At 40.3% G+C, this 1,153,433-nt stretch overlaps 1 protein-coding gene across 4 annotated transcripts; it reads right to left on the bottom strand.

The window, feature by feature from the left end:
• Window positions 1-508,574: 508,574 nt before the first annotated feature.
• UNC5D (unc-5 netrin receptor D) lies at window positions 508,575-1,112,285 on the bottom strand. Of its 4 annotated transcripts, XM_063448679.1 has the most exons (17): window positions 1,111,169-1,112,285; window positions 902,616-902,834; window positions 884,691-884,834; window positions 884,020-884,123; window positions 742,563-742,743; window positions 733,490-733,657; window positions 726,226-726,390; window positions 703,894-703,926; window positions 666,486-666,671; window positions 650,143-650,520; window positions 609,022-609,106; window positions 589,344-589,516; window positions 588,569-588,792; window positions 579,048-579,197; window positions 541,657-541,821; window positions 525,315-525,493; window positions 508,575-510,814 (listed from the first exon to the last, which is right to left on the bottom strand). In XM_063448679.1, the coding sequence occupies exons 1-17, from the start codon at window positions 1,111,251-1,111,253 to the stop codon at window positions 510,610-510,612; spliced, it is 2,844 nt and encodes a 947-aa protein (XP_063304749.1). In that variant the 5' UTR covers window positions 1,111,254-1,112,285; the 3' UTR covers window positions 508,575-510,609. The 4 variants fall into 4 exon arrangements, with proteins under 4 accessions (XP_063304749.1, XP_063304750.1, XP_063304751.1 ...); XM_063448680.1 differs by lacking the exon at window positions 703,894-703,926; XM_063448681.1 differs by lacking the exon at window positions 733,490-733,657.
• Window positions 1,112,286-1,153,433: the final 41,148 nt, after the last annotated feature.

Below are 1,153,433 nucleotides of genomic sequence, written 5' to 3'. Positions count from 1 at the left end.
CGAATGTGTCTAGTGGTTTGTAGTTACCTCCTTAGAGTAGCGTGTTGGGCCCTGAAAACATGACTTGTGAGGGTCACAGGGGATCTATTAAATGAACATTTGCCCTGGGGTCCCTATCCAATATCACATCTCTAACAGTTATTGAGCCATTAATGACCTAATTGCTACAGAGTATAAGAAACGGAAAATTAGCATATAATATTCTGGTGACAATAAGAGCGATGCGATACTCAAGTGATCCTTGAAGACGTGCGTAGCCAAGGATAGTCATCAGTCCATGGAAGATAGAGTATTCAATTCAATTCAGTTTCGCCGGGGAGCCTGCGAGAGTCCATTCAGGTCTCATTCTTCTCGGTAGTGGGGGCTTCTGTTTAGGTGACTGTCCCATGGTGTGATGTAGGCCCCATTCTTTTAGCTTGGCTAGTCCCACCTCAGGTTCCAGGGCTACCACCGATTTCCCTCCATGCCATATAAGAAGCTTCGTCGGGTATCCCCATCGGTAAGGTATATTGTGGTTCCTCAGAGTTTTAGTAACATCAATGAATTCCCGTCTGCGCGCCATGGTAGTTGCCGAAAGGTCAGCATACACACTGATCCCCTGGTAGGGTTCTGGCAAGGTAGCGAGTTTTCTCGTTGTTTTAAGTAATTCTTCTTTGGAGCCATAATAATGAAATCGGGCCACTATATCTTTAGGGGTGTCAGCTGTAAATCTTGCGGGTCGTGGGAGGCGGTGAACCCTATCAAGCAGCCAGGCTTCTTCTTTCAAGTGGGGAACTAGAGCCGCGCACATGGTCTTTATGTAGTGCGCCAGGGCCTCTTGTGGGATGTTGTCAGCTACTCCCCTGAAGCGTAGATTGTTCCTCCTCGCCCTATCCTCCATGTCTGCAAGTTTAAGGCGCATGGCGGTCTGTTCTTCCTCCATTTTCTGTAATTTGTCTACAAGGTCATTGTGTGCCAAGCAAAGTTCGTCAGTTTTAGCCTCTAGCTGGTTTGTCCTTCCCCCCAGTTCCTGGATGTCGCTGCGTAAGTCATCCGCTATTTGGCGGAGATCCGCTCTCAGGGATCCTTTCAGGTCCTGCATCATAGTGTGTAGGCTTTTATTTGTTACCGGGGCGTCTTCTGGAGCGATAGTGCAGTCTTCTGGGTCAGGTATTCCCTCCGAGCACGGTGAATGTGGCGCGGACCCGCCGCCATCTTGGATTTGCCGCATGCGGCTTTTTCCAGATTGCCGCACCGGATCGGTCAGTTTGGTCTGTCTTGGGGGTGCCATGTGTGTCCACAGTAGTGTCCGCTCCCTGGGAATAGTTTTTTCGAGCTCACCAGACGGCTTATCGTTGCTTTAGGCACGGCGGATCACGGAGCGATCGTTACATGCGGCTGCTCCGGTCGGCAGTTGGCCACGCCCCCTGAATTGTATTCTTAATTAAGAATGTAATGTTGACATTCAAGAAATGTTGATAAGATCATTTATAAAGGTGCTGATTACTGATTTGAAATTTACAATTTTATAAAATACACCTAAGGGATCAAGCTGTTGAGCTTTAGGGGAATGTAATGCCCATGTAATAACTTCTAATGTCCAGTGTAGGATATTTAAACATTGTTTTGTAAATATCACAAACCAAGCAGAGATCTTAAAGGTACTACTTTCCTTGGCACAGAGGGGAAAAAAAAAGTATGGTAGTTGTATTTTGTTTAATATCAAAAAATATGATTTTTGGATATTGGATGATTTTATTACATTTTGCTTCACTCAGGAAGTACTCGTAGAAGCATGTGCATAGTGAATTGTTATTTTCTTCTAGGCAGGTATCATCCCCTCTGCCTATTCCTCTGCCTACACTGTGTCTAGCTCCTGCCTTTATAAAGGCACTTGCGGCTCTCAGGCCTAGCTCTTTTTGAAGTGTTCTGGGCTACAGGGACCATGCAGCCAGGTAACAGGTCTAAAGACTCTGTTATTAAGATTCCTGAACAAATCCACACAGGACACACAGTTCCAAAAGGAACCAACATATAATACTTTATTTTTAACTAGGACTAGCCTTTGCCAACTAGTCTTTAAGCATGTGGGGACAACCATACAAATAAAAACAACAATGTGCCTCAAATATGTAATATAATCTAAACTTTCCAAACTAAGGTATATAGATGCAACTTGACAGTTTTTACAATACCTTATTTTCAGTATTGAGTGAGTGATTATGCCAACAATGCATTCTTTTGCGTTATGGACACATTTTGGACCATCCTAGCTGTGGCGAAAGTGACATCGCCACTGTTTTTTGGAGGGGCCTGTTTGCCAGCCTCCTGCCCTGCGACTATGGCCCTGGGATGTATTGCCCTTCTAGGAACTGATTTGGGCATATTATATTTTATTATGCTGCTGCTGGCCCTTTAAGAACCATCTGAGGACATACTGTGGAGTTACTGGGTAGCCACCATTTCATGTATCAGAGGCACATGGTGAGAACAATGGATGAAACACATGGTGAGAACAATGGATGGCGGCCATTTTAACTCACAGACACTGTTTTGACTTTTCTACACGGTGCCATCTCGCCGGTATTTGGTGCACAAAGACATCATTCAGTAGTTTTAAACTACAGAACAGGGGACACATTTAACAGTTATTATTTTTCATATAGCCTGTATATGTTCTGCGGAATCTGCATTAAACCGTATCTTCCAAACTACTGAACGGATCTGGGTGAATTTTGGATATGTTGTTCACCCAGATCCCCTTTTTTATGGGGTTATTGCATGTTTTTGTTGTCCCTGTGATATGTTTTATAATACTGTATTTCTCTGCCTGTGATAATTATATTAACCATTGTGTTCAGTAATCATATCACAGGCAGAGGGGAGGATTTTGTATGGGAGTGTCTGTGTGTACTGTACGGATTGATTGGTTGTATTTCAAAACCCTGTGGGCAGTACTATGTCTGTAGAATGTGAATAAAAGAGGCTGTATGTGCCAGTACAGTCAGTTCTTCTTCACCCTCAATCTAGAGTCCTGTCTCTTATTGGGGGAATTGCTATATCACTACACCGGATTGCTATGCTCTGCATGCTCCCTTGGATAATCACTTCTAAGCTCTTGTTCCTGTCTTGCTCTTGGAAGGAGTCTACGGGGGTTATTGTGTCGGCTGGAGTGCTTGGAGCCCTCATGAAGCACTAGGAGCATCTTTCAACGGAGGTACCCAGTCGGGGTGCCAGGTGATCCGTTACACTAGCTATATTCTTTTTTTTTTTTTACTGTTTTTTTTTTTTACTGTTTTTTTTTTTTTTGGCGTGCATAAAATCATGACAAAGTAGCATGTAATGCCCCAACAGTATATACAGGCACATAAGACAGCATTTCGATAAAGCATTTCGTGATGATATGGCACATTTTTAAGTTAATGGTGGTGACATGGGCAATGACATTGGTTTAATAGCGCATTATTAGAGCGATCAGGATATAACATGTCAGAGCCAGTGATAATACATAGTAGATAAAATTAATATTATAAGTAATAATAGGCTGTTCATAACCGTTAAATAGAAATATAACTAGGATGTAACTACCCAAAAAACAGGTGCTGAGGACCCCTTGGGCTGTAATAACATCCTGGTGGTGGCCGACCTGGTACTGGTCATTGACCCAACTTAGTTGGGGGAATTAAAAGACAAGTGGTATCCAGGGAGGCGTCACATTCTGATATGGGCTGATAAGCGTTCCTGGATAAATATGGGAAGCAGTGAGGGCATGAATACTAAATGCATGTCAGAAAGTGGTGCGTCAGTGTGAGGTTTTACTGTGGGGGACCATGGAAGTTACAGGTATAGTACCCAATATCCCCATGGCACCATGAGAAGGGGGAAGTGAGAGTGTGCTTAACAAATTTACCCAGTTTCTCTTTAGTCGTAGCGGGAGCAAGAGTCAGATATATGACATATACACCAGTATTTAGTAAAATGAGAGAAAACAAGATAAACTAAACTTGTATAGTTAAAAGAAGAATGCCAGCACATATACTGATGATAATTCAAGCAATTTTTGGAGACAATTAAAACTTGCATATGACTGTGGAGTCCAGAGAACTGCACTTAGTCCCAGGAAAGGGATCCCCCTGGAACATGCCTTTCAGCCCATGTCCACTCTTGGGAGAGGTACGAAGGAGGCAATGTTCTGCACATCCTAGGTGGTGCACGTGGCAGGCGAGGGAGCCTGGTGCTGTATGAGGCCCAGCTCCATAACGAATGAGGTGGAAGCCTCCGATGTTGTAAGCAGGTTGTAAGCAGGTTCTGCTGTTTGATGTAGTGCCATCTTTGGTAGGTGATTTTTGCCTCCTTGAGCACATTTGTGACTCCTTGAATGGAGCGCTTCCACTCCAATGTGGCCCTACATAGGTCTTGTAGTAAGGTGAGTTGCATGCCCTCAAACTCAAGTGGGGTGTTGAACTTGAGCGCCTCTTGTATCGCCAGCTTGTACTGGAATGTTAGAAAGTGGAGCAGAACGTCTCGGGAAGCTGCAGCTGGTGTCCTTGGGGATTTAGGGAGTTGATGAACACCATAAGTGAGAGCATGTTTTGTGCGCCGCTGGGGCAGTATGGCAGAGAATAGGCATCTGAAGAAAAGTGGAAATTCACCATCCACAACGCATTCTGCTATGCCCCTGACCTTTAGATTATGCCTGCGGGCATTGTCCAGTTCACCTAGCCGGTCCTGCATGGCCGTGTGTGAGGTCTGTAACCGCTGGATCTGCTCAGTTGAGTCAGCTTGGCACTGTAAGAGGGTGGATATGTCTTCTTCTGTCACCTTGACCCTGTCTGTGACCGCTGACACCTCTTCCTGGATCACCAACAGACCTGCGTGGAAGAAGGCCCTGATTTTTGCCATGAGGTCCATAATGTCATCTTTGGTCGCCAGTGCACCACGGCCCTCAGTCTACATTTTAGGTGCCGGCCCTGTTGCTTCCCTTATAGGGTCAGGGCATCCATTAAGTCCTCGGAGGAGGATGAGGAGCAGGAAATGTCGGGCAGCGCCGCCATCTTGGATTTAGGCCGCGTGGTGAAGAGTTCCCCGATGCTCCGATTACTCTCTCCCAGACAGAATATTTAGCTATTTGAAGTGCTTCTCCATGTTTTCCCTGATATCAGGGAGTATGGCAAAGTCAGGTTGCTGAGTTTCAGGCAGTTTTAATGTGTCTAAGTCGAGATATTGCCAGAGCTCCGGGAGTATGGGACCGCTCTTGGCTCCTTCAAAGCCATGCCCCTCGCTATATTTATTTTTAACTGACAAATCAATTCAACTTTTTGTGTTTCACAATTCTAATATTTACAATATATTTACAAGTCGTTTTCATGTTCAGTAACCTTTACACATATGCCCCTTAATAACAAGATAAAGAATGCATTTTCTTTTCTTTCCACAAACTGTGCAGACATGTTACTGCTTGCCCTTTTTTTCATAAGCAAATGCACTAACTACAAAATGAAATAGAGTATAAACATTTTATATTAGAAACAAGCAGAAACTGTAGGAGCAGCATGAGAGATAGCTATGCATACATCTCAGTGTGGAGTGATTCTGAAAAAATGGCCCCTTCACTGGATTCACAGCAGGATGAGTAATAGAAAAGCATTTCACAGAATCCATACATAATACCCATCAAAATGTCCCTGACCAAATCTAGTAGATATAATATGGGAGCAGTCATGACACAGACTTCTTAATACAGAGCAAATACTGCAGCCATTTAATATGTACAGAATCAAACAGTTTTCTCTCTGCAGGTGGATAATTCATCGCAGATCCCATTTATCCACAGCACTAGAAGACAGCACATCTGCAGAGGGAATCTATCAATGACATAATTCATCTCAGGACACACAAATTACTATTCATTTTTTTTATCAAGGGCCAATGAAGTTTTAGTTAACATTGGTATTTTTATTTTATTTTTTTAATAATTTTATTAAACGCTTTTCTTAGCAGTAGCTGACAAAATGTTTCTGAGCAGGTTCTGGTCTTTGATGATTAGAGGAAGTTACATTTGAACGCATGCTTGCAAATTACTACTGGACTGTACTTGAATATGTGAGCATTTAGAAACATACCATCACCCAGTCCCATAAATGAAAATCTAAAATGTATAAAGTTTCTGAAGAAATGAATAATTGTATATTTAAATCAAACACAAAACCTGGATACATTAAGGTTCGAAAGAATGATGGAATATGTCTAGGATAGGCTTTCAGATTTCTAGAACTTCTGGATTTCTAGATGTTCCTTGGCTTCAGCACTGTGCAAAACCTGGGGTGAGGTGTAATGGAGATGTGCACAGATCTTGAATAAAGTAAATGTTGATTGAATTGCCTGTATTATGGATCAATAAATAATTGTGACTACTGTTGTCTACTTGTATGTACGTAGTGGGCATTGGATAGCATTCCCTTCATCCCCCATAAAACCATAACTTACCCCTTCAAATAACGACAGACAATTTCATGGAGAAAACAGGCCACAGCATTTATTAACACAACCAAATACTGTATAACTCCTTTAACTCCTTTAACGTATAACGAAATAATAAATATCATAAATTAACTTAAACAATTTGCTTATAGTCATACAGTAACCGAAGAAACCATCCTTGCCAATCTAACTTCCCCAAGGCTCTCACCTCCCCCCTCGGCATAATAAAAACATCTTCCTTTTCAGGGCTCCCCACCAGCCGGTTTTCCGCTCGGTTGGGCCCAACCATAATGCTCCCCACCGGACGACTTACAACCCAGTGGGGACACGTCCAACCTGGTACCTCCTCCAGGTTCACCATAAGAGACAGGGGGAGGATGAGACACGGCCATTATCCCACTTTTTCATCTAATCTACCAAACCATCCCTTATTTGGCAAGGACACACCCCTGCCACAATCCCGCTGTTTTAAGCTTAAAATCAGTGGGGGACCCCAAACAAACCAACCATGGCCTGTTCCACCGTCTCTCGAATGGCCAGATTAAAACGGTCGAGCCCGACCTCAGTCAAATGAACCCAATCCGGCTGCAACAAATCTGCTGCCTCCTTCTCAAAACCCTATGAAATGGGTATCCACCAAACCCCTATAACGAACCGCGAAACCCAACGGCTGAACCTTTCACGGCAGCGCTCCAACGCAGCCCCCGACCACACTATGCAAAAAAAACAGGAAATGATATAAGGATCTGGGACAAGTCCCGCTTCCCTATGTCCACCAAGTCGCCAAGCGGCACCGTTCCCAGGTCAGTAACCCCCAGGGGGAATGACCAGAACCAATGACACCCTCCCGCAAGCGAGAGAACCTGACCACTTCCGGGAGGAGCCAGACCCACTTCATGCCCCCCGGCGCAGAACAACCGAACCTCCACCGTTGAGTGCTCAAACATCCACCCCGAGAAGGAAACAACAATCAACGGAGCAAACCAGCAGGACACACACAGGAACAAATCTCCTAGAGTCCCACCTTCCTATCCTCCGCACATCCCAATTCGGCATACCCAGCTAAGAGGCCTCCGTTGCAGCGCCAATGCGGAAAGAATGACTGCAAAACATGAAAATGGGAGAGGAAGTTCCCCTCCTCGTATACCATGAGCGGGCCAGCCAGGGATGGCTGTACCGCGGACTCCCTGAGCGCCCTTACCAGACAGGTGTCCAATCCTGGGACTGCTGCCAGCGGGACCCACCTGCCCTTGCAGAGGATGTCGGTCTTGAATGGACGAGTCTTGAAGGACACCAGGTCCTGAACATCCCGGACATCCGCAAACAGAATCCTGCGCTACCGGCTCACCAGTTCGGACCCAACATGAACCCGCCTAAAGCAGGTGCCCAAGCCAGAGCAGGAAGACATTACTCACCTGACGGTACCCAAGGAACTGCTGGCGGCACCATAGAAGAGACAGCAGCTTGAAAAGAGGAGTCCATCACCTGCAGAGCAGTTCCCATGGCAACTGGAGCTTCAGACGCCACCTGCTGGACAGTTCCAGCAACTGCGCCCAAAGCCTGAAGCAGCAGTGGAGAGATGAAGAGCCAACGCTCCAGGACAGGAGGCTGCCGAGACAGGTAAGGGGAGGAGGGGAGGGAGAGGAGGAGGGAGGGAGAGGGGGGTGGAAGGGCAAAGAAGGTCTGCAAGGAGGAGGGGGGACAATAAAGAAAGAGGGGGGAACAAAAAGAAAAGGGAGGGGACACAACAAAGAAAGAGGGGGGCATTATTATAGTAGAATAGGGATACACCACACTGAAATGGGGGAACAATAATGAAAAAGGTGGACACAATAATAGAGGGGAGAAACATTGGAAGGGAAGTGAGGGGGCGGGGAGCCCACATCGCCTGCGGACCCTGCGGGAGGGGAGGGCCGTGACAAGGAGACCCCCTAGAGCCCATGAGGGGGATCCAGAAACCCTCCCCAGTCAGCGGCGGTGGCCGAGAGCCACCCCACGTGCCCCGCGGGGGGCCCACTTACCACTGCCGGCCGAGAGGGGAGGACCCCGGGCGGCATCCCACACACCACCCGGGTAGATTGCCATGCTTCCGCCCCCCACTGCCTCCAGGGAGGGAATGGTCCACCTCAGCTGCCGCGCCCAGACACCAGGGACGGCGGAAGAACCGGACGTGGAGTAGGCCCTGTTGAAGCCTCAGGCCCGGGTTGCAGATCCTGTCCTGGGCCCGAGGAGGAGAGCTGGGGTCAGACGAGCCAGGAGCCCAGGGAGAGTGCCCAGGAAGGGTGCCCACGGAGGGTGCCCATGGAGGGAGACACAGGGGGAGCAGGTCCGCTGGGGAGGGGAACCTCACCTCCAGGCTGCTGGGGAAGGAGGAGGCCACCGTCTGCAGCAGCACTAGTAACAGCCCTGAGGCACCAAGGATGGCTGTAATAACCAGGATCCAGCATCCAGGGCCCCCAGGCAGAAAGAGGAAAACTTGTTGCTGGCCCGGCTCCTAAGTGGTACTGAGGTTAGTCTGATCTGTCACCACCCACTTCCTCACATCTCACACTACCACACGTAGCACATAGCCAATCATGCATCATCCATCCCACACTCATACATGTACCCCTGTCCGCTAAGCTGCGCACTCTCCCTGGGGCCTTTACCTACACCCTCTGGTCCACTACAGGAAGTACTACGGTATGAAACTGACCTGATCTTAAAAAAAATATTTGTCTTACGGTACCCAATGTAAAAATATATTGCAGGGTTTATTATTTTGTGACCTAGAAAAAGGGGCTTTGTGAGATTGATGTCATATTGATATTGATATGATATTTCCAGCAGTTAAATTCTCAGACAGCTCCATCTGTTATTGATAACAGATGGTATGGCTAGAGTAATGAGTTGTGTGTCAGTATCTAGTACTCTGTAATGTGCTGAAGTATTGTATGCATCTGGGGAGATTTGGTAATTGGTAAACAGGTTGATGGTATTACGGTTTTCTGACCCACACACAACAGAGGATTGTGCAGGTGTTGCTTAACCCCTTAAGGACACATCTTCAGAAGCTTGTCTTACCCTTAATGACACACGCAAATTTTGCATTTTTTGCTGTTTGTGTTCAACTGCAATTTGCATCTCTCTTAATTATTGCACTAACACATATTATATACCGTTTTTCAGAGGGCAAACAGGGCTTTAATTTTATGTCACATATACATAGATACATTCTCATTAATTATAAAAAAAAAGCCACAAAATTGGAAAAAAACTAAAAAAAAAATGTTTTCACAGTTTTGGCAATAATAGCGTGTGCATAATATGTCCAGCTTAGAAAAAGTAATTCAAAATAAATTCATTTATGTTTCTTGATTTATAGAATACATAATATGTATAGGATTTCAGCTTATTTTGAAAGTTACAGGTCACAAAATACAAGGTCTAAAATAAATTTTTAATGTGAAAATATTTTAGAAGTTGGTATGTTTGTCTTATAGGTTTTGTAGCCACCAGAGAAAAAAAAATGCCACACAAAAGTATATATTTATATAAAGTAGACATGACAGGCTATTTACCTAAGGTTAGTTTGACACTTTTTACGTAAGCATTTAATCGCCAATCTCTGCTAAATATTGGAGTAAAATTGTGTTTTTTTCTCTATTTTGGCATATACACATATAACAAAGTTTTTGTAATGTGTATTTCGCAAAGTTGGTGTGTGATATTCCTATACCCCATATTGTGTTCAGCTATATCTTCTGAGTATAACGATACCCCCATTGTATGCCTTTGGCACTATTCTGTGAAGCTACAATGCCATAAAAGAGACAAAGCCATTTCAGTTTCTATAGTTAAAATTTTCATCGATTGATTTGACGGTCTTATGTCTCTTTGTGTGGCATTATAGCAGTTTAAATGTTATAATAACCCCACAAAGGGCTTCCACTTGAGAAAGCAGACACCCCAGGGTATATTATATGGTGTATATTGTGCCTTAACTTGTCACCATTTTTCACCAATTTATGTCAATGTTTGTGGCGAGGAAAAAAAAATGTCACTTTTTACATACATGTTGCATTTTTGCTAATAATTTCTTACACTTGATATGTACCACTGTCATACAACCCCCCTAATCCCCCAAATAATGCCCAGTTACATCTTCTGAGTAAAACAATATGCCCAATGTATGGCCAATGTACGGCCTTTTTGCAAACCTTATGTGTGCTACGACTGTATAATACTTCATATGTTACTCAGCTATGTTGCCTGAGTACAGCAATAACCCTGCATGTACCTTTGCCAGGTATATGTGGATATTGAAGGGGCACATTTGAGACACAGCCAGTCCAGCTTTTTTCAAACTTGAATTTTTACGCTGTGTCCAGGTCCCATTTTGGAGTATTTTAGCAGGCTATATATTCCAACTATCCCATAAAGGCATACCATTTCTTAAAGAAGACATCCCAGGGTATTTCAAAAGGCATATTGTGAACCTTAGCTTGGGATCATTTTTCCGCTAGCTTGTACCAACTGTAGTGGTAATAAGATTTTTGTCCGCCTTTTTGACACAGTATATTTTGCAAATCTTATGTGTGCAATGGCTGTATAATATTTCATATGTTGCTCAGTTATGTCGTCTGAGTACAAAAATAGCCCTGTATGTACATTTGCCAGGTATATGTGGATGCTTAGGGGGCACATTTGAGACACAGCCATTCAGTTTTGTTTTCTAACTTTGAAGTTTTATGCTGTGTCCATGTTTCATTTCGGAGTAGTTTAGCTGGTTGGTTATTCAAACTTCCCCACAAACACATACTATTCAAAAGGCATATTTTGAACCTTAGCGTGGGATAATTTTTTACCTAGTTTGTTCCAGTTGTAGTGGTAATGAGCATTTTTAAATGTATTTCATTTAACTTTTTTAAACTTTGTTTACTTTTTAAAACTTATTTTAAACTTTTATGTTTACTTTTTTTTACTTTAAAATTGTTATAAAAGTGTTTTACCGTTAACCCCTAACTAGCAGTAATCAGACTTGAATTTCCCATAACTCCCACCCAACCCAGCTAGCAAAATATATAATTTTAAAATATGTAAACTAATTAATGAAATAAATTGAACCCCTGGGGGATAAAAAAAAAAGCAATAAAAGTTAACCCTAAGGGGTTAAAAAAAAATCAGATCAAAATACAGATCACAGTATTATACTGTGGTCACCGTAAGCAGTGATCAACTGGCAGGGAAGGGGATAAAAAGGCATATTTTGAACCTTAGCGTGGGATCATTGTTTACCTAGTTTGTTCCAGGTGTAGTGGTAATGAGCATTTTTAAATGTATTTCATTTAACTTTTTTAAACTTTGTTTACCTTTTAAAACTTATTTTTAAACTTTTTTGTTTACTTATTATTTTTTCTTTACTTTTTTTTACTTTCTTTAGACTTTTTTTACACTTTTAAAATTGTTATAAAAGTTTTTTTACCATTAACCCCTAACTAGCAGTAATCAGACTTGAATTTCCCATAACTCCCACCCAACCCAGCTAGCAAAATATATAATTTTAAGATATGTAAAATAATTAATGAAATAAATTGAACCCCTGGGGGTTAAAAAAACAAAAAGCAATAAAAGTTAACCCTAAGGGGTTAAAAAAATCATATCAAAATACAGAACACAGTATTATACTGTGGTCACCGTAAGCAGTGATCAACTGGCAGGGAAGGGGTTAATTTTTTTATTAGGACTGGGTAAAGGGGGGGGAGTAGGATTTTTTGAACTTTTTAAAAAAATTATAAGAAAAATATTTTTTACTTTTTCTTTACTTTTTTTTTTTTTTCCTTTTATGTTACCCATGTGTTGAGGCATTCTGAGGTAGCCTTTAAGTGTCTGTCACACCAATCTAGGGTTCCTGTTGGATTCTATCGTCCATTTGATACAGGAACCATGCAGGGGAATGATGAGCCATGAGACAACGGAACTAAAATGAAAACATGTTATGTTCTTTAAAGTCTGACAAGAACCGGTGAACATTATCGTCTCTAATAGTGGGGTACACAATAAGCCTGTGTGTTCCTCTCAACTCATGGCCCATGGCGCAGGGATTGAGAGGCGAGGGGCACCACCCAAACTTTAGTGTAACCGCTGCGTCTATATAAGTTTGTTTTGGCGGTCTTATTCTGATTTAATAACGGCAGCAATGCTGAGCATTCAGGGTTTGTCATTTAGTACGATGTATTGTGGGTTATTTACAGTCGGTGAGTAGTGCGACTCTATGCCGTATGTCCATTGCCGTTAGATAGTATGGATGTGTGGTATGTGCCATTTCTAATAGTGCCTGTATGTGGTACCAAACACCTCCCCGCACTCCACCATGTAGGCAGACCATTTTGTTGCACAGCATTTCTACCCTCATTACAACATATTGGGAGGTTCTCATGCCTCTCTCATTTCTTGTGAGGCAATAGTTAAGAGCAGATATAATATAGATATAATATAACAATTAAATATAAAAATATGGAAAAAATAAACATATAACACCGTGTGGGATAGGGATTCACCACATCTGCGTTACCCCTTAGCGAGCCACGGGTATACGCAGGGTTACTATGGGCTCCACAGGCCTTATGTGGAAAAGTCACTTATCTGTAGCTTGCGTTTCCCAATCTGGGGTTACTTTCATAGGTGCTGGTGTCATCTCTCGTGGATTAGCCTGGTTCGCTGTGCCCAATATAGGGATGTTCCATTCCGCCAAGACCTTTTGTCCCTCCTCTGGGCTAAGAAGATGTTTTTCGATGCCATTTCTCCTGATAAGACGAGTCGGGAAACCCCATTTGTAGGGTACCTCTGCCGCTCTCAGGGCTGTAGTTATAGGTAGAAAGCTTCTACGTGCGTTAAGCGTCGTTGCTGAGAGATCCGTATGTAATTGAATTTTATTGTATGAATCAGGCAGTGTAAGACGTTTCCTGGAAGCTGACATTATGGTTTCCTTGGAGGTATAATAATGTATTCTCGTTATGGTGTCCCTTGGTGTTGATGGCGGGAGGTGTCTGGGTCTTGGTAGTCTGTGGGTTCTATCCAACAGTAATGCTGAGTCTGGGAGATCAGGTGCCAGCAGATGGAAAAGTGTGGTAACGTATCTTCCCAGTTCGCCGGGGCCTATATCTTCCGGAATGCCGCGTATGCGTACATTATTCTGGCGGTCACGATCTTCGTGATAAGCGAGTTTGGTGATAATAGATGATATCTTGGTTTCCAAATCACTGTAGGCCGAAGCTAGATTGTTATGTGCCTTAATGAGCTCCTCAGTTTTATTTTCGAGGCAATCCGTCCTTTCACCCAGCGCTTTGACATCAGCTCTTATTTCCCGAGCTAGCTTGGCAAAGTCTGCTTGTAGAGAGGTCTGTAAGCCATTCAGCATGTTTTGTATTGCTGATTCCGTTGCTGGGATGTCTTTATGGGATATGGAGGTGAAATCACTTCTGTCGGAACTTGAGGCTGGTGAGACTGTTCCGTCAGCGCCATCTTGCGCGCGGCGTGGTGGCGAGGCCATAGCCGCGACTTGTAGTGAAAGTGTGTCTTTCGCCTTATTCTTTTTCATGGAGCGTTGTGTCATTTTGTTCTGACGGTGCTCCAATATGTCTAGGCAGTATGAGATAGGTACGTTTCTCGGTGCTCGCTGATATATTCGCTGTGTTAGGGTACTCTCTCCTGGAGCCGATCGCTCACACGTCCGACTTCATGAACGGTCAGGCCACACCCCTTTTTTTTAACTTTTTAACCCCTTAAGGACACATGACGGGTGTGACACGTCATGATTCCCTTTTATTCCAGAAGTTTGGTCCTTAAGGGGTTAAAGCTTTTTAAAAACTTTTTTTAACGTAAACCCCTAGCTCGCCTAACACCAAATTCCCCAATACTCCACTAACTTCCACCCACCACCGATAGCTATATATAATTTTAAAATATTTAAATTAATAAAATAAATTGAACCCCTGAGGGTTAAAAAAATAAAAATCAGATCATAGTGAGAAGATCAGCACACAGAACGTGGAAGCGCAGGGAGGCAGATCAGGAGTCCCTGTAGCACATGTGCTCTCTCTGACAGCCTGTCAGAGCGATCACAGCTGCAGGGACAGCAAGATTGGGTGCTCCCAATCTGCCATGAATACTGAGGCAGACTGGAGGAGCGTTAACCCCACGTTCACCACAATCTGGGGTAAATTTTGGCGCGTGACGGACCCAGTCCGTCCGTAATCCGTCGTTAAGTGCTTCCCCACCATGACGGACCATTTTTTCAAAAAATTAAATTTAGTTGATGGTTCAGCTCATCTGAACATGGTCCATGAAAAATATTCACGATAACTATTCAGACAAACAAAATAGGTGTGAAACTGTACTATGAGTTTAATAGTATTATACTGTCTATCTTTTGCATTTGCCTGATGGGTATTTTGGCAATAAATATCTTACCGAAATGGAGTTAGCAACAACACTTTAACATGACCATTGAAACCATTGAGACAATTTTTCTAACAAATAGCCAATATTCCAACATATGTCTGTTAGAGCATGAGAATGAACAGTACAAATAACTCCTCGAACTTGCAATATATACAAGCTATATTAATGAACCCACCCTTGTTAATCAAACTAATTAAATGAAACATATGCACTAATGTAAATATGACTAAAGCTTATAAAATAATAAATAAACATAAACTATCTGACATATCTGTTTAGAGTAACCTTAAAGAAGCACTACAATGTGTTTAAGGGACATACTAGGTTAATGTCACACCTGTGACTTACTAGAATCATCAATGCACTCGGCTATTTGCTATAACATGTGTAAGCTAAAGAAAAACTGTCATTCCTCAGGATTTTTAATATTCTTTTTATTTATCACCTAAATAAAAAAAAAATATATATATAAAAAAATAAAATAAAAAAATATGGAAATTTTTATGGAAATACTATTCTGGAATTGGGTTCCTCCATCATGGCACCCTATCAGTCAACATTCTAAAAATGTTTTAAGTGAGAAGTGATGGTTCCATTTTAAGCCATTGTTGCAAATACTGAAATAATTAAGGGAGGGAGAGAGCAAAAAAATCAAGGGAGCAAACTGCCTAGTAGTTTAACATTTTCCCTGCAAAGCATGTGTAAATATGGACAGACAACAGGTGGGGCATTGTACATAAAATTAGGAATTTTCCGACCTACATGATTAATCAGTCACAAAAAGGGTTGACATAGTATTTGTCCACAATACCAGGGCATAAGTGTAGTTGTCAGGATGTGTTTCAAAGACAGTTAATCTGTTCTTCGATAAAATCTTTGCATGCAACTATAGAGATTGTAATGATGTCAAAAATCTAACAATTTGTATGCCAAAGCAAAATAATTCAGGGGAAAGTGGGCAATATATTGTACTAAAACCCTGTATATTATATACATATGCATGTGTCATACATCTATCAATATTTAGAAGCTAAAAATGAGCCATATAATAACTGAAAACAGGAGAACTCTGGAAAACATTAGTCAGGACTAATTGAAAGTCAGGTCATTGATGTGTCTTTGAGCTCTTACCGGTTTCCAGAGTTCCTATATTGTATGTTTTGATTCAATGTATCTTTTAGTCTCTCCGTAAGTTAAAAGGGTTTTCCAGACGTGGACCCCATGCTCACTGTGCCTAGTGAGGTATCAGCTACACCTTGCAGATGAGGTCCAAAGAAGGCTGACATGAATGTCAGGGTTGCTGTATCTCTTGTGCAGTGGGGACTTGCTGGCATTTCATATGCGGACTACCCTTATAGGTTGAATCAGTCTTTATCTAAATGGTATTGGTTTCTCTGTAATGGCACAAGTGAGCAAAAACATTTATGAGATATGAGTAGGGAATAACCGAAGGACAAGCTATTGTGTTCTCTCTGCGCTCTTGCCCATTTTCAGAATTCTCATATTCTCAGGGTTTTTTTTCCGTTAAGCAATGAAAATCGACTAAAATAGGTGCATTAAAAAAAAATGAACAAATTAATTTTTTTCTCAACATGACTAATTTGCACTTGAACTATGCCATTTAATTTTCAGTTCACCCTAATGCACGATTTAGTGAATAAATCTTCAAATGTCTTTATATTCTTTTATGGTCTCTTGTTTTCTTTCTCTCCCATCTCATTATACATGTCCTCTAACACCCAAGCCTGTCGTTGACCGACTGGAAGTCTTCCACACCCTAAAGCTTAGAGGGAATGCAATGTGGTATAAATTGTAGAAGGCAGTGAATGATTTTATAGCATTGTTACTCCATCATTATAGCTAACGAGGCGGAATATGCTTTGATGTTTTATTTTACTCTGCAGTGTGTATCTCACAGATAATGTATTCTGAAAATAAAGGCAAGAAATGCATTTAATGTACAGTAAAAATGCAAATAGTCACAAATCATACCAGAGTCCCAGAAATAGTCATTTATATTACCTTTATACATTATTGCAAAAACATTTCACCTTCAATTCTCCCTGCAGCCATTTTCATTCACAGATAACTTGATATCACAGTATTAACTTTCAGATATATCCATTTTTAACGCTTTGGTTATATTTTCATTCTCAGATAGCTGGATATCACAGTTTACTGCTCCTCACGAACCTATATAATAGACATACTTTAAACACATCGAATTAATAATGTATGGCCTGCTAGATTTTACTATTCAACTTAAGTACTAACACTTCTAAAGTCATGGCCAAAGCACAGTGTCTGCCATAGCTACTGTGAATGCCATTATTCTAGCCAATTTTGTTGATTTAATTTATGCTGGTGTTTCAAATAGCATATGAAACAAACACTTATGACGTGGTTTATCCATTAAAGATAGATAGAAGTTGGTGTTCTACTTGCAGAATGTAGACCATAATGAAAAAAGAATTGGTAGGTAGCACAAAGACCTGGAACATCAACCCAAGAAATGTTATGGCATCTACTACATACAATATATTTGAGGAAGCCTTTACTATGAAGTCCTAAACACTAATGTTTTCTACAAACCACATTGTGACAGCAAGTCTTTGATGAATTCAGAATATTACATTAACTTATATTTACAAACTCCAGACCTTCCAAATTAGCCAACGCCATGCTGTATTTATCCTTTACCTCATTAAAACCATTCACAAGCATCAATACTCCACAATGTGCTATATAGAAATTCCAAATATGTGGCATAAGTGGCAAAAAATTAGAGGTGCTGTTTCTCTCTTAGTATTACAGAGAAGTCAGAAATATCAATTAAATGGTACTATAATTAGATTAAGGCTTTTTAGGATCCCATTTTCAGCTAGAGACCCTGTCAGCCCACCCTCGTCCTACCCATCCAGCAGCACCCATGCATAATGGACAAGTTAGAAGAAATCTCCAACTTTGTTTTCAGTTCAGCACAACTTACACTGTAATGAATAGACCATAAAAAGGGCAGTTTAGTATGCCAAAAATTGATGCTTTTGTAGGACAAAGTACTATGGAAACCAATAGAATTTCTCAACATTTAACACTTTTTCCCCAAAATGGAAGCAGCTTAGCATTGATAAATATCCCCCAAATCCTCAATTTCTATAAGGTAGAATATGGGTCTAAAAATAGAATAACTGAACTGTTGATTGCAAGTTAGTTTAGTATCGGATTTTGTTTTGTTCCTGTTCAAGCAAAATGCAGTTTGAGAAAAGCTGCAAATAGGTATCTTGATACCACCATCAAAAATACCAGCAATGTTTTAAGCCGGGGGTAGACAATCTTTGGCACTCCAGATGTTGTAAACTGCATCCCCCTCAATGCTTTGTCAGCATTGTGGATGTAGGAGCATTATGGGAGATATAGCTTCTATTTTTTTTCCTGATTGGAGCATCTTTGGAACCATTAGCTAGGTACAAGAAAATGAATGACCCTTTTCAAAAAGAGAAAGAAGAACTAACCTTAAGTTTAAGAAAATGTTAGAAGACTTCTCATTGGGATTGATATTTGTAGTAATTCATTACAAATACAATCATGTTTTCACTCGTTTCAACTTAATAAAATAATAGCTTTGTGATTATGTGGTTTGCTTCTATATAAGGATTAGGCTAGATTAGGTTGGGAAACTGTAGTTCTTTTGAACCACTTTGGCAGAATTTCTTTTTTCAGGATGGCAAAAGTAAGCTCATGCAGGAAGACAATTAAGACATCCAAAACAGCAGAAATAGTGCCTATAACTGTGCTGTCGTGCAAAAATGGCCCAATAGCTACACAATGTCATGTATTTTTTGCAATGCCAATTCTGAGTTGAAACATAGAAACATGAAGAAATTAGTTATTATATATCTAGATTAAAAAATAAAAAAGGAAGTAAGAAAACTTAGTTTCATAATAATTGATTGTACTTATTTCTTTAGCTATCTTATCTTAATGAAAAATGGTAATTTTAAGTAAAAAAAAAAAGGGTACCGTATATACTCGAGTATAAGTCGAGTTTTTCAGCACTGAAAAACCCCAACTCGACTTATACTCGAGTCAATTGTCTGTATTATGGCAATTTACATTGCCATAATACAGACAAGGGGCTGTGTGCGTCTACTTACCTCTCCTGCAGCTCCTGTCAGCTCCCTTCTCCTCCGCGCCGGTCCGTTCAGCACCTCTGTCAACTCCAAGTGTAAGTCTCGCGAGAGCAGCGGGGTCATATTGCAGCCCTCGCGAGACTTACTCAGTGAGCTGACAGAGGAGCTGTCCGGACCGGTGCGGGGAGAAGGGAGCGGACAGGAGCTGCAGGAGAGGTAAGTGCTTCCTGCCAGCCCCCTCCACTGAGCTGCCAATGCCACTGCACCACCAGGGAGTGAGGGCCCCCCTCCCTGCCATGTAACAAGCAGGGAGGGGGGACGGAAAAAAATATATAATAATAAAATAAAATAATAAAATAAAAAATAATAATAATAAAAAAATATTAATAAAACAAAACAATTATTAAAATAATAATAAAAAAATAATAATAAAATGCCCACCCCCACCAAGGCTCTGCAACACACACACTGCATTCATACACACACACACTGCACTCATACACACATTGCATTCATACACACACACTGCACTCATACACACACACTGCACTCATACACACACTGCATTCATACACACACACACACACACACACTCCACTCATACACACACACTGCACTCATACATACACGCTGCACTCATACATACACGCTGCATTCATACACACACTGCATTCATACACACACACACTGCATTCATCATATACACACACTGTAAATAAATATTCAATTAATATAATTTTTTTTTGGATCAAATTTTATTTAGAAATTTACTCGGCTTAGATTCGGGTCGGCTTATACTCGAGTATATACATTTTTTTAACAATCACACCCCAAGGCCTAGTATGGACTTTTTATGTCATCGTCACCTCTGGAATACCTATTAAGACATTGCTGTCTGGGTTGCTAGGAATTATTGTTGGGAGGTCTGCATTTGGTGAACCCAGGCACAACACAAAAAAGCATCACTTGATGCCCATGCCACACCTGTGCTGCACACTCCCCCAAGTCCAGACCAGGAGGCTGGATCATTGTGCCAACCATTTGTTCTCTATGTCTTAGTGGCTAAGTGATCTGAAACCTGTTTTGGAGTTGTACAGTGAGAACCAACTAAGTATTGTGTATTGTGTCTAGTGTTGTGGTCTTCATGGAGATACCTAGTAAAGTGTTGGCCAATAGGTCTAAGTGTTGTGTAGGGATTGCGCTACTCTATGTGTAATAGCTGACATTATTTCATATTGGTAATATTGGTTGATTTTGACGTATAAGTCGTCTTTTGAGGGGCAAATTGTAGATTTCCAGTTTATGGCTATAAGATTTCTGGCTGCCAAAATGATGTTGGACGCAACCTTTCTAAATAGACCAAGACATGGGGAAAAGCAAGAGCAGCGCTAGATTAGGGGTAAGGTCGGTATCGGATATTTGGATCGCTCGGAGCACTGCTCGGGTGTTCTGCCATAGATGTTGGATGATTGGACATTTTAACCATATATGTCTCATATTACCATCTGTGTGGTTGCACTGCCAGCAATTTGGCTGCACACTGGGGAGGATCTTATGTAGGCGGCTAGGGGTCAAATACCACCTACAGACTCATTTTTTATGAGCCTCAATGTGGGACTAGCAGGTTGGTAATCCTTTGAGTGCATTTAGAGATTAAAGTCATTGAGTGTCAGTTGTCACCTGTAACCCTTCCCTTTTCCATTGTTCTCTATAGGCATGTGGTTTTGTAGGTGTGGTTTCCTAGAGGAGTTTGTAACATAGAGACAGGGTCTTAGCTGTGCCCGGGTTCTTATGGCATCTACTATTAAATATGTGTAAAGAAATAGATTGCTGTTGTGAACCTGCGGAGGGGAAATATACTTTGTCGGTTATAATGCTTTTGAATTGGAGGTAGGGGAAAATAAATGAGTTAGGTAGTTTGTGTGACTATTGCAGTTCCGGAAAAGGTTTAATCTCAGAACCTGCGCACAGATCACTAATATGTGTGATACCTTGTTCTTTCCATTTGTGTAGTGATAACCAAGTTGAGATTGTTTCCAGAGCCGATATTGGAGCTTTCTCTTGTGTTGTGTGGGCCATAAAGGTATCCCAGGTACATATTGCTAGATTAGTAATATAGTATAGATTTGACAATTTGGGTCTGTGCATTTTTGTCAAGAGGATGTCAGGAATGGATGTCTGCCCTGTTGCCCTATTTTCCATATCTACCCACTGCAAAGTATTTGGTGGCATATGTAGTTTTATAGTTGCCTCTAGATGGCACGCTCTATAGTACACTAGTACCTTGGGAAAACCCAGTCCTCTGTTTATGTTTGGCTGTTGCAGTAGAGTGATTGGAAGATGAGGCTTTAGTCTACCCCACACAAACTTAAATAGGGTGTCTTGTAATCGTTTATAGTATGGTCATTTTAGTAGCATTTAACCTACCAAGTCAGGATAGATTTACATTTTTCCATTGTTGGAACATCGAAGGCCTTCTCGGCATATAGTGCCATGAGAAGGTCCCCAACCCTGTATGATGACATATGCATCAAAATATAAAACAATGTTCTCGTAATATCCGAACCCTGTCTGGTTTTAACAAAACTTGAGTGATCATTGTGTATCAGTTTGGGTATAAGATCAGTTAGTCTATTAGCTATGAGTTTGGCGTATTTGTCGTAGTTCAATAATGATATCATCATCATGTCTAAAATTGGGGCACATTGTTAGTTTTCCGGGCTTAGGGAGTATAGATATATGGGCTTGGAGCATAGCTGGTGGCATTATCCCTTTTTGATAGCATTAATTAAAAAGGTCTGTGAGGTGTGGTGCCAATGTTTCCTGGAATGTTTGATGTTAAGACACTCCCGGCATAAAGGAGTGAAACCGCCTCTTAGTAGAGCTTCCCCTTTCAGAAATGCAGGCACGGCTGTTTTAGAACTCCAAACTCCCAAACTGGAACCAGGGGAATGTGCCTATCTCCCAAACAGCATACTTAATAATACTCCAAACTCCCACTGTATTCCCACGAACTGCTTCTAACAGGCGAACCGATATAGCATCCAAGTGGCTTACATTCCCAGCAGTCAGTCTCTATCAGTGTGTAGTAAATCCCCCCAATCACGAGACCAAGCTCTGTAGTTGAGGGTAAAACAAGAACTGTTTAAGGAGGGCTATCTGCCCGGTATTTATGAAGGTCTCCCACCTGGTGGACACTCCCCTAGGGGACCAGATGGGAGACTGGGACATATATTGGACAGTAGCCAATCGCAGTGGCTCAGGTGTAAACACTCCCCTTTACATGAGTAAATCCCTCCTCTCTATGCTGGAGATAATTGGGAAGGAATCCAATTATCTCCAGGGAACGAGGTAAATCGCCATTTTATACATGACTGTAAAAACACAAAAATATATAACTACACAAATACCGAATACATGGGCTTCGTGCAACGTATCCCCAGATAGCCTGAGTGCATATTTCTACCGAATAGCGCTCAGATCCAATGCGTGCAGTTCAATCGCCATGGAGTCAAAGTGTTTCCTATGTCTTTCGGTATACGATTGACTCCATGGGATGGCTATCTGGGTTAAGTCCATGCGTATGATCTAAACTCCCGAACGGACCGGTGTTTGTACTCCTCGACGAAAACGAAGGGCGATCGGTAGTTTCAGCGGTGTTCGGTAGATAAAGTGTCCGTTTATAGTTCCATAGAATCTTCGACGAACACCGCTGGTCTTCGCATGTTTAAAATGGCCGCCGCCTCGTGGTCGGCATACGAGCGACGACCACCCTGCATACGGTTAGAATGGAGAGGAGTCTGCGGTTAACCACAATGTTCTAATTGGGGCCAAGAGGTTAACCAGCAGCACACTTCTCTCCTGGGTGGCCGTCCGTTCGGTAGTTTTAATCAGTATATTCTGAAACACACGAACAGGGGCATACGGACAGGCAATTTCACAAAAAAGGGGCAAACAGACGAACCAGCAGTCTCAGATAATACAGATGGATCTTTCACATTTGATAATATAGATTAGGGAACCCATCGGGTCCCGGGGAATTGTGTTTAAGTAATTGTCAAATAGTCTGCATAATTTCGTCTACTGTGAATGATTGAGCAACGGTCTCACTCTCTTCCATTGATAGAGTTGGCAAGTGAATGCCCTTCAAGAAAACATTAATATTGTCTGCAGTCGAGGTCGGTGTGTTTGTGTCATTGTGTAGGTTATACAGTGAGCTATAGTAGTTGGTGAATTTGTCAACTATCTGCTGGGGATCTAAAAGTTTGCGATTGTCTGACGATTGGATTTGAGCAATCTTAGTGGATGCTGATCTTGCATTGAGTTGTGACACTAACACCATTCCCGCTCTGTTACCATTCGTAAAAAACATGTGTTTTAGTTTGTTGAGAATTCATGTGTTTTTGTTTGTTTTTAGCTTGCATTGGAGTTGTTGTATGTCTTTTTTATGTTGAGAGAGGGACACCACATGTTGTAGTGGGTGAACTCCGCTACTTTTTGTATGATTGCTGTGTATTCCTTCATACGTTGTTTCTTTTTATAGCTAGAATATTTAATGCAGAGCCCCCTGAGGAGCTTGCCTTGTGAGCTTGCCATATTGTTTCTGTGTCTAAGTCTTGTGTTTTGCTAATCTGGAAGTATGATTCCAGTTCCGCTTGGAAATGGGATACCACCTCTGGATCAATAAATATTGATTAATTTAGGCACCATGCACCTTTATCTTTGCTGGGGAAATTTTCTGAGACGGATACTGTGATGGGTGCATGGTCAGACCATGATATGGACCTATTTGTGTCTTGGTAACCTTGTGAATTAAAGCACTAGGTATGAGGAAAAGGTCAATTCTGGAATAAGAGTTGTAGGAGGAGGAAGAAAAGTATTTTTCTGTAGAGTGAAGCATCCTCCATATATTTTAAAAAAAATCATACTGTTTAAGGATGGTGCATAGTTAATGTGTGGTGGTCTTTCTTACTTTGCATGTTTGATGTTTCGTAGACACATTGGATGAGTCAATAGTATGATCTAGCAGAAAACTGGTCCCCCCATTGCTCCCACAACTATGTCCCCATAACTGTGGAACAAAGTCAACACCAATACTTGTACCACCAATACCAATAAAAACATGTTGGTCATTATGCGGACCATAATAGTTAACCAGTGTATATGATGTTGATTACACATTGGATCATGATATATCTCCCTTCTTTGTCTACCACTTTTTTGATCAGCTGGAATGATACATCTTTATGTATTAAAATAGATACTCCTCTCTTTTTCTTTTTATATGGAGCGTGATAACCTAGCGGAAACTGACTGGAGAAGAATTTTGGCACGTGTCCTCTCTGAAAGTGCGTTTCTTGGTAGAATGATACTTGAGCCCTTGCAGACTTAGCCTCCTGTAAGGTGAGTCTCCTCTTATTTGCAGTATTTAACCCTTTATGGTTTAAAGAAAAAATTGTTACGGGCATATTGGTAAACTATAGAAGAGTATGTTGTGTCTGTACATATTAATACATTTCTTTACGTATGATGGAAAGGCTAACATTTTTACCCAAAGTTACCACCCCTAGTTGTGCATGGAAAATTACCTGGGGTTTAAACTGTGCATACATACTAGTAGTATACCCAATATCACTTGTAAGTAAATCACAGTTGTCATGAGTGGAAAATGGGAAATGGAAACAGAAGGATAAACATAAAATAAAATAATAACTATATACAAGGGACTAGATAGGTACAGCAAACCTGGTCATTCAAAGATAAACTTAGGCTGGATAGCCCATGGGGGAGAGGGTTTGTCTTCCTATTGTCAGGGTGGTGGTCCGGTGCCCGGAACCCAGACACAGTGTCCAGGCGGCAGAGCATGGACCAGGACCCATTATGCCTGATGTTAAGAGGGAGTCTTCAGCGTGGAGGTGGATTAGCAGGGTCTGGTGCAGGGTAACCGCACGCTCCCTGGTGTTGAGCACCAGCGTTTGTGCAGCCACATACCAAGACCCTGATTCAGCTTATGCGATAACAGGAACTAGGAGCTTGGAAATTAAGCAGACCTCCCAGGAGCTTAATAGGGAGGCTCTGCAGCAAGATTGTATCCAGTACTAAAACAAGGCAAGACTAGAGATAGGCACCAAACATGAAAACAAGACAGAACTAATAGAACCCAGAACCAGAGAAGGATAGTAAGCTAAACCCAGAACATATACACAAGACATGAGGAAAACATGAACATAACATGGGCATAACTGGACAGGACTGGGTATAAAAACTAAAACAAGACAGGATAACATAGGCAAAACAAGAGGAGAAATAACTAAGTACTACATATGAAAATCATAGGGATTTAGTCACACTATATGATCATACATTGCATAAGCCTGCCAACAACGCCAATGTACCCCATATCTGGCAGGTCCTACACTGCCTAATGTATGCTAAAACAACCACAGATTCAGAACACATATATAGCACTTACCTGCAAGAAAGGACAGAAGCAGTGAGCAGCTGCCTGCAGGAACACTGAAACAAAATGAAAGATGGAAACAAACGGGTGTGGCAAATAAAACAAACATTTAAAGGAAACCTGGAGACTGGGAAGTCCAGGGACGAACTATAGGAATGAACCCAGAAATCCCAGCATTAAGAAAACCAGACATAGAATAGAAAACCAAAAACCAAGAAAAACCAAACAAGAATTGAAACAAGAGTACTGGATTCCAGAAGCCAAGTCCAGACATCAGAACAGAGCAGAGCAGATCATGACGCCTATTAATCGAAAACTGACTTGGATATATTTTTGTCAATTCTTATATGTGGAGTCGAGAGACAGTCGCCTGCTTAAGCGGGGTAGGAACCCCAACGAGCGGCCGCTCTCCTATCAGCAATGTTAGAATATATCTCCTCTAGTAGGACTATGTCCCGAAAGGCCCCATATAGAGAACCATAAAAGTATAACCATGAAACAATAAAAAAAACAATATAGAGTCCTTAGTGAACTAAGACTACTGTGTAGTGCAGTGAGTGAAAAATTATTTGCAAAGGCTTGTAGGCCTGTGTAATGCCTGTCGCTGTGGTCTTCCAATCCGGATTCAGCTTCCTTGGTGAAGTCGCTGGATCTCTTCTGTTGGGTGACTTTGCTCGTGTCTCAGCTGCAATGTCCCACTCTTTCAGTGTTGAGTCCCCCTCTTCCGGTGTTAGTAGATGGTGCTCCTTGCCGTTCTGTATTACTACAAGTTTTGCTGGGTATCCCAACTAATAGATGATGTCCACATGCCGCAAGGCTCTGGTGATCGGAGCAAAGGCTTTCCTTTTGGCCAGCGTGGTCGAAGACAAGTCCGCATATACTGGAGATTTTTAAAGTGGTCCGGGAGAGTTGGTGCGGATCGTGATGCTCTCAAGATAAGTTCTTTGGTAGTGAAATGATGGATCCGTGTTATAACGTCACAGGGCACTGTTGTGGGCAAATACTTGGGTTTGGGCAGTCTGTGAATCCTGTCAAGGTGCAGTGCAGAGGTGGAAAGGCCTGGTGATAAGGCCGCAAAGAGGTCTGTGGCAAACTCCTGCAGTTCTTGTGGTTTCACATCTTCTGGTATGCCCCTTATGCTCACATTATTATGCTGATCTCTATCTTCGTTATCCGCCAGTTTGTTGGTTATGGCTGTCAGTTTGGTTTCTATAGATTCATAACCCTCCATCAAAGTATTATGCACCAATATGATCTCTTCTGTTTTATTTTCCAACCAAGCTGTTCGTTTGCCCAGTTCTTGTATGTCTGAGCGTATGTCTTTTGCTAACTTGGCAAAATCTTGTCGTAATGTAGTCTGCATATCTTTAAGCATCTTTTGTATGGATGCATCTGTCGCTGGAATTTGTGCTTTTGAGACAGATATTAGATAGAGGCCGGGGTTCAGGCCTGTGTGCGTTATCTAGTCCACTGCGCCGCGAGGGAGATAGGGCCGCAATCTACAGGAACGTCTGCTTCAGGTTAGTTTTTTTCACCGCTTGGTGTGCCATTCCTACAAAAGGTTAGGTCACTTGGTTTTCACCGTTTTTTTGTTGTGCTTTGTTGGTATAAATGCTTGGTTTCTGAGACCCTCATGGAGAGCTGAGCGCTCACGAGACCATTCCCTTCCGAGGTCAGATCACACCCCCGCCTCCCCTTTTTTTTCACAAAATGTCTCTCATTGCAGTGGTTTAACCCTACTTTATGCTTATGTAAACAAATGGGTTGCAGTTTAGTAGATTTACTAGTACTGTAACATTATTGTGTTTGTTTTCACTGCAAACAGAGAACTGCAGTGCACAGTTCTTAGACACTCTCAAAGCACACATTTAGAGAAATAAAACACCTTGCAAACTATTTCTTCATCTTCAATAATACTGTACTCTGCCTGTAAAATGACTACTTCCACACTCAGTGTAAGCAGGGTTAATTTTTCAGTATACTGCAGCCACACACTGCATATTTTCGTGAGGGTAGAATATGCATTTTGCAAAGCACAACTAAAGATGCATACTGCAAATCAAATAATCCATCTCTTTCTAGAAATAGAAAAATAAATTGCAAATCAGTAAAACTATTTGGTGAATCAAAGTGAGTGTAAGTGACCCCTGCAGTAGTTGCTAGGCAAGAGGAGCGTTCTATTTTTTTCTTTATTAATTCACCTAATAATGAGGGGTGTGACTGTCTATGACCAATCTGCCTCTGTTGACTACTGGAACTATTCTCACCACCCTCCTGCTCTGTCTAAGAGTGGTGGAGGTAGTGGTTGTGATGGGTTGTGAGAAATGTGCAGAATCAGACAAGTTCAAGAAGGTCAAGAAGGATTTTTTTCCTACTTTGTTGCAAAATTGGAAGCACTTCAGACTGGGTTTTTTGTCTTCTTTTGGATTAACAGCAAAAACATATGTGAGAAAGGCTGAACTTGATGGACACAAGTCTCTTTTCAGCTATGTAACTATGTGAGATGCAACACCAGTTAACCTGCTGCTTGCCCTAGTACTTTCTTGTTATACTCCTTCCCTCAGTGTTACAAACATGTGGTAACGTTGTAGATGTTGGTTCACACCAGCACTAGTGGAGATGAACCTTTATTCAGTCCCTACTCACTTCTTTGTCACACAATTTGCACTTTGCAAGTCATCCAAAGTGATCCCAAAATTTGCTTTATTGGCACAATATATTAGCTCCCTGCTTGGCGGTTGTCTACGACATATAATTAGCTAGCTTTACATAACTAAGATATTATCCTCACAGGATATCTATGATGATATTATTGGGTATAATAAAGGTAAGCCTGCTGCATTCAAGGTTTTTAAACAGTAGATTAAAACACACTTTCTCTGCTTCAACTATTTATTCAGATCTCATTTTCTTTGTCCTAATTTTAGTTTTATTAATATTGGGGCATCTCTATATCTAATTCCATTTACAGTGTTCCCTTGCTTCGTTATCTTAAGCTTAAATTGATTAAAAATCTTTACAACACATTTATGGACACAATTACACGTTAGAAGGTATACAGCACCATTTGTTCTTCAATTAAAAAAGGATTTAACTAAAAATGTGTCCCTGTTTATTTGCATGCAACACATCATCCACATTGATATGTTCCCATTATTGGACTGTGATGCCATGCATGCAGTCTTTTCCGTGGTAGAAAATGGTTTGTGACCAAGATGTCAGGTATGTTATTACCTCTATGCACAGTGATTGACCTTTAAGATGTGTTTTACTATGTCAGTACAGGCTAGTATCTTTCCATCACACTTTTCATTGTATCCCAGTCTGCATCTAATCACAAACTCCCCATTTACGGATGGTCTTTGTGCTTCTTGTATGAGGTCACTGTGTTCCGTTGTCAGAGATCTCTTATAGACTTGTTTTAAGCATTGCTTTGGTTATCCCTTTTCTTTGAAACTAAGTCATGGCTCTCCTGCTTTGATTATAACATTCTTCCAAGGATGAGCAATTATGCCTCTGACTCAAATATTGCCCAACTGGGATTCCCTTTCTCAATGGGAGTGGATGATAGCTATCTCATCTGATTAAAATGCAATGACTGTTGACCTCCTAAAGAATGTGGTAGAGATTTTACCTTCTATAATCAGTTAGGGTAACATCTAAAAATATGATGATGGTCCTATCTCAGCTGCAAATCTCAATTGTTTTGGGTAGAATGTTATTTAGTGGAATATACTTACATTGCACTGCTTAAATTTTGCACTGTTGTATGCACTTTGAACAACCATATTTTAAGTTTGAATCCTTGTACACAAATATGAAAACATTTTCACAAATCTGATTTTGCTTATTATCTTTATTCTATATTAGTATTTTAGAAGCTATCATGTGAGCCTTTTTCCATACTAAAATCAAAGCATGAATCATTTTTGGACTAAGACACCATAGTGACCCTATGGTATTGGTACCAGTCTTGCTGAGAGTGGTAGTTTTGTCATACATCATTCCTAACACTCAAAAATAGCAGAACATGAAAACCCAGTGGAGATTCATAAGCAGAAATGTGTTCATTCTAGTGTGGATTGAACAATAGAAAATCTTCTGTAATATCTTAAAAATGCAAAGAAGCAATGGTCAGTTAAGGTCACTACAAATCATTTTCTTAATCTACAGAGGAATAAAACAGCTTTGCAAAGGATTTCTCTAAAGCAAACATTGTAAATTGCCTACAGAGAAAGGGGTTAATTTGCCAGAAAATCACTCTACTCTTAACAATCCCAAAGCAAGTTCTCCATTGTATGGCTGACTGTGTTACTTCAATGGACAATAAAATTAGCTAATTAATTAGTTTTAACTGCCTGTTTCTTTATTGCACGGATTTCTGTGTAATTATGATAATATGTGGTATGGGCCATGGGTGTTTTTTTTAGAGTCGATTTAGGTCTCTCTTGCTACAGCAGTGTTTAGCTTTACTGACTCAATATTTTCTCTCTATTTCTCCCCTGATGTGGATGCTAAGAAAGATGCTCCTTGATTATTTTTTTTCATTTTTTTTTTTTTATGGAATTACGCTAACATATTGAATTTGTAAACGTCTTTGAAGTACTAAGATTAATAGTAAAGAAAAAAAAAAAGGCAGGGGTTAGGAGCAATGTTTGTCCCTTATAACTTATACCTTTTAACTGCAAAAAATAAAAGATTGTAAAAAACAAAACACATGGCAAACAATACCTCATATCTAACTGTAAAGAAAAGAGAAAAGATAATGTATAAAGCTGGATCTGCTGCTTGTGCTTAAAAAATAGAGAACTGGCTTTTGCAAGTTCAAAAGAAATTAACAAGTTATGCAGATTGTACTGTGATTTTCTTAACATTCTTTTTGTCCATCATGTAATATACTGTGTAATTTTGGAGTTCTGCTTGAACTGTATCTCCAAACCATTTGCTTTTTTTCAGAAAGGTTTTGTGAATTGAACAAAAAGAGACCTGATAAATTCTTCTTTAGCTTTGTATAAAGTCACTAACACATACATGTGAAGTGAAGTAAATTGATGGCTTGTTTGCACTGTGATGCACGACACCAATTCCTGCCATTTGCCATAATTTATATAATACGTTGATCCAACAACATATCTTTAAGTCTGTATTAGAGGACTGCTATGACCCTTTCAGAATCACACAAGCCCTGTTTTTGTGACTAATCTATTGATGCTTAGGTTATCCAAAAATACTGAAATGAAGTGAGCCAAGATTTTCCAATAAATGTAGGATGCATTCAGCCAAGGAATGTGGAATTTATTTCTGCTCTACTACATGCAACATTTGCATGTTACTCTGTAATTTAAATGCTGTATGTTGCCGCCCTACAATCCTCTTATACACTACTGATTAACTACTACTTATTAACTACGATTTATTAAAGTGGGAATTGTCAGGATTTCAAAGTGAATTTAAAGTGAATTTCACATTTAAAGCGGCTCTAGCACTTTGCAGGTTTTGCTTTTAAATGTATAATCTTTTAGTCTCTATAATTCTTCTTTTTGTTTTTTTTAATTCACCACACGATCTTTGGCACATTTCGGGCAGAACTTCAGGTAAAGGTCCATTTCATTTGCTAAGTTAATTTACCCACAATCCTTTAGTAAAAATAATCTCACAGAAGGGCAAATTGCAGATTTATGCACAGATACAAAATGGAGGCTTCCAGATGTTGAGATCTGGCGCAAGGAATAAAATAAAATAAATACAACTGAAGGCAAGAGGCAAAGTGGGGAGTATAATCATTAAGATACAAGGAAAACAGAAAGGAAAAAAAAAACAATATCTAACAATGTAAGAGCTGCTATAAAGCCAAGTAGCAAATTGATAGCAGAGCAGACTTGGAACATTTTTCCACTTTGGCTACTTTGGCCTAAAATTTCTAAAAACGCTCACTTTAGTAAAAATCAAACAAACAAGTAATGTAATGATCACTGTAACAGCATGTTGGTTGTGACCTTGCACTTGATGTCAATCTGACAATAATGCACCTGGGTGTACAATAGTGGCTTTCATAGCTCATTCACACACTATAAGAACTCCATGTTTGCACATAGCTCAGTTATTGATTTCTCCAGATACATGCACATGTATTTTATCCTTTAACTTCCATTTTCACATATCTATGCATTACCTTTCTTTCCAAATATTTTTTTTTATGAACTAATATCTTTATATTGCCACCATACACAGATAAGGAATATTATTTGACCTCTCTGAATTTGCTCAGATTCAATAACTTGATGTGTTACACTGTACCGTCACTTATTACACTGGACCGTGACGTATCCTACCTGGACAGTTCAGTCTTACACCACGATTCCAAGTCAGTAATATATCACAAAGAAGGGCATTGTGAATTTGGCTCCAAATTGCAATACATGTATTGTAATATGCCAATTCATTTGGGACAAGTTTCTATCTGTTGCAGTATAAAAGTGTCTGATCTCCATAGGGAGCACAGTAATTAAAACATTTAATGAATATTAATTAGAATGTAGTTGCTCTGTATTTGGCCATTTGGAACACATTTTAACATTTAAGACTTCTCACTTTTCATAAGTACACCAACGAAAAAAGTGAAATCCTTCAACAAAAGATATAAAATATATATGAAGAGAGAGAATTGGAAAAACAATACAGTACAATCGAATACAGCTGAACAGTCACATAAATAGATATTTTGGATAACTATTAGTAGGCACGTAATATCACTTCCTCCTTAAACTCACTAAATTAAGGAATTGTACTCATCTTAATTTTCCTATATTATGTTAATTTATTCTGAATTTTTAATAAATATATGTTTGGGATGTCTAAAAAATTTAATTTCCTATTTTTTTACCTGTATCCTTGAACTTAGAGTCTCTATCTTGAGTACCTGTTAGTCATTGGTAAAAACCTGTACTCATGTCAATCAGCATAGAAAAAAAATTGAAAGAGGAGGAAAAGCACAAACAATGTCTTTGGTTTCAATCTTCCAATGCAATGTGTGTCTTGGGTGTACCTGGACTGAGCTGGACTGTGATTTACATTATTACCACCACTAAAGTTCGAATGGTGAAAAACCATTCGCTGATGTAAGTCGCCATTCAGACTGTAAACTGTGGACATTATTCACGGTATTAAACAATGTTTGGATTTTGCAATTCATATAATTAAATAACACTAGTCGTGCAAGGGTTAAGTAAAAAAGTAAAAAAACTAACAAATAAAATACTTACAGGGGTCAATAAGACACCCATATTACAAAAAGAGAGGTGTTAAACCTCCTTTTCCCCACCTACCATGCAACAGGTGAGGTCATGTCTACTAAGCATATAAAACTAGAGACTGTTGTAAAATTGCTAGAAAGACTTTTTACCAGGGGTAGTCAACATGGTCCCTACCACTACTGGGCGGTTTGGGATTTCAGGTGGGCAGTGGTAGGTGCTGCAGAAAATGACCAGTGAGACTCGATGGCTGTGGACCAAGGATCCTTGGTCATTGGTCGATGGCTGTGGATTCTTTCATCTCCCCTGTTGGCCCATGTAGAGCCAGCCTTGCTTTAAGACCCCTAGCGCTGGTGAGGAGATCTCCCTCACTGGTCTGCTTGCAGTTAGTTCCAGCAGAGGAAGGGAACTGCCTGGGAGGCTCTGAGTTCCTCCCTCGGGCAGGTTGGTTGGAGCATTGCCGTGGGTTTCGATGGCAACGTTCTGATACAGTGCTGTGCTTGCAGGTGGACAGGAGAGTCAGCCTGTAGCTGGAGGAGCTGCAGGCTAAAGTGAACAGGCCACTACTGGACCACCAGGGCTTGCAGCATTATGTCCCCCATCCCTGGTACACCCTACAGCACCTCACAGACACACATAGAAAAAAGTAGAATAGAAAATGGAAAGAAAATAGATAAATTTAAGTACATATTTTTTTTATATATAAAACCCTCCTTTCTAAACAATAAGTAAATTAATTTTAAAAAATGCACTTGAACTATAACATTTGTTATTGCGGCACTGGGTGAATTTTACCATCAACAAAGATACAAAAGTGGGTGGTAGACATTAAAAAGTTGACTACCTTGCTCTATACCATGGAAATGTGGCCTGTGAAACAACAGCGGGGGTCATAGTTCCACATTCTCCTTATCGGGTGGGGGAAATTAAAACAAATAATGCCCCCATCTATTGTCTGTGAGTATTTGCTAATTAATAGAATAAATGGGGGGGACATCCTTATGTCCCCTTGACCCCAAAGAGGGAGCTTAGTCTGTGATGAACCTGGGGAGGAGATGGATTAATTTTATTGCATCAAGTTTTTTAAATCCATCTTTTTTTTGCAAATCTTTTCATTTTCAATAGTTATACATTGGTTATTATGTATTTTAATTTGATCTCATTGAAGGATAAAGATAGTAGGAATTAGAAGAAGACTGATGGTACGTATACTTTTTTAAAACAGGTATTCGTTTTATTAGGGTAAGAGGGGCTAGGCAAGGGTATTTATTTTTTATGGGGGATCCCAAGCCAGCTGGCACTGCAGAGAAGGTGGGGAAATTACATTTCTGGAGGGGAACAAGAGCATATCCACCTCCTTGTTTCAGTAATTAGAGCCCCCACCCACCACCCATGGTGGGGGCTCAGAGGCATGCTAGGTCCTCTCCCCTGTCCCACCCTTATATTATTATAGCCCCCGCTCTCTGACCATAGCTGGTGGACATAAGGACATCACTGTCATTTTTCTTTTTTTTATCAGTGATCTATCCACCCCTACTGTTTCTAATGCTCCATCCCTATCGGATGGCATCTTACTAGCAAATGATCAGCAATGGGTAGTTTTTAGGATCTAGTAGACATGTTTTAAACCAACTTATGGTACTTGCAGGGCTTTTTTGACCCCCATAGCCTTTTTAATTATCTATTTATTTTACTTTTTTAAATGTGGTGACTGGCTAGCAAGCCTTGGACAACTGCCACCTCATTAACCCTTGCATTGCCAAGGGTTATTAACTATTTGCACGCTGACTGCTAGCATTGTTTTAATACTTAAAATTAGTGTTCGCTTGCATGAATGAATATTTGTGAATGTGCATCCTCCTGGATGCATTCAGTCCCACATTTTATTAAAACTGTTTTAATCCAGATGCTGAATTCAATAAGCTGCAATTGCTGCAGATTTGCTTAGTCTGAGTAAATTGTGATCATATTTGGATTTGGTAAATATAATAATTGCCATTGCGGTAGAAGTTCCGTCACCTTGATCAGATTTTGTGAATCTGCACAAAATCCGGTGTTTGGTGAACAACCCTGTATGGCTTTAATGTACATTAAAAAACACAACATGAATGTATGAAAATACAAGTTATATGTGATTATAAATGTTTTACTCAATTGATTTTATATATTGTTTATAATTTCCAAAGAATTATATTTTCTTTTTAAAGTACTATAAATAGATGTTTATATTCTATGTTATATAATTTTTACTATTTTAGAGAGTTTAGTTCTTATAGTTGTAAGACCTTTCAGAACCATGGACAGGGATAATGCTTGGCAGAGCAACTTGTTTTAACCCCTTAAGGACACATGACATGTGTGACATGTCATAATTCCCTTTTATTCCAGAATTTTGGTCCTTAAGGGGTTAAATACCTTTTCTTTATGTAGCTATTTCTCTCTGTTATAAGGTATCTAACAACAGATGCAATTAAAGTGCTCATCCACACCACATTTATCCCCAATCTTGACTACTGCAGCAAGCTCCTCATTGGTGTTATTTATACCCAAATTGTCTATCGAATCATAATGTAAAATGCATAATGTATTCCTGTCCCTCTTTTACCTCTGACTTCTTATACATTCTAGATTTCAGTTTAAGATTCAAGGGCTCTCTTATAAAGGCCTTTGGAGCACTGCCACTGAGGCTATCTATATAGCCTCAGTAAGAGGCTATCTATATAGCCTCAGTAATAAATAAGTGTATCCTATCCTGACTATGAAAAATCTGCCCCTGTTTTATGCTCACAATTCACGCCAATACCATCACTATCTAGACCTGTACTATTCCTGTTAGGCTATTCTTACACTATTAAAGTTTCCTCATTCTAAATCGTCTCTTCGAAAATCATTAAAAATACATTTCTTTTCTTTAAAAAAAAAAAAGGCATTTGAAAAAATGTAACACCTCTCCTTTCCTTTCCTCTCCTCTACCCACATTTCACTAACTTTCTTATCTACGATTTTATATCTTATTTTATTGTATAAACTTGCCTTACCAGAAATGTTGCAGTGTTTGGAATGCACTTGTTTTGTAATTGTACCCCAATACCCTTACTGTTTGCACATGGACCTCAAAAGCTTCTGTTCCTGCTATCCGAATTGTGTACTTGTTTATTTGTCCAATTATTTTACATTGATATTTCTCTAATTTCCAAGTATGTGCTGAGTATATATTTAGCATAAACTGATAGGAGCATTTTCCTGCCATTTGGTTCACAGATCAAGTAACATATAGAGAGAAAAACAGGATAAGCAGTAAAATTAAAATGTATATATTCATATATTATATATTTATTATATATTTTTTCCCCTAAATTGCCCACTTCTCACTTGATCTGTGAATAAAATCAACATTTAGTGACTTCCCCTGGCCATCTCTTTTTGCTGGTGCAATGGGAGCAATATACTATCACAATCTAGTATCACGCAAAGAATCTGCACTGCACTGCACTATATCCTTAACCCCTTAAGGACACATGACATGTGTGACATGTCATGATTCCCTTTTATTCCAGAAGTTTGGTCCTTAAGGGGTTAAGGTGGGATAATTCTGCCAAGACGCATAAGTTGAATCTTCATTGAAGCTCCCTAAAAGTGTGAGTGCACATTTTTTATCTTATTTATTCCAACAATAGTTTTAATATAGTACTATATTAGTTTCTTCAAGTTCTTCTTGTCATTGCATATACCCAGATAAGGACTTGTACTTTGTGATAGAGCTGGTATTGCACTGTAAACATTGTATAAGCACTGAATTATATATTTTAGTTTTTTCTACAACTAGAAATTAACTTGTTCATGCGTTTCTGCTGATTTGTGATTCAGGTACTTTGGAATTCATTAAATCACCAGATTTGCTCAAATTTGGTGATGAATTTCTGTTATGACTGAAACTAATCTCCAAATCTTTTGAATATATCTGATGCGCTTAGCCCTTTTTATTCTTAGTTGAAGTTTGCTATTTAGGTGTTAACTAAAGGGACACTATAGTCACTAGAACAAATACAACGTATGGTATTTGTTCTGGTGAGTATAATCAGCCCCTGCAGTTTGTTTGTTTTTTGCAAAGAAAAGGCAGTGTTTACATACAGCCTAGGGACAACTCCAGTGGCCACTCCTCGGATGGCTACTAGAGGTGCTTCCTGGGGCAGTGCTGCACAGTGTGCAACACTGACATTCAGTGTCTCCACCCTCTGCATGAAGACACGGAACCTTCCTCATAGAAATGCATTTAGTCAATGCATCTCTATGAGGAGATGCTGATTGGCCAGGGCTGTGTTTGGCTTGTGCTGGCTCTGCCCCTGATCAGCCTCCTTGACAGTTTTAGCTAATCCAATGTTTTCCTATAGGGACGCATTGTGATTGACTTATATCACCACTTCTGATGATGTCAGCCAAGAACGCAGATCAGGAGCAGAGCCAGCACCAGCAGACTGGAATAAAGATATGATTTTACAGTATTTAGTGAGGCAAGGAATACATGTCTGTGTTCCTGACCCTCTAGTGATCCTTTAATATTAGATAAAGAGAAGAATAGTCATCAAAGTCTATCCAAAAGGTAAACAAGCATAAAATGGTAGGTATGTCAATAATCAGATGTTGCAGATAAGTACAATAGGATACAAAATAGCAGATATATAACAACACAAAGGAAGTGGACACCACAAAAGGGCAATGAATACATTATAGCTTCACTTGTAATGCTGCTCATTCTTAATGAGAATGTCAGAAAACACACAAGGAAGCTGGCAAGATGACTAAAAACATTCTAAACTTAGTGTGTCTGCAGGGTGGCCATTAAAGGAAAGCACAGGAGAGAGTCTGGTGTTGGTAACAAACAAAAACATGTATTCCTGACACCATAGTGTTAAAATTACTATTTAGGTCTCTCATCCCTTTTGCCTCCCTTTAAAAAGATGTTTAAACTCACCTTTTTTCCAGAGTACCAATGGACTCGCCGTGACTGGCCACACCTCCCTCCGTCTCCGGAGATTGGACGATGAGATTTGATGAAAAACTCAGCACTGCACCAATCAGCATCTTATCATAGAGATGCATTGAATCAATGCATTTGTATGGGGAGTGGTCACCGTCTCCATGTATCACATAACCAGAAAGAACCTCTAGAGGACATTTTAAATAATGCAAAAGGCAGTGTTTAAATTAAAAGCCTGCAAGGACATGCTTTAGACACTAATACAACTACATTAAGCTGTAGTTCTTCTTCTAACTAAAGTGTCCCTTTACATAAGGTTTGTCTGCTCTGTCCCCATATACTTGCAGGAAAGTATACTGTGACATGACAATTTATCTTATGCTTTAGTCACACTGTGTAACAAAAAACTGTAATGGGTACTGTATGCTAACTGCAATCACAGTGTTTTTCTTGCCTTTACTATGTTTCTCTATTCATAGATGCATTAAATAAAAATGTAGATGAATGTCATTTGTCATACCTAAATCCATACCCACTGGGGGCAGTTTTATTAGCGTGCAAAACAAACTTTAAAGGACAATCTTTCTAAATTGAGGAGACTGTGACAGGATGTGATTATTTTTTCTTTTCTTACTACTGCGGCAAAACACTCTAAACAGATCAATCCTAAATGTTATACAGGCATAGTTCTAGTGGGAGACATTGTACTTTTTAAACTTAATTTGTTGCCTTTCTTTCTCTCAGTGTCTTGATTGCCATTGTGCATAACTAACCACTTAGGAATTAAAACTCTTGCCCCACATTAACACTTTTTTTTTTTATCTTTGGCGTATATATGTTCTTCAGGTAGCTGAAACATTTAGGATAGGTACGGCTCTCATTTCTTCTGGGAATTTATTTTACTTTCATGTTATTCATTTTAAATTGGACACGTCATGGTCTGTGCTTTCTATAGCAATTTGTAGATAATTAAGTACTCCCAAGAGACTGCATACAGGTATGAAATGTCTTACTGTTTTAAAGGGTACCTGTCGTGATACAAGTTAGGTTTAAATTAAAGTGCGGACAATTTCATAACTACATTGAGCTAGCAAAATTGCGGGAATTTTTTTTTAATTCAAACAATATTTAAGATCAGATATTAATTAATTCTTGAGATAAACATTAATGCCGGTGGCATGGAGGTTTATGCTGAAGATTCAATGACAGGGGTGAGCTGGAGAACCTTCTTACTGTCAGTTCTCCTGCTACCTTTCACAGTGATATTCCCCAACGAGAACAAAATGCGTAGGATGACCATATATTTTTAATATTTGTTAATTATTATTTTTTATATAATAAATATCCCTTTTTTACGGCAGAATTCTTTGGCTAATCGTTTTTGGTACTAAAAGGGCCAGTCCCGAGGGGAGTCCAAGGGAAGAACTCGAGCCCCCTACTACTATCGAGGGTGGCACCCTTAAGGCGTTTAATTCAAGTTTACCTGTGAGTGGAACTGATAATCTGCGATGTAATTATTAGACATTATTTGTTTTATAGGTCAAACGGCAAGAACCCTCAATTTTTATGCATATACATATTTGTTATGAGAGGTTACCATCTGGGAGGTAACCTTCGGAGGCTGTGTCCTATAAGTTAAAGCGGCACTGTCATGCCGAACTTACCTTTCCTCAATCTCTTCCTCTTCTCCCCCTCTCTCAGGATCTGTTATTCTTTTCTTCCTGTCTTCTTTAGTTTTCTTTAAAATCATAAGACAAAGTAGGGACTCTGTCTTATGGAGGATTCCTCCGCTTGACCAGCTCTGACCAGCGGAGGAGCAAAGTGTGCTTCATTTCCGCTGGTCAGAGCAATTTTCCCATGATCCCTAGCTTTCCTCCCAGTTCCCACAATGCTTCCTGTCAGTATTGCCGAAAGTCCTGTCACTTAGACAGAACGCCGGCAAAACTGCCGAATTGCATCCTAACAGAATGAGAACAGTTTCTCCATTGGTGTTAGGATGCAATTCGGTACTTTGTTCGTATCGGAATTTCATTCTAATGAATGAAACTCCGATCCTATTCATTGCTGTGGCTGCATCTTGCAGCCGCTTAGTAGATAACTCCCTAATTCCCACGGTATTAGGGAGCTATCTACTAAAAGGCTGAAAGACCTGAATTGGTCTTGAAGCCAAATGTACTAATACTAAGTAAAGATTACTTAGTATTAGTAAATAATATGCCCCTACTCGCTATACCGCGAGTAGGGGCATGTCTAGTAAGCAGTAAAAAAAAAAAAAAAAACACCTAATAACCCCCCCCCCCCACTGCGCGGGGGTTAAAGATGGGGGGGACCTACTGTCCTCCCCCCTGGCCCCCACCCCTGCGCGGTGGGTGGGGGCCCTAATAAAATAATAAGGGGGGGGACCTACTGTCCTCCCCCCCTGGCCCCCACCCCTGCGCTGTGGGTGGGGGCCCTAATAAAATAATAAGGAGGGGGACCTACTGTCCTCCCCCCCTGGCCCCCACCCCTGCGCTGTGGGTGGGGGCCCTAATAAAATAATAAGGGGGGGGGACCTACTGTCCTCCCCCCCTGGCCCCCACCCCTGCGCTGTGGGTGGGGGCCCTAATAAAATAATAAGGGGGGGGACCTACTGTCCTCCCCCCCTGGCCCCCACCCCTGCGCGGTGGGTGGGGGCCCTAATAAAATAATAAGGGGGGGGACCTACTGTCCTCCCCCCCCTGGCCCCCACCCCTGCGCGGTGGGTGGGGGCCCTAGTAAAATAATAAGGGGGGGACCTACTGTCCTCCCCCCCTGGCCCCCACCCCTGCGCTGTGGGTGGGGGCCCTAATAAAATAATAGGGGGGGGACCTACTGTCCTCCCCCCCTGGCCCCCACCCCTGCGCGGTGGGTGGGGGCCCTAATAAAATAATAAGGGGGGGGGACCTACTGTCCTTCCCCCCCCTGGCCCCCACCCCTGCGCGGTGGGTGGGGGCCCTAGTAAAATAATAAGGGGGGGGGACCTACTGTCCTCCCCCCCTGGCCCCCACCCCTGCGCTGTGGGTGGGGGCCCTAATAAAATAATATGGGGGGGGACCTACTGTCCTCCCCCCTGGCCCCCACCCCTGCGCGGTGGGTGGGGGCCCTAATAAAATAATAAGGGGGGGGACCTACTGTCCTCCCCCCCTGCCCCCACCCCTGAGCGGTGGGTGGGGGCCCTAAATGAACCCCCCCCATCAAGGTGACTAGGGGTCCCAAGCCCCTAGTCACCCCCCCCACCCAAAACATTCTATCCCCTACCTACCCCCCTCACCCTAAAAATAGTGAGGGGGGAATAAAATAACTAACCTGTAAAAAAAAAAAAATTAAACTTACCATTTGACGTCTTCTTTTTTCTAAATTCTTCTTTCTTCAGCCCCCAAAAAAGCCAAATAAAAATCCATCATACCCGTCGCACTTTAAAAAAAAAAAAAAAAAAAACGAGCGCAAAAAAAAATTAATCCATGTTCACCCATGGAGGGCACGCCGCGTACTGAGCTCCGCAGGGCGGATCAAGGCTTATATAGCCTTGCCCCGCCCTGCAATTAGGCTTAGAACACACTGATTGGTTGGTTTAAGTCAATCAGAGTGCTCTGTGTCATTTTACACAGCGTGGGAAAATTCCAAAGAACTTTCCCACGCTTGTAAAATGACACAGAGCACTGTGATAGGATGGATTTCAAGCCATCCAATCACAGTGCTCTGTGTCATTTTACAAGCGTGGGAAAATTCCAAAGAACTTTCCCAAGCTTGTAAAATTACACAGAGCACTGTGATTGGATGGCTTGAAAACCATCCTATCACAGTGCTCTGTGTCATTTTACAAGCGTGGGAAAGTTCTTTGGAATTTTCCCACGCTTGTAAAATGACACAGAGCACTCTGATTGGCTTAAACCAACCAATCAGAGTGTTCTAAGCCTAATTGCAGGGTGGGGCAAGGCTATATAAGCCTTGACCCGCCCTGCGGAGCTCAGTACGCGGCGTGCCCTCCATGGGTGAACATGGATTAATTTTTTTTTTGCGCTCGTTTTTTTTTTTTTTTTTTAAAGTGCGACGGGTATGATGGATTTTTATTTGGCCTTTTTGGGGGCTGAAGAAAGAAGAATTTAGAAAAAAGAAGACGTCAAATGGTAAGTTTAATTATTTTTTATACAGGTTAGTTATTTTATTCCCCCCTCACTATTTTTAGGGTGAGGGGGGTAGGTAGGGGATAGAATGTTTTGGGTGGGGGGGGTGACTAGGGGCTTGGGACCCCTAGTCACCTTGATGGGGGGGGGGTTCATTTAGGGCCCCCACCCACCGCTCAGGGGTGGGGGCCAGGGGGGGAGGACAGTAGGTCCCCCCCTTATTATTTTATTAGGGCCCCCACCCACAGCGCAGGGGTGGGGGCCAGGGGGGGAGGACAGTAGGTCCCCCCCCTTATTATTTTATTAGGGCCCCCACCCACCGCGCAGGGGTGGGGGCCAGGGGGGGAGGACAGTAGGTCCCCCCCCTATTATTTTATTAGGGCCCCCACCCACCGCGCAGGGGTGGGGGCCAGGGGGGAGGACAGTAGGTCCCCCCCCTATCTTTATTTAGGGCCCCCACCCACCGCGCAGGGGTGGGGGCCAGGGGGTAGGACAGTAGGTCCCCCCCCCTATCTTTATTTAGGGCCCCCACCCAGCGCTCAGGGGTGGGGGCCAGGGGGGAGGACAGTAGGTCCCCCCTTATTATTTTATTAGGGCCCCCACCCACCGCGCAGGGGTGGGGGCCAGGGGGGGGAGGACAGTAGGTCCCCCCCCTTATTATTTTATTAGGGCCCCCACCCACCGCGCAGGGGTGGGGGCCAGGGGGGGAGGACAGTAGGTCCCCCCTTATTATTTTATTAGGGCCCCCACCCACCGCGCAGGGGTGGGGGCCAGGGGGGGGAGGACAGTAGGTCCCCCCCCTTATTATTTTATTAGGGCCCCCACCCACCGCGCAGGGGTGGGGGCCGGGGGGGAGGACAGTAGGTCCCCCCCCCTTATTATTTTATTAGGGCCCGCACCGACCGTGCAGGGGTGGGGGCCAGGGGGGAGGACAGTAGGTCCCCCCCCTTATTATTTTATTAGGGCCCCCACCCACCGCGCAGGGGTGGGGGCCGGGGGGGAGGACAGTAGGTCCCCCCCTTATTGTTTTATTAGGGCCCCCACCCACCGCGCAGGGGTGGGGGCCGGGGGGGGAGGACAGTAGGTCCCCCCCCTTATTGTTTTATTAGGGCCCCCACCCACCACGCAGGAGTGGGGGCCGGGGGGAGGACAGTAGGTCCCCCCCCTTATTGTTTTATTAGGGCCCCCACCCACCGCGCAGGGGTGGGGGCCGGGGGGGAGGACAGTAGGTCCCCCCCCTTATTATTTTATTAGTGCCCCCACCCACCGCGCAGGGGTGGGGGCCAGGGGGGAGGACAGTAGGTCCCCCCCCCTTATTACCATTTATGTTTTTACAGTGAGCAGCCACAGGCTGCTCACTGTTTAGTGGACATGCCCCTACTCGCGGTATAGCGAGTAGGGGCATTGGGGAGATTTTAATCTCCCTTGTGCTATTATGGGGGTCATATTGACCCCCATAGAGTGAGGGGGGGACCTGGGGGGGCTTATGAAGTGGTGGGGAGCACAGCTCCCCACCGCTTCTGTCTTTACATATTACAAGGAGGGAGCTGCACGTCGGTAGCTCTCTCCTTGTAATAAACTGATCGAACAAACGAACACTGATACTCAGTGATACTCAGTGTTAGTTTGTTCGTCTGATTTTTTCTATTCATTCATTCGTCTGTCTGATGAATGAATGAATAGATGAAATTCCCGTTCGCATGTCCAGGTGTTTCACTGGGCATGTGCGGGAATCTCACAGTCTTTCTAGTGTGGGTAGATGACGTGTCCGACAGGGACTTCACCTACCCACACAAAGATGGCGGCGCCCTGAATAAAGATCGGGGCAGAAGATACAGATTTAAAAATAGGTAATCTGGGGGGCTTAGGGGCATTTGGGGGTGACTAGGGGGTCAATTGGATGTAGTGGAGGCGGGAGGGGGGTTAAAAAAAAAACGTGATTCGGCATGACAGTGCCGCTTTAAGTAATATTATTTAATTTCACTGGTGTCAGGTGAAATGATCACATTTTGTATTTGTTGACAACAACATATAACTGCAGCATATTAACAATGTATATTAATTGGTAATGCTGATGTCATCCCTGGCTGGCCCACCAGCAATCCTAGCAGTAGATATGACATCACACTAGACTTCTGAAGTCATACCCAACTCTAGTATTACAGATGCCTTCTTGCATTTTAAGACTTTAAACAAAAAATGATTCTGTGTTGTTGCCTTTGCTATCACAGACCGTAATCTTTCCAGCTCCTTGAGATTTACCACTGGCCCCTACATTGCTTCCCCACCTAATGTCATCCTTACCCTGTCACTGTGTTTTGATAGGGGAGTTTCTTTAAGCAGAGGTAAAGTAATGCATACATTTTTCAAATCATAGTGTCCTGGGAGAGTTTGAAGTCGGAGATATTTTTTTTACAATTGAACTCAGACTTTAGTTGCTCTTTGACAAACTATGTGGGCTTCCAGAAACAATTCACGTGCATTTTGAAGACAATTAGTTGTACCAGATCTTCGTTGGAGATTTCATAGCAAAACATGTGTGCTTCTTGTTCGTTCGTTTTTGCACCCTCAAATTGTATATTATTTAAATCAAATGAGAAAATCCATATAAAATGTAAATGTAATTCTTCTATATGAGAAGATGCCTATTGATACCTATATTTCAAGTAGCATGATAGCTTAGAATTAGATGGTTAATGTGACAGCTCCAGTTATTGTCTTAATTGGGGCAACTCAACTTTTTCATCTTCCTGAGGTTTATCAAATGAGCACCAAACAGTTAGGCACTTATAAAATGTATTCCTCTGGTAAAATGTGAGAGAATGTCAGCCAGGGTTATTTACCATACAAAATGGCTTCCACCAAATCACCCGTGGAATAAAAGGTTAAACTTAACTTTGGATACTTGCTTCCCTTCAGTTACCTCCCAAAATGGTAACTATATAAAAAGTATAATATGGTTATTTACCAAACTGAGAATTGCTGGGAATTCACAATTAATTGAAAGTGAATTTAAGCTAAAATAGTCAAATTTAAAATAAAACATTTCTTCTTTCAGTTTGGCTATGTCAGCCTTGAATTTAAAATTTATCTTTAATTGACTTTTCGTTTCTAACAATTGTCACTTTAGTAAATAACCCTGAATGTATCCTTCTTGGTACAACAACATGATTAATTCATAAAGCATAATACAGTGTTTATTGTTTGAAAATTGTTTTTGGCACATTACTAACCCTTTAAGTGATATATCAGTAACCATCTGTGCTCCCTTTGAGCCATTCTAATGAACACTTAGCTATTTGGGTGCTATTGGAAGAACTGCCTTCAATGAATACAAAAAGACGACTTCATCTAGAATATGTTGACAAATGTGACATTTGCATAAAATAATCATAATAGTATTTGAAGTTTCTGCTTTGCACTCATTTCTGGATGTAGTGTGATATTACTTATTTTTTCAATGACTTATAAGTATGATTTTATATACAAAGAAAATATGTCTGTTTCTCAAGGAAACTAAAGGTCATATCAATGTCCCATCAATGTTTGGTGTCATTATCCCTAGATACTTAGCACAGCAAGCTGTTAATACAGATTAATTCTGATCCACAGTGTTTATGGGTAGTCTAAAGCTTTTTGTTTCATTACTTTTTGAGGCTCATTTTAACAATAGAAAAGTGCAGAAGCCTGAGGGAAGCAAAACTCAATAGGCACTCCTATCAGTCAAAATTACTATGTTATGGTGTAAACGGACATTTGATAAATATAGCCAAGGCAGATACAATGTGTTCAGAGGAAATCACAATGGGTTTTGTGTGTTGAACCCAAAGGAAAAGCAGTAGACAAGAGTAAAGGAAGAACTGTTTTTTAAACAAGTCAGCTAACTCAACCTGCAATGCTATGTACTAAAATGGCAAAAAGCCACTAATAATGAAATATTTAGTCTAATGGACTGACAATCAAAATGCAGTTATAGGTTTCCTTTAAAAAAAAAAAACATGTGAGTAGACATGCAATTCATAACAACTGGAGTACTAGTAGTTCCCTATCTATTCTTATAAGGGTTGTAATGTGTTATTTTGGAACATGTGCATTTTTTTGTATTCTTAAGAATGATAAAATGACCTAATATGTAGATTTTCATTCATTTAGAAAAAGAAAATGACAAAATGGCTCGCAGACCAAATTCATTTGGTCATTCCCACATGCAACCATTAGTTGCTCGCTGTTTAGCTTACATGTCCCACTTACAATATGATGAATGTGGGCATTGGGAAGTATATAACTATTGACACTTCCTCCATGCCCCTGCTCACCACACAATGAATGAGGGCATGCATGTTAAACAGCGAGCAGCTGCTTCTGCCCAGTCACTAGTAACATACACTCCCATGCCAATTTAGAGAACAGAGTAGGACATATCACTGGGTGGGTCATGGTGGGTTTATAATTAAAAAAAAAAACCCTTTAAAAAAATAAACTAAATCAGTGGGGACATACAGAACCCCAATCGCATTCCTATTGCAAGCAAGTAGTGGTTATTAGAAAAAAAGGGGGAACATGCTAATGTCTTAATTATTATTTATTTAGAGGCCACACCAAATGTCACTATGTCCCCACCACATGGTTAACCCTCACACTGACAAGTATTATTAAAAGGAGGGATCCTAATGTCCTAATTATGATTTATTTAGAGCCCCAACCAATTGACCTAATGGGTGGTGGACGCTAGGTCCCTGTTACATGGTTTGCCCTCGCGCTGCCAAGCATTATTAACTATTTAATAATTGCTTGGTAGCGTTAGAGCTGCTTTCAAGCCATACAGATTAATGGTCAACCGAAATTTGATGATCAACAAATATTTTCATTGAATCTCTGTTTGTAAAATCTGTCAGATCCCAAAAAAATTGGTAACAAAAAAAAATGACCAAAAGAATGAAAATAAATTATTTCCTTGCACGACTAGTTATTTTCTATCAGGAAACTAGCTAAATTGTCTGAGAGTGTCAGCTGACTCTCTAAAACAGGTATTTTTTATGAATGGGGGGCTACTCTTTGGTTTAAAACAGGGCTGTCCAACCTGCGGGCCCCCCAGCTGTTGCTGAACTACAACCCCCATGATTCTTTCAATTAAAGAGATAGCTAGGGAATCATGGGAGTTGTAGTTCAGCAACATCTGGGGGGCCGAAGGTTGGACAGCCCTGGTTTAAAGCATCAGATCAAGGTACTTTAAACCCTCAATCTGTTCATGTACATCCAATAAGTGCATTAATAAACCCTGGTATTCCTTAGCAAGACTGTTATGTGAACTTCTAGGTTCAAATGTTCCTATTTATATGCTTTTGGCGTGCTCTTTATGATGATATCTGACTAAAAGTCACCATAATGATAAGCATCAACAGAAAAAGAAATATTCCTGCATGATAAAATACAATAATTTAACCTCATGAAATTAACTAAACAAAACAAAAAAATGTGTAATTATATGCATAAAAATAAAGTAAATTAGAAACAAATGGGAGTAACTCTGCTCAAAGTAATATAACATGTACATTCAACAGTTGCATTACTAACATTTGTACATAAATATTATTTACTTTATAAACTTACAAGAGGGACATACCATGGATAGAATGCTATAGCATAGATTATCGGAAGTCAAAAACTACATAACACTTTTCATGTAACTATTTTTGCACCACTTGCTGCCACACAATCTGGTTATATTTTAAGTTTGTATTTTTCCCACACATTGAAGTTGTTCAGGCATGACGTTCTATGATTAAGCCTTTGTATTGAACTATGTTATATTTTTCAGTTATTTCTCCTGTTTTGTTTCAGTGTAAATTATTTTACTACTGTTTTTAGTAGAACAAAAAAGAGTCAAATTCTAAGCCTACCAGCAGGTTGTGACGGTAGTGATTTGTATCACCTTCTAGTATTCATTCTTTTTCCCAATAGCAGAATAACAACAATAATCCACAGGGTAAAATTACGCTGGTATCGCCAAATAATCCACACATGAGCCAAAGCTTAATGCTGGAACAAGACTGATTTACTGGAAGCAACAGGCATTCAATTTATACAGTACAAGCTCCTCCTCTGGGCCAGGCTAGATAATTGAGCTTCAGCAACATACTAAACTCAATTATCTGCGGGTCAGAAACATGAACAATTTTCAACATTTTTGAAAATATACTTTCTACATGACATATGCATATAAAAACCACATCCCTGGGTAGCTGAGGATACTGGGAGTAACATATCCAAATTGCATAAAAATCCGTTTGTTAGTTTCCGTGTCGCATCGTGTGGAAGTTTGACCGGCTCGCCATGTGGTTGTATCCGATTTAGAGTTCCATGAAATTGGTAGCAAGAGCCGGTCTCTGTTCATGCAGAATTACACAAAAATCTACATAGTTATACTGCATCTGGTTACATGAGAAAGCTCCCCTCGTTCGGTTGATTGTAACCCCCGAATGCCGGTCTCATACTGTGAGTGGAAATAGGTCAGACAGGACTTCCATAAAGACCGGGTGTTCGTTTGATTGCCATGTCGAAAACGGTTCCAGGCAATACAATTATGCTCTAGTTTCTTTAAAACACAAGAGAAAGTAAGGACTACTTTGTCTTATGTATTTTTCCTACACTTGACTTCCTTTGACCAAAAGGAGGAGTTTAAGAGAGTTCCATTTCCTGTGTCAAAGAAAGTTTTTCCACCAAATTCACCCTCTTCGGTGTTCTTGTGTGAACTCCATTCGCCGCGACAAAACACCCTGTCATGCAAGTTAGGGTGTCGGCAAAATGGCCAAATTTCGTCTGAGCTGAATGTCCACAGTTTGTCATGTTCGGATGAAATTCGGTCATTATGTTCGGAATTTCATGCAGAAGAATTCAATTCCTATCAGATCTGTGCCGTGGCTGCATTTTGCAGTCGTTTAGTAGATTGCCCCATAATTCTCACAGTAGTATTGAGCTATCTACTAAAGATCTGAAAGACCAAAATTGGTCTTTCAGCCAACTTCACCATTACTAAGTAAAAATTACTTAGTATTAGTAAATTAAGGAGTTTAAAATCTCCATTTACTATTGGAGTAAATATTCGCTATGCCACAAGTAGGGGCATGTCTACTAAACAGTGCCCCCTCCTCCCCCCCCCCAGAAGAATCAAATAAAAGGGAACCTAGCACAGGCCCCCCATGCACCAATTTAAATAAATAATGGAGCGCATATTGAAACCCAGATCTTCCCATTAAAAAAATTAAAAATTACAAATAAAAGGTCTCCCCTCTCAAATCCAACAAAGGAGAACCTAAAAAAGGTGCCCATGGTGGGGTACCAATTGAAAAAAAATAACCGGGGGGAACCTATTGGGGGAACCATTAGTGGAGGCTGGGGGCTATTGTCTTCCCCCGCCCCATCCATTAGTTTAATATTGAGGTTTTAATATATTGCACAAATTGAATAATTTGCTATTTGCACTAATTATATGCACAGTCAAAAGCACAATTGCTGTTGCACTATTTTTATGCATTTTAAAAACAAAGAGAAATTACCTGCGCTCTGGCCCAAATCCTTATGTACATTTAAACAAAATGGAGGCTCTTTAGTTTCATTCCAATGGCCATTTGAATATAAGCTCACCTGCCACGTCAAGGCAAGCCTCAAAAGGTGAGTCCTACACTAGCCATTAGATTTGCTGATATCAGTCAAGAATCGCCAATAAGACAAGAAGGGGTATTTTACAAACTCTTTCACATTTAACCCTTTATAGGGCTTCTACACATACAATAAACTTTGCTGGTATCAGACAAAATGAAGCGTCTCTAATGAGACATGAAGGGGTGTTTTATAACCCCCTACATATTTATTAACCCTAAATAGGGCTATAAACACTTACAAATCACATTTCTGGTATCAGCTAAAAGGCAAATTTATCTGTTGAGACAGGAAGGTGTAATACTCCTACATACTTATAAACTCTTAATAGAGCAAACATGGGATGGCTTTCATTCAACATTGCATTTGTTGAATGAAAAGTTTTGCACTGTGTTTTACACAGTTTTAAAGGCACAGCAAACTTTTTGGGGGTTTTGTGTTATACTGATGTGCGGATTTGAGCTATTACACTTTAAGGTGCTGCTTATAATATTGCTGGTTTTGAAAAAATCTTTTACCACCATACTAACACTTGTTTTATAAGTTTAAATATGCATACATTGAGAATATATGTACTGAATAGTGAATTGTATTTTTCCCCCAGTTGGACAGTGGTGTGTCCCTATAAATTCAGACAAATGCTACATCTGAAGCCTTGCCTTATCTCTAACCTTAAATGTTCACCTAGCCTTTTACCTAACCTAAATTCTTATCTCTAAACCTTATTTCTATTCCTAACCCTGCCCTCAGACTCTAGCACAACCCATATGCCTAGCACCTAATCCAAAAACTAGTCCTTACCCTCAACTCTATATATGTCTTATTCTAAACTTAGTCCTAACCCTAACCTGGGACTTAAGGTCAAAATATCAGTAAAAGAGTCAATAACAATAATTGTATTCCCTTTGTTATTTGTTCAAACACTATCATTAGTGATTGATAACCAATTGGAGGTTATTGTAGGGCTGCCTCATTAGTGTACTTCCAGTCCATGCTAATCCTGACATGTACCAGTTACACAGGATGCCTCAAGAAAACTGACGAAGAAGCTTGGACAACAATTTGCCATATATTACATAATTTAATGAAGTTTAGTAGGAGATACAACACACTTATAACAGGCTTTGGTGGTTTTAATTTATTGATTAAAACAAGTTTCTAAGAGAAATGTAGCATGTATCTCAAGGAGAAATTAGATAAATCTCAACGTATTTATACTGGTAAAACATTTTTAAATAAGTAAGTTCACTGGGTTGTTTTAATCTGTATTTTTTGTGTAAGAATTTAGATATTTATCCGATATAATGTGTTTAAACTTCGTATGAATTTATATATTTCGGATTTTTCTATGTGTTCATTATAGTATTATTTGTCCAAGGTTCACATAGGAATTAAACATTACGTCTTCGATAAAACAAACAACCAAACAACAATAAAAAAACAAACATACGATACAGAAGTTTAAAATCAGATGGATCCCTAGGGTTCGACCTCTGTAGACAGGAAAATTTTATTGTTCAGTTTCTTGCATCAAAATAAATGTTAAATTATTTCTTCTTGTGCACCTGGGGCATTCTCCATTCCTTAATCTAAACCCCTTCGAACAAGCACTTATACCCATGAGTGCATGTAACACAAACATCAGGAAAGCAAAACAGTCCTACCTATGTTGTTTAGCATAGGCTTTTGTCCAGTTCACTAAACATAAAGACAGACCCAGGAGAGTATACAGACTCACAACAAAGAGTCGAAAAGGGCAATAATGGAAAGAGGGGAGGGAGTAGCGAGACAGAAAGACTGCCTGCTTTGTTCTTTTAGCTTCTGCATTAAAATTTTATTTTCTTGTGCTGTAAAGACACAATAGAAATACAAGGTACTCAGTGATACTCTGAGCATCCAGCACTCCTAAGCTTGTGTGGCTTCAGCTTGAAGTGTCTTTTGAAGTGATGCATTGATAGAAAAAGAAGTAGAGAGAGTAGGCAAGACAAACAACACTGACACAAGAGCAATATATAAAGTTGAAATAAATAAGATTGAGCAGATGGAGATGAATAAGCTTTAGAGAAAATTGGGCAACATACACAAAAATAAAAGCTTCCTGAAACAAAAATGATGGGACCAGACACTATAAGGGTCAAGTAGGGAAATAGATAGAAATAGAAGCTAATATCTTGGACAAATAACGCAGATATAATACTAATAGTTCTATTGTATGCTCTTGCTTAGTTCCAATAAATGTGGAACCATCGTTGTGTCTTAAAAGAACACTCCAGGCCCCAAAGCAACTTATGGTCATTTGGCATATCTCAGACTTATATTCATGACATATGTTTTCACATTCTGACCTCTTAACTTTTGCTTTAAAAAAAAGATGGTTTCTGCTTTCTATTTCCATCTATTTGGATTCGCGTCCTCTTTTCACAAACTAGCTTCTTTATTAGATACGTACAAAAAAATATACAAATCTAAACATAAAAAAAAAATATACAAAACTGTGCTTGGTATATATGTTGACTGCCCTGCTCTATACCAAAGGGAAAGTTGTTATAATCTAGCATTGCACTCCCACTTTGTTGTTTTTAGTGATGGGGTCCATCCAGTGGCGTAGCGTGGGTTGTTAGCACCCGGGGCAAGGCAAGTAATTGGCGCCCCCTAACCCATGGATTTTAGCACGCGAGTCTCTTCCACTAGATTAGTTAAAGAAACCCTTACCCCCCAAGCACATGTATTGTTTGCTATGAAAATACTTATGTAATTAAAGTAAAATGCATCTAAATACAAGTTTATTTTCCAACACTTTATTGAGTGCGAACATGCATTACACATTCTCCACATTTTCAGCAGGTCTATGAATACAAATATACAAATGTAGTAACCTAGCATGGGCCATGCTATTATATATATATATTATATATATATAATATGGTGTAGTATTCTGCTAAAATTCTAAAAAAAAGAAAATCACTTTCTTGCCTTGCTGCACTTTTAGCACCCCTTCATTGTATAACCATTTCTTTACTCTTAACATAATAAAGGTTGCTAGTAGTGTTGTCGCGAACCCGAAATTTTCGGTTCGCGAACGGCGAACACGAACTTCCTCAAATGTTCGCGAACCGGCGAACCGCGCGAACCGCCATTGACTTCAATGGGCAGGCGAATTTTAAAACCAACAGGGACTCTTTCTGGCCACAAAAGTGATGGAAAAGTTGTTTCAAGGGGACTAACACCTGGACTGTGGCATGCCGGAGGGGGATCCATGGCAAAACTCCCATGGAAAATTACACAGTTGATGCAGAGTCTGCTTTTAATCCATAAAGGGCAGAAATCACCTAACATTCCTAAATTGTTTGGAATAACGTGCTTTAAAACATCAGGTATGATGTTGTATCGATCAGGTAGTGTAAGGGTTACGCCCGCTTCACAGTGACAGACCAAACTCCCCGTTTAACGCACCGCAAACAGTCCTCTATATACAGAGTAAACATGGCTCCCTCTATATACAGAGTAACATGGCTCCCTCTGTATACTGTGTAAACATGGCTCCCCTCTATATACAGTGTAAACATGGCTCCCTCTATATACAGTGTAACATGGCTCCCCTCTATATACAGAGTAACATGGCTTCCCTCTATATACCGTGTAAACATGGCTCCCTCTATATACAGAATAACATGGCTTCCCTCTATATACCGTGTAAACATGGCTCCCCTCTGTATATAGAGGGAGCCATGTTACTCTGTATATAGAGGGAGCCATGTTTCCACTGTATATAGTGTAACATGGCTCCCCTCTATATACAGTGTAAACATGGCTCCTCTCTATATACAGAGTAACATGGCTCCCCTCTATACAGGGGCGTACCTGGAGCATTTGGCACCCGGGGCGGATCCTTTATTTGGCACCCCCCTCCCCAACTTTGAAATGTAAAAAACAGCTGCAATTTTTTTTTAAATGTATGTTTATGCAGTGTGTGTATAGTGTGTAAAGTGTGTGTATATTGTGTATATAGTGAGTGTGTATAGTGTGTACAGTGTGTGTATATTGTGTGTATAGTGTGTGTAGTGTGTGTATAATGTGTGCAGTGTGTGCAGTGTGTATGTAGTGTGTGTGTATAGTGTGTGCATAGTGTATGCAGTGTGTGCATATTGTGTAAAGTGTGTGTATAGTGTGTGCAGTGTGTGTATAGTTAGTGCAGTGTGTGTATAGTGTATGCAGTGTGTGCAGTGTGTATGCAGTGTGTGTAGAGTGTGTATAGTGTATGCAGTGTGTGTATAGTGTGTGTATAGAGTGTGCAGTGTGTGTATAGTGTGTGCAGTGTGTATAGTGTGTACAGTGTGTATGCAGTGTGTGTAGTGTGTGTATGCAGTGTGTGTAGTGTGTGTGTGCATAGTGTGTACAGTGTGTGTATAGTGTGTACAGTGTTTGTGTAGTGTGTGTATAGTGTGTGCAGTGTGTGTATAGTGTGTATGCAGTGTGTGTCCCCAAGCCCCTAGTCACACAACCAAATAAAAAAGCCCCTACCTACCCCCCTCACCCTAAAAAATAGTGAAGGGGGAATAAAATTACTACCCTGTAAAGTAAAATTCAACTTACTATTCAACGTCTTCTTCTTCTAAAATCTTCATTTTTTTAGCCCCAAAAAAGGCCAAATAAAAAGCCATCATACCCGTCGAACTTAAAAATAAAATAAAAAACCCGAGCACAAAAAAAAATTAATCCATCTTCACCCATGGAGGGCTCCGTGTCAGTGTTTATCAGGGATCCTTAGGATAGGTGTCAATCCATATCTGCCAAGTTACCCTATGTAGGGGGAACAGTCCCTATTCTGCTCTGTGTCAGTGTCTGGAGGGAGTATCTGCAGTAACACAGAGTGTCTGGGGGGAGTATCTGCAGTAACGCAGGGTGTCTGGAGGGAGTATCTGCAGTAACACAGAGTGTCTGGAGGTAGTATCTACTTGTAACATTTATATGCACTAAAAAATAAATAAATAATAAATTAAAAAAAAAAAAATGGTTGCAGCTTCCGAATTAATCTAAAATGGATGCTGTCCAGTAGGTGGGAGGGTCTGCTAGGGAGGGTGTGCTGCTGATTGGCTGTAATGTGTCTGCTGACTGTGAGGTACAGGGTCAAAGTTTACTCAATGATGACGAATAGGGGGCGGACCGAACACCGCATGTGTTCGCCCGCGGTGGTGGACGCGAACATGCTATGTTCGCCGGGAACTATTCGCCAGCGAACAGTTCGGTACATCACTAGTTGCTAGGCCTAGACCCACTGGCTTACATCAACTTATGTTGAGCTGGAGCAGCTACATATGGATCGAAATCTGTCTCGTCACTGTTGAACCAACCAAACTTCAATCCATCTGGTCAGCTCAACATGCCAGTCTTGACCTGCAGACCGGGAACATCCCAAAGAAACTTCAGTTTGGGAGATGCCCTGCTAGCACTACACAGCCAGCCCACTGAGCCCAGTATTACTCCAGTCAGTCCTGACTCCTACCTTTTTTTTCACCGGCTGTCCCGGACCCGATCACAGCAGTCAGCAGGCTAGGTTTTCTCCTCCAGGTCCTCCTAGGTTTTCCTCCTGCAGCGTCTGCCACCACTGGCTCCCTCTCTCCTCTCTGGCCTGTGTCACCTGCCGCCGCTGCCAGCTTCTTCTTGCTGCTGCCTGGGCTGGTCTGGTGTGGTTCTCTCCCGCGCTCAGCGCTCCACTGGGTGGCCGCTGCACTGTCCCTCCCCAGATAGTCCCTCGCTCTCTCTTCGCACCCACCGCACCGCACGCCTGGCACCCCCACCTCCACAGTGGGCGGTGACCCGGCGGCTCGGTTCGGATTCGCACAGCCAGCACTGTAGAGAGAGTGAGTGAGCCAGGCAGGGGCAGAGAGCTGCGAGTGCGAGCGTGCCCCCCAGTGGTGTATCCTGGTTTTGTGCTGCCCTAGACAGGACAAAACTCAGGCGCCCCCCTCCCGCCCGCGCCACCCCCACCCAACCCTTCCCCCGCCACCCCCACCCAACCCTTCCCCCGCCTTCTAAATACACACACACATTCCCTGACAGATACGCATACACTAGCCAACAGAAACACACACACTAACAGACACACACACATGCACTGACACACACACTAACCGACACACACACAAACAGACACACACACTAACAGACACACACACACACTAACACACACACACACCCACACACTAACAGACACACACACACACACACTAACAGAAACATACACACACACACTAACAGACACACACACACACACACACACACTAACAGACACACACACACACACACTAACAGACACACACACACTAACACACACACACACACACACTAACATACACATACACACACTAACAGACACATACACACACTAACAGACACACACACACTAACAGACATACATACACACACTAACAGACACACACGCACACACTAACAGATACACACACACACTAACATACATACATACACACTAGCAGACACACACACACTAACAGACATACATACACACACACACACTAACAGACATACATACACACTAGCAGACACACACACACACTAACAGACACATACACACACTAACAGATACACACACTAACAGACATACATACACACACTAACACACACACACACACACTAACAGATACACACACTAACAGACATACATACACACACTAACAGACATACATACACACACTAACAGACACACACACACACACACACACACACACACACTAACAGACACACACACACACACACACTAACAGACACACACACACACACACACACTAACAGACACACACACACACACATACATACACACACACACACACACTAAAAGACACATACACACTAGCAGACACACACACACTAACAGACACATACACACACTAACAGATACACACACACTAACAGACATACATACACACACTAACAGACACACACACACTAACAGACATACATACACACACACACACACTAACAGACATACACACACACTCACATTTTTAACACGTTTTTTTTAATGTAACCCCCCCAGCATCCTTACCTTTGGAAATGCTAGGGGGGGGAGGGGTTCTCTTCCTCCCTGGTGGTCCAGTGGCTGCTGGGCGGGCGGCATTGGCGGGCGGCAGGCTGGCGAGGGAGCACTTCCCCTGAGCTGTCTGCTCAGCTCCCTCACGCGTCACAGAGTGAGGCTGGGAGCCGGAATATGATGTCATATTCCGGCTCCCAGCCTCACTCTGCGGCGCGTGAGGGAGCTGAGCAGACAGCTCAGAGGAAGTGCTCCCTCGCCGGCCGCCCACCAATGCCGCCCGCCCAGCCTAGCAGCCCGCCGGCATGTCGGTTAGCCGCAAGGCTAACAAGATATTTGCCTTGGGCATTTGGGGGCGGCTTTTTTTGCCGCCCCCTGGAAAATGCCGCCCATGGCAAATACGTCCCTGGCGCCCCCCCCAGATGTTGCGCCCGGTGCGGCCGCCCCCCCCCCCCCCCCCTGCACCCCCACGCTACGCCTCTGGGTCCATCACCTAAACACTAAGTACATATTTGTTCTGTTATACTCTGGGTACGTACTCAGCTCAGCCAATGAAAGATCAATATGAGCATGGATGCTGATGTGACTGCCTCGTAGCCACTCACTCTTGTTTTATTATCTACCCTTTCACAGTAAAATGGCTTTGATATACTAAGCAGATATAAAGACAATAATTGACTATGGGGCTTCAGGAGATTTGTTCTGACTAATCTCCTATTGGCTTAGCTATGCTGTTTCCCTTCTAATCAAGTGATATTTTGTTAAAAAAAGGGAGGTGTGGCTAAGGTCAGGGCTGACATCAGGTCATACACTGGGCCTGGTCCCCATATTGCAAATTGATTTACAAAATTATCTATACAGGTACTGTGCATATACAGGTTTATATACAGATTTGGGGAAGGGAGATCTAAGTTCTCCACTCCCTGGGCTATTGCACACTTGCACAGCTGGAGAGGGAGCCTGGAAGATTGTCTGTCTGCTCCTCTCCCAGATACTCTAGCTCACTCGAGCCCTAGCTGTCAGAGCATTACCATGGGTTACCATGTGAATGTTCTGACGCTGCACTCTGCAGAGGCTAGTGTCTCGGCATATGGCATGAGCCTCCAAGTAACACCGGACTACCAGGAAATGACCAGGTATGACCCCTCTCCCGGGCCAGAGGTAAGATAAAGGGTCGGGGGAATCATTTTAAATAAAGCTAACAAAATAGAATAACTAAACTGCTTTTCTCACCACAAACCTGTCTTACGCTAAATCATGCACACACACTGAATCCTCTCGTGGTTTTCCTCTTATCTTTCCCAGAGCTCATTCAGTGTCTCCTTTTCTAATGATACCTCCTCCCCTCGTCCTGTCTCAGTTGGAGTCCCCCAAGGATTTGTCCTTGGTCTCCTTCTATTTTCACTTTATACTGCCTCTCTTGGCAAACTTATTACCTCTTTTGGATTCCACTACCACCTGTACGCAGACGACACCCAGTTATATTCCTTTCTTCCATCTCTAACTGGATGTCCTCCCGCTTTCTGAAACTCAATCTCTCTAAAACCGAGCTCCTTGTCTTTCCTCCTCCTAATACTGATCCTCCTCTTTCACTCTCCCTTCAAGATTGTGGTACCCACATCAGTCCAACCTTACAAGCGCGCTGTCTTGGCGTCATACTTGATTCTAGCCTCACCTTTGAGCCTCACATCCAGCATGTTGCCAAATCCTGTAGATTCCATCTTAAAAACATAGCCCACATCCGCCCCTTTCTTGCACCAGATACTACCAAGGAGCTTGTTCATGCTCTAGTAATTTCCCGCATGGATTATTGTAACCCTCTTCTGATTGGTCTGCCCAAAAGCCGTACTGCACCACTACAGTCCATAATGAACACTGCTGCCAGACTGATTTTCCTCTCTAGTCAGTTCTCTCACACCTCACCCCCCTGCCAGTCCTTACATTGGCTTCCTGTATGCTATAGGAGTCAATTCAAGGTATTAATTCATACCTATAAAGCACTGAACAACTCTAGCCCCTCACAGATCCATAGGTATGTCCCTTCTCGGTCTCTCCGCTCTGCCTGTGACCACCTCCTGTCCATTGTCCGCACGGCCAACTCACGCTTGCAGGACTTCTCGCGGGTGGCTCCCTTCCTATGGAACAGCCTGCCTACCGCCATCAGACTCTCTCCTAGTCTTGCATCTTTTAAGAAGTGCCTTCAAAGCCATCTCTTTAGGAAAGCTTATGGCCTCCAAGACTAACCTCTACCTCACATACCTGTCTCTTGCTCTCTCCTAAAGGGCAGCCCACCTTATTTGACTGCAAATTCCTGTCCTAATGTGTTTTACACCCCACCTCCTATAGAATGTAAGCTCGATTGAGCAGGGTCCTCTTCAACCTATTGTTCCTGTATGTTTTTTTGTAATTGTCCTATTTATAGTTAAATCCCCCTCTCATAATATTGTAAAGCGCTACAGAATCTGTTGGTGCTATATAAATGGCAATAATAATAATAATAATAATAATAATAATAATAATAATAATGATAATAATAAATATTGCAACTCTAAGATGGTGGCATGGGTGGCAGGCCCTGTGGAGAGATTCAGGGTGGGCCCAAGGCCTTGAGTTGTTTAAGGCACCTGAAAATTCCTGATGGCAGCCCTGTTAAAGTAGTCAAGTTATACTGTTTCTGTCATTAGTGGACTGGTCTGAAACTGAGAATGGTGGGTAAATGTGAAGGGGTTGAGGCTGAAGAAACTCCCCTAGCTGAGAGTCATTTCCATCAATGCAATCTGACCAAGTTTATAGTAAGTTTATAAATATTTGTTAAATGATTTTCAATTTTTTTTTTGCTTTTTGCTTTATTTTGGTTTGTATATTTGTTTAAAAATGTTTGCTTCCTGATTTAAAAAAATATTGCCATGTGTTGCATGCAAGATCTCTGGCTGTCATACATAGTCTAACATACTACTTCCAGGTCTGTGACTGTTCACTTATGCATACAGTAGTGATACATGAATGCCCCGATGGTTGCGATAGAGCCAAGTTTATTCTACTTGCCAATACTTAATTAAGGTGGCAGATTAATGTGATTTAATGCAATTCTGGTGGCTTGAAACATAACCTCCTTTTAGAAAACTCTGGTTTTAATGTATACATTGTCCTAGCTTTCCTGCTTATTTAATATGAAATGCTTTTTGCATGCAGTTAATAATACTCTGAGTGTAAATATCCCTGGTTGACAACATTGCATGGCTGCCTTTCATCTTAGTGCATTGGAATGGCACAACCCCCTCCATGGTTGTGTGCACCACCAATTATGTAAATCATACCTCCTACTGCTAGTTTTGCTTCCTCTTATCCAGGGAGTTACTTTTCAAAAAGTTATTTTTAGGAGGAGTTATCCAAAAACTGTCACCACTTTGACATCTTAAATATTTTTTTTTTCAAAATGTATTACTGCTAAGAAGAAAACTGATCAGAGAGGTGACCAAGAAACCAACTGTAAAGGAACCTTCTGAATTGAATACACTCACTAGTCAGACTCTGCATTTTGCCAACACATCCTCCCGAGTTATATATAGGGATACATTCTCATTACGGAGCTGGCTGTAGGTAGGTAGTTAATCTACATGGGATGAGTTAACTTGGCTTGCTAGACAGCAAGCTTCTGTCATGGGTTAGGCCTACACTTTCCAATGACCACTAGTGATGTCCCGAACAGTTCGCTGGCGAATAGTTCTCGGCGAACATAGTGTGTTCGCGTTCGCCATGGATGGCGAACATATGCGATGTTCGGTCCGCCCCCTATTTTTTATTTATTTATTAATTTTTTTGTGATCTTTCAACCAAATTTACTAATACTAAGTAAAAATTACTTAGTATTAGTAAATTGTGCCCCTACTCGCAATACCGCGAGTAGGGGCATGTCTATTAACAAAAAAAAAGGGTCCCCCTTCCCTGAGCGTGTGGGGGCCCTAAAGTAAAAAAAAAGGGGGAGGACTATTGTCCTCCCCCCTGGCCCCCACCCCTGAGCGGTGGGTGGGGGCCCTAAATACCAATAGGGGGACCTATTGTCCTCCCCCCCGGCCCCCACCCCTGAGCGGTGGGTGGGGGCCCTAAATACCAATAGGGGGACCTATTGTCCTCCCCCCCAGCCCCCACCCCTGAGCGGCGGGTGGGGGCCCTAAATACCAATAGGGGGTGGACCTATTCTCCTCCCCCCAGCCCCCACCCCTGAGCGGCGGGTGGGGGCCCTAAATACCAATAGGGGGGACCTATTCTCCTCCCCCCCGGCCCCCACCCCTGAGCGGTGGGTGGGGGCCCTAAATACCAATAGGGGGACCTATTGTCCTCCCCCCCGGCCCCCACCCCTGAGCGGCGGGTGGGGGCCCTAAATACCAATAGGGGGTGGACCTATTCTCCTCCCCCAGCCCCCACCCCTGAGCGGCGGGTGGGGGCCCTAAATACCAATAGGGGGGGACCTATTCTCCTCCCCCCAGCCCCCACCCCTGAGCGGCGGGTGGGGGCCCTAAATACCAATAGGGGGTGGACATATTGTCCTCCCCCCGGCCCCCACCCCTGAGCGGCGGGTGGGGGCCCTAAATACCAATAGGGGGGACCTATTGTCCTCCCCCCGGCCCCCACCCCTGAGAGGCGGGTGGGGGCCCTAAATACCAATAGGGGGTGGACCTATTCTCCTCCCCCCAGCCCCCACCCCTGAGCGGCGGGTGGGGGCCCTAAATACCAATAGGGGGGACCTATTCTCCTCCCCCCCGGCCCCCACCCCTGAGCGGTGGGTGGGGGCCCTAAATACCAATAGGGGGACCTATTGTCCTCCCCCCCGGCCCCCACCCCTGAGCGGCGGGTGGGGGCCCTAAATACCAATAGGGGGTGGACCTATTCTCCTCCCCCAGCCCCCACCCCTGAGCGGCGGGTGGGGGCCCTAAATACCAATAGGGGGGGACCTATTCTCCTCCCCCCAGCCCCCACCCCTGAGCGGCGGGTGGGGGCCCTAAATACCAATAGGGGGTGGACATATTGTCCTCCCCCTGGCCCCCACCCCTGAGCGGTGGGTGGGGGCCCTAAATACCAATAGGGGGACCTATTGTCCTCCCCCCCGGCCCCCACCCCTGAGCGGTGGGTGGGGTCCCTAAATACCAATAGGGGGACCTATTGTCCTCCCCCCCAGCCCCCACCCCTGAGCGGCGGGTGGGGGCCCTAAATACCAATAGGGGGTGGACCTATTCTCCTCCCCCCAGCCCCCACCCCTGAGCGGCGGGTGGGGGCCCTAAATACCAATAGGGGGGACCTATTCTCCTCCCCCCCGGCCCCCACCCCTGAGCGGTGGGTGGGGGCCCTAAATACCAATAGGGGGACCTATTGTCCTCCCCCCCGGCCCCCTCCCCTGAGCGGCGGGTGGGGGCCCTAAATACCAATAGGGGGTGGACCTATTCTCCTCCCCCAGTCCCCACCCCTGAGCGGCGGGTGGGGGCCCTAAATACCAATAGGGGGGGACCTATTCTCCTCCCCCCAGCCCCCACCCCTGAGCGGCGGGTGGGGGCCCTAAATACCAATAGGGGGTGGACATATTGTCCTCCCCCCGGCCCCCACCCCTGAGCGGCGGGTGGGGGCCCTAAATACCAATAGGGGGGACCTATTGTCCTCCCCCCGGCCCCCACCCCTGAGAGGCGGGTGGGGGCCCTAAATACCAATAGGGGGGACCTATTGTCCTCCCCCCAGCCCCCACCCCTGAGCGTCGGGTGGGGGCCCTAAATACCAATAGGTGGGATCTATTTTCTTCCCCCCGGCTCCCACCCCTGAGTGGTGGGTGGGGGCCCTAAATACCAATAGGCGGGACCTATTGTCCTCCCCCCCGGCCCCCACCCCAGAGTGGCAGGTGGGGGCCCTAAATACCAATAGGGGGGACCTTTCTCCTCCCCCCAGCCCCCACCCCTGAGCGGTGGGTGGGGGCCCTAAATACCAATAGGGGGACCTATTGTCCTCCCCCCCGGCCCCCACCCCTGAGCGGCGGGTGGGGGCCCTAAATACCAATAGGGGGTGGACCTATTCTCCTCCCCCAGCCCCCACCCCTGAGCGGCGGGTGGGGGCCCTAAATACCAATAGGGGGGGACCTATTCTCCTCCCCCCAGCCCCCACCCCTGAGCGGCGGGTGGGGGCCCTAAATACCAATAGGGGGTGGACATATTGTCCTCCCCCTGGCCCCCACCCCTGAGCGGTGGGTGGGGGCCCTAAATACCAATAGGGGGACCTATTGTCCTCCCCCCCGGCCCCCACCCCTGAGCGGTGGGTGGGGGCCCTAAATACCAATAGGGGGACCTATTGTCCTCCCCCCCAGCCCCCACCCCTGAGCGGCGGGTGGGGGCCCTAAATACCAATAGGGGGACCTATTGTCCTCCCCCCCAGCCCCCACCCCTGAGCGGCGGGTGGGGGCCCTAAATACCAATAGGGGGTGGACCTATTCTCCTCCCCCCAGCCCCCACCCCTGAGCGGTGGGTGGGGGCCCTAAATACCAATAGGGGGACCTATTGTCCTCCCCCCCGGCCCCCTCCCCTGAGCGGCGGGTGGGTGCCCTAAATACCAATAGGGGGTGGACCTATTCTCCTCCCCCAGCCCCCACCCCTGAGCGGCGGGTGGGGGCCCTAAATACCAATAGGGGGGGACCTATTCTCCTCCCCCCAGCCCCCACCCCTGAGCGGCGGGTGGGGGCCCTAAATACCAATAGGGGGTGGACATATTGTCCTCCCCCCGGCCCCCACCCCTGAGCGGCGGGTGGGGGCCCTAAATACCAATAGGGGGGACCTATTGTCCTCCCCCCGGCCCCCACCCCTGAGAGGCGGGTGGGGGCCCTAAATACCAATAGGGGGGACCTATTGTCCTCCCCCCAGCCCCCACCCCTGAGCGTCGGGTGGGGGCCCTAAATACCAATAGGTGGGATCTATTTTCTTCCCCCCGGCTCCCACCCCTGAGTGGTGGGTGGGGGCCCTAAATACCAATAGGCGGGACCTATTGTCCTCCCCCCCGGCCCCCACCCCAGAGTGGCAGGTGGGGGCCCTAAATACCAATAGGGGGGACCTTTCTCCTCCCCCCAGCCCCCACCCCTGTGCAGCGGGTGGGGGCCCTAAATACCAATAGGGGGGTGGACCTATTGTCCTCCCCCCGGCCCCCACCCCTGAGCGGCGGGTGGGGGCCCTAAATACCAATAGGGGGGACCTATTGTCCTCCCCCCGGCCCCCAACCCTGAGAGGCGGGTGGGGGCCCTAAATACCAATAGGGGGGACCTATTGTCCTCCCCCCCAGCCCCCACCCCTGAGCGTCGGGTGGGGGCCCTAAATACCAATAGGGGGGATCTATTTTCCTCCACCAGGCTCCCACCCCGAGTGGTGGGTGGGGGCCCTAAATACCAATAGGGGGGACCTATTGTCCCCCCCCCCGGCCCCCACCCCTGAGTGGCGGGTGGGGGCCCTAAATACCAATAGGGGGGACTTATTGTCCTCCCTCCCGGCCCCCACCCCTGAGCGACGGGTGGGGGCTCTAAATACCAATAGAGGGGACCTATTGTCCTCCCCCCCGGCCCCCACCCCTGAGCGGCAGGTGAGGGCCCTAAATACCAATGGGGAGGACCTAATGTCCTCACCCCCGGCCCCCACCTCTGAATGGCGGGTGGGGGCCCTAAATACCAATAGGGGGGGACCTATTGTCCTCCCCCCCAGCCCCTACCCCTGAGCGGCAGGTGGGGGCCCTAAAAAAAATGTGTCCTCCTACCTACCCCCCTCACCCTAAAAATAATGAGGGGGGAGTCAATAAAGCTAAAAACCTGTAAATAATTAAAAATAAACTTACCATTAGATGTCTTCTTTTTTTCTAAAATCTTCTTTCTTCAGCCCCCAAAAAGGCCAAATAAAAAGCCAATATAACCGTCGCACTTTTCAAGCCACCCAATCAGAGTGCTCTGTGTCATTTTACACAGCGTGGGAAAGTTCTGTGGAATATACCCATGCTGTGTAATTTGACTCATAACTCTCTGATTGGTTACTTAATCCACCAATCAGAGTGTTATGAGTCAAATTACACAGCGTGGGAAAGTTCTTTGGAATTTCCCCACACTGTGTAAAATGACAAAGAGCACTCTGATTGGCTTAAACCAACCAATCAGAGTTTCTAAGCCTAATTGCAGGGCGTGGCAAGGGTTTATAAGGGTTTATAAGCCTTGACGCTCCATGCGGAGCTCAGTACGCGGTGTGCCCTCGAAGAGTGAAGAAGGATTCATTTTTTTGCGCTCATTTTTTTTTTTCAAAGTGCGACGGTTATATTGGCTTTTTATTTGGCCCTTTTGGGGGCTGAAGAAAGAAGATTTTAGAAAAAAGAAGACATCTAATGGTAAGTTTATTTTTATTTATTTACAGGTTTTTAGCTTTATTGACTCCCCCGTCATTATTTTTAGGGTTGGGGGGTAGGTAGGGGGACCATTTTTTTGTGGGGGGGAGGGGGTGACTAGGGGTTTGGGGACCCCTAGTCACCTGGGGGGGCACATTTTTTTTAGGGCCTCCACCTGCCGCTCAGGGGTGGGGGCCGGGGGGAGGACATTAGGTCCCCCCCTATTGGTATTTAGGGCCCCTACCCACCACTCAGGGGTGGGGGCCAGGGGGGAGGACATTAGGTCCCTCCCCCAATTTGTGTTTAGGGCCCCCACCCACCGCTCAGGGGTGGGGGCCAGGGGGGAGGACATTAGGTCCCCTCCCTTATTCTTGTTTAGGGCCCCCACCCACCGCTCAGGTGGGTGGGGGCCCATCACTATTGTGGCCAGAAAGAGTCCCTGTGGATTTTAAAATTCGCCTGTCTATTGAAGTCTGTGGCGGTTTGCTGGGTTCGCCCATTCGTGAACATTTGCAGAAGTTTGCGTTCGCCATTCGCAAACAGCAAATTTCATGTTCGCGACATCACTAATGACCACATCACATGTCCCTCATATTTAAAATAAGAGTTAAATAGCCCGAGGCTATAGACATAGTGAAACTTTAATACAATTAAACAAAAGTAGTACATAAGCTGAATATAATTAACAAAAAGGAAAACGGAGCCAGCAATCAAGCATGATCCCCAGGCTTGTTCATTGTCAACTCAACCTGTCCAAAACAGAACTTCTAGTTTTTCCTCCCTCAAGTGCTGCTACTCCTGTTGTCTCCATCCAAGTCAACGGCGCTACTATCACCTCTACCTCGCAGGCTCGCTGCCTAGGGGTTCTTTTCGATTCTGACCTCTCTTTTACTCCCCATGTCCAATCGATAGTCAAATCCTGTCGCTTCCAACTCAAGAACATAGCGCGCATCCGCCCATATCTAACGCCGGACGCGGCTAAGATATTGGTTCATGCTGTTGTTCTCTCTCGCCTCGACTACTGCAATCCCCTTCTGACCGGTCTTACATGTTCCCAGCTTGCACCGCTGCAATCTGTAATGAACGCGGCTGCGAGGCTTATTTTCCTGTCCGGTCGCACCTCCCACGCCTCCACGCTCTGTCAGTCCCTGCATTGGCTTCCAGTTAGATATAGGGCCCAATTCAAAATTCTGGCACTTGCTTACAAATCCCTACATAATGCTGCTCCAACATACCTATCCTCCCTCATACACAAGTATGTCCCGTCGAGACCCCTGCGCTCATCCCAAGACCTACGCCTATCCTCTGCCCGGATCCCCACTTCTGACGCTCGCCTTCAAGACTTCTCTAGGGCTGCACCTATTCTGTGGAACTCACTTCCCTCCTCAATCAGACTTTCACCCAGCCTCCACTCCTTCAAAAAATCTTTGAAAACTCACTTCTTCGTTAAAGCGTATCAATTAAACTGTCAGCAGGCTTCTCATCCCCCACCCCTTGACTCCTTCCCTGCAACTGTCAAAAATGACCTACCAAGCACTCAATAAACCCTTCTCTAACAAACTATTTAATTCCCCTACTTTAACCCGTTTGTGTCACTATACCCCACTCCCTCTAGCATGTAAGCTCATTGAGCAGGGCCCTCAACCCCCTCTGTTCCTGTACGTCCAGTGGTCTGATCTCAATTATGTGTCTGTTAGTCCACCCATTGTACAGCGCTACGGAATTTGTTGGCGCTATATAAATAATAAAATAATAATAATAATAATAATAACTATAGAAACACGAGGAGATTTGCATTTTTAGAAAGAAATTAGCAGAAATCTGTAAGAATAATGAGGCAGGAATGGTTGATAGGATGTAAAGCTTATATAAATAAGGATTGCAGACCTGCAAATATACCCCTAACATAGAGCCAGTAGCAAAAATAAATTAATAGAGAATCTTTAAGAGTTTACATATGGGATAAGATACATGTTTTGCAAAGAGATAAAATTCATATTACGATTAATGTAGGTCATTTTAAGATGTAGCAACTAACATGGAAACTGTATATTAAACGTGAGACTTATGTAAGAAAAAAATAAATCAGCAACTGAAAAATAACAAAAGCAACCGGTCTGATAATAAAGTTTACATTAAATGACCACTATAGTGCCAGGAAAACAAACTGATTTTCCTGGCACTATAGTGCCCTGAGGGTGCCCCCACCCTTAGGGCCCCCCTCCTGCTGCGCTGAAGGGGAAGGAAGGGGGTTAATCCCTTACCTTTTTTCCAGCGCCGGGCTCCCTCGGCACTGGGACTCTCCTCCCTCTTCTGATGTCATCGCCTGAATGCGCACGCGCAGCACGAGCCGCGTGCCCATTAGCCAGTCCATAGGAAAGCATTCTCAATGCTTTCCTATGGATGCTGGTGTCTTTTTACTGTAAAAATCACAGTGAAAAGCGCGGAAGCGCCTCTAGCGGCTGTCAATGAGACAGCCACTAGAGGCTGGATTAACCCATAGGTAAACATAGCAGTTTCTCTGAAACTGCTATGTTTACAGCAGAAAGGGTTAATCCTAGATGGACCTGGCACCCAGACCACTTAATTGAGCTGAAGTGGTCTGGGTGCCTATAGTGGTCCTTTAACCCCTTAAGGACCAAACTTCTGGAATAAAAGGGAATCATGACATGTCACACATGTCATGTGTCCTTAAGGGGTTAAGGTCTGGATATTAGTAAGACAATACTGCAATAATTCAAGAATTACCGATGACCATACAAATGGCAAGTGGATAACATAGGCATGGAATGAGCTGTGTCTAGTGCGATTACAGATTGAGATTTTCTGGATGTTGCAGGAGCAACACTGCACGATGTTAACAAAAAAAATCTTCCAGTAGCTCAGTTCATGGTTAAAAGTCATTGTGTAAAAAAAAGTGTAGGATTGGACCTGAAAAGATTCTGTATTCCATCCCTGCTTGAACTCATAGAACAAAAATCCTCAATAGACATTACATAATATTTTACATACAATAAGGTTCAAAAGAGGCGAGGATGTAACATTTTAATAAATATACTTTAATAAATAAAGATGCTAACATGGGTTGACAGAACAGATGCCATTTCTCACAAACAAAAGAACTCCAAGTCTTTATGCATCTAGAAATCACATTCGGACTTGGCCTATGTTAATAAAGGTTGGGGAAATTAAACAGCAATCTACAAATGTCAAGACACTTTGATGAAAAACCTGCCATCTGAAAAAAACACCATAAACACCATAGCCACTAGAGCATATTATAAATTACAATGCAAATAGTTTTGCATGTTGTTCTTAAGCCACCCCAAGAACTCACAGCCTATCACGGACGTTCTAAATCAAAGTTATAAACATAATGGTAGCATGGGTGCTGGGAGAGCAAAAATGGTTTTACAAAATCCAGAGGAACTGATTATAAAGAGTTATTACACCATAGCCACTACAATAAACTTGAGTGTCTATGATGCTTTGAGTGTCACTTTTAAGAAGGGTTTCACCTTTCATTGAGTCACAATACAAAGGACACAAAAAATAACCATGAAATTAATTTAAAAAACAAAAATCAATGCAGACGCTTAATGCTTAACTAAGATAGGAAGCACTAGAGGTGTAACTAGTCAGTAGTGGAAAAACTGCCTTGTCTATGAAAAGGCAGTGTTTACTTTGGAGTCCCTTTAAATATTGCTGGTCTCAATATCTCATTAAAGATGAAGAAAGCATGACACAGTTTGAATGTAGGGCTAATATATGTCTTAATAGCTACACTTCTTTTTGACATATTTGCTCATTTGTAGGGTTTTATGAAAAGTTCCCCTTCTATCTCATTGAAGTTGTTGCCATTAAGCTGAAAACAGTCAAAGTACATGCTCACATAGGATTGAAGTTAACATAGGATCTAAAGTTTGATTTGAATTTGGCAGGTGTGCTTACACTTTATGTCCACATAGTGGTACTAAACTCCTCTGCTATTTATCAAGTACAGAAGGTATAACATTTTCTTACTCAGGTAACGTTTTTGGTTTGTTTGTTTATTATATTGGGGCAGAATATTGTAGTCCATGCAGAGACGTCTTTAACCCTGGGTAAACGGGGCAGCTGCCCCGGGCCCTTTTACTTATAGGGGACCCAATGCAGCTGCTCCATGGGCCCCGCTGCCCTCGACAACTTTCTCCCATCCATGGACCCCCGGTGCATCCTGGGGACGCACACTAAAGAGGCCCACCGGGTGGCCCATGCACTAAGGGCCACCCGGTGGGCATTTGTAAGCAGGGGCCCGGTCGCGTGCTGTGGTTCTTTAATAGCATGACTGCCATGAGTCACTTCCTCCCAGAGAGAGCCGCACGGGAGAGACCATACCAGAGAAGCAGAGAGAAGGGGGGCTGGTCCGGATTGCCATTTGGCAACCCCCAACAGCCTCAGCCACCACTCTGTACAGCAGGGAAGCAATCCTTCAAGGAAGGAAACAGGGAGTAGATTTAAAAGTGTAAATGTGTGAGTATGTCTGTGTGTCTGTCTGTCAGTATGTCTGTGATATTCAAAATAATATCAGGAAGTATTACTTTACTGAGAGGGTAGTGGATGCATAGAATAGCCTTCCAGCTGAAGTGGTAGAGGTTAACACAGTAAAGGAGTTTGAGCATGCGTGGGATAAGCATAAGGCTATCCTAACTATAAGATAAGGCCAGGGACTAATGAAAGTATTTAGAAAACTGTGCAGACTAGATGGGCCGAATGGTTCTTATCTGCCGTCACATTCTATGTTTCTATGTTTCTGTGTGTGTCAGTATGTCTGACAGTGTATGTGTGTGTCCATAGGGTGTCTGTCAGTATGTCTGTTAGTATATGTGTGTGTCAGTGTATGTGTGTGTGTGTGTGTGTTTGTGTATGCCTGTAAATGGGTATGTCAGTATGCCTGTCAGTGTATGTCTTTGTGTATGTGTCTGTGTGTCAGTATGTCTGTCAGTATGTGTCTGTGTGTCTCAGTATTTCTGACAGTGTATGTGTGTGTCAGTAGGGTGTCTGTCAGTATGCCTGTTAGTATATGTGTGTGTCAGTGTATGTGTCTGTGTGTGTGTGTGTGTATGCCTGTCAATGGGTATGTCAGTATGCCTGTCAGTGTATGTCTTTGTGTGTGTTTCTGTGTGTCATTATGTCTGTCAGTGTGTGTCTGTGTGTCAGTATGCCTGTCAGGGTATGTGTGTGTGTGTGTGAATATGTCTGTCAGTGTGTGTCAGAATGCCTGTCAGGGTATGTGTGTGTGTGTGTGTGTGTGTGTTAGTATGCCTGTCAGTGTGTATGTGTCTGTATGTGTCTGTGTGTTTCAGTATGTCTGTCAGTGTGTTTGTGCCTGGGTGTGTCAGTTTGTCTGTCTGTGTCAGCATGTCTCTCACATGTGTGTGTGTGTGTCAGTGTATGTGTATGTGTCAGTATATCTGTCCGTGTATATGTCTGTGTAAGTATGTATGTGAAAGGTGAGATTGCATGCCAGGGAGTAGGGGGAGCCCAGGGGGCCCAAGAAAATACTTTGACCAGGGTCCCAGTGATATTAAAGACAGCTCTGAGTCCATGGAATAGCTTGATAGTGTTGGGCAAAGAGTTAATATATGCCCTCATCCGTTACCTACAATTTATTGGTTCAGAGCACAGGTCTTGTTAGAGAGTGTCCTAGGAATGTTTATATAGTAATATAATAATATAGGATATAGTAACATAGTAATGTAGAGTAGTGATGTACCGAACTGTTCGCCGGCGAATAGTTCCTGGCGAACATAGCTTGTTCGCGTTCGCCACGGCGGGTGAACACATGCGTGGTTCGATTCGCCCCCTATTTGTCATCATTGAGGAAACTTTGACCTTGTGCCTCATGGTCAGCAGACACATTCCAGCAAATTAGCAGCAGACCGTCCCTTCCAGACCCTCCCACCTCCTGTACAGCATCCATTTTAGATTCATTCTGAAGCTGCATTCTTAAATAGAGGAGGGAAAGTGTAGCTGCTGCTCATTAGATAGGGAAATTGATAGCTAGGCTAGGGTATTCAGTGTCCACTACAGTCCTGACGGACTCATCTGATCTCTGCTGTAAGAACAGAACCCCAAAAAGCCCTTTTTAGGGCTAGAACATCAGTCTATTTTTTTTTCTGTGTAATGTAATTGCAGTTTCCTGCCTGCCAGCTTCTGTGTCAGGTTCACAGTGGATACTGTGCCCACTTGCCTAGTTCCACCACTCACATCTGGTGTCACAATAGCTTAAGCTTGACATTTAAAAAGAAAAAACATGTTTTCACTGTAATAGATTGAATAGCAGTTGCCTGCATGTGAGCTTCTGTGTCAGGCTCACAGTGGATACTGTGCCCACTTGCCCAGTGCCACCACTCATATCTGGTGTCACAATAGCTTAAGCTTGACATTTAAAAAGAAAAACAATTTTTTCACTGTAATAGATTGAATAGCAGTTGCCTGCCTGCCAGCTTCTGTGTCAGGCTCACAGTGGATACTGTGCCCACTTGCCCAGTGCCACCACTAATACCTGGTGTCATAATAGCTTAAGCTTGACATTTAAAAAGAAACATTTTTTTCACTGTAATAGATTGAATAGCAGTTAGTTGTCTGACAGCTTCTGTGTCAGGCTCACAGTGGATACTGTGCCCGCTTGCCCAGTACCACCACTCATATCTGGTGTCACAATAGCTTAAGCTTGACATTTAAAAAGAAAAACATTTTTTTCACTGTAATAGATTGAATAGCAGTTGCCTGCCTGCCAGCTTCTGTGTCAGGCTCACAGTGGATACTGTGCCCACTTGCCCAGTGCCACCACTCATATCTGGTGTCACAATAGCTTAAGCTTGACATTTAAAAAGAAAAACATTTTTTTCACTGTAATAGATTGAATAGCAGTTGCCTGCCTGCCAGCTTCTGTGTCAGGCTCACAGTGGATACTGTGCCCACTTGCCCAGTGCCACCACTCATATCTGGTGTCACAATAGCTTAAGCTTGACATTTAAAAAGAAAAAAACTTTTTTCACTGTTATAGATTGAATAGCAGTTACTTGTCTTCAAGCGGGTGTGTCAGGCCAACAGCGTGTACTCTGTCAACCTCTGCCAGTGTACTTTGCCACTCATATCTGGTGTGACAATAGCGTGCCTTTAAAAAGAAAAAAAGTTTTTCACTGTAAGCTAATAGCAGTCAGTGTCCTTAAAGCGGGTGTCAGACCTTCAGCGTGTACTCTGCCAACCTCTGCCAGTCCAGTTTGCCACTCATATCAGGTGTGACAAAAGCGTGCTTTTAAAAAGAAAAAAGTTTTTCCACTGTAATAGATTGAATAGCAGTTAGTTGTCTGCCAGCTTCTGTGTCAGGCTCACAGTGGATACTGTGCCCACTTGCCCAGTGCCACCACTCATATCTGGTGTCACAATAGCTTAAGCTTGACATTTAAAAAGAATTTTTTTTTTCACTGTAATAGATTGAATAGCAGTTAGTTGTCTGCAAGCGTCTGGTTGTCAGGCCTTCAGCGTGTACTCTGCCAACCTCTGCCAGTGTACTTTGCCACTCATATCTGGTGTCACAATAGCGTGCATTTAAAAAGAAAAAAGTTTTTCACTGTTATAGATTGAATAGCAGTTAGTTGTCTTCAAGCGGGTGTCAGGCCTTCAGCGTGTACTATGCAAACCTCTGCCAGTCCAGTTTGCCACTCATATCAGGTGTGACAAAAGCGTGCTTTTAAAAAGAAAAAAAGTTTTTCACTGTAAGCTAATAGCAGTCAGTGTCCTTAAAGCGGGTGTCAGACCTTCAGCGTGTACTCTGCCAACCTCTGCCAGTCCAGTTTGCCACTCATATCAGGTGTGACAAAAGCGTGCTTTTAAAAAGAAAAAAGTTTTTCCACTGTAATAGATTGAATAGCAGTTAGTTGTCTGCCAGCTTCTGTGTCAGGCTCACAGTGGATACTGTGCCCACTTGCCCAGTGCCACCACTCATATCTGGTGTCACAATAGCTTAAGCTTGACATTTAAAAAGAATTTTTTTTTTCACTGTAATAGATTGAATAGCAGTTAGTTGTCTGCAAGCGTCTGGTTGTCAGGCCTTCAGCGTGTACTCTGCCAACCTCTGCCAGTGTACTTTGCCACTCATATCTGGTGTCACAATAGCGTGCATTTAAAAAGAAAAAAGTTTTTCACTGTTATAGATTGAATAGCAGTTAGTTGTCTTCAAGCGGGTGTCAGGCCTTCAGCGTGTACTATGCAAACCTCTGCCATGCACATTGCCACTCATATCTGGTGTCACAATAGCATGCATTTAAAAACAAAAAACTTTTTTCACTGTTATAGATTGAATAGCAGTTACTTGTCTTCAAGCGGGTGTGTCAGGTCAACAGCGTGTACTCTGCCAACCTCTGCCAACCTCTGCCAGTGCACATTGCCACTCATATCTGGTGTCACAATAGCGTGCATTTAAAAACAAAAAACTTTTTTCACTGTTATAGATTGAATAGCAGTTACTTGTCTTCAAGCGGATGTGTCAGGCCAACAGCGTGTACTCTGCCAACCTCTGCCAGTGCACATTGCCACTCGTATCTGGTGTCACAATAGCGTGCATTTAAAAACAAAAAACTTTTTTCACTGTTATAGATTGAATAGCAGTTACTTGTCTTCAAGCGGGTGTGTCAGGCCAACAGCGTGTACTCTGCCAACCTCTGCCACTGCACAGTGCCACTCATATCTGGTCTCACAGTAGCTTGCACGCATAGTACCACTAATCCAAAAAAAAATGACAGGCAGAGGCAGGCCACCCCGCAGGGGCCATCGTGGTCGTGGTGCTGTGATTCCCTTTGGCCCGAGAAAAAGCCCAGTTTTCAGATGCCACGTACCCTGAACTTGAAAAGTTCTGAGGACATAGTTGACTGGCTAACACAGGACACCCAATCTTCGACAGCTTCCGCTCGGAACCTTGACGCACCATCCTCCTCCAGCTTAGCTTCGGGCACCTCTCAAGATACCACTCACCCGCCTGCCACCACCACCAACAATAGCACCACAGCCGCTTCACTTGGTATGTCAGAGGAGTTATTCACACATCCGTTTGAAGAAATGAGTGATGCGCAACCATTATTGCCAGAGGATGTAGATAACAGGGATATGTCTCAGGCAGGCAGCATTACACACGTGGACATACGGTGTGATGATGATGATGTTGTACCCGCTGCTGCTTCCTTTGCTGAGTTGTCAGATACAAGTGAAGCGGTTGATGATGACGATGCGTCCATGGATGTCACGTGGGTTCCCACTCGGCAAGAAGAAGAACAGGACGAAAGTTCAGATGGGGAGACAGAGAGGAGGAGGAGGAGACGAGTTGGAAGCGGGGGGAGGTCGTCGCAAGGAGCTAGTGGCACAGTCAGACAGCATGCATCGGCACCCGGGGTCAGCCCGACAGTACGCCAATCAAGGCATGCTGTGTCCACCACCAGAATGCCGTCATTGCAGAGCTCAGCAGTGTGGCATTTTTTTTGTGTGTCTGCCTCTGACAACAGCGATGCCATTTGCAACCTGTGCCAAAAGAAACTGAGTCGTGGGAAGTCCAACACCCACCTATGTACAACTGCTTTGCGTAGGCACATGATCGCACATCACAAACGCCTATGGGATCAACACATGAGTACAAGCAGCACACAAACTCAAAACCGCCATCCTCCTCCTGGTCCAGCATCTTCAGCCACGTCAACCACTGCTGTCCTCCTTGCCCACTCTCAACCATCCGCCGCTCCATCTCTCGCATTGAGCAGTTCCCGTTCATCTGCCCACAGTCAGGTGTCTGTCAAGGACATGTTTGAGCTTAAGAAGCCAATGTCAGAAAGTCACCCCCTTGCCCAGCGTCTGACAGCTGGCTTGTCCGAACGATTAGCCCGCCAGCTTTCACCATACAAGCTAGTGGAGTCTGAGGCGTTAAAATTTTTTTTAGCTATTGAGACACCGCAGTGGAAGGTACCCGGACGAAATTTCTTTTCACAAAAGGCAATCCCCAACCTGTACTCGATTGTGCAAAAGGAAGTAATGGCATGTCTGGCACACAGTGTTGGGGCAAGGGTCCATCTGACCACTGATACCTGGTCTGCAAAGCATGGTCAGGGCAGGTATATCACCTACACTGCGCATTGGGTAAACCTCCTGACGGCTGCCAAGCATGGAATGCGTGGCTATGCCGAGGAGTTGGTGACACTGCCACGACTTGCAGGCAGGCCTGCTGCCACCTCCTCTACTCCTCCTACTCCATCCTCTTCCATAACCTCCTCGGCTGAGTCCTCTTCTGCTGCTCCGTCTTGCTCCACATCAACGGCAGCTTCCCAGGTACTATTCCACATCCTGGATACGGCAGTGTCACGCTGTCTTGGGTTTGACTTGCTTGAAAGCAGAGAGTCACACCGGACAAGCACTCATGTCTGCCCTGAACGCACAGGTGGAAAAGTGGCTGACTCCACAGCAACTGGATATCGGCAAAGTGGTTTGTGACAACGGAAAAAAATTGTTGGCCGCATTGAAGTTGGGCAAGTTGACACATGTGCCGTGCATGGCACATGTGTGTAATCTGATCGTACAACACTTTGTGCATAAGTACACAGGCTTACAGGTCATCCTGAAGCAGGCCAGGAAGGTGTGTGGCCATTTCAGATGTTCCTACACTGGGTGTCCACGCTACTAGACCCCCGGTATAAGCAGAAAGTGGCGGAAATGTTACCGAATTACAACAAGTCGGAAAGGATGCAGCATTTGCAAAATAAATTAAAAAGTATGCTTTACACAGCGTATAAGGGTGATGTCACAGCTCAATGGGAATCTAACAGGAGAAGAGGTGAAAGTCATCCTCCTCCTCCCACGACCACGCCGGCAAGGACAGGACGCTTTAAAGACGTGTTGTTGATGGAGGACATGCAGAGCTTGTTAAGTCCTACGCATCGCCACAGCCCTTTGGGATCCACCCTCAGAGAACGACTCGACCGACAGGTAGCAGACTACCTCGCCTTAACTGCAGATATCGACACTCTGAGGAGCGATGAACCCCTTTACTACTGGGTGTGCAGGCTTGACCTGTGGCCTGAGCTATCCTAATTTGCGATAGAACTACTGGCCTGAGTGTGTGTGTGTGTGTGTGTACGCGTTTATATATGCATACACGTTTTTTGTTTTTTTTTGGTGGTGGGGTGGGGGTGGAACTCGAGTGAGTTCCCACACTTTATTCCCCAGGACTTGACCCCTGCTTGAAGGTGTTTAAGGAGATTAGGGCTAGTTTAGAGGATTCTTCTTAGACCTCTCTGGGTCTTTATAGCCCTTCTACCTATCCAACATTTCTGGAAACTAGCTAAGAGAAAGGGTGGCTGTGTGTCTGTGATACATTTAACTTTATATCACCTTATTGACACTTTATCACTCCGGTCTCCATACTCTCTGCCTATACCCATCTATTTAGAGGGAATTTCCTTGCCCCTGCCAATATTATATAATAGGTAATAGTATTACCATTATTACACAATTAGGCCTCTGAGGACAGGTGTCAATCCATATCTGCCAAGTGACCCTATGTAGGGGGAACAGTCCCTATTCTGCTCTGTCAGTGTGTAACAGGGATCATTACGATAGGTGTCAATCCATATCTGACAAGTGACCCTATGTAGGGGGAACAGTCTCTGTTCTGCTCTGTGTCAGTGTGTATCATGGTCTCTGAGGACAGGTGTCAATCCATATCTGCCAAGTGACCCTATGTAGGGGGAACAGTCTCTATTCTGCTCTGTGTCAGTGTGTATCATGGTCTCTGAGGACAGGTGTCAATCCATATCTGCCAAGTGACCCTATGTAGGGGGAACAGTCTCTATTCTGCTCTGTGTCAGTGTGTATCAGGGATCCGTAGGATAGGTGTCAATCCATATCTGCCAAGTGACCTTATGTAGGGGGAACAGTCCCTATTCTGCTCTGTGTCAGTGTGTATCAGGGTCTCTGAGGAAAGGTGTCAATCCGTATCTGCCAAGTGACCCTATGTAGGGGGAACAGTCTCTATTCTGCTCTGTGTTAGTGTGTATCAGAGATCCTTAGGATAGGAGTCAATCCATCTCTGTCAAGTGACCCTATGTAGGGGGAACAGTCCCTATTCTGCTCTGTGTCAGTATGTATCAGGGTCTCTGAGGACAGGTGTCAATCCATATCTGCCAAGTGACCCTATGTAGGAGGAACAGTCTCTATTCTGCTCTGTGTCAGGGTGTATCATGGTCTCTGAGGACAGGTGTCAATCAATATCTGCCAAGTGACTCTATGTAGGGGGAACAGTCTCTATTCTGCTCTGTGTTAGTGTGTATCATGGTCTCTGAGGACAGGTGTCAATCCATATCTGCCAAGTGACCCTATGTAGGGGGAACAGTCTCTATTCTGCTCTGTGTCAGTGTGTATCAGGGATCCTTAGGATAGGTGTCAATCCATATCTGCCAAGTGACCCTATGTAGGGGGAACAGTCTCTATTCTGCTCTGTGTCAGTTTGTATCAGGGATCCTTAGGATAGGTGTCAATCCATATCTGCCAAGTGACCCTGTTATAGAATTATTCAAGAAATCTCCATTACGTTCCTTATACAATTGATTTTCCTAACAGTATTTAGAATATTAGAAAGAAATGCTTTTCTTGAAGGAAACGAGCAGCACCGGAATAGTCAAGTTCCTGTAATATGAAACATTGTATGCCATAGCTAGATCATGAGTTCGGTACTAATAAAATGTCTATTCACTAAAAGCCTTGAACCTAACCTTGAAGCTAAATGGTGCCAAGTACTCAAAATGGCTGGCTGCCATAGCCCACCTCCCATCGAGCAAGCCTCGTGCTAAACAAGAATGGCGCTTGTATCTTATGTCCACTCCCGTGTCAAAGATGACGACATCCCATGATGGGAGGATGCCCAACTAACCACTTAACCCCTAAACCAATTAATAATGTTTACTTGTTGATATCTTGATTTTCTCCAATGATGTAATAATGCATTTATAAGGGTCTGCGCACCCACTTTTTAACAGATGCCATTACATTTCCTGAAGTTCTTTCATCTAACCTGAACCTTGTGTCAGTGTGAATTTACTTCTGCGTGCACGCAACTTTATTATTTCTAATTTGGACAGGAACAGATAGTCATTCAAACTTATTGGTTTGCTGAAAAGAAATCTATATCAGTTGGCGCCCAACCGTGCGGCTCTGGGTTATGCCCTGCTAGGGCAGCCGTCCAAGAAGACGCGGGGTGGATGAATCCTGGGGGAAGGAAGGAGATTGATCACCTCTGAATACACGGTAGAGCTTGCTGCAGCACCTGGCCGGTATGTTCCAGCTCCTGTGATTGACCTGCCCCAGCGTCTGAGATTGGCTGCCGAGAGGACATCAAAGTCAGGTAATATCTTGCCCAGAGACCCTATACCTTACTTGTTAATACTTATTTTACCTGCATGTTGACTATCTGTTGCCTGGGTGTGTTTGCATTGATTTGTCCTTAGCTTAGTGCCCGGGTAGAGTGTTTGCCTGTTTACCCCTTTTAGGAGCCACGTGGCTGTGGCTGTAAGGAAAGAGGGGGGTGGACCTGTGGAGGTTTTCCTGGGGGTCCTCTATTACCTGTTTACCTCTTTTAGGTGCCGAGTAGCTACGGCAGTAAGGAAAAAGAGGAGGGGGAACCTGTGGAAGTCAGTGTAGACTCACTGCTTCCTGGGGGTTCCCATGGTGTCACTTTGACAGCTTAGCTAGCCTCATTGTGCACATTACTCTGCTTGCAGAGGGTGGGACATTTCAGCCTCGAGCACTGATGCTGGTAGTGTTCCAGTTTTATTTTCGTGGCAGGTGGATTCAAGCAGGCATTGCTGTCTCCAGCACCACGTGGTAGTGAGACTTATGGGTGGGTCCGTAGGGGCACTATGGGAGTGAGGGAAGTTGTGGTTACGGGGTCCGAACCATTGTAACTAGGGAGGCTACACAGGATTCGGGTCGGAGGTTGTTGCTGTTTCCTGTGGCCGCTGGTAGTGAGATTTGTGGAACTCGTTCTCCGAGCGGGGACACTACGAGGTTGAGGGAGGTGGCTTTGGCCACATGAGTAAAGGAAAGGGATTACTGTTGAATTCATTTTGAACTGTGATGCATGCACTGTATTTTTAATTGTAATGTTGTCTTAATTGTCTGTCACACAAATTCCTGTGTCTACTTTTACTTTCACTTTTACTTTACTCTACTTCCTGTGTTATTTACACTTTCCCCTCCTATTTCTCTTTGTGAGAGAAGTGATTGGTCACACACTTCTCACCTCGCTCCAATCCGCGGCTACTTTGGGTAGGCGGAATAAGTGACTAGTCTACGTTTTGGGAAGACGTACGTAGGAACCCACTCTTACGTAGCAGTCGAGCACTGTAGACATTCCTTTCTCACTTTCTCTATATCTGGGACGCCTTATAAGGGGATATGGGACAGAAGTTAGATAAACCCAGTAAGGGTTGGTTGGCATGTGATTTGGTAGAAGATAGGGAGGGTGAAGAAATGGTTAAGAAAGTTGAAAAGATTGCTAAAGTGTGTGGAATTGCTGTACCTCAGTGTGGCAGATTGCAGCCAGAGAGTTGGCGTAGGTTGTTGACAGAGAAGAAGGGCAAGCTGACAGATGATTTGATATGTACAGCAGAAGCCTGGTACAGAGTAGCAAGAGCTATTCAGCAAGAAGGATGGGTTGAGGAAGAGATTGATCACAAAGGTTTAAGATTGTATGTATATCATAATAATTATGTTGCTGGGGGGTTCTCTCAGCCAGTGCCCTGTCATGGCACCCAGGGGGTGACCACTCCCACAATTTCGTCGGCAGTGACCAACATGCAGCTAACCATGGTCCCCACCCCTAACCCTCACCCTACCATCGCCCCTGTTTACCCGGTCCTGAATTCTGATGGATCTTTATTCTCCACCCATCAACCCTGCAAATGTCATCACCCTCATCCATCACTACACTACCTTCCCTTCCTAATTCATCTCTCTCATCCGCCATTCCTTCCTTACGCCCACTCTCTGCCTGCTCCTCTACCCTCCCACTTACTCCTGCCCCTCCCACTGCACCCGCTTCTGTTCCTCCTACTACACCTGACCCCTCTCCTCCTACTCCACCTTCTCCTCCGCCTACTCCTCCCGCTACCCGGGCTTCCGTCTCCCCACCACCATATCCATATCCCGGATATCCTTCCCCCTCCCTAACCCCTACCCATCTCTTTCGCCCTACCCAGGTTCCGCCCTAGCCCCTGCCCAGGTGGCCTGGCCATACCCCTACCCTTATCCCGCAGCCCTGCCCTATCCGATCAACCCCTACGTCCCCTCCTTAGTCACACCCCAGGCCCCGATCATGCCTACCCTGGCACAGCCTGTCCAGGCCGTGCCCACATCCAACATGGCCGACACTACTTCCCTTGACCCCAACACAGCTTCCTTCCATGCCTCCAATATGGCGGCCCCCAGTAATCCAGCACCCTTAATGCCGGTACTTCCAAATGATTTTTCACCACAAGCTAATAACCCACTGGCTTCTCCGGCAGCCGGGATACCCACTTATCCCCCGGTTCTGACCCCTCAGATGGCTCCCCCTCCTACAGGGGTCCATGTCACATATGAAGATGAATTTGACGAGGTTAGCTCCCATGGTTACCAAGTTCCGCCAGATGCCACAGAGTCTCTGCCTCGATGTTCCCTCAATGATCCTTTTGGACACTTGGGTCGGGGAGAGAAGGCTCCCATCAAATATGTTTCCTTCAACCCCACACAGGCTAGTGCTTTGATGAAATCACTCCCTGACCCAGAAAAACAACCTATGCCTTTTTATCGAGGGGTAGTTCAAATTCAGAAGACTTACTCCGCTGCATGGCGGGATTTATTAAGCATCTATGCCATCAAAGCCGGAGATGCTTATTGGCCTAGCATAGCCCGTCACCTCAGTACAAACTGGCTAGAAACTGATACTGATTATGCATCTGGAATAGCATTCTGCAACCAGCTGAAGGCCTGGGCTAAAGACAAACTTGCAGACCAAGCAGCTGGCCTTAATGATATTGTACAGGAAAAAGGAGAATCTGTGGAAAGATTTCATGCTAGGCTGTTTCAAGTGTTCTCAGATTTGGGATTTGATCTTACTAATAAGATTCATTCTCAAATGCTTTCCAGTGCCTTTGTCTTAGGCATCAAAGACTCTATACGCAAGGGTGTCATTGCAGCACGCCCTGAATATAGAGTTGTTCCTCTGGATAAATTGCTACTAGTGGCTAGAGGACTAGAATCTGCACAGAATCCTAGAAAACCCAATTCAGCTCCTCTTATGGTGTCCCGTCCTGGCCCTGTTCCAAAAGGCACCAAGCCCGAAGATGGACACTGTTTTAATTGTGGTGAAAAAGGCCACTTCAGGAATGAATGCCCTGAACCCAAGAAAGTGACCAGATCTACACCTGCACCAAAGGCCTTAAAAGCTCCTCCACCTGCTCAAGACCCAGAGGATTAGGACATTGGCAAGCCTGTGTCATTAACCCCTGTCATGGCAGTGTCTTCAGGGGATCAGGGGGGGCCACTAGCCACAGTGACTCTACCCATTGAAGGGCAACCTACTACATTTCTTGTTGACACAGGTGCAGCCCGACGTGTTCTGTGAGAACAAGACCTGCCAGACCCATCATTCCTTTCCAAAATTGATGTCTCTTGTGTTGGTGTGGACGGCCTACCAAGACAAAGTCCTTTGACAACTCCACTGCGGGTTGGTAACTACCCTAGTCTGCTTGCCCGCTTTGTGGTGTCTTCCACATGCCCCATCAACCTGCTAGGTGCTGATGTCCTTTCACGCCTGCAAGCATCAGGCGGTCAGATGGAGTTATCATCCCCACTATCTGATTCTGATACTTCAGCCTTGTGCTCCCTGCCTCTGATGCTTCATCTAGAACAACCCCATGAGGATGCAAAGACTCTGAGGGACAATTTCCCTGATTCACTAAAGACAGATGTTCCTAAGAAACTATGGTCTACAGGTCCAGAGGACATAGGTCATCTAAAAGTACCACCTGTGGTGGTGAAACTCATTCCAGGAGCAAAATTACCAAGGAAATCACAATATCCCTTAAAACCAGCACAAGCTGCAGCTATCACGATACAAATCCAAACACTTCTGGAGAAGGGTGCTCTTGTCAAATGTGAATCACCATGCAACACTCCGTTGTTTCCTGTGAAGAAAAAGACACCAAAAGGTGAACCAGATAAGTACAGAATGGTCCAAGACCTCAGAGCTGTGAATGAAGCCACAGTTTTGGACACCCCAGTTGTGCCCAACCCACATACTCTTCTCTCTGGCGTCCCACCCTCTGCAAAGTACTTCACAGTAATTGATCTGGCCAATGCCTTCTTCAGTGTTCCCCTGGACCCAACTTGTCAATATCTGTTTGCTTTCACTCATGAAAAACAACAGTACACATGGACTGTCATGCCCCAAGGGGCACAAAATTCACCAAGTCAGTTTGCAAAGGCCATCCTGAAGTCGTCCTACTTCAATATGTAGATGATTTGCTGCTCTGTGGAGATGACATACCCACGACAGAACAATGCTCAATCAATCTTCTTTGCTATCTAGCAGAACAAGGGTGTAAAGCTTCATGTCCCAAGCTTCAATTTTGCCGACCTACTGTTATTTTCCTTGGCCACTGTTTGTCCCAGGGTACTAGACATCTCACCCATGACTGAGTCAGAGCAGTACTGGATATCCCTACTCCAAGAACTTCAAAGTCTCTACATGCCTTTTTAGGCCTCATTTCTTATTGCCGAGCATGGATCCCAGAAGCCTCTCTACTCATGCAACCCCTCTATGATGCACTCAAGTCAGACCCATTCTGTTTGACCATAGAAGCCCATGACAACTTCGGTACTCTTAAACATGCTATTGCTTCTGCTCCTGCCCTTGGCCTACCTGACTATACTAAAACCTTCAAATTATTTGTCTCTGAAAGACAAGGCCATGCTACAGGAGTTCTCACCCAAGCCCATGGACCTGGAGGCCGCCAAAGGCCTATTGGATTTTTCTCTTGTCAACTGGATATTGTGGCCAGAGGGACCCCCTCTTGCCTTCGAGACGTTTTTGCAGCCAGGGAACTTATTGAAAGAACTGGAGACCTAGTCCTTGGTCACCCTCTGATTGTCTTGGCTCCTCATGACATTTCTGCTATACTCAACCAGGTCCAAATTAAACATGTTACTCCTGCAAGACACCTTCGTCTTCAATGTCATCTTCTGTTACCTGACAATGTCACCATTCAAAGATGTCAGGTTCTGAATCCGTCCACTCTTCTGCCACTCCCTGAGGGGGGTATGTACTACGGATTTATCATGGACGAAACCTATATTTTTCTTCTCTCTGGTACCATCAAGAGAATGCACCCCAACTTATCCTTTCATGATGGACAAGAACTTCTTCATGATGGATCAGGATATGCCTTCTGCACCATGTGGTACAAACCAACCATTAATCCTGAACCTTGCTATGAGGATGAGCTCTATCATCTAGTTGAGATAAAACTCATTGCACAAGACTTCTACTGTGATACTGAAGGAAACAGTATGGTCCTGATCCAACTACCTCCTGGACTTAAATACTTGTACCGTCATTGGGACACGGCTATCCCACATGTCCCTGTTACTAAATTAAAAACAAAATCATGGAATGATCTTGGGCCCATGGCAAAACTATGGGCCACCATGGACGAAACACAGCTACAGGAAAATGGCGTTGTCAAATATCCAACGACTGACCATCTAGAGGCATGGCCACGTCAATTCCTGGAAAATTAGTTTCAAGATCTGGTCATAGTGAATGACTGCGATACAGAAACACCCCATGACTGTTTTGAACAGATGAAAATGGAGACAACACATTTACCAACCGTGCATGAGGATCCACTAGTAGATCCTGATCTCACCCTGTTTGTGGACGGTTCAAGGTATGCTGATGAAGAAGGAAGATACCACACAGGATATGCCGTAACCACAACAGATGAAATTATCAAGTCATCATCTTTACCATCAACAATGTCTGCACAAGAAGCTGAATTACAAGCCCTAACTTCAGCATGCAAGATCTCTGAAAGGAAGCGCGCCAATATCTACACTAGTGATGTACCGAACTGTTCGCTGGCGAATAGTTCCCGGCGAACTTAGCGTGTTCGCGTTCGCCACGGCGGGCGAACATATGCGATGTTCGGTCCGCCCCCTATTAATTTATTAGTAAATTGTGCCCCTACTCGCAATACCGCGAGTAGGGGCATGTCTATTAAACAGTGAGCAGCCTGTGGCTGCTCACTGTTAAAAAAAAAAAAGGGGGGGGTCCTAAAAATCACAATAAGAGGGGGACCTATTGTCCCCCCCTGGCCCCCACCCCTGAGCGGTGGGTGGGGGCCCTAAAAATAACAATTAGGGGGGACCTATTGTCCCCCCCCGCCCCCACCCCTGAGCGGTGGGTGGGGGCCCTAAAATTAATAATAAGTGGGGGACCTATTGTCCCCCCCCCCGCCCCCACCCCTGAGCGGTGGGTGGGGGCCCTAAAATTAACAATAAGGGGGGACCTATTGTCCCCCCCCGGCCCCCACCCCTGAGCGGTGGGTGGGGGCCCTAAAATTAACAATAAGGGGGGGTACCTATTGTCCCTCCCCAGCCCCCACCCCTGAGCGGTGGGTGGGGGCCCTAAAATTAACAATAAGGGGGGGTACCTATTGTCCCCCTCCAGCCCCCACCCCTGAGCGGTGGGTGGGGGCCCTAAATACAAAGGGGGGGTGCCCTTGTTAACCCTTCCCCCCCCCCCAAAAATGATCTACCTACCTACCCCCCTCACCCTAAAAATAATGAGGGGGGGACCTTTAATTAAAACCCTGTAAAAAAAATAGATAAAAACAACTTACCATTTGATGTTTTCTTTCTTCTACAATCTTCTTTTTTCAGCCCAAAAAAAGGCCAAAAAAAACCCATAATAACCGACGCAATTAAAAACAAAACAAAAAAAAAACGACCGCACAAAAAAATAATCCATCTTCACCCATGGAGGGCTCCGCGCAGACTGAGCTCTTCAGGGCGGGGGAAGGCTTATAAAGCCTTGCCACGCCCTGCAATTAGGCTAAGAACACTCTGATTGGCTGGTTTAAGCCAATCAGAGTGCTCTTTGTCATTTTACACAGCGTGGGAAAACTCCAAAGAACTTTCCCACGCGTGTAAAATGACACAGAGCAGGGGTGGGGGCCGGGGGGGGGGAGGAGAGTAGGTCTCCTCCCCCCCCTTCAACCACTATTGTGGGTTTTAAAATTCGCCTGCCTATTGAAGGCTATGGCGGTTCGCACGGTTCGCCGGTTCGCGAACATTTGCGGACGTTCGCGTCCGCCGTTCGCGAACCGAAAATTTTATGTTCGCGACATCACTAATCTACACAGACTCAAGATATGCACTGGGCGTGGCTCATGACTTCGGATTAATTTGGAAGACAAGAGGATTTCTTACCACTGCCGGTACACCAGTCAAACACAGTTCTGCAATCAAAGAGCTGATGGATGCCGTCCTACTCCTAGAAGAAGTGGCCATTTTGAAGGTCAAAGCACATGGAAAGTTGAATTTGGATGAAGCAAAGGGCAACCATCTGGCTGATCAGGCTGCTAAACAAGCTGCAAGAGAATTGCAGGAAGTGGACGAAAGAGTGTCCGGAAACGAAGAAATTCCCTTATTTACTTTACAAACTCTTCCAACTGATTTAAGAATCCTAAGGGAGCAACAAGCTACAGTTACCCCTGAGGAAATACAAAAATGGAAACGGAAAGGGGCAGTTCTAAAGGATGGAGTGTACTACAATAACCTCAGATTCTGCCTCCCTAAGAACTTATATCCAGCGGTCGTCCAATGGGCACATGGACCTGCACATTTATCGAAAGATCTAATGACTGCGCTTATACAAAAGTATTACGAAGCACCTGGAATTACTACACTGGTCAGTAATTACTGCAAGGCCTGTGTCATTTGTGCAAAGTGCAACCCATGGAAACCAACCAAAGTGCCCCTAAAACACCTGGCTAAGCCTATGTACCCATTTCAGAGAATTCAGATCGACCACATACAGATGCCAAAGAGTGGTAGTTATGAATATGCACTTGTGATAGTGGACATGTTCTCAGGCTGGCCAGAAGCATACCCAGTAACCAACATTACCGCCAAGACAACAGCAAGGCGTCTGCTCACAGAAATTGTATGTAGATTTGGACTCCCAGAAGTTATTGAAAGTGACCAGGGCCCAGCCTTTACAGCATCAATGACTAAAGAGATTTGGACCGCTCTGGGAGTGACCACACCCCCTACCACCCACAAAGCAGGGGTAAAGTGGAACACATGAATGGTATCCTAAAAGCTAGAATGTTAAAAATGTCACAAGAAACAAAGATGCCCTGGCCAGAAAGCTTGTCATTAGCCCTATTCAGTGTTAGACACACACCCAGAGGGAAACATGCACTATCTCCTTATGAGATTCTGTTTGGGACTGCACCCAGGCTAGGTTGCTATTTTCCCCAACAACTACAGCTTCAAACTGACACTCTGGTAGATTATGTAACTGAACTTGCAAATGCTTTGAACAAAATCCATGCCCAAGTTTTCTCTTCAATTCCAGATCCCGATTCTGACACGGGTACTCACAGTCTGCTTCCTGGAGATTGGGTCCTGGTCAAGAAATTTGTGCGGAAACATACCCTGGAACCAAGATTTGACGGACCATTCCAAGTTCTCCTGATCACCTCTTCCTCCGTCAAGTTGGCTGGAAGACCACATTGGATCCACGCTTCTCATTGCAAGAAGACTCCTGCCCCAGAAGAAGCAGACCCTGTGCAACCATGTACCCCTGGTACATCATCCCCTTAATCAGCCTTCTTAAGGCTCAGCAAGTAGCCATTACTAAAGATGCCAGCGGATATACCTTTTGGTATAATTCATCATGTACCCGAGTGGCCACATATACCTTTGACTATTGTGACATTGTAGATTGCCCATTCCCTATGTCACAAATTCAAACCATTTATAAAGACATACCACATGCAAAAGACCCCTATGTTTGTGTAGTTGACAAGCAATGGGGGCACAATTGTAACCATTGGGGGGCTGCAGAGTGGAATGCCGGGCCTGCCTGGGGTTACAAACCCAAAAGTGCCTTATCTAAGATAGATGACAATGGTAGATCCCTCCTCCAAAGAATGACTTTAAGGAAGCCTGGAGGAGGAATACCCATAAAATTAATTTTAAACATTGAACATCCCGGCCCAAAAGATGCCGACCAATATGTAATGGGAATGTATTGGAAAAGAGGTTCCTATAACAAATTAGGGCACTTCTATCTTAAAGATATGTGCCACTCTCCAGAGTGGCGAGGGGCTACTCATATGGTCCCGAACCCATTGAAACCACACATCCAGTCTTTTAAGGACATGATGGCCATTGCTAACCCCACCTTTGAAGATACCATGGCCGCTGAAACAGGTTTCAATGATGTTAATTTATGGCTGGAATGGATGAAATATAATGCCAACAAACATAACAGAACCGCATGCTATGTGTGTGGTGGTGCCCGGCCTCATCTCGGCACCGTACCTTTGACTTTGCCATTAGGAATAGAGAATTGCTTTCTAAGTCTCTTTGCCTACCACAATGATTTCAATAGGTCCCTCTGCAAAGCATGGACAGTAGAATACCCTCTCCTGGTTGAGAATGTCAAACCCCCAGATGGAATCACGATTTATAAGGGAAATTACACCTGTTATGCCAACTATGATGGAATTGGTAAGTTTGTGGGTAACTTTTCCAAGGGTTATTGTGCCACCTACAGAACTGTTCCTATATACCTGTTGCAACATCATACCAGGTCATTAGGGGATATTTACTGGTTGTGTGGGGATTTACTGTTAAGATCCAGAATGGACATGGAGTGGTGGGGGGAATGTACCCTAGCTAAAGCCATCATGCCCATACATATTATCTCTAACACTCACCCCGACATACATGAGCCTATACACACACCAGCCAAAGTCAAACGCGAAGCCCCAGTAAAAGGCAGTTTTGACCTCCACATTTATATAGATGCCGTTGGGGTGCCTAGGGGGGTACCTAATGAATTTAAGGCAAGAGATGAAGTTGCTGCGGGGTTTGAGTCACTTTTTACCATAGTTACTGCCAACAAGAATCTAAATTGGATTAATTACATTTATTACAACCAACAACGCTTTGTCAACTACACCAGGGATGCCCTCCAGGGCTTGGCTGAACAATTGCAGGCCACATCCCAGATGACCTTCCAGAACAGAATTGCCTTAGATATGATATTAGCTGAAAAGGGGGGCGTATGTAAAATACTACCCGACCCCATGACTTGTTGTACCTACATTCCAGAAAACACAGGTCCAAATGGTAAAGTCACTATGGCCATAGAGAAATTAAATAAGCTCTCTGAAGAGTTGAAAAGGAATTCTGGGGTAAAAGATCCCTGGGAAAGGTGGTTTGGTTGGATGACGGGGTGGCAAAAAGCTTTAATTCATATTGGTATGGCTCTACTAATTTTTCTTTTTATTCTCGCTCTTCTCGTTTGTTGTGTCCTCCCCTGCCTAAGAAAATTCTTACAGAAGACTGCAGACCAAGCGGCACCAACTTTCGCACATCTAACAGTAGATGACCAAGATCTCACTCTCACTTCACCCTGTATACCGCTGCAAACTCTCCCTTTTACTGATAAAGTGCAGGAGTTTTAGGAAGGGAACCAGCTTAGGGGCAGCTTCCGTCTGTATGGGTGAGTCTGCCGTGTGGAGATGTAGTGGACAAGCCACTGCGGGATACCTGCGGAGTGAAGTGTTCCGGAATCGTACTGACGGATGAGCTGCAGCCTGTTAGGGACAGGAAGGGACAGATATGCACTTTGCAATAACACCAAGCTAGCGGTCATGGGGTTTCTGTGCCTTTGGGCTAACACGTCTTCTGGAACTAACGAATAAAGTTTATCTTTTAGTGTCTAACATTTTATAGGGGGGACTGTTATAGAATTATTCAAGAAATCTCCATTAAGTTCCTTATACAATTGATTTTCCTAACAGTATTTAGAATATTAGAAAGAAATGCTTTTCTTGAAGGAAACGAGCAGCACCGGAATAGTCAAGTTCCTGTAATATGAAACATTGTATGCCATAGCTAGATCATGAGTTCGGTACTAATAAAATGTCTATTCACTAAAAGCCTTGAACCTAACCTTGAAGCTAAATGGTGCCAAGTACTCAAAATGGCTGGCTGCCATAGCCCCCCTCCCATCGAGCGAGCCTCGTGCTAAACAAGAATGGCGCTTGTATCTTATGTCCACTCCCGTGTCAAAGATGACGACATCCCATGATGAGAGGATGCCCAACTAACCACTTAACCACTAAACCAATTAATAATGTTTACTTGTTGATATCTTGATTTTCTCCAATGATGTAATAAAGCCTTTATAAGGATCTGCGCACCCACTTTTTAACAGATGCCATTAAATTTCCTAAAGTTCTTTCATCTAACCTGAACCTTGTGTCAGTGTGAATTTACTTCTGCGTGCACGCAACTTTATTATTTCTAATTTGGACAGGAACAGATAGTCATTCAAACTTGGTTTGCTGAAAATAAATCTATATCAACCCTATGTAGGGGGAACAGTCTCTATTCTGCTCTGTGTCAGTGTGTATCATGGTCTCTGAGGACAGGTGTCAATCCATATTTGCCAAGTGACCCTATGTAGGGGGAACAGTCTCTATTCTGCTCTGTGTCAGTGTGTATCATGATCTCTGAGGACAGGTGTCAATCCATATCTGCCAAGTGACCCTATGTAGGGGGAACAGTCTCTATTCTGCTCTGTGTCAGTGTGCATCAGGGATCCTTAGGATAGGTGTCAATCCATATCTGCCAAGTGACCCTATGTAGGGGGAACAGTCCTTATTCTGCTCTGTGTCAGTGTGTATCAGGGTCTCTGAGGACAGGTGTCAATCCATATGTCAAGGTGTCAATATGTCATATGTCAGGTGTCAATCCATATCCATTGTGATTTAGGAATGTTAGGTGATTTATGCCCTTTATGGATGAAAACCAGACTCTGCATCAACTGTGTAATTTTCCATGGGAATTTTGCCATGGATCCCCCTCCGGCATGCCACAGTCCAGGTGTTAGTCCCCTTGAAACAACTTTTCCATCACATTTGTGGCCAGAAAGAGTCCCTGTGGGTTTTAAAATTTGCCTGCCCATTGAAGTCAATAGCGGTTCGCCCGGTTCGCCGGTTTGCGAACGTTTGCGGAAGTTCGCGACATCACTAATGTAGAGTAGTTGCTTCTTTAATATAAATTAGGGGTTTATTCCTGTGTGGTCAGGGCTGCTAGTAGAGGAGTACAGCCAATAGAGAGTGTGTGTGTGTGTGTTTGCACAAGGCTGTATGTATATAGTGGGGGGGCAGAGAGAATCTCAACTTTCACATTCGCCAAGTCCTCTCTTTCTCGTGAGTTCCTGCTGTCAGAGTGTTAATGCAAGTTACCATGGCAGCATTCTGATACCACAATGTACACACACATAACACTGCATGCACAATACACACTGCATTCTTTGCAAACACACTTTATACCTTACACAAACACACACTGCATCACCTATACACACACTACATTCCTTACACACACTGGATTCTGTATACACCTACACTACATTTCCCAAACACACACACTACATTCCTTACTTACATATACTACACTCCCTAAAGACACACCACATCCCCTATACAAACACAAACTTGCTACCTACACACGATCATCCTCTATACTGACACAAAATACATCCCAGCGGGCCAGAGCAGCACTAACTGCAGCTAAGATTGTTTGCGAGATTGTGGTGAAATTGGGCACAGACTCAGTGAGTACTTGGGAGGCAACTATTATTCTTATTTCCGCTACTTATATGTAATGCAACATGGTATACTGTTGTGTGATATATGTACTGCCTTTATTTGCTTTTGTCAAGGTAAGATGTGTAAAAGATAATATTGCAATCTTGACCATCTGGCATTGTTAATAAAATCTTTGACTTCCTAAACAAAAAAATGTCTTATTGAAATAGAAATATAAGACAGAACCTGTGTCCTCCTATATAGAGTTATAAAAAGTCAACAGTGTAAAATTAAGCATCAGTTTCTAAAGAGAACCTGTAATCTTGTAAATAGAAGATTTATTCTGCCACGCATGCTCATTAGGTCTCTCCCGCCACATGACAACGAATGAAGATGGACCAGAGCCACTGCTGGACTCAGGTAAGTGATAGAAGGGGTGGAGGCGGGGGGGGGGGGGTGGCATTGACAGAGGTGGAAACTATAGTGTCAGAAAAACGAGTTTGTTTTCCCTGCACTAAAGTCTCCCTTTAAGTCAGCTCTTCTTTAATTTATTAAAATCGTATGGTCCCTTTAATAGCACACACGATCTTAGGTATTACGATACACCCTGAGATATCCAACATTGTCTACTGTGCCAAATCCACAGATAGCACATGCTTGTCAATGTGTTTAAGTCTTAAGAGCTTACAAAGAATTATTAGCAAAAACACGTTTTAATGTGCAGAAGGAAGTGTTAAAGCAAATCACTAAGAGATAATGAGAAACAACATGCTTGGAACTGGATAAAAATCTCCTAAACATGATTAGCATTATATTACACATTCATTACCAAAATAACTTACATATTTTTTCTTAGTATCTAAAATATAAATAGAAATTACCAGCACACATTTTATTTTCTAAATCGAAAACAGTTTAATTATATTTTATTGTTGAAATCTCCTTGAGAGTTTAATTTTACCATCACTATATAGAAGGTGTGACACCCAAGCATGTCTTTGAAAGGAATGGAATGCTTGGAATATGTGAATCCTTTACACAGTTGAAGTATCTCTAACGATATTCTGCATACTGCCTTATTCCTCCTGAGGATTGGTGAAATCCTGTCAGGCCAAGAGTATAGTAGACAGTGGCGTGGAACTGTTGCCTGGCAACCAATGCTAAAGAGAAGGTGGAGAACACTGTCATATTCTAAGTGGAGATTTATGTTTTTACTGCCACGCTTTAGCCAAAAAGAGCTGCTTTTCTTCACATGCTGCAACACTTACAATTTGATGGTTTCCAACGGCTGCTGTATTTTGGGAAACATTTCATTTCTGTACAATGGACTGATGCTCAGGCCTATTCTTAGAACCATTACTGGAACTGGCTGGTCAGAATGTCATTTAAAATAGATGTTCTGTTATTCCTTCTAGACAAGCGGCAGAGAGTGTGCAGTCTTTTGGAATTCTTCAAATGGCTTGTAGAGACACTGAAAAGAAAAAAGACCATATCGATTTGCAGCAATATGTAATATAATAATGTTGCAAACATGTAAATACAGTGAATGTTATATAAAATAAATATAAGGTGAGGAGGGACCTGATTGTGGCATCTTACAAATAACTCAAGAAATGCCATGCTTTGCAAATAAATTACTGTTAAATGTCACTTTATGTCCCGACCTATAAGCTCACAAAAGATAGGGTCTTCCACTCCAATAATCAATTTACTTGAGGGAGAGGGAGTTCAGTGTATTTGTCAATGGTGAGACAACCTCAATGTTTCAAAGTCACTGGTAGACTATAATTCTGTCACAAGAAAAGAGGTGTCAATCATGCCATTATCTTGTCTTGTTTGCAAACAAAGTATGATGGTACTATAAGATTATAAGACACAGATATACAAATCTCACTTAATAACTGTAATTTAAGAATTTGAGGGATTTCATTTGATCTTGAAAAAGAAACTGTGACAATAAGACAACATGCCTGCCTAAATAGTGTCATCTCTTAACCATAGTTTAATAATCACCGACATGTGGGGGCACCGGGGATGGTTAAGGGTCGAATAGGCAGGGGCGTACCTAGAGCATTTGGCACCCGGGGCGGACCCTGAGTGTGGCACCCCCCCCCCCCCATAGTAAAAATTTAAGAAAACACCCACAATTTTTTGCTTTCCTATGGACTGTTTGAATGTGCGCGCAGCTCTTGCCGCGCATGTGCATTCGGCTCCACTCGGGAGCTGACGTTGGCGGGGGGAAGAGGTCACCCCTTAAAACCCATTCAGCCACTTACCTTTCTCCAGCATCGGGCTCCCTCGGCGCTGGTGACCTCTCCTCCCCCTGCCAATGTTAGATCCGAATGCGCATGCGCGGCAAGAGCCGCATGCGCATTCAAACTGCCCATAGGAAAGCATTACTCAATGCTTTCCTATGGACGTCCAGCGTCTTCTCACGGTGAGTTTTACAGTGAGAATTGCGGAAGCCCCTCCAGCGGCTGTCAGTGAGACAGCCACTAGAGGCTGGATTAACCCTCAGTGAAACATATGTTTTCAGCTGCAGGGTTAAAACTAGAGGGACCTGGCACCCAGACCACTTTATTGAGCTGATCCTTAGAAATAGCATAGGAAAGGGATTTGGGTTCAAAAGATGTAGCGGCTAGGGCAGAGGTTTTGTAGAAGGGGGCCAGGGCAGGGGTTTTGTATAAATGCGCCATTTTTGTAGAAGGGGGAAATACCAGTGCTTTTGTAGAAAGGGGCTGGAGAGAAACTTCTAGAAAACTCCTCCCCTGCCCCTTTTTACAAAGCCCCTGGTCTCGCCCCTTCTAGAAAACCCCTGGCCTTCGCCCTTCATATAAAAACCCTGCACACTGATCACATAAATTTCATACACTCCCTACACATAAAAACCCTGCACCCCGATCACATAAATTCCATACACTCCCTACACATAAAAAACCCTGCACATCCCCCTTAATTAAAAAAAAAAAGCTGCACACCCCCTTAAAAAAAACAAAAACCTGCACAACCCCCCTCAATTTAAAAAAAATCCTGTAAACCCTTAATAAAAAACCCTGCACACCCCCTTAATAAAAAAACTAAAACATGCACACCCCCTCAATAAAAACCCTGCACACCCCCTTAATAAAAAAACAAAAATCTGCAGTGGACATCTTCCCTTAATAAATAAAATACTGCAACCCCCTTAATTAAAAAAAAAAAAAAAACCTGCACTCCCTTTAATTAAACATACCCCCTCTAAATAAACTTCCTCCATGCTGCACCCCCTTTAAATAATCCACCCCCTCTAATCCACCCCCCTCTAATTAATCCACCCCCTCTTTAATTAGTCCACCCCCTCTAATTAATCCACCCCTCTTTAATTAATCCACCCCCTCTAATTAATCCACCCTCCCTCTAAATAATCCACCCCCCTTTAATTAATCCACCCCCCTCTAATTAATCCACCTCCCTCTAATTAATCCACCCCCTTTTAATCCACCCCCTCTAATTAATCCACCCCCTCTAATTAATCCACCCCCCTTTAATTAATCCACCCCCCTCTGATTAATCCACCCCCTTTTAATTAATACACCCCCTCTAATTAATCCACCCCCCTCTAATGAATCCACCCCCCTTTAATTAATTCAGCCCCAGACATAAAATAACTACTTTCTACTTACATTTTGATGATGCCTTGCTTGCCCGCCGAGTCTGACCACTGGGTGCCTCACCGCCCGGAAATGGATCCTTCCGCTGAAGATCCGTGAAGGCGGACTGACGGCGCTGCGCACGTCGTCATCACGTTGCGCGACGCCGCGGCCCGCAACGCTCCTCCCCCTCCTCCTCATAAAGAAGGAAGTTCCGCCGGTGTTTGGCTGCAAAGGTGCTGCGGCTGTGCGCAGCGTAATGATGGGGGGTGACACATGACACTGGAAGTCATGGCACCCCACTAGTCAGTGGCACCCGGGGCGGGCCCCCCCCCCCCCCCCCGCACTCCCCCTTAGTACGCCACTGCGAATAGGATACTCCTTAAAGCACATAATTAGAGTGACACTTCCTCTAGAGCTGAAGCAAGTATCCTCAAATATGAGTATACACAATTAGAGAGAAAAGAAGAGCAATATAGTGCAGTATATTCAAACAGGGCAAATGTATTGTGACAAACTCCCCTCTCCAAGTGAGTTTGCCATGAGCTCATGGAGGAGCCTGCTTGCCAGCCTCCTGCCCACAGACTATGGGCCCTGCAGGGAAACCTTTAAAAGACTACCAAGCTTTTAGCACTGATTTCATGGAACTGTTTAGGGCATAGGTACACGGTTGGTCAAAATTATGACTTCCAGGAAATTCCTGAACCCCTGAACTGATCTGGGTGATTTTTGGATATGTTGGTCACCCAGATCAGGGCTATCAGGGAATGTAAGAGCTGTGGGGATATCATGTGTTTTGGGGTACTTCTGGGACTTTTAAGACTTTTTAGAAATGTATGTTTTTTCTGTGCTTGGAGATAATTGGATTAGAATTAGTACAGTTACTGATCCAATTATCTCCCAAGCAGAGGGGAGGGATTGTGTGCTGTGTGTGGGAGTGCCTTACCTTGTAAATGTGTTATTGGTTTGTAAGTTTGTGTCCCTGTCCCCAACAAGGTTCATGTGGGCGTACCCCTTGCTTAGGGACTTGCATAAAAGGCCAAGTGTGGCACCATTAAAATCTATTCCTGCTTACACTCCAAAACTGTGTGTCGGCCAGTTATTGGAGGGAAGGAAGATTTACTCCTTTGTCTGCTGTTACAGCTTGCAGGGATTCAACGGGGAAAGTCCTTGTAAGGACTAGAGCTAATTCCCCATTCGGCACCAGGAAGGAATTGTTCCAGGGCCCTAGTCAAGCCATGGCAACTGTGGGCAGAATTGCTGCGGTTTGTCCCCTGTTCCAGCTAGGAAGTGGTCCTTGGCGGAGGAACCCAGCCGTGGTACAGGGAGCTCTGCTACATGTATATAATAAATCGTATTATGATATGCTTCTTTTAATTGGAACCCAGATAAGAATGGCTCCAGGTTTGTAGACTTTATGCCAAATATAGGGTGGTAAACCAAACTTTGAGACCCAGGGTTTAGAATATCAGGAAGGAATTACTTGTTGTAGGTGTATCACTAGTAAAAATTGATTTAAAGAATATTATTTTTAAAACAAATCCAATAAAGGAATTAAAATTAGTGATGTCGCGAACATAAAATTTTCCGTTCGCGAATGGCGAACGCGAACTTCCACAAATGTTCCCGAACGGGCGAACCGGGTGAACCGCCATAGACTTCAATAGGCAGGCGACTTTTAAAACCCACAGCGACTCTTTCTAGCCACAATAGTAATGGAAAAGTTGTTTCAAGGGGACTAACACCTGGACTGTGGCATGCCGAAGGGGGATCCATGGCAAAACTCCCATGGAAAATTACATAGTTGATGCAGAGTCTGGTTTTAATCCATAAAGGGCATAAATCACCTAACATTCCTAAATTGTTTGGAATAACGTGCTTTAAAACATCAGGTATGATGTTGTATCGATCAGGTAGTGTAAGGGTTACGCCCGCTTTACAGTGACAGACCAAACTCCCCGTTTAACGCACCGCAAACAACCGCAAACACTTCATTTGCACAACCGCAAACTCCCCATTTGCACAAGGTTGGATACCAAGCTAGCCATGTCCTGTTCCTTGTCCTCACTGATGTCATTGAAGGTCTCTTCCTCCACCCAGCCATGTACAACACCAAGGGTCCCTGAAAGGTGACAACAAGCCCCCTGTATTTTTTAAAAAAATGTACACTACTGTTACACCAGATATGAGTTGCACTGGTGTGACACTGTGCCCTGGCAGGCCCTGAAACACACACGTGTGAAGGAAACTGACTGCTATTATTTCACAGTCAAATTTCTAGTTTTTTTTTTATTTAATGTTAACTACTGCTACACCAGATATGAGTTGCACTGGAGTGACACTGTGCCATGGCAGGCCCTTTTGGGTTGCTGTCCTTGCAGCAGAGATCAGATGAGTCCTTCAGGACTGTAGTGGACACTGAATACACTAGCCTAGCTATCGATTTCCCTATTAAATCAGCAGCAGCTACACTGTCCCTCCTCTCACTAAGAATGCAGCTTCCGGGGGGTGGGGCCTAGCTGTCATGGAGGAAAGATGCACTTCGTGTGAGCTCCCTCAATATCTCACTTTAAGCAGCTATCAACAAGTGAATTTCACCCCAGAAGGGAATGACCCAGCAATGTTGCTCCTACCTGACCGACCCAACATGCTTAATAGTGGTCAGCAACTGGACAGAGTCTTACTTACCTCCACGTGGCAAGTGTGGCCTGGTGCTCACCGGGCGGGAGAGGCGGACGATCTCCCGATCCTGGGATGCCCAAGAGCAGCTACTTCCCAGCAGGAGCTCCGTTACCCCCCCCACCACTCGGACCGGTGGGGGTTATCCCGTCCACCCCTGAGAGGCTGTCTGAAGCTAATGGACGCACAGAGCACAGCCGCCCAGGCTGCCATACTCATCTGCGACTCTCCCAATATGGCGGAAGCCGCGCGTCCTCCTGGTACCAGCAAAGCATGGCAGGATATTGAGTATAAGCTGGACAGACTCTTTAATCAATTTTGGAAGCAAATAACAAGCAGGAAGCCCCAACAAGCTCCACCACAGCCCCAACAAGCTCCACCACAGCTAAGCGAAGCAGTCCCCATTAAAATCCACCAACGCAAAAGGCGTCGAAGACGAGACCGGAGGCACAAACAGAAATGCAGAGCCTGCCCCACGTTAAGCACTCGCCTCCACCTTAAGCCACCACAATTCCGCACCGGACGTGAAGCACCACCGGGACAGATCCGACCGCCCGACAAAACAAGCTTCCACCACCTCAAGCCGCGAACCCGGCACTCAGCCAGAGACTTGCCTTTGTTGTTCCAGGTATCAGGGACTCCCATGGTCTGCACCTGGTGCCCAGAAGGGATCGGATAAGCACAAGCAGTAAACAGCAGCCTGACAAGCATGTCCCACTATCGCCGATCCTCCACACCATGCCTTTGATCACATGAACTGCTCTCTGCACATTAACTAATCATAAAGTAGCAAGCGTTTAAACATGTCATTATTTCACCTCCTAAAGAGTTTATTGTCGTAGTTCCCTACATGCCTTTACCTTAACCGTTCATGTATTATGTTATTCACTAGTCTCATCTCATGGGGCGACTCACACTTGATTTATAACTAGTGGTAAAGCTGCTGATATAAATACACAGTTGATAACGTGCAAGCTACACCCTAAACATGACAGCCATCTTTCACAACAATGTACTGCTATACTCATACCCTCAGTGCAACTAGCCATGATATACGCCTAGCATGCTCAAATATAACACACTTCTGTCTAAAAAAAAAAAATAATGAAAAAAAAAAAACAATGCAGCTTCCGAATGAATCTAAAATGGATGCTGTCCAGGAGGTGGGAGGGCCTGGGAGGGAGGGTCTGCTGCTGATTGTCTAGAATGTGTCTGCTGACTGTGAGGTACAGGGTCAAAGTTTACTCAATGATGACGAATAGGGGGCGGGCCGAACATCGCATATGTTCGCCATCCGTGGCGAACGCGAACAAGCTATGTTCGCCAGGAACTATTCGCCAGCGAACTATTCGGGACATCTCTAGTCAGCATAGATGCCTCTGGAATGGGAAGTACGGGTTGAGATGGTACGCATACCAGTGTATCAGGGGCCAAATAAGCATTTCTGGACAAAAGTGTCTGATGGGCCTGGGCAATCTGGTCCATACAGTGATCCTGTTCTTAAAATCTTTCCTCATAGGAGGCCATTTGCTGTCCTAAACCTGCATGGTCCTATCATAATGTCATGATGTAATACCCCAACACGCAGAGTTTAGGATAGCAAGGGACAAGACTAGGATATAACTTATTACCTGGACTTAGAATGGCCAGACTAAACGTCAGACAGAGATAAAGCGTAATCAGAAACGAGACGAGGTCATGGTAACAGAGAGACTCCGAAAACGAGAATAAGCCAGAGTCAGGTAGATGGTAATCAGTCACACGGGCAAACAAGTCAGGAAAGGGTTAAAGATAAATTCAGAGTCAAGAACAAAGCCATGGTCAATACAAAAATAAACAAAATAGATCAAGGAACGCACTAAAGGGTACTGACACAGAAACCACGATAGGACAAAGTGGATAGGGCTAGGGAAGTTTAAATATCCTTTAACATTTGATTGGCCCATGTCATGCCTACGACCCCAAAACGTTCGTGTGTGGGGGTGCTGGAATGACGTGGGCCAATGGAAGCCTGAATCAACTTTTGGCTCCCACTGCCCCTTTAAGAGCGAGCTTGTGACTCGAGCCGTGCTCCTAGTGCCAGGCGGGCCACATGACCGATCACTGCGGTCAGTGCACGCGGTTAAGTCAGAAGAGGAGATCAAGCCGCATGCAGCTCGTGTGGAGGCAGGAGTGATCCAGCCACGCGCGGCTCAAGCTTAGGAGCCAGGTCAGTCCCAGGATAAGGTAAATACAGCCACAACCACTTATCCCAATCACACACCTTTCCTAACGTCCTATCCCATTAAAAGCATATTACCGCGTATTTAATAAAACAGATAGACCGATCGATGGTTCGATATTCTGAGCCCTCTCTGATTTACTGTACACGACTATTCGATATTCCCACAAATTTTATATAGCATTTTATGTTTGTTTGAGACCACCTTAAAAATTTTGGATATCGCTAAAAATCATGATCACTATATACTTTCTCTACAAACCTCTAAAACGAACCAAACTACTAATCCATCTGCTATACCACTTTATCCCACTTAGAACTAGTGCCCAGTTAAAATACTTGACTCTTACTTACCCACACTCAGTCATGCCACACACATTTCACCACTACTCTCACTGAATCCCTCTGACTACGGCTAAATTCATCTTCTACATCAGAACACTACTACTAAGATTGGGTTGTATCCATGTCTCGGGTCTTTCATTTAGAATAGGGGCAGCTTCGGTCTCCTTCAACACTGACACTCCAGTGCATATTATTAAAAGATTGGGCAGATGGAAATCCTCAGTCTACAACCGATATATTCCTCATCCCGAGAAAGAAATGAGGAAAGCTTTTAAAAGTTTGGCTTTGTAAATTTGATGCAATAAGTGTGTGTTTTTTTAATACCTTTTCACCCTCTTTGCATGAACCCGATTTACATATATTACTAATATGTTTCTGAACATATATATTATATTATTCACTCACTCACTCACTCACTCTCTGGGCCGACCTAAGACATCATGCTGCCTAGGTCCAACGATAAATGACTATGGTGGATAATGTATAATAAACACAGGTTACTGCCTATGGGAGGATAATGTATAATAAGCACAGGTTACTGCCTATGGGGGGATAATGTATAATAAACACAGGTTACTGGCTAAGGGAGGATACTGTATAATAAACACAGGTTACTGGCTATGGGGGGGATAATGTATAATAAACACAGGTTACTGGCTATGGGGGATAATGTATAATAAACACAGGTTACTGGCTATGAGAAGATAATGTATAATGAACACAGGTTACTGGCTATGGGGGGGATAATGTATAATAAGCACACGTTACTGGCTATGGGAGGATAATGTATAATAAACACAGGTTACTGGCTATGGGAGGGATAATGTATAATAAACACAGGTTACTGGCTATGGGGGGATAATGTATAATAAACACAGGTTACTGGCTATGGGAGGGATAATGTATAATAAACACAGGTTACTGGCTATGGAGGGATAATGTATAATAAACACAGGTTACTGGCTATGGGGTATAATGTATAATAAACACAGGTTACTGGCTATGGAGGGATAATGTATAATAAACACAGGTTACTGGCTATGGGAGGATAATGTATAATAAACACAGGTTACTGGCTATGGGGGGATAATGTATAATAAACACAGGTTACTGGCTATGGGGAGGATAATGTATAATAAACACAGGTTACTGGCTATGGGGGGGTAATGTATAATAAACACAGGTTACTGGTTGTGGGGGGATAATGTATATTAAACACAGGTTACTGGTTGTGGGGGGATAATGTATAATAAACACAGGTTACTGGATATGGGGGAGATAATGTATAATAAGCACAGGCTATTGGCTATGGGGGGATAATGTATAATAAACACAGGTTACTGGCTATGGGAGGATAATGTATAATAAACACAGGTTACTGGCTATGGGAGGATAATGTATAATAAACACAGGTTACTGGCTATGGGAGGATAATGTATAATAAACACAGGTTACTGGCTATGGGGAGGATAATGTATAATGAACACATGTTACTGGCTATGGGAGGATAATGTATAATAAACACAGGTTACTGGCTATGGGGGATAATGTATAATAAACACAGGTTACTGGCTATGGGGGATAATGTATAATAAACACAGGTTACTGGCTATGGGGGGATAATGTATAATAAACACAGGTTACTGGCTATGGGGGATAATGTATAATAAACACAGGTTACTGGCTATGGAGGATAATGTATAATAACCACAAACACCAAAAAAATAATAATAATAATACAAAAAAAATAATAAAGAATGCAGCTTCAGAATTAATCTAAATTGTATGCTGTCTAGGAGGTGGGAGGTTCTGGGATGGAGGGTCTGCTGACTGTGAGGTACAGGGTCAAAGTTTACTCAATGATGACGAATAGGGGGCGGACCGAACATAGCATATGTTCGCCATCCGAGGCGAACGCGAACAAGCTATGTTCGCCAGGAACTATTCGCCAGCGAACCATTCGGGACATCACTAACTAAAATTAATTAAAAACTATTTACAAGACAAAGTCCTGTCCACGAGACGTGTTTCACCCATTCCTGAGCTTTTTCAATCAATATCCTGATTTGTTTTGTTTTAATCAATATCCTGATTTGTTTTAATGAGTACTTACTTTCCACCAATCCCTTCAGTTCATTTTGGGGACAGCAATGGGTGTGATTGAATAGCAAAGGTGACGCATTTCCCTTATGCTGCATGCATCATCACCAGTTCCATAGTCTTTATGCATAAAGGGAAACTCTCCAATTGGTAGTTTCACAAACCGGTAGTGATGTATCAGAGTATTAGTCTGACACATAAATTGCATAATTCGTATTTCGCAAAAGTGATTCGGAAGAGAACATGAATTTTAGCGCTACTCTTTTACAATCAAGTACATCATATTTTTCGACAAAAAAGAAGGGAAATAAGTATAAAAAATAGATTAAACATCAAATATGAAGATATTCATTAAATCTTATCCAGTAAATATTTTCATGCATACATATATCTATTATAGATTAACTGAATTTATATGCACTATGAATCACATTTTACACATTCTATTAATGAGATAGGATTATTGCTAAGATACATTCTGAAGAGAAAGAGGGAAATTGATATCAATTATATATTAATGTTACAGTGACAAGGTATCTAAAATATGTTTGAATAATTTAAAATGGTATAAATTAAAAATAAATTATGTCTATTTAGAAACAATTTAAGGAAATAAAAATTAGGGGAAGTTGGGACTTTTTTTAATGCAGAGGTGAAATAGATAACTTGGTTAATAACAATTTTTTTTTAAAAGCCTTTAGGAAACATTTGACAATGATTTTATATAGAATGGCATAAATCAAAATCTACATTGAGACTATGTGGACTCAATGTGTTTAGATTAAAGATCCACTTCATATCTGCCTATCCCAAACTTTTTATTTTATCTCTCCTCCTCCAATTTGTAGATACTTGTTGGATAGCTACAAATTGTAAATCTTGTGGGTTACTATTATGGTGAAGTTTAAAATGGAGTTTAAAGTTATGATGGAGATACTATCTCTCCTAATGTCTACATTTTAAACTCCACTGACATTGTTTGGCAATATAGGAAAGAAACATTAAACTTACAGTTTCATAACATGTAGGGGATAGAATCAGTCAGCATAAGTGGCAGTGGACTGTCTGTGGAGACATCCCAGACTCCCATAGAGGCAATTAGATGGGAGCAGGAACTACTTTATGGGAGGCAAGTATGTGTCCGGTAGGGGAGAGAGTAGAAGACTGAGATTTTGGTTTCTTATCAATTTGTTGCCAGCACTGACGTAATGGATGTGCCTGCGGTTGTGATAATGCATACTAGTCTGAAATGGATATTTCAGGTAGTTTTAGTCCCTTTGTGAATAATGCTAAATCCTCCACTTTCGAAATTGTGTAAGTGCAATTGTTGAATGGGTATCCCCATCTGTACTTATGTCCCTTGCACCTCAGTATGTTTGTAAGCAGTTTAAAAGACACATGGGCCTGCAAGGTTGTCCATGACAGGTTCTGAAATAATCTGGCAACAACTTCAGCTACCGTGTGGATGTCTGATGATCTCGCTGCTTTCAAAATGTCCTCTTTAATGGAGTGATAATGTAGACAACACACAATGTTGCGTAGTTAAGAGGGGTCAATACCATCAGGTCTGATGGTTCTATGTATATTGTCAAAACTTAGATCCAGGAAATTGTTTAAGAATGCAGTGATGAGAGCTGATAGATCTTCATTACCAGTTTCAGGATATCCTCAAAACCGCAAATGATTGCTTCTGTCTGGATATTTGACATCATCAACATATCGGTGTATGGTGGATAGCTGTGATGTTAAGGTGGCAAAGTGAGTGTGGCAATGTTTGTACAGACCTGGTCTTTGTCCTCTTCTAGATCAGCTACCTGTGCACCAAGATGTCTCATGTCCACTCTTAGCTCCTAGAGCTTCATTAGGAATGTAGCCTCCACCATAGCAAGCAGGCTGGGCATGTCATTTTTTTAAGGTAGGTAGGTAATGAGCTCACAGTTATTGAGATCTGCACTCATGGAGCACTTAGATGTTGTTCGCATCTCTGAACAGGTCTCAGACCATATTGGTCTCCGGCGTTCGTGGTGGTATTGCTGAAAAATGCTGACAATCCCGATGACTTAACATTCTCATTGTGCTTTGCGGTTCCCCTGAACATGAATCCTTCTTTGGTTTGCACATTATGGTACAAAGCTCCATCATCTCAGAGTTCTGTGAGATGCGAGCATCCGCATGCTCTGGATAGCTAAGGCCCTACAAATTATTTTTTTCTTTTTACTATTTGCCTGCTGGCAGCACCAAGAGTCAGTGGGCAAATATTTAAAAAAAGCATAGGGAAGTCAATATGACCCCCACAATAGTATAATGGGGATTTTAAACCACTCTTATGCCCAAGTGGAGACATGTCTATTAAACAGTGAGAAGACAGTACTGGGGAAATATCAGGTACATTGGTATTATATCTATTATAGCCCAGATCCATCATCCATAGGTGGGAGCTAAGGAGGCACATTAGTTTCCACACCATGGTTATTATGGAGAGAGGTGTTAAATTATGCTATGGGACCCTTCATGAGTAAGTTGTAGTGAATTAGTATTAGTATAAAATTAGTAATTGTATCAAACTAGGCAAGCAAAATTGCTGCCGCTAAATCATCCTTATGAGTATAGAAAAATAAATGCTTATGCTTACAATTAGACCATTAGGTAGTTCTCAGTAGGTGGCTCAGCATATATTCTTTTGGTATACACTGTGTCAGGCACAGTAGGTTTTAGTGATTGGCTCAACAGAACACATAGCTACAGTGTTGGACACTTCTGCTAATGAATATTTAGAACGCGTCTAGCTATTTGATCCCATGTCTTTATTTAGACATGGTATAAGTTAGCACAGACAATTGGTGACCTCACAGGTATACAGAAAGGACATTTATAGTCTCAGCAGTGAGACAGTTTAAGGTACAAATCTACTAGATGGACAGGAGGAAATTGGAGAGATATAAGAAGAAAAGTGTATAATAGGAAGTAACAGAAAATTGGAGATAATAACTGAAATAGAGTGAAATATGAGAACGTCAAGGTAGAGTGAGTCACATGAGAACGTCAAGAAAAGATAATGGAAAATAATAGTTATTATTATTATTAAGTTATTTATATAGCGCCATCAAATTCCGCAGCGCTTTACAATAGGTGGACTAACAGACATGTAGTTGTAACCAGACAAGTTGGACACACAGGAACAGAGGGGTTGAGGGCCGTGCTCAATGAGCTTACATGATAGAGGGAGTGGGGTAAAATGACACAAAAAGGTAAGGATAGTATTAGACTAGTGACAGTTGCAGAAGAGGAATCAGTCAGGAGCTATTAACAGTTTAATTGATACGCTTTTATGAAGAAGTGGGTTTTCAATGATTTTTTGAAGGAGTGGAGACTGGGTGAGCATCTAACGGAGGAGGGAAGCGAGTTCCACAGGAACAGTGAAGCCCTCAAGAAATCTTGAAGGCAAGCATCAAAGGTGGGAGTTCGGACAGAAGATAGACGTAAGTCTTCAGCAGATTGTAAGGGCCTAGACGGGACATACTTGTGTATAAGGGAGGATAGATAGGCCGGAGCAGCATTATGTAGCGATTTGAAAGCAAGAACCAGAATTTTAAATTGAGCTCTATATTTTATAGGAAGCCAATGTAGGGACTGACAGAAGGTAATTGAACAAGAAAAGGTGGGAAAGTTAATAATTACACTGGACAAGTTAATAAAGACACTGGAGAGAGGCAAATCGGGCATATGAAAGATAGAGGGAAAGTGGTAACTAGTAGAGGTGGGAAAGAAATGGAGAGAGAAATAAACGCATTGAAGGAACAGAAAAGCATTTGTTAAGGCAGAACAGGGGACCATAAAACACCCAGTAGCTATAGGTGGTACTTTTCTTTTCTTTAATCAAGGTACCTCAGTTTTATATAATAATCAGTTTTTTATAGATTTTTGGAAAGTGATGGTTTAATCTTTTTTATTAACAGAGTGTAGAATATAGATCAGTCACATGTATCTAAGGGTTGTGCTAATATTTCAAATTGAATTGTTAAAATGCTAAATATTCAAAACCTATACACTTACCTTATAATTTTGTGTTTCTGGATAAACTGAAAAAGAACCCTTCCACACTTCTTCTTTATCTTTCCTTTGATAACAATATTGTATTTGCTCAGGTATCAAGATAAGTAAATGATGAATTATGGGAGAAACAAGTATAAAGAATATCATGAATTTGGGAAGAAGGATTAACCTCTAGCACTTTTTACATCATAGACAGTCCTTGCTCATGTTGATAAAGCATCAAGATAGGCGTGAAACATGTCCAGAGTTACATAGTTACATAGCTGAAAAGAGACTTACATCCACCAAGTTCAGACTTCCTCACATGTGGTTTTGCAGTTGATCCAAAAGAAGGCAAAAAACCCAGTCTGAAGCGCATCCAATTGTGCAACTAACTAGGATAAAATTCCTTCTTGACCCCAAAATAGCAGTCAGATATATCCTTGGATTAAGCAGCTATTTGCCAACTAGTTAGAAATTATATCCCTGTATGTTCTGTTTTTGCAAGTATTTACTGTAAGTCTTTTCATATTTTTGTTTCTTTCCCCCTTTGGCAGGTGCAGGTTTTTCCTCTATTGTATGTTTGTATCATTGCATTTTTTTGTGTTTGAAGATTTTTGGATTGCCTGTCATTATGGGATCTGCACATATTCTTATGATATATTGTTAACCAATTTACTACAATAAAGTATGCACTTTCCATGATCTACCGTGTGGATTATTCTGAGTTCCTTATGAGTGTTGACTGTTTGCCTGGTTTTTCATGATTTCTTTATAGGTAAGAATAGGGTTAGTATTGACTCCAATAGGGTACATGAAGCCAATGCAAGGATTGGCAGAAGGTCAAGGTGTGAGAGAAGCAACACAGAAAAATCAGCTTTGCGGCAGCATTCAGTACAAGTTGTAGCAAGGCAGTACAGTTTCTGGGTAGATCGATTAGGAGAGAATTACAGTAATCAATGTGAGAAATTACTAGAGCATGAACAAGATCCTTAGTAGCATCTTGCATAAGAAAGGGGCAGACATGGTACATTTTTAAGGTTAAATGGATGTGGCAACAGAATAGACATGAGGTGCAAAGGTGAGGCCAGAATAAAAGATAACACCAAGTCAGTGAGCTTGCAAGGACAGGCTGATGTCAGTACCATCAACTTGCAGGGAGAGTGAAATAGGAGGATCAGTATTTTGAGGAGGAAAAATAAGAAACTCAGTTTTAGAGAGATTGAGTTTCAGAAAGTGGTACGACAGCCAATCAGAGATGGAAGAAAGCCAATAAGTGACATGTTTTAGTAAAGCAGAAAAGAGATCGGGGTAATGAAATGTATCTGGTTGCCTTTGACATACAGATGATAGTGGAATCCAAAGGAATTAATAAAGAGAAAACAAAAGAGGACCAAGACCAGAGCCTTGGGGGGCTCCAACAAAGAGAGAATGGGGGGGGGGGGGAGGGCTGTTGTCATTATAAAAGGAAACGCTGAATGAATGCTGGGAGGGATATGACAAAATCCACGATAGGATGAACTTATAACTTATAAATTACTTTATGACTTTATTTATATCTATATATAGATATAAATAACTTTATGACTTTATTTATATCGATCTATCTATCTATATAAATATATATATATATATATATATATATAGATAGATAGATAGATAGATAGATAGATATAAATAAATTCATATATATATTATTTAGAAATACTTTTGATACAGTGATTTTTTTTAACGTAAAATCATATTCATGAAATAGCCAAATTGTTACAAAACTTGCCCAGAATCTTTTATTCTCATAATAGTTAAAAATTACAATTTTATCACACAATTCAAACTCCCACAGTATCATCTAAAAATTAAAAGAGCTCATACATTATAATGTCTAATACTTTTTGCCAGCATCTATAAAAAGCCCTAATAAAATTAAAAAACTACAGACCAATCTCTTCAATCCACGAAGAGCTAAAGTCTTTTACAAGCATTTTTGCAACCCGGCATAACTCATTTATAGTTAAATATATTCACAAATATGAGCTGGGGTTTGTACTAAAAGTATGTTATTAAGAAGGAATACACATAAAAAAGGCCAGGAAAGGCCACCTCTGTCTGAAAAATTTCTCATCATCAGCAGTTTTATTAGTAAGCCTTTTTAATGCATATAACTCTCTTTTAATAAAATCATTTCAACACTATCAAGAGAAAACTTATATCAAAGTGCTCACACGTTGCCCTACTTTATACTAATCACAACACTTTTTGAATTTGTGCACCAGCACTACTGCACATGTTGGAGACAGACATGGTATTTTTATTCTTGATAGTGTTATTTATCTATTTATCTTTCACCTAAAGGTGTAACATATTTATTAGACTTAGTGAGCAAATTTGACTCGGCCAGACAATTTTTCCTTAAAAATAGAGAATTTTTAGGAATGCACAAATTTTGGCCACAGTGGCGTACATATCAGGGTCGCAGGGGTCGCGGCTGCGACCGGGCCCGGCCCACCAGGGGGCCCGGCCGCCCCTGCGACCCGGTATGTAGCCACTGGGCCAGCTTCTTCTCCTGGGGGGCCCAGGAGCCGGCCACCTCCGGACCCCCCGAGGCTCGACCTGCTGTCACCCGGCTGGCCGGTCCTGCGGGCGCGCGAGGGAGCACTCTCCCCTAAGTGCTTCCTTTTCAGCTCCCTCGTGCACCGCACTGATACTGGAGCCGGAAGATGACGTCATCTTCCAGCGCCGGTATCAGTACGTGGTGCGCGAGGGAGCTGAAGAGGAAGCACTCAGGGGAGAGTGCTCCCTCGCGCGCCCGCCAGCCTGACTGCCCGCCGGGTGACCGCCCCCCCCCCAGGAGCCCAGCAGCACCACTGGACCCCAGGGAACCCCTCAGCACTCCAAAAGGTAAGGAGGCTGGGGGGATTAAATAAATAAAATAAAAAAACGTTAGTGTTAGTGTGTGTGTAAGTGTGTGTGATAGTGTGTGTGTTAGTGTGAGTTAGTGTGAGTTAGTGTGAGTGTGTGTGTTAGAGTGTTTGTCTGCTAGTGAGTGTCAGTGAGTGTGTTACTGTGTGGGTCTGTTACTGAGTGTGTTTGTGTGTGTGTGTGTGTGTTTGTTTGTGTGTGTGTGTGTGTGTTTGTGTGTGTGTGTTAGAGTGTGTGTGTCTGCTAGTGTCAGTGAGTGAGTGTGTGTCTGCTAGTGTCAGTGAGTGAGTGTGTGTCTGCTAGTGAGTGTCAGTGATTGTGTTACTGTGTGTGTCTGTTACTGAGTGTGTTTGATGTCTGTTAGTGAGTGTGTGTTTGTCAGTGAGAGTGTATGTTTTGTAAGTGAGTGTGTATGTATGTCTGTCGCTGAGTGTGTCTCTGTCAGTAAATGTGTGTGTCTGTTAGCTAGTGTGTATGCGTCTGTTCGTGAGAGTGCGTGTGTGTGTGTCTTCAGCACTTACTTTTCTCCAGCGCCGGACTCCCTTGGGGCATGGGGATCCCTCCGCCTCTCGGCTCCGAATGCGCATGCGCGGCAAAAGCCGCGCACGCATTCAAACCGCCCATAGGAAAGCATTACTCAATGCTTTTCTATGGACGTTCAGTGTCTTAGAGTCGCGGAAGCGCCTCTAGCGGCTGTCAGTGAGACAGCCACTAGAGGCTGGATTAACCCTCAGTGAAACATAGCAGTTTCTCTGAAACTGCTATGTTTTCAGCTGCAGGGTTAAAACTAGAGGGACCTGACACCCAGACCACTTCATTGAGCTGGTGTGATCTGGGTGTCTGTAGTGGTCCTTTAAGTGTGTGTGCATCTGTATGCACTGGCGTACATACCGCGGTCGCAGGGTTCGCAGCCCTGCAACCCCTGCGACCAGGTGCCCGCCGCAATATGTTGCGGCCCCGGTCCGCCAGAGTAAGCGCAGGGGGTTGGGGGTGGCCCATGGATCAATTTTCGCACCGGGGCCTCATGGGTCATGTGTACGCCACTGTTTGGCCATATGCCTGGTCGGCTTGGCAGAATTTTGATACTGAAAAAACTATTCAGGAACTGAATCCAATGAACCAAAAAGGTGCCAAAATGGGCCAATCTGTGTACTGCAAATACATATTAATATAATTTTATGTATGTATTTTACAGTACACTAAGCATTTCCCTGTTTTATAGTTCATAGATCAAGTGAGAAAAAGTAAGAAATAGAAGGAAAAACAGGCAGAGCAGTACAATATACATGTGGAAGGCTGGGCCTGTAGTTGTGGGAGGGGCATGATTTCCCTACTTAAGGATCGCCAGACCCCTCCTCATTACCATTGTTGGTCTGGCGATTTGCATACCTGGACTTCCGGCTGCAGCAGATCGCCATTTTGATTACCATTCCTTGTGGATACCTTACCTGCTCTTAGAGTGTCTGCCCATTCCTGGTTCAAGTTTTTCAGCTGTCCAAAGCCTCCGATATTTCACCTCTCCTCTTGTCGCTACCGCTAACTGTCTTGAAGCTGCAAAAACAGTGAGTTGGTTGACCTTCGCGACCCTGTCGCAGGCACACAGCATCATCACGGGCCAGCTCTATTCTCATATTTACCTCTATTTCGTATGCCTTTAGTGTAGTCTTTCTTTAACTTCCATACGAATGTAGGGTTCGGTAGTTTGTTTAATTAATTTACTGCTTCTCTGTTCGTATACATTGGCTTTCGTGAGGTTGCGCTCACCCGTTGGCCCTTATTTGGTACACTCAAACGTTATTTACAATTTGTACGATATGTCTATTATAGTATTCGGTTATACTGGAGCATTCGGTTGTTATACGGCTCTTTGCTCCTCTTTGGGGTCGTTCATATAATTACAGCTGATTGCCCTATTGTAGTAATAGGTATTCCTTGAGTCCATGCGGACATTCATATAATTGTATGTATATGCTTGATAGGCTGCTGGCCCCTACAGGCCATAGGGGAGTACTGCACATTCTAAATTTCTGATCAAATACTTTCTGTTTAAATTTAATTGAGCAGCACATTGCTGTTAGATTTTGTTCTGCCTATTAGATATGTTGTAACAAGATGTTTTATAGGTTGGCGGGCTTGAACCTTCTCTTTGGCTGTGCCTCTGAGGGTTTTTCAAGTCTCATAAGTTCTGGCTGAATCAGTTTCAATTGTCCAACTTGCTTTAGGTGGGTCCTTTTTATTTTATTTTCAGCTAGTAGTCAGTTATGCTCTCTTGAAGGTTCTAATATTGGTGGTGTTATATATTACAGATTGAAGTCACTCTGCCATTTCACTATCATCTCCTCTCTTCCGATTTCTACGATTTCACATTGGTTAGTTGTTTAGATTTGTCTTGGGGATCCACAATCTGACCCTCACTGCCCAGATAACCTAATTGTTTATTTTTATGTTATTAGGTACTAGGCCCTACTGGTTATACTATCACTTACGCTTTGCCTGCTTTATTTTAGGCCTAGGATAGAACAAAATTCATGAGTAACCAAAGTGATAATAAAACTAAATAAGTGGACTCTGAAACCTATCAGCCAGTAGACAAAGTCTTACCCTTGTGTCAGTTGCAGGATGGGGAGGGGGGGGGGATGTGTAATGACCACTGGGTTCACATACCTTTCATATCAGATGGATATAGAGTAGGACAGAGTAGATGGAACCCGAGCAATACCTATGAGAGTAATAGCAGGTATTGCTCGGGTTTCATCTACTCTGTCCTACTCTATATCCATCCAATATGACAGGTATGTGAACCCAGTGATCGTTCACCTTTCCCCTCCTCCCCATCCTGCAACTGACACAAGAGTAAGATTTTGTCTACTGGCTGATAGGTTTCAGAGTCCACTTATTTAGTTTTTCCGGCCTTCTTGCCTTGTCTTAGTGGTCCCACGAGGCCAACACCCATCCTCATACTCGGAGGTATGCACGCCCAATGGCCACCTCATAGTTAGTCACCTAGCATGGTGGTATAGAAAGGACCTCCCCCTGTCACTCTGATGCTATCTTTTGCTTTACTGGTCACCAAGAGGCAGCCACCTCACCACATTTTCGGTGGCCACAAAATCCCCTTGGGCCTATATATAGCTAGAGCCTCTCATGCCACTTGGAAATTAGTAGGGCTCCTTCGCTGAGACTTTTTCTGGCTACTGCTCAATGTCTGTAGATGCCCCACAGTTATTCACTATTTAGATGACTTCTTGACTATTGAGAGTAACTTATTTCCACCCTGTAGCCTGAGAACCAGGATCCAGCTTTTCCAATACCTGGGGGTCCCCGTCTCCTATAAAAAGACAGAAGGACCTGACACGTTTATTAATTTCCTGGGTATCATGCTAGATTCAGCTAATATGCATGCCAGTTTGCCTAGAGATAAGATTTAGCACATCCAATCCAGCATCAATCTATATCTCTCTGCGGGATCTTGTAATCATACAGGATTACAGTCTCTACTAGGCTACCATGAAAATTTTCCTGCAGGGCTTTTACACCTAGACTGCTGAAATCTGTTTCCCCGCTTTCAGTCTGATATTTCCCGCATTTCACTGGACATTCCGGCTAACTCAGATTTACGCATGTGGCAGGAATTTCTCATGAGATGGAATGGGAAAAGCATGTTTATCCCTTTACTTCCCTCTGACTCCCTTACTATTTTTACATATGCAGCTGCCATCTCAGGCTTTGCAGCTAATTTTGGTTAGAACTGGCTTTTGGGTTTGGCCTATTGAAGTGTACAATGTACCAGGTTTTTCTACCACATTCGAGCTCTATCCTATTGTAGCTGCTACAGTAGTGTGGGGAACAGCATGATCAGATCAGGTGGTGAGATGTTTTTCGGACAACTTAGCCACCTGCCATTTAATTAACAAAGGTCGTTCTAAATCTTTGGTCATCATGCACTTTCTCAGGAAATTGACTTGGCTGGCGGCTATCTATAATTTCTTCTTGGTAGGTGTGCATATTCCTGGTGGCTACCCTGGCTCTGTCATGGCAGGTCATGACATTTGATTAGGAGATGTGTTAACTCATGGCAGACTCCTTTCACAATTAGCTTTGTCTGACAATACTAGAAAATCAAACGACAGGGCATTCCGTGTTTATAACAGATAATTGTTTGACTTTCAGGTTGTAAATAAATACTCAATGGAAACTATTGTAGCTTTTACTTCTTTTTGCCACCTTAAATTAAAATTATCTTACAACACCATCAAATTATATCTGACAGGACTACAACACCATATACTTACACATTGGCCAAACAACCACAGTTTTCTATCATCTTATCAAATCAAAACCATACTAAAAGGCATTAAGAATTCAAACCCCCACACCACCATCTTCTATATCACCTAATCATAGTCAACTCTTCCAATCATTATCAGACCTCATCGATACAACCCCTTTTGAATCACATGCTAATCATGTCATTAAAACCCCTTAAGGACACATGACATGTGTGACATGTCATTATTCCCTTTTATTCCAGAAGTTTGGTCCTTAAGGAGTTAAAACCACTATCTACTTAGCATTCTATGGGTTCCTCAGACCTGGAGAGTTTACCCCTACAAACATCACATCCCAAGACACCATTAAGAAATCCCAGATTGTAACAATACAAGATCACTACATACTATCCCTCAACCACACTAAAACCACACCAAACAATCAACTGGTAAAGATCCCATATTACCCTAGCAGAAACAAATGGTGCCCGGTACAAGTACTAGATAAATTCCTAACCATTGTTCCCGGTTTTCCTGACCAACTTTTGTTTACCTTACATGGCAATGCTCTCACCACTAGTAAATTCATGCTCTATATTAGAGTAATATTGTCAAGGTAAGGCCTTAGTCCATTCCACTACTCAGGACACTCCTTCCGCATTGGAGCAACCACTAGCAGAAACATACCGGTACATATTATCAAGACACTGGGATGGTGAAATTAATCGGCATACACCAGATACGTACTCCAACCAATACAGGAAATACGTGAAGCTTTTCAGTAGGCTGAAATAAATCTTGAATGGTATACTCTTTTTCGCCTCTTTTATGACAGGCCTACCGCATTCAGCACACCACAACCAACGGTTTATATTTTCTATTTTGTTATATGGTATAAGTTATATAAGTTATATACTGTCATTATGGCTTTCTATACCCTGATTGATATATATATATATATATATATATATATATATATATGTGTTTTTTTTTGTTTTTGTTTTTTTACTGATCCTTTTTTGTTTTTGTTTTTTTACTGATCCTTCTGGTTTTCTATCTATTTCTCATTTCTTACGTGATCTGTAAATAAAATCAGTATTTAGTGACTGTCCCCTATCCATAATTCATATTTCTTTCCATCAATCATCTCTTTTTGGTGCCATGGGGTGAATCCAGAATCAAAAAGGACATGCTTAACCATTGTGTGATAGAAGTACATTTCAGCTAGGAGTTTGGGAATTAAACCGATCACCGAAGATGGGGGAATGGGATCTAGGGGACATGTGGTTAATAAAGTACTGAAACCTCCTCTTTAGAAACAAAAGATACTATGTGTAGAGGAGGCCGCCAGGCAAAAGATCGTACAGTCAAGGTGAGAAGCAAGCAAGGCAATTTCTTTACAGGTGTTACATAGTTACATAGCTGAAAAGAGGCTGTTGATCCAAAAGAAGGCACGAAACCTAGTCTGAAGCGCTTTCAATTTTGCAACCAACTAGGAGAAAATTCATTCTTGACCCTAAAATAGCAGTCAGATGTCTCCACTATTTAGAAATTATATCCTTGTATGTTTTGTTCTTGCAAGTATTTATCCAATTGCAGTTTAAATATCTGTATGGACTCTGATAAAACCACCTCTTCAGGCAGGGAATTCCATATCCTTATTGCTCTTACTGTAAAAAAAAAACAAAACTTTTTCTTTGCCTTAGAGGAAAAACAACTTTCTTCCAGCCTAAATGTGTGACCTCGTGTCCTATGTATAACCCTGTTTATGAATAGATTTTCAGATAATGGTTTGTACTGGCCCAGAATATATTTTTCTAATGTTTTTTTTTTCGTAACTTAAATGCTCCATTCCTTTTATCAATTTTGTAGCTTGTCTCTGCACTTTTTCTAGTGCCATGATATCCTTCTTTAGATCAGGTGCCCAAAATTGCACAGCATATTCAAGGTGTGGTCTTCCCAGCGAAGAGGGAAAGAGGCAAAATTATATTTTCATCCCGAGAATTTATGCCCCTATTTATACATGACAAAACCTTATTGGCCTTAGCAACTGCAGATTGACATTTCATTTTGCTGACAAATGTGTTGTCTATAACAATTCCCAAATCCATCTCATGTGTGGTTATCCCTAATTCACTACCATTTAGGGTGTAAGTTGATTGTGCATTCTTGACCCCGAAGTGCATAACTTAGCATTTCTCAATGTTAAATTTCATCTGCCATTTTAGTGCCTAGTCCCCCAATCTCTCCAAATCCCTCTGCAGCAAAGCAATATCCTGCCCATTTTTATTTGTTGTCAATCTTTTCTTGGAAATAGATTTTAAAAATTGACAGCAGGGGAGATTAACAGAAAGTGGTGGCATTGTGGAGTATTGTGGGGCACTTTAGTGAGTTAAAAGTTGAAATGAGGCATTTAGGGTCATGCATGAAAGTGAGAAGTATGTTTGGCAAGAATGAGGGCGTAAGTGTAGGAACACTACATACATTTATAGTGCAGGAAGTCAGCAAAGACTTGCTCCAGTAGTATCCCTATTTCAGCATCTTTGGAGGTATCTGGTAGCTTTGGTATGCCAGTGTTGACATTTAGTTTGGTAATCAATGATTGGATACTACTTATCTTGGGTTCTTGAGAGGGTAGCGTTGTAAAAGGTTGATGCCATAGAAGAGCATGTGATCATCAAGATTGGTGAGAGGAGAGGTTTCAGTTCATTGGAAAGCTTTTTCAGGTCATGTGAGGTTAGCAAAAAAACAGAGACTGTATGAGACCCATGTAGACAGTCATGGAGAGGCATTTAAAGGACACAGAGGTAGCCAGTGAATTCATAGACATGTTAAAATCTACTAGGATAATGGAGTGAGTTCAAGAGGACAAGACGTGAGGGAGCCAGTCAGAAAAGCATAAGCTTTCCACAGGAATAAAGATGACGAGAAGTTGTAAGAAAATGAATGGAAAGACTGTGGTTAATGGCACAGAGGCATGCCAAATAGAACAGGGAAGTCGAAGGTGAGTGAGTAAGGAAAGGGGTTCTATAGAGATTAATATGAGACTCCAAGGCTTTCAGGGAGTAGAAATTATAAAGTTTATTAAAGATTAAGGGCATAATTTAAGGGCATAGTCTAAATAGCTGTTTAGAACTTGATCTGGAAGAAATATCAGCGGTTGGAAGGTGTGTCTACATATGTATAGAGGATCATGGGGAGGATTGGTGTAAGAACGGAGGGTAGCAATTCAGTAAACTTTTGGATAAAATGTGTATCTGATGTGTAGAGAACACATATTGGCTGGTAGAGGGTCTTACAACTGGTCAGTATTTATGGTCATTGACCTGGAACAGGAAGAATTACCAGAAATAAGCAAAGCAGAAGACAACAGTAAACACTAATTATAATAACAGTGGAAAAAAGTAAAAATACATACATATATAACAGTATTCTAACTTTTATAGAGCATCTTGTTATTCAACTATAAAAGCTTTGAATGAAACATTCCCAGCACTGGGATCTGGGTCATCCTGTTATGTTCAGCACATATCTGTATTCCTCTTAAATAATCTAATTAAGCAGTATTAAAGAAAAATCACACCAATACTTAACAGTGATGTGAACAAGTAGCAAGGCTTTTACTGTGGAACATGAATGCTGGATATCGGAAATGCCATTCTACATTCACATCCACAAAATCAATCTGAAGAACAAGCAGAACCCAGTTCCTGTCAAATATGCATTTGTAAAGAGCTAACCACTCGCTCAAGTGAGTTTTTTACTTTATGTAACAATAATGGCTCTAACCCCTTAAGGACACATGACATGTGTGACATGTCATGATTCCCTTTTATTCCAGAAGTTTGGTCCTTAAGGGTGTTATGTATTGAGGTTTATGCAGTCCACCTTCCAGTAGATGGCAGCATAGTGAAGTTATGCACTTGTTCTGTTGTGTTTAGTCTCTTTGGTGTTATGTCATTATGTGTGTGTACTGAAGTAAAGAGAAGTGCTGTTTTACTACAATGTCTGAGAGCCATTTGTGAATATATAACATGCTAATACACTAAACTGGCGACGAGGATGGGATTATAATAAATGGACACTGCAGAATATATATAAAGGAAATGAAATCAGCCTGAGTGAGGAAGTAAAACTTTTTTTTGGAATTCTTTTATCTACAAATATTTCCAGCATGGCTTCTCTGTGACACATGGAGGAATTTGATCTGGCTAATCCAGCCTCATGGGACTCATATGCTGACAGGTTAGTGTTTTTCCTGGAAGCTAATAAGGTGGTGGATGCTATTCAGAAGAGAGCTGTGTTACTGAGTGTTATTGGATCCAAAACATTTGATATTGTCCGCTCACTGATATCTCCTGCTAAACCACAAGACTACTCATTTGAAGAAATACTGGCACTGTTAAAACATCATTTAGCACCCACCCCATCTGAAACAGTGAGGCGTTTCCATTTCAATAGAAGAAATCAGAAACCAGGTGAAAGCATTGCAGCATACATTGCAGGACTGCGCAGGCTGTCTGAAATTGCAATTTTGGTAGCAGCTTAGAATCCTTGTTAAGGGACAGGCTTGTGTGTGGGGTGCAAGATGAAGCACTGCAGAGGAGACTGCTTGCAAGACAGAATTTAACTTTTATTATTGCACAAGAGGAAGCACTCGCAAATGAGGCTGCATATGTCAATTCAAAAGAGATACAATTCTCCAGCAAAGATAACTCACCTGAAGTAAATCTAGTGAAGAAGACTGATGTTAAATCAAAACATTGTTCACCACACACTGATGTCACAGCTCCATTTAAAGGAACTTGTTATAGTTGCGGTGGAAAACACAGGCGTAATACATGTCGTTTTCGAAATGCACACATGTAAACGTACAGGTCACATACAGACAGTTTGCCAAAGTCAAGCCAGGGGAATTCAGACCAAATATAAGAATGTGAATAAAATACAAGCCACAGCGCACTCTTTTAATACTCCACAAACCGTTTCAGATAGTGAAATGACTGCAGGTGTTTACTCAAATGACTATGTGAATAAAGTGGAAATTTCACCATCAGGACTGAAGATTTACACTGAAATTGTGCTTCAAGATGTTCCGTGCAAAATGGAAGTAGATTCTGGGTGCGCATATTCTTTGATTTCAGAAGAGACATTTACATTGTTATGGCCTCATAATTCTCCTTCAATAGTACCTTGTGATATTCATCTCGTGGACTACAACAAACAGGCTGTGGATGTTAAAGGGGTTTGTTTTATACCAGTAAAATATGGTAAATTCAGAGGACATTTACGTTTAATAATTACTAAGGGACAAAGAGCAAGTTTGCTAGGTAGAGAGTGGTTTGAACCCTTAGTAATTTCATTAACTGGAGTTAATAATGTATCCACAGATATTCTACAGAATGTGATTGATAAATTTAGTGCAGTCTTTGAAGAAGGTCTTGGCATGTTTAAAGGCCCTCCTGTTTTTTTGTATTAGATTCAAAAGTACCCCCAATTCGTATGAAGCCTCGCAAAATTGCATTAGCTCTCAGACCAAAAATAGATGCTGAGATTACACGTCTTGTGGAACAAGGCATACTTGAACCCATAACACACCCAAAGTGGTGTACACCCATAGTTCCAGTCATGAAACCAAATGGGGATGTCAGAATCTGTGCTGACTACAAATGTACAATAAATAAAGCGTTGCAAGAGCATCCCTATCAAATTCCAGCTGTTAATCAAATTCTTACTACTTTGGCAAAAGGAAAAGTATTTGCCAAGTTGGATATGGCTCAAGCCTACCAGCAGTTACCTGTGGATGATGAGGCTGCTGATGCACAAACGATAATAACACACAAAGGAGCTTTCCGAGCAAGACGTTTGCAGTTTGGAGTTTCCATTGCTCCTGGCATATTCCAGAATTTAATGGAGGACCTCTTATCTGGACTTCCAGGTGTAGTGCCTTATTTTGATGACGTTCTTATTGGAGCAGATTCTATACAGACATTGGCTGCACAGCTACAACTTGTTTTACAACGTTTTCTTGATGCTGGTCTAAAACTTAAAAAAGAAAAGTGTGTTTTTGGTGTAAGCAGCGTGGATTTCCTTGGTTACCGAGTTGACGCACAGGGCATTCATCCAACTGATTCTAAGGTTGAAGCTATCCATAGAGCTCCGGTTCCAACAAACAAACAAGAACTGCAAGCTTTCCTAGGGTTGCTTAATTTTTACCATTCTTTTCTGCCTGATAAAGCCACTGTTGCTGAACCTCTGCATCGTCTACTAGATAAAGATGCTCCATGGAAGTGGACTGACGTTCATACTACCGCTTTCAGCACTGCTAAAAAACTGTTGTCTTCTGACAGTTTGCTTGTACACTATGATTTGGAGAAACAGCTCAACCTCACCTGCGATGCTTCTCCGTATGGCATAGGGGCTGTATTGAGCCACACTTTGAGAAATGGGGTTGAGGCTCCTATTGCATTTTATTCACGGACTTTATCTACTACAGAGAGGAATTACGCCCAAATTGACAAGGAGGCTTTAGCTATTGTGTCCGGTGTAAAAAAGTTTCATGACTATTTGTATGGGCGGAGGTTTACTATTATAACAGATCATAAACCTTTACTGGGTCTGTTCACCAGCAATACTCCCACTCCTCAAATAATTTCACCACGCATGCTCAGGTGGTCCCTTCTGCTGAATGCCTATGATTGTGAGTTCAAGTATCGTCCTGGCAAGGATATCACACATGCTGATGGATTAAGCCGATTACCTTTGCCTTCTCCTGACTTCCTTGTTCCTCCTATGTCTGAGGTCCTCATGTTGGAATCCATTCCAAACCCTCCGTTACATGCAAGTGACATTGCTTGTATGTCTGCCAAGGACCCTTTGCTGTCCCGTGTGCTCAACTGGGTTTGGAGGGGGTGGCCAAAATCAAAAGTGGAAGACAAGTTCAAACCATTTGTAGTGCGCCAACATGAACTATCTGCCTATAAAGGGTGCCTATTATGGGGAAACAGAATGGTAATTCCAAATGCAGGACAAGCTCGAGTATTGCATGCTCTTCATGAAGGACATCCTGGAATAGTTCGCATGAAAGCTTTAGCCAGAAGTTATGTTTGGTGGCCTAAAATGGATGAAGTTATTGAAAAGTGGGTGAAGAACTGTGTACCATGCCAATCTACTCGTCATGCTCCACCTAAAGCCTCAGTACATCCTTGGGAAGTGACTAGGTCACCTTGGTCCCGTTTACATATAGATTTTGCTGGCCCTTTTCACGGACAGATGTTTTTTTTAGTTGTTGACTCCTTTTCAAAATGGTTAGAAGTTGTTCCAGTTACATCTGCTACCTCAGTCACAGTCATAAAGATTCTAAGGAGGTTGTTTGCTACACATGGGTTGCCAGATACAATTGTGTCTGATAATGGAACACAATTTACCTCATCAGAATTCAAAATGTTCATGGCAAGTAATCTTATTCGACATGTTACTATTGCACCATTTCACCCATCATCAAATGGTCAAGCTGAGCGTATGGTTCAGACTACCAAAGACTCATTAAAGAGAATTATTGAAGGAGATTGGAATCGTAGACTTGCAAATTTCCTTCTGCAACAACATGTGACACCTTGCTCAAGCACCGGTAGTAGTCCAGCAGAGCTCCTTATGAACCGGCGTCTTAAAACTTGTTTGGATCGTTTACATCCTGATTTGACAACTGAGTTACAAGAGAAGCAAGAATTGCAATTCAATAAGAACTATAATGCTTTTACTGTCAGAGTATTTGCACCTGACAGTGATGTCTATGTCAGGAACTATGTTTCTGGGCCTAAATGGATACCTGCAAAAGTACTTATGGCCACAGGACCTTTGTCATACAAAGTACGAATTCCTGATGGTAGAATATTACGAAGGCATGTCGATCAGATTCGGGAACGGAGTGATGAGATTGTGCCTGCTGCCGGTCCCAGTCATACTGGGTTTTCTGTGATACCAAATGATGTGGAACCACTGGATGATACAAGTCTCAGTTTTCCAGGAGTTGTTATTGAAGAACCAGTTCTGTGTGGTCCATCTGACAGAGCACAGGAAGAAGGGATGGGCACAACTGAAGGTCCAGGTGAAGCAGTTCCAAACACGGTTTTGGGGCGCCCAAGACGAAATATTAAACCTTCCAGTTATCTCAAAGACTTTGAGGTCTAGGGGGGAGGAGTGTTATGTATTGAGGTTTATGCAGTCCACCTTCCAGTAGATGGCAGCATAGTGAAGTTATGCACTTGTTCTGTTGTGTTTAGTCTCTTTGGTGTTATGTCATTATGTGTGTGTACTGAAGTAAAGAGAAGTTCTGTTTTACTACAATGTCTGAGAGCCATTTGTGAATATATAACATGCTAATACACTAAAAGGGGTTAAAGGTGAAGGGAAGGTGAACTCATATATAAAGTGCTTATCAGTTCACCCAATGAATTGATTCATTATACTCAATGCACAGGTGTGTGTCACATTGCATACATGTACTAGCATGCACATACATGTTTCTTCCTTAGCAATTCCTTTAAAACTTCTGAATATAACTCAGATGGGGAACATGTCAATGACAATACTAATTAAACCTTAGACAGCCTAGGGTCATGGAACATAGAAAAGTTCTTGGGAATTTCAGATGATATTCTGATAATTGATTTGAACTAAAATGATTCATTGACATTTTCTGTGCCTAGACTATGCCTTTAAACAAACCTGCAGATGGAGTTAATAAAAGTGGTTCTGCACCTCACATCATTATTCCTGTGAGGGGGACAAGCAGAGGAGAGAAACGCCTGTTCCTATCACATCCCATCTTGTATTTATGATGTCTTACTGCACTGTGCACTCTATGGTATTGCATGCCTATTAAATTTATTTACACAAAACTGTTAAGCGATGTAATAAAAACTTCGCCACCAGCTACGGAGGCTGTAAATGATTTATTCTTAAAATAAAAGTTAGCAGTTTGCTGAGTATTTCATCCCAAAATGCATAAGGAATTAAAATTGCAACTGACGGAGTATAGGGAATAGTGCCAAGGTGGATCCGGAGTAGTTTTTATATGTGTAACCCATGTGTTGGGGTCAGTCATTGCCTAGAAGAAAATAATTATTGGTAATGGACAATTCAAGAGTGTGTAGATCATATAAACTGTAAGATGCAGTTTGATTTTGGTGTATCAATTATTTCTTGTAACCCGAAGCACGTTTTTCTACTTTGATGAAGAGGAGCAGATTGTGATACTTGGAGATTTTAAGCCAGGAGTTATTGGGGAACTATTATGATAGACCTTATAGTAATCTTGGTAATTCAATTTACAAACCCAAGTTCCAAGATATCAAAATGGAATATGCAGGAAAAAGGAGGTCAAAAATGCAAATTGCATGATGAGATATGTACATAATTAAATTAACAATATTGGAAACTTGCGACTGTGAAGGCCATAGATGAAACTCTTGGATGCAGTGCAATAATGTAAATAGAAATGTATGGAGTACAAATATGATGAGTTATTTACAATGAGCAATTCTGGGGCATGAATGTTCCATTGGGTTCCTTAGTGATTACTCAACTTTCAGAGCTTTACCTTAGAATTGCTATTTATAAATAACCAAAGGGTGTCCACCAATTTCACATTTTAAAGCACAAATTGATAAGGGACACTGTAGAGATTAATGTAAACCCATGCAGACTGACTGGACAGATGCCGCTACTCTTAGTTTATCACATAACGTAGAGGCAGAACTAGGGCAATACTGTGTTTTATTACAAAGAAAAGCATTTATAAAGCCTCATAAATCATCAAAGAATGTGAGAAACATTTTCACACCCACGTTATGTTCACTTGTGTTGGATCTCAGGTTTTCTCCAACAAGACTGTCATGGCCTAAATTCGACAAACTTGTTTGTCGACTCACCATGCCTTTATATAATTCATTATTTATTGAACCATGATAGCACCATGAACCATGATAGCAGTACTGAGAAGTTTAACAACACTTTTACATTTTAGACTTTTACATTTAGACTTCAATATATAAGCCCAGGATGGGCTCATTAATGAATAGACATGGCTAGTTCTGTCAGGCAAACTGGTATAAATCCACACCAAAGTGTATAATGAGATTTCTATTTCTATTTAAATGGTTTATTGAATTGCAGAATGGTATTACATAAAAACTTTTGATAAGCTGGGTTGGGTAGTATCATTAGTCGGGGTATCAATGTATCAATTAAATATTAACAGAGCCTGGACATATACTGTATTTGAGGGCAATTATTTGTCCAAAGACCTAAGAAAAACCTAAAGAACAGGGCAAGGATTACATGACTGGTGCATTTAGGTACAGAATTCAATGGTGCCCAGTGCGCCCCACCCCCCAAGTAAATAAATAAAAGGATGATAGTTAAATAGTTACATAGTCACATTGGCTGAAAAGAGACGTGTCCATCAAGTTCAGCCTTCCTCACATCTGTTAAAGTGAGTGTTTGTTCTATTTATTAACTATACATTGCCAAAAGAATAACATTATAACATGCTACAGTGTGGTTAATCAGATTGCTTAAACGATTCTTCAGAAGCACAGCCATTTATCATGCCACGGCAGAGATTTAAAGTGACTTCCAGGGAGAAAGAAATACTGATGATTTGTAAAAGATCTCGGAATGTAAATGAAACAATAGCACCTAGTAAATTAAGACCAATTAAAATAAATAGACATGGAAATGAAATATGTCACTGAGCAAAACCAAAGGGCATGTTTGCTTGTGGGATTTGTAAAAAGAACAGAAATTATCTGTAGACATGTCACAGAGGAAAAATTGTATCTTGAAGAATTTTTCTAATTACAAGACAGCATATGTAATGTATATGGAGGAATGTATCACCTACAGCTCTAAAACAAAACTAACAGTTTCTTTTAGATTTTTTTTTTTAATTTAATTTTCTTTTATTGATTTTATATCTCAAAGAATTAAGCATAAGCATGTTGGTTAAAGAAGAGAAGAAGTGGTGGTTAGAACGAGCATACAGTATATACATTATTTAAGAGGTTACACACTTCCATTTTACAATACATTGATGTTAAACCATAACATTAGATAACATAAAGCGTTGTACTCTCTGTATATGGATGCGACAAGTGAAATACATCTCTGGATTGTCCTGTCTGTTAAATTTTTGTCTACCTCTTGATAAGCTCCAATATGTCAGCTTTGACCCACCCTTTGGTACTTCAAGTGATAGCATACTTCATCTCTCAAGTCGTCTTATTTTGCTAGACATGAGCTTAAACACATATATAAACTGGGGGAGGGGGGAAAAGATAACTCAGGGTGGTTGGGGTAGGGGGTGGGAGGGAGGGAGTTTCCTCGTCTTTATGTGCCGTGGTTTTGAAATAAGGTGTGCCCGGGTAGATTTGCATGGTTAGAGATACATGCTGTCTGAGGCATGTTTTCTAATAGAGAGATTTTAGTTGCACGGGGAGGTGTGTGTGTTCTGGGAGACGTTTTCCATCTCTCTGTTTGGTTGGCTTGATTCCCACATTCTCCAAGCTTCCCTCCAGAAAGGTCTAGGGGGCCTAGTCAGTCTGGCCATGGTTTCGTATGACTTGGTGGACTGTAGTGTCTGTATACATAGGTTAATATTTGGGGATTTTTCGGATAGCCAGGTTTTGCTAATTATGGAGAGAGCTGCAATTATGATGTGATAAGAAAGGTATTTTGTGGTTTTCGTTATATCATTGGGGAAAAGTTGCAGTAAGTCTTCGGGTTAAGTGGTAATCTTATCCCCGCTGAGTCTTGTATTAATTGCCTCACTTCACCCCAGAATTGTGTTATCTTGTGGCATGTCCACCATATGTGGTACATAGTTCCCGGTGCAGCCTTACATCTCCAACATAAATTTGATCTGTCGGGATCCATATGTTGTAGCCGTGTGGGCACCATGTACCACCGTTAGAGAATTTTCCTGGTTAGTTCTATATGTGCGGCGCACAGGGTAGTGTTTTGTTTGCAAGGAAAATTTTTGACCATTGTGTGTGGTCTAATGTCTCTTGGAAGTCCGATTCCCATGGCCTGACAAAGGAGGGTTTCCCTGTATGGTGTTGTCGTGTTAGGAGGGAGTATAATGAGGAGAGCATTTTTTTTTTCTTTGGATTTTGCTTTTGAGTGCAAAGTTCTATAATTGGCGTTATATGGGAGCTCGTTGTTTTATCTATTTCAGCCGCCATTGTGGGTATTTGCTCCTTGAGCCAAGATCTTATTTGGAGATAAGATAGGAAAGCTGAGTTGGACAGACCAAATGTTGTTTGGAGGTACTGGAATGGGTATATAATTTGGCCATTTAATAATTGTCGGATTTGGGATATCCCGCATGCGGTCCAGTGGGCCACGGAGAAGGTGGGAAGTAGAGGGGCAAGTGCAGTCAGGGGGGTCATTGGTGTTATGGAGATTTTTTCTTTGGTTTGCTTTTGGAATGTATCCCACATAGAGAGAGTGAGGGATGTAGTAGGCAGTATGTGGTCGTATGTGGGTCTGAGATGGTGCGGGAGCCATGCAAGTTCTGCGAGTGTATGACCTTCTGTGAACGGAGCTTCAATATTGAGCCATGTTGGTTGGGTGTCCAGGTGATGTGCTGAGATTAACGGGCTCAGTTGCGACGCCATGTAGTACTTAGTTATGTTGGGTACTCCTAGCCCTCCCTCCCTAAACGGTCTGTGTAAAATTTCAACAGCCACCCTGGGTCGTTTATAGTTCCAGATATAGTCGCTGAATGTTTTTTGTATAGCTTTCAAATAAGGAGGTGGAAGTGCGATGGGTAGGGTACGGAATAAATACTGTAATTTGGGGAGAAGAATAATTTTTATTGCTGCTATGCGGCCTAGCCATGATACATACTTCCCCTTCCAGGTAGATAATCTTTGTGCTATTTCTTTGGCTATCACTACATAATTGGCTTGGAAGAGGAGTTTGGGATCGGTTGGGAAGCCTATGCCCAGAAATGTGAGTCTATTATTGTCCCATTGGTAGGCATATGTGTTTTTTAAAGTGCATAGTGTTTTCTTTGGCAAATATAGGTGCATTACTTTTGTTTTGGTTATGTTAAATTTATAATATGAGCAGGCGCTATAAGCTGTTAGGTGGGTTGTGACATGTAGCAGTGACTCTGTGACACTGTAACAGTGTGGATTTGTGAACGTTAGCATAATGTCGTCCGCAAACATTGTGATCTTGTGTTTGGTTTTCCCAACTTTAATTCCCTGTATATGTGGGTCGTTCCTTATTAGTTGCGCTAAAGGCTCCAGGGCCAAAACATAAAGGAGAGGGGATAGGGGGCAGCCTTGTCTAGTTCCATTCGTTATTGGAAATTGCATAGACTGAAACCCGCTGTTTGCTACTTTGGCGCATGGAGCAGAGTATAGTGCTGCTATTAGAGATATGAACCTCGGAGGGAAGTGAAATTTCTCAAGGACAGCAGCAAGAAAACCCCAGTGCAATCTGTCAAAGGCTTTTTCAGCATCTAGTGACAGAAATGCACTGGGCTTCCTCCCCCTTCTCGCGACGTGCAAGAGATTAAGTAATTTTCTCGTGCCGTCCGCTCCCTGCCTGCCCCTGACAAACCCCACTTGATCTTCATGTATTAGAGCGGGGAGCATTTGTGATACTCGGTTTGCATATATCTTTGCCAGAATTTTCGTATCCGTGTTTAGCAAGGATATGGGTCTCATGTTCTGTGGTATAGTTGGGGGCTTGCCAGGTTTTGGTATTGTTGCAATATGGGCCAGGAGCATATCTGGTGGCATAGTACTTGTGTCTATGATTTGATTTAATGTCTTGAGTAGGTACGGGCCTAAGATGTCGGAGTATGTTTTATAGTAGGTATTTGTAAACCCGTCAGGGCCTGGTGATTTCCCCGACGGGAGAGCCCTGATGGCTTCTGTAAGTTCTGTGAGTGTAATTTCGGCCTGCAAGGCGTTTCGCTGATTTGTGTCCAGCGTGGGAAGTGTGGATTGTTTCAGGAATGATTGAATTTCTTGAGCTGTCGGCTGATGCGTATTAGAGTCATTTTTGAGGTTGTACAGCGACGTATAATACATCGCCATAGTGTTATTAATGTCTTGCGGGTCGAAGACTTTTGTGCCCTCTGGTAGATTAAGATATGGGATTTTAGATTGGCGTTGTTTGTGTCGCAAGAGAGAAGCTAAGGCTTTGCTCGCTTTGTTACCCTGACAATATGTGTGGGTGCGTAGTCTCTGTAGTGTGGATGTTGTTTTGGTTAGTAAATTTCTTTTAGATTTTGATGGGTAGTATAAACTCTATTATATTGTCAAATGAGTGGCATTTTGTAATTAGTTTTTTCTTTCTTTCTTTACTTTAAAGATTCAAATACTCAAGCTGCTTCAAAGATTGGTTACTACTACTTGAATGAAATCTCTTCATTTCTATATTATGGGTTTTGTTTTTGTCAACCCTCAAATGAAAATTACCATTATCCATTGCCTAGTGGACTGGACAGTAGCATCTGAACTGACTCAACGATTTCTGCCTAGAGAGGTGCACGGGTGAAAACTTTGCTTTGTTTCCTTTCAGTCTGCTGATTTTCAAAGTTTGGTTTATCCCAAATTCGGAAATGATCAAATCGGAACAACTGAAATTTAAAAAAAATGTCAGAACCAAAATGAAATTTGGACTCCATTATTCCCATCAATCCAAAGGAAACAGAATTAGGGTGCTGTTTAGCAGATAGCTAAAATATATATTTATATATCCTTTGATCCCCTACTTCCAATGCTACATTAAAAAAGTTTTCCCAAATTCTTAAAACTGATACTATGGAAGTAATAACTACATAAAGTAACTCTAGATCCAATATTTCCAAAACTGAAAGGGAGGCTTTACAATGTTTGGCTAATGACATGTCAATTATTATACGACCCGCGGACAAGGGTGGTGCTATAGTTATTTTACAATATGAAGACTATAGGGCAGAAATCCTTAAACAACTTTTGGATACTAGGGTCTACGAATATACAGAGATTGACCCAGTTAAGTTATTCAACGGACACTACAGAGGGGCTTGGAATCAGGCTTCCTCACTACATCTGAATTTGAATATTTGTTTGATACCCATCCGAGGTGTCCGATTATATACACATTGCCGAAAGTACATAAAAATTTGGAATGTCCACCAGGCCGGCCAATTGTATCCGCAATTGGTGGTCTGTTGGAACCCATTGGAAGATGGTTGGACACCAAATTTAAGAGACCTGTAATGTCATTACCTACTTATGTTAAAGATTCTGCCCAGGTCATAGCCGCTCTGGGCTCTATCGAACTCCCTCCACAAGGGGTCTAGTGGCGGCCATTGATGTGAGTAGTCTGTACACTATTATTCCCCACGAAGAGGGAATACTAGCGATGCGACAGGTACTATCTGTCACGGTTCTCGCCGCGACATCCAGACTGCAAGACGAGGTCGCCCCAGAAGTGCCCAACAAGGGATTTGAACCTGGGTACTTTGCGGTCCTGGGCCTGTTGTTTCTCCTCAGAGCCACCTTACAGTTCTAGTATTGCCCATAGTCCAATCTTGCCTTGTATCCAGCACTGGGGGCTGGCCGTTATCTGTGGCTGCTCCAATATTCTCGCACACCTGAAGCTGATGGCCGTTAGCCAGGTATATAACACTGCCTCTCCCAGAAGGCAGTGTCAGTTCATTGACTCTGGTTCCTGTTATTTCGAGTTCCTGTTGTCCTGTTAGTTTTCGGCTTCTGACCTGGGCTTTGTTCTTGTTTATCCTGAATTCTGGCATCCTCTGACCACTGGCTTACCCACGACTATTCTCCTGCTCTAGTCCTTGTCTGTACTTCGACCTGGTTATCCTGAACAGCCCCCGTGCACAGACTCACAGGCAAGGTGAGTTCTTCCCTGACCACCTTGGCCTGTGTTTAATTGCAAGGGTGAGTATATCTCTGCACACTGGACTCCCACCAAGGTAAGCCGTGACAGAATGAACTGACCATAATGGAGTCTGCAGAGATGTTTCAATTGCTTACCCAGCAAGTATCCAGCCTGGCCCAGACTGTCTTGGAGCTGCAGCGAGAAGTTTGTTTTCTTAAAGGCACGGTAGGCCCAGCCCTGGAACCTGTTTTTCCTGAACCGTTCACAGTTATGCCGGAGAGATTTGATGGTAACCATGCTTCCTTCCTATGCTTTAAAGTGGATTGTGAATTGGTGTTTTCCCTGAAGCCTCGGACTTATGCTAATGACTTCATAAAGGTCCGAGCAGCTATAAACCTGCTGTCTGGAAAAATGAAACAATGGGCACACAAAATGTTGCAGTCCCAGAGTCCTGTCCTTGCTGGATGGGATGCTTTCATGATTGCCATGGAAGCACAGTGCAAGACTCCTAGCAAGACCGCTGTGCCTAAACCAGCACCACGTCCCAGAGGATCCCAGATTCCCAGAAACAAAGGGAACCTGTACCAATACCACAACCCCGTGTTGCCTCATTATGCTCCTGATCCTAGGAAGGCCCCAGAGCAATCCTACCTTCCTCTTGACTCAGATGAACCTATGGAAATAGGATTGGTCCAGCTCAAGGTGACTAGTGAAGAAAGAGACCGGCAGAGAAATCATGGCCTTTGTTTTTACTGTGGTGAAAGGGGGCACTTTATCTCACTCTGCCCAATTCGCCCACATTGGCCAGAAACCGTTCAAGTTGGGGTTATGCATACCCATCCGGTCAAGTCTGCACTTCTGCCTGAGAAACGCCAAAGTCGCTGTCAGTCTGGTCCACGCTCCGTGACACATAAGAGTACTCAGACCACGGTAGTTAATGCGATCTGTGTTTCTCTAGAATCCGCTAGCGGTACCCCTGAAGAATCTCTACCTCCTGCTCCAGAAACATCTGTACCTCTTCTTATTGAAACTACTGTTCAAGCAAGCGCAAGCACCATCACCACTTCCTACCTGCCCATTGGAGAACCACCTAGCGATGCACCTAAGGAAAAAGGTACAGAGAGAATGACTCCTGGGATCAAGGTACTTACAGCTTGCTCCAAGTCTGGTACCATAAAATCCCAGGACGTAAAAGGACTCGGCTCTGGATACCTGAATTATAAAGACTACCTCAGTGATACTGAGACCGAAGATGAGGAGTACGATTTTCAAGCAGAGCCTGTTCATGCCTGGAGGGCATTCTTGACGGGAGGGTACTGTCACGGTTCTCGCCGCGACATCCAGACTGCAAGACGAGGTCGCCCCAGAAGTGCCCAACAAGGGATTTGAACCTGGGTACTTTGCGGTCCTGGTTGTTTCTCCTCAGAGCCACCTTACAGTTCTTGTATTGCCCATAGTCCAATCTTGCCTTGTATCCAGCACTGGGGGCTGGCCGTTATCTGTGGCTGCTCCAATATTCTCGCACACCTGAAGCTGATGGCCGTTAGCCAGGTATATAACACTGCCTCTCCCAGAAGGCAGTGTCAGTTCATTGACTCTGGTTCCTGTTATTTCGAGTTCCTGTTGTCCTGTTAGTTTTCGGCTTCTGACCTGGGCTTTGTTCTTGTTTATCCTGAATTCTGGCATCCTCTGACCACTGGCTTACCCACGACTATTCTCCTGCTCTAGTCCTTGTCTGTACTTCGACCTGGTTATCCTGAACAGCCCCCGTGCACAGACTCACAGGCAAGGTGAGTTCTTCCCTGACCACCTTGGCCTGTGTTTAATTGCAAGGGTGAGCATATCTCTGCACACTGGACTCCCACCAAGGTAAGCCGTGACACTATCACAGCATCAGGAGAAAATCGAGCCCCCCATTGAATATATTCTAGAGTTACTGGAATTATGTCTCACATCAAATTATTTTAGATTCGAGAAGTCATTCTACATCCAAATCGCGGTGACATCTATGGGTGCCCCAATGGCACCTATGTACGCTAATGCATATATGTATGTATATGAACAGAGACACATCTTACATGAATATGGTCATTATATTTTGAAATATTTCAGATATATCAACGACATCTTCATTATCTGGTCTGGGGAAGAACAAGGCACTACCAGTGATATTTCAACAAACTCCAATGATAAGCTACAGGAGAAATAAGAACCTAAGAGATTATTTGGTTCACACTGACACACAAGCATCAAGTCGACTTGTACATCAGAATCCTGGATGCTTTCGTTGTTTAAAATGCACAGCTTGCAACAATATGACTCCAGGAAAGTCTTTTTTTCATCCTCATTCTGGTAAAGAATCCAGGCTACGACAACATATTACGTGTACTACAACACACGTTGTTTATCGTATCATATGCCCTTGTGGTCTCATGTACATTGGGAAAACGTCGAATGACTTAAGGGAACGAATGAGGGGACACAGATCGACTATCAGAATAGCACTCTCCAGTGGTACTGCATCTACCCCCATAGCTAAACACTTCCTTGAGATGGGACATACATTGCCAACTCTGAAATTTATGGGCATTGAACATGTCCCGATCCCTGTGAGGGGGGGTGGGGGGGGAACAGAGACAACTTGCTCCTTCAGAGAGAAGTTTTTTGGATCTTTACATTGGGGACACTATCTCCAGGGGGAGTGAATGAGATTAACCCTCTGAACTGTTTTATTCCGAAAAGATAAAAATCAGTCATATATTTATGTTTACCTCTAGTTTTAGAGTATACTTACAATGTGCCCAATATCTTAGTAGATTTCTCCATGTTTTAAGAATTATGTGTATCTAGAGTATGTTATGTTTAATCCTTGATACGTTCCAATACATGTTTGCTACTTTGTTTATATAGGACTGTATTCCACCTGGTAATATAAATTCCTCTGCAGGATCTGGCCACCCAGCTTTAATTTCAAAAAAGTTATCTTTTTGTGTGCACAATTACTTTTTTAGAACTTTAGTAGATCAGTACCTTTGGGTGGGCTTTTGATTCTTTAATATTTTCCTTGTTTTTTAATCACGTCTGAGTATGCGGGTTGCCTGTATCTCGGTCGTTCACATATCCTATATCACCATCACTATTTCACACCTGAGGGGGTTAATTCCTTTCTTGGATTATGCCCTTTGAACTTTGACACAGCACCTGTGACATCATAACCTCTTTTTCGTATTTTTCTACTCTCCAATCAGAGTCCAGTTTCACCTTATTTAAATCACTGTTTTCCCGCTGTTTATTGTCTTGATAAAAGTCCTTCGGGGACTGAAACATCGACTGGATCGTTTTGCATGTTTGCACATTTGTGAATAAACCAAGCATATTTTTCTAAAGAAGTCCTCCTGAGTGCACTCCTTTCTCTGGGTATATATATATATATATATATATATATATATATATATATATATATCTATCCAGAGAAATATATTACATAAATATATACGTAGAATTATTATATATATATATATATATATATATATCCATTACGTATTAAATTCCGAGCACAAATATATATATATATATATATATATATATATATATATTTGTGCTCGGAATTTAATACGTAATGGATATATATATAATAATTCTACGTATATATTTATGTAATAATTTTACATAATTAGGTTATTTCATTAGTCACAATTTGCGGGACCTGCCTGAGAACCCAGGCCGAAAGTCCAGGGAATTTAATTTGCTAGCACTATATTTAACCCTGTAACTTTCCAAGACACCATAAGACCTGTACATGGGGGGTACTGCTTTACTCGGAAGACTTCGCTGAACACAAATATTTGTGTTTCAAGACAGTAAAATATATTACAACAATGTCAGTGAAAGGGACTTTTTTTTTATTTTTCACACACAAATGGCACTTACGCTGACGATATAATTGTTATGATATGTTTAACTGTTTTGAAACATTAATATTTGTGTTCAGCAAAATCTCCCAAGCATAACAATATCCCACCATGTAGTTTTATGGTGTTTTCAAAAGTTACAGAGTCAAATGTAAGGCTTGCATTTTCGTTTTTTAACATTGAAATTCGCCAGATTGGTTATGTTGCCTTTGAGACTGTAAGGTAGCCCAGGAATAAAAATTAACCCCATGATGGCATACCATTTTCAATAGTAGACAACCCAAGGTATTGCAAATGGGGTATGTGCAGTCTTTTTTAGAAGCCACTTAGTCACAAACAATGGCCAAAATTGGCATTCAAATTAGTTTTTTGCATTTTTCACACACAAACAAATATTGTTTGTGACGAAGTGGCTACTAAAAAGTAGAGTAAAAGTAAAGTAGTGCATGGAGTGAGAGACTTGTTTATACTGGTTTCTTGAGACCACTACTCCTTCATTTATTTAAAGGGACACTATAGTCACCAGAACAACTACAGCTTAATGTAGTTGTTCTGGTGAGTATAATAGCTCCCTTCAGGCATTTTCATGCATAGAAAAGGCAGTTTTTTGCATTGCCTCTAAGGACACCTCCAAGTGGCCACTCCTTAGATGGTCACTAGAGGGCTTCCTGGCTCAGGGCTGTACAGTAAGCAGCCCTGCCATTCAGCGTTTTGCCATTTTTCCAGTAGACAAAGTGCACTGCAATTGGCCTTTTAGATGTCCTACTCAAGTAACAAGCAGGTTCAATATCCTACAGGTCCTAGAAATTAGATATTAGGGAACAGATGCAATTTGGAGGAAGAATGGGGATACCATAAATATGAATCATGTGTGGCATCGTATGTGCTTTCCTATGGCCCAATTCTATTGTAAGTGATAAGTGACAAAACAGTCAAAGTGATAAATTATACACTGTTATGCTTCTCTACTGCCTCCACTACACAATGTATTTACATCTGAAAAATATATATCATAAGTATTTTTCCTTATAGAAACCAATGGGAATAGTGATGAAAATTGCCACACTGTTATAAGAAGGCATATTAAGGAGGTTTTGGAACATGGAAAATTGATATTTACTGCTATATATTTTACAAGTAGACAAGTCTACTGGAAATTAAGTGTACAGAGTTACTGCATGCAGAAAGTCTTTAGAACCTTTCCACTGGTTAACAGAGATATCAAGGACCCCAATTCTTTATCACGTGAAAAAATCAAAGTGAAGTCAAAGGCATGTTTATTAGTGTAGGAGGAACAAAATATTTTATCACAGATTTTAGAGCTTTCAATAGAAAGCAGCACCTAATGTTTGCAATATTAACCATGATCCTTTGTATAACCTTTGGTTGTGTGAACACCCACAGTAAAACATTCTGTTTTTCTGCTATGACTAAATAACAACTTAGTAAAAGTGTGATTTTTAGGTTTGATTTCTATATGCAATTCAGCATGTCCATTGATATACTAACTATTCTATAATATTTATTGATAAACTGCCAAGCTACATTTCCATTTAGTGAGTTCCAATATTATTAGTTATTAGATTTGCATATAACTCAAATACAGAGCTAATACTCCCCCCCCCCCCAAAAAAAAAATCTCTTGTGTAATCATCAATATATTCATTAAGAAATATATTAACCGTCTAATCTAAAAAGAGAAATGGGCAATTTCATTAAGAACTAAAACGCTAATGACTCTCAGCCAATCCTGGTCTGGGAGGTTTACTGACTTTCTAGATTTATAATTGCAACCTAAGTCAATCTGGAATTCTCCGTTTTGGTAGAACTAGATTGCCTGCAAATTAACTCCTTTAGGCTGAGGATCATGGGAACTGTTCTTCATCAAGCAATAGCCTGTTGATTACTCATCCCTTCTAGAAAGGCTACATGCTATTTGTTTGATAACTCCTTTTATCTTATCAGTACACACCACAGGCTAAGAGAATAGACTGAGTGAGTGCTCCAATATAACCTTGACTGTGCAATTCTACTCAAGCACATAAGATGCACACCATGTGATGTTTGCTCTTTGATACCATTAGAGTCAATATCCACACACTGCTTTGAATTATTTGACCCTGAGGCCCTCCAGGAGTGTGGTTTCCATCAGAAAATAGACCAGCGGTCCTATTAAAAAGAAAAGCCATTTTGGGAACTTAAAGAGACGGCACTTTGAAAAAGATGAAAATATTAGCAAAATCAAAGACCCCGTGTTTTTTGCCTGGAGGAGAATACTGCAGTGTTTTTATGTGCTGAGAGATTATGGTGCTCTCTTCTCTGATTTATGGAATAGAGAGAAAAAAAACTGAAATTTGTATTCACTGGGAGTAACTTAAAGACTGACTTCCCAACCCATTGTAATAGAAAGATGCATTACTTTCCTTTGCAACAGGTTATTATGAAACACCAAGCTATTTTAATCTTCCCATCATCGTATGACTTGCTGCAGTAAATCGTATTGCCAAGAGAAACCACTGAAGTACTTTCCTTAACTATTTTCATTGCTGGATATGCTGGCAACACGTTGCTTTGATAATAGTTTAATTTGAAATTGTATAGCTTGGAATTTATATGTGCAGTGCAGTGTTCTAATATAAAAAGGCATAGTCGATGACGTGAATGAAAATTACAAATATCTCACGGTAGAAGGTAAAGCATTTACTCAAGTAACAAGGCGGCTACAGTAAGTGGACATTACAAACATGGGATAGACTGAAATAAAGAATTGAGGAGTAGCATGATTTTTAAAACGGTTGTGCAGGAAGTAGTCTTCCTTCAGAAGCAGGAGCAGACGTGGTAAGGCAAATAAGGAGAGCAATAGCATCTATTGGTTTGACACACTGTACTGATTAAGTAAGAAATAAAATAAAAATAACTAAAGCTGAATCAAGGGCTTAATATCAGATCTTGTGTATATTAGTTGCTTTTTTATGGATGTAGGAGTATTATGGGAAATGTAGTCTATCTGAAGTGCCGAAGGTTGCCAAGCTCTGTGTAGTGACCTTAATTGGATAACTAGTAAGTCTTTTATCTCTTTTAAATGTTTTTTATCATGATTCTTATTATATCTTATCCATTATTATGTATTTTACTATGTCCTATTTCACTTTCCATTAGGACTATCTGTTCCTCTCCTAATATGGCCACTTACTTAGCTCCCCTTCAATATGGTCACTGCCATTATCTTTTACTGCCCCTTTCCCCTAACAAGATGGCCACCACGGGTATTTTAAATACTTTTTATCCTCACTACCTAAAAGTTATTCTCTCGTCAGACAATTAGTTCTATCACTATGTATGCACTTTATAATATAAGTGCATGTAGCTCTATTACGATGTCGACAAACACAAGATTTTTGCCGACATTGTATATACCACACCAAATATTACATTTCCCATGAGGCTTAGAGGCTGTGAAATTGTGACGCGTCACATGTTCCGGCTTCAGATTATATTATCTTATCTTTGAAAATCGCTTGTTGTTAAAGTTAATTACTATATTTCAACTCCAGACTTTAAGATCTATTAATGCATAGAATTGTTTTCTATATTTATATTATGTAAAGTAACACTTTTTGGCTACTGGAGGACAGCCTATGATTCAATTTTGGCGCCAATTTTAAACTATCCCATCCCTATTTAAACCCCAACAAGACAGGTAGTATGTTTTTATTCCATTTGAAAAAGCCTATATTGGTGAAAGTATTATGGATGTTATTTTGTATTTTATCTAATAAAGGATTTTGGTTATCATAATAGCATATTGTGCCATCACCTTTATATTTAATACCTTATTTTATATTTTATACTTCCTGACATTTTTATCATCATTGTTATCATCTCTACTCTCGAAAAATACCACTAACGCTATCATCATAGAGCAGTGAGCCTGCTCTACTCTTGTGAGTATAATTTTGATTCATTTTAAAAATTTTAGTATCTTATTGAGAGCACTATTTGTTGCTATTTTATTCTCTTCAGAGCACCTGGATACCTACCACTGTGGATGATCCTCATCATATCTTATAAGTGGGGATTGTACCACTGTATGCTATACACGCTAGAGCTGGCCATAGCTCTTTTATATGTGAGTGTGACATCGGTACTTTTAATATACTCTGATATATGAGTTTTGATATACTGCACTATCAGTTTGCCTTGTCTTTGTTTTATTCACATATGAATAACTAAGACATTTGAACTACCACATCCCCCAAGCAAAGAGAATCAATGCTTAATTAGCACCTACAGTTGCATTTATTTCGTAACTAGAAGCATCTTTGTATGTGAGAACTTTCCTTGTTGGGACGAGACTTTTTATTACTGCTTGCTTGATTACATTTTATTTTTAATTACCTCTTGTTACTGCAACTTTGATGTGGCGCAGCCCTTCTCCTTTCTCTTGTGCAATATTCTTTTAGATTTTGAAGGGTTGAGAGGGATCACCTTCTTAGGGTTGCTGCCTTGTTTTTTACTATTTTTGGTTATTTAGCACTTACCCATCAGTGTGTTTTTATCTGTATTATGGGAAATGTAGTCCATTGGAATGGCATTATTTTCCAGTAATACAGCGTTTTGTGGTATTATACTTTTTTAAGTTAGGGTTATTATTAGGGCTATGGTTAAAGTTTTTTTTTATGTCTTTAGTTACAGGACAGAACAATGTCCAAGTCTGCATGTGATTGGTGGGGGGGAACACTCTCTGAAGTTGTCCTTAACCCAGCCACTCACCTTTTATTGATATGCTTTGAGAGGATCTGTGGCATCAAGCATATCATTAACAGAAAAGGAATACATTAATGCTGACAATTGCTAACAGCAGATGCTGTCCGGAGTGTAACTCTTACTAATCATGGGCAAGCAGGACCAATATTGCAGATTTTGCAAGCTGCTTTAAGTATACCCAAATAAAAAAAATGCATAATTAAAAGCTTACATGTTTTCATTGTTGTTATATATACTAAATAGTGATTTTGTTTCTTTTTGGGGGGCAATAGTTTGTCACTTTAAAGGCTAGAGTATGCAGTGTAGCAGTAGCTGGCCATGGTGCTGAAACTGCTATTGAGTGAAAAGCAGAAAATTGCAGCACTATCAAATATACAAAATGGTAAATTCTTCCAGAACATTACATTGGTTTAAACAAATACAAGAATATACAAACCTCTACATTCTACTGCATATGATGAATAATAATATATATATTTTAAATGTTTCTTCATATATATCAACACACATATACTGTGCTTGAACCCTATGTTGTTTGGTTATGGAAAAAGGTCACTTTGGTATTCTAACAACATACAAGAAAGCTTTTTGTGTACTATTTCTAACCAACGCGCCTGCTTTCCAGTTCAGCTGATCAGACAGCAAGACTGGATACTCCTGTAGTTTCATCTAGGGAAGGAGTTCACTGAAGCGCAAGAAAACAGTTTTCAAACTCCAACACACATTCCTTGCATCTGTATAGAAAGGTTGTGCAAGTATAATCACTTTGCAGTGCTACTCTTGGTTAAAATTCCACACTTTTAACTCTATTTATTCTTCCACTTCAAATTGCATGATGGCTCTTTTCTGCAGAATAAATTGCTATTTATGCCTTATGCTTGCCAAATCATAAGGCGATGTGTATATACTGACATCACTTTATAGAAATACATTTAAAGGGACATTATAGTCACCAAAACAACTTTAGCTTAATGAAACAGTTTTTAAGTATATATCATGTCCCTGTAGTCTTACTGATCAATTCTCTGTCATTTGGGAGTTAAATCATTTTTTTTTTTATGTTTATGCAGCCGCAGCCACAAGTAAGAGTTTTAATATCATGCTCTGTAAATTGAACTTTAATCACATACAATAGGCTTCTGCAGGGTATAGCAAGCTTTTGACATTGTAGGAGATAAGACATTCTAAATTAAAAATAATTTGCAATAAAGGAAGTGTAATCATTAGATGACTCTTTACATGAAGTGTTTAGGTAGGCTAAGCAAGTTGCATGCAGTGAGGTATTCCTAGGGTTGCATAAATATAGTGATTTAACTCCTAAATAGCAGAGAATTAAGCAGTGAGACTGCAGAGGCATGCTTTATGCACCAAAACTGCTTTATTAAGCTGAAAATGTTTTGGTAACTATAGTGTCCCTATAACCCCTTAAGGACACATGACATGTGTGACATGTCATGATTCCCTTTTATTCCAGAAGTTTGATCCTTAAGGGGTTAAGCACTGCCATTTCAGTGGTTACATGCTCTGCTTGTGCTTTCCCAAAATGCTCAGAATGAGAATTCAAAATAAAATGATTTTTTATTGCCCACGCAGTATTCTGAAATAGAGCCACATGCTGTAATTTGTGTATTTCACTGCATGTTTTTAAATAAGTATTAATAATAATTTACACATTTTATATTAGTTTTCACAAGGGAAAAGGAGCCTACGTCTATCTCTTTCAAGCAGTTTGAGGTTATCTGTTCGCTTCTCACAGTGATCAGGAGTGACAGAGAGTAAGTTTTGCAACTGCCTATATCCCCGCACAACTCCACAGCCTCTTTTAATAGAAAAGTATACATATTTAATCCCTTAAATAGTGAATTGATAAAAAGGACAACTCCATAGATTAAGGGGCTTTAGTATTGTGTTCAGAGTAGAAAACACCTGCTAGCCTTAAGCTCCCTAACTCTATGTTCTTGTGGAATTACTTAACTCCATTGGACCGCACAAACCTCCTCCTGCCGCTTGGTTCGATCGCTCAACATGGCCATGTGGCAGGACATCTAAAAATAGATATAGGCATAACATCACGCCCACTCTTAAAGTGACCATGTCATCATCATGTTACTAATCTATTTTGGGTCGCAGTGATGACATGGACCTATCAGAATATACAGTCAGGTCCATAAATATTGGGACATCGACACAATTCTAAACTTTTTGGCTCTATACACCACCACAATGGACTTGAAATGAAATGAACAATATGTGCTTTAACCTCAGACTTTCAGCTTTAATTTGAGGGTATTTACATCAACATCAGGTGAACGGTGTAGGAATTACAACAGTTTATATATGTGCCTCCCACTTTTCAAGGGATCAAACGTAATGGGACAATTGGCTGCTCAGCTGTTCCATTGCCAGTTGTGTGTTATTCCCTTATTATCCCATTTACAAGGAGCAGATAAAAGGTCCAGAGTTAATTTCAAGTGTGCTATTTGCATTTGGAATCTGTTGCTGTCAACTCTCAATATGAGATCCAAAGAGCTGTCACTATCAGTGAAGCAAGCCATCATTAGGCTGAAAAAACAAAACAAACCCATCAGAGAGATAGCAAAAACATTAGGTGTGGCCAAATCAACTGTTTGGAACATCCTTAAAAAGAAAGAACGCACCGGTGAGCTCAGCAACACCAAAAGACCCGGAAGACCACGGGAGACAACTGTGGTGGATGACCGAAGAATTATTTCCCTGGTGAAGAAAAAACCCTTCACAACAGTTGGCCAGATCAAGAACACTCTCCAGGAGGTATGTGTATGTGTGTCAAAGTCAACAATCAAGAGAAGACTTCACCAGAGTGAATACAGAGGGTTCACCACAAGATGTAAACCATTGGTGAGCCTCAAAAACAGGAAGGCCAGATTAGAGTATGCCAAACAACATCTAAAAAAGCCTTCACAGTTCTGGAACAACATCCTATGGACAGATGAGACCAAGATCAACTTGTACCAGAGTGATGGGAAGAGAAGAGTTGTTTCAAGTGGACTAACACCTGGACTGTGGCATGCCGGAGGGGGATCCATGGCAAAACTCCCATGGAAAATTACATAGTTGATGCAGAGTCTGGTTTTAATCCATAAAGGGCATAAATCACCTAACATTCCTAAATTGTTTGAAATAACGTGCTTTAAAACATCAGGGATGATGTTGTATCAATCAGGTAGTGTAAGGGTTACGCCCGCTTCACAGTGACAGACCAAACTCCCTGTTTAACGCACCGCAAACAACCGCAAGCAGTCCATTTGCACAACCGCAAACTCCCCATTTGCACAAGGTTGGATACCAAGCTAGCCATGTCCCGTTCCTTGTCCTCACTGATGTCATTGAAGGTCTCTTCCTCCACCCAGCCATGTACAACACCAAGGGTCCCCGAAAAGGGACAACAAGCCCCCTGTATTTTTTTTTTAAATGTACACTACTGTTACACCAGATATGAGTTGCACTGGTGTGACACTGTGCCCTGGCAGGCCCTGAAACGCACACGTGTGAAGGAAACTGACTGCTATTATTTCACAGTCAAATTTCTAGTTTTTTTTTTAATGTACACTACTGTTACACCAGTGATTGGCCCACGTCATGCCTACGCCCCCCAAACCGTTCGTGTGTGGGGGTGCTGGAATGACGTGGGCCAATGGGAGCCTGAATCAACTTTTGGCTCCCACTGCCCCTTTAAGAGCGAGCTCGTGACTCGAGCCGTGCTCCTAGTGCCAGGCGGGCCACATGACCAATCACTGCGGTCAGTGCACGCGGTTAAGTCAGAAGAGGAGATCAAGCCGCATGCGGCTCGTGTGGAGGCAGGAGTGATCCAGCCACGAGCGGCTCAAGCTTAAGAGCCAGGTCGGTCCCAGGATAAGGTAAATACAGCCACAACCACTTATCCCAATCACACACCTTTCCTAACGTCCTATCCCATTAAAAGCATATTACCGCGTATTTAATAAAACAGATAGACCCCCTACTTCATCCAGGTTACCGATCAATGGTTCGATATTCTGAGCCATCTCTGATTTACTGTACATGACTATTCGATATTCCCACAAATTTTATATAGCATTTTATGTTTGTTGGAGACCACCTTAAAAATATTGGATATCGCTAAAAATCATGATCACTTTATACTTTCTCTATAAACCTCTAAAACGAACCAAACTACTCATCCATCCGCTATACCACTTTATCCCACCTAGAACTAGTGCACAGTTAAAATACTTGACTCTTACTTACCCACACTCAGTCATGCCACACACATTTCACCACTACTCTCACTGAATCTCTCTGACTATGGCTAAATTCATCTTCTACATCAGAACACTACTCCTAAGATTGGGTAGTATCCATGTCTCGGGTCTTTCATTTAGAATAGGGGCAGCTTCGGTCTCCTTCAACACTGACACTCCAGTGCATATTATTAAAAGATTGGGCAGATGGAAATCCTCAGTCTACAACCGATATATTCCTCATCCCGAGAAAGAAATGAGGAAAGCTTTTAAAAGTTTGGCTTTGTAAATTTGATGCAATAAGTGTGTTTTTCTTTAATACCTTTTCACCCTCTTTGCATGAACCCGATTTACATATATTACTAATATGTTTCTGAACATATATATTATTCACTCACTCACTCTCTGGGCTGGCCTAAGACATCATGCTGCCTAGGTCCAACGATAAATGACTATGGGAGGATAATGTATAATAAACACAGATTACTGGCTATAGGGGGGGGGTAATGTATAATAAACACAGGTTACTGGCTATGGAGGATAATGTATAATAAACACAAACACAAAAAAAAGAATAAAAAAAAGAATGCAGCTTCAGAATTAATCTAAATTGTATGCTGTCTAGGAGGTGGGATGGTCTGGGAGGGAGGGTCTGCTGCTGATTGGCTGGAATGTGTCTGCTGACTGTGAGGTACAGGGTCAAAGTTTACTCAATGATGACGAATAGGAGGCATATTGCATATGTTCGCCGTCCATGGTGAACGCGAACAAGCTATGTTCGCCAGGAACTATTCGCCAGCGAACCGTTCGGGACATCACTAATTACAACCCTCTGTTGCCTGTCACTCAGCCACTGCCTTACCAATTCAACAATATTGGAATCTAAACATAAAGATCGCAGTTTATTGATGAGTCTTCTATGTGCAACAGTGTCAAAAGCCTTACTGAAATCTAGGTAAGCAATGTCTACTGAACCACCCTGATCTATTATTTTAGTTGCCCTTACAGAACAGTTCTCCTAAAGGTAATATCTTTTGCAGCTGTCTAATAATGTTGCAGCCCTTGGGCCAAGCAGCACTGCACCAGCCTCTTCACCAGTTTTAATTCAAAATTTCACAGTCAAGTATTTTAAAGTGGATTTTGCCCAGGAATAATCAGGCACCAGTTAATTTAGTCTGAGAGGATCTAATAAAACAAAGGCCCCTTCACATACCCATAACTCTCATGCACATGTTTAAAGCACCATTAGCCATAAAGTCATTATGTCTGGTGTGAATCTCAGTACCGACATAAGCATTAATCCATCTAATATGGCTTGATACAGGTGCTAGAGCCTAAACATCACTGCTGAGTGAGTGCACAATAAAGGGAATTTGTCACTTATGAGGAGTGCCTTGGTTAGGTCAATTGTCTTTACAAAATATGTTAACTAAAAAAAATGGCATGTTAAAAAAAAATTATATATATAGCACTAATCTTTTATTGTTTCCAGAGAGTATTTGTAATGAATTAGCAGTTAATATGTCAAAAATGTTTACACAAAAAATATGGCAACATGTCATTCTAAACTGATGTAAATACCCCAATATATGCTGTTAAACTTGCGAGGTAGCTGGCTAAGCAAGTTCTAATTGTGAAATGTAGTATATTGGTATCATGGTGTAGCGATCTGGCAAACTCCCTGCTTAGAACAGCTGATAAATGCTTATTGATGTTGCATTTTTTGTCTCTATCTCTCATTCCCCCATGCTATTTTGCAATCTGTTTCACCTTTAAACCTTGGGGGTCTCATTATGTTTGTAAAAACATCCTGCATAGCAAAATCCAGTATAAAGCACAGATGGTCTGGTAGATATGAATTGGGGCAATGTCTAGGCAATATACCACCAGCAATGTAGAACTAGTGATTCTGCATGGTCCATTGCTTACATGCATACGCAAGCACAGGAAGTATATGTTTGACAGATGAGACAGCCAATTTGAGGCTGCAGACAAAAGAACTACAGGAGATGAATTGGAATACCAATGACCTTCAGGATATTTTGTGTGTGTTTGTTCTCTGCAGGTGGTTTCACCCACTGCAGAGCAGATGAAGGAAGATATACCCCTATTCCTGCTTCTGCTTAACATTTAAATACCTGCTGTGCAGTCTTTGCTTGCAGGGAATCGGATGCTGTGTAATGAGCATGTGATTTCTGTTTTTGACAAGGTGTTAACATGAAACTAGATAATTGGTTAGAATATTCTGATCATAAACAGAAAGACAATATCATTTTTGGCATGAAGGCATACAATAGCAGATGCAGGCTTATCCTGTATCTTTATTTAAAATATATTCTGCTACATTTTTAAAAATCAAGTCAAGTTGGGTTATTTAAAACAATATGTAGTTAGGGTTGTGTAACCTTTCTGATCTCAGGCCCACTCAGAGATGTATAGATACATGTATAGTTTTTTTGTTTTATCCGTAAATGAGATAGTGTTTTCTGAAGAGTAGGGGTAACCTTATATGGCAACCTTCTATATGTGTACTACAACCGGGATTAACCAAGTGAGCTAAACACATTGCAGATCAAGAAAAAAAATGTGTTCACAAGCCAATAAGTGTACAACCTAAGCACAATAATCTTTATAGCTTATTGTTGTTTTTATGATCCCTTGTGGTAATAGGTACAATAACTCAGTTTTATGTAATAATATTTTAAAGTAGCCCAACAAAAAGTGGGGGTCTTCCGGGGCCCCAAATCCAACCCCTCTGCTACTGATGTAAGAGGTTCTTAAAAGTTCAGCCTATAATATCTACACAGATACAGCCTTGACGGCACTGCTGAGTTAACACATGTGTCCTTTGTAATTTTTTGTTTTTAATCCCATAGTTCAAGGAAGAAAGTGTCCCTTTTAAATCCCACCATTAGCCAGATTTTGACAAATGTAAACAAATAAAACAGCAAGGAACTAAATCACAATAGTATTACATTCTTTGCCAAACACAAAATGTGTATTAGTAAATTTGCATTGTCAGTGCAATAAACTTGAGCTATTTGAAAAGCCATCTGAGAGGATCACAGCATCTGCTGGGCTGTATGCTACAATGAAATTGAATTTACAGATCTTAAAAATAGAAATACATACTCACTGTTCAGCTGTGTAAATGTTACTACATTGCATGGACATACTTAAAACTAAGTGGGTAAAATGAGCCCAAGCCTTTTTTAACCATGCCATAATAACCTAAGCTGCTTATGGATGAAGAATCCGTAATTATAATGAATTTAGTGTATCTCTTCGGAAACTCTGGCCATCACCCACAAACTATAAATGGATATACATTTCCCACCAGGGAAAAACATTTGCAAACTTTAAAAAAAAAAAATATGCATCCCATGGAATCTCCTGTAAACATATCCACTTTCCAACTGCACATATAAATTAAAAGTGATAAAAAAGTCAAAACGGATTTTTAAATTCAGTAACACAGACATAGTTATTTGATTAGTTTGTAAAACATGCGTATGATTATTACAAGGCATGGACAGTTACACTGTGTTTGCTAATGCACTAACAGGGTTATTTAGTAAAGTGTGAATTCTTAGCAATTCAAAGTGAATTAAAATATTCAAATTAAAAGGACTATTTTGTTCTGGTTCAGTTGTTTTGGCCCAACATTTTAAATTCATTTTGAATTCACATTGAAAAATTCACATTTTAGCAAATAAACCCAACTGACATTTTGCCCGTTCACAATCTAAGAGAATCTGTTAATGTATCTATATAATCGATTCATATGCTGTGATTTTTCCACAAAACTAAGGGTTATGGAAAATAGTATACCGTAGTTTAAAATAGCAAAAACTGGAATAATTATTCTGCTCAGCTATTTTGGAGTCAGATTTTAATTCATTTTTCACTGATCCACTCTACCCAGTTTAGGGAAAAAAAACACTCTAAGAATCTGCCCAGTTACCATGAGGCTCTACCTAAGCAACCATGGTCTCTTCAAATCGTCCTAAGACAGACTGATAGTAATGTGAGCCTAAGACCAAATTAGACCTTGTAACATATTAGCTCAAGGTGAACAGTGCATAGCTGTATCACTTTTGGCAAATAGCTGCAGTTAAAAGTAATTTAGTCCAGAGAGACAAGAGATGATGAGACGTATATTGTTACAGTGCCTCTTTAAGTAAATATTGAATATACATTTTATGCAACATGTATTTGTATATAAATTTACACTTCCTCATTATCAATAGCGTTTAGCCTGGATGGTAATGACAGGTTGAAAGTACATTGGTGGGTAAGTCAGGGAATCTCTTTGATATTGATAATATGGAAGTGTAAATTCTGCATTATTAAAGGACCACTATAGGCACCCAGACCACTTAAGCTCAATGGAGTGGTCTGGGTGCCAGGTCCATCTAGGGTTAACTCTGCAGCTGTAAACATAGCAGAAACTGCTATGTTTACATTAGGGTTAATCCAGCCTCTAGTGGCTGTCTCACTGACAGCCACTAGAGGCGCTTCCGCGCTTCTCACTTTGATTTTCACAGTGAGAAGATGCTGCCGTCCATAGGAAAGCATTGAGAAATGCTTTCCTATTGACTGATTGAATGCGTGCGCGGCTCATGCCGCGCATGCACATTCGGTGGATGACGTCGGAAGAGGGAGGAGAGTACCCAGCGCCAAGGGAGCCTGATGCTGGAGAAAGGGTAAGTGTTTAACCCCTTCCTCCCCCTCCAGCCCAGCGGGAGTGGGACTCTGAGGGTGGGGGGGACCCTAAGACCCTATGGTGCCAGGAAAACAAGTTTGTTTTCCTGGCACTATAGTGAACCTTTAAGCCAGCTAAAGGGGTGATGGCAAAAGGGTGCTTCAGTGATCCCCGTTTTTTGTCAAACCAGCCCTGATTGATTTGGCAAAAAAGTGAGGACAATGCCCAAAGAATCCTAGTAGCATAAATTTTACACTGAGCTACAGTAGTTACGTTGCTTAGAGTGTCCCTTTAATCACATACACATAAGCTTTGCTTGTTGAAGCAACGTCCAAGGCTGAATAGGATATGTTTGTGACCTTCAGTTGTTCTCAGACCTTCAGTTGTTCTCAGTGCACAAAAATGACAGAAATTTGATCAAACTCAATCTCAAAGAAAAGTTACTGGTTTCAATCATCAATAAACATATTTGCAGTGTGTCACAGGAGTCGTATCCCAACATGCAGGAAAGAGGAGACTCACAAAAGGTGGATTCGAAAGACGTAGTACCCAGTGGCGGATCCAGAGCCTGATCTCGGGAGGGGCACTTGCAGATTATTTAAATAAATAATCCTGGCACAATAACCACTACAGCTCAGTGTAGTAGTTATGGTGCCAGTAGTGCCAGGATCCCACCCCAGAGTAAGTAGTCATACCGTTTAAGAACAGTTTGACAACTTACCTGGGATCTGCTGGGATATAGGGCATAGGAGAAGTGGTGTGTGTTAGGGGTGAAGTGTGTGTGAAAGGTGCAGTGTGTCTGTGAGCGGTGAAGTGTGTGTGAGTGTGAGTGCATAAGGGCGGCAGTGTGTGTGTGAGGGTGGCAGTGTGTGTATGGGGGCACTGTATGTCTGTGTGGGGCAGTGTGTGTATGGGGGGCACTATATGTATGTGTGGGGCAGTGTGTGTATGGGGGGCACTGTGTGTAGGGGGGGTCGTGTGTGTGTGGGGCAATGTGTGTATGGGGGGGCATCAGTGTGTGTAGGGCACTGTATGTGTCTGTGTGTGTGTGGGTGTGCAGTGTGTGTATGGGTGTGCAGTATGTGTATGGGGCAGTGTTTGTGGGGCAGTGTGTATATGGGTGTGCAGTGTGTGTATGGGGACAGTGTTTGTGGGGCAGTGTGTGCATGGGGGCAGTGTTTGTGGGGCAGTGTGTGTATGGGGACAGTGTTTGTGGGGCAGTGTGTGTTTGGGGGCAGTGTTTGTGGGGCAGTGTGTGTATGGGTGTGCAGTGTGTGTATGGGGACAGTGTTTGTGGGGCAGTGTGTGTATGGGGACAGTGTGTGTATGGGGACAGTGTTTGTGGGGCAGTGTGTGTATGGGGTCAATGTTTGTGGGGCAGTGTGTGTATGGGGGCAGTGTGTGTATGGGGGCAGTGTGTGAATGGGGACAGTGTTTGTATGTGGGGCTGTGTGTGTATGGGACAGTGTGTGTATGGGGTCAGTGTGTGTATGGGGTCAGTGTGTGTATGGGGTCAGTGTGTGTATGGGGGCAGTGTGTGTATGGGGACAGTGTTTGTGGGTCAGTGGGTGTATGGGGTCAGTGGGTGTATGGGGTCAGTGTGTGTATGGGGGCAGTGTGTGTATGGGGACAGTGTTTGTGGGACAGTGTGTGTATGGGGGCAGTGTGTGTAAGGGGGAAGTGTGTGTAGTGTGTGTATGGGGACAGTGTTTGCATGTGGGGCAGTGTGTGTATGGGGCAGTGTGTGTATGGGGACAGTGTTTGTATGTGGGGTAGTGTTTGTGGGTCAGTGTGTGTAGTGTGTGTATGGGGGCAGTGTGTGTATGGGGACAGTGTTTATGGGGCAGTGTGTGTATGGGGCAGTGTGTGTATGGGGCAGTGTGTGTATGGGGCAGTGTGTGTATGGGGTCAGTGTGTGTATGGGGTCAGTGTGTGTATGGGGTCAGTGTGTGTATGGGGTCAGTGTGTGTAAGGGGGAAGTGTGTGTAGTGTGTGTATGGGGACAGTGTTTGTATGTGGGGCTGTGTGTGTATGGGGGGAGGAGGGAAGGGAGGCATTTTAAGAAATAAAAAAAAGTATTTTATAAAATAAATATATTTATGTCCCCCCTCCCTTCTTACCTTTATTGAGGGATCCCTGGTGGTCCCAGTGGGGAATCCCCGGTTGTCCAGTGGTTACAGTGAACTCTAGCCCACGCTCCAGGGCTAGAGTTCACTCTCGCGAGATTTGGAGCGTTGCCATGGTAACCGCGGCAACGCTCCAAATCTCGTGAGAGGAGGACCCGGAGGAGCTGCGGGCTGAGCTCCCGGGTCCTCTCTCCTCCCTCTCCCTCCCCCCGCCGGCTGTCAGCACAGTGTCTGCGGACCGGGGAGGGAGATCACTGATCTCCCCCCCCCCCCGGTCCGCAGGCACATTACAGGGCTGGCGCTTGGGCAATGCCAGCCCTGCACTAGCCGGCAGGGGGGAATCTCGGGGGGGGGGGGGCAATTGCCCCGTTGCCCCCCCCTGGATCCGCCAATGTTAGTACTGAGCCTTAGAATGGCCGGACTTAACGTAATATATAACAAGAAACAGGTGCAAGATAAATCAAGGACAGGAATAACAGGAAAGCCGGGTCAGGATACCAGAAATCAGGAGTCAAATACGAAGCCGAGGTCAGGATACCAGAAATCATAAGTTAAATACAAAGCTTGAGGTCAGGATACCAGAAAACACAAGTCAAATAGAAAGTGGAGGTCAAACACAGGAAATTACAAGGGAATCTCTAAGAGCACTAAATGAGGATCTAACAGAAACCACGATAGGGCAATGAATGGAGGCTAAAACACGCCTTAAAGAGTTTCCATTGGTCCACGTCATTTCTGTGAGCCCAAACAGCATGACGTGGCCCCTTTAATGCTATGACGTCATAGCTTATTATATTTTATTTTTAGGGGCTGCAGTTCGTCCTGCAAACTTGCAGAGGGAGCCGTTCTCAAAATCTTTCAATAAAAATTATTTGAAAAGAGGGAGCTGTTCCCGGAATCGAAGGCAAGCATTCTATTCAGGCCGCGCAGCCACGTGGAGCATTCGGGCTGCTTGGCCCAAGGAGAGGCGCAGGTGCCGGGGAAAGGTAAGTTTGTGACAAAGTGTAATCATCACTATAACCTATGTTTTAATACTAAATTACCACTGATCACAGTGCCATATTACCTAACTGCTGTCATGATTTGTCAAAGTAAGCAATTTTAGCAAATACTTTTCCAAAAAGTCTAGATAATAACGTTAACATCAGAGAAAGTATTAGTATCTTTTTTTAAATTTCCGTAGGGTATTGGTTTTTAATCAGAACCATTATACTTTGTTTGTGGATAAAAGCATGTCTCTTTTGCTAGGACACAAACACATTTCAATTTCAGCCTCAATTCTGTTCTAAGCAGCTTGGGAACTTGTTGGAGATTTTTAGGAATAACACAGAACAGCTTAAAATGAACCTAATTCAATAACTCACACTGGCTACAGTATCTTGTCTGTGATTCATTATTTATCTCGGGCTGGTTCCAAAAGAGATTGATTTCCCGTGGTTGTTTGTCTCTCTTTTGCCTGTCAAGGCTTGTGCTTGCTAAAAAGATTTTAGGCAGAGAATCAAGGAACAAGCTTTAAGTAATAGCATTTATTACACCTTGGTATTAAGTGCCTGACGTCTTACTGAAATGGTAGATTGTCATTCAAACACAGTGTTTTTTTATTTACTTTTTTTAACATATTTATTTCAGGAAGGAAATAATTGAGTACTTGAGTAGTCATGAAAACAAGTCTATTTTTTTTCATTCTAGATTAGCTTCACCAGTTTCTTTTCGGTTACTAGTAATTAAAAAGGTTATGTCGCAAACAGGTATTGGGTCCGAGAGTTCCATTCTCAATGCACAATATATAGTATGCAAACATTAGTTATAGCTGTCCACCTACAACAGCCATTCCACCCCAGATATGGGGTTTGCAAGGACTTGTCAAGAATATCTGGCATGCAATGCATATATCTAGCATTTGCAAGATGTTTTTGTATGGTGGTACTGAGGATAACTTGTGCTCAGCTTAAGATTTTAGCAATGTCAAGGTCCCATTGTGTCAGGCACATAAAATGAGAATGCATGGTTATGAAGAAGGGATATATATGGCAACAGATACACACACACACATTTATAGCAAGTTATATATACACATCACAACTTTGTCAATGAAAACCAGTGAAAGAATGTCATTGTCTAACCATCACTAAGTCAACATCTGCTGTCGTGCTTACTGATACTCTCAACGACCTCCCCAGCTTAATTAGCTGTCAAGCATCATTGCATTTTCAAAGATTCACACTTATTATACACCATGTATCACTATTTTAACATTTGCTTCTGTCCAGAAAAAATCTAATTTAAATGTTGCTTCAATAGATAGATAGTTTATCTTAAAGGTAAGAACATGATTGGAAATATTTCATTAAGCATGTTTCTTCCTTTAGCCTGTCTGTTCTCTGGCAACTAATGTGGTTGGCCCGAGAGCAATTAATTTAAAAGAACAAAAAATTGAGTTAAATGCATTATAGATGAAGTGTTTATGTGTGATAGGTCAAAAGAGGTGGAGTGGAGTGTATGCCGTGTCTGATGAATATGGTACAATGGGTTTAACTCAGAGCTAATTTTTACACAATTTGTATGCAGCGGTGCTAACTTTTCATTTAGTTTTAATTCCCTTTAGAATGGTGTGTCCAGACTGAAAATGCATCTTACTGATATGAGTTTGCTAACTCTAAATTAAATTATTAATCATATTATTATTTTAACTGATAAAGCACCAGTATGTTAATACATTATGTATTAATGTTAAACCGTTAGAATGCATGTGTTATACAAAAGGACAATACACTAACAAGTAACAACGCTAGAAATCTTATTTTATGATAATTAGTTTCCAAGCTCCATGGAAACCATTGAGTTAACTTTAAATTTTTCAACTGAGTTTTCCAAGTTATGCGTTTGTGACTCTCTTTAAACTTGAGTGTGTTGAAGGAAACTAGTGGAAAGTCAAAACAAACAACAAAACAAAATTTATCTTGCAATTACTGTTCGAAGAAACTATAAAGGAAATATTATTATTTTTTTTAAATAAAGCTTAGCGCTCTATGTGGTTAGTGTTATATACCCATTGTTTAAGCAGATCCTTTACAACCTCCAGTGCATGTACACCAACTTGATCTGCTTTTGCTTGTATGTCTTTTTTACCCATCGTATAGTGCTTGAGAATATGTTTGAACTTTGAAAACAGTAATAATCTGCTAGGCATTTCCAATATTAGTTAAGTAAAGAAAAGGAAGAACATACTTACCATACTACCATTAGCCAAAAGACCACTGACAGAGGGAGAAAACCATTATAAAGACCGGCTTTAAAAAAGATTAAAAAGGATTATAGAACTAGACAATACTGACAAATGACAATACTAAACATGGATTACCATTGATCAGTGTTGGAAAACCCATGACATTGTAGCATTTTTGGCACATAAAAGACATTGAGGTGGCAGTAAATGTTTGTTCACAAGATAAGAGAGCACATAATCCACTCTATAGCAATGAGATAGACCAAGGGTAGGCAACCTTCGGTACTCCAGATGTTTGGACTACATTTCCCATAATGTTTTGTAGCATTATGGCTCTAAGAGCATTATAGGAGATGCAGTCCACAACATATGGGTTGCTGAAGGTTTCCTGCTGCCTGAGTAAGGCAACTAGTATTGTGAGGCAAGAATATATGCCAATGGAAAAAAATAATTGGGATGACAAAGAGATTTACTTATACAGAAGAGATAGAGAAATGGGCTGATTGGTAACAGCAGCAGATATGGTGAGGAAGAAGGCTAAAATGGCAAAAAGAGATGAAGAACACTGTCCTTGATAAGAGAGAAAAAAATAATAATATGAATTCATCATACAAGTTTTAGAAAAACAAAGATGGGACCTTCTAATGTAGATATTTGGTGCAGTTTAGCTAAAACAAGGTACAGATTGAATATAAATGCTTAAAATTTACAAGCTTTTTGGATTCCTGAAAAAAAAACCTTAAACTGAAACAGGAATCCACATAGGTCTTATGATATCAGTGAGACACTGGATCTGCCTAGTAATCACATGACTACATGCACCCCCAAAAAAATTACATCTTTTTGGATGAAGATTTACAATGCCAGCCGTTACAGCATACATTCATTTTTCAAAACTACATTAAACTTGCACTTCAAGCTTGATTATCTGTGTCTTAGAGTGGCCTTGGCCTAAAAATATGCTTTTAATAGTAATTTCAAAGCACAAAGGCATGATTGTCAAGCAAAACGTTGGTAATTGAACAGCTAGTGGAAAGGAGCAGTATAAGTGTTACAAAATGAATTATACCAAATCATTCCTTTAGGTTTACTTTTATCTTTGAAAAAGCCAAGGTTCTTCTTTATAATACATTAAAACCATTTGTATGTTTTCACCTCCTCCATCTCTGCATAACCTTCCATTTTCTAGAAGGAATAACTGTCATGTTATTTCAAGATAGGACACATAAGTTGTAGGATAATACACATTCTGTGTGTTTTCTCCGTTCACATTTACTTACAGAATCAGAAGGTAGGGCAGGCAGGAAATGTTCTAGCTGCTATGCAAAATCTTTTATCTACTGTTAGGCTTTGTGTTCCTTTGCTGGTTAATTTATATTTTCTTCTTATGGTTGGATTGACCCTTATGCCAATAAATAAATAAAAATCTACAAAATTTATGTCTGTCTGCTTCACCCAGCAAAGGTGGTTGAATTGATAATAGCACATTCTGAAAGAATTTAACATATCACAGCTTTACCTCTTAGAAATGAGATATGAGTCTGGTATCTGGGAACATGCACAGTTTGCAAGCCTTGTAAAGATAATCAAAATCTTCTAATTTCTTTTTCTGTCCTGGACACCTACGCAACAACGTGTGAGATAAAATTATCAGCACACTCTACGGACAAGCTGCTGAAGACTTTCATTCCACGATTCTTATCAGCAGGTAAGGATGTAGCATAAGATGAATCACCGGCAAGGGCTGTTGTGGAGAACAGAACAAACAATTCTGAAAGTCACCTATATAGACAATTGTTCTGCTTCAAATAATTTGGGTGTCTTGCATCTCCATCTAAGTCTAAGCCATCATTCATCATTCCTTTCTCTTCAAATCCAAGAACCAGTCTTACTTTTGTACCAGAGATTCATCTACATGCAGTGTGTATACAATTCAAATATATATTCTGGAATACATTCCTTACAGACATCCAGATTTTCATACATCAATTTGGTGGACGAGTCGAACGCCCTCTGCTTAGTAAATCGAAAATACGTTTGCATTCACAAGTACATATTGTAAAAAATAATCCAAATAAGCTGCTCAAAACTACCTGTTTCATCAGACTAGAAAAATTGGAAGTTATTTTATTGACCACTAGATTATGTCAGCGTCTGAATGTGTGTTAGTAAAATGTGTCTGTATGTATGTGAGGAGCAAAGGAATTTAGAGATTATCGAGCAGTAGCTTAAATCAAATCTCAACTTGCAACAGGACAACTTTGAAATTCATTCAAAGTGATGTTATTGTATTTGTTTATTTGAAAAGCAAGACAAACCCCAGCAACTCTAAATCTAGCTTACGTTGTGACCTTTGCAAAAATAAAAATGGTGCACCATTTCAGGCACTTACATTTCTGCAATTTTTTTATTTTATTTTTAAAGGGGGCTCATTTATACATATGGCATCAATATAGCATTGGCAACCTATTTCTTAATTTTATAAATAGCTGAATGATATATTAATCTGTAATATAATATGTACTAAAAATACATATTTGTTATACACATCCAAATTTCAGGGAAGCTTCCATTTCACTATCTAATTCAGTAATGTGTCACTGAGCATTTTACTTGTGGGCAATTGCTGGTACCAACCAATAAAGCTCTATTGAATATAGCACTGAAACACAGTTTTAGTCCTGACCCAAGAATCCATGATTGTGACAGGGATTTTAATTGTTTCACTGTGGTTCTCACCTGTGTTTGTTTTTTATAGTTTTATTAATCCTATCTAATGTTTGGCAATCATTGAAGAGAGTGGGCAGACTGAAATGGTGGTAAAGTTAACAAACATTTAAATAATACATCTATATTGAAAGAATGCCAAAGGATGGTTCAGCGCTACACAGATTCTCCCTTTGTTGCCATCAGTATACAGAAAGCTAATTGTGTAGAGTCATTAAGAAAATAAGTGTAACCATTGAACGGCTTGTTTGAAGTCAAAAGGAAAAAAATATATTTTGATCTTAACTGAGACAATATTTGAATGAATGCAGGGAGCTGAGTATACCCTAGCACAGGGGTTGGCAACCTTTGGCACTCTAGATGTCATAGATTCAATTTTCCATAATGCTCTCACAGTCCTAATGCTGGCAAAGCATCATGGGAGATGAAGTCCACAACATGGAGTGCCAAAGGTTGCCTAACTCTGCCCTTGTATGTTATTGAGGAAAATAAAATAAAAGAATGAACAGGCATAGACTAGCCTGCTTATTCCATATATTGAACCCACAACTCACTTTATACAGGGTTTGGGGAAAGTAGAAAATCCCTATATTGTACTGATTCATTTTGTCTGGAGTTAGAAATTCCAATCTTAGAAAACTAACCATAGTGTATGTATATGCTAGTTTAGCTTACTTACAGAATAATTTGTCCAATTCAGCTATTTTGACCTTAAATTTGAAATTGACTTTGAATTCCCACTTTAGTGACTGTGTTGTAACTCTCTCACTAGGATCAACAGCGCAGGCAATCACTATCTCTCATTCAAAGTTGTAACGGCACCCGGGGTAGGTGAAGGGGTTAACGCCACCAAAGCTGTTATTTTTCCCGAATATGAAGTCAGCTACCGAACAGGAATCATACGAATTATCCCCCCAAGCACGAGACGAGGCTCTGTGTTGAGGGTTAATCAAGATCTGTTTAATGGGGGCTACATGTCAGTGTTTTATGACGGTCTTCCAACTGTCCAAGATTGCCGCCACCACGTGGTCATTCATACTAACGACGACTACCCAGCCGACCGTTCGGGAGTTGGAAGTGTCTGCGGTTAACCACAATGTTAATAAGGGCAGAAAGGTTAACGAGCAGCACACTTCCCTGCTGGGTGGCCTGCCATTCGGTAATTAATTTGTCTTTTGATGAATGCAAGCAGGAAACATACGAACAACCGGGAACTGACAAACAAACCGACGAAATAGGTTTTAAATAATAATCCAGAGGCAGGGAGGTCTGCCACATGACTCACTCCTTGTGGGACACTCCGGAAGACCCGGCTTGATCCTTCTCGGGTAAACTTGGGGATGTCCGGAACTAGAAAGCTGGAGTGATGTCTGTTTGCCGGGACAACCCATCGGCATTGCCATTCTGTTTGCCGGGTCAGTAGCTGATGGTGAAGTTATAGAGTTGCCATACCAATAGGTTGTGGTTGGTGACCAGGGAAAATTCATGTCCATAAAGATAGGGAGTAAGCTTCTTAAGGGCCCAAACCAGGGCCAAACATTCCTTCTCCACTGCCGCATAGCTCACTTCTCTGGGTAGTAGCTTTCTGCTTAGATATGTAACAGGGTGTTCTCCTCCATCCTCCCCGACTTGGCTCAGCACTGCCCCCAGTCCAAACATGGAAGCATCTGGGTGGACAAGGAAATGTTTGTTAGGTACTGGGGCAGCCAAGACAGGGGCATTAACAAGTGCTTGATTGAGGGCTTGAAAAGCTGGAGACCATAGGACCTGCCTAGGCAAAATCCTCTTTGTCAGGTCAGTCAAGGGTTTGGCTATAGCACTATAGCCAGGGACAAGTCATATATAATACCCTGCAGTCCCTAAGAAGGCTAGTACCTGGGTCTTAGTGCAAGGTGTGGGCCAGTTAGCTACCGCCTCCACCTTGGCCGGTTCTGGTCTCTGGTTACCACAACCCACTCTGTGACCCAAATACTGCACTTCAGTCATACCTAAGTGGCACTTATATGGCTTCAAGGTCAGGCCTGCGGGCTAAATCTTGTCCAGAACTACCCCTACGTGAGCCAGGTGGTCTTCCCAAGACTCACTGTAGATCGCATTGTCATCCAGGTATGCACATGCAAAATCCTGAAAGCTATCGAGGAGCTTATCCACCATACATTGGAAGGTAGCTGGGGCATTTTTCATCCTGAATGGCATGACCCTAAACTGGTACAGGCCAAAGGAGGTGACAAATGCCGACTTGGGGATCGCTTCCTCGGCCAGGGGAATCTGCCAATAGCCTTTGCACAGGTCTGTTGTAGTTAGATAACGACCCCTGGCTATACGATCTAGCAGTTGTCCACCCGGGGCATCGGGTAGGCGCCAGTGGTAGTCTTTTCATTGAGCCGCCTGTAGTCCACGCAAAACCTGGTAGTTCCATCCTTCTTGGGTACAAGGACTACAGGTGAGGCCCAGGGACTGTCTGAGTGCTCAATGACTCCGTCATCTCCTGTATCTCCCTCTGCATTCCTTCTCGGACCACTTCAGGGATACGGTAGGGTGGTTGTCTGAGGGGTGCTTGTTCGGGGCTCTCTACCTTATGTACGGCCAGGGTAGTGTATCCTGGTTCTTGGGAAAAGGTAGCCTGTTTTTCCCACAGAAGCTGTTTGCCTTGCTCGGTTTCTGTGGGGCGTAACTGGTCTCTTAACTTCACTAGACTAGTGAGGTCAGTCTGGGGATCCCTTTCTAATAGGTCAGGGAGGGGTAAACTCTCAGAGTCGTCAGTAGCAGGGGCACATACTGCAACAATATCTTTCTGCCTTTCCTGATATTCCTTCAGCATGTTCACATGGAAGGATCGCTGGATCCTTTCATCTGCACAGCTGGCAATGACATACGTAGTGTCACAGAGTTGGGCCACTACTTTATACGGGCCCTGCCAAGATGCCTGCAGATTGTCCATTTTCACAGGTTTGAGCACTAGAACCTTTTGCCCAACCTGTGCGCTGTCTGGCACCCTGATCGTACCATCTTTTCTGTCTCCCCTAGGCCGCCTGGAGATTCTCTCTGCCCATCAGAGACAGTTGCTCCATGTGGTCCCAGAGTTCCAGCACGTATGTTACTATGGGGTCTCCTCCTGTTCTGTCTCTCCCACCCAGTGTCCTCTAAAAATATCCAGGGGCCCGCGGACTCTTTTCCCATAGAGTAACTTGAAGGGAGAGAACCCTGTAGATTCCTGGGGTACCTCTCTGTATGCAAATAACAGGTGAGGTAGAAATCTCTCCCAATCTCTGCAGGCATCAGTAAAGCCCCTCAGCATTTGCTTGAGGGTTCCATTAAAGTGCTCGCAGAGACCGTTAGTCTGTGGGTGGTAAGGTGAACTCAACAGGGGTTTAATGTCGCACACCTTCCACAACTGCTGGGTGAGAACAGCAGTGAACTGGGTTCCCTGATCTTATAGGATCTCCTTAGGGAAGCCCACTCGGTTGAATATTTTAACCAGGGCATCGGCCACTGTCTCTGCCTCGATATTGGACATAGCTACTGCCTCTGGGTAACGTGTGGCATAGTCCACCATGGTAATAATGTACTTCTTCCTGAATGGAATAGGTCTAGCTAAGGGACCCACAATGTCAACGGCTATGTGGTAAAAGGGCTCCCCAATAATAGGCATCGACATGAGTCTGGCCTTAGGGTGGTCCCCCGCTTTCCTACCCATTGACACGTATCACAAGTCCTGCAGTACTGCCAAACGTCCCTATTAAAACTGGGCCTGTGGGCTGTGCGGTTTGTCCCTAGTTGTCCTGCTAGGGGGACATCATGCCCGATTTGCAGAATCTCCAGCTGGTATTTCTTTGGTACTACCAGCTGTCTCTTCTGCGAAGGGATCTTACCTGTTGTAGATTTCTTGGGGATCCTATATAGCCTATTCCCCACCCACTCATAGAGTTCCTCATCTGCTCCCCTCGCCTGCATCTGCCTTGGCCCTATACTACTGAAGGGTCGGATCTTCCCGGGTCTCTTTTCCAAATGCCTCTGGGGTATCCCCACCTAGAGTGGCCTGTTCTAAGGTAATTGTACGGGGAATTGCTGGGTCTCATCATCAGGTAGGCCGGTTCCAGCAGCACGGGTCTGGGCACGGGTAGTCACAGGGTTTGCCTCTGCGGGACCCAGCGGGGCATAGGCAGAAACAAGGGGGCAAAATCATTTCCCAGTAAGACGTCAGCTGGTAACTCTTTCATGATGCCCACTGTAGCGGTACTTACCCTCTCCAGGGGCCGGGCGAGGTCCTCCTTCTCCGCCGCATGCCGTCCTGCTTCTGAAGGGGAGGCGTGCATGGACCGTGAGAAGCAGCCACGTAACGCGCCTGGTACAGGGAGCGCGCCGCGCATAGCGGGCCCGCATTTAAAGGGACAGCGGGAGCAAAAAAATAAAAAGGTCTCCCATTGGCCCATGTCATCCTGGAGATAATTCGTTTTAAGTGCTTGAAGTAACTCAATTACCTCCGGGGATAGAGAATATCCCCATTTTACAATAATAGTAAAAACACATTAAAATACAAATTTTCTAATATATGAACGGAACCCCCACACTTAACATATCCCCAGATAGCTTGGATCTGAGCGCTCAATATAACTGAACAGCGCTCAGATCCCATACATATAGTCAAATCGCCATGGAGATAAAGATTGTACATTGTGCATTCAACGAAACGAATGAGCTCCATGGGTTTACTATCTGGTACAGTTCTGTTCAAGTATTGTCAATTTACCAAACGGCACGGCGTTCGTATGAATTGGAACAAAGCGATGGATGGTTGGTGATCTCAGCGGTGTTCGTGGGGAGCAGTGTCCGAAATTAGTTCCATGTGGTTTTCAATGGTGGTGGGCATTCGACTTTCCAAGATGGCCGCCGCTACGTGGTCATTCATACGAACGACGACCACCCAGCCGACTGTTCTGGAGTTGGAAGTGTCTGCGGTTAACCACAATGTTAATAAGGGCAGAAAGGTTAATGAGCAGAACACTTCCCTGCTGGGTGGCCTGCCATTTGGTAGTTCATTCGTCTTCTGACGAATGCAAGCAGAAAACATACGAACAACCAGACAAAATAGGTTTTAAATAATAATCCAGAGGCAGGGAGGTCTGCCACACTACTGACAAGCAATAATTATATTGGTAAGTAGAGTAGGTTTACAGCAATATCTTAAAATTAATCTCATACCAGGAATAGTAACAAAGACAATCTCTTATATCCCACTCAATGTTGTTGCAAGTACCACTAACACTAGCTAGCTATGTAGATACAGCAAAAAGTAAACATAGTCTTACACTAGAATCAATGATCCAGGGTATCTCTCAGTCCCACATGATTGGGCAGGGCTCTTGTCCATCATTGCAAACTTAGCTACTTATTTGCCCCATTTAAAAAACAACCCCTTCTAATCCAGTTAACACTCTGAATTACAACTCAAAACAAACATGTTTTTGTATTGCACTAGTCATTTGCTCTATTATTCGGGCAAGTGGCAGTTCTGAAATTGGAATTTTGTTTTGATAGGACAAATTGCAATTATAATGAAACAGATCTCCATGTCTTATAACTATAGCTGATATGGAAAATTGTTCAAGATCAGCTAATTTTGCCTTTTGACATTTGTAACTAATTTGCAAAGATGTGAAGTTAAGTAAATAACCCTAATAAAATGAGTTCTGTTCAATTTATTACTTATAATAAAGACTATGCTGGTTTACGTCTTGTGCTTTAGTAAATAATAGAAAGCCCGAAGATTCATTCTTTTGTTCTTGCAGGAATGTGATTTTTTTTTAGATCCTATTTTAATTCTTGAGTTTGGTTCACAAACACAACCAGTAACATGTCAGCTACTAGTATTACAGCATGTTGTACTTAGCAAGGAGTATAAAGAATGACTTCAAAGTCTTATTCCCATAGGATATCACTGCGAGTGTTAGCAGTCAGCATGTGAACTTTGGCTGCACTGTAGGAAAGCCTTCTTTTAACTTCAATTTATTTGGAACTGACTTTTCCATTTAAAAGATGGGGTAGACTCTCCCATATGTTAGTCCAAATCCCTTGAATCTGTGCTCTCATGGCCTTTTCCCCACAGGTGGCGAAGTGCTGCACATTACTGATCAGTTAGCAGAGTCGTCTTCCGTGTTCTAACTTAGGGTTAAGGATATTTATTTGAAGTTTTCTTTTCAAGTCTTGTTGAAGAGCTGCAGCAGCTAGTTCAAAAGTAAGAACCCGCTGCTTCCGATCAATGGGAAAAAAAAGACACTGAAATCATGAAATATGTTTAATGTGGGATATTCTTAGGTAAGTCAGTAAAATGCTAGTACCCAGATTTCTAATGAATAAGACCATAATAAACCCGTGTCCATTACACCAGCCACTAAAAATTGCAACTCTAATCATGCTCGGAATACTAAAAGCTGAAAGTTTTAAAAAATTAACAAAAAGCATATACAAAAAGCAGGTTTTAAATGGTCGTAATCAGATTTTCCTAGTCACAATAGTGTAATCCAGTGACTGCTATCTTGTTATTTGTCTTGTTATTCCTTATTGTGAATTCTTTATGATGTGCTTTATTGGCATGTTTTGTCATTTCTTGTGATTGTGATTTATTTATTTATGCAAACCAAATTATTTTTGGCTAAAGACTGTCACATAATGGTTGGCAGTAAATAATGCTTATGCATGTATCAGTAATTGTTTATTCGCATGGTATTTTATAAAACACATCCTTTTAAGGACTTTTAAAATTAAAATTTATAGATTTGTTCACTAAACGGTGAGATTCAGTATTTAAAGCAATCATTTTGTAAAATGTCCTAGCATTTTTCTGAGGTGACCCCCTATGCTTATATCATATCATTAGTCATAATCGAATTTAAAAAATGTATATCTATGTGACAAACTGCCATTTGCCACTGGGCATTGGAGAGGACTGATCGCTAGCCTCCTGCCCTGCGACTATGGCCCTGGGATGTATGGCCCTTTAAGAACTGCCTTTGGGCATAATGGATTTGTAAAATGCTGTTCCTGGCCCTTTAAATACTTTGGAGCAGTGTTACAACTTTTAAACTGGCATTTCGAATGCAGTCGAAGTACCGAAGTCGTCGAAGTGCCAAAGTCGTCGAAGTGGCCACCATTAGACAAACAAACACATGGTGGTGGCCATTTTAACTTATTCGAACGCGGTCAGCGGTGCGTGCAGCCAAATCTATGGAACTGTTTTCGGCTACCCAATTGCACGAACACCGCTGACCCGTACCTTCTTCAACACTGCGGCTGGAGACTAAGTCCCGTTCGAAGATTCGAACACTCGTTCGAATGGGACTTCGTAATTTTCTCGGTGTAAAATAGACCGACCGCACAGCCCAAATCCATGGAACTGTTTTGGGCATGAAAATGTGCTTGCGGTCGGTCAAAAGTGACTTATACCTATCTCCCGAACGGCTTAACGGATTCGAATGATTTTTGGGTATGTTTGTATTTGGAATGTGCTGATTAATAATATGTAACTGTTATTCATATTGGATGTATGGTTTTAGAGTTATGAAAGTTGGGTAAAAAGTATGTTTAAATTGTACGTATAATTGGGTTACCTCTCAGGCTAAGGGGAGGGAATCTGTGGGATCTAACCATTGTGTGATTGGGTAATGTATAATTGTATGTGGGCATCTCCCTTGCAGGGGAGAATTGCATAAAAGCAGAGTGTGTGCCATTAAACCTAAGTTCTTCTTGACCCTCAACACGTAGTCTTGTCTCGTGCTTGGAGGGTACAGCTATATTCACACAGGGGATTGCTATGCGCTACATACTCCCTTGAGCTTTAATCACTTAGCTCTTTTGAGAGCTTGATCCTGTTAGGCTCTCCTTGGAGGAGAGGTCTTCCCCACATGGTCCTGGAGGACAGAAGCTGATTCCAGGGTGGACGGAAGCTCCAGTTAAGCTACGGCGGTTGTGGGGTCTGCGGTAGTTGTGGTGTCCAGTGCGGTGCTTGTGGTCCTCGGCGCAAGCTAGGAAGCGTCCATCAACGGAAGATGTCCGTTACAATCTATTTTATATTTCTATAATGTAGATATCCTTTGATAACTGGAGGTAAGAATGAGAAAAATCCCTTTTATTTGTTCTTTCTAAGGATGCCCCAATGAAAAACACTCAGAATTTAACCAATCTTTAAAAAATAAATACATTTATTTTTCCAATTAGAGATTTTCCTTCTGGAGCGACAACAGTGGTAACAGAGTATTCAGAAGCAAAAAGTCACGCTAGTACAATTTTTTCTTTTCCTAAAGTTTCCTAAAGTTTTGAGAGCATTATTTACAATGTAAATATATAGCGTCAGCAAATTCCATAGCCCTGTACAATGGGTTAACTAACAGACAGTTAATTGTAACCAGACAATTGGACACACAGGAACAGAGGGTTTGAGGGCTCTGCTCAATAAGCTTACATGCTAGAGGGAGTGGGGTATAGTGACACAAAGGCTATAAGTAGGGGTAATGAAATAGGTTGCTAGAAAAGTATTCACTGAGAACTTATTTTTGACAGATGCAGGAGACGAGTCTTGTGGGATAGGGAGGGAATGAAAACCTGCTAACAGTTTAAATGATATGCTTTCCTGAAGAAGTGTGTTTTCAAACATTTTTTTGAAGGAGTGGAGACTGGGTGAAAGTCTAACAGAGAAGAGTAGGGAGTTCCACAGAAAAGGTGCAGCCCTGGAGAAGTCTTGAAGGCGGGCATCAGATGTGGGAGTACGGACAGAGGATAGACGTAGGTCTTCGGCAGAGCGCAGGGGTCTTGATGGGACATACTTGTGTATTAGGGAGTATAGGTAGGTTGGAGCAGCATTATGTAGGGACTTGTAAGCAAGCACCAGAATTTAAAATTGAGCCCTATATCTAACTGGAAGCCAATGTAGGGACTGATAGAGGGGGGAGGCATGGGAGGTGCGGGCGGACAGGAATATGAGCCTCGCAGCTGCATTCACATTCATAGCTGCAGCTATCTATTCATATTATAGATAGCTGTGGTGCATTCTGGGAACACAAAAAAACACTGACAAGGGGATTGCAGTAGTCAAGGCAAGAAAGAACAATGGCATGGACTAGCACCTTAGCTGCGTCTGGTGTTAAATAGTGGCGATGCAAGCTATGTTTTTGAGATCTAAGTGGCAGGATATAGTGCTTCGATTAAAAAGTGAAGAAGTGAAAAAGCACTTTTTATAAAGTGTCACAATATTTTATTCTGATTTTGTATACTATTTGGTTTATCACATTTATAAGGGGTAAAATGATTTGTAGTGCATGCAGCTACATATATAATACAGGACAACAGTGATTTTTATTGCCAGTAATAGATCGATATTTGGGTAACCGTGTCTCTCTTGCAGAATCTAACCATTAACAGAAAAGTAGGGACTGCACACAGAATATACGATAGATCCAAACAATCACCATCATCCATGACCAGATGTGGCAAAACTCATACAAGTTAAATACAGCAACAAGAAGGTCCATGCACTCCATAATAGGTGGTAAGCTGACTTTAATTGGAACACCAAGATACAAGAAACAAAGTTTCAGTTGCGCAATGTGGGCATTGTCAAGGGTGACTGCAAATATGGCATTGTGGTTTCTAGATTGGCTTTGATTTTTGAGAATATGGATTCCTCCATTGCGAAAATAATAAGAAAATGTAACAAAATAAATGATCAGGCAAACTGTACCCACAAGTCAAAGGTGTTGTGTTCATACAACCTAACATAAAAACAAAGTAAGTTTGTTCTGATAATTACACACAGAAACATGTTGTCTGTTCAGTTTTCTTTAACGTGGGTCATCATGGACAATCATGGTGGAGGCTCCAGCAGTTTTCTGCCATCTTTTCAATTTGCCTTTTGAAATGTTGAAACGTTTCCTTTGTCCAAGTTTTCTAGTGTCGTAGCCATGACATAGGCACTGTCGTTATTCGGCAGGTGCTAGTTTAAAATGTAACTTAAATGAGACTCAGACACCGTTTATTCTGTTGGAGTATAAAGTCCACAGCTCTATTAATTATTATTAAATATAAATAAATTAACATATTTAGGGTCATTGTCATCACTGACATTATGTTACTATCCCCCCGCACAATACCCCTGGCAATGACCCTACCACTTGAACAATAATTAACATCCAAATAACATTTAACTTGTAACACACGGCCTACCAGAGAGGCACCATATCCATAATGTTAACTGTAGGGGTGTACCCAGACACCCCTACCCCCTAGGTTCGTAGCCACCGAAGAGCTTGAACCTACCAACACTCACTTCCATCTGGCCTACTCCAGCCTAGGCCTTGGCCTGTCCATTTCCAATTCTAGTAAACATCCGACTTTACCACGCCCTGTTCCCGCCGCTGTGACCAAACGGGAACTCATCTCAACACATAGAGAGGGTGGGAGGGACAATTAACACGTGAGTGAAGCTCTGATTAAAATGGCCACTCTCTAAGATGGCCGCTATTTAAACAAGCCATAGACCACTCCCACGCTGCATTACCCTAAGCCCACCCCCTTACACCTGCCCACTCTCTGGCCCTGTCAAGGCCCACTCCCCCACTGCGCTGCTCTGTGGGCTCCAATCAACACAGCTTTTGCAAACTTTATGGGAAGCCCAAAACCCATGTTTGTTGCTACACTTTACTCCAAAGTAGAAGCTTGTCTTACAAAGTCAGTGATGTTTATGTAGAGTGTATTCACCACATATGTAGCAGAATTAAAAATGATTGTTTAAGCAGTTTATTCATAAAGAATTCATATTTCAAGGCAAAGAAAAAAAATAAGTAATCAGTAGGAAATTATATTCAAAGTGTAGTAGTGTGGTAAAAATAGATTTATCTTGCTAGATCAATAAATATACATCTTTCACTGGGGATATCCCAGACAATGTTCCCTCTGAAACAACCAAAAACACAAAATATAGGATATAAGGGATGCAACTATGGATCTACAAAACAAATATCAACATAGTGTAGCACACACCCTTAGATGTTTGGGGGGCTATTCAATATCCCCTTCCATCCTGGCTGTAGTTCTCCACACAAGTATCAGTAAGCAAGATTCAGTGTAGATTCCTAACTATATTCAATTTATATAATAAATAAAAAATAAATACATTTTAAATAAAGTAGTGCGGTCCTACACGTCACATCCTGTAATAGGACTTCCTCAAGAACTCAATAATTATTGTAATAAAACAAACAATAAAATCAAATGAACAGACAATGTCTCATAGTAAAAAGCAGCATACCCTCCCTCCCTCCGAGTCCATTTATACATAGGGCTAGTCCTATTGTCTCATTGGTGACATGAATATAGAACATCTAAACATCTAAGGCATGTAGAGGAGATATACCTTTACATGTGAGTGCATTTTTAACAGTGTTGTGTTTTTGATTATAGATTGTATTACACTATATTGATATTTATTTTGTAGATCCACAGCTGCATCCCCTATATGTTTTGATTTAGGAAGCTAAATATACATTGATAGAATATGTTCCATAGGTTACTCTTTGAACTTCAACTTCACAGTATACCATTTTTGTTAATGTCTATGCTGTCACAGTATGGCAGTATTGCAGAACTGCTGCTAGCTGGCTAGACAGCATATCAGTCTTTTTTAATTCTAAATGTTTACAGAGTATTTAGTACATAGTAATATAGTTAGTTACTACAATAATACACTGCAGTAGTGTGGGTGCAAGTAATCTATTAGAGTATCTACATACCTCAGCTGTCTACAAATTACTCTAAAATTCTACAATGATGACAGCACAATTATAAAAGTTAAAATAAATAAAAATGAATAAATTATTGGGGGACTCTTAGCCACCTCGGGGAAAGCGTGTGTGCCCATGCCACTAATTGGGTGGTGGACCCAGTTAGTGGTCTGGTCCATTATATAGTTATTTAGAACTCCCACCCATTGCCAATGGGTGGGAGTTGGGGGGGACATTAAGTCCCACACTTTTATTATAAAAGCCCTCAGCTGCTGACCATGGGTGAACATTATGATGTCTCACCCTTTTCGTTTATTAAATAGCCCCAGCCCTCTAGCTACGGTGGACAGTAATCTGTCTACCCCCCTTTATTTATTTTAAAGTCCATCACCTGGTTCCCACAATAACTAAGATGAAACGTTGCTGTACATTGCTCCAAAGTAAAATCTGCATTTTGATACCATTTTGCGTGCTTAGGTTCTTCAAAATTGGTCTGCTGGTATTTTTCCTCCTCACCTAAAGGCACCGGAGTTTGGATAACCATATTATTTTTATGTGGACTTTCTGCAAAATCAGATGTTTAGTGAATAATTCTTTTAGTTTTGTCATTATAAATATGATCATGTTTGCTTAGATATTACACATACTAAGATCCATTTTCTAGAGGAAAGAAAGCATACAACTTCACGATTGAAGGAGATGTATTCATTGTTTTGGATGAATTCTCTATGTCTTCAGGAAAAAACTCACCAAAATGTCAAGGAGGATGTCAGGCAATCAGTGAAGATAATTACAAACCAAGGACATGCTTCACGTTCATTATTCAAGGTAACTATGAAGAGTGGTAGACAGAGAAGACCTCTGGCAGCCACGCTATTGTGCACTACGAGTATATGCATCATCCACTAGGCAAAGTTCAGATGCTGCCTATCGTTGCTTGGAATTATTGAGCAAACTTTTAGAACAGGAGCAGCTTTGTAATCAACTCATGTACTCATGTCTACATGACACATCAATGATGCAAAATGATTTTCTTCTGTTTAGGAAAGAGGCACTAGCTTGAAAAACTTTGGAATATCTGCATTAATGCCTTCCCTATGTTACAAACTCCTTAAAGGAACAGCCGAGGCCAATAAAGCACTTTAGCTTGCTAGAGAGTGTGTCCTCTTTTTAATTTTACAAAAAGTGCAGATTTCAATAGAAATTGGCATTTTTAAAAATTAAGCTTGTTACTCCTGCTTAGCTGTTAATCAGACAACTAGTCCTAATACTTCCTGGTTTGGTTAGCTCAGTGGAGCTAAACTCAAGAGGCAGGCATTTGCCCAGAGTACCTGTCATGGAAAACCTTACACCCAGCCTATGCCTGTGGTGCTTGAAACTTCTGGTCAGAACAGCATGACCACAAACCTGACACCATCTCCTAGATACAGTGACAATCTTAAGAACTGTCTAGGGTTTATAAACCAAATAGAGTTTCAATGTCTCCCAAGTATTTTCCCACTGAAAGGTCCAAGGTCGGTTTCTGTATGCACCAATTAACTGACAAGGCCTTGGAATGGGCTAATCCTTTATGGGAGGCAAACAAAGATCTGGTTATGACTATAAAACCTTTGTAAGAGCTCTCTATAAGGTGTTTGATCCACCTGGCAGAGACAGGTGTGTTGCTAAATCTCTTATGAGGATTAAACAGGGAACTAGATCTATAGCGGAGTATGCTATTAGTTTCCACACTCTTGCCTCTGAGGTGGACTGGACCAATAGTGGTTAAGTATATGCATTCATGGAGGGAGTTAATGATAACATCCTGGATGAGGTGGCAGCCAGAGACCTTCCAGCCCATGTAGAGGACCTTATTGATTATCTTATAGACATTGATTACCGGTTAAAAGAGAGAGCTTAACAGAGCAATTGTGTTAGAAGCCCTCCAGTTGCTATATCTCCTAGGGCCTCAGTACCTGATGTTTCCTTGTCTACGGATACTGAGCACATGCAACTAGGAGTGACCAAATTGTCTGAGGCAGAGAAACAATGTAGGAGAAAGAAGGGGCTCTGCTTATATTGTGGCCAGAAGAGGCATCTCAGATTGAACTGTCCGGTGCTTCCGGAGAACTGTCTTGTGCGTCTGAAAAACTGTCACACCTAAGGTCACTCAGCCCTCCTCCTGTCTGCACTCACCTCCTCCTGCCATGTGGTCCTGCCGATTCACGCAGCCGCGTGGTAGGTCTTCCTTAAATCACGCTTGTTCTTAAAGTGACCACATAAGCATTGCGATCCTAATCTATTTTGAGTAGCAATGATGATGTGGACCACTCAGTATACAGGTAAGCCTATTTAAGGCGTGCTTTGGCCCATATTATTTGCCTTATTGTAGTTTCTGTTTAGATCCTTGTTTAGTTTAGTGCTCCTAGTGATTCCCTTGTGATTTCCTGTGTTTGACCTCGGCTTCGTATTTGACTCCTGATTTCTGGTATCCTGACCCTGGCTTTGTATTGACTCTGAGTATTTCTGTTATTCCTGTCCTTGATTTATCTTGACCCTGTTTCTTATTGTATTAATTAATTCCGGCCATTCTAAGGCTTGGTAATAAGTCTATCGGATCCACCTTTTGTGGGCTTCTTCTTTACTGTGTGTTGGGGTACTACTCCCGTGACAACAACATTCTCCGAGAGACACTGTCTTGTGCAAATAGACTGAGATATGTGCAATTCCTCTACAGAGAGATTAAATCTAATCAAATCCAAACATTCTTTACTAGAAAGGTCATCTTATTCTAGATTAACAGAAACACTATAGAGCAAATTTACCACCCATTGTTTATATAGAAAACAGATGATATTTTTCATTAACTCTCAATGTCTCTGTGTTGCAGAATATCCCTGGGTTCTGATCACACTCTAGGGATATCTGCTAGAACTAAGAACTGTCCGATCATTCATTCCTGAAATCCTGACAATTCTTATACAGTTTGAACAGTTCCAGTAATCAGTGATGTATTTATCACTAGGCCAACAAGGCCTGAGTCAAGGGTACAAATTGGAGAGCTCTACAATTTTCCCATCAATCCATCCACCCACCCACCCACCCACCTATTCATTCTTCAAACCAGCTTAAGTTCATGTTGTTTTGGTGCTAAGAGTCTCTCTTTAATAAGAGACCAGTGAATAGTACATATGAAAATATCTTTGCTTCTGTTTTGCAAAAAACACAAGCATTCATATATATATATATAAAAATAAATAATCTTGGCACTCACCCTTCACAAAAATTCAATCCAATGTTCTTGCCTGGGTGCAGACCTCATCGTCAATATTAATATTCAAATTTGTAGTAAGGTGCACTCACAGGACTTCATAAATAACTTGCTTTATTCTTAAGTGTGAATTGCATGTGTAGATATATCAGTCCTTAATCGACGTTTCGACCCATATAGGGTCTTTTTCAAGATCTTGAAAAAGACCCTATATGGGTTGAAACGTCGATTAAGGACTGATATATCTACACATGTAATTCACACTTAAGAATAAAGCAAGTTATTTATGAAGTCCTGTAAGTGCACCTTACTACAAATTTGAATATATATATATATATATATATTTTTTTTTTTTTTTCTCTTTTTTCTACAAATGATGAGCAATTTCTTCCTAATATAAGTGCTGTAAATGGACCTAACCAACATACGTCAAACCACAGGTTTACAACAGAAAATGGTTACTTTTTTCTAAACCATTGCAAATTGCATGCTAGGATTTTGGAACAGTACACGATAAGACATCATGCAGACCCAAGTCAGATGGAAAAATGTCACACTGTCCCTGCAAGACATTCCTCCGGCAATACCGACTTGGCGTTTTCACATCTGCTCCAATCCTTCTGCCCACTGACTTAATGCAGCATAGCTGACTGATACCAAATAAAGCAAATCTAAGTCACGTAAACAGCTCTCAAGCAGCCTGCAATTATAAGAGGATAATTTCATTATTGCTGAAATACATCAAAATGTGTCTAATACACACTAACAGGCTACTGTAAATTAGAACTTAATGACAAATAAATTAGGCTCTAGATTAAGGCATTCACCTTTCGTAATGATCATTTCTCTCTGAAATTGTTTACACCAACACAAGTGACCTCTAGGTTTCAAGATATAATGTGCATGGCTATAAACTTCCCGTATTTATTTGTTTTATACATCAAAACTGCAATGTTAATTTTTTTATGCTCCTGCATGTGGATGCCTTACTTTGGGTCTAGAAATTCGTAAGATATTCAGGTTACAATCAGGTCTTATACAGTGTATCCGTGTATAACAATTGGTACGAGCAGAGTCGTGTGCTAACAAGCAGATCTGGTGTCGCTATGTATTATAGAGCTGAGAAGCGTATCCTACAGGACCTAGCAATATATAATTCCCTAATTGTTGCACAGTAACCAGCAATTAGTTACTTTGCATATTTTCATATAAACAAAACATGGGGGGGGGGGGGTACAGAAAGAAAATAGTATGGGGTAGCAAGTTCACACTGTTACCGAATCCGTTATTACATCCTGTTGTCCTTTGTACCCATTCACCTTAGGTTTCATCTTGTTAGCCAAGTATTATTATTTGTCAATATTTGGTATTTGTTATTAGTCTTTATGCTGTTATGCCCTGCCTGCCTGTCCACCCCAGGTGTAGTTGTGCTGGTGCTGGTGCTAGCGTTAGACCTCTATCTCTATCCTTGAGGACCAGCTTTCCCAATCTCGAGCATATGTGTCCTCACTGCATGCCATTTTTTCATAGGAGCTTATTATGTCTAGCCTATTACTGATACCCTACAGTGAGGGGATTGTTTTGCTCTTCCAGTGGAACGCCAGACTGACTTTTTCTTTCGTAAATATGTTAAGTATCACCTTGCGGTGAGGGTGGCCCATTAACTCGGGGATCATATGGAGGAGGTAGTATTTCGGGTGTAGTGTAAGGCTAAAGTGTGCAGTTATGGAGATGAGTGATCCCACCTGCTCCCAGAATTTGCCCAAGGTTGGGCAATCCCAGAACACATGTAGCATGGTGCCCGTCCCCTTTTCACACTTCCAGAAGAGCCCAGACGCTCCGCTATAAATGCGAGACAACCTATACGGCACCATATACCATCTCATTGTAATTTTGCAAAAGATCTCCCAGAGTGAAAGGTTCATCGAGGCCTGTTTAGTGTTCGCCATGGCTTGGTGCCATAGTGACAAGGGGATTGTGCATGCCAGTTCCCTCTCCCACTGATTCATGTATGACAGTTTTTCTCGGGCCGGTCCAAGTAGGAGGGCATTGTAGCATAGGGATAAAGGCTTTGCTTGTTTGGGCAACATTAATTGAGGCATAGTCAGCACTGCTATTGGGGGTTGGGTTTGTGCTTTATTCATCTTAGTTAATAAAATATTTTTCACCCTAACGTACAAAAACATATCTTTCAACGGTAGAAAGTAACTGCTGTTGGAGGACCGGGAATGTTTTTATCTTATCCCCCTCTAATAGGTCCTTCACTCTGTGCACTCCTTCATTGACCCCATGTTTTTACTGTTAAGTCAGGGGAAAGAGCCACCAATGACTCCACCGGTGCTGAGCGGAAGAGAATTCTGGGTCTATAACATATTGGCTCCAGGATTTCCAGGACTGTAATAGGAACTGTTAGCACTGCACTGAGTGTCCCCATTGCCAGGGGAATTGAATGTACCCTCAGGGAGTGAGTGATATCTTGTGGGTGCAGACATGTGTTCTCAGGGCATCCAAAGTGGACAATGACAGGTGTGTGATAGCCTAAGGATCTAAGGATGCTCATACCCTGCGCCAGCACAGAAGCCCTATAGTAGGTTCTAATGTCGGGTAGACCAAGGCCCCCCTTTGCATAGGGAAGCCCCAGTTTGCGGCACGCCACTTGAGGGGGGTTTATCTTCCATATGTGTGCATTAATAGTGGACTGGAATTGGTTGATGAGCATATTTGGTAGCACTATTGGAAGTGTACGGAAGAAGCATAGGATTAGGGGCAGCATCATCATTTTTAACAAGTTAGTACGGCCCAACCAGGACACCTCCAGGTCAGCCCACTTCTCCAGAGATGCTTTAACACCGGGTGGTGGTTTTCTTTTGGGATGTTCTGAAGGGATTTCGTTAGTTGTATGTCAAGGTAGGATAGGGAATTTTTACGCCAATAAAAGATAAATTGTTGCTCCAGCTGTGATACTGTGGTATGTGGGAGATTGATAGGCAGTGCCTAGGATACACTACCATATGCCCTTAGGATTTCTAAAAGGTGCGGAATAGAGGTGACTGGATCTGTCAGAAACAGGAGGATATCGTTTGCAAAGAATTTTGGTTCTCCATGGAGTAATCAGTCCTGTTATTTGCGTGCTATGGTTTATAAGTCATATTAGGTGTTCAAGGCAGAGAATAAAAGATAAGCGGGCACAGTGGGCACCCTTGGCGCATGCTAGAACCCAGGAAGTGACCTCTAGTGGCTGTCTAATAGACAGACACTAGAGGTGGAGTTAACCCTGCAATGTAATTATTGCAGTTTATAAAAAAACTGCAATAATTACACTTGCAGGGTTAAGAGTAGTGGGAGTTTGCACCCAGACCACTCCAATGAGCAGAAGTGGTCTGGGTGCCTAGAGTGTCCCTTTAATGAACCCTAGTCACACCTCCCTGCATGTGACTTGAACAGCCTTCCATAAACACTTCCTGTAAGAGAGCCCTATTTAGGCTTTCTTTATTGCAAGTTCTGTTTAATTAAGATTTTCTTATCCCCTGCTATGTTAATAGCTTGCTAGACCCTGCAAGAGCTTCCTGTATGTGAATTAAGTTAAATTTAGAAATTGAGATACAATTATTTAAGGTAAATAACATCTGTTTGAAGGTGAAACCAGTTTTTTTTGTTTCATGCAGGCTCTGTCAATCATAGCCAAGGGAAGTGTGGCTAGGGCTACATAAACAGAAACAAAGTGATTTAACTCCTAAACGACAGTGAAATGAGCAGTGAAATTGCAGGGGAATAATCTGTACACTAAAACTGCTTTATTTATGCTTTATTTATTAATTTAGGTGACTATAGTGTTCCTTTAAGGGTTAATAAGTATATAGGAGTGTATATAAAGAATACCCCTCTCTGTCTCGTTGGAGATATCTTTGCCAGGAGCTCAAGGAAGCCAGGTGAAGGGTCAGCGTAGCACCCACTTAGGGAGGGTCTGCCTTGACGTTGGCAGGCAGGCGGGCATTCCCTCCAATGGCCATTGGAGTAACTAAATGACCTCCATTTGTCTAAATATACATAGGGATTAAGGAGAGAGCGCAGGTAACCTTTTTTTTTCTTTGTTTTTTACTATATATTGGGGCTGATGTATACTGTGGTCGTTGCTGCCACCCAGGAGTGATGGGAGTAAGCGCAGGACCTTTCTTTTTGTATCTGTTATGTAGTACGTTTGTTTTAGATAGCGCATGTGTTTTTCAGTTGTTCGCAGTTGTAAGGAGGTAAGTTCGACTTTAAGTTTCATTAGCTGTCTATGGACTTTTTTGGCAGGGTTAGCTTTTATGATGGGTTTCCAACGCAAAGACCTCCCGCTCAAGCCTTGCTTGGTCTTTGCAGTTAGATCTCTTTGCCAGGGAGCCTAGTTGAATAAGGTGCCCCCTTATCGCCGCCTTATGTGCTACCCATTGAGTGGCTAAAGAGGTCGTACCGTGTTCGTGCTCTGAGAAATAATTTGAGAGACGTGTTGTTATCATTAGAGGCATTGTGGGTTATCTAATAGGGCCTCGCTCGGTCGCCACGTGCCGCGCCCTCTGGCCAGATGAGCGGATTTCAAGGTGACCATGATCGGTGCATGGTCCGACCATGTAATAGGACCAATGCGCACTCCCATTGCGGGCGATAGAGTCCGTTTATCAAAGAGACATAGATCAATTCTAGAATAGGTCATATGGACCTGTAAATAATAAGTGTAATCTCTCATTTGAGGGTTTAGGTTGCGCCACACATCGTGATAGTCATGTGTATGTAGTAGGTTAGAAAGGTGAGACCAACTTGCTTTTAGGTAATTTATTGTGGATACTTTGCATGTCTAGGTGCGGGTCTAGCTTATACTGGTCAATTTTTCGGAAGGCCATACTCAAGAAAGATTTTTGTGTATCGTTTGGGGGCGTACAATGACACTACGGTTATCTGAAGACCGTTCAGTGAGCCCAATAATATTAATAGTCTCCCATCCCTGCTAGCGTATTGTTTGGTTGGGGACAAAACCTAGTCACTATGGAAGTATATGGGGTCTCCCTTCGATTTTGTGCAGGCCATTGCATGATAAGCTTTGCATACTGCTTAATGTTGAATTTGGGGGGGTTGCAGATGCAAAAGTGGGTCTCCTGCAAACATACTATTGCCGCTTTGGATTGGGATAATATGTGCGCAGTTAGCCTACGGTTGTGGGGACTGTTAAGGCCTTTGACATTCATAGAGAATATCTTTAGGGAGTCATCTATCCTTCCAGACCTTATGAGTGCTTGACCTAGCTGCCATGTGGTACAGTATGTGAGAATATGAGCTGTAACATGTGAACTCAGGGAATAGGGGAAACATGAAAAACTAAAGTATTTACAGAGTGCCATAACCTCACTGGGCGCACTAATTGGTTGAGGTGCAAGCTGGCACATGACTCCGACTTCGGCCCTCAACCCTGGGGGTTTGCTCGGTGTACAGAGCAAGGCGCATAATAACCAAAATTGCAGTTTAACATCAGTTTTACCAATGCCCTGCTCTTTCACTCCACCGTTTAAGAGAGCTAGCATATGCTAACCTGCTACTCAGCTCACGCCAGTGGCTTTAGCAGAGAACTATGATATCGAAAATAACCCCAACTTACCTCATGCACTTAGTCATCACCACCAGTTTCAAGGAGTTTGTCAGAATCCTATCCTGACAACTATGTTCTATGTGCATTTATTTCTGTTACTTTAAATATAGTTCCTCCTCACCACCACTAGTGGCTTCCCTGCATAGCATGAATCAAGTCTATTATAAAAGGCACACCCCGACAAACCAAGTGGCCTTTACATTGAAGTTGATGTTCTTACTGAAAGACTTCAGAACCTGGCTCCTGTGAAACAACCGGTGACTTGCCTTCATTGCTTCCAACCTGATTTACTACCAACCTGTATTGCTTACAACCCTGCTTTATCCTGCCAACCTGAATGCTATAAACCTGCATAACCCCTATCTGGACTTTGCTGTTAACTCTTATTTACAAGGTATTATTTTCATACTCTGAAACCTTATTGTTCTTTATACTTGTCTTACTATTCTATCTATACTTTTATCTCTAGCTTTCTTATTATTTACAAACATCCTGTTGATTATCTATATAGGGCATATTGCCTAAACCTTTTTCTCTGATTTTCATTCTCCCTATTATTTCATTCTAAAAGATATCCTGCTGTTATGTCAAAACCTCCCAATAAAACATCTGTTAACTCTGACCAAACCTCCTATCTGACCTGCACAAGATCATGACAGAGTTAGCCTATTCTACCCCAGTGCTCTGGCCATCCTCACCATCATGATGTAAACTTGATTGTAGGTGTGCCCTTACGTGGCAGTTAAATCATAAAGCATAAAATTATAATAAACTTATAATGAGAATAACTTAAATTGAGACAACCCCGTCTGAGCCTATGTATTCCTACAACAGCAATTAACTCATAAAGGATATGTTGCATTCATTCGAGCCTCAGGCTTGCATGCCAATAGAAGAGTCCCATGGATTCAGTTCTTATTGGCCTTGTTGGGAGATCCTGCCATTTGCCATTCTCCTTGGAGACGTCTCGGTGATCCAGCAGCCGGCTCCACAGGCGCTTGTAAAGGGAATAGTCCCCATTCTTTAAGGAGGCGCATGCCCACCTCCGGTTTGTTTGCAGTATAATTCCTCCCATTTCTCCATATAAGAATCTTTGTGGGGTATCCCCACCGATATTGTATGTATTCCTCAGCGTCTTCGTCATCATTGTAAATTCCCTTCTGCGATTCATGGTCAGTGCAGATAAATCCGCATATAGCTGGATGTCAGTACAGGGGTCCAGTTACTTGGGAAGTTTCCTTGCCGCATTGAGCAGTGCGTTCTTTGTTTTAAAATAGTGGCATCTCTCGGAGTGTCCTGGGTAAGCCGCGGGGGCCTTGGTAATCGGTGAGCCCTGTCCAAGAGTCATTCACCCTCTGCGATGTCTGGCAGTAAGGATTTACCACAGATACGTTTTCCGGGATCCCCCTGAAGTGGACATTATTCCTCTTTGATCGGTCCTCAATGTCTGCCAATTTGCATTTGAGCTGGTGGTGCACTGTTTCTGCCAAATCATTGTGTTCTGTGCACATTTCTTCCATGCAGACCTCCAGGCAGTTCGTCCTCTCACCGAGATCAGCTATTTCCTGCTTTATGAGGTCTGATTATAGCGTTACTCTGAACTCTTGCAGCATGGCATATAGTCGTTTTTCAGTTACAGGCGCATCGGTATATTGGTCAGGCTGAGTTTCAGATGCCTGTGATAATGGCAGGCCTTTGCTGCCATATTGGGTAGGCCTCAGCAGGGGTCAAGTCCTGGGGAAAAAGGTGTGGGAACTCACCCAAGATTCCGCCCCCCCCCCCCCCTTAAAAAAAAAATTACACTCCTATGCATATAGTGCAGTGCAGGGTGTGTATAATAAATGTAGTGTGTTTGTAGTGAATGCAGAGTATGGATAATGAATGTCGTGTGTTTGTAGTGAGTGCAGTGTGTATAAATGAATGTAGTGTGTTTGTAGTGAGTGCAGTGTGTATAATAAATTGAGTGTGTTTGTAGTGAGTGCAGAGTGTGTATAATGAATGTAGTGTGTTTGCTGTGAGTGCAGTGTGTGTATAATGAATGTAGTGTGTTTGTAGTAAGTGTAGTGTGTATAATGAATGTAGTGTGTTTGTAGTAAGTGTAGAGTGTGTATAATGAATGCAGTGTGTTTGTAGTGAGTGCGGATTGTGTATAATAAATGTAGTGTGTTTGTGGTGAGAGCAGAGTGTGTATAATGAAGTGTTTGTAGTGAGTGCAGTGTGTATAATAAATGTAGTGTGTTTGTAGTGAGTGCAGAATGTGTATAATGAATGTAGTGTGTGTGTAGTGAGTGCAGTGTGTATAATGAATATAGTGTGTAGTGAGTGCAAAGTGTGTATAGTGAATGTAGTGTGTTTGTAGTGAGTGCAGAGTGTGTATAATGAATGCAGAGTCTATATAATGAATGCAGAGTGTGTATAGTTAATGTAGTGTGTTTGTAGTTAGTGCAGAGTGTGTATAATGAATGCAGTGTGTATAATGAATGCAGTGTGTATAATGAATGCAGTGTATGTAGTGTGTGTGTAGTGAATGCAGAGTGTGTATAATGAATGCAGAGTGTGTATAGTGAATGTAGTGAGTGCAGTGTGTACAGTGAATTTAGTGTGTTTGTAATGAGTGCAGAGTGTGTATAATGAATGTAGTGTGTTTGTAGTAAGTGCAGATTGTGTATAATGAATGCAGTGTGTGTGTGCTGGATTGTGTGTGTGTGTGTGTGGGTGCTGGATGATTGTGTGTGGGTGCTGGATGATTGTGTGTGTGTGCTGGATTATGTGTGCGTGTGCTGGATTATGTGTGTGTGTGCTGGATTATGTGTGTGTGTGCTGGATTATGTGTGTGTGTGCTGGATTATGTGTGTGTGCGCTGGATGATGTGTGTGTGTGCGCTGGATTATGTGTGTGTGCGCGCTGGATTATGTGTGTGTGTGCTGGATTATGTGTGTGTGTGTGTGCTGGGTTATGTGTGTGTGTGTGTGTGCTGGATGATGTGTGTGTGCGCTGGATGATGTGTGTGCGCGCTGGATGATGTGTGTGTGCGCTGGATTATGTGTGTGTGTGTGCTGGATTATGTGTGTACTGGATTATGTGTGTGTGTGTGTACTGGATTATGTGTGTGTGTGTGTACTGGATTATGTATGTGTGTGTGCTGGATTATGTGTGTGTGTGTGCTGGATTATGTGTGTGTGTGCTGGATTATGTGTGTGTGTGCTGGATTATGTGTGTGTGTGCTGGGTTATGTGTGTACTGGATTATGTGTGTGTGTGTGTACTGGATTATGTGTGTGTGTGTGCTGGATTATGTGTGTGTGTGTGCTGGATTATGTGTGTGTGTGTGTGCTGGATTATGTGTGTGTGTGTGTGCTGGATTATGTGTGTGTGTGTGTGCTGGATTATGTGTGTGTGTGTGTGTGCTGGATTATGTGTGTGTGTGTGTGTGTGTGTGTGCTGGATTATGTGTGTGTGTGCTGGATTATGTGTGTGTGTGTGTGTGTGTGTGTGTGCTGGATTATGTGTGTGTGTGTGTGTGTGTGTGTGTGCTGGATTATGTGTGTGTGTGCTGGATTATGTGTGTGTGTGCTGGATTATGTGTGTGTGTGCTGGATTATGTGTGTGTGTGTGTGTGCTGGATTATGTGTGTGTGTGCTGGATTATGTGTGTGTGTGTGTGCTGGATTATGTGTGTGTGTGCTGGATTATGTGTGTGTGTGCTGGATTATGTGTGTGTGTGTGCTGGATTATGTGTGTGTGTGTGCTGGATTATGTGTGTGTGTGTGTGCTGGATTATGTGTGTGTGTGTGTGCTGGATTATGTGTGTGTGTGTGCTGGATTATGTGTGTGTGTGTGCTGGATTATGTGTGTGTGTGTGCTGGATTATGTGTGTGTGTGTGCTGGATTATGTGTGTGTGTGTGCTGGATTATGTGTGTGTGTGTGTGCTGGATGATAGGGGGGATGCATTTGCTTTTTAACTTTTATGTGTTTTTTTTTTTTTTACTTTACTCCCCCCTCCCTGCTTCTTACCTTGTCAGGGAGGGGGGAGATCGCCTGGTGGTCCGGTGGAGGGTGGTGGTCCGGTGCACACAGGGGCCATCACACGCGGCGTTCTTCTCCAGCTCTCTCAGCTTCAACTCTCGCGAGACTCGCCTGTGCGGAGCGTTGCCATGGTAACCCGTGGCAACGCTCCTACAGCTGCGGGTCTCGCGAGAGTTGAAGCTGAGAGAGCTGGAGAAGAACGCCGCGTGTGATGGCCCCTGTGTGCAGTTAGCAGGGCAGGTCCTGCAGGACTGGGAACGGCGTTCCTGCTTTGAAAAAAGTGCAGGAACGCCGTTCCCATGCGTTCCTGCAGGACTCGAGCCCTGGGCCTCAGATGGTCTTTCTTAGTCAAACGGAGTGGGTCTGTAAGTTTTGTCTGCTCTCTACAAGCAATTATACAGCATTTGCTTAGGTTTGTCAGGCTTTTGGGTCATATAGGACCGGAGCACTCACTGTCACGACACTCCTTAGTTGATTTGCCCTTGTGCAGTACCCACACTCACCACTATCACTGTTTGGCACTGTTCCTAATTTCTTTTCATTAGCAATTCACCTGGTCCTAGTTTAGCACCTATATAGTCTGGTTTCTCCACTCACTCCTTGCCAGATCATTGTCTCTTGTCTCCTGTTTCTTGTTCCGTGGTTCTTGTTTCCTGGTTCCTGAGATTCTGACTCTTCGCTCCTTGATCCTGTATCCTGTGTTTCCTGGTCCTGGGTTCTTCTTGGTCTTATGTTCTTGTGTCCGCCTGGTCCTGCATTCCTTTGCCTCCCGATCCTGTGTTCTGGTTCAGTGTTCCTGTCATCTGCCTTATTACCAGTGATCCTGACCCTGCAGCTTTGTTCGTTTGTCCTGCTTTGGCCTTTGCTTCCTCATGACATATTTTTGTTTTGTGGCTCTGGATCTGTGTCCCACCTATTTCTGTGGTGGCTGCACAATCCTGCCCAAATATAATATTTATACCAAAGGACTGTTTAAGTTTATTCTGCCTGTCCAATTTGTGGTTATCCTGATTTATTGTAAATATTATTCTGTGGCTTTGTATATATTTATTACATATTGTTTTGTTATCTTTTGTCCTTTGGTTCTCTTTAATATATATTTCTTGATTTTATTCTATTCATTGTGTCCTCGCCTTTATTCTTTTTTAAATTGGTTCCCACATTTAAAGGGATAGTGCTGTCTCAGGGCAGCACCCCTTCATGTCATTACTCACTCCATGTGTCCGTTCACCTCAGCAGTAGGCCACACCCCCTAGCATACTAACTTTAAAGCGACCTGTGCATTATTTGAATAGCAAATTGTAAGCATCGTGAGGGCACTTATTGGGGAGCTTACTTTTGTATATAGGGATATTTTATTAAAAAGTAACTTAAAATTCATTTAGATCTAGGTTGACCCATCCATTCACATAGTGAAAAAGTCATCAAATACTTATCCAGCTGTTGTGGACCTACGTCTCTCATGATGCTTAAAGGCTGCGAGAGCTCAATGCCAAATGCAGATCCAGAACAACTGAAGAGCTGTTTAGTTGCTAGAAATATGTTGACAAGAAACCTGATTGTCCTGTAATGTCTTCAATTATAGTATTATATTTTGAAACCAGATGTAGCAAGCATGTGTTATAATTAAGAAATGCATGCATTTAGATGCTACAAATCTACACATCACTGTGTTTTGCGAGTTTTATAAAACATGCTTGGATCAAGTAAAACAAGTATAAGAAATGCAAACCTTGAATGGAATTCTAATTATGGATTAAGGAAATTAGCAGCTAGCACTATATAGAATAAGAGCACACAGTCTATCAAGAACTGACAGGTGGTGAAAAATAGTTGTGGGGAGCTGCACTGTGCACAGCAGAAGTAAAATGAAGGGTATTCATTTTACTTAAATTGTAACAGGATTTTTAATCTCTCCGCACTGCAAACAATTAAAGGGACACTCTACTGCCCAAATATATAAATCACATTTTAGTAGATATACCCCTAGTTAAAATACGTCTTCATTTAATTTTGCATTTGTTCATCAAAGTTATCTAAACACAGTTTGCAAAATCTGCAAATCTTTTGTCTGAAGTTTTTGAAAACCCACCCCTACTAACCCCGCCTAGACTATTTGTGGCTGTCCAATCACAGACTTCACAATGCAACTCAATAAGACATCTTTGCAAGGCAGGTACTCTGGGCAATTACAGCATCTTGAGTTTAGCTCCACTGAGCTAAACAACCAGGAAGTAATGGGACTGTCAGTATGACAGACAGCCAGTAGGTATAACAAGGTTAATATATAAAAGTGACAATTTATGTTGAAATCTGCACTTTTTGTAAAATTTTAATAAAAAAAGAGGACATTCTCTTCACACATAAAACACTTCTACAAGCTAAACTGCTTCATGGGTATGATGTTTTTCCAGTATAAGCCTGACTTTTTTTTTTTCATTTGACAGTTCACCCAATACATCTTTTTTCACATTCAGTAAACTTACTAGAGGTAACATAACAATTAGCAAATAAGTCCAGATTGATATAATTTGATGCATTTACACAACATTAAAATGACATTGAAACAAGTTCTTGTTGGTAAATGATTTAATGCTGATGATGGGTGAAAAACCTTGACAATAAAGTAGTTGAGAGCTTTGTTATTTAATGCTATATGAATACTTTACCACTTGATAAAATACATCACTTATAGAATCATGTGGAAAATAAAAATCTGTTCATTGCTGTGCATTGAGGGGGTCAAACATATTACAAAACCTTTACATTTCTTATCTCCACTGGGTCTGTGCCAAGCCGCCCTTCACTTCTGATACCAGAAACAAAAGGCTATGCCACATACTTTCTTTCCTTGCCAAGGACATCTTTAATCATGCCTCATACTTTCCTTCTTCTCCGGTCATTTTTTTTATACTTTGCTCACTAGTTTTGTCTCATATGTCTCTCCCAAGCCATGTCGCATACATCTTTTCCTCAAGATCTATATGATGTCCCATATTTCCTGCCTAGCCATGCTGAATATTTCTATCCGCTAAGTCCAGTACATACCTCTCACTAAAGTAGTGCTCCATGCATCCCTTGTTACCCAGCAGTGATTTTTTCCTTCTTTCCTTCTGTCCTGCATATGTCCTAGAGAGTGGAGGTTCAAGACTGTGTTACAAGGCACACGTTTCCTGCATAGCCTCTTATCTGATGGACGGGATAACAGCTGTCTATGTCCCACTGAGCCTAAATGGGTATGTGCTGAAAAGCTAAAAACAACGAAATGTACCCATTCTGGTATAAAGTTTAAATTTACCTTTTCAAACTGGTATTTAGTTTCATGCCAGTTCATGTTGGTTATTTTGGGTGAAATACACAGCCTGCTTTTATATAATTTTATATGAAAAGGTGGAGTTCAGACTTGATTCCCTGATCACAGCATTGAATTATCAGTTGGATAAAGTTTCCTCCACTTTTAAGAATGCATGTTTTTATCCAGCTGCTTAAAATACTGTGTAAAAACATTTGTACTACACTTCTTTTATGTTTTTAACCCCTCAAGGATGGTGGGCATTCTATGCACTCTTAAAGAGCTGAGTCTAAATGCCGGCGGGCGGCCCACTCACCCAATCCCCACCATTCCCCCTGCCAGTGATCAGCATTGCTCCTAGTCTGGGGGGGGGGCTCAACCAGTTCCCCTTGAAAAATGTGCCCCCTGTGGGCCATGTGATCGCTGAAAGAGCGGTCACATGTCCGCAATAGTCGTCCATAGTGCTGCCTGCAGGGGGACTTCCTAAACTGAAAGTCAGTATGAGACGGTTACTTTATCTGTAACATCCTAGCAGGTTTGATACTTTGTATTAGCCGAGGTAACACTTATAGTTCAGTATTATTACATAGTAGCAGACTAAGGTACACTTGCAACCTACTACATTTTCTGAACTACTAAGACCAACAACCAACGCTCTACCATTACCAATTTTTATTTCACGTTTGATACACACTATTTTCGTTTTTGTGTGAGTCTATCTAGATGTTTTCAATAAAGTTCATTATCTCATGTTGTATTTTACATTAGAGGTATATTCTATGAGGTTATTCTCTCCTCTGTTCTGGGAGAGACCTACCTTTAATAATTCCTAACATAGAAATACACTTAGAATTACATTACAGACACACACACACATTAAAATTTAAATAATAAGTAAATACATGTAAAATGTAATCACAAAAAATAATCTACATTTTATTCTAACTGTATTTTCAGATATATATCAAAATACACTTAGAAGGAAATTTTATATATATATATACATAAATAATTTCATAAATATCCACGTAGACTTCAAATATATAAACATGTATATGTATTTAAATTCTACGTGCATATTTATTTAATATTTTTACATAATATAGTAATTTTATGTGATTGCAATTTGAGGGACCTGCCTGACAACCCAAGCCGAAAGTCCAGAGAATTTAATTTGCTAGCACTATATTTAACCCTCTAACTTTCCAAGACACCATAAAACCTGTACACAATATTAGTGTTTCAAAACCGTAAAACATACCACAGCGATACTGTCAGTGAAAATGAAGTTTTTTGCATTTTTCACACAAAAATGGCACTTTCACTTATATAATTTTTGTGATATGTTTTACTGTTTTGAAACACTAATATTTGTGTTCAGTGAAGTCTCCTGAGTATTACAGTACACCCCATGTGCTGGTTTTATGGTGTTTTCAAAAAGTTAAAGGGTCAAATATAAGGCTTTCCCATTTAATTTTGCTTTTTTAAATTTGCCAGTTTCGTAATGTTGCCTTTTGAGACCGTATGGTAGCCCCAGAATGAGTTACTCTCATGATGACATACAATTTGCAAAAGTAGGCAACCCAAGGTATTGCAAATGGGGTATGTCCAGTCCTTTTTAGTAGCCACTTAGTCACAAACACTGGCCAAAGTTAGCATTCATATTCCTTTTAAAAAAAAAAATAAAAAAAAACTGGACATACCCCCATATTGAATACCCTGAGTAAAGCTACAATTTCTGGGGAAATTGTGTGAAGTGTTCTTGCCTCCACCAGTAGTCTACAACTGGAGTGGGCGGAGTAACTGTTATCATTTATATAGCACATTTAATTGCAACGTTGTTGCCCAAAGTGCTTCACAGTTACATTAAAACATACAGTTATAAAAACATTAGCAGGCCCTGTCTATGACATCACTTGCTGCTGCAGCCTTGCACAGGTCAGAGTATTTTTGCGGTTGCCATCTTCAAAAGGTCATATTTTAAAAACTATAAATCCTACAGTGAAGAGCTTTATATTGTGAGAATCACAAGACCCATACCTACATTTTGATGTATAATATGTCTCTGAGATGTTAACAATGAAGGCACAGTCGCAGTTTAGAAATTGCCCTTCAAATGTGAGCTTTGCAGAGTGGAGTTTCAATGAATGTCAATGGACGGCGTGAGTTGCAAACAAATGGTCATATTGTGAAAACTATCAGGACTTTGGCTTAGCTGTGGACATTTTTAGTGGCAGCAGGGATAGCTGAACGTTTTGATATAAGATTTGTGTAAGTGGGCCTGAAAATGAGGGAGTGGTGGCAGTTTAGAAATCATGTCCTGATTTTTCAGCTTTTGCCAGCTCACACTCTAGCTTTGCCATTCATTCCTATGGGACAAATTTCGCCACAAGAACGCCGATATTCCGTGAACCATTCGGCGAAACGTTCCACAAAGTAATAGCAATCCGATCGGGAACAACCCGCACGTTTCGGTATATTATGGTCTATGTAGTGTAAAAACTGTGGGAGGAGTTAGGGTGGCAAATTTGGCTATAATAATAATAATATATATGTGAGATAACAGTAAGTGGTCTTGCTATGCAAGAACACTTAATAATAATACTATATAGGTGAGATAACAGTAAGTGGTCTTGCTGTGCAAGAACACTTAATAATATATATGTGAGATAACATTAAGTGGTCTTGCTATGCAAGAACACTTAATAACTAGAAAAGCTACAATTTCTGGGGAAATTGTGAAGTGTTCTTGCCTCCCTGTCTACAACTGGAGTGGGCGGAGTAACTGTTATTATTTATTTATATAGCACATTTAATTGCAGCGTTGTTGCCCAAAGTGCTTCAGTTACATTAAAACATACAGTTATAAAAACATTAGCAGGTGCAAAAGGCCCTGTCTATGACATCACTTGCTGCTGCAGCCTGGCACAGGTCAGAGTATTTTTGCGGTTGCCATCTTCAAACGGTCGTATTTTAAAAACTATAAATCCTACAGTGAAGAGCTTTATATTGTGAGAATCACAAGACCCAGACCTACATTTTGATGTTTAGTATGTCTCTGAGATATTAACAATGAAGGCACAGTCGCAGTTTAGAAATTGCCCTTCAAATGTGAGCTTTGCAGAGTGGAGTTTCAATGAATGTCAATGGAAGGCGTGAGTTGCAAACAAATGGTCATATTGTGAAAACTATATGGAGTATGGCTTAGCCGTGGACATTTTTAGTGGCAGCAGGGATAGCAGAACGTTTTGATATAAGATTTGTGTAGGTGGGCCTGAAAATGAGGGAGTGGTGGCAGTTTAGAAATCATGTCCTGATTTTTCAGCTTTTGCCAGCTCCCACTCTAGCTTTGCCATTCATTCCTATGGGCCAAATTTCGCCACAAGAACGACGATATTCCGTGAACCATTCGGTGAAACGTTCCACAAAGTAATAGCACACCAATCAGGAACAATCCGCACGTTTTGGTATATTTTTGTCTATGTAGTGTAAAAACTGTGGGAGGAGTTAGGGTGGCAAATTTGGCTATAATAATAATAATAATATATATGTGAGATAACATTAAGTGGTCTTGCTATGCAAGAACACTTAATAATAATATATATGTGAGATAACATTAAGTGGTCTTGCTATGCAAGAACACGTAATAACAAGAAAAGCTACAATTTCTGGGGAAATTGTGAAGTGTTCTTGCCTCCCTGTCTTCAACTGGAGTGGGCGGAGTAACCGTTATTATTTATTTATATAGCACATTTAATTGCAACGTTGTTGCCCAAAGTGCTTCACAGTTACATTAAAACATACAGTTATAAAAACATTAGCAGGTGCAAAGGCCCTGTCTATGACATCACTTGCTGCTGCAGCCTGGCACAGGTCAGAGTATTTTTGCGGTTGCCATCTTCAAACGGTCGTATTTTAAAAACTATACATCCTACAATGAAGAGCTTTATATTGTGATAATCACAAGACCTACATTTTGATGAATAGTATGTAATCTGAAGTATTAAAAATTAAGGCACAGTCGCAGTTTAGAAATTGCCCTTCAAGTTTGAGCTTTCTAGAGTGAAGTTTCAATGAATGTCAATGGCCGGCGTGAGTTGCAAACAAATGGTCACATTGTGAAAACTATCAGGACTATGGCTTAGCTGTGACATTTCTAGTGGCAGCAGGGATAGCTGAACGTTTTGATATAAGATTTGTGTAGGTGGGCCTGAAAATGAGGGAGTGGTGGCAGTTTAGAAATCATGTCCTGATTTTTCAGCTTTTGCCAGCTCCCACTCTAGCTTTGCCATTCATTCCTATGGGACCAATTTCACCACAAGAACGACGATATTCCGTGAACCATTCGGCAAAACGTTCCACAAAGTAATAGCAATCCGATCGGGAACAATCCGCACGTTTCGGTATATTATGGTCTATGTAGTGTAAAAACTGTGGGAGGAGTTAGGGTGGCAAATTTGGCTATAATAATAATAATAATAATATATATGTGAGATAACATTAAGTGGTCTTGCTATACAAGAACACTTAATAACTGGTTGGTTTATTATATACCTTGGGCAGAAATGTCATAATTGACCATGCATGGATTAATACTGATCATGCATGGCCCTTGAAGACATGCTCAAAATTAGTACATCTAATTTTTATAAGTGTTGGCAAAAAAAGATGAGTATACTGTATTGTTGGGTTGTACTGAATGTAAGTGGAAACAGCATCTCAGTAGTGTTCAAATAAGAGTAAAGGCAGGTGTGGAGTAAATTTTGAGGGAACACCTCTTGTTCTGAGAATTTCCTACAAATAATAAACAGTGAATCCAAAGACACCAGATTCACAGAAGGAAAAAAAGCCGTAAGTGAAATATGTTCATTATGACACAGTCAACACCTTTAAACACCCCCTTGTTGTGTCTTATTAGTAATCACAACCTCTCACAGAATATGCTCCTTGACACAGCAACTTGCATCACAAGATCCAAAACCCAGGCAGCGATAAATATTCAGGCATTTAGGTAAATAATGTCTAAAAGAGGGATTGTTCAGTGATGTATCACCTAACTACTGAATACTTTGGCACTGAACGTTCTGTCCAAGGGTGCATGTCTTACAATGAAGATCCCCTGGATGATTGCACATTTGCTTAATCAGCTATCAGAATTCTTAAAAAATGAGAAATTATCTGAGCCGGGAGCACTCTAAAAGCTAGAGGAGAAAAGAATAAAATTACATGTTAAGCATTGCATCTGATTTTATGATGTTAACTCTCTAGGTACCAGACGATTGAAAAATAAATGTTATACTGGTGCACAGAGGAAAAATGAAATTCAGCCAAAAATATACAAAATAAAAAAATTCAGAGTAGCTGAATTTCAGCCATATGGTGCCTCAGATGGGCCACATTTTGTTGAGGAAAAAAGATTTGAGAAAATGAATGAGATCAACCAAAAGGCCTGAAACATGGACTCATCATTGTACTAATAATGTAAATATTTTACAGTACACTGAAAGACACATTTTCTCAGTTAAAGGGTCTCTATAGGCACCCATCTCATTGAAGTGGTTTGGATGCATAGTCCCTGTCCCCTTAATCCTGCATCTGAAAACATTGCAGTTTTAGATAAACTACAATGTTTTCATTGCAGAGTTAAGACTGCCTCTAGTGGGAGTGGGGAGAGCAAGGCAGAAGAACACTATAGTATAGTATATCTTTGTTCCTAACGATATAGTGTTCCTTTAATAGTTACACAATATCTGACATATTTGCAATGCCAATTCTGAGTTTGCAAAGTGAGATTATTATATATCTGGATTAAAACAAATAGGAAGTAAGAGCATGTTTTATAAGGATTGGGAGTATTTTTTTTTTCTTTTCATTTTTTCTATTGTGTATTATGAAAACTGGGCAATATGAGTCCTTTTAAATTGAGAAAAAGAGGATTTATCCAAAAATGAACAGATAATGTCAGTGGGTATTTGATCACCCACTCAACCCTTACACCCTGACAAGAACAAATCCTTCCCACACATTCAGTCTGTAGAACCAGTGAGCGTCCTTCATTGTAGGGAATAAAACCATGCCCTGTTAGCTTCTCCAACTGCATCTGTGGAGGTAATAGGCAAAGCCACTTTAATAAAAGGCATTTGAAAACAAGGCGAAACCGCAACAGGAGTAATTATTTTATTTTATTTTCTCAGATATTGCTTCATACTGTCAGATTCTTTACTCGCCCTCTACTCACTTCCTTGCCACATGATACATTAGTCTCAGCTGTTTGCTTTGTGGCTGAGTATGCAGGTTGGTTCTAGCCTGTACACTAGCATCTTGTGGATTAATGCTAATGAAAATTTTGATTTTTGGTGGTACAGGTGATGTCGACAGTGGTGGTGATGGTAATGATGGTGCTGGTGACATTGACAGTGGGTGACCTACTTAAGGTAGGCAAGCCGCTGCAGCTGATATCACAAAAAGTCTCCATGGATGTGATGATACTAAAAGGGGCCCCATGAGTTGTCTGCCCCTGTTTCTGCTGCAAACACATATTAAGTGTCAGTAAATTAATGCACACTTGGATATAGTACACCTTACTTAGGTACATTTATGCATCAAAGTCTATGTATAAAACATTTAAAATGTTGTGGGTAAGGTATGCATACATTAATATGGTCTATTCATTAAAATGTGAATTCAAATTAATATAAAAAGCAACATTTAACCTAACCTAACTGTTAAAATATTTTTACCTGGCTATTGCAAATTGGTTTCCAATCACTGCAATCAATTGCTTAATGCATGCATTCATAAGGTGGGCATACTCATATGATTGCTGGTGATATATAGAAGGCGTATGCCTGAAGTTGTGGGAGGGATTTTATGGCTATTTAAACCCAGCAAATCCCCTTACTCACCTGTCTGCGACGATTTTGGAAATTCCCTCCCACCACACCCTCTTCATATATCATTATACCTGGGTGGGCCCTCTTTTGCAGGCCTAACCTCACGTCGGTTTCGGCACACCTCAACCGACTCTCATATATTAAAATTACACACAGTTTAATGTGCGCCCCTTCCATAATCCCGTACACAAATAATGATTAGTGTTCAGCCAGAGCTATTTTCAATCCTGCTTTGAGTTTTTAAGGAAACAAAAATGTGATCCATTTGGTTCAATCCAATTTCTTTTTGGTCAGTGGGGAGTACATTGAGACACAAATTAATGGTATTGAAAATAAAAACCTGCCAAAGACAGAGATTAAAAACATAATAAACCCCCTTATACAAGAGAGATTTCTAAAAAAAAAATAAAAAAAAAAAAAATTAAACCTGTCCTAAACTACTTAAAATTGTATTCAAAAGCAAAAATAGAAATACAAATATTATAATTCATCTTTAAAAAAATACTAAAACTGTCAAGGTTGGGAGCCTATATTGAGTTGGTTGGACAGCATTTCTCTAATGCGATATCCTCCAAATTGCAGTTCTATTGCTTCAACCATTCCTGGAAATTTTATAAATGACTTCAAATCTTCCAAGTTAAAGTAGATACTTACTGGCTATTAAATTGCAAGCAGTACATTTGTATAATTTGCAGTAACGCTCGGCCATATGCACATGAAGTGCTGGATTTTCATTATAGGGCATTCCCTTAGCAACCTATAACAATGTAGCCTTTTAGTGAGTGGTTTTCAATGTATCAATGTTGAATTACAAAAGGTATGATGACTTTATTAATATGGCATCTATTTTTGCCAGCATGTGAAATATGGCACTAAGGAGATGCCAATCTCCCATTTTAGTTGGAAACAATAGTATAGTATACAAGTGTTACATTTTACTTTAGAACTGCTAACATATTCTCTAATCATTATTGGTGTACAGTAGTTAGTGTACGTTTCAGAGTACAACTTTATACACACACACACACACACACACACACACACGCTTACTTTAGCCCATATAATTTGTGGCATTCTGTTCTTTGCTCTCACTATCATTATTTTGAAAGGTTTTGTTTTTCAGTATAAACTCCCACTAAAAGAAACACAAGTCTCCTACAATTGCTACTCCCCAGGAAGGTGACATTTTAAAAGTCAATCTTTGACATAAACATTTCCTATAGTCATGCGCAATGAAACGCTTTATTTCAGAAAGTAAAATAAATATACCCCATTTTCATGTTCAGTGCAATGTTGCCTTCAATATTTCAAACACAAATAGGTGTTGTTTTTCCTATAAAGGATTTTTCTAAAATACATTTATTTTAAGAAACACAATAGGCCATTTTCTCTCACAATTTGGATGTGACCCTCCACAAGTCCAATAAAACTTGTTTGGACCTCAGCAGTTAGTCTCTGAATTACTGGTGGCATGAGCTGAGTTTTAGTTTCTACTTTCTAATGAGGCAATATTTGTCCAGAAATGTCTTATTGATTTTAAACTGTATAACCTCCAATACTCTAGAACTATGTCTGAACATTTCTTATAGATTTACCAATGACTGGAGGTAACCCATTGTATACCTCACTGAGTCATTCTCACACTAAGAGTCAGTTCCAGAAATCTTCACTAAATGTAGTTTATTTGCTGCATCAGTCATACGCATAATGCAGGGGAGGGCTGGCAGCCTTAGGCCTGGGGGGCAAAACCAGTCAAGTGGCCCATTGCGCCACCCCCCCATGTGACATCACAATGCCCCACCCATATGATCTGCCATATGAACTAACGCCAGTGCTGCACACAGTGTGTGTTTACATTAAAAAGCCTGCAGGGACCAGCTATAGACACCAGAACCACTTCATTAAGCTATAGTGTCCCTTTAATGTGAGGTAAATTATAGATTAGTGTCACTAATAATATACTAGATTGCCTACTTACAATTGGATGAGGATGATGATGGGCTGCAGTTTGGCTCCACTGGTCTGGTGTAGAACAGGACCTCTGGAGGCTGTTTGCAACTGTGGTCACAAAATTCAACGTTCTGGGAGAATTGGAAGCAGCTCCATTTTTTGGGGGCCTCTTACACAGCTCAAGGTCTGGGCTCCAGTGCCTGACGGTGAGTATGCCCATAAGGCCCACTCATAAGTCCACTTATATGTTCCACCCACCCATGAGCTCGCTCACAGGGAGTGGAGTGTGTAGGGGATGTGTTATGTGTTATCTAATATGTGTGCTTATGGTATGTAGTGTATAGGGATACCAGTTTGTGCAGGTGATGCAGTGTGTTTGTGTGTAGTGGAACAGTGTGTATTTGTGTATAAGGGATGTATTATGTGTTTCTGGTTGTGTGTGAGGGATGCATTGTGTGAATCTGTGTTTGTATGCATAAGGGATGCAAGGTGTGTGTCTGTATGTGTGTGCATTGAGTGTAAGAGATGCATTGTGTTTCTGTGTGTATGTAAGAAAAACAGTGTGTGTGTTTGCATGTGTGTGTAAGGGTTTGCAGTGTATGTTTCTGTGTATGTGTGCAAATGATGCATTGTCTTTGTGTGTAAGGGTTGCATTGTGTGTGTGTGTGTAATGGATGCATTGTGTGTTTCTCTGTGTGTAAGGGAAGCCTGTTCTGTTTCTGTGTATGTATAGGGATGCATTGTGTGTTTCTGTGTATGTATAGGGATGCATTGTGTATTGCCATAATGCAATTTAAAAGAGTAGTCATATTAGAGTCCTCCTTTAGCTTATATATAAAGAGTGAAAAGGGGGGTTAGATCAGCACTAAACAGACTGTATACTGAGGAGCAGGAGGCAGCACACCTGTTAATACTGGAATCCATCTAATTCCTGATAAATCTAAGATAAGTCAAACAAAGATACAGGTAACACCAAGAATAGAATATAACAAACAAAGTGCATATGGTAAAAAGTAACATATACCCAGAATATATGTATAAAAAGAGTCCACAATAACATCTAAAATACCAAATGGTATAATTGCATATTCTGAGTATTACTTTATATCCTTAACCGTCCTGCACAAGTTGGTGAAATATTTTCAGTAGCTTAGGTGATATTCCATTTTGTTTGTTTTTCATACTGATATTGGTACTGCCATTTTCAAACCCTTATATGCATGAGGGTTTCTAGTGTAGCCAATGTCTGCTCCTTATTTTTAGACATTAGGGCAGTTCACACCTATTTTTTTTTTTTATTATTATTAAAAATGAGATTGTGTGTTTGTGTGGAGAGAGGGCGGATCTGATAAAGCTGAGCATATCGTCGAAACGCGTCACCACACTCTGATGTCATCACACTCGACAGCCGTAAACACCGCCTCCCGGAACAAAGTGAGTGTTACCAGTTCCTGAAGTCTTGTACAGCCGGTGACGGACGGAAGGACTAGTGGGGAGCTTATCCAGAGTTGCTACAGAGGGATCTTACCTGCCTGCGGGCTGTTTTTGACAGTTTGCGAATTAAAGATTGTCATCTACACCACAGTCTCCATGCTCCTTGTGGAACTACTATAGTTCAGAGCAGACTTTACTGCTTTCCAGTTGTGAGTGTGTCCATATATCACTATTGATATTAATTTATATGCATATTGCCCTATGAGTTTCCTCTTTTTTTTTTCTTAATATAAGAATTTGCCTTGAGAAATTATGGCAGCATACGTGGAATATTATTGTGTGATTATAATGTTAAATTGCTGTAGCACATTTTTCATGGTAGCATTTTTTTTCACAATGTTACACACAATAGTGTGTTTCTGCACAATGCACTTTAGTGCTCTTATTTATTTATTCACGTTTTATTTTATTTCACATTAGTATGCAAACTTCAAACGTTTATAACTTTGCACTTTAATCATTTTGATTATTTAAATAATTTTAAAGGCACATCACACTTTATTAGTTTTTTGGATTATAAATGTGTTTTGAGCTTTTTCACATTATAGAGTGCACCTATCTTCACTGTTTATAATTACTGTATTGTATTGATTTTAGTGCCACACTTTTACTTGTATCTTTTGTATATATTCATTATCTCTGCCTTACTGCATTCCTCTGTACACTTGTAATTGTAAACTCAGGTATAAGAAAGCAAAATTTCAAATAAAAACTTTCAAGCAGAAAAAGCAGCATATGACCACCGTTTCATTAACTCCTTAATGCCATCCCCATTATAATAGGCTTTAAAGCTGTTGCGCGGCATAGAATGCCGTAACGGCTTGCCGTCCTGGAGCCTCAGGAACTCTTGCCCTCCCTGGCAAATCAGGCCCCCTATAGCTGGCTGTGTGTCTGCTAGCAGGGGGACTGTCCGGGCTGTCAAAAAAGTGTAAAAAATATTATTAAACATGTTAAAATAAATTGTGTGTGTGTGTATATATGTGTGTGTGTGTGGATTTAGATATAGATAATTACATAAATATACATGTAGAATTTAAGTACATATTCTCAGTAATTAGAATTACCCCCATGATGGCATACAATTTGCAAAAGTAGACAACCCAAGGTATTGCAAATTGGGTATGTCCAGTCATTTTTAGTATCCACTTAGTCACAAACACTGGCCAAATATTTGTTTTTTGCTTATTTACACACAAACATATATGAAGGCTAACTTTGGCCAGTGTTTGTGACTAAGTGGCTACTAAAAAAAATATAGCGCAAAATTCCATTTTTTTTGTACATTTTTTTTTTATCAGAACGTGTACTATTGACTCCGTCCGGAAGGGATAAAAACATACCCCCTTTTTTTTTAACAAAAAAAAATTACAAATCGGCTTTAAATTCAACTTAATCCTAACTCTACATTCCTAAAATGACAAACAAAATGGTAGATTCCCTGTCTGCTATTAGTACCTGACAAGTCTGCTGTCTATAATCATAGATGATGCCACTTTAAGTTATGTAGGAGCACAAGAGACCAGTGTGTTATATTTGAAGGAGATCTCGCAGCTTCCTCAATGTTCATTAATAGACAGTAATGCATCAGTCTCTGTCACCTTATGCTGTAAAAGCCATCTTTACTCGGCAGCACACTCCATGCAGACTATAAAGAGTAGCTGATAGGGTGATAGATCTTTTTTAAACACTGGGACACTGCAACATTTTTATGAGGCATTGAACCTTCTGAAGGAATGACAAGTGTAAGCTGATACAGAGTCTTCTTTCTGTGTGGCATTAAATGTGTAAGTACCACATTGTACAAGCATAATCGAAAGTACACAATCATCACTCAGGGAAAAAAATAAGTCAGAAAAGCAGGGTATCCACAGGATGCAAAAACAGTATATGCTATGTATAACTGAGAGATTAACACTTTATAACCTGAAACTTTAGTAGAGCATAGCTGTGCTGAGCAATTATTTGTGCTTAAATGGCACTCTAAAGAATGTAGGAGGATGGGCATATTGTGACAGCAGTGTGTCTCTTATGATGCAACTGAATTACAAATCCCATAACTAAAATGATGAAGGATAACATAAGTTACAGCCAAAAGCAAATGCAAACAACTGCATTGAAGAATAGTTTTAGAAACATGGAAACACAGAATGTGACGGCAGATAAGAACCAATTGGCCAATCTAGTCTGCCCAAAATGTTTTCTATAAAAAAATTATTATATATATATATAATATATATATACACACACAAGAATGAAGAGAAAGACCCGAATGGGTCGAAACGTCGCCTATTTTTTTGATGTTATACCTATTGGAATAAACTACCTTTTTTCACTTAAGTCCTTGGAGTGCATCTATTCATTCTTGTTTATATATCTTCAATGTGGGATTGCACCCAGGCAAAATTCAATCATACATATGAAAGGGTGAGTGCCAAGAAACATGTGTGTGTGTGTGTGTGTGTATATATATATTTGTACATTTTCATGAACTTTTGAGGTCTAATAGATGTTTCTGTCTATTTAAAGGTTTCATTACTGAGCAAATTCTGATTTAAAAAAAAAAAAAAAATCGGGTCTTATCTAGCACTGAATTTAGTAACCAGATTGTTTTATTTTAATTCATATTCTGTTTCCCTTTGGGCTTTAATTAAAATTCTGCGAAGCAGCCTTTCTATTTCAATAAAATCTTGAGCTTCACTTAAACATTAAATATGGACCTTTGGGTGAAAGGCATTGCTGATAGTCAGATTTATTTTGATGATCAAATGTGAGTTTTATACAAACAACTCGATTTCATTCATGGCAAGCTTCATGCATATGTCTACACAGATTCATATTTCCCTAAAAACCTCAATCATTATTGCAAGCTAATAGCAATAATGTAAATATATAAAGTTTGTTATGTAACATTAAGGTATGTGCTTTGTCACAATATTTTATTTTCACTTAAATGTTAATTTTGTTCCAAAACCATTTTGACCCAAAACATCAAGAATAAAAACATAAAAAAATCAGTCAGTCAATCAATATATAAATATATGTGTGATTGTATAATCTTTTTTTATTTTTTTTTTATATTGAATATTTGATATTGAAAGTGTGTGTGTGTGTGTATATCTATATAAGCATAAATGTACAGAACACTAGTGAGATCTCACTTGGAGTATTGTACGCAGTACTGGAGACCGTATCTTCAGAAGGATATTGATACTTTAGAGAGAGTTCAGAAAAGGGCTACTAAACTGGTTCATGCATTGCAGGATGAAAACTTACCAGGAAAGGTTAAAGGATCTTAACATGTATAGCTTGGAGGAAAGACGAGACAGAGGGGATATGATAGAAACATTTAAATACATAAAGGGAATCAACACAGTAAAGGAATAGACTATATTTAAAAGAAGAAAAACTACCACAACAAGAGGACATAGTCTTAAATTAGAGGGGCAAAGGTTTAAAAATAATATCAGGAAGTATTACTTTACTGAGAGGGTAGTGGATGTATGCAATAGCCTTCCAGCTGAAGTAGTAGAGGTTAACACAGTGCAGGAGTTTAAGCATGCGTGGGATAGGCATAAGGCTATCCTAACTATAAGATAAGGCCAGGGACTAATGAAGTATTTAGAAAATTGGGCAGACTAGATGGGCCGAATGGTTCTTATCTGCTGTCACATTCAATGTTTCTAAAACAAAAAAAATAAAGGATTATACAGTCTTAGATATATTTATATATTGATTGACTGATTGCTTTAAATACATTTTCTTGTAATTGGAAAACAAAAACCACACAATAAAATAACATAAATGTAACGGGATTTAAGACCTGCACAATGAGTTAGGGTAAGCTGACAACTTTAGTTTTATTGGGGGAAAAAACACAAGAGAACTTATACATATATGTTGATATATATGGCTGTTTTGTTTTTATATTTGGAATTTGTCTACTTGTAAAATATAGATTTTGGATATTTTTGGTTGTAGCTATTTTATGTATCTATGTGTCATGCCTTAACTACCGGTATTTCCTTGTCTCTTCCGGGTTGACGGAGCTTAGCCACACCCCACTTCTCTGACGCGGTCTCCCCACGCTACATAATGCGACCGCGCCAGATACAAGACGCTGGATTAATGAACAGCGTTACCGCGATATCAAACCGGCTAAAGATTTTCTCCAACCTTTACTTGTGAACCGAACCGGACTGGAAATCTACAGACCCTCCTTCTCCTTTCCTCGACCACGGCTAGTATCTGGACCTTCCTCATCCTGCTTGACAAACTTCTCTCCCCGGAGGAGAACTCCGGGAACCTGATCTTTCACCATTTAAAGCTAAGTCAATTGCTATATCCATAATAGGAGATTACGTGCTCTCAAGCCCGCTAATCCTTCCTGCTACAGCCTGCTCTCAAGTCCGCTAAGCATTCCTGCTACAGCCTGCTCTCAAGTCCGCTAAGCACTCCTGCTACAACTTCATTTCTATTTTGCTCTGTTTCCATGAACTTGCAAACTCCAATGTGCCATACTGCATGTATGCCAGAAGCTGCTTACTCCGTTTAAACAAACAGCAAAGTAATTAAAGATACAGTACCTGTATTATCTGTAATTAAAGATACAGTTCCTGTACTGTCCACTAGTATCCTAGTCATCAATCTGAGTCCTAAGATATCTGCAGTTGTGCTCCATTTAAATACATGTAAGCATTACAGAATAATCCAGCCTTTGTAATGGATCCAGCAGATTTCGATTCTAATTTTACTATGCTGAATCAAAGAGTCGATACAATTGCCCAAGGCATGCAAGACCTACAGGTTACAAATTAACGGATTCTTACTTATGTAAGAGACTTACAAACACATACTCCTCATACTGTTATGCACTCAGCTAGCGACCCTGCTGTCTGTAATCCCAAAAAGTTTTCTGGAGATCGATCCAAATACAGGGAGTTTCTAAATTCCTGCAAATTATTGATTGCTTTAAAACCTAGATCTTATCCCACTGAAAGATCTAAGGTTTGTTCAGTTATCTCCTTTCTAAGAGGTGAACCTATGACCTGGGCCCATTCTTTTTTGGAAAATGATGACCCAATCTTAGACTCATTGGATGAATTTTTTGAAGCCATGTCTCTTCTTTATGAAGATCCCAACAAGCAATCTACAGCTGATTTAACCATTTGAACCTTACATCAAAAACATAGACCCGTCGAAGACTACATTGCTGAATTTAAAAGATGGGCAATAGAAACTCAATGGAATGACATAACCCTACGCAACCAATTCCAAATTGGGTTATCCGAAGCAGTAAAGGATGAACTTTCTAGAACTGAACTCCCTACTACATTAAATGCGCTGATTCAACTATCAATCAGCATTGACAGAAGACTTAGAGAAAGAAAGGCCGAAAAAGCTCTCTCGAGTTCATTATGGAAAAAAACATTCAGTCCTTCAAAAACTCCTGAAAAACCATCATTACAAACAGAACCTATGGAAATAGGGGTAATAAGAAGTCCTCTCACTCTAGAAGAGAAAACCAGAAGACGACTACTAAACCTCTGCATGTATTGTGCCTCACAAGATCATTTGATCCCAGAGTGCCCCTTATTGAAACTGCCTAAAGGCGGTAAGCATGCTTGTACCACTTCTATACTAAGTGCACTTCCCTCCAAATCAACCACTCAATTCTCCTATATTTCTCTCATATTACAGTGGGACAAAGAAAGAATTACGACTGAAGCCATTATTGATTCTGGTGCAAACGGGGTGTTCATCGATTCATCCTTTGTAACCAAAAATAAAATTCCTTGTGTTCGCAAAAGCACTTCTGTTTCTGTCAGAGTGATTGATGGCTCCCTCATATCGTCGGGCCCTATACTAAATGAAACAATTCCTGTAAGAGTAACCACTAATCATACTCATACTGAATATCTTATATTCGATGTTATCTCATCACCTCTTTATCCGGTTATACTAGGGATCAATTGGTTAAGGAACCACAACCCACAAATTACTTGGTCTCCCTTCTCTCTCACCTTTAGCTCTGCTTATTGTAAAGAAACATGCTTACAACATATTCCAATCTTTCAGGTTATTGAAGAACCAATTATACCTTCCTGTTATTCTGAGTTCTCAGATGTATTCAGTAAAAAGGAAGCTGAAACACTCCCACCTCATCGTCCCTATGATTATCTCATAGACCTCATACCTGGTGCCCCCATCCCTTTTGGGCACATCTATCCTCTCTCTGAATCAGAATTAAAAATCCTCAAGGAATACTTGGATGAAAACCTCTGTAAAGGATTCATTAGACCTTCCAGCTCACCTGCTGCTTCCAGTATGTTTTTTTGTGAGAAATAAAGACCAGACTATACGTCCCATCATAGATTACAGAGCTTTAAACAAAATAACAGTTAAAAATCGTTACCCTCTTCCCCTGATAAATGAATTGAATGAACAAAATGAACAAATTGAATGAAAACAGCGACTATCTACACCAAGCTTGACCTCCGTGGGGCATATAACCTTATTAGAATCAAGGCTAACGATGAATGGAAAACCGCTTTCCGAACCAGATATGGCCTCTACGAGTATCTTGTGATGCCTTTCGGCCTCTGCAACGCTCCCGCAACCTTTCAACACTTTATAAATGACATCTTCAGGGATCTTCTGGATATTTGTGTTATCATTTCTTTAGATGACATTCTTATATATTCTAACACTCCTGAAGAACACAAAAAACACGTGAGATGGGTGTTATCCAGACTCAGAACTCATAAATTATACGCTAAACCAGAAAAATTTATTTTCAACGTTAATGAAAACCTTTTTAGGATACGTTATTACACCTCATTCGATAAGTATGGATAGTTCCAAAATCAACTGTATCCTCAACTGGCCCATTCCTTCTAATGTTAGAGAATTACAAGTTTTCTGGGGTTTGCCAACTTCTACAGAAAATGTATTAAAAATTACTCCGACGTAGCTCATTCACTTAATCTACTTAACAGCAAAAAACATCCTTTCACTTGGAATGAAAAGGCTCAAGAAGCCTTCGATGAATTAAAAAGAAGATTTACAACTGCTCCTATTCTTCAACTTCCAAACCCCACATGTCTCTGTCCTTGAAACAGATGCTTCAGAGACAGCCATCGGAGCTGTCCTCTCTCAACACAAAACTCCTCAAGATCCTCTTCATCCAGTTGCCTTCTTCTCACGTTCAATGTCTCCTGCTGGAAAAAAAAAAACTACCCTATAGGAGAAAAATAATTATTGAGTATAAAAGCAGCCTTAGAAACCTGGCGACATCTTCTTGAAGGAACACAAACTCCTATAATGGTTTATACTGACCACAGAAACCTTGAATATCTTCACTCCAACAAAACTCTCTCTGCTAGGCAAGTAAGATGGAATCTTTTCTTCTCTCGGTTCAATTTTCAAATTGTTTTTAGACCCGGATCCAGGAACAAAAAGGCGGATGCCCTTTCCAGAATTCACCAAGATCTTGAATTGGAACCTCCTCCTCATACAGTCATCGGAATCCTAACGTCCCTTATAGATGACATAAAAGGTCTAAGTAAAGATGCTCTTGAACTTCCTAAGTCAATCAAGCTATCAAAGAAAGATGGTCTCTATTATTTCAATAACAGGATTTACATTCCTCCCACATTCAGAAATAAAGTACTCAAATGTATTCATGATTCTCCTCTGGCTGGTAACCAGCCAATAAAAAAGACCCTAGAATTATCCAAGAGATATTTTATTGGTGGCCTCGCCAGGACACTACCATCGAATCCTATGTCAAAACTTGTTCAACCTGCCAAAGATCCAAATCTGAGCATCATCACCCATTTGGTCAATTATTAAATCTCCCGATTCCGGATAGGCCTTGGCAATCCATTTCTATGGACTTCTTGGTAGAACTTCCCCCTTCTCAACATCATACCACCATTTTAGTAGTAGTGGACCGCTTCACGAAAATGTCCCATTTTATCCCCTTGAAGAAATTACCCTCATCATCTGAACTTTCAAAAGTATTCCTCGATAATATAGTGAAACTTCATGGACTTCCTGATGAAATTATATCAGACCGAGGAACCCAGTTCACCTCTAAATTCTGGAACGCATTGTGTTCTTCTCTTCATATTCAACGTAAACTATCTTCCGCTTATCATCCCCAAACCAATGGGCAAACTGAAAGAGTTAACCAATGCTTAGAGCAATATTTACAATGTTATTGTTCCCACCTACAAGATGATTGGATCACATGGTTGCCCATGGCCGAATTTGCGTACAACAACTCAGTTCATACCAGTAGCAAAATGACTCCCTTCTTCTCCAATTATGGGTTTCATCCCTCTTCGTTTCCCCACTCATACCATTCCTTCATCTAACCCCAACGTTTCAAATCAAATTTCTCACATGTCTTCCCTATTTCTGAAATTGCATGAAAATCTTGAACTAGCATCCTCCAATCAAAATAGGTTTTTTGATACTAAGAGACAACCTCCTCCCGCTTATAAAATTGGTGATCTTGTCTGGCTCTCCTCAAAAAACATGTCCACCAACCATCCTTCAAAGAAGGTGAGTTCCCTCTTTCTTGGTTCTTTTCGAATATTGTCAATTATCAACCGTAACGTTGTGAAATTGAAGCTTCCACCTACTTTGAAACTTCACCCTGTCTTCCATGTTTCTTTGCTCAAACCTCATCTTCCTGACCCTTTCCATAGAGATGCACTTACTACTCCTGATCCTGTTTTGGTACAAGGTGAAGAGGAATACGAGATCCAAAAGATTCTGGATTCACGGATCCATCGTGGCTCTCTGCAGTACCTCATTAGATGGAAAGGTTACGGAATTGATGAGGATACTTGGGAAAACTCCTCTGTGATCCATGCAAACAGGTTAATTACCGCATTCCACAAACGCTATCCGTCTAAACCATGTTGATAGCACCCTGTGGGCGCTCCTTACAGGGAGGGTACTGTCATGCCTTAACTACCGGTATTTCCTTGTCTCTTCCGGGTTGACGGAGCTTAGCCACACCCCCCTTCTCTGACGCGGTCTCCTCACGCTACATAATGCGACCGCGCCAGATACAAGACGCTGGATTATTGAACAGCGTTACCGCAATATCAAACCGGCTAAAGATTTTCTCCAACCTTTACTTGTGAACCGAACCGGACTGGAAATCTACAGACCCTCCTTCTCCTCTCCTCAACCACGGCTAGTATCTGGACCTTCCTCATCCTGCTTGACAAACTTCTCTCCCCGGAGGAGAACTCCGGGAACCTGATCTTTCACCATTTAAAGCTAAGTCAATTGCTATATCCATAATAGGAGATTACCTGCTCTCAAGCCCGCTAAGCATTCCTGCTACAGCCTGCTCTCAAGTCCGCTAAGCATTCCCGCTACAGCCTGCTCTCAAGTCCGCTAAGCACTCCTGCTACAACTTAATTTCTATTTTGCTCTGTTTCCATGAACTTGCAAACTCCAATGTGCCATACTGCATGTATGCCAGAAGCTGCTTACTCCGTTTAAACAAACAGCAAAGTAATTAAAGATACAGTACCTGTATTATCTGTAATTAAAGATACAGTTCCTGTACTGTCCACTAGTATCCTAGTCATCAATCTGAGTCCTAAGAGATCTGCAGTTGTGCTCCATTTAAATACATGTAAGCATTACACTATGTGACATTTAATTTGATCTTTGTACACCCTCATGTTTGTTTCAGAACCCTTTATAATGCCTATTGTGTAAGGCTCATCACTTACTATACATTTGAAGAGTTCACAACTTAGATTGCTTTTTTTTTCTTATCTACACATACCTCATTGTAATGCATATGTTAATATTTCCACTAACAATGCTTTGAGAGCAACACTCTGGCCTCCCAAATTTTCATCACCATTTCTAAAAAAAAAAGTCTTTGTTTCTTTGCATTGTAAAGCTAGGATCTAATATCTAATCTAATTCATTTTTACATAAAGAACTATAACTACTTACTAATTTATTTACATGATTCCCATAACTAACCTCTTCAATTAATTCTTAGAATATAATGTTTTTCTTCTATAGAACTTCCTCCTCATAAAATCATTTCTATCTTGTTTGCATTATCGTACTCACTGTCAAGGTCCTCTTCTCCTACCCCCTGATCCAAGATAGCCCCCATATACCTGCATACGCCCTATGTCCATAATTGGGGTCATGTTCTACTAAATGCCTCTGTATTAAGACTAAAAGATTTTCCCCTTGCTGCTCTTTGTCTTTAAAGCACCCTTCTAATCACCATTAGAAAATACTTAGGCCTCCAGACTGCCATACAACTATACATCTTCAATCACCTGCCAATAATTATGGTCATGTTAGTTCAGTAACTTTCATCAAAACTAAATGACTTTTCCCTTCCTTCCCTCTCTATATTTAAAATAACATGCCAATCAACTTTATCAATACTATCAACCCATAATACCAAAGTAGCATTGCAAAATATGCATAATGAAGCGCTACATTAACACACAACTTTTTAGATTTCCTAATTATTTAGGTGCCATAAAATGCACTTCATACTAGACTTGTGCATTCAGGTTCTGAAGAACTGCGATTCAAAAGAAATGTGGCTGATTTGGTGGTTTATTTGCATAACGAGGCAACCAAATCACCTAATGACTAACTCAACGCGTCCCAAATCGCTTCATGGATGCAGTACTCCCATGTGATTTGGCCATTCTATTACTTGTAATGGGCCTGTATACAGCTGTAAATATGAATTGCTTGAATTGCACATGCTATTGAATGTATTTCATTCGATTTCAAATTCATATAGTCAGTTACCAATCTGGTCCACTAAACAACTTACTAATTTAGTATCCTTAAACATGGGGGAGTTAAACATTAGGGAGTAACCTACTAAAAAGCTTAAAGATCAAAATCAAAAAAGCTTCAGAAAGCGGAATTTGTCCATATCAAAAAAATGAACCATACTATTTACGAAATTTGGACAAACTGATTTTTTTTTTTTTGCACACATCTACTTCATGCTACTTAATGCACTTTGTTTTTTTTTTTTCCCTCCCAACTTATATGATTAATGTGGCAGAAATGCCTCTGACCCGTGCTCTTGGAGGGGCCTGCTTGCCCCAAAAATGTTTAAAAGAATTTGTTTGTGCAATGACTATTCTTTTTGGGAACCGTGAGCTTGTTAAGCCTAATTGACAGTGTGTAACACTTTACACCACAGTGTTCTAAGTGTTTTTCTGGGTGGCCGCTGCTCGCATGAATAACAATGGAGTGGCGGACATCTTGTCCCCGCGTGCGCAGGCAGCAGTGTTTGGTCGTCAAGTTCATGGAACTGTTTTCAGGCACTGAAACTCTCGAACACCGCTGGACTTCCAGGATCGCCTGCGTTCGGTTCTACACAACTTAGAAGGGCACTGTTCAGTGGAAACGTTCCCACGAACAAGGTGAACAAGCTCCAGGGTAAGACTCTTGAATACGTTCAGTAGTTTGTTCAGTTTTTAAACTACAGAACCAGACTGACCGCAAGCCCTGATTCTCTGGAAATGTTTTGGGCAGGAGCCTCGTGTGCGGCGGTCAAACTATGACTTCCATGGAAATCCCGAACCCACGAACCAATCTGGGTGATTTTGGGATATGTTGGTCCCCCAGATTGGGGTTATTAGGGGATGTGACTTTTGTGGGGTTTCCATGTGTTTTGGGGGTACTTTTGGGATGTTGTAAAATGTAAGTTTTTCTGTGCCTGGAGATAATTGAGTTTCGTACAGTTCCTGACTCCATTATCTCCCAGGCACAGAGGAGGAGTTTGTGACCTGTATAAATTATGTGACTATGCCTCCATTAATTAGACTACTTCCCAGCATAAAGCCTTGGCTCATGTGTGGGTTGGATTGCTATACTGCTCTTTGGATTACTGTACCTGCGATACTCTCTTGGTGGAGAGGTCTTCCCACTGGGAGCTGGATGTAGGTGTTGGTCCAGGGTGGGAAGGGACGGCAAGACCCCAGCCAACCTGCGGCGGCTAAGGGGGCTACAGTAGTTATGGTGTCTGGTGCGGTGCTTGGACTACTCAGTGAGCAATATGAAGCAGAAATTGCTGGAGGCACCCGAAGTGCCAGGCGGTCTGTCACAATAACCTCAGTGAAGAAGGTACCTCCTAGTTTACTGAATCTATAAGTTTTAATAGTTCAGCAGTTTGAATGCATATATAAATTTGTGTTCGGTGAAACCATCAATATGTTGATGCAAAGTCGTGTAGTGACGCAACATGTAATAGGACAAAGTCGATTGAAGTTTGCCATAACCGACGTATGAGGTAGGCCAATTTCCACTGCAAAGCTGCAAAATATAGTGCAGCTGTCAACTGACTGTGTTACCCTTCTAAGAATTAACATATCCATGAAAATGTTAAAAAATTTGAAAATACAATTTGTTTTCTAGCAGCCGTTAAATCTACTAAATATTCATACCCACTAGTATTATCTTAGTGCCTAATTACCTATTGCTTTGGACTAGGGACTGATACATCACTGGCAGGAATGGTCAAAATTAAAGTACTTCCCCAAATAATTTTGAATGTTATTGTACTCTTACCATTGAACTGAATAATGTCTTTGTCTTGTTGAAGAAATAAACAGTAAGTCGTACAAAACTCTATCTCACACCATAATAAACCCTGAAGAACATGTCTCTGCGCAAATGGCTCTGTTTGTTTAGCTCGGTGGAGATTTGCATAAAGACAGCTAATCATGTGCATTGTAAACAACATTGAAACAATAAAAACAGAAATGAACCAATAAATGCATTACCCCAGGGAGCCGGGCCTTACAGAATGCTTATCTTGGATATAGCCTTGATACACTGACTGTAAAACGAGACACTGTCTATTGTCTTACATACATTGTGTTATATAAAGAGCTGAAAACTGCATGGCTGTGCTCCAAGCAAAGTAGTCATAAAAGCAACAAGAAACAAAGAAAATAAAAGTATTAACTATAGAGGTGACACTAGAAATAGTTATTTATTTAATAGCGTATATTTCCAATAGCTATCTGTTTAATAAGGACATTGAGGACACCGCTCAAGCTAATAACCCAATCAACCTAGTCTACAAAACAAAAAAAACACAGTAACATATAATGGTTGAACTTGTGCAACCTAAAGTTAAGCTTCGTATCATTAGAGTATCTAAATCTAACGACATTACCTAGACTGATCAGCAACAACATTAAAACCAACTGCCTAATATCAGGTAGGTCCCCCAGGTGCTGACAAAACAGTTCTAATGCATCAAGAAATGGACTCCATAAGACCTCTGAATGTGTCCAGTGGTAACTGGCACCAACACATTAGCAGGAGATCTTTTAACCCCTTAAGGACAGAGCTTCAGAAGCTTGACTTACGCTTAATGACACAAGCAATTTTTGCATTTTCTTGCTGTTTGCGTTCAACTGCAATTTGCATCTCTCTCATTTATTGCACCGACACATATTATATACTGTTTTTTAAAGGACAGAAAGGGCTTTAATTTGATATAACATATAAATATATAAATGCTTACTTATTATAAAAAAAATACAGAAAAATGCAAAAAAAATGAAAAATATTGTTTTTTTTTACAGTTTTTGCAATCATAATGTGTGCATAATTAGTGCAGGTTAAGGAAAGTAATTAAAAATAAATTCATTTATTTGTTCTGATTTACAGAATATATAATGTGTCTGGGATTTTAAGTTTTTTTTTGGTAGTTACAGGTCACAAAGCACAAGGAGTAAAATAAAATTTTAATATGGAGCGATTTTAGAATTTGGTATGTTTGTCTTGTAAGCCTAATAGCCATAAAATAAAACAAAATTGCCACACAAAAGTATATATTTATATAAAGTAGACATCACAGGCTATTTACCTAAGGTTGTTTTGACACTTTCTACGTAGCCATTTTACCGCCAACCTCTGCTAAATATTGGAGTAAAATTGTGTTTTTTGGGGGTTTTTCGCACACAAACTTATAACAAAGAACTTCTCATGTGTATTTTGTAAAGTTGGTGTGTGCTATTCCTGTACAAAGTTTTATTATGTGTTCAGTTACTTCTGCTGAGTACAACGGTACCCCCATTGTATGTCTTTGGCACTATTTTGTGAAGCTACAGTGCCATACAGGAGACCTGTCCTTTTCAGTATTCACAGTAGAATTTTGAGAGACGGATTTAATGAGCCTATGCTTCCATTTGGGGTATTATAACAGTTTGACTGTTCAAAAACCCCCACAAAGGCCTACCATTTGTAAAAGTAGACACTCCAGGGTATCTCATAAGGTGCATATTGTGCCTTAACATGCCCCCATTTTTTTACCATTACATGCCAAAGTATGTGGTAAAAAATAATTGTGTGCATTTTTTACATACGGATTGCATTTTTGCTGGGCATTTTGTATATTTCATATGTGCCACTAAGTTCAAACCCCCCAAATTATGCTCAGCTAAGTCTTCTGAGTAAAAGGACACCCCCATTGTATGTCTTTGGCACTAGTTCGTGAAGCTACAGTGCCATAAAGGAGACCTGTCCTTTTCAGTATTCACAGTTGAATTTTGAGAGACGGATTTAATGAGCCTATGCTTCCATTTGGGGTATTATAACAGTTTGACTGTTCAAAAAAAAAAACCACAAAGGCCTACCATTTGTAAAAGTAGACACTCCAGGGTATATCATAAGGTGCATATTGTGCCTTAGCATGCCCCCATTTATTCACCAATATATGCCAAAGTATGTGGTAAAAAATAATTTTGTGCATTTTTTGACATACGGATTGCATTTTTGCTGGGCATTTTGTATATTTCATATGTGCCACTAAGTTCAAAACCTTCAAATTATGCTCAGCTAAGTCTTCTGAGTAAAAAGACATCCCCAATGAATGTCTTTGGCACTATTTTGTGAAGCTACAGTGGCATATTGGAGACCAAGCCATATCAGTTTTTACAGAACTTTGAATTTTGACGCTGGACCTATGTGCAATTTCCAAGCATCTTCGTAAGTTTTAAATTCAAACTACCCCACAAAGGCCTACCATTTCTTAAAGTAGACACCCCAGGGTATTTCAAAAGGCATATTTTGAACCTTAGCGTGGGATAATTTTTCCGCTAGCTTGTACCAGGTGTAGTGGTAATAAGCGTTTTTTCTGCCTTTTTGACACACAAAGTGAGTTTGCACAGTATATTTTGCAAACCTTATGTGTACCACCACTCTATAATACTTTATATGTTGCTCAGCTATGTCGGCTGAGTACAAAAATACCCCCGTATGTACCTTTGCCAGGTATATGTGGACATCGGAGGGGCACATTTGGGACACAGCCATTCCATTTTTTTTCAAACTTTACATTTTTACGCTGTGCCCATGTCCCATTTTAGAGTATTTTACCAGGCTATATAATCCAAATACCCCATGAAGCCATACCATTTCTTAAAGAAGACATCCCAGGGTATTTCAAAAGGCATATTTTGAAAATTAGTGTGGGATAATTTTTCCGCTAGCTTGTACCAGGTGTAGTGGTAATGAGCGTTATTAAATGTATTTTTTTACTTTTAAAAACTTTTTTTACTTTTTAAAACTATTTTTTAAACTTTTGTTTTGCTTATTCATTTTTTTTAAGTTTCCTAAACTTTCGTAAAACTTTTTTTTACAGATTTAACATTTTTCTAAGCTTTTTCTTTTACCGTTAACCCCTAACTAGCAGTAAGCAGCACTAACAGTAAATTCCCCATTTTCCCATAACTCCCACCCACCCCAGCTAGCAAAATATTTAATTATACAATATTTAAATTAGTTAATTAAATTAATTTAACCCCTGAGGGTTAAAAAATAAATAAAAGTTAATCGTCAGGGGTTAAAAAAAAATTAGATCACAGTATAATACTGTGATCTGTATTTTGATCACTGTAGGCAGTGATAGACTGGCAGGCAAGGGGTTAATTTTTATTTGGACTGGGTAAAGGGTTTATTTTTTTTTATTTTTTACTTAAACGTTATTAAAACTTTTTTTTTTACTTAAGCTTTAAAAAGTTAAAAAATTATTTTAAAACTTTTTTTAACGTTAACCCCTAGTTAGCCTAACACTAAATCCCCCAATTCCCCACTAACTTCCACCCTCCCCAGCTAGCTAAATTTATAATTTTAAAATATTTAAATTAATTAATAAAATAAATTTAACCCCTGAGGGTTAAAAAAAAAAGAATTAACCCTCAGGGGTTAAAAAAAAAATCAGATCATATTAAAATGTAATCCCTGCCAATTGATCACTGTAGTCAGTGATCAATTGGCAGGGAAGGGGTTAATTTTTTATTAATATGGGTAAAGGGGGGGTGGGATTTTAATTTATCTTTTTTTTTTTTAACACCAGGGGGCAGGATCACTGCAGATCCGTCTCCCTGCACTTCACACTGAACCCGGAAGTGCAGGGAGGCGGAGGTGAGTATAGAGAGCACATGTGCCCGCTCTGGCATGCTGTCAGAGCGGGCACATGTACTCTGACAGCCCGATCCGGTGCTCCCGGTCTGCCTCTAATGCAGAGGCAGACCGGAGCACCATTAACCCCACGATCGCCGCGATTGCGGCGATCTGGGGTTAATTTTACCGCGTGACGGACGAGGTCCGTCACCCGTCGTTAAGGGCATCCCCAGGATGACGGACCTCGTCCGTCACCCGTCGTGAAGGGGTTAAGTCCAACAAGTTGCAAGGTGGGGTCTCCATTAGCATGTTCCCCAAACCATTTATGAACAAATTTCTGCATAGTGGCAGGGTGCATTATCCTGCTGAAAGAGGCCACTGCCATCAGGAAACACCATTGCCATGACTGGGTGTACATGGTCTGCAACAATCTCTAGGTAGGTGGTATGTGTCAAGGTAACATCCACACAAATGCAAGAACCCAAGGTTTTCCAGAAGAACATTGCCTTGAGTAAAACGTTGCCTCCACTGGCCTGCCTTCTTTCCATAGTGCATCCTGCTGCCATCTCTTCACAACGTACACAATGCACATGAAACCTGCCATCCACCTAATCTAGAAGAAAATGTGATTCATAAGACCATGCAACCTTCTTGCATTGCTCCATCATCCAGTTCTGACACTTATGTCCCTGTTGAAGGCACTTTTGGCGATAGACAGGACATCAAGGGCACTCTGACTGGTCTGTGGCTATGCAGCACCATACGGAACGAATTGTAATGCATTGTGTGTTCTGAAACCTCTTCATCATGGTCAGCATTTAATTTTTCAGTGGTGGCATAAGTCGGTTGTGGTGTGTGGGAACTGACGTTCGAGTAGGCCCATAAAAAAGGGCCCACCAAATTGAATGGTTTGATAATGGGAGTGGTGGGTGGGCTGAACCAGGCAGCATCAGCACAGAGGAAGGGGCAGCCTGTATATTTATATGCAAACTAACCCCTCCCACACTTCCAGACTTCACCCACAGGCTCAGCCTTTTATTTGTGGTCGGGGACAATAAGCCGAGTTATAGTAGTGGTGGCACAAGTCGGTTGTGGTGTGTGTGAACCGATGTTCGAGTAGACCAGTAAAAAGTGGGCAAAATTTTAATAGTTTACCACTTAATACTTGTTGACATTACATAACCAATACTTTAATATATTTATCAACATTATAACCATACCTGAAAGAGAAACTATTTGTTAATATGAGATATTGTATAACAACCAGGTACTGGCTAACCCTTGTTAAGCCAATTAAGCTAAATTGGTGACTTGGGAACCTGACTAGTTGCCAAGTAGCGATGAAAGGCTCTACCTATGATTTGGCCTGTGGGGCAGGTTTGCCACTGAGATTTGTGGCAGGGCGTTGACCTCTCAGTGAGAGCTAAAGAGATATATAATAAGTTGGCCGTGACTGATGAGGCTCTAGCTACTTTGCTAAGAGGGCGGTAAGTATGATTTGGCCTCGCGGGGCAGCTATGTCATGGCACAAAAGGCCGAAAACTACTTATGACCACCTAGGGTATCATTACAGCCAGACCAAGCTAATTATAGCATTCTGTAGAGCAAGTGGTTGTTGTACGTAGGGAGGTATTATCGTAAAAGCAAACCACTTGCGTTACTTGTGATAGAAAATGTGAAATACGAAATAATTCATGAGTGACATGACTAAATAGGCGTATACCTGGATGATACATGAAAGTTGATAGTAATAAATGAATATGTAATAAAGGGCAAATAAATACTTGTACAGTGATTAAATTAACCAAAACCCAAGAGTTAACCCCGAGAACTTAGTGTTCAAAATTCAGAACTATGAACAATTGTTTAGCAAGAGTCTGTGCCAGAAAAGTAGATAAAGTAAGTACTATGAGCCCAGAACAACAAATTACTCTACTGACAACAGTTTTCGACCTAATTGAAGGAAATTGAACAGCATAATAAAGATCCAGTTGACCATATGTGACAATCGGCCCTAGATATGCAACGACTGATAAGAAGTAGACATGGAGAGACTTGTCATGAACCCTAGCAAGAATAGAATCACTAACTAAATTATGTATGCAAAAGAACAGCCTGAGAATTTAAACAACAATCACATAAAAATCACCTGCCTATCGTACTAGCATGAAGCGAATGAAGTAAGAGCCTGAAATAGGAGGTGTACTAATACAGTTAAATTAGTGACAGATCGAAGAGGCCAGGATATGTTAACTGCTACGTGAGAGTTACAAGGTTCCAGGGCCGGACTGGGAATGAAAAGCAGCCCTGGAAAAAAATTCCATACCAGCCCCGTAATGCATCGCGCCAGCATAGTGCGCAGATATGGAAGCGGGAAAAAAAAATGAAAACTATCACTCAAACATGAAAGAAATTGTTTGTGCATGGAGGGGTGCTGTGTGCATGGAGGGGTGCTGTGTGCGTAAAGGGGTGCTGTGTGCGTGAAGGGGTGCTGTGTGCTTGAAGGTGTTCTGTGTGTGGGGGGTTCTGTGTGTGTGGAGGGGTTCTGTTGGTGGGGGGGAGGAGTGTAGTGTGTGTATGGGGGGGGTTATAGCATTGATATATTTAAAAAAAAAAAAAAAATTTTAATCCCCTCCCCCTTTACCTTTGGTCAGGGCCCAGGGGAGAGGGGGAACTTTTCAATCCCTGATGGTCCAGTGGTGGCGCGTGCTGTTCAGCCTGCAGCTCCTCTGGCTGCAGGCTGACTTTGCTCTTCTCCCGCGAGAACAGCAGGCAGGTCGGAGTGTTGCCATGGCAACGCTCAACCCTGCCTGCTCGTGGGAGGAGCGTTCTCACTTGCAGGTTCCTGTCAGACCGGGTAGGGGAACAGAAGCTCCCCTACCCAATGGCGTACACATGACCTATGGGGCCCCGGTGTGAAAATTGATCCCTGCCCCCCCCCCCGCACGCTTACTCTGTGCAGGCCGGGACCCCTGCGACCGCGGTATGTACACCAGTGCATGCAGATGCAAACACACCTAACCCCTTAAGGACCAAACTTCTGTAATAAAAGGGAATCATGACATGTCCTTAAGGGGTTAAAGGACCACTACAGACACCCAGATCACATCAGCTCAATGAAGTGGTATGGGTGTCAGGTCCCTCTAGTTTTAACCCTGCAGCTAAAAGCATAGCAGTTTCAGAGAAACTGCTATGTTTTTCACTGAGGGTTAATCCAGCCTCTAGCGGCTGTCTCACTGACAGCCGCTAGAGGAGCTTCCGCGATTCTAAGACACTGAACGTCCATAGGAAAGCATTGAGTAATGCTTTCCTATGGGCGGTTTGAATGCGCGCACGGCTCTTGACGTGCATGCGCATTCGGAGCTGAGCGGTGGAGGGATCCCCAGCGCCAAGGGAGTCCGGCGCTGGAGAAAGGTAAGTGCTGAAGACACACACACACTCTCACGAACAGACGCATACACACTAGCTAACAGACACACACATTTACTGACAGAGACACACTCAGCGACAGACATACATACACACTCACTTACAAAACATACACTCTCACTGACAAACAAACAAACACTCACTAACAGACATCAAACATACTCACTAACACAAACACACTCAGTAACAGACACACACAGTAACACACTCACTGACACTCACTAAAAGACACACACTCACTGACACTAACACTCACAGTAACACTAACACTCACAGTAACACTAACACACACACTCTAACACTCACAGTAACACTAACACACACACACACTAACACTCACAGTAACACGAACACACACACACACACTAACACTCACAGTAACACTAACACTCACAGTAACACAAACACACTAACACTCACAGTACCACTAACACACACACACAAACACATTTTTTTTTATCCCCCCAGCCTCCTTACCTTTTGGAGTGCTGAGGGGATTCCCTGGGGTCCAGTGGTGCTGCTGGGCTCCTGGGGGGGGGCGGTCACCCGGCGGGCAGGCAGGCTGGCCGGTGTGCGAGGGAGCACTCTCCCCTGAGTGCTTCCTCTTCAGCTCCCTCCCGCGCCGCGTACTGATACCGGCGCCGGAAGATGACGTCATCTTCCGGCTCTGGTATCAGTGCGGTGCGCGAGGGAGCTGAAGAGGAAGCACTCAGGGGAGAGTGCTCCCTCGCGCACCGGCCAGTCTGCCTGCCCGCCGGGTGTAAGCAGGGCCAGCCTCGGGGGGCCCCCCAGGAGAAGAGGCTGGCCCAGTGCCACTGCCCCTACCCAGTCTGCCTGCCCGGCCACGCTACATTCTGTGACCGGCAGGAGGGGAGCGCATCCCCTCCTGCCGGTCACCCTGTAATTGCAGCCCGGGCTGGTGCACACTAGGCGGCCGCGCACCGGCCCCCTAGTGTGCCGGCCCACCGGGAAATTTCCCGGTGTCCCGGTGGGCCAGTCCGGCCCTGCAAGGTTCTTGGGATTGTTCTGAGAGAGGGCTGGGAAGAACGTACATGGGCTTACCAAGGCTGTGTGTGATATTGAAACGAAGAATAAAATGTTCGTATTTTAAATTTTTTTTTTTTTGTAAACGTATTTAAGTGCCTTGTTGATGTGTGGTAACAGTCGTAGCAGTTGCCCCAGAGGGCCTTGTGTAACGTATGGAGGGAAAGGTTAGTGATGGCTTTGTGTAGAGGTACCATAGCGGAAGGCAGAGATTGCCCAAAGTAAGTCATGAGATGCAGAAAGGAGAAAAATTGTTGAAAAGGGGTAACAGATGTATGGAGTGAACAATTTAAGGATAAAACAAGGTATGTTGAGAATGCCATTAGGGATGTCCTGGTGTAGACCCATGCAAATGTAAAGGTAGGAAGAGTAGTCAGACTGAAGGGTGGAAGGTTATCTATAAGACGGATGCTAAATAATGACGAGTATGTAATCGACACTAAAGATATTTTATAGTGTCATGAAGGAGGTGACTAAACACATATTACTTACAAATACTGTGCAAAATCAAAGTGGCGCAATATGAGAAAATGTGTAGGAAGAGTGAACCTGGAGAACAGGTCCTGAGAGGCAGGATACGTAAATAGAGCTGTATAAGGGAATGAAGAAATGACGGATACTTGTATCATGGTATAGGAATTGTAAAATCCATGTGTAAGGTCTGGTCTATAGGAGTGGTAGGAAGATCAGTTAGGCTAGAAGAGTAATAAAGTAATTAGTGGAGGCCATCTAAGGCCAAAGCCAAAGGATGACTAGTACATCACCAACACAGAAGAGTATGTAGTGTCCTGAAGTAGGTGTCTTGAAACATACTTGTTATTACTGAGCAATAATAAAGTGAAACAATGCTTAGAATAAGGGATTCATTTATTAGTGAGTGTCGCCGGCTGAGATAGGACCGTATAGGCTGGTTGGTTTAGGCCTAGCAAAACTAAGTGATGTAATCAAATGTTGCTAGACGGAATAGTGTGTGTATATATGTGTAGATATAGATATAGATAGATAGCATATGAAGTTGGCAGCATTCCGGTTTTTAAAATTTCAAATATTTATTTACGATCAACGTTTCAGTCCCTCCTGGGACTTTCCTCGGGATCAAAACATGTATGTTTTGATCCCGAGGAAAGTCCCAGGAGGGACTGAAACGTTGATGATTTTTTTTTTTTTTGATTCAATAAATATTTGAAATTTTGGGGCGTGACCTGCGACCGCATTGGAGTAGTCGCACAGACAGAGAGCTCCGCAAACCACCGAGCCTACAGCCATAAAGAACGAGCCGACAACGCACAAAAAGCAACTAAACTGAGTGCTAACTCACCCCCAGACGCAATGGCACCATCTAAACAACTAAAAATAACGGACCGGATCCGGACCACCAAAAAAGACTGTCCGCGGCAAAAACAAGATGGTGACGCAGCTAGCTCAGATTCACTGGTAGTCTGGCAGCCGAGGAAGTAGCATATATCCCACAGGGGGATTCCCTGGTCACTAACCACAGTCTCCACAACATGCTGCAAGACCTGAAAGAATCTCTCATGTCAGACTTTAAGCAAATAGCTAAAGAAATATGCAGGGATATCCAGGACTTGGGGGAACGCACGTGCCGCCTGGACACCAGAATGGAGGAAATTTGCGCGATCCATAACGAGGTAGTGGATCAGATACAAAAGTTAGAAGAGGAACAAGCAGCCCTAAAAATGAAAGTGGCTGACATGGAGGACAGATCCCGAAGAAACAACCTCCGTTTTAGGGGGATAGCTCACACTATCTCCACAGAAGCTCTCCCACAGTACCCAAGAGCCCTCTGCTCCACCTTAGCACCTCAGCTTGAGGATGCGGCCTGGACACTGGACAGAGTACACAGGTTACCCAAGCCGGCAAGATTAACGACGGCCACGCCGAAAGATGTCATTGCACGCTTCCACTATTATAAATCAAAGGAAGCTATCCTGACCGCAACGAGGAAGATAGAACAGCTCCCAGAACCATACCAGGGAGTCAGTATATATGCCGACTTATCAGCAGCTACTATGGCAAGAAGAAGAGAATTTATCAATATCACGAAGACTCTACGCAACCGACAAATACCATACAGATGGGGTTACCCGACTAAATTATTAATATGGTATAAAGCAGGATGGAAGCAATCCTGGAACCAGAGGTCGGAATGGCAAAGCTCAAAGAATGGGGTCTACACCACAATCTGGGCCAAAATTCACCCTTGCGCACATAGCCGAAGAAGTTACAAGCTGAGTGGACAATGGTAGGAGCAACATCAAGACCCCCAACACAAAAGGAGGACTGATTGCACAGTTCCAAACTGCCGCCCCAGAGCCGACACGTCTACTTAAGTATTACATGTTGATATATGCAGTATTGTATTATGTTGTCTGAGTTGCGATGATAATGCCGCTCTACTCTGTACTTGTTAAAGGAAGTTGCTAGTTAATGTTGCAGTATTAGTATGGGCGAAAAACCGTTATCAACAGCAACCCACTAGTTAAACACTCTGTGCACTATTGAGTGAAGGCTTGTAGAAATAAGCCAAGGTTAAGATGAGGTTTGTTCAAACCATACCTGTATTGAGAAGCTTAACTCCCCTAGCTCAAAATGGCTCACCATTTTAATTTTCCAACAAAGGCTTACTATCGGTGGAGACTCTCAACCACCCTCCCTTTTTGCCCGAATTGGAGAGATGGCGATCTCCCACATGTGGCATCCTTTGTCCCTGCGCACTTCCGGGACTACCTAAGTTCTTCCCCTTTTACTTTATTTCTTAGTTTGATTTTTGTTAAGAAATATGTGTTACTATGCTTAATGATGTACCTTGATGCTATGTGTTACGTGATGTTCCACACAACATATCTGCACGGCACACGAGTTAAAAATATGACTCCCGACATTCACTACAAGTGCAACAACTCCACACACCGTTTGGTGGTACAACCACTAGGCGGAATTAAGAAGCAATGGCACTATAAGCCCTCATACACACAAAACCACCATGCTAAACATAACCACAATCCCCCAGGTCAGGATACCCAGGCCCACTGGTACGAGTTGCTAAAGCAAACATACCCTCAGACACCGCAATGGCGTTAGCAACGTTTATAATTTACTCTCTAAATGTGAAGGGTTTGAATAGCCCACACAAGAGGCGTCTGCTCATTCAAGATGTACACAAATCAAAAGCGGCAGTTATCTGTCTCCAGGAGACGCATTTATGTGCCTGCAAACCCCCCCAAATACGCTCCAACCTCTACCACCAAGCATTCCATGCGTACTCACCTCATAAGTCGAGAGGAGTCGCCATATTATTCCACAACGACTGAGTTTTCCAGGAAACTGGAAAATACATTGACAAGGAGGGTAGACTGCTGATTCTGGTAGGGAATCTAAACGGAATGCTTCTTACACTGGTCTCGCTGTATGCCCCTAACGAGGCCCAAATTCAGTGCATTCGCAAAGCATTGAAACTAATAAATAAAATAAAACCGGGCCACACGATAATCTCAAGGGATTACAATTGCACCCTAAACTCAGAACTTGATTTTAAACTTGAACACAACAGACCCCCCACTGCACTAGCAAGCGCAAACAGCAGCGGCTTACGCAAACTGTTATTTAACAACGATCTCTATGATGCCTGGAGGCCTACGTACCCGAAAGAGAAAGATTACACCTACTTCTCACAGGTACATAGAACGTACTCGAGAATCAACCTATGTTTGGTCGACAAAAATACTCTGGCTAATGTAGATGAGATACAGATAGGGCAAAGGACGTGGTCCGACCACGCTCCGCTGACAATTACCTTCAGGTCCTTACACCAAGCAAGAGGCAGAGGCAAATGGAGACTCAATGAGAGCCTATTAGACAATCCACAGGTGCTAGACAATTTATCGAGGGAATCGTCCGAATACTTAACCCTTAATACATCAGACTCCATCCCGATTCAAACCGTATGGGTAGCACACAAGGCGGTTATGAGAGGCATACTAATAAGAGAGGGATCCAAACACAAAAAAAGGACAAATGATAGTCGCAAACTCCTACAGCAGAAATTGATATCCCTTGAAACACAAAACAAAACCAACCCGTCTAAACCATTGACATTACAAATCACTGACATACAAAGGGAACTACACGCCCTAGAACTCTTAACTACCGAAAGATGGATGAGATCCCTCAAAATCAAATACTATATACAGGGGAACAAGGCGGGCAAGGCACTGGCCAACAGACTGAAATCCAAACAATTACAAACAAAAATTCCCTACATTGAATCTCCCTTGAAGGGTGGACTACACAACCCCCTAGATATTGTCAATGAACTAGCACAGTATTATGATAAGCTATATAATCTGAAGAACGACCCCACAACACCGCAACCCAACACTAAAGACATAGAGGCCTTTCTGAAGGACATTCCCCTACCTAAAATCTCACCACAAACATGCGAACAATTAGACGCACCATTCACAGCAGATTAAATTCATAAAGCCATTCTGTCTCTGCCTGAACATAAGGCGCCGGGCCTAGACGGGCTATCCAATTACTACTACCACAAATTAGAACCAGTCTTGACACCACACCTCACCAAACTATTCAACGCCATAAAACAATCGGGAACACTTCCAACGGAAATGCTGGAAGCACACGTTGTCACCTTACCCAAGCCGGGCAAACCACCCACACAATGCGAAAATCTTCGACCCATATCCTTACTGAATGCGGACATAAAACTATATGCAAAATTGTGGGCTTCGAGACTGAAAATCCACCTTACTGGATTGGTGTCTTGTGAACAAGCGGGATTTGTCCCCGGCAGACAAGCAGGGGACAACACTAGACACTTTATTAATTTAATTAATTGGGCCACAACTAGCAATCAAACAGGTGTAGTTCTTGCACTAGATGCCGAGAAGGCGTTTGATCGCTTAAGCTGGACATATATAAGGAAGCTACATTGCTCAAAATGGGATATACACGCCACACCTTAAGGGGAATTCAGGCTCTATACCAGTCTCCTTCAGCAAGGGTCTTCAACTCTGGCTTCCTTTCGGACAAATTCCACATCAGTAAAGGCACACGCCAGGGATGCCCACTGTCCCCATTACTATTCATTCTCTGCTTAGAACCACTTATACACCACATCAAACAAAACCCAGGGATAGAGGGCTTGGGCACCCCAGACGGGATCCACAAAATAGCTCTCTTTGCAGATGATGTGCTCATGTTTGTCTCAAACCCAATAAAATCCATCCCGAACCTGATGAATCTACTCCTGCTATATGGGCGAGTCTCTTATTACAAGAACAACCTTAAAAAAACGCAAGCATTGCCTATCAACATATCTACTCACACACTGCAGACACTCAAAATACATCACCCCTTTGATTGGAGGAAAATCTCCCTGAAGTACTTGGGAATAAATTTGACCAAGTCGACCCCTCAATTGACTCGAGAAAACCACATCCCGATATCCCACAAATTACAAGCACAATTGGACAAATGGCAAGATCTGGAAATATCATGGCTGGGTAGAGTGAACACCATCAAAATGATGGCACTACCCCATGTTTTATATTTATTCCGTACCATACCTGTAGCGTTGAGCAGCAAAATACTACACAAATTCCAAAACATATTCAATGCATACATTTGGAAAAAGAATTGCTAGGCGCCTTACGTGGCTGTCCCCACTTAAGGGCGGTCTAGGCATCCCAAACATCAGAGCATATTACAGGGTAGCAATCTTAGCTCAGGGGCTGGAGATACTATCCTGCACCACCCATCCAATATGGACATTTCTAGAAAATGCTTGCATCCACCCGCACACCTTAAAATCTACCATACAATCATTTATGATTGGGACACAAACAAAATTTGTCCACTACAGAGCACAAAATTCTTAATACAAAGTTGGAGGAAATGGGCTGGCTTACTCATAGGCGCAAGCAACATATTATACTTTGCCCCCATACAAACAATCTCAAATCTTTCTGACAATATCAATATGACACCATGGCGACAAAAAGGCATACTAACAATATCACAGCTGTATACAGAGGAAGGACTAAAGCCATTCCCAACCCTACAGCAGGAGTTTGCACTCCCCCCAAAGACGTGTTCACTTACATTAGAGTTAAACATATCCTCCATACCCTACAAACCCGTCAATGTGAGGAATCACAATTGACAAGTTTTGGATTACACTGCATAGGGAAAAGACCACAAACAAAATCCTTATCCCTGTGCTATTTAGCTATAAATGATAAAGACCCGCTTCTTAAACATAAATATATGGCAATGTGGGAATCAGAACTTAACATTAACATCCCTATCCCGATATTACAAGCGATGCAAATGACCAAAAAAGTATTCCATAACCTGTCACACTGGGAGGCATATTGCAAAATGCTAATGCAGTGGTATTTGGTGCCGACCAGACTGGCAATTATGTACACGTCAGTTTCACATACCTGCTGGAGATGTGATCTCCACAGGGGCGACATGAGGCATATCTTCTGGGACTGCCCCCTACTAAGAGGGTTTTGGCTAACCATAGGGAAAGCAATTGAGCTGATAGCGAACCGGACAATCCTAAACACACCAGAATGCTACCTGCTACATTTGTCCCCGGTGTCACGATTCCGGGAACCCAACACGCTAACAGACACACACACACACAGAAAAGATGCCGTACCGGACCTTAGAGTGGCCGGGCTAAGCACCCACAGAATAGTCAGGAGACAAGCCGAGTCAGGGGAACCAGAAAACAGGATAACGATAAACAAGCCGAGGTCAAAGGGTAGGAGAAAGTCACAGAGTCAGATTAACAAGCCAGAGAGTACGTAACCAGAAATCACAAGTTCAGAATCAATACTATACAGCAAAGACCACAACAGGGCAGGGAGGAACAGGAAAGGTGAGTATAAATACCCTAGGTTAAATTCTGATTGGATAACTTCCAATCAGAATTAACAATCACACGTGGGAGATATCTAAGCCTCCCACTGTGATTGTGGTACTGTTGCTTTAACGCCGGGTCACTCACGTGACCCCGGCGTTTGCATAAATCAACGACCTTCCAGCGTGCAGCGTTATACATGCTGCCGCTGGGAGGCGTGACGGATGCGAGCGGCGAGCGGCGGAGAGGAGACGCCGCTCGCTGACAGGTAGGAGGAGGGGAGACCACGGGCGGCGATGGACTGAGGGTGAGTGCTGCGAGCTGCGAGCAGCCTCCCCTACTAGCCGCCCGCGGACCCCTGACATAACCCCCCCCTCGAGGACCGCCCAACGGGCGGGAAGCCGAAGGCTTCAAAGGAAACCGCGCATGAAAGGAGCGGACCAAAGAGGGCGCGTTCACGTCAGAGGCAGAAACCCATGACCGCTCCTCAGCACCGTATCCCTTCCAGTCAATCAGATACTGCAAGCGACCCCGAGAAAAACGAGAATCAAGCAGGGCAGCCACGTCGTACACGTCACTAGAGGCTGCGCGGATGGAAACTGGACACCTGAGAGGACCAGAGAATCGATTACAGAGCAGGGGCTTCAAAAGGGAGGTGTTAAAGGTGTTAGGAATACGCATGGAAGGAGGCAAGTCCAGGGAGTAGGACACAGGATTGACCCTACGCAATACCTTGAAGGGGCCAAGGAACCTGGGTGCGAATTTCATAGAGGGGACCCTGAGGCGGAGATTCTTAGAGGACAACCAAACCCTATCACCCGGAACATAAGAAGGAGCAGCACCTCTACGGCGATCAGCAAATCTCTTCTGAGCAACAGCCACTCGAGAAAGAGTAGCATGGACCTGATCCCACATCTTCCGTAAGGAGGTTAGGTGCTCGTCCAAAGCGGGTATTCCCTTGTCGGAGAATACGCCGGGAAGGACAGAGGGTTGGAACCCATAAGCAACCAAAAAAGGACTTAAGCCAGTGGACGAATGAGTCACAGTGTTTCTGGCAAACTCAGCCCAGGGAAGGAGGTGAGACCAGTTGTCCTGGTGTGCATTCGTGAAGCAGCGTAAATACAGCTCCACAGATTGATTCGCCCGTTCGGCAGCTCCATTGGATTGTGGATGATAGGAGGAGGTAAATGACAAGGAAATCCCCATCTCAGCACAAAAGCCCCTCCAAAACCGAGAGACAAACTGAGGACCCCTGTCGGATACGATATCCTGTGGTATACCATGCAAGCGGAAAACCTCATTGGCAAACACCCGAGCCAACTGAACCGCAGAAGGTAGTTTTTTGAGTGGAATAAAGTGTGCCATCTTAGAGAACCTATCAGTCACAGTCAAAATTACTGTCATTCCATCGGATGAAGGAAGATCAACAATAAAGTCCATGGATAGGTGGGTCCATGGTTTCTTGGGTACGGACAAAGGCATCAGGAGACCCTGGGGTTTAACAGTAGGGGACTTACACTGTGCACAAACACGACAAGCCTGCACATAATCCACTACGTCTTTCTTAAGTGAAGGCCACCAGAATTGTTGAAGGAGACCTTTGTATGTTTTGGTAACCCCTGGGTGACCAGCCGTTTTGGCGGTGTGAAATAAAACTAACAATTTCTTTCTCTCTCTTTCTTTCACGTATAATCTATCAACAGGTGTCTCAGAGGGTGCTTGGGTTTGGTATGCCTTGATACCATCCAGGAAAAGGGACGAAATAACCAAACGGGTAGCGGCTATTATCTTAGACGTGGGTACAATGGGTTCAGGAGCGGGGGCAATAGACTCCAAAGGTTCGTATTGTCGGGAGATAGCATCAGCCTTGACATTACGGTACCCAGGCCTATATGTGATAATGAACTGAAAGCGTGAAAGAAATAAGGACCATCTGGCTTGACGAGAGGACAATCTTTTAGCATCAGCTATATAGGAGAGATTCTTATGATCAGTGATAACCAGGATTTCGTGTCTGGCTCCTTCCAATAAGTATCTCCACTCTTTAAAAGCCATCACAATAGCTAATAGTTCCCTGTTCCCGACATCATAATTTTTCTCCGAATCAGATAGTTTTTTAGAAAAGTAGCAACATGGATGGAGGGGTTCGTTATAGGATAGTCTTTGTGACAATACAGCTCCCACACCTGATTCTGAAGCGTCTACTTCCATTACAAAGGGAAGGGAAGGATCGGGATGGTGTAATACAGGGGCAGTGGCAAATGCCTTTTTGAGAGTCTCAAAGGCTTTAATGGCTTCAGGAGTCCAAACCCTGGGGTGCAAACCCCTTTTAGTCAGTTTAGTGATAGGAGCAATGACTGATGAAAAGTTTTTAATAAATCTGCGGTAATAATTGGCAAAGCCTATAAACCGCTGTATTGCTTTAAGGCCTTGAGGAAGAGGCCAAGACAACATGGCTTCTAATTTTGAAGGATCCATGCTGAACCCCTGTTCAGAAATGATGTACCCTAGGAATTGTACTGATGTTTGGTCGAATAAACATTTCTCCAATTTACAATAAAGACCATTTTGTAGCAATCTCTTAAGTACCTTCCTCACATGGGCATGATGAGACTCCAGATCAGGAGAAAATACAAGTATATCATCAAGATAGACCACGGCACAGACATGTAGTAAATCTCTAAGGACATCATTGATGAGGTCCTGAAAGACAGCAGGAGCATTACACAGTCCGAAAGGCATGACTAGATACTCGTAATGCCCACTGCGTGTATTGAACGCTGTCTTCCATTCATCGTTTTCTTTTATGCGAACCAAGTTATAAGCCCCCCTGAGGTCTAGTTTGGTAAAAAATCTAGAACCTTTGACACGGTCAAACAACTCAGTAATGAGAGGGATAGGATAAGCATTTTTAACTGTTATATTATTCAGGCCTCTATAGTCTATACATGGCCTTAAATCGCCCTCTTTCTTGGCAACAAAAAAGAAACCAGCACCAGCCGGAGAGGAGGACCTTCTGATAAAACCTTTACGTAAGGATTCCTGTATGTACTCCTCCATGACCTGGTTTTCTTTCTCAGAAAGCGGGTAGACCTTGCCCCTAGGAGGCATCTTTCCAGGTAACAAGTTTATGGCACAATCATAATCCCGATGTGGGGGTAGTCTATCAGCTTCCCTTTTTTCAAAGACCAATGCGAGGTCTGCATAGACAGGGGGGACAGAAACAGAAAGGGGTTTAGCTGTAGGGACATTGAGTAAACAAACGGGACGTAAACGGACCATACAGTCTCGTTGACAGGATTCCCCCCAGGAGAGTATATCCAAACAACCCCAATCAAGTACCGGGTTATGCTTAACTAACCAGGGGAAGCCCAGTATGATGGAAGCTGTAGGGGAGTCAATTATTTGGAAGGTTATCCTTTCTTTGTGTAAGGCACCCACGGCCATTACCATTTCTTGGGTCTCATGGGTCACCAGGGGTTTCTCAAGTGGTCTACCATCTATGGCCTCAACGGCCAAGGGTGTGGCCTTTTGGATCAGATTCAAGGCTGCGGTTTTGGCCCAGCAGCAACAACTTCTTGAACGGCAGGTTGCAAGTGGGCAGTACGAGCCAGTATGGTTTGTAAAGCCTGGGCAAACTGATCCATACGATGGTCTAAACCATCCATTCTAGCCTCCTGATTAACTAGGAGCTGTGGAATGTCAGCAGGTTCCATAATGGCCCTGTTGTAATGTCACGATTCCGGGAACCCAACACGCTAACAGACACACACACACACAGAAAAGATGCCGTACCGGACCTTAGAGTGGCCGGGCTAAGCACCCACAGAATAGTCAGGAGACAAGCCGAGTCAGGGGAACCAGAAAACAGGATAACGATAAACAAGCCGAGGTCAAAGGGTAGGAGAAAGTCACAGAGTCAGATTAACAAGCCAGAGAGTACGTAACCAGAAATCACAAGTTCAGAATCAATACTATACAGCAAAGACCACAACAGGGCAGGGAGGAACAGGAAAGGTGAGTATAAATACCCTAGGTTAAATTCTGATTGGATAACTTCCAATCAGAATTAACAATCACACGTGGGAGATATCTAAGCCTCCCACTGTGATTGTGGTACTGTTGCTTTAACGCCGGGTCACTCACGTGACCCCGGCGTTTGCATAAATCAACGACCTTCCAGCGTGCAGCGTTATACATGCTGCCGCTGGGAGGCGTGACGGATGCGAGCGGCGGAGAGGAGACGCCGCTCGCTGACAGGTAGGAGGAGGGGAGACCACGGGCGGCGATGGACTGAGGGTGAGTGCTGCGAGCTGCGAGCAGCCTCCCCTACTAGCCGCCCGCGGACACCTGAACCCGGAACTGTTGTCGGACAAGAGTAACCATGTCCTCATACACATCTTAACGGCAGCTAAAACTAGTATAGCTAGCCATTGGAAACAGAAACACACTCCAACACCACTTGAGGTTTGGAATAGGATTGAAACCATAGCTGATTATGAACGTATGGCATACAGGCTAAAAGGCCACACAGATGCATATTCTAAACTCTGGGCGAGTTAGCATACGGCACGTCCAATGGTGAAAAACCTCACAGGCACGACCTAGTAGAGGTTGTTACATTCCACACGTCACGAACAGAGCCTAAGAAGACAAACTCATCAAGGAACCCACAGGTCCACCTAACTACATCCATACAATTCACGCACATAACTGTCTATGCTACCCTGAAAGGAGTACATCATAAGCAAAAAAATATAACACCCCTATGTTCCCCCCCCTCGCCTACTTAACCTCTATAACCCCTGTTACCCTCCCTATGTTACAAATAAAAGCAGGGTGCCCACATTAAAATCACCAGATTCGATTCGACATTCGATTTGACAAACGTACCTAGTACCAATTCACCACTCAAGAGGTTGATGATGACAGCACCACTACAATAAAGATATCGCTGTTAAAATGTCTGAATCGTGATGTACAATATAATTCACAACTTGTATAAACGGACAAAAGCCGAATGTATATGACAATGTGATATGAATATATGACTATATGTAACTATTCCCCCCGCCCCTGTTTCCTTTCTGTACCGCACTGATTTATTTTTTTCACGCTCAAACTCAATAAAAACTATACATTGAAAAAAAATATTTGAAATTTTTAAAACTGGAGTGCTGCCAACCTCATATGCTAACTGTATATTGTGGAGCCCAGGAATTGTGCACCCAGCACTTGAAACCCTCTAAGAGTGAGTGCAAGGGACTTTTGTCAATTTGAATATATTTCAAATATATATACCCCATGCAGCAGGAAGGTACTTATGCAAAGCTTAAATGAGGGGTGGGTATGTCATACACACAGATTCACACACTCACACATACTCTTTGACAGACACACATACAAACACATATACACTCTGACTGACAAGAACAGATACATTCTTCTGACAAACACATACACTCTCACACACTCACTGACAAACACACATATACTCTTTGACAGACACACAAACACATACAAACTCCCTAATAGGCACACATACAATTATTTATTCATTTTTTTACCAATTTTTTTGTGACTCCACCCAGCCCCCCTGCCTTTAGAAATTCTGGCATGGAGTCCCTGGAGTCCAGTGTGGCTGCTGAGCGACTGGCATCATATTCCATCTCCAGCATCACTGCTGTGCGCGCGGGGGAGCTGAGCAGGGAGATCACTGCTCACTGCTCCCTCGCCTCCCGCGCCCATTTTATTTTTTAAACTTTTGTCGGAATCCCAATTGGTGTTTGGGTTCCACGGAACTCCAATTGGGAAATGCAGGTATAGAGAATGCATGTCTGAACCCCCAGGAGGCAGCCATAAAGAAAACATTTAAATGCAGGGTGACTAACTGAAATGCATATGATAAAAGTCGATAGGACCTAATGAGGGCCAAATACAGTAAGCAGAATGCATGAGATGAATTGAGGCAGCTCTGTAATGCTATGTGCGATTGAAATCGGCTGAATTTGCACTAGTAGTTAGTGAGGTAAAATTAATACTTGCGTAGGCCATATGAGGCCAAGACCAGCTTTCTTGGAGTTCAGGCAGTTTGTGTTGATGTTTGTACAAAAGAAAGGGAAGGTGCACACAATACCAGTAAGGTGAAAACCAGCTCTGACACTTAAATGAAGGAACACCTTAACCTTCACAACACAAGTAAAACATGCAAGTAAAACAGAAATAAGTGGAGCTTAAGTTTTACCTTAATAAACAGTAATATGATAACGGTGGACAAGGTAAAATTGCAATGATCTGTAAATTACAAACAAGCAAATCTAAGTGCAGATGATTATTACAGAAATAAATAGAAATGAATAATAACTGGGTAACTCACAAACATAGAGCCAATAATATACTTGGCTCAAATGGTTAGCGCCTCTGGATCTTCTAAGGTAGATCCAACACCCTCTTTTTGTCTCCTCTCGATCTCCTCCTCGTTAACTCAGTAAGCAGGGATGCAAAGGGAAAAACTCCAATTGAAGGTATAAACAAAAATTTATTTGAATAATCAATAAAAGATAAAAGAATAAAAATCGATATAATAATTCATGTAAAATCAGTTTGTGTTGATGACCTTTCAACTGGAAGTAGATCTTAACCAGGCAGCAACAGCACAGAGGACAGGGTAGCCTGTATATTTATAGGCAAACTAACCCCTCCCACAATTCCAAGCTTCACCCACAGGCTCAGCCATATATATAAAAGAAAAACAAGGGGAAATAGATGAAAAATAAGGATTCATTTTAAAATCAAAATCTGCACAGTGGTAGTGCTGTTGTAAGAAAAACTAAATAGCACCACATAGGATAGAACTGTGCCTTCAGAACTCTATTTCCTCTTAACAATGGACTGGACGCATTTATTTAGAAGATTGCTCAATACTGACATGATAATTTAACAGAGATCCTGATAATATTTCAGTCACACATTCATGATGTGAACTTCCCTTTCCACTTCATATTGGAGGTGCTCTATTGCTTTGCTCTCTGAAGACTGTGAAAAGCACTGGAACCAGCTTTAACCCCTTAAGGACACATGACATGTGTGACATGTCATGATTCCCTTTTATTACAGAAGTTTGGTCCTTAAGGGATTAAATAAGTGTTTTGTGACATGGAACATTAACCTGCTAGATGTATTTTGATGGAAATTGTCAGAGTGTGGCCATAAACAACAATGTTTAGGTATGTTGTGCCATTCGAATGGTTCTCAATTGGTATTAAGGAGCCTAATGTTTGCAAGAAATCATTCACCACATCATTACACCACCATTGACAAGAAACAAGATGGATCCACTGGTTCATGCAGTCTGTGTACTTTGTATAATGATTGGCAGTCACATGACAAGCTATCACAACGTAGATAGATCAGTGGATAGGACTCCAGCTGTGTCAGAATCACAGGATGAATTCCTAGCAAGGTCAACTTAGACTTTCATCCTTCTAAACTTAAAGGGACACTATACTCAAAATAGCAACTACAGTCTGCCGTTTTTTTTTTTGTTTTTTTTTTTAATGTAATCACTGCGGTTTCAGAGAAAAAACAGTGTTTACATTACTGCTTAGTAACAACTCTTATGGCAGTCACTGAGACGGCCACTAGAGTTGCTTCCTGGGTCTGTGTCACACAATGTGCAGCACTAATGTTCAGCAACTTCACATTCTACAAGGAGACTCTGGATGTTCCTCAATGATTGATTCAATGCATCTATGAGGAGATGCTAATTGGTGTAGTGTGGTGTTTTGCGGCACATGTGCAAGAGCCTCTCAATGCTTTCCTATGTGAAAGCATTGGATTTGCAGAGATCATTAAAAGTTGCTGATCACAGTCAAGGCAGGTGGAGTGTGGGAGGGCCAGCTGCAACAAAATTGGCACCATGTGGGGAAAAGGTAAGAATTTTTTTTTTTTTCATGGTAGGCAAGGAAGGTCGACAACCTAAACGGTGTTTTCACACCTATAGTGTTAGGAATACATGTTTGTATTCCTGACACTATAGCGTTCCTTTAAAAAATATATAAATTACAATAACATCTACACCCTATATAGGTGTATATAAGTGTTGCTATTCACGTGTTGCTATTCACATTAAAGGGACACTATAGGCAGACATCCTGTAGTCTACCAGACAGCAACTAGAGGCACTTCCTGGAGTTTCTGTGTAATGGTTTCTGTGTAATGGTTTCGGTTGAATGGGCTTGGTATGGAGAGAAAAAACAAACCAATGTCACTTTAATGGAAAGTATCTGACTAAAAAATGAGTCACAGTAGGTAGGACATCCCAGAGGCAATGTCAGGCAGCAACTGAACAGGACCAGGAAGCAAGTGAAGAGTCCTTAGTAGGATGGCCCAAGCAGGACCAGGCAAGCAGAGGGTTAAAGCCAAGCAACAGGAATCAGGATCAGGAAAAAAGGTTCAGGTTCTGAGCAGGATAACGCAAGGCAGGATCAGGCAAGCAAGAGTTAATTCCAGGCAACAGGTTTCAGGATCAGGAAATAAATTCAGGGTCGTGAGAAGGATAATCCACACCAGAGCCAGGCAGGCAAGGGTTATGTTGGGAAACCAAGGCAGGATGAGGCAGGTAAGAGTTAATGCCAGGCACAAGGCATCAGGATCAGGAAACAAGTTTTAAAGTCCTTGGATATCACAGGCAGTGAAGGCTTGTAACCCCTAGGGATCTCACAAGACAATGAACCTATTGTGGACTGAGCTTAAATAGAAAGGAAAAGAAAAGGAACACCCTTTGATGAGGAGAGGTCTAGAGTCTTATATAAGCCCCTCTCAGACAGTAGGTGTCCATGCCCAGGGCCTGCCTTAGGCCATTAGGCGCCCTTTGTGAAAAATATTCACGGCGCCCACCGCCCACCAAGTTGCCTGTATACAGTCACACATACAGGCACAGGCAGACAGCCACACAAACAGTTACAAGCAAACAGTCACACACGCTCAGTTACAGGCAGACAGTCACAGAGCCAAACACACAGTTAAATGCAGACAGTCACACACAGTTACAGGCACACAGTCAAAAGCAGACAGTCACACATACTTGGGTGCTGTCAGTGTGCTGTGTGTGAGGATGATGTGTGTTTGTAAGGGTGCTGTTAGTGTACTGTGTGTGTGAGGGTGCTGTATGTGTGTGGGAGCTGTATGTGTGTAGGTGTTGTGTGTGTGTGTGTGTGTGGATGATGTTTGTGTGCTTTATGTGTGTGGGTGCTGTGTGTGTGAGGGTGCTGTGTGTGTGTGTGCGCTGTTTGTGTGCTGTGTGGGTGCTGTTTGTGTAAGAGTGCTGTGTGTGTTTGTAAGGGTGCTGTATGTCAGGGTGCTGTTAGTGTTATGGGTGTGTGAGGGTGCTGGTAGTGTGCTATGTGGGTGAGGGTGTTTGTTTGAGAAGGTGTTGTTAGTGTGCTGTGTGTGAGGGTGCTGGTAGTGTGCTGTGTGTGTGTGTGTGAGGGTGTTTGTTTGTGTGTGTTTGTTAGGGTCCTGTTAGTGTGCTGTGTGAGGGTGTGTGTGTTTGTGAGGGTGCTGTTAGTGTGCTGTGTGTGAGGGTGCTGTTTGTGTGTGAGTGTGCTGTTTGTGTGATGGTGCTATGTCTGTGTGTTTCTGAGGGTGCTGTGTGTTTGTAAGGGTGATGTTAGTGTACTGTGTGTGAGGGTTATGTGTGTGTGTGTGGGTGCTGTATGTGTGTGGGTGCTGTATGTGTGTAGGTGCTGTATGTGTGTAGGTGTTGTGTGGGGGTGGGTGCTGTTTGTGTGCTGTATGTGTGTGGGTGTTGTGTGGGGGTGGGTGCTCTATGTGTGTGGGTGCTGTTTGTGTGTGTGTGTGTGGGTGCTGTATGTGTGAGGGTGCTGTATGTGTGTGTGAGGGCGCTGTATGTGTGTATGTGCTGTGTGTGCTGTATGTTTGGAGGGATTGTGGGGGTGGAGGTGGTGGCAGATTAGTAAATATCCCCCCTCCCTTCTTACCTTATGTAGGGAGGGGGGATCCTTACTGCCATGTGCCATCCCTGTTGGTCCAGTGGAGAGTGAACTCTAGCTTGTGGGGCAAGAGTTCACTCTCACGAGATCTGAACATTGCCGCGGTAAAGCTCAGATCTCGCGAGAGGAACCCGGCGGAGCTGCTGGCTAGAGCGTCCCAGGTCCTCTCCTGCCTCCCTTCATGCTGCTGTGGGCCGGCGAGGGAGATCTTTGATCTCCCCACAGGCCCATGGTGGCTTAGAGCAGGAGGCTTAGAGCAGTCTTAGAGCAGATCCTGAGATCTCCCCTGCCGGTCTCAATCCATAGGCGTGCCGCGGAGATTAGGGTGTGTCCAGGCACATCCGGCACACCCCGTGTGCACGCCTATGGCCACAACCCACATTGAGCTGTTGCAAAGGCCGGCCGGTAAAGAGCAAGCATGATGTGCCTTACATTCACTGCATGCCGCAAAAAATGAGCAAACCACGCTGGAAGCTGAGGAGCAAGCCCCTCACTCCCTGGACAAAGCCACCACATGGAGTGAGTGTGCCGCACCTGCCTCTCTCTGCGCGTTGTGACACTCCATGAAATGAAGGAGGATGTCTTCAACTCTGCATATCCAGCATTAAGGAAAACCCCATAGGAAAGCTTTGAGGCATGAGCATTAGGTCCACCCCATCAGCTGACATCAGAAGAACACTAATGAATCAATAAATCTCCATGAGGAAAATTCAGCGTCTCCATGCAGAACGTGGGGACGCTGATCGGCAGGGCTGCTTACTGTGCAGCCCTGAGCAAGGAAGCCCCTCCAGTGGCCATCTAAGGAGTAGCCACTTGGAGGTGTCCCTAGGGACAATGTGAACACTGCCTTTTCTCTGAAAAGGCAGTGTTTACATGAACATGCTTGAAGGGATCTATTAAGCTGTAGTTGTTCTGGTGACTACAGTGTCCCTTTAACCCCTTTAGACCGGAGGGCAAACTATTACGTCCTTTTTAAAGCAGCTCTAAACGCCGCAGGGCGTAATAGTACGCCCTCCGGTCTTTCCTTACTTACCCGGTCGCCGGCGATACCACGCCAGCGATCGCGGTTGGGGGGACTCCCAGGGAGCCCCCCCCGCGGCAGATCTTCCTCCTCTGGTCCCCCCTGGCCATGTGAGAGTGAGGTCCTTGCGAGGACCTCACAATCACATGTCAGGGATAGCTGGCTTCTGTATTGCCAGCAGGGGGACTACCTGTAATGACAGGTGGTCCCCCTGCTGGCTGAAAATAATATAAATAAATGTTAAAATTGTAAAAAAATAATAATATATACTTAGATCATATATATATATATATATTATATATATATGATCTAAGTATATATATATACACATATACATACACACACGTACACTGTATAGGTGTATTTTACTATTAATATATATATAATTCTATATATATATATATATATTATCAAATTACACGTAGACTGATACTGATTAAATATATATATATATCATTATTGTTATATATATATTTATATATAATATAAAAAAATTAAATATGTAAATACGTAAAAAAATAAAATAAATAAAATAATTTAAAAAAATAATTAAAAAATATATAGATGTGTGTTATTTCATTCTAACTGTATTGTGATATTAATATATATATATATATATATATATATATCAAAAAACACGTAGAACGAAATAATATATATATCTATATATATACACCTATATATCTATATATACATCTATACATATATATATATATTGTTACAAATCGCTATTTGTAACTGGCCCTTTAAATGAAAAATTGCCCTGCTTCCCTGGATTGTGGAGAAGCCTATTTGCCAGCCTCCTTCCTTATGACTATGGCCCTGTGTGAGCGGTGATACCCCAGATAGCTATGCCATGGAGCCTATTCATATAATGAAAGACTATGGGAAAGACTTTAGCTCCATGGCAATTGAACTGTGTTAATAGGATATGCGCGCTATTCGGTAGTTTTGTGCGCTCAGATCCCAGCTATCTGGGGATATGTGAAATGTCTGTGTGTTATGTGTAAAATGTGACTTTATGTATTTTAAAGTGTTTTATGTCGTTTTGCAACCATGTGGTTAATGGAGTCTGCCTCTAGTCCTGGATAATTGAATTACTTCCCCCCATTGTCTCCAGGATAGAGGGCCCTGTAAAACCATGCTTCCAGAAGGTCAAATGCACATTTGTACTAACTTCTGAACCCCTGGTCCAATTCGTATGATTTTTGAGTATGTTGTTCCCCTGAATGGATTGATTGTGAATATGTATTTTTATGCGAATGTGATGTATATTTTGGGAGTTATGAATGTTGTGTAAAAACTGTATTTTTACTGTCTGTGATAATTATGTTAATCCCTTGTGTAGCATAATTATATCACAGACATAGGGGAGGATTTTGTGTGTAATTACTTGGAGTGGTTTTAATGATGTACGTGTATGATTGGTTGTTTTGTCCCGCCCTGTGGGTGGTCCTGTATTTACAAAATGGTAATAAAAACCAGGCTGGGTGTTCCAGCACCTCAGACCTCATCTGACCCTCTAACTTGTAGCCTTGACTCATGTTTGTAGGGGACAGCTATAATCACTACAGGGATTGCTATGCTCTTCATACTCCCTTAGCTACTGAGCTCTTGTAAGAGCTCTTGTTCCTGATCCTGCTTCGCTCTACAGAAGGAAGAGGTTCACCTATTGGAACCTGGAGCCTGGTCGTAGGTCCAGGGCGCAGAGCAGACGGCGAGATACCAGCCCAGCAGCGGTGGTTCGTGGAGTATGCAGTGCTTATGGTGGCTGCGGTGCTGATGGTCATTTGGTGAGCGCTAGGAGCATCCTTTCCTACGGTCCAACTTCCAGCCAGCCTGGAGGCAACCGTAACATATATCTATATACATCTTTAACGAAATGTTTTGGACTGTTTAATTATCAAGTCTTGGAAATTACTTGCAATATGGGCTTCTTAGTTTGAGAAGATATATGGGATACTGCTTTAATAGCATAAAAGATTTGATACAGTTCTATTTAACTTAGTATCAATAGAAGCAGTATCTTAAAAATTATGGAAATTATCCTTTTTTAGGAAGTCACTTTGCATTTAATTTATGTGTGGTCTGGTTGCTTAATCATAGATCGCTATACTATAGATTCACACTTGGTGGTATAGTTTAAGTAGGCACATTGAGTTTCACAGTTCATTTACTCTCTTTATCTTTATTTGATTAGCCCTTTTTCTTTCATTTTTTTGTTTATCTGTTATTTCTGACGATCAAACCTGGCTTATAGCTGTGCGGGTATGTATCACGGTGACTATGGTGATGGCGTTGCGTCGCCTTGACGACGACGCATGGTGACGTCATCACGTGGGTGAACGTGGGTCAACGCGGGTTCACAGAGGGCTTGCACATGCGCGGTGAAGCTTGGGGAAAGCCGGTCGTTATGAATTTCACCTGGGTAAGTCATTACCTATTACCTATATGCTAATATGTGTATATATACGATATTATTTTCACTTGTATGTGTGGTTCACTTTATCCTGAGGAAGGTCCCTGAGCGGACCGAAACGTCATTTGTGACACATGGAATAAATTATTTTTCTACTTTGATGTCAAGACCGTGAGTGCAGCTCCTTTTCTATGTTTGTATGTTTGTATACACTATCGAATCCTTAAAGGAACTGGCACCCGGCAACTGCATTGAGCAAACTTTACTGCAAGCCTTTAAAAGCGTGAGTGCAAGGATATTGTCTATGTGAATATTTCTATGGAGTTTATTAGGATTACTCTACCTTGGCACCAGCATCAGCATTAACCATATTTAGCCTCATTTTGGCATTTTTGTATTCGTTTAGATACATATATTTGTACATAGGAGGAGATTTTTCCAGGATTTAAAATGGAAGATTTTTTGTTGCAAGCAGGAGCATATAATGAGAGCGCAGAAACATTACAATTTACACCTGAAGAAACAAAAGCTATTTTGTGGGACAAGTCCAGTTTAGAATTGACAACACTATACACCAATAAAGATGTTTATTTCCAGTTACTGAAATTGCATAAAAAGGCAGTGGATCTAGATCTTCATGGAGTATTTCTTTCAGATTATTTTAAAACCAAACAAATCCCACGTGGATTCAGAATTCTAAATATACCCACTATTGGCAGACTTAAGCCACAAGTATGCAGGGATTGGACTCAGGTCCTAAACAGAGCGTCATTGGATCTAATGCTCATCATAATTAAGGACGTTAGAACAGATTTAATAGAAATACGCCAGAAAATAACAGATATGGAAACGCAGCATGCACTTATGTTGAACTCAACTGAAGGTTTGAAATTAACACAGAATTTGAAGGAAGAGGTGGCTAAATATCAGAATGAGCTGATTAAATTTAAAAAGAAGAAACAGGAGCGTGTTAAACAGTATTATAAAGATCATACTGTTTACAAGTGGCTATCAGGGGGACAACAAAGACCAAGACGCCCACGTCGGAGAATACAACGCCCTAAGTTCTCTACAATAGATGTTACATCTGGGGAGTCTGCTTCTGATAATGAACCCATTCGACATTCTAAACCTTTTTTAGGAGCGGAAGGAGCAACCATAACTCACAGCAGATCAAGAAACAACGACGAACCAACATCAGGAGAGGACAGGGAGGCAAGGGCTATAAGCATGCGCAAAAAAACACCAACCAAGCAGTAGCCCCAGTATTCAACCTCTCTAAGAGAATATTAACACAGGAGGAGACAAACATCTTAAGCAGAGGGCTTTCTTTCGTCCCCACCACTAAACCACAACTATTTAACGTTTAAAGGAGTTTTTTGCTAAACAGCCAATTCAGAAGGATCAACCCAGCACTCATTGTCAGATCATAAAATCACAGTCAAAATTTGATCCTATCACGAATAATTCATCATTGAAGACATACCTATCTACGGTTATGTATGAATCTAAAGAACAGATAAATAAATGTGACAAATATCCACAAAATTTGACATTCAAACAAAGACAACTCATACAAAATTTAGCCAAAGATCCTAACATCATTATACGCCCCGCCGACAAAGGTGGGGGTATTGTGATTATGCAATATGAGCATTATGCACAGGAACTGAAACAGCAATTACAATGCCGCGATACGTATAGACCCCTGGCTCAGGATCCAACTAAAGAAATACAACGCAAAATTGATGATGTACTCAATTTGTGAGTCCTTTCAGGATATATTGAACCTAAATCAGCTATGTCACTGTACAACAACAATCCAAGAATTCCGGTGATATACACCATCCCCAAGATGCATAAGGATCCAATACACCCCCCTGGACGACCTATCGTCTCAGCTGTGGGGGGTGTATTGGAGCCAATTGCTAAATGGTTGGATATATTGTTTAAAAGGCCAGTCATGGAGCTTGAAACGTGTATAAAGGATACACCATCTCTGATTAAAATACTATCAAATATTGAATTAAATGGAGAACCTATTGTGCTAGTGACTATGGATGTCAAAAGCCTTTATACAATTATCCCCCACACATTGGGTATTGAAACAACGAGGCAAGTTCTTACTCATTCTAAGTCCTACTGTGGACCTCCCATAGAGTATATACTTCAACTTCTGGACTTGGCCCTTTCCAACAACTATTTTCGTTTTCAGGAAGAATGGTTTCTGCAGATAGCGGGGACGTCCATGGGGGCGGCGATGGCCCCCATGTACGCTAATATGTTTATGTACATATACGAAATGACCAATATACTCCCTAAGTATGGTGACAAAATTATGCAATATAGCAGATTTATCGATGATCTGTTTATAATTTGGACTGGATCTGTATATGAAGCACAACAAATGATTGAGAGGCTAAATGAATTGGATAGCCCGGTCAGATTCACATCTGAAGTGAGTACTGAGAAAATTAATTTTCTAGATCTTCAAATCTGGGTAGAAAACAACGAAATACTATACTCATTATATACAAAGGTAACTGACCGCAATACATTGTTGCACGCAGATAGTGCACATCCGGAACGATTGAAAGCCTCTTTGCCAAAAGCCCAATTTTTGCGCACTATACGGAACAACTCAAATGAAACCAAAAAGGAAGAACAACTACAAATTATTAAACACAAGTTTTTGAATCGTGGCTACAATAATAAACATCTAGATTAAGTTTTACAACAAGTCAAAATTGGACATCCAAGAATCTCAAGGGAGATACAAAATCGACTAATTTGCCCGATTACTTATAACTCCAAGGCAGCCAAGTTAGCCAACACAATCAGAAGAAATTGGAATATATTGGAACAAGACCCATCCCTCCCAAAGATTTTTAAGCAGAGACCGCTTATATGTTATAAGCGTAACAAGAATTTCCGGGATATTCTTGTTAAAACAGATCCTGTACATTGTTACTTACCGGTAGACAAAACACAAAAACGAGGAAGTGTCAGATGTCTGGGATGCGTGACCTGCAGTCACATGGTTCCTTCACGCACTTTCCATCATCCACACACTAATCAAGAATTCAATATAAATTACACCATAACATGCAAAACGCCGTATGTTATCTACAAATTAACGTGCCCATGTGGTCTGTCATACGTGGGCAAGACCATAACTCCTTTATGTGAGCGCATTCGAGGACACCGTTCGAACATACGGACAGCGTATAGAGACGGAGTCAGCGACAAACCAGTCGCAAAGCATTTTTTTGACTTACAACACCCACTGTCATCACTCAAGTTCACAGCGATCGATCATATCCCTGAGCCACGAAGGGGAGGCGACAGAAGAAAAATGCTGTTAAACAAAGAAACTTTTTGGATATTTAAATTGGACACAGTTTCACCCAAAGGATTAAATGAGATACTGACGTATCACTCCTTTATTTAATGTTTGTTGTTTAATCCTTTTTTCATTTTTTCAGTATTTGAATAAGCAAGCTCCCATTGTATTTATCCTGCAGGCAATTTGGCATGTTTTTTTGAAGATATTCACATCTCCTTGAGGTCTTAATAGGTATACCCGATCTACATGTATGTAGACTGGAGGGTTAATTAATAATCAATAATTAATATTTACAAAACATTTTTTTTAGGAGAAAATGTAATTGAAATTCGTACTGTATATCTAAAGTAACTAATTATGAAAGAGAGCTTATAGGGACAGTATATCCTCAAGCCGTTCACCCTATTTTAGGTTTAGAAAAATTTTAATAAATAAATAATTTAATAATTAAAAATTTAGACCCTAAATTTTTTTTTACAAAATGTAAAAATTTAACACATTCTGACCATCCAAGGAGATGTGCATACTTACCTTTTGATATTTAGATATGTTTTAAAAAAAAATTTGATTTTTAATTTGTAGCTTTTTCTATGATCAGCATAACAGACCATTTATATATATCCAAGACGTGGGATAAAAAATGTACAAAGAAAAAGAAAAAATGTACACATAAAATTTACTCATTAATAGGGGGTTCCTCTATTATAATTAAACTGAGTTTAGAGGACATACAATGAATTTTAACCAAATGTTTTTGACTGTTTAATTATCAAGTCTTGGAAATTACTTGCAATATGGGCTTCTTAGTTTGAGAAGATATATGGGATACTGCTTTAATAGCATAAAAGATTTGATACAGTTCTATTTAACTTAGTATCAATAGAAGCAGTATCTTAAAAATTATGGAAATGATCCTTTTTTAGGAAGTCACTTTGCATTTAATTTATGTGTGGTCTGGTTGCTTAATCATAGATCGCTATACTATAGATTCACACTTGGTGGTATCGTTTAAGTAGGCACATTGAGTTTCACAGTTCATTTACTCTCTTTATCTTTATTTGATTAGACCTTTTTCTTTCATTTTTTTGTTTATCTGTTATTTCTGATCGTGTAGTTTTCTCACGCTCAAACCTGGCGTATAGCTGTGCGGGTATGTATCACGGTGACTATGGTGATGGCGTCGCGTCGCCTTGACGATGACGCATGGTGACGTCATCACGTGGGTGAACATGGGTCAACGCGGGTTCACAGGGGGCTTGCACATGCGCGGTGAAGCTTGGGGAATGCCGGTCGTTATGAATTTTACCTGGGTAAGTCATTACCTATTTGCTAATATGTGTATATATACGATATTATTTTCACTTGTATGTGTGGTTCACTTTATCCTGAGGAAGGTCCCTGAGCGGACCGAAACGTCGTTTGTGACACATGGAATAAATTATTTTTCTACTTTGATGTCAAGACCGTGAGTGCAGCTCCTACTTTTCTATGTTTGTATACACTATCGAATCCTTAAAGGAACTGGCACCCGGCAACTGCATTGAGCAAACTTTACTGCAAGACTTTAAAAGCGTGAGTGCAAGGATATTGTCTATGTGAATATAGCTATATACATAAATATATACGTATATATCACTATATATATACCTATATATAAATAAAAATATTTAAAAAATTATATATATATATATATATATACATATATATTCACATACGTATATATATACATATATTAATTCTACATGTATATTTATGTAATATTTTTACATAATTGGGTATCTTAATTAATTACAATTAGCGGGACCTGCCTGACAACCCATGCCGAAAGTAAAGGGAATTTAATTTGCTAGCACAATATTTAACCCTATAACTTTCCAAGACATCATAAAACCTGTACATGGGGGGTACTGTTCTACTCGGGGGACTTCGCTGAACACAAATATTAGTGTTTCAACAGTAAAAACGATGATATCGCCAGTAAAAGTGACTTTTTTGCATTTTTCACGCACAAACAGCACTTACACGGACGATATTATTGCTGCGATACTTTTTACTGTTTTGAAAAACAAATATTTGTGTTCAGCGAAGTCTCCCGAGTACAACAGTACCCCTCATGTACAGGTTTTATGGTGTTTTCAAAAGTTACAGCGTCAAATATAAGGCTTGTGTTTAATTTTTTTCACATTAAAATTTGCCAGATTGGGTACCTTGCCTTTGAGACCCTATGGTAGCCCAAGAATGAAAATTACCCCTATGATGGCATACCATTTGCAATAGTAGACAACCCAAGGTATTGCAAACGGGTTATGTCCAGTCTTTATAGTAGCCACTTAGTCACAAACACTAGCCAAAATTGGCGTTTTTTGCATTTTTCACACACAAACAAATACTAACGCTAACTTTGGCCAGTGTTTGTGACCAAATGGCTACTAAAAAAGACTGGACATACCCCATTTGCAATACCTTGGGTTGTCTACTATTGCAAATGGTATGCCATTATGGGTGTAAATTTCATTCCTGGGCTACTATAAAGTCCCAAAGGCAACGTAACCAATCTGGCGAATTTCAATTTCAAATGTAACGTGCTATATTTGACCCTGTAACTTCCCAAAACCCCATAAAACCTGTACATAGGGGGTACTGTTTTACACGTGAGACTTTGCTGAATACAAATATGTGTATTTTATTGCAGTAAAAGCAAACAGTATTATGACGTTGACAGTTAAAATGTCATGTAGAACTAAATAAATAACGAAATTTCTTATTTTCTCCCATCTTTTTCATATTAAATTATGTTTCATAGCTAAATATTTGTTTCCCCTGAATAAAATGATATATAATAAGGGGGGTGCATTTAATTTGAAAGAGGTGAATTACGGTTGGACAGACATATAGCGCAAATGCCAGGTTTTGTTTACATTTTGTTTCGTTCACAACGTGTACATTTAGCTCCGTCCTTAAGGTGTTAAACTAATGATGGCTTTATTAGACTGCTTGTTTTAGCCCAGGATTTGCCCTGTCCCCAATCTAGATTAACTCAAATATGCCAGGGTGAGAGTAAATTACTTATTGGTGGGGGTGTCCGAGACCAATAGAACAAATATCTAAGGAGTAATATACAGTCCTAACAAAGGATAATTAGAAAGTTTGTAGGACAGGAAGATAAAAGCCTCCCTGGTAAGCTAGCTAGATATTTAGTAGAGAAATGGGGTAGGGCTGCGCAACACTACCCCATTTCTCTGTGTTTTCCCATTTGTTGAAGGATTTGAGGGGTCTCCTTAATTTGGGTTGCTGCCTATCCTCAGATAGTTTTGTAATCAGCACTGATTTCCTTCTGTATTTTTAGATATTTAGTAGAGACAGAATAAAAAGAGTGAGAGAATAATTAAATCAGTGAAAACTCTGCATGTCTATATTAAATAGACATCCCAAGTGCATAGGTGATAGGTGCCCAAAACCCACTCAGAACACCCGACGCACGTTTCGGTGCACTTAGCAGCTGTCACTCACCCCCTTTGTTGTTTACTTCTAGTAAAAAGTTTAAAACTGAAGGTTCTGGACCGCCCTCAACCTGGCTCTTACTGAAGGTGTGGCTAAGGCAGAGATTAGAAATGTCCTTATAACCATACTGATTTACACCTGCTTTAGGGTCTGTGATATGTTGTAAATGGTCAGCTGACACTGAGCCAATCACTGACACCCACTGCTGTTCGGGCTAATGCTTCTTCATAAACCTCGGCAGCACAGAGGGGATAGGATGCTGGGGACCATGTATAGTATTTAAACATTAAAAACTGTTTCATATTGAATGGAAGAATGGTGCCAGACTCCAGCTACTATAACCACTTCAATGAGTTAAAGCAGTTGAAATAGGCATTTATCATATACTTCTCAATGGTGTTATTTTATCATGATACACAAGTCACAGTTACGTGTCATATGTATATTAAATCTTGAACGATAGTGCTTACTGTTGATACCTCACTCTACGCTCACTCTACTCTACTTGTACCTGGATTCCTCTCTTTATTGTGTCTTATTGTAGCTCTCTGTTGTAATGTGTGCATCTTTCTGCTTTTTGAGTTGGATTTTCTCACCATTTTTTCTTTTTTTTTAACCTTTCTTTGTTCTCATTTTATAAGTCAGGAACATAGGTGATGTATTTTACTGTGCATTTTCTGTAAATCCACAGTAATCTGTGTCAGAAGAAAAATACATTTCTTTCCAACAGACACATATTTGGTGTAATGTCATTAAAATTCAGTCACATGGTTTGGATTTAAAGCCTTGTTCTGTAACCAAAATAATCAATTTTGCCTACTAAATTGCTCTGTAGTATATGTATACATTTATACATTTTACTTTATGATGGTCTTTCTTCATGTCTGCTCCAAGATAGCATGAATGATGAATACTGCATTCATGTGTCTGCTAGTGAAAGAAATTTTGTGATTGATTCCTATAACCATCAGAACATGCAGAATAATACATAGGCAAGTGTGTGGAGCTGGGCTGTCCTATTAGGCTCTATGATACATGTAGAATAATGCACTGCATGTGCTGCACTGGGTGTATATATCTGACATTTCTCACACGTGAAATAATGCCCAGGAGAGTTCAGTAACAACAGCATTCAGCCTCAGGATGGAATTAGTGGAGACATTGCCTGTGAAGGGAATCTTTCTGTATTTTGAAATTAATTTAGCCCCTGACGTGACAAAAAAAAAAAAATCACAGAATTAGGGCTGACACAGAGCAGAATAGGGACTGTTCCTCCTACATAGGGTCACTTGGCAGGTATGGATTGACACCTGTCCTCAAAGCCCATGATACACACTGGGGGGAGCTACTGTCCTCCCCAACCCCTGCGTGGTGGGTGGGGGCCATAAATCACAATGGGGGGACCTACTGTCCTCCCCCCCTCGGCCCCCACCCCTGCACGGAGGGTGGGGGCCATAAATCACAATGGGGGGGCCTACTTTCCTCCCCCCGGCCCCCATCCCTGCGCGGTGGGTGGGGGGCATAAATCACAATGGGACGGACCTACTGATAGGAGTGGAGTATTGTTCATATCAGTTTAATACCTTCCGCGTCTACTATCAGTGGACGTGTAAATGGCAGAGATTTTTAATTGTTGAATCACCTCCACTTTTTAGACCAAGGTGGGAAGATGCTTAGACCACTGGTATATTGGTGCCATCTTGGAGGATTTTTTTTGGTTTGGTTTTGGAAGCCACAGTGCTGCACCAGTGGGCCTAAAAATTAGGCATGTACACATGCCTGAAAAATTTGGCATTGTTGCAGCGGCCAGAAAAAATGATGTTTGTTTCACAGGCAGAAAGTGCCCTAAAACATGGCGGCTTGAACCCTAGTTGGTGGCGGATAAGTCACGCAAGTCAAACGTCATTCAGAGCTAAAATACAGCAGCGTGTGGACCATTTTTAGCCCAAGGCAGCTCATCTCATCAGGCCTTTTTTAAGCGAATGTATCGCCCAGTGTCAGTCCCTTCGGGATCCATCCCTCATTCATCTTAATAAAGGTGAGGTAATCTAGACTTTTTTGACCTAGGCGACTTCTCTTCTCAGTGACAATACCTCCTGCTGCACTGAAGGTCCTTTCTGACAGGACACTTGAAGCGGGGCAGGCCAGAAGTTCTATCGCAAATTGGGATAGCTCAGGCCACAGGTCAAGCCTGCACACCCAGTAGTCAAGGGGTTCATCGCTCCTCAGAGTGTCGATATCTGCAGTTAAGGCGAGGTAGTCTGCTACCTGTCGGTCGAGTCGCTTTCTGAGGGTGGATCCCGAAGGGCTGTGGCGATGCATAGGACTTAAAAAGGTCCGCATGTCCTCCATCAACAACACGTCTTTAAAGCGTCCTGTCCTTGCCGGCGTGGTCGTGGGAGGAGGAGGAGGAGGATGACTTCCACCTCTCCCCCTGTTAGATTCCCGTTGTGCTGTGACATCACCCTTATACGCTGTGTAAAGCATACTTTTTAATTTATTTTGCAAATGCTGCATCCTTTCCGACTTGTTGTAATTCGGTAACATTTCCACCACTTTCTGCTTATACCGGGGGTCTAGTAGCGTGGACACCCAGTACAGGTCGTTCTCCTTCAGCCTTTTTATACGAGGGTCCCTCAACAGGCAGGACAGCATGAAAGACCCCATTTGCACAAGGTTGGATGCCGAGCTACTCATTTCCCGTTCCTGCTCCTCACTGATGTCATTGAAGGTATGTTCTTCCCCCCAGCCACGTACAACACCACGGGTACCAGATAGGTGACAACAAGCACCCTGGGATGCCTGTTGTGTTTGGTCTTGCTCCTCCTCCTCAAAGCTACATTCCTCCTCTGACTCCTCTTCCTCACAATCCTCTTCCAGCGTTGCCGCAGGTCCAGCAAGCGATGCTGATAAGGCTGTTTCTGGTGGTGATGGTGACCACAACTCTTCCTCTTCCTCTTCACGCTCATCTACAGCCTGATCCAGCACTCTTCGCAGGGCACGCTCCAGGAAGAAAACAAATGGTATGATGTCGCTGATGGTGCCTTCGTTGCGACTGACTAGTTTTGTCACCTCCTCAAAGGACGCATGAGCCTACAGGCATTGCGCATGAGCGTCCAGTAACGTGGCAAAAAAATTCCCAGCTCCCCAGAGGCTGTCCTAGCACCCCGGTCATACAAATATTCATTAACAGCTTTTTCTTGTTGGAGCAGGCGGTCGAACATTAGGAGTGTTGAATTCCAACGTGTAGGGCTGTCGCAAATCAAGCGCCTCACTGGCATGTTGTTTCGCCGCTGGATATCGGCAAAGTGAGCCATGGCCGTGTAGGAACGCCTGAAATGGCCACACACCTTCCTGGCCTGCTTCAGGACGTCCTGTAAGCCTGTGTAATTATGCACAAAGCGTTGTACGATCAGATTACACACATGTGCCATGCACGGCACATGTGTCAACTTGCCCAACTTCAATGCCGCTATCAAATTTTTTCCGTTGTCACACACCACTTTGCCGATATCCAGTTGCTGCGGAGTCAGCCACTTTTCCACCTGTGCGTTCAGGGCGGACAGGAGTGCTTGTCCGGTGTGACTCTCTGCTTTCAAGCAAGTCAAACCCAAGACGGCGTGACACTGCCGTATCCGGGATGTGGAATAGTACCTGGGGAGCTGGGGGGGTGCTGTTGATGTGGAGCAAGAAGCAGCGGCACAAGAGGACTCAGCCGAGGAGGTTATGGAAGAGGATGGAGTAGGAGGAGTAGAGGAGGTGGCAGCAGGACTGCCTGCAATTCGTGGCGGTGTCACCAACTCCTCTGCAATGCCACGCATTCCTTGCTTGTCAGCCGTCAGCAGGTTTACCCAATGCGCAGTGTAGGTGATATACCTGCCCTGACCATGCTTTGCAGACCAGGTATCAGTGGTCAGATGGACCCTTACCCCAACACTGTGTGCCAGACATGCCATGACTTCCTTTTGCACAATCGAGTACAAGTTGGGGATTGCCTTTTGTGAAAAGAAATTCCGGCCGGGTACCTTCCACTGCGGTGTCCCAATAGCTACAAATTTTTTGAACGCCTCAGACTCAACCAGATTGTATGGTAAAAGCTGGCGGGCTAATAGTTTGGACAAGCCAGCTGTCAGACGCTGGGCAAGGGGGTGACTTGGTGACATTGGCTTCTTACGCTCAAACATGTCCTTGACAGACACATGACTGTGGGCAGATGAGCGGGAACTGCTCAAGGCGGGAGACGGAGTGGCGGATGGTTGAGAGGGGGCAAGAAGGACAGCAGTGGTTGACGTGGCTGAAGATGCTGGACCAGGAGGAGGATGGCGGCTTAGAGTAGGCGTGCTGCTTGTACTCATGTGTTGATCCCATAGGCGTTTGTGATGTGAGATCATGTGCCTACGCAAAGCAGTTGTACCTAGGTGGGTGTTGGACCTCCCACGACTCAGTTTCCTTTGGCTCAGGTTGCAAATGGCATCGCTGTTGTCAGAGGCAGACACACAAAAAAAATGCCACACTGCTGAGCTCTGCAATGACGGCATTCTGGTGGTGGACACAGCATGCGTTGATTGGCGTGCTGTCGGGCTGACCCCGGGTGCCGATGCATGCTGTCTGACTGTGCCACTAGCTCCTTGCGACGACCCCCCCCTGCTTCCAACTCGTCTCCTCCTCCTCTCTGTCTCCCCATCTGAACTTTCGCCCTGTTCTTCATCTTGCCGAGCGGGCACCCACGTGACATCCATGGACGCATCGTCATCATCAACCGCTTCGCTTGTATCTGACAACTCAGAAAAGGAAGCAGCAGCGGGTACAACATCATCATCATCACACCGTACCTCCATGTGTTTAATGCTGCCTGCCTGAGACATATCCCTGTTATCGACATCCTCTAGCAATAATGGTTGCGCATCACTCATTTCTTCAAACGGGTGTGTGAATAACTCCTCTGACATACCAAGTAAAGCGGCTGTGGTGCTAGTTTTGGTGGTGGCGGCAGGCGGGTGAGTGGTATCTTGAGGGGTGCCTGAAGCTAAGCTGGAGGAGGATGGCGCGTCAAGGTTCCGAGCGGAGGCTGTACAAGATTGGGTGTCCTGTGTTAGCCAGTCAACTATGTCCTCAGAACTTTTCAAGTTCAGGGTACGTGGCTTCTGAAAACTGGGCATTATTCTAGGGCAAAAGGGAATCACAGCACCATGACCACGACGGCCCCTGCGGGGTGGCCTGCCTCTGCCTGTCATTTTTTTGGGGATTAGTGGTACTATGCGTGCAAGCTACTGTGAGACCAGATATGATTGGCAATGTGAACTGTAACAGTTCTGCAGAGCACACACTGTAGGCCTGAGACACCCGCTTGAAGACAAGTAACTGCTATTCAATCTATAACAGTGAAAAACTAATTTTGGTTTTAAAAGCACGCTATAGAGACACCAGATATGATTGGCAATGTGCACTGGAACAGTTCTGGAGAGCACACGCTGAAGGAAGGACTGACAGAGCCGCTTGAAGGACACTGACTGGCTGCTATTAGCTTACACTAGAAACCTTTTTTCTTTGTAAAAGCACGCTAAAGAGACACCAAATATGATTGGCAAATGTCAAAGCACGCTGGAACAGGTCTACAGAGCACACGCTGAAGTAGGCCTGACACCCAGACGCTTGCAGACAACTAACTGCTTTTCTATTACAGAGAAAAAAAAATATTTCTTTTAAATCTAAAGCTTAAGCTATTGTAAAAACAGATATGAGTGGTGGCACTGGGCAAGAGGGCACAGTATCCAATGTGAACCTCACACAGAAGCTGGCAGGCAGGCAACTGCTCTTCTATTACAGTGGAAACAAAATTTTGGTTGTAAAAGCACGCTATAGAGACACCAGATATGAGTGGCAACTGTCAAAGTACGCTGGCAGGGTTGTGCAGGGCACACGCTGAAGGGAGGCCTGACAGAGCCGCTTGAAGGACACTGACTGGCTGCTATTAGCTTACACTGGAAACCTTTTTTCTTTGTAAAAGCACGCTAAAGAGACACCAGATATGATTGGCAACTGTCAAAGCACGCTGGCACAGGTCTGCAGAGCACACGCTGAAGTAGGCCTGACACCCAGACGCTTGCAGACAACTAACTGATCTTCTATTACAGTGAAAAAAAAATGATTTCTTTAAAATCTAAACCTTAAGCTATTGTTAAAATAGATATGAGTGGTGGCACTGACTGTGCAAATGGGCAAGGCATCCAACCTGACACAGAAGCTGGCAGGCAGGCAACTGCTCTTCTATTACAGTGAAAAAAAATGATTTCTTTAAAATCTAAAGCTTAAGCTATTGTTAATACAGATATGAGTGGTGGCACTGGGCAAGTAGGCACAGTATCCAATGTGAACCTCACACAGAAGCTGGCAGGCAGGCAACTGCTCTTCTATTACATTGAAAAAAAAAGATTTCTTTAAAATCTAAAGCTTAAGCTATTGTTAAAACAGATATGAGTGGTGGCACTGGGCAAGTAGGCACAGTATCCAATGTGAACCTCACACAGAAGCTGGCAGGCAGGCAACTGCTCTTCTATTACAATGAAAACAAATTATTTATTTCAAATCTAAAGCTTAACCAATTGTTAAAACAGATATGAGTGGTGGCACTGACTGTGCAAATGGGCAAGGCATCCAACCTCACACAGAAGCTGGCAGGCAGGCAACTGCTCTTCTATTACAGTGAAAACAAATTATTTATTTTAAATCTAAAGCTTAACCAATTGTTAAAACAGATATGAGTGGTGGCACTGGGCAAGTAGGCACAGTATCCAATGTGAACCTCACACAGAAGCTGGCAGGCAGGCAACTGCTCTTCTATTACAGTGGAAACAACATTTTGGTTGTAAAAGCACGCTATAGAGACACCAGATATGAGTGGCAACTGTCAAAGTACGCTGGCAGGGTTGTGCAGGGCACACGCTGAAGGAATGCCTGACAGAGCCGCTTGAAGGACATTGACTGGCTGCTATTAGCTTACACTGGAAACCTTTTTTCTTTGTAAAAGCACGCTAAAGAGACACCAGATATGATTGGCAACTGTCAAAGCACGCTGGCACAGGTCTGCAGAGCACACGCTGAAGTAGGCCTGACACCCAGACGCTTGCAGACAACTAACTGATCTTCTATTACAGTGAAAAAAAAATGATTTCTTTAAAATCTAAAGCTTAAGCTATTGTTAAAACAGATATGAGTGGTGGCACTGACTGTGCAAATGGGCAAGGCATCCAACCTGACACAGAAGCTGGCAGGCAGGCAACTGCTCTTCTATTACAGTGAAAACAAATTATTTATTTTAAATCTAAAGCTTAACCAATTGTTAAAACAGATATGAGTGGTGGCACTGGGCAAGTAGGCACAGTATCCAATGTGAACCTCACACAGAAGCTGGCAGGCAGGCAACTGCTCTTCTATTACAGTGGAAACAACATTTTGGTTGTAAAAGCACGCTATAGAGACACCAGATATGAGTGGCAACTGTCAAAGTACGCTGGCAGGGTTGTGCAGGGCACACGCTGAAGGAATGCCTGACAGAGCCGCTTGAAGGACATTGACTGGCTGCTATTAGCTTACACTGGAAACCTTTTTTCTTTGTAAAAGCACGCTAAAGAGACACCAGATATGATTGGCAACTGTCAAAGCACGCTGGCACAGGTCTGCAGAGCACACGCTGTAGTAGGCCTGACACCCAGACGCTTGCAGACAACTAACTGATCTTCTATTACAGTGAAAAAAAAATGATTTCTTTAAAATCTAAAGCTTAAGCTATTGTTAAAACAGATATGAGTGGTGGCACTGACTGTGCAAATGGGCAAGGCATCCAACCTGACACAGAAGCTGGCAGGCAGGCAACTGCTCTTCTATTACAGTGAAAAAAAATGATTTATTTAAAATCTAAAGCTTAAGCTATTGTTAAAACAGATATGAGTGGTGGCACTGGGCAAGTAGGCACAGTATCCAATGTGAACCTCACACAGAAGCTGGCAGGCAGGCAACTGCTCTTCTATTACAATGAAAACAAATTATTTATTTAAAATCTAAAGCTTAACCAATTGTTAAAACAGATATGAGTGGTGGCGCTGACTGTGCAAATGGGCAAGGCATCCAACCTGACACAGAAGCTTGCAGGCAGGCAACTGCTCTTCTATTACAGTGAAAACAAATTATGTATTTTAAATCTAAAGCTTAACCAATTGTTAAAACAGATATGAGTGGTGGCACTGGGCAAGTGGGCACAGTATCCAATGTGAACCTCACACAGAAGCTGGCAGGCAGGCACCTGCAATTACATTACACAGGAAAAAAAAAAAAAAAAGCAGCCTGATGTTATAGCCCTAAAAAGGGCTTTTTGGGGTGCTGTCCTTACAGCAGAGATCAGATGAGTCCTTCAGGATTGTAGTGGACACTGAATACCCTAGCCTAGCTATTAATTTCCCTATCTAATCAGCAGCAGCTAAACTTTCCCTCCTCTCACTAAGCATGCAGCTTCAGAATGAATCGAAAATGGATGCTGGGAGGGAGGTTGGAGGGTGTGGAAGGGAGGGAGTGCTGCTGATTGGCTGGAATGTGTCTGCTGACCGAGAGGCACAGGGTCAAAGTTTGCCCAATGATGACGAATAGGGGGCGGATCGAACTGCGCATGTGTCCGCCCGCCGTGGCGAACACGCTAAGTTCGCCGGGAACTGTTCGCCGGCGGACAGTTCGGTACATCACTAATGGAGAAGATAGTGATGGGATCCTGGGCTATTCTAATAACCAGGGCTTAAAGGGACACTATAGTCACCAAAACAACTTTAGCTTATTGAAGCAGTTTTGGTGTATAGTTCATGCCCTTGCAGTCTCACTGCTCAGTTCTCTGCCATTTAGGAGTTAAATCACTTTGTTTATACAGCCCTAGTCACTCCTTCCTGCATGTGACTTACACAGCCTGCCTAAACACTTCCTGTAAAGAGTCATCTAATGTTAACATTTCATTTATTGTAAATTCTGTTTAATCTGTAATTTCTTTTCTCCTGCTCTGTTAATAGCTTGCTAGACCCTGCAGGAGCTCCTGTATGTAATTAAAGTTCAATTTACAGGAGATGAAAACTTTTAAAGTAAAATCAGATTAAAAGTGAAATCATTTCTTCCATGCATTCTGTGCCAGTCACAGGCAGGGGAGGTGTGGCTAGGGCTGCATAAACTAAAACAAAAGTGATTTAACTCCTAAATGGCAGAAAATTGAGTCGTGAAACTTCAGAGGCATGATCTATACACTTAACCAACTTCACTAAGCTAAAGTTGTTTTGGTGGCTATAGTGTCCCTTTAAGATTTGAAATCCTATGCCGCTAACCAGACCTTAAAAGTTACTCGCCACTGCAATCAATAGCATACCCACAAGGGGTGAATTTCTAATCACCAGGACTAAATGTTCAATAGTCAATGGCTAGTTTCATCCACATGAATATCTAGGGCTTCACTACACCTTGTAGACTGGGAGCTCAACCAGAGTCAGCACTATTAAGAAGAAAGAGGACAATCAGGCCTAATTGGACAGAGAAAACTTGCGGTTCTGGACTGCCCTATGGGTGGTATTTGCAACGGTATAGGTTCTCTCTGTAATGGCACAGGTGAGGAAAATCTATTTTGAGACCTGAGCGGAGATTTACCTAATTGCAAGCTACTAAGTTTCTCTAAATTTTTGTTTGAAGAGTTCAGAGTTCTCATATTCTCTGTTTTTTTTATAGTTTTTTTAATCCAAGCACTAGTCTGTTTTACTTTCCACTGCCCACAGTCTTCCCTTTCCTATTGGAGCTGTCCAACAGTGGATTAGGGAGTAATAAAATAAGGTGCGACAATGTTTTAAAACTAGGGAGGTCAATAAAGTCACAACATACTCCAATAGATTTATTGTTACCAGATACAGAGTAATCCTTTTGATTAGGAGGTTACTGGTTACAGAAATGTTTTTATTTCTTCTGGTCTTGCTCAGGGGACCAGAAGAAGATGGTTCTGAAGGTCAGCCATATTAATGCATGCAGCTATTTTATGATGGCTTGAAGCTCTCCAGATTATATCCAGTACAGGGTTGATTGGTGGATAGGATAAGCAAGCTACCACCAGAACAGAGAGATATTTCACTAGCTTAAGAAAGATAGATGTATTTCAGTAAGAGCCATTCTGTTAGGATGATAAATATGTTTAAGATCCATCTGTTATTATTAAATAATGTTCTTTCATATAAAAGTTACTTTTACTTTACTCTATAGCTACTTTAACAGAATGAAAAATGCTATCCAAAGTAGAGAAAGAAACCCATTTATTTTAAAAACAACTAAGAAGCAGGACAAAATATTTGTTTCAGCTTTATCTTGTCGTTATAAAGATTTGTTATGTTTAGAACTATTTGCATCCAATGCTAATGCATCTACTTGAACAACCTGATAGTCACAAAGAATTGACCTGCTGTTTGTCAGATAGTATTACGCATATGTTTTGTTTTCTTATTTTTTTTTTAAGTAGCTCAGATAGATTGGAGATTTCCATAGAATATTTTGTTTTCTGTTTTTTTTTTGCATAATCTCTTAATCTGATTAGAATTTCATGTTCTAATTATTTCTTATATTGTTCCATTAAAAAAGCTCACATAAGATTTTCTCTCTTGTCTATGGGTACCGTAACAGGTCCATGTTTTTTGGTGGAAGTTCAGTAAAAAATATGTTCCTGGTTGAAGTGGGTGTTGATTGGTTTGAGCTTATCAGTGCCTCAAAACATGGGCGTGCAGGGTATACCAAGATGTTAAATCAGTTGGAAATGGATGCCTGTTATGGCTGTGTCATTTGTTTATGTTATGATAATATTATTATATTGATTTATGGGTTTTTACATGTCAATGTTAATGGGGTATGTTTGACAATTACATTTTTGTATATAAAAACTGTAATTAAAGCTGTGATTATTTTATACAACTTAAAATGTGTTTTTCTGTGCTTTTATTAGGTGTTTTAGGACGGTTATTGCATATGCCAAGGGATATGTGCATGTGGTGACTATTTGCAAAAGTTATGTTAACTCCTATAAATCGATCAGCGTACACAAATGCATAAAGCGGGCTGGACATGTACATCAAACAAACACAATTCAATAAAGCAAAACACAAGTACCATCAAATCTAGTTAATAAGATGCCTGCAATCTACACCTAATCTGAAAATAGCTGGTGCTTGTGGATTGTATGACCTAGAAGGCAAATTGTCATTAGCAATTACTGGCTATTAAAATATAGGACAAATCCAAAATGTTATTTTTCTCCACTATCTGATTGAGACATCTCTCATCCCTAGTAGGAAACCTGACATTTTTCTATTGTTTGAAAGTAACTGAAAATAAATACGACTGGTATGGTCACAGAACTGGGAACAATCTGCTGAATGGGAAAGTACTTGGCAAACCACTAAACCAAGAAGGTCCAATACTCACCACTGCTGTAGTGTGAATACACAGTTAAAAGGACAACCACCTTAGAGAAGCTAGTTGTATCTACTGATCATAAAAATTAGATTTCCCGTTGCTAAAGTGATGCACATCTTTCTTCTCATCAAGTGTTCCATGTACCTGTTTCAAAGCACGTCCCCTTGGCACCTGACTTCATTACCTGCATCCTTAAACAGATGTGACTCTCACTATTGATGCAAGTGATTCTGCTTCATTCTAAAAGATAAAATGAAATTGTGTGCTGGCCCATGAGAATTAAAACCGGTTCCTGGTCGGATATAAATGGGTTAAAGCAAGAGATGCCTTAGCAATTTTCTAACAGACGGCATTTTGAGGTAGTGAAAAATCAGACAAAGAAATCAATAAACTATGTGGTGTATAAGAATAATTGGTGAAACATGTTGGAAAGCTTTTCTGACCAGTTTATGTAATTGCATCATGTACTCTTTTGAAAGCGGTCTCTCTGTTCCTTTGCCTTTCACAGCTGCCTTGTCGCTGTTTAACTGTAAAAATAATTGCTTTGCTAGGGTAAAAAAAGAGGTGGTTATTTATTTAGAGAAGTGGAAAATCCTCACCTACAGCAGTATTGGTGCAACTGCATCATCCAGATAGATAGGTTGTTACATTAACCCAAGTGACCTTCTATTTTTTTCCGTTAAAGGAGAGCTAAGATTTGCATTTCAGGGAGAGAGTGGAATTTTACAGCTCGCATTGCAAACAGAAATTAGCTAAAAGATGTCACACTCCTATGATGCTCTTGTCAGCCGGGGAAAATAGGTGTTGGGTGTTCTAATGAGAAATGTAAGGATGATCAATGAATGGGAACTCATTCTCTTCTACAGTATATCAGTAGGAATTAATACTTTTGAGCAATCAATCCATAAGTGGGTGTAACACTGCATGCTTTGCTGACCACGAATATCTCAGTGCAAGTTAAAATTATATTCCGTTCTGACTGTCTCGAACAAATTGCATGAGCCAAAATGGAAAGTTTCATATTCAATCTGACAATTCGCTTTCATCTAGCTCAGATTTGGCTGGCTAATGCCCCTCATACTGCTTTGTCCTTTTCAATAGGGAGAGACACAGATGAAATGCACGGTGCCATTTATAGTACAGTAAGTTCAATATAAACCAGTGAAAGAAAATGTGAGCTACCACAGATAGTAAAGGTATTAGGTTGTCTCCCCCATCATTCTCAGGCAACTTGTGGCTGGGAGTGAAGGAGATTTAAATGGAGTCATTTACCTCTTAATTATATTTGATACTACTATCGTTATCTGATTCCTACAGTATCAGTATCCCCTGCATATATAATGTTTGTATCAGAACCCACGATAATATGGTTTGTCCTTTTAATATAGAATTTGTAGCTTTATACTCACAGGTTACAGCTAAGAGAGTGGGTCATTTTACTTTGATATGTGATCTAAAAAACATTGTTTTATTATTTATCGCTGAACCTTAAGGGGTTAAAGGCTGTTATAACACAAAGAGGTATCTGGTGTCGAAAAAAACCCCAGCTTTTTTTATAATAGGTTGCTGTATCAGATTTTGCATATCAGTCTGAAACATGTTTTCTATTCCAGTGTGGAAATCTCTGCCAGTGCAAATATTAAATGTTTTGTTTTAATATTATCTCCAATGACATTGTTCTTGTTTCATGTACAGCTGCTCAGGAAGAGGATTCTGTTAGAATAAACATTTATTGATGTACATGAATCTCTTTGAGTGTGAACAATATGCTGTTTGTGAACTCCTTATTTTTCATATGTAGAAGGCTTGCATTTAACCTCTTTCATGTCGAATACAGGGGAAGAATCCTCTCCAGAGGAATTCTGTTATAATGAATTATTAATAAATGCTGCAAACTGCTCATACCTATACCTACACACACACATGCAAGAGGCTGCACTCACCTGAACATACATACATTATAAGTGTGCTGCTGGCAGGGCCGGTGCAAGGATTTTTGGGTACATAGGCGAAGATGCATTTTGCCCCCCACCCTCTAAAAATAACATCTTCACCTAAGTACCTCTTAACCAGTCCCTCTACCCTCCCAGTCCATTAGTGGTCTCCCCCCTCTATTCCCTGTCCCTTGGTGCACCCTCAACCCAGGGCCGGACTGGCCCACCGGGATACCGGGAAATTTCCCGGTGGGCCGCGGCACCTGGGGGCTGCACTGACAATGTATGTGCCACTGGGTGGCCGGTCCGGTGGCACACACTCTGAGGGGGCCGGCCGGCGGCTGCATTCCACGCTGGAGCCGCCGGACCGGGTGGCAGCCTCGCCGATCCGGCGGCACTCCTGTCAGGCTGTCACTAGCGCTGGGGGCTGAAGGAGGAGCATGTCTCTGTACCATGCTCCCTCGCGGTTCCCACAATTCCCAGCACAGAAACCGCGAGGGAGCATGGTACAGAGACTTGCTCCTCCTTCAGCCCCCAGCACTAGTGACAGCCTGACAGGAGTGCCGCCGGACCGGCGAGGCTGCCACCCGGTCCGGCGGCTCCAGCAAAAAACCCTACTCACTACTCGCAGGTAAGGGGGGAAAAAAGAGAGAGAAGGGGAAAAAAAAGAGAGAGAAGGGGGAAAAAGAGAGAGAGAAGGGGGAAAAAAGAGAGAGAAGGGGGAAAAAAGAGAGAGAAGGGGGAAAAAGAGAGGGAGAAGGGGGGAAAAAGAGAGAGAGAAGGGGGAAAAAGAGAGAGAGAAGGGGGAAAAAAGAGAGAGAAGGGGGGGGGAAAGAGAGAGAGAAGGGGAAAAAAGAGAGAGAGAAGGGGAAAAAGAGAGAGAGAAGGGGAAAAAGAGAGAGAGAAGGGGAAAAAAGAGAGAGAGAAGGGGAAAAAGAGAGAGAGAAGGGGAAAAAGAGAGAGAAAAGGGGGGAGAGAGAGAGAAGGGGGGAGAGAGAGAGAGAAGGGGGGAGAGAGAGAAGGGGGAGAGAGAGAGAGAGAGAGAGAGAGAAGAGGGGAGGGAGAGAGAGAGAAGGGGGGAGAGAGAGAGAAGGGGGGAGAGAGAGAGAAGGGGGGAGAGAGAGAGAAGGGGGAGAGAGAGAGAGAAGGGGGAGAGAGAAGGGGAGAGAGAGAGAGAGGGGGGAGAGAGAGAGAGAGAAGGGAGAGAGAGAGAGAAGGAGGGAGAGAGAGAAGGGGGGAGAGAAAAAGAAGGGGGGAGACAGAGAGAGAGAAGGGGGGAGACAGAGAGAGAGAAGGGAGGAGACAGAGAGAGAGAAGGGGGATGAGAGAGAGAGAAGGGGGGAGACAGAGACAGAGAGGAAGAGAGATGTGGGGGAGAGAGAGACAGAGAGGAAGAGAGATGTGGGAGAGAGAGAGACACAGGGAAAGGGGGGAGAAAGATGTGGGGGGGAGAGAGACAGAGGGGAAGAGATATGTGGGGGAGAGAGACACAGGGAAAGGGGGGGGAAGATGTGGGGGAGAGAGAGAGAGAGGAAGAGAGATGTGGGGGAGAGAGAGAGAGACACAGGGAAAGGGGGGAGAGATGTGGGGGAGAGAGAGACAGAGGGGAAGAGAGATGTGGGGAGAGAGAGACAGGGAAAGGGGGGAGAAAGAGACAGAGGGGAAGAGAGAAACAGAGGGAGAAAGGAGAGAGACACACAAGGGGAGGAAGAGCCCCACGAGGCTCTTCCCTGCCAGCCGATCTCCCTCCCCGTTCCACAGGCACCGTGCGGGCAGCCGGCAGGGGAGGGAGGAAGAGAGGGCCGGGAGCTCAACCTGCAGCTCCTCTGCGTCCTTCTCGCACGAGCACAGAGCGTTGCCGCGGTTACCACGGCAATGCTCCGGCTCTCACGAGAGTGAACTCTAGCCCTGGAGCTATGGGCTAGAGTTCACTCTCACCACTGCGACCACCATGAATTCCTAGTGGTCGCAGTGTTGAGAGTGAACTCCAGCCCATACACACACTACCCCCCATACACACACTACCCCCCATACACACACTACCCCCCCATACACACACTACCCCCATACACATTTACACACTGCCCCCATGCACACATTGCCCCCCCCCACACACACATTCACAGCCCCCCATACACACACACACTGCACCCCTCACACATTGCACCACTGCTCCAATACCCTACTACAGCCCCATATGCCAGCAGACCCCAGGTCGCGACGCATTATAGGGCTGGTAAATATTTTTTTCCAGGGCTGCTTTTAATTCCCAGTCCGGCCCTGCCTCAACCCACCCCTTTAGTGGTCACACTCCCCTTCCTGGTGTGCCTCCTACCTCTCTTGTAGCGTTTCTGAGCGGAGCAGATCCCCTACAGGAGCTTCAGTTTTCTGTACCCGGCTGGACCGACAGGAAGTGCTCTCTCAGTGAGCACCTCTTGTCTGTCTGGCTGGGTACAAAAAACAGAAGCTCTTGTAACGTGCTCCGCTCCACCACGCTACACTCAGTGGTGCATAAACACTGACAGTCACACACACTCAATGACAAAAAACACAGATGTCACTGACAGACACAGACTTACTGATCTGACACACACTCATGCATTGACAGGCACACACACTGATTGACAGACACACTGATAGACACACACAGACTTAATGTCAAATATACTCTCATTGATTTGACAGACACTAACAAACACACTGTAACGGAGCTCCGTGTACCCCGACCGAGTACCCTCCGTTGATGGATGCTCCTAGCGCTCTCAGAGGACTCCAAGCACTGCAGACGACACCACAACCACCGCAGGCTCCACAACCGCCGTAGCTTAACTGGAGCCGCGCCGTCTTCCTTCCACCCTGGATCGGCTTCTGTCCTCCAGGACCGTGTGGGGAAGACCTCTCCTCCAGGAGAGCGTATCCGGAACAAGCTCTTACAAGAGCTAAGTGATTAAGAGCTCAGGGGAATATGCAGCGCATAGCAATCCCCAGTGTGATATAGCAGTTCCCTCCAATAACGAGACAAGGCTACGTATTGAGGGTCAGAAGAGGTCTGAGGACTGGAACACCCAGCCTGCTTTTTATTAGGATAAGGTACACACAGGACACTCCCAGGGGGAGGATGAAATTAACCAATAACAGCATAGTACAGCCCACAGGTTCCCTCCCCTCAGATAAACAGTTAAACCAATTATTACATACAATAAAAATACAGTTTTTACACACACACTGTAACTTTAAAACCATACATTCAATTTCAATAAAAGTTGCATATTCAGACTCAGCATACATCAAACATAAACACTTCCAAAAATCAGCCAAATCCCTCCAGTGGATCAAAAGTTAGCTGGAAGTCCTTTATGACCGACCGCAAGCACAATTTCCTGCCCAAAACAGTTCCATAGATTTGGGCTGTGCGGCCGGTCAATTTCATGCGGAAAAACGACTAAGTCCCATTTCGAACGGGACTTAGTCTCTGGAGCTGCAAGTTCCGTATGGGAGAAGGTAAGGGTCAGCGGTGTTCGGCAGAATGTGTAGCCGATTTTGGTTCCACAGAATCGTTAGCATACACCGCTGACCGCATTCGAGGAAACCAAGATGGCCGCCGCCACGTGCAATTAACCTGCAGTAACCTCACAGCCTGGGAGGTAAATTGCCTGCACACTTTAGCTTCTGGGTGGTCCGCCTGTGTGGTACTTGGTTCAGTAAGCCCTATTTACTGAACCAAGTGGGGGAAAGCCAGGAACAAGTTATTTTACCGGTCTGGGGACATAGTCTTAAAGGGGCATTGTTCAGCAAAGTCACAATATGTCCCCAGACGGTTCTTAAAGGGCCATACACACCCAATAAATGTTAATAAGTTTTCAGGGGCACAATCTTCCAGGGGCCATAGTCATGAGGCAGGAGGCTGGCAAACATGCTTCTCCACAATCCAGGGAAGCAGGGCAATTTCTCATTTAAAGGGCCAGTTACAAATAGCGATTTGTAACACATCTCCCCTTTGGGGGGAAGACTAACCAGGCACCTGACCTTCTGTCGGTCAGTGCCTCCGTTAGTCGATCCACCAACCCACAATAAACAGATGTCCGAGTAGCCCCCCCACAACATCAAAGTACAGGAACAGCCCACCCACAACACACAGTCACTGCACCTGGGTATTTGGCTGTGGTAATGAGGCCACATGCCGAGGGTACTTGAAGGGCAGAGGCCAACTGCACTCTGCCCAGATGCCAGCTCTTCTGCTGGGGTAGCCTGCAGGACATCAGGCTCTGGACCAGGGACAAAGGTAGGGCAGAGGCCGACTGCACTCTGCCCAGCTGCCAGCTCTTCTGCTGGGGTAGCCTGCAGGACATCAGGCTCTGGACCAGGGAAAAAGGTAGGGCAGAGGCCGACTGCACTCTGCCCAGCTGCCAGCTCTTCTGCTGGGGTAGCCTGCAGGACATCATGCTCTGGACCAGGGAAAAAGGTAGGGCAGAGGCCGACTGCACTCTGCCCAGCTGCCAGCTCTTCTGCTGGGGTAGCCTGCAGGACATCAGGCTCTGGACCAGGGAAAAAGGTAGGGCAGAGGCCGACTGCACTCTGCCCAGCTGCCAGCTCTTCTGCTGGGGTAGCCTGCAGGACATCAGGCTCTGGACCAGGGACAAAGGTAGGGCAGAGGCCGATTGCACTCTGCCCAGCTGCCAGCTCTTCGGCTGGGGTAGCCTGCGGGACATCCGGCTCTGGACCAGGGATAAAGGTAGGGCAGAGGCCGACTGCACTCTGCCCAGCTGCCAGCTCGTCTGCTGGGATGCTTGGGACATAGTCCGGCTCAGTAGCCAAGGGAACATGGACGTCAGTAGGGGTTAACATTGCCTCTGTTAACTCTGGTGCCACGCTAGGAGTTACCTGGGGAGGGGAATTTGTACTTACCCCCTCCTCTGGGTGTCCCGGTGAGGGTAGTTGGGGATCTGGAAAGGCTGTCCAGCATCCCTGTAGGTCAGGCACAGAGACCACGGTCCCATCTGCGCCGTCTGGGGGATTGGTGTCTCCCCTTGTTAGGGTAAGCTGCCGCTGGGGAGAGGGGGTGCTGTGCTCCTTTCCCGGAAACACAGGCTGCCGCTGGAGAGGGAGACCGCCTGTCTCCACTCCCGTAACATTGTCCTGTTGCTGTAGAGAGGGACCAACTGTCTCTGCTCTCTGTAGGACACACTGCTGCTGGGGGGGAAGGTCGGCACCTTCGGCCCCCTGGGGTACACACTGCCGCTGGAGAGGGAGACCGCCTGTCTCCACTCCCTTACCATTGTCCTGTTGCTGTAGAGAGGGACCAACTGTCTCTGCTCTCTGTAGGACACACTGCTGCTGGGGGGGAAGGACGGCACCTTCGGCCCCCTGGGGTACACACTGCCGCTGGAGCGGGAGACCGGCTGTCTCCACTCCCTTACCATTGTCCTGTTGCTGTAGAGAGGGACCAACTGTCTCTGCTCTCTGTAGGACACACTGCTGCTGGGGGGGAAGGACGGCACCTTCGGCTCCCTGACACTCACTCTGGGGTTGGGGATCTTCCCAGTAAACCTCTACGATATCCTTCCAGCTGAAGGGCTCTAGACCTGGTTCTGCTTGTCGGGTAGGTTGGGGCTGCACGGAGCTGAGCAGGTGTAGGTAGTCTTGCTCTAGCTCCCACTCCCTTGTTACCAGGTGGGTCATGTCTTCTCTCACCTCGCGTTCGTCAGCCCAGACATACATGCCCATCCGGTAGTCGTAGATGTCCCAAAACCTAGACTCCTCCGTGCTGCCGAAATCAAGATCCTCCTCCATGGCATCCTGAAGTAGACCAGGACCATCATAATCATCCCCCTCCGGTAGGTCGTGCTCGGCCGTCCAGGGAGTAAGTCGAATGGTATGCCACCAGAGGGCCTGGTATGCGTTGTCTAGCCCGATCTCTCGCCATACCAGGGTCTCCAGTCTTGCCACCCACTCATCTAGGGGCTGCTCCCCCAATAGACATATTCGCATTGCCACACGCTTCTGTAGCCGCTGCTCATCACTGGGGAGGTCCTCACCTCGCCGCCACTGGGCATCTTCCAGGGCATCATACCAGAGTTCCCTTCTGGCTGCATCCCTGTAATCTGCGGCCTCCTTCTCCTCCTCATCATGGAACGCTGTCCGCAAACCAGCTGATTCCATCCTGTTGTAGCCAGGGGCGCTGCCCAATGGCTAGCGTTGCCCTCAATTGTAACTCCAAACGTTACCAGTGTCTCTGAGCTGCTTCTCCTCGCACTAGGACGCCATCCCACCGCTGCCACCACTGTAACGGAGCTCCGTGTACCCCGACCGAGTACCCTCCGTTGATGGATGCTCCTAGCGCTCTCAGAGGACTCCAAGCACTGCAGACGACACCACAACCACCGCAGGCTCCACAACCGCCGTAGCTTAACTGGAGCCGCGCCGTCTTCCTTCCACCCTGGATCGGCTTCTGTCCTCCAGGACCGTGTGGGGAAGACCTCTCCTCCAGGAGAGCGTATCCGGAACAAGCTCTTACAAGAGCTAAGTGATTAAGAGCTCAGGGGAATATGCAGCGCATAGCAATCCCCAGTGTGATATAGCAGTTCCCTCCAATAACGAGACAAGGCTACGTATTGAGGGTCAGAAGAGGTCTGAGGACTGGAACACCCAGCCTGCTTTTTATTAGGATAAGGTACACACAGGACACTCCCAGGGGGAGGATGAAATTAACCAATAACAGCATAGTACAGCCCACAGGTTCCCTCCCCTCAGATAAACAGTTAAACCAATTATTACGTACAATAAAAATACAGTTTTTACACACACACTGTAACTTTAAAACCATACATTCAATTTCAATAAAAGTTGCATATTCAGACTCAGCATACATCAAACATAAACACTTCCAAAAATCAGCCAAATCCCTCCAGTGGATCAAAAGTTAGCTGGAAGTCCTTTATGACCGACCGCAAGCACAATTTCCTGCCCAAAACAGTTCCATAGATTTGGGCTGTGCGGCCGGTCAATTTCATGCGGAAAAACGACTAAGTCCCATTTCGAACGGGACTTAGTCTCTGGAGCTGCAAGTTCCGTATGGGAGAAGGTAAGGGTCAGCGGTGTTCGGCAGAATGTGTAGCCGATTTTGGTTCCACAGAATCGTTAGCATACACCGCTGACCGCATTCGAGGAAACCAAGATGGCCGCCGCCACGTGCAATTAACCTGCAGTAACCTCACAGCCTGGGAGGTAAATTGCCTGCACACTTTAGCTTCTGGGTGGTCCGCCTGTGTGGTACTTGGTTCAGTAAGCCCTATTTACTGAACCAAGTGGGGGAAAGCCAGGAACAAGTTATTTTACCGGTCTGGGGACATAGTCTTAAAGGGGCATTGTTCAGCAAAGTCACAATATGTCCCCAGACGGTTCTTAAAGGGCCATACACACCCAATAAATGTTAATAAGTTTTCAGGGGCACAATCTTCCAGGGGCCATAGTCATGAGGCAGGAGGCTGGCAAACATGCTTCTCCACAATCCAGGGAAGCAGGGCAATTTCTCATTTAAAGGGCCAGTTACAAATAGCGATTTGTAACACACACACTGACAGACACACACTCACACTGACAAACACACTCATACACTCGCATGCACACACATACATTCACATGCACACACATTCATACAATAAATCACAGACACACACATTTACTCACAGACACACACATTTACTCACAGACACACACTCTCTCACTCACTCACAGACACACATACACTCATTTACAGACACACGTTCACTCACTCGCAGACACACATACACTCACAGACACACATACACTCACTCACAGACACACTCACTCACTCACAGACACACTCACTCATTCAAAGACACACATACACTCACTCACAGACACACATTCACTCACTCACTCACAGACACACATACACTCACTCACTCACAGACACACACACACTCACTCATACACTCACAGACACACACTCACACATACACTCACAGACACGCTTTCACACATACACTCACAGACACACACAAATTATTAATATTAAATGTCCACCAAGCCTCCCTACCTGGAGAGCTGGCGTGGATCTGTCCCTGGGGTCCAGTCGGGCTTCAGTGCGGTGGGTGTCAGAGTTTCTGTCAGATGCGGGGACGGGGAGTCCAGAAGGTGGCTTGGCAGGAGGGAGCACTGAAATATTGCACCCCCAGAGCCGGTGCACACTAAGGCGGACGCCTGTGCTGCCTTATGGACGTGCCAGCCCTGGCTGCTGGCACACTCACTCAATCACTAAACAGTAATTTCAAAGCTCACAGAATGTAATAATTTTCTTTAAATCATTATTTTTGCATAGATTAGGTGTTTTAAAGAAACCATTACATTCAGTGAGTGTTGAAATTGCTATCTAGTGAATGAGTGCATGTGCTGCATCGTGTATGTTTTATCCCGGGGAATAATGAGACAACCCCCCCCCACGAGAAAATAGTGCTGGCCGAGGGTCTCTCCTGCCGGCCCATGCAGGGCTGGCACTATCCAAACCATGCCCCTGCTGTTTTCATTCACGGACCGTAGCTGGCAGGGTAGAGAGAGAGGAGCCGGGGGAATTCTTCCTTGCATCTCTGCCGGGTTCTTCTCTCGCACGCTTGGAGTGTTGCCCGGGCCCCCAGGCTATAGTTCTCTCTCACCACTAGGACTATAAGGGGGTTGGGAGCACTGCCCCTCCTCCCAGACACAGTTAAAAAGGTAAGGAAACTAAAGGTAAGGAAAACATTGGGTCAGCAATCAATGCACTTTCTGGTGAGCCTTACTGCTTTATAGATCATGACTCTGAAGTCTCACTACTCAATACTCTGACATTTAGAAGTCCCTGCATGTGACTTACAGGCCTTCCTAAACACTGCCTGTAAAGAAAAATCTAATGTTTAAACTTCCTTTTTTGCACATTCTGTTTAATTTAGAATGCCTTATGCCCTGCTCTGTTAATTGCTTGCAATACCCTGCAGGATCCTCCAGTATATAATTAAAAATATTTATACTGAGCGGGAGATAAACACTTTTAAAGCAAGTTAACATTTGATTGAAAATAAAACCATTTTTTCCATGCAGGTTGTGTGCATAAACAGAAACACAGGCTGCATAAACAGAAACAAAAGTGAAGTAGCTCCTATATGGCAGAGAAGTGAGCAGTGGGACTGCATGGGGCATGATCTAAGCTTAACTAGTATTGATGCCTTTTGTATCCCTTTAAGTGTCCAGAAGCAATTCTGTTCAATACTGTTGCCAAAGAAAACACATTTATATACCAAAGTATAAGGTAGTATGTATTTCTCTTTTTCCCTATAATAAACAAACATTAGATTTTTTAGTTGTGGTAAAAATTAAAATGTTATCCAAGGAAACTATGTATGCCATAGTTTGACTGATGTGCTATATCAAAAAAGCATATCAAACTATCCTTCTTTTTCACAATGTCTTGTAGATAGCAGTCTGTTACATCAAGGCACCGAAAGTCACCACAAGTGTTAAAATACTTATACTGCACATAGACACCAAGCTGTTTTTCTTTCTTTGATTTTATGGTTACCATCATGTGGAAAAATATGTTTGTGTTTCTTTCCCATTTCAATTGTAAAATTGATCTTCATTCTGTCACTGATCGGAGATTTGATGGTAAAAAGCATTCATCATTTCTTGCTGGCATTATATCGGCTGAGATCACCTAATAAAATTCATGCTTGTTATGAATTTAGATATGTATTCAATTTTGTTTTTGGTTGAAAGAACCCAATTTTGCCTGAAACCAGTGAGATGGAGTCATGTGTTTGCAAGGATTGTTGTATGTTTTTATTTTCTACTTGGAGGTTGTGTTGTCAAAGATGAAGTGTAGCTAGATACTAGACTCTTGCATGGTGGAAAAATTCAGTTCAGTGGGAAAAAAAACAAAACATTTTTGGACAGCAAAATTTAGTCCATGCTGAAATTCGGCTTGACAGAATTTTGCTTCCTTAAAAAAAACTGGGCAGGAAAAAAGGTGCATATCAGGGCCAGACTGGCCCACTGTGATACCGGGAAATTTCCAGATTGGCCTGCACACTATCGGGCCAGTGCACGGCCACACATGCGCAATAGCCTCCCAATGCTTTCCTATGGGAATTAAATTGCCGTTTACTGAGTTGACAGCCAAAGTGAAAAGCACACTCTTGTTACTTCAAAATAAGCAAGATAACGTAATTTTTTACAGCTGTGCAATAACATACATTCCCAATCTCAGTCCAATTACAAAACTTTCCTTAATATGTCAAGGTAGTTGGACTGAAACATTGATTATATGCAAATGCACTTCTGCTTACAACAAATCAGCTCTTTTGTATATTTTGAAGCCCTATGAGTGCTTTCTTTTACGTTTGAGTAATAGTTTTCAGTTTTCAGGTTTTTTTCCCCACTTTCATATCTGCACACTATGCTGGCGCGATTCATTATGGGGCTGGTATAGATTTTTTTTCTGGTGCCTATGACTGTGATAACATGCAGACATTGCTGCAATATTAATAGGCATAATCACACTGCAATACCTGGCCAGGCAGGTCAAAAAGACTACAATGAAAGGCATTTGAGAAAAGGAGAGGCACAGCAGCAGGAGAAATTTCATTAGAATAGATTTTTCTTCACCATGTTATTTTAGAATACCTTTATTAACTTTGAAACAACATTGAAGGGACAGATGAGTGGCCAATTGGATCTCAGCTTGCAGATGACGACGCCTCAAGTATCTTAGTGAAGAGCATGGTAACCAAACTTTGGGACATTGAACTTGAGGAATGCTATTTGCTCTGTCAGCTTGTGGGTATTGGTGAATCAGAATGTTCCCTGTAAGAAAAAACACTTGCTCACTTTCAACAGTGGTCAGAGGAGATGGCAATAACTGCTGTGCAGACTTAGTTCTTTTCATTCTTGTACCTCAAACTGTCCTCACTAGAAGGCTAAATATGTTTAGACAGAAACGTTCTGACCATTTCAGAGGCATTAATAGTCTCCTTTTGGCTTCTTTCTGACTCACTTGCTTCTCCAAACGTCCAACAACCTCAGTCCAAACTGCTCCATTCTGGTCTGTTGGGGATATGCTGCTGCTGCTACTGAGAGTAGTAGACAATGACAACATGTTAGGCTCAATCTGCAATTCTTTCTCAACCAATATGTCTCTCTTTTGCTGGAATCTACCATGTTAATAAGTTCAGTATGTCAGGCTTTTGGATCAGAGTGCCTTTTTCAGTGGTGAAATGGTGCCTTTTGAAGGCAGTGGTGGAGTAGATGTCAGAATTAGGCATTTGTGTTGCAAAATGGATTGATGCTTGATGGGTTTACCACTGTAATGTATTCTATTTCATAACAGTTTTACTGACCCCCACCCCAACACACACACAGACTGAAAAAAAAGATTCCTTTCTACAAACACTTGACAAAAAAAAAAAAAAATACTAGAATCAATGACACAATGGCATTCTCCTATATCGCTCCCAACGTTGCTGTAAGTGCCACTGAGAGACGGCAGTTATAGGTAGATACAGCAGTAGCTTAAACATAGACTCACACTAGATTTGGTGACACAATGACATTCTCCTATCCCCTACTCAAAGTTGTTTCAAGTGTCACTGGCAGTAGCTAGCTTTTTAAATACAGCAGTAAGCTAAACCTAGTCTCACACTGAAATCAATCACACAGGCTATCTGCCACTCCTACACAGGCACAGCAAAGGCAAAACACACAGTATCACTGCTTGTCTGTCTCCCTCAATAGCTGCAATCGTAGGGTGTGTAAGGATCCTACTTGTATAGAATATTTCACTTCTTCTCGTGTTTTTGATATGTGCATAAAGTCAACATTTACTGTCTTTCCCCTAATCATCATTTATCTTTTTTTTCTACCTCTTGAATGGAAAGGAAATAGAGCTCATATGATTGGACAGACGTATTGGCCAGCATAGAAACCTAAGCTGCATAAAAATAAAAACAAAAAAATAAATAATAAACAAACATCCTCTCTGCATTGCACACACCATTTGTACTGGTTAAACACATTTTTAACTAGAAAAAGACTAAAGTGAAAATGGTTGTTCCATTAAAGATGGGAAAAATTGGACCCCCATTCCACCAAAAGATATCTCTAAATTATTAAAATAATTATACGGTATAACCTTTATTAGGCCGCTTACGGACAAAACAAAAAACAAAGTGAATTTATAGTGACACACTCGTGAAAATACAAGTGAATTAAAAACTGGGTAGATGCAGTTTGGATATCATCCAGAGGTAGTGGGAATAGCAGCGATGTCTGAAATAAAGTTGAAGTACAGAGTACAATATATAGTACAGTATAGACTTAATCAGATGTCACATACGCCACATTCCTCTAAACCTAAGTATCCACAGTCTGTAGGACTTTATAGGTAGCTCGGCTATAGAGGTGGGACTACACCGTGGACTGGAGAGAAATATGTATCAATACTAGCACTCTGTTACATAGGAGGCTGTTTAGGCAATAGAGAACGTAATGACAGCGCCTATGTGTATAATCATATGCATAGTATAGGTTAGTAAGTACTATTTTTATCTAGTACCAAAAGATCTCCTTGTGATTATTAAGTATAACCTAGAGATAGATTTGATAGTGAATAAGTAGTAATTCACTAGATAGAGACAGCAGTGGATACAGTATATCAATAGAAATGTGAATACATAGATACAGATTGAGGATGAAAAATTAAAAAATTGGTATAGCAAGATGTACCCACAAACTGGCACTCCCCAAACACACAAGTCTCTCCCAGAGATGGAGACCGCTTAAATACATGTACAGTCAATATAGGTTGATATTAAAGTAAAGATGCGGTCAGACTCATGGGTAAATTCCCTACACACTGCTGCTTCAAGGCAGCCTATCACTGAAATGAACAGACTGTCTGACTATCTAAGGAGAGTAGCTACTTCACAAACGCCCAGCACTGAAAGGGTCCATGCATACTATCAGACTGGCTGAATGGTGTAGCTCGATCTATCTCCTATTATTATTCAGTGCTACTGCTGCAATCACTATCATGCAGGAAAATAGAAATAGGTGATTGCATCTATCTCTAGGTTATACTTAATAATCACAAGGAGATCTTTTGGTACTAGATAAAAATAGTACTTACTAACCTACACTATGCATATGATTATACACATAGGCGCTGTCATTACGTTCTCTATTGCCTAAACAGCCTCCTATGTAACAGAGTGCTAGTATTGATACATATTTCTCTCCAGTCCACGGTGTAGTCCCACCTCTATAGCCGAGCTACCTATAAAGTCCTACAGACTGTGGATACTTAGGTTTAGAGGAATGTGGCGTATGTGACATCTGATTAAGTCTATACTGTACTATATATTGTACTCTGTACTTCAACTTTATTTCAGACATCGCTGCTATTCCCACTACCTCTGGATGATATCCAAACTGCATCTACCCAGTTTTTAATTCACTTGTATTTTCACGAGTGTGTCACTATAAATTCACTTTGTTTTTTGTTTTGTCCGTAAGCGGCCTAATAAAGGTTATACCGTATAATTATTTTAATAATTTAGAGATATCTTTTGGTGGAATGGGGGTCCAATTTTTCCCATCTTTAATGGAACAACCATTTTCCCTTTAGTCTTTTTCTTGTAATGTCATATGGGGTTCATGCCCTCCTGATATCTCTGTAACCCTTTAGGAATTTTGAGGTGGACTTGCTCCTCCTCTAATAGTTCCTCTCTTGTTTTCACATTTTTAACTATATTAGAAACAAGGTGACGATTAAATGACAATCAAATGTTTCATGAGATATTACGATAAATTATCCAAAAATCTTGAAAAGATTAATGTCAACTTGGGTTCTTAGGTTAACTTGGACAGGTGTAATGATATAGAGACATATGAGACACAAGACTATGCCATGTGTTCTAAGACAATGTATTTCCCTAAATTGAGCAAAAAAAAAAAAAAAACGAAACCCAAAGTTATGAAGATATTACAGACCTCTTTAAAGCATTATCATTTTTCATTCACTGGGTGAGTGGTATGAAGTTCATTTGAGCTGTGACATGAGTATGTATTAGTACTGCAACTATTTTAATTGGATTAATGTTTTCTACAATAAGAACTATAAAAACAGAACAGATATGCATTTTGCATTTATTTGAAAATCCATGTTTCATCACAAATTTATTCTCTGATAAAAGCTGATTATGTTCAATAATTCTGACTACACCTTAAGAAGGCTAAATCCCTAGTGTGTAATTGGATAAAGAATCCTGTAACCTTAAATAACAGTGTTTAAAGGACCAATTCATCTAATCTATTAAGAGTCTGACATTTAACCTGACATAAGAGGAAACCAAATTGACCGTATTGAGTTTCCAAAATATATTTTCAGAGACGTGCCTAATGAGCTACTGTTACTATCACTCTTTTTATTATTATTATTATTATCAATATTGCTATTACTCTCTATTTAAAATGCGCTTTAAATATGGTGATATCCAGAATGTCATGAAAATAATTCTATGTTTCAACCTTTTAGCTATCAATATGTAAAATGCCATGTAGTTAATGGTTGACCTGTTTAACTTGACAGTACTTGGCTTTACATGAGTAACTGCAGGAATAGAGGTCAAGGGCTGTAAGAGCTTTACAGTTAATAAATAGGTATATTGTAAATGCATCATCTTCAGTGCTAACTCTCTTGCCAAAGTAACACTTCCAGAATATATTTCAATATTTTCATTAATTTCTATTGCTACTTAATTCTGCGGTTTAGTTTCCCAACCCCTTATACTAGACCTTCCCAGGTAGGTCATTCCTACCAAAATACACCTTTACACCAAAGTCTTTGACTATATTTCTGACATATTTGTATTATAACCTCTCAGAACAATGCAATTTATCAAGTTGAAACAGCCCATTTGAAGCAATACAGAAAATGTCCTTGTGGTCTGTACGGTTTCACTAAATTGAGCCTTGGAGAGCAATCCAAGAGAGAAAGCCAAGAGACGCCCTATCCTGAGCCACTATACCTATGCCCACCCTTTCCCAATGTGAAAGTTAAATTCTTTATGAAAAACTGTTCTTCCTGTTGAAAGAAAGTATGTTGAATAAAACATGTATCTTATATCCTTAAGCCTCCTGGTGTCCTGAAATATCTAATGCAGAGATCAGCATATATATATATATATAGTTCACTCTTGTTACTATCTAATCAACTCATGTCCTTGAGATGAGAAGATTCTTGAAAAATTCCATCATCATAACATGTGAGACCAGGGATCGAGAAAGGAACATATTCTAATTATAATTAATATCAATGCAAGAATATTAATGTATAAACCATTCTGCATCTGTGCTTCGGTGTTCTAAATTAGAACCCCACTGCTTTACATATATATCCAAGTCTTCCTAAGATTAGTAGGAGCTATGCACTCAGCTGGCAGCTGTTATTTGCAGCTGCTGCTATTTATTGATCGTATATTGGGCTAACTGAAATATAACACATTCATGGTTATTATTCAGGCATCTATTTTATTGAAAATAACTACAATATCATTTTGATGTTTCAATCTAAGCAGACTTTTATTAAGGTCTATGTATTTTGTGTCCACGCACCACAGTGGGTCCATTTACCATATGGTTGTGATGTTATATATGTAAAGTATCTCAAGGCACACGGAATGGTTTTATGTTGTTTTATTTCATTTAATAATTTTATGTAGTAACTTTATGCTGAACACAGAAGGGTGGTAAAGCATGCCGCAGGTGGTTTAAAGTGACAAATCTAATGCTGGATTTGTATTTGCACAGTATGTTGTTATTTTCTTGTGTCACACCATGGACAGCTGTTTCAGAATAGATGAACTGCAGCTAGTGCACTACACATGCAGTCCTAGATCCTAGCAATGCTGTCTTTATAAGGTTGATTGCCTTTAGCTGCCAGAACACTGACCTCTTATCTGGTCCTTCACGGAGAATATGTACACGGTAGCCCATCCCTGTACAGTAGCGCTGTTCAGGAACATTACAAAATCTAAAGATTCATAAATCCTATAGATCTATAGAAAATCTATTGGAGCACAAACTACACTGGCAGTATTCCGCTTCCAGCAGTTATGCACTAGAATCAGCCCTTCATGTTCATTTATTAAAGAAAAATTATATATATTTATATTATATAATAGTATCATATATGTATATGTAACATTTGTGCAACAGAGAGCGAGTTTGCTGTGTTTACTATGACGTGAATATTTCTTTAAATTCTATGGACATAATATTAATCCTATACACTAGCAGTGAAAAATGGAACATATTAGGCTCATAAAGGCCCTTTGTTACATATTCCCTGATTTGTCACTAATGATTCTTTCACTAAGGAGTGTCCACTGTAACTTTACCAGCTGCATGGCATAAATACATCCGAGATTTGATTTATAATGCATATATTTATCTCCTGACAGATCTGTCAGTGTGTCATTCTCCATTAGGAATAATTTGTTCTTATTTATTTCTCCTATCACATCTCCAACCATGCTCAGTGACAGCACAAAACCATCGGAGGCATTTTTGGATGCTTCAGATCTATTAAAAAAAAAACGACAAATGGTGAAAGAAATCTACAAATGAAGCTTTCCTGCTTGTTGTCGGTTTGATTTTAAAGACATGAGAATAAAGTTAAATGCTTTCTGCAATCACCTCCCAGACAGCATTGGAAATAAGCAGATGTAATTTGTCACTCGAGTGAAATTGACAAGATTGCAGTGAATGCTATAGGCAAAGACAATAGCAAAGAGGTTACTCAATCAGCCAACTGTTCTGTGTCTTTGGGGAATGGCTGAACTTGCTGTCTGAATGAGCCAAGCCATTTTTTAGCAAATATATGAATCCCATGAATCATGGCTTGAGCAGAGGTCTCTAATTGTATCTTTGGCTTGGCTATTCTCTGGATGATTGAGACAACGAGGAAATAGATAGTGGAACGCTGACATACGGGAGATAAGGGTGTGACAGCAGCTACATAGATGCTGTAGATGTTAGGTCAGTAGGCTGGGATGGAGGACAGCTTGTGAAATTGAATTCAGTGATGGTAACAAAGTACATACTAAATTAGATAGGCTGACTGGCAACGTAAGGAACATCTATGAACTGGAAGCTAAGGTAGAACTTAAATTAAGAACAATGTTAAATTAAGAACTAATAACAGTAGATGCTGACCTTGAAGTAATTAAACTCAGGCACATAGTGAATCAATCACCTTATTACAAACTGGTTAATTATAGCATATCACTACATCTTTTTTTTACCAATAATCTTTAACTTAGGATTCCCCTTTATATAATAATAACTCACAATTTGTGTATGCATATCTGTATATACAGTATTTGACAAAAGGGAGTACACCCCTTATATTTTTGTAAATATTTTACAATATCTTTTCATGTGACAACACTGAAGAAATTACACTCTGCTACAATGTAAAGTAGTAAGTGTGCAGTCTGTATAACAGTGTAAATTTGCTGTCCCCTCAAAATAACTCAACACACAGCCATTAATGTCTAAACCGTTGGCAACAAAAGTGAGTACATCCCTAAGTGGAAATTTTCAAATTGGGACCAAAATGCCAATATTTTGTGTGGCCACCATTATTTTCCAGGACTGCCTTAACCCTCATGGGCACGGAGTTCACAAGAGCTTCACAAGTTGCCACTGGAGTTCTCTTCCACTCCTCCATGACGACATCACGCAGCTGGTGGATGTTAGAGACCTTGCACTCCCCTACCCTCCGTTTGAGGATATCCCACAGATGGAGACATGCTTCGCCAGTCCATCACCTTTACCTTCAGGTTCTTTAGCATGGCAGGGGTTGTCTTGGAGTTGTGTTTGTGGTTTTTATCATGTTGGAATACTGCCCTGCAGCCCAGTCTCTGAAGGGAGGGAATCATACTCTGCTTCTGTATGTCACAGTACATGTTGGCATTTATGGTTCCCTCAATGAACTGTAGCTCCCCAGTGCCGGCAGCACTCATGAAAGCCCAGACCATGACACTCCCACCACCATGCTTGACTGTAGGCAAGACACACTTGTATTTGTACTCTTCACCTGGTTGCCGCCACACACGCTTGACACCATCTGAACCAAATAAGTTTAATTTGGTCTCATTAGACAACAGTACATGGTTCCAGTAATCCATGTACTTAGTCTGCTTGTCTTCACAAACTGTTTGCGAGGTTTCTTGTGCATCATCTTTAGGAGAGGCGTCCTTCTGGGACGACAGCAGTGCAGACCAATTTGATGCAGTGTGCGGCGTATGGTCTGAACACTGACAGGCTGACCCCCCACCCCTTCAGCCTCTGCATCAATGCTGGCAGCACTCATACATCTATTTTCCAAGGACAACCTCTGGATATGACGCTGAGCACGTGCACTCAACTTCTTTGGTCAACCATGGTGAGGCCTGTTCTGAGTGGAGCAACAAACATAAAAAACCCTTATGCAATAGAACACACCAGTGGTTAAAAAGGGGGTAATTATGAAAATAAGTGACATCATAAAATAGTAGATGTTTAGAAGATTCCTTGATTCTTCTGAATATACATATACATAGAGAATTAAACAACCTACAAAATAAAATCAGAAAGGAACACAAGTGGTGCAGACCAAAAATCACCAGATAATAGCTTGTGTAAAAATGCACTTACAAGCATAAATTAAAGCAGGCAGAATATGAAAATACTGATAGAACTTATTTCCTTTCTACTTTCCAACTTCTGTGCTTGTTCTCAATGGAACCTGTCCTGTGAAACCGCTGTATCGTCTTGCCTACCATGCTGCAGCTCAGTTTCAGGGTCTTGGCAATCTTCTTATAGCCTAGGCCATCTTTATGAAGAGCAACAATTATTTTTTTCACACACACCTGATACCTTGTAACACTAATGAGTCACATGACACCGGGGAGGCAAAATGGCTAATTGGGCTCTATTTGGACATTTCCACTTAGGGGTGTACTCACTTTTGTTGCCAACGGTTTAGACATTAATGGCTGTATGTTGAGTTATTTTGAGGGGGCAGCAAATTTACACTGTTATACAGGCTGTTCACGTACTACTTTACATTCTAGCAGAGTGTCATTTCTGCAGTGTTGTCACATGAAAAGATATAATAAAATATTTAAAAAATGTGAGGGGTGTACTCACTTTTGTGAGATACTGTACATTTATTATTATAATATATATATATATATATATATATATATATATATATATATATATATATAATAAATAGAAAAAATGAGAGCACTCCATGGATTTTCCAAAGAAATAAATCATGTTGTATTAAAAAAAAAAATCAACCTTTCGACCCGCAGGTCTTTATCAAGATATACATGGATTAAATTTTTTTTTTTTTTTTGAAATGTTTCTAAATGCAACAAACCGGGATCGACCATAGTTCCAAATTACACCAATTGCTACATATACTCTTATGAACAACAAAACATACTAAACTGTTTGTGCGCAGGACTTGTTTTTTTTTTTTTTTGTATTTGGATTCACTTTTGTAGCACACAGCTTTGTTACAATGCTACCGCCCATCCCATGTGTTCCCTTTTAAGGGTTAATAAGTATATAGGTGTGGATATAAAAAATACCTCTCTCTGTCTCATTAGAGATATCTATGTTAGAGGCTCAGGGAAGCAGGGTGAATAATTAGTGTAGGACCCACCTGAGAGGTTTGCTTTGACGTGGCAGGCGGGAATTCCCTCCAATGGCCATTTAAGTAACTAAATAACCTCCATTTGTTTAAATATACATAGGGATTTAGGAGAGAGCGCAGGTAACGTTTTCTTTGGTTTTACTAGACATGTAGCACATAGTTGCTCTATTTACAGATTCTATTTTATATATATTATCCTCCTATTTGATTTATTTTTTCTCAGCACATATGCATCGTGCACTTAATATCTATATTGCCTCTATAGCATCACCATGGTTACAGGACGCAATCACTATGGGGATGACCACATCACTCGCATCACGTCCTTCATGCATGCACAGTCACTCTCATCACACTGAGCACAGATTGAGGTGAGACACCTGCACTGGGTAAGTTATCATATTTGTAATGCTTTATGCCTTATATAAACACTGTATTTACATCCATGTATATCTTGATAAAAACCTACGGGTCAAAACTTTGATTTTTTTAATACAACGCATTTTATTTCTTTAGAAAATCCACGGAGTGCTCTCATTTTTGCTATTTTCTATATTACTTATGCTATGCAGCACCTTGGTTAATTGGGTTCTTATTACATTAAGGTAGAGTGCCAGATTTCTAATCTTTTAAATATATATATATATATATATATATATATATATATATATATAAAATCCAAAGGTTCCTTGCACTCCTGCTGACTTCTAGTTGTAGTGGGTGCCGGGTGCCAGACCATAGTCACAATTATATACAAAGTTGAAAGGATGGTCTGCACTCATGGTCTTCTAAAACATAACTTTTAATATCCCATGATTAAAAGGATAACAAACTTTCCTAAAGACAACATTCTGACAGCTGTCTTGAGGAAAGTCCCTACCGGGGACTGAAACGTTGATGCTATTTAGCACCAAATGTGTTATTCTTTTAATAATGGAATATTAAAAGTTATGATTTAGAAGACCATGAGTGCATATATATATATATAAAAGAAGATAAAGAGGTAGCTTTTCAGGAGTTTAAAATACAGTACTTTATAGAAGAACAGTTAAAATGTATATCAACATTTTAGTCCTCATCCGAGACTTTCATTAGGATCAGGAGTTATATATATATATATATATATATATATATATATATATATATATGATATATTTTTTTTTTATTATTATTATTATTTTCATTTTATTTTAACATGTGGTCATTTTCAAATATTTCTTAAACTTGGCAGAGCAACATGGACAATGAGCAGATATTAAGAATCTTCATATACAGTAGCATCACAACATATCACTTTAAAATCTATATTTCAGGAGCCTTTACTAAATATTTGGCAACTTGTTCCAAAGTTTCTTGCAACAAATCTCAAATCAAGATTCAATTTCATCTTCTGATAACTAAATTACTCATTTTAATAACACGTGTCATCTCAAAGAATAATTCTATTACAATTACATGACAGCCATCAAAAAGGAAAACAGGGAGAGGTCAACTAGGGAGATAGATTATTACAGTTACATTTAAGAATAATTGAAGATTGTTAGCTTTAGTGTACTAATAATCTTAATTTTAGTAATGACAGGAGGCGAATATTTGCATATCTTTCTTTACTGAAAACTTCAGCAGCATAGAAACATAACAACCAATCAGAAAAAAGTTATGGTGCCCATAAAAGGCCCTGTCTATGACATCACTTCCTCTTTCTTTGAAGCGAAACAATAAATAACAACAAGAGACATAATCATATTACGTCAACAGTTCAACAACATATTAGAATATCCAACTCCAGTAGTTCCGCGATGCAGAGGTATGGAAGGTGAATCTTTGTATCGATGAGAAGACGTTCACGCTGCAAGAAAAAGAAAAAGGTGAAAGGTCTCTGGCGTGATAACTTGTCCGCATACAATAAGCATTAAGCATCTGATATACCAACAAACATTAGAATGTGAAACATATCAATATATATTTATTCTAAAACAATGATATTTAAGAATCTATAAACACAACATAATGCAAGGTTCATGTCTAATATTCAACCTATACAAGACCCACAAGATACAGGTCTAAGTAGCAAACATACAAACAAACATACGTACTTACCTTCCTGAACATAAAGGACATATTCTGTTTAACACAAGAACATGGGAGGGATCCTATAGGGTGGGAAATATTCGCCTCCAGTCATAACTAAAATTAAGATTATTAGTACACTAAAGCTAATATAATCTTCAATTTTACCACATGGCAGGAGGCTTCATATTTGCATTTTTAAAGCTTTGAATTGACCAATGTGAAGGAAGCATGAGATGTTTGCCGAAATAGAACGTTCTAAACGTACTCTCTTGCGCTCAGTCCGCGCAGCGTAAAATGTCGGCTAGGGAAGCGTCAGCAGAAAAAGCTTGTGAGGCCGCCGCTCCCCTGACCGAGTGGGCTCCGAAACAAGGTTCAACGCCAGCTAAAGACAATAGCCAGCGGACCCATCTGGCCAGTGTTGCGGTAGACACAGGTCCATGAGGGTTCACGTGAGAAGTCAGAAGGTGACCCGTCGAATGAGTTCGAAGAGATATCGGTGTACCCAATTAGCGTTCTGACCACGCATAGTGTGGCGTCTGACACAAAGCATGGGTATGACACTGAAGACGAATTGGACTTAGTTCGTCTCGACATGGTAAAGGTAACCCCATCTGGTGTGAGAGAGAAACCATCCATATCGTAAGCCCTAACGTCCACCACCCGTCTAAATGAGGCGAAGCATAATAAGAGGCCTAGTTTGGCTGAAAGTTTTTTCATTGACAAACAAGGATTGTCCGGCCATTCCCTAAGGAATCTCAGCACCACATCCGCCTGCCAGAGGCGTGAATACTTGGGTGCCTGGGTCTCGACAATTCGGCACCCCGTAGTAGTCGACAAACCAGTGTATCTTGACCTACTGGTCTACCCTGTACCGGAACGTGTGCCGCCGATATGGCGGATCTGATCACGTTGAGGGGTCGATATGACCGACTCAACGAGACCAGGTGTGACAGATAGTTGAGTATCAGTGGGACAGGTGCGCTAAAGGGATCGGAATCGCTTTCCACACACCAATCACTCCAGGCCAACTAGGCAGAAATATAGCCTTCCCTGGTGCCGGGAGTCTATGAGTCCCATAGGAGGTCTTAGTTGATGCAATAGGTCGTGAACCGACCAGGAGCCCCTGAAATCGTCCAGGCAACTAGTGTCAGTTGTCCTTCCATGACAAGGGAGTGGGCTTCCCCTCGAGGTCCCGTCGGAAGTAGAGGGAAGGTAGGGAGAAGTAGAGGGTCTTCACGAGACATCTCTAGGCGATCCGGGAAACCACGGTTGGCCCTGCCCAAGAGGTGTCATGAGCAGGAGCGATAACTTGTGGGTGCGTGTGTATCAAAGCACCCTTGCTATTGTGGAGAACGGCTGGGTAACGTTTGTAGGGGTTCATCCATCACCTCGTATCCGAAGGAAGAGTCAAAGATCGTTTTGCCAATCCAAGTTTGTATGTGAAGTAATCACCATCGAAATTCCGTCCTCACTTTTGCTGACACTGGGATCCAATGGTCGTATGAGTGACCGGTGCGTGCGTATCTCGTCATCAGTCGTTGCATGGCCCTGTAGTGTAGTGGGCCAGGGAATATCGCTTGTATGGAGGAGGAGAGGAGGAGAGGAATCCCACAATCCGGCGAGTATACTGAGAGGAATCGCATCCAACCTTAGGGCGTGTCCAACAGCTATCCTTATAGAGGCGCTCTTTGCCGTAGACCGACTCGGAACGTAGTTCTCCAAGACGATGTCGAAACCGAGGAACTGGCCCGATTCAGATGGAGAAGCAATCTTTGTCTGTGTACTACAAAAAACCCATGGAGTCCTGAAAGTGAACAACAAATTGTCTGCAAACGTAGCCTGGATTCGTAAAGAATCAGCAAGTCTTCCAGGTATACGAGGCATCGCACGCCCAAATTTACGGATGTGCGCTCCCACTGGTTCCAGTAGCTTCGCGAGCACCACGGAGTCGTAAACTGCCATGTTTGTCCTCGCCATTGTAATCGGAGGAAACTTCGGCAGTCCAGGGCAACGGGTACTGACAAGCGTGCGTCCTTGAGGTCCAGATGTGTAAACCAGTCGTTACCGCTTAGGAGGTCCTGTAGAAGACGAATTTCCTCCAACTTGAAGCGATTGTATATCACGTAGGAGTTCCATTGATGCAGTCTCCTGGCTTCTTCTTGACCAGGAAAAATTTGCTGAGGAAGCCTTCCCCTCCGGTGCATGTTGAATTGCGCCCTTCTTGAAGAGGGTGTGGATTTTCTTGTCCACGAGGTGTTCCTGTTTTGCCAGCGTGCGCAATGGAGGTGAAGGGGTGACCTGAACGGCTGTGATAAAAACTCTATAACATAGCCTTGTACTGTCTGGAGAACCCAGGTGACTTTGGTAGTCGTCTCCCAATTCTGCAAAATAGAGACAGGTTGCTGGTCATAAAATTGGAAACAGTTAGTTATGTAGGTTGACTCACTAGTAGATGAAGCGGATGGGGTCCTTTGTGTAGTAGATGGGAGAAATATGAGGACTGTGCATACGATCTGGAACCTGTCGCCCAGAAGCGGCTGGTGGCTCGGTTCCGTTACCGACCAGCCCTCCCAAAAACACCTTTCCCCGTAGGGGTGTGGAAGACTTGTTTTAGGGAGGTCTGGGTTTAATTTAGTGTGGTGAATAAATACACGTGTTTCATGAGTACTGCAATGAACACTACGTCGAATAGTAGGCCTTGTGCCTTTGGGCCGAATTCTTGTCATTCCTAAGTCCAATAGTGTGTTGTCGATGCGGACCAGTACAGATTTGCATCTGTTGGCGCATAGTGCGTCATTTGCGTTGCCCAGGAGGCATATCAAGCATTGAGCCCATTCTCTGGAGGTGGTAGGGTTGAGTTGTGTACCCTGGTTGAGTGCCAGGTCTGCAAAATAGAGTATCTTGCAATTAAGCCTGGTAAATCAAGTACTTTATCGCGTGTTGACCTCAGGCCATACTCCTCACCATTGCGGGGTTTCGTCCCGAGCGTGCAATGAAGACTACCACAGTGTTGTTGAGCTCGGGCGCAACTGCCACTTTGTCTGGTAGCAGTGGTCTGGGGTATTCGGTCTTGAGGCGTGCGCATACATCCATCCCCAGAGGGTTGCGCAGCCAATAGTGTTCGTCCAGGAACGTTCCGTCTTCGGCTACTCTGATTTAGTGCAGTTACTGCTAACTCTGCCTCAGCCGCCATCACAGAGTAAGGTTTCCCTAACGTACTTCGAGGAAGTGTGGGGTAGGTCTTGCCGTTCCGCTTCCTCAGACGGTGAGCTGTCTTCGTGTCGCTCATCTACCATGTCCAAAGTACGTGGTGGGTAATAGCCTTCTTTGTCGGAAGATTGTGGCGGACGGGGTTTGGATTCCCGGTGTTCCGCCTATTTGGTCTGTTCGATGGGCGTCTTGCCCTTGACCTCAGTGGCAGGGGGGCTGGAGCCCTGCCCTTGCCGTTTTGACTTGAAGGCTTGTGGGCCTGAAGTCTCCATCAAGCGGTGTGGGGCAGAGCTCATAACAGAACCTTCTCCACTGAGGCCGCTACTGCGGCGTTTATCATTGTCTAGAAATCTTGGGAAGGTTGAGAGTGTCCATCATGACTCGTTCCCGTCCTGATGGGAGACAGTGGTAGTCAGTGGGAGTAGTGTGTGAGGGTCAGCACGTAGGGGTGCAAGACTCCTGGTAGAACTGGGGATCACCCAGGTAAAAAACGGTTTGAATTGCCTGCTTTAGTTTGTCTGAGAGTATGGATACTCATGCCAAGTGTAGAGGGGTCACCTCTATTAGTTTAATCTGGCTACTGAGAGCCACGGTGCAGGCGCAATTGACTGGTAGTGGTGTAGGTCTGGCTAGCCGGGTTCACCACAAATGTACGCCAGAGCTGTATGCACGGTATTTAACTATACAGGCTTATTATATAGGCGCATGGGGCCTGTCTCCATGAGGTCTGCAGCCGCAGGACCCATGTCTATTCGGCTGGGTTCATCCCAGGTGGTGTGCCATGGTAACCCAGAGGACACCCATATTATAATTATTGGCACCCTACAAGCATTGCATGCATAACTGGGGGTCACCCCAGGTGGTGTGCCATGAAAAATTACCCAGAGGACACCCACGTTCAATATGTACACTAGGCACAGTAAATATACATATATGTATCCCTGTGAAGGGTACACCGTAATACCCTCAGTTTCCTTAGTGATCCTGCCGTCAAATCGTATCCGGCATGGTACTGTTGCTTTAATGTAAAACTGACAGGCAGTGTTTAAACATCCATATATGTCTGTAGTAATCAGTGGTAAAGTTGAGGCGTAGGCCTCCGTGCATATGATCGGGGTTCACCCCGGGTGGTGTGCCGTGGTAACCCAGAGGACACCCACATCAAAGGTAATGGTCTGTCAGTGATAGCATGCATATCTGCGGGGTCACCCCAGGTGGTGTGCCATGAAAAAATACCCAGAGGACACCCACATAAATTTGCACCGTCAGGTAGCGTAATATAATATGACCCTCTGTAGGGTACAATAATGTAATATAATATGCCCTGTGTAGGGTACAGTAACGCAATATGCCCTTGGAAGGGTACAGTGATATAGTTGATTCTGTATATGTCACAGTAATTGTTTGTATAGTAATAGTGGTATTGTATGGACTGAACCATAATACATTTAAATTGTTTGCATGCTCAACATAAGCATCCAGTGTAAGGCACTAAGGGAGAGTTAAATCCATGTGGCAGTCACAGCAGAGAAGAACATGTTTTATTTCAACCAACAACGAAAGTGCCTAGAGAGGGGGACCCCTGAAGGGGTTAATGCAGATGCAGGGAGCGTGATCGGGTAATTCCCGAACCGCGGTGTGAGCAGGGAAGGCAGCCGTTGTGGGTCTCGCGAGCCTCAAGATCCAAGATGGCCGCCGGCGAGTAGCAGTGCTTACTCGCTCGCGGCCGCGAGTAAGCAGAAAAACGCAAGACCGCCCCGGCCACCCTCCACCCGTCCCCACACAGTCCTCTGAGTGTCAGCAGGGTAGGACCGCCCGACCAAAATTAGATAAAGTGGTAGTAACACACTGAATATGGGGAGACAGGGGGACAGGGAAAGGGAGCAAGGAGCAGTAGATGGATAAATATTTAGTTACAAAGTGAAGGTAGTGTAAAAATATATAAATACATCAGAGAGGTAATAATACTCTGACCTGTTGTAGGCTGGAGCAGCAAAGAAAGAGGAAGTGATGTCATAGACAGGGCCTTTTATGGGCACCATACGTTTTTTCTGATTGGTTGTTATGTTTCTATGCTGCTGGAGTTTTCGGTAAAGAAAGATATGCAAATATGAAGCCTCCTGTCATGTGGTAAAATTGTGTTTGTTTCTGTCATTGACAATTATAGGTTTGAAGACGATGCATTATTAGGTTGAAATTGTCCAATCTGAATGTCTTGACATCTGGGCACAAACAGATTCAGTTAATACATTGCTAACTTCTTGCAACATACATTATAAAGAAGTATTATAGTAATTAGTCTATTTGAGTTTATGAGAGTGCTTGAGGTTCTTATTCTAAGGTCACTTTAGCCTCACTGAATTATCAATTATTCTCGTATAGAGGTCATACACAGTCATGCCTTTCTAGGGTATCTTGCACTCTTAAAATTATCAATCCGTAGCAAATGTGATGTGCAACTCTTTATTACCTGATGTTGATGATTTTATTACAAGCTATTCCTATAAAATGCCATTGAAAAATCTAGACAGTTTTGAAAAAATAAAGGTGCATATATGCACAAAAAATGTTTTGTAGATTTAGGAGTTAAACTATTGTTTATAGTTGTTTGCACATTTATAATCCATATGAGTTGTTTAAAACATATCCTTGTGACAATTGTTGTATTGTACAGTGAACTCCTTATTGCCCATTAAATGATGAGATGCACCACCGGGCTGATAGGAGGCATATACTTTTTGCACCGTCAACTTTTTGCCTCCATAAGAAGATGAAGGGGTAATCATTGGCCAGCAGCTAGCCAAAGCAAAAAAAGGAACTTAAAAATGATTCACAGCTTTATTCACAGGTATCTTAATAGTGTCATCCTATCCCACTGTATTTGCTTCACTAAAATACTGCAGCTTTTGAGCAAATAAATAGCATTTTATGAGCTAGTTAGCCAAAACTGAAATCTCCTGGCATCCTGACTTACTATGTTAACAGTATTGAATGATTCACTCATTGCTGTTCAACGTTTACTTCATGCAGTACTACGGTCTTCTCATGGTGGATTACTTTACACAGAGACCCCAGAATACATTCGGATATTGCCTAGCCCACAGCAGTGTAATTAAAATATTATTTCACCAATTATTTGAAGTGGTCTTGGTGGTAATAGTCTATATGTGCAGTGTTCCTGCTTTAAATACTGCATATACAGAGAGCTCTGCACTTGTGTGCAGGGGCTAGTTACACCCTCGGCAGATGTGAATTCTGTACATAAAATATGACTGTTATCAGCATGCACAGCACACTGGAAATAGATGTACTGAGCTTCTCCTTTGCACACAGTGCCAGCAAGAGGTAGCATTTTTTTCTCCATCTTCCTCTCTTGCTGAGTTGAACCCTCCTATCTTCCTATTTCCTCAATTGCTCTTTTTTTTACAATTATTGTTAATTTCCCAAAAACACTCCTTATGCGCTCATAAACACTCATATGCGCTGATTTGGCAAACAGTCCAATCACAGACTTCTCTTTAAAAAGCCTGTAATTGGACTGCATGAGACCATGGCGGACATTGAATCTCCCGGTGTTGGATTCCAGGTGAGTAAAACACTTTTTTTATTGCAAGTTTACTGCAATATGTAGAGAGGGACTTAATTAATAGTGCCCAAAAGGTAATTTTACATAGAAAAAGGTTCTCCCCAAAAAGTGTGTGGAGTAACCCTTTAAGCGTTCCCTTTGTTTTGCATTTATGTGGGAGGACTTGTTCATATTTAAAGGTGCAGGCAAAGTCTCAAGCTAAATATGGATATAATTGCTTCGAAATGTGCCTTTACAGTTAGTTATGATTCTGCTCCTAGTACTCCCACCATTGCCTTGTACTGACAGCCAAATTGGAGTTCTAGTCCAGCCACTCTTGTCTTATATAGCATACATTTGCCTATTGCCTGATTATATATATATATATATTTAATTTTTTACCCTAGTACTCACATGCTCCTGCTTGAAAATGTTTCGCAAATGGAATAGAACATAGGAATTAGACATATCACCTTTTCTACTACACTCCGGAGCAAAATGTTGCCGTATGTCAGGAAAGGAAAAAGAGTGAGGCCGTGAGCCTTGAAGTGAGAGGATTCAGAGCTTACTGGTTGGTATAGACTTGATTGAACCTTTTCTATGCCAACGCGTTATAATTCTACTGCTGTTAACTGCACAGTTCATCTATTAAAGCTTGTCCTATGTGAAGAACACCTTTATGGCAGAAGTTGCAGAATAACTTCATGACACAAAGATGGAAATGACACCTGCCTCTTACTATATCAGCTGTTTATGGTTCTCTGAGACTGCTCCACCCGCCACATGTTATTTTTCTCAAATACAGATTATGTATTAAAATCTGCTAAGTGGCTTTAGGAAAGCACATTATGGCTGTCTGCACAGAACATCCAAGAAGGGATAATCCCGCCGTTATAGCATTATGTGTCCAGGGGCTGATGTAAACGGATTCTCCTTGCTTTGTTCTACAATTCATTTCTTTCTGCACTAATGTCATCAAAAGCAGTTAAAATAAATTAACATTGTGGTTAGCACAACTAAAATAACATCCACATAATCTAACATGAAAACGCCCTTTTCATTTAACTGACCACACAACAACACATTAGCCATATTTACATGTTTGGAGTGTAGGACATTTTCGTCCGTGTGTTAAATGGATAACAAGGTTTGTATGGTGCCGTTTTATATACAAAATGTAAGTTAAAGTATCACTTAATTTACCAATAAGCAGGTTCGACTAGAAACATCAGTGAACTTATACTGAGTATGTTTGGCAGACTTTACAGTAGGTGGCGCTGAAGTAAGTAATGTAATGATAAAGTTTTCTCTGTTGCACTGTGTTATTATGCTCTAATATTTGTCTTTACAAGTTAAGTATAATGACATACATACAAATCCTGCCACAGCTCACCTCATGAGTATAACTAGCTTTCTAAACTGGGTTTTAGTGTTGTAATTTGTAGCGGAGAGCCGATCTTGCACAGCTATTCTCCACTAGAGATTCCAGTGAGGCTCAGGAACAAGGTGATGTTAAGTCCATAGGCAAGGTTTCCAGCAGGTAAAGTAATACAGCAGTATCCCCATCGCAATCCCAATAACTGGACGACACACAGTTTCAGGAGTAGACTGACAAGCTTTATTCCACAGTTCCTTATAAAGCCCTCTCCCATGCAAGGGAGGAGGTTCTATCACTTAAGACATTATCCAATCTCTAAGTAGTAACCTCCCACAGATCTCCTCCCCTCCTCTAGCATCATAACCCCTTATTGTGTACACAGTTTTCCCCGAGTTTTGGATGTACCCTAAATACTTGGGGTACATCCACAAATCCAACATCCCCAGATAGCTCTATTCTGGGGGACCAACATACTTAAAAATTAGCCCATTCGGATGAATGGTTCGTGAGATATGGGGTTCCAAAGATTTGACCGACCGCATGGGTAAAGTATCCGAAAACAGTTCCATGCATTTTGGCCCTGCGGTCGGTCACAAACAAGGGAATGAAAACAGGCGAATTGCCTGTGTTATAGAGCCTGGAGAGGGTTTGAATGAATTCCCTTGTTTATGGGGCTCTTTCTACCGAACGGCGGGTCATTCGGTAGTTTCCATACGAATTTCTGGAAGTATGGAGGTCTCAGCGGTGTTTGCCTAGTCAAGTGTCCGATTTTAGTTCCAGACACTCGACGGCAAAACACCGCTGTTTGGTAGTTTAAGATGGCCGCCGCCACGTGTTTGTTTCCCGAATGGCGGCCACCCAGAGGACAAAGACCACACTGCACTGATTGCCGATTACCTGTTTGCAACATTGTTGCAAACGGTAATTGGAGGCACACTCATTCCTGGGTGGTCTGGTTGTTCGGTAGTTTCATTCCCTTGTTTTATTTGAATGATTCTACCGAACAACTAGAGGAATACAATTCTTTACATACATTTAACTGTCATTATACCCGGATACCATGCTTTCTATACATGTACATACACATTAAACCAGCCATATGACCAAATACACTTATTCTCATACATGTCGTGGGACAGCCCGGTACCAATCCGCTACATAATTTATTAAGGATATCGCAATTTTTCGATTGCTTTTGCAAAATTTTACTCCTTTATATTACGGTAAGTGCGTACAAAATAAGTGTGCATTTTATAATAATGTAAACACTAATAACACAAAGTTATTATTATTATTTTTTTTTCATTTACTTGGTATCTACTAGGTCTTGGCTGATTTTGTTTTGGTGGATTTTGATTCTCTCTTTTGTAAATCAAAAGAGTAAATCTCTGTTCAGTTGGTTAAATCTAAACAGTAGATTTGTGTTCACAGCAGCACACAGCTAGGTAATAAGTAAAACCTTCGTAAAACATGTCATTGCTTTTATTGGTGTCACAGGGTACTTATACCTGGCACAATAACCACTTTAAGAAACTTGCCATAAGTTAGTATACTAAAGCATACGAAAAATGAACTGGGTTTAAATATTTTGACCAAATGTATATATCCAGGCTGTATTAGTGTTTAACCATTTATATATAACTTTCTCATGAGGAGTTTTACAGTGAGTGCCGGGTAAAAAGTCATAACCTTTCTTCAAATGCAAGAATAAAACCATAGCTTTGTCTTTCTGTTTTGTGTATATGTTAACAGATTTTTATTGTTTCTAAAATATGCTGAATATACTGATACACAATTGCACATTTTTTCCTCATACATTTCTTTTTGTTCTACAGTTTTGCCTAATCAAGGAATTGGCTTGAGTCTAAATCTGCACTAGTAGTGGTTATGGTGCTTCGAGTGCTACTGACACATGGATATATTGAAACATTTTACTTGCACGTTTCCTCACAACAAATTGTAGCTATTTAGTTTTAAATGCAAAGCAATCAATATAAAAATGCAAGCTTTTTATATTAATTGATTCATTATTGTGATTGAATTGTTATGATTGTCCAACAACACCTTCATTAAATTAATTGTGTTGGCCAGATGTTTCTTGAATGCTCTTTTCCAAAAGGATTATTCGCTAAATTCTAATACCCCTGGTCCGGATTAGCAACCATAAACCTGGACTATCTGAGGCTTTTTTTTTTTTTTACACAATGTATCAATGTCAAGGTTTAAGAATTGCAGAGAATGTGGGATGGATTTCACGCTGTCCAGATGCAACCAAACGGCTGTTATGCTGAACAAAATTATAAAAATAACAAAATGCTTAAAATACGGTGATAATCATACAAAATTGGCAAATTCGGCCCAACAATATTTGTACAAATAAGTTGGCCTGAATTTGCAGGCAGACATTTGATGATTCTAATAAAGGCTATAATTACAGATGACAATTCACACCATTGTGATAGTTATTTCCATGAGAAGAAAGGTTAATTCTCAACAAAGATCCAATATATCCCAATGACCCAAACGTATATATTCAACTACATCTATATGATATTATTTATTTCATTTACACATTTCATAACTTTGAAAAAAATATGATTTTAAATATTTGCCTACTCCCTGCTTGTGCTACTATTTGGCAAATATTGCAGATTTCTCTCCATTCATTTGCAAAAAGTAGGTGCCATCTACTGGATTTGAGAATATAGATACATGTGCATAGAATATTTTATTTTCTCTTTTTTAATTGATTCCATATGGGTGGATTTATGTGTTAATGTTATTAGTATTAAAGGTTAAGTTTTTCAATATAGTTCTACAGTTTTTCCTAATCAAGTAATTGGTTTAAATCGAAGTCTGCACTAAAAGTAATATAATGCACATATACCGGGTTCTTTTCAATAAACTATCATGCTATTGCTGTAGAGATATTTACATTTTTCATGTTTGCAACAATAGACTTTTACTTCTATTGGACACATATAAGTTGCGCATTCTGCATATGGTGGAATATCGAATATTCATTACTAATGATAGGAATTAAAAGAATGCCACTGTGAATGTTTAATTGATTACATTTCAGCAACAGTATAGATGCCCATGGTTGTTGCCAAAGTTCTTCCCAATCTGATCATGGATTTTAATCTTGGCTAATCATGGATTTATATTATTCTGTCTTCTTATGTCTCCATCTGGCTAATTTGCAAGTGGTTTACTTACCCCATTGCAGTGGAAGATACATATCATATAGGTCAGCAGATGTAGCTCAGGTTGGTATTTAAAGTTATGCTCCATTTGAGTTCTGACACTAGTTCTACCCATTTTCGTTTAGGAACTGTAAATGCGACCTAAACTACATGAGCAAACTTGATTTAAAATAAAACTGCTATCATTGTTTTATTATTGACAATAAATATTGCATGTATTATAGCATCTGTGTATTTTATTTTGCATGTATTATAGCATCTGTGTATTTTATTTTGCATGTATTATAGCATCTGTGTATATTATTTTGTAATGCATACTTCTTTTTACTCCTGACTTGTCCTCCATCTGTACAAGCTGCCATATTTTAGTCCTGTTTGGTTGGAAGTACCATATAGCGGACACAAAAATGCAAGCATTACATGTCATACATGTAATGCCAGGCATTGCAAAACTGCACTCATCAATTCAAATTAGACATGGTCTTTAGATGAGATTGATGCTCCCACATAGCAAGAATAGAGCATGAATTTATTATTATCATTATTTATTTAGTGCCAACGTATTCTGCAGTGCTTTACATTTATAGAATGGGGGTATTTGACAAGTAATTGACATACACAATATTAGGCAGACAAGAGGTGAAGAAGGACGATCTCAAACAATCTTACTCTGTTACAGAAAGTATTTATTTAGATGGATGCAAAACAAGTTATCACACTTTAACTACACTTCAACATGTGTAATTTTGTAATTTTTCAACTACAATAGTACAAAATGATGACAATATCCATCCAATTAGTATAACGTCCTTAAAACTTTTACAGTAAAGTGTGATCATGTCATACTCTGGCTTCTATCTGTATGTGTTATCCAGTAATATATTTCATTTTTTTTTTGTATTGTGTCCTCATTGTTATTTTTCCCTGCTACTCCTCTAAATACATCCTTTGACACATACTGTTTGTTTTCTCTGCTTGGTTCTCTGCATGTCATTGTGCACACTTAAAAGAGATGAATTCTTTTATTTTGTGATACATAACTGCATGAACTGTATGAACGTCTTATTTTAATTTATTTTCTTCAGCACCATTGTCATTGCGTGTTTGATGCAGAACAATTACTATTGTTTAATCATACAGAGGTAGCAGTATTATTATACGGATACTTGATAAAGATGGCATCCATGGCTCCAGTTTTACCTATAAACCCAAAAGACTCTCAGATCAATTTTAATGTATTAACAAAACAGCTTTTCCCGGGTACATTATAATTATTCTATGATCTATCGATTAGAAAAAAACAAATACACAAACAAACAGAAAAATAGGTTAAAACGTTTGTTCTTTAACTAAAGTGTTGTTTTACCCTCAATCATTCTTGAGCAACTTTCAGAATCTTCACTCCATCTTGCCTCTCAGGAGAACTCACTGGTTTTTACATTTTGCAAGGATTTCAGGTGTCAGTATGAATGTGATTTACTCGGGGCGCAGCTTAACCCTCACCACAGTCTTAGGGCGTGAATTCATTTAATTAGGCTTTAGCAATCAGCGGGCTGTTTAATGTTTTTTTCCTTGTTTCACAAAGTTCATCCTGAGTTGTTTTAGAAGCTAACTGTATTAAATAAATCCTGTGCCTGAGAATTTCTGAAAATTAGAAGAATACAGATGTAAAAATATGGGATGCTGAACTTGACATTTGAGGAACCAAGAATCTGTCTGTCAATATTTTTACCCTTATGGAGACATCATTAGTGGTATTAAGTGCTCTTTTTGCATCCCATAATCTTACCTTAAGGGCGCCCACCGGATCCGTTCCTGTCAGAGAGCGGTCTTGGACCCAGCGGACGCACTTCGTTGCAGTGGTATTTCAATGTGGAAATGGGAACGACTTCAGTTCATACTTACCTGACACCTGCGTCGCCTGCCAGTCTTCACTTCAAGCACAGTCTCCATTCCGATGGGCACTGCTCGTGCTCCTCCCTTCACGCAGCAGTTGGGTCTGCAATCATTACAGACGCTGGCCATTGCAAGTCAGAGCCTTTTAAGGCTCCAAGTTAACCCCTAAGTCACTGACTATTAGAAACATGCGTGTCACACATTGATGTCGCACATTCAAATGTCAAATGTTCCCCTGCAGCCAATCCCAGAGAATCTTGGGCTATTTAAACCTGTTTTGAACATTTCTTAGTGCCCTGTTGTGGTTTTCATAATGGTTATCTGAGAGCGCATTTATGTTTTTGTTTCTTGGGTATTTTGACTTTGTCTTGTTACTTGACTATTCCGACTTCTGTATCCTTTGAACTTTGGCTTGTTATTTGACTATTCTGACTTCTTTATTGCTTGACCTTTGACTTGCCTACTGTTTACATACATTCTCTATTCCTGACCTCAGTCTGTCCTGTACTTTTCTTTTTATATATTAAATCTGGCCGTTCTAAGGTCCGGTAATACACCTTAAGGTTTCTTTATTTTTACTTAAGTTCTGTGTGTCGGTCATTTAGTGTATCCTGACAAGGGCAAATGTACATAGAAAATAGTTAATTCTTCACCTGGGATATCTCATTCTATGGACAGAATCATCATGGAACAGTTAACCCATCTATAAATCATTTTTCAAGGCTTCAATATCAACTAGGTTTTGGAAAAATACAAAGCAAGACAAGAGGGAGAAGGTAGAAATGAATGTCTGACAGGTTAAACCTGCCGGAAAGGTGGTGAGGTGCCTTTTACTTATCTCCGGCTGTCCCTCATGACAGCCACCATTTTTAAGATGCCGATCCTCTTCAGCTCGTGGCTCTTCAGCTGCCAGGTACCACAACAGTGTTGTACTCTCACTCCTGCAGAAGAGTACAACACTGAGGTCTATGCAGGTTCCTGTGAGATCCTCCATAGACAAAGCCTGAATCCCACAGCCGACATTTGTGATGGTTGCTGGGATTGGACAAAAGTTGACAGAAAGCTCCTCCATTTGTCAGCTTGTGTAAACCTCGGGCTTTACCATAAGACAAAGTTAACGCCTATAACTTATGCACACATTTTGTATTTGTTAGGTAGCAGAACAGAAGCACACTGGATAAATGTATTAAAATGTTGGCAATAGAAAAGTGGGGCAAAGTAAAAGTTGGAACCACCAAATGGGATGTTCCTGCTTATTTTCAAACTTTAACCCACTTTTCAATTAGCAAGACATTTCTTCACATGTCTCCTAACGAGTGTGAATGTAGTAGCGCACTTTCTTTTTTAGACAGGAGGCTGTTAAAATGTATGATGTGGATAGCAGGTATCTTTCTTGTTCGTACAGTACCTGTTTAGTAAATATGAAATATAGTTCTTTGTTGATATTTTTATTTACTGAACACCAGCATAAAGCACTGTGTTATAAGATGTGGGGATGAATCAGTAAATAAACCAAATCGATCAATAAATATTACCCATCTCTCCACCATGATATAAAGTCAGTCCTGTGTTTCAATCCGTTAATCTTCTGTGATATTGAAGAACTTATTGCTTTTCTGTGCTCTGGGTTGTGCTTAATCTATCTTTTCATTTCTCAGTATCAATTTTCACTTATTTTTTTCTTTTACACTTCCCTTCTCATAATAGTTATTTAAACCATTATTCATGTATAATTGATTTTTATGCCTTAAATATTTTGCCATGAATTCATCTCATTACTAGCCATAAATTTAGTAAACACAGATTATTATTTAATTAGTTTTTCCTTGAGTACTTTTACTGCCACAAACTTACTTTTCTTCTTTTGCCTATTTACGATAATTATGTAATTTTAATCCTTTTAGTCCAGGATCATTGTTTTTTTTTTTTTTTTTTATCAGAATTTTACATTTTTAGAAGACAGAATAGTAATGTGGCTGTGTGATAAAAATACTCACGGCCCTCCAATTGTTGAACTACAAATCCCACTATGCATGGCAATCCTATAATTCACAGTTTTGTGTAATACTGTTGTACAGTAAGTAGACATCTGTTGGTTATTTTTTGGCACTACACATTTCTCTAATTAAATACTCCAAGAACTAATATTGTAGATCATTAGACAATAAGCTACATATTATTATACCTAATCACTAAACAGACAGTTAACAAACATGTTGCACATGCACTGTACACATTACACACATAACACATGTATGACACACGTGCATGTATGATGAAAACGTTATACACATGATTTTTTACACATTGCAAATACACATATTTTACACAAAACACAGACTATACAAAAACACTGGCTTTACTCATATACAACCTTACTCATATACAACCTATACAACCTAATTTCACAAATAAAATTCATACGTTCATTTACATACATAATACCTATATATGAATAACATCCATTATACATTGTGATTCACAAAAAAAATGCCTTCACACAAATTACATGTATATTTTCTTTCATACTGATTACACACACGCATATTAAACATATTTACACAGCAATTATTCTTTTATATATATTGCACATGTAAATATATATACAAATACAGCCATGGGAAAAATAAACTACACCCTCTTTGAATTTTATGGTTTTACATATCAATACAACATCTCAACATCCATTGGCACTTTAACCCCTTCAGGACGGAGTCAATAGTACACGTTCTAAACAAAACAAAACGTAAACAAAAACTGGAATTTGCGCTATATGTCTGTTCAACCGTAATTCACCTCTTTCATATTAAATGCACCCACACTTATTATATATCATTTTGTTCAGGAGAAACATGGCTTTCATTTCATATCAAATATTTATATATGAAAGATAATTTGTTATGAATAAAATAAAAAAAACAGTGAGAAATGTTAAAACAAATTAAAATTTGTAGTTCCGCCTCACATTTAAGCTGTAAATGTCATAATACTGTTAGGTTTTAGTGCAAAAACATGCACATATTTGTAATCAGCGATATCTCACGAGTACAACAGTACCCCCCATTAACAGGTTTATGGTGTTTTGGAAAGTTACAGGGTCAAATATAGAACGTTCCATTTTCAAATTGAAATTTGCCAGATTGGTATTGTTACCTTTGAGACGATGTGGTAGCCCAGGAATGAGAATTACCCCCATAATGGCATACCATTTGAAAAAGTAGACAACCCAAGGTATTGAACGTGGGGTATGTTTAGTCTTTTTTAGTAGCCACTTAGTCACAAACACTGGCCAAAATTAGCGTTTTTGTGTGAAAAAAGCAAAAAATACTAATATTTGGCCAGTGTTTGTGACTAAGTAGCTACTAAAATTGACTGGACATACCCCATATGCAATACCTTGGGTTGTCTACTTTTGCAAATGGTATGCCATCATGGGGGTAATTCTCATTCCTGGGCTACCATACGGTCTCAAAGGCAACATGACTAATCTGGCAAATTTCAATGTCAAAAAAATGAAATGCAAGCCTTATATGTGACTTTCTAACTTTCCAAAACACCATTAAACCTGTACATGGGGGGTACTGTTATTCTCGGAAGACTTCACTAAACACAAATATTAGTGTTTTAAAACAGTAAAACATATTACAACAATAATATAGTCCATAAAAGTGCAGTTTGTTTGTAAAAATGCAAAAAACGTCACTTTTACTTAAAATATCATTGTTGTAATACAATTTAGCAGTTTTAAACACTTATATTGAGTTCAGCGAAGTCTCACAAGTAAAACAGTACCCCCTATGTACAGGTTTTATGGTTTCTTGGAGAATTACAGGGTCAAATATAGTGCTTGCGAATTAAATTCTCTGCACTTTCTCCCTGTGTTGTCAGGCATGTCAATCAAATTTTATAACATGACAGGAGGCTTCATATTTGCTTAAGTCTCTCTTTACTAGAACTCCACAGCAGCAAAACACCAGAGAGTAAACAACCAATCAGAAAACAGTAAGGAGCCCATATAACTCCCTTCCCAACATTCCATTTCCTCTTTCTTTGCTGCTCCGCATCAGTAACAGGTCAGAGTACCACTGCCTCCTGCTAATATTAGTTGGTGGCTTTGGATTTCATTGTTATATGTTTGATATTTGGCTATATTACTTTAATTGCCTTGGGGACAGTTTTTTTCCCTTCGGGGATATACCTATATTTCCAACTTTTCTACTTGTCCTTCTCCCTTTGGGGGCTCTATCCCTTTTACTGTCCCCTCTATCTGGGTGTTTTTCCCCGTTTGTACTTGGGGGTTTTTGTGCTGCTCGGGGGTTTTGAGAGGCCGGCCGTTTGCTGCCTCCTCCGATCCCCCTGAGCCCGCGGGACCGCGGAGTACGTCTCCAGCGGTCCCGGTGTATTTTTTCTTTGCCTCCGGTCGCGGGGTGCTCACGTGAGCGTTTTTTCCCGACGACCGGAGCCCCTACACGTGGCCGCCGATCGCGGTCGGATCACTCCGCGGACCGCGTGTGTCCGCCGAGGGGAGGCGGGAGCACTACTCGCTCGCTCCCTCTCCTGCTCGTTTGAGTGCCACATAAGGGGGACGCACTGAGGGGTTCCCTGCCTCAGTCAGACCGCGGTCTGAAACCTACCTAATCAGTTTGCTGCCGGTCTGGGAACACCCCTTCCCCACTACATGAAAGTACTTGTGTTGGCACCTCTTTTTCTCCTGTGTAACCCTTTCAGGTGCAGCATGCTCAGGGTTTCTATATGCTGGGGTACAAAGTAGATTATACGTGCTTGCATTAGCCCCATATAACACACTTATGCCTATTTGACTATCTGGAGCTCCATTTCAATAAAGTGACCCCCTTTTTTTCTACACCTTACGCTTACTGTGGTGACCTGGCCTGCGCTGTCTGTGCCCTTGTCACTGGCCTGCGCTGCATGTACCCTATCACTGGCCTGCGCTGCATGTGCCCTATCACTGGCCTGCGCTGCATGTGCCCTATCACTGGCCTGCGCTGCATGTGCCCTATCACTGGCCTGCGCTGCATGTGCCCTATCACTGGCCTGCGCTGCATGTGCTCTGTCACTGACCTGCACTGCATGGGCCCTATCACTGGCCTGCTTTTCTATGTACCCCTATGCCAGCCTGCACTGTATGTGACCTATGTCTGGCCTGCTTTGTCTGTGCCCATAAGATTGGCCTGCTTTGTCTGTGCCCCTATGATTGGCCTGCTTTGTCTGTGCCCATAAGATTGGCCTGCTTTGTCTGTGCCCATAAGATTGGCCTGCTTTGTCTGTGCCCATAAGATTGGCCTGCTTTGTCTGTGCCCATAAGATTGGCCGGCTTTGTCTGTGCCCATAAGATTGGCCTGCTTTGTCGGTGCCATAAGATTGGCCCGCGCTGTCTGTGCCCTCTGTCGGGCCTGCTCTGACAGTACCCCTAAGCTATTACACAGGGGAATTTTATTCTGGGGTCCACTATTACATTGTCCGTACACTTTGCTGCCGTTATAGCTGGGTGACGCATGTCATTTCTACCCCCAGGGTCACGCTACGGTCACGATATGGACGCTCCAACCCAAGAGAGCCTGCAGGCCATGATTAACGCGGCCGTAGCCGCTTCGGTGGAGAAAGCGATTTTGCGCACACTTCCTCGGTCGTCCCAAAATAGGGATGTATCAGAGAATCAGCGCGCGTTGATAGATTCCGGTTCCGACTCACCGGACAGAGACCAAGCACGCGCTTCCAAGCGCTGCTGGAAGGGTGAAGGCCCTGAGCCGACTACCCGAAAGGGTAAGGCTCCCGCAAAGAGACCCAGGCGGACAAACACCGCTTCTCCGACACGTGCACGCTATTTCCCCGAGGAGGACGAAGAGTTCACCCTACCCGCACCCCTATCCGTACTGGATGAATGGCGGGCGGATCAATCCCCCTCAGAGGACGAAGGGGGTTGGGGCGAGGAGGACCCGGAGGGGTAAGGTTATCAACAGGACGCGGGTGGGGATACATTGTTACTCCTGCAATCCTCTGTTGGGGAGGACGTGTTCCTGGACTCAACGGGTGAACCCCTGTTCGACCCGCACACCATCCGACACCCCAGGTCTCCTGAGTGGTCCCTACCCGAACATCTGGCCCAGTTTGTTCACTATTGGGTCCGTAGACCCCTCGATGGGGCGGTTCGGAAGAGATTGAGAGCTGAGTGCCCTAGGCCTACCTTACCGGATAAGGTCGCTATGACGCCCGAATTCGACACGATGGTCTCCACCTATTTGACACGTACCGGGCGCGATCCCAAGAAAGGGATCGAACGCAGTCTCCGCCTGGCACAAGATAAGGTGCTTGACATGCTGGGGCCGCTGGCACGGATCCTTTCCTTGGCGGACGAGGCTGTTTCGCAGGGTTCCCCCCTGGACGCTGCAGCCATTAGAGAATGGGCGTTGCGCTCCATTTGCCTGCTGGGCAACTCTAACGTGGCATTGTGCACGGAACGGAGGAAGTCGGTCCTTATGCGCATGGACGCCAAGTTATCTGACCTAGGGTCCAAAGAACTGGGACCGTCGGCCAACGGGCTACTATTTGGAGAGCCCTTCATCAAAGAGCTCCAGAGGCACGTTAACCTCTATGCCACCCTGAATAAGGCACAATCCTCCATGAAGAGGGTGTTCCGCTCTCACACCTCTTGGGTTTTTGGCAGGGCTGGAAGGCAGCGGGGTCGTGCCTCCAGCCGCTTCTGGCCATCGAGCCAACGAGGATCCCGGACACCGTCCTTCTTTCCCAGCTACCATCCTGGGTCCTTCAGCTCCCAGAGGTCGTTCCGTGGCAGAGGGAACCGGTCACGCGGTAGAGGCAGACTTCCCGCAGGTGAGACATGTTACAACACAGTTTCCTCCCAGTTTTTTGCATGCCGGCAGGTTGCGTTTTTGTCTCGACAGGTGGCGGGACATTTCTTCGGACGCTTGGGTGCTCCAAACGGCAAAAGGTTACGTCATAGACTTCCATTTGCCCCCTGTCCAGGAGGTGCCCCCCTCGACTCCAGTGTCGTCAAGAGCAATGCAGACCTTGATAAACGCCAAAATTCGGGCCCTTTTCGACAAAGGGGCAGTCCAGTGGGCGCCAGACGACGGAGGTTTCTTCAGCTCGATTTTCCTAGTCAGGAAAAAGACGGGAGATTTTCGCCCGGTCATAAATCTGAGGAACCTGAACGCCTTCATCTCCTACCAGCACTTCAAGATGGAGGGAATCCATCTTCTAAGAGACTTATTGCGCCCAGGGGATTGGTTCACTCGCTTGGACCTGAAAGATGCTTACCTTTCGGTGCCGGTGGCAACAGGATGTCAACGTTTCCTCCGCTTCAACTGGAAAGGGAAGCCTTGCCAATTCACCTGCCTACCCTTTGGCCTCAGCTCGGCGCCTTGGTGTTTAACCAAACTGCTGAAACCTGTAACAGCATGCCTACGCTCCAGGGGCATTCGGTGCCTGATATACCTGGACGATTTGCTTCTTTTCTGCGAGGACGCCTCCAGGCTGAAATCTCAGACGCTCTACGCGGTCTCCTTGTTCGAATCCCTGGGGTTTGTAGTCAACCGAGAGAAGTCGGCCCTCACACCGACACAAGTGGTTCAATTCTTAGAGTTCGAAATCGGCGCGACTCAATGCATCCTACGCCTCCCTCAAGCCAAAGTTTCGGCCATTCGGAAAGAGATTCGCCGGATCCTACGTCAAGAGAAGATTCCGCTCAGGGTCCTGGCACGAGTGGTAGGCCTATTGTCCGCTTCGATCCAAGCCATCTACCCAGGTCCCCTTCATTACAGAGCCATGCAACGCCTGAAGGCACGCTTCCTACGCAGGAAGCCCTCATACGACCAACTGATTCCCATCACACAGGAGGTCAAGACCGAACTTCGTTGGTGGCTGTTACATATGTCAGCCTGGAACGGCAAGGCAATTTTCGGTCCGACCCCGGACTTTGTCCTGGAATCGGATGCAAGCCTATGGGGCTGGGGAGCGCATCCACGGGAGGCCCCTGGTCGAACGCAGAGACTGCATATCACATCAACTGCCTGGAAATGATTGCCGGCTCCTTTGCGATATGGAGCCTTGCGGGTCACATGTCGGATTGCTGCATCCTGCTGAGAATGGACAATGTGTCAGCGGTGCAGTATATCAACCGCCTGGGAAGAGCACGTCACGGGTGCTGACGGAAGTGACGAAGGAGATATACAACTTCTGCCTTCAACGCAATATCACTCTCCAGGCAGAATATCTTCCGGGTGTGTCGAATCTGACGGCGGACTGGTTTTCCAGACACTGGAGGGATGCCAGCGATTGGCGTCTACATCGACCGTTCTTTCTCGAAGTGGCACGTCAGAGGGGCCCTTTCATGGTGGATCTGTTCGCGTCCAGGACGAATTTCCAGATCTCGAATTACTTCAGCTGGCTTCCGGATCCGATGTGCGCCGCAGTGGATGCTTTTCTTCAGGACTGGCCGGCGCAGGGAGCCTATGCATTTCCGCCATTCACTATGATCTCCAGGACCCTTCTACAAGTGCGACGTCAACAGATATCGTTGGTGTTACTGACACCTCTGTGGCAGGGCCAAGCTTGGTTCCCGGAATTACTGGAACTGTCATATCAGGAACCGCTTCTTCTTCCGTCCCCGCATTTTCTCCTGTCGGATCCTCGGGGCAACCATCACTCCCTCGTACTGGAGGGCCATCTTCACTTGGTGGCTTGGACTCTTTCCGGGGTACCTAAACTCTGTGTGGTTTCTGCTTTGTCTCGATATGTGGCGGTTACGGCCCCACTTCGAGTTTCTCAATCTGGACAACTGTTGATATCTTATGTACGACCGCATAAGCCGGTTTCTACCATTACCTTGGCTCATTGGATCAGATTGCTTTTGTCGTTGGCCGGCGTGGACTCCTCCTTTGGCGCTCATTCAGTGAGGGGCGTGGCGGCTTCGGGAGCCCTGGTAGCGGGTGCTTCCCTGGCCGATATTCTACGTTCGGCAGACTGGTCTCGAGAAGACACATTTCGACAGTTTTACTTCAGACCAACGGAACATGCAACTTTTGCCTTACTGGCTGAGCGTTGAAACTGCAAATATGAAGCCTCCTGTCATGTTATAAAATTGTAGATTATGCTAGCTTTAGTGTACCTATAATCTTAATTTTATTAATGACAGGAGGCAAATATTTCCCACCCTTTGTATTCCCGACCCTTATGTGTTTATTGTATGATAGTTTTATATTAATAAAGGAATATGTCTCTGGTCAGTGTTCATTGTGGTTATTTTGTTCGATGCGTTTCTCTTGTACTTGGGCGGGATCTGTAGACTTGGTGGTGTTCACTATGATTTTGCACTGGGTGGCTGCATGTTTTTCTGCGTACCTTTCATTGGCTAATCACAATTTTCGATTCTGTTTATCTCGTTTCAGTATAAAGGTCCCAGACTGAGCTCACGTCCAAGTTTTCGATTCGGTTGAAGATTCCTAAGAGAGTCGTTGTTTCTGTCAGAATCGGACTATTATTGTTTTGTTATGTTTGCTTTTTTCTTTTGACTGTGTTCTGTTATCGCAGCTCGAAAGAGGAAATGGAATGTTGGGAAGGGAGTTATATGGGCTCCTTACTGTTTTCTGATTGGTTGTTTACTCTCTGGTGTTTTGCTGCTGTGGAGTTCTAGTAAAGAGAGACTTAAGCAAATATTCGCCTCCTGTCATTAATAAAATTAAGATTATAGGTACACTAAAGCTAGCATAATCAACAATTTTAATTAATCAAATCACATAATTATGTTAAAAGATTCTACGTGTATACTAATGCGATCTTTTATGTAATTATATGTATTTATCTCTATATATAACTGTGAAGCACTTTGGGCAACAACGTTGCAATTAAATGTGCTATATAAATAAATAATAACAGTTACTCCGCCCACTCCAGTTGTAGACTACTGGTGGAGGCAAGAACACTTCACACAATTTCCCCATAAATTGTAGCTTTTCTAGTTTTTGTATATTATTTTATATATAGTTACATAGTTACATAGCTGAAAAGAGACTTGCGTCCATCAAGTTCAGCCTTTCTCACATTTGTTTTTTTGCTGTTGATCCAAAAGAAGGCAAAAAAAAAAAACAGTTTGAAGCACAATTTTGCAACAAGCTAGGGAAAAAATTCTGATTTGCACCTGGGAAAGAAGTGTCATCAATTCAATCGATATACTATAGTTATTGTTCTATTATGAGCTGACGTAACTGGTATTACAAAAATGAGGTAGAAATAAATGCATACATGTGTAGTTAATGTAAGTGAACATGAGATTATCAAATATTGAAAAAACAGAGAAGAGGCAGCGATATGTTTATATGTGAAAACTGGAAAAAACCCTAGAATTAAGGAAGTGTTATATGACGATGCAGGTAGAAGTCTTATAATTAGATATGAGCAGGAGAGAAAAGACAGTCAGCACTAAACCTACAAACATTAATACTGATAAGGAAGATTAGCTATTATCACAAACTTAGATTGCTGGGCATCTCAGTAATGCCTTAATCCTCAGAGATTTTAATTTCCCATCCATTGATTGGGTCACATGGATTAGTAATCCAGCTCAGCGAAACAAGTTTGTGAGCCTATTAAATTTTAAAACCTTCATGTGTAAAATCAAAAAGCTTCTTGTCTAATATTAGGGCTACAGAGCACTCGGCTACTAGTGATAATATTGTGTTGTTTGAGATCAGCTCTAAAAACACATCCATTTAGACTTCAACACCCTAAATTTAAAATGGCCAGTTTTAACAAGATAAGAATGTCTTTGCAACTCATTTACTGGCATGATTTTGTTTTCAATTTTTTTTTATTTTTTTTTATTATGGCCTGATGTATTAATGCATGTAAAAACCAATGTAAGATCTGTGAAATTGACTAATCTGACTCACGGCATCAGAAAGTAGATATACCAGACTTGTCCTATGTTCATCAAAGGGACACTGACAATTGGCCAATACTCTTTTACTAACAGCAATATTTCTCACACACGTTACCTGTTAGTGAATTTGGAGGCTCAAGGTCAGCTGGTAAAAGTAGTGACAGGGTTGGGACCAGTTCTTCCTATGGAGAAGAATAGCATGGGCTAGCGATTGGCTTTTTAGTAGTAGTTGCCGATACGTCCTTGTTGTTACTTGTAAAATTGGTAGACGTTAAATAGCCACTAGTTGCTAAATCTAAAGAGAGATACATTATAAAGTAGTGGCTGACTTGTAAAATGCAATGAAAGGTATGGATATATATGTATGTGCTGTTCCCTAATCTGTATGTATTTTAGTCTTTATGGCAGCACCACTACTTAACAATGCATGTTCCAGGTATACCTCGATTCCCCTTCTTTCAGTATAGAGATATGCCAGCTGTATGCCTGCCTTGTTCATATAAAGGAATTTTTGGTATCTACAATACTAAGATACCTAAAGAACTTTTGTTGACAGTGTTATATAACAGTATTATAAAAGGATAAGGATAACTAGAGCATGTAAAACTGAAAGCCAAAAATCTAATAGTTGTTTTTTAAGTGCATTATTCCAAAACATTTAAGAACAAAAATGTTGGGCCATGCAAGTGTTTTTTCTCCAGTATATAGGCAGGCAGAGCCAACGGCTGTGGATATAAGAAGCAATATTGCAAATGTGTAAATGTTAGTGAAAAGTGTGCTCTAGGGCATGATAGCATTCACCCTTGTGTACTTGAAAACAATAGTTTAGAAACAGTCAAAATAGTCATGTCAAACTAATGTCAAAAGACATACTTCAGAAGTAGTCAAATTAGTCATGGATTTTTGATAAAGAAATTAGCATTCTTGGATTGTAAAATGAAAAGTTAGAGTACATAGAACATATCAATGGAAAATGTTCAAATAGGATTTGTGACGGGGCTCCCTGTACCCTGTACCTCTGCCAAGCTCGCTTTCTAGCTGGAACCGGGAAACCTGAAGCACTTCGCCAGTTGCCGCAGCTTGACTGGGGTACTTCTGGAGCTTTCCACCCTGCCAGGCTGCAGCTCTCCTTCCAGGAAGGTATTTTCACCTCTGCCTATTCCGCTGCAGCCCTTTTTCCAGGCAGGTAACGTACCTCTGCCTATTTCGCTGCAGCCCTTCTCCCAGGCTGGTAACCACCTCTGCCTGCAATGTGATTTTTATTGTTTTTACAAAGGCACTTGCGGCTCTAAAGGCCTAGCACTCTTTATTTATCAAAGGGCTGGAGGGATCATGCAGCCAGCCAACAGGTACGATAACTCTGTGGCTGGGATCCCGAAAAATCCACATAGGACACAGTTCCAAAAAGAAAATAACATACAATACTTTATTTTACTTGGGACTAGCCCATATGTTGGTTACATCAACCTTGTTGTAACAAACTTAATAAAATACAATTAACCAAATCATATTAGAGAACATACAATTAACCAAAACATATTAGAAAACATACAGAAATTTATCATAATATAACAACCTATTTATGAAGGGGTGGGGAAGACAATAATTAACACAAAAATAACAATAACAATAATTTGAGCTATTTGTTTGTTATTTTTGCTTTCTCACTACACCTGGTAGTACTATGCACTAGCTTTAGTTAGTTAAGTTTAATTTAATAATTTATTTTAGTTGAGGAAGGGACAGTGGTTCAGGTAGGCATTAGTGGCTTGTCCTCAGTGCCGAGGTATTATAGAGACAGCCTTAACTTAAGCGTTTGGCTCTGGGGGATATTGTGGGTGGCTTCTTTCTGAGTCTACCCCTTTATTTGTACCCTCCCTTTTCCCTTATCCCTGTACATACCTGAGCTTTGTTAGGCAGGCTGGCATATCTTATTCATCTTAGATCCTTTAATCTTTGTGTACCTTAGCCCACCCAGCTGTGTTTTACACAGATTTTTTCTTCTGTGTACATATGTCTATGTGCATGGTTGCATATATATCACATATACTCTTTTGCCTTTCCCTTCCCCATTTGGTTACTATTTTTTTTGTTTCCCCTTAGGATTAATAAAGGTATGGATTCCTCTATGTGTTATTCTCCCAATTAGGACTCTTAGTCCATTTTTCTATTTTTTACCTTATAAAAAACCTGTTCATTAACAGGAACATACAAATAGCAAAAATGTATCCAATCCACTGAGGCTTGAGGAACACAATTGCCTAAGATAGGCGAAAGTATAATTTACAGTATGCACAATATTGTCAGGATTTTTTACTGAGGTGAGAATTCAAAATGAATTTAAAGATAATTTAAAATGTAAGGTCTTAGTAGCTGAACTGAAAGTATACCTATACACCTTCTAATTGTACAAAATGCACTCATAATTATAGTGGAGTGCTAAAGTGCAAGAATAAGGGAAATGACTTATACCTGTTAAAATTGTGAGGATATTTATGGGGTGATAAATATAAAAATAATATTTTCATAAAAAAAAAAAAAAAAAAAAAAATATTCTTTATTTTTCGTGCTTCAAACCTAGTGGTACAATAAACAGGGCCGGTGCCACCTGTAAGGCGACCTAGGCAGCCACCTAGGGCGCAACTTACCAGGGGGCGCCGGATCCCTGTCCCCACTGCGCCTCCTCATGCTGCGCCGCCTGAGCGCTTTAGCAAGCCCCAGGCGGCGCAGCACTGCTGCATGGAGGGCGGCCGGGTTTATGACCGGCAGGAGGGAAGCGCAGAGCGCTCCCTCCTGCCGGTCTCTCCATGTAGCGTGGCCGGGCGGTGCGGAACGCGGGACAGGAACTTTTGTTTCCTGTACCCGGCCGCCGGCGGAATGACAGGAAATGCTCACTCAGTGAGCATTTCCTGTCATTCCGCCGGCGGCCGGGTAAAGGAAACAAAGGTTCCTGTCCCGCGTTCCGCGCCGCCCGGCCACGCTACATGGGCAGGAGGGGAGGGTAAGGACCACTAAGGGGGGGGGGAGGGGGTAGGAGGGGGGGTTTAAGGACCACGGAGGGGGGTTAAGGACCACTAAGGGAGGGAGGGATTAAGGACCACTAAGGGAGAGGGGGGGGGTTATAAGGACCACTAAGGGAGGAGGGGGGTATAAGGACCACTAAGGGAGGGGGGGGTATAAGGACCACTAAAGGGGGTGGTGGGGTGGTATAAGGACCACTAAGGGAGGGAGGGGGTATAAGGACCACTAAGGGGGGGGGGTATAAGGACCACTAAGGGGGGGTATAAGGACCACTAAGGGAGGGGGGTATATTATTTTATTATTATTATTATTGCCATTTATATAGCGCCAACAGATTCCGTAGCGCTTTACAATATTATGAGAGGGGGATTTAACTATAAATAGGACAATTACAAATAAACTTATAGGAACAATAGGTTGAAGAGGACCCTGCTCAAACGAGCTTACATTCTATAGGAGGTGGGGTGTAAAACACATTAGGACAGGAATTTACAATCAAATAAGGTGGGCTGCCCTTTAGGAGAGGGCAAGAGACAGGTATGTGAGGTAAGGGTTAGTCTTTGAGGCCATAAGCTTTCCTAAAGAGATGGGTTTTAAGGCACTTCTTAAAAGATGCAAGACTAGGGGAGAGTCTGATGGCGGTAGGCAGGCTATTCCATAGGAAGGGAGCCGCCCGTGAGAAGTCCTGCAAGCGCGAGTTGGCCGTACGAGTGCGGACAACGGACAGGAGGTGGTCACGGGCAGAACGGAGAGACCGAGAAGGGACATACCTATGGATCTGTGAGGAGATATAAGAGGGGCTAGAGTTGTTCAGTGCTTTATAGGTGTGAGTTAGTACCTTGAATTGACTCCTATAGCATACAGGAAGCCAATGTAAGGACTGGCAGAGGGGTGAGGTGTGAGAGAAACGACTAGAGAGGAAAATCAATCTAGCAGCAGCATTCATTACGGACTGTAAGGGTGCAGTACGGCTATTGGGGAGACCAATCAGGAGAGGGTTACAATAATCCATGCGGGAAATTACTAGAGCATGGACAAGCTCCTTGGTAGTATCTGGTGCAAGAAAGGGGCGGATGTGGGCTATGTTTTTAAGATGGAATCTACAGGATTTGGCAACATGCTGGATGTGAGGCTCAAAGGTGAGACCAGAGTCAAGTATGACGCCAAGACAGCGTGCTTGCAAGGATGGACTGATGTTGGTACCACAAACTTGGAGGGAGAGCGAAAGAGGAGGATCAGTATTAGGAGGAGGAAAGACAAGGAGCTCAGTTTTTGAGAGATTGAGTTTCAGAAAGCGGGAGGACATCCAGTCAGAGATGGAAGAAAGGCAAGCAGTGACACGTTGCAGGACGGCAGGGGAGAGGTCTGGGGAGGAGAGATATAGTTGGGTGTCATCAGCGTACAGGTGGTAGTGAAATCCAAAAGAGGTAATAAGTTTGCCAAGAGAGGCAGTATAAAGAGAAAATAGAAGGGGACCAAGGACGGAGCCTTGGGGAACTCCAACTGAGACAGGGCAAGGGGAGGAGGTATCATTAGAAAAGGAGACACTGAATGAGCGTTGGGAGAGATAAGAGGAAAACCATGAGAGGACAGAGTCACAGAGACCAAGCGATTGAAGAGTTTGAAGAAGGAGAGCATGATCAACGGTGTCAAAGGCCGCTGAGAGGTCAAGAAGAATTAGTATGGAGTAGTGGCCTTTGGATTTAGCTGCGATTAGGTCGTTAGTAACTTTGATAAGGGCAGTCTCTGTAGAGTGGAGAGGGCGGAAGCCAGATTGAAGAGGGTCAAGGAGAGAGTTGGAATTGAGGAAATGAGACACACGGGTAAAGACAAGTCTTTCCAGAAGCTTTGAGGAAAAAGGGAGCAGGGATATGGGACGGTAGTTAGAGGGGGTGGATGGGTCGAGGGATGGTTTTTTTAGTATAGGTACTACAGTGGCATGTTTAAGGTCAGCAGGGAAGATGCCAGAGGAGAGCGAGCAGTTGAAGATGTGTGTTAAAGAAGGCACGAGACAAGTGGAGAGAGATCTAATAAGGTGAGATGGGACAGGATCGAGCGGGCAAGTGGTGGGGCGAGAGGAGCAAAGAAGAGCAGCCACCTCTTGGTCAGTAGCTGGGGAGAATGTCTGAAGGGTAGGAAAGGCATGATCTATGTGTGATTGAGAAACAGAAAGGCAAGGAGGGGAGAATTCTTTCCTTAGCTGTTCAATCTTGTCAGTGAAGTAACATGCGAAGTTATCAGCAGTAAGGTTAGTTTTGGGGGTGGCCACAGCAGGGACCACTAAGGGAGGGGGGGTATAAGGACCACTAAGGGAGGGGGGTATAAGGACCACTAAGGGGGGGTATAAGGACCACTAAGGGAGGGGGGGTATAAGGACCACTAAGGGAGGGAGGGGGTATAAGGACCACTAAGGGAGGGAGGGGGTATAAGGACCACAAAGGGAGGGGGGGTATAAGGACCACTAAGGGGGGTTATAAGGACCACTAAGGGAGGGGGGTATAAGGACCACTAAGGGAGGGGGGGTATAAGGACCACTAAGGGAGGGGGGGTTTAAGGACCACTACGGGAGGGGGGGTATAAGGACCACTAAGGGAGGGGGGTATAAGGACCACTAAGGGGGGGGTATAAGGACCACTAAGGGAGGGGGGGTATAAGGACCACTAAGGGAACATACAATGAAACATACACAGAAACATACAATGCATTCCTACTCACACACAGACACACCCGAAACACACAATTCATCCCTTACGTTCTCTTTCATAATTAATGCACCCCTTACAGACACATACTGCATTCTATTACATACACAGAAACAAACCTTGCACCCCTTACACACACACACACACACACACACACAGAAACATACAATGCATTCCTTACACGCAAACACACACTGCATCCCCTATAAACACACTACATCCCTTACACAAATTGCACGCATAAAACATCCCCAACTCATGGATGAGCCATGTAGGTGGATTTATGGGTGGGCATTGTAGGCGTATGCCCCCTGGGGGCCCAGACCTTGAGCTGTGTAAGGGGCCCTAAAAAATGGAGCTGCTTCCTGTTTTGTTAATTGTTGTGAGCACTGTTAAAAACAGTCTCCAGAGAGCCTCTTCTACACCAGACCTGTGGAGCCAGACTGAGCCCATCATCAGCCTCTTGTCCTCATCTGGTGGTAAGTAGGCAATCCAATATATTATTAGTGGCACTAATCTCTAATTTACCTCACATTAAATGGATACTATAGTCACCAGAAGCACTACAGCATAATGTAGTGGTTATGGTGTCTATAGCCTGTGCCTGTAGGCTTTTTAATTTAAACACACTGTCTTTTCAGATAAGACACTTTGTGAAGACCGGCGTTGGCCCATATGGCAGAGCATATGGGCGGGGCATTGTGATGTCACATGGTGGGCTGGACATATGGGGGGGCGACAAAAATTTTTTTGCCTAGGGCGGCAAAAATCCTTGCACCGGCCCTGACAATAATATAGCATTTTGTTTCACATATAACTTGACAGTCAGCATGATAAGAAAGCATGAACTTGAAGGTTGTCAGCACTATTATTCATAACAGACAGGAATGATTACCTAATTATGATTAGTGTGATAATTCTTGTGTTATTCCCTGGGATACTCCAAGTGTATGGGTGTGAGAGTGCTCGATAGTTCTATCTTGGTGTTACGGTGTGTGTATGAGCACAAGTATGTGTGAGTCAAGCTAGTTCAGGTGAATATGTCATAAAAAATTATTTCAGTTTCATTAGAAGATTTTACTTCACACATTAATCAAAAATTAATTATAAAATATAATTTATTGTGAATAATAATAATAATAATAATAATAATAATAATAATAATAATATGTAACATATTTAGGTATAACACAAGTATACAATATGGCAGTGGTTTAGACAGAATGATCTATAAGATTAGGCAGAAAGAGGCTAAGCAAGTTATAAGAGCTTCCAAATCACACACAGAAGAGAAAATAGCACAGTCAGTAAAAAAGGGGGACAAAACCTTTTTTAGATACATAAATGAGAAAAGAAAAGTAAAACATGGATTAGTTGGATTAAAAACAAAAGAAGGAAGGTATGTAGATGAGGATAAAGGTCTAGCTGACTGCCTCAATGAATATTTTTGTTCGGTATTTACAGATGAAAATGAAGGAAAGGGACCTCAGTTAAGAAAAAGGATAAATGAGTCATTTATTAAACGTGGGTTTACAGAGGAAGAGGTTCTATTTCAACTCTCAAAAGTAAAGACAAATAAGTCAATGGGAGCTGATGGAATACACCCAGGGCTATTAAAAGAGCTTAGTGGTGTACTAGCAAAACCATTAACAGATTTATTTAACCAATCATTGATAACAGGAGTAGTCTCAGAAGATTGGAAGTTGGCGAATGTTGTGCCCATTCACAAGAAAGGTAATAGGGAGGAGTCGGGCAACTATAGGCCAGTAAGCCTTACTTCAGTTGTGGGGAAAGTGATGGAAACCATGTTAAAGGATAGGATTGTTCAACATCTAAAAACACATGGATTTCAAGATCAGAGACAACATGGATTTACTTTAAGGAGATCATGCCAAACTAATCTTATTGATTTTTTTGTTTGGGTAACTGAAATTATAGATCAGGGTGGTGCAGTAGACATTGCTTACCTAGATTTCAGTAAGGCTTTTGACACTGTTGCACATAGAAGGCTTATCAATAAACTGCAATATTTAAGTTTGGATTCCAATATTGTTGAATGGGTAAGGCAGTGACTGAGTGACAGGCAACAGAGGGTTGTAGTCAATGGAGTATATTCGAAGCTTGGGCTTGTCACCAGTGGGGTACCTCAGAGATCTGTACTTGGACCCATTCTCTTTAATATTTTTATTAGTGATATTGCAGAAGGTCTTGATGGTAAGGTATGTCTTTTTGCTGATGATACTAAGATATGTAACAGGGTTGAGAAGGGTTAAAATCAATTAACTTAATTTAATAAAATTAAATAAAACCAGCATAATTACCAGTTATGTTGTGGAATTTTGATCTCAGGCTTGGAGATCTATCCCAGGAATTTTAGATGCAAGTATGATGTATAGAGAATTGTATGAAAATAGAAAAGGCTTCTGAATTCTGAAGTTGTGTTAGTTGGAAAAGATACAAAGAATTAGGTGTGTCCAGCTTTGGCTCCATATGTCAGATCTAAGATTTTAGATGTAAGCCCATCCTCAAAGAGAGTGTGTCTAGAGAGTGTGAGTGAGTCTGAGTCTCTGAGTGTTTGAGAGTTCTTTTCTCTCTCTCTCTCTCTCTCTCTCTCTCTCTCTCCTTTCTCCTTAATTTTTAAAGGAGAAGTTCTCTATACGTCACTAGTTGATAGTAACCACTAGAGAACTGTGGGCGTGTCTTCCCTACAGACTAGATTTTGGTCAGTAGATGGCGCAATTACATAACAGAAAATTCTTGTCAAGGGGTCCATATACCTTTTTGTATAATGGGTTAACCAAATTTCGTGATGCGTTTGACGTCATCTTGGTTATCTTTTATGGATACTATTTGTCACCAACATGTCACTTTTCAAAGGTTTTGGTTCACTTTTATGAGACAGAGTGTCTGCAATTTCACCATTAATTTAAATTTCTGAGACGTCCTAAATTCTTCTTCACCTCTCTATACAATGGAACTTTGTAAGATTCTGGTTTTGTTTTGTTCTTTTTAAGTAAAATTAATTACTTAGTGTTATCTGTCATTGGTAATCCTGTCTGGTTTTCTTGTGTGTAGCACATAGTTATGTGATTTATACATGTCTATTACACATATTCCACTAATGTTAGCAAATAATATGACATTTCTTCATTGATATCATATCCATTAATCTTCTATATCTATATTATTAACTTAGTATTATTTATATGTAATTTATATAATATAGTAAGTTATATGTGGATAGTGTGTATCCACATACTTTTATATATTTTATATATATTTGTCCTCTGGGTTATTGCATTCAACCCCCACCCACCCCACCCCACCCCACCCCTTGCTGTAGACATCATGCCTTATCTCTGCCAATGTTTACATAAGTTGCATTCCTTAGCTCAGGCTTGAATGAATAGACTTACAGAGAGAAAAATTGTGTCTGTCTTTGCATTGCAATACAAAATGGAGTCACCTCTGTTCTGATGGTGACTTACAGTATACATGTTTTATTCCTGTCGTAACACAAAATGTCCGCCAGTATAAATATACTGACAAACAGGTATATACAATAAATAGTGCAGTACAAGAAAAACAAAAAAGAGAATACGAAATATAGTGCAGATGGTAATAATATTCCAATATTTAAGCTTTATAAACTCAGGCCACTCACATGTAATGGAGCCTATATGTATTGGCTCCATATATAGGGCTTTTATGCTCTTAGGGCAGCATCACACCACTTCTTCATAGAGATGGAACCTCTGGTTAAAAAAGAGAGACTGATATTGTCTCGTTTGGTGGGAGCAAACTCCCGAACAAAGGACACAGACTGAATATACACATGAACAGTTCTGTATTTTCATTGTATTTCGTACCCCCGAAGGAGACCAACCGCTCAGCCTGATTTCATGGAACTCTTTTGGGCAGGCACATTGTGTGTGGTCAGTCTAATTTTTTCCCCCAGTGGCATTTCAGCTGCGTTCATGGGATCTGAGCGCTTTCGGGAGATGTTGGGCGCTAAGATCCAGGCTATCCAGGGATATAGGACTGGAGGGGGTAATCATTTGTTAAATATATATTTTTGAGGTGTACTTAATATGTATGTCCTGGACCTGTGAGTTAATGTCATTATTTGGTTTTTTTTTACAGTAGTCTCCTCTCAGGCTTACAGTAAACCCCTTGCATGGGGATTCACATAAAAGGCTGTGTGTGGTCCCCATTAAATCATTCCAGTTTACCCTCAACAAAGAGCCTAATTGAAAAACATCTTAAAGGGGGACAGCAGTTGTAAATATTACAGTAAAACCATGCCATATACATTTGTGTTAAATATGTATAATTAATGGAACTGCAATGACCTATATATTAAGAACTGCAATGACCTATATATTAAGAATCAAATATCTAACTTGTGAATACGTAACCAATATATCTAACTCTGGTGCTAGCCAGTGGCTCACCAGCCACTGACCTTGCCAGACCTTAATTTTGTGCATTTGTTAGTAGATAAGTGATAGTTTTGATCCAAGAGACCTTAAATTGGCTGACCCACAGAAAACATTTATGCCATAGGATGTATTGAAAAGCGCTATTAACTTAAATTAATGTGTTACAAAATTCTACACACAGAGGCTATCTTTATTGTCAGTAATTCAATCATTGCAATTTTTCCTTTATGATAAATAAAAGCAGAAAAAAACACTGATACAGAAGGACTAAATTAAACTGCTTGTGAGAATTTATAATCAGTATAGATATGTATAAAACGTAATTGATAAATAAATATATATATCATGGCTGCAGGACTTTTTGAAGTCAGTGTGGAATGCAGTGTGAAAAGCAAAAGAATATAAATTAACAGTAACAACTACGCAATAACAAAGGCAGTTACAAACTGATAGAACACCTATAATATATGTCATGCTAGAACAAAGTAAAACGATGCATGGGTTTTAGATAGATATAGTTATATTCAGGAGATAGAACGGAACAATAGTGTTTAACTGCCATATTTGCTATTGTCATGTCTTTTACGATCTTCTAAATTCTTTCTAGAATTAATCTACTATTGTTATGTCTGCTCAGTGCAAATTTGCCCTGTGTTTTATGTGGCTATATTAAATGATGGAAGATAACGTTTCAAGCACAGATTAACATAAAACAAATATTTATCTTTATTAAGTTAGCACACTTAAATCCGAGCGGCTAATACAACTCTGAGCGCCTGCAATGCATTCTCTGATGGATGTCAGTCAAAACTCTGTTCAGAATGTGTCCCACTTGCAATTTTTTAATAATAAATTTTATGATCCAATGGTGAAGAAATCTCAAAATGAAATGAAATTTAGTGTTTGTAATTCTGGCAGGTTGTTGATGCAATGTATATGCAGTCTACCTTATCTATCCTCCTGTGTGGGGGGAGATTTCTTTGTATAACCTGCAGACTTGCCTAGCATTCTATTTGTTGCACACCTCACTGAACACTAAACCACTAGATTCAATTTAATTCAATTGGCTGTTGCTCAATTTTCCAGTTCAAGCATTCAACTCCACCTCAGAGCAAGTCATCTATTAGAAACTTTACTGACAACTGGGGCAGCTGTTAATAATGCTGTCAAACACTCACAGCTATTTGAAGGTGTCAAACTGGGAGGGGGGGGGGGGGGGAGGGGGGGTGACAGCGACATTCTATAAGCACTGACCCAGCTGAAACATCAGTGACGTAAATAATGACTGTCTTTGAGCTGTGGTGACTGCAAATTGTTTTAGTAAACTGGTTATAATTGCAACTTCTGAAAGTGTTCAGGATGCAGAATGTATCATATAGTAAGGCCTGTTTATCCAACAGACATAGTACATCCAGTCATAAGGCTAGGCTTACTATATCAGTAAAATAAATCCTTTCAGGGTCACAGCGGTGAGCATCTCAGTGTGCCCCCTTCCCTGTGACATAGAAAGGTAAAGTAATTAAATTTCTACATGTTGGATATATAATTACATGTGAGCATTGATAAACTCTCTTACTGAGAGCTGTTTTTGAACTCGTTTTCCTGGCACTATAGCTTCGCCTTCTGTCAAGACCCCCTCCCACGGCACTGAAGAGGTTAATAACCCCTTCAGTCCCTTACCTGGGTCCAGCACCCTTGCTGCTGGCTCAGCTCCACTCATGTTCCTCCCCTGCCGACATCCGCCGGCAGGGGAGACCTAATTCGCATGCGCGGCAATGGCTGCACTCGCATTAGTATCTCCCTATAGGAAAGCATTTTTCAATGCTATCCTATGGGGATTTTGGCAACGCTGGAGGTCCTCATGCATAGCGTGAGGACATCCAGCATTGTTTAGATGACTAAAAGTCATCTAAGAACCAGGAAGTCCCTCTAGTGGCTGTCTGATAGACAGCCACTAGAGGAGGACTTAACTCTGCAAGGTAAATATTGTAGTTTATAAAAACGGCATAAATTACATGCTAAGGGTTAAGAGTGATGGGAGTTGGCACCCAGACCACCTAGATGGGCTGAAGTGGTCTGGGTGCCTACAGTGTCACGTTAAGAAAACATTTGCAGTGTCCCCCATAAAACTCAAGATGCCAAGAAATGACCTTTCCTCTTTCTGCACTCCATGGGGTTCAATGTGGAGAGTAATATAAAAAGGGTCTAAGAGTTAACCCCTATACAAATGAGTGGCTTATAAGGGCCCAAGAGTTGCTCAGGAGTTGGCTAAAGTCTCCAACTATCTCACTCCAATTATGACTTCACCTACCCCTCTCACACTAATTAATAGAAAAGAGGGCCAAAACTTTAAGAAAATAACTCTCCATTATATTTTCACATAAACCACTAAAGTAAAATTAAAAATCCCATCCAAAATGAAATTAAAAAAAAAGTGATTGAAGGGCTGCTCATATACTGAGCACACAGATATCTATAAACATTATCAAGCATATCTTGTATACAGTGAGGTTTCTCATTAGAGCACTGTGACTTGTTGGATTCCCAACAATACATGATTCATGTACCAGCAATTTTACAACATGACAGGAGGCTTCATATTTAGCATAATCTCTTTTTACTAGCTCCACAGCCGCAAAGAAAGACATAGAAAAAAAAAGAACCAATCACAAGAGAGTAGGATGTACATGAGGTATAGTGACCTAATCACTTCCTCTTTCTTCTTTCTTTGCTGCTCTATCAAGCAGACAGGCCAGAGTATTACTCTTCTCCATTAATGTATGTTTCTATTGCCTCTTTCGAGTTTGTTTCTGTATTCATTTTTTATATACTTTGCTGTTTGTTCTTGCTGTGCTTCCGTACTATGTGCTTATGTGTTATTTGTTGTGTTTCTGCCCTCTCCCCTCCTTGCTCTCACTTCTCTGGGGCTTGAGGGGCTTTTGGGTCTTGCATGTTAATGTTGAATTGGGCCATTTATATAAGCTGTTTAAAGTAATTTCACCCATGACCTTGCATTGCTCTCTGTCAGGACTGTGGCCTGCACTCAAGGGATAAACCCCCTACTATATTTTTACTGCACTGTGCTGCTGTATGGAGACATGCTGTTGCAGCCTCTGTTAACTGTTGGACAGGATTTCCAGGACATACCACTTAAAGGGATATCTCCCATTCTCCCATAACCTTGAATTAACTGTTTGAGCACAGATTAGTGCTCTCTATCATGGCCAGCAATGACCATGTGCAACTGGGGTGAGCCCCCCCTCCCCCCCCCCCCTACTAGATATTTTACTACACTGTGCTACTGTATGGAGACATGTTGTTGTAGCCTCATGTCATGTTGTTAACTGCTGAACAGGATTTCCAGGACATACTGCTTAAAGGAATATCTCCCATAACCTTGAATTAACTGTTTGAGCACATGTTGGTGCTCTCAGGGCTGTGGCAAAAGCACACAGAAGCATCAGGGTCTGGTGACGATTGAGGTTCGGAATCCACATATGGCTACGCATTTGTGTACAGGATTTTCTGGGTGAGCTCCAGGTAGCTGAGGGTGACTGTGTCTCACATGCTACTGACCAAGAAGACACGGACGCGATCCTGGATCCTACTGGTCAATGGCTGTGTAACCTACAACATCCGTTACCCACGTTCGAGAGACTGGTCCCCTTTCGAACACTTGGCCAACTTTATGCACCTGTGGCTTTGCAAGCCTCTATATCAAGATTTCCGTAACTGCTTCTGGTCGGACTGCCCATGCCCTTCCCTCCCAGACAGAGTGACACAAACGCCTGTGTTTGATCAGCGGATGATGACCTTCATGGCTTTGGGTGGCTGCGACCCCGCAAGGGTGTCAGGAGAGGTTTCAAAGACACCCAAGACAAATTGCCGTACTCAATTGACCCCCTCTCAAGGGTAAAACACCTGACGATGCCAGCACCATCCGGGAATGGGCTCACAATATTTGTGAATGGCTCAGAGATGTTTCTGTTTCGTCAGAAACACCAATGTTTGCCTCTCCTATGAGAAGCGCATAGCAGCACTCCCCTGTATTGATGGATGGTTGGCAGATCTGGGCACCAAAACATTGGACCCCTGAGAGAGCTTATTATACACGTTTATGTTCCCGCTTCCCTCATCAAGACCCAAACCTCCATGAGGAAGGTGTCACGTGGTAACCTACCTAGGGGGTGTTCTACAGGACTGGTTGACAGCAGGGCCATGTCGCCAACCACTTCGGGCCATTTGACCCCTGTACCTCGCTATTGCAAACTCTTTACCCAAAGTGAGTGAGAGACAACCTTCTGGTGCTCCAGATTATCGGACAGAGAACACGGAATGCGCAGATGTGCTAGATCCCGTTTTCCTCAGGTAAGCATCGATTGTACTTTCTACAACACCCACATGAGATACCATCGCTTCTAGGTGGAAGGCATTCAAACCTAATAATGAACCTTCTTCATGTAGACAGCTGGCTTGCGAAACTGGATATGAAGACCTGTCCTGTCGGTCCTTTACCACCCCTCTTGATGACGTTCTCTATGTTTCTTGTGACGCAATCAACCTTGGCCTTCACCTGCCACCTCAGCTCTGATCTTTGGTGGTTTTATGAAACTACTAAAACCAGCGAACAATTACATATGGGGAATGCATTGTATTATTTACCTGGATGATATCCTTCTGTTCAGTTCAGAGAATTCAAGACTGCGTCAACATTCGTGATTCTCCGTGGTCCATCTGGAATCGTTGTGTTTCATAGTGGATGGTCCACTTCTTAGGATTCGTAATCGACTCCGCGTCTTGCACACAGAAGCTTTCCCCTTCAAATGTCTTCTCTATCCTCAAGGAAATTCACACGATCCTCCACTGCAACACCGTGACCCTCCACACACTCGCACGAATCGTGGGCTACTGTCCTTGTTCCTTCAGGCTATCTTCCCAGACTCACTATGTTACCACTATGTTACCAGGACATGCAGCGCTTCCTGGTAAGGTTTCTTCAGACGAACCCCTATGACTAACTGGAGTTGGATACAAGCTTGTGGGGCTGCGGCGACAACGCACCTCCGAAAAGCGTTTGCACAACTGAGGAATTCTCCCTTTACATTGAATACCTGGAATTTTTAGTGGGGTCCTTCACTATCTGCAGACTGGTAAAGGAGTTCTCCATTTGTTGCATTCTACTCCGGATGGACAGAGCATCAACAGTCAGGTATATTATTTGCCTCCTATCAGACATCATGAAAGGCATCTTCGATTTCTGCCTTCCTCGCAGGGCTCCCCGAGGGCGGACTAACTCCCGAGGGAGACACATCATGACATGGATTGGTTCTCCAACCTTGAGAGGAGACCGCCAGAATTCAGTGTTCTTCACTAGCTGATCATTGGCTCAGTGGGCACGTCTGTTATCCATACCTATACCCCAGGTTAGGGGAGGGATCAACCCCGACCACATCTTTCCAGAGACCGCTGGTCCAACCTCCAGTTGGCAAGGGCCATTTACCCCACGCTGTGACAAACAAACAAGAAACAACTGACAAACAACCACAGGGAAGGGAGGGCAGAAAGCATTTACCAATCTGGATAATTAAGATAGCTGCTTGGCCTGCAAAATGCCCTCCTATTTATACTGCCAACACCCCTTTGCCCTAAACCTCCACCCACCATTCTAAGACCTCCTTAATACTTCCTTCTATACACTCCCCTCACTCTTACATATCCCTGTTCTGTCTAGGCCTTTCCTGACTCTTTAGGATCTAAATACACCTCTAATTATTTTTATATGCTCTAATTCTACATTGCTTTAAAAAAATGCCTGCAATGTTATTCATACCGTAACACCTACTCCAAATACACAAAATGTGACATTTTAAATTTTAAAAAGGGTTGTTAGTGACACTGCACATTTCAGGAAATTTCTTGTTTTCAATAGGATTTCCAAAGGAATATTTTTATTAGTGTATTGGTTTGGAGACGTGACCTCCAGAAATGCCAGTAATAAATGCTAAATAATGACAAACGCTTTTTGTTGACTTATTTAAAATAGCACTTTACTCATTAAAGTTAGGTTACAAAACTTACACATAATGAATATGATTGAATAATCCATGTCTGTATCTATATGTGCTCCACCTAGTAAAATAGATAAATCTAAGGATAAAAAAAGATCTTCCAGGAGTACAGATAATTTGAATTACACAAGCTTCAGCATAGATTTAAAGATGAAGGAGATGGTGAAGCAGAGTGCCCAGCTCAAATATCCAGTGCATTTCTCTTTTGTGCAAGATGTTGATAATGTAACAATCTCTAGGGGGTAAATGTCATTTTGTTGCATCTTGGAAGATAAAATACTTCCAATATCCTCTTACATGTTATTGGAAATGGCTTTTAACTAGGGATATTGTACAATTGGTTTTACTGTCTGTTATGTGCTCACTTAGATATTCCTTTGGTAATGAAAAGTTCTGGCTCTCATACTGTTTATCTAATTTTAGACAAGTTATCAGGTAGATTTATGGTATTACTATAGTATTAGATATGTTATGTCTTGGGGCGGGGCCGGACCGCCAACGGGATCAGACGTGCTCTGTCTGAGCTCCCGCTTTGGGGACGAAAAATTGGCGCAAACTGGAGGCAAAATCTTTCTAGCAACCGGTAACGGAGACTAAGCTGAGCCCCAGATCCTGGGGTACGAGGAGATACCCCTCAAGATCCTGTCTGGCACCTACAGTAACCCGACAAAGGCCCGAGGCGTGCTGGAGCTTGAGCCGGGAAGAGACGGCCGCTTTCCTGGGTCTCCGGTTGGTGTCCGGCCTCCCCCCCCTCTGGAGCGGGAGAGGGCATCCCGGTCTACATAAGCAACTGCTATTATGCCAAGCTGGGTGGAAAACAATCACCCTGCTGGGAATCACTCACCGGAATCACTCAAGATGGCACGCCAGCCACATGTGCGAACTACCCACAGGATGGAACTTGCACACAGAGGAAGCCATCCAGCGCCATCTGACCACCACAGTAACCTGCTCCAGGGATGTGTCGGCTCACTACACTGGGCTAAACAAGGTGATGTTTGCAGCATATATATTTGGTGGAAAAACTCCTTTGTGGACCATCAGTCTCCTGAGGCCCACCCTATCCCTCCTAGAGGCATCCACAGTAGCTGCAGCTGCATCCACGCTTCTCCTGTGCGACACAGCGCACCACTCACCACCTCAAGGTGCACCCTTTCCCAGACGGACAAGCAACCTTCAGAGCAAGCACACTGACAGCACTGGGTATCGATTGAACAAACTCACGTAGGTCCTCTAATGCTTAGTCTAATTTGAATGTGTTACATGATTGTGATGCAGCTCACCATATGCAATGACTCTGCCATAATCTTGAGCATTCAGGACTTTATAAGATCTCATCCAAAAGACTGATCCAGTACCTATATGGTACAACTTTATTCCACCTTGCAAGAATCACTCTTAAGTTTTCCTTTCCTTTTTGCTTGTTGTCCTAGCTAAGCTCCTTTCTGCCTTGCAAAACACACCTCTTATAACATTGGTCCAATCATCACCAGCAGACACATTTCTAAGCACAAACATAGATACCATCTAAAACACACACACAGATAAATAAATCTAGACACAAACATATACATTCTGCAAGCTACAAACTCAAAATCACACGCTCCCAGACAGAACTACCATCTTGCATGGATACATTTTGGGTGCTTGAGGGTGGGTTACTTCTCACTTTGATGTAAAGGGGAACATGCAGTAACAACCTATTGGGGCATGAGCACTAGCAGCTCTTTAATGTCACCCAGTCGATAAAGGTGGGAGGGGGGGAGGGGAGGGGGGGGAGGGGGGAGGGGAGGGGAGGGGGGGGGGGGGGGGGTTAATATAACCAACCAGACTTCAAAGTGGCCCCAAATAGTATTGCACTAGTATGAGCATGTTAAGAATTTCAACCCATACCCACTGAATTACCCCCATTTCTGCAAAAGTCATCATCTAATGATAAGGCCATAACATAATTATCAACTCTAACAGTAAGACTGTAGGGCATTAAATTTACACCATATTATTTTAGTATATTTATTCTGGTGCTTAGAGTGTCACTTTAATACGTCACTGGGAACATCTCTTACCAATTGATTGTTTTGAACAAGGCAAATTGTTTTTTACTTGGTAGATACAAAGCTCCCACTTTAAGAATTTAATGAATCAAATTGGACCTATGCTTCCAGAATTTGTATATAGAATGCAAACATTTCTCTCTTTTTACATGATTTTAAATGTTCCTAATATAAGTTTGTTTCTCTAGTCAACATGTTTTCACATGTTTGTGAGAGTGCAAATGAGGATAGATAGCTAATGTTTTCAGAATTAGCAGTGCTTGACAGCCTCCATAAAACAAGGTATGTTGCCATGTCATTCCCTTGCCATGTATTCTTGAACTTTGCCCAGAGCCTTGCTTTATAAATAAGCAGCCTTTGTCTATGCACTTTGTAAGTGGGTCACACTAATGGTAGAGACTAGAATGCTGCATAAAAAATAGCCATTGAGTTGCAAAAGGTGAATGTTTTTCTTTTGAATGAGAACTATGGCTCAATCCCAGTTTGCACCTCTTCTAGCAACAGTATTAGCAGATTTAGATCCATTTTTTTATCCTGATGATGAAAAGACTTTCATTATAATCAAAGAATTACTCTATTTTTGGCTGAAGGTAAGCTACTTACTTTGTTCCTATTTGGCAGTATGAAGCCTATTTTGTTTACAACATCCAAGTGTGACCCCGTAACATTGTGCATTGACAAAACATGTTTAATTATAAAGCAAGACATGGAGTAAATTCAAGAACACACAGCAAGACTCCTTAAATCAACACATTCTGTATTTTTAGGAAGGTTTGCATGAAAGAAGGTTGTCAAGGACAGCTAATTACTGCAAACATTAGCTTTTTGGAATGAGCCCCAAAGTGGGATATTTGTGCTCACACTAACTAAACAGCCTTTTGCTTCAGAAGTGGACCGTACAAAAAATATGCATTTACTACATTCAAATACCTGGCACCATATAGATTTTCCACAACTTTACGAAATGGAAAATAATTCTAACAGCTTTTTTTCTTCATCTGATAGTGTTGGTGGAATTGTAATTGAAGCTGAAATCTTCTAATGTGTTAATCTCCCGAAATGTTCCTTTTGCAACAGGACCACACATAGAGTAGTAGAGTAAAACACAGAGAAAGGGTGGCATTTGCATTCCACCAGAGACAGGAAGTGACATTGCGAATGAGTGGACCAGAACAAGAATTGCGGACATCAATGCAATGCATATGTGTTCCAAGTGGAAAAGACCAATCGAAAGACAGAAGTCGATGGTGGGAACAACTCCGATCACTGCAAAGAGAACACAGCTGTAAGGACTGTTTCGGGTTGGCTGAAGTCGACCAGGAGGTGGATCCACATTTCATTCATATTTTGTTTCTGTTTGCATGCTACTGACTACTGATCTTTGTCAATACCTTAAACTAATACCCCTGAGGAAGTCTCATGGGAGACGAAATGCAGAGGGTGAGATTGGACAATTACATATTGCTTTTTACTGTATTCCTTACATTATTTTTTTGAAGAGAAGGACAAAGGAGATGTTCTTTGCATATTGCACTTTATCATCATTCCAGTTTCTTCTAAGATTTGACGATGGGCTTGATTTTAAAGATTTTGTAAGTGTAAACAATAAAAGTAATTTGTTAAACTTTAATACAATGTTGCACTATGTTGCTTTTATGTTTCTTTTGCATGCATTGTGTCAGGTCATATCTATCGGCATCAACTTTTTCACATGCATTTCTGCATAAACGGAGCGCTGCCACGCCCCCTTCTCTGACGAGGTCTCCTCACGCTACATAAGGAGACCGCGCCAGATTCAAAATGCTGGATTAATGAAGAGACTTTGCCAAAGTTCCTCTGACCGGCTACAACAACTACAAACTAAAGATACGTGTACCGAACCGGACTGGACATCGTTAACCTACCTTCTCCTTATATTTGAAATTGTCTTAATTGCTATTGCTACTCTGTAACAAATCTATTTCTGCTTGCACTATTTCCATCAGCAACGCCCAAACTAAAGATTTAAAGCTACAGTAACTGCTCCAACCAATTGTAGTTTTCCTTGAAAATTAATTAAATAATCTAATCGATAATTTCTGCAGTTGTGTTCCATATATTAATTGAATCAACTTTAGAGACATTACAGATTAATCCAGCTATTTTTTATATGGATCCAGCAGAAATCAATTCACAAATGTCCCTTTAACTCACAGAGTAGATACAATTGCCCAAGGCTTGCAAGATTTACAGATTACCAATGTCAGAGACTTACAAGGTCAACCCCCACAACCTGTTCTGCAATCTACTAGCGATCCTACTGTCTGCAATCCCAAAAAATGTCATGGAGATCGAACCAAATACAGGGAGTTTTTGAATTCCTGCAAATTATTAATAGCCTTAAAACCCAGATCTTATCCCACTGAAAGATCCAAAGTCTGTACTGTAATCTCTTTTCTAAGGGGTGAACCTATGGCCTGCGTTCACTCCTTTCTAGAGAATGATGACCCCATTTTAAACTCACTGGATGAATTCTTTGAAGCTATGTCTCTCCTATATGAAGATCCAAATAAACAAGCTACAGCGGATCTGACTATCAGAACCTTACAACAAAAAAATAGACCTGTAGAAGATTATATTGCTGAATTTAAAAGATGGGCATCAGAAACCCAATAGAACGACATAACCCTACGCAATCAGTTTCATCTTGGGTTATCTGAAACAGTAAAGGATGAACTTTCAAGAACTGAACTCCCTTCTACTTTAAACCTGCGATCAATTAAATAAATGCAACATTTATATACTGCAATTGATCGTTAGTGCTCAGTCACAGTGATTCCAAATCCCCCCCTCCACCACCCAGTATAAGGGAGCACCCCAAGGACCATGGTGATGTGTATGTCCTTGTTCACAGTGATTGGTGCTGAGCTTTGCTAGCAGCCCAGCACTGATCACAGAGCTGCAGCATGAGAGGGAGTGCTGCTAGATATTCAGAAATGTCATTTATTTACAACACAGTTTTCTTATCTCTAACTTCATTTAAAGGTTTTTCTGTCCAACTAAAACTTTCATTTTGGTTTACATTAATTAATGTGTGATTTATACACGCTGTAATGCAAAATACATTTAAATATTAACTTTCCAGTATACCCAAAATACCTGGATAATGGAGGCAAGTTCTTTTTTGCAAGCCACTTTGTTTTGAAGGGGTTATAATCAATTATATACGCCTTTATTATAGTGCCTGGACAGCTTCCTCACTGCAGAGTTGATCCACTCCTTGTGAAGTTATAATTACTGATGGCATGTATCCAATCAGGTGCTTTTCACAGAGAAACATTGGGACTTGCTAACAATGCGTCTCATAGCTGAAGTGCTCTGTGGAAAATGTAGAAAATGTTGAAAATGTTTCCAAATTTTTCTCTATAATTTCAGATTCTGTTTTAGATTCACAAATCACTGCATGTAGAGAATAAATTACTGCATGTAGAGAATAAAACCCTAAAAAATGTAATAAGGGATAACTGATGATGGACATTTGGACTGTAACCCCTTAAGGACCAAACTTCTGGAATAAAAGGGAATCATGACATGTCACATATGTCATGTGTCCTTAAGGGGTTAAAGAATAAATATGTATATAGTTTGCATACAAATTAATAACCCAATATATGACATATCTCCCTATATGTTACCTCCACTATATATTACTCAAAATTATCACATACAGAACAGGGATATTACAAAAAGAAATTCTGGACTCACCCAACCTGCTATTAACAATTAATGGTCAGGTTTTGTATAGTGGCGTTCAATTTTAATAAAGGGCTTTAGCAGCAAAGGTCATTGAACTGCTGTGAATCAATCATTCATAAGGAGTCTGTGGCTGCCATTGAAATATTTATGAATGATAAAGCTATCTTGACAAGGCAAGGTTCAGCAATGAGGCAACGTGTGACAACCTGACAAGGTTTCATAAGAGACAAGGGATATTAAAAAAGCAAGAAAAAAAAAAAATGAAAAGTAATGATGGGTAGCAAGATGATGTGACATAACCTGGCCTGAAGAATCAGTCACTGTGGAAAATAGCACAAAGTGGTAGTAGATACATGGAGAGATGTTTAAGCAGATTTGGTAGAGGAGAAAATTTTTACCAGAATTAAAGTATGTCTAAGGTATTATTAATAATCTAATAGACAAAACATTTTCTCTATGATTAAATGGATATTAAATCAAATTTTATTATGCAAAGATATTTGTTATTGTTATCTGTTATGTGTCTATATTCATAATTTCTTCTGTTTTTGTCATAGGAGTATACATTTTTGTCAAGGACACTTTATTTAGCAGATTTTGTGAAAGCAAACGTAATTAGTCATTCTAGAACAATATATATAAATGTGTACTTGGAATTATGAACAATAATGTGACTGAGGGGATCTAGACACATCATAATAAACCACAAACCTAAAGAAATCTGTGTCTAATTCCAAAGCAACTGAAACAGCCAATGCCAATGCCTTGTCCGTTGCTACTGAATTTCAAAGGAAGCAGAGCCAAGGGACTTCGGTGCTAAAGTTGGGTAAGTAAATTAAAGGATTTTTAACCCTTTCACTGCCACAAGTGGGGGTTATAGGGGAAGAGGGACCTTATAGTGTTAGGAATACAACATTGTTTTCCTAACACTATAGTATGCCTTTAACTATTTGCCTGGTGGCAGCACTAGCATAAATATATATATGTATAAAAATAAAAAATTGTTTCTGCACTCAACCTAAATTTTATGTATCACAACTTGTTTGGATGCGTCCACATATATTTGAATTTAAAAAAGAATCCAAGTGCACTCACAGAACTTTCAGAATAAAAACTAGCATTTTAATGTGAAAAAGCATTTAAATCATTTTTATGACATAGTGTCATAGTATATGTATAAATATGTTATGGCTATGGCAGCACTACTCTAGGGTTAGCTGAACCTACCACTCCCATTGGAGAGGACGACATTTTAGCCTTTCAAAGGCTACATAAGCCATAATATGCCAGTTCCTTTCCTTTCCACACTCCCTTGGATTTTCTCTTTGGAATATTTAATTAATCCTATGTTTTCTTTTTTGACATACTTGGGAATTGTTATTTCCTTATCCTGGGATTAGTTAAGCATATCTTCTCCCAGCACCTGCAGTGAACAGTACCTCACCAAGGGCAACCCCCTGCAGAACCCCTTTAGTGACCGTGAGTACATGCTGCAGTGACACTTGGGTAGCAGTTAGGAATGTCGGTGGAAGTTACCTTTATTTTGAACCAAATTCAGTTGAAATTCGGTTCGAATTTGGTTGAAATTGGATTGAAATTCAGTTGAATTTTAGTTTCTGAGTTTTTACTTTAAATTGTTCACTAGTGATGTCCCGAACGGTTTGCTGGCGAATAGTTCCTGGGAACATAGCGTGTTCACATTCACAACGGATGGCGAACATATGCGATGTTCGGTCCGCCCCCTATTCATCATCATTGAGTAAACTTTGACCCTGTACCTCACAGTGAGCAGACACATTCCAGCCAATCAGCAGCAGACCCTCCCTCCCAGACCCTCCCACCTCCTAGACAGCATACAATTTAGATTAATTCTGAAGCTGCATTCCTTTTTTTTGTATTATTATTATTTTTCTTGTGTTTGTGTTTATTATACATTATCCTCCATAGCCAGTAACCTGTGTTTATTATACATTATCCCCCATAGCCACTAACCTGTGTTTATTATACATTATCCCCCCATAGCCAGTAACCTGTGTTTATTATACATTATCCTCCCATAGCCAGTAACCTGTGTTTATTATACATTATCCCCCCCATAGCCAGTAGTGATGTACCGAACAGTTCGCTGGCGAATAGTTCCTGGCGAACATAGCATGTACACGTTCGCCACGGCGGGCGAACACATGCGCGGTTCGATCCGCCCCCTATTCGTCATCATTTAGTAAACTTTGACCCTGTGCCTTACGGTCAGCAGACACATTCCAGCAAATTAGCAGCAGACCCTCCCTTCCAGACCCTCCCACCTCCTGTACAGCATCCATTTTAGATTCATTCTGAAGCTGCATTCTTAGATAGAGGAGGGAAAGTGTAGCTGCTGCTCATTTGATAGGGAAATTGATAGCTAGGCTAGGGTGTTCAGTGTCCACTACAGTCCTGAAGGACTCATCTGATCTCTGCTGTAAGGACAGCACCCCAAAAAGCCCTTTTTAGGGCTAGAACATCAGTCTGCTTTTTTTTGTGTAATGTAATTGCAGTTGCCTGCCTGCCAGCTTCTGTGTCAGGCTCACAGTGGATATTGTGCCCACTTGCCCAGTGCCACCACTCATATCTGGTGTCACAATAGCTTAAGCTTGACATTTAAAAATATATTTTTTTTCACTGTAATAGATTGAATAGCAGTTAGTTGTCTGCCAGCTTCTGTGTCAGGCTCACAGTGGAGACTGTGCCCACTTGCCCAGTGCCACCACTCATATCTGGTGTCACAATAGCTTAAGCTTGACATTTAAAAACATTTTTTTTCACTGTAATAGATTGAATAGCAGTTAGTTGTCTGCAAGCATCTGGGTGTCAGACCTTCAGCGTGTACTCTGCCAACCTCTGCAAGTGCACTTTGCCACTCATATCTGGTGTGACTATAGCGTGCCTTTAAAAAGAAAAAAAGTTTTTCACTGTAAGCTAATAGCAGTCAGTGTCCTTAAAGCGGGTGTCGGACCTTCAGCGTGTACTCTGCCAACCTCTGCCAGTCCACTTTGCCACTCATATCAGGTGTGACAATCGCGTGCTTTTAAAAAGAAAAAAAGTTTTTCCACTGTTATAGATTGAATAGCAGTTAGTTGTCTTCAAGCGGGTGTGTCAGGCCAGCAGCGTGTACTCTGCCAACCTCTGCCAGTCCACTTTGCCACTCATATCTGGTGTGACAATAGCATGCCTTTAAAAAGAAAAAACGTTTTTCACTGTTATAGATTGAATAGCAGTTAGTTGTCTGCAAGCGTCTGTGTGTCAGGCCTACAGTGTGTACTCTGCCAACCTCTGCCACTGCACAGTACCACTCATATCTGGTCTCACAGTAGCTTGCACGCATAGTACCACTAATCCAAAAAAAAATTAATGGCAGAAGCAGGCCACCGCGCAGGGGCCATCGTGGTCGTGGTGCTGTGATTCCCTTTGGCTCTAGAATAATGCCCAGTTTTCAGAGGCCACGTACCCTGAACTTGAAAAGTTGACTGGCTAACACAGGACACCCAATCTTCTACAGCTTCCGCTCGGAACCTTGACGCACCATCCTCCTCCAGCTTAGCTTCGGGCACCTCTCAAGATACCACTCACTCGCCTGCCGCCACCACCAACACTAGCACCACAGCCGCTTCACTTGGTATGTCAGAAGAGTTATTCACACATCCGTTTGAAGAAATGAGTGATGCGCAACCATTATTGCCAGAGGATGTAGATAACAAGGATATGTCTCAGGCAGGCAGCATTACACACATGGACATACGGTGTGATGATGATGATGTTGTACCCGCTGCTGCTTCCTTTGCTGAGTTGTCAGATACAAGTGAAGCGGTTGATGATGACAATGCGTCCATGGATGTCATGTGGGTGCACGCTTGGCAAGAAGAAGAACATGGTGAAAGTTCAGATGGGGAGACAGAGAGGAGGAGACGAGTTGGAAGCAGGGGGAGGTCGTCGCAAGGAGCTAGTGTGGTGGAATCTCGGTAAAAATAAATGTAGTAGGCCGAGATTACCACGTGGCATGTGTACGTGCATATGCTGACGTATCGGTCGGTTGGTTGCACGTGGCAAGATACGATCAGTAGTGTACGGAGCATGTGCGAGAATACAGGATGTAGTATCCCCCTCCTCCATTGTGCTGGACAAGCCATGCGGTCAAGCAGGAAGTTAATTCTTATTTGTTTTGATTGGTTAAGAGAATGTGCGGGTGGAGCTTAATATGGGAGGAGTTATATGCCTATATAAGGAGCCTGCACTATTGTCCGGGGCTCAGAACTTGTTGTATTTTGGTGACATTAGTCCCTCTGAGTCCCGATTGGTGAACCGAATAAAGAATCTCTTCCTTCCTGAAGAAACCTGTGTCCGTCTCTCTGTGCTTGGCTTCCGTCAGTTTCTCTGGTATCATTTGGTGCATTGGCCGGGAAGCTCATCGTTCAACGGTAGCTGAGAAGCAGAGGCGTGAGACGGTCTATCTTTGCCCACATTCTCTACGGCTGCACCCCTGAACTTCTGCGTGGACCTCCCTTCGTCTCGGCGCCACTGGTCTGTTGTCCAGGAGATCATCGGCCTCTACGTAGTAAGTGCTGGGGTGTCCCCGTCGATGAGTGTGAACTCAGGTTCAGGAACGAGGAGGTAAGACGACCGCTGTTTTAGACGGTGGACCCACTAGGGGTATACTGATTGTGCGGTAGGCCCATAAGGGGTTAATCTGTGTATGGAATCTGCCCCCTCTGTCGGAGGGAAGGAGCGAAGGCGCACTGCTCAATCGAACGCTCTTTAGTAAGACCGTTTGATTTGGTTTGGAGTCAGGCGGGGTTCTGTGTAAATAGCCCTAGCCGGACACCGGTGTCTTGTCTAGACTAGCGTTCTAGGGTGTACAATTTGTTCGCTAGGTCGGAGTGACCGGGAGACTAAGCGGCGTCTGTGTAAATTCGGTCCGCTAGCTCTCAACCTATCTTGGCTAAGTGGGAAGGCGTGTAAATTTGGAACCCACTAGACTATTGATAGAGTAGAAAGACTAAAAGGGTTCTGTTGTAAATTCCGCCCTCTAGTTCGCTATATGTGGTGCTTGGGCAGTGTGGCTAACCAAAACGGATGTAGATAGTTTTAGGTAGTCCATCAAGGTACTGGCCAATAGATTAGTTGGGATTGTATATGTGATAAAGATTGTTTAGTAACGGGTGTATCTTGTTAGATAGCGTGAGCTCTGCCGTCTAGCGAGAGTGTTAATAGTGTGTTGCTGTATTATAGTGCACGGTACCATAATCCTGTATATTTACTGACACTGTATATAAGTACTAATAATTGTCGTCTATTGCATGTCTAACACCATAACCACTAATAATTGTATTGTGACCTTAAATTGTACTTTGACCCATGCTAACCGTACTGTAACTGCTGTTTGTAAAAGACGATGTTACTGGGGTGTGTTATAGACGGGTAATTCATATATAGAGAATTATAGCGTGGGTGACGGTATAGTTTCGCCAAAGGGCATAATATTGATTACTTAGTGACTGGTGTAACAGCTGTGTGTGTACGGGAATTCCCTGAGTGTTTTTATTGTGTTACTGTATACGTTTCACTTGGTAACTGTACCACGTGGTGCTGTTGCCGGAGGAAACGGGTGTGACTGTTGAATAGAGCGTGTGTATAGCTTTCGTTGTCAACGACGCTGCATTGATAAGTATGGGCGCGTCGGAGTCGACGATTTTGGATCCCTTAGGATGTATGGTAAAGAATTTTAAAAAGGGATTCACAGTATGTGATTTTGGGGTTAAAATGTCTCCTGCCCGTTTGATCACTTTGTGCACTAGGGAATGGCCTACTTTGGTTGCGGCATGGCCGCCACGTGGCAGTTTGGATCCAAATCTGGTACAGCGTGTACACGTGGTTGTATCAGGTAGGCCTGAACTTTACGGACAGTTTACATACATTGATTGTTGGAGGCAGGCCGTAAACGACTTGCCAAGATGGGTCCGAATATGCCACGAGGAGCAATGTCGCCTCATGGTGGCCAGGACTTGTTTGTCCACTAGGACTACGGTTAAGCCCATTTTGGACACGCCCCCTGAGTCCGAGATCCCTATGCCACCCCCTTATTTCCCTATAGAGGAAGGTGATACAAGTACAGGAAGTTCCACACCCCCTCACCCATCTACTTCCTCCTCTAGCTCAGAATCCACCCCACGCCGTAATAAACCTCCCCTTCCGACACCAGCCCCCGTTAAGTCTATCTATTCCGATTTGGCGCCATTTCAAGCTTCCGGTCAGGCTTCCTCTAGCCCGGCCCGGAATATTTTATTCACCGGCCTTCCCCATGATGAAGCTTCTCTATCCCCACATCTTATTACCCCCCGACCGGAACCTCTAACCGACGCCCCTCCACGAAGCCCTATACTAACCCGACAACTGACTGGAACTCAAAAACCTAAACATTACCAGATGCCTCTTCGTTTGAATCCTGGGTCAGCCTATCTTAATGCTTTAGGTCAAATGGTGTATGCTGACCCAGTCTTCGTATATGTCCCGTTCACGACTACCGATCTCTTGAATTGGAAGATCCATAATTCCTCGTATACTGAAAAGCCACAAGCCATGACCGACCTGTTCACCTCGATAGTCCAGACACATAATCCAACTTGGGCTGATTGCCAGCAATTATTAATGACATTGTTTAATAACGAGGAGAGGACTAGGATAAACCAAGCGGCTATTAAAGCGCTGGGGGAAGAAGCCCGTACTTTAAACCAAGCAAATCCAGCAGCATGGGCCGCAACTCATTATCCTAATACTGATCCTGACTGGAATGTTAATGGCGCAGATATGGTTCGACTAAAAGCCTATAGAGACGCTATAATTGCTGGCATGAAAGCCAGAGGGAAGAAAGCCATAAATATGTCGAAGACGGTTGAGGTGATTCAGAAAAGTGATGAAGCGCCTAGTGTCTTTTATGACCGATTTTTGGAGGCATACCGCTTGTATACCCCCTTTAATCCGGAAGACACTGATAATTCCCGAATGGTAAACTCTGCCTTTGTCAGCCAAGCTTATGGAGATATTAAGCGCAAGCTACAGAAGTTAGAAGGGTTTGCAGGAATGTCCATCACCCAACTAATGGAGGTAGCAAATAAGGTGTACATGAATAGGGAATCAGAAAGTAAGAAAGAGGAAGAGCGCAAGATGCGTAAAAAGGCGGATATGCTGGTAGCGATCGCAGGCGTAGATAGACAGGGCCCAGATAGAGGCGATAGTAGGTGGAATAGGGAACCCCTGAGTAGGAATCAGTGCGCGTATTGTAGAGAAGCGAGTGTCCAAAAAGAGAGCAATACGAGAGAGACCCACCCAGGGCAGGTTATGGAAACTTTAGAGGCAGAGCGAGAGGTAGAGGAGGTCCCGGAGGGAGTAATAGTGGTAACAGAGGAAGTGTAAGAGAAGGTCATGGAGAACTATTGATACCGACCGGACTCCATCCCCCTTGGTCGAGCGGAGCCTATGGTCGATGTATCAATAGGGGGGAAAAGTGTCATGATCGACACTGGTGCTGAACATTCGGTGGTGACTGATCTGGTTGCTCCTCCATCTGGAAGAACTATTACCATAATAGGAGCAACTGGAAGGAGTGCTGCAAAACCGGTTCTTAAAAGTCGACTCTGTACATTGGGAGGCCACGTAGTAAAACATAAATTCCTTTATATGCCTGAATGTCCAGTCCAATTGCTGGGACGTGATATGCTATCCAAATTACAAGCGCAGATTACGTTCCTACCAAACGGAACAACATCCTTAAAGTTTAATGGACCTTCAGGTATTATGACATTATCCGTACCAAAGGAAGAAGAGTGGCGACTTTATACAGCGTTGACTAGCCAAAACCCTAAGAGTGATGAATCCTTATTCAACATACCAGGAGTTTGGGCAGAGAACAACCCACCAGGACTGGCCCGCAATATTCCACCCATTCGAATCGAACTAAAGCTTGGGGTTTATCCAGTGAGCCTACGGCAATATCACATCCCGCAGAAGGCTAAGAAAAATATTCAATCTTATCTGGATAAGTTCATACGGTATGGTATCCTAAAATTCTGTACTTCCCCCTGGAACACCCCATTGCTGCCTGTTCAAAAGCCCGGTACAGATGAGTATCGTCCTGTGCAGGACTTGAGAGCAGTCAATGATGCGGTTGTTAGTATACACCCAGTTGTGCCCAATCCGTATAACCTGCTTGCTTTAATTCCGGGCGGGGCTACCTATTTTACAGTCCTAGACCTCAAAGATGCCTTCTTTTGCCTTCGAATTGCCGCAGAAAGCCAATGTATCTTCGCTTTCCAATGGGAAAATGCTGTAACGGGCTCGAAACGCTAGATGACTTGGACAAGACTGCCCCAAGGGTTTAAAAACTCACCGACCCTATTTGGTTCAGCTCTAAGTCAAGATCTACTGGATTTCAAGTCCATCCCAGGAGAGTGTGTACTATTACAATATGTAGACGACTTGTTGATAGCAGCAGTCACAAGAGAAATATGTCAGCAAGCCACACACGATCTACTACACATTCTCTGGAAGGCAGGATACAAGGTGTCTAGGAAGAAGGCCCAGTTGTGTCTGCCAACTGTCAAATATCTGGGATTCCATATCTCTGAAGGTTAAAGAATAATGGGGCCAGAGAGAAAAGAAGCTGTGTGCCAAATACCAACACCCAAGAATAGAAGACAAGTGCGAGAGTTCTTGGGGGCAGCAGGCTTCTGTAGGATATGGATTCCCAGTTATGCGATATTGGCAAAACCTCTGTATACAGCTATCAAGGGTACAGAACACGACCCCTTCCTATGGACTCAAGAACAGCAAACGGCATTTGAAGATGTGAAGAGGGCTTTGATGAGTGCCCCAGCATTAGGTCTACCTGATCACACACGACCATTCTACTTGTATGTACACGAGCAGAGAAGAATGGCTGTGGGAGTATTGACACAGTACTTGGGATCATGGCAAAGACCTGTTGCCTACATGTCTAAGCAACTGGACGCAGTGGCCAGCGGTCTTCCACCTTGTCTAAGAGCCGTAGCTGCAGCCGCACTGCTGGTAGCTGAAGCCGATAAACTCACTCTTGGTCAAGAACTTTATGTACGAGTTCCACATGCAGTACAGACGTTGTTGGATTACAAAGGAAATCATTGGTTCAGTAACAGCCGTATGACCAAGTATCAAGCAATGTTGTGTGAAAACCCAAGAGTGCATTTAGAGACTGTAAATACCTTAAATCCAGCTACCCTTCTGCCGCAACCTACTGAAAGTCAACATGATTGTTTGGAAGTAATGGATGAAGTATTTTCAAGTAGACCAGATCTTCGTGATTTTCCCATCCAGAACCCCGATGTCCAATATTATACAGACGGCAGTAGTTATGTGAAAGAAGGGATTCGCTATGCAGGATACGCAGTAACAATGATAGATAAGGTGATAGAAGCTCGGCCACTGTCAAAAGGAACATCAGCACAAAAGGCAGAATTGATAGCACTGACACGAGCGTTACAATTGGCTGAAGGTTTAAGAGTGAACATCTACACGGACTCCAAGTATGTGTTTTTAACCACTCATGCCCACGGAGCTTTGTATAAAGAAAGAGGACTATTGAATTCAGAGGGCAAAGAAATCAAGTACGCAGCTGAAATACTACAACTATTGGAAGCAGTATGGGAACTGAAAGAAGTCAGTATTATACATTGTCGATAGCATCTGAGAGGAGATGGTGATGTAACCAAAGGAAATCGGATGGCAGATGGTGCAGCTAAGCGTGCCGCTGAATCAGGAAGACAGGAATATGTGGAACATATAGCTGCTCTTATTCCAACTCCACTGTTTCAATGGACTCCAGTTTATACAGCTCAAGAAGAGGAGTGGTTAAAGACTGAACCTGGAAAGTATTTGGAGAACAAATGGTATCAGTTAGAAGATGGGAGAATAGTCATTCCAGCATCACTAGCGGTAGAAATCGTCCAAAACTATCATAACGGGACGCATTCTGGAAGAGAGAGAACAGAAGAATGTCTCAGAAAACATTTCTACATACCAAGATTGTCCAACTTAACTCAAGCCATTGTACGAAGATGTGTAACGTGTGCTAAAAATAATGCAAGGCAAGGACCAGTAAAGCCACCAGGAGTTCAGTATATGGGGGGACTCCCTATGTCCGATCTACAAATTGACTATACAGTAATGCCTAAATCTGGTGGACATCGCTACCTACTAGTAGTTGTGTGCACCTATTCAGGCTGGGTAGAAGCATGTCCTACTCGTACAGAGAAAGCAGGAGAAGTTGTGAGATTCCTGCTACGAGAAATAATACCCCGATATGGACTACCCTGCTCTATAAGATCGGACAATGGTCCAGCTTTTGTTCATCAGTGACTACAACAACTGACTCATATGCTTGGTATAAAGTGGAGACTTCATACGGCATATAGACCTCAGAGTTCTGGTAAAGTAGAGAGAATGAATAGAACTATTAAGAACCAGTTGGCAAAAATGTGTCAGGAAACCCAACTTAAGTGGAACGTCCTTTTGCCTATAGCTCTGTTGCGAATTCGCAGTACACCTACCAGAAGGATGGGTCTCTCTGCTTTTCAAATCATGTATGGGCGTCCACCTCCCGTACTTGGTAACTTAAGGGGGGATTTGAGTCAGTTTGGAGAAGGAATTACCCGGCAGCAGGTTGTAGAGTTGGGTAAGACTATGGAGGAGGTACAGAAATGGGTACAAGATAGATTACCTGTGAATATTTATCCCCCAGTTCATAGTTACCACCCAGGAGACCAAGTGTGGATTAAAGAGTGGAATAATGTACCGTTAGGGCCCAAGTGGAGAGGTCCTTATGTTGTTCTTTTGTCTACCCCTACAGCGATAAAAGTGGCTGAAGTGACTCCGTGGATTCATCACTCCAGGGTTAAACCAGCAGCGGTGGATTCTTGGCAAGCTATATCAGATCCAGAGAATCCCTGCAAGATCCGGTTAAAGCGCACGACTCAGTCGGAGTGACGAGGAATCTTGTGGATTACAAATTTTATTGTTTCAGAGATTGGTAAGTGAGTGTTGAGACGGCCATAATAAAGCCTGTCCGCTCACCAACGTGAAATTTAAAAGCCAGGAAAGTCTCGAAGGGACCCCTGTGAAGACGAGCAGAACTCCATTCCCTGCAGCCCTTACAGCCTGGAAGCTGAGGTGCCATCGCACGGACGAAGACTGAGGATGCAGCCGACGAAAGATGTATTTGTGATAATGTTTATTTATATGTATTTTTATATTCAGGAAGGTAGAGGTACCGACACTCCTAGCTGTGAGGTATGCATTAAGACTACAAGAACAGGTAACCATATTTCCCAGACCCTAATTTGGCATTCGCAATATGAATGTAAAGGTGATGTGTCCAGGTGTAGATACTTAAATGTAGAGTATAGTGTATGCCATTTAGGGATAGGAGAACCTAAGTGCTTCAATCCGGAGTATCAACCCCGTACAATTTGGTTGACTCTCAGGAATGGAGATCCTCAGGGGACCCTAATAAATAAAACAGTGTTAGAATCCATACATTCTTCGGGTGTTCTACTATTTGATGCATGTAGAGCAATATCAAGTGGTAGAAAGCCGTGGAATGTATGTGGGGATCTTAGATGGGAGAGAACGTATGGGTCTAATGATAAATATATATGTCCCAGTAGTAAAAATAAGTATGTGAGTCCTAGATGCCCAAATAGGGATTATAATTTTTGCCCATATTGGTCTTGTGTGGGGTGGGCAACTTGGGGACAGACAGCAGACAAGGACATGATTGTGACTAAGTTGCCTACCAATCCATACTGTAAGTCTATGGAATGTAATCCAGTCCATATTCTTATAAACAATCCTGACCAATTCTTAGATAGATATGGTAATTTATTTGGGTTTCAAATATACGGGACGGGTTTAGACCCTGGGACAGTATTGTTTATAGGGATAGAGACCGATACGGTAACCTCCCAAACTCATCAGGTATTCCATTCGTTTTATGAAGAGATGAGTATAGATAATAAGATCCCCCATAACGCTAAAAACCTGTTCATAGATTTAGCTGAGAGTATTGCCGGTAGTCTTAATGTAACCAACTGCTATGTGTGTGGAGGTACTAACATGGGAGACCAATGGCCTTGGGAAGCAAAGGAGGTAATGTCCGGTTCTGAGGCAGTTGAACAATTAATATCTTCACAAGCCGATTATCAGATGAGTGTTAGAGGTAAATCTGAGTGGAGATTAAAGACCTCCATCATAGGTTATGTTTGCATAGCAAGGAAAGGAATGATGTTTAATACTTCTGTAGGAGAATTAACTTGTCTAGGGCAAAAAGCTTATGATGATGATACAAAGAATACAACTTGGTGGTCGGCTTCAAATGTCTCAGAACCATCTAACCCGTTTGCAAGATATGCCAATTTAAAGGACGAATGGTTTGATTTATCTATCACATCTAGTTGGAAAGCCCCAGCAAATTTGTACTGGATCTGTGGTAAGAAGGCCTATTCGGAGTTGCCACAGGACTGGGAAGGGGCATGTGTGTTAGGTATGCTCAAACCATCCTTCTTCTTGTTACCTATTGAAACAGGTGAGACTTTGGGTGTTAAAGTGTATGATGTGAATCATAGAAAGAAAAGAGGACCCATAGAGATAGGTGCCTGGGAAGATGATGAATGGCCTCCCCAGCGTATTATAGATTATTATGGGCCAGCCACGTGGGCAGAGGATGGTACTTTCGGGTATAGGACCCCAATTTATATGCTCAACCGCATTATAAGATTACAGGCGGTGGTTGAGATAATTACTAATGAGACCTCACAAGCGCTCAATCTTCTAGCGAAGCATAATACCAGGATGAGGACAGCCGTGTACCAAAATAGATTAGCCTTGGATTACCTATTGGCAGTAGAGGGAGGGGTATGTGGGAAGTTTAACCTGAGCAATTGCTGTCTTCAAATAGATGACGAAGGGAAAGCAATAGCTGAGCTTACTAGCCATATGGTTAAACTAGCGCATGTGCCTACTCAGGTATGGAAAGGGTACAATCCAAGTAGTTGGTTTGGTAACTGGTATGAGCAGTTTGGAGGGCTTAAGGCATTGGTAGGCGGAGTCATACTGATTTTAATGTTGTGTCTACTCCTGGCATGTCTTATTCCCTTAGTGGTTAGATCTGTGCAAAGCCTGATAGAAAATATAGCAGAAAGGAAGGCTGCAGCACAGATAATGGCTATATATAAATATAAGGTTCTAGATCAGGGAGAACCAATGCAGGAAGAGGAGTGTTGAGGGATTCACATCATAGGAAAAGTCTGGTCTGGTTCATGGTAACCTGAGGTGTATGCAAACCAAGGTTAAGTGATGCCTCAAGTAATTGTGAAATATCAAGAGGCATCAAAGGGGGGAATGTGGTGGAATCTCGGTAAAAATAAATTTAGTAGGCCGAGATTACCACGTGGCATGTGTACGTGCATATGCTGACGTATCGGTCGGTTGGTTGCACGTGGCAAGATACGATCAGTAGTGTACGGAGCATGTGCGAGAATACAGGATGTAGTATTCCCCTCCTCCATTGTGCTGGACAAGCCATGCGGTCAAGCAGGAAGTTAATTCTTATTTGTTTTGATTGGTTAAGAGAATGTGCGGGTGGAGCTTAATATGGGAGGAGTTATATGCCTATATAAGGAGCCTGCACTATTGTCCGGGGCTCAGAACTTGTTGTATTTTGGTGACATTAGTCCCTCTGAGTCCCGATCGGTGAACCGAATAAAGAATCTCTTCCTTCCTGAAGAAACCTGTGTCCATCTCTCTGTGCTTGGCTTCCGTCAGTTTCTCCGGTATCACTAGTGGCACAATCAGACAGCATGCATCGGCACCCGTGGTCAGCTCGACAGCACGCCAATCAACGCATGCTGTGTCCACCACCAGAATGCCGTCATTGCAGAGCTCAGCAGTGTGGCATTTTTTTGTGTGTCTGTCTCTGACAACAGCGATGCCATTTGCAACCTGTGCCAAAAGAAACTGAGTCGTGGGAAGTCCAACACCCACCTAGGTACAACTGCTTTGCGTAGGCACATGATCGCACATCACAAACGCCTATGGGATCAACACATGAGTACAAGCAGCACACAAACTCAAAGCCGCCATCCTCCTCCTGGTCCAGCATCTTCAGCCACGTCAACCACTTCTGTCCTCCTTGCCCCCTCTCAACCATCCGCCACTCCGTCTCTCGCCTTGAGCAGTTCCCGCTCATCTGCCCACAGTCAGGTGTCTGTCAAGGACATGTTTGAGCGTAAGAAGCCAATGTGAGAAAGTCACCCCCTTGCCCAGCGTCTCACAGCAGGCTTGTCTGAACTATTAGCCCGCCAGCTTTTACCATACAAGCTGGTGGAGTCTGAGGCGTTCAAAAAATTTGTGGCTATTGGGATACCGCAGTGGAAGGTACCCGGACGAAATTTCTTTGCACAAAAGGCAATCCTCAACCTGTACTCGATTGTGCAAAAGGAAGTAATGGCATGGCTGGTACACAGTGTTGGGGCAAGGGTCCATCTGACCACTGATACATGGTCTGCAAAGCATGGTCAGGGCAGTTATATCACCTACACTGCGCATTGGGTAAACCTGCTGACGGCTGCCAAGCATGGAATGCGTGGCTCTGCAGAGGAGTTGGTGACACTGCCACGACTTGCAGGCAGTCCTGCTGCCACCTCCTCTACTCCTCCTACTCCATCCTCTTCCATAACCTCCTCGGCTGAGTCCTCTTCTGCTGCTGCGTCTTGCTCCACATCAACGGCACCCCCCCAGCTCCCCAGGTACTATTCCACATCCCGGATATGGCAGTGTCACGCCGTCTTGGGTTTGACTTGCTTGAAAGCAGAGAGTCACACTGGACAAGCATTCCTGTCCGCCCTGAACACACAGGTGGAAATGTGGCTGACTCTGCAGCAACTGGATATCAGCAAAGTGGTTTGTGACAACGGAACAAATTTGTTGGCGGCATGGAAGTTGGGCAAGTTGACACATGTGCCGTGCATGGCACAAATGAGTAATCTGATCGTACAACGCTTTGTGTATAAGTACACAGGCTTACAGGACGTCCTGAAGCAGGCCAGGAAGGTGTGTGGCCATTTCAGGCGTTCCTACACGGCCATGGCGCACTTTGCAGATATCCAGTGGCGAAACAACATGCCAGTGAGGCACTTGATTTGCGACAGCCCAACACGTTGGAATTCAACACTCCTAATGTTCGACCGCCTGCTCCAACAAGAAAAAGCCGTTAATGAATATTTGTATGACCGGGGTGCTAGGACAGCCTCTGGGGAGCTGGGAATTTTTTTGCCACGTTACTGGACACTCATGCGCAATGCCTGTAGGCTCATGCGTCCTTTTGAGGAGGTGACAAACCTAGTCAGTCGCACCGAAGGCACCATCAGCGACATCATACCATTTGTTTTCTTCCCAGAGCGTGCCCTGCGAAGAGTGCTGGATAAGGCCATAGATGAGCGTGAAGAGGAAGAGGAAGAGTTGTGGTCACCATCACCACCAGAAACAGACTTATCAGCATCGCTTGCTGGACCTGCGGCAACGCTGGAAGAGGATTGTGAGGAAGAGGAGTCAGAGGAGGAATGTGGCTTTGAGGAGGAGGAGGAAGACCAACCGCAAAAGGCATCCCAGGGTGCTCGTTGTCACCTATCTGGTACCCGTGGTGTTGTACGTGGTTGGGGAGAAGAACATACCTTCATTGACATCAGTGAGGAGGAGGAACGGGAAATGAGTAGCTCGGCATCCAACCTTGTGCAAATGGGGTCTTTCATGCTGTCGTGCCTGTTGAGGGACCCTCGTATAAAAAGGCTGAAGGAGAACGACCTGTACTGGGTGTCCACGCTACTAGACCCCCGGTATAAGCAGAAAGTGGTGGAAATGTTACCGAATCACAACAAGTCGGAAAGGATGCAGCATTTGCAAAATAAATTAAACAGTATGCTTTACACAGCGCATAAGGGTGATGTCACAGCACAACGGGAATCTAACAGTGGGAGAGGTGGAAGTCATCCTCCTCCTCCCACGACCATGCCGGCAAGGACAGGACGCTTTAAAGACGTGTTGTTGATGGAGGACATGCGGAGCTTTTTAAGTCCTACGCATCACCACAGCCCTTCGGGATCCACCCTCAGAGAACGAGTCGACCGACAGGTAGCAGACTACCTCGCCTTAACTGCAGATATCGACACTCTGAGGAGCGATAAACCCCTTGACTACTGGGTGTGCCGGCTTGACCTGTGGCCTGAGCTATCCCAATTTGCGATAGAACTTCTGGCCTGCCACGCTTCAAGTGTCCTGTCAGAAAGGACCTTCAGTGCAGCAGGAGGTATTTTCACTGAGAAGAGAAGTTGTCTAGGTCAAAAAAGTCTAGATTACCTCACCTTTATTAAGATGAAAGAGGGATGAATCCCGAAGGGACTGACAGTGGGCGATACATTCAACTAAAAAAGGCCTGATGAGATGAGCTGCCTTGGGCTAAAAATGGTCCACACGCTGCTGTATTTTAGCTCTGAATGCTGGTTGACTTGCGTGACTTATCGGCCATCAACTAGGGTTCTGCCTGGGAAACAAACAGAATTTTTTTATGGCCGCTGCTACAGCAGCGGCTGCAACAATACCTAATTTTTTAGGCATGTGTACATGCCTAATTTTTCGGCCCTCTGGTGCTGCACTGTGGCTTCAAAAACCAAACAAAAAAAAAAGGCACATAACAGGGATTAAACTGATAGGAATAGTACTACTTAACACACCACTCCTATCTGGTGGCACATTAGATTGCACGCGCAGTGCCCCAAATTTGGAGTAGGAGGACTGACCAAGCATCTTTTTCCATCTCCCGGTTCCTAAAATCGATGCCATATACACGTCCCCTGATAGGGCACCAGCTCGTTATTCTCTTTTTCACTTCACTAGGGACACTTTACTGCACAATGGGCACTTAGACCCACTCTTTGTCTTGCACACTGTTATTCCTAGCCAGCATCTGTGATGGGAAATCAGGCAGTCATCTAAACGTTTAGATTGAGCTTTAGCTTAGAACACCCATGAAGGTGTTTAACCCCTTAAGGACCAAACTTCTGGAATAAAAGGGAATCATGACATGTCACACATGTCATGTGTCCTTAAGGGGTTAAGGAGATTAGGGCTAGTTTAGAGGATTCTTCTTAGACCTCTCTAGGTCTTTATAGCCCTTCTACCTATCCAGCATTTCTGGAAACTAGCTAAGAGAAAGGGTGGCTGTGTGTCTGTGATACATTTAACTTTATATCACCTTATTGACACTTTATCACTCCAGTCTCCATACTCTCTGCCTATACCCATCTATTTAGAGAGAATTTCCTTGCCCCTGCCAATATTATATAATAGGTAATAGTATTACCATTATTACACAATTAGGTCTCTGAGGACAGGTGTCAATCCATATCTGCCAAGTGACCCTATGTAGGGGGAACAATCCCTATTCTGCTCTGTGTCAGTGTGTATCAGGGGCTCTGAGGACAGGTGTCAATCCATATCTGCCAAGTGACCCTATGTAGGGGGAACAGTCTATATTTTGCTCTGTGTCAGTGTGTATCATGGTCTCTGAGGACAGGTGTCAATCCATATCTGCCAAGTGACCCTATGTAGGGCGAATAGTCTCTATTCTGCTCTGTGTCAGTGTGTATCATGGTCTCTGAGGACAGGTGTCAATCAATATCTGCCAAGTGACCCTATGTAGGGGGAACAGTCTCTATTCTGCTCTGTGTCAGTGTGTATCATGGTCTCTGAGGACAGGTGTCAATCCATATCTGTCAAGTGACCCTATGTAGGGGGAACAGTCTCTATTCTGCTCTGTGTCAGTGTGTATTAGGGGCTCTGAGGACAGGTGTCAATCCATATGTCAAGGTGTAAATATGTCCTATGTCAGGTGTCAATCCATATCCATTGTGATTTAGGAATGTTAGGTGATTTATGCACTTTATGGATTAAAACCAGACTCTGCATCAACTGTGTAATTTTCCATGGGAGTTTTTCCATGGATCCCCTTCCGGCATGCCACAGTCCAGGTGTTAGTCCCCTTAAAACAACTTTGCCATCACTTTTGTGGCAAGAAAGAGTTCCTGTGGGTTTAAAAATTCGCCTGCCCATTGAAGTCAATGGCGGTTCGCCCGGTTTGCCGTTTCGCGAACGTTTGCGGAAGTTCCCGTTCGCGAACCGAAAATTTTGTGTTTGCGACATCACTAATCATCATAAAATAAGTGTACGTGGGTAATACCTTGGACTGTCCAGTGATGAACTGGGAGGTTCAGAGATATGAATGAAAGAGACGTTAATGGTGCTATGAACAATTGTTCATTGTAGGGGCATATTGATGAGCTCCAGGCGCTCCATGATTTGAGAAGAAATCTCGTGTTAGGTAAGCTGATAGACATTGGGCATGTGGGAGAGATCCATAGCATGTCTGGAAGGGAGTGAATATTTCCGCAGTTGGACTCAAGTTGGAGCCATACCGGTTTGGATTTGCGTGTCATAATGTTTAAGCATTGTGATAATAATGTGGCCTTATAGTAGTTTTTCACATTGGGAACGCTAAGTCCTCCTTTGCTAATGGGACGCCATAGGGACTGGAATGATACCCTAGGAGGTTTTTTCTTCCAAAAGTGGGTGTTGATGGCGATTTGGAATCGATTAATGAGAGAGTTGGGAAGTACTATGGGTAGAGTTCTAAATAAATATAAGATATTGGGCAGGATCATCATTTTAATGGAGTTAATCCTACCTAACCAGGATATGTGTGTGTTGAGCCATGAGCCTGTTTGTTTGATTATCTTGGATAAAACCACTTCATGATTTTCCTTGATAATTTGTGCTCTTGTATGTGTAATTTTGACACCTAAGTAGGAAATAGAGATTTTACGCCAGTCGAATGAACGTGTGGCTTGTAGGGTTGCTAAGGTTCCTGGGTTTAGTCTTATCGGGAGAATTTGAGTTTTTGTTATATTGTTCCGGTAAAATGATATTTTACCATACTCAGCCAAAGTGTCCAGTAAATGAGGGATAGTTTCCGATGGGTTCGTGAGGAAGAGCATTACGTCGTCTGCAAAAAGAGAAAGTTTTTTCTCTCCTGCGGGAGTGTGTATACCAGGAAGAGAGGTGTCTTGTTTTATTGTTCTAACCAACGGTTCTTGACATAATATGAAGGTTAAGGTTGACAATGGGCAGCCTTGTCTAGTGCTGTTGGTTATTTGAAAGCTACGTGAAATAAAGCCTGAATTGAATACTTTTGCTGATAGTGATGCATATAGAGCTTTTATACTTGTTATAAAGGAATAAAAATTAAATGCTGCTAGGTTGTTGTTCATATATAACCAATTTAAGCGATCAAAGGCCTTCTCTGCGTCTAAGGCCATTAATACCCCTTTATATCCTTTTTGGTGGGCCCAGTCTAGTAAGTCCATGCAGTAACGCGTATTATCCCCTACTTGTATTCCTGGCACGAACCCTGCTTGTTCTGTGGATACTAAGTCGTGTAGTAGGGATTTTAACCTATTGGCTATTAGTTTTGCGTATAATTTTACGTCCGCATTTAGTAATGATATAGGTCGCAAATTACTACAGATTGTAGGCGGTTTATTTGGTTTGGGTAATGTTATGATATATGCTTCTAGCATTTCATGTGGGAATTCTCCTGTATTTTTTATTTTGTTAAATAGATTAGTTATGTAAGGAGTGAGGTGAGGTTCCAATTTAATATAATAATAATTGGATAGTACATCAGGGCCTGGGGCTTTATGTTTAGGAAGAGACATAATGGTTTGTTTTACTTCTTCGTCTGTAAATGGCTTAGTAAGAAGGTTGTCCTGATGAGGTGTAATTCGCGGAAGAGCTATATGTGATAGATAGCGTAACACCTCTTCTTGTGTAGGTATAATGGTGTTTTTGTTGTTTGTAAGGTTGTAAAGATCTTCGTAGTAATTTGCAAGTTCATTCACTATGTCAATAGGATGATAAAGTTTTGCGTTAGATTTGGAGGTGATGTATGGAATTTTTGTTTGGAGATAGTTAGATTTCAATCTATTGGCAATCAGTTTACCCGCCTTGTTGCCCATGGTGTAATGATTCTGTTTTAGTTTGTGAGCGTATTTAGTAAATTCTTGTGTTTGTAAATGTTGGATTTTTTCACGTGTCAATGCTATTTTTTTATAAAGATTTGGAGTGGGAAGATTTGTTTGTGTTTTCTAGTGTTGTAAGTTCTCGGGATAGTGATGTGTAAGATGCTTGATATTGTTTTTTAATAGTGGAGCTCAATTTGATGAATTCTCCCCTGATCACTGCCTTGTGTGCCAGCCATTGGGTTTCTAGTGAAGTGTCAGTAGATAAATTATTAGTAAAGTAATTGTCCAATTCTAGTACTATTTTCTTTAGGTGTGCAGGACAATCGAGTATAGATTCATTTAACCTCCACCTGCCTCTTCCTCTTGGTGGGAAATGTACTGCTATTGTGGTTTCTACGGGAGCATGGTCAGACCATGTACGTTGTCCTATTGTTTGATTGATTAAGTGGGGGATTATGGATTTATCTATCAAGCATACATCTATTTGTGTATAGGTTAGATGCACGGGTGAGAAAAACGTGTAGTCTTTTACAGAGGGATAGAGAGTTCTCCAGGAGTCGTATAAATCCTGTGAGTGAATGAGATGGGAAAAAGTGTTCCATTTTGAAGGGAGGCTTATCTAGGGGGTTTGTTATGTATGCATTGTAAATCTAAATATGGATCTAGCGTGCAATTGTAGTCCCCACAAATTATTACATGGCCTTGTTTCAAACGGGACACCTTTGTGATTGCTTTTTTCAGGAAGGAATATTGGGATTCATTTGGAGCATAAAGGGATGCCACTATTATTTGGATAAGTTCTCCTACTAAAATCAGCAGTCTGCCTGCTTGGTCCGAGTATTGGTTATGTAAGGTAAAGCACCAGTTCGAGTGAAAAAGTATAGCCACTCCTTTAGTTTTGTTTGGTGTATAAGCGTGGTATGCTGTGGGGTATTTTTTGGAGCGTAACTGAGGCGTGTTTGCAACGCTAAAATGAGTCTCTTGCAAACATACTATTGCTGCATTGGATGTATGCATATCTTTGAGCTCCTGTCGTCGTTTGTAAGGACTGTTAAGGCCCTTAACGTTAAGGGACCAAATTTTCATTGTATGAGGGATCATAATCTGATCGTGTCAAGTGTATCTTTATGTGATAGTATAAAGAGCTCATTGGGCCTATGAACGTACTCTTAAAGTGGTTGGATCCGTGAAAATATTTTACACCTATCCATTGACTGTAATGATTGGTGGGCGTCAATAAATTGGGGACGATACAGTTCGTGAGGGTCTTTATGGGCTTGGGCAAGGGGGAAGGGAAAGAGGGGGAAGAACAGTAACCAAAGTATTTACATTGTTCTTCTACATTAGGAAGATACAAGTAGGTCATTTAGAGAGCACTAATAAGTGGTTTCCAGAGATTACCTAAGTGGGGGGGTGGTAGTGAACTCCTACCAACCTGATATTTGAACAAGTTTGTTTTCAAGAACTGAATATAATATAACATAACATTTGACAGAAACGAGAACGAAATGAAAGCAGAGGGTTTGTATCTGAAGGAGGAATGGAGGAAGACAAGGAGAGAGACAAGGAGAGAGATCGAAGGGTAGACATGGTGAAGCACACACGGCACGGAACATTGCAGAGGCATATTTCGTACCATTTTTACCAATTTGGTGTATTATCGAGTGATCTAATTGCTAGATGCATGGTATATATACGAATTGCATGCAAGCAATGGGAAGTTGGTAAGGTGTTTGCATCGTAGCTTTTGGGTATAGCTTTCCAATGTTGTTTCGGTAACACAGTAATATCCTCTTTTACGTATCTACGTACAAGACACTGTGCTATATACCTCTCTATGCAGCAAAATTGTTATACTTTACTGTCTATTCTTTTAAGCTTCATATACCCCAATAGCGACCTGTAACTCATTCTGATAAGCTTTAGGGTTGGTATCCGCATTGATGGATAGATGGGATAATATGCCAGCATGCAGCCTAGAAATGTACTCTTATAGAGGGCAGGTTTACCTATGAACTATGTACAATATGTAATGCTTTATAACACAGTTTCTAAGTTTACAATTTTTTTATTTTTTTTGTGAGCTAGGTATAATCGTCAGGTTTGAACCTGTGATCAAAAATGTTCAACATTGCAGGTAAACAGTGCATTAACTATATTATTTTGTGAGTATACCCGTGTCTTCTCCACGCCTTCCATCAGTCTCGGTTTTGCTCTGTTCATTATTTCTTCTTTTGTGCTCCAGCCATTTGCCACTCTGCCGGAATTCTTCTTGAGGAGGTTGCAGTTGGATTCAGTTGATGGATGTCAGCATTACTCCAAAGTCCCCAATCTGTGAGTATTTTCATTCCATCTCCTGGTTCCGTAATTACTCATGTTTTGCCTTGGCGCCAGGCTATCAACTTTGTTGGGTATCCCCATTTGTAAGGTACATTATTATTCCGCAAGGTTTTCGTGATTGTAATGAATTCCTTGCATTTAGCCATGGTGGCGGCAGATAAATCCGCGAATAATGCAATATTGTTGTGAGGATCAGGGAGTGCAGGAGATTTTCTTGCTGCCGTTAATAGAGTGTCCTTATGTGCATAGTAATGGAATTTGACAATGACCTCTCTAGGGACCTCATTTGATAGGCGGGACGGTCGTGGAAGTCTATGCATCTTGTTGTAGGCCCAAGCAGAGTCAGGAAGATCTGGGACTAGTGACTTACATATAGAAAGAATGTAGGCCGGGAGTGCGTCCTGAGAGACATCGTCGGGTATGCCACGGAATCTGACATTTTGTCTCCTTGATCTGTCCTCCAAGTCAGCTAATTTCAATTTCAGCATGTCATTTTCTTCAGATAGTTTTTGAAGTTTGTCTACTACTTCATTATGGGCTGTCAGGGTACCTGAAGCCTCTACCTCCGAAAGAGGTAGAGACTTAGTAGTTTACTCCTCCAGCAGGTCGGCTTCCTCCATCCCTCGCGGCTCCCCTAGACACTCTCACGCCGGCCGCGAGGGATCCGTCTCATTTTATGACGTCACGCACGCTGCCCGACGTCATGACGTCAGTCCGGACCGATCTGTCACTCAACTGACTGGAAGCCACTCAGGACTCGACGGAGGCGGGTATACTCACTGTAACCAGGGTATTTAAACCTGTTTCTCCCATTCACTCATTGCCCTGTCGTGGTTCTAGCCTGTCTAGTCACACAGTGCTCTGGCGATTTCAGTTATTCCTTTGGTTTCGACCCGGCTAGTTTGTCTTACTCTGTTTCCCTCTGGTATCCTTGACCCGGCTTGTTCCTCGCTCACCTGTCCTCTCGTTCCCTCGACCTCGGCTTGTTTCCGACCATTCTCTTTACTCTCCGTACGTTAGTCCGGCCATTCTAAGGTCCGGTATACGTACCCTGTCCTGTTTGTACTTTGCGTGTTGGATCCCTGTCCCGATCCTGACATTACGACAGGGCCAATGGATCCTGCAGGTACAAACAGTCAGGTTGGTCCCTCTGATTCCAGGTTTGACGCCATGGAACACAGAATGGACCAGATGGCACTAGCACTACAGGCGCTATTATCTCATGCCAATAACCCACCTGAGGAGATCCGTACTACTTCCATCTCTCCTGTAAGTTCTGGTCTAGAGGTAGCCACTGTAGGTGCCTCTTCCCGTATTACCCCACCTGTACGTTATGGTGGTTCACCGGAGAAGTGTCGTGGTTTTTTGAACCAGATTAGTATCCACTTCGAACTACAACCTCGCTCCTATCCCACAGATAGGGCGAAAGTTGGATTTATTATCACCCTACTCATTGAGAAAGCTCTGAGAAGGGCCAACCCACTATGGGAGAATGAGAACCCATTGGTATATAATTATAATGCCTTTGTAGCTGCATTTAGAAGAACTTTTGACCCTCCTGGTAGGAAGGTTAATGCAGCCAGATTACTGTTGCGCCTGAGACAGGAGAACCGAACACTTGTGGATTATGCACTAGAGTTCAGGTCTCTGGCGGCAGAAGTCAAGTGGAATGAGCAGGCTTATATAGATGTATTTTTGAACGGGCTATCAGATATTGTCCTTGATGAGGTTGCTACTAGGGAGCTTCCTGAGAATTTAGAGGACTTAATTTCGTTCATTTCTCGTATTGATGAGCGTTTAAGAGAGAGACAGAATACTAGAGAGAGGAACTTCAGACCTGCCTTTAAATTAGCCCCTACATTTCAAAGTCCTGATTCCAATACCTCACTGTATCCTGAACCTATGAAGATAGGAAATACTCGCCTCTCTGAAGAGGAGAGGCAGTACAGGAGAAGGGAGGGTTTATGTATGTATTGTGGAGCCAGAGGTCATTTGCGTCTGAATTGTCCTACTCGTTCGGGAAACGCCCGCACCTAAGTTTCTCTAGAGGACAGGCCTTGGGTGTTTCTATTTTGTCCTCTATGCATAATTATAAAGATCACAGGCTTCTGCTACCAATTTCTTTAACGTGGGAGAAGGGAATGCTAAAGACCATGGCCTTGATAGATTCCGGAGCTGCTGAGAATTTTATCGACCAAGTCTTTGCTACTAAACACACTATCCCATCCCAGTTAAGGGATACACCCTTGGCCGTTGAGGCCATAGATGGTAGACCTTTACTGGAGCCTGTTATCTCTCGTGAGACTATACCCATTAACTTAACTATTGGTATCTTACACGAGGAGAACTTATCACTTATGCTCATTTCATCTCCTTTTGTTCCCATAGTCCTGGGCTACCCATGGTTAGAGAGACATAACCCTATTATCGATTGGGAATTAGGGGAGATAATCTCATGGGACCAGGGTTGTCAGGAGAGGTGTTTACGCAGGGTGTCTCCATTGGCTATGATTAACACACCAGATAGTTCTACCCAGTCTACAGGGAGACAGATACCTCCTCTGTACATAGACTTAAAAGCAGTTTTCGATAAGAAGAACGCTGATACACTACCCCCACATAGGACCTTTGATTGTAAAATTAATCTTTTGCCCGGCACCATGCCCCCCAGGGGTAATGTATATCCTCTATCCATTAAAGAGAATTCTGTTTTAGAGGAATATATTCAGGAGAATTTAGACAAGGGATTCATTAGGAGATCCTCTTCTCCCGCCGGGGCTGGATTTTTTTTTGTTAAAAAGAAGGATGGCTCACTCAGACCATGTATTGATTACCGAGGTTTGAATAAAATAACCATTAGGAATGCCTATCCGATCCCCTTGATTACCGAGCTCTTTGATCGGCTAAAAGGTTCTAAGATTTTCACCAAGTTGGACATCAGAGGGGCATATAACTTGGTGAGAATTCAACAAGGTCACGAGTGGAAGACGGCGTTTAATACCCGCTACGGGCATTATGAGTACACGGTCATGCCTTTTGGCCTTTGTAACGCACCGGCAGTATTCCAGGATCTGATTAACGAAGTCCTTAGGGAATTTCAACAGGATTGTGTTATTGTATACCTGGATGACATTCTCATACACTCTAGAGAGATTGAGACCCACCATAGACAAGTCAGAAAGGTATTACACAAACTTCTACAACACGGCTTATACTGCAAATTGGAGAAATGCAGCTTTGACCAGACCCAGATAGATTTTCTTGGATACGTGATTTCTGGGGAAGGCTTTAAGATGGATCCTGACAAACTCCAGTCTATTCTAGATTGGCCATTGCCTAAGGGACTCAAGGCTATCCAGAGGTTTATTGGGTTCTCCAATTATTATAGGCGCTTCATTAAGGGTTACTCTTCTATTATTGCACCTATTACCAATATGACCAAACAAGGGGCTGATACTAAGACTTGGTCTACTGAAGCTCTCGTTGCTTTCAAAAATCTCAAAGAACTTTTTGCTTCTGCTCCAATATTAGTCCATCCTGATACGTCCTTGCCGTTCCTACTTGAGGTCGATGCCTCTGAGACAGGAGTAGGTGCCGTTCTCTCACAAAGGTTGGGGGTGGATAAACCGTTACATCCTTGTGGGTTTTTTTCCAAGAAACTTTCTGGGCCTGAGAGCAGGTATGACATCGGAGACAGGGAATTGTTAGCAGTCATTAAAGCCTTGAAAGAGTGGAGACATCTATTGGAGGGCACCTTACATCCGGTTACTATTTTGACGGACCACAAGAACTTGTCCTATATTGGGGAGGCTAAGCGTTTGTCCTCTAGGCAAGCTCGTTGGTCCTTATTCCTGACCCATTTCAATTATGTACTTACTTACAGACCTGGCTCTAAGAACTCTAAGGCCGATGCTTTGTCTCGACAATATGAACCTTTCACTGTATCTGAACCGATTCTTTCTTCTATAGTTCCTAAATGCAAGATTGTTGCTAATACGAATCTCAGGATTCATTCCCCGTTACTGGCCGAGATCATTAAGCTGCAACATTTAGCACCTAAACAGACTCCTGAGGGTCGACATTTCGTTCCCCCTACTCTTCAACTGGAGCTGTTGCAATGTTTCCATAACAGCAAGATGACGGGACATACTGGTATCCGCAAGACGTATGCTTTGATTTCTAAAGACTTCTGGTGGCCTGCTTTACGTAAAGATACTAAGGATTTCATCACTGCATGTGAGGTGTGTACTAAGACCAAACAACCTCATACGCTCCCAAGTGGATTCCTGCATCCCTTAGAGGTACCAGAGAAACCATGGTCTTGTTTGGCCATGGACTTTATTGTCGATCTACCTATCTCTAAAAAACAGACTGTTATCCTCACCGTGGTTGACAGATTCACCAAGATGGCCCACTTCATTCCCTTGCCTAAACTTCCATCCTCCCCAGAGTTGGCAGAGATATTCGCGAGGGAGATTTTTCGCTTACATGGGATACCTTCCCAAATCGTATCTGACAGAGGGTCCCAATTTGTTTCCCGTTTTTGGAGATCCTTTTGTTCTCAACTAGGTATTAAATTAAATTTCTCTTCTGCCTATCATCCCCAGTCTAACGGAGCTGCTGAACGTACTAACCAAAAGGTTGAGCAATATCTACGTTGTTTTGTTTCCGAACACCAGGACGATTGGGTCGGTTTGATTCCTTGGGCAGAGTTTGCGCACAACAATCTCGTTTGTGACTCTACTCATTCAAGTCCCTTCTTCATGAACTATGGCTTTCATCCATCTATTCTTCCCTCGGTTTCTCCTTCCCAAGGTGTACCGTCGGTTGATGTACATGTTGCCAATTTGAGGAAGTTGTGGGATCAGACTCGACAAATTCTTCTACACAATTCTATGCTGGTTAAGAAACACGCCGATAAACGTAGAAGGGCGGCTCCGATTTTCGTTCCAGGCGATAGAGTATGGTTAAGCACTAGGAATATTCGGCTTAAAGTTCCTTCCATGAAATTCGCTCCTCGATATATTGGCCCTTAGAGGATCTTGACTCGAATTAACCCAGTGGCGTATCGTCTAGCTCTCCCAGCTGCCTTACGCATCCCTAACTCCTTTCACGTTTCATTGTTGAAACCCCTAGTCTGTAACAGATTCTCCTCCACGATCGCCCCTCCTCGCTCTGTTCAGGTGGAGGGTCAGGAGGAGTATAAGGTTAACTCCATCATTGATTCTCGTATCTCTCGGGGGAGAGTACAATATTTGGTCGACTGGAAGGGATATGGTCCTGAGGAGAGAAGTTGGGTACCACAAGAGGATGTTCATGCTCCTCGCCTTCGCAGGGCGTTTCACTCACGCTTTCCGTCTCATAGTTACATAGTTACATAGTTAGATAGCTGAAAAGAGACTTGCGTCCATCAAGTTCAGCCTTCCTCACACCTGTTTTTTGCTGTTGATCCAAAAGAAAAGAAAAAAACCCAGTTTGAAGCACAATTTTGCAACAAGCTAGGACAAAAAATTCCTTCTTGACCCCAGAATGGCAGTCAGATTTATCCTTGAATCAAGCAGTTATTACCCTACATTGAAAGATTATATCCTTGAATATTCTGTCTTTGCAAGTATGCATCTAGTAGCTGTTTGAACATCTGTATGGACTCTGATAAAACCACTTCTTCAGGCAGAGAATTCCACATCCTGATTGTTCTTACAGTAAAAAAACCTTTCCTTTGCCTTAGACGAAATCTTCTTTCTTCCAGTCTAAACGCATGGCCTCGTGTCCTATGTAAAGTCCGGTTTGTGAATAGATTTCCACACAATGGTTTGAATTGGCCCCGAATATATTTGTATAATGTTATCATATCCCCTCTCAGGCGACGTTTTTCTAAACTAAATAGGTTTAAATTTGTTAACCTTTCTTCATAGCTGATATGTTCCATTCCTTTTATTAATTTTGTAGCCCGCCTCTGCACTTTTTCTAGTGCCATGATATCCTTCTTTAGAACAGGTGCCCAAAATTGCACAGCATATTCAATATGTGGTCTTACCAGTGATTTATAGAGAGGCAAAATGATATTCTCGTCCCGAGAATGAATGCCCTTTTTCATGCATGACAATACCTTACTGGCCTTGGCCACTGCTGATTGACATTGCACATTGTTGCATAGTTTGTTGTCTATAACAATTCCCAAGTCCTTTTCGTGTGTTGTTATCCCTAATTCGCTTCCATTAAGGGTATACGTTGCTTGTGTATTCTTTACGCCGAAGTGCATAACTTTGCATTTTTCAACATTAAATTTCATCTGCCATTTGAGTGCCCAGTCCCCCAGTCTATCTAAATCCTTCTGCAGCAAAGTAATATCTTGCTCACATTGTATTATTTTACAAAGTTTTGTGTCATCTGCAAACACTGAAACATGACTTTCAATGCTGTCTTCAAGATCATTTATAAAAATGTTAAATAGAAGGGGTCCCAGAACAGACCCCTGAGGGACACCACTTGCCACCTCTGTCCAGCTTGAAAATTTACCATTAACGACAACTCTTTGTATTCTGTTTTTAAGCCAATGTTCTACCCAAGAACAAGCATTTTCATCGAGACCGATTTCCTTGAGTTTGAACACTAATCTTTTGTGTGGAACTGTATCAAATGCCTTGGCAAAATCCAAATAGATCACATCCACTGCAACACCCTGATCTATACTTCTACTTACTTCTTCGTAGAAAGCAATCAAGTTAGTTTGACATGACCTGTGCTTCATAAAACCGTGCTGATTTTTGCTGATAACCATATTCTTCTCGTCCCGGTTCCTTCCGCCCGGTGGGCGTATCTGAGAGGGGGGGTACTGTCAGGGTACCTGAAGCCTCTACCTCCGAAAGAGGTAGAGACTTAGTAGTTTACTCCTCCAGCAGGTCGGCTTCCTCCATCCCTCGCGGCTCCCCTAGACACTCTCACGCCGGCCGCGAGGGATCCGTCTCATTTTATGACGTCACGCACGCTGCCCGACGTCATGACGTCAGTCCGGACCGATCTGTCACTCAAGTGACTGGAAGCCACTCAGGACTCGACGGAGGCGGGTATACTCACTGTAACCAGGGTATTTAAACCTGTTTCTCTCATTCACTGTCGTGGTTCTAGCCTGTCTAGTCACACAGTGCTCTGGCGATTTCAGTTATTCCTTTGGTTTCGACCCGGCTAGTTTGTCTTACTCTGTTTCCCTCTGGAATCCTTGACCCGGCTTGTTCCTCGCTCACCTCTCCTCTCGTTCCCTCGACCTCGGCTTGTTTCCGACCATTCTCTTTACTCTCCGTACGTTAGTCCGGCCATTCTAAGGTCCGGTATACGTACCCTGTCCTGTTTGTACTTTGCGTGTTGGATCCCTGTCCCGATCCTGACAGGGCTACGCATAGCTCTTCTGATTTATTCTCCAAGTGGCTAGTTCTATCACCTATGTTGGTGATCTCTTTGCGGAGGTCTTCATCTATTCGCTGGAAATTTGCTTTAATCGTTGCACGAAGCTCCTGTAGCATTTTTTGGAGACTCCGTTCAGTAATCGGGGAATCTGAGTATTTAGAGGAGGCTGATTCTTGGTCAGAAAGACCGTCTGACATTATAGCTGTTTCTTCGTCGCCATCTTGGAAATCTCTCTTTCTATCTTTTTTCCTCTTTCTCGGAAATTCCGTAGTTTTGAGCTGTTTCGATGGTGACATAGTGTTCACCTGTGTCAGTGGACCCTGCGGGGTGTAGTATTATATATTAATTGCTATTAAAGTCACTGATCAGGTCGGGTTTTCAGCGGAGCCCTCAAGCCATGCGACCGTGTTCGCCGGAAGTCAGGCACGCCCCCCGCCAATTATATATTTTTTATGTTTTGTAGGAGAAATATATGGAAGAGGCAGAGGTATGCATTTTATGATTTTGTTTCCACCCTGCAGGTAAACAGGGGTATTTGCTGAGTCACCCATTCCTATTTTTAGAGTTTGGCTATATAGCTGACCTTTAACTGGGGACTAGAACAGTGAGTCCTCCTGTGTTGTGCAGGATGTATAGAAGGAGGGAACTAGTTTTGTTCTCTTGTGGTTAATACGGAACCCTAAAGACCCACAGCATGATTTTTAAATGGAGGACAGCAAAGTTATAACTGCAAAAAGAAAATAGTATTTAAAATAATTAGATTGGGTTTTCCTCTAACATCTGCATGCCACTCAAATATCCCTATTTAGAAACAACAGTCTCTATTTTGGGCCCAGATCCCTCTGCCCCTCTTTTCTATCCTAACACCCCTCTTTTCTAGTAGCTAGATATTGTTGGTGTGTCTGAGTGTATAACAGAGCCAGAGGCATAACTAGAAATCACTGGGCCCTGGTATGAAAATTGCCCATGTGTTTCATCCCCCAAGCCCCTCAATGCATCTCATTCTTACCCCCATAGTCCCTCCATGTTTGTCATTTCTCCAAAGCCCCTCCATGCATCTAATTCCCCCCAACCACTACATGTGTCTTATTTCCCCCAAGCTCGTCCATGTGTCTCATTCCCTCCCCTGCAGCCCATCCATGTGTGTCATTCCCTCTCCCAGCCCCTCCATGTGTCTCACTCCCTACCCCTAGCCCTCTATGTGTGTCATTTCACCCTCCCAGCCCATCCATGTGTATCATTCCTTTCCTCCACTCCAGCTCCTCATGTTTAATTCACTCCTCCCAGCTCCTCTGTGGCATCCACTCCTCCCTAGCCCCTCTAAGTGTGTAATTCCCACTCCCACACACAGCCTCTCTATGTGTCTCATTTCCTCCCACCCAGCCCTTCCCTGTGTCTTATTCCCTTTCCTCTACCCTCTCCACGTGTCTCATTCCCTCAGCCCCTCTGTATTTCATGCCATCCCCCAGCCCTTCCATGTATGTAATTTCCTACCCCCATCCCCTACATGTCTCATTACCTCCCCCTAGCCCCTCCATGTGTCTCATTCACTCCCTCCCAGCCCCTCCATGTTTAATTTCCTCCACAGACCCTAAATATGTAATTCCATCCTCCAGCCCCTCCATGTGTGTCATTTCATCCCCCAGCCCCTACATGTGTCTCATTCCCTCCCCCAGCCCATCCATGTGTGCCATTCCCTCCCTACCAGCCCCTCCATATGTGTCATTCCCTCACCCCCGCAAACCCTCCATGTTTTATTCCCTCCCCCCAGCCCTTCCATGTATATCATTCCCTTCCCCTCAGCCCCTCAATGTGTCTCATTCCCTCCCCCCAGCCCCTATATGTGTGTCATTCCCTTCCCCTCGGCCCCTCTGTGTGTGTCATTCCTAACGACCCCCCCAGCCCATCGATGTGTGTCATTCCCAACCCCCTCCCCTTGTGTACCTCTTCACCAGACCACTATGCAAGGACTGACAGGAAGTGCTCTCTCAGTGAGCACTTCTTGTCAGACTGCTCAGTCATACTACACAGAGCGTCAGGAGGGTAGCACAGCACAGATCTCCCCTCTAGCCGGTAACCTGACAACCGTGGGCCCGGGCCGGTGCGGCTGCGTACCGGCCCTGAAGTGAGCCAGCAGCCCATGGTCACAGTGGTCACGGCCTCCTGGAGTGACCCCTGTGACTGTGGTAGGTACCCCACTAAACAGAGCTGCACAGCTATAATACTCACATTAATGTGTCTTTAAACTATAATATATATATTTAGAAATCAGTCTGTATAAATAAGATAGACTGGTCTTGTTCTAAATTACATTTCATATATAAATTGTTGTTAGTAAGTCACCTAAAAGTTTTTAACAGTCACGCCTCTAGCCACACCCCCACTTACATTCCTAAAATTAAAGTGTCCCTTTTTGTCCATTTTAAAAGTTGGGAGGTTTGTGTTGGGAGTATACATAACTTACTAGTAGGTCCCAGTCTCTTTTAAAGTACACACAACACATTAAAGCACATGTGGTGTACCCATGTTTAAATTAGCGTGTGAGAAGGTTACAGAATAACTCTACTTATGCAGTCAAAATGTGGGTGTAAGTTTGAACTGCCCTTGTTTCACATTTCATATTAAATCAAGTCCTCAATAGGAAGAAAAGGATTTAGGCATTAAACAGGATTTAAATGCATGCAGTCTAATACAATTAATTTAGTTCTGAAGTTTTAGAGAACATTGCTGTAGGTACAGCATCAGATTAAGTATTCCTTTGAAGATCTAGTATTTACATGGCTTAATTTATTTAATAGAATACAATTACTTAAAGCAGACCTGTCGAACTAAAAGATAAAAAAATCCCTTTACATTAGTCAGTAGACCATAAAATATTGCCTATGCATTGCAGTACTATTTTTAAACGGATCAGAAGGTTTAATATATTTTTAATGGATTTTACCCTACCTACTGTGAAACTTCATGTTATGGACATTTTAGGATCACAAGTGAACTTCTTTCTATTTCCTGTTGTGCACACATTGGTATAAATCAAGTATATTTTACTACTAATAATATATATATATAGTTAATACAATGTTTAACAAAAATCTGCACACCAGTCAAGCCATAAGACTTTGTTTTACCCACAGGAATCACACATTTGCAGTGATGTTACTACCGCAAAGGATTCTGTGTGGGCAAATGCAAATTAGTTCAACAAAGAATCACAGACTTCAGGTGGAAGGGGTTTTCAATCACAATTTTTCCCCACCATACCTTTTTTGCTTTTTGAGATATATGTTTCCAGTTGATTGAAATAATTATTTTATGTATATTTCTTCTTGGGTAAAAGGCTCGCCATTTTAATATATTAACCAAAAATACTAATACGCAATCTGACTTACGGTTTCTTCAGGTTTATTCTTACAGTTACTGATACATAATAAAACAACAAAGGATGCTACAGGATAATGGATGTTCAACATCAGATGGTAATTGCTGGACTCCTGATGGGAGTGTTAGTCTCTACATAGTTAGACAGCCGGATGAGAAGAACGACCTCGTGCAGCAAGCAGCAAGCAGCAAGCAACAGCAAGACCTTGTGGTCCTTTGTCCCCTGTTCTATATAGATATGACCATAATGACCATATGACCATAATGGCATCAGAGTATAACCCTAGCCATATACGGACAAGACCCCAATCCACATTCCAGAGTTCTCAGACATAGAAAGCCTTGTGACTTATTGATACCATATGTTATTTATGTAAATCCAGACATTCATTTAATGCTGTAATTAACAACAGACAATGACAAAAACAACAGACAATGACATTTCCATAATACCATGATAAAAGCAAACATAGAAACCAAACCATGCACTCTGTAAGAGTTACCATTACCAGCTTGGGAACCCCATGTTCTAAAGTCTCTACATTTGTGGGGCTACAAGTTTCTGCTAATACAACCATACTGAGGACTGTGTCCTTTGGTGGCCAAGCAGCAAATGAACCTCCATGGTCCAGTTCTGAATAAGTAAGTTGCTAATTGTTAAAAATATTCTTCTTTAATTCTTTTGTTTAAAAAAAAAAAAATAATTAACCTACTGAAAACAGTGTAATGGCAAATAGGCACACATTAAATTATAAAGGTCTCTGTATACTGAAATCAACACATTTTGTATTAAAAATATGCTTCTTTAAGATCAAAAGTTGCTACATTGTGGTGAAGTCTTATAGCTAAGAGCTAATTGCCAAAGAAGAAAAAGCTGAAATTCAGCCCAATTATTCAACTGTATTCAATGTGAACCAGTCAATTAACGCTCACGTCGCCTTAACACTGAGCCGCAAAAAGACATCGACTCAATTTAAACATGAAGCTGCACTATCAAACAAGAAAACATAAAAAAATACAGGTATGTAAACTAAATGCATATATTCGAAAAATCTAAACAGAAAATAAACGATGGGAAAAAAAGCAATAAAATAATAATAATAATAATCAACAGAAAACATCAGAAAAAGATGAATAGCCAAGATCACTGAAATAGTTAAACCCTTCATTAACCAAACTCATCTATATCACACATAAGACATCTCACCGGCTTCTTCATTCAGTTAAGTTGTATACCTAAGTATATCCCTCTTGGTAAGTTCTTACATATATGTAATTTTTTTAATTTCACAATCAAATTTTAGATTTTAAAGAGAAATAACTTTCATTTCCTGAATATAGGGCCATTGAGCTAAATATTGCTAAGCCCTTTTACATGTCAATAATGTGAACCCAAAAAGTTAAAAATGGCTATAGATGGATTTATCCACCATAAGCATTATTGCCACATATACTTATTATTATGCCACAACATTAAAATCAACTGCATAATATTGTGTAGGTCCCCCTCGTGCTGCCAAAATAGCTCTGACGGAGGCATGGACTCAACACTTCCACTGAATGTGCCCTGTGGTATCTGGCACCAAGGCATTAGAAGCAGATCCTTTAAATCCTGCAAGTTGCGAGGTAGAGCCTTCATGGATCAAATTTGTTGTTCCAGCATATCCCACTGATGCTCATATTGAGATCTGGGGAATTTTGAGGCCAATCATGTCCCTTAAATCATTCCTGAACAATTTTTGCAGTGTGGGAGGGTGTGTTATCCTGATGAAAGAAGCAAATGCCATCAGGGAGCACCATTGCTTTGAAGGGTGTACAGGGTGTGCAACAATTTCTAGGTAGCTGGTACATGTCAAAGTTACATCAACATAAAGGCCAGGTCCAAAAGTTTCCCAGCAGAACTTTGCCCAAAGCATAACAATGTCTCTCCTGGCCTGCCTTCTTGACATAGTGCATCCTGATGCCATCTCTTCCACAGGTAAACATCTTAAAGATAACATGATTCATCAAATCAGGCAACCTATTCACCTGGTATGTAATGATACAAAGCCATTGGTGGATTGCCCCAGGACAGAACTCAACTTTGGTTATTGTTATTATTCCCTCCATCTAGTTAGTGTTAACAATTGCAAAAACAATGATTAACAGATATAGTAAAGCATATTTAATGTGTAGAATACTTGCACGTCTGGTGGACTTTGGAAAGATATTAGGAGGCAAGTCCTCTCATCTTCCAGTGGCAACCTTGTGTCAGGAATTCTCCACTTGGCTTGGTGAGCGATGAGGTGATGCAGAGATAGGTGTTTGAAACAGAGAAATCCTATTGTTGGAGAGTCTTGTAGCCTTCCTCGGGACTTGGGCTCTGGTTGTCCCGTAGTGTTGGGCTAACAATTTTGTGAGGAGCTTCCACTTGTAAGGGATTTTTGCCCTGCATAGAGCTTGTGCTGCTTGTTGAAGTGTGCTGCTTGTTGAAGTGTCCTTTACTGAGGTCTGTAAATAGTTGTATGCCACTGAAGTCAGATAGACTCAGAGTTTTTGGGCTCTCTTTATCAGGTACTCTTTTATAGTGTATAAAATATATCAGGAATATCAGCAGCAATCTGTTTAGGTTTTGCCAACTGGTGTGTTCTATATGAGATGAGATCTTGTGGATCTGCAGTAAGCAGATGATTTGTCAAAAGGTAAATCAGGTGCTTTAATATGTTCAGGTATTCCTTGCAACCAAATATTGTTTTGCCTGCTCCTGTCTTCTTGATCCACTATCATTGGTTTTAACTGAGAGAATGTAATTTCTAATGCTGTAGATACGTCTGCAAGGAAGTTGTGGGTCTCTACAATTTCATCAGCCTTTTCTTCTAGATGAGAAGATCACTCTTCTATAGTCTGTTTGTAGTCGGGGACATAAGCCGTAAGTGTACTGATTATACCAGAGTATGAAAGTCGGTTGAGGTGTGCCGTAACCGACGTATGAGGTAGGCCTGAAATAAAAGAGGGCCCACCCAGGAATGGTTTATAGAGGGTTGTGGTGGGAGGGATGAACCCGGCTATTCCAGTGCTGAACCAGAGGGGGCCTGAGCTTTTATAGCCGGGTAACCCCTCCCACAACTACAGGCTATGCCTTACTATTTGTAGTCGGGGACATAAGCCGTAAGTGTACTGATTATACCAGAGTATGAAAGTCGGTTGAGGTGTGCCGTAACCGACGTATGAGGTAGGCCTGAAATAAAAGAGGGCAAAAAGGTTGGAGTAAACAATTCATTTATTTATACACAGATTACATAGCAAGACCTTTGAATGCTGATCTTAGTTCTATTTCTGGTTGTGGAATGTAAGTGGTGTAAACCGCTGATTTCCACCGACCTAATCTTTTAATTATGTGAGATGGCACGCCATGACTAGAGGCTGCTGAAGCGGCTCCGATTCTGAACGAGTGACCGGAAAATCCTGTGGGATTGAGGCCGAGTCGGATGAACAGAGTTCTGACGTACTGAATGAACTTGGCCGTTGTTAAGGGTAGACCTTGGAGTGCGAGTAGTGGGGTGTTTTGATTGAGACCTGTGAGGGAGGCCAAAAAGGTGTCGAATACTGTGACCGGGCACCACTGATTGCCCGTGGGGTAGTAGCAGATCTTAGTCGGTGGGCCTACTTGGTTAGTTTTTGTGCGACCTAGGCTGAGAACGTAGTGATCTGTGTTTCTCTGGAGATTTGAAATGTAGAGAGGCTGACAAGAAACACTATTGGTAGTGAATTCGTTTGGACGTAGAAACCCATAGAAAGCTAGGTATGCCGCTGTCTTGATAACCAGGTTGGTATGGGATTCGAAAGGTTTGGAGTCCAAAATATTGGAGAGTGAGCGGAACTTGGGACCGTCTATCGGTAGTCTAGACGAGGTAGTGGGTATGTCTAATCTCAGTATACCTTTTAATATGTTTTTTACGGGATAGGAAGATATGAAGGGTTTAGTACTAGGGTAGGCACTGATGATATGATGTTGTATACCCGAGAGATATAGTTTAATGGTGTTCAATGCTAATTTTAGGTTAAGGTGGCAGAAAGAAATAAAGGCGATAATGGAGTCTAAAGAATGGGTGTTGGTTAACTGATGGTCTGTTGTGAATTTGGTGTATAAGCTAAATGCTCGATTATAAGCGCGGGATGTGTTTGTGGATAGGGCTGCTCCGGCTAGGTATCTGCTGTGAGATAGCAGTCTTTCTAGTCCAGGATGAGGTCTCGGAATGGAGGGGTGCTGACCGGTCTGGAGTTGGCTGTGGGGTGTGTCTTGAAGAAAACCTGTAAGTTAAATCGAGACAATGCATCAGCGGCTATGTTGGTTTTCCCTGGGATGTGGATGCAAGTGATATGGAACTGCTAACCAAGTCAGCCTTCGAATCAGTCTCATGATGGTGAGTGAGGAGGATCTACCCTTGTTTATTATGTCACAGGCTGGTTTGTTGTCGGAAAAGCATTTTACCGCTTTCCCCTGCCATAAGTGTCCCCACACTCTTGCGGCTGCCACTATTGGGTAGATCTCAAATAGAGCCGATGTACTCGGAAATGAGGGTAGACCTAGGGTTTCTACCGGCCATGAATCTCTGAACCAGTCATTGATATAGATTGCTGCAAACCCTGTGTGAGCTGCTGCATCGGTCCAGATGATGGGTGAGGAGTCTGATAAAGGTGTAATGAACATGGCTACCCCATTCCAATGAGTTAGGAACCGTAACCACATGAGTAGGTCTGCCCTTGCGTGAATATCTAGCGATATCCTGCTGGAGTCCGTATTGAGAAACGGGAGGAGGTTCAGCAATCTTGAGATAAACGCCCGACCTTGGGGAATGATTTTCATGGCGAAGTTTAACGTGCCCAGTAGGGATTGTAGGTCTGACCTGGTACACGTGTCCTTCCCCAGAAAATACTTTACCATCTCAATGATCTGCTGCACCTTCTCACGAGGGAGACTAGCCTGTAACGTAACGGTGTCTAGGTTGATACCTAAGAACGTGAGTTTTGAAGTAGGGCCTATTGTCTTAGCTTGAGACAGTGGCACCCCCAATGCTGTAAATAAGGCCAAAGTTTTCTGGAGACTAACTGGTGCGGACTGAGGTGGTTCTATCGTCAGGAAGTCATCCAGATAGTGCAGAACAGCGGGACAGTGAGTGACATTGAGGAGTAGCCAGCATAAAGTGTCGGCAAAAATGTCGAATAATTTCGGGCTACTTTTGCTCCGAAGGTAAGGCGGGTGGCAAAGTAATATTTGTTTTCCCATTTGATGCTGTGCACGTGCCACAGGGACGGGTGAATGGGTAGGAGCTTGAAGGCGTTGGAAATATCGTTTTTTCCTAACCAGGCTACCCCCCCTGCCCTCAGAATGGATTGAATGGCATCATCTACTGTGGTATACTGCAGGGAAAACTCTTCCGAAGGTATTAACGAATTGATGCTGGGAGTAGGTAAAGAATGAGGAGCGGACAAGTCGTAGATAAGTCTTTTTTTATTGTTGGACTTGCCAGTGGCAATACCTATAGGGTTGGTGCGCCAGCTGGCGAAAGGAGGGTGAACAAAGGGGCCTATGATAAAGCCGTTAGTCAGTTCGGTCTTGAGTAGTGACTGTGTAGTGATTGGGTCAAGGATAGCTGACTGTAAGTTGGGACATTCTAGAACACCTGTGGGGAGTGTGACTAGACCCGTGTGGAAACCTTCAGTGAAGCCCTGAATGAGGAAGTCGACTAAGTGAAGGGAAGGGTGTGCCTGGAGGTAAAATGCCAGGTTGTCGATGCTAACTTCGATTAGTCATTGTTTGGGGTACAGACGATTGGGGCACATAGTTTTTGCATGTGCCCGGAAGCAGATTGAGCAGACGTGCAGCAGTCTGCAAGAACTGAACCCACAACTTCCTGAATTGAAGTTGTTGCAGATCTGCGCTTTGCCAAGGTATATAATGGGTCTGCCCAACTTGTCCTTCAATCCTCTGTGTTCTGTAGTGGAGGAACCGAAGGTAGCCCGACTAGTGGTAGGAAGGTTAGGATCGACTGGGCACAGGTTGGTGGAGTGTGAGATAGAGGCGCATAGGGCACAGGATGGAGGCTTTTGGCCCGCGAAATGGCGGCAGAAGAGTTCAGTATCCATGTTACTCCAGTTGGTATGAGTGTTAAATTGAGTTATGGATGCTGCCGCCTTGGCCGAAAAAGATTTGTGGTAATCATAGAAGGAAAAACCACCATACTTGTGTCCTAAGTCCACCAACTTGTGCATGTACAAGTCCAATTCCTCCCTACGGTGAGGGGAAGTGGAACAGATTACGTCACGGTAGAGGCCGAAGGCAAGGACGAATTCCGGTATGGTGAGCTTCCGGTTGAGCCTGGGATCTCTGGCTTTTAGCACAACCGAAAGATCACCGTAGCAATAAGCCTTGTTCTCTACGACATCTTGTGATGCGATTAGCAGAGAAACCAGGTTTATGTCCTTGCCTTCCAGAATGTCTTTGCGTATTGTCGGGGGTACGAAATGTGCAGGCGTGATGATGTGGGAGGATGTGCTTGGTATTGGGTTTATGGTAGTGTCATTACCGTGGGGGAGGAGGACCGGAGTGAGGATTGGTGTGGGCGAGGTGACTGTCGCCGTCTGGGGAGTTTCCAGTTTATCCAGCCTGGTGCGGATCGTGGTAATTGAGGCCAAGAGGGATGACATCAGACCCTTGATCTCATTATAGTTTTCTGAATGCAGAACTACTCCAGGTTGGGGAGTACAAGCATTAGAAATGTAAAGTTTGTATAGTTCTGCTTTGCGGGCTGTAGCTGGATACGGGACACCCATGCGACGTAGTTCAGCCGCGAGCTTGGGGATGGTCCATGACCGGAGAGCGTATGGGCTGGCTGGTTCTAGGTTCTCGGTGGGTGTGCTTGGGCCGGCCGGAGTGGCGGGTCTGGTAGGGGTTTCAGGTATGGCCAGCTCTTCTTCTTGGTCATGGGATTGAGACATACTAAAAAATGAAAAATAGGGTAAGAGACGGGTTTTGATTCTGAGCGAAGTTGTACTTAGCTACAGGCTGTACGCCAGTTGTCACCAGTTGACTGCCCTATATATGTATATATATATATATATATATATATATATATACTGGGTCGGGGTGGAGTGATCGTCGTGCGACCGTACCTATTTGTTTGTTGTACGAGTTTCCAACGTTGGGTTTTGGAGGGATTTATAGATTATTATTATTTCCTTTCTGTCTGTGAAATAAAACATATGGTTAGGGACGGCTAATTGGTTTGGGCTTGAAAATATATATATATATTTTTTTTTTTTTTTAGTAAAATGGTTTTACCTGTTAACGCTTTAAATAACGATGTTGATTTGGATGATAGCTTGGACGTCAGGTGGGGTAATAATCTGGGGGTAGAGTTAGAAGTTATCCTTTGTATCCTCTCTGTTAAATATCGGTTAAGGATAAAGTGCGGTGAAACTTAAATATTTACCAGTGGTAGGCTAGGAATGGGAGTCCGATGATGGCTCCGAGTATCAGGGGAGTTGTTGAACCAGGATTCGAATTGGGCCAGGAGTGAATCCTGAGGAGATGGACGTATTTGGTTTAAGTCGTGACTTTTATGTGGAGGGCATGATAAAGGACGGGACAACCCCTGACATGGGGTAAGCTAATCCTTACCGAGTGCGTAAAGACAAAAGTTTAGCTTTAAATATCTAATTGTATTATTAATTACATTTTTTTTTTTTTTTTTTTTATAAAACACCTGTGTAGGTGATAGGTAACCTCACCCGGTTTTTGGAAATGTGTGACAGGTTCAAGTAAACATTTGAACAAAACATATTACACATGAAAACATTATGATATAATAGCCAGGAGTATAACTTAATAGTGAAATCTGGGGAAAAAGAAGGGAATAAAAAAACAAACAAACATATATACTGCTTATTTTAACATTGTGTCATAATATGTGTGGCCACCAGGGGTCGTCTGTTTTTTTTTTTTTTTTTTTTGAGAAAGTAAACGGATATAAATATATTTCGTCCACCAGGGGGCGTTGTGAGCTGACATGCGTTTTGTCAGCAAGAAATTTGCATACACTAATTGCCGGGTGGCCGGTTACCGAACCGCGTTGGAGTGTCAGGGTTTGAGGTCTGCGTGACCTGTGAAACCGGATGGTAAGGAACTGCGGTACCGAGCGGTAGGGTAATATAAGGACGTAATTTGGAACAGGTGAGCCAAGTGTGCGTGGATGCCAGGCGTCTGGCTGAGGGTGGTGTGGATGAGACTCACGGTTTCTGGGCCCTGGAGTAGGTAAGTAAGTGTCCGGATTCAGCAACCGCCGTGGGTCTGGCTGGGGAGGATGGGAGTTCGTCGGGATCCCGGTAGATTTCCGGGCTGGAGCGCTTGACGCCGAGCACGGAGGGATAGTACCGAGCAGAGGGTAAGCACTTCGGACCGGAGTGGATCACGTGGGGACGAGCTCGAACCGGAAGTACAAAGGTTCCGAATGAACCCGGCTATTCCAGTGCTGAACCAGAGGGGGCCTGAGCTTTTATAGCCGGGTAACCCCTCCCACAACTACAGGCTATGCCTTACTATATGTCTTGCCTGATACTGCTGCTGTGCTGGAAGTCAGTCACCAACTGAGATTTATGGGAGTCCAGCATATGCTGGATAGATTTATCTTTTGCAGGTACTACTTGTGTGGTGGAAATGGTGGTGATGTCACTGTGTTATGAGCTTGATGCTGGTAACTGAATGATGTGCGGAATGGAGTCATCTTGTGCCTGCTGTTTTTTTTTATGGGTGATTTGCCATCTTGTGTTTCTGGGCTGCTTCTTTGCCTTTCTGTTGTTTGGAAGGGGAATATGCTGAGTGCTACTTGCTGTTTAATGACACGGTAGTGAGGACTAGGAACTTCACCTGTCTATCTCCACTAACAGCAAGGACCCGCTCCCCAATGCAGGAACTTTTTGTTGATAAAAAAATATATATATATTTAATACAACTTTGTAATTATTAGTAATGGAAATCAAATTAGTGTAATAAGAGAACAAATTGGCAGTGACTTTGAATCTTAGAAAGGTCTTGTTTATTAATTTTGGGCTTGGACTATATTACACATTGTTTGTTTCTTTATTGAGGATCCAGGGAGCAACGTTTCATTTTGCATCTCAAATTAGGTAACAATATCCAAACTGGAAAAATAGATTGCTTAGAGAATTCATGTAATTTGACTCGTTTACACAACATTTAATATCCCCTCTGAATTAATTCATGTTTTTATAGACTATTCCTGTGAATATTTGACTTCCTGTTTGACTTCCTGTTTGCACTCAAAGGGTTAAATGACGTAAAAGCCACAATTTCGCTAAACAGTCAGTCATCCTGAAATAATCTTTATCCTGAATGTTCAATGCTGAATCATGCACAATATTATACCAGTCTCTGGTCATATGGGTTTCACGATGAGTATAATTATAATATTCAATATTGCTTGTGGCTGTTGTAAATCGATTGATTCTGTGTAACAAGACATTCAGACAGAGATGTCAATAACCTGGGATGTGAGCTACAGAATGTGTGTTGGGCCACAGGTAGCTGGAGTCTTGCTTAATTAGCTTTTGTTCTACTACCGATTGGAAATTAACTCTGCGAAAGCATTGCTTGCTGGGTCATCTTAACGCACCTGGGTTAAACACATCGAATTGCCTGTTAGCAGGGCACACCTCATTAATTCCAAATAATACAATCGTACAGAGCAATTTCCTTTTGTACACTATAGTGGCCTTAAGCACCAAGTAGGAGTTACTGTGTTAACATTGCCAAACAAAGTCATTGTATGTAACATGGGTAAAATCTCTCTCTACCACGTAAAGATATATGTACATGTATGCATCACCCGTGTTTATAGTTGAATAAAAGTTATAAAATGTCTTGCCGTGATTATCAAACAAAGTTATCACAAATGTTAAGGGAGAAAGTAAAAGAGTATAACGAGAAGTAGAGAAAAAGCAAATAAATAATAGGTAAATAAAAAAGATTACATAAAAAAATAATCTTACATGATTCACCCACAACGGCTTCCTAATAGATAAAGACACTATTAAAAAAGTTGTTTTTAATAGATTAAGCAACTTGAGAAAATAAATATCAATTTGTTTCTGTCTTTAAGGAGTTCTATGCATATTAGTATTTACATTGTAATTTGTTAATAATACATTTTCTTAATACATAATTTGAGTGTGTCTTTCTCTTTAATTTTTGCTTAGTTAATTGGAAATAAGTGGATCCACGCAAAATAATCAAATGTAACTTTTTGAAAATCTCCAATGATTTTTCTAAAAACATTCTTTCATTACCGATGTCATTATTTTTTGGCATAATATGATTAGGTTGATTAAAACATCACAGAGAAGTGCATTCAGTTGTTTAAAAAAAAAAAAAAAATATGCCAGCACTTAAAATTATATTTTCTTACCCTTTTATTATTTATGTTTTGCTATTAAGGGTAATGTTGTCCATGATGTGCTGTTTTATTTTCTTGATGCAATAACTTTGCATAATATTTCAGTGTTGCAAGGAGTCAAACGTAAATCAGACAGGTGGACCTTACTCACTCAGGTAGGACTGTTCAATTTTAAAATATGTTTAGGGTTGTGCGGTCTGTTCAAATCCCTTCACCATTTTTTTCTTTTGTTCTTGTTTTCTCTTTTTGAGCGATATGAATGGTTTTAACATTTTTATCATTTAATGTGAGGGGACTGAGGTGAAACACAACAAGCCAGAGGTGTTCATCAAGGAGACTCATTTTAAAACAGATAATGTACCCCAATATTGTGAGGAAAGACTACCCCACCCAGTATCACTCTGCATTTTGTTAAAAATCTAGGGGCATCTCCATACTTTTTTAGTAAAAATGTAGCTTGCCACACAGCTGACATGACTTTGGATGCTGATGGCAGATACCTAATTTGGAATGGTTCAGTAAATATAGTATTGAGTACACTCTGGTAAATCTGTATTCCCCTAACATGTTTTTTGAAATCTATTGTTAGCAGGGTTTCAGATGGGTTCAGAGGCAGATTGATTTTGGGTGGTGACACCAATTTTGATTTGGATTGTGAATACGATATTGTCAGAGATGCAAGCAGTGCCGCTAAAAATCATAAAAGTGAAAAATTGGCTGATAATTGTTCCAAATGTATTTTTTCTCGGGGCCTATTCAATTGTTGGCGTGTACAGCACAAAGAAAAGAAAGACTATACCTATCACTCAGCAGTTTATAACATGTATTCTCGGATCGACAGGTTCTTGGTGGGTGAGAATATCATACCCCTTGTTTTAAACTCTTGAATTTCAGACATTACTTGGTCCGATCATTCCCCCATAATGATGTGTATAGAGGAGTCTTTCCAGTCTAACCCAAACAGAAAGTGGAAACTTAGTGATTACTTAGTTACTGAGATTGAGAATAAAACATTGGCTGAATCCGCGATTAACAATTATTTAAAGGAAAATTTGGCACTATATTTACAGGATACCTCATTGTGGAATGCCCATAAAGCGGTTCTCAGGGGACACTCTATACAGCGAGCCTCCTTCTTGAAAAGAATTTTGTATAAAAATTTGAGAGATTTAGAAAAATAACTGTATACTTTGAATTAGGCTAATCTTTGAATCAGGCCTTGATGTTGAGGAGAATTAAACAAGTTTTTTATGTTAATGGTAATAGAGCTTCACCAATGTTAGCTTCTTAACCATGCCACAGGGCTTCCCAATCTAGAATTGAGCATCTATTGGATGAGAGTGGCGTTAAAGTCACTCATCCTGTCAAGATAAGCAATATGTATGCGGAGTATTAAAAAAAAAAATGTACAGTTTGGTTTCCGATCCCATTATGATGCATCCCTTATCTGATACAATACACTCTCTTCTTGACAGGATCTCTTTGAAACAGATACCTACTGATAATTTGAATACTCTAAATTCTCCTATCACCTCAACAGAAATGATAGGCGCCATTAATATGATCACACAAGGCAAAGCCCCGGGGCATGACAGTTTTACCATGATGTACTATAAGGATTTATCTGGCATTCTTACCCCTCATTTGTCTCACTTATTCAACCATTATTGGAATACAGGTGGAATGCCGGGGGAGGCTCTGTGTGCACAAATAGTCACGTTACCTAAACCTGGTACGACACCTGTCTGCTCAAATTTTCACCCCATTTCATTAATTAATAATGACACAAAGATTTACTCAAATATTTTAGCTACTAGACTTAATCGACTTCTTCCATCCTTAACTGACAAAGACCAGGTGGTTTTCGTTATGAACCGTCAGACTCCGGATGGCTCCAGGAGTTTCATCAATTTGATTAATCATCTTAAATCTACTCGCACGCCTTCTTTGCTCCTCTCTTTGGATGCGGAGAAGGCATTCGATAGGATCCACTGGGATTACCTGAGGGTTCTGTTGCTTTTTAACATCCCAGACCCCTTCATCAGGGCTGTTTTTGCACTATACTGTCAACCAACTGCCAGAGTATCTGCGACAGGTTTTGTTTCTGAAAATATTTAATTGTCCTATGGGACCAGACTCCACTCTTGTTTGTGCTGGCAATGGAGCCCCTGGCTGAGATGATACACTGCAGCACAGATATCGAAAGTATTGCAGTAGGGGGAAAGGAACAAAAAATAGGCCTTTTTGCAGACGACATCATGTTATGCTTAAAAACACAATTACTTCACTTACTCCGTTTATGTCGATTCTGTAGGAATTCTGCAAAATTTTGTGCTACAAATTGAATACAGACAAAACTCAAGCTCTCTCTTTCTTCATACCTTGGTATGACCTAGACAATTTGAAAGGTCGGTTTGACTTTGATTGGAGGGACTCCTATATCTCTTACCTGGGCATTAACCTATGCAAGAACCTGGTCTGACTTTAGGAACAATCTTGAGAGGTGGTGTAGTCTAGAAATGTCATGGTTAGCTAGGGTTAACTCAGTGAAAATTACTCTCCTTCCCAAAATGTTATATTCTCTTAGAGCCATCATCTTTTTGATACCTTTAACTTTTTTTCAAAAGGTACATTCTGCTCTCTTGCAACTTATCTGGAATTGAAAACCTTCTAGGATTAAATTATCCATACTTCAAAATCTCAGGGTTAGCGGGGGTGTGGGTTTGCCAGATTTTATTCATTATGATCATGCAACTTATGCAGTGATGGTGCTGAAATTCAATCAAGGGCATGACTTGGCTTGAGATGAAGCTAGCAAACTCTCTCCACATTCGATTAAAGACATTTTATGGTTGCTTCCATTTCAGTGCACGAGGTTGGCAGACATGTTTCTTACTTTTAAGATTTTGAATATACTATATCGAAAACGTAATTCTTCTGCTGTCTGGTCTATAGCCACTCCTCTGTCAGTATTAAAATTAGCTATGCAAGAATTAGATGTAGACTATTGGTCCTCCCATTCGATTTATTATGTTAATGATTTTTTTTTTTCTCTTCTAATTTTTTTACATTTGAACAACTACAAAAGAAATTCCATCACATGCAAATTTGGTTCAAAAAATTGGTAAGCATTTGGGGATTTCCGACCAGGGTCTGAATGGTAGAAAATTGGAATTGTCAAATTTAGAAGATTTATATTTCAGACCCTGGCTGAAAAATCAATTTCCATGTGTTATGCTTTTTTTGCAGGATAAGTAGGCATGAAATAACCATAGATGACAAAGTGGGAGAGTGATCTGGGTAAGGTATTCACGGTGGAGAATAATTACTTGCATTGAAAGGCATTACACATTGTATTTCCCACATATAATCTCATTTATGGTATTTCTCCAATTTAAAATGTTCTGACTACACCTCTTCAGATCTAATTTATGTTGGAGAGGTTGTGGACAGACAGGTACTTTATACCACATTTTCTGGTCATGCCCAAAATTATCCAACTATTGGCAAAAAATATTAGAAATCATCATATCTTTCACTGAGTTCCCTGTCGATTTTACTCCTGGATTATGCTTACTTAAACGTCTCCCTGAGGATTTATCAACTCACAAAAAATAATGTTAGGCCACCTCCTTATCTTGGCTACATCAATCATTCCTAGATAATGGAAATGTGCTACAATTCCCTCGGTTAAAGATGTTTTACTGTTTCTATTTGAAAATAAAAGATGTGAACTTGCTCTCCGAGTACCATCGGCTACCAATGCACTCCCTAGACATGACAGGTCTGAGTGGGAGAAGGCAATGAGGAGTAAAAATAAGCTTGACGATGCTACCACCTGACAGAAAACTGATTCATCACTTATGTTTGACTCCTTATTTACCGCGTTTCTCATTCATTTTACGATAGCTATATAAATATATATATACAACGCAAGAAAGTTTATTCATTTTTTCTTCCTTTTTTAACTTTAATTATTTCATATCATAATATGGATGTGCAATTTATTCATTTTTGCCCAGTTTTTATTGTTTAAAACCAGGAGTGATGGGAGTTTAAGCACAGGATTTGTTTTTTTGTATTTGTATTCACTTTTGTATCACACAGCTATGTTACAAGATGCTGCCCACCCCAGGTGTTCCTTATTAGGGGTTCATAAGCATGTAGGGGTTTATATAAAAAAATATCCCTTTCTGTCTTATTAGAGATTAGTGATGTCGCGAACATAAAATTTTCTGTTCGCGAATGGCGAACGCGAACTTCCGCAAATGTTCGCGAACGGGCGAACCGCCATAGACTTCAATAGGCAGGCGAATTTTAAAACCCACAGGGACTCTTTCTGGCCACAATAGTGATGGAAAAGTTGTTTCAAGGGGACTAACACCACTATACATAATAAGAAAAGCAGTGTGCAGGGTCTGTACGGCATAGCGGCTGCAGGGTTGTGTAGCAGGCCTGCAAGTCAAGTGCAGTCCGAGCTTCGAACAGTTCAGTTGTTGCCCCGAGAGGGGTGGTTGCCAGCAGGTGGGTGCTTCATACCTGGTGTAGGTAACCCGGCGACGACGTATAACAGGAATGCAGGTTTGTTCTCAAGCTTGGGCCGTCCGCCAGTGTCTCCTACTAGTGTATCAGTTCCAGTCCCGAGTCAGCCGACTCCGCACAAGGGCCATGTGGGAGAGACAGTCCCTGCAACTGGGGGAGGCCACAACTCTACTCCGGTTTGTTCGCGTGTGGCAAGAAGCTGTATTGCGGACTGGTGGGTGTTTGTGTTCCGGGATTTCAGAGCATAGGCATGCTGGTCAAAGGTGTTGTGTATGTTGGCCCCCAGGGTCAGGGGATCGCCTCTGGTGGCAATCAGTTGCGGATATGTGGCGGCCGCCTGCCAGCCCCAGGTTTTCGTGAAGGCCTGCACCATTAATCCACCAACTCGGTAACTCTGTGAGGCCGGGTTGATCCTCAGTCGGGAGCCGTGTTGAGCTAAGGTGTTACGCCACCGCCTGCGGTGGCTTGCTCTGCGGCGGTGTGGTCGGTGCTTGGGAGGGTAGCTCCTATCGGTCTTCGGCCTGGGAAGGCTTGTGGGGCGGCTTTTGCCAGTTGCCGCTGTAGCCCCTGGCCACTGTCCCCTTTGGGGGTGGTTTGGGAAGTATGTTTGCTTGGTCAACTTCGTCGGTGGGCCATAATTACGTGGGTCGGGGATGTGGAGGGGGTTAACGCCCTGTGGGGTCCCCTTCTCCCTCTTACCCGCTTGTGGTTGCACGCATTTCTGTTCCCCAGTTGCTGTCTTCAAACGTTCCTCCAGTTTCTCCCAGAATCGGGTGAAGTGGTCATCGATGCGTTGTAGCACGCCATCTATTATAGTGTTCCCGTCTAGATTGGGCTGTTGCCTGTTCCTGACGGTAACTGCGTCCGTCATGTTGTGAGGGCTCGCTGGGCGGATAACGACCTTAGATGTAGCCATCAGCAGGCTGTGCGGTAGGTGAGGTGTGTTAATGCGGACCGAGATAACCCCCGTCGGTCCAGTGGGGGGGGGGAGGTGTTCCCCGAGGTGTCCAGCTGCTGTTAGTGAGTCCGGGGAGCGGCCGTCTCCCCAGGCCTCTTCCACGTGTAGGCCGCAAACTTCTTTTCAGTAACGATTTGGTCGGGAAAGGTACCGTTCGATTCGGCAGCCTCTCCCGGGTCTCGTGGGATAGTTTGCGGTAGGCAAATGTCGTTTTTGGGGCTGGATTACCCCGGATTGTGTCCCCAGATGCAGGAGCCCTAGTCGGGCACGTCTGGTCTGCTACGCGGTTAGGCTCCGCCCCCCGGAATAACATGCTTTAAAACATCAGGTATGATGTTGTATCGATCAGGTAGTGTAAGGGTTACGCCCGCTTCACAGTGACAGACCAAACTCCCCGTTTAACGCACCGCAAACAACCGCAAACAGTCCATTTGCACAACCGCAAACTCCCCATTTGCACAAGGTTGGATACCAAGCTAGCCATGTCCCGTTCCTTGTCCTCACTGATGTCATTGAAGGTCTCTTCCTCCACCCAGCCAATGGTCCCTGAAAGGTGACAACAAGCCCCCTGTATTTTTTTTTAAATGTACACTACTGTTACACCAGATATGAGTTGCACTGGTGTGACACTGTGCCCTGGCAGGCCCTGAAACGCACACATGTGAAGGAAACTGACTGCTATTATTTCACAGTCAAATGTCTAGTTTTTTTTTTTTTTTTTATGTACACTACTGTTACACCAGATATGAGTTGCACTGTTGTGACACTGTGCCCTGGCATGCCCTGAAACACACATGTGTGAAGGAAACTGACTGCTATTATTTCACAGTCAAAAAAGTGTTGTTTTTTTTAAATGCAAGCTATTGTGACACCAGATATGAGTGCTGGCACTGGGCAAGTGGGCACAGTATACGCTGTGAGCCTGACACACACGCTGGCAGGCAGGCAACTGCAATTAGATTACAAAGGAAAAAAAAACTTTTTGGGGTGCTGTCCTTACAGCAGAGATCATATGAGTCCTTCAGGACTGTAGTGGACACTGAATACACTAGCCTAGCTATCGATTTTGTTATTAAATCAGCAGCAGCTACACTGTCCCTCCTCTCATGCAGCTTCCGGGGGCGGGGCCTAGCTGTCATGGAGGAAAGACGCACTTCGTGTGAGCTCCCTCAATATCTCACTTTAAGCAGCTATCAAAAAGCGAATTTCACCCCAGAAGGGGATGACCCAGCAATGTTGCTCCTACCTGACCGACCCGACATGCTTAATAGCGGTCAGCAACTCGACAGAGTCTTACTTACCTCCGCGTGGCAAGTGTGGCCTGGTGCTCACCGGGCAGGAGAGGAGGCCGATCTCCCGATCCTGGGATGCCCAGGAGCAGCTACTTCCCGGCAGGAGCTCCGTTCCCCCCCCCCCCCCCCCTCGGACCGGTGGGAGTTATCCCGGTCCACCCCTGAGAGGCTGTCTGAAGCTAATGGACGCACAGAGCACAGCCGCCCAGGCTGACATACTCATCTGCGACTCTCCCAATATGGCGGCAGCCGCGTGTCCTCCTGGTACCAGCAAAGCATGGCAGGATATTGAGTCTAAACTGGACAGACTCTTTAATCAATTTTGGAAACAAATAACAAGCAGGAAGCCCCAACAAGCTCCACCACAGCCCCAACAAGCTCCACCACAGCTAAGCGAAGCAGTCCCCATTCAAATCCACCAACGCAAAAGGCGTCAAAGACGGGACCGGAGGCACAAACAGAAATGCAGAGCCTGCCCCACGTCAAGCACTTGCCTCCACCTTAAGCCAGCACAATCCCGCACCGGACATGAAGCACCACCGGGACAGATCCGACCACCCGACAAAACAAGCTTCCACCACCTCAAGCCACGAACCCGGCACTCAGCCAGAGACTTGCCTTTGTTGTTCCAGGTATCAGGGACTCCCAGGGTCTGCACCTGGTGCCCAGAAGGGATCGGATGAGCACAAGCAGTAAACAGCAGCCTGCCAAGCATGTCCCACTATAGCCGATCCTCCACACCATGCCTTTGATCACATGAACTGCTCTCTGCACATTAACTAATCGTAAAGTAACAAGCGTTTAAACATGTCATTATTTCACCTCCTAAAGAGTTTATTGTCGTAGTTCCTTACATGCCTTTACCTTAACCATTCATGTATTATGTTATTCACTAGTCTCATCTCATGGGGCGACTCACACTTGATTTATAACTAGTGGTGGAGCTGCTGATTAGTGATGTACCGAACTGTTCGCTGGCGAATAGTTCCCGGCGAACTTAGCGTGTTCGCGTTCGCCACGGCGGGCGAACATATGCGATGTTCGGTCCGCCCCCTATTAATTTACTAATACTAAGTAAAAATTACTTAGTATTAGTAAATTGTGCCCCTACTCGCAATACCGCCTGTGGCTGCTCACTGTTAAAAAAAAAAAAAAGGGGGGGTCCTAAAAATCACAATAAGAGGGGGACCTATTGTCCCCCCCTGGCCCCCACCCCTAAGCGGCGGGTGGGGGCCCTAAAAATAACAATTAGGGGGGACCTATTGTCCCCCCCCGGCCCCCACCCTTGAGCGGCGGGTGGGGGCCCTAAAATTAACAATAAGGGGGGACCTATTGTCCCCCCCCCGGCCCCCACCCCTGAGCGGTGGGTGGGGGCCCTAAAATTAATAATAAGGGGGGGGGCCTATTGTCTAATTTTAATAATAGACCTATTGAATTAATAATAGACCTATTGTCCCCCCCCCGGCCCCCACCCCTGAGCGGTGGGTGGGGGCCCTAAAAGTAACAATAAGGGGGGGGACCTATTGTCCCCCCCTGGCCCCCACCCCTGAGCGGTGGGTGGGGGCCCTAAAATTAACAATAAGGGGGGGACCTATTGTCCCCCCCCGGCCCCCACCCCTGAGCGGTGGGTGGGGGCCCTAAAATTAACAATAAGGGGGGGACCTATTGTCCCCCCCCCCGGCCCCCACCCCTGAGCGGTGGGTGGGGGCCCTAAAATTAACAATAAGGGGGGGACCTATTGTCCCCCCCACAGCCCCCACCCCTGAGCGGTGGGTGGGGGCCCTAAATACAAAGGTGGGGGGTGGCCTTGTTAACCCTTCCCCCCCAAAAAAAATGATCTACCTAATCACAGTGCTCTGTGTCATTTTACACAGCATGGGAAAGATCAATTTTTTTGATTGGATGGATTTCAAGCAATCCAATAACAGTGCTCTGTGTCATTTTACACGCGTGGGAAAGTTCTTTGGAATTTTCCCTCACTGTGTAAAATGACAAAGAGCACTCTGATTGGCTTAAACCAGCCAATCAGAGTGTTCTTAGCCTAATTGCAGCCTAATTATAAGCCTTCCCCCGCCCTGCAGAGCTCAGTCTGCGCGGAGCCCTCCATGGGTGAAGATGGATTATTTTATTGTGCGGTCGTTATTTTTTTTTTTGTTTTTTTAATTGCGTCGGTTATTATGGTTTTTTTGGGGGCCTTTTTTGGGGCTGAAAAAAGAAGATTGTAGAAGAAAGAAAACATCAAATGGTAAGTTGTTTTTATCTATTTTTTTTTACAGGGTTTTAGTTAAAGGTCCCCCCCTCATTATTTTTAGGGTGAGGGGGGTAGGTAGGTAGATCATTTTTTTGGGGGGGGGGGAGGGTTAACAAGGGCACCCCCCCCTTTGTATTTAGGGCCCCCAGAGAGAGGGGGCTTGGTGATTGATTGTGTGAGCTAACGTGTGAGCTGCCTCCGCGAGACTGCGGGCTCCACAGGCTCAGCTACTAGGAGCTACTTCCACCAGACTTACCTCTCCACAAGCTCAGACAAGCCGTTCCAGCCTTTGAGCAAATGCAAGGATTGCTGCATGCCATAAAGGATTACTGGAGAACGGATACTTTGATACTTTACAAGTGGACCATATCTCTGAACTATTGGAGGACTACCCATATTAACCTTAAGTATATCTTTCAGCTAGTTGTCTGCAATATCATTTATTAATGAACTAATGCTTGCTTACTCAAATCTACATTACTACAAGTTACTAATCTCATGAAGGACAACTCCCATCATGCTTATTCACTATGAACTGTTTCTTACTTTGCAAATACATTCAGTGCTTCAATCTACTAATCTCATTAAGGACAACTCCCATCATGCTTATTCACTATTAACTGTTTCTTGCTTTGCAAATACATTCAGTGCTTCAAGTTACTAATCTCATGAAGGACAACTCCCATCATGCTTATTCACTATGAACTGTTCTTGCTTTGCAAATATTCTTAGCTACTTGATTATTGTTCCTATTGAAGATTATTCTCATGAACGAATGTTACTTAATGCATCTCAGAAGAAATACTTAATAATGAACTTTGTGTTGTTGATTACTTGCACTTCTTCTTATTGGATTATTGCCTAAATGCAATTCATTTAAGTTTAACACTTATTAAAACTTCGTTTGAATCAAGTTTACCAGTGATTCTCTCTTTTCTTAAAGCTACAGTATTGATACTTAAGGATTCTCCATTTCTTCACTATTGTAATTAGGGAGATTACAAGCTGCAGTTGAGTTCCAATCCAAATCACCCCTAGTAGCGTAACACAAGCTATCTGGGGATATGTTGAATGTGGGGGTTCCATTCGGGAAAAGCAGAGTTATATATTTTATTGTATTTTTGTTACTTTTGTAAAATGGAAATATTTTCTCTACCTGGAGATAATTAAGTTTGCTCCGGCCACTTAACCCAATTATCTCTAGGATAGAGAGGAGGGATTTCACTGTTCATGTGGGAGTGTGTTATATTTTATTGTAAAATGATTGGCTACTGTAAGTTGTGTTACAGTCCTCCACAAGGTCCCTGTGAGAGTACCCATTGCTGGAGGACCTGCATAAAAGGCTGAGCTGTGGCCATCAATAAACCAGATCGTTTTACCCCTTCATGAAGTCTTGGCTCATGTTTGGGGGATTGGGAGCTATAATTCACTACACCTTCTGCTTTATTTGGATTTCGGGAGACGCTGCAGTGTAAGAGATCCGTAACAGATGGTCTCAAGGATTCCTTCCCCCCCCACCATAACATTTCTTCCCCCCACCATAGTGCTCCTTCTCACCCCCCTCCATAGTGCTCCCTCTTCCTCCCATAGTGTTCCTTCTTCCCCTCATAGTTTTCCTTCCCCCAATGGTGTTCCTTCTCCCCACTCCCCATAGTGTTCCATCTCCCCCTCCATAGTGCTCCTTCTCCCTCCATAGTGCTCCTTCTCCCCCCATAGTGTTCCTTCTCCCCCCGTAGTTTTCCTTCCCCCATGGTGTTCCTTCTCCACCCCACCATAGTGTTCCTTCTCCCCCCCACCATAGTGTTCCTTCTCCACCCCTTCCATAGTCCTCCTCTTCCCCCCAATAGTGTTCCTCCCCCCCATAGTTTTCCTCCTTCCCATGGTGTTCCTTCTCCCCACCCCCCCTTAGTGCCCCTCTCTCTTACTCCCTTTGTCCCCGGTGTGTCTCCTACCTTGTAGCGTGGCCGGGCGGCTCGAACCACGGTACAGGAACTTCTGTTTCTTGTACCCAGTCAGACTGACAGGAAGTGCTCTCTTAGTGAGCACTTTCTTTCAGTCTAGCCGGGTACAGGATTCAGAAATTCCTGTACCACGGCGCGCACTTCTCTACTTGGTCCCGCTATACAGAGTGCCTGGCAGGAGGGAGCGCTGTGCGCCCACCTCCTGCCGATCACTCCATCCTAGCGCCCCCCCTGCCTTATGGATGCGCCGGCCCTGCATAGAGATCATTTAATTGGCATAACAAGGCCTTTTACTGTGCATACTCACTATTGTCTAAATGCTTTCCCATAGGAAAACATTGAATTTCTTGAAATCATCAATCTCAATGATCTCAGTCAATAAGGTGGAACTGCGAAGAAGAAAAGGTAAGTAAAACTTTTAATCATTGCAATGGGGGCCCAGTAACCTAAACTGTGTCAAGGGCACTACAGCATTAGGAATACACATTTGTATTCATAATGCTATGGTGTTCTTTTAAAGGAAACTATAGTCACCCACACTACTTCATCTCATTTTTAGAAACTGCAATAATTACATCCCCATAGGAAAACACTGAAGCACCTAATGCACTTGCAGCGTTCACAGCACATGCACATTAGCCCCGCTATCGGATAATATCAGAGAAGGCTGAGCACTGACCCAGTGCCAAGGGATATTGGTGCTGGAATCGGGTGAGTAAATAAAGGATATTAACCCTTTAATTGCTGGTGGGGAGGAGGAGACCAGAGGGCTCTATAGTGTTTGGAATACAGATTTGAATTACTAACACTATAGAATCCCTTTAATTTTTGTGTTTTGGGGGGATAATGTCCCTTTAGGAAGTTATTGGAATTCTCTTTCAATAGAGCTAATTATAGAGGCTTGTATGTGGCAATATGTTATTCTAGACAAAATGCGTAGACCTGTGTGTCTTCTGAATACCATGCTGTCAAAAGGACACCTACAGCAGTGGGTGATATGTCCACTGACACTTTGCATTTCTGTGCAAACTTATTTGTGAAAAAGGCAACAATATATGAAAAATAAAACACAGAAGCAAACTGACCAGATTATCAATCTGTCTGAGCATAAATGAATACTCAAATAACAAAGATATAATCAATTGAATAGACAAACTGAATGGTGCTAAACTGATGGCCTACTCTAGAACATACAGAGAATTATGTATGCAGTATCTGCCCGATAGCGAGAGAGAAATAATTAGAAGAGTCACACTTCATTCACTAAATAGTTACAGCCAAGGCAGTGTTTTAAGATTAAAATTCATTAATTGGAAAAAGATACTGTCCTTGCTGCATTCAACTTTTTCTTTCTAACTTGGATGTTTAGACTTTCATTAATCTTATTCATGTTAAACTAATACTCATTGACTAAAACCTCAAACTCTCTGTAAAGAAATTTTGCATTTGCAACATGTTTTATTGCGTGTAAAAATCACATTTTCCTTTTACACCAAAAACTAGAAATCCTAAATGATAATAGTAACGACTGCACATTTGAGTGAGCATAAACCAATATCATTTTTTCTCTGTTTTCGCAGCAGAACAAACTCTGCAGAAATCCCCATCTGGAGTCATCTGAAAAAGCAGGCTTTGAGCAAGGAAATAATGCAAGTCCTTGCACATTATTCCCCGGAATGAGTCTTGCTGGGTGTAGTGTACATTCAGCCTTGGGTCCTGTTCAGAACATTAGCAGAGCTCTGCGTTGTTCACTGTGATTAAACCCAACGCATCTGATTAACCTGTTCCATAAAGGGCTCTAGTGGCTCCAGGGGAAAAAAAAACGTCAAAATGGAGCATGCGGATACAATTTGGCCTCTATTAACTTATCTTCTGCTAGTTCTATTAATTAGCACATTTGCATACACATGAGCCTCAAGAAAAGACGTCAGGCATGCAAGGCCAAGAAAGATTTTTTTTTTTTTATATATTATCTGTCTTTTATTATTTTATTATTTATATAGCACCATCAGATTCCGTAGCTCTGTACAAATCTGAAATGGCAAGCCTTGCTACCTTATATTTCACCCAGTGACAGCAGCATCTGTTATATTGAGCAAGGCGTTAATATGACACCATCATTTGCATCAAGATATCTCTTCATTAAACAGTAAGTGACATTCTGTTAACATTACAGAGAGCAGGATTTCTATCTAAATAGGCAAAATGATAACATATCTAAACTCAGCTGGCTTGGAGATTTTTTTTTATATGTTTTTATAGCCTAATGAGGAGATTTATCAGGACAAAAACAGGTGCTATTTTTGAACAAAGTGCTAAATAACGAGAAATCAGTCATCATGGGAGCTAATAGAATGTCCAAGACAATTTAGTATTTTGCATCCAGAAGAGACCCTGTTTTGCCTTGATAAAACTCCCATATACATGCTCTTATTCAGTTGTCATCTCACTAGAACTCACAATTGGGTGTATAGGTTGCAAATTAAACAAACACATCTGTCCAAGTTTCTTCCTTCCAGGATCCTGAAAATCACAAACACATTTTTGTCTTTGAATATAACTTTACATAGCAGAGGCAAACTGTATCATAAGGGGTTAAAATGGCATCACATATTGTATTAGAATTCACAATGAGACCTTCCAAACAAATTAAAGCTTGAATAAAAATTCACAGAGTAAAATTCCATTTGACAACTGTGACTGAAGCTGATTACTAACATGGTTTATGTCATAACTCTGAATGGAAAAATGTCTTGTGATAGCCTATCCTTAAAGGGACACTCCAGGCAACCAGACCCATTGGAGTGGTCTGGGTGCCAACTCCCACTACCCTTTACCCTGCAAGTGTAATTATTGCAGTTTTTATAAACTCCTCCTCTAGTGGCTGTCTACTAGACAACCACTAGAGGGCACTTCCTGGTTTCTAGCACAGGTTTTCTGTGCTAGAGAGTCGCTGGACGTCCTCACACTATGTGAGGACCTCTAGCGTCGCTAAAATCCCCATAATGAAGTATTGAAAGCATTTTTCAATGCTTTCCTATGGGGAGGTCTAATGCGCGTGCACGGCATTGCCGCACATGCACATTAGGTCTCATCCCACCGGCGGCCGCGTATGCACAATCGGTCTCCCCCGCTGGCTGACGTCGGCGGGGGAGAAGCGTGGGCTGACCTAAACCACTGCCGAGGGACATCGGCGGTGGTCATAGGTAAGTCACTGAAAGGTTTTTCACCCCTTCAGCAACATGGGGTGGGAGGGAGAGGGGACCTGCAGTGCCATGAAAACGATTTGTTTTCCTGGCACTGGAGTTTCCCTTTAATATATGTGCGATCCTAATGAAAGCTCCAAATGGGAGCTGAAACTACAATCTGCTTTTTAACTCTAAGAGTTAAAAGCTATGTTTTATATTTTTGTATAATGTATTTGAAGTGCGGTCATTTTGTGGGTTTTTGTAATTTTTGCCTGACCTGCACCTGCACAGGAGGTCAAGCCCAATGTCCATACTATATATATATATGTCCTGATGAAAGCTCTGAGGGAGAGCTGAAACATCAAAATTGTACTTTGGAATAAAAGGAAAACTTCATTTGAAAATCCGAGGAGTGCTGGTATATTTCTTTCTATTGCTGTGCATGAGCTACCAGAGCACCAGGTACTAAACAAACAGTGAAGAGTGCAAGAGCTGTCTGCATTTATATATATATATATATATATATATATATATATATATATATTAGGGAAACATAGCATACAAATTATGCAAATCAGGATTATAATTAGATTGCGCTAGCATCTTCATACTTGGCAACTTGGAGAAGCGATCAAAAAAGTCCTATACTCACATTAAAGTATTTTGTCTAAAAGTTCCTTAGGAAGCGCACCTCGTGCCTCCATTTAACACCACCGGCTCAGCCAGCAAATAATCATGTAGACACTGTATCAGCATTAAAATCTTACCAATGTGCTATTTACTAGACCACACTAGTAAGAACTTGCTATTCTTGATTGATCAAGAAAAGATTAAAAAGAGATAGTTGTAAAAGGTTTGTTTATTTATTTTTTTCTTAAAAACACACGCTTATTTCAAAAAGCGTGTGTACTTTAATGACTCCCATCCAGTACTTTGTGAAACAGAATGTTCCGGGGATCTAACTGTATTAACTGAAGTCAACGCTGTATACAAACACACTTTTCAGTTCCTCCTGTTTTATGTAAAGCAAGACACGTGACTTGAGTCAATCCTACCTCTCTGATCTGTCAGGATTTAAGGTCAGGCAGCTCCATGGCACACAGAATCCTTTCTAAAGCTGAAATGACTTTGTTTTATCTGCGGGGCCTTAAAAAGACGGCAGGAAATGGATTTGCTGGAGATTTCTTTGTATGTTTTCCTCTCCATCCTGTCAGGATAACTCGACAAGTTTCTGCTAAAGAGATATTTGTCCATCGTTAAAGAGATCTGGGTTTTCAGGGCTTTTAGTACTGGGGGAAATATATGGGCTCATTTATACTGCGCTGTATGCGAACGATGAGCTTGGGGCTGATAGAACACAGAGAATTGATTGCTTTGCACTCTCCATTCTCTTTTCAGCCTAGAGCTGTAGAAGACCGGATATTTTTTTATTAACCTGCTCAGTACCATAGCTTGACCAGGGCAGGCATGTATCAAGAAGTTACTTCAGAAAAAAAAAAAAAATATTGTAAAATGAAAAGTCAACCTTCCCTCCCTGCAACACATGAAAATAGTGATTGTAGCCCTGCTGCCTTTAAAAATAACGAATGGGAAATATCACTTGCAAGAAATTGTGTGAAAAAAACAACAACACATTATCTTGAATGTCTATTGCTTGACCAGCCACAGAGCTAATCCAACTGTTAGCACAGTCATTTTAATTATCTTACATAAGAACAACACGTTTTACATGCACATATATCAATAATTTATTGCATACAATTTTAACAGATGATAAATATTCCCTTATAGATAAAATTTTAACATTTGTACAGTTCAAGAAAAAGTATGTGATCCCTTTGGAATGATATGGATTTCTGCACAAATTGGTCATACAATGTGATCTGATCATCATCTAAGTCACAACAATAGACAATCACAGTCTGCTTAAACTAATAACACACAAAGAATGAAATGTTGCCATGTTTTTATTGAACACACCATGTAAACATTCACAGTGCAGGTGGAAAAAGTATGTGAACCCCTAGACTAATGACATCTCCAAGAGCTAATTGGAGTGAGATGTCAGCCAACTGGAGTACAATCAATGAGATGAGATTGGAGGTGTTGGTTACAGCTGCCCTGCCCTATATAAAACACACACCAGTTCTGGGTTTGCTTTTCACAAGAAGCATTGCCTGATTTGAATGATGCCTCGCACAAAAGAGCTCTCAGAAGACCTACGATTAAGAATTGTTGACTTGCATAAAGCTGGAAAGGGTTATAAAAGTATCTCCAAAAGCCTTGCTGTTCATCAGTCCACGGTAAGACAAATTGTTTATGAATGGAGAAAGTTCAGCACTGCTGCTACTCTTCCTAGGAGTGGCCGTCCTCTAAAGATGACTGCAAGAGCACAGCGCAGACTGCTCAATGAGGTGAAGAAGAATCCTAGAGTGTCAGCTAAAGACTTACAAAAGTCACTGGCAAATGCTTACATCCCTGTTAGCGAATCTACAATACATAAAACACTAAACAAGAATGGAATTCATGGAAGGATACCACAGAGGAAGCCACTGCTGTCCAAACAAAACATTGCTGCACATTTACAGTTTGCACAAGAGCACCTGGATGTTCCACAGCAGTACTGGCAAAATATTCTGTGGACAGATGAAACCAAAGTTGAATTGTTTGGAAGAAACACACAACACTATGTGTGGCGAAAAAGACGCACAGCACACCAACATCAAAACCTAATCCCAACTGTGAAGTATGGTGGTGGGGGCATCATGGTTTGGGGCTGCTTTGCTGCGTCAGGGCCTGGACGGATTGCTATCATCGAAGGAAAAATGAATTCCCAAGTTTATCAAGACATTTTGCAGGAGAACTTAGGTTATCTGTCTACCAGCTGAAGCTCAACAGAAGATGTGTGTTGCAACAGGACAATGACCCAAAGCATAGAAGTAAATCAACAACAAAATGGCTTAAACAGAAGAAAACACGCCTTCCGTAGTGGCCCAGTCAGAGTCCTGACCCCAACCCGATTAAGATGCTGTGGCATGACCTCAAGAAAGTGATTCACACCAGACATCCCAAGAATATTGCTGAACTGAAACAGTTCTGTAAAGAGAAATGGTCAAGAATTACTCCTGACCGTTGTGCACGTCTGATCTGCAACTACAGGAAACGTTTGGTTGAAGTTATTGCTGCCAAAGGAGGTTCAACCAGTTATTAAATCCAAGGGTTCACATAATTTTTCCACCTGTACTGTGAATGTTTACATGGTGTGTTCAATAAAAACATGGCAACAGTTCACTCTTTGTGTGTTATTAGTTTAAGCAGACTGTGATTGTCTATTGTTGTGACTTAAATGATGATCAGATAACATTTTATGACCAATTTGTGCAGAAATCCATATCTTTCCAAAGGGTTCACATACTTTTTCTTGCAACTGTATATATATATTTGTGTAAATATAAGAGTGGCACAGAGCACAGTTAAAGGGAATTTGCAAAGATCCCCAATGGTGACTGCTCCACTTCTTCCTGCCATTCTCTTCAGCTCCGGATGCTTCAGCTGCCTAGAACCGATGTCAGTGTTGTACTCTCACGCATGTGCTACTGTACAATACTGAGGTCTATGGAGGATACCGTGAGACCACAGTATCCTCCATAGACAAAGCCACCTATAGCTATGGCTTTACCTCTGCCTTAGTCAAGCATTATCGAGCAAAGTCCCTACTTTGTCTCAGTATATATTGTGACTGTCAGTGACTGTCAGTGAATTTCAGTGAAATTCCAACACAATCAATGTGAGTAATTCCTGAAGATTTTAACTTTATGAAATAATAATTTTTGGATGGGGTGGGGTTGACAGAGCCACTTTAAAAGTATATATATTTTTTTCTTTTTCATTAACCTCTTTAAATTAATGTGCCCCTTGTTTGTTTGTTTGTTTGTTTGTTTGTTTGTTTGTTTGTTTGTTTGTTTTAGAGGGATTTCTTTTTTGATAACTTACCTTTATTCCTTGCTAGGACAGACTGCCACTGCAGCCCCATTCTCCAACTGTATAGTCTTCAGCCCTGATGTCTTCTGTCTATTCAGATGCAGTTCACATAGAAGCCCTGAGGACTAATGGCATATGCACAATGCTCTACCAATCCAGTGCTTCTTTGTCAGTGTACTTTGCATACTGACACCAAAATTCAATTATTGAATCTATTTTTTAATGGAAGACTAGGTGACTGTCCAAAACAAAATATACAATATGTAAGTTTGGTTTCCCAGAAAAAGCACAGTTTTCATTTGTAAGGCTACAGAGGCAACATATTTGTTCTACAATCACTTCATTAAAATGAATTGATGTTGATGCTTTGACTGCTCATTTAAGTGTTTATTTTTCAGTAAAATGTGGACAAAAGAAGAGCTACCCATCTTGCAATTTCATGTCATTCTTCATGGGTGATGTCTAATGCATCTTCTCCCACAATGTCATGTGAACGTTCGCCAATTTAGGATCTCATGGCCTAATGGGATCGTTACCCCTGCTTTGACCTCTCACACGTGTGTGAGTACATCAGTAACATGGGCTCCTGCCAGGAGCTGAACATGGAGCCAAAGAAGAACATGATAGCCTAAGGAGAGAGTGATAGATAAATTCCTTCTTCCCTGGGTCACATGGGCAGATCTAGGGGGGGAGGGGAGGCACAAGGACAAATGTCCCACGAGACCCAAGACAAAATACCAGATGTGGGCATTTTATTATTTATTTAATAGTCTGTGCACACTGCATGCTGTGCAACTGAGAGGCATGGGAGTGAGAGCCCTGTCAGCGTGTACACTGCCAGGTATCTTCATTTTGGTGCTTTGACTGCATTAGAGAGTAGGATACACTTTAGGTTTTATCATTGCTCCCTCCTCACAGCAGGTGTACTGTTATAGGTTCATGCTAATTGGCCACGCTTCCAGTGCATCACTGTAGTATAAGGCAAGGGGACAGACAGGGAGAAAAAATGGATAGAAGGTGTTTTGAGAATATAGGAGATAGACAAAGATGTGTGGTAAAATATGTGCAGAAGGATAGAAAGTGGGGGAGAGATTCTGGAGTTTCTTTTTCAATCTTTTTCAATACTCTCTCCTAGAGTCCTCTCCTATTCACTCCTCCACTTTATGTCCTTCTTTACATATTTTACCACAATTGTTGGTCTCTCTCCTCCTATTCTGCCCCACATCTTCAACTTTCTCCTTATTCTTCCAACACCTTCTCCATTTCTTTCTTCCTGTATGTCCATTTTACCTTAACAGATCTGTTAGGCAAAGCAGGAAAGCAAGATGAGATAGACAGACAGACAGACAGACAGACAGACAGACAGACAGACAGACAGACAGACAGACAGACAGACAGACAGACAGACAGACAGACAGACAGACAGACAGACAGACAGACAGACCGACCGACCGACCGACCGACCGACCGACCGACCCCCTAGGACTTATCAACAAGTAAAACATAGCTTTTAATTAGCTTCATATAAAAAAATAATTTAAAAAAATCAATGTTTCAGTTTGTTATACACAAACTTTCATCAGGACTAATGAAAGTTTGTGTATAACAAACTGAAACGTAGATTTTTTGTTTTATGTGAAGCTAATTAAAAGCTAAGTTTTACTTTTTGACAAGTCCTGGGAGTGCTTTCTAGAATATCTGTATTTGGCTTGACAAGCACCGGGCAAGTACTTGGATACATGGAGTACAAGATTCTTTTTCTATTATATATATATATATATATATATATATATATATATATATATATATATATAAATATATATATGAGTCTAGCCAGCTCCTTGTTTTTTCACTCCTCCCTGTCACAGGTGCCTCATTCCAGGGCCTATTTAGCCTTGTACTGCAGAGAGCCCCAGATGGAATTGTCCCCGCAAGTAAGTGGGTTAATCTCATAAGAGCAGACATTAGACTGTGAGAGTAGGACCTGCCAAAGATGGGGTACACTGACGTTGTGGCAGGCCTATGCAATGTATGATCATATAATTTAACTAAACAACCATTATTTTTGCCTAGATTTGGTGTTTTAAAAAAAAAAAAAAAAAACAATAACATCTGTCAGCATTGAAGTTGCTGTTTAATGGATAAGTGAGTGAACTGAATCTTGTGTATTGTATAAACTGGCCCCCAACAGCACCCCATTTATGCATGTTCAGGTGAGTGCAGCCCCCTGGTTTCATATATAGGTCTGCCACTTCAAGCTTTGTTTATTTAAACAAAAATGTCCCCGATTCTTACCTTCGCAATATATAAGCAAATCCAGTAGATGCAAGCACTCAAGGGACTTGTGCGAAAATATATATTTCAAAATTCTATGCATATCACGTGTCAACAATTGGCAACATTGTTTTCTCCAAGCCATAACATATTTAACCATTACAATGTAATACGATGCCTCAATGTATAGCACTGATGTCGCATCAGCAATCCCACATATAGATCTGTTATTATTTAGATAAAGCTATAGAGCAAGTTGGTATGCAGGAATGATTTCCCTCCATCAACTTGTACATGTCAATGAGAAAATGCATGTCTGTATGGCTGTTAATGTATGCTTGCAATGTTTGTATATGAGACTTTCTGTTTGTAATCACGGATATGTGAGTGTGATTGTGTGTGTGTTTATGTGGATGTCTCACTCGGCATGTATGTGTATCTGAATCTCTGATTCTTTTGTGTATATGTGATTCTTTTGTCTCTGTATGATTAAATGCAGTGTCTGTATAAGTGTGCCTATATGTGAGCGTTTCTGTGTTAGTTTGTCTCTTTGTGAAAGGCAAAGAGAGGTGGGGGAGAAACATCAATGGGAATGTAAACTGAATACTCAGAGGGGGTTAAGTGCCATGAGATTGTGAAGATTTAGTTTGGGAAGGGAAGAGGTTAATTTGCAGAAATAATTAGAAGCTATATTGGGTAGAGTAATGGTAGTCACCATCACTGGAAGCATAAGACAGACACTTCTTTTAGGTCCCCAGGTACATTTTATGTTTAAGTCACCCTGTGCCCATTATAGATGAAGGGTGTGTATTATTGTTATTTGATAAATGTTTTCTCTGCTCTCCTGTCCTGCCGATGCTTTCTACCAACTAGGTGGATTTGACTGTGAAGCATGTTCAGTGCTATCTGTTGGTTGTGAAGATCTTGAGACAGCAATATGCACTACTTAAATAGCAAGGCTTGTTAACTTTCATATTCAGGTGAATTTGAATATTATGTTTTCTACAGGCAAAATACATATTTCGTGTTAGTTTTAGTTTTCCCAACTCCTGTATGAATATGCTATTGCGTTTTTATGATTTCCTGTATGTTTCCAAAGTAGCGCATCTAGTGACAGTCTGGAAATTAGCCAGTAGAGGTCGTCTTAACCCTGCAATCTAAACTTGTAGTTTCTCTGAAGGATTAAGGTGTCAGGAACACTGCACCCACAAAACGTCAATATGATAAAGTGGTCTGGGTGCCTATAGGGCCCCTTTAACTTGTTGTTTTTGGATATATTTTATAATGCCTTATCTATATAATGCATTGAAAATAGACCAACCCCAGCCTGAAGTGTCCATGTAATCGTTCCCTACACTGAAGCAATATGCAAAACAAATGTTTATAATATAATCGGCAAATATTTCATTTTTCTGTACTATGCTTTTGTTTTGGGCAGATTTTGCAGGGTGAGCAAGTAAAAGGGTTCATTTGTCAGACATTAATCACATTAACCATTAGGGCAACCTGTTAAATGCACAAGTCGTGTGGAATATGAGATGCACTGCACTGGCATTTATCTGGACATATGGAGCAATAAGTACATCATGCAATTGCTCATGGGACAGCCACAGGTCTAGGCACCATAAATACATATTTCATGAAGGGCAGATCATTAAAACGTAAGGACTTGTTCATACTTGTTGTCCTTACCTTAACCCCTTAAGGACCAAACTTCTGGAATAAAAGGGAATCATGACATGTCACACATGTCATGTGTCCTTAAGGGGTTAAACATAGTTGTCCAATGATGCACACCAGTCAATGCATATCCAGTATGTTTCTCTCTTTAAACCTCTCTTCCTGTACCTCTCCCTCACTGCAGGCACTCATACTCAAAACCTGCTTAGATGTTCCATGTGAATCGTTCTACTTCTGCCTACCATTTACAGAACCAGACAAAAAGCATATATAAAGAAATGGTCACCATCTACAATGTCCATCTTAATTCAGCGTCAGTATTTTAGTTTAGTTTTTAAGCTTAGTTCACTCCTTACTCCTCTACTCATACATACATACATACATACATACATACATACATACCTACATATATCTACATATATCATGTATCAATTTCATTTTCAGTCTGACATAGTTTGAATTATCGATTACTTTAATTCTACATTTATGTACAGATCTATATCCTTTATATTTGTGGCTTGCTGCAGGTTTCACTATTTTTTGACATTTATGAAAGCTTATATTTTATATATGTAAATGTCCATTTGATAGTATACCACATTGCTCTTTTACATTGTATATACCAATAGATTTTCTTTATTTATTTTTACGCTTATGCACATGTGAATACTACACACACTAACCTTTGAGGGTTCTGAAATATTAGGGTATTTAGCATTGGGAGACTTTGATTAGGAGATGCATATACTAAAGTACACAAAAAGAGTTATATTTGATTGTTATAGGGGTACATTTCATCAATCTTCAGGTATACTTCAGGTATACTTCACCATACTGATTTCAGGGAGATAAAGCACAAATAAGAAAAATCAAGTATGACATAAGTTACTGTGACTTTTTTTCAGACTGTTCATTTTACAATTATTTTTTTTCACTTGCGGCTGGCTAGTACATGCTTCCTATGGTGCAGATTATGTACTGTCTGGACTTGTCTGTGAAACGAAGGCAGGCAACAGGTCTTCTATTACATTTAACATTCAGTACTCCAGATGTTGTGGACTGCATCTCCCCTCATGCAAGGCGTTCTCAAACTCCGGCCCTCCAGATGTTGCTGAACTACAACTCCCATGATTCTTTGAATTACATAGATAGTCAGAGAATCATGGAAGTTGTAGTTCAGCAGGAGTTTGAGGACCCCTGCCTCATGCCTTGCCAACAGTATGGTTGTTACAGCATTATGGGAGATGTAGTCCACAACATTTGGAGTGCTGATCCATGCATTCTTTTTTTTTTTTTTTTAATTCTTTATTTTATTGTACACAAGATAAACAAGCAACTATATGTCACATCAGCATGGGCGGGAAGCACCAGACATGTTAAAAGCAGTAAATGGCATATTAGAATCATGCATTTGTCTTAGGATATTACCTATAATACTTTTAATATACAATATTCTAGGTATATCCTAGTTGAGTTACAAGATAGGGGGGCTTTTAGGTGAGGAAAGCTCCTCCGTATTAGGTTCCTTGGGCTTTAATAGGCTTGTGCATATAGACTTGCAGGACTATTGTGGGAGTGAGATGGGGTTTAAAGGCCCAGTGGGGTTTGTGAGCACTGTCTGTTAACTTCTAAAAGTGCTGGGGCCCTAATAAGGATGATTAACTGTGGGTTTTATAGACTGAACCTGCTTTTCTGCATGTTTAGTCCTTATGGTAGTCCATGCTGCTCATCCCACTCCGACTCTGGAGACTTGGTGCAGGAGCCCAGTGTGAGGGTCGTGGTTGGGCCATAGCTGGTCACCTTCTTGGCATGAGGCTGCTGCCGCCCCCTTGTTGTAGGCCCTCTGGTCGTTCACGAGCGTGATCTGGAACCGAGTGGGATGCTGTAGGCTTCTGGTCTTAGGTGTCGCGAGGTGGGGTGAGTATGCACTTCGGGTCCTGCTGTTTCTCTGTGCTATGTGTCCCCTTTGGTGTTTCTCGCGCTGTTTCCTCTTCTTATGCAGCGTGGTCCGCCGCCATGTTGTGGCCCGTCCTGCAGGTGAGGCCTTCTGAACTGTTGGCAGCCTCTTTGTCAGGTGGCTCTGTGGCTGGAGGGAGGTGAGTGGCTGCTTTCTGCCCTCTATCTTGCGGCAAAAGTTGGCGAGTAGTGTTTCCAGCTTTTGCGAGGTTCCATGGTCTGTGTTCATGGGGCCGGGGAGGCGTGCGGCAGTCGCCATGATGGGTTTCAGGTTGGGTGATCTGTCGGTTGAAATGGCTTCACCTTGCGCTCTCCTCGTTTCCCGATTGCTTCTCCGTATTGGACCGCGATTACCCCCGACGGTCCAGGGGGGGGAGTAACGGGACCCCTGCTCGTTGGGCATCTGCACCACGCGGTCCCGGACCGGGAGATCGGCCGCCTCCCCCGACCGGTGCGCGCCAGGTTCCATGCTGCGAGGAGTGCTATTAGCAGGTTTCGTGTGGGTCATGGACCGCCACATCTGTTCCCAGCCCCATCGCGGGACTGGTAAGTCGGTGTTGAGCTTCATTTGTAGGCTTCGTGTGGCTGGATGTGCCATTAGGCTCCCTGTATGCGGAGGAGCTCTGCTGTGGCACGTCTGTCCTCCATGCTGGTCAGGCCCCGCCCCCTGAACCATGCATTCTTTAAACTGTCTGCACTATAACTATTAACCCCTCAAATGACATGGCGCTATATATATGTTTTAGCAATGTCCACACATTCCTAATAATATATATATATATATATATATATATATATATATATATATATATATATATATATATATACATATATATATACACATATATATATATATTACAGTTTTTTAAACTGCAATGTGGTGGATTCTTCAGTCCTTAAAGTTTTTTGGGGTTTTTTAAGATATAATAAGATATCATTATGTGCAGAACAAGAAACATTACATGAATTCATTTAAACCTATTCTATGTCTTTTGTTTACTGCCCCCCACAACGCATGTTTGTCTATCACTATGCCCTCAACCTCCTATAGCTTGTGAGATTTTGCAGAGGTTTCTTGTACTAACTGAAGCCTGTAGGGTATTCCATATGGTTGCCGCCTGCTGCTCCAGATTGCATGAGGAGAGATGCTGAGATGCTCAAATGTTTCAGGATCCTGAAATGAGATGTGATTCAGCATATTGGTCTAGTAGCTAAATACTATTAACCCATATTGTACCTGAGAATACGCAGCACAGGAGTGTTTTTTTTGTATTTGGAATTATCTGTTTGAATGAAGACTATCACAGACAACACATGAACTGATCAAGCTGATGTGCCTGATGGTCAGAAAAATGTTATACCTGTAATAAGAGATGACACGTTAGTACATTTTTTTTTAACGGCAGGATTTAATCACCAAAAGCTTTACTTTTTGGGAACTGTCCTTCTGGCTTGTGTCAAACCACTTATGAGTGGTTTGACATAAAACGCTCTTCTAGTTCTTTTCCATGTAGACTTTCACTTTGGAGAGAGGAAGTTCTTTGAATAATGTGATGAGGTGCCTGCTTGTATCTCTTATAAAATACATTATGTAGAAAGTTATTGTCTCTGAATATAGGGAATGGATGCATTGAAAACGAGACCCACGGACCAGAAATAGACCCCACGACAGAGAAAGAGGCAAGAGTACTGAGGTAGTTTTGAAGAAATGAAGCACAAAACTAGTACATTCTCTGGCTTACAGTGATAGTATTTAAAGTCAACAGCATCCAAAAAGCAGGTACCAAAAATCACCTTAAAAAATATCAGTACTTGATGAGTAATATTCAATGCCCACTGTGTCTAACTTTTTCCCATAATAATTGTAACATTTTACATATTCTGAGATGATCATTAATAATATTAGAAATATCACAAGGATCTAACATTTTGCAACATTGATACCATTAAATATTACATTTTACCTTTTTCATCTTATTTTATCTACACTAAAATGTCAAATGTAAAGAGAGGTTGTAATAATTTTAAGAGTCCCTTATGTCTGCCAAATCTTGCATTAATTTTTCCCTGAGTAACTACTAAAATGTGGATTTAAAAAAACAGCTTTTATGCAAAATGTGAGGATGTAGGTGTTCGACCGTTTGGCCTCTCTGCTCTTATTATGCAAGTTTATAATTAGTGATACACATAATGTAAGCAGTAATTTATATAAACTGACAAACCATGTCGAGAAGGAAGAGGCTAATCACACTGCAATTATGTCCTTTACACTTATTCGTTTTGAATCAATCTTTCAAAACCAAGAAGTGGTCCTTAAAAAACTGAATAATTGTATACACTATTAGTAATGCTCACCTTTTTTTTTTTTTTTTTTTTCTCATGTTTCATCACTTGGTTTTAAAGGAACTCTATAGTCACCAGAACGACTACAGCTTAACCCCTTAAGACCGCAGCCAAAAGTTGTGATCCAAAAAAAACGTAAACAAAAACTGGAATTTGCGCTATATGTCTGTCCAACCGTAATTCACCTCTTTCATATTAAATGCACTAACACTTATTATATATCATTTTATTCAGGGGAAACAGGGCTTTCGTTTAACATCAAATATGGAACATAATTTAATATGAAAAAAATATAAAAAAATGAGAGAAAATAAGAATTTTTCAAATTTTTTTAGTTCTACGTGACATTTTAACTGTGAATGTCAAAATACTGTTTGCTTTTACTGCAATACAATACACATATTTGTATTCAGCGATGTCTCACGTGTAAAACAGTACCCCCTATGTACAGGTTTTATGGTGTTTTGGGAAGTTACAGGGTCAAATATAGCGTGTTACATATTTCAGTTTTTTCACATTGAAATTCGCCAGATTGGTTATGTTGCCTTTGAGACCATATGGTAGCCCAGGAATAAGAATTACCCCCATGATGGCATACCATTTGCAAAAGTAGACAACCCAAGGTATTGCAAATGGAGTATGTCCAGTCTTTTTAGTAGCCACTTGGTCACAAACACTGGCCAAATTTAGTGTTAATATTTGAAAATGCAAAAAACTAATTTGAACGCAAATTTTGGCCACTGTTTGTGACTAAGTGGCTACTAAAAAAAACTGAACATACCCTATTTGCAATACCCTGGGTTGTCTACTATTGAAAATGGTATGCCATCATGGGGATAATTTTCATTCCTGGGCTACCATACAGTCTCAAAGGCAACCTGGCGAATTTTAATGTGAAAAAACTGAAACGCAAACCTTATATTTGACTCTGTAACTTTTGAAAATACCATAAAACCTGTAAATGAGGGGTACTGTTATACTCAGGAGACTTCGCTGAACACAAATATTAGTGTTTCAAAACAGTAAAACGTGGGCTTCCGGTCGACGACTCGAGGTGATCAGACGCACTACTCCGGAGCTCCGCGACAAAATCGGAGAAATCTCACCTACCTACCGCCCAAAGCGCCACCGCTCGCCCCTGCCTGTACGCAAGTACCCCACAAGCCAAATGGGACGCAAGCACAAGAAGAAGGCGACAGATGTCTCAACCCCGGGACTCACAATTGGAGAAATGTGGAGGAGAGCATGCGGCCCGAGTGAAGCCAATATGGCGGCGCTCCATGGCGGCTGCACAGACTTCTCGGATGACTATTCAGAGGACGCAGAGGAAGAATACATTCCACCTCCAGACCCGAAACCAAAGAAAACCTCTAACAATACGAGAAAAGACCCTGATGCCGACCTAGTGACCACGGGGGTGCTTAATGCCCTCCTGGCAGACCTGCAAAATAATATCCTCACAGATGTCACGGCTTTAAGGGGTGAGCTGCGAGGTCTGACAGGCCGCATCACTGTACTAGAGGCCTCCTCTCAGAAACACAAAAGCACCATCGCTACCCTACAAAGTGAACTACGGGAACTGCACCGCAAAAATGCGCTGCTGGAACGGCGCCTGGATGCCCAGGAGGACGAGAAGAGGCGATTCAATATCAAGGTCAGGGGGCTGCCTGAAGAGTTACTGGAGACATAAGTTCTGCTCACGGTCAAACGCCTTCTACCCAGCATACTGCCTCCAGGTAATACGGCACCTATCGTGCCCGCAACTATTTTCAGGATCCCAAAATCTGCCAAAGCCCCCACCTCAGCCACAAGGGACACTATCCTCACCTTTCATAATGGAGTGGACAGAGCGACAGTCCTCACCGCCCTCCGGGGAAAGACCCCCTTACAATTTGAAAGTACAAAGCTAACCTTCTACGGAGACCTGTCAGGGGGCAGCTTAGCGTGGCGCAGGTCACTCCGACCCCTCACCACCGCACTTCAGCAACATAAAATCCCGTATCGCTGGTGGACCCCCAACACACTCCATGTACAGCACGGGGAGACAACCCATAAGATCCATGACCCGCAAGACGCAGCAGAACTGCTACAGACCTTGGGCCTCACATGGGACTCACTCCCCCAGGCGGGCCCCGTAGCCTCCACCACACCGACTCACAGCTGGAACCCAGAGGGCAGTGCCCCATTTGTACCTCGAAACCTCACGCCAATTACATACGCCACAGTCACCACCTAAGTCGAACTGAGGCGCCTTCACTTCCATCCTGACGTTGCCCTTACCTGGCAATACCGTGCCCCGCCACCCACCTCCACCGAGCAACCTAGAACCTCTGGGACTTAATTGACCACCTACCGGATTGTGATTCCGCCCTTTGCTGGACCCCGACGTGGCTATCAAGAGTCCACAACTCATCCCAGGCAACCAACCACAGACTCTCATACAGTGAACAGATTTTTGCGGGTGGTCGCGACGACCCAACTTGCCGCCTATGCCGCAGCCAACGGACTACAATGGAATTATGTTCGATCCTAAAGCGGACTGCAACCAAGGCGACCCCACAACCGGGACACTATATGATGTACATAGTTCTTACTGTTTGCGAACCTGTTGTTCACTCATGTGCCTATATAATGTGCTCCCATTTATTGTCCCAACTGCAGGTGCACGATAGCGCATTGACATATTACCCACCCAGTTCATACATACAGCCTACACAGCCTCAGGAAACCAATAGTCACTCACCGGAATGAATGAATGGCTAGACTTCGCCCTTAGCTTGACATACGCCAAACACTTAAGGGAAAGGGATGCCCACATATGTCAGGTTTAGCCCCTATGACGTATGTCTATCTTGACAGTAGTACCAACCTCTCGTCTGACCCATAGCAATGCTCACACAGACCACACTATGGAATCATGCTTGCCTCTGCTATGCATCGACCACACAATCTTGACAATACCACACTGCACTCAATCGGACTGTAATAGGGAATAGAGCCAAGACTGCCTAACTCTTGTTCACTGGTACTTTTATCCTTGCCCCTATTGCTGTACAATTGCTCAGGCTTAACTCGATGTCCCATACGACCTCATGTCATTCACTCCGACGATTGCTCACAGGATGCCTCGAAACTGCTTATTTTTGCCTCATGGGCACGACTTGCTACCACTGCCATTAGACTATCAGCAGACATATATAGGCCTATTACCATGTAAGCTTTACTTCTACAATTAATGCCTCACCAAACACAAATTGTTTATATTAAATTGTGATCGTTAATCCTCTGTTTGAGCTAATCAAGAACACTGTTGCATTGTAACTCTTTATACCCCCCAAAAAAATGTGCCAACATACCGCTTACCACTACCTGTACGAAATGTCTACTACTCTAATTTGATATCGCCGTTGTGGCGCGCCAAAGTTTATTGTTATTCTTGTGCACAACAAAAATAAAGAATTTAAAAAAAAAAAAAAACAGTAAAACGTATCACAACAATTATATCGTCAGTGTAAGTGCCATTTGTGTGTGAAAAATGCAAAAAATGTCACTGTCACTGACGATATCGTCGTTGTATTATATTTTACTGTTTTGAAACACTAATATTTGTGTTCAGCGAAGTCTTCCGAGTAAAACAGTACCCCCCATGTTTTATGGTGTCTTGGAAAGTTACAGGGTTAAATATAGTGCTAGAAAATTTAATTCCCTGAACTTTCGGCCTGGGTTGGCAGGCAGGTCCTGCAAATTGTAATTAATAAAATGACCTAATTATGTAAAAATATTACATAAATATATACGTAGAATTATTATATATATATATATATATATATATATATATATATATATGTGTGTGTATATATATGTATATAATTTTTTTTATTATTTTTATTTATATATAGGTATATATATATAGTGATATATACGTATATACTTATGTATATAAATATATATATTTATTCGTTCTACATGTATTTTGATATCAATATATATATATTCATTTTAAAATACAGTTAGGGGGGGCGGGGCCGGTCCGCCATGCTGACCGGTCGCATGCAGGAGAGGCTCCGGAGAAATCTGGCCTCTTAGGCTATTCCTGCAGTTCTGTCATCCGCAAGGAGCCCAAGAAACTTGTTCGCGGCGGTGGACTGGGTGGCAGACCCCGAGATCGGGAGCTTTTGGATGCTGAAGGGCTGAGTAAAGCTTCGGGGACTGCGGCCTACTTGAGTTGGGAGCGGGGTGGACGGCCGCTGCCCTGTCTCCCTACTTGGCTGCCGAATGCCGACCCTCTGAGACGCCTGCCGGACCCGTTCCCCCACCTGTGGGCCGGGGGGGTTATCCGGGTCCCCACTGCGGAGAGCTCAGGAGAGGTGGAGAATCAGAAGGCTCGGCACTCCAAAGACCTACCTCCCAAGATGGCGGCAGCGTGGATGCCTCACGAGGCCCTAGAGGAGAGGAGCCGTACAGCACACTAACCGACACAATCATAACGCAAGCCCAGCGATGCTGGCTTAAACTAAGAGAGCGGCAAAGAACATCGGAGTTGAAGCTACAGGCAGAATGACTCAGTAGCACGGTGGAGAAAATCCCCTCAGGGCAAATCTCGCCAGCAAAGGCCTACCTATCCTGTAACCCGTCCTCCTGGGAAAAGAGCCTCACGGGCCTTAGCCTTAAAGCACCGACCACACAGGCCGAAGAAACACCACCACTATGGCACTGCACTATGGACGCTAACAAGGACTCTCACACATGTTCCTCATCCTTGTCACCTAAGGGGATATGCTGAAGCAGAGACCAGATCCACCGTATGAGCAATGTCACATATAATTTGTTCTGCAATATTAGCAATATGGCTGTTTTTCTTTTTTTCTTGCTCTCTTCTGGCTCACTCTTCTTTATCATTTTCATTACTCCCTTTACTTTGATCCTGGAAGGTGCAGTAATCTACTCGTGTACATCAACTAAGCAGAAACCATATAGGCTAGTTAAGCTCATGTAATTCTTTGTACATGTTCTCTCAATGCCTTCTCTTACTCCACAGGTCCCATGTCTGCAGAGGCTCTTTTATTCGTATCTTACATGTTTCCTTTGTTTAGATCACCTCAAATCTATAACCAGCAGTAGTATTTTCACACATGCTTATTATATACTTCCTGCCCTGCAACCACTTATTCCCAGCCTAGCCAGACAAGAGATAGGATAGAACTAACCTAACGTATACTACATTGTAAAGCCGTGTTCATACAATGCTTGCACATGTCATACTTCGTATCTATGTCACTCCTCTGTTTACCCTTTCCTGACATGTGCACCTCGCTAACCCACTTAAACGAGAACCTAAACTATTGAAATACTATTCACATAAAAATTGCCTGTTTAGCAAATGTCACAAATTGTATAGCGAATGTTCATCAATTCACCTTGATGTCGCTGTTGTGGCACACCAAGGTTATTTGTTAATATTGTGCACAACAAAAATAAAGAATTAAAAAAAAAAAATACAGTTAGAACGAAATGACGCATGTTTATATATTTTTTATCTATTTATTTTTTATTATTTTTTTAATTTTGTTGTTTAACCCCTTCAGGACGGAGTCAATAGTGCACGTTCTGATCAAAACAAAACGTAAACAAAAACTGGAATTTGCGCTATGTGTCTGTTCACCCGTAGTTCCCCTCTTTCAAATTATATACACCCACACTTATTATATATCATTTTGTTCAGGAGAAACAGGGCTTTAATCTATTATTAACTATTCATATATGGAACATCATTTATTATGAATAAAAGTAAAAAAAATGTGAGAAAATAAGATTTTTTTTTAAATTTGCATTTCCGTCTGACATTTTAACTGCGAATGTCATAATACTGTTAGGTTTTACTGCAAAAAAAATGCACATATTTGTAATCAGCGATGTCTCACGAGTACAACAGTACCCCCCATTAACAGGTTTTATGTTGTTTTGGAAAGTTACAGGGTCAAATATAGAACATTACATTTTCAAATTGAAATTTGCCAGATTGGTAATGTTACCTTTGAGACGGTGTGGTAGCCCAGGAATGAGAATTACCCCCATAATGGCATACCATTTGAAAAAGTAGACAAGCCAAGGTATTGAAAGTGGGGTATGTTTAGTCTTTTTTAGTAGCCACTTAGTCACAAACACTGGCCAAATTAGCGTTCATATTTGTTTTTGTGTGAAAAAAGCAAAAAACGAATATTTGGCCAGTGTTTGTGACTAAGTGGCTACTAAGAAAGACTGGACATACCCCACTTGCAATACCTCGGGTTGTCTACTTTTGCAAATGGTATGCCATCATGGGGGTAATTCTCATTCCTGGGCTACCATACGCTCTCAATGGCAACATAACCAATCTGGCAAATTTCAATGTGAAAAAAATGAAATGCAAGCCTTATATGTGACTCTCTAACGTTCCAAAACACCATAAAACCTGTACATGGGGGGTACTGTTATTCTCGGGAGACTTCACTAAACACAAATATTAGTGTTTTAAAACAGTAAAACATATTACAACAATAATATAGACCATAAAAGTGCAGTTCGCTTGTAAAAAATGCAAAAAACGTCACTTTTACTTAAAATATCATCGTTGTAATACAATTTACCAGTTTGAAACACGAATATTTGAGTTCAGCGAAGTCTCCCGAGTAAAACAGTACCCCCTATGTACAGGTTTTATGGTGTCTTGGAGAGTTACAGGGTCAAATATAGTGCTTGCGAATTAAATTCTCTGCACTTTCTCCCTGTGTTGACATGCATGTCAATCAAATTTTAATTAATCAAATCACATAATTACGTTAAAAGATTATTTAAATATACATGTAGAATTTTAATATATATGCATTTATAGGTATTTAAATTCTACGTGTATACTAATGTAATCTTTTATGTAATTATATGTATTTATCTATATACATATATTTGCGGTTATTTGTATTTTATATATATATAGATATATATAGAATGTCATTCTAAGTGTATTTTGTTACCGATATATATATATTAATAACAAAATACAGTTAGAATGAAATTACATATGCATATATAATTTATATTAAATTTTGTTTCAATATTTTATTTATTTATTTTATTATTTAATTTATTTATTATTTTAATTATACGTATTTATATCTAATATATATATGTACATCTATTATATATATAATATATATACATATTATATATATGTAACGTCATTCTAAGTGTATTTTAATATTAATATATATACTTATATTAATATTAAAATACACTTTGTATGACGTTACATATATATAATATGTATATATATTATATATATAATATATATACATATTATATATATATAAAAATATATTTAATTTATTTTTACACTTGTCTTTTATTTATTTTTTATACTTCCCACCAGCAGGGGGACTGTCTGATATTTCAAACAGTCCCCCTGCTGGCAGATCCACAGCCAGCTATAGGGGGCCATGTGATCGCTCTTTGAGAGCGATCACATGGCCCCCGGGGGCCTCATTTGCCGTGGGAGGGCTGCCTGGGCTGTGAGGCAGTCCTCCCGAAGCGGATCGCGGCGGAGGTAAGTATAACTTACCTCCTGGGGCTGCAAGCCGTTACGGCGTGCTATGCCGTCATAACGGCTTTAAAGCCCACTTAACCCGTGACGGCATAGCACGCCGTAACGGCGTTAAGGGGTTAACATATTTATATATTTATTTATTATTATATATAAATATATATATAATGAAAATTATATATATATTTAATCAATATTATTGTACGTGTATTTTGATATTAATATATATATATATATATATATATATATATTAATATTAAAATACACGTAGACAGTGTATGTATATTTATGTGTATATGTATATGTGTATATATATATACTTAGATCATATATATAATAAATATATATATGATCTAAGTATATATTATTTATTTTTACACTGTTTTAACATCTTTTAATTTTATTTTCAGACAGCAGGGGGAGTACCTGTCATTACAGGCACTCCCCCTGCTGGCATTGACATGGACGGCTATGCCGTCCATGTGATCGCGGGGTCCTCGCAAGGACCTCGCGATCACATGGCCCTGGGGGGCCGAAGAGGACAAAGGGGATTCCCTGGGCTCCCAGGTAAGTCCCCCCATACCGCGATTGCCACGCCGGCGACCGGTTAAGTACATTAGATCGCAGGACGTTCTATGCCGTCCTGGGGCATTTAGAGCCACCAAAATAAGGACGGCATAGAACGTCCTGCGGTCTTAAGGGGTTAATGTTGTTGTTCTGGTGAGTATAGCGAGTCCCTGCAGGCCTTTTGCAATAAACACTGTCTTTTCAGAGAAAATGCAGTGTTTACATTACAGCATTGAATCACTGCATCTCTATGAGGAGATGCTAATGGACCAGGGGGGCATCTGGCCCCTCCCCTCAACCTGCCTCCTTTACAGAGATCATCAGAATTGACAATTTTAGCCCATCCAATGGGAAAACATTGTGATTGGCTGAGATCATCACTTCTGATGGTGTCAGCCAAAGAGATAGATCAAGGGTAGAGCCACCTCCAGCAGACTAGAATAAAGGTAAGATTTAACCATTTTTAGGGGGGCAAGTTAGGAGGAAGGGAAGCTAATTAGTGTTTTTATCACTGTAGAGTCAGGAATACTTGAAGAAGTCCCTTGTGGTGAAATGCGTTGTGGACTTTTAATTTGTTTTACTACTTTGTTAATAAAGGTATTTTGGGTACTCTGGCTACTTTTACTTTGAGTGTGCCACTTTACTCTTTTTACTCTGTTATTTATTATTTTATTGCCTGATATCCTGATTTTACTCCCAGCCAGAACTACTCAAGAAATACTTGGGTGGGGATTATTCCACCTGCACCCTATCCATAGAGAAATGTGTCTGCTCTGGCAAATGTAAGTAATATTATCTTATTTATTCTTCTGGTTTATTTTATACAGTGCTACTATTGTTGTTTCTTTTTATTTGTTGGTCCACACATCATTGAAACCATTCTTCACATATCCTATAAGTGGGGATTATTTTCTGGACATACTGCACCATTATTCTCTCCTTCTTTCCACATACGGACCACTTCTGATATCCCAACAAGAACATTTTCCTTGAACAGGTTTGTGATTGCTTCTCCGGAAAGTATATTCCATCATCTTTTATTGGACTCTCTATCTTGGACATATATTCAATAATTTATATTTCATTTTTAATTATTCTATTTATCTTATTTTATATTTATTAGTATTTTAGGTCTTTTATTCTATACCGTTTTTTAACTGTATCTATCTATTGTAGACCTGTTTATGGCATCTTATGTTGGTTATAATAATCACTAGTGTTTTTTTAGAGTGGTGCTAATCCTTTACACTTTTTTTATATTTTGTACTTGCCTCACTACTATAGGGATAGGGGGATTCCCTTCATTGTGGAGCAAAGCTGCCTTAATTTCACTTTTCCCAGTTTGGCCTATCAGCGCTGACCCTTAACTATTGTTTCAGGAATACATGTTTGCAGGGGCGGGGGGGGGGGGGGGGGGGCAAGAGGGCAATACACTTCAGTTTTTCTTGTTTGTTTTTTATCCCCTTACTAAGCCCTGTCCCTTTCCTCAGCTATATCCCCTTTCTAAGACCCTGTTTCCCTTACTCAGCTCCTGCCCCCCTTTCAGCCACTGCCCCCCTTACTCAGCTCCTGCCCCCCTTCTCAGCCACTGTCCCCCTTACTCAGCTCCTGTCCTCCACCTCTCAGCTCCTGTTTCCCCTCTCAGCTTCTGCCCCCCCACAGTTTCTGCTCCCCCCTCAGCTCCTGTCCTCCCCCCCTCAGCTCATGTTCCCCTTCCTAAGCCCCATGCCCCCCCAACCACAGCCACAACACCACTAGCCTCAGTGCCTCTCTGCACAACACCACTAGCCTCAGTGCCTCTCTGCACAACACCACTAGCCTCAGTGCCTCTCTGCACAACACCACTAGCCTCAGTGCCTCTCTGCACAACACCACTAGCCTCAGTGCCTCTCTGCACAACACCACTAGCCTCAGTGCCTCTCTGCACAACACCACTAGCCTCAGTGCCTCTCTGCACAACACCACTAGTCTCAGTGCCTCTCTGCACAACACCACTAGCCTCAGCGCCTCTCTGCACAACACCACTATCCTCAGTGCCTCTCTGCACAACACCACTAGCCTCAGTGCCTCTCTGCACAACACCACTAGCCTCAGTGCCTCTCTGCACAACACCACTAGCCTCAGTGCCTCTCTGCACAACACCACTAGCCTCAGTGCCTCTCTCCATGACACCACTACACTCTGAAAGTGCAGAAAATGAATTATGTAGAGCAACAGACTGTGCAATATGCCTTTTATCCACAACTCCAAGTCTACCAGATCCTACAGTAATCCATCTGCCATTCCTAGTATGTCTCTGCGGCAGTGGCTTTGCAGCAGTTCCAGCCTGAGTTTGTTTACCAGATAATTTACAAATCTCAGACTTCAAAAATACAATCTCCTGCCGCAAAATAGCGAACTGTCTACAGATTAGACAACAACCAAACCTCCAAAAAGTGGAACGTGAAACAAATGCATAGCAACTATTACACTGAACTAAGTCTGCCATTCCAATGAGGTGAATAATTAAAATCAAACAAACCTTAACTTTGTATTTATCCTCCTGAATACCTCGGATTACCTCCAGGTTATCTCCAGAATATCTCCAACCACACACACACTTAGAAGCAACACTCTCCAGAATATCTCCAACCACACACACACTTAGAAGCAACACTCTCCAGAATATCTCCAACCACACACACACTTAGAAGCAACACTTAGATGAAGCAACCAAGCTCTATTAGCCAAGCTAATGACAACTACCCTTATATACTCCTAAAATCACCTCCCACTAGGAATGTTTAACACCTGGGTAGGCCTCTGCTTGTTAGCAAACAATAGCTAATTTAAATAGCAATCAATAGCAAGTAGCTACCTAATCCAATCAAATGCCTTATAATTACCAACAGGAAATCAAACCTTGTGCAGTCAGTAACCTTTTCCTACAGATGAATCTTACCTTGTGCAGTCAGTAACCTTTTCCTACAGATGAATCTTACCTGTAACAGTAAAAAAGAACTCTTAGCACAACTCTTAGACAGTTGAAGCTTCTGTAAAACTCTCCAGAATATCTCCAACCACACACACACTTAGAAGCAACACTTAGATGAAGCAACCAAGCTCTATTAGCCAAGCTAATGACAACTACCCTTATATACTCCTAAAATCACCTCCCACTAGGAATGTTTAACACCTGGGTAGGCCTCTGCTTATTAGCAAACACTAGCTAATTTAAATAGCAATCAATAGCAAGTAGCTACCTAATCCAATCAAATGCCTTATAATTACCAACAGGAAATCAAACCTTGTGCAGTCAGTAACCTTTTCCTACAGATGAATCTTACCTGTAACAGTAAAAAAGAACTCTTAGCACAACTCTTAGACAGTTGAAGCTTCTGTAAAACTCTCCAGAATATCTCCAACCACACACACACTTAGAAGCAACACTTAGATGAAGCAACCAAGCTCTATTAGCCAAGCTAACTACAGCCCTGCTCCCTCAATTTTAACCCATATCACCCACACCACAGCTCCTTTCCCAAATTTTAGCCATCAACATGCTTCAGCCCCTATCCCCCACTACATTTCCGAACCCCCCAATTACAGATCATACCTCCCACTACAGCCCCTAGGCCCCTACTACAGCCCTGTCCTCTAACTCCGCCCCATTCTACCAGCTTTAAAAGTGTAAAGTTTGCGTGTGTCAGTATGTCTGTGTGTGTGTGTCAGTGTGTGTGTGTGTGTGTGTGTGTGTGTGTGTGAGCCAGCCTGTATGCCTGTGTGTGTGTGTCAGTCACTATGCCTGTAACAGTGTGTCTGTGTGTGTGTGATGGTGCCTGTCAGTGAGTGTGTGTTTGTTAGTGTGTGTCAAATCAGCAAGTGTGTTTGTGCTCTTGTCAGTGAGTGTGTCTGTTAAGGTCACCACTCTCCCCTTCCAATCACATGGGAAAGGTGTTTTTTACTCTCCTCTTGGTGCAATGGGCCACTTGACTGAATTTGCCCCCCAGGCCTAAGGCTGCCAGGCCTCCCCTGCATGTTTGTGATCCTGACCCTATAGTGTTCCTTTAAGATAGGATGTCTATAAAGAGGCTGAAGGGAATAATTTGCAAGCCAAGAGCATACAATCTATGCACCACATGAACACCTATATTTACATTGTGTCTAATTCTAAAATGCAGAAAAATTAAATGAACTCTTCCAATAGTTCTGACATAATTTTATACAGAATACAGAAAATAGGATGGAACAGAAAGTTTATTTTAATAATGAATTAATTAATATATTTCCAGAGGGAGGGGGGCGGAGCTTGAACACGGAGCTGAGCAGCCGCATGCCGAGCGAGCTCCTGCACAAACTGACAATTTTCGGGGTAATACACCCATTTCCAGCCTGAATCCGGGTTTTTATACCCATAAGCATACCTGGGGACAAGAAGCTGAGCATACTGACCCTACTCTTGAACCTCTGAGACGCAGTGAGCCCACGGGGACGAGTTGCGGCCTGCAAGTGACTGGGTGGGGGGAAAGGCGGCCGATTTCCTCGCTCTCCTGATTGCTGAAAGGAACTGCTTCAGTCCATCCCCCCCCCCTCTTTGGACCGGCGGGGGTTATCCCGGTCCCCCCTGGACTGCACCAGACAAACCCTATGGTCAGAAAGGGACACTACCCTGCGCACGACAAGCACACTCAAAATGGCAGACACTCACCCTCCAGCAAAGCAGACTCGATTACCGACCAGTAATGGCCTCAGTGTTTCTGTTGAGCGTTCCCTGGCAAGACTGGATGCAATATTCACCAACTTCTGGGCTAAATTAGAAGCACGAGCAGCAGCCTCAGAATCTCAACAGGGGACTGCGGATCAACAAGCCGAACCACGTGGAGAGAGCAGGCTCCCTCCGGACATCGAGGGTAAGCAAGCGCCCGCTCCTCTGCCCTTATACTCACCCATGCCCAACAACAACCGGGGCCCCACTCCGCCACACCAGCGCCTGCTCACCGCTGATAGGAGGGAGACCCATCGCGGCAACCCATGCTAGAAAGATACAGGCACTCTGAGCCATCGGGCGTATGGAATAAAGGCACGGGACGCCACGCGGATCCAACTCTGGGCGGACACCCTCTCACAAAGCCGCCCCAACGCTCCCCCTGGTGAGGTCTCAGTCCACACCGTAGACCACCCAGGCCTGCAGGATCTACCAAGCAAGCCTTGGAGAGCCTTGCTCCTGGCCACCGAAAAGCACTGCCTCCTATCTGGGACTCAAAACCTGGCACGCTCCAGTACAGATGGGGACTTTGCTTGGATGAAACGAGGCATAGGGTGACTGTTTTGTCCCACTACCTTCTCTGATAGAGGGAACCCCCTGGGGTATCGCTATTGCAAGTAATGTCTCAGGCATACCCTGCTATGTTATATGTCCTTGCATTGTGCCCCAGACTAAGGCACAACACAAATTTAAGCGTAACCTATTTTGCACTATAGTTTATTGCCTACATAATCGTAACCTACAAGTCACATGTCTTAGGGGAAAGGTATTAAGCAACATGTATTAGCTCAACCACTCATCTCCCAGCGTAATCTGCATTAGCATATCACATAATCTCACAGTGATCTTGCATGTGTATAACTGTACCTAAACCTGTTCATATAGAATAGATAATCTTCGTTAACCTAATAGGTCTTATAAATGTAAAACCCCACAAATACACTATTGTCACAACAAGAATAGAAAAGCTAGAATCTAACATCATAATCTGTTTACTTTACATGTCTGCAATGTTAATCTTGTTAATTTTTATACCACTTTAAAAAAAAGTGCACTGTATTTCTCATGCCATGTCATTCTATGTTAATGAACGGTTGGCTGTAGCTATTGTGGCGCAGCAAGCCAGACTGTAATTTCATGCACAAACAAAAATAAAGAATAAATATATATATTTCCAGAGGGAGATACATCACCCCTACCCATTTTAACAAATCTACATTGATCCACCTGTTTAGCTCAGCTCTTCCAGCAGTCTATATGATTATGTACCACATTTTCATGACTTATTACATCCTTCCTGCCTGTCACATGCCGTCTCTCTCTCATGATTCTGGTTAACAAATGCTGCCATTACATCAAAAAGACTCTAATTGAAGCTTCTTCAATACAAAATAAACCAATAGATTGGACAACATGAAATTACTCCTTGCAATGCTTAAGAAAGATGTCCTGTTTCAAAATTGTCTGTAAAGAAACTGCTTTTTAGCTTGTTACAGCAGTTGTACTTTTTTTTTCTGGTGGAATTCATTTTATTGCTTTGTGCAGCAGGACTTTATGGGATAATTACAGCTGTATGTATTTCTTTAGTAATAGCACTGCAAATGCATGTCAGTAGGAGCTGAATAGAAAATGTTTTTGCTAGTAGCTTTCATTATTGGAAATAAATTCACAATAATTTATTACATCCTAGGTTTTTTTAATGTCCTACGAACCCCTTTACTTCTAAAAATGAGTATACATAAGCAAAATCGTGTTTCACTTTGCAAAGTAATAAAAAAAAATATATAGACATTTTTCTATAAAGACCAAGTTACCATTACCTGTGATCCAGTGTTGGTGGAGAATTCACAAAAACCAACATGACCATCACCAGGGATCCCAGCGTCTGGTGATGTCTATGCATTCCAAACTTCAGGCTGTAATTGACTGCAAAGGATTTGCAATCAAGTATTAAAAAGTGAAAGTTTGATTTATGACTGTTAATCTGTCCCATTACTTTGGTCCCTTAAAAAGTGGGAGGCACATATACAAACTGTTGTAATTCCTGCACCGTTCACCTGATTTGGATGTAAATACCCTCAAATTAAAGTTGAAAGTCTGCAATTAAAGCACATCTTGTTTGTTTCATTTCAAACCCATTGTGTTGGTGTATAGAGCCAAAAAGATTAGAATAGTGTTGATGTAAAGAGACTTGCGTCCATCAAGTTCAGCCTTCCTCACATATGTTTTTGCTGTTGATCCAAAAGAAGGCAAAAAACCCAGTCTGAAGCGCTTCCAATTTTGCAACAAACTAGGAAAAAATTCCTTCTTGACCCCAAAATAGCAGTCAGATGTCTCCTTGGATCGCTCCCTCCTGCCGGTCTCTCCATGTAGCGTGGCCGGGCGGTGCGGAACGCGGGACAGGAAACTCTGTTTCCTGTACCCGGCCGCCAGCGGAATGACAGGAAGTGCTCACTCAGTGAGCGCTTCCTGTCATTCCGCCGGCGGCCGGGTACAGGAAACAGAGGTTCCTGTCCCGCGTTCTGCGCCACCCGGCCATGCTACATGGGCAGGAGGGGAGGGTAAGGACCACTAGGGGAGGGAGGGAGGGGGGATAAGGACCACTAGGGGAGGGAGGGAGGGGGGGATAAGGACCACTAGGGGAAGGAGGGGGGGTAAGGACCACTAGGGGAGGGAGATGAGGATAAGGACCACTAGGGGAGGGAGGGAGGGGGGATAAGGACCATTAGGGGGGGGGGGGGGTAAGGACCACTAGGGGAGGGAGGGGGGGATAAGGACCACTAGGGGAGGGGGGGATAAGGACCATTAGGGAGGGATAAGGACCACTGGGGTGGGTAAGGACCAGGGGGGTAAGGACCACTGGGGGGGTAAGGACCACTGGGGGGGTAAGGACCACTAAGGGAGGGGAGGGTAAAGACCACTAGGGGTGGGAGGGGGGGATAAGGACCACGAGGGGGGTAAGGACCACTAGGGGAGGGGAGGGGAGGGGAGGGGGGGATAAGGACCACTAGGGGAGGGAGGGAGAGGGGGGATAAGAACCACTAGGGGAGGGGAGGGGAGGGGGGATAAGGACCACTAGGGGAGGGGGGGGAGAGGGGGGGATAAGGACCACTAGGGGAGGGAGGTGGGGAATAAGGACCACTGGGGGTGGGTAAGGACCAGGGGGGTAAGGAACACTGGGGGGGTAAGGACCATGAGGGGGGGTAAGGACTACTAGGGGAGGGGAGGGTAAGGACCACTAGGGGAGGGGAGGAAGGACCACTAGGGGAGGGTAAGGACTACTAGGGGAGGGGAGTAGGGATTAAGGAACACTAGGGGGGAGGTAAGGACCAGTAGGGGAGGGGAGGGGGGAGCAAGGACCACTAGGGGAGGGGAGGGTAAGGACCACTAGGGGAGGGGTGAGTCAGGACCACTGGGGGAGGGGGGTGAGGGAACACAGGGGGAACGGGGGTGGGAGGTAAGGACCACTGAGGGAGGAGGAGGGGAGGTCCACTAGGGGTTTGGGAGAGGGAGGACCACTAAGGGGGGGAAGGACCACCAAAGGGGGGTAAGGAGGGAGGAATACTAAGGAGAGGGGAGGAGGGTAAGGACCACTAAGGGGGGAGATTACCACTAAGGGGGTGGTGGGAGTAGGGGAATGTCTACTAAGGGGTTTGGGAGAGGGAGGACCACTAAGGGGTTTGGGAGAGGGAGGACCACTAAGGGGGGGGAGGGGGGGTGAGAAGACCGCCAAGGGGGGACTGCAGAGGGACAGGGGGCCAAGGGAGAGCACTAAGTGACACACACACACACACACAGAAACATACAATGCATTCCTACTCACACACAGACACATCCGAAACACACAATACATCCCTTACGTTCTCTTACATAATTAATGCACCCCTTACAGACACACACTGCATTCAATTACATACACAGAAACAAACCTTGCATCCCTTACACACACACACACACACACACACACTCTCACACACACACACACCCACCCAGAAACATACAATGCATTCCTTACATGCAAACACACACTACATCCCCTATAAACACACTACATCCCTTACACAAATTGCACACATAAAACATCCCCAACTCATGGATGGGCCATGTAGGTGGATTTATGGGTGGGCATTGTAGGCGTATGCACCCTGGGGGCCCAGACCTTGAGCTGTGTAAGGGGCCCTAAAAATGGAGCTGCTTCCTGTTCGTTAATTGTTGTGAGCACTGTTAAAAACAGTCTCCAGAGAGCCTCTTCTACACCAGACCTGTGGAGCCCATCATCAGTGGAGCCTACACCAGACCTGACTGAGCCCATCATCAGCCTCTTGTCCTCATCTGGTGGTAAGTAGGCAATCCAATATATTATTAGTGGCACTAATCTCTAATTTACCTCACATTAAATGGATACTATAGTCCCCAGAAACACTGCAGCATAATGTAGTGGTTCTGGTGTCTATAGCCTGTGCCTGTAGGCTTTTTAATGTAAACACACTGTCTTTTCAGATAAAAGACACTTTGTGAAGACTGGCGTTGGCCCATATGGCAGAGCATATGGGCGGGGCATTGTGATGTCACATGGTGGGCAGGACATATGGGGGGGCGGCAAATTTTTTTTTGCCTAGGGCGGCAAAAATCCTTGCACAGGCCCTGCTTAGCAACGGCAGATTGACATTGCATTTTGCTGCCTAATTTGTTGTCTATAACAATTCCCAAATCCTTCTCGTGTATGGTTATCCCTAATTCACTACCATTTAGGGTGTAAATTGTTTGTGCATTCTTAACCCCGAAGTGCATAACTGTGCATTTCTCTACATTAAATTTAATCTGCCATTTTAGTGCCTAGTCCCCCAATCTATCCAAATCCCTCTGCAGCAAGGCAATATCCTGCTCACATTTTATTACTTTACAAAGTGTTGTGTCATCTGCAAACACTGATACATGGCTTTCAATGCCCATTTCAAGATCATTTATAAATATGTTAAATAGAAGCGGTCCCAAAACAGAACCCTGAGGGACACCACTTACCACTTTTGTCCAGCTTGAAAATTTACCGTTAATGACAACTCGCTGTACTCTATCCTTAAGCCAATGTTCTACCCAAGAACAAGAATATTCATCTAGACCAATTTCTTTTAGTTTGAAGACTAACCTATTGTGAGGAACCGTATCAAATGCCTTGGCAAAATCCAAGTAAATCGCATCCACTGCAGCACCCTGATCTATACTTCTACTTACTTCTTCATAGAATGCAATTAGGTTAGTTTGACATGACCTATGTTTCATAAAACCATGCTGATTATTGCTAATAACACAGTTCTTCCCAATGAATGCCTGAATATTATCCCTTAATAGCCGTTCAAATAATTTCCCAGTCACAGAAGTTAAGCTCACAGGTCTATAATTTCCCGGCAGGGATTTTGAACCCTTTTTAAATATAGGAACAACATCTGCCTTCCTCCAATCCCCCGGTACAATACCTGAAACAAAAGAATCTTGAAAAATTAAATACAGAGGTTCACTTATTTCCCCGCGTAGCTCCTTAAGTACTCGTGGGTGGATACCGTCAGGCCCCGGAGCTTTATTTACATTAATTTTGTTTAATAGCTGTAGCACCTTGTCTCGAGTTATCCAATCACAAGTTATCTGCAAGTTTGTTGCAGCAATCAATCGCTTATCTCTTGCCATAGGATCCTCATTAATATATACTGAAGAAAAATAGTTATTTAAAATGTCTGCCTTTTCCTGGTCTTCGTTGACTAACAGACCCATCTTTGTTTTCAGTGTACCTACACTTTCATTTTTTGTTTTTTTTAAATTGATGTACTTGAAAAAAAATTTGGGGTTGGTTTTGCATTCTTTGGCTATCAATTTCTAATTTTCTAGTTTAGCCACTTTAATTGCCTTTTTGCAAGCATTATTGGCTTCCTTATATCTTATACAGGATGCCTCTGATTTGTCAGATTTAAATGCTTTAAATGCCCTTTTCTTATTTTTAATCTCTTGTTTTACTTCTCTACTAAGCCACATTGGTTTTAATTTATTTCTGTTATATTTATTACCCAGTGGTACATACTGTGAAATGTACCTTTCTAATATTTGTTTGAATAGTTTCCATTTTTCCTCAGTGTTTTTATCACTAAGGAATTTATGCCAGTCGATATGTTGTAGAGCTGCCCTAATCTTGTTAAAATTTGCTTTTTTAAAATTATATGTTTTAATATACCCCACATGCTTTTGCTTTTTTGAGTTTATTTCAAAAGTTACCATATTGTGATCACTATTTTCCAAATGCTCCCCTACTTGAATGTTGGTTAAAAGATCAACATTGTTTGTTATAACGGGATCCAGACAAGCATCCTTTCTAGTTGGTGCTTGTACCAGTTGTGACATGAAGGTGTCATTTAACACATTCAAAAACCAGATTCCCCTTGCTGAAGTACAAGTACCTATATCCAAATTTATGTCCGGGTAATTAAAATCTCCAATAATTAACGTGTTACCCCAATTTGCAGCTTTCCCAATTTGCTCTAACAGCAGTTCTTCCTCATTAATATTTACATTTGGTGGTTTATAACATATCCCAACCAATAATGTATTTCCCTCTGTTTGCCCCAAGCAGATATCTACCCATAAAGCTTCCACATTTTCCTCGTCACACTCCACATGCCTAAGATTTTACTTTAACTCATGGCTGGCATAAAAACATACCCCACCACCCTTCTTATTTTTCCTATCCTTCCTAAATAACGTTTACCCATTTAAGTTAACTGTCCAGTCATGTGTCTCATCCCACCATGTTTCTGTTATGCCTATTATATCATATTGTTTAGTGTATGCTATTGCCTCTAGTTCCCCTATTTTGTTATATAGGCAAAGTGCATTAGTAAGAATACATTTAATATTGTCATGAGTCATTTGTACTTTTTGTGAATTTTCATCAATATTACATACCTCCTCTGTTCTGAGCTTTCCCATCCCCCTATCTCCACCACCCTTACACTGAGCTAAAGCCCCTCTCCTTTCTATCCTATCTCCATTTTCTAGATTGCTTTGACCCTCCCCCGCTACTACTAGTTTAAAATCTCCTCCAACCTTCTAGCCATCCTATCCCCCAGCACAGCAGACCCTCTTCCGTTTAGGTGTAATCCATCAGGACTATCTATACAGGTTGTACCCAAGCGCAAAATAGGCCCAGAGCTCTAAAAACCCCAAACCCTCTTTCCACCACCAAGACTTCAGCCATGCATTGACCTCTCTAATCTCCTGCTGACTTTCTGTTGTAGCGCGCGGCACAGATAATATTTCTGAAAATATTACCTTGGAGGTCCTTTTCTTTAGCTTACTTCCTAGATCCCTTAACTCACTCTTTAGGACCTTCCATTTTCCTCTGACTCTGTCATTGGTACCAATGTGTACCATGACAGCTGGGTCATCCCCAGCCCCTCCTAATAATCCCTCCACTCTGTCGGCAACATGCCGGACCCAAGAACCCGGGAGACAGCAAACTGTTCGGTTGAGACAATCAGAGCGGCAGATTGCCCTATCTACTCTCTTAATAATAGAGTCCCCTACCTTTCTAGCCTTCCTTATCCTCTCAACCCCACCCGTACTAGAGGGGCTGTTCCCACAGCTGTTAGAAGGAACAGCTCCCTGCAGTACAGCTACTCCTGAGCTGATGCTCCCAAAATCTTCACTCAAACGGGCCAATCTGTTAGGCTGCACAAGATCAGGACTAGTTAAACCTTTCCTCTTCCCCCCCCCCCTGCTTCCTCGCCCCACTGTCACCCAGCTACGTGACAGTTGTTCCCTATCTGTCTTATCCCCTCACTCTCCACATGTCCCCACTAAACTCTGCTCAGTGAGAAGCAGACTCCTCTCAAGGTTGTCAATCTCCCTTAGTGTTACAATTTGCCTACACAGATCTCCAATCTGAGCTTCCAGAAAAGCCACTCGCTCACACCCACCACAGAGGTATGGACCCTGGACAGATTCATCCAGGCATGCATACATGCAGCAGGATGTGCACTGAGTAAAACTCACAATCTTGCTAGCACTCATCTTCAGTTACCAAAAACACAATTGAGCAAAACAATATTTATCCTCTTGGTTTCAACTCCTTTTGTTTTAACTACTACTTTAAATAGCCTACTTTCAAGCAAAGTCCAGAGAGCAAGCTCTGTGAGTTTATAGCGGCAATACAAATCACGCACAGGTGGAAATTAAGGGGTACTCCCCCTAATTAGCTCAGCAGCAGCAGCAGCACCCACAAGGAGGGGAATATAAACAACAAGAGAGAAAAAAAAAAGAAAAAAAGAGGGAAAACGTTTATAAAAAATAAAAAACAGCAAGGAGAAAATTATAAATAAAAAAAGGGACAAAGTTTGAAATAAAAACAGCAAATAAATAAATAAATAAATAAATATATATATATATATATATATATATATATATATATATATATATATATATATATATATATATATGAAAAATGGAAACATGTTTTTAAATTAAAAACAGCAAAGAGAAAAATATAAATTAAAAATAAGTTATAAATAAAATCAGCAAAGATTAAAAATATCTATAAAAAGATGGAAAAAAGTTTTAGTTATTTTTTTTATTTTTTTAAATAAGTACAAAATTAAACCTGCTTTTTCATTTGGTATTAACCAATACCAACCACAGTCCACCAGTTCTCCAACAAACTCCTGTTGTTTTAACTCCTACTTAAAAGAGACTACTTTAAATAGCATACCTTTACGCAAACTCCAGTGAGGCATGTGCATTTAAAAGGTTAATCACCATATACAGTAAAAACCAACAACTGGACATTGGCACTTTAAGGGGTAATCTCTACTGGGACCTAAAAAACTTACTCTATGGACCACAATCCAATGTTGACAACAAAAATTAGCATTGTGTGGTGTTGGTGCAGTTTAAAAAGGAGTAATGTATTTGATGTGTAAATACTGAAATTAGTTATCGTGTACTTGTTCTGCAGGACAGATATTTGATGACAACCATATATGCATGCAGATATAGTTATTCAGGCAAACAAAAATATACAGATACAGTCATAAACGGTGAACAATCATACTCAGTCACAAAGATATATAGATACAGTCATAAGGGGAACAAAATCAAACACTCATAGAGAGACACCCAGAGACATACAGACACATACATACAGAGATAGTGAAGTCGCGAACATAACATTTTCGGTTCGCGAACGGCGAACGCGAACTTCCGCGAAGCGGGCGAACCGCCATAGACTTCAATGGGCAGGCAAATTTTAAAACCCACAGGGACTCACCTAATCATTCCTAAATCACAATGGATATGGATTGACACCTGACATATGGATTGACACCTGTCCTCAGAGACCCTGATACACACTGACATTGAGCAGAATAGGGACTGTTCCCCCTACATAGGGTCACTTGGCAGATATGGATTGACACCTGTCCTCAGGGACCCTGATACACAATGACACAGAGCAGAATAGGGACTGTTCCCCCTACAAAGGGTCACTTGTCAGATATGTATTGACACCTGTCCTCAGAGACCCTGATACACACTAACACAGAGCAGAATAGAGACTGTTCCCCCTACATAGGGTCACTTGGCAGATATGGATTGACACCTGTCCTCAGGGACCCTGATACACACTGACATTGAGCAGAATAGGGACTGTTCCCCCTACATAGGGTCACTTGGCAGATATGGATTGACACCTGTCCTCAGGGACCCTGATACACACTGACACAGAGCAGAATAGGGACTGTTCCTCCTACATAGGGTCACTTGGCAGATATGGATTTACACCTGTCCTCAGGGACCCTGATACACACTGACACAGAGCAGAATAGGGACTGTTCCTCCTACATAGGGTCACTTGGCAGATATGGATTGACACCTGTCCTCAGAGACCCTGATACACACTGACACAGAGCAGAATAGGGAATATTCACTAAATGCCAAACATTGTTATACATTGTTATGCGCGGTGGGTCGGGGCCATAAATCACAATGGGGGGGACCTACTGTCCTCCCGCCCGCCCCCACCCGTGAGTGGTGGGTGGGGGCCATAAAAATAATGAGGGGGGATCTACTGTATGATGTTGTATCGATCAGGTAGTGTAAGGGTTACGCCCGCTTCACAGTGACAGACCAAACTCCCCGTTTAACGCACCGCAAACAACCACAAACAGTCCATTTGCACAACCGCAAACTCCCCATTTGCACAAGGTTGGATACCAAGCTAGCCATGTCCCGTTCCTTGTTCTCACTGATGTCATTGAAGGTCTCTTCCTCCACCCAGCCACGTACAGCACCAGGGGTCCCCGAAAGGTGACAACAAGCCCCCTGGGACGCCTGCTGTGTTTGGTCTTCCACCTCCTCAAAGCCACCTTCCTCCTCTGACTCCTCTTCTTCAGACTCCTCTCTCTGCGTTGCCTCTCTCTGCGTTATTATAAGGTGTGTTAAGTAGTACTATTCTTATCAGTTTAATCCCTGTTACGAGTAGAGGACTATTTCCTTGTTTCGCCAAACCCCTTCAAAGATGGAAAAAGCGGTATGAGTAGAAGAAACGAGGAAATGTGGTCAGGTGGTGGTGCCACCGAGGGCATGTACCCAGGTATGCTAATAAACTGAAAAAAGAAAAAATCTCCCAAGAAGGAGATCTAAAACTGGCATAGGAAAAGGTTAGACAACTAGAATAAAGTGATACCTACAAATCCTAGTGAGCATAGGTGTATAATTGAGGGAGAAAGGGAAAGCAGAGTAATGCTTCCTAATACCGTGGTTAGTACCCTTTGTTAAAGTAAATTGAGTAATGGACAAAAGTCTTTATTGTATCATTTATAAATAACAAAGGGATACTATACTCATTCCCCTAAAGTGGCTAATTTTTTTTAATAATGGTAATACTATTACCTATTATATAATATTGCCAGGGGCAAGGAAATTCCCTCTAAATAGATGGGTATAGGCAGAAAGTATGGAGACCGGAGTGATGCTGTCATGAAAAGTGTCAATAAGGTGATATAAAGTTAAATGTATCACAGACACACAGACACACTTTCTCTTAGCTAGTTTCCAGAAATGCTGGGTAGGTAGAAGGGCTATAAAGACTCAGAGAGGTCTAAGAAGAATCCTATAAACTAGCCCTAATCTCCTTAAACACCTTCAAGGGTGTTCTAAGCTAAAGCTCAATCTAAACGTTTAGATGACTGCCTGATTTCCCATCACAGATGCTGGCTAGGAATAACACTGTGCAAGACAAAGAGTGGGTCTAACTGCCCATAGTGCAGTAAAGTGTTCCTAGTGAAGTGAAAAAGAGAATAACGAGCTGGCGCCCTATCAGGGGACGTGTATATGGCATTGATTTTAGGAACCGGGAGATGGAAAAAGATGCTTGGTCGGTCCTCCTACTTCAAATTTGGGGCACTGCGCGTGCAAGCTAATGTGCCACCAGATAGGAGTGGTGTGTTAAGTAGTACTATTCCTATCAGTTTAATCCCTGTTATGTGCCTTTTTTTGGTTTGTTTTTTGAAGGCACAGTGCAGCACCAGAGGCCCAAAAAATTAGGCATGTACACATGCCTGAAAAATTAGGTATTGTTGCAGCCGCTGCTATAGCAGCGACCAGAAAAATTTATGTTTGTTTCCCAGGCAGAAAGTGCCCTAAAACATTGAGGCTTGAACCCTAGTTGGTGGCGGATAAGTCATGCAAGTCAACCGGCATTGAAAGCTAAAATACAGCAGCGTGTGGACCATTTTTAGCCCAAGGCAGCTCATCTCATCAGGCCTTTTTGAGTCGAATGTATCGCCCACTGTCAGTCCCTTCAGGATCCATCCCTCATTTATCTTAATAAAGGTGAGGTAATCTAGACTTTACCTCCTGCTGCACTGAAGGTCCTTTTTGACAGGACACTTGAAGCGGGGCAGGCCAGAAGTTCTATCGCAAATTGGGATAGCTCAGGCCACAGGTCAAGCCTGCATACCCAGTAGTGAAGGGGTTCATCGCTCCTCAGAGTGTCGATATCTGCAGTTAAGGCGAGGTAGTCTGCTACCTGTCGGTCGAGTCGTTCTCTGAGGGTGGATCCCGAAGGGCTGTGGCGATGCGTAGGACTTAAAAAGCTCCGCATGTCCTCCATCAACAACACGTCTGTAAAGCATCCTATCCTTGCCGGCGTGGTCATGGGAGGAGGAGGATTACTTTCACCTCTTCCCCTGTTAGATTCCCGTTGTGCTGTGACATCACCCTTATACGCTGTGTAAAGCATACTTTTTAATTTATTTTACAAATGCTGCATCCTTTCCGACTTGTTAACATTTCAGCCACTTTCTGCTTATACTGGGAGTCTAGTAGCATGGACACCCAGTACAGGTCGTTCTCCTTCAGCCTTTTTATACAAGGGTCCCTCAACAGGCACGACAGCATTAAAGACCCCATTTGCACAAGATTGGATGCCGAGCTACTCATTTCCCGTTCATCCTCCACAGTGATCTCCATGAAGGTATGTACTTCCCCCCAGCAACGTACAACACCACGGGTACCAGATAGGTGACAACGAGCACCCTGGGATGCCTGTTGTGGTTGGTCTTCCTCCTCCTTTTCAAAGCCAGATTCCTCCTCTGACTCCTCTTCCTCACAATCCTCTTCCAGCGTTGCCGCAGGTCCAGCAACCGATGCTGATAAGGCTGTTTCTAGTGGTGATGGTGACCACAACTCTTCCTCTTCACGCTCATCTACGGCCTGATCCAGCACTCTTCGCAGGGCACGCTCCAGGAAGAAAACAAATGGTATGATGTCACTGATGGTGCCTTCGGTGCGACTGACTAGGTTTGTCACCTCCTCAAAAGGACGCATGAGCCTCCAGGCATTGCGCATGAGCGTCCAGTAACGTGGCAAAAAAATTCCCAGCTCCCCAGAGGCTGTCCTAGCACCCTGGTCATACAAATATTCATTAACGGCTTTTTCTTGTTGGAGCAGGCGGTCGAACATTAGGAGTGTTGAATTCCAACGTGTCGGGCTGTCGCAAAACAAGCGCCTCACTGGCATGTTGTTTCGCCGCTGGATATCTGCAAAGTGTGCCATGGCCGTGTAGGAACGCCTGAAATGGCCACACACCTTCCTGGCCTGCTTCAGGACGTCCTGTAAGCCTGTGTACTTATGCACAAAGCGTTGCGCGATCAGATTACACACATGTGCCATGCACGGCACATGTGTCAACTTGCCCAACTTCAATGCCGCCAACAAATGTGTTCCGTTGTAACAAACCACTTTGCCGATCTCCAGTTGCTGCGGAGTCAGCCACTTTTCCACCTGTGTTCATGGCGGACAGGAGTGCTTGTCCGGTGTGACTCTCTGCTTTCAAGTCAAACCCAAGACGGCGTGACACTGCCGTATCCGGGATGTGGAATAGTACCTGGGGAGCTGGGGGGGTGCCGTTGATGTGGAGCAAGACAGAGCAGCAGAAGAGGACTCAGCTGAGGAGGTTATGGAAGAGGATGGAGTAGGAGGAGTAGAGGAGGTGGCAGCAGGCCTGTCTGCAAGTCGTGGCAGTGTCACCAACTCCTCTGCAGAGCCACGCATTCCATGCTTGGCAGCCGTCAGCAGGTTTACCCAATGCGCAGTGTAGGTGATATACCTGCCCTGACCATGCTTTGCACACCAGGTATCAGTGGTCAGATGGACCCTTGCCCCAACACTGTGTGCCAGACATGCCATTACTTCCTTTTGCACAATCGAGTACAGGTTGGGGATTGCCTTTTGTGAAAAGAAATTTTGTCCGGATACCTTCCACTGCGGTGTCCCAATAGCTACAAATTTTTTGAACGGCTCAGACTCCACCAGCTCGTATGGTAAAAGCTGGCGGGCTAATAGTTCAGAGAAGCCAGCTGTCAGACGCCGGGCAAGGGAGCGACTTTCTGACATTGGCTTCTTACGCTCAAACATGTCCTTGACAGACACCTGACTGTGGGCAGATGAGCGGGAACTGCTCAAGGCGAGAGACGGAGTGGTGGATGGTTGAGAGGGGGCAAGGAGGACAGCAGTTGTGTATGTGGCTGAAGATGCTGGACCAGGAGGAGGATGGCGGCTTTGAGTTTGTGTGCTGCTTGTACTCATGTGTTTATCCCATAGGCGTTTGTGATGTGCGATCATGTGCCTACGCAAAGCAGTTGTACCTAGGTGGGTGTTGGACTTCCCACGACTCAGTTTCTTTTGGCACAGGTTGCAAATGGCATCGCTGTTGTCACAGACAGACACAAAAAAAAAATGCCACACTGCTGAGTTCTGCAATGACGGCATTCTGGTGGTGGACACAGCATGCATTGATTGGCGTGCTGTCGGGCTGACCCCGGGTGCCGATGCATGCTGTCTGACTGTGCCACGAGCTCCTTGCGATGACCTCCCCCTGCTTCCAACTCGTCTCCTCCTCCTCTCTGTCTCCCCATCTGAACTTTCGCCCTGTTCTTCTTCTTGCCGAGCGGGCACCCACGTGACATCCATGGACGCATTGTCATCATCAACCACTTCACTTGTATCTGACAACTCAGCAAAGGAAGCAGCAGCGGGTACAACATCATCATCATCACACCATACGTCCATGTGTGTAATGCTGCCTGACTGAGACATATCCCTGTTATCTAAATCCTCTGGCAATAATGGTTGCACATCACTCATTTCTTCAAACGGATGTGTAAATAACTCCTCTGACAGATAAAGTGAAGCGGCTGTGGTGCTAGTGTTGGTGCTGGTGGCAGGCGGGTGAGTGGTATCTTGAGAGGTGCCCGAAGCTAAGCTGGAGGAGGATGGTGCGTCAAGGTTCCGAGCGGAAGCTGTAGAAGATTGGGTGTCCTGTGTTAGCCAGTCAACTATGTCCTCAGAACTTTTCAAGTTCAGGTTACGTGGCCTCTGAAAACTGGGCATTATTCTAGGGAAAAAGGGAATCACAGCACCACGACCACGACGGCCCCTGCGGGGTGGCCTGCCTCTGACTGTCATTTTTTTTGGATTAGTGGTACTATGTGTGCAAGCTACTGTGAGACCAGATATGAGTGGCACTGTGCACTGGCAGAGGTTGGCAGAGTACACGCTGTAGGCCTGACACACCCGCTTGAAGACAACTAACTGCTATTCAATCTATAACAGTGAAAAAAGTTTTTGGGTTTTTAAATGCACGATATTGTGACACCAGATATGAGTGGCACTGTGCACTGGCAGAGGTTGGCAGAGTACACGCTGTAGGCCTGACACACCCACTTGAAGACAACTAACTGCTATTCAATCTATAACAGAGAAAAAAGTTTTTGGGTTTTTAAATGCACACTTTTGTGACACCAGATATGAGTGGCATTGTGCACTGGCAGTGGTTGGCAGAGTAAATGCTGTAGGCCTGACACACACGCTTGAAGACAACTAACTGCTATTCAATCTATAACAGTGAAAAAAGTTTTTGGGTTTTTAAATGCACGCTATTGTGACACCAGATATGAGTTGCACTGTGCACTGGCAGAGGTTGGCAGAGTACAAGCTGTAGGCCTGATACCCGCTTGCAGACAACTAACTGCTATTCAATCTATAACAGTGAAAAAAGTTTTTGGGTTTTTAAATGCAATCTATTGCGACACCAGATAAGAGTGGCACTGTGCACTGGCAGAAGTTGGCAGAGTAGACGCTGTAGGCCTGACACACCCGCTTGAAGACAACTAACTGCTATTCAATCTATAACAGTGAAAAAAAGTTTTTTGTTTTTTAAATGCACGCTATTGTGAGACCAGATATGAATGGCACTGTGCAGTGGCAAAGGTTGGCAGAATACACGCTGTAGGCCTGACACACACGCTTGAAGACAACTAACTGCTATTCAATCTATTACAGTGAAAAACATTTTTTTTTGTTTTTAAATGCAAGCTATTGTGACACCAGATATGAGTGGTGGCACTGGGCAAGTGGGCACAGTATCCACTGTGAGCCTGACACAGAAGCTGGCAGGCAGGCAACTGCAATTAGATTACACAGGAAAAAAGCAGACTGATGTTCTAGCTTTTTGGGGTGCTGTCCTTACAGCAGAGATCAGATGAGTCCTTCAGGACTGTAGTGGACACTGAATACACTAGCCTAGCTATCCATTTCCCTATCAAATGAGCAGCAGCTATACTTTCCCTCCTCTATCTAAGAATGCAGCTTCAGAATGAATCTAAAATGGATGCTGTACAGGAGGTGGTAGGGTCTGGAAGGGAGGGTCTGCTGCTGATTGGCTGGAATGTGTCTGCTGACTGTGAGGCACAGGGTCAAAGTTTAGTCAATGATGACGAATAGGGGGCGGATCGAACCACGCATGTGTTCGCCCGCCGTGGCGAACGCGAACACGCTATGTTCGCCAGGAACTATTCGCCAGCGAACCGTTCGGTACATCACTATACAGAGACATACAGAGTTATATATACGAGATATAGACACAGACATGCAAAAACATACAAAGACATAGTCATACAGTGACATACAGAAAAGGCATACAGAGACAGACAGACAGTCATACAGAGTGACATATAGATATGGAGACATATAGACACAGTCATGCATAGACATACAGACATAAAGAGTCATACAGATATACAGACACAGTCATACAGACAGAGACATATACATACATACAGACACAGTCATACAGAGTGACACAGAGATACAGAGACATACAGATGTAGACATACAGACACAGTCATACATGCAGTCACAATGATATACTTTTCAGTCCTGTAAAATCCGGGGCTTCCAGCTCTGTGGAGTTGAAGCACCGCAGCATGGCCCCATCACTAAAGTGCTGCTACGCCATCTGTGCTGTGCAGTATACAAGGAGCAGGGATCTGACATGATTTATAACTCCACCCCCTGCACACAGCCTGCGGCTTTAACCAGAGCAGGAGGCGGAGGGTGTACTTCCCTCCTGCCGGTCACATGGACATTGAATCCACTGGGCTGGTGCTCCCTAAGTTAGCAGCCTGTGAAGCCTGATGGTAATGCCAGCCTTGTGTCTGTGTTCAACAAACTGAAATTGTCTTGTCTCTGCATTCAGACTTGTGGACTTGTGGATACACGGTGGGAAGAACTATTCATTACTTTATCCAGTATAGACAATATCACTGAAGTAGATTAGACTGCTAGGCGAGTAGTCATAAGGTACCAGGTTTCATTGGTAGCTCCTGGAGGCCCCTTGGTTGCATGAAGAAGGGACAGGCACATTAACAGGCTTATGTCTGGATACATAGTCAGGGACCAGGCAACCATTTCCACATCGCAGGAAGCTTTCATGTGTCTCCTTCCTACCTCTTACATGCTATGATCTCATCCCAGGAACACTTCGTCAAATGGCAAAAATCTTTCCCAGCTAAACTATTAGCCAAAGTTTTATACGTATTGGTAGGTAAATTCCCAGGTTACACTAATATGGAATGCCACAGGTTACATGTTATAAGAAATGTAGGTGACAAAGTCTCATCTATTTATCTGGACCAAATAGAACAACATTAAGACAGAAACCAAACTCCAATATATGATGCTCTAAAATAGAAACTATGTAATTAAATCGACATGGGAATTAACACTTTGGCAAAGGGAAATTTTATTATTGAATACAAAATCTGCAAGCACAGGATGTTCATTGAATTTACTATTTGATTTGCTTTGTTGATCAATTTTAAAGATACTTGAATACTAAATAGCTTGATAGAAAACACTGTATTAATTTCAGCAGCAATATTTTCCATCTGCAGGAGAGAGACTGATTTAGGGCTCTTCTTTCCAGGCACTTAATCACTTGGCTTGATATATCACTACCAGTCAATAAAAGGTCCCTTTTCCTCTCTTTGCCAGACAGTTGAGTGATTTAAGCCAAAAGAATTAAGAAAAGTGATGTTATTATATCTGCACCTTCATAATACAACCAAAAGGTAAAACCATTAACACATCTCATGCATAGAATGTTGAAGAGATGTCTCCTATAAATGTGGAAGTAAATCTCTAGATCTACAGTTTGGCAATAAAACATCCCTTCTATTCCAATTTAATGAGCTAGTTATATATCCTAAAGCTGCTAAGAAATCCTTTATCCTTTTTGTTCCTGACGGATTTTATTTCCCTTTCATAATGTGAACAGCGCCGAAACTGGAATTCAATTTGGCAAGCTGGAGAACTGTTCAGAAAACCAAAATCACTGCTTATAAAATGAATGCATTTAAAATACTTGTATTTTTAGATTTGCATTAATTTAGATGTGCACATTTTACACACAAGTATTGTAAACTTATTTATTCACAGAATTGTATTGAATTGAAACCTGAATTGCAAAATTAGGCCAATATTTTGAAAAATCATCTAACATTTAACTTATCTTGATTATTTTTGAATTTCCAAATTTGGGTTTCAAATCACTGTTTCCTTAAACCCGGAAGATGCTTTTTTCAGTAGAGACCAACATTTATATAAAATACAAGGGGCACACCAGGAAGATGGTCTTCTCAGTAGAGATATACAACAACAATAGGTAACAAATACACCTGTGTGCAGGTAAAATACACATAGTGGGTAATAAGTGAAAAACACACAAAACATTACCCTTAATTATATAGTATTGTAGATGAAAGGACTCCTCAAATCCTCATATCAAATATTAGAAAAATACCAGAACGGCAATCTACAATACAGTAATAGAGACAGACATAGGGCAATATTGTTTGCAAGAAATATGGGTTTATACATAAAGATGTTAATTGCACTCACAAACCCAATTTGATTGTAGGCATATCATGAAAATTAATGCGACAGCTTCAGGACTTTGGAACATCAGTGGCATGCATAAGAATAAGAAATAAAATAATAGTGCAGAGTATCTCAGTAAAAATTAACACGCTTTATTATTTGTAACACTTACAAAACAGAAGTGTAAATAGGCACATCACACTCAGGTGGAGGTATCTCTGATTCCAAGATCCACAGGAGCAGGAACAGCCAGATAAAATAAATAAAAAACAAATAAGACGAATAAAAAACAAATACTCTGTACACTATAAAGCCCTACGCGTTTCGTTCACTGCTGAACTTCCTCAGGGGCATCAACTTGGATACTGTCCTCATGCAGGCATGAAGTGAAGTCCCAAACTTCTTATTTTAAATCCGTCTTTGGCGCGAAACGATCAGCTGTGCTGAAGTGTACAGGTATAGAACAGGTAACCCTGAATGAAAGAGGTGGTGACCTTATGATGGCCCTAAGGAAGAGAGAGGGCTATTGGATCCACACATTAAAAACTATGAAACCAAGTGGGTTAAATGTGGATTTTGATTTAGTGTGTTTTCTGTGATTTTTGTGATCTTCTACTCCTTTATTTTTATTTTTATTTATGTATTTATATTTATTTTTATTTTTATTTATATTTATTTTTATTTTTATTTCATTCTATTTCATTTTATTTTTTTTTATTTTATTTCATTTTATTTTTATTTATTTTTTTCCTTTTATTTGTTTATTTATTTTATTTTATTTTTTCTGTTTTTTCTGTTCCCTTTATCTGCATTTGTATTATATATTAATTAATTTTCTATTTACAGTTTGGGATATTTTGGTAATTAATTCATTTATATTTGTTGTTTCTTTACAATATGTTATTTTGGGGACTTTTCTTGCTCGATTACGAGCATTGGAACGCAAGTGGAACGCATGTTTTGCCGTCTGTTGAAATAATCAAAACGAGGCTTGGTTAGCAATTCCGCAACGCAATATGGACGTAACCGGAAGTGCGCCGAAGTCCGGACCCGGAAGTATGGCGCACAGCTGATCGTTTCGCGCCAAAGACGGATTTAAAAGAAGAAGTTTGGGACTTCACTTCATGCCTGCATGAGGACAGTATCCAAGTTGATGCCCCTGAGGAAGTTCAGTAGTGAACGAAACGCGTAGGGCTTTATAGTGTACAGAGTATTTGTTTTTTATTCGTCTTATTTGTTTTTTATTTATTTTATCTGGCTGTTCCTGCTCCTGTGGATCTTGGAATCAGAGATACCTCCACCTGAGTGTGATGTGCCTATTTACACTTCTGTTTTGTAAGTGTTACAAATAATAAAGCGTGTTAATTTTTACTGAGATACTCTGCACTATTATTTTATTTCTTATTCTTATGCATGCCACTGATGTTCCAAAGTCCTGAAGCTGTCGCATTAATTTTCATGATATGCCTACAATCAAATTGGGTTTGTGAGTGCAATTAACATCTTTATGTATAAACCCATATTTCTTGCAAACAATATTGCCCTATGTCTGTCTCTATTACTGTATTGTAGATTGCCGTTCTGGTATTTTGTTAATCTTCTCAGTAGAGACCAACATTTATAAAATGCAGATTAAGGAACAGCACACACACAAAAATATGTTTTTCAATTTTCCAAGGTAACTTAAAATAACCTATCGTGGCAAACAAATATGGGGATTCAGTTCCACTATGTGGCCATATTGGATTAAGCCAACCACTATGCCACAGTACACCTATGTTGGTTGTCCTACACTAATTCCAACATGGGAGACAAATTAAATAGTGCTAGTGCTAAATAAACTACAGTGTAGTCAATTAACCCCTTGAGGACGCAGGACGGTTCAGGACCGTCATCGGCATTTTTGCGTTGCCGACCGACGACGGTCCTGAACCGTCCTAAATTTAAAATGTACTTACCCGATCGCCGTCGTTCCCCCGGCGGCGATCGGCGGTGCTCCCGGTGTGGGGAGACTGCCTGCAGCCCAGACAGTCTCCCCATGGCGGTTTAGGACCCCTGGGGCCATGTGATCGCCCAACAGGGCGATCACATGGTCACAATAGGTGTCCTAGTCTCTGCCTGCAGGGGGACTGTCTGTGCTGACAGGCAGTCTCCCTGCATGTGTAAAATCATAAAAAAAAATAAAGTTATAGTTAATAAAAAAAAAATATATTATTATATATGTGTATATATATGATATATAGTAAGGCATAGCCTGTAGTTGTGGGAGGGGTTACCCGGCTATAAAAGCTCAGGCCCCCTCTGGTTCAGCACTGGAATAGCCGGGTTCATTCGGAACCTTTGTACTTCCGGTTCGAGCTCGTCCCCACGTGATCCACTCCGGTCCGAAGTGCTTACCCTCTGCTCGGTGTCTAGCGCTCCAGCCCGGCAATCTACCGGGATCCCGACGAACTCCCATCCTCCCCAGCCAGACCCACGGCGGTTGCTGAATCCGGACACTTACTTACCTAATCCAGGTCCCAGAAACCGTGAGTCTCATCCACACCACCCTCAGCCAGACGCCTGGCATCCACGCACACTTTGCTCACCTGTTCCAAATTACGTCCTTATACTTACACTACCGCTCGGTACCGCAGTTCCTTACCATCCGGTTTCACTGGTCACGCAGACCTCAAACCCTTTCTCTCCAACGCGGTTCGGTAACCGGCCACCCGGCAATTAGTGTTTGCAAATTTCTTGCTGACAAAACGCATGTCAGCTCACAACGCCCCCTGGTGGACAAAATATATTTATATCCGTTTACTTTCTCAAAAAAAAAAAAAAAAAAAAAAGGAAACAGACGACCCCTGGTGGCCACACATATTATGACACAATGTTAAAATAAGCAGTATATATGTTTGTTGGTTTTTTTTTCCCCTTCTTTTTCCCCAGATTTCACTATTAAGTTATACTCCTGGCTATTATATCATAATGTTTTCATGTGTAATATGTTTGGTTCAAATGTTTACTTGAACCTGTCACACATTTCCAAAAACCGGGTGAGGTTACCTATCACCTACACAGGTGTTTAAAAAAAAAAATAAATAAATAAATAAATAAATAAATAATAAAAAAAAAAAAATTAATTAATAATACAATTAGATATTTAAAGCTAAACTTTTGTCTTTACGCACTCGGTAAGGATTAGCTTACCCCATGTCAGGGGTTGTCCCGTCCTTTGTCATGCCCTCCACATAAAAGTCACGACTTAAACCAAATACGTCCATCTCCTCAGGATTCACGCCTGGCCCAATTCGAATCCTGGTTCAACAACTCCCCTGATACTCGGAGCCATCATCGGACTCCCATTCCTAGCCTACCACTGGTAAATATTTAAGTTTCACCGCACTTTATCCTTAACCGATATTTAACATAGAGGATACAAAGGATAACTTCTAACTCTACCCCCAGATTGTTACCCCACCTGACGTCCAAGCTATCACCCAAATCAACATCGTTATTTAAAGCGTTAACAGGTAAAACCATTTAAAAAAAAAAAAAAAAAAAAAAAAAATATATATATATTTTCAAGCCCAAACCAATTAGCCGTCCCTAACCATATGTTTTATTTCACAGACGAAAAGGAAATAATAATAATCTATAAATCCCTCCAAAACCCAACGTTGGAAACTCGTACAACAAACAAATAGGTACGGTCGCACGACGATCACTCCACCCCGACCCAGTATATATATATATATATACATATATAGGGCAGTCAACTGGTGACAACTGGCGTACAGCCTGTAGCTAAGTTATTGTAAATTAAAAATGTTCCTGGGAGGCATACACCCATCCTCGTCGGAGGTATTCGCCCCTCGGCCCAACGCATAGACAGAGCCTCACAACAACCACCCTTGGTGGTCAGCTAGGGTCTCACCAGTCACAGCCAACCTACTTTGTCTTGTTACAGTCACAGAGAGGCCAACGTTACCACCACGTCATTTAGGTGTCCCTCGTCCAACCGGCCCTCCACATAGATAGAGCCTCTCTCGCCACTTGGCATTAGTAGGGCCTCACCTTCCTCATAAGACAGATAATGTTTCGCCGGCTCGGCATAGCTAGCACCAGTTGACTCAGGCAACTTCGCTCAGAATCAAAACCCGTCTCTTACCCTATTTTTCATTTTTTAGTATGTCTCAATCCCATGACCAAGAAGAAGAGCTGGCCATACCTGAAACCCCTACCAGACCCGCCACTCCGGCCGGCCCAAGCACTCCCACCGAGAACCTAGAACCAGCCAGCCCATACGCTCTCCGGTCATGGACCATCCCCAAGCTCGCGGCTGAACTACGTCGCATGGGTGTCCCGTATCCAGCTACAGCCCGCAAAGCAGAACTGTACAAACTTTACATTTCTAATGCTTGTACTCCCCAACCTGGAGTAGTTCTGCATTCAGAAAACTATAATGAGATCAAGGGTCTGATGTCATCCCTCTTGGCCTCAATTACCACGATCAGCACCAGGCTGGATAAACTGGAAACTCCCCAGACGGCGACAGTCACCTCGCCCACACCAACCCTCACTCCGGCACCAACCCTCACTCCGGTCCTCCTCCCCCACGGTAATGACACTACCATAAACCCAATACCAAGCACATCCTCCCACATCATCACGCCTGCACATTTCGTACCCCCGACAATACGCAAAGACATTCTGGAAGGCAAGGACATAAACCTGGTTTCTCTGCTAATCGCATCACAAGATGTCGTAGAGAACAAGGCTTATTGCTACGGCGATCTTTCGGTTGTGCTAAAAGCCAGAGATCCCAGGCTCAACCGGAAGCTCACCATACCGGAATTCGTCCTTGCCTTCGGCCTCTACCGTGACGTAATCTGTTCCACTTCCCCTCACCGTAGGGAGGAATTGGACTTGTACATGCACAAGTTGGTGGACTTAGGACACAAGTATGGGGGTTTTTCCTTCTATGATTACCACAAATCGTTTTCGGCCAAGGCGGCAGCATCCATAACTCAATTTAACACTCATACCAACTGGAGTAACATGGATACTGAACTCTTCTGCCGCCATTTCGCGGGCCAAAAGCCTCCATCCTGTGCCCTATGCGCCTCTATCTCACACTCCACCAACCTGTGCCCAGTCGATCCTAACCTTCCTACCACTAGTCGGGCTACCTTCGGTTCCTCCACTACAGAACACAGAGGATTGAAGGACAAGTTGGGCAGACCCATTATATACCTTGGCAAAGCGCAGATCTGCAACAACTTCAATTCAGGAAGTTGTGGGTTCAGTTCTTGCAGACTGCTGCACGTCTGCTCAATCTGCTTCCGGGCACATGCAAAAACTATGTGCCCCAATCGTCTGTACCCCAAACAATGACTAACCGAAGTTAGCATCGACAACCTGGCATTCTACCTCCAGGCACACCCTTCCCTTCACTTAGTCGACTTCCTCATTCAGGGCTTCACTGAAGGGTTCCACACGGGTCTAGTCACACTCCCCACTGGTGTTCTAGAATGTCCCAACTTACAGTCAGCTATCCTTGACCCAATCACTACACAGTCACTACTCAAGACCGAACTGACTAACGGCTTTATCATAGGCCCCTTTGTTCACCCTCCTTTCGCCAGCTGGCGCACCAACCCTATAGGTATTGCCACTGGCAAGTCCAACAATAAAAAAAGACTTATCTACGACTTGTCCGCTCCTCATTCTTTACCTACTCCCAGCATCAATTCGTTAATACCTTCGGAAGAGTTTTCCCTGCAGTATACCACAGTAGATGATGCCATTCAATCCATTCTGAGGGCAGGGGGGGGAGCCTGGTTAGGAAAAACCGATATTTCCAACGCCTTCAAGCTCCTACCCATTCACCCGTCCCTGTGGCACGTGCACGGCATCAAATGGGAAAACAAATATTACTTTGCCACCCGCCTTACCTTCGGAGCAAAAAGTAGCCCGAAATTATTCGACATTTTTGCCGACACTTTATGCTGGCTACTCCTCAATGTCACTCACTGTCCCACTGTTCTGCACTATCTGGATGACTTCCTGACGATAGAACCACCTCAGTCCGCACCAGTTAGTCTCCAGAAAACGTTGGCCTTATTTACAGCATTGGGGGTGCCACTGTCTCAAGCTAAGACAATAGGCCCTACTTCAAAACTCACGTTCTTAGGTATCGACCTAGACACCGTTACGTTACAGGCTAGTCTCCCTCGTGAGAAGGTGCAGCAGATCATTGAGATGGTAAAGTATTTTCTGGGGAAGGACACGTGTACCAGGTCAGACCTACAATCCCTACTGGGCACGTTAAACTTCGCCATGAAAATCATTCCCCAAGGTCGGGCGTTTATCTCAAGATTGCTGAACCTCCTCCCGTTGCTCAATACAGACTCCAGCAGGATATCGCTAGATATTCACGCAAGGGCAGACCTACTCATGTGGTTACGGTTCCTAACTCATTGGAATGGGGTAGCCATGTTCATTACACCTTTATCAGACTCCTCACCCATCATCTGGACCGATGCAGCAGCTCACACAGGGTTCGCAGCAATCTATATCAATGACTGGTTCAGAGATTCATGGCCGGTAGAAACCCTAGGTCTACCCTCATTTCCGAGTACATCGGCTCTATTTGAGATCTACCCAATAGTGGCAGCCGCAAGAGTGTGGGGACACTTATGGCAGGGGAAAGCGGTAAAATGCTTTTCCGACAACAAACCAGCCTGTGACATAATAAACAAGGGTAGATCCTCCTCACTCACCATCATGAGACTGATTCGAAGGCTGACTTGGTTAGCAGCGACACTACAGTTCCATATCACTTGCATCCACATCCCAGGGAAAACCAACATAGCCGCTGATGCATTGTCTCGATTTAACTTACAGGTTTTCTTCAAGACACATCCCACAGCCAACTCCAGACCGGTCAGCACCCCTCCATTCCGAGACCTCATCCTGGACTAGAAAGACTGCTATCTCACAGCAGATACCTAGCCGGAGCAGCCCTATCCACAAACACATCCCGCGCTTATAATCGAGCATTTAGCTTATACACCAAATTCACAACAGACCATCAGTTAACCAACACCCATTCTTTAGACTCCATTATCGCCTTTATTTCTTTCTGCCACCTTAACCTAAAATTAGCATTGAACACCATTAAACTATATCTCTCGGGTATACAACATCATATCATCAGTGCCTACCCTAGTACTAAACCCTTCATATCTTCCTATCCCGTAAAAACCATATTAAAAGGTATAATGAGATTAGACATACCCACTACCTCGTCTAGACTACCGATAGACGGTCCCAAGTTCCGCTCACTCTCCAATATTTTGGACTCCAAACCTTTCGAATCCCATACCAACCTGGTTATCAAGACAGCGGCATACCTAGCTTTCTATGGGTTTCTACGTCCAAACGAGTTCACTACCAATAGTGTTTCTTGTCAGCCTCTCTACATTTCAAATCTCCAGAGAAACACAGATCACTACGTTCTCAGCCTAGGTCGCACAAAAACTAACCAAGTAGGCCCACCGACTAAGATCTGCTACTACCCCACGGGCAATCAGTGGTGCCCGGTCGCAGTATTCGACACCTTTTTGGCCTCCCTCACAGGTCTCAATCAAAACACCCCACTACTCACACTCCAAGGTCTACCCTTAACAACGGCCAAGTTCATTCAGTACGTCAGAACTCTGTTCACCCGACTCGGCCTCAATCCCACAGGATTTTCCGGTCACTCGTTCAGAATCGGAGCCGCTTCAGCAGCCTCTAGTCATGGCGTACCATCTCACATAATTAAAAGATTAGGTCGGTGGAAATCAGCGGTTTACACCACTTACATTCCACAACCAGAAATAGAACTAAGATCAGCATTCAAAGGTCTTGCTATGTAATCTGTGTATAAATAAAATGAATTGTTTACTCCAACCTTTTTGCCCTCTTTTATTTCAGGCCTACCTCATACGTCGGTTACGGCACACCTCAACCGACTTTCATACTCTGGTATAATCAGTACACTTACGGCTTATGTCCCCGACTACAAATAGTAAGGCATAGCCTGTAGTTGTGGGAGGGGTTACCCGGCTATAAAAGCTCAGGCCCCCTCTGGTTCAGCACTGGAATAGCCGGGTTCATCCCTCCCACCACAACCCTCTATAAACCATTCCTGGGTGGGCCCTCTTTTATTTCAGGCCTACCTCATACGTCGGTTACGGCACACCTCAACCGACTTTCATACTCTGGTATAATCAGTACACTTACGGCTTATGTCCCCGACTACAAATAGACATATATTATACCTATATAATATATGTCTATATATCATATATATAATGTCATGCTAAGTGTATTTTTATATTAATATGTACATATATTAATATAAAAATACACTTATAATTAAATTACACACGTATATATATAATATATATATAATAACTATATATATTGTATATATATATTATTATAAAATACGAATAATAAATAATTTAAATTAAATTAAAAAATGTAAAAATAATAATAAAAAATTGAAAAAAAATTATATATCTATACGAAATTTTATTCTAACTGTATTTTGATATTAATATATATATATTTATATCAAAATACACTTAGAATGAAATTGTATATATATCTATGTATATTTAAATAAATAAAAAGAATGCGAACTATTCATATGTCGATATACAAAATTACATAAATAATTATATAAATATACACGTAGACTTCAAATATATAAATATGCATATATATTTAAATTCTACGTGCATATTTAGGTAATATTTTTACATAATTAAGTTATTTTATTGATTGCAATTTAAGGGACCTGCCTGCCAACCCAGGCCGAAAGACCAGAGAATTTAATTTGCTATCACTGTATTTTACCCTGTAACGTTCTACGACACCCTAAAACATGTACATGGGGGGTACTGTTTTACTCGGGAGACTTCGCTGAACACAAATATTAGTGATTCAAAACAGTAAAACATATCACAGCGATGATATTGTCAGTGAAAGTGACTTTTTTTGCATTTTTCACACACAAACAGCACTTTTACTGATGATATAATTGTTGTGATACATTTTCCAGTTTTGAAACACTAATATTTGTGTTCAGCAAAGTCTCCTGAGTAGAACAGGACCCCCCATGTACAGGTTTTATAGCGTTTTTGAAAGTTACAGGGTCAAATATATAGGTCAAATATTTTTACATTGAAAATGGCCAGGTTGGTTACGTTGCCTTTGAGAGCGTATGGTAGCCCAGGAATGAGAATTACCCCCATGATGGCATACCATTTGCAAAAGAAGACAACCCAAGGTATTGCAAATGGGGTAAGTCCAGTCGTTTTTAGTAACCACTTAGTCACAAACACTGGCCAAAATTAGCGTTCAATTTAGTTTTTTACTTTTTTCACACACAAACAAATATGAACGCTAACTTTGGCCAGTGTTTGCGACTAAGTGGCTACTAAAAAAGTCTGGACATACCCCATATTGAATACCCTGGGTTGTCTACTTTTAAAAAAATATGTACATGTGGGGTGTTATTTAGCAATTTATGACAGATAACAGTGTTACAATGTCACTATTGATACATTTTAAAAATGTATGTTTTGAAACCGCAATATCCTACTTGTACTTATAGCCCTATAACATGCAAAAAAAAAGCAAAAAGCATGTAAACACTGGGTATTTTTGAACTCAAGACAACATTTTGAATCTATTTAGCAGTTTTTTTCATTCGCTTTTGTAGATGAGTAAAAGATTTTTCACATAAAATTCAAAAAACGTGTATTTTTTTTCAATTTTTCATCATATTTTTTCATTTTTTTTAAATTAAATTAGATGAGATTATATAAATAATGGTATGTAAAGAAAGCCCCTTTTGTCCTGAAAAAAACAATATATAATTTGTATGGGAACAGTAAATGAGAGAGCGGAAAATTACAGCTAAACACAAACACCACAAAAGTGTCAAAAAGATGCCTGGTCGCAAATGTACAACATCGCAAAAAAAGTCCAGTCCTTAAGGGGTTAATCTGACTGCTCACTGTTTAGTATATATGCACCTACTTATGAAGCGGCAAGTAGGAGTATGATGGAGGACTTAAGATAACTGGAGATCATATTGATCCCCTACAGAGTGGGGAGGGAGAGGAGAGAGCAGCGAGCCAAATGCTCCCTCTTTGTTATAATCTAAAAAAAATGAAGAATGAATAGTATAAAATAAACTTAGTCCAACAAGCAATTCGTTCTTTACTTCATTCTTTATTATTTCTATTTGTTTATTCTGCTATCGAATGTTTAAGTCTAATGATTGTAAATCATTTTTTAATATCTTCCTAGCTTGGGTATTTGTAATGTCCAAGTGGAATGGGGCAGGCAGGCTGTTGGTAGCTGAACATGGCATGGGTAGTCATATTATTATTGAATGATAGAAAGACTGAATTATTGTAAATTGATCAACAAAGTACAAGAAGAATATAAGCTACTGATGTATTGTTCAATTTTGTATTTTTTTTGAAAAAAACTTGAATAATGTTTAAAAAATAAAGCATTTAATAAACATAAAAAACAAGAAATAAAGCAAAAAAAGAAAAAGAAAAAAAGACTAACATTCTCCCACCCTGTAAATGCATTGTGATAGCTTTCATTGGTTAGATGACAAAGTGTTAATATTTCCTGTATAGGGACATCCAAAGTGAAATTATGTGTCAATCTTCCTGCCATGTTCAGTATGTTAAAAGCACTGTCTGTGTTACAGCAAAGCCTCTTCCTCTTATGGATTATTCATTACAGCCTCTACGGGGAAAGCTGGAAAACTGCAGAATCAGTGCATTACGTGTTTGATTAAGGCTCAAATGCTCCCCTAATACTCCTAGAACAAACAGCACTCATCCAATTAGCAAACAACAGGGCTCATTTATAATAGAAATTAGATTTTTAAAGTTGAAGGCCAGGAAGCAGATAAACAATTTTCCAGGGAAATAAGGACAACCGCTGGCATGTACCTTATAGTTTTTGTACAAATTGATGACCAATACATTTGCTAAACAATGACTCATGTTGAGTAGACAACTGACAATATGTAGGCAACATATCCCATTTTTTTTTTTTTTTTTTTTTTTAGTCTTGGACATGGCTTACAGAATTGGTGTTGGACATGGCTTACAGAAAGTAACTTTGACCTTATTAGTAATGTGATTTCCTACATTATAGACCATTTCCAGACAGTTTCCTTACGCAGTGTTTACCTTTTGGCTGGCAGCAATCAGCTAAGGAACTTCTCGGGAGATTATGGTAAAGGTGGGTTCTAGGTAAGAACTCAAACCGTTCACAAAAAAACTGAGACCTTACAATTGGGGGCTCCCAGGCACTCCTAGCATCATAACCCCTACAGCGAGCAGCAGATGAGGATCATATATCAAGCCAAGATTTTTCTCAAGTTCGACTGTGAGCATTTCTATTTGGTCTAGCTTTTTTCTTAATTCAGACCATCAATGTTTGTCATGTTTCATTAATTTGTCATCCTTGATCATGAACATTTACTTTGCCTTAAAAAAAACAGGAAGCTATATAACAAGTGTTAAAACACACACCATCTTAGCAGAATGAAAATTGACAGCTGTCATTTGCAACATTTTCTGTGATCTGATATAATTATTTATTTGTATATTTGCTGTTTATTCAGTGATGACATATGGTAGGTGTTGGTGCTTATCCTGTCATGGTCAGGAATGATTCATGATTTGCCCATTTTTAAAGATAATATTTTAGAATGTATATTATACCAAAAAAAGATTTACTAGATTGTGTATCACAGTTAATATACCAAAAATAAAGTTTAGCTTATGGGGCATGAGGTGTATTGTTTAAATTAACTCTTTCAGTGCCACCTCAAGTTGAGAGCAATTCAATGTGTTTTAATTGCAAGAATCAAAGTAGGGCCCACTTACACTCCCACTGATACACATACACTGATATACACTCATTGACACGACAGGCAATCATTGGCACGCACACTGTTTAACCAAAACACACTCTCTCTGATGCACATACACTCACTGATATGACACATAGTCATTAGCACACACATTATTTACCCAACACACACTTTCACTGGCAAATGATATACACACATTCATTAACAGACACATAGTCATTGGCACACATACTGTTTAACCAACACACACATTCTCATTGACAGACACACAGTCTCACATACACAAACACTGACAGAAACACACACACTGACATACACTCCTTGACAGACATACACCCTCAGGTACACATACACAGACAGACACACTCCTACTGATTTGACACTCACTGACAGACCCACTCACTGATACTGACAGTGTCCTCTCCATGGTGTCTAGAGGTGCTGCACTGATCTTAATGATCTACCTCACTGCTCCCTCGCTTGTTGTTTAGTGATTCTGGAGTGACGTCATTTCCCAGCTCCCGGAATCACCACATTAAGCTGTCCGAAAAGCAGATACATCAGTGCTCCCTCGCCACCACCTCTATCTTCCCTCTGAATGCAGTACATTTTGGCAGAGTAGGCACCTGCCATCCAGTTATGCAGTTGCCTACTTTCCATTAGTGGATATTTGCCTGCCTCACTGAGCCCTAAAGTGATTGGCAGAACGCAAGTCGTCCTTGTGACCTCAGCAACTCCTGTAGTTCCACCACTTAGCAGAGGTTAACAGGTCATCTGGGCCCTGTGGGGTAATGGGTCCGATCACAGATGTGAACTCTGTGACCATGAAAGTTTCACAACTGACACTGAGTAAATTGATAATCTCTCACACAACCAACTGCTGAGGATGTAAACATTAAATCTGCTGGTCCTTAAGATACCATAATTAACCAGAGCCCAACAAATGCCACTCCTTTTTGTGGGGTTAGGTATTTTTTATTATCTGGGACTAGGGAAATTATCATCTCATAAATCCTATTTAGGATTGTAAGCATGAGGGAGGGTATATTGGGTGTATTTCTAAATTTGTCCAAAGGGATTAGGCACACTGTAGCTCTGCACACTGTAGCTCTATTGGTATTATAATCAGGACACTAGACATAACGATCAAGTTCTTATTGGCCAAGGAGTCTTGGTATTAAATAATACTCATCCCATCATAGAATGGGATGGACAAGGACGAAATAATGTATTTCTTTCTATCTGTCCATCTATCTCTCCATCTGTCTGACTGTCTGTCTATATATCTATCTGTCTGTCTGTCTATATATGAATCTATCAACACCTTTACTTTAATGACTGGATTTTTTATTTTTTTTTTATTTTTAATAAGACATTCTAGCTCCAGATGCTAACATTAGTCAAAAGTTTGATTTGGTATAAAATACAACTATTTTCTTCTTCTAGACTTTCTGGCTAGTTTAGCACACCTACTACTTAGTTTATTTAACTAATTTTATAACTATTTCAAAACCAACAAATAACTAGACTTTTCAAGCACTTCTTCAGCACAGATAGAATATTATAGCTCTTTTGAGTATTCATATTGCAACCAATGCTAAGGTGCAGTGACAATGTCCCGAGGGCACTTCATATTTTAATCATGACACCATTAGCCATCTAGTTCTGTATCCTATATTTGTACCAGAGCTTAAAACAGCCCCATTGTCTTTAGTGACTATTTTTAAATTGAGCACAACACACTTCACAAGCCTACAGTGATCAAAAGGATAGGTAGCCAAGATTTCTAGAATTAATTTGGACAGAGAAGGTAGTGAGGAGCACATTAAATACAAAGGTGATAGAGGAAGCCATCATATGAGTTTCAGGAAGTCTGTGGAGAATATCCATTAAAGCTATGAGAAAAGAATATTGATATATGATAAAATGCCCCATATTTTAAGAAGACACCAATTGTGAAATACTATATTTTCTTCCTAGATGTCGGCTGGCAGAAAAAGACCTTTCTAAAATACCCTGCAGCAATCCTAGAATTATTCTGAAAATTCCTACAAGGCCAGATAATATGGAATAATTATGCAGTTTTCTAGATTATTAAGATTTATATTTAACATGCTGTTTACTATAAGAAGTGCAACTAAAGCAGATATGTCCATTTGTACCACGTACCATAGACAAGACTAAAATAAATACCCCGTAGTTTCCTTAAGGCAGAGAGTGTCTAATAGAAAAAATACAAGACCTATTCAACTAAACATGGTAACTACATGATTGGCAGGTATAATTATTTGTTTTTTGCAATTTGAATAAACTCTACTTAGACAATACAAAAGTAGAATATTAACAACACACTCTATTTGAAAATAAACATTCATATTTAGTAGGTAAACCCCTAACAAAAGCATGCATTTAATTCAGAATTTCTTTGGGGTTAATAAAAAAAAAAAACAGTTTTCAAAATCTGCAGACCTGATGCAGTAGGTGGAAGCATACCTGCTAAAAGTTTAAAACTAGTGACACGGCAGCTATTGCTACCTGTGGGCATCTGGTAGAAAAGAATGAATGAAGGATGGACAGATCACTGTCCACTCCCTGCCCCTACGTGTGGCCAGAGTGTGGAAGATATTAATAAAAGAAAAGGACATTAGGATGTGATATAGATCCAATGTGATCTTTGTATTGCTGTATTATTGCCAGATGTAGAAAAGACCCCCTTAGCTCTAGTCCAGTCTCTATCCACCATTCAAGCTACTTAGCAGTGTACTTGGATAGATTTAAAACAGATTGTCGCTCTAAAAGCTGGCCCCATTTGGGCTAGGATAGTTGTTAAATATACTGATGCACATGAAGATAACCTTGGAATCAAAATCAATTCTTTCACAGATGTCCCCACCTGTGGTCAGCAGGTTGGGCCTGATTGTATAACCAAAGGGAACAGAATTTAGTGCCCAACCCTAACCCTCATACATTCATGGCAGGTGGTTGCCCTAGATATAACATCAAAGGAGGAGGACCTAGTTTCTTCCTTGGCCTTCACCCAGGGGCAGCAGGTAGGGGGTAATTATAATATTAAATTGGGGAGGACATGATAACATTTGTAATATATCAGGTAAGAGGTAGTACAGGTTTTGTTCCTGTGTCAAACAACATGTATAAGAAAACTGGGCTTGAACAAAAAAAATGCACTTCATTAGCTTTAAAAAAGTAAAACATTCATATGTTTATTTCTTTATACAAAAACATAATCTTGAACTAAGCAGTGCAATTTATCAGAGACCCTGAAAGAGGTGAAAAGCTTCTCTGATGCCACTACAGTATGGAATATGTGCCTTAGTTAGTGGCACTTCATCAGAGAACATTTTTTTTTTTTTTAATCAGAAAGATTTAAGCCAGTGGTGTACGAAGGTGATAGACTATCGTAGCATGACACTGTGGAACTGAACTAATTAGGCATGTATTTTGATACAAAGCAGAGACAGAGGTATGAGTCTCATATAATTCTACACAATTTCTGCTGGACAACCTGGGAATATTACACCACCAAAACCCAAATCACAAGTAAACAGTTTGGGTAGGTCTTGGAGATGTTAGTATCAACATATGATGGTTGAGTGTGTTGTGGACATCTAAAAGGATGAAAGTGTTGTTGTGAACTGTAACAGAAGGATGTCATATTAAAATGTATCATATGAAATATAATTACATAAGGGACAAGAAAATAAATGACATGGCATATGGAATCACTTCCACACTTAATATAAAATCACATGCATATAAGATCAGAGGTAACATATGAAACTCCATGACATATGGAATCATGAAGTCAAATAGGAAATGTCATGAATTATGAAATGAAATATGACATTGTGCAGATGAGATCAAGGGATAAAATGACTTGGCATATTAGATCATGAGATGAAATATGAAATTACATTGAGCATTGGGTTATGGGATACAGTATGAAATTATATAGAATTTGGAGTGAAATTCGATATTGCATGTCTTAAATGATGAAATATAGAATCATATGGCATGGATCATTGCATAAAACATGAAATGACCCAGAATACAGAATCATGGAATAAAAAGTGAATTTGCATGTAATAAGGGTGAAATATGGCAAGAAAGGAGAAATATAACATGGCATAAAATAATATAAAACTGATATTTGGGATAAAAAAAAAATGAAGAAGTAACATAGAAACATAGAATGAGACAGCAGATAAGAACCATTGGGCCCATCTAATCTGCCCAATTTTCGAAATGCTTTTAATTAGTCCCTGGCCCTATATTAAGTCTAGGATAGCCTAATGCTTATTCCATGGATGCTTAAACCCTCACTGTGTTCACCTCTACCACTTCAGCTGGAAGGCTATTCAATGTGTCCACTACCCTCTTTGTAAAGTAATACTTCCTGAAATAATTTTTAAACCTTTGCCCCTCTAATTTAAGACGATGTCCTCTTCTTTTAAATATAGTCTCCTTCTTTACTGTGTTGATTCTCTTTATGTATTTAAATGTTTCTATCATATCCCCCCTGTCTTGTCTTTCCTCCAAGCTATACATGTTAAGATCCTTTAACCTTTCCTGGTAAGTTTTTTTTTTTTTATTCTTTATTTTTCTTTGTGCATTTGATTACATAACAGAGTAACCTGCAGCGCCACGACAGCGGTTACAGGCGTTTCAATGGTGTACATTGTCATGGCAGGAATAGACAGCACATTAGTTAGATAAAACAGGCTAGGAACATGTTTACATTTTAAACATGCTAAGTGCAGGCTAGTTTTGCTCGTCTATTGTGTTGAGTCACGGTGGGGTCATCAAGCTTAAGACAATAAACGAGCTATGATTCTAACATTTATAGAGGTGATTAGAGATGATTAAACATTGCCTCATTAGCTAAATACATCTGTTTGTGCCATGTCAGCTTAGGTAAGTACGGCAGTATTACGGTTAGTCGCAAGTATGGCATTGAGATAGTGGTGGGATTTTGTGTGCTGTGTGGGCAATATAAACTGGCTTATTTGGTTCTGTCTGGGTGCTAACTGCATGCTTTATGAGCAACAACAGGCTATATTAGCTGGTAATGGGTATTGATGCAGCCATATGCTTAAAGAGTGGGTTGGGGTTAACTCATGTGGTAAACATATACATTGGAGACAGATGAGTGTGACCTTTGTTACAACAATAATAACAGTCATAAATTGAGTTAGCTTAAAACTTGAGAAATGGATGTACTAGTCAGTAGCTAAGCTTTAGCCAACCCCTGTGGTGTGCCTGCTGGCCAAGCTCGGTCACTGACCATGCTATTCATTGTGTCACTATTTGCTTTTGCCTGGCTGAGCAGTAAATGGATAGCAGAATCCCAGGGTCACAGTATGTATTTATGGCCATGAGGCAGATGCAGAGCAAAAAACTGAAAAAACTATATTTGTAACATATATGTCACCATGAGTAAGTCCCCTGTCATCTGTGATTAGAGATTTCCGCGGCATAGGTAGAGTCAATAAATGTCCCAGTGTGGTCCGGAGCAGGCGTTGGATTCCGGTTGCCGGTGTTGGGTAATCCTCTAGCCAATGCCCGATCTCAGGGCACGCAGCCTAGTCATTGGGGTTGGAGATTTTCCCTGCAAAGTGTCTTCTCCGCTGGGACATAAGGGTGCTCTCGGGCCGTGCCTCGGTTTTGTACCTTGTGGTCGTGGCACGCTTGAGTTTTGCTGTGTGTCAGGTTTGGGCGATGCTGCCGGAAGGGATGCCCTTGAGTGATGCTGTGATCAGGCCACGGTAAGCCGAGGGCTTCTCTTGGCTTGGGGGCATTGAGATGGCTCCCGCTCTGGGTAGGCCTTGCGCGGCGGGGGGGGGGGGGGCCTAAATAACAATAAGGTGGGGTCCAACTGTCCTCCTCATCCTAAAAATAATGAGGGGGGGCCTTATCTAAATACCTGTAAAATAGACTTACCATTTGATGTCTTCTTTCTTCTAAACTCTTCTTTTTTCAGCCCGAAAAAAGGCCAAATAGAAATCAATAATAACCGACACACTTAAAAAAAAATAAAAAAATTCACCCATGGAGGGCTCTGCGCAGACTGAGCTCTGCAGGGCGGGGAAAGGCTTATAAAGCCTTGCCCCGCCCTGCAATTAGGCTCACTCTGATTGGTGGGTTTAAGCCATCCAATCAGAGTGCTCTGACAGGTAAATGAAGAGACTGATTGGTTAGCTTGAAATCCAAAGTACTTACCCACGCGGTGTAAAAGGACACAGAGCACTCTGATTGGTTAGCTTGAAATCCAAAGTACTTACCCACGCGGTGTAAAAGGACACAGAGCACTCTGATTAGTGGATTAAGCGCGGGCCGGGGGGGAGGACATTAGGTCCCCCCCAATTTTTATTTATGGCCCCCACCCACTGTGCCGGGGTGGGGGCTGGGGGGGAGGACAGTATGTCCCCCCCCTTATTGTTAATTAGGGCCCCCACCCGCCACGCAGGGGTCGGGGCTGGGGGGGAGGACAGTAGTCCCCTTATTGTTATTTAGGGCCCACACCCGCTGCACAGTTGTGGGGGCCGGGGGGAGGACAGTAGATCCCCCCCTTATTGGTATTTAGGGCCCTCACCCGCTGCTCAGGGGTGGGGTCGGGGGAAAGCAGTACTGTTTAATAGACATGCCCCTACTTGCGGTATAACGAGTAGGGGCCGAAATTAAATAATACTAAGTAGCCAGCTTATTTAGAGGCTGGGTCACATGCTGCACTGGCCAATCACAGCCATGCCATTAGTAGGCTTGGCTGTGATGGCTTCTAAGGGCACACGAGTCAAACGCTTGTTGATTCGCTGCCCTGCAGCCTTTCAAAACGCGTCATTAATTCGCCGAACACTGAACTCCAACCCAAAGATACAGTGATATGTCCGTGTTCGGGTCCGGGGTCCAAAAAACGTAATGTTCGGTACGAACCCGAACTTTTCAGTTCGGGTTCGCTCAACTCTAGTCATTTGCTAACTCTTAAATGTAAAATTAAAAGATCTAATAGCAACATACTTATGCATTTACCAAGAGGTTATGTTTGTACATGTTTTGCATATATTCATAACTCATTGCCTGCTAAAGCATCAACATTTTATAGTTTCATAATCTATATCAGATATGACAGAATTATGACACTGCTGCATTGGTCGCTGCATTGGTCGTAGAATGTTGACGGAGGATAGCTAGCGTGTTCTGCAAGAAGATATATGTTTGGGGAACATATTGTTCTAAACAAGATTTATCCACTAAAAAGTTAACTGTAAGGATATGAAACTCAGATTTGCAAATTGTAAACCAAAAATAACACATTTAGAGTTGAAGAACTTCCCTGTCAGCTGTTTTAACCTAGATTTTAAAAATTCAGTTTTTTATTTTGTCTCTATACTATGTTTAGTCCTTTCTAAGTCCTTTCTTTTAGCTCCTTCTCCAGTTAGCAACTCACAGTCTCTTTAATACACCGTACTCCTGTACTGTGCACTCATACAAAAGTTTATCTTTATACGTCTCACATGGGGGCATTTAAGAACACAGTTATGATTTCTGCTTTTCTTAGGGATGGCCTACTTTTTGTCGCCATCAGGTATTCCACCAATCATTCAAGAAATTCTGTGCTTGTTTTACACCTGGATGTGAAGCCAGGTTTTCTTAGGCAAGTTTTACAGTATTAAGCAGTTTCTTATCTTTGACCTTTGATTTTTCTGTTGCTACATACTGCAAAATCTTTGGTACTGTTCTTTTCATTTTTCATCACGACATCGGGTTTACCATTTAGCCTGTCTTCGGTGACTTGTGTTAATGGCCTTCCCCATTTTTATGAATTGACATTTCGGACATGCCCAATGAGCTGCTTAATCAATGCCATTCAAAATGTTTTGTGCGTAATTAACTTTCTCTGCTTTTGGAATAGATTGTATAGCATAAAGCTGTTTACTATTGCGACTTCAAGCAGCAAAAATAAAAATTTTCTCCACCATTTCAATGACTTTTGTAGAAAGGCATAACTTCCGCAGTAGTGGCCTGCTCTGTCCACAGCACCCATGTATTTGGTGCATTCAGAAATAACTACTGTCTTTTTAATAAGAAATATCTAATTTGCCTTTGGCAACTATTCATTGAACTTCTTCTGTGTTTGCAGTGTACGCCATTGAACACGTGGATACAATTGTCTTTCCATTGCAGGGACATGATTTTATTATCCTTCTGGTATGCAATGTCCTTGTGCACTTTTATTGTCTTGCTCTTCATTTCCTGTGGCAAACATATGTGGTTGATCTTAACAGTGCCAGTGGTGTGGATCCCAAGGCGCAATAGTTCTTCGCAAAGTTGAGGTCCTGTGTAAAATTGGTCTGTATAAAATGGTAACCCGTTCCTTGAGACACTGAAAGTAACATATCACAATAAATGGACAATTTTACTGGTACACGGAAGGTCAGGGCGAACTAAACTCTTCATAGTAGTTTTGCTGTGATATGGAAAAGCTTGTAACCCATTTCACTATCACATAAGCAGTAAACTCAAAGTCCACATTTGGTGTGCTTCTGTGGATTTTTACATTTCCACAATACTCTGCCCGTGAATTAAACAGTGCTTTCATCTACTGCTATAATCACCCCAGATATTAATAGTTCACCGCACTTTGTCAGTATATTTATATCGGCATACAATTTGTGCTAAGATAGAAATTAAAAGTGCATATTACACGTCACACTTAAACAAAGCTGACTCCATTTTGGTATCTTCAGGCTAAGAAAGACACTTAATCTCTTGCTTCTGTAACTCCAGCTATTCAAGCCTGAGCTAAGGAATGCAATACGTACACAAGGCAATGCAGTCTCACAGCAAGTAGGGGGATGGAATGCTCTTTTTAAATGTTAATGGAATAGAAATAATTTTAAACACAGACACCAGCGACAGAGAACACTTACTAATTCATTTTACTTTCTATATCTTACAAAGTCCCATTGTTAGCAAGAGTTAAAGGAAAGTTTAGACATGTCAAAAAGTAGATTTAAAGGTATATGCCCGATGCTCTGTCTAGGGTAAATCCTTTGAACTGGCAGCACATTTGAGTTATGCAGTCATAAAATAGATAAAGAAATGACGTCAAAATCATCATCATTTTTAGTTAACTCTTTCCAGGACAACACATTTTGGTGATGTAAGGGTGCCATCTACTGACCAAAAACTAGATATTACTAGACTAAAGGTGGACACACCTTCAGTTTCCTATTCGTCAGATCAACTAATGACATACAGAAAGTTTGGCCCTTTAAAAAGTAAGGACAAAGGAGAATTCAAGAGAGATTCAGGACACACATTGAGGAGACACTCTGGGACTGACACTCAAATCTGACATTCAAAGACTTATAGTCTTTGAAAACTCTCAAACTCTCTTGGACACAACTCAAGAAACACTTCCTGGACACTTAAAATTTTACTATCTTTTGAACCAACACCACTTTTGTATTACATACAATCCTATACAATCATCAATCATACTTGTATTCAATTTCCTTGGACTATCGATTCATCTGAATTCATCTGATAAGAGCATATGATAAGAGCATCTACAACATAACTGGTAATTATGCTGGTTTTATTTAATTAATTTAAATTAATTTAAATTTTTCTAATAGCAGGAATATATGCCTGGATAAATCTCGGTCAGATTTCAATCATTTGAAATCTTAGTTAACTAAAGAATATATGGTTATCAAAATTCCATTACTGCAGGTGGAACAGAGATAACGAGATATTAATGATACATTTGTCACAAGTTAGCATACCAATGTTTTTATCCAGATGTATTGATTTGCTCTGAAATAAGATAGTGTATCTTCTGTAGGGAAATTAAACTTCGGCTAATGTAAAATTTGGTAGATTATTCTTATTGTATGGTTCCAGGAATGATTAATAATCAGGTATAAACATTGTTTTATTGAAAATTGCTAAATAATAGGATATATATTGCCTATGAGGATTGCAGCCAGCATTGGAAGAGTTCAGTGTGCTCTAACTGTAAGCCAAAGTTTTTATTGCTTCTCACTGCACTGTTGTATTCTGTGGAATTATGTGTTCTGTGTAAAGTTGGTTTCTAAGCTATCATAAATCTATTACGTCTTGACAGTTGGAGCTGTAGCCGTTGAATTGTGTTTTAACCACTGCCATATTGTATGCCTATGTTATACTAAATATTCACTGATTATTATCATGCATGTTACATATTATTATTTTTATTATTATTGTCACAATAAATTATATTTTTATAAAGAAATTGTGGCTTTACTGTGTGGAGTTAAATCCTCATAATGAACGTTCTCTAGGATCTAAGAGAATTAAATAGTAGGAAATTCTCCGCTTTATTATATTATTAAATTTGGGGACATTGCCATTATATCAATTTTGATATAATAAAAATTATTAAATACATTTTTGATCATTTTTATGAAAATATTATTTTCAATATTTATCACCCCATAAATATCCCCACAACTTTTGGTTTATGTAGTCTGACACACTTTTTATTTTGCTACCCCTAAGACTAGCCATCATTGGCTGCTGCGGTAGTCTAGGACACAAATGGAGCATCCAGAAAATTTGTAAGAATCTATTTCTAGAAAACACATCAGGAAAGAAGGACATGCAATTTAGCCAATTTTGGAAGAAACACTCTGTCAACTCTGATTTTTAGTTTAGAGCCATATTCATTATAAAGCCCAGAAATACTTTTATCTCAGTCAAATTCACCTCCTTCCAATTATTCCAAATGGCATTTTTTTTTGCATATTTGTTCGTGTAGGTGACAAATTGATTCAGCAGCTGTTCAGTAAAAAACTGATTTAAAAAAAAAAATCAATTCCCATTTTACAGGTACCATTTAGGACTTGAATTCCTGGTTTGGGGACTGTAAAAGGGAGACTTGGAAAATTATGATCATTCGTGAGGTATCCTTTCCAATTATTTATTTTATTTGCCACATTTTCAACGGGTACATCTTTATCCTCAATGTTTTTATTTTCATGCGCAACATTTTCATCACTGAAATTTACATTTTCTGTGTAACTTGAACCTGAATTACTGGGGTTATAATAATCTTCATCCCTAAAATCATAGTCAGAATCAGTGGCGTACTCACAATCCATGGGGCCCAGCTGCGAAACTGATCCATGGGTCCTCATCCCCGCCCCCGACACACACACAGACACATGCATACAGACAAACATACATACAGAGACATATACAGACAGACACACATACATGCAGAGACACACACATACACACACACACACACACATTCATATAGACACACACACACACACAGACAGAAACATACACACATACAGATACACGCACATACACACGCACACACAGACACAAACATATACAGACACACAGACACATACACACATACATACAAACAAAAACAGACATATACAAAATGTTTAAGTCACCCTCCTGTTTCTTACCTTTTAGGTGCGGGAGGGTGACTTTCCCTGGGGTCCATTGGTGGCTCAGGCTGGTGGGAGTCAGAGTTCCTACTCTGACTTCCTCTCCTTCCTCTCGCGCGGGCTCTCTCTGATAGATGGGAGGAGTGACCAGGGCAGTCACTTCCTCCCAGCTGTGATGTCACGCACAGGGGGCCCGGTCGCACTGTTAAAGCACCACAGTGCTGGAAATTCATCTCCATCAGATGGCCCTAACAGCATGGTGGTTTGCCGCCCTGGAGCAATGGGCCTGGTCGCAGCTGCGACCCTTGCGACAGCGGTATGTACGCCAATGGTCAGAATCACTCTTTTCAAATATCATGGCAAACTCTTCCTCAGAAAAAAAAAAATTGGAGGCACCATTTCTTTGAATTTCATAAACAAATTCAGGTTTGCATTGTGCATGCGTGCTGTTCACCTCACTCGCATTTGCACTAATGTGAAAGAGAGCAAATGCGAGTGATGCAAACAGGCACATTTGCGCATATTTGGCACCTGACATTAAGCACGTTCTAGCACATTTTGGAGATACTTTTCAGGGAAAACCTAATGTTAGACCGCAAGAGATGAAGTATATTGTTGGATATATTCTGACATCGGACCTGGAAGGGTTAAGATAAAATGATTTGGTCCTTAGACTGTACCTTTAAGCTTTCATTCCACATCTTTTATCTTCTATTACTATGGATCAAAGTCATAATACTTTCTTCTGATTGTACCAATAAACTAATGACTGTTATCATTTTACCATCAACTCATCTTTCTTCATCCCTCAGATCCTTCAGGCAAATGTAAAACTGCCTTCACTTCTGAGAAAATCAAATGGGACCATATTGAGACTAAAAGTAACCTATTTGAAAGAAATAAACCATCATTGATTTGCATATCTTAACCTACCGTCTGGGGAAAGTAATTAGAAATTGCCTGTTTTGAAAACTAAGGCTGTTTTTCCAGGTCCTTGCCAGTAAAGCTGACACAGATTTACCTAATCAACATGGACGGTCTCTCGCTGTGCTTAAAGAAAGGTTATTAGTTGTTCTGCTTTGTTATTTTTTTTACAAAATCTCCTGTGATGCTTTCACTCACTGCTTTGTTGTCTTAAAGCAAAATTGCTGTCTACAAATACATTTATTATAACAACTCTTCCTTCTGTAAAGTTTCAAAATCATATTAGAATGGTTATAGTATGTATCTGCCTTGTGGTTTGTGTGTGTGTCTGTGCATGTATAAAACTTCATCTGCTTATTATTAATGGGCAGATCCCATTTTGAAACCCTGTACTTTATGGTTGTTGACATCATCTGTGCTTTACTCATGCATGGTTTGACTTACACTGTGAAGTATGGGGGGGGGGGGGGGGGGGGGTTCTAATATCAGGACCATACTGTGAAAAAAATATTTGAGCTAACTTGTGGAATATCCCCAAATAGTATTGGGCAATCTTGGACATCTGTGCACCAGTGTTGCCATGTGAAAAAAGGTATCTAAAAAAAAGTATCTCAAAACGTTATTATTAAAAGCAAGGTCATCAATCTTTTTGATCTCAAGTATGTCTACATATTTTTTAGTTGGAGTGTTACATTAGTCTTGGAGATTTATTTCATTGCAAAATTTGGCTGATCAGGTGATTGGTAGAATTCACAAACTCAGAACTAAAATACAGCAAAATCACAATCCAAATAAAAGGAGAAAGAGACAAGCAGATTTATTTTGATTCATGATTTTGAATTCTGCCCATGGAGTCCAAAAAAAGAGATGATTAAAAAAAACACAGTTGATGGCTGGGGAATAAATGTGGATTTTATTTACAGATCAAGCAAGAAGTGACCAACAGAAGGGAGGAGGAGCAGAAAAAAGAATCTATATTTATATATTTAATAAATATATTGTATATAAATATAGATTATTTTTTCCCCTCCATTGGTTTCTTTTGCAAATTAGTTCAAGAAGAATCACATTTTTTCCTTATTATTTCATTTTTAAACATGGATTCCTTGGAGTTTGTGCTTACTGTATACAGCTTTGAAACATAACTCTGGAAGAGATGCAAAGCCAGTGAAGCTCGCATGGACAGTGTCAGGAGTGGCGGACCGGAGACCAGGACCCAGTATGCTTGATCTTGATAGTAGGAGTCACTGTGTGGAAATGGATTATCAGGGCCTGGTGCAGGGTAACCACACACTGCCTGGTGTTGAGCACCAGCATTTGTGAGGCCACATACCAGGGCCCTGATGCAGCTTCTGCAGATCCCAGGTGCAAGATGACAATATGCAGACCTCCCAGGATAGATAGAATAGGCACCAAACAAAAAAAAACAAGACACAACTAGGTGAACCCAGAACCAGAGCAAGACAGAAAGCAGAACCCAGAACATGTACACAAGACATGAGGGAAACGAACAGGGCAGGACAGGACTGTACATGAACTGGGAATACAAGACAAAATAAAACAAAACAAGAGATACAAGGCAAAACAAGAGGAGACATAACTAAGTACTATATCTATATCTATATCTATATCTATATCTATATCTATATCTATATCTATATCTATATCTATATCTATATCTATATCTATATCTATATCTATATCTATATCTATATATATATATATATATATATATATATATATATATATATATAACATTGGATATTTAGACATACATAAATGGCCAAGATGTATGCAGCCCACCACTGCGCCAAAGTACTCCAATTACAGTGGGTCTTAGACTGCCTAGATATGCATGACTAAATAAACAATAATAAAACACACACAGCACTTACCTGCAAGAAAGGGGCAGAGGACTTGGAGCAACTGCCTGCAGGAACCAACTGAAACAAAAGGATTAATGGAAAAGGAAACTGTGTTTCAAAATAAAACAAACATATAAAGGAATCCAGGAGACTGGGAATTCCAAGAACGGAATAAAGGAATGAACCCAGAAAACCCAGCATAAAGATAGAAAACCAGAAAAAACAAGAAAAACTAAACAAGAATTGTAAAAAGAGTACTGGATACCAGAAGCCAAGGCCAGATATCTCAGCAGAACAGAGCAGGATGTGACAGACAGCTGTTTCATTGTTAATGCAACTCATATTAATGAGGCAAAAATGTGATTCTTTGTTAAACTAATTTGCATATACCCACCCAGAACCCTTTGTGGTACTAAAATCACTGCAAATGTAAGATTTCTCTAGATAAATCAAGGCTTGACTGGTGTGCAGATCTTTGTTTAACAGTGTATTGACTAATATATATATATATATATATATATATATATATATATATATATATATATATATATGTAGAAAGGCCATTAGGCCTGAATTTGTGGGAGGAGTAAGTCCCCTACTTAAACTCCCAGCCCCTTCTGACCTCTGCCGTTCAGCTGATTGTCTATCCCTATAGCAACCATCACTTCCGGTCCGAGCTTCCTGCCAGATAAGCTTCAGTCTCCTGCTGCAAGAGGTCCAGAGCTTTCTTCCGTCTGTTCCGAGGCCCCGCCGCACGTTTTTTTCCTCCCGGTCGCGGTACCCGGCTTCCGTTCACGAGACCGGCACGCTCACGTTAGCTAAGTGAGGGAAATAGCTGTAACGGATCCACTGGCACCCCGACTGGGTACCTCCGTTGAAAGATGCTCCTAGCGCTTCCAGAGGACTCCAAGCACTCCACCAGACACCATAAGCACCGCAGGCTGCAGCTATCTCCCTTCAGAATGAAGCAGGAACAAGCTCTTACAAGAGCTCAGTGATTATAGCAAGGGAATATGCCTAGCATAGCAATCCCTTGTAGCAGATTCCCCCAATAAGAGACAGGACTCAAGTTGAGGGTAAAAATAGAACTCTCTGGCTGCTAGCTTGCAGCCCTTTTTATTAGGTGCTCCCATGAAGGGGAGGGACACACAGTAACGTACATTAACCAATCACACAATAGTTACATCCCACACATAGCCCTCCCCTCTACCTGTAAACTAATTATCTGTACACACAGGAAATACAATTATCCTAGGTAGGGAAAATACAGTTTTTACACAACATTCATAGCTCCCAATATATACATCACATTCGCATAAAAATACATATACACAATCAATCCATTCGGGGGAACAACATACTCAAAAATCATATGAATTGGACCAGGGGTTCAAAAGTTAGTACAAATGTGCATTTGACCTTCTGGAAGCATGGTTTTTAGAAGCTCAAACTAGTTCCCCAGAATCCTCTATCCTGGAGACAATGGAGAAGCTGATTTAATTATATCCAGGGACAAACACAGCCTCCATTAAGCACATGTTACCAGCAACCACCAAAAGACATAAAAATACATAACTCCTGTTATACTAAACAGAACTCCCACATTCAACCCATCCCCAGATGGCTTGGATCTGAGCGCTCAACATATCCAAACAGCGTTTAGATGCCACAAACACAGTTCAAACGCCATGGGGTTTAAGTTTCGTATGGGCTGATGAGAGGGCCCATAATCCTGGGGCAGCCCAATAACCCACAGTATGCCCAAATACCGTGCATAAAGGGCCAAATCGCCCAGGGACCGTAGTCACAGGGTAAGAGGCGGGCAAGCAGCCCCCTCCAAACCACAGTGGCAAAGTGGCTTTCACTACATATCTTCCCATTCGGGGGTAGACTAACCAGGTACCTGACCTTCTGCCGGTCAGTACCTAGATTAGTCGGGCAGCCCACCCATAAAACAAAATTAGCAGAGTAGCCCACCCATTAAACAAATTTAGCAGTGTAGCCCCCCCACAATAAAGAATTCACAGAATGGCCCACCCACGGTACATAGTTCACAGAGGGTCTAGCCCACAAAACAAATTTAGCAGTGTAGCCCCCCCACAATAAAGAATTCACAGAATAGCCCCCCAACAATAAGTCATACTGGCCTGTAGGTCCCAAGTTGTGGGGTGAAACTGTGGCACCCTCGGCCTTGCCTGGCAAATGGCTGTGAGTACTTGGGGGCCAGATGCCCGATGTGCTCTGCTCCGGGGACAGAGCTGGGGTAGTCTCAGGGTAAGGAAAAAAGGAAGGACAGAGGCCAGCGGCGCTCTGCCCAGTTGCCAGCTCTTCCGCTGAGGCAGCCTGTAGAAAGTCAGGCTCAGGGGAAGGAAACAAGGGAGGACAGAGGCCAGCGGCGCTCTGCCCAGTTGCCAGCTCTTCTGCTGGGGGGTCAGGGAACAAAGGAGTTGACTGGGGAGGAGAAATATCACTTACCTCCCCCTGGTACTCCGGCTGCTGCTGGGGGGGGAGGTCGATGCTCTCCACTTTCTGTAACTCCAGCTCTAGTTGGGGATCTGGGCCGGTTGCCCAGCATCCCTGTAGGGCCGGTGGAGAGATCTCGGTCCCATCTCCACCTGCCTGCAGGGGGTCCTCCCAGGACCAGTCTATGAGGTCCTCTACCTCGGGTACCTCTGGTTGCTGTTGGGGAGGGAGACCGGTTGTCTCTTCCTCCAATAACACATTCTGCCGCTGGGGAGTGAGACCGACTGTCTCCCCTCCCTGTAAAACATACTGCCACTGGGGATCTGGGCCGGTAGAGAGACCTCGGTCCCATCTCCACCGGCCACCTCGGTTTCTTCCTCGTCCCACTCTACCTGTGGCTGGAGTTTCTCCCAACGTGCCCACTGGCCTTCCCTCAACGCCCTGTGTTGTAGGTTCCGGGTCACCATGTCCCACACAAACCGCACGTATTTCTCCTCTGGATTGGGTCCGTAAAACTTCAGGCGCAACCCTACCATCGTGCCAAACTCTAGTACGGAGTAGCTATACGCCATGCTTGCTGTAGCCACTGCTGGTTCCATTATGTTGCTGAAGATAGGGACGCTGCACAACTCCACACGTTACCGGTGTCTCTGAGCTGCTTCTCCTCGCACTAGGACGCCATCCCACCGCTTGCCACCAATGTAACGGATCGCCTGGCACCCCGACTGGGTACCTCCGTTGAAAGATGCTCCTAGCGCTTCCAGAGGACTCCAAGCACTCCACCAGACACCATAAGCACCGCAGGCTGCAGCTATCTCCCTTCAGAACGAAGCAGGAACAAGCTCTTACAAGAGCTCAGTGATTATAGCAAGGGAATATGCCTAGCATAGCAATCCCTTGTAGCAGATTCCCCCAATAAGAGACAGGACTCAAGTTGAGGGTAAAAATAGAACTCTCTGGCTGCTAGCTTGCAGCCCTTTTTATTAGGTGCTCCCATGAAGGGGAGGGACACACAGTAACGTACATTAACCAATCACACAATAGTTACATCCCATACATAGCCCTCCCCTCTACCTGTAAACTAATTATCTGTACACACAGGAAATACAATTATCCTAGGTAGGGAAAATACAGTTTTTACACAACATTCATAACTCCCAAAATATACATCACATTCGCATAAAAATACATATACACAATCAATCCACTCGGGGGAACAACATACTCAAAAATCATACGAATTGGACCAGGGGTTCAAAAGTTAGTACAAATGTGCATTTGACCTTCTGGAAGCATGGTTTTTCCAGCTCAAACTAGTTCCACAGAATCCTCTATCCTGGAGACAATGGAGAAGCTGATTTAATTATATCCAGGGACAAACACAGCCTCCATTAAGCACATGTTACCAGCAACCACCAAAAGACATAAAAATACATAACTCCTGTTATACTAAACAGAACCCCCACATTCAACCCATCCCCAGATGGCTTGGATCTGAGCGCTCAACATATCCAAACAGCGTTTAGATGCCACAAACACAGTTCAAACGCCATGGGGTTTAAGTTTCGTATGGGCTGATGAGAGGGCCCATAATCAGTGGGGAAGCCCAATAACCCACAGTATGCCCAAATACCGTGCATAAAGGGCCAAATCGCCCAGGGACCGTAGTCACAGGGTAAGAGGCGGGCAAGCAGCCCCCTCCAAACCACAGTGGCAAAGTGGCTTTCGCTACAATAGCGTTCGGCTATTTCCCTCCGTTCGGGCCTAAAAACCTTAGGGGTATGCTCCCTCTATCTTCTTTATACATATTCATGCTCGTTTAACGTAGTCAGCGTTCGCGCCAAAACGGACGAACGCCCATCACACTTACGCATCGTGCACGTATTCGTACGGAAAACTACCGAACAATGTATAAGTATAACGCTCATATTAATCGTTGTATTTCTATGTTACTGTTCGAACCTCGTACTTACCTACTTACCCGTTTGTGCATCCTTAACGTTAGACGATAATCCTATTCACCCCTTGCTATTTTCTCATTCAGTACCGATCTATTCGTACGGTTTAAACGAACGCACGGTACAAATCCCTATTACGGTTAATTCTGTTAAACCATGCTAAATTACCGTATATACTCGAGTATAAGCCGAGTTTTTCAGCACATTTTTGGTGCTGAAAAACCCCAAATCGGCTTATACTCGAGTCAGTGTCTGTATTATGGCAATTTACATTTACCTTTCCTGCAGCTTACCTCTCCTGCAGCTCCTGTCAGCTCCCTTCTCCTCCGCGCGGTCCGTTCAGCACTTCGGTCAGCTCCCAGTGTAAGTCTCGCGAGAGCCGCGTGGTCATAGTGCGCGGAGGAGAAGGGAGCTGACAGGAGCTGCAAGATAGGTAAGTAAACTCTCAGCCAGCCCCCCTCCCCCTCCACTGAACTACCAATGCCACTGGACCACCAGGGAAGGAGAGACCCCCTCCCTGCCATGTATCAAGCAGGGAGGGGGGACGAAAAAAATAAATATAAATAAAATAATAAAATAAAATAATTAAAATAATAAATTTAAAAATAAATAATAATAGAACAAAAAATTGATTTAAATAATAATGAATAAAAACAATAATAAAAATGCCCACCCCCACCAACAAATACACAAACACACACTGCATCACACACACTCACACTTCATTCATATACACACACTGCACGCACACACTGCACGCACACACACACTGCACTCACACGCACACACTGCACTCACACGCACACACTGCATTCATACGCACACACTGCATTCATACGCACACACTGCATTCATACACACACACACTGCATTCATTATAAACACACACACTGTAAATAAATATTCAATTAACAATTTTTTTAGGATCTAATTTTATTTAGAAATTTACCAGTAGCTGCTGCATTTCCCACCCTAGTCTTATACTTGAGTCAATAAGTTTTCCCATTTTTTGGGGGTAAAATTAGGGGCCTCGGCTTATATTCGGGTCGGCTTATACTCGAGTATATACGATAATTCATGAATTTCATTTACACGACTCGTTACTAAATTACATTACTAAATGTAAACGCATATTCCCTGTTCGGTCAGTTAACTGCCGATACCTACATGTCAGTATTGGTTATACAATCCGTTCTACCAGTCTCTTTCTTAAACTGTGTTGGCCGGTTTGATATATCTAAAACATTTAAAATCTCAACAATTATTTATAAGATACGGTTCTTTTTCCTACACCTAATTAACTAGTAACCTATGTCTTAATATCCATTGTATTAATTCTTATAGACTTCTCATGTCACCAATATAAATAAACACGTTTTTTCTAACTATACACCAACCCTATTCAAACCCTACATCCAGATATTAATTTATTAAAACACAATCTTCTAGGGTAATTCCGTTGAATCCACATCTGTACTACATCTTCTCCTTAAAATCATGCAGTCGTTTATTCTTGCCTCTGTCACATGTCTTTGGCTTTACAGATAGCATCGCTTTCTTGCATTCCTGCTCAAAAGTTGTTATTTCAAGTTATTTTATTACAGGAACAGGTATAGTATTTTTCTCACTTTGGTTTCATCTAGGTCTAGGCCTCAAAAATTCAATTAACCCCTTAAGTACACATGACATGTGTGACATGTCATGATTCCCTTTTATTCCAGAAGTTTGGTCCTTAAGGGGTTAAACTATCTAGACTTGTCACAGCAAGACATGTTGGTATTTATTACATACTGTCACATCTGTCGTTAACTATTGAAATATTTATTGGTTAATCCTTAGCTCCAGTATTATTCTAGGCCTCCACCGGTTTCTACACAAACCAGTTACGCTCATTACAAGTTTCGTACTTCATTCAAGGTATAGTTCCCCACTCTTTCAAGACCTTTCTATACAAGACCTTACGCGGTCTCGTTTTCATTACGATTGACTCACGGTCTTACGCCCACGGTATGTTAATTCTTTACAATTTCTCTACCCAGGCCTACGGTCATACTGCCATCAGGCCAAGGAAAACATCCAACCTACCTGATCCGGTACTCAGGCATACCACCAGGTACTTACGTCCTTACTCACGTACGGCAATCACTACCCCAAAGCCTCAATCAGCAAACTTGTCCCAATCCTATACTAAACCTTTCAGATCCCTCAATTCAGGATCTCACGTTGCGCTCCTAACAACCAACCCTCACTACAAACTCCGAAATTCCTACAAATTCCGAGCACAGATATATATATATATATATATATATATATATATATATATATATAGACTAAATGCTTATATATATATATATATATATATATATATATATATATATATATATATATATATAGACTAAATGCTTATATATATATATATATTATATATATATATTGTGATCCTTGTTAGTAGATAGCACGGTCCTCTAGGGCAAAACATGCACAGTCCTTTTATCTTCTTATAATCCCGGCAACTTTATTTGTAAATTTACACATCAGGCAGCAGCAAATGAAACATAAAGGCAATGATGTAACACAAATCCCTACAACAAAAAGCCTAGCTCGTCTGAGCACTAACTCACATCAGATTCCCTATCTATCAGGGGTTAAACTATAACAAAATTTGTGGGTTTCACCAACCTAGTGTATTTGTCCGCTCTCAGCACTCCAGAGCTCCAAGCCAGCCTTGACTGCTTCCTTCCGCACTCCTAGTGCTCCAAGCCAGCACTCCCAGTGCCTCAAGCCAGCACTCCCAGTGCCTAGTCTCCTTGACTCTCTTACTGGAGAGAACACCCTCTCTCCTACCTGCTTCCTGAGAGAAAGCCAGCAATCCCCCTGTACCTGCCTAGCAGGGAGTGGTTTATTCCCACTGCTACAGCTGATCATCTCCAGCTGAACAGTGGGCTGGAGACAGTCCAAAAACCCTGGCCTGGATCTTTGTCTCCCAAGAAAACTACTAAACTGTGGAGTGGAGCATTGGCCCACCCTTCTCCAAATACTCCACCCCAGGGGCCCATAACTAAACAAAGCTTTGTGTTGTGCAACACAAAAACTACACATACTTCCCCTGGGGTTAAAAGGCCTCTCTGCCTTCACTTTATCACATATCCTCCCCCCCAGCTCAGACCCATCGGGTCGAGCGGCCTTAGAACACAAACCGTGAACATTCACGTCACCTAGGGCTGTACCAGCCCTGACTTGCTCCTCAGTTACAGGAAGTGGCCTATTGTAGATGGCTGCTACCTTGCTCCCTTGTAGTTTAAGGAACCTCCACCCAAGTGGATAACCCAAATAGTTAGCTTCCTCAAATCCTAGATAACACTTGTTAGCGGTCAAACCGGTAGCCCTTACATTATGCACAACCAACTGGACCTTCATCAGGTGTGCTTCCAAGTCCACCATGTGAATCGCCCCACCGCCAAGGTAGGCAGCTGCATTCTCTCTGTGGGGCCAAAGTATCCTATTTATATGCAGAAAGGGGGCTGGTGCACTATGCAACCTGAATGGCCGTACTTTATGTTGCCATAACCCCTTGGGAGTAGAAAACGCTGTCCTTCCCTTTGCTTTCTCTGTCAGGGGAACCTGCCAATACCTTATGACCAGGTCCAAGGTACTCAGATACCTGGCCTTACTTATACGCTCTTGCGTTTGAGCTGAATGTACTACAGGGCATTTAACATTTACAACCTCAGTGACAAACTCTACCTCTGCCTTGGGGTATGTGCGGGTGTCACCATGTGTACATACAATATTAAACATTTGTCTAATATCACATTTCTCTGGCTGAAGCAGAACACTTTTCAAAATAGCCTCGCTCCCTGAATCAATTAGTGCTTGTGCACAATTCCCTTCCACCATCACCACTTTTAACTGTGCTGTAACACCACCAGTCGCCATACACATCTTTAAGCAGGTCAATACAATCCTATGCAGAGCCCTTAATACCATGTCACATTGTATTGTCTCTTCACTCTCAGGACTGTTATATGTAATATGTCCTTGTAGGAGGCAGTTGAAGCATCTGAGCTTTTTCTCAGTCTGGTCTCGTAGCCATAATGGGACTTTTGGGTACACTCTACCATCATATTTATATTGTCCCAGGCTCAGTATCAGGTTTTGTCCTTTCTTTCCAGTTTCCCCGCTAATATGGTTGTTAGCGGATCTAAGCTGAAGATCAATACGGTGTGGCTCCTTAGCAGCCAAGTTCCTCTCAATCATCATCATCTGCTTCCACATCTGCAGCTTCTGATTTGATAATCTCTCAACGTCGGAGTAACTTTCAAGCGCAAACTTTACAAAGGCTTGGCGTGTAATTAGCCTTTTTTTATCAGCTAAAGGCTTGTCAGGGTCTGCAGATATTTGGTCATATTGGTAAGCCTGCATCTTCTGGAAAAGGCGGATAAGACTCTGCTTTCGAATCTTCAGCTGGGTCCACTTTTCATCCCACTGCCACACAAGCCACAAGTCATTAGTATTAAGTTCTGGTTCCACATATTCTTTTCTGTAGAATGCAATAAAGGGGACCCCAAAATGCTGATTCCTCATGAAATTTAGGGCCTCTCTGATCTTCTGTATAGTGCTTGGACCCTTCCTGCTGAAGGTGGCTCCAACTTGTCCACGTTCCAGGTAGTCCGTGCTTTCCTGTAGAGATATTGTTGGTGTTGCAAAAGCATTTCTATATATCCAGTCAGCTTCTTCTTCAAGCTCATCATCTTCATCGCCTGCCTCATCAGGTGATAGTTGGAAAGAGACTTCTACATCGTATGGCTTTTCCAACATTCTCAATACCCGCTGTACCTCGCTGAAATCTCCCTTCTCAGCTGCATCAATTGCGTTTTGAGCAATATAATTTCTGAGCACAACTGCCGGATTGTTAGAGTCCATTATTTTCACACATTCAACCACAAATGTATCATTATCCCCAGTAGTTGCTTGGTCTTTTGACAACCGAGTGCTGTACTTGTGAAGCCATTCTTCCCAGAGTGCACGGTCATTACTCAGTAGCTGGTCTTCACTGGACTCTTGCAGTTTATTGTAGCGTTCGATACGGTCAAGCTCCTTACATATGTTGGCTTTTGTTCCAATCAAAGCAAATAACTGAGGGTTACTCTGCGCTAACATCAGCATCACTGACAGTTGTCTTGGATCCATTTTGGGTTTGAACACCACCTTTAACTCGTCCAAGGAAGCGTACTGCTCAGTTAGAATATCTAGAAAATCCTCTGCGCTGACGGAATTCCCAGCATACTTGCTGAGCACTCGGAAAGTATTTGTAAAATTTGCTCCCATTTTGTTCATGGTTTCCAACAGGTCTGAGATAAGACTGCTGTCCTCCTCGAGCTCTGCTTGAATCAGGCCAAGCTTCTTTCGCATCTTCTGCATATACCACCTCTGGAACTCTGAATCATACTCCTCATCAATTATACTTTGACTGATTTCTACCGGAAACTCTGGTACCAGCGACTCAGCGAGCTTTCCCAAGTTCCACTTACAGATTTCTGGTTGCTTGTTGTAGGCATAACGACCCATGTTATCCGACCCATTGCAAATGTGATCTGGATCATACCTGTCCATGAATCCATATGGGCCATAATCAATAGTAATTCCAACAATGCTCATGTTATCAGTATTTAACACGCCATGGCAAAATCCAACACACTGCCACTCTGCAACAAGCCTGGCAGTCCTCCTGGTTATCTCTCTGAAGAAAGCTGCATTTCGTTCAATCTTGTGCTCTGCATGTGTATTCTGAATGTCTGGATAGAACGTACTGATAACATAATCAATCATTTGGATGCGAACGTCATTTCTGTTGACACTAGGACCCCTTCTGCCTGTTAATTCATCAGTTTCCTTGAATATTTCAAAAGAGCCAAATCTAAGGAATGTAGGAGCGATGCGTAAAACTATAGTAGAGATTTCTTCCTTTGGGTTTCCCTCTGCTTGCTCGGCCTTGAGTGGCCACCTCCCAATGTCAGCAATGATTTCCTCTGGGCTGTCTGGCGGTCTCCCTGCTCCCTTGGGGGTGTCCAGAGACGCAGTCATGGCCTCTCGCTGGGTCAGGACAGCCCCGGTATCAAACAGCCGGTCAGGCATTCCGAGTCCCGCCTTTAATCCCATGACTGTGTTCCCAGAATCTGGCAGCTGTTCCAGGTAGTCAGTGCGCCCAGGCCTTGTAGCAGTAGTCTTTGCCAGCAGATCCAGTTCTACAGCTCCCGGACAATCATTCAAAGTCTTTGTAGCAATACCAGGTGTCTCTGAAATATTTTGTTCTGCTACTCCAATGTCACCTACTTTGTAACTTTCGCCTTGGTCTGGCTTAGCTGCGGACGTGCCCATTTTATCATCACAGCATGGTTCTGTAACAGTCGCTCTCTCTTGAATTAGATCAGAAGCGACTACATTGCCTTTCTTATCGTGACTTTGTTTGTCACTACTTCTCTGTCTTGCTTTTCTCTGCCAAACTGTCCAACAGCTGGTTGACATTTTTGGGTAGCCTCTGCTACTAAACAGTGCACCGCATTGTTATACTCAACTGGGATGCCTTGCTTCTCTCTATTAAGCTCAGCTCCTTCGCTGTTGTCTTCTCTGACTCCCCAAGTCAGTCTGTTTATCATGGCTTTAACTTGTTCACTTGGGTGTACATCAGCGGCTTCTGCTTCACTTTTTATTACACAAACCGGCTTGACACTGCTGGCCTCAGCCACAGTAGTTTTTTCTCCTTTTGTTGCCTTGGAAAGATTTATCAGCACCTTTCTGTTTTCTAATGTCTTTCCAGCTTTCTCTTGAAACATGCAAGATTCAGTTTCTGAGCTTGAAAATGTTTTTGTTTCCAACTCTTTTTCTAAGACTTCATCTGTTGTGATGTCACTCAGAGCAAGTTTGAGGCTTTCACGTGAAGCTGCAATGTTTTGATTCTCATATAAACACTTGTCAACTTCAGTTATCAGTTTGTCTTGTTCTCCCTTCTGATTCTTCTGCTCCTCACGGGCTACTTTAAACATCTCCGCTTGTGTCACAACAAGTTGTTTCACCAAGGACTCAGTGCACTCCATTTGTGTTTTGGCCAGGACTTTAGCACCCTCTGCCTGGGCCAGCACCAGTTGCTGCAGGGCTGCACTGTTTTCTGCAGCTCTCCTGTTAGCCTCCTGTTGTACAGCAGTTGCCTGTACCAGAGCCTTCAGCAGGTCCTCCATTATAGCACCACGCAGGTAACAGTCTTAAAGGTACAGTGCTTTTTATTCGATTAGCAGGTCTGCCAAAATAAAAGTCCTCAATAAGCAGACCCACGGATGACTGGCACACCCACAGACCCTCAATGTGCTACTGTGCCCGCATTCTCCACCATATTGTGATACTTGTTAGTAGATAGCACGGTCCTCTAGGGCAAAACATGCACAGTCCTTTTATCTTCTTATAATCCCGGCAACTTTATTTGTAAATTTACACATCAGGCAGCAGCAAATGAAACATAAAGGCAATGATGTAACACAAATCCCTACAACAAAAAGCCTAGCTCGTCTGAGCACTAACTCACATCAGATTCCCTATCTATCAGGGGTTAAACTATAACAAAATTTGTGGGTTTCACCAACCTAGTGTATTTGTCCGCTCTCAGCACTCCAGAGCTCCAAGCCAGCCTTGACTGCTTCCTTCCGCACTCCTAGTGCTCCAAGCCAGCACTCCCAGTGCCTCAAGCCAGCACTCCCAGTGCCTAGTCTCCTTGACTCTCTTACTGGAGAGAACACCCTCTCTCCTACCTGCTTCCTGAGAGAAAGCCAGCAATCCCCCTGTACCTGCCTAGCAGGGAGTGGTTTATTCCCACTGCTACAGCTGATCATCTCCAGCTGAACAGTGGGCTGGAGACAGTCCAAAAACCCTGGCCTGGATCTTTGTCTCCCAAGAAAACTACTAAACTGTGGAGTGGAGCATTGGCCACCCTTCTCCAAATACTCCACCCCAGGGGCCCATAACTAAACAAAGCTTTGTGTTGTGCAACACAAAAACTACACATACTTCCCCTGGGGTTAAAAGGCCTCTCTGCCTTCACTTTATCACAATATATATATAAAGGGCAACAAAAATATATGAACAGATAATATGAACAGATTCTTCTGCTGATCTATGACACCGGCAAAGTTATGAAAGTTTGCTGGAGGTGTGGCGCAGAAGACGCAGATGAACTGCATATATGGTGGAATTGTATACCTTTAAGGAGAGCTTGGGACTGTTTTTTAGCTGAAATTAATAGAATACTGGGCATTATACATAATTGGGCACCAGAAATGGTATTGTTACATTTAAAATTACCACAACTAGCGAAAGATGAGAAATATTTCTTGATCCACGCATTGATGGCTATTAAAATGTCTATTGCCAGGAACTGGAGAAAGATGACAATAGACTCATGGCAACAATGTAAAGAAGCCATTATTCATCAATATAGGATGGAAAGAGGAATATCTTCTAACTTTTGTATTAGTACGGAGAAATATAACATTTGGGATAAATGGATTAAGATCCTCGAAAGCCTTTATCACCTTTATCAGTCAAAAATGATTAACACATGTATCGATAAGTAATGGAGTTTTTGAGATAAGGATAATAATTCCTGCTTTGGGTAATAGTTATAACCCATAAATGTTCTGTTTTGATAAAATAGGAAATTGTGTTTGTATGTTTTTATGTCATATTTGTAACACTGTATGGATGATATGCGACAATCATCCTGTGTTTTGTGTATTTAAATTGTGTTTTTTGTATTGATATCGAAAAAATCTAATAAAATATTTAATTAAAAAAAAGATTTTTCTGTTTATCTAAAATATGTTTTTCTATATTTTGCAGGTTTGGTTTCAAATTAACCACATTTACTGAGTAATATATAGCTGACATATTTTCCTATTATTCTTTCTCCTGTACTATACTGTTGCCGACTGGATATATCTAATCTCTATTGTATTTATATTCTATTCATGCGCTAGTACTGAGAAAAAAACAAAAATGCTACAAAAAATTCTTATAAAATAATGCTTATTATTTATATTTATATAATATTTATAAAATATTTGCTGATCCCTAGCTAAATACACACCATAATTCTTTATTTATCCAGTGCCCTGTGTAAATGCTGATGATCTATATTTTTATTGTTTATTGTAGTTATTTCTTGTGCCTTTATATGTAATTCATTAATTATGAACTCTTTAAATAGACTATATGTACCAGTAGGCTCTACAGTTATGGGCTTCTTTTTCAAAAAGACACTGAGCTAGACTAACCTTATTACGCTTATTATTTCTCTGTATTGTTATAGTTTTCATGATTTTAGTCTGTGGATTTAAATTATGTTGAGGTACTTGCTCTTAAAAATATTCTTTACATATGTACATGAGATGAATTTTTTTTTCAATTTATAAATTCTAAACCCTAGGACTACTTGAACCTAAAATGCATTCGATGGGACTTTAAAATATTTTTTTTAAATCAAGTAGCACATTGATGTCCTAGAATGTGTATGAAAGTTGTGGGAAAACTTTTAGAAAAAGCAGAAAGAAAAAATGAAAAAAAATTATGTACTGGAATTCACTTATTTTTTATTGGTTGATTGCAGCCAAACAAAATCCAGCTAGAATTTAACACTTGATAAATAACTGGAAAATAAACAAATTAGAATTTACTTATGAGTTAGTAGGCATGATTTGGCACATTGCAAGATAGTAGTTTGAAGTGAGGGTTTCTTCTGATCTCTGCATATTTGAAGCTTTTCCAGCATTTACTCTATTTCATCATCAACTTAGATAGTTTCCCAGCCTTATGGTTATGTTCTTGCCCTGCAGGTAAAACTCCAAAGAGGCAGAATGTTACATATTGTTTTGATAAATGGGATTCCCAACAAAAACATAAAGCAGATCTTGTCACTGAGCGGTGCTCGAAGACCGACATTGAAAAAACAAAAAACATTCTCCAATCTTTAAAAAGTGAGTTGCAAACTGAATTAAATGGACACTATAGGCACCCACTTCATCTCATTGAAAGAGAGCCACTAGAGGCACTTCCTGCATGAGGACTTTCAGCATCAGAGAAAACACCATAAGAAAGCATTGAAGCATTTCTTATGGGAAAGAATAAGAACATTTCTAAAATCCTCTGAGTGGGAAATGTTCCCAACAGGGGTTGGTCAGTGTGAGTGGTACTCTATCACTGTGGACATTAACCCTAGAAACTTGATGCAGAAAAAAATTGTGAAAACAATTCCTCTTAGAAGTAATTCCTTTCAGGTACTAGTAAATTGAAAGGCTGATATAAGTGAGTGAAATGTATTTAAAGCATAACGAGGAATTTGTACTAGTGAATAATGCTATCCTTGAAGTGGATAAACCAACAGGCTTAATATAGTTGCCTAAAGTGTATTAACCACAAAAGATTCAGAATGGAAAGCCAAGAGGCTTTTATCCGTCCTATATAGTTAGTAACAACATGGTATTATAGAGGTCGACAGTTGGGACAATCTATATTTTTAAACATAAAGCAGTACATTGGTCTAAGGGATGGATGTCTGAATAAGTTCTGGCAAAAATATGCCTTAACAATCACAATCCAGGGGGGGCGGAGCCGAACTGGCTAAGAGACTAGTCGCACGTTGCACGAGCTCCCGCAACGAGTGCCGAAAAACACAGCCTAACGCGAATCTGGAGGCAGGTAGCTACCCACTGCCAGTCTCGTTGAAGGGAGAAAGCAATTGTGAATATGCTGATGCCACCCATGGCACCTAACTCGAAAGGGAACCGCGGCAGCAACTTGAGGCCTAGCGGTGGCACTGGGGACGGACGGCCGCCTTCCCGCCAGATGCCGACCGCAGCAAGCGAAGGAAACAAACTCACCCCCCCCCTTTGGACCGATGGGGGACATCTCGGTCCCCGCCAGACGAAGCACTCCTAACCCTGCGACAAGCTTCAGGCACGATGACCTCCCAACACAAAGCAGAGAAGGGAGCTGCCAAGATGGCGGATCAACTCGACACGAGAGTGCCGGACAAGCAACACACGCACCATACCGTGATAGAAGCCGATGTCCGCTCCAAAGACTCCATTGCAATCATCTTCGACAGCTTCTGGGCCAAACTAGAGGCTCTCATGCTGCCTGATGCACCATGTCCAAGAATCCCCGCCGGGGTCAGAGACGGAAGCAGACGGAAGTCTGGGGATACCCGCAACTCCAAGCCCCAAGCCCCGAAGTGTCAAGTCCAGAGCCCTCCCGGACAAAGAGCAACTGGGGGCATTCCCCAGAGGCGCCGGCCACACTGGTGGAGAGCAGCTCACAAATATTGCAAGCGACCGACTAAAGCTCCACACACCACCCCGAAAGGGGCGACCCTGGGCTGCACAAGATCCCGGGCTCGAGGCCTACGAGCACCAACCCTCTCATGGCGCCGGGGCAAGGGAGGATTCCCATCCCCAAGACGGCGAAACTCTACCCAGCTGAAACAAACCCTAGGCGTGAGGCCCAAACCCAGCAAGAGCCCGACACTCAAAGGACACCGAACACGCTACAGCGGCACGGGAGAAGTCTCTGCAGCATCCATGTTCCGCGATGCCAAGGCCCCATGGGACTTTTCAGTACGTGCCTTGCCAGAGAAGGCTGAAGGGGTAGGCTGACCTATACGAACTCTCAATGCAGCACGGTGGCCTGGGCCGTTGTCACGCCACCTAAGCTATGCAGTCATAGAGGACAATGTCCCGCAATATTCCCAAGCCTGACCTCCCTGAGACTGATTAATGATGTTTATGATATGCTAGGTTTTACTGTGCAAACTTGCTTAAATATTAATCGCATGCCATATACGTTCATATTACACTGTCGTTCGCCTAATGCGTCCTTAAATGCTTAAATATGATGCCTAGATTATCATAAATTGCAGACCTAATCTCCAGTTACTTCATGTTACTTGCTCAGTTGACGACAATATGCCGTCGGTTTAACACTTACGAGCAACCGCGATAATACTCTCAGCCAGTTAGGCAAAGTTAAAATGGCTCTAATTGCTAATGTACAGGCTGGAATCATAGCTTGTAATATGAAGAAAGCATTGTGACCCGCCTCAATAGACAGGATTAGCTAGCCAGCACACAGAATGTTCATAAACCTAAATGTGTTAATAGCCTGTGTTTTTCTATCCTTAAAAACAAAAATTGTGCGGTTAAGTTATGCCATGACTTTGTATGCCAATGAAAAGCCTGTAAACGCTGTCGTGGCGCTACAGGTATCTCTGTTGTAAAATCTAATGCACAAGAAAAAATAAAGAATTAAAAAAAAAAAAACAATCACAATCCAATAATTAACCTTAATACTATGAATAGATTATGGAGGTATGTGGTCCAAGTTGGACCTAGGTACTGCAAAAATGAAAATATATTGGGTAATGAAGAGCAAGGAGAAACATCCCAAGCCAATGCTGATGCAGGAAACATATAGCCAATGGAGGATATTACATCAACAGTGGAACAGTAGTGGGAATATCTATCCCAGTGTCTCAGCCCATTAGGTATACTGGGGGCTGGAACCAATTACGGGCAGTAATTCACACACATAACACATCCACACCACGAGATCATCCTAAGGTGGCCATGTACTGCAACGTAACAAGATAAGAGAACTTGAGCCTCTGAGCTTTGGTGGAAATATATTAGAAAATCGAGAGCAAGAAGAAACATCCAAAAAAGCGTATGCAGGAAAATATTGCCAATGGTGGTTGTTGCATGCACCTCATCCTATGTCCCTTAAGAATCCACCCCCTCCCACCAGCAATGCAAAGGATGTAAATGGTTAAATATCCCTGTATTCACTAACCCAGTTTCAGCTCCAAGGTCCATCAGCTCTGGGTAACAGTCAACCTCCTCCAATGTCATTCGATAGGGGTGACCTAATGTGGATGCGTGGTGAGTGCTGCACGTGCCTTATGCCTTTCCCACAGGAAACAGGAGAGATTACCAACTAACACTAACTCTAGCTAATAATAAGAAATGTAAGTGAATGGCGCTTTCACAGTATAATCACAATGTGGTCACAGTCGTGGGGTGTTCCCCAACACCTACAGATAGAATAATCAATTAAGATTTAAAATGACAACAAATGCCAAGTGTACAGAATCACCTGACAATTTTACAATGATTTGGTGTGCACAACACCTCAGAAATGGAATGTCTTGAAACAGTAATTGTTTTTTCTCAAGTCGCAAATCATCTCCTACTCCAGTGATGATGGCAACAGGGATTCTCCTCTAGGTTCATTTATTTTCAGAGCTGATCTGTCGTCTTCCTAAAGTAAAAGGTGTCCATGCCCAGACATTCAGAATATGATGTCTTCCTGCCTCTTTATGGCATATTTTAAATTTGATTGTGTGTGTGTTTTTTTTTTTTACTTAAGTTAGATTTATTTCATGTGAAGTAGAGCAAAAACATGGGGGCACTTCTGGCACTAGTCTGGACCAGCAATCTCAACTTATGTGAACTTGCAATTCTGACTGGTCTTATGAAGCTACTTTCAATATATGTTTGAAACATTCACATATGACACGTCAAGGTTATGATTATTTTAAAATATAGTCTGCACTATGATGTTTGGGATTCAGTCTTTTTTTCTGAAGAGAATTGCAATAAACAATGTATAAGGATCTGACATTTGTGCACCAATTAAATATACATTGTTTGACTACTTTGGTTTGCTTGAGTATATCTTACAGTGCTCGTGAAAAGAATTTGGGTTAATTAAAAGCCAAATAACAAAGCCGCAGGAGTAATCTCCCAATCTCAGCAAATGGTGCTGCTATCACTTCATAGCATATGTTTATACAAAGCCCAGCACCAAGGAGATTCCCAATGGATTACAAAGAGAGCAAAAATAATTATCATTTTAATTGTGTTGTCAAAAAATTATCTAGGTTCGTATTGACCTGTTTATGAAAATATAAGTTCTTCAGTGATGTATTCTACAGTTTTAAAATCTTGAGTGTCCTCAATATCTTTTCATGAGATGGGGATCATTCTTCAAGTATTTTGCTGAAGTGACCTGAATCTCCTTGCTTAAGGTAAAACACACAATCTATGACTATTGGCACTGCTAGTATGGGGCCCCCAAGGAGTTTGAACTATTTTTATAACATATGATAAACATAAGTGCAAAAATATAAATAATCTTAAAAAGGGGAGTTAAGTGCTCTGATAGATTGATTTAGTGAAATATTCATTCTAACAGTGCAAAGCATATGTTGTTTCTGGCTACAGAGTTTTAATAAATAATACATGTCTCTGCTCTCAGGATCCAATCAATTTACCCTGATTGAGTTGTATAGATTTATAAGACTAAGCTAGTTATCATTTTATCATGTTGTCAACTAGAGTGGCGAATAAATATATATTTTTTCTATTATAAGAACACTTGGCATGCATATATAAGAGACCCTTCATCTTTAGTGCCTTATCAGCTTCAGGAGTACACCAAATATAAAGGAAAAACCCACTTCTTGTACACACAACACACAATATATGAAAGCTTTATAACATAGCGATAATATATTTCCAGCTGGCATAATAAAATATATCCTAAGGATACAACTCCTAAAAAACATGAAATACCATGGTGTAGAATTCCGCTAATGGTAGATACAGCTTGGATTTAATAAATGGGCATTGAAGTAAATGGTAAAAAATGAACCATTCTGCTGTGGGTAGCATCACTTAATTATCTACTTTCTGTCATCTGATAACAGTGAGATGAGGTTTCTAATTATGAAGTACATAGTTTGAGTACAGGGATGGAATCATAAATCACTCATGAGGCAGCTCTTATGATCTGCTAAACAAAATATGTTTGGTACACCTTGTCCGGTGCATGTACATTTACGTAATGTGAAAGTAAAAATAAACAATAAATAGATTTTGGCTCTCAATAATTTGTGATTCTAATGATTAAACAATTGTAATCTTATCTCTATATATGACTGTTAAGTATCTATTTTACATAGGGAATACAAAAACAAAAGTCTCCCTTCCCTAAATGCTATATCTAACAATTACCACAACAAAATTCTAAGCAACATTGAAAAATATAACATGTAGGGCATGACACAATATGTAAATAAATAATTAGGCATAATACAAGTACCTCTTAATTCAGTTACACTGTACAATTAGAAGTCTGCACATTTAGAAGTTAAAATATATTCTCATGCACTCTGAATCCAAGTAGTGAGCATGCTTTATTGATGCAATATTTCAACTCAAGAGTAGAGCCTTTATCATGATTTGTAAGTTCTCTGTTGTTGAGCCAAAATGTTGCTTCAATAAAGTATGCTCACTATTTGGAATAAATGTGTGCATGAGAATTTGTTTGTGATAGCTATTACTTGGGATTCGGCTCCCCTGCCTGGCTGCACCTGAACACTCTTTTTTTATGTGTGTAACCTCGGCTGGTTTAAAAAAACTTTTTTACCAAATCATGGTATATACAGATTTAGTCAGCTGGATAACAAAGTATGTAAAAAAAGGTAATTTTCCAGGAAAAGGCACATCTCTTTTTTAGGGCCTGCATTGGGATGTAAATGGGTAGAGCATTTTGCTAAAGTTACTTTTATAAAATAAAACTTTACCATAATGATCCAGGAGCTTCATCAACTCTTGAAGAGCCTGGGTATGGTTAGTTATGCTTAGTATAATATTGTCTACGAAGAGAGGTAATGCATTTACAGTTTTGGTTTTATTATAACCATAAATAAGTTCAGAATGTTTAATCCCATATACCAGAAGTTCTAGGGCAAAATTAAAATTAAAGGGAATAAAGGGCATCCATGCCTAGTACCATTGTGTAATGGGAAGGAGAGTGATAGAAAACCTGAATTAGAAATTTTACTGGAAGGTGCCGAATATAAGACACCAATCTCTTTAAGGAAGTTTCTTGGAAATGTTATTTTTTAAACATAGTGTACATGTAATTCCAATTTTTATACATCCATTGCTCATAGCAATGTAGAAATGTGTTTACTTTGTGCTTGTTAAGGTGATATTATATATTGCATATGGGATTCAATCTAACAGCTAGTAATTTGCAGTATATTTTTAAGTCGGCATTGAGGAGGGAGATTGGAATTAAGTTAAAACTATAATGTGGGATATTTCCTGTACCTGTATCCTTGATATAATTAAAAAGTATTGTTAAAAATGTGGTTATATTGGGAAACCCATCTCTGAAATGTGCTTTATATTTGGGTAAATTACGAGTAGCAGTACAAAGATCCTCTTCTGTGAAAGGAACAGTAAGCAATTCGTTTTGGACTGCTGCTAATTCTAAAAAGGTGACCCTGCCAGGAACTCAGTTATGATTTGACTAGTAGGCTGAGCCGAATCCGGGTCCATATAATGCCAGTTTGTTTACTATGTCTGTGGAACTAGTCAGTTTTCTATTGTATGTGTAGTATAAGAAAGGAGTCTTGATGTCAATGGCCATAAGCTTAACTGCTAATAATTTCCCTGCTTTAATACCCTGATTATAAAATGTGTGCCCTAATTTTCTCATGTGGCGTTCAGTTACAGATTGTTGAGCCAAATGTATTTACAAATTTACCATTACAATTTGGGCGTAGATTTGTCACATACTTGTTAGCCACTTCTGGGTGTCTCAATTGACCATGTAGCTCTGCTATTTTGTTCCCAAGAAGGCATTTTTGTATTGAGCCCTGATTAATTATCAGGCCTCTTATTACTGTCTTGTGTGCTAACCAAATTATGTAAATATTAGAAGAGTTACCAGTATTCTGAGTGACATAGTTCTGTAGAGCTATGTGTAATTTTTGGTGAACATGTCACAATGTATCCTGACCTTTTGTGGAGTATTCTACTACAACAGATATAGTCGTTGGTGTATGATCCAACCAATCTAGCAAACCAAAGTCAGTATTTTTTTGCTCTCTGCAAATAAGCTCTGTCTATCATGCACATGTTTATTCTGGAGTATCTTGGCGTAGGATGGATAACTATGTATATCTTCTTGCACCAGGATTAACGATGGACCAGGAGTCATAATAGCCATAATTCCAGATTAGTTCGGTTTAAGGACTGTCTATGGGTGACGCTTTGTTATGCTTTCTTTGGAGTGGAACTCAACTGCAGAATTGTATTTGAGGAAGCGATGAGAGTATAGGTAGCTGGGGAGGTTCCTGTAGACTTAAGGAGCACGAGAAGTAGAAAGTTTGATGAGAAGAGTTCCTGTAGCTTTAAGGGAGGAAAATGAAGATAGTTTGGAGAGTTCCTGTAGCTTTAAGGAATATAATATAGAGATAGTTTGATGAGAAGAGTTCGTGTAGCTTTAAGGAACACGAAATGCAGAATAAGGTTGTAACGGAATGCAGTGTAATAGCATACGATATCCGTTGGTACATTCAGGAAATCCACAGTCAGAATAGAAAGCAAGGCAATGTTCCCAATCCTCCCAATAACCGGACGAAACACAGTTTGGGAGTCAACTAACTCGGTTTATTCACAAGCAGCATATTTATACAGTTCCCCATGCAAGGGGTTTCCAGACAGTCATTCCAGGGGATTTCTCCCAACATGCACTGTGACTTTCCCAACAGGCATTGCTGCACGAGAAGGATACTCCCACTAAAATGGACGATTAAGTGGATTATCCCCTCGTGCAGCAAAACCGACAATTGACATTAAAATATATAATTCACACAATATTCGGTACTTTGGGATAACTGAACGTTCGGTAGATAGCTGGGGTCGGAGCGCACACTCTGTGAGAATACCGCTCTGATCCCAGCTGAATTGACCGAACGCCGCACATAATACAGTTAAACATTAAAGTGGGTTAAAAAGTACCGAATAAGTACGGGACATATAATGTACCGAACGCGGAACTCCCGAACGCTCTGGAAATCCAGCGGTGTTCGGATCATTGAGTAGCCGTTTTCAGTTCCAGGCTCTCGACGACCGAACACCGCTGCAGAGACAAAGGATCCAAGATGGCCGACCGCCGCATGGTCGGTAGTCGAACGACGGCCACCTAGGAGAGCCCTTAATTACCGATTGCAACAATGTTGCAACCGGTTAATTGGTGCCACACGACCTGTGAATGTGTGGTCTACCTGGGGAGTCCACATTCGTACGGCGAACGGCCAGGATAGCCGTGTTTCGTCGTATGAATGCTTTGTATGCTGGTAGCATACGGCTGCCAGCATGCGAACGGCCATAGGACAATACATATACATTTAACGTTACACATTATATCTTCAGCCTACGGACAACCTGTACTGAATGTAGTTCAGAAGTGGCTAGGTTTGCCACAATGCTCCCCCAGAACCAAGCCGGCATACACAGTCTGATCCCAACGGATCGGCTTGGGGATGTCCGGGAGAGTACTCACAGATCACTTCTCGAGTTCAGTCTGTCTGGATAACCCGTCAGCGTTACCGTTTTGTTTTCCTGGCCGGTAATGGATAGTAAAGTCAAAGGGCTGCAGCGCCAAGCTCCAGCGCAGCAGCCTGGCATTGTCTCCAGACACACGGTTTAGCCACACTAACGGGTTGTGATCTGTGAGTAAGGAAAAAGGTTGTCCGTACAAATATGGCTGCAACTTTTTAAGGGCCCACACCACGGCCAGGCATTCTTTCTCGATGGCGGCGTAGCTCACTTCACGAGGCAGCAACTTGCGGCTTAAATAAGCTACGGGGTGTTCTCCGCCATCGGCTCCCACTTGGCTCAGTACTGCCCCCAATCCAAACATTGAAGCGTCTGTGTGAACAAGAAATCTTTTAGTTGGATCAGGAGCAGTTAACACAGGAGCATTAGTGAGAGCAGTCTTGAGTCGTTGGAATGCCTGCTCACACTCTGGGGCCCAGACAACCAGTCGGGGAAGGTTCTTTTTCGTCAGGTCTGTTAGGGGTTTGGCCAGGGTGCTATAGTCGGGAACAAACTTTCTGTAATAGCCGGCTGTCCCTAAGAACGCCAGCACCTGGGTCTTAGTCCTGGGGGTAGGCCACTTGGCTACGGCCTCAATCTTGGCTGGCTCGGGCCTCTGCTGCCCACACCATACACGGTGGCCAGATACTGCACCTCGGCCATACCTATGTGGCACTTGCTAGGTTTTAGCGTTAACCCAGCCTCCCCAATGCGATCTAGGATCGCCCCTATGTGGTGTAGGTGGTCTTCCCAGGTCTGGCTAAAGATGGCTATATCATCTAGATAGGCACAGGCATACTCCTGAAAACCGTCCAGTAGCCGATCTACCATCCGCTGAAAGGTAGCCGGAGCGTTTTTCATCCCGAAAGGCATGACCTTGAACTGGTACAGGCCAAACGGGGTGACAAACGCCGACTTGGGGATGGCGTCATCGGCTAGAGGGATCTGCCAGTACCCCTTACACAAATCAATGGTAGTGAGGTACTGGCCTCGTGCCATCTTATCCAACAGCTCGTCTATCCGGGGCATCGGGTAGGCATCAGACACCGTTTTGTCATTTAGCCTCCGGTAGTCAACACAGAATCGGGTGGTGCCATCCTTTTTAGGTACCAGGACTACCGGCGATGCCCAGGGGCTATCGGAGGGTTCGATAACCCCTAGCTGCAACATTTCGTCTAGCTCGGCTTTCATATGGGTACGGACGGATTCCGGAACCCTATATGGAGCCTGGCGCATGGGTAGCTGTCCCGGGGTCTCCACTCGGTGGGTGGCTAGCGGAGTGTATCCAGGTAAATTGGAGAAGGTAGTCCCCTTTGCTACAATCAGCGCCTGTACCTGGGCACGCTCCTGGGGGCTTAGCCGCTCCCCCAGCTGAACTCCCCGGGAGGGCTCTATCTGATCCTCGGGTTCTAGTAGGTCGGGTAAGGGTAAGTTTTCCTGATCCTCTAAGGAGGAGGCACAGATGGCCGTCACATCCTCGATCCTCTCATGGTAGGGCTTGAGCATGTTCACGTGGAGCATGCGTCTCTTCCCTACCCCTGAGCAGGGGCCGATCACATAGGTAGTGTCGCATCGCTGCTCCACTACCTGATATGGGCCTTGCCAGATGGCCTGCAGCTTATCTGTACGGACGGGCTTTAAGATCAAAACCTTCTGTCCCACCTGAAAGCTGCGGTCCCTGGCTCCTCTATCGTACCAGCGTCGCTGGCGTTGCTGGGCCGCCTGGAGGTTGGTGTGTACAGCCTGAGTTAGCGCCTCCAGACGGTCCCTGAATTCCAGGACGTATGATATGATAGGGGTTTCGTTAGTGGTACTCTCTCCCTCCCAGTGTTCCCTAATCAAGTTCAAGGGTCCTCGCACCCTCCTCCCAAATAGTAGTTCAAACGGGGAGAATCCTGTCGACTCCTGGGGAACCTCTCTATAGGCAAAGAGTAGGTGAGGCAGAAACCTCTCCCAGTCTTTGTGGGTTTCCCCGAACGTCCGAAGCATCTGCTTCAGCGTCCCGTTGAACCTCTCAAATAGCCCATTGGACTGGGGGTGGTAGGCGGAATTAACTATTGGCTTAATGCCACACACCTTCCACATCTGTTGGGTAACTTCGGCCGTAAATTGCGTACCTCGGTCCGAGATTATCTGTTGGGGAAAACCTACTCGGGAAAATACCTTCATTAATGCTTCCGCTACGGTCTCAGCGTGGATATTAGAGAGGGCCACAGCTTCGGGGTACCTGGTGGCGTAGTCCACTATAGTTAGGATATATCTTTTGCCAGAGGGACTGGGTTTTGGCAGGGGCCCTACGATATCCACTGCTACTCGGCTGAAGGGTTCTGCTATGATGGGTAGGGGGCATAGCCTGGCTTTGTGGCGATCCCCTCGTTTACCTACACGCTGGCAGACGTCGCAGGAGGTGCAATACTGGCGCACATCCTGAGAGATCCCGGGCCAGAAGAAGGCATGTGTCAAACGGTATCGTGTACGGGTCATCCCTAGGTGTCCTGACAAGGGGATGTCATGAGCAATTCTCAGCAGCTCCTGTTTATACTTCTGGGGTACCACTAGCTGTTTATTAGTTAAGGTGACAGATCCCCCCACATCTTTTGCCGTGACACGGTATAGCAACTCTTTCTCCCAGATGAACCGCTCCCCCTCTAACCCTGCTTGGTCTGTTTGTGCCCGGTCCCTATATACTTGGAGAGTGGGATCGGTCTGGACTTCGGTCGCAAAGGTAGTCGGGGTATCCCAGGACATGGAGGTCAGTTGGGGAACATGGTCTCTTACCTGAGCCTCAGAGTGTATCGGGGTAGCCGTGGTGCGAGCCTGTTGCCGGGTGGTTACGGGGAGGGCCTCCTGGTACGGAGCCTGGGTTTTAAAAGCGGAAGTCATTTGGCCCAAGTCATTCCCCAGTACAACATCGGCAGGTAAATTCTGCATCAGCCCCACTTCTACGGTCCCCTCTCCCACACCCCAATCCAAATGAACTTTGGCAGTAGGTAGCCGGTATACTGCTCCCCCGGCCACCCGTACTGCCACGGAGCCGCCAGTGTGGGTTGCGCCTGGTACCAAATGTGGTGCAACCAAAGTTAAAGTGGCTCCCGAATCCCGGAGCCCTTGTACCTCCTTCCCCTCCAGGGTCACTAGCTGCCGATGGTGTTGTCGGTTGTCGGTGGCTCGGACTGACATTACTTCGTGCAGCACCCCTAGAGGCTCCTCAATTTGAGCGCTCAGCAATTCTTGGGTGGCGGGTGCTACCTGGTAATGGTGCGCAGCAGCCCTGGGTGCCAAATTTTGTCGCACCTGATTCCAAGCTTGTCGGCTCCGGTTTTGGGTGCACTCTCGAGAAATGTGCCCCCACTGCTTGCAGGTGTGACACTGAATGTTAGCCCGGCCGTTGTATCGGGAGGGGGTTGGTGGAGTATTCAGTGTCGGCCTGTGCAGGGGTGCGGTGGGGCCGGTAGGGATAAAATTATTGGGTGGCCCTGTAATCCGAGGGAGAGTCTTATTTTGGGCACCGTGATGCCTCCTGGCATCAAAATGCTGATCCGCCAATTTAGCGGCTTCGGGTAGGGTGAGTGGTTTACGGTCTCTCACCCATTCTTGTGCTTCTGGGGACAAACCATTAAAAAACTGTTCCAGCAGCATTAACTGCCTCAACTCCTCCATGTTAGTAGCGTTGCTGGCCTGTATCCAGCCTAGTGATGCTTGGTCCAGCTTGTGCGCCCATTCTGCATGAGAGTCTTTCTCAGGCTTGCGCAAGCCCCGGAATTTCCGCCGGTACGCCTCTGGGGTAATAGCATACCTCTCCAAGATCGCCCTCTTTACTTTAGGGTAATCCTTGCTGTCCTCTCGGGGTACAGCACGGTAGGCTTCAGCCGCCCTACCCGATAATTTGCCTGCCAGCAGCGGCACCCATGTTGCGGGTTCCAAATCGTGCAAATCGCACAGCCGCTCAAAGTCCTGCAAATACCCATCAATTTCGTCCTTTTCTTCACAAAACGCTTTAAATGCGTGATGTGGGACTTTGGGCTTTACCTGTCCGTAGGTGGAGGCAGTAACAGACTCTGCCCTAGGCGGTGTCGCTGGTGTGCTGGTTGCCATCAGATAATCCTGTACATCCGATACCATCACGGTCAATATTTCCAGCGGTACTGGTTGCGGTAAGAACGCCAACCTGGTTCGTAGCTCTTTTTGGAATGGGGTCTCTTCCATGGCTGGTGGGGGTGTAGCGCTGCGGGCTCTGTCTCCCTCCATCAGTTCAGCGATCAGCACAGCCTTAGATTTGTTGCTGGCTATCTTACCCCTGGCTTCCAGTAGCTCTTTTAAAGTCTGTCGTTTTAGTATGGTATAATCAATCTCCATACGAATTGCCCTTGCTTTCCTTGTTCGGTAGTTCCAGTTTACACGAACGCTGCTTTTTCGGCTGTAAGGTTCGGATCCCGTCGCTTGCCACCAATTGTAACGGAATGCAGTGTAATAGCATACGATATCCGTTGGTACATTCAGGAAATCCACAGTCAGAATAGAAAGCAAGGCAATGTTCCCAATCCTCCCAATAACCGGACGAAACACAGTTTGGGAGTCAACTAACTCGGTTTATTCACAAGCAGCATATTTATACAGTTCCCCATGCAAGGGGTTTCCAGACAGTCATTCCAGGGGATTTCTCCCAACATGCACTGTGACTTTCCCAACAGGCATTGCTGCACGAGAAGGATACTCCCACTAAAATGGACGATTAAGTGGATTATCCCCTCGTGCAGCAAAACCGACAATTGACATTAAAATATATAATTCACACAATATTCGGTACTTTGGGATAACTGAACGTTCGGTAGATAGCTGGGGTCGGAGCGCACACTCTGTGAGAATACCGCTCTGATCCCAGCTGAATTGACCGAACGCCGCACATAATACAGTTAAACATTAAAGTGGGTTAAAAAGTACCGAATAAGTACGGGACATATAATGTACCGAACGCGGAACTCCCGAACGCTCTGGAAATCCAGCGGTGTTCGGATCATTGAGTAGCCGTTTTCAGTTCCAGGCTCTCGACGACCGAACACCGCTGCAGAGACAAAGGATCCAAGATGGCCGACCGCCGCATGGTCGGTAGTCGAACGACGGCCACCTAGGAGAGCCCTTAATTACCGATTGCAACAATGTTGCAACAGGTTAATTGGTGCCACACGACCTGTGAATGTGTGGTCTACCTGGGGAGTCCACATTCGTACGGCGAACGGCCAGGATAGCCGTGTTTCGTCGTATGAATGCTTTGTATGCTGGTAGCATACGGCTGCCAGCATGCGAACGGCCATAGGACAATACATATACATTTAACGTTACACATTATATCTTCAGCCTACGGACAACCTGTACTGAATGTAGTTCAGAAGTGGCTAGGTTTGCCACAAAGGTGATGAGGAGAGTGCCTGTAGCTTTAAGGATTGCAATATGAAGATAGTTCAATGAGCAAGTTCCTGTAGTTTGAAGGAATACAATAAGAAGGTAGTTTGTTGAGACAAGTTCCTGTAGCTTTAAGGAATGCATTAGGAAGGTGGTTCATTGAGACGAGTTCCTGTAGCTTTAAGGAATACAATAAGAAGGTAGTTCGTTGCGACGGGCTCCTGTAGCTTTAAGGAATACAATAAGAAGGTAGTTTGTTTAGACGAGTTCCTGTAGCTTTAAGGAATGCAATTAGAAGGTAGTTCGTTGAGAAGGGTTCCTGTAGCTTTAAGGAATGCAATAAGAAGGTAGTTCATTGAGAGCGGTTCCTATAGCTTTAAGTAATGCAATAAGAAGGTAGTTCGTTGAAACGAGTTCCTGTAGCTTTAAGGAATACAATAAGAAGGTAGTTTGTTGAGACGAGTTCCTGTAGCTTTAAGGAACCCGGGTGGGAATTAGCGTCTTGTATTATTTTTTTTTTGTAAATATGTTTTTATTTATTTTCGCATAGAAAAAGTAACATTGAGACTCGCAGGTCTCACTTTATAACCGTTAGTTTTAACCTTTCACTTGTAAGTTTCGAAACTCGCAGGTTTCATCTCTTCTGTGGATAACATACTTTTGAGACGCGCAGGTCTCCCAGCATTTTTGTAAGTTTCGTTTTGGGTGAGATTTTCAATTTACATTAACATCAGTAAGTTTGAGATTTCCATTGGCATCAGTGTGTTAGGAAGGGAAGTGCAGTATACTGAAACTACATGATAGGCATAGTGGGATGTATAGGTGTACATTACTGTTCAGCGTACATTGGACTCGCAGGTCCATGGTTAAGTGCATCGCTTTTTGGCTCGCAGGCCTCAATTACAAGATATATTTCGGTCACTGCTTAAGTGTCTTGTTCCACTCCCCCCCTCCTGTCCCCCTCTTCCACCCTAGGCCCTCCCCTGAGTTCCGCTCCCCAGAACCTTGGTTCACAGGTCGCTTCGCCTGTCGTACTCTGGGGTAATTCCTGTGTGTTGTGTGTTGTTTGTGGGTTAAGTATCTGTGTTTTTTATTGTGTCGGTATCAACTCTGCGGGTGGCTGGTGTTTGGGGGGGGGGGTAACTCTTGTGGCCCCCTGCGTCAAGGATCGGATCAGTCTACCCCTCGGTTGTTATTGGGTAGGTTGCGTGTTGCCCTTGTGTGTATCCCATGCCCAATGTGTTTTGCTTATTGAACAATCATGCTTTCCTCGTTCCCATTTAGTCCTGTCTCCCTCCTGTATCTTTGGCCCTTCAAGTGGTCGGGGGCGCCCATTCCCCCGTCTCTCCCTATCGGTCGGTTTGGTCGGTGCGGTGGGGTCGGAGTGAGGGGTGTCAGGTCTAATGACGTTGGGGGTTTGGGGAAGGGGGTTATGGATGGTTGATGGCGTCCTATGAGGTCGGTTGTCTATAGATGTGTGTAGTTCAGTCGACAAGGATTCTAGTGGTCATTGTCAGGTTGGTAGTCGTATCGGATATTACGTTGGAAGTCTTCCTTTCCTGTCTCTAGGATCCATCGTGTCCATATGTCAGTGTAAATTGTTGGATTGGTCGTGGTCGTCAGCTCTTCTATAGCTCTGAGTCCCTCCATTTGTTTGAACCAGGCTAGTAGTGAGGGGGTTTTCTTCTGTTTCCATAGTTGGGGAAGGACCTGTTTTGCTATGTTTAATATTCTAATGGTCATAGATTTTTTGTAACGCGATCTGGATATGGTTGTATGGTGGAGTAACATTGCTGTCGGTTCCGGGGGGGGGGGCGCATCGGAGAATATCTCCAAAATTTTGTGGATCCCCTCCCAGTACGGTCTGATCATCTCGCAATCCCACCAGATGTGTTTTGCGGTACCTAGGTCTTTATCGCACCTCCAGCAGAGGTCGGAGTGGGTCGGGTCTATGGTATGGAGGAGATGTGGCGTCCTGTACCAGTTCGTCAATATCTTATAGGATGTCTCCTGTGTCTTGCTATGTACTGAGCAGTGGTGAGTGAAGTAGCATATGGTGTCCCACTCTGTGTCCGAAAACGTGGTGGCTAGTGCCGTCTCCCATTTGCCCATGAATTGGGGTGTCTCCTGTGGTGTCTCAGCTTGGAGCATGGAGTATAGTAGGGATATGCCGTGTGGGGTTGGGGTTGGTTGCATGCATATCTTTTTGAATGTGGTATGGCCCCTAGTGAGCGCTGGCGCCTGGGGTAGGGTGAGGACAAAGTTCTTGAGTTTAGTATGTTTGAATTGGTGCATGAATGAGGGGGTAGTGTCTCCTATCATGTCCGATAACGGTTTGCATGTCCCGTTCCGCATTATGTGGTGTAGGCGCGGTGTGGGGATTGGGAGGATGTTCTGAAATGCTCGTGGGTCCAGGCCAGGCGGGCAGGCTTCATTGTGGGTTAGTGGGGTTAAGGGAGATGGGTACAGCGCTAGTCCCCGTTGCTTCGAGGTCCTTCGCCACACATGCAGGGTGTGTTTCGTGTATATTGACAGTTCCTGGCTATCAGTGATCTCCCTCATCCAGGGAATCCCGGATATTGTCTTACCTGCCTCTGCCTCCTCCGCTATCTTCCATAGTTTAGATACTCCCTCTTTCGACCACTCCATTACCCTCTGTAGGTGTGTGGTGACATAGTAAAGATGAAAGTCTGGTAGGGACAGCCCTCCCTTATTTTTGGGTTGCATCAGGGTGGTGAGTTTAAGTCTGGGCCTCCCCCCGTTCCATAAATATCTAGTCATCGCGGAGTTGAGGGTGGTGAAAAACGTTTTAGGTATAGTTATCGGGATAGCCTGGAGGAGGTAGAGGAGTCGCGGGAGGAAGTTCATTTTAATGACCTGGATACGTCCCAACCACGATATGTGTGGGTACGACCAGTCTTTCATGTCGTTTTGGAATGTTTTAAGCATGTCTGCAAAGTTCTCCCTAAATAAGTCACTGCTCTTCTTCGTTAGCCAGATGCCCAAGTATCTTATCTTACTGTTAGCCCAGTGGAATGGAAAGCTATGGCGTAACGGTTCAGCTCGTTTGGTCGGTATGCTAATATTAAGGATGAATGATTTGGAGTTGTTAATTTTCAGGTTGGAGATATCTCCGAACACCTGGAGTTCTTTCGTGATATTGGGGAGTGAGATTTCCGGGTTGGAGACTATGAAAAGGAGGTCATCTGCGAACGCAGCTACCTTATGGTGTGTTTTATCTGTTTCACGCCCGGTTATGTCCCTGTTTTGTCTGATGTGGATTAGGAAAGGTTCCAGGGCCAGTATGAATAGCAGCAGTGATAGAGGGCAGCCCTGCCGGGTGCCGTTACATATGTGGAATGGGTCCGTAAGTGCTTCATTGACCAAGACCTGGGCTGTTGGCTCCAAATATAGTGCCTCTACCCACCTCCGGATGTATGGTCCAATCCCAAGGTGTGATAAGGTTTCGAATAGGTACGTCCATCGGACCCTGTCGAACGCCTTCTCCGCGTCTGTAGACAGCAGGAGAAGGCCCCTCTCTTGTCCCCTCTTTCCATGCATGAGGGTCAGTGTTCGAATTGTGTTGTCCCTCGCCTCCCTACCCCCTACGAATTCCACCTGGTCTGGGTGGACCAGCGAGGGGATGTGCTGTGTGAGCCGCGTTGCTAGGATTTTGGCCATGAGTTTGATATCGCAATTGATGAGCGAGATGGGCCTGTAGTTCCCGCAATATTCCCCATCCTTGCCCTCCTTAGGGATAATAGTAATATGGGCTGTTAAGGATTGCTTGGGTAGTCGTTGCCCGTCCCTAATTGCGTTGAACGCCTCTACCATTGGGGGCTATAGATGTTCTGCGTAGGTTTTGTAATATGCCGTCGGGAGTCCATCCGGACCCGGGCTTTTGCCCTGCTTCGTGCGATTGACTGCGAGCGCCAGTTCCTCTATTGTGATAGGTTCGTCTATCAATGCCGCTGTCTCCCTATCTAGGGTTGGCATCGGAAATTTAGCGAGGTAAGCCCGTATAGAGTCTTGTAGCCGCGATTTCGCTGCTTTGGTCTGTGGTTGTGGTATGGTGTATAGGTCTGAGTAGTATGTTCGTATCGTCGTCATTATGTCCGTCAGAAGTCGGTGTAGTGTCCCGTGTTTGTCTCTGATTTTTTCGATGTATGTTTGTTGTCTCCATTTGTTCAGCATCCTGGCTAATAATTTGCCACATTCCCGTGAAGGGCAAAGAAGGCTTTGTGTCTGGTTGCGTCCCTGTAATGTTTGGAGTGCAATAGCGTAGTAAGGTCCCGTCTCAGTTGTAGTAGTTGTGTCTGTCGTGAGTGTGTCTGTGTATGTTTGTTTAACTCCTCTAGTTTGTGTATGTCAGCCAGTATCTCCGATAGGCGGGCCTCGGATTGTCTCTTCAAGATCGTCCCCTGTTGAATGCAATATCCTCTTATCACGCTGTTGTGTGCCTCCTACCTAATCATTGGCGATGTCTGTTCCGAGGTGTTAAGTTCGAAATATTCTTTGATTGCCTCGCCTATGGAGGCTTTGGTGTCTGTTCTAGAGAGTAGATATTCGTTGAGGCGCCATTTGGTGATGGTGGGGCGAAAGATGCAAGATTTTAGTGTCAGTGTAACTGGGGCGTGATCCGACCACGTCGCCTCACCTATGTTCACGTCCGTTACCAAGGGTAGGTTATGGTGAGTTACATAGAGGTGATCGATTTGGGAGTAGGAGTTGTGGGGGTAGGAATAAAAGGTGTAGTCCCTGTCTTCTGGATGGTGGGCTCTCCAGCTGTCTATGAGTCGGTGTTTGCGGAGTAAGGATTTTATATTTTGGAGTTGGTATGAGGGGGCCTGTGAGGTGCCTGTGGAGCAGTCCCACGTGGGGTCAAGTGCTATGTTGAAGTCCCCTCCCAGAATGAGTATCCCTTCTGTGAAGTCCTGGAGTTTGCGTAGTGTGTGGTTAAGGAAGCGGTAGTTGTGCTTGTTCGGGGTTTATACATTCGCAAATGTGTATGATTGGTTCGCAATTTTCCCTTTGAGGAATATATATCTGCCCTCTCTGTCTACCCAGCACCCCCCCTCCTGGAACGGCACCGTTTTGTGGAGGAGAATGGCCGTCCCCCTGGATTTACCACTGTGATAGTCACTGTAGTATCCATGTGGGTAATGGTGGTTGGTCATTTTGGGTCTGGCTTCCTCTCTGAAGTGCGTCTCTTGGATCATTATTATGGAGGCTCTGTGTCGGTGGAAGTCTCTCAGTGCCCCTGATCGTTTCTCTGGTTTATTCAGTCCTTTGGCATTAATCGTTAGGATAGTAAGGGGTTTGGGTGTTAGCGCCATGTCGTCTGGGTACTGTAGTTGGGGTCACCTCAGTCGTCTCTGTCGGTGACGGTCTCGTCTGGGGGGGGGGGGTATAGCGGTCGGGGGAGAATGTCCGTTGTCTGCCTCGGGGGCCTGTAATGGGCGGGTCGTGAGAGGGAGGTCTTGGTGGTTAGTACTGGGGGGTTGTGGTAACCTACCCCAATATCCGTCGCTTTTTCTGCGTCGGTTGAGGCGCAGGCGTCGGGGAGCAGTGTCCCACGCTACCACCTGTGGTTTGCGTGGTTTGCTCGCCTGTATGGTGACGCCTCTGCCTGTGGGGCGTCGGAAGGACGTCCAGATGTACCTGTCAGTATGGGAGTGTTCTGGTCCAATACCGGCAGGGTTTCCTATTGTCCTCGGGGTGTGTCGGACTGTGTCCCGTGTCGTCCCTACTCGGCTCTGTGGAATGATGCATGGTTTGGTGCTTTGTATTTCCTCGCCATGGTGTACGTTGGCCTAAGGGCCGGCATGGGTGTGCGTAAGTCGGATTATTGGTGTGTCCCTGTTTGGTAGCAGATCATAACAGAGGCATAAACACTCAATAACATTCTATCAACATATGACAACATAACTGGTATTAAACAATAAAGCAGGTGTCAGGTATCGCTCTCTCCGGTTGCCCAATAAGACTCCCTCCCTCCTCCCCCTCTTGTCGGACTTGGGCTGTGGTGCCTGAAGGGGGGTGGCTAGAGGTCCCCCAGGTAGGTCCCCGGTGACAGTGCGGCCGGTTCGACCCCAGTCTAGCAACGTATGGTGACTAATTTCGCCCCATGCATCCCCCCCCTATCCAGAGTGTATCATTCCCATTTCTACACGCTTACTTCCCAGGAGGAGGCATAGGCCTCATGCGTTCAGGGCTTCATCATCCTCACGCCCGTGTAGGTGGTGGTCCCCACCCGGGTGGGCCCCCCCGGCACTGCCCCCCGCCTGCTCCCCTAGGTTCGTCACAGGTCGGGTAGCCTCGGCGGCCGGGCCCAGCCAGGTGGCCGTCCCCTCACCCCCCCCATGTGATCGTCATGTACATTTGCCACTGGCGCGGCCAGTGTGTGGGTACCCCCTATGCGTGTCCTGGTCTCTGTCGTGATCTCACATTAAGTGAACCGTATAACTATATTGTAGCAATACATAAGACTCTCATCTCACCGGTGGTAAGCCCTTTTAATCTTAGCTTGTTCCAGGGGACCGGAGAGGGGGTGGGGGGGGAACCCGGGCTCTAATATCTGTCACCTTGGTATCTTTTTCGTGTCCCTTTCCCCCGACCCCCCCCCCCCCCTGGCCCCCATGGGTATGATGTCCAGGCAAGTGTCTAGTGGGACCGCCGACTTGGCGGAATACTTGCGGTTTGCGGGGTGCTCAATGTTTCTTTGGTTAGTCCATAGAGTCTTGCGTGCGGCATCTCGCAGGGTGTCCATGCGGGAGGTGGTCTAGTCCATGGGTGAGAGTCCGTGGTGCACCGGGAGGGCGTTCTGTGCGATGGGCCTCAGACGTTAGCTCCCGATGGGCGTGTAGCCTGTTGTCGGGTTCTCCTAGGTCTAGCGGCTTGCACTGGTTGTTGCTGCAGATCTGTCGGGAAGGCGTAGAAGGTCATCGGGTTCGGCCATGACATTTGTAGCGGTGGTAGTTGTAGTTCCTTTTGTAGGTCGGTAAGATCTTCTTTGTTTTTCACATTGAATGGTCCGTTAGCTGTGGTGACCTGTAAGCCGGTTGGGAAGTTCCAGCGGTATCTGATCTTGTTGGCTTGTAGGGTCGTAGTTAGCGGGTGCAGTGCCCTGCGGTACGCCAGCGTTGCCGGTGATAGGTCCGGGTATAGTTGGATTTCCACCCCATTGAGCAGGATTTGTTTAGTGTCTCTCGCCTTACGGAGTATATCTTCTTTCGTTTGAAAGTGTGCGAGACAGCATATTACATCTCTAGGCGGGGAGTCTGGCGGACCACGCTGTCGGAGGGCCCTGTGCGCCCTGTGCGGCCTAACAAATTCAATGTGCATTGTTTTCAGCCTGTTTAGGAGGTTGTTGAACAGCTCTGTAAGAGTGTCTCTTATGGGGGTGACCTGGTCCTTGTCTTCCGGTAGGCCCCTTATTCTTATGTTTTGTCTACGTCCCCTATTATCTTGGTCTTCTAAGTGCAGTGCCATTTGTCGGAGTTGTGTCTCCTGGCACCTTATTACACCTGTGTTTGCGGCCTGCGCCGCTGTCATGTGGTCGCGGTCCGCTTCCAGTTGCGCTAGCTTGGTCTGCATACCTTGCATGTCTTCTCGGAGAGCGTGCAGTTCTCCCGTGATATTTTGCTGTAGTGCAGCGTTTGCCTCCTTTAAGTCTGCCTTTGTGGGCAGGTTCTTGATCAGGGCCACCCAGTCTGGTTGCAGGGAGCATGTGGTGTCCTGCGGGAATTCGTCCGGCTGGCTCTCCAGTGGGGATGCTGGTGAGGAGAGGTCGGAGGCCTCTGTGTCTCTTGAGGCCTGTGCGGCGTGTTCCGCCGGCGCCGTGAGAAACTGGCGCATGCCCGCCGGGTGGGACCCCCGCGGGGTGTTAGCTGCGTGGGCGGCCTGCGTGGCCCGATGTGTTTTACCCATGTTGTCGGGTGTAGGTGCCGGTTCGGCGAGGTAGTGCGGAGAGCCTGGCAGGAGCTCGCGGGTTACGCCGCCATCTTGTCCGGCATCCAAGCAACTAGCGTCTTGTATTATAATACAGAGAGGATGCAGATGAGTAATCTGCAAGGATAAGTTCATGTATGACTTATAGAGATAGCTTTTCCATTAACAGTACTCAGACGGCACGGAAAGGCATTGAGGTGCCAGTCGAAAGGGATAGTCCAATATTTACTTGCCGTAAATTGGCGGTTTAAACAAGAAGAGTATTCCAAAGGTAATCTGAGTCAAGGTAAAGAGAATGGAGATCAGCAGTTTAACCCCTTAAGGACCAAACTTCTGGAATAAAAGGGAATCATGACATGTCACACATGTCATGTGTCCTTAAGGGGTTAAACAGTCTAGGTTCGGTGCACGTAGTCAGTAGATAAGCGTGATAATCAAAGAAAAGAAAAAGCTACCTGCGCTCTCTCCTTAATCCCTATGTATATTTAGACAAATGAAGGTCATTTAGTTGCTCCAATGGCCATTGGAGGGAATGCCCACCTGCCAACGTCAAGGCAGACCCCCCTAAGCAGGTCCTAACACTGACCCTTCAGCCTGCTTCCTTGAGCTTCTAGCAAAGATATCTCTAATGAGACAGAGAGGGGTATTTTTTATATACACCCCTATATACTTATTAACCCTTAATAGGGAACACATGGGATGGGCGGCATCATTGTAACCAGGCTGTGTGATACAAAGTAAATACAAATACAAAAAGAGAAGTCCTGCGCTCACTCCCTTTACTACTGGGCCGGCAGCAAGGACTACTAGGAGTAGAACCATAGGTACTCTTTCAGACAAATGTAAACAGCTTGTGTTAGTCTTGAATATAAGTTTGTGTTGCTTGTATATTTATAACCATGACCAAAATATTTTTTGCCTAATTCATGTAATATTATGTAATAGGCACACAGCTTGATTGAGATGTAGACCTATATTTATCCTACTGGTAGATAACTGTTCATGAGATTTAGAAGATGCAACAATGTTCTACATTCTTCCAGAGGCGTATACCATTCACTGTTTTAATTTTGCAATGCAAAGGAGCATGTTATCTTTCTTTGTCTGTTCACCTAACTTCAAACCTATTGATAAGGAAGACTGGAACGGATTTGCAAAAAGAGAAAACCCGATGCCAGTCCAAATACCTTCCCACATTGCCCCTTTAGAGGTATATATATATATATTTATATATATATATATATGTATATGTTCGAGTTCTCATATAGAATTAGAGATACCCATGCACTATATCACTCATAATTGTATTTGCATGGTATTCTCTATCATATTGATACCTCATGCTACATTATATCTCTTTAACAGTATCCAATCTGTATAAAATTCTGACCTAGACTTATAACTTTTGGTAACAATATATCAAATTCACAAAAACATACATTTTTATTAGAAGTAGAGGTCTATTCTATTTCTTTATACCTGTTTGTTGGATACCTTAAGCTAAGCTTCAGCAGTCGGTCCTATTTTAATATATTTCATTTTTTCTTTTTACTCACATTGTCTTTTATGTTTTTTTCTTATTTATCCAGTTAGGGATATAAATAAAGTTATTTAATAGTTTTTCTGCCTCTACCTTGGCTGGCTCTGGTCTCTGGCTCCCACACCCCACTCTGTGACCCAGGTACTGCACTTCACCCATACCTAGATGGCACTTCTCTGGCTTCAATGTCAGGCCAGCGGCCCAAATTTTATCCAGTACTACCCCTACATGGACCAGGTGTTCTTCCCAGGACTCACTGTAGATCGCAATGTCATTCAGGTATGCACAAGCAAATTCCTGGAAGCCATCGAGGAGTCTATCCACCATACGCTGGAAGGTAGCCGAGGCATTTTTTATCCCGAATGGCATGAACTTAAATTGGTACAGACCAAACGGGGTGACAAATGCTAAATTGGGGATAGCATCCTCGGCCAGGGGAATCTGCCAGTAGCCTTTACACAGGTCTATGGTGGTCAGATAGCGTCCCCTGGCAATACGGTCTAACAATTCGTCTACCCGGGGCATCGGGTAGGCGTCAGTGGTGGTCCACTCATTGAGCCGCCTGTAGTCCACACAGAACCGGGTGGTCCCATCTTTCTTAGGCACCAGAACTACAGGCGAGGCCCAAGGGCTATCGGAGTGTTTGATGACCCCAAGCTGGGTCATCTCCTGTATTTCCTTCCACATTCCTTCCCGGACTTCTTCAGGGATACGGTAGGGTGACTGTCGCAGGGGGCTCTGTCCAGGGGTCTCTACCTTATGTACAGCTAGGGTAGTGTAGCCGGGCAATTGGGAGAATGTTGCCTGCTTCTCCCACAGAAGCTGCTTTGCCTGTACCTTCTCTGTGTGGCTTAACCGGTCCCCTAGCTGTACAAGGCTAGTAAGGTCAGTCTGGGGGTCCCTCTCTAGTAAATCGGGAAGAGGTAAGTTCTCAGGGTCATCTGCAGCAGGGGCACAAACTGCAGCGACATCCTCTAGTCTCTCCTGATACTCCTTTAGCATGTTCACATGAAAGGATCGCTGGATCCTTTCATCTGCACAGCTGGCTATAATAAATTTTAACCATTGCATCATCAACCGTCTCTGCCTTTAGACAGCGCTACTGCCTCTGGATAACGATTGGCATAGTCCACCACGGTGAGAATATACTTCTTACCTGATGGACTAGCCCTGGCCAGTGGACCCACAATGTCAACGGCTATGCAGGAAAAGGGTTCCCCAATAATAGGCATAGACATAAGTCTTGCTTTTGGGGGGTCACCCCGCTTTCCTACCCATTGACATGTGTCACAAGTACTACAGTACACCCGCACAGCCTGATTAAAATTAGGCCAAAATAAATTCTGGGTGATCCTATGGGCTGTGCGGCGAGACCCTAGATGTCCAGCTAATGGCACATCATGCCCAATCCACAGAATCTCCTGCCGGTATTTCGCCGGCACCACCAGCTGTCGATTCTGTCGAGGGGCAGCACTTTTCTGGGAAGGTTTAGGGATTCTATACAACCTGTCCCCCACCCACTCATACCGTTCCCCATCTACTCCTTCTTCTTTAGCATCTGCCCTGTCCCTATACTTCTGTATAGTCGGGTTTCTGCCCGGGTTTCCCTCCCAAACTCCTCTGGGGCATCCAAGCCTAAGGGGGCCTGATCTAGGGTACAAGTCGGGGAAGAGAGTCTTACCTGGGTCTCAGCAGCAGGCAGGCCAGTTCCGGCATCACGGGTCTGGGCACGGGTAGTCACAGCATTAACATCAGCAGGACCCATCAGAGCATAGGCAGAAACAAGGGGGGCCAAGTCGTTCCCAAGGAGGACATCAGCGGGCAAATCCTTCATAACCCCCACATCAACATGTCTAGTGCCCACTCCCTGCTACCCTCACCGCCACAGTGTCTCCGGCGTGCTGATGCTCTGAGACCAAGTCTTTTTGGAGCAGGGTCATAGTAGCACCAGTATCTTGCAGACCGCTGACTACTCTTCCATTCAGCTTAACAGTTTGTCGGTGCTGCTGCCGGTTGTCCTGGTGGGCGGCTTGGATGGGGTCTGCCTCATGTAGGATGCCCCAGAATTCTTCCTGCTCCATACAGTGAGCAGCAGGCTGAGAGTTGCGTGGATTCCCGCCAGCTGGCCTTCTCCATGACTGGACCTGGTTAGCGGTGTTCAGCGGGCACTCTGGTCTCTTGTGCCCCAGCTGCTTACACCCAAAGCATCGAATGGGCTGTGAGTAATCCCGGGCGTTGAACCGGGATGGCTGTGTGTAGTTGGCAGCTGGCATTAATGTTGGAGTGTGCTGTGGTTGGTAGGTGGTAGCGGCTGGGGGTGCTGCCGGTCTGTACTCCACTCTGGCAGGGACTTTAGTTAAGGCATTGTCCAATTTATGGGCATCTGTCTCTCGAAATCAGCCAGGAATCCGTCAAGCGAAGGGTACCTTCTTCCTTCCAATATTATTATTGTGTACCTCCGCTGCTGCAGCTCCTCTTTCATGGAGCGTCTGGTGTGCCATCACTGCTGCTTGCACACGTTCCACGATGTCCGCTGTAGGATTGGGGCCAAAGTGTGCCAGCCTTATCTGGACTGCCCGGTTGAATCGGATTTCCTCGGGTGCTAGGTCCAAGATGCTGGGCACATTAGCTCTCTCCATTCCTTGCGCTGCATCCATTTCAAGTAGCAAGGCAATAATCTCCCATTTTTTAAGATTGCTTGCTGACCGTCCTCGGCGTTCTAGTATGTCTTTAAAGCGGCACTGTCATGCCGAATCCCGTTTTTTTTTTAACCCCCCTCCCGCCTCCACTACATCCAATTGACCCCCTAGTCACCCCCAAATGCCCCTAAGCCCCCCAGATTACCTATTTTTAAATCTGTATCTTCTGCCCCGATCTTTATTCAGGGCGCCGCCATCTTTGTGTGGGTAGGTGAAGTCCCTGTGGGACACGTCATCTACCCACACTAGACAGACTGTGAGATTCCCGCACATGCCCAGTGAAACACCTGGACATGCGAACGGGAATTTCATCTATTCATTCATTCATCAGACAGACGAATGAATGAATAGAAAAAATCAGACGAACAAACTAACACTGAGTATCAGTGTTCGTTTGTTCGATCAGTTTATTACAAGGAGGGAGCTACCGACGTGCAGCTCCCTCCTTGTAATATGTAAAGACAGAAGCGGTGGGGAGGTGTGCTCCCCACCACTTCATAAGCCCCCCAGGTCCCCCCCTCACTCTATGGGGGTCAATATGACCCCCATAATAGCACAAGGGAGATTAAAATCTCCCCAATGCCCCTACTCGCTATACCGCGAGTAGGGGCATGTCCACTAAACAGTGAGCAGCCTGTGGCTGCTCACTGTAAAAACATAAATGGTAATAAGGGGGGGGACCTACTGTCCTCCCCCCTGGCCCCCACCCCTGCGCGGTGGGTGGGGGCACTAATAAAATAATAAGGGGGGGGACCTACTGTCCTCCCCCCCGGCCCCCACCCCTGCACGGTGGGTGGGGGCCCTAATAAAAGAATAAGGGGGGGGGACCTACTGTCCTCCCCCCGGCCCCCACTCCTGCGTGGTGGGTGGGGGCCCTAATAAAACAATAAGGGGGGGACCTACTGTCCTCCCCCCCGGCCCCCACCCCTGCGCGGTGGGTGGGGGCCCTAATAAAACAATAAGGGGGGGGACCTACTGTCCTCCCCCCCGGCCCCCACCCCTGCGCGGTGGGTGGGGGCCCTAATAAAACAATAAGGGGGGGACCTACTGTCCTCCCCCCCGGCCCCCACCCCTGCGCGGTGGGTGGGGGCCCTAATAAAACAATAAGGGGGGGACCTACTGTCCTCCCCCCCCTGGCCCCCACCCCTGCGCGGTGGGTGGGGGCCCTAATAAAATAATAAGGGGGGGGGACCTACTGTCCTCCCCCCTGGCCCCCACCCCTGAGCGCTGGGTGGGGGCCCTAAATAAAGATAGGGGGGGGACCTACTGTCCTCCCCCCTGGCCCCCACCCCTGCGCGGTGGGTGGGGGCCCTAAATAAAGATAGGGGGGGACCTACTGTCCTCCCCCCTGGCCCCCACCCCTGCGCGGTGGGTGGGGGCCCTAATAAAATAATAAGGGGGGGGACCTACTGTCCTCCCCCCTGGCTCCCACCCCTGAGCGGTGGGTGGGGGCCCTAAATGAACCCCCCCCCCCATCAAGGTGACTAGGGGTCCCAAGCCCCTAGTCACCCCCCCCCCCCACCCACCCCAAAACATTCTAACCCCTACCTACCCCCCTCACCCTAAAAATAGTGAGGGGGGAATAAAATAACTAACCTGTAAAAAAAATAATTAAACTTACCATTTGACGTCTTCTTTTTTCTAAATTCTTCTTTCTTCAGCCCCCAAAAAGGCCAAATAAAAATCCATCATACCCGTCGCACTTTAAAAAAAAAAAAAAAAACGAGCGCAAAAAAAAATTAATCCATGTTCACCCATGGAGGGCACGCCGCGTACTGAGCTCCGCAGGGCGGGTCAAGGCTTATATAGCCTTGCCCCGCCCTGCAATTAGGCTTAGAACACACTGATTGGTTGGTTTAAGCCAATCAGAGTGCTCTGTGTCATTTTACAAGCGTGGGAAAATTCCAAAGAACTTTCCCACGCTTGTAAAATGACACAGAGCACTGTGATAGGATGGTTTTCAAGCCATCCAATCACAGTGCTCTGTGTAATTTTACAAGCTTGGGAAAGTTCTTTGGAATTTTCCCACGCTTGTAAAATGACACAGAGCACTGTGATTGGATGGCTTGAAATCCATCCTATCACAGTGCTCTGTGTCATTTTACAAGCGTGGGAAAGTTCTTTGGAATTTTCCCACGCTTGTAAAATGACACAGAGCACTGTGATTGGATGGCTTGAAAACCATCCAATCACAGTGATCTGTCATTTTACACAGCGTGGGAAAGTTCTTTTGAATTTTCCCACGCTGTGTAAAATGACACAGAGCACTCTGATTGGCTTAAACCAACCAATCAGTGTGTTCTAAGCCTAATTGCAGGGCGGGGCAAGGCTATATAAGCCTTGATCCGCCCTGCGGAGCTCAGTACGCGGCGTGCCCTCCATGGGTGAACATGGATTAATTTTTTTTTGCGCTCGTTTTTTTTTTTTTTTTTTTTTTTTAATGTGCGACGGGTATGATGGATTTTTATTTGGCTTTTTTGGGGGCTGAAGAAAGAAGAATTTAGAAAAAAGAAGACGTCAAATGGTAAGTTTAATTTTTTTTTTTTACAGGTTAGTTATTTTATTCCCCCCTCACTATTTTTAGGGTGAGGGGGGTAGGTAGGGGATAGAATGTTTTGGGTGGGGGGGGTGACTAGGGGCTTGGGACCCCTAGTCACCTTGATGGCGGGGGGGTTAATTTAGGGCCCCCACCCACCGCTCAGGGGTGGGGGCCAGGGGGGGGAGGACAGTAGGTCCCCCCCTTATTATTTTATTAGGGCCCCCACCCACAGCGCAGGGGTGGGGGCCAGGGGGGGAGGACAGTAGGTCCCCCCCCCTTATTATTTTATTAGGGCCCCCACCCACCGCGCAGGGGTGGGGGCCAGGGGGGGAGGACAGTAGGTCCCCCCCCTATTATTTTATTAGGGCCCCCACCCACAGCGCAGGGGTGGGGGCCAGGGGGGGAGGACAGTAGGTCCCCCCCCTTATTATTTTACTAGGGCCCCCACCCACCGCGCAGGGGTGGGGGCCAGGGGGGGAGGACAGTAGGTCCCCCCCCTTATTATTTTATTAGGGCCCCCACCCACAGCGCAGGGGTGGGGGCCAGGGGGGGAGGACAGTAGGTCCCCCCCTTATTATTTTATTAGGGCCCCCACCCACAGCGCAGGGGTGGGGGCCAGGGGGGAGGACAGTAGGTCCCCCCCTTATTATTTTATTAGGGCCCCCACCCACAGCGCAGGGGTGGGGGCCAGGGGGGGAGGACAGTAGGTCCCCCCCCTTATTATTTTATTAGGGCCCCCACCCACAGCGCAGGGGTGGGGGCCAGGGGGGAGGACAGTAGGTCCCCCCCCTTATTATTTTATTAGGGCCCCCACCCACAGCACAGGGGTGGGGGCCAGGGGGGGAGGACAGTAGGTCCCCCCCCTTATTATTTTATTAGGGCCCCCACCCACAGCGCAGGGGTGGGGGCCAGGGGGGGAGGACAGTAGGTCCCCCCCCTTATTATTTTATTAGGGCCCCCACCCACAGCGCAGGGGTGGGGGCCAGGGGGGAGGACAGTAGGTCCCCCCCATCTTTAACCCCCGCGCAGGGGGGGGGGTTATTAGGTGTTTTTTTGTTTTTTTTTTACTGTGAGCAGCCACAGGCTGCTCACTGCTTACTAGTCATGCCCCTACTCGCGGTATAGCGAGTAGGGGCATATTATTTACTAATACTAAGTAATCTTTACTTAGTATTAGTACATTTGGCTTCAAGACCAATTCAGGTCTTTCAGCCTTTTAGTAGATAGCTCCCTGATACCGTGGGAATTAGGGAGTTATCTACTAAGCGGCTGCAAGATGCAGCCACAGCAATGAATAGGATCGGAGTTTCATTCATTAGAATGAAATTCCGATACGAACAAAGTACCGAATTGCATCCTAACACCAATGGAGAAACTCTTCTCATTCTGTTAGGATGCAATTCGGCAGTTTTGCCGGCGTTCTGTCTAAGTGACAGGACTTTCGGCAATACTGACAGGAAGCATTGTGGGAACTGGGAGGAAAGCTAGGGATCATGGGAAAATTGCTCTAACCAGCGGAAATGAAGCACACTTTGCTCCTCCGCTGGTCAGAGCTGGTCAAGCGGAGGAATCCTCCATAAGACAGAGTCCCTACTTTGTCTTATGATTTTAAAGAAAACTAAAGAAGAATGGAAGAAAAGAATAACAGATCCTGAGAGAGGCGGAGAAGAGGAAGAGATTGAGGAAAGGTAAGTTCGGCATGACAGTGCCGCTTTAAGGGTAGCACGCCTTAGTTCCTCATACTGCATTTCCACCAGTCTGGGTTGTGTAGCTGTCCTTCTGGGCAGTGGGAATCATCCCGTCGCTTGCCACCAATTGTTAAGACACTACCGAAATAAAGGAGTGAAACCGCCGCTTAGTAGGGCTTGCCCTTTACAGAAATGCAGGCACTGCTGTTTTAGAACTCCAAACTCACGAACAGAACCAGGGGAATGCGCCTATCTCCCGGACAGCATACTTAATAATAATCCAAACTCTCGAACTGTGTTCTCATGAACTGCTGCTAACCGACGAATCAATATAGCGGCTTACGTTCCCAGCAGTCAGTCTCTATCCGTGTATAGTAAATCCCCCCAAACACGAGACCAAGCTCCGTAGTTGAGAGTAAATCAAGATCTAGGGGTAAATCAAGATCAAGATAAGGGCTACCTTCCCGGTATTTATGGAGGTCTCCCACCTGGTGGACACTCCCCGAGGGGACCAGATGGAAGACTGGGACACATATTGGACAGTAGCCAATCGCAGTGGCTCAGGGTTAAGCACTCCCTTTTACATACATAAATCCCTCCCCTCTATCCTGGAGATAATTGGGAAGGAACCTAATTATCTCCAGGGATAGAGGTACATCACCATTTTAAATACACTTGTAAAACCACACAAAAATATATAATTGTACAAATACCGAATGCATGTGCTTCGTGTAACATATCCCCAGATAGCCTGGATCTGAGTGCATATTTCTACCGAATAGCACTCAGATCCAATGCGCATAGTTCAATCGCCGTGTCTTTCGGTATACGATTGACTCCATGGGATGGCTATCTGGGTTAAGTCCATGCGTACGAACGGACCGGTGTTCGTATGCTTTGACGAAAACGAAGGGTGACCGGTAGCTTCAGCGGTGTTCGGTAGATAAAGTGTCCGTTTATAGTTCCATAGAATCTTCGCCGAACACCGCTGGTCCTTCGCGTGTTTAAAATGGCCGCCGCCCCGTGGTCGGCATACGAACGACGACCACCCTGAATACGGTTAAAATGGAGAGGTGTCTGCGGTTAACCACAACGTTCTAATTGGGGCCCAGAGGTTAACCAGCAGCACACTTCTCTCCTGGGTGGCCGTCCGTTCAGTAGTTTTGATCGGTATCTTCTGCAACACACGAACAGGGGCATACGAACAGGCAAATAGACGAAAAAGGGGCAAGCAGATGAAACAGCAATCTCAGTCTATACAGATGGATCTGTCACCTATATTCTTTCCAGTAATTGCATGTGATGCCTTTTTTCAGACAATTTATGCGTGTAAAATTCCATTTAAAGGCACTTAAAGGAAAACAAATTAAATTTTTAGCAAGTTTTTGGTGCAATTTATTAAATCTGTCAGATTTGTAGATACCATTATTTTCCCTGCCACTTTAAATCTGTCAGTCTTCAAAAATGAATAAATAGGATCAACATAATGACAGATTTTGAACTTACTTTTCAAAACATTTTAAAAGGTATTTTCCTTTGACTCTTTTCGTGTTTCAGACTAAAATGTTATGCATCTCTGGCATGGAATAGAGCATATACACGTAGACATTGTGATTGCTGGGGGGTTTTCTGCAGGATGTATGAAGAGCTCAGGAGAAACTCATATCTATATACCTCTCTGAGGTATACATTGGTCACATTTTCGCATATTCACATTCTTGTTGAAAACAGCTTTGTCATTTTAACTGGGTAGTTTTAGCAACCCTTGATGCTTAGCATAGACATTCCTTGTTGCTAAAATAAATACATAAATAAACTCTTTTTAGAGGTCATAGTGATGAAATTTTTTTGAAGAAAGAAGGAAAGAAAGAAAGAAAGAAAAGGAAAGAAAGAAGGAAAGAAAGAAAGAAAAAGAAAGAAAGGAAATTAAAGAAAGAAGCTTTCGTACATATATGCAAAATTACTGAGTTAATGTTTTATGTTTCTAGAAAGAAATTCCAATTTCTGTGCCTGATTGAGTGTGCGAGTACTGTGCATTGTGTCTTAACATAAAATACAATAACATTACAACCAGGGATGGCATTTGCCTTGGTCAGCACTTTCCAGGGGGCGGCAAAAAACTCTGCCCCCAAATGCCCAGGCTAATGCCTAGTTTGCTTCGTTTTATGGGGGCCCAAGAGCTGACCGGCTGGCTGGGGCAGAGAGCAATTTGTTTTCCGAGCGGGCGGTGAAGGAGCACTTTCCCTTGAATTCTCCTGCTCAGCTCCCTCGCACAACCTGCAGTGATGCCGGGAGCCGGAATATGACGTCAGTCCGGCTACCGGCATCACTCTGCGGCGCGCGAAGGAGCTGAGCAGGGAGATCACAGCTCCCTCGCTGATAGTGTGGACGCCCGCCAGCCTGACTGCACATTTGCCCACCTTCGTACCTTCCCGGCCAGCAGCCCCACTGAATCCCAGGTAAAAATCTACCCAGCTCTCCCAAAAGCAGGGAGGTTGGGTGGATTTAATTTTTTATTTTTTTTAAATAATAATTGTGAGTGTTGGGGGGAAATGTGAGTGAGCGTGTCTGAATTTGTGTGTGTGTGTGTGTGTGTCTGTCAGTGAGTGAGTGTGTCTGTCATTGAGTGTGTGTGTGTCAGTGAATGTGTGTGTGTCATTGTGTGAGAGTGTGTGTCTGTCAGTGAGTTGAGTATGTGTCTGTCAGATTGTGTCAAATCAGTGCGTGTATGTGTGTGCATATCTCAGTGTATCTGAGAGTGTGTGCTGGTCCGTCTGTCTGTCAGTCAAAATGTGTGTTAATTAACAGGAATAGGTGTGGCCTTGGCAGGAATGGGCAGGTAAGTTTAAATTAGTGGGTGCCTGAGATCTGTCAAGCCTAGAGCAGCACCATTTCAAAATACACCACTAATTACAACAGTAATCCAACAAACACTAGCCATTTGCAACACATACACCTGTTTCTTTACAATACACAATCATACATATATCTTACCTAATTTATAAAACTAAGAAAAATATACTAACCATCCTCAATCTCATGCTAAAAATGTAGGAGGAGAAGGGAAGGGATCCTGTTCCCCAATCTGCTATAGGCATTGGTACCATGAATTTTGAGAGTAGGAACACCTCTTCGTTGACCATTATGATCGCTATTGCCTTCAACAACTACTTCTCCCACTGCCACTAAAGCCTCCACCACCATCATTGGCAATTCGATTTAGCATAATGGGATTAGCAACATGTCCATTACATATGATTCAACACTCAAAAGGCAATTGTTTTTTATTATTTTTCATTCAGCAGCAACTTCTGCTGCTTCTTCAACTGGCATTGCAGCTTTTTCCACCACAGGTAGTTCAAGTGTTATACCATCTTGGTGCACTCCACATCAAACAACTAAGTGAGAGCACTGCATAGTTTACTTTGTAGAAGTCATAACAGCTACTCTTTAGTGAGGACTTAGCAGAGAGTACCACAGTATTGTCCCCGATCTCTGGCTTTGGTGGTGGTAATGTTGATAAATCCAGTGATGATAACTTTTACCTTTGACCCAGGAGCTACTCAACTATCAATATAATGTGCCAGAGGAATTAGAGAATCAAAGTCTGGAGAGGAATGGCAACTCCAGCAGCTAGTGTGTAGGCTATTGTTCCAACAACTTCTACTGCCACCACCTGCATCTTCAGAAAGGCAACCTAAATGTTAAGGGTGCTATATTGTGCCAACAAAGCAAACTTTAAGATCACTTTAAGAGCCTCCAAGAAGGCAGACTTTCAAAGTGTAAATGTATGGCAAAGGAATGAGTAAGGAGTGAGAGAAGGTACATCTTACTAGTGCCAGTTTGAAGCAATATCTACCACAAATTTGTAATTCTAAGGTAAGAAGCTGAGCAAGAAAGTACTAGGGCATGCAGCAGGTCCACTGGTGCTGTATCCGATTCTGTGTAGTTGTTCCAAACGACCACCAACAAAATATCCTACACTACAACTACTAACACCCTTAGGTAAAGCAGGGGTGTATGGTGAGGATAGGGCCAGTAGTTTACAGAGAAAGGTTGGACGGTATCAGTTGCATAACTAATCATCTGATGAATTAAAACAATAAAAGTTCATCTTGTCTAGCTGCCTCTGCCAGTGTCACTCACAACCACTCTGTTTCATGGATTTAGAATTGTTTTACTGATTTGTATTTTTTGTTTTATTATTTCTAGTCAGAGACTGATTTCAGTGTGCTTCTGTGCCACGACCTGTCCTTTGAAAATTGGAAGCTTCTTACCTCAGTGATATAAACAGTGTGTGGCTGCTGTTTACTTCACTGTGTGTGGCAGGTCTTTTTAACATTTTATAGTAAAAAAGTATTCTAAAATGTGGTGGTGGTCATTCAATTAAATTATTACTGCCCTGTCCCAATGAGTTCTGGAGTGCCAGTTACCTCTGTAGATGCAGTTGGGAAAAGCCCATAGAGCACTGTTTTTTCCCCCCTTCAATACTGAAGTTATTCACTGCTTTTTTCTAAGGAAACAATGAGTGGGCATGGCCAGTTGACAACCCACTCACCCTTTCCCCGCTTAGAAGAACAGAGCTCATCTGCACATTCAGTCTGTAGTATGATTGGTCGTCAGTGCCTTACCATCAGCTTCTACCAACGCATCTGCGTAGGTAGCAGGCACCGCAAGATTCATACAGGTCATACAGGAGGAAAGCACTTTAATAAAAGACATTCAAAAAAAGGGTACAGCTGCAACCTTAGTAATTCCATTTGCACACAGGGGATTTTTCAAAAATAATTAAAGTAAGAATTGAGTGGACAGTTGAATTTTTTGAAAAATCCCACTTTTTCCATTTTAAAATGACACCAGCTGCCACTAGGGCACAGTTTTCTTTTCTTTTTTTTTTTTTTAAACTTAAGGATGGTCACACACTAGAGACTGAATGGGTGGGAAAGCTATGTTCTTCTCAGGATGGAATGGGTTGGTTGGTTTAACTTTAATTTTTGGATACAAAAAAATGAAACAGATTAAAAATATTAATTTTAAAACTAGAATCCCTCACTGCCTACTTTTTTAAAATCCAGATATTAAATCCAGATATTAAATCTCATTTACAGATCAGACACATTGAAAAAATGGCTGATTTTGTGTAGCTCAAAATTGTTCTGCTGAAATGTTTCTGAAGAACCACATTTTTTTGCCCTGCACATTTAATTTATATGTTGAAAAAGAGATTCATTATTTTTTTTTGCAATTAGCAAGGATGCTATTCTGTGACATTTTGTAAACTTCATGGGATTTTTCAAAGCACTTTATCCCTCTCAGTATCTTACCAAAGGATGTCATTCATCATATAATATGGGATAAAGGATAAAGGATGAGACAAGTGCAACTCAACATTGCTATATCATTATGTTACATCTTTTTTAATATGGGAGATCCATTCCAGAATGAAAATAATTTCTGTGACTTCTTAATTGTTGGATATTGGGCAATATAACTTACTGTATGAATACTAGGGAAAAAAAATCTCAGCGATAAGTCATGTGATTTTATAAAATATGTTTGAGTGTTACTAGTGTGGTTTAATTTTACAGTATTTTACTATACTGTTGCCTTTTTGCAAATGTTTACTATCTTCCTGATGGTTTTTATTGATGTGACACTTTCACCACCTTGACCTAACACATGTTTGCTCTTATTTTCAGAGATTGAGACTTGTTATACAATATTTATTGATCTCATTGAATACCAAGATCTTGTGGATGCAAGTCATAGGTGCCAACAGTCCAAAAATAGCAGGGACATTCTGACATTTTGGGTTACTTCAATGTAAAAATAGGTCCTGTATTTTGAAATCAGGTGGGAAAATATAAAGATGCAGGAATGGACTGGGGACTAGGAGCATGCAAAGAGCGATTGAGCAGTGCCCCAAGCATGATCTGCCTTAAGGGAGGCAGGTCTGCCTCTTTGATGGGTGAATCCTCTTCTTCGATGGGCAGACCTACTCCTTTGATGGGTGGACTTACCCTTTGCACTGTGCCCTTGGCAGCCTGCTTTCTTGCCTGCCCATTTCTGTCCAAGAAGGTGTACAGACAAGACTGGCTGGCATGGAGATCAGGTTAAACAGTTACTATGTCAGACCTATGTCATTCCAAAGTGAACATGTCTATCTTTGTTGTTTTTGAACGTACCTACATCAGCCACATGTCTTTTCAGCACTTTGGTAATAAAGAAGACGATTCAATTACTAATTTTAGAAGTTTCCAGCGTAGTGAGGGAAAATATCGTTGTGAAAAATAGTATGAAGTGATAGGAAAAAAAAAAACAGCACACACTTTGACCGAATCAATCAATAAAAGACCTTTTAATAGTAAAACAAGTAATATGCAAGAATTGACTCCTGTACATTTATTCTGAAAAGGCAGCAGCCATACATGTTTTGCAAACTCTACAGAAAAAAAAAACACCCAAATTGCAGAATGATTTAAAATTATTTTTTTAAAACAATATAACACAGCTGTTTGGCATTACCAAATATATTCATATATCTTCATATATGTATATATTATATATATATATATATATATATATATATATATATATGTATATATATATATTTATAGAATTATGTACATGTGCTGAAAAAAGTGCAGACTTTTCACTGTAAGTTATTTTTATTTTTTTATTTTATTTAAGGATTCCATCCATGAGTTCACTTATAACATTCTGGATTTTCGCTGATTGGGCAAGGCACAGAGAGTTCGGTTTACATCCAATTGCAACTTCTGCTAATTAGACATGAGGCTGAGTTAACCAGTTCAATGTCAGTGAGGCTAAATACTGCATTGTGACATTGAAAAGTTTAAATCTACTATTCCCCAAATACATGAACCCAATGAATCTTCGTTGCTCACATTGCTCTGTGTTTTACAGGCCAAAAACTCCACAGAGTCCATTTTAATGTTGTCCATAATGTTCACTCAACCATGGCAGATAAATCTTTATCAGCTGTATACAGATGTCAGTCTCCAAGGGCCAGAGTGAAATTTTCATGTGTACTAGACCCAATTTTTTTTTTATTTTTTTAATGTGCAATGGTTTAATTCTGTTGTAAAGAATTTGGGACTCCAGTGAAGAATCAATGCATTGCTTAAAATGACTCTGCAAAGATCTGTCCAATAAAACACTGGTCCATATACCTATTGGGCTCATCAAAGCAACTATAAAATTCCTGGTGGGGTAAGTTGGTTTGTGTCAAATAATAAAAAAAGGCAATTATGAAATAGTAAATTATTTTCTGATAGAGAATACAGATAAAAACAAAATTTAATAATGACTGATTTGTACATATACCAGGAAGATGCTTATTACTGTATTTGCTAATGTGCTTTTAGTGGCATAAATTCAATATAATATTTGTGATTGTCAGTTAACTGCACAAACATCTTCAACTCCCTCCACGATACCTTAATCCCTCATTTTACAATATTATTTTATTATAAGCTCATAACAGCTCTAGTCCCTTAAACATCTGTATCATCCATACATCCAAAACTCTTTTCATTGCAAGACCAGCATGTGGGAGTTCGAAATAAACATTATATCACCATTGACCTATTTCTACTACATATCTGGACTCTACAATTCCCACTAATTCTAATTAAAAGCTGTAGTTAGATGTTTTCACAGTAATGCAATGAATTCAGCTCAACAGAAAGTCCAGCCTTCTTTTTTGTAAGACATGCCGAGAAAAAAATAAAATAGAAAGCAAGAAAAAAAAAAGTGTTTTAGCAGCATGTGCAGTATATTAGTGCCTTCTTTTTAAGATGAGTATTGGTTCACAGGACTTACACAAGCTAAGACAGAAAGAAACTCAGCACAGATGTCAAAAACTTGGTCAAGAAGACACAAAACTAATCAACAAAATCACTTAATCAGTAAATGAGTCCAGACGGAACATCTGCTCATGATCTATCACTAAAGGAATAGAGAGCAATGGGATGGAGTAAATTGATTTACAAGACCTGTATATTGTATTTTCATATACACCCATCAGCGCAGACACCTGTGTTTTTTCATATTTAAGACCTCTAGATATGCTTATTTGCAATTTTTGCACAACTTGCTTGTATATCGCCTGGGATAATATGGCAAGCTCCTCTTCCAGTTGTAGATATAATGTTGTTGGAGATTATGACAGATGTCTACATGTTTTATACATGAGTAATATTGTACCGTCTTAGAAGATAAAATGTTTGACAAAGACGTTACCACCTGAACCAGATGTAGTCTAAGTATTTTCACATTTGGTCTATTACATTGCACTTTCCGTAGGTCTGGGATAATGTTATGAACTTCAGAGATATTTGGTTTACCAAGTAGATTTCAAAAACATACATCAACTATATGATAGAGATTAACCTAACCTATCAGTGTATCCAGCCAGATAGGCAACCAATGAAATGATTGATAGTAATAATCATTGGATGTCCTGCAGATATAAACAAGAAACAGCCCAATAATAATAAGTTTTAGTCACTTTGCATATAAACCTTTCCAGTAAATGCCTGTTATATATGTTTGATGTTTTGTATTTCTGTAATTCTTTAACTACTTAGCAACTTCATATTATTTTAAAGCATAAGCCAACTACAGTGATCCTAAATCAAGCTGTCATTTTACCTAGAATACAGGTTATAGAAACATCCTAATATAAGCTCATATGAGTCTTCAGGTACTCTGACATATTGTCAGGTGTAGAAAGGAGTCACGCCATTACTAGCCCAATCAACTTCACAAACAATATAAAAATAAATATCAATTAGTCAATAAAATGTATTTATTGCAAAAACTGATAAAGTAGTAAAAATAAAAATGCAAGTACTACAGGTCACAAATGTCTACATATGTGTTAACATAATAGCGTGGTAGTTGTTATTTTCTTTTTTTTAAGATGTTACCAAAGTAATATACGTCTTGTTAATGATTATATGTATCCCTTTTTTAATTTTTTTATTTTACTGTAGTTGGTTTGGCTGACTAGCCCACGATGCAGACATCTCTTTTATTTTTTTATTTCCTTGATTATATGATCGTACATTTTTGATTTTATGGAAATTATTCCATATGTTCTAGCCTTGGTACAAGCTGTCACATTGTCGCACAACTCAATATATATTAATTTAGGAAAGCATTATTTCACCACCAGCAATATTTCTATTCTGATGTAACAATAAGTATTGTATTCTCATATAACAATAATATGTATAAAATGCTCAGGCACACACAGGGACGTACTGACAACAATCTAGGCCCATGGGCAAACTTAGGCTCTTGGGCACCTCGAGGTCCAATACATACACAAATACGCATGGTTTATTCACTAAAGAGCGTATTACAGTAAATTGAAAGCTAAATTTACCAATTTTGAAAAATTGACCACTATGGTTACTATTTGGCTAGTTTATGTAATTTTGCTGTTCTGTTTTCAGTTTACTTTTTAGCGATTAGTTGGTTAGCAATAAATATTGGAGGATTGACAAGGAACTGAAACATTTAAGCCAAAATAGCCAGGCTGGGAAAATACATGAGTTGCAAACTTTTCCAATTTGGATAATTTAGTCTACACTGTGTGATACCCATGTCAGACTTCCACAATTGCCTGTTCAGTAAATAAACCTATAAGTGTTTTTGTATATGTATACATATTGTTGGGATATATGTCTTAATAGGTATCTGAGTGGGTAACATATTTGTGGAGGCATGTGTTGTGAATGTATATGTGAATGTGTAGTGCCAATGTGTGTGAATTAATTTGAATGTGCAAATGCTAGGATGGTTTGTGTATTGGGAAGTATGTAAATGTATTTGTGGATATCTTCAACATGCATCTCAGAATGGATGAGTGTACAGTCAAAGATTGTGAATGCAGGGTTGTGTTTAGTGAGTAGTGACAGTATGTCTTTAAGCAGTGTGCATATGTGTGACTGTAGAGTTCTACATCTTAGTCCAGATGTTGATTTGTGTGGAGCATTAATGCATGAATGAAAGTGTATTTGTGTGCAGGGTTGGAATATAGCAGTGCTTTTGTATTCAGTGTGTGGATGCAGATATTTTTGTGTCAATGCATTGCTAATGCGGGAAGTTAATTGTAGATATCTTGAATTCAAATGCATATATATGTGTAATCGTATTGCGTGTAAATGCAGAGTTTCAGTAAATATTTGTGTGAAGTGTGTGTGAATGCATAAAAGTATTTGTAAAATATGCTAGTGTGTGCATGGGTGTGTATACTGGAGTGTATTTTACTGTATGTCATTGTTTATGCATTGTTGTATTTGAGCGGTATGTGTTGTGGTGTGTTTTACTAATTTATTTCTAAATTTCAAAGTATCTTCTCAGTCCCCAGTATCTTACAAACCAACTCTCCTTACATCTGCATCCAAGAGCCCCCACTTTTGTCTGTCCTCCATACATTTTCTGTCCTTTTTGTCTCCTCATATATTCCACTCTGACCTGCTATCTCTTGTTCTATGCAATCTCCCCACTTTCAACTCTTAGCTTAACTCTCCCCCTTTCATTCTTACTTTAAGCTTTTGGTTGTCTCCCCTTCATTGAAACATAGAAACCTAAAATGTGACGGCAGATTAGAACCATTCGGCCCATCTAGTCTGCCCAATTTTCTAAATACTTTCATTAGTCCCTGGACTTATCTTTTAGCTAGGGTAGCCTTATGTCTATCCCACGCATGCTTAAACTCCTGCACTGTGTTAACCTATACCACTTCAGCTGGAAGGCTATTCCATGCATCCACTAACCTCTCAGTAAAGTAATACTTCCTGATATTATCTCAAAACCTTTGCCCCTCTACTTTAAGATAATGTCCTCTTGATGTGGTAGTTTTTCTTATTTTTCTTCATATCAGCTTGCTTCCCGTGCGGCTAGGGCTCTGTGTGTTGAGAGGCAAGGATATGATGCAAGATCCTATCTAATGAAGATTTCAATTGAAGGTGTGAGATCACTCATGTGAAGTACTTCATTCCCAGGGATGGAAAATTACAAAAAAATATATATGAAGGGCCAGTATTGGAGATCTGCTGATCTCCCCAACTGATCCATAACTTCTTCTGCAACTGGAACCCTGACTGGCACAGGCCCCAGGTCCATTACCAAAGTGCCTTAATAGTAATATACTTATGTGTTTAGTACCTCCAAAGACTAACACAAAAGGTTGCATTGATATGTTAATTTCTGTCATTCAGCACACAATGCCCAATAGTCAGGCTCATCCATTACAAGGTACATTGCAGAGTCCTTAACAACTAGAAACCCACTAAAAGAGCTATACAAATTTTGATTAATTGTATATCAATATGCATTTTTTTTAAAGTTTACTGAATTTCCCTGTATATATGTTGTATAATGTACAGAGTGAAACTTCAATATTTTCACATATCAATGATAAAGAAAAACCCATTGAAGAAGGTTTTCTCTTACATTTAATTATGCCCTTGGGTATAGGTTCTACTTTTACCCATTTTGTTTACCCACCTGTATTTTAATTACTTCCGAATAATAGAAGGGTTGACTGGAAACAGAACCTGTGGTTTTAGCAGGTTTCACAGCTGTAACATCAACTAATCTATATTATTTCTATTATATTTATTACCTGTTATGTATTAAAATTATATGTGTGCATATATATATATGTAGCAGACCTCTAGTCCTAGCAGGGACTCTTTTCCGCTTGCTACTCCAACATACACTCTGGTAAAGTACTCCAACGGGACACAGTAAAATAATCCAGGAATATTCCACCTCCTCCCCAGCAACTGGACGACACTCAGCTGTGGGGGTATAACTGGTTTTAATGGAGCCACACATGGCCTTTTATGTGAATCCCCATGTAAGGGGTATTCCCCACTTAGATAAAATACACAACATAATTATATTAACTTTCAGGTCCAGGACATATACAGTAATAACACCCCAAAACATACAGTCAACAACAAGGTACCCCCTCAAGTCCTATATGCCCAGATAGACTGGATCTGAGCGCCCAACATATCCGAAAAGCGCTCAGATCCCACGAACGCAGGCAAAACGCCACTGGGGTATATTTTAGACCAACCGCACACAAGGAGCCTGCCCAAAAAGGTTCCATGAAATCAGGCTGTGCAGTTGGTCTCTTTCTGGAGTACAAAACATATGAAAACTAACGAATAAACTGTTCGTGCATAAGCTCATCCCATGTATCTTGTTCGGGAGTTTTCTACCCCCTTAACGCCACTCAGTTCATATGAATTATGACGAACATAACCGGAGGTGGAAGTCCCAGCGTGTTCACGCAGTCGAGTGTCTGATGTTAGTTCCATACACTCGAAGACCAAACACCGCTGTCTCTGTTTGTGGTAAAAGATGGCCGCCGCCAGGTGTTTGCACATACGAATGATGGCCAGCCAGCTATTAGAATGTTAGCGTTATTGCGGCTTGTGGAGGTGTGAACGAAGGTTACTGGGGTTAACAAGCGGCACACGCCACATATGGGTGGTCTGGCATTCGGTGATTTGTTCGGTTGTCGAGCAGAATACTGTTACTATGGGAGGTGAATACTATTTACCGAACAACCATGCGACCAGGGCAAATAGCAGGATAACCCAGGGACAAGGTGATCCCTCCCACACACGAAATCTGAGTAAAAACATACGAAATAACAGGGGGGAGGATATGGACAGCCCATAGAGGGAATAAAGGGTAATTTCCACAGGTTCAAAACATTACAATAGAATACAATATTACAAATATGCAAAATACAAACTATATATATATATATATAGGTTCTTGTTGAAGTGCACTCACAGGACTCAATAATATTTCTAATCGTGCTGTTTATTCAAGCATCAAGTAATACAAAGAAGTGTCGACGTTTCAGTCCTTGCTGGACTTTTTTCAAGACCACCGAGGCATTAACAAGACCGGGAGCAGTGAGTGCGGGACACGTGGAAAGTTTTATATATATATATATATATATATATATATATATATATAGTTTGTATATTGCATATTTGTAATATTGTATCCTATTGTAACAATGCAATGTTTTGTGGACCAGGACATACTTGAAAACAAAAAATGTATCCATCCTGGTAACATTTTTGATAAATAAATAGTTTATATTTACTTTTAAAATAAATCTAAAACGGGGTAATCTTGCTTGGTTTTAGGAGGTAATAGTGCTAAAGCATGGACCAGATACTTGTCTGAGTCCCTGTTGACACTTTCAGTGGGAGGCCAGATTTAGTGTTGATCTCTTTAGGGGCATGAAAGCAATTGTAATACCCAGATACTGGACTTTAAAACTCTAGTGAGCCATAGAAAAATAGATGAATAACTTGTATTTCCAGTTAGTGATGGTTTCTGTGCATAACTATCATTGAGGATATGTTGGAGAAAACCTTAGTAGCATCATACTTGCAAGTCAGTGTTGTCCTAATTAGCCATTTGTGCTTACAGCATGGTGGCAATCATGAAGGACACAGCAAATGAATTTAACTAATATTCTGTACGGAGCTTTTTTCTAGTAAGTGTTTGGTTTTTGGCTCTTTATGGTGTGCATCATTTCCTGGCAAGTGAAAATTATCTGTACTTTTTCCCCCCAAGAGTTTATGTTCTGTGCATGTTACTTATTTCACAAAGGTTAAATTGAATTATGCATTAATGGCTTAACACGACCAAAGCTCGGGCCACAAAGAAACTGTAGCATTTTTGCTAAATGGTGCGGGAGACATTCCAGTTAAAGAGGAACGTACTACATTCGGTGCCTGAGACATACTAGATTTGATTCTCTTCTTGGTTTCCAATGCCACACTCAAATAATCTGATATTCTCTGCAAACATATCCAGTTCTAGCAAGCTAATCACCTTAGCTAAAGACAGGTTTCTCCTGTTTAATCTTGAGCTAAAACCATGAATGCTACCTCTAGACATATGTATTGTTTTTTATTATTATAAAACTCCTCACTGTTCTTCTTTCCATCCTCCTGAGTGTCAAATGAATTAACTTACTTTAAATATTTAGCACATAATACTTTTAGTTAAAACAGACAATTTTTATTGAGGACTTTGGAAGATATTCATTAAGGGACGACTGAGTAAGCTTTACCAACTGTTGTTGACTGTTGTTGGACCTCATCCACTTTATAGCTGCCATTCAACAAGAGCAATGAGAAGGGATCTGGTTGCCCTACATGGCACTACGTTGTGACAAAACTTTTCAGATGTTGGGTTACTTTATCTTTAAGTTGAACGGGATTGAATTCAGATGTAAATTCACCAGCTGATGTCCAGAATTACCCTTTGTTATGATATACTCCCACTATGCACTAAATGTTGCTTCTCTAAAATTTTGCCTAACATGATCTAAGTAATACATAGGTTTGGCATATAATATCTTTCCTGTTTTGGGGATTTGTTTTCTGTCAGTCCCATGCTCGGTTTGGTACACTGCACAACACATGTCCGGTTGTCTCAAAGTTTCCTTCTAACAGGGTGAAAACCAATGGATATAAAAATATGAAAACTGTTTCCATCAGCTGCTGACCCACAACCAACAACTCTTACACCTCCACAGACCATCTGAGCAGCTCGTACTGGAAACAGAAGTGCAGTCGGGTTGCATGATGGGTCTCAGTCCAGCAGGGACACCACACAAAATCAACATGCCAAAGATTAACAAGTGTGTTGGCATTTGCATTCTATATTTCTCTAAGGCAAAGCAGCTTGGGGAAGCTGAATACAAAGTGAGCTACTTAGCATCATTTTACAGTATAACATGTCCTTTCAATGTGGAAAATGATGTTTTCCCTGACCTTCAATTGCTGATTTAAATAAACAGAGACAACATTTTTTTTTAATAAAAAAATGTATGTCTTTTACAGACCACAGAGAAAAATGAAGCCTTTTTGAGTCTAAGCAAATAGACATCCAAATTCCCCCGCTGGTGGATGGCTTTTTCAAAAAAACCTTTGAGCACAAATAAGGTTTCTTTAATGAATGTTGCACTGTTGATTCCTAGAGAAGGAAAGTCTCAAAATCCTTGTCTTTATATTCAGTAAAGCCTTATCTGTTCTCTAAATTGGGGAACAAAGGTATATTGATCTTTCCTTCTGCACCTTAACCCGAAAAAGGGCTGGAATTCATAGTTGAACACTGGCCTCAACAAGCCAGAGCAATGCTATTGTCTCAAAGGCCATTCTGCCGACTGTAGCTGAAGTCTGGGTCATCTGTGTGAGTCTCTGTTACCAGTGATAGTTTGCTTTGTGTCCTTCCTATCTCTTCCAGTGCACATGCCAAAGAATCCAGATTCCCATCGTAAGGATGTCGTGCTTCCCAAAGGTCCAGTATGACTGCAGATGGGCTGTTCTTGGTAGCAAAGTAGCTCAAATTCCTAAAGAAACAAAAGAAGGAGTGAACAAATATACAAATACAGTACAAAATAATCTATGGCTGTCACTGATTCACAATCATTCAATCACTGGAGCACCATGAGCATCCCATATAGTTTTATGAAATATCACAGTTTAGAACAGGATAAGGGGAGGGAATATGATAATGTTACCAATATGTGTATAACTAACAGACAATCCAAGTATAAAACATTGCTTAATGGGCAACAACACATTTAAAATATAAACTTTTCAAGGATGAGTCATTGTATCTAGTAGCATGGTACCAATGATCTGTTTTATTAGCCTTTCTTTTCTTCTCTTCTATTATCATATGTATGTCAAACTGTAGAAATAAACGAGGTAATCTTAAAATAGGAAGCGTAACATTTGCAATAGTAAAAATACTATACAGAAATAGACTTATCACAACCTAAGCTCTACCTTTCTTTGTGAAGAATAAAAAGGTAATCATTTAAAAAGTATTGTGCAAATTTAAATAATATAGTTGTAAGAACATCTGGACAGATTTTAGTTCTCATACTGCAAATTTCTATAGGACATTTTGAGAACTTTGTAGCAATACCTTATACTTATAACAGATGTATCTAAATAATTTTAATTTATATTTCAATATGTAATCGGTGTATAACAGGGTTTCTAGGAATGCCCTTACCCCAAATTGTAGTAAATGCTTAGCTAAATTCCTTCCAATTTATTCTCCACTGTAAACACAAGGTCATCCTAAAGGTCAGATACCTGCCAGTAGCTAGACTAATATATGCAATCCCATTATCTGGTTTTGTTGTATTTAAAGCAGCAGGTCTTTGCAGGAAATACCCGTAATAATGCTGGCTGAAATATACAAGTAACAAGTTAGCTTATTTGCTGTATGACATACTTGTATTTTGAGCAAAACACCATTTTCTTTAAATTGCCTAATTATAAAGATGGTCTTTTTATCTCTCCCACTAGCTGTGTTCCCTGCAAAAATCATTCTAGTCAATATTTTTCACACCTGCTCTGACAAATTGTCCCCACCAGTCATACTCTCTCAAACACACACTAATCCCAGACACACATACAAGACTAACAGGCACATAGACACACTCCCAAGCACACACAATCCAACAAATCTCCTAAAAACATTCAACTTCTAGATACTCAACTGCACTGTTTTATAGACCTGTGAGTCTATGGCACAATATATGCTATTCATAATTCTAAGCTTGCCGCTCTCCTTTTTGCTGCAGGAAGGTGGCTTCTTCTAGTGTATATGGGAGTGAGACAGGGTCTGCACTGTTTTATAGACCTGTGAGTAGTGATGTCCCGAACAGTTCGCCGGGAACCATTCGCCAGCGAACATAGCGTGATGTTCGGTCCACCCCCTATTCGTCATCATTGAGTAAACTTTGACCCTGTACCTCACAGTCAGCAGACACATTCCAGCCAATCAGCAGCAGACCCTCCCTCCCAGACCCTCCCACCTCCATGATGAATAGGGGGTGGACCGAACATCGCGCGTGTTCGCGACCGCGAACACGCTATGTTCGCCGGCGAACGGTTGAACTGTTCGGGGCATCACTACCTGTGAGTTTCTGTTTAAACTGTTTTATTTTATGCTTATGTTAAACCTCCCCTCCTCTAACTCTTTTATCCTTTATTCTTTTTTCTTACATTTTCTCTCTTCCATTCACACACTTTGCAATTTTTCGGTAACTCCTACAATTTTTGTTATGTCCAGATCTGTGCATTAGCCAAATCTGGTTTAATTCAAATCGTCCATGTTTATGTGATTTGCAAATCTACAGGTAATTTAAAGAAAGTCTGATATAACTTATGAACTATGGTTTATTGGTGCCACTGCTATTCATTCTAAAAGTAAATCCGTCTGCTGACTTAAGCAACACAAACATCAGGTATCAGGGGATGGGTGCTCTAAAGCAATGGGTTATAGTTGTCTCTTCTTACCCTGCTCTGTGACTGTCAATTGGAAACAGTAACACTATACCATATGTTTTATTTATACAGAACACTTAGAGTTCCTTGTTCAAGTGATTTTTATGGAAAAAAGATGGAAGCCTGCAAATTAGTTTCCTTCCTTCCATCTGGTAACCCTGATGAATCACATAACCCTTTCATATTATGTAGACAGTCTCCTGTCTCAGTATCAAAGCCAAGTGTCATGTTTGAAAGCAATGTTCTTCTTTACAAAGCATGCAATTTACAAGGTTCTCTTCCCATTCCAACAAGTATTATACAATAGACATATGCATTCGAAAAAATTGGTTTTGCCAAATCAGTTCATTGAAAAAAATAAAATAAATTGTTAGTCAGATATAGTCAGATATTTGCTAATGTGATTGTTGGGCTTGTCAATATCGTTCATGCAAAATATTTAGGAAAACGATTTGGACGAACCAAAATGTGGGCACAAATTAGCCAATCAGTGTACTGCAAAATGTAAACATGTTTATGTTTCGACCATTTGGCTGAAGTGAAAAAAACGATGAATAAAGGGTAAAAAAAGAGAAGCAGTAAAAAAAAATTAAAAAATCTGTATTAAATATATAATATTTATATAATAAAATAAAACTCCTAAGTAGCTATAGAGATCCGAATGCAAGAAATAACATGTCCGATCCTGTTGTGACATCCTATTATATACAGAAGCACAAAGTAAAAGTGATAACACAGGCAGAATGATTAACAAACTAGGTCCAACTGGGAAAGTATACAGAAAATGTCCAATGGATACAAAGTTCAGAGGACACAAAGAAGTCCCCATATGGATACTATGTATTATTCAATACAATTAAAAAAATCTGTTTATTAGATAATAATTAAAAATATATAGCAAAGCCACAATATAAAAGGAAAAAGGAAACTTATAAATACACAGAGCAGAGAACAGAAGCTAATAAGCTCTGCAATGTAAGAGGGGTAGAAGGAGTTCTGTAGCAATGAAGACTGCTTAAAATTTCAATAATTAGAGTTAAGAGGGACAAGTTAAATAGATTAAAATCACTCTTGCTAATAGTGGTTATGGTGAGTAAAAAATATATTGTTCACAAAGGGTTAACCAACTATCAGAAAATAGGTAGGAGGAATGGAAGTAAAGTAGATCCAAGTCACTCTTGCTTAAAGTGGTTATGGTGAGTGAAAGACATATTGTTCACAAAGGGTTAACCAACTATTGTAATTGCTAATCAATATAGGACCTATGAAAAAAAAGCGACAATATGTTGAAATCCGTAACCCCCCACCGAATATGATTTTTAATCATACTGAATAATATATAGTATCCATGAAGGAACTTCTTTGTGTCCTCTGGAATTTGTATCCATTAGACATTTTCTGTGTACAATTTATCTAATTCTTAGGGTTACCCCCTTCAAAGTCCCTTTACAAACTCCAGGCCCCCTTTTGTAGGTCTTCTCCTTTTCTTGTTTCCAAACAGAAACAGTCACATATGTTAAAACATTTATATAAAGAAGATTAATGTTGTAAAGAAGATAATGATATTGCATATGTGCTATTATAAATAAAACGCTATGCAATGGATGATGGTGTTAGATCTTGTTTTCCTTATTAAATAAAATAAATGAACTCTGGTTCTCTTTGTCTTATATTACAATTTGAAGATTTGAAAAAAGAACAAAAAAAAACAGGAAAGTGACAAATACTTTTTCACAATACTATATATCAGGGGTTCCCAACCCAGTCCTCAAGTACCCCCTACCGGTCCAGGATTTCGGGATTACCCTGTTGTGTCTAAAGTAGTTTTTTTTTTTTTCTTCTAAAAACATCTTAGACGCAACTGGGTAATCCCTAAATCCTGGACTGGATAATTGAGGACTTTGTTGGGAACCACTGCTATATATGAACATTCAAAAATCATTGCATTGCAAAAATGGCATGCGCATATAACACCGAGTATCCCAAAACAATCTTAGACAAGATATGGAAAAGAAACTCATTATGGAATGTTCAAGCATTGACATTGGAAAGAAAGTTCCTTGTACTCCTTCACCTGCCTTTTCTGGCCTATCTCTATAAAATGTATGGATAACGGAGCTTTTTTAACGGAGTATGCTGAGAATCCTTTCAGTATTGCTTTAGCAACCTTTAACTCCCAGTCACCACTATATTGTGTATTTCTGACCTCATAGTGGTAAAACACTATTTAGGTGGCTGCCCCCCTTTTCCACCCTAAATAGGATAAAAACTCACCTTAATTCCAGCACCGCACGGGTATGCTAACTCTGGCCCCACCCCTGACCCACCTCCTTGGCTGAGATAATCCGAATTGACAATCTCAGCCCATTCAATGTGTTCCAAAAGGAAAGCGTTGGATTGGCTGAGACTGTCAATTCTGATGATCTCAGCCAAGGAGGAGGGGGTGGGACGAAGCTAAATGCCACGCTGGCCAATCAGCATCTCCTCATAGAGATGCATTGAATCAATGCATCTCTATGGGGAAAGTTCAACATCTACATGCAGAGCCCTGTGGGTAGAACTCAATAAGAGTGACATTCACAATTGCTACATGAAGACTATTGAACCCACAAGTGTTCTTTACTCACATGACTGTAGCAGGCAATGATTTTTGAACCAAAAATATGTCAAAGACATATAATTAAGTAAATAATTATTTCTCGGCAGTGTGTGAGCATAGGTAATTAATAGAGCAAATTTCCCTAATGCTATATTTATTATAACACTCGTACATTCACCAGAGAAGGTGAAACAACATACCATTTATTTAAGCTAATAAGTTTAATATAGAATTTTTTCATTTCCACTTTTTCCAGTACTAGGGATGGTTATCTGGGAATATCTTCCCAGGATAGAAAATAGAGATAATTGACTCTATAGTTGTGAAAAACAACAATATTTGATATTTAATTTGATTAGTGTTTTTATTATTATTATTAGTAGTAGTAGTAGTAATATTATAATATTATTATTATTATTATTATTATTATTATTATTATTATTATTATAAGAATGTGCCTTCTGCATCCTGTGAACTATTTTGCAACTAGGTAACCAAAGTTTTTGGAAGTGAAAAATGATTTTCTGAGTTGAAAACAACTAGCTGAAAATTAGTTGTTTCATTTTTGATTTTTTATTCAATAATTCGAATTTAACAAAAAAAAAATGTAGTCACTCTATTTACATCATGCAAAAAAATAACACAATGCTTGGTAAGCCACAACAACTTCCACAAACATAAAGAAAATATGCTGTATAAATAAGTATTATGGCATTCAGATAAGCCGCATATTTGTTAGTTGTATAGTATGCTTAGATAAACGTGTCTATTACATGAGTATCACTGAAAGCATGTAAAGCATACAAGACTGGTAGACATGTTTCATATCAGAGTAAATGGTTGTTAGCGCTAGACTTAAGATGTCTGCCCTGATGGTATAGCCACCAATTGTGGTGTAATAGGAGTGTAAGGAGATAAAAGGCAGACCCATGAGGGGGGCAAGCTTATATTCACCTAGGACAGTGGTTCCCAACCCAGTCCTCAAGTAACCCCTAACAGTCCAGGATTCAGGGATTACCCAGTTGTGTCTAAGGTGTTTTTAGAAAAAGAAAAAAAAAACACTTTAGACACAACGGGGTAATCCCTAAATCCTGGACTGGTGGGGGGATACTGACCTAGGAGACACATGTATAGCCAAGTTGTGATGACTGAGTGAATGGAAATTTCAAAATAAATTTGTAAAATAAACATATTTACAGTAAAAATAAAAGATACACAAGGGAGTAAGGCCTGTGGAGTAGGAACTGTGGGCACCAGCAATATATGGTCATAACAGAGATACTATAATGTCCTGCATATTAACTGCACAGTGGGCTAGTGAATTAGTGTGTTAAGCATGAAGTGTGCTTTCCATTATGCTATTCATCCTAGTGCAGCTCCATTATCGATGTAAATTAGTATATAGATTAATTAGATTAGAGAGACGATGGCCTCTAAATAGGGTGGACTGCTAAACAGTGTGTATCACATAAACATAATAGTGAGAAAATAATTAAAGGATTATCAAAAAGTTTGAATCAGCTTGAGTGGGTTAGATGATACTCCATCTCCGCAGCCAGTTTCTCCGTGGGTAATGGTTGGGGTCAGTTCTCAGACCACAGTGTCAGCCGATTCCCCTGCTGGGCAGAATGAGATCGGGTGCTTGAAGGTATTGGAGAGTAATGGTGAGCCGTAGGCAGAAGAAGGCCTCTTCCACCCACAGGCCTTGTGCAAGGTTGATACACTTCCATCAATTTCTCCATCAAACACACATTCTCGCATATAGAAGAATTAATGGAGATTGAGCAATATTACAATATTACAATAACCAGAGGTTTGACCACTTTTTTATACAAAAAAACGGCCATTCCACTACATTACTAAGATACCCTTTTCACTATATTTTGTTGAACTAGACTGATGTGAAATATGTTTTATCACACTGGATATTATCCTGCTGAACCCCAACCCCCCCCCCCCCCCCCCCCCCAAAAAAAAAAAAAAAAAAAACATTTTAAAATGATTTAGCCTCAGGTGGATGCATGTGAATAGCAGGAATATTTAGATAGCTATCACTTTAAATTATGCTCATTTGAATTCCCTGCACCATCACTAGCAGCCCGTAACAAGGAGTCTTGCAGTTTACACTAACTGAATTTGGCAGAGGTAATATAGAATGAACAGATCAGGCAATGCAGTTTTTTTATTACATGGCCATTGTTACCTCATTTTCCTGTTCTTAAATAACTGCAGGAGAATCAGGTGAGAGTTTTGGTTCAAGGCTGTGAGGTGAGACGTTCACTTATGTTCAGCTTTATATATTATGTAAATAATTATTTGTAATTAAATATCTTCACAGCACAGTGAATCCTAAACATAAAATGGTTTAACCCCTTCTTGACCTCGGACGTACCAGGTACGTCCGACAAAAAATGATCGTTAACGACCTCGGACTTATTGAGTACGTCCGATAATAAATCGTCACTTACCTGATCGCTGGCTATCCCCCGCCGGCAATCACGATCTCAGTTTCTCACATACATAAATCATTATTAAAGTGTATTTTAATATTAATCTATATAATTATAGTATAATTATATATATATATATATATATATATATATATATATATATATATATATATATATATATATATATATATATTAATATTAAAATACACTTAGAATAACATTAATTATATATATATATATATATATATATAATCAATAAAAAAATTGAAAAAAAAATGAAATTTAAAAAAATGATATACCAGTTTAAATTCGTTCTAACTATATTTTGATATTAATATACATATATATTTAAATTAAATTACATTTAGAATGACGATATAAATACATATCCCCTTAACGACCGTAGACGTACTAGGTACTAGGTACGTCCGACAAAAAAAGCGGACGTACCAGACCAGCAAATAGGAGCCCTGGACTTACCTAGGCCAGCGATCCGCAGTGATCACAGTTGGGGGGGACTGCCGGAGACCCCAGCAGGGACATTTGGGAGGTATGTGATGGAGATAAGGACATTTTACCTTCAGTAGCTCAGACACTGTAAGTTACATTTGTGATCAGGGATGCCAAAATAATTGTCTTTATCTGTACATCTGAAGAGTTGCTGTTTTACTGCAGTACACATTATAATTTGTAATGTACCACTAAGAAGAATATGTGAATTCCACCTCTGAATTCAATACTTTGCCTGTCTGCCAATGATACTGGGCATCCAAATGAATTCTGGAGGTATGTAAGACACATACAGACAGTTAAAGAGCACCCCGAATTATTATTACTGCAGCAGGTGCAATACTTAAACTCTAAACATTTAAAACCCACCTGCAGATTAGGAATTCTGAATAATTCTAAAGAAATAAAATAATAAATCGCTGCAGGCTGTGCCGCGCTGTCTGCTGCTGGCACTTTTGAAATACACAAACGAGTATCATCTTGCAAAGCATTCGTTGACATTTTAGATCTGTTGGCGTTTTTTCCCTTTCTGGGGTTACAAGGGTTAAGAAACTTGCAGGATTTGGCTTTCTATGAGATATGCTCACATTATGACAAACAAATACAGGAAATAATCAAACTGCAGAGTAAAATGTCAAACTGGCTGCAGGGCTACATGAGCTGGAAGCTATATGCATCACACATGTAGAAATTGTTATTTTTCAAAGCAAGCACTTCTCGAATGGAAACAAGCTGTACCAGGCTACGGTACCTGTAAACACAGGCCAAATCGAAGCTAGCTCAAACATTGGGTTTTTATAAAATTGCAGAGTACCAAGAGAGGTGGGTGGAGGAGGGGGTAGATGCAGGGTGATAGTGTTTACTAGCTCTAAGGCTCCCTATGCTAAATTTGCCTTCACAATTTGTATGTTTTCTTCAGCTATATCATCGACTTGGAAAAAAAGCAAATTCAACTATAAAACACCGCAGCTTTGCAAGAGTTGTTGCTTTTGCAAAGTCATGCATGGAATAAATCTATGTGAAGTTAACAGATGGCAGATTATTTATAATCCATTGTACTGCGCTGTGGAATATCGGCTTTTTATAAATAGATTTATAGCAATTATAATGATATGCAGAATTCTATAGGTTATAAAAAATCAATGCTCGCTTACTGCAGTTCAGGATACATCTACTATTTAGCCCTGCAGTAAAACAGCGGCAAAGAACTTTCTAAAATTTAGTTCTTGTGCAATTTCAGTTTAAGTAAGCAGAAATGAAACATCCCAACAAGTAACAGAGCATCAAAACATCTATAGATTATTGATGGCTATCATTGACATAATATATGTGTCTGGATTATATGGGATTATTATTTGATCAAAAGTCATATTACTTTCCTGCAAGATATTCTATCTGCTGAAAAAAGGTTTTCCCATTTCTTTAAACTATTGTATTTCCATAAAGGGAAATAGTGGATCCCCAGGACAGAGCACCATGGCTGTGGAACCTTGCCAAAGCTTTGTGTGCTGTAAATTTATTTGTCTATTTTACATAATGCTCAGACAGTCTACAGTTTACATCTTCAACTGGATGGCATAATGGCAAATGTGGTCTATGAATATTTGCAGTGCCAGATTTAGCTATCAGTTGATAGATGTTGGTGGTAACACGATGGACATTTATTCAAGTTAGAGACTAGGGCTAATTTAGCTTAAAGAAACACTCTGGTCACCAACATAACTTGCAATTAAAACTTTTATGATGCCCAATGACCCCTGTAAACTTTCTTACCTACAGGGGGTTAAACCCCACTGATTGGCTAGAGCATACAGCTGATGCTCTAATACAATCCGTAGCTCCCCATTCGTAAAAAAGGTACATACCAGCACAAACACATGGGTACCATAATATAAAACATAACCTTTATTAACATAGTAAAAATAAGTAATTTACAAGGCAGCAATGACATGACAATAGTAAAAATTAGACAGCAAAAAATGCTGTTTGTCCAAATGTAATTATTATTATTATGCTACTATTCTGCATATATTTCTCAGTACAGTGATCGGTGCATTTTCACGTTACTTGGTTCTCGGATTAAGTGAGTGAAAGCAACTAATAGAGGGTAAATGGTCAGAACAAAAAAAATAACATTTATATATTAAATATAGAATATATACATATAGATTAATTTTACTGCTCCTCATTTGTTCTTTTGATTGGTAACTTCTCACTTTCTCACTTGATCTGTGAATTACATCAATATTTTGTGGCTGACCCCTAACCATCAATCATCTTTTTTCCCCAGCAATCACCTTGGACGGACCCCAAATCCAAAACAAACCAAACAGTGTCATCCATTTCCCATGTTTTTTGTTTTGTGGTTCATCAGCATACAGTATACAGTTCCGTACATTCTCTTCGGATGAATCACAATTGAGTAGAATCTTAATATACATGTCTAGTAAAAAGCACATGTAAAATGAGAGAAAAATCATAAGATTCAAAATATTGCTTATGCTTGGGCAAACGGGAAACTTCAAATCTGACTTATGCATATCGTCAATTCAACTGCACTTAATCAAAGCCACTATGATATCCCAGGACATACTTGAAAACGAGTGAAATCTCAATGTATCTTTCCTGGTAAAATATTTTATAAATAAATACATAAATAAATAAATAAACAAATAAATATCGTACCATCACGTCTCCAACCTCGGGACCCATGTGCTGCTTATAATCTCCACTGTACAGATACCATCCGCATCCTAGCTTTCACCTATTAAATCAGTAGAATGTACACTTTCTAAGATGTCACCATAGCAACCACAATCAAGGCACACTCTGTGCAAGTGCACTTCACCTGTGATTGGCCTTATTCGGTCAGATATAGACAATACCTGCTGTATTTGTACGTTATGGTTTCTCTTTAAGCATACAATGTGTATTTGATACTGGCAATAACATAACCAGAGATATCTGTATTGCATAGAGATGGAGAGTATTTAATGAAATCTGTAGATTATTTTTGTAATTTTTTGTTGTAATGATGTTGCTAATGTTCTTTATGGTATACATAGTGGTGTGATCAAATGTGCCTCAAATAATTTAGTCTTTTTTATGCCAAACCTGAGCTTGTCATGAACTTAAGAACTACTTTACATTTTCTTTTTCCCCCTCTTATTTTAGAAATAATTGGTTCTACATGAAATGAGAGTGGATACTTGTAAAGTTAGAAGTCAGAGCCTTGTTTCCTATGAACATTAATTCTAAAATGTGATACAAAAATAAAAATACAAATTTAAAAAAAAAAAAAAAATCCCTTTAAATATTTTCTGCTTTTAACATTCTGCTAACCTTTTGTAATCCTATTGCATTTTTAAGAACCTCCGTTATAACTTACCGTACTTAGGTGGCATACCTTTAATTTTAAAACGTATATAAATATATAAGTATATAAATATTTAAGTTTGCAAACTCTATTCCACACCCCAATCACAGCACACAAAAAATCATTCCAAGTCTTGAAAGCAGCTGGCAATGTTTAAAAAGTAAGTGCCAACACATATATATATATATATATATATAAACAGAAATGGAAAAAAAGTAATTATAAGTGTGTCTCAAACTATTCCATTTCCTTACTCGAAATCCTACCACCAACAGCCCTAAGGAGCTTATGAGCTGATTGCGGCTGTATAACGCAGATTTGTCATGTATTATTTCGATACAAATTACAGTCGGCAGGCATTTCTGCCCATGACTTAATTATTAATACTCTATGTCCTAGAGGTCAGCAACTTTCACCCAGTTTAGGACTCCTGGGTAAATTAGTCCTAGAGGTCTGGATAACACCTTATCCATCATCAGCCGTGATCCATATATTTGCTGGTATGAAAGAATGCTTATATTATATATGTATTCAAAAGCTGGGAGGCAGAATAAATCTAATTTGTTTTCAGCAACAGGATGTGTTCATTAGAATCCCCCATAGGGAAGCTTAGTAATAAAGCTTTGCCATTATTATTGCCTTTATCAGGATTGGCCTCAGGGTATGAATATATATATAAGTGTTTGGGAGGTGTTTGGAGGTACAAAATGTCTTTATTATGATTCGTATAGATTAAAATACAAGCCTTGAAAAATGATTGCCATTAAAAAAAGATTGTAAGCTCCTGCGGGCGGGTATTCCCTTTGGTCACAGAAGTCTGTACGAATAAAGAAAACAAAAATAAAATCACAACTTAATTATTTTTCTGATATCTGGAAGTCATTTGCTCTTGTGCAAATCAGAAAGGCTTCTCTTAATGGCTCAAAGCCTAAGCCTCTTCACCTGGAAGGGAATAAGGATTGTCACTGGGTGAAGAATTCATTCTGTCATCTTAATAATGGTAACATGATGGATTTCGGATGACATTATCTAAGCAGTGCTACATATGTTCCATCTATAAAGTATGTTTTTCTGCAAGACATACAAATGCAGTAAATGTTTTCAGTGTTATGTTTAGTACATATTCCAGTACTTCACAATTTTCTACTCGTAGAGAGTTTAATTTGAGTGTGCTTTCCAAAGCCGAATCTGTTACTTACTTGGTGATGGAGAATTCTAAATACTCCCTGTTTAGTTAGATGACCTTCTAATATACATTCCAAAATGAGTTGCATGTACAAGTATGTCACTTTGAACCAATTGTGACATGATTAGAAATGATGTACAAAATTACTACTGAACTATATAAAATAAAGTGAAGGGCTTTCTTTAAATGACCACTGAAGGCACTCTGACCACTACATCTCAATGAAGTGGTCTGAGTGCAGTGACCCTTTAGTTCTAACTCTGCATTGTAAAACATTGGCATTTTATTTATTTATTTTATTTATTTTATTTATTTTATTTATTGGCATTTTCATTGAAGCGCTAAACAGTCTCTTCCAGGCAGCCAATAGAAGCTCTTCCACATTGAGTACTGATCCAAACTCCTAGAGCAGAATATGATTGGTGCAGTGTGTCGCTCTGCCCAAGGCATGCACACTTGCCTCCAAATGTTTTGCTAGGGGAAAACATTGCATTAGCTGAAATCATCAATATTGGTCATCTCAGCCAAGGAGGCTGAGTGGCAGGACTTAGACCAGCATGGCGGGGGCTGAAATGTAAGTAAATCTTATCGTTCAAACTCTCACCAAAATATGTAGATGAAAACTATAGTGATGGAATACATGTTTGTATTCCTAACGATATAGTGTTCCTCCAATTAAATTATTAAATATTAGGTACTGAATAGATTGGCCCACCTTTGCCCATTCCGTAAACTCTTCCAGTACACAAAAGCAGAGACAACAACAGATGTTTCATAAGAGTTTGGGTCCTATAAATCTCTGAAACAAAAGCTGTGTCTGCCATCACTTGTCCATTCTAGAAATAAATGATTGCATACGAATGTAAATACAGAGTCTGCCCAAACATAGCTTATAATAACTAATATTATCACAGAATGCTGCAGTTTCTTATTGCATGATATATAGGTATATAGGTACTTCTATAATTTTCACCCCAAATATCACTGAACATTGCTGCCTATGCTGTGAAGGAATAGGATATTCCAGCTTCTTTGTGGTTTGTAGGAGATATTAAAGGAACACTTTAGTTCAAGGAATACAAAGATGTATTCCTAACACTTAAGTATCTGTTTATCCCCGTGGCCCCAACTAGCCCCCTCATTTCATGAATGGGTTAAAAAACCCTTTCATTCAATGACCTGATCCCATGTCCCTCGGCGATGGGTTGTACTGCACACACATTATGCCTTTCCCATAGGGAAGCATTGACTCAGTAAATTTAGAATACGCTGGCTGTTCTCATATAAAGCTTCAGGATCTCCAGCATCATTTCACAGAGTCAAACTCTGTGAAACTGCTTGGAACCTTTAGTGACTGTCTGGTAGACAGTAAATAGAGGCAGTCTTAGTGCTGCAATGTAAACATTGTAGTTTCTGTAAACCTGCAGTGTTTTACATTGCAGGGTTAATGGGGCAGGGACACTGCTCCCAGACCAATTCAATGAAATGAAGTGGTCTGGGTGCCTATAGTGTCCTTCTAAACAGATCCATGTGTTTCCTTTGTTTAAACTATATGTTTGCTGACTGCATGAGCTGCCTGTGGGATAATGTTGACAATTTTCGGTGAAGGTGCATGAAAATCTGAAAACATGTCCTGTCACCAAGTCATTATTTAATATTTTTCTCTATTTATATTATATCAGACAAAGTCCTAAATATAGTCATTTTATATATAAGGATGACATTAATAAGTTGCAAAGTTTTGTTGCCATAAGAACACAAAAGTTGATACATTTTATTTGTGTGTTTACAAATAATGTCTAAAATAATTAAAATGATAGATCTACTTTATTATTTTCTTTAGTCATACAAGGAAAGTCATATAGTATATTGTCTATGTGGTACGATACCTTTAAAAAGATAAGCGCTTAGCCCAGCTACAACAAACACATTTCTTTAAATTAAAAAATGTTTATCATATTTCGCTTCTTGACCGTATTTGGTTGTGATATTTAATATTTGTGCAGTATACAGCAGTATTTTAATAATTATCTGTGATTCAAATAATTTTTTATTAAAATTCAAAAAATAAATGTTCCTTTAAAATGTGTTGATGTTCTTGCAGCATGCTGGTACCATCCAAAATCAGCAGCTAAAACTTAAAAATGTCAAGGACCTTTCTTTGTTCAGCTCCCAAAGGGAACTTTCTTTATTGATCAGTAAAAATTCTACTGTGGCAAGCTATTGCTGAGTTCAGCTCAATAATGTCAAACATCATTGACATAACAATGAGCTTTGTTGGTGATCTTGGGTGTAAGAGCCTGTGTGTTTGAACAACTGAACACAACTCAGCAGGGTTCTTAAATGTATTCCAAGTTTCAGGCATCAACAAAGTTTAAAGAACGTATCACGCATCATCACAGAGCACAAATTGTCATCTTACCTGTTAATAGAGAGTTTCTGTGCTAACAGTTGCCAGTCTTTTCCTTTGGAGTTAGGTGTGTCAAACGTCGCACATATCCTCTGCCTGATCGAGTGCGGGATTTTAAAGGCTTTAGGACCAGGGTGTGCCAGAAAATTGTTATCCTCCGGTGAGAAGAAAGCTATTGTTTCTCTGTCATTCTGTGTGAAAATGTATAAAACTAATTTATCTACAATTAATCCCGAAATAGAAATTATATTAGAGACACTTAAAGACACACTATAGGCCCACAAAGTCAACACTTTTTCTTAATAAAGCAGTTTTGGTGTACAGATCATGCTCCTGAAGTCTCAGTGCTCAATGTTCTGCCCTTTAGGATTTATATCACTTGGTTTATGCAGCACTAGTCACACCTCATTTCATGTGACTTACACATCATTCTTAAAAACTTCCTATAAAAATAGTTATAATGTTTAAACTTCCTTTATTGCACATTCTGTTTAATTTAGAATTTCTTATCTCCTACTCAGTCAATAGCATTCTAGACCCTGCAGGAACCTCCTGTGTGTAATTAAAGTTCAACTTATAGAGCAGGATATAAAAACGTATAAAGTAAGTTAAGTTCTTATTGAAACTATAGCATTCTAGACCCTGCAGGGACCTCCTGTGTGTAATTAAAGTTCAACTTATAGAGCAGGATATACAAACTTATAAAGTAAGTTAAGTTCTTATTGAAACTATTTTTTTTATTTTTGTTTTGTAGGCTGTGCAGTGTGGCTAGGTCTACATAAACAGAAACAAAAGTGATTTAACTGCTAAATGGCAGAGCATTGAGCGGTGAGACTGTAGGGGCATATCAATATGTATTTTAAATATGTATATTATATACAAAAACAGTTTTGCTATATACCAAAACAGTTTAATTAAGCTAAAATTGTCTTGGTGCCTATAGTAGCCCTTTAATGCAATGACTATTGTAATATGTACAATTAATAGTTAGAAAATATAATCTGGTATTATCAATTAATTTTATATTAATTTATATTATAACACCAAAATGAATCATGTAATCCTTTGTTAAAAACAAATTAGTGAGAATAAAAGCTAACATTATTATAATGCATCGCTTTCTGCTATTAATTTAATTTAAAAAATGTGTCTCTCTCTTTGCCATCATTCCAATGCCCATATTAATAACTTCTCAATCAAAAAATGCATAAGTACTATTCAAGACAATCGTACTAAAGCATGTGATACTGTGCATCCAGTACACTTGGGTTGGCTCTTCTCTGGTGTAAGGGATAAATGTCCTTCCTATCCACTTAGGTCTCTGTGGGCACTTGAGTTTGGGTTGGCTGCTTCTTATTTTTTTTTTTAAGACAATAAAAGTCTATCTTTACATACGGTCAATAACGGAGAAATGCATGTTCTCATATTTTTTCATTCGTAAATTCATACTACTTAAACAAAGTTTAGCTGCTATTTTTTATCATAGTTTAGTGTAATGTGCCATGCAGACCTCTGGGAGCTCTATAAAATATGTAATCCCGGCTTGTGCAAGCCAAGGAATATCTCACCAATCAGTCATTTGTGATGAACTGCAAAGGTTAGATCTGAATATCCAGGTTAGAAAATTACCCCAGTTAGCTAGTTGACCAAAATTTGCCAATTTGGAAATAAATTAACCATAAAATTGCACTTTGTAGTGAAACGAACACCAAGACACCCGTGACTCTAGAGTGATCAAGCATTATTGGAAGTGTAGTCTACAAAATCTAGAATCTTAGAATGTTAGACGTTGGACGTTGGCTGTGTCTGGTAGAAAATGATAATCACATTTTATGACTTTATCGCTATGGTTCGTGCATTTTCTAAGTCTCTAGATGAACAACCAAAAAGTTCTAGAGGCTGGCATAAAAAGCAATAATAGCACATCACATATCTTGGTTGCTTAAACAAAATCTGCAGGGAAAAGGTAGGTTTTATAATCTGCACATCTAAGATAAGACACTCTGAATACCTAAGGGAATTGTACAGCATGCAAGCTGTTCTCTTTTGACAGAGAAGAACACCTCCTCTCTGGCGTACTTTCTCTCATCACCTCCTGAGATAAGGAGAGAAGCATTTCAGTATTAACGAATATGTTTGAAATGAAGGCTGACATTCTTACCTCTAGGAGCCCATTTATGACAATACAACTCTTTTCTGCATTTCAGAAAAAAGCTGCAGTGATCAAAATTCAGGCAAAATGCCCATGTACACCTTCTTCCTAAAATAGCAAGTATTTTAAGGATACGGATATAAAGAAGACATTTAGAGGATAATTTACAAAACAGTGAATTGTGATGCCCTAGGTGGAAAATTGAGAGAATATGTGTTCTGATGGGGGACAACTTTGTACTAAGAATTTTGGGAAGAATTTTTGTTAAATTATAAAAAAAAAAGAAAAGAAAAGGGGTGCAATTCAATAAAGCCCAAATAAAAGTAGCAAACTGTATATACATTCAGTGGAATAAAACCAGTCTACTCCATTATTATTCCATGTAAAGAATAAGAAAACAAATAAAAGTGTAGAACTTCCAAAACAATTTCGATTTGTTTGTGAGAAAAGTAAACACTATGATACACGGTTCTGATGTAATATGTAAAGATTATATAGCGTTCCTCTCTCCAAACATCCCAGAGACATCAACAGTTGTAAAAAGTGTACAATTGAATATTATGTGTAAATTTTGCTAACACTTTTATTTGGGATTTATTTAAGTGCACCCCTTTTCTTTTTGTGTTTGATAATTTGCACTATATGATCTACCTATGGAAAAGAAGAGCAAATGGTTGTCCTGTAGCCATGTGTGTTTTTTTTTGGGGGGGGGGGGGGGGGGGGATAGGGTTTGAGTGACATATTTTTCACACATTTTGATTGTTCTATTTGGACAACCCCCCAAACTCAGCTCATGCTAAACAAAAGGTTTGAATTTGACAGGATATCTTAGCGACACTCATTGACAAACACTGTCTCCATTGAAGTCACCTGAGACTTAAGGCAAGTAAACTCAGGACAGCTGGATGTCTCCAAAATTAAAACAGCAGCAAGCTGTCTCTAGCATTTAGATCCCTGGGTTACACTGCTAGTTGTTCTGTTGTGTCTTGGCAGCTAAAAAATTATTATCTCCACACATTTTATTTTTTATTTAAAATGATCTTAGACACAACTACATGGATTCGTTTTCATATTCTGATATGTTTATCAAAACATAAGCCAATAAGATGGGTATTTGTAAGAAATCACTAATCCCATTATGAGCGCTTCATTAACCCATTAAAGACACAACTTCTTGAATAAAAGGGAATCATGACGGAATATTTCCGTCATCTGTCCTTAAGGGGTTAAAAATGTATTTCTGTAAATCACAATGAAATAACCAAATTCCAAACTTGCCAGTCCTTGCATAATAGTCTGTTTGTCAAAGGTTAAAGTAAGATGACTGTAGAAAGCAAAAGTCGAGGTAGAAAGCAAAACACTAAGATTGTTTAATACAGGAAAGTTTAAAAAAATAAAAGAAAAGTATAGTCATTGATAAACTGTCTTAAAATAAGGGTAAGGTTTGATAAATTGAGGTATATTGCTCTGATGTGATGGGACCTCAGTAACAAGACATAACAATGTATTCAGAGTCTTCACAATTCATCACAACATGACAAAGCCCAATGTTGTATATATTGCATTTATCTATATTATTAATCCTCTACTGAACCTATTCATATTGGGATATAAAATGGTCTCTTGGTAGCTTTCGCATTCAGTATGTATCAGTGTTCTGAGTCCTGGGATATAACAGGCAGATGGAACTTTGGGCTAATGTAAAAGAAAATGACAGTTAATAATGCTGATATCTTGACTAGAGACAGCTCACATCAATTTCAGGTCCTGTCTCCATCTCTCTTTCTCTATGTAGCCTATGCTTTAAATGCCACGATGATGAATATGAATTTTGGTGAAGTTAAAATTATAGATTCTCTTTCACTTACAATCCAGAATGCTTTTTTCTCCCATTTAAAGGCTGATGCATATTCTGAGATATTGCAAAGCCGGTCATCAATGCAAAAGGTGATACAAATGCATATGAGTATGTATGTATGTATACATATAAATATATATATATAGACATACCGAATTAAGCCCTGTGTTCAAACTCCCACTACTCGTGGGCAGCAGCAATAACTGTAGTACACATAATAAAAACAAAATAAAAAATTGTGCACTGTCTGAACTGGAGGATTTTTAATATCACTCCAAAGGCCATTGAAGTGTAAGCTCACCTGCCACATCAAGGCAACACGTTTCAGGTGAGAACGACACTAACAATTCACTGTGGGTTTTTTAAGCTAAAAGGTAAAATCTATAATGAGAAAGAAAGGGATGTTTTTCTAACCCCTATACACTTATTAAGCTTAATAGCGATGTTTGAGCACAGGGCTTAATTTTGTATATTTGTATTTGCTTTTGCATTGCACAGCCATGTTACAGTGCTGCTGTCCACCCCATGTGTTCCCTATTAAGGGTTAATAACATGGCAGGTGAATTTACGCTTTAATGGCCATTGGAGTGATACCAAAAAAACACCAGTTTAGTAATAAATGTTAAAATGTCACTTATGTAATCATAAAATAATATATACGTTTAGAGACAATTATGTTAAATTAGGGAAATAGGAAAAAAGGAAAATATACATATCCTATGAAACATCTCTGCTATTTCTCCATTCAATAATATGCTTGTGGACCAAAAATAGACTAATGGACTTGTCTGGCTAAAGTCTATTTAATGTAACACCCTACACTACACTAACAATAACCACTAATTCATATTCCGCACCAACTCTAAACACTAAACCCCGCAATAACCTAGCAGTAAACACCATTGCAAGCACTACCTCAAAACTAACTCCTAATATACTAACCTACCGTAACACTGAACCTTAACCCCTGCCTACACTATACTAATAGTAACCATTAACCCATACTACCTAGTTAGCTAGACTCACCCTAACATGAAAATATCACAACATATAAACTATATAGAAGAGTTATTTTATGCATTAGAATAAATTTATTTAAACTCAGGGTTCTGAAGCCTTTTATTGTGTTTATTTATTGCCTACATTTCTAAACTCATATATATGGTATGATCCACTGTTATTTCAATGGGCAGATCATGTTTTCAATTTACTATCATACTGCTTAGAGGGTGATGTCATGACACATGGTAAAAAACGCTTCTCATGGAGTGAATGCCACTGTGAAATGCAGGACCTCTAATCCTTAGCTATATAGCAGTAGGTGCTGCTTGCATTTGCTGCCCTGAATCTGGTCCTCTATTTTAACAATATTTCTTCAGAGCTCCACTCCCACTATGTCAGTAATTGGAGAAAAGGATAAAATAAAGATAGCAAGTGAAAATAGCAACTGGTGCCCAGGAGTGCAACTCTTACTAATAGTGTCCAGGTTAAAACATTTATAGGAACACTCAAAGCACCATGATCACTACAGCACATACTCAGGGGCGTTGTTGTTGTCCCCCCCCCCCCCCATCATGCAGTGCCTTCCTTGTGTCCCCTCAATTGAAAATGAAGTCGGGCGAGCACTGGGTCTCCTTTCACAAGCCGCAGCAGCTTTCCAGACACAAAGACCCGCCCCCACACGGAAGCCATGCCCCCTCACACGCACGCTCCACCCCCACTCTCTCGCAGGGGACCTTGCTGTGGGAAGAGACCTGAAAATGGCCTTCCAGTTCTCCCACAGCCACAGCCTCCAGTGCCAGGTAGGCTTCCAATACTTAGCTTAAATGTGATGTGCCTGCTAGTCAGTGAGCTTGTGTGTGTATCAGTGAGCTTGTCTGTAGTGAGTTTGTTTGTGTCAGTGAGTTTGTCTGTAGTGAGTTTGTGTGTATGTCAGTGAACTTGTCTTGTCATTAACAATCTCAGCCATGGAGGCAGGCCCAGCCATGACAAAACTGACATGGCGTAGGAAAAAAGGTGGATCTCTAAGTGGATCTTTCCCTAGCGTCTGGTGGGGCTCCTCTCTAATCTTCCTGCAGTTCCTCTCTGCTCCCCTGTGCACTCTCTGTAGTGATGCTGGTGCCGGAGTGACTTCTTGTCACTAAACAGTGCGCAAAGGAGCAAAGAGGAACCGAAGGAGAGTAACTACTACCTTGAGTGCCACCTCCATGTTCCGCGCAGTGGCCAGCTTCAAAGCTCCCTGCGGGGGCTGGCTTCAGTGTTTCCTGCACGGCTAAGCTAAAGGACTGATGAGTATATATAGTATGGAGTTTGAGCAATAAAGCTGAAAATACTTGGAAATCCTTGGAGTGCTTTTATTTATGTGAAACTATGTGTATATATATATATATATATATATATATATATATATATATATATATATATATGCAGTGGGCGTGATTTTGCTCCAGGGTCACAGGTCGAGGGATCCGCTTGCCCGGACGAAATGTGGCAGCTCGGGACATCCTGCTTGGTGGACTCATAAGGGAGTCTTTGGCACCCGGTACCTAGGCGACTTATGTTAAGGTCTGGAATGCTTGGGATGAGGTGGTAGCTGGTACAGGGGGGCGATGGCTCTTTGGAAAAGCATGTGGATACGTTATTGTGTGTTTTTTGTCAGTTATTCTCTGCATGGGCATCCCCATCCATACATACACATATATACATATTTTATAATTGCCCACATACTTTTGTCCCTGGCCCCTCATGTGCCTCCCCTAAATATGAATCCTGGAGAGGGCACTGCACATACTCCATGAGGTGCTGGAAGCACTCAGTAATGAGCTATTCCTAGAGCTAACATAAGCTCTATGAAGGAGCTTACAGCCCCTAATGGATGGGCACCCAGTGGACCCCAGGTAAGTTGTCATTAGTAAACGGTTTTCCTACTTAAATTGGGGGTGCACGGGCACTCCTAGCAACATAGCCACTACAGGAGTGATGGTGTGTGAAGTGCTCCAGTGCTTTACTAAGGAAACTATAGCAGTAACGATACCAGGAGGCTTAGGGTTCATCATGTAACCAAGTAATATATAAATATGCTATGTAAGTAAAATAATTACTCTGTTGATGTCTGTCTTGGAATGTGATTAGAGTCAATCCTAAAGGTAAGATAGTATTCAAGGAATAGACTTACTGAATGCTTTTCATATAAGTGAGTACAACATTAAGGACAAGACCCGTATATTTTGTTTATACAAACTAACTTCTGAACAAATTTCCTGTATTTTGAGTTCCTTACTAGGAGTTTTACTGTTATGTATTTTTGTAATGTATGCATACAACCAGTTGTTACTAAGCTATTGAAAGAGGGATAATGGGAGAAGAAAAATTATCAGATGGGAGTCCCAAAGAGGAATTCTTCCTTCAAAAATGGACAATTGAGAGCTGAAATAGGGTGAGCAAAACCAGAAATGACCTTTTCATACTAGTTATCAATAACTAAAAATCAAGGAACTGCAAGAAGATGACTTGACAATGAGGCAAGTGGTTGAAGATCAAATGTGTGTTGCAGTACAGGGCAAGAGAAACTTCTCTTTGAAGCAATTCTGTGAACTTTTCACAAGGACTTTTCACTTTAATCATATCTTTCTGTAGCATGGAGTTAAGTTATGTAAGAGCACGAGAGATCAGTATCTTTTATTTGAAGATCTTGCTTGTTCCTTGATGTTTATTAACAGACAGTAATACATCAGTCTGTCACGGCTCTAAGAGCTATTATTACACTGCAGCACACTCTATGCTATAATAAGCACTAAATCTATGCACACATACAAGAAGAATGTTGGTGGCATTAGGGCACTACATTACAAGAGATTCTGGAAACAATGGCTACATAGAATTACACCGAGAAATATCTTCTTATTAAAATGATGAACATGAATTAAAGACAATATTTACTCCAATGAAAAAAGTTAAGGTTTTAGAGGGACACTCTAGGGATAAGATCCACAAAAAAAGCTTAGGAAAAAATAACAAAACATTACATTTCCATTGTTATCATCAAGAGTGCTGAGTGCATCCCGTATGCAGTTCAACACTCAACAGCAATGTAATATGTAACAGACAACAAATATTAAAGGATCACCATAGGGTCAGGAACACAAACATGTATTCCTATAAATATAGCAACATTTTACTGTATTCAAGACAGAAGCTGTAGATCTGCATGCTGTTTGCCTAAAGAAAAACAAGCAGTCTGCTGACATCATCAGTAGTGGTGACCTGATCAAATCACAATGCTTCCCCATAAGATTGGCTGAGACTGACAAAGAGGCAGATCAGGGGCAGAGCCAGCATGATTCAAACACAGCCCTGGCCAATCAGCATCTCCTCATAGAGATGAATTAAATCAATGAATCTCTATGAGGAAATTTCTGTGTCTGCATGCAAAGGGAGGAGATACTGAATGTTTGGATGCATTTTAGGCAGCCATGACCCAGGAAGGATCTCTAACAGCCATCTGAGGAATGGCCAGTGAAGTTATCTCTAGGCTGTAATGTAAACACTGCATTTTCTCTGAAAAGACAGTGTATACAGCAGAAAACCTGAAGGTAATGATTCTACTCACCAGAACAAATTCAATAAGCTGTAGTTGTTCTGGTGACTATAGTGTCCCTTTAACAAAACTGCTGTTTTGCAAGCTAATAAAAGGTAATGTTTTGTTACCTTACTGAAGAGTTACATTAGTATTGCATCAAGATCGGTTCTAGTAGTCACCAAAGCTTTCTCATAGAAATCTAATAGAGATTTTATCTTCTGCCCATGGTAGAGTCGATTTGTACGCAGAATTTGAGAATTATGATGGGCTTAGCATTTCAGCTAAGACATGGACTGAGAGATATGGACAGGCACGATCCTTGCTCCATAATGTATAGAAAAAGGGATTTACCTTGGAGATAACATAAATACACAAAATGCTAAATAGTGTATCATGCCAAGAGAGTTAATTAAACAGATACAGAATAATAAAATATATGTTTGTTAAGCATCCGGATTAGACAGATGGATTAACAGGATCAATACTCAAGGATGTTAAGAAACCTATCCACATGTCCATACCAGGTTCCTTCCTGGGTAAATCCTATCAATGTGAATACAAATTAATTGAGTGAAAATGTCCTGCTCTGTTTCATTTTGTTAGTAGTGGATACACCCTCAAAAAAGGGATAAAGGGACAGTAACACGAATTATTTAGGGCTATATATTTCTGCAAGAATACAAACAGATCAAGCAAAAGATAAAATCTGTCAACACTACTTCACAACGCAAAGTTACTGTGATGGACCGCCGTCACTAATTTCCATGCCCACTGCTTATTTGTGTGGTTTCCCCTTGTATTCTGTGTTTCCCCATGTATTTGTATGCATTTTGTGTATTTTGCCTGTTCCCCGTTCGGGAGAGCTCTGTCAGGATTACAAGTTGATTCAGCACGCAGAACTGTGTCACACCTAGGACTAAGGATAACATATAACCGGACCTTAGAATGGCCGGATTTAACGTATTCAAGAATAGTCAAAATACTTGCCGAGATCAGGAACACAGAATCAAACACAACAATGAGGGAAAGCCAAAAGTCAAGGATACCAGAATTCAGGGAAGTCAAAACGAAGCCAAAGTCAAATACCAGAAAATTAAGATCAGGAACACACTCTCGGATTACCATCAGGATGAAACCACGACAGGGCAATGAGCAAAAGGAGAATTGGGTTTAGATACCCCTCCTGTGGATCCGATTGCCCGTAACCGGCCTTTGACCCCAAAAGCAATTACCAGGTTTTCATATGCATGATTACTGCTCAGCACAAACCCTGCTGTGGATCTGATTGGCTGTAACTGGCCTTTGACCCCAAAAACAATTACCAGGCTTACATGTGCATGATTCCTGCTCGGCACGACTTTTCCTGTGAGGACGGTAATGTTGCTCTGCACAACTTTTCCTGTCAGGACGGTAAATGCCATTAACCACATTTTTATGTGCGGATAAATACGTGACAAGCTCATACGAACGAAACCCGATTGTCTCCCGAACAGGGACCACACTGATTTCCCATTTAGAATGCTCATTAGAATGTTCTGAAACCGCAATGGAAATCATTAACGAATGCTCCCCTGGGTGGCCGCCAGTTCGTATAGTCAAATGACAACGAGGGGAAGCATTCATATCCCGAACTGGAGTGCCTGCACTGTTTCAGGTCCTTGGGTCAGTTCTCACTCTATCTGCTTCTAACAGAGCTCTACTCACTGTTTCCCCTACCCAAGAGCTGTGAGGCCAGGCTCAGAGCTGTCCAAGGAGCGCTCTCTCCCGTGCTACCTAAGTGGCGGTATCCACCAGGCCCTTGTGGAATCCCTCGAGCTGTGAGTCGTCTTCACAGCCACAGAGGTCCTGCAGGCCGCCTGGAAGTCAGTGCCAACCAATAAGAGAAGGAGCGCCTGTCCAAAGGGCGTTTGCACCATTCTCATGATGGGGCGGCATGAGTGAGCGCTGATTTGTCACTGCGAGGCGCAGGCAACCAATCAGAGAAGGAGCGCCCATTCAAACAGAGTTTAAGGCCCTTTCTCCTGATTGGACGGCAAAACCCCTCTCCTCCCTCAATGCTGATTTGGTTTCGCGCCCCTTTCCATGAATTCACCGGACTAAACCAAGCAACACTGTGGAACTAATTGCGTGGATGTACAGAGCCTCGAGCACTAGACTTTATACAATGATATCTCGGGCTCTGTACATCTGATAGCACCATTATTTGCAAGGATCCTAGTCTGGACCCCGGGCTATCCAGGGAGATATGTTTTATATGTGTGACCCCATTCCTTCCCAGGGCGCAGAGCCCCCTACGTTTACTCCATGTATGTAATTTATCCCTATTGTCTGTAAATGTTGTGCTATTGGTATCTCCCAGAGCAGGAGATGGTTATTTGGAAACCATCCCCCTCCAGCCTGGGATTGTTTCAAACTGAATGGAGAGCCCCTGTGGTGGTCTGTGCATAAAAGCTGTGTGTACCAATAAAGGTTGTCAGAGTAATATATAAGATACTTAGGAGAAGAAATATAATGTGTTCAAAATAAGGCTGAAAGCTTTTTTTTAATCTATTTATATATTAGTATTTATTTTTTATTTATTTATTGTTTCTTTACTTTGTTATTAATGTTATTTGTTTATTTCATTGCTCGCAAGAGCAATTTTAGTAGCGTCAGGATAGAGCCAGCAACTAGGGGAGGTGGGATCTGAGCTTAGGTGCCCTCGAAGGCACAGGATGAACCTATAGATGGTTATCATTATTATTTTTTTGTATGTCTTGAACTACCGTAGTTTTTGATCCCATAAGTTTCCACAAGTAAGTTAGTGTGCTTTTTCACACATTGAAACAACACTACTAACAGATGTTATCTGTATACCCTGTAATTTCAAACAGGTATGAAGACCATTGAGTGATTTAAATTATCAAGTGTATTTGTTTATAATTAGAGATGTCGCGAACACAAAATTTTCCGTTCGGCTATAGAGGTCTAGCAAGAGCTTTTCAGAAGTAAATCCTCTAGGCCTCAGTTGAGACACTTCTCAAATTTGTTCCCTTTAAAGATTATCTGAAATTGAAAAGCTTTGAATTTAACTTCTGTTACTTTATATTATTTAGCTGAAAAAAGATAAAGTGTTTGTATCAACCTTTTCTTTTGAATGGCCCTGTGAAGTGTTTAATAATTAGTAATTAGTAATGTCGCGAACATGAAATTTTCCGTTCGCGAGCGGCGAACGCGAACTTCCGCAAATGTTCGCGAACGGGTGAACCTGGCGAACCGCCATAGACTTCAACAGGCAGGTGAATTTTAAAACCCACAGGGACTCTTTCTGGCCACAATAGTGATGGAAAAGTTGTTTCAAGGGGACTAACACCTGGACTGTGGCATGCCGGAGGGGGATCCATGGCAAAACTCCCATGGAAAATTACATAGTTGATGCAGAGTCTGGTTTTAATCCATAAAGGGCATAAATCACCTAATGTTCCTAAATTGTTTGGAATAACGTGCTTTAAAACATCAGGTATGATGTTGTATCGATCAGGTAGTGTAAGGGTTACGCCCGCTTCACAGTGACAGACCAAACAACCGCAAACAGTCCAGGAGGCTACAGGACTCACCCACCGGATAGCATTGGCAACAATACGCGGCAATCTATGGCTCCTGAATAGCATTGGCAACAATACCCGGCAATCTATGGCTCCAGAATAGCATTGGCAAAAATACCTGCCAATCTAGGGCTCCTGAATAGCAGTCGCAGAGATACAGCACCCACGGACTGGTGATCCTTAAGGTGCAGCTAAAGCCACTTCGTCTATAGACAGTCATAACAGTTAACCTTTCCACATCATATACATGTCGCAATGCATAGTCTCTGAGAGCGGTTGATTACGATTCATACTAGGATGTCTTCCATGTTTTAGTGCAAACTAACAACTACTAATATAGTTGAAACATGCTATTTTTTTCATGCCAGACAACCATGCAGGCCAGACTAACAAACATGCCAGGGTCAATCATAGTTAACCACCTCAGATAGTAACATGGCTCGCTCTATATACAGAGTAAAATGGCTCCCTCTATATACAGTGTAACATGGCTCCCCTCTATATACAGTGTAACATGGCTCCCCTCTATATACAGAGTAACATGGCTCCCCTCTATATACAGAGTAACATGGCTCCCCTCTATATACAGAGTAACATGGCTCCCTCTATATACAGTGTAAACATGGCTCCTCTCTATATACAGAGTAACATGGCTCCCCTCTATATACCGTGTAAACATGGCTCCCTCTATATACAGAGTAACATGGCTCCCCTCTATATACAGTGTAAACATGGCTCCTCTCTATATACAGGGTAACATGGCTTCCCTCTATATACCGTGTAAACATGGCTCCCTCTATATACAGAGTAACATGGCTCCCCTCTATATACAGTGTAAACATGGCTCTCTCTATATACAGAGTAACATGGCTTCCCTCTATATACTGTGTAAACATGGTTCCCTCTATATACAGATTAACATAGCTCCCCTCTATATACAGTGTAAACATGGCTCCTCTCTATATACAGAGTAACATGGCTCCCCTCTATATACCGTGTAAACATGGCTCCCTCTATATACAGAGTAACATGGCTCCCCTCTATATACAGTGTAAACATGGCTCCTCTCTATATACAGAGTAACATGGCTTCCCTCTATATACCGTGTAAACATGGCTCCTCTCTATATACAGAGTAACATGGCTCCCCTCTATATACAGTGTAAACATGGCTCCTCTCTATATACAGAGTAACATGGCTCCCCTCTATATACCGTGTAAACATGGCTCCCTCTATATACAGAGTAACATGGCTCCCCTCTATATACAGTGTAAACATGGCTCCTCTCTATATACAGAGTAACATGGCTCCCCTCTATATACCGTGTAAATATGGCTCCCTCTATATACAGAGTAACATGGCTCCCCTCTATGTACAGTGTAAACATGGCTCCTCTCTATATACAGAGTAACATGGCTTCCCTCTATATACCGTGTAAACATGGTTCCCTCTATATACAGAGTAACATGGCTCCCCTCTATATACAGTGTAAACATGGCTCCTCTCTATATACAGAGTAACATGGCTCCCCTCTATATACCGTGTAAACATGGCTCCCTCTATATACAGAGTAACAGGGCTCCCCTCTATATACAGAGTAACATGGCTCTATCTATATACAGAGTAACATGGCTCCCCTCTATACACAGTGTAACATGGCTGCCCTCTATATACCGTGTAAGCATGGCTCCCTCTATACACAGAGTAACATGGCTCCCCTCTATATACAGTGTAACATGGCTCCCCTCTATAAACCGTGTAAACATGGCTCTCTCTATATACAGAGTAACATGGCTCCTGAGCTGTGGGTGGGGGCCCTATTAAAGAATAATCGGGGGGGACCTACTGTCCTCCCCCCGGCCCCCACCCCTGCGCGGCGGGTGGGGGCCCTAAGTTACAATAAGGGGGGGGACCTACTGTCCTCCCCCCCGGCCCCCACCCCTGAGCAGCAGGTGGGGGCCCTAAATGAAAATCCCCCCATCAAAGGTGACTAGGGGTCCCCAAGCCCCTAGTCACCCACCCCCCCACCCAAATAAAAAAGCCCCTACCTACCCCCCTCATCCTAAAAAATATTGAGGGGGGAATAAAATTACTACCCTGTAAAGTAAAATTCAACTTACTATTCGACGTCTTCTTTTTTCTAAAATCGTAATTTTTCAGCCCCAAAAAAGGCCAAATAAAAAGCCATCATACCCGTCGAACTTAAAAATAAAATAAAAAACCCGAGCGCAAAAAAAAATTAATCCATCTTCACCCATGGAGGGCTCGGCGCAGACTAGGGTATTAACATATACCCTATTGTTACAATTGTTACTTGAAAAGCATGAGGAATGCCGTTGGGGTACCACATGCTCATTTGTTATACCTCCATGCACTACAAAAATAAAGAATTTAAAAAAAAAAAAGTATTCAGCTTCCAAATGAATCTAAAATAGATGCTGTCCATGTGATGGGAGGGTCTGAGAGGGAGGGTCTGCTGCTGATTGGCTGGAATGTGTCTGCTGACTGTGAGGTACAGGGTCAAAGTTTACTCAATGATGACGAATAGGGGGTGGACCAACCATCGCATATGTTCGCCGTCCGCGGCGGACGCGAACACGCGATGTTCGCCAGGAACTATTCGCAAGCGAACCGTTCGGGACATCTCTATTTATAATGCTCAACCTGGAACTAGGTGATATTTAACTTCAGATTGTAGTTTTCGTATTTTGTTTTTATACACAATAAAAGTTATATTTTAACTAGTGAACAATTTCCTTTATAAATTAAGGCTGGGCTTCTTATGGTCTTATAAATATAATTGTTTGTCAGAGTTGTACCTCCAGAACTAGGTCTTGTCCAGTTACTGGGGGGAATAAAGGGTTAATCCTTGTGCCAGCTTGTCGCAGCTGGTGGAAAATGCAGCAGGGAAAGTCTTTTTAAGGACTGGAGCTCCCAGGACTGACTGCCGTCCAGTGCCTGGGAGCGAGCAGAGCTAGTTACCCTATTTGAAGCACTGTATACAAACACTTACCCCTTAATCCACCCATACATAATATCTGGCTTACTACACTAGAAGCAATTTCTCTGTGTTTTCCTTTGAGCATACGAGGAAAGAAAGAAGACGAGAGAGGGTGTCACCTTTGAGAAAGTCCTATACTTGGCTTTTTATTTGTGAGGTTTTTTTGTTTTTTTTACATATATTTTTGAATTAGCTATACAGTACTATAATACTTCACCATTAGAATTTTCTCTCTCCATTTTTATATGTATCCCCATTGGATTTATTGCTACTTAATCCCACTTAAGGGATTAATAGTGGATGTTTCCTTTTAATTCCCTTTTTTTTCTATATCTAAATACTTTGTGGATTAGAGAGATCTACACAATAGTGTTGTAGCGGCTAATAGATTGGCATTCCAAATAGTTTTATCTTAAGCACCTACTTTTATACACTGAGCACTTTTTCACATTTTAGAGTTCCCCAATTTGTTCCCCTGTTCCAGCTAGGAAGCGGTCCCTTTAAGCAGCTCCGTTACAGTTGCTTTATCAGTTATGTGATTCCTGAGTAAAAAAAGCCAAACTGGAAAAATGATCTAAGTCAGCTCTGGCCTCAATGTGAAATTCACTTTCAATTCACTTTGAATTCTCACTTTAGTGAATAAGTCTGCTATTGGAAACAAACTGGATTTAATAAAAACTAGCTAAGTTGTAGGATTGTACTATGACCAGGCATATATAATATTGAGTGTTGTATTCTTTTAACTCAAATAATTATTTTTGTCTACAACATCAGCGATAAAGTTCTCTTTCACTGGTATATAGACTATGGCTGCTTTTTAGCATACCAGCGGCTAAACCTGTTTTTACACAGTCTGATTTCAGCATGGATATCAGTATATTACCAGCAATCAAGACAACAGATACAAAATAGATGCTAACCTACCTTATCTTATGAATCACTAAAAAATCACTAAAAACAATCATCAGGGTTTCTCTAGTAAAGAGGGATGTTGAACTAGATTGTAGAATGTGTTATGTATATAAGATTCAATTAATAGCTTAACCAGACTGCATCTTGGCTCATATGCATCATCTTCATCTAGGTGGCTGTCAAGATGTGTGTAGCATTTACAAACACAACCTTCCTGTTTACATTCCATTTGCTTTTAATCAGATGGATATTCATGTTTTGAACTCACCTCCAGAATTGATGTTTGAATCTGAAGAATCAGCTCATGCCCTTTGACCTGCCGGACACAAATCTTACAAGACAGCTGGGTGGTGGCAGGCGTGTATCGTTCCAAAGAGAAGGCACAGTGCAGTGGCAGCTGGTTACTGCACCAAACGCGGGAGAAGGGGACCTCCTGCAAAACATCAACATGTAAAATATATCAGAACAAGTAACACATACACAAGCAGTGCCGTGGCAGTGTTCCACTCAAATATAAACAGATCTTCAGCCTTTAAATAATATTAATGACATGCCTATACATTGACCATCTTTTGCTGGATTGCTGCTTTACATTCCTCTATTTTAGCAACAGCGTTGTCTATTTTTGTGGTTTGGCGCTCCAAGTGATCTCATCACATTCCCTATTAATAACTGGCCTTGGAATAATAACTCTTCAATAACTAGTGTATCATTAGGTTTTATAATTCAACATCTTTAATGGCTTATCTTTAACTGGATACAACCCAACCAACCAGGCAGAGATGCTTATCATTCTTCATCTCCAAAAGAAAAAAACTAATTATATAATAATAATAATAATAAAAATAATAATAATAATAATATTAATAATTATAATAAATGTCATCTGGTCAGTCAAGTCTGCAATTTATACCTTACAGAATGTCAATATGTCTTCTTAAAGCTTTTGATTTTAATTATAACCACTGTTTTAACCTCTGTCACCTTTGTTAGAATCAGCAGCCCATTTTATGAGACTATAAGTTAAAAAAAAAAGTAAAAAAAATTTGAGATGTTATCTTGAACTCAAGTTATGCCTCCTTTTTTACAGCACTCATTCTACAGAAAATGTCACAGTGGTACCATTAAACCTCTAGAGATATTTGTACATTTCCATCACGTCACCCATATTCTACCTCTTTCCAAGCTATAGTTATGTAGGACTTTCAGTTTCTTCCAGTATGTATTATTATTCTGTTAACTCTTCTCTGAATGATCTCAAGTGGATTAATGTCATATTGAAGGCTTTGACAACCGAGCCAAAGGCAGGTGATCTAATGTGCCCGCAGTACCTTCTCCTACTATTTTATTTTTTCCTGTTCATTCAGATATTTTCCTGGCTTTCCTGTTGTTTTGTTGTTTTTTAAAGAGTGGTGACTAGAGGTATTGCTTGGGTACAAGAACACCTGGGACTTGATCCTAAAACAAGACTCCTCAAAGCCCCACAACTAGTCCCCTTACACATTTTACATGTTAACACCATCAGAATATGCATCATTATACATACATAATAACAAATACTTGTAGTTTAATACTTACAGACATGCACAGATAGACACATTAAATACACACACATTTACGAATTTACACATAATGGCATAATTACACATAGACATATACAGACACACACAAAAAGGGTCACACAACCACAGGCACATAAAGAACACACACACACACATACACAGACACATACAGACTGTCTACAGAGACACAGGCATTTGCAGACACACGCACACAGACAATCTATACTGACATAGGCACAGACACGCACGCACACAGGCTAAACTGGCACAGACCCAGGAGTACGCAAACAGGCAAACACAGACACATACACATACTACATAGGTATAAGGGGAAAAAATACTACGGGCAAAATACTATACATTTATTTTTTGCCACTATCCCTACCTGTGCTCTGTGCATGGGGAGGAGGAGCTGCTGCTATTTAACATTTGCACTGCCTGCAGCTACAAGACTCTCCCTCTGTGGCATGTACAAAGTAAGACAAAAAGCCACCGACCCTGTGTTTCCAGTCATCCACTTATGTCTGCCATGCTTCTCCTACTCCCGGTCTCCTTGTTCAGCCCCGACCAGGAGTAGAAGCACCAAAATAATAAAGACATAGGCACATTATTAGTATTACCCATGTCTTTATCACAACTGTGCTGCTTAGGCAGGGGTCAAAAAGGAGTGTGTAAGGGACAGCAGCATGGGTGAAATAGATCTGAGTGTCAATGTCAACCCCCCAGAGTATAGATTCGGAGTTACATACCCCACATATAGGGATATAGCCCCTCTAGCAAAACCCTGGTGGTAACAAAATGACTTTATGAACTTCATAAACCTCCAGAACCTCCTATCAGCTATGTTGCAGTTCCACTCTTCAACTCTACCAGGTGACCATAGCCAGGGCTGTCTTAATGCATGGACATGCTGGGCATGTGCCTAGGGACCCTACACGCATAGGGTGCCTCATAGGATGCCAACTGTTCAGTATATTATTCTGGGATATTTATTCAGAACCTTCAAACCTTCTTTAGTAAAACATTTAGGTGGACTAATCACCTCCGTATCAGCTGTTACATGTACATGTGATCTTACTGTTGAGAAAATATATCTTGACCTTGATGAAAACATTGTACATGTACTAATTGTACATAAGTAAGACAAAATCAACACACATCATTTTTTTAAAGACGTAAAATTATAATAAAGCTCTTCTAATATTTTTAACAGTCCTTGTCAGTTGCCTCCTCCTGCTACCTACTAAATGTCTGCGTGGATTATTCTTTGCTGTACAGTATGTTTTTAATGTGTAAACACTGATTGGCGGTACCAATAAATATAAGCTTCATTTTATTGATAATTTAAATTTTAATTCCTGTGACTGGTTGTATAGGGAGGACCTCAGTGCACTGCTTTGCCCGGGTACCTATAATGCTGTTAAGATGACAATGACCTTGGCCAAAGTGCCTGTGGAGGTGCAGACCACATGCTCCACAAACTGGACCACAAGGCACCACACGCTTACACTAGACCATCAGGGTTTACAATCCCTTAGGAAGGATAAAAGTCAGCCACAGATAAGGATCTTAACTCCATCCCTGACAGGTAAGAGGGAAGGGATCAACAAATATATGCAAATACATTTAGAAATGCATTGAGAATTTATTTTTTAGATAGTTAGGGAAAAATAGCTGATTTGAAAACATTTTTTAAACTAAGATCTAGTCATAGCTTGGCAATTGTAGCCCGATTTTTTGTAAATACAATTTACTGTTTAGTACATGATCCTTAATGTTATTATCATTTACTAAGGACCAATAACTAAAACTATAAAACATAGAGACACTTATTTAAGACAAACTATACATTATTATATTCACAGAAAGGTAGAAATTTATTCCACACTACAACTGATATTTATTAGAAGTTTATTTGCATTTTTCCCGGCTATAAAAATAAATGGAGTGATAACAAAGTACATACTTTAAAGAATAATCTATTAGATAAGGATTTCCATCCACATGATAAAGCCAATATAGGAAGAAGTGTGAACCATAGATCTAGAGGACAGAAAACATCTTAACTGCATTCATTAAAGGTTGGTAAAAACAAGCAAAAATATGCCCATTAAATATCATAAAAAGGCAAATAATTCCACTTCAGTCACTTCAGTCATTAGGCATAAAAGCATCTACATCAAAGACCCTTCTAGTTTAGGTTACGCCTCCAATTTCCATCAGAAACACTGTAACACAAACAACCATCTTCAGAGGTCCTAATTTATTTCTTGAAGTCTTCTTATATGCATTTAAATGTTAATTAAGCCTCTTTTTTAAAACTCTCATTTGCTTTTCATGTATAGCATGGGTAGGTTACCTTCAGCACCGCAGGTGTTTTGGACTACACCTCCAATAATGCTCTTACAGCCATAATGCTGACGTATAGGTTGATGTGGTTTAATTTGTTTGGTGACAAAGTTCTGTTTTGGTGAAATATTAACCAAAATTGCGTTAGATTTTAACAAGACTTGATAATTTCGTAAAAATCTGTATTGAGGAACTGGATAAAAATAAATTATTAATAGGTTATTATGTGAGGAATAAGCTAGTTCATTCCCCAGTAAAGTGGCAAACTGCTATGCAACAGTTTACCCTCTTAACTGGATCCCTATCAGATGCCGAGGCTCCTAGCAGGTCTGGTGATTCATAGTGATGTCCTGAACGGTTCGCTGGCGAATAGTTCCTGGCGAACATAGCGTGTTCGCGTTCGCCACGGATGGCAAACATATGCGATCTTCGGTCCGCCCCCTATTCATCATCATTGAGTAAACTTTGACCCTGTACCTCACAGTCAGCAGACACATTCCAGCCAATCAGCAGCAGACCCTCCCAGACCCTCCCACCTCCTAGACAGCATACAATTTAGATTAATTCTGAAGCTGCATTCTTTTTTATTTTATTTTTTTTTTTATTATTCTGGACCCCGGCGGGGCAGTGCTGTGATGTGATAAGGCGCGGCAAGGGAGCTCTAATCTCACCGCTCTGCTCCCTTGCGCGCTGTCTGCTGATGCCGCGGGAGCCGGAATATGACGACATATTCCGGCTCCCATGGTATAAGCAGACAGCCCGCGAGGGAGCAGAGCGGTGAGATTAGAGCTCCCTCGCCGCGCCTGATCACAGCACTGCCGCACGCGGCCCAGTAGCCCCACTGGACCACATTGAATGATCCATCATCCACACCAGCTCTCCAGGTAGGGAGGCTGGGTGGAACATTTTTATTTATTAAAATAATTAGTGAATGTATGTCATGTGTCTGTGTGTGAGTGTCTGTGTCTGTGAGTGACAGTGTGTGTGTCTGTGAGTGACAGTGTGTGTCTGTGATTGACAGCGTTTGTGAGTGACAGCGTGTGTGTCTGTGAGTGACAGCGTGTGTCTGTGTGTGAGTGTCTGTCTGTGAGTGACAGCATGTGTGTCTGTGAGTGACAGCGTCTGTCTGTGAGTGACAGCGTGTGTGTCTGTGAGTGACAGCGTGTGTCTGTGTGTGAGTGTCTGTCTGTGAGTGACAGTGTGTGTGTCTGTGAGTGACAGCGTCTGTCTGCGAGTGACAGTGTCTGTCTGTGAGTGACAGTGTCTGTCTGTGAGTGACAGTGTCTGTCTGTGAGTGACAGCATCTGTCTGTGAGTGACTGCGTCTGTGTCTGTCTGTGAGTGATTGTATGAGTGTGTGTGTGCATGTGAGTGTATGAGTGTGTCTGTCAGTGTATGATGAGTGTGTGTCTGTCAAATCAGTGAGAGTATGTTTGTCATTGAGTCTGTGTGTGACTATCAGTGTGTCTGTCAATGAGTGTCAATCAGTTTGGGTCTGTCAGTGTCAATGAATGAGTGTGTGTCAGATCAATGAGTCTGTGTCTGTCAGTGACGTCTGTGTGTTTGTCATTAAGTGTGTGACTGTCAGTGTGTACAGAGTGTAGCGGAGCGGAGCGCGGTACAGGAGCTTCTGTTTCCTGCACATGGCCAGACTGACAGGAGGTGCTCACAGAGAGAGCACTCCCTGTCAGTCCAGCCGGGTACAGAAAACTGAAGCTCCTTTAGGGGATCTGCTCCGCTCGGCAATGCAACAATAGAGGTAGGAGGCACACCAGGAAGGGTAGTGTGACCACTAAATGGGTGTGGGGTGCACCAAGGGACAGGGAGGGAATGGGAGAGAAACACCAAGAGACAGGGAAAAGAGGGAGGGGAGGGAGAACACTAAGGGACAGGGAAGGGACCACTAATGGGAGGGGAGGGGAGAGGGCTGGTTAAGAGGCACATAGGTGAAGATTTTTTTTTGGGGGGGAGGGGAGAGGGCGGAAAAATGCATCTTCGCCTATGTACCTAAAAATCCAAGCACCTGCCCTGGTTGGACCTAGGCAGCATGATGTCTTTGGCCGGCCCAGAGAGTGAGTGAGTGAGTGAGTGAGTTAATAGTATAATATATATGTTCAGAAACATATTAGTAATATATGTAAATCGGGTTCATGCAAAGAGGGTGAAAAGGTATTAAAGAAAAACACACTTATTGCATCAAATTTACAAAGCCAAACTTTTAAAAGCTTTCCTCATTTCTTACTCGGGATGAGGAATATATCGGTTGTAGACTGAGGATTTCCATCTGCCCAATATTTTAATAATATGCACTGGAGTGTCAGTGTTGAAGGAGACCAAAGCTGCCCCTATTCTAAATGAAAGACCCGAGACATGGATACAACCAAATCTTAGGAGTAGTGTTCTGATGTAGAAGATGAATTTAGCCGTAGTCAGAGGGATTCAGTGAGAGTAGTGGTGAAATGTGTGTGGCATGACTGAGTGTGGGTAAGTAAGAGTCAAGTATTTTAACTGGGCACTAGTTCTAGGTGGGATAAAGTGGTAAAGCGGATGGATGAGTAGTTTGGTTCGTTTTAGAGGTTTGTAGAGAAAGTATATAGTGATTGTGACGAGAGCAATCTCGCCACATTGCATTGGAGAATCCTGGTTGCCCGTCTGCTGCCTTTGGACTATGGACCAGACTTTAAAAGACTTTATTTTCCCTGCAGAAAGGCTTATTCGTGCCTTTCTGCCGGGGTGTTCGGTAGATTTTATCTAACGCACAAACTGCCGAAAGAGCGACCACCTGGGAGCTGGAGTGTGCCGCCAATTTTCCTCCCTGAAGCTGCGGTTAACCGCAGCTTAATTGACGAATACAGGGTGGTCTTTGTTCGTTTACCGAACACGTGGCGGCGGCCATTTTAAAAGTCCCGAGCGGCCAGCGGTGTTCAGCAGCACTTACACCATGGATCTAAAAATGGACACTTATTTGCACCGCTGAGCCGTCCGCCGCCTGGTTCTTATTCGTACAGATCTAACGAATACATGTTCATCCGGTACTTTTGTTATGTGAATGTGTTAACCCAGATAGCTATGCCATGGAACCTATTCGTGTAATTAAAGACTTTAGCTCCATGGCAATTGAACTGTGTGAATAGGATCTGAGCGCTATTCGGTAGTTTTGTGCGCTCAGATCCCAGCTATCTGGGGATGTGTGACATGTCTGTGTTTTATGTATAAAATATGACTGTGTATTTTAAAGTGTTTTTATGTTTTTGTGATATGGCGATTTGCCTTTGGCCTGGGAGATAATTGAATTACTTCTCAATTATCTCCAGGGCAGAGGAGAGGAAGCCAGGATGCATTGTGGGAAAGTATTGTGACTGTATGTCCTAAATTGATACCTGTCTATCTTTTGTTACAGTCTCCCATTTGGTCCCCTAGGGAAATGTGTCCACCAAGTGGGAGACCTGCATAAATACTGGGCGGGTAGCCCATAATAAACCAGACCACTGCTTGACCCTCAACACGAGGCTTGTCTCGTCTTTGGGGGGATTCACTCTATGCTGATAGAGACTGATTGCCAGGAGTGTAAGCCACTTGGGAGCTTTTCCTGTTCGTCTGCTAGCAGCTATTTGTGAGGTTCCGGTTCGGGAGTTTGGAGTGCTACCTTATTCACTTGTATGCAGTTCGGGAGTTTGGTGCATTCACTTGTATTCAATTCGGGAGTTTGGTGTTTTACTGAAGCTGCCTTTATATCTGAAAGGGGGATATCGCCTAAACGGATTTTAACCCCTTGTCTGCTGAAACGGTCCGTTACAGTGATCATGATTTTTAGCGATATCCAATATTTTTAAGGTGGTCCCAGTGCCACCACTCATATCTGGTGTCACAATAGCTTGCATTTAAAAAAAACAAAACTTTTTTGACTGTAATATAATAGCAGTCAGTTTCCTTCACACGTGTGCCTTTCAGGGCCTGCCAGGGCACAGTGTCACACCAGTGCAACTCATATCTGGTGTAACAGTAGTGTACATTTAGAAAAAAAAATACAGGGGGCTTGTTGTCACCTTTCGGGGACCCTTGGTGTTGTACGTGGCTGGGTGGAGAAAGAGACCTTCAATGACATCAGTAAGGACAAGGAATGGGACATGGCTAGCTTGGTATCCAACCTTGTGCAAATGGGGAGTTTGCGGTTGTGCAAATGGACTGTTTGCGGTTGTTTGCGGTGCGTTAAACGGGGAGTTTGGTCTGTCACTGTGAAGCGGGCGTAACCCTTACACTACCCGATCGATACAACATCATACCTGATGTTTTAAAGCACGTTATTCCAAACAATTTAGGAATGGTAGGTGATTTATGCCCTTTATGGATTAAAACCAGACTCTGCATCAACTTTGTAATTTTCCATGGGAGTTTTGCCATGGATCCCCCTCCGGCATGCCACAGTCCAGGTGTTAGTCCCCTTGAAACAACTTTTCCATCACTATTGTGGCCAGAAAGAGTCCCTGTGGGTTGTAAAATTCGCCTGCCTATTGAAGTCTATGGTTGGTTCGCCGGGTTCGCCCGTTCGCGAACATTTGCGAAAATTCGCGTTCGCCATTCGCGAACCAAAAATTTTATGTTCGCGACATCACTAGTGATGTATATTTGGCTTCAGCAGAGCTGTGTGCTCTCTACCAAGAATAATATTAGGTGCATAGAAATATACACAGAATTGACTTTAGACTTACGAGCTGGTTAATGACTCTGCCAGAGCGGAACTCAAAGCAAAGGCAAAGCTTGTCATAGCAAAACAATGTAGATACAGTCTTGAAGCACCATGACCACTTCATATCATTGACATGGTTATGGTGTTTAATTAGCATATCACTAACTAATATCGCTAGCCAGGAAGTAGCAGTTTAATCTAACTTATTCAGTTTTTGGCAGTTTAAAAAAATATTAGGAACCAAATTAGGTTGATTAATAAATTAATTGATTCATTGAGTTAACATTTTCTATGTAGTACTGTTACCCAGGATGCTTCACATAGTTTACAAGCATCACAGCCCAGAATAGACATATTAAATTAGGATATAATTATTGTAATGTTAAAGGAGCTAAGAAACATTATAATTAAATGGTGTTGGGTGGTCTATATGTTGCTGGTAAATATTGGATAATGGAAGGTGGTAATTAAGCCATATGAGCAGGAGATTTATATATTAAAGATCAAGTAAGGCTTCCACATCTAGAAACATTGAAACATAGAATGTGACGGCAGATAAGAACCATTCGGCCCATCTAGTCTGCCCAATATTTTTTAAATACTTTTAATTAGTCCCTGGCCTTATCTTAAGTCTAGGATAGCCTAATGCCTATACCACACATGCTTAAACTCCCTCACAGTGTTAACCTCTACCACTTCAGCTGGAAGGCTATTCCATGCATCCACTACCCTCTCAGTAAAGTAATACTTCCTGATATTATTTTTACACCTTTGCCCCTAAAATTTAAGACTATGTCCTCTTGTTGTTGTAGTTTTTCGTATTTTAAATATAGTCTCCTCCTTTACTGTGTTGGTTTCCTTTATGTATTTAAATGTTTCAATTATATCCCCCTGTCTCATCCTTCAAGCTATACATGATCCGTTAACCTTTCCTGCTAAGTTTTATATTATTCTAATCTCTCTACTGAATTTGAATAGTACTTTCCTACAATAGTTCCAACTAGAGATGAGTTAACCTTACAATGTGGGTTCCAGAGTTCCAGAACATTTTGCAACACAAATCCCCCCCAAAAAAAACTATTATGCTTTATTGTAAAGTGAAAAGAGTGTGCAGCACTACACCAAAGGTACTACAACCTCCTTCACTTTACACATCTAAAACTGGATCGGAACACTCCAATTTAGGTTACTTGAGCTGCCTCCTACACGCAACCTGCTACCATTATACAAAAGAGAGCCTGATGTGAAAGTATATCTAGGCAGTGAAGGGGTTAACCCTACATAGAATTTGGTTGAGAGAAAAAAGGAGAGCAAGGAACACTGCCTATAAAATATATACGTGTGTCCAGAAAGATAAAAATAAAAATAAAAAATATATTTATTAGTGAACAGGATACAGAGTGAGTATTTCGTATATCCACTCCTAAACCGTCTGTATAAGTACATACAGGGGCATACGGAAGTGCTATGCAGAAATAAAAAAAGGTTTAAAAACGAAAATCAACAGCATTTGAGACACAGTTATTCTTAGGTAAATCTTTGCAATGTCTATATTGTCACGACTGATAGTGCTTTTAACAGCTCGTATACTTATAGAAAAATTGCTTGTCTATAGCTGTGGTCAGCTTAAGTTAATCTTAGCAATGTCTATATTGATACGACTGGTAGTACCTACAGTGGTTCGTACAACTATAGAAAATTGCTGGCTATAACTGTGGTCAGACGGCAGAAAACAGTATTATCAGAGTGATGTTTCTGCCGTTGTGATTAGTCTCAGTGCTGTCCTGGAGTTATAGAGTACTGTCTATAACTGTGGTCACAAAGCAAGAGACCGTACTGTCTAAGTAGTATCTCTATTGTAGTGACTAGCAATGTCTCAATGTAGTCTTTTAGGTCACAAAAGATATATTATCTGTAACAGTAGTTAGGACAGGAGACAGGTGCTGTCTAAATGCTGTTTTAGAGTTATACTGCACCGCAAGCTATGGTCAAAGTATCTCTTATTTCTGAGCTGCTAACTCCTCAGGGTAGTAAATGTTGTAGGTCACCCTAAAATCAGTAAGGAGAAAAAGCGGATAGTAAGATATATATACCAGATAGGAGAGCTAACTACAGAGAATAGAAAGGTACAGGAGGAGAGAGTTATAACTGAATCAGAGGTTAGTCGGATGATAAATGCTAACTGTGCCTTCAAGGGCACCTCCCTTCAAAACAACTCACTAGCTTGCGTCTAGATAGTTAAAGTATAACCGGTGTAACAGTGTAAAGTCTTGTCAGACTGACCCTCCCGATTCACCCACAGCCTATATATGGTTGTCTTTTCGAAATCCGAGTATTTGGAAAAATATTAACTGCTGGTGCAGAGAGGATTATTAGGAGGGAACAGAAAAACCCCGACGCGCGTTTCGCCGGTAAGGCGGCTTCTCAAGGGGAACGAGATCGTTTTCCAGCGGGCTATTAAATAGGGCGCCCAAACCTTTAATTGAAGTCACAAGAACGTCGACGTCATCAATTAGTTCTGACGAAAGACGGTGGTCCGGAGGGGCCATTCCCCTCCGTCTTAATTTGAGTTTTGCAAAGTTTCACAGAAAGTGAAACAAATATGTCGGCATGTATCCAGTGATTGGATACACAGTGTCTGAGAATAGGTGACATGCTCAAAGTGGATAACATGTAAAGGAAAAATATTTTCATGTATATTTTATTGTCAAAGACAGTTCAGATTATTGTTCTATTCTCCAAAGTGTTGGCAAAATATTCATATTTACTTAGCATAATAAGCGATATTAAAAAGCTTAAACAGGGAATAACTGGATCTGTTCCCTTATGTTGGATGCTAGTGTTGTAATGGACATATAAATACATGTCCAGTGTGTAACATATATATGAATATATCAATAGACGTTCATATAGTATTGACGATTTCTGCAATATCTGGTGATTAGAAAGAGTATTAATACTCAAAGAATATCAAAGATAGGTGATAAACAATTGTTATTAAGATTTATATATATATTTATTGTTCGTGAAGTGCCAGCCATGATGACAGAGAGAGCTTTGGTTAGAAAAAGAGAGAGAGAATCTCTCTGAATGGGAACTTAGTGTAGCTAATGTATGAAGGGTGTGTAATTAAACTCCTCGTTAAGTCCCTGGGGGGCGAGGGTTCTGAAGGAATATATCCATTTCGATTCTTTTTGTAGTAATTGTTGATTGAAGTTCCCTTTCCTAGGGTTAGGAATCAGCTTCTCGATAGCCTGGAATTTTAGATTATCAGTATTGCCCTGATGAAAATTTATGACATGTTTTGCCACAGGGGTTGGTGTGATGACATTCTTTACAGAGTTGATATGCTGAAGGATCCTTCGACGAAAAGGTTGGATGGTTTTGCCAATGTATTGGATATCACATGAACATGTGATCAAGTATATTAAACGGGTGGTACTACAATTGACCAATGCATTGGTTTTAATGATAATCTTTGATTGCGTGGAAGTAGTTGACTTGGAAGGGGTAATAAACGGACAGGCTTTACAGTGGCCACACCTGTATGTACCCTTTGTATTGGTGAGCCAATTGGGCTCAATTGGAATAGGAGCTAAAAAACTGTGAACTAGAAGATCTTTTAGGTTTTTGGACCTGCGAGCCGTGATAGATGGGTAGCTCGGTAATGATTTCTTCAAAACAGGGTTGTGTGTAAGGATTGGCCAGTGGTTGGAGAAGGTCTGTATCATTTTACCCCAGCCCCCGTCAAAGGTGGCAATACACCTCGGGGTCGTGGAGCTAGTTTTTGGGCGTGTTGTCCTCAAACTCTCCAATCTGTTTGTCCCACTGGCCCGTTGGTATGCTTTTTTCAAAACCCTGTTTGGATAGCCTAAGGCCTTAAACCGGAGTTTCAGTGATTGACATTCTTGGTAGTACGCTGAGTCCTCAGAGCAATTTCTTCTTGCCCTTAAGTATTGTCCATATGGGATTGATGCCTTCAGCCTGTAAGGATGGTGACTCTCCCAATGTAGGAGGCTATTTGTTGAGGTTTGCTTTCTGAAGAGTGCAGTCTGGATAGTGCCGTCCTCCATCAGGAGGATCTTAAGGTCAAGGAAGATCAGTTCTTTCTCATCAATGACATATGTGAGTGATAGGTTAATTGTGTTGTCATTCAAGATTTTAACAAAATCTTCGAATAGCTTAACTGAACCTGTCCAGAGTATAAACACATCGTCGATATATCTGTACCACTTTAGAATATGTCTGTGGTACAGATTATATCGTGAGTCTTTCCGAATTTTGTCCTCCCACCATCCCAGGAAGAGGTTTGCGTAGGTGGGAGCACAAGTCGTACCCATCGCAGTTCCAGTCTCTTGCAAATAGTATTTACCGTTAAATATTATGTAGTTGTGTGTCAAAATGAATTCCAATAATGACATAATGAAGGAGATCTGTGCTTCATCATATGCTACTGACTCAAGAAAGGAGCGACATGCTTCTATACCTATCTTGTGCGGGATATTACTATACAAAGATACGACGTCCAGGCTCGCCAATAGGGTATATGGTGGTACCTGAAGTCCTTCCAAAATCAGTAAGGTAGATTTGGTGTCTTGTATATATGATGGTAGGTCTATGACAAATGGGTGTAGGATTTTGTCAACATATTTGCTAGCCCGCTCGGTCAGGCAGTTATTGCCTGATACGATCGGTCTCCCTGGGGGTATTCTGATATCCTTGTGCACTTTCGGTAGGCAGTATAGAGTAGCAACTGTTGGGTGCTTGTGTGGCAATAGGTACTTGTATTCTTCTGTGTTAATGATTCCGGTATCCAATGCACTTTTAAGTAAGGAATCAAACTCCTTGATGTACTTTTCAGTAGGATCATCAGGGAGAACACTGTAATTTAGTCTGTCATTCAGATGTGTCATGCACATATCGATGTACATCTCACGGTTAAGCAATACGATGTTCCCCCCTTTATCCGCGGGTTTTATGACAACGTTATTCAACATTGTCAATTCTTTTAGGGCTTTTCGTTCTATGGTGGATAGGTTGTTGTCCAGTGGGCGTTCAACATGCATCTTTTGCAAATCACTAGTGGTCATTTCTACGAACAGGTCTACATGTGGGGAATCTTTCAAGTTAGGAGTAAACCAACTTTGTGGTTTTAGATTCGTCAGAGGTCTGGATGGATTTTGTTCCTCCAGTAATTCCGTCAACATCTTTGAAAGTTCAAAATCCTCCACACTCAGACCTAGATCATTCGCCATTAGTGCATCTTTTTTAGAATGCATCAAGTTTAAGGCTAATTTCCTGCCAAACAGATTAATGTCTTTTGACCATTCAAATTTATTGTAACCCGGGGTTGGTACAAAGGTTAGACCTTTACTCAGAAGCGAAATGTGATGAGGCTGTAACGAGAAATCAGAGAGATTGATAATCCTATTGCATGTCAGAATCTCTGACCTCGTCCCTGTCGCTTGTAGGCCCAGCGATCCCTGTCCCTCAAACGTCCCCTCTGTTCTCGAGGGAGATCCTGCCCTAAAAAAGTCTTAGAGGCGGTGAGGTTGGTGCTGTCTGAGGAGATAGGAGCATCTAAAAATGCAACTGATTTGTCAGTGCCCTTGAGGATGCCCCTGTTTGGTGAATGACTTGGGACTGGGTCGTTATTGCGTGTATTCTTGCTGTATGTTTTTTGTCTGGACCTAGAGGAGCTTATATCCGAGTCTGACCAATCTGTGTCTGCGGATGTGGAGCCCCTCTGGCTACTGTTATATCTCCGTGTTTTTCGTTTTTTGCGAAATATTTCGCCTTGTTTGAAGTCGTTATAGTCTCTTTGGAATTTCGTGTGTTTTTTTATTTTTAGATTCTGTCTGAAATGTTCAATATTTTTTTGGAGTTTGGTTTCCATTGGGGAGAAAAGATTGTCTGCTTTAAACCTTTTTATTTGTACAATCTCATTTTGCAGGTTTGTCTTTGTTTCCTCTAAATGTATTGTTTCCAGTTTAACCAAAAAGGTCATTAATCTCGCAGAGCAGTCCAACAGTATGTTATTCCACTCGTTTTGTTGCTCTTCAGTTTGGATTTTATCTGGGAGGAGGATATCTGGTCGGAGGCCCCTAGGGACCAGTTTTTGTTGGATGTATTGATTAAGACTTGTCAATTCCCAAAAACTCCTAATGTGTTGTTGGTATAGCTTTTGTATTTCGAAAAAAGCGTCATTAATGTCAGTATTGTTGGCACAGTTCGTCAAAGGATTAATTGAAAAAACGTTCTGAATGTCATCTAAGTTTATGGCAGGGTCTGACAGTTTGTCCAGGAGGTCAGTCATTGAAAACTGGCACTTCAGTGGTGGCTATTAGTTGAGGTTGGTATTAAAACCTGTGTTTTGAAAATTTTTACAAAAGAGAGCCTGATGTGAAAGTATATCTAGGCAGTGAAGGGGTTAACCCTACATAGAATTTGGTTGAGAGAAAAAAGGAGAGCAAGGAACACTGCCTATAAAATATATACGTGTGTCCAGAAAGATAAAAATAAAAATAAAAAATATATTTATTAGTGAACAGGATACAGAGTGAGTATTTCGTATATCCACTCCTAAACCGTCTGTATAAGTACATACAGGGGCATACGGAAGTGCTATGCAGAAATAAAAAAAGGTTTAAAAACGAAAATCAACAGCATTTGAGACACAGTTATTCTTAGGTAAATCTTTGCAATGTCTATATTGTCACGACTGATAGTGCTTTTAACAGCTCGTATACTTATAGAAAAATTGCTTGTCTATAGCTGTGGTCAGCTTAAGTTAATCTTAGCAATGTCTATATTGATACGACTGGTAGTACCTACAGTGGTTCGTACAACTATAGAAAATTGCTGGCTATAACTGTGGTCAGACGGCAGAAAACAGTATTATCAGAGTGATGTTTCTGCCGTTGTGATTAGTCTCAGTGCTGTCCTGGAGTTATAGAGTACTGTCTATAACTGTGGTCACAAAGCAAGAGACCGTACTGTCTAAGTAGTATCTCTATTGTAGTGACTAGCAATGTCTCAATGTAGTCTTTTAGGTCACAAAAGATATATTATCTGTAACAGTAGTTAGGACAGGAGACAGGTGCTGTCTAAATGCTGTTTTAGAGTTATACTGCACCGCAAGCTATGGTCAAAGTATCTCTTATTTCTGAGCTGCTAACTGTGCCTTCAAGGGCACCTCCCTTCAAAACAACTCACTAGCTTGCGTCTAGATAGTTAAAGTATAACCGGTGTAACAATACTATATGAACGTCTATTGATATATTCATATATATGTTACACACTGGACATGTATTTATATGTCCATTACAACACTAGCATCCAACATAAGGGAACAGATCCAGTTATTCCCTGTTTAAGCTTTTTAATATCGCTTATTATGCTAAGTAAATATGAATATTTTGCCAACACTTTGGAGAATAGAACAATAATCTGAACTGTCTTTGACAATAAAATATACATGAAAATATTTTTCCTTTACATGTTATCCACTTTGAGCATGTCACCTATTCTCAGACACTGTGTATCCAATCACTGGATACATGCCGACATATTTGTTTCACTTTCTGTGAAACTTTGCAAAACTCAAATTAAGACGGAGGGGAATGGCCCCTCCGGACCACCGTCTTTCGTCAGAACTAATTGATGACGTCGACGTTCTTGTGACTTCAATTAAAGGTTTGGGCGCCCTATTTAATAGCCCGCTGGAAAACGATCTCGTTCCCCTTGAGAAGCCGCCTTACCGGCGAAACGCGCGTCGGGGTTTTTCTGTTCCCTCCTAATAATCCTCTCTGCACCAGCAGTTAATATTTTTCCAAATACTCGGATTTCGAAAAGACAACCATATATAGGCTGTGGGTGAATCGGGAGGGTCAGTCTGACAAGACTTTACACTGTTACACCGGTTATACTTTAACTATCTAGACGCAAGCTAGTGAGTTGTTTTGAAGGGAGGTGCCCTTGAAGGCACAGTTAGCATTTATCATCCGACTAACCTCTGATTCAGTTATAACTCTCTCCTCCTGTACCTTTCTATTCTCTGTAGTTAGCTCTCCTATCTGGTAGGTGCCCTTGAAGGCACAGAGATATATATATCTTACTATCCGCTTTTTCTCCTTACTGATTTTAGGGTGACCTACAACATTTACTACCCTGAGGAGTTAGCAGCTCAGAAATAAGAGATACTTTGACCATAGCTTGCGGTGCAGTATAACTCTAAAACAGCATTTAGACAGCACCTGTCTCCTGTCCTAACTACTGTTACAGATAATATATCTTTTGTGACCTAAAAGACTACATTGAGACATTGCTAGTCACTACAATAGAGATACTACTTAGACAGTACGGTCTCTTGCTTTGTGACCACAGTTATAGACAGTACTCTATAACTCCAGGACAGCACTGAGACTAATCACAACGGCAGAAACATCACTCTGATAATACTGTTTTCTGCCGTCTGACCACAGTTATAGCCAGCAATTTTCTATAGTTGTACGAACCACTGTAGGTACTACCAGTCGTATCAATATAGACATTGCTAAGATTAACTTAAGCTGACCACAGCTATAGACAAGCAATTTTTCTATAAGTATACGAGCTGTTAAAAGCACTATCAGTCGTGACAATATAGACATTGCAAAGATTTACCTAAGAATAACTGTGTCTCAAATGCTGTTGATTTTCGTTTTTAAACCTTTTTTTATTTCTGCATAGCACTTCCGTATGCCCCTGTATGTACTTATACAGACGGTTTAGGAGTGGATATACGAAATACTCACTCTGTATCCTGTTCACTAATAAATATATTTTTTATTTTTATTTTTATCTTTCTGGACACACGTATATATTTTATAGGCAGTGTTCCTTGCTCTCCTTTTTTCTCTCAACCAAATTCTATGTAGGGTTAACCCCTTCACTGCCTAGATATACTTTCACATCAGGCTCTCTTTTGTAAAAATTTTCAAAACACAGGTTTTAATACCAACCTCAACTAATAGCCACCACTGAAGTGCCAGTTTTCAATGACTGACCTCCTGGACAAACTGTCAGACCCTGCCATAAACTTAGATGACATTCAGAACGTTTTTTCAATTAATCCTTTGACGAACTGTGCCAACAATACTGACATTAATGACGCTTTTTTCGAAATACAAAAGCTATACCAACAACACATTAGGAGTTTTTGGGAATTGACAAGTCTTAATCAATACATCCAACAAAAACTGGTCCCTAGGGGCCTCCGACCAGATATCCTCCTCCCAGATAAAATCCAAACTGAAGAGCAACAAAACGAGTGGAATAACATACTGTTGGACTGCTCTGCGAGATTAATGACCTTTTTGGTTAAACTGGAAACAATACATTTAGAGGAAACAAAGACAAACCTGCAAAATGAGATTGTACAAATAAAAAGGTTTAAAGCAGACAATCTTTTCTCCCCAATGGAAACCAAACTCCAAAAAAATATTGAACATTTCAGACAGAATCTAAAAATAAAAAAACACACGAAATTCCAAAGAGACTATAACGACTTCAAACAAGGCGAAATATTTCGCAAAAAACGAAAAACACGGAGATATAACAGTAGCCAGAGGGGCTCCACATCCGCAGACACAGATTGGTCAGACTCGGATATAAGCTCCTCTAGGTCCAGACAAAAAACATACAGCAAGAATACACGCAATAACGACCCAGTCCCAAGTCATTCACCAAACAGGGGCATCCTCAAGGGCACTGACAAATCAGTTGCATTTTTAGATGCTCCTATCTCCTCAGACAGCACCAACCTCACCGCCTCTAAGACTTTTTTAGGGCAGGATCTCCCTCGAGAACAGAGGGGACGTTTGAGGGACAGGGATCGCTGGGCCTACAAGCGACAGGGACGAGGTCAGAGATTCTGACATGCAATAGGATTATCAATCTCTCTGATTTCTCGTTACAGCCTCATCACATTTCGCTTCTGAGTAAAGGTCTAACCTTTGTACCAACCCCGGGTTACAATAAATTTGAATGGTCAAAAGACATTAATCTGTTTGGCAGGAAATTAGCCTTAAACTTGATGCATTCTAAAAAAGATGCACTAATGGCGAATGATCTAGGTCTGAGTGTGGAGGATTTTGAACTTTCAAAGATGTTGACGGAATTACTGGAGGAACAAAATCCATCCAGACCTCTGACGAATCTAAAACCACAAAGTTGGTTTACTCCTAACTTGAAAGATTCCCCACATGTAGACCTGTTCGTAGAAATGACCACTAGTGATTTGCAAAAGATGCATGTTGAACGCCCACTGGACAACAACCTATCCACCATAGAACGAAAAGCCCTAAAAGAATTGACAATGTTGAATAACGTTGTCATAAAACCCGCGGATAAAGGGGGGAACATCGTATTGCTTAACCGTGAGATGTACATCGATATGTGCATGACACATCTGAATGACAGACTAAATTACAGTGTTCTCCCTGATGATCCTACTGAAAAGTACATCAAGGAGTTTGATTCCTTACTTAAAAGTGCATTGGATACCGGAATCATTAACACAGAAGAATACAAGTACCTATTGCCACACAAGCACCCAACAGTTGCTACTCTATACTGCCTACCGAAAGTGCACAAGGATATCAGAATACCCCCAGGGAGACCGATCGTATCAGGCAATAACTGCCTGACCGAGCGGGCTAGCAAATATGTTGACAAAATCCTACACCCATTTGTCATAGACCTACCATCATATATACAAGACACCAAATCTACCTTACTGATTTTGGAAGGACTTCAGGTACCACCATATACCCTATTGGCGAGCCTGGACGTCGTATCTTTGTATAGTAATATCCCGCACAAGATAGGTATAGAAGCATGTCGCTCCTTTCTTGAGTCAGTAGCATATGATGAAGCACAGATCTCCTTCATTATGTCATTATTGGAATTCATTTTGACACACAACTACATAATATTTAACGGTAAATACTATTTGCAAGAGACTGGAACTGCGATGGGTACGACTTGTGCTCCCACCTACGCAAACCTCTTCCTGGGATGGTGGGAGGACAAAATTCGGAAAGACTCACGATATAATCTGTACCACAGACATATTCTAAAGTGGTACAGATATATCGACGATGTGTTTATACTCTGGACAGGTTCAGTTAAGCTATTCGAAGATTTTGTTAAAATCTTGAATGACAACACAATTAACCTATCACTCACATATGTCATTGATGAGAAAGAACTGATCTTCCTTGACCTTAAGATCCTCCTGATGGAGGACGGCACTATCCAGACTGCACTCTTCAGAAAGCAAACCTCAACAAATAGCCTCCTACATTGGGAGAGTCACCATCCTTACAGGCTGAAGGCATCAATCCCATATGGACAATACTTAAGGGCAAGAAGAAATTGCTCTGAGGACTCAGCGTACTACCAAGAATGTCAATCACTGAAACTCCGGTTTAAGGCCTTAGGCTATCCAAACAGGGTTTTGAAAAAAGCATACCAACGGGCCAGTGGGACAAACAGATTGGAGAGTTTGAGGACAACACGCCCAAAAACTAGCTCCACGACCCCGAGGTGTATTGCCACCTTTGACGGGGGCTGGGGTAAAATGATACAGACCTTCTCCAACCACTGGCCAATCCTTACACACAACCCTGTTTTGAAGAAATCATTACCGAGCTACCCATCTATCACGGCTCGCAGGTCCAAAAACCTAAAAGATCTTCTAGTTCACAGTTTTTTAGCTCCTATTCCAATTGAGCCCAATTGGCTCACCAATACAAAGGGTACATACAGGTGTGGCCACTGTAAAGCCTGTCCGTTTATTACCCCTTCCAAGTCAACTACTTCCACGCAATCAAAGATTATCATTAAAACCAATGCATTGGTCAATTGTAGTACCACCCGTTTAATATACTTGATCACATGTTCATGTGATATCCAATACATTGGCAAAACCATCCAACCTTTTCGTCGAAGGATCCTTCAGCATATCAACTCTGTAAAGAATGTCATCACACCAACCCCTGTGGCAAAACATGTCATAAATTTTCATCAGGGCAATACTGATAATCTAAAATTCCAGGCTATCGAGAAGCTGATTCCTAACCCTAGGAAAGGGAACTTCAATCAACAATTACTACAAAAAGAATCGAAATGGATATATTCCTTCAGAACCCTCGCCCCCCAGGGACTTAACGAGGAGTTTAATTACACACCCTTCATACATTAGCTACACTAAGTTCCCATTCAGAGAGATTCTCTCTCTCTTTTTCTAACCAAAGCTCTCTCTGTCATCATGGCTGGCACTTCACGAACAATAAATATATATATAAATCTTAATAACAATTGTTTATCACCTATCTTTGATATTCTTTGAGTATTAATACTCTTTCTAATCACCAGATATTGCAGAAATCGTCAATACTATATGAACGTCTATTGATATATTCATATATATGTTACACACTGGACATGTATTTATATGTCCATTACAACACTAGCATCCAACATAAGGGAACAGATCCAGTTATTCCCTGTTTAAGCTTTTTAATATCGCTTATTATGCTAAGTAAATATGAATATTTTGCCAACACTTTGGAGAATAGAACAATAATCTGAACTGTCTTTGACAATAAAATATACATGAAAATATTTTTCCTTTACATGTTATCCACTTTGAGCATGTCACCTATTCTCAGACACTGTGTATCCAATCACTGGATACATGCCGACATATTTGTTTCACTTTCTGTGAAACTTTGCAAAACTCAAATTAAGACGGAGGGGAATGGCCCCTCCGGACCACCGTCTTTCGTCAGAACTAATTGATGACGTCGACGTTCTTGTGACTTCAATTAAAGGTTTGGGCGCCCTATTTAATAGCCCGCTGGAAAACGATCTCGTTCCCCTTGAGAAGCCGCCTTACCGGCGAAACGCGCGTCGGGGTTTTTCTGTTCCCTCCTAATAATCCTCTCTGCACCAGCAGTTAATATTTTTCCAAATACTCGGATTTCGAAAAGACAACCATATATAGGCTGTGGGTGAATCGGGAGGGTCAGTCTGACAAGACTTTACACTGTTACACCGGTTATACTTTAACTATCTAGACGCAAGCTAGTGAGTTGTTTTGAAGGGAGGTGCCCTTGAAGGCACAGTTAGCATTTATCATCCGACTAACCTCTGATTCAGTTATAACTCTCTCCTCCTGTACCTTTCTATTCTCTGTAGTTAGCTCTCCTATCTGGTAGGTGCCCTTGAAGGCACAGAGATATATATATCTTACTATCCGCTTTTTCTCCTTACTGATTTTAGGGTGACCTACAACATTTACTACCCTGAGGAGTTAGCAGCTCAGAAATAAGAGATACTTTGACCATAGCTTGCGGTGCAGTATAACTCTAAAACAGCATTTAGACAGCACCTGTCTCCTGTCCTAACTACTGTTACAGATAATATATCTTTTGTGACCTAAAAGACTACATTGAGACATTGCTAGTCACTACAATAGAGATACTACTTAGACAGTACGGTCTCTTGCTTTGTGACCACAGTTATAGACAGTACTCTATAACTCCAGGACAGCACTGAGACTAATCACAACGGCAGAAACATCACTCTGATAATACTGTTTTCTGCCGTCTGACCACAGTTATAGCCAGCAATTTTCTATAGTTGTACGAACCACTGTAGGTACTACCAGTCGTATCAATATAGACATTGCTAAGATTAACTTAAGCTGACCACAGCTATAGACAAGCAATTTTTCTATAAGTATACGAGCTGTTAAAAGCACTATCAGTCGTGACAATATAGACATTGCAAAGATTTACCTAAGAATAACTGTGTCTCAAATGCTGTTGATTTTCGTTTTTAAACCTTTTTTTATTTCTGCATAGCACTTCCGTATGCCCCTGTATGTACTTATACAGACGGTTTAGGAGTGGATATACGAAATACTCACTCTGTATCCTGCTACCATTATAGTATGCTTTCTCGTTTGTCGGAACTCCCTGGCACAACAGAGTTTATAACATCATCCTATTGGTTAAAAGATGGATTCTGAAAGTCAGGTTTCACAATACATTTCTTAAGTGTTGATAAAGTTTTATCTGAGCTTGGTACACATTCTGAAAATATCCCCTACTCCCGCCCCTAATTATGTAATTGATGATTTTTTTTATTAATAAATTACGGTAAACTAGAAAATTTGGATTATGGAAATCTCTTGATCTTTGTAATTTTTTTTCACAAGTTTTGAGAGGCTTTGAAACAGTGGTGGTCCAGCATTTTTTTCATGGCTACTATTTGTGAAAGGCATGTTACACTGCATATGTGAAAGTCTTTAAAACAGAAAACTCATTTAAATTTTGAACTTTCCTGAAGTGACTCCCATTGAAAACAAAAAAGCAATAGAACTGAATGGGTCTATAGACCTTCACTTGCCTACTGAAATTAATTTTGGATACTGAATAAATAATGAGAAACCTACTAAAATGGCTTTAATTATTAGAAAATATGTACATAGATGACACAACTGACGAAAGTAAGGGACACCTGTCAATTCCATTGAGTAAAAGATGCAACAAAATTGAGTTTGTATAATTGTGTAATAATAAGTGTCAGGAGATGTCATACTTGAAATAATCATTCCAATTCAGCTGCAGTGGTTATGGTGCCATGGATGCCATGCAAAGAGTCAAAGTCTTACCCGGAGTCCACCAGCAGCCACTCACTGCCTCCACTACCAATACTGGAGACCCCGATGTCCCTGCACAAATCCTCAGCTGATTTGAGAGAATAAGCTAAACTCAGCACTCATTAAGCGCTGTTAGCTCACTTGTGTTCGTAGTGGACGCAGGAAGCAGTGCGTGGTGGATCCCAGGTAAAAAGTCAAACTTTTAAAATACAGTATGACTACTTACAATGTGGTACCAGGCCACTTCTGGCTATGTAACCACTACAGCAAACTGAAATGGTTATTGTGCTTGGAGTGTGCTTTTAAAGGAATTAAATACAATTATTTCAATTACAATTATTGTGCCCAGCAGTAAGTAATTTTCATTAATGGACTAGCACTTATACTTTTCTCTAAAGCAACACACCATTGTTCCCTTTGCATTTGCCTTATATGATATCTAATTAATGTAATCACTGAATGATTCAGAATATATGTGATTATACTTTTAATAATAAAATCTGAAATCTTTTTCCATAATCTCCAGTTTAGAAAATTGATTCTATAGCGTCTCTTGGAATACGCAGTTAGCTTTAAAACTGTCCTTTCCTTTGAAGATTGCTTTACTTCTTGAATGAATTGCATTTCTTTTAGAATATTGCATTTGCCTGCATTTAATGTACTGCAACATATTAACTATAAAACCTTGTTCTAAATCCATCATCATTCCTAATATTATATTATGTCACTCAATAACGGCATCTAAACGTTGTATTTTTATATATATATATATATATATATATATATATATATATATATATATATATATATATATATAATTTGTTTTGTTCATATATATAATTTGTTTTGGTGCAGAGCGACTACAAAAATGCACATTTGCATTTCTACATTCCTTTCCATATTTTTATTTATTTTTAGGAAATATTTTATGCAATGATAATAAAAGTGTATCCACAATAATTTCCATTTCTTTCAGCTGCTGGAAACCTAATTATACTAAGAATTAAAATAAAACAATTTCCCAAATACTTTAAGCACTCCTGACTGTGCCATATCCCGTCCTCTCCTATTAGAGTATATATTTCTTACAAGTAAATGCCTTTTCGCAGCATAAAACAATGCTGATTACATTAGAAACATATCTTAATTATACTTGAACTGGCTCGCCATTTGCAGCTAATGCTTTCCGCGATATTACTGGTATTCCTATACTTAACATCAGATTAATACCTTGAGTGTTAGTTGACTGGGAAAGCCTAATGATGCATTTTTTCTTAATGTTTACAAGATACTAATAAAGAGGCAGATGTGCACAATGTTCTCACAGGGATAGTCTGCAGATTGTATTACTATATCTGTCCAGGAACACGATGCGAGAATAGTTCCAGATAACAGGAGGTTTAAGTATGTGAAAGGAACAGTGCAATCGAGAATTCCACTGATAAAAGCAGCATGTTGTTGGAAGTTTGGGGAGAGCAACAGAAGGTTAGCATGTATAGAAAATGATTAGAAACAATAACTGATATATACAATGTTGTTGGAAACAACACTAAAACTCTTCAAAAAAACTCTGTAGTGACTGTTTCTCTTTTAAAAGGATGCTAAAGGCAACTATACCACTTCGTCTTAAAGGGATCATATATTGCCAGGAAAACAAAGTTGCTTTCCTGACACTATAGGTTTAAAAGGTGCCCCCTCCCTTGCGCCCCCACCCCTCCTGCGGGGCTGAAGGGGTTAAAACCGGGACCATGGTCCCGCCATCAGCAAAAAATAAATAAATAAATGTCCCCTCCATAGGCCCGGGGTGTTGGTATTGCGGCTGCACCAGGGCCCACAAACTAAGGGGGCCCACCGGGTGGCCCATACACTTAGCACTTTTAACATTTAACAGCGCGACCAGGCCCCTTTAGTATGCCTGTAACAGTGTGTTTTGTTGTCAGTGTGTATCTGTGGTATCAGTGTATCTGCATGTGTGTCAGGTTGTGTATCTGTGTCTGTGTGTGTATATGTGAGTGTGTAGCTGCATGTGTGTCAGTGTGTATATCTGTGTATCTGCATGTGTTTCAGTGTGTGTATCTGTGTGTATGTGTTTAAACACTGATCAGTGCTAAATACAACCCTGCATGCATGGGGAAATGGTAGAGCCCCAGCTGTCAAAGCATTGTTGGAGTTGCACGACAGATGGGGATCTACCTTTTGGCCACCCTTGCAATAGGCACTAGAGTCCTCTCTACTTTATGTCAGCCTCTCCGTCAGAGTGGGGGGCATGCCAGGGAGTGTGGGAGGGGGGCACAGGGTCCAGGGAGCCCAAGGAAATGCTTGCCCAGAGTCAAATCAATATTAAAGATGGCCCTGGTTAAAACCCCTTCAGCCACTTACCTGAATCCAGTGCTGATGTCCCACGGGGTTGAGTCAGGCTCTGCCCACACTCATGACGTCGGCGGGGGAGACCTAATGTGCATGCGCAGCAATGGCCATGCTCGTATTAGCATTTCCCCACAGGAAAGCATTATTCAATGCTTTCCTAAGGGGAAAATCTGACGCTGGAGGTCCTTATGCAGAGTGTGAGGATGCCCAGTTTTTTAATCCTTGCGGACGGAGGGTATAATCCAACTAGTGAGGAGAACACTACAGCTTTAGCAATACATGTTTGGAATGAAAATGTTATATTTTATATTAATAAAACCCCATAATTACTCTGAGATGTCTTGGCACTTTCCCAGAGAGTTGTCATTGTTGTCCCTTACCTAATAAATAATTTCTGGTTCCATGTGATTAGTACAACATACTTGTTGAACTTATCCTACACTTCAGCAGCTCAGACATTTGGATAGTTCAACCATGCAGGGCAGATTAAGAGCCAATTGGGCCTGATGCTGACAATTATGATGGGCCTAATTAAAGAGTTCTATGGACAGAAAACACTAAAACAGTTATACCTCCCAATCGTCATTTATCTGGTGGAGGTGGTGCTGTAGTGAAACTCACAGGATATAGCTATCAGAAAATCACATACTCTATGCTAATCTCTGAAGAGTAGTAAAAAAAAAATAAAAAAATTTTTTTAGCAATGGGCCTATTCCATGGGCATGGGTCTGGCGCTGTAGCTCCATCAGCCCCTATGTTAATCGGGCTCTTGTTGAACAATTCACACAGATATCTCCATAACTGCAGACCTTGCATCACTCCTTTATCTATCTTTGCACCTATCATATTATATTTTTTTTTTACCAGTAGTAAGATAAGTTGAAATATCTGACATTTCACAGTAGGGGATAAAAGGCTTAATTTGTGATGCCCAATCAGATATGCTGGGGAAAGTTTCACTTTGCATCTGACTTCCTCCACTATCAATTTATGCTGCGCTCCTACAACCTCACTCTTTCCGCTGCAAGTAAATTACTTTAACACCCTCATAAGTACACTGTCCCATCAATGCAAACACCTATTTCACACTTTTGATGCTCTTCTTCGCCCTTTTACTCCCCCTCCTTCTACCACCTTGTCCGCCACAAACTTTGCATCTCACTTCACTGAGAAGATCTCTACAATGAGAGAAAAGATCTCTAATTTCTCTCCTTCCCTACCAATATATCACCCAAACCAACTTCCTCCACCATTCTACACTCATTCGCACCTGCTACAGCAGAAGAAGTTTCTGCTCTGCTCCGTTCCTCCCCTCCCACCACCTGTTCCCTCGATCCTCTTCCCTCGTATCTCATCGCATTTTGTCTCCCTCTCTTGCTCTTCCTCTCACTAAAATTTTCAATCTCTCCCTTTCCTCTGGCGCATTTCCCTCATCCATCAAACATGCAACTGTAACCCCAATTATGAAAAAGCCCAGCCTTGACCCCAACTCCCCATCCAATTACCGCCCTATCTCGCTACTGCTTTTTTCCTCCAAGATCCTCGAGAGAGAGTTGTGTACACCAGACTGACTGACTTTGTCGAATCCAACTCTCTGCTTGATCCCCTATAGTCTGGATTCCACACTGTCATTTTGTCAAAATGGCTGTGAACAAAGTAGCCAATGATTTAAATTCTGCTAAATCTCACGGCCATTACTGTATCCTAATTCTCCTTGATCTTTCTGCTGCCTTTGACACTGTTGATAATCAACAGCTTCTCTGCATTCTCCATTATCTTGGTCTAAGGGATACTGCTCTCTCCTGGTGCTCATCCTACCTCACCCAGCGCTCTTTTAGTGTTTCTTTCTCTGACTCTGCCTCTTCCCCCCAACCACTCTCTGTCGGCGTCCCCCAAGGTTCTATCCTTGGTCCCCTACTGTTCTCTATCTATCCCGCCTCCCTCGGTAAACTCATCAGCTCCTTTGGCTTCCGTTATCATTTCTATGCAGATGACACACAAATCTACCTGTCCACTCGTGTCTCTCACTGCCTCTCTGCAATTTCCCACTGGATGGCTGCTCACTTCCTTAAACTCAACCTGTCCAAAACAGAACTTCTGGTCTTTCCTCCCTCAAGGGTTGCTACTCCCATCTGTGTCTCCCTCCAAGTCAACGGAGCTACCATCACCTCTACCTCACAGGCGTGCTGTCTGTGTGTTCTTTTTGACTCCAACCACTCCTTCACCCCTCATGTCCAATCAATCGCCAAATCCTGTCACTTCCATCTCCAAAATATAGCGTGCATACACCCCTATTTAACACCAGATACGGCTAAGGTGCTGGTCCATGCTGTTGTTCTCTCTCGCCTTAACTACTGCAATCCCCTTGTCAGTGGTCTTACGTGTTCCCAGATTGCACTGCTGCAATCTATAATGAATGCGGCGGCGAGGCTCGTTTTCCTGTCCGCTCGCACCTCCCATGCCTCCCTGCTCTCTCAGTCCCTGTATTGGCTTCCAGTTAGATAAAGGGCTCAATTTAAAATTCTGGTGCTTGCTTACAACTCCCTACATAATGCAGCTCCAACCTACCTATCCTCTCTAATAACCAAGTATGTCCCGTTGAGGCCCTTACACTCTGCCAAAGACCTACGTATATCAGCTGTCTGTACTCCCACCTCCAAGATTTCTCCAGGGCTGCACCTCCTCTGTAGAACTCCCTTCCCTTCTCCGTAAGACTTTTACCCAGTCTCCACTCATTAAAAAAATCATTGAAAACTCACTTCTTCAAGAAAGCATATCAATTAAACTGTTAGCAGGTTTTTATCCCCCACGCCCCATGACGCCTCTCCTACAACTGTCAAAATTACCTACAAAGCCCCCTCAGTGTCACTGTGTCACTATTCCCCACTCCCTCTAGAATGTAAGCTCATTGAGCAGGACCCTCCACCTCTATGTTCCTGTACGTCCAGTTTTCTGGTTACAATTACATGTCTGTTAGTCCTCCCATTGTACAGCGCTACGGAATCTGATGGCGCTATATAAATAATAAAATAATAATAATATAATTTCATTTAACGGCACTCTAATCAGTAAAATGTAGGAAGGACTCGCTACATTGCAAAGTTTACATTCATAGCTAAAAATGTAAAAACGTTTTCACATGGACTGCAATAAAAAATGCGGCAGTAAAAACAACTTAAATAGCAATATGAATTTACACCAGGTAAAGATAACGTTTTCTTTGCCGTTATGCAGCAATGCAGTAAGCAACCTGGAACTTCTGTTACAAACAATAGCAACATGCTTTCTTATTGTCTTGTTATTTAACAATGAAAAACTTTCCAATCACTTTCTTAGTGCTCCTAATTGTATTAGATTTCTCCCTGATCACCAGCCCAACATTGTAAAAAAATAAATGATATCATCATTCATAAAATTATCTTGGATGTTGTAACACATTGCACTTAATTAATATGGTTGATATGGGCAGTGGACCATAAAAGGTTCATCTGTTTTCAAGGTTTTATAATATTTCCATTGTTACACGGTGTATATGGATTATGAGTCCCTTTAGTGTTATTCATAATAACAATGAGCCCAGGTGTCAGTCAATGCAAATGTTTTACATTAAACTAAGATGTGCATTAAGTATCTTCAGTGACCCTCTATTATAATACATTAGAGAAGGACAAGAAAAAATATTTTGTTAATGTGGCCACTTGGGTTTTTCTAAGAAAGCTTGTATTTTAGCCAAATAACCAACTAACATTGTCTTTGCTTCTTTGTTGGACTTCAGTAAGTTCTAATTTGCTTCATCTTATATATGCTCAGATAGAGTGGGCAGTACTGAATCTACTATAATACGTGGGAGAAACTTGCTAGAACAAAAAGAGAGCAAATTGGTACTTGACACATAATTGAATGTTTTTGGGATATTGTGTTTCGTCTACTGTGGATGTGATGGGAGTAACCCTACATACTGACACTGGACTTGCATTGTTGGACTTGTATATAGAATTTGTACTGTGGTTCATATTTGCATTGCCAGGAATTGAAATTCCCAGTGTATCTCTCTTAAACAATTATGTAAGAGAATACGTTATATTCTATCTATAAAGGAGCTCACTGCAAGGTTGCATGACTATAATAATTGGCTGCACTGATATCCTTCCCCCTGCTCTTTGAGTTGGCTGCCTAGTGCAGTGCACCTCACATCCTTTATTCCCCCCTTTTTTTCCCTTATCTGTTATTTCCCCACTTTTTTATATTTTATATCTGCCCTTCCCTTCCACTAATTGTACTTGTCTATCCTTGGGGTCTGGTACCTGGCATCTCCTTCCTTGCTCTACATAAAATAAATCAGCCTCTTATGTTGTGGAGCGATGTTGTAACCCTGGACCACTAATCTAATATGGATAAGTCTCCAACCTAACACTGTCTCCAACCATGTTCCGACTGATTTTGCTATTTATTGTAGATAATCTTTGAGACTTTGTTGGGTTTGGTTTTCTTCTTATCTGCAATGCTGAACACTACTGTAATATTGATACAATGCTATTTTTAACATATTTGAAAGAAAAGGATCAAAGGCCCTTCTAACTAAGAACTCTAAGTAAGTGCCATCCATATGGTGCCCAACCTTGGATTAGACATTTAAGGTCAACCATTCATTTATTTCTAATTTCAATAGAATTCTAGATTCTGAAATATTTGAATGTTTTGATTTGAACTCATAGGGTAGAAAACAAAGATGTAATTTGGTGAATTGCTTGTTTACCGATAGGCTGGCAACCTTTAAGGTTCAGAAGCAGAAACAATAACCCCCCTCTCCCACAATGCTTGGCTATGACAAACCAAGCTCTATAGCTTACCTACACCTGAATTAAGGTTTGGTTTTATGAGGCATTTCAACTACAAGAATAAAATTGAAATATTTGTTCTACCTGGTGCAGCATATTTAAAATATATCTTGAAAGGAAAAGTCTCCAAAGAGTCATAATATAGCGTAATGGATATTTTAGTAAAGTGAGTGAGTCTTGCCTGAACCATGTCTTATGTGAGATAAAAAATACTTACTAAAATAGAGATGGTTTTCTATAGGAATGGCTATAGAGGTCTAACAAGAGCTTTTCAGAAGTAAATCCTCTAGGCCTCAGTTGAGACACTTCTCAAATTTGTTCCCTTTAAAGATTATCTGAAATTGAAAAGCTTTGAATTTAACTTCTGTTACTTTATATTATTTAGCTGAAAAAAGATGAAGTGTTTGTATCAACCTTTTCTTTTGAATGGCCCTGTGAAGTGTTTAATAATTAGTAATTAGTGATGTCGCGAACATGAAATTTTCCGTTCGCGAACGGCGAACGCGAACTTCCGCAAATGTTCGCGAACGGGTGAACCTGGCGAACCGCCATAGACTTCAATAGGCAGGCGAATTTTAAAACCCACAGGGACTCTTTCTGGCCACAATAGTGATGGAAAAGTTGTTTCAAGGGGACTAAAACCTGGACTGTGGCATACCGGAGGGGGATCCATGGCAAAACTCCCATGGAAAATTACACAGTTGATGCAGAGTCTGGTTTTAATCCATAAAGGGCATAAATCACCTAACATTCCTAAATTGTTTGGAATAACGTGCTTTAAAACATCAGGTATGATGTTGTATCGATCAGGTAGTGTAAGGGTTACGCCCACTTCACAGTGACAGAGCAAACTCCCCGTTTAACGCACCGCAAACAACCGCAAACAGTCCATTTGCACAACTGCAAACTCCCCATTTGCACAATGTTGGATACCAAACTAGCCATGTCCCGTTCCTTGTCCTCACTGATGTCATTGAAGGTCTCTTCCTCCACCCAGCCACGTACAACACCAAGGGTCCCCGAAAGGTGACAACAAGCCCCCTGTATTTTTTTTTTTTTAAATGTACACTACTGTTACACCAGATATGAGTTGCACTGGTGTGACACTGTGCCCTGGCAGGCCCTGAAACGCACACGTGTGAAGGAAACTGACTGCTATTATATTACAGTCAAAAAAGTTTTTTGTTTTTTTTTAAATGCAAGCTATTGTGACACCAGATATGAGTGGTGGCACTGGGACCACCTTAAAAATATTGGATATCGCTAAAAATCATGATCACTACATACTGTCTCTACAAACCTCTAAAACGAACCAAACTACTCATCCATTCGCTATACCACTTTATCCCACCTAGAACTAGTGCCCAGTTAAAATACTTGACTCTTACTTACCCACACTCAGTCATGCCACACACATTTCACCACTACTCTCACTGAATCCCTCTGACTACGGCTAAATTCATCTTCTACATCAGAACACTACTCCTAAGATTGGGTTGTATCCATGTCTCGGGTCTTTCATTTAGAAAAGGGGCAGCTTTGGTCTCCTTCAACACTACAGATACATTGATGTCAGACTTAGAATTTCAGGTGGTTTCTTGGATGCAGAACACTTCTTTCTTTCAATCATCTGCTCAACAATAAAGGAACACTATCGTGCTAGAAATACAAATCAGTATCCCTAAAGTTATAGGGTCCTAGTGCTGGATTAGCTTCAGCTCTCCCCATTTGAAGTAAAAAGCTTGACAAAAGCTTTTTAATTACCTTTTCTCTGGCGCTGCTGCCTGCACCTCCTTATGCAATGTCACATGGCTCTCTCGCCGATGGCCAACCCAATACTCTTCCTAATTGAGAATTGAGGAGTGATGCGCATGAGAAGCAAGCTCCACACACCCAAACGCTTCTCATAGGAAAGCATTGTATTTTCCAGCACTACAGAAAATTCACATTTGCCTTCTAGTCACTTCCAGCAGTGATAGGGTTAGACAGAAACTTGAGACAGAAAATTAATTCTCGTGGGTGCCTGTGCAAATTGCTGGCACTTTAAAAGAAAAGCTAATATTTTCTATTGTTCTTATATTAGAGCTTGTCAATGTGTTTGACAAGCAGAGCTGTGGAATTTGATATAATATATGTGTTACTTAATTCTTGCTAAAACTGCCATAAACACAAAGGAAAATGTAGTCTGATGAATACATTAAGTAACTGTAGGAAAATTCCACTTTTATTTTGTAGACTATTTTTAAAAGTGCTGTATAAAAGCGTAGACTCCCAAATGTATGCTGTATCCCAATAATGTCTCGAGCTCCATAAGGCAGAAAAAAGCATTGCCCATTTGGAACCCAATTCCCTCTAATCCTAAATTTAAACCCTCTTCCCTATATCATTGATGCTTTGGCATACCACTTACACCCAGCGCGTTTTATTATACTTCAGCATATCACTTTCCCTTTTTTTATATATACTGTGCTGTTATAAAGTAATGCTTCTTTCATCTACATTTTATCTCTTAGCTGTAAATTTTAATAGTTACTTTGGACTACAGCACTTGTGGAATTTTTAGCAGAGCACGGATTGGATACACCATAAAGATTAATGTCCAAGAATTTAAATTGTTATAATGCTCTCTCTCTTTCTCTCTCTCTCTCTCTCTTATTTCATTGCACCCTACAGTTCCATTTTGCATTACAAAGTAGTATACATTTGGGCACATTAAATCACACAAAAATCTCCTGTATATAGATCCCCTGATACAGAGTAAAGCAATTTTAGATGCAGTGAAATATTGTGTTTTGTTCCCAAATCAGATACCTAAGAAAATCTTGGTATATCCCTCTCAAAAACATGGAACATCAGATTGAATTTGCTTTAATCAGTACCAGAAAAAATTCCAATATTATTATTATTATTATTATTATTATTATTATATTATTTATAGAGCACCGTCAAATTCCGCAGCGCTTTACAATGGGTGGACGAACAGACATGTAGTTGTAACCAGACAAGTTGGACACACAGGAACAGAGGGGTTGAGGGCCCTGCTCATTGAGCTTACATGCTAGAGGGAGTGGGGTAAAATGACACAAAAGGTAAGGATAGTATTAGACTAGTGACAGTTTCAGAAGTGGAATCGGTTGGGAGCTATTAAGAGTTTAATTGATACGCTTTTATGAAGAAGTGGGTTTTTAATGATTTTTGGAAGGAGTGGAGACTGGGTGAGCATCTAACGGAGGAGGGAAGTGAGTTCCACAGGAACAGTGCAGCCCTCGAGAAGTCTTAAAGGCGAGCATCAGAGGTGGGAGTACAGACAGAAGATAGACGTAAGTCTTCAGCAGATCGTAAGGGCCTAGACGGGACATACTTGTGTATAAGGACAGGAAGATGAGCCTCGCCGCCGCATTCATTATGGACTGTAACGGCGCAAGTTGGGAGCACGTAAGACCTGTTTTCCAACATCGGACACTTTTACTCACTGGACAGAGCTACCGCCATCTAGAAGGGTCAGTGACAGCTGCAGGGAACTGACTCTGCCTGTGAAGGCTCCAGAGGTCTTGCAGGATCCTTTTTGACCTCAATGCTGCACTCATGCAAAAGAATACAGGAGAGATGTCAGTGCAAAAGCAGAGAAGGACAGGCCAGACAAAGATGGCGCCGCATGGGAGGAACAAGTTCAGGTAAGTTAAATTCACCTTTGCCTGACCCATGCATCGATGTCATTGTCAGGGGTCTTTGTAAATTATTCAAAGTCCCCAGTCATTCACAATGATGCTTTAAAGGGATTCTGTTATGATTTATATCACACAGACTATTTTTTATTGCTTAGAAGTGTTTTATATATTGTGTGAGTAAATGTTAGTAAATTAGCAATGTACTTCAATATTTTGTATCCATATTCACACAGAACTACCAAGCAATTTGCAGACATGTTCCATGCTATATTTGAGTTATACGTCCCCCAGAATCCTTTTTCATCTGTTTCAGAATACTTTGTGAGGACTATCTTAGGCATTCTGTGTGGTTAGTCAGTAAATTAATTTTCAAATACTTGCTAATATACATTTACAAGGTTTCCAGCTAACACAATATAGATAAAATCTGTAGCAAATTAAAACAGGGCTTAATTTAAATCTAAAAAAACTGTATTTTCTAAACAGGAGCCATAAATGGCAACAATTTGTGTCATGTAGTGCCACAGTAATAATGTGAGCTAATGTAATGTCAGCTTATTAACATAATAATACAATAGTTGTGAAAATTAATAACACACCACAGTCCAATTTGGATGAAAATGATAAAGACAATTCAGCATTATCAATCTAGCTGAGAAGGGGGCAGTTTCTGGTAGATGGGGAGAGTTAGTTTCTTGTCAAACCCTTTAGAAGTGCCTGGAGATTACTGTTAACAACTACACTTTAATTATAGTAATTAAGATGCTCCTGTGACAATCTCCCCTTTTCCTGTGAGTTTGCCATGAGTCCTTGGAGGGGCCTGCTTGCCAGCATCCTGCCCATAGACTGTGGACCCTGTAAACTGTGATATGAAAGTCTCCGTTTGTCTATTTGAATGATATGTTTCGGTAACTGAGCAGCCGCACGAACCTGAGACGAGCCTGGAGTTTGTTAAGCTTAATTGATACATTGTTGCAATTTCCACCGCAGGGATCTAAGTGTTCGGCTGGGTGGCCGCAATTCCTATGGACGACCACAAGGTGGTGGCCATCTTGTTCACATGGACCAAAACCACGAATAGACTTAAGGGGGAATTAGCCGTGAATGCCCTGGAAGTATTTTCGGGATGAAAACTTTGCGGTTCCCGGTCGGTCCTCCAGCGGCACTTAGCCGCGATTCTATGGAATTATTTTTGGCTATGGGACCATGCCTGTGGTCGATAAAAACTAGGAAATTTCTGAACCCCTGAACTGATATAGGTGATTTTTGGATATGTTGGTCACCCAAATCAGGGCTGTCAGGGAATTTAACATTTGTGGGGATAATATGTGTTTTGGGGTACTTTGGGGACTTTTTTAGAAATATGTGTTTTTTCTGCCTGGAGATAACTGAGTTAATGCAGTATCTGACTCAATTATCACCCAGGCAGAGAGGAGGAATTGTATGTTTGTTATGGGAGTGTCGTGCATTTAATCACTGTTCTTATTGGTCTATGTCTTTGTGTTGGAGTCCCCAACAAAGTCTATGTGGGCATACCCCTTGCATGGGGATTGTCATAAAAGGCCAGTGTGGCTGCCATTAAACCAGTTCCTCTTCACCCTCAACATAGAGCCTCGTCTCATGTGTTGCAGGGACAGCTATATTCACTCTGGGGATTGCTATATCACACTACTCCCCTGGGTATAATCACTAGCTCTTATAAAAGCTGTTCCTGCTACGCTCTCTGGAGTAGGGGAGGTTCATCCACTGGAAGCTGGATCCTGGTGTTGGATCCAGGGTGGGTGGAGGATAGCAAGACCCCAACCAAGCTGCGGCGGTTTGGGGGTCTACGGTCATGATGGTTTCTGGTGGAGTGCTTGGAGTCCTCGTGAGCAGTAGGAGCATCGAGTGACGGAGGCACCCAAGCTTCCGCGACTGGGGCTGAAGCGTTTCAGGGTCCCTGCAATTGGCTAAGAAGTGGACTGGGCGGAGGTACTCAGTCGGAATACAGGAGCTCCGTCACAAGGGCTATTCATTAAAGTGAGAATTTAAAGTGGATTTCAAAGTAGCAACACTGGAAGCAAACCTAGCTTAGTGACTATTTCCAGTTTGGCTATTTTAACCTTGAATATGAAATTCACTTTGAATTCTCTATTTAATGAATAAACATGTACGTGACAAGTTCAATGAGAGGCATTACAGGAAGCAAAGTGCAGTCAGAATAGAGAACATCTGAAAATCCTCAAAAGTTTTACATATATGGGTATTTGTATTTCATCAATAACATTTAGTATATGCTGGTATTGCATGAGTGTTTTTATGACAAAAAAGTCACAACCTTTTTTTTTGTTTTACCATTGTTATAATGCACTTGTTAGGAAAATAGAATACATTAGTTTCATCAACCTGTTGTGTCCCAAAATTGCATTAATATGTGTGCATGTTTCTTTAAGCATGTTCAGATTTGACCTTATGGATATAGTGTACATTTGTGTTTGTTCTACTATCAGTTTTGCGGCATTATATTAGTGCATACTAGCATTAGTGTTTGTTTGTACTTTGTTTGCATTAATTGATCAACCACAAATTGTTTGTCTAAGTTTGGTGATGTTGCTTCCACAAAGCCTCAATAGATTGAACATGTTCAAGATGTTGGTTAATTATTTAAAAAGGGTATTCTGTGGCTTATCTAGTCCTTTTTGTTTTTCAATTCGATAAATGTCCTGCGCCTCCATTAAATTGTCGATATATCTTCTGGAGGATTGTAATGACTTAAGCTTGACAGCTTAATGTAGGCTTGTTACATTTCTTTGTAAAACAAAACTGGTAAAAGTATGTTTAGAAATTATTGAAACAATAAGTGTTGTGTTCACTTAAACATTGTTAACAACTTCTAACCCTCCAGTTAATTCAAAGTAGGTTAAACCCATAGAATTGTCTTTGTATCTGAAAATTAACCACTCTATTTTTTTTTCTGTTCGAAATGTTGTACTGACCATAAACTACTACTTTTAGAAATTCCATAAGTCACATTCTTTGTCCCATAACCTACAGCTATTGTAGTTACATGTAGGTATATTCCCATTTTATTTCCTAAAATTGGCCATAAATAAAGTAACTCTAATGCAGAAGCCTTACCAGGAGTTCTAGTAATGCTAAGATTACAGCTTAGAACAGTTGATATGGAGTGGCATTAAATGTATTGCATGCTGATCATTGCATTACTGACAGTATTATTGTTCTTATGCTGGATGTGCACATCTTTGTCTGCCAATTAGAACGATGTTAGTAGACTCCTGGCATCAGACATGCAGATGGACTCTGGAGTGTTCTGAAATCATTACAGCCGTTCACCCGATATCCTTCAAAAAGCACTAAATGCATTAGCTATTAATCAATGTGTATTAAGTAAAAATAAAAGTCCTGCTCATTGCTCACAGTATCTGCAGTAGGTCGAGGGAGACGATCTATAGAGTAAACACGAATGATTTTTGTACCTGACATGCAGTAAATGGTTTGATCCTCCAGAGGAACGGAGGGATGTCAAGAACAGAAATCTGGATGCTGAACGTATTCCCCTTGAAATGAAGCAACTTTGGTTCTTCCAGGAGCTGTCCGCCTTGATGCCTCTCATTGGAAAGCACTTCCTACAACAGGAAAAAGAGAAATCAATAAGAGGATGAACCCACAGAGTTTTATAAGGTGTCTGAGTGGCATTTTGAATAATGTCATGTTCCTTGGCAAGCTATATTAAAATGATTATAAAGCTGATATAAAGACAAAAGAATAATGCTATTAGTGTCAAGGCTGGCCACATTTTACGCAGTCTGCCTTTTAGCTGTAATGGAATGCCAGCAGAATTCTAATATTATCCGCACATAAATATCGTACATGTTCAACAATCAATGAAAAAGTCTGCATAGGGCAAGGCTATCAAACCTGATCCATTCCTTTACTGAAACATTATTTGTCATCTCTAAGGGCTTTCGTTACTAAACGGTGAGTTCTGGTGAGCTGACAACTGGCTAAAATAACCCATTTTAAAAGAAGTGTATCTCAGCCAAGTCAGAAATAGTTTATTCAGCCTAGCTATTTCTGCTTACATTCATTAACAATTTTCTACTCAGCAAGCCTTGCTGTTTAGTGAATAAACCATATAATACTATATGTTGGAGTGTAAAGGGCACTACATTTAGAAAGAACAGTCACAGCCTCATATATCATTAGACTTTGCTCTGTTACATTAACTTGCTCCTACAAACAATTTGACAGGTACACACAGACATGGGTATTTTATTTACTTTACACAATAATGTTGTGAAAAAGTCTATATCTGTTGCAATGCCTAGTAATATGTAGGGCTACATCTGTACTTAAGGCCTGTTATAACTAAAAAATTACTTGACCGCTGCACAAGTGTTATCTTTGAATTATTCAATTCTGCTACCCGAATAAAGTCAACATTTTAATTTATAGTGCACAGGTTAAAAAAAACAATCTGCCCTAAGATAATTTTTTTATTTTATTAGGGAAGTAAACAAAGTTTTTAGTGGATAATGGTAATTATTTAGCGAAGTTAAAGTGATAAACTATAGTTAAACGGTAGACTGTATCTTTTACTGAAGGAATTGAAGCATTTCACGAAGAACGCAAAATCTCTGATTAAAATAGCTAAACATACACATAATAGGTTATTTACTAAAGTGAGACTTGCTGGGATTTCATATTGAATTCAAAGAGAATTTCAAAATCTAGGAAAAAGTAGTGAAATTAGAAACAGCTCTGTTTTAGTTTCTCCAATTTTCTCAAATGTTGCCTAAAATTTTAAATTAACTTTCAAATTCACTTAAATACTTTTGCAATTCTCACTTTGTTGAGTAAACCTGATTATTTTATTACATTGCAGAGTGTGTGCGGTGACACTATATTATTTATGTGTTGTGTTGTTTTCAGCACTGTATAAACTAGCATCAATTAGAATAAGAAGTAAGGGTCAGGCCATGGCCTGTGGGGTGCCAAACTGGATGCCTAGACTCATAGTTCCTGTCTAACCACCTGGCTTAAGTTTGCAGAGTAGTGAAATGACAGCATGGTACATCTCTCAATTTATGGAACACTCTGGAAATGAACTTTGTGGGTCACTCTCTGCATTTGGTTCTGAGATGACTCCGTAAATTGTCAATCAACATATTGCACAACCTCTGATTTATGCTTCTTTTCACATTTGCCACAGTACAAGAACATGTTGCATCTCAATGACCCCTTTATGTGACTTTGTCTCATTGGATAAGAGGCATTTTATACCTCTACCAACTTCTCAATCCTTTTAAATGATTCATAGGACAATGGGATAGGCCTTCCTCATGAACAAACATCTGACATATTTGTTCATTGGTTCAATAGTTCATATGCACTTAGTTAACCTATTAGAAATGTCAATGTAGGGGCTTGTTACAATATTACATATCTTGAGGGACTGTGCAAACATTCTTCCATTCTGGTGCAAGAGGCAATCATGAAAGCATTCAATTCTTCTACCACAAATGAATCCTTATTCAATCAGCAAAGACCCTGATAGCAAAATACAAGCATGTCTCAATAAATATGTATTTAATGTGACCAATAGCAGCTTTCTCATCTCTCTCTTTACCACCCACCAATCCCTACATTTAATTCCCTCCTACTAACAAAATTAGGATTGCTGTTTCTTAAACCTCTCTGGAGGCAAATACAGGATAACATCTCTGTAAACGGGCAACCTTAACATCATCTTGTTTCCATCTACCTCTACATTGTGCCATAACATAACACTTGTAGGATTCCTTATCTGCTAAACAAAGGGGGAAAAAAAGAAAATGGACCTTAAAGCAAAACATTGTTCCAGTGCTAGACTTTACCATTCATAAAAAAGATTATATTAGTATTGTCCATCTAAACATTTGCAGAGGGACAATAAATGCCTAACCCCATGTTCTAGAACATCTATTACCCTTTTCCACAGCTAATATATCAATTCTTCCCCATAATTATGACATCTACAATAAATGTTAACTATGCTTCTTTTATTCTATACGCATTTCATAAGTTCTCCATATTTTTCTCCAAGATAAATACAAAGGATTTAGACAGAAAATCATAGTAAACAACCCCACAACATTGCGAGTGTGGTGCTTGAAATGCAGTCAATATGCCCATCTGCACATGCTTTGTTCTAAGGCTCACCGCATGTAGCTAACTCACATCACGTACTTTGATAGACCTATTTTCCAGGCCTGCCACTTACCACCACAATGTACAAATTACTTTCAAAACAACAGCAAGACGTATGCTAATTGTTCAGGGAAGCTGCCTTCCCTTGCAAAGTCACAAACAACAAAAAAAAAAAAACAACAAAAAAAACACAAAGGCAGCTCCGTTGTCCTTTTAGAAATTGTGCCCTCCTCTCCGTACCCACAGGAGCAAACATTTTGTTACAGCTGGAATCTTGCTCAGTCAGCTGGCAGCAATATTGCACCCTGCAAAAAAGTGCGTTTTAATTTTCATTAACTGCCTCTAAGCTGCCCTGTAAGTTAGAGAACAGAAATCTTTCACAATTGTAGGTCACTTTAGTTAGAAGAGCAGGGGGTTTCGTATGCCAGCACTGCTGAGATCAGTAAGCAGCAGGTTGGGTCTAAATAGAGAAGGCAAGAAAATTCAAACTTCCAATTTTCAACTGTTTCTTTTTTACGATGGACAAAGGCATAATTACACATAATTTAATGAGGATTTAATGATAAAGATAATACATGTATACATGTATAAACTTGATGAAAGTATATGAGTGTAATAGAACAAATTATTTTGATTTAAATACAACCTGGAATAACCCATTTCTGTTCAATAACGAGAGGAAAATAAAACGTTTTTGAAAAATAGCAAGCATAATATGTGGAACTTGTAAAAAATCAACAATTTGATTTGGATTGCTGTTCAGCTAAATTTATAAAATTAAATTACTACTAAAGTCAACCCGGACACTTCAGTAGTGGTCTTGGTGCTGTGGTCCTGTAGTTTTAACCATGCAATGTAAAATATAAACATTTTTACATTGCATGGTTCCACACACTTGACATCCACTTCCTCTACAACTAAATGAAGCTCAGCCATGTGATTAAATGTCCCTTATAGGATTATTATCTCTAAGTTATTCAATGCTTTCCTATAAAAAGTATTTAAATGTGTGTATGGCCCTAGGAGGAGCACTTGGTTGGCAGGGGCGTATTAGCCGCGAGGCAAACAAGGCATTTGCCTTGGGCGGCATTTTCCAGGGGGCGGCAAAAAAAGCCGCCCCCAAACGCCCAGGGCAAATGCCTTGTTAGCCTTGCGGCTAATTGACATGCCGTGCGGGCGGGCGGTCTGCTGGGCAGTGCTGGCGAGCGGCTGGCGAGGGAGCACTTCCTCTGAGCTGTCTGCTCAGCTCCCTCGCGCGCCGCAGAGTGAGGCTGGGAGCCGGAATATGACATCAGATTTCGGCTCCGCCTCCCAGCCTCACTGTGCGGCGCGCGAGGGAGCTGTGCAGACAGCTCAGAGGAAGTGCTCCCTCACCGGCCGCTCGCCAGCACTGCTCAGCAGCCACTGGACCACCAGGGAGAAATAGGACCCCCCCCCAGCATTCCCAAAGGTAAGGAGGCTGAGGGGGGGGTTAATTAAAAAAAAAATGTGTTAAATATGTGAGTGAGTGAGTATGTGTGTATGTCTGTTAGTGTGTGTGTGTGTGTGTGTGTGTGAGAGAATGTCTGTTAGTGTGTGTGTGTGTGTGTGTGTGTATGTCTGTTAGTGTGTGTGTGTATGTCTGTTAGTGTGTGTGTGTGTGTGAATGTCTGTTAGTGTGTGTGTGAATGTCTGTTAGTGTGTGTGTGAATGTCTGTTAGTGTGTCTGTGTATGTCTGTTAGTGTGTGTCTGTGTATGTCTGTCTGTTAGTGTGTGTGTGTGAATGTCAGTGTGTCTGTGTATGTCTGTTAGTGTGTCTGTGTATGTCTGTTAGTGTGTCTGTGTATGTCTGTTAGTGTGTGTGTGTGTGTGTATGTCTGTTAGTGTGTGTCTGTTAGTGTGTGTCTGTTAGTGTGTATGTCTGTTAGTGTGTATGTCTGTTAGTGTGTGTGTATGTATGTCTGTTAGTGTGTGTCTGTTAGTGCGTGTGTGTGTCTGTTAGTGTGAGTGTGTGTGTATCTGCTAGTGAGTGTGTGTCTGTTAGTGAGTGTGAGTGTGTCTGTAAGTGTTTTCCGGTTTCTGTGAAAGGTTTTCCGGTTTCTGTGAAAAGGTGTCTTGTCTGTAATACGGGAGGCGCAGTGGTGGAACTACAGGGAGTGCTAGTGTTGCTGTTACATCGGGGCCTTTCTAGTGACCCGTGCAATTAGGGCCAGCCGATGGGCATGTGTCTTCAGGGGCCCAAAACTGTTTTTGCACCAGGGCCCACTCTACGTTAGTTCTGCCACTGTGCAGCAGCTTCCCTGGCTCACAAGCTCTGCCCCTATCCCTAACTGAGACACACACTGACAGGCATACACACATTTTGACAGACAGTGACAGGCACACACTCTCTGACTGAGACACACACACGCACACTCTGAGACACATACACACATACTGACACACACATTTTCTAACACACTCACAAATTGCTATTTTTATTTTAATTTAAAGCCATCCCGCTTATCTACTTTTGGAAGAGCTGAGTGGATCTTTCCCTGGCGTCTAGTGGAGCTTTTCTCTAATCTTCCTGCCATTCCTCCCTGCTCCACTGCGCACTCTCTGTAGTGATGCCGGGACCGGAGTGACGTCATGTCACTAAACAGCGCGCAAGGAATCATAGAGGAAATGCAGGAAGGTTACTGCTTCCTCATGCGCAGCCTCCATGCTTCCCGAGGTGGCCAGCTTTAATGTTCCCTGCGTGGCTTAGTAAAGAGCTGACAAATGCCAGGTGCCACGGCAAGGGTGCATAGTTTATTACTGCACAATGGAATATTGTCCTTTAATGTAATTTGTGTAGTATTTGTAATTTGGTATTGTCAATGTCAAAAGGGGTTAGTTTGATTGTATGGAGGTAAAAAGAGGTTAGATCTTTTGAAGCTGGGACCCCCCACCGAATGTCAGATGTCAGAACGGGTAGTTTAAATGACATAGGGATGTGAAAAGGATTTTACCATATGGATGTGAAATAATCAAGGCTCTGCAAGGTGTAAGGTTCTACACTTGGAAAAAGTTTGAATGTCTCTTCATCCATTTGGCATGTACCTTTTAATTGATGATCTATTTTGTTATATTAATGTCCATCAGCTTTGTTCCTGTATCATATCCAAAGGAAGGAAAAAAACATTCATATTTACCCCACAGAAGTATAATTAAGCCTCATTTTTGTTATATTTGGAATGTGACAAGCACCATCTTCTAAATAAGCCCAAACATGAGTGGCATGGCTTGACCATGGGGGAAGGAATTGTGATGTCCGCCATATTGAGTTGCGAGTAAGGAATGTGACATGTCTATGGATTGGGAAAATAATAACAAATTCATAGATGCAGATTATTATTTCTGTGGCAGGTGCATAAGAGAAGATAGAGCTAAATGTTTCCATTTAGATTGAGGTTGGTCTGGAACAAAGGAGGTGATCACTTATTATTTCTATAGGCACGCCTTAACTCCGCCCCTGGGCAAGACTTGATAATCCACAGGGTATATATCCAATGATTTGGAGGGGTGTTAAGGTAATATTGCTATATGAATGCCATTCCAGTGTGAAGTATAAGAATAACATTGTTTTATTTCTTATCTTATTTGATACATTCGTTTTATGGACATACTTTACATGCAAGGGACTTTCGTTTATGTAAATGGACAATTCAATGAACATCCATCTGAAATCCAGCTTATGAGTTGTATGAGACCGGAAGTACATCTAACAGGAAGTGATATGTGGAACACAAGATCCCGATACCTGAAGTATACTATGGAATGCATGAGTCATCACCCGTAATTCCGGAACTGTAGCATGCCAGTCAGGCGCCAGAATTTGGCGCCAAATTTGATTTCCTGTTGTATATAAATGTGGAAGTATGTATTGTAAAATTATGATGCTCTTGAAAAAGACGGTTATCGTCGAAACGAGTTGTGTTTTTAATTATTTGTAGAAATAAAGTATCCTATCTGTCTATCCATTGCATCCTGGAAATCCTTTACTTGGTCTGTGTGGTAGCTGAACGAGCCGGATACATTTCTTTCATATGCCTACACAGCCGGAGCCTACTATAAGTGCCTCTGGTAAATGTGAGCATGTGAGCATCCTTGTTTTTGTCTCCTATATAGACCTATCATTCCTGTATTCCATTGGAATCTCAGATCTATGTATTACATAATTTATTGTGTATTAGCACTTCCCACTCTGTTTTTATATTTTATGTTATTTTATTGTAATGCCACATTAGGTGATAAGTGGCATTGGGAATTTGTGCATTTTTCTATCAGCGCCAATTACACCTTATTTTGTTCTGTATATACTTTGATGTTCAGATATGTTTGAAATAAAAGATTTGCCTTTGTGTGGCAACCAAGCAACATTCGACTGCTAGGCGGTCACCACTTGGAGTTTTAAGACTAGAATCAGCAAGTTTTAGTGTACAGTGATCAGCCACAACATTAAAACCACCTGCCTAATATATTGTATGCAGGGCCGGCCTTAGGCCTTTGGGTGCCCTGTGCGAAAAATCTTCACAGGGCCCCCCCTTCCCATCCTCCCCTTGCCCCCCTTCCCACACACCCTGTCACACACACACACAGACAGCCACACACAGACAGCCACATGCACACACAGACATAGAAACATAGAATGTGACAGCAGATAAGAACCATTCGGCCCATCTAGTCTGCCCAGACAGTCACACACAGAGGCAGACAGCCACACACAAACACACACGCAGACAACCACACACAAACACACACACACAGAGAGCCACACACAAACACACAGGCAGAGAGCCACACACAAATACACAGGCAGACAGCCACACACAGACAGCCACACACAAACACACAGGCAGTCAGCCACACAAAGACAGCCACACACAAACACACATGCAGACAGCCACACACAAACACAGAGGCAGACAGCCACACACAAACACACACACAGGCAGACAGCCACACACACACACACACAGGCAGACAGTCAAAAACACAGACAGTCACACACAGAGGCAGACAATCACACATAGATACCTCTGTTCCTTGTGGAGGCAGACAGGCAGTGCAGTTCCTGGATTCTGGTTGTTGGGGGAAGCAGGGACTCCTTCCTGCTTCCCCTGCAGCAATTACACTGCACTTTTAGCCCCGCCCACGCAGCACAGTAAGCTCCGCCCCTGCAGCAGGGTAAGCTCCGCCCCACCGCCAGGGATGTATTTACCACAAGGCAAACAAGGCATTTGCCTAGGGTGGCACTTTCAGGGGGGCGCCAAAAAATGCCAAACCAAGCTCCCAGACAAATGCCTTGTTTGCCTCATGTTCTGGGGCTGTCCACCTTATTGTAAGTGAGTGAGTGTAGCTGTCAGTGTGTGTCTGTGAGTGAGTGAAAGTGTGCGTGTCTTTCAGTGAGAATGGTTTTGCCTGTGAGTGTGTGTCAGTGTGTGTATGTCATTGTATGTGTATCTGTGAGTGTGTGCCTGTCAGTGAGTGGGTGTGTCAGTGAAAGTGTGTGTTGGTTAAACAGCGTGTGCCAATGACTGTATGTGTGTGCCAATGACTGTATCTGTCAGTGAGTGTATATTAGTGCATGTATCAATGAGGTCATGTGTCTGTCAGTCAAAAAAGTGGCCTTGACACAAATTGGGGGGGGGGGCAAATTTAGATTTTGTGGGTGCCCGGATTTAGTTGTGCCTTGGGCAGCACAAATCCAAAATACACCACTGCCCACCGCACGTTAAGCCCCGTCCCGGCCACAAATTTATTATTTTTTTTTTATCTCATCTGCCCATGTGTGAGCTGTGTCGGCCGCACGGCACCCCCTGCTTCATGGCACCCTGTGCGTCCGCATGCCTTGCACACCCCTAAGGCCGGCCCTGAGTGTATGTCCCTCTCCTGCTGCCAAAACAGCTCTTATGCGTCTAAGCATGGACTCCACAAGACCTCAAGCAAAGGCACTGTTGTGGGCCAAAAAGTTGTTTCTATTTTGCTCCAATAAATCTGGCCACTGGATTGAACTTGAGTGCCTGGACCATCATTACTTTTTTTGCAATTCAAAGAGTTTACAACAGTGACTGACAGGAACATAACCTGTAGGCACTGAATTTATTTTTCATACATCACAAATATAGGGGATATATCACAGTTCCTACATAAACAAAGTGAAAAGGACTTGGGATGCTTATGTGATTGTAGTTATCAAATTACTCGTTAGTAAGTCGAGAGGACCTTATGGCCCAACACAAATATAAAAGCTTTGCTTACAGCATGTTAATAGGTAAGTTGGATTTGCAGACTCCACATGCAACACCATTATTAACATGTAGAAATCAGAAACCATGTAGCAAGTAACAACAGTGTGTAGGAAGTAGAATTGCTATAATATCTTAGATAACCATATTCATGATTAATCCAGTATTTGTACATTCATGCTATTGGTCTATGGAAAGCAAAACTGAGAGATGAATGTATGTAAAGATGGAGCATTGACAATCTATACAATGAGTATTTGTTTCAGGCATGTACCATAGTTTCTCTCTTGGCTGTAGGTACAAATTAGCTGTAGTGCATTTGGGTAGGTAGTGCAAAGCAGTTTCTCCCTTAAATGCGCTAATAAGCTGTAGAGCATTTGGGTAGATAGTGCAAATCAGTTTCTTCCTTAAATGCGCTAATTCTGGCATTATTTATCCTCACTGCTTTATAACTTGTGTGTTATAATGAAAAACACCTCCTGGGGACCAGACCATCATTTTGCACATTTAAACCATGCAGCTATCATCAAGAAATGGAATAGTTGGAAGTCCTTACCTGGAAAGCACAGGGGGTATTGTCCATGCAGTAAACCCTAAGGTTGTAATCCAGAGAGTTACAAGACATGCAGCCAAAAACAGCCACCTTGAGCTCCTTCACAGCACAGTCTGTGAGTGGCTCCCCAACCAAAGCATAGGTCCCAAAGCTGTCCAACAGAATATGGCAGGCAAAGGGATCCAAAAGGCAATAAAATGAAGTGGTTTCATCATCAGTAGACATTACTTCCTGTAAAACAATGAATGAAAATGGCTATTATCATTGCTTATCTTTTCAAGTGATAAACTGTTTGACTATTTTCAATTATCACCCTTTTTAGACATTAGCAATGCGTCTGTTAGTCTATCTAATAAATTACCACACTCTATAACCGACATATTGAGCAGCAGTCCCGAAGATGATTTGCTAGCATTTTATGAGTGGCAATATTACGGGGGATTTGTTCAGGAATAATTGGTACATGACAATACGGCATTCCTGATTTATAGTAAATATATACATGGCCAATGGTATAATAGAACACTTTAAAGGTTCTTTGCTCATTTGTAAGAGTTTTTCATTGCGCAACAGATTAGCCTGACCTGTCAGCATCGATACTAAAAATGTTCTCTATGTGTCATAGTTCTATATTTTTTTATAGAATCACTACAGGACAATATATTTGTTCCATTACATTTGCTGTATCGAGAACAGTCAGGCACTTTATTAACATATTTATTATAGTTTTGGTTGACAGATGATGCAAAAGGATCCTATCATGTTAAGAACACATCACTTGCCTCCCATTTGCCCTGTTGAGATCTTCTCTTCAGCCTGATGTTCCAATGTTCACAGCTGACCTCAGCGCAGTGCGGGATTGTTAAGGCCACAGGCGTTGAGAAAGTCATATCAAGTGGTCCACAGGTTACCTCAGGACCCAGTAGAACCTCAGGTCCTTCAAGCAGCAAGCTGGTAATAAACACAACGAAGAGACAATTGGAATTGAGAAGATGACAAGTTTAACAAAACATCACAAAATAGATAAAAGTGTAGCAATTGAAACAGTGACAGGTGTGAGGAGAAAAACATTAAAAGCAATTATTTAAAAAAGAAATGAATTCTGACATTTCTGTACTAGTTGTAAGATATTATTCTAGCGACATTTATTATTAGAAACATATTGTATACAATCTTTAAAAAAAAAAAAAAAACAAGTGATATCTGAGCATAAGAAATGCATTACTCTTGGTATCCCAAAATAAACAACATATATATATATATATATAGTAGAAAGCACTCTGGAGTCTTGGTAAAGTAAATTCAAACTGCTGCTTTATTAAGCGAACACAGTGATAAACACAATACTCAATGTTTCAGTCTATTCAGACTTTTTTCAAGTAACTGCATTGGAAACTGCAGGGGCAAAAAACACAGATGTTTATGTAATTAGATACACATTCATCAGTATGATTCGTTTTAGGACTTTTTGTTAGTACTCTTCAGTTGCAATTGGATTAGACAATAGCCAATTTTAAGACCTATTTTCATACATCACCCCTGTGTGTCCTTTTCTCATAATACATAGTTGGATTGATTTTATAATGTACTGAGCAATTCAATAGACTCAATGTGGCAGATTTTTGCTCACTTATTGTTCTAGTTTCAAGATTGACTAGTGTTTTATGGGAGATTAATATCCTACAGTAACATTATAGCCCTCGTATAAAAGAAGGGTATTCAAAAGGGTCATGAAATGTTACTGTGCTTCTTAGTTTGAAGTTCTTGAAACAAAAGACAATCTTGAACCATTAAATTATCATTACCATTAAAAGAGTTAGTTTAAACTTGTGTTGTTATCCTTTCACTTTTTCTACAATCCTCTCCCCAGCCTATACTACATATTTGTTTTTTAGTACAAATTTTGAAGATAGAGTCCAGTTATATGGCTTTCTGAAGAACAACAGATTTAAAATAAAAATAAAAAAAAACAGCCATTGGTTAGATGAGCTGTGCTCTGTGATGTCAGGATTAGCTTCTCTGACAGCTGGATAACTGAAGCTTGCTTCAAGGTGAAGCATAAATCGCCCCTAGGCTAAGTATATTTTAGCCACTGAAAGGATAACTGGCACTGCATCACTAAATATATCTATGAATGTTCTGACCAAAAATAGACAGGTTTGAACAAAGCTATCTCCAGGCTTCTCAACCCATGTAAAGTAGTATCCTTTAGGGTGCTATAGATAAATAAGGGGGTTCCTCTGGTAACAAGTTGAATTGAGTGCTTTTAAAACAAATGTTGATACTGAGTAGGCCTGGAAAAATTATTTTACTGGACAAACAGCTTAGATAATATGATGAGTCACACAAAGCATTCAGCTATTTTCCATATTTAAAGGAAGTCATAGTATACAAGTAAATAATCAATTAGTAAATAACCAATATCTTCAGTCTAAAATATATATGTTTATACTATAGATTCAAGTTAGCACACAGGACCTACATAATCATCAAGGTTTTATCAGTAGTAGCTTGTAATCATATCTTACATCGCAACATAGTTATATAGGCTGAAAAAAGATCAGCATTTCACACTTCTGTTTTTGCTGTTGATCCAAAAGAAGGCAATAAAAAGCAGTTTGAAGCACTTCCGATTTTACAATAAACTAGGAAAAAGGTCTTCTTGACACCCTGCCCCCAGAATGGCAGTCAGATATCTCCTTAGATCATGAAGCTATTACACCACAAATTAATAATTATATCCCTGAATATGATGTTTTTGCAAGTATTCATCCAGTTGCTGTTTAAGCACCTGTACAGACTATGATAAAACCACCTATACAGGCAGATAATTCCACATCCTTATTGTTTCTTCCAGTCTAAATGTGTGACATTGTGTCCTATGTATAGTACTGTCTATGGATAGATTTTGTAAGCTATTCTTCATAACTAAAATGTTCCATTCCATTTATTAACTTTATAGCCAGCACTGCACTTTTTTCTGCACTTTTTCTAGTTCCATAATATCCTTCTTTAGAAGAGGTGCCCAAAATTAGAAGTGTGGTCTTATCATTGATTTTTAAATAGGTAAAATTATATTTTCATCCCAAAATTAATATCCACTTTTTATATGTGGCAATAACGTACTGGCCTTAGCCAGCTGATTGGTACTACAGATTGACATTGCAAATATGAATTTATGTTAATTCAAATCTCCAATAATTAATGTGTTACCCAAATGTGCAGCTTTCTCAATTTGCTCAAACAGCTGTTCTTTCTCATCAATATCAACATTAAGTGGATTGTAACATACCTCAACCAAAAATAGATTTCCCTTGTTTTGCCTCAAGCAGAATTCTACCCATAAAGCTTCAGCATTTCCCTTGTCACATTTACTTAATTTTTGACATTAACTCATGGTTGACATATAGACATACCCCACCACCTTTCCAGGTTTTTTTTTACCCTTCCTAAATAATGTGTGTCTCATCCCACCTTGTTCCCATTTTGCTCATTATGTCATATTGCTTAGTGTATGCTATTGCCTCTAGATTAGAGTTTAGTATTTAGCAATGTATTAACTATCCACTTCAGGTGGAAGGGGTTTTCATCCACACTTTTTTCCCCACCACAACTATTTTGGTATGTATTTTACAAGTAACGCCAAACCTCCATAGCAAGCCAGTAACCAACTTCATGCTGATGAGTTACATTAACAACGAAACAGCAGTCCATGAGTGGTACACTGGCTTTGCTCCTTTTCCTGATTTGTGGTTCAAAACTGTTGTTTACACCAGACAGATTCTCCAAGGAATCCTATCTTGCATTCAAAATGTTAATGCACAAACGCAGATGATTCACACCAAAATATATCCGGACTAATGGAAAACATAATTATCAATCACCTTAACAGGTTATATTTACTTCAAATAGTCACATACACACACTATGGTATGGCTTGCAATAGATATATTACTGAGAGAGAAAAAAGTCTGTCTCTTCTCTGACTACAGAATACTTGGATGCACAGACTTACAGACTGACATAGATAGAAAGACAAACAGATATATAGATTGAATAACATTTTACATGTTTAAAAAGGAAGTCCAATTTTGTTTAATTCCTATGTTCTATGGTCTGTGTTTGGGGTGACATGATTTGTCACAGGCATTAAAATTACATTAAGTAAATGAACATGCAAGCTTTCCATTCACTGGTAAATCATGTAGCACTTTAAGTTGTGGCCTATTCAAGTCAAAGACTATATATCATAGATGTGCAAGAGCTGAATGAAGAATTGTGTAACATATATGCTTTTAAGATGATGCAGGCAGCACTTCCCTTGGGATTGACATCTTAAAAGTGTTGGACATAAAAATGTAAAGATACAAAAGTGGTGTTTAGGGATTGAGCAGTCTCCTCTGTTGTTCCCCATTTAATGGAAGTTTACTTCTTCACCTTTTTCGTTGGTAAAAGCTTTTAATTCAAAGACAGGTGCTAAAAACCCATTAGGTCCCATTCAAGATACATGAAATTCTGAACAGAGCCCCTGGGACCATTAACGGAGCCAAAGAGAATATACAAAAGGTCAGACACAGAAAAGACAGAGGGAGAAGAGAAAGAAGATAAAAAAAGGGTGGAAGGTGAAGTCAGTATGAAGTAGAGCAACGGAAAAAAAGCTAATACATTAGAAAATGGAGAAGGTAACAGATAGGAATACTGATAAAGGTGAACAGATAGACACATTGATAAAATTAGAGGAAGTATAGCGTTCACAGGGCCTATTGATTACACAAAAATGGATTCATTGCAGTTTGTGATACTTTGATGGAATTAACTGAGATATTCTCGGCTACTCAGCATCTCTGTTGCACCTCTTCTCAAAATGCTGTCATTCCTACGGTTTAGCAACAATAGACATGAACAGAACATAAGATCGAATATTAAAATATTACATAGTGAACAAGTCACAGCGGCTAATAACTTCACCATTAAAATCATCCTTCTGATATTTAACTATAACGCTAGCCACTGTGACTTGGGCTAATATTGTGCTTTAAATGTACAGAAATAGTGGTAACTGATCGTATACCATATGGTAGCATGTTGTGACAGACAGATTTCTTTTTTATTTTATGACATGCCCGGTATATTGTCGGTTCTAAAGAGGTTAATATTACACATTATGATTAATTTTATTATTATTTTATTATTTATATAGCGCCAGCAAATTTCGTTAAGCTTTTTGGTAAGCTACTAGTTTGAAGGCCCCTGATAACCTTGTTAGAATACGAATCAGTTGAGTTTTATTTGCCAATGCATTTTGTTTTTGTACATTATCAAGTAGCAAAGATTATTAGGAATATTGTAGTCAATACATATTTTCAGTAATTGGATCACTCTGTGAGGCTAAGTTCCATACATAAAGCCAATGTTATATTGTATATTCAAAATTATTTGAGATTGCATGAAGTTTACAAACACAAGGTTAATGTCAATACCAGCAAGAAGCATGAAAAAGCATTAACGTCCAAGGTTTTTTCTAATGGAATTTGCCATGATTTTTAATGCTAACACTAAGAAAAAAAATATTTTAAACAATTAAGATATTTTTTTTATATATATATTTCTAAAGATACATACACAGTTCAGCAAGTTAACTTCTTGATCATTTCTTTCCACCATTATTTGATTTGGAATGATAGATATTTGAACCTTTCTGTGTTCACTTTGCTGTCTTGCTACTGATATCTTTCTTAGCTGCTTACAATATGAAAAATTATCTCTTCACAGTCCAGGCTAACAGTGACCAGGGTGTAATTCAGTTAATCTATATAGCAGTAATAGATTAAAAAAAATTGTGCTCTTATTGTTGACATCTTCTTAGAAAAAAATAAAACATTGTGTCCTTATCGCCGCCTTGTCTTGGTTAGTCCAGATTGGAACAGCTTGAAAGCCTGTCGTAGTTTAATGAAGAAGCAAATGGACTTGAAGGGATAGTATTTGCGAGGCAGATAATGTATTAGAGTCACGAGTGGTGCAGAGACATTGTGATTTCTGGTGAGAACAAGATTATACATAGTTTGTAAACCTGTGAATTTTAGAATACACACACACATACACACATACACACACACACACACACACACAAACACACAAATTGACTCTGACATACACACACAGTACATTGTTAGAAATATTTTTTGTCCTTCTGATAGTGTCACTGTCATAAAGTCTTTCTCTTTTAGCATTGTGTGAGAACACTGGGTGTTTAAATTGTCAGATTTGCATATATTTGTATGATCTGATTATTGCAGACACACTTTGTATGCCTATGTGTTCCTGACTTACCTAATCAGTTACTAAGAGATACTTTATTACCTCCTGATATTCATAGGCGTGCGCACGGGGTGTGCCGGGTGTGCCTGGGCACACCCTAATCCCCTTGGCACGCCTATGTATTGAGTCCTGCAGGAACAGCGTTCCTGCACTTTTATTTGAGGAGGAACGCTGTTCCTGCAGGCACTCAGCTCCCCCTTCCTCACCCTATGTTCCCCCTGTCATTGGGGTCGGTCAAGCGCCGGTCTCCACTCAGCCGCGGCGAGGGAGCTGTGTGCTCTCTGCTTCCTCTCGCCGCGCGCTGTTTGCTGATGCTGGGAGCCGGAATATGACGTCATATTCCGGCTCCCAGCTACAACAGACAGCCCGCACGGCGAGAGGGAGCAGAGAGCACACAGCTCTCTCACCGCGGCTGAGTGGAGACCGGCGCTTGACCGACCCACTGGACCCCAGGGACAAGTCCACGCCAGCACTCCAGGTAGGGAGGCTGGGTGGACTTTTTTAATTAAAAAATAATAATTTGTATGTATGTGTCTGTGAGTGATTGTGTCTGTGAATGCATGTATGTGTGTGTGTGTCTGTGAGTGAGTGTGTCTGTGAATGTATATGTGTGTCTGTGTCTGTGAGTGATTGTGTCTGTGAATGTATGTATGTGTGTGTGTGTCTGTGTGTATGTGTCTGTGAGTGATTGTGTCTGTGAATGTATGTATGTGTGAGTGTGTCTGTGTGTATGTTTCTGTGAGTGATTGTGTCTGTGAATGTATGTATGTGTGTGTGTGTGTGTGTGTGTGTCTGTGTGTATATGTCTGTGAGTGAGTGTGTCTGTGAATGTGTGTGTGTCTGTGTGTCTGTGTGTATGTGTCTGTGAGTTAATGTGTGTATGTGTCTGTGTGTCTGTGAGTGAGTGTGTCTGTGAATGTATGTATGTGTGTCTGTAAGTGTGTCTGTGAATGTAGGTGTGTGTCTGAGAGTGTGTGTGTCTGAATGTGTGTGTGTGTCTGTGAGTGTGTGTGTGTATGGGTGTGTGGGTGTCTGTGAATGTGTGTGTGTGCACGCGTATATATGTGTGTCTGTGTATGTGTCAGTCTGTGTGTGCACGCATATATATATTTATATATATATATATATACACACACACACACACACACACACGTGTATATTATTTTTTGGGGGAGGTGGGAAAAGAGTTCCCACACTTTATTCCCCAGGACTTCACCGGAGATCTCCGGATCTCCCCTGTCGGCTCACGCAGAGTCGGCGCTATCTGAGTGCCGGCTCTGCTCTAAGCCTCCATGGGCTGGCGGGGAGATCAAAGATCTACCTCACCAGCCCACAGCAACATGGAGGGAGGCAGTAGAGGACCCGGGGAGCTCTAGACAGCAGCTCCGCCAGGTTCCTCTCACGAGATCTGAGCATTGCCACGGCAACACTCAGATCTCGTGAGAGTTAACTCTAGCCCCGCAGGCTAGAGTTCCCTCTCCACTGGACCACCAGGGATGGCACATGGCAGCAAGGATCCCCCCTCCCTATATAAGGTAGGGAGGGGGGATATTTACTAATCTGCCCCCACCTCCACAATACCTCCAAACATACAGCCTGCACGCTCACACACACAGTACACTAACCGCACCCTCACAAACACACAACACCCTCACACACAGCACACTAACAGCACCCTCACAAACACACACAAACAGCACCCTCACAAATACACGACACCCACACACATCACACAAACGGCACCATCACACGCACACATCACACAAACAGCACCCTCACACACACAGCACCCTCACACAGCACAGTAACAGGACCCTAACAAACACACACACAAACACCCTCACCCACATAGCACACTACCAGCACCCTCAAACCACCCTCACACAGCACACGAGCAGCACACACATACACAGCAGTGTATGTGTGTGTGTGTATATGTGTGTATGTATGTATGTGTATATATATATATATATATAAATATATATTACATATATACACATGCGCCGTGTGTTTGTGCTTTAGGGTGCACACCCTAATGCAATAGGCTGCGCACGCCTATGCTGATATTGGATATGTGTGATTTTATATATCATATATTATCTAACTGTGCCATTACAAGGTTAATGCTAACTTGTTAAAGACTAGGCCTTGTGGTGAATAATGCATTTTGGGCATTCTTGTTTTGTCTTTTTGGGTGGAATTATGACAGAGTCTTTGGACCTGTTTGTGCATCAGGAGTACCCAGAGCTATTGATTCCTGCATGCAATAATGAGCAGACAGAGCTTGTTATATCTGCCTCTATAGTGGGTAGATGCAAAATCTTACCATGAAGAAGCATGGTGGTGGACTCCGGTGCCAGGGGAGAAGGGATGGATGACAAAGCAGGACATGTCTGGATCCCAAGCTGGAGACCAGCCTATCCTATTCACATTATAATTGGTAGCAATCAGCAGGACACCTCTTCTCCGTAAGGGGGGTCCAAAACACTGCCTGCATTACACCTCTATTGGGGGATCTTAGCCAGAGTTGTACTATAGCTTATGAAGCTTAAATATCACTGGCTTAAGCGGATCACAACAAAATACAACAAAAGATGCCATGAGTACAGAGGAAGAGTAGCCTGTAATAAAAGTAAATCCATCCACATTGTAGTGCTCATACAGGGAGACAGGGAGAGTAATAGCTTCATAATTCTATGGAAAGTGAGTTCAACAGAGTCCTATGTCCTTGCTTGGAAGTTTTTGTCCTTCTCCTAACCAGGATATAGTGGCGAGGCTTGTAGAGGACATAAATATAATGTTACAAGAATGGGAGAGGAGAGAAGCCAGACAGAGACTTTAAAATGCCTACCAGACTTGCTGTGCAGGTCTAGCAGGTAAAAGTGATGGCGCCTGGACCATAATGTAAAAATGCCAGAGTGCAGACTGACGTCAATAAGGAATGACGTCAGACACCAACGCCGGAATTGACGAATGAGGAAAAAGACATCTGAAATAGTGCACAAAAGGGATGGATGACAAAGATAGAAGGGATAGAAGTGTGCATCAACTTTTCTATAATGAGGCTGAGCTTGCCAACCAACAAATTCTCCAAAGACCTTTACTTGGCTGAAAATTGTCAATTTTTACCATGAATATGTAATATACTACACTATGGTCTGTTTTTATATTTGTTTATTTCAGGCTATACCCAAATCCTCACTAGTGATGTCGTGAACATAAAATTTTCGGTTCGCGAACGGCGAACGCGAACTTCCGCAAATGTTCGCGAACCGGGCGAACCGGGCGAACCGCCATAGACTTCAATGGGCAGGCTAATTTTAAAACCCACAGGGACTCTTTCTGGCCACAATAGTGATGGAAAAGTTGTTTCAAGGGGACTAACACCTGGACTGCGGCATGCCGGAGGGGGATCCATGGCAAAACTCCCATGGAAAATTACACAGGTGATGCAGAGTCTGGTTTTAATCCATAAAGGGCATAAATCACCTAACATTCCTAAATCACAATGGATATGGATTGACACCTGACATATGACATATTGACACCTTGACATATGTATTGACACCTGTCCTCAGAGACCCTTATACACACTGACACAGAGCAGAATAGGGACTGTTCCTCATACATAGGGTCACTTGGCAGATATGTATTGACACCTGTCCTCAGAGACCCTGATACACAATGACACAGAGCAGAATAGGGACTGTTCCCCCTACATAGGGTCACTTGGCAGATATGGATTGACACCTGTCCTCAGAGACCCTGATACACACTGACACAGAGCAGAATAGGGACTGTTCCTCCTACATAGGGTCACTTGGCAGATATGGATTGATACCTGTCCTCAGAGACCCTGATACACACTGACACAGAGCAGAATAGGGAATATTCACTAAATGCCAAACATTGTTATACAGGGGAATATTCAGTAAATAAGGATAAGGGGGGGACCTACTGTCCTCCGCCCCGGCCCCCACCCCTGCACGGTGGGTGGGGGCCATAAATCTGTCCTCCCGCCTGCCCCACCCGTGAGCGGTGGGTGGTTGCCATAAAAATAATGAGGGGGGGACCTACAGTATGATGTTGTATTGATCAGGTAGTGTAAGGGTTACGCCCGCTTCACAGTGACAGACCAAACTCCCCGTTTAACCCACCGCAAACAACCGCAAACAGTCCATTTGCACATCCGCAAACTCCCTATTTGCACAAGGTTGGATACCAATCTAGCCATATCCCGTTCCTTGTCCTCACTGATGTCATTGAAGGTCTCTTCCTCCACCCAGCCACGTACAACACCAAGGGTCCCCGAAAGGTGGCAACAAGCCCCCTGGGATGCCTGCTGTGTTTGGTCTTCCACCTCCTCAAAGCCACCTTCCTCCTCTGACTCCTCTTCTTCAGACTCCTCTCTCTGCGTTGCCTCTCTCTGCATTTTTATAAGGTGTGTTAAGTAGTACTATTCTTATTAGTTTAACCCCTGTTATGAGTAGAGGACTATTTCCTTGTTTCGTCAAACCTCTTCAAAGATGGAAAAAGCGGTATGTGTGGAAGAAACGAGGAAATATGGTCAGGTGGTGGTGCCAGCCCCACCGAGGGCTTGTACCCAGGTATGCTAATAAACTGAAAAAAGAAAAAATCTCCCAAGAAGGAGATCTAAAACTGGCATAGGAAAAGGTTAGACAACTATAATAAAGTGATACCTACAAATCCTAGTGAGCATAGGTGTATAATAGAGGGAGAAAGGGAATGCAGAGTAATGATTCCTAATACCGTGGTTAGTACCCTTTGTTAAAGTAAATTGAGTAATGGACAAAAGTCTTTATTGCATCATTTATAAATAACAAAGGGATACTATACTCATTCCCGTATAGTGGCTAATTGTGTAATAATGGTAATACTATATTGCCTATTATATAATATTGCCAGGGGCAAGGAAATTCCCTCTAAATAGATGGGTATAGGCAGAGAGTATGGAGACCGGAGTGATGCTGTCATAAAAAGTGTCAATAAGGTGATATAAAGTTCAATGTATCACAGACACACAGACACCCTTTCTCTTAGCTAGTTTCCAGAAATGCTGGATAGGTAGAAGGGCTATAAAGACTCAGAGAGGTCTAAGAAGAATCCTCAAAACTATCCCTAATCTCCTTAAACACCTTCAAGGGTGTTCTAAGCTAAAGCTCAATCTAAACGTTTAGATGACTGCCTGATTTCCCATCACAGATGCTGGCTAGGAATAACACTGTGCAAGACAAAGAGTGGGTCTAAGTGCCCATAGTGCAGTAAAGTGTCCCTAGTGAAGTGAAAAAGAGAATAACGAGCTGGCGCGCAAGAGAATAACGAGCTGGCGCCCTATCAGGGTACGTGTATATGGCATCAATTTTAGGAACCGGGAGATGGAAAAAGATGCTTGGTCGGTCCTCCTACTTCAAATTTGGGGCAGTGTGAGTGCAATCTAATGTGCCACCAGATAGGAGTGGTGTGTTAAGTAGTACTATTCCTATCAGTTTAATCCCTGTTATGTGCCTTTTTTTTGGTTTGGTTTTTGAAGCCACAGTGCAGCACCAGAGGCCCGAAAAATTAGGCATGTACACATGTCTGAAAAATTAGGTATTGTTGCAGCGGCCAGAAAAATTTATGTTTGTTTCCCAGGCAGAAAGTGCCCTAAAACATTGCGGCTGGAACCCTAGTTGGTGGCGGATAAGTCACGCAAGTCAACCGGCATTCAGAGCTAAAATACAGCAGCGTGTGGACCATTTTTAGCCCAAGGCAGCTCATCTCATCAGGCCTTTTTTAGTCGAATGTATCGCCCACTGTCAGTCCCTACGGGATCCATCCCTCATTCATCTTAATAAAGGTGAGGTAATCTGGTCTTTTTTGACCTAGGCGACTTCTCTTCTCAGTGACAATACCTCCTGCTGCACTGAAGGTCCTTTCTGACAGGACACTTAAAGCGGGGCAGGCAAGAAGTTCTATCACAAATTGGGATAGCTCAGGCCACAGGTCAAGCCTGCACACACAGTAGTGAAGGGGTTCATCGCTCCTCAGAGTGTCGATATCTGCAGTTAAGGCGAGGTAGTCTGCTACCTGTCGGTCGAGTCCTTCTCTGAGGGTGGATTCCGAAGGGCTGTGGCGATGCGTAGGACTTAAATGCTCCGCATGTCCTCCATCAACAACACGTCTGTAAAGCGTCCTGTCCTTGCCAGCATGGTCGTGGGAGGAAGAGGATTACTTTCACCCTTATACGCTGTGTAAAGCATACTTTTTAATTTATTTTGCAAATGCTGCATCCTTTCTGACTTGTTGTAATTTGGTAACATTTCAGCCACTTTCTGCTTATACCGGGGATCTAGTAGCGTGGACACCCAGTACGGGTCGTTCTCCTTCAGCCTTTTTATACGAGGGTCCTTCAACAGGCACGACAGCATGAAAGACCCCATTTGCACAAGGTTGGATGCCGAACTACTCATTTCCCGTTCCTCCTCCTCAGTGATCTCAATGAAGGTATGTTCTTCCCCCCAGCCACGTACAACACCACGGGTACCAGACAGGTGACAACGAGCACCCTGGGATGCCTGTTGTGGTTGGTCTTCCTCCTCCTCCTCAAAGCCACATTCCTCCTCTGACTCCTCTTCCTCACAATCCTCTTCCAGCGTTGCCGCAGGTCCAGCAAGCGATGCTGATAAGGCTGTTTCTGGTGGAGATGGTGACCACAAATCTTCCTCTTCCTCTTCACGCTCATCTACGGCCTGATCCAGCACTCTTCGCAGGGTGCACTCCAGGAAGAAAACAAATGGTATGATGTCGCTGATGTTGCCTTCGGTGCGACTGACTAGGTTTGTCACCTCCTCAAAAGGACGCATGAGCCAACAGGCATTGCGCATGAGCGTCCAGTAACGTGGCAAAAAAATTCCCAGCTCCCCAGAGGCTGTCCTAGCACCCCGGTCATACAAATATTCATTAACGGCTTTTTCTTGTTGGAGCAGGCGGTCGAACATTAGGAGTGTTGAATTCCAACGTGTCGGGCTTTCGCCAATCAATCGCCTCACTGGCATGTTGTTTCGCCGCTGGATATCTGCAAAGTGCGCCATGGCCGTGTAGGAACGCCTGAAATGGCCACACACCTTCCTGGCCTGCTTCAGGACTTCCTGTAAGCCTGTGTACCTATGCACAAAGCGTTGTACGATCAGATTACACACATGTGCCATGCACGGCACATGTGTCAACTTGCCCAACTTCAATGCCGCCAACAAATTCCGTTGTCACAAACCACTTTGCCGATCTCCAGTTGCTGCGGAGTCAGCCACATTTCCACCTGTGCGTTCAGGGCGGACAGGAGTGCTTGTCCGGTGTGACTCTCTGCTTTCAAGCAAGTCAAACCCAAGACGGCGTGACACTACCGTATCTGGGATGTGGAATAATACCTGGGGAGCTGGGAGGGTGCCGTTGATGTGGAGCAAGACGCAGCAGCAGAAGAGGACTCAGCCGAGGAGGTTATGGAAGAAGATGGAGTAGGAGGAGTAGAGGAGGTGGCAGCAGGCCTGCCTGCAAGTCGTGGCGGTGTCACCAACTCCTCTGCAGAGCCACGCATTCCATGCTTGGCAGCCGTCAGCAGGTTTACCTAATGCACAGTGTAGGTGATATACATGCCCTGACCATGCTTTGCAGACCAGGTATCAGTGGTCAGATGGACCCTTGCAACAACACTGTGTGCCAGACATGCCATTACTTCCTTTTGCACAATCGAGTACAGGTTGGGGATTGCCTTTTGTGAAAAGAAATTTCGTCCGGGTAACTTCCACTGCGGTGTCCCAATAGCTACACATTTTTTGAACGCCTCAGACTCCACCAGCTGTATGGTAAAAGCTGGCAGGCTAATAGTTCAGACAAGACAGCTGTCAGACGCCGGGTAAGGGGGTGACTTTCTGACATTGGCTTCTTACGCTCAAACATGTCCTTGACAGACACCTGACTGTGGGCAGATGAGCGGGAACTGCTCAAGGCGAGAGACGGAGTGGCGGATGGTTGAAAGGGGGCAAGGAGGACAGCAGTGGTTGATGTGGCTGAAGATGCTGGACCAGGAGGAGGATGGCGGCTTTGAGTTTGTGTTCTGCTTGTACTCATGTGTTGATCCTATAGGCGTTTGTGATGTGCGATCATGTGCCTACACAATGCAGTTGTACCTAGTTGGGTGTTGGACCTCCCACGACTCAGTTTCCTTTGGCACAGGTTGCAAATGGCATCGCTGTTGTCAGAGGCAGACACACAAAAAAAATGCCACACTGCTGAGCTCTGCAATGACGGCATTCTGGTGGTGGACACAGCATGCGTTGATTGGCGTACTGTCGGGCTGACCCCGGGTGCCGATGCATGCTGTCTGACTGTGCAACTAGCTCCTTGCGACGACATCCCTCTGCTTCCAACTCGTCTCCTCCTCCTCTCTGTCTCTCCATCTGAACTTTCGCCCTGTTCTTCTTCTTGCCGAGCGGGCACCCACGTGACATCCATGGACGCATCGTCATCATCAACCGCTTCACTTGTATCTGACAACTCAGCAAAGGAAGCAGCAGCGGGTACAACATCATCATCATCGCACCGTATGTCCATGTGTGTAATGCTGCCTGACTGAGACATATCCCTGTTATCTACATCCTCTGGCAATAATGGTTGCGCATCACTCATTTCTTTAAACGGATGTGTAAATAACTCCTCTGACAGATAAAGTGAAGCGGCTGTGGTGCTAGTGTTGGTGTTGGCTAGTGTTTTGGTTTAGTGGTACTATGCGTGCAAGCTACTGTGAGACCAGATATGAGTGGCACTGTGCAGTGGCAGAGGTTGGCAGAGTACACGCTGTAGGCCTGACACACCCGCTTGTAGACACCGAACTGCTATTCAATCTATAACAGTGAAAAAAAAATTGTTTTTAAATGCACGCTATTGTGACACCAGATATGAGTGGCAATGTGCACTGGCAGAGGTTGGCAGAGTACACGCTGTAGGCCTGACACACCTGCGTGAAGACAACTAACTGCTATTCAATCTATAACAGTGAAAAAAGTTTTTGGGCTTTTAAAAGCACGCTATTGTGACACCAGATATGAGTGGCACTGTGCACTGGCAGAGGTTGGCAGAGTACACGCTGTAGGCCTGACACACACTTTTGAAGGACACTGACTGCTATTATATTACAGTCAAAAACTTTTTTGTTTTTAAATGCAAGCTATTGTGACACCAGATATGAGTGGCACTGTGCACTGGCAGAGGTTGGCAGTGTACACGCTGTAGGCCTGACACACACTTTTGAAGGACATTGACTGCTATTATATTACAGTCAAAAACTTTTTGTGTTTTTAAATGCAAGCTATTGTGACACCAGATATGAGTGGCACTGTGCACTGGCAGAGGTTGGCAGAGTACACACTGTAGGCCTGCCACCCGCTTGAAGGACACTGACTGCTATTAGATTACAGTCAAAAACGTTTTTTGTTTTTAAATGCAAGCTATTGTGACACCAGATATGAGTGGCACTGTGCACTGGCAGAGGTTGGCAGAGTACACACTGTAGGCCTGCCACCCGCTTGAAGGACACTGACTGCTATTAGATTACAGTCAAAAACGTTTTTTGTTTTTAAATGCACGCTATTGTGACACCAGATATGAGTGGCACTGTGCACTGGCAGAGGTTGGCAGAGTACACGCTGTAGGCCTGATATACAGACGCTTGCAGACAACTAACTGCTATTCAATCTATTGCAGTGAAAAAAATGTTTTTGTTTTTAAATGCAAGCTATTGTGACACCAGATATGAGTGGTGGCACTGGGCAAGTGGGCACAGTTTCCACTGTGAGCCTGACACAGAAGCTGGCAGGCAGGCAACTGCAATAAGATTACACAGGAAAAAACAAACAAACTTATGTTCTAGCCCTAAAAAGGGCTTTTTGGGGTGCTGTCCTTACAGCAGAGATCAGATGAGTCCTTCAGGACTGTAGTGAACACTGAATACACTAGCCTAGCTATCCATTTCCCTATCAAATCAGCAGCAGCTACACTTTCCCTCCTCTCACTAAGAATGCAGCTTCAGAATGAATCTAAAATGGATGCTGTACAGGAGGTGGGAGGGTCTGGAAGGGAGGGACTGCTGCTGATTGGCAGGAATGTGTCTGCTGACTGTGAGGCACAGGGTCAAAGTTTACGCAATGATGACGAATAGGGGGCGGATCGAACCACGCATATGTTCGCCCGCCGTGGCAAACGCGAACACGCTATGTTCGCCAGGAACTATTTTCCAGCGAACCGTTCGGTACATCCCTAATCCTCACCTATATTTTTATGTTAAAATTTACACTGTGTTTGTGTTGTGTGGAGTGACGTAATACATGGTGATAGTAACAGCACTTCTTTGTACAGTTAGCATTATTTCCTGCACAGTGTTGTTTTAAATTTGTATCTAAAACAGAGGCAGCTACATCAGAGACCAGTGGAAGTCTTTTCCCCACAAAGTGACAGTAGTTAACTAGAAAAAAATGAATACATCATGAGTCGGAGTACGATATTGAATGATATTTGCAAGACTTTGAGTGGCAGTGCATTCTTTCAGGTGTTGCACATTCAAAGCTAGTCATGTAGCAGATTCTTATTGGACAGTACCAGATGAGTGTATCTTGGACTATTCTGTAGTAAAGTAACATTTATTAGACCAGTATGCTGTTACACCTGAGGCCTACCAGTGGAACAGGGCTCTGATGCAGAATGGTTTTACCATTTACATCGAGTCTTATCAAACTGGTGGCCAAGTTACCACAGTGGAAGATGGATTGGAACTTCATCCGGCCTTCTGAGTCTGCTGTCCTGTCAGGTCAAAATGCAGCAATATACTGTTACTCCTGCCAGCAGCTGGGATACACAATGAGTAATTGTCCTTGATCCAAGATGTGCAACCACATGGAATACTGGAGGTATATTAAGGGAGAGTGCCCATTGCATAGAAGGCACCACAGCTAAATTAAATTACAAACCAGGGCATCATTTTGTGGCCAAGCTTTGATCTGTTACTACCTTCTGCAGACCTGTTTAAGGTATGGTACCCTGTTGGTCTACCATGAGGGATGTAACAGGATGTCCTTCTGAGAGTGTCACTGACAATTCTCTTTTGGCGTTATAGTGAGAACATTAAACACTTAAATTGTATAATTTGCATATATTTAAATATTCTGGTTGTTGCAGGCATACTTCTCTTAATGTGTGTTACTGCCTCAGTTACTCAGTTACTAAGAAATATTTTATTATATTCTGAAGTTGGACATCTGTTTTCCTGTATTTTATATTATATATTATAAGATAGATAAATGGATGGGTAGATGAACAAACAGCCAGATATCAGATTTTAGATGCCATATTGCATTCCTTTAGGTACCATTAGCAATGGAGCACTGTTTAGACAAATACAGCTTTTTAGAACAAAGTATGAGTTGTGATCCCAAAGGGACAACAATCAAAAACCAGTACTGGAAAAACAGTGCTTGCAGAACTCATAAGGTCAAATCAGTGTTTCATATTTCCCACATTTGAGAAAACATTGCGTTGAGTACACACACAGAAACAAAAAAAACACACTCATAAATGTTACTGAGAACCTTAAAAAAGAAGGTGAGAAGTTTGTAGGGCACAACATTTTAAATGTAATATTTAGGCAAAGCTAGCCCATTTCAGACTCAATAATTCTCCAAAGATTATTTTTGTAAATATTGTGCTGTTCCCTTGTCAGTTTACCACGGCTCAATGTTAATTTTGCCAACCCCTATGTAATGATAACTAAGCAACATATATGTTCCTTGCATCTTCATATCTTGTCTAGTCTTTCCTCCAAGCTATACATGTTAAGAACCTTTACACTTTCCTGGTAAGTTTTATCCTGCAATCCATAAACCAGTATCCTCCTGAACTACTATGTTCTCCCTAACACTGCAATGATTTCATCCATAAAATGAATGTTTACTGTTGTTAACCAGGAGTTAATTAAATATTGCTATGTGTGAAGGATGAACCAAAGTATAATGTTTAGCTGAATTATATTCTTCACTGTAAAGACTGGAGAAAGATATGATTTTTTTTATTTTTGTCAGCACAAGAGTTAGAGTTATCTCTGCATTTTATAAAATAAACAAACGTCAAATCTGTTCAAACCATATGTTTTTCCAGCTGATTGTTCTTCCAACTTTTCAATTGCTTTTTCTTGGCATGAAACATAGTCATGTGGGTACCCGCAGGCTCAGTTAGAGTAGAGATGATGCCTTGTGATAATGATGAATCAATACATTGCACAGATATTAATGCTGTTATGCATGTACCCTCAAAGTATGGATAAGGTTTAACTTAGGCACATGGTATAAGAAAGTGATTTGTGGTAACAAAATGTAGAAACAAATGTAGAAACTTTAGAAACAACAAAATTAAATTTTCCTAAAAATGAATCTGCAAAGAAACACTCCAAGCACTATACCTACTACATCACGCTGCAGTTATGGTACCAGGAGTGCCAATGTAAATAGTTATACTGTTTAGTAATGATTTGACTTCTTACTTGGGGCCTGCTGTGCCCTGCGCCCTGCCTCCTCTTCAGCAGAAGCTCTGAGCTAAGCCTAGCTGTGCAGGGCATAGCTCATTTCGATATTTTTTATTTAACAGGTATTTAGTTTAAAGCTCCATCACTATTATTAGAGTGAGGGAGGTAGGGGATTTGTTTATGGGGGTGTTGACTTTGGGCTTGGGGACTCCTAATCAATAGGGGGCTGTGACTAGGAGTGTGGGGATTCCTTGTCATGGGGGAGATAATTTTTATTACTAGCCCCCATTCTTCACCAATGGGTGGTGGCTGTGGGGGAGGGGGGTATAATAGCACTAATCTGATTTTAAATCCCTTATTTATTAACACTAAGCATTATTTACTTAGTATCAGTAAGGATGTCTGAAAGACCAAAATTACAAAAGGGAAGAATTTTGTTTCTTTCCACTTATTCATAGATAGCTCTATAATCCTTGTTAGTATCTACTAAATGCTCCCTAATCTGGTACTCTTAAATATGGCAATCCTACAAGGGTACCAATTTAGGGAGGTATCTGCCTCTCAGGACGACTACCAAAGTATTTTATATTGTATTTGCTTTTATATTTATTTTAATAATTTATATTTTAACACATTATCTTTGCACCAATTCATCCTGTGGATTCCCCATGCTATCTCTTCCAGCACTAAAGAAGAGTTTATATTTCCCTTCACTGGCACACAGTTTCTATCACCTAGAGCAGGTGAGCATTTAAGAACGTATTCATATTATATTAATATGCCTGTACATATTCCATTAGACATCTCTGCCTCTGTTTTTCATTCTCTCCTTGAGCTAACCAATAGGAGGGCAGTAGTAGGACAGTGTCACCACAGTACACATCCATCTGTGAGATCTGAGCTGGTCCTTTAAAACCATCAATCACCCAAACCAGTAATTATATTACACTATATTTAGTTTATTTTTAATGCACTAAGATTAAGGCACTAGTTTTTGCTTGTTTTTGCATGTTATCGTGTTAAGTTAGAGAGAAACTTACACTTTGTATGGTAGCTGCTTTTTTACTGTTTTGTACTATATTTATATAAGCACATTTCCTCACAGAACACTTGTCTTTTCACAGTTTGTATTAATTAGATAACTGCTACCTTTTCAGTAATTTCACTATTTGCTTTCTTATTACGAAGTTCACCCGTCTGATTTAACAGAAAGGTTAGACAGTAGAGTAGAGTACAGTAGAGTACAGAACAACCAAAAAAGTCAGTTCATTTAATGACGGGGGTTTTTTATGGCTTGTAGAATTTGGCTTATAAAACTTCAATTATTTTTATACCTTATAACAAAAGTTTAGTTTTTTTTTTGTGGATTAACTTTTCTTTTTTTTTTGAGGAATCTAAACTAAAAAAAGGGCAAAGGAACTCTAGTCTATCTAATGGGCTTGTCTTGAGTTCCAGTCAAAGCCATCCGAGGCTCCCACACCAATCACTTTGTATCACTGACCTGAAACAAAGAACATTCTTTCATTTCATTCTTTACAATTTGATTCCATTTCCGTGTGTCTATCATTCACTTTACCTTGGTTCCCCTTGATTGACTGACAGATAGATTTCCCAGGAGTTATCTTCTGCAATAGCCTCATGTGGGATCAGCAGACTCACCCCTGAAATATAACAAGGCAAAGCTTAGAGATGGAATCAAGGAGACATCAATAAAATCCAGTAATTGAACTGACATATTTCTGACGCTATACATAGAACATATCCAAAGAAATGTGTGGCATATATGTGGCTATACTTAAATCAGTTGTATTCATATTGCATTATAGTAAAATGTCAGCTATTGTAGTATCGGTATAAATATCAATATGAACCTAGATCAGTGAAATGGTCTTTTTTATTGATCATGGCAGTGCTGATAGATTTGTATCATTATAGATAGACATGTGATGGAAAAATGAGGTTGTATTCCAATGCAGGTGAAATGTTGTAATGTGGTCAAGATTTTCAAGGATATTTACTCTTTATTTTATGTATAAAGGGCCCATGTGCAAAGCAGCTTTCATACAATCCTGCTAAAATATGAAATTGATAAAAATCCACAAATATAAAATATTGAAGTTTAGACCATTTAAGATATTTAAAGAGAGAAAGGAAAATTAAGGTTCATATCTTACAAGACAATGGGCAATAGCTGCTATGCAGTGTGATGCATTATGTACGTACATACAGTGAAAAACTGAGATGCAATTGCTACATGATGCTTTCTATGTTTAAAAAACAGTGGCAGAACTACTGCCATTGCAACCACAACGTACCAGCCATTGTTGGGGGCCCATTGAATAGCCTATACACTTAGAACCACCCGATAGGCAGGCAGGTCTCATCAGGCACCACTAAATATCTGAAGTAACAGAAAGTAATAATAATAAATTACTAAAGTTAGTAAACACCTAAGTCTGCAATATTCATATAGGCTTTATTAGTCCTGGCCCTTTAACCCCTTAACCCCTTAAGGACACATGCCATGTGTGACATGTCATGATTCCCTTTTATTCCAGAAGTTTGGTCCTTAAGGGGTTAAGGACACATGACATGTGTGACATGTCATGATTCCCTTTTATTCCAGAAGCTTGGTCCTTAAGGGGTTAATGCATAAGGTGTTAGTAAATCTCCACTTAGTACCTAAGCACCAGAAAAAGTGCCAAAGTGAGAAAGGTCACTGTCTAAAAGATTGGCAGCCCTAATAATCAAAAGTAGACAGACGGATAAAGTAAAATAAAGAAAACCTCTCTCCTTGTGAGACTTACTAGATAGGCATAGAAGAAAAAATATAAATCATAAATCATAACAAACACCCATGCCTAAGTAAGTGAGGAGATAAAGTTACTGTTAAACACCTAAGTCTGCAATATTCATGTAGGCATAATTAGTCCTGGCCCTTTAATGCATAGGGTGTTAGTAAATCCCCACTTAGTGGCTGTTATCAGATGACCACTAGGGTCTCCAGACTGAAATAGATTTAATGATAGAATATTTTTTATGTCCAGCATGAACATATAAAATATGCTGATGCTGTAATGATTATTAATATTTTTAAGGAGGGTTGCATTAATGTCTGTTTATAAAATATCTGTCTGTCTGTCTATCAATATATAGATAGATTTATCAATATTTAATTCAAATGTCCCTTTCCTTTAAGATACTTTACTGTAGACGCAATGCTCTATATTCAATGTATGTCTTTGTGGAAGATCTTATGGTCTTCATTACTCTTTGCTGAATGTTGCGCGGCAAGCTAACTGCATTTAAATGAGTTATGTCAGTCAGCATTTACTGAAATGACCATTTCTGCAGTAAATTATGGATTTCATCACATATATAATTTGTCAATATATGTTTGCTAATATTATTTCAGTGTTACCACAGCAATTACAATGATGTTATCATACATGACTGATTCCTACAAGAACTAAAATCGTCAATACAAATTATCTCAATTGATCAATAAAGTGTCTAAGGCATTATACCTTAACAGATTTTAATCTTTCTATATGATTACCCCATATATATTTGCAATGACACTTCTGCACAATGGAAATTAATTTGGTTTGAGCAATTAAGTCTAGAAGCCCATCACATTTTTCATCATTAACCTTTTAGAAGCCATAGAGAAGGAAAATGCAAAAAGGAGATTACAACAACTTTAATGATCTTTCAATTTTCTATAGACTTAACTGAATGTTGTGACCAAAATGGACACTTGAACCCTATTTTTTTTGCATCCAACATGCTTATGTTGCTCAAGACAGTTAAAGGAACTCTACGAGCACTAAAAAAAGGAAACGTTAATTGAGAAGTTTTGGTGTATAGATCATGCCCCTGCAGTCTCAGTGCACAATTCTCTGCCAAGTAGAAGTTAAACCAAGTTTGCCTCTATACATGCAGCCCTAGTTACAACTCCCTTGGCTGTGACTCACAAAGCCAACATGAAAAATTTGTTTCATTTTCAATCAGATCTGACATGGTGCATTTATGTTAGAATGTTCTATGTCCTGCTATGTTAATTGAATTTAATCCCACACATAAGATTGCTGCAGGCTATTAAGATAGTAGCGTAAAAGATAAGAAGTTTTAAATTAAAGCGACTCTGTTAACCTCTGAAGTATTTGCCTAATTTGCGAAGACCTCCAATAGTGACTGCTCTGCTGGGTGTCCGGTGGTCGCGAGTTGCAGGGGATGCTGAGTAATACATACCGGGACCAGTCCATTGCATGGTCTTCCTGCGGGTCATCTTCTGCTTCAGCTGCAAGGAGTCCATCCCTTTGTACTCTTGCATATGAGAGACTATGGGATTCTCCATAGACAATGCCATTCATGCAATAGGGAAAATGACAAATGTGAAAAAGGTAGCTCCACCTTTTGCCACATTTTGTCAAGTGGAGTAAAGAATACTAAAACAAAGTTAAGAAGAATAGTTCCTCGGCACTGGTGACCTCTCCTCCCCCGCCAACGTCAGCTCCCTAGTGGAGCAGAATGCGCATGCGTGGCAAGAACCGCGTGCTCATTCTAACTCTGCCAATCTCTAGACAGCCACTAGAGATTGGCTTAACCCTGCAATGTAAACATAGTAGTTTCTCTGAAACTGCTATGTTTACATGTGAAGGGTTAAAACCTGAGGGACATTGCACCCAGAACACTTCATTGAGCTGAAGTGGTCTGGGTGACTATAGTGTCCCTTTAACAGGTGCTCTGTGTAATACTCATAAACATTAAGCTTTTTTTGGTTTGAGACTCTGTGGTATATTCATTCACACAGCACATACTAATGAGTTTATTGTGTTCGATTTCTGAGATTCCCTTATACAGACAAAAAAAAAGGTATTTTCTTTTACTGTTTTATTATGGAGTTCTGCGATACACTAATATGCACAAAACATTCTTAATCGTTTTATTGGGAGCACAAATGACACTCAGGTGGCTCCTTCTTCAGCATTTCAGTGCTATATTTAAATCTATGTTTTACAAGTATGTTTGTTGTTTCCTTGTGGTTGCTGCTTGATGATCCATGAATCTATCCTATTATGAATACATGGTTCTCACTTGCTAGTGTGAATGCATATGAGAGACTGCAAGATTAAGCTCCAGCAGTTTCTGACATCACAGAGTTGACCTAGAGGTTACATGAAAGTAACTTCAAAATATGACTGCAACAATAATAAAAAAGAACAATAAAAAAAAAGAAAACAGTACAAAAAAAGAAAATATAACAAAAGCATATGCCATGTTTACCTTCTGTGGCTGCATACTGCTAAGTACTAATGAGTAATTGAGGCTCTTTATACATATAATAATTTGGATTATCTTAGATATTTACGTATTGAGTGTGTCATAAGGTTTAAATAATCAAAAGGGTACACTGACATTTTAACAGGCAAGTCTTGATGTGTACAAAATTGATGTATACAAAAGTCCTGCACTACTCCCACTACATCCCTATAGTGCTGCTGCCTGCCAAATGTTTTCCCTATTAAGGGTTAATAAGTGTGCAAGGGGTTAGAAAAATAATCCTCTCTGTTTTATTACAGAGTTTAAGTTTTAATTGAAAGCAGCAAGGTGAATTGTTAGCGTAGGACTCACCTAAGAGGTTTTGCCTTGATGTCATAGGTGAGCTTAAACATGATTGGCCATTGGAGTGATCCTAAAAAAATCTCCAGTTATTTAAATGTGCACAGGGATTCGGCATAGTGCGCAAGTAACTATTTTCTTAAGCCTCAGCGTGTGTTTATGGGAGTATACTAATAATAATAACAATGGTCACTTCTTTATTTAGAATTGGGCTATTAGGTTAGAAGAAAAATCTATTATTTAATTTACACAAACTTCTTTTCATGTTGTTTATGATCGAAATGTTGTCTGTTCACCTGTCAGTGTAATATAATAAAACATATTGGCACAGGAAGCACTACTTTATCCAATGCTTCTAATAAAGAAACACTATAGTGTTAGGAATACAGAAGTAACTAAAATGAATGTCTGGTTCCCTCCCAATGGATGGTTAAAAACAAAACTTTTAAACACTTACCTGATTCCAGCGCTGAGATTATTTCACCGAGACAAACTGTGAAAATTCAGAAAGCCCCTCTAGTGACAGTCTTTTATGTAAAATTGCATTTTTACTGAAAAAGGGGGTGTGATGTAAAGGGGACAAGAATACTGCAGCCACACGACTTCAATGAGATGAAGATAGGTCTGAGTGCCTATAGTGTCCCTTTAACAAACAGACGTAAAATGTGCATTACCTGCAATATCGATCACCCGCTGAAACTGATTACTTTTAGAACTGTTCCACCCTAAATGACCGATACTCCAAATGCTGGGTATGCTATTAGTTGTACAAGCTTAGTTTATTGGCAGATAAGCAATGGCTTTCATGGTTCATGTGAATTTAGTCACTAAATTGGGAAAATGTGAGAAAATCTGGAATGCCGAAAATAGCTGAAGCCTTTTCAATCTTAGTTGTTTTATAGTTCTGCCATTTTGGTCTATAATTGTGCTCCAAAATTCATGGTTGATCAAATGAATCCTTAAAAGGCAAAAAATATATATTCACAAGCGAATATTTTAAATGAAAAGTGAAATTTGCTGTTGTTGTTGCTTGGGACCATAAGACAAAGTGCACGCAATGCTTTGGGTATTTTAATATTGTTATATGCATTGCTATTTAAATATTAGTCTCTCCTGCTTTAGTAGCTCACATAGCCCAAAAGTTGATATTTATTTGCCTTTAAGCCTCTGAGTACTACAGAGGTGAATCCATAAATCTGGTGTCACGCTGTGAACATAATCTGTATTTCTCGTCTGCTGGATAAGATTTATAAGCTGGACTTACATCTCCTTAAATTTATCTTGCTTCTTAAGGTAACATCTTACTTTCTGTATCTCCTCATAAAACCGACAAGATGATGCAGAACTGACAAAAAAAAAAAAAATCACAATAGTGCCTTCCTTTATAATTCCTTTATTTGGGGGTTCATTATATATAGAAGTTATAGAATTGCGAATTTACGATATTTTTCATAAAATTACAACAATAGCAATTCATGAACATGGCTTAAAGAAATTATAGAACAATGACAAAATCTATATCTTTGAAGCCTATGAAATTGTGGTTTGATATATTTTGTCATCTGCACCTTTTAAAATGACGGTATCAAGGCTGCACAATAATCTTTAATTTCTTTATATTCTTTCTCTACGGTACTTAAAGTAGAGTGAATAAAATGAAAGATTGGAAGATTCCGTCAATAAAATATGTATAGTAAAAAACAAGTGAGAAATTCAAGAGCTAGGCTGGTGAAATAGCCCAGTGGGCTAATGCATCAGCAGAATCTGTTCTAACCCTTGGGTTGCTGGTTCAAATCCTGGCAGGGTTGACTCAGCTCTTCATCCTTCCTGGTTAAATACTTTGTTATTATTATTAACTATATTCTGCAATGCAGCAAAGACACAAAACATGATGAAATTATCAATAAATACATAAACTGAGACACTGAAAAAGTATATGGGCAAAAGTATGTGTGCATAGATGTCATCGAACCTAAATGAGGGTATATAGAAAACAAATAAGAAGAGTATATGTGGTCATTTCTTGAGCTTGTAATGTCCCTGCAATATTAGGTGAATATATATTGTATACTGGGAGACAGCTTCACAGCATAGGGGGAATGGGGAAGCTGGTTGAAATGTCCACCTGTGTCTCCTTAGCATCTGCCAGCAGTCTGTTGTGGAACAAGGGAGAGAGGGTTAGCCACCATCACTGTGGTTGTCAGACCTGGGGTCTAGGGACAGCTATAAGATAGTATGTTGCAAAGTTTTAGTTTAACAAGAAATCTGAAAATAATCCAAACTGGTATGTGCGCTCCTGGTAATGTTATAGGTATAAATATAGAAACAATGACGCACAATGTCTCTAAAAATACATATATTTAATTATAATAAGACAAAGGAATTAAAAACAAATATAAATTCAAGTATTCTGTCACAAAATAAATTAGGTTTCAGATATAAAGTTATTATTCAGAAAGTTATTTGGAAGCATGTATAATACTAACCTTCATCTGAACTGACCAGAGATATCTGCATTCTGAGAGCAGTTTAGCGATTCCTCTGCCTGAGTGACTGTGTTTGGTTAATAAGATTATTTAATAAACTCTGATTGTGCCTCTAATATTTTTAATTTTTAATACTATCTGAATTAAATCAACATTGTAATTTAGATGTTTACTAAAGACAACAACAATGCACATTTGCAAATCAACCTGCACTTGCAAAATCAGTCAGGAGCCATTCAAATGATTCTTCTGAATTATATCCAACTCATATGAATTATAAACTGTATCAAATATCAAACTACACGTGATTTCACCCAAGATGTCACCATAATGCGATAGATTATAAGATTTTTTTTTTTTCATGTGATTCTGTGTCAAGAATGGCTTTTTTATATGTGCTATTCATCTGGTTTTACAAGCCAATAGGAAATTCCAGCTGTGGGATAACTGTGAAAAACATATTTATCCAGATATCATGCGCAAGAGCCGTGCAGCTCAAAATTGTCTGATTGTAAGGTTTCAGACCCTTTTACTTTTAAGAATAATACAAAATTAAGACAGTTTTCCTTTAACTGATAGAACTAAGATATATTTGTACAAAAACATATTAATCATATTTTCTGAGAGAAAATATTAACTAGTTTCATATATCTCTACGCATCTTGGATGCAAACACGTGGATCTAAGAGAATAAACCTTTCAAAGGTCACGTTTGATTTATGCATTTCAACAAAATATCTCTGTTTATGTAATTGTTATAATTTACATATCATAAAAGTGGAAAATTGGTTTCCTTTGATTGAACATATTTTGGAAGGAACTAATTGAATTGGACCCAAGAATTCTGAGGTTGAGTTAAAATCAATTAAATTTGCTTCCCTAAACCAGCTGTGTTCTCAGTTCAAATGCAGTTGCACACAATGCACTAGAGCGTGGTGTGTGTAAAATGTCTGAAGAACAGTATATGTTAAGGGCATACTGCTTTTTCTAGCTACTGCCACATATTCCCAACAACCTATCTATTTCTTCGCCTCTTCTAAACCTGAGAAGAATCTGAAATTAGCCTGGAAATGATCAAATTCAGTTTAGCACTCAGTCAAGCGTACAGCCAACACCATGCAGAGTTTGGTAAGTGATAGGATGGTGCCGTAGACCCCAGAAAAAGCTGCCACTTTCCCCCGTCTGTGTCTTTCGAGCTAGCTTTGATTAACCCAAGCACCTGTTACTCAAGAATGTATTTTATTTAAGCTGGCAACTGAGCAAGTCATTGTGTTTTTCCATTCAGTAACAGAACAAAATGAAAGAAAAAAACAAGCATATTCTGCTGTCAAGTCATCCTTTTATCAGATCATAAACTGAAGGATCGAGCACAAATGATTTCTGTTATATGTTCCTTGTGGGTCGGGATGATGACTTACAAAAAAACAGAAGAAGTATTTCCCCTTAAATATTGAGAGGTTCAGTTAATACAATAAGTGAGTTGCGGGAAACTGGCCCTGTTTAACATACTGAATTCATTAAAATACAAATGCTCTAATGTTGATAGTTAAGAAAGTAAAAGGAAAACAGAAGCCATCATAGCATAGCAGACTCAATCCATTTGTTATCTGTCATACCCCATTTGTTTATCATAAAAGTAGTTGGATCACTTTGTCAGTGATCATTGAAGGGCAATCAAAGAATTATATAACTCCACAAAAAAATGCTGTCATCCAATAAAGAATACCTGACAACCTCTCAACACTCAATATTTTCGTCAAGCCCAGATGGCTTAAAAAGTTGGAAAGTGGCTATTTTCATTTGCACATTAGACAATACCATTCACAATAGCAGTCCATAATCAAAATGCAAGGTAACTCCCACTCTGCATTCAGAGATACAGCAGACCGAAACTAGATGATTGTTTCAACCCAATAGGCAGATTGCGCAAGAACTCTTTGCCTGGATTTCTTGTTTATCTTACAAAGACAATTGTTTTATGCAAAAAAAAAAAAAAAGAAACATGCAGTAATACAACTAAAAAGGAATAGAATAAAGACATAATTTGATTTTAGATAATCTTAGTTCAGGTTTTATTTTAAGGTCTACATTCATCAGAACAATGTGGATTTGATGTCTGTAGACTTTTACATTGCCATGCTTTCAGAATAAGTTTAGATAGGTTCCCAATGACAAAATGAGGGCACTGATGGGTCTTCTTACTCAGGAACTACCTTTTTGAAGTGTTTACTAAGGTCCTTGCTAAGGACCGAAACATTGATACCCATTTGTCAATATTTGAATAAAAGTATTTAATATTTAAGAAGACCCCTGAGAGTTCTTCTTCTGTGGAGTGTATGTATGTGGGATGTGTGTTACTGATTCTTAGGATGGCTGGGCTTAAAACAGTGAACACAAAGAACTAAACAAGAGAGGCAAAAGAGGAGTCGTCAAGAGCTGCCCTCCCTGCAGTCAAGGCTTTGGTGTGAAGTAGTCACAGTAATCAAACATCAAGGACTTAAATTTATATACTATCCACCCAGGGTAGGAAATGACACCAGGCAGACAATTAACATGATGTCTACAGAAAGGTGTGACAGTCACCTAATCCTGGCACTATTCTCCCCAACTTTCACCCTGTCCAAAAAACACTATTTTCACTATGTATTTGTGACAGTTGCGTCACGGGAGTCATATCTCAACACCCAGGAAAGAGGAAACCACAAAATTTGGAGCCAAAAGGCTTATTACCGAGCCTTAGAATGGCCATACTTAAAGTAAATATACAACAAGAAACAGGGTCAAGAATAAATCAAGGACAGGAATAACAGGATACCTGTCGATACAAAGCCAGGTCAGGATACCAGAAATGGTATGGTAAAAAATGTCACACCAGTGTGTCTTCTAACTCACAAAGTAGAGTAAATGTTGATTAATATTTAAAGTGTGGCAACCATGGCTGCCCTTTCACCATTACCTTGACATGTAAGTCGCTAGAGTCTAGGTCAGGGCTACCCAAAAGGTAGATCCCTAGATGTTTTAAAACTACAGCTTCCATGATGCTTTGTTTTTCTACAGGCATTCCAAAGATGTGCAAAGCATCATGGGAGGTTTAGTTCTACAACATCTGAGGATCTACCTGCTGGGCAGCCCTGGTCCAGGCCATTGGGTGCACATTTCTCTCATCTAATCTAATTCTCTCTATGTGTTCCACTGAATTCATTTTTAAGCACAAAGCTAGGAAATGCCCACTAACAGCATCCAATTTTTCACTATGCAGTTATAAGACATATCACATCACAGTGGAGTCAACAGTCCTAACACAGCCAAACGCGAATACTAGTGAGGGGCTAGTGCCCCCGGTGTAAGTGCCCAGAAATAAAGATTGCTCTTACAGTACAAATATATGTGAGCATGGGGTGTTATCATCCATCTCCTTTCATTAAAAAATAAGAAGAAGAATAACTAAAATGATCTATTTCTTTAGAAATTGAGCATAGTCTCTGATGCCCATGATATATCACATTCTTCTTCAGCGATGTCATGGGAAATAAAAGGAACTATGCAATTAGCAGCAATGGTCCAAACAGCCACATTAATCCCCAACATTTCCAGAGCTGATTCTGGTCTATGTAGATGATTTTTTAAAAATTATTATTTTACAGGCTTTTTTTTAAAGTTACATTTGACATGAAGGTTTATTTATTGATTAACTGACTAATTGTTCGATTACTATTTAATAGGCAGAATATTATAATAGATATGGTTCAGTATTAAATAAATGTATTTTGTATCACATTTTTTTGGAGTCATTTAGGGAATGTAGGTCATGTTTTTAAGGATATAGGGATGTCGAGACCCATAGATCTTCCCCCAACATGAAACGTTTAATATCCTGCCAATATCCACCAAGAGAAAATAATACAATCCAGACTATAATCCCTGTCATATATCCATCCATCAATATATATTCAATGTATACATGAAATATTTTTACATAAAAGGTGCACAAATAATATTTAAAATATATACAATAAACAGATAAATAGTGCAATATCATTTAAAATATGTACCCTCCCAGCTCTCAAAGAAAGAGTGACTGTGTGCCACTCAAAAAGCTGAGCACTGGTAGGACCAAGACCTGGAGATTGTTTGTTTCAAAATAAACAGGTAAGTATCAGCCCTCCACATAGACTTGTCAGAAACCAGGTAGCAACAAGATATATTTCAAACCAGGACTTAAGTCTCCATAAAAATATTTCTTGGCATTATTTATATAATTTTTTCCAGTTTGATTTTTTTTTGTTGATGCAAAGAACAGTTAGTTGCTGCATGTTACTTAAAATGCACTTTTTCTGTAACACTTAAGATTTTTTGCACTTAATTTGCACTGTTTGTATAATTACCACTTTAGTGCACATAGCACTTTATGTTAAAGTAAGTTCAATATAAGTCAGCATCTATTTTTTTTTCATCTTATTTAGTACTTATGTGTATGTATTTAAGACTGTTTGATACAAGACACATTTTTAAATGCGTTAAAAGATATTTCAATTCCCGCTCGAGTCAGCTTTTCATTAGTGAGTGCTTACCGTATATACTCGAGTATTAGTCGAGTTTTTTGGCACATTTTTTGTGCTGAAAAACCCCAACTTGACTTATACTCGAGTCAATGTCTGTATTATGGCAATTTACATTGCCATAATACAGACAAGGGGCTGTGTAGGAGGGGGGCTGGCAGAGAGCGTTTACTTACCTCTCCTGCAGCTCCTGTCAGATCCCTTCTCCTCCGCGCTGGTCCGGTCAGCTCCCCTGTCAGCTCCCACTGTAAGTCTCGCGAGAGCCGCGGGGTCAGAGCGCGGCCGCGAGACTTACACTGGGACTTGCAGAGGGAGCTGACCGGACCGGCGCGGAGGAGAAGGTTGCTGACAGGAGCTGCAGGAGAGGTAAGTAAACGCTCTCTGCCAGCCCCCTCCACTGAACTGCCAATGCCACTGGACCACCAGGGAGTGAGAGCCCCCCTCCCTGCCATGTATCAAGCAGGGATGGGGGATGAAAAAAAATATATATATTTATAAATAATAATAAAATAAAATAATATTAAAAAAATAATAAAATAAAAAATATAACAAAGAAAATTATTAAAATAATAATTAAAAAATAATAATAATAAAAATGCCCACCCCCCACCAAGGCTCTGCAACACATACACAAACACACACTGCATCACCCACACTCACACTGCACTCATACACACACACTGCACTCATACACATACACTGCACTCATACACACACACTGCATTCATTATACACACACACTGCATTCATTATACACACACACTGTAAATAAATATTCAATTAATATAATTTTTTTAGGATCTAATTTTATTTAGAAATTTACCAGTAGCTGCTGCATTTCCCACCCTAGTTTTATACTCGAGTCAATACGTTTTCCCAGTTTTTTGGGGTAAAATTAGAAGCCTCGGCTTATATTCGGGTCGGCTTATACTCGAGTATTTATGGTATATTTTCTTTAACTAGAAGATGTGGGGTTTAAAAGGAGTACTGTATTTTTGCATTAAATGTGATGTCTAATGTCCCCCACTACAAGCCTTTCTACAGATCTGCCTAAAATGTCACTCTTTTAAAAAATATCTAACTACAGTGTTGAATAAAAGTCCGCTCTCCTGTTTCTAATATATTGAGTTCCTACTTTCCTCCTCTCAATCAGTGAGTTCTTTCTGCGTCTTGAAGTAGCATGAATTGTTTTGTTATTGTCACTTCTCTTTTAGTAGGCTTCTTTTTTTGTCATCTGCACAAAATCAAACCTGTGTGAGATACCTCTCTCTGTGGGGTGCTCATTGTGACTGGGAAAAGAATACAGAACACAATGTCACTGTGATATACAGTTGACAAAATACAATACATGTTCTGATGTTCAATGAATTCCTGTCTTGGATTAGAATGGAAAAGAAAATCTGGGTTACATCTACTCAACAGAACTAGTCAGACTTATTAATACGATTCCGCTCTTTAACTTTCCAGAAAGGTAGATGAAATGTGGCATTTTAGAGTAGAAGAAAAAAAATTATAAAAAAATAAATATATATATGGCAGGCTTATGCAATGTATGATCATATAATGTAACTAAACCCCCATCTATTATTTTTGCCAAGATTAGGTGCTTTTTAAAATAAAACTAATAAAATCTGTCAACATTAAAGTTGCTGTTTAGTGGATAGATGAGTGTGATGCGCTGGATCTTGTGTATTATATATATATATATATATATATATATATATATATATATATATATATATATATATAATACACAAGATCCAGCGCATCACACTCATCTATCCACTAAACAGCAACTTTAATGTAATAAAATATATATTATGTAATATTAATATATATATACACACAACATGCAAAATCCTGTGCACCCTATGATGTATGCATGTTCAGATGAGTGCAGCACTCTTGGTTTCATTTATATATATATATATATATATATATATATATATACACACACACACATATACAGAGAGAATAAACCCTATACTTGATAAAAAAAAAAAAGAAGTTTGGCCCTGGCATTTTATAATTATTGCAGCCCAGTGGGAAGTGACTGCGGCTGTGGGGGCATTTAGATGAATAGCATGCCCCTCTTAAGTGGTGCAGTGTTTGTGTGAGGTGCTCAGTGCTTGTGTAAGGGGCAATATGTGTATGAGGGGCACAGTGTGTCTGTGAGGGGTGTAATGTGTGTGTGAAAGGTGCAATGTGTGTGAGAATGGTGCTGTGTGAGTGTCAGGCATATTCCCGGTTTGCGTGATGGCCAGTCCGGGCCAGCTCCTGCCACAAATGTAAAGTAAAAAGAGGAGAGCACTAAAATAACTTTTTGCAATATATTGTCTTTATTATAACAGCATCGCACACAGGTTGCACAAACCTTTTTTACATGAACATTTCAGTCCTACATAAAATCTTTTATCAAGACAAGAGTGACAAACTAACACAATGCTAGTAAAAGCGTCCTAATTCCAAAAGATGGTGATTTGGAAATGAGAGAGTGTGAATAGATATAAAGCATCACCAGAGATAACTCAATAATGAGCGATTTCCAAACTCAGTAGGCAAGGAGGCTTCATGTAGGTGGCCAGACCAAGAGTTAAAAGATCGAACATATGTTAATTGCTGGTCATTGGTAGATAATGTCTCTCTCTCTGGCTTTTCAACCTAGAATGTACCTTGGATAGTGTCATCTCCAGATTTATTTTACTGTAACGTCTGTAAATACCTGGTGGTCCTCTCAATGGGTTTCTGGAAATGTGTATTATCCAATCTCCTCACAAACAATTATTACATCCAAGAATTTAATTTAATCAGGGTAGTGTTTCATAGGAAAGAGATAGGTGAGGTGAGTAAACATAAATTGCAGTTCAGTCAGGGATCCCAACCAGGCCAGGAACACATTTTGGCATAAGTAGGTAATTATGCAATGTCCATATGGCTCTGGTGGCTGAAGATGTTTAAATTGGTACAAATATGCACATCAGTGCCATCGTAGCACCCATGGCAGTACCGGTATCCTTAACACATCTCCAGAGATTGTATTGGTGCCTTCATAATGAAATCCAACCACTTGCTAATAAATATAAGAAGTCTGCCCATGGAAGAAACAATGGACCTTCCAGAGGGTTTAAATTAATAATAAAATAATAATAACTTTATATATATGAACAATTTTCCTTTAGTTAAAATAAATTGTAATTGTAAATTATTTTACTAAAATGATTTAGTATAAAATATTAGGTTATGACTAGTCAAAAGCACTAGTCAGATGTAGTTTTATATCAACTCTGGTTCATCAGAGAAATTATAGGTGATAAGTAATAGAGGTCCCTACCTTTGAGCTGAGATATAGCATTTATAGCCTCTTTATACTTCTACTATTACAAAAGGCATTGCCATTTGTTTTTTTTTAAAGTTCCTACAAAGAAAAAAGGATTAAGAACCCTCAACTCAGAGTGATTGAAGTATTGATCCTCTCATCCATGGGCAGGGCGTAGACATACCAGAAGACTTGGTTCCACTGGCTTCAATGGCTGTCCTCAGACGCTGCTGGTCTTCAGGGGAAGGTACAAGCACTGGTGCTAATAACAGATGGCCACACCTAAGTCAACGCACGGACAATGCCCAACGTAGTAGAGCCTAAGATACAAAGGAGGTACGAGGGATCAGGAGGTATGTGAACGAGGGACAAAGGATGTCTGAAAAGATGACCCCTTCCTGGGGCCTAGGCTTCGTAGATGGTTCTGGGTGGAGGAGGTGAGACAGGTTTATCCCCACTTTTTTGTTGTTTTTTTTCTCTATCCCAGCCCTCTCCCTTTTTCCTATCTATACCTTTCTCACTTTCCAAACTATCTCTTTCTACTGTCTGTTAGTTCTGATTCATGTACATTTGAATAAATTGATTTTACTGTCAATCTTAAATAACATGTTTTACATTGACTATATGCAAGTATGTATGTGTGTTTCCCTATGCATAAGTTGCCTCATACATTGTGTTGTAAATTATCTTTGAAAGAAAAAAAAGAAAAAAAAGAAAAAAAGAAAGAATCCTCAGGGCCCACACTAGCATATTATACCCTTCATTCCTCAAATACGGATGATTAATGGGGTCAAACAAAATTATGTTTCTGGGGCCCTATCTAACTTCTGGCCTTAAGCAGCCAACTAGGATGGCTTTATGGTTACTTCTTCTCTGCCGACATGCAAAGCTCCATGATCCATGTATATCCCTCCAGCATCTATTACATTTATATATTCAATATCCCCTACCTGCTGCTTCTCTCCACCCACTTACAATTATGGCAGAATGCTTTCAGACACACAGTGGCTCAATAACTTCATTATATAAGGGTTAAAAAAGGCAATGGCATTTTTAAGACTTAAGACATCCAAAGACTGTCAAAATGGCTTCCAGACAGGCAGAAAACCCAAACTATTTTCTTTTAATTTATTTACATCAATTCACCATGGGTCACTGTTTATTGTAAACACCTCTAAACATTATTTTGAGTGAAAATAGCAAATATTCATTAAATTACTGCCACACAAGATAAAAGCTCTCTGGGATTGTTGATTTAGCAACCTAAATATGTACTCCGTGTAAGCATACTGAGCTTAGACTGGCAAATATCTAATTTGCTAAAGAATTATGATTTTGAAACATTACACCTGATTTTAATTGAAGCAGGTTCATGTTTAGATTTTGTAATGAGATATTCATTAGTGTTGTAATATGCGGATGGCACATCTTTTAAGTCACTGTGACAATTTGTCAACTATCATTATATGAAAAATCCCAGAGAAATATCTGATACAGTGTTTTACATCATTCCGTGGGTGATAATTAGGCAGAAAAAAAATATGCAAGCCTAGAAATAAAACATTTTGAGTAAGAAGAGATGTCCAATTGTGAGAATTTCCTATGGAGTCAATCAAGCTGTTTATTTTTGATACTTTAGTAAAACATTCCTACAGGGAATGTAATTGCACTGGAGAACTAGATATTTTACTAATGATCACCTTTAAGATTTATACTACAATGTGAATTGTGGTGAACTAACACGTTAGCAATTCTTTCAGATTTGCTATATATATATACATAGTAGTTGTTTGCATCTTTTGGCATTTCAGCTTTTAATACGTGTGAGAATTTGTTTTATAACCTTATTGGAAATTATGTTAGAATGAATCATAACTACTGATGAACAGTGATGTTCAGGGGCAGGAGGAGGCAAGTGAAAGAACCTGCCCTTTCAAATGTATTCTTAAATTACAGATGATCACCCTAAAATACATGAATATATATACACAGAAGCACAGATACACACACTGACACATGCAGATACACAGACATACACACTACCACAAATACAAACAGACACACACTGACACACATGCAGATAGATATATACAAATGCACACAATGACACTCATACAGATACAAATACTGACACACATATACACAGATAACACACATATACACAGATAACACATAGAGACACTCAGATAACATCATGAAAAAGGACGACAGCAAATCACACACATGCATACACAATATAGGGACTGTTCTTTTCCAAATAAGGGGTTTTATCAATGTTTTTCAATATTTAGATCATATTGTTATTATTATTTTTTGCAAACTGATTTAATTTGTTAAAAGTGAATTACTTCTGAAATAAGGTACTATACAATGTGCAAGCATAATGCCTCTATAAAAACACTGATATTAATGTTTAAATGCAGTGAGTAGAAATGGCTAAAAGTGTCTTTAGCGCACAGATGTGAAATGACCTAGCAGCTAAGGAATTAATACCTTTCATTATGACAGCTAGCACCATACAGACTAGCTGAAACATCTGTTTACTATCTATGTAGCTTACATGCTAGTGCTACTTCTTTCTTAACATTGTTCAGACCTCACTGATGTCCTCTTCTGCTCTACATACTTTTGTGGTAAGCTGGCAACCTTGTTAAAATGAAGGAAGTGGCAACAGAAATCATCAAACTATACTTATAAACAATAATCAGCAAATTATTAATGAGAGATGTCACTTCTCTGGAATTTACACAATTGAATAAAACATTGAAACTCAGCTGTAACTTGTGTTAACTTATTTTCATGAGATTCTTCAGGCAGACAGAACATTCATTTGCTCCTGGACATCATAATTGAAGGCTTGCCTGTTATAATAATGGCCAAGGCATATATAAAAGAAAAAAACCGAAATATTTAATCTATATTTTAAGGGACACTATAGTCAACAGAACCACTACTATAGTCACCTGAACAACTTTAGCTTAATGAAGCAGTTTTGGTGTATAGAACATGCCCCTGCATCCCTTTGTTTATGAACCCTAGTAACACCTCCCTGCATGTGACTTGCACAGCCTTCCATAAAAACTTCCTGTAAAGAGAGCCCTATTTAGGCTTTCTTTATTGCAAGTTCTGTTTAATTAAGATTTTCTTATCCCCTGCTATGTTAATAGCTTGCTAGACCCTGCAAGAGCCTCCTGTATGTGATTAAAGTTCAATTGAGAGATTGAGATACAATTATTTAAGGTCAATTAAATCTGTTTGAAAGTGAAACCAGTTTTTTTTTTTCATGCAGGCTCTGTCAATCATAGCCAGGGGAGGTGTGGCTAGGGCTGAATAAACAGAAACAACGTGATTTAACTCCTAAATGACAGTGAATTGAGCAGTGAAATTGCAGGGGAATGATCTATACACTAAAACTGCTTTATTTAGCTAAAGTAATTTAGGTGACTATAGTGTTCCTTCAATGTTATGGTTCTGGTGTCTAGAGCCTGTCACTGCAGTCTGAACACATAAGCTAGAGAGACTTCCTGGGTTTGGTACTAGAAAAAGTGCAGGACTGACTTTACTGTCTACACTATCTGCCTGGAAACACTAAATGCTTCTCAACAGGGATGCATCTCTATGAGTAGATGCTGATTGGCACAGCACGGCAATTTGCTACCGATGTTGGAGTGGCTGAGATCATTAGCATTGATGATTTCGATGGTAAGGCGGTTTAGGACCACGGAGACCAGCATGGCAAGGGAGTAAATGTAATTAAAAAGGTTACATTCTGATGACGCCCAAAAATTTTATAACACTCTAGCATTAAGAATACATGTTTATATTCCAACCGCAATAGTGTTCCTTTAACTAAAATAGCTGGTATTTTCCCCCATGAAATGCAATATTACAACCTTAGAATTCATTTATTTATTAGCAGCTACATTCTATTATTCATCAATAAGTAAAAAAACTGTAACATTTCATTTGCACATAAACAAGTCCCCTTTCCTATTGTAACGAGAATATACCCCAACACGCAGGATTCAGCTAAACAGAAGACAACACAGAGGGGAGATACGTCTACCGGACCTTAGAATGGCCGGACTTGATGTATATAGGAGAAGTACAGAGTCAGGAACGATCCGAGGTCAAGGGCACAAAGAGAGAGCATAAACTAGGAATAGCCGGGGTCTGGTACACAGTAAACAGCAAGCCGGCAAACAGAACAGATAAGGATAAAGAGATAACGTAGTCAGAAAACAAAGCCAAGGTCAAGTACAAAGGAATACAACTGAACACAACAAGCGCTAAAGGTAACTGAAACAGAAACCACGATAGGGCAAAGAACCAAGGGAAAAAGGTGAGTATAAATAACTAAACATCTATTTTGATTGGTCCCTGTCATCTCCACGCCCCCAAAAGGTAAGTGTATGGGGAGTGTGGCATGACAGGGACCGATGGGAGGCCTTTTCCAATTTAGGCTCCCACTGTCCCTTTAAGAGCACGCCCGAGACCCGCGGCGCGCTCTTAGAGTCAGGCGGGACATGTGACCGCTTCTCGCGGTCACTGCCCGCCTTCCTGTTCCTGCCTTCGGAGGAGCCGCGCGCGGCTCGTGCAGCAGCAGGACCGCGCGCGGCTCGAACAGAGGACCCCGCTACACCTATATAAATCAATATAGACCTTTCGACTCTAGAGTTATCCTGTTTATAAGTGCATCTTTTCAGAGAATAGCATTTCTGCTGGTTTTGTATTATATAAGTTTAAAGTTCCTATTGAGGTTATGGGGGTGATATGTCTTTCATCATTGCTATTCACATCCATATTTAGAAAGGAAGCATAATATATCAAGGAAGCTAAAACAGAAAGGCAAAAGACACAAAGATGTGGTTGCCATGGAGGACCTTTCCCAAGGAATTCGTAAAATCCCACTAGAGCACAATTAGATGTGACTGATTAGAAGGAAAACTAGCACAGAGCCACTCTTGACAGGGAGTTTATATATATACAGTGAGGGATTTTTGAACGTTTGTCCACTGACAAAGAAATGATCAGTCTATATTTCTAATGGTAGGTTTATTTTAACAGTGAGAGACAGAATAACAAAAAAGTTATAAATTGATTTGCATGTCAATGAGTGAAATAAATATTTGATCACCTATCAATCAGCAAGATGTCTAGCTCCCAGGTGTATTTTATACATGTAACAAGCTGAGATTAGGCACACTCTCTTAAAGGGAATGCTTCTTATCTCAGTTCATTACCTGTATAACAGACACCTGTCCACAGAAGGAATCAATCAATCAAATTCCAAAGTCTCCACCATGACCAAGACCAAATAGCTGTCCAAGGATGTCAGAAACAAGATTGTAGACCTACACAAGGCTGGAATGGACTACAAGACCATCGCCAAGCAGCTTGGTGAAAAGGTAACAACAGTTGATGCGATTATTCGCAAATGGAAAAAAACACAAAATAAGTGTCAGTCTCCCTTGGTCTGGTGCTCCATGCAAGATCTCACCTCGTGGAGTTTCAATGATCATGAGAACGGTGAGTAATCAGCCCAGAACTACTCTGGAAGATCTTGTTAATGATCTCAAGGCAGCTGGGACCATAGTCACCAAGAAAACAATTGGTAACAAACTACACAGTGAAGGACTGAAATCCTGCAGCACCCGCAAGGTCCCCCTGCTCAAGAAAACACATTTACAGGCCCGTCTGAAAGATTCAGAGTGTTGTGGTCAGATGAGACCAAAATTGAGCTCTTTGGCATCAACCCAACTCGCTGTGTTTGGAGGAGGAGGAATGCTGTCTATGACCCCCAAGAACACCATCCCTATCATTAAACATGAAGGTGGAAACATTATTCTTTGGGAGTGTTTTTCAGCTAAGGGGACAGGACAACTGCACCGCATCAAAGGGACAATGGACGGGGCCATGTACCGTCAAATCTTGGGTGAAAACCTCCATCCCTCAGCCAGGGCATTAACAATTGGTCGTGGATGTGTATTCCAGCATGAGAATGACCCAAAACACACAGCCAAGGCAACAAATAAGTGGCTCAAGAAGAAGCACATTAAGGTCCTGGAGTGGCCTAGCCAGTCTCCAGACCTTAATCCCATAGAAAATCTGTGGAGGGAGCTGAAGGTTTGAGTTGCCAGATGTCAGCCTTGAAACCTTAATGACTTGGAAAGGATCTGCAAAGAGGAGTGGGACAAAATCCCTCCTGAGATGTGTGCAAACCTGGTGGCCAACTACAAGAAACGTCTGACCTCTGTGATTGCCAACAAGGGTTTTGCCACGAACTACTAAGTTGAAGGGGTGAAATACTTATTTCACTCATTGACATGAAAATCAATTCATAACTCTTTTGACATGCGTTTTTCTGGATTTTTTTTGTTTTTTTTGTTATTCTGTCTCTCACTGTTACAATACACCTACCATTAAAATTATAGACTGATCATTTTTCTGTCAGTGGGTAAATGTTCAAAATCAGCAGGGGATCAAATACACTGTATATAAAAGTAAAAAGCATGAGTTTAACTCCTTCCCGACCATGGACATACCAGGTAAATCCGACATAAAATGTCCATTAACAACCGCGGACATACCTGGTATGTCCATTAGTAAATGGCGATCGCGACCCTGGGGTTTGCCTGGGAACTCAGGTAGACAACCTCTGCCCGATCCAACTCTCCCTGGCCATGTGATCGTGGGGTCCTCGCGCTCAGATTGTCGCAATAGCCGCCTTGTGCAGTGCCTGCAGGGGGTCAGTCTGAATTTGTTCTTACTGTATTTTTATATTAATATACATATAAATTTAAATCAAAATACATTTAGAATGACGTTATAAATACATATTAAAAGACAAGTTGGAAAGTTTTGATGGTTTTCTCTTGAATTAAATACAGGAGGCTTAACCACCTCTCCCATCACATAATTACCTATCTTCTGCTCTTTATTTGACAGCACAGAAGTGTCATGAAAATGTTGATTGTGTAATTCTTTTTTCCACACATTGACAGAACACAGACCCTCGTCCCTATTGCAACGTCTGCAATTGAACTGCTGGTGTATCATTTTTAACATGACATTTACAGAAAAGCTTAGTATAAGGTGATATGATTTCATAACATTTATTTTTTGAGACATGTCTTAAACTTTTTTTAAGTAGTAGAATTAGTAGGAAATTCAATACATTTCAAAATGACGATATTATATGGCAGCAAATTTTTTTTAAAATAAATAAAATAATTATAGAATATGCCGAATTCAACACTATTTATTGTATTAGTAATAAAATAGATCTAGGTCCATTGTATGGGGTAGCCACAATCTCTATGTTATTGCTTTTTTGTTTGTTCTTCTTTAGGTACACTAAATACATTCAAATTCAAATCCGTCTCTTTGTTAAAATATATATATATATACTATATATATAAAACATCAGAAAGTGGATAAAAAGGCTTATGCAGATTTTGGTATTCTTGTTTTCTTTTTGGGTTTGTTTTAATGAGCAAACAAGTGTAGTATCGCAAAGTTAAATTAATGATAAACAGCTGAATACAAAACAGCTTCCTTAAGATTCTTGTTGTATTTGAAATATGTAGAAAAATAGTAGGTGAAAAGCTATTCAGAAACAAATATCAATATAAATACACAGTCCTTGTGTTTTGCTGTATCAATCTTCAAAATGTATGGTTCACTGAATAGAACAAATAAAATAAAACAAAAAATAGTGTGAATTTTATTACAAACAAAAGCTATAAAAAAGGATTACTTAGACTATGCACATGTGGAACATAAATGGGAAAAAAATGTTTGAGAGGTCATTGTAGTTTAGATGATCAGTGGTGAGTATGTACTATTATATTATAACTTATAGCGATATCATCACTTTTAATTTGCATTCCAGTTACTTTGTTTATTTGACCTTGTTACATATTTATGTTACTCTCTTCTCTCAAACACTATGTTCACCATATTGACTTCTATCTGTAGATTACAAATTCCTTTGAGCAGGACCACATACTTTATATGTGCAATTCATTTCGGTCCGAATTTAAATTGGGATGAATTTCAGCAGATGCTTCTGAATGTTTGAATTGCCGAATTGCCGCAGTGCCAAATTGCTGAAGTGGCGAATTTCGGAAGTGCCGAACCCAACCGAATTGCCGAAGTGCCGAATTTCGGAAGTGCCGAAGTGCTTCAGATTTCTAAAAAGTGGCAAAACAGGAGAGGGAGGGTTAGGGGTTGGGTTAGGATTAGGGGTAGAGGTAGGTTTAGGGGTGGGGTTAGGGGTAGGGTTAGGGGTAGGGTTAGGGGTACGGATAGGTTTATGGTTAGGGGTAGGGTTGGGGTTAGGGAATTGCCGAAGTTCCAAAGTGCTGAAGTCCGAAGTGCTGAACTGCCGAAGTCCCGAATTTCGGAAGTGCCGAACCGAAGTGCCAAAGTCCTGAAGTGCCGAATTGCCGAAGTGCTGAACTGCCGAAGTCTGGAATTTCAGAAGTGCTGAACCGAATCGAAATCCCGAATTGCTGAAGTCACGAATTTCGGAAGTGCCGAACCAAATTTATTTGCCCATGCACATCCCTAATATTTCTGATGTTATTAATTTACTTATATATCTCATGCACCCAGTGTACAGAGCAGTGGACTATGAGGAAGTCTCACACTGAGTCAGACTTTCTACACTACAAATTCATATTGCGTTCATACAGCACAGCCCTTGCCCTTGCCAAACAGTCATACTTTTTTTCTCTTATTCGTTCATGCTCCCACAATCCCAGGTGTCTATTTGATAGCTTTAACTCTCTTCTTTGCCCTGCTGTGGCCACCCCCAAACTAACTATACAGCTGATAGTCTTGCTTGCTACTTTACTGACAAGATTGAACAGATAAGGAAATAATTCTCACCACCTTGCCCCTCACCTTTTCAACCTCCCCTGGATCATGCCTCTCCAACCCATCCGACCTTCTCCCAGGCTACTGAACAAGAGGAGGCTGCACTTATCCTTTCCTCTCGCCCCACCTCTTGCCCGCTTGATCCTCTCCCGTCTCACCTTATTAGATCTCTCTCCTCTTGTCTTGTGCCCTCCTTAACACACATCTTCAACTGCTCTATTTCTACTGGCACTGTTCCTGCTGTCCTGAAACATGCTACTGTAGTACCCATCCTAAAAAAAAAACATGTCTCGACCCATCCTCCCCCTCTAACTATCGTCCTATATCCCTGCTCCCTTTTTCCTCAAAGCTTCTTGAAAGACTAGTCTTCACCCGTCTGGTCTGCTTCCTCAACTCCTACTCTCTCCTCGACCCTCCTCAGTCCGGCTTTTGCCCCCTCCACTCTACTGAGACTGCCCTTATCAAAGTCACTAATGACCTTATCACAGCTAAATCCAAAGGTCACTACTCCATACTAATTCTTCTTGACCTCTCCGCTGCTTTTGACACTGTTGATCATGATCTCCTTCTCCAAACTCTTCAATCACTCGGTCTCTGTGACTCTGTCCTCTCATGGTTTTCCTCCTATCTCTCCCAACGCTCATTCAGTGTCTCCTTTTCTAATGATACCTCCACCGTTCGTCCTGTCTCAGTTGAAGTCTCCAAAGGCTCTGTCCTTGGTCCCTTTCTATTTTCTCTTTACACTACCTCTCTTGGCAAGCGTATTACCTCTTTTGGACTCAAATACCACCTGTACGCTGATGACACCCAGATATATCTCTCCTCCCTAGACCTCTCCCCTGATGTCCTGCAACGTGTCACCTCTTGCCTTTCTTCTATCTCTGATTGGATGTCCTCCCGCTTTCTGAAACTGAATCTTTCCAAAACAGAACTTCTTGTCGTTCCTCCTCCTAATATTAATCCTCCTCTCTCGCTCTCCCTTCAGATTGGTGGTACCCATATCAGCCCATCCTTACAAGCACGTTGTCTTGGTGTTACTTTTGATTCTGGCCTCACCTTTGAGCCTCACATCCGGTCTGTTGTCAAATCATGCCAATTCCACCTCAAAAACATTGCCCTTTCTTACACAAGATGCTACTAAAGAGCTTGTCCATGCTCTAGTAATCTCTTGCATGGACTATTGTAACTCTCTCCTAATTGGTCTTCCCAATAGCCGTATTGCCCCGCTATAGTCTGTAATGAATGCTACCGCCAGACTGAATTTCCTCTCTAGTCAGTCCTCTCACACATCACCCCTCTTTCAGTCCATACATTGGCTTCCTGTATACTATAGGAGCCAATTCAAAGTGCTAACCCATACCTCTAAAGCACTGAATAATCTTAGCCCCTCTTATATCTCCTCACAGATCCATAGGTATGCCCCTTCTCGGTCTCTCCGCTCTGCCCGTGACCTTCTTCTGTCTGCTGCTCATACCCGTACAGCCAACTCACGCTTGCAGGACTTTTCGCGGGCGGCTCCCGTCCTATGGAATAGCATGCCTACCGCCATCAGACTCTCCCCTAGTCTTCAATCATTTAAGAAGTGCCTTAAAACTAATTTCTTTAGGAAAGCCTATGGCCCCCCAGACTCACCTCTACCTCACATACCTGTCTCTTGCTCTCTCCTAAAGGGCAGCACTCTACTCTCTCCTCCAGCTCTGCTCCACTCCCACCTTATTTGACTTCTATTCCCTGTCCTAATGTGTTTTATACCCCACCTTCTATAGACTGTAAGCTTGTTTGAGCAGGGCCCTCTTCAACCCTTCGTTTCTGTAAGTTTTCTTGTAATTGTCCTATTTATAGTCAAATCCCCCCTCTAATAATATTGTAAAGCGCTACGGAATCTGTTGGCGCTTTATAAATCGCAATAATAATAATAATAATAATAATAATAATAATAATAATAATAATAATAATAATAATATGATGATGACTATTTATAAATAATAATAATGATAGAAATTAAAATCTCTTTTTGCCCTAGTTGTATTATCACCTATGAATGATTCCAACGATGAAATCAAATTTTGTTCATGCAAATGATTTGGAAAAATGATTAGGAAGAAACCAAAATGTAGTAAAAATTGGTAATTGCCAATTAGTGTACTGCAGAATATATACATACTATAAATAGTATGTATATATTTTGTAGGCACATTTCCATGCCATTGTGATATAATGACCAAGGCTAGCCAACCTTCAGCACATCACCAGATGTTGTTCAGTATATCTCCACAGATGCTTTGCTGTTAGAGCAGTATGGGAAATAAAGTACCATTTTTTTTAGACCAAAGCACATTGAAATAAGAGGAAAAAATCCAGGACACACCTGCTATTATCTTTTTATCTTCATCAATAGATTATAAATGTCACATTTACCCGCAGTCTTCCTAAAGAGATATACATAATTCTATCCAAATTGACTTATTAGTTTTAGATGACCTATCCAAGCATCATTAAACAATTAAAGTGTCCTTAAATATAAGCAGTAAAGAGTTTGATTTTTTTATGCAGGACCTTCCATGTACCAGTCTCAGCTTCCATGGAGAGTTGGAGGCTCCTGCTAGGGGCTTCTGTTAACTCTCTTGCACTTAACTCTGATGTGCGGGGCCAGTTCATTGGCTGGAAGTGTTAACTGATTGCTCCCAGCCAATGAGCTACATCTTGAACCATTTGTCTTGGCTCAGAGGTGAGAGCTTCCGGCTAGAAAAGAGGCTTAGATCGGCACCCATAGACCACAGGTAAGTTGTACAACTGTTAGCAACTGATTTGACTACAGGCACTGGGGGGGGGGGGAGGGGGAGGGTGGAGGGGAAGGGAACCTCCTGAATTCATAACGTTTACAGTGTGCTTACTACAGAAGTGGTTATGTGGTTATGGTACTTGAAATTAATTTAATGCCATAGAGAATTCCAAATCGGAATGCTGTAATTTATCAAAAATCATACACATATATTAAAGACTGCAGCCTATTACCTATTTATAGGCAATAGTATTGTGCAACACATTGTGGAGGCTTGAAGGCTTGAACAACTGTTGAGAAACACTGTCTTAGTAAGACACATATACATGTCTAAAAAATAAACACCTCCATGTGGTAGCTGGCTCACAAGCTTGCCTATGCACTACCTAGAACCAAACCGAAATCCTGCCATACACATTATTTTGTGTTTGATGCAACTAAATAGAGAAATGCACCAAGATCATTCATTTTCTAGCTCATCTATTGTGGCCTACAATTTTGTAAGACTTTGCTGATTCATCGCAATTCACTCTTTAGAGAACAATTGCATTATCAGGACATATTTCACAACGTCAGAAAGGCAGGTTTGTCAATGTCCTAACACTACAACTAAGATAAATAAACTACAAAAAAATAAAAGAATACAAGTCATCAGAAAGGATTTTCCTAAATTAGCTTCTCATCTCACCTCAACTAGATAAATTACTTATTAATCAACCAATAAGGAAAAAAATATTTTAAACTACAGTATGTCTCCATAATACATAATTCAGATATATTGGTATATTAGCTGGAATAATTTTTCAAACAGATGGCTGATTTTCTAGACACTTCCAAAAACTTGGAGCAATTTTAGAAATTTCCCATGTTAAATTATACACGTAATAATACTGGCATTGATGTGACAAGCTGAAACCCAGCTACTGTGTTTTCTGCTCTATTACCAGAGGAAACAAATGCTAATCTGCCAGTCATGGAGTACTCCGGTCAAGAAAAGAACAAGGAAGGCTTTGTTATGGGACCCTGCTATATGTCAAATTGCATATGTAAAAACAGCAGCCTGGCATGCATTAAAATCAGCAGTACATTCACAATGCTTAACATAATAAACACAACTTTATATATTTTTCTATTTAAAGGGACACTCCAAACACATAAAGCATGTTAGCTTGTTAAAGTGCTTTTTTTATTTTTTTCATTTTCAAATATGCATAGTTAAATGACATTAAAACAATGGACATTTGCTTCGCCTATATATGGCGAAGTAACAATGTTCTTACAATCGGTATCAAACTGACAATTGGTTTAATTGTATCTCAGTAGTTATTATGGAACAAAAGATAACAAGAGTTAACATAGCATTTGGCAAACTCCTTATCATTATCGGGTGTTAAAAATCAACAATGAAGTTTGGTAGTGTACATTTGTCGTCGTCCTGCAGTAATTTGTACATCATGGAGAGTTGTTTGCATTTTAGCATATGTGTTTCACAATATGTTTCAAATGCCTGTTAAAAGCTTGTCAGTGGTGCGGATGAAGTGTGAGAGTTGGTGGAAGCGATAGGGTTGTAGGGCAGAGGGAAAGCCCGATGATGTCAGCGTGGCTAGGGACTTGATGTGGGCCCCCTCTAGGACCGCCGTTTATCTAAGGCCGCGTGATGTGGGGGGGTCTGTTGATGAAGTCATAGGTCCAGTTTCGTAGTCCCAGGGTAAACAGGGGGTTGTTAGTCAGAGGGTATAGGGTGGAGGGGTAGGCCAAAAGGCCGGCCAAGTCCCTTATTTGCTTTCACATGCGTAAAGTGGGGGCAATTGTGGGATGGAAAGTGTGGCTAGCACCTAGAAAGGTTGACCCCGAGAGGTGCCATGGGATCATATGGAGCGGGACTCAGAAGAAATAGTCTTCCAACAGCACCCATTGTTTTTGAGGATTAGTGTTAGTCCATTCATAGACTCTAGTGAGTGTAATTACTATGTAATATTGGTACATGTTAGGCATGCTGAGTCCTCTGCGAGATTTGGGCCCTCGTTAAAATATCATATGAAATTCTCGGGTGTTTATTCACCCATACGAATTTGGTGAAAACCTGCTTGAGTTTGGTGAAAAAGGATTTGGGTATGTGGATGCGTAGAGTTGAAAGAGGTAGAGGAGCTTCAGGAGTATGGTTATTTTTAAGATGTTTATCCTCCCGAGAAAGCTAAATTGCGGTTTGTGACACGCTGTCAGGTCTTTAGTAATTGTTTGGAGTAGCGGGGTAAAGTTCAGGTGAAATTGTTGTTGCATGTCTTTAGTTAGGTGCACCACTAAGTAAGTGATGTGGGAAGCTGCCCACGCAAATGGGAAAATCCCCTTTAGGGTCACAATGGCAGTAGTTCACGTTTAGAGAAGTTGACCTGAAAGTTGGATACTTGGTGGTATTGGTCAATTTCGTTCATGTGGAAAGAGGAAATCATCTGCGAAGGCTGCTATTTTAAATTCTTGTTGTTTAATGTGAAATCTCTTGATGTCCCCATTCTCCCTGATCCCTTGTAGGAAGGGTTCCATCATGAGCATGAAGAGTAGGGGTAACAGGGGGCATCCCTGCCTCGTGCCGTTGGTAATTGGCACCAGGTCCGATAATTGGCCATTGATTTTAAGCCTGGTGGTTGGGTTGGTATAAATGGCATCCAGCCTTTGAGACCAGTTTGGCCCAAAGCCCAGTGACCTCATAGTGAGTTTTAGAAAGGCCCAGTCCACTCAGTCAAAAGCCTTTTCGGCATCGACCGACAGGAGAAGGCTCTGAGTAGGGTACATTTTAGATATGTGAAGCCCGATTGGTCTAGGTGGATCAAGTCTTTTAGTATGGGGCACAGTCTAGTGGCCAGGATTTTTGTGAATATTTTTAAATCTATATTGATGAGGGATATTGGGCTGTAACTGCCGCATGCTGTGGGGTCTTTCCCTTGTTTTGGGCGCATAGTAATATGTGCTTCCAGAGCTGCCCCTGGTATGGGATGGTTGGCCGTGAGTGAGTTAAATGCTTTAAGGAAATGGCCAGACAATAGGTCGGTGAAGGTTTTATAGTATTTGGCCATGTATCCACCTGGACCAGGGCTTTTATTCAGTGGTATCGCATGTACCGTCTTCCAAAATTCCTCTTCTGTGAGAGGTGCGTCAAGGGACTGTCTTAGGTTCTGTAGGACTGTCCGTTTTATCCTGGGGGTTAGGAAGTATTCTATTTCTGTGTCGGGGGAGAGTCTCTTAAGTTTTATAAGTCTGTGTAGAATTGGTGGAAGGCTTCTTTAATGTCAGGGAGGGTGTGGAATAGGCCCGTTCTGGGGTGTTTGACCTTGGCTATGAACGCTGTTTGGTGAGTGTGTTTTAGGACAGTGTATGTGTTGAATGTGGTATTGCTTTTGTGTAGATTTTCCAAACTCCTAATCTCCGCAGTAAGTGTTTTGATTTTGGCTTTGCATCTCTTTTTGCATCAGGAGTCCATGGCTATGAGTAGACCCCTAATTACGCACTTGTGGGCTTCCCAAGTGATTGGGGAGGGGGGGCCGAGGGGTCATTGTTGTCCTGGAAATAGTGTTGGATGTCAGATTTTAGCTGTTGCACCACTTCTGTATCATGGAGCAGAAGATCATTAAGTTTCCACTGAAAGGTTTTTATCGGCAGTGAGGGTATTTGGATAACTAGGTACAGTGGGGCGTGGTCGGACCAGGTGATGAGGCCATATATGCATGACTTCATGAGGTACAGGAAACTATGGGGGAGAAAAAACATGTCCAGTCTGGAATAGATGTGTAACTGGGGAGTAGAAGGAGTAGTCCCTCCCTTGAGGGTTGATAATGTGCCAGCATTCTAGGATTTGGGATTGGTCTAGAAGGTGCTTGATCATATGCCATGTGGGGTTTAAGTGTGCTGTTGATGAGGAGGGCGTGTCTAGTGTCAAGTCTAGAGCTACGTTACAGTCCCCTCCCATCACCAGCACTCCCTCCGTAAAATTTTCAATCAAGGTTAAGCATTTCTTAAGATGTCTACATTGATGTCTGTTGGGGAAATACATGTTGACAAAAGTAAACACATTACAACCTATTTTACCCTTCACCATCAATATTCTGCCAGAGTTATCTGTTTTGCAGTCTATCAGTGTAAACTGCAGCTGCGCCGCGAACAGTATGGCCACTCCCCGCAATTTGTCTTCTGTGTAATTCCCGAAGAACCCTGTAGGATATTTACAATTACATAGGCTAGGTGCTGCATCCTTTCTGAAGTAGGTTTTCTGAAGGCTAGTGGCTAGTTCTGACAAAGCCAGCAAGCCCTTTTCTGGTGTATTTAGTCCCCGGGCATTCAGCGTTGTTATGCACAGGGTGGCCATACCATCTCCTCCCAGCCCCTCTGCTCCCCTGTCCCCCCCTTTGTGAGTCCCTGGTTTCTGTAAAGATATTGGACACTGCACTGTGCTCCTAGCAATATACAAACGAATAACAGATTAAAACTATATACAAGAGGGTGGTAGCGCAAGTACTTGAATAAGTTCAGGTAGATCACTTTACGAAGTAGTCGTAAAGGTGCCCGCCGGTGGCTATCTCGGGTCGAGCAACTTTGTTCACCCGATAATCTGCTTGGCCCCCGGGATAGGTTATAGCAACGTAGTCGCTTAGTTTAAAATTTTTAGTGTGAAGTTACTTCACCTTATGGGTGGGGGAGAATGATGTTGATAGAGTAAATACTGTAAAATTCGAGCTTCTTTGCCTGATATCCAGGCCTAGTGGGAATCTTCCATATGAATATTTATAATACTTGGTGGGCAGGTTGACTCTATCAGGGCAAGGCATTGTGGGTCTGGGCTTATGTCCAGCTTTGGGGCATTCGGGCTCTGTGGTCTTAGTGGCTGCACTGTGTGTTTAGGTCCCTGAGTGGGCAAGTCGAATCCACCCATACCGGGGGGGGGGGGGGGGAATAATGAACTAGGGAGTTAGGTACATACTCAATAATATCTATAGTGCCACCTAATATGTAGGAGATTTAAGTGGATTTCCTACTATGGTCAAAACATCATACCCACAACTCCTGCACTGTCCATTGTATCTCGCCAGTAGCAAAGTGTCACTCTCCTCTCTGCCAGGTAGTCCCGACAGATAGTAGGAATGTCATGGGAGTTAGTAAAGTCTCTAGTGGTAAGAAGACGGTTCCAGTCTTGTAGCAGATCTTTTCTCCTGGTTCAGTTCGCCTCTACTTCTCCGTCTGTTGCCATCTCTGCCTCTGTGGTAGTTGAGACGTTGCTGGGCCTGCAGGGGGGCCGCACCAGTCCGCTATCTGCGTCGCCGGGAGGTCAAAGGCTTTTTTGAAATACTGGTACATCCAGGATTGAGTGGATAATGTGTGTCGTGCCTTTGTATGTGACACTGAGAGCAAAGGGGAAGCCCCATCTGTACCTGATGCTCCGGGCTCTGAGTTGGTCTGTTAGCAGCCTGAGAGATCTCATGGCTTGTAGTGTGAACCAGGACAAATCTGGGTAGATGCTGATCAGCTTGTTGTGGAAAAGCAGGGGTTAGGAGGATTGTCTGAGGGCTGCTAAGATATCTTCCTTGCATTGACAGTAACGAAGCCTACAGATAATGTTTCTTGGTTTGTCTGCTGTTATGCCCTTAGGCCTCAGAGCTCTGTGTGCACGGTCGCGTACAATTTGGGAGTCTGGCGGTCTGTTAAGGATGAGGTTGTCAGGATCGGGACAGGGATCCAACACGCAGAGTACAAAGCGTAGCAGATACGTATACCGGACCTTAGAATGGCCGGACTTAATGTAATACTACGTATAGAATGGTCAGAGACAAGCCGGGTCAAGGATAACAGAGAAGACAGGTAAGTAATAACAAAGCCAGGTCAGAACCAAAAGACAAGAGAATACAAGAGCACTGTGTGACTAGGCTGGCTAGAACCACGACAGGGCAATGAGCAAATGCTGAGAGCTCCCTTAAATACCCTGGTTCTAGAGACTAATCACGCCTCCGCCGAGACCTGATTCATGTCCGGGATTTGACTGACAGGTCGGGCTAGAATAGCGTCATGACGTCGACTATTGAGCGTCACGTTACAAAAAGGCATAGTTCTCTTGCGGCCGGCGTTTACATGCGCGAGGACCGCGAGGAACGGGAGAATCATGCCGTCTGGATGGAAAAACGTCTAAGTCTCTACCCGTCTCAGGGGTAGAGACTACAGGTACCCTGACAGTACCCCCCCTCTCAGAAACGCCCACCGGGCGGAAGGAACCGGGACAAGATGGAAAGCGGGAATGAAAAGCCCTGCGAAGACGAGGAGCATGGACATCCTCCTGTGGTACCCAGGTCCTCTCTTCTGGACCATATCCCTTCCAGTCAACCAGGTATTGGATTTTCCCCCGGGAGATTCGAGAATCGATGATGGAGTTGATTTCGTACTCCTCCTGACCCTCAACCTGAACAGAGTGAGGAGAGGAGACCTTGGAGGAGAATCTGTTACAGATCAGGGGTTTTAGCAAGGAAACATGAAAGGAATTAGGAATACGTAAGGCAGAGGGGAGCGCTAGGCGATACGCAACAGGATTAATTCGATTCAGGATCCTATAGGGTCCAATGTAACGAGGAGCGAATTTCATAAACGGTACTTTCAAACGAATGTTTCTAGTACTCAACCATACCCTATCACCAGGGACAAAACTAGGAGCCGGCCTTCTGCGTTTGTCAGCGTGTTTTTTATACAGTATAGAATTATGTAGGAGAATTTGTCGAGTCTGATCCCACAACTTCTTCAGATTGGCAACATGAGTATCAACCGACGGTACCCCCTGGGAAGAAGGAACCGAGGGAAGAATGGAAGGATGAAAACCATAATTCATGAAAAAGGGGCTAGAGCGAGTTGAATCGCAAACAAGATTATTGTGTGCGAACTCTGCCCAAAGAATCAGACCGACCCAATCGTCCTGGTGTTCAGAAACAAAACAACGCAGATATTGTTCAATCTTTTCATTGGTACGTTCAGCGGCTCCGTTAGACTGAGGGTGATAAGCAGAAGAAAAATTCAATTTAATGCCTAGTTGAGAACAGAATGATCTCCAGAAACGTGAAACAAACTGGGAACCTCTATCAGAAGTAATCTCGGAAGGTATCCCATGTAAGCGAAAGATCTCTTTAGCAAAAATCTCCGCTAATTCAGGTGAAGTCGGAAGTTTAGGTAAAGGCACGAAATGAGCCATCTTGGTAAACCTATCCACCACTGTGAGAATAACAGTGTGCTTTTTCGAAACAGGCAAATCCACAATAAAATCCATCGCCAAACAGGACCAAGGTTTTTCTGGAACTTCCAGGGGATGTAAGAGACCACAAGGAAGCGAATGAGGTAGTTTAGTCTTAGTACAGACCTCACAGGCTCCGATAAAATCCTTAATATCCCTCCGTAAAGAAGGCCACCAGAAATCCTTAGAGATCAAGGAATATGTTTTGCAAACGCCCGGATGACCAGCCACCTTACTCTCGTGAAGACACTGTAAGAGCTCCAGTTGGAGTTCAGGAGGAACGAAGTGTCTAGACGCAGGAGTCAGTCTAGGTGCCAGATGCTGCAAGCTCCTGATCTGATCAAGAAGCGGAGAATGGATTTTGAGAGTTGTGTTAGCGATGATATTACACTTAGGTACTATAGAGGATAAAACCGGCTCAGATATGGCAGAAGGTTCATGTTGGCGAGACAAGGCATCAGCTTTAGAATTCTTAGAACCAGGCCTATATGTGAGTATGTAATTGAAGTGAGTGAGGAATATAGACCAACGGGCCTGTCTCGATGATAAACGTTTAGCCTCCCCAATATAGGATAAGTTTTTATGATCCGTCAAAATGGTAACAGGATGCAAAGTCCCCTCCAATAGATGTCTCCACTCCTTTAAAGCCATGATAACCGCTAGGAGTTCCCTGTCACCAATGTCATATCTGCTCTCAGTACCCGATAATTTTTTGGAAAAATACCCACATGGATGTAATGGTTTATCCACACCCAACCTTTGGGACAGGATGGCACCTATACCCGTCTCAGAAGCGTCAACTTCGAGTAGGAAAGGCAGAGTAGTATCAGGGTGAACTAAAATTGGTGCGGAAGCAAACAGCTCCTTGAGAGTCTTAAAAGCCAGAAGTGCTTCAGTAGACCAATTCTTAGTGTCAGCCCCTTGTCTGGTCATATTGGTGATAGGAGCAATGATAGAGGAGTAACCCTTAATGAAACGTCTGTAATAATTAGAGAAACCAATAAATCTCTGAATGGCCTTGAGACCCTTAGGTAAAGGCCAATCTAAAATGGATTGGAGTTTCTCCGGATCCATTTCAAACCCCTCTCCAGAAATCACGTAACCAAGAAAGGTAGTCTGGGATTGGTCAAAGCTACATTTCTCTAATTTGCAGTACAAGCCATGTTGAAGAAGTTTGTGCAAAACCCTTCTGACCTGTCCGTGGTGAGTCTCAATATCCCTGGAATGTATAAGTATATCATCGAGGTATACAATAACACAGTCATGTTGAAACTCCCTAAGAACTTCATTAATTAGATCCTGAAATACCGCCGGGGCATTACATAGACCAAAAGGCATTACAGTATACTCATAGTGCCCATAACGAGTATTGAACGCAGTCTTCCACTCGTGTCCCTGCTGAATTCTCACCAAGTTATAAGCACCTCTGAGGTCTAACTTAGTGAAAATCTTGGAACCCTTTAATCGATCAAAAAGCTCGGTGATCAAGGGGATCGGATAGGCATTTCTAATGGTTATCTTGTTCAAACCTCGGTAGTCAATGCAAGGTCTTAAAGAACCATCCTTCTTTTTAACAAAAAAAATCCAGCCCCAGCAGGGGAGGAGGATCTCCTAATGAACCCTTTGTCTAGGTTTTCACGAATATACTCCTCTAAGACTAAGTTCTCATTCGTAGACAAAGGGTATACATGGCCCCTGGGAGGCATAGTACCAGGAAGTAAATTAATTTTGCAATCAAAAGGCCTGTGTGGTGGTAAGGTATCAGCCTTTCCTTTGTCAAATACCGCCTTTAAATCTAGATACAAGGACGGTATCTGTACTTTAGTAGAGTCGGTAGAGTTATTAAGTGTGTTAACAATACAAAGGGGTGACACTCTCTTTAAACATCTCTCTTGACAACCCTGACCCCACGAGACTATTTCCCCTGATTTCCAATCTATAATGGGGTTATGTCTCTTCAGCCAGGAGTATCCCAGGACTATGGGAACAGAAGGAGATGAAATGAGTAGTAGAGATATCTCCTCCTTGTGTAGAATACCAGTAGTTAAGTTAAGAGGTGTGGTCTCCCGGAAAATCACAGGCTCAACTAAAGGTCTACCATCTATGGCCTCAACAGCCAAAGGTGTCTCCCTTAACTGAGATGGGATAGCGTGTTTGGTGAGAAAAACTTGGTCGATAAAGCTCTCAGCAGCTCCGGAGTCTATCAATGCCACAGTCTCTAAAGTTCCCCTCTCCCAAGTTAAAGAGACGGGTAATAGAAGCCTGTGTTCTTTGTAGTTATGAGTAGAGGACAAAATAGAAACACCCAAGGCCTGTCCTCTAGAGAAACTTAGGTGCGAGCGTTTCCCGGGCGATTGGGACAATTCAAACGGAAGTGACCTCTGACTCCACAATACATACACAGTCCCTCCCTTCTCCTGTACTGTCTCTCCTCTTCTGAGAGGCGAGTAAGGCCTATCTGCATAGGTTCTGGAAACTGTGGAGTTTTGGTTTCAGGACTTAGAAATGAAGGAGCTAGTCTAAAGGAAGGTCTACCGGTTCTATCTCGAGTGTTCTGCCTCTCTCTTAGACGTTCGTCAATGCGAGAGATAAAGGAAATTAAGTCCTCCAAATTCTCGGGAAGCTCTCTCGTCGCTACCTCGTCAAGTATTACATCGGATAATCCGTTTAAAAATACGTCTATATAAGCCTGTTCATTCCACTTAACCTCTGCCGCCAAAGACCTGAACTCTAGTGCGTAATCCACAAGTGTTCGGTTCTCTTGTCTAAGGCGCAACAGTAATCTAGCTGCATTGACCTTTCTGCCAGGGGGGTCAAAAGTTCTTCTAAAAGCAGCTACAAAGGCATTATAGTTATAGACTAATGGATTATCATTCTCCCACAACGGATTAGCCCATCTCAGAGCCTTCTCAATGAGTAAGGTGATAATAAATCCCACCTTTGCCCTATCAGTAGGGTAGGAACGGGGTTGTAGCTCGAAATGGATACTGATCTGGTTCAAAAAGCCACGACACCTTTCAGGAGAACCAGCATAACGTACAGGTGGGGTAACTCGGGAAGAAGCACCTACAGTGGCTACCTCTAGCCCTGAACTCACAGGAGGAATAGAAGTATTACGCATCTCCTCAGGTGGATTATTAGGACGTGATAGTAACGCCTGTAGTGCTAGTGCCATCTGATCCATTCTATGATCCATGGCGTCAAACCTAGGATCAGGAGAACCAAGCTGACAGTTTGTACCTGCAGGATCCATTGGCCCTGTCGTAATGTCAGGATCGGGACAGGGATCCAACACGCAGAGTACAAAGCGTAGCAGATACGTATACCGGACCTTAGAATGGCCGGACTTAACGTAATACTACGTATAGAATGGTCAGGGACAAGCCGAGGTCGAGGGAACGAGAAGACAGGTAAGCGAGAGACAAGCCGGGTCAAGGATAACAGAGAAGACAGGTAAGTAATAACAAAGCCGGGTCAGAACCAAAAGACAAGAGAATACAAGAGCACTGTGTGACTAGGCTGGCTAGAACCACGACAGGGCAATGAGCAAATGCTGAGAGCTCCCTTAAATACCCTGGTTCTAGAGACTAATCACGCCTCCGCCGAGACCTGATTCGTGTCCGGGATTTGACTGACAGGTCGGGCTAGAATAGCGTCATGACGTCGACTATTGAGCGTCACGTTACAAAAAGGCATAGTTCTCTTGCGGCCGGCGTTTACATGCGCGAGGGGACCGCGAGGAACGGGAGATTCATGCCGTCTGGATGGAAAAACGTCTAAGTCTCTACCCGTCTCAGGGGTAGAGACTACAGGTACCCTGACAGAGGTTAAACAATTCCTGTGATACATCCTCTGAGTCCTGTTCAGGGAGCCCCCTGATCCTTAAGTTATTTCTCATCCCCCTGTTGTCTATGTCGTCAAGGGAATGCTGAAGAGCTATCAGGTAGGCATTTTGGGCAACCATTGTGTCTTGGACTGTGTGTATTTGCGCACACATGACATCCCTGTCAAACTCCAAGGAGCTTATCCTGCCTAACATGTGGCGTATGTCTGCCCCTATGGTGTCCATCTTGGCCTGGAACAATACTTCCAATTTCCCCAGCATAGTGGCCAGGTCTTGCTTAGAGGGCATGTTGCTCAGTATGTCCCTCAGCTCCCTGTTGGGCCTTTGGCTAAGGTATGATTCCACCGGGCTGGACGGAGGGGATGCCGAGTGTGGAGAGTCCTGTGCCATATTGGGGCCTAGTTGACTCGCTCGTTGTTCCGCGTTATCATGGAAATACTTAGTGAGGGCGCTGGATTTTCCTGCCGGTGTCTTACTGGAGCTGCCCTGTGAAGCTGTGGATCGTTTTGTCTGTGTATGCCCGATTACTTTGGATTCCTCACGGTAGGCTGGAGAGCTCTGTTACTCTGTGGCCATTCCAGGTGAGTGGCTGGCTCCGCCCCCCCCCTATATTGTAGTGCTTTATGTGTTAAGAGTGTGTCCTCTTTTTTCATTTTACAAAAAGTTAAGATTTCAACAGAAATTGCCACTTTTATACCCCACTCTAGCTGTTATTCAGACACTTGATCCTTTTACTTCCTGGTTTGGTTAGCTCAGTGGAGCTAAACTCAAGAGATAGCAAGCTTAGAGCACCTTCCTTGCAAACACTTCTTATTGAGTTGCATTTGGAAGTCTGTTAATGGACAGCCACATAAAGTCTATCTGAAAGGGGAGTTCTTGTAAGGACTGCAGACAGAATATCTTTACATATACCCCCAATTAAAAAAATGCATAATTAAATGCACATTCATGTTTTCATTGGGGTTATAATTACAAATTGGTATTTTTCTACTGTATTATTTTTGTTTTGTATTTTGTCAAGGGAGTTTATATGTAATGCATATTAATGCAGAGTCAACACTTACTTGATATTCAAGTAAGTGTAAATAATGTGAATAAGTAGTTTATTAAATCATATTTGTTTTTCTTTTATAGAGCTTTATGGTGTTAAAAAAACTTACATAAATCTAGCTAAAAGGTAAAGTGTAGTTGAAAAAATTAAATACAAAGACTAGTTAATTGTTTTAGAAATGTATTTTACTAAACTGTTCATTTTGTTGAATATGCAAAAGAGAAGCCATGTTTTAGAAATACCCATATTGAAGATTTTCCAAACTATTATTTTAGTCTATTATATTATCTTTGAGAATGACAACAAGCCACTGTTTAGCGACTTCCTTTTTGTGTCTAGTAAATTCTGTTCACTATAGGAGGCTGAAATGGAGCATATAGGAATAGAGCAATTCTTCTTCTTAATTTAGAAATAACTGCATGCCACTAAATTATTCACTTTTATGGAAGATTCATGATTCTTAGCTTGTCTCAGTTCTTATATAACATGTCCCTCTGTTCACAACGCTGGTTGATAGCATCTAGCGACGTGTAGCACTGCTCTCATATTTGTCATTGGGACTCTGAAACATTATTAATAGAATATATTCCAGACTTTGTATATTAACTCTCCGTATCACTTTTTTGTATAAAGCACTTTATGAAGAAAAATACCATCTCCAGTGGAAAAAGAGAAAGGAACTCCCATGACACTCCACAAGTCTATAAAGTAAATTCTGTAGCTTATTCTTGTCTTATTTGTACGGATGTTTTTATTTTAAAAGATTAGAACAGCTTTAAAAGTTATATCTATATAAAATAAACCACAAAATTCAGCGATTGCCATGAACTCTCTTTACTCATATTTATCCAGCCTTTCTCGACAAATCCCCTAAATACAATCTCCCATGCCAAACATTTAAATCTTACTCCCACCTTCCTGGCAGCTAACGATGTCTCTCCAAACCCTTGTCCATGCTCTACTAAGCCACCATGCTCTACTTGCCGTTCTCTTTTTCAACCACACATAGATTATGCCCTTCCTACCCTTCAGTCTTTATCACTGCTACTGAACAAGAGGTGGCTGCGCTTCTCCTTTCCTCTTGCCCCAGCACTGTCCCAGCTCACCTCATCAGATCTCTCCCTTTGTCTTGTGCCTTCCTAACCACACATCTTTAACTGCTCTCTCTCTTCTGGCGTTGTCCCTGCTGACCTTAAACATGCCACTGTAGTACCTATCCTGAAGAAAACATCTCTTGACCCATCCTCCCCCTCTAACTATCGTCCCATATCCCTGCTCTATTTTTCCTCAAAACTTCTGGAAAGACTTGCCTTTGCCCGTGTGTCTCAATTCCAACTCTCTCCTTAACCCTCTACAGTCTGGCTTCCACCCTCTCCACTCTGCTGAGACTGCTCTTATCAAAGTTACTAACGACCTAATCACAGCTAAATTCAAAGGCCACTACTCCATACTAATTCTTCTTGACCTCTCTGCTGCCTCCGTTGATGACACCGTTGATCATGCTCACCTTCTTGAACTCTTCAATGACTCGGTCTCTGTGACTCTGTCCTATCGTGGTTTTCCTCTTATCTCTCCCAATGCTCATTCAACGTCTCCTTTTCTAATGACACCTCCTCCCCTTGTCCTGTCTCGGTTGTTGTCCCCCAAGGATCTGTCCTTGATCCCCTTCTTTTTTCTCTTTATACTGCCTCTCTTGGCAAACCTTTTACCTCTATTGAATTCCGCTACTACCTGTACGCTGAGGACACCCAGGTATATATCTCCTCCCTGGACCTTTCCCCTGCCATCCTGCAACGTGTCACTGCTTGTCTATCTTCCATCTCTGACTGGATGTCCTCCTGCTTTCTGAAACTAAATCTCTCTAAAACTGAGTTCTTTGTCTTTCCTCCTCCTAAAACTGATCCTCCTCTTTTGCTCTCCCTTCAAGTTAGTGGTGTCCACTTAAGTCCATCCTTGCAAGCACGCTGTCTTGGCGTCATACTTGACTCTGACCTCACCTTTGAGCCTCAAATCCCGTATGTTGCTAAATCCTGTAGATTCCATCTTAAGAACATAGCCTGCATCTGGCCTTTCTTACACAAGATGCTAACAAGGAGCTTGCCCATGCTCTAGTAATTTCCCAATGCATTATTGTAACCCTCTCCTAATTGGTCTTCCCAAAAGCCGTATTGCCCCTCTACAGTCTGTAATGAATGCTGGCGCCAGACTGATTTTCTTCTCTAGTCGGGCCTCTCACACCTCACCCCTCTGTCAGTCCTTACTTTGGCTTCCTGTATCCTATAGGAGTCAATTCAAAGTGCTAACCCATACCTATAAAGCACTGAACAATTCTAGCCCCTCTTTTATCTCATCACAGATCCATAGATATGCCCCTTCATGGTCTCTCCGCTCTGCCCGTGACCTTCTCCTGTCGCTGCTCGCACCCGTACGGCCAACTCGCGCTTGCAGGACTTCTCGCGGGCTACTCCCTTCCAATGCAATAGCCTGCCTACTGCCATCAAACTCTCCCCTAGTCTTCAATCATTTAGGAAGTGCCTTAAAACACATCTCTTTAGGAAAGCTTATGGCCTCTCAGACTAACCTTTTCCTCACATACCTGTCTCTTGCTCTCTCCTAAAGGTCAGCACTCTACTCTCTCCTCCAGCTCTGCTTCACCTTATTTGATTAGTATATCCTGTCCTAATGTGTTTTATACTCCACCTCCTATAGACTGTAAGCTTGTTTGAGCAGGGCCCTCTTCAACCTATCTTTCCTGTAAGCTTTTTTGTAATTTTCCTATTTATAGTCAAATCCCCTCTCTAATAATATTGTAAATCGCTGCGGATTCTGTTGGCGCTATATAAATGGCGAGAATAATAATAATACATATGTTACTTAAGATGTGTGTCAGAAATCTTACCAGAATTTGGCATCACAAGACGTCCTCCTTGATGGCCAAACAGACCGCTGATTCTCATTTCTGGTTTGGATGAAATAGATGAAAGGTTCTGGATGTAAGGTGATTTATTCCTGCCATGAAGTGTGCCGAAGCACCTGTTATTCCCATGGGGAAATGACCCAGACAGAGTTTTCCCATGGAATTCGGGTCTCTCTGTTACTCCCAGAGACACCATGAAGGAACTCTGCACTTTGACCTTGATGTCTGTGAGAGGGTTAAATATTGAAGACTCAGTCATTAGCTCTTTGTCCATTGGATCCTGAAAGCAGATTGGACCACTGTAGGTTCTACTCACTGTCAAGTCAGGTTGGAGAGAGGAATTCAGAAGAAGGGAGTTACCTGCAATAAAAAGAGACCAATAAGATATTTTTTGTAAGCCACATACAACTTTCTTTTAGAGAGTTCTCATATTCTAGAAATCAGCTACTTATATAGATATGCACTGTGGGTGGCTTTCTTAAACTAAAATTAACAGATAACAGTAGATCTAAATGTGATAATATGACTGAAAATAAATATATTTAACAATTTTAAATTGAAGATTTCCATCTAACTATACCAGTCTTTCTGAATGTCAAGTTCTCTTTTAGCTTGCATTACTGCAAGAATTGGTCCTCTTCATTGTATTATCTGTCATTTAAAGCCAATCTGTGAGCAACTTTCTATTGTTTATACATATGTATGTATTCAATGCAATAACTTTATTTAAAACAGCTACTTCCTCTCTCCAAGAGTTCTCCATTTTCCGTTACTTTGTATGCATGATTTTTCTAGTAGAGAACAGAGCATTCCTATTTTATGACACATTTACTTTTTATTTATTTTTATTTCTTTAACTCTTAATATACATGTCCTATACAATGGAATACAAGTAATACCCTACAGTCCTTAATTTTGTACATAAACAATAAACAATTTGGGCATAAACATGTTTTTTAAATATTATATTTAAAAAAAAAAATTGTCTATAAGCACAACTCTAAGAGCTATATTCTTTTGTAGTGTTCTGGTGCGTGATATGTTCATTGTTTCACTCTACTTTTACTCTACTATTCATTCCTTCACCTATACAGTTCACAATATATTCTTCTGAAAATATTTGAATAATTACAAGCTCAACGTGCTTTCACTTCTCTATTTATATCTGTTGCATCCCTAGTTTAAAAATATGTCACAACTATAACTTTTACTAAACTTGTGCGCATCAAAAAAAATTGTTTCAGATAAATCATTTTGTTACAAAAATATTTTTAGGATGTTTATATTTCGGTCATATGGCAGCTTGTCAAAAAGAATATGAATCAAACATACCAATAGTGCCCAAACATTTAACAATTAATTAACTGCAACATATATAAATAATATATATCTTGATAATGACCCTGTTGTGTCAAAACATTGATCTGGATGTCATGCATTGATTTTGACACACTAAACGATTTGGAAGTCCTTTAAGTGCTGCCATTTGTTGGATTTTGTAAGCAATGTGGATGAGGCTAATATTTATTTGTATTGATCGAGGGTAGTGCCAGACATCTTTGTATAAAATATAAATATTGCGTACATATTTTGCAATACACTGCCATTTGGTTACTAGATGAAGTGAAAAAAAAAAAAAAAACAATAGAAACATAAAAACATAGAATGTGATGACATATAAGAATTGTTTGAATTATCTTGTCTGTTGAATTTTCAAAATTCTTTCATTAGTCCTATATTAAGTCTAGGATAGCCTTATGTATATCCCACGAATGCTTAAACTCCTTCACTGTGTTAACCTATACCACTTCAGCTGGAAGGCTATTCCATGCATTAACTACCCTCTCAGTAAAGTAATACTTCCTGATATTATTTTTAAACCTTTGTCCTTCTAAATTAAGACTATGTCCTCTTGTTTTAGTAGTTTTTCTTATTTTAAACATAGTCTCCTCCTTTACTGTGTTGATTCCCTTTATGTATTTAAATGTTTCTATCATATCCCCCGTCTCCGCCTCGTCTTTCCTCCAATCTATACATGTTAAGATCCTTTAACCTTTCCTGGTAAGTTTTATCCTGCAATGAAACTGTTTAGTAGCCTCTGACCTTTTTCCAAAGTATTAATATCCGTCTGATGATACAGTCTCCAGTACTGCGTACAATATTCCAAATGACGTCTCACCAGTGTTCTGTACAATTGCATGATCACTCTTTTCTTTCTACTGCTAATACCTCTCTTTACAACCAAGCATTCTGCTAGCATTTCCTGCTGCTCTATTACATTGTCTGCCTACCTTTAAGTTATCTGAAATAATTACCCGTAAATCCTTTTCCTAAGATGTTGAGGTTACTTTATCAAATATTCTGTACTCTGCCCTTGAGTTTTTATGTCCAAGATGCATTATCTTGCACTTATTCACATTAAATGTCAGTTGCCACAACTCTGACCATTTTTCTAGTTTATCTAAATCATTTGCCATTTGGCTTATCCCTCCTGGAACATCAACCCTGCTACATATCTTAGTATCATCCGCAAAAAGACACACCTTACCATCAAGACCTTCTGCAATATCACTAATAAAAAAATTAAAGAGAATGGGTCCTAGTACAGATCCCTAAGGTAACTTGTAACTGGACCTTGCTTTGAATATTCTTTGACTATAACCCTCTGTTGCCTGTCACTCAGCCACTGCCTTACCGATGCAACAATTTTGGAATCCAAACTTAAAGATGGCGGCACAACTAAAAATTTTGAATCACAATGAATACGATTGCTCTTTGCATATTTCCTTTGGATTGTGTTTCGACTACATTTTACCTCCAAGTTTGGGAATTCATATGATCACCTAATCTGCCAACTTTTGCATGAATTGCAGTCCATACCAAAACAGATCTCCAAGCCTAACCTCTACCTTAAAAACTAATTCAAATTTAAGTAATCTAAAAAAAAACTACAACTTTATGTGTAACCTCTTTGTTTTGTCCACCTTAATTTACTCCTTGCATTATCTACCATTTATTTTATTGTATATTTTGTTCTGTGCATAATTCACCCATTTTGAATAATCTAATGTATAAAAACTGAATATTATATTCCCTATAAGTCCATCTCATCATATTCACCTCTTTACTATGACTTTGATCCATAAAACCATGTCCATACTCACTTACAATCCAGCACACAGTACAATGCAAGGCATGTGCTTAGGAATAACATACACTTGACGAATCTCAATTCTCATCTTTTGTATGTAAGTTTAGTGTTAGAAAACCTTTTGAATATCACACAATATGAGCCACCTTACTCCTCCTGCTACCGATTCTCTATATGCAAGAATTTATACAACACAAAATAAATCATCCTGTAATAGGAAACAGCATTACAATTATCTCTTTTGGCAGCAATTTAAGACCCATGTTAGAGACAGGTTTTCCAGGCTGTGTGTTAAAGTTTAGAGTGGTTTGCTATAATTGCAATTGTCATCCAGCTATTCATAGAACAATCACACAAAGGGCATAGAACCATTACTTTCAGTGTCAGATTCGGAGAGAAGTCAGAAAAAAAAAATAAAAGTTTAAAGGACATAGGCAAAAAAATAAAAAGACAAAAGAGCAGGGGAGAGAGATACAGACACCACTAACACTAACAGAACAGATAATGTGTTCAAGAATCATTGGGGTTAAATTGTCACAGGCCTATTTTTCTCCTGGGAATGTTCACGTTGCCAAGTATAAAAAATTGCCTGAATTTTCATTTTTATCCTTTGCCTCAAGGCTTCCTGAAGCATAATATTTTATTTATTCTTCCCCATATCTAAAGAACACTGTGTAACAAGCATCTCTTCTCTTAATGAGGGAAACTGTTCTCTATCTCTAAGTGGTATTTTGCATCCTATGCATAATTCTCTTACATTGCAAACCAGAAAACAGCTGGCCAGGGAAGGCAAATAGAAGGAAATGCTTATTCATACAGGTTTACTGGCTATCCTTGTACTGGGGTGGATTGCAGTTTGTCTGGAAAATGTCACCAAGAGGTTTTATTTGATAGCTTATCCAACGCAAAACTGTGCTATGTCAGCAAATTCTGAATTTGAACTGCAGGGCTTTAGATAAGTTGTGCTTTTCAATCACATGCTTAACATTTGACAATATTATATCATTTAATCTAGCTAGTCACACAGTTTTAGGGTGTTTTTTTTACTTTACAAAGTAAGTTGAGCTATAAAGCTCGGCTGATTTGCTAAATATTGAACAAAAAAAAAAAGGTAAAAAAATAAGTAACCAATTTTTCCAGCTTTGCTATTCTATTTTTTTTCTTAAATTGGAACTATCAATTTGCAAGATTTTTAATATTATGTTTACTTATCCTGATATATTATTATAAAAAAAAAAAATATATATATATATATATATATATATATATATATAGACCTGAGGAAGAGAGGAAAACTCTTGAAAGCTTGTCTAAAAGGTATCATTGCATACTGTAATACTCTGGTATTTTGGCATCTAGATATATGTACCGATAGTCCTTGCACTCAGGCTCAACACTTGTAAAATTCTGATCCTGAAGAAAGTCCCAGCAGGGGACTGAAACGTCGATCACCCTGGATTTTTGATTCAAATAAAGAAATATTTGACCTGAAGAAATATTTGACCTATATATAAGAAATATATATATACTTTGATGCAGTTGGCAGGCTTATGCAATGTATGATCATATAATGTAACCAAACCCCCATTATTTGTTACCTAGGTGAGGTGTTTTTAAATAGTACTATGTAGGATTTGAAATCACTGTTTAGTTAATAAGCGAGTGCACTGGTTTGTGTATTTTGTATTTTGGTCCCAGTAGCACCCTGTAATAAATCCGTGAATAAATGCATGTTTAGGTGAGTGCAGCCCTCCTGACCTTGTGTGTGTGTGTGTGTGTGTGTGTGTGTGTGTGTGTATATATATATATATATATATATATATATATAGATATAGATATATAATTTTTAAACAAAAATCTGCACACCAGTCAAGCCATAAGATGTGCTTTTCCCACAGAAATCACAAATGTGCAGTGATGTTACTACCGCAAAGGATTCTGGGTGGGCATATGCAAATTAGTTTAACAAAGAATCACATTTTTCCTCAATCCATTTTTTTTTTTTTTTAATTCTTTATTTTTGTAGTGCGCATAAAGTTTACAAGCAGGTCTGAGGTGCCCCGAGAGCAGTCCTCAGGCATTTTCCTCGCTGAACATGCGGGACAAATGAAATACAGGCACAATTTTTATGTTAATAGTAATGCTGAGTGATTCTGCAGATAACACAGTGCGAACGGTAGTAGTAAAACATACGTTTACAAAAGAGAGAAACAAGATTAATGGCAAAACTTATAACTGGCTTATCTATAAAGTGGCTTCACAATAGCTGCACGATTAACATTCTATAGTAGAACAGGCTAGTTACACATGCTTAGATTTGTTTGCTATCTAGTCTAAAATAAAACCGCAGAGAAGACTTGGGTGAAGCACAGCAACAGATTAGCATACCACCCCATACTGTACTTGGTCATTGTGGAGACATCCACATCAGTCTGCGACTAATACAATTGCAGCTTATAGACTTTCAATATCTGGATAGATATAAGGTGGAAGCCAGGGAGAGACAGGAAATCATGTAGATACTGAGTAAGAGGGAGCATGTTCTAAAGTGTGGAGAGGTGCATTGCCGGCAGTTCAGACATGGCATTCAGCCTATCCCCTGTACAGGGAAGTTATAGTCCCACATGGTATGTGCCTCCTTCCTCGGAGCCGATGGAGTCAGCTGCGGGTTCAGGTTCTGGGTTTGCTTCTCTCCTCTCTCTCCTTCTGGATTCCACTCCTGCATGTGTCTTGTGATGCTTTGCCGCCAGGTTCGTCTGCGTACCGCAGTGTTTGCAGCTGCTTGTCTGGAGTGTCGCCGATGCAGCTTTTGCCTTCTCCGTCCCAGGGCTTTGATGGTGGTAGTCTGTTTGCGTGGGGTGCGACTGATCCGTTTGGAGGGATCCTCTGTGGACTGTGGAGTAGGTAGGGTCAGCTTACTCTCCAGCTTCTTCCAGAAAGCAGCGAAGAGGGCTTCCAGGCGGTGGTGAAGAGTGGATGTCTCCTCATGCGACTCCAGGGGTCCCGTGGTGTCCGCCATTTTGCTGGCCTCTCCCCTCCGACGCGCCTGCTAGGCCTTGATTTGCTTTGGCCACTGGTGTGTTCGAGAGGGCTGCCGGGCATGGTCCCCGATCTTCCTATCATGTCGTGGTACCAAGAGTAGGTGTCAGGCTTAAAAATAGTTGCTGTAATGGCACCGAAATTTGACTTTGTGCAGTGGGTCTCAGGGAGCTCCCCAGAAACACGTCCAGTCACCATGCTGGTCAGGCCCCCTCCCCTTCCCCCCCCCCTCATTCCATTTTAAACATGGATTCCTTTGAGTCTGTGTTTGCTGTATACAACAGCTTTGAAACACAACTTAGGAAAAGATGCAAAACCAGTAAACCACTCATGGACAGCTTTTTCATTGTTAATGCAAATCATCAGCATGAGGTTGGTTACTGGCTTGCTTATTGAGGCTTGGTAGTGCTTGGGAAGCAAAAACAGTGTTTGACAGGAAACTAAGATAAAGATGGCCATTTGCAGGATAAAGAGGTGTGGATTTTTACATTTGCTTTTTTAATACATATGTTTTATTATGCTATGTATCTATCTATCTATCTCTGTCTCTTTGTCTGCCTCTCTATCTATCGATAATTAAACATTAATAATTCAACATAATAAAACATATATAGAGTGTTAAAAATTAAACGCTAAAATCCCCTCCTCTTTACCTTGCAATTGGTCATCTCCGTCTTAGTGTCATGTCAATCACTGTTACAAACTCTTCCCTTTGAACCAGGCAGTAAGCATAGAAAAGGCCTCCTCATTTGCCATATTTGCTTTAGCTTTGCCTTGTCTGAATTGGATTATAATATAGTTTGCTAAATATTTAGCCAAAGTTTAAAATAAATTGGTACATCTCATAAAAAGGTGAACACAAGTTACAGGTGATTTTCAATGTTTTCTTTATTTACATAAGTGAAAGTGAATTAATTTTCAATGAAATGGTAGTCAACTTTATTCTGACAAGGAAAAAAATGACAAACATTAGGATACATCTAATATTTCTTAGATAAAAATAAGTCTGAAAATAAATAGGGAAAGATTATGTCTTAAATGAATAGAACACTTTCAGCAGTATGCATTTCTATCAATGCTTCAAGAAGATACTGTTGAGACTAAATTTAAAAGAAGGAGAACTACCAAAACAAGAGGACATAGTCTTAAATTAGAGGGGCAAAGGTTTAAAAAATAATATCAGGAAGTATTACTTTACTGAGAGGGTAGTGGATGCATGAAATAGCCTTCGAGCTGAAGTGGTAAAGGTTAATACAGTGAAGGAGTTTAACCCCTTAAGGACCAAACTTCTGGAATAAAAGGGAATCATGACATGTCACACACGTCATGTGTCCTTAAGGGGTTAAGCATGGGTGGGATAGACATAAGGCTATCCTAGTCTTAAGATAAGGCCAGGGACTAATTAAACGTATTTTGAAATATTGGGCAGACTAGATGGGCAGAATAGTTCTTATCTGCCATCACATTCTATGTTATTGTAACTGATATTGAGGATCTACATGTTGTGAATGCCATGAGATAGACATATTTCAAATAGACTGCAAAGACTGAAGATCTAACTTGTCAATTCCATATTTTCTGTTGATCATAACTGTATCACTTTAAGTAAGTTGTTCTTTAAGACAGACTAGAATGGCCTGTCAAACATCCAACACACCTATTTACCTTATCAGAGCTAATCATTCTCTATAAATGTTTGTATCTGACTGTAGTTGCAACTAATGGAATGTTATTAGTTGTGGTATTAATGTCCGTTCGCTCAAGCTGTGCTTTGCAGGGGTTACATGCCCGGATATAAGGCAGAGTCATGGCAGATTTAAATTAATTATACTTATACATCATCTGTTAATTCTAGTACAGTATTATCAGAGGTTATACATCAGTGGTTAATGTATTTTGGCTGATAAATGTAGTTTGAAGAAGTCTTGTGGATGCTGTTCCTGTTCTATTTCTGAATACTTATTTGGACAGGTAATGCAACTCACAAGCTGATCTCTTGCTGGTCTAAGTCAACTATATTTACTTTAGATTACCTGCAATCCAGCTCTTGGGTTCTCATTTTTATTGTTCCAGTAATGTATGTAAGAAAACTGAAAGATCCAAGTCTGGCAAGATTGAATGATAGTTTACTAACTTTGACCTTTAGAAAGCACTGTACTTCTGTTGCTTTAAGGATAAACACGTTTATTGTGTGGCATCATTTATGTTGTTCTGCTTTAAAGAAAGGCTACCAATGTGTACACATGCACTGACTTTTGGTTTGACTGGAAAACAAGACAAATTAAACTTAGGGGTTTAGTGACTCGACAGAGAACTGCAGTTAATAAAAAAAAAATGTGATTAGTTTTTGTTTCAGAATCAGCTATTATTAGCTAAATTTAGCAAATTGTTATTGCAATCACTGTTTAGTGAATAAACCTCCCATCAGCCCATAAAATCCCTAGTACAGGGATAGGCAACCTTCAGCACTCCAGATGTTGTGGACTACATCCCGCATAATGCTCTTACACCCATAATGCTGGTAAAGCATCATGGGAGGTGCAGTCCAAAACACTTGGAGTGCTGAAAGTTGCCTATGGCTACTCTAGTACATACCTTACCTACCTTACTGATTTTGTCTAGCTCCTTCACTCTAAAGTAAGTAAATGTTAAACTTCATGGTTGCCTTCTAGCAGTTACTTTGAAGATTGCAATAACAGCCTGCAATTTCCTGAACAGAAACATACATTATGTTTGATGGTACCTTCTGTACGTATGCATTACGGCCATATATAGATATGTACCTTTTCATAAACTAGCTCCTCAATACACTGACCTTACACAATTGTGTTAACCTACTGTCTTTGGCATTGACTTGCTCCTTAAGCATACTTAATATATTCCAAGCTGCCTAACCCTTTTAAAATTGTTTACTTGCAATCTTTTCACCAGTCTTGCTTCTTATTTTACTTCTAGTCAACAGTAAGAAGGAACATGTAGTACAGTTGAGGCTGCAGGGAGTTAGACTAGCACCTTCTCATTCATGATCATTATATGGATCTCGTATGCTGGTTTTGGTGAAACGCGCAGGCATTCCAGGGTAACGGATTTGTGCAAGAACATTTTTGAGATATTCAGCTGAGGTAGACACAGGACATGCTTTCTCCATTATAAATATCCTTTATAGTATCATCACTACCCGTTTGTGGTGTCTTTGCCTTCTAGCAAATTCCTTGATATACTGTGGTTTTTGGCATTTGCTCTTAATTTTTTAATGAACAGTTATCTTGTTAAGCCTGATCACCTTATGGTCTGATAATGTGTTTTTCATTGTCTGACATATCTACCCTATTCAGTTCTCTACTGTATAATGATTTTGGACTATATTTTTGTTTTCTTTCTTACTTTCTCAATGCTGAAAGTGTCAAACAAGTGAGTTTTAATTTGAAATGTGCTATTATGTACACTTTAAACTTTTTTTTATTCGTTTAAACTTGTTTATAGCTTGTAGGATCACTTAACATAGATCAGGCAATTCTCCGATGCATTATTATTTAGATCTGAAAGCTTTTTACAATAAAAGGGCTTGGTCGTGTTTGCTCCGTGTTTGGGATCTAACCAATAGTCTGGACAAGAATTGGCCTTTTCCATCATGTAGCACATGCTGTTTCAATGTTCATGAACCCAATGTGCAGACATAATGGTGTTTTTCTAGTACAGCCATTGCTGCAATGATAATGAAAGAATAACAAAAGCAGCAGTGTTTGCACACTGTGAAAAAGCAATTTTGGTGATGAAGCTGTAATGGACATTAAATTCATCAATAGGGAATACGAGCTGGCTCCAGTTTAAAAGCACATTTCCAACATAAAGTATACATTTTTCTTGTAAATGAGTAGTACTGGATTGTTTTAGCTATGGTTGTGTGCTGATTCAGTTATTAAATAACATGCAAAGATCTCTACAGAAAACTGAATTATGAGGAACATATTAATTCTGTGTGTGTGTGAATGTGGAAAAGTTTGCACAGAAGAGATATTAATCAGAAAAGGCTGATAGTAGTGATACAGGAATGTTGGTCTATTGCTCCTATGATGCAATACTAGGGTACACAACATTCTAGACGCAGAATGAAAAGGTTGCCATATCTACATTCTGATGGAAAGAAGATGCCAAGCAGTAGTTATTGCAGAGAAAGAATGAGGCAGCAATTTCAAATTTGACTATGTTTAAATCTTAATTTTAAATACACATTGATTTTTACCACTTGAGCATTTTTTGTGGTCCACTGTGAACTATATTTTCTATCATTTTTCTGCCAGAACACTACTGCATAATTACTGCCATATTGAAACATATTTTCATGTCTATGCTATAGCCTATAATTAAAGGTTACATTCTATGCACTGTAAATACTTCATGTTATGGGAAGCAGTAATAGACTGGAAGTGCTCCACTGTAGTTCTCAGCCAATTACAGTCACCTATAGATGGTAGAAGCATTGGCCCAAGCAGTAGAAAGGGGATGGACTTCATATTCAATGTTAAACCAAAAAAAACAGGTTAAGATTGAACAGTCGAAAAGTAAGAGGACTGCAGGTAACAAACACTTCAATAACATGACGTGGTTATGGTGTCTAAAGTGTCCCTTTGGCTGGCCTAGGCTCTGGCATCAGATTAACATTATATATGGAAGTAGGTTGGTAGTATTTTTTATTTAATGGAATTTGTATTATTGGATTTAAGTACTTGAGCTGCTTGACAGTGTATATATGTCTGTCTCCTTGTGCGTCCATTGCTCATACACTCATTCCACTCATTGGAATTGACTGTTCATCGCTAGTCACATTTACTAATTTTGCCAATAGCACCCACTTTTGCAACTCCCCCAAATTCCTGTTGTCCCATGTGATTTGGAAGGGGTCTTCTTGCCTTTTTTTTTAGTTTGTTAATTTTTTAAATTCTAACTCCTATAATTTGGTCTTTTCACCTGTATGGAACAAACAAGAAATTAATTTCTTGGACTTAACCTTATTTAGTGAGGGGACACATATTCGCACCAAATGTTATTTCAAACCAACAGATAGCAACGGCTTTGTACATCAAAAAAGTTGCCATCATAAACCTTGGTTGAAGGGAATAGCCAAGAGTCAGTTCACACGTCTGAGACAAAATTGTTCCCATGATCAAGATTTCTTTGTTCAGTCCCAACACATTAAAAGAAACTGCTGGAGAAGGGTTATGAGAAAAATGCTTTGGAAAAAGTAATCCGCCATATGTCCCAAATGGAGAGGAATTCTCTTCTAGTAGACAGACCGAAACATAATTCATCTGTTAATTCATTTAGATCTGCTTTTTTGACTCGGTATAACACTGACCATCATAAGACCAAAAAAAGTTTAGCAAACTATTCGTCTATATTACTACAATACCCAGTACTTGGAGCCCATTTATCCAATCATCCTCAGATTATCTATAAGAAAAACAAAAATTAAAAAAAATATGCTAACCCCAAGTTATGCTATTAAATTAGATTCTAATAGGGGAGACACAGGATCCTTTAGGGGGTGTAACATATGTAAAGTTTGTCGGACGACCTCTGTGAAGAGGTCTACCACATTTTCTAGTCATATAACAGGCGATATGTATCACATTAAATCGGACATAAGTTGCCACACGGACTTTGTTGTACATTTACTCCAATGTCCGTGTGGCAAACAGTATGCGGGCCGTACAAAACGAGCCCTGAAAATCCGATTTTTGGAACATCTGAACAATATCAAAAAAGGACTCACAACCCACTCGGTCCCTGTACACTGTATTACATGTCCTTCTTTTTCATTGAGGGACTTTAGGTGTACGGGCATCGAGAGGGTTTTCCCACACTGGCGTGGTGGGGATAGAGTCCAACAACTCTCTAGACGCGAAACCTTTTGGATCCATAAATTGAAGACATTGGAGCCCAACGGGCTAAACGTTGATATTGATCTGGTCTGCTTTTTATAATCATAAGCTATTTCATTTTTTGTTTGTATCCCTTTAATTCCCATTGAGGCATGATTAAACTAATTGAGATATAATAAAACCAATTGAGTGGTTTTTATATCTTCTCTTCTTTATATACAATAATATTCACATTATCTGTGGAATTTTTTGCATTTTATTATTTTTATAGTTTATAATAATTAAATGGCTATTGGCCACATTGATCATCTAGATATATAATAATATCCCTTTGCGGACACAATATATAATATCATTAAAACGTAGATGTGTATACACTTTAATCTTTATTTGAAATTTTTCAACAAACACTCATACTGATAAATCAATATATACAAAAATAATAAATAATAAAAAATAAAAAATAATAAAAATTAAAAAAACAAGAGATTTTTCTTTCTTTCTTTTTTTCTTCTTTTTTCTTTTATTTTGATTCAATTCATACAATGTTTTATCAATTCACCATATATATGGGAGTTTATTATACTGGTTATACTCTGTTGCTGCCGATGTTCTCGTATTTCTAGATGGATACACTTAATATTATGGGACTATTCCATTGGCGATCACCAGAGGGCACTGCCCTGATGCTATATCACCTCTAACGGTGACACGCAAGGTGGAACGCGGAAGTCTGTGATGGACGTCACTTCCGGTTCCGGTTTCATGGACCCGAACGCGGGTTTTTTGTAATTGAAAATGAAAAAAACTTCCGAACAGCTGAGGAGAAGTTTCCATTGGACCAATGAAGTTTGAGAAACAAGAAGACGCCCATGTACTCCAATATGGACACAGGGAGTAGCCCTATATATTTGGGACTGCGGGGATGGGGGAATTAGGCTGCTTTTTATGTTTGCTATTATTCTGTGCTGACTATTTTACTTTATAGTCCCTGAGGAAGTTCACATGTGGTTTAAGAAACGCGTAGGACCTCTTGACATTTTATATTTTATTTTATATTTCATTTTATAAATTGTTTGGTGATATCTTTTTCACCTTACTAATAAAGCTGCTACTTTTTTCACCATCTCTGGAGTCCTGCTTTGTGTATCCATCGGTGAACTACAGAAGGGATTACTTGGCCCCCCATTATTATCGGGGGAGGCACCCTAGAGCACTATTTTCCACGAAATCTTGTGAGTGCATTACATTTCTGCTATTTGGTTTTTTAAACTGTATCACACTATGTATGTGTTTTGTTTGTTGTAGATTTGCAGCCGTATCCCAAACTTCTTTGTTGTCTTATATTTCTGCTGTGTAAAGGTCATCTCTTCTGGGTAGTGACCTGGGAGGCTGTCACATTGTATCTTTTGAGATAAGTATTAATTTATATTGTTTTTCTATGACAGTGTATATATGTCTGTCTCCTTGTGCGTCCATTGCTCATACACTCATTCCACTCATTGGAATTGACTGTTCATCGCTAGTCACATTTACTAATTTTGCCAATAGCACCCACTTTTGCAACTCCCCCAAATTCCTGTTGTCCCATAGTTCTCTTTCAAATTATGCTTTTAACAGTAACATTCACACATTTTCAAAAACATCTATTACACACACATATACAGTATACAATGCAATCACACAACACACATATACATATTTTTAATCACACAACACATATACACATATGCATTCACTGTAACACATTTAATAGCTACCACTATTTATATGTAGTCAAATATCAATAAATAAAATCATAAAATCAGTGTGTTAGAAGCACATGTACCGGGGAGTTTGGAGTTTATTTGGTTTATTACTGCATTAACTTTCAGTAGATTTGCTAAGAGTACTGAAGACCAATGTTATTTTACCCCACTATTTTATGTGTACTGTGGATTATGGCTACACATATGGTGTGTTCTGTTTAATTCCTATTTGAAATATCTGTGATTCCACTGATTTAGATATATTTTGTATTATGTGTATATTGGTGATTTTGTTTGAATGTTTTGATCATGGGTTCTGTAATAAAGAAGAAAACATTTGAAATCATAATGTTTACTAATTTTTATATTGGGGGGGCTTGATTATTGTTTTGTGAGACAAGTGACTTATATGTACAGATACTCTTTATATATATAATGTATTATTATTTTCCATGGAGGCATCTTCAATATTGTCATTGATTCCCAACATTTCGGTTTGTACCATTGAATAATTCCTTTCATTGCCGTATACAGTGGAATCTGTTATTACATAGTCACATAGTTACAAAGCTGAAAGGAGACTTGTGTTCATCAAGTTCAGCCTTCCTCACATATGTTTTTGCAGTTGACCCAAAAAAAGGCAAAAATAACAGTCTGAAGCACTTCCAATTTTGCAACAAACTAGGAAACAATTCATTCTTCAACCCAAAATGGCAGTCAGATATCTTGTCGGCCAAAGCAGCTATTACCCCACTAATTAGAAATGATATCCCTGTATGTTATGTTTTTGCAAGTATTTATCCAATTGCTGTTAGAATGTCACCAACATCATTTTTTTTAATTTTTTTTAAATATAACTTATCAAACGTTGTTTTCTAACATGTTGTTGATTTTCTGACATTGAAAAAGTTGCAAAACTTTTAGCATTAGATACCGTATTCTGGGTTAGTGTTAAGGGCAAACTCTACTTCTTCACTAAAGTCACCCAGGTTAGTTCATCTCATTAAAGTGGGCAGAGAGCAGTGGTCCTGTCCTTCCAAGAACCTGCAATGTTTACATTGCACGGTTAAATCCTCTTATTGTGGCTGTTATACTGACATCCACTATAGAAGCTTCCACACTACTGAAACTTGGTGATGTCATTAGGAAGCCCCCATTGCAAAGCATTGATCCACCGCTTTCCTGTGGGGAAGCTTGGATGCACGTGTGGCGCTCACGTGCATGTGCATCAGGTCCCCAATGAACATCTATGAGAAGCATTGTACTGGATGATCGTGGAGGGGTAACCTATTTATTTATTTATTTAGTTAACTGTTAACACAAATGGGGGGCCCCTACAAAGAGCTAGGGACAGGGTCACTAGAGCGTTAGGAATACAATTTTGTATTCTTAATGCTAGCGTTCCTTTAACAAATACTCAGCCACAAAGGTAAAATGATGACCACATTGATCCTGCTTTGTGTCTCAAATATTTTTTTTTGTACAATAATTGTAACCCCCATGGAGGGCGTATTTATATCCTGTGTTTTTTTTTTGGGCTGCTGATTTTCACAGGATTTATGTATAAAACTTTGCACATATAATTATATTATTAATGTTTTAGAAGGGTAAAGTAATCCTACTTGTAGAACAATAACGCTTTAGTAAATAATCAGTTACACACTGTTAAATATAATGAACTTTATTTACAATTCAAGCATAAAAAGACAATAATTTTATTTTGGATAGTAGCTTTTTGCCATTGTACAGGTACATCTGTCATTGCTTTAAACACCAGGTTGTTTGAAAATAACATATGACACATGTTGCAGAAATAGAAACAAAAGGGGTGTTTAGATAGAACAAGCAAAAACTGGAATACTGCTCAGAACAGGGCAATTATGGCTCTAAGGAACAATAGGTAACGTTATATTACAGGCAAGAGTAAAGAAAAAAGAGTATATATATTTGACCAGAAAATAAATCTGACGCATTTTAGTATCAAACCAAAATACGTTTAGTTCCATTGTAAGAAATTGTTTTATAATATAGAATGAGAAGATGTACACTATGTGACTATGGCAAAGTACTAAACCACATGCATTCAAAATGAAAAACAGTAACATTACACTGCTGATCATATTGGTTTCCATGGTGATTGCACTTTTTCGGATGCAATTGAGCTACTTTTCTTTTAACAACAATTTTACAATCCCTCATCGAGGAATAAGTAATCATTTTACAAATAAATTAAAATAATGAAAATATCACTGAGATGTTTGTATTGTTTTTTGGAATGAGATGAAAACAAGGTTTTAAGCATTGACATGCCATTCTTTAGAAAATACTCAGTTCTTTTGACAAGGGGATTTATAGTATCATCAAAGAAAGATCCACTCACTAGATCTACTTATTGTAATACAGTTGTCATTCCTTTTCTGAGACATGTCAGAACTGATAAATCTTCAGATGAAGTTCAAAAGGGAATACAGAAAGTCAAAGATTTCAAGGTCACAGAAGACTAACCTTGTCGGACAGTTTTGAAATTGAAGGTCTGAAAGCCTCCTGTCAAGGCAGACGAATCAATAACATCCACGCCATATTCACTCTGACTCCTTCTGTACAATGTAACTCCTACCGCCAGCACAGCTACAGCAATGATGGCTGCCCCTAGACCAGAGTACAGGGCAATGTCACTGGCTGTCTCAGCACCTACACAGAAATTGAAGAAGAAGAAAACAAGGCAGATTACTTAAAACTGTTCAGAGTATATTGGATGAGTGAAATCCACACCACTAAGGCATTCTGGCTGCCAAACAACATAAAGAAATCAATACTCAACGGTACAGCATTCGTTTTGCGTCTTCAAAGGGCATGCAACTTTTAAGAATCTATTTTATGTATCTTCTTGAACTTGTTAAATGACCTCCGGGCTTCAGACTTTTTATAGTTAATAATAAATATGGGGTTATTAAAAAAAGGAACTAGTACTTGCTCAGACGTGCAAGTAGACATCTTAAGATACATGTGACTCTTACATATCTGTTTAGGTGTTTAAAAAAAAAAAAATTAAATAAAGTACCCAATAGGAATATTACAATATACAATGTGTATTTTTATTTTAGTTTTGTATTCCATAAGTTTAGTTTTGTATTTAACCCCTTACTGACCACGGACGTACAGGGTACGTCAGATAAAAAATGGTCGTTAACAACCGCTGATGTACCTTGAAAGTCCGCAGCAAATATGAGCGCTGGAAGCAATCGTGATCGCTTCCAGCCACTCGAAAGGTATACTCGCTCTAAGGGTATTGCAGCAATGCCTCGATGTTGAGGCATCATGCAATACCCCTGACTTCCAGGTTGCTCCACGTGGTGCCCGACAGTGAGGCAGAGCATTGGAAGCCATCAGGCATCAGGCTTCCGATGCTCTACCTGTCTGCTGAGTGCCACGAGGGGTCAAGGCACTCAGTAAAATTAATCAAATAAAAAACTAAATTAAAAAATATACACATATGTAACTAATAATCCCCCTCAGTATGTCCTAGGTATTCCTAAATTACTTACCTGATCGCTGCCGTTCCCCCACCGGTCTTCCTTTCCATCTGGGGGGAGACTGTCTGTCTGGCAGCCCAGACAGTCTCCCTTGGCTAAATAGGACCCCACGGGCCATGTGATCGCTCTGAAAGAGTGGTCACATGGCCGCAATAGGTGTCCATACTGAACTGACAGGCAGTCCCCCAGCTGGTGAAAAAAAGGTTTCAAATAAAAAATAAAGTTAATAAATAAAAAAAAAAAAAAATATATATATATATATATATATATATATATATAATGTCTATTTATAATATGTGTGTATATATATATATATATATATATATATATATATCTTATATATAACGTCATACTAAGTGTATTTTTTATTAATATATACATATATATATATATATATATATACATATACATATATTAATATAAAAATACACTTAGAATAAAATTACACATGTGTATATATATAATAAATATAATAACTATATATATTATAAAAAATAAATAATAATTAATTAAAATAAATAAAAATGTAAAAATAATATATATATATATATATGTAATTTTATTCCAACTGTATTTTGATATAAATATATATTTATTTATATCAAAATACACTTAGAATGAAATTATATATATATATATATATATATATAAATTAAAATAATACAAAATATACATATGTCCATATACATAATTACATAAATAATTTCATAAATATACACGTAAACTTCAAATATATAAATATGTATATATATATTAATAATTATATGGGCATATTTATGTAATATTTTTACATAATTAAGTAATTTTAAGTAATTTTATTAATTGCAATTTTAGGGACCTGCCTGACAACCCAGGCCGAAAGTCGAGAGAATTTAATTTGCTAGCACTATATTTAACCCTGTAACTTTCTAAGACACCCTAAAACCTGTACATTAGGGGTACTGTTTTACTCAGTAGATAGGTAGACTTCGCTGAACACAAATATTAGTGTTTAAAAACAGTAAAACATATCTCACTGATGATATTGTCAGTGAAAGTGACATTTTTTGCATTTTTCATTGATGATATCATTGTTATGATACGTTTTACTGTTTTGAAACACTAATATTTGTATTCAGCAAAGTCTACCGAGTATAACAGTACCCCCATGTACAGGTTTTATAGTGTTTTTAAAAGTTACAAGGTCAAATATAAGGCTTGATTTATAGTTTTTTCACATTGAAATTTGCCAAATTGGTTATGTTGCCTTTGAGAGCATATGGTAGCCCAGGAATGAGAATTACCCTCATCATGGATTACCATTTGCACAAGAAGACCATGCAAATGGGGTATGGTCAGTCTTTTTTAGTAGCCACTTAGTCACAAACACTGGACAAAATTAGTGTTCATAATTTTTTTTTTGCATTTTTAACACACAAACAAATATAAATGCTAACTTTGTCAAGTGGCTACTAAAAAAGACTGGACATACCCCATATTGAATACCCTGGGTTGTCTACTTTAAGAAAATATGTGCATGTGAGGTGTGATTCAGAGATTTATGACAGATAACAGTGTTACAATGTCACTATTGATACATTTAAAAAATATATATATTTTGAAATATATATATGTTGTCCTACTTGTACTTATAGCCCTATAACTTTCTAACAAAAAAAAGCTAAGAACATGTTAAAGGGACACTCCAGGCACCCAGACCACTTCAGCTCATTGGAGTGGTCTGGGTGCCAACTCCCACTACCCTTAACCCTGCAAGTGTAATTATTGCAGTTTTTTTAAAACTGCAATATTTACCTTGCAGGGTTAAGTCCTCCCCTAGTGGCTGTCTATTAGACAGCCACTAGAGGACACTTCCTGCTTCATAGCACAGGTTTTCTGTGCTAGAGCGTCGCTGGACGTCCTCACGCTGTGTGAGGACCTCCAGCGTCGCTCTATTCCCCATAGGGAAGCATTGAAATTCATTTTCAATGCTTTCCTATGGGGTGCGCTAATGCGCATGCGCGGCATTGCCGCGCATGCGCATTAGGTCTCCTCGGCCGGCGGGCGAGATCAGTCTCGCCCACCGGCCGACGTAACCAGAAGGAGGAGCGGCGGGGGAGGAGGAAGCAGCGACGTGGGACCTGTCGCTGCCCCTGGTAAGTGACTGAAGGGGTTTTCACCCCTTCAGCAACTTGGGATTGGGGGATGGGAGGGAGAGGGACCCTCCAGTGCCAGGAAAACGGATTGTTTTCCTGGCACTGGAGTTTCCCTTTAACATTGGACAAAATGTAGAAACTATTTAGCATGGGTGTTTATTGGCGGTTGTAGATGCGTAACATATTTTGGGGGTCAAAGTTAGAAAAAGTGTGTTTTTTAAAATGTTTTCATCAGATTTTAGAATGGTTTTTGATAAAAACACAGCAGAAATGTAAAAACAGCCCTGGACCTTAACCGAAAGAAAATTGAAATGAGGTCTGGTCACTAAGGGGTTAATATAGATTCTTTAATTTTTCTTTGTATCAAGCGATTGAATGTCCATATGGCACCCTTTAAAAGGGAAATATTTTTGTATTTGCTTATATAGAAAGGGTTAGGCCCTTGTGGGACAGTTTAAATTACAACTCACCCATTTCAGTTACCGTATTTTTCGCTCCATAAGACGCACTTTTTTCCCCCCTCAAAAGTGAGGGGAAATGTCTGTGCGTCTTATGGAGCGAATATGAAGCTTTACTTACCTGTCTTGCAGCGTTGGCCGGCAGCACAGGGCGCACCGCGGTAGTGGAACTTGAATTTCATGTTCCGGTTTCCGGCGGGACTGAAAGGAAGTGTGCACAAGCTGAGTGCGCACTTCCTTTCCGTCCCGCCGGAAACCAGAACATGAAATTCAAGTTCCACTACCGCGGTGCGCCCTGTGCTGCCGGCCAACGCTACAAGACAGGTAAGTAATTATGGGACAAGGGGGGGGGTCAGTAAGGGGGGGGGGGGATGCAGAATATGGGGGGGGGATGAAGTCTATGGAGGGGGGGGATGAAGTCTATGGAGGGGGGGGATGAAGTCTATGGAGGGGGGGGATGAAGTCTATGGAGGGGGGGGATGAAGTCTATGGAGGGGGGGGATGAAGTCTATGGAGGGGGGGGATGAAGTCTATGGAGGGGGGGGATGAAGTCTATGGAGGGGGGGGATGAAGTCTATGGAGGGGGGGGATGAAGTCTATGGAGGGGGGGGATGAAGTCTATGGAGGGGGGGGATGAAGTCTATGGAGGGGGGGGATGAAGTCTATGGAGGGGGGGGATGAAGTCTATGGAGGGGGGGGATGAAGTCTATGGAGGGGGGGGATGAAGTCTATGGAGGGGGGGGATGAAGTCTATGGAGGGGGGGATGAAGTCTATGGAGGGGGGGGATGAAGTCTATGGAGGGGGTGGATGAAGTCTATGGAGGGGGTGGATGAAGTCTATGGAGGGGGTGGATGAAGTCTATAGAGGGGGTGGATGAAGTCTATAGAGGGGGTGGATGAAGACTATGGGGAGGGGGTGGATGAAGACTATGGGGAGGGGGTGGATGAAGACTATGGGGAGGGGGTGGATGAAGACTATGGGGAGGGGGTGGATGAAGACTATGGGGAGGGGGTGAGTGAAGACTATGGGGAGGGGGTGAGTGAAGACTATGGGAGGGGGGGGACACTATGGGACAGGGGAGAAAAAAAATATTCTGTACAAACTGTCCCATAGTAAGAAACACTATGGGACAGTTTGTTCAGAATATTTTTTTTCTGGGTTTCTTCCTCTAAAAACTAGGTGCGTCTTATGGTGAGGTGGGTCTTATGGAGCGAAAAATACGGTATGTTTCTAATAATATAGTATAGCAATCTTCCTTTTCAATCTATTGAGACTGCTATGCAAATACAATATTTCTAGAAATTCAAATGAATTTGTTAGTTCTGTTCAGAGACTTTATGCACATATGCGCATATGTTTGCTCTAACGGAGGCACAGTTTTAACCTGCATTTTTTCCACTTTTTGCAGAAACTATAGCTGATGACTTCTACAACCCATCCTTTTGCTTAGAATTAAACTGTGTTTCCCCCTACTAGCAACATAAGCCTAAACCTGATGGGAGTATTTGTAAATCTCAGACTCTGACCCCAGATATGGATGGCTTGGAACTCTTGAAATTGTTTGAATGCAATAAGTGGCCCTGGAATTGTATGAATTGTAGTCCAGAAACATCTATCTGGGACACAGAGCTTGACATGTTTGGTCTACATTTATGCCACCATCACATAAATCATAAATTAGATAACATGTATATGTATGTATTCAATTAATATGTATATTTGTTAAAGGAACACACCAGACACATAATGCATATCTGTCAACAAACTCAGCACTTTTATAATTGGGGTTAGTAACCCCTCCCAGGCTGTCACTCAGATCACCAGGAAGGTTTTCATCCACTTCCACTAACAGAAGCAGGTAGCAAGCCCCTGCCTTTTATCCTTCTCAATGCGTTGTACTACAGCTCATTTGAAAGCATAAGAAAGCTGTGATGTTATGCACGAATGAACACGATTGTGTCTACAGCACAGAGGATTCTCAGTGAGAGGCCTATGATTCATGAATTCCCTAGAACAGACTAAAAGTACTCTGTGTTGGTTAAATGTCCCAATCAAAGTCTTCTCTATGAGAAGCAGTTGATTGGACCACCAGACAGTTCCCATGACATCACAAAAGTAGACAAGTAGACAAGGGTTAGAGTAGACTTCTCAGCAGTATTAAATAGCATTTGCCAAGGTATTTAAAACTGTCACTTTCAGGCAATTAACTAGAAACTTCTCACCTTTTCCATTTTTTGTTTTCTTGTTTAAAAAGATAAAAATATATTCATATGAAATTATTATGTATTGAGAGTAGTTCTTATAAATCAATAAATCGGAGGCAATCATGATACTTTAATGACAGAAATGATGTATGGAATTGTCCAGATGCTTTACACAGATCCCCTTGGGAACCCTGTGTGTCTGTGTTGCTTGAATTGCCTGGTAAAATGTTACGAAACATTTAGTTAATGCATATTAACTGAAAGTGAAAGTTTCTATTAAATGTGATTATACTTCCCGAACGCACCTGAAGATAATTTAAGATGTGCACAAGCAGAAAATGAAACATTCTGTTTAGTACATTATAAGACATAATTGATTAAAATTAACTCATTTGCAGTAACCACTTGTGCTGATGAGAGAACAGCTATTTGCTTTGGATCATTTGTTTGCATTATACTAGAACCAGTCATCTGCTTTGTACAGCAATGGACAGACAGTAACTCATATCTTTCTCAGCCAGAGCTTCACTATATCGAACTAAATGGTTTTATTTTAACATTTGCTGTTTTTAAAAACAACACATATAAATCTACATAGAGCAGGGTTTTTTTTTCTGAAGATATTAGAGGCAACATATTTATAACACTATTATTATTGTTGTTATAAAGAAGCAGAGAGATCAACCAATGAGTTTTTATCATAACTTTTTAACTAGTCTACAGCGAGCCTTCCAACAGCCCTGATTTCAGCAGGACAGTCCTTACAGTGGGTTATGTCCCACTGTACTGATTTTGTTTAGATGAAGTATGTTTTATCAGATGCGGGACACCAGGTAACTATCCCCGGGCAACATAGTGCAACACATAAGTGAAATCTATCGCATTTTGTGATGGGGACTACAACCATGCAGAGATCGCTTCAGCAATGCTCTCTGTACTGTCTCTTTGCATTAGGGACCAGCCGGAGAGGCTGTCAATGCTTAATGCCCAATCACCCTGACCACCCCAATTTTTTTTTTTTTTTCACACAAATTGATTTAGCTAAACTAAATTTTACTTGCCATTCTAATTTTATATATACTAATTGTTCATCCAGGCTAATGGCAGATCAAAATGAATAACACAAATTCCTAATGTTTTTGTGGAACTTTTTTTGTATGGCTCTATTATGATAAGAATTGGTCAAAAATACAAATCAAAAGCATGCCAGACCAATTAAAAATGAATAATTATGATAACTTACGTGAAGTACTTGAACAGAATCTATACACAATATTGGAGCATTGCAACAAAGTCCAAAACCTGGCATAATGCAGTTTGGAGCTACACCAGTGAAATATTTTAATGAAATCAGATAAAGGTACCATAAATACAGTAAAAATAAGCACTAGAGTGTCAACTGAGTATAGATATGATAGCAGGCAGCAAACTCTAATAGTAAGGGCTAGCCTACAACCCCTTGTTGAAAGATATAGAGAAAACAATCTATACAAAATATAGGTTGTGCCAATATAAAGTCCAATTAGTCCACACTTACTGGAGTCTGTTCTCAAATGGTAAGCGTTCAGACTTCAAACGGTGGGAGTATATGAAATAAAAGCAGAAAATAACCAGTGATGGTGTAGAGCGTATGGAATTATACAGTACCTGGCTCACAACAAGGGCACACAATCATTCACATCTGAGAAGGAACTGTAAGTCATTTGTTACATCTTTAATTATGTGCCACAATTTGTGCATGACTGATAGATGCCACTACTCTAAATATATCAAAAAGATGCACTGTGGATAGAATCATTAAATAATGTATTTGGAGACATTGAAAAGCTTGTCGCTCATCTTTATGAACATGGATTACAGCATTGTAATCCTCAGAAGAATATGATAATACAAGTGTAGGTATCTTTATCTGGCTATAGAGATGGCTCTAATGCAAAAAGACAAGTCTGATGTGTATTTTATCAAGATCATTGACACCTGCATAACAACACTATACTCTGACAGAAAAGGAAATCTAAACTATTTTATTAGGATCTAACAATTACCTTCAATACATTACAGGTTAAAAGTCACAGATGAAATGGATCCCAAATCACTGATGAACATGACTGAAAACCATCTAGATGCTGATTCCTTGAGGCTATAGAAAAAGACCTTATGACTCCAAAAATATAATATAGCCATACTCTATGTAAATGGAAGACACAACCAAGAAGCTGATATATTCTCAAGGATATTTAGATCAGAACATGAGAAAAAGAATTGGAAGATTAAGTTGTAGTAGTATGAAAACTACTGATAAGATGAAAAAAACATAAGCATTGCAACAGCACTGCATAAAAACATACTGGCCAACTTAATTCAACTTATAAGGTATGGGTGACCAAATGCAAAAAAAAAAAAACAGCACATTTTGGTATGGAATTGTGTGTTTTTTTCCTATCACAATAGAAAAAAGGATTGATGAGAAAACTGCATATGAGGCATTTTAGCATAGTGTAAAACAATGTGTTAGTGATCTTTCCTATACTGACCAGGAATGAATTCACTGATTAAAAAACATGGAAATTTCCATGTACAGCCCTTAACAAATCAAATAGGGAATCAGAAGTAGTATGCAGAAGTAGTATGCCTACAGTAGTATGCAGATATAGTATGCAGACAATCTACAGAAAGGAATTGGAGAAGAAGTGTTTTCGGACCTATAGCAAAGAAATGACATCAATTATCTCTCAATGGTGGAGTTCTGCAATCATTATTTTGAAATAGTTCAGCTGCAGGACACAAAGGGCATTTTGTTTGTGAATGCCATTAAATCAGTCGAATTGAGAGATGGAATTTGTGATGAACTGATCACATATAAATGTCCTTGGTACTCCTAAATTGAATCCTCAAATTTCTCTAAATGAATGGTGTTTCAAGCACACATAATATAGCCCACATTATCTACAATAAAATGGATTCCCTGAAACATATGTGAAATTTGCTAAAAACATCTTGGGGTAAAAGCAGCTAAAACCAATCATGATCCACATCTCTAAATTACTGTAGCAAAACAAAAGTCTACATTGCATTACCTGCACAGCAACTAACGAGTACATGATCAAAAATACCCTCAGCACATCTTACTTCTAAAGCACAGAATCATGACATGATAAAGCATGAAGCTATAAGTCCTTTGAAAACCAGGCATAGACATTTTCATGACATGGAACTAGATTGTTGAAGCCATTTGAGGAATATGATTTAAGACAGAAACAAGCAACAATAAACAAAGACATATGCGATCCACCATCATATGTAAACAAACAAAGAATGCCAAAGATAACAAAGTACATTTAGAAGACAGAAATTCTAATGCTGGTCACAACTGTTCGAAAATTAGAGCTTCTTATCTCACGAACTTAAGCTGTCATATAGTAGCACAAGTGCAAACCATTGCTTAAGATCTATATTAACTATAGACTCGTAGGTGAAATCAAAAGGGATCTAGTATAGCAACAGTATCCAATGTCTATGTACAAACATGTAACATAATATTTGCTTACCATGCCATCACTGAGGAGTATGTAGTACTGGCAACATCATAGATAAGACAGGTCCCTGTTCTTTTTAATACCTTGAAAACTGAGCTCAGTAACCTTCATACAGTTCCAGCACTGGATGTACCCAAACAGTAGATGTCACAGAATGTTTATGGTAACACTCCCTTTTGAAATGCAATCAGAGTGGAGCACGCTGCTTCTGTTTGGTGATAACGCTGCCACCTCAGAAAAAACTTTTCATTAAAGGGACACTGGTGAGACCTCACTTGGAATATTGTACGCCAAAGATAACATTGTAATATATTCAGAAGGATATTGATACTTTAGAGAGAGTTCAGAGAAGGGCTACTAAACTGGTTAATGGATTGCAGGATAAAATGTATCAGGAAAGGTTAAAGGATCTTAACATGTATAGCTTGGAGGAAAGACGAGACAAGGGGTATATAATAGAAAAATTTAAGAGAATCAACCCAGTAAAGGAGGAGACTATATTTAAAAGAAGAAAAACTACCACAACAAGAGGACACAGTCTGAAATTAGAGGAACAGAGGTTTACAAATAATATCAGGAAGTAATACTTTACAGAGAGGGCAGTGGACGCATGGAATAGTCTTCCAGCTGAAGTGGTAGAGGTTAACACAGTGAGGGAGTTTAAGCATGCGTGGGATAGGTATAAGGCTATACTAGAGTTAAGATAAGGCCAGGGACTAATGAAAGTATTTAGAAAATTGGGGAGACTAGATGGGCCAAATGGTTCTTATCTGCCATCACATTCTATGTTTCTATGTTTCTATAGTCAACAAAACAACTCTAGCTTAATAAACCCTTTTTAGTGTATAGATCATGCCCCTGCAGTCTCACTGCTCAATTCTCTGCAATTTATGAGGTTAATCAGTTTGTTTATGCAGCCCTAGTCACTCCTTCCTGCATGTAACTTCAACAGCATTCCTAAACACTTCCTGTAAAGTGTAATCTAATGTTTATACTTCCATTATTGCAAATTCTGTTTGATTTAGAATGTCTTATCTCCTGCTCTGTTAATAACTTGGTAGACCCTGCCTGAGCCTTCTGTATGTAATTAAAGTCCAATTTACAGAGCAGAAGATAAAAGCTTTTAAAGTAAGTTGCATCTGATTGAAATTAAACCATTTTATTTTCATTCAGGCTGTGTTTGTCACCGCCAGGGGAGGAGTGACTAGGGCTGCACATACAGAAACAAAAGTGATTTAACTCTAAATAGCAATGAATTGAGCAGTGAAACTTCAGTTATGATCTACACATCAAAACACATTAAGATAAATTTGTTTTGGTGACTATAGTGTCTCTTTAAAATGATCCAGTTGCAAGACCAGGATGAGAGCAATTCTAATGTAATATATATTCAAAAAAGATAAAACAGATGTTTATTTTACATAAAGAATACCGTAGAAGAGCAATGCAGTAATATAGTGTTTTACGATATTTATTCACAATGATTTAAGTATTATGTTTTAGGGTGTAATTATATACTTGAAAAAAATAATTATTAATGATTCCTGAAAGTAACCCATTTTCACTACAAGTACAGAAAGTATTATAACAAAGGTCATCTCCCGATTGAGTGACTAAACATAATTGCATGCAATTTGAGAAATGTAAAATAAAATAGTAATAATAAAAAAAAAGATGAACAATTAAAAAAGAAAAGCCATGATAAATGCACATGACCTTGATTTCAACTATATGCATGTTACGCAAGGCCACATTTGCATTGCATTTATGTAGGACAACGAAAGACTAGGCCAAGTTCTCTTCAATACGTCTGCAGAGTACAACTGCTAAAACACTGCCTTTCTTTGTGTCACTATGAATTGTTTGTAACAAGAATTCATTGCTATCCTTTGTTAATAGATGCTTCCTTTGTTGCTAAACTAATTGTTATGAGATTCGTTCTTTATCCTACTTTGGTTTTAGATTAATCATTACAGGATTAAGCCTTTGTTTTCCTTTCACTAGAATAATTATGTGTTACTATAAAGCTTTCCAGTCCACAATCTAAATTTCTGCATTTGTAGTCTGTGAATTAATGCAGGAAAAACAAATTATGCTATGTTTGATAATTTTCCACTTTCAGGACCAAAAAAAGAATATAAAAATAATTATATCAAGTATATATAAATCCTTCCTTTGGTGTTTGTGGAGAGGAGCGTTTAGTTTGATATTTATGTGTTTGAATATATTTTATTTATTTTTTTCACTCTATAGATGTTGCATGCTAGTAGGGTCAGGCAAATTCTTGTATGGCATAAATATACCTATGCTGCCACTGTTAGCACAGAGCTACTGTTGGTTGTGTGACAGCCAAAAGGAGAACATTTTCTGTCCACTGTCTAAAGGATTAACAAGAATACTAGCTGGGTGATTGACAACCCAGGGAGGCAGTCCTACACAAAACAAAGAAATAGGTTTTTATTTCAAATGAAAGATTTTATTTTAATGAAAGATTTATAAAAAGTAAGGCTGTAGGTATTTGCATTATAACCACTTTATTATAATGAAGAGGTTACAGTGACTAAAGTAATTATTTAGGTATACAGTGAGGGGAAAATGTATTTGATCACCTGCTCATTTTGAACGTTTGCCCACTGACAAAGAAATGATCAGTCTATAACTTTAATGGTAGGTGTATTTTAACAGTGAGCGACAGAATAACAAAACAAATCCAGAAAAACGCATGTCAAAAAAGTTATAAATTGATTTGCATGTCAATGAGTGAAATAAGTACCGTATATACTCAAGTATAAGTCGAGTTTTTCGGCACATTTTTTGTGCTGAAAAACCCCAACTCGACTTATACTTGAGTCAATGTCTGTATTATGGCAATTTACAATGGGGCTGTGTAGGAGGGGGGCTGGCAGAGAGCGTTTACTTACCTCTCCTGCAGCTCCTGTCAGCTCCCTCCTCCGCGCCGGTCCGGTCAGCTCCCCTGTCAGCTCCCAGTGTAAGTCTCGCGAGAGCCACGGGGTCAGAGCGCGGCCGCGAGACTTACACTGGGACTTGCAGAGGGAGCTGACCGGACCGGCGTGGAGGAGGAGGGAGCTGACAGGAGCTGCAGGAGAGGTAAGTAAGAGCTTCCTGCCAGCCCCCCTCCACTGAACTGCCAATGCCACTAGACCACCAGGGAGTGAGAGCCCCCTCCCTGCCATGTATCAAGTTTGGAGGGGGAACGAAAAAAATATATATATAAATAATAATATTAAAAAATAATAATAATTTAACAAAAACAAATATTAAAATAATAATAAAAATGCCCACCCCCCCACCAAGGCTCTGCAACACATACACACACTCACACTGCATTCATACACACACACTGCACTCATATACACACACTGCACTCATATACACACACTGCACTCATACACACACCGCATTCATACACACACACTGCACTCATACACACACTGCACTCACACACACACACTGCACTCATACACACACACTGCACTCATACACACACACTGCACTCATACACACACACTGCACTCATACACACACACTGCACTCATACACACACTGCACTCATACACACACTGCACTCATACATACACACACTGCATTCATACACACACACACACACACTGCATTCATACACACACACTGCATTCATTGTATAAACACACTGTAAATAAATATTCAATTAATATAATTTTTTTAGGATCTAATTTTATTTAGAAATTTACCAGTAACTCCTGCATTTCCCACCCTAGTCTTATACTCGAGTCAATTCTTTTTCCCAGTTTTTTGGGGTAAAATTAGGGGCCTCGGCTTATATTCGGGTCGGCTTATACTCGAGTATATACGGTTTTTGATCCGCTATTAATCAGCAAAATTTCTGGCTCCCAGGTGTCTTTTATACAGGTAACAAGATGAGATTAGGAGCGCGCTCTTAAAGGGAGTGCTCCTAATCTCAGCTCGTTACCTGTACAAAATACACCTGTCCAAATAAGCAATCAATCAGATTCCAAACTCTCCACCATGGCCAAGACCAAAAAGATGTCCAAGGATGTCAGGGACAAGATTGTAGATGTACACAATGCTGAAATGGACTACAAGACCATCACCAAGCAGCTTGGTTAGAAGGTGACAACAGTGGGTGCAATTATTTGCAAATGGAAGAAATACAAAATAACTGTCTCCCTCGGTCTGGTGCTCCATCCAAGATCTAACCTCGTGGAGCTTCAATGACCATGAGAACAGTGAGCAATCAGCCCAGAACTACACAGGAGGATCTTGTTAATGATCTCAAGGCAGCAGGGATCATAGTCACCAAGAAAACAATTGGTAACACACTACACAGTGAAGGACTGAAATCCTGCAGCGCCTACAAGGTCCCCCTGCTCAAGAAAGCACATGTACAGGCCCATCTGAAGTTTGCCAATGAACATCTGAATGATTCAAAGGAGAACTGGGTGAAAGTGTTGTGGTCAGATGAGACCAAAATCGAGTTCTTTGGCATCAACTCAACTCGCCGTGTTTGGAGGAGGAGGAATGCTGCCTATGACCCCAAGAAAACGATCCCCACCATCAAACATGGAGGTGGAAACATTATGCTTTAGAGGTGTTTTTCTGCTAAGGGGACAGGGCAACTGCACCGCATCAAAGCTACAATGGACGGGGTCATGTACCGTCAAATCTTGGGCGAGGACCTCCTTCTCTCAGCCAAGACATTGAAACGGGTCATGGATGGGTATTCCAGCATGACAATGACCCAAACCACACAGATAAGGCAACAAAGGAGTCGCTCAAGAAGAAGCACATTCAGGTCCAGGAGTGGCCTAGCCAGTCTCCAGACCTTAATCCCATAGAAAATCGGTGGAGGGAGCTGAAGATTCGAGTTGCCAAACATCAGGCTTGAAACCTTAATGGCTTGGAGAGGATCTGCAAAGGGGAGTGGGACAAAATACCTCCTGAGATGTGTGCAAACCTGGTGGGCAACTACAAGAAACGTCTGACCTCTGTGATTGCTAACAAGGGTTTTGCCACCAACTACTAAGTCTAAGGGGTCAAATACTTATTTCACTCATTGACATGCAAATCAATGTATAACTTTTTTGACATGCGTTTTTCTGGATTTTTTTTTTTTATGTTGTTATTCTGTCTCTCACTGTTAAAATACACCAATCATTAAAATTATAGACTAATCATTTCTTTGTTAGTGGGCAAACGTTCAAAATCAGCAGGGGATCAAATACTTTTTGTCCCTCATTGTAAATGCAGGAGCCTATACAAATTGTACTGCTCTGGATGAATCGGCATGTCTCCTAATTATCTAGCTTTAAGTGGGTAGTCGTGATTTGACATAAGTTGCTGGGAGCTTTGCTTTGCATTGGAGAAGAAGGAATGCTGGAAAAAACAATATTGCATATAAAATACAAATCTGTACATGTGCATACTGATTAATGTATTGTCACGCATAGCTGATTGATCAGTGGATTCATTTATGCATGTCAGCTCAGTTGGGTATATGCATCTGACTGATAAGTCATTGAGTGAGACTGTGTCTTAGCATCCCAATACATTTTGAAAAACACGTTTACACTTCATTGTGAAAAGCACTTTATTGCAGATTAACCAAATGAAAATTCAATATAGAGGTTGACTCAGCCCTTCATCCTTCCGAGGTAGATAAAATGAGTACCATTAAATTGGGTGATAGTAACAACCCCTGGATGTTGGGCTAAGGTAACATCCCCAGGATGTACTTGGAAACCAAAGTAATCTGAATGTACCTTTCCTGCTTAAATACTTTATATTATATACACTGACCCACATATACACTCTGAAACACTCACAGAACATGTACACAGAGATATATACATATACATACAGAGAACACATGCACATGCACAAACACAGATATAAACGCACACAGATCATAATTTACATATTTCTAGCCACACACTTTCATACCTTTTTGATGTAGCAAAGTGGCTTAACTGGGATCCAGTGGCTGATGGGAGAATGATGGGAGTGTGGTCCAGGCTTTCCCTGCAATTTGGTCCTCTCTATTGTCCTCCCATCTTGCCCTGAACCACGTGGCTCGTTGGTAAACTGGGAGGAAGTGACTTGTACTCACTTTCTCTCAGAGCTGCGGCTTCACATAGGGTAAGGGTCCAGTTAAAGTGCTTAGGCGCCTGACTTGCCCCCTGATCAAAGATGGCCATCGGATGGCCCTAAGTGCATGGGCCACCCAATGGTCCTCCCAGAGCTTGCCAGCGGGTGGTAGTTCCACCAGTGGACCTATATTAACATCCTCTGGCTCAATTAATTTGAGTGATTAAATATAATAAAGAAGGTGTGATTTTACTATACTGTATAAACCTAGGTACACATGGAGTAAAAGTCTAAGCTTTTAATTTCACGAGATCTATAGTTATATATTTATTTAAATAATATATAAAAATAAAAAAAATTTCACCTCTAATGGTCACTTCTCAATTAATCTGTAAAAAAAAAAAAAAATCAACATTTTGTAGCTACCCTTAACCATTAATCATGTTTTTTTCCCATCCATTATTTCTTTTTTTGGTACCATGGGCAGAATTCTGAATCACAAATCATTATGCTCATCCATTGCACGTTACAATAGGGTTTATGATTTGGCTAGATTTCAGCTGGGAGTTCAGGAATGTATATAATCACCCAATTATCCCAAATTCAGATAAATTGCCGTTTTGAATGTAACACATCTCTAAATAAACTTGTTAAGTTTGTTATATACACATAAAGAATATACATGTACACACACATCTTTATTTCCACACTGAGGCTTATTTTAAAAAGGTCTGTCCCTTTGCAAGTTAGGTACTTTATTATATCAGCAGTGCTTAAAGAATAGTCAAAAGCAGTATTATTGAAACTCCCATACTCATACTTTTACTACATCAAATGCTTCTAGATATTATTTCCATCTTCTACGAAATAGGAACAATTTGATGGGGAGAAATAGTCATAAAGATCCTGTGACAAGTTGTTAGAGGGGTAGCCATAACTCGATACAGCTTTATTTCAATTTTTTGAAATAATGTTCTGTGTCAGACTGAGTAAGAACATTTTACTTTAATTATTCACTCCATAGAACAAAGTCATATACGTTTAAAACATCAGTGGCAAAACATTGAGTTTTAAATGCCAGCATCCCTTACAGCAACATAGTATTCATATGAACATCATGGAATTCCACAATAAAAATTAAGATATGGTTAAGTTTAAGGCTAGGTTAGGGTTTGAGTAGTTTATGATTGAATGCAGTTAGGTTTAGGGGGATTACGTTTAGACTTGGAGTTGCGGGTACCTGCTATGAAGATGCGGTGGACTGTAATTACCATGACTCACATCAATGTTGGCACTACCAGGGTCGCAAAGGTCATGACTGCGACCAAGCTCTGGTGTTCCATCGGTCAGGAGGGGCCCACAGACATGAAAGCAGAAAGCAGGGCAGCAGGCAGCTTATTTTACCTATAGGTTACAGCATCAGACTCCAGTCCTCCAGCCAGGTTCCTGGTGGTCCGGTGGTGTATCTGATGCTCTGCAGCCAAATAATACCTTCTAACATACCCTTCACATACCTTCACCATGGCTATGGTGCTAAATTAGTGATCATTGCACAGCTGAAAGGATTTGTAGCCAGCAATCTGACTCAACATTGAACTACAGAAATGCCAGGGAGAAGATAGAGGGTACCAACAGGGGCTGCAGAGGGCACAATATCATCACTGGACCACCAGAGAAACAATAATAACCAGCTGCAGCCTTGATCACTAGTAAAGACATCTAGCTCAGACACAATGGGGACCCACCACAATTATATAATGGAGGCAATGAGTTAAAGAGCACTCTACAGGAGAAAGAGCTGGACTGAGGGAGATGGTAAGTGTTTCAATGCGTGTTAGTGTTTGTGTATGTCAGTGTATGCATCTGTGTATGTGTATCAGTCTTTGTGTGTGTCAGTGTTTGTGTGTGTCAGTGTATGTATCTGTGTGTTGCAGTGTATCTGTGTGTGTATCTGTGGATATATGTCAGTTAGTATAAATGTAACTGTATATGTGTGTCAATGTGTGTGTATCTCTTGAAAAGTATCTGCATATTTATGTGTCTGTAGGCATCTGTATGTGGCAGTGTATATGTGTTTCTGTGTATGGCAATATGCTCCTGCATGTATGTGTGTCAGTGCACATGTATTTGTGACTTTGCATTTGCATGCAATCACCATTATTACACACAAACACACATCTGCATTCAAACACCATCACTGTACTCAAAAACAGTCCTGGCTTAAAAAAACAACACTACACACAAACACACCCTTGAATTCAGATGTCAACACTACACACAAACACACCCTTGAATTCAAATCTCAACACTACAGACAAAACACACCCTTGCATTCATAAACTAACACTCCATAAAACCTTGGATTTAAATACCAGCACTACACATATACCCCAACATTTAAATAAGGACATTACACATAAACAAGCCTCATGCATTCAACCAGCTGCATTATACAAAAATGCACGCACATTCACACAAATATACTCCATACAAAAACATTAACAGATACTACATACTAATGCCTCGTTTCCACTGAGCGGATCGGTTCGGTTCAGTTCGGTACGGTTCGCTATTTTGGGTGTTTCCATTATGAAAGTGGTCCATATAAGCGAACCGTACCGATCCATTCAGGGTCCTGCTTCAGATGTAGGGCCATAGAAAATGGAACGGTTTGGTTAGGGCGGAACTACTATACAATCCATTGACTGGTTGACAGGAAGAGCATTTTTTCTAAACCCCGCATGGCCCTGAAGGTCTGACTTGCAGTGGAAACGCTCACCAGAATGGGCTGGTCCATTCTAAACCTTCCAAACTGTACCGACCCGAACCGATCCGCTCAGTGGAAACAAGGCATAACTGAACCCTGCAAGGATGGGTAAGTAGTAGATCCACTTCTGGCAAAGCATCATGGGAATTGCACAGCAGCTGAAAATCTACCTGTTGTCTCTATAACAGGGGAAATTGACCTTAACAGACTCTTGCACTATGGCCATGAGGTTTCAAGTTACGCTCCTAACTCACAGCCAGGAAATAAATCATCATTGGAGTTACAGTCCACAAAATCTTCAATGCAAATGCACACTGACCTTAACCCCTTAAGGACACATGACACGTGTGACATGTCATGATTCCCTTTTATTCCAGAAGTTTGGTCCTTAAGGGGTTACATATTCCTTAATCCTAAATCACTTTTAAGGTCAAAAAGAATTCAAATTTATGGACAGATTGGTCAAACTGAAAGTATGTCTAACTTAGAGAATTCTTGCAGTTTAGTTACTTCGGCTTTAAATTTGAAATTCACTTTAAATTTACTTGGATATCTAACATGAATTAATAACTCCTTTAATCATAATTTTCTCCTAAATGTCATAAGCCTAAAGCATTCTAATGTGATGTATATATTTTTATTTATTTAATACTGCAATAAAGACAATTCCTTAAATTCACTCGTTCTGCACCCTTATGGTGCTACTATAAACACTGCTTCAATGCAGCTGTGGCCTCTTAAATGTATCATTTTAGCATTGCTATTAAGACTATATTTATTAAAGTCAGCGCTTCAATTCAATTAATTTTTTTTTAACAATGAAACATACAAAAAGTGATGAGGTCATTTAATTTATTAATATTTTTTAAATATATAGGATAAATGTATTATTCCGAGATTTATGATCAACATGTAGCTGTAATTTGCCCTTTACTGCAACATGGCCACTACAGTCAAGAAAATCAAAATCAAAGCCAATGAAGCACGTCTGGAATAAAGAAACTAGATTTATCCTTTAACGTCAACACGCTAAAAGTATGTATGGTGGCACATTCTAGCCCAGGCATAGGCAACCTTTGACACTCCAGATGTTTTGGACTACACCGCCCATGATGCTTGCCAGCATTATGGGTGTAAGAGCATTATGGGGGATGTAGTCCACAAAATCTGGAGTGCCGAAGATTGCCTATCTCTGTTCTAGCCCATGAAGTGTTACACGTTTAGGATCAGTTTATTGTGATGGCCTTGGCATTTATTTAATTGATCTTGAAGGAGTTAAAAACGTCATGTATTTCTTGCCCTTTTTCTCTGCAGGTTTGTATCTGTCATATGGGGCTTGGCACCTGAAACACACTGTGCGTCTCATTGATATTTACTAGAACAGGTTGTTCTCCAATTATCTTCATAATTGCCTTTGATTTTGCTTCATGGCTGATTCACATGGTGTTAAACGAAGCACCTCTTTAATTGAATTGCTGCACTGTTTCTACACAAAACCCTTGCAGAGGGAACCATCGTCGAGCCGCGTATCTCTTCCGCCAAGATTGATTTTATTGACGCATATATTTATTTTACAGAAGGATGTATTCACATTGTTGAACATGGCAAGCTTTGAATTCTATCTGCGTATTGATGGGATGTTTAACACACACAAGGACATTAATGAGGTGTTGCTCTCTTTGTTTGAAAGGCCATAAAACGTCTTTATGGTATCAGATAATGGGCATCTGTACAACATTGTGAATCAAGGGTTTCCTTCAATAATAGTTTCCCTCCTATTTGTCATTTAGAATGTCACAAGGGACCTGCCATTCACAATAACATTTCCAGACCAGGCAACATAACAAACAAATGGACACTGAGAAAATTACATCCAGTGCGTAGAGCCAGTGAGACTTGGGAATAATGGACCAAAATAAAATTTCTATTTTGATGGGAAAATAAAAAATCCTTTTTTTTTTCTTTCATTTCAGTTGGCCAGAATCCATTGCAGTCCTGAGAGCAGATGATAACATCACGAAAACAAATTCAAGTCAAAAACAAAAAAGTCAATTTTAGTTGTGTTTACCAGACAACAGTACATAGAAAAAAAAAAAACTCTACATACATAAAGATAATGATTAATTACGGGAACCTTTAAATGTCTGAAACTTGGTGAAAAATCTTTTTCCCCAAGCAGTCAATTAGATACAGTACTTCTTTGTTCCCCAAGGATTCTGGGTATTGACCGCAAACAAGAAACCTTCAAGGCATGTAACCTATTGTACTTATACTGCCAGCAAGTATATGAGCTGCGGTAAACATTACAGTGGAATGCATTACAGTAAGGTAACTAGATTGCTTTCAATTTAATCAAGGGGCATTTTATATACCGGTAAGCTGTTTGGTTATGCAAAGAAATGCCAGCTATACTATACATAAATGTATAATATAGCTTAAAGGTGCTGATCCCCCACTTGCTGTATATAATAAATGTAATAATACTTTTGTGACTTACAATGGCAGTAGAAGCTTTATGTGTATTATTTTAAAATAACACAATGCCAATATAATTAAATCATGGAGTTTGTTCATGTATATCTTTATTGGGCTATATTAATTATAGGTTATAGTCATGTGACACAAAAAATGGACAAGGGGGGGCAGGGTCTGGCACTTAAGCTCCGGCACTTAAGCTGCAAAACCGCCACAACAACACAGTTTATACCCCCCACTGAAAACGCTACTTGCTCCTAAGGTACTCCTGAACCAAGTGGAGACATATCTGAGTGTGTGTGATGCCTCTTGGTGTCCATGACGACGGAGAGCTGAGAGATGGTCCTGCGGCCTGGTGCGCCTGGAGGGTCGGAGAAGTGGGTGATCTCCGCTCCTAACCACCTGGCTGTTTGGTGTCCCCCTCTCCCCCACCCCTCTGGACCGGTGGGGGGTGATCCCAGCCTACACCATGGAGGCTCCTTTGTTACGCTGAGGGTGCACGGCATCATCACAAACACTATACCCCACTCAAGATGGCGCCTGCCACATGTTCTCAACCCCCTGCAGAAGACATCTAAGCTGTTCCACAAAGAATATATTGACAGTGCAATTCCTCCAGGGCTGAGATGAAGTCTTTGAAGGAGAGATGCCACATATCACGTTCATATTTCATATATCCCTTTAATATTTCATAATATTATGAAGCAAAATGTAAACTCTCCTTTCTCTACCCTTCTCTTTCTGCCCCCTAGTTTATCAAATGGCCAAGAAGGCTAGTGCCTGCATTGCCATCCATAGAGGGGTGCCTATGTCTACAATCATTTAAAAAAAAAAAAAAAACTACTTTATAGACACTATAGGCATCCATACCACTTAAGCTAATTGAAGTGGTCTAGATGCAGTGTCTCTGCCACCTTAACCCTGCAATGTAAAACATAAGAGTTTTATCGAAACTGATATGTTTTAATTGCAGAGTTAAGCCTGCCTTTGGTAGATGTCTGCCAGACAGTAAATATAGACGCTTCCTGCTGTTTCATGGAGTTTAACTCCATGAAACAACGCTGGGCGTCCTCATGCTTTGCATGAGGACATGCAGCATTTTGCAAAACCCTCTCTGATGTATGGCGCTCACCGCACATATTAGGCCCTGAGAAGGCAGGCAAAGCTAGCCAGATCAAGGAGCATGTGTGGGGGTTTGTAGGAAGAGAGTGATAAGATAGGGCTGGGTGTCGTTAGCAGGAAGTGATTGGCAGGGGAAGGGGTATAAATAGGAGATATGCTTGGTACTTCCCTTCTGCCATTTTATAATCGGCTAGGAATTTTCCCCTCTCTTCCTCCCTCCCTCCCTTCCTGTCTCCCTCCCTGCCCTCCTCCCTCCCTTCCTCCCTCCTTTTCTCCCTCCCTTTAGTTAGGTTGTTTATGTATTTCTTTGTTTATTTGTCTCTGTTTCACTGTTTTTTCACTTGCCTTTCGTCACAGTAGGTGGGTGGTTGTCCTTGCCAATCGTGGGTGGGATTGGGGGAGTCCAATGGGTGTGAAGGAAAGTGTGGCCGATCCCTCCCCTAGCCTCGATGAAGTTAAGGTATGGTTTATTACGGACATGCTCACTGAGCCAAAGTTCGGCTAGTGGTTAGCATGGTGTTGGTAGAAGGCCAGGTTTGTGGCCAGTGTTGGTTTGGATGAAAGGGGAGGGCAAGTGCCCAGGTAAGTTCCGAGGTTATGGATAATTGATTGGCAAGGACGGGAATGTTTATGGAAATGACAAAGAAATATATAGAAGTGGCGCTTGAGGATAAAGATAGTTAATGGTGCTGCTATACCCAAGTATATCACCACTATGTATACTTAGAAAGAATTCAGTAAAACGTAAAAAGGTAAAGCGCACGCACAAGCAAGGAGGTAGTTACCTGACGTATAATGTAATATTTAGTAACTGATGATAGATATCTCCTCCTTATATACAGCAAATATATTCAATATTGTATTGCCTATACAAAAAATATAAGCACAAAACATAGTGTAATCTGTATATAATACACAGTAAAGTGGAAATTTTTTAGCTGAAATCACTCACACTTTGCTGAGTCGTTTAAAAGTTGGCTCGGCACTATACAGCTTTTATGTCACTTAAATAGGACATACGAATGTCCTTGTTGTTTATGGAACATTGTTAAGTTATGTTGTTTGATTTTCAAATTATTAAAGAATATATATTTGATACAAAGTATTGGTAATATTGTTTGGTGACATATTTAATAAAAAAGCTGTTGTCTATTTTCACTAACTATGTCTCATGTTAAATTATTGGGATGTAAAAGGGGGATAATAAAAGGGGGACTACACACAACTCCCCACTACGTCCACACAAGGTTCCATCTCTATATGACATTGGTGAAGACAGAGATGGATCCAGCACCAAGGAACTTTGTCGCTGGATTCTGGTAAGTTTTTAAAGGGTTATCTAACCCTTTCATTGACATGGTGGGTGGAGGGGCACTATAGTGTTAGAAGTACAGCTTTGTATTCCTAACACAATAGTGATCCTTTAACTATGATGGCCCGTGGTCCAGACTTGGGTTTAAATTTTATATTTTTCAATATGTTTTTTTGAATAACAATATTTTTGGACAAACTGCTCAAATATTTTATCTACAAAAATTTGACCCAACTATAATGGTCACCTCTGTAGATAAATTATCTGTAAAGCAGGAGGAGGGTGGGTTTGCTGGTAGATCTGCTCCAACCTCCTCTCCTGCTGCCGTGGATATCCTCATCTCCTTGCCAGTCTCTCTCCCTTATCGCTTTCTGTGAATGCAGAGGTGCTTTGAGGATGAGTTGAGCCTTTGTTTGGTGACCAGGCCAGTGTGGAAATGTATTTCTACCAATCCTCACAGGAGCCCATATAAAGCACAGAGAAGCTGTGTTACACCGCTCCACAGAGGAACTGCATCATTCAAGTTTAGGCTTTTCAGGTAGATGCCCAATATCAAGGTGCTTGCTGGAGAATTTTGTATGTTTGACCCATGCTGGAGCTCCATACATATGTGTGTGCTTCTGCGTTTGGTCTACTGGCACCTCTCATATCCAGTGACCCATAATTCACTTGTACATTTTTTTGTCAGGTAGAGGGCTCTTCTGGCACTGGTACACATCTATGCTGATGTGGGCTAGAATGCCAAACTGCCACTTGCAATAAACCTTGCAAAGATTATTTTGTTATTTTTGTTTGTCCTAAACAAAAATATTTTCCGTCACTTTTTTGGGGGGAGGCCTGGGGAGGGGGTGTCTGTAGGCATTTGGAATTCAAATATGGCCCTGTCTTTTAACCCTTCTACCTACACTTCTAAATACCTAAAACATTGTTTTTTTTTTTCTTTTTATATTGCATCTTTGCAATATGTTGTAGATGTCTGATATCCTGCTCATACCCCTTTTGCTCATATATGGATATTATTAAACCTAACTATTAAACTGTATTACTTGAACTTTCTAAAAATTCCCTAAACGTATACAAAAAGAAGAGGTGAATTCCAGATGCAAACAGTAAACTCTGAGTAAAAAACAGTAAGAACAGAGGTTAACACGGTGGCGACTCAAAACTGTCATTCAGTCCACTTATATTGTATGTCTGAGTGATAATTTTACTAATTTTGCAGTTCTCAAGATGACATCTTGCCAGATACGAAATTACCCAAAACTTACGGAGACATGGGCAAATAAATGTAAACAAAAATCCTACAACCTATTGCAAAATTCAGTATGTAATAGACATGTAACACACACATCAGACTTATATTTAGTTAATTCTTCTTTAATTATAAAACATGTTTTCAAGATTACACACATTAGACCATAGCAAGTCAGTAAGGAAGAAGAGGTCAAAGGCGGGATATATCCTGTTCTAAAATGATGGGACGGCCAATGGAAAAATAAAACTAAAGCCTAATTCTGATTGGATGCTTTTCAATCAAAATAGGTGGAATTCAAATCCTGCTCAGAAACTAGAAAATCTGCAAATGATCATGAATTATTGGAAGACAACAGTTTACTAGTAGACAACTTCTATAAATTTTGTAGAAATTGATTTTTTTATGTGTGCTCTAAATTTAAACTTCTAAATAAACATTACTGTTTACAACAACTGGTTCTTTAAAGATAACTTGACATTCTGAAATGTGAGGATGTCATAATGACCATCAGTTACACAGATATTTAATCTATAATGGCAAAATTGGACGCAAATGTATAAATCTAAAGACGCATCTGTCTGACAATTGCAGGCTACCATAATCTTAGCCATTACCATGTTTCTTGTCTTCACCTCTTTGATGAAGAAAGGTTATGTTATACAAAAATGTATTTTAATAAAATTAACAATTACTCTGTACAGTGAGATTGTTTCATGACAGATGTACTCTAAATACAATGTAAAAGTAAGCAAAGAATAGTTAAAAAAAGCAACACATTTCAATATTTGTTAGTGACTGTGTGTATCTGCAATGTGTGCTTGTTAAAGTGTGAGTGCATATGTCTAGCCGCTATGTGTGGGGAGTTTGTACATGCTAGTGTATGTGTCTGGCACTGTGAGTGTATACCTTGTGTTGTGTATATGTGCAGCAGTCTGTATTTGGCAGCGTGTCTGTGTGGCAGACTGTATTTGGCAGTGTGCCTGTGTGTCTAACAGTGCAAGTGTATATGTGACTGTCATTGTGAATATTGTATGTATGTGTGTGTGTCTGGAAGGACATATCTATATGTGTGGGATTCTGGCATGGTGTATCATTATTTGTGTGTGTGTGTGTGTCTTTATGTATCATGTGTGTGTACCCTAGAGAGTCTTTCAGTGTGTGTTTGGAAGGTAGTATCTTTATGTGTGTAAGTGTGTAAACATGGTAGAGTGCCTTTTGCAAAAAAAAAAATATATATTTTGCATAAACCTTAAAAACTCAAGAGAGTTTGTTGGCAAAGGGAAGGTAAAAGTCAAGCAAAAGTCAATCACTACAGCTTGGAAAATGTAGTGACATCATCATCATTTCTGTTTGTGTTCCTGTCTAACACATTTTTGTCTGTTCTTTTTCATGTGTTGTATTTTCATGGAAGCAATCATCCATTTCTATTTAATGCAGAACTTTTTATGTATCTCTTTCTTTAGATACAGCTAGGTCTTTTGGACACTCACTCATTCTCTCAGCTGGATGACTTCTCAATAATCCTGATGTGGAATTATTAAAAATCTTTATTGTACTTGTATTGAATTATTGTACTAACTCCATTTTAACTTTATACTGTGACTTCGTCCTCCATTTTGTCCTCCTAACCTGACTTCTTCAATCCTCCATTTTGTCCTCATGACTTAACTTGTTCATTTTAAAACTACATTACGTGACTGAACTTCTCAACCCAATTAATACAGTAGACAAAGACCGTGTTTCCTTCAAGGACAAGTACCAGGAGGTGCTGGCTACTCCTTAAGACTTGCTGGCTACTCCTTAAGAGTTTGTAAGATAGTATAGTTTGAAGGCCACAGAACACAGTAGTAATGAAATGTTCTATTCATAAGAGACCTTGCACCTGGACATAAAGCCTGATATCACTGACCGTGTAAAATGACGCTTAGGACCCCCTTGTCCCCCACCCGTGTCCAGAATAATCCCACCTCTGATGGGTGGGCACGGGACTAACCTCTTAATTTTACTAACCAATAGGTAAGACACTAACTCCGTCACTTAACAATTAATCCAATTGATGATGTTTATTTGCTGATATTCTAATAATCAATGATGACGCAAAATGCCTCTTAAAAGGGCCTGCGCGCCCGCTTTTACTGCACTTGCCAATAAACTTTCTCGAAGTTATTTTAACCTGAACCTCGTGTGTCAGACTTAATTACTTCAGCGTATATACGCAATTTAATTTTATTGATTTGGACAGGAACAGATAGACTTTAAACATTTTGGTTTACTTTCAAAAAGTACCATAACAACTTGGCGCCCAACGTGGGGCACCGGGCTATGTCTGGCCGGTGAGCCGTCCTAAGGAAGACAAGGGTGGACGGAGGAATCCAGGGGGAAGGAAGGGAGATTGATCACCTCCAGATACACGGTAGAGACTTCTGCAGAGCCACCGGTACGTTCCGGCCCCTTTGATTGACCCGTCCACGTGTCTGTGACTGCTTCCCGGGAGGACATCAAAGACAGGTAATATCTTGCCCGGTGCCTCGTTACTCACTTGTTTACCTGCATTTTAGTCTATCTGTTGCCTGGGTGTGTTTGAATTGTTTGCCTGTTTTCCTCTTTTTGGGATAAAGGGGGGTGGACCTGAGGGGACTTGCCTGGGTCTTCTGTTTGTCTGTTTATCTGTTTGTATTTTACCTCTTTTGGGATAAAGGGGGGTGGACCTGTGGATTCGTTCCTGGGGGTCTTCTGTTGCCTGTTTTACCTCTTTTAGGAACCACGGTGCTGTGGTTGTAAGGAAAAAGGGGGGTTGACCTGTGGATGTGTTCCTGGGGGTCATCTTTTCCTGTTTAACTCTTTTAGGAGCCTCGTGGCTGGGGCTGTAGGGAAAAAGAGGTGTGTTGGATCTGTGGAGATTGTGTAGACTCATAGTTTCCTGGGGATCCTTCTTGTGCCACTTTGATAGCCTAGCTAGCTTCTCTGTGCACGTTACTCTGCTTGCAGAGTGGTGGTACCCTCCAGCTTTGAGCGCTGAGCTGGAGCCATTCCAATTTTTATTTTGTGGTGTGTGAATTCGGGCAGGCATTGCTGTCTTCATCACCACGGAGTAGTGGGACTTATAAAGTGGGTCTTTATAGGGGCACTACAAGAGTGAGGGTAGCGCAGACACTATTAGTGGGCTGCTGTGACGAGGGAGGCATATGGATTTCGGACCGGTGTTAGTTGTTATCCTTGGCCGTTGGTAGTAAGATACTACGGGATTGAGGGAGGTGACTTTGGAGTAAGCACACGAGTAAAGGAAAGGAATTATTGTTGATTTCATTTGAATTGTGATGCATGCACTGTATTTCAACTGTATTGTTGTCTTGTTTGTTTAATAGGAGTCTCATGAACTCCTGTGTCTGTCTCTAAGGATTTTCCTTGCCTCTCATCTTTTCTGTACTTCCTATATTATTATACTATCCACTCCCATTCCTCTTGAAGGAGAAGTGATTGGTCACACACTTCTCACCTCGCTCCAATCCGTGTCTACCACCCCGGGTAGGCGGATTCAGTGACTAGTCTACGTTTTGGGAAGACGCACCTGAGAAAGTTTTACGATTCTCGGGTGGCAGTCGAGCATTGTAGACGTTCTTGTTCCGTTTTCCTTCTCTCTCCCTATATCTAGGACGCTGGTATAGGGGTAAAGGGATTATGGGGCAGGATTTAAGCAAGCCCAATAAGGGCTGGTTAGCATGTGATTTGGTAGAAAACAGAGAGGGTGAGGAGATGGTTAAAGGTGTTGTAAAGATTGCAAAAGTATGTAAAATTACTGTACCAACGGGTGGAAGATTGCAACCAGAAAGTTGGCGTAAGTTACTGGCAGAAATGAAAGGCAAGCTTACAGATAATGGTTTATTAAAGACTGCTGAAGCATGGTACAGAGTAGCGAAGGCTATTCAGCTAGAAGGTTGGGTTGAGGAAGAAATAAATCACAAGGGTGTGAAATTGTTTGTGTATCATCAGAATTGTGTTGCTGGGGTCTACCCTCAGCCAGCGCCCCAAAGTGGCGCCCAGGGGACATCTATCCCCAAGGTTCAGTCAGCAGTAGGTGATAGCCAGCTGACTATGTTCCCCGCTCCCAATCCTCCTAACACTCATCCCGCCACCTCCCCTGTTTGCCCGGTCCTGAATTCTGATGGATCTTTCTTTTCCCCCTCCCCGTCCCTAACACTCCCATCATCCTCGTCCACCCCTACGCTACCTGCTGTACCTCCCACTAACATTTCATCTGCCATTCCTTCCCTACGTTCCCTCTCCGTTCATGACCCCCTCCCCTCCTCATCCGCCCAACTAACCACCTCTTCCACCCTCGCCCCGACTCCTCCCCCTCCCATCTCCATCCCAGTCCAATACCCCACCTCCTTCCCCTCCCCAGCCTGGCCCTACCCCTTCCCGTATCCCACGACTCTGCCCTATCCCGGATATCCACTACCCCTTCCCCAAGCCACTCCCCAGATCCCGGTCATGCCCAGTCCGACACAGTCTGCCCCGGATGTGCCCTCTTCCAACATGGCCGCCGCTTCTTCCCTTAACCCTAATGTAACACCTTCTCCGGCCACCAATATGGCGGCCCCCAGTTCGGCCCTGATGCCGGTAATCCCCGGTGACTACCTATCCCCAGGTTATGACTCACTAGCCACCCCCGCATCTGGGGCTCGTTCCCAACCACCGATCCTTTCACCTCATTCGGGCCCTGCACCACGCAAAAGAGCCAATATCATAGAATTCGATGATGACGAGATGGACAGGGTGTCCCATGTCTCATCGGAGCTTGCCGCGGGAGCCCCAACTCACCGTTCTATCGATGACCCTTTTGGCCACAAGGGTCGGGGAGAACAGGCCCCTTCTAAATATGTTGCCTTTAACCCCACTCAAGCTAGCGCATTAATGAAATCGCTCCCCGACCCAGAAAAACAACCTATGCCTTTTTACCGAGGGATAGTTCAAATTCAAAAGACTTATTCCGCCGCATGGCGTGATCTATTTGTGCTATTAAAGCAGGGGATGCCTATTGGCCAAGTATGGCCCGTCACCTCAGTACAGATCTGCTTTCCAGTGATGTTGATTACCCCTCCGGGGTAACCTTTTGCACCCAATTAAGAGAATGGGCTAAGGACAAACTTGCAGATCAGGCTGCTGGCCTTACTGATGTTGTTCAAGAAAAAGGGGAATCAGTGGAAAAGTTTCATGCAAGACTGTATCAAATGTTCACAGATCTGGGGTTTGATCTTACTGACAAAATTCATTCACAAATGCTGTCAGGTGCGTTTGTCCAAGGCGTTAAAGACTCTATACGCAAGGGAATTATTGCTGCCCGCCCTGAATATAAGGTTGTTCCCCTGGATACCCTGCTTTTAGTCGCTAGGGGCCTAGAATCTGCCCAGACCCCCAAAAGGCCAAGCTCTGCTCCTCTTATGGTTTCACGCAGTATCCCTGTTCCCAGGGGCACCAGACCAGAGGATAGCTTCTGCTTTAATTGCAAAGCTAAAGGCCATTTTAAAAGTGATTGCCCGGAACCCAAAAGAGAGATAAGAAAGCCATCCAGACCTGCCCCGGTCACTAAGACCGAAAAAGGGGTCCCAATAGTTGAGGAACCCGATGAATAGGAAACTGGCAAGCCTGTGTCTGTAACCCCTGTAATGGCAGTGTCTACAGGGGATAAGGGGGGACCACTTGCCACAGTGACTCTGCCCATTGAAGGCCACCCCACCACATTTCTAGTTGACACAGGTGCAGCCCGTAGTGTTCTACGAGAACAAGACTTGCCAGACCCATCTTTTCTGTCAAATATTGATGTCTCTTGTGTTGGAGTGGATGGCCAGCCGAGACATAGCCCTCTAACAACCCCGCTACGAGTTGGTTCTAGCCTGCTCGCTCGCTTTGTAGTATCCTCCACATGCCCCATTAACCTGTTAGGTGCTGATGTCCTCTCACGCCTGCAAGCATCCATCACGTTTACCCCGGATGGGCAGGTAGAAATGTTTACACCCCTGTCTGTATCAGACACTTCAGCCCTATGCTCTTTGCCTCTGATGCTGCATTTAGAAAAGCCCCGTGAGGAGACAGCAGAATTAAGGTCCAATTTCCCAGAGGAATTAAAAACACAGGTGCCCGCAAAGTTATGGTCCTCAGGCCCAGAGGACATAGGTCACCTAAATGTTCCCCCTGTGGTGGTAAAGCTTATTCCAGGAGCTAAGTTACCAAGAAAACCACAGTATCCATTAAAACCAGCACAGTCAGCTGCAATTTCTGTCCACATTAAGGCACTCTTGGAGAAGGGTGCCCTTGTCAAATGTAAATCTGAATGCAACACCCCGTTATTTCCTGTGAAGAAGAAAACTCCGAAGGGTGAGCCAGAGAAGTACAGGATGGTTCAGGATCTCCGTGCTGTTAATGAAGCTACAGTCCTGGACACCCCTCTTGTACCAAATCCTCATACTCTGCTTTCTGGAGTCCCACCATCTGCAAAATTCTTCACAGTTATTGACCTAGCAAATGCTTTTTTCAGTGTCCCACTGGACCCATCCTGCCAATATCTGTTTGCTTTCACTCATGAGATGCAACAGTATACCTGGACTGTCATGCCCCAAGGGGCACAAAATTCACCAAGTCAATTTGCAAAGGCCATGGCCACCATCCTTGACCCGTGGCAAGCCGAGCACCCAGAAGTTGTTCTGCTTCAGTATGTGGATGATTTGCTGCTCTGTGGAGATGACATACCCACCACCGAAGAGTGCTCAATTAGTCTGCTTTGTTATTTGGCAGAACAAGGATGCAAAGCTTCGCTCATCAAGCTACAGTTCTGCCAGCCTTCAGTAATTTTCCTTGGACACTGCCTATCTCAAGGTACCAGACATCTTACTCGGGACCGGGTAAGAGCTGTGCTGGATATTCCGCCTCCAAGGACTTCTAAGTCTCTTCATGCCTTCCTAGGCCTCATTTCCTACTGCAGAGCATGGATCCCAGAAGCCTCTCTGCTCATGCAACCTCTCTATGACGCACTTAAGTCTGACCCTTTCTGTTTAACTAAAGAAGCTATGGACAATTTTACTGCTCTCAAACGAGCCATTGCTTCTGCTCCTGCCTTGGGCCTCCCTGACTACTCCAAAACTTTCAAATTGTTTGTCTCTGAAAGACAGGGCCACGCAACAGGAGTGCTCACCCAAACTAATGACTTAAGAGGCCGCCAGAGGCCTATTGGATATTTCTCATGTCAACTGGACATTGTGGCCAGAGGGACTCCTTCCTGCCTCAGGGCTGTTTTTGCTGCGAGAGAACTCATAGAGAAGACCTCAGACCTGGTCCTTGGCCACCCTCTGGTTGTTTTGGCTCCTCATGACATCTCTGCCATCATCAACCAAGTCCAGCTCAAGCACGTGTCTCCAGCCAGACACCTGCGCTTACAGTGTCATCTTCTTTTGCCTGACAACATTTCCATCCAAAGATGTCAGGTGCTTAATCCGTCCACTCTTCTTCCACTCCCTGAGGGGGGTATCTATTATGGATTTATCACGGATGAAACCTACATTCACCTGCTCTGTGGATGTATTAAGAAAGTCATGCATCCACATTTGACATTTTATGAAGGAGAAAAACCTCTCTGTGAAGGCCCAGATCACGCCTTCTGCACCACGTGGTACAAACCAAACATTACCCCTGAACCTTGCTATGAAGATGAGCTTTACCACCGGACCGATGTAAAGCTCACTGCACAAGACTTCTATTGTGACTCTGAAGGCAATAGCATGGTCTTGATCCAGCTACCTCAACAACTTAACTACCTCTACCGTCATTGGGATACTGCTATCCCACATATTCCTGTTACCAAGTTGAAGACAAGGTCATGGAATGATCTTGGGCCTATGGCAAAACTATGGGCCACCATGGATGAAGAACAGCTACAGGAAAATGGTATTGTCAAATACCCAACAACTGACCTTCTAGAAGCATGGCCACGCCATTTCCTGGAGAAGGAATTCCAAGATCTAGTCATAAAGAATGACTATGACCCAGAAACACCTCATGACTGTTTTGAACAGATGAAAATGGAAACAGTGCACTTACCAACTGTGCATGAGAACCCATTACCAGATCCGGATTTTACCCTGTTTGTGGACGGATCGAGATATGCCGATGAAGGAGGAACATATCATACAGGATATGCCGTAACCACAACAGATGAAGTTATTAAATCATCATCCTTACCACCAGCAATGTCTGCACAAGAAGCTGAATTACAGGCTCTGACTTCAGCCTGCAAAATTTCCGAAGGAAAACGTGCCAACATCTATACAGATTCAAGATATGCTCTAGGCGTGGCACATGACTTCGGCCTAATTTGGAAGACTAGAGGATTTCTTACCACCGCCGGTACACCAGTCAAACACAGCACTGCAATCAAGGAGCTAATGGATGCCCTCCTACTCCCCAAAGAAGTGGCTGTTTTGAAAGTAAAGGCCCATGGGAAATTGGATACAGATGAAGCAAGGGGCAACCATTTGGCTGATCAGGCTGCTAAGTTAGCGGCCAGGGATTTGCAGGAAGTGGATGAAGAAGTGTCCGGACAAGAAGAAGAAGTCCCTATTTTTGCCCTGCAAACTCTTCCTACTGATTTGCGAATTTTACAAGAACAGCAAGCTGCAGTCACTCCTGAAGAAGTCCAGAAATGGAAAAAGAAAGGAGCTGTCCAAAAGGACGGAATATATTACAACAACTTCAAATTTTGTCTTCCCAGAAATTTGTATCCAGCAGTTGTCCAATGGGCACATGGGCCTGCACACCTGTCAAAAGAATTGATGGCCGCCCTCATACAGAAGTATTATGAAGCACCTGGAATCACAACATTGATCAATAGCTTCTGCAAGGCCTGTGTCATTTGTGCAAAATGCAATCCAGGAAAACCAGTTAAAGTACCTGCGAAACACCTGGCAAAGCCCATGTACCCCTTCCAGCGGATTCAAATTGACCACATCCAAATGCCCAAGAGTGGGCCCCATGAATATGCACTAGTAATAGTGGACATGTTCTCAGGCTGGCCAGAAGCCTACCCAGTGGCCAATATCACTGCAAAAACAACCGCAAAGCGCCTACTTACAGATATTGTATGTAGATTCGGACTCCCAGAAGTTATTGAGAGTGATCAAGGCCCAGCCTTTACAGCAACTGTGACTAAAGAAATTTGGACTGCTCTAGGGGTGACTCTAGCCTTCCACACCCCTTACCACCCACAAAGTAGTGGTAAAGTGGAGCGCATGAATGGCACCCTAAAAACTAGAATGTTAAAAATGTCACAAGAAACAAAGATGCCCTGGCCAGAAAGCCTACCAATAGCTCTATTTAGTGTTAGGCACACACCTAGAGGGAAGCATTCACTGTCCCCATATGAGGTTCTATTTGGGACAGCACCCAGACTAGGTTGTTACTATCCGCAGCAGTTGCAACTCCAATCAGATGTTTTAGTAGACTATGTAACTGAACTTGCAAATGTCCTAAACAAAATACATGCCCAAGTTTTCTCTTCAATTCCAGATCCCGAATTGGATACAGGTTCCCATAACCTACTTCCCGGAGATTGGGTCCTGGTCAAGAAGTTTGTGCGGAAAAATACCCTGGAACCAAGATTTGACGGTCCATTCCAAGTTCTCCTGATTACCGCAACCTCCGTCAAATTGGCCGGTAGGCCAAATTGGATCCACGCTTCCCACTGCAAGAAATCTCCTGCCCCAGAGGAAGCGAATATCGCACAAACATGTATCTCTGGTACATCTTCTCCTTAATTAGCCTTATGAAGGCCCAGCAAGTAGCCATTACCAAAGACATTAGTGGGTACACCTTCTGGTATAATTCATCATGCACCCGGGTGGCTACTTATACCTTTGACTACTGTGATATTGTAGAATGCCCATTTCCCACACCACAAATCCAGAGCATCTATAGAGATATCCCTCATTCGAAAGACCCATATGTTTGTGTAGTTGACAAACAATGGGGGCACAATTGTGATCACTGGGGGGCGGCGGGATGGAATGCCGGGCCTGCCTGGGGTTACAAACCAAAAAGTGCCGTAGCTAAAGTAGATGATCATGGTAGATCGCTTCTCCAGAGAATGACTTTGAGAAAGCCTGGGGGGAGCACACCAATGAAATTAATCCTTAACATTGAGCGCCCAAGCCCAACAGATGCAGACCAGTATGTGATGGGAATGTACTGGAAAAAGGGTTCCTACCAGAAATTAGGGCATTTCTACCTCAAAGATATGTGCAACTCTTCTGAGTGGCAAGGGGCCACCCATATGGTCCCTAACCCATTAAAACCCCATATCCAGACCTTTCAGGACATGATGGCCATTGCTAACCCCACTTTTGAAGATACCATGGCCGCTGAAACAGGTTTTAATGATGTAAATTTATGGTTAGAATGGATGAAATATAATGCTAATAAACATAATAGAACCGCATGTTATGTGTGTGGAGGTGCCCGGCCTCACCTGGGTACCGTACCTTTAATCCTACCCGTAGATATAGAAGAATGTGTTTTAAGCCTTTTTGCCTATCACTATAATTTTAACAGGTCCATATGTATTGCATGGACAAAGGAGTATCCTCTTCTAGCCAAAGACGTCAAACCCCCTGATGGTATTACCGTATATAAAGGTAATTACACTTGCTATGCCATGTACGATGGTATTGGTAAATTTGTAGGTAACTTTTCCAAAGGCTATTGTGCTACATACAGAACTGTCCCTGTACGTTTGCTGCAACATCACACTAGGTCACTAGGAGACATTTATTGGTTGTGTGGGGATTTACAGCTAAGATCCAGAATGGACACAGAATGGTGGGGAGAGTGTACTTTGACTAAGGCCATTATGCCTATACATATTATTTCTGACACACACCTCAACACCCATGAGTTCAGCCACACTAAGGTTAAACGTGACGCCCCAGTGAAGGGAAGTTTTGATCCTCATGTATATATTGATGCCATTGGAGTGCCCAGGGGGGTGCCCAATGAGTTTAAAGCTAGGGATGAAGTTGCTGCAGGATTTGAATCAATTTTTACCATAGTTACCGCAAACAAGAATCTAAATTGGATAAATTACATTTATTATAATCAACAGCGTTTTGTCAATTACACCAGAGACGCCCTCCAGGGATTGGCCGAACAGTTACAGGCCACATCCCAAATGACTTTTCAGAATAGGATGGCCCTAGATATGATCTTAGCCGAAAAAGGAGGGGTTTGTAAGATTTTGCCCGACACCATGACATGTTGTACCTACATCCCAGAAAACACAGGCCCTAATGGTAAAGTCACACTAGCTATAGAAAAATTAAATGACTTGTCTGAAGAGTTAAAAAGGAATTCTGGGATAAAAGATCCCTGGGAAAGATGGTTTGGTTGGATGACAGGATGGCAAAAGGCTTTAATGCAGATTGGTATGGCTATACTAATTTTTCTCTTTATTTTTGCTCTTCTCTTTTGTTGTGTCCTCCCATGTCTGAGAAAATCCCTCATGAAGACTGTTGACCAAGCGGCACCCGCTTTTACCCATCTCGAAGTTGATGACCAAGAATCTCAAGACATCAACTCACCCTGTCTGCCGCTGCAAACATTCCCTTTTGTCGATAAAGTGCAGGAATTCTAGGAAGGGACTAGATTAGGGACAGCATCTGTCAGTGAATGGTAAAGGCCCCATGTGGAGAAGTGGTGGGTTAGCTGCCATGGGATACCCTTGGGTGTGAAGCGTTCGAGAGCCATACTGACGGATGGTTAGCCTATTAGGGTCAGATCTAGGGACAGCCTTGCACTTTGCATTAACATCTAGCTAGCGGCCACGGGGTTTCTGTGCCTTTGGGTTAACACGTCTTCTGATACTAACATAATAAAGTTTTATCTCTTAGAATCTAACATTTCATAGGGGGGACTGATGTGGAATTATTAAAAATCTTTATTGTACTTGTATTGAATTATTGTACTAACTCCATTTTAACTTTATACTGTGACTTCGTCCTCCATTTTGTCCTCCTAACCTGACTTCTTCAATCCTCCATTTTGTCCTCATGACTTAACTTGTTCATTTTAAAACTACATTACGTGACTGAACTTCTCAACCCAATTAATACAGTAGACAAAGACCGTGTTTCCTTCAAGGACAAGTACCAGGAGGTGCTGGCTACTCCTTAAGACTTGCTGGCTACTCCTTAAGAGTTTGTAAGATAGTATAGTTTGAAGGCCACAGAACACAGTAGTAATGAAATGTTCTATTCATAAGAGACCTTGCACCTGGACATAAAGCCTGATATCACTGACCGTGTAAAATGACGCTTAGGACCCCCTTGTCCCCCACCCGTGTCCAGAATAATCCCACCTCTGATGGGTGGGCACGGGACTAACCTCTTAATTTTACTAACCAATAGGTAAGACACTAACTCCGTCACTTAACAATTAATCCAATTGATGATGTTTATTTGCTGATATTCTAATAATCAATGATGACGCAAAATGCCTCTTAAAAGGGCCTGCGCGCCCGCTTTTACTGCACTTGCCAATAAACTTTCTCGAAGTTATTTTAACCTGAACCTCGTGTGTCAGACTTAATTACTTCAGCGTATATACGCAATTTAATTTTATTGATTTGGACAGGAACAGATAGACTTTAAACATTTTGGTTTACTTTCAAAAAGTACCATAACAATCCCATTTTCTGTCGTGCATACAGACACACAGACACACAGACACACAGACCCAAACACACAAACAGACTAATGTGATACGTTTAAAAAGATTGACATGTCTCTTTGATACTGCAGAGCTTCCCGTCATTTGGTGATGTTTAAAACCCCATAGATGAATTCTTTTGAATTCACTACTCACTGTTTGTCAATCACTGTGACTTTATGGTGGGATTTCTGCATAATTTAATGTATCTATGGTGACTAACAATTGAAAAAGAATATTTTGACAAAAGAAAATTGACTTACTTTGTGGTTTTATTTCATGAAGAGGTTTTTTCTCTAAAAAAGAGAGAAAGAAATGGAAGAAAAGAAAGTTGTACTTAATGTCAGGAGGACTATTGTCATCTTGCATACTTATCCATTGTAAGCTAAGTATACAAATTAAATGGATCTAAAGAGTTAAAGACATGTGCTGGATTATTATAATTATTATTATTATTATTTTGTAATTTTCAAGAAGTTTGTTTCTTTTTGCTATTCTTTTATTATCCATCTATTGTATATTATTTTCCATTTTATCATTCAAGCATATCTTGACGGAATCTCATTTGTTCAGCTTTTATAGTTCGTATTAAAGCATCTGTCTATTTCCTTTTCAATAAAAAGCAAGGAATTCAAGAATGTAGCAGCTATTCTCACAGAATGCATCAGCAACAAAAAAAAAAATGTGTAGGCCGCTTTTTGTACTGACCTAATCTACTTTGTACTGACTAAAATAAAATGTGTTCTTTCTGTGTAAAGGTCTAACGTTAGGACAAAGCTATAGATGTTTCAAGTGCAAGGAATCATTGAAACAACATTTGTCTTGGTGTTGAAAATTTGCGAAAATTTTGGGGGTTGACTTTCTTGTTCTTTAATCCTCTAAATACACTGAACTCCAGAAAAGGATCTAAAGATCCGAACATACTAACTTACTTACACTGGTGACATTTCTGCACATGTGAATGAAAAAAAAAAAAAACACACACACACAAAAAAAAAGAAATTATGTCTTGAGATTGTGAAATGTGATTGTCTTGTTAACCTTTAGAAATGTTCTAAATGTTTGCTGCATGGGAGTTATAACTACTGCACTACGGCAGAACCCAGTGTTTAACATGACCGGTTTTATCGTGCAAGTCGATTACTTAAAGTTCTTACTAATAAAGTATATGTTGTGTTGTAAGTTCAAAGCGCTGTAGTATAAAGGGGATTTGTCACATGTGGAGTTTTGGCACAACCTGATATCTAAATAGAAGTGCATTGATATCCATGAATATCAATTACAGGTAAATCTAATATAGCTAGTTTAGATGACCATTATATGGTTTTGCTAATAGTTTTAAACATTTTTTTTGTAATAAAATACAGCCAACAGATCCACTTTACAGGAAATTCTTGAACACATCAATGGAAAAAGAAATGTATTTTGATGTAACATATAGAAAAAAAAATATTAACTATTTTATAAGAAATAAGTCATGGTAACCTAAAAATTATAAAAAATATTGTATGCTATAATTAACATATACTATACAATTATTACATACTGTAACTGTAATTACTAAATAAAACATATAGCATTAAGTATCCTACTGTTCCGATTACCACAGTTTCAAATGCTATCAATGTTGGGTTATGTACAAACAGGGGTCATGCTTGGGCTAAAGTTTCTTTCTCAAAATGCTGTCATTTGATCAATATTGCAACAGTTGCATTCAAAGGAAGCACATGGAGATTATTAATACTTCTCCTGCTTCCCACCATTTTATCCCAAATATCTAAGAATTTACTCAAATAGTTGACGTTGTGACCTATTAAAAAGTATGAAAACAAATGGAAAATATCTGAATGCAACTATCGTAAGGACAAAAAAAAAAAAAAATTCCATGCCAGTTTGTAAAATGTAGTTAAAAATCCCAAAACACACATACGGTAAAAAAAACCCACACAGGTTTTGACTACACGAATAGAAGATAACACCATGAGCTCTGTTTATATAGTTTATCTTGGCATATTTCAAACAGTTTCTATTTTTTACAATGAATATAGGGGTTGTCTAAGTGCATTCCTTAGATTTTGGATGAATTCATATTTTTTCTGTTTTTTTTTCTACAATGGTATTTACATATTTTAATTTGTTTTGAGAAAGCTCTTACCTGCCTACTTACCATTATTATTTTTTACTTTGGGCTCTCAACTAACTGTGTCTGGTAATTAACTGTGACTAACAGCTCCTGTGTGAAACATTCTAAAAATACTAAATCAATAAAGATAGTTGTTAGATATATAGATAGATTTAGATATTTTGATATGAACTGCAATTCGTCCATATTTGGAAGAACTAGATCATCATATGAAATCCCGAACTCTGAGCTTAAATATAGCTGTATCGCATTCCAAATGAATTTCACAGTGGATGAGCATCTTCATTTGAAAACACAGTTGATGTATATGAGCGCTTGTTAAAGGGCAAGTGTTATATTGATTGACTTTGCAAAATAATTAATCTCTTAGCCGCTACCAAACTGTAATGTGCAATTCTCCAAAAATCACATAAAAGACAGATTTTTTTTTTGTACCAGATTCAGTGGAGCGCTTAAGCGCTCCACGCAATCTGGTACAAAAAAGAGCATCTTCATTTGATTTGGAATTTGGAATTCTGCCCATGGCACCATAAAAGAGAAACAGTAAAAAAAAAAATATAATGTATATATTGTATTTAATAAATGTAAAATACATACATATAGATTTTTTTTACTGCTCCTCCTCTTTTTTGATATTGATTGCTTTTTCACACTTGGTCTGTGAACCAAATGGCAGGAAAATGCTCCTATTAGTATACTGCAAAATATATACATAATATTTATATCAGATATACATTTTGCTGTACACTGATTGGGCCTTTTGTTTCATATTATTCGTATTGTTAATGCCATCAAAATGATTGCAGTCGCGAGTTGTGCATAAGTTGTAGCTCACAGTGCCCTCCACTAATATTAGTACCCGTGGTAAATATGAGCAAAAAATGCTGTAAAAAATTGCCTTTATTGTTTAAACCTTTGATCTTGTGTTCAACAAATACACAAAAATACTCTATTCTCATGGATACCAAACAATGGCAAACACAACACAGGTTTATACAAATAAAATAAATAAAAACATTTTTTTTGCTGTTATTATTATGTTATTATTATTATTATTATTATTATTATTATTATTATTATGTTATTATTTATATAGCGCCAACAAATTCCGCAGTGCTTTACAGGGGGTGGACTAACAGGCATGTAATTGTAACCAGACAAGTTGGACTCACAGGAACAGAGGGGTTTAGGGCCCTGCTCAATGAGCTCACATGCTAGACAGAGTGGGGTAAAGTTACACAAAAGGTAAGGGAAGTATTAGGGAAGTAGATTGATAGAATAGTACTCAATAAAGTTTTTTGGTTTTTTTGGAGCCATTAACAGTTTAATTGATATGCTTTTGTGAAAAAGTGCGTTTTTTAAATTATTTTTTTTGAAGGAGAAGATACTGGGTGAGAATCTAACGGAAAAGGAAAAGGTAAGGGAGTTCCAAAGGAACGGTGTAGCCCTAGAGAAGTCTTGAAGGCGAGCATCAGAGGTGGGAGTACAAACAGAGGATAGACGCAGGTCTTCGGCAGAGCGTAAGGGCCTAGACGGGACATACTTGTGCATTAGGGAGGATAGATAGGTAGCATTATGTAGAAATTTGAAAGCAAGAACCAGAATTGTATATTGAGCCCTATATCTTACGGGAAGCCAATGCAGGGACTGACAGAGGGGTGAGGCGTGGGAGGGGTGGGTGGACAGGAAGATGAGCCTCGCTGTCTTATTCATTATAGACTGCAATGGGGCAAGTTGGGAGCACGTAAGACCACTGAGAAGCGGATTGCAGTAGTCAAGGTGAGAGAAGACAGTGGCATGGGCTAGCACCTTAGCCGTATCTGGTGTTAAGTAGGGGCCGATGCACACAATGTTGGACTACTAGCCTCCTGTCCGCTACTCACACCCTCACTGCTAACTCACACTTACTGAATTTTTCACGGAACGACTCCTTTCCTTTGGACCAGCCTGCCTACCCCATCAGACTCTTCCCTAGTCTTCAATTATTTAAGAAATCCCTCACAACCTATCTATTTAGAAATGCTTATGTCCTCACAGAGTAACTTATATGTCACACATCTGTCTCTGGCTCTCTCCTAAAGAGCCCTACTCCATTCTCCAGTTCTGTTATTTTCCCACCTTGTTTGTTTATACAAAGAGGAAGTATAAAGAGAGCAGTCTCTTTAAACTTCACTCCTCTAGACTGTAAGCTCATCTAAGCAGTGTCCTCATCTACCTATTGTTCCTGTATCATTTTGTAATTCTCCCTCTTATTGTTAAATTCATCCCTTCCGTAATATTGTAAAGCGCTGTGGAATAAGTTGTGGAATAAGTTGGGGCTATATAAATACTAATAATAATAATAATAATAATAATAATAATAATAATAATAATAACGTAGGTCAATATTAACACACAGCAATTACATCACCATAATCATTTTATGAATGCTTTCTTCTGTGGACTGTCAAAGTATGGTGTCCCCACCCCCCGCTCCCCTCACCCCAAACCTTACAAGATTTACGCATAAGCAGGTTATCCATCTGGTGCTTTGGAAATTTGCCACTACTGCACATTATGAGACTTTAATCAGAATAAGCATATCCTATGCTATTTATCATGTATGGATGGTTCTCAATCAAGACATGTTAACCAGTTGACGTTTCAGGAATTATACTGTTCCTTTACAATATGGTGCGTTGTCGTGAGAGTCAGTTAATGCAAAATCTGTTTATAATAATTATGCTTGAGGGAATAAATCCTATTCAAATATTAACTGTAGGGGAATGGGCTAGTGAGCAAATGCATGCTTACCAGCTGGCTATAATTAACCCTCGCTGTAAATCATGTTGTGAGGGAAAATTGAGGATTTTTAATGTCATCCTTTGCAGGCCACATATTGGGCTATTGGCAAAGCTAGTATGAAATATAAACTATATCAACCTCCCTTGTTACAATTTTTTATTATCTTAAATACCCGTGTTTGGTTTTATAGCTGTATATCTTCCTTTGCCAAAAGGTGCTGTTTAGAATATAATACCTTAGATTTTCTGGAATGTTTTCACACTCTTGTTTAGCTGTGTCCAAGATACATAGACTGAATATTAAAGCCATTATGGGGAGGGGAGGGGGGGCAGTCAGCACTATGCAGGTGCCCTTCCAACATTGAAGGGATTAAAGAATCTGGAACAAAGTAAGAAATCTGAATGCCCAAGTGATAACAGATGCTGTTTTGTGCAAGTGGGACCTTGCTGCTAGTATAATGAATGAAGGGCTGACATCTTTTCACCTCCCCATCTGCAATCAGTCACAGAGAAGAGCTTACAGAATGCAGCTATTCAATATTAACTATGGGCCCTTCAATGGTTACTTTATGAAAGGCAGTAATGATCAGCCATGCAATGGAGATAAGCTCTGTTGTAATCGGAGATTACGCCTCTTGTACTTTGATAATATTTGTATGATAAATAGGTTTTGAAGCTCTACTGTGTGGCATAAACTTTAATATCTGGGTGCTTGAATAGCTTTTAGAGAGTATTTTTTTTCAATGTTCAAAGACTAATTATGATTTGCGGCTATGTTCTCTCTGGATAAAGAGGTATGATGCTGAATTTGGAAGGATTCCATTAACCAGAGCATTCCTAAGAAAAAGAACAGGCATTCTCACTTTTGGCTTTATTTAGAAATCAATATTGTTTCTGATTAACTGTCTCTCATACCTGAGAATCAGGGATAGCCTTTGGCTTTCAGGCGCCCTGTTCAGAACATAGGAATGACTCTCTCCACTTTCCACCTGCTCATCATTAGTGAATATCATCATTTCATTTTACTAGCTGTAAAAGCCACTTATGGAGTAAAATAGTTAGTCTCCCACAGACAATCTCAGTTAAAAGTATCTGAAAGTGACTGTTAATGCCATAAATGGATTTTTAAAGGTTCACTATAGTGTCAGTGTTTCCTGACACTATAGACCCCTTCATGGTGCCCCCACCCTCATGGTCCCCCTTCCCTGGTGCTGAAGGGGTTAAAATCCCTTCAGCAGCTTACCTTAAACCAGCACCGGTCTCCCTCGGCGCTGGTGACCTCTCCTCCCCGTCCAACGTCAGCTCTGACCGGAAGACAGCCACTAGAGGCTGGATTAACCCCAAATGTAAACATAGCAGTTTCTCTGAAACTCTTATGTGTACATGTAAAGGGTTAAAACCTGAGGGACCTGGCACCCAGACCACTTCATTGAGCTGAAGTGGTCTGGGTGACTCTAGTGTCCCTTTAAGTAAATAATATAGTTGTTTCAAGATTGGTGTGTGTGCGTGTGTGCGTACGTGTGTCTTTCTGAAAACAGAACAATTGTGAATGCTTCTCTGTGTATAATGTCATTGTATATTTGTATGCAGTGTCAACATAAATCAGTGTATGTGTGTCTGTCAGTGAATGTCAGTTGTTATGCATGTGTACAATGTCAGCATGTGTTTGTGAGTGTTTTTGTATGTGATATCATGTGTGTTTATGACTTATACTCCCTCTGTTAATAGTTCTAGCTCTACCTACAGCCCCCAGATCTACAACTTGCTCCTTATACTTTTAAATAGCAAGACAAGAGCACATCTCCCTTCCCTTTACAATTTCTCCAGGGTCAGCTTACTGATTACTTTGTGGTTCGGTGGGGGGGGGGGGGGGCAGCAAGTTCAAGCATGTAGCCACTGGATTCTCCTTTATCTTGGTGGCAGTGTGCATAGTAAAACTGATCTGCACTGTGTCAGGCAGTGGGATTTGTGTGCTGTGGCTCAGTGCACACATCCTGCTTCACAGAAATGCACTTTAGGCTGTGCAATGCCATTTGCAAAGAGGGAGGCTCGATGCCCTAATCAAGGGTATATTGGCTTCCACTATGCCCAACCTCACACAACTCACCACAAGCCTTCTTTTAACATGGAGGTTGCAGCAGCCCATTATAGAAGGAACCCTGTGTAATTGTAACTAAGACTATCCTCACTGAGAACTCTTATTTGTAGCGTTACTTACCTTATCCGGGGGCCGGCCGCGGTCCTCTCTTCAAGCCGTGCGTGGTCCTGCGGCTGCCTCGAGCCGCGCGCGGCTCATCCGACTCCCCTAACAGGAAGACGGGCAGTGACCGCGAGATGCGGTCACGTGTCCCGCCTGAAGCTAAGAGCGCGCCGCGAGTCTCGGGCGCGCTCTTAAAGAGACAGTGGGAGCCTAAATTGCAAAAAGGCTCCCATTGGCTCCTGTCATGCCAATCACCCCATACACTTACCTTTTGGGGGTGTGGAAGTGACAGGAGCAAATCGCATTAGTTTGGAGGCTACTTATACTTACCCTTTTCCCTTAGTTCCTTGCCCTATCGTGGTTTCTGCTACAGTTCCCTTTAGCGCTTGTTGTGTTCAGTTGTGTTCCTCCGTATTTGACCTTGTATTCTGACTTCGTTTTCGCTTTATCCTTGTCTGTTCTGTTTGCCGGCTTGCTGATTCCTGTGTACCAGACACCGGCTAGTTCACGTTTACGCTGTTTCTTTGTGCCCTTGACCTCGGATCGTTCCTGACTCTGTACTTCTCCTATATACGTCGAGTCCGGCCACTCTAAGGGCCGGTAGACGTATCTCTCCTCTGTGCTGTCTTCTGTTTAGCTGGATCCTGCGTGTAGGGGTATATTCTCGTTACATTATTAGACTTTGAATCTTTTGGGGAAATGCATACAATCTAAAATACATGTGTGTATACACACTTACATAATGTAAGCAATCCAGCCCATGCAGGTAGACACAAATCAATGGAATGATCACACTCGCAAACATTTACAGACCTTCTCAGACCTATTCTCGTAATTGTTTACAATAAGATATCTTAGCCATGATTGGATACTTGTGTTTTACATAAATTTTTGAATTTACAAAGTATGATTGTAAAATAACAGGTGACTGAGTCATGTCATGACAATTTGGGGACATTTATGATTATTATTATTATTGTCATTTATATAGCGCCAACAGATTCCGTAGCGCTTACAACATTATTAGAGGGTGGATTTAACTATAAATAGGACAATTACAAGATCACTTACAGGAACGATACGTTAAAGAGGGCTTTGCTCAAACGAGCTTACAGTCTACAGGAGGTGGGGTATAAAACACATTAGGAGATAAGTGGCGCACATACCGTGGTCGCAAGGGTCGCAGCGAACCCCTGCGACCGGGTAAGAGCCACCATATTTTGCGGGCCCGGCCTGCGCGGCAAACCGCCTGGGCCGCTGTCCATGGGGTCCATCGGGTGGCCCATGTTGTTAGGGCCACCCGATGGGTATGGATTGTCAGGGGCCTCGTCAGCGCTGTGCGCTTTAACAGCGCGACTGGGCCACCTGTGATGACATCACATCCTGGGAGGAAGTGACTGCCCAGGTCACTCCTCCCAGCTATCAGAGAACCACGCGGGAGGAAGCAGAGGAGGGAGTCAGAGTGGAAACTCTGACTCCCACCAGCCTGAGCCTCCACGGGACCCCATAGAAACCCCAGAGAAACAGGAGGGTGACTTAAAAATGTTCTGTGTGTGTTTGTTTGTATGTGTGTATGTATGTGTCTTTGTATGTGTGTATGTCTGTATGTGTCTGTGTGTCTGTATGTATGTGTCTGTGTGTGTGTCTGTCTGTATGTATGTATGTGTATGTGTTCCTGTCTGTTTGTATGGGTTAACTTTTATTTTTTTTTAACCCTCAGGGGTTCAATTTATTTAATTAATTTAAATATTTTAAAATTATATATTTAGCTAGCTGGGAAAGGGGGGAGATATGGGAAATTGGGGAATTTACTGTTAGAGCTGCTTACTGCTAGTTAGGGGCTAACGGTAAAAAAAGTTAAAATAAATTTCAAAGTGTAAAAAAAGTTTTAAGAAAGTTTTAAAAAGTTACAAAAAATTTATAAGTAAAAAAAAGAAGTTTAAAAAACAGTTTCAAAAAGTAAAAAAAGTTTAAAAGAGTTAAAAATACATCAAAAAGGCTCATTACCACTACACCTGGAGGAAACTAGCGAAAAAATTATCCCATTCTAAGGTTCAAAATATGCCTTTTTAAATATCCCAGGGTGTATTCTTTAAAAAAATGGTATGCGTTTGTGGGGTAGTTTGAATACCAAACCAGCTAGACTACTCCAAAACGGAACATGGACACAGCTAAAACTTCAAAGTTAGAAAAAAACTGAATGGCTGTGTCTCAAATGTGCCCCTGCAACATCCACATATATCTGGCAAAGGTACGTACAGGTGTATTCCTATACTCCGACGGCATAGCTGGGCTATCTATAAAGTTATACCGCCATAGGACACATAAGGTTTGCAAAATGTACAGCAGTAGCTCACTGTGTAGATCAAAAATGCAGAAAAATGCTTATTACCACTACTCATGGTACAAGCTAGTGGAAAAATGATCCCGCACCAAAGTTCAAAATATGCTTTTTGAAATACCGTGGGATGTCTTCTTTAAGAAATGGTATGCCTTTATGGGGTAGTTGAAATATATAGCCTGTTAAAATACTCCAAAATGAGACATGAACACAGCATAACAATTAAAAGTTTGAAATAAACTGGAATGGCTGTGTCTCAAATGTGCCACTTCAATGTCTACAAATACCTGGCAAAGGTACATAAGGCTGTACTCAGATGACATTACTGAGCAACATATGAAGTATTGTGGACCTGTAGCACACGTAAGGTTTGCAAAATATACCATGCAAACTCACTTTGTGTGTCAAAAAGGCAGGGAAAATGCTTATTACACTTATTACACTTTGTTAAGCTAGTGGAAAAATTGTCCCAGGCTAAGGTTCAAAATATGCCATTCAAAATACCCTGGGATGTCGTCTTTAAAAAATGGTATGCATTTATGGTGGAGTTGGAATATGTAGCCTGTTAAAGTACTCCAAAGTGGGACAAGGATGCATAAAAACCCTCCATGAAAATTCACACTTGAAAACCTGAACTTGTCACGTCTCTTTTACAGCACTGTAACTTCACAAATTGTTTTACTCAGAAGATATAACTGAGCATAATCTGGGGGATTTTATGACAGTGGCACATATCAAGTGTAAGAAATACTCAGCAAAAATGCAACATATATGTAAACATGCTATATTTTTTCCCCTCACCACAAACATTGGCATAAATTGGTGTAAAAATAGTGACAAGTTAAGGCACAATATACGCCATATAAGATACCCTGGAGTGTCTGCTTTATCAAATGGAAGCCCTTTGCGGGGTTATTTGAACAGTCAAACTGCTATAATACCCCAAAATGAGACATAGGCCTGTCAAATCCATCTATGAAAATTCTAACTATAGAAACTAAAATATCCTTGTCTCTTATATGGCATTATAGCTTCACAGAATAGTGCCAAAGGCATACAATGAGGGTATCGCTCTAATCAGCAGATATAACTGAACACAATATGGGGAACACAATTCTGTGCAGAATTAGCACACACCAGATTTAAGAAAGACACATTACAAAAACCTTGTTATATGTATATATGCCAAAATAGAGAAAAAAAACTAAATTTTACTCCAATATTTAACAGAGTTGGCGATGAAATGGCTACGTAAAGAGTGTCAAAATAACCTTAGGTAAATAACCTGTGATGTCTACTTTATATAAATATATACTTTTCTGTGGCAATTTTGTTTTCTGTGATGTCTACTAAACATACAATAAAAACATACCAACTTCTAGAATTGTTTCACATTGAAATTTTATTTTAGTCCTGTAACTTTCAAAATAAATTGAAATCCTACACATATGATGTCTATACATCAAGACACATAAATTAATTTATTTTGCATTACTTTTCGTAAGCTGGACATATTATGCACAAGCTATTATTGGAAAACTGTGAAATAAAACTTTTTTGTTTTTTCCCATTTTTGCCATTTATTTTTATAATTAATGAGAATTTATCTATGTATATGTGACATCAAATTAAAGCCCCTTTTGAACTCTAAAAAAAACAGTATATAATACGTGTTGGTGCAATAAATGACAGAGGTGCAAATTGCGTTTGAACACAAACAGCAAAAATGGCAAACATAAGGGTAAGACAAGCTTTTGAAGCTATGTCCTTAAGGGGTTAACCCCTTAAGGACCAAACTTCTGGAATAAAAGGGAATCATGACATGTCACACATGTCATGTGTCCTTAAGGGGTTAAGCAGTAAGTATTAGAATTGCATTGTTTATCTCCCATGTTAAAATTAGTGTAAGACCCACCGATATTGGGTTACTGTGACACAGTGATGGGCTTAACACTGTAACTGAATACAAATATTTGAATGCTAAAATAGGTTATTTGAAGTAGCCTTGTAAAATGTTAAACTATTTGTGTGTGTGTGCGCGCTGTTCCTTAATCTGTATTTTGAATAAATTTTGGTATTTACGGCAGCACCACCATCTGAGAAATGCTTGTTCTAGGTGTGCCCCCCAATTTACCCCTTTTCCATAAAGTAAGAGGAATTCAGGCTGGATAAATGGAATTTGTATGTCAATACTAAGAGATGTGAATTAGACCATATTTGAACGAATAGGAGCCTTTTTTTAAAGATAGCAGATAATGTTTCCAGATGCTAAAATTACCTTCCTGACTTTAGTAATGTCAGTCCAATCCTATCCTTATTACTGGCCTGATTTTCGTAATTCAGTCGCATGTGCTGAAAAGGTTAGCTATAATTCTAATAAGTAAAGGTGAATTATCTTTACTTACCAAAATTACATATAACCTTTTCTTCACTGCATTAGCTATTCCATCATATAGTGATACAGATTGTGAACTTCACATGTAAGAATGACTGCGCTGCATAGTTACAATATCTAGATCCTTTCAAAGATCTTAGCGTTGACCATGAACTCATTTGTAAAATTTCAGTTCTAGGTTAATACATTAAACCTTTTGCATTAAATTCTGAGTTATTCTATTGGTAACATAATATAATAATTGTATTAAAGGGATGCTTCAAACACCATCAACTCTTATTTATTTGCAGATGTTATGAAGCATGGAATTTCCCTGTTCCTGTAGACCTGCTTTCTATTAATTTAAAACTGCAGGACTTCACGAAAATTCATCTAGCTGAAAGCCCATGGACTTTTACAATGAAAGCACAGTATATAACTTCAAGGATCCTTGTATGTGCTCTTTTTTTGAGAAAAAACATGCATGCATAATTACACATAGTTAATGCAAGCTTTGTGTTGACTTCTGTTTGCTTGCCTGTAGTTTTATTTATTACCCTCTCTCTAACATTACTATTAGCCAAGAAATGAAGGAGGGCCTGCTCAAATGAGCTTACAATCTATGAGGAATGGGTAAAGACATACAAGAGAGATTGTTGGAAAAGATGCCTGTATCGGAATAGCTAGTAAAAGTGGGGTGTAGAACATGCGAATAGCAGAAGGAGAGAGTGCAAGCTTGGCTCTGGAGGTCAGGGAACCGAAGGCAATTGTAATGAGAGATGTGTCACCGCAGAAGATAGTACGTTTTCCTAAAGAGATGTGTTTTCAGTGACTTCTTAAAAGACTGCAGGTTGGTGAAACGTCCCATGGCACGTGTACAGAATTTCAGAGCAATGAGGCAGCCTTTGAAAAATCCTGCAGATAAGAGTTGGCAGTGAGGGAATGAGCAGATGTCTGGAGAAGGTTGCTCGCTGTCAGGATCGGGACAGGGATCCAACACGCAGAGTACAAACAGTAGCCAGATACGTATACCGGACCTTAGAATGGCCGGACTAACGTAAGTAGTACAGTATAGAATGGTCAAAGACAAGCCGAGGTCGAGGGTAACAGAAGACAGGTAAGCGAGAGACAAGCCGAATCAAGGGTAACAGAGATAAGCAGAGTAAGGTAAACAAGCCGGGTCAAAACCAAAAGGGATAATAGAATACACAAGCACTGAGTGACTAGAACAAGCTAGAACCACGACAGGGCAATGAGCTAATGAAAGAAGCTCTGTTAAATACCCTGTTCAGAGCAGTAACCACGCCTCCAAGGCGTCCTGATTGGTCCTGCAGCCATTGACTGACAGGTTGTTCCGGGGGAGTGTCCTGATGACTACTTCCTGCCTAGATGCTGTAAAAGGCAGTCACTCCCTCGCGGCCGGCCTAGCATGACCGGATAGACTGCGGGGAAGGGAGCCATCAGACCGTCTGGATGGAGGAACAGCTAAGTCTCTACCTCTTTCGGAGGTAGAGACCACAGGTACCCTGACAGTACCCCCCCTCTCAGATACGCCCACCGGGCGGAATGAACCGGGACGAGATGGGAAGCGAGAGTGATACGCCCTGCGGAGACGGGGAGCATGAACATCCTCCTGAGGTACCCAACTCCTCTCCTCAGGACCATATCCCTTCCAATCAACCAGATATTGTACTCTCCCCCGGGAGATTCGAGAATCAATAATAGAGTTAACCTCATACTCCTCCTGACCCTCCACCTGAACGGGGCGAGGAGGGGCTATTGTGGAGGAAAATCTGTTACATATGAGTGGTTTCAGCAATGAAACGTGAAACGAGTTCGGGATGCGTAAGGTATTAGGAAGAGCTAAACGATACGCAACTGGATTGATACGGGTCAGCACCCTGTAGGGTCCAATATAACGAGGAGCGAACTTCATGGAGGGCACTTTTAAACGGATGTTCCTCGTGCTCAGCCATACCCTATCACCTGGAACAAAGACCGGAGCCGCCCTTCTACGTTTATCAGCGTGTTTCTTGACCAACATAGAGTTGTGCACAAGGATTTGTCGAGTTTGATCCCACAACTTCCTCAAATTGGCAACATGAACATCAACCGACGGCACCCCCTGGGAAGGGGAATCCGAAGGAAGAATAGACGGATGAAAACCATAATTCATGAAGAAGGGGCTTGAATGAGTAGAATCGCAAACGAGATTGTTGTGTGCAAACTCCGCCCAAGGAATCAAACCGACCCAATCATCCTGGTGTTCAGAAACAAAGCATCGTAAATATTGTTCAATTTTCTGGTTGGTACGTTCAGCAGCTCCGTTAGACTGAGGATGATAGGCAGAAGAAAAGTTTAATTTAATACCAAGTTGAGAGCAGAAGGACCTCCAAAAGCGGGAAACAAATTGGGAGCCTCTGTCCGATACAATTTGAGAGGGTATCCCATGTAGGCGAAAAATCTCCTTAGCGAATATCTCTGCCAATTCGGGAGAAGACGGGAGTTTAGGCAGGGGAATGAAGTGTGCCATCTTAGTAAACCTGTCAACCACGGTGAGGATAACAGTCTGTCTTTTAGAGATAGGTAGATCGACAATAAAGTCCATGGCCAAACAGGACCATGGTTTCTCTGGAACCTCCAAGGGTTGCAGGAATCCACATGGAAGCATATGGGGTTGTTTGGTTTTAGTACAAACTTCACATGCAGCGATGAACTCCTCAATATCCCTCCGTAAAGCAGGCCACCAGAAGTCCTTAGAGATCAACGCGTACGTTTTGCGAATACCAGGATGTCCCGCCATCTTGCTATTATGTAAACACTGTAAAAGTTCCAGTTGAAGAGCAGGAGGAACGAAATGACGGCCCGCAGGAGTCTGTTTAGGTGCTAGATGTTGCAACTTAATGATCTCGGCCAGTAATGGAGAATGAATCCTGAGATTCGTATTAGCAATGATATTGCATTTCGGAACTATAGAAGAAAGAACTGGTTCAGGTACAGTAGAAGGTTCATATTGGCGAGATAATGCATCGGCTTTAGAGTTTTTAGAACCAGGTCTGTAAGTCAGTACATAATTGAAGTGAGTCAGGAATAAGGACCAACGAGCTTGTCTAGAGGATAAGCGCTTAGCCTCCCCAATATAGGACAAGTTTTTGTGGTCCGTCAAAATCGTAATAGGGTGTAGGGTCCCCTCCAACAAATGTCTCCACTCCTTTAAGGCTTTAATGACTGCTAACAGTTCCCTTTCCCCGATGTCATATCTGCTCTCAGGCCCAGAAAATTTCTTAGAGAAGAAACCACAAGGGTGTAACGGTTTATCCACCCCTAACCTTTGAGACAGAACAGCCCCAACTGCTGTCTCAGAGGCATCGACCTCGAGCAAGAAAGGCAGAGTCGTATCAGGATGGACTAGAATGGGAGCCGAGGCAAAAAGTTCCTTGAGAGTCTTGAAAGCACCCAGAGCTTCCTTAGACCAGAACTTAGTATCAGCCCCTTGTTTGGTCATATTGGTAATAGGCGCAATGATAGAGGAGTATCCTTTAATGAAGCGCCTATAGTAGTTGGAAAAACCAATAAACCTTTGGATAGCCTTGAGTCCTTTGGGCAAGGACCAGTCTAAAATAGATTGGAGTTTTACAGGATCCATTTTAAAACCTTCCCCAGAAATCACGTATCCAAGAAAGTCTACCTGAGAATGATCAAAACTGCACTTCTCCAATTTGCAATATAGACCATGTTGCAGCAGCTTGTGTAATACCTTTCTGACCTGTCTATGGTGAGTCTCAATCTCCTTAGAGTGTATTAGTATGTCGTCCAGGTAAACAATAACACAATCATGCTGAAACTCCCTAAGTACCTCATTAATCAAATCTTGAAATACTGCAGGAGCATTGCATAGTCCAAATGGCATAACAGTGTATTCGTAATGGCCATACCGGGTATTGAATGCCGTCATCCACTCGTGACCTTGCTGGATTCTCACCAAATTGTAAGCCCCTCTGAGATCTAACTTGGTGAAGATTTTGGAGCCCTTAAGACGATCAAATAACTCGGTAATCAGTGGGATAGGATAGGCATTTCTGACAGTTATTTTATTCAAGCCTCGGTAATCGATACAAGGTCTCAGCGTGCCATCCTTCTTCTTAATGAAAAAGAACCCAGCCCCGGCCGGAGAAGAAGACCTTCTGATGAATCCCTTTTCTAAATTCTCCCGAATATACTCCTCTAGAACCGAGTTTTCCTGAACAGACAAAGGATATACATGGCCCCTCGGAGGCATAGTGCCGGGTAGAAGCTTAATCTTACAGTCAAATGACCTGTGTGGAGGCAAAGAATCGGCATTCTTCTTGTCAAACACTGCCCTTAAGTCTAGGTAAAGGTCTGGTATTTGTCTTTCTGTGGACTGAGTAGGATTCTCCGGTATGTTAATATTAGCTAATGGAGAAACCTTGCACAAACACCGATCCTGGCAGCCCTGGCCCCACGAGAGTATCTCTCCTAACTCCCAATCGATAATAGGGTTATGTTTTTTCAACCATGGGTACCCCAGAACTATGGGAACGGAAGGAGACGAAATGAGCAGAAGAGATAAATTCTCCACGTGTAGGATACCCACATTTAAATTAATGGGTATGGTCTCACGAAAGATAACAGGGTCTAGTAGTGGTCTACCATCTATGGCCTCAACGGCCAAAGGTGTCTCCCTTAGCTGGGATGGGAAATTGTTCTTACTAGCAAAGGCTTGGTCGATAAAATTCTCAGCAGCACCGGAATCTATCAATGCCATAGCCCTTACTACTTCCTTCCCCCAAGTTAAGGAAACTGGTAGCAGAAGCCTGTGATCTTTATAATCAGGAGTAGAGGACAAAATAGAAACACCCAAGGCCTGTCCTCTAGAGAGACTTAGGTGCGAGCGTTTCCCGGGCGGTTAGAACAGTTCGAGAGTAAATGACCCTTGGCTCCACAATACATACACAAACCCTCTCTTCTCCTGTGCTGTCTTTCCTCCTCAGAGAGGCGGGTATACCCTATCTGCATAGGTTCAGTAAGCAAAGATATCGTGGAGTCAGGACTTGGAACAGCGGGAGCTAACCTAAAAGAAGGTCTCTGGTTCCTCTCTCGAGTGTTCTGTCTCTCTCTTAGACGTTCATCTATACGAGAGATGAACGAAATTAAATCCTCTAAATTCTCAGGGAGTTCTCTGGTAGCAACCTCATCAAGGATTACATCAGATAGGCCATTCAAAAATACATCCATATACGCCTGCTCATTCCACTTGATTTCTGCCGCCAGAGACCTGAACTCTAGTGCATAATCCACCAGTGTTTGGTTCTCCTGTCTCAGGCGCAACAGTAATCTGGCTGCATTAACCTTTCTACCTGGAGGGTCAAATGTTCTTCTAAAAGCAGCTACAAATGCGTTATAGTTATAAACTAATGGATTATCGTTCTCCCATAGTGGGTTGGCCCATCTCAGAGCTTTCTCAATGAGTAGGGTGATAATAAATCCTACTTTTGCCCTATCTGTAGGATAAGAGCGAGGTTGCAATTCAAAGTGGATACTAATTTGGTTTAAAAAACCACGACACTTCTCAGGAGCCCCACCATAGCGTACTGGGGGGGTAATGTGAGAAGAAGCACCCACTGTGGCTACCTCTAGACCTGAACCGACAGGAGAAACAGGGGTATCACGTATCTCCTCTGGTGGGTTATTGGCACAAGCTAATAGAGCCTGTAGCGCAAGCGCCATCTGATCCATTCTGTGATCCATGGCTTCAAACCTAGGATCAGGAGCAGCCAGCTGACTGTTTGTACTTGCAGGATCCATTGGCCCTGTCGTAATGTCAGGATCGGGACAGGGATCCAACACGCAGAGTACAAACAGTAGCCAGATACGTATACCGGACCTTAGAATGGCCGGACTAACGTAAGTAGTACAGTATAGAATGGTCAAAGACAAGCCGAGGTCGAGGGTAACAGAAGACAGGTAAGCGAGAGACAAGCCGAATCAAGGGTAACAGAGATAAGCAGAGTAAGGTAAACAAGCCGGGTCAAAACCAAAAGGGATAATAGAATACACAAGCACTGAGTGACTAGAACAAGCTAGAACCACGACAGGGCAATGAGCTAATGAAAGAAGCTCTGTTAAATACCCTGTTCAGAGCAGTAACCACGCCTCCAAGGCGTCCTGATTGGTCCTGCAGCCATTGACTGACAGGTTGTTCCGGGGGAGTGTCCTGATGACTACTTCCTGCCTAGATGCTGTAAAAGGCAGTCACTCCCTCGCGGCCGGCCTAGCATGACCGGATAGACTGCGGGGAAGGGAGCCATCAGACCGTCTGGATGGAGGAACAGCTAAGTCTCTACCTCTTTCGGAGGTAGAGACCACAGGTACCCTGACACTCGCAGAGCGAAGGGAATGAAAAGGGGTGTATTTGCAGAGTTAAAAAGAAACATAGTGAGGAGTGGTGTTATTGAGGTGTTTGTAGATTAGTGTTCAGTGTCCTGGATAGTACAGCATGCCAATGTAATGATTGGCAAAGAGGTGTAGGAAGAGTAGTAAGGGTCAGTCAGGAAGATGAGCCTGTCAGCAGCATTCATTACACAAAAGCTTTAAATAGGGAAGCATTAAATAGGGGCAATACACGTATTTGGAAGGCCGATGTTCCAATAGTTAAGTTGGTAAAGTTGGTCGTTAAGTTGGTATATGATGAACGAATGAACAAGTGCCTTAGTTGGATACAGAGTTAGAAATGGGGGAATGCGGACAATATTTTTAAGGTGGAAGTTACATGATTTGGGGACAGGCTGAATGTGAGGAGAAAAAGTAAGACTTGTAGAATTAGTGTTCACTTCACTCTCCTATTTTACTGCTTTCCCGCACACTCACGTAATTCTAGATTGTGAGCTTCTTTGAACAGAGTTGTTTTACTCTTACATTACAATTGTTAAGCACACTTAAATATGTTGGTGGTAATAATTTATGTATTTTCATGAATGAGACTACACATTTCATAAATGTGCATTTGCGTTAGCCACCCATCAGATGACATCAGAAGAGGCTGAGCGCCGACCTAGTGCCAAAGGTTTTTTACCCTTTAGCTGCTGGGGAGGGGGGTTGTCATGGGGTACCAGAGAACTCTATAGTGCTTGGAATACAACTTTACATTCCTAAGATGACAAATCCATTTAATTTCAAGTTTATATTCTGATATTTCAGAGCCTGTATAATATATTGAAACATCAGGGATGTCATGTGACCTAAAACACGCTATACTCATGAACAAATGGATGCATATTTATAACGTGTGATGTTTGTGACTTTTATGTTGTTTTGCTGCTCATATCAGTTACAATTACAATTATTACATGGTGACACTTTTTTTTATACATAGTCCGCTATAGTCAGCCAGCTTTAGCTGTGTATAGTGGCCACTATCCACATTTGTTCAATGTTGTGATTTTATTGAAGGAATCACAATAATTTCTATTTCATCTTTAATAGCGCCCTCCTGATCATAGTTTTTAGGTTACACCTAACTAGTTGGCTCATTTCTTTAGGAGTGGCAGCTGGTATTTTAAATATATTCATTTTTTGTTCACTTTCTTTTAATTATTTGAACAAACGAATGAAAGAAAAATGTAATTTTGCAGAACATTAATTTTTAAATTATCCCAGAACAGCAATGTTTATACAAACTGCTGTTTTGTTCTCAGTTCATGAATGAACTATGTTTGCAATATTGCAACTACATGTTAGATTTCCTCCGTTACATTTTTTTAAAACAAAACACCCAGTAGTAGCGAGGAAACAAAAAGTAACTCATAATAATTAATGCTTTTTAGATTGATTACAGTGTATGCAGGCCCATAGTGACATTTGGAGAGGAGCCCCGAGTGTTTGTGTTAGTAAAAACAGATGTATTTTAACAGTTAATGATACGTCTATGTTTGATAAAACATTTTGTGTCAATTATGATTGGTTCTGCAGTTGGTACATGCTCTTTCTTGCTGGTTGGAATTGCTGGTAAGGGGCTGTGCATCTAAACATTGTAAACATCTTGAGCATTTTGGAAACAAAATACTGTATTCACACCATCAGCTATGCTTAATCTGTGCTAACAAGATTCATCACAGCACCTATTGCAGTTACATTGCACTGTGAGATTTTGGATGCTTTAAAAGATGTGCTTGTTTATTGCCCCGTCTTATGGGGCTGTCATTTAGGGTACCAATGAGTAGAGTTCAACCACTTTAAAATGAATGCTGTTTCTATGTATTCAAATATTTATAGTTTGTAGTGTTGAATATGACATGATATATATATGTTTAAGTCAGGGGTTCAGTACAGGAGGTGAAGTAGGCTGCGCCATTCTAGTCAGGGGGTAAAGTTTTAGAGTTACCCATTCATCTTTATACTTCACTATCTTCAAGTGGTTGATTATATAAGCCAAATATATGGGCTGACAATGTTTAACTACCTGAAACTAACCTAGTCATCTACAGTTTTTGTGGAGGATGTATACAAGGAACATGTTGCAACTTTATTTTTATTTTTTATTTATTATTTTTTGAGTTTCAATTTCCTTCTCCAGAGACCATAGGTGCATATATTTTATCAGACTTTTGCAAGTCTGTTTTTTATTGTTTTGCTCATGTATTATTTCACAATGATGATGCTTTTCCTTATATGTTCTAGGTTCTATTTGCATATTTATCTGTTCTCAGTATTCACATTTTTGATATCTTTGTTTCTTGTTTTCTCAGTTTACTACTACTGGGAGATGGGATGTCATCTACTCAACCTCTTTTTCAGTTTCTCTTTTTTTTTTCTATTTTTACATTATGTCACTTATTCAACCTTTTCTCTTGGTGTTTGACCCTCTCTTTGGTGGTGGTGTGTCTTTTTAAGAGGTGTTGTTTGCTATTCACTTTAGTCTTGAGAAAAGTCCCTCTTAAGGACTGAAACGTCAACTGTGATTTATAGACTTATTGTTGACATACTGCGGTAATAAAAGCAGTTACACTGCATTAACTGAACACCCCTGTGTGTGCATTTTTTATTGCTGTGTTTGAATTGGTCAGAGCATGGCACTGGGGCATTAAAAGTGGAGAATACTGGAGTGCAGAGACCCTGCGTGCTATATATATATATACCTTACCTTATTCCATACACTCCGAGGTCTAAATGATTTGCATGACCCTCCCTCCTCTCCCAATACTCAAACATTTTCATCTTCCTCTTTATCTCTTTCTTTTCTTTCTTTTACTCCTTGGTGGGCCCTCTTTTATTACAGGCCTACCACATCGTCGGTTCCGGCACACCACAACCGACTTGCTCTTATATAGTATCCTACGCTCATACTTGAACCTTACTACTTATACGGCTATGTGCCCCTATCACAAATATATAAGTAGTATTTTTTTTTTTATATAAAAAAACAATATGCCTTGCCCCCCCATTGTATATCTTCCAGATCTCTGCAATTAAGAATTTTGTTTACATCATCCAAACAAATGAAGGGAAATGCTTTTCTCTGGACATTTCTGCACGCCACATTTTGGTTTGCGCAGTCCGCTTAGCTGTAAAGATTTTAAAGTGATACTTTCAGAGAGATATTGAGAAAATGTTGCCAAGTTTCAAAATGTGTATATATGTGTATCCACTACAGTGTATATCTATATTCCATATGCAAGGATTATTTCCACACTTAACAAAATGACTTATCAACAAGTCTAAAATGGGTGTCACAGTGGTTAGTGATTACTGACTGCATCCATGTTAGACAGTAAAAAGGACCACCTGTTGCTATTTGACTGAAAGTATACACGAAAAAAGGTTGTGCTCACTTATCTAGTTGTGGGCGAGACTCAGTCCAGAAAAAGATCATCCAAGGTTGGTGTAGCAACCTGCCCTGAACTTGGAGAGCATAGAGCATGTAAAACAACAACACTTCAAGCTTGAATAGGTGCTTGAGTAGCACGAAACACATAAGGCAGGTGATGTTGATATTATTTTGATATATTTTTGTGCACTATTTTCTATATCTTCATCATGAAATACTTTTTTTTTTTTAAATAGATTTTCAATTAAAAAAATAAGTTTTTATCTTTTTAGTGTTTTCACATGAAAAAAGTATACCCACCTCATCTAGGTGTAATGAGAATTAGACAACCAAAGGATTGCAAACTCCTAAGATATCCTACATTATCCTATATTAAAAAATACATCTATTCTATATTTACAAATGTTTAAGCACTAAAGCCTATCTTTATGCACGGTGTATGTATTTTTAAGAAATTTTTAAGAAATTTTGTTTAACATTTGGCAATTCAGAGCAACTTTTTCAAAATATTGCAAATGAAGTGCGCATGCACTGAGTGAAGCTTTTATAGTCTTGTGGTGGAATTCGTTTCTCAATGGGTTAGACAAGGTGCATTTTTCTTGATATCTCTCTAAAATCCAAGATGCTTAGTGGCGGTCCATATAATTGCAGGTTGATGTGAGTAGTATAGAGATGTTAAAAGGAAATGATGACCACAGAAATCTGTCGGCATGTTTTAGCTACAAACGTTTACCACCTGTTAGAATTTACAATGCTTGACAGCTGCATTTTAATGGCAAGCATTAAAAAACAACCCAATCTGTTTATACCTGACCAACCTAGCTAAAACAATCTGTAATCAGAATTACATACAGAAATGACACGTTTTATAACATTTTCTGTAATTCTCCGCATTACATGCAATTCTTACCTTGAATACACAATCCCTCAGTGCAGTTTTCTGACTCCTGGCTAAGGCCTTCACAGGACTTTCCTCCGTTCCTCGGAGCAGGAGCTGTGCACTCTCGGTCTCTCTGGTGCTCGCAGGTTGGGCTGCAGACAGACCATTCACTCCACACCTCCCAGTTACCATCCACTAAAACCACCAAAAAACAAACATAAAGATTATCTCACTGATGCTACAAAGTTTTATAACACAGGAAATGTATTAAAAGTATTCTGTTTGTTTGAGTCGGCACGTTCTCTTCAAACTTTCCATTACATACTTGACTTTTGACATCACTATTGTCCACATTTGCATTCAGATTACAGTCCCTTTTTGATTTTCAGGGACATGTATTTTAAAAGCTAATAACAGCAAAATTAAACTTGAATGTGGCAGTAAAATATTATACAATATAAAGAATATAATGAAATGCAGTAAACAATATGGATTTTGAAGAATACACCATGATCTCATAATACAGTTTTAAAAACCAAGGTCGTAATATTTACTAAAGTTGGAATTTCTCAGAACTGAAACGGATTTCAACGTGGATTTCAAATATAAAGCCGAACTGGAAGCACAACTTACTTGGAGAATTCGCCCAGTGCAGCTGCATTGGCCTTAAATTTGAAATTGACTTTGAATTCCCAACAAAACTCACTTTAGTAGATATCACTGGTACATATTTCCAAATTGACCTTTTGGATTAAAAAACATATTTGTAATTTTGTAATAAAGCAATGCTGTTATCTAGCACATACAAACACACACAAACACACACAAACACACACAAACACACACAAACACACGCGCACACACACGCGCACAAACACGCGCACACACCCAAATATATACACATATAATGGAATGAGGCAAAAATATGATTCTTTGATAAATTAATTTGCATATGCCCACCCAGAATCCTTTGCGGTAGTAACATTGATATAGTATTCTTTTAAGCAAACCAATAAGTTTGAATGACTATCTGTTCCTGACCAAATTAGAGATGATTAATTTGCGGTTCAGGTTAAATGAAAGAACTTCAGAAGATTTAATGGCATCTGTTAAAAAGTGGGTGCGCAGACCCTTATAAAGGCAAAATTACATCATTGAAGAAAATCAAGATATCAACAAGTAAACATTATCAATTGGCTTAGGTGTAAAGTGGTTAGTTAAATGCCCTCCCCACTGGGTGTTACACCTCATGTCATAGCTGACGTCATGATCTTCTCCTCCAGGTTTCAGCACCATCTTGCTAGCACGAGGAGCTCACTCGATGGGAGGGGGGCTTTGGCAGCTATCCATTTTGAGTAACTGGCAGGTTAGTCTCTCAAGGCCTTTTTAGCAATTATACATTTTATTAAGACTATCTGCTACAATGTTTCACTTAACAGGATCCTAGCATTTCCTGCTACACACTATTTCTATGAACAAAGCATTCTTGTAAGATCTAAACTATGAGGCCTATGAAAGGAATATAAGAGTATAGTTTTAAAGGGGCCCAGTAAGGGTATAGTTTATGAGGGGCCTAATAATTCTACAACAACATCACTGCAGATTTGTGATTTGTATGGGAAAAGCAAGTCTTATAGCTTGACTGGTGTGCAATATGTTTAACATTATATAAACTATTTACATATATATCTGACAAATTAATATTTTTGTATTGTAAATACCAACTGCTCATGACACAGCCCCATGCATGGATCTGTATAGATCCATGGATCTGTACCTTCCAATGGGGTAAATGAGCATCAGCTAAAATTGCCATTGTGAAATTTCCATCATTCATAATGTTGAATTATGGCTTCGATTTAATCAGCATTCCAAATGAATTAATACTGTTAGAAAAAACTTTCCAAATGGTTTATCTACAAAACGTTTTATATACGTTAATGGTTACTTCCATAGACACATAATTTAGAATCTTACAATCATTTGTAAAGCTTATTCAATCGAGGTCTTCATTCTCTGTCAATCACGGTTATAAACTCTGCCCTTTGAAGTTGATAGTCAGCAGAGAGAGGGGATGAGAAGCAGAAGCAATGTTCTTGTTTCTTCTCCTCCTGGGCAATGTATGTCCTGACTGTGTCAGAAATTAAACTGCAATGCGATGTCAAATGCTAAATTATTAATGTACAGTTAAACGTATATGGAGCGTCACATGACCAAAAGGTTAACACAAGGTTTAATTTCCATATTTACATAGTAAGATTAGCTACACAGCTACATTGATTAGAATCCCCTTTATTTAAAAACAGAGACACATTTTTTTTTTTAGGTTTTGTCCTGCTTCCTTTATTATTATTACTATTTAATACTTTTCATCATAGCTTCCAAGCATGCTTTTATTTAATGTTAATATGAAATTCTACATGCTTCATCTTCATCTATTTTTGTTAATTAGATTATTAACTAAATTATAATAATCAATGAATATCGCAAAACACATTTACAGGAAATAAAAATATAAAATGAAAATAAAAAACATACAATGCACTTCTTTAAGTACAAATTTATAAAGAACATCAGCCACATGTATACAGACTGCAGACTTCCTATGGTTACCTAACTGGATAAACTACAGCTATATACATGTAATAAATACCAATCTTCCAAAGGTATCATGTGCCAGAGCTTTTTAGTTTTAATATTTGTTTGTGATTTTCTATTGTAATTGTAAATACAATATTTTTTAGTTTAAACTTAACTAGTAAAATGTTGATATCTGTGTACAGTTAGATAACTCATTAAATGGGATTGTTTACACCTTTTACTTTTATACTTTTTTATTTATGTTTTTCTTTATCAAGTGTGAATGTGGTATGATTAATGTACATATCTTAATAAACTATTGATGACAAAATCAAATTTAGTTAATATCTATATAAGGGGAACTTACGGTGCCTAGTCATAACCTCTTAGATCATAATAGTAAATACAATTGTAATTTAAAAATTTATTCAACCCCCATTGAAAATCAGGTTTATTGTCAACATCTGCAGACTTTCAGCTGTTTGCGATGACCGAATCAAACAAGAGCAATTGAAATAGCTCAATACAATGCTGCTTCAAGTGGTTTATGAAATGCATAGATGCATAGCCAGACAGTAGCATCTTGCAACGTTCCTGAGGAATCTTAGCCCAGAGATTTTCTATAGTGTGCAAGTCATGTGAGGGATTCTATTCAGAGGGCTGAATAATTTTGAGACTGGAAAAGGTATTATAAGTTTAATTTTCAGATGAATTTGGGGAAACCACTTGAAGCACTCATTGTGTTGAGCAACATCAATTGCTTTTGTTTGATTTGGTCATTGCAGCTAAACGTTTGTAAACGTTGAAAATTAATCAGATTTTATGACTGTAATAAGTGTTACCAATACATCTAAAATAAAGAAAGATATGGCCATGGTTTATTTAACCTGACAAACTTAATCTGTTACAGTGATGTGCTTATTATCAAAATTATAGTGTGGGCACTTTGATGCAGAGCTCTTCACACATAGAACATAGAATAAAGAAACACTAGAAAACAGAAAAATTGTGTAATTCTGTGAAAATCTGCTAAATAGTGCTATGAGTCCCAATAGGCAACTTACGTGGAATGGAGCCTAAATACACCTGGCTCTAGGTATTGTAGCAGACGGTGTATTTACAGGTCCCACCACACCTATAATGAATATTTTGTTGTACAGTTTCCGCAAGAAAAAACAAACATGAACAACCGTGCAGAAAAATTTAATTGGATGACTCAAGACAAGGTGATGCAGCAACTAGAAAGAAAGTTCACATAAACAAAGCTCCAGGGCCTGATGGTATTCATCCATGAGTACTTAACCCCTTAAGGACACATGACGTGCCTGACACGTCATGATTCCCTTTTATTCCAGAAGTTTGGTCCTTAAGGGGTTAAGGAACTAAGTGTGGACATAAGTAAACCTCTTTTTTTAATCTTTCAAGATTCTTTTATTTCAGGAATTGTACTGGAGGATTGGACGAAGGCAGATGTGGGTCCTATATTAAAAAAGGGTTCAAAATCCTTGCCTGGAAATTATAGACCTGTGAGTATAGCGTCTGTTGCTGGGAATGTATTTGAAAGGTTATTAAAAGATAATATTCAAGATTTTATGGAGAAGAATGTGGTTATCAGAAATAATCAACATGGTTTTATGAGCATTGGTCATGTCAAACTAACGTAATTGCATTCTACGAAGAATTAAATAGAAGTATTATTATTGTTTTTATTATTAATTAGAAGAGAGGCAATTGGTGACATGTTTTAGGACAGCAGGGGAGAGGTCAGGGGAGGAGAGGTATATCTGGGTGTCGTTGGCATACAGGTGATAGTGGAATTCATATGAATTAATGAGTTTGCCAAGAGAGGCAGTATAGAAAGAGAACATTAGGGGACCAAGAACTGAACCTTCAGGGACTGCGATTGAGACAAGATGAGGAGAGGAGGTGTCATTGGGAAAAGAGACACTGAATGAGCGTTAGGAGAGATAGGAGGAGAACTATTAGAGGGCTGTGTCACAGAGACCAAGAGATTGAAGAGTTAGGAGAAGGAAGCCATAATCAACAGTGTCTAAGGCAGCAGAGAGGTCAAGAAGAATTAGTATAGAGTAGTGGCCTTTGGATTTACCTGCGATTAGGTAATTTGTAACTTTAATAAGGGCAGTCTCAGTAGAGAGGAGGGGGCGAAAGACGGATTTAAGAGGATCGAGGAGGATGTTGGAATTTAGGAAGTGAGTCATACGGGTAAAGACAAGTCTTTCTAGAAATTTTGAGGAAGCAGGGATATGGGACAATATTTGGAAGGGGAAGACGGGTGTAGGGCTGTTTTTCTTATGATGGGTATGACAGTAGCATGCTTAAGGGGAGCAGGGACAACACCAGATGAAAGAGAGCATTTTAGGATGTGTGTTAAGGATGGTACAAGACAAGGGGAGAGAGATCTGATAAGGTGGGGAGGTACTCGATCAAGCGGACAGGTGGTGGGATGAGAGGAGAAGTGAAGCCACCTCCTGCTCTGTAGCTAGGGAGAAGGCCTGTTGGGTAGGGAAGGTACGGTCGATGTGTGGTTGCAAAAGGTAGGAGCAAAGGGAGGAGAATTATTTTGTTAACTGTTCAATCGTGTTGGTAAAGTAGCATTCAAGGCTATCTGCCGAAAGGTCAGTTTGAAGGGTGGTTTGAGGTGGGCGAAGGAGTGAGTTGAAGATATTAAAAAGACACCTGGGATTGCGTGAGCATGAACCAACATGAGATGAAAAGTAGGATTGTTTAGCAAGGGTGAGGGTGGTGCTATATGAAGACAAAATTAATTTATAATGGAGGAAGCCTGACAAGGTGCGGGACTTCCTCCAGCAGCCTTCTGGTGAACGGGAGCATCTATGCAGGTAGTGTGATGACTTAGTGTGCCACGGTTGGAGGCGTGCCCTCCTTGAGGTGCGTGCTTGGAACCGGACTACAGCATCTAGGGGAGAGGTGAGGGTAGCGTTATATGAGGAGATAGCCAGAGAGGAACAGGAGAGGGATGTAGGAGAGGGACAGGAGAGGGATGGAGGATGTTGTTTAATTTTTTTGAAAGCAGGTGACAGACACAACACATTGACAACTTTTCATTGTGCCTCATAACAAATAGGAAGGCGTAGAAGGCAATCTATTTGTTGTGCATAGATTTTAGTCATTAAAGTGTATTTTTTTACAGTACATATCAATTATGTTTCATTTGAAACTTAGTCATCATTCTGATTCAAGTCCCTTTAGTCAGATGCAAATATGTTTCTTACATAGAACTAACATTAACAGGCACAAACACGCTCTCTTCAGCAGCTGCATGGCTTATTGACATGACTGTTGATGAAGGTTTTCAGCCCGCTGGTCCATATTAAATAAATAGTGTTATTGATACTCCAATGGTTGATAAAGTGGAATTCCTTTATTTATTTACTAAATGATGACTTATTTTAAAGCTTCTGTTGATTTTGGAGGTATTCTCCTTGACTAGAATGGCCAAGGCATATACTGTATTATTTACTAGGAATCCGGAATTAAAGCAGTACCGTCACCCCTTTCCCCATCCAAAATCAAAATGAGCTTTTCATAAAAAAATAAAATCTTTATGACATGCTCTTAAAGACTGTGTCAAAATTTCACTAACATCCCAAAGTGGTCAAAGGATTTCAAAAGACAGAGTAGGGTCTACCTTGTTTTATGTATATTTCCTACTCTTGTCAAAGTTTGACAAAAAGGTGGAGCTTCTTTTTGTTGAGCTTTGTCACGCTCTCATTCATCAGTAGTGGTAGCTGAAGAAACAAAGTGTTTGTCTATGGAAGAACCTACGTTTTTTGTGTCAAAATATGCATAGACCCCAGAAGGCGACGGAGCTAATTTAAAATAGAAATCCTAGAACTTTTAGTCAGTATTGCATTCTGTACAGTGATATGTACAGTGTCTCTCCCCATTTTTTTTAATCAAATGAACTGTGATGCATCTTCCTAAATTAGGCTGCCAGTTATGCATATATGGCATGATGCTTGGCAATCAAAGCAACACAAACCGTGCAATGTGACCAGTGTGTTTTGGCTTAACTTTTAACTCTTTTGTTAGTGGTCCATTTATTCTCCTCCCACCAGTAATAATCTGCAGTATCACTGGAAGTGCATGTAAGTCTGACATTTGCTAGAAAATGAATATAATGCATGTTTTGTTGTTTTCAATGTGGTATTGGCATAATCTGGTTGTCATATATGCATGTTGCATATTGTACAGTTGACTTGTGAGTGCTCTATTCCAACTAACTATTCTATGAGTTGTGTATGTATTATTGGTATTATGGGTGTAAGGTATGTGCGATGGATGTAAATGTGTGCACCTTGGGAATGTTGAATACTATATTTGTGTCACATTAGTGCCAATGTTAATGCTGGGGATAGTGCCATCAGTATTGTGTTTCTGACTAAAGCCACAAATAAAACCTAAATGTATCATTTTAACTTCTTAAAGACCAATCTTGTAACAAAATGGAATGTTCAGCTCATTTTTGGGTCAGTAGAACTAAAATGAGTTTACAATATATAATAATTAATACATTCCATGCCGCCCCAGATTGCAATGGCTGGTTGCATATCATTGGCTCTAATAGGACTCAACTCCCAATGTAATCTTTTCATTGAGAGATTGGGCAGTAAGATGCTGTTTGTGTCAGAAAGCAAGTCTTTGGTGCACATGGCCTGCAGATATGACTCACCAGGGCACAATGAAGTGCAGGTTGTCTTCTGCATGGACATTCCATCACAGAAGGACCCCCCATTAAGAGGTGCTGGGTTGGTGCAAGTTCTGGAACGCTTTTGCCATCCTCGACCACAGCGCACATTACAAGCTGACCACTCGGTCCAAGAAGACCAGGCTCCATTCACTAGGAAGGACAAAAGAAGCAGGGATTTAATGTACAGGTCTTGATTTTATTTTGCAACTTTATTAGACACTTGTCATTACTTTTGTGAGAAACTTGGCTTGGAAATCTGGGTATTTGGCAACCAATAGTAGGTATTTCTGTTGTATATTTGATATTCTATATAAAGCCATGATAGTGTTATAAACTAGATGGATACAAGTCATTATGCTAGTTCCTTTGGCATCTTATTTTAGTGTATTAGAGTACATTTCCTAGCTTTTTATAAACTCTCTTAGATATTTACGAATACTTCTTGGATATATATGATTAGTACACACGCAGTTTTTTTTTTGTAAAATAGATCTCTGTATCAAATAGGTGTTTTGCTTGAATCTTCTAATTTAGTAAAATTAGCAGACTCTACCCACTACCAATCCACAACACGACTGACACTTAAAATGTGAACAAGGGAAATATGCATTTAATGTTAATATAAAATAAGGTATTTTTTAATATGTATGTGTAGGTTTTTACCTTTTAATTTCACTTTATCCTTATTTATATATTCTGGGGCAAGAACTGCAAGGGTGTTTTACAGTTGGAGATTATCATGGAAATGTAGTGGATAAAATCTAATTCCACACATGTAATAAAGAAATAGAAAAAAATACTATTTTAGAACCAAAAAGAGCTATTTTCTCCACAAATGCCCTGAGGTACATATTGTCTTGACGTCAGACTCACTTACTCCCCAATTTCATGTAAAGACAACTCTTTTCTGACATTTCTTCTTACAGGCATCCCAGAGTCTACGGCAATCAATAGCCAGTGAACTTTTCATGTTGTACTTGATGGCTGTAAGACTGCAGTAGACCAAGCTTTGACTGACAGTTTTGCCCTGACGGGAATTTCGAGGTTACCACCTCAATTCTGTTCAAATTCAAGCCTTCAGAAAGCAACTGTTTGGCCCACAGTACATGTCAAAAGTAAGAACATATTCAGCATATTCTTTTGGATAGATATATATTCTCTAGATCCCTGGCCCAAACTTGATAGAACTTTCTATACAGTATCTTAGCTTCCACTCTGAATTACTTACCTTAGGCTTCACTATAACAGGAGGTACATAAGGTAGTACCACAAAATGTAGATGCATTGAGGGAGATTTAGCAAAGTGTTCTGTTCTAAAAAGTTGTCTAAATCAATAATAGTTGGAAAATAATCATGAAAGCCAATTAAACCAGCTGACACATTTCATTGGTGACTCCTCCTCTGTTACATTTTTGGACCACTTTCTGGAGCAGAACTCTTTGATAAATCTTCTCTGATGTGTTATGTTATACACAGATACAGCTGGATTATGCATACACACAACAACATCTTTATATATCATTCACAGCAGCAGTTTATATCATATGTAACCATGTCTACATCAAGTAAAGAAAACAGTACCTGGGATATCTTCATATGAATAAGATCATCATATGGGACTAGTTTTATCCAACTAGGTTAACCTCATATTAAGTTATTAGTACCAGTTTATGCTGGGTCTTGCTAAGTTATATTTTATTTCATTGGGATTCAGTCAGTTAAAAGATGATGTAAAGGGATGAGCAGGTAGTGCATGCAGCTGTCAAAGTCCCCCAAGGCTTCTCTCTGTGGGATACACTGTACATAGTATTGATCATATGAAACTGTGGTCTAGATACCATGCTGGTTTCTATTACAAGCAAGCGTCATGCATAACATTGTGGTAATTGAAGTAATTGATAGAATAACACTATCTGAACTTCTTGTCCCTTAGCTGTAATTCTCAACCCACTTAATATTAGATGCTCGATTTATAAAGCTTTGATTGTTTTCCCTGTATAGCCACATGCATATGTGGGTGGTTAGTTTAATGGGATTAACATGCATCCAGCCCGGGATACAGATGCTTGAGCCTATCCTCAGCTAACTAGACTTTACATCATTTAGAAATAAAAGTAAATATATACAAGCCTGAATGAAATGGTGGATAATTAACATCATCCAAGTGTTAAGGTTCTGTGCATGCAACATACGTAATAGAATTCCATTGCATATGTATATGAAGACTATGTCCAAGTCCCACATCTATGGGGTGTGAACAAAAAATTATGTAATTGATATCAATCAACTTTCTAATTCTGCACCGTCATGGAAAACATTATATATTTCTAAAAAATTCCTACACTACTAGCCATACCTGAAAACCTATTAGCTTCACAATTAATCTGTGAATATAATAACCATTTAGTGACTGTCCCTAGCCATCAATCATCTTTTTTTCTTATTATCAATCAATTTTTTTTTAAAATGTCATGCATGACCATTGCACATTTCAGTTGGTTTGTGCTTCTGGTGCATTTTTGTTTGGAGTTCGTGAATTCAACAAATCACCCAATGAGCCAAAATTTGGATGAAGTTGCTACCTAAATTAATCTCTAATTCTAATTTTTGCATTTTTTACTCCTGTCGCCAGAACGTCACCTGTCCTCTAGGATTCCTTATCTTATGCCGTCATGGGTTGAAAGCCTTCGGCAGTTTAGGTGTTGAGGGCTTCATCTATCATAACCCTCTTACATCTATAATGTTAGCAAAGCATCAGTGGAAATGTAATCCACAACATCTAAAGCCCCAAAGATTGACTACACCTGCTTCATAGCTTTAAAATTCTGTCATAAGGTAATTGTTCAGAGAAACCTACCACCTTCTTCCTTCTTATTTCCTATATAGATTCTTAAATAACTAGGCTTCTTATCTATCCCTTAGCCAACACTTTATGACATGTACTGCCCGCCATTTCCCAACCTCCTATTCCAACTTGCAATAAAAAGGAATATTATATTAATCTAGGTTGACTCACAATTCAGTAATCATATGTTGACTGTAATTTATTTAAAACCTCAGTAAATGCACATTCTTGTGTGTTGCACACATGCAACCTGTAAGGAAATAAACATTTCATGAACAGTTTCTAGTGACATTGCTGTCTTCTTCATAATGAATACTGTCATGAGTATTGTTTGATATATTTTGTTCATCTGCTCAACTCTTCAGCTAAATGTTAATATTACAAAACAACATAAACTAATTAATTATAAATTAAAGTATATTCTAAAGAGCAGATTGCTACTTCAATAAAAAATAGATAGATTGAATAAATAACAAACAGATGGACAAACAGATAAGATATTCCACACGTGACTGAATTCGATTCTGATAAAACTTAGAAATTCATGTAAGTCACTGGCTAATATCCTGGCTAAGTTTCACACATCCACTATCATCCTTTTCAAATGGGCATACTGAGGGGGGAAGATTCATACATCTGAAAAAGAGATGGAACAGAAGAATTCAGTTTTTAATCCTCTAAAGCAGGGGTTCTCAACCCAGTCCTCAGGACCCCCTACCAGTCCAGGATTTGGGGATTACCTGGGTGTGTCTAAGGTGTTTAGAAAAAGGGAAAAAAAACACCTTAGACTCTAAGCTGTTTTTTTTTTCTCTTTTTTCTAAACACCTTAGACACACCCAGGTAATCCCTAAACCCTGGACTGGTAGGGGGTCCTTGAGGACAAGGTTGAGAACCCCTGTTCTAAAGGGTTTGTATTTAGCAATTGAACCCAAGTGGTGGCTCCAGGTTAAATAGTAGTGATAGGGGGTTCCAAGAGCTACGTTGACACAGAACAACAAAACAAATTAATTAGCCCAAGTGTACAACTTCTCCTGGGCTTAAGATCCTTTCATTATGGCCATTCCAGCCATAAGGGTAGACAGGGTCAGTGCACTTATTGTGTGTGGTTATACTGACCTTTGTCCCTTAGTATATATATCATATGTTTTTATTATTTTACTTTGGTATACACACATGTATATGCATGCAAACATACAATTTGTATAAAAATAGAGTGTAGACCCAGATGCTCGGGCATATTATCAAGCCACAATATTGGCTGCAGCCGTCGTACACATACTAGATTCCCCAGCACCCCAATGGGCTTGTTTAGAACAGCGCTTAGAACAGCGCTGCTTGGCTCCACATAACATTTCAACATTGTTATGACTCCCGAAACACATACGCCTGGATGTTCCTGATGCTCTTCCAACTATAGACCTACTATTAGAGACCTGGGATAAGCTTAGACCTACAATGACTAGTGGAGGGTTACTGTCTTTTGCCACCCCACTTACTACACTTTCATATTGTATTCCAACCTTTAACGCCAAACCTTGTCTCGAATGACCTACTCCATCTAGGCACACTACTAGATTTTGAAACATTGGTAACTAAGTACAGTCTTCCCCGTGCCTCACACTATTCCTATATACAACTGATGAGGTCTTACATTACCAGACAACATTAATTAATCAACAGGCATAAGGTATCGAAGGCTGTGATTACTGAATGGGAACAACTTTGTATAAATAAAAAAAATATTCCTAAATGTAAACTTCTCTCCATGTGTTATAAATTGGTGCTTGAATACACAATGTTCTTGAAATCCACCCCTGCACAACAATGGCATATACACCAAGAGGATACCTGACTCAAAACACAATGGGATTCAATGATAAACTACAACAAGATGCTACTAAAAGCATCCATGCTGGCGGAACAACATTATAAAACATGTTGCCAACTAGGCTTCACAAGATTTTCCCCAATGCATCACCCATATATTGCAGATGTGGGGTAGAGGAAGGAAATACATGAGTGGTGGCAGTGTCAGACCCTTAACCCCTTAAGGACACATGACGTGTGTGACACGTCATGATTCCCTTTTATTCCAGAAGTTTGGTCCTTAAGGGGTTAAGGTATTCTGAAAGACACTTCACCAAAACCTCTCACAGAAACTGGAATGTGATTTGCAGTTCTCTCCCCAGACCTACCTACTACTAAACCTCCCACACACAGAAAACGAATTATGTATATAGTGCTGACAACACAGAGAACCATAGCGAGAAACTGGAAGTCTAAGAACACATTGCTATTATCTGAGATACGTTCGGAAGTAGATAAGCAGAGCTCATATGAGAGGCGATTCCAAAATATATCACTGCCTTTTAAAGTTGTAACAGACACATGGCACCTGTGGGACACATGGAGGGCGAGTAATGGAGCCCTGGTTATCAATTAACAAACAATTTTGTACTTGCACTAATGTATGTTATGACAATTTTGGTGATGGGCATAGCCCTATTTAAGAGCACCATTCTGAGTGGTAGCGGGACGTATGCCACTGGCGCCACGCCATCATCACTGTCTCTTCAGATACTCATGTAATAGAAAAGGAAACAACTAACACTACAAAAAATGCTGTAAGCAAAAACTCAACTATAAAGGTGTCATAAAAGTATTGTATTCTACCGCGGTGCTAGATATTAAGATGTTAACAAACTGTGCGTGTAATTCTTACTGTGGAACTTGACTGCTGGTATTATATGCTGTCTCACCCCCCCTCCTGACCACCTCTCCCTCCTTTTCTTCTTTCTGTACCTCCCCTTCCTATACTGGAAACCCAATACAATTTTTAAATGAAAAAAAAAATAGAAGATAGGATGCTAATAAAAAAAATTATAAGTGCGTTATTAAGCATGCAGCAAACACTGATAGTAAGGGATACCCTCAGCTCCTCACTAACAAATAGAAAGCAAGATAATACAGAATATTACACTTACACTTAAAAAAGTCCTTAGCTGACAAAAAAAAAACTTTGTGTTGTTTTATATTAGCCATTTTAAGCATTTAAAAATATTTGGAATTCACTTATGTGTACCTATGTGTTTAACCATTACACTATTTAATGTTTTTATGTCCTTTTATTATGTGTTAATTTTTTTAATCTTTTATGATTCTTGGCACGTTTATATCATCATAATATCTAAATGGGAAGGACCATTTTGTGGAGGACTAACAAACATCCCTGGTGGTGACTGTACCACCCAAGCATTAATACCTGAGCAGTATATACTGATCCATTAAATGTGAGTCGATAATTTTTACTTTTTCACTCATTATTGTAAAGTTTACAGAGAACATTATTGTCTGCCATTTGCATTTTTTATATATCCACCTATATACAAAGTGATTCACTCCTAGAGCAACATATCCATTAGTGGGGATTGTACTGCTGCATGCTGTTTTAGTCAGAGCTAGTTTTATAGCTCTACTAAATGTGAGTGCTACATCATATTTTCTTTTTATGTCTCCTGCACTTAGCAGTAGATACTCTGCACCGTCACCGGCTTTCTATTTTGTTACATATACCTCCCACTATCTTAAATCTGGATGATTGCAAGTAAAGATTATTCCAAGCATTTGATGTTTTATTGGACTTTCTATTTTGGTGCAACCTGTGTATATATATATATATTTGTCAAAAATTAAAGTTAAAAGAAACAACTCTGCATGTGGTCCATGTTAACAAATATATATAGATAAAGATAAGAAAAGCTTTTCATTGAGTACTATAGTAATCTGCGTCCCAGATTTAAACACTAAGACCACCACACGGAGCGATAACTTTCTTTTAACTTTCATATATATTATTCTCATTTATAGTATTTAACTTTTTTATATTTCTTTTTTCACTTTGAAAACATGTTTTTTGCAGTTTTGTTAGACATAGCTGATACGGAAGGGGGTATCTTAGCATAGGTGCCCTTGAAGGCACAGAATAGACACTATAACTAGAGTAGTTGTCTTAATTTATTATATATACCAACTACAATATTGTATACCTATTTAGGCTTATTCACCTACCCTCTTTCCCTCTCAAAACATTATATTCAAATATTTGTCTATCTTTCTCATTAATATGGTAACAAGAGTTATCGCCTCGTTCAGACGATGTATCAGATTAAATTCGAATCTACATTTTTCAATCTAAGGTTACTGTATGATCCGGTGGATAATTTAAGTGTTCCATGTATTATTTTAGTATAATGAGAATAAAAGTTAAGCTTTAATATTTTGGTGATGGATTGCTTTTCAAATTCTCTAATGGTGTAAAGCAGGTTTCACTGGTCGCTTGTTGCTGCAGTCAGCACCCCAGTCAGTTTCAGGGAGTTTAAATGTAGCATTAAGTCAATGCCAGAGCTACTGAGGAACACGCCCGGCCATCTTGAGTCAGGCCCCACCCATCAAGAAACATATTAATATATCTAAATATAAAAATGATAAGATTTTTTTTTTCAAAATATTATATCCTTTTAGAGGTTTATCCAAAAATATCAAGTCATTTGAAAATCAAGGCCTATTTTTGATAAGAATAATTATCATATTTTTATAATTGGGGTATATTTAAATGTTTTCATTACCAACTGCTGTACTTTTATTTTATGTTTTGAAATACTAAAGATATGCAATTGTAAAAATGACTGATTATATTAGAGCAAACCACTGATACTACAATTAAGCAATTCATAGGTGGAACACATATTGTTACAAAACAAAAATATTTCCTACCTAGATCCTACTGTGGAAACATAAGAATACATACTGTTAGTGGAACCACCTGTAAAATCTAGATTTGATATCATGATTTTTGTTTAATGGTATGCTGAGAAAAATGGTGATACATACAAATACAAGACGATAAATGATTGATAGTTTTATTCCACTAGAGACTGAAACCGTTCTGGCTATGGCTGGGTAACATTTTACTCCTTGTACCAACTTGGCAGATATTTGCCATAATGCTTTTGTTGTTTTTTTTTTTTGCTTGTTTTTTTTGTAGGAAATATACTGTGTACATTGCATTCATAGCAAAAACAAAAAAGAGGGGTTGTGTATGACATTCAACAAATGATAAATTGGCTGAATTGGTTTATTCATTGATTGTTGTGCTATTAGAACTTTGCACTACAATAGCATTTTGTACATAAGCCCTAATAAGTATAAGATAAGCATAGAAGCATATATTTATATATTGTATATATATTGTAACGATAATATACCCCAACTCGCAGGATTCAGCTCAACAATGACAAAACAGAGCAGAGATACGTCTTCCGGACCTTAAAATGGCCGGACTCGACGTAAACTATAGAAATACAGAGTCAAGAACGATCCGAGGTCAAGGGCACAAAGAGACAGCGTAAACAGGACTAGCCAAGGTCTGGTACACAGTAAGCTGGCAAACAGAACAGAAAGGGATCAAGAGATAAACAGAGTCTGAAACAAAGTCAAGGTCAAGTACGAAGGAACACAACTAAACAGAACAAGCGCTAAAGGGAAATGAAATAGAAACCACGATAGGTCAAGGTACTAAGGGACAAAGGTCAGTATAACTACCTTAACATTTAATTTGATTGGCCCCTGTCATATCCACGCCCCCTAAACGTGAGTGTATGGGGAATGTGGCATGACAGGGGCTAATGGGAGACCGTTTCAGATTTCGGCTCCCACTGTCCCTTTAAGAGCGCGCCCAACACACGCCCGCCTTTCTAGTATTGCCGTCGGAGGAGCCGTGCGCGGCTCGTGCAACAGCAGGACCACGCGCAGCGCGAACAGAGGACCCCGGCCGGCCCCTAGAGAGGGTAAGTACCGCTACATATTTATATACATATATAAATATATATAAATAGTTATATATAAATAAATATATATAAAACTATTTAAATATAAGTAGAAATACTAGAATGCACTACAATGTTTACAGATGACACAACATATGGCATTATAATCTCAAAACAGTGAATTTTGTCAAATGAAAGAATTGTGCCCATTCCAACTATTGACAACTGAATCTACTTTTTATTCAATTGATTTATTTGATGGCTCCAACTTGAACAGGCTCAGAGCCATCTTTGACATTGAATGCCATAAATAACCAATTTTTTAGTATTACATTTCACTTTCTTCTTACAAAAAAATATCATTAGGATTTCATGTACCACTCACCAAACACCACAACGGTGGCTGACGCACTTCGCCTCTTCGCCACAATGTTAGATGCCATGCAGGTGTAGTTGCCAGAGTCAGACAGACGTGCCTTGTGTATTATCAGGTTATGATCTGCCCTTGTGTCAATATTGTCATTCGAAACAGCGTCAATGGGCTCATCGTTTTTAAGCCACTCTACCTAAAAAAAAATACAGTTTTATTAATTGGTATTTGGTTGTACCAATGCTGAGGTCATATTTTTTAAATCTTAGTAATTTCACATAATTAGTCATTCACATAATCCTACAATAAACACATTTCATGACATGTTATGGCATTTTGATATACACACATTAAAATGTTCGTATGCTATTAAATATTTCATGCCAAACATCTTCAGATGGTTAAAGGGACAATGTAGTCACCAAAACAGCTTTAGCTAAATGTAGCAGTTTTGGTGTACAGATAGATCATGCCCCTCTAGTCTCACTGCTTAATTCTCTGCTATTTAGGTGTTACATTACTTTGTATATACAGCCCTAGGCACACCTACTTGCATGTGACTTACACAGCCTTCATAAACACTTCCTGTAAGCAGTCATCTTATATTTACACTTTCTTTATTACAAATTATGTTTAATTTAGAATATTTTATCACTTGCACTGTTAATAGACTTATAGACCCTGCAGGAGCCTCCTGTGTGTAATTCAAGTTCAATTTACCGAGCAGGAGATACCAACTCTCAAAGTAAGTTACATCTGATTGAAAATGAAACCATTTAGTTTTCATGCAGGTTGTGTCAGTCACAGGGAGGGGAAGTGTGGGTTAGATAAATGAGAACCAAAAGTGACTTAACTCCTAAATGGCAGTGCATTGAGCAGTGAAACTTCAGAGGCCTCTATCATACACAAAAACTGTTTCATTAAAGGGACACTATAGCCACCAAAACAACTATAGTTTAATTAAGTGATTTTGATGCATAGATCATGCCCCTGCAGGCTCACTGGTTAGTTCACTGCCATTAAGTAGTTAAATCATCTTTGTTTCAATTTACGCAGTCCAACCCACACCACCCCTGACTGTGACTGACACAGCCTGCATGAAACTACCAATTACCTCTGCTATTGATCAATTGTTATTTCATACAGTATTATGCTATGTTTGTCTTTTATACTGTTCTTTACAGAATGACCAGGCGGTCCTACTCTACTAAATATTAATTATTGTGTGTTTTGCACCCCCCTCACTTTGTTTGTTTTCATCTATTTATGTAGTGTATTTTGAGTGATTTTCAGACTTTCAGATTTTCAGATTTTCAGCCAATCCACATTTATTTTATCCACTTATTGAGTTAAATCCTCTTTCTTCTGCATGAAACTACAATGGTTTCATTTTCAATGTAACTTAATTTAGACGTTTTTATCGCCTGCTGTTGAGTAATGCTTTCCTATAGGTGGTTTGAATGCGCGCATGGCTCTTGCCACGAACGCTCATTTGGTGCTGACATCGACAGGAGGAGGAGAGTTCCCCAGCGCCGAGGGGGCCCGGCTCTGGAGAAAGGTAAGTGGCTGAAGGGGCTTTGACCCCTTCAGCCCAGCAGGAAGGGGACCATGAGGGTGGGGGGGACCTAAGGACTACATAGTGCCAGGAAAACAAATGTGTTTTCCTGGCACTACAGTGGTCCTTTTAGCTAAAGTGGTGTTTGTGACTATCGTGTCCCTTTAACCTAAAGTTGGTTTTAGGACTATAGTGTCCCTTTAACCCCTAAAGGACCAAACTTCTGGAATAAAAGGGAATCATGACATGTCACACATGTCATGCGTCCTTAAGGAGTTAACTACAGTTATTATTATTATTTTTTTTTTTTTTTTTTTTTTTTATTGTACAGCTCAGGCACTAATAAATCCACAATATAATATAAGTCAATCTACTGGGTGCCCCCATAAAGGACACAAATTATTGGACACAATTGTAAGTATCCATCTTAACACTTATCTAAATATCTTGGAAAATGGATTGCTGTTACCACTCGTAGATTTAGTTTTACATTTTAATGCAACGTATCAACATCAAATACTGTAACTAACATAGAATGGTTATTCTGTGGAAGTTAAAAACAACCTAAAAAAGTACTTTGCAAGGGTGTGAATTATACAATTTCAATATAGTTAATTAAATGGCAATTTTCCTCTTGCACTGCATCAATACCAAGTACTGTAACCAAGAGAGGAAGGCTATTCAGTGCTATTTAAGAATTACATTAAAAGAACATTGCATGAAAGTGAATCAGGCTTTAATGAAATTCTGTATTTTTGAATGTGTGCAAAGCTATGACAAAACTATAATAATTTTACCGACAGATATTTAAAGAGGATCTGTCACTTCTTAAAGTGTCCAATACTATGTTTACTTACCCTCTATATTTTGCAAAAATATGTTTGTGAGGTCTGAAAACCAAAATAATAAAAATATAGAAATCGTCACTGCATTATTTAGCTCTATCCTGGAAATGAGCACCTATCAATCATCATTTTAAATGTTTGCTTTTTCTGCCATTAAACACAGCTAATGAAAGAAGTAAATACTGAATACTTCTACTGTCCTTCTCATTAGCATTGTGTGCCCTCGTTGTGCCTTATCTAATCTGGATCGTGATATCACTTGAAATAAACATATAGCTGAGAAATAGAGGCATTTTTATTAAGCCTATTTTTGGGTGAAGCAACTTTTTAAATTAATTTTATTATACAAATGATTACTTTGGCAGGGGGATATGGAGGAGCTTTGACATTATCAATGGGAAAGACATGTCTGGTTGTAGATTTATTAATGAGTCACTTCTATTAAGGCATTTCTGTTTTATCCAGAGTCGCTTAACATTGCATTCTTTCATTTGACACTGAGTAAACTGTAACGTAGACTACTGTTGACAATTACTGATTACACTCCTGAAGTATTCATGTAATCACTATCCCTGATTACAAGAGACTATGAGGTACATGACTGGAGTGTAGACCTGCTTTACTAAGGCCGCCTCATTGATGACATGTCCACGATGTGATTTTAATAATTCTCTTTTTCTAAATCAAAATGACTGCTGGCGCATACAATTAACGAGTAACATTAGTAGTGAGAAAATAATATTTTCAGATATATACATATATATGAGAGAGAGAGAGAGAGAGAGAGAGAGAGAGAGAGAGAGAGAGAGAGAGAGAGAGAGAGAGAGAATGGATATAAATGTAAATTAACAGATGAAATGTGTGTCTTAATTTTGTTTTTTTACATCTGCTTTACTGGACTAATATGGCTACAATCCCTACTCTAATAGAATGGATATATAAATACAAAAACACATTTCAAAAAGGTTGATGCATATGAATATATTTTGTTCGACGGAGGACAATTTTCCCCATTTCTTAGTAATATGCCAAAGGGGCAGTTGCTTAGAATAAAAAGGAATTGTACAGAGAATGAAGAGTTCCTAATCCAAGCAGACCTTCTCCAAAACAGATTAAAGAATAAAAAGTATCTAGAAAGAATTCTAAATAAGACTATGGAAGAAAAATGAATCGGCTACAGTACATTAACAGAGGCAAAGGTGAAAATAAATGAAGAAACTATAGATACATGGTTTATCCAGCTGTTTTTGATAAAGAACATAGAAAAATAAATAGTGTTTTCAATACATTTTGGCCTATTCTACTATTGAATAGATGTAAAAACTATTTTACCAGAGAAAGCTGGAATAGATTTTAGGGGAAGGCGTCCTAGTTTTAAGACTCATTTAGTACACAGTTTTATTAAAGAAGATAACCCTAAACATTTTTTTATTAATTCAAAAAGTGTTTTTTTTTTAATACAATAAATAAAGGTAAATGTCAAATTTACATCTAAGTAAGTGCCACAGAATATAAGATTCATGAGCAAAAAACCAATACCAATAATGTAATCTATTTGTTAACATGTCCATGTAATCTTCAATTTCTTGGACGTACATGCAGACCACTGTTTAAATGTAGGTAGTATATTTATAATATAAAAATAGGTTTTATTAATCATAGTTTGTCTGGTCATTTTAGATTACATCACAACCAAGACCACAGGGGTCTTGGGTTTTTAGGTATTAAAACATGGAGAGGTGGATATTAATGGGAAAAATAGCAATGAGGTGAGTGTTTAGATTAACTAAATAGCTGAGGAACTAAATATCACTTTTTATCTTTCTATTTATGTATTTGTGTGTTTTTTTTTATTTCATTCAGGAGTTATTATATGCAAACACCATCCATTTGTCTCCCGAATGAGGACCACCCCTGTACCCCATTAGAACGTTTACAACAGCAACTTAAGTGTGAAACCGCAAGGGAAGTAATTAATGAATGCTTCACCTAAGTGGCCACCATTTCGTATAACCGAATGCATGTGGTCGACAAAAGAATGACTGCCATCTTATCTCCCGAATGTGGGCAGCGGCACTAGGTCATTGAGTGCTTGGAACTCTTTTCAGCTTGGGTTTTTAGGTAGAGGCACTTCCGTGATTTACACTGAGTAAATCACACTTACTTGCCGCTTGATGTCATCACAGACCTCCAGCGTCAAGAAAGATCCCCATAGGAAAGTATTGAGTAATGCTTTCCTACAGGCGGGTTTAAATGCGTGCGCACCTCTGGCCACACCTCTTAAAATGGCCCAATTAATGCACCAAAGAATAGTCAGGATACTTGCCAAGGTCGGGGGGTACAGAATGAGACACAACGACAAGGGAAAGCCAGAAGTCAGGGATTCCAGAATACAAGGAAGTCAAACGAAGCAAAAGTCAAATACCAGAAACAAACGCTCAGGAACACACTCTCGGACAACCACTAAGGAAACCACGACAGGGCAATGAGGAAAGTAAATTTGAGCTTAAATAAGCACATTACATTTCTGATTGGCCGAAAACGGCTTTTGACCCCAAAACGTGCGCTCGCGTCTCCTGCGTGACTTCACACGCACGCCGACGTAGTCATTAACGTGGGTGGACGTGGGGGTATAATTTGCTGTGGATCCGCAGCGGCCGGTGTCCATTAACATACTGCAAGAGTCAGTCACAGAGACGCACAGCCGCTGGGCGCAAATACCGGAAGGTGAGTAGGAATACGTTACATAACCAAGGTGAAACCTTCAAATCCCGTGTTGTGCGGGGTCTTCCAGGTGTGTGGTCATCGTGCAGCTGCTTGGGTCTTCTTTGTTCCCTGTCTGGGAGGTGTTCTCCAGATCGGAACTTCGCTTGAGAGCTGTATAGTAGGAGCTGACAACGTAGGTCGCTTCTCCTGTGTCTGTAGGGTTTCCCAGAACTTCTGGCAAATGGTGTCAAACGTCTGCATGAAAGCAGACTCCATGCTTCTCAGCTCCGTCGCCATAGACCATTTTAAGATTACCACAAGGGAGCTGTGCAGGCAGGATTCGCCCTGGTTCAGTGGGTGGGTAAGTAGCGCCTTGCTTGGTGGGGGGGAGGGGAACGAGACCCAGCTTGTGGGAAAGGAGTAGATAAGGCAGGAGACCTGGCCCTGTCTCTAGACGCAGGCTGCAGGGAGCCCCCTGCACGAGCAAGCACTCATAGAACCTTGATAAATCGGTCTAGATATTGTAAAGAGGTGGTCCTCAGAGAAGGTGACAGTGTTGACAGAAATGTGCAGAATCTCACCTCTTTTTACGCTTAGAAATATACAGAAATTGAGGAGCTCCCTCAACCTGCATCCTGCTCGTTCGACGGTCAGGCCCCACTCCCCATATTTGCTATTTTTATACATTTTTAGATTGTTAGTTGCTTCAAATGTATTATTTTCACATAACATATAACTGAGGAGGGAAATTACCCAGTATCAGTCAATATCACTGCAACACAGGACTTCCACATTCAAATAATGTGTTTACTATGAACAGAAATGTTTAATGTTTTAAATGATGAATGCAAAGTCCACTAAGTGCTCAACATGAAGAATTGTGCCTGTTTCTTCATCTTTGAGAAATAAGCTTCCTTTCTGGCTGGTTTTTATATGCAACTAAACCATAGATAAAATGTTTGTAATGATTGACAGCACAGTCAGGTGGACCAAGTTGTAGTTATATGTCAAAAGGGAGTAAGAAATATCTACTGTTTATTTTATGAAGTTACAACTTCACCTATGAGCTGATGGGATCCTCAAGTTTCAACTGAAGGCTATTTAAAAAAAAAAAAAAAAAAAGTACTGCCTGCCTTTCCATGGCTAATGATAATGCTGCAAAATAATTCGTAATTTGCAGAAGGGATGGTGGGTATGTAGAATAGCAAACAGTGGCTATGAGCAAGAATTTGAAGCTGCATAGCATAACTGTGAGGCTGTTCTGAATCCAAAGTATAGGATAGGTGCAAGGTGTTCAAGCATTCGTCACGCAAAAGGTAATTTATTAGACCTCGTTTTATATAAATACTCTTTTCACTTCACATCGTACTTCCTTACTGCATAGGCTACAGCTAACATGAATACACGGCATACAACATTTTTCTTGACTATGCATGAGACAACTTTTTTATTCTAATGAATTCAAAATTGCTTCCAGCACTGAACGTGTTGCTATTGGATCTCCTACTCACGGCTAAAACCTTTGTTGGTTCCTTATAATGTTTGATTTGTGACAGCTTAATATTAGCTTAATATTCTACGGGCATAAAGCTAACTTTCAGCGTTTGACTCTGTCGCATAGAGATAAAGAAGAAAGACTTGGAATGCAAAGTGTTTATAAAGAGGGGTCATGGCTCAAGCAGGACCAGACTTTAACACATTAATTCCTTCAGGCCACCCATCAGTCCACCTTCTCCTCCTCCACAGTCCTCTTTACTTGATGTCCTTACTTAAGTTTTGTCAGTAATATCACCTCTTTGTACATTCCTCTGGCAATAAAAGGGTTTACAAATGTAGTTATTAATAGGCATTGCTAGAATAATAATTAATTCCTAGTCGCTGGAAACATCCTAGTGCGGGATGGTTAACCTTGAAGTCACTGAAGGATTCAACAATGAAGGAAGAGCAATAGTGTGCATGACGGGAGGGAGTAGATAATGACTTTATTATAAGGTACAATAAGATTTGTTAATACAGAAGATTATAACGTGTAACCTACAATCGCAGAGGGCTGTCTGAACTTGAGGGACAGACATCTTTATTTATTCTTATTTAGGATTTGCAGCTTCCGTAGGTTAGTTTTCTATTCTGACAAAAATAAATAAATCATATTTAGTAATTTTATTCAGCAATAAACTTGGGGGAAAAAATTACTGTCTTTGTAGTCATCCTCTGAAAATAGCAGGTTCTGATTTGAACAAGTCAAAGGATTTTGTAAAGAGATATATATGTTTATATAAAAAATATAATTTAGCAAAATAAAGTGTATAATTCATGTCTGCTTCCTAAAACATATACATATGCTAACTTTCTATATAATAACTTAAAATGTTCATAACTTTTTTTAGTTATCTTGGCAAGCCATTCCATATACACAAATATCAGATTATTCCCTACATTTAACCCCTTAAGGACAGAGCTTCGGAAGCTTGTCTTTCACTTTGTAGCGTTACTCACCTTTCCCAGGGACCGGCCGCGGTCCTCTCTTCAAGCCGCGCGCGGTCCTGCGGCTGCACGAGCCGCGCGCGGCTCATCCGACGCTTCAGGCAGGAAGGCGGGCAGTGACCGCGAGATGCGGTCACATGTCCCGCCTGAATCTAAGAGCGCGCCGCGAGTCTCGAGTGCGCTCTTAAAGAGACAGTGGGAGCCTAAATTGCCAAAAGGCTCCCATTGGCCCCTGTCATCCCACACACCCCATACACTTACCTTTTGGGGGTGTGGAAGTGACAGGAGCCAATCACATTAGTTTTGAACCTATTTATACTTACCCTTTTCCCTTAGTTCCTTGCCCTATCGTGGTTTCTGCTACAGTTCCCTTTAGCGCTTCTTGTGTTCAGTTGTGTTCAGTTGTGTTCCTCCGTACTTGACCTTGTCTTTGTATTCTGACTTCGTTTTCGCTTTATCCTTGTCTGTTCTGTTTGCCGGCTTGCTGTTTCCTGTGTACCAGAACCTGGCTTGTCCTCGTTTACGCTGTCTCTTTGTGCCCTTGACCCCGGGTTGTTCCTGACTCTGTACTTCTCCTATATACGTCGAATCCGGCCATTCTAAGGTCCGGTAGACGTATCTATCCTCTGTTCTGCCTTCTGTTTAGCTGGATCCTGCGTGTAGGGGTATATTCTCGTTACATTACGATAGGGCCATGGACCCCGCAGATTTAGCTCAACAGATGGCGTCTCATGAGGCTAGATTTGTAGAGCAGGATCACCGAATGGATCAGATAGCCCAGGCTCTTCAGACGCTCTTAGCTAGAACCATTCCAGCAACCACACCTAACCCTCCTACACCCCTTCTTCCTGAAGTATCGACTGTGCCTAATGCTACGGCCTATTTAACACCTCCTCCTAGGTATGGAGGGGATTCTAAGACATGCAGAGGGTTCATTAACCAAATAGAGTTTCACTTTGAGATGTATCCACGTTCATTTCCCACAGAGAGGTCTAAGGTTGGGCTCTTTATGCACCAACTTACCGACAAAGCACTTGAATGGGCAAATCCTATTTGGGAAGCTAATGGACCTATGGTGCATGACTTTCACAGTTATCTTACAGCATTTCGCAGAACTTTTGACACTATGAAAAGGTCTAAAAATGCTGCAAGAGCATTAATGAGGGTTAAACAGGGTTCTAGGTCTGTGGCTGATTACGCTATATAGTTTCGTACTCTTGCCTCACAGGTAGATTGGACCAACAATGGGTTAACTACTGCCTTCATGGAAGGCTTATCAGACTCTATATTGGATGAGGTAGCAGCTAAGGAGCTTCCTGTTGCTTTAGAGGACCTTATTGACTACCTCATTGATATAGATAATAGGATTCGTGACAGGCTCTATACCAAGAACAGAAATAGACGTTTTGTTACACCTATTCACCCCAGAGTTAATACACCGGAGAGTGTTAAAGTATCCGAAGAGGAACCTATGCAATTAGGGGTTGCCAAACTCTCTGATAATGAAAAATTACATAGGAGAAGGGAGGGACTCTGCCTATATTGTGGTAGGAGAGACCATATGGTAAAGGAATGTCCTTTGCTCCCGGAAAACTCTTGCACCTAAGACCTTATAGGGGACTGGCCTTGGGTGTGATTTCTAAGTCTCCTACATTGCCTCCTAACCGACTGCTTCTCCCTGTTTCGTTACATATGGGAGAGAGTTGTATAGTTGAAAATATATACGCCTTGGTTGACTCTGGGGCAGCCGAGAATTTTATAGACTCTGGTTTTGTAAAGAAAAACAACATTCCCATCAGGGAGAAGGTTATACCCTTGGCCGTTGAGGCCATAGATGGTAGACCATTGATATCTCCAGTTGTTACTCATGAGACTGCACCGTTACACATGTACACAGGGGTTTTACACTATGAAACCATTCGGTTCCAGGTCATCACCTCTCCCTCTTCACAGTTAGTGTTAGGGTATCCATGGTTACGTGCCCACAATCCCATTTTTGACTGGGAGACAGGGCAGATAAAATCATGGAGTGAGGCCTGCCATGAATCATGTACTATTGAAGTCACGCCTGTGAATTCTATTAATGTTCCTACCACTCCTCCTTTGTCTATGGCTATACCCTCTCAGTATTTATCTTTAAAGACTGTCTTTGATAAAAGAGAGGCTGACAAATTACCGCCTCACAGACCCTACGATTGTGCTATTGACTTGTTGCCTGGCACTATACCTCCAAAGAGCAGGGTGTACCCCTTATCGGTTCGAGAAAACCGTGTCATGGAGGAATATATTAAAGAATCATTAGATAAGGGATTTATTAGGAGATCCTCTTCTCCGGCTGGAGCGGGGTTCTTCTTTGTATCAAAGAAAGAAGCTGATTTAAGACCTTGCATTGATTATAGAGGTCTTAATAAAATCACCACCAAAAATGCTTACCCTATACCATTAATAACAGAATTGTTTGACAGGCTCAAACATGCTACGGTATTCACCAAATTAGATCTTAGAGGAGCATACAATTTGATACGTATAAAAAAGGACCACGAATGGAAGACAGCCTTTAACACTAGGTCAGGTCATTATGAGTATACCGTCATGCCATTTGGGCTTTGCAATGCCCCAGCAGTATTCCAAGAGTTTATTAATGATGTCTTGAGAGACTTTATTCACTCATTCGTTATTGTGTACTTAGACGACATTTTAATATATTCTACAGACTTACACACTTATCACAGACATGTTACGACCGTTCTGAAGACCCTTCTTGCTAATGGTCTTTATTGTAAATTAGAAAAATGTCTATTCGACCAATCCGAAGTCCAGTTTTTGGGGTATTTGATTTCCGCTAAGGGTTTTCATATGGATCCCCGGAAGCTCGCCGCTGTCATAGAATGGCCTCTGCCGCAAGGTCTAAAAGCCATCCAGCGTTTTCTGGGTTTCTCTAATTATTATAGATGTTTTATCAAAGGTTTTTCGTCTATTGTAGCACCTATTACTCGTATGACAAAGAAGGATGGCAATACTCGTGTCTGGTCTACCGAGGCACTTCAAGCTTTTGACTTCCTTAAGACTACGTTCGCCTCTGCACCTATTTTACAGCATCCTGTCCCCTCATTGCCCTATATACTTGAAGTTGATGCTTCAGATATCGGGGTAGGTGCTGTTTTATCTCAAAGAGAGTCTCCTGAAAAGCCATTGCATCCTTGTGGCTTCTTTTCTAAACAAATGTCCAAAGCAGCGAAGAATTATGATGTGGGTAATCGCGAACTCCTTGCTATCATTTTAGCACTCAAAGAATGGAGACATTTGTTAGAGGGCACTAAGGATCCCATCCTCATATTTACGGATCATAAGAACCTGTCCTACCTTAGCGAAGCTAAAAGATTGTCTTCCAGGCAGGCTAGGTGGTCACTGTTCTTGTCCCATTTCAATTATATAATCACCTATAGGCCAGGTGATCGGAACACTAAAGCGGACGCTCTGTCCAGACAGTTTGAAACTATTGACAAACAGGAGATTGATGTTACTCCTGTCATTCCCCCAGACAGGATAATAGCAACTACTGTATTATCTATTTCCTCGTCCCTATTGCAGGCCATACAAGCGAAACAAAGCATGGCACCTAGCGAGAGGCCTAATGATAAATTGTTCGTTGACGTTCCCGAGAGACGGGATATTCTGTCACTATATCACGATACTAAGACTGCTGGACATCCTGGTATTTCCAAAACAGTGTCAGCTGTTTCTCGGTATTTTTGGTGGGATTCCTTACGAAAGGATGTCACTGACTATATAAGTGCTTGTACTACTTGTGCCTGTATGAAATCCTCTCGTAGAGTTCCTTGTGGACTGTTGCATCCGTTACCCGTTCCCGAGAGACCTTGGTCCAACCTATCTATGGATTTTATTGTTGAATTACCCCCTTCGAATGGTAACACAGTCATCCTGATGATAGTTGACTGGTTTTCCAAAATGGCTCACTTTGTGTCTCTTCGCAAGTTGCCCACATCCAAGGAACTGGCCCTTATCTTCGCTAGAGAAGTATTTCGGTTACATGGTATTCCCTTATCTATTGTGTCCGATAGGGGTAGCCAATTTATTTCCAGGTTCTGGAAGGCCTTTTGTACAGAAATGGGTATTTCTCTCTTGTTTTCTTCCGCTTACCATCCCCAGTCTAATGGAGCTGCTGAACGTGCCAACCAGTCTCTGGAGCAGTACCTCCGTTGTTTTGTGTCTCACCATCAGGACAATTGGTCTGACCTGCTTCCTTGGGCTGAATTTGCTCGGAATAACGCCACTCATGATTCTTCCAGCAAAAGCCCTTTTTACGTTGTCTATGGCCAGCATCCCGTTGTTCTCCCGGCTGCATTCTCCTCACAGGGCATGCCCGTTCTGGATGAGCATTTGGCTGGTTTGCGTAATACTTGGGAGCAGGTTCAGCGTTCTTTGGTTGACTCTGCTGCTCGCCAGAAGGCTCAGGCTGACAAGCATCGCAGAGCGTCTCCTTCCTATGTTGTGGGGGACAGAGTTTTGCTTTCCACGCGGAAAATTCGTCTCCGGGTGCCTTCTATGAAATTGGCTCCCCGCTTCATTGGTCCTTATCGTATTATACATAAGGTTAATCCCATTTCTTATGCCTTGGGTCTGCCTAAGAATCTGCGCATACCTAATGTTTTTCACACCTCGTTGTTGAAGCCTTACGTGCGCAACCGCTATACCCGGCATGCTCCTCCTCCTCCTCCTGTCTATGTGGAGGGTCATGAGGAATTCGAAGTGTCTGCTGTTCTTGACTCTCGTTTCCTTAGGGGTCGGCTTCAGTACTTGGTACATTGGAAGGGTTATGGGCCTGAGGAGCGCAGTTGGATTTCTGCTGATGCTGTGCATGCTCCCCGCCTTGTGCGTTCTTTCCATTTACGTTTTCCTGCCCGACCTAGTCCTGCCCGCCCGGAGGGCGTGTCCTCAGCGGGGGTACTGTAGCGTTACTCACCTTTCCCAGGGACCGGCCGCGGTCCTCTCTTCAAGCCGCGCGCGGTCCTGCGGCTGCACGAGTCGCGCGCGGCTCATCCGACGCTTCAGGCAGGAAGGTAGGCAGTGACCGCGAGATGCGGTCACATGTCCCGCCTGAATCTAAGAGCGCGCCGCGAGTCTCGGGCGCGCTCTTAAAGAGACAGTGGGAGCCTAAATTGCCAAAAGGCTCCCATTGGCCCCTGTCATCCCACACACCCCATACACTTACCTTTTGGGGGTGTGGAAGTGACAGGAGCCAATCACATTAGTTTTGAACCTATTTATACTTACCCTTTTCCCTTAGTTCCTTGCCCTATCGTGGTTTCTGCTACAGTTCCCTTTAGCGCTTCTTGTGTTCAGTTGTGTTCAGTTGTGTTCCTCCGTACTTGACCTTGGCTTTGAATTCTGACTTCGTTTTCGCTTTATCCTTGTCTGTTCTGTTTGCCGGCTTGCTGTTTCCTGTGTACCAGACCCCGGCTTGTCCTCGTTTACGCTGTCTCTTTGTGCCCTTGACCCCGGATTGTTCCTGACTCTGTACTTCTCCTATATACGTCGAGTCCGGCCATTCTAAGGTCCGGTAGACGTATCTCTCCTCTGTGCTGCCTTCTGTTTAGCTGGATCCTGCGTGTAGGGGTATATTCTCGTTACACACTTAATGACAACAGCATTTTTTGCATTCTTTGCTGTTTGCGTTCAACTGCAATTTGCATTTGACTAATTTATTGCACCGACACATATTATATACCGTTTTTTTAAAGGACAGAAAGGGCTTTAATTTGATGTAACATATATATGTATGCATGCTTATTTATTATAACAAAATACAGAAAAATGCAAAAAAAAATGAAAAATGTGGTTTGTTTTTTTACAGTTTTTGCAATAATAATGTGTGCACAATTAGTGCAGGTTAAGGAAAGTAATTCAAAATAAATTCATTTAGTTGTTCTGATTTACAGAATATATAATGTGTCTGGGATTTTAAGTTTTTTTTGGCAGTTACAGGTCACAAAGCACAAGGAGTAAAATAAACTTTTAATGTGGAGCGATTTTAGAATTTGGTATGTTTGTCTTGTAAGCTTAATAGCCACAAAAGAAAACAAAATTGCCACACAAAAGTATATATTTATATAAAGTAGACACCACAGGCTATTTACCTAAGGTTGTTTGACACTTTCTACATAGCCATTTCACCGCCAATCTCTGCTAAATATTAGAGTAAAATTGTGTTTTTGGGGGGTTTTGGCACACAAACTTATAACAAAAAACTTCTCATGTGTATTTTGTAAAGTTGGTGCGTGCTATTCCTGTACAAAGTTTTATTTTGTGTTCAGTTACATCTACTGAGTAAAATGACACCCCCATTGTATGTCTTTGGCACTATTTTGTGAAGCTACAGTGCCATATAGGAGACATGTCCTTTTTAGTATTCACAGTCAAATTTTGAGAAACAGATTTAATGAGCCTATGCTTCCATTTGGGGTATTATAGTAGTTTGACTGTTCAAAAAAAATCCACAAAGCCCTACCATTTGTAAAAGTAGACACTACAGGGTATCTCATAAGGTGAATATTGTGCCTTAACATGCCCCATTTTGTTACCAATATATGCCAAAGTATGTGGTAAAAAATAGTTTTGTGGGTTTTTTTAAATAAGGATTGCATTTTTGCTGGGCATTTTGTATATTTCATATGTGCCACTGAGTTCAAACCCCCCAAATTATGCTCAGCTAAGTCTTCTGAGTAAAAGGACACCCTCATTGTATGTCTTTGTCACTATTTCGTGAAGCTACAGTACCATACAGGAGACCTGTCCTTTTCAGTATTCACTGTAGAATTTTGAGAGATGGATTTAATGAGCCTATGCTTCCATTTGGGGTATTATAACTGTTTGACTGTTCAAAAAAACCCCACAAAGGCCTACCATTTTTAAAAGTAGACACTCCAGGGTATATCATAAGGTGCATATTGTGCCTTAAAATGCCCCAATTTTTTCACCAATATATGCCAAAGTATGTGGTAAAAAATAATTTTGGGCATTTTTTTACATATGGATTGCATTTTTGCTGGGCATTTTGTATATTTCATATGTGGCTCTAAGTTCAAAACCCCCAAATTATGCTCAGCTAAGTCTTCTGAGTAAAAAGACATCCCCAATGAAGGTCTTTGGCACTATTTTGTGAAGCTACAGTGCCATATAGGAGACTAAGCCATATCAGTTTTTACAGAACTTTGAATTTTGACATTGGGCCTATGTGCAATTTCCAAGCATCTTCGCAGGTTTTAAATTCAAACTACCTCACAAAGGCCTACCATTTCTTAAAGTAGACACGTCAGGGTATTTCAAAAGGCATATTTTGAACCTTAGCGTGGGATAATTTTTCTGCTAGCTTGTACCAAGTGTAGTGGTAATAAGCGTTTTTTCTGCCTTTTTGACACACAAAGTGAGTTTACACAGTATATTTTGCAAACCTTATGTGTACTACCACTGTATAATACTTCATATGTTGCTCAGCTATGTCAGCTGAGTACAAAAATACCCCCGTATGTACCTTTGCCAGGTATATGTGGACATCGGAGGGGCACATTTGGGACATAGCCATTCCAGTTTTTTTCAAACTTAAAATTTTTACGCTGTGCCCATGCCCCATTTTAGAGTATTTTACCAGGCTATATAATTCAAACTACCCCACAAAGGCATACCATTTCTTAAAGAAGACATCCCAGGGTATTTCAAAAGGCATATTTTGAACCTTAGCGTGGGATCATTTTTCCGCTAGCTTGTACCAGGTGTAGTGGTAATAAGCGTTTTTTCTGCCTTTTTGACACACAAAGTGAGTTTACACAGTATATTTTGCAAACCTTATGTGTACTACCACTGTATAATACTTCATATGTTGCTCAGCTATGTCAGCTGAGTACAAAAATACCCCCGTATGTACCTTTGCCAGTTATATGTGGACATCGGAGGGGCACATTTGGGACACAGGCATTCCATTTTTTTTTCAAACTTTACATTTTTATGCTGTGCCCATGTCCAGGGCCGGACTGGGAGAAAAATTCGGCCCGGGCATTTTTTTATCCCAGCGGCCCACTAAGAAGGGGGCGGGTCAGAGGAGGTGTGTTTTGTCATAACTAATGACAAGCACGCCCCCTCTCAAAGTGAGCATGTTGGTTCAATGCTCTTCCAGGGCAGACCATGCGCAGAGCTCTGCTGAAGAGCTCTAGCATGAGAAAAAAAAAACTGTATTTGTTCTGCACAGTGCAAGCAAAGTTAATAACATGCTTGCACTGTGTTTCCTTGCAACTTGTCTCTGGTGTCTCTATAACTGGATACCAGGAGACAAAAATGCCAGGAAAGAGTATTGTGCATGTGTTTGGAGTCTGCTTGTGGTATTGCGTGTGTGTAGAGTGAGCTGATTGTGGTGTGGTATTGTGTAATAAGGTTAGTTTTAGACATGTTGTGCCTGTGGTGTAAAGTGATGCATATGTGGCTAGGGGCTGTAGAGAATGTATGTAAAGGGGATGTAGCATGTGTGCAAACAGGCTATAGAGTGTGTGTATAGGTGATGTAGTGTTTGTAGAAAGTGTGTGTTTAGGGGTGTAGTATGTGTTTGCTTACAAGGAATCTAGTGTGTGTGTGTGTGTGTGTGTGTGTGTGTATAGGGGATTCGGAGTGTATATGTTAAGAGTGTAGTGTGTGTGTGTGTGTGTGTGTGTATGTGTATAGGAGTCTAGTGTGTGTTTGAAGGACCCAGAATGTGTAGGAGATCTAGTGAGTGTGTGTTTATAACGGATTCAGAGTGTATATAGGGATCTAGTGTTTATATGTGTGTAGATGATCCAGAGTTGGGTAAGGGATCTAGTGTGTGTCTGGAATGTAATGTGTTTAGGGGTGCAGTATGTGTGAGGGGTGCTGTGTGTGTGTGTGTGTATGTATATATATGTGTGTGTTTGGAACTATTGTGTATGTGTGTGGTGCAGTGTGTTGGGGGGGTTCTGTGTGTATGTGAGGGGTGCAGTATGTGTGCGTGATGGATACTGTGTGTGAGGGGTGCTGTGTGTGAGGGTGCGGTATGTGAGGGTGCGGTAAGTGGTATGTGAGGGTGCGGTAAGTGGTGTGTGTGAGAATGCTGTGTGTGATGTGTGTAAGAATGTGGTGTGTGAGAGTGCTGTGTGTGACAGTGCTGTTTGTAATGTGTGTGAGAGTGCTGTGTATGATAGTGCTGTGTATGATGAGTGTGAGAGTGCTGAGTGTGATAGTGCTGAGTGTGAGAGTGCTGAGTGTGATGTGTGTAAGAGTACTGTGTACGATGTGTGTGAGTGCTGTGTGTGATGGGTTAGAGAGTGCTGTGTGTGAGAGTGCTGTGTATGATGTGTGTGAGAGTGATGTGTGTGAGAATGCTTTGTTTGATGGGTGTGAGAGTGCTGTGTGTGATGGGTTAGAGAGTGCTGTGTGTGAGAGTGCTGTGAGTGAGAATGCTGTGTGTGATAGTTGTGAGAGTGCTGTGTGCTATGTGGGTGAGAGTGCTGTGTGTTATGTGGGTGAGAGTGCTGAGTGTAAGAGTGCTGAGTGTGATGGGTGTGAGTGCTGAGTGTGATGGGTGTGAGTGCTGTGTGTGATGGGTGTGAGAGTGCTGTGTGTGATTGGTGTGAGAGTGCTGTGTGTGATGGGTGTGAGAGTGCTGTGTGTGATGGGTGTGAGTGCTGTGTGTGATGGGTGTGAGAGTGATGTGTGTGCTGTGGGTGAGAGTGCTGTGGGTGAGAGTGCTGAGTGTGATGGGTGTGAGTGATGGGTGTGAGAGTGCTGAGCCTGAGTGTGATGGGTGTGAGTGATGTATAAATGTTAGAATGGATTTTGTGTGTAGGGGGGGGTAAACAAATAAAATAACAGGCATTATGTCCCCCCCTCCCTTCTTACCTTTAGCCTGGGAGGGGGGGACTGGTTCCTGGGACTGGGAGGCAGAGTGGCAGTGTTCCCTGGTGGTCCTCGTGGTGAGTGAACTCTAGCCTGCGGGCTAGAGCTCACTCTCGCGAGATCCGGTCGTTGCCATGGCAACGCTCCGGATCTCGCGAGAGGAATCCGGCGGAGCTGCAAGTTAGAGCTCCGCCGGGTCCTCTCTCAATGCAGGCTGTCTCCCTCCCTCTCTCCCCGCCGGCGGCCGCATTGGATAGCATGTGGGCCGGTGAGGGAGATCTTTGATCTCCCCACCGGCCCGACATGGAATACAGCGGGGCCGGCGCTCGGATAGTGCCGGCCCTGCATAAACCGGCAGGGGAAGTCCTGGGACCTTCCCCTGCCGGCCTCGGCCCCACGGCCATCGCGGCCCACCGGGCATTTGCCCGGTGTGCCCGATGGCCAGTCCGGGCCTGCCCATGTCCCATTTTAGAGTATTTTACCAGGCTATATGATCCAAATACCCCACAAAGGCATACCATTTCTTAAAGAAGACATCCCAGGGTATTTCAAAAGGCATATTTTGAACCTTAGTGTGGGATCATTTTTCCGCTAGCTTGAACCAGGTGTAGTGGTAATAAGCGTTTTTTCTGCCTTTTTGACACACAAAGTGAGTTTGCACAGTATATTTTGCAAGCCTTATGTGTACCACCACTCTATAATACTTCATATGTTGCTCAGCTATGTCGGCTGAGTAAAAAAATACCCCCGTATGTACGTTTGCCAGGTATATGTGGATGTTGAAGGGGCACATTTGAGACGCAGCCATTCAGTTTTTTTCTAACTTTGAAGTTTTACGCTGTGTCCATGTTCCAATTTGGAGTAGTTTAGATGGTTGGTTATTGAAACTTCCCCACAAGCACATACTATTTATTAAAGAACACACCCTGGGGTAATTCAAAAGGCATATTTTGAACCTTAGCGTGGTATCATTTTTTCTCTACTTTGTTCTAGGTGTAGTGGTAATGAGCGTTTTTAAATTTATTTTTTTAACTTTTTTAAACTATTTTTTAAACTTTTGTTTTGCTTATTATTTTTTTTAAACTTTCCTAAACTTTCTTAAAACTTTTTTTACAGAGTTAACATTTGTCTAAGCTTTTTTTTTATCGTTAACCCCTAACTAGCAGTAAGCAGCACTAACCGTAAATTCCCCATTTCCCATAACTCCCACCCACCCCAGCTAGAAAAAAATATTTAATTATACAATATTTAAATTAGTTAATTAAATAACTTGAACCCCTGAGGATTAAAAAATAAATAAAAGTTAATCATCAGGGGTTCAAAAAAATGAGATCACAGTATAATGCTGTGATCTGTGTTTTGATCACTGTAGGCAGCGATCGACTGGCAGGGAAGGGGTTAATTTTTATTTGGACTGGGTAAAGGGGGTGTTTTTTGTTGTTTTTTTTACTTAAACGTTATTAAAACTTTTTTAACTTAATTTTTAACTTTTTAAAGCTTATTTTAAAACTTTTTTTTAACGTTAACCCCTAGTTAGCCTAACACCAAATCCCCCAATTCCCCACTAACTTCCACCCTCCCCAGCTAGCTAAATATATCATTTTAAAATACTTAAATTAATTAATAAAATAAATTTAACCTTTGAGGGTTAAAAAAAAAAAAGAATTAACCCTCAGGGGTTAAAAAAAAAAAAATCAGATCATAGTAAAATGCAATCCCTGCCAATTGATCACTGTAGTCAGTGATCAATTGGCAGGGAAGGGGTTAATTCTTTTATTAAAATGGTAAAGGGGGTGGGATTTTAAATACACATTTTTTTTTTTTTTTTTTTTTTTACACAGGGAAGCAGATCAGCACTGATCCGTCTCCCTGCACTTCACACTGAACCCGGAAGTGCAGAGAGGCGGAAGGTGAGTATACAGAGCACATGTGCTCGCTCTGACATGCTGTCAGAGCGGGCACATGTGCTGGGACAGCCCGATCCAGTGCTCCCGGTCTGCCTCTAATACAGAGGCAGTCCGGAGCACCATTAACCCCGCGATCGCCGCGATTGCGGCGATCTGGGGTTAATTTTACTGCGTGACGGACGAGGTCCGTCACTCGTCGTTTAGGGTTTCCCCTGAGTGACGGACCTCATCCGTCACTCGTCGTTAAGGGGTTAAAGGAATGCTGTAGGCACCCAGACCCCTTCTGAGAAATTACAATAATTACCTTGCAGGGTTAGCTCCTCCTCTACAGCTACTAGAGGGACTTTTGAGTGCTTAGATGACTTTTGGTTGTCTAAATGATGCTGGATGTCCTCACGCTATGCATGAGGACTTCCAGCATCACCGGAATTCCCATAAGAAAGCATTCCTATGGGGAAATCTAAATGCGAGCGCAGCCATTGCCGCGCATGTGCATTAGTTCTCCCCTGCTGGCTGATGTCGGTGGGGGAGGATGCAGAAGGTGCGACTACACTAGTGCTCCAGATGGTTAGCGGGTCTGTCACAAGAATTATGGCCCAGCCAGAGGTTGCCCTTCCTACCCATACTGACAAAAATTGATAGTTGAAGATCATCACTATTTAAAGAGATGCTACATTGTAGTAAGATGTTGTTATACTGTAGTTCACTGAACACAATGTAAACATTCTCCCACTCACCCTTTTTGGTACATGGTAACACTCAAACTATAACTAAAAAACAACAATTCCACTGTCTGGTTAAAAAATGATGTGCCTTGGTGATATCACAGACGACTGGAAAGGCCTTGAGAGATAGGGATACACAGGTGAGTATAGACACAGGTAACTATCAAACTGTTTAAAATCAGTTTGACTCCTTACCTTGAGATGTTTCTAGGGAAATCATGCACCATAACCACTACAATGGCTGTAGTGCCTAAAGTGCTTAGATTTACCCTTAAAATGTTATCTTTCAACTCATTTCTTATGATTTAGCAAGTAAACTAAGAAGGCAATATATGTTATTTTACAGTTTGTTATACTAATTGGGTTTTTAATTTAATGGAAAATATAGTTCCAGGAAAATAAATAAGTTTTCCTGGCACTATAGCACTCTATGATGCCCTATTCCGTTGCAGTCTCCCCACCTCCCCCTCTCCCCTTACCCCCATATAATGCAGAATGGGTTAAAAACCCTCTGTCACTTACCTGCTTCAAGCACCAATGACCCTCGGTGCTGGTTCAGTCCCCACCTACCCTTCTCCCCCAAGCGGTAGCCTTGCTTGCATTAGGACTTCCCCCATATACTTATACAACAGCATGAGGACGTCCAGCATCAGTTAAGTGACCAAAAGTCACCTAATGACCCAGAAGTCTCTCTAGTAGCTGTCTGGTAGTCAGCCACTAGATGTGGAATTAAAACTCAAAGGTAATTATTGTAGTTTATTAGAAACCTTAAGAACCAAACCTGCAGAGTTTCTTTTTTGTTCCATACTGTGCACAATATAATAACTTGACAGCTGAATTAAAACTCCCAGAATCCTTTGCTGGGTCCGTAATGTACTATTTATGGGATAAGCTAAGTGCTATAGAAATTTAGGCAAAGTCACTTCCTGAGCTGATAAGATGTTACATAGTTACATAGTTACATAGTTACATAGCTGAAAAGAGACTTGCGTCCATCAAGTTCAGCCTTCCTCACATATGCTTTTGCTGTTGATCCAAAAGAAGGCAAAAAACCCAGTCTGAAGCGCTTCCAATTTTCAACAAACTAGGAAAAAAATTCCTCCTTGACCCCAAAATAGCAGTCAGATGTCTCCTTGGATCAAGCAGCTATTAGCCCACTAATTAGAAATTGTATCCCTGTATGTTATGTTTTTGCAAGTATTTATCCAATTGCAATTTAAACATCTGTATAGACTCTGACAAAACCACCTCTTTCGGCAATGAATTCCATATCCTTATTGCTCTTACTGTAAAAAAACCTTTTCTTTGCCTTAGATGAAATCTCCTTTCTTCAAGCCTAAATGTGTGACCTCGTGTCCTATGTATAGCCCTGTTTATGAATAGATTTCCAGATAATGGTTTGTACTGGCCCCGAATATATTTGTATAATGTTATCATATCCCCTCTCAGGCGCCGTTTTTCCAAACTGAAGAGATTTAAATTTGTTAACCTTTCTTCATAACTAAAATGCTCCATTCCTTTTATCAATTTTGTAGCTCGTCTCTGCACTTTTTCTAGTGCCATGATATCCTTATTTAGAACAGGTGCCCAAAATTGCACAGCATATTCAAGGTGTGGTCTTACCAGCGATTTCTAAAGAGGCAAAATTATATTTTCATCTCGAGAATTTATGCCCCTATTTATACATGACAAAACCTTACTGGCCTTAGCAACGGCAGATTGACATTGCATATTGCTACCTAATTTGTTGTCTATAACAATTCCCAAATCCTTCTCGTGTGTGGTTATCCCTAGTTCACTACCATTTAGGGTGTAAATTGCTTGTGCATTATTAACCCCGAAGTGCATAACTTTGCATTTTTCTACGTTAAATTTCATCTGCCATTTTAGTGCCCAGTCCCCCAATCTATCCAAATCCCTCTGCAGCAAGGCAATATCCTGCTCACATTTTATTACGTTACAAAGTTTTGTGTCATCTGCAAACACTGATACATGGCTTTCAATGCCCATTTCAAGATCATTTATAAATATGTTAAATAGAAGCGGTCCCAAAACAGAACCCTGAGGGACACCACTTACCACTTTTGTCCATCTTTACTTTAGACAATGATGAGTCTGGGGGGCCAGCACATTCGGAAAAGTACATTTGCATGTTTTTATTCGACTTTTAATGTATTTCTTTTCAATGTATTTATCTGTATAATGCATTAAAAGAAAAGGTAAGCTCCAGCCTTAAAGTCTTCCATGACATTCAATATAAATGACCTTTAACTCAAAGAAGTGATTGATAATCACATGACTGATTGCACTGAAGTCCCCAGATGTCCTTAACAGGCGAAAAGAAAGAGCAGGAGGACCAAGGATGGATAAATGCAATCTATATTGTTTTGCTAAAGCTTTATAAAAGACAAATGAAATGCTCTATAAATAATTGCTTTGGCAAATTATCATGTTACACAGAGTTATTAAAATTGCTTACCCAAACCTCTGTGTTATTGCAATACCCTAACAGTGTCCGAGAATTGAGTAAGTGGTAGTCCACCACAAGCAAAACACCCCTGGTGTAGGGCTTTTCAAAAAGAGCAACTTGTAACCTTCCTGAACCTGTTCTCCCAGCACCTCTCTTTATATTCTGCCGCAGCTCCAAGTGAGGTCGGTTTTATTAGCATTAAATTAACTTTAGAAGCTCTTTTATGCAATAATTAGATTTTTTTTTCTCTCTCTTCTTTTCCAATCGGGCTAGGTTCTTTCCAATTTCTCTTCTTATCTTTACGAGCCTGGCAGTCGTGCAGTGTTCTCGCCAAAATTGAAGGAACATTTGAAAGTGTTTGTGTGTGTGTGTGTGTGTGTGTGCGTGCCTGTGTTTTATAGTTAGGTTATTGGCTGTGTTTTTCTCCCCCCAGTTTTAACTTGTGTGCTCAGTCTGAGAAGGACAGAATCTCTGAAGCAGAAAAAAAAAAAGAAGCAGACAGAAATTTCGATAATAAAATACATTCCATTTTCTGAATGTATAATGGATACAAGGTGCACAAGTACAAGGGCAAATACTTGGCTTTTAGTTATCTGTTAATATGAAATAACATTTCAAATATGTTATTACTTTTTTAGAAATTGAATACTATATTTTTTCATGCCATGATTATCCACAGCTGGGTAGAAAATAGCGATAGTTTAATGGCCTATTTTTTCCAAACACTTACGTATTGTGAAACAAGTAAAATAAGATATGAAGCATTACTTGAGTAGTGAGCCACCGCTGCAATGAAATTATATAAAAATAATAATAATAAACTATTAGAGTTATTTATTTTAATATTAATCTTTATTTTCATTGAATTGAAAGTCCGTGTTCTGATTAAAAAAATGCTGATACATGTTCGTGACCAGAATTCCCTCCATCAGATAGGCTTTGGAATAAAGAAGAGGTGGAAAATAAAAATGTATGAGTGTTTGATCAATAACTTAACTTACTTTCTAGGATAGAAACATAGAATGTGACGGCAGATAAGAACCATTCGGCCCATCTAGTCTGCCCAGTTTTCTAAATACTTTCATTAGTCCCTGGCCTTATCTTATAGTTAGGATAGCCTTATGCCTATCCCATGCATGCCTCACTGTGTTAACTCCCTCACTGTGTTAACCTCTACCCTCTTAACTGGAAGGTTATTCCATGCATCCACTACCCTCTCAATAAAGTAAAACTTCCTGATATTTTTTAAAAAACCTTTGCCCCTCTAATTGAAAATGATGTCCTCTTCTTGTGGTAGATTTTCTTCTTTTAAATATAGTTTCCTCCTTTACTGTGTTGATTCCCTTTCTGTATTTAAATGTATATATCATATCCCCAATGTTTCATCTTTCCTCAAAACTATACATGTTAAGATCCTTGTAAGTTTTATCCTGTAAGTTTTATCCTGCAATCCATGAACCAGTTTAGTAGCCCTTCTCTGAACTTTCTCCAAAGTATCAATATCCTTCTGAAGATACGGTCTCCAGTACTGCGTACTATACTCCAAGTGAGGTCTCACCAGTGTTCTGTACAATGGCATGAGCACTTCCCTCTTTCTACTGCTAATACCTCTCCCTATACAAACAAACATTCTGCTAGCATTTCCTGCTGCTCTATTACATTGTCTGCCTACTTTTAAATCATCTGAAATTATTACCCCTAAATCCCTTTTCTCAGATGTTGAGGTTAGGACTCTATCAAATATTCTGCACTCTGCCCTTTTTACATCCAAGATACCACTATCCACTTAAAGGAACACTATGGTGCTAGGAATACAAAGCAGTATACCTAATGCTAAAATGACCCTGTTCCTAGTTGTATTAAGGTCACTCCCACCCGTTTGCCATAAAAATTAAAAAATAAATTATTTGTTTAACTTTTTCATCACTGAGCCTCCCTCAATGCTGCCCATCTCTCCACAACCTGCTACATCCATCACAATGGTTAAATCCAATACTCCAATGCTCCAACCCAATGTGCACGCATTCAAACATCCCCATAGGAAAGCATTGTGTTCAATGCTTTCCTGCAGGCTTCCATGTCATGTAAGTGAGGTTTACTCATTGCAATGGGATGAGTCAGCAATATCACATCTTATGAACAACAATGTTACACTAGGAACAAGGTTATTTTATGCACATAAAACAATGTTCACCTTAGTAGTTGGATTCATGAATGCTTATCAGATATGTGTGCTTAAAGGAAAACATACTCGTTTTCCTGGCACTATAGTGCCCTGAGGGTGGGGGCATCCCCCTCCCGCCGGGCTCTGGAGAGAGGAAGGGGTTAAAATCTTACCTTTCTCCAGCGCCGGGCTGGAAACTTTCCTCCTCCTCTCCTCCTTCCTCGCGACGTCATCGGCTGAATGCGCATGTGCGGCAGGAGCCGCGCGCGCATTCAGCCGGTCTCATAGGAAAGCATTTACAATGCTTTCCTATGGACGCTGGCGTCTTCTCACTGTGATTTTCACAGTGAGAAGCACGCAAGCGCCTCTAGCGGCTCTAGAGGCTCTAGAGGCTGGATTAACCCTCAGTATAAACATAGCAGTTTCTCTGAAACTGCTATGTTTACAAAAAAAAGGGTTAACCCTAGCTGGACCAGGCACGCAGACCACTTCATTAAGCTGAAGTGGTCCGGGTGCCTATAGTGGTTCTTTAAGAACTGTATCTGTAAATATGATGATGGCAGTCAATTCACATATTCAAGCCCTGAAAACATACCATTTAAAAATGTCCCTTTTTAAGATAGAATTGCAGTCACTGTATTTGACCACTGTTCCTCATTTTTCAATGTTTACAAGTGTAATCATTGTTCTTGAATTCATCACAATTCACCATTAATCAAATACATATTTCTAGTGCTATTCAAACTAATTAGAAAACGTTCACACGTTAAGAATAATGAAGTCAGGAAACAGCTGATGTTTTATAAAGGTACCGTATATACTCGAGTATAAGCCGAGTTTTTCAGCCCATTTTTTGGGCTGAAAAACCCCAACTCGGCTTATACTCGAGTCAATAGTCTGTATTATGGCAATTTGCATTGCCATAATACAGACTGGGGGAGAGGGGGGCTGGCAGAGCTGTACTTACCTTTCCTGCAGCTCCTGTCAGCTCTCTCCTCCTCCGCGCCGTCCGTTCAGCACCTCGGCCAGCTCCCAGTGTAAGTCTCGCGAGAGCCGCGGCTCTCGCGAGACTTACACTGGGAGCTGACAGAGGGAGCTGCACGGACGGCGCGGAGGAGGAGAGAGCTGACAGGAGCTGCAGGAAAGGTAAGTACAGCTCTGCCAGCCCCCCTCTCCCCCCCCACTGAACTGCCACTGGACCATCAGGGAAGGAGAGCCCCCCTCCCTGCCATATATCAAGCAGGGAGGGGGGACGAAAAAAAAATATATAAATAAAATAAGAAATAATAATAAAAAAATAATAATAATAAAAAAAATTATTAATAACAAAAAAAGGGGTATAAGGACCACTATGGGAGGGGGGGGTATAAGGACCACTATGGGAGGGAGGGGGGGGGATAAGGACCACTATGGGAGGGAGGGGGGGGGGATAAGGACCACTATGGGAGGGAGGGGGGTATAAGGACCACTCTGGGAGGGAGGGGGGGGCATAAGGACCACTATGTGAGGGAGGGGGGGATAAGGACCACTATTGGAGGGAGGGGGGTATAAGGACCACTATGGGAGGGAGGGGGGTATAAGGACCACTATGGGAGGGAGGGGGGGTATAAGGACCACTATTGGAGGGAGGGGGGGATAAGGACCACTATGGGAGGGAGGGGGGGATAAGGACCACTATTGGAGGGAGGGGGGGATAAGGACCACTATTGGAGGGAGGGGGGGATAAGGACCACTATGGGAGGGAGGGGGGATAAGGACCACTATTGGAGGGAGGGGGGTATAAGGACCACTATGGGAGGGAGGGGGGGTATAAGGACCACTATGGGAGGGAGGGGGGGTATATGGACCACTATGGGAGGGATGGGGGGGATAAGGAACACTATGGGAGGGAGAAGGGGGATAAGGACCACTATGAGAGGGAGGGGGTGGGATAAGGACCACTATGGGAGGGGAGGGGGAAGTAAGGACCACTAGGGGAGGGGAGGGTAAGGACCACTAGGGGAGGGGTGAGTCAGGACCACTGGGGGGGGGAGTGAAGGAACACGGGGGTGGGGAGGTAAGGACCACTGAGGGAGGAGGAGGGGAAGTCAGGACATATGGGGGGGGGAGGGGGCGGCAAAAAATGTTTTGCCTACGGCGGCAAATATCCTTGCATCGGCCCTGCACACACTGCATTCATACACACACACACTGCATTCATGCACACACACACTGCATTCATGCACACACACACTGCACTCATACACACACTGCACTCATACACACACGCTGCACTCATACACACACGCTGCACTCATACACACACACATACGCACACACTGCATTCATTATACACACACTGTAAATAAATATTCAATTAATATATTTTTTTTAGGATCTAATTTTATTTAGAAATTTACCAGTAGCTGCTGCATTTCCCACCCTAGTCTTATACTCGAGTCAATACGTTTTCCCAGTTTTTTGGGATAAAATTAGGGGCCTCGGCTTATATTCGGGTCGGCTTATACTCGAGTATATACGGTAATAGCTTATACTGTGAAACTCTACTCTCTAGATTTATTATGGTTGTTAATTTGTATTGTACCATGAAACCTTGCGTCACTGGATACATAAAGTAAAGGACTTAACCTAAAAATAAACCAGTAAACAGCAGATTTTGAAAGCTCTGTTAGGAAGTTTTAAGTGTATGTGTATATGCAAGTATACATTTTTCCAATTCCATTTTCTAATCAATGTGAATGTCTTGAATTCCTAAGAGGTCGTGAGCAATGCTACGTTTGTGTGCATAAGATCAACTTTGCTCACTTCCATCTCTGCTTACTTCTTTCCTTTATCTCAGCATCCACTTTTTCCTATTCCTTCAATTTACCTATTTACTATTCTCATTTTAACTTACTTCCCCTCTGTATGACTCACATCACTAGTTCAGTTTAAATGAAGTCCATCAGCCTCATATACTGTTCAACAAATACTTATTTTATCCTCGGACATTTTTCCCTCTCGTGGTTCACTACATCTATTTTATGTGAACTGTGTATAAATTATTGGGAACTAAGTTCTGTCCCCCATTGGTGGCTCCCCCGATAGCAGTGGGGGGCCAAGTGATCCCTTCTGTTGTTCACCGATGGATACACAATGCAGGACTCCAGTGATGGTGAAAAAATGGCAGCTTTATTGATAAGGTGAAAAAAATTCCACCATATAATTATAAAATATAATATAAAATAAGATATAAAATGCCAATAGGTCCTACGCGTTTCGTTCACTAAATGTGAACTTCCTCAGGAACCTTAGAATAAAATGATAAGCCCAAAACAATGACAAACTTGAAAAGCATTTCCCCCCCCCCACACACTGCTATACTGCTATCGGGGGAGGCACCCTAGAGCGCTATTTTCACATAATCTTGTGAGTGCATTACATTTATACAACTTTGTTTTTTTAAATTGTATTACACTACAGGGAGTGCAGAATTATTAGGCAAATGAGTATTTTGACCACATCATCCTCTTTATGCATGTTGTCTTACTCCAAGCTGTATAGGCTCGAAAGCCTACTACCAATTAAGCATATTAGGTGATGTGCATCTCTGTAATGAGAAGGGGTGTGGTCTAATGACATCAACACCCTATATCAGGTGTGCATAATTATTAGGCAACTTCCTTTCCTTTGGCAAAATGGGTCAAAAGAAGGACTTGACAGGCACAGAAAAGTCAAAAATAGTGAGATATATTGCAGAGGGATGCAGCACTCTTAAAATTGCAAAGCTTCTGAAGCGTGATCATCGAACAATCAAGCGTTTCATTCAAAATAGTCAACAGGGTCGCAAGAAGCGTGTGGAGAAACCAAGGCGCAAAATAACTGCCCATGAACTGAGAAAAGTCAAGCGTGCAGCTGCCAAGATGCCACTTGCCACCAGTTTGGCCATATTTCAGAGCTGCAACATCACTGGAGTGCCCAAAAGCACACGGTGTGCAATACTCAGAGACATGGCCAAGGTAAGAAAGGCTGAAAGACGACCACCACTGAACAAGACACACAAGCTGAAACGTCAAGACTGGGCCAAGAAATATCTCAAGACTGGTTTTTCTAAGGTTTTATGGACTGATGAAAGTGATGAGAGTGAGTCTTGATGGGCCAGATGGATGGGCCCGTGGCTGGATTGGTAAAGGGCAGAGAGCTCCAGTCCGACTCAGACGCCAGCAAGGTGGAGGTGGAGTACTGGTTTGGGCTGGTATCATCAAAGATGAGCTTGTGGGGCCTTTTCCGGTTGAGGATGGAGTCAAGCTCAACTCCCAGTCCTACTGCCAGTTTCTGGAAGACACCTTCTTCAAGCAGTGGTACAGGAAGAAGTCTGCATCTTTCAAGAAAAACATGATTTTCATGCAGGACAATGCTCCATCACACGCGTCCAAGTACTCCACAGCGTGGGTGGCAAGAAAGGGTATAAAAGAAGAAAATCTAATGACTTGGCCTCCTTGTTCACCTGATCTGAACCCCATTGAGAACCTGTGGTCCATCATCAAATGTGAGATTTACAAGGAGGGAAAACAGTACACCTCTCTGAACAGTGCCTGGGAGGCTGTGGTTGCTTCTGCACGCAATGTTGATGGTGAACAGATCAAAACACTGACAGAATCCATGGATGGCAGGCTTTTAAGTGTCCTTGCAAAGAAAGGTGGCTATATTGGTCACTGATTTGTTTTTGAATGTCAGAAATGTATATTTGTGAATGTTGAGATGTTATATTGGTTTCACTGGTAAAAATAAATAATTGAAATGGGTATATATTTGTTTTTTGTTAAGTTGCCTAATAATTATGCACAGTAATAGTCACCTGCACACACAGATATCCCCCTAAAATAGCTAAAACTAAAAACAAACTAAAAACTACTTCCAAAAATATTCAGCTTTGATATTAATGAGTTTTTTGGGTTCATTGAGAACATGGTTGTTGTTCAATAATAAAATTAATCCTCAAAAATACAACTTGCCTAATAATTCTGCACTCCCTGTATGTATGTGTTTTGTTTGTTTTAGATTTACAGCCATATCCCACATTCCTTTGTTGTCTTGTATTCTTGCTGTGTAAAGGTCATCTTCTCTGGGCACTATATCTTTGAGATAAGCATTAATTTTCACTTTTTAGGGCATATTTAGTGCCTATACATTGTCTCCCCATTGGTGGCTGTTTGGAAAAGTTTACTTGAGATCATCTAAAATTGGCTATTTCAACAGATTTTGCACGTGCCTAGTTTTCTTTAACAAGGAGTTTCAGGAATTTCCAATGAGTTGTCATTCGGGAAACAGAGCCATGAGTGGAAGCATGCTAATGGCTTCTCTAATCAGGTCTCATCATTTGGGCTGCAGTGCCCACAGGAGAGAGAAGCAAAAAACCATCATGAAAATAGCACAGGGAAAGGTTGTGAAGCTTCAACTTGCAAGACTGGGGCTGTGACTCTGAGGACTAATCTGATTCTGATTTTCATATGTTTAATCAGTAATGATTGTTGCTTCTGTTAACCCTGTCAGCTACTTCTTGGCTCTGTATTACTACTGCAGATGCATATGTAATAAGGAGTCTTTAACCCTGTGTAAACTGTGTGCTGAGTGCTAATAGTGAGTCAGGAGTAACTGACATGGTTGCTGTTTATCAGTATCTTGATGCTTTAACTTTGTATATACTTTGTGCCAAGAGCCAGGGTCACTGTGATGGATTAGCTGACATAAAAAGCAACATTTAATAGAAAGCTAAACTTATAGCAGGACCATTACTGAAGATGAGATCATGAGAGGGAGAGCTAAGAGAGGGGCTCAGAAAATAGAGAGAACTGACGTGTTATACAGATACATGTACTATGTGAGGATCTCTATATTGCAGCTCTGTGTAATCCATCACAGTAGTACTGGCTGTGTGGGATAGTATTGAGTATATCCTTATTGTGACCAGCTTTCTAGCGCACCACCATCTTAAAACATCACTATCCATCATTGGAACCAATACTGTTTTGCATTAGAGGCAATTGCTGTATTGCTTTCGGTCCCCGAGTTATGTTTAGACCATGTGCAACTACTTATGACATGTCAAAGCAGACATTTTATAATGACACATTTCCATAACCAGAACAATAAAGCAAAGTAATTTGCCTTAAGGAGTTAAACATTAGATATTAATAGCAAATGATTTGTCCTGAAGAGATTAAACATTCTGTAGTTATTATATTCGATTAACATGCTGGCCACAACACTGTTTTGCAATCTGCACTAGACTTGGAGATTTGTTTTGTTTCAAACTGCAAGTCATCCCAATTTTGGACAATCAGATGATCTTTGACCTCCAAGTAGAAATGCAGACGAATTACTAACCAACCAAAATGTGCAATGGTCGAGAATGTTCATTTCAGTTCATGATTCTTTATTGGCAACATGATGCCATTCAAAAGAAATAATTAATGGGAAAGCAAGCTAGGGGACACTCATTTAAGGTTGATTTTATTCACAGAACAAGTGAAAAGTTACCAATATGGGTGGGGGGGGGGGTTGGGGGGGGGGCAAATAGCAAATTGCATCCAAAATTTAATTTAAATGGTAAAATTAGACTAAAAGAGTGAGTTGTGACTATAGTGGAGTTGGAGAATTGTTCTATATCAGCTATTTAATCCACTAAATGGGGAGTTTATTGGATAACTGTGTACTTGTGTACCTAAGACCCCCAAAAAGCGTAGTGGCAGCTACAGTGGCATTATGTGAGGGAAACATGGATGCTGGGCATTGAGAATTAGGTTAATTAAATATGTTTTGGCTTTCGCTCATACCACCTATTGACCCTTGCCATGACTGCATTGGTACAGGTAGAGGTGGGACTACTAGAGTCCAGTGTTAAACTCCCACTTGTTTTCTGTAGACTTAAAAATTACTTCAAAATGATGTTTACACATACGGGATACTCTCTACACAACAGCCCCTTCCTATTGCATCCACTTTGCTTACATACAAAGTGTTAAATCACCCACTCTTAAGGAATTAAAGCCTCTGAGGATATTTTAATGCTTGCATCATGACCCGTAGGCCCCCTGTCTGCAATACACCACACGTTTTAAACAATTCCTCTTCCAGAACTAGACCTTCTCGGAATAAGAATGTTTCCATCAGCGTGCTAGCAAAGGCTAATCACATAATGTGCTGAGGAAATGCAAGGACAGCTATGGATTAACTGAGCTTCCTCACCCAGGGCCAGCAGTCGTGAATTAGTATTATGTGTTTGTTCCAATTACAGGAGGTAATTATGAAAACCGGCTTAAAGCAAATTGGGAGGAGGCTTCGCTCTCTGTGCTAAATACTATGCAAGAGATCTGCACACCTGATCACCAAGTGAATTAAACCCTTAAGCGTGGTCTCGCCCAAAAAATGATCTTGAATGTTGGAAAGAATTATGTGTGGGCTATTTTTGTCAGCTGAACATAGCAGTATAGCTACTAATTCTCTGCAAACAGGACAGAAATATGTGTTTCAAATTTAAGACAAGGAATTGTTTTCAGTGAAAAAAAAATGGGGCAAAGGCGTCTTACAAAGGGAGAACAAAGCCCCCTGGATATTAAACAGTATCCTGACTCAATAGGTGGTGGATAGTTACAATGAGAATAACTGTAACAAAGCTGCAAATAGCAACAAGGATGGTTAGTGAGTTATATACAATGTCAATCTAGCCTTATAAGGCTGATCCTCTACCTCCAACTATGATCCAAAAAAAGGGGGTAATAATAAAAAAGATTACATGCACACAACTGCCTTTATTACAAAGTTGGCCCAAATGAGCTTTGTAAAATCCAAGAATAGATATTAAGTAGTGTTTAGTGAGATTATATCTATAGAGGGTTGCAAAAGGAATAATGATATCCCAAACAGTTTGGTGTTCCAGTATTTATAAGTCCATAACCCCTAGATGCTATACACGAGGAGCCAATTAAGCCGAGAATGTATTCACAGGTGTATAGATATACATATTGTATTACAAAATCCCAAAGATCATCTTTGTATACAAATCCACGGAGGACAATTATTTGGAATGAAAAGGGATATAACAAGCCTCTCTCCCTTGTATTCTCACTAGAAAGGTGGAGGGAAATAGTTAGAGAAGTACAAAACTGATTATCAAACCATCATGCTACTAAGCATGTTTGGATATCGCCAAACGTGCCATACCAAAAAGGTGCTCCAAAAAGTTTCAGTGCAGAGGTATATGCACCTTCGTCAGAAATTGATTTTCCAGTGAATATTTCAGTTGATGATCAGAGAGAAAACATTCCATTCAGGTTCAGGATGGAGTAGTCTACAACTCCCCCCCTTCCTCCCCCCACCCCACAAAACCAGTGGTGTATTTTGGTTTTGAGCTGCCCTAGGCATGACTAAACCTGGTCAACTCTCCAATCTAAATTTGCCCCACCTCTACCGGTCAAAGCCGCACTTCTTCCTGATTAAGAACCCACCCCTTCCTCACTAGACTCCACCTTTTTATGTCACTATAGTTCTCTATAGTGTCCCCCTCTCTAATGCCCCTAACCCCACACACTGGGTACTGAATGGGGTTAAATCATCCACGCTTGCATTAGGCTTCCCCATAAGATAGTATGGTATCAATTCTTTTCTATGGGGATTTAGATGACGCTGGATGTCCTCATGCACAGCGTGAGGACGACCAACATCAGTTAGGCGACTTTTCACCTAACCACCCGGTAGGAGTTAACCCCTTAAGGTAATTATGGCAGTTTCTGAGAAACTGCAATAATTAAACTTGCAGGGTTAAGGTGAGTGGGACACTGCACCCAGACTACCTCAATGAGCTAGTGTGATAGTCACACAAAGACTCAATGACAAACAGACTCTCACTGTTTTAACAGACACTCACAAACACAAACACACACTGACAGGCACACACACAGACACACTCATACACTCACATGCAAATACACTCACAGACACACACTCACAGACACACACAGATATCACACTCATTAATTATTAATATTATTATAAAACTTTAAACATTTCCACCCAGCCTCCGTACCTGGAGAGCTGGTGTAGGTCTGTCCCTGGGGTCCAGTGGGGCTGCTGGGAGGTGTGCTGCTGTGTTCGAATCCGAGGCAGCGAGGGAGCTGTGATCTCCCTGCTTTGCTCCCTCACGCCTTGCAGACCGTGTACTGATGCCGGGAGTCGGAATGACGTCATATTCTGGCTGCCACAGCATCAGCAAACAGCGTGCGAGGGAGCAGAGCAGGGAGATCAGAGCTCTCTCGCCGCCTCTGATTCGAAAACAGCAGGACACCTCCCAGCAGCCCCACTGGACCCCAGGGACAGGGGAAACACCGGGGAAGCTTGAGTGGGCATTTGGGGGCAGCATTCTTTGCCGCCCCCTGGTTAGTGCCGCCCAAGGCAAATGCCTAGTTTTCCTTGGGCTAACTACACCACTGACACTTACACTCCCTCTCACATTGCTACTGAACTCTCACCACTATCAGACAGTAGACTAGTGAAGATGTTCACAGATTAAACACCTGCAGGGCCATCAGTTATTTAGTATCATTTGATAGAACAAGGTGACTATTTACTTCTTGATGCCTAATTAGCCTATTGTGGAGAAACCTGCTTTTACCAGACTAGAAATGCTACTACTCTAAGGATAACTTTCAGGACCCTCAAACAAACATGACAACAGTAGTAACATTTCTAAGGACCAATTATAATGTTCTTGTTGCCATTGGCAGTAGCTATTGAAAGGTAGCATGCTGGTCAACACCCCTATATATACACTTATATTAACCATTCTAAGGCTAATTAGCCTGACTCAAAGCCTGACCAAATAAAGCAGATTAATCACATTATTTACAAGCATGTTTGACAATATTAATAGTTTGTTTTTTATATGTTACATCGTTACTTTTGTATTATAGTGAGATAACATTACAGAAAAAGAGAGAAATCTGAATGTAACATCTTCTGGCAAAATATTTTCTAAATAAATTAATGCTGATGACTAATATTGTTAGTATGTTGTATGATACCTAGAATCTTCTACATGTGACTCTACTAAAAGTGAATCAATATTGACTACGCAATAACATTAAATGATGCACCAGAAAACACCAAATGCCAACATTAGTTACAGATCATTCTAATGCCATAAAGTGTTCTGATATGGTTATTTAAAGTATGGCCCAGGGATCTGTTCACTAAACATCAAATTGTAGTAAATATAAAACTGAATTGTAAAATGTAGGCTAAAATAAGCCAGGCTGTGCCTATAGTTCTAGGGTTTTTAAAATCAGCCTACATTTTGCAACACCATTTTCAATTCACTTCAATGTTTAGTGAATACATCAACTGTTTTTTTTTTGTTTAATTTTTTTTAATCATTTTTGTGTTTTTAGTGCTTGAATACAATAGGACTTCTTCACTCAACAGTGATATGGCGTGAGACAACTATGTTACAAAGTTCAAAATAGCTGCACTGGAATAGTAGCTCTGCTCTTTTAACCTAAACTTTGCAATTATGAACTTTTTGGTGAATAAGGACAAAAGCAAAGTCTAAGACAGTGACCAGAACAAAGATTCTAGGTGTGATGGCATTCGTGAGCTAAACTGTCCTGTCAGTGACAACAAAAATCTGTTTGATCTTTAACCATTCTCAGAGAATATTTGATCTTGTTTTAGGATTGATTGTATATAAATATTTTTAAAATAAAGTTTAACTCACATGTAAACATCTTGCTCACACATAGCGGCTAAACAGCTGTACCTCATCAACAAAGATAATTTATCAATAAAACAAAAATGATAATTTATTGCATGTGTTTGGCATTTTAGATCCGAATATCATTAGACCTCCTGTGATTGTACACAATCAAGAAAACAATGTTTATTTACTTGATAATAAGACCACTTGAGACAATTATGGTTAAAAACCGACACACTCAAAATATCTTATGTTAGTAGTCATACTAAATATAACACATATTACTATGACAAATTAGAATTTTCCATATAGAGCTTAATCCAAAAACTCTGGAACTTCACCTGCAGTAGATGAGATCATGACAGATACAACTGTGCGGTATATGAGATATCAGTTCCTATCATTATATAGTATGCTGCCGAAAAACTATTGTGGGAGTTTAGCAGTTACAGACTCTAATTAGCATTGGAAAAATGGAAGAAGAAAAAAAGAAGCTATTTCAGTGAGCCCTGATAGAATACCTCAGTCCACAAGAACATATTGACGGTGTTCTATCTAGTCTGGTGATCTGTTTGTATTGGTTAGATAATTGAACCCCTTGGGAAGTTCCCAGAATCTATTTAAATAACATGACAATTATATGGGTTATCACTGGAAGAACATGCTGTTTGCCTCTCCGTGGTCAAATCAAACATATCGGGCTAAACTATTGATTCTTTACTCTTGTTGTTGGATGGATGTTGCATTCTTATTGTAATCATGTTATACGCTTCTTCCATCTTCCGTGAATGACAAATACTACTTTCCTACAGAGGTATTCAATTCTAATGGAGATTTTAATGATTTCCACTCATGAAATCAATAAATGTATGTAATTTCTTAAACATTTTTCTTTGGAACTGAAAAATTAGGAAGGGTGTCAACATTGATTTAGTAATAATTGACAATCAGAGTGGAAGGCAGAATAAAAAAAATAAAATAAAGGAACAATGTGTTGAGTTATACCACCATTGTAGTTTCGCTCAGGTACAATTACAAGGCATCATCCTGACATGACGTACAAATACAATTCAGGTATGAACATAATGTGAGTACACCAATAAATGCAAACTGCAATACAAATACAATGCAATGACACTTGTATTGTGGAGATAAAAGGAAGACAATGAAATTGCATAGTTAAGGCCACTATAACAGCAAGATAAATAGAGAATTTTTCCAATCAATTACTATTGCGTAGTATATTGGCTGGTTAGAGCAGCGGTAACATCACTGCCGTACAACTAGAAACACCCAAATTCAGTCAGACCATCTCACCAGTAACCACATCAATATTAAATGGAAACTGCCATGCCTTATCTAGCGCTCCACTCCCCCACATTAAAGAGGTGTGTGTTACACTTCTGTAACGGCCACCTATAATCCTTCTGCACTTCTACCGCAGTCCTTGTTGATTTTTCCTTATTGGGGTCATTGCTCCCTAATGCCAACACACTGGCCTTGCTGCCAGCATCCTAGCATCTGAACAGAGTGACATCACATCACTCCTTTCCTGGCTCCCTAGCCATCGCTATCAACACTGGCTAGAGTTACCATAGTTTCTATTGGTGGACAGCAGAGGGACATCCTATGGGTGGTCTCCTGCTTTCCTGCCTCTCAATTCTTTGGCATTGGTTGCCTGCAGAGAAATTGAGAATCACATGGGAGAAAACATTTTTTTTCTACAAATCTACCCATTTACTAGCAAAACTGCAAGCACGATACATAGATGTAATTTTATACTCCTTTAAATTTTATCATAACAGGTTCCCTTTAATTTATGTAATCACATTCTAACCATCCATCAAATGAGGAACTGATGTGATAGTTTCATATAACCAACTTCAAAACATTTATTAAAGCCATAGTTCCTACTTCATCTTCTACATTTCTCACTTGTAAATGGGGCTGAAAAAAGGTGCAGGTTCTCCTTAAACAAACAGTCCATTGAGTGCATATATTACGTCATGCATACTACGTGACTTAAATCAAAAGAATGTTAAAGAATGTTATCAGATTTTTGTCAAACACATGTTAAAGTATCTGTTTTCATATGTTACAGCAGGTATTTTGATAATACACAAATCAGTCCTTTTCTATAATGAATGCAGTCTCTATAATATAAATTGCACTTTGTCATAATATCGCATTCACAAGGTACTTGTGATAAAACACCTGTTATAATAACTTTCATTGTTGCTCAGGTTTCCACATGGGGAATTGTTAACATAATTTAAAATGAACAGAAATAGGCACCGTTTTGAGATCTGTGATGTGATGCAAAAGTAATAGAAAACGCAGAAAAAGCAATATGACACATTATGACAAGAATATGCAATAGCATGTTAATATATTAAAATTATCAAAAAGTATTTTGCCATTACTCCATCTGCTGTCAATGACTGGTCTGTGAGTGTTAGTCTAACTAAAGTTTCAGGGCAGGTGTTGACAGCTGTATTCCCAATGTCTCCCACTGGATCTCCACAAGCCGTTACTTTAATAGGAATTTCTCAGTAGCTCTCCTATGCCTACTTCTCAAGAAGAGACAGTTAAAACACAGATCTACTGGAAATGCAACATGGGATTTGTGTTTTGCAACAGCTGGATATCCACTTCTTGTCTAAAGTTTGTGTTCTACTCAAAAACGTGGTTCAAAAGTGTAAAATGGGAGGAGTCACCAATGGAATGTTCCACTGGTTTCCATGGGGACTGCTGCAATTTAAAGGGACACTCCATACCCCTAAAGTACTTAGTTATGTGTTAAGAGTGTGCACTCTTATTTTCATTTTGCAAAAAGTGCATTTTTTTTATTAGAAATTTACACTTTTATCAAGTAACCTGGTTACACCCCCTTGGCTTTCAAGCAGACAACCAGTCATGTTACTTTCTGGTTTGGTTAGCTCAGTGGGGCTAAACTCAATAGGCAGCAATTTCCCAGAGCATCTGCCTTGCAAAGTCTTCTCATTGAGCTGTGTTGGGAAGTCTGTGATTGTACAGCCATAGAAAGACTGAACAGGCTGGAAGTTAAACAAGAAATTAAACAAGAAAAATTAACAGTTTATTGTGTGTTTGAGTTAAAATCATTACATGAAATAGTAATGTTGTGTGGAAAAAACTGTCTAGTTTTTACCCGGATCGCAGGGAAACCTGGCCTCTGGTAGCTCATCCTTTTCTGACATTTCTAGGGTTAAATCGGCTTTTAGGTGATGACACTCTATCAGATAGGGAGCCACTTTTTAATCTCAGAGCTTGTGAAGGTCCAGTAAACTCTGGAATAATTTTTGGTGTTCGTTAATGGGCCCTGGCTATCTGGAGCTGCTTATATCATATCTATACGCCCAGAGAAAACGATCCGAAGTTTATTAATCCATGCTTTGTGATAACAGCACACACTGTTTCATGTGCACACAATCTGCTCATTGCCTGTACCAACAGAAGAACATTATTTGTTTTTGGAATCATATTTCAGATCATAATGCAACTGAAATAGCTGCAATGCAATCTTTCGTATACATCTTTTATATTTAAATATGTAAATTTGTACAGTAAAAGCTCGGCAGGATATGTAGTGTTTCAAAAAATGAAGGATTTGTAAAACATTTTCTAAATAATGTTTTCTTTAAACCAGTATGTTTTCATGAAAACCCGGTGAGTTTGTAAAGCAAGGTACGTATTTTGCCAATTGTGTATTTTGAAACATAAAAAATGTATGTTTATGTTTATTATTAAGTATAAATGGAATAGGATGGCGCAGAAGTATGGAGAAAACAAATTAAACAAATAAATGCAGCAACCTACAAGGGGATCTGATACAATTCACCAAGAAAGACAAAAAATCATAAAAAGTAGGTGCGCAAAATAAATTTTAACACTTCAACAATAAAATGTGCAAAGCATGCAAACTTATCTTACAATAAGCTGTAGAAACGCAGGTATATCCCTATATTCGGAAAACACCATATATCGAGTGACTAGCTATAGAATTGCAGGTCTATACATAAATTAGGAAAACACCATATATTGAGTGATTAGTGCAAAACAATTACACACTGATCAAAAAAATAGTGAATAGTAATAAATAATACTTGCACAGGTCAGCTCAGATGGTCCAATCTGAAAATATAAACAGACACAGACCTAGTGCAACACTGTTAAAACGAATAGATATAGCTGGAGGGGAATATTTCAAACTCACAATTGTGGAGTGGTTGTAGTACCACTCCAGACTATCTGGCTCTGTGGGGGATCAAGCCCCTGTAATCGTGGGATCCGATGGGTAGACAACTGGAAGCAATCACTCGGTAACCGGTCCGTTTACAAATAAAATTCCATTTTATTGCCACATAAAAATTATGTATAAAAATAACATAAAAGTTAAAAACAAGTCTTCCTGTCGCTAGTATGAGAGTTCAACAAGTCCAGAGTTGCACTTTCTGCACAAAACGAAAGTAATGGTTCTCTTACTCTGTCTTCGAATTCTCCCAGCCAGTGAAGATACTTCCGGCTTCCGGTTTCCGGTATCACGCAACGCGTTTCGCCCCGCCTCTTGGGGCTTTCTCAAGCGTAAATGTGGGTGGCTCCCAATGTCCTTTAAATAGTCTCTACCCAATTAGCCAAATTAGCATCTTTATAAGTGTCATTATTAGATACTGTCATACCATACATATAAAGTGCAAATATGCTTCAGAAAACCAGCATCTAATGTATCCATTAATCCAGTTATAATTAGTTGAAGATACATACATATGTTAGAACGATATCTACAAAATGTGCAGTAAAAATGTATTGATGCTTTGAGAATTTATATTGCAAATATATATATATATATATACCAGATAAAAGCAACAATGTTCTTGGAACAAGATCACTTAACATAGTGTCTGAATACATGTTAAAAGAATACATTTTGTGGGGGGATTTAAATATATACATAGATATGGGTGAAATTAAATGCAGCCTAAAATATATTCACCAAATGATGTTAAGCTATCACCAATTTCACAAAACCAAAAGAGAAGGGAATGTCTACTAAACACATACCCATCTGAACACCTTATTATCTCCTTATTAGAAACTACATAAATGTTGAACATTAGCCATACTGATCATATGACCAGAATAACCGACCGGGTATACACCACATAACAGAGAGGGTTAAATTCTAGAAAAAATCGAGGGTTAAGCACTAGAGAAAAATGAAGAAAATTATACTGATAATATGTCCCAAATATATTAATCCTCTGTCCAAAATAGCTATCAGAGAGGGTTCAACACTAAAGGAAGTTTAGAAGGTCAAACGTTAGAGGAAGTTAGGGGGAAAATATATTGATCACATGTCCCGAATAACTGCCAAAGAGGGTTAAACACTAGGGGAAATTAGAGGGTTAAGCACTAGAGAAAGTTAAAAAGGTCAAAATCGATATTCAGTCCTGTGGGGAATAATGTATCCATATAGTAGGCCCATTTCATCTCTTCCTGCCCAATTTTCTTGATGAAATCGCCTCCTCTCCAGTCTTTATACACTCTTTTTATCCCTGTAAAAGAAAGGCCTAAAGGATCTTGATTGTGTGTTTCCTTAAAATGATTTGAAACACTGTGACTTGTGACCCCCTTCCGGATGTTGTATATATGCTCACGTATTCTCACATAGAGAGGCCGTGTGGTTCTCCCGATATACTGGAGACCACAGGGACATTCTAAGAGGTATATTACATTAGCACTTCGGCATGTAATATGCTCCCTTATGTCGTATTCCTTTTTGTTTTTAGTTGACCGGAATTTGTGTACTACCTTGTCAGTCCGGCGTGTATCTCTGCACCCCAGGCATGTTCTACATTTGTAGAAACCTTTTAGGTCCCCAAATGCATTATTAGTCATCGGTGGAATTTTTTCTTTTAAAAAACTTCTCACCAATGAAGTCTTGAAACTCGGTGCTCCCCTGAAAGTGATATTTGGTTTCTCAGGTAATGTATCTCCAAGATCTTTGTCCATTTTCAGGATATGCCATGATTTGTTAATCACTCGTTTTATTGCTTTATGTTCCGAATTAAAATTAAACACCATTAAATCTTTTGGGGGGTCCTTTCTACTGTTTATAGGTTTTTCCAAAACATCCCTCTGAGTGATTAACAAATCATGGCATATCCTGAAAATGGACAAAGATCTTGGAGATACATTACCTGAGAAACCAAATATCACTTTCAGGGGAGCACCGAGTTTCAAGACTTCATTGGTGAGAAGTTTTTTAAAAGAAAAAATTCCACCGATGACTAATAATGCATTTGGGGACCTAAAAGGTTTCTACAAATGTAGAACATGCCTGGGGTGCAGAGATACACGCCGGACTGACAAGGTAGTACACAAATTCCGGTCAACTAAAAACAAAAAGGAATACGACATAAGGGAGCATATTACATGCCGAAGTGCTAATGTAATATACCTCTTAGAATGTCCCTGTGGTCTCCAGTATATCGGGAGAACCACACGGCCTCTCTATGTGAGAATACGTGAGCATATATACAACATCCGGAAGGGGGTCACAAGTCACAGTGTTTCAAATCATTTTAAGGAAACACACAATCAAGATCCTTTAGGCCTTTCTTTTACAGGGATAAAAAGAGTGTATAAAGACTGGAGAGGAGGCGATTTCATCAAGAAAATTGGGCAGGAAGAGATGAAATGGGCCTACTATATGGATACATTATTCCCCACAGGACTGAATATCGATTTTGACCTTTTTAACTTTCTCTAGTGCTTAACCCTCTAATTTCCCCTAGTGTTTAACCCTCTTTGGCAGTTATTCGGGACATGTGATCAATATATTTTCCCCCTAACTTCCTCTAACGTTTGACCTTCTAAACTTCCTTTAGTGTTGAACCCTCTCTGATAGCTGTTTTGGACAGAGGATTAATATATTTGGGACATATTATCAGTATAATTTTCTTCATTTTTCTCTAGTGCTTAACCCTCGATTTTTTCTAGAATTTAACCCTCTCTGTTATGTGGTGTATACCCGCTCGGTTATTCTGGTCATATGATCAGTATGGCTAATGTTCAACATTTATGTAGTTTCTAATAAGGAGATAATAAGGTGTTCAGATGGGTATGTGTTTAGTAGACATTCCCTTCTCTTTTGGTTTTGGGAAATTGGTGATAGCTTAACATCAGTTGGTGAATATATTTTAGGCTGCATTTAATTTCACCCATATCTATGTATATATTTAAATCCCCCCACAAAATGTATTCTTTTAACATGTATTCAGACACTATGTTAAGTGATCTTGTTCCAAGAACATTGTTGCTTTTATCTGGTATATATATATATATATTTGCAATATAAATTCTCAAAGCATCAATACATTTTTACTGCACATTTTGTAGATATCGTTCTAACATATGTATGTATCTTCAACTAATTATAACTGGATTAATGGATACATTAGATGCTGGTTTTCTGAAGCATATTTGCACTTTATATGTATGGTATGACAGTATCTAATAATGACACTTATAAAGATGCTAATTTGGCTAATTGGGTAGAGACTATTTAAAGGACATTGGGAGCCACCCACATTTACGCTTGAGAAAGCCCCAAGAGGCGGGGCGAAACGCGTTGCGTGATACCGGAAACCGGAAGCCGGAAGTATCTTCACTGGCTGGGAGAATTCGAAGACAGAGTAAGAGAACCATTACTTTCGTTTTGTGCAGAAAGTGCAACTCTGGACTTGTTGAACTCTCATACTAGCGACAGGAAGACTTGTTTTTAACTTTTATGTTATTTTTATACATAATTTTTATGTGGCAATAAAATGGAATTTTATTTGTAAACGGACCGGTTACCGAGTGATTGCTTCCAGTTGTCTACCCATCGGATCCCACGATTACAGGGGCTTGATCCCCCCCAGAGCCAGATAGTCTGGAGTGGTACTACAACCACTCCACAATTGTGAGTTTGAAATATTCCCCTCCAGCTATATCTATTCGTTTTAACAGTGTTGCACTAGGTCTGTGTCTGTTTATATTTTCAGATTGGACCATCTGAGCTGACCTGTGCAAGTATTATTTATTACTATTCACTATTTTTTTGATCAGTGTGTAATTGTTTTGCACTAATCACTCAATATATGGTGTTTTCCTAATTTATGTATAGACCTGCAATTCTATAGCTGGTCACTCGATATATGGTGTTTTCCGAATATAGGGATATACCTGCGTTTCTACAGCTTATTGTAAGATAAGTTTGCATGCTTTGCACATTTTATTGTTGAAGTGTTAAAATTTATTTTGCGCACCTACTTTTTATGATTTTTTGTCTTTCTTGGTGAATTGTATCAGATCCCCTTGTAGGTTGCTGCATTTATTTGTTTAATTTGTTTTCTCCATACTTCTGCGCCATCCTATTCCATTTATACTTTATATTGTTCCGTTCTGATACATTGGAATTAGGGGCTGCAAACATGTCAGTTTTTGATTACAGAAGGAAAACGTGTGTTTTTGATCAGGAGGACGATCATGTAGAAATTAAAGAACAGACTGACAGTAATATTGATATTATATTTAAAAATTTGGAGAAATTGCTTATAAAAGAAACTAAGTACAAATGGGAAATCGCCACAATGGAAAAATACCTGAAAGAAAATATTACCCCTAGGGGCCTTCGTTTTTTTAAGAAACCCACCTTTGAGAAGGAAAATGCCAAATATGCAGCCATTTGGGATGCGGCACTAGAACGCTTCTCAATGGAATGTATGAATATCCTTATCTCATGCAGAATGGAGTCTTTGACAGAACTTGACAAACAGGTTGATTCCATACAGGAGCAATTGCAACCTTGTGTGGGAACAGAAGATTTTAATGAATTGTCAGATAGAACTAAAAAAAGTCTGGACAAAATAGAAAGGGAAATCAAAGACACCAAATATAGGAAATATAAGAGAGATAAGAAGGATTATGAAGAGGGGAGGGTTAGAAATTTCCAAAGAGAGAAAAGTAGCCCTGACATAACCCCACAGAGGAATTACTATAGACGTCAGGACCGAGTAAAATTTGCTACAGAAAGGTCTACCCAACCGAAGATAACCCCGTGGAGGGAAAGGGAGTTTAAGCCCAATGAGAAAGAAAAGAAAGAGGATTGGGCACAGGTTGTCAAACGAGGAAGGAAAAATAGCCATACCGAGCGTAATTATCAGACAAATAGAGATAATGTTAGATCCCAAAAAGAAAGAGGGGAATATATGCCTCCCAATAGAAATACCTTCCAAAACTATGCGTATTCCAACAGGAATACGTATCAAAATCGATATTCAGTCCTAAACAGAGAGGAAGGATCTGATTTTTTAGACAGAACACCGATGAGGAGAGAGTTTCCAACAAAAAGAACCAGGACGGCAAGTATAGAGGATGTAGAGGAGGGAAACAACAAAAAAGAAAAGAGATACAACCGATAATTCCAGTTGGCATTACTAATATCTCCACTCACACGTTGAGTGATAATGAGATCAAAGTGCTTAATAAGGGACTGAAGTTTGCTCCATCTAGAAAGTTTGATCCATTTACAGCACACATTGATGTGCTGAAATATGGTAGAAAACTATCTATAAAAAAATTCTTCCTAAATTCTAATAAAGAATGTAGTAAGACTGAGAGGGAAGACCCGTTCAAACACTCCAATCTACAAAACAGGTCCACCTTCTATCCGAGTTATCTAAAACAAGGTGCAATAGAAACCTTTGAGAGGGTGGTCTCACATGATTTAAAGAAGTTACAAAAGAGACAACAAGAGCCGAATCTCACACATGATGAGAGACAGGCATTGAAAGGTCTTAGAGAAAATGAACACATCATCATCAAACCCGCAGATAAGGGCGGAAGTCTGGTGGTGATGGATACAACTAAATATGTGGCAGAGTGCAAAAGGCAATTGGGGGATCGGGCAGTATATGAAAGACTGAGGAAAGACCCACTAGGGGATATAAGAAAGTCTCTTGTGAAAATTTTGGACAAGGGTAAATTGGAAGGGATTCTCTCCAAAAAAGAATACGAATTTTTAAACATCAAATCCCCAAGAACCCCAGTCTTTTATATACTCCCGAAAATCCACAAAAATCTGGAAACACCTCCGGGTAGACCCATAGTGTCGGGCATTATGTCCATTTCCTACAACATCTCCAAATATATAGATACATTTTTACAATCTATTGTACCTCTTACTAGATCATATTTGAAGGACACTATGGATGTACTCGATATGGTGAAGGACTTTGTATGGAAGGGAGAATACCTTCTTATTACGTGTGACGTGTCTTCACTGTACACCTGCATCCCACATGATAGGGGATGCGCGGCCGTAGAACACTTTTTATTGAAATATCATGATTTACCCCCCTCACAGGTGAAGTTTCTCTTGGAATGCATTCGGTGGTCCCTCCAGAACAATTATTTTTGGTTTGACTCTTCATTTTTTCTGCAGTTACGTGGAACGGCGATGGGCAGCACGTATGCACCTAGCTATGCCAACCTATTCATGGCCCATTGGGAGGAAAGTTTCATCTATGGTGACCATGGCTGGGGTGCACACGTGCTTGCCTATCGCCGTTACATAGATGATATGTTCCTCATATGGAATGGTACTGAAGACACCTTTCTAGACTACTTGAGGTTTCTTAACCATAACGACTGGGGAATTGAACTTACCCATAATATCAGTCCCTCAGCCATTGATTTTTTAGACCTGAATATCTACGTAGCGGATAATACATTGAAAACAAAAACCTTCAATAAGAAGGTGGATGCCAATGGTTAGGTGGCGTATAACAGTGGCCACTATTCACCCTGGCTCAATGGCATCCCGAAAGGGCAACTGTTGAGACTGAGGCGGAATTGTACAGAGGACAACACCTTCCAGATACAAGCCAAAGAGTTACTGAGTAAGTTTAAAGAGAAGGATTATCCTGATGATATTCTAGATAAGACATGGCATGAGGTGGAAAAGCTAACACAGAGGGATGTTTTGGAAAAACCTATAAACAGTAGAAAGGACCCCCCAAAAGATTTAATGGTGTTTAATTTTAATTCGGAACATAAAGCAATAAAACGAGTGATTAACAAATCATGGCATATCCTGAAAATGGACAAAGATCTTGGAGATACATTACCTGAGAAACCAAATATCACTTTCAGGGGAGCACCGAGTTTCAAGACTTCATTGGTGAGAAGTTTTTTAAAAGAAAAAATTCCACCGATGACTAATAATGCATTTGGGGACCTAAAAGGTTTCTACAAATGTAGAACATGCCTGGGGTGCAGAGATACACGCCGGACTGACAAGGTAGTACACAAATTCCGGTCAACTAAAAACAAAAAGGAATACGACATAAGGGAGCATATTACATGCCGAAGTGCTAATGTAATATACCTCTTAGAATGTCCCTGTGGTCTCCAGTATATCGGGAGAACCACACGGCCTCTCTATGTGAGAATACGTGAGCATATATACAACATCCGGAAGGGGGTCACAAGTCACAGTGTTTCAAATCATTTTAAGGAAACACACAATCAAGATCCTTTAGGCCTTTCTTTTACAGGGATAAAAAGAGTGTATAAAGACTGGAGAGGAGGCGATTTCATCAAGAAAATTGGGCAGGAAGAGATGAAATGGGCCTACTATATGGATACATTATTCCCCACAGGACTGAATATCGATTTTGACCTTTTTAACTTTCTCTAGTGCTTAACCCTCTAATTTCCCCTAGTGTTTAACCCTCTTTGGCAGTTATTCGGGACATGTGATCAATATATTTTCCCCCTAACTTCCTCTAACGTTTGACCTTCTAAACTTCCTTTAGTGTTGAACCCTCTCTGATAGCTATTTTGGACAGAGGATTAATATATTTGGGACATATTATCAGTATAATTTTCTTCATTTTTCTCTAGTGCTTAACCCTCGATTTTTTCTAGAATTTAACCCTCTCTGTTATGTGGTGTATACCCGCTCGGTTATTCTGGTCATATGATCAGTATGGCTAATGTTCAACATTTATGTAGTTTCTAATAAGGAGATAATAAGGTGTTCAGATGGGTATGTGTTTAGTAGACATTCCCTTCTCTTTTGGTTTTGGGAAATTGGTGATAGCTTAACATCAGTTGGTGAATATATTTTAGGCTGCATTTAATTTCACCCATATCTATGTATATATTTAAATCCCCCCACAAAATGTATTCTTTTAACATGTATTCAGACACTATGTTAAGTGATCTTGTTCCAAGAACATTGTTGCTTTTATCTGGTATATATATATATATTTGCAATATAAATTCTCAAAGCATCAATACATTTTTACTGCACATTTTGTAGATATCGTTCTAACATATGTATGTATCTTCAACTAATTATAACTGGATTAATGGATACATTAGATGCTGGTTTTCTGAAGCATATTTGCACTTTATATGTATGGTATGACAGTATCTAATAATGACACTTATAAAGATGCTAATTTGGCTAATTGGGTAGAGACTATTTAAAGGACATTGGGAGCCACCCACATTTACGCTTGAGAAAGCCCCAAGAGGCGGGGCGAAACGCGTTGCGTGATACCGGAAACCGGAAGCCGGAAGTATCTTCACTGGCTGGGAGAATTCGAAGACAGAGTAAGAGTGCAACTCTGGACTTGTTGAACTCTCATACTAGCGACAGGAAGACTTGTTTTTAACTTTTATGTTATTTTTATACATAATTTTTATGTGGCAATAAAATGGAATTTTATTTGTAAACGGACCGGTTACCGAGTGATTGCTTCCAGTTGTCTACCCATCGGATCCCACGATTACAGGGGCTTGATCCCCCCCAGAGCCAGATAGTCTGGAGTGGTACTACAACCACTCCACAATTGTGAGTTTGAAATATTCCCCTCCAGCTATATCTATTCGTTTTAACAGTGTTGCACTAGGTCTGTGTCTGTTTATATTTTCAGATTGGACCATCTGAGCTGACCTGTGCAAGTATTATTTATTACTATTCACAATTTTTTTGATCAGTGTGTAATTGTTTTGCACTAATCACTCAATATATGGTGTTTTCCTAATTTATGTATAGACCTGCAATTCTATAGCTGGTCACTCGATATATGGTGTTTTCCGAATATAGGGATATACCTGCGTTTCTACAGCTTATTGTAAGATAAGTTTGCATGCTTTGCACATTTTATTGTTGAAGTGTTAAAATTTATTTTGCGCACCTACTTTTTATGATTTTTTATGTTTATTATTGTTAAATGTGTATTTAGAGGTAATATTTTGTTCTAATATCCTGACTTGGAAACTAGTCATGTGCATAGGGAAAAAATATGTGATTTATTTTCAGTCTAGTTAGGTGAAATTCAGTAATGATCAGATCGGAACAAACCAAAATTCAGCCAAACATTTCTGTAAACATCCAAATTTTTCACATCTGTCTTTCCCTATATGGCGCTGTTTAGTAGATAGCTCCCCGCGTTTGGTACCCTTATGTCTGATTGCCCTACTTATGATAACAAATTAGGGTTCTGTTTATTGGATAGTTTCTCTAATTTGGTACCCTTATGTCTGATTGCCCTACTTCGCATACGAAATTAGAAACCTAAACTGCACACATGTAAATGACAGTGCATATGACTGTGTGCATGTATAGGTAAATAACTGTGCACCTATGGGTAAAATGACAGTGTATGCATGGATAAATTAATATGTATGCGACTGTAAGCGGTACAATCCCTGCCAGTGCACATCTAAATAGAGCTATCCTAGCTCTGAAATCTGTATGTTCACTTCTTATTTTCCCTCTACATGCAGGACATACTACACTATATTCTGCTGTATCTTTCTGTCTCCACATATCATACTACCTCTGAGAATGAATCTATCTCAGAAACATAGCAAGGCGCTACTCCCTCTTCTTATTCTATGCACCTTTTATTGGGCTGGAACGGAGACTCTGGTTTAAGTGTTTGAGCTGCCTATCCTTTTTCAACTGTAAGCACTAGAAACCAAGTTTTGAATTAAATGTCCATGTATGTGGCTGTTCTGATTGTGTGCATGTAACAAATAACAGTGTGAACACATGGGTAAAATGCAATTTATTGGAAAGTGTGCATGTATGGGTTAATGATATTGCATGTGACAGTGTGCATGCATGGGTAAATTACATTGTATATGACTGTGCATGTATTGGCAAATGAGAGTGGGAAAGCATGGGTTAATGATAGTGTATGTGATAGATCAATGCTTGGGTAAATGGCATTGTACGTGACTGTGTTCATGCATGGGTAAATTAATGTGTGTATAACTGTGTGCATATATGGATGAGAGTGTATGTGACAGTGTGCACTGATAAACAGCTCCCTAATTTGGCATCTTAATTAGAGAAATCTGACATAAGGGTAAGACATAAGGGTATCTATCTACTAAACAACGCCCTAATTTGCTACTGCAAAATCATTGTACTGCAAAATATATACATAATATTTTATTATATAATATTTATATGTTTATATCTGTATATTTTGGTGTACAGTGATAGGATTATTTTCATGCCCTTTTCATGAAGTGAATTCTATATATATATTGTGACAAAAGTACTCCTTTCCCTTGGTACCTTGTCCTGGGATTGGGGTGTTACACACAGTCTTTTCAGGCTTTAGAGACACTTCACACGCTGGATGAGGTAAATTAACTTGCTCTTTTATTGAGGTTCCAAAATAAATGCACAGTAAGGTATAAAGGTAACAAAAATATATAAAACAAAAGCCTTGCTCTTCTGAGCACTAACTAAACAAAATAATCAGCTAACTGGGTTGGGTGGCTTGTCCATTTCCCAACATAAACATAAGCATAAACAACCTTACTGTTTCAGGGTTTTCAGCTCTCTGTTTCCACTCACAGAAACCAAACACAATCTCCCTCCTTCCTTGGCAGGGGAGTAGTTAATAGCACCGGTAATTGGAAATCCTTTTTAGGTGAGTTAAATTAGGATTCAAACTCTGGAACTGGACTTCTCACCTGTAGGTTCCAAGCAACTTCCAAAATGTGGAGTGGAGCACTGGCCCACCCTACTCTCCAAGTACTCCACCCCAGGGCCCAAATATACACATATTTAAAGTGCAACATTCATTATAACATTACACATTTCCCTGGGGCTAATTACACAAAGTAGGAACCTTGCAAAATCTGGGGAGGTATATAGATTCCCTCCAGCACAATTCCTTGCTTTCGGTCACAATATATATATATATATATATATATATATATATATATATATATATATATATATATATAGTTTTGTTGCTTGCTGTCCTGATGAAAGTTCCCTAGAGGAACTGAAACGTTGAAATTTCGGAATAAATAGAAGTTTGTTTTTCTACAAAACCTGGGAGTGCTGATTATCCTTTACACACATATATATATATATATATATATATATATATATAATTATTATTATTATATATAATTATTTTGTTTTATAAATTATATATTGGAGGATCTGCCTGACAACCCAGCTAAATCTGCCAATCAAGGCAATCCAAGTCATGTAATCATGGTATCATTACTATCACATGACTAGGATGGGCTGGACTGGCTGCAGGAGGCTGCCTTGGTTGTAAGGCAGGTCACCTAATATATAATTAATATATTTATGTATAAATACTAAATATTATACACTTAGAGTTAAATTATGCTTACCCTGCGGAGGATAAGTATTTGGGACGGAGGGACTGGACGTTAGGATGTGCTATGCCGTTCTAATGGCGCTAGAATGGCATAGCATGTCCTAACGATCACAATCGTAGCACATCCTTCTTTTGTAGAATGGCCTAGCATGCGCTAACATTGGGAAAGAGTTAATCTGAGTCTTTAGATAACAGCATACTGATGTGCACGCAACCTGCTCATTGCCTTTACTGATAGCTGAACTACATTTGTGCTTGAAATCATATCTCAAATCATAATACAACAGTAATAACTGCAAAGCAATCTTTTGTATATATTTAGCATATATTTAAATATGTAGCATTGTATAGTAAATGCTCCCCAGGGCATACAGTATTTCTAAACAAAAGGAATTGTGAAATTCTTTCTAAATAAAGATGCATATCTAGTGCAGTAAGTTTTTATGGAAATTAGGTAATTTCTGAAACAAGGTACTTGCTCCACGAATTTTAGTTTTTTTTGAAAAAAATAAAAAAGTGTATTTTTTCACTATAATTGAGTATTTTAAATGCAATTTGAATATTAAAGACTTGTCTTACTGAGAAATCGCATTGTACTTTGTAATTGTAACCATAATCCACTCAAATTTATAATATACCATTTATTTTTATGAAATTTGCAGATTTATTTCATCCATGTCCTTAATTCCTATTTTATTTAAGTATAATTTAATGCATGCAAATTGTACAAAAATGTCAGTATATTGTAATTATTGTGTCTAAAATATATTCAAATACCGTATTTTTCGCTCCATAAGACGCACCTCACCATAAGACGCACCTAGTTTTTAGAGGAAGAAACCCAGAAAACAATATATTCTGAACAAACTGTCCCATAGTGTTTATTACTATGGGATAGTTTGTTCAGAATATTTTTTCTCCCCTGTCCCATAGTGTCCCCACCCTCCCATAGTCTTCTCCCCCCTCCCATAGTCTTCTCCCCCCCTCCCATAGTCTTCTCCCCCCCTCCCATAGTCTTCATCCCCCGCTCCCCATAGTCTTCATCCCCCGCTCCCCATAGTCTTCATCCACCCCCCTCCCCATAGTCTTCATCCCCCCTTCCCATAGTCTTCATCCACCCCCTCCCCATAGTCTTCATCCACCCCCTCCCCATAGTCTTCATCCACCCCCTCCCCATAGTCTTCATCCACCACCTCCCCATAGTCTTCATCCACCCCCTCCCCATAGTCTTCATCCACCCCCTCCCCATAGTCTTCATCCCCCCTCCCCATAGTCGTCATCTCCCCTCCCCTCCCGATAGTCTTCATCCACCCCCTCCCCATAGTCTTCATCCACCCCCTCCCCATAGTCTTCATCCCCCCTCCCCATAGTCTTCATCTCCCCTCCCCTCCCGATAGTCTTCATCCCCCCTCCCCTCCCCAAAGTCTTCATCCACCCCCTCCCCATAGTCTTCATCCACCCCCTCCCCATAGTCTTCATCCCCCCTCCCCATAGTCTTCATCTCCCCTCCCCTCCCCATAGTCTTCATCCCCCCTCCCCTCCCCATACTCTTCATCCCCCCTCCCCTCCCCATAGTCTTCATCCCCCCTCCCCTCCCCATAGTCTTCACCCCCCCTCCCCTCCCCATAGTCTTCATCCCATCTCCCCTCCCCATAGTCTTCATCCCCCCTCCCCTCCCCATAGTCTTCATCCCCCCTCCCCTCCCCATAGTCTTCATACCATCTCCCCTCCCCATAGTCTTCATCCCCCCTCCCCATAGTCTTCATCCCCCCTCCCCTCCCCATAGTCTTCATCCCATCTCCCCTCCCCATAGTCTTCATCCCCCCTCCCCTCCCCATAGTCTTCATCCCCCTCCCCTCCCCATAGTCTTCATCCCCCCTCCCCTCCCCATAGTCTTCATCCCCCCTCCCCTCCCCATAGTCTTCATACCATCTCCCCTCCCCATAGTCTTCATCCCCCCTCCCCTCCCCATAGTCTTCACCCCCCCTCCCCTCCCCATAGTCTTCATCCCATCTCCCCTCCCCATAGTCTTCATCCCCCCTCCCCTCCCCATAGTCTTCATCCCCCCTCCCCTCCCCATAGTCTTCATCCCCCCTCCCCTCCCCATAGTCTTCATCCCCCTCCCCTCCCCATAGTCTTCATACCATCTCCCCTCCCCATAGTCTTCATCCCCCCTCCCCATAGTCTTCATCCCCCCTCCCCTCCCCATAGTCTTCATCCCATCTCCCCTCCCCATAGTCTTCATCCCCCCTCCCCTCCCCATAGTCTTCATCCTCCCTCCCCTTCCCATAGTCTTCATCCTCCCTCCCCTCCCCATAGTCTTCATCCTCCCTCCCCTCCCCATAGTCTTCATCCTCCCTCCCCTCCCCATAGTCTTCATCCTCCCTCCCCTCCCCATAGTTTTCATCCTCCCTCCCCTCCCCATAGTCTTCATCTCCCCTCCCCTCCCCATAGTCTTCATCTCCCCTCCCCATAGTCTTCATCTCCCCTCCCCATAGTCTTCATCCTCCCTCCCCTCCCCATAGTCTTCTCTTCTCTCCCATATTCTCCACTCCCATACTGTCCCCCTCCCCTTGTCCCATAATTACTTACCTGTCTTGTAGCGTTTCTTGGCAGCACAGGGCGCACCGCGGTACTGGAACTTGAATTTCATGTTCCGGTTTCCGGCGGGACTGAAAGGAAGTGCGCACACTGAGCTGAGTGCGCACTTCCTTTCAGTCCCGCCGGAAACCGGAACATGAAATTCAAGTTCCATTACCGCGGTGCGCCCTGTGCTGCTGAGAAGCGCTACAAGACAGGTAAGTAAAGCTTCATATTCGCTCCATAAGACGCACAGACATTTCCCCTCACTTTTGAGGGGAAAAAAAGTGCGTCTTATGGAGCGAAAAATACGGTAAATGCTTATCTACAAAGAAAAAATACATGTAATAATTTCTTTGAAAAAAATAAAAAGGCTAGAAAAACAGAAAATCAGGGAGCTGCATTGGCTAACTCTTTCATCATTACAAGGTCATTACAACTAAGGAAAATCCTTGGCAATACAAATCAATGTCATATTTTTAAGATTTTTCAAATGATCAAGTTTACCAAGCCATTCTGTTTATATACTGGAATTTGGAGTATCTGGTTGGAAAGATCCATTCAGATCCAATCCAAACTGTTTATTCAAGCACCATTTCCAAGCACAATTTGAGTCCATGGCTAGGTTTATATATTTATTTCACAACCAGACCACAAGGTTAAAAGGTCCTAGAAATCACAAACTGTACTCATGTTGCACTAAGAAAGCCAGAAGGAAGAACAACTAGTGAAGTTGTATTATGAATGTCCTGTGCCATTTGTTCAACACCCATAAGGAGCTTAGTCGGCATATGTATTAAAATAACTTGTATAATGAAGAAGACAGTCAACAGCACCTTCAATGTTCACATGTTCTTGGCGTTCATCACTGTGAGGCTCTAGCATGGAGCATGTTGTTGCTAGCCATGCTACAATGAAGAAAAACATTTAACTCATCCCATAATAATCATGTTCCCTCATGTTTCCAGTGCCATATTAACATCATTATCTATGATCAATATTTTTTTACTGCACGTGGTTTAATTGCAATCTTTGTAATGTGAAATTCACGGTACCCTTCAGTACATCATGAGAGTGATAATCTTGGTCAAACCAAGATTCAAATGTTCTTGATCATTTCTCACAGACAGGTTTGCAGAGCTACTGTGACTGCATAAGTTACTAATAATAAATAATATGAGTATTTCATACAGAAAAAAAGAAAAAAAAGAAAAAGTAGATAGCACTTTTTAAACTAGCATTAAACCAAATTTACAAGTGGGTCATGATAATCTGAAAGAGTTACCTATATACGACCTTCATTCATCAAATTATTGCTCACCAACTAAACTGGAACATTCATTCCACCTTACAACTGAGATCTTTTGCTGAAAAATATTGTCCCTTGAGTTTTATCCCATGTACAAGTCAAAGTCATGCAATGCACTGTAAAAGACGACTACAACACCACGCTCCATGCATAATGCTTCTTATAAAGCTCTATGAATTTCTTCTAGCTGTCATTGTTTTCAACTAGGGAAGGAGTGGAACCTCTTTTGGCTGTTGGTACTTAGATTGTCCTATTAGCACGTGCCTTCTCACCTTTATATTAGACCGATTTCCTGTAAAAAAATATTGATGTCTTCCTGGTGTTTATAATATTTATAGCATCAATATAATAAATATGTTTTAAGCAAATTCAGTGGTGATTCATGAATCTATTGCATCCCTCATCATGTCTTTTATCCTCAATACGTCAAGACCATATCTCGGAAACTTTCCACTAACTTTTACCTCGTCGTGGGATCACAGGACACAGTAATGGAATAAATCTGTGCCAGTAGATATTGCAGTCACACGTCAATTAGAGCAGACTGAAATTAATGACACAATCATATGTTAATAAATTTCATGAAGTATTTCAGAATTTCACCAAATTACCCAGTAGCCACATACAGTAAAGGACCAAAGGCTCTTGAATTAGCCAACTTGCAGACACAAGAAACCCTTCTGAAACAAGAAGTATTTTATCAATACAACAGGAAGACATTTATCTTCATTGCATAGAGAACATCTGTGACAGAACGGGCAGGAAGGCGGGGGTGCATGCTACCTTATCTACAGCATTGTCTAAATTAGTCCACTGAGGAACAGAAGATCTTTAATCAATGTGCTGCCACCCTGCTCCAGTAAGCATATTTTCAGTTCATTAGATTTAATACATTTCTCATTATAACAAATGAGACGTACTAGCGATAATTCTCAATACAGGAATCTTTTTTTCTTTTTTTTTACCAATTTTGGTCTCCAAACACAAAAAAGAGCCCCCTGTCTGAGCAAGCTAGATGTGCTCACTTAAAAACTGCACGTTCCAATTATTGACTTTTCTTCATTCCTGAAAAGTCATTATGTATTAAAGAGATATCTTCCAAGACTGACATTCTGCTGCTGTGCCAACTCTAATTACGTTAATAAAACATTGTTGGTATGCGAATAGACATATTCTGACACTTTGTTCATTATTTATATTAATCATATAAAATTTGTATACTCTAGTGTGTTATTTGCTTTAAATGTGTCTAAATTGCTATATAGTGTCCATGTCTCTTTTTCTATTGAGATGAAAGATATAATTTCTAAATGTCTCTATGCAGAAACATGATATGGCTAAATTGGTAGTCTTAACTAAAAATATACTTTCTGTTTCTTTATTTCCTATATTTACTAAATAAACACACAAAAAAATACTTGACTTTCATGATCCGATTTGCTTCAGTTTTAAGTTATTCAAAATTGGTCTTAAAGGCTGGAGATGTTTTTCCATATATATTATCAAAACCACAGCTAACTACAATAAAACAAAGAGTGATATTTGAAGTGTATGAATCACAAAGCTCCATGGCAATAAAACTAATTTATGATGCAGCACAGGATTTCACAGTAATAAAACACAAACTCCTCGATTCCATTAAATATCGACTGGTTTGGGACGATATTTATATCAAATTTCAACTGGATTTAATGCCAGACGAAATTCTAGCAACTGAACCTGATAATCGAATTGACTGCCCAAGAAATATCAACTGATAAATGTGCTTTGAAAGCACATTTATCGGCCTTCGTAGATGACTTACCTTGGTAGTCATTAAAAAAAAGAAATGAAATAAAAGCCTATGGGGTCAATATGAGCCCCATATTAGTGCAAGGAAGTTATCAAATGCAGCATGGTGAGTGGGGCATGTTTGCTAAAAAGCGAACAGTCAGACAAGCAAGCCATAGTAAAAAGCAGCATGGAGGGATGTTAAAATCGTTCCCTGTCTTATAGTGGGGTCAGTTACTAAAATAATACAAAGAGTGAACTTTGTGTGTCCCCTACCCCACTCCCACGACAACTTGGTGAAGGCTATAGTTAAAATAAATGGGGTAGGGAAGGGATTTATTGTATATGCTCCCACTCATGGACAGCTGATGGGGGCTTTAATTATAATAAACATAGTCAGTGCATGGGGGCTATTTTTATAATAAATGGGGGAAACTATTGTCCATCCCAGCTCCCAGTCATGGTCAGAGAGTGTAGGCTATCCTTATAATTAATTAGGGACCTAATATCACTTTCCAGTCACCAATGGCTGTGGGTTTTATTTTAATTAATGCACATGGGGGGTACCTAATGTGATGAACTTTTCCTAGCAAATCAAAAGATAAGTCAGACTTACCTATAAGAGTGCTCTGATTGATTGGCTTACAAGTGCTCTGACTGTCATTGCATGGTAACGTAAAGCAAAATAGTTTTTACAGGTAGTAGACTTATTGTCTAAGTGCTTTGGGTACCCTAGCTACTTGAGGGAGTGAACATTATTTTCTGTGGTGGTGGTTGGCAATGGCATGCCTGTCCACTTTTATATTTAGTTATAGCCCCGACTCACCACAAGATGCGGGGCTGGGGGACATTAGAACATCCCCAGGTATTAATACAATTAGAGCTGGATTGTAATTGAGGCCAATATGTGATGTATGTGTGCATCACAAAATGACATGGACATAAACATTACAATATGTTATGACTGTGAATGTATCAAAGAAAACTACAGAATAAAACTCACTGCACATATACATCATGTATGTGTGTACCACATACATGATGCAGCAGTGAAATGCATAGCAAACTATGTTGTGTGTCTAAGTAATAATTCCCAAGTAATATAAAACTCAGGCTAATGTGTGTTGTTTATGAGTGTATCACAGAGGTCCATAGCAATAAAACTCACGTTAATGTGGGATATGTACAAATGTTATCACATAATTTCAAATCAGGAAACTCAAGTAACATATTGTGTATATTACAGTACATTACATACACTCACATTAATACAACTTATATCAATGTGCATTTTGTATGATGGTATGTTGTTTATGCTTGTATCAGAGAATTTTTTAAATTGTGTGTTTTTTAGGCAGTAAACATGTATGGCAATTTGTTCCATGTAAATAAAAGGCAAAATGTTATTGACATTTTCACGTGGTTGTGTGTTTTCTAGAGAGTTGCACATTCAGTATAGTAGCAGCTATTTAGAATATTTTTTACAAAGTTTGAACAGAGACCATTCTCATTTGTTTTTCTTCGTTTGATGTCACACAATTAGATCAGTTGTAGAAGGCAAAATGTGGTTAGTCCAAACTGATTCATCCATAGAAAAAAAATGTTTCTGGCAATTTCGGATTCGGGAATGTGCCATTTCAGGTCTGACAAAGTTTGTCCATGAGCAGAAATGGGCCAGTCAATGCACTGCAAAATATTAATACTATAAAACTGGTATATTATTGTGTCATTAAAGAGAAAATGCTTCCTCACAGAGCATGTGAGAAGAAGTAAACAATGAAGGGAAAAAAAGAAGAGGTGGCATAAAAATTCTATATTTAAATATTATACATTTATGAAATACATTATATATAAATATAGAGGTTTTTTAACTGCTTCACCTTTTCTCCTCCATTGCTCACTTCTCACCTAATCTGTGAACAAAACCAACATCTAGTGGCTCTCCCCTTACCATCAATCCTCTTTTATATAAACTCTTTTTTTGTGGTGCCATGGACTTTTATCCTTTGTCGATTTTGTTTGTTCATGAATCGCCATTTGCCGTTCAGCGTATAGCACAAAACAGACAAACACTAGTGTCATGGATTTTTTTTTACACATTTTTGTATATATTTTTTTTATATGTATGAGAAAAAGATAAATATCTTTATTTTATATTTTATTAAAGATATATCATGATATAAAAGTAAATAAGGCCATATTAAGTACACCTCACTAAATTTAAATAAAGTATTTCAATAAAGCTAATTATTCCCAGCAGAACACACAGTGTTTTTAGCTGTTTACTTTATATCCAATTAAAAATAAATTTTTTATTAAGAATAATGCTGCTGAAAAGGTGGGCTAACAAACTCATGGATCAACAAAGTCTCTATTTACACCATTGTAATATAACTGTTTAAGGCTGATTCAATAAACACATTTTTCAAGGTTGATGTAGATGCCAGCTCAATTTGTTTTGGATTCTGAAAAAAGATAAGTTTTAAGAAGGAGGATTGTGCACGTGTACACATGCTTTTGTGCTTGTGCTGAATACAGTGATTGAGAGCAACAATAACAGAACATTTTCAAAAGTCTCTATGTTTCGTTGGAATTGTTGTGATACAGTGACTATAGACACGTATAATGCCATGCACATATCCCGTTTCTTTACTACTGTCTGGGCAAACCTATAATTTCTTTGGAAAATGAAGATTATTGCCTGTGCTTTGAGCTCACAAGGTAAGTGATTAAATTTAAGTCCCTACTTTTGGTGGATCCATCCCTCTAGCACCACAAAACATTTTCTGTAGACTATGCTATGTTTTGTTATGCTTCTTTTTTTTCTCCTTTGTCTTGCAAGCAGGTCAAAATGTTTGATTGCTGGTACTTTTATACAGAGTTTAGGTTATTAATTTCTCAATCTGGCCTGCAGCTTAAAAACACAGATGCCCTTGAGTCTGCTAAAGCAAGCACCTACTCCATCAGAAATCCATTTATCTATTATTGTCTCTGTCCTAATTATAGTAGAATAATTGGTATTCTTCTGGTGCCCTGGATAATGATTGGAAACATATGTGTAGGTGTTTTGGGGAAAATAGACAGAGAGAGCTCCCAGTATCACACAGGGAACAGTAAACTCAAAATGATGCATTTTGGGTGCTGATCACACAGATGGGATGCCATTAATGGCAACATCAGTACGTTCATCTAATTAATCTTTTTTCTTCTTTTTTTCAAAATTTACTGCATGTCTAGGGATTGATGTTTAGTTGCTGTCAGAAGTAGCTTACTTTCCCTTTAGAATTTGTATTGGCAGCAAATTAAAATTTCTTCTTGCATGGTGTTGGTGCTGGAAGCCTTAACAGTAAATTGCTAGCGGCACACAGAAGGAAAAAATAATATCTAGGTAATCACCTTTTGTTACGTTCATTTAAATAATGCAATAATATTTGTATTATTATAGAACATTTTCAGTATTTCAAAATTGACTTGTCGCAAGCACTAACCTGAGATTTAAAATATCAAGGTTTCAGAGACTGGCAACAATATTAATAAAAGGTATTGCAGAATGCTGCTGTGAATAGGTTTTCTAAGCTGGACTAATTTACTCTAGAAAAGAGGCACTTATGAGTGGATATCATTACCATACACTATATAAGTGCTACGTATACTCAAGGTCAGCACAAAGACCTGTCAGAGAAACTATTTAAACATAGAACTTTACAAAAGACATTGATATTGGGGGAAAGGGAAATTTACAATAAGGGCAGTTAAGATGCGAAAAGCACTGCCAAATAAGTACTTTTTCCCTCTATAAATGCTGTATACTTTCCTAGCTTAAGGCTAGTATAGATGGTGATGACAATTATAGAAATAGTTGGTAACAATGATCCAAGGAAGGAATCAGTGTCAATATGACACACTACCTCTAAAATAAACTTGAAAAAAAACTAATTGTGTTGTGTTTATTCAGTGTCTTTTTGGTTTACAAAATGTTGGTACTTAGATGAGATATGCTGGTGGACATTGCATTTTTTTTTCTAAAGTGACTGTGAACAAAGATAAGCAAAAAAAATGGCAACAATTTGTGTTAACGAAACAGGGTTAAATCCCAATATTCGGTAACACTAACCCCACTGTACAATGTTAAGTAATGTTCGTTGTTCAATTACACTTCGGAGAGAATTAAACTGTCTGGGGTTTTTGAATCACCTAATCACAACACTAAGGTGAGCCAACTGAAAGATATTATAGGATTTTACATTTATAGAAATTGCCCTTCTGCTTTTTCAACTATGCAGTAAGCAAGGATTATTTTTCATGTAGTGCTTAGTCTTGTTTTTTAATTTCTTAAAATAATGTCAGGTGTTTATTACCGTATTCCAGTAAGCAAACCATGTGACCTTCAATGGCTTTAAATGAAATTATTTTAGATTAAAGCTTTTTTTTACATTGGCTAAACAAACACTTACCAAACACTTGGTAAACACTGGCTAAACAAGGAGCATGAGTAGTTACTAAGACAAGTCAATTGGACCTCCTAGTCAAGTTATCATATAAAACACATCACTAGGGTCAGAAGGCTAAGAACCCAACAACACTATAATTTGAAGTCGGGGCATCCTTTAGTCACCTTCAACAGGTGAGTCAATGTGATATTGATTTCTTGGAAATGCCCTTAAATTCTGTTGATGATTGATTTCTCTGTACCTTCTCATTTCAAACATTGCGTGCTAACAGATTTGTCCTTGAACCAAATGTCCACCCTCACACTTTCTGCCCACTTGAGCATTGGTCTACTTTAAATTTTCACTTGCCTACCAGAAAAATAAATGACTGTTCTGCTCTGTTTAAAACTAAAAGTGCAAGTATTTTCAGGATGAAGAATAAAAAATATAACGGCAAGAGTTCACACCAATAAAAGAAAAACAAAGCAGAAAGGGTATATGTTTAGTTACATAACATAGGAAACCTATATAGGTTAGAAAAAGACTGAACTCACCCAAGTTCACTCTTACTCATATTTATGGATATGCTCCCTGCACAGAATGTGTCAATTTATTTGTCTTATCTTCGAGATCACAGTTTACAAGTCCTTCCCTCTTGATGGACTAGGTATCCAAAATAATAGTGTAGTCTGATGGGTAATTTCCTTTGGTTATTATTGTGATTATCACATCTAAATACTACATTGCTTCTATACATATTCATATTTGGTGCACCATAGGTAAACAAAACCTAATATATGGGAAAATGCATCAAACTGATTTAGGTCAACATGATAAAAAGGTTCTGCTCAACGATCTTTTTACTGCTGTACATCAATCAAATGCAAGATCCACAGGTAGTTTTACCCTTTACTTTTATCAACTTCAGCCTGCTGAGATATTTTGATGAAACTTTGAGTTCAGAAAAGTATGTAATCTGACTAAGAAGCCTAGTATGTCATGAAGAAGCATCTTACAATCCCTCTCTTATGAATAATGATTACGCAGCATACAATGAACACAGATATGTTGAAGTTCTCAGATGCAGCATGAACAGAGCAATCTTTGCATGTATTTAGTTTGGTCAATAAATTATAGTATTTGACTATGGGGATTTCTGGTGTCAGATTTTTCATGGGCAAAGTGAACAAAGGTAGTCCAACATGCCACATTCAATTTATTGTGAGATTTACTTTTACACGATTTACATTATAATGGCCAGACTGCTTGGTAAACACTGGCTACACAAGGAGCGTGAGTAGTTACTAAGAAAAGTCAATTGGACCTCCTAGTCAAGATATAATATAAAAAACATCACTAGGGTCCTTAAGTTACAATGGGGGGAGGGCTATTGTCCACCCCCCGGCCCCAGACATGCGTGGCGGGTCGCGCCACTTTGTGACATCATCCAAATGGCTGATTTTTAGCCAATGGCTAAAATTAGCACGGGGTGGGTCCAAATGCCATTTTGGCCAATCAGGACCTCCTCATAGAGATGCATTGAATCAATGCATCTCTATCAGGAAAATTCAGCATCCCCATGCAGAATGTGGGGACGCTGAATGGCAGGGCTGCTTACTGTGCAGCCCTGAGCCAGGAAGGCCCTCCAGTGGCTATCTAAGGAGTGGCTGCTTGGATGTGTCCCTAGGGGCAATGTAAACACTGCCTTTTCTCTGAACATGCCTAAAGGGAGCTATTATACTCACCAGAACAACTACATTAAGCTGTAGTTGTTTTAGTGACTATAGTGTCCCTTTAATATTCACCTTCTCAAACAATGGGTAAGCAAATAATTAGGTTGTTTATATTATTAAGGATCTAAACAGGGATTGATAGTTAATTAGATATGGCATGGTTTTTATCCAAATGTAATCTCTTTATTGCTCAGCACGTTTTGTTTTAAATCCCTTGTCAAGATATGCATAGACACCACATAAATGTACAATAAAAAAGCAATTTAGTGTGAGAGGAAAAAAATATGTAAATATTCTATAATTTTTCATTTATTTTTTCATTCATTTTCCATACAGAAATCTAGTGAAGGAGAGATTATATGTTTTGTCTGCGGTAGGTGTGACACAAATAAATTAAATTGTAAAAAAAATCGTGGTATCCTTCTTATACATCTAAATAAGGAACCTGAATTTTATAGAATAAGTTTATTTTTTTCATTTTTTATATTATTATTCAAAATTACAGTAAAACATTTCTGCACGATTTGGCAGTGAAGGAAGTAAATGATCAGCTAGCTATGCCATTAGCAGGTAGACTGGCAGTGCTTTTGAGATCTACATCCTTCTTCCAGAACAACATTTTCATGACATTTCTTCCTCGGGTCATTTATTTGCATTTTAAGATATGTTTTTCAACAATTTGTCGAGCCAGCACTGAAAATGATACCTTGTTACATGATTGTGCATTGTCCCTTTTTCTACCTAATGGTTATTTCTTTGACTTTTTTACTCTTTTCTTGGTGTTCTTAATTACTAATATTTACAGATATTAGTTACAGATATAACAGATTTTTTTTTTAATTACTGGCCAATCTGAACCTTACTAACAGAGACATAGCTTCCTTTGCATGGTTCTTCTCATTGAGTGGCATATTCTGTATCGTTGCAAAATAGTTCTGGTGATCTAGTTTATTCCTGTCATTACCTTTCAGTGCTAGTAGTAATTATATGGATCTTATTTAATTCAATTGCAAATTGTATTGCTTGTCTTGTTATTTATCTCACAAAGTATTTCTTTAGTTTTGTTTAACTGTTTTTAGTTCATTCAAGTTTTTCTCTGTTGTTTTTATATTGTATTATAGGAGCCCATCAGCTATTTAAACCTGGGTGCTCAAACTCTGGCAGTAGAATGAGTATCAGCAGAAACTATAAGCAATAGTATTAAAGGTTAAAAAGAACAGACACACCTTGACCTAACGCACCAGAAACTTTCCATTGTTTCCAGCATATACCCTAGATTTTTATAATATCAAGATAATTAAGGAAAAGCAATTACGTTACATAATTGCATATCTAGAACAGGCAAAGTCAAGCTGTTAGTTGAGTGCAAACTAAAATTAAATAATTATGTTTTTTTTGTTTGTCTTGTCTTGTCGACAGCTCTTTTTTGCACAGGAAACTGAAACTGAACTGTTGTGAATCTGTGAAGAGGTTAAACATATTTTAGAATGAATCTCTTTGCAGACTGGACAGGCCGGGAGAGAATAATGAAATTAAGAACTCACAATCCAGTGCTATGAAGGTATCACTTTGTCATAAGTCTGCCGAGCAGAAGATAACAGAGCAGGATATTGCTTGCTTTGTTAGTACAGGAAAGAATGCTCAGGTTCCAGGCCTTGTTGGCAACACCAATTCTGATAACGGTGTTGCTGTCAGTTCTACCGTCCTACACATCTGTCACAGTAATTGAGGTATGGGTTCTGGCTATAGTTTCTTGACACCAAATATCCGCCAGAGCAAGATCACAGAGATGCTGCACAGAGCCGTTGCTGATAATTGAGTTAGTGGAGAGAGGGTACATGTAGTCTCTTGGGAAGGAGTAAGGGCTGGAGGTGATAAAGATATGTGTATGTTTTATCTGTGCAAGACTCTCTTTAATGTACTCAGAATCCACATCTCAGGGCTGGAGCAGAGATAGGCGCCGTTGTAATGTGTGTTTTCTGTTTCAATAGGAAGTGATAACAAAGTAGATTGTATAAGAACCAAAGGAAAGAGTTGTACCTTTAGCATTTGATGTCTTAGTGGTGGAGATGGACTGTGGGGTGCTTATTCAAAACTAATTGAATCACCAGAGACGTGTGTTTATATAAACTCTACTGCAGCACAACATGCAAATTATATCATAAAGTACTGTTTGATCAGATATTGATTTTTTTCCATTCTTTACTTGTTTTTGGCAGTATCCTCCAGTATCCTTTGTCTCTAAAAAAATTAAAATAAATTACATTTCTATGTCTTTATTAAAATGTTACGTATGTGCTACAGTAATAATAAATGTTATTATATAGGTGGTAACAAGTGTTATTATTTTACAAAAATGAAAGGGCAATAAGTTCAGTTTGTATAAACCTTAAGATAATGACATGTTAATGAACTACTACATGATAAACATGGTATATTCTGGAAAATAGAGGTTGATTCATAAATATGCAGTTGCATAGACCCTGGTTTTTCCTCTTATTCTCGATGGTGAAAACTTTCAGGATATCTACATTAGTTTCCTGTAGTTCATTGGAGATACTGCTAATATTGTGGTGAACTCATGGACACCTTGGACATAAAATGAGAATGAGAAAAGTAATCACTTTAACTTTTTTATGTTAGTTTGTTTAATGATTTTTATTATCATAGGAAATACATGAATGAACTATGTAGCGAAAGCCACTTCGCCACTGTGGTTTGGAGGGGGCTGCTTGCCCGCCTCTTACCCTGTGACTACGGTCCCTGGGCGATTTGGCCCTTCATGCACGGTATTTGGGCATACTGTGGGTTATTGGGCTGCCCCAGGATTATGGGCCCTCTCATCAGCCCATACGAAACTTAAACCCCATGGCGTTTGAACTGTGTTTGTGGCATCTAAACGCTGTTTGGATATGTTGAGCGCTCAGATCCAAGCCATCTGGGGATGGGTTGAATGTGGGGGTTCTGTTTAGTATAGCAGGAGTTATGTATTTTTATGTCTTTTGGTGGTTGCTGGTAACATGTGCTTAATGGAGGCTGTGTTTGTCCCTGGATATAATTAAATCAGCTTCTCCATTGTCTCCAGGATAGAGGATTCTGTGGAACTAGTTTGAGCTGGAAAAACCATGCTTCCAGAAGGTCAAATGCACATTTGTACTAACTTTTGAACCCCTGGTCCAATTCGTATGATTTTTGAGTATGTTGTTCCCCCGAGTGGATTGATTGTGTATATGTATTTTTATGCGAATGTGATGTATATTTTGGGAGTTATGAATGTTGTGTAAAAACTGTATTTTCCCTACCTAGGATAATTGTATTTCCTGTGTGTACAGATAATTAGTTTACAGGTAGAGGGGAGGGCTATGTGTGGGATGTAACTATTGTGTGATTGGTTAATGTACGTTACTGTGTGTCCCTCCCCTTCATGGGAGCACCTAATAAAAAGGGCTGCAAGCTAGCAGCCAGAGAGTTCTATTTTTACCCTCAACTTGAGTCCTGTCTCTTATTGGGGAAATCTGCTACAAGGGATTGCTATGCTAGGCATATTCCCTTGCTATAATCACTGAGCTCTTGTAAGAGCTTGTTCCTGCTTCGTTCTGAAGGGAGATAGCTGCAGCCTGCGGTGCTTATGGTGTCTGGTGGAGTGCTTGGAGTCCTCTGGAAGAGCTAGGAACATCTTTCAACGGAGGTACCCAGTCGGGGTGCCAGTGGATCCGTTACAAACTATTTGAATGTTGTGTGAACAATGGCAAAACACATACTATTAGAGTAAGGAAAGATTGCTCAGATGTTGTTTTAGATAATCAGCAAATCTATCCATCAATCATCGAGCATCAGATCTGGGAGTACGGACAGAGGATAGGTGTAGGTTTTCGGCAGAGCAAAGGGGCCTCGATGGACATTTTTGTGTATTTGAAGACTAAAAATGAGGGGCTCCTGATTTGCCATGCTACAGGCATGCATTTATGCAAAAAGAAAAAATTATAACTTTAAATGTGATTACCTTTTTATTTTAGAAAGATTTGAAAGATTGCTCAGATGTTGTTTTAGATAATCAGCAAATCTATCCATCAATCATCGCCAATACTAGGAGAATGCAGATACATAATAGAAACTATGGGTGCTTAAGTCAAGTATAAAAAAGTTTAGAAAGCTACTTTCATTCCTAACTGGTTTACAGCTCAATGTATGATACATGTAGAGATCCATCTAAAATCTTGCAGTAATACTGTATATTTAAAACAAAGGAGAGCTCCCCTCAATTTCATGAAGTATTATACAGCAATGTAAATAATAAACATTAAAGAGACAATATAGTCACCAGAACAACTACAGCTTAATGAAGGTGTTCTGGTGTCTATAGCCTGTCCCTACAGGCTTGTTAATGTAAACACTGCCTTTTCAGAGAAGAGACATTGTTTACATTACTGTCTAGTAACACCTCTAGTGCCAGTCAGTCAGGCGGCCTCTAGAGGTGCTTTCTAGGTCATGTTCAGCGTCTTCACGCTCTGCATGGAGGTACTTAACATTTCTCATAGAGATGCATTGATTCAATGCATCTTTATAAAAAGATAATGAATGGCCCAGTGCAATATTTTGCTGTGCATGTGCAAAAAAACGTCCAATGTTTCCCTATGGAAAAGCATTGCATTGGCTGAAATAGTCAATTTCATCAAGGAGGCGGAGTGTAGGCAGGGCCGGCTACAATGGAACACGAGTGAGTTAAGTCACCTTTTACATTCCGTGCAGCGGGTTGAGGTCCTAAACTGTGTTTTCATAGCTGTAGTAATAGGAATACATGGTTGTATTCCAGTCACTATAGTGTTCATAGTGTTCCTTTAAGGATAAGTGAATCTGCTTCAAACTATATCATTGAACAGGTTTGCATAATTCCAAAGTCACTGACAAGCAGATGCTGAAAGAGTAATATTTTGCCCCTTAAAATAGCCAATCTCTCAGGACTAGCCAAATGTATCAAGTTGTGCCATCTTCCTATTTCCACTTTATCTGTTTGATTGTGTATTACAGGACCTCCACAGGTGAATAGAGCTTAATACTTCCCATAACTGGATAATTAGCTTGCTGAATGAGCAGATATCTATTCATGTCTGCTGTAGCACATGAAAACAGCACGCCTCGGCTTGAGAATAAAACAATAATAGCTGATTTCCTTTTGTGAATAACATACCTCTCACTGAGCTAAGTAATAATGTGTACCAAATATGTCAGCAGGGAGTGCAGCACAGGTCTGCCAACTGGTATAATGCGATATCAGATTTTGGGCCTACTCTAGCAATTTTCAATAAACACACAGCTGTGAGCACGACTTTATAACATTATTACAGGTGTTGCCAAACCATTGAGTTAAGTACATACAGATTTGTCCAAGGAGATAATATACCATACTTTGTTCACTATTCATTCATAAAACTTGCTTCACTATCTTGACATTTTTTTAAGCAGTGATTTGATGGAATAATATTTTTGCATTTACGCAACTAGGATTTAAATTTGTTCTATATGTTTTTTTTCTGCTCCACAATTAGATAAAAGTGACACACTTGTGAACATTGGAAGGATTGGATTTTATTTCAATCTGAGGCAATGTTTGAAAGGTGTGATCTAAGAAATTAGACTAAAACATCTCCAACATTAGACAAAGTTGGTAAATGACTACCTATAAAAGAACACTTGACACCAACACAACTCCAGTATATTTTATAGCTTTGACCTAAATAATTAGCTATATTTTTGTATGACCAATTGTGTGTCACAAAACAAAAGGTTTGCAGCATTCTACACCTAAAGGAACACTCCACTGCCCAAATACAAAATAAATAAATATCACAATATGGTAGATATACTCCAAATGAAAACGTGCATGCATTTTATAATGCATTTTTTTCATTGGGGGTGTATATAGAAACAGCTTGCAAAAACTGCAGTTCTCTTGTCTGCAGTCTTTGAAAGCCCTCCTTTTCTAACCCGGCCCAGACTTTATGTGGCTGTCCAATCACAGACTTTCCAATGTAGCTCGATGAGAAGTCTGTACAAGGCAGGTGTTCTGGGCAATGTCTGCCTCTTGAGTTCAGTGCAATTAAGCTAACCAAACCAGGAAGTAACAGGACCTGATGTCTGCTTGAAAAGTCAGGGGGTGTAACCGATATAATTGATTAAAGTGTACATTTTTATTGAAATCTGTACGTTTTTCAAACTGAAAAAAAAAGAGAGAACACTCTTCACATATAAAGCTTTTGAGCAAGCCAACGTACTTTAGAGGTCTGGAGTGTCCATTCAACCTTGCCTTCCTGTCCTTCTATGTCAATTCTAAACATCACGGTTGCACATGTTAACAGAACACACAGTAAAGTTTTCTGGAAGTTGAAGCTCAGCTATCAGCCTTCATAAGAAGAAAGTGCTGAAAACTGAACTACAAGCTGAAAATCTGCAGTGCTGTGTTAAATTATTATTATTATTATTATTATTATTATTGTATTATTTAAAAAAGTGCCAGCAAATTCCATAGAGCTGTACAATGGGTGGACTAACAGACAAGTAATTGTAACCAGACGAGTTGGACGCACAGGAACAGAGGGGTTGAGGGACACAAAGGGTATAAGTAGGGATATAAGTAGGGGTAATGAAATAGGTTGCTAGAAAGTAATCACTGAGAACTTAGTAGGTTATTTTTGACAGTTGCAGGAGAAGAGTCATGGGGGGAGGGGGAGGGGGATGAAAACCTGCTAACAGTTTAAATGATAGGCTTCCTGAAGAAGTGTGTTTTCAAAGATTTTTTGAAGGAGTGGAGACTGGGTGAAAGTCTAACAGAGAAGGGAAGGGAGTTCCACAGAAAAGGTTCAGCCCTGGAGAAGTCTTGAAGGCGAGCATCAGATCTGGGAGTATGGACAGAGGATTGGCGTAGGTCTTCGAAGGGGCAGAGCGAAGGGGCCTCGATGGACATTTTTGTGTATTGGATATAAATATGTCCAAGAGATCAGCCTTTGTAGACTAAAAATGAAGGGGCTCCTGATTGGCCATGCTACAGGCATGCATTTATGCAAAAAGAAAAAAAATATAACTTTAACCCCTTAAGGACACATGACATGTATGACATGTCATGATTCCCCTTTTATTCCAGAAGTTTGGTCCTTAAGGGGTTAAATATATTTTATACAGAAACACACAGCATGGCCTAGTATGTTCTGAGTAGTACCGTATATACTCGAGTATAAGCCGAGTTTTTCAGCCCATTTTTTGGGCTGAAAAACCCCAACTCGGCTTATACTCGAGTCAAGGTCTGTATTATGGCAATTTACATTGCCATAATACAGCCTGGGGGAGAGGGGGGCTGGCAGAGCTGTAACTTACCTGTTCTGCAGCTCCTGTCAGCTCTCTCCTCCTCCGCGCCGTCCGTTCAGCACCTCGGTCAGCTCCCAGTGTAAGTCTCGCGAGAGCCGCGGCTCTCGCGAGACTTACAGTGTGAGCTGATAGAAGGAGCTGCACGGACGGCGCAGAGGAGGAGAGAGCTGACAGGAGCTGCAGAACAGGTAAGTTACAGCTCTGCCAGCCCCCCTCTCCCCCCACTGAACTGCCACTGGACCACCAGGGAAGGAGAGCCCCCCTCCCTGCCATGTATCAAGCAGGGAGGGGGGACGAAAAATAAATAAAATAAGAAATAATAAATAATAAAAAAAAATAATAATAAAAAAAAGGGGGTATAAGGACCACTGTGGGGGGGGGTATAAGGACCACTGTGGGGGAGGGGGTATAAGGACCACTGTGGGGGGGGGGGGTATAAGGACCACTATGGGAGGGAGGGGGTGGGATAAGGACCACTATGGGAGGGAGGGGGGGTATAAGGACCGCTATGGGAGGGAGGGGGGGGATAAGGACCACTATGGGAGGGAGGGTGGGGGGATAAGGACCACTATGGAAGGGAGGGGGGGATAAGGACCACTATCGGAGGGAGGGGGTGGGATAAGGACCACTATGGGAGGGAGGGGGGGAGAAAAGGAACACTATGGGAGGGAGGGGGGGATAAGGACCACTATGGGAGGGAGGGAGGGAGGGAGGGGGGGGATAAGGACCACTATGGGAGGGAGGGGGATAAGGACCACTATGGGAGGGAGGGGGGATAAGGACCACTATGGGAAGGAGGGGGGGATAAGGACCACTATGGGAGGGAGGGGGGGATAAGGACCACTATGGGAGGGAGGGGGGATAAGGACCACTAGGGGAGGGGAGGGGGAAGTAAGGACCACTAGGGGAGGGGAGGGGGAAGTAAGGACCACTAGGGGAGGGGAGGGTAAGGACCACTAGGGGAGGGGAGGGTAAGGACCACTAGGGGAGGGGTGAGTCAGGACCACTGGGGGAGGGGGGTGAAGGAACACGGGGGTGGGGAGGTAAGGACCACTGAGGGAGGAGGAGGGGAGGTCAGGACATATGGGGGGGGGGGCAAATATCCTTGCACCGGCCCTGCACACACTGCATTCATACACTGCATTCATACACACACTGCACTCATACACACACACACTGCATTCATACACACACACACTGCACTCATACACACGCTGCACTCATACACACACACGCTGCACTCATACACACACACGCTGCACTCATACACACACTGCACTCATACACACACGCTGCACTCATACACACACGCTGCACTCATACGCACACACTGCATTCATTATACACACACTGTAAATAAATATTCAATTAATATATTTTTTTTAGGATCTAATTTTATTTAGAAAATTTACCAGTAGCTGCTGCATTTCCCACCCTAGTCTTATACTCGAGTCAATAAGTTTTCCCAGTTTTTTGGGGAAAAATTAGGGGCCTCGGCTTATATTCGGGTCGGCTTATACTCGAGTATATACGGTAATTCCAAATTCAGCCAATGGTACTATAAAAGAGATTGATGGAAAAAAAAAGATGATTGATGGCTAGGAGACAGTCACTTAATGATAATTTAATTTAAATGTTAGTTTAATTAATCAATAGAGGGAATATTTATAGGTGATTTATGGGTGATATGTTTAATAAATATATAATATATAAATATAGATTATTTTTTTTTACTGCTGCCCTTTTCCCTCTATTTGGTTACCTTTCTCACCTGATCTGTGATTCAGATGGTGGAAATATACTATCAATGCACTGCAAAATATATAAATAATATTTATATAATGATATATTTGCATTAAACTGATTGGTCCATTTTCATGCCCTTATGGTCCATCGGATCTGTTTATTGCATCAGTTTTTCATTACCGAAATTCTGCAGAACCAACATAGTAACAACATTTGGGCATCTTAAACAATTTTTTATTTTAGGAAAAAAAATGGTTTGGCCAAACCAAATTTTCTCACTGTGCACTCAAGCCTACCCAAATGTAATTTAGTCAAATAACAGAACCGATCAGGGGTTGGAATACTTTCAAAAGTTCTTGCATAATTATTTGGCACATCTCAAGGTTAACACAAGAGAAGATGGCCAATGTGTAAAGAGAATATTTAAAAAGATTAAGATTTGTAATGTAAGGAGGTATAATATGCTTACACAGGACATTTGCTAATACATAAAGGCAGAGATTTTGTAGATACTAGAAGTGCTATTACATATCAGAGGAATGACAGATCATTTAAATGGAAAGTTATACTTTCAGTTGCATTGCAGGTCATCAAATTTGAATTGATAGGTTATTCCAAATATCATAAACTAATTTGCCATGTGAGCTGTAATGTTAAAACTCAATGTTTTTTTTTATATATATATAATTAATTATATAATTACATAAGATTAAATACTTAGTCAAGTATCACTGAAAATGTTAAATGCGATGACTAATGTCACCAGTCAACATTATACACTGTTAGAATTTAGGATAGAATATCCCCTGAGAATGTGTTTGTAGTTACAGTATTACAGATGTGGCTCTAAAACAAGTATTGTCTTTCGCATGATTGAAACTTTCCCCAACCCGTGTCTGAACAGATCTACCATGCATTAAATCTTGCTCTCATTGCGTCTCCTATCTTTCGGATCACAGATCTCACAGCTTCATCTTTCACACATCAAACAGATCACTGAGGAGCATCAGTGCGCATTCTCCTGTGCTCCAATGACCTGTGAGTCCATTTGTCAAACTCATTTTCTGTAACTTCTAAACAGGCAATGGAAGGGAATCACAACTTCAATAACCTTCAAGAGAATATACTGAGCTGTCTTTGCCGAAAAAAAAAACAGAAAAAAAACCCAGCAGGGGAGCATTTCATTTAATCTTTCAATATGGAGAAAATATAGAAAATGTATGGACACGGTGTGCAACTAAGAAGGCATTAAATATAATGGTGTCAAGATGCACTGTAACTCTACTCACAGAGCGCAGTTAAAAACCTAACCAGAAGGAGAGAAAATAAATAAAGTGATAAAGACTAAACTGATCCTTAGAATAGCTGGGCTTAATGCGGTACATTGTTAGAGACAAAAAAAAAATAACCTACAGATAAGTAGTCAAAGGACAAAGGAAGATCAAGCACAAAAGAATGACACATCATGATAGAACACGTCAGGTTGGAAAGACCACGAGACAGGATACTTGGTAAAACTAACCAAGCTTTAATGAAAATATACTGAGATCTATATTTAATGCTTTGTTCTTTAATGCAACCACAATACAGTTTTTGTTGTTGTTAGGAAACACATACCAGGGGGTGGAGATGGGGTTAACTAGTCACTATATAATGTTAACACTGGCACATCAATATAACATAAACAAAATAATTTATTGTATTAAGAATTTAGCATTACTGTGGAGTTGGTTTTGATAAATTATAAAATTAATGGTACCAGTTTCCAATGACTTGATAATGACTATTCAAGCATGTTTTCAGTGAAAACAGGCCAGGGACTGTAAAGCCAAGTAGTAGATGAAGAAAGAACAAGGTTGTAATCAATTGTACATCAATCAAATGATCATCAAAAGGACTTGATAAGATAATATAAACATACCGTATATACTCGAGTATAAGCCGACCCGAATATAAGCCGAGGCCCCTAATTTTATCCCAAAAAACTGGGAAAACTTATTGACTCGAGTATAAGACTAGGGTGGGAAATGCAGCAGCTACTGGTAAATTTCTAAATAAAATTAGATCCTAAAAAAAATATATTAATTGAATATTTATTTACAGTGTGTGTATAATGAATGCAGTGTGTGCGTATGTGTGTGTGTATGAGTGCAGCGTGTGTGTATGAGTGCAGCGTGTGTGTATGAGTGCAGCGTGTGTGTGCATGAATGCAGTGTGTGTGTGCATGAATGCAGTGTGTGTGTGTATGAATGCAGTGTATGAATGCAGTGTGTGCAGGGCCGGTGCAAGGATATTTGCCGCCGTAGGCAAAAAAAAATTTGCCGCCCCCTCCCCCCCATATGTCCTGACTTCCCCTCCTCCTCCCTTAGTGGTCCTTACCTCCCCACCCCCGTGTTCCTTCACCCCCCCCCCAGTGGTCCTGACTCACCCCTCCCCTAGTGGTCCTTACCCTCCCCTCCCCTAGTGGTCCTTACTTCCCCCTCCCCTCCCATAGTGGTCCTTATCCCACCCTCTCCCTCTCATAGTGGTCCTTATCCCCCTTCTCCCTCCCATAGTGTTCCTTATCCCCCCCCATCCCTCCCATAGTGGTCCATATACCCCCCCTCCCTCCCATAGTGGTCCTTATACCCCCCCTCCCTCCCATAGTGGTCCTTATCCCACCCCTCCCTCCCATAGTGGTCCTTATCCCCCCCTCCCTCCAATAGTGGTCCTTATCCCCCCTCCCTCCCATAGTGGTCCTTATCCCCCCCTCCCTCCAATAGTGGTCCTTATCCCCCCCCTCCCTCCCATAGTGGTCCTTATCCCCCCTCCCTCCCATAGTGGTCCTTATACCCCCCTCCCTCCCATAGTGGTCCTTATCCCACCCCCTCCCATAGTGGTCCTTATACCCCCCCCTCCCATAGTGGTCCTTATCCCCCCCCTCCCTCCAATAGTGGTCCTTATACCCCCCCCTCCCTCCCATAGCGGTCCTTATACCCCCCTCCCTCCCATAGTGGTCCTTAACCCACCCCCTCCCTCCCATAGTGGTCCTTATACCCCCCCCCCCATAGTGGTCCTTATACCCCTTTTTTTTTTGTATTATTAATTTTTATTATTATTATTATTGTTTTATTATTTCTTTTTATTTATATATTTTTTTTTTCGTCCCCCCTCCCTGCTTGATACATGGCAGGGAGGGGGGCTCTCCTTCCCTGGTGGTCCAGTGGCAGTTCAGTGGGGGGGAGAGGGGGGCTGGCAGAGCTGTAACTTACCTGTTCTGCAGCTCCTGTCAGCTCTCTCCTCCTCTGCGCCGTCCGTTCTGCTCTTCTGTCAGCTTACACTGGAAGTCTCGCGAGAGCCGCGGCTCTCGCGAGACTTCCAGTGTGAGCTGACAGAAGAGCAGAACGGACGGCGCAGAGGAGGAGAGAGCTGACAGGAGCTGCAGAACAGGTAAGTTACAGCTCTGCCAGCCCCCCTCTCCCCCCAGTCTGTATTATGGCAATGCAAATTGCCATAATACAGACCTTGACTCGAGTATAAGCCGAGTTGGGGTTTTTCAGCCCAAAAAATGGGCTGAAAAACTCGGCTTATACTCGAGTATATACGGTATATGAAAAGAGAAAAAATAGAATAAGGTCGTAAATAAGGATGTGATTTTTTTTTACTACTATACACGGAGGGGCATGTACAACAATCCCTCTACCACAGGCTTATTAGCATTGTATTTAATCCCAGTGCCACCAATTTGGAATAAAATGCAGAAAATGTCTACAAAAAAGCTTCTTCCACCACAGGGGGGCTAATCATTAGTGACTTGATCAGTACTTTTTAGCCATCCATCCCCATCTCCCCCCAGGCTTTTTCTAAGAATCCTCAGCATTAGAGCATTGTCAAAACAAAACACATTCACACACCATTCAGTGTGGTTAGAGACAATGTGTGGGACTGCAGTTTGAAAGACTTAATGTAAGGATAGACGTGGGTTAGAAAGACTTATTGGGCAAGGGAAGACTTAGGATAAGAGTTTAAGGGTGTTTAAAATTGAGCTTAGTCTGATCAGTGAAGCAACGATCATTCATGATCATTACATTAAACCCAGGACAGGATTTCCCATTAGGCACACTGCCTACAAGTGCCACTCCTTTAGTGGATGCCTGTTTTAATTGTTTGTGGCATGCCTTTTTAGAGCTCTAGTGGACTAATGGGTAGAGATAGGTACCTGGAGCCTTTGCCAGTATTCCCTGTAGTCCATTCAGTCTCCTACGCTTTATCGTAGACCTGCATTAACAGTTTTAGAGGGTGTAAAACTCAATGTGGAGAATAATCAGGAAGTGGTAGGTATCACACAGGAAATGCCTTGAAGAAGCAAGGCAGCATTGCCAGACAGCATTGAGTGATGCACATTATATAAGAACTACTGCATCTCTGTTACAAATAATAGAAGGCTGACTGGACTACAAAAGACATAGGAGGGTGAGCACTTTGCAGATAACCATTTAAACTCCACATGCTCTAAACACCCCTTTTCCCTTACCTTAAATGTAACCACCCCCAAAACCTAAACAAACTATTTTGTTAGTCCGAGATTTAAGCACTCAATGCTTAAACCTCAAAATGTAAAAAAAGAAAAACTTTACTTTAATCCTAGGTTTAACTACACTTATACCATTATCACTGAATGCATTTACACAGCTGCATACACTCACTCATAGATTCAAACACACCTCCTTAAAAAAAGAAATATACATATGCAGTTATCAACTACAAATATATGTTTGTTTTTTTAAATCAAATATAAATGCAGGTTTTAATGTGTGCATTTTTCCAGTTAAATAACAGATAAAGTGAGTTTCATTATTATTATTATTTTAATTTTTTGAGGGACAAGGGACCACTTAGATATATGCTTCAATATTTAAGTGTTCTTGCATAGCAAGACCACTTAATGTTATCTCACATATATATTATTATTAAGTGTTCTTGCATTGCAAGACCACTTAATGTTATCTCACATATATATTATTATTATTAAGTGTTCTTGCATAGCAAGACCACTTAATGTTATCTCACATATATATTATTATTATTATTATTAAGTGTTCTTGCATAGCAAGACCACTTAATGTTATCTCACATATATATTATTATTATTATTATTATTAAGTGTTCTTGCATAGCAAGACCACTTAATGTTATCTCACATATATATTATTATTATTATTCTTATTATTCTTATTATAGCCAAATTTGCCACCCTAACTCCTCCCACAGTTTTTACACTACATAGACAAAAATATACCAAAACGTGCAGATTGTTCCCGATCGGATTGCTATTACTTTGCGGAACGTTTCGCCGAATGGTTCACGGAATATCGTCGTTCTTGTGGCGAAATTTGTCCCATAGGAATGAATGGCAAAGCTAGAGTGGGAGCTGGCAAAAGCTGAAAAATCAGGACATGATTTCTAAACTGCCACCACTCCCTCATTTTCAGGCCCACCTACACAAATCTTATATCAAAACGTTCAGCTATCCCTGCTGCCACTAGAAATGTCCACGGCTAAGCCATAGTCCTGATAGTTTTCACAATATGACCATTTGTTTGCAACTCACGCCTTCCATTGACATTCATTGAAACTCCACTCTGCAAAGCTCACATTTGAAGGGCAATTTCTAAACTGCGACTGTGCCTTCATTGTTAATATCTCAGAGACATACTATACATCAAAATGTAGGTCTGGGTCTTGTGATTCTCACAATATAAAGCTCTTCACTGTAGGAATTATAGTTTTTAAAATACGACCGTTTGAAGATGGCAACCGCCAAAATACTCTGACCTGTGCAAGGCTGCAGCAGCAAGTGATGTCATAGACAAAGCCTTTTACACCTGCTAATTTTTTATAACTGTATGTTTTAATGTAACTGTGAAGCACTTTGGGCAACAACATTGCAATTAAATGTGCTATATAAATAAATACTAACAGTTACTCCGCCCACTCTAGTTGTAGACTACTGATGGAGGCAAGAACACTTCACACAATTTCCCCAGAAATTGTAGCTTTTCTAGTTCTTATTATTCTTATTATAGCCAAATTTGCCAACCTAACTCCTCCCACAGTTTTTACACTACATAGACAAAAATATACCAAAACGTGCAGATTGTTCCCGATCGGATTGCTATTACTTTGTGGAACGTTTCGCCGAATGGTTCACGGAATATCGTCGTTCTTGTGGCGAAATTTGTCCCATAGGAATGAATGGCAAAGCTAGAGTGGGAGCTGGCAAAAGCTGAAAAATCAGGACATGATTTCTAAACTGCCACCACTCCCTCATTTTCAGGCCCACCTACACAAATCTTATATCAAAACGTTCAGCTATCCCTGCTGCCACTAGAAATGTCCACGGCTAAGCCATAGTCCTGATAGTTTTCACAATATGACCATTTGTTTGCAACTCACGCCTTCCATTGACATTCATTGAAATTCCACTCTGCAAAGCTCACATTTGAAGGGCAATTTCTAAACTGCGACTGTGCCTTCATTGTTAATATCTCAGAGACATACTATACATCAAAATGTAGGTCTGGGTCTTGTGATTCTCACAATATAAAGCTCTTCACTGTAGGAATTATATTTTTTAAAATACGACCGTTTGAAGATGGCAACCGCCAAAATACTCTGACCTGTGCAAGGCTGCAGCAGCAAGTGATGTCATAGACAAAGCCTTTTACACCTGCTAATTTTTTATAACTGTATGTTTTAATGTAACTGTGAAGCACTTTGGGCAACAACATTGCAATTAAATGTGCTATATAAATAAATACTAACAGTTACTCCGCCCACTCTAGTTGTAGACTACTGATGGAGGCAAGAACACTTCACACAATTTCCCCAGAAATTGTAGCTTTTCTAGTATTAAGTGTTCTTGCATAGCAAGACCACTTACTGTTATCTCACATATATATTATTATTATTATTATTATTATAGCCAAATTTGCCACCCTAACTCCTCCCACAGTTTTTACACTACATAGACAAAAATTTACCAAAACGTGCAGATTGTTCCCGATCGGATTGCTATTACTTTGTGGAACGTTTCGCCGAATGGTTCACGGAATATCGTCGTTCTTGTGGCGAAATTTGTGCCATAGGAATGAATGGCAAAGCTAGAGTGGGAGCTGGCAAAAGCTGAAAAATCAGGACATGATTTCTAAACTGCCACCACTCCCTCATTTTCAGGCCCACCTACACAAATCTTATATCAAAACGTTCAGCTATCCCTGCTGACACTAAAAATGTCAACAGCTAAGCCATAGTCCTTGTAGTTTTCACAATATGACCATTTGTTTGCAACTCACGCAGTCCATTGACATTCATTGAAACTCCACTCTGCAAAGCTCACATTTGAAGGGCAATTTCTAAACTGCGACTGTGCCTTCATTGTTAATATCTCAGAGACATACTATACATCAAAATGTAGGTCTGGGTCTTGTGATTCTCACAATATAAAGCTCTTCACTGTAGGATTTATATTTTTTAAAATACAACAGTTTGAAGATGGCAACCGCAAAAATACTCTGACCTGTGCCAGGCTGCAGCAGCAAGTGATGTCATAGACAGGGCCTTTTGCACATCTGCTAATGTTTTTATAAATGTATGGTTTAATGTAACTGTGCAACAACATTGCAATTAAATGTGCTATATAAATGATAACAGTTACTCCGCCCACTCCAGTTGTAGACTACTGGTGGAGGCAAGAACACTTCACACAATTTCCCCAGAAATTGTAGCTTTTCTAGTTATTCTTATTATTCTTATTATAGCCAAATTTGCCACCCTAACTCCTCCCACAGTTTTTACACTACATAGACAAAAATATACCAAAACGTGCAGATTGTTCCCGATCGGATTGCTATTACTTTGTGGAACGTTTCGCCGAATGGTTCACGGAATATCGTCGTTCTTGTGGCGAAATTTGTCCCATAGGAATGAATGGCAAAGCTAGAGTGGGAGCTGGCAAAAGCTGAAAAATCAGGACATGATTTCTAAACTGCCACCACTCCCTCATTTTCAGGCCCACCTACACAAATCTTATATCAAAACGTTCAGCTATCCCTGCTGCCACTAGAAATGTCCACGGCTAAGCCATAGTCCTGATAGTTTTCACAATATGACCATTTGTTTGCAACTCACGCCTTCCATTGACATTCATTGAAACTCCACTCTGCAAAGCTCACATTTGAAGGTCAATTTCTAAACTGCGACTGTGCCTTCATTGTTAATATCTCAGAGACATACTATACATCAAAATGTAGGTCTGGGTCTTGTGATTCTCACAATATAAAGCTCTTCACTGTAGGATTTATATTTTTTAAAATACAACAGTTTGAAGATGGCAACCGCAAAAATACTCTGACCTGTGCCAGGCTGCAGCAGCAAGTGATGTCATAGACAGGGCCTTTTGCACATCTGCTAATGTTTTTATAAATGTATGGTTTAATGTAACTGTGCAACAACATTGCAATTAAATGTGCTATATAAATGATAACAGTTACTCCGCCCACTCCAGTTGTAGACTACTGGTGGAGGCAAGAACACTTCACACAATTTCCCCAGAAATTGTAGCTTTTCTAGTTATTCTTATTATTCTTATTATAGCCAAATTTGCCACCCTAACTCCTCCCACAGTTTTTACACTACATAGACAAAAATATACCAAAACGTGCAGATTGTTCCCGATTGGATTGCTATTACTTTGTGGAACGTTTCGCCGAATGGTTCACGGAATATCGTCGTTCTTGTGGCGAAATTTGTCCCATAGGAATGAATGGCAAAGCTACAGTGGGAGCTGGCAAAAGCTGAAAAATCAGGACATGATTTCTAAACTGCCACCACTCCCTCATTTTCAGGCCCACCTACACAAATCTTATATCAAAACGTTCAGCTATCCCTGCTGCCACTAAAAATGTCAACGGCTAAGCCATAGTCCTGATAGTTTTCACAATATGACCATTTGTTTGCAACTCACGCCGTCCATTGACATTCATTGAAACTCCACTCTGCAAAGCTCACATTTGAAGGGCAATTTCTAAACTGCGACTGTGCCTTCATTGTTAATATCTCAGGGACATACTATGCATCAAAATGTAGGTCTGGGTCTTGTGATTCTCACAATATAAAGCTCTTCACTGTAGGATTTATAGTTTTTAAAATACAACCATTTGAAGATGGCAACCGCCAAAAAACTCTGGCCTGTGCAAGGCTGCAGCAGCAAGTGATGTCATAGACAGGGCCTGCTAATGTTTTTATAAATGTATGTTTTAATGTAACTGTGAAGCACTTTGGGAAACAACGTTGCAATTAAATGTGCTATATGAATAAATACAAGTTAAAAATGCATTTCTCACTCTTTAAAGCTTGCCATGTGCACTTTTTAAATTTGATCAATCAATTGGTTAGTTTAATTTTTACGATTTTTACTCACTCCAAACACTCCACACAGTTACTCTGCCCACAGTTACTCAGCCCACCTACACAAATATTTCTTATATCAAAACGTTCAGCTATCCCTGCTGCCACTAAACATGTCCACGGCTAAGCCATAGTGCTGATAATTTTCACAATATGACCATTTGTTTGCAACTCACGCCATCCATTGACATTCATTGAAACTAAACCGCGACTATGCCTTAATTTTTAATATTTCAGAGACATACTATGCATCAAAATGTAGGTCTGGGTCTTGTGATTCTCACAATATAAAGCTCTTCACTGTAGGATTTAGAGTTTTTAAAATACGACCATTTGAAGATGGCAACCGCAAAAATACTCTGACCTGTGCCAGGCTGCAGCAGCAAGTGATGTCATAGACAGGGCCTTTTGCACCTGCCAATGTTTTCATAACTGTATGTTTTAATGTAACTGTGAAGCACTTTGGGCAACAACGTTGCAATTAAATGTGCTATATAAATAAATAATAACTGTTACTCCGCCCACTCCAGTTGTAGACTACTGGTGGAGGCAAGAACACTTCACACAATTTCCCCAGAAATTGTAGTTTTTCTAGTTATTATTATTATTCTTATTCTTATTATAGCCAAATTTGCCACCCTAACTCCTCCCACAGTTTTTACACTACATAGACAAAAATATACCAAAACGTGCAGATTGTTCCCGATCGGATTGCTATTACTTTGTGGAACGTTTCACCGAATGGTTCACGGAATATCGTCGTTCTTGTGGCGAAATTTGTCCCATAGGAATGAATGTCAAAGCTAGAGTGGGAGCTGGCAAAAGTTGAAAAATCAGGACATGATTTCTAAACTGCCACCACTCCCTCATTTTCAAGCCCATTGACATTCATTGAAACTTCACTCAAGCCAGCTCAAACTTGAAGGGCAATTTATAAACTGCGACTGTGCCTTCATTTGTAATACTTCAGAGACATACTATGCATCACAATGTAGGTCTGGGTCTTGTGATTCTCACAATATAAAGCTCTTCGCTGTAGGATGTATAGTTTTTAAAATACGACCGTTTGAAGATGGCAACCACAAAAATACTCTGACCTGTGCCAGGCTGCAGCAGCAAGTGATGTCATAGACAGGGCCTTTTGCACCTGCTAATGTTTGTATATCTGTATGTTTTAATGTAACTGTGAAGCACTTTGGGCAACAACGTTGCAATTAAATGTGCTATATAAATAAATAATAACAGTTACTCCGCCCACTCCAGTTGTAGACTACTGGTGGAGGCAAGAACGCTTCACACAATTTCCCCAGAAATTGTAGCTTTTCTAGTTATTATTATTATTATATTAACTGGTACCCAGTGACCTGATAATATAAATATCCCATGCTCAAGAAATGGTGTCCTAAAACACAATGTACAACGTGTTGAGATGTCAGTATCAAAGCATATCAGTGGATATATTTTGGGAAGAGTCTTAATTAACCAGTTAGCAGCAATAACCACTGGTCTTCTTCACACATAAAGCACATAAGCTTTAAGGATGTGGAGTGGCCACTTAATCTGTCTCTATCTCTTATCATGTACTTTACCTCATATTTGTCATTGACTATTCATTTTGAATATTATTGCAGCGTTTATATTTTTGCAGCTGGTTCCCCTATTTACCACTACAATGGCATCCTAAAGTCTGAACACCATATTCACTGAATATGGGTAAGAGGCCATTTATTAAAGGAACATTGTATGAAAAACAATGTCAGCTTGCAGAATCGCTTTAAAACAAAGTACACAGTATAATATATATGCAACTTTTTGATCTAAAAACTTGTAATATTTGCATATGCCCATAAAAATCCAATGTAAAAAATGTAGGTTAAAAATGTCCATAGCATATGCATGTTCTCAATCATTTCTTTCATGTTTAATGTATTGCTCACCTCTGTTGGCAGAGTGATAAAGCCCAAGATGGTCAAAATAATTGTATTGTTGAATACATTGTCTTCCGTATATTTACTAGCAATATCACTAGCTCCTCAACATCATTAAACCAGCACTAATTCATTACCTGTCAGAACAGGTACTCTTAAAGGGTTACTATTGGCAACAAAACCACTTTAGCTTAATGAAGCAGTTTTGGTGTATAGATCATGCCCCTGCAGTGTCACCATTCAATTCATTTAGGAGGTAAATATAGAATATGTTTCTAAATAGAGTAGCTAAATGTTGAGATTGTAAAATGGTAAACACTGTACTGGATTTAAACAAATTTTGATTTAGACATTTGTGTTTTTGGGTCATTTAATTTAGAATTAAATTGCCTTCACCTTTGCTAATATTTTTTTCTGCAAAGAAAATATGAACTTGCAACACCCATTCTTGATATGTATAATCTAATATGATTCACACCCCATAACATCTTCTGATTTTCCTTGTATCAAAAGCTGAAACACATCATAGATTGAAATAAGTTAATTGACAGCAACTGATGCAAATTTAAAATGCCTCTCCTTTCATTAATTTAATAGTAAAATCGCCTTGATCCAGAGATCGTGTAGTGTGCATTACGCTAATATGTTTGTTAGTATTTTCAAAGCCCTAGTACATGCAGCCCCAGCTCTACTTACATCTAATTTACTGTTCTTTCCAAAGGCTCTTTGAGTTTTGAATGCACAGATAAAATGAATTAACTGTACTGTATATTCTCTGCCCTACAAACGACCTTGAAATATTCACTCTGGAACAAATGCGTGTATTCTGAGCTAATGCCTACGCTGGAGATGGGACTTGAGAAGGGGGTGTGCTCAGTTCTAGCTTTTCTGATTGACCCTGAAACCAGTTCTGAACATCGTGCTGTTGACAAGGCAGGTGGGGTATTAAAATCTGCTGGATCTTTCTTACTGCTACCTTTTAATCCCATCTCAGTAGTTCAAAACAAATGCCTCTCTAACTTGTATTTGCAATGTGCATCAAGGACAGACCACTGAATGTTTCCAATTAGTCATGTGAGCTTATATAATACCATAAAGATACTTCGGCACTCTGCCTTAAAAAAGTAAAAAAAAAAATGAATTTCCTGGGTGAAGTCCACATATATATATATATATATATATATATATATATATATATTATAAGAAGAATGCACTCGTTGGTCTTAACAAAGTGTATTCTCATATAGCCAAACAGTATTACAAAATTATGATCAAACTTTCTATTATCAAATGGAATCATGCATTATGGGGAAAACCTTGTGCCCATAACCTTAATTATTCTTAGTTGTATTTTTTTTAACTCATTGATGCATTGTGCTCACTCCTGATTGGAACTCGAAAGAGACTCATTGTTCCTTCAAAACACTACTTCCCACATAAGGTCAGCAATTTGCCACATACATTTTCTAGCAATCACATGAATGTAGCCTCATAAGTGGAGCATTATTAATGGAGTTGAGGAACTTATTGTCCTGTAGTGTGTTATCAGACCTGATAGTGCTTTCTCATTGTCATATAGACAAACCAGTATTGAGAGGTGACAATGTATGGGTTATAGACTAGAGAATGTACATGGATATTCATTTATCCTTCTGTTTTGGTATCCATTGTATACAGATCATAAAAATGCCCATTTACTGGTAAATAATAAAATTCACATTGGTACAGTTAATCTTTCTGATAAGGAACTAACTGATTAAATGTGCAAAGGAACACTATAGCGTTAGGAATACATATGTGTATCGCTATCGCTATAGTGTCTTTGTCACCATTAGGTGACCGCCCCACTAGAATTAAAAAGGTAATTACCTTTTCTCCCATGCTGTACTGTGGTCATCCCTCCACCTTTGCTGAGATCATCAATTTTGATGATTTCAGCCAATCCAATGCTTCCCCATAGGAAAGCATTGGGAGGCATGTGCACATGTGCGGCAAAATATTGTGCTTCACCAATCAGATGGTCTCTAGTTTCACTCAGCTAGTTTAGTGGCAGTGCCTCTAGTGGCTGTAAGAATGATAACAGCTAGATGCATTTAGACCCTGCAATTTAAACTTTGACTTCCTATAGAATGACAATGGTTTTACTTGCAGGGTTAAAACTACAGGGACCTGGTACCCAGACCACTTCATTGAGATTAAGCAGTCTGGGTGTTTACAGTTTTTCTTTAAATGCAAGTGCATGGGGTGATAAATGTAAAGCTTGATTGAAGGACATAACCATGATAAGGAATAATGTTTTTTGAGGAACAAATGTTATTAGTCTTATTATTCAAACCAAAAAGATGTCAGAGATGCTTTTGTAGAGCTATGGACCATTTTAGTGACCCAACATCCACTATCTCTGTACTTTGAAGTTCCTCAGCCTGGAGCATGATAACCTCATGATTTACTCCTCCCGATTGCCCTTTAAATTGACAATGTTTCATAAGAATCAATTTCTATACCAGGATACAAAATGTTCCTTGAATAAGAAATGGTTAGAAGCAATAGTCTGCTGTTACTATATTTTGGTGTTTACTTATCGAGTGTTATCATCTGTTTATATTGATGGAAACTTTTTTTCCCCCATATTTATTGAAAATTGTGACCAATAAAGGTTGAGTTAGCAGATACAATCAGCACATAGGTATGGATATGCGGAGTGGATAAACATCTGAAGCATTTGCCTGGATATGGAAAAAAAAAAAGCATACTCTAAAGCCAATTTGTTGTATTGTTGTATAAAACGAACAACATGTACAGCAAGTGCAAAGCTGCTCTGTTCTATATCAAGACAGGGCTATGGTTTAGTTTGGTAAATGGGAGAGTGCTGGGCTATACTGATACAAAATTCAGAAATTGGAAAATTATATTTTTATCTCAGAAATAAATTGCATCTCTGCAAAATGTAGGCAGTTATCTAGCAAAGGCTGTGCGTCACAGACATGTTTCCTTTTTGAACCTCACTTATGATATAAATTAATTACAAGACTATATGAGTCGATTGTCTATGTGTCATTAACTCCTTCTTAATAAGAATAAGTATATTAGAGAGCGCAAAAATAATAAATAAATCCAAACTGATACAATCATACAAGCGAATCAAGCAGCTATACACATTAAAGGCTTTCCCAAATGCCAACAATAAAGGAAACCATTAAAAAACAAGTGTCAGAGTGTAGTGAATCTGCCTCTAAAAGTCAAACCCAATTGGGGATATCACAACTGAAGAATATATTGTGCATATGAGTTCTCTATAGATTGTTCAATATTAATAAATGGTACAAAAACCAATGGGAGCAGATAATAGGGTATACATCTCCATTGTATCCAATGAATAAATACTCTGTTGAACACCTTCAAGGTTACAAAAAAGCAAAATATAGTGTCAAACGGACCCCTACCTCCCAATATCGGAACTCTTACATAATATACATGTGGTGCTTGTCTCCAAGGACCACAGAATAAGCAGAAACAAAATATTCAGGGCAATGGTTACAGCTTTGTTTATTGCAATGGTCTCTCTGTATAAAATTTATATTTATATAGAACAATCAATAAAGCACTCTTATGCATGATATATTCTGAGTTGTGATATCCCCTATTGATGTGGACTTTTAGGGGTAGAAGTGCTGACACTTGTTTGGTATGATTAACTCCTTTTTGATCATATATCTAACTGTATTATCTATACCTTTTGTATTATAGTACCTTTCTACACAACCTACTGCCTATCAAATATGTTGTTTACTAATCACGTTAAATACCTCTTATCAAATACTTCTTGAATTGAGTTTATCTACCTTACTTATCAAATGTAAGTTTGTACTAATCACATTAAGCAAAGTGATAATCAGATACCTCTTGTATTACATTAAATTGTGTTCTTATTAAATGCGTCTTCTAATAATAACGTTTAATGGTGTGTAATGGTGTTTAGATAACGTGGATAGCTTACTTAGCTGATGACGTCTGTACTTATCACATTTAATGATCTTTATATTATAATACTCCATCTAATCAATGTACGTATACTGACGCACAGATTGCATTTTAATTTGTATCCATCGGTGGACATCACTGTCCACATATTTGTAAGTGAGCAGTTCACTTGTGGTTTTTTTTTTGTAAAGAAAAGTTTTGTATTAAAAATCTAATTCACCTACATGTATTATATGAGTGCTAGGAACAGTCTTCAGTTGATTTCTTCTTTAGTCTAAACATTGAAGGATTCAGCTACACTCTACAAATTATTTAATGTTCTCTGGACAACCATAACAATATAATTATGCATCTGAATGTAAGGCTCATATTCTGGGACTTACAAAAGGACTTGTCATGAATAGCTAAATAGTGTGTTATCACAGCCTCCTGGTATTCCCCATACAAAAAGTCACATAATACTTTTTTATTTATTTAACAAGTCTATTCTATATGATTGAGAACTAATGCAGAAGCCTTGTGTCCAAGAATACTACATGTACAAATCGGTACCTATTTGTTTATATGCAATCGCCGTTATTTATATGCGTTTTCACATATGGTTTGTTGCAGATTTATTTCTTTGTCTCTTTAAAATACAAACACGGAGTCTTTCCCAGCTCTGTCTTTCTCTGGTAAAGTGAAGATAGCTTTTTTGAATAGCTTGTGAGCATTCATCGGCTACATTGATTTACTGCTATAAATCAACAGAGCTGCATTATTGTAGCAAACAAGTTATTTTGCACTACAGAGGGTGGAAGGTCTGTCTTACAAAGTGTTTTAAAAAGATCTTAATATGTAAGGGTTAATCAAATTGATTTCCTGGTGAATTGAGAGCAGGACTGTCTATTGTTTGCCACTAGGCACTGTGATAAGGACTAGTTTGATCTGCCAGAATGAGATGATGAACAGCATTTACAAATATATAAAGCTCATAGAGAGCAGTAAAACATATATGAAACCTTGCACTATTTTCATGCAAATGAAAGTGCAGAACAAGAAGAATATTGAACATGCTACTAAAAGCAAAATACACTGGTATTTCATCATTAATTACGTTTAAAATGGTGTAGTCTTCCTAGTCAGTAGTCTTTTCACTGTTTGATGGATGCAGTTACCTCTACTGCATATTTAACAACATAGTGGCTGCAAGTCATCCGTCTTGCTTTTTAAGCACAATTTAAAGGGACACTAAAGGCCCCCAGACTCAATGAGGTTTAGTACAACATGTTTTGAATGCAGGGCTAAACACAATTATATATAAGTTGCGGTGGTGGCGGTGGTAATGGTGGTGGTGGTGGTTGTGAGGGGTGGGGGGTCAATCTAAATAGTAAGGAGACACTATAGCATTAGGAACTAACTCTAACTCTGTATATCTATATTTACCATAAGATTGTTCAAAAATAGTTCAATCTTGTAAATACATTTCTACAGCTTTGGAATTTTATAAAAGATATACAAAACAATTGTGGAACAGGTGAGCACAGTTTGAAATTTAACTAACAACGTTCTGTTTGATCAATGAATTACTAGTAGTGCTAAAGTTTTCTTTGCACTTTATTAGAAAATATTGGGGTCCAGTATGTGACACACAGTCACTCAGTGCTTCTGTAGAATACCCTCAATTTTATGTGCAAAAGATAGAAGGAACCTTCTTGTTATGTCTTATGACTTCATATAAAAACAACAAAACATAGTGGCCTACCAACACAATTTGTGGCGGTTGGCATAGTTGGTTGATGGTGCTCTGAGGCTAAATATTATTTATTTAATAAATACAAGTTTGTCCTACCCATCTTTAATTTTAAATTAATTTAAACACAACTTTTAGCAACCCGAAAGGAAAAAATAAAGTTATATTTTTACCAAAGTTAAAAATCTCAGCACAGTTTGTAAAACAAATTGCTGAATTCTGTTAGAACACATATATAACACATATCTGTTAATTAATATGACTGGCATGTGAAGCTGATATGAAGTTAAGTAACCCTGGAGTTATCACAGCCCAAATCACTGGGTTGTGTTCTATCTCAGCATAAAGCAGTCATGCTCCCCAGAGAGCCACATTTCTACCAAAGGACTGCGCTAACAAAGAGACCAGTAATTTTCACAAGCTCTGGGCAGAGGATATAAACCTCAGAGAGGCCTACATTGCACGCACAGAGAAGCAGCATGCATTTCTGTGATTTAATTAACTTTTTTCCAAGATAACAACCTGTGGCACATCAGGAGCACGTTTAACATGCCCTCCCCTGGGATTTTCTGTGTCCGGATTTGCAGATTTGACTATTAAGGTGGCAGAGCTTATAAAGCTTCTGTACTGACTTGTTTGACTCTGGTAAAGCAATAAAAAAAAAAAAAAAGTGATCAGTACTTTTATGTTCATAGTTGTTCTAGGTTCTCAATACACTGGACAATGCTTAGAGGTGCAGGCTTTATTGCAATTCAGTTGCATTTAGAATAATTTGTTTTTCTTCTTTTTCCCATTCACTTTAACATCACATAACATGATATGGCAAATTATCATAAGAATTCTAACAGATGTGTCTTAAACTGCCGATCCATCAATCGACCAATGCACCCAGCCATCCATGCATACATCAATGAAATCTTATACTTGTGCATTACTTAAATATGCATTGAATGTCATAGAGTAGAGCTGACAGTATATGTGGGTGTAAGATTAGAGTATTGACACAAAGCATGTACAGTATTGAACTAAAAATACAAAATGTGCCGCAAACAACTCAGTACTCTATCTATTGCACAATTTTGCAGATGTTTGTCATTGTGACAGCTAACATTCAAGGATTGGATCCTCTGTAGATTTGTATGCTGGTAGGATCTTCACCTACTGCTGCCACTGGTTTGAGCTTCTAAGTTTGTGTGGTCTTGTGAATTTAGTGATTTATCAGACTTGTAGTGCCAAAGGACTAGGCAAAGAAATAACTGTAAAAGCAAAGTATCAGAGAGCTATCAGTATCCAGTGTCATAGAATAGGTGGACATAGTGATACATAAATAGATAAATTGGCACTGTAATAAATATCAGACCTGTTGGTGGGGGTGCAACCTCCCCTCACCCTGCCAACCTCCCCCCCACCCCCCTGTGAACATTTTATGTCTCATAGTTGATACTTTACCCCTTAATGTTTGTAGTATTAGTGCAGTAGCTGGAAAAGAAATGTCCATCCTGGTTGCCTCTCATTGCTCCCGGGACCTGGTATACTCAGGGGACTAGTTAGTGGGCACGTGACATTTTCAAGTTTGTGCTCTGAATCTGCCGTTGTCTGTTGCAGATATCACAGATATAAACTGATTGTAGACATCACACATATATAGTCTGTTACAAAAATTACTTAACTAGTGCCTTCTGTGAATTTCTAAGTCTGCGCAGACCATAATGAGTTTCATAGCTCATACTTTCAAGTCATTTTTTAACAAATTCAGCAACTTTTCTGGGCAAAGTCCATGAAGATATTAAGATATTTGTCTGTTACCTTTGCGTCAAAATTGTTTAAAAACAGTGTTGCTGTGCCTTGTAAGGCATGACCACTGGGCAAGTTGCACTGATGACACACTTGCTGGACACAGTAGGTCTATGAGTAAAGTTGCAATGTGTAATACAGTGAGAATGAATACATGGCTATACATTTCGCGCCATGACATGCCTGCATGGCAAAATTACTTGGCAAAGTGGTTCTTCGGCAAACAAAGCAGTCAATAGCAAGGCTACATAGTGTAGGTCAGTAATAATGAACATGGGACTTTGATTTATAAGCCACTGTACACTTGCTGAGCGCAATGTGATAAGAAATTAGTATTCTGGGAAACCTTGCTTACTTCTTATGTCATTTGCATATGAAATTAATCAGATATTAATTCAGATATTCTGTTATCAACATAATGACTCAAAATATATTTTTCTTGCAGAAAGAACACAATCTACTTTTGCGCAATCCTTGAGTTTTGCTACTGAGTATAGACTAGAGTATAGGCAAGCTTCAGTTTTACACATGGTGAATTGGTCTTGATGATAGAGTTATATATGTAAAGAGATGGGTAACATATGAGGCACAGGATTTATCTTAGAGTTAGAGGGCATCCATACCACCCATTTAAGGTGTATCACCATGTTTAATACATTATCTGGCATCTGTTTGAGGATTAATTAAATCTAATTAAATCTGTACTTGGAAAGAAACCTGAAGATGTAAGAAAAATGATGAGATGGTTTTCTAATTTTAGTTAATAAAAACTGGTTAGCAAAAACCAGTACATGTGAGGTTAATAAAAAAAATAAATAAAGAAAAGCTTGTTGTCACGATGACAGAAGATGAGCATTGTGTGACTACATACAGAAGCTATTTCAGGCAATTCACTTCATGCGGCAAGGTGACAGCTGCCAGACTGTAGCGACTTCAGCGCGTATGAAAAACCACATTATTCTGTCGGTATGTGAACTGCTTATAAGGCCAAGTTACACAAAAATAGAGGGATCTCTGTGTATTGGATACCGCAAACAAAACGCATTAAGTTTAAATTCTCTCTTAGAATGCCTTAGAGTTATTATCCACATCAAGAGTTAAACATTGTTTTAGTGAGTTGATTATATTATGTTAATTTATTTGATGTGCTACACAATAGAGCTTAAAAGCAGATGTGAGTCAGACATTTTACACCCAGTAATTTCATGACAGCACCAGATCTGGCAGGATGACCATGATTCGTTTTCTATGGATGTTATCATTCATAAAAAGTGACAAACTACTAGAAAAAGTCTCCTAGAACTCACAACAGTATGTGCTATAATATGAGGTATGTTCTATATATTCCATACCAGTCGCACTGCGTGCCATGAACTGGCAGGGTGGCTGACAAAATAAGTCTTAGCAGTAGTTTGCAAGAGTACCACACTGATTCCTACCTTGTAAAGGAACACTCCAAGTGCTGTAACCACTACAGCTCTACAGCTCACTGTAGCTATTATAAAATCACCCAGGGACCACTGGGCACTACTCACCACCTCCACCATTTCCTGAGCTACGTCTCACTATGCAATGCTAGCTCATTGACAAATTCCACAAAAACTCCACACCACACCAGGAAGATTTCTCAAATAGGCAATCATTCATTAGAACTAATAATAATACGGCAGCAATGTTTTGGTTCTAACTGGAGCCTTTGTCAACTCTAATACATGCTAGCTCATTGGCTGAACGCATCATCTGATCACTGTCAGCCAATAAGCTAAGCCCTGCACCACTGGAATTCTATATAAATAGTGGAAGCGGGGAGAGTCATCCAGTTATCCCAGTGATTCGCTTTTAGTGCCCTAGATTGGTTGGCATATTTAGTCTGCTTCTAGTCCGAAAATTCACCAGCACCAAAAATATTTCTCTACTTAAATAAGATGTTGAGAAAGGATACAGGGAATGATGGCAGGTTAGTGGAAGAAAGTGGAAGTAATATGATCGTTGGGTAGAGAGACATTATTTTGGGTGGAGTGACCTGATGACTGTTGTCTACAGACAGTATAACAATAGATGTGCATTTTTATTTCTTCATCTATAGGTGATACATTTGGTAACCCAGTCTAGGACAGACCAGCATATATGAATACAGACACCTATATAATAATAAGCAGACAGGCACTTAGTGAGTTAATAAGCAGACAGGCATTTAGGTAGTTAATAACTGTTGTAAAGGTCTGCACCCAATACACCTTCAGCAAAGTATGCTCAAAAACTCAGTTCTGGAGTTCTTACTTTTTAATCAGCCATTATTTAAAGCTACCCAGCACCATTTTAACCATGTGTGGGGTCTTTGTCAAACCTGGGCTCATACAGCAACACGCTTTTTCTATTGCATAACTTGTGACATGACAAACAGATTAGCATAAAATAAGTGAATAGTAAAATGTGTTATGGATATAAAAATTATAAAACTTGTAGTGCAAAAAATTATTTGGTAGATATTTATAAAATATCAACATTGAAACTGCAATAAAATATATGATTTTTTTTTTCCATTTACTATTTCTTATATTTTAAAGATGGAGCTGGTTCTGAAAATGATATGGAACAAGTCAACGATAAGCACACAAAAAATAAATAAATCACACAATAAAGACCTCTGTACCAAAAGTATTAAATGATTAATGTTACTCTCTTCCAAATATGTTTATATCAGAAATAGTTAAAAATAATGGACTCATCCAAGAACAGGAACATCTTCAAATCTGCAAAAAATAACTAAAAAGCAAGCAATATAAATAATGTAAAAAAAATCATTGACTCCACACTTTGCAAAGACCCCACATTGTTTGGAACATTGCCTGGTTACTTTAGATAGTGGCTGCATAAAAGAAATCCAGATCTAGAAATAAATTTTGAAGCATTCTTCGTATACTAGGCCGATTCTTTAAAAGAGTCACACATATAAAAGATGAACCATTTGTTGATTGAGGGTTTTAAGTCTAAACATGCAAGAACATTTATTCACTGCTCTTTGGTTTAACAGTTGCATACTAACAATACATCTGAAATTATTGCTAATTTTGAATACATATATAGATGAAGGTATTCAAGCGTTTATACGCACGTAAGGATGCTAGATACATGAGACCATTAACGAGTCTGTATTATCTACACTTTTGCTCATCAACAGCTAGAAAATTGAACACTGTCTAATCATCAGCTGCAGGATTACTTTGCTTTCTGCTGCTTCCCTACCACCAATATCTTTGGTATAACACAATCAATAACCAACGCGTTTCACTGATCACTGATTTACTTATTCTTCTAACGTGGCTAGGCATCAAATGTTGATGGAATGACTCAATGTTAAATTAGAAATGCTATAGTGATTGATAGGAAAAGTTAATTTAGAAACAAAAAAAGAAAGGTGACAACAGCTTTATTTCCCGTAATGACGGAACAGATCAATAATTCAAGGACTTTGAATCAACAAGAGGTTAATCAAGGTACTGATTTTGTATTAAACAGCCAACGTGTTGAATCTCAACAGATCAGAAGCAATAGAGCACAGTGTACCAATCAGCCTGTATAATACACAGATAGAGAGTGCCATGCTCTGTCCCATTAGAATAAATTACTGCATTAATCCATCCGTAAAAGCAGATCACAGGCATTTGCTGCCTTTGATTAGAGCTTTGTGTTTCAGTCATACTCTGGAGGTACTCCAGGGCTTGCGTAACCTGAGTCTCCACTCAGACTGGATAGAACGCCATTAAAATAGTTACTTGTGGGGCTCAGCAATGAACTGTAAAAGGCAGAGTTTTTTTCATCCTAAACTATCAAAGCAGGGCTGGGAATTTAGCATAGATAAAGCTACTGATAAAAGAAACATCTAATATTTGCTTTACAAAAAAATAAAAAATAAAATACAAAGAGGTCCACAGATTCACTGAACTTCAAATAACTTATTTAGGATGGGTGATTCAACTGTATGCACTGAGAAGATTTGTTCTTTGTTTGAAGTTTTATTTTACACAAGACAAATAAAGAAGATAGCACAAATGGTCACATATTTTATAACCCTTGGTGATGGATCATTGTACTCAAATCTTAAAAAAAATAACCAAGATTCTTCAATAATGTATTGAATGTTTGATCTCAAGACAGACCTTTATAATGGAGAAAAGATATGTCTTCATTCAAATCTTAGCTTAAAAACTGATAAGATTCAACTGCTTGTTTGTATTTCAATTTACTAATAGGGATGATTTTCAAGGAAATTTCACATTAAGGGAAAAATAAACTACTAGTTCAATGTTAGTTTTATTTTGTATTAAAAGCATTCTCTTTTATTGTAATATTTAGATTTGTATGAAATGACTGTGCTGGCAAAATCTGGGTATATTCCAATTGTGCCAAAATTCGGGTATGTAGAGGATAACACCATGTGTGAATGCAGGAAATCCAATGAAAAAGGATATGCATGCATAATATCTTTTGAAGGTTATCTGGAAGGGGCAGTAGTTAAATGCTTTATACATACCTTTGGTGGACACCTCATTCCACTAACTTTGGGTGAGAGAAAGAGGAACTCATAAAAGTGACAGTTCCTCTTTAATATGAGTCTAGTATATATTACTCTCATTTTCAAGAGGATCTGAGGACACTTATGCAAGGTCAAACACTCTAAAATCTGTCAGCTAATGTATGCTAAAATTCTCTAATTTCTCTGCCAAATTCTCTGGTAGCTTTATTTCTTCCCATGCCTTCTCTCTTCTGCATATATTTCAACCTATCACCCGTTATGAAGAAGGCTGTATCTTTATATCCCTACTGCTTTGAAAGCCTACTCCATCTGTCTATATTTGCTGCGTTAATCCTCCTCTCTGGGATAGCTCCAGACAGTCTTCAGTACTGAAGTATAAAATACAGAAGCCTTAACTCCATATTGAAAGAATCTGTTAACATATGGCTAACAAATGATTTTTACAGATTAGGACAGGGGGTCTACTCTATGATGAAATAGGGCAATGGAGGTGGAAGGGAGATTGAGAAGTTTCATTTAAACTCTTGGGTAATACGACAGCAAAGGAGCTATTGGAATTTTAATTAACTCTCAACCTGTTGACACATGTATATGGCTTTTATTTAAAATGTTTACTTTTTTATAGCCTCTATTTCCCATTTCCAAACTCCAGTGAATACAATCTACAATATGCACTACTACACTACTACACTACACTACTAGCACTCATATGCTACTGAGTAGACTTTTGCATTTAGTTTCAAATGAACTGTTATGTGTCCAAAGTTTAGTGCAGTTGGTGGGTCACCTGAATTTTGTAACTCTAAAGCACCATATCACAAACAAACAAGCCTAAAAATGGAGAAGCATGTTCGTATTGTGATTTGGATTTCCATCCTTCACTCACACACACTCTGCACACTTCACTCACACACACACAATGCAAGCCACACACACTGCAGCCCTCACCTACACTGCACCTCTCATACACACACACACACACACACACACACACACTATACCCCTCTCTCTCACACACGCAAACTGTGAGTAGCAACATCATCAATACCAGCTAACATCACACCAAAGAGAATCAGTTCCAGCCATCACATTAGGAGTGAGTTAATGAAATGTTTGACCAAATACAGCAGGCTAATTTTTAAGTTGATAATTTTGAATGGCCCACTAAGGATGTTTTAAATATCCAAATGCCCTTGGCAGATAAAAGGTTCCCCACCTCTGCTTTAATACCATTTAGTAAGACAAGAACATTATTTCTGACACTAAGTGGATTGTCAGGAAACATATATACTTTTATATAAGTAACAATTCAATGTAATATAATTCTGTTATTTTTTTGTATTCCCACTACATTTATCTTCTCTAAAGTGGTCTAGGTATTTACTGAGGCCACCGGAATCGATTTAATGAATGTTTAAGGTAACAATTAACAGGGTTATTCTCTAAAGAGAGACTCCAAAGTGAATTTCAAATTTAAGGTCAAGATAGCTGAAACTGAAAAATTATCTTAGCTATGCTTTTAGTTCAACTACTCTGGTCTTAAAGGAACATTATAGTCATCAGAACAACTACAGCTTAATGTATTTGTTCTGGTGAGTATAATCATTCCCTTTAGGCTTTTTGCTGTAAACACTGTCTTTTCACAGAAAATACAGTGTTTACATTACAGCCTAGTAATACCTCCACTGGTCAATCCTCAGATGGCTGCTAGATGTGCTCCGTGGGGCAGTGCTGCCAGTGTGCATCACTGCCATTCAGTGTCTCCACCCTCTGCATGCAGTCACTGGACTTTCATCATAAAGATGGATTGATTCACTTCATCTCTATGAGGAGATGCTGATTGGCCATGGCTGTGTTTCACTTGTTCTGGCTCTGCCCCTGATCTGCCTCCTTGACAGTCTCAGCCAATCCTATGGGGAAGCATTGTGATTGTCTCAGACCACCACTTCTCATGATGTTAGTAAACAGCAGGCAGGTCAGAGGCCGACAGGGGCAGAGAAGCCAGGAGCTGCAGACTTGAATACAAGTAAGATTGTACTATATTTAGGGAGGGGGAGAAGGAAAGCTAGATGGTGGTTTTAACACTATAGGGGCGGGAATACATGTCTGTGTTCCTGAGTGTTACTTTAAATGGACTCAGTTCAAATTAACTTTGATATTTCACTTTAGTAAACAACCTTGCAAGATAAGATCTCTATTAAAAAAAAAAAAAACATCTTCAGCAAGCCAAGTTTTGGGCAAACTCTGAAAGGTAAGTTTAAAAAAAAATTAGTGAAGGTTTGAATATACAAAACTAAGAGAAAAATAATATGTGAGGTATAGGCCCAGTGGATTTTATCAGCTGTCAGGTCTGTTTCCATGGTTCCATATACTGAGAAATATTGTCGAGATAAGTCTTTGAGCACTTGAGAACATCCATCATTTCAAATCATGAATCCTCAGATGTAAGGATAAAATCTTCCAAATGTGTCAATCCAACATTTCAATACACAAAATCAATCAGTAAGTGTGTATACACTGCAACTAAATTCCAAGCCAGCCCTTCCTTACCCCAGCACAATATCCAGATATTGCCTTCTCACTGTCATTTATCTTTTATTTCTATCTTCATTACGGCTCCCTTAACATTATCCACCTCATTTTTCTATGCTTAAATCCTATAACCTAATATAACTTTACTGAGATGCTGGAGTGCCACACAGGGAACTGCCAGATAATGCAAAATGTGAATCCAAATCTGCAGTCAGATCAAAATGCAAGCGGCATACTAAGCAGTCAAACGAGAACACAGCCTCGGAAAGTTACATTTAAATGTCCAGTATTTATGACTGGTTCTGCTGCAGCCTTAAAGAGCAAAACATTAACACAAACAGCAACATACATAACCCAAGAGAACCTCTCAGTAAATTAGATCAATTACGCGTTCTGGCAAAACACACAGCCCCGCCTGTGACAAAAATGCTGCATTTTCTTCTTCTAAATGTATTGTTTCTTCTTTAACAATGGACAATCTGTTCTGCTACAGTATACTTATTACTGATATTTATAAAGCGCCAACATATTCCACAGCGCTGTATCATTGGGGAAAAGAAGAAATCATCTAGCCAAGCCAAAACAAAAGGAATAGAGGACTTTGCTCGTGAGCTGGGATCTTGCACTTACAGATCTTTTCTACAAAGTATTAAAACTTACAATGATGAAATGGTAAAGTTTCATATTCCTTGTAATGGTTCTAATCACAAAGTAGGAAAACATGTAATGTTGGATCCATATTATTAGCATGTTTAATTCACGTTATGCAATGTGATCGGTGAACTAGTTGAAAACTTCAACATGGAATTAAGGTGGACTGGTAAAGAATGAGAATGGAAGTATTCGCAGTCCACATTGCAGTATCTCTGCAGCACCTGGGAAGAGTCCCTCTTGAAACTTATAAGGACTTATAGGAACCCAGACCACTTCAGTCACCAGACAACTACTATGCATGAGGACATCCATCATCACCCGAAATCCCATAGGAAGTAATAATGCGAGCGCATATAGGCACATATATTGCATATGTGATATAAGGTCTCCACCCAAAAACGTCAGATGCGGAGGAGCAGAGACGGAGCCCGAGCCAATGCCAATTCCGTCGCAATTGCCTTTTGAGGCTTTCCCTCCTTATGGAGGGTGTCAATGATGGTTTTCCACACAACTGTCAGGTCAGCAGTCTTCCCCATGATTGTGATTCCTACTGAACCAGACTGATAGACCATTTAAAGGCTCGGAAACCCTTTGCAGGTGTTATGGCTTACTTAGCTGATTAGAGTGGGACACTGTGAGCCTAGAATATTGCACCTTTTCACAATATTCTAATTTACTGAGATTGTGGATTTGGGGTTTTCATGAGCTGTAAGCCATAATCATCGCACTTATGACAAATCACGGCTTGAACTATCTTGCTTTGCATGTAATGCATCTATCTCATATATTAGTTTCCCCTTTTATGTTGCATTAATGAAATAAATTAACTTTTGCACGATATTCAAATTTTCCGAGTATCACCTGTATATGCAGGTATGTAGGACATCTTTGTGAATAAATGCTGTCCGTACATATTGGGAAATTACTGCATAGAATCAATAGAGGGTTGTGAAAACACAAAGTATCAGAACCACTGTATGTGTAAATGATCTTCACCAAAAATCTTAAAGAGGCACACTGATCATTATAATCACTACAGTTCTTTGAAGTGATCATGGGGCGCAGCGTCTTTGTGTTTAATCTGTCCAGTTTTTGTCAAACTGTTTATGATCAGTTTGACAAAGAGAGTCTACCAGCACCCAAATACTCTTTGCACCATAACCACTGCGATGAGCTTAGAATATCCCTTTAAGTCACATTCTCGAAATTATTGTAATAAAGAGTTAAGCTGTCTGTTTCAACCACAGAGATGAAAACAAATGAAAAGAAAAGAACAGAATAGAATGGAAACAGAAAAGGACAATTAAATGACATGGAAAACAGTAAAATGATGTTACAATGCTCTGGTCACTACAGACGTTTAAGATGTCTGCAGTTAGAATCTTAAAAGATAAAATATTGATTATAATATTTCAGCCATTTATGGAGGAACTAAAGAAGTTTAACTCGCTGGTGAAGGAGAAGAGCACATCATGCACCAACAATGTTAGGAATTCTTAGTCATCGCAAGAGCTGTCCACCTATATCTCACACCACAGGCAAATCCAGTCCATGAACACAACTGTCAGAATGAAAGAGGACAAAAGGCAAGAAGGGGAAGGTGTACACATTCACACAGAGAACATAATGTAACAAAATGTCCATTAATCTCAGAAACACAATTGACACAGCATCCAGTAAACCACAATAGACAGATCTGTCTGAACCAGAGGTCTAGCACTAACAATCATTCTGTTATTATTTCTTTTTCACTTTTGTCAATACAGTTTGCCAATTTCTAAGAAGTTCAAGAAACTTGCGTTAGATAGATCAGATAGATAAAGAAAAGCGAGAGGTGTAAGGGTAGTTAGCAGAGGCATGGTTACAGTTACATTACCAGATTCAATAATAATTACATTAATGTTTAGACAATTGATATTTTGAAAAAACGTGTTTACAATAATTTTTGGTAAGTATATTATAGGATTTTGGTTGTTGTGGCCGGCCAGGAGAAGTGGGAGTCCTGGACTTATCTTTGTGTATTTGTATTTACTTTTGTATCAGAAAATGTGTACAATGCTGCTGCTTACCCCATGTGTTCCCTATTAAGGGTTAATAAGTATGTACGGGTGTATAAAAATACCCCTGTCTGTCTCATTAGAGATTTTTTTACCTGAAGCTCAAGCAAGCAAGATGAATTGTTAGTGTAGGACCGACCTAAGAGTTTTGCCTTGACGTAGCAGGTGGGATCATATCTAATGGCCGTTGGCGTTACTAAATAGCCTCCATTTATTTAAATATGCATAGGGATTTGGGCTAGTGCACAGGAACTCTTTTTTTCTTTGTTTTTTATTCTATGTATTGGGGCTGATGTGTGCTATGGTCATTGCTGTCGCCCAGGTGTAGTAGGAGTTTGAGCGCACAACTTATTTTTGCGTATTTATAATATAGGATTTCTTGTTCACTTTTTCAAAGTTTTTAGTCTTTTCTTCTATCTAAATACTTCTCCTCACTTCTGTCTTCTTGAGTACACTAACTAATTATTGATAAATTGCATCTAAACTATCTAAACTAGAGTGCCGTTGAGCACACGACAGTAATTGAAATGCTGACTAACTTTGGGTGAATAACCTTTTGTTCATACAATAAGCCTATTATGAATGCTTGATTATGTCTATTTATCGCCCACGCTTAAAAGACTTAAAAGACACTTAATTAATTTGTATTTATCTTTAAGCTTAGTGTCAAAATGGTGTCAGTGTAAAATATTTCCTTGTGCATATATGTATATATAGATATATACTAGGGAGCGTGAAAAAAGAGAGTTTCAGAATGCAATAAGATTCAATTCATGATGTTAAAAAATAATCTCTGGCGTACAGATCAGAATCATGACTATGTCCTAAGGTCCAGTCCCCCTTTTTTACAGTGTCGTATAAGTATTTCATTGCTCTCCTGTCAGCAAGAGGCTCTGTTAGCTGTTAATGGCTTGAATGGTTAAGTTAATGAGGTGCAGTTGATTGCATATTTGATATTCAGGAGACACATTCATTAGCTGTCTTACTGTATATTGCAGTTCAGACGGCTTAATTTGAATACAGAGGATGGCTCAGATTGGAAAAGAGGAGGCCTGCTGAGGGCTTCTTGTCATTGGGGACTTTTCCAGCATATTCAGAGTTGTTACAGATTAATAAAAAGCTAGTTAGTCTTTGGTATGAGCTATACAGATACAAAGACTCTGTGCGCTAGAAAAGTCAAATTAATACTCAAAGCAAAGGATAAGTAATTGCATTTGCAGTCATTTTCAATCCTTACTTTTTTGTCTTGCATTTAAAACCAATTTTCTTACCCATATTAAAATGGAATATGTGAATAAAGTAGATGGCTAATAGCTGAATAGGATTTATCAAGCGAGGGTATGCAGTAAGGGATGTGTTGCAAATAGTGCAATAAATACCTGCAGAAGAAAACCCAATAATTGCCATTGAAGGAATTTAGAAACACTAGTCAAATACTATTCAACTCAAATGTCCCAATGCCAGAGTTAAGTTTAAGCTATATCATTGATAAATGGGGGAAACAGATGGAGAAATAGATACTCTAGGATTGTGAAGGCATCATTAAGTTGTCGAGCCCCGCAGCAGGGATGCTGTAAAAGAAAAGCTTTCACCAGGAGATAAATGTGTAAAAAATATTTTATTTCATCTTAACACTGCACACTGTAGGCATATACATCTGTTTCCTGCTGAGGGCTTTTTCAGGATGTCCAACAGAGAGGACCAGCAAGTTAATCCAACTTTAGCTTCTTGAGGTGGAGACCTTATGCCGACTGCTGAGCCTGTCCAATCGTGGGCCTTAGAACAAAGTATGATTTTTGCTAAAACCTGCAAGTATTGTTTTTTTTAGTCAGACACTACTTACATGTGGGGCAAGAAGGGCTGCTGTTCCTTTCTGATGTATTAAAGAGAGGTTATGTGTTTACATCGGCATCAATTCTTGCAAATCATTCCATTTATACTTAAAGGAACACAATACATACATTTCTTTCCAAGCCACTTTAGTGAGTGGGGAGCCACTAATGGGTTTAGAGCGTCAGCTGACTGCTCTCAGCCAATTAGCGACACCCCTGCCCGGTGGCACTCAATGTTTACTGAAACAAAAATTTCTGAAGCCGGATGCTATCTGGTGGGGAGCCGAGATCGGCATTGGAGACGACTTTGGGGTTAAGCCGTTCAACAGTTTAACCCCCTGAAAAAGAGTGAGTCCCATGGGCCTCCTGGCACCATAACAATTTAATTTAGATTAAGTTGTTTTGGTACCTCGAGTGCCCCTTTCACTAAGAAAAAGAAGACAGTGCCAGCATAGTTTGCTGCATTAGAGAATGTACAAAAAAACACATGTTAATTTGCTTTGTGCTATTAAATAAAACATGTTTCCAAAACTGTACATTTATATGCATTTCAAATCGGCCACACATTCAGCCTACTAATGGTTATGGTAGCTCAGCTAGTAAAACTGTAGAAAGCTGATATAAGTGAATTTGCAACGTGGTTTAACGTACATTGTGTGAACTGCTTCTAACTTGGTTAAAAAGTGACTCACCACTAAGCAGGTGGGAAGGAATTCTTGAGATTCTTAGTTATTCATATTATTAAGTTGAGAGACTTCTGCTTATACAGTGTGACAAATACACATGATAGAATAACATAGAATTTGGGAATATTTTTGTAAGCTTGTGAACGGCGCCCTCGTTACTGATAATTGTGTGTCTTTGTCTGTTAAATCATCTTCACTCTTGAAGTGTTGCTTTTAGCAGAGGAGAAATTGTTGCCATTATACAAAGAGGTAATAATCATAATGTGTTTTGAAGTGTATTTCCTACCCCCCAGTAACTCTATACCAGCTGTGTTCTAAAGGTAAATCACAAGATGTTGGTGAGCTACAACACATATTATCCCCAGCCAGCCATTTGAATACCTCAACCAGAACTGAGGATTGGCCTCTTGACGTACCCCACTCTACACCCACCTGACATATTATGAATGCAGAGCTATATAATGGATACATCATAGTGGCATTGTTATGCATACTGTATCTTTATAAATCAATCATACCATTGATCTATTTCTATCTGTATGTGTTTTTTTCTGTGTTCCATTTTAATGTTTTTGCTGTAAAAATACTAAGGACTAATTTACCATATGGACTACTCCTCTGAAGGCAATGTAGAGCATAATTATAGTTTTGATTAGATTCGATTAAGCCTTCGTTTTACTCCCATCTCACTCAAGAAATCTAAGATAATTTTATACATGCTGCTTACATAACAAAATACATGTTATGCAAGCATTACTGTTAAAAATGGCTGAATGCCCACCTTTAAATGACTCTCCCTGCTCCATCGAAATGTCTAGCAGGTGTCACATTATTCCTTTGAAGTCCAGCCGACATTGGACGATGATGATTCCGCATCCATTTTTACAGTGAATAACATTGTATTGACTATCCACAGACCTCAGGTGGAAGGGGTTTTCAATCACAATTTTCCCACACCATAACCTTTTTGTTTTTTGCTTCACAAGCACTACCAAGCCTCACTAGCAAACCATTAACCAACCTCATGCTGATGATTTGCATTAACAAGCTGTCCATGAGTGGTTCACTAGCTTTGTTTCTTTTCCTAAGTTGTGTATCAAAGCTGTTGTATACAGCTAACACAGACTCAAAGGAATCCATGTTTAAAATGGAATGAGGCAAAAATGTGATTCTTTGTTAAACTTATTTGCATATGCCAACCCAGAATCCTTTGCGGTACTAACATCACTGCAAATTTGTGATTCCTGTGGGAAAAGTCTTATGGCTTAACTGGTGTGTAAATTTTTGTTTAACATTGTATTAACTATAAACAATATATATATATATTATATAATGCGCACACATAGCAAAACTTAAAGTAATACAATGTAATTTGCTTAATATGGATTCTGGAAGTTGTCTAGTTTTGCACAAACAAAAACTCACCTGCCTACATGCTTTCCACATATTAAAACACTTTAGTTAGTGTTATGATGTCATATATGAGAGATGATTAGGAAACAAAATATATGTATATGTGGCTGTGAAATGTTTTTCACAAAATCTACTTGTCTAAAGGACTAAAGTGGTAGCCCAATCTACTTTTCTGTCATGACAATCTACTGTCTTGACACAAAATAATATAAAATGACAAAGAATGGGACCTCTGCCTAGAGCCCTGGACATTGGCTGGGTTATTTGTTAAACTCTTGTTTTTCACAAATTAAATCTGAACTGAAAAAAAAAGAGGCATACATAGCTGATCTGAAAATATTCTCTTACTTTGCTATTGTTAGAACAAGTGTATTTTAACTATAGATTTGTCATTTGGATTTATTTTCCAAATATTCAGAGTATTGTGAATTACCGTGAGTTTCTCACACTCTGCTCCGTCAGTTTCTCCCTTTGTCATAGTATGTGTGGTGTGTGCTGGCTGCATGTAATCTGAGTGTGATGTGTCCGGGCTATATGTAGTGTGTGCTGACTGTATGTAATGTGTGTGTGTCCTGGCTGTATGTGATGTGTGTGTATGTGTGATGTGTGCTGGCTATATCTAATGTGTGTGTGGTGGGTGCAGGCTGTATGTAATGTTTACGGAATGTGTTGTAGGTGCTGACTGTATGTATTGTGTGTTGTCATGGCTCCCGCGATTCTGTCGGCATGGCTACATTGAAACATAGCGGCTACGCCGACAGAAACTTCAGATACTTACCTTGGTCGCTGCAAACCGCTGCCCAACCTTCTTCTATCCTGGTCCTGAGTGAGTATGGCGTTCCTAGAGACGCCGGCCACTGTGATTCCGGTTTTAATAGGAGACTTATCTCTACCCACATCAAAGATTATGCCAAGGTGCTTGCAATGTCACGTCATAGATCAGAGGGTCATGGTAAGAGGTCAGAAACAGCCAATTACAGCCTAAGGACGGTTATTTAAATCCAAATTACCTTTTGGTCAGTGCCCTGTCATGGTGTCCACTAGCTGGTTATCCGAGAGTGAGTTCCTGATTACGTTTTTCTGCTATTTGACTTTGGCTTCATTTTGACTTTCCTGATTTCTGGTATCCTTGACTTCTGGCTTTCCTCATCGCTGTGTCTCGCTCTGTGTCCCTGACCTCTTCAAGTTTTTTGACTATTCTCCGGTACGTTAAGTCCATCCATTCTAAGGTCCAGTTAGACATTATCCTTAGTCCTAGGTATATTACTATTCTGCGTGCTGGATCAACTATAATCCTGACATGTGTGGCGTGTGTTGGCTGTATGTAATATGTGTGTGGTGTGTCTTGGCTACATGTAACATGTGTGTGTGGTTTGTGCTGACTGTATGTAATGTGTGTGTGTTGGCTGTATGTGATGTGTGTAATGTGTGTGCTGGCTGTATGTAATCTGTTTGTATGGGTGATGTGTGCTGGATGTATCTAATGTGCGTGTGGTGGGTGCTGGATGTATGTAATGTTTACCGGATGTGTTATATGTGCTGGATGTATATATTGTGTGTGTGACATGTGCTGGCTCTATGTAATATGTGTGTGGTGTGTGCTGGCTGTACAAAATATCTGTGGGCATGACCGGCCTTAGGGGTGTGCAAGCTGGGCAGTCACACAGGGCACCATGGCAATAGGGGTGCCAGGTGTCCGACACAACTTGCACAAGCAAGGACCAGTCTACATATGCCTCTGCTGCGTGGTGGTTGCTGGGGCTAGCAATTGTTGTGCAGTGTAATACTTGTTTCCCATAAAGGGGTATTCTCCTTTTCGTGCATGCATTACACTGTATAACAATGGCAATTGTTAGTTCTCCTTCTCATGCAGGCCAGTGGCACAGTTGTAGAACTTTTAAAGCCAGCCACAAGTAAGGGAGGTGGGGGTGGAGCTAATTTTTTAGTGGGCTAAATGGTCAGCAGTGTCGGCATATGGGGAGTAATCTCCAGCCTTTTTCTTTAATTATACTATACAACAAAGTTAGTCAGGGATCAATGGCAAAACAATTTCAAAATTGTAGCAGCTTTCTATACTAGTTAGTAAAATACAATGTTATTATGCACAATAAGAACACCATTGAACCAAAGCAGTAATAGCACTAGAGGCTTACGCATTACAGGAAAGATGAGTTTGTAGATCACATTCAGCCCGAGTGCAGAAAGAATCCAATTCTGCATTACCTCTGATTTTGATAATTCGTCACCTCATCTGTAGCAAAGTGCATTTCCATTATGTACAAATCGAAATCTAGTAACTACTGCCTAGAAAAACATCAGAATAACTGAATAAACATCAAGCACGCTGCCACAGTGTTTCAAGGTGTGCTATTTCCCAGTTTACATCTGAAACATTAGAAAAATGGGACTTTTGTTTTCTAACAGGATTCGTTTCTGCAACAGACAAGCTGACGGCTTTAAACAGCACTTTTCATTTCAAGGTTAACTATTTAGGAAACGGTTTCTGGGTTGTAGCTGCAAATTTAAAAATAATATATTGTTAAGAACACAAGATTTAAAGGATACAAAGGAAATCTACAGGCTAGACTGCACCCGAGAGACCACCATGCAAAATACGGTAATGCAAGTAAGGCAAATAACCACTTACATTAGCTCCACCATATCTACTCTAAATTCCATGAGGAAATGGTAAGACCATCGAAAGGAAACAAACAGAAGAATATGTACCCCTCTCTCAAAGATTTCAATGACTGAGTTGAATATTAGCTGCATTGCAAACAGATTTGTTAAGGAATAAAGAACATTAATGCAGCTATTTTCATAAGTTAGTTTGGACATTACTGCCTAATTCCCCAAATCATTGGCATCTCCATGGTGGCAAGACGTGGGCAACCTTTGAATTACATAATAGCAATACTGATGCTAAGTAAATCTAAAAATAAATAGCAGATATGCGCAGAAATTAGTAGATGATTGGCAATTTTCTGCACCAACACAAACGTCCACAGTATTCAAAAAAATGGGCTCAACAACCCAAATTTATATTTCTTTTACCATACTGAGCCATCGTACAGAGAGACATGGCAATGTTTTGACATGCTGTGCGGTCTTTGTCAAGTCAAGTCTTTTAAAGTGCATAAATTGTGAAATCTAGTTGAGCAAACTAGTGATTCTCAACACAGTATAGGTACATACTGCATGATGGCTGAATAAAATACAAATTAGTTAAAATTCGAGTGGTGGAACATTTGATTTGAATATTGATGCAGAGTGTCAGTGTTATGAAGTCAGCTTCTTCTTTAATGTATCTTATTTGCATACCGGTGCCTGCAACATTTGAGCATTGGAGATTGAGTGCACATACTGGCTTTGAGCCAGGGTATCCAGTGTAATTAATTTACACTGAGGTTACTCCGTTTGCATTATCTAGGAAACATTCCTCAACTCCTAAATGTGCATTTGGTCTGACTCAGCCTATTATTATCTTGCACCCCTACTGCCAATAACCCATCTTTTCTGCTCCTGCACTCCTCTGACGCCCTTGCCCCTCCTGTTACCACTTCCTGCTTCTGAGTTTCATTTCTGAATTATCAATCCCCTTCAGTGCCTGCCCTGACCTCTAATCCAAACTAAATATGGATTGGTTCTACCACTATTGGATATGATGGATATTGGATAGCTGATTTCTGCTACATCGGTTCCTAATTTTAATAAAGTCCCCAGACTTGGTATATAATAAATATCTTTTACTGGAGATCCAGATTTTAAGCTGTATTGTGTGAATAAAAGTTTGTGTTCTTGCATCTACATTCCTGCTTGGTGTCTTATGAAAAACACGTCCAGGAGGAAAGTTAAAGTGTGCAGTGAACCTTCCACCATTATTCCAGCAACTTGGTCTCCTGTTAAGACGCCTTTAGTCTGAGCCACTTATAAAGGCTCAGAAATACGTGAGTGGGATATTTTCTTCTTCATTTATTTTTACCTTTGTATACAGGCTATACTATGTCTTGTATCTTATTATTTTAAGTCATCCAGATATATGGTAATATCGCATGTTTTTATTATACATATCTGGTGTATGTACCACTGTTTTTGCTCTCACCTAATTTGTTTATTATATATTTTGTCTATTTTAATAGTGTGGATTGGAGTGAGACACACTTGGTGATTTCGAGCATCTTTTCAATTATTTCTTCTCCCCTTTATTTCTATTTTTCATTTTAATATTACAGACTTGGTGCCTGTTCTCGCCTACTCTCCAAGCATTCTTTGTTAATGGTGATTCTCAAGGGTGTGCTATATATTTTTTGCAATTTGGCTCCAGTTTGGCTAACCAAGGGCCACCTAATAACAAATACAAGCTACTTAATAGTTGTCTAGTTGCTAGAAATAATTTTGTACATGAATGAATTAAATCGGAAAACCATCTGTTATACACGTAACAGCTTTCAAATGAAAGTTAAGAGCTTACTAGTAAAAGAATGTATGGACTATGAACATTGACCCCATCAATAACAGTTATTTCCTTGTCACTGTGGACATCACTAGATGATTTGCTCCTAAAATTAATACTTGGTATATTTCTGTAATTAATTGTAATGCACTATGTACTAAATTACTATAATTAGAATACATTTCTTGGGCTGGCCCTATAAGGACACATATGGCCATATTATTGTCTAAATGCACTCCATGCACTTGCTTACTGCACAGAACTGGATCAAATAAAGACATTTAATCCTTCCATCACCAGTCTTATAATTCCATATACATGCATGTATATCACCACAAAGAAAAGCTACTGCATACTTTTAATAAATTATACTGATGTTAGTGCAGAATATTAGGCAATTAATCTGCTACAGAGTTATACCCAGTATGATGTACTGAGAGCCCACAGACTATTCTATAAGTAGCCATTACATTTGTCCATCATTTATATTAAGAGGAATATCGTAATCCTTCACTGACTTTATTTCAGAACAAATGTTCATGCAGCAGACTTTTGTCCTTTTTCTGTGGTTCGGTTTGTCTAAGATCACTCATAACAACTAAGCTCAGTCACAATGATACGGGGTTCAGGTCAACACCATCCACAGTGTGATCTAATCCTTTTGTGGAGTTTGAAGCTGCTAAGCAATTGCTTTGGGAGGTAAAGCTGGTCTGATCTGTACATGACATCTGAAAGATTGTACAAGCTTCACAATCTGCACATACATGGGGCTGTAATTGGTGCAATTTAAGGATTTACAGCCCACATATTCACCAAAAAAAAGCTCACTACAAAAATGAGACGAGAAAAAAACTTGGCACGTAGAGTCATGGCTGGCATAGTAATGGGCAGATCGATTTAGTAAATGTTCTTGGTCCTTTGTTACCCCACCAAAAAAATAAAAAATCAGATACTTTAACAAAAAAAAACTTCTATGGTAAAAGAAACTGCACAGGGAACTTAAGCATTATATTCCATGAAAATGGAAAGTTAACTCATCTGAAAAAAGTAAGAAAAAAATACTCAGAAACATGAAGACTATTTAGAATCAAGCAAAACCATTGTAATGTTGGTGTTCATATTTGCATTTTAATTCTAAATCACATAGGGTTAATTGAGGAGAATTACCTTATTTGGTGCCAGCATTTATTCATACAAAATTCAGGCAATGATTATTGAAATAATAATTAGATCTGAATATTAGGTTTGTTTAGTTGATTACTCTTTTGTCTTGGGGTTTGATCCCTCTTGTGCAATTAAGTAAAGGACTTTTTAGGAAGGTTCTTTTCTTAGCATGCACAAATGTCTACACCCAGGGGTCCCATGATTGTATTGGGGAAGTATACTTTACTTGCACCTGCAACTGCCATGATCACTTATAAACATTGTCAGTGATGGATGATCAAGGTGACTTACTTTGTCATTTATTTCATGGCAGGATGTTTTAATTTCCAGCCATCATGAAATAAAATCATACATATTACAATCAGAAATATTTACCATTTTCTCCCATTGAGTTTTTGTACTTTTGTAGTTGATGTATGAACAGAGAATGAACTGCAAGTTTATTGCCCTTACAGGAACCCTACCATGTATCATTCGTATTATCCTATTAGTCCAAGTTATTAGCATCTTGATAGATACAATACTTTAAAATACTGTAAAATCAATGATAAAAAAGTGAATTAGCTAATAAGGCTTAACAAGCGATAAGAGCTAAAAAATATGGGATACCCATTTTTTTTTTTTTAGCTCTTACCGCTTTTTAAGCCTTATTAGCTAATTCACTTTTTTATCATATGTATTGTTGAGTGAGTGAGGTACACTCCTGGTGACAGCACATTTTCCGCATCGGATTTTACGCTATAGTACACACATTTATATATTACTGTAAAATCAATGTCTATCTATGACATATAAACACGCTAATATACAGAATTTAAATATAATACAATTATTTAACCAGGAAGGATATATTGAGATTTACCTTACTTCAATGTGCAGTAGAGAGTCAATTGCATGTGAATAAGTTATATAGTTGTAGCATTAACAATCTATCCTATCTCAGACACAAGCTTTTCTTGCAATATTTTTGCTAGTGTCCATTTAATAGTGCCCCTTTAACAGGCTTAGTGAAATATTCTTAGACAATACCCTAGGAAGGGTTAGAGGGCAAACATTGGTGGGTTGTTTTCTATACTATTCGTATGTTGCATCCAAAATGTTTCCATCCCATTCATTAAGAACATATAATTAAGAATGTAGGTGATGGTTATATTGCCAGATACAAGTTTTCTTTAAAGAGAAATATAAGGCTTTTTGGGATGCTGGAATATTGACAACAGTCATCCTTTAACTTTCCATTGTAGCAAAAATGCCAAACAATTCCTAAAACTTCTCATGTATCAGAAGCCCTGTCTGATATATAGCATTACCTGGCAATGGAGAGATTAAACCCCCAGAACTCTTCCTCCCCCAGATCCAACATTACTTTCTTTGGCTCACACGGGCAAATTAAAAACGTAAATTTACATCTCTGGTAAACTGCGTCAGACATTTTTATTATCCCGAGAAAAGACAGATTTTAAGTTGCAGAGCTCCGAGCTGTGAAAGCAAGGTTTATGAATGATGGCCAAGAGGCTGTTACTGCATACAAACCTCATCTGCTTGGTAAACAAAACCAGAGAGCAAGTACAGTAATTTAAGTGTATTTATTGATGCTAACGACAGAATTTCATGAGCCTTATAAACTAGCGTTGTCTTAAGAGCCTACAGCTAACAGATCACTCTTTCATTTTCTTTTTTTCTCAAACACCTCACTATGGTGTCAGAGTCCTGGGCAATCAATAATAATTTAGTTCAGTATCTGTGTAAAATCCTAACAGCCAACAAATAAAATCATTAACCTATTGAATTCCATATTGGGCTGGGCAATGCATTACTTTGGTATGTATTGTTTACTCCTGTGGCACTCATAAGGTTAAACTATAACTTACTTAATGTCACAATAGCATCTGTATGTCCACAGTTATTACAGCCTGTGATACTCTGCATGCCCTAGCATCTGTCAAGAGAATTCGTTCTTTCATTACCCTACATTGAAAGATTATATCATTGAATATTCAGTTTTTGCAAGTATGCATCTAGTAGCTGTTTGAACATCTGTGTGGACTCTGATAAAACCTCTTCTTCAGGCAGAGAATTCCACATCCTTATTGTTCTTACAGTAAAAAAAAAACCTTTCCTTTGCCTTAGCCAAAATCTTCTTTCTTCCAGTCTAGACGCATGGCCTTGTGTCCTATGTAAAGTCCAGTTTGTGAATAGATTTCCACACAATGGTTTGTATTGGCCCCGAATATATTTGTATAATATTATCATATCCCCTCTCAGGCAACGTTTTTCTAAACTAAATAGGTTTAAATTTGTTAACCATTCTTCATAGCTGACATGTTCAATATCAGCTATTAATTTTGTAGCCTGCCTCTGCACTTTTTCTAGTGCTATTATATCATTCTTTAGAACAGGTGCCCAAAATTGCAAAGCCTATTCAATATGTGGTCTTACCAGTGATTTATAAAGAGGCAAAATGATATTCTCATCCAGAGAATGAATGCCCTTTTTCATGCATGACAATACCTTACTGGCCTTAGCCACTGCTGATTGACATTGCACATTGTTGCATAGTTTGCTGTCTATAACAATTCCCAAGTCCTTTTCTGGTGTTGGTATCCCTAATTCGCTTCTATTAAGGGTATATGTTGCTTGTGCATTCTTTACGTTGAAGTACATAACTTTGCATTTTTTAACATTAAATTTCATCTGCCATTTGAGTGTCCAGTGCCCCAGTCTATCTAAATCCCTCTGCAGCAAAGTAATATCTTGCTCACATTGTATTATTTTACAGAGTTTTGTGTCATCTGCAAACACTGAAACATGACTTTCAATGTTTTTTTTTCATAGAGATACATTTAGCTAAAATAAATAGATAATGCATATTTATGTTACTTTATGTGTTACTAAGCGGTTTGTATTCTGGGATAACATTTTACTTAATATATACATACAATTTAAAAAAAATTACATTCTAAAATTTTGAGGATCAGGTTTTTATATTTTTGTAGCAAAATAATACAATGTCTCTTTGCTCAAGATGTTAAAGCTAGTAAAGACTTCTAAGAACCTTTTTGAGATCCATACACATTTTTTCTATTTTAATAATCTATATTTTTTAATTCTTCTATTAGATTTCTTTTTTTTTTTTTAAAGCATTTAGGTTCTTTGTACAATACTCCTGGTTACTGACATGTTTTCTTCATTGGGATTAAGAATTTATTTACTTTTGTTGAGAAGTAAAAACCTATCCTTATTAAAGGATAAAATATATCTCATGTATCCACTATGTCTTATTAAAAAGGATATTCCATATATTGTATCATATCAGCAACAACATTTTATGTAATTGTATGTGTACAAGCATAACTCGTTAACACAATAGGTTAGGCTCCAGACCACTAGTGTAAAGAGTATATTAAAGTGAATAAAAGGCTTAAAACATGTTTTAACTATCATACATTACATGTATATTAAGGGTGCAATAGCTCTAGACCAAAAAATTTAATCATGTAAAACTAAAAATAATACAAAAAAGAATTGTTGTACATATTGCTGATCTTGAAATAGTAGAAATGTATCTGAATATAGTTAAAATACTATTGAGTGGAGTACAACGCTCCATAAAGAAGAGTACCACTGTACATTTTTATTTTTATAATAAAATCATTGCTTGATCATCCTTGATTTCTCCTAGAATGAGGACTTAGAAGAATAGCTGATCAGGGAACCATTGAAGTTCACTGATATATATATAAAAAAAAATATTAATATCAATAAGACATGAGAAAGAAAGACAGTTGGTACCTACCTCAAAATATATCTCTTGTCTTATTGAGAAAGACTCTACCACCCTTTTTACTTTCTAACTATTACCTTTAGAACTTTAAGAAATTGCTTAATGCAACATGGTAAGTCAAAGGTAGGTATAATAGCACACTTTATAATTAGTAATTCGACAGTTTCTTGCTTCATGCTAAATTGATCAAAATAAATAAATAAAAATACCTCACATAGCTGGTTTAGGAGAGTTTAGCAATTATGTAAAGCCACTTATGTTTAATCCTAAAGTGGGTTGAGGTGGCAAATAAATAAATATGTAAAGCATGACAATACCGTAAGCAAAAGCTTGCAAAGCAACACATGCTCTTTTACCGGTCTGAGCTTACAAGTTGAATCTATATGTAAATGTTTCTATAGTATCCTCCTCCATATTAAAGAATGATACAGAAATGCCTGTGCTTAAAAGTTGTGAACCTATTCTATAGGATATTTTAATGATAAAGTAAAACATTTTCTTGTACAGGGTACGTGGCTAAGTGCATCAAAATGTTTAATACTTTACTATAGGGAACCTCTTAAACTTATCTTTGAAAAGCCACAGCATGCTGCAGAAGTCGGATGTCGTAAGCATGATGCAGAGCTGATCAGGAGGTCAGCAGGACCCAGGTAAGAGGGTAAACCTTTCACCTTTTGGCATTTTTGGCTACCACATTAGCTCAGATATGTCATGGGGAAGGAATTTTAACGATGAAACTTACATAATTTTTCTTTTTTGATATAGATAATTTCTAACGTCTTACAGTTGTGATGTTTTCTACCTTTTGATTTTCTTCTACTGAGAACATCACTTTCTTTCCCTACCAAAACCAGTAGTTATACAAAATAGAGTGTACAGGTAAAATGGAATTCGTAGGCCATACTGAGCCAAGCTGGTTCCCACAGTGATGTCTTCAAAGTCATGGAATTGCAGATCACTGCTCTGAGAATTATGTAAATATATTTTTTAGACATATTTTTTATATTTTACTTTTTCCTGCCAATTTCCAAGCTACTTATTTTCAAAACAGACACTCTCAAATGAGATTATAATGCTTTTGACATATTTGACTGCATAAAACTCACCATCAATAAAGCAGAGGGCATAAGGAGAGCTTCGCGAAAGGGAGGGCCTTCTGGCTGACTATCGCAAGAAGCCAGAAGCCATTAGTCTTATTGATCTCCGATGTCCCTAGCACATCAGTGACACAGAATGCCACAGACTTTCCCCCCTATTCTTCATTATTTGACAGAGGAGTCTGAATGAGTTTGTCACCGGAGAGAAAAAACAATCATACTGATGAATCTTTTTACAATACCACATGCTTCTGTTCCTTGAAAGGAATGAAGCAATGGCTTATGTATCTAACCTGTTACTATTTTCTATCGCTTAGCTGGTCCAAATCAATCGGTAATGACAGAATGTTTTAGGAAGGCACTTGTTGGTTTGAAGAGGGATGTGATAGTTCCAGTCACTCTACATTCTAATTTTATCCCACTATTAAGTTTGCAGTTTCAACGTAGGTCTCCATTTTACATAAATATTTTTCAAACACCATCAAGGAATGTGCAAAATGGTTTGTTGCATTATTGGGGAATGGTGCCAGGGTACTACCAAAACATAAAAATGACTATAGCTGACTGTAGTGGTTATGATGCATGGGGTAATTCTTAAAAACTCACTCTAAAACTGATGTATTCTACAATGTATCTACCATTCACCAACTCTATCCTTCACGGATACTAACTATTTCCTAACATATGTTACAAGTTTCTTGTCCATTCATTTCTTATTTCTTAAAGGAACACTCTAAATAACATAATCACCTAAGCTCTCTGGCACTATCCCTGGGCTTAAATACATACTGTTTAAGAATGGTTTCAAGTAAACTGGGGCTCTTCTCCTTGCCTAGAAACCACCCATTCTTCGGCCACAATGATTAGGTGGAATTAATACTTCCACATTATGAATATCATTTCTGAACACCATAGATGCAAAATCACCCTTAGCACTCCCAGCCAATCACCCAAAAACAACACTTCTAAGCACCCAATATTAGTAGAATGCAAGAATGGTGGTCAATACTCCTGCAATTAACAGCCCAACTTCTGAATTTATAGTCCCAGGTCCAGGACTCTGTCACTGGACCGTCACTCACTAACCTACTCATATAAATCTACTAATTACCAAACTCTTAGTTGGTATTATTATTCTCATTATTATCACAATTGTTTAGGATCTGTGTGTATTTTGGGTGACTGTGTGGCTTTGTGTCATATTTTCAGGCTTGCTGAATGGTTTAATTATAGTATATTAGGCTTTTTAATCCATTCAGTTCGCATTAAACAAAAAAAAAAAATTATAGAGTTTCAGTTTACACTGACATGGTTTTGGGATAATCTGATTCAGTCTCTATTACACCGTGATAAAATATTAATGTTTTATTATTTTAACGCATAGCTGAAAATCTAAACTATGTATGTATTATCCTGGTAATATCAGCATGCATCACATTTAAACATTGTTAATTTTCTATAGTCTGTAACATTCCCATTGCATTGACATATCTATGGTCTCTTATCCCACATCATTATCGAAATCCATCTGGGAATTCTTTCTATACTATACAGCAAAAAAAAAACAAAACATGGCACACAAATTTCAGCATTCCTATATTACTCTTATCTCACAATAATATAGAATTGTACTTCACATTGCCCATTTATTTCCTTCCATTTCCCTTTCACATCACAAATCGCGCCTTCTACTTACTCTTACTCTGTGAGAGACTCTGATTCAAGCTCTTTACATAAAGAAAATTTGAGAACCTGCAGAATTATTTGCTCCCATATACAGAGACATTCTGCGTTTTTTAGTGTTCCCTCATAATGACACCATGAATTTCATGGTGAATTACTTATTCCTTCAAAGAAGAGTATGCAGCACGAATGCCCATGGGATGACAAAAAAGCACTATGCATACTATGTAAAACTTGATGTATTACCTAGCTGGTGTTGAGTAATGGTAGCCTGGAATGTCTTAGTCGATTCTTTTAAGCTCTAGGACAAAGGCTACGTGTTTTTATAAGAATATTTTTGGTGACCCAGAAAGCCTTTACTAATAACTGTTCACTATAGATGGGGTCATGAATGTAATAAAACATTTTTTGTGTGTAACATGACAGCCCTGATGTTGCAATGATATCACAACCATCATTCCAATTATTGGAAATTAAATAATAGAATCTAAGAGCAAAGTAATTATAAATGAAATCTATAGATATGTAGTGAAGGTGGAGTTATGGGGGGAGAAGCAAAAACAAAGATCTAGATATTCAAATCTTAACATATTCTCAAATGGAACATGTGTCTGGCAAGAAGGAGATCAAACAAAGCCAAATCCAGGAATAGGAAATGCAACAGCCGTGTGCTCAAAGAACAGAATCCAAACACACATCTGGAGAATGCTAATTCGAGGCAATTTAGCGGATAGAAGGAGAGTGTAACACTTCAGGGTAGAAGAGATGAAAGGCTGGAAAGAATAGAAATGGTTTATTATCAGACCTACAGCCTTGGCTCCAGGAAAATGACAAGGAGCATATGTTACTCTGTGAACAATGCTTGCAAACATGCTACTGGGTGGTATGTCCGTGGCCGAAGATATACATGTGTGTGTTTTCCCTGCTCAGTGTCTGAAAATTTGTCAGATATGATAATATAAATAGAAAGGAAACTACAGTGGTATTTTCGTGTAAAATTGAGTTGTTTCTTTGGTAAACAGAACATTTTTCCTGAATGTCTTTATTCTTCTCTGGGGATGGCTCCGGGTTTTAAATCGTATAATGCCAAAAGATACAAATAAAATAAAAACCAAAGAAAAATGCCAGATTTTATTTTTAGAATAAGATTCACTAAGAACAAGGAGATCATGCTCATTTGTGTTTGTATCATATTAAACAGAAGTTTTATGTTATATACTGAATATTTTTTTTATCAATGTTCCATAATAAACCACATTATTAATTGCCCAACAATACAAGCATTACACACCGAAACATGTAGCATGCGTTAGGATTTGAGCTCTTTGGTCAATGTGGGCCCAAGTAGCCATGTGTATGTGTACTCTTTAACTAACAGCTCTGTCACTGCCACAATATTTACAAGTAGGTTTACACCTATACAATTACAAAAATGCATATAGTCACTACCAGTCCAATGTATTAGAACACCTCTATGTTTCCAATTTTTATTGAAATGTAAGTAGTTCAAATCTGTCAGATATGGGTTAACAACTTATATCTGTTCTGCAGTAATGGAAGTAAATTTGTCCTTAAAAAATTATGCAAACAATTCCTGCAGATGTCTCGACTGCATCCACTAGATAGATGATCAGTTACAAACATTTCATATGTATTAATATTATTATTATTGCATTTATATAGAGCAAACAAATGCTGAAGTGCTTTACAACAATACAATGGGGATATTTAACAATAAGTATTTGACATACAAAACACTGACAGAGACAAGAAATGAATAAAGCCCTGCTCAAAGATCTCGCAGCCGAGAATTAAAAACATAGTTGAGTTACTAGACCAGTATATGGTACTGCGTGAAGTAGGACATCAGTGAGGAAAAATTCAATGAATAAAAGAAGACAGACCATGAACACCCTTATGACTGTATGGATTTCCTTTAAATAAATGATAGTATCCTACACCATGAAAAGGCACTGGGAATATGGAGGAAGCTGTGACAGGAAGAGGTCTGACAGACCCAAAATTGCAACAGAGTCAGAAGACAACTTTCTGGGAGTCAATAACTTGCATGATAGGGTGCACGTGGGGGCAAACGCTTCCAGAATAGCTTAAAACTCAATTTATGACTTGTAAAGAGTCCAATGTGAAAGGGAATAGTATGTATCATACAGGGTGCTCAGAATACAGCTCTGGTCAAGCCAAGCTGATGCTATTTATTTAAGAATGAATGGCATCGTAAACCAAAAAGATTACCACAGCATTTGTAAGCAATCTGCAATCTTGTACACACCTGGTTGGCCAGGGCTTCATGTTATAGCAATATAATTATCAAAAACATACCTCCAGCCTATGTCAGACCTACCCTAGAGTATTTTAAAATGGTAACCTTCAAATCATAGAATGGCCAGCACAATCTTTAGTTTAGGCTTGAACCCCCTTGAGGTGGTATGAGATAAACTTGATAGAAGGATAGCAGCAAAACAACATACAAGTGCAACACATTGTCACATTACCTAGATACTCCATGTTAGATTATCTTGGGTATGTCCACACTGTGCATCCTTCCTGCATCACTTTTTTTTTTTATTCTTTATTTTTGTAGTGCAGGTAAGAGAAACAACATGCCTGGGGTACCCCAACGACATTCCCCATGCTTTTTCAAAACATTTATAACAATCAGGAGTATGTTAGAGCTTGCACATTTTTTATATTTAGTATTCAGTTGATCAAGGTAATTCACAAATTAACTTTTGTGGAGCATGAACGCAACTTAGATAGGTCACATAAAATAGGCAAAACATTGCTAGTAATAGGGTTGCTTAGGTAATAGTTAAGATTGAGTAACATGCTGGACAGGGCACAACTGCGATTACTTGTGTCGTGACTGTTTGGTTACATGCTAGGTATTGCGCAGTTGGCCTAGTTTAAGTGTTATTATATGATTGGTAGGTCGTAAGCTAATATCGGGTATGGATTTCTCCACACTGCTTGGGATTAACCACCGGGGGCAGCTAGTCGCTGGGCTTGCCGGGGAATGCATACATTTAGGTAAGACATTGTTTAGACTATGTCCCTGCAATTTTGCAGTGATTACAGTAACTGAGTTAAGGTCATAAATGATAAGGAGATAAATGATAAGAAAATAACAGTGCTAAACTAAGGAAAATACAGTGCTCTGCTGGGCTGTTGTTGTAGAAGGTTAGCAGCTGCTTTGTTACCCCTGTAGCTGCGCTGGGCCGGCTGCCATCCTGGTCACCATCATCAAGTCCCTTATTTTCCCTGCTGGGCGATTGAGCGTTTCGGTACTTGCCGGTCAGGGGTGCGTTTGTGTCATTTGCCAGCATCAGTCTTGGGTGTAGAATAATGCCTGTATGCTGCGATCGCTGCTCCTCTCAGTGTAGGCTGAGTGAGAGTCTTGGTAAAGTCCCCTTAGGTCTGCCAGTATCACAGGGAGTTGTAGCTTACGATTCTGTATGTGGGAGCTTGATCTCCGGCTTTCATTAAACGCGGCGGCCATATTGGATTTTGCCACGCGGTTCTTGTGTGATCGTGTCGCCGCCCAGATGATAGAAGCGGTCACTGCCTCTCCAGTGGGGTCTGGGATAACCCCCCCGGCCCACAGGGGGGGGGGGAAACGGGGCCCTCAGTAGGCGTGCGAGAGATCCCACCGGACTAAGCACGGGAGAGCGGCCGCCTCTCCCGCCAGAGCCTCACGACAGGCCTCAATCTCAGTCGCCCAGCAGTCCGCTTTGCCGGCAGGACTGGGGTTGATATTGACCTCCAGGGTATTTGCCTGTGTCCCCTTTGCTTTCATGTGGCTGTTGAACCTTTTTACGGGGAAAAAAGGTAGGTTTGCCCAATTTTGCTATTTTCATAGCGGAGCCGAGGTGCCCCACGTCCATCCGGCTCGGCGGTCAGGCCCCGCCCCCCCCCCTGCATCACTTTTGATGCACAGTATCATCTTTGTTCTTGACGTTCATCCACACACACGTCCTTAGTAATGTGAAGCGTCATTTTCTAAGCCTCTCTACATTTTATTTATAGATCTACAGACCAATGTTATGAATTGATTCAGAGCCAGTCTAGGCTTAAATTAGTTCTGATACACATTTTGCTGAACTTTTGCAATATTTGTAGACAATGCCATGAGTGTATTCAACTGTAATATCGGTAATTTTGATGAGTCAAACATTTTGATCATATTTTGTTAAACATAATGATTCAATAATTTCTATGTTCACTTTAATTGTTTATTTAATACTTTATTAATAATTATTATTATTACTTTTATAAAGTTACATAAATAGCTTAATAATGGATTGATGTTTTCCATGTATCTTTGGATTACAAAGATTATCGTACAGAATTGTATTATTTGTCCCCATTATCACCATCTTCAGATATATACTTGTGCACTGACAATTGCTCATCAATTCTTTGTGATTGCAACTCTACTCTACCAGTGAAGTACTGGCATTTGTAAAACCAGTTGGGTTACATGCTGCCTTTTCAATAACCCAAATACATTTTCTTTGTAAGTATACCTGAGGCTTATCATCTACATATCTGAAATCCTCCAAACAGTTTGAATGATCATGGACAAAGCTTCGTAGACTGCGTACATTTGATCAGCATGTTATAATCCTCTGTAACCTGGTATGCATTTACTTCAAAATAAATTGTACGAAATCAAAGAGAGTCTTTTGAAGTAGTCACATCTTACGTGAAACATTAGAAGAGAAATAAAATGACTCAAACTTACAGATAAGGAACATTAGCAGCCACTGAAAAATACATCAAATCAATAAACAAATTCACTTTCAGTTGATTACACTAAATAAGATTGATTAGGCAGGAGGAAGCACAGTCAATCAGTCAAGTGTATGCCTCAGAATTATTGGAGTTTGCATGCAGGTTATTTTTAAAGGAAAGAGGGGTGGAAGTGATTTTTTTTTGTTTTTTTTTTTGTTTCAGGAAATCAGATGGCCACTAGAGGAGCTTCCTGTGTCAGTGGCATTCAGCATCTCTGTGCTCTGAATGGATGCATTAAACTTTCCTCATAAAGATGCAGTGATTCAATGTATCTCTATGATGAGATCTTGATTGGTGCAGCGTGGTGTTTTGCCATGCATGCGCAATGCCTGCCAATGCTTTTGCACTGAATAGGCTGAAATCCTAAATATTGATAATCGCTACAGAGCCTGGACCAGACACAGATATATTGGTGTATCATGGGAGAGAAGGTGAGAAATTTAACTTTTTCATTGCAATATAAGGGGGCCGGGGCCATAAACAGCAACACAGGCATTGTAGCGTCAGGAATACATGTTTGTATTACTGACACTATAATGTTCCTTTAAAGTTAAAGAATAATACATACAGAAAAGGCAATTAAATATAAAAAGGCACATTGTTCTCCTTTTTTTTTATATATTTTTTTATTAATAACTGTAATTGATGCATTTTTGGGCGGCAATATGATATAGTCAACAAAGAAGAATTTTATATATTTTTTTATTGTTTTGTTACACACTTTACTTAAAATTGTCTTTCAACATAGAAACATCTTTAAAAAGTATTTTTTCCCTTATTTTTCATTTTAAATAATAGATGTGCATTTTCTGCATCTTTCAGCACCTGTAACATTTTTAAGAAAATCCTCTGAAGCCACCTGAGCAGCTTATCTGGGAATGTTCTTTGAATATGAGAATGAATTTTGCAGCAGCGAGATATCTCAACTAAAGCTGTTGAGTATAAGTTCTATTGAAATCGTTCTGATTAGAAGAAAATAACCTACAAAACACGGAGCAGCATCTGCCTCACCTTTATACAATTTGCTACCCATGGCTGTTTAGCAGTCAGTTGGATGCAGGTAAACAGTCCAAAGGCATCAAAAAATAAAAAGAGATTGGAGAACAATACTACACTCAGCTCTCTACATAATCAATAATAACGTAAACACCACTAAAGATTAAATCTGTTGTGTACCTTATATTAAGTAAAGTAAAACAACAGCGCAGGAGGAGTCAAAGGTATTTTAGCTGAATATAATTCATTCTAGCACTGTGCCTTGTCCATAGTTATTATCTGATCTTGCACATTATCCCAAATCCCTACACACATTTAAACAACAGAGGATTTACTGTACCACTGCAATGGCCAATAAAGTGTAAGCTCATCTGGCCATTGTCAATGCAAACCTCCTAGGTGAGTCCTATAATAGCAATTTACATTGCTACTGTTTGCAAAAAGGCAAAATCTAGAATATGACACGGTATAATGCTGCCAGAAACCCCATGTGCGCCGTATTAAGAGTTAATTAATTAAGAGAGGTTCATAGAAATACCCATTTCTGTCTCAGAGGTATTTAGACTGAAGAATAATGTAGCCATTGCTGCTCCAATTGTAGTGGGAGTTTGAGAGCAGGGCTTATTTCCGTTTGTTATTATTGGGTTTTACCTATCCCAAGACCTACAATTATTGTCAGCAGTGGAACAACCTATACATTTGCCGATGCACAGAGCAAAGTATAGTCTATATAATTAGTTTTGCATATGTTTTATGCACGTGATACACGTGATATTGTTGGCTGAATTACCCATAATGCTCAGTCTTCTATCCAAAGTATTCCACAAGTTATCATTTTTATTCAGCATTGACTTTTTAGAATTTCTTGGTTACCCACTCTTTACTGTCTTTAGGAGGCTGCAAGACGCAAAACATCTCATAGTCATTTCAGTAACAGTACACAAAAATCGATCTCTAAAATCATCACATGCATTTATGATGAGAGGCAATAATATATGATAAAATGCATTGCTGGAGTTGTCTTTAAAAGAAATAGGATGGTACATTATTTTCATTCAACGCACATTTACAGAAGCTATAATGTTTGTTTTTAACAAACTGCAACACTTCACACATAACAAACTGCAACACTTCACACATAACAAACTGCAACACTTCAGAGTACATTTGTAGAGATGCTAAATAGATCTGAATGTTGTCGTGTCTATGCTGAATAAGTAGTGCATTGTTTGTCATAAGCGTCACTGTCATGGCTGAATTATAAAGCCTTCCCACGCCCTGCAATTTGACTCAGAGCGCTCTGATTGGTTGGTTTAACTCTGATAGGTAAATAGTGAGCGTTACCTGATTGGTTGCCTCTAAGGCTCGCTATTTACAAAGAAAACTAGAGCAGATAGAAAGAAATGAAGAACAGATCCTGAGAGAGGAAGCGATTAGGGAAAGTAAGTTCAGCATGACAGTGCCACTTTAAGTGATTTGAGTATTTATGTAGTTTGCATCTATTCTTGCATCTATTCTTTTTTGTGTTGAGAATGTTTGTGCATCAATGTTAGCATTTCACGAGTTAAACAAACACGTAGGGTACTGAAGGTTATATTCTTGCGCTCAGGGCAGGAAAAACCCCTGGTCTGTCACAAAGACTGAGAACACTCAGATAAGACATCATATAGCACTATCGTGCTGGTAGATAGCCATGAAGTAGCATATTAAGGAAAAACCCATGTAATAGAAATCTGGGCTGGTTCCTTAACTTGATAACCAGGGATTGTTAAAATTGTATCAAAGAACCCTCAGAGCATCATGACTACTGCCGCACACTGAGGTGATTATGGTGTCATGAGTGCCCCTAGCACTCTTTCCAATATAAGTATAGTCAGTTTGTTTTAGAACAGTTTGACTTCTTATCTGGGGTACACTGGATGCTGCTCCATTTCTCCTCATCAGCTTAGTGAGAGCTACGGAAGGTTTAGCATATTGGCTGACAGCATCAGCTAATTGATGACCAGCACTCAGCAGACTACAGTGTGGTATTGTGGTTTTGGTGTTTGGACTGTTTCTTTAAGTGTTGAAGGCCCCTCCACTGTTCTGTTCTTCTTGTAAAAAGCCTTTTTTTCAATTCAACCTTTAAAATACAGTGGTGGAAATTGACCTAGGTATTCTGTAGAGATTTATCAAAGGGTTTATTTTCTAAAAAGTGGTGCAAACATGTAAAAGAGCAGTTACCAATGAAATGTGTCTGTTGGTTTCCATGGGGATCGCCCCACCTATAGTTTATTTGCACCACTTTATGTTTCTCGTGCATGCCTATGTCCAATCCAATCCAATAACGATAACCTAAAAACTATAAATACTGTAAATAATAATTAATAGAATTAATAATAAATCAGCTCCCCTTCTAACGCACTCATTTTTCATCAAAAGCTCTTTCCAATAAGCAAATCATGCGGCTGTATTTTTTCTCTTTAATATTTAAGCCCTTCAAACACAAACATTCCCTCCACAAAATCCTTGAAAAGGTCAAAATATTATAAATATTCAATGCCTTTTTCTTTTCTCATTAAAACATCATCAGATATATTGTTAATCAATAGGAAAATCATTTCTTCCTCTAAGTTGAAATGGCAGACTTTTTTCTCAACACTAACGTAATAAAAGAGATTTTCAATGGAGTTGGCAAGCAGGGACTGGACCTCACCATTTCTCAATTAAAAGGCTAATATTATTGGAACCTCTTGGGATGATTAATATATCAGTTACAAATGAGTGCTGTCACATCATTAACGATGAATATCACCAATATCAAAGAATTGCTACAAACATAGTTTTATTCCTATTAAAACTTGCACTGTACAGGAGAATAATTTCTCCCCTCCTACACGAATTTTCGTCATTATTTAAGCATTTTTTAAGGCACTATTTTCTTGGACATATGAGCTATGTTCCCATTAAGCCTTTATAACAACCCTTGTTTTTCACCGGAAAGCAGAAGAAGGCTGAATTATCTCAAATTGGCACACAAAAGGCAGCCTGAGATTGCCTGCAATTGGATAATATCTCATATAGAGAGATGAATATGCCTGCACCTATTAATTAATTTTCTCTTTAAAGTCTGTTACCCTGTTGTTTTTTTATTCTGTAATACTTAAAATTAAACATTGTATTATGGTAGGAGTACCCTGATGCCTTTATTGAGTAATAAAATAAGCCATTTTGCTATGGGTTGCCCTCTCACCTAGGTACAGGCCAGTTGCCAGTTCTCCTCTCTAGGCAAGTTAATGACATGCTGCTACTACAGAATTGCAGACATGGGATGCTGATCCTTCAGCTCATTCATTGGATGAGAGTGATCACACTCAGCCAATGAATGCCCCACTGTGCACAGAAATATGCACAGAAACAACATTAGCAGGCCTAGTACAGAATGGCACCTCAAGCAAAAAAAGATGTTAAACTCACTAACAGTAGCATTTCATAAAATGCTGCACATCAGTTAAGTCAAAGATATTTAGTCATACAGACTCACATTTACTGAAATATACTGTATTGATATATTTTTCATCCATTTGGGTTTTTATATTAAGATAAGTGTTATCCTTAACACTCCCTATCCCAAGTTAAACTATTGTTAATATAAAATGTGAAAAAATATTTTTTTTAGGGAAAAGAATAAGAGCTGGTTGAAGCCTTTTTAAAAGCAAGGTATAGACAGACATTTTTATTTATTGGAACATAGATGTGGCCATCAGGGTATATTATGCAGCATAGATTAAATCAAAGGGATAAGTCCACCCTCAGTAAATATGACAGGTGTCTTTAATGATTACTTTTTTTACGCACATGCACAGCTCCGTAAGAACCATGATACAAGCTATCACATGCTATGAGTTTTCAATCCAGAGAACTAGGTGACAGAGAGGGCACCATACCCTACCTTAAAGATATCTTTTATCTCGTCCCTGCAGCTTTGATAGTCCTGTTGACTTTGTATTATACAATGTTTCAGTCTATGCACAGACCTTCATCTTGATCCAATTCGCAGGCCTCTACACAGACAGAAACACTGAACTCCATCCAAACCTTTACATGCATCAGGCGTCATAACAAACATCACAGCATATAACCTTCGCCTCGGCTGGCAACACGGCGCGCTTTTCAGCTGCAGACAGCAGAGCTCTATAGCCATAAGTGAATGCATTATTTAGAGTAATCACTGCAATGTTGTGCTAGCATCTTGTAATATTATATAAACCAGAAAGCAAATACTTTAAATATTAATCTTTTGAATCCAGGAGGTAATGTTGAGCATATTGTAAAACATGTACGCTACTGTGAGCCGGTCCTAACCCTTTATGGCCTGGTGCACTGTGCAGACTACTGCCACTACGCTCCGTATTGAATTGGAATTAAATAAAAGCACAGCATTCATTACAATATGTCCTATTTGCATTTGCCTCCAGACCTTGCAATTCCCGTAAGAGTTGTTATTTTTTTTTTAAACTTGTATTTATTTGTAAACAAGTAATTCTATTTCCATTTGTATCTCTTGTTTTACAGGTAGTGTCACCAAAATTATTCTTATTATGAAAAAATGAAATGACGTGATTGATAGTAATAATAGTTTAATCTGAAAACCCTTAGCGTTGGTACATATTGCCTGCTGGACAGCCATCCCAAATGTTATCATAATTAATTATTCAGCAGAAGATAGATCAAGGTGTGCAGAGGTGGAAGTCTCTTCCTGTTCAAGCTCGAGAAGTGCCCCTATTGTGGCTGTTACACTATCCTAATATCTTACATTACTGCAAGAAGCAAGCACTATAAATGCTGAGCATTAATTGATCAATGACAAGATGACGCAATGTTAAAAAGAGAGCAGAGTAAATGTAGTTCTATTGTAAATGGTGCAGGTTAACATAATGCCAGAACAGTTAAGGATACAGCTGATGGTTAGTGCTAGCTAGGATTATAGATAGTATCTTCATAGAGTTAGATTTTAACGTTGAACCCATTCACAGTACTTATCTAAAGGTAAAACAGAAACTGCATTCAGGCAAAGAAATTATGGTATATGTACTGACACTGGTCAGTGCTTTGTTCTTTTGAAAAGATATTAAGTGCGATATCACAGTGGGCTGTGCCCAATGACGAATGAGAGAAAACAAATGATATATAATAAATGATCTACGTCTCATAATTTCTAAGGGTTGTAGAATCTAGTTGTCTAGGGGACTATGAGATAATATTCCTGCTTTCAAAGTTGCCCTCTTATTCCTAGAATTTCTAGGACATAGATATTCACCTCAATTCTTTTGCAATCCCCCTCGAGTATTAAACACGTAATCAAGCCTGGCTGCCCACTAACCTGATCCATTCTAAGCACATTAGAGACTCTGTAAACATGCTATCTACTGATAGATTGCTCTAGTTTGAGGGCAGTCTATCATAAAGTCTTATTATAGTATGCGTGCTCATAAGGCTCCATATCCTACATTGCTTAGTGTCTGGTTTTTGTTCTTTTTAGGTAGCTGATTGTTTATAGTAAGGAAGCTTTGGGCCATCAAGCGCTCCTAGGTTGAGTAATAAATGTTTTTTTTTTTACGTTTTAGACTGTTCTAAACTAGAGGATTTGGCAACTGAATACATTTGTTTCACAACTCGCTCTGGGTATGTCAGTAAGTCTCAGTAATAAGAATCTATCTAAAAATAACTGTTCATGTAAAACAATTGGAATATAACATTTAAGCTTGCAGATGGTATGATGAGATAGGGGATATATAGACACATTGTAATTATCTAAAATGTATTAATAGGCAAATAGCCAAACATGGCCAGGCACAAATTATCCTTGTTTAAAAAAAAGATTGTAAAAATAAACAGTATCTGAAAATATAATATAATGAATAAAACTGAGCCAGGTCCATGATGATAAATAGTACATAAAAATGTGCACTACTTGCACAAAATATCATGCACAGCTTTGAATATTAGCAATAACGGTGTATTTGTTTAATGATTTAGTACTAATTAATATGCAAACATAGTAGCAATCTTTAGATAACACCAAGGCTTTTTGAAAATCATTAGTACAAACCTTCCCGTGTTTTGCACACATTACATGTGGCAATAAATTTGTTAGGACTAAAATAAAGTGTCATTACAAATCCTTAGCTCCTCTGCCAGATATAGGTTTCAGTCCAGTAATCAATGGAGGAGGGATTTTGGAGTGCTATGAGGCATTAGGTTTAGGTTTCGGGGTTAGACATATTTGCTAGTCCAGTAATGAATGGAGGGGGGATTTTTGAAGTGCTATGAGGCATTAGGTTTAGGTTTCGGGGTTAGACACATTTGCTAGTCCAGTAATGAATGGAGGGGGGATTTTTGAAGTGCTATGAGGCATTAGGTTTAGGTTTCGGGGTTAGGCACATTTGCTAGTCCAGTAATGAATGGAGGGGGGGGGGGTTGAAGTGCTATGAGGCATTAGGTTTAGGTTTCGGGGTTAGACACATTTGCTAGTCCAGTAATGAATGGAGGGGGGATTTTGGAGTGCTATGAGGCATTAGGTTTAGGTTTCGGGGTTAGACATATTTGCTAGTCCAGTAATGAATGGAGGGGGGATTTTTGAAGTGCTATGAGGCATTAGGTTTAGGTTTCGGGGTTAGACACATTTGCTAGTCCAGTAATGAATGGAGGGGGGATTTTTGAAGTGCTATGAGGCATTAGGTTTAGGTTTCGGGGTTAGGCACATTTGCTAGTCCAGTAATGAATGGAGGGGGGGGGGGTTGAAGTGCTATGAGGCATTAGGTTTAGGTTTCGGGGTTAGACACATTTGCTAGTCCAGTAATGAATGGAGGGGGGATTTTGGAGTGCTATGAGGCATTAGGTTTAGGTTTCGGGGTTAGGCACATTTGCTAGTCCAGTAATGAATGGAGGGGGGGGGGTTGAAGTGCTATGAGGCATTAGGTTTAGGTTTCGGGGTTAGACACATTTGCTAGTCCAGTAATGAATGGAGGGGGGATTTTGGAGTGCTATGAGGCATTAGGTTTAGGTTTCGGGGTTAGACATATTTGCTAGTCCAGTAATGAATGGAGGGGGGGGGGGTTGAAGTGCTATGAGGCATTAGGTTTAGGTTTCGGGGTTAGACACATTTGCTAGTCCAGTAATGAATGGAGGGGGGGGGGGGGGGGGTTGAAGTGCTATGAGGCATTAGGTTTAGGTTTTGGGGTTAGACACATTTGCTAGTCCAGTAATGAATGGAGGGGGGGGTTTGAAGTGCTATGAGGCATTAGGTTTAGGTTTCGGGGTTAGACACATTTGCTAGTCCAGTAATGAATGGAGGGGGGGGTTTGAAGTGCTATGAGGCATTAGGTTTAGGTTTCGGGGTTAGACACATTTGCTAGTCCAGTAATGAATGGAGGGGGGGGGGGGGGTTTGAAGTGCTATGAGGCATTAGGTTTAGGTTTCGGGGTTAGACACATTTGCTTTGATAACTTAGGGCTAAAACTTGTGCATTAAGATAAAAGGTTAACGATAAGAGAGTTCGGTTTATACATCACTAATAACTCACATCAATTGTAGATGAACCAAGCCGGCATAGCCAAACCCTCCTAGACACCTCAATCAACACACTTATCCTCCTGATGTAGATTTAAAAGAAAAAAGTCACGGCAAACGTATACTGGCCTATTAAGAGCTAAACTCCAGACCATCAATATTTCTGTAAAGTCCAAATTGTATGTTGCATAAAATGTTGTTGTAGCATTTACATCCATTTCTAAGCCAGTTGGAAAAATCCAAGCACCAGAACAATGTCACCTGTGGATTCATATGGAATATGTATACATTATAATTTCTTCTATTCTTAACATCGTACTTTCTTATATATACTATGTTTTGTAGTATCCAATAAAACGTGTTTTTCCAGATGGTTTTAGGTGATTTTGCAGTGTCTAAAAGAAAAGCCAACAAACCAATAAAGCACCTTAACTAGGTTAAGTAGTTTTGTTTTGTTATAAAATGATCCATTAAGTCATGTGGTTGATAATTTCACCCCACTCAGAGCAGAATAAAAACTGCCGACGTTCTCGCACTGGAAGCAAAAATCTATTACGCAGACTAAATGTCAATAGAATGTAAAATAATTTTAGTTACAATCATTCTACATTTACAGCCAACACTCAGCTCTTTATTTGATGCCAAAAGTGAAATTCCAATCTAGATTGTAGCGTCCCCACCAACATGGCTGAAATAATGTGCATTATCAATATCAGCCTTTTCCACAATTTTCTCATTAACGAACCAATTCTTTTAAACACAGTCTGCTCCAAGCAGGCATTAAATGCCCCTTAATTACTAGTATTTAACCAATCAAATGTTTCCATTTCAAAGACCATTAGCTTTCTATTAAGACATTAAACAATTTAGTCAAATGCGCCTCATTGAAGGATCTCGCAGTGGGATTGTTTTTTAAGGTTTATCTCGGATGTCACGTCTGTCTCTTAAACGGTGTTCTTATTTACTGATGTGCTGTTGTTTTTGGCAATTTGTACTGCTGGCAGATATCATGGGCTTTCTGTCAGATGCTGGATGTGTATTCGGAGCGGATAATAGTGTGTATCCATAAATGAATCTGTGTTGCTGTAAGGTATGTAAGCCTGTGCAGAGCTACATACATATGGAGAGGTATGTAAATCTGTGCCGTGATACATACAGCAAGGTATGCAACTTGAATGTAACTCGACGCAATGGTGTATACACAAAGCACATGACAGGCGCATAGTCGCCATATGGGCAGGTGGAATTACCCCCATAATACCTAATCCAATAAAACACTGACACTAATGGGTGGGTCAAATATTTCCACAGCTTCATTATTAATAATAATAAACATAATATAATTAAAGTAATTGCACCCCAACCCTGCCATATAACACCACATGTCCCTGTATGAAAAAAAGACAATATCCCATATTTAAAGAGAAAATATAAATAACATAAATAACAATAATAATAAACATCATTAACATAATTTAAAGTGCCATGACTTTGTTAACAAACCATGGTAGGGGTATACCCATATACCCTACCACCCATCAGGTTCTGAGCTACCACCGAGTTCGAAACCTACCAAAGTTCATAATGAATCATTTTAACCAACCTCTTAACCAGCAGCCTAACTTCCCTCTTCTATTTGAACTAACCCAGATCCTGTTTGACCATGACTTTCCGCTCTCTAGCCCCGCCACAGTGACCAAACGGGAACTAAGCATTTCAATACACCCAACTAACATGGGAGGGAGGGACATATTAGGCCAAGTAAGCAGCTTAAAAGTGTATTTTTTTTAAATGTATGCCTATTTACACTAGTACAGCCTCTTACAATCCAACTCACAATCTCTGGGGGCCTTCCCCCTATGCCCCCCTCCCAGCTCTGTCAAGGCCCCTTTCCACTAAGCTGAGCTTGTTCAATAGGGTTATAGCATGTCAACCTGTGTGACTGCATACATAAAGCAAAATATGTAGTATATGTGTATATGTGTGCATGCATACATGGATAGTAAGGTATATAAATGTATGTCTTTTCTCTTGCATACAGGGCCGGACTGGCCCACCGGATACCGGGAAATTTCCCATGGGCCGCGGCACCTGGGGGGGCTGGATAGAGAGAGGGAGCCCTGCTCCCTATATTTGAATAAAATCGCGGCCGCCGGCCGCATGTCGGTGCCGCCGGGTGGCCGGTCCGGCGGCACACTCTGAGGTGATTACTCACCTTGCGGCTGGCGGCCCCATCTCCTGTGCTGACAGCTATGCTGCTGTCAGTATCAGCAAGTGTGCCGGGCGGCCACCTAACCGGTCCGGCGGCACACTCACTGATACTGACAGCCGTGCAGCTGTCAGCTCAGGAGGACTGAGGGAGGGGGCGGAGTTAACTACCAAGCTCCCTCGCGGTTCCCATAATTCCCAGCATCTACACATCATAGAGTAGGGATTACTCTATGATGTGTAAATGCTGGGAATTATGGGAATCGCGAGGGAGCATGGTAGTTAGCTCCGCCCCCTCCCTCAGTCCTCCTGTAAAAAGGTCAGAAGGGACACGGAAGGGGAGGGGGGGCAAATAGAGAGGAATGGGGGGACAAACAGAGGGGAAGGGGGGCAAATAGAGGGGAATGGGGGGACAAATAGAGGGGAGGGGGCAAATAGAGGGGAAGAGGGGGAGACAAATAGAGGGGAAGGGGGGAGGCAAATAGAGGGGAAGGGAGTGACAAATAGAGGGGGGGGGCAAATATAGGGGAATGGGGGGAGACAAACAGAGGGGAAGGGGGAGAAAAATAGAGGGGAAGGGGGGGCAAATAGAGGGGGATGGGGGAGACAAATAGAGGGGAGGGGGAAATAGAGGGGAAGGGGGGCACAAATAGAGGGGAAGGGGGGAGACAAATAGAGGGGAAGGTGGGGGCAAATAGAGGGGAATGGGGGGGACAAATAGAGGGGAGGGGGGCAAATAGAGGGGAAGGGGGGAGACAAATAGAGGGGAAGGGGGGACAAATAGAGGGGAACGGGGGCAAATAGAGGGGAAGGGGGAGACAAATAGAGGGGAAGGGGGGAGAGACAAATAGAGGGGAAGGGGGGGCAAATAGAGGGGAAGGGGGGGAGACAAATAGAGGGGAAGTGGGGCAAATAGAGTGGAAGGGGGGACAAATAGAAGGGAAGGGGGGGACAAATAGAGGGGAAGGGGGGCAAATAATAGAGGGGAAGGGGGGAGACAAATAGAGGGGAAGGGGGACAAATAGAGGGGAAGGGGGGAGAGAAATAGAGGGGGAAGGGGGCAAATGGAGGGGAAGGGGGAGACAAATAGAGGGGAAGGGCAGAGACAAATAGAGGGGTAATAGAAACACAGGGAAAGGTGGTCACAGAGACTGAGGGGTAATAGAAAGACACCAGGTTGGGGGACGACGACAAAGAGACAGAGGGGTAATAGAGAGACAGGGGATGGGGGACAAAGAGGGGTAATAGAGACAGAGGGGTAATAGAGAGACATAGGGTTGGGAGGGCAAAGAGAGGGGTATTAGAGAGACACAGGAGAAGGGGGGACACAGAGACAGATGGGGTAATGGAGAGACACAGGGGATAGGGGTACAAAGAGACAGATGGGTAAGAGAGAGACACAGGGAGGAGATGGGGAAGAGAGACACAGCGAGGAGATGGGGAAGAGAGACACACTGAAGGTTTGTTGGGGGGACAAAGAGACAGAGAGTAGGGAAGGGGAACAAAGTGACACAAGATTTGTGGGAGGCAACGCTGGGCTGGGGAAAAAGAGACAGAGAGTGGCTGGGAGAAGAGAAAGAGGCACACAGAGTCTGGAGTTAGAAAGAGACACACAGACAAGATTTGGAAGGGGAGAAAGAGACAAAGTGGCTGGGGCTAAGAACAACACAGAAGGGGCTGGGGAAAAGAGAAATACAGAGGCTAGAGAAGGGTAAAAAGAAACACACAGGGACTGGGATGAAGTAAAAGATGCACAAGGGTTGCTGTAAGAGGAAAGTAGACAATTGGAGACAAGATACACTAAACAAGGTAAAGGTAATAGACGTAAATTGATGTGATCCTGACAGTAATACACACACATATATATATATATATATATATATATATATATATATACATATATATATATATATATATATATATATATATATATATATGCATGTATATTGATGTGTGTATTAGTAACATATAATTATGCCTATAATATTTACACATATAGTAATATACATTTATATATGCATAATACACACAAAAAATTTAATTCAGCATTTCAGTACCATTACTAAAATGTCCTTAATAGGCCAAAGTAGTTGTACTGAAACATTGATTACATGCAAATGTACGTCTACTTAAAATAAAGGCGCTCTTTTGTTTATTTTGAAGCCCTATATGCGTTCCTTCATTGGAGTAAGAGTTTTCAATTTTAAGTTATTTTTTCACCCTCTATATCAGCACTCTATGCTGGCGCGACGCATTATTGGGCTGGTATAGAATTTTTTTCCAGGGCTGATTTTAGTTCCCAGTCCGGCCCTGCTTGCATACATATAGTAATGTATGTTACTGGTTGTGTTTCTGTGCATTCAAATGTAATCTGTGCGTTGGCTTTCTCATCCATCATTCCATCTATGTACAATGCCCTTGAGGTTTTCTTGTTTTGTTTCATTTTTTTTTTCTATTGAAGTGACTTCAATAAAGCTTTTACATTGTTTCTTCTATTGTATTGCTTTTCTATTTAATGTTGTAAAATAATTTATTTGTACTTATTTCAGGAGATAAGCTTTTTAATTTCCTGGATGTCTGAATGCCTGAAGGTATGTAAATTGGTGCTGCAGTGTGTATACATACATGAACATAGGTAATTAGTTCTACAATATAATCAAGGAAATATGTTAATCTCAGGAAGGAAGGTAAATTGATCTGCACTGAACAATTGGCTTCCAGAGAAGCTTTTGACAGTCTGGCATACATAAACACCAAGCTGACATGCCTAATAGGAAAAAGTATCCAGGCACTCAATGTGTTCTAACCACAGGCTAGCTTGACAAAAACCCTGTGTAGGTCAAAACGTTGCTGCTCTGACACTTTTTTGACCCAATAAATCTGCCTACGGTTTGAACACGTTGAGTACCTGGAGACTGTTTCTGGTTTGCACCTGGTGTCAACTGGAATTTAGTGCAGTTTCTCCCTTCATTTTAATTACACAAGCTGACATGCCACCTTTTCAGGAGAGCCACCCACATTCTTTGCAGGATAACTGCCTATGCGATATGCCGGCTCCTCAATCCTGCAATCGTTGTTGCAAGGCATGCTGCAATAAACTCTTAAAATCTTACATCTTTTAAACTAATACTGAAAGCAACATTATGGGTACCATTTTTATAAGTGGGATACCTACTCATGGCAATTTTATTTTGAAAATTTCCCACTGTGTGTATTTATTTAATAGTAGAGTTAATTTATTATGATGGTAGCAATTTTCATCCATTGCAATACCCCATTAAAACCACTACCATGGTTTGTCATTTAAAAGACTACTCTAAGCATCATGACCACTTCAGTGTTTTGAAGTGGTTATAGTGCTTGGACTCTGTATTTGCAGCTTTTCAGTTTGATATTTTTTACTGCTGCTCTGGGTGTAACTCCACCTTCGGCATCGTTAGCGAGTCAGGAAAAGAAATTCCGATCTGACTAATGTCCATTTTGTGCATATTTCTTTGCACGGACACTCGTTCTTTTGCTGAGAGAGCTCATCTGATGCTCTTAGCCAGTGAATCAGTGGTAGGATTAGCTCTCGAGCTCTGCAGAAATCGAATGCGGTTAGGCTGCTACTATGTGACCCTCAACGCCCAATGTGAAACAGTTAAGAGACAAACCATTAAAAATGGTTTTCCCCATTACGAGTTACTGGTGGCAGTGTGCTGATAACATCATAAACACTTATGTGGGCTGTAGTAGCTTGGAGGGATGCTTGGAGGGACCCTTTAAGAAGGTACATGTTTATCTTAAAGGAGCACAAATCCTTCATGAGTTGACTGTAGGTAAGCAAACACCTTGTATCCTTTTCAAAAGCTGTAATGAGCAGTATGCAGTGTTCGTATAGACAGATCTATAAGATTAGGCAGAAAGAGGCAAAGCAAGTTATAAGCCGCCAAAGCACACACAGAAGGGAGAATAGCACAGTCAGTAAAAAAGGGGGATAAAACATTTTTCAGATACATAAATGAGAAAAGAAAAGTAAAACAATGATTAGTTAGATTACCAAAACAAAAGAAGGAAGGTATGCAGAAGAGGATAAAGGTCCAGCTGATTGCCTCAATTAATATTTTTGTTCAGTATTAACAGATGAAAATGAAGAAGAGGGACTTCAGTTAACAAAAAGGACAAATTAGTCATTTGTTACATGTGAGTTTACAGAGGAAGAGGTTCTATTTCAACTGTCAAAAGTAAAGACAAATAAGTCGATGGGGCCTGATGGGATACACCCAAAGTTATTAAAATAACTTAGTGGTGTACTAGCAAAACCATTTATGGATGTATTTAACCAATCATTGTTAACAGGAGTAGTCCCAAAAGACTGGAAATGAATGGATGTTGTACCCATTCACAAGAAAGGTTGTAGTGAGGAGTCGGGCAACTATAGGCCAGCCTTACTTCAGTAGTGGTGAAAGTAATGGAAACCATGTTAAAGGATAGGATTGTTGAACATCTAAAATCACATGGATTTCAAGATCAGAGACAACATGGGTTTACTTCAGGGAGATCATGCCAAACTAATCTTATAGATTTTTGATTAGGTAACTAAAATAATAGATCAGGGTGGTGCAGTAGACATTGCTTACCTAGATTTCAGTAAGGCTTTTGACACTGTTCAACATAGGAGACTCATCAATACACTGTGATCTTTAAGTTTGAATTCACATATTGTTGAATAGGTTAGGCAGTGGCTGAATGACAGGCAACAGAGGGTTGTAATCAATGGAGTATATTGGAAACAATGTCTAGTTACCAGTGGGGTACCTCAGGGATCTGTACTTGGACCCATTCTCTTTAATATTTTTATTAGTGATATTGCAGAAGGTCTTGATGGTAAGGTATGTATTTTTGCTTATGATACTAAGATATGTAGCAGGGTTGATGTTCCAGGAGGAATAATACAAATTGCAAATGATTTAGGCAAATTAAAAAAATGGTCAGAGCTGTGGCAACTGACATTTAATGTGGATAAGTGCAAGATAATGCATCTTGGATGCAAAAACCCAAGGGCAGAGTGTAAAATGTTTGATAGAGTCCTAACCTCAACATCTGAGGAAAGGGACTAGGGGGTAATTATTTCAGATTACTTAAAGGTAGACAGACAATGTAATAGAGCAGCAGGAAATGCTAGCAGAATGCTTGGTTGTATATAGAGAGGTATTAGCAGTAGAAAGAGGGAAGTGCTCATGCCATTGTACAGAACACTGATGAGACCTCACTTGGAGTATTGCACGCAGTACTGGAGACCGTATCTCCAGAAGGGTATTGATGCTTTAAAAAGAGTTCAAAAAAGGGTTACGGGTTCATGGGTTGCAAGATAAAACTTACCAGGAAAGGTTAAATGATCTTAACATGTATAGCTTGGAGGAAAGACGAGACAGGGGGGATATGGTCGAAACATTTAAATACATAAAGGGAATCAACACAGTAAAGGAGGAGACTATATTTAAAAGAAGAAAAACTACCACAACAAGAGGGAAAAAGGTTTTAAAATAATTTTCAGGAAGTATTACTTTACTGAGAGGATAGTGGACGCATGCAAAAGCCTTCCAGCTGAAGTGGTAGAGGTTAACACAGTGAGGGAGTTTAAGCATGTGTGGTATAGGCATAAGGCTATCATAGCTATAAGATAAGGCCAGGGACTAATGAAAGTATTTAGAAAGTTGGGCAGACTAGATGGGCCGATTGGTTCTTATCTGCTGTCACATTCTATGTTTCTATGTTTCATCTAATTTATTGCAGTCCTAAAATATGGATGTATCTAAAATAGTCTCTGTATATAAGTTTACCCTAATGGGTACTTGTGAAGAGATCAGCTTTCCCAAGTCCACAGCAAAATGACCTTTTGTACTCAATCAATTTTACAAATCTAACCTTTTCAGGTTACGTTTAATGAATGGACCATCATGATGCCTAATTATTTGTCATGAATGTGTTAGATGAATCGAGATTTGCCTGTTCTCAACCCTATTTAAACTGTGCTCATGCAGTAAATGCAAGCTCTGACTGAGCATCAACATGCTGAAGTCTCAAGAAAAACTGACAATTCTTTGTTCTTTCACCCCATTGCGGACATGTTATATCCGCAATAACTCAGTACAAATAAAGAAAAAACTAAACAAAAAAACTCTGTGGAATTTCTGTATTGAGGCGATTTGCCAGGCCATATTGCCTCATGGAATAAACGAGGAAATGGCAAATGTTTGTTTGGCATTGTCTCTAGCAGTACCAAAAGGGCTCACGTGTCATGTATATGGCATGGCAAGAGTTAATTCATTTCAATACTTTGCTGTACCTCTCCTTGCAAAGCACGTAAATGAAAATAAAATAAATTATGAAGAATATTTTAATAATCTTAGCATAGCCTATAGCTAAATTTCCATTAGCTATTAGGTTGCGCTAAAATTGAGAACATAACAGATCTACTCTGACAATTGGGTAGCCAGACGTTAAGTGCCACTGAAGGTGAAGCCGTCACAATTAGAAAATTCCACAAAAAAGACAAGTGAATTGAAATAAGGGAGGCAGAACAACATTATATTATGAAAGAAAAAAAAAAGAAAAGAAGCTCAGATTAAAACATCACATTTCCATTTCCCCTTAACCGCTAAACTCTCTGAAGGAGCAATGAGTTTTCCCGACTGAGCCGTGAAGTAGAAAAAGCTGCGTCTCGCGAATAATGAATTGTTTTGGAGCCGATAAATTGGTTTCCATGAAATAACAAGTGTCTTGTGTTGAGATTGTGTTCTCTTGCATTATAAATGTTCTTAAAAGTTCACATCAACAAGTTAAATGTTCAAAGGGAAATCAAATTGCTCTTCTGATGCTACAGCATTGGCTTTTAGTTCCAATGAACAAATGGCTGTCATGGTAACGATACAAACCCTGCATTTTTCCAAAAGAGCCCATTAAGTCTTTCTATCCATATCTCGGATCCTGTGCCTGCTACTTATGCAGGGAAGGCTGATTCAACTGGCTTTTTATTTATTTATTTTTAATTGCTGTAGCTTTATGAGTTGGAATATATATACACGCACATGATCCTAAAAGCAAATTAGGTACAAAAAGAAATATAATGGCACTTATATATTTGTTTTCTGTAATTTTATTTAATGCCAGTATTTCATTCAAGTAATTTTGTTCTTTTTCTGCATTTTGCATAATTTATTGTGTACAGTTGTGTTTACATTTATATTGATTCATTACATTTTTTTTCTATGTGTATTTAATCGTTTTTCATGTGTTGTTATTTTTACAAATGGACTAAGGACTTTTTTAAAATGGTATTTCTCACCTAGAAGAGTGAATATGTGACCATGTTCTGAATGCTAGTGAATAGCAATAGGACTTTATTCTATGTGCATGGTTTGCACAAGTGTTTGGGGGAAGTAGTTGGTTGTCTCCTCCATATAGATTTTAAAACAATTACTTTTCAAGCAGAATATCAGTGGGAACATGCTGACAGTAATGTATAATAACGTGAGGATCCAAGGAAGTAACAGGAGATCTGCTTGTTCAATAGTAGCAAAGAAAATGTGAGGTTATGACCTGACTATACCTTCTACTTAATTAAAGTAAAATTAAAACTATAGTTACCAGAGCAATTACAGTTTAATGTATTTGTTCTGGTGAGTATAGTCAGTCCCTGCAGGCTTTATGCTGTAAACACTGTCTTTTCAGTGAACAGCTTAGGAACAACTCTAGTGGCCACTCCTCAGATAGCCACTAGAGGTGCTTCCTTGGTCAGTGCTGCACACTGTGCAGCACTATCGTTCAGCACCCCCACGCTCTGCATGGAGAAGCTGAACTTTTCCCATAGAGATGCATTGATTCAAGAGATGCTTGAATATACACCCTCAGTCTCCTTGGCGGAGATCATCAGAATTGACAATTTCAGCCAATCAAATGCTTCCCTATCAGGCGGACCACTGGGAGGGTTCAGCACTGACAATAAGGTAAGTTTTTACTATATTTAAGGGTTTTTTGGGGCTAAATAGTGTTTTTAACACTATAGGGTGAGGAATATGTTCCTGACCCTACAGTGTTTTTTTAAGCCCTAAGTTTTGTATCACTTCTAGTCTTAAAAAAGTCTCATCTAGCCATACTAATATTGTATTAAATACATTTTACAAGAAACAAATGCTTTGTTAGTTTTATGAAGGGCAACCTTGCCATATGTAATTGTTTACTGTATAATAGGCTGCCACGCACTTTGAACATGCTATTATAAATGCCCCACATTTATTTATAATTTAATAGAGGAGTGGAAAGAGTGGAGTTCCAATGACATTCTGAAAATTTGTCCTGTTTCATTATCCCAGTGAGTATCACTTTTTGGAAGAGTGAACTAGATTTTCTTCTTTTATGTATAGATCCCGCAAATAAGAAAAGTTTACAATAAACAATATCCTTAGATCAAACTGGACAATTAGAAAAAGCCCCGGTCTTACATTTACTGTAACATTTCATATCTTCAAAATGTATGCAATGTGTTAATTCTACTGCAGTCCCAAAATATGGATGTTTTATTAATCTATATTTAAAAGCACATGATGATAGTATGAATGGGTAAATAAAACATGCCACTCTGCATGTTTCTTATAGTCTTTTTTAGTTAAATTATTTATATTTTTATATGAATGTATCAGTTAAAATTTTATATGAATACTGTTTTTCATATGTATGAAAAAAAAATGATTGAACATAATTTGACTTGATTTTGACATTCTATCAGGAATATCTGAAATTTCAATTAGCGCAGAAAGATGTTTCATATTCAATTGCACATTTTAAAATAGATTAAATAAACGTTGAGGTTACTTTTTAAAATGTTTTTTTTTTTCCCAGTGATTATGAATGGTACCAGTCAATGTGAATTTACAATTTTATGTAAAATACATAAAACACATTTTATATTTAATAACTAACCTCTGCTGTGGGAACACCCTCTGGAGGACGGCAATGAAGAACAATCATCCCGTCGATGGGAACATCCTTTCCTTGGGGTTCTTGCTCAAAATTTTTCCTTAAGTCTACAAAACAGATAAAAACTGTTAAACACTTGCCTTGGGATACCTTTCAAAGCACAAACAGGTTGCAAAACCCTGTAACTGAAATTCTACTAATGTCCCACATCCTTTTGTTGGCTTAAGATTAACTACATTGATGATATTTTTTCACACATATAGATACATACACTGACACAGATATTGACTGAGATATTGGTCCTTCCCTGGGAGCTGTCTGGCAAACGCTGATGGGAGTCTGAGGTTACAGGCTTTGTTCCTCCTCCTGTGTATGCCTGATCATGCCTTTTGTGACAGGAGCCGGTCCTGAGCGCTATTAGAGAGCTGCGCATCGCGACTGTGCCCCCGATCTACCAGCCCTCCCACAGGTATTTTCCTGTTTCTGCAGGCCATATGTTTAACAGCCCTTGAGTAGGTTATAGAACTTGATTATTGAATTATGATGGGTTTTGATACAATACAGTCATTTTTAAGCCTCATTGACTGGATGGAGCTTGAATGGTTATATGAAGTTGGCAACACAAGGAGAGAGCAAAAGGATAAAGGAAGATGGACTCCAATGTAAACACTTACAGGCTATACGCACAGATGCCCTTCTGCTCTTGGATGTGCCCAGATTGCTCCATGCCACGCACTGACACCAGTAGTCTTCCGACCCGTGGTAGTCCTCCACCTGCTGCCTAGTCACATTGATGAAAACCTCACGAATGGTCAAACCTGGTCACAACACAAAATATAAGATAAGATCACAGTTAAACAATACAATTCAAATAGTTGGAAATCATCCTAGCCAAAGTAAAATTTTAATTTATTATGTATAATTAGACAAATGTAATCCTAATTCTCCCTAGAACTTTATGACAGCTCATTTAGAAGTATATGAGATGCAAGTACTGCAAACAGTGTGTGTGTGATTTGCAAGTTGAGTTCTAGTCTGCTCAACTTGTTGATCTTGCCTAGTTACCCTCACTTCTGTTTTGAACTATAGTTCACAGCAAGCAAGGCAGTAAACCCCCAACTGTCTATTGGAAAGCTGAGAAGATGTGACAAATGTTTATTAAAATCATCAATTTAATTTGAAATAAACACTTTAACCCCTTAAGGACCAAACTTCTGGAATAAAAGGGAATCATGAAATGTCACACATGTCATGTGTCCTTAAGGGGTTAATTAAATTAAACCTATTAACACTACAGTGCCAGGAAAACAAGTTTGTTTTCCTGGCACTTTAGTGGTCCTTTAAGGATGTAAGTGTGGAAAAAAAGTGAACCTCTGTTTTTCATTTTCAGGATTATTTTCTTTCAGGAATTGTAACAGAGGATTGGAAAAAGGCAGATGTGGTTCCTATATTAAAAAAGGGTTCAAAATCTTGCTTGGAAATTATAGACCTGTGAGCTTAACTTCTGTCAAAAGTATTTGAAGGATTACTAAAGGATAATATTTAGGAATTAATTGGAAAGAACATTAACTTCAACTAACTTAATTGAATTGTATGAAGACGTAATATAAATCAGGGAGATATAGTGGATTTGATATAATTAGATTTTGCCAAGGCATTCAATACAGTTCCACACAATAGGTAAGTGATCAAACTAAAAGAAAACAGTCTAGATGAAAATTATTGTTCTTGGGTAGAACATTGGCTTAACAACAGAGTACAGAGAGTTGACATTAATGGTAAATGTTAAAACTGGACAAAACTGGTAAGTGGTGTTCCTCAGGGTTCTGTTCTGGGACCGCTTCTATTTTACATATTTGTTAATGACCTTGAAATATGCATTTAAAGTCATGTTTCAGTGATTGCAGATGACAGGAAAATTTGTGAAGTAATAAAATGTGATCAGGATATTACCTGTAGAAGGATAAACATAGATTGGGGTACTTAAATGGCAAATTAAACTGAATGTAGATAAATGCAAAGATGTGCAATTTAGGGTAAATAATGCAACTTAAATCCTAAATGGTAGTGGATAGCAGTCAGATATCTCCTTGCAGCTATTACCCCACTAATTAGAAATTATATCCCTGTATGTTATGTTTTTATAAGTATTTATCCAATTGTTGTTTAAACAGCTGTATGGACTCTGATAACACCACCTCTCCAGACAGAGAATTCCATATCCTTATAGTTCTTACTGTAAAAACACATTTCCTTTGACTTAGATTAAATCACCTTTCTTCCAGCCTAAATGTGTGACCTCATGTCCTATACATAGCCCTGTTTATTAATAGATTTCCAGATAATGGTTGTGGCGGAACCCGCCTTTACACTGGGCATTGGAGGGGCCTGGCTGCCTGCCTCCTACCTGCTGACTATGGCCCCTGGAAAATTGTTATGTTTTAAGAACTGTATTTGGGCCTAATGGATTGTATAATACTGTTCCTAGCCCTTTAAATACTTTGGGGAAAGATTGGTACTTTTTATATGGCACTTCGGACACAGTCGAAGCAGTGGAAGCAGTGGAAGCAGTCAAAGCTGTCAAAGCAGTCGAAGCAGTCGAAGCAGTCAAAGCAGTCAAAGCTGTCGAAGCTGTCGAAGCTGCCGAAGTGCCGAAGTTACCGAAGTTGTCGAAGTCGTCGAAGTGGCCGGTATCGGACATAGGACCACGTGGCGGCGGCCATTTTAACTTCGAACACCGCCGACCCTTACCATCACCTCCACTTCGACACTTCGACTAAAGTCGAAGTACCGGCAACACTTCTAACAGGACTTAGCCGTTTTTATGCAGGAAACTGACCGACCGCACAGCCCAAATCTATGGAACTGTTTTGGGCAAGAAAATATGCTTGTGGTCGGTCATGAAAGAACTTCCGTGTAACTTTTGATCTACTGGAGGGATTTGAACGATTTTTGAGAGTGTTCCTAATTGAAGTATGCTGAGTAAGAAAGTGTGTTTTATGTTTGTGACATGAATATTGTAGAAGTTATAAATATTGTGTAAAAAGTATATTTTAAACTGTATGAATAATGGGATTATGTGTCACACTAAGGGGAGGGGATGTGTGGGTTGCACCCGTGATGCTATTGGATATTTTACACCTCCCCTGTGGGCGGTCTTATATGTGTGAGATGGAAATAAAAGCCAGGCTGGATGTGCCAGTACTCAGTTCCTGTTTAACCCTCAAAGTGAAGTGTCATCTCATTATTGGGGGAGGATTTATTGTATGCTGTTCCAGTTTGACTGCTAGGATTGAAAACCTATTCGTATGGTTCCTATTCAACTGTCTACAGCATTCAGAGGCTTGAGAGGATTCATATGCTTCTCCGATACGGTGATTGTGGTGTCTGCCAGAGTGCTTGGAGTCCTCAGGAAACGCTAGGAGCATCCTTTAACGGAGGTACCCAGTCGGGATGCCAGGCGATCCGTTACAATGGTTTGTACTGGCTCCGAATATATTTGTATAATGTTATCATATCCCCTCTGAGGCGCCGTTTTACCAAACTAAAGAGATTTTTTTTTTTTTTACATTTCTTCGTAACTAAATTGCTTCATTACTTTTATTCATTTTGAAGCTCGTCTCTGCACTTTTTCTAGTGCCATGATATCTTTCTTTAGAACAGGCGCCCAAAATTGCACAGCATATTCAAGGTGTGGTCTTACCACCAGTTTATAAAGATGCAAAATTATATTTTTATCCTGAAAATGTATGCCCCTATTTATACATGACAATGAATATTGCTGCCTAATTTGTTGTCTATAACAATTCCAAAATTCTACTCGTGTGGTGTTATCCCTAATTCACTACCATTTAGTGTGTAAGTTGCTTGTGAATTCTAGACCCTGAAGTGCATAACTTTGCATTCTCTACATTAAATTTAATCTGCCATTTTAGTGTCCAGTCCCCCAAACTATTTAAATCACTTTGCAGCAAAGCAATATACTGCTCACATTTTATTACTTTACAAAGTTTTGTATCATCTGCAAACACTAAAACATGACTTTCAATGCCTATTGCAAGATCATTTATAAATATGTTCAATAGAAGCGGTCCTAAAACAGAACCCTGAGGGACACCACTTACCACTTTTGTCCAGCTTGAAAATTTACCAATAATGACAACTCATTGTACTCTATCCTTAAACCAATGTTACACCCAAGAACAAGAATATTCATCTAGACCAATTTCTTTTAGTTTTAAGACTAACCTATTGTGAGGAACCGTATCAAATGCCTTGGCAAAATGCAAGTAGATCGCATCCACTGCAACACCCTGATCTATACTTCTACTTTCTTCTTCGTAGAATACAATAAGGTTAGTTCTACATGACCTATGTTTCATAAAACCGTACTGATTATTGCTACTGACAAGGTTCTTGTCACTGAATTCCAGAATATTATGCCTCAATAGCCCTTCAAATATTTTCCCAGTCACAGAAGTTAAGCTCACATGTCTATAATTTCCAGGCAAAGATTTTGAACCCTTTTTAAATATAGGAACTACATATGCCTTCCTCCAATACTCCGGTACAATACCTGAAACAAAAGAATCTTAAAACATTAAATACAGCGGTTCACTTATTTCCCTACTTAGCTCCTTAAGTACTCGTGGGTGAATGCCATCAGGCCCTGGAGCTTTATTTACAGTATTTTTCTTAAACTACTGTAGCACCTTGTCTCGAGTCATCCAATCACAAGTTATCTGCAAGGTTTTTTGCAGCAATCATTTGCATATATCTTGCCATGGGATCCTCATTAATATATACTGAAGAAAAATTGTTATTTAAGATTTCTGCCTTTTCTTTGTCTTCATTAACTCACAGACCCACCTCTGTTTCAAGTGTACCTACACTTTCATTTTTTTATTTTTTTTTAGAATTGATGTACTATTGGGTTTGGTTTTGCATTCTTTGGCATTTCTCATTTTCTAGCCCTTCAGTTGCCTTTTTGCAAGCATTATTGGTTTCCTTAAATCTTATACAGGATGCCTTTGATTTGTCTGATTTAAACGCTTTAAATGCGATTTTTTCATTTTAATTCTCTTGTTTTACTTCTCTACTAAGCCACATTGGTTTCAATTTGTTTCTGTTATATTTATTACCCAATGGTACATACTGAGAAATGTACGTTTCTAATATTTATTTGAAGAGCTTCCATTTATCTTCAGCGTTTTTCAGTAAGGACTTTATGCCAGTCAATATGTTGCAGAGCTGCCCTAATCTTATTGAAATTGGATTTTTTTAAATTATACGTTTTTTTTTTTTTTGCTTTTTAGAGTTTATTAAAAAAAATTACCATATTGTGATCACTATTTCACAAATGCTCCCCTACTTGAATGTTGGTCAAAAGATCAACATTGTTTGTTATAATGAGATCCAGACAAGCATCCTTTCTAGTTGGTGCTTGTACCAGTTGTGACATAAATGTATCATTTAACACGTTCAAAAACCTGATTCCCCTTGCAGAGGTACTAGTCACTCTATCCCAATTTATGTCCGGGTAATTAAAATCTCCAATAATTAAGGTGTTAATTAATATTAATATAAAATATTAATATTTACATTAGGTCGTTTATAACATATCCCAACCAATAATTAATTTCCCTTTGTTTGCCCCAAGCAGATATCTAACCATAAAGCTTCCACATTTTCTTCATCACACTCCACATGCCTAAGATTTGACTTTAACTCATGGTTGACATACAAACATACCCCACCCCCCTTTCTAGCCTTTCTTAAACTCTCATCCCCACCCTTACTACATGGGCTGTTCCAACGGCTGTTAAAAGGAACAGCTCCCTGCAGTACAGCTACTCTTGAGCTGATGCTCCAAACATCTTCACTCAAACGGGCTGCACACGATCAGGACTAGCTTAACCCTTCCCCCTGTTTCCTTGACCCACTGTTACCCAGCTATGTGCCTGTTCACCAACTGTCTCATCTCCTCCCACTCCACTAGATGACTCCTCTCATGATTGTCAATCTCTGTATGTGTTGCAATTTGCCTCTCCAGATCTCCAATCTGAGCTTCCAGAAAAGAAACTCACTCACACCTACCATAGAGGTATGGACCCTGGACAGATTCATCCAGGCATGCATACATGCAGCAGGATGTGCACTGAGTAAAACCCACAATCTTGCTAGCACTCATCCCCAGTTACAAAAAAAAAAAAAAAACAAGTGAGCAAAACAATATTTACTCTTTTGCAAACTCACTTATAAACTCACTTATAGTTTAAACTCCTGTTGTTTCAACTCTTACTTTAAATAGTCTGCTTTCAAACAAACTCCAGTGAGCAATCTCTGTGAGTCAGTAGTGGGTTTATATTGGCAATACAAATCCCACACAGGTGGAAATAAAGGGACACTCCCCCTAATTAGCTCAGCAGCAGCACACACAAGGAGGGGAATAAAACAGCAAGAGAAAAAAAAGAGGGAAAAAGTTTTAAATAAAAACAGCAACGAAATAATGAATATATAAAAGTAAAAGGTAAAAAGGTTTTTAAATTAAAACAGCAAAAAATAATAATAATAATAATAATAATAATAATATAAATAAAAAAGGGGCAAATAGCTTCTTGATCCAAAGAAAGATCTGACTGCCATTCTGGGGTCAAGAAGGACTTTTTTTTCCTAATGTGTTGCAAAATTGGAAATCACTTAAAACTTTGCTTTTTTTGTTATCTTTTGCATTAAAATAAAAAAAACAGGTGTGAGAAAGACCGAACTTGATGGACATGTATCTTTTTAGCCTATGTAACTATGTAAGTATTTTATCCAATAATTAAAATTTCTATAAAATACATGTTTTGAATGTTAAGGAAAATTTAATAAAATTCTTGAATGTTAAGGAATATTGAATAACATCACATCAGTATATATAAATTCACTATGCGATGACTGAGTGTGCACACTACAAATGGGTATACTACCTTTTTTTTTTATAACATGTTAGCCTAGCTCTTTTTAGCCTATCGGTCTTGTCAATATATTTAATACTAGATTTACCCCCACTGAAAGACCTTGGCTTATTTTAAACACTTCTTTGAGCTGCACAACACTGCTTAACTAGACAAGGGTGTAAAACTATAAAACTATACTGTTTCTATACAACAAAACATGGTACTTTTAGTTTTCAAGGGTGTATAATTAGATATGATGAGATTTAACCATTTATTTGCAAGTTGATTCTGCCAGAAAATAAATGTTTTAATATATTTGTAGGAAACTTAATTACTAACATTTATAGTGCACGGTGAAGATAGTATGTTTGTTAAAGAAATTCAAACTATAATAATAATGAAATCCTGACAAAATCCAGATACAAGCTAATCTAAGCTAAAAACAATCAAAAACCCGGGACCCCCTTCTAAGGATCGTTATGATTGTTGATAACAACACTTAAGAAGCTTAACCCTCACCGCTGGTCCTATCATCCAGCGGCACTTAGATCATGTTCTTTGCGATGACAATGGCAATTTTTATTTTAGATCCTTGATGAGCCTGTGATATTATGTTTGCCAGGGGCTGTAGAACGGATTGCTGTAAAGAAATCAGAACATTGACTTCTCACAAGATATGCATACTCTACTTAGACAGGCAAAGATAAGAGAAAGAATACAGAAAGAGATAGCAAATGCATATCTCCTGGTAGAATTTAAATCGCCACTTGTATTTACGTAGGGAGGGAAATACAAATTTTGAATAACGTATTGATAACATTTAACTTGAAACCCAGAGGAAAAGGTTTATTGCCCTACAAAAACACTTGAACATGTTACATATATGCATTTTGTAGGAAGGAATTAATTAATGAGCTTATCAAACTACTGGAACTCATAGAGTTATGTGTTCAGTCTGGAGAGAAGTTTGGTTTAATTGGTGTCATTGTGGATGCAACATTTGTTTTAATGTATGAATTGAGACAAGGGTCAATTAGTTATAACCTAGAAACAGGGGTGCGGAACTGCACTCAATCCCCATGGTGATGTGAATCTGGGTGCAACCAGGTCGGTCCCAGTTACAAGAACCAATTACTTGATAGAACAAAAAATAGAAAGAGGTCCAGGCACTCCAGGATTCAAAGAAGGCAATTAATTTAACCCACAGCCAATCACAAAGTTTCAACCTGTACGGTCTTTGTCAAGCTGACAAAGCTTGAGACAGACCATACAGGTCGAAACGTTATGATTGGCTGTGTGTTAAATAAATTGCCTTCTTTGAATCCTGGAGTGACTAGACCTCTTTCTATTTTTTGTTATTTTAAGGGTCAATTAGTGACTGACTGGAAGTAATAATTAATATTCAAGCTTGCTATAAAAGTAAAGCAAGTTGGCAAGTTGGAACTTCCGGACTTGGAAAAAAAAAAGTGCTTTTAAAAAAAGTATCTTTCAGACAACATTGACTTACATGGGGAATGTAGTTATAACTATAAGTACAAAAAAACAATCCATTAATGTTATCAGTTGCTTGCTAAACTGTCGTGGAATTTGTACATGGGACCCTTTTTGCATAGCCTATGTGGTGAGGTATAGGGTAATATAATAAGGCAGTGATATGTGTAAACATGCCTGTTCCTTCCCACATCACATGATCTGTGATATAGGAAACAATATATACAATGTATATGTATAAGTTTAATGACAATAATCCCCACTGATAAAATATGACATAGAGGATTCCCTTTACCCAGGGAACATCCACTTCCTTTAAAAGTACAACACATGACTTAAAGAGAAAAAAAATATATAACATATAGAAAGAATTAGGAGAATTTTCTCCAGTCACATCACTCAACCTCAATGAAGTACTTGAGCCTCATACTTTCATCTACAGTATGCCATAAAGGAATAGTAAAACTATAACACTGACCTTATGGTTTATTAGGGAATCAGAGCAATGGTCATTTCATTTTTATCTAATATTTTTTATAATTTATTTATAACCACAGTGCATTTTTCTGCCATATAGATTTAACAAGCAGGTGAGCAGACAGTGTCAAAAGTGTCTCCAATACGTGAAGCTTGAGTGTATTTCTTGGTATTCTTGTGATATTTTAAATATACAGAATCCTATAATTTGATTATAAACACATTTTGTCTTTATTATTGACAAGTCGACACCAAACTGCTTAACATTGTACTTGTATATTAAGATATAACGTGATCTTAAAATGCTATTAGTGAGTATGCAAACTTAAATTTTGGGTTACAATTTTTGCGAGCCCATTTCAGAGGCACATTTATGTATGTTAGTGCCATCCATTTACAGAACAACAATAATAATAATAAGAAGAAGAAGAACACAATTAAAAATGACAGATATAGTAGATGAAATGTCAAAAATATGAGAGAGTGAACATGTGGATTGGAGAAGAATCTCATTAGGAAACATCCACTCTGAAATCCATTCTCTAGTTTTAAAGTATTCCTTATAATGTCATGCTATGCTACCTGTCTAACAGTTAAGCTTGCTGATTGCCTAAAGGATTGTGTAATACAATAATAACAAACTAACCATGAATGTTTCATGTTATAATGAATGTTTCCGGATATGGAACATTTCTGTATAAAATCACGATACAATGATATGTAATTGAAATTCTATTAGCATATGCTGCAATGTATGCAATTGCATTTCTTAATCCAGACTAATATTCCTGATTGCTACAATGGGACATTTTTACTCTTTACCGTTCTCTCATTATTTTGATTTTCTTATTGCTTTAAAATATATAGCTCAACTACCTGCCCTTTAAGCCAACTCCATCTGCTTTATACTAAAGAAGCATTTCACTTTTCATTTAATACCCTTAACTTTTGGCAGATAAAGAACACACACCTATATTATTTTAATAAACAGAAGACAGTCTAACGTTTAATCCCCTGGGTACCCCCCTTGTGCTGCTGACAGCAAATACGTGGATGATAAACTATCAGAGTTGGAGCGGAAACGGCTTGCCTTTATCTTGCATGTGGACACCAGCCTTGCTTGGCCTAAACTTGGTGTTTAATAGTCACATAACTGCTTCCAAACATATGTTCCCATAATCCCCTTATCGCCTGCTCATTATCGCTGCTTGGAAATGTCCATCAGCAGCAGCGCTCTGGGGCGACTCTTGCCAAATGTGTTTTCTTCCTTTGCACCTGGCCGGGGCTCACAAGGCACAGGGATGATAATAAATGCTGCAGTGTCTCCCATCCTCACAGCAGCTTTCAGAGCTCACTGAACCTGAGCCTCTGCATGCTAATGCTGGAGTTATAATATCATGTGTAAACACAGAAGCATAATGTGAAAGCAGAGGAGACCAGTTTGTCCAAGGCCACTCGCCCTTCACCTACCTGCTCTAGAAATATCACATTTCTACCTTCTTCATGCTTAGAAAACTCACAGCGATTATTTAGAACATTTCTATTACAAGCTATGGTGAAATGGGCAAGCATGTTTGCTTCACCTGTTTTTTGTGTTTTTTTCAAAAGCTTACTTCCTATTTCCTCCATTCTCCAGCATTCCACAGTAGATAGGAATTGTGAGTGAGATTTATGTACAAATTAAGGATAACTAAATAAAAATAGCTATGTATATTTTTTTTATTTCAAATTTTCAGAACTTTTTAATTTTACCCCAGGAAAAGGCATGGGCTTTAATGACATAATGGCGTAATGACACATCCAAATGTGAGAGCAGATGATGCCCCCCTTAACTTATACTTACCTCACTGAATCAGATCAGGGGCACTGCCTGACAACAGAGTTATGTGACTGTGACTACAATACAGGCACAAGACTCGGATCGGCCAGATTGCAAGTTTGGCTTCAGGGGGCCTGCCTGTGTTGTCAGGTAGATCCCCCAACATACAACTAATACAAAAGTATATATTCATGCACAAATAATATATAAACATATTTAGACTTAAATATATATATATATATATATATATATATATATATATATGTATATATATTTATATTATATATGTATATATATTTATTATATACATTTATATATGATATAAATGTATATATTTTGATAAGAATAGATACACTTAGACTGAAATTAAATATATACCTTGGGTGTACTGTTGTACTCGTGAGACATCGCTGAACACAAATATAAATGTTTTACAGCAGTAAAACGTATAATAACGATGATATCATCACTGAAAGTGCAGTTTTGTGTGAAAAAAAATGCTCCATGTGTAAAAACTGAAATGGGTAAGCTCTGTCCTTGACCCTGTAACTTTCCAAAACACCATAAAACCTGTACATACGTGCCCTATCTGGCCGTTTGGGTAAGGCATGTATATTAAATTAACCCACGCAGTTGTGCGTGCACACTTATAGCACTACTAAAGTAGGGCTTGGGCAGGCATGCGCTCAAATGGCATTTCTCTGTCGATCTCTGAAGTACAACAGAAGTGCAACAGAGGTAAGCTTTTTTATTTTTCTTACCCAGGTTGCATTATCTATCCCAGTGAATGATTCGACAGTGTTAAGAATTCACAGAGACCAAAGCTGTTTAGTAAATGATATCACTGTCTCCTTATGGAACTACTTAGATGCCGATGGTGTAAAAACTGAAAAACGAATACACAAGGCTAATCTGAAGAACATAAATGGAGAATCAGACTGAGATTTCATGCTGGGAAGTCTAGATAGGCCACAAAAAGTCACAATCTATGTTTGCTTCACAATTTCTGGGCGTCTGATATTATCATGGGTCTGCGGTGATAGACTAGGTTAGAGCCCTTGAATTTAGATGCTTTTCTTGGTCCCAAATCAGTTTCACAATTCTCTGCCTCTCACGGTTAAAGGGTTGTCACTGTAAACGGTATTGTTGATTGGGCCGCATTAACAACTAATTTTCGCCTTGGCCTATGTCGTCCCACAAGCAAAGGGGAGAAATTAATTGCTAATCCTTATGAATGTCAGGCAAACCCCCTTTTTGTCATGCTCCTCTCCCAAAGCTAAGTACTCTGTGTATCTTTCTTCACCACTGCTGTTTTCCTCCATACAATTATCCACTCAGAAGGAACAGATTTAACCTGCATGTCTCACCCTCAGCAATTTAAAAATCCATTTACAGCCTGAGCGCCTCATCATGCCGAATACTTTTGGAAATGGACATTTATCTACATGTGAGTGCTCAGAATTGACAAGTGCCAAGAAGGTGTTGGGAGTTAGGCAACGACACTGAGGGGAGATACATATTTAGTGATAACAGGAATAAAATATTGTAAGAAAGTAGCAATCAGAGCAAGGCAGATCAATGACAAGTGAAGATGCACAGGCTCTCCAATCCTTTTGTTTAACAATACATAAAAAAAATGGTTTCTGTAACCATCTCCTGAAAAACATCTTCATTTCACTGCTACTCCAGCAAAGAAGAAATTAACAGGTAGTTAAGTTAAAAGTGAATTACATGCTGAATTGATATTGTATGCATATGTACAGGGCTGGTCTTATATAAGCACTTTAAAGAGGATATTAAAGGGACACTCTTGGCACCAATACAACTTTAATGCATTTGATAGAGGTTGGCCTCATTAATATGCTGTATTTTTGCATGCTCAAATCCTTATAGTTTTTGCACAGAAAAATAATTCAATGTTTTCCAGAATTCTGAACCATAAGCCTGCCTCCTTATCCACGCCCCCTCTGCACTGCCTGTGGCCAGGTTGGGAATTAAAAGCAGCTCATTCTGGCATAGAAAGACTTCCTTATCAAATGTATGCTCATAGTCTCAGACCCAACAGCACTGAGTGAGCTTATTTTAATTCCCAACCTGGCTGCAGAAATTCAAGGAAAATATAAACAGACAGCGATATCCTTACTATATATCTTCCGGAGTTTCCTCTCCTTCTAATACATGTTGTTTTGTTATTCAGACCATTCAGTACTGTACAGTAGTACAGTAGTGGCTGAGCTGTGTGCATACATTTTTGATAAGAAAGTCTTTTTCTGGAGTGAGGGTGTGTGGCTAACAAGGCAGGCTTATTGTGCAACATTCTGCAAAACATTTATTTTTATGTAAAAACTATAAAGATTTGAGCATGCAAATACAGCACATTGGTGAGGCCAAAACCTATAAAAACATTGTTATACTGGTGCACAATGTGTCTTTGATAAATTGTATTTTACTTTCTAGATAAACCATGGGGAGAGTAGAGACAGCATCACATATTAGGGCACTCATTAGATAAATAAGTAATAATGACACGTGGAACTGGACAGAGTTAGCTGCATTGTATCAATACAGCAGATTCAAAGAACACGATGATGAATCATGCTCTTTGTAGAAGCAGGCAATCAGCTCTATTTTCAAAACATGACAAGAGAACTCAACCATTCAACTAGTCAAGAAAATAGAATTATAGTATAATACATTGTACATATCATAGACTAATCATTTTGAAAAAAAAAAATGCTTCAACTCTGACTTTAGTAAAATAGCCCTATACGTAATATGAATATTGATATAAAATCCTTGTTCAATACACGTTAGAAAAAAAAAAAAAGTACTGTAAATTTAACCCCTTAAGGACACATGATATGTGTGGCATGTCATGATTCCCTTTTATTCCAGAAGTTTGGTCCTTAACCCCTTAAGGACACATGACATGTGTGACATGTCATGATTCCCTTTAATTCCAGAAGTTTGGTCCTTAAGGGGTTAAGGGGTTAAAGAGTATTCCCTCTGCCACCGGGCTTCTTTTTGCCATCGATGAGCCCTGTTGTAACCTTGAGTTAATGTCTATAACAAATTTTCTTGTGTGCGTAGTCTTTCTATGTACTGATTGGCCGAATATTGAAACGGTTTTGATGATGCATCACGGGTGTTGCCAAGGGAAAGGCTGCTCAGGGCTGGAGTCCAGTGTCTTATATAGTTCTCTTTTATTTGTTAGCTAAGAGTCCCTTCTTGCTATTCAAAACTTAGCATTTTCTAGTATGTTGAATCATTACATAATTTGTGACAAGCCACTTTGGAGTTAATTATACAGCACGGTGTGTGGGTATTGCTGTGAATTACTTTAATGCAGTTCATGCAGATTTAATGCTGCGAGTTTTAGGTTAATATACAATGCCTATAAAATTTACCCTGGGAAGAAGTCCATGGAATTTTTCCACGTAGCAATGTCCCTATTTCGCATGTATGTTACTGCAAAAAAAACATCCACATCAGCAGCCTCTATGTGTCCAGTTTTATGATTCAGGCCCCCTGACACACAGATGAAAAATAAATTGACTAATTGCCCCTATAAATCTTATTACGAACTAACTTCAACTTGCATCAAGCTTCTCAAGATTCCAAGCAATCAAATCTTCCAGATGTAGAAAAGCTTTTGCAAAAAGTAAGTAAGTTAGATTGTAAATACCTGCCTGTCTAATTCTGGTATATTGCCACAGTTAGATTGACATACACCTGATGAAAGTAATAGTTTGTAATATTTTTGACTTGTACGTTCTTTTCATCCTCATTAAGACAGTGTCAACAGTCAAGAATTTAGCAGTGGATTCTCAGTCCTATACCACCTCCAGATCCAAAATAAATTAAACTCCCTAGGGATATTTACGATGCAAGAAAATATGCACAAATGTAGAAAACCAAATATTGAGAAATAAATAAATGAATATAATAACATAGATTTTGAACATTTGCCCACTGACAAAGAAATGAGCAGTCTATAATTTTAATGGTAGGTTTATCTTAACAGTGAGAGACAGAATAACAAAAAAAAAGAAAATCCAGAAAGACGCATGTCAAAAAAGTAATACATTGATTGGAATGTCAATGAGTTAAATAAGTATTTGATCCCCTATCAATCAGCAAGATTTCTGGCTCCCAGGTGTCTTTTATACAGATGACGAGCTGAGATTAGGAGCACTCTCTTAAAGGGAGTGCTCCTAATCTCAGTTTGTTACCTGTATATAAGACACCTGTCCACAGAAGCAATCAATCAATCAGATTCCAAACTCTCCACAAAGGCCAAGACCAAAAGAGCTGTCCAAGGATGTTAGGGACAAGATTGTAGACCTACACAAGGCTGGAATGGGCTACAAGACTATTGCCAAGCAGCTTGGTGAGAAGGTGACAACATTTGGTGCGATTATTTGCAAATGGAAGAAACACAAATAACTGTGAATCTCCCTCGGTCTGGTGCTCCATGCATGATTTCACCACGTGGAGTTTCAATTATCATGAGGTGAGGTATCAGCCCAGAACAACACAGGAGGATCTTGTTAATGATCTCAAGGCAGCTGGGACCATAGTCACCAAGAAAACAATTGGTAACACACTACGCCGTGAAGGACTTAAATCCTGCAGCACCTGCAAGGTCCCCCTGCCCAAGAAAACACATGTACAGGCCATCTGAAGTTTGCCAATGAACATCTGAATGATTTCACAGAAGAACTGGGTGAAAGTGTTGTGGTCAGATGAGACCAACATCGAGCTTTCTGGCATCAACTCAACTCGCCGTGTTTGGAGGAGGAGGAATGCTGCCTATGACCCCAATCCCCACCGTCAAACATGGAGGTGGAAACATTATGCGTTGGGGGTGTTTTTCTGCTAAGTGGACAGGACAACTGCACCATATCAAAGGGACAATGGACGGGGCCAGGCACCATCAAATCTTTGGTGAGAACTGCCTTCCTCAGCCAGGGCATTGAAAATGGGTCGTGGATGGGTATTCCAGCATGACAGTGACCCAAAACACACAGTTAAAGCAACAAAGGAGTTGCTCAAGAAGAAGCACACTAAGGTCCTGGAGTGGCCTAGTCAATCTCCAGACCTTAATCCCATAGAAAATCTGTGGAGGGAGCTGAAGGTTCGAGTTGCCAAACATCAGCCTCAAAACCTTAATTACTTTAATTACAAAAACCTTAATTACTTGTAAAAGGATCTGCAAAGGGGAGTGGGACAAAATGCCTCCTGAGATGTGTGCAAACCTGGTGGACAACTACAAGAAACGTCTGACCTCTGTGATTGCCAACAAGGGTTTTGCCACCAAGTCGAAGGGGTCAAATACTTATTTCACTCATTGACCTGCAAATCAATTTATAACTTTTTTGACATGCGTTTTTCTGGATTTTTGTTTTGTTTTGTTATTCTGTCTCTCACGGTTAAAATACACCTACCATTAACATTACAGACTGATAATTTCTTTGTCAGTTGGCAAACATTCAAATTCAGCAGGGAATCAAATACTTCTTTCCCTCACTGTATATCATAATAAGTTTAAAATTCTTGCTCACCATCAGAAACTGCAGCTTCATGTGGTATTCTTTGCATATATTAGGAAGAAGCTGATCCAATCCTAGGGATTCTGTTTTTTTTTTTTCCAGAAGGAATGATGAGCATTTTCAATAAATCTCTACACAGCAGAGGATTGTGGGATATGTAAGATTTGCAATAGGCCACATGATTCACTAGAAAAGGTAAACTCCTTGCCAGACTGAAAGCAGCCACGGTTCACCTACAAGTCCTATCACTTGTAGACAAAGTTCTCACCCCCGGGCAAGTAATCCTCTGAATGTATTGATAGTAGCAGAACCAGTGACTGGGCAGAACCAGAGACAGCCTGAATTCAAAAATATTGTTATGCATGCAATATGACAAGTGCATACTTTCTGACTTGAAAGAAAACTTTCCTGCTTCATTAATCACTGTTGTCATAAAGTTGTACGCTTGTCAATCTTGCAGACGGCTGAACAATGCTCGGACGTCAGATTTTGCTTAATTGACTTTATTTTAAGTCGTCTCTGTGACATGTTCCCAGTATACATTGCTAACTGATGAAGGGAGTGAATCACAATGGATATCATAGTCTGATACCAAATATGTGCAAACAATGACCAAAAACAGACACTAGCAATTTAAATAGAATGCTGACCAATTCTGGAAATCTTTAACCCCTTAAGGACCAAACTTCTGGAATAAAAGGGAATCATGACATGTCACACATGTCATGTGTCCTTATGGGGTTAAGTGGCTTCATCACCTTCTAAGTTAAAGGACCACTATAGTGCCAGGAAAACAAACTCTTTTTTCTGGCATTATAGTGCCCCGAGGGTGCCCCCACCCTCATGGCCCCCCTCTCACCGGGCTGAAGGGGGAGGAAGGGGTTAAATCACTTACCTTTCTCCAGCACCGGGCTCCCTCAGCGCTGGGGACTCTCCTCCCACTTCGGTAATCATCAGCTGAATGCGCATGGGCGGCAAGAGGCAAGATGGGCCTGGCACCCAGACCACTTCATTAAGCCGAAGTGGTCTGGGTGCCTATAGTGGTCCTTTAAAAGGACTAAACCAGTCCTCATGACTCAGAATGAGTCCAGAATTTGTTTTATTATTATTAATTTATATATATATATATATATAAATTAATAATAATAAAAAAAAAATAAAGTCAATTAAGCAAAATCTGACGTCCGAGCATTGTTCAGCCGTCTGCAAGATTGACAAGCGTACAACTTTATGACAACAGTGATTAATGAAGCAGGAAAGTTTTCTTTCAAGTCAGAAAGTATGCACTTGTCATATTGCATGCATAACAATATTCTTGAATTCAGGCTGTCTCTGGTTCTGCCCAGTCACTGGTTCTGCTACTATCAATACATTCAGAGGATTACTTGCCCGGGGGTGAGAACTTTGTCTACAAGTGATAGGACTTGTAGGTGAACCGTGGCTGCTTTCAGTCTGGCAAGGAGTTTACCTTTTCTAGTGAATCATGTGGCCTATTGCAAATCTTACATATCCCACAATCCTCTGCTGCTGTTATTGCATTTTTGGGGGATTTAATATCTGTGTAATAGATAAAAAATATAGGGTCTCTTATACCTATTCTAATCCATTAAATTGATATATATATATATATATATATATATATATATGTATATATATATATATATATATATATATGGGTGTAGAAACAATCGCACTCCTGGGACTTGGTTGAAGTAGTAAAATTTAGCTTTTATTTATTCCATATAAAATATCAACGTTTCAGCTCCAACATGGAGCTTTCATCAGGACTCAGAATTTTTTTTATTATTATTAATTTATATATATATATATATATATATATATATATATATATATATATATATATATATATATATATATAAATTAATAATAATAAAAAAAATTCTGGACTCATTCTGAGTCATGAGGACTGGTTTAGTCCTTTTGAAGGACCACTATAGGCACCCAGACCACTTCAGCTTAATGAAGTGGTCTGGGTGCCAGGTCCATCTTGCCTCTTGCCGCCCATGCGCATTCAGCTGATGATTACCGAAGTGGGAGGTGATATATATATATATCACTTTAATGGATTAGAATAGGTATAAGAGACCCTATATTTTTAATCTATTACACAGATATTAAATCCCCAAAAATGCAATAAATAAAAATAAAAAAGTAATTCAACTTTAAAGGAACACTATAGGCATAGTGTATACAATTTTTAAAGGACAAATATGGCTTTCCTTTGATATTCTATGGAGAAAAAAACACACACATTTCTAAGTAACTTGTAAGTAAAGATTTTAAGGAACAAATTCTGACCTGAAGCTTCATCCACACTTTCCTCTGACACATGCTCATTCTGATGCACCCATTCCCCATTACACTTGAAGAATATCTGCATTGCTGGGATAGCCCTGCACCGGAGACTGATGGGATTGCTTTTGATGATGTAAGCATCTTCAGGCTCCATCTGGAAATAAGGCAATGTGCCTGGAGCAGAAGGCAGGGATTCTGGCAATACCTCTCCATTGCTGTTTCCTGAGGATATAAATCAACATATAGACCTTAGTTAACTTTTATAGAACTTAAAGACAGCTTTTACAACAGCACAAATTAAACATCTGCAGAAATATTACCTCGTAACACATTGGCATCAATAATTACCGCATGTTTTTTCTAGTGGCATCAAGCTTAAAATAATAGCAATAAAATAGTAATGCTTAGTTATTTTTAAAATTTGGTCAAGCTTACCAAAAGTAAAATAATAAATGTTAATCACTCATACTGCTAGCATAGAGACATTACAAACACACAAGTATAACCCAAGCATTCGTGCACCAACTCCTCCATAAAAACTGCCTCCGGTGTCATTTTGGGCAGTAAAATCAGTTGCAACACCCCGTTTCAGCCTGACTCCCTCAAAGACTGTTTGGCTTGTCCAGATCATCCCACAATACATGCACTGCCTATAGTAGTCCCAACATACCAGTGAAAAAGTGCAAGTGAAGCAAGGATTGAACAAAATTTCAAATTAGCGGGATTAGACAATAAATGGGTGGATTGTATTGTGAAGCTGTTCCTATTAAAAGGACAGATGTCTCACCAAATCCACTTATTAACATTATTCTCCAAACACAAATAATCATGATATATCCCTGTGTGTCCTTTTGAATACAGTTATATTTAGACTAGATGTATGTAGATAAAATTATTTTACGTAAACTTTACCCTTCTCTTCCCCAAATACCCACTAGACATCAATCGACAAGCACCAGAACACACATTTTATATCGCCTGAAATATACACATCAAATACTTGTTTCCTTAATAGAGAGGTAAGAAATAAATAACTCTCAATCCAGAAGCTCATTCCTTTTACCGGATAACCAATATGTCTAGGAAACCTAATTATCCTTTCTCACCCCACATATAAATCTAGGTCAGCATAGAAATGTAATGGAAAAATAAGAACTAATGACCACCTAAGAGTGACAGGCTATCAGCTATCTGCTATCAAGCTATTGATCTGGCATTGTGCTGTTTAGTCTTCTGTGTACATAATAAATAAAAGTCTATAGGGGACAAGAAATGAAAATTCACAGCTTGAGTTCTTGAACTTCAGATGCACACTTCTATTTAGGGTCTTCAGTTCCTGCAAACTTTTGTTTATAACATTTCTGTTAATAAACAACAAAAACTTTTAGGAAGATCAAAAGACAAAATGTTTCCTATCAAACTTCTCCACTGCAATAAACAAACCATCTCTTGAGAATGACTATGTCAATATGAATCACAGACACCCACACATCCGTCTATCTATCTATCTATCTATCTATCTATCTATCTATCTATCTATCTATCTATCTCTGTCTGTCTGTCTGTCTGTCTGCCTGTCATTCTAAAACTGGATTATGGGAAAAGCCCACATTGCAAGTAATCATGTTCTACATTTTTCCAGGAATTGCCAAGTCAACATGCAAATATGCATCCTTAACAATGGAGCACTTTTTTTAAACTCAACTTTTTAAATCAAAGCATGGGTCATGATCCAAAGGGGCCAAAGACCAAAAATCAATATGTAGATATAAGACCTGTATGAGATTTCGGCCCAGGATTAGAGAGAGTTACATTTCTGGGCATCAGCCTCTGCTATTTTATTTCAGCTTGCGCTAATGTTGGTAGTTAAAATATCTGCCAGTTAAACTTCTACACTACCCTAACACTTACACAAAACCCAGTCCTTCTGTCCCTACAGCCTAGGAAAATGCAATATTGGACTAGAACATTCAGAAATTATTGCTATAAACATCAAATTCAGGTTTTTTGGAAAATCTCAGCAGAATTTAAAGTGACCATCAAGATTGATTGTGTTGCATCCTTGTTAGGTAAGAGCTTACTGCAGATTCTGTAATTATGTATTATGTAAGATCTTTAAATGTTCAAATCTTGTTTTTGTACATTTCCATATATGGCATTAAAACAATGAACACATCAACTCTAGCTGCCGAACTCAGGAACATTAATAGTCCTTGATTACATTTATTGAACTCTCGCGTTGGTTATGGGGGGAACTTGTTACAATTTGGTATAACATGAGTGGATCTCCAGGTATTTGCTTGGCTCATTCTTTACATGACACAATAGTGTAAACCTGTATATATTATCTATGTTAACCTTTCTATAATAAGGCTACCAATAGAATAACACAGTGTCTTAAAAAAAAAAAAAATGGTCCATAATATGTTTCCCATGTACAGACATCTCATTCTATAGTATTATACTGGTACTGAGAAGCGGGTTGTAAAGGGCACTTCGAAAGATTTAATTCTTTGTGCAATAAACTTACTGCTATGAAAGGTCAGTCTATGTTTCAAGACTTATTTATCAGCTTGGGACTGATAAAAATGTAAAAGAAAGTGCTATGATATGCTCTGGCAAAGCCATCATAACCGTTCAGTGAGATTAATGCTGAAGACCCAAGAGCTGCAAGGAGAAATGTACACTCGGTGTTAGGTGCATACCTTAAAATGTATCATTTATCGTGATTGCAATGTAACAGCAGTGCAAGGTATGATAAAGGCAAGTATCTGTCTGTCTGTCTCTCGGACTATCTGTCTATCATTATACGGTCTTACAATGGATGCCCTTAACTGAACTGACCAAATACTCGAACACCCACTTTAAATTTTAGCCATGCAGGTAGTATTAGCGATGTAGGTATCTTCTGCTGATGCTGCCTCATGGAAAGAATGCTGTTCTTTGATGGACCCTAGGAACCATTGGAGATGTAGCTGACCATTTATTTTAGGATGTGTGTAGTTAACAAGGATAGCTACAGTGGCCGAATGCACCTTAATTTGTTGACTCGATTGGCTGTAGAAGGAAGAGGCTGACAGTCAGTCAGCTTTGAGGTGTTGTGGACAGTTGGTATCAGATTCAGCTCATTTAACATTAAACAATAAAGAATACAATGGAGATTCCGCACAAAATGGCTGCATATGATATTGATGCAACATTTATATATGTGTGACATAAAAAAAACAAATGAATACTCATGTTTATTGTTTGTGTTTTTAGCTATGTTCTATACTTCTTTGTGCTTTAGAATGTTCTATACATTCGATTTGAAAGTACATTTCTGATTTTGCCCCTTTAACATTAAAACTCAGAAAGCACTTTAGTTGATTAGAAGACATTATCTAATTTAAGCCATGACACTTCTAGTGAATTATTTGCAGCCAAAGTTTACTCCTATAACCAATGCAAGATGCTAAATTAGAATTTGCTATTTCTTGTGCACGCTCAACCTTGAAGGCCAAACTTTAATCTGGTTCTTTGACTAATTTCATTTCTACGACTGTGTCTTTGATTGGTAAACACATTTCTCTTTCTGTAAGCATTTGTTTCTCCACCTGATGGTCCTACTGCATAAACTATATCGTTTTTTTCTCAGAAAATAATTATGGTCAAGAACTTGTTTCTTTCATTATTGATTGAACCTCTAAAGCTGTTGCTTTTTGTAATACAACCGACAATCATTACTGAAAGATACTGCGGATATATCAGTCAGTAGTATGGTATTGTAAATAGGATCCTGTGTTTCTAACGTGTTGGAATTTATTTAAGTGATTTTGCATCTGTTACACAGACATAGTTGCTTAGTTCGTAATTAATATAAATAGATACACAATATATTTTTGCATTGAAATGTTAGCAGATAATAAAAAACAGGTTTTGTTGACTTTTGTGCAATTCTTTTTAAAATATTACTGCAGTGATTAAGTGTTTGTTAATAAGTATATTAAAGAACTTTGTTTTCTGACTGCAAGGAGCTATGATGCAAGTCAAATTCTAACATAGTTATATAGTTACATAGTTACGTAGGCTGAAAAGAGACAAATGTCCATCAAGTTAAGCCTTTCTCAGATTTGTTTTTGCTGATCCAAAAGAAGACAAAAAACCCAGTCTGAAGCGCTACTAATTATGCAACAAACCAGGGGGGAAATGTCTTCTTCACCCCAGAATGGTAGTCAGATATCTCCTTGAATCATGAAGCTATTACCCCACTAATTAAAATGTATATCCCTGCATAATTATGTTTTTGAAAGTATTTATCCAATTGCAGTTTAAACACCTGTATAGACACCGATAAAACCATATCTTCAGGCAGAAAATTCTAAATCCTTGTCGTTTTTACTGTAAAAAAAAAAACCCTTTCTTTGCCTTAGACTAAATATCCTTTCTTCCAGTCTGACGTGACATTATGTATTGCCATCTGCATACAATCTCATCCTCTCACTACCTATATTGCTGTAATAGAACTATTTTAAGAATTAATCTAAATCATAGTTTACCCTTTCCAAAATCCACTATGTGTACATGATCATATCTCCACTGCCACTGAAAAGTTTTTGAGTTTTCACTAATTTGAATATGTGGTGGATTTTATTGCTAGGTTCAAACAATACTTTAGGGTGTTTTTGTATGGAGTGTGTATATATGTGTTTGAAGATGTCCATTTCCATGGAGCACATGTGTAAATGTAAGTGAATATATTTGTGTGGCTGTAGATGGTATATGGGTGACTTATATGTCATACTTTTGTGTTGGGTTGGGTTATATTGGATATATCTGTGAGTGGCATTTGTGTGGATGCAGTGGGCAGTACTGTATATTACTGCTGGGAGCAGAAGATAGTAGATGCTCACTGTAGCTAGACACATATGTGCTGCTTCGGCTGACTCTACATCATCTGCCTCACAGAGAGATCCAGGGCTACAAAGATTGACATGCAGGGCTCTTGCTCTCCCAGTCATCACTCAAGCAATGCACCTGGCATGGTATGATGTATTCTCCATGCTTGGAGCAATATCCAGGGGTTATGTCTCAAATTCATAAACGTGAGAATTTCACCCTTTCACTTTGGTAGAGTGCTTTACAATATTAGACAGGTTTATTCACTTAAGTCTGGATTACTATAGTCACAGCATGGTTATGTTCGCCTCAATTTAGCAATTTGATTAACCTCCCTGGCGGTATGATTATGTCAGGAATTTTGTACCAAAAGCGGTACCATTTTTTTGCATGGAAATTTGGTGTTATGTATTGTAGGCCAGTAATTACTTTCTTAAATCTGACCAAAAGTACTCTCAGATGTGATAAAGTTCGAAACATAAAATCATGAATTATAATCTAATAAATAATATACCGGTTCCCATTTTCTGTTCCTGGAAAACTTGCTATGCAGAGTAGCTGATTGCTGCTCGTTGTAGCGATTTGTCTCCGTGACAATCTTTTCAATGACGTCATCTGTGAGAAATAATTTTAGGTATGCCAAAGGATCATTGTGCTCAACGTCTACCTTCATCCCAGGTGATCCAGTAAACGGAAATCTTGGCGGCGGTACCTCATCCATACCGCAATCAATAAGGCACCAAGTGCGCACATCACTGAGCTCGGGTGCAGAATCGTCGCTGTCGCCACTTCTCTGGTCACTGTCAGAGTCGGATGACGAATCTTGCCACGAATCGCTATCGCAGTCGCTCAATTCTGCGAGGGGCTCTGTGTCGCTGCCGCTGTCACTCATCTGATCCAAACCCGCTTTGGAGATGCTAAAGTGACGCTTTGATGCCATGGTAAAAAATTTATTTTATGGGCAGAAATTACAGCAAAAAGGGCAGGCAGGGCAGTGTAGGATGATCAAATTTCAAATCTGAGGTTATACTGTGTCAAATCTGAGGTGATACAATGTAATCTGACAGGATTTCACTGTATCACCTAACTTTATGTGTGTGTGTCACTTTTATGCTTGAAACATTTGAATTACCCGCCCACTTCCGCCCCCATGAGCCTCTGCGGCTCACAGAGACGGAACCAGGAAGTCAGATGGAGGCATCCGCCGGGGCTCTCACCGGCAATCACAGCACGGGGACATCGCTGGATCGCAAGGAGAAGGTAAGGAGACTCCGCTGCCAGCTCTGTTATCTACCCCGAGCGTGACTCGGGGTTACCGCTTCTGACAGCGAAAATTAACCCCGAGTCACGCTCGGGAATACCGCTAGCCTGGTTAAATTTGCTAAAAAATGGGGAGTGAGTCAAAAACTCTTTATGTTGTTTTATATGGATAGACCACATGCATTACATAATATATAATTCGTTTCTGGATATATTGCAATGCTAGATTTGCTTTATCCATATTTATTTTTTTACACGCCCATACACCCCTTTTTGTTGGAAAGCCATATTATAATATATCTGTTAGTATAGATTGCACTACCCTGGTACTCTAAAGCTCTAAGTGCCTCCATTTTCTTGTTAGCTTGCTCTTGTCAGACCATTATGTATATACCGTATATACTCGAGTATAAGCCGAGTTTTTCAGCCCATTTTTGGGGCTGAAAAACCCCAACTCGGCTTATACTCGAGTCAAGGTCTGTATTATGGCAATTTACATTGCCATAATACAGACTGGGGGAGAGGGGGGCTGGCAGAGCTGTAACTTACCTGTTCTGCAGCTCCTGTCAGCTCTCTCCTCCTCCGCGCCGTCCGTGCAGCACCTCGGTCAGCTCCCAGTGTAAATCTCGTGAGAGCCGCGGCTCTCGCGAGACTTACAGTGTGAGCTGATAGAAGGAGCTGCACGGACGGCGCAGAGGAGGAGAGAGCTGACAGGAGCTGCAGAACAGGTAAGTTACAGCTCTGCCAGCCCCCCTCCCCCCCCACTGAACTGCCACTGGACCACCAGGGAAGGAGAGCCCCCCTCCCTGCCATGTATCAAGCAGGGAGGGGGGGACGAAAAATAAATAAAAATATAAATAAAATAAGAAATAATAATAAAAAATAATAATAATAATAATAAAAAATAATAATAATAAAAATAATAATAATAATAAAAAATAATAATAAAAAAGGGGGTATAAGGACCACTATGGGAGGGAGGGGGTGGGATAAGGACCACTATGGGAGGGAGGGGGGGTATAAGGACCACTATGGGAGGGAAGGGGGGGATAAGGACCACTATGGGAGGGAGGGGGGGGGGATAAGGACCACTATGGGAGGGAGGGGGGGGATAAGGACCACTATGGACGGGAGGGGGGGATAAGGACCACTATCGGAGGGAGGGGGTGGGATAAGGACCACTATGGGAGGGAGGGGGGGAGAAAAGGAACACTATGGGAGGGAGGGGGGATAAGGACCACTATGGGAGGGAGGGAGGGGGGGGATAAGGACCACTATGGGAGGGAGGGGGATAAGGACCACTATGGGAGGGAGGGGGGATAAGGACCACTAGGGGAGGGGAGGGGGAAGTAAGGACCACTAGGGGAGGGGAGGGGGAAGTAAGGACCACTAGGGGAGGGGAGGGTAAGGACCACTAGGGGAGGGGTGAGTCAGGACCACTGGGGGAGGGGGGTGAAGGAACACGGGGGTGGGGAGGTAAGGACCACTGAGGGAGGAGGAGGGGAGGTCAGGACATATGGGGGGGGGGGCAAATATCCTTGCACCGACCCTGCACACACTGCATTCATACACTGCATTCATACACACACTGCATTCATACACACACTGCACTCATACACACACACACTGCATTCATACATACACACTGCACTCACACACACTGCACTCATACACACACACACTGCACTCATACACACGCTGCACTCATACACACGCTGCACTCATACACACGCTGCACTCATACACACACACGCTGCACTCATACACATGCTGCACTCATACACACACACGCTGCACTCATACGCACACACTGCATTCATTATACACACACTGTAAATAAATATTCAATTAATATATTTTTTTTAGGATCTAATTTTATTTAGAAATTTACCAGTAGCTGCTGCATTTCCCACCCTAGTCTTATACTCGAGTCAATAAGTTTTCCCAGTTTTTTGGGGAAAAATTAGGGGCCTCGGCTTATATTCGGGTCGGCTTATACTCGAGTATATACGGTATACAGTGTATTACACTATTGGCATTTTTGTCTTTATTGTTGTGAGCACCGAGCTGATCTTACCAAGGAGTGCAATTTATTTTGTTGTTTACTCATCAGACTAACAGGGTAATTTACTAATGTGAGAATTCAAAGTTAATTTCAAATTTAAGGTCGTAATAGCGAACTTGAAAAATTCTCTAAGTCAACTATGCTTCCAGTTTAGCTATTCTTGAAATCTAAAATAAACTTTGAATTCTCACTTTAGTGAATAACCCTGTAAATAGACCATACATTTCTCTCTAATTTTGTCTTCCCAATGTTTTTCTTCCATGTAATTTTGTCTTCAATGCTGCCTGTACCTGTGAAACACATCTACACCTTTTATTTTTGTTAAACATTTTCTCTATCTTTTAAAGGGGCCTGATTAGAAAAACAATTGCAAAAATTTTCATTCACACCTGTTTCTCTATTATAAAATTTCTATAACTATTTTGACGAATAAAAACATACAAGGCACTGTTGATGGATTTAATATTCAAACACTTAATACTAATACTGAAAAATTACAAAAGTACAAAAAGTACTCGGATTTCTTTTTATTAATATTTGTATTCTAGTAACGTAACTTTATGATAATTCTTTGTGAAATTGCTTTGTATAGGGGGGAAAAAAACATACTTGCACTATAGTTTTGCTGCATTGTTCAACCTCTGAATTGGTGGTTCAGTTATTTTAAAACAGTGCTTCCTAATTTTAACAATGAAATTCAAATTAATTACCATTTGTTTTAAAGATATCGGGTTTTGGGGAAAATGTTCTTTGTCTCCATTTTCTGCATTACCAAGCCATTATCCCAGCTTTTTTAGACATTTCTGTCCAGTTGCAAAGATGTTAATGTTTGACTTCTTGGTACTATTGAAGCTATTTCTAGTCTTTATTAAGCACTGTCAAGTGAAGCTTAAATTGTTATATTGTCTGGACCTCATGCACTAAATTGACCTGCGTCTCCATCAGGATACAGTCTTTATCTGCCTTTGCTCATTTCCTAGGAATGTATTAATGTACCATGCATAGGTCATACTCCTCTCATCAAAATAACTGGGTGACAGCCGGAAAATTGCACTGCGAAATACGTACTACAAAGAAAGAAAATCAATTCCCTGTGCAATTTGTGGCAGTAGGAAAAAAAAAAACTCATCGACAGGTAGTTAGTATCTGTTGTATTATATACTAAAAAAAAGAAAGAAAAAAAAAACTTATCGCATTTAAGCAGCATGTCCCTTAATGTCTCATTCCTTCTTATCGCAGCTCCTAAATGTGATTCTTTCTTTCGTTCATGTGAGAATAAGGCCCATTTACAGATATGCAGCCGTCTGTGAGTTTCCAGCTAGGCTATAACAATTCGCACAGTCAAATGGCAAAGATTTATGAGCCGTCAGTTTGAGTTTCAGACCGGTTGGTTGGGCTGCAGAGTCAGCAGAAGAGTCAAACAGCAGCCAGAATTCTAGAATGCCATATTGCATTGCACCAAGACTCACATTGCTTCCAACAGAAAAGTTACTGTTTGACAGGCGTGATGCTTTATGGATGACATATCTTCAGATAATAGAGAGAAATACTCACGCATGACAGGAAGCTGAGAAAAACAAAAATGCTGAGAAGATGGGATGAATTTAGCTACAAGTAGAGGAGAAGAAGTGCTGGGTCCCTGACATTGTGTAATGGTAAAAACAGGAGTTTTCTATTTAATGTAGCTCAACAGATTTCTATCCAGACACAACAATCATTTTTATTAGGGTTTGTTTTTGTTTTGCATGTTACGGTTTCACTATGAACACATGATGCAGACATAGATATGTGCACATATACTTGATGGTTTCATAATAATAGGGTCAGTAGAAGCACCAAAACAACTTCATTGTATTCAAGTGATTATGGTACAAAGGTCCTGTCCCTTTTAGCCTTCTCTTGTTGCTCATTTTGCTTTATATTCTCAGATATTTTTTTTTTCCTTTTGCCACTCTGCCCATGGCTGCCAATCGAACAGCTACTTTACTTAGTTCCACCCAAAAACTGTTTTATCCATATTTCACGTTTGTCCAGAATCATGCCTGCAAGTTCCTGTATTCCAACTGATTAGTGCTGTGTGCTCCAATGAATAGCCACCCTTCCTTGGAGCTCGATGTCCTGCTGGTATAAATTTCCTGGAAGCATCTAATCCATTGATGGCGAACCTATGGCACGCGTGCCACAGGTGGCACGCCGGGCCCTTTCTGTGGGCACGCGGACATAGGTTCGCCAATAATGCAGAGTAGGCACCTGCCTGCCCGAAACGGTAGGCGCCTACTCTGCTTCCGGGTCAGGAGGCAGGGGAGGGATCTTTGCAGCAGCTCCCCTGTCCTCCCGCAAGCAAGCTGTGTGGAGCGTTGCCGCGCATTACCATGGCAACGCTCCACACAGCATCGCGCAGGAGGACAGGGGAGCTGCTGCAAAGATCCCTCTCCTGCCTCCCGACCCGGAAGACTGCTTGCCACCACCGGACCACCAGGGATGGCTGTGTGTCCCCCTTCCTTCATTAGAGGTAAGAAGGAGGAAGGGGGGACTGATTTTAATATACTTTTTTTATTTTTTATTTTATTACTTTAGCCCTACCCCCCACAGAGTACCCCTATCCCCCCACACACAGTACCCCTACCCCCCACACAGCACCCCTACCCCCCACAGAATATCCTCTACCCCCCACACACCACAGTACCCCTACCCCCCACACAGTACCCCTACCCCCCACACAGTACCCCTACCCCCCACACAGTACCCCTACCCCCACACACACAGTACCCCTACCCCCCACACAGTACCCCTACCCCCCAGCAGTACCCCTACCCCCCACACACACAGTACCCCTACCCCCACACAGTACCCCTACCACCCACACAGTACCCCTACCCCCCACACAGTACCCCTACCCCCCCACACAGTACCCCTACCCCCCCACACAGTACCCCTACCCCACACACAGTACCCCTACCCCCCCACACACACAGTACCCCTACCCCCACACACGCAGTACCCCTACCCCCCCACACAGTACCCCTTCCCCCCAGCAGTACCACTACCCCCACACACACAGTACCGCTACCCCCCACACAGTACCCCTACCCCCCACAGCAGCCCCCTCACCCCCACACACAGCACCCCTACCCCCACACACAGCACCCCTACCCCCACACACAGCACTCTTAACCCCCACACACAGCACCCCTACCCCACACACAGCAGCCCTACCCCACACACAGCACCCCTACCCCCCACACACAGCACCCCTACCCCCCATAGCACCCCTAACCACCCACAGCACCCCTACCCCCCCACAGCACCCCTACCCCCCCCACAGCACCCCTACCCCCCCACAGCACCCCTACCCCCCACAGCACCCCTACCCCCCACACACAGCACCCCTACCCCCACAGCACCCCTACTCCCCCACACCCAGCATCCCACCCCTCCCCCACACCCAGCTTCCCTCCCCTCCCATACACCCAGCATCGCTCCCCACCCCTACCTCCACACACAGCACCCCTACCCCCACACACAGCAGCCCTACCCCCCCCCCCCCCCACATAGCACATTAGTTCGGACAACAGTACAAGTTGTTTTTTCTAAACTTAAACCTCAGTATTGAGGTTTAATTGCCGTGTTGGCACTTTAAGGAAAAAAAAGTTGGCATGTATTGTGGTTTGGGCACTCGGGCTCAAAAAGGTTCGCCATCACTGATCTAATCATACATGCCAACCATTTAAAAGGACTGCTTTAAAGTGTTCCTGGCCCTAGGTCTGGGGGTCCCCCACCCCTCTGAAATTTGACATATACATTACAATTAATATTGTGTTAGCTATACATGTAGGATATACTTATACCTTAAAACAAACAATATATAATATGTATGTAAACTATAGTGCCAGGATAACAAAATAATTTAATGGTACTATAGCTTCTCCACCATAAACCCCCTCAGAAGGGGCAGAAGGGGTTAAAAAAAAACACTAGCCTGGGTCCTGGCTCAGGTCCGCCCTCTCTCTTTTCCTGCCGACATCAGCTGGTGGGGGAGACCTAATGCGCGGCAATGACCATGCTCGCATTAGGATTTCCCCAAAGGAAATCATTATTCAATGCTTTCCTATGGGGTTTGGTGTAAAGTAAAAGTTGCATAACAGCTGGGAAGTCCCTCTAATGGCTGGAAGACAGCCACTATAGGTGGAGTAACCCCACAAAGCTAATCATTGCAGTTTATAAAACTGCAATAATTAGCTTTTCAGGGTTAAGGAACCTGGGACACTGCAACCAGACCACTTCAACGAGCTGAAGTGGTCTGAGTGCCTGTGGTGTCCCCTTTAAGGTTTTGTGTTGGTTTAGAACTTGGACAATTTTTGATAGAAATTTGTTATAAATGGTAATTTGTTAGAAAAAATACCACATAAATAAACATCAAAAAATTTAGAAAACCAAAATACAAAAGGATATACACCCTGTTCCAAATTATTATGCAAATTCTATTTAAGTGTCACAAAGATTAAATATTTTGTTTTTCAGTTTACCTCATGGATGGCATTGTGTCTCAGGGCTCTTTTGATCACTGAAAACAATCTCGGACAACTATGATAATTAGATTGCCAGGTGAGCCCAATTTAAGGAAAAACTACTAAAGGAGGGTGTTCAACATTATTAAGCAGAGCACCATTTTCATGCAATATGGGGAAGAAAAAGGATCTCTCTGCTGCCGAAAATAGTGAAATAGTTCAATGCCTTGGACAAGGTATGAAAACATTAGATATTTCACGAAAACTTAAGCATGATCATCGCACTATTAAGAAATTTGTGGCTGGTTCAGAGCACAGACAATTGTGCAGATAAAGGCACGTTGAGGAAGATTTCTGACAGATCCATGCATCGGATCAAGAGAGCAGCTGCTAAAATACCATTACATAGCAGCAAACAGATATTTGAAGCTGCTGGTGCCTCTGGAGTCCCACGGACATCAAGGTCTAGAGTCCTCCAGAGTCTTGCAACTGTGCGTAAACCTTCTATTCGGCCACCACTAACCAATGCTCACAAGCAGAAACGGCTGCATTGGGCAGAAAAATACATGAAGACTAATTTTCAAACAGTCCTGTTCACTGATGAGTGCATCCCTGGATGGTCAAGATGGATTGAGTAGTGGATAGTTGGTGGACGGCCACCCTGTTCCAAAAAGGCTGCGACTTCAGCAAGGCGGTGGTGGAGTCATGTTTTGGGCCGGAATCATGGGAAGAGAGCTGGTCGGCCCCTTTAGGGTCCCCGAAGGTGTAAAGATGACTTCTGCAAAGTATGTGGAGTTTCTGACTGACCACTTTCTTTCCTGGTACAGAAGGAAGAAATATGCTTTCCGTAATAAAATCATCTTCATGCATGACAATGCACTGTCTCATGCTGCAAAGAATACCTCTGCATCAATGGCTGCTATGGGTATAAAAGGAGAGAAAGTCATGGTGTGGCCTCCATCCTCCCCTGACCTAAATCCTATTGAGAACCTTTGGAGCATCCTCAAGCAAAAGATCTATGAGGGTGGGAGGCAGTTTACATCCAAACAGCAGCTCTGGGAGGCTATTATGACATCTTGCAAACAAATTCAAGCAGAAACTGTCCAAAAACTCACAGGTTCATTGGATGCAAGACTTGTGAAGCTGCTATCAAATAGGGGGTCCTATGTTAAAATGTTTAAAAAGTTAAAATGTTGTTATAAGTTTGATTGAAATAGCTTTTGATTTCAGTAAATATGCTGCAAACACAACAAATGACAATTTTCAGTTCTTTACAACCTATAAAGTGTTTTGAAACTTACTGTGCTTAATAATTTGGAACAGTGCATTGTAAGTTTTTTATGTTTAAAAAAAATACTGTTATCATTAGGAGGTTTGTTCAATAAAATTTGAATTGTACTCTAAATAGTTGACACCATGAGAATTATGCTGACTGTTATTTACATCAATTATTTAGGTAAATGAGAAAAATATAATTTGCATAATAATTTGGAACAGGGTGTAACTTACCCCCACAGTATATTTAAAAGTAAAAAGAGACATATTTGCTAACTATTTTTGACAGGTTCCCAGATGTACTTTAAATGTTTATACTGTAAAATTATTACAGTGATCTATTCTTTATTTGAAATATAATATATACTAAAATAAATTCCACAAAATACATTAGATAGATGTCAAATGGGTCGGCATTGGACTTGGGAACGCAGTGCCACTACAGTAAACAATTTATCGTGGGAGCTTGCCTGGAGCCAGATGAATATGAAGTTCCTCCATGGGTAGCAATGCTGCTACAATAAATTATTTATTGTGGACAGTTGCCTTGGGCCAGATTAATCTGATGTGTCTGCTCCAACCGATAGGGACCCACTAAAAATAACATAGGGACCCAGTTTTTGGTCTTGACCTAGAGGTTATGAACCTCTTGTATTCAATGACAGCATGCATAATTTTCTTTTCCGTCTGTCAGTCACATTCTATCTTAATCAGTTGCAATAGATTACCAAATGAAAAATACAGCCACTTCAAAAAGTTCTGTGTTTATCAAACCTGGCAAGGGTGAGGTATAAGTTAGGGTGAGGTATAAGTTCTCAATCTAGAGCAGGAATACATATCATTGCATTAGAATTGCTATAATTTCAATTGATTGTCAATAATTATGTTTTAGAATTGGAAGCAATAATATAGCAATGTATTTATTGTATTCTTATTATTTTCAGAAAAAACACTGTGACACTATATAACATAGAAGAGATTAAATATCTATAGGGGAATCAAATACTCAAATAGGAATGAACTAGCCTTAGTACGGCCTAACAATCGGAAGCCATCTCAGCAGATTATATTTACCTTCTGTGGTGATCCCAGTCCAGGCAGTCCTAGTCCAGGCATTTCTGGCCATGTGATCTTGATGATATCACAATCACATGGCTGGATCGGCAATGAACTGCACTGCCTACAGGGGGACTACCTGAGGTGTCAGGTGTGTTTGGTCCTGAGGAAAGTCCTGTTTGTGGGACTGAAACGTCGACCTCATTTTAACATGTTCTAAATAAAGATTGGATTTTAAAATTACTCCGTGAGTGCTGCTACCTTGTTGGATTTTCTGGATATTCAAGCCCTGGCAAAGCACCCGGTTCTCAAGGCATATTACAGCGTGAGTGCAAGAACTTTCTCCTTTTTTCTTTATATATATATATAGTTGCAAAGCTTCTGTACTCTGAGTACTTCCGCCCTAGTCCCATTCCTAGCCACAATCAGGGACCCTGGAACGCTTCAGCCCCACTCCAGCAGACCAGGCTGCAGCTCTCTTCTTCCAGGTAGGTATCATCTCTTCTGCCGTTGCTTCTTCTGTTCCTCTTCCAGGCAGGTATCAACACTGCCTACACAATAATATGCTGTTTTACAAATCCTCTTGTGGCTTTCAGTCCTAGCTATTTTGACTTATCCTGGGCTCTAGTGACCAAGAATCCAGCCAACAGGTCCAAACACTCTGTCACTGGGATCCACATAAACCAACCAGGACAAAAAGTTACAAAAAGAACTAACACACAGAGTGTTATTTTTACTCAGAACTAGCCCATATGCACACTACATTAAACTTACTGTGACAACTTCAATATAATACAAATAACAAAATAATATGGAGAAAGTTACAGGAACTCATAACAACACATTAACATATTCATAAAAGAGATGGGAAGACAATGATTAACAAGAAATATCTCTCCTGCCAGCAGAATTCATAATATGCAAATCTAACTGAATATGCAAAGTAACAAGTCTTATTATTCAGGTAGTGCATATAGCTGTTGTATAAATTAGTCCCAGTAGCACCCAATGTTGCATGCATGTTCAGGTGAGTGCAAACCTCTTGGTTTCATTTATATATTTGGGAGTCCAGGTCAACTCCTGGGTTTTGCACCCCTCCCTGTCACAGGTGCCTCATTCAATGACCCTATTTAGCCTTTCAATGGCTCTATTTAGCCTTGACCTGCAGAGAGTAAGACATTAGGCTGCTAGAGTAGGACCTGATGTGAAATGAAAGCCCTATTTCTCCAAAACAAAATTATATATAATAAGCGTGGGCGCACTTAATATGAACTTAATATAAAGGCGTAAATTATGGTTGAACAGACATATAGCCCAAATTCTTTTAGTTTTGTTTTGGTCAGAACTTATACAATTGCCTCCATCCTTAACCGAACACTATAGGGTCAGGAATACAAAAAAATATTCCTGACCCTATCGTGTTAAAATCACTGTTTGGGTGGCTGGCCCCCATTTGCCCACCCTAAAAGCTAGTAAAACGTACCTTTATTCGTCCGCTGAACGTCAGTGCTGCACACTCTGACTCTGGAAGCACCTCAGGTGACTGTCTGAGTGACTGCCACTGGAGGTATCCCTAGGGAGCAATGTAAACACTGCCTTTTCTATGAAAAAGGGGGGGAGGGGCCCACAGATCAGTTTCCCACGGGGGCCCCATGTATTGTGTGTACACCACTGGATAGACATGATCTGCAGTTTATATAAGTTAGGTATTGTCTTGCTATTTTAATTTGGAGCACCAAATGACTTATATAGTGGGTGCTTAGCATTCCGAACTACTGGGTCCTAATATACTGACTGTTGATGTTTCGATTTTGAGTTGGAAGTAATGAATTAAGTAAGTTGTGTGAATTGCTAGGGATAAGAAATGCTAGTATCCCATCAAAGCTACATGTAAAGAAAAAGTAAAAACATAAGTTAAACTTAACTTTCTAACATTTCAAATGGTGCCGACATGACAAATATGTTGAGGTTGCTTAATGATCATCTGACATTGTCCAAATATTTAATTTGGGACAATTTGGCATAGTGTTTGACTATGTATCATCAGCAAAATAGGTAGCTCCCCTCTCTTCATTAACCCTATGTCACCTGGTAGGCTCTATTTGTTTGCAGTGTTATCCTCCTAATTAAGGTCTGCATGTAATACTTTGGATAAGCTTTTCAAATTATGTCGTATTTTTGGATAAAGTTTTAAAATGATTTACAAAATATTAAAATATTAAAAAATATTTAATGTATAAAAATATATCAATATATTAACCATATTTTTCAAAATATTAAATTATTTGGCTTATCCAAACCTATTGAATCATTTGAAAAGTGTACCCAACAATATTAAATCAAAGACTAAATATGATTCCTTTGCTGCAATATATGTCGCCTTATCGAGGATGTCATACAAGAATATAAAGCACACCAACTATAAATGATTACAGCTCCCCTTATCTTTAAATCATGCATTTTCTTCGTAAACAATGGGAGAGAATTGAGGAACTAATTCATTTTCTTCTGACATAACCATTGCCTAGTTAGTAAATCAAGAAGATTTATTCCAATTAAGAAGAACACTTTACTTTTAAAAAGATACAATTTTCTGCACATGTTGATTACGAAAAGGATATTTCTAAACATGTTTCTTACATTTCAAACCTGATGCTCCTTGATTAATTATCTGTAATCAAACTAACGAAGCAAGTAGATATATGGTTAGGAGGCTTGTTATTGTATCATTTACCAGGAACGTATACATCATCTGTTAGATGTAACCTGAATCACATGCGTATATTATCCTAATTCCTCCATACATCAGCATACACAGTACAGGTTCATAATGTATATTTGATGCAATGCTTGAAACTCACGAGCTTATTGCAAAAGAATCTTTACAGCCATCACATGTAATAAGATTTGATTACCATAGGAAATGTCATAATTTACATTTCTGTGACTACAATCACAAGCAAGAGCGTGAAGAAGATTTGTGGCTGATATTGCAGGAAATTCTGGCAAAATAACTTACAAATTGTGAAGGGTATGTAGCGCCCCCTTCATTTAGCCTGGAGTTTTGCTTTATCAGGACACTCCATCCTATTTTTTGCAATATATTATATAGCTGGTGTAAAAATAATAATATAAAATTATATTTCCATTGTACCTTCTTTTTGTATCTGAACCACCTCTATTCTTTCATGATGTACAGGGAGAGGAAGATTTATGAATATGTATGTTTGTATAAGAACACGTGCTATGGCGCTATAATTTCTAATATACATAGATTATGATACATGCATGTTTAAGAAGCACAGTTCATATTATATTATAAAAGTATTATTTAATTTATTATTTTAAAGGGGCACCCCACTGTCCAATTAAAAAAAAAATACAAAATCACTGTTTAGTAGTTACAAACCAGTTAAAACATGCATGCATTTCATGCTTTATTTATTGGGTATATTTACAAAACAAACTTTTCCCTTTTTCCCCCAACACAGACTTCATGTGGATGTGAAATCACAGACTTTCCTGTCCAGTTCAATGAGAAGTCTTTGCAAAGCAGATGCTCTGGGCAATTGCTGCCTCTTGAGTTTAGCTCCACTGAGCTAACAGCCAGGAAATAACAGTCACGGGGGGTCACACGGAAAGCTTTTCCGCAAGCTAAAGTGATTTAATTCCTTATTAGCCACTAATATACTGGATTTAATACATTCTCCTGCCCTTAGCCCCTTAAGGACACATGACGGAAATATTCCGTCCTGATTCCCTTTTATTCCATAAGTTGTGTCATTAAGGGGTTAGATATATAATACACACACACATAGAGACATCTGTAGAGCCATCAACCAGCACATACTTGGTCACCACATGTGACTGGTATTCTGTGGTTTAGTTCATGTAGTATGCAATAAAATAGTGGCAAGACTCCGGTTACTATGGCAAAATCGAAGAATTTGACATTGCACTTTGACAGATATTACACATCATGAAAAAACGGATTTATACTAAATACCATGGATCACACAAAAAAACTTTAAAATAGACTTTTCATGTTAGGAGGTGACTCCTAGAATTAGTAATAATGGTTGTAATGTGGCAAGCCTCCCCAGTAACATCACAATCTAGCCATATTGTGATGTTACTTTACTAATTTACAGATCTGCGAGATATAGATTTTGTTGTTGTCCTTTTTTCTCAGTTTAACCCTTTATTGTGAATATACTGTAATTTGTAGTAAATAGTAGTAAAGTAGTAAATCTATTCAATCAATTCTACAGTGAAGTGTTGCTTATTTTTCTTTTCAAGATGAAATGTTCACCCCTGAAAGACGGTGGGCATTCTATGCTGTCCTTAAGTGGCCAGTCCAAAACTCTAACTTTGACCACTGCTTGTGACTAAGTGGCTATTTAAATACATTGGGTTGTCTATTTTTGCAAATGGTATGTCATCATGGAGGTAATTCTCATTCCTGGGCTGCCATATGGTCAATGTGTATAAACTAGAAAATGGAATATGATATATTTTACCCTTTAACATTTTAAAAAACCATAAAACCTGTACATGGGGGTTACTGTTGTACTTGTGAGACTTTGCTGAATACAAATATGTGTATTTTATTGCAGTAAAAGCAAACAATAGTATGACATTCACAGTTAAAATTTCATGCAGAACTATTTTTTATTTTTTAAATCTTAATTTCTCACACTTTATTTTATTCATAATACATTATGTTTCATAAATGAATATTTGATGTGAAATGAAGGTCCTTTTTCTCCTGAACAAACTGATCTATAATGAGTGTGGGTACACTTAATATGAAAGAGGTGATTTACGGTTGAATGTGTACAATTGCCTCCATCCTTAACGAGTTAGTATTATGGGCTTTAGATCCCCCGTGTTATAGAGTGTTGTAAAAAATATTTGATTCGGTCTTTGTATATACAGACTTGAGAATTTTTAGAGGCTTCTATTGGATTAGGTTGAGAGAAGGTGACTGTGTAAAAACACGCAGACGGAAAGTGTAAAACAACACACCATGCTTTAGACAAGTACAGGGATATCCGGAGATCAGCAGAAGATCAAATAAATTTAATGTGAAGCAATAAAAAATGAACAGAGTGAAAAAGGTGCCAATAATTATATAATCACAGAAAAGAAGGGATATTTTAATGCTTATAACAATGAAAGATCACACAGGCAAAAATGTTTCCGTGATTTATCCCAATGTGATCTGGAGAAAACCTAAACATACAAGGGACACGCTTGCTGAATTTACAGTCTAAATACTAGTGGAAAAAAACGTTATACAATCTATAAACATTTAAAAAAAAAAGGCAAAGACTTATAGTACCAGCACCATACACCTCTAGGTTAAGTCAGATCATTCTACACCTTGGCAGTTTACGTTTGTGCCTTATAAAAAAAGATAAACAATTACTTTTGACATTCTTAGGCAAACACTGCCTCTCCTAGATATAAAGCTTTTGTAAATCGGACATCTAACGCCAATATTTTACTGTCCCCTTATTAATATTTAAGGATGTAACCAGTGATGATGCCAGCTGGCCTGAACAATAAGCATCGCATATGCTGGTGAGCTAACATCAAGCAAGGATTGATGCAGGGATGTGGGCCAGAGTCGAAAGAAAATTAGTTTAGTGACAGCTGTAGTATTTTTTGGAAATGAATTTGTATTTAACTTTATCTTTCCTGCCTTCTGGGCATGGCAGGGGTGAATGAAAATGTAGACAGGGTCGATCTCTTTCCAGTAAAATGTGGCACGTGAGAGGTAATATTCCATTAACTATATAGAAATCCACAGAGCTAAACATTGACCTAGAACCTCTGCCCATTCTATGTTTAAGAGTGGTAGTTTTGAGAAGTAACATCTCTTTTAATGTCTTATTTGGGGCTCCAGTGGAAAAACATTAATAAAATGTTAGAATACATTCTAAAATGTAACTACTTGGTTCCGTATTTCCTTCATAAAACATATTCTAACTGCAATTAACAATTGATCCCCCAACGATAACAACACTGTTTAATTAAATGTAAGGAATTGCAATCAATATCACTGAGCATCTGTTCAACCTAAAATTAATTGTATAATCCAGAAATGTTACTGAATCTCACTGCACCAGTAATTTCCTATCCCACATATTACATCATCATCATCTGCCTATATATTCATACCCGGCATGGCAGCAAGGTACTAGTACTTAGGACTAGTTTATGGCTGGATTCCCTTAGTAAAGTAAAAGATTATTAAGATTACTAAAAAAAAACATTTACTCCATTGAAGTTTGTAGAAACTTGCTATGCAGTAAGGATAGTAAACCCTTACTCGACAATGGGTCCCACTCAAAATTAAATGCGGAGATCTCCTTAATTTTCTGTATTAACAAATGTTGTTCTCACTGAATGTCTGAAGTTAAATGTGCACATATACAGGGTGGCCCAAGAGTAGGTATACAGTATTGTTTATTTGCATAGTTTGTTGCAACATTCCACTATTCTTTCCAACTGCCCCACTGATATTTAAATGCCTGAAATGTAAAGGGACACTCCAGGCACCCAGACCACTTCTGCCCATTGGAGTGGTCTGGGTGCCAACTCCCACTACCCTTAACTTTGCAACTGTAAATATTGCAGTTTTTATAAACTTTATAAGTACCTTGCAGGGTTAACTCCTCCTGTATTAGACAGCCACTAGAGGGCACTTCCGTGTTTATAGCACACATTCCATGTGCTATAGCATCGCTGGACGTCCTCACGCTATGGGAGGACCTCCAGCGTTGCTGAAATCCCCATAGGAAAGCATTGAAAGCATTTGTCAATGCTTTCCTATGGGGAGGTCTAATGCGCGTGCGCGGCATTGCCGTGCATGTGCATTAGGTCTCCCCCACCACCGGCTGTGCATGCGCAATAGGTCTCCACTGCCAGATGACGTCGGTGGGGGAGGATCCTGAGCGGACCCTGAACCAGCGCCGAGGGACATAGGCGCTGGATACAGGTAAGTCACTGAAATGGTTTTAACCCCTTCAGCAACTTGGAATGGGGGGTGGGAGGGGGAGGGGACCTGCAGTGCCAGGAAAACGGTTTGTTTTCCTGCCACTGGAGAGTCCCTTTAACTGCCACTTTGTTGTGTGTCAGTGTGTATGTGTTCCCATATTATCTGTTGTGATTCATTTTATTAATTCAACCGTATAACTACTTTTTGGTCACCTTACGATGACACCTTCATCTATGCAAGAAAATCAAATGTATCTCAACTTGAGACTTTGTTACAAGATGATTTCTTAGCTGCTGAAGGAAAAAAATGAAAAATAAACGTTATAACTTTAGTTGCAGTTGTTTTAAACTCTTATATGGAGCAAAGCCTAAAAGAATGCTCAAGTAAGCTTTTTAACAAAGTCTAACTGCAATTTGTCTACAGAGAGCTTCAATACATATCTCATGTGTTATACATGTCTCATTTAACTTACATATTGAAAAACTATCCTTTAATGTCATTCCGAGTGAAATACTAAACTCAACACTCTAGATATTTCATTAAACCTGTTTTTCCCCCAATGTGATTACAATACCCCTCACTGGATATGTTAAAGGAAATTGGATAACTCTTGAATATAAATACAGTATCTTGCAATCGTGGAATAACTTGCCAGCACATATCAAATCTGCTGCCAGTCTTATGACCCTGAAAACATTGGAATTCATCTTTCAAAGATCAAAAAGAAGCTGCACTCATTAATAAGTAATATTTTATTGTACGTGATATGTCTCAAACTAACTGCTTGTTATTACATTTTGTATATATTTTACAGGATATACTTGAAAACGTGAGACAGCTCAATGTATTCCACTTTGTAAAGAGAAAAAAAAAGTAAATAAATGTACTGAAGTTAATAAAGAAGTTTAAAATGTAGAATAAAAACACTTATCATAAAATTATGAAGTGTGTGAGGTATCAATGTGAGCCAAAACATGACAGTGGTGGATGAACTGCTAAGTACAAATCGTTACTTTTACAGTGCTGCTGGTGTTCTGGAAATAGCTTGAAAAAGCTAATGCTGCTCTTTGCTTAAATTTGTTTAGGACCTCATATTCTACATTGCAACACCACATACTGATTGCAATCATTCTGCTGCTCCTTATCATAAGATTTATAACTTTGTGTTGTACATAAAAACAAATTAAAATGCATCCTCTCTCCTCCAACACAAAAACTACAAAACCAGGAGCTACATATATAAAGGATTAATAGCTTTTTTTGTTGTTAAAGGACCACTCTAGGCACCCAGACCACTTCAGCTCAATTAAGTGGTCTGGGTGCCAGGTCCATCTAGGGTTAACCCTGCAGCTGTAAACATAGCAGTTTCATTGACAGCCGCTAGAGGCCACTAGAGGCATTGAGAAATGCTTTCCTATGGACTGATCGAATGCACACGCGGCTCTTGCCGCGCATGCGCAGTCGGCGGATGACATCCGAAGAGGGAGGAGAGTCCCCAGCACCGAGGGAGCCCGGCACTGGAGAAACATAAGAATTTAACCTCTTCCTCCCCCTTCAGCCTGGCGAGAGTGGGACCCTGAGGGGGGTCCTTTAATGTAAATGTTGTGTGCAATATTAAATGATGGAGGAATGGAAAACATTACATGTAGCTAATTATGAAGCCCCCAGGAACCTGTGGTTCCTGTTGCATCCTGGTTCCAGTAAGGAAATATCCAGAGAGGGACAGGAGGTACTAGCACCACAGCACCATCAGGGGAGGCAGCCTTAAGGCGATACTAATTCCATCACATTGTTAGTGTTACCAGTAAAAGTGTCATTAGATAGCATTTTGGACATATTACACTATGTATTAATTAGTTTTCTTTTAACAGCTGCATCCCAGTTTTGTGTAATATTTATATTTCCATTATGTAGCTCCACTGTATATCAATATGAGTAGATGGCACTATGTGCAGCACATAATATTGCTGTAAATAAGGCTAATAAATAGCACTCCATACAACACATTATAATTGCTAGATTGTATGTAGTTATGGCTAAATACCACTCCTTTAACACATTATATAACTACACTGTATATTATTGTGACACAATGACACTTCCAGCAACATGTTTTATTGCATACATAGATATTATTCCATTGTTCTCCCTATAACATGCTACATTGTATATACATACAGTCCCATGATACTCCCGGTAACGCATCATACATGTCCACATTGTATTTAAATACAGCCCAATTACACACTATTTAAAGGATGGAATTGCAGGACTTATAAATATGATTCCATGTCACTCACTACATCACGTTTTATTCATATACTCTTTATGAATACAGTTCCATGACACTCGGCTTGTTCCTGTCCTGAGAAGGGAATAAAATAAACCTTTTGCTTTTAGATAGCAAATAGGAAAGCTAGATTGGTCAACTTGCTTATCTGTCGTCAATATCTATTTTTCTTTCCTCACAATAATGATTTTCTGTGATGTCTATTTGACTATACAGCAGTCCCTTATAGCTTCTGTAGCGCTGGCTAACTCATATTGCACTACATCATGGATAACAGTAAGTAATTTACCTCTAATTCAGTTCTATTGATTTACAGATTCTCACAATGCCTTTGTTTATAAACACTTCCATAAAGCAATACATAGTTTACTGAGATTCCTATTACATTGTTTGATCCATATAATTGATATGCTTGAAGAATAATTTATAGCCTCACATAGCTCAGGCGGGATGCGTATTATATTCTAAAATCAGTGCTTACTCGCCTTTGGCGCAATATCTGGACACACACTGCACATATAATTTAACAGCTCAGTCATGTTTCTTATAACCCCAATATAGCTCAGGCCACTTCACTACCCTCCATTCACCGAGCAGTGTGCGTAATCCGTGGGTCATTTGAGAAACTGCTTTACGATTCAGGGCTAGTTGGAAGCTGTGTTGGAGATTGATTTCAGCACTAAAGGAAAAAGCTAATAAGTTGTATAACAGCAGAGACGAAGTGACAGACAGGCGATTAGTTCTGATTCAGGTAATCAGGTACGGCTCAGGAGGCATTGGCAGTCTCCGTGGGAGAGTTTGCCCCTCATTCGAGATGAAAGGAAGTACAAATAATTGATTTGCCACCATGGCGCTTTCTATTTTCGTTTACCCTGTTGGTAAGGGATGTACAAGAGCATTTTCTCTGAAGGTTCAACAGGAGTGAAATGTATTGAGATGCTTGATGGCACTTGTTATTACTTATACTTTTTAATGATCGTCAGCTCTCGTTGTTGCACATGAAGTCACGCCGCTCGTTGGCTAATGAAACAACTGAGTTTTAAATCATTCATCCTGGGCATGCACAATGAAAAAAAAAATGTTGCATTTCCATGGGCGATGGGAACACAGAGAGTGGGCATGTTTAACCTCATTGTAAGAACTCACACACAATGTGTACTGCAGGACAGCATCCATGTCATTACATGTCTGACAGGTGTATATTATCATTGTATCTTGAGTGTCACAAAGATAATATGATCTCACACTATTAGAATACTACTTATAAAGTGACACTACAGGAAAAAGTTTTATATGTGCAGCCGCATGCATGAATATTCTATATGGTTTCCATGGAGATTGCTCCATATTGAGTGCATTCCCTTAGAAATTCTCATTAATTAATTAAACATCCTAGAACATGTTGTTTTGTTCCTGCAATATGATTCTGCTCAGATATTCAAGGTTCTACCAAGCTAGCATGAAATAGGTCCACATAGTTCTGCTGATAAAGAGATCTAGCTTTGTATTTTTGCTTAATATCACCCTACGTAATAACAATGACACTATAGAACAGTTTATATGCAAGTGATCAATGGAAAGCAGTACAATGGAAACTAAAGAAATGTTCCTGTTGAATATTTAACTTTTTGAAACTTCCTCCCAAATTCTACTCTGTACAGAAGGTTATTTGAGGACCCTGCCAACCAGTGCCACCTATAAAAAAAACACACCTCAGACACCATAATCATTACAACTCTCTGGCCATACATGACAGGGCTTATTCCAAGAAAGCTTTTGGAAGCTCCCAGCAGTATCTTCCAGTTCTCAGTTCCAGCTAACAGAAGGCAGAAGGGTCCCAGCTAATATGTCAAACCATTACTATATGGTTTAACTATTTACTTTAGAGGGAGCTCCAGGAGAATCCTGGCATAATGCATAAACACTGCACTGCCCTGTTGTGATAATGGTGGGGTGGCAGAGACATGGGTGAGACAAATATATGGTTAACCCATCCTTGTATCCACACATGCACACACACAAGCTCATACAAACACGCACAAAGTGTGCACAAGTTTGCCAATGGTGGCACTAAAGTTAAGATGTCAGCTGCCAAATAAATTACACTTACAATAGTTTGATAACAGTGTAAATATAATAGTAATCTTTACTAAATATATATCTTCAAGAGGACCTAAAGTGACTACATTGGTAAAACAAAGAAAAAGCATAATATAACATGTTTTCATTCAGTTTTAAAATGTCATAAGGCATAAAACATTTCACATACATTAAAGGACTACTAAAGTCACCTAGACCACTTCATGTCAATGAAGTTGTCTTGGTGCAGTGGTTCTGTCATTTTAACACTGTAATGTAAAACTACAGTGAAACATTGCAGAGCTAATAAGTGCTCATTATTATGGCCAAAAGCCTTGTGGGGGTACCTCTATCTAACTAGGGACAGGAGCACTATAACATTAGGAATACAGGTTTGTATTCCTGATGCTATCATGTTACTCTAAGTTGTTATCAGCGTGACTTTAGTCTTAATACCCTTGTTTGAAAGGTCACCAAATTCTAACCCTATAACTATAAATATTATCTAAATCAGTTATGATTTTTTGTTATTTGTCAAATCTGAAATTCACTATGATTTTTGTGCACTGTGTTAGTCAAAACATTGTCACTTGTGTGCTATCTGCAATGCACTAAATAACTTCACAACCTTGGACAGTGCTGGACAATTCTTTTACTGGACCAGTAGACACATTCCATCGGTGTGAAAAAGTTCCAGAGTTCCATTCTCTCCATGCAGGAGATTCTGCTATTTTTATTTTTTTATTTAATATTTATTGAATGTTTTTAAATAGATTATAAAAAGACAAACATATCACATAACCGAGCAAGATGCCACAGAAAAAAAAGGCATCTTAACCCGGGAATAACATACAATACCTTACAAACAGCAGCTAAGACAAAAAGTATCAATTTACAATATTGGATTCAATAGTAGCAGAAAATAAGCATAGCCACATCTACACAGAGAGACAAAGATGCGCTATAGCTTACAAACAGGACACACACAATTGGTCTTACATAGGATAAGAAAAAAAAAAGAAGAGTCAAATTACCCATAAATAAAGTTATTTTGATATATACTAAAGGATCAGAGAGATCATAAGAAACTATCTTAATCTTGCGTTCATCCCAGCTTGGCAGAAATGGACATACATATTACCCGAATTCCAGCCCGTTACCAGTCTGTAATGTCTACAATAAATTTAGAATAAAACTCACAAAGTCCCTCATTAGGGAAGTTATTACTCAAGAGTAAGCCCTTCTCCATCTCAAGTTGGTAAAGTAGTTGTGCTTTAAGTTGGGCTTTATTTGGGATCTCCGTATTTTTCCAAAATCTAGCAATTAGAATTTTAGTTGCAGTAAGCAATGGACCATCATAAATTCTAAATTACCATGTATTTCTAAGCCAAAAAGATGGAGTAGTGCAAAATCCGCTTTAAACTTAGGACTTTTACCTCCAATTCTAAAAATAAGATCAAATATGATATTCCATAGAGGTTTAATTCTGGGACAAGTCCACCAAATATGGAGTAAGGTCCCTTCAGGATGGAAGCACCGCCAACAATTTGGGGGGTTAGAGATGGATATTTTAGAAAGTCTTACAGGGACCAAATACCATCTAAACAAGATTTTTGTGAAAGTCTCAAGGATATTCAGGTTATGTATATGTTTCCTTGTCAACAGAAATGCTTTACACCAGTTATTATAGGGAATGGAGATACCCAAGTCTTCTTTCCATTTAGTTATATCCGGGACCCCTGTGAGTTTTATCAAATCTATCGTAAGAGAGAATACCTTCTTTACATCTAAGCCTGAAAAAACCTTCCTAAACAGGTTACCCTTATCAGCAGCTAAATAAATAATATGGTCTTTAAGAAAACTTTTCAGACGTAGATAATTAAATATTTCTTTAAAGGGCAAATCTAGCTCCGTCCTAAGAGCTTCAAAACTTTTCAAGTGCTGACCAAAATAAAGATCTTTTATCTTATAGTTACAATTTTTATACCAATGCCGTAAATTTATCTCTAACATAAACTGTTCTAAAGAGCGTATAGTAAGATTCTCATAAAGTTTTTTCTTAATTTTCAGGATCTTTTTAAATATGACTATTCTTTGAGTGTTTGAGATAAGGACAGAGTGGAGAGGACTGGGATGTCATGCAGATCTTTATTCTGGCTTACTTCCCTCCACAAAATAAGCTCCAGATTATCCAGACCAATTCTGGCTGATTCAATTTTGTAACAGGCTTGCTTTCTTGAGTCACTTATTTGTAAATGGGAAGCATGAACTAGCATATTAGCCTGATAAATTTGCATAATCAGGGGGTATCCCAATCCACCCTGTTGGGTCTTCCTAGATAAAGTATACGTGTTAATTCTAGGACGTTTCCCTTTCCATACATTGTCACTTGTGTGCTATCGACAATGCACTAAATAACTTCACAACCTTTGGAGAGTGCTGGACAATTCTATTACTGGACCAGTAGACACATTCCATCGGTGTGAAAAAGTTCCAGAGTTCCATTCTCTCCATGCAGGATATTCTCCTATTTTACTATCCCCTCCCCTGTCCCACAAAGTCTATTTTGCCTGCTTGTATATATGGTTGACATGACGACGCGGCTATCTTGGGATATCATTTGTTTTACTCATAGTTGAATACTGTAAGATAAGCCTCTCTATATTTACTTTGCTCTCTATGTTATTTTGCTTTAATATTATGTTTTTATGTTAATTGATTTCTGTCACATGATCTAAAACATCATCTGACCGTTTTATTTGAATTTCAAAGCTATTTAAACAATGAAGGTCCTCAGCACTGTAGCACTTTGGAAAGCCTTTATACAGGTGAAACACGTTAGTGTGTTATTAATGTTTTCAGCTACTTTTTAATGTTATCTTGTTTATTAATAAAACTAACTTTTTACTTATTTCTGGACCTTCTTATCTGCATCATGAGGATTTTACCCGAATGACTCCATATTCCTTGGTGGGGAACATACCACCAATGCTGTTTAGGATTGAACAATATGTATTTGCTCTTCCTTTGTGAGTATTTCTTCTTTTATTCATTTATTTATTTATTTATTGTTTGAACATTACAGAGAGCACTATTTTTTGTTTTTATATTGTTTTCTTATATTACTGGAGCACTATCTACTGGCATTCCAGAATACATAAATGTGTGCACTGCTACTACCACTGCTAACCTTAAAATCGCTAACCACTGGCCTGAAAACACCTCCTCATATAGTACCAGGACCATCTACATATCCACAGATGGGGATTGTACCATCCAGGTGCAGTAATCTTGAGCTCCAGAAAAGTGTAAGTGCAAACTGTTTTATTTTGCCATATTTAATTCTTTGCTTATTTTGCATATTTAATACCCTAAAATACTACACCATATTTAGGTTTTGACCCTTCTATTTTTCATATTGCTCCATTGGAACTAAGGACTTCAGTTGAACGTGCTGCTTACCGTCATTCTCTGATACATTCCATTGGTGACTCTTCCATGTCAGGATAAATTACTAAAATGAGAATTGTCGAGAATTCAAAGTGAAATTAAAATTTAAGACCAATGTAACCAAACAAAAAGCATAGTTTTCTTCATAGTTTGCGAACAGCTGTTTTGGCCTTAAATTTCAAATTCACTTTGAATTCCCAATAATCCTCACTTTAGTAAATAACTCTATGTATGTGTTCTCTGTGCTGATTGCCAGGTGCACTGACATAATTTATCAAAATGACCGACAGGCAGCTAAGATGGAGGCACTCAGTTCTAGGATAAAGAGGTGTGGATTTCTATCTTTAATTTATATTTTTTTCCACACCTGAGTAATGCTGATTTGTTAAATATAGGGGATATGTAAACGTAATAAGCAAAATGAAAACGCAGGTAATTACAGGGAATTTATATTTGCATTAATACATTCTCACTTGTTAGTACAGAACTGTTGCAGAATCTTTGAAACAGAGACCTGCACTGTACTGAGATGGCTGGGAAACTAGTTTTGTTAAGAGTGCAGACTCTTATGACTGACAGGTGAAGTGTTTCTAAAATTCTGGATAAAATATAGGTTTATTTGACATCTTTGAATTGTAAATCATTGATCACCATCAAATAAGCAGTCAGTCGAGACAATTGATCTTGGGCAAACTCATGCATTTGGCCTCAGGCAGTATGTCTTGTCCAGGAGAACTATTCTGAAAATGATAAGGTTAGAATATAAAATACACCAGGCGATTCACATATCCAAAGCTCTCTAACCTATTCTAAAGCTCTTTCCTTTCCCACACACTGAGCATGCTACCATGCTCCATTACAGCCCATTCATACTATTGGGCTATTCCCTTATTCCAGAGGGGAATAATAAAGATGACAACATGATACATGCAGTTCTGAAATCTAAAACATGATCCTTCAGTTCTTGCAAGGTCTCCTTCATCCTCTCCCATGCGGGGCTCCGTGTGATGGCCAGCCTGGCAGAGATAGTACAGGTATGATCCTGGTAGATATTTTCTACTGCTCCTATGTCCACCTGCACACACTTCAGCCCACATTCCCTCATGACCCACCTCAGTCCCCATTCCTCCCTGCACCCACCTCAGCCCCCCGGCATCCACTACAGTCCCTATTCCTACCCTGCACCCTGCACCCTGCACCCACAATAGTTCCAATGCCTCATACTCTATTCCTCTCTGTACATTACTCACACATTACATCATCTATGCACACAACATCACAAGGACACAACAGCACAAGCAGCATCCCACACAAACAGCCCAACAAGTTAACTGTGTTTGGAGGCTACCTGTATGGTAGCACATGTCTGGGATGCTGCTTGAGATGTCACCAGTAAACAGTGAAAGCGTGCAATTAAATTTGCTTTATTTTTTTTATTTTAATAGAAGTGGAGGCATGCCAGTAAGGGTTACTCCATGGGAAAAAAAGTGTTTTCTTAAAACATTGTTTTTGGTTGGTTTAACCCTTAAGTAAATCTGGCCCTGTTTGGGGGTAGTGTTGGTGTGGCAGTCATGACCGTGTGATTCTAACACAGCAATTCTGGGCAGGGCTGGTGCAAGGATTTTTGGTTCCACAGGTAAAGATGCATTTTGATGCCCCCCTTAAAAATATGTGTCTTCACCTGTGTGTCTCGTAACCCCACTTTTTGATTCCTTCCCCTTAGTGCATTTTATCCCCCCTTTACTCCACAGGGCCCTTTGCGTGTCATTTTCCATATAGACATAAATATATAGTGTAACGGATCACCTGGCACCCCGACTTGGTACATCCGTTAATGGAGGCTCCTAGTGCTTCCTGAGGACTCCAAGCACTCTGGCAGACACCATAATCACCGAATCCGAGAAACCTTTAAATTCTCCCAAGCGTATGAATGCTGTAGACCATTGAATAGGAACCATACGAATAGGCTTGTACTCCTAGCAGTCAACTGGAACAGCATACAATAAATCCTTCCCCCAATAATGAGACGACACATCACTTTGAGGGTAAAACAGGAACTCTGGACTGGCTCATCCAGCCCGGCTTTTATTACAATAATACACATACAGTCCACACCCAGGGGGAGGCATAAAATATCCAATCACATACATGGTTCAGCCCACACATCCCCTCCCCTCAGATAACATTAAACCCAATTATCCGGTACACCTTTTCAGCCAAGTTCTGGATGTACCCCAAAACCCGGGGGTACACCTTTAAATCCAGCATCGCTGGATAGCCCTTATTCAGGGGGACAACATATTCAAAATTCAAGTCATTCGGATGAACGGTTCGTGAGATATGGGGTTCCAAAGATTTGACCGACCGCATGGGTAAAGTATCCGAAAACAGTTCCATGCATTTTGGCCCTGCGGTCGGTCACAAACAAGGGAATGAAAACAGACGAATTGCCTGTGTTATAGAGCCTGGAGAGGGTTTGAATGAATTCCCTTGTTTGTGGGGTTCTTTCTACCGAACGGCGGGCCATTCGGTAGTTTCTATACGAAATCCTGGAAGTCTGGAGGTCTCAGCGGTGTTTGCCTAGTCAAGTGTCCGATTTTAGTTCCAGACACTCGACGGCAAAACACCGCTGTTCGGTAGTTTAAGATGGCCGCCGCCACGTGTTTGTTTCCCGAATGGCGGCCACCCAGAGGACAAAGAATACATTACACTGATTGCCAATTACCCGTTTGCAACATTGTTGCAAACTGTAATTGGAGGCACACTTATTCCTGGGTGGTCTGGTTGTTCGGTAGTTTCACTCAATATAATGAATGGAGTGATTCTACCGAACAATCAGCTGAATGCTGCATACATATCCCAGGTTAAACTCAACACATAAATACATATGTAATATTAAAGGCAGTATACTGGAATATGCTCCACAGTCTTAAAGGGACAGTAGTCCCAAAAGTCCCAATATGTCCATCGCTGATTTTAAAGGGCCAGTAGCAGCAATATAAAGTACAATATGCCCCAAATAACCCAGGGGCCATAGTCAGCAGGTAGGAGGCTAGCAAACAGGCTTCTCCAGGGCCCAGTGGCGAGGTTGGTTTCGCCACATATAGCAACACATAACCAAACAGGCACACAATCAAACAAACACAGTCATGCAATCTACACATACAGGTACAATGTCATACAAACACAGACACATGTAGAGACATTCAGACAGTGGCATATAGAGACATACATACACAGGAATACAAAGACAAAAATACACAGTGATACAGAGCACACGGGCTGATCCAGAACCTAATCTCGGGAAGGGCACAGTAAGTGGGTTGTATTGACTGTAATTGGTAAGTTAGGGGCTGTAGAAGTGGGCAAGGGGATATAGTCCTGGGACAAGGGCTGTAGTTGAGGATTAGAGGCAGTAGTGGAGTGTATGTAATTGGGGAGTTAGGAAATGTAGTGAGGGGATAGGGACTGAAGTTTACTTAAAGGTGGGTGATATGGGCTGCAATTGGGGGTGAAGGGCTGTAGTGGGGATGATATGGGACTGCAGTAAGGGAATAGGGGCTGTAGTAGGGGTATGGGGTGTAAAAGTGTGGTTAGGGCTGCAGTTGGAGGGATGTGTAGTAGGGGAGTTAGGGGCTGTGGTTGAGGAGCCAGGGGCTGTGGTGGAGGGGACAGGGGCTGAGAGGAAGAGCACAGGGGCTAAGAGGGGGGAAGGGGCTAAGTGGGGGACACAGGGGCTGAAAGGAGGATACACAGGGGCTGAAAGGGGACACACAGGCTGAAAGGAGCGGTCACAGGGGCTGAAAGGGGGAGCACGGGCTGAAAGGAGGACACACAAGGGCTGAAAAGGGGGAAACACAAGGGCTGAAGGGGGGACACAAGGGCTGAAAGAGAAGATGGGGGCTGAAAGGGGGATAGGGGCTGTGAGGTGGGGCAGGAGCTGTAGAGGTGTGCTTAGGGGCTGAGAGAGAGAACAGGAGTAGTTCTAGAGGGGGGACAGAATCTGGAGAGGGGGCAGGGGCTGTGGAGGGGAGCACAGGGGCTGTTGTAGGGGGATAGGGAGTGAAGAGCTCTAGAGGGGAACACAGGGACTGAGAGAGGGACACAGGGGCTGGGAAAGGGCACAGGGGCTGAGAGATGGGGACAGGAGTTATAGGGGGGTGAGGGGCTGTAGAGGTATGCACAGGGACTGAGAGAGGGGAAAGGAGCTGTAGAGGGGTCAGGACTATTGGGGGTACAGGGGCTGTTGTAGGGGGGACATTGGCTCTAGAGGGAGGTGAAGAGTTCTAGAGGGGGACAAGAGAGAAATTGAAATTGGGGACTCGGGGTTGAAAAGGGAGACACAGGAGCTGTGAGGGGGGACACAGTGGTTGAGAGGGGGAACAGGGGTTGAGAGGGAGGGACATAGGCTGAGAGAGGGGAGAGGAGCTATAGGGGGCACAGGGATTGTTGGGGGCACAGCCTTACCTTTGGCCAGGGAGAGGTGAGACAGGAGCTGCAGCATGCAGCCTGCAGCCTGCAGCCTGCAGCCAGGGAAGTTGGCCAGCTTCTCCTGAGGATGTCAGGAAGAGGGGGCGTGACTTCCACTGCTATTCTCCCAGACACCACAGCTGGTCTGGGAGAAGAGAAGTAAAAGTCACGCCCCCTCCTCCTAACATCCTTAGGAGCGGCCAGCCTACGTCCCTGTGTGCTGGCTGCATGGAGAGACAGGTAATATAAAAAATCCAAGTCCCCAGCCGCCCCCACTCTGGAGCCCTAAGGCGGGAGCCCTAAGACCTGAGCTGCCTTATGGACGTGCCGGCCCTAATTATGGGTGCTGCAAAGCATGCACATAATATCTGTGTGAGAGACGGACAAAGAAGGGGGAGAAGACAAGTACTAGCCAAAACACCCCGCTCTAGGAGGGAGGTACCCAATCCCCTTAATCAAAATGATACACAGCCTGTATTGTTTATAACAACACACACCTCTAGTGTAATATGAGTGTTGGCTGTGTGCTGTTATTTATATTGCAGCGGCCTGGCACACAAAGAGTCAACTAAGCAATGCCAGCAGGAAAATTACCTAAATGGATCACGGGAGAAAAAAAAAGAGCCCTGGATTCCTAGTTGTTTCCACTACACTAATATTAAACACAACACTTCAATGCTTGTCTGTTGGCACTGCTGCTGTGAACAGCAGGATGGTATGAAATATAATGAATGTATATTGTTTTTGCTGTACTTCTGGCTTAAGTGTTTTCCAAGGTTTGCATAAATCTTCTGTGGCCAGTCTGACGTATTGGCTTATTGTGATTACATGGTTAAGAGTTTTGATGCGGGGTACCGCTGTTACCTCTGCTGTGGAGAGTGGCCAACCACTGAGCCCTGTGAATCATACTTTAAACTCTCAGCCTCACACTCATCAGAGACCTAAAAATGTAGAGCAGAGAGAGAGAGAGCACAGAGAAACACTGTATCAGGTAGGCCAAATGTTTCTGTTGAAAACATTAGGTATTTGCTCTGTATAGAAAATATGAGTTTATTCCATTTACACGGAACAGGCTAATTTAGTCTAAGGCAAAGATTTAGTCTAAGGCAAAGAATTTATTTTTTTTACTGTAAGAACAATACGGAAGTGGAGTTCCTTGCCTGAAGAAGTAGTTTTATCAGAGTCAGTACAGATGTTTAAACAGCAACTAAATGCCTACCTATTATTCAATGATATAATTTTTCAACTGTAGGGTAATAGGTTCTTGATCCAAGGATAAATCTGACTGCAATTCTGGGGTCCATATGATTTTTTTTCTCTAGTTTCTAGTTGCACAATTGAAAGTGCTTTCAATTTTGGATCAAGTGCCATCTTTTGGATCAACAGCAAAAACAGATGGGAGGAAGGCTGAACTTGGACATGTCTGTTTTAAGCCTATGTAACCATTCTAAGAATATTATAAATGACACAGCAGTTAATGTGGCTTTAATGTGAGAGGGTCTATTCTATAAACTGTAATTTTTTAGGGGTATTCACTAAAGTGAGAATTCAAAGTGAATTTTAAAGTAAAGGCCAGAGTAGACAAATTAAAAGCAAATATAAGCCAGGATGTTCACTCATTTTTATTAATGTATATCCACACAGAGACCATAATATGTATAATCTTTTATTTTCAAAATATATTAAAAAATTACAGAATTACAGCTTTCCATTAAAACTCCTTGCCTATCAACCCACTTGCTCTATGAGTAACTTGACTCAAATTACCTTGATTTTCAATGTTATACAAGTCTCTGATAGTTTATCATGTTCTCAAGATGATTCCACCAATCAGAAAATGTTTCTCTCTTCTCACTCCTACTCCAGGTTCTCTTTCTCATAATAAGTGACTCATTAAATTAGTAGATCGAGGAAATGTGCAAGTCTTTATAATACTGATTATTTTGTTTTCATCACAGTGAAAGAATTACTGTCTTCCATCTGGATAGAGTAGTGAACTTATTAAAATAAAATCGCTGCTCAGAACGAGCAGAGGGAAACACTGTTTTGTTTCCACCTTGAAGACTGGAGTTTTGAACAGCTGAAAAAGGTTAATTACATCTTCTCTGGGTCAAGAGCTTTAAAGATAGCACTTTTACATTAAATAGCCATTATTGCTAGACAAGTCACATTACCGGCTATACTGCTCCTCATTGGGAGTGAGGATACCCATGAGTTAGAACGTAATATTAAGTGACTACATTTTTGCTCATAACATCTGTGACCTTTGAAAACTCTGCCAACACTAGAATATGTTCTTATAATGACCTATATTTATGTATTTGCTTTTTCAAGTTGCAAATTGATACAGGAAGTCATAAATGTATCGGGAATAGTAATTTATTAAAACAAAAAGGTCAGACAGCAGCTGTAGGTGTTCGTATCAAACGTATCTCCATATAAGCTCACAGCTAAAACAAATGCACATCATCTTATTCAAACAAATTCACTGGAAATATATTATTGTTTTTCATTTGAAAAGTAGAGAAGGTCAATCAGTAACAATTGTTTACATGGAAATATTTGCCTTAAAATGGATGTTTATTATTTTCTATGAAAAGATACACTTTATAACTAGACCTACCTCTCTAAGTTCATTTCAGATGTGTCTAGAAATGTTAGTACTTTCTCACAAATGAAAACGTGTATAATGTAAATCAAAACAATAATGTACAATAAAACTGCACAGGGAGTTGGCCTACGGGAGCATACCAGTGATGGAGTTGTGTTACTGATAACACATAAGTGGGCCAACCACAAAAATAAAATTATTGTCTATCACCTTTACCCTTGGCATGGTTTTAAATTGCTGTATAGAGAATACGAGCATAGTGAATGGCTGTGGGACAGACTCCAATCACAAGTTCAGCTTACACCGATCTCTCATTGGCTGAGCAACACTGTTTATCTTGGTTTAGGAGGACATTTTGTGAAAATGGGATAAATGGAGGTGGTAGAAAGCTGCCTAAAGCAGCTAAATGTTTTTTTCTTTTTTAAGGAATACTAACTAGATTTTTACAGGGAGAAAAAGTGCAACATGAATATGAGGTCAATACCTATTAATTGAACGTGAAATGCGTTGGTGTCCAAGAGCATTCTTGAAGTCCGCTTGTACAAAAGATCATTTTTCTGCTGTTCTACCTTGTGGTGATCATACATGGAAAAAGTCCACCTTGTTGTTATACATTTTTTAATCGAACTGGCTCACACACATATCTATTCCTTGATTATCACTTAAATTGCCAGGGCCTGTTAATGGATCATGGGCTTCAGGAAGTATTCGTCATGGCATAACAATGAGGAGTGAGAAAGTTCTCATTAGCTTATCCTAATGCTTGGAAAAAAAAACCCATCTAATTAACTGCCAATTTTTACATGTGAGATATGTTAATTAATTGTACTCTTGTCCAGCTGAGACCAAATGTTCAACTTGCAGAATGTCTCATGTATATTATGTAACACATACATATTATTATATAGGAAAACATGTCCAAAAAGCAAACTTGTGTAGTAAAGCATGTTTTAAATGCATAGCCAAACTATAGTCTATCAGTGTTCGTTTTGTAGTTCACAGTTAATACTTACACCTATTCTCATTATAAAGATTGTTTTCTATACATTCATTATTTTTGCTGTGCATTGCAGAACAAGCAAAATGACAAAAGCATTTCTCATAGCACAGGATTAACAATAGGTATACACAGATTCTAAGATGGTGAGAATACTAAACCTTTTTGTGTAATTAATAAGAAACACATCTAGAACACAGTTCTATGTGGGTAAAACAAAGAGTTGGGTGTGCATGCTAAAGCAGAGAGCCATGAATAGGTTGCAAAAGGCATATATATGTAGTCCACTGGGTAACTGTAAAAAGCAGTACAACGATCTCTAATAACTGATGTGTCAGTTACACTAAAACAGAGAAAGAAGAGATCCCAAGACCACTATCCTGTTCAGTATTTATGAATATAACATTTAAGCAAAATTAAGTCATAAACAAATCTGGCTCTATAGTGCTCCTTGTGGTTAGGCTTGAAGAAATTGCACTGAAGTTTCCTATCAATGTTTGTACAAATGATTGACATACTTATATAGGGTTATGGATTGTGCTATTGGAGTAAAAATGATGTTAGCCAAGTTCTATTTATACAAATAAAGTTAACTTATTGAGTAAAGATCTGATCATGAACACAATACTAATCAACAACATTCTCACTAGTAAAGTGGCACTATGGATGCTTCTCAACTACATTTCCCATTATGCACAGCTTGCCTTAGGGATTTCCAAGAGGCTAATGATCACTGGTGTGTGCACTCTGAAGACTTTTTTATACAGTAAGTGATGATATGTAAATAGGTAAGTGATGCATTACATTGACTGGTAACAGCACATTAGCAAGTAAATAGACTGACGGTATTCGGTATTCTGAATTTGCCAAAAAGGTAGTTTGAGTTTGCGGGTGAGGTCAAGGCAAGTTAAGACATAGTGGAATGTAACTAATACAGTTTATAAGAATCAAATGATTTTTGATATCACATGCTTCACGCACATCGAGGGATTGACATCATTTCTTATTAAGGTCTATCCTAAAGTTTAAATTATCTGGATACAACAAACATATAATGCAATAATCTGTGCAACCAAAATAACCACTCGGGGCAATGTGTTTCTGAGTACCAAGAAAGGAAAGAGTTTAATTTGCAGGCAGTGCTCATTTTCAGGTTTATCAGCTATTTTTACATATGCCTATAGCATTCACTCTTTCCAAATGACTTTTGCATCTAACTTACCAATTTTACACTTTAAAATACCTTAACACCTGGACTTTGCTGGTGCTAAAAAAATAAAAGTAAGTGCTATATAATAGATGATATTTTTTTACACTTTGTAGGAAGCCGAGGATACTAAAATGTATGAAAAGTACAGGTGTTCGTGAGAAAATGGTTAGAAATCCAAATTTAGCAGAATGTCCAGATCCGTCATAATTTTTAATCTTCAACAATAGAACAAGGCTCAGTGCTCTTAAAGATTAAAATAAGTTTAAAAACCAAACAGAAATTATGAAAATTAGAAATTCTGGTATTGCGAAAAGTTGATATAGATATATATAACTCCATCAAGAAGCACAAAAAGGTACGGTTTCATTCCAAGGACTATTATAATGGCCTGACAGTGACTTTGTACCAAAATGTAGCATTTTGAGCTCCTTGATGGAATATAAAATTCACCATTTCGTTATAAAGTCTGTATTGTTTTTCATGGTGTTTGCTCTAAACTGACTTTGGCAAATGTATTCACTGCCCTATTCTGATTCACTGCTTTTCTTTCCTGGTGAGATTTACTGAGAGAAGCAAAATGTTAATTGGTACAAATATCAAATGTATCTAAACAATGATACAGGGGTAAGAGGGACAACAAACTACTGCTGGAAATAATAAATATCTAGCTGATACAATAAGAATTATGATTATCTCTTGGTTCTTTTCTAGTCCATTTTTTTTTTTTTTTGCTTGCACCGGTTCTCATCACAAAATAATTTTGTTTATTTTGATTTTGTTGCCACAATCATTACATTTATGAATAAGCAATAAACACTCAAAATGAAAATGTGCACCTTTTTCTGTTATGCAAATAATCACAAGATACTTATTTTAAAAATGCTGGGTAAAGATAAGTTCTCTTCTTGCTTTTGTCCCAATTTGAGGAATAGATATCTTGTTGATGCCAAAAGATTCTTAAAACCTACATACCAAGAAACTGTCATGATGTCAAATATGGTTCAACCCAAGCTACTATAGCTCACAAAATAAAAATGAATAAGATAGTCATTAAGAACGGGGACAGGAGAAACTCCCATATATATATTGCACTCGTAATAGGAGCTTACTTCTTCTTGCTTCTTTGGTCTACTTTCTAAGACATCCATGCCTCTCCTACAAATACATTGTTATGTCTGTTTGTCTGTCTTTATTGCTCAACTTTCAGTTTCATCTTACCTTCCACACGATTTCTGCTTTTCCTTATCTATCTTTATATCTAACTCTTGATTATATATTCGCTCTTCCCTACCTTGTCACTGCTTTGTATGATACTACTCATATTTATTCTTTTGCTCCTTCATTGTGTCCTTGCTGAAATGTGTTATATTATAAATCAGATTTATAGAATCTCTCTGGCCCCTCTTAGTAATCTAAGGAAACGTTTTATGTTTCTTAACCACTATGTTTTGGGGTGGTTGTTTGCTTTAAAAAAAAAAAAAACTCCACCCTCCTCTTTTGCAACATACTCTCTATTTAGACTTATCTCCATCTCTTGCCTCTTTTTTGATCTCTCTTGCTCCATCCTTCCCACCATCCTCTGTAGTTTTTCCATAGCATTCTACCACTTCTATCTTGTTCTCCTTCTTACTGACTAAGTTTGGAATGTTGAACTACTCTGCGTAGCTCTAATTACTGTCGTTACTGAGATTGTTATTCCATCATTTACTACAGGCACTTATGTATTCTATTTTACTTATCGCTGTCTCGTGATCACCTCCTTTCTAGTTCTATTACTCAACTGATCATCAGACCACCTTCCACTCAGTGTGTCTTCCTCTGTTTGGGGTTTATCTTGAAATTATCTTTATGGTACATCATAAAATTGCTTGCTTAAAAATTAGACATACAAAATTGGAAATTACATTATACATTGGATGTCCAATTATATCCAGCATTAGTTAAATGGAAGTCTCCATAGCCAGTCTCTGATGTTACTTGGTAATACTGAAAGTGAATTGAAGTGAAGTGAGAAATGAATATTTATTTTCTGATCTCACGTGCATTGTAGCTTTGGTCAAGACATTGGTTAACCTCATCGCTCTGCTTAGTGGGGAAGGTATTTCTACCAATTAAATGCATTCTGAATGTATATGTATCTCACAGAAAGTGGAACTGAAAGACTTTTACTTAAAATGCTATTATACTGGGCTGGGCAAATGTGGCCTTATTAACAGTCTTTTTTTTTTTTTTTTTTTTTTTTTTTTTACAACTACCCTTGACCTTCCTTAGAGTTGATTAAAAAAAAAGGTGAAGTGACAACTAAAAGTGGTAGCACAAAATTGTTAGAGAAATTATTTTTTTTTAAAGATCAAATGGTCCAAAGTCCTAAAAAGAATTTCATGAAGCAATGAACAAACATCACATACCTTAGAATCTACTAAACACCAAAATAAAAAAATAAAAACATTCTGGGTAATTTGGCTTACCCATAGCTTATAAAAATTACCACATTTTAAATTGAGCAAACCAACCAATTTTGCCTGGCCTCAATTTGGCCTTGTAATATCCCAAATGTACAACTACATAAGATTAACAAGATCAGGAAGGGTTGAATGATTAAGATTTGATTTGAAAACTACTCCTTAACTACCCCTAGCACATGTACATTGAATAGAATTATTGACTATTGACACCTAATTAAACATATATTCAAATAAATGGAGGAAAAAAGAGTTGCTCCACAAAACCCCCGAATGACCAGAGGGGAGCAGACCAGCTCCTACATTGTATTTTCCCTCTAGAATTGTCATTTGGTTTAAAAGAATGATAATTTGTGTGATCACTGAAGAATGTTGGTGATCAATGGGTCACCCAAATTCTTTAGCCATAGGGACTCGTGAAAAAAAGGAAATAGACAATTGCCAAATAGGATCCATTCCGTTGAGATTTGGTGTACTGTCTATAGTGCCACACACACAAAAAAGATGGTTAATGGGCAGCCACTAAATCAAATAAAAACATAAATGAATGAACGAATTAAGTAATAATAAAGAAATAAACTACGGATAAGCTGGACTGCACACTTAAAATACACAACTGAAAGGTCAAAAGAGAGAATAATGCCAGAAAATACCATTCTATTCCGTCAGAATTTCAGCAACCAAATTCATACCAGAATTATCTTTATTAAACAGGCACTGTACTGTAAAAATATGTATACAAATTATCTTTATTAATTGTGTATATAGTACAGCAGTTATGTCAGGGGAAAGCTTTTAGTGACAAGCTGATTGTCTCTGCTTCTTCTTTGAACAATAACATTGAGCTGACAGATATTGTGCACTAAACATATTGTTGTAGAATGATGCAGTGAACCTTATGTCACTGCTTAGAATATCACATTGTCTTAATGCAAAATACCATTTTATCTAGAATATAAATCCACTACAGATGTATAATAAATGACTACTATTCTCTATGTCCCCATAACATTTTCAGCGATGCGTGGATAAAGGCTGATGTAGAATTAGTTCAACATTAATAGACTGGCATTAGCTCTCAAATGCGATTTCAGACATCCTGGATTTAGGTCTCTTAAACAATAGATTAGGTAGAGGCATAAACAGAATGAACATATTGTTAACAAGACTGTTGGGTATTTTTGGATAGAATTTAAGTTGCAAATTTTTGTAGAGCTAATTTCGATTTTAAGAATGATATTGTATATATACATGTACAGTTTCCAGATATAGAAATTATTTTATAACATTATAGACTAACTAGAAGCATAGCTGGCTTGGAATTTTTTTTACAGCTGTTTTGTCCTTAAATTTGAAATTGACTTTAAATTTATTCTCAATTCACAGAAATTCTCACTTTTGCAAATAACCCTGTATGAGTTAATGTTTTGTTAGGTTTAAAAAAAAATTTTGTTTGTAATGATCTATGCCATTATGTTAGTTTGCTGAGTCAATATTCTACATTTGAGCTTTGCAAACTTTAATATAATGCACAATACCATGCTGACTCCTAACAATGGTATTCCTGTACAAAGAGAATGGAGAAGAGAGCTGGGATGGAGAGACTGGGATGGGGTGAAAAAGTGGTTGAAAGCGAGAAGTTAAAAAGACGTGGGGAGTGAAGGGAACACAAATCAACTATTTATATGAATAGACACTGGGGGCAGCTTGTAAAGAAACACTGCTAGAAATAAAATCGAGAAGTAGCCCTGTATCTTTAGATAACAAATGGACAGATCAGTTGGGCAAATTTGCTTTACTCTGCCATCAATATCTTTGCTTCTGTCCTCGTAAAAGGCTTTTCAATGTGAAATAGTCAGCCTGCATTTTGTGCGATCCATAGTAGCCAGTATGTCACTAACCACATGTTTAAGACCTAACGAAGGGGTCCTGTGAGCTTGAAAAACTTTAAATAGATTGGATAAATCAACTACTTAGGAGAAACCCAGCATTTTTGTGAATTCTTGCTACAGTTGAATGTTTTGTCTCAAATATTTAACATCAAAGACAATTTTTTATTTTTTTGAAATTATAATTTAGGGTGTAAACTTACTTATAAACACTTAATGGGACATAACGCTACAGCTTAATGTATTCTTTCTGGTGTCTATAGTATGTTTCTGCAGATGTTTCAATGTAAACATTGCCTTTTAAAACAAAAGGCAGTCTTTACATTGCTGCCTAGGTGCACCTCTAGGTGCAGCCACTCAAAGTTACTTCCTATTTTACTGTGTGCAGCACCTTTCTATTTCACAGTGTGCAGCACCGACGGTCAGCATCTCCATGCTCTGCATGAAATGACATCTCTATGAGGATATGCAGATTGGCACAGTGTGTGTGTGTGTGTGTTGTGTGTGTTTGTGAGTATTTTATTTATGCAGCATCTGCAGTTAGGTACTTAGCAGATTTTAGGTTTGCAATGATTTAAGGCAGTGAGTGTACTAATTATACAGATGTTATAGTCAAAATGAATACTCACATGGTTATTCACTAAAGTGAGAATTCACAGTGAATTCAAAGTGAATTCAAATTCAAGATAAAATTAGCTTAACTGGAAACATTCTACAAGTCAACCATGTTTCCAGTTCAGCTTCTTTGGCCTGACATTTGAAATTCACTTTGAATTCTCACTTTTGTAAATAACCCTTTTGACTAGACCTGTTGAGTAGCAGTGGCATTCTGTTACTCTGTGCCTTCCGAGCTATAGTAATTGATATAGACAGATCAGGTTGTTGCAGTGGATCTACTTAGATTTTGCTTAGGCATTCAATACGGTGATTAAACTGAAAGAAACTGATGCAAATTCTTGTTCTTTGGTAGAACATTGGCTTAAATATAGAGTACAGGGAGTTATCATGAATAGTACATTTTCAAGTTGGACAAAATTGGTAAGTGGTGTCCCTCATGGTTCTGTTCTGGGACCCCTTCTATTTAACCTATTTATAAATAATCTTGAAATAGGTCTTGAAAGTCATGTTTCAGTGTTTGCAGATGACACAAAACTCTGCAAAGTAATGCAATGTAAGCAGAATATAACTTTGCTGTAAAGGGATTTACATAGATTGAGGGGAATGGGCACTCAAACGGCAGATTACATTTAATGTAGAAAATAGCAAAGTTGTGCAATTTGGGGTAAAGAATGCACAAGCAATGTACACCCTTAATGGTAGTGAATTATAGATAACCACACACAATAAGAATTTGAGAATTGTTATAGACAATCTAGGCAACAATGTGCACTTTCAATTAGGAAGTTGCTAAAGCCAGTAAGGTATTGTCAGCTATAAAAAGGGGCATTGATTCTCAGGATAAAAATATAATTTTGCCTGTTTATAAATCAATTGTGAGACCATACCTTAAATGTGCGGTGGAATTTTGGGCACCTGTTTTAGATGAGTGTTCAGACGAGTGCAGTCTCTTGGCTATTTAACCTTATGCTGCAGAGAGCAGGCATTAGGTTCCTAAAGTAGGATCTGCCAAGAATGGGGTACATTGATGCTGTGGCAAGCTTATGCAATTTAGGATCATATACTGTAACTCAACTCCTATTATTTATTTACCTAGGTGAGGTGTTTTTAAATAAAACTATTACATTCTTTGAGTTTTGAAATAGCTTTTTAGTGAATAAGTGAGTGCGTTGGATCTTGTATGTTGAAGGAAGAATATTATGGCACTAGAAAAAGCCCACGCTGGCGGAAGTTCTTCAAGCAGAGGCACCGGACCCTAACACGAGCCGGGAGCAACAGGGACAGAAAATCCCACAGCCTCTCCCACAGGACTCCTCAGACGACTCAGCCATGACCACCAAACGGGACCTGAAACTCTTATTGGCAGAGATCCATAGACTGCTGGCCGCTTATTCCGCCCTCATAAAAATGGAGGTGCATGCGGTCACAGAACGGGTGAGAGCCACAGAGAATGAAATGGTAGAAGTGCAGACTCACCTATCTACATTAGATGAATCCATGCTGCAGATCTAGACTATTCAGGAAACCTTCAAACACAAGCTCGCAGCGGTGGAAGATTGCCAACGATGTACCCATATCAAGATAAGGGGTATCCCAGCTACAATCACTGCGCAGGAACTGCTGCATTATATCCGTCGACTTTTAGCCACAATCTTGTCTCACACGGTGGTGAAAAAAATCACCATAGATGGAGTATACCATCTCACCAGTACTACACCACCTAAGCCTACACTGGCTCACGATGTAATGCTCAGATTTCTTACCGTTCCAGACAAAATCCAGATCATGTCAGCTCTTAGGGGCAAGACACCCCTGGTGTTTGAAAACTCCACTGTCATATTCTACCAAGATCTCAAAAAGACCACCCTCCTACAACGCAATACTTTTGGAACTGTCACTGCCCAACTGCATGTGGCCAACATGGCTTACAAGTGGGAGCAAACGGCTCTGTTAAAGTCACACATGCTTGGACTTCTCACATCTTAGCTTCAATGAGAGAGGCACCAACATTCCTACACAACTTGGGACTATCCACCCCTAACCCAGAGACACCTGGAAGCCCCCCCCAGCAGGGATCTATCTCCAGTTGTCCCCTTTGTCCCGAGGGAATCCAGGCCACAGAGAGCGGACACATGACTGCTGAATACCCGGTGTCCTGCTGCACAAGCAGCGGAATACTTGAAAAGTCTGCACGGACTTGCAGACTAAATCATAGCCTACTTTCTCAAGGCTCAACGTACTAAAGTTATTAGTATTAATATATCTTAGTTTTGGTTTCTTCTTAAATATGTTGCTCCTGTTTTGCTATCAACCTACCTTGTGCAATGTTCTCGGCTTCAGAATTGCCACCACCACCACAAGGCACACATACCCTAGATATACACAGCACGCTACACCCTAAACGCCACCAGCTGGCATCTTCCAGCTTTACTCTGCCAAACCCCGCAGCCCCCTTGGTTAGTGGCCTCCAACCTGAATGCCAGGGGCCTTGCCTTCACACTCAATCCGGGCACAATTAGACGCTACCCAGTCCTTAACTACACCCAGTGTCACACTGCAAGGCACCCTGTGCATCTCCTTTGCAAGCTTGCATGAATCACGCTAGTTTCACCTCCTATGCACACTGTCTCGCCACACTGCACATACGCTCTGTCACCCGTGGCGCATATGCTAGCTGACACACTAGGGACTAACCTTATCTAACTTGTTGCACACAAGGCACTATATATGTTTAATATCTCTCTTGTTCATTGTTCTACATTGCTTTATACTATTTTAAAAATTGGTACATTATCTTTGACAAACGTACCACATATACTCTTGCTGACTTGTATTATCACCTTGTCTCATGCTATCAAATTGAATTCATATGCACCTCAAAAATAAAGAATTATAAAAAAAACACAAATTGCCCTAAATTGTGTTTTATTTATAAGGTGTTGACTGTGACATTGGTATGATATAAAGCAGTGATACCCAACCCAGTAACAACGTGGCACTGAGATAATGTGCTTTAGTCATACTATTGCAAGCCAATCTGCAATCAACAAAACCAGAAAAGCCATCTGGAAATAAGTAATATATCAAGTATGTAACTGCACTTGCTTTTATGAAAAAAACATGAATATACGTAAATTGAATTTAAGTTGAAATGTTAATATATCTTACTAAAGAAGTTAGTAGTTCTACCGAAAATATGTCCATTTTGATTATTGTGGCCTAATTTTGAAATTTAGTTTGAACTCGCTTTCAAATATCCACCAGTTGACACTTTTATGTTTTCTTTTAATGTTTTCTGTTGTTTTACACTGCTACTAACTAACTGTGCAACCCTGCTAAAAAGATTTTATAGTTATTTGTCTTAAATTGTGATAGAATAACAAAAAAGATGAAATGGAAATTAAAATATAAAAAAAAATGACATCTTCAAAAATGGTAAAAACATAGCACAAATTCTACAGGACAATATTTCAACAACTAATTAGTCTGCCACTCTAATAAAGTAAATACTAATTCAGCCAAACACTATTTAAAACAAGCAGCTATAAAATATACAATCTAATTAAATATTTATAGTACAATGAAAATGATATATCGTTATTATTCCTATTAAAGGTTAATCAGGATCACACCCTAATTATGATCGGAAAATCAAATACATCCTTACACTTTATAGCCTATTTGATTGTTACTGATGTCTGATTAGATAGTTATTATTGCTGTTTCAGTTATATTTAGTATAATTAGTCCATTCCAATCAAGCTTCTGTAAAATGGTGATGACCAGACTGGAATTAGTGTTCCTGCTTATATTAAGCAATAGATATTTGAGAATAAAGTGGTCTGTCTCATACAAACACAAATTCAATTTAACAACATATTTGTTTATTATCTTTATCACCTTTTGACTTTAGACGATTAGTTATTTTTTTTTACACTTTATCATTTAATATTTTTGAAATTGCAGTATTTCCAGACTTGGACATCAGGGAGTGTCCATCATCAGCTGCTTTTAACAGCAAATTCCGAAAGTAACCAATACATTTTTTTTTCGGGCCATTTGGAGTGCATTCACTTGCCCAAACAATTCTAAATTTAGAATCCCACAATTTAGAGACAAGAATGGATTGCTGTACATTTGCATATGGATTACAACTAAAAGTAGGACAAAAAAGAGCACTCTTGCATAGAACAGTATAAATAAAATGAAAAACAAGCCGGGTCATTTACTGTTGTAAGGCAACAAAAGCCAAACTGAACAGAAGAACAGATGACTTGGACAATTTTTCCACTTCAACTATTTTAGCCCTACATTTGAAATTCACCTTAAATTCACCTTGAATTCAGGACAACTGTCAAGTAGTGAATAACCCTAAAAAACATCCACACACCCAATTATTTGAGAATGGAACAAAAAGTCTTAATATAACATGTATTTATTACTTATGAAATTGTGATAGCATACCGTGAAAGTAATGTGGTCTTTGCTCAATGTAGACACCATCACATGCATTAAATCTTTTATATATTGCTCTCACACAGCTGGTGGGAGTATAATTAAAAAGTAGCAATGTATCTTTAGAAGGGGGAGAATATTTTTCTAAATTTAAATATTTAAACAGTCCTGTTTTCTGCATTTGATCCGAACTAAACTTATCATCACATATTTGTGATGACAGTTGGATAGATAGCTCAAAAACCAACTCATCCTCAAGGAATATAACTTCCAGGCATTAAAAGTGACTTTAATAATAATTTGTGGCTCTGTAGGAGCAGATGTGGTCTCCTCTAGTTAATGTAGGGGGACATTTCCATTATTTGAGATTGCAGTTCTGACCTGCCAAAGAGGTTAACCTCTTCAGTTGAGTCATTCTGCTCTTCAGGGAAGTCCTGTACTTTGAAGTGCAGTCAAACCTTTAATTCTTATCTTTATCTGGAAACCTTATTGGCAGGGGATACGTATTGCTGCCTCTGAGACGTGCTTTTACTTAACTTAACACCGTGTTGTTGTCTTGAATTCTGTTCATCAGTGAATCATTTATTTGTTGACCATTGCTTCATATTACTATTTGACTGTTCTTCTGATTCTGTAATGGTGTACTCTATGCTGTATAAATACAAATGAAAACATATATTTTTTTATAAAGTGACTTAAAAGCTTTGTGAGCCTAGGAGCTTTGTGACTACAACCATTTCCTCATTAGCTTGCTTATTGACACATTAAAAATATTCTCCGCATTTTAACATATCACAAATATGGCGTACACAGTAGCGTTCTATAGATAAATATATAAAAAATTTCTACAAAGCCTTTATTTCACAGAAGGAGGTTTCTTTATGCATAGCATGTTACACAGAGCCTCTCATTATCATTTGACTTAGTTCCCTGTTTTGGGCCATCATAAGAGAATATATAGTTAAACTCTAAGGCAAGACTTGTTTTCCGAATTGCTGTCTTTGCAGGAAGCAGCCACCCAGTGGAGATGTACTTCAGATGCCAGAGCAATACCTCTGAGTGCCCCATTTTAAATTGTCTTATTAATGTAATGAAAATCTGTAGGAGAAATGTTTCCTCCCCTCAATTATCTGCTTCAGCTCAGAAATTCCCTACAGGAAACTTTAAATAGTACTTTTTTGCAGACTGCCTATTATATTGTGATTGTGAATATATTAAACTGTAATCGAAAAAAAGACAAAACATACCAGAAGCTGCATTTCTCCTGCTTAAGTTTTCTGTTTTTCTCTTGTTGTCAATTTTGCAAAAATTGCTAAATTGTTTAAAATTATTTTTGATTCTATATCATTATTGGAAACACAGATGTGTGTGTTTGCGTGATTCTATATATATCAATACACATACATATTTAACTATATATTGCTATGTGTGTATTTGTGTGTATCTAACTGTGGAACAATCATTACTTTAGCTGATTTCTCCATTCTCCTGTATCATTTGTAGGCACCTTTGTTTAAGTATTGATTTCCAATGGGAAATTTGGAGAAAGAAGGTATCTCCAAGGTTTCACCCAATACTGAGACCATCAAGGAACAACTGGTCCATGCAGACACAGACTATATCTGCTTCTTTGTAGCCCAAGGTTTTCTGTGGAAGGAACTGTGCATTATTTATTTATTTATTATTGCCATTTATATAGCGCCAACAGATTCCGTAGCGCCTGCATCGGAGTTCATGTCAAGATACACACAACCTTAGAGGACAAGACACGATCATGAGAAAAAGGGGTTTGAAGAAACCATAAATAAGAAAAATATAGTTGGGTAGGCAAAGCTTGGATAATGGGTTTGGGCAGGAGACCAAATTAAGGTCTTCTAAGCCACTGAGAATGCCATCAAGTTAAACATATTAAATACATTTTATTTTAGATAAATAAATAAGATTAATTAGATAAACTAGAAATATATAATCCAACAAGGAATATTTTCTTACTAGTCTTACTAGTTAAAGAAAGTTATCTACTGTGTTCACAAATAAATAACATATATCCATCGCCAGGGGTTGGGCACTTTGGAATTATCCAATCAAACAATTACAGTACTGCAACTCCCAACATCTTGAATTCTCAAGTGACCTGTATATTATCCAGATGATGCTGTATCATCCTTGCTTGCTGACTGATCATTACATGTATTTTGCGAGTGCTGGAATTAGTTTCATTGTGCGCTGGGTAATATCACATGGATCATTATTGTACTGCAGGCAGTTTATTATGGGCAGTTGCCGTGGGCACACTGGTATATTGTGTTTATTACAATTAATAAGAAGCCACTAAATATGACATAAGGACCTAGTTGTATGACTCGATCCAAGGGTTAACAACCAGTGGCACAGAAAGAACGGTAATGCTTTTATTTATTTATTTAAAATTCTACTGGAGGGAGGAGTTCTGGAGAAGGAAGCAGTGTTCATGCTAGATGATGCTTTTTTGTTTTGATGAGTCATTATATTTCCAGGCTGAGCAGTTATGCTAATTAAGCAAAAGCGTGCAATTAAATAGACAGATTGCATTTAAGGCTTTGGAATCTCGCATGGCGGTTTTTCTGTTTTGTAATTTAAATTTGCTTGATAAAAGTCTGTTTTTTTCTCCTATTTTACAAATCTCTTCTTCAAGCTGCTTAACACTAGAAAAAGCCACAAATTGTACAACTACACTCTACATGAATGGATACATTCAGTTTTGTACACACAGAATGCCTGCGGTTTTACTAATGGCAAGATAGTTACATTCCTACCATTGCACATATAATTAGGCAGTCACAAAAGCAGTGCATCTGGAATGTAATGCCATGCTTTCAAGACCCTTTGGTAACATTTGAGCACATTGCCTTGTGACCTTCCCAAGGTAAAAAATAATAATCACTATTTAAAAGATATATCACCAATTAAAACATGCATTTAATTATGCATATCTAAAAAGGTTTGCAAATTCTGCAGCTCTCTTGCCGGCAGCCTTTGAAAGCCAACCCCTGCAGCTCAATGAGAAGTATTTTCAAGGCAGGTACTCTGGTCAATCGCTGCCTCTTGAAATTAGCTCCACTGAGCTCAAAAACCAGGAAGTAACAGGACCTATTATCTGATTGATATATTTTTAAAAGTGTAATTTATTAGAAAATCTGCACTTTTTGTAATATGTAAATATTGAACAATTGTACAGTGTTGTGGAATGTGTTGGTGCTGGAGTGGGTAAGTACAGACAATGTTCTATCTTCATTTATTTAATGTAGCTCTTAATCACTGTCACCACTTGCTGCGAATGCAGACCACTTCCCTTACGCACCTTATTCATGTAAGTCTTCTCCAACAGAGTAGTAAAAAGTAGTACAATATAGTAATATAATGTCTTGGTCCTGCATTTACCTTTGCAGCAGTGTATATCTACTCTACACACAGGACAGTTGGCAGGATCCAAGACCCCTGACCAAAAAAAAAAAAAAAATCAAAGAACAGAGGACATCATCCTAAGCTCTGTTTGGAGTTTTGGACTAGCCCCTTGGTAAAAGAGCAGCAGGTATGCCACACAGAGGGACTCTTACCTGATATTCAGAAACAAAACATAATGACACTTCTGTTTAAAGGGTAACTTAAAGCATAGCTTCTTGGCTCACATGATCTGCACACCATGTGACTACTGTCACTATATCTCTGTCTCATAAACACAAAACATTTTAAAAATTCTAGGTTGAGTTAACATTTAGCATTGTTCATCTAAAGGAAACAAACAGAGGACTCTAATTATCTTTAGTTGAGGTCATTGAGAAGCTCTGGATTGCATAACCACTGGAATCAATGGTGAATCCAGGCCAGCACACTCTAGGACAGGGATAGGCAACCTTTGTAACTCTAGTATTTTAGACAATATCTCCCAGAATGTTCTTACTGCCATAGTGCTGGCAAAGCATCATGGAAGATGCAGTCCACAACATCTGGAGTGTAGAAGGTTGCCTAGGCCAGCTCTAGGTCAAGCATAGGCAACCTTTGACACTCTAGATGTTGTGGACTAAACCTTCCTTGATACTTTGACAGCATTATGGCTGTATGAACATTATGTGAGATGTAGTCCAACATCTAGAGCACAGAAGGATCTCGTTCTTCATCAAAAGGACGATCAGCTTGGCCTTTCTTTTCCGTATTATGAGCTTTCTCTGTTTAAGTGAATCTCAGTCATCTTAAGATCTCCACCAAATTGTGGAGAAGAGATTGTGAGAGCTTACACTCGTGATTCGTTTTGAGGACCAATTTTGAGGCCATGAGGTGTAATCCTGCAGTAGAATACTAGCCTTGTACAGAGTTTGAAAGGATATTTTATATTCCACATAAACATGTAAAAGAGCAAGTGTACATTTAACCCCTTAAGGACACATGACATGTGTGACATGTCATGATTCCCTTTTATTCCAGAAGTTTGGTCCTTAAGGGGTTAAACATATATTTGTGATTTCCTATATTTTAATATTTTACAAAAAATACAATATTTGTTGCCAAGCACCCATTATATACAACACTTCAGAACAGATCACTACTATATAAATCTAAAATATGTACACAAAGAATGCATACATTCCAGCTCTGTTTTAATAAAACTAATGTAATCTTTGATTTGGTGATAACAGTCTGGAAATATAAAATCTTTTTCATTATTAAGATGGGGATATGGTCAACTTAGGAAAAGGGTGTCTCTGAGTCAAAAGGTTTGCAAGAGTTAGCTCCAAGACGGGGGCTTTTAGATTTAATGGAAGTGACTAGGGCAAAGATATTTTAAAAAAATCAATAAATAAAACTGCTCATTTTTTTTAATGATTACAATTACCCTTCAAATCCCCCTAAAATAAAACAAGTGTTTCTTAGAACACATTATACCCACTGATGAAGAGCCGAGTTAACACACAATTAATTACAAAACACGGGGGCATCTCAACATGTTAATTACTGCAAGCCCTTCATTTAAAAGAGGCACTGTCCTGCCAGCCCAATGCTGATGAGCAATTATTTTCCTTTTCTCTAGATTTTTTTTTTTTTAATTCATTTGATGAGTTCCACATCTTGTTAAAATGGGTCTCTGGTGATGGAAGTCACTTAGCATAAATTAATTCTGCTGAACAGCTCTTCTGCAACTTCACTCCTAATACTGAATCTAACAAAACTAACTCTTTGCACAATTACTGACTGCTTTAGTGGAATCATGACATGAGACATAAGGGAATTTTTTCATCATGCAATGCCTGGATGGAGAAAACATAGAATAGCAATGTCAATCATTGAACTGGGGGTTGGCAAAGGTATATGTGAATACTTTAGCAACTGGCTCTAACCTTTGTTCACTTGTGTATTAAATCGTAAGTGCATTGAGGAGGTAAATGTGTTACAGAACCTGGCTCTAGTGGTGCTACATGACTTAAAAGAGATTGTGATAAACCGATATGGCAACACACTCATATAAATTATAACAGTGTCGTTTGTCATAACAAAATCTGTGGAGTACAATGGTATAAAGGTAAAGAACAAATGGGAAAACACACTAATATTTAAACCATTCTTCACAGCAATTGCAATCTGACAGTGATAGGGACACATTAGATCTTTAAACAATAGCTTTCATGGCAATCATCTGGCCACTGATAGGTTAAAGTCCTCAAAGATAGATTTTCATTAATGTTTATAAAAAAAAATAGAAATCAAATAGGTGACAGCTATTGCCGTCCAGTGTGCTAAGGTCACATGATAGTCATAGCCATTTAGAAAATGTCAGCAGTCATGTGATCAATGCTGTTAAAATACTCGTATAATACCCAAGATAGTGATAAGGTCTGTATCAATGCATACAAAACACTTAAGATGTCTGAATGGACGTAGTCTGCATTTGTTCTACTAGCTAGCCTGTTTGTATTTTCCTCAGCTTCTCAATCAGAAGGTATAGATTAGAGACAGCTGATAAAATGTAACTTATGATAGACAGAGTAGAATTGCCAGATAGCCATGTTTTGCTGGATGCACGTCAGTTCCACAGCCTACTGGGAACCCCAACGCATTTTTGTATTCACTGTCTTTTCTGCATGATAGAATGGAATGGCAGCTGATTTCTAAAACATTAGTACATTAATATTATGTATATCAGGCATTTGTGGGCATATTACTGTTCCTGGCTAAACATTTTAAATCTATCAATTATTTATTTTAACCCTTGATTTACCAGGCCTTATTCTCACGCATATCCTAGCTAGTAATACCTTTTTAATTTAATAGCAAAATATTTTGGAGATGGCCTTGTATGGTGATGGCAAAGTGTATACAAACCCAAGAGATTACTTTATGATCTATTTATTACATATTTTCTGTCTCCTGGCCAGAGTTAATGCCTTGCGACATCAAGTGAAGGTATTTACAATTGTGTTGCACTTCACATGCAAAGGGGGTAATATAAGCTATTTATGCTATAAAAATTAAGCTGTGGTGCGTTGACAATCCACTTTAATAAAATAGGTAAGTTAACAATGCCATCTGTTCACTGTAACAGTTAGTTCACCGTTTATAGTTTTAGTTATGTTTGCTGAAATAATGCAAGCAAAACTGCACAAATGTAAATCCAAGGTAACTGATTATTCGGGGGGGGGGGGGGGGGATTATTAAACAGAATATAGTACACTCACACAGCAGAAACACAGCAATAATTGTAACAGTGTTCCAGTTTAGAACATGAGAGGATCAGTCAACCAGCAAGACATCCTGATATTCTATTGAATTAGTTTCACCCTCTAGCTCCACCTACTGTTGGAGTTTGTCAATATATGTGATTGATGTTGCAATCTTAACATATTAAGAAACCACTACTGTCTTCTAACATTACAAGAGAGAATTGAAGAGTTGGGGAGCTGAATGGTGGTTTAGCCTAAACCCCCAAAAAAACATATATATTTAGATAATGATTCTTGTCTTCCCTCCCATGGCTGATCGCGTGCTCCCGCAGGCCAGTCACTCCCCCTTCCCTCCTGCTTGCAGTTCCAGAGGATCATCTGGCCTGCTTTAGAAGAGCAGGGCTGAAACTGGAGGATGGGTGGCTCATCTTAAGGTAGGGGAAGAAGGGCTTGCGGGACCTTTCTGTATAGTGTGTTAAATTGGGTAGAGGGGGTAGTGTATTAAATTGGGGGAGGGATAGGGTAGTTTATTAATTTGAGGGGTGGATGGGGCTTTGTATTAAATTGGGGGAAGGAGTGGGGCAGTGTATTAGAGTGGTGGGCGGGGCAGGCAGTGTGTTAAATTGGGGGAGGGCAGTGTATTAATTTGAGGGGGAATGAGGGGAGCAGTGTATTAGTGTAGTGTGAGGTGGGGCAGTGTGTTAAACTGGGGGAGGGCAATGTATTAAATTGGGGGAGGGCAGTGTATTAAATGAGTGTGGTGGGAGGAGGGGCAGTGTATTCAATTAGAGTGAAGGGAGGAGCGGCAGTGTGTTAGATTAAGGGTCAGTCTAGTAGATCAGGTGGAGGGGCAGTGTATTAGAGGGGAGGCAGAGGAGCAGTATATTGAATTTGTGTGGGCAGTGTATAATAATGGGGGAGTGTATTAGATTGGGTCTGCATGGAGGCGCTGAATGCTCCCCATGGAGTTGCTGATTGGCCGCACAGCTTTTTGCCACACATGCACAATAGCCTCTCAATGCTTTCCTACGGAAAAGCATTGGATTGGCTGAGATCATCAAGTTGGAAAATCTCAGCCAAAGTGAAGAACACACTCATAAACAAGATAACATCATTTGTGTTTTACAGCTGTGCAACAGCACGCATTCACCATTTCAGTCCCATTACCAAACTTTCCTTAATATGCCAGTGTAGTTAGACTGAAACATTGATTATATGCAAATGCACGTCTACGTAAAATAAATCCTATTTTCTGTTTACTTTGAAGCCCTACGCGTGCGAGGACGTCCAGTGTCAGTTAGGCAACTTTTTTTATGCTGTACTTTTCTAAATAAAGTTTTTGCTTTTTTTGCTGCTGACATGAACTTAAAGCATGTTTATTTGGCCCGTGTTAGCCTTTGAGTTTGACATGCTTGCTATACATATTTTATTGAAGTGGTTAAAGAAACAGCAAGCCACATGAAATAATCTAAATACCTGGCAGCCACATAAAGAACTTAGTACACATAGCAGCATTAACATATCACTGCTTTCACAGGTAGGGAAATCACAACACCCCCCTCCCCGCCCCCGAAAACAAAAAAATATTAACCATTTCAGTACTGAGAATGTAAAACTGCAGAGTAAATTCTACCATGGGAAAAAAACAACTGGTAATTAAAAGCATTGCAGTAGATGAACCTAAACAAGCTGATCTCTGCCCCTGTCCCTTGGCAGCTGCTTGCCCTCTTCTCAGCTCCATGGCCATTTATTCTCCTATTTTTATTGCTGAGTTAAGTGCTTCCTGTGATCCAGATGCATTTCCTATTGATTTCACACACAGAAACTGAGAAGGGGAGAGAGGGATCCTCTATGGGTTTATTAATAATGATAACAATTATACAAAACGATAGACTTGCAAAGGACATTTCACCAAGGAGGTTGCACGTCTGATTTACTGATGCTGTGTTACGGACTTGTTCACGCAGACACCTTTCTGATGGGAATTAAAGTTCGATATCAAAAATAGGAATGCAGAGCTTCTATTTGAGGAATTGGAAAACACAACCAGTTTATGAAAATAACATCTTTCAGCCTAGAGAAAAGTTGAGGTCACAGCATATAATGTTTTTTTAGCTAAAATTTAGAAACATATCAAAGTCAATTCAATAAACTCTTCTCCAACAATGTGGAAGCTTATGTTAACTTTCATTTTACATTGCAAAATCAATGTAAAATAAAATTTAGCACATAAAACCCCATTCACCTTCCTGTTTGCATAAAACATTTTGTAGCATGTAGATAAACACAATTTTCTCCTCACTCCCCTCACAGTATACAGCAGCTTTTGTAACTCAAACTTTATTGCTTCATTCTAGTAACCAGGGAAGTAGAGAAACGAGAGTGCTCTGAGCAAACCGAGTGCACTACATGGATTATATGAAGGGTACAGTATCCTAACGCGGGTAATCCCACCACCATCAGTGTCTTCAGTAACACTTCTGTAACTACGAAACTCCATGTTCTGTCTGCAGGTCCTTTATAAAGTAATGATTGGGCTGAACCAGAAGCTCTAAATCTCTTAAATTATTTTATATTTTTTTTACATTTTATTGACAGGGATCAAATGTATTTTTATATAGTAACAGCATGTCAGCTCTTTATTCAACTGTATAACTGCATACAGTTAAAACATGCAGATTCATTATTACTAACCTCAATGTTCCTTGCTAGTAATAAAATATATATATATATATATATATATATATATATATATACACACACACACACACACACATATATTTGTGTTCAGGTCATAAAAGTTGTAAGGAAGGCATATAAAATAATATTAACACAATATGAACCAGGTAGAAAATATGAACAATCAGTTGTGGTGTGCTGAAACCGACGATGCGGTAGGCCTGTAATAAAAGAGGGCCCACCCTGAATATTACTGTTAGTAAAGAGAGTGGTGGAATGGGCAAATTACCAGACCAATAACAGTAATGGGGAGAGGTCTGGTAATCCTTAAGTAGTGAAACCAAGCCCCTCCCACAACTACAGGCCTAGCCTTCCATGACCTAAAGGATGGTGGTGTTGGGGTTGAATTCTTAATGCCCTTCAGTATAGTTTTGATTTGATAAGATGACAAGAAACTGTGGGTGTTTGGCCAATGTGTAAGTATATGGTGTTGTAATTTGATGGTGTTAAATGATAATTTTAACTTAAGGTGGCAAAAAGAAGTGAAAGCTACAATAGTTTCCATGGAATATTTATTTTCAGCCTGAAAACCTGAATATTTATTTACAACCTGAAAATCTAAAAAAAAAAACTGTCAAAAATACGGACTGCCCTGTCGTACGAGTTTTTGGTATTATCAGACAGAGCCAACTGTGAGAGATGCTGGCCATGAGTTAACAGATTTCCTAGTCCAACGTCATATCTTGCCATGATGTTGCCAGGGTAGCTACCATGGCCGCTGTTGGTAATGCTTTGTGGAAATCCTGAAATCGAGAGCGAGATAAATGATCAGCTGCCATGTTATGAATGCCAGGAATATGGACACATAACAAGAAGATATTATAGTTAACAGCTGGCCAAGTCAATTTCCTCAGAAAGCACGTGATGGTCAGAGACGCAGAACAACCTTTATTAATTATGTGGCATGTGGCCAAGTTGTCGGAAAAACATGTAACTGCCTGACCTGACCATACTGCTCCCCAAGCGACTGCTGCTGCTACAATTGGGTAGCACTCGAATAAGGTTGAGGTGGTAATGAAACCTGGGACACCTTTCACTTCAATAGTCCAATCACCCCATAACCATTGATTGCCAAAAATTGCAGCAAAGCCGCAGGTGGCAGCCGCATCCGTCCACATGAGAAATTCCTGCCCCATGCGCACATCTGAGGTGGCAGGAATATCTAGTGAAATACGGGAAGTATCTGACTGAAAGCGGGGAAACAGGCTGAGCAGTCTAGATATGAAAGCCCATCCTTGAGGAATTATTTTCATGGCAAATTCGAGGGAACTTAGCAGAGACTGTAGTTCTTTATTATTTCAAGATACCGTTGACAGATGTATATTGATGCTGGCTAGAATACGGTCAATTTTCTCTTTCAGCAAGCTGGCTTGCATATTAACCGAATCTAGCATGATACCCAGGAAATGTATCAATGTGTTTGGTGCATCTTTTTAGGGGAGACTGAGACCCCCAAATACTCAAAAAGTTGGATTTTGGCTTTGAGGCTACTGGGCGGAAATAGGTTACTCTCTAAAAAAAGTAGTATGAACCTTGCCACTTAACACTGTGCACTAAAACATAGTGAACACACATGCAACAACCTGCAGGCACTGAACCCACACGAGCCTGCATTAAGGTTATTGCATATCTGGGATTTCCCCAGGAAAACAATGTTATGCCCCAGCTTGTCTTTGATTACTTTCTCTGGTTTAGAAGAGGAGGCCGGGATAGGGCAGTTAGTACCAAGCTCTGGGGTATTAGGATAAAGGTTAGTTGCATGGGAGGTCGAGGAGCAAATAGCACAAGCTGATGTCCAGAGGTCCGCAAAGTGCCTGCAAAATAGCTATGTGTCCAACTGGCTCCAGTCTGCCTGGAGATTGAACTGTGCCAGTGCTGCAGAAGCCTTTATGGAGAATAATCTATAGTAATTGTAAAACGATATACCTCCATACTTATGCCCCAAGTCCACCAGCTTGTGTAAGTAAAGGTTGAACTCCTCTCTGTGTTCAGGATACACAGAGCATACCACAATCCTATATATATATATACACTGAAGGCTAGGACAACCTCAGGGATGGATAATTTCCAATTACACCCGGGGATCCTTAGCCTTCAGTACAACAGAGACATCCCCATAAGAGTATGTTTTGTTCTCAAGTATATCTTGGGAGGCAATCAGTAGTGAAACCAGGTTGACATCTTTGCCTTCCAAGATATCGTTCTTAATGTTGGCCGGCACCATATGTGCTGGGAAGATGATGTTCTTGTTTTTTAGAGGACCAGTGGATTAACCAGTTTGGGTGCTGGGGAGAATTACAGGTTCTGGAGTAACTAATCCAGAAGGTGAATCCGATCTGTCACTAGATTCCAAGTGGTCCAGCCTATTGTTAATCCGTCCTAAAGAGGACAAGACTGACGATAGGATGGCATTGATGTTGGATGACTGGTCACCACTGGACCCCTTTCGCGCCCCTGTGTTTTCCATGTTAGTAGCAGTCTATACAGTTCTGCCTTCCTGGCAGTGGCAGGGTATGTTCCTTCACCTTTATTTGTCCGTGATTCTTGGGATGGTCCAAGACATGAGGGAAGTCGGGCTGGTGTTGCCCAACTTTGTGAGATAGAGTGATAGACCTTGCTGGGGTGCTGGGGATCGACAAATCCTCAATAGCTTCTGGTAGTTCAGATATACTAGGGATTGGATAAATATTGATAAGTAACCTAGGCAACTATACTTTACTGGCTGGCTAACTAATGGCAAGTGGCGAAGAAATTATCTAGTATTAGTGATTGGTGGAGCCCTACTAATTGCCAAGCGGCTTGAGAGGATCTAGCTATGTGTTGGCCCTAGAGGATTTTGTGGCCACCGAATGGCGTGGCGGGGTGTCAGCCTCACGTTGACTATTAAAGCATAAGGTAGCATGGGAGTGACATCTAAGAGGCGACTAACTATGAGTTGGGCCAATGGGCGTGAATACCTTGAAGTATAAAGATGGGTGTTGGCCTTGCGGGACCACTAAGTTAAGACATAAAGGCCTGAAAGTCTTAATAAGAGGACTCTGAACCCTATGAGCTAGTAGACAAAAATCTAAACCTAGCACCTGTTGCATGTGGGGGGGGGGAGTTAAAACAACCTCTGGGGGGCAGAGCTAGCGGAGGAGCAGAGCGGACGCGTTCTCCAGGAGCTCCGTGCCAGATACCGCACAGACTGCTTTTCGAGGCTGCCTGGTGAAGTTACCTGGGCACCCCAACCCTCACCTGACACGGGAAACAAAGATGGGTCGGAAGCACAAAAAAACAAGAGCTGACAAGGACCCTACCACCCACGATATCGGGGAATTCTCCGGCACTCGCAAAAGACCGCATGGGACAAAATGGCGGCAGGTGAGGAAGCTTACTCCTATTCCTCAGATGACTTCTCCATAGACCGCAGGGAAGGTGCAGCATATGTCCCACCACCCACCTCAAAGCCCCAGCGCACCCCTACAGAAGAGCAAGTTACTGCCTCTGTACTTAAAAGCATGCTGGCAGAACTCAGAACAAATATAGCGGCCGACATGGCCTGCATTAAAGTGGCAATAGAGGGGGTCAGCACCAGGGTCACACAGCTGGAAACCACATCAAACACCCAGGAATCCAGGATAAAGACCCTGGAACAAACACTAACAGAGATGAAACAGCAGCAACAGGCGTCCAACGTCCGACTAAATACGTTAGAAGACCAGCGAAGACATTACAATGTAAAGATCCGTGGTATTCCGGACTCTATAACCCCCACAGACCTACCGCACTTCATCAGACGCCTGCTGGCAGACCTATTGCCACCAAAACAGGCAAAAGCAGTACGACTAGATGGCATGTTCCACCTACCAAAGCCTGCAACAGCGCCGACCACGGCACACACCGACCTAATACTCCGCTTTCAGACCTTGCATGACAGAGCCCTCCTAATGGAATATACAAAAAATGTACTATAACGTAACCTAAGAAGTGAAGATGTGCTATCACCAAGAGTGTACCTCACTCACTCAAAATTAAATGTATAAAAGAACAACAGATTAGCTGATATAGCTGCAAAAAGCCATAGGAGCTCAAAAGGTGGGATAGCACATACAATATAACAGGTGCAAGTAAAGATACAACCTGTATAACAGGACGTGATCTGGAACAAATCTAAAGGATAATAAATTATATATAGTGAAGTATGTAATGACAAGTGAAAACAGCACCCACGAGGTAGAGAACTTACAAGAAGTACTGATGGTCTGCGCTCATCTCCCCTTAGGGGTATCTGTATACAGGGAACTCTTCAAGTGGAAATCCTCAAAAGGATAAAACTATATACATAGAGTAGTACTGTTAAAATGTAAAATAATTTCTATTGCACTGATTGCACTTACATTCAGGTAGCAATCAGCAAGCAGATCTCCACTAGCAAGTGGAACAGGATGGTAAATGAATCTGTGCAGAAGGTGGAACAGCAGCTGGCCACAAACCACTAAGTGCCAAAAATAATAATAAATTAACAAATACAATCATAAAATAAAATAAAAAAAAAGTCTTTAGAATACTCAATCCAACGCGTTTCGTCATAGGTGACTTCATCAGGGATATGAGTGCAACCAGAACCATCTCTTTATATATCCTTAGATATCGGTGTTGCTCATCAAACAATCAAATTTTCCCGCGGTGTTTTTCACTTCCGGGGTCCGACGTCAGTTGTATCTCATTGGTCGAATCCATAGAAGCGTCATATGACGTTCCGTCGCATCTATAACTTCAGCATTCCAGCATGGAACCATGCCGGAACTATTGTGCGATGTGAAACTACGGTGTCCCACAACGGGACATTCATCCAATGTAAATACCTACACGTGGAGCAAGGTGAGAGTGGCTGCGAGAAGCATATAACCCACTCTCATCTTGAATCCACATACATTCTTAAAGACAGCATATATACAGAAACGGTTATATATATGTATGCAGATGGACTATGCAGATGGACTCACAGGAGACCCCCAAAAACCAAAAATGTAAAGCAAAAAAAATATAAATATAAAAGCAAAAGTAATACTTAAAGAAACATACTCTTAACTGTTAATGTGTTACACCACATCTGTGAAGACCCCAATCGACTTAGCCTCCACACACCGACACGCCAACACACCGGTTAAAAATGACCCTGACGCCGAGGCACACAACCACTCATGGCAGGAATCACCACAGACCGGTTACCCATCAACGCACCCCCCCAAGCCCAAACCTTATAAACATAGACTGACGTACTAACACAAGGGGTTGGGGGTAGCCCCCAATAGGGGATGTGTACCAGCCAGAGGCAACTCAGTGACAGCTCTCCCTCCCATACTGGGGACTCAACAGACAGACAAAATAGGGGGACACAACAGACCTCATACCAAAACCTCGCCTTGTAGGTCAACACCCTAGAAAACACAGACACACACACAACACTACACATGCCTGATCTACACTCCAGGACAACACAGTCACTGGCTCCCTCTGGACCAGACATGCCCGGCTTAATTGCTGACACCACGACAATAAAATTATTAAAATGTGCAATGTTTACTAATGCCAACCTACTGATGAAAACTGTTACTAAATATGCCTTTGTTTGCTGTTGTGGCACTGTGGGCACTTGGGTTAATTCTGCACAATAAAATAAAGAATTTAAAACAACCTCTGGATTGACATACCTGTCGTATCAGATGGATATGGAGAAGGTTAGAGTAGTGGGATCCGAGCAATACCTGTGAGAGTAATAGTAATGTTATACTACCTAAATCGTGATTACAGAAAATTGAGATACATGCCAGTCTATGACTTGGCCTAAATTTAAAACAGCTCAAAAGCGTATGTGATCGTTAAACTAGTTGGGCCTAGTATCTAATAACATAGAAATTAAACATATTAGGTTAGATTGGTTGTGAGAGTCAGATCATGACACAGTAGAGAACCTAGAAACAGGGTGATGATTGCTCAAATGCTGAGCACCTTGAATCTATAATGTAATACAAGATAAATCAGAATACTGTAACAAAATTATATGAGAGGGCTACCAAATATATGAACTAATAGACCCACCTAAAGCGAGTGGATCAATGGAATCTGAACCAGAAATATGCCAGTCTATACCTATGAGACTTGAAGACCCGCACAGCTAGATGAAAGGTTCAAAACCCGACAACCTATAACAAATACCAACATGTCACAATATATCTGAGAATGTAGTATGTCATAACTGGCAAGCAATGTGCTTGCTTGAATAAAATTAAAAAGAATAAAGCATAATAATCTAAACAACAACCAATTAATACAGATAACTTGCAGTACTCTGATTTTGCCACTAGAGGCTGGCATAACAACCTTAGCCTAAACATTAGATCAATCATTCGTGTGTGTCGCCTAGACTTGGGAAAAATTTATATGAATATAATAGGACGTTCGGTTGTAATTATATGAAGGGCGCCATGAGGAGCAAAACTCGCATATGAACCGGAGGCTCCCGCGTTTAACCTATTTTTAACATTAAGCTTGCTATACGAATAGCTACCAATGTTCATGCATATGTATTGGGCCGAACGGGGTGTGCGCATGCTCCCAAAAGTCAATAATTCATATGAACCAACAATGCATTTGGAATTAGCCTATTGACTACAGAACTGTATATGTGAATATACCATATACATATAAATACAATATATATGAATTTGAATGAACTACCTCATGAAAACATGCGTACAAATTAGAGGTAAGTATAAGTGAATACAATAAAATGAAGTATATGCACCAAGATGGCTGCGAGATCCAGACGGCGAAACCGTAAGTGGTTTCAATTGATAATTAATTGGTACTTTTTGGCACCAATCTTGGCATTTTAAAAGTGAACAGCCACAGTACCAAACATCCTGAACCTGAGGAAGACACAGTCAGCGTCGAAACGCGCTGTGTTTTACCTGTGGACTTTCTGTGGCACCACTACAAATGGAATGGTGAAAGCTCCTATCAACAAAGACCCTACAAGACCGTGGCAAGTTTCCCTGTATACCACACTCAAAACTTACTAACCTGAGCCAGTAATATATACAGGCTCTGGAAAATGTGAGTGTGATTACTGCAGTGTCTCTTTATGTACACTTAGTGATTATATTAGCTGTATTTCCCTGTGAGATTTTATGTCTGATTTTTCCTGGGAAATATCCAGGAAATTTTAACAGGTATATACTTAATTTTATTGTACTCACATTACCTGTGGTACACTGTTAATCCCCTCTTTTATTGTGCTGTTCACCATTATTCTGTATTTGTCTATGCTCTAATTGTGGAACTGGAGTGATTTGTTTCACGGTGGTACAAACTGCATTACACCACACTGTATGGTACCTGTTTGCACTTAATATTTAGTGACAGTTTTTATTACACTATTTTTTTTACTAAATAAAATGAATATACATTGAGATTTGAAATTAAAGAAGATGGACATTTTCAATAGTGAAGACTTTATATACAAGTATACCAAATGTAAATGCAAACTAGCAATGCTCGTGTACCAGAACAACTATGTGATTAGTACAATAGTGAGCAATATAAATTCCAAAGTGGATGTTATTATACAAAGTAATCCCGGGTAAGGGATAATAGGTAATACAATTCCAAAAATGTTAGAGATTAAAAATCCAGATTACCAAAACTATAAAAAGAGCAAACAAAAATTCATAGGTACATGGCAATACAAGTTGAAAAAAAGTCCATCGAGTTCAACCTTTGAACACATCACAAATAAGGCATTTTCCTTGTAGAGAGGGTTTCATCAAAGTGAGGATATAGTCCACAGATCAAACTCCATGTCTACAATGCCCATTTTCTATTTCCTGGTGCTGTGACATATCAAAATATGAAAGCTTTTATAGCTCCTGCAGTATTATCTGCAGTGTGAAACCATAGTCTTGTTTAATGAAGCCATAGAGACAGACAGACGTACAGACTGTAATGTTGGAACATGGCAAATTCTTTTAATTTGCATATTTTATGATTACTTTATTTTTATTTTGTTGGTTATGTGAAAAATTCCATAATTCACCAAGTCACAATTATTCTCCTAGCAGGAATATCACCTGGAAATCTAATAAGAGTTGATTAAATGCACCGAATTTCGAGTAGGGTTTATGTTGTCCCCATATAGATGCAGTTGTGATATGGGTGAATATAGGGCAGAGATGTATGATGAAAATTACAAATTTAACTTCACTGTACTCTTGCAGCTGCCACAGTCCAGCACATCGAACTACGGTAAAAATGCCATAACAGAAGATAGAAGATTGTTATAAGAGGGAATTGGAAAGGGAGGGAACAGAAAGGGAGAAGATAAATCAATTTAGACACACTTCACCTCTAGGAAAACTAAGGGACTAGACAAGAGACTTATTTATCATATTACATCAGTCTGGCAGCTGGTTAACCAGACACATAAGCATAGTCAATAAACTCTGCTAAATAATACCCCATGTCTGTCTTTTAATTTGGTGAATAAATAAAGACCCTTCCATTGAGGGTTTCTCTCCCCCCTCCTAAGCTGGTTGTGCATTAAATGATGAATATACAGGAAAGAGAGTCTGTACATGCACTAGGTAAAGGAGGCCAGACAAGAAATAGCTCTTCGCGCTTAACTGACAGTGTTATACAAATAAAATGTATAAAATACCATCAATACACTGTCAGAGGATCGGAAAACAGCTCTTAAAGGAACACTTCAAACACCACAGCCATTGATAGTAGCGCCTAGAAGACTGCAGGTAAGAAGTCAAACTGTTCTAAAATAATTTGATTACTTACAAAGGCGATGTAGGGCAGGGAGCTCTTGGCACAATAATCATTACAGTGCACTGTAGTGGTTGTGGTGCTTGGATTGTTTCTTTAAAGACCATCAATGGCCCAAAATTCTAAGAATACTCTAGCGCCATAATCACTGCATGCATTAGCAATATGAATTTCATCTAAATTTGAACTGCAGTCATTGGAGAAGCTCCGCCAATTAATAAAACCCAAAATGTATATTGATATTACAATTCTGAAAACAGGCAATTCTGGAATATGATGTGACTTTTACTCTGGCGTTCCTAGGCCTGTGGAGTAACAGTGACATAACTTGACAAATAAGATTTGATGTCACTATATACATACGCATGCATGGGATGATGGCGAGGCCATGGTTTTTAATTGTACAGCTAATGAAATGATTTATGTTGGTCTATGTTGCTGAGCAAGCAGAGGCCACACAGTTTATGTCCGTGCAGGAATCAGGACTGAAGCATATTTCAAAGAAACTAGAGCAATATAACAAAGGCATAGGCTGTAGGTTTGTTGAAACAGTGGAAACATGATAAATTAGCATTTGATAGAAAGAGTGGTGGATGCATGGAAAAGACTCACAGCAGGGATGGCAAAGCTGCATGCTGTAATGGAATTCAGACTTGCTTAGAACAGACATTTAAAGTAGGATATGTAGCAGCCCTTCTGTTGTGTCAGGCTCTCTCTATGTAAATGCAGTGCTGCGAGCAAGAGGTTGCAGACAGCCTGTGGATGGCACTAATGCTGTCAGCACTTGAATAAAACTGGCAGCTAATGGTCTCAGCGGGTAATATTACTTCGTTAAAGGTGATGGCATATAGTGCATTGTAACCCATTCACTGCTGGAGCTGTTAAGGAGCCACAGGAGAGCTCATGCAGATCATTAGCCCTTTATTTTCCCCCTTCGACACCCATCTTGCTGCAGAGCAAGACTAATTAAAATCAGCATGATGCACCATTAGCAGTGAACTCCATGGAGCCAGGAAACAGTAAATAACCTTAACCTCTGCTGTGCTGGACTGGACATCATTAAATGCTTACCTAAGAATGACTAGGGTAAATGTAGGAGGCCTTAACCGGTGCCTAACTGGAATGACCAGCATACCAGGAATATCATAGAGTGTCTGGGAAATGTAAGTGATAAATCTAAATCTGAGAATGGCTGGAACATTTTTGAAATAAACATAACCTATGCTCTGCTAGAATGATCTTTGAGTGTTGGTGCTAATGGTTCTCAAATACATCTATGCCATGCTGGATTGGGTGATATAATATGTCTAGGGTCACTCCAAGCACTATAACCACTTGTATCATTGTAAACATTATGGTGCTTGGAGAAACCTACTTCAAGCCTTCCTTCCAAAACTGGCATACAATATATAAACATATATAAAATTAGGATGGGGTGGACGGGCCATAATGGGTCGTCACAAGTGACGCATCTCGTGTCACTAATAATGCCCATAATGGGTTGGCCTACCCATAAAAGGTGAAGACCTGTCCACTGGCAGACTCTGTGATTGGCTCATAGTCTTCAGGACCATGGAATGAGCACTGCTGAAGAACTCCTTGCAGGGTCCTAATGCTCACTTCATGGCTCAAGCGCACCTAATGATGCAGTCATGTTGTGCTGCCTGGGGACAGTTTGCTGGTGTTCACAGATACAGGTCACCAGGGATCTGAAGCGAGGCCAGACCCAGCCTGGTTATGGCTGTAATCATGCTTATTAAACAGTTCCATTTATTATCTGTTATGAATGGAACTCTGTGTGGGGGGCAAACTAATAATCTGAATAAATCCAGCTATACAGAGGTTTAAGGGATAAGAAAACCCAACACAGACCAGAAAGAGGGAGTCTCTTTTTGGTGGTTCCCATTTCTGGAGTGGGAGAAGTCTGCTTCAGGTTTTGCTAGAATTTTTTTACTTGATTTTTTTTTGCATATTGTATACTCTATTTTCTATATATATATATATATTTTGTTTTAGAAAAAGAGAGCAAGATTCAGCCTATAGTATCCCTTTAAAACCACATACAAACATACAAATGAGTATATTGATGCCTCATGGATTAAATGATCACATTCTAAGGAACATAAAGGGTGCACCATCTGAAACACAAGCTAGGTATTATGTAAAATACAAAGTAACAAGCATAATAATTAAAGATTTATTCAAATCCATTTATAGAAATGAGAAGTCTGCATTACACATGCAAATATGTCCTCAATCCATCTTTGGTTCCCGAACAGTTTAACGAAAATGTTTTTAATGAAATAACAACAATGAAAGAGACTACCTGCACATTACAGATCATCGTGTTTCCGTGCCACTTGTTGGCTAAAAGGTTAAAGCTAATGCCCAGTATGACACATACACTTACCCAGACTGCATGCAAAATGGAGAACGCAAATTGGCTGGCAGGAACGGGGAAAGAGTCTAATGAAAGGCAAAATGATGAATCACCGAATGCATCTCTAAGGATTTTTAACACAAATTAGGCTAGAATGATGAAACGAGATAAATAGAAGAGTAACATCCTTCCCAGATATGACCCTTATTTTGATTGTATCTAGTCAGAATAACAGCAGGCAGCATTTTAATAGATATAATGCACTCTGTGCACTATAACAACAAGAGGCACGCCATCTATTGTACAGCACATCAAAAAAATCAAAGGTAAAACATCTCCAACTACCCAAATAGCTGCACAAAAGCTGCAATATTGCACAAAAGAGTGAGCATCAATCCCTGTGTACCTTAGCTATATAAAGAAAATTAACCCTTGTAGTCACAATTAGACAATAGCTATATATAGAGCATGAGGAGTATGTAAGTTCATATAGGGTAAAAAGAGAACACTGGTTCACAATCTAGTTATAGCTAGTTATATGTTTAAGTGTATTAATATGGGTAAATTGTATTCCATTTAAACAGATGCCAGACAGTTGACTGTCCAGTTTGTTGAAATGATAGACAGGTAGACAGACAGAGTTTCATTGCACTGTTTTAATATATGTTTTCCTCCAGTCGCCACCTTTGGAACGTGAAAGAATAAAATGGCAAATTGGAAAGTAAAGTTTATAGTTTGAATACTATATTAATGGTACTGTAAAGGAATACTCCCAGGAATACAGCCCAGTGTAGTGGTTAGGGTGGCAGAAGTGAGTGCTTTGGCACTATCCCAATTCCCACTACCCCAAGGCGCCTGTGCTTCGGATGCTCTTCTCTTGCATTAGAAGCCAGATATCTTCATAGAGCTAAAGTACAGTTAATACAGGACATTACTTTATTGGCAGAGAGTGTTTCACTGACTCCCTCAGCCTATGAGTGAGTTCCTACAAGGTCATGCTTAGCTCTAGGGAGCTAACACATTTTCCCCAAATGAGAATGCTGGAAGCATGGGCTGCAGTCGCAGATGCCCTGGGGACTCAGACAGTGCCAGGACACTTCTGGCACCATAACCACTATGGTTATCATGCTTAGAGTGTTCCTTTAAGAGAGTTTTGCCAAGGAATGCACAATGTAGGAAATGGAACTGTACACTTAAAGTGGTACTGTCACTTTTTAATAAGACTTTGCTAGCATTTTGTTGCAATTTCAATACAATCAAATTAAATTCATAAGGCTAAATAAGTAATAGCTTGTTTCATGTTCAAGATGTTTTTTTTTTTTGCCAAAATAAGGCAATAGGTAACACTTTAAACAGCTTGTCTTATATTGCTTGTGATGATTGACAGGAAGAGACATTTTCATGCATGATGTGAACTCGTGCTCATCCAATAGATCAGTTACGGAGAATATCATAATCTATAGATCTCTATTATATTCTCTTCAGCATGCACACGAATGAACCAGTGATGTAGCTTTTGGCAGATGAAACTGCTTAAGATCATACCAGCCAAAAAGATGGCGGTGCTGTGGAAGAGAGGCTTACATAATCAAATCTACATTCCCCTCTGCTACAGGGCACCTATATGTAAGTAGACATGTAACCTCAGGCTCACAGCCTCCTAGGCATGCTTTAATTCCTCTGCTGTGTTTTTACTATTGACACTGGAAGATTCTTCTAATTATCTACTACAACCTTTGTAAAGTAATATTTTCACATAATACACTACTGTCTTCATTTCTCCAGCGTAATGCCTACAATGCTGCTGCATACAATGGCACAATGTAAATAATAATACATTTATTATATAATATTAATAATACAATTTTGGTATAATAATTGTCTAGCATTTTGAAATTATTTCCTTCTGCAACATAATCCTTCAGACATGTCTCTTCTCTCCACACGCTTCTTCGTAGAAGGAATAGCACTTACGATAATAATAATAATAATAATAAAAAAAGTCACATTTGTTTTCCTCTTTAAATAGAATAATCCCTTATGTTATTTGGCATGCCATCCCTCAGTGCTGTGTTATCTTGTCATTGAGTCATCGAACATCGAGTTTCAGCATTTTAGACACTTTTATAAATCAGCTCCTGTGATTTTTTTCACTTACGAGATAACATACTGCCACAATGTTGATGCACTCGCTTGGCACACAGCTATATATTGAATTTATAACCTGTTAAATGTATGCCAAAGTGCTTGATCATTTGTAATTGCGTCACAATTGTCAGCTGGCTTCATCCTTGATTACAATTTGATGCACAGGTAGCAGTGCCTTGGGCAAGGAAAACATGTTTTTTTTCTGTACATGGATAGTACATTTAAGAAAAAAAACATATAACATCAAGGCAGATAAGACCCAATCCATCTGTGTGGAATGATTATTTTTACTTTCTTCCTGAAAGCTGAGAACAATTTGATTCACTGACTGGTCTAATTATTACACAATTTTACATTTTTTTTTTAATTATTTGTGAAAACTATCCCCCAGATACTTCTGCCAGTAAATTTTCCTAGATGTCTATGAAATAGTGGAGGAGATTTATAAAATTGTTTTGAAAAGTCTCTCTTTTTTTAGAATAAATATACAAATATAAGATTGTTGTGAAAATAGTCTAAAATGTGTCAGGTGTATAAATTCTGCCATTTTTCGCAGAAATAGCAAATTCAGAAAAGACCAAATTTAGAGTGGTGGAGAAAAGAGAAGGGAAATGGAAACATTTTTTTTTCTGGTAGATCTTGTTAAAGGGACACTCCAGGCACCCAAACCACTTCTGCTCATTGGAGTGGTCTGGGTGCCAACTCCCACTACTCCTAACCCTGCAAGTGTAATTATTGCAGTTTTTTATAAACTGCAATAATTACCTTGCAGGGTTAACTCCACCTCTAGTGGCTGTCTGCTAGACAGCCACTAGAGGTCACTTCCTGAATCATAGCAAAGATTTCCTTTGCTAGAGCGTCGCTGGACGTCCTCACGCTGTGTGAGGGCCTCCAGCGTTGCTCATTTCCCCATAGGAAAGCATTGAAATTATTTTTCAATGCTTTCCTATGGGGAGCGCTAATGCCGCGCATGAGCATTACGTCTCCCCGGCCGGTGGGCGGGATCAGTCTCGCCCAACGGCCGACGGACGCAGTAGGAGGAGCGGCGCGGAGGAGGAGACAGTAACCGGGGATTGGGGGGTGGGAGGGAGGGGGAACCTCCAGTGCCAGGAAAACAGTTTGTTTTCCTGGCACTGGAGATTCCCTTTAAGAAAAGACTGCTAAGTCTGTTACCTTGCTTAAAAAATGGCACACGTTAAAATTTATTTTTATTTTTTTTGTTTTTTCTTAATCAAATATATTAAAATAAAATGATTTTTTTTTTTTAAATCAAATCATTCTAGTTGTTGATTTGTATCATGTCTTTCCTTCCTTTTTCTGAGATACCATATAAATATTAGCATGATTAGGGCTTTCCCATTAAGGTTTCCTAAATAGTAGACTTGGACATTTGTTTTGTTATAAACGGCAATTTGTCCAAATTTGTGCCAATTGGATGATGGAATTTCTGACCCCTGAACTGAAATGTAGCCAAATAACGAAACCTGCAATGGAAGAGCATGTTCGTTTTGGTTCGTGATTCTGAATCCCACCCATGACGCCTGAAAAAAAGAGATGATTGATTAGCAAAGAAGTAGAATGATGGATAGGGAGTAGGTGATGTTGGTTTTATTACAAGATTCTGTGAGGAGGAGCAGTCATAAAAATGTATATGTATATAGTATATACACTGGCTGTGTTTGAATTGTAGTGGTGCTGCCCCTGATCTGCCTCTTTGTCAGTTTCAGACAATCCTATGGGGAAGCATTGGGATTGGATCAGGGTACCACTTCTGCTGATGTCAGCAGGCAGTGGGCAGGTCTACAGGAAATGGGGACAAAGCCTGCAGCTCCAGACTTAAATACAAGTAAGATTTTACTATTTTTAGGGAGGCAAGAGGGGGCCAGTGTGGCTAGATGGTGGTTTTAACCCTATAGGGTCAGGAAAACATGTTTGTGTTCCTGACCCTATAGTGCTCCTTTAACTCCTACATTGCAGAAAATTCACAGTGAGACTGCAGGGGCACAATCTATACACCAAAATTGCTTCATTAACCTAAACTTGTTTTGATGTTTATAGTGTCCCTTTAATAACATGTTTAAATATAAATATATACATTTAGATTGTTTATTGCTTTTCCTGTCTATCCCGTTATTAGCTTTTTTTTGTCTCACTTGATCTGTGAACAAAATGGCAGGGAAATTAACCTACTCATGTACTGTAAAATAGTAAAATACAATATCAATAATATATATATTCCAGTACACTAATTAGCAGATTATGCCTTTTTAATTTGTCTAATTCATTTTCCCAATTTTCAGAAATTTTAGAAATTTCAATTCAATTGAATCTGAACTTTGGCCATCCTGAAATTTTAGATTTTTTGCATCTAAGAAGAATATATATTTGTAATAATAATAATAATTATACAGTTTGTTAGGGTTAATTAGTTTGCTTAATAATAGGAGCTATAGTGTATTTTGTGTATAAGACACATTGCTCCAGATTTCTTGCTTTTGAGATGTATACAAAGTTAAAGAATAGTGCTAATAGATTTAATAAAATGTATTTTTTAAAGTAATTATGCGATTAGTAATCCAGGTGCTATAATATATCTATGGCTGCCATATAAATATGTACTGTAGATGTCAACATTTATTTGTAAGCCATGTGTAATTTGGTACTATATGAATGCAAATAATCCTCTCTCTCTCTTTCTATATATGTGTATATTTGATAAAATAACTGGTAACTAACGTATTTGACCTGCAAAAGCAATGCTATAAAAATTTTATGTCATACTTATTTTGATGTAAGACATGCTTGCTAAAGAATCCCCCATTTATTGCTCTCTTATCCCCCACAGAGATGGCCTTTACTATTACAGTCAATAATCTAGAGCATAGTAAAAGCTGACAATATTTCATACATAGAAATTTCAGAATATCTCTGGTGCTAATTTATGATCTTTGTAAAATGGCAAAAGTTAATACAATAATGGGATTAGTGCTGGACTTTACAGACAAACAGAAATATGGCAATCATATACTTTTATAAATGTATGTTTTATGCTATGCATCTGTAATATATTATTTATACTACAGCATTATATGATATTATGATGTAGTATGTACACATTACATATAGTAAATATAGTAAATGCAAGGACATCACAATAAAATTAGCCTGTTCTGTGTGTTCATAAAGAAAATGCTTTGTTGCAATCCTGCTTAAATTACAACTGCACAGAGTACACTATATATCTCATTTACACAGAGCATTATATATTGGGTAGCAGATTTTTCTCAATTTAGATATTCATGAAGGCACGCTATAGACACTATTTGCCTAAACTCTGATTAGTGAATAACATACTTCAACCCACTTTCTAATACTACCCAATATTATGCATACCTCAATAATTAATAGTAATAATGCCTCATAGAGAAGGGCATTAAATGTTTTTTTTTTGTTTGTTTGTTTTAACATTGTTATTATAGCATGTAGTAGGCATCTTAGAACAAACACAAAACAGAATTTATCATTTTAAAATATATTGTTTGTTGAATGATCCTTATTTTTTTCTGTAGAGAGGAGTATAAAACAGGGGCTAGAATAACAGAATGCCCCTGAATACTCGCCCAAACCCATTAAATTACACCAATGTATTGGAAACCTACTAAGATACTCACTAATACTTTCCATCATGCCTCCATGGAACAAGAGACCACATCACCATTGTGGAAAGATAGATCAGTCTGACATTGAAAAATTAGAGATTAACTCATGCTCCCATAAGAATTTACACATATAACATATCTTTCACTTTGCTTGAAGTGAAACCCACACTATTTTAGTGGTGTACCTGGTGACCTACACTTGATAACCACTAACTCTGAACCCTTATATTCTGTTACCTGACCTTTTTTCTAGTTAACAGTTCCTTCTCTACTTTCAACTGATTCAGCCTCAATTTTGTCATCCCTACTTTTCCACTGCCTTTCACCTCAGCAAATCCCCCTCCCTTCCCTATAGCATATTTTATAACCAATTATAATCATCATGTGGACTTTATCTCTGGCTTATCTCATATGTTGGTTTAGGCACACTACAATGGACCTATATTAATCTTTAAATTCCATCACAATCTACTAAAATGATCAGGTATATGGATTGTGGCTATTGTTCCTGACCACAAATATATTTATATACACTGCTCAAAAAAATAAAGGGAACACTTAAACAACACAATGTAACTCCAAGTCAATCACACTTCTGTGAAATCAAACTGTCCAACTAGGAAGCAACACTGAGTGACATTCAATTTAACATGCTGTTGTGCAAATGGGAAAGACAGCAGGTGGAAATTATAGGCAATTAGCAAGACACCCCCAATAAAGGAGTGGTTCTGCAGGTCACAGACCCCTTCTCAGTTCCTATGCTTCCTGGCTGATGTTTTGGTCACTTTTGAATGCTGGCGGTGCTTTCACTCTAGTGGTAGCATGAGACGGAGTCTACAACCCACACAAGTGGCTCAGGTAGTGCAGCTCATCCAAGATGGCACATCAATGCAAGCTGTGGCAAGAAGGTTTGCTGTGTCTGTCAGCGTAGTGTCCAGAGCATGGAGGCGCTACTAGGAGATAGGCCAGTACATCAGGAGACGTGGAGGAGGCCGTAGGAGGGCAACAACCCAGCAGCAGGACTGCTACCTCTGCCTTTGTGCAAGGAGGAACAGGAGGAGCTCTGCCAGAGCCCTGCAAAATGACCTCCAGCAGGCCACAAATGTGCATGGGTCTGCTCAAACAGTCCGAAACAGACGCCATTTTTGTGATCAAATCCAGCCCTGACAAGGAGTACCCAGTGCCTTGAGAACAGTCCACAAAGAAACTAAATCTATACACTTAGAAAAAGTCAACTTTCTGATCAGTCTCATATTTGTTTTCTTTCACTTTCCATTACTGCAATGTTTATTTGACAAGCCCACCATGTATTTGCTGTTTCTGTATCCATCATAACAGTACCATCACGATCAACATAAAAACAACATTACTCTAATAAGAATTATTCATTTGCTCAGAACATTTATCTTTGCAAATATATATTGTGTTAGCATCTACCCATCCCTAAAAAGTATGTGTCATATTCCTGCATATTGATAATACTTTATGTGGGCCCTGTCCACATTATCCCCACTATTTTATGTTGACTGGATGGTCCTCCACTACTACGTACTATTTAACTCCACAACTTTAATATTAGAATAAAAGAACAGATCACTTATGTAACCCTAGAGCATAAATCAACCCTATGTACTATGAAAAGGGATTTTTTTTTTTAAATGTAATTGCCCCTTTAGAACATAAGTACAATGGGTAAGGGAAGTAAACTCTTAATATTTATATACCTAACAAACCTCTCATATCGGCTTTATTCTAATATTTAGTGAGGTAACCTTGACTCTTTGTTCCATACCACAATATTTTCTACAATGTACAACTGTCTTTGAAATAAATGCTAAACATTTATTGATAGAAATTACCTTTGTATTTATCAAGGCAATTTCCTCTTAAACTAGGTAGACACCTTTGGCTTTGTCTATGAGAGGCTTCAAATACTACAATGTAGCTTGAGGCCACCATTTAGCCTTGAGCGCATCTGCTTGATGCTTATTTGTATGCAATCTGTATACCACATCTTGTTCTGCACAATAAACAAACATTTAAAATAGTTTTCTCCAATTCAAGCTAAGGATGTAACATCTCATGTATCTGCAAAATGAGTCAACAATATGCCTGTAGAACATACAGATTTTCACACGCTTCCCTCTGAGATGTATTTACTTATTTAAATGTAGTATATTCACAAAGATATATTCAGATGCTTATCTGAGTCACAGGCAGGAGACAATGGAACCTAGCAGGGAGAGCTGAATCAGTGCAGTAACTACCTATCAGCAATTCAAGCACAGGCATGGCAAGGTCAGATATATGAGTCTTTCCTCTCAAGGATATTCTAGGCATTAAGTGCTAGATGACACACTGTTCCCAGGGAGGATGTTTTCAATGTATATAAAAAGGATACTCCATGAATTGCTAAATAACTCATACTACAAGGATCATGCAAGACAAATGGGAAGACAGTTCTGCTGATTCAACAGCCCAATATTCGTTCTATCTGACTTGCTTAGAGTGATTCTTTATTTTTATTAATACAATTCCACCTAGAAGCCACAACCTGAACTCGAACAACCTGAGCATTAATAAACTGCTCAAGTGCACACCGACAGATGCATGTATATACCTGTTCACAATCACAGGGTCACATGATTAGCACCTGGTGGGTCAAAGAACACCCTTCATACTCCTACTGTGGATAATATTACCATTAAGAGGCCAGAGTAATCTACATACTTTAATAAGCTAGAAATGAGTGAACAGTGACAGAGCAGTTATGTTTTATGAGCATACTTATTAGTTTTTAGTGCCACCACTTATGAAATCCTATTGAATTACAGAATAACAGATTCCATTTTTAATTAAAAAAAATAACTAGATCCTTTCTTTCTCCAAAAATATTCTGAAGACTGATAATTAGGTTTATTGATCATCTTTCACTTTCAGCACCAATATACATATTCCTTGCATTGTTACATTTTAGATTGAGTGCTTAAAGCAGCACAAGAATCGTCAACTCCTAGCAGCTGAAGCGCCGGGAGTAGAAAAGATCCAGCCAGAAGAGGTTGATGTCCCACATGCGGGACAGGTTTAGGTAAGTAAAACTCACCTTTGACTGCCCTCCTTCAGCTACCAGACCCCCAGCAGCGATGTTACCATTGGTGGTCTTTGCAAAGTATGCAAGGTCCCCGGACTGTGACAGTGTCGCTTTAAAAAACTAGAAGAGTTGGTCTATGTAAATCATCAAAGTTATAACTGAATCACAAATTAATCTGGCCTATTTGCAGTGTCAAGCCAATAACAGCTGGTGGCCAATGGTCTAGTCTATGAGAAGGCCAAATGGTGCATTGTCCTTGACATGCACAAATATTACTCAGCCAGAATAATACCTTATGTGTATGACCTTTGAGGGTCATTACTCTGATTTATTTCTCTCTCCGTAGGTTTAGATTCTCTGGGTCATAATATTCTTTGTTAATTGTAATGTAATTTAACAGAAGGGACATAGCAGAGTCAACGATCCTTTGACGACTTTGTTCTGTGTCATTGTTGCCCTACTGTAAAAGGCATCTACTTAATGGTCCATATGGCTTTTCTTCTCGGTTAACCATGATAACCTGTTCTGGAAAGGACATGTTTCAAAAACAGCATGATATAGAGCCCGTCTGGCCCACAATGAGCCTGCAGGAAGAGGGTCAGAGTTGATAAATCTCTAGCTTTCCTTTATTCTATAAAAGAAAAATATTCAACTGCAACCATTTTATTTATTATAATTTGTGGATTGCATTTATGTCTATAAGTCCAGAAGGCTTTCTACTCTCAAAAGGCATCTTCCATATTGAACTCAGCCTGCCTTTACTTCCATTGCTTTTTATTATATATTGTATGGTTACAATTGGTTCGGATATGTTATATATAATATTTAACGGTACATTTATGAAAAGCCTGCGGGTCATTTCTAAGTTAATGTTAACCAGCTTGAAGATGTCTCACGGAACTCGTGCTTTTCATAACTGGACCTTGTTTCTAAAATAACCACATCCTGCTAGAATGTAAGTTCTTGTGAGAAGATGCTTGCATTGCTGATGCTAAATTTTCACTGTCTTGGGTATGTAATCACTTTAACTGGTAATAGCAGAACAGACTATGTCATAAATAAGAGACGCTATTAACAAGTTAACATGTTAATGAAATTGCTTATGTACAAATGATGATATGTTAATGAACTTCCTGCTTGTAAATCTAGGCAATTAACAGACTCACTGGCCTCTTTACAAAACAGGGAATTGAGCTGCTCATTTTAGCTTAGTATGCATTTAAAGTTTAAAGTTAAGGAAAACAAAAAAATTCTGACATTTTTCAAGCTTCATATCAATCATATCAATTCACACTTATATCATATTAATGATATCAATTCACAATTCATATCAATTCATATCAATATCAATTCCACGTCAATTCCACGTCAATTTCAAATATTTAGGAAATCTGACCTGTACTCACTGATATGTTATGTTGATCTAAATATCTCCTTTAACCGTTTATTGACAGATGATGTGCTCTAACAATCATTCTGTATTTGCTTAACCCGTTGTTCTTAAGAGGTTGACCAGATCAGTTAAAAGGGCCTAATATATTTATAAAACACAATATTTTTGCAATGAAAGGCATGCAATAAGCTCATCTCTCCTTCCACCAGAAGTAAAGAGGTTACAGGATGCAGCAGTGTTTATAATACATGCGTTGTAGGAGGACAGGGCTAAGACACAACCAGAGCTGGCTCACACAGCAAAAGGACAAGCACTCCATACATAAAGCCACCTCAGGACACACTATTTATTCCTAAAAAATCAATTTCGATGTGTTAAGTGGCTGTTTGGAGCCAAGCCACGGAAGCGGCAGAGTGACTGCTCTCTGTAAGAAGTGTCCAAATAAATCATTGGTGGTACAGATACAAATGCTACACAATAACAGCTAAAATAGGCTACCCTTTAATTCTTCTTTTTTTTTTTGAGGGAGGAAAGCTAAGATGCAGGCAATATTATCATTGTTAAATCAGTTAGCTTAGAAAATAAAACAATTTTATAATTTTTTATCGGCCCAAAGTGGTATTTTGCACACCCAAGATCATTTAATAATGATAGTATTTACGCATCCTGCTGTCCCTAGCTGACCGTTGTAAATTCTTGTAAAATTGTCTGTTTGTAGCAAGGGGTATCATCTTCCACACCTCTCTGTAATTTGTCAACAAAATTGCACATTACACCCTTAGCTACCACCATCGCCCTATCATTTTACCTGCCACAGTTTACATCTTGTAGTGGGTGCTTTTACAGGGTCTATTCATGTTCCAAAAAACACTCCGAAATTCATAATAGAAAGAAAAAAAAACCATCAAGACAAATATAAAAATGGTAGTTTCATGATTCTTCTTACAAAGAGGTAACAGTTAACGTGTTGTAATGCATAAATAAATGGGCATTTTAAATGTCTTATCTATCCAATATTATTATTTATATAGTATATTTATTACAATTATAGAAAGGGGATATTTACAGGTGAAAAAAGCCCCGCTGATATTTTATGATCTATGAGGATTGGAGGTAGGTGGATAGTGTACCGTTAATGGATAGCATACCGTTAAGTGTGTAAAGACACTTACTGGTGACATTGACCATTTCCTTGACCATGTCTGTCTGCCTGAAATAGAAACATTTTTAAATGTCTTGTAGTTAAATAAACAAACTGCATGGACAAATTTAGTCTATAATACAAATTACTTTGTTTTTGTGTTATAGAAGTGGATTGTTCATTTGTCTTTTGGAACAAATGAAGAAGACTTTGTGATATTTTATAAACACACTTACTTTAAAAAGAAACTGTTCCTTACCAGAACTTTAAATATTGCAATTGCTTATACTGTATATTTAGTAAACTTGTATTGTGATGTGTGAAAAATAAAATTAAACGTAGAAATTCTCACATCTTCATCCTGCAATGAGCTTTGCTAGCTTAGATCCCTGTTAATCTTAACTCAATCCTTAACACTGGACAGTCAGAACAGAGAAAGCATACAGAGAAGATGAGAATTTATCATTTATAAGTTCTTAAAATCAGGTGAAAAATGTAAAAGTGGACAAGATATCAATGGAACGTGCCTGCTGGTTACCCTGGTTTCCATGGATAATTCAGTCCTGTTGTTTCTCCTTTTTTGCAATGTGTGCCATAGCTGTGTCTGGATTGAACGGAATTGTGATGCCATTTGCTTAATCTTTAATATAAATTTACAATAAAATGGAACATCACTTGGAATGAAGGTAAATTAAATTATAAGTGATTTCCCATGGTTCATTCAATTGTATTATTTCCAGAGAAGTGACAGTTTCCCTTTAGCCAAGACTTTAATACGTAACACTATTACCTAACTTAACTTTAATACCTAACTGATACCTAATTTTATGCATCCTTTACTTAATTAGGATACAATCCTTTATAGTTAGCTTTTCAGCATTGGTTAAATAAGCTTGCATTCATAATATTGATTATTGTTCATCTCTACAATATTTTATAGCAGCAGAAGATCTACCGTTGGTGCAGCCTGCACAATCAGGGTGTCCATTGGGTGGTCCATGCACTTAGGGCCACCAGATTGGCATATGTCATCAGAAGCTGGTCATGCAATGCAAGGCTTAAGCAGCCCAACCGGTCCCTTTTAGTATCTTTTAGTATCTGACACACACAGACAGACACATGCACTGATAGACAGTGTCAGTATTTCTATCAGTGTATGTGTCTGTGTGTTTGTCAACATGTCTGTCAGTGTATGTGCCTGTGTGTGTCAGTATGTCTGTCATTGTATGTGTATGTGTATGTGTGTGTGTGTGTGTGTGTTTGTCAGTATGTCTGTCAATCTATGTATTTGTGTGTGTCAATATGTCTGTCTTTATGTGTCTGTGTATCTGTATGTTGTCAGTGTGTGTATCTGTATGTAGTCAGTGTGTGTACTTGTAAATCTGCATGTGTGTCAGAGTGTGTACCTCTGTGTCTGAGCACCAACATTAAATACAAATACACCCCTCCATTCAAACTTCAACATTACATACAAACACACTCCTACATTGAAATGCTAGCACTACATACAAACACACATCTGTGTATCTGTATGTAGTGGGGGTATATGTGTTTGTATGTGTGTAGCGTGTGTATATGTGTGTGTGTGTGTGTGTGTGTTTGTATGTGTGTATCTGTGTATGTGTAGTGTGTTTATCTGTTTGTATGAGTGTAATGTGTGTGTATCTGTGTATGTGTAGTGTGTGTATCTGTGTGTAGTGTGTGTGTATCCGTATGTGTATCTGTATGTAGTGTGGGTATCTGTGTGTCTGTATGTGTGTATTGTTTGTAGTGTGTGTTTGTATGTGTGTCTCTGTGTATGTGTAGTGTGTGCATTGTGTGTATGTGTGTGTAGTATGTAGTTTGTGTATACTGTATGTGTGTAATGTGTATATGTGTGTGTAGTGTGTGTATCTGTATTTCTGTGTATCTGCATGTGTGTCAGTGTGTGTATCTGTATGTGTCAGTGTCTGTATGTGTCTGTGTGTATGTCTGCATGTCTGTGTATCTGCAGGCATATCAGTGTGTCTGCATATCTGTCTGTGTGTCAGTATCTACATGTGTGTCAGTTTTTGACAGATATACTGACACACATACAGTTGCACAGACACACTGATACACATGCAGATATACAGACACATAAACACTGCCACACATGCAGATACATAGCCAAACAGATACAATCACTGACACTCATACAGATACAGACACACAGATACAAGCACTGACACACATGCATATACAAATACACAGTGTATAGGTAAGTGTATTGGCTGCAGTACACACATAGACACAACATCATCAGCATACACACAGACACACTCTACATCCCCAGCACACACAGACATATACTACATCCCCAGCACTCACACAGACACATACTACACCCCCAGCACACACACATAAACACACTATCATTGCAGAAGCATTTATGTTGATTGCATTTTCTTTTGGGGGGGGGGGGGGCAGAAATTTATAGTTGGATTCAGACAGCACAGTGTCTTGGGCCAGCCCTGAACAGACTCCATACAAAAAACATGCTTACATTCACACACACATACATTGCTCAGTACTAAATAAAACCCTGCAAACATGGGAAATTGGCAGAGCCCCAGCTGTCAAAACATAGCTGGAGTCGCACGACAGATAGGGTTTTACCTTTTGCAGAAAGAAAAGTCCTGCGCTCAACTCCCATCACTACTGGGCGGCTGCAATGACTACAGTACACATCAGCCCCAATACATAGTAAAAACCAAAGAAAAACATGTTACTTGCGCTCTATCCTTTATCCCTATGTATTTTTAAAACAAATGGAGGTCTTTTAGTTACCTCCAATGGCCATGAGAGGATTGAGCCCACCTGCCACATCAAGGCAGACCCCCCTAGGTGGGTCCTAACTCTAACCATTCACCTTGCTTCCTTGAGCCTCTGGCAAAAATCTCTAATGAGACAGTTCTGTCTCATTAGAGATTTTTGCCAGAGGCTCAAGGAAGCAAGGTGAATGGTTAGAGTTAGGACCCACCTAGGGGGGTCTGCCTTGATGTGGCAGGTGGGCTCAATCCTCTCATGGCCATTGGAGGTAACTAAAAGACCTCCATTTGTTTTAAAAATACATAGGGATAAAGGGTTTTACCTTTTGTCCAACCTTGCAATGCAGGGGACGAATAAAATTCTTGCAACAGAGCTCTTTCTTCTTCAGTTCTGCCACTGTGATGGGGTGGATGCAGTAATGGCATGCCAGGGAGTGGGGGGGAGGGGAAGCCCAATCATTATTAAAGGGTCTGATCATTATTAAAGACCCAGGGTCCAATCATTATTAAAGATGGCCGTGGCTAAAAGCCTGCAGGGACTGACTATACTCACCAGAACAACTACATTAAGCTGTAGTTGATCTGGTGACTACAGTATCCCTGTACTTCAAATCTCCCTTAGAAGTGTTTTTCTTTAAAAAAAAAAATCACTGTTGTAACTGACTGGCAACAGCACAGAGATGAATTACAGAGCTGAATATTGCCTTTTGTGCAGATTTTGTTACCTCCTCTATGTTTTTATCATTTTCTGTGTCAGTAGCTGCAGGAACATCATACCCTCCAGCAAAATCCCTTGTTTTTTTAGATACAGGAGAAGCATAACACCAAACCTTTGTTTGCTGATCTAGTGCAATGAAATGCACAAAACATTGGGTTATCCCATTCTTATTGGTACAGGTAAGAGGTCAAACCGTTCTAAAATATTTTCACTCTTTACAATCGAAGGGCAGCAGGACATCGCAATGCGCTGTACATTAAGTGGTGCTTGGAGCTTTCCTTTAAAAAAAAATCTAAAAATACCATTAAACCATTTTATACAATGCACATGTATGAGATATAAATGATTTCAGTATTTCTTTATATAATCTAAATTTACCATCAGCGTAACTAAGTTAGCAGAAAAAATAAGCTCTTTGTAGTGACTTTATCAAGATATTGTGCTTGCTGTCTTCATGCATGACACGCATTAAATGTTACTGAGTTTGTGTGTTCCAGGCAGAATCTTTATACTTACAGCTCAAGTCAATATTTCAAAATGTCAGTTTATGGCTATTCAGACATCAAACACCACTTCTATACATCACCCACAGCCAATCTGCTCATCAACAGTTTAATATTAACACTTTCATTCACAAGGAAGAAAGTTCTCCCATTGGAGCTTAGGCAAGATTTGCTATTATTTATATAGCAACATCATTTTTTTTTATTTAGGACAGAGCTACAGTAAATAAATGAGGCTTTGTTAAAAGCAGTTTGCATTGAAGTTCTTTCTAATAAACACTTGCAATCTTAGGGACAATCCATTATGTTGTACTTGCTGACATAGATGGATAAAGTGGAGCAGCCATGCGTAAATATATGGATGTCAAATTTGCAATTCAGCATGGTAATGCCATTTAAGTTGCACATTGTGCCAACCAAATCACTAGCATTTGGGCATTTACAATTCTGATCTTGCCTGGAGTTGTCTTACTTACAGGGTAGTGGGCTGTGTAGGCATCTATACAATTAGGCGGATCTCCTTTTTTGTATATTTGGGTTTGTGCTCTCCTATATTAGTGTGCCATATATTTTCTTCGGAATATTTAGTCGTTCTCTTAATTGTACTCTCTTGACATGTTTTACAGAACGTTTCTTTACTTTCCACCACTCTCTTTTTGTTGGTCAGTATACCGATTGGCTTTCTATTTGTATAGCTGGTGATCTTTGATGCTCAGTTTCAGCTGAGGTAGGAATTACTTTTATTCAGTATTTAACCCCTTAAGGACTTCTGGAATAAAAGGGAACCATGGCGGAATATTTCCGTCATGTGTCCTTCAGGGGTAAATGTAGTGGCTTCATCTGTTTTCCTGATTTTTGTTTGAACAAGCATTAACACAAACCTGTAATGCCTTGGTTGGATACCAGAAAACAAACTTCACTTTTGTGAGACAGTCAAGCTGGTGGTCAGCCTAAAATACACTTTTTGTCTAGCTGCTAGCAGAACATGCAGATTTAGTCCTAACCCTACATACATTTGCATGTCATGTACATTTTAAAATTCATTTCACATTTAAACAAAATAGTACCAGCGCAATAAAAATAAAATATATGTGAAGATCGCTATATACCACAAAATTGTTTCCTTAACCAAAAAAAACATTTAGCAAAAGAATACTTAAGAAAATCAAAAGGGTTGATTTTAATTTTAATAACATATTTAAATCTCAGTTGCACTATTATTTTGTTTTTTTCTTATATATTCAGAGACTTACTCCCATGCACGAGACACTTAACCTTATTTTTAAGTATTCTTATATTTTAATTACATAAGATACATTTGGGTCACAAATTAGAAAAAAAGTCCTTCAAGACTCCAACATAGCATTCAGATTTCTCCTTGGATAATAAAGGACCTACGCCACATATTAACTTTTACATCAATTAATATTCTGTTTGTCCAAAAAAATATGAAGATGTTTATTATAGGGACACTATGGGCAGCATCTTATTGAAGTGGTCTGGGTGCTGTGTTCCTGTCCCTCTTAGTCCTGCCATGTAAACATTGCAGTTTTAGAGAAACTAGAATGTTTACATTGCAGTGCTGAGACTGCCTCTAGTGGCTGTTTCATTATGTTGTTGTTTTTGACTCTGTTAATGTTTTTGACTCTGTAAAACGATGCTGAATACGATGTGCATGAGTACATCCAGCATTTTCAAATCTGCCATAGGAAAGCATTAATTCAATGTGTTTCTATGCGGAACACCTAATGCGCTCAGGGCGCTGACACAGTAGCAGCAGGGACATGCTGTAGACACGAGGACCACTACATTAAGCTGTAGTGGTACTGGTGACTATACAGAGTCCCTTGAAACCCTCTGCCATGATCACTGTTGTGTTTCTAAAATATGTTTTAAATCCCTCTAAATTCATAAACGTCTCTGAACTGTAGATCTATAAGAGTCATATATAGTTTCTTTTCTCCGAAAGACTGATTATGCCCTATTTAGTACAGTTATTCTGTACTTGCCACATATACTGTTCTGTATCAGTATGCAGATTTTTTTTTTTTTTTTGTAAATTAAATATTAGTAGAATTCTCAGTAAAAGAGTGTAGAACTACATGCATTAATTATAACATATTCTGCACTGGTCTTTTTTATTACATCCGAGAAAACAAAACAATGTCTAAAGTGCATTTCTAACATGCTAGAGTATTGCCTTAGAATATGCCTTCTAAACATTATCTGATTAGACCCTGTTGTTTCTAGGCTGCTGAGACAAGGAATTCCTCATTGCCTTTAGAAAACGCTGACCAGGACAATTGGAGAACTGTTTCTCCAACCCTGTAAATCCATACTTAACTCTTCTTTGCACAGTACGACATCAGCTAGAGAAGTAGCTTCTATTCTCAGGATACAGAACTATATGATCTTATTAAGCTTAATATGATAATATCTAAATATATCATATGAAATATTTAAGGATTTGGTTTTACATCCTTAATCAGCTGCTATTGCATTACATTAGAATAACACATGTACTAACACACAAACAATATGCAGGTATTTTTACCTTTAATGCTTCTTTAGCAGACTATTTCCCACGTATCTTGAGTGTAATTGTATCAAACCAGTTTAGTTTTTTTCCTGTAAAAATGTTGCTTGTGTTAAGATGCCTTTGCAAGAACGTAAGTGATCTTGTTAATCACTTGGTTTATAGCTCCCGTGAGGTTTTAGAAGAAAAGGCAGCCTCTCCCATGAGCAGTATTTAGGTAATGTTTCTCATACAGTGTACATTACTTTGCTGTTTTTTAGTATTTTATTAAAATATGTTTTTATAAAATGAGGGGAAAAAAATGTGAAGATAAGATCAACTGAGGAACGGCAGGGCCCTATAGTTTACTATCCATTTATAGGCCTCAACTACATATTTTTGGGAACACTTTTAAAATGATTTCATATTTTTACATACAATTTTAAACGTATTTAATATTTGAAAAAAGTTTTCATCTTGATATTTTTTGATATATTGATATATTATTCATATAGATTGATTTTCTATATATAAAAGTTTTCATCTTGATATTTTTCAATATATTGATACATTATTTATATAGATTGATATTCTATAAATAAATCAAAAAAACTGTTTCAAAGTTTATAAAAAAAATAAAAAATAATAATCTGAGAAATGTATCCAAAATGATTAAATCAAGTCCATAGTGTTTTGGATAGGGGCACTATTTAAAAAGATAAACTAAATGTACTTAAACCTTAACAATGCGTAGACCTTTCTCAGCTGACTTTAACTCACAGGGTATATTGACTTGATGTCATTTTGCAAAGGGATAAGTAAACTAATAATAATAAGTCTTAAAAACTTTCCCGCGCAACTATAAACCTGTTCTTCCATACACTCTGCTTCTAAGTCCACTGCAACACGAGTCAACATAAACTATATGATCACAAATAACTACACTACTCAGTTTTACAGATTATGAAACGTTTTGTTTTTTTTCTTATGATTCTAAAAAATAGAAACTATACTAAAAACGAATATGTCAATAAAAATGTGAGGGTGGAGACCTTTATATTTTTCCTTGAAATATATGGGGCTAAATTATACACGCGCATTATGTACAAAGAAGGAGGTTGCACCAAAATAATACCTATATCTTGGCTAGTTAGTGGCACATTCATCCAGTCACTCATCTATAGGCTGTTGGTCACCGATACAATGCTTTAGGTTATCTACATACATTCCCTTTGGAAATTGCAAGCCAGGCAGTTTACAATATTTTTAATCTATGGCTTTGTAGTTTCATCAACCTTTCACCTTAAACACACCTGTGCTAAATCTGGAGTTATAGATAGTTAAATAGTATGCAGATCAGTAGTAGACACGAAGTAGCTCTCTAGTTGTGGAACATCTAAATTGTGAAGAGAATACTCATCAGCTGTCACGGTTATTTTTCATGATAGGCCATGTCTTTACATTCTTCTGTTTTCTCTCTGTAAATATTCTGTTTTAGTTTATTCCCCTCTATGGACATACAAGGGTCATGGATGATTAAGATGCTCCCAGTAGACTTTAGCTCCAGTCCATGAACAGGTAAAGCCTATTGATAAGTATACAGCGGATCTACACTGATTGCCATGGGATCCTAGAAATCTACTGATGATTCCACGTTCCAGGTTTTGTGGCTCAGGATGTGGTTTTACCTGGACTGGGCAACTGAGAAAAGTCTCATCGAGCATCTCTTCTCCTCTGCACAATGTAAACCCCATCTTAAGCTAGATTCACACCAGAGCTTTCCGTTTAGATTTATGATGTTAATCTGGAAGCCTGCAATGCTTGAAAGGACAAAGTGATTGTCTGATGTTGCAAAGGAAAAATATATGTGTGTAAAGCAATAGCAGCCGTCTGCACCATTATGTGCATTTAATATTTTATTCATTAATAGATGGTTTTATGTTACCGCTGAGAATTCAAGTCCATTGAGCCTATACCCCATTTCGCCCTCCCTCATCTTACAGAGCCGCCAGACTAATATATAGATCTGAAGTCCATGCAATATGTCTAATGCATTATTAAAACATCCTAAAATAGACCTTTTTCTATCAACTACAAATTACAGATATGACCTGTTTGGGGGGCTTTGAAAACTCATTCTGAGCTGCTGTAAAAGCTTACACAACACAACTATCTAGATGTTTTTATGGTAATTACATGTCATGGTGTCAAGGGTTATATTGCCTTTTAAAGTATAAATATATAGATTTACTTTACTAGGAAATTGTCTGTCCGTGAAGCCAGACATTTATGATTTGTGTCTTGTTTGCAATATTAACCAGATGTACAGGGTTCAATCTTTGCAGGCTGGGCAAAAACCAACACACTGCATTATTCATAAAGTCCCCAAGTTCTATAGGACTGTGCATTATAATGGGTATGTTGTTTTGAAATAGAAGCAGAATACAAACTGAATTATTTTGATTTAAAGGGACACTACAGACCCCAAATGCACTCCAGCTTGTTGAAGTGCTTTGTGTGTGAAGTGTGTGTCTGCTTTTTTTCATTTTACAAAAAGTGCAGATTTTAACCCATTAAGGACGTCTGGCGTGCTATGCCGTCCTTGGGGACCCGGATCTAAATGCTGGGGGGTGGCATAACACGTCCCAGCCGTCCTTCCCACTTACCCAGTCCCCCGCGATCCCACGCCGGCGATTGCGGTGTGGGGACTCCCCTGGCAGCCCGTTCTGCCCCCCTGGGCCATGTGATCGAGTGGTGAGGACCTCACGATCACATGGACGGCATAGCCGTCCAAGGCAGTGCCAGCAGGTAATGACAGGTACTCCCTCGGCTGCCTGAAAAATTATTAATAAATGTTAAAACAGTTTAAAATTAAATTATATATACTTAGATAATATATATATTTATTATATATGATCTAAGTATATATATATATATATATATATATATATATATATATACATACTTATACATATACATAAATATACATACACTGTCTAAGTGTATTTTAATATTAATATATATAATAATATATACACATATATATATATATATATATATATATATAAACTTTAAATGTCCCGCACTCAATGTACCGGTCTTGTACTTGCCTCGGTGCTGCCTCAGCCGTCAATATAAACCCGTGGAAAAGAGTGCACTCGGGAGGACTTCATACGAAAAAATATATATTCAATTTATTTCACACTTGTGCCAATATTCACAGACAGTCAAGTGGACGTTATGTTGGTTATGTTGCCTTTGAGACCGTATGGTAGCCCAGGAATGAAAATTACCCCCATGATGGCATACCATTTGCAATAGTAGACAACCCAAGGTATTGCAAATAGGGTATGTCCAGTCTTTTTTAGTAGCCACTTTGTCACAAACACTGGCCAAAATTGGCATTAAGATTAGTTTTTTGCATTTTTCACACACAAACAAATATGAACACTAAATTTGGCCAGTGTTTATGCCATCATGGGGGTAATTCTCATTCCTGGGCTACCATACGGTTTCAAAGGCAACGTAACCAATCTGGCGAATTTAAATGTGAAAAAACTGAAAAATGTAACATGTTCTTTTTGACCCTGTAACTTACCAAAACATCATACAACTTGTACATAGGGGGTACGGTTTTACATGTGAGACATCACTGAATACAAATATGTGTATTTTATTGCAGTAAAAGCAAACAGTATTATGACATTCACAGTTAGAATGTCACGTAGAACTAAAAGAGTTTTTAAAATTCGTATTTAATCCCATTTTTTTTATATTTTATTCATATTAAATTATGTTTCATACCTAAATAGTTGATGTTACATGAAAGCCCTGTTTCCCCTGAATAAAATGATATATAATAAGTGTGGGTGCACATAATATGAATTACACCTGAACAGACATATAGCGCAAATTCAAGTTTTTGTTTACGCTTTGTTTTGATCACAACGTGTACATTTGGCTTAGTCTTTAAGGGGTTAATATAGATTGACACTTTTATAAATTAATTCTGTTACCCCCTGGCTGTCAATCAGATAACTGCTCCTGTTACTTCCTGGTTGTTTAGCTCAGTGGAGGTAAACTCAAGAGGCAGGCAATTGCCCCGAAGGCTGATTCATTTGTCCTTCTGTGAGCCTATTTCCATTTTACAAAAAAGTGCAGATTTTAATAGAAATGTACACTTTTATAAATTAACCTGGTTATGGCCCCCTGGCTTTCAATCAGACGACCTGTCCTACTACCTAATAGTTTCAAGAGGCAGAAAATGCCCAGAGCACCTGCCTTGCACTGAGCTGCAATGGGAAGTCTGCGATTGGACATCCAAAGAAAGTCTGCGCAGGGTTAGGAGGGGAGGCTTGCAAAAGCTGCAGAAAAAAAAGATCTACAGCTTTTGCAAACATATTTCTTAGTTATAGTCCAATAAAAAAAACTGTAAGCACATACATGCATGTTTTTTTAGGGGGGCATTAAAATGGAAGCTTGCTTAAACTCTGCCCATTAGCAAACAAATTCCAAAATTCACAGTCTACATAAAGAAAAGTAGTTGCTACTTTTCCTTATGAATAACAAATAATATAAAGTGAACCTAAAAATAAGAGGGGGACAAACATATTATTTAAAAATAATATGGATGATATGACATTTGTCATAGAACAATTAATGATATGCAGCTATGAATGGCAGCTAATTGATGCAGAGTGTTAGGTAGTGAATGTTGATGCTGCTGTATATATTATGCATTGTTAATCTTTGTGGTCCTATGTCGGAATATATCCGACAAAATATTTTACCTCTTGCGGTCCAATGTCGAATTTTCCCTGGAGTGTACCACCAATTCTCTGTGCTGGGAGATGCAATTGTGTGGACTTTGCACCAAGCTCTCAGTATTTTCCTGGATAAGCAGATCTATATCATAATCTATAGGTAGGGTTCCAATATCTCACATTCATGTGGTTGCAAGTATGGAAACAACAAACATATAAATCAATTCTTCATAGCACAATGCATTTTTAATAAGATTCTCCAATTAAATGGACAGTATCTGCAGGTTGCATGTTTTAATAGTCATACCTAATTAGTGGCTCAGTAATGTGTCAATAGAATAGCAGATATCATTTAGAGACACCACAACATGCTCTCTTGGAATGTATTGATAGCCCATGTAGCAAAATAATATTATAGAACTAGAGACTCATTGCATCTTCTAATTCCCCTAACCCTCTTACTGTATCAGACAAAACTAGGAATATAATAGTATATAGTATAGTATATATCACACCATTGTCAAAGATTGAGCAGAAAGTCTTCCAGTAGTTCCAGGGCTCGCTTTATACAATATGTTACAGAAGGATGATCCCTTCAATTAGTGAAAGACATGTCATCCTAATATGGTCCAAAATGATATGTAAAGCTCAACACTTTTGCCATTTCCACTTTAATGATGGTATGCATTACTTTGTTTACTGTCTCTTGGTTCTTAGACTGATCCATGATTTTTTCCTTGGCATTGCACCTGCTTTTTTTCCTTCACACTATGAATAATCCTCTTCCATCCCGGGTAGTCACTTCATAACCTCGTGTTTGCATGAACTGTTCTTGCAAAGGACTTATGAGCACAAAAGATGGAGCGAGAGGACTTTCTGGAAGCAGAAACTGAACTGATGTATCCAGAACGGCTGCTCTGTCTTTTGTCTAAGAACAATAGGAGACGAGGAGCTGTGTTCTGCCAAGGTTTAATGATTTGTATCATGCCAACAGAATCTTGTCCAAGTTGTAACACACTCTGAAAGGTTACTTGGGTTGTGTCGTCTTGGAAATATAATACATCTCCACAAAAGTAGTTATTCTCAAATAACCTCCCAGAACAGGTGGTAGAGATATTGCTTTGCTTCATTAATTATTATTATAATATTTATTTTTTTCAGGGTGGTGTGGTTTGAAATTTCAAATATTTTCCATGCATATATTATTTACATATATGTGTAAGCCATGCTGTACGTGGAGTTCTACTGTACTCTAGGTAAACAAAATAACCTTTTTACAAAACAGTTTTGCAGCAACATCCATGAACCTCTACAATGCATCACAGGAAATGTTGTTTTCCAAAAGACAAAGGCGTGCCTTGTGGTTACCCCTGCTTTATAATTTATGGTCAATATTGCAAGGGTATTTTATTTACTTAGTTCTAAATAGCATCCCTGTGTTTATGAACCCTAGATTAAAAAAAATAACAAAATACATTTACATATAGGAACTAAGATCTGAAATACAGATTTGTTTGTATGCACACATCTTCAGAACCAATACAATGAAATAAAGTTAAGTAATTTCCCAATACAGAAAAACAGCAGGGAAAATGCTACAATCGCAGGTAGCATTTACGTATGTAACACTCAAGGGTATTCCTGCAGTTTATATGCTCAGTTCCCTCTAGGATTAGCCGTAAGTCTCCCATGTATTAGTTAAACCCAATGTTCTCTTTTTTTGTTGGGTAAGAGAAAGGCAGTGTCCTTGGTAACTTCTTAATTTCCTAACTACCCTATTCAGTAATGATATACATGTAGCCTGGCTTATTTTCCTGTGTTACTCCAAGGTGGGACATATATAGCTAGCATCAGTGCAGCCCGATAGGGAAACATGCCAAGACAAAATTATTCTAAAAATGAAAGCCGTGATTAACACCTTTCAGCCGTGATTCTAGCCTTAGAATTCAGAGCTGCAACCACATTCCATTCAGCAGAAGCCATGAGGGAAGATATATCATTAGGTAGATTCTAGACTTGGAGATTCTCTTTGGTCTGAGTTGCAATTCACCTGAATTTGGGCTAGGCAAGTGATCGGCTGAATTCCCAAACTCTGAGCAGAAATGTACCTGAATCATAAACCAGATGAGCTGCAAATAACCAAATAAAGAGATGAATAATGGGAAAAACTGAATGATTGACAGTCACAGATCAAATGAGAAGTGAGAAAAAGAAGGGGAGGGGGATAAAATATATATTTTATACTTTTTTTTAGTGCTCCTCCTGTTTTTCCCCCTGTTACTTTTTCTCACTTGTTCTGTGGACATCTAAATATTTATGTGTTTTAATTAAGATATCTCTGGACTTTCCAGTTACTTGGTAGAACACCTGACCTTGGTACTACTGATCCAACCACATACCTCTGTTTTCCTTGTGAGGAAGGTTATTTCTGTAAATAGATCTAATGTCTAAACTTCCTTTATGGCACATTCTGTTTAATTTAGAATTTATTATCTCCTGCTCTATTAATAGTCTCTAGACCCTGCAGGAGACTCCAGTGTGTGATTAAATTAAAATTCACAAAGCCCAAGACAAAAACTTTAAAAGCAAGTTAACATCTGATTGAAAATTAAACCTTATTTTTAATGCAGGCTGTGTCAGTCACAGACAGGAGAGTTGTGGCTAGGGGTGCATAAACAGAAACAAAAGTCGTTCAACTCCTAGATGTCAGAGAATTGAGCAGTGAGACTGCAGGGGCATGATCTATATACCAACACTGCTTCATTAAGGTTGTTTTGAAGGCTATAATGTCCCTTTAAGAAATGTCACCGTGATATCTCATAAGAAAGATGTATAGATGCACATTAGCAGTAATGCAATATATAAATGTATACTCCTGATTATTTTAGGTGCTCTACACCTGCTTATAGGAAGAATTGTGGTCACTGGAGTACTACACATTTTTCTTTTGCATTTCATCCTTTGCTTTGCTGGAAGACAGTGAGTGCTGCTTTTTCCACTTTTCACTTGGATAACATCAGCCCTGGCTGGCACCTGGCATTTACAATCCTTAAGCCTGTGTGTAAGGATTTTTTGCTTTTATATATATATATATGCACTCAGGCTGCAAAACAACGTGGCCGGGTGCACTACCAGGGCTCCAACATCCATTTTGCAAATAGACGGCTGCACTCTCGGTCTTTGAAAGACCGAGAGTGCAGCCGTCTATTTGCAAATTATATATATATATATATATATATAAACACATATATAATACCTTGCACTCAAGCTGTCCTTTAGTCCTTGCAGTAAACCGGGTGCATTACCAGGGCTCAAAATATCCAAATTCAAAATAGAATGGCTGCACTCACGGAATTTCTTCAGGTTAAAATATAACTTTTAATGGAATCACATAAAAAATCGACGTTTCAGTCCAGCCTGTGGACTTTCATCAGGATCTATATATATATAAACTTGTATTATATATTTGTTTATTGTGTTTCCTCTATAAGCTTCTCATTATTTTTACGTAGATGTCGTTAATGTTGCTATACACTAGATTAGTCGGCAGTGTGTTTTCTGGTCCTATTAGACCTTTGTAGGAATTTCTAGTATAAGGGATTGCAAAAAGCAATCCCAAGAGACGAGTACACCAGTGGTCATTTTAGCATTCACAATATTTATTCCAGATCTCTAGTTGTAGCATTTAAGCGTGACAACAACACCAGTAAAAAAAAAAAAAAAAAAAAAAAGAATTTAAAATGGAGAGGTAAAAAGGGAAATCTAATTTAGTTTTTAGATATGTGTGAGAAAGAAGCAGTGTACCTGCTCGTTCTGTTTATATCAGTTTCATTATACTTTCATTACTGAAAAAAATGAAGCCTCAAATCATTCCATTATAAAGGCAACAGAGTGCAGTTGGTGTTTTCTTTTTTGCTCTGGGATGGGGGGGTGCGGAGGGCAGATATGATTATTGGTTAAAAACCCACTCTCCTAAAACACATAGGAAGGATCAGAAAAGGGACGTTCACTACGTTCACTATAACTCCTAATTTGCTCAGCCAGACAAACAGAAGGAAGTTGTATCTTAACATTTAGCAATCTATGCTGCAGCATTGGCAACAGAAGAATTCAGGCAATTTAGCTTTTTCATCCCGTGATAATACGACTAATATGGCTGTATTTTTTTTTTTTTAAATCTATCTAGAGATTAAGAAACCTGCCATGCTTCATTTTAATACATTGAGTGTGGAAAAAAAGATGAGCTATTTAATTTCTCCGAACTCAGTGGCCGAGAAACGGTTTAAACATCAAGAGCTTTTTTTTCCCCCTCAGTCTCCTATCAGCTGAAATGCATAGCAAAATGAACTGGCCGTTTAGCAAAACAAAATTCATATTAATTTCAAGCTTCCACTAAATGATCCTCTCATCTACTTAACCACATTGTTGAGTCGGTTACAAAGATAAATATAGTTATATTAAAAACGTGGGGAAAAAAAGCCACTAGAACAAATTTGGGGCAAAGTGCTGAAGATGGATCTATGCGCATAAATATTTTATTTCCATGGCGATTGCTAAATTTTTTAGCATTCAGTAGCAGAATTGCTTTAATAATTGCCATTTACAAATAAACCATTGCTTTAGTGCTCCGCTATGCCAAGTTTGCTCTCCGCACATCTGTCTTTTCTCACAAAGGGTTAAGTAACTATATTAAAGAATCTGCTCTCAAGTAATTACATTTTATTCCCTGCAATGACTGTTTCAATTTAACCACTCTCCTGTCACTTTTCACTTTCCATCTCTGCACAGAAGCGGCTTGGCAGAAATACGGCGGTACAATTAGTTAGATGTGATATTAAAGATTCAATCGAAATTAAATATTAAAAAGTTTTTCCGCTGATCCATGCACCGATCAAATCCATCTGTTGCTATAAACTCTAATGTTGCCATATGCTATCTCTGCTGACTGCTTTTACATCACAACTTTAGCAATATTGATGTATCTATACCCATATAACACAACTGTGTATCTAACTATGTAACAAACATTTACACAGTTATACCTAGATCTCCAAAGAATTATGGAACATTACAGACTGGTTTATTGCAAATATGTCTTCTCAAATATAAATATTTTTTTTTGCCTGAGAGGGACTAACTACTGAACTAAAACATTTAATATTTCATATTGGAATTACTTTTTTTAAAGAAACACTGAAGTGACTAGGGTGCCAGGATGCCCTGTTGTCCCTCCACCCCCTCTCCCATTGTAAGTAGCCAAACCATTTTAGAACAGTTCAAATTCTTAACTGTGGTTCGCCATGTGCTACTACTTTAATTAGAGAGTTGGAAGCTCTCTGTCTGAGCTAAACATTGTAGTTCATTGGCTAAGAGTGTCAGCTGATTGCTCTCAGCCAATTGGCTAATCCTTTCAAGGGTGTCAACGGAAGCTACTGCTTAGTAAGCTGTAGTGGTTATGGTGTGTGAAGTGTTCATTTAACCCAGTATTGAATAGGTAGGTACCCAGTATTTTTTGTCTGTTTGTAATTTTTATGGATTTTAAATGTTTATTTGTGATTTAAAAGAATTTCAGATGGCATTGCTTGCTCAATTACAGAATTGGTCACACACCTGCTATATTTTGTAATAGTCCTTTTTGAACTCTGAAGGTATGCTTCTTACTAGTAAGTTATATATTTTTTAAAAAGTGTCATGTTTTGGCTGACTCTGCTCTAAGCATTTTTCACAGGCAGATCTATAATGAAGGAAGTTCATGGTTTTGAGTACTAGATGGATGGAGATGTTTTGTAAGGCTTTAGTTAAAGGACACATTGTACGGCTTCCTGTCAAACCTAGTGAAAGATAACACAGTGATTGAATAAACTGAACCTGAAATAAACAAGTCACTTACATCGTGAGCGTAAAAGCCAGCTTGATGACCATCTTGAAATATGTTAAAAGACAGATGAAGTTATGCGCATGATTCTAGATTTATAACTACAGAAAGTGCCAATATGAAATATGCTTATTCTTAACCAATTCTTACTTCGTTTTTTTTTATTCCTAAAGAGATGTATAAACAACTTGCTTGTCTTAAAGGGACATGCTAAATAGGATGATTATGGAAAACATATACTGAATAAGGTCATTAAAAAGTATTTTATACAGCAGTTATATCTATTTGATTTTTTTTCCCTGTTGTTGTTCTGTGTTTGAACAGTTCAAAAAGTATTTAAACTGGTACCCTAGTCTTTACAACCCACTTAAGATGTATAGTATTACTATTATTATTTTTAGCATTTATATAGCAGCAACATATTCCCAATATTTACAATATTAGAAAAGGAAAATTTAACACAATCAGACAAATATACAATGTTACAGGACCCTGTTGATGAGGAAACTGATCAAACAAGCTTACAGTCTAGAGGAGAGAGAGAGAAAATGGAGGGTACAATAAATATACAAGCAATGGAATACTAGGAAACAAATATAATACTAGAAATAGAAATTAAAACATAACTTTTAATAAAGATATAAATAACTAAAAAGTCTCTTATGACAAAAGACCCACTACAATACAGAACTAATAATACTAAGTACAAGTGCACTAAACAAAAAAAATATAAATAGTAGTAGTGAATACTGACTAAGTGGTTTACTTGATTAGCAACTATGTATAACAGTAGCTCTGAAAATGTATCGAAAATTGTAACCAAGATAGTGGTAACTTTCAGGAATGAATTCAATGCTGAAGAAAAAATGCCTACAATGTTATCAAATATGGAGCAGGGTGGGTGATGGGGAGTAAAGAGGAGTAAAGAGGGGGGGGGGGAGCCAGATAACTGTCCCTATCTTGCCTTCGAGGGCACCCCTTACCCCTAAAGTGACCCTAACCCATAACCACCCGCTCCTGAAATAAGATAATAGCAATAAGAAAAGAAAAATGACAAAAAATCCAAAATAAAATGAAAGCCACAGGCAGTATTGTGGACTCAGAAATGCCCCAAACACCCCTGACGCACGTTTCGCTAAATAAGCTCATCAGAGGGGAGCAGAGTTGGTTAAACACCAACAGACACCAGGACAAACAATAAAGTTGAAGCAGAAAACAGAAATACACTATGCATTGCAATATTTCGCTGCCCATGACTAGGTCTCTTTCCTAAATTACACTATACGCACCTGTTTTCTTTTCATAAAAATTACTCAAAACATGAAAAAAGTAATGAGTTATAAAAGAGAAAGAGACATGTAGCTTTCTTTACGTTCTAATTAGCGGACAGAGAAAAGACTTAGAAACGGAAAGGAGCTATTACATATGTATGTAATCCACGCATTAAGAACTATTTCAATAAATAAGTAAATAAGGCAATTTAAAAGATGTAGCACGGCTGCAGTAACAAAGATTAAAAAAAAAAAAAAAAAAAAAAACTATTCTTTTCCCAGGAGATTATACTCATACCTGTCTGTGTCCTTCACTTCACCGAACATTGTGCTGTTTGTGCTCATTAAAACATAGCACTTTGAACCTGAAGATCTGTGATTGGTACCTGAGATGGTAACGGAGTAGATTTGAGCAGTATGCCTGAGGAAGATGCAGGAGCAATGCTGTAGGTTATCTGGGACACTGATCTGCTATATCATTATCCCAAGGCTTGTATTCTTACAGGCATAAAGACAAGACATGGGAAAATCGGAGTACTGAATAATACAATGCATACATATAGCTGTGATAAATAAAATAAGGAAACACTGTGTATTCTGTAGCTGTAGATACCAGATAAAAACAAGCATGCTTGTACTAAACTTGTGTTTTATGTGTGAATTCAGGTAATTTTATCATTATTACTATTATTGATAACATTATTAACATTATTGCAGAATGAATCATCAAGGAATAGGCCTTTCTATGCTACTAGCCAAAGTTGACAATTTTAGTTGGTGCATGCGTGGTGAGCCTGCAACCATTTGTATCCTTCAGTAGAGAAATTAATTAATTGCACGCATCTTCGTTTTGCTTGTTGTTTTCAACAGAACTGATAATATTCACTTTTATTTGTAACTTTTCATTGGATTGAACTAAGAAAATGCATATTGAGTCAGAGACAGTTATTGTACCATTACAAATATTTATTTTTACTTTGAAAGTATATATTGCCGATAAGATAAATAAGATAAATTGTTGATGTTTGCCTCAGTGTCAGTGACTGTCTGCCTTTGTGTGTGTGTGCAACTGCTAGTGAGTGAGCGAGCGAGCATCTGTGTGTGTGTGTGTGTGTGCGCGCGCATCTGCTAGTGAGGGAGCCTCTGTGTGTGTGCGCCTGCTAGTGAGTTTGTGTGTGTCAGTGAGCTTGTCTGTAGTGAATCTGTGTGTTAGTGAGCTCTTATGTAGGGAGCATGTGTGTGTCAATGGGCTTGTCTGTAGGGAGAGCGTGTGCGCATCAGTGAGCTTGTCTGTGTCTGCATGTGCGTATGCTTTACTGTATAATTTAATTACCCTGAAAGAAATAATATTTTGAATTAGAAGAAGAAATGTATCAACATCTATATATCCAGGCAATTGAAACAGTTGGCTGCACTCTCGGATTTCCTTAAAAGTTAACTTTTATTGAAATATTTAAGAGAAGATCAACGTTTCATCCCCTCTTGTGGACTTTCATCAGGATCATGATGAAAGTCCACAAGAGGGACTGAAACGTTGATCTTCTCTTAAATATTTCAATAAAAGTTACATTTTAAGGAAATCCGAGAGTGCAGCCAACTATTTCAATTGCCTATATATATATATATATATATATATATATATATATATATATATATACACACACACACATATATATATATATATATATATATATATATATATATATATATACATATACACATACATACACACACACACACACATATATATATATATATATATATATATATATATATATATATACATAAACAATGTCCTTGCACTCACGCTTGTAAACTCCTTCACTGATATTCAGTAAGTATAAATGCCGGGTGCCAGTCCCTTTAGAGATTAGGAAGTGTATTCAATAATGGAAAAGTAGAGACTGCACTCACGGTCTTAGATGCAAAGTAGAAAAATGTGTTTTATTCCATATGTCACAAACGACGTTTCGGTCTGCACAGGGACCTTCCTCAGGATAAAGTTGTTCACTTTATCCTGAGGAAGGTCCCTGTGCAGACCGAAACGTTGTTTGTGACATATGGAATAAAACACATTTTTCTACTTTGCATCTAAGACCGTGAGTGCATTGCAGCCTCTACTTTTCCAATATTGTGTGTATATATATATATATATATATATATATATATATATATATATATATATATATATATATATATATACAATGTGTGTATATATATATATATATATATATATGTGTGTGTATATATATATGTGTGTGTGTGTGTGTATATATATATATATATATATATATACACACACACATATATATATATATATATATATATATATACACACACACACATATATATATATATATATATATATATATATATACACACACACACACACACACACACACACATATATATATATATATATATATATATATATATATATATATATATATATATATATATATATATATATATACACACATACACCCTACATAGCACAATGACTTATGGGGCTGGCATAGATTTTTTTCCAGGGCTGCTTCGTATCCCCAGTCCGGCCCTGTGGGTATCCAGTGGGTGTAGTTGGTGCCCAGTGGGCATTGTGGGAGCACAGCAGGCTGTGTGGGTGCCCAGCGGGCATGTGGGAGCCCAGTGGCTTGTGTACGCCCAGAGGGCATGTAGCGGTATATGGCCCTTGTCAACCAGGGTTTGGACCAGTGGTCCGTGAAAAGTGGATGGGTAGGGCTGTCCCTCCCCTAACCCCAGGTACAGTAATGGATAACAAACGTGCCCACTGAGCCAACTAACCTAGTGGCTAGTGGTTAGCATTATGCAATGGTAGGCCCAAGAAAAAGCCTTGTGCTGTTTGGAACGATGGGGGAAGGGGCAGCTGCCCTTAAGTTGGTTTGCAAGGTGCTACTCAATTACGTATATATTTACTGAGTAATTATGTATATAGTGTTTTATGTTATAAAGTCGAAGTTTAAAAATGTATATATTTATATTTTAATAAAGCTGCGGCCTATTTTAATCCAAAGCAAGCCTGGTGTGTTTGCATTGGAGCAAAGGCTGGAGTTTTAACAAAGGGTCAGGTTTATGCCCATACACAGTTACCATCTACTTATGCGCATATATGAGTAGGCTGACAGATGGACAGATGGACAGACGGGTGAATGGACATTTGGTCAGTGGGTGGCCGAGTAATTTGGTGTTTGCTTAGTTAGATTTCTATACATGGAAATAGAGCTATCAGTAACACTTTAACAGCCATTGCACCAATACAAGATAATACACACTGTGTGTTCCGCAAGAGAACAATGGCATTTTTTTATGTGGAATTGGACACATTATTGTAACAACCAAACTGTGTACATAGAGATACTGGGTCTCGGTCTGCAGCAATATCTAATGAGTTGCTGTGCTATTATTTTTCACATTAGGAAAAGGGAAGTTATCATCATGGGTACATTAAATAGAAATGAAAAAAAATATGTTTATGAAGAAAGCACAATATGCTATTTATTGTCGCAACACATGCATGTTGAACATAATAGAAAACAGCACTCCATGACATTCAAATTGCAACAGATTTTCAGAGTAAATTATTATTATTTTTTTAAAGAATAAATACACTGGAAAGATTTTGAAAGTACATAAATGTATTGTGTTACCTCTTTAATAATATAAATCTGAAGTAAATTTGAACAGGATGAAGACAGAAAATACAGTAGAATATAGAGTAAGTCCCCCAAAAAAAGATGTCAAGTTTGTACTGAACTTCATTTTAGACTTTTTGCCACTGGCTGTCTCCCCATGCTGTGATATTTCACATTCTGACCTCTCTTCATGTTTTTCCACAAGAGTGGTTTCTAGCTGCACCAAACTCTACAAGGCCGTAAATTCTAAGATGTCTTCTTAATGTCAAAACATGTAGTAAATATGCCCAGCAAGCACTACACAGTAATAACACTGACTTTTTAAAACAAAATACATTTTTTGTTGTTTTTTTCTTTTTCTTTTTCTTTTTTTAACTGCCGCATTAATATGAATTTGTCTTTACTATTATATATTTACTATTATATACGTGTTCATTAAATTTAGACATTTACTATAATGCTTTTGTCTATATAAACTTAGGGTGTTATTTCATTCTTTGTGTACTCCATTTACGTGTACATCTATTAAGATTAACCGTATGTTTATATCCATTGAGAATTCATTGTCCACATATCCACTAATTATATAACCTTCCATACAACTATATTGATATAATTTTCCACATAGCTTTAGCAATATGTTTGACTTTATACACATTACGATATCACTGCTCACATATTTATAGTTATATCAATTGCTTATACACATATAGGGGGACCCATTGTCTGTATACCTATAGTGCAAACATTGTCCTTAAATCTATATCAATCTAAACCCCACAGTGCACACGCAGGTTGCACAGGCATTTATGGTGTTCCGAGGAAATAAACATTCACATTCACACCCCCTCTGTTCCCCTCAGGACTCCACCACCCACTGGTATAAGACATTGTGCTTCATTTACACAGCCATCTCGAACTGTATATATCACTTTATCCACATTGAGTGTAATAAAGTGCTAGACTGTTCTTCAAGGCTAAAGCGTGAGCACATTAAGAACGACTGTCATGGTTCATATTAAGTTCAATTTCATTGGTTTTTATATTACACCCCGCAGCAATATCAGTATATGGTAATCAAGGAGCTGCAGATGAGGTATATTTCAGTCTGCCGTTGTTTTGCCGTACCAGCTGGAATGCATTTACGCTTTTAAATGTACTCAGTTTTATAGGAGCTCCCCTGTAAATGGATTGCATCTAGTATGAATTTGAAATCATATTACGGTGCTTGTGTGTCTGCTGCTGGGAATTTATTAACCCATGCTGAGAGGTGATATAGGATTAAACAAATGGCCTTATTTGGTCAGGGTATACAGACACCTGCTATGTACAAACATTATGCAAGCCAAATTCTATTTTATTATAATAAAATTCAGTGAAAAGCTGAATAGTAGGAATACAATTGTTCAGTTTTTTGTCTATTCTGTTTTGTGCTTTTATGTAAAGAATGTTATAATCATAATATAGAAACGGAGAGGTCAAGGTTTAAAAGTAGACCAATCACCATATGAAATACTGGAATATTCCACTCAATAATTGCTCCACTTTAAAAAAAATAAAAATACTTTGGTACAGAGCTGCTGTTTATACAGATCAGAGTGCCTGCTTTGAGGTATAAAAAAGCCAGTATAGTTAATTTAGCTGTTCAGATCCCCACAACCTGCAAGAAGTGAAGATCTAAAGAGTTGGTCTATAAATGGCATTATACTCTTTAAATCCTCATGTCTTATGCACAAAATTAAATCCTGCACCAAACTTCCACTACGCTTGGGCGTCAGCAATGGCTATAGTATTCATCAGCCTCATCAGCCCAAACGCATAGAACAAAACAAAGGGGGAAAAAAAAGGTTTCCACCTAATGTCTTACCACGGAGTAACATTGGTTCTGTTTTAAATGAGTCTAGTACATCCCTAAAAAACCCTGAATCATTAGTCTATGAATCAAATTTACCAAATAAGAATGTATAGAAATTAAATCATACACTGTTTTAGCCTATCACTTTATGCCTTTCTTTACAGATTTTTTTACATTAATTTTCACGTATTCGTCAAAATTTACCCATCACCTTTTCATAACGTTTTGTAATTTTTCTTGCTTTTTAAAAAAAACTAAATCATTTTTGATCAAGCTCATTTGCATAAACGCTTTATTTACAACTGTTTAACACTCACATTTAAATGATTAACAATTAGCATTTTCTTTATTTCCCAGTCATTGCTATTGTTCATTTGTGTTAATTTTTTTATCTTACTGATGCTGACTATAAAGCTAATATGTGCCATATGTGTTATTTTTTTTTAACACTCTCTAATATGATTTATCTCAAGATTAATCTATTTAAACAAAAAGGTTGTTCCGTGCCCACTTTTTGTTTGCTTTTCTCCTGATGTGTATTGCTTAATATTTGTTTCCTCTTCACTTAATCATTGTATGATGTTGCTTTGTCTATTTGAACTGAGTAAAACTGTTCATATTTTATCAATAAATTAGCTAATATAAGCATAGTATTTATAACGGATTTTAGTAACTGACATAAGCCATAAGAGTTACAAATAAAAATAGCTTCACAACAGATGAAAGAGGTACGTGACTCAAATTATAATAGTAATGCCAAATGAGAAATTAATGATTCCTTTACGGCTGAATTTGATTATTGTATTATAGATTATATTTATGAAATGTGCTTGTTAAAAGCTCTCTGCTGTGTGTATTTGATCTGTGCTCAGACTTACAAAAAATTGCAAACTGCTCCGTAACAAATGGTTTGTGATATGTTTTTAATATATATTTTTATGGTAACTGTGTTTTGAATAAGAAATGTTTATTTATAGCTCTTTTGAACGTCGTATTGTAAAGAAGACTGGCAGGTCGTTGCAAGCTTTGCAGTTCTTTACTTATGGAATAAAAAGGTCTCTCTCTATTTAGTTTGCTAAGGCCCGAGGAGCTGATCATTTTTGAATGATTCTATTGCCTGTATTGTAGAGTATAGGAGTATCTCTTTTTACGGGGTAAAGTTTACGTAACACTATATTTAATGGAATTGTAATAACCGTGGATCTCTAGTATAAAGGACTATCTTAGCAAGCTTGGATTATGGACATAGCTCTGTTTATTTCTGTCTAGTTCAATAAATGTGTTTCTCTTCTCAAATATTATTTTTTTTGTTTGTTTCTTGCTTTTTTAAGCATCTGCTAAGTTTTATACAGGTACCAAAAATTATTGTTCCGCTCTACCTATCCTACAGTATATTTTCACGTTTCCATTTCTCAATTAAAGTAGTTTAGGGAAACCATTAATATTTTTTTGTTTAAAGAAACAAATTAAACCGTGCCATGATTCAGCTCTTTAAAACATTTATCTCATCAATTATTAACTTTTAGTGAAATAATGTCCATTGGAATTTGTAATGTGGTATCGGTGTGGTTAGATATGCCACATAAATATTCTGCAGTCCTCTTCATTGCTTAATTACTTAATCTTATACAGCTTCTTCTGAATTCTAGATACTACAGGGCAACCCTTTTCATGTGCTGCCCATCAATATGTATACATGATATGTGTGCCTGAAAAACTGAAAACACGTTGGATATGGTAACCCTGGGTATAGGGAATGTTACTCATACATAGATGTTACAAGATATATTTTTTTTCGCAACACAACATAAATGCGTTATAAGACTTTGCCAACTTTTACTAGTATGAAGGTTAATATGAGCTCTGCTCAGGAGATTAACTGAGAAACCTACAATGCAGTTTGAATCAAACTCTCTTTGGAATTGCACAGGGACGTGGGAAACTGTAGAGGAATAGGTAGGCTATTGGAGGGCTATTAGCAGACATTAAATCTCTGAATGAGACCACTGAAAATTTCAGGAACGTTGATGTTTAGTTCACCTCTTCCAGAAATCTTGCTGTAAAAAATGCCACTAACATTAACCTATGCAGAAAGACACCTTTTTGTTTGCACTGCAATGCCATATTGGATCATTCATACAAAATAGTGTTTGCAGCCTCTGAATGTTTCTCTCTGCCTGCTGGCAAGAAGAATCTTAAACATATTCAAAGATTTAGGGGGGAAAAGGAAATGATTTCTATTGGATTTGATCAGTAATCACAGTAAGAGCTTTCACAGAGGCGGAAGGTTTAGCGATAAGCAGAATTTCTAGAACATTGCTTGAGAATTTCCCAGAAGATAAATGTATTTTCTCCCATTTTCAGAGTTACAATCTTTTCATGAAATGCTGAGATCATGCAAAGGTTTTTACAAGTCAAATTGTTTATTTAGCAAAACAGCAGTGTTTAGCAGAGTAGGTCCCATGTGACCCAAGATAAATTAAAGTGACACTCTAAGCACCTCAACCATTATAGCTTAATGCAGCAGTTATAGCTCAAGGATTCCTTAGATGCCCCATTTTTGTCAAACCTTTGACCAATATTTGGCAGGATGGTTTAATGAAGAATTAAAACATCGTCTTTACCTAAGCTGCAAAATAAGGAGTAAAGGTGTTGACCATAACAAAGCCCTGCTTTGTTTTTGTTTTTTTGTTTTTTTTCTCAGAAATGATAACATAAACAACAGACAGCACAGCACTCAAAGTAACATTGCACCATAACTGCTACAATGACCTGTAGTGGTTATGGTGTTTAGCAAAGTAGAATCTGCAATGAATCATGGGAAGTATGAGTATGTTAATCGAAAAGCCTAAGCGTACATAAAAAAGATACCAGTGGCCTTAAAAAAATATATATATTTTACAGCAAAATGTCCAGAATGACACTATTATACAAGTCATTGAAAAGCAATAGAGCAGGGCAGAGTCATTTTAGAAAGCTAAATAAATAAATGGAGATTTGATTTGCTGTGAAAATATACTTTAATAAATAATGAGGAATTGTTTTGATCACAATATTCAGAGAGAAAATAGGAATCTGCAGAGCAGGCAAACGCTACAGGACATCACGATAATACAAACATGCATATAAGGGTTTATGGACTAAGCTGGAACTGTGGCGAATCGACATGAGAATTACAAATTTTAGACCAAAACAACTGAGATGAAACAAAAGCTGAGTTGGGAGATTTTTTTCTTTTACGATTCTTCTCTTTTTTTTCCAAACATTTGCAATTGCCTTATCAATTTTCTACAATTCCAATTTTAGTGAATAAATCATGAGAATGTGAATAAATGCAAATAAAACACTTAGGTCCCATTGTTTCTTTTAGTATGGGCCAGTTCTGTGCATCGTACTGTATTGCTGTATTGTACAGCGAGCATATTAAACAAATTTGAAATGCCGATGGGCTTATTTATCATCTTGTGCGGTTAACAAGGGTTAACTCAATTCATTTTTTTTTTTGTAAACAGACAGACTGTGTGCCTTCGGACAATCCAGTAGTTGACATTTTTGCTGCTCCTGCAGCAAAGGCATCTCTCTCACTGTTTCTGCCCGGGTGACACATAGTACTCTATACATTGTTGCACTGGTTCAATACCTTTTTAGGACATATGCTTCAAGGGAGTAATAGATTTAAAACAAATCAATTCCGCATCTGCCACCAGCATTGTTCATCGGTACAAACCCAGCTGGGCTGTTGAACCTCCCACCACGTGCAGTGGCTGAAATTTTATTGATCAATATACTGTAATTCATTTTTGAGAAATTTGAGTTAGAAGAATAGAGTCACTTACCCGGAGAGTGTCAGTGGTTGTATCCGTCATGAAAATCTTTGAAAAGTGTCTGAATCCTTTAAGTGCCATCAAAACTTTGAGCGCACTGCAGGGTGACACTTTGTGGAAATATTTTGTCAATAACCCAACACTTTCCATGTTCTCCATTTCTCATATTGGTCGCACGTTTTAAATCATTTTTCATCCTTCCATAGTTCCTTTCTAAAATTAACATGGGTTGGAAAAAATGACTGCGAAGTGAAGTGAATAAAACGATGGTTTCCTTGTAAAAGTAGCTGCAGCATTATAGATGTGAAACTCCCTATGTTGCAACTGTTATTATTTATAAAACACCAACAATTTGTAGTGTTCTGCAGTTAATGAATAAACAGTACAATATATCACTAATCATACAATTAAGTACAGAGAATGCTGTAGCAAGGCTTACAATCTAGTTTTTGGTGCAATGTGTAAAAATGTACTCAGCAATATACCCCATGAGCTTACAATCTAAATACAATACAGGTATGAGTGACGTTGGTGCAAATATTGGCCAGTTTGGATATATATATTTTGTGTTATTTATTTTGCACGTACGATAAACAACAAGATTGTATAATCTATTGTTTGCTACAACATGCAGTGTTTGACAATTGTTCAAGGTGACCTGTACAGTATACAAGGGTGGGGGCAATGGAACATAACAAGCATTTTCTAATCTGTGTTATAAATAAAACCATTGCCCAGAAAATATCCCCATATAATATTTGTAAGCAGATTTGCAGGTGACTTACTGCTGTAGGTGAGGGACTTTTTGCCTGCAGGGGTTTTTATACCATTTGCATTTTCTCACAGTTTCTCACAGTTACTGTATTATAACGTTATACTTTAGTAAAATTGGAGATATCATAAACAAGGAGACTGAAGGTCAACTGCTTTATGGATGTCTCTAAAATTCCAGAAAGAGTGCATTATATTTTCATAATGAATACTTAAGTGTTATGTATATGTATATGTATATATATATATATATATATATATATATATATATATATATATATATATATATATATATTAGATTATATGATCTTTTTAGGATTAGAGTTAAAGTTAGGACCATCGTAAGGTTTAGGGTTGAGGACATGATTCCATCAATCTACGGGCAGCACCAGGACATGCATATCCAGTGTTGAGATTGTTGGAATGCCATCATTGAGTGATCCCCCCTTTCATTATGCTAGAATATCAGCAAAACAAATTCTACAGCCCTTCTTCCAGCATATGAGTTATGTGTATGAATAAATGTATATATACACTTTATCTGATTGAAGTGGTTATGATGCTTGGTGTCTCCTAGCGCCATTCCACTTTTTGGTGTTAAGCAATATTCAAATTTAATGAGATTCCTTGGGCCCAAGTGGAATCCAGGAACCATAAGCACTTCACAAAGATGATGTGGTTATGGTGCCTAGCATGTCACTATAACAGGAACTGCAAATAAGGGCAGCAGTGACTATATTCACCACTACTATAGTATAGTCCAATGATGTTCGGGAACACAAAGGCTTCATCATGAAGCCAAAATGTTGTACATTTTGGCCCAAATAAAGCTGCCATTAATTCAGCTGTTGTGTACCCGAATATCATGTAGTTGTGGGAGGCTGTGCCAATGCCATTTCGTGTGAGTGTCAATTAAGACTTGGATGGAGGTGTGTGGTCCCTTTCTATTATCCACTACTGGCATTTACTGCCCTTTCCAAATGTGCCAAAAGAGGCACACCATCATCTGCCTCCACAACTCTTCTCTTACCATGTTATTACAAAAGGACTTAATTAAGGACAGTGGTTGGTGATGTATCAAGATTAGGGTCCAACATTGCAATATGAGTTACACCAAGCAATAAAGTAATTAATATACTGTGTGATGCTATCCACTACACAGACTGGGATCTGAGCCTTATCTGCCTGCTATATATTATCATTATAAATATCTCTGTCTGTCTGTCTGTCTGTCTCTGTCTCTCTCTCTATATCTTTTTTGTTGAGGCAATTATACTTCCGAGATCTATCATACCTCTGAGTAGTGTCAGCATTATAACAAATAGTATTAGATTAAACTCTGATACTCAGCATTTTGTCAATTTGCTGTTGGTGGAAATAACGGGTGGGGTAGCATGACCCTACTTGAATCAAAACTACTCATTCTGCATAATCAGATGGAACATAATGTAAGTTTAGCCAGAATTCATCCTTTCAGGCAAGATAACCATTTATTGGTGCTTATCCACTTCATTCTTCTTGTATAGCTCATCTTTTGCAGTATGTTTGAGATTAAAATATTCTTTCACATAAAATATATATATATATATATATATATATATGTATATTCTTTCACTAAATAGTTGATGAGCAAGTTGCATTATTCTAGGGCAGAATTAACCAAAATACACAAGGTTATTCAAAGTTAAGTTAAATTCAAAGTGAATTTCAATTTTAAGGCCAAAGCAGCAGAGCTGGAAGCATTACTGAGTTAAATATTTTTTCCAGTTTAGCTACATTGACTTTAAATTTGAAATTCATTTTGAATTGTCACTTTAATGAATAACCCTGAAATGTGAAGAAATTGATGTAGAAAAAAATGGACCAATATGTTAGGCACCTCTGCATAAAATTTAAGCAAATTGTGGCAAATTGTATGCAAATCTTTTGCATACCAGCTATTTATGAACTGCGTTTTCAATTATGTTAAGCAAAGTCTAGCTAGCTGAGCATCATGGGAAATAGACTTGTGCACAGTGTAAACGTTTGTTTCAGCCAAACCACGAAACAAACAAAAAAAAGTTAACGAAAAAAATTTAGGAAAACGAATTAGAGAAAACCACAGGGCACGAAGATGGGCCAATCAGTGCACTGCAGAATATATACATAATATAAATATTATATACATTGTATTAAATATTATATATATATATATATATATAGAGAGAGAGAGAGAGAGAGAGAGAGAGAGAGAGAGAGATTATTTTTCCTGCTCCTCCCTTTTCCATTTATTGGTCACTTCTCACTAGATCTGTGCATAAGATCAACATTTAGTGACTCTCCCCATCAGTCACTTTTTTCCCATAAATCATCTCTTTTTGCCCAAATTTGGACAGATTTATGTATTTATAAAATATTTTACCAGGAAAGATACATTGAGATTTCTCATGTTTTCAAGGATTGCCTGGGCTCACTGACGCTGCATTATTACAGCAGGGTACAGTATAATACTAAAAATACATAGTAATATTAAAATACACATATATACATTCAACACAGAACAGGTAAGAAATATAATCAACCCTGATTACAGGTGCATTCGGCACTGAGATATGTTGACAGGGAGATTGTGTCTGTGAGGTTATTCCATAATTATGGTGCTCCGTAGAAAAATGAGGATCGAGACACTTTCTTTTTGTATTGCGGTATACTAAATAAAGTGCTGATACTGGATCGGAGGTTATAGCAGGTGGGAATGTCTGCAGTTATAACAAAATTAAGCTCCAATTCTAATTGGTTAATGTAGATCACAATCATGTGAGATCCCAGTATTGCTTATTGCTGCTCTAAACCGGTCGTGAAAATTTTTCACTAACCGTTTTGTTTGGGTATATGTAAAATCTACAACATGTTGTATTCTTTATTTGCTAGATTCTGTTGTCAAAAAGCAAAGAGCTTCACAGGAACATTTTCTCAGGAGACAAACAATTGTATTATTTTGTTAAATCATGGAAGACTTTTCATTTTATAAATTCCACCACCACTTCAATGTCACACATAATCCCTGCATAAAACAAGGTTCATGCTGTTAAGAAGTGGGTATGTGCGGGCACTCTTTATAAGCATCAATGACCCTGGTGTATTAATAAGGAATTATCAGCTTATTGCAACTTAAAAAACACTTTTGTGCTACAGGTCTAAGATTGAATTGAAGGTCCTTAGCTTCTATGTGCACTTGCTGCTTACTTAGATATGTTGATTTGTTCAAGGATGGAGACAATTGTACAAGTTCTTAACTAAAACAAAACCCGGAATTTGAGTTCTACGTCTGTTAAGCCATAATTGACCTCTTTTATATTAAGTGTACCCACATGTATTATATATCATGTTATTCAGGAGAAATCAGACTTTCATTTCACATCACATAGGTATATATAAACATAATTTACAATGAATAAAATCTAAACATAAATTCTGCATGACATTGTAACTGTGAATGCTATGATACTGTTTGCTTTTACTGCAATAAAACACACCTATGTGTATGCTGTGTACAACGATGACCTCTATGTACAGGTTTCATGGAGTTCTGGAAAGTTACAGGGTCAAATAAAGAGCTTGCCCTTTTCAGATTTTACACATTGAAATTTGCCAGATTGGTTTTCTAGGCCTATGTTGCCTATAGCAGCCTAGGCATGAGAATTTCCCCCATCATGGCATACCATTTGCAAAAGACGACAACCCAGGGTATTCAAAATGTCCTATGTCCAGTCTTTTATAGTAGCCCCTGAGGCACAAACCCTGGGCAAATCTAGTGTTCATATATATTATTTACATTTTTTACACAAAAACTGCACTTTCACTCATTATATCATCACCACTATATGATTCACTGCTCTAAACCACTCATATTTGTTGTCAGGGATATGTAACAAGTACAACAGTAACTCCCATGTACAGGTTTTATTTTGTTTTGGAAAATTACAGGGTTAAATATAGGGCTTGCTGCTGGGCTGTAAAGCAGGTCACTCAATAGATAGTTGACAAAATAAAATAATAATAATATAATTCTATATAAATAATATACACACAGAATTAAATTTTATATATAAATATATATAAATACACACACACACACACACACACACACACACATATATATATATATATATATGTTGTGTGTGTGTGTGTATGTATATATATATATATATATATATATATATATATATATATATATATATATAGAGAGAGAGAGAGAGAGAGAGAGAGAGAGAGAGAGAGAGAGAGAGAGAGAGAGAGAGAGAGAGAAACTATGCAATTTCTGGCACTCTTCCCAAATAATAATACATACCAGGTGCGTCTCTGTGCAAAATACTATAAACAAAGCAAGAAATGAGAGCACTCCATGGATTTGGTAAATCAAATTACTGTATTCAAATAGCAAAAAAAATCGACGTTTCGACCGTCTAGCGGTCTTTATCAAGATGCTGTCATATACAAAAACCTCAAAGACTGGTGTATTGGTAACTATGGACCTGTGTAGCCTAATAGAGCTAACTCAAGAGTTAGCGCTATTAGCTCTATTAGGCTCTATTAGCTCTATTAGGCTACACAGGTCCATAGTTACCAATACACCAGTCTTTCTAACCGAGTCCCTATATGAGCAATCGTTTCTAGCCATTCCTGGCTTACTCTAGTATCCAACGATCAGTTAGGCAGTTGCTTAGACATTTATGAAAACACATATGCAACATATAATTTTATTTATCCTCTGTATTGATTTTAAATCTCTGCCGACATTTGGTTTTTAAACAGCTGTGCCGTCTCTAGGCAACACATGGTGATTTCACCACACGTCACTTTACGGCAATTAACACAACGATCCGCAATTTGCGGCTTCACTCACATGGCAGATTGGACACACAGGGAGCACTTGGTGATTGGGTAAGTTTAACAAGCGTTTATGTATATATTTGAGGTTTTTGTATATGACAGCATCTTGATAAAGACCACTAGACGGTCGAAACGTCGATTTTTTTTTGCGTGCTATTTGAATACAGTAATTTGATTTACCAAATCCATGGAGTGCTCTCATTTCTTGCTTTGTTTATATATATATATATATATATATATATATATATATATATTATCCACGATCCTGCACTCACATGTTTGATGTATGTGCCACGTTGCTCCTTCAGCCAAGTTTACATAAAGACATTAATAAAGACCAGTGTGTGCCTTTCTTCGTGGATATTTATATATATATATATATATTGAAATGTATCTATTTATGATTAATGTATAATTGTGTGATTTTATTAATAATATGGGGAATCTGTCTGACAATCCAATCAGTCAGAAACACCGAACCAAGTCGTATGATTGTGGTGTCATCATCACGATCACATGACTTGTATGAGACCGGGATTGGCTGCAGAGGGACAGCCTGGGTTGTCAGGCCAAACCCCCGATCGGATAACGTGAGTATTTGGGCTAGAGGGAGGGCCCAATTATTAGTACACGCTTTGCCTTCCTAATGGAAATAAAGCACTCCTTTTGTAGGACAGCATAGCACACCCTAAAGTAGATGTTAAAAGACTTTTGTTGAGAAAACTATAAATCTACATAACTATAATGGTTAAACTCTTTTTCTATGTTTGTTTTCTTTAATTCACCATGATTGGAGTATGTCGCTGCCAACAAACAATTGTCTATTAACTGAGCCACTCGTATGATAAAAGTACCTTTCCTAACAAAGTATCAAGAATAGAAACATAGAAACATAGAAACATATAATTTTTTACGTCCAAGATGCATTATCTTGCACTTATCCACATTAAATGTCAGTTGCCACAACTCTGACCATTTTTCTAGCTTACCTAAATCATTTACCATTTGGCTTATCCCTCCTGGAACATCAACCCTGTTACATATCTTAGTATCATCAGCAAAAAGATATACCTTACCATCAAGATCTTCTGCAATATCACTTATAAAAATATTAAAGAGAATGGGTCCAAGTACAGATCCCTGAGGTCACCACTTCGAATATACTCCATTGACTACAACCCTCTGTTGCCTGTCACTCAGCAACTGCCTTACCCATTCAACAAAATCCAAACTTAAAGTTTGCAGTTTATTGATAAGCCTTCTATGTGGAACAGTGTCAAAAGCCTTACTGAAATCTAGGTAAGCAATGTCTACTGCACCACCCTGATCTATTATATTAGTTACCCAATCAAAAAATCAATAAGATTAGATTAAAAAATCAATACTGAAAAGTTTATAATACTTGAATGAATGAGTGGTAAGTATAACGCACACTTTTCTCTACTGGCACTATGATCTTCCAAAATACATACATGTTGTGTGGGACAAACCTGTGAGTTCATATGATTGTGGCATTTGCCTAATTTACACTGTATGCCAGGCTACATACTGATAAACTTGAATAGAGTGCGTATATGGAAAAAGCACAAAGAGCAAAAATAAATTAGGGAATAAGATCATAATAGATAAACAGAAACAGGCACGGTATAATTAATGTAATCAGAGTCGCAAGATGATACAGATAATAACACAGTTAATTACAGTCCAGGGTGTAGAAACCAAGTCAAAGCTCCAGACCCTAGACTAGGGCAGTGACAACAGGTCAAAGGAATAGATACGGACTGGATATAAACCCACTAGTATCCCCAGACCCATAACTCCACTGTGAGGTTGGTTCTAAAATAAAATGTGAAGTGATAGCAGTACCCACATCATTCTAAGCAGAGAGAACATAAATTAACTGTAATGTATATCGATAAAAAGCAGCAATACTAAGCCCAGGAAAAAAAACAAAAAACACAGCTTATCATAACGGTTCCTCTTTAATTGCAGGGATATTTTGAAATTCTGTTTTATAATGTTGCAACTTTCCTTCAATAAATCATGGCAAACAGTTAAACATAGTAGGGAGATTGGGGAGAGGAAATCAGGTATTGTTATATTATCTATTGTGTCCATATTAAATAATGCATTGCACTTAGGATAATACGCAGAAAGCAGCCCAGAAAACACTACCTCATGCTTCTATAAAGGCAAATCATTATCTTTTAATTAGCAAGGATGATTTTAGTCTTTGTTATTTTTGAAAGTGCAAATTTTACATATTTTTGAGAATGCTCATGAATTGACATGCTTCGTCTCTCATCCAGAAGACGACAAAAAAAAAAAAAATGATTTCAGTTCTTTGTTTAGTGCTTGTTTTTTTACAGATGTGCAGAATGGGTTAAGCGACTAAGTGCTTTGACTTTTATTGATAATTCAACTGCAGAGGATACTTGTGATGTGAAAATGTCAGGTGAAGCTGCAAAAACAAAAAGCCAGCATGTGCTTAAGTGTGTGTTATTTATGGGGTCAGGAGAATAAAAATCTCCCACCTCCATCTGCTGTCTCAAAGCACTGAGAGGTGTCACTCAGACGGAGCATGGGGAATTTATAGCAATCCCTTCATGCAAGGTACCTCGGTGGCTTTTTTTTTTTTACATCTGTTCTATTTCAAGAAGCTTTGCCTCAAAGGTTAATGTATCTGCAAGCCTCGTTTGGGCAGATGTTTGTGGGTATTGCTATATGTCAGCAAGCTCATTTCAACCTTAACTTCTCCCTGCCTTAAGGATACTTGCAAGCATCCAGAGGTGTAAAATTGGCATTATGAAGTAATTGACCTTATACAGGTGTATTGGAAGAATATTTCACATAATATTGGCTGTTTATGGAGCACATATATAACTAAAATAACTTACTGAATCTGCCTTACATATATCAAGCTTTAACGTTCTTAATCAAATGTTTTTGTTTGTTCCTTTCTTTCTCAAAAAAAAAAGGAACTATTATTTGCGTAAGCCAATTATATTTCAGTTGACATGTAACACATTTCATTACTATGGCTATTTTAGGTTAGTGTTAAATTTATGACAGGTGTCAACATGTATAAGATTTATATGTTTTATGATAATAACAATAACAAAGTATTTAGACAGGAAATGCACATTCAGCTTACGCTGGTTTTCAAGTATGTCCTGGGGATGTTACCTTAGCCCAACATCCAGCGGTTGTTACCATGACCCAATTTAATGGTACTCATTTTATCTACCTCAGAAGGATGAAGGGCTGAGTCAACCCTGCTGGGATTCAAACCTGCGACCCAAGGGTTGAACAGGTTCTACCGATGATGCTAAGCTATCTCACCAGCTGACGGGTGGGTCAATGTTCCATGATTTCTCGAAATGAAAGGATAATCTAGACCAAGCATTGGCAACCTTCGGCACTCCAGATGTTTTGTACTACACCTCGCATGATGCTTTGCCAACATTATGGGTGTAAGAGCATTATGGGGGATGTAGTCCACAATCTGGAGTGCCGAAGGTTGCCTGAGCAAAGATTTATTGGAGATGTCGTTAAACACTCATCAGTAATTTCTCTTGAAAATGCAGAACTAGGATAGAATCCCAAGTGCAACTTCTATTGGATTACTTAATCATGGGGTTTTATGAATGAAGCAGAGTCTCCCCTACTGATTTAACTGAGCATGGAAGCTATAGATGTTTTAGAGATTTTGCAAATTGATATTGCGAATAGCAACACAATGTACATCATCATGGACACTAGCTATACAAGGAGCACAGGAGTTTGTGATGCTTAGTGTTTCTCATTAATATCTAATAAAATCAATATAAATGTACATTAAAAGTTGGATGTTTGTGTACCAGTGAACCTTGAGAGGAGTTTTTCCTGTTACCTCTAGCATTGCAGTCAACCATAATGTTTGCTGATTCTGGATAAATTATATATTTGAGAATAGAGTTCTACACTCTTTAATTATAATTTATAACATTAATCAGAAACTAGACTTGTGCATTCCGATTCGGGTGAATTGCAATTTGTCTGAATTTAGTCAGCTTAAATTCCATATCTATAGCGCTATATAGATGTATGACAGAGCAAACCACTAGCTCGATGGCTCAACATGTTAATTTGATTTGGTATTCAGAGTTTCACCCGCAATGCCAAAAAAAGAGATGATCGATTGGAAAAAAAAGGATGATTGATGGCTAAGGAACAGCTACTAAATATTGATTTTATTCACAGGTCAAGTGACCGATAGAGGGAAAAAAGGAAGAGCAGTAAAAAACAAACAAACAAAAAACACAATTATATAAAATACGAGATTATTGCAATTTGCAATGATACCTTTTTTATTGAACTAACATAATATTTCAATAAAAAAGGTATCATTGCATACTGCAATACTCTGGTATTTTGGCATCTTGTCTTCTGGACTAATATGGCTAATCCTATCTACACTATCTATCTATATATATATATATATATATATATATATATATATATATATATATATATATATATATATATATATATATATATATATAAAATGTACACTGATAGGCACATTTTTCACAATGTTATTATATATATAATGTACACTAATAGGCGCATTTTCATAATGTTATTATATATATATAATGTACACGGATAGGCGCATTTTCACAATGTTATTATATATATAATGTACACTAATAGGCGCATTTTCATAATGTTATTATATATATATAATGTACACTGATAGGCACATTTTTCACAATGTTATTATATATATAATGTACACTAGTAGGTGCATTTGTATAATGTTATTATATATATATAATGTACACGGATAGGCGCATTTTCACAATGTTATTATATATATAATGTACACTGATAGGCACATTTTCACAATGTTAGGTTCACAGATCAAGTGAGAAAATGTAGCCACCATTACAGATGGTCCTCGTTTTGCACCCTATGTGTTTTACGACGGCTCACACTTACTACCAGCTCTCTCGCGGGGTGGTAAGTGCGAGCCGTCGTGGGAATCAGAGGGATTCCATGCTTTGCTGCGTTCGTCTATGTTCGGGGAAATGTCCCCGAACATAGACGAACGCAACAGAGCAGGGAATCCCTCTAATCTATGTTCGGGGAAATTTCTCCGAGCATACATTAAAGGGATATTCTGCTCTTGTGCATTCGTCTATGTTCGGGGAAATTTCCCTGAACAGAGACATGCGCACCAGAGCAGGGAATCCCTCTAATGAATGTTTGGGGAAATTTCTCCAAGCACAGATTAAAGGGATATCCTCCTCTTGTGCATTTGTCTATGTTCGGAGAAATTTCCCCGAGCATAGACAAGTGCATCCCTTGATTTCTCACTTACCGACCAATTAGTTCTACGACCAGGTCATAGGAACGGAACCCGATTGGTAAGTGAGGAGTACATGTAGAGCAAAAAATGGGGTGGAGCAGTAAAAAAAATATCTCTCTCTCTCTTTCTCTCTCTATTTATATATATATATATATATATATATAAAAATATATATGAACACATATCTATCTATCTATCTGTCTATCTATCTCTCTCTCTCTCTCTCTCTCTCTCTCTCTCTCTCTCTCTATATATATATATATATATATATATATATATATATATATATATATATATATATATATACATTCCACAAATCCTTGCACTGCAGGCTGTAAATAGATTATATGCTGGGTGCCAGATCCAGGTCATCCACATACAAATGTATTCCAATTGATGATCCACACTCACAGGCTCCAGTTAAAATGTAACTTTTATTTCTTACATTAAAAGAACGATATAGATGCCGTAAATTGTCAACGTTTCAGTCCCAGCATACATGGTGTCCTGAGGAAAGTCCCGACCTGGGACTGAAACGTGTTAGTTTAACACTGTTTGCCTTGTAATTTATGTTCTTTGTATTTGGGGAGTTTAACACTGTTTGCCTTGTCCTGTTTCAAGCTGTGATCTGACCTCCCCTTCAGTGATGCGACCTGCCCGGCCGGCCTCGCATGCGTTCCACCAATATGGTGACGCATGCATTCCACTTGTCACGTGACGCAGAAGTAATTTTAGCTGCGCGTCACGTGACCTTTTTCCAATATCGATTTATACCATTTTAACACCTCGTTTTTCATATCTATGTAAATTTTTAACTTGTAAATATGTCTGTTTATTATTCTTATTAATGCCACTCTATTTTGTTATGTAGTTAAAAACTAAGATTAAGATGATGTTATTTGGGCGGGAGATTTGAAATTTCAATACAATTATGGTTTCTTATATAAAGCACTGTTAGTCAGGTTTATGTCCTTTCATTATACTCTACTTGAAGAAGCCTATTGTTGGTGAAACGCATTTAGAGATTGCTTTATATATTTTATTATTGTTATAATAAAGGAATTTTGGCCCTAAATACTTTAGTTGCCATTTTCCTTTTTTAGTTATCTATTCTATTTTTAACCTGACTTTTTTGATTTTGCCATCTCATAAGAACACGCCAAAAGAATCCTTAGGTGGGGATTATACCACCCAAATGTCATACACCGAGCAGTATAAGCCTGCTCAACATATTGTAAGTACATTTTATATCTTCTTTTAACTTATATTCCAGTTAAACAGAGAGCACTATATATTTTATCTTTTTATTTTCGGATGAAACCACCATTGGATCACTGTTACTCCATATATCCTTGAGTGGGGATCATTCCACTTCACGCATTTCATACCAGAGCTGGATTTTAGCTCTGGAAATTGTGAGTAATAATTATATACTCTCATATATCCATTTATATTTACGTACTGTACCATTGGATTTCTGTTCTTCTCTCCATATGGCGCACTGAAAAATTCAACCAACACCTGAGACGAAAATATCGCTGTCCTACAAGAACCTCTCTCACAGTGGACTCATTCTGGACTTTATTTGTAACTATTTTTATGCTTATTTTTTATACATATTCTTCTGTATTAAAGGCTCACCCTTTCTTTTATTTTTATTGTTCTATTTTAACTGAAGCCTGTGAGTGATGATCATCAATTGGAATACATTTATATATATATACATCGTCCTTGGAATATATTCAGGGAGTGATCATGCTGAACTAAAAAGGGTACAAAACCATGCCAATTGTATTATTACTATGAAGGGGCCTAGTTCTTACCTGGTAGACTATTCCTTTTTGCAGAGCATTAGCCTATTTTGTTTTGTATATATGTAAACATTAGGGTCAAGCAATAGAGTCCTGGTCTGTATACACAGACCAGGACTCTATTGCTTGACCCTAATGTTTAAATATTTTTAGTGTGCACAAGTCTAACAGAACCCCATCCATTTTATTTGTGTTAATTTGTATTGAAGTGCATACATGTTAAAAAATATATAAAAAAAAGTAGCACTTAGCAATTCTCAGTTTCAGGCGGATTTATTTATTTATAGCACAAATTGCAACTTGTACAAAATATATATTTTTTAAAGTGGAGAAGCTCTTAAGCCCCCTAAACAAATGTAAGATCATAGCACTTTAGAATCACTTGTATTCATCATCTAAATAAACATTAATTTATTCGTTTATAGAATACTTTAGAACAGTACTTTTGCAGGGATAATACATTGCTATTTCAGTATTTTTATCATAGCAATACTTACATAAGTTTATTATTCTTGAGGTGCAAAACATTTAAAGTACATCAAAGAGCTCCTCGAGTATGTATAGCACAGTTGTCTCTGACATCACTGATTCATGGAAATAATCCGCTCTCAGGGGAATAGAGTGAGAGGTTTAGTAAAATGCGTCGATGTTTGAGGTCAGTTACATGTGCATAATAGGACATGCAGTGGGGGACTCGTGAAAGTGCTTCAGTCCCAATGCTTTACAACACCTGGGTTAAGTGAATATGTGCATGGATAATATTGCCCTGCTGCTACAAGGGTTACTGTGTCATGTCATAAAAAGGAACAGAGTATTAAACTTGTAGTACTAAAATACCATGCATGTGAACCAGTTAATGTAAATTATGGATGCATTTATGCAGCCTACGGGAAAAATGTTTCTGCATAACTATTTCTTTAAATATGGAACAGACTCAGTCTGTCTACCAGAGATTCTGCTTAACTTTGTTTTCTATGACACTTCTCTAGAATCTGAGGAATTATTTATGAAACTAGAAGGAGGATAAACAAACAAACAAGCAGAACACCACAGTCCGAAACAGACATAAAATACAAACCAAAACACAGTTTCGTAACATTAATTAACAAAGGCATCAAGAAGCAAAGTCTTATGTATTTCCTACCATCTCTTTTCAGTCTGATAGAGGACCAACAACTATTAATTTAAATGTAATTCTAGTACCATGCTATTTTAATAAGAATGAATATTTCTTGCTGATTGTGTTCCTTTTTCCGTGTCTTTTATTTCGCTGTCTAAATGATTCAATTTATTCAGTTAATTCTGTTTAATTAGTTAATTATCATTTGAATTGGTGATTAATGTTATGCTCTGTGTTTCGAAGATATTTTTTAGGGTTAGTATATGTGTCTGCGTAATTAAATGGTTTATTGAATTATTTTTTTATTGTTATTTCAAAGCGCATACTGCAGTTGTCATGGATTTATTGGTTGGATTTTATGAGTGGAATTGATAGATTATCCAACAGCATAAACAGAATAATTGATGACTTTCCTCTGGGAAAATTCATCATGCGTGTGTTATACACGGCCGTCTTTGTTGCAAGAACATACAGTGGCAAAGCTATACAAAGTCAATAAATTTGAGCTTCTTTAGTCTCTGGATTGACATTCAAAAGCACTGTGTCCAAGGTAGCATAAGTAATGTCTAGTAAGTTACCTATTGTGAACCACAGAGTCTAGAATGCTCAGTCAATTAGGAAGAAAAAAGCATAGGTAAGCATGATCTATAACCACTGCTTTCAGAGAGAGGTAGCATGGCACTGAATGCTTAGTTTAGGTGTATAAGCTAGTTATTTAGAAATGCTTCTAAAAAGGACAATGCTTGATAGAATTATGACTATGCCCTACTTTACTACTTTACCATTTACAGACACTTTGGGAGATTTAGCTTCATCTTTGGGCATAAAAAAAGCCTGACAATAAAATCATGAGCACGTTCAGTATTCAGTACACCAGAAACTAATGTGCAACAAAAAACACCTTCTGAGTGCAAAGACAAAAAATACACTTAACTTGGCTAAACCTCACTAGGCATGTATAGCCATACTACCCCACCTGCCAAATTTATGGAGTGGGTCAGGCACTATTTTCCATCAATCCATTGCTACTTATGTGCAAAATGTATGGGCAGGAAATCATGGAAAAGCATTGTGCAGTTTGATAATTACTAGCACTGGGATTTATTGACTCCTCTGGATTCCAAAGCAGGACACCACAGAAGAAACATTGGACAGTGGGAAAGCTGCCTGATTTAGCAATGGTTTCCATTGGATTGGGATAGTTGTCAATTGTGTAGACTAGCTCCAAGTTAACCAGTGTTGGCACAGAAACATAGTTAGATAGTTGGATCCATTGGACCCAAAATAACCCAAGGGAAACGCTAATAGGCCCAGTTCTTGGTTCCTATATATGCTGATCCCCAAACCCACAGAGCCCTATACCAGTTAATTCAATTTTTCCCTGGTACCAAGTAATAAATATGATGTTGCCTTTGTGCAGCCATCATGCCCACACCCAATGTCACATCCCTCCCATAGGTTGTATTACTTAAATACTACTTGAAACACAGGGATTGTTAGCAAATGCAAAAACACAGGTTTTAGAACCTGTAAATAAATCTTGATAAATGGTAAATGTGAAATACATACCATGATCAACAAAATGCGACTGCGCAAAGACCTGAAACTCAGCTGGATAAAGTGCAGCCTGAGTAGGACATACTGAGGTAGGAATGTGACTATTAACCTGTAATAACTTATAACACAGAGCTCATATGATCCAGTCCTTTGATTGACTTTGTACTTTGTATTGGCTCATGGAGTCTAAGTATAATGGAGGAAGCTTAAAGTCCAACACATAAAGAGCAGCAAGTGGATGTATATAAGTGAGACATGGACAAAGTGTAAACCCTCAATTGCTATAGAATTAAGCCTTAAGGGAAAACTATAATACTAGGAATACATTGTTATATTTCTAGTACTATAGTAACCCATAGTGCCCCCTCTAACCCCCAGAGCTGAAAGAGATAAAAACCCTTTTGTCACTTACCTGATTCCAGTGCCGATGTACCTCAGCACTGGATCAAGCTCTGCCTCTGTTACAGCTGACATCTGCAGGGGGGAACAAGTAAAGCACATGTGCGTTGAGTGCTGTAATCGCACTAGGACAACCCAGTGGAAAGCATTGAATCAATGCTTTCCTAAGGGGTTTTAGCTGATGCTAGATGTCCTCATGCAAAGCGCCTGCTAAGAACCTACTAGTGCCAAGAACAGTGATCGTGGCTGATTCACTTCCAGATATGAGTGGAGAGATTGCAGTTATTCTAGATATAAAGATACCATGTATTCTAGAAAAAAGCAATATTTTTCTGGCTGGCTGCAATCGAACATCGGATATAAGAAACCAATGACCAGTGCTCCCAAGCAAGCAAAAAAAAAAAAAAAAAAAAAGCAAGTCAATACACAAAACTAGGGCATATATAGGCAATCAATCAGGATGTCCCAATAAAGCTAATACTGATAAAGATATGGTAGATCCTAAATGTTAAAGCGTAGAGAGATTTAAGGGTGGGCTAATTCTGTATACTGACTTGACTAATGAGAGCTTAGAAACTAAAAATAAAATCTTTACATAAAGAGGGAACATGGCTGCAACAAAGTCCCCTAGTGACAATTGTAATATATTAAGTTTCACATAGAAAGAAACCTCTCTTCAAGAGGTCCAGTACCTGCTACGGCAGTCCTTAGTCAGTATTAGTATATCTTCTTGTATGATTCAGCCTGGAATTATGATATTCACTGACTTTTAAATCTTGTGAATAAATGGCAGACTATGGGATTTTTTTTACATCGCTAATGCGATACTTATTTTTTTTTTTTGAAGGAAGTATGGTGATCAGTGTTCATTTTGTCGACTAACAATTTTACTCAAACTTTAGTGGACTAAAATGTTTGAGAATTAGTCGACTAAAGCAAGACTACAAGTAAAACAATTCAGATGACTAAAATATGGCTAAAACTAAAAAAGTTTTTAGTCAAAAGACTAAAATTAACACTGATGGTGATTGGAAGCCTTTAATGAAAATGAAGTAAGGTTGTATGAGACTGCCAGCTAAATGCCAATACATGTTTCATATATTGAGTTTTAAAATTAAATAAACCTCCCATCCTGAAATTATTAGTAGTATTAGAAGCAGCTAGGTCTTGCAAACCTATAATTTCCGATTAAAGGAGCGTGAGGGCTCAAATTAGGAAAAAGAGGAGTTAGCCTACATTTTTGCTTTATGGAACATGTTCACATGGTATTGAACAAAATAAATTATAGAAACATCTGTATTTAAATGGAAATAGGTTTAAGAGAATAGTTCTGAAAAACATTTGCATTATTTAGAAGCCATAAATGGTGAAGTCAAGGTTCAGCTCTGGCTATAGTCTTCTATCGTGTGTGTTCATTAAAAAGTGTAAAGACGGTTTATAAAAAAAAAAAAAAAAAAAAAATGGCATTAAAGTATTGAATAAACTAGTCATATTAAGTGGTTTGATGAAAAAGAGCCATATTTGCACAACAATATAATGTATTTTAAAATGGTAAATTTGACAATTAAATGAATCCATATCTGAATAAATATAATAATGGTGACTGCTTTATTATTTATTAAAAATACAACACATGCGTACAGTAAGTTTGGAGTCTGTATTAGGGGAACACCACCAAATGTTGGTTTTCTTCACAGACCAATTGAAAATTCACCAGTAGAGGGAAAATAGGAGCAGTTAAAAAAAAATCTATATTTTACATGGACGCACATAGACAACTATCGTCAGGGATGTATTAGCCGCGAGGCAAACAAGGCATTTGCCTTGGGCGGCACTTTCCAGGGGACGGCAAAAAAAGCCGCCCCCAAATGCCCAGGTAAATGTCTTGTTAACTGACAATCCAGGATGGGTGAGCGGGCAGCTAGTGGGCTCTCTGCTCAGCTCCCTCACGCACCGCAGAGTGATGCCAGCAGCCGGAATATAACGTCATATTACGGCTCCCGGCATCACTCTGCGGCATGCAGGGGAGCTGAACAGGAGGATCAGTGCTCCCTCGCCACCTGCAGTCACCGGCCGCCCAGCAGCCCAGCAGCCCAGCAGTCCCACTGGACCCCAGGGAAATGAGAATCCCCCCATGCCTAGGGCAGCACAAAACCAGGATAAACCACTGACTATCGTACTATTTACATTTCATCTGCAGAGATGCAGAAGTATAGAATGGATGTCTGGCACAAAAATTCATTTTCTGCAGTGGGATTGGAGAAATAAGGGTATATTTAAGCTATATGTGCTCAATGTCATTTTTTATTGCAATGAGTATATACATTGTATGAAGAAAGCGGAGACATGTTATGCTCTTAATAATCAAATAAGAAATAAATGAATAAATGAATAAAACTTCCCAGTCTGCACATTTTTTCTTTTGTACTAACATTTCAGACATTGGGTAAGATATTGCATGATAAAAGGTCACTGTACACTGTATAAAGCTTTTCAAGTTGTGCTAACATGTTTTCAGTCAAAAAGTACTTGGTAGTGAAGGGGCTAATAAGTAACTGGTTTATGAAAATTGTTTGCTTCATTAAATTGTATTAAATAACCTGAGCTTTACTCCCGTCTACCTATTCCATGCAATTAAAGTGGACCTGTAACCTAAATTAAGAATTAATAAATATATATTGTATTTTTTTACTTTTGTTTTTATTATTTTGCTTGCGTTGATTATATTTTATTTGTTTAGTTCCAATCAAATTAGCCATTTAAAACTATGCCTGGACACAGAGTATCCTCAGAGAGTTCACAGAAAGAAACTATTTTTCCCCAGTCAGTGTTTATTGAGAAAGTCCAAAGGGTTATATATAATGAGACATATAATATAAAACTGGAATGAATATAGTTCACGATTGCACAGTACAAAAGAAAATATCTGTGTTTATGCATGAGATTGTGTGTCTGGGAGTGCGTGTCCATGTATGTGGTTATGAGAGCATATATGGATATCCGTGAGTGTATTTGGAAGTTATATCTGTGTGTCTGGAAGGTTATTTGTCGTACATAACTGATAAGGAAATCTTTATAACTTCTTACCAGCCATCATGAGCCACAGAGCAAACACTCTAAAGCTCTGTATCTCACAGGGGCAGACTGCCCACCATATAATGCACACCAAGTGCAAATAAAATGTGTTTGAAATAATCAGTTCATGTATACACAATTCTATGGTATGGGAGCATTCCTTTAGACCTGTGTATACTCGGGTGTTGTAGTAAGCCTGCACTTTCAGCACTAACTCCAAACTTGTAGCATTAAACCTGCACCCACAGCAATGCTCCCAAATGTGGTATATTAAAGTGGCACTGTCGCAAATTATATTATGTTGCTATAATTTCTTTCTTAATATTAAAAGGGTTTCAAGACTAACAAAGAAAGTGTGCCAAAATCAGACCTTGGGGTTTTTAGGATCTCACTAGGGGCACCAGTCTGGTTAGCCTCTGCTAGCAATATCCTTGATCATTTTTATTTGCGATGATACCTAAGTCCTATTTGTCTTACTGTAACTTTTAAAATCTACTTGTCATGATATATACACATGTATTTGAAAAACAGAATTGTTATATATACAGTATATCGGCAAAGGTGTTAGTAAATGTATGCATTTTTTACAAAATATTAAAATAATATAGGGTCCCTTATCTGCCATTCAATTTGAGGCATAGGGGTCTTTACAAGTTAATATATTGTTTACCATTATGATACATTATATATTCATTGTTTAAGATTATGTTAAGCACTATGACCTATGAACCTTGCATCTAGATATCCATAATTATTGTTGTGTTCACCTCTGCTTTTACAGTGCTAAGTTCCCGAATTCTTTCCGAATCACGTGCTTGCTAACATGCGGCAAAGAGACAATATACATACACAATACCTCCATAGCTTGCAATGTTTTTTAAAAGATGCATCCTACATAACAACTACCATTTCAAATCAGCATTGCTTTATACATTGTTCATAAATACCTAAAGTTTGCATTGGGATACTTTTTTCTTGTGTCAATGATTCCAAAGGTGTCACATGCATTTTGCTGCTTAAAGGGGCATTCTGCTCTCAGCCAATCAGTGACTCCCCATTAACAAAACAAGCCAGTTTTGTCACTGATTGGCTGAGAGTATCAGCTGACAGCCCTCAGCCAATCAGTGGTGTCCTTGCCCGAACAGAAACTGAATGTTGCCTGGGGGGGAGTTGAGATCAGTGCTGGAGGCTCACTTTGGGGTTATATTGTTTTTGAATGGTTTAACTCCATAAGGTAAGAGTGCGCTCGAGGCCTCCAAGTACCATAGCAACTTTGTTTAGATGAAGGTGCTATGTTGCCTAAACTGTCCTTTTCACTGTCTAAAACTAAATTTAGAAATAAAATATAGACTAAGTCTGCAACCGCCTCTGGGTTCTACTGAAAAAAAATCATTGGTTCCTTCTAGTAAGACAGAAAGTTTAATAAATAACTCCTAATGTATCAGAGCAACAGAGCATCGAGTAAAGATTTAACTGCTGATGGAGCAGTGTCGGCCATGTGCCCTGTTCTTGCTAAGCCAATTAACTTTAAATCTCCAGAGGAACGAGCGTAAACATGATGCCCAAGGGGAAAAAATTAAAAAGAATAAGCAAGAATAAGCTTAAAAATAAAACAACCAGCAGAAAAAAAGACAATGCAGATTTCCTGCTGAGTAAGGAAGGAAAAAGGCTCAAGTTTTGACTGTAGGGGTAAGACTGCACCTCAGCATCCCATCTTAAAATGCAATGTTTGATGTTCTGAAGCAAAAAGCGATTGGCTTAGGGGTAACTCAGTACTACTCATTATGGTTTTACCACTTACTGCGTTACAATATCTTCTTTTAGTTAAAGATGTAAGATTCTGCTTTTTCTGAAAAGGATTTCTTTTATAATGAAGAATAATAGAATGCTTTTTTAACCCTTGAATGAATACAATCCATTCTCTAGATCTTTGGCATACACAATAAAAGCTTCACAGGGCACTGGATAAGTGGCATCACCCCTTTCTCAAACTGTGCAATGCTTACAATTATGGAATACGCATCTATGTTATAATAATGAAAATAACAATATGTTTGTTACCGTACAGATAAAATGAACAAAAGGAAATAATGCTCTGTACCAGAAATATACAATACTTATTTAGTATTCTTTAAGATAACTATAACTCTCATGACTCTCACGTAGTTTGTTATGCCTTGGATCTGGTAAATAGCAACTCTCTCTTCCTACCATACAAGTACAGCTCTTATCATCTTCAGATACATTTTTACTGCCATAAATATAAACCAGATTTAGGCATATGTTATCACCATTGCTCATCTAACATTGTAGCTATATTATATCCAGATGTTTTAAGGCAGGGGTCCTCAAACTCCGGCCCCCCAGATGTTGCTGAACTACAACTCCCATGATTCTCTGGCTATCTATGTAATTCAAAGAATCGTGGGAGATGTAGTTCAGCAACATCTGGGGGGGCCGGAGTTTGAAGACCCTTGTTTTAAGGCATATAGCTTTCAGACTATCATAGGCCACCCATTGGGATAAATAATACATATTCTCAGACTACCAACAGTCATCTGATAAAATCTTACACAAACTACCATGGGGCAGAGGAAGTCAGGGGGGCAGCAGTGTAAGGAGGCAGAGGAACAACCTGAAAACAGCTAACTCCTGAAAATAAGATGGCACCCAGACTCTCTTGCTCAAAAAATAACTTCAACGGGCTAAAGTTGTTATGTGGGAGGGAGTGTTCCTTTTATTTATTTCCCCCTGGAAATGTTCATGCTGGGAATGTAGAAACCCTAATAATTGTACTAAAATTCTAATAATGGATGACAGTCCTATGTGGGACTATAACTGCCATCACTCATTAACCCCTTTAAGAAATACAAATAATCTTGATCTTAATACTCCACTTTTTTGAAGAGTTCCTTTAGAAATGGGCAATAGGACACCCCAGTAGAAAAAAAAACTTTTTAACTTAAAGGAGCACCATAGTGACAGGAATACAAATGTATATTCATGTCACCATAGTGTTAAAAAAAATAGCCCCACATTGTGCAGAATTGACCTAGGAAGCACCTCTATGGGCCATCTGAGTGACTGTCACTAGAGGTGTTACTAGGCAGTGATATAAACACTGCCTTTTCACAAAAAGGCAGTGTTTACAGTAAAAGAGTCTGCAGGGCCAGTAGACACTAGAACAAATACATTAAACTGTAGTTTATCTGGTGACTATAGAGTCCCTTTAAACAATAATAGACAGGAGATATCAGTCTTTTAACATACATTTTGCAGGTGTTTATCAAAGCCTCTTGATAATTAAATGTTTTGCTATGAGCATTCTGAAGATTGGAAAACTATACAATATTTTCCAAATGGATTATTTTGCTCTAAACTTTCCAACTTTGTTGTTACATAACTTGATGTTTTATGATTTTGTTACTATTTTCAGAGTATTTTTTGCAACTGAACATCAGCCTTGTGCATATAGTCTATTGATTTCAATGGATGGTGTTCACTGCACATTATATTCAATTGCTGCATGTTAGGAGAATCTAACTCTGGCACTTGAATAGAAAATCCATGATTTAATGGGGCAGTAATACTGTAATATTAATGGCTCTTATATAAAATAGCTCACTGAGACACATTTAGAAAAGTATGTAAAATTAATGGAATCTCCCTATTTTATTTTTACTGCTGCAAAATGTCACACATTTTAGCACATAGTATAAATACCGTTGTCAAATACTGGACAGGTGGTTTTTAGCTAACTCCAAATCCAAACCTTTGCTAGTCAAAATAAATAAGTAAAAAAAAAAAAAAAAAAAAAAATCAAACAGTGCAAATTGCTGCAGCTGTTTATAAGAGATGTAAAATGTTCATAAATAAAATGAATAAAACACAATTTTTGGTTAGAGTAACCCTTACAGTCATGGTGTCCCCAAGATAAAAAAAAAAAAAACGTCATGGGGTGAGGCATACAATCATTGTTGTATGTTACCATCATGCTATATGTGATGACCACAAATACCAAATATGCACAGACACCAAATATATATAAAATCTCCGAGCTGGCTAATGATGCTGCAGTAGGTGGATTTACATAAACGGACCTTAACTCTGTATTTGCAGCAATCACTTTAAATGGTTACTCCAAGCACCATATCACATCAGTGATTTGAAATGGTCATGGGGCCTGGAGTCTACATGTGAAGTGGTTAACCTCTCTGCTGCCAGAAGTGTAACTTTACATCCGGCAGCATCATTGGGGCAGCAGTCAACCTGGAACAAGCACTCCTCTGCCTAACATCAATTCTGTGCATATCGGATGTACATACTGACAAGAGTCGTCCAAATCAGACCGTCCTTCTTAAAACACTGTTTTTTGGTTTTAGTAACCTTTTAAATCACTGATGTATTCAGTGCTTGGAGTAACAACCATAGGTTCTAGTATTTTAATATGAGAGCTTTAGAGAGGCAGGTAGCAATAGTTACATTTATACTTACAATTCTATATACATTTTGTGTTTTGTACAACAAATTTTAAAATTACAGTGTCATCACTGATATAAATACAGATTGCTGAATAAAAAGTAGCTCCAGTGCAAGCAATTTTTTACACCCCTTCATGGTGAAGAGGTGGCCAAAAGGTTGATCCTCAGTCGTTGCAAAACTTTGCCAACCTCCAAATTATACACTGGTATTATGATGTCTTCATTTTATTTTCACTTTTCTGCAATTAACGAAAATGTATCCAATTAAAACAAATAAACATAATAATAAATGCTTGCCTTTTATAATGATGGATACAAGAGCACAGTTTCCACACACACATTCAATTTTCACTCTAACTACCATTAACATCAACATATTCAATTACTTCCATCCCCATAAATTGTATGTAGCTACATTTCCTGAATACATCAATACACTGTATGTATGAGTTAGCCATGCTGATTGTGAACTAATAGGGTCATATTATGACATGTCTATTAGCGTGCTTCCCAGTAACACCAACCAATGATCAATGTCTCCACACTGATAAGCATCAAACTTTGTCATAGTGGCAGAGGTATAATCATGGCATATATGTCTGTAGAACACATATGCATAGTGAAATATAAAAAGTTACCATCTAACTTACTTTTTTTTATCATCACCAATACCTGAGCCAACCTAACCCCTAAGATCATAAACTAATAAACAAACACACTTTATTCTGAACCTAAAGCTCATTCTAACCCTTCACCCGGATTCTAATAATATTAATATTAATTCTAAGTCTAATTCTATAACCTCTAGCTCTAGTACATGACTTTAGACTGACTGATTGCATTGTCTTTGACATGATTGGCTTTGACTTGCATTTGTTTGCTTTACTCAAACGTCAGGTTGCATTTTTTTCATAGATAAACTCTACAATATGTTGGCTACATATTCTCCTCAACAAAGATGCAGTAGCATTTATTTTAATGGGACATTTACACAATGTTGTTTACTGTACCTGCAAATGTACAAAAACCCATCACTTCTTGTCTTTATACATTACTGTTTATGTGTGTATGTGATTTGCTCGTTTATGATCACACTTACTAACAGCCTTGTAAAAATAAAAAGGAATTACAAAAAAAAAGGAGAGAAAACCTTCACGATTTTCACAATAGAGCTGAATGAATGACTGTGACCCAGCAGGAGGGAGAAATTAAGAAAAATAAAAATAAAAATATGGAATCTTAATCTTCAGAGACACTATCTAAATAGCTATGTTGCCCAACAGTGAGTCTGCTTCTTTCAAACAATATAAAAGCAATTTTCTTTTTTAACCATCTGATCAATATTGAAGCAGCTGACATAGAATCAATACTGGCAGGAGCTGGGGAGAGGAGAATATATGTGTACGTTTAGGGAGGGAGGTGAGAAGGGATTTTCACATGGTGACAATTACACGCTCATACCTTTTGACTGCCAGAAGAGCTTTCAGTGTTTAATGCGATAGTGCAACACAGGAGAAATTGGTAGAATTTTGGTTAATGTGGAAACCCTGAATTTACAATGGGCCAGTGTTGTAGTCAACACAGTAATTGCAAGTTTAATTAAGGTAGCAGACTGAGAGGCAGCAGATCACACATTTAAATTTAGCTGGAGTTCAGAGGAGAAAGAAATGTTCTCAATGCATTAGCTTACAGTAGCTTGGGTTTCACTTCCAAATATAAGGATGTGGACAACTTAAGCTATTATTGAGCAACCTATAGCACTCACTTCTGAGTAGATCAGTCATGTGAATCATGGCTGGTGAGGGCTCTACTTGATTTAAATATGCTATTCTCGACATTACATTTTAATAACTAATAAATACTCTACGTGTTAATCATGAGTATATTGTCATTGTCACTGACAATATACGCGTCAACTCAACTCCAAACACATTGTCACAGTACATATGTGTTTGTTTAATGTCAATAATTTTTGGCAACATGACACATTAAATTGTTTTGTTCTCCATCTGCCTGTCCATCCGTCCATCCATCCATCCATCCACAGTCTAAAAACTGATATTTGGGGCTAGATTCAATGAACAGAGATATGCTTATTAAATAACAGTTTTTTCCATAAATTGCAATAGACTTTGATAATCAAAATGTATCTTCGGTTTCAGCCAGAAACCCTCAGCTTGGATTTTAGTGTTTAGACATTTGTTTTAAAAAAAGTACTAGTACAATGGATAATTCTTTAAGTTGGACAATGAATGACCAATAGTAAAGTGAGGAAATGCTTTTTTACAGAAAGTGCAGTAGAAACAGAGTTCATCTGAGTTTCTAATGTACACAGCAAAGTAAGTTGACTTTATGCTATCTCCTTATATATTTTCTTTTATATATATATATATATATATATATATATATATATATATATATATTTATTTGTTATTTGTTATTTTATGGATGTCATATGTTTAATCATGGTTTAGTGCTTGTTTTGAATGTTCCATTTTGTTCCCCTTGCGGTACCCTGTTCAGTGAAAGAAAAGTTGCTCATTAACGGCTTAAGGAGAAGGCAGACTACAAGACAGATAGTGTAAAGTAGAACACCTGGTCTGGTTATCTGTCTGCTGGGTACACACCCTGCCACCTGCCAGTTTGTTCATGTTAAAGGGCCTGTCCCCTTAACCCTACAATGTGAATTATTGCAGTTTCTGAGAATCCTCAATGATTACCTTGCAGGGTTAAGACTGCCTCTAGTGGCTATCAATCAGACAGCCACTATAGGAACTTCCTGGATTCTAGGCGACCTTTGGGTGTCTAACTGATGCTGGATGTCCTCACGCTCTGCATGAGGACATTAGGCATAAGTAAAATTCCCACAGAAAAGCATCGCAGCTCTAGACATAGAATTAATGTTAATAAGTATGGTATTTGGAGTGAAGTGAAAAAGAGTCTGTAGAAGACCTACACTTTTACGTTCGTCAACCAATCATAAAACACCTAACAAGACTTGCAGTCATGTCCCTTTCTCTATTGGTCCAGTTGAAATCTTTATCAGCAAATGAGAAGTGTCTGAGTGCTAATTAGATGATAGAACATCAGCTATATGTTTAGCTATCTATTCCAAACAGTGTAAAATAAATCCAATCAATGGGATAAAGCAAGGATGATCTGACGTACTGTATTTCATCTTGGTAGCTCCCTGTGATATTGTTTTATTTCCCAATGCCATTTCAAGCTAGGTGTTATACCATGCTGAAAATGAATAGATACCTTCCTGGAACCTGGACTTTGGCAATAGGCCTACATTTAAAAAGCTAATTAACATATCTTATGAACCTTTCATTTAAGACAGCAGAGCAAGTGTTATATGTGTGAGCAATTTGATTTTATTGAAGTTGTAATTAACTTTGCAACAGGTGCTGCTACAGCTTTAAAGTGCATTCTGTCTTCCAGACAAACTGTATTTGAGAAATCAATTACAAGCTGCATAATGGAAAAAGAAATCATAAAAATGCAGCAACTGAGACAGACGTGGAATATGTGTCTGAAAATGATGCATCTTAAAACAATGTAATGCAATGTAATATAAACACTAAATCTTGATCTATAGTGATAGCGGTTATTCAAGAGAATGCTGTATCACTGCAGCCCTGGAAGGCTCCATAAGCAAACATTTAGTTTACATTAAAGACCATGGATGAATTTTAAACAGTTTGCAACAAAACTACTTGAATTTAAGCAATTAGTCCTGATATGTTTCCTTCTCTTTGTTGTCGTGTGAGGTGTACTTATTATTCCTTTAGCCAATCAGTTCATTCCTAAGCTGTTGGTGTCACCAGATTTTTGCTACAATTGAATAAGGTAATAACCTCATAAAGAACAATACGTTCTATCATTCCTTTGAGTATTGCAGTCCCTCTTGCATGTGACCATTTTCACTTACTAGCTGTGCCAATGCCCTTAGTTAGGATGGCTGCAATACTAACATTCCAAAGAGGTTCTCTAATGATGTGGTGCACTCCCTTTCCTCAAACATAATTCCTGCTATATCTCTGACAGACAAAAGTGTCATATGGGGCTTTTATATGGCTACTCCTCTATAGTCACTCTACATTTGTACGGTGTGCCGTCTGTTTGTGACATCCATTTATTAAAAATACCAATAGCAGAAAGAGGATCCAGGCACTACAATGACTTCAGGCACGTTTATTAGAACATGTGGGACACCCTCAACATTTCCACCCCAAATAGGATCTGTTTCAAGCTTGGCAAAGACCCTATTTGGGAATGAATCATTGCGGTGTCCCACATGTTCTAATAAATGTGCCTGAGTCATTGGAGTGCCTGGATCCTCTTTCTGCTATTGGTATCTATTACTCTTCGGCTAGTGCTGGCCCATGGTCCAGTTAAGCACCCTTTACTTCATGTGAATTGAGTGCCATTCCTTTTTCCATGTTTGCAATACATTTATTAAAAGACCACTACAGTCCCACAGGTCAGTTCATCTCAATTTAGAAAGTTTATTTCTTTCATCTGTTTTTAAGCTGCGTCCTTGGCGTTGCCAAGGTTAACCATCACTGCCCTAAAAATTTCTGGTTTAAACCAAACAATAATGGACATGCTGGTTACCTGATCTTCTTGCAACCTCAATAGAACTAATTTTTCTCTTGCCATTGGCTTAGCTTACCATCCCTTTGTTTTTAAGCAGTGCTAACCAATCTTTATTATAAAAAACCTATATCAGCAGTCTGACATACAGACCTATGTATCATGATAAGCAGGCAGGGAGTGTACAAAGGCCTGTCACTTTACTTATTTCATACAGATACTTCCCTTTATTCCAGCTGCTGCGTTCTGCGCTGCTGTTTATTAGTGGTGCTATTGATCTTAGAGAAAATTGGATTCTCTATATCACTTGTTCTACCTTTTGTTGGGCCAACCATAATAATTATACATTGCTACTGCTGAGATAAGGTCCCATGTGAGACACAATCTTTTTTATACAGAAAGCTAATGGGATGGGCAGTTCTGTGAGAACCAGGAGAAGACATCTATCAGGCACTGAAATATCAGTATAGTGCAATAAAGTCTTCTTTTAAACGTTAAAGATATAACCCAGTATTTGTCTGAATACAGGATTGTATGGGGCATGTTACTATAGTGCAATCATCTCCAAACCTGGCAGTGGTACCCAGCAGTTTGATCCCTTCATTTATACTATATATAGGATGAGGTAGAGGCAAAAAATGCCTACAAAATTCAAAATATAAACAAAGAACAAGTTAGACCTGTGCTGCAGATACTCCACACTGAAGTCCCAACAGTGTATATACAACCAAAAAACAAACAAGAGTCCTGCACATCCACTATAGGTGTGCACACCCAGGTGCTACCACAATTTAATTGAGGACAAAGTTAAAACAGCAAACCTTTCGAGCTGTTGTCAAGCTGACATCACCTGCGACCTCCTCCAATCCATTGCTTCTCACAGATGGCAAATGCATCATTTGATTCCCAGACTGAATTTTACTCAGTCTGGAGGAAAAAGTACTTTTAGTGGATGTCAGTAAAAACGCAACTAGGGGTTGGAATTAACATTGCCATGAGACAATTTCTACAAAACTGCAATGTCTTTACATCGCAAGGTTAAAATGGCAGGATCACTGCACCCCGACTACTTCGGAAGTAGCCTGGGTGACAATAATGTTACTTTAAGGCTACTTTACATTTTTATGGGGACTCATGACCTAATTTCATCCCTTATATTATATACAAAGGAACACCAAGAAATACACTTACTGACATTGCACGCACACAGGAATACACTACACGCACACATTACAGTATTGCACAATTACAAGACCACCACCGTGCACACACAATTATATTGCATGCACATACTCATGAAACACGGACATATACACATCCTGACAACAGGGGAAGCAGTCATTCATGAATTTAAAACAGAATGCCATAAGGCCCAAATGTCTAACTTGATTGGGTCCATGAGGGATGTACCTTATAACTTAAATTTTCTAATTTCACAGCATTTCAGAATTGGTTAGGAGCTCTGCGTGTAAGACCTCATGTTACGAATGTTTCCTAAACCTTGTGTAAATGCACCTTATTTAGAAGTAGGGAAGCAATTAAGGTAAACTTTGACGCAAGGGAAATGTATGAGTATTGCATACACTGCAAACACTATTTCAAATCTACAGTGTCTTTAATGCTTTGGCTGTTCCAAATATAAAGTCTTCTGAGAGTCTTTGTGCCATTTGTCTTCATATTAAATTGTTCACATATATAAGACTTGGATTAACAAATTGCAGAACAGATAAAATACATATTTAATATTTTCATATTAAGAAAACTGCAGATAGGTACAAAGTAAATTCTGTGTATAAAGCAAATGTCTCTCGTGCCAAAACAAAGTTGTAGCTGTTGTTTTTTTTTTTGTTTTTTTTTTTACCAGTTAAAAGCATAAAACGTCTTAAGATAAACAGAGGAACAGAACATCTGACATAAAAATTACCCTAAATTGTACTTGAGTTGTTAAAATGGAGCTCTTTGGCACTGTTCAGACATGCTTACTCACACAGTCTGCTTGTGTCTGGCCATTAAACATTTCCTCCTGAAATTATGCAGCACTTAGATAAACTGTGGCATCCCATCCTACTTAAAATCTATGATGAACTATCAGATGGCACATTCTAAAAACAATCTTTGACCATTTTCAGTTGTGTTATTAGGTGCAAAAGCTTGCACCCGTTTCTACATAATTTTTTTATCAGCCTTTTAGTATGAAAAAAAAACCACAGCATCAAAAGTACAATAGGTTGAATAGGCGAACTGAATACACTCGATCGGTTAAGAACTGCAAATATTTGTAAATTGTAAAACCATGAATATGACCAGTATGAGAAGGGAAAAAATAGAGCAATTTATCGAGAATGAGAGAAAAGGGAAGGGTATTAGATGTCACAGTCATAAATATTATTATAGCTCTAGGAGAGCACTTGTATATTTTTGAAAAACACAAGCTACGCTACTTTTCCTAAGTGTTCTATAACTGTGAGCTGGGGTTCCCTTTGTTTCTTGATTATTGGAATATTTCAAATTTTCTGTTAAGCCCCTGTAATTACATTTTTTTTTAATTTATTATCTTTCGCATAAAATGCAAGTATGAAAAAAGTATCACATTAATAAAATCAAATATGAGTAAAGAAGCATAGGCAGGCATTGTATATGTGACAATGCGAGTAATACATTGCTGGTAAGACCTTTAGCATCAAAGTATAATATGAGCCCCGTGAGGGAAGACATACACCTAGACAACTTTTACTACAAATAATGGTTCCTTCAAGTGGTCCCAATCCAGGCAGCACATCACTACAGAGTTTAAGTTAACTAACAAATTGACTATAAAGAATAGGGATGAAAGAGAGGTAAAGGAGAGAAGCTAAAATGTCTATAGTAATAAAAGAAAAGATGTGTAAGTGAAGGAATGTGTCAATAAAACATGGAAAGAAACACTTTCATTAAAGCAACACAGGGGTGGTCAATAAGCAGTGCTAAACATATACTCCCTCCTGTGTCCCCAATAGACTTGCACACAGTGGGAAAAAAACACTTCATCCGGATATATTTATAAATATAGATCTGTTTTACTGCTCCTATTTTTTTTTCTCTCTTTTGGTCAGTTCTCACTTAATCTATGAAAAAAATCAATATTCAGTGGCTGCCCACTAGCCATCAATCATGTTTTTTCCCATCAATCATTTTTTTTTCTCTCTCTCGACCATAGGGATATTTAAATAATAGGAGACCCCTTCCTCTCCCCATAATCCTCATTCCTGTAATTTGTGGCAAGGATTATCTAGTGGGAAATGTACAATTATGTTTCCCAACTTGATTTCTAAAGAAGGACATTTGCCCTTTTTAGGTGTGGTTTTCTTTTTGTTTGTTTTTTTTGTTTGTTTTTTGTTATTTGTACATATATGTATGTTATTTTCGTTATTGCTGTGAGACTCGACATGTGGCCAACTGTTGTAAGCACTGGGTATGGCCTTGCTTAGATTGATTTCTTGGAATGTCCAGGGGTTGAATTCACCACAATAAAGGGGGGCAGTATGTAAACTTCTGATTGAGAACAATACAGATGTTGCTTTCATCCAAGAAACTCACTGGATTGATCTTCCAGAAAGATTATGGAGATTGAAGAAATATCCGATAGTTCCTAATACAAACATGAAGGGAAAATGGAAAAAAAGAGGGATAGCCATCATTATCTCCAATAAAGTCAACTTTGAATTAGTTAATCTAGTCAGACATACTGGTGGTAGATATCTAATTCTTATCTAAAAAACTAACAATGTTTTCTATAAATTTAATTATATATATGCTCCGAACTATAGTCTGGTGCGTTTCTTGGATGAGATCATAGATAAGGTGGATGAATTAGCTTGTGGCAATATTGTCTTTGGTGGAGACTTTAATTGCGTAGTAGATCCCAGAGTAGATAAAGGTCACAAATATACCATAAAACAGAAGTCCCAAAAGTTCAATACGATGGAGTTTTCTGAATTCCTAAGCAGGAATTCTTTATATGATTGTTGGAGGACTCTGAATCCTATCGAGAAAGATTATACTTTTTTTTCACATGTTCACCAGACTTATTCTCGAATAGATTTGTTTTTGGTTAAAGTAGGATTCTTGGGATCAGTTATTAAGTCCAATATTGGATCTATAGTTATATCGGATCATGCGCCGGTATTTAGTAATATTATATTGAAATATAACTACAGACCAAGGATTAGTTGGAGATTAAACAAAACCCTTTTGAAATCTGAACATAATATTAATAATTTGTCATCTGAATTGAATTTTTTTTTTAACTATAAATGATAATGGTGAAGTCTCCACCTCAATGTTGTGGTGTACATTTAAAAGTTATGCAAGGGGTTTAGTGATAAAATTGGGTTCAGAATTAAAATGAAAGATTCCAGGAACGGAAATTTAAATTAGCTATTACGTTAAATAAAATTAAGGTCAACAACAAGTTAGTGAAAGAAATAGCTAGCTTAAGGGAATCTATTAAAGAAAGAATATATGACAAGGTAAATAAAAATATCACATTTCTCAAGCAAAGGTGGTACTATAATAACAATAAAGTTAATAAGGATCTTTCAAATAAAATTAAGAATCATCTCAAAGACAAATCTATAAAACAAATATTGATTGTGGAAAAGAATCTAACTTCTCCAAGGGATATTGCTCGAGCATTTGTAGATTGTTATAGTTCGTTATATAACCTATATGTAGATGAAGAGAAAAGCAATAAAAAAATGGATGAATTTTTATATAGTCTTAAACTACCAAAAGTGAACCAAAGAAAATTTGATTTACTGAATGCTCCATTTCAATTAAATTAAGTCATGGATGCGATAGATAATCTCAAATTAAATAAAGCCCCCGGTCCTGACGGCTTCTCTGCTATTTTTTATTTTAAAAAATTCTAGTACTATAACACCTATTATTTTGAAAGAAATGTTGTTGGCATCAATTATTCCTATACCAAAAGTAGGCAAAGATTCTTCATCCATCACGAATTATAGACCAATATCTCTTATTAATATAGACTTGAAAATATTTTCTAAAGTTTTGTCTAATCGCCTCAAAGAGGTGATTAAAGACCTAATTAATGTTGACCGACCGGGTTTCGTCAGGGGGAGAAGCACCATGGATAATACACGTAGGATTTTTAACCTAATTCATAGGTACGTATTTTTTTTTTATCAAAAAGGGGTCAGATAAAAAAAAAAAGGATTTATTATTTTTGCCGAGAAGTTAGTATATAACAACATAGTCTTATTTCTAAATTGGCCCACGACGCCGAATCTCCCCATAACAGAGTCAAGGAATCTCCAATTGACTCTGTCAAAGGCCTTCTTTGCATCGAGGGCCATAATAACAGAACCCAGTTTGTATGAATATATAGTATGAATATATAGCCAAGGTATATAGAACTACATAACTCACTTTGTCTATGAATAATGCCCTATAAAGACATTTTCATCTTAGTGGCTTTGGAGGAATTTTTCACTTTGCATCCAGTGCCCTGCCCATAGGGCCTATTTTGAATCACCCTTTTTAAGGAATATACACTTAATAAAACACGTCAGTTATCCTATTTCTCCAACCAGTATATTAAAAGGTGACTGCAAGCATCATAAACATTACAATACCCTGGTAATATCTAACTTCTGCAGAGCTGCAAAAACCATATGCTGATCCTATCAGTCGTTTATTGATGGAGAGTGTCGGCTGGGTGTTCTCAGCCAATGAATGGAAATCTGTGCTAGGAATATGCACAGAATTTAAATTAGACAGCGCTGAACTCCTAATGACGCTGCCGGAGGTGTAGTGATACCTCTGGTTGCTAGGCTAAATATCTCTGCAAATGCAGCGTTTTATACTGAAAAGTTGCAATTGGTCATTGTGCTTTGAGTAACTGTTTAAATAATATAAACTTTTGATTTATCAGAGCTTCTGAATCCCTACAAGAGTTCACTTCCTGAGATAAGTAGATCTGCAAGAGAATGTTTGAATAGAGCTTTCACAACAGCAATAATTGTATGGAATCTAAAACAAGTTAATATTGGGATTGTGGAGTCACGTCAATAAGGAGATTAACTGTGTGTGTGGGTAGGTATGACTGTAAGCAGAAAGTACAACTCTCAAACATCTATCATACAAGGTCACTCTGGAACCTTAAATTATAAAATAGCTTGCTGAATGATTTGAATAGAATCTCTGATGTGCTTGGTGATATCCAGAGAGAGGATTTGTTATTATGGTAAAGGGGGATTGTTTGTATTGAAGCATTAACAGAAATAATCATATAATGTTAAAGGAATACTCCACCGCCACAAAAACTCAAGCTTATTTAAATTGCTGTGCAGGAAGGAGTATCCAGGGATATTCTTCCCTTCAGGAGTTAAACTATCAGGCAATCTTTTAAACCTGATAATAGGGCTCTGGTGCCCATTGCTTCTACCTCCTAACTTCTCTTCATCTGTGTAGGGGTAGCTGGGACGCTAAGGATAATATGAGAGTATCACCTGACACTTTCAGACTATCAATGCGCACCCACTGTGCAAAGAAGTACATACCATTTTTCTCTACTGGTGCCCACTGACAGGCTGAGAGCTTCAGGTAAGTTTTTTATGGAAGTGTTCCTTTAAATGCAAATCTAAATTATGATAGTCATAACAGCATGTTCATTGTTACTCTGAGTGATCATTTGTGTTAATTACATGATTATGTGCAATAGTTCGTAAGTATTTACAAAGTTATATGTTAAATATATACAATCATGAAAAAACAAAAAGTATGCCCTCTTTAAATTCTTGGATTTACATGTCAGGACATACTGTAATAACAATCACATGCTACTTAGCAGGTATAAAAATTAGGTAGATGCAATCTTAGATTAGCAAAACAACAGGGAGTCAGTGCTAATTAACAGACAATATGTAGATGGGCAGCAACCCAAACAAAGGAAACCCCTCAAGTCCTTCAACAAATAGAGAAAGCAATACAAAAAGATGGAGTAGGGCTGCACCAACAAACAATTGAATAAAATAAAGTAAAATAGTCCCACAAATCTCACTAGAGCAGCAATGGAGGATCAGGGATACTTGATAAAATGAAGATGAGTAGACTCTTCAATGGGGATAGGTACGTCAGAATGTCTCAGGATGTTTGTTATATGGAAAACAGAGAGACAGGGACAACCAATAGTGCAATAAGTCTAAAATCCAAAGTGCAAAATTCGAAGGAGGTAGAAAACTCACATTTAAAAGAGCTATGGCCAGCTCTGGTGTGAAAGGCATACAGCGGTATAATCCCCGCTTGTGGGATATATGAAGAGAGTGCGTCTGACAACACCGTCAAGGCTCCAAACAGGAATAGAAAAGGCAACAATAGTGCTCTCAATGTGATAAGAAATTGGAGTAAAAAATAAATAAAATAATACTCACAAGCATAGAGCAGAAGACATTGCTCTATTGGTAAAGTGTTGGTGGTATGATCCCCACCTCGGATTTCTTTGAGTACAGGAGTGATACAATGCCAGCAAAGGTAAAAATAATAAAAGTTTATACAAATGCAATAAAAAGAAGGTTTGGCACAGTAAAGTAACCAAAAAACTTTTATTGATCTAAAATACACAACTAAAAATAACCATAACGCGCTTCACCGATATAGGCTTTTTCAAATGGTATAAAAAAAAAAAAACATAAATTCTACTAGCCAGGTTAAATGTTTTTTATACCATAACATATTACACTGTGTCATGATTTTTTTAACACAAATGAAAGCCAACATGGAGAGGCCATGTGTGAAAGACTAACTACACCTTATGTTTCAATTGCTTGTGGAACCACCTTTAGCAACAAGAACTTCAAGTTATCATTTTCTGTATAATGTTATCAGTCTCTCACATTGTTGTGGAGGAATTTTGGACCATTTTTCTTTACAATGTGGCTTCAGTTCTTTAAGGTTTCCTGGCATTTTGTATGCACAGCTGTCTTGAGGTCCTGCCACAGCATTTCAATCAGATTGAGGTCTGGACTTTGACTTGACCATTGAAACACCTTGATTATTTTTCAGCCATTTTGTTGTAGATTTGCTGTTGTGCTTGGGATCATTGTTCTGTTGCATGAACCCATTCTAGCCAAGCTTTATCTGTCGGACAGATGGCCTCACATTTGACTCTAAATCTAGAATACTTTGGTATAGAGAGAAGTTCATGGTTGACTCAATGTCTGAAAGTCTCCCAGGTCCTCTGGCTGTAAAACAAGCCCAAATCATCACCCTATAATTCTATGCATTGCACGGTCTGACCTTGGGGTAAATTTGTTGGGACATCTACTCCTGGGTAGATTGGCAACTGTCTTGAATGTTTTTACTTTTGAATAACCTCACTCTAGAATGATGGACTTTAAATGATTTGGAAACTGCCATATAACCCTTCCCAGTTTGAGGAGCAACAACAATTGCTTCTCTAAGATCATTGTTGATGTCTTTCCTCCTTGGCATTGTCTTAACACCTGAATGCTCCAGACCAGCAAACTGCAAAAAATGTGGCATTTATAGAGATGGTCACACTTGCTGATGATCAATTAATCAAGGCCATTTGATTGGCAGCACCAGTCAGCTACATAGCCTCTTAATTCATATGGAAGCAGTAAGGGTGTACTTTGTTTTTCACACACAGTTTCTCCATTTTGGGTTTATTTTTGTTAAATAAATTATGACATGGTGTAATACATCATGTGTTATTGTTCATCTGAGAGGTTGTGTGTACCTAATTTTAAGACCTGCTAAGGAACAGATGATTGTTTATATACCCTGATATGTAAAACTATAGAATTCACAGAGGGTGTACTTTCTTTTCCCCATGACTATATATGTAATAATAATATCAATATCAATATCAATATATATATATATCAATATATATATATATATATATATATATATATATATATATATATATAAATATATATTTTTTAATGTTTTTATTTTATTTTATTATTATTTTAATTTCTTTGCGTATTAAAATGTAACTTCTAAACAAATAATTACTATAATAAACCCAAAGAATGGCATAGGCCAAGATTCCAGAGACTGCATTTTCTCATTGATTTTAATGTATTGTTTGAAATGTAAATTATTTGTAAGAAAGATAGGAGAGAGATCTGAAGGACACACAGGGTTGTAAAAATGAATTAAATCTTAGAGAACAAAAATTAGAAACTTAAACGGATGGAAAGTTATGCCTTATAGGCATGAAAAATCTCACTGTATTCATAGTGCCACATTTTGAAGTAAAGCAGATGTTAAAGATAAAATAAATCCACTACAGAAGAAAACATGTTGCAAAAAGCTAACATTTTTATATTTATCTACATGCCATCTTTTGGTTTCTGGTTAAATATATTAACTAATAAAGTACATTAGACAAGTACTGTATTTTAAAAAATAATGTTTTTTCTCACGTTCCATCACATTTAGTGAGATGATCTTTTCTGTCCATATCACAGTCCATATTGAGATATATAATGATATTTTGTCAACAGGTAAGTATATCTATTTTATATATATATATATTATATATATATATATAAAACTATTTCCTTTACAGCCAATAGTGATAAATGAAATTGTAGATCTATATAGAATGCCATTGGTAAGAATAGAGATGTCAGCTTTTGAAAATTTACTTCAGGGAGATTTTTCCCATTATATGTATTGATGGAATGTCAGGAGTACGAGAAAAATAGTTTGTGAAAGGGGACAGATTGGTACAATAGTGTGACAGTCAAAAAATGAGTTCTTTATAACATCGGACACATTTCATTACAGAATACAAGGAACTGCCACTGGAGATTCCTACATATTAGGGGATTTCTATGGAATGTAATGCCATAGAAAGTGCCTTATGACCTTGGAGTCATTGAATTGTGTCCTGATACCACTATGTGTAAGAGTTCTGCATTAGAATCCACCAAATATGCCATACGTTAGTAGCACTCTAAAAACTGTAAATGTCTGTGCATAATATTATGATAGATAGGTAGGTAGATAGACAGACAGACAGACAGACAGACAGACAGACAGATAGATAGATAGATAGATAGATATTAAAATCAAGAAACACAAAAGCATGAATGAGTATATTTCTTGTGTAGGATTTAATAGTGGTGGACTTCTTAAAACAAACTATATGGTCAGAATTCCCATCTTATCTGGAGCTTTTTCCATATGGACGGTGAATTATGGAATTGTGAATTTTTTAAAATTTGATAATTCCTCCTAACTATTTAATTTGTAAACTAACTGTTAAGCTAATTGTGTTGTTGCCAGAATTGAGTATATAGAATTGCGTATATTGAGTACATCTTAACTTCACTATAGAGGTGTGTGCATAGTGTTTGTAGGCAGACTAGTTCAATGTAGACTATCTTTGGCATTGCAGAGGCTATTGCAATGTTTTCCTATGATGCCTGGCCAAATTCTCAGGGTTAGATGAGCATCATGGGGAATAAAGATCACAAACCTCTACAGTGCCATTCCCAGCCATTACTGCCTTAGGGTAGTGCATGCAAACTGTGCCCAGACAGCTGTTGAATTGCAACTAGATTCACCTTTGCCAGTTGCAGAACTACACACGCTTAATCTCTGCTTATTGCTACGCAGCATGCTACACCTAGACCAAAAAGCCAGATTCCCATCATATCCCAATAAAGTATTTTCTAATAAGAGTGGTTACATTTTAGTTTTCATACAGGATTAGCTTAGGTATAACATTCTAGTTACCTGTCCCTCAGTGGGATACTGTATTAAAAAATAATACTATGAAAAAAAACAAACATGCATAAACAAATAAACAGAAAATACAATACAAACAGTGGTTACTTGATGGTTTTGTTTTGATATACCAATTCTAAAAATGATAGCGACTAAATTAATGTGGATGTTAATTTGCAGTCCAACAACATGCCTAGTACCTCTAAAAATAATACTGTTTTCTCCTCTTGTCATTTAATTACTGTTGCTGTAATTTTAGGGCTGCCCAGCCTCCCCTCTGTTTATGCATGGCCTTTCATTATGTCTGTCAGCAAGCCATCTCTCACATGGAATCTTCTGATTCCTATTTGGGAGGTGATCAATTTACACAGCAGTACATCTCAGCAGCGTTCGGTTGCTACTTGCAGCATTGATCGAGTGCTGTATGTACAGAAATGAAAGAACCACATAAGAAAAGGAGATTAATCTGCTTTCCTTAAACCTTTTTAGTGGAAACCTCTGCTCATGTCTCTGGAAGTAAAAAGGTTAAACAAGCATATCAAGCTAAACTTTTTTTTCTTATGGGAATATGGAAAAACAATTTCGAATCTTAAACTCGCCAAGTGAAAATCTCTCGTTGCTGACACGCATTCAAGCAGTTATGAATACCTTCTACTAGATTTTCAGTAACAGGATATGTGATTGAGCAGAGCTACACCTGTATAAATTCATTTACAACATTGGCTTTCTTCATAACACTGAGTATCTGAATACAGACCTGGAACGTCTGAGATTGGCCGTGCTTTTTCTAGAAGGATATAACATGTGACCATAACGACTGTATTGTTCCCATTATCTTTGCACCACACAAACATAGGTGATTGCTGACAAAGAGTAAATATGTCTTGTTCACATGCACTTACAGGTCAGGTCACAAAGCTCTAAGCTGTTGAGCATCGAGCCTCTTGCAGTATGGCAAGGAATTTGACAATTTTTATTATATCATGACAGTCATTAAAGGGTTAAATTACCAGCTCAGTACATCTCATAAGAAAAAAATCTGCAAGTTTGAACACATTTTTACTCTATTAAATTAATGTGACAGGTTTCTGATATGCTAATATTGGATATACTAATTAATTTAGGCCATATTAAAGAAATCTTGATGAATTTTGCTGTCTGCCCATTGATTTTATGGTAGACATTTTCAGAGAAATGTAACCCCCTTAAGGACACATGACATGTGTGACATGTCATGATTCCCTTTTATTCCAGAAGTTTGGTCCTTAAGGGGTTAAAGAGGCTGGACTAAGAGTGAAATCACCAAACACTTACCCTTATTTTAAACACGTTTGCTCAACTAGGTCCATGTTGACTACATTTATCAGCTGTATACGTTGCCGCTTTAATTATTGCTGACCTGATTTTAGGGTTACCTAAAATACTAGTTATAGTAGAAAAGCATATACACATCCCAAATGTATGACTCAACTGACTCAGGTTTTTTTTCTATTCTAGTGTAATAAAATTCCACTGGATATGGATCTGAAGAAAAAAATAAAAAAGCATTTTAAAACTTTGATGTTAACTATCTTTATTTAAATAGCTTGAGTTCAGCATCCGTACTTTAGGAAATAGAGCTTTAAACCCAGGGCTACCCTGTTTCCCATTCCACCTAGTTGTTATCAGTGACCTTTACTTATATTTTATTTTTCAAATCTTGTTTACATTCCCTTACCTCTACTCATCTCTGTGGAATTGATGCACCCACTGCCTCCCTTCCAATCCCCCCCCCTACACTTTTCATCATTTTCATTCTCAGCATGATTTCATGTCCAATCATTTCGCTCCAGGAGAAGGCAAGAAAAATTCAACCTGCTGGAACATTGACATAGTAGCCAAGAAACATGGCAGCTCAATCCCACTATTGTAATACACTCAATCTATCTCAAGATATGTCTGGCTAGCCCAGTACACATAGGTGTCAAGGGTTCATTATGCATGCAGTACATTTTAGGAGGATTCAACAATTGAAATTAGTTTTCTAATTCTCTACCCAAAGTGGCTATCTGTGGCTCTGCAGGAAACCAAAATCTAAGATTCCAATTTTATTATCTTAGAGCTGGGTCATTTGCCATCCTGTCATTGCTTTCTATTCCATGCCTGTACTATATTTCCCTTTAAAACTTTTAGGGTCAATTAGGGTGAGCTCCCTGAGATATTTTACTAGAATCTTTACCTTATAAATGCAATATTTTAGTTCCAAATAAAAATATAAGAATATGCTTCTCCTGCGATGCAGGTTACTGCATCGAGACAGTATTGAGCTACTTTATGGACATAAACAAATGAGGGGAAAAAAGTCAATTTAATTTAGTTCATCCCAGCACTGTTCTTGCAACCCTCATCCCAAGCGGATCCACCTCCCACTGCCTGATGGATCTGCAGGTCAGAGGTGTGAAACTGTACTACTTTTTAAAAATCAAATTAGACGTGCATTGGAAAGAGTGCCATACATGGGAATTTCACAGATCTGAAACTAATTCCTCCAAGGAATTAGTTACACTAGAAAGGCTTCGGATGCTCAGGTTAGACAAACAGGCTTGTCAGAGTAAAGTAATGAGTTTGATCCTTCTTTCAGAGTGGATACAGGCATTAAAATTCAAGGATTGCTGTGGAGTTGCATATATGCTAAGAATTTTAAAAGTAACCATTATCCAAATACAAGGATTACTCTGTTACAAGGGGTACGTGGGGATGGAGTAGGAGGCACATAAAAGAAAGCTGAAAAATGAGGGATAGGCAGTCTGATTCATTCCAATTTTTTTGGAACAAAAATCTAGGTATAATCAGCTCACATTAGTAAAGACTTATTGAGCATGAGAGCTGGAATACATAACAACATGGGAAGAGGCTGCTAATTATTTCAAATGAGTATTTCAGATTGGAATAGAGGACTATGATATGGTATAAATGGGCCACCAGAATGATCAGAGATGTAGAACCTGGCCAGTCTAGGTAAGACTAAAGTAAGAATGTTAAAAACATGAGAAATTATTTTGGAGCGAAGTGTTTAAAATTGTGTACTCTGTTTTAGCTTTGCTTACATAAAACACTACGAGCGTTGGTTGTTGTAATTAATTGGGCACAGGTGCCTATGGCTATTTGCATCAGCTAAATTTTCCGTAGTCTCATTTTTAGTTTTTTTTTCCATGTAAGCAAAAAGTAAAAAAAATGTGATTAAACTCTTCATTACACTTCCTATGAAGAATCAATACCTACAGGTTTTCTTTCATTTGAGGATAAAATATATGCACTATTTTTTTTTGTCATCAATGAGCAAAAATGTGGAGAAAATGTCTTTATGTGAATTATTAGAATATTGTTTTGCCTGTAATCAATGGAAGCAAATAACACAAGTACATTTATTTACATCTCCTGATTGGGACCAATATTAGAAAAAAACACTTTTATAGTGGCCATATAATCCCCAAATCAAACAGTATATGGATTACAGAGAAGTAAGTATATGTGGGATTGCTGTATCCCTAGTGAAGAGGGAATAAACCTGTAATGGCACTAGTGGACAAGATAACACATTGAAAGTTCTGAGTGGGCAAATGTAATTGGTGATTAAGCCATGTTCATTCTCTTGTGCATTTATCACAAGTGCTGTTATTTCAAGCAGACAAGCATGGTACATAAACACCGTAAGTTCCATCGCTAGTAGCAGTAGAGAGTAGAGAGCTTATTATGGAGATTTGCAGTGGACAAGCGTGATATTAAAAAGGCACTCCAGGCACACACAAGTTGCAATATGTAAGTTAGGTTTCATTCTGTAATGCTCTTTTTTATCTTCTTTTTATTAAACCTATTTTTTAGTTACTTTTCTTCAATATTTCAACCCTCTGACCATCCTTTAAATCCTGCTGTGTTTCCATTTTTGCTCCAGAACATTTGAGAGCACTATGTTCTGGGAATTCAGTTGTTAGCTTTCTTCAGTAGAAAGTTTACAATTGGACTACAATTCCCATAATTGCTGTGATCATTTATTTATTTATTTATTTATAAAATATTTTACCAGGAAATATACATTGAGATTTCTCTCGTTTTCAAGTATGTCCTGGGTTGACAAAACATTGCATTGATACAATAGGGTACAATAAAATACGAAAACAATATTAATACACAATATATACAAAATTTAACATAGTACAGGTAGGAAATATATAATCAACCATAACACATGCATTCTGTTTTGAGGTATGTAGAGAGGGATCCCTTAAAGGACTTTAGGCTCAGGGAAGATTTTAAAATGTGCAGGAGGTCGTTCCGCAATTGCGGTGCTCTGTAGGAAAAGGAGGATCGGGCTGCTTTCTTTTTGTATTGAGGCAGACTAAATAAAGTGCTGGTACTGGATCGAAGGTTATAGGAGGTGGGAACAGCCGGGGAGAGCATTCTGCTCAGGAAGGGCAGGAGCTTCTCAGAAAAGCTCTTAAACACAAGGCTGGAAAGATGAAGGGTGCGTTTGGATTCCAGCGACAACCAGTTTAGTTATTTTAGCACGTCACAATGGTCGGTCCTGTAATTACATTGTTGCGCAAATCGGCAGAATGAGTTATACAATGTATTGAGTTTATTAATGTGGGTTTGTGGTGCAGATGCATATACTACATCCCCATCATCAATGATTGGCATCAGCATTTGCTGTACAATCTTTTCCTTTACTGTAGGGCTTAGGCAGGATTTGTTTCTGTACAGGGCAATTCGTTTTGGATAAAGTTTAGATGCAAGTTTTTCTATGTGGAGGCCAAAAGATAGATTGGGGTCTAACAACATACCCAAGTATTTGAAAGATTGGACTGCGGTCAGTGTGCTTTTTGATTTTGTTTTGATGGATAAGTGGGAATTGTGTAATTTGTGTAATTTAGGAACTGTTCCAAAGAACATTGTGACAGTTTTGCAATCCACTTTTCTGCCTCTGTAAACTGGTCTTGGAGCACAGCCTCAAGCTGCGGTAGATTGGATTTGCTTGCATAGATTACTGTGTTGTCATAAGCGCTGTAGTGATAGAAAGTTACATTTAATGAGCAACAGTCAATTCCTGGTTAAGTGAGAGCTCACTTCAAATGCAGCAAATCATGCAGATTTGCAGCAAGAGCAAGAAAATTCAAAAGTGAGTCAATTTAAAATATATATATATATATATATATATATATATATTTAGATAATTGATTTTATATTTTTATGTATATGTAAAGCACTATTGGTATAACACATTAACAAAGAATAGGCCAAATTAAGCCTGGAATGTCCTTTAAAGTGACATTTGACTGCCCTATTACAATAAATAAATAGATAAATAACTATTTGTAAATATGCCCTCCATTAAAACCATACCTGCATTTAATTATGCATTTTTTCATTTCCATTGCTTTAGGTGCTTACTGTTGCTTTAAGTGTCCATTATATTACAGTTTGAAATCCCCAGTCAGGGGCAGATCCAGAATCTAATTTTGGGAGGAGCACTGGTAGTTTATTTAAAGAATTCAGGCACAATAACTAACACAGCTCCCAGGGAATAGGGACAGTTGTAGGGAATAGGGACAGTAATGTGTGTGTGTGGGGTGCAGTGTGTGTGGAATGCAGTGTGTGTGTGTGTTTGTGAGGGGTGCAGTGTGTGTGTGTGTATAGGGATGCATTGTGTGTGAGGGGTGCAGAATGTGTATGGGTGCAGGAGGGGTGTAGTGTGTGTATGGGTGGCAGTGTGTGTATGGGGGCAATGTGTGTGTGTGTGTTTATATGGGGGTGCAGTGTGTGTCTTGGGAGCAGTGTGTGTGTGAGGGGTGCAGTGTGTGTGTGTATTGAAAAACAGTATGTGTGTGTATTCGGGTGCAGTGTCTGTGTGTATTGGGGCAGTGTGGGTGTAGGGGACAGTGTGTGTGTATTGGGGCAGTGTGTTTGTGCATGTATTGGGGCAGTGCTGTGTGTGTATTGGGGCAGTGCTTTTTGTGTATTGGGGCAGTGGTGTGTGTGTATTGGGGCAGTGTGTGTGTATTGGGAGCAGTGTGTGTGCGTATTGGGGGCAGTGTTGTGTGTGTATTGGGGAGCAGTGTGTGTGTATTGGGGAGCAGTGTGTGTGTATTGGGGAACAGTGTGTGTGTGTTGGGGCAGTGTGTGTGTGTATAGGGAAGTAGTGTGTATTTATTGGGGAGCAGTGTGTGTATGTGTATTGGGGCAGTGTGTGTGTATTGGGGCAGTGTGTGTGAGGGGAGCAGTGTGTGTGTGTATTGGGGCAGTGTGTGTGTGTTGGGGCAATGTGTGTGTGTATAGGGGAACAGTGTGTGTTTATTGGGGAGCAGTGTGTGTGTGTTGGGGCAGTGTGTGTGAGGGGTGCAGTGTGTGTATTGGGGGGCAGTGTTTGTGTGTGTATATTGGGTAGCAGTGTGTGTGTATGTATTGGGGCAGATTGTGTGTGCGGAGTTATTAGGGGCTGGGGGGCAGATAAATAAATATATATATTTTTTAAATTAAAATAAATATTTTTTATATCCCCTCTCCCTTCTTACCTTTGCTGAGGGGGGAGGGAGTGGGGAGGTATTTCCTGCAAACCCTGGTGGTCCGGTGGAGAATCCCTGGTGGTCCTAGTGGTGAGAGTGAACTCTAAGCAAAGTTGGACCCCGTTCCCCTTCCGTCCGTCACCACCCCCCCACCCCCAGCACATAAATGGTTACAAAAATCTTTACCCGATTATTCTGGGGCTAAGAGCTAAAAAAGAGCAATCACCAAGGATATAAATAAAATCTCCAACCATTCAGCACTTCATAATAACAACAGCACCTGATTGCCTTAATAGATCTACCCATATGTTTCCCCTTTTGAAAAAAAAAAATACATTTCTAATAGTTTCATAGGAGTCCTTCCCAGGTAGGGATTCTTTACGCACGTTGTAAGTTGGGAAACGATTTCTACTGTTGACCCCAATTTTTTAAGTGAGATAATTCCAAGGAAAACACACACAGCAGTGTGACATTTATAAATACACATCCATCTGTCTAATTTGCCTAAAGACATTGCATACAACATGTTTCAACATGTTTCATCAATAGGCATAATTACTAATTTGTTCCAATATTTGTATTCGACAGTAAAGGCTAACCTTTCACATTCCAACGGCTAGAGTCTGTTTCCTATGATGCCCACTCAGCTAGTCAGAAAATGAGTCACTCAAGCTATTATTTCACTACAATTCCTATCATCCATAATCAGCAGCAGCCACCGTGAAGATAGTAAATGTTTGTAGCGATACAGAGGTACTTGTGAAACCCTGTTGTAACTAGTAATTGCCATTGACCTGTAAGTTTACAGGTAGTGGAAATAAAAACTACTGTTATTTAAAAGAATTCATTGGATTTTCAGGTGAAACTATGAGTTAACCCATCTTCATAATTTTCGCAAATTACACAAATGATCAAAATGGTACATACAGTGTTTAATTGATCATTATTCATAATATTTGTATAGCTCCAAGATATACTGCAAGATTTTGATAATTGTAAATGGGAATAATAAACAGAAATTCCTTAACAAACTAATTAAAATTAACAAAACAATCAGTGAATATGTTTCTGGCCACACAAGCTTACAGTATAATCTAGGAATAAAAACTGAGGATTTTGTGAATTGGTAACATCTGAGTCATTCCTTTTATTTTTAATGAAGACTGTTCATGACAGTTCCAGGTCTTACATCTTAACAATAAATTCAAGGCAGGTACACCTATTCTCATTGTTTCACTGTATTCGTCGAATGAAGTTTCACAGAACTGCCTTTCCTTTAAGATGAATAGGATCCTATAACATGCAGAGGTTTAGTGGGGCATGTGGGCCCCAGGAACAGTGAGGATAGCTCTGCGTGGAACGTGGTGTTATGCTGATCTGGTCTAAATCTGTTTTCCCAACATAATCCAGCTGTGAGCTGTGCTGTGCAGTATACTGGTGTTTGTGTGCCAGAGGATGAAAGGCATGAAATATTTATTAAAAGCAAAATTCTTCTCTAATGCATTCTTGATCTGCTTGGAGGAAAAGGAGAAAAGGCTGAGGTGGGTCTGTTCAGTATTCACAGCTCATAGACGCAGCAAACCTTAGCTGCACCATCTGTACACACTCCATTTTCCAAAGCCTTTATTACAACTGGTTGGTAAAATCTAGACTTTATTACCAGAACCACAGGCAACATGTTTATGGCGTTTGCATGTAGTCAGACAGATGCAGAGGAGGCGCCAGTGATAACTAACTTGCAAAAAGTGTGTTAATCTGTCTGCTGCAAACCGGCACATTATAAAGTCCCTTATCACATTAACTTGCCCAAGCTGGTAAATGATAAAATTCTATCAAGTGTATCAGTGTCCTCTTAACACTTTGAGTGCCAGAATCGTGTCCATTGCATTATTTTGTAGTGAGTTGGGCAAAACTCTGGCAGTCAGAAGCTAAAACTGGCCATATTGTTTGACTTGATGCTGAATAAAATAATGCAATAATGCTATAATATGAGAAGACTAATTAAAACGTTTCTGCAGTTTTCATGTGTGCTCGCGAGTATAAATAGTACTGTTACCCAACACTGATCATCATTTTATCAACAGGAGGATGAACTGTTAGATCCTGTTGGACATAAAATCTATAGCTGTGTTGCATACATTAAGCAACACAACTATCTTAGCAGTTATGAGATAAATGTGTATGTTGGTTATATGACCTGTTTAAAGGAGAAGGGGAAGTCTTCAGACAAGAGATCTACAGATTTTGCAAGCTGTTTTATATATACCTACAATGGAAAATGCATAATTAACAACATGTATGTTTTTGTTGGTTTTATCTACTAAATAGTGCTTTAATATTTTATTTTATTTGGGCAGTGGAGTTTCCCTTCAAGCAACTTCACTTTTTTTTTCATCCAAAGCTAGTGCTGTGCACATTTTGTAGTAAACGTTTATCTTTAAAATTATTCATTTTGTAGGAATTTTGTCAAATAAAGCAACCTATAAAGAAACATTCAGGCTAAGCTGGAACTATAGTTGAGCAATTTTTTTTTCTTCCCAAAACTGGCTATTTTGTATATTTGTTTTTTAATTCATTATACCTCACTGAATAAACCCCAATGTTTGTTTACTACATAGATGGAGACATTTGTAAAGGCTACATACCGTATTTATCGGCAAATAACACGCACCGGCGTATAACACGCACCTCATTTTAAGAAGGAAATTCCAGGAAATGTCCCCCCTCCCATAGTATTCCCCCCCCCTCATCCCATAGTGTGCCCCCCCTTTCCATAGTATTCTCCCCCCCTCCCATAGTATTCTCCACCCCCTCCCATAGTGCCCCCTCCCATAGTATTCTCCCCCCTCCCATAGTATTCTCCCCCCCATAGTATTCTCCCCCCTCCCATAGTAGTCTCCCCCCAATAGTATTCTCCCCCCTCCATAGTATTCTCCCCCCATAGTATTCTCCCCCCCTCCCATAGTATTCTCCACCCCCCTCCCATAGTATTCTCCACCCCCCCATAGTGATTCCCCCCCTCCCATAGTGTCCCCTAGTGCACTTTTCCTTGTCCCATAGTTACTTACCTGTCTTGAAGCGTGGGCCGGCTTCACAGCACGCACCGCGGTACAGGAACTTCAATTTCAGGTTCCGGTTTCCGGCGGGACTGAAAGAAAGTGTGCACAAGTGTGCACACTTCCTTTCAGTCCCGCCGGAAACCGGAACCTGAAATTGAAGTTCCAGTACCGCGGTGCGCACTGAACACCGGCCCACGCTTCAAGACAGGTAAGTAATTATGGGATATCGGCGTATAACACGCACCCACGATTTTCCCCCTATTTTCAGGGAGAAAAAGTGCGTGTTATACGACGATAAATACGGTAATTCTTTTTTCTCAAAGATGAGACTCTGTGGCTTCCATTTTAAAATTCACTACAGTGGTGCTTTAGAAATGTGTCCATGATTTCAATATCTACTAGTGCAGGGATAGATAACCTTCAGGACTCAGATGTTGTGCGTCTCCAATAATGCTCTTACAGCCATAATGCTGGCACAGCTTCAGGGGAGATGTAGTCCACAACATCTGGAGTGCAAAAGGTTGCCTACCTCCATACTAGTGTATGTAATGTAAAAACAAATAAAATATATAATTTGTAAGAAAACTGTAGAACAGACTGTATAGTTTGTATTGCTGCTTTAATACAGAGATTGATCTAATAAAAGGATAGATGTTCAAATCAGAAACATGGATGTAAATAATGAATGGCTAGCTTCTTGACCAAGTTGACACTCCGTTAATTTCAACAGGATATGTCTATAAATCAGTCTCCAGTGCATGTGCCCCTCTAGTATTTAACTTGATTTCACTACACTCTCTCCTGGGCTTTGAACAGGATCACACAAAGCATGGTTAACAGATGGTGTTAATAAGACAGAACTCTTATGCGTGTGGTTGTTTGTTTTGTACAGTCTAAATGCATGCATACTACTCCTGTTGATTTCATCTGATAGACCACAGCAGGCTGTCTAAGCATGGGGACAGAAAAATATAATATGCTTGACATACATGCATGTTTATTTCCATATTCCTTTTATATTTGCTATATGGTATTAAATCAATCATAGAGAAATAGGTGTTTTACATACACACTTTTTGCTAAGCAAAGAAAATTAGTATACATTACGAATCTCTTATTGATGATTAAAAGATATATATTAATTTAATTATAGTTAGAATTACTTATAAGTCTAGGGAACAAAAAAATAAAAAGTCTATATAGAATTAAAAGTGACTTAAACTGAGAAATGCAGTTGATATTTTCATTAACATCTTTATAAATACACCTTAAAAACAACTAGATAACATGGGATCATTTGGTTGCAGTTCAGCATGTATGGAGCATGCAGACATTTACGAATTTTGGCTGTTCAGTGGGTCGTATTAATTATGTTAGTCTGAATTGCCATGTGGCCATGTTTGTTTGCTCTGTGATTGGGTGTTCTGCCCATGGCTCCAGTAAAAAAAATCAATCAAATTTATAAATAAAAAATAAATAAACCAGGGTTCAAATTTATAAATAAAAAATAAATAAACCAGGGTTGGATCGAACGCTTAAAATATTCAACCGAATGCTCAAAAGCAACCAAACACTCAAAATTACAAATATTGACCAGTGGACTAAATTTTAAGTGTAGAATACTATTCGGTTGGAATTTGGTCGACTGAAATCTGATGACCGGAATTAGCTTAATTAACTCCTTAAGGACAGAAACAATTGTCCAAGTTCTGAACAAAGGAGAAGTAGACCTAAATTGGTCAAACAGGGAGAGGCGCCCCCTAGTGTATAGCTATACATATGTACAATGAATCATAAAACGTAACTTTTAATGTTGGCTGTGATAAAAGAAACCCTTTGTGGAGAGTTTAGAGAAAGAAAACTAACAACAATAATAAACTTAAAATAGGAGGATAGATGTCTGGATGGGGATAGATATCCTAAAGGGTGTTCCCCCCAGGATGTACAGCTCAATACAGCTACAAATCCCCACAACCTGTATATGTTGTCTCACAGAGGCAATCCTTCGAGGGATTGCATAATGTAGGGAGTGGAAAGATTAAACCAGCCCTTTGGTCACTATGTACAGTCCCAGTGTAATACTTGTTTGCAACAGTGAAAATATTTACACATGGGAGATCCTGTAGCAAGAAAAATGGTGACACGGACGGTTATTCCACTAAGTAGTCAAAAAAATGGTCAGAGTTTAGCAAGTCGATAGATACAAATGTTTCAATCTGTGTACTATCTGCTATACTGCTATTCCTGGAGGATAGGGGCACAGAGGATGGGAGGAGAACACCTCAAATCTAGTGGTCAGTTCCACACACCAATCGGCAAGCGTGGAAGATGACGAGATCTGACAGGAGATTAACCAAACAAAATCTTCCCCCCACACACAGTTCCCCTTCCCCTTATTCTAAATCTTTTCAAGTTCTGAACAAAACCTAGAATTTGTGCTATGCTAACTGTTTGTTCCACCTTAATGTAAGGGTTTATCTTAAAGTGCCCCTGTTTAAGAACAGAAGGGGCTTTCTTTTAATACCCTATATGTATACCTATCAGAACATTTTGTGGAAAATGGGAAGAAAATGGAAAAAGTAACATATTTGTTCATATTTTTGCTTAAAATATTTTTTACACATCCAGTGCAACTAAATAAAAATAGCTCAAATTAGATTAATGTATCAGGCCTTTTGGTTAAATGCCTCATATGTCTAGGATCTAAATTAATTTTTGGTAGTCGACACTAACGTTATGCCAAAACTTCTAACATTTTGCCAACAATATCCCTAACCCTACTTACACTAACGCTAACTGTATATCTACCCTAACTTTACCCTCAACCTTATCAGTAAACTATTCCTACATTAAAACAGCATTAACCCAGTGTTAACACTTGCCTTACCCTAACACAAACTATACGCTAACTATACACTACCCCTTACTCATGCATTTAAAGGCAGAGCAGCCCTAAGAGGGCTGCAGCCTGAGAGGGTGCATGTTGTATCATCACCAATGACCTGATTGCCTCTCTAAAGTGAGCATATCTGTTTAATGCCCATCAGGGCAGCCCACGGGAAGTGTGGGAGAATAGGGGATGTGTGTGGGAGAGAGAATAGGGAATGTTGTGTCAGGGGGATAGGAGATCTATAATGTGAGAGGGGAACATGGGGCTGCAGGGTGTAAGAAGGGGACATGGGGCTGTGGGTTTGACGAGGGATATGAGGCCGCAGGGTGTGACTGGTGGACATGGGGCTGCAGGGCATGAGAGGGGACGTGGGGCTGCTGGGTGTGAGAGGGAACGTGAGGCTGCTGGGTGTGAAAGGGTACATGGTGTGGCTTGGTGTAAGAGGGGACATGGGGCTGCTGGATGAGAGAGGGGACGTGGATCTGCTGGGTGTGAGAGGGGACATGGGGCTGCAGGGTGTGAGAGGGGACATGGGGCTGCAGGGTGTAAGGGGGTTGTGGGGCTGCATGGTGTGAGACAGGGATGTGGGGCTGCACAGTGTGAGGGGGAGACAGGGGTTGCTAGGTGTGAGAGGGGACATCGGGCTGCTGGGTGTGAAGCTGAGAGAGAGGCTGCTGCTGAGTGTGACATGGGCCTGCTGAGTGAAAGGGGACATGAAGCTGCTGGCTGAGAGGGGGCAGAGACTGTTGTGAGAGAGGGGGAGACAGGGTCTGCTGGGTGTGAGAGGCTACATGGACTGCTGGGTGTGAGAGGGTACATGGGCTGCTGGGTGAGAGGGGGGACAGGGGCTGCTGTGAGAGAATGGACTCAAGGCTGTTGGGTGAGACTGGGGCTGTTATGTGTAGAGGGGATGGCTGGGGCTGCTGTGTGAAAGGGGCTGCTGGTGGGGGGGGGTATGAGGCTGCTGGGTTTGAAAGGTGACATGGAGCTGCTGGCTGAGAGGAGGCAGGGGCTGCTGGTTGAGAGGGGGCAGGGGTTGCTGGCTGAGAGAGGGGGTAGGGGCTGCTGACTGAGAGTAGATGAAGGGGCTGCTGGCTAAGAGGGGGGGCAGGGGACTACTGGCTGAGAGGGGGCAGGCGGCTGCTGGCTGAGAGGGGGTTGAGGGGCTGCTGGCTGAGAGGAGGGATGGGTGGCTCCTGGCTGAGAGGGGGGCATAGGGCTGCTGACTGAGAGGGGGGGGCAGGGGGCTTCTGCTTGAGAGAGGGGACCAAGGGGCTGCTGGCTGAGAGGGGGGACAAGGGGCTGCTGGCTGAGAGGGGGCAGAAGCTGCTGACTGAGAGTGGGGCAGGGGGCTGCTGGCTGTGAGTGCGGGAAGCTGACTGAGAATGGGGCATGGGACTGCTAGTAGAGAGTGGGGCCGGGACTGCTGGCCTAGAGGGGACAAAAAAGTTTAAATGTCTAATTAATTATTTTTTTTTAAATCTCTAACGTTTATTCCCCCATCCCTCTTCCTTACCTTGAGCCTTGGAAGGAAGGGGAGCCGAGGAGGAATCATTTTACCTGGTGATTCAGTGGATGAAGTGTATTGTCCACACCCCTGCAGATGTACACCATGTGCACTGAGCCTGATAGTATGCTGGAGAATGAGTGTGGAGGCTGGTGAGAGAGATATTTGCTCTCTTTGCCAGCCACAGAGCTCCCTCTATGTGCCAGAGATCAGGCAGCACCAGCCCTTAGGGACTGGCCTGGAAGATCCCTTGTCCGGTTTGCCCGATGGCCAGTCTAGGCCTGCTCACAACTGTTTTTAGTGATGGCAGCTGGAAATTGATCAAAGTTGACGACGAGAGCACCAACTTTTGACTACTTTCATCAATCTTGGCTTGGCTCATAAGACAAAGTATTCAAGAATTATTTTACGAATTCTCAGTTGTGTTAGAATTTAATTAATATTAAAATACAAGTACAGTATTTATTTCTTAAGGATTTTATACTTATGGAAAGCTCAGAAGTTACAGAACTGTTTGAAGTACTGATAAAGTGTATTTGGTTAACACAAAAACTACTGACATTTTCATGTGATACAACAACATGGGATAAAGAGAGCTTTTTTTTACCTTTTGCAGCTTTTTTTTTACTGCAAAATGTTGGTATTTGTGTCCTAATGCAAACAGCTGTTAATTTCGTATAACTGTCAAAAATAAATGATTATGTGATGCCATTCTACAGACACTAATAATACGAGTTACTCTAAGAACTTTTCTAAACTGGTATAAATCTACAGGTCCCTTCTGAAGCTGAGAAGCTGAGTAACATCTGTCTGAGTGAAATGAGTAATGATTTAAAGATTAAAAGGCAGCAGGTCTTTTCTGTGTTGAATCGTAACTAAAACAAGGTTATGGGGAGAAAGGAGGAGAGTTGGGCCCCACACAATTAAAGGGCCCTATGTTTACTCAAACAATAACATCTCTTTCTTGTCTAATAGAATACAGTTAGCATATTAAAGGTGATCTGCCAACAACACATTGTTGTATAGGATTTTGCTTAGATTTGATTCCATTTGTATAGCATGAATAAAAACAGTATTTTCAGATAAACATATGTTTTTGTATTCCGCATGTTCCTCATCTTTGATAGAAAACACAGTAAAGACTTTATACCAGTGTTTTAACCCATTACCTTCCAATAATGTTTACATTATGCGTAACTAAGTTTAACTCGGACAATTACGTTAGCTTTTCAATGAAAAAAAAAAACAAGTTAGCAATGAAAGAGTTAAAAGCTTTCCTAGAGGTCAAACTTTTGCTGGAATGAATTATCTAATGCAATATTCCTAACTGTTCTACATTTAAAATGTTGCTCGAGAATCACTTTTATATTGACACTCTAAGAACAAAAGTGACTACATCTTAATATAGTGATTATTGTGCATTGATGATGCCTCTTTGTAAAGCATTGTCTTTTCTGAAAAATGACAATGTTTATATTTTGCTGAATGATACGTCTAATTGCTGTCAATCAGAAAGCCACTAGAGTTGCTTCCTCCTGGAGATCCTTTAATTTTCGAAGGATTTCATGTTTAATATTATCGCACAGCATAATGATGCCAGGTGTGGCTAATGCTCTCTTAGAGAAGCATTTGATTGATGGACTGCAGCGATTGTCGAGCATGCGCCGTGTGTCCATAATACTTAAATATAAAAAGTACTGGATTGGACTGGGATCATCAGTGTTGATGATATTACTGTAGGTGGATCATGCTGCAGAGGGTTTTTTTTGTTTTGTTTTGTTTTTAAACAAACCCATAATGTAAAGCTTCTATGGAACACACCAGTCTTTAAAAAATATATTTATATTTAAAGTTAGAGTGTTCCTTAATAAATCCAGGAAAAGTATTTAATGTCAATAGACTCACAATGGAAATGCTGCTCAATGGCAATGGATACAATATAATCAATAATGACTACCTTTTTATATTGATAAGCAAAGTGCTAATTAGCGAAACATTCAAGAAAATAACAGTCTGATATACAATGTACTTAATCATGATAGTAGCCATACCCAACATTTCCAGTATTGGATAAGTGAAAATCGACCCCATACCTTAAGTTAAATACTCAAGTTGAATTACGAGGAGTTAGTAACACTTTAATGGAACCATATAAAACTTAGTGACTTCAACACTAACAAATACCAACACTCAAATATATTTCTGTCACCTATTTGCATCAATGCACTTGTCTGTCAGTCACCTTTAACCGGTGATGCAATTAAATAACCCATGACGTACCAGTTTAATCTAGCTTGACATCACAAGATTATCAGTAAGATCCAATTTTAAGATTATAAAGGTTTCCAATTTTGGGAGATTTACTGCCACAGCAATGGTTTGAACGACTTGAGTTTGATAGCTGTCACTTGACATTGCATGAAAGAAAACTTTATCGATCAGTCACCGACGGTGGATTTTAATGTAGGCCAGTGAATGATAAACACAATGTCTCCATCATCAATTCCATCTGAGACATCTATAATACCTTTTCAGTTTTGTAAATCATGGTAACAAAAACTAAAAACCATGACAATTTAGACTTTGCACACTTCACAAATGGGAACGTAATGTCTCTAGAGGAAACGTTGGACCAATTAATAGTTTTAATTGAATTTAACAAAATATAACACCCACCTCCCCTGTCGCTTTAGTTTAGTTGCATTGGTAGAAGCTTGCTGGTAGTGGTTGGTACCATAGATATGCAAATGAGCAGGTGTTTGCAATAAAAAAAGAAAATAGGTGATTACCTAATTAGTTTAATATCACAAAGGAATTGCGGATAATTAATATGCAGATGAAAAAGAAATCTCTTGTCATATAGATTTGCTCAGATGAAGACCTAACAAAGTGTAAAGTTTTCTTTCATTAGGATAGAAGGATCAAATTAATATTAGCTTGGTCCTCTATTATCGCAACATAGAGTGAGCTATGTTACTTTACACTGCACAGAATCAATTTAGAAAAAGCAACACCGCCACAAATGATGCCAAAAATAATTATTAATAACATTTAAATAGCCTGCACAGACCTTTGCAACACTAGGATTAATCCTACTGCAACATTATTGCCATAATCCTATTGATCAGGAGATGTGAATGTCTGCTGTAAGCCGTACAGTTATTGGCACAAAATATTGATGATGAGCTTGCACTCCAATTAAATGGGTAGTCATGGTTAACTGGAGAGAGCTATAATGACAGAAAAAACACTCTATAATATTGTAAGGGGAACATTTAAAAGATTCCCCTAACTACTGGACATGGTGTACGGCTTTAGGTAATGTCTGGTAAAATAAAATATACAAATATCTATAGCAAAGTAAATTTCCTAACCCCTTGGGTACCAAGTACTTTTTGATTTAAAAAATATAACCATAACATTCATTTGAAACAGAGGATAAACTATAAACATACCATAACACAGCAATTTTGTGTGCAGATTACTTTGTAGGCAAATGTACACTTTTTTTTTTTTATTTTACACTTAATCCTTCATCCTTTATAACTATTTGGGAAATGACCGTATACAGTGTTCTTTATATTGCAATATTTCACAAACGGTCTGAAATGTTAGTATAAAAGGAAAAATTCTATTTTCTCACATATTGTGTGACAAAAAATGTATACATCAATATGGTAAAATAGATTTCTTATAGGTCTTTTCAATTACCCTGAGGCATTACAAGCAGTACAGCTTACTAAATATGGCAACAGAATGTAAAAAGAATGTCTGCATTTCAGCATGATGCCCACACACAGTAAATATAGTTAAAAAATATATTTCTAGAAATATCCAAAATAGCAATCTTTATCAATCTCTGGAATACTAACGTAATGCTAACAGTTAAATGGTAGTGTCCATTAAGTCCCTTACCCCCTGCCCACAGTATGAATGATGTCACCCAGAGAAACTTCCTGTAATGTTTGAAAACAGAAGGTGAACTTATATTTTCAGCAGATTTACATCCCTTATATCAGTGACTAGTGCGTTCTAGCAGAGATGGGTGGTAATCAGAACTAGAGTATAAATGAGGGTGAATTAGACTTTATAAACATCTCATACTGCAAAATACATGAAAACAAAATTAAACTTTAATTATACTCGATTGGGTATTGAAGAGCTTAATGGTCAAGCAACTAAAAGCCTATGTGTTTCAAAAGAAGGTCTGTGTAAATACCTTATATTTTTTAACTATATATTGAAACATGCATTTCTGTGTCAATAGTAAATCTAAAAATATTGAAGTATCAAAAAAGCATTGTAATGTAACTTGTAGAAACTATGAATTTGAGTTAAACATTTTTTTTCAATCAGTTTAGCCTTGTTCATTCAACAGAAAGTCAAACTCAAAGTAACACCCACAATTTACTCTACAGTTATTCCTATAAAACACTATTGTTAGAATAATATTTCCAAAGCTATAGTAAATTGAACCACAATTAACCTTTGAAAATATGTCTATGTTTCCATTTGGAGGTAACATCTTCTAATTGCATCACTAATTGTAAACGCTGTGTTACAGATAAAGAATAATTACTGCTAAGAACATGTAGCAGCTAAAAGGAAGGGGGCACTTAAACAGTTGACCTGATTAGCTATCGTGATCATACAGTGATGGTGATTATTTAAATTGTCTGATGATGCTGTAGGTCCTCTGTGCACAAAGGAAATTCTCGATAGCAAGACATGGTTTATTCCATTATAATATAAAAAAACACACACACACACAAAAAAAAAAAAAACTAGTGAACAGACTGAAAATGGGCATTATATAATTTTTAGATTTTTGTAATAGCGCAAATACCCGGTAGATGCATTTCATTTTAAAGAGTGTAAAATCATTATGCATACAGTTCTATATATGCCAATATTACACAATATACTAAAATATAAGGAACCTTTAAACAACAGACTGTCTGGGATCCAGATATATTTAACCATCCTGGCTTACTTTTTCATAATAGGACAGTGCAGTTGCAAAGAACATTGCTCCCAATTGAACTAGTGCTCAGGAGGCAAACAGCCCTCACTAAAGAAAAAAATAAGGTGTAATTTCGAGAAGACGGATAATAGCGCAGCAATTGAAGTTCTGAGCGGCTGTGACATGCTAGGCTAAGAAGTGGTAAAAGGAACAATACAATATCTGTGCACAACTTAAAAGAAAGAATAAAAAGATCTTTGAGAAATATGAAGGTTGGTATCCATCATCTATAATTGCACACTGGAGTCCACGGTCATTAAAAAAATGGTACTGTTCTAGAAAGGTGTAAATAATGGATATGCTATGAAGGAAAAAGTGTGATTAAGCTTAATTTTCTAAATAGGTACCCTGCGTAATATACAGAATTCTAAATGTAATGTAGCATTGTCCCAGCAGATTTACTATAATATATCAAGGCCAACACAAGGGACTGTAAGGATAATACTCAAAACACATTATGCTAAGTTATCTTTATAAAACATGCCATTATTTTAGATGTTGTGATTTGTATTATTCCCAATTGTATCTGAAAAAAATCCAAATAAGGCACAAGGGGGCATCATATCACAATAGTTATTATACCTTAAGGTCATAGTGAATGATCTAATGAATCATTGAGTTCTGCAGATGTAGCATATTACAGAATTTCTTCTACACAATGCTCTTGCTAAGGTTCACAGAGGCAATTGACTTGTGTGTAGTTCTGAAATTTTTATGTATTCTTTCATACCATGCACTGGCTTGCTGGGATTTAAGCTTAAGGAGTTTCTTATTATTAGGTGAATTCACACTGCTGTCAGCTCACTAGCTGTCAAGTTGATGTGCCATGCTGAAGTCTGTTGATTTCAATGGCATTTCCAGAAATCGGCATCTAATTTGAAACATGACAAATGCTCATATTGAGTTCAATAGAATACAGATCTCAGTTGAGCTAATGTGGACGAAACAGTGTTCTAGATATACACCATTCTGTAGATAATAAAATTACTGAATATTTAAGTAGTTTAAGTAAAAATCAAAAAGTCAGAAAAGCATTCGAACACAATTTTTTTTTTGTAAATATGATTTTTATTAATGTATTTTCAACAAAGAAGAGTTGGACTCGCAGGTCCCTGGAAGCGACTACGTTAATAGTTTGCATTTGGGCTCACAGGCCCTGGTAAACTTATGCGGACTCGCAGGTCCCATGCATTCTAAGCAGACAAATATGAGTGCCTATGTCTCAGGTGTTGCATTTTTTTTATTTTTTTTTTGTTTATTGAAAATTTGTCAAGATTTTCATAACATATCATGCGAGTAGGTTGGTGGAAATGCGTAGGTCTCCAAACTGCTGTTCAAAATTTGGTCATGTGAGATGCGTAGATTTCCGAGATAAGGGCATAGAATGAGATACGCACGTCTCCAAACAGCCCAGTCGGTCGACCCATAGCATGAAAACATAAAAAACATAAAAAAACTAATACACAGAGAAAAGAAAGAAAAGCACAAAACATTCTGTTCCAATACACTAGTGCCGGTCTGTTATTTAACATATTGAGTTTGTTGGATTACAGCCGCTAAGCGGTCCTTAATCATGTCTGCAGTCGTATGCCGGAGTTCAGGCGATGTAAACAGTAAGGTGTGGGCACCTTGGTCTGTCTTATGTTGGTGTGTGTGTGTGTCAGTGTGGTTGGGTCGAGACCGCGTCCATTCGGTTGCGGACGGCATTGACTTCACATCACTGTATATGTATTGTTTGTCGTGTGTGGTGGAGTCCTGCCGTGACATGGATGGTTGCTTTGAGGTGGTTTTGTATTTGTGATAAGGATACTAGGATCAAGTCAGGCATGTCTTCTCGTGTTTGTGCCCTCGTGTCTGGAGTGTAAAATTGTGATATGTGTGTCCCGTGGGTTCTCTGGGTTTTGGTCCTCTCTGGTCTCGTGTGTGTCGTTTTGGAGGCTCGGTGGTGTGACCCTCCTTGTCTCGATGGTTGGGGTTCCTTTAGTCTTATGCTATGGTATGTGTGTTGTGCTATCGCTCATGTACGTCTGTTTGTTTTAGTATGTTCTAGAGGTGATGTGTGTTTACACCTTTATCGACCGTCTCCCTTAATTTCCCTCATGCGCAACCGCAGGTCTAGTAGTAGATCATGGTCAAGTCTTGTGGACCGGTTATTCGGCTTAGTCCCCAGTCTCTGATCGGTCATGTGGTGGTTTTCCCTGTGATGGTCTCGTCGTCTGGCGGGCATGTGTGGCCCCTATTGCCCCCCCGCCTCGCCCGGTCGGTACGTTGGTTCGAGACATCAGTCTCCTGGTGACATGCCCCACCCACGGCCCCCATCACTCCACATATTTTTCACTTTGTCCCGTGAGGGCCGCCCTTACATTCTCTGCTGAGCGAATCTCCTCAACTCTGTCGTACCATTGGGTTAACGTTGGGGGCTGTGTCTGTTTCCACATTGCGGGTATGAGCGCTTTGGCTACGTCTAGCATGTGTCTCAGTATAGATTTTTTGTATTGTGAGATTGGTTGTGGCGTCGAGTGTAATAAGTATTGTTCTATATTGAGGGGGAACGGTTCTCGGAGGGTCTCCGTGATTTTTGTGCTGATCTGGTTCCAGAACGGCTGTATGATTGAGCAATTCCACCAGATGTGTCTTAGGGTACCCTCCTCTTCTCCACACCTCCAGCATGTGTCTGGGACACTGGGAAATATCTTATGTAGACGTGCTGGAGTTTTGTACCATTGTGACAAGAGTTTGTAATTGACTTCTTGGTATCGGGTACTTACGGAAGATTTATGGTGTAAAATTCGTATTTTTTCCCCACTGGGTGGGGGTAAATTCGTGATCGGTAATGCTTTCCCATTGCGTCTTGAATGTGAATATTTCTGTGCGGTCACCCGTGAGGATGTATTGGTAGAGGTGATAGATTGCTCTGTCGATGTTCGTTTTGGTTAAGCACAGTTTCTCGAATGGCGTTGGGGCCCTATGTAAGGTCGTTCTGTCTCGGAATGAATGGTAGAAATGTTTCAGTTGAGTATAGCGGAAGGTGTGCTGGAGGGTCAAGGTTCGTGTGTTGGTGAGTTCAGAGAGTGGCTTCAGGGTGGTGTCGCCCAGAACGTTGTGGAGTGGCACGTATTCTTGCTCTTGTTCTCCCAGAATTCCCCATGCTCTGGCAGTGAGGCCTCCTCCTATGGATCGATTGTTGGTAATTGGGATCAACGGGCTTGGTGTCGGAGATATGTGCTTGGCCCTTCTCATTGTGCCCCACGTGTGTAAGGTATGGTTTGTCGGTGAGGAGTTGTCTGGTTCTTTCCTTGTTGCGGTCTTGGTCCCCCATAACGCTTCTGGTGTGGACGCGCGGCCTCCAATCTCCATCAACGGGATCCATAGTTTATGTGGTGGGCGGGTGTGCCACTCTAGTATGCGTTGCAGCGTGGTGGCCTGGTGATATTTTTTCATGTCCGGGAGTGCGAGGCCCCGCTGGTAGTGGGGGAGGCATAGGGTGTCATGTCTGATCCTGGGTCGCTGACCCTTCCATATGTATTTGATCTGAGGGAGGAGAAATACGCTGCGGGTATCGTCATCGGTAACGTTTGAAACAGATAAAGCAGTCGGGGCAGTATATTCATTTTCACTACTGCGATGCGCCCTAGCCAAGATATGTGTTGGGGGTTCCAGTCACATAGATCTCGTTGTATTTTGTCTAGAAGTGGTATAAAATTTGACGCATAAAGATCTTGTGGGTCCCTAGTGAGCCAGATTCCTAAGTACTTCATCCTGGTTTCGCAACAGTGGAATTGGAATTGTGTGCGTAGACTGTCGTTCTCTTCATTGGGTATCGATATATTGAGGACCTCGCATTTTGATAGATTTAATTTAAGGCCGGATATATCACCATATGTTGCGAATTCTTTTAAAAGGCATGGAAGGGAGATTCTGGGTTGGGAAACAAAGAATAACATGTCATCTGCAAATGCTGCAGTTTTATGCGTTGTCCCGTCGGAGTGGAATCCCCTGATGTCCTCATTATTTCGTATTGCTTCGAGAAGCGGTTTCAGCGTCAGGGCGAAGATCAGTGGGGACAGAGGACACCCCTGCCTCGTCCCATTCCGGATTGGGAAAGGGGTCGTGAGTGCCCCGTTGACCTTGACCCATGCGTTCAGCCGGCTATAAATCGCCGCAATCCAAGTGAGCAGGTTGAGTCCGAATCCCATCTCCGTGAGCAGCTCCAACAGGTATGTCCAGTCCACCCTGTCGAATGCTTTTTCCGCGTCGGTGGAAGCAGTCGGTCTCCTGAGCGTTTGGCTAGGTGTTGGATGGAGAGGGCCCGTAGTGTACTGTCTCGAGCTTCTCTGCCTGGGACGAAGCCTGTTTGGTCTGGGTGGACTAGTCTAGGCAGGAACGAGTTGAGGTGACTTGAGAGGACCTTGGTGAATAATTTGAGATCGATGTTCAGGAGAGAAATTGGCCTTAGCTGCTGCACTGCTCAGGGTCCTTTCCCGACTTAGGGAGGATGGTTATGGTTGCTGCTAATGTGTCATCAGGAAGCCTGTCTCATGTCATGATTGCGTTCATGGCTTTGGTTAATTTTGGGATGAGTGTGGTCCCGAATTTCTAATAGTATTCGAGAGTGAGCCCGTCGGGCCCCGGTGCTTTACCCGTCTTTGTTGTTTTGATTGCTGCTTTAATTTCCTCTTCAGTGATGGGAGCATCCATGAGTTCGGCCTCTTCGCGGGTTACATGGTTGACTAGGTGTCGTGTTAAGTATTGTAGGATCTCCTGTTTCTTGGTGTGTGTCGGTATGGTAGGGGGCTGTGAGTGTAGATTATATAGTTAAGTGTAGTAGGTTCGAAATTCGTTTGCTATGCTTTCGGGGTGTTGGGTCGTTCGTCCCCCGGATAGTTTCAGCTTGTGTACTTGCGCGAGTGTTTGTTGGCCTTTGAGCATACGGGCTAGAAGTTTGCCTCTTTTGTTTGCATGTATATAATAAAAGGCGTTCGACCTCTGTAGTTGCCGATAGTGCTTCTTGATCAGTAGGTCATTTAGTTGGCTGCGAAATTCCAGCAGTTCTTTGTAGTTGTCCTCCGCGAGTGATTGCTTGTGGCTTTCCTCGGTGTCCCCAATTTTATTAAGGAGGTCCGCTATCTGTTGTTGTGCATCATTTTTCTTTTTCGTTGCCAGTTGAATTATGTAGCCCCTCAGGACGCACGTATGGGCTTCCCATATGGTGGTGGCTGGGGTATCTTCGTTTTCGTTGTGTAAGAAGTACTCATTCAATGCTTCCGCAATTTTATACCTAATGGCCACATCTTCAAACAGGGTGTCGTTTAGCCTCCAGGTCATCACCCTCGGTCTTATCAGTGGGGAGTCTAGGTCCAGCGTGACCGCCCCATGGTCGGACCATGTGGCCGCGTCGATGGTTGCCCTTTGCAGTGCGGTGAGCTGTTCCTGCTGGATGAACACGTAGTCGATCCTCGAGTATCTCGCATGGACCCTCGAGTAGTGTGTATAATCTTTGACCGTGGGGTGTAAGGCTCTCCAGCAGTCCACTAATCGCAAGCTTCTGAGGGCTCTCAGAGTGCTTCGGATGTCTCTCTGTGGAACGCTACTACGTCCCGTAGAGGTATCCAGATAGGGGTTTAGGGGGACATTGAGATCTTCCCCTAGTATGAGGGTTCCTTCCGTGAAGTCGGTCAACGTGCGCAGTGTTCTGCGGATGAACTGCGATTGGTTCCGATTAGGGGCATATATGCTCGCCAGGGTATAGGTTCTATTCGTTATTGTGCCTTTCAGAAAGATGTAGCGACCCTCCGGGTCCACGATTTTGTCAGTTTTCTATGAAACCCAGCTTTGTGGCGAGAAGTATTGCTACTCCTGCCTTCTTAGAGGAGTGGTGGTTGCTGAAATACGTTTGGGAGTACGTTCTGTCCTTCATGGTCGGGGCGGAGTCTACTCGGAAGTGAGTTTCTTGAAGTAGAGCGATCGAGATTCGCTTTTGTCGGAGTTCTCGTAAGAGGTGCGTTCTTTGCTCTGGGATATTCAGTCCCCTGCAGTTATGGGTAAGTATGCGTAGTGGGCAAGATCGGTATGCTGATCCTGTGGGAGGGGAGGCTCGTGGTGGGCGCACGCAACACGGGCGGTCCGGGGGATCACTCTCCGCCATAGTGTGCCGCGTCCTGGGCTCAGCTTTGTGACGCCGGGGAAGCAGGGGGAGGGGAGGGGGGGCAAGCGGGTGTCGGACACGCTCAGTGTCACCTACTAGTCTCGTGTGGTGCGTGGGTAGCTGCATGTGTACGGTGTAGTTGTGTTGTGTCGGTGGCCGAATTTATCAGAATCGTCAACCTTGCTCCGGCAAGGAGGCCTGTGTGACCGCGGATGCAGTCGGCGGAGCCCCCGTTCCGGGGTTGTCCCTGCCCCGCCCACTCACCGCCAGAACTATTGTTCACACAGGTACTGTGGGGTGCGTGTCTTTCTCCGCCCTGTTGGCAGGTGTAAGTGGTTCAAGTGGTGTTAAGCGTACTGTCCTCCTGTGGAGGTACATCCCTGTGGTAGAGTGAGTACCGTCTATAGTGAGGGTCCTCCACCGTGTGAAGTTGTATATTTGTCGTAGCCAGCTTTCATGTGTGCTCTGTACTTATCTATGGGTTCGGTTGTGTAGTCCAGTATTCGTGTGCAGCCGTACGGCCTGGAGATCACCCTTTCTACACCCCTGTGAGTTGAGGTCTGAGTGTATCAGCGGTGGAAACCTCTGTGTCTTTCCCGTCTGCTTAATTGTATGTGCTCTTCCCTAATTGTCCTTTCCCCCTGCCGATGGTGTCACCGCTATTCCTCATATGGCCAAACAGTGGGGGTGGGGGGGAGGGGGGGGCGGTATGTGCTCTAAATGCTACCCATCTGGAGTTGTGCTTTACAGAGTATGGTTTTCACGTCTGTCACATGTCAGTCATCTCGGTAAGACGTCCGTCGAGGTCACATATTAAGCTTTGAGTAGCCATAAACATTGTCACATCATACATTATGCCCTTATCAGAGTAGGTCTCTGGAAGCGTTTAATATGTGGAGTCAGTTAGGCTCGTTATCTAACCAGACCTGTTTACCAGTAGCTCCTTGTAGTGGGCCTTTGTCAGCATATTTGAGCGTTAAACAATTTCTGGTACGTCTAAAATTATAGGATTACATGACCTCCTGCCTAAGAGTAGCTTCTGCACTACACACTATACACACTCTGCACTCACTGCAAACACACTACATTCATTATACACACTGCACTTACTACACACACTACATTCTGCACTACACACTATACACACTCTGCACTCACTGCAAACACACTACATTCATTATACACACTGCACTTACTACACACACTACATTCATTATACACATTATGCACTCACTACAAACACACTACATTCATTATACACACACTGCACTATATGCATAGGAGTGTAAAACAATTTTTTTTTTAAGGGGGAGGGGCGGGAATCTTGGGTGAGTTCCTACACTTTTTTCCCCAGGACTTGACCCCTGATGACAAATATAACCAATGTAATATATATTCTTATATTTGAAACAATATATGTGAGTAATAACAGATTTCAGGTGCAAAGATGCCAATGACAGGTCTATGCCCCTATGTCTGTCTTTGAGGTGCATTAGAGAGTATTCAAATTTTCAATTTCATCATTTTAATTATAGAACTCATGATATAATTTCCTTGTTTTATTTAGAGCAACGGCAATAAAGGAGTTAACTCAGTTCTGTGAATTAGCCCTATTCTTTTTAACTTGGAGAATTTTTTTTTGCAGGTTCCCCATAAATCATACCTGACTGTGTTATTTATTTATTACTGTTGATTTCACCATCTGCTGGGATTTAATATAAATAATACCCACCCCCCTGCCTACAACCTGCCTGGATCCATTATGGAGTTAACTTGGAAGAAATTGGGAGCTAACTCAAATTCTTGAGCGCAAGCTTAAATTTTAGGAAAGCGGGCTTTTTGATTCATAGTGCATCAGATTTTTAAAAAAAGGGAGGGGGAAAGTTGCAAAATTGCTCTATTGCAAAAATATTGGATAATCTTTTCAAATGATGTAATATTTTGGTAAACTTTTAGAATGATTTCATATCTTGCTATGATCTAATTAATATTGATGTGTATTGCATTGTATCTGACATTCTCAATAAAAAAATGCAGCCCAAAAAATATTTAAGATTATGAAAAATATTTGAAATTTGTATTATTTAATTTTTATTATATATATTTACATATATGAGGAGGCACTCAAAAGGAGGCAGACTTGTCCAGAAAGGCAGCATTGTTTCAGTTCTCCCTGCTGGGTCCTTGTGCCCTAAATATAGCATGGGTACATCTTATGATGTGCTTGTTCTAGGATTATATATATATATATATATATATATATATATATATATATATATATATATATATATATATATATATATATATATATATATATTATAATTTAATATATATATATAAAAAAATATTTTTTTTAAAAAACAGTTTTAAGTTTGCAACATTTCCTCATGACCATCTGTCTGAAACAAAAAATCGGTTCATTGGTGCCAAATGGATTTATGTGATTTACAGAGCATTGCACCAGTGCAGTCTATCTGAAATTATATGTGCAATGCAGACTATAACACCATCACCACTACTGCTCAACTCAGTGGCACTCATTTTATCAACCTCAGAGAGATGAATTACCTAGATGACCTTCCCTGGAATAAGTGACATTGGTCTTGGAAGACCTACTACAGTCATTGAACAAACCGTCTAATCTGTGACACCAAAATGCATCAAGCCTATATAATTACCTGCTAGCCAGATATAAACTGAAACATTCTAGCTTATAAAATGTTTTGATGTGAAGAACAATATATAGTAATTGGTGTATGATATGCAGAGCATTTTTCATGTCATATCTGTAATTTCTATGTATAATGTATACTTGTGCAGAGCATTATATCGCTACTGCCTACGCAATTCCACTGCATTCTGTGCACATTCAATATTAAACCAGACTTTCTGTTTAATGTGCGTAGACTCTGTACATGTATCCCTTCATGCCACGTCTAATGAATGAAAGTAGTAAGGTTTCCATGACGTTCTGGCAATGAAAGTGTTAACATACTTCCAGATTGTATTGCTTACATATCTGAATACCTTTTAGAGCTTGTAAAAGTTATTATACTGCTGCCATTAAGGTAATAAAACAAATCTAGTACGCCATATTGCACAGTAAATCCGGCAGCAAGAGAGAAAAGATCATTAAAGTGCAGATGTAGCATGCTCCACGGTGATACTAACACAGTATATTTAATAACACAGATAAGTATGTCTCTATATTAACACAATATATTCAATGAGACAGATCTACTATGTTTTGTTGTAATAAATAACATGTCTCAGTGATGTGTAGTCAGGATGTGATTTAGGCATACTGTCAGGTAGATCATTAGCCAGATTTTTGCACGTTGGATAAACACAGCATCGTAAGTGTTTCTAATACACGCAGGTAATTGGTTTTCCAAAGCAGCTAAATAAAAGGATCTACTGCATGAGAATAGGAATCCCATTGATTGTTTTAAAAAGACTCCAAGACCCATAACCATTACAGGCCGCGGCATAACTCAAATCAGCAGTCCCAGAATTCGGATTACTGTGGGAGGTGGTAAAGGAGGCACTCAAAAGGAGGCAGACTTGTCCAGAAAGGCAGCATTGTTTCAGTTCTCCCTGCTGGGTCCTTGTGCCCTAAATACAGCATGGGTACATCTTATGATGTGCTTGTTCTAGGATTGTTGTGGACAGTACCCTGGTGTCCCCAAAGGTAGGACACCAGGGGACTAAGGCTGCAACGGCAGAACAGGACCCAAAAACTAGGACTGACGAGACAAATTTGGGTCCATTGAGAGGATGCCACTATATTGCTGATGGTGCCAGGAGTGCCCTGGTGCCATTCCACAGTGAGATTCAAACTTTTTCAGTATTGTTTGACAAGTTATCTGGATATAGCTGGGCAGGGCCAGATTAAAACAGAGAAAATGGAGCTGCTTGTATGTCTCTAACAGCCCTGCATCCTCCTGTTATCATGTGGCACTGTAGCATATCCCTTTTTCAGCTACAGTCACTACATCCACACCTCTGTACCAGTCTGAATACCAGGAAGGAAGGAAGGATAAGAGGAAGGAAAGGAGAGAGGATTTAGAGTTTGTGGATAGTGAGAGAGAGAAGTTGAGATCTGTGGAGCTTGTAAAATGGACAGACAGGCTAGATTAAGAGATGACAGAGAGATATTGCCATAAAATATGTATAGGCTTAAAATGCATCATCCAAGTGTCCCCCAGCACTCCACCAGATAAACACACTCGCGAGGTATGTCTGTTTTAATTATGTCTATAGATTATGTATATAGACCTATCATAATCTTCAACCACAGGTTTAATAACTTCTTAATCCAGTACTGCAGCTACAGCCAAAGGCCCTGTTCCAGCTCTACAGAGCTAAGCAGGATCATACAGGACCAAGGTCATTGGCTGGAGTGTCAGCTGGGCACCATCTGCCAACGAGTGTCGTTCTTAACTTGCCATACTTTATTCATACTTTATTCCTGCAGGAGAAGATCAGATTTAGTGCAGGAACCAGAGGACCCAAGTAAGTTATCAATCAAAGTAAATTATTTGATTACTTACCGGGAAAGCTCAGGGATACTATTGACACCATAACCACTATGATGGTCTGTAGTGGTCATGGTGCTGTAGACTTTCCTTTAATACAGACTAGAATACCTGTGTTAAAGGACCACTCTAGGCACCCAGACCACTTCAGCTTAATGAAGTGGTCTGGGTGCCAGGTCCTTCTAGGGTTAACCCATTTTTTCATAAACATAGCAGTTTCAGAGAAACTGCTATGTTTATGAATGGGTTAAGCCTTCCCCCTATGTCCTCTAGTGGCTGTCTCATTGACAGCCGCTAGAGGCGCTTGCGTGCTTCTCACTGTGATTTTCACAGTGAGAGCACGCCAGCGTCCATAGGAAAGCATTGTGAATGCTTTCCTATGTGACCGGCTGAATGCGCGCGCAGCTCTTGCCGCGCGTGCGCATTCAGCCGACGGGGAGGAGAAGAGGCGGATCGGAGGAGGAGAGCAGGAGGAGATCTCTCCGCCCAGCGCTGGAAAAAGGTAAGTTTTTACCCCTTTCCAGAGCCGGGCGGGAGGGGGTCCCTGAGGGTGGGGGCACCCTCAGGGCACTCTAGTGCCAGGAAAACGAGTATGCTTTCCTGGCACTAGAGTGGTCCTTTAATGATGAACCAAAGTTCCCAGCTATAATGCTAAAATGAGTAGAAAAAAACCCAAAAAACACTTAACCCTGTGAAGAAAACTCTGTGTGCAAAATATACCATCTAAATGAAGATGTAATTAAAGAAAACAGGTTTTTGTTTTAACAGTTTACTTGAAAATATAGTACATATGTCACCACTAACATAAAAAAAGCATCCTTCAGTTTTAAAACAAACTTTTCAGGGTTCATTAGGGAACTGAAGCAAAGCAACAGGCTTCTCCCCAGCACTTCCTGTTTTAGTTCCAGATTCCCTGCATGATGTCTGGCTGGCTGCAGTTTTCTGGCCTACTTTTAAGGAAGAAATCTCTCAGTCACTGAACTCGAACTTTGCACTTTCATTTTTTTTTTTTTTTTTTTTAATACGAGCTATGTCTGGTGTAACAAATCCTATATTGCATACTGCTGTGGAATTGCCTAACACCTTAGAGAACAACATGGTTGGCTTATGTATTTCCGGGTCCTAGAAAGCTCTCTGCAGCAGCTAGAAATACTAGATACTTGTCTAAAAACCCACGGCATTTACATGCAATATATTCTGTGTTTTTTTAGTTCTAATTGTTTGAATACTTTGAATGTATTATTTATATCAAAGGGCACGATAGATCAGCTCAAAAATAGATTATCTCTTTAAACCCGCAAGATTGTCTGGCTGTAAGTAAAGATCTGCAATCTCACACGTTAGGTGGGAATATGGGATATTTTCATGTTTCTATTTAAGATTGGAGGTGGTTTCTAAGGGGCAGCTCTATGTTTTCAAGGGAAAGGATATAAAGAGACCCATTTCTAAAGAAGAAATATAGTTAAAGGGACAACCACAGCTTAATGTAGTTCTTCTGTTGTCTATAGCATGTCACTGGAGGCTCTTTAATGTAAATACTGCCTTTTCTGTGAAAATGCAATGTTTACATAGCCCAGGAATAACTCCACTGGTTACTCCTCAGATGGCTACTAAAAGTGCTTCCTGGGTCAGTGCTGCACAGTGTGCCGCACTGACATTCAGCATTTCCATGCTTTGCATGGGTGTGCTGAATTATCCCCATAGATATGCATTGATTCAATGCATCTCTATGAGGAGAAGCTGATTGGCGCAGTGCAGCGTTTTGCCGCATATGCGCATTAGCCTCCCAAAGCTTTCCAGTGGGAAACCATTGGATTGACTGAGATCAACAAGATTGATGCTCTCAGCCAAGGAGACAGAGCGTTGGCGGGGCAAGCCACAAGGAGACCCGTGTGGCACTGGAAAAAGGTAACTAAAATATCAAGGGGGCCGGGTACCTAACTGGTGTTTAACACCTATAGTGTCCGCAATACACGTTTATATTCTTGACACTGTAGTATTCCTTTAAATAAACACTACTGAATGCAATACATGTACAAGATTTGTTTCTAATGTATAATTACGTAGTGATAAATCTGTTTCACACTTGTATAGGTCTTTCTTTTCAATCTTCTCATGAGAATTGATACATCTATATGGACACTATGCAAGTGTAGGCGTATGTATGGTAGCAGAGAGTTAGCAAGTTTGTGAGATCTATAAAGGACTAAGCAATATTAACAAAAGAATGCTTAAAAGCTTTGCTGCTTTATAAGTGAATACAAAGCATTTTGGGCAAAAGCCTAAAACTCCAGAAGGGTTGGCATTCTCAAAGGAAAATCTCTCAAACAATATACTAATAAATGAAGTATTAATTGAGCTGTTCAGTTGTTAATTGATAACACTTCATATGCAAGAGATCCATTTTCATCCATGAACTCGTTCATCGCCAAGGAGACCTGCAACTCATTGATCCAAGGCTGTGATGTAGATTATCTGCAGATAATGCACCATAATGTGTCTGTAATGTTCCTCCAGGGCACATTTGAGCACTGTGAGCTGAAGAAATAAATAGTGGTTTATTTATTTAATTCTTTCTGCTGGAACACGCGCTCTGCCAAAACGCTAACAGATTGAGTATATTTTAAATAGCCATGTAACAGGTGCCGGTTTAGCAAGTTCTGCTGAGCAGGAGGTTCATAAAAACACAAACAGGGCTACGGGAAACTCATTAATAACTTTTTTTTTCTAAATCTTTTAATGTTCCCACCACAAATTACAAATATGGCACATGTGAACTATTGCAATTAAATGCATTAAACCATTTTTATTCAATTCAGTGGATAAACACTATTAAAACCTTCAGTTATGCGTTATTATATGTGGCTGCACATAATGACAATTTAAAAATGGCACGGGCTCAGGCATAAAGCAAGCCAGTTTTATATAGAAATTGGTGATAAACTGGGGACTTGCTGGATATGCCTCACATAAATATATAGTGTGGTAAATATCTGAGCAATGGACAGTGACATTTGTTATAAGTAACTGCATTTTAGTGAAAAGGACATTACAAAGTAATTGTCTGATTTACTGTGGATATTTGCAAAGGTATTTTAAAAATTAAGGTCAAAATTGCTGAACAATTTGGCTATTTTTGCCTTAAATTTTAAATTCACTTTGAATTTACATTAAATTCCTTACAATTTTCTCTTCAGTGAATAACCTTCTTAAAGGGACACTATAGTCACCAGTGCAACTACATGTATTCCTGACCATATAGTGTTAACACCACCATCTAGCCCCCTGGGCCCCTCATGCCTCCATAAATATAGTACAAATCTTACTGTATTCAAGCCAGAAGCTATAAATCTGCATGCTGTTAGACTCAGGAAAAACAAGCAGTCTGCTGACATGTGATAGCCTGATGCAATCACAGTGCTTCCCCATAGGATTGGCTGAGACTGACAAGGAGGCAGATCAGGGGCAGAGCCAGCATGATTCAAACACAGTCCTGGCCAATCCGCATCTCCTCATAGAGATGAATTGAATCAATGAATCTCTATTAGAAAAGTTCATTGTCTGCATGCAGTGGGAGGAGATACTCAATCACAGGATGCTCGTGCACAGCAGATCTGAGTGGATGGAGGCATATTATGCCTCCATCAACTCCGCAGTCCCTCTGGTTCACTGTGAGTGACTGCAACTGGAGGTGTTCCTAGCTTTCAATGTAAACACTGTATTTTCTCAGAAAATAGAGTGTTTACATGAGAAAGGCTGCAGGGAGCTATAGTTCTCACCTGAACAACCTCATTAAGCTGAAGTTGTTCAGGTGACTATAGTGTCCCTTTAATTTTTATCGAAGAGGAAAGAGGGACAACAGATTCCTTTAGTATAAGTGCTCAAAGTTCCACTGTATTGGTAATGAAGCTTTGGTCCAAGACTACCATATAAGTAAATCAAGTTTATTGGAAAATATACTAAAGGATAACCAAACAAATAGCTTTTATAATAGGTATGTTTATTAAAGTGCTATGGCAAAATAATTTGGATCTATAAAATTTCACGTACATTGAATACTAAGGTAAATCATACAAATAATTTCCCAAGTTAGGAAAAAAAATGTCCCAGAATGCCTAAAGAAACATTATATGATACCCAATTAATCACCCGGCTCCATTAAAATATGACACCTCTCCAAAGGAAGCGCAGACCATGGTATTAGAAATAGCAGACCATGATTAATTTAATTAAAGCTGAACAATTTGTCAGCAATTGTTAGTCCAATTAATGAATAGCATGATTTGAATTAGTCCAGCAAAGGCAGGTCCATTGGGCTGCATTTACCCAGATCGTCTTTCTTTGCAATTGCAGTATTTCACGTCTAGGAAACATTTCCCCCAGCAGACCAATTCCCATTGCACCACGGCACTGACTGAACATATCACAGACTCTGTCTCCCTGTTTGCACTGCAATTTGATGCTGAAATTGAATTCATTTCTGTGTAATGAGATGTTAGCGGATTATCAGCAGTGTCAGGCCCAACTGACTTGAAGCTCATTCAGCTAGTGTAATGACTATGGCTGTAAGCACTGGTAAATCCACCATTAAGTAGATCAAGGAAATCAATCTCTGTTTAATGACAGTGCCACTTGGAAAGCACATATGTCTCTTCAATCTTTCTTCTGTTACAAATAAAAGTTGTTTTTTTTTAGTTTTTTTTTTTTAAGATTACAGTTTTTATCAAATTACCCAATAGGGGTTTAGTTGGACTAAGCCAGTAGTGTTATTGACTAGCAAAGGTTTGTTTACAGATTGGTCAACATATCCCATGCTGCTGTACAGCATAATGGGATTACGAGTAAGTCAACATATGGAAGCTAATTGTCTGAACTTAATAAGGTTACTTGTAGTTTGCCATAACACATTTTGCCATACTCACTCAGTTCGTGAAACAATTGCATATATTCACCCTCTGAAATAGACGGTCCTACAGATATTTTCATAAGTTAAAGGAACACGCCAAGCACCGTAACAACTACAGTACACTGTAGTGGTTATGGTGCCAGGAGTGCTCTGATGACCTCCCAATGAAAAATAATCAAGCTGTTTTAGATCCTCTCTGCCTAATGAGCTTAACACATTGGCTGAGAGTGATCAGCTAGCATTGCATCAATGTGTATTTATTTATTTAAACTATGCAAAAATAAGTGAATTACAGGTCAGAGTTAGATAAGCATCTGAATTATTTTGCATTCAATTCAGACCTTTTTATATTCAGGGTTATTTATCAGACTCCAAATGTCTGTGAATTATATCAAAATGAAAAACAGAGTCAAACATGGATCATCTTGAAAAATTCTACAACTCAATTATCCTTAGAAATGTTGTCTCAGCTTTGTCAATTCAGATCTAATCCACAAAAATTCAGATTTTAGTAAATAATAACATAGTTTTTGTCAAATTTCAAAAACTGCCCAAAAGAAATTAAAATATTCTTCTGTAATTCACAAATGAACAACCAGACCACCTTAGTAAATAGTTGAAATGGGATTTCATGTCTAATTGCGATGTTATTTTCAACTTTGACAATTCCAAAATACATTTGGAACTTATGAGTTTATTCACTAAAACCAGAATTGCAAATCAAAATAAAATTGAAAAAAATATAAGCAAAAATAGCTGCTCTGGAAAAATGTTCCAACAGCTAAAGCAAAATTTATTTTTACCATTGTTTACCATTTGGATTTTAATGAATAGCCCTTTTAGAAAATACAAAATATTTCTGTTAGTATATATAACATTTTAAGCAAATCTACAACTACATTTTAAAATTTAAGCTGAAATAGCCATATTGGAAAGACAAAATTCAGTCGAGAGTATTTTTTTAAAAATCAGCTTCTTGTGGGCTCAACTTATAACTGTAGGGGACAAAAGATAATAGAGGCGTTTCTCGGAATACTTACATTATAAAGTCCTTAATTGCAGGTTTGTGAACAGTGAGTGTTGGTAAAGTATCCATTAAAAGGTCTGCGTGACTCATCTGTTACTGTTCATATTTGGAAGTGCTGCCAACTCATCAAACCATCCAAGTTTAGAGAAACATTTTTCTAAAATTCTTCATTCTACACAAATCCATACAATGCAACTTGTATAAGTCACATTGGAATGAAGACTTTTTCACTAACATAGGTATAATAAAGAACCAAACCTGGACGAATGTTCTCAATGTATGTATATTTTAATCAATTAGTTGCTAAATCCGTTTGTAGAGAACTACTGTACCTAAGCAGTTTTACAATCCGATGTCCGATTTTTAGGTTAAAGCAATCTACAATGTAATGTGTGTCTAATGCATGTCATTAAAGGAGTGTCAAGACTGCAGGATATTATTTTAGAGATAGTATGGTTAGGATGACCTAAAAATGAACACATAAAACAGATATTAGATTGATTTCATGTCTATTCCTGCATGACAATAACAATTATAATGAATATTATAAGGCCTTAAAGCATGTCTTTGCTATGAAGGATACCGGTCTTTCAGTCGGTTGGACTCACTGTGTCAGATGCAGGAAATTGGAAGCACTAAGTCCAATTGCCCTAAGAGGCTTTGATCTACCCATGGAATATTGATATTTCAGAAAATGCTATTATACTGACAGCTTGTATAAATATCTAAAAATGACATGTGAGATATGCTAGCAGTGGTTCAATCTGTCTCCATTAATTTATGATGCCAGATACTTTACCAAGTGCCAGACGCAGTCTGTGGGAATGTTACTTTGCTGGTAAAATGTGACAACCCACAGAGCTTTAAAAGAGGAAAAACAGAATCCACATGCATGTCGATACTTGGCTTAAAGAAGTCAACGACTGTTCCCCGCCTGGCCTTGCGGAGTATGGTCTCGCTCTTATGATGAATGAGTGTTGCCAGAGTATCTGTGTGTAGCTGTGATACATTGCAATGGCACCAGATGGTACAGTACAACTTGTCTGATATCATTTTTGCCATGAGGATTTATCAACGCCGACATTTCCTCAGTGGATTTGCATTTTGATTCAACTTCTGCATGATTGCAACATTTCACCGAACGAGTTCTGTGTCCAGGGCTGATAGATGAAATATTCTGTTTTTCCTAGAGTTTTATTTACAAAGCATTTAAATTTAGCAACATGTTCCCAAAGCCAGGTTTGTATAAAATCTATTGGCATGTGGCTGGGCTGACATGGAAACAGACAAAGGACTTTATAGATCACAGTAATATCAAGTGTTGGGGATAAAAAAAAACATTGGTTACAAAGCAAAAATGCTTTATTATTTATTTCAAATGATCATTTAATAGATAATATTTTAATCAGGGTAAGGAATGGATACATAGTATAATATTATCATTTTCTCTCACTGCAGCCTGTACATTAATAGAGATGTATTTACAATGTATAATGATGAACCAGAGTATTTTCTATTTTTATATAAGATTATTGATTTTCAAATTGCCCCCTATTTCCATATTATGCCACTGTTCAGGGGTGTAAAACCAGACAGTTCTTAGTAGTGATTACCTATACTATAGGATTATGAGTGCCCTTTCGTTATCAAATAGTCACCACAAACATAAAAAAAATTAGAAACAGGAATCCACAGGCATTGCAATGTTTTGCAATAGTGAAAAACAGTTTATTAAACTAAAGGGCCTTGGGAAAATTAAACTCAATATGGATCTAAGCACACAGATAAATAAATTTATATTGAAACATGAAAGAGGTGTAAAGTTATACATGTTGCAGAGGATTATGAAAAAGGTAGTGGGTATAAAATAAATTTATATGGCTACTCCACAAGGCTTATCAGAAGACGAACGTTGAGAAGGTAATGGATGAAGAATGCATAGCATGATAGCACTACATCTGAAAGTTTCTGGAAACTTCAGACGATCAACTCTCCTCACAAACTCCTTTCAGTGCCTCTTTTTTAGCCTCAGGCCACCAACATGAAAGAGTCCCATATGCCAGGCACAAGAAGTGACTGCAACCACAGAAAATGGGAGAATATCAATCTTATCAACTGAGTTACAACATCAGAAAATGTTGGCAGTAGTCAAGGTGCTCTGACTTCTACCCTGACTGACATGAAAACCAAGGTGCTCTGTAGGGGTCTATCAATTTGCCTCACCCATAAAACTGAACCTATTAGGTTGGCTTTGACCTTAAGAGACGTTGACCGTAAGAGATTTTTCAGATCATTGAGACTGAAAGTGTCATGGTAGAGATTAGTTCTAGTCCAGATACTAGGGAGGCTGGGTGGATTTAAAGTAAAATTAATAAAAATAACAATGTGTGAGTGTTGGGGGAAATCTGTGTCTGTGAGTCAATGTGTGTGTGTGTCTTTGAGTGAGTGTGTGTGTCTGTGAGTGTGTTTGTATCTGTCAGTGAGTGTGTCTGTCAGTGTGTGTGTGTATGTCAGTGAGTGTGTGCGTGCATCTGTCAGCGTGTGTGCGTCTGTCAGTGTGTGCGTGTCTGTCAGTGAGTGCGCGTCTGTCAGTGAGTGTGAGCCTGTCAGCGTGTCTGAGTAATAGTGTGTGTCAAATCAGTAATTGTTTGTGTATGTAATCATTTGTCAGTGTATATGAGAGTGTGTGTCTGCCATTTTAGAGTGGTCTTTTATTGTGGCCAGCCTAAGGCACACCTTTGCAATCATCATGCTGTCTAATCAGCATCTTGATATGCCACACCTGTGAGGTGGATGTATTATCTCGGCAAAGGAGAAGTTCTCATTAACACAGATTTAGAGGGACTCCATCTCCATCACTTCTTGTAGTTAGTAGTTTATTAATCCTTCTGGTTTTCTGTCCCTTATTTGTTTCACTTTGTTTTTTATTTTTATTCGGTTATTGTCATATATGCATTGTTTTACCTTTTGTTACTTATAGATTGTATCCCACTGTTTATTATTATTTTTATTTTTTCATTTACTCTGGTACATCTTTGGTATATGTACTTATAGTGGTTTACTTTTCTTTTTTTTTCTCTCTTCCCTGTTACCTTATGTTGGCCTTTTGTACACATTGTCATGCCACTATGTCACTCATATGTGTAGGACTTTTGTTGTCCTCACTCATGTTCTGCCCTCGTGTACTCTGTATACCTAGTGTTCCCTCTCGTTGACTGCTTGTCTGTCTGTGACTATACCTTTACAGTGATTTACTTGGGCTTGTATTACTACATGCTCTGATAGACAAGGTACTCTTAACGAGGAGCTAGTTTTCACATTCTCTATGTGTCCCTCACTTTTATCCACCACTTTCAGAGTTTAGCATCACTTTTTCTGTAATATTTTCTCTCTCCTGTTATGCGTGTATCAACACACTACTATTATTAGTGCCTAAGATTTATTATGTTGATATCTTTTGTCTTTCCGCTTTTCCGCAATCAACTACTGCCCTTGAGGGTTGCCTAGGTAACCCAATCATTACCTTTATCTACAATGTAGTATAGGCTCTGGTACCCTTTTGTTTTTATTCCTAGTCACAAATGAGGTATACAAACTGAGGGTGTGATATATTGCATGTACTCGGTATGTCGATACAGATAATTGGAGTGGCTGTTTTTATTACCATTACACCAAGTGTTATTTGTTTCTAGGTATACATTTATTGGGCACTGGGTACTCTGCCTGCTTCTGTATTTACATTCTGGTATTTCCTTGTATTCATGTTCAGATATTCGTTCTCCCAGTTTTTGATATATATGATATATATTTTGTATATTTCTTTGTGTCCGGTCACTATGGCAACCCACTTTTACTTATCTGTGTACCACAGGTTTCCTTATGTTTACACGTTATTGTCTATACTCCACAAGATTGATTGCCTCTTTTTTTTTGTCCAAATGTAGTGCTTGAGTTATGGACTTTAATTGTCAGTTGCTATGGTGACCTGATCACTATTGCCAATTTTGTCTGATATTTAGGCTTGTATATAGGTTCCAATGGGCTTGCCATTTATCACAATTAGTAGTTATTTGCTTGGAGTGATCTGTATGATCTGTAAAGGAATTTTGCTTTTTTTGTCTACCGGTATATCTTTCCCATTGCCATGAGAACCCATATGCTGGAAGTTCTCTCTTTTCTCTCCAACTCGATATTTTCTTCATTATTTTTTTTTTTGTATTTAGTTTTCTTTTTTGCTTACTCCAAACCTTACCTTCATTCATCTATGCTTATGTACATATGTGTATCTTTAATTTCATATACTCTGTGTTTCTGTTTGCCACCGCAACCCATTTCTAGTTGCTATCCTATTTGTGTTACATGTTGTTCATTCGTCTCTTGCTCTTTACTACAGGTATCGTGATACTCTCTCTATGTGTCTATATGCATTGACTTTTCTTGATAGAAGTGATCTCTATGACATATACTTTTTTATTTCAGCCTCCCTATATATCCATGTTATTTGGTTGCTATGGCAATCTGAATTCTGGATGTTACCCCTTCTTTCCCTGTTTCATATATATTGTTACTCATTCTTTTTTTCACACCTCTAACTCTATTTCTTTGCATTTTCTTATGGTCGCATATAGATGTGTTCTCGTTTTATACTGTCCACGTGTCCGAGTGCCATGACAACCCATTCTAAGCTGCTATTATATTTAGCAAGATATGTTATCCATATCACTCCTGTTTTTTTGCTAAAAGTATCTTGACATACTCCCTATGCGTTAATATGCTTTGCCTCACTTTTTAATATATGTATGGTTTCTATGACAACTTTTGTCTATTTCCGGTGGCTCCTGGGAGGTGGTGCGCTGCATAGTGACATCATATCTGTGATTAATACTACTGTTTTCCATTTTGTTCTGTGATTACCAGATTTATTTACATGTTGTATTTGCTGTTTTACTTTAAACACGATTACCAAAATGTCTTTTCTTACTTTGTCCATATGGTTTAATAAACCATTTTGCTTTTAGTGCAATACATTGTGATCCCTCTGGATTCCTGTTTATTGTCTACCACAATGCTCCATTGTTCTTCTCTCTTGTGTACAGTACATCACCAGTTTTCTTCTACACAAACCAAAATAATTTCTATCTCCCCTAAGTTAAAATAAATAAATTAGCATTCTTGGATAAAGTATGGCCTTTGCCATTAAATGGGATTCTGGTGCCAATCCTGGCTCTTCCCTCTATTGGCTGGATCTGCATATACCTTTTTTTTCCTTATTGGATTACAGAGGCTTGATTGTTTTTTTGTTTCATTTTGTAGATCAGAGCTTAATTTAGCAAACAGACAAGAGTAGTTAGGAGCTAGGTTTATTTATTTTATTTATTTTAATAGCAGTTCCTTTTACTTAATGATGATTTTCCTTTCCTACTGCTTTTATCACATCACACCTTCTCTACCTTCATTTTTCTCCATCCTCTCTAATTTGCTGACTCTTCTCCAACCTTTGAAGAGTCTCAATAAAATATTGTGCTTTTTTATCTGATGCATCTGAATCTGTAGAGGATATTGATCTATTGCTACTTGATCATGCAAATGATCTATGCAGTTGAAAGAAGATGATTAATAAAATAAGATGCTTGTCCCAGGATATTACTTGATTCATTACCTGTAAGTGTACCATATAAGAGAATAGGATAATTAGCCAGTAACATGTTGTACACAAAAAAAAAAAAAAAAAAATCTGGATCATGCACAGTAAGGAAAATGTGAGTGATAATATTTATTTCACTAGCTCTAATATGCTGTACATACAGCATACATTACTGCTTAATCTGGATTTATAGCTCTGCAACATCTACAAAGCTGCATTCGGTATAACAACATTGCTTATTTTATTTATGAGAAAAACAAACTGATAGAATCTAGAACATCCTAGGATAGTGAATGCTAACCTTGATGTTCTAGATTTTTTAATTTTTTTTTATTATTAACTTTCCAAGATGCTCGACCTTAAAATGTAGTTGTAAATGTGTGATGTGCCAAAGTAAGCTTTCGCACATCAATGCAAAGCAAGATATATATTTCAACCCAAAGTATGAATGGCTTTGGCAGAGAATTGGTTTAGTTTTGTCTACTTTCATTTGTTTATTGTTTTACATTGCCCTTAAAGTCGTCATTTTCATGGAGTCAATTCTTTAGACAATTGGAGCCAAATTAGAAAAGTGTTCTGTTCTAAAAAGAGGTACACAATATAAAAGGTGAGAAGTCACCAATGAAATATACCTGTTTGTTCCACTGGTTTCCACAGTGATTGCTCCTTTTTTAGGACTTCACACCACTTTTTTTTAGAAAAGAACACTTAGATAAATCTCCCATAATGAGGTTATATGATTTACATATAGAACTTCTTTAAGGTACATGATAATGTCATATACTGCATACGCTCTAGAACACAATGAGATTGTCTTGATTCTACTCTGTTAAGGTTACATTACATTAGAAATGTTGTTTGAATGTGTAAAATATAAATGTGTTATGTTTGTCCTCTGTCAAAGAGTAAGAGCAGTACGTTTAAAGATATTTCACACTTTTGCAATGGCATGTGTTATAGTGATGCAAAAAAAATATCACATGTATTTTCAGTTTACTTTGATATTTTTCTTGCACTGATGGGTTGCTACATTTTTTGACATGGCTAATTGGCACTTCAAAGATGACTTTCATGCAGGTTTGTAATCCACATAAAACATGGCTTCTTCTGTAACCACAAAAGGTGTTCTGCAAAACAGCAGCAATGTTGTGGAATTCATCGTGGATTTCAACAAAATATGGAAAAAGAAATGTGCCTATATGATGGGGGAAATATTCTCCAATTTGTCTGAAAAAGCAAAACAGCTGATTTAGTTTAGTTTTGTTTTGTAAGCAAATTGGGAAAAGTTATGTAGATGTGCCAAGGTTTTTAATCTTAATCAAATATTGTTACCATGTCTGGAATGGAATGAAAAATAGTCAATTTATCAATTACAATGTAACCCTACCCTGGCAGCCGGCTGCACATATATAATGTTCAACTTTACTTTCTCAAAACAAGTTTTTATAACTATCTACGTGTGAACTAACTAATAAACAATGGGAAACAAAACCACCAAATGATACCTCACTCAAGAAAGAAAGTGTATATGAATATAAATGTATTGCCACAACTTAATACAATTTTAAATAGTACTCATCTATCCTGTATAAACCATGACTTTATCCCACAATTTTATTTTTCTTGCATAGATTATTTTTTTCATTTTTATATATTTTTTTCTTTTTACATATTTTGCTTTTTTGTTGTTGGGATTTTGATATATTTTTTTTCATAGGATTTACATCTTTATACTCAGAATAAGGATATTCCTATAGATTACTAGACAATTCTACTAGGGTTTTTCCCCATTATATTACCTATATACTCCTTTTTTTCTCAGAGTATCCTATTCTTATCAGAAGATAATTGGCAGGCAGTATTGTATATTTTGTATATATGTTGTATATATTTTGTTTCGTGTTGCACTCTAGACTGATTGAATAGGTATATCTAGCACAGTACCTTCCTTCTTGTCCTTGAGCTGTGTATAGGTAGACACTATTTTTTGGTGATCTGACATTAAGTGTTTTAGACTCTGTCTCTACACTTTTATAGTGATGGGCAAACCACTGAACAGGACTATCATCATACCTTTGGTGTCTTTACACAGGATAGATGAGTACTATTTTCAATTTTATTAAGTTGTGGCAAAACATTTATATCCATATACACTTTCTTTCTTGAGTGCGGTATCATTTGGTGGTTTTGTATTTTGTGATTTAGGGTCTTCAGAGGTGACCCAGATACCTGCACCTTTTGTTTTGACTGAGTGCAAGTACTATGTGGATTTTTTTGGAAACAATGGAAAACCCTTGAAAATGCACAATTAAAAAAATATTGTAAGTTACTTTGTTTTGCTTTAATTCCCTTTCCATTTTAAAATGAACTACAGGAATTAAATGTATTTTTCAGAAGTTCACTGTTTAATTGGTTTTAGAGAGATGATCAATGTTTTTCAGCTTGGTAGATATCACTGATAGTCTGCTCCCAACGTAAACTGCGGACCTGAGTGAGAACATTAGTGACCAGATAGCTTGTCAATCACGTGTCTATCACCATGTATATAATATTCCACAGCACCATGCAGAAAAGGGGGAAGTGATCAGTAAATTCCTTAAAGAAAGCAAGATTGTATACCATGTTGATTTTTTAATTGCAATGTAAAAAGAGAAAACAATACAAACAAAATAAAACAATATATATTTTTTAATCTGTTTACACTTTGGGAGAAAAAAAATCAAAGATAGGGCTTATGATTACAGAGATTCTGTAATACAAATGCATCTCTAAATCTCTACTGCTAATTTAAATGCATCTGGTTCAGAAGAAGCACTATTTCAAATAGTTTATGTCTGTTTACAATTTATATTGCTGGTTTTAAAGTTCTTTTATGCACTGACGCCACTTAAAAAGGTATATTGTGAATGCATAAAGTAACAGGAACTAGTGTAAGTAAAACCTTGCATAGTGTTTTATGATCATGTGCATTTTTTAGATATTGCGATGTATTTCATTTTAATGAAACACGTGGGATGCCTCAGACAAAGATCTGAAGTGTGAAGACTCTATATAAGGTATGAAAGCACAAATAAGTAAAGCCATTGCATGAATCTACAATGCAGATTTTTATCTAGCACTTTAATTGCAACTGTGCAGTAACAAAAAATACTAAATGTGAAGGAATGGGCAAATGGTTCCCTTTCTGCTTCACAGAAATGTTTACATCTATATTGAGAACTTTCCCATCTTGCAAAAAACAAAAAAAAAAAAACATACAAGAAAAAAGTGACAAAACAAAACTCACTACATACCTTTAGTGAATTAACTTATGCACCAATGAATTTCATGAAAAATAGCAAAGTCAGCAATTTATAAATGGTTTAGTTTTTGTAAAAAAAAGTCACCCAATTTTGTTCTGGGAGTTAAAAGGTGCAATTAATATATGCACTCAGAATGGTATAGCCATTATGACAGTAACAGTCGTAACTACTGGCCCCAGTTTCCTGAACAATTCTTTTTTCTTTGGGGTACGTAGAAGAAGAGGTGAGGGAGAAACTGTAGATGGGATGTGGGATTAAAAGCGGAACATGATATGTGAATGGAGATAATTTCGATAGGGCACATCTGGGTTACAGTAAAAACTGGAAGCTCTGGCCAGGGACAAATAATTGTAAAATTATTAAAACCTTTTTACGTTTATTTTTAGTAATCCTCTGGGCATTTTGGGAATGTAGATTCCCAAATTGTAATTTGTATTTAAACATGTTGACACTGTGGTGGAATTGAGGCAGAGAAAGCTTAAAACCTAATTTTAATGTAGTAGCCACATATTAAGTTTGCATATCAACAATGTAATACAGGTGACTTTTTACCCTTACATCAACAGTTCCTTACCTAACTCCATAGTGGTTGCTGGTATATAATTGGATGTAATTAAAACACATAATAAGGAGTGACATTGTGACCTCTACGGCTCTAAATAATGCAAGCAACACCTACGAAGATAACATGTAACACTTGTGGTACATGTTCCTGGTGACTGGTAGGAGATTCTATATTTAATCTGCTGTAGTATTTATGGTAACAGCTGTTGTATCACTCTTAATAAGCCTGGTAAGGTGTAACCACAACCAATCACTTGTATCACATGTTGGCATTAATTGTGTTTGAAAGAGGTAATTACATCTAATGTGTTTAAGGTTACAGAGCTAGCTACACAAACAAAAAAATACTAGCCTCTTGTTACTTGCCTAATCGGTCAAAAAGATCCTGTAATCAAGCACTTTATCGTCACTGTTACATTGGTCTTGGAATCAGTTAACTCTGTAACTAGTGCTGTTTTGGGGGGGGGGGGATTACTTTGATCTGAGCTGATACAAATACATTACAAAAACTGCAAGCACCAACAAAACACTAAGTACATAGTTTCATCCATTGGAATATTTACATAAAGAAACACTTCATACATTGCAATACATTAGTATCCAACAATTTCCCTCCACCTTTTCTTGAACTACATTTCCCATAGTCCTTTAACCCCTTAAGGGCACATGACATATGTGACATGTCATGATCCCCTTTTATTCTTAGTACATTATGTACATTATGAAGACTGTAGTCTAAAATGTCGAGAGGGCTACGTTTGAAGGCTCCTACTCAATACTTCACATAAAAAGGTTCAACATTTTGGAAAAAATCTTTTAGCCTCATGCATCCGAGTGTATAGGTGCCGTTTTAAAAACATGTTACTTTTCTAACATTTATTTACTTTTTTAAGTGACCGTTAAATGATACAAAATCTGATGATTTCAACATTTCTCGAGAAAATACATAACATGATTATATACCTACTTTATGTGTACCTTGGTACTTGGATTTTGCATTTCATGAGGTGATTTTTGAACAATAGAAAATAAAATCAACAAATATATCTTATAAACCATTTTAACATGTTTAAATACTGTAAGCATTCAGAAGAGAGTAATAGATGTAATAGACTTCACTGTTGTGGAAATAGAACCATGTCTCCTATCTGCTTACGGTATCAAATTCTTCATTACACTTGTTATAAATATTGTTACTTCCTTGCCCACTCAGAACCACCTACTTCTCATTATAGTGTGATATCTCTGGGTTTGACATTTTTACCCATATTTACCTCAATGCATTATGAATGCAATCCATTTTATAATGTGTCCATTTCTTTTAATCCTACTTTATTTAATTAGTCTCCATCCAAAGAAAGCAAAAAATAATTGGTTCGATAAGCAAGTAAAAACTAGGAGTTTACATTGATTGTGATTCTGTATAACTAGCTTCAATAGGTTAATATTGGCATTGCCAAGAAGTGAAAGTCTATCCAAAATTTAATTCATAGAAATATGATTAAACATCATTAAAACACTTTCCTAGTTTGGGTAAATTTTGCAAGATATTTGTGAACAAAACCATTTGATGAACAAACGTCCTAATGACATGAGTTTGAAAGCATTTTAGAACACCGGTTCATTGCTCGTAGCCAGAATATAACTCTGATCATGAGTTAAGGGTTGGGTCATCATTTGGGCAACCTTCTCATCACCGGTCTATTAAAGCTATGTATACATATTGTCAATCCTTTTCCAATATGCCTAACAACAAGTTACATGAATACTGCCATCCAATCTGCATAAAACAAAACAGACACAAGTTAGGTTCTAATGAGAAAATGTGTGTGTTTATTCACTAAACTAAAATTGTATTTAATTGTACTGAAAATGAATGGCAACATTAGGCAAAAATAGCCAAGTAGTTACTATAGCTGATTTGAAGAATGTTTTCACATTCCTCATTTTGTTTAGATGTTGAATCTTAATCCGACAGAATGTGTTGTTGAATAAGTAAATCCATTTTTTAATTGCTTACAAATGTATCTAGGGGTTGTATATTTCAAGAATACATGCAGTGTCTATACTCTTAATGAAAACATGGATGATGTATCTGAATACTTGGAATCTCATAGGTAATTGTAAATCACTGTGCTCAAAGTGGATGTCTTTGAGTGAGGAAGTCTTGCAGTTGTATATAACATGAAAGGAAATACATGGAAAATACATTCAACATATCCAGCCATGAATAAATGAAAAAGAAGAAATATATAGATCCCTAGATAGACAGAAATTTACTGAAGCACAGGAACAAAGGTTTATTGAGATTGCGGAGCGCAATACAAATGGACTCCTGCTGTGAAGCTGTAGGAAGTCAGTGCAGTATGACAAAATGTTGGATTTGCAGGGTTTTTCACAAAAGTGAGAATTCAAAGTGAATTCAAAGAGAATTTGAAATTTATGGTCAAAATAGCCCAACTGGAAAAATTCACTAAGTCTCCTATGCTTGCAGATCGGCTACTCTGGCCTTAAAGTCGAAATTCTCTTAGAACTCACTTTGGATGTGAAATTGAATGTGAAAATTAAGTTCAAAGTAGAAGAACAGGAAAAATTCTCAAAGAAAGCTATGCTTCTAGTTTGACTATTTTTGCCTTTAATTCAAATTTAGTTTGAATTCTCACTTGTAAGGGAAGACAACTGATATGAAGGACGTCTTATGTAAACTGAAAGAACATACTAAAGTCAAATATATGGTGGAGACATTTAACTACAGCAGAGCATTACTAAAGATTTACTCTGCTACCCTACAGTATAGTCTGGCACTGGTCGTCATCTGTGACGCAGAGCCTCTGGTGTACACAACGCACCAAGCAATGGGCAGGTAGAGAGTAGCCAACTTAACCTACGTCATTAGAAAAAGGGGGCAAAATTATGCAACAAGTATACCACACTTTATAATAGAACACTGAGTGTGCTCCTTCAATGAGGATTCTGTATTAGTCTTCTGTTCATTGAAGGTACTCACTGTTATTTTAAAACCCTGTATGCAGTAGCAATTAGTTCATGTAACCTTATTTACTGAGTGCCGCATTGCACGTCATCCTGCCTGTGGTTTTATGCTCCATGGCTGTATTTCATTTATACAGGGAGTGCAGAATTATTAGGCAAATGAGTATTTTGACCACATCATCCTCTTTATGCATGTTGTCTTACTCCAAGCTGTATAGGCTCGAAAGCCTACTACCAATTAAGCATATTAGGTGATGTGCATCTCTGTAATGAGAAGGGTTGTGGTCTAATGACATCAGCACCCTATATCAGGTGTGCATAATTATTAGGCAACTTCCTTTCCTTTGGCAAAATGGGTCAAAAGAAGGACTTGACAGGCTCAGAAAAGTCAAAAATAGTGAAATATCTTGCAGAGGGATGCAGCACTCTTAAAATTGCAAAGCTTCTGAAGCGTGATCATCGAACAATCAAGCGTTTCATTCAAAATAGTCAACAGGGTCACAAGAAGCGTGTGGAAAAACCAAGGCGCAAAATAACTGCCCATGAACTGAGAAAAGTCAAGCGTGCAGCTGCCAAGATGCCACTTGCCACCAGTTTGGCCATATTTCAGAGCTGCAACATCACTGGAGTGCCCAAAAGCACAAGGTGTGCAATACTCAGAGACATGGCCAAGGTAAGAAAGGCTGAAAGACGACCACCACTGAACAAGACACACAAGCTGAAACGTCAAGACTGGGCCAAGAAATATCTCAAGACTGATTTTTCTAAGGTTTTATGGACTGATGAAATGAGAGTGAGTCTTGATGAGCCAGATGGATGGGCCCGTGGCTGGATTGGTAAAGGGCAGAGAGCTCCAGTCCGACTCAGACGCCAGCAAGGTGGAGGTGGAGTACTGGTTTGGGCTGGTATCATCAAAGATGAGCTTGTGGGGCCTTTTCGGGTTGAGGATGGAGTCAAGCTCAATTCCCAGTCCTACTGCCAGTTTCTGGAAGACACCTTCTTCAAGCAGTGGTACAGGAAGAAGTCTGCATCCTTCAAGAAAAACATGATTTTCATGCAGGACAATGCTCCATCACACGCGTCCAAGTACTCCACAGCGTGGCTGGCAAGAAAGGGTATAAAAGAAGAAAATCTAATGACATGGCCTCCTTGTTCACCTGATCTGAACCCCATTGAGAACCTGTGGTCCATCATCAAATGTGAGATTTACAAGGAGGGAAAACAGTACACCTCTCTGAACAGTGTCTGGGAGGCTGTGGTTGCTTCTGCATGCAATGTTGATGGTGAACAGATCAAAACGCTGACAGAATCCATGGATGGCAGGCTTTTGAGTGTCCTTGCAAAGAAAGGTGGCTATATTGGTCACTGATTTGTTTTTGTTTTGTTTTTGAATGTCAGAAATGTATATTTGTGAATGTTGAGATGTTATATTGGTTTCACTGGTAAAAATAAATAATTGAAATGGGTATATATTTGTTTTTTGTTAAGTTGCCTAATAATTATGCACAGTAATAGTCACCTGCACACACAGATATCCCCCTAAAATAGCTCAAACTAAAAACAAACTAAAAACTACTTCCAAAAATATTCAGCTTTGATATTAATGAGTTTTTTGGGTTCATTGAGAACATGGTTGTTGTTCAATAATAAAATTAATCCTCAAAAATACAACTTGCCTAATAATTCTGCACTCCCTGTACAGCGGCATTAGTTTAAAGGACAGATGATTCTTTCCCAGGACAATGATGGTTTTCTTTTCCAGGTTTGTAAGGGATACTACAGACGAGATATATATCTATCACTGGAAGATACGTTTCTATTCCTCCATAAACATCAGTGGGAGAACTGTTATTGCATATGTGTCATAGAATCCAGAACAGTTGCTCAGGGTTGCAGATTCACGTATATGAGAAAGAAAAGGGCTACCATATACATTTTATATTTATCACATTGCTTGCTTTAGATATAGACAACAAAGGTGAAATGCATGACAATCAGATTCAATAAGTATCTTACAAAGCATCAGTATTCCAGGATTTGCCATATCCCCAATGGAACAATACTGGAAAATCCCTAAATCCTATCAATGTGTCCTCAGCAAGAGGCCAGAATCCAAAGCAATTTTAAACTGAATTTAATGATTTTGTTGATTGTTAATACCTTACATTTTAATTGATGAGTTATGGCTCACCATAGTTTACATGCAGGGTTGTGACTATAAAATAAAAAAAAGACATCTGGAACAAAGTTCTAAAAGTGAAAAATGTACAGTGAACATTTAGAACTTTGCCCCAGATTTACTTTAAAGTGTTACTCCAAGCATCATTGCCCTCTGTAGTATTTATGATGCCAGTACCTTGGCTCGGTTCTCCAGTAATGGGACAAACCAGTTAGCAACCTGGCTCCTTGATGGTCAGGTGACACAACTGTTGTCATCTGTCAGCTGACCACTCTCAGCCAATGACTACCATGCTGTGCAATGAAATTTGCTCCAACTTGATTATGACACCCCCAATGAAACTGCCAATTTGAGGTACACCTCCAGCAGCAGAGAGGTTAAACCCTGTTTCATAAAGAAACACTGCACATACAGACTTCCAAGCACCTTGACCATATAACGCCCTTAGAAAATGACAGCATAGAAGAACCAATTGGTTAATGTATTTTGTCCATACCTAGCCACATATATACTTCTTTGTAATAGCTCTTTCAAAATGATTCAGGGAGCAAAGAACACATTATAAAATCAATTTCTATCCCTGGAGTTACTTTAAAAAAGGGCACCATGGGTCATATTTATCAGGGAAAACAATTCTGTAGCAAGGTTCTAAATTTAGAGAATTAGGCAGAAACAGTCACACAGTTTCATTAAGATGAATCCATAAATAGTATTGCTATATTGTTATAATCTGTTTAGAGTGGACCCAGGGAACAAGTATGTGCATCACTTTGTAGAAAATACAAATTTGTAAAATCATAGATGAGAAATTTTAAAATAAAAATAAATGTCATAGCTCTTTTAACATTCGAAAATAAATAGAATAAAATTACTTTTGTAAAGAAAGATTCATGAATAACAAACCCCTCATTCTGTAAACCACCCCTCCTGAACTGTTGGACTCATAAGAAATATAATAAACGCTGTTAAAAAGAACATTATTTAATTTGTTTAACCCTATGTGTCAGATATATTACCAACCCTTTGTTAAATTATGTGTGTATCAAAACTCTGGCACTCAAATCATAATGCAAATTAATAGAAACTTACAAGGATATTCAAGGTGCAAATTAAAAGTAAATCCAAAGTGAATTTCAAGTTGAAGTTCAATCTAGACGAACAGGAAAAATTAAAAGCTATGCTTCTAGTTCGACTACCTTGGCCTTAAATTTGAAATTACCTTTAAATTCACTTTGCATTCTCAATTTAGTGAATAGCCATTTAAATCACTCCAGAGGTTATGGACTACATCTTCCCTACTGCTTTGCCAATGTTAAGGCTGTAAGAGCATTATGGGTGATGTAGTCCACAACAGCCTACTCCTACTTTATAGGATACAGGGTAAGAGAATAATGGCATAACATGACCTGAAAACCTCACCTCTAAGCAATAAGTGAATATGAGCTTGTAAGATTTCTTCTATCTATTGTATATGGGATATCCTTGCTCAGAAGTCATATTGGGTATTAAATGGAGCTTTTCGAAAATCTCCATTTGGAAGAGACTGAGTATGGCTTAAGTGCACTGAGACTGGGCATTTTTGGAAACAACCAAAGTTTTACACATGCCCAGCTGCTCTCAACAGTTTATGCAAAGAGGCATTCATTATTTTCAATACGTAAGACTGTGCTATAGTTGCAGAAGGGGAGTTTCAATACTCAGTATATTGTGTTTTTCATTATCTTTAACATTTACATCATTCATCATACACTCCAGCGGCCTAGATTAAAAAAAAAAAAAAAAATCGAATTACATATTTAACAAGACTTGAAGAATGGTTTAAGATCCAAGTACTCTCTAAGACAGAAACTGTATTTCTATGCAAGATATATATTATTTTTGTTTAACGACATGCTGGTTTTATCCAGCAAGAATTACGGACCATTGCTAGCACTATTGTTTTATATTGTGGTTAAGATTAGATAATTTGTCTAATTGGAATATATATCCACAAAACACTATCACAATTCAATCACTGCCAATGAGTTGAACATTAAACTAAAGGTTTACAGACCAACAAATAATACACAAACACTGGTAAGCACATTCTTTCTCCAATAAAATAGTCCACTTACCTTTGTAATTTAAGATTTGGGTAACCCATAGAATTTCATATTTTGGTGTCAAGAGAGGACTAACCTCATCATTTCCTTGCAAGCCAATGTATTATGATCTTCTGCAGCAGGTAATCAAGGTTCGGCTAAATGTGCTAGTAAGTTTTCTTCTTTTCAAGGACTAAATCCAATGGAAGGCTAATTATTAAATTACAGTATAGCGATTGTAATTAATTATTGATACACTTTAGACTGGAAGAAAGAAGAATTCGTCTAAGGCAAAGGAAAGGTTTTTTTTACTGTAAGAAAAATAAGGATGTGGAATTCTCTGCCTGAAGAAGTGGTTTTATCAGAGTCCATACAGATGTCCAAACAGCAACTAGATGCATACTTGCAAAAACAGAATATTCAAGGATATAATCTTTCAATGTAGGGTAATAACTGCTTGATCCAAGGATAAATCTGACTGCCATTCTGGGGTCAAGAAGGAATTTTTTTCCTAGCTTGTTGCAAAATTGGAAGTGCTTCAAACTGGGTTTGTTGCCTTCTTTTGGATCAACAGCAAAATGTGAGGAAGGCTGAACTTGATGGACGCAAGTCTCTTTTCAGCTATGTAACTATGTAACTATGTAACACTATACCCATCTTGGAAAATAACTTGTTTGATCATTGACTGAACTGCAAATTTGTAGCCAAATTAGCCAAACTAAAAAAAAAACAAAACAAAAAAAAACACTGTATTATTTTTCCAGATTTTTTTTTTTTTTTTTTTGGGGGGGGGGGGGGGGTGTAGACTTTGTATTTTACTTGTCAATTCTCAAATATTCCCAGTTTATGTGTCAGTATTGTTGATAATATTGATGATTGCAAAGTAAAATGATTACATGACTTTCAATTGAACTACAGTGCATACTAGTTGCAATGCCAAATATGTAGCATCGTACTAATTAACTGGATCTTTGGTTAGTTAAACTTATGGTTATATTAGCATTGTGTAACAATTTCAGCAATGTAAACCAATATTTTTTTTAAAACCGCCTTCGGGACCTACTACACCATGCACATGTTCTTCTCAATAAGGCATGGGTGTAGGGATAATATTGAAATTATTCTGCTTGTGGTTCCCAAGAACAGATGTGATAAACACTGGTCCAGATTGTTGATAGCGTCACTTAAACTAGTGCAAACTAATGTTAGTGTTATTGGGTCCCTGTAAGCATGACATCCATAGGTCCATGACTGGCAGAGGGTAATGGGATGTGCAGTTAACAGTTAGAAAGTCATAGCCTGTCAACCTCTAACATAACCACAATAAAAAAATAAATAATGATGTGGGTATGATTTAAACAGCTGGATAGTGTATGAATTGCCGCATCACCTCCAGTCATCCAATTGAATACAAAAACATGCTTGCAGGAGTTTAGACTTCTTGTTGAGAGCCTATTACATTTGTGGAAAATACTAAGCACACAGATTCTTTTGCATCAGATTTGGCAACCGTTGTTATTTTTAAGGGAAATTTCATTATATTTAATACCTACTTAGTGAGGAATAATCAGAATAAGAATATCAAAAGTACATCAAAATTACTTTTAATTATGGCGATTCATTATTGCATTGGCAGGTGAAAAAATAAATAAAGATGAATGTGTGGGAGGAATATTGTTGGCTTGGACAGTTTACAGAAAATGTGGTTTTATAAGGGCATTCTGCTATTCTATCTATCTGTCTGTCTGTCTATCTGTGTCTGTCTATTCATGTATTATGATTGTCCCTTTTTATCTTTGGTTCCTGCACTGTAATAAGTTCCCTTACAGTGTGGTTTGGTAATGCTGTCAGAATTATAGTTACATAGTTACATAGGCTGAAAACAGAAAAGAGACATGTGTCCATCAAGTTTAGCCTTCCACGCATTTGTTTTTTTGATCCAAAAGAAAGCCCCAAAAAATAGTTTGAAGCACTTCCAATTTTGCAAGAAACTAGGGGGAAAATAATTCCCACTTGACCCCAGAATGCTATTACCCTACATTGAAAAATTATATCTTTGAATATTCTGTTTTTGCAAGTATGCATCTAGTTGCTGTTTAAACTTCTGTCCAGACTCTGATAAAAACACTTTTTCAGGCAGAGAATTCCATATCCTTATTGTTCTTATGGTAAAAAAAAACATTTCCTTTGTCTTAGACTAAATCTTCTTTCTTCCAGTCTAAACGCATGACCTCGTGTCTTATGTAAAGTCTTGTTTGTGAATAGATTTCTACACAATGGTTTGTATTGGCCCCGGATATATTCGTATAATGTTATCATATCCCCTCTGATGCCACATTTTTCTAAACTAAAAAGGTTTAAATTTGTTAATGCTGTCAACATTAGTGATTGAGTGCATTGTGTTGCCAAACAATTTTTAACCACACCAGGAACTTTCCTCAACAGGAGGTCTTTTTGAACTGTTGTCTGTAGGTGTCAACATAGATGGAAACAGTTATCCTATTTCCATCTATGTTGACACCTACAGGCAACTGTTGAAAAATACCTCCTGTTGAGGAGAGCTCTTGGTGTGGTTATAAATTGTTGGGTAACACAATGCACTCAATTCACCTGGGTTCAGAGGATCTCACCACTGGAATCCTGACACTGACACTTACACTCCTTAGATATCTAGAAATAATCAGATAATTCTTAACTTTGACCAACAAAATAAACAAGAGGCTTTAAATGAGCAGAGAAGAAACACTACCTAATGGGCTTTAGTCTGTAGCTACTTAAAGTCAACATTATCAAATTGCTGCTGGCATATTGCTACCCCTAGAGGTTTTCAGTTATTATCATGTAATTATATATATGCGACTGGAACATTCTAATTTTGTTAAGTATAAGGTGCAAAAATACATTTGAAAGACAGAAATTAATCAGTGCAGTTCTATACTAGATTCCTCCCAGAGAGGTTATTGTCTATAGGCCATTTTATAAAACTGACAAAGAACTGAAACCCTCATACCTATTCCGGTATAATGTTATATTGTGAATAAGTGCTATGCATAACAGTTGTTTGTAGGAAGCAATAACAAATGAAGTAAAACATGTAAGATAAGGTAACCAGGCAGAACCACCTGAGTAAGGGAAGGAAATACATATTCATGCTTCTGTCCTTTCATGTTAACAATGTATTGTGACATGTTCCGTTTTTCCCACATACAATGCCAGAAACAGGTTCCCATAAAAGCCAGGAAAATTATAAAATATCTGTCATGCCATGACACACAAATCAATAAAACCAATTTAAGGGAAAAAAAACTCAATTGCTTCACCTTCGGTATGTGCAGAGTCAAAATATGAAAGGCAGTGTCTATTTATCACCCTATAACGGTATATGTGAAAGAAGTGAAATGAGCATTGCTTACCTAGCACGATTCTCCATCCGAGTTACAGCAGGATTAAGCTTTAATACCACAGTGACTGCAATGTATTCCTAACATTTAGGATTAGGTGTTTTGTACATAATACAATGATACAATTTGTTTTGCTGCTGATTTGTCCAGTTGCTGGTGCATAACTATCGCTGACTTTGTAACTGGTACGAAAAAATAATCCATGGACTGTGTAACTTGTACATAACAACAATCCATGGATTGTGTAACTAGTACATAACTATAATCTGGTGCAAAAACATAATCTGTGGACTTTGTATCTAGTACATAACCCATATAATCTATGGACTGTGTAATTGATACATAACAATAATCTATAAACTATGTAACTGGTACATAACCATAATCTGTGATCAGTGTCTAGTACATAACCATAATCTATGGACTGTGTTACTTGTAAATAACCATAATATTTGGACTGTGTAACTAGTACATGACTATAATCTGGTACAGAATGAAAAAAAGATAGGGTCGCACTCAGCCACAGTAAAACAGTCCAGGGTGCTACTGAGCATGGGTCAGCAAAAAAACACATGAAATATACATAAAAAGAAAATATCTCAGGCACTCACTGTGATTGTATCCAGGCAGGTTTAATTGCAACGTTTCGACCTGTCAATGTCGTTCTTTGTGAATGCTTTTTTATACTGTATTTACAGTTTATGATAAAGACCTTGACAGGTCGAAACGTTGCAAATAAACCTGCCTGGATACAATCACAGTGAGTGCCTGAGATTTTTTATTTTTATAATCTGGTACAGAACCATAATCTATGGACTGTGTTACTGGTAAATAACCATAATCTTTGGACTGTGTAACTAGTACATGCCTATAATCTGGCACATAACCATAATCTATGGACTGTGTTACTGGTACGCTACAATATATGTAAAATGATGTTACATGTCAATAGCATATTCTGAGGTTACCTATCAATGTTCTATGGAATGTGTTAATATATAATTATAGGAATACCCAAGGTTTGTTGGTAATTTTAGATATCAATGCTACTAGCTACATATCAATGATATAGACTACCCTATACAGTGATAATATGCAGACTTTGTTAATTCTACATAGAAATAGTGTATGGGTTATGTTATCAGATGCAGACCTATTTAATTATTTGTGACAATAAATGATTGATTAATAAAGATCAATATCCCATTGTCCAAATTACCAGTACATATATATATATATATATATATACTCCATTTTCTGTATTTCCATTAAATAGAAATGTTACATGGACTTTGTAATTACCCTCTAGCAATACAGCATAGCAACATATCAACAGTCATTGTGCCGTGTTACCCATTGACCTCTCTTACTATTTCATATCAATAGTCAACATACTGCATAACTGATAGTAATACTCCATGGAATTTACTACTGCGGCCTGGCAACATTGCATAGCAATAATTAATGTATCATGTTACAGCTACAAAATAATACTAAATGAACGCTGTAAATATTTCATAACCATTTATACTGCATTACTGATAGATAGCAATGCTCCATTTACTGTGATGCTAATAAATAATAGTCCATGGGCTATGTTACCATTACATGGTGTTACTAGTGCATAGAAAATAAATCATCAGTAGATTTCAATGCAGGGAATGGGTTGTATTGAATGCTAACTAAAAAAATACTACATTACATTATTACATAGCATTATTACATGTATTGGTGTCACTGATGTGTTAACAGTACTTAACAATTCTACTTTATATATTTTTTCGAGACAAACTAAATCCTGTTTGTTCAAGCCATACAGAAGGTTACAGGATGAAGAATTATCTCAGATTTTGCTACAGACTTTTTAATGGAAATATTGCTAAATGTATATACTGTATGTACTGAAAGTCCATACCACTAGTGATTTTGGATGAGGTTTTAGTGCAATCTTAATTAGGAAACAGCTACAGAACATTCAGAATATATGTCTACATCAACAAAGCTTCCTTTATATTTGACATTAATGTCTCTGCACAAAACTAAGTATTGGTTTAAATTCTTAGACATGTTTTATACCACAATCCTGCCCCTGATGTGAATGGCATGTTATAAGGGCAATCTGGGAGAATTTGATAAAACGATCTATCTGTGTAGATGTTTTCCCTATGCAAGTAATTGGGCACATGTTTGCCTTCTTTTCCAAAGCCTGAAGTCAGTTCATGTGTTCAGTGTATGTATGCGTCTCTGTTTTATTCTTTGTGAATGCTTTTTTTATACTGTATTTACAGTTTATGATTGCTCTACTCTTATTTACACAAATAATAGATGGACTTACTTTTTACTGTTATTCCAAACTGTGCTAACGCAGTAAATATTAAAGCAAACGAGGAAACATTAATTAGCACCCAGAGGACAGTGTGAACAAGTGATTCACTCTTGTTATCCGGATATTCATGATTGAAACTCTTGACTTTAATACTGAAGTTGAGCCCTTCCTGCCATAATCAAATGTATTTACTGCCGGGAGAGGGTGTAATAGTATCTCACTTATCAATGCATAGGTTTAAATCTTTATTAGTGATAACCTGACTAGTAATATCTAATAATCTGCACTGAATGTCTTGTTTCCATTGCTAGTTATAATTTTATTCCTGTTAGAATTAGATACTTCTTAATTTACAAATCAAATTTTTGTGCTATTTTTACAGAGAGCAAGAGCAGTTTTCTACATTTCTGACAAACTCCCCAAAAATCTCTAGCCTATAAATTAACCACAACACAAAGAAGAGTGTAGGGGAGACACAAATCTAATGCCGTTAATTTTACTTTGCAGTTGGGGTCTTAAAAACATACCCAGTTAGAAATATGTGTAACATTGTATTGCATAGGTGAGGAATGAAAAGGAGGAATAATAGCATTAATAATAATACTAATAATATAATTATTTATTTAAAAAAGAATACATTTAGCTTTCACTAGTTTAATAGTACAATCTGGTGTCTTGATGCCGTGTTATAGTCTTAGTGCATTCTTCATGGTCAAAAAGCCCTTTATAACTAAAGGTATAGAGTTTCCTGAAAAGACAAAACAAATAAAACCGTGATGAGAGAAAATAAATCTTTCACCAAGGTTGGAATGGTTGTAGGGTACATAGGGCATAACCCAGAATAATCATAGAAAGAAAGACTGGAATGGGTTAACTAAACAGCGCACCCAATATCCGAGAGAAAATAAATATTTCACCGAGGTTGGAATGGTTGTAGGGTACATAGGGCATAACCCAGAATAATCATAGAAAGAAAGACTGGAATGGGTTAACTAAACAGCGCACCCAATATCCGAGAGAAAATAAATATTTCACCGAGGTTGGAATGGTTGTAGGGTACATAGGGCATAACCCAGAATAATCATAGAAAGAAAGACTGGAATGGGTTAACTAAACAGCGCACCCAATATCCGAGAGAAAATAAATCTTCCCCAGAGGTTGGAATGGTTGTAGGGTACCTAGGGCCTAACCCTAAATGTATAGAGTTTACTGAAAAGATAAATCAGTAGCACTCACCTATACGAACAAACCACATTTTTTTTTGACAGGTAAAGTTAAAATACTTTACTAAAGCATGTATAAACTTGAGGGAGCTAGGGTTGTGTATCAAAATCAAGACATGGGTCTGTTTGACACATCATGTACCCAAAAGTTGTTTATCATAGGCTGACTATAAATAAACGTACAGGTATGGCAGAAAATCAGATGCACATGCCAGCCTCACAATAAAAATTATAATTCAAAAAAATTGCTTGAACAGAAAGATCATTGATAGACTGCATGTTACAGAAAACCGATTGTAGAAGAAAACAGAATTAAAAAAAAGAAATATAAAATACAGTAATCAGCAAGTCATCCAAACAAGCAATGAGCCAAAGGCAGCCAGAGACACACACGCTAAACGTTTTTATGTTATGCATGATAGACTTGTCATCGCTTCCCTCTCACTGCTGCACACTTTTCTCGTTTTTTTGTTGATCTGCTTGAGATAACTGTTGCATTAACAGCTCTCGCACGGCACAGCGTAGAATAAGCACACAGAGATACATGTAAAATGTCTGCACATCTGGTAGCAATATTTTTTATTTCTAAACACCTTAAAACTTTAAAATGCCTAAAATGATCGCATGAGGCTACCTTCACATTTTAATATTTTGTATTTGCGGCACCTCACTTACTCAATAAACAAATATATACCTGTTTAATATAATCGCACATACATTACTCAAAAGTTATGCATGCATTTTTCATTCACACACCAATACATTAATTTGCTTCCCTGCATGGGGACCTGTTCCTAGTAATAGTTATTACATCTGAATAGCATACTTCTTAAAATGTATCACCATGTGCCCTCTCAATTCACACATGTAGGCATGCTGCATATACACATATCATAGTAATCCAATCAAAGCCTTAACACACAACACACCTACAAATGGAACAATGAGTGTAAGTGCCTATAGATGCCATTTAATCTGTTCCAGACTGAGATGGACAATCAAGCATCTTTGAATATTGATTTACACATTCCATAGTAATTGACTATATAATAGTCTAGTCTGCTCAATGCTCTCCAATAGAGAACAAATAAATCCTGAATTCTAGCATGCATCTGTGCATATTATAACTTGCCCATATAGCAACCAGACAACTTAGTAGAAAGGCTTTTATTTTCTAATTTTAATATTCATTTCAGCAATAACACAAAACTGATATTTACATAATTCTAGAAGCTTTAGGAAAGAGACTGAGCACAATATAGGAGCCAACATTTACTCCCCAGAAGCTGAACTAGTCATGCCTACAAACTCATTAGCCTGTGGGTCATATGCGGATTGTTTAATATATGTTATCACAAATTGCACTACCTTATAGTCATGGCATTCCAGTGGCCTATATTAATTATAATTGTACCTATTTGTATTAAGCAACATTTTACACAAGACAATTAACTCTTTAGTTGTCATGAAGTGCTCAATGTAAAGCAAGGTGCTGCATTCACCACTAGCAACCAAGCATATACAAGCATTTACAGATGATGAACACAACTACACAACAGACTACTGATCTATCAAATGCGTGGATACACGTATACACCAAAGTGTAATATATATAATCTATTGAGATTAAAGTATTGTATTGGAAATTTAGAAGTAGAGTTAAAAACAGATGGGTGTGGTTATACAATACTGTAAAAATATAAATGCACATAAATATCTTGATATATCTTAACTTGTTTGCAATCCACAATGCTCTAACTGCATGGTATAGTTTAATATTTCTATAGGTGCTGGGTCAATAATACATGTCCCTACATAAAGGCAGACACACAGAACACACATCAAACACAATAAAACACACACACAATATTTATGCAGAATTTTGAAATGTAAACACCTCTGACATATAAGCCCCGTTGCATTCCTGACTCAATGAATGCAATCTATGACAATATACACACACATCACTCTCTCTGGATCAGATACCTGATGATATTTTACCTTTCTGTGCAGAATCTGCTGGACTGAATCCTAGAGTGAATATTACAGCCAAGCACAGCAGGAACTGTCCACTGTCTCTCTCCATCCTCCTCACAGGGCAACATCAGACATCCCAAGTCTCTGCTCCAGCTTCTGCCTGGCAACGCTGCTGCCTTGTGGGAGGCTTCTTCAGAGATAGAGAGATGTTCTCCGTTGATGCTTCAGCCAGCGAGGGAAGCCTTACATCTCGAGTGATTGCTTTTGCTGAAGCAATGCATTTGGGAGCAAAGGTTGCCCTTGGGACCTGCAGTCAGAGTACAGGTTATCCCTTAAATAGTCCCTCAGTGATCCAGGTAGATAGGTTTTCTCTGGAGTCGCATCCTTTGCACAGACCCTGTTTTAAAGTATGTCCTCTATCCCTTTATACTTTATCCCGTGGACACCATATGAATACTTAGATATATATGGTGATGAAGATGGTATTTCAACAGCTGTGTTTGCAAGCCCAGTTTATAAGATTTGGGCTGGATTCTCCTTATAGCGCTGTCCCCATGAGTGGTGTCTCCGGAAGATTTGTGACACTGACAGACAGACCCCGGGAGAACCAGGACAGGCGGCTGTGCTCCAGTTGTTTCAGCTCTGTGTTTAGGATAGCGCATCCAAGGTAAACGCTAAATTCATTACTTCACTGTATCAGCACATCAGCAAGTTCTCCCGTTTGACGCAATACAGTTTGAGTGACTCTGGGCTGTTCCTCTGCCCTCTTTCCTTGTTCCTCTCAAAACTCCCCTGTTCAGCGTGTAGTATTTGCTTTCATCCGTCTTAATGCTCTCACCTTCTTCCGATGTTGCTTTAAATAATCCCTCTGATTCAGGCTCATAGAATTGCTCCAGTATCTTCATTACTTTGCCTTCAGCTTGCTTAGCTCACTTCCCATCTTCGCGTCCATGCATCCTGTGCATCCCTCTGCCAGTGTGCTTTGGTGTAGCGCTGGCTCTGTCAATCCCTATAGTTTATTCTTGCCTGCCCTCCTCTTCCCGTCCCTCAGTAGCATTGCCAAGCTTCAGCATTCTCAGCCACAGACCACAAGAAGCTGCTGAATTATGAATGAGCTATGCCCATGCTTGCAGCCAATAAGTGTAAAGGAATTGTGTTTGGGAGGTGTGTCTGGAAGCCCTGCCACTGTCCATGGGATGCTGTGTGTGTGTGGTGTTGTGGTGTATGCCTTTGCTGTCTGACTTCTGCTAGTGTCTGGAGAGCTCAGCTGTGCTGTGCAAGCAGCATTGAGAAAGGAGCTAAACAAGTGCTGAGAAAGGGGACTTTGCTCTGAGGAGCTGTTTACTATTGTACCTTAGAACAGAGCAGTGATGGAGTTACGCAGTGTTGAATAAGCCTTTTCCCCGAGTAGATGTTTGAAGCAGGGCTACATGTATGGAAGCTGATCAAGGCTTGCAGTGTACATATCTCCCTACTGGGAGCTGTCCGGTGCTGAATACGCTTGTGTATCACCGGACTGCTGCCTTCACTTGTTGTTGGACTGCAGATTGCAGGATGATATGCCTTGGTTCTGTGATATGATTCTATGCCATAGTTTTATAATATGATTCTATGCCATGATTTTATGCCATGGTTCTATGATATGATTTTATGATATTATTCTATGCAATGGTTCTACGATATGATTGTATAATATGATTCTATTCCACAATTCTATATGATTCTATGATATGATTCTATGTCATGGTTCTATTCCATTATTATAAGCAATGGTTCTATTCTATTTTATGATTCTATCCCATGGTTCTATAACATGATTCTAAGCAATGGTTCTATTCTATTTTATGATTCTATGCCATGGTTCTATTCTATGATTCTATTCCATGATTCTATGCCATGGTTCTATTCTATGATTTTATGCCATGGTTCTATTTCGTGATTTTATAGTATGATTCTATGTTAAGGAAATGTGCTTGGCATAATGCTATGCCATTGCTATTGTTCTATGATATGATTCTATGACAGAGTTCTATGCCAGGTATAGGCTGCAAAAAAGCATGAAAGTAGTTCTACAAAATATGAGTAGTGGGGCTATCCCTGCCCCAAATTTGACACCTTGCACTGAATTAGGAATATATTCTTGGCTGGAAAATTGCTATCCAGTATTGACTAACTTTTTATGAACTAAGCAATACTGAACACCTATTAATCTGATATGTGTGGTATTAAATGTCTCTATATGACCTTTCCAATATCACATATATCTATATGATCTGCACAGTATTTTATGTCTCTATATAAGCTATCCAGCATTTAATTAATGTAGGCTATGCAGTACTGAAACCCTTTATATAGGCTATACAGTACTAAATACCTCTATGCCAGTTATTCAGTACTTAATCTCTCAAAATGGGCTTTCCAATACCTATATATGGCCCACGCAGCACTGAATGATCCTTTATGAACTATCTAATGCTGAAACACACATTCAGTCAAGTGACAATGCTGAACGTCTTGTATTCAGGCAAGATATTCTTCAGAATCATATAGACATTGACTGGTTGTCCACACACACCTGACATATAATGAGAGTGCAAACAATCTATACCACTGCTTCAGTGTTAAACAAATATCAGCAGAAATAAACAGCTAAAAGCTAGTTTCAACGGTTAACATGGTAGTACACTGTGGGAATCCACTCACACTACCCCGAGGCAACAACAGAAATGTTGTTAATGTGCCCTTTGTGCTATCGTTGGTGTTTTTTAATGATCTTAATTCTACAAATGACTGCAATATAACATAACATCTTATACAGTTTTAATGTGTTAACACTGATTCGGCAAGTTCATATGTAGATTACTCTATCAGTGCTAGAATTTATAGCTCTATAACTTTCATCTGGCTGGCAATGGCATCATGGAAATATAGTTGACAATGATTATGGGACATCAGTGTTATTAAACAGCTAGCTGGTCCATCCTGATCTAACAGGGACATTGAACAGAATTTGTTGAACCAATTTAAATCCTTGCACAGAGCAGTTGTGGTTAGATGCAATCTTCATAGCCAGATAAAAGTGCATTGCTACTTAGAATTCTATAAACATGTAGAATATACCCTGTGTTACCCAAATACCATTTGCAGTGTTTTATTTTTTTTAAAGTGAAGTCACGCAAGGAGAGCTTAGAAGCAGAAAAAAAACATAGAAATCAGCTCCCATACACAGTGTGTTGCTTTGGAAGTAGAAACTGCAAATTGCTTGTTCTGTCTGTACGTTTTAAGCCAGAGGCTTTGATCCATTTTTTTATTTTAGCAGTAGGGGGCATATGCTGTATGTTAATAGCTTTCAGGTACATTGCATGGTCCATGTTAGGAAAATATAGCAATAGCTTTCCTGTTTTAAAACACTGTAAACAGACTTGTTGTTTCAATGGCAATAAATGATCAGGCAAGGAGAAGGTTAACAGCTAATGCAACAATTTCAGATGATGGCGAGCTCTTTCAAGATTCAATAGACATTGGTAACGTAAACCAGCGTTTGTAAATGCTTATTTTGTGACAATTACCATTACATATGAACAGACGTGTATTTACACATAATAACATCTGAGATCCTTATTTAATAAGCAGCTCAATAAGCTTTCTTCCGAATTCTGTCCTCACTGAGGATTATATTGTCTTAACAAGAACTCTAATGATTCCGCGTCTCTGTTATCTACACAGACTAATAAATCATACTTCACCAGTTGCATTTTGTATTTTTTGAATATATATCACATAAGAGCCATATTTTAAACCTTTCTGTCCCAAACCCTTTCAGTGCCAGACAAGTGTGAAATGGATTGGGTTCCAATGTCCATAGAATAAACTAATGTACTCTTTATCCTCATAAGCAAGAGCAATCCACCGGTAATTATCATCTTGAATACAATTCAAAGGAATTATTACAACATAAATGTAATGTAAGAATAATTAACTTGAAGTTCCATTTTGGCTGTAGAAATATTTTTGTCAATAGAAATCTGTGTAGCTCACTCAATGCCTATGTGTGAATCACAAACCATTGCATATTCTCAATAAGGCATGGGTATGGGTCTTGTTAAATTTTAATGCATTATTTTACAAGGTGAAATACAGTGCATTAGATCCTCTCATGTTTATTGTCTATCAAATCTACCATAAAACTCTTTTTTTAATATACTTTTGTATTTTACTTTCATAGGAAATCAAAAGATAAGCACAATTTAAAAGAACACTCAGGAACCAAAACAACATCATATAAATAAAGTTGTTGTGGTGCACGGAGGCCTTCTTGCATACTCTTACCTCAAGGGGTTAAAGCATTCTTAAACAGTTTAACCCAGGATTTGCCATCAGTGGCAATCTCAGCTCCCCCTTGCAGTATCCGGCTTCTGAAATTTCACTTTCAGTAAGCACGGAGTGCCACCGGTCAGGAGCACCGCTGGTTGGCTGAGAGTGGTCAGCTGATGCCCTCAGCCAGTCAGTTACTCTCCATTCTCAAAAAGAGCTTGCAAAGAAATGTGCCTTTTCCAAGCCTGCTTTGTGAATTGGAAGTCACTGATTGGCTGAGAGCATCAGTGGATGCTTTTTAGCCAATCAGTGGTGCCCCTGCCTGGTGGCACTCTGCGCTTCCTGAATCTAAAATTTCAGAAGTTGGATGCCAAAAGGGGAGGGGAGGGGGGGACTGAAACCGGAACTAGAGGCAACTTCAGGGTTAAACTGTTCATGAACACTTTAACACCTTGAGGTAAGAGTGCACATTGGGGCCTCCTGGAACCATAATAAATTCATTTAGATGAAGTTCTTATGGTGTCTGCAGTATTAATTTAAACTGTGCTTATCTTCTGATTTCATTTGAAAGTATAACACAACAATATGGAAAAGATTTTCATGGTGGATTTGATAGACAATAAACATGAGAGGATCTAATGCACTATATTTCACCTTGGGAAATAATTCATTCAAATTGATAATATGCAATGGTTTATAGTTTGTACATAAGCATTGAGTGAGCTACACAGATTTCTATTGAAAAAAGCAATATTTCTCGGGGGCCTCCTAGCACCACAACAACCCAACCCAGTTAAATCATGGACCACCAACAGTCCAGTATTTTTGTGTGTCCCTGTTTTATTCCAATGGAGATACTGACAAAACCTGGACTGGGTTGGGGAACACTGGTCTAAACATTACTACCATAAACAACATAAAATGTTTTGTCTACTGTTGCATAATGATGAAACACAAATGTTATTATCAATGTTATTTATCCTTTTTATAACTATTAAAGGTCAATCAAAGGTTGAGTCACATAGTGTTAATGGCCAGCATTAAAGTATGAATTATAATGAGCTATTACACCTTTTCAGGTTCACAGACAGAAGAAGAACAAGCCAAAGACCTACACGTGGTGGAAAATGTCTGTATTTCCAGACTTGGTATGCATTTACAAATATATTCTAAGACCACAGACGGGAAAATGTTTTCAATACCCATCAAGAGGTCCACCCATAGGCTTTGAAAAGGGAAGTAAACCGGAAGTCGAATTGATGCCCAATTGTTTTTAGCATCACCCTTGCATGTAATAAAGAATATGACTATTTCCTACAATTTATAATAGCCATTAATGCAGTAGAATATTTCTGCACGCATAGACGATGCAGTGTATGTGTTAAGAGACACTTTGGGCACAAACACAAATGTAATCTAACATGCTAATCTGCCATAACATTAAAACCTATTTGTATGATGGTTTAGCGCTTGACTGTACTGATGGAATAGAGGATGCAGTACAACAACACAATCCGGAATCTGTCTGCTCAGTTCAAATACAGGACAGTTGTGTAAGAAGGAGGGAGTAGCGCCTCACAGTGTTCGCAGGTGATATATTGAGCAAAAAAAAAATGGAGATATATATGGTGTAGTATTTTCATAATGTGGAAAAAGATATGCACTTGCACTTACAGATGAATGGCACTATCAAGAGCACTTATAGGCGGTATAATCCTGGCTTATGGATGCTTATAGTGTCCCTTGGTTCTGCTTGACAATCAATGGTTTATGAAGCAAAAAGTGTCCATATAATGTAGTATATTTTGATATTGTGGAGAAAAATTAGAAGTGAAATAACACTCATATGGCATAGAGCCTATGCAGTGGCTCCTAAGGTGTAGCATAGAGTGGTGTAATCCCTACCCCAGGGATAATTGTCAGGCAGAATTTGTCTCTGTATTATTTAGGCAAATTAAATATAACACAAAGGAGTCAAGGACATTTAAAATAAATACTCTATCTTCATTATAATTGAAAAAATATAATAAAACAATAAAATAAGTGCAACACTAATGCGTTTCACCAAAAAAAAGACTTGTATCACTCACGTGCCTCCAGATGGAGCTCTTGATAACTCGATTCATCTGAAAGTGCATTTCTTTCTTTATTTTACACAATTACAAAAATACTACACCATATATTTCTCGATTTTGTAATTGTTTTGCTCTATATACCACCTACGAACACTGTGGGGCGCAACTCCCTCCTTTCTACACAACATTTAAAACACTAACAGGAGAAGTGAATAACATTGATTATATTGTTACAATGGCACCTGTCAATGGGTGTGATATATTTTCAACAACAGTAAGTTCTTAAATTTGATGTATTGCAAGCAGGAAAAATGGGCAAGTGAAAAGATCTAAGTGACTTTGACACGGCTAAATAGTGATTACTAGATGACTGGGTGAGAGCATCTCCAAACCAGCAAGTCTTGTGGAGTATTCCAGATATGTAGTGGTTAGTACCTACTATAAGTGGTACAAGATAGGACAACAATGCCATGCATGAAGGCATCCAGGGTCACTCAAAACCCCATAGGAAAGAATGATACAATGCTTCCTATGGGGAAACCCTAATGCTAGCATGGCAATCACCGTGCATGCACATTAGGTACCCCTGTCAGCTGACATGGGCAGAGGAGGAGCGAAGGCGGAGTCTGACCTGGTGCCGAGGGTTATCGGTGCCGGCATCAGGTAAGTGACAGAAGGTATTGTTAACCCCTTCTGCACCACAGGTGGAGGGGGGTGCGAGGGAGGGGGGAACTATATTGAGCTATAGTGCCCGGAAAACAACTTTTGGTTTTCCTGGCACTATAGTTTCACTTTAAAGGATCTGCTACTATTGTTTTGGTACCAGATATCACAGGGCACATTCAGAGGTCTTGTAGAGTCCATGCCTCGATATATAAAATATGTTTTAATGTTGTGGATGCAGTGATATAGCATAATGTTTTTGTCTGGGTTTTATCTTCTAATGCAGGATGCTTTTGTTATAGCAGTTCAGCTCACTCATTGCTGTATGTAAACTAATAAGGAAGGAATTTCTCTGCAATGAGATGAGTGGCTAAGGAAGTAGTTTATGATGGAGCATTCTGCAAACCATTAAAAAAAACAAACTACAAAGATTTACACATGCAATTAATACACCAAAGTAAAAATACCAAAACTAAAATATATTAAAGCAATTACAGTAATGAAATAACACCATCAGATAGACATTCTTCATTTATGGCAATCTACTGACATTTATCAAGTGGAATAATGTCCAGATATTTGTTAAAACATAGCAAGGTTTACAGATAATGAAAACATCAATGCCCAAAATAAAAATATATAAAATGCAACACTTGTAACCACCTGGTAAAATTCAGTAAAAATGGCTAGAATCCGATCTCTGTTTTCTGTAGGTTGAGACCTTTAAAAGTAAGTTGAAACATAGAAAATACCATTTTCTATTTCAGAAAAAATGATTATCACCTTAGTCCTTCAGCTTTAAAAGTGACACTCTAGGCATCATAACTGGTAGACCTGAGCACAGCTAGAAATATTTTCCGTAAGCTGGAATTTTGGTCAAATGCTGGTTCGTCTTGGCAGAATTTTGGCACTAAAAATATGATATGACGTTATTTATATATTTTGAAGTACACTGATAGGATAATTTTACCTGTCATTTAGTCCACAGTTCAAATGAGAAAAAGTAACCATTAGAGGGAGAGGATGAGCAGTAAAAAAAATAAATCTATATTTTCATGTTTATTAAATATACATTATAAAACTTCACTACATGGGCAAAAGCATTGAAACACCTGACAATTACACCATCAGCAATAGGCATGTGCATGGGGAAAATTTTCGGTTCGGTTCGGCATTCCGAAATTCAGGATTTTCGGAATTCAGGACTTCGGCAATTCGGCACTTCAACACTTCAGAACTTTGGCAACTTCGGAACTTCAGCACTGCAGCACTTCGGAACTTCGGCATTTCGACACTTCAGAAATTCTGAAACTTCGGCACTTCGGCACTTCGGCACTTCGGCACTTCGGCACTTCGACACTTCGACACTTCGACACTTCGACACTTCGACACTTCGACACTTCGACACTTCGACACTTCGACACTTCAGCACTTCAGAACTTCGGAATTTCTGAACTTCGGCATTTCGGAATTTCAGGACATCGTCACTTCGGGACTTCTATTGCAGCTGCTTAGTAGACTCCAGAATTCCCATGGTATTTAGGGAGTTATCTACCAAAAGGCTGAAAGACCTAAATTGATCTTTCAGCCAAATTTACTAATACTAACTAAAAATTACTTGTGGCTTCTCACTGTTTAAAAAAATAAAAATAAAATAAAAATAGGGATCTATTGCACTCCCCGGCCCCCACCCCTTAGCGGCGGGCGGAGGCCCTACAGTAAAATAAGGGGGGTGGTCCTAATGTCCTCCCCCCTGGCCCCCACCCCTGAGCAGTGGGTGGGGGCCCTAAATACTAAGAAGGGGGGGACCTAAGGTCATGGCCCCCACTGCCGAGTGGCGGGTGGGGGCCCTAAATACCAATAGATGGGGGGGACCTATTGTCCTCCCCCTGGCCCCCACATCTGAGCAGCAGGTGGGGGCCCTAAAAATATGTTCCCCCCCAGGTGACTAGGCAACCCAAAACCCCGTCACCCCCCCCCAAAAAAAAATTATCCCCCTACCTACCCCTCTCACCCTAAAAATAATGAGGGGAGATCTTTACCTATAAAAAAAATAAAACTTACCATTCAATGTTTTCTTTCTTCTAAAATCTTCTTTTTTCAGCCCCAAAAAAGGCCAAATAAAAAAACAAAATAACCGACGCCAAAAAAAAAATCCATCTTCACCCGGCGAGGGCTCCACGCAGACTGAGCTCTGCAGGGCGGGGCAAGGCTTACAAAGCCTTGCCCTGACCTGCAATTAGGCTCAGCGCACTCAGTGACTTCGGCACTTTGACACTTCGGAAACTTCGGCACTTCAGCACTTTGGAACTTCGGCACTTCGACACTTTGAAAATTCAGTAATTTGGTAATTTCAGAACTTCGGGACCTCAGCAATTCGGCACTTCGGCAATTCGGACATTCGGAAGTACCCGAATGTCCGAATTTCATCCAAATTCATATTCGGACCAAAATGAATTGTGCATGTCTAATCAGCAACTTGTTGACATTGCATTCTAAATTCATAGACATTATTATGTAGTTAGTCTATCCTTTGCAGCTCTAACATCTTCCACTTTTATGTGAAGACTTTCCACAAGATTTCAGAGTGTTTCTATGGGAATCTTTGCCCATTAATCCTGTAGAGCATTTGTGAGGCCAGGCACTGATGTAGGACAAATAGGCTGGCTTGCAACACAATGGTGTTGGATGAGGTTTAGGTCAGGGCTCTTAGTGGCCCAGTCAAGTTATTTTACACCAAATTCATCCAACCATGTCTTTATGGACCTTATTTTTTGTTTTGTGCACTGGGGCACAGTCATGATGGAATAGAAAATGGCCTTCCCCAAACTGTTCCCACAAAGTTGAAAGGATAGCATTGTCTTAAATGACTTGGAAGTCCTTTACTGGAAGTAAGGGGGCCTAGCCCAACGATTGAAAAACAGACCCATACCATTATCTCTCCTCCACTGAACTTTACAGTTGGCATAATGAAGTCAGGCAGGTAACATTCTTCTGGCATCCACCAAAACCAGATTCACCCATCAGACTGTAAACAAAGAAGTGTGATTCATCACTCCACAGAACATGTTTCCACTGCTCTAGAGTATCATGGCGGTTTGTCTTACACCACTCGATCCCATGCTTGGCACTGTACTTGGTGATATGAGGTTTCCATGCAGCTGCTCGACCTTTAGGTTCCCACCATATCAGTCTGTATGCTGATATTAAGGCCAGTGGAAGTTTGGAACTCTTCAGCTGTGGAATCAGGAGAGCATTGGCAATATGCACCATGAGCCTCAGCACTCAATGGCCCTGCTCTGTGACTTTAAATGGTCTTCCACTGCTGCTGTTCCTAAATGCTTCCACTTTCCAATAATACCACTTGAAGTTGACTGTGGAATATCTAGTAGCGATGAAATTTCATATAATGACATATCACATTACCACGCTTGCATTCACTGAGCTCTTCAGAATGGCCCATTTTTTTTCACAAATGTTTGCAAATGCAGACTTCATGGCTAGGTGCTTGATTTTATACACCTGTGGCAATGGGTCTGATTAAAACACCTGAATTCAATATTTAAGATATGTGTCCAAATACTTTTATTTACTGTATGTAGTGTACATAAATATAGATTTTTTTTACTGCTTATCCTTTTTTCCCCTCTGCTCTTCACTTATTACTTGATCTGTGCTTGGTCATTGTCGTTTCAGCTGGCTCTTGATTCGGATGCATTTCGGCTCAGAGTTTGGGAATTCAACCAATCACCTGATTGGGTCATATTCAGACATATTGCAGTTAGGACCAAAATAAATCTCAAAATATAATAACCACTACAAAGTGTCTGTTTGAAAACACTGTTTGGATTGACATGTACCATGTTAAGTCAGGATCCTGCAGTCCTTCTGGTCTGAGCTGGTCTGATAAAGTGGAAATGTATATTTCTTTTCACATTAGACCTACTGTCCGTGCACACTTGGCACTGCCTGTGCTCTTTTTTTCAGTGGTAGTCCATACTATCTACACTGATACCTACCTTACAAAAAAAAACTTTAATTACACCTATACTACAGCTAATTCATAAACCAAGCTACACAGAAAATTAACTCCTCACCTGTCCAAAGTTATGTAAATGAGACATAAAGGTGACAAGGTTTAATGGGTTGATGACATAAGATGGGAGCATGCCTGAATTAGGGAAGGGTATGCGATATGTAGAGTAAGGATTACAATAGTGATAAAGCAGTGCAATCACTAGGGGTGTGAGGGGTGCCGACCACACTGTGTGATGTCATTATAGGGGGTTACACATGGTGAGGTTCTTCCAGGCCCTGACTGAGCTTCAGGCAAACCATGCAGATTCCCAGATGGGCTGTAATGGACAACAATGTATCTCCCACAAAATATCTCCCTTGCCAGCTCATGCATGAGAGCATAGGCTCAAACTGTCCTCTCTATCTCTTAATGGGCCAGTGAACCTTAATGCTGCAGGTGCCTCTAATGCTGGGGAGATGGGGCCCACACATTGGCCCATGCAAACTGATGCACACACACACTGACCCATACAGACAGCACTGAGAAATGCAAACACACACTTACAGACACACACACAAACAGACCTATGCAGGCACACACATACAGACAGACACTGACTCATACAGACACACACATACAGACACACACTGATGCATGAAGACATAGACAGATCCATACACACACATACTGACCTATACACACACACTGACCCATACAGACACACACTGACCTATACAGACACAGACAGATCCATACAGACACACATTAACCCATACAGACACACATTGATCCATACAGACACAGACAGATCCATATAGACACAAATTCTCTGAAACACACACATTAACCCTCTTACCCTAATTTCACATATCAGTGCTGTTCATGTGTTTCTGGCATCTTCAGTGTGCTTGGCTGCCTGGCAGTGCTTCAGTCTCTTTGTCCTCACGGCTATGCTCCCACCCATTTCTCTCCACATACAGAGATAGGGGCAGGAGCAAGCAAATAATGCACCCTTGCTGCTGCAATGGCAGTCTGGGGGCTGTCAGCAGCCATGGAAGAGCTACCTAGCATCCTGGCAACATGACCGGCGGCTGCTCTAAATAAAAAATACAGCTTGACAGAGGGGCAGCCGAACAAGCAGTAATGTCACTACTAGCAACCCTCCTTAAGCAGCGCCCAAGGTGTCTGTCTAATCGGCCTATACACATACACTATACCCCCTACACACACTATACCCCTATACAGGGGTACATATAGTGGTACATAAAATACAGGCAAACATTTCTGGCCTGAAATGTTTGCCTGTCTTTTATGTCCTTCAAAGAAATACTTGGTGGAACATTGGTGCACACTACAAATGGAAGCGCAGACCTCATTTTTTCTATGTCCTAATAAATACAATTGAAGATACTTGGAGTGCCTGGATCCTCTTTCTTCCACTCATAAACCTAATAGGCAAATGGACTGATGGGTTTTCATTTTGCTTGGTGGAAACTGTTCTTCCTATTCTATTGCTCACCAGCTCAGAGCAAAAGATTGTCATTGCATCATCTGAAAATCATGTGTTGATCTCATTGAGAGTGTCCCAAGTGCATACATTTCCACCAAAGAATTATCACATTTAAAAGGATAATAAAAAGCACGTAAACAGTCTTAACTTACTAAAGCAGTTTTGGTGTTTGCATTATGCCCCTGCAGTCTCTCTGCTCAGTTCTCTACTACTTAGGAGTTATATCACCTTGTTTATACAGCCCACCTTGTTTACAGGATACACACCTCCCTGCATGTGACTTTCTTAGCCTTCCAAAACACTTCCTATAAAGAGATATCTAATCTTTAAACTTACTTTATTGTAAATTGTGTTTAATTTAAACTTTCATATTATCTGTTCTGTTAATAGACCCTGCAGGAGCCTCCTTTCTGTGATTTAAGTTCAATTTACAGAGCAGGAGATAAAAACTTCTAAAGCAAGTTAACATTGGATTAAAAATGTAAAACAAAAATTAATGTAGATTGTGTGAGTCACAGCCAGGGAAGGTATGGCTAGAGCTGTGTAAAAATAAACAAAATGATTTAACTCCTAAATGGCAGAGAATTGAGACCTGTACACTAAAACATCTTATAGTTCTGGGGAAGGCAAGCTTCGGCACTTCAGATGATGTGGACTACATCCCCCGTAAAGTTTATAAACAATGTTAACAATGTTAAATGGTTTGCACTAGATTTACATCAAGTGATTTTACTAAATATATCCTCATATTTGACACCTTTCATCAAACAATAAGTGTATGGATGTTCTTTTAATTTTTTTTCTCAAGTATGTTTATAAAGCATTTAACAATAAGCATGTTCAGACACATCTTTGACTGACAATGAAAATATTAAGGAATAAAGCATTATTGTCCATCATGACTACTTTCAGTCTACATAAGAAATTTCAATTATATAGTTTGAGCAATTTTAATGATTCAGTAAACAAGTACATGATGATTTGAGATGCATTTGCGAATGACAATCCCCTGCATGCCATTTTTCATTTTACATTGAGGGCCAAATCCTAAGGTTTTTATTAGAAACAAATGAAATAATGAAGGAACATGTGACATTATGCATACACCTGCTGTTGTAAAGTTTAAATAAAATAACTTTGTTGAACTTTGGACATCTCTGACAGTTCCACAAAAAGTTAAAGGTACAGATATCATGAGTCAGAAATCAGAGCCACTTCCAACATTCAAAGTAAAGCTCCTAATGTAGATTTTTTTTTTTTTAATTGTCAAAAAAAAAATATTTTGAGAACAGCTCATATATTTCTCCTAATCAGTCCACAAAATATTAAATTATGGATGTAGATTGTGAATTAATACCACTAAAAGAGACAAAGCAGGAGAGTAGTCAAAGGTTTTGTAATGAATTAATATGACAAAATAGCAACAACAACAAAAAGGGTACTGATATGGCATGTACAAAGTCACAAGACTCATAGGTTGCAAGTAAAACTAATCTCAGTCACAGAATGTTTTTAAAACTCTCTTTAAGGCTGTAACTTACAGAATGCAAACTGATGTAATTATACAGTTCAGTCCCTTATATATATTAATTTATAGTCCAGTGAAGGCTTGTCCAGGGGGACCTCTGGGGAAGCTCCCCATCAGTTTTTATATGGGAAAATAATTATCTGCAATAGTTTACAAACACTAAGTATTTTTTTTTTTTCTGGAGGAATGGTGGTAATCTATAAAAATGGGGGGAAAAAAGAATAACATACTCCAGCCATTGTCAAAATAAAATAAAATAAAATAATCTATATCTCTTAAATGATGAAAAAGGGTTCAGTTCTCCACGGCCACTCCATCCATTGGTGGCTGTATAGTGAAGCGATCTTGAGAGCAACTAGCAAACAGATTTCAAATCTGTCCTGTTTCAGCAGATTTTGCACATGCCTAGTCTCCTTTAAGAAGGAATTTCAGGGTGCTCCCATTGAGTTGCTGTTTGGGCAGCAGAGTCAGCTGCCCATGAGTGGATGCAGTATTTCTGCATTTGAATGTAATCATGTTTTTGTATAGAGTATGTGTGTGCATATAGGGCTGTAGCAGCTGTTTAACACAGGCGGTGTTTATATGTAATGCTTGCATTTGCGTGCAGGGATGTGTTTGGATGTAACGATGGCTTTGAAATGGGGATGTACATTTGTGTGTAGTATTGGTGTTTGATTGAAGGGTTTGTGTTTGAATAAAAGGGGTATGTTTGTATGTAATGTTTGTGTTTGCAGGGTTATGTATGCATGTTGTGTTGGTCTTTGATTGCTGGGATGTATGCACATACACTGACACATACATACATACATACTTACACAGATATAAATGTGCATTAACACAAAGATACACACATATAAACAGACTGACATATACACACACACATTAAGATATGCACACTGACACACAGATACACACATTGACACACTGCTACACATACTGGCACATAAACTCACAGAAACACACACTTGCACATACACACAAACACACACACAGATAAACACATTGGCACATACACACGCACACAGATACAACACTGGCATATAAACACACACAAATACACACTGGCACATACACACACATTCAGATATACACATTGACACACATATACACTCACTGGCAAATAAGCATACTGATGCATAAACACTGGCACATACATGCAATGGCACACACACACACAGATACACATCATGGCAATAACAAGGATTATACCTCCTGCCCTGCAGAAAGGTAAGGAGAAGGGGAATAAAGCCAATAATTTTATGTTATTATACACACAAACACACTCAGCCAACTCCACACAATATCACACAGAGCCAGTCCTCACATCTAATTACATTCATAAAGCCATACACAATCTTGCATCAGCCACCACACACATCCCACTCAGGTGAATTGCTTAGGGAGAGAGATGAGGAGGTTCTTTTATTTTTGCACTAGACCCTCTACCCCTATCTTTACATCAGAGAATATTCAAAACAATATGGCAATTGTAATCCACACCATGTGGAGTAACAGAGTATGCCAGTATTTGTCTAACATCAACATCAAAGGAGCTTATCAGTGCATCCTTTCTTTGGCAGATGATTGTTCTGTGTAGATTTGGATTCATGTTTGAGCAGAATATAATTAGTTGAGCTATTCTTAAGGTAACAATCCAAAATCAAAAGCTCTGTCAACCCTGGTTCTACATACTGAGTCCTGTTAGTTCCCCACTCCAGGAAGTAATAGCAATGTTTCTGTGCGGTCATTATCATGAGCTGTGTGTCAAATGCACCAAAAGGAGCATTAGTAGAGCAGTGCAAATGATTACATAGATCTATCTAGACTATGTATATGAAATCAGCCTTTCTCTATGAGTATTAGGCTCTGACTCTCATTATACTCAGTCAGACCAGCTCTGGTAATTGAGGTGCCATAGGTCACCCAAACATGGTATTTTGTATGTCCGGCTAATGCATAAGCCTTCTGTGCTGTTTCTCATTACAATCATTTTTGATTTGCACCCATTAATAGTTTTAGCAGACTTTAAAGAGTTAATGGAAGCACCAGCTTCCAAAAGAAACACAGCCATCCCTGGATTCTGTGTCTCATAAATAATGTTTATTCATGACAATGTATCACAGCATTGTCAATGTATATTTGGTGTGTCCTGCCAGCTTCTTGTTCTGACCTCTCGTTCCTACTCACAATGCACACCCCCAGGTCTTCCGCTTCCAGCAGTTGTTTATTTTTGCTTCTTCTTAAATACATTTTAAATGTCTGTTTTTCCAGAATTCCATCTGGCCAACACACATGGATGCGCAGGATGTGGGCGTTGGAATGGTAATACTGAAAATGGTAAGAAAAGAAAAATATAATATAATAAGAAAATAAAATAAATTAAAAAAAAAATGAAAAATATAGACAAGTACAAATCAAAATAATAACTTTGCATTTAGATGGCAACTCAGTTTGCAGATACACATTATGCATCACAAAAGGTATCATTACTCAATTACAATACCTAAGATGTGATTACTAGAATGCAGTTTGTCACTGTGATAATCTCGGCACAGAACAATTGTATTCTAAACTTTGATGAACTGAGTCACACTAGTGACATAGTCAATCATATTTCCTAGGGAATAATTGAAATGCAGCCATCATCTACAGAGATCTTCATTTGTGAACGCTCTAGCTAACGGACAGGAAGATTTGGATTCATTTTTATTATTTGGGTGCACTTTTTTGCCAAGCTGATTTTGGTTATTTTATTTAAGTTCCACCTTGTAGTGACTGTTTTTAAATCAAGACTTTATTGGGTAAATATTTAATAGTTTTTATTCATGTATTTATTTATTTTTCCTTATTTCTAATAGGACCACCTAGTACGTACCAAGAGAAGAGTAAGAAGTGACATTTTATTATAGGTTGGTGGGTGCTATGGGGAATCGCATGACTTGGGACTTGGGGATAATAACTCACTGCTGGGTATACTTTCCCTATCTTTACTAACAAGGACATTTTGAGTCTATTCAATCTATTTAAAGGGACACTATAGTCACTAGAACAACTACAGCTGTGTGTATTTGTTCTGGTGAGTAGAATTATTCCCCGCAGGGATTTTCATGTAAACACTATCTTTTCAGAGAAAAGGCAGTGTTTACATTGCCCCCTAGGGACACCTCCTCATATGGCCACGGGACGTGCTTACTGGGGCAGTGCTACATACTGATACATCTCTATGAGGAGAGATGCATCTCTGTAAGGATGCCGATTTCAGCCTATACAATGCTTTCCCTATGGCCTATATATATGAAACCAGGGGGACGCACTCACCTTGACATGCATAAATAGGGTGCTGCTGGGGCCAATTCATTCAATACACTAAATCCAGCATACTCACTCATCCACTCAACAGCAAATTCAAAGCTCACAGATTTTATTACGTTAAAAAAAAAAAACACTTAATCTAGGCAAAAATAATGGGGGTTTAGTTACATTATATGATCATACATTGCATAAGCCTGCCACAACGTTAATGTACCGCATTTTTGACAAGTCCTACTCTAACCTAATGTCTGCTATTATGACATTAACCCACTTACTTGGGTAAAATTCCATCTGGGCTAAATAAGGCCCTGGAATTCAGCACCAGGGACAGGGAGGGGTGAAAAAACAAGTAGTTAGCATAGACCAGGGGTGGGGAACCTTCGGCTCTCCAGATGTTTTGGACTACACCTCCCATGATGCTTTGCCAGCATTATGTGTGTAAGAGCATTATGGGGGATGTAGTCCACAACATCTGGAGAGCCGAAGGTTGCCTATCCCTGGCATAGACTCCCAAATATATATATGAAACCAGGTAACCAAGTATGTGGGTTAATTAACACAATCATTACATTTTGTATTTATTACATAAAAATGTAAGATTTGAAACATGGGACATATACCAAACATATGACACACTATAGTGCATAGATTGCTGTTCCAGCATTCCTAATAAATACAGTATTTCAAACTTTGCTGAAATATGTAGCACATCTTGAATTGGTAAGAAAATATAGTATGTTCAGAAATGCAGGAAGACATGCAGCAATTTTAAAATATTAAGCAACCATTCATTTAAAACTAAAATATAAACTAAAATATAAATGTTCAGATAGCCTTCTATTCTAAAAACCTTTTTGTAGTTTATTTCAAAGCAGACTCCCTACATACCATCAGAATATAAACATCATAATTGCATGTGGGCTCAATGCCTGGTTAAAATCTGGCATCTGCATTTTCATTTTTTTTTTTTTAAATATTTGGACTTCAAACAGATTCAAGGCCATAAGGTCATATATAAAGGCAACAATACATTTAGCAATATGAAACACAGAAAAATGGAAAGACAAAGAGACAAAAATAAAAGCTCTATAATTCCAGTAACTCATTATTACCTCCCACAGAGAAATAGCCTTATATTTCCTCCTTCAGAAATCATAATCCAATCAGTCTTTCTGATATGAAGATACTGGGCCTCTAACCCTACCGAGATCATCCACAAGGCAGTTGTGTTGCGGGCCAGGAAGGAACATCCTAGTGTTGCCACCCCTACATTATAGCTCTCCTAGATGCAAGGGTAGATTTTGCAATACATTTTATTTCAAGAGGTCAGTTAGTCAACTGGTTTCATAACAGAAAGTCCAGGGAGACAAAAGCAACAGGTTTTGGAAAGGACATCACTCAGAACAGGTTTTATATATACCCAAAACTATTTGCCTTGGGACACTCTTGTCACACAAACAGAGAATTTAGCCTGGGCCTGTTTTATGTTGCTATGTAGTAGCCTCATCTTATTAGGGAAACGAAGTTCTTTCACATTCAGTAATAATATATGAAGTATGTTAGTCATTGGGAGTAAAGTAGAAAACTGGCTTTAGAACTAGAAGTGAAGAGGAGCATTAGAGCATTCCAAAATTAAAGCAAAAGGGGAAAAAAACTAAAAGGGAAATAGGACAAAAAAGTATAAGTAGGACAAAATAAAATGAAAAGAAAAGAAAAAACAAATAACAAAAGAAAATAGAAAAATAAAAGGCAAACATGAACAGTAATCTAAAGTTCTTGTCCAACTATATGTATATACAAGTGCTACAAGTGAAAACCCCACACACCAGAAAGTCAGCACTGAATTTAACCCCACATAAACATAATTTGACTTTGAGCATCATTATAGGTACACATCTGCAGCTCAAACATCCCATACAGCCCCCCTTCCAAACCTTTCCTGCAAGTCTAATTTAGGAAAGTGGTAGAGAGAAGTGTACACCAGACCAGTCATATAATGGAAGCCAAGAAGTTCCTAGAAAAATTACACAAGCAGAATGACAGCCTCCAATGGAAAAAAATGATGATAACAGGGCCCCCATTTAATAACGATTAGGTTGCATGGCAAAGGTATCCCCCCCCCCCCGCCCCCACCAAATAAAAAAAACACAAAAAAAAATGTGTAAGGAAAAGTAACATGAACCAGCCATCCAAACATCCCTCAGGATGTGGGAACATAGATCAGCAGCATATCAGTGCCCACACTGGGGAAATCCTTCCATGAGCAAAATGGTAACCAGTCATAAAGTGGTGGGAGAGGTAGAGAGGTAGGAGCACATAGAAGTCACTTGAGTAAGTGGTGATGACAATGGGAGAAAATAAATAACTTTTTGGAACACATTCACCCTCTTACATTAGAATATGGAGCTTCCCATGCTGGAAATTCACCAATTTAAAGGAGAATCCCCATGTGTATTTCATATCATGGTGGTGTAGCAGGTCAGTTGGCCCTTAATTATCTTCTCTTCTGAAAGGTTGAGGGGGCAATTAGTTAATTAGTTGAAAAGGGGCATCTTCACATGATAACTTCTCTAGTAGCTTGCGACAAGGCCTCACTAGTTCTTTAGTAACATAGGTGAGCTAAGGCATCCCATTGGGTCACTTTAACCACTCAGAAATGTTGAGGGACTCTGTGAATCCTTCAACATTGCTATTTTTCAGCCACAATAGGCAATATTTTACTGAAAATCCAAGCCACTGTATCTAGTAACCATGTCAAAAAGAACCCATAGATGAAAATAATTCCTGCAGGTCATCTACCATGGTAGAGAAATGTATCCTCAAAGTGTCAGCATTATATTTTGAGATTGTAACAAACCACTGGGATCATGTTCGGTCCTGGAACTCAGGGGCAGTAACAGCTCTCCCTTACAAGCACGATCCACAGAGATCCTGAGGTTGAGGACAGGATACTGTTGGTTCAATGGTGGCATGGGGGCTTTAATAAAAATAACAGAAAAAAATCCAAGGCAAAGGTATCCAAAAAAGGGTCAGGCAGAAATAAGAGTCAGACGGTCCAGAGGTCAGGGTTGTCAGCAATCAGCAAAATCTAAAGAGCAGGCAAAGTCAGGAAACCGGCAAGAACAGGAAACACAGGGGAACAAACACTAGGAGTTCTGAGGCAGGCAACAAAACAACCAAGCACTGACTGAAAGGTGTGCTCTACTTAAAAAGGAGTTGCTCAATCACATAACCTGGTCTCACCTGTAGGAAGGGGTTACCTGAGGTCAATGGGAGTCAGCCCCATCTTGGATGCATCATTGTCCAGGCTCCGCACCTCAGCCACACCCCCTCCACCCTCTGACCTGTTTCCTCATGCAGCTGCTGCCATCTTGGAATGCTGGAGCAATCACTCTGAGTTTCCTGGCTATGAATCGAGGTACAGAGTATGCAGACTGGGGTGCAGCAGCCACAGGCACTATAACCGCTGCAGAGTGACCTCCAGGACATTGTGAATGTCCTGGGACAAGTGAGTACCATCGGCGAATGTGACAGGGATGACTATAAGAAGCATCTCTAGCATCTAATCACCAACAAACTTTTTCCACCAATTACTTGGTGCACAGTGACTGATGTAACCAAGTAGGTCACAAACATCAATAACAGTCAAATAAAGAAATAATGCTGCAGCTTTGTGTCCACAGTCTTATGGAGTGATGGGTCAGATGCTTCAGACAGGTAGGTGTTAGGATGACCATGATAATCTGAGGCGTGCACCAAGAGAGAGGGGAGCATTCCAGAAACACATCTTTCCCCATTACCAGTCAGGCCCAGTCACATTAATTTTAAATCATTTTCAGTTGCTATTGGAAATTGCAAATATAGCCTTGTAGGAGCTTATCTAACTCCTCCTTCCTGACAGCTGGTCAGCAGCACTTTACATATGGAGCCACACTGGCCTCTGCAGAATAGGTTGCTATCATAAGTTAAAGAACCTCTGCACACGAGACAGCATGTGACCAGGTGGATTACCTAATTTGGGCCAATGTGGTGGAGGGTGTAAATGGACTACACTTTATTTCATTTAATTGCATTACAATCCAAAATAATCAAGCAGACATATAGACATCATTGGCAGCAAAGGGATTAAACTGGAATACCGGCTTAGACAAATTTATTTATTTATCGGTATCAGGCATATTATAATCTACAAGGCTGTTGTACAGAAATCATAACACTGATTAATTTATATTTTCCATGTTGCTCTACATATAACTTTCTTTAGAGCCATTTCACACTTTTCTCGTGCATGTGAGTTAAATTATTCTAGTACATGTATAACGATGCTCTGTTAGTATAAATGCTAACAAGAACCTACTGTCAAGTGCTTGGATGGCTTTCTCTATTCTTATCCCTACTAATCATGGACTCAACTAAAGGGCAGAACGTGTGATCATGGTAAGGATCAATGTATGTCCAAGTTTAATATTTCCAATTTAAATGATTCCAGTTTTAATGTGGCCAATAGCTATTTGCATGCATATTTATAACTTTCTAAATTACTCTGCTTGCATTTGATGTACAGAGGTACAGACATCACCTTTGTGTACGGATGATTAAATGCATAATATACTATGCTAATATATATATATATATATATACACATACATGCAAAACTCAGTATGTCTGGCACTCATCCTAAATATAATATGCCAACAAGTACAAGTGCACCAAGGTGCTGCACAGCGCAGAACATATATTGAAATAGCACTCAATGGATTCCAAAATTCAAAGAAGTGTATTAAATGTTGCAAAGATGATCAACGTTTCAACCTTTTGGTCTTATCAAGATAACATACAGTGCAATCAATGTTATATATGGGATTTCATTGCACTGTATGTGTGTGTGTGTATATATATATATAGAAAAAAAGGACAAAAAGTCAGTTGCCAAACGGCAACCGGACTATAAGTGTGTCCAGGGGAGTCCAAAACAAGGGGGTAACCCTTACATACGTAATTAAAGAAAGATACAAATGAGGAGGAACTGGAGAGAAATAGGGAACTCCTAATCTCTGTCCAGGTCGACCAGGACTGGACACCCCTACCTTGCTGCAATGCTAAAACTTAACCTTTAATAAAGTAAAATAAAACGATGCAAATACTAATAGAAAAAATATATGTGTAAGTGATCACAGTGAAAACAAAAGAATAAATAGAAAATAAATAAAAATGGCGATCAGGAGTGGTGCCTATATTGCTGTGATAATGGACAATAACACCAAATGGAAAAAATCTATTTATTGTCCTTAATAACCACCTAAGATTCAAATCCAGAGTCAACACTAGTCACTGATCGTTCCTATATCATACAAGGAAGGGTTACTGGAGAGTAGCTCATGTGTTATAATGATACACCGGTAACCGGTAACACTATGTATCCAATAGGCAAAACATGCCGAGACTCCCATATAACACAAGGAGCTGGAGTACCTCCCCCCCCCTTTTTTAAATGTTATCAAATTAAGGATTCAAACTTAAATCAAATTCGGATTCAAACTTAAATACTAGTTCAGCTCAGGAAAGGAAATGCTGAATAATTCTAATTTCCTCCCAGAGACAACCTTCAAAATTATTTACTGATCGTTCCTATATCATGAGAGGAAGGAGAAATATGTATAGGAGTACGGAGAGAAGCTCATGTGCTACAGTGTTGCAAATGTAGCTGGTAACACTGTGTATCAATCAGGCAAAACATGCCGAGACTCCCATATAACATAAAGTGCAGGAGTACCCACCCCCCCCCCCTTGAAAGCAGAACGTCAAATGAAGGATAAAAACTAAAATAAATTAGGATTCAAACTTAAATTATAGTGGAGCTCAGGATAAGAAATACTGAATAATTCTAATTCCCTCCCAGCAACAACCTCCGAAGACTCAAATGAACCCAGGATCAGTAGAATTAACTAGGCTAACTAAAGATAACGGAATCTGGAACCACTCCTGACTCAACTACCTAACGTACGTTTCAGCGCTTTGAAGTGCGCCTTCGTCAGAGGTAAAGCATCTGACTGTCCCCTTAGCGGCTCTTTTATGTGTGATGGACCGGCGGACTCGATCGCGCCGAAAAACGGCGTTCAAATCTGTCCCGCCCCCTCTGGATTCGTCACAAAATGATTGACAGGGCATGCAAATTACTCTAAAGTGTCTTATCACCTTAACATTAAGTTAGAGAACCGTCAAAGCCCTGAAATACACTTGTTAGATAATAAATAATAATGATAGTGTTAATGGACATTCTAGGGTAATGGTATTAACACAGAAAGAGCCAGGTCATATATGACTGAATGAAAAAAATATATATAAATTAAATGAACAAAAATTATGTACAGAACAAGATAAATAGATACTTATTACTGTATAAAGTCCATAATAAATTCACTTCTCTCAGAAATAGTTTAATGAAGTTTTTGGTTTGTTTGTTTTTTCCAGTCATATGATCTTCTTAAAGGGACAGGCTTTTGTGATCAGTGTTATTCAAATTATAACAAAAGTATTTACAAAGATATTTACAAAAAATAATAATAATTAAACTATATACAAACTAAGGCGAGATGCATTACTAATGATGAAAAATAATGCTCTCAGTGTAACTCATCTTTCGATGAAGGGAGTAAATGTAAACCCCTCATTCAAACCATTGGGGGCCAGTGTGTTGAATCTATAGATCCAAAAGGATTCTCTTCTGAGGAGGGTACGATCTAAGTCGCCACCTCTCCGGCCCAAAAGCACTTTTTCAACCCCAGCAAATTTCACCCCTCTTGTATCACCTTGTTGATTATTTCTGATGTGTCTAGCAACAGGGGTGTCTTTGAGGTTTCTAACTGAGTGTATATGTTCCATAACGCGCCTCTTAAAGGGGCGTATGGTTTTCCCAATATACCTAAGTCCACAAATACAGGTCAGTAGGTATATGATGCCTTTCGTATTACAGTTAAAAAAGTGCTTTACTTGACACACTGAGTTGTCAATCAGATTTGGAAGTATTTTTGAATCCTTCATCATAAATGGGCAAGCTACGCACTTACCACATTTATGGGTGCCTTTCACTGAAAGCCAATTGGTCGTGGCACATCTAGAGGAAAAATGACTGGACACCAAGACATCTTTTAAATTTTTACCTCGTCGTGCCGTGAGAGAGACAAATGGTGTCACTGCTCCCTTCAATTGGGGATCCTGAGAAATCAATGGCCAGAATCTACCCAAAATCCGTTTGGATTGGTCAAACGTTGCTATGTAACGAATGGGTTCCTGGTTGGAGGATATTGCCTTATCTTTTAAAAGATCTTCTCTGTTGCTCAATAAAGCCCTCTGAAAGGCCCTCTTGAGGCAACGATTAGGGTATCCTCTCTCTTTGAATCTCGATCTGAGAAGTTTTGCTTGGCTGATAAATTCTTCCTCTGTTGAACAATTTCTCCTTAGGCGGAGATATTGTCCGACCGGAATCCCTTTTTTGAGGGGTGTCGGATGGTAGCTGTCCCACCTCAACATCGTATTTGTTGAGGTGGGCTTCCTATACAGGGTGGTGGCAATCTCCGAGTCTTTAGAGATGCTGAAGGTGCAATCCAAAAAGTTAAGTGTGAGACCACCGATCTCAAACGTAAATCTTAGGTTCAGATCATTGGTATTCAGTTTTTCCACAAAAGATCTGAAAGAGTCCTCCGTGCCTGTCCATACAACGAGGACATCATCGATAAATCTCTTCCACAGGAAAATAAACCTAGTAAATTCCTCATTAACATCTGAGAACACCACATTTTTCTCCCACCACCCCAGGTGCAGGTTGGCATACGATGGGGCACAAGACGTACCCATAGCAGTGCCCTGCACCTGGTGATAGAACTGACCATCAAAGAGAAAGAAATTGTGGGTCAAAACAAATCTCAGAAGGTTAATCACGAACCGTGTGTGGCATTCATGTTGCGGGCCACGTGTAGCAAGGAAGCTCTCGGTATGTTTTAAACCTTTAGTGTGGGGGATTGAAGAATATAGAGCCTCTACGTCGAGACTACACAAAAGTGCATTACTTGGTAAATTGAGAGAAGCTAGACATTTTAAAGTGTCCTTTGTCTCTCTCAAATATGAAGGTAGTTTTTCGACGTAGGGTCTAAGTATTGTGTCTATATATAGACTGGCTCTATTCGTTAGATTATTAACCCCTGACACGATAGGTCTAGCTGTTAATTGAATGGATTTTTTGTGCACCTTGGGTAGACAGTAGAATGTAGAGACCACTGGATTTTTATTGTAGATATAGGCGTGTTCATCTCTACCCAAGATGCACTCGTCAAATGCTAAATCCAGAATACCCTTGAGATCAGATAGAAATTTAGTGGAAGGGTCAGATTTCAGGGTACAGTATGTTGTTTCATCCTTGAGTATGTTGGTTGCTAACTGGATGTAATGTGCTCTATTCAGGACCACAATATTTCCACCCTTATCTGCCGGTTTTATAATGATGTCCTCGTTGTCACGCAGGCCACGGAGGGCTCGCCATTCCTCCTTTGAGAGGTTACTATTAGGTCGGGGTTCAAGGGAGTCGACTTTAAGTTTTTGTATCATATTGCATACGGATTCTATGAACAAGTCGACATTTTTATAATCCCTAATGTTGGGGGTGAATTTGCTCTTCGGGCCTAAGTCAGTATAGGGTTTGGGAGAGGTAACATCATTGTCCTCTAGGAGGGACACTAAGTCATTGAGGCATTGGTATTCCCTGACACTAAAACCAAGTTCCTTTGCTCTTTTTTCATTCATAGTGTAAAAGAACTTATGTAGGGCCAGTCTTCTGCCAAACAAATGGATGTCTTTAATCCAATCAAATTTGTTAAAAGATGGTACTGGAACAAATGACAGACCCTTCATCAAGACTTGGGATTGTAATTCAGTCAGTGTAATGTCAGAAAGATTGAGTACCTTAATATTGGTACTTAGTATCTTTTCCTTGCCCTCCCCCTGTACCTTGTTTGTCTGTATTGTAGTGGTAATTCCCCCTCTCGGGGGTTGTGCCCTAAAAAAGTCACCCCCTTTTTAAGAATGCCTTTTGATTGTTCGGTGACTTGAGATGTGGAAGGGGTACTACTATCATCATTGTCTGTGTCCGATGTTTCGTATTCAGACGTGGTGTTCTGATCTGAATCTACTCGAACACTTCTTTTGAATTTTCTATAGACTCGCTCATTTTTATAATCATGGTGGTCTCTAAGGAATTTTCTATGTTTCCTCTTTTTGATGGAGTCCCTATATTTATTCAAATTTTGTTGAAGGTTCCCTTCTTGAGTGTTAAAGTTAGGGTCTTCCTTAAATTTTTGAGTGGCTTCCACTGCCTCAATCACTTTTTCGTTGACAATGGTGAGTCTTTTACTCTCAAACCTGCAGATGATATCCATGAAGGTTCGAGAGCAAATATTCGCTGCCTCTTCCCATTCCTTGAGAAGGGTGGCATCATCCATGTCAATGTTTGGCATAATTTGCACCCTGAGACCCCTTGGTATCATCGTTTTATTAAGATAATTCTGTAGAGATGATAGTTCCCACCCAATCCTAATTTGTTGCTTACATATGTTAGACAAATGTTTAAATTTGGATTCAATACTCATATCGGTTGATAAGAATGTACACTCTTTTTCTGAAAATACTTTTTCAGCATCTATACACCATTGATTTGGGTCCTTTAATTGATTCAGAAAACTGGCCATGTTAGTGAGTTACACTGGAGTAAGGAAATTGACACACTTTAAAGGTATTGAAACCTAATGGAGAAACTTAAAGAAAAAAAGGACAAAAAGTCAGTTGCCAAACGGCAACCGGACTATAAGTGTGTCCAGGGGATTCCAAAACAAGGGGGTAACCCTTACATACGTAATTAAAGAAAGATACAAACGAGGAGGAACTGGAGAGAAATAGGGAACTCCTATATATATATATATGGCATAAGAATAAAAAATATAGTCATTTTTTTAACTTTGTATCTTTCATCCATGAATAATAGCTGAGGTTGTCTGTCTAGTTTGGGAACCCCAGCCAACAGCTTAAAGGAATAGGATTTAAAGATTGAGCTTGATGGACTTAATCTCAGAATATCAATGCATTGCCAACTGTTTTTTTTTTTTTTTTTTTCTGGCACAACATTTTAATTTATTTTCATGTAATGGGTAATGTTTATTTAGTCTCAATTAGGTCCCAATGAAGTAGGATTGAAGTTCTAGAACATTCATTTTCCAGAGTTTAATCTTGTTTGTTCTACCCTAAACATCTCTTGTATTCCTGTAACATCTCTAGATTTTACCTTAGAATCCCATTTAACCAATATGATATGAATTTTTAAATAGTGTGCAGAGGTTCTTCTTTTTTTTTATACTTGTATTGCTTTTTAAAGGGTGCAATGTGATAACAAGGGATAGAGCACAGATAAAATAAAATTAAATGGAAGCAACATTTAATTAGTAGAAACAGAGGAGTGGTCAATTAACGTTTCATGACCTGGATCAATTAAGCAACACTGTCTAATACTTTATTTGCACATTAAATCTTTTGTATGCCAAAGAGCTAAACAATGTTTATCTAATTAGAATAATTGTTATGTTCAGAATATCAGTCTATTAGACTTGGAGATTTGTTTTGTGGCTGGACTGAAATTCGACCGAATATAGTCCAATCACACAACCAGGCAAAATTGTAGATTATACTAGCTTTAGTGTAACTATAATCTTAATTTTATTAATGGCAGGAGGCAAATATTTGCTTAAGTCTCTCTTTACTAGAACTCCACAGCAGCACATTAACATAGAGAGATAAACACCAAAGACAAAAACATAAGGCATCTATATAAGGCTCCTCCTAAGCCACCATTTCCTCTTTCACGCTGCGACAAAGTAACGTACACAACAATAACAATAACTAAATAAAGAAAAATTTTCAACATAACAATGAATGCCATCTGGAAAAAACTTCGGATAATGGATGAACTTGATCTTCATCCTGCCAAACAGCCGATTCTATGAACTAAAGTCGCACCATTAAACTGAAACGAAATAAACAGAGTCGAAAACACTGATTAGTGAACAAAATGTACTGATAAAACATAAATCCCACGATCCAGTACTGATAGAATATAGGCATGAAATCCATCACCAATGACCGTCAATACAATATAACATGCACTTCCCACAACATCACCCCAGACTACCAAACCTAGCCCAGATAATCAGACAAATCAACAGAAATACAATCAATGCAATCCATGCAAAACAAGGGAGGGGAGAAAACAAACTGGGTGGGAAATATTCGCCTCCTGTCATTAATAAAATTAAGATTATAGTTACACTAAAGCTAGTATAATCTACAATTTTATAGCATGACAGGAGGCTTCATATTTGCTGTTTTAACGCTCCGACAGCAAAGCAAAAGAAACCTAGTCCGACGGTCCAAAACAAACTGGCGCAAAAAAACTCCTCACGGAACCGGACCGCCACATACAAAAAACGTCCCGAGGAAAAACGCCCATCAAGGAAAAACTCGGAAGCAGTAGCGCCGCTAACCGAATGCACTCCAAGAGTCGCATTCACCCCTGCCAGTGTCAATAACCATCTCATCCGTCGAGATTGGACAGGGGCGAAGGATCGGACATCAGAATCACGTCTGAGCAAAACCATACACAACAAGAGGGCAAACACAGTAGAAAGCTGGCGAAGGGAAAAATCAAGGAACTCCGGCCGGATCTCGAAAAAAACGCTAAAACCATACTTACCTCCCAGAGGGAAGAGTATCTAGGCGCCGGAGGACGTGCCAGCCTCATCCCACGTAGAAATCTGCAGACCAGCGGGTCCTGACCGATGGGAAAAAAACTCCAAACGGAACACGCGCCGCCTAAATAAATGACTAACACAAGAACCAGACGGCACAACCGTCCCAAATCATCGAGGAAGGACAAGACACTCAGCAAGTTGGTCACGGGTCGTAGAAAAGGGTTCAGCATCCTGTCCTAAGCACCAACAAAACTATGAAATCCATGCTGAGAGGTAAACCTCTCCTCGTCCCGGGAGCTCAGGGATCCCAGAGAGGGTCCCTGGTCGATAGTGACGACGCCTCGACCTACAAGGCACTCCCAAAAGAGTCCAAGAGGAGTATTCGAGAGGACGGTAAGAGAAGAGGATCCCGACAGGAAAAATCCAAAAACTCCGTGAACCCGACCGATCTCGCCATAGCGGAGTCAGCAACACTAAGGACACACGTCGACCACAAACTAGAAGTAACACCCGGGGGATAGAGGCGAACGGAGGGAACACCTATGCTACCTGAGAAAAAACAACCGTATCTGTCGAAGCGCGACCACCACCGCGCACGCTGGATCTGGGAGCCAACCAAAGCACGTCCGAATCTGATGGTCGTCCTGGAGGCGAATAGACCCGCCATAAACAAACCCGAGCGATGCACGAGAACGATGAAGATGGGTTGAAAGAGTTCCCAGTCGTTGGTATCCTTCCAAAGTCTGGAGAACGAATCCGCCGTCAGGTTCGACTCACACGGTAGATACTCTGCCTGTAATGCGGTGTTGCGTTGGAAGCATAAGCCGGAAATCTCCTTCGCCACCTCCAGTGTGCGAGACCGAGCGCCTCCCAAGCGGTCGTTGTATATTGTACCGCTGAGACCTCGTCCCTCTGAAGGAGGGTGCAACAGTCCGACAGGTGACTTGCCAGGCTCCGAACTGCCAATGAACCCGCAATCAATCCAAGCAATTGACGTGGAACTCCGATTCCTTGTCCGACTACGGGCCACCCGCGGACCCGGACGTGCACGTGGCACCCCAACCCCAAGGCTTGGAGTCGATTCCAGAATGAAATCCGGGGTCGGTCCGATTATTGCCTTGCCGTTCCATGCGGCCATGTGCAGAAGCTATCAGCTCAGTCCAGCCTTCACATCCGGGAACAGGGAAACCATCCGGTCTGAAGAGGGTCACATGCGTAGAACAGGGGTCTTCAGCCGTTGCATCGTCCCGTGGTGTAGCGGGCCCGGGTATATCGCCTGTATCGAGGCTGAGAGAAGGCCCACCATACGAGCAAACATATGACGGGGAATCCGGACTTGCCGTAATAACCTTCTCGTCACCTCCTGGACGGATGCCATCAGTGTCAAAGGCAGACGGAGAACGCAATCCGTCGCATAGACCACAACACCCAAGAACTCCACCGTTTGGGAAGGTTCCAAAGCCGATTTCCTCAGATGAACTATGAATGCCAGGATCTCCAACAAGGATGTCAGCAGGTCGGTGAAGCACTAAGGGGCCGAGCTGAGGCCGAACAGGAGGCATGTGAATTAGTGAGGGACGCCCTTCCAGGCGAAGTGAAGCAAACCGCGACCCCTCTTGTCCACCCGGACGGAGAGGTAAGCATCCCACGGGTCCATTCACATGAACAAGACTCCCGGCCGGGGAAGGTCCCGAAGGAGATGAATGCCCTCCAACTTGAAGTGGGTGCAGACAACGAAGGTGTTCCAGTCCCGAAAACTGACCAGCGGGCAGAACTCCCCCGACTTCATTTTTACTATAAAAACGAGCTGTGAAAAAACCCCCAAATCCAGGGCTCGCTGGATAATGCCAGTGGAGAGCAGAGTCCGAACCTCCGAAGCTATCAAAGAACGTTGAACACTCACAATGCAGGAGACATTCGGAGGTCCAACCTGCGTCGGTGGGGAGGGGAAGTCCATGATCCAACCCCGTACCATCAGACGGATCCATGCATTTGAAGACCTTTCCTGCCACCTGTCTCTGCAGGAAAACAATCCGTCTGTATGTAACAGGGGTGAACTGAAAGTGGCAGGAGATGTACTCACCCGTAGGAAATCTCGCCCGTCCTCTTGCACCATCTCCACGACCTCCACCCGTTCCTTGAGTGTAGGGAGGTCTGGGCTGGTATGGTGGGAGAAAAGGATGGGCCACGGGATCCGTGGGGTCCGAAGACCAGCTGGGATAACAGTGATCGAAATACCTTCATTATAGAGGACTGTGCCTTATCCAGAGAAGCAAATAAATTGATGCGTTCCTGTAGCTCCCTAATGACAGGTGCCCCGAACAGTAGGTCTTATGCCAGAGGGGCCCAATTCTTTAGATCCTAGCTCCAATAGTTTGGCGTCCATACGGAACAGAGCCGTTTACCTGCGTACGGTGCAGAACCGCATTAGAATCGCCTAGAAGGCACATGGGGCGTAGTGCCCAATCCCGCATGATTGCCGGGTCCAGGTTCGTACCCACCATGTAGACCTCGTCCAACAGGAGCAACATCCTGCGCAGGGGATCCAGGATATCCCGTCGTTTATCCTGCGCTTAGCAGAGGCTTACCCGGGGTCCCGACCCCTAGGATTCAAGTACGAGGCCACCAGGGGACAAAAATCCGGGTCCGCTGCCACCTCGTCAGGCAAGACGGGCCTGGGGTAGTCCGCCCGTAGCTTCTCGTGGGCCTCCCCTGAAGGGATCTACGGATCCAGTAGTGCACGAAATGTGCCGAGTGTCCGGGCAGTGACCATTCCGAGGGTCTGTGGCGTCTGATAGACCGAGGGTTAAACAGAGGCTCTCCTGTAGTGTCCAATAGACATTGTCCCCCAGCATCGCCGTGGGGGCCTCTGTCGCCGGCGCGTCTTCATCCTCCCAGCGCCAACTGTGACCCTCCCCACGGTCCTCATCCCAAACATCTCCCTCATCCGAGGGAGACTGGACTGTCCGCCACTCCTCCAGCAGGCCAATGTGGGGGGGGGGGGGGTAAGAGGCCACCTCCCCTGCGCCCGAAAGACGGCGGCGCCTGGCCGGTGAGGTTCGATAACCTCGAACCATGTCGCTTCGCCGGAGCCTTGCCCTTCTGGGAGCGTGGTTCAGGGCCTTCACCCTTCCAATAGCGCATGTGCGTACTTGCCTGCTCTCTTTCGTGAGAGTCTGACTCAGCCGAGTCGTCTGCCAAGCAGGGGGATCCTCTCGCACCCCTGTCCAGTCGTGATTGCGGGAGGGCCCTAGCCAGGGACTTCTCCACAGTGGCGGACACCGCCGCACTAATCTATGCCTGCAACATCTGCTCCTGTGCAGAGGCCTCCATAATGTCCGAGATGATTGTAGGTGATACCTGAGGAGATAGATAGCAGGTATCCCTAGCAGGCAGTATGGGCCGCACCCCTATAAGTGGCAGAGGCAAGTCCTAACGCATGCAGGATCAATAACAGGGGTCCAGAAATGGAGCCGCCAGGCCAGAAGCATGCGTAATATGGCACAGACAACGCAGGCCAAATCATGGGGCACAGACAAAGCTGGCCAATCAAGGGGCACTGACAGAGCAGGCCAATCATAGGGGCACGGACAAAGCCGGCCAATATATGGGCACGGGTGGAACCGGCTCAGTGGTTCATGGAGGCATGAAATCCTTCAAGGAGGCATACGGAAATAACTTGGTCACTAGGTCGTGTAGGGTACAGTTGAAACAGGATCCCCAGAAAAGTACCCGGTTGGTGGGTGTAGAGTTATCACAACGGGCCCCATGAAGGGTGCATGTGAATTCACTGTAGCAAACAATCCTAGAGCAATCCAGGCAGCAGGTAGTAGGGTAGGTAGAGAGTGGCACAGAAAATAACATGCTGCAGAAAACTGCAGTGAGCAGTGATGTGGGCAATATGTAATACAGCGCAACATGCGCTGGGATAGGAGAAACATGCACAAAAAAACCCAGGAATGGTACCTGTAAGGGGGCACCCAGGTCAGAACCAGGGACCCCATGGGAAACCACCATGTGGGATAATGCCATTGTCCCTACTGAGCTAACCCCCCACTGAGCGAAGGAAAACTGAAAATATACCCCCACTAGGGGATGGGGCAAAGGGTTGGGCAGCTCAAATATAGGAACAAAGAAGTGGTTATATGCCTTTAAGCGCTGGGGAGAAAAACCCCGCAGTATGCCCAGCCCAGAGCCGCGCACCCCGGGTCCGATCACGTGGTCGCGGGGGAATGCGCTCGAGAGCAGAAGCTCTCTGGTAGGTATGAGGCTCCCTGTACCCGCTCCACGCCGACCGCTGGGGAGCAAAACGCGAGCGGCGACGCGAGCAGGACAAGGAGGTAAGAGATGAGTCCCGCTCATTGGCAAAAGCCGGCGGGCGGGAATCCACACATGGGGCCGCCGGAGTCTTTCTCCGCGGCCCCAGCGGTCGGCACGGGAGGCGGTCGGACGACCGCTTCCCGGCGACCAGCCACAAAGCAAACCAGAGAAGGGAAAGAAACATACAGGACATACAGAAATCATCGGAGAAAAAACTTAAAATGAGGACACATAAAGACAGACACCCGAAGTAAAGGGGGGAGGAAAAAAAATAAAAAAAAAACGGCAGAAAAGAAAGAAAACTGCCAACTGTAAGAAAAACCACAGCAATAAGTAACCCAAATAAATAGGCAATAAACACACAGCCCCCATATAATACAGGAGGTAGTGGTACTCTGACCTGTACTGTTCTGCGGAGCAGCAAAGAAAGAGGAAATGGTGGCTTAGGAGGAGCCTTATATAGATACCTTATGTTTTTGTCTTTGGTGTTTATCTCTCTATGTTAATGTGCTGCTGTGGAGTTCTAGTAAAGAGAGACTTAAGCAAATATGAAGCCTCCTGTCATGCTATAAAATTAGGATTGTCTGAGCCACCACATCCCCGAATCTTGGGGAAACCGACTTGCACATGCTCGTTTGAGTTTGTGATTGGAATGCCATTTCTGGAACCAGAAAGAAATGATGGTGGAATAGAGAAAATACTATTTTTGCTTCTTGCTGGAGGTAGGGGATGATTAATGCTTAGGGGAAAGCCACTAAATAATGATATTATTCATAGATCAAGTGACAACTGACCAATAGTGGGAGGAAAGAAGGAGCAGTAAAAATAAGATATAGAACAACATAAAACAGTCCAAGTAGTTGATTTTAATGTGAAACTAGGTGTAGGTTGCTGCTGTATTTAGCTGGCAGCTATTGCCAGGGGTACTTTAAAAAACTTTCTTGTCTAGCTATTCCCATATTGGCACTCACACAAACTTTGAGTGGTAGAGATACGGTGCTTCATTCATCCTAACATGACAAAGTTGTTTACGGTTAGTGCAGAATTGCACTGCTAGCCACTGCCACTTAAAACCAACTTGGAATAGTCAATTTGCAGTTGTTAGGGTTTTTTTTGTTAACTGTTTGTTGAAATAAAAACTTTCTTAATGAGTGTGATGTAAGTAAAAAAAAGAAAAAAAAGTAAATTTTGCAGAGCTACTTACCATATTTGTACACACATAAACTTTGAGTGGTAAAGATAGCCTACTTCATTCATCCTAGTGTGACACTGTCGTATCATGCGCTGTGTGCAGTGTAGGTTTTCTTAAAGTCAAAAACAATAACATCACAGTACCAAATCCACTAAGCACCAACCCAATTTGCAACACAAACACCTATTTTTGCAGAAGAGAATTGTGTAATTTTACACAATACACAATGATTTATATTCCTAATTTATTGTAATATGAAAAACAAATCATACATCTTGCATTCTAATCCCAAGAGGAAATTGAGGGAGGGTAGGGGAAAGGGCCTGTCTTCTCCAATCCATCAGCATTATTAACATGTTCTCTGAGAGTCTAAACACATCTTCCTCGGCCATGAGAAAGAGTGTCATGGTCTGGGCCTGCATGAGTGCTGCCAGCACTGGGGAGCTACAGTTCATTGAGGGAACCATGCATGCCAACATGTACTATGACATACTGAAGCAGAGCGTAATCCCCTCCCTTTCCGAGACTGGGCCGCAGGGCATTATTCCAACATAACGACACCAAACACACCTCCAAGACAACTACTGCCTTGCTAAAGAAGCTGAAGGTAAAGGTGATGGACTGGACAAGCATGTCTTCAGACCTAAACACTATTGAGCATCTGTGGGGCATCCTCAAATGGAAGGTGGGGGAGCGCAAAGTCTCTCACATCTACCAGCTCCGTGATGTCATCATGGAGGAGTGGAAGTGTGGTGGAATCTCGGTAAAAATAAATTTAGGAGGCCGAGATTACCACGTGGCATGTGTACGTGCATATGCTGACGTATCGATCAGTTGGTTGCACGAGGCAAGATACGATCAGTAGTGTACGGAGCATGTGCAAGAATACAGGATGTAGTATTCCCCTCCTCCATTGTGCTGGACAAGCCATGCGGTCAAGCAGGAAGTTAATTCTTATTTGTATTGATTGGTCAAGAGAATGTGCGGGTGGAGCTTAATATGGGAGGAGTTATGTGCCTATATAAGGAGCCTGCACTATTGTCCGGGGCTCAGAACTTGCTGTATTTTGGTGACATTAGTCCCTCTGAGTCCCGATCGGTGATCCAATAAAGAATCTCTTCCTTCCTGAAGAAACCTGTGTCCATCTCTCTGTGCTTGGCTTCCGTCAGTTTCTCCGGTATCATTTGGTGCATTGGCCGGGAAGCTCATCGTTCAACGGTAGCTGAGAGGCAGAGGCGTGAGACGGTCTATCTTTGCCCACGTTCTCTACGGCTGCACCCCTGAACTTCTGCGTGGACCTCCCTTCGTCTCGGCGCCACTGGTCTGTTGTCCAGGAGATCATCGGCCTCTACGTAAGAAGTGCTGGGGTGTCCCCGTCGATGAGTGTGAACTCAGGTTCAGGAACGAGGAGGTAAGACAACTGCTGTTTTAGACGGCAGACCCACTAGGGGTATACCGATTGTGCGGTAGGCCCATAAGGGGTTATTTGTGTATGGAATCTGCCCCCTCTGTCGGAGGGAAGGAGCGAAGGCGCACCGCTCAATCGAACGCTCTTTAGTAAGACCGTTTGATTTGGTTAGTCAGGCGGGGTTCTGGTGTAAATAGCCCTAGCCGGACACCGGTGTCTTGTCTAGACTAGCGTTCTAGGGTGTATATTACGTTCGCTAGGTCGGAGGGACCGGGAGACTAAGCGGCGCCTGTGTAAATTCGGTTCGCTAGCTCTCAACCTATCTTGGCTAAGTGGGAAGGCGTGTAAATTTGGAACCCACTAGATTTTTGATAGTAATCGACTAAGAGGCGCCTGTGTAAATTCGGTCCTCTAGCTCGCTATATGTGGTGCTTGGGCAGTGTGGCTAACCAAAACGGGTGTACATAGTTTTAGGTAGTCCATTCAAGGTACTGGCCAATAGTTTAGTTGGGAATTGTAAATGTGATAAAGATTGTTTAGTAAAGTGTATATCTTGTTAGATAGCGCGAGCTCAGCCATCTAGCGAGAGTGTTAATAGTGTGTTGCTGTATCATAGTGCACGGTACCATAACCCTGTATATTTACTGACACTGTATATAAGTACTAATCATTGTCGTCTATTGCATGTTTAACACCATAACCACTAATAATTGTATTGTGACCTTAAATTGTGCTTTGACCTATGCTAACCGTACTGTAACCGCTATTTGTAAAAGACGATGTTACTGGGGTGTGTTATAGACGGGTAATTCATATATAGAGAATTATAGCGTGGGTGACTGTATAGTTTCGCCAAAGGGCATAATATTGATTATTTAGTGACTGGTGTAACAGCTGTGCGTGTACGGGAATTCCCTGAGTGTTTATTGTGTTATTGTGTACGTTTCACTTGGTAACCGTACCACGTGGTGCTGTTGCCAGAGGAAACGGGTGTGACTGTTGAAAAGTACGTGTGCATAGTATTCGTTGTCAACGACGTTCCATTGATAAGTATGGGCGCGTCGGAGTCAACGATTCCGGATCCCTTAGGTTGTATGGTAAAGAATTTTAAAAAGGGATTCAAAACATGTGATTTTGGGGTTAAAATGTCTCCTGTACGTTTGGTTACTTTGTGCACTAGGGAGTGGCCTACTTTGGTTGCGGCATGGCCGCCACGTGGCAGTTTGGATCCAACTCTGGTACAGCGCGTACACGTGGCTGTATCGGGTAGGCCTGAACTTTACGGGCAGTTTCCTTATATTGATTGTTGGAGACAGGCCGTAAATGACTCGCCAAAATGGATTCAGACATGCCACGAGGAGCAATGTCGCCTCATGGTGGCTAGGACTTGTTTGTCCACTAGGACTGGTGTTAGGCCCATTTTGGACACGCCCCCTGAGTCCGAGATCCCTTTGCCGCCCCCTTACTTTCCTTTAAGAGGAAGTGACGCGAATGCAGGAAGTCCTGCACCCCTTCGCCCATTGCCCCCATCCACTTCCGCTTCCTCCTCCAGTACAGAATCCACCCCCTCTCGTACTAAATCTCCCCTTCCGGAACCAGAACCAACCCCCATTAGATCTGAATATCCTGATTTGGCGCCACTTCAGACTTCCGGTCAAGCTTCTTCTAGCTCGGCTCGAAGTGTTCTATTTACTAACTTTTCCCAAAACCAAGCTCCCACATCCTCATGCTTTATTACCCCCCGACCGGAACCTCTAACTGACGCCCCTTCACGTAGCCCTATACTAACCCGACAACTGACCGGTACCCAACAATTAAAACATTATCAGATGCCTCTTCGTCTGAATCCCGGGTCAGCCTATATCGATGCCGCAGGTCAAATGGCACATGCTGACCCAGTCTTCGTATATGTCCCGTTCACGACTACCGATCTCTTGAATTGGAAGACCCACAACTCCTCGTATACTGAGAAACCACAAGCTATGACCGATCTGTTCACCTCAATAGTTCAGACACATAACCCGACATGGGCTGATTGCCAGCAGTTATTAATGACTTTGTTTAATAATGAGGAAAGGACAAGGATTAATCAAGCGGCCATAAAAGCGCTAGAGGATAGAGCCCGTGCCTTGAATCAAGCCAATCCGGCAGCATGGGCCGCAACACATTATCCTAACACCGATCCCGACTGGAATGTAAATGGCGCAGATATGGTTCAACTCAGAGCCTATAGAGACGCTATAATTGCTGGCATGAAAGCCGGAGGGAAGAAAGCCATTAATATGTCGAAGACAGTTGAGGTGATTCAGAAAAGTGATGAAGCGCCCAGTGTCTTTTATGACCGATTATTGGAGGCATACCGCTTGTATACCCCCTTTAATCCGGAAGACGCAGATAATTCCCGAATGGTGAACTCCGCCTTTGTCAGCCAAGCTTACGGAGATATTAAGCGCAAGCTACAGAAGTTAGAAGGGTTTGCAGGAATGTCTATCACCCAACTAATGGAGGTAGCGAATAAAGTGTATATGAATAGGGAAGCAGAAAGTAAGAAAGAGGAAGAGCGCAAGATGCGTAAAAAGGCTGATATGCTAGCGGTAGCGATCGCAGGCGTAGATAGACGGGGCCCAGATAGAGGCGATAGTAGATGGAATAGGGAGCCTTTGAGTAGGAATCAGTGCGCGTATTGCAAGGAAGAAGGGCACTGGAGGAACGAGTGTCCACAAAGAGAGCAGTACGAGAGAGACCAACCCAGGGCAGGTTACGGAAACTTTAGAGGCAGAGCGAGAGGTAGAGGAGGCCCCGGAGGGAATAATGGTAATAGAGGGAGTAATGGGAACAGAGGAAGTGTTAGGGAAGATAGGTATTTTCCAGCAGCGCAAAGGTCCCGCGATAGAGAAGGTAGGGACTTTGTAGGATTGGCTGACACGGTCATGGAGGACTATTGATACCGACCGGGCTCCATCCCCCTTGGTCGAGCGGAGCCTATGGTCGATGTATCAATAGGGGGAAAACGGAGTGCGTTCATGATCGACACTGGTGCTGAACATTCGGTGGTGACTAATCTAGTTGCTCCTCCATCTGGAAGAACTATTACTGTAATAGGAGCAACTGGAAGAAGTGCTGAAAAACCGGTTCTTGAAAGTCGACTCTGTACATTGGGAGGCCACGTAGTAAAACATCAATTCCTTTATATGCCTGAATGTCCAGTCCAATTGCTGGGACGTGATATGCTATCCAAATTACAAGCGCAGATTACGTTCCTACCAAATGGAACAACATCCTTAAAGTTTAATGGACCTTCAGGTATTATGACATTATCCGTACCAAAGGAAGAAGAGTGGCGACTTTATACAGCGTTGACTAGCCAAAACCCTAGGAGTGATGAGTCCTTATTCAACATACCAGGAGTTTGGGCAGAGAACAACCCACCAGGACTGGCCCGCAATATTCCACCTATTAAAATCAAACTAAAACTTGGGGTTTATCCAGTAAGCCTAAGACAATATCACATCCCGCAGAAGGCTAAGAAGAACATCCAATCTTATCTGGATAAGTTCATACGGTATGGTATCCTAAAATTCTGTACTTCCCCCTGGAACACCCCATTGCTGCCTGTTCAAAAGCCCGGTACAGATGAGTATCGACCTGTGCAGGACTTGAGAGCAGTCAATGATGCGGTTGTTAGTATACATCCAGTTGTACCCAATCCATATAACCTGCTTGCTTTAATTCCGGGCGGGGCTACTTATTTTACAGTCTTAGACCTCAAAGATGCCTTCTTTTGCCTCCGAATTGCCGCAGAAAGTCAATGTATCTTCGCTTTCCAATGGGAAAACGCTGTAACGGGCTCAAAACGCCAAATGACCTGGACAAGACTGCCCCAAGGGTTTAAAAATTCACCTACCCTATTTGGTTCAGCTCTAAGTCAAGATTTATTGGATTTTGAGTCCATCCCAGGAGAGTGTGTATTGTTACAATATGTAGATGACTTGTTGATAGCAGCAGTTACAAAGGAAATATGTCAGCAAGCAACGCACGATCTACTACACATTCTCTGGAAGGCAGGATACAAGGTGTCTAGAAAGAAGGCTCAGTTGTGTTTGCCAACTGTCAAATATCTGGGATTCCATATCTCTGAAGGTCAAAGAATTATGGGGCCAGAGAGAAAAGAAGCTGTGTGCCAAATACCGATACCCAAGAATAGAAGACAAGTGCGAGAATTCTTGGGGGCAGCAGGCTTCTGTAGGATATGGATTCCCAGCTACGCGATACTGGCAAAACCTCTGTATGCAGCTATCAAAGGTACAGAGCACGACCCCTTCTTATGGACTCAAGAACAGCAAACGGCATTTGAAGATGTGAAGAAGGCTTTGATGAGTGCCCCAGCATTAGGTCTACCTGATCACACACGACCATTCTACCTGTATGTACATGAGCAAAGAAGAATGGCTGTGGGAGTATTGACACAGTACTTGGGATCATGGCAAAGACCTGTTGCCTACATGTCTAAGCAACTGGATGCAGTGGCCAGCGGACTTCCACCTTGTCTAAGAGCCGTAGCTGCAGCCGCCCTGCTAGTAGCTGAAGCCGATAAACTCACTCTGGGTCAAGAACTTTATGTACGAGTCCCACATGCAGTACAGACGTTGTTGGATTACAAAGGAAATCATTGGTTTAGTAATAGCCGTATGACCAAGTATCAAGCAATGTTGTGTGAAAACCCAAGAGTGCATTTAGAGACTGTAAACACCTTAAATCCAGCTACCCTTTTGCCACAACCTACTGAAAGTCAACATGATTGTTTGGAAGTAATGGATGAAGTATTTTCAAGTAGACCAGATCTTCATGATTTTCCCATCCAGAACCCCGATGTTCAATATTACACCGACGGCAGTAGTTATGTGAAAGAAGGGATCCGCTATGCAGGATATGCAGTAACAACAATAGACAAGGTGATAGAAGCTCGGCCACTGGCGAAAGGAACATCAGCACAAAAGGCAGAATTGATAGCACTGACACGAGCGTTACAATTGGCTGAAGGTTTAAGAGTGAACATCTATACGGACTCCAAGTATGCGTTTTTAACCACTCATGCCCACGGAGCTTTGTATAAAGAAAGAGGACTATTGAATTCAGAAGGCAAAGAAATCAAGTATGCAGCTGAAATCCTACAACTATTGGAAGCAGTGTGGGAGCCGAAAGAAGTCGGTATTATTCATTGTCGAGCGCATCTGAGAGGAGATGGTGATGTGACCAAAGGAAATCGGATGGCAGATAGTGCAGCTAAGCGTGCCGCTGAATCGGGAAGACAGGAGTATGTCGGGCATATAGCTGCTCTTATACCAACTCCACTGTCTCAATGGACTCCAGTTTATACAGCTCAAGAAGAGGAGTGGTTAAAGACTGAACCTGGAAAGTATTTGGAGAACAAATGGTTTCAGTTAGAAGATGGAAGAATAGTCATTCCAGCATCACTAGCGGTAGAAATTGTCCAAAACTATCACAACGGGACACATTCTGGGAGAGACAGCACAGAAGAATCTCTCAGAAAACATTTCTACATACCAAGATTGTCCAACTTGACTCAGGCCATTGTACGAAGATGTGTAACGTGTGCTAAGAATAATGCAAGGCAAGGACCAGTAAAGCCACCAGGAGTCCAGTTTATGGGGGGACTCCCCATGTTCGATTTACAAATTGACTATACAGTGATGCCTAAATCGGGTGGACATCGTTACCTGCTGGTAATTGTGTGTACCTATTCAGGCTGGGTAGAAGCATGTCCTACTCGTACAGAGAAAGCAGGAGAAGTTGTGAGATTCCTGTTACGAGAAATAATACCCCGATATGGACTACCCTGCTCTATAGGATCGGACAATGGTCCAGCTTTTGTTCATCAGTGCCTACAACAACTGACTCATATGCTTGGTATAAAGTGGAGGCTTCATACGGCATATAGACCCCAGAGTTCTGGTAAGGTAGAGAGAATGAATAGAACTATTAAGAATCAGTTGGCTAAAATGTGTCAGGAAACCCAACTTAAGTGGAACGTTCTCTTACCCATAGCTCTATTGCGAATCCGCAGTACACCTACCAGAAGGATGGGCCTCTCTCCTTTTGAAATCATGTATGGGCGACCACCTCCCGTACTTGGTAACTTAAG

This window comes from Pelobates fuscus, chromosome 3 (assembly GCF_036172605.1).
Source record: "Pelobates fuscus isolate aPelFus1 chromosome 3, aPelFus1.pri, whole genome shotgun sequence".
Classification (NCBI taxonomy): Eukaryota; Metazoa; Chordata; class Amphibia; order Anura; family Pelobatidae; genus Pelobates; species Pelobates fuscus.
Note: the sequence above shows the minus strand (reverse complement) of the source record. Positions and strands in the feature narration are given on the sequence as shown.

Excerpts from the sequence above, each read along its gene's own strand:
- UNC5D (XM_063448679.1), bottom strand. The coding sequence starts at position 1,111,253 with ATGGAGAGAGACAGTGGACAGTTCCTGCTGTGCTTGGCTGTAATATTC. Across the intron at positions 902,835-1,111,168 it reads AGCAGATTCTGCACAGAAAG|GAAACAGCAATGGAGAGGTA; the intron begins GTAAAATATCAT and ends TTATATCCTCAG. Across the intron at positions 609,107-650,142 it reads TCTTGTGATGCCAAATTCTG|GGGTGAGTCTGCTGATCCCA; the intron begins GTAAGATTTCTG and ends GTTATATTTCAG.